We start from the raw sequence: 1,050,377 nt of genomic DNA, 5'->3' as shown, positions 1-1,050,377 counted from the left end.
TCAGTCAGTCTCCAGCTCCTGCTTCTCTGACTTGTCACCTAGGATGACATTTTCCCTTTCTCTCCCTTGAGAACAGACCCAGTGCCCAGGGTCAGATCAACTCTAATATCCAGGTACCATCAGGTGAGACCCAGCCGAGTAACAGGGCTTCCCCTGGTGGCTCAGTGGTAAAGAATCCCCTGCCAATGCAGGAGACGTGGGTTTGATCCCTGGGTGGGGAAGATCCCCTGGAGAAGGAAATGGCAACCCACTCTAGTATTCTTGCCTGGGAAATCACATAGACAGATTGGCTGGCTACAGTCCATGGGGTCACAAAAAAAGTTGGACGCGACTTAGCAACTAAACCACAACAAACCAGGTAACAGCCCCAGGAGGAGGGTCATGAGGAAAACTTCCATCCTGTTCAGTTCAGCAGGCACGCAGAGCCAAGAAGCACAGACAGGACTGTGGCAGCGCATTAGGTCCCATAAACCCAGACAGGTTCCTCCCCAGCTGGCCAGGGAAGGGGCATGGAGGGAACTGCCCCAGGGAGGTCTACTTGGAGGGCTGGGTCTCAGGACAACAGGAATTCGCCAAAGGAAAGACAAGGAGGGAGCAGTTAGAAGGAGAGTCCGAGGGCATGAAGCAGAATAACCTGGTTGAGCAGCACCAAGAGTGGTGAGTATTCACGTTGGCCTGGCTCCCCGGGGCTCTGGGCAGGGGTGTGGCGACAGAGTTGCTCACGGGGACAGACAGAGCACTGTGCGATCCCAAGGCCAACAGGCAGAGGCTTTTCTCTGCATCTCCATATTAAAAGGGAGACACAGAATGTACTTTAAAAAGGGGACAGATTCCCAGCCTTGATATCATAATTATTATTTTTTTAATGTTTATTTCTCCTAGCCTTTTCCAGGTACCAGCAGGCCTGTCCTCAACCCTGGGGCCATGTGAGAAACAGGGACAAAATCCCAGCTTCCAGTCACATGACAATTTCCCCTGGATGGCGGCAACCCACTCCAGTATTCTTGCCTGGGAAATTCTATTGGCAGAAGAGTCTGGTGGGTTACTGTCCAAGGGGTCCGAAAGAGTTGGGCATGACTGAGCACGGATGCAGGCAGGCAGATGCCCTACACAAAGAGGGCAGAGCACTTTTCTTAGCTTTTCCTTGTGCCTCATTTCCTAAAAAGCAGACTTCTATAATATCAGACAAGAGAGGCCCCTTTTAAAATAAGCCACATTTCTGGGTCCTATTTTAAATAAGCCACCCCCAAAATCCATATGTCAGAATTATGTTACCAGAGGAGGGATCTTTATAGTATTCAGATAAAACACATCCCTGAAATCTCGTTCTGCATATTATCTGGGAAAAGGAGACTAAAGAGATATAGGGATAAAGGGACACAGTGGAACTCAAAGGCATCTCAAGAATTGGTATTTATTCCTGAAGTGGCTGAATGCAAAGCTATGTTTTAGCTTAAATGAGCATAATTCACTCGTTGCTTAAGACCTCCGGGTACATTGACAACCATCTGAACACGTATTTAATCACTGCTGTGTTGTGGGAATGAAGAACTGCCACGGGTGAAATTTAAAAGTGGGTTATTAAGCAAGAAAAATGTTAGCAACATTAGTAATCGGTGCAATTACCAAGAACAAGACCTAAACACAGTAGCGTCTTCTCTCCCTAATGATCCCAGCAGTGACCGCTTTGCGGGCAGCAGTAAGACATCAGGGCGGAGTAAGAGACCAAGGGGTCTGTATCTCACTTCCGTGTGAAATGTACAAGAGTCTCCATTGCCCAGGATTTCAAGGAACATGCACTGGACTCGTAAATCCACACGTAACTGCATCTCATACTCCTCTTCCCTCATCTCACCATCTTCATTCAGTGAGCACCTGCTATGGACCAAACCCAGGGGCACTGGCCCTGGATGTGCAGAGATTAAAGGGCTGCCTCCCACTGGAAGAATTTTAGCTTCTTTTTGCCTCTTTCTATTTTCATCCACTGGTAACTCCCTATTCCCCAATTAATATTCCATACATTTGTGAGTAAAGAGCCTCGCTTCAAAACTTTTAAAATAAAATAGAGCAGGTCTTCCAAATTTATGTTTATGTGTTCATGAGGAACTGGAAAAAGATGTGCAGTAAAAGAATTCCATCAGCTAGGATGAGGGTTGTCCTTTCAATATCGACAACTGGGTTTTTTTGGTCTGCTTTTTTAACTCAGACACATTTCAAACACTTCAAACACTAAGAAATGTGGCAATCAGGGAAATACTTGAATCCAAAAAGCTAACAGAACCTTCTCAAATGACTGATTCCTATACAATCTTTCTTGGGAGGCTGGAGAGGGAAAATGGCATCGGAAAATGTTCTGGTACTTTCGGATGTGGATGGCCTTTAGTACCTTATATAAGAATTGCTATGCTCAGAGATGACTACTAAGTACGCATTCATTGCTTGTGTAAAAGCTTTGGATCTGCTCTTCATGACAAACAATAAGCCCTTTAGAGGTTTCTGGGAAATGAGTATAAATTACAAGAAATGCAGTGGCAATTATGAAAATTCAATATGCTAGCTGTACAGGAAATTTAAAGATCCAAGGAAAACAGAGAGAACTCTGAGGGAATGTGTAAATTACGCAGTCATCTGGGTGCAAGCAATACCTGGTGTGATTTGTGACCCACACTCACTTTTTATGACTTTTCTGCCCCACAAAAAATAAAACCCACAGAGTAATAACCAAAATTTGTATTTACAACCAAAGCTACCCTGAAACAATGAGCAGCAATGACAGCCTGGATTGTTTTTAAAGGCAACTCAGCTGACTTACTGACTTAGATGAGAGAGGGATCGCCAAGGAGGTCAAGGTGCAACCACCGCCCTCCCCCTCCCCCATCCCCACCTGTACCCTTTAGAGACTCTGAGAGACATTTATGTAAATCTACTTTTCACCATTTCTGTCCCCCACCCAAGAAATGATTGAATTTTAACTGAGTTTGAATTACCCATGCTTGCTAGAGGCAGGGTTTCAATACAGCAGTACAATGGACATTTTGGTAAGACAATTCTTTGTTGCAGGGAACTGTCTTACACACTGCAGAATATTTAGCAGTGTTACTGCTCTCTACTCACCAAACTCCAGTTGAATCACCCCTCCACCAGACAAAAATACCTACTGACATTGCCAAATGCCCCCTCAGGAGCAAAATCACAACCACTGTCTAAGGAAACTTATCACAAAAGAAGACGATTTCAATACCAACCTCACTGAAGCAACCTTTTCAGAAGCTTCAGCCAGTCCCTGTCAGTCCAAAAGACAAAAGAGTCACCCAAACTGAACACTGCTGTAGCTTTTCTATTGAATTACTTTTTATATAATTTATAAAAGTTTGAAAAGCATATATCTGTGCTTTATTTTAGTTTCATTTTGTTGGAATTACTCTGGGTACTTTTGCGATATAAGATTAGATTCCAAGGCAGAATGTAGAATTTATCAGATGGTGCTTACTGAAAATGAGAGTTTGACTTAAAAATGGTTCCATTTGTCATGGCTCTCCAGGAATCAATTAAGTTTCAAATCTAGGGTCACTGGGAAATTAGACCTTTGGCTCTATTGCTCCATCTGATGGACAATAATAAATGGTATCGATTGTCTAAGATCCCTAGATACTGCATGATTTCATATGTCCTGAAGGTTGCTTAAGAAAAGAGAAATCAAGGGAGAGTTGGGTAACAAAGACAGGAGCCAGAAAACTCTACTTAGGTCCAGGATTCTGATCCAATAAGCAAGGAGGACCAACATCAGTGCCTGTGTTCCCCAGGAGAATGTGTACATCCAAGTTACTTGCCTAAGAGGGTCCTCTGTGATGTTGGGGAAAGCAACAGGCTAACCAGACCCCCAACCAGGAAGAACTTTTTAATTGGGCCACAAAAATAGAAATGGAGCAAAACGGAAAAATAGATAGTTGTCCATGAAAGAAATCTACTGCAACATGTGACAGAGAAGCACACCTACCATTAAACCCCTTTCCCCAGCTCACCCTCCCAAACAAGCTCTTCCACAACAGGAAGGGGAATGCAGGGAGAGATGCCATTTTTCAGAGGAGTCACTAGGCTGATTTTTCTTTCCTAGTGTCCCAGCCATGCCTGTGGGGCCACTTGGCCTAGTTTTATGCTTAGAAAAAACTGTTACCATAGCAGATCATCTGTAAAGTCATGTTACCTGTAAAGGTCATTTGGGATCAGGAGAGGATCCACATGCCAGTGTGACTGACAGCTATCTTGGTCAGACAGGACAGTCTGGTTCAGTCTCTCAAAAACTTCTGGTGAGATCCCTTTCCTGTAGGGATGTTCACAGCCACAGAGCTCATAGCAAGGGAGGAGAATGTGGGATTCACAACTTGATGCCATGAGAGATGTGCTGCTCTCCATCACGGCCTTTTCCACCACAGAATTTTCTTCCAGATAAATAGCAGCAGACCCTCTCTGCTGGGGGTCTGGCTTTATCAGATTTCTAGACCATTTGTTTCTCTTCCAAAACCAAACCACTTGGAAGAGTCAGTCCTCTGGTTTGGTGGAGTAGAGAGCATATTGTCTTTCCAAAGGCTTGGAGAGGATTGGGAAAGTACCAGTGAGAAGAGTATTCCCCTCATCTCTGAGCTCCTTGGGGGATGAGCTGGGTTTTCCATTTCTATTCCTAAAATTCAACCCAGCCCTCTGTACGGACTCAATACAGAATTGATGTAAACTGAATCAAATTAATCCTATCTCACATCTACAAAAGAGATTCAGTGAACAACTTTGATTATGCTGAAGTTCAAATAGAGCTCTAAAATAGCACACTCTGAGACTTATTTGAGGAACAGAGGAAAGAATCCTGGATATTAGGTCAGAGGTATATGTGATGGAACCATTTCTACCACTTACTGGTAACACTTCCCAGGGTAAGTCCTTTTGCCTCTCTGAAGCTTAACGTCTTCATCTCTAAAATGGGAACAAGAATAGCCACACTTCTTACTTCACAGACTACCGTGAGAGGCAGACATTAAAATGCGCGGAAAATGCTTTTAAGTAAGTGTTCTCACTACTGGAAATGTGCTAACTTGCTGAAGGTATAAAAATGTTGAAAATCATGCTTAAACCACAACTACCTTCCCAGCAGTGTTATGAGCTAAAATTTCACCAACCTAGTTCCGTAAAGCAACTTATTGCCTTAAAAAATGCCCTGGGCAAAATAAGTGCCTCAGCTTGCTATCATGGGTCAGCCAATGGCTACCTGAGAACAGGAGGGGGCAAAAAGATGAGAAGCCAGAGAACAAGGAACAGAGGACACGAGAGCGGAACAAAGCAGGCGCAGCAGAGGTCTGCCCACCAGTGACTCTTTTGGTGGAGAGAGGTGAAGAGGAACAGGCTGTGTTGAAGACCAACCCAGTAAGGTCCAGAGCTACTGTCTAAGGACAGCCTGGTTCCAGCTCATCCCCCAACCAGACCCTTCCCTGGGACACTGAATCAGGACCAGAGAGACCCTAGCAGCCACCAGAGACTCTTAATAGCACTCTTTCAGATTCATGAGTGAGATCCTCCCTTAGATCTGTATTTATCAAAACTCCTCATAGGAGACCATACCTTTGTGGTTGAAGTCTGCTGGGCTCAGGCGTTAGGCCCCCAAAGGGCATGCTCACCAGCACAGATGACAACTTCTAGTGTGAGGGCTCCCATCTGGCTTCTGAGGAACTGTGGACTTCAGTTTTGTTAAGTGGGGCATCTGGGGCTACAGCCCAGAAGCTCAAGGGGCAGAAAGCCCAAATACTGCCATCAGCTCCCTTATATTCCCCCCGATTGGAGGCTCAGATCCTTACCCTCACTTCTACATGAATATGAAACACGTTTGAAGAATATTCATTTGAAAGGGCCATTGTTCCAGATGCCCATGTCTCAACCCAGGCTCGCCCTCCAACCTTGCCAAGCCCCACAGAAGAAAGAGTGTCTTTTTCTGCTCCTCACTGTGTATGTGCTCAGTCGCTCAGTTGTGTCTGACTCTGCGACTCCATGGATTGTAGCCCGCCAGGCTCCTTTGTCCATGGGATTCTCCAGGGAAGAATGCTGGAGTGGTTGCCATTCCCTTCCCCAGGGGACCTTCCCAACCCAGCAATGGAAGCTGCATCTCCTGCATTGGCAGGCAGATTCTTTACCACTGAGCCACCTGGGAAGCCCTTCTGCTCCTCAGAATGGACCCCAAACTTCCTACTGACAGAAGCTTAGTCCCTCAGAGAAGGTACTGTCCCCACTCCAGAGCTGAGCACTCATCTGTCCCCCTCCAGCTATGACATTAGTACCGTAGCTTGTCACAACACAGCTCTGATTCTGCCTGGTGCTACAGGGAGCAAAAGGCTCCTATCCACCTTCAGAGCCATTCATCTGTCCCACGTCCTGACCTAAGAAAAGAAGAGGAACAGAAATTACCACCTTCACATGAGTCCTCAGCTCCCACTTACACCCAGGGGCATAGACAAATTTGCGGTTCATCAAGCCAGTGTTTTCACTCTGGTGGTGTCACATGGACTGGACAGATGTGCTGGGCACTAGAGCCCCTCTGCTGCCGTTTCCCCCGTCAAGGTGTGGTGAAAGTCTGACATGAAAGTGTTAGTCATTCAGTCATGTCCAACTTTTTGCAACCACATGAACTGCAGCCTGCCAGGCTGTTCTGTCCATGGGATTCTCCAGGCAAGAATACCAGAGTGGGTTGCCTTTCCTTTCTCCAAGGGATCTTCCTGACCCAGGGATCAAACCCAGGTTTCCTACATTGCAGGCAGATTTTTCACCATCTAAGCCACCAGTGTCAGACTTTATTTTTTTGGGCTCCAAAATCACTACAGTTGGTGATTGCAGCCATGAAATTAAAAGACGCTTATTCCTTGGAAGGAAAGTTATGACAAACCTAGATAGCATATTAAAAAGCAGAGACATTACTTTGCCAACAAAGGTCTGTCTAGTCAAGGCTATGGTTTTTCCAGTGGTCATGTATGGATGTGAGAGTTGGACTGTGAAGAAAGCTGAGCACCGAAGAATTGATGCTTTTGAACTGTGGTGTTGGAGAAGCTCTTGAGAGTCCTTTGGACTGCAAGGAGAGCCAACCAGTCCATCCTAAAGGAGATCAGTCCTGGGTGTTCATTGGAAGGACTGATGCTGAAGCTAAAACTCCAATACTTTGGCCACCTCATGCAAAGAATTGACTCATTGGACAAGATCCTGATGCTGGGAGGGATTGGGGGCAGGAGGAGAGGGGGACGACAGAGGATGAGATGGCTGGATGGCATCACCGACTCAATGGACATGAGTTTGAGTAAACTCTGGGAGTTGGTGATGGACAGGGAGGCCTGGTGTGCTGTGATTCATGGGGTTGCAAAGAGCCAGACACGACTGAGCAACTGAACTGAACTGAACTGAACTGAGCCACCAGGGAAGCCTCATCAAGGCACAGTACTTCATACTGAAAGCAAGAACGTTTCTCCCCACACAGAGAGCCTGCTGCCAAAAAGGCCCCAACAGGGCAGAGAGGAAGACATGTCCTTCAATATAGCTTCTCATCTGAGCTCCCCAAGTATTCCTGACCTAGAGCATCCATTCACTTTCTTTCATTTGTTTGTACATTCATTCATTCACTCATTCAACAAAGAGTCACTGGACACCCACTTTCTGTCCTCATTGTGCAAAGAACTGATAGAAAGCTAGTGCCACTGGAGCGCAGATGGATGGTGAGTGGGTAATACAGAAGCAGCCGTGAAGGAGGGCAGGACCTCATCAGACAGGACCTTGCTAGACACACGTGAATTCTGATCCATTTTAAGAGTAGTGGGAAGCCACAAGATGAGTAAGCAGATTCTAAAAAGGAGAGAGATGATCATACATGCATTTAAAAGAGTTGACTCTGGCTCTCATACAAATGACTAAAGGATTCACAAGATGGGTGGGGGGCAAGTCAGGAGTGGTTCAGAAGAGAAATCAAGATAGCTTGGGCTCAAATGGCTTTAGCAGAGTTGGGGAGATAGGCATAGTCAAGAGATGTTTAGGGTGTAAATCGACAGAACTCGAACACGGAGATGAGCAACACTGAGGTCACAAGATGGCCTGTAAGATTCTCGGTGGCATGGCTGGATGGACAGTGGCCATGCAGGAAGTCGCAGGCACTAGGTAAGAACCAAAGGCAGGAAACTCCATTTCACATGTCAGATAGAGGCACTCTGAGATATCCAAGTAAGAGGGCATCTATGTGTACAGGTCTGAAGTTAAAGGAAGGGCATGAGTCAGAGACATCTGGGGATCACACACAGGGTGAGCTTCATGGACATGTGACCTACGCAGTCACATAAGGCCCCACACTTAGAAGAGCCCCACTCTTGGTCTAATGTTCTGTGGTCATCATCTTGAAATTCTGAACAAAGTGATCCACATTTTCATTTTTCAGAAAGTCCAGTAAATTGTAGAGCTGGTCCTGAACACATACCATGATATCAAGAAGGATACTGAGAATAACTGAAGCTGCAGACATGGATTCATTTTGCTCATTGAACAGATATATGGAGAACTCAGTGTGTTTCAGGCTTTGGTCTATGCACTGGGGATACAGCAGAGAACAACAAAGACAAAAATATCTGCCCTCATAGACTTTATATTATGGTGAAAATGAAAGTGTTAGTCATTCAGTTGTGTTCGACTCTTTGCGACCCCATGGACTGTAGCCTGCCAGGCTCTTCTATCTATTGGGATTCTCCAGGTAAGAATACTGGGGTGGGTTGCCATATCCTCCTCCAAGGGATCTTCCTGACCCAGGGATGGAACCCATGTCCCTTATGCCTCCTGCATTGGCAGACAGGTTCTTTACCACTAGCACCACCTGGGAAGCCCAGCCCTGGCCTCTACCCACTAGATACCAGCTGCACACACATGCACACACACCCGAGTTTTGACAAACAAAACTGTCCCCTGGGGGCAAAATCATGCCCTGCCCCTTGAAAACCACAGCTCTGAGGACAGGGCACAGTGGTTCAGGCCTAAGCCAAGCAGGAAAATCCTATCCCAGCCCACAGTTAGTGGTTCAAGGTGAACAAAGTCCCAAATTAGTTCCAGAAGATTGAGACAAATATTTTCTAGCAGGTTCCAGGAATAAAACTCCCAATGCCTCTGAATTTTGGGGTTTATGGATGAAACACTTAGAACCAGTGTATCCTTTTTCTTTCCATGAAAAAAGTCATGCTCAAAATGAACCTAACACCACATGAGGCTAAACAGAGATGCTGAAAGAAACTGGGTTCTGATTACACAGTTAAGCTTCAGAATCCAGTCTGACCTAGATTCACGAAAACATCCTCTTTTTTATTTCAGACAGTTTCAGTTGGGTTTTCTGTTACTTGATACTAAAAGATTCTTAACCTATAAAATACGGTAAGTAGGTTCACGATATGTAGGCCCCAGGAAATTTTTGACTCAGTCTAAATAATACCTACCAATAACTTCCAGTTTTGAAAAAAAAAATTAAGAGAAGTTGAAATTGCCTCTTTCCAATTTTGACCTCCACCACAACCATCCTCCAAGTCATGTTGGTTGCATACTTAAATGGATAATGTCAAAAGAGTTCCATCAGATAGCCCCCATCAAATTGTCCTTGATTCCTAGCTCATCCAGAACGGTCCCAAGACACTCTATATAGAAGAAAGGAAAAGTTAACCAGAAAATTAAATTCTAGATGTTTGTTGTTGTTCAGTAGCTCAGTCGTCTCCAACTAATCGCTACCCCATGGATTGAAGCATGCCAGGCTCCCCTATATCTTCTGGAGTTTGCTTAAACTCAAGTCCATTGAGTCCATGATTTCATCCAACCATCTCGTCTTCTGCCGCCCCTTTTCCTTTTGCCTTCAATCTTTCCCACAATCAGGGTTTTTTCCAATGAGTCGGTTCTTTGCATCAGGTTTTGGAGTACTGGAGCTTCAGCTTCAGCATCAGTCCTTCCAAAGAATATTCAGGGTTATTTCTTTTAGGATTGACTGGTTTAATCTCCTTGCTGTCCAAGGGGCCCTCAAGAGTCTTCTCCAGCACCACAGTTCATAAGCACTAATTCTTTGGCATTCAGTCTTCTCTATGGTCCAACTCTCACATCCACACACAACTACTAGAAAAACCATAGCTTTGACTATACAAACCTTCATAGGCAAAGTGATGCCTCAGCTTTTCAATACACTATTAGGTGTTTATATTATTACTTTGTGATGACAGTGGGAAATTAACCCAGCTAGCGCAGCTGTTGTCCATAACTGTAGTCCACAGGGTCCATTTTCAGGGGACCCTAAAAGTCCAAACTCCTTTACAAGAATAATAAGATAAAATTTACCTTTTTCATTACATTGACATTTGCATCAATCATGATAAAACCGCAGGCACCTCAGGACAAATCAAGGCAATGGCAACTAACCATACTCATAGCAGTATTTTTTACTAGCACTAAAAAAAAAAAAAGTCATTTTCCCTTAAGAATGTCCTTGGTGAAAAAAATAAAAATTATTAATTTTATTGCATCTTGATCCTCAGTGCATGTCTTTTTAATTCTGTGTGACTAAATGGGGAGAATTCTTAAAGCACTTTTGTGGCATACCCAAGTACAATAATTGTATCAAAGAAAAGAACTTATGCAATAGTTTGAGTCGCCAGATGAACTAGTTGGTTTTTTTATTTTCATGGAATGCCATTTTTACTTGAAAAAACAACTGACAGACCAACTACAGATTTTCAGACTTTGGCAGAACTTTTCTTAAAAATGAGCCAAGTGAGCCTGTCATTTTGAGGAAAACAATTGACAGTATTTGTAGCTAGTGATAAAAAAAATTGAGCTCTCAAGAGAAAAATTAGAATTTTGAAAAACTTGTATCCACCATGCTAAGCTTGACAGCTTCAAGATACTTAAGAAAATTGCTGATGAGATCAGTGGTGATGTTTAAAGATGTGATTGTTTGATTTTGTGTAATAAAATACATCAAATTTGAAATATCTACATAACTCATTGAATGGTTTTTCTATTATATTTATGTTTTCTACTATGTCATTTTGCTATTGATCTTAGAAGTTATTTTTATATATTCTAGATAGAAAGCATTTGCCAGTTATGTGTGTACTTCAAATTTTTTTTCACTCAATTCCTTGTTTTTCCATTCGTTTATGGTGTCTTTGATAAAGAGAGTTTCTGATTTCATTGTAATCGGGTTTATCAATCTTTCGCTTAATGGTCAGGGTTTGTTAGTCTTGTTTTTCGAGACATGAATATATTCTCTTGTGGTACTTATGGTTTTATCTTTTACATTTAGCCTTTTAACCTACCTAGAATTTTTTATTGGGTAGACTTATATGAAGTTGCCTTATTTGGCTGTTTTGGGCCTACAAGATAATAGTTTTCTATAGCTCAACACAATGTATGATGTGGGCAGGGATATATTTTCATTTTTTTCCATATGAATAAAAATCTTTTCAGTACTATGTATTTAAAAGTCTACCCTTGCCCACTGATCTGCAATGCCACCTTTCTTATTGACTATCCCAGACCCAATACCACATCATCTCAATTATTATGGCTTTAAAATAACTTGATATCTGTAGAGCAAGACCTCTTACCTTATTCCTTTTCTTCACTAGAGTTTGACTATTCTTCTCTTTTTGAACTTCCAAATAAATTTTAGAATCAGTTTGTTAATTTCCACCCAAAAAAACTTGGTATTTTTCTTGATATTATATTGATCCTACACATTAATTCAGAAAAATAGGCCTCTTCACAGGTTGAGTCACCTAGTCAGTGGACACAGAATATCTCTCAACTTACCATGTCTACTTTAATGTCTCTCGGTAAAGGATTATAATTTTCTTCTAAGAGGTCTTACATATCTGTCACTAGATTTCCTGCCAGCTACTTTTTGGCTCTGAGATTTGATTTCACTGTATTTACAAGCCAATGTTGGCCTATTATTGTTTCACGAATGCTGGCAGAAGACAGGAGACTCCTGCAAAAAAGAAAACTCTTATTACCCCCAATAAGAAGCATGTGCATTGGTTTTCCTTGATTCAAGCCCCACGAAGGAGCCCAGATGGAATCTGTCCATGTAGTGGGTTTGCTTTATGGTTAAGGATCACTGAGCATGAGAAACCCATTATTTTATTGCAAGCAATAAGCAAGCTTGCTCTTTGTCCCAGAGGAAGACATTATTTCATCCCTCAAAAACTCTCGATGCCAAAACAACCTACGATCAGAGTCATGCAAGAGTTGTCAAGACCATGAGTTCTTGACATATCCAACAAAACATGCAGGCATATGAAAGACTCCTGGAGGAGGATCTCCCAACAGTATTTCCCAGAACCTTGTAAAAATGTCAAGTTTTTTGTCTGTTGCTGATACAGAGAAATATCATTGAATTTTTCACATTAATTTACTATCTAATAATCTTGACAGGTTAGTCGTTAAGTCGTGTCCGACTCTTGCGCCCTCATGGACTATAGCCCACCAGACTCCTCTGTCCATGGGGTTCTCAGGCAAGAATACTGGAGTGGGTTGCCATTTCCTTCTCAAGAGGATGGAATCAAACCTGGATCTCCTGAATTGCAGGCAGATTCTTTACCAACTGAGCTACAAGGGAAGCCCTCTAATAATCTTACTAAATTCATTAATTCTAATAACTTCTCCTTAGATGTTATAGGATTTTTATAAACAAAATGATAGTTTTGAATAATGAAATGCTTCTTTTGATTCAAACTTTGTATCTTTTATTCTTTTTTTTTCCTGCTTTATTTCACTGGCCAAAATATTTCACTGGCTAAACTAGAGTAATGCTGAGGCAACTGATGACAGTACTCTTCTTCTTTAGCTCAAAGACAAAGTTTTTAATGTTTCACCACTACAAAAAACACTTTCTCTAGTCCTCTTCCCCTACTTCTGCCACAAGCCTTTATCAAATTAAATAATTTCTTTCTATTTCAAAGTTTCTGAGCAATTATAATAAATGGACATTTTTCTGCATCTATTAAAATCATTGCATGATTTCCCTCCATTCATCTAGTGTATTAAAACTTGAGATAAACTTGACTTTGTCATTTTTATACACTGTTAAATTTGATTAGCCTTTCTTTATGCTTATGTTGGCATTTGAAGTATGAACTCTCAAAGTACTGCATTAACTTCATCTCACACATTTTGATTGGCAGTACTTTTTATTATCATTCCGTTTAAAGTAATCTGTAATTTCTGTAAGCATTTCTTTTTTGAACTAATTATTTAGCAGTGTGCATTCCAATTCTAAACATACTTTTTAAATTACCATTTTATCATTGATTCCTTCCTAATTGGATTGAGCTGAGAATACCCAGTCTATGTTACTCAGCCTTTTAAAATTTGTTAGGTTTTGCTTTATGTCTCAGCATACAGACAAATTTTCGTAAATATTCTGTGCATTTTGGAAAAAAATGCACTTCCCAGTCAAGTCAATTATATGTATCCATTAAATCAAGTTTTTTTTCATCATGTTGTTCAAATATTCTATATTCCTACTGATGTTTTTTATCTACTTGTTCAATAATTACTGAGAAAAGAGTATTAAAATGACCCACTGTGATTGTAGATTTTCTTTTCTCCTTGTACTTATCATTACTTAGTTAGAGATTTAGAAGTTTTGTTATTAAGATACACGTGATTTTAAATTATATCTTTTTGGAGAATTAAACTTTTTAATGAAGTGGTCTTCCTTATCCCTAGAAAGAATTTGGCCTTAAAGTCCATATTTTCTGATCTTAAAATAATTGCACCCGGGGACTTCCCTGATGGTCCAGTGGTTAAGAACCCACCTTCCAATGCAGATGGTGAGGGTTTGATCCCTGGTCGGGGAACTAAGGTCCCACATGCCACAGAGCAACAAGTCTGCGTGCCCTAGAGCCAACACACGCACCATGATTGGAGAGCCTGCGTGCACACCGCAACTGCTGAGCCCACTCGCTCTAGAGCCTGTGCTCTGCAACTAGAGAAAGCCTATGCACCCCTCCGAAGACCGAGCACAGTTAGAAATAAATAAATTTGAGGAAAAAATAATTACACTAGCTTCCTTTTGGTTAGATTTTGTCTGATACATCCTCTTTCACTTTTTTTTTCTGTTCACTCTTTCTACATCTTTTTATATGTTTTTTTTATTAATAGCACATAGTTGATTTTGTATTTCACCAAATCAGATCATCTTTCTTTCTCTTAACTGTGGCATTTATTCCTTTTTGTTATTGATAGACTTTATTTTTAAGAACAGTTTTAGATTTATAGAAAAATTGAAAAGATTCTTCAGAGAGTTTTCATATTTCCCACATCCAGTTTCCCCTACTGTTAACATTTTTACATTCATATAGTATATTTGCTCTACTTGATGAACCAATATTGATACATCATTATTAACTGACATGCTTTGGAGAGGAATACCACAGAGGTAAAGTGCCATTTTCATCATGTCAGATCAAGTGTACATGCTATCAATGTGTATTATCACTGTTGATATTGACTTTGATCACTTGACTGAGATCATTTTTATCAGGTTTCTATATTATAAAGTTAGTCTCCCCCTGCCCCCAATACTGTAATCTTTGGAAGGAAGTCACCATGTGCCACCCATGCTTAAGGAGTAGAAACTCATGTGTCACCTCCTTGAGGGCAGACTATGTATGTAATATACTTGAAACGTTTCTGCATAGGAGGAATCTCTTTCTACTCCATTTATTTATTTATATCAATATAGACTCATGGATATTTGTTTCTAGTTTGGCTTATAAACCAATATTACTTTATTTCTTGCTCGAATTACTCCAGCTTTGGCCACTGGGGGCTCTTTGGGTTGACTCAGTGGCCCCTTTGATCTGCCTACATCAGTATGAGGTGTCTGTTTGAATGTCCATTTTTTTTTTTTTTTTTAGCATTTCCTTTCTTTATGGCACTGTAAGATGCTCATGGCTGACCTTGTATATCTCATGCCCCAGCCATTTCTCCAAGGGGTCTGGTTCCTTTTATCAGATTAACAGCATTACAAACCAAATCTGGGCAGTAGGTATGCTCACTACTACTGAGGTGTCATTTCTTTTAAGCCCTTTCAGCTGATAAAACAAAGAAATATACTATATATAGGTGTATATCAACCAGTATTAATGGTATGTCACCATTTGTTTTTATATTAGGTTAGAAATGAGTTCTTTTTCACGTCTCCAACTCATTACCAAGTGAATGATTCTAGCCTCCTCCCTAAGCTTACTGGTAAATTCCCATTCCAACAGTGAGAAACTAGGCTTCTACCATCTGCTGTCATTTACTTAATTCTTCAATTCCAGCATGCACATAGAGCAGTATCAGAATTTCTAACATGTATCTCCATGGGAAGCAGCTTTATCAACTAAAATACAATGCTTATGTTCAGTTGCTTTTGCCTTATAGATTCTGCTCACTTCCAAAATGACTTGGGTCAGCACATTTTCCACTCTCTTGTCTGTGTGTGCTAAGTTACTTAGTGAAGAAGGCTGAACGCCGAAGAATTGATGCTTTTGAACTGTGGTGTTGGAGAAGACTCTTGAGAGTCCCTTGGACTGCAAGGAGATCCAACAAGCCCATCCTAAAGGAGATCAGTCCTAGGTGTTCACTGGAAGGACTGATGCTGAAGCTGAAACTCCAATACTTTGGCCACCTCATGTGAAGAGTCGACTCAATGGAAAAGACCCCGATGCTGGAAGGGATTGAGGGCAGGAGGAGAAGGGGACAACAGAGGATGAGATGGCTGGATGGCATCACTGACTCGATGGACATGAGTTTGAGTAAACTCCGGGAGTTGGTGATGGACAGGGAGGCCTGACGTGCTGCGATTCATGGGGTCACAAAGAGTCGGACACGACTGAGTGACTGAACTGAACTGAACTGAAATGAACTGAAGTTACTTCCAACTCTTTGCAACCCCATTGACTGTAGCCTGCCAGTCTCCTCTGTCCTTGGGATTCTCCAGGCAAGAATACTGGAGCAGGTTGCCAGCTCCTCCTGCAAGGGATCTTCCCAACCCAGGAATTGATCCCAGATCTCCCACACTGTGGGCAGATTCTTTACCATCTGAGCCACCAGGGAAGCCCTCCATCCTGTTCAGTGAAATTGTTTTAAATACCCCTGTGATATAGATTCTATTGCCATAGTTTGAATTTTTTCCTGGGATCCCCCAGACTCCTAAATGATTTTTTTTTTAATTTGCATGCATTGAAGTTCAGTGCTTATCTTATAAAGTTTGATGGGTTTTGATAAATGCATAAGGTTATTTATCCACCGTTTCAGTGTCATATAGATAGTTTCACTTACCTAAAAAATTCCCTGGGCTTCACCTATCCCCTCATTCTCCTCCAAATTCCTTGGCAACCACTGATCTTTTTACTAGTTTCAAGAGTTCTACCTTTTTCAGAAGTCATATAGTTCAGTTCAGTCGCTCAGTCATGTCTGACTCTTTGCGACCCCATAGACTGCAGCACCCCAGGCCTCCATGTCCAACACCAACTCCTGGAGTCCACCCAAACTAATGTCCATTTTGTCAGTGATGCCATCCAACCATCTCATCCTCTGTCGTCCCCTTCTCCTCCTGCCCCCAATCCCTCCCAGCATCAGGGTCTTTTCCAATGAGTCAGCTCTTCGCATCAGGTGGCCAAAGCATTGGGGTTTCAGCTTCAACATCATTCCTTCCAGTGAACACCCAGGACTGATCTCCTTTAGGATGGACTGGTTGGATCTCCTCGCAGTCCAAGGGACTCTCAAGAGTCTTCTCCAACACCACAGTTCAAAAGCATCAATTCTTCGGTGCTCAGCTTTCTTTACAGTCCGACTCTCACATCCATACATGACCACTGGAAAAACCATAGCCTTGACTAGACAGACCTTTGTTGGCAAAGTAATGTCTCTGCTTTTTAATATGCTGTGTGGGTTGGTCATAACTTTCCTTCCAAGGAGCAAGCATCTTTTAATTTCATGGCTACAGTCACCATCTGCAGTGATTTTGGAGCCCCCCAAAATAAAGTTATGCACTGTTTCCCCATCTATTTCCCATGAAGTGATGGGACCAGATGCCATGATCTTAGTTTTCTGAATGTTAAGTTTTAAGCCAACTTTTTCACTCTCCTCTTTACTTTCATAAAGAGGCTCTTTAGCTCTTCTTCACTTTCTGCCGTAAGGGTGGTGTCATCTGCATACCTGAGGTTATTGATATTTCTCCCGGATATCTTGACTCCAGCTTGTGCTCATCTAGCCCAGCATTTCTCATGATGTACTCTGCATAGAAGTTAAATAAGCAGGGTGTCATATACTTAGAACCATACAGTATATAGCCTTTTAAGACTGAGTTCTTTTATGTAGCAATGTGCATTTAGAGTTTTCTATCTTTTGTGGCTTGATAGCTCATTTATTTTTATTACTAAATATTAATAATATTCTATTGCATGGACGTACCATAGGTACATGTTTATACATTCTTCTATTGAGGCACATTCCCGTTGCTTTCAGTGTTGGGTAATAGACAAAAGTTTTCAACTCAGTTGGTGAATACATAGGAATGTGATTGCTATAATATAGTAAATATTTAGCTTCTGTAGAAACTGCCCACTGTCTTCCAAATTGGCTGTATCATTTTCATTCCCAGCAATTAAGAAGAGCTCCTGTTCCTCTGCATCTTAGCTGTAGTATTTGATATTGTCAGTTTCTTTGGATTTTGGTCATTTTCATTGATATGTGGTTGTATCTCATTGTTGCTGTAATTTGAAATCCCCTAATGACGGCTTCAGCAATACGTGAACCATGAACTTCCAGATGTTCAAGCTGGTTTTAGAAAAGGCAGAGAAACCAGAGATCAAATTGCCAACATCTGCTGGATCATCAAAAAAGCAAGAGAGTTCCAGAAAAACATTTATTTCTGCTTTATTGACTATGCCAAAGCCTTTGACTGTGTGGATCACAATAAACTGTGGAAAATTCTGAAAGAGATGGGAATACAAGACTACCTGACCTGCCTCTTGAGAAACCTATATGCAGGTCAGGAAGCAACAGTTAGAACTGGACATGGAACAACAGACTGGTTCCAAATGGGAAAAGGAGTACGTCAAGGCTGTATATTGTCATCTTGCTTATTTAACTTATATGCAGAGTACATCATGAGAAATGCTGGGCTGGAAGAAGCACAAGCTGGAATCAACATTGCCTGGAGAAATATCAATAACCTCAGATATGCAGATGACACCACCCTTATGGCAGAAAGTGAAGAGGAACTAAAAAGCCTCTTGATGAAAATAAAGAGGAGAGTGAAAAAGTTGGCTTAAAACTCAACATTCAGAAAACTAAGATCATGGCATCTGGTCCCATCACTTCATGGGAAATAGATGGGGAAACAGTGGAAACAGTGTCAGACTTTATTTTGGGGGGCTCCAAAATCACTACAGTTGGTGATTGCAGCCATGAAACTAAAAGACGCTTACTCCTTGGAAGGAAAGTTATGACCAACCCACACAGCATATTAAAAAGCAGAGACATTACTTTGTCAACAAAGGTCCGTCTAGTCAAGGCTATGGTTTTTCCAGCGGTCATGTATGGATGTGAGAGTTGGACTGTAAAGAAAGCTGAGTGCCGAAAAATTGATGCTTTTGAACTGTGTTGTTGGAGAAGACTCTTGAGAGTCCCTTGGACTGCAAGGAGATCCAACAAGCCCATCCTAAAGGAGATCAGTCCTGGGTGTTCATTGGAAGGACTGATGCTGAAGCTGAAACTCCAATACTTTGGCCACCTCATGCGAAGAATTGACTCATTGGAAAAGACCCTGATGCTGGAAGGGATTGAGGGCAGGAGGAGAAGGGGACAACAGAGAATGAGATGGCTGGATGGCATCACTGACTCGATGGACATGAGTTTGAGTAAACTCCGGGAGTTGGTGATGGACAGGGAGGCCTGGCGTGCTGTGATTCATGGGGTCACAAAGAGTAGGACACGACTGAGGAACTGAACTGAACTGAATGACAAAATATTGAGGATCTTTTTCATACGCTTCTTTGCCATCTAAATTCATTGGTGAGGTATCCATTCAGATCTTTTGCCCACAAATTTTAATTGATCTGTTTTTCTTATCATCGAATTGTAAGCGTTCTTTGTATATTTTCACTTTTTCCTTTTACACTTAATGAGATTACTGATATGTTTCTGTATGCCATCCACTTTATTTTGTGCTTTCTACGTGTTGCATTATGTTTCTCCCCCAACCCTCATCAAAGTCTAAATTTAAACAATATCTTTACTCTTCATCTAGACAATACAAATATTTTATAACACCTTAATACCATTTATCATCCTCTAGACTTACCGTTTCAATTAAAGTAGTTTACTTCCATCATACTTAAAAAAGTAAAGCCCCACACAAGATGTTATTGGTATTGTTTATGAGGATTTAAATTTACCCATATATTTACCATCCTCTCACTCTTCATTTCTTCTTTGACTGTAAGCCTTCCATCTGGGATTGCTTTCCTTTTGTATGCGGTTCATCCTTTAGAATTTGCTTTTGAGAGGTTCCCCTGGCAGCAAGTTTTCTTGGTTTTGGGTTTTTGTTTTTTTTTAATTTTATTCTTACCCTTGAAATATATTTTCCTTGGGTACAGAATTCCAGGTTAGTATGTTGGATTTTTTTTCTCAGTACCCTGAAGATCTGATTCTGGGTTTCTATTATTTCTTTTGAAAAACTCAACTTTCTATTGTTCTTTAAAGGTAATACAGATTTACCTTCTGGTAAATGTGCCCTCTTCAGATTTCTCTTTGTTGTTCATGTCCTGAAGTTTCACTGTGATGTGCCCAGATGCACATTTATTTTTACTCTTTCTAGGATTTGTAAGAATTGTTGAATCTGTGTATTTTAGTCTTTAACAGTTATGAAAAATTCCCAGCTCCTCTCTCTCTGAACACTTTACCTGTCCCATTCTCACCACTCCTCTGACTGCCAGTTAGCATTTTGTTAGATCTTTACATTTTGTGTTCTAAGTCTCTGGAGATCTCTGGCATATTTTCCATCTTGTGTGTCTCTATGCCACATTCTAAATAACTTATCTGACCTATCTTCTAGTTCACCCATTCTCTCTTCACCTCCATCTAATTTTATGTTAAACTCATTCATTGGGTTTCAACTTGTATTATTATAATTTCCATTTCAATAAATCATATCTGGTTTTTCTTCAAATCTGCATTAAATTAATTACACAAGGACTTCATGACACTGAGGTGGCTCTAATGACATGGCAGCTTATGAAATCAAACCAAAATCTAACCCTGTAAAAAGCCTTAAGGCTCTGAAATCAAAACCCTAAGAACAACCCATCACAAACAGCCAGTTAGGCTTTAAGCTGTAGTCAATCAAATAATTTCCTTTCTTTTTCCCCACTTTCTCCATATACGTCTTTCTCCTGCTCCTCTTGGCAGAATGCTCCTAACCATTTCCAGTTTGGCACTGCCTGATTTGAGTAGATTTTTGCTCAAATAAACCACTTAAATTCATAATATGCCTCAATTTAGATTTTAACATCTGCTTAGACCCTCATTAGTTTTGTGTTTTCTACAGACATTTTAAACTTGTCTTTTAATTCTTTAAGTAAAATAATCATTTATTTTGGATCATGAGATTGATAATTGCAGTATCTGATGTCTAAGCAATCTCAAAAATGACAGAATGATCTCTGTTCATTTCTAAGGCAAACCATTCAATAGTACAGTAATCCCAGTCTAATGCCCCAACCAGTCATGCTGAAGAAGCTGAAGTTGAATGGTTCTATGAAGACCAACAAGACCTTATAGAACTAACACCCAAAAAATTGTCCTCTTCATTATAGGGGACTGGAATGCAAAAGTAGGAAGTCAAGAGCAACCTGGAGTAACAGGGAGATTTGGCCATGGAGTACAAAACGAAGCAGGTCAAAGGCGAACAGAGTTTTGCCAAGAGAACACACTGGTCATAGCAATCACCCTCTTCCAACAACACAAGAGAATATTCTACACATGGACATCACCAGATGGTCAACACTGATATCAGATTGATTATATTCTTTGCAGCCAAAGATGGAGAAGCTCTATACAGCCAGCAGAAACAAGACCGGGAGCTGACTGTGGCTCAGATCATGAACTCCTTATTGCCAAATTCAGACTTGACTTGAAGAAAGTGGGGAAAACCACTAGACCATTCAGGTATGACCTAAATCAAATCCCTTATGATTATACAGTGGAAGTGAGAAATAGATTCAAGGGATTAGATCTGATAGACAGAGTACCTGAAGAACTATGGATGGAGGTTCCTGACATTGTACAGGAAGTAGTGATCAAGACCATCCCCAAGAAAAAGAAATTTGTAAGGCCTCTGGTGAGGCTTTACAAATAGCTGTGAAAGAAGTGAAGCTAAAGGCAAAGGAGAAAAGAAAAGATATACCCATTTGAATGCAGAGTTCCAAAGAACAGCAAGGAGAGTTAAGAAAGCCTTCCTCAGTGATCAATGCAAAGAAATAAAGGAAAACAATAGAATGGGAAAGACTAGAGATCTCTTCAAGAAAATTAGAGATGCCAAGGGAACAGTTTATGCAAAGACGAGCACAATAAAGGATGGAAATGGCATGGGCCTAACAGAAGCAGAAGATATTAAGAAGAAGTGGCAAGAATACACAGAAAAACTATACAAAACAGATCTTTATGACCCAGATAACCACGATGATGTGATCACTCACCTAGAGCCAGACATCCTGGAATGTGAAGTCAAGTGGGCCTTAGGAAACATCACTAAGAACAAAGCTAGTGGAGGTGATGGAATTCCAGTTGAGCTATTTCATTCCTAAAAGATGATGCTGTGAAAGTGCTGCACTCAATATGCCAGCAAATCTGGAAAACTCAGCAGTGGTCACAGGACAGAAAAAGGTCAGTTTTAATTCAAATCCCAAAGAAAGGCAATGCCAAATAATGTTCAAATACTGCACACTTGCACTCATGTCACACACTAGCAAAGTAATGCTCAAAATTCTCCAAGCCAGGCTTCAACAGTATGTGAACTGTGAACTTCCAGGTGTTCAAGCTGGTTTTAAAAAGGCGGAGGAACCAGAGATTAAATTGCCAACATCTGCTGGATCATAGAAAAAGCAAGAGAGTCCCAGAAAAAACATCTACTTTTGCTTTATTGACTACATCAAAGCCTTTGACTGTGTGGATCACAACAAACTGTGGGAAATTCTTCAAGAGATAGGAATACCAGACCACCTGACCTGCCTCCTGAGAAATCTGTATATGTCAAGAAGCAACAGTTAGAACTGGACATGGTACAACAGACTGGTTCCAAATCAAGAAAGGAGTATGTCAAGTCTGTATATTGTCACCCTGCTTATTTAACTTATATGCAGAGTACATCATGCGAAATGCTGGGCTGGATGAAGCACAAGCTACAATTAAGATTGCCAGGAGAAATATCAGTAACCACAGATCTGCTGATAACTCCACCCTTATGGCAGAAAGTGAAGAAGAACTAAACAGCCTCTTGATGAAAGTGAAAGAGGAGAGTGAAAAGGTTGGCTTAAAGCTCAACATTCAGAAAACTAAGATCATGGCATATGGTCCCATCACTTCATGTTGAATAGATGGGGAAACAGTGGAAACAGTGACAGACTTTATTTTGGGGGGCTCCAAAATCACTGCAGATGGTGACTGCAGCCATGAAATTAAAAGACACTTGCTCCTTGGAAGAGAAGCTATGATCAACCTAGACAGTATATTCAAAAACAGAGACATTACTTTGCCAACAAAGGTCCGTCTAGTCAAAGCTATGGTTTTTCCAGTAGTCATGTATGGATGTGAGAGTTGGACTATAAAGAAAGCTGAGTTCCGAAGAACTGATGCTTTTGAACTGTGGTCTTGGAGAAGACTTTTGAGAGTCCCTGGGACTACAAGGAGATCCAACCAGTCCATCCTAAAGGAAATCAGTATTGAATATTCATTGGAAGGACCCATGTTGAAGCTGAAACTCCAATACTTTGGCCACCTGATGCAAAGAACTGACTCATTGGAAAAGACACTGATACTGGGAAAGATTGAAGGCGGGAGAAGGTGACGACAGCGAATGAGATGGTTGGATGGCATCATCAACTTGATGGACATGAGTTTGAGCAAGCTCCAGGAGTTGATGGTGGACAGGGAAGCCTGGCGTGCTGAAGTCTATGGTGTGGCTAAGGGTCAGACACGACTGAGTGACTGAACTGACTGACTAATGTCTATGCAGATCTATTTCTTCTGTTGACATATTTAGTAATTATTCATTGTTAGCTGCTCCTTTTCCTTTGTGGAGGGAGGAGAATTCTTGAGGCCTTGGATGGAAGTGGTTTCCCTCAGAGAGGCTTTGTGCTTATTTTTACCAGATGGTTGGGGCATTGCCATTCTGGAAATACCTTAAAATCTGACATGAAGTTTGTCTTACCACCTGGGTTACATGAATTTGATTTACATGTCCACACAAATGTCAGCTTAAATTTTTAATCATCAGGAAGAATTGTTTATTATTATTATTACTACTATGAGGGCTTCCTGGGTGGCTCAGTGGTAAGGAATCTGCTTGCAATGCAGGAGAGACAGTTTCAGTCCCTGGGTTGGGAAGCTCCCCTGGAGAAGGAAATGGCAACCTGCTCCAGTATTTTGCCTGAGAAACCCCACAGATAGAAAAGACTGGCAGACTACAGTCCATAGGCCATGGGGTTGCAAGAATCAGACATGACTTAAAAACTAAACCACCACTGTTCCACCACCATTACTACTATTACCTGCTTTGTCTGATGCTTAAGCATCTTGCCTTGAAATTTCCTGTGTGTGGAAGGGGCACAGCTGGGTTTCATTCTGGCTCACACTGTCACTTAGCATGTGACCCATTGGGGTTCCAGGATTGGGAACAGTCACTGGACTCTGCTTTCTCCCTGCTCCCTACCTACTCTCTCTCTCTTTCTCTCTTCTCTCTCTCTCTCTCTCTCTCTCTCTCTCTCTCTCTCACACACACACACACACACACACACACACATGCATACCAGGCACTTGTCCTAAAAACTTGAAAATTGATGCACAGGTTCATCAGGTTCAGCAACAGCCCTCAGGGTAAAAACTTTGCTTACTTCTCTAGCTTCCTGTCTTCCCTTAGATGTTGGATGGATAAATCCTCGCTGCTATATTTTACCAGTTCTTCAATGCTTTTGAGAAGATTTTAAAAATATACATTAACTAACATTTTTCATAGTTATTAGCAGGAAGATTGTTCCAGATACCTAGCCATTATATTACTAGAAGCAGAGCTATGTATTTTCTAAATGTGCAGATTTGTAGCAAGGAAATAATTCAGAGTGAATTCCTACTAAACAGGACAATGTGGAGATCAGTACCTTGACAATTTTTCAAAGGGAACTTAGAGAAATATGATGGTAATTGCCTTTTTTAATAATATATACCAAACTAGATGTTTCAGGCTAGTGGGGATTAGAGATTCAACTTCTGTCTGTGGATCCAGCAAAACTAGCTCTTCTATAAGGAGACAGATTCCATTAATTCTACAAATATTTATAGTGCAACTAATCTACATCCTGAGGATACAGAAGTGAAAAAACCAAGTCTCTATCCTCATTGAATATAAATTCAAATGGAGATTCATGCCTGTGCCTTTCTCAGCACCATGTTCTAACCAGCAGAGTTATGTAGCACGGTTGAGATAGAGCTATCAGTGAGTGTCATATTTCCTGGGGCCAACTCAGCAGGTGTAAAAAAATAATAAAGTGAAAAGAGTGTTTTTTTTTCCTTTTTTCTTAAACAGCCAGTGCTGCATGGATGAGCCATTATTTTTCTTTCCTCTGAGTTCAGTTTTCTTAAACCTCAGCCCTGTCCACTGTGAGCATAATTGGGAGCAACAGGGATACACTGACTCATTTGCATGACAAACCCTGCTGCAGTCAGTAGGTTGCACTTGGAGTTTCTTCCTTTGAGGAAAATCAGATTTTCTTTTGTCCTTTTTAGTCTATGTCAAGTCACTGCGCCAGGTCTCACCCTTAGTTCTGGGGAATGAATGGGAAGTTGGATATGCAGTTTAGTGATTTGGAAATGCCCAAATAAATCCAGTTTATTTCAGGATTAGAAGGTCTTGACCCTAATTTCAAGTGCTGACAACCTGATTCTACCAGAATACACATGAGCAGACACTAAGTCGCAAGATACGGTCTGCAAGCTAGAGGAGGTGGTTCTCACCTTTTCATCTGCTGCATGATCTCAGGTTCTAGAGACCCCAGAGACAAAAGGAGAGAAGCTTCTTCCATGCCCTCCATGCCCCTATGATACAATTTAGAAGAAAGCAGGGCACAAAATTGCCCTGTGACTACCACTGTGTGTATCACTAGCACGTGAGGAAAGAGCACAGGGCGGCATTTTGTAGCATGTATTCCTCAAGACCCTTGCAGTGTTACAGGGAGTGGGGAATATATTGTCTGTCTCTTTTTTGAATCATCTATAACTGTACTTACATATTTTGAGAAGTTACACATTGAAGTAACAAGAACTGATTATCCAAACATATTCCAAATTTCCAAAATCATTTTTTTCTGCCTATCTAGTGTTCCATGGAAACACTTCGGGAAAGTGTCTCAAGGAAAACTTAGGTATCATCATGGTTATGCTAAAGTGACAGGATTATGGGTGCCTTTTCTTCATCTTTTCAAATCTTTTGTCCTCTAAATTTTGTTTTGTTTTTAAAAAAGAGCCTCAAACTAAACAGTAAAAAATTTCTGATCAACTGTTCACTACAACTGAAACGTTACTTTGTCAAAATATTTACTCCTTTGTGTGACATGCTAGATTTCCATGGCATCACTGACACGATGGACATGAGTTTGAGTAGGCTCTGGGAGTTGGTGATGAACAAGGAAGCCTGGTGTGCTGCAGTCCATGGGGTCACAAAGAGTCAGACACGACTGAGTGACTGAACTGAACTGAGCTGATCATTTCTACTGCAAATATTACCTAACTTAACACAAACTATATCATAATCAACTATTTTTGCCTCAGAAAAGAAAAATTTTTTTGTTTGCTTGTTTGGGTGTCAAGGTTCATAGTTGCAAGCTGGATGATTGAGGCAGAAACGGAATAATGATACTGAAAAAATACTGAATTCACTTGAAACTATCATAGCATTGTTAATCAGCTATACCCAAATACAAAATAAAATGTTTAAAAACAAAAAAAGACATTGAGTTGCCCATGGAGGCTCCAGGAGGATCAGAATCAGACTTAAATGTTACCTATTCCAGAAAAGCATCCAAAACTCTCTTGTAGAACTGATCCTGTGAAGACTTAATTGTTGTTTCTCCTGGACACAGACAAATTGCTTCTTCCACTGACAGCCCTGATCCTGGACACTGGTGTCTGTGCTAAAACTGTTAACCACCACGGACTCTGGAAACTGGATCTAGGTTCCACTGGCACCATTAGCCTCACCAAGATGGTGTCTGCACATCCAAGCGTTTTTTGGATTCATAGCTTCCAAGTCAAAGTCCACCCTGGGTGAATCCGATTCATGAACTGTTAGTCATATGCCCATGGTCTAGCTGTAAGGAAAGCTGGAATGGTGAGTACCTGGCTTCTACAGAGTGGAAGACTTTGTGCTCTGCCCAGGTAGAGGATGTCTCAAAGCTAAAGTGGGGAGGGAGGGTAGGTAGGAAGCCAAAATTAATGACAAACTGCCTCTCCTCCCAAGTGGTTCCATCCCCTACACCTCTCTTGTTTCACATTCAATTATACTTTGTTCTCCCATCTTCTCACAATCTACACTTTCCATCCCCTCTACCTATTACAAATTTTACAGTAATATGAAGAGTATCAGAGCTTTATCCACAAACAGCTGAGACTGCAGCAAACTATAAGAGCTTGTTATTTAAAGAGCCAAATTCACTTATACCTATGGAGCTGCTGGCAATGACTTAGGTTTGAATGTTCCAACCAAAACCTCTCATGTATTTTTGCATGTCCACCCCATCACCCCATCTCAAAGTAGCCCTTCAACGCTTCTCTGTACAGTTTGTATTTTTAAAGAAAATTCTATTGGTTTCCACAGTACTGAAATGAAAATGTATCCCTTCTCCTACCCTTCCCCTAACTGGGAAATGCACACAGCTGGTAAGGTCAGTGTGGTGCAGTTAAGCTATGTCTTCCCTAAGAAGGTCTTGGGAGACCTGAGCATGTTTAAGGAACTTTTCAACTGCCAGAAAATATTCAATGACCCTAAAACAGCCACCCAAGAACAGCCCTGGTATTCTGGGAGTCCAACAGTAAAACAAAAGGAAAACGGAGGTTAGTGGTGGAATGAGCCTGGGATTTGGAAAAGCAAAAATTTCAGAGAAGTATGATATGAAACCTGACACCAGGCAGAAGCCAAACCCCTCCTAGATGACCTGTCCACTCAGGGAAAACATGGGCTGTAGGGGCAAAGAGAGACAATATCGCTGAGGATCAATAGCTCTGCTGTCCAAAACTCTTCTGAAAGAGCTGGTCAGAAAAGAAAGAGCTTTTCCTAACTGACCAGAGGGAGAAGAGTTCCAGAGGCCAATAGGCCATCTGGCTGTATACACAGCATCAAACCAGTCAGTTCTAAAGGAAATCGGTCCTTCATTGGAAGGACTGATGCTGAAGCTGAAACTCCAGTGCTTTGGCCACCTGATGCGAAGAACTGACTCGTTGGAAAAGACCCTAATGGCAGGACACGAAGGGGAAGACAGAGGATGAGATGATTGGATGGCATCACCAACTCAATGGACATGAGTTTGAGTAAGCTCCGGGAATTGGTGATGGACAGGGAAGCCTGGCATGCCACAGTCCATGGGGTCGCAAACAGTCAGACATGACTGAGCGACTGAACTGATCTTGTACTAGTGCTATTTGGGCACACAAATCATTCCTTTGCTGCTATTGTAATCTTCTTAAGAGCACAATCCATATCCACTCTCTGTTTTTAATCTCTATAACTCCAAAGATAATGGCAAATATTGGTAGGGAGGGAGAGAGGGAGAGAGGAAGGAGAGGGGAAGGGAGGGAGGGTGAGAGGGAGGAAAGGAAGAAAGGAGGAAGAAAGGAGGAAGTAAGGAAGGGAGAGAAGGAGGGAGGGAGGATATTTGGAGCAGAAATGCTATACCACCAGAGATTTCAGTGACACAGACAAACCCATTCATATTATAGGGAAACTTTTACTTTTCCAGTTGAAGAGTTCTTGGCTCATGCTGGGAAATTACTTGACGGACAAGGTAATTCAACACACTCTTCCCCTGGTCAGTTTCAGCACTTCATCCCATTTACAGTTTCACATTTTTAAAAACATAAAAATAACTAATCTAAAGAATTCAGTAATAGGATTGGCCAGGGCCCATGAATCCCTAGAAATATTCTCACAAAGTCAGTGTAGAAAGCCAATGCTGTGTGTCTAAGTGGTCTCCAGGGTGAAAACACAGCTCGCTCCTAGGGGATATGACTTGGAGCATGAATGGAGTTTTAGCTTGGGTTAGAGATGGGCATCAGTTTCCACTGACAGATTCCTAGGCTCCAACTAGACTGCAATCTGGCTTCTGAAAACCACCTACGCCGATAAAACTGCTCCAACTAAGGTCACTGACAACTTCCTTATGGGTAAAATCAACAGCCCCCTCATAACCCTTATTTTACTTAATCTTTTCCACAACTTTTATCACCTCCCATGTATCTGTTTCTTCAACTCTCTCTCTCTTTTTTTTTTTAGCTTCTGAGTTTCTTCTTATTTCCATTCTAGTTCCTCTTTCTTAGTCTCCTAGCAGCCATTTCTTGCCCTGTCCATCCCGAACCTGTTAATGTCCTCTAGTGGTGATCTTGGTCCTTTGTTAATTTAATCTACTCCTCTAGGAAGGACTCCAAACTCTCATTTCCCATCATACCACCCAGCCCTTCTCAGTTGACTTTTATAAGGGCATGAAGCTTTAGTGCATCCATTGTATATAATTAATTAACTTCTATGTATCTAGAATGGGACTAGGTATCAACCATCCTGGATGAGAACTGAGAAAACAGTTACTCAAATCATATCTTGTAAGGCTTAATTCTCTCCAAGAACCTTTACTGAAGCTGGATAGCATTGGACCCCTAGAGCCAGCTGCTTAGGAGACAGCTCCATTTGGCTGTTTCACAGATGACACATGTCAATAACAAATCTATTGCCTTCTCTCATAATTCCTCTTCTCCTCTGTTTCTTAGTTTGATGAAGATCATCATTATATTACTGCTTCCTGATTTTTCTATCTTTAGACATAATCCATTAATTACTATGGAAGACAAAGATGGGATGTTCTCTGTCACACACACTCCTGTTCCCAGCATACACTTTCCATCCATCTTACTTACAATTTAGAATTTTTGTATGATATTCTATTTATATTATTATAACTATGCAAACACATTTAATAACTGAGCCATATAATATACTCTAATGACCTTCCCTTTCCTGAACAACTTTCTGTTTTCCCTGGAAATAATTGTGGTCTTTTGTTTGTTTATTCACTTAGATTTCTGTAAACATAACCTTAATTTTTTTCATGTAATCATCACTAATTCAGCTCCAAACTCTTGTCCAATTATGTAAACATCCTTGGTATTTTAGGCCTCTTATCAATTTTACTTCCTTAAAGAATCTGCCTATAGATAAACTTCATTGTTGATATCTCACCAGGCTCCCTGCGGAAGCCCTTATGTCAGTATCTTTAGATCATTTTTCTTGGGTTGGTCATATTTCCAGAGAAGGCTCTTTTCACCTCTTTCTTGAAGGATAAAGATGCTGTTGTCAAAATTCTGAGATGTCTCAATCTCAGTATGTCAACTTTTACTAACTCACTGTATTTTCAATATGATATTCCCATACTTGACTCGATGTGGTGTCCATTTTATTCTCTAAAGAGAACAACTCTCTAGTCTTCTGTCAGAGTGGAAGTAGGAAGTCATTTTCTTATATCGACAGGGAGATGATTTGGGGGTGTCCAACTCTTTAAAATAAATTGAACCACTTCTCCTCATTTTATATCCTCCTTTACTTCTACTTCCAGAGTGTCTGTTACCTTTGATTCCTGAGACTTTGGGGGAAAATCTCTGGTTCAGATCGGCTTCCTATTTATTAATAGTCATCCCCACTGCTTACTTAACACTAGGGTTCCACTTTCTCCAGTGTGTTGATCAATCACCACTCTTCCATCTATTATCTAGCTTCTAAAGTTTTGTTACTCTTGTGTTTTCCCTGTTTGTTCTTATGGTTTATATATTTATAAAAATCCCATTGTCATCTTTTAAAACATCTTTTAATTTTGGCGGGGAGAAATATAATGTATCTCTTCAATTTACCTTCCTTAAATAAAAGCCCCTAGCCTTTTAATTATATCTGTTGCTACTCTTCCAAAGCCACTCTACTTGTAGTTCTTCAAATGAGCTTTTTCTCTCACACATACACACACACACATTTTCATGTTACTCTCCCTGCTAGATTAGCTTTCTTACTTCCTCTTCCCCCACCTCTGCCGAGGAACTCCTGTTCATCCTTCACCAGGAGCTCTTACCTCTACCAGGACACTTCCCAGACCCTTTCCTGTGACCCTATAGCTCCCTGGATACCTGCTCACCACAGCACTTATCTTCCTGGATAATATCTGCTTATTTACTTTTCTGTTCTTACCCACTGGTCTTTAAAGACATACTAATGGGTCTCTCACAAGGCCTTCTTCCTCCAGGGATACCTCTGGCAAAAGAACATTTCTTTTAACTAAGTGGGAAATGACAGACTATATGAGATGCTTCCCTAAGGCAGAGTTCCAGACCAGGAGTTTCAGTGCAAACCATGAAAAATATTATTATTATTATTATAAAAGTCTCTCTCCTAGATTAGTTCTCAAAGTTAGACAAGAAATTAACTGCCCTCAAAATTATGCATACTGCTTTTTAGTCAAAGCACTTTAGCATTCATCAATTAATTATAGTAATTTACTATCATTAGCTAGCTAATTAAATTTGAAACTGAACCTCCAGAGGAGAAAGACCAATTTGGAAATACCACTCCAGGCAGATGTCCATAGGCCTAACTCCTAATTTCTTGACCTTCCATGAAAAATAGTGGGTTCTGGGCTGGAACTGGGCCAAGCAACCATCCCATGGGTTACTCCTCTTCATTACAAGCATCCAAGCCTAGTTTCTCTCCCCTCCAGAGTTTCAATAGCAAACATTTCTGAAAATGTCCCCCCAGGTGACATACTCATCAGAATCACATTACTATTTTCAAACAGAAACAAAAGGTCATCTCCAACACAAATACACACAAAATGCAGAGCTTCTCTGGCCCTTACTCTTGCAAAAAAAAAAAAAGGAGAATAAAATGACTAGAGCTATAAACCAAGCCACTCTTTCAATGTTTGAGGGCTGCTTAAAAAGTGGTTTTGTTGGTATGCTGATAAAATGGACAACCTAGAAGAAATAGACAGATTCTGAGAAAGGTATAATCTCCCAAGCCTGAACTAGGAAGAAACAGAAAATATGAACAGAAAAATTACCAAAAGTGAAATTAAACCAGTAATTTTAAAACTCCCAACAAACAAAAGTCCAGGACCAGGTGGCTTCACAGGTGCTTCTACCGAACATTTAGAGAAGAGTTAATACTTCCTTCTGAAACTATTCAAAAAAATTGCAGAGGAAGGAAAACTTCCAAACTCATTCTACAAGGCCACCATGACTCTGATACCAAAACCAGACAAAGATATCACACAAAAAATAAAATTACAGACCAATATCACCAATGATATCAACAATATCACCAATGGGCTTCCTTGATGGCTCAATGGTAAAGAATCCGCCTGTCAACATTTGTCAATAACAAATGTCAATGAGGATGTGGAGAAAAAGGAATCCTAGTACACTGTTAGTGGGAATGTAAATTGGTACAGCTTCTGTTGAAAACAATATGAAAGTTTCTCAAAAAATTAAAAACAGAACTACCATATGACCCAGCAATTCCACTCCTGGGTATATATCTGAAGAAAACCAAAAACACTAATTCTAGAAGATACACATACCCCAGTGTTCATAGCAGCATTACTTACTATACATATATACACACACACACTCAATGGGATACTACTCAGCCATAAAAAGAACAAAATTTTGCCATTCATAGCAACATAGATGGACTTGGAGGACATTATGCTAAGTAAAATAAGTCATTCAGGGAAAGTCAAATACCATATGATATCACTTATATATGGAATCTAAAAACCACAACAAACTAGTAAGTACAATGTAAAAGACAAACCAGTGGTTAGCACTGGGGAGAGGGAAGAAAGGAGGGGCAAAAAAGGGGTAGAGGAGTAAGAGACACAAACCATAAGGTACAAAATAAACTACAAGGATATATTGTATAACACAGGGAATATAGCCAATGTTTTATAATAACTATGAATAAAGTATAACCTTACAAAATTGTGAATCACCATATTGTGAAACTTTTATAATATTGTACAGCAACTAATATTAAATTAAAATAAACATAGTAAATCACCAAAAAAGTTATTTTGTTGGGGCAGAGATTTGGGGGAGGATGGAAACAATGGAATGGAAGAAGGCAAACTTCTACTTGGGTAACTAGTATTTTCGTAATACAAAATAGACACCCAGATTTATTTCTCTCCCATACAAAAGAGACATGACCTTTCACTTGAAATTTGTGGAGCTTTTCACTTCTTAATGAAAAGGAAAGTGAAGAGAAAAATTACCTGGTGTGTGTTGTAGCCCCACATATGCACTGAAGTCACTGGAAACATGCCCATGGAGCATTAGTCCCAAAGCAGTCTAATAAACCTCCATTTGCTAACCCTGAGATGCAACCCTCCTAATCCATTAAGGCCCCTACCCCTAACAGAAACAGCCTTGCTTTTTCCTTCCTCCCTTAGGAGAAAAGGAAGAAAAAGGAAGTACAAATATCTCAGGATGCAGTGATTTTTCTAAAAAGAGCAAAACACTTCTATGCATTTTCATTGCAGATTGCTTATGATGAAGTCTAATTATGATGCTGTTATTATTTACATCACATAATATTAATAAAGATAAAAGTAATAATAACAGCAACAAGTTTCAGGTGCTTTCACAGTTTACATTACAGCTTGTGAAATACTTGAGAAATATTTTATTATCTCCATTTTTACATGGAATTAGGCTCTTGTAGAGAAAGTGATTGCCCATGGCCACAAAGCTAGTTGGTGACACAGCTGAAATTCCAACTCTGGTCATTTCAGTTCAGTTCAGTCACTCAGTCATGTCCAACTCTTTGTGACCCCATGGAATGCAGTACACCAGGCCTCCCTGTCCATCACCAATTCCCAGAGTTTACCCAAACTCATGCCCATTGAGTCAGTGATGCCATCCAATCATCTCATCCTCTGTCGTCCCCTTCTCCCACCTTCAATCTTTCCCAGCATCAGAGTCATTTCCAATGAGCCATTTCTTCACATCAGGTGGCCAAAGTATTGGCATTTCAGCTTAGTATCAGTCCTTCCAATGAATATTCAGGACTGATTTCCTTAGGATGAACTGGTTGGCTCTCCTTGCAGTCCAAGGGACTCAAGAGTGTCCTCCAACACAACAGTTCAAAAGCATCAATTCTTTAGTGCTTGGCTTTCCTTATAGTCCAACTCTCACATCCATACATGAACACTGGAAAAACCATAGCTTTGACTAGACAGAACTTTGTTGGCAAAGTAATGTCTCTGCTTTTGAATATGCTGTCTAGGTTGGTCATAGCTTTTCTTCCAAGGAGCAAGCATCTTTTAATTTCATGGCTGCAGTCATCATCTGCAGTGATTTTGGAGCCCCCAAAAATGAAGTCTGTCACTGTTTCCCCATCTGGTCATTTGATGACAATTGTTACAGAGTTACTCCATTCTCTCCACACGCATTAAAGTGCTTATAGCTGAAAATAAAAGAAATCTCAGCCAAAAATCCAAAGAAAGGGCAATTGATTCAGTGCTTCAGTGACATCAAGGACCCAGGTTTTTTCCGTTTTTCTTCTTTACTACCTCTATTAGGTCAAATGTCTTCCCCTCATGGTTTTAAAATGCTACCACAATCCTAGGCATCACCTGTTTAGACAAAGTCCAGACACAGAAAAATGACTATCTCTATAACATGTCCCTTTTTAAAAAGCAGAGGCAACTCCCCTTCACACTCTGTTGGTCACAATTTCATCATATGCCCTATCTCAACTTGCCTATCACTTACCAAGTGGCATCATCTTGATTGGCTTACCAGTCAAGATTCAATGCAGTGAGGCTAGGAAAAAAGCACCCAGTCTCTGCTGAACAAAATGGATTCTCAGAGAAAAGTAAATAAAATTTGTCAGCAGAGAAGAACAGAGGAATGCTCTGGGATTGGGACCAGGTGTCACTCTATCAATACGGCAGACCATTTTCTAAATCATCCTGCTATCAAATACTGAAACAAAACATCTGGTAATTTTCTAACTGTAATTGATATATAAGGCTACCAGAGTATGAGAGAAACGTCAAAGTCCAATATGATTAAATATGTGTAGTGCTAGATATACAACCCTATAGAGGGAACTTTACTACCTGGAGGTAAAGAGACCTGAGTTCTACAAACTAGTGGATGGGCGTAACCTTTCTAATCTTGAATTCTTTCTTTGTCACACTAGTTAACAATGCCTGCCTCTATTTACTTCTTGGAATTTTTCTTACTATAAATGGCTTAATAAATCATTATTGCCATTTAGCTGATGTCATTTTCCAATGAATAAATACAACAGGGAAGATTTCTGGTTTTGAAGGCATGTTGAGTGTTCCTCTTGCTGGGTCCTCCGCATGATTTCTTTCTCCTTCCCAGGTCTCAAACAAACCTGAAACGTGTTTTGTGAATCCTCCGCTCCTGGTGCCTGACCCTAAATGGCAGACCAGGATGTCTGTCAGTCAGTATCTGAGGGTATTTTTAGAATTCACTGTAATGTACACATTGAACCCACTGTCTGTCTTTTCATCTCAGTGAACCTATTTGATGAGGAAGTGGGTGTCAGGGATCACAGGGATCCCAGTGAAGCTGAGGAGACTCAGAGGGAACTAACAGTGATTTGACCACTTTTGTTTCTTTGCAAAATGAGAGATGTTTCATCAAGTACTTTTACCTCTCACAAGATTCTTGGTTTCCTTTCTCCATGGCTCTTTCTCTCTCTGGTCACATCTTTCGGACTGGGATTCATTCTCTGATTATAACTTGGCTGTGTCTCTCTTACTCACCGAGTCAAGCTTCACTGCTAGGTTCATCCTAATGGTATGCCCACATGACTCCATTTGTTCTCAATTTGTTCTTATTGACTCCATTGGTTCTGGTTTACCTTCACTCCTATAATTCAGAAAGCTTTTAGCTGATTGTCTGTGAGAGAGCATATCATAAAGCCATGTCCAACTGAACTGGAAGAGACATAGTGATTATCTTACTACTCAAAGTGTGGTCTGCAGATTAGCAACACTGGCTGCTAGAGGCTTGTTAGAAATGCAGTCTCTCAGGCCAGCCCTAGACCTATTGAACCAGAGTCCACATTAAACAAGATTCTCGGGTGATTCATATGCATATCAAAGTTTGAGAAGTGCTGATTTAAATCAACTACCTCATTTCACAATGAAGTTAAGTGGCTTCTCTAAGGTCTCATGGCAAATTAGTAACTGAATTGGATTGGATCTCCAGTCTTCTAATTACTAAAACTGTACCATACTACCCTTAAATACTACTGATTCATTTTCATACTTAGTTCACCCACCTTTAATTTTCATATAGGATGGTAGGCATAAAAATATATCAGTATTTGGGTTACAAATTCACTTCTGTTACCTACTACTATGTATTATTTTGACAACATAGCTTCATTGTATTCTGCAGCCTTCTTATCTTTCCTCCCTTGATGTAATTAATTCACCAGGACTTTCTCTGGTCCAAATAATGACATGAATAGAGCTTCTCTTTAGGATCTTTTACTCACCTCTTCCTTTCTCTCGCCCTTTTATGACTCCATCAGCTGAATTTGCAAACTAGTCTAACTAATAATATTTTATTTAAAATTCCTCTACCTATATTTATTTTTATTTTTTATTTTTATTTATTTTATTCCTGTACTTATATTTAATGTGCTTGACTCTTTGCAACCCCATGGACTGAAGCCTGCCAGGTTCCTCTGTCCATGGAATTCTCCAGGCAAGAATACTGAAGTGTGTTGCCATTTCCTTCTCTAGGAGATCTTAGCAACCCAGGGATTGAACCCAGGTCTCCTGCACTGCAGGCAGATTCTTTACCTTCTGAGCCACCAGGAAAGTCCAACATACCTATATTTATAAATAAAAATAATCTAAAGTTTTTATTTTAGTTTAGTTCTCGGTGAAGATCTGGAGATTAAAATTATGATTTCTTCATAAAATGAACTGGGAAGCTTGATCAGTTATTTTAAAATCTGTGGCTCTCCTAAATGAAGAATTTTGTGGGTCGTACTCTGTGGTTCCTCTATATTTTGAACACTTTTTACAAGATCATCCTATTTGAAGGATCATAGCTAATTAAAATCAAAAACAAAATAATTTTTTTAGATGAAATATACCTCTATGTTTGCATCTTTCTGGTATCTCTTGAGCAGACTGAGGGTAGGATAGAAGAACAGGGAAGGGGAAATACGCCCTCAGATTTCCCACTCCAACCCTCACTGTCTCCTACCCTGAAATATAATAGAAAATCTCATGTATCCACAATCCATGTTTATCTATCAATACCTTCATTCGTGAAACATCCATTAGCATCCTTCCAACTTCTTTTATTCTATATCAAGCAGCTAAAGAAATGCAGCCTAAGAGTCCTAGGTTCCATTGCAGTACATTCGTGGTGTCCGTTTTTCTTTTTTTTTTTTTTCCATTTCAGTGTCCTCAAAATAGAGAAGGAGCATTTGGACAGCTCACAGTCATACTCAGGCCTTCTGACGAGGCATATGTTAGCAGGAATGGGAGCATCTATGGGGCACTCTGAGGCCCTCCCTGATCTGGAAAGATGTGGTCATGATTCATGTTTCTACAGCAAATGACAAGAGGAAGAACAGAGCCTGCTACTTATTAGCAAGTGTCCCTGCTGTCCTTGTCCTCACACGCTGTATTTCTCAGTTTAGAATTGTCTCGTAACCTCAGGACCAGCCTGCATTTAGAATTTCCTGGGTACCAAAAAAGAAAACCTATAATTTTGTCACTACCGCACGTGCCCCTCAGTTCTCTTTGAGCAATCTTTGTGATTGGAAGAAGCTAAGGAATATACAGGAAATCTGAAGAATCTTAAAACTTAGTGCTCAAAGACAAATGTTTCCCTCTCTTGATTAACAGGTCAAGTAAGCAATTGCTTCTGTAATGTGGTCTGAAGACATTAATCAACAAAAGGTCTGCCTACCTCATACATTTCCCCCTCTCTGGCCTGAAATTCTGCTACTAATTTTGCTGATGGGAGAGAAATTAGTTTCCCTTTCTTGTCACAGGGATGGAAAGAATACAGACAGGGCATCCAAATTCGCATCTCCCTCAGTTTGCCCAGGACTAACTTTTCTCTAAAATTTTCACAAATATTCAGGTGCATAGAGGGGGGTCCCAGGTGGGTATCAGGGGCTGTAGGGAGGAGGATGGTTGTGGGAGAGAGACAAACATTTCTAAACTAGAAGATACTCCTCCTAACTCAATACTCTATAAAATCCAGGAAGAAGAAAGGTTTGCAGTGCCTCTCAGCCTCCTCCAGCTCCAAGAATTTCCTCTCTTGACAAGGAATTTCCTCTCTTCCCAAGGAATTTCCTCTCTTCCCACCCAGCAATTGAGTAGGAGAATAAGGAGATATAGGGGGGAAAAAAAGAAAGAAAGAAAATTAGCAAGCAATATTTTCTGAGGTAACCTGTACGTTGATTTATTTATTTCTGTGTTATTTAGGTATATGTTAATTGTAAGTTGTTTTTATTGTTCCCAGCATGTAGATCGGTGGAGAAACCCTCCTATTATTCAAACACAAAAGCAGCAACAAAACAACTTGAGAATTACAATCAGATGTAAAATACAGGAGCAGTGACAAGGTGGACCCAGAGGTATCTGCAGGCACAGTCGGCAGTTCACTCTTCATGATCTGAATTGAAGCTACAGAGAGGCCCAGGATCCACAAGACTCAACTCCTCAGAGAATATGTTTACTCATCCCTTCATTCATTCAACAAATACTAAGTAATCTGTAGTATAAGCTAGAAATACCTATTAGGGGCTGGTCATGGCCACCCAGGTATTAACACACTACTCTTGCCGGTCAAAAAACTGAAAATCACAATGTGATGTGGTGAGCTGTAGTGGTGGGCTTCCCAGTGGTTTCAGTGGTAAAGAATCCACCCACCAGCGCAGGAGACCTGGGTTCTTTGATCCCTTTATCAGGAAGATTTTCTGGAGGAGGAAATGGCAACCTGCTCCAGAAGGGGGCGACAGAGGATGAGATGGTTGGATAGCCTCCCGGACTAAATGGACATGAATTTGAGCAAATTCTGAGATAGTGAAGGACAGGGAAGCCTGGTGTGCTGCAGTCCATGGGGTCACAAAGAGTCAGACACGACTGAACAACTAAGCGTGCACACACACACACACACATACATGAACTGTTGTGGTAGAAATGGCAGAGTCTTCAGATAGAGTAAAGAAACGGCATTCACCTTAGAGAAAATGATGTGTGTTTGTGTGTGTGCACGCGTGTGTGTGTTGAGGAGTAACATGGCATGGATAGGGAACAAAATAACTTTATTGTGAGGAGGACACCAGCAAACAACCCTGGAGAAGCCAGCGGGGGTTGCTCATGAAGAACAGTGCATGCTATATTAAGGAATGTGCACTTCACCCTGTAAATAAAAACTGGGGAACCACGGACAAAATTCAATCAAGAGCATATTATAGTCAAACTTAATTATGAAGTCCAATCATCTGCCAGGTCTGGAAGATGAGTTGGAGGAGGTAAACAACGGCTGTAGGGAGAGCAGTTAGGAATCATTGCTGTGATTAGGAGAGAGGTGATAGGAGCCAAAAGTGGGGAAGTGGCTTGGGGATGGGACAGGAAGAGAACTCTATGGCAGGCAAAGCCAACCACATTTGGAGAGAGATGGAGTGAGAAGTGAACAAAGAAGATGTTCAGGATGACCCTAAAATGTCTTACTTAACTGATTATTATAATAAACGGTGGAGCCACCAATCTAGCTAAAGAACTTAGGAGTAAGTTTGGTAAGAAAGATGATGACTTCAGCACAGCCATGTTAAGTTTGATGGGCTTACCACCCGGGTGTAGGTTTCCAGCAAGTCAGTTCAAAAGAAGGATCTGAAAGTCAGGTAAGAAATCTGAGATTTAAAAATTAGCAGCAAGGTGATAGTGTAAACCATAAAAGTGGGTGCACTGACTCTGAGAACTATGTAAAATGAAAACGGAGCTGACCTAATGATGAAACCTTTAAGGAACATGGAAATATAAAAGGCAAGAAGAGAGAGAAGTGTCCATCAACAAGAGATCTAGAGGAAGCGTCATAAAGAAAAACCAGGAGAGTGAGACTACATGAAAGCCAAAAGAGGGAAGAAATTCAAAAGCCTACATCAAATGCAGTAGAAGTACAGCGAAACATAAGATCTTATATATCTCACTGGATATGGTAGTTAAGAGGCCACTGATCATTTTCAATTCAGTCGCTCAGTCGTGTCCACCTCTTTGTGACCCCATGGACACCAGGCTTCCCTGTCCTTCACCAACTCCCGGAGCTAACTCAAACTCATGTCCATTCAGTTGGTGATGCCATCCAACCATCTCATCCTCTGTCATCCCCTTCTCCTCCCGCCCTCAATCTTGCCCAGCATCAGGTGTCTTTTTCAATGAGTCAGTTCTTCGCATCAAGTGGCCAAAGTATTGGAGTTTCAGTTTAGGCATCAGTCCTTTCAATGAATATTCAGGACTGATCTCCTTTAGGATGGACTGGTTGGATCTCCTTACAGTCCAAAGGACTCTCAAGAGTCTTCTCCAAAACCACAGTTCAAAAGCAACAATTTTTCAACGCTCAGCTTTCTTTATAGTCCAACTCTCACATCCATACATGACTACTGGAAAAACCATAGCTTTGACTAGACAGACCTTTGTTGGCAAAGTAATCTCTCTGCTTGTTAATATGCTGTCTAGGTTGGTCTTAGGTTTTCTTCCAAGGATCAGATGTCTTTTAATTTCATGGCTGCAGTCATCATCTGCAGTGATTTTGGAGCCCCAAAAAATAAAGTCTGTCACTGTTTCCACTGTTTCCCCATCTATTTGCCATGAAGTGATGAGACCAGATGCCATGATCTTAGTTTTCTGAAAGTTGAGTTTTAAGTCAACCTTTTCACTCTCCTCTTTCACTTTCATCAAGAGGCTCTTTAGTTCTTCTTCACTTTCTGCTATAAGGGTGATCTTATCTGCATATCTGAGGTTATTGATATTTCTCCCGGCAATCTTGATTCCAGCTTGTACTTCATCCAGCCCAGCATTTCTCATGATGTACTCTGCATATAAGTTAAATAAGCAGGGTGACAATATAAGACTTGATGTACTCCTTTTCCTATTTGGAACCAGTCTGTTGTTCCACGTCCAGTTCTAACTGTTGCTTCTTGACATATACAGATTTCTCATGAGGCAGGTCAGGTGGTCTGGTATTCCCATCTCTTGAAGAATTTTCCACAGTTTGTTGTGATCCACACAGTCAAAGGCTTTGGCATAGTCAATAAAGCAGAAGCAGATGTTTTTCTGGAACTCTCTTGCTTTTTTGATGATCCAGGGGATGTTTGCAATTTGATCTCTGGTTCCTCTGCCTTTTCTAAATCCAGCTTGAACATCTGGAAGTTCACAGTTCACATACTGTTGAAACCTGGCTTGGAGAATTTTGAGCATTACTTTGCTAGTGTGTGACATGAGTGCAACTGTGCGGTAGTTTGAGCATTCTTTGGGATTGCCTTTCTTTGGGATTGGGATGAAAACTGACCTTTTCCAGTCCTGTGGCCACTGCTGCATTTTCCAAATTTGCTGGCATACTGAGTACAGCACTTTCACAGCATCATCTTTTAGGATTTGAAATAGTTCAATCATTTTAACTTGATCATATTAATGAAATGATGGACGTTGAGAGATGTTAAGGGGGGGGGAGGGGACATGAAGAAGTAGAGACAAAATCCAGCCTACCCTAAAGAGTCTGCACGAGTAAGGAAGAAAAGAGGTTGTTGAGAGCAAGAAGATGTGGATTCAAGGGAAGCTTTTGACATCAGAAGTAATTTGAGCAAGTTGATAGACGGAGAGAAGTAGAAGAGATAGGACGGAGGCAGATGAATGATGTGACGAAGTCCCAGAAAAGGCAGGAAGCAACAGGATCAAGAGCACAAGTGAAGGGATTAACCTTGAAATGTGAGGTGAGAGTCAGGAGAAGAGCAACTATTTTCCTGGGAGGTTGCAGCATGGGATATCAAAGGATGAGCAGCCTCTGTGAGTGGGGATTCCAGAGGAAGTTGAGACTTTGAGGAGATCCAGGTGTCAGTTAAGACAAGAAGGTTAAGGACTTTTCTGAAACCTCTTTAGGGATGTAGAAGAGTGTATGCTAACAGCGGGAAGGGAGTTAAACACACTCAGAGAATTCTCAGGTCCTTGGTAGGGGTAGGAAGTAGTCTGGCCTAAACTTAAGGGACGTGGCAATAAGTCTAAGAGTCCTCCATCTAATGAAGAAAGATTTCAATGTGACCATGACTTCTATTAACACATCCTATAAAACATTAACAGTATCATTACTAATGCAAGAAAACCTTCTCGTGCCAGAGTAAATAAAAAACAAAGGTGTGAGCTTAGATACGAGACAAGGTGGCTCTGAACAGGAATTTATGTTTCTGCTAAGCTGGTTTCTGCTCACTCACACTCTTTGTCTTTTTTCATTTACATTTCTGGGTTATTTTCCCATTATGGTCACTTATTTACTTGACAGATGATAGAAGGTCAGCTAAGGATGGAGTATGATTAGCATATAAACAAGATTTTAAAATAGCTGGAACAGAGAAGGACTTTAGAGCCTGCCAATCACTGGAGACTTGACCTCAAGTGAAAGTGTACTTGGGCAATCCTCAGCCAGCCCTAAGAATGCCCTGCCTTGCCTCTGGTGACCTAGAGTGAGTCACCATTCAACTTAGCTATAAGCTGCCACTGTGTCTTTAATTTAGCTCTAGGATTCGAAACAACAAAAAACTTAGTCACAAATATACAGTACTTGAAGGAAAGGTTGAATGGTGTAAAACTGAAGACCTTAGGCTCAGACCTGGGTATGAATGGCAGTTGTCAGGCCAAGCTTTATTTCCCTTAGCAAGTTCCTCGAATGCTGGGTAAGAGATGTCACCAATGAAGGGAAGTCATCTATGGGTTGAGTTCTTTGTGTACATTATCAGAATATCCCCAACTCTACGAGCTTCCTGGCTCAGCTTCCCCCAGTGTAACAGTCTGAGCTCGTACCTTACCATACTAAGTCAGAGAAATCTAGTTATCTTTTCCAGAATTTCCCAGGTGGAGGCAAATGTTCTTCACACTCCTGTCATCAGCTCATTTCTTAGCCTCTTTCACCATCCACCTCCTGAAATGCTGTTCTCTCTCCTTTTCCAGTGTTGAGTGGACATGGCCCCTTCTCCTTAGGCCTCCACACAGTACCGACAGAAAGCTTTTCCCAAAGGTTTGTGTTCATGGAGGCGGTCACCGATCAGAAAGCAGACTAAAGTGGAATATCACACATCAGGCCAGACAGCATCTCTTGCTAACCCTCCATGTACCTGGGATCTCAACCTCCCCTTGTGAGCCTTCCCTCATCTTCTCTTTCCTTTGCATTCCAGGGCCAGGAAACAGACATGTTCTCTTATGTTATTACTCAGGGTATTTCCAGGTCCCCTTGGTGCTCTGCCTCACTCCTCTGTACATTGCCTTCAACAATCACAGAGGGCTCTTTATGTGAGCTTCTATCCCGGGCTCTACTCCCAAACAACACAAAGAATCATCAGGGCTTTGAAATAGCAATTTTTCTTGCATGAGCACCAGATCACACATCTGGTCTAAGATCACTGTTCCATAAGTAGAAAGGAAAGGAACAGAAAAGCTATTTTCTCTCTGCCCTTGCAAATGCCTGGGTCCTAAAGTTCTGGGATTCTATTTTCCTGGGATACATGTGTCACTTTATATCCCCACAGCAATGTTCTAAGACATATATTATCATCGTCATTTCACAGAGGAGGAAGTTTAAGCTGAGAGAATTGAAATGATTTGCCCAGGGTTACAAAGCTAGTAAGTAACAGAGTCACAATTAGAATGCAGTGCTTGGACTGCTGCTCCCTCCAAATAGCTTGAGGCCACCATGCTGTGAGGAAGCCCAGGCAGCCACATGGAGAGAAGCATCAAGAAAGCAGGCATGTGAGTGAAGCCTTCGAAGTCTTTCCAGCCCATGTTAGATATCAGCTGACTACAGACAAGTGAATGACCCCAGCCAGTGTCACATTGGACAAAATTATCTGGCTAAAACCTATGCAAATTCTTACCAAGCCTGTTTTTAAATCCAAAAAGTTAGAGCCCTTCAGGAGGCTCCACTAAGCAAGGTAGGTCACCCAGAAACCAGCCTGGGGATGAATTGGGAGACTGGGATCGACATATATACACTCCTATGTGTAAAAGAGATGACTAATGAGAACTTGCTGAATAGCACAGGGAACTAACTCTGCTCAGTGCTCTGTAGTGATCCAAATGGGAAGGAGATCCAAAAAAACAAGGGATATATATACCCTCACGCTGGGAAAGATTGAGGGAAGGAGGAAAATGGGGTGACAAAGGATGAGCTGGTTGGATGGCACCATCGACTCAACAGACATGAGTTTGAGCACACTCTGGGAAACAGTGAAGGACAGGGAAGCCTGGCATGCTGCAGTCCATGGGGTCACAGAGTTGGACATGACTGAGCGACTGAACAAAATAACTATATATAGATACACACGCACACACACACACACATACACACACACACACGTATAGCTGATTCACTTTGCTACATAGCAGAAACTGACACAGCAGTGTAAAGCAACTCTATTCCAAAACAAAAATAAGAAAAGAAAGAAAGAAGACTTCTTCTCACAGACTAATTTCTCCTGGAGAGTCTGCCTGTGCAGTTGGCAAAGAATAACTTAGCCCTGTAGGACCAAAACACCCAAAGGTAGAGCAGATTCTGCTGAGCACTGACCCAAATCAGTTTTTAGTTTCAGGAAAGAAATCTAACTATATTTCTGACTACCGTCTCATTGCTGGTGTCTGTGTCTGTAAACGTGCATCCCTGGGCTTAGCGTCCTCCACGCAGACAAACCATTTCACTACTTATGTTCTATCTCCATATATCTCATCTTCCCACCCTAGAGCCATTCTGGTGCTTCGAGCCTCCCTGCACTCAAAGAACTAGTTTCTGGGCATTTGTAAAACACACGTCCAGGAAGCATCTCTTGTGTGCCAAGTGCTGTTCTAGGGCCAATGGATTCCATACAGAAAGGGCAGACATGGGGCTGCCTGCTCTGAAGGAGCTTTGGCCAGGAAACCAGGCAAGAAATAAGAAAACAAATCAGTAAGATATAAAAACGAGGGCTTCATAGTAAGAATTAGGAAGAAAAACCACATGAGATCCAGAGATGGAGCAGGATGAAGGGAGGTGAGGTGTGGTAGGGAGCAGTATCTACTTTTAAAGACCCCTCTGACAAAGTGACTTCTGAGCAGAGACTTGAATGAAGCAAGGGAGGGGACTGAATGGAGAAATGGAAGAAGAATGTTCCAGGAGGAACAGAAAGCACATGTAAAGGTCCTGAGGAAGAAAGAGCTTGGGGCTATTCACAGCAGAGCAAGGCGGCTTTGTGGCTGGAGAGGAGGGGGAGGGGAGGCTGGGCAGGAGCACTGGGGTCACGTGGTGGAGGCTTCACACCAAAGCAGAGAGAGTGGATGTTCTTCTAGCATGCTGTGGGAAGGTGCTGGGGAGCTTTGAGCAGCACGCTCTGGCCTGCTTGCTACGTGAGAAGCAGACTCTAGAGGGGACCACGTGGAAGCAGAGAGACCAGTTGAGAGATGACCACAACTGTCGAGAAGAGCAGTAATAATAGCTCAAACTTGAGTGGGAGGACATGGTAAGACATGGGATGTGATCTGAAGGTAGAGTATCTCAATTACACACACATAATTATTATTCAGATCCAGTTCCTCAGCTCTGAGATTTGGAAGCATTTTCATTTTTTAAACTGATGATTAAAAATGCTGAGCTGGGTACTCCATCAGTTCAGTTCAGTCACTCAGTCATGTCTGACTCTTTGTGAACCCACGGACTGCAGCACGCCAGGTCAGGCTTCCCTGTCCATCAACAGCTCCTGGAGTTTACTCAAACTCATGTTCATTGAGTTGGTGGTGCCATCCAACCATCTCATCCTCTGTCGTCCCCTTCTCTTCCTGCCTTCAATCTTTCCCAGCATCAGGGTTTTTTCCAAAGAGTCAGTTCTTCGAATCAGGTGGCCAAAGTATTGCAGTTTCAGCTTCAGCATCAGTCCTCCCAGAGAATATTAAGGACTGATTTCCTTTAGGATGGACTGGTTGGATCTCCTTGCAGTCCAAGGGACTCTCAAGAGTCTTCTCCAACACCACAGTTCAAATACATCAATTCTTCGGCACTCAGCTTTCTTTATAGTCCAATCATGCATGACTACTGGAAAAACCATAGCTTTGACTAGACGGACCTTTGTCAGCAAAGTAATGTCTCTGCTTTTTAATATGCTGTCTAGGTTGGTCATAGCTTTTCTTCCAAGGAGTAAGCATCTTTTAATTTCAAGGTCACCATCTACAGTGATTTTGGAGTCCAAAAACATAGTCTCTCACTGTTTCCACTGTTTTCCCATCTATTTGCCATGAAGTGATGAGACCAGATGCCATGATCTTAGTTTTCTGAATATTGAGTTTTAAGCCAGCTTTTTCACTCTCCTCTTTCACTTTCATCAAAAGGCTCTTTAGTTCTTCACTTTCTGCCATAGGGTGGTGTCCTCTGCATATCTGAGGTTATTGATATTTCTCCCGGCAATCTTGATTCCAGCTTGTGCTTCATTCAGCCAGCATTTTGCATGATGTATTCTGCATATAAGTTAAATAAGCAGGGTGACAATATACAACCTTGACATACTCCTTTCCTGATCTGGAACCAGTCTGTTGTTCCATGTCCAGTTCTAACTGTTGCTTCTTGACCTGCATACAGATTTCTCAGGAGGCAGGTCAGGTAGTCTGGTATTCCCATCTCTTTCAGAATTTTCCACAGTTCATTGTGATCCACACAGTCAAAGGCTTTAGTATAGTCAATAAAGCAGAAGTAGATGTTTTTCTGAAACTCTCTTGTTTTTTTGATGATCCAGGGGATGTTTGCAATTTGATCTCTGGTTCCTCTGCCTTTTCTAAATCCAGCTTGAACATCTGGAAGTTCACGGTTCACGTACTGTTGAAACCTGTCTTGGAGAATTTTGAGTATTACTTTGCTAACGTGTGAGATGAGTACAATTATGCAGTAGTTTGAACTCCATCAGGGTACTCCATCAGTGCCCCCTGATGTAGGAGTGTTGCCACAGCTATTGGACAGCTCTCAGGTGGGGAGATGAGTGGATTTAATAAAATTGGGTCCCAAAGGAAAGCTTCACATAACCATGTGCCAGGGTTGCCTGTTGGTTCTCTGTCTAGGCAGCCAGACCAAACAACAATCATACAAATATCCATTGAGTTTGTCATATTTGCCATCTTGAAGGAAATCTGAGTTTTGTGACATGTTCCTTGGAGAACAAAGTCATTGCATTTTTTGAAGCCTGATCAATATTCCTTGGTAGGTAGAACTAGTTTCTGATCAGAGAAGGATCAATTTGCATAAGGAACCCCAGGATCTTCTAAGAAGGAAGGAACCTGGACCCCTACATGTTTCCCTCAAGATTTAAAATTAGGAGGAATAATGGTAGCCCTTACTATGTTTCATTGGTAGGAAGGGATTCCAAAGGTCCCCAAAACAACAAAGGCAAAGATGCCATGCTGGGGTCCTGGCTCATCCCAGGAGCCTGAGGTTCATGGGGCTTGGCCAGTTCTGGGAGGACAGGGGCTGAGCACAAGTGAGTCCTCACACTGCAGTACTAGCGCCCATGGCTTAGAGAGCTGTGACTTCAGAGCCCAAGCATGGGGTGCCTCAGTGGAATGGTAGTGATAAGAGTCTACACCTGTGACGACATCACAGTACTGTAAATGGTTGTTAACAGTGGCGCCACACAGCAGCGAGAAAAACAAACAGCACAGGACCAATCAGACACCACCTCGTCATCTCCCGGGGTTTGAAGGGATCTCTGGATCCTTTTGGACTGAATGAGCCCCTGGTCCCCACGGACAGTGGGAGAGGGAGGGGCCTTAAGATGAGTTCCTGCACTTCCTGAATATAAGGACAGATGAGGACCCTAGTGATTAACTGAGGAAATCAAGAGAACCACATATTTGAGAATGGATACATACATGGTATAGTGCGTGGTACACCATATATGTGGTAAGATAACTCCATATAAAGAGAATAGACTGCCTTACATCATAAAACTGTGGCACCAGCTACCTTTACTGGTAAAGAAATGGGTCATTTTATTTATCGTTTTGTTTGTCTCTATATTTCCTACAATGAACATGCATCACTTTTTTTTCCAAAAAAGAATAAAAAGTAAATTAAAGAAGAATATTCACCTCCCTCACCAGATCCCTCACCCTGCCAGCAAGTGCCCCTGTGGGTGACCCCAGGAACCCACAACCACAGACCACTTCTGGTTGCTCTTGTGGCTCCTGTGATGGCCATAGGTGGTGATTCCTAGGCCGGTGAGTGGCCAGGGCCTGACGACCTCCCAGCGGGCATCCTGGCTGGCCTGACCTCTGAGTCGAAGTGTTTCCCCTGCCCAGGACAGGACAGTGGCGGGACCCGCCTCCACGTCCTGTTATTGATCAGGACTCCCTCAACTGTTCAGGGGGCCCCATGAGGTGACCACTCAGGGATGTCAGGCGGGGATTCCCACACAAGTTCCCTGGGGCCACACGTGTTCTTTAAAGAGAGAGTTTCACTTCAGATACCAGGCATCACACCCACAGAGCAACAAATAGAACCTCTCCTGTGAATTTGCATGCCACAGCCTATCCTCCTGGGGTCACTTCACTGCCACAGGCATTTATGTATTACCTCCATGTGGTCAGAGCTCTGAGCTGCAAGCTGAGGGGACAAAGATGAGAACCCTGACTCTGTGCTTCCAAAGAACCTCCAGCCCAGAGGGAGGCAGGAGTCACAGAAGGGCCTCTGACCCAGGAAGAGTGTCCTGTGAAAATAGAGACCCGCAGGTCAGCACGTGATTGACTTCCTCCCACAGCAGCCAAACCTATTTCTGGTATCAGGTCCTGCTTCAGCAGGTCTCAGACCCGTCCCCTCATACCCCCTGCCGTCACCTCTGTGATGGTTCTGCCCTCTACAGTTCTCACCAAGACTCGCACACCAGCCACAAACCATCTTTCAATCCAAATGCACTGCCAGGATTTTTCCAAAATCCTCTCTCTCCTTTAAAGTATTCAACAGCCTCCTATGACCTTCTGTATGAAGTCTTATCTCTTAAGCATTTGGTGCCCTTCCTAACAGAACCTATCTTTCCTATCCTTTTCTCCCTGCCCTCTAGCCCCTGACAACCCCCTACAGTCACCTCCCACCCTCTCCCCCACCCCAGCCCACACACACACATCCAGAACACTCCAACAAGACCAGACTTAGCAACATTCCTCAAATCCAACACAGCCTGGAAGATCCTTTGCCTTGATCTCTGCTTGTCAAAAGTCTGTTTATTCTTCAAGGTGCAATTTAAATGTCTCCTTTTCTGCAGAGTCTTCTTCAGACCTGAGTCAGAATTAATCCTACCTTGAACCATAATAGTAATTTGCTTATATCTTCTTAATTGCACACATCATATTATGCTTTGCCACTCTCCGCTTAACCTTGAGCTCCCTGAAAACAAACATTACAAGTCATTCCCTTTGTGCCCCCCACAATACATGACCTAGCAGACACAAGACACTTGTTTGCTACTTACTGAATCAAGATGAAAATCATTCTTATGCTTTTCAATACAAAAAAAAAAAAAAAAATTAAGAAGTGTCATGGTTCAGGCATTGGTTTCACAGATCCCAGATGGTTTTCTTTTTGTTTAGTCACAGAGTCATTTGGCTAAGTCTTTTGCAACCTCATGGACTGCAGCCTGCCAGGCTCCTCTGTCCATGGGATCTCCCAGGCAAGAATACTGGAGTGGGTTGGAATTTCCTTCTCCAGGGGATCTTCCCAACCCAGGGATCAAAACTGTGTCTTCTGCATTGCAGGAAGATTCTTTACCACTGAACCACCTGGGAAACCCATGTGTACACTAACACACACACTACTGATTTCAGAGTTTCCCTAGAGAATCTCAACTAATACAGCAATCAACTCTGGACAGGCTGGAAAACTAAGCAACTCTTGCGAGTACAGAAGGCCCGGCTCCAGTGGATATGGCATGTCGATTCAAGTATAATTATTCATACAGGAACACTTTTTTCCAAGCCCTAATATTTCTTCCACATGGAGGGACAGCCCATAGAGTGACAATCCTGACCCTCACTCCACCATGCCTCGCTCACCTGGTTGGTGAGTTAAATGGAAAAACCACCTTCTTCGTCTTCATCGCATTCCTCTCTGCCTTTTCATGCTCCAAGTCTTACCTGAAAAAATTTCCACCTGCGACTATGGCAGGGTAGCTAAGTCTGTCCAACTCTGCACTCAGTTAGCAGGGTCATTTGATTCTCATTATAAGCTGCATCTTCCAACTTAGCCTCTATCAGTAATAAAGAAAAAATTTTTTCTCCATTCTTACTGTTTTGTTTCCTGTTTAGAACCCTTAGCAGTGAAGAGGCCCCCAGGCAATACTCATATCTTGACTTAGCTTCTGAAGTGTCTACCCAAGGAACAGCCCACCCTGGGCCCTTGGATATCTCCTAAGGACCCTGGAGTGGCCTTGAGGTTGGGAGTCCAACCCCTCTTAGCACTTAAGAGGATTATTACACTTGCTTCTGCCTGTGGGAAACTGTGAGAAGCAAATCAGAACATGTATGTGAAACTTTCTGTGAAGTCTATCCCAGTACTTAAATGCAAGGTGGAATTATTTCTGTAGCTGTTGTCATTCTGTTGATGTAAAATCCCAGGGGCCCACCGTGCCAAGTTCCACTCACTGTTTGCTGGCACCCTGAGGGGCTGTCTTACACGTGTTCTACCAACATTTGGACCAGCTGCCATGGCTCTAGTGAAGTACTTCCCATAGCATCCTCCACGTCCCACCAGACATCAGTGCCCAATGGCAAGATACGGACGAGCACGTTTCCCCTCCCCCCACACGGGGTAACCAGTTTCTCAGACTCCTGAAGCAGGACGTGCCTGCCCAGGGTCTTGTGGCATTTATAAGAACTCTGCATGTCTTCCTGCAGCCAGTTCCCTCTCGCCTAGGGTAGCCCCGTCCTGGGGCTCAGACAGGTTTGCATGACAGATGCTGGGCTCACTTCATCACTTCACTCCTTAGAAACCCAGTACCCTGTTACCAGACCAAGATGGCGGTGCTTGGTCCCAGCTTCCACAGGACAAGGAACCTTCTGGAGGCTCCTGAGTCCCTCACTGGATCATTGGACCAATTTCCCAGAGATGCCCAGACATGTCTGAATTCCACGGGTGGATGCAGTACACCCTTTATGATAATTCGTGGCTGATAAGACCAGGCCTCGGGTCTCCCTATGGCAGTTATACAGGTGCCCTTGAGAGCACCCTCCTGATCTCATCCCTATTTCCTGGCCAACCCACTTTCAAACCCAGCCTCTGGGTTCCCCTCCACTCCTTGCTTCTCTCTCTCTCCCCAGCGCCCCTCCCTCTTTCTCTCTCCCCCTCCCTCCCTTCTTCTCTCAATCTCTCCTTCACTTGTCCAAGTAGAAGGGGTGAGATAAGAAGGGTGAGATGTGGTGAAGGCACAAACAAGAATCAGCCTGGGGATATTTTCCCTCCGCTGCTCAAGCAGATCATGTATTTTATATTTTGCCTGCCCTCAGAGAGAGAGAGAGTTGGGAGTTTTTACCCTGTGCTGTGTGCGCTCACCTCCCTTGGGAAGCAGGCAACATTCCAGCACAGGGCGATCCCACACCCACGGTAAGTTCTGCAGCCTTAACTCCCAGGCGGTCTGGGATTTCTGTGGACGGGGCCAGAAGGGTGGAGAGCATGTGACATGGATGGTGCACCTGGCCCCTTTAAACCTGGTCAGAGAGAAATGCTGCTTCCGAGAGGGTAACAGCAACACCATCTCGAGCTGAGCAGCTGGCTCCGCTTGGTGGAACATTCTTCCACACTAAGTCCCATCCTGTTTGCCAGCCCCGAGCCAGCTGGTTTCTTCCTCTGCAGGTCATTCTCTAGGGTGGGTTGAGGGGGCAGGGAGATTGGGCAGGAGAAGGGTGTTTAGAGCATGAAAAAGTTCAGGAAGGGTTTTGCTGTCTTCCAAAAAAGGACTGAGCCAGGAGAGCCGAGGGATTCCCCTTCGCAAGCCAGTGGTGTCAAGGACACAGGCAAGGGATACTATAAATTTAGCACTGATTGTCCCGCTTCTGGACCATAAGAGGTCTCTGATGCCTTAACCTCACCCCTGCTGCTGGAACACATGTGGCAAATGCTGCGATTGCAAACTCCTAGGGAACACAGTTGGGGAGCAACTCACTCTGTGTGGGGGTGCAGGGGCTGAAACCAAGACACATATCTGGGAGACGCTGTCAGAGTATGACAAGAAGGCACCCAAGAACATCCAAAGGGCCCCTAGGATGAGGGGCCTGAGCTGGTGTGAGGCTGGGAGTTACATTTTCCCCCTAAATCCTTCCCACCTGTCTTCCCCACTTTGGCAAAAACAAAATATTAAGGAATAGAGAGAAGTATTGGTCCACAAACATGATTGTACAAGAAATGTCATGTGGATTTATGCACTTTAAATTTGACTCAGAGTCCTTTACCCTCCAGTCTAGTGGGAAATTCAACCCAGTCATTCCTCATTCCCATATCTTAAGGCTATGCAAAGGACCCCAGGGATGTTTATGAGCTCAAAATATCGGTGAGGCGCCTCCAGAGCACACTGGTGACTGCACTGTACCTCCACGTGACCCCTTGAAATCTAACCTCCCTGTGACTTTCCTGCAGCTTTAGATGGGGACTGTAGGGGACTGCAAGCCCATTCCCCCCGGAGCCAGGGTCTTGCCCACCTAGGAGTACCATCCCCTTCAAAATCTTGCCAGCCTCCCATCAGGGAGAGAAGCAGGGGTTCTCCCTCTTTGAGAGGCTCTCTGACCCCCCATCCCTCCCTTAACAGAGAAAAGGAATCTCTCCCTCTCTCCTCTCTCACCTCTTTTCCCTTGAAGGTCCTAGTCTTCCCAGCTCCTCCCTCCAAGAAAATCTGGATAGAATCTGTGTGAGTTGAAGGCAGTCACCTCAAGCTGGTAGCTGGCAGGACAAATAATCCTGCAGATACAAGTTAAATGTTGGACAAGACAGTTGAGGATCCAGCTTCTGGGGAATCTGCATTCTATTTTATGTTGAAGACATAGAAACAGGCTTGAGGAGGGCACGTAACCATGTGCAGAGCAGGGGTAAAAAGGATCCTTGCAGGCAATGCCAGGGACCAGGAAGGAAATATACCAAGGGGGTAGGAGGAAGAGGAAGAGTACTCTGGAGACTGAGAGGTCAGGGAAGTTTCTCCATGAACACCTCCTGGGGGCTGAGGCCTGAAAGATAAAGAATGCAGCACATAGAGAGTGATGGAAGAGCCTGCCAGGTGGGAAAACACCAAACATAAAACCCCAAGCTGGGTACACGTTTGACTCTTAGGAATAACAAATCAAAAAGCCAGTGGGACAATTGAGCTGACTTCAGAGTTGGGGTTAGGGACTCAAATTCAGGGCATGAAGGACTGTCAAGAGGAGAAACTTTTGCAAAGGAGATAAGTGAGTCCTGGAACAATGTAGCAGGCTGGAGACTAAGGAGGGAGGCCTCCAAACATGATAAAGCATGACCATGGACTCTAGAAACACTGATGATTGACTTTGAGCATTAAACTTCCCTTTTCTGGGTTATAATTTTCTTGTGGCAGCCATCAGGTCCTTGGGAAAATTCTATCAAATAGCTATAGCTTTCAAGGAGCTGTTTTGGGGCAATCAAGTCCAGGCTGTGTTCTTGTTTTGGGGACTAGATCACAGGGAGCACTATAGATATGGTTACAGCAGGGCAAACTGAAGTCAGACAGAGCTGGGAGAAGCCTGGATGACTTAAAGGATGTGTGGGGAACTCCTTGATGATTTTCAGAAATACTAGGGGAAGGGACAGAATTACTGAGACGTGCAGGGTGGGGACTCAGACCATGACAGCTGATATTAACAGTGGTGATGGCTGATGGCCGGAAAATCTCTTAAAAGAGAAGTAGAACTGAATGGATGAATGAGATTTAGATCATACTTAGAAGAATTGCTTTGGATCTCCAACACAAAATACAAAGCCTTCTCTCAAGAACTTCCTTGGTTAAATTATCTCAAAGCTGTGACAATTAAGTTTCTGGAAGCACTGACCAGAACAGCAGTGTGTCTCCTCTTCCACTTGGCTATATTGCCCTTCCTTAGGCATCACCAGAAGGAGGAGTGTCACGTGGCCAAGCTTGCTTAGAGGACTTTGACAGATCTCCTGATACAATGCCAAGGGTGAGATGGGAGAGCTGGGTGGGAGAGCTCAGCTCACATAAAGGCCAGGAAAGGCCTGGCTTAGGTAGGGGGATGGGCAGGATGACTTTCCAATAAGCCTGCTGCTGCTGCTGCTGCTTAGTAACTCAATTGTGTCCAACTCTTTGTGACCCATTGGACTGTAGCCCACCAGGCTCCTCTGTTCATGGGGATTCTCCAGGCAATAATACTGGAGTGGGTAGCCATGCCCTCCTCCAGGGGATCTTTCCAACTCAGGGATCGAACCCAGGTCTCCCACATTGCAGGCAGATTCTTTACCATCTGAGCTACCAGAGAAGCCTTCCAATAAGCCTGTTGTAAATTGATTAATTCATTCAATAGAATTAGGAGGCATTGGTGATTTCTGTCCTCATGGGGCTTATACTCTAGTTAGTAAAAACATAACAAATAATAGAAGCATAATAAATACATCAGTCATGTGGTATGGTGGAGAGAGAGAAATGCTTTAGAAAGGAAATGTGGAAGAAGGGAAGGGAGATCGGGAGTACTGGGAAGAGGGCTTGTGGGCGCTTTTAATACTGTGGTCCAAATGCGGTGACATTAAGTGGAACATGAAAGACGTGAGGGAAGAGAAACTTTCAAGCAGAGGGAACAGCCAGTGCGAAGGACCTAACATGGGAGTGTGACTGATGCCTTGCAGGAACAGCCAAGAGGCCAGCCTGGCTGGGGCGCCGAGAGGGAACACAGCAAAGGGATGACCAGGGCCTGTCCCACCAGCTGCAGCAGAAACCGCGATAAGCTCCACGACAGCAGGGGCTGTGCCTTTTCATCCCTGCCTCCCCAACACCTGGCACATTACCTGCATCCAGCAAATACTCATTGAATGAATCACTGCCTGTAAAACGAGCCCTTTATGATGTCCCAGTGCATGGGCCAATGCTGAGTCATCAACACAGCCCCCGCTTCCTCTCTCCCACACCTTCTCGCCCCTCTTCAGGCCTGCAAGCACCCCTGATGCAATATCAAGCAGTATCACCACCGCCCAAAGGTGCGGCCTCATTCACCCTAAAAGAAGACACCCTGCATCTCCAGAGACCACATTATCTGAAATTCTTGGAGGAAAGGGCTGGGAATGTCAGTTGCTGTGAGCAAATGAAACAAATCAGCCCCTAGTCAGCCTTACCTCCAGGCCCTGCATCCCTGACTCTGCCTTTTATGGCATCCACGCAGCCTGCCCACCCCCTTTCCTGCCCCCTCTCCCCACCACCCCCAGAGTCCATTCACTGAGCAGGAAGATTTCCTCAGGAAGGAATTCCTGTGCACACTCAGTCAGAACGCAAGGCACAGTAATCAGCAAGGGAGGAGGGGGAACTCCTTTTCTTTTCTGAGACAACGGTACCAGTCCGCATATCAGATTTTTTCCCAGAGCCTGAAGTATCAGTCAACAATTAAACAAAAAAAGGGGTGATCACAGCCCCTTCCTAGCTCCTCCCCTACCGCACTACCCAAAACTCAGGGCCGCAAGGGCCTATGAGAGACCAGGGGACATCTCAGGCCAGCAGGCTCCTGTAGGAGCTCTCCTCCAGAAAAGAGGAGAGTGACACCCCTGGGCCCCTCACCCTGGGAACGAGATATGAGATATAACTGAGCTGGGAAGCTTGTCATGAAGCTCTGCAAACCCTTTGCAAACGACAAGGGCTCACCAGCACTGTCCTTTGACTCTCAGAGCTATGATAATCTCCCTCCCCAGATGAACTCAAAGCCCCCTCGCATTTTCCCTCAGTCCCTTCTTCCTTCTTAGGGACATGCCAGCCTTGGGAGACTAAGAAGGCCAGCACCTGCCAGCCCTGCAGGAAACCCCACCTCACCTGTGAACCCAGGATCCAGCGAACAGACAATGTGAATGAATCTACAGATGCTCTATTAACAGAAAGGTAACCTCTTCAGACAGATGTTACTAAGAGGTCAAGCGGGTTACTATGCTTCTGAAAATATAGATCTATTTGTTTCAAACCCCCATTTTATATCCTAGGGGGAAAAAAATCTGCTGCCTGCCTTGAGATTTCTGCAAATTGCAAGGGAACCTATATCCTTCTCTCACTCCTGGCTCCAATTTCCTGCCCTTACTGAATTCTCATTTTCTGTTCTCCATAATTCTGCACCTTTTCCTCCCAACCCTGTCCTCTCGCCCAAAAGCAATCATTTTTACAAGCATCAGACGTTAGCTGAATGTTTATTGATGGTTTGTAGGTCATGAGGAATGGGTTACATTTTCTCACCACACAGCAAACGACCTAACATCTGATACCAGCTGTCCCATTTCTTGAACATCCTCTAGGGATTTCTCACAGGCCATGCCTGAATGTGAATCGCCTTGGCTCCCTCTCTCCCTCGCTCCCCCAGGGATACCCCCACTCCCGGCTCAGAGCACTGGAGTTCCCTCCCCTGCTCCGCATCCAAAGCCAGTCTAGGTGTGCCATGGAAGCAAAACCACCGGACTCTTCTAGCAGGGCCAGCTTCAGAAGACACTTGCTTTAAATGGTGCTTTTGCTCTGTTTTGCCAATGAAATTATAATTCATTGTAATTCATAGGGAAGCAAAAGAATTTCTTCCATTTCATTCTGCAAGCTCACGCCATTATTTGTAGCATTTGCAGCATGCTATTTTTTAGGCTGAGAGCTTCCAGTTCCATTCATGGCTAAAGAAATAGACTTACTTACCTTGGATCATGCTCCCCTCCCCCTCCTTATTTCTACCCCTTCCCCACTCTAAACAGCATCAACACTCTGTAAATTGTGTAAATAATGTTTTGACTTTACCAGTTGTCTTTGCCACCAAGTGGTCTAAATCAAAAGGCTTAACCTGAGGTCTAGGAACCCCTTAGGAAGTTAGGCAGAAGTGCAGAACATTCATGAATCCCTAAAACTATATGCAACTCTGCCTTTTTCTGAAGAGAGGGTTTATAACTTTAATAAGATATTCCCCCCAAAGGTTTTAGCCATTTATCAGGTAGCTAGAGAGCAGAGCTCTGTAGCTACAATGCAGCCCCAGGTGCTAAGGTAGCCTTAAACCAGGTCACTATTTAATTGGCAGTTTGGGAAAGAGAATAAATCATTATTTTTTTTTAAAGTAACTTTTCCAAAATAGCTGCTATGAGAGTTGTAAAAAAAAATCAACAGGAGTAAGAGCAGGGAAAATGAAAATACAAATTCTTATTTTTTGCAGAGAATTTTTGTAAATGTGATTCAATAAGCTAGTGCCTAACAGCTAATGCCTTTTCAGAGACATAAATAAAGTGATTCTGAAATGCAGACACTTACTCCTGCATTTCACATTCTGAAGAGTCTGGTTTTATAATCTTAAAATATTAACCATAAAAACAAAAATGAATCAGATACATAGATTTATTGTATTCACTGGAGAACAACTTAGCGCAGATAAAACAACTGCAACAAATGAACCCAAAGTTAAGGATGGATGGAAGCCTAGAGCCAATTAAAGCAAAAAGAGATTTAAGTCTGAAAATTGAAGATAAGGGTTGGCAATTATCCTACCATCTAACCAAACATACAACTGCTACGGTTCTGGATGACTTGATGTATTTTTAATTATCATATCAAGTGTTTGACTCTAGTTAGAAAAAAATGAAATTGACCATAAAAAAAAAAAAAAAAAAAAACTTTCATCTCTTTCCCCCATAATTCAGAAAGAGAAACATCATGTCTGCCCACATAGTGTCTCTACATGTAGACAGAGCTGTGCAGTGCCATTAAAATTATATCATAAATTATAGAGAAAGGATGCTCACCATCTCCTGATCTGTGTTTACCTCATATTAATTCTCAGTTGAATGTGGAAATGTTTAGTTTTGCTTCATTTACATTGTTAATAGTCTTACACTAGATTACAAGGAAATAGATGAGAAAGAAGGTCTTCAGAATGTGGCAAATGGTTTAAAAGTCTTAGCTGAACTTGCCCTGTGGAAGACAATATTATACTTAAGCTCCAGGCAAGAGGGCCCCTGGCCTGGACTTAAGTGTTAGAAGGGCCCCCGTATCTCACAGTTCTTCCCAGGTAGCGCTAGTGATAAAGAACCTGCCTGCCAATGTGGGAGACATGAGAGACATGGGTTCCTGGGTCGGGAAGGTCCCCTTGAGGAGGGCACGACAACCCACTCCAGTACCCATGCCTGGAAAGTCCTATGGACGGAGAAGCCTGGTGGGCTATGGTCCACTGGGTCACCAAGAGTTGGACACCACTGAAATGACTTAGTATGCATGCACACATCTCACAGCAGACGTAAACACACACACACATGATCATGTGAACAGTTCTGGCATCTGGTGCTCAGAGATGGTGCAGAGAGGCCCACAGGCCCAAAGATCCACTCTTGCTTCCAGCGCCCTTCATGGCCCAAGAGAACACTTCTCATCTCTTGCCTATGTCCTCAAAACAGAAGGTGGCTGGGTCTGGATGCCACGAATGTTTGTGGGTTTTGTCCTGCAGATATTGAACCACAGGGAGGATTCAAGCAACAGAAGCACTGAAGTATAAGAGAATAGACAAATTAGCTTGTCAAACTCTTCCTCTTGGCATAAACACGACACTTCTTGCATACCAAATGATTGTTTCCTAGTAAGTGCCAGGTGTCTGTTTTCTTCTGTCTCTTTGTATTCTAATTTAAGGTTCCAGAAGTAATCACAAATGATCACAGTATTTGCAACAGATGCAGGTAGCAGCTGAGGAACATTATGCAATATTAAACAAACCATATCACCCTTAAATTTGTGTATATGGTTGAAGCATGGTATCAGCATTTTTACTGGTAACTAGAAGAATGCTGAATGCTGAACTGTAAATGGTTTTGTTTTGATACAAACAGTTTAAAATATTTAATTAGAGTTCAAGAAAAATCATATTACATTTCATGTTTATTTAAAATACAGTCAATACTTTTTCAAGGAAGATTGAGTAGATATATTTAGATATAGCTATTTCTTCCACTAAAAATCCTGGACATCATACATAAAAATAAAGATAAGAAGTCTCTGAAACAAAGAGAAGAAGGCAGACTGACAAGAGGCTTCAGAACCCAAGGAATGGCAGAGTGATGAGTTCCAGGGTTTTCTTTTTGCCTCATGCATCCCAGACTTAAAGCTGAACAACGCAGCAGCCCAGAAATACTGACAGACAGATAAAACAAGCCCCAACGAAAGCCTTCTCTCTCTAGCCAAAGAATAGGACAAGGGCAGCCTAGCAGACAGAAACAACTATAAACTATGCTTTTTAGAATATAACAACTCTACTCTACTCTAGCCAAACACCATAGGGAAGATCTGTGGCCCCATTCCCACCCATGCCAGCAAAGTTCAAGTGGGAGCCTAGACATCCCCACGTGTATAAGACTGTAATTAGGTGCTTCAGCACCCTCAGTGATATCAGGGAAGGTCATGTAGGGTGCCCAGACTTTCATCCTCACCACCAGTAACAAGCTCCACCCAGGCCATTGTTCAGTGGAGAAGACACTGACAGCTCAAACTTGCGCCCCATGAAGTGATAACGAAGAGCCCCTGTTCCTCACTCCCCTCTCTGGTTCTGTCAGAAGCGGCCTACTGGAGAGTCAGGACTTTCACCAATGGCCAGTTGACCTTGACCTTGCTAACCAATGACCAATGACCTTGGTAACAAGGTCACTCTAACTGCAGAGTCAGTGGAGACCACACGGAGAACTGGAACTCTTACCTCCACCCCGAGCAACTCCCTCGGGTTCAGCTGTCAAGAGAGAACAAGTGGAGAACTTGGATGTCCACTTCTATTTTGCAGTGATGGAGCAATGCCTCTGCTTCTCCTGACAGAGAGGTACAAAAAAATAAATGTGTGTGTGTGCTCAGTCACTCAGTTGTGTCCCACTCTTTGTGACCCCATCGACTGTAGCCCGCCAGTCTCCTCTGTCCACGGGATTGTCCAGGCAAGAATACTGGAGTGAGTTGCCATTTCTTCCTCCATGGGACCTTCCCAACTCAGGGACTGAACCCTCCTCTCCTGCATTGGCAGGTGGATTCTTTACCACTGTGTCACCTGGGAAATCCACAACAAAATAAATAAAAACAATTTCAATTAAAAATCACTTTTCATACCAACAACCAGAAAAATCTCAAACTGAATGGAAAAAGACAATGAATAGATGCCAACACTGAGATAAAAGAGATGTTAGAATAATCTGACAAAGATTTTAAAGCAGCCATGTTAAAAGTGCTTCAGTGAACAATTAAGAACATGCATGAAACAAAGAAAACCACATAGTCTCAGCAAAGAAGTAGAAAGTGTCAACAAAGAAATAAAAGATATAAAGGAGAACCAAATGGAAACTGTAGAACTAAAAAACAATAACCAGAAAAACACTCAGTGGATGGACTCAACAGTGAGCTGAAAGATAGAACAATAGGCATTGTTCAATCTGAACAACAGAGAAAATAGATTGGAAGAAGAAAATTAATGGTGGACTTCCCTTGGCAGAAGAATCCACCTGCCAATGCAGGGCACATGGGTTTGATCCCTGGTCTGGGAAGATTCCACATGCCTCAGAGCAACTAAGCCCATGCACCGCAATATAGAAGCCCTAGAGGATGAGAAGTCACAGCAGTGAAGCCTGTGCACCACAATGAAAAGTAGCCCCTGCTCACCACAGCTAGAGAAAGCTGGCAAGCAGCCACCAAAAGTAAAAAATAAAGTAAAAGTAAATTAATTTTAAAATTTTTAATTATAAAAATGTTAATTAAAAACTAATGGTGACTCAGAGACTTGTGGGACCATAACAAATGTTCTAATATTCACATCAAGGCAGTTGTAAAGGAGAGAGACGGTGGAGCTGAAGAAATACTCAAAAGAAATAATGGCTGAAAACCTCCCAAATTTGACAAGAGATATATACAGATTAAAGAAGCTTAGCAAACCCCAAACAGGTTATACACAAAGAAATCCATGCCCAGATGTATCATAATTAAAACTTCTGAAAATCAAGACAAAGAAAAAAAAACTTGAAAAAGTCAGAGAAAGACACCTTGCCTATAGGGGAAAAACAATTTGAATGACAGTGAATTTCTCATTAGAAACCAGAGAGGTCAGAAGAATTTTTTCCCAAGTAAAAATATTTTACAATATTTTTCAAGTGCTGAGAGAAAGAGTTGTAAACCCAGAATCCTACCTAGCAAGAATCTTATCTAGGAATAAAGAAGAAATCAAGATATTCTCAAATAAAGGAAAACTAAGATGATTTGTCACTAGAAAGCCTACCCTAAGAGAATAGCTAGAGGAAGTTTTCTAAACAGAAAAGGGAAAATAAAAAAGGAAAAAAATATGTAAGCAAAAATATAAGTACATACAATAGGCTTCCTCTTCTTGAATTTCTAAATTATTTTTGATGGTTGAAGCAAAAATGACAACACTGTCTGATATGATTCTAAGTATATATAGAGGGAAATTTAAGACAGTTATATAATAAATGGGGAAGTAATGGGATATAAGGAAGATAAAGCTTCTATTATTCCACTCAAGCTGGTAAATTCATAATACCAATAGACTGTGGTAAGATATATATATATATATGTAAATAAAACTTTTATTATATAATGTAATTCCCAGAACAACTATTTAAATAGCTATACAAAGAGATACACTCAAAAATACTATAAACAAAATGTAATTCTAAAGAATATTTCAGTAACCCACAGGAAGATAAGAAAAATAAAACAAAATGAAAAAAATGAGAAGAGTAAGGGAAAAAGGAAATGGCATATTTCAACCTCATCAATAAATACATTAAATGTGAAAGTAAAAGTCGCTCAGTTGTGTTTGACTCTGGACTATATTCCAGTTCATGGAATTCTCCAGGCCAGAATACTGGAGTGGGTAGCCCTTCCCTTCTCAAGGGGATGTTCCCAACCCAGGGATTGAACCCAGGTCTCCCACATTGCAGGCAGATTCTTTACTAGCTGAGTCACAAGGGAAGCCCATGTTAAATGTAAATGATCAAAATACATCAATTAAAAGACAGTACTGGGAGAGAGGATTAAAAAACATGACCCAACGATATACTGTCTATAAGAAATTCACTTTAAACATGACAGTATAAGCAGGATAAAAGGGTGGAAAGAGATATATAATGCAAACTTTAATAAAAGGAAAGCAAGAATGACTATATTAATATTAGATAAAGTAGATTTCAAAGCAAGAAAATTACCAGATCCAGAGGGAGATGTTATATAACAGGGAAAGGGTCAATCCACCAAGAAGACATAGCAATTCTAAATGTGTATGCACCAAACAATGGGGCTGCAAAATATGTGAAGACAAAACAGAATTGAAAGAAGAAATAGACAAATCTACAGTTATAGTTGGAGACTTCACACTGCCCTCAATGACTGTTAGAATAACCAGACGTAAAGTCATCAAAGAGACAGAGGAATCCATCATCAACCAACAGAAGTAATCAATATTTATAGGATATTCCACTTAACAACAGCAGAATACATGTTCTTTTCAATTACCCATAAAACATATACCAGAAAACACCATAGCCTGGGCCATAAAACATATCTCAACAAGTGTAAAATAATTTAAATTATGCAGTATATGCTTTGGGAACTCAAACTGAAAATCAATAACAGTATGATAACAGGAATATCTTCAAACTCTTGGACACTTAAACAACACACTTCTAAATAATCCATGGTTAAAGAAGTCTGAAGGAAATTTTTTTTAATATATCAGAATGGAAGAAGATAAAAATATAACATATCAAAATTTGTGAAACATGGGTAAAGCAGGATTGAGAGGTAAATTTATAACACTAAATGCATATGTTAGAAATGAGAAGTCTCAAATAAATAATCCAAGTTCCCAAATAATCAAGAACCTAGAAAATGAAAAGAAAACCCAAGGTAAAAAGAAAGAAAGAATAATGATACAAGCAGAAATCAATGAAACTGATAACATAGAAAAATCAATGAAATGAAAAATAGAATCTTTGAAAAGACAAAATTGGCAATACTCTTATCAAGACTGACAAAAAGGGGAAGAGAGAGAGAGGAAAGGACAGAGAAGATACGAATTACCAATATCAGGAATGAAACAGTGGGTATTGCTATAAACTGCAAATGTTACAGGGAATACAAGTGAATACTACAAACAACCCTACAGACCTACATTTGACAAATGGATAATGAAAAATAAAAACAAAAACTTGAAAAATTTTGAAGTTCTCTTTGAAAAATTTTGAAATTTCCCTTGCAAAATAAAAACTACCACAATTCACTCAATATTAAATAGATCATTTAAATAACCACATAACTGTTAAGAAAGTTGGATTTTTAACTTAAAAACTCCCAAAAGAGAAATCTCTAGGACCATATGATTTCACTGGGGAATTCTATCAAATATTTAATGAAGAATTAACACCATTTCTATATAATCTCTTCCAGAATATAGAAGCGGGAACTTTTACCCACTCATTTTATGCAACTAGCATTACTTGATACCAAGACCAGACAAAAACAGTACCTAAAAGGAAAGCTACAGACCAATATCCCTTGTGAATTTAGACACAAAAATACTTAAAAAAATATTAACAAATAGAATTCACCAATATGAAAAAATTATATACCATGACACAAGTGGAGTTTATTTCAGGGATGCAAAGCCGGTTCAATGCTTGAAAAGCAATTGTAATCCACTAGTCAACAAATCAAATAAAGAAAATCACATGGTTATATTAACTGATGCAGAAAAAAATTTTGACAAAATTCAGTATTCATTCATGAAACATGAAATGAAATGTTTCATGTTCATGAAATTCTCAGTAAAATAGGAATAGAAGGAACTACTCCAATGTGATAAAAAGAACCTATAAAAACCTACAGCTAACATTATACTTAGTGGTGAAACTCTAAATGATTTTCCCCTAAGATCTGAAACAAGGCAAGGATGTCTTCCCTCACCACTCTTACTCAATAGGGCCAAAAGTTTTAGTCAGTGCAATAATGCAAAGGAAATAAAAGGTATACAGATGAGAAAACATTAAAATATGAAGCAAAATTGTCCCTATTTCTAGATGACATGTATGTGAACCAAGAAATTCCAAATGTACAAGCTGGGTTTAGAAAAGACAAAGGAACCAAAGATCAAATTGCCAACATTTATAGGGTCATAGAGAAAGCAAGGGAATTCCAGAAAAAAAATCTACTTCTGCTTCATTGACTACACTAAAGTCTTTGACTGTGTGGATGACAATAAACTGGAAAATTCTTAAAGAGATGGGAATACCAGACCACCTTACCTGCCTCCTGTGAAACCTGTATGCTGGTCAAGAAGCAACAGCTAGAACTGGACATGGAATAACAGACTGGTTCCAAATTGGGAAAGCAGTATGTCAAGGCTATATATTGTCACCCTGCTTATTTAACTTATATGGAGAGAACGTCATGAGAAATGCCAGACTGGATGAATCACAAGCTGGAATCAAGACTGATGGGAGAAACATCAATAACCTCAGATATGTAGATGATATCACTCTTATGGCAGAAAGTAAAGAGGAACTAAAGAGCCTCTTGATGAAAGTGAAAGAGGAGAGTGAAAAAAACCGGCTTAAAACTCAGCATTCAAAAATCTAAGATCATGGCATCCTGTCCCATCACTTCATGACAAATAGAAGGGGAAACAATGGAAACAGTGATGGATTTTATTTTCTTGGGCTCCAAAATCACTGCAGATGGTGATTGCAGCCATGAAATTAAAAGACACTTGCTGCTTGGAAGGAAAGCTATGACAAACTTAAACAGTGTATTAAGAAGCAGACACATCACTTTGCTGACAAAAGTCCATATAGTCAAAACTCCTAGAACATATAAGTGAATTTAGAAAAGTTACATGATTTAAGATAAATATGCAAAAGCCCATTGTTTTTATATAGACTAGCACTAAATACATAGCCATCTTAATTAAAAATACAAAACTGTTTACAATCACACATAGAAAACAAATGGGTGCAAACCTAACAAAACATGTACAGGACTTGTATGCTGAAAACTACACAATGCTAATTAAGAAAATCAAAGAAGATCTAAATAAACAAATCATGTTTATGGATAAGAAGACTCAAACTAACAAAGATGTAAATTCTCCCCAAATTGTTACACAGGTTTAACACAATTCCTGTCAGTATATGGGAAAGACTTTTTGTAGATATGAAGATTCTTCTAAAATTTATTTAGAAAGGTAAAGGAACTTGATTAGCTAAAGACACTTTTGGGGAGGCATGGGGTGGTGTAGCACTGGGTCTTAGCTGTGACATGTGGGATCTAATTACCTAGCTAGGGCTTCCTGCATTGGGAGAATGGAGTCTTAACCACTGGACCACCAGGGAAGTCCCACTAAAACCATTTTGAAATAAAGGATTAAAGCAGAAGGAATCAATCTACTCTATTCCAAGACTTATGGTGTAGCTACATTTACTAAGACTGTGACACCGGTGGAGAGATAGACTCTCAGATTGATGGATAGGATAGAGAACCCAGATATAGGCCCACACAAATATGCCCAACTGATTTCTGACAAATATGCAAAATCAATTCAACAGAGGAATTTTTCAATAAATGATGCTGGAGTAATTGGTTTATTATTGCTGTTGTTCAGTCACTCAGTTGTATTCAACTCTTTGTGACCCCATGGACTGCAGCAAGCCAGACTTCCCTGTCCTTCACCATCTCATGCTCAAACTCATGTCCACTGAGTCAGTGATGTCATCCAACCATCTCCTCCTCTGTCATCCCTTCTTCTCCTGCCTTAACTTTCCCCAGCATTGGGGTCTTTTCTAATGAGTTGGCTCTTTGCATCAGGTGGCCAAAGTATTGGAGCTTCAGCCTCAGCATCAGTCCTTCCAATGAATATTCAAGACTGGTTTCCTTTAGGATTGACTGGTTTGATCTCCCCACAGTCCAAGAGACTCTCAAGAGTCTTCTCCAACACCACAGCTCAAAAGCATCAATTTTTCAGTGATCAGCCTTATTTATGGTCTCCACAGGCAAAACAAAAAAAGAACTTTGACATAAATTTTACACCTCAAATTTAACTCCAAATGGATCATAGACTTAAATGTAAAACACAAAACTATAAACTTTTAGAAAAATGGGAGAAAATCTTTAGAATCTAGCACTAGGCAAAGAATTCTTAGACTTGACACCAAAAGCACCACTCAAAAAACAAAAAAATGATAAATTTCCAGGGATTAAGAAGTGAACAGGAAAGAGAAGTATGTGGCTATAAAAGGGCAACATGAGGGATTCTTGTGGTGGTAGAAATGTTCTTTATCTTAACTATCAATTTCAATGCCCTGGTTGTGAAATTGTGCTCTAATTTTATAAGATAATATCATTGGGGAAAACTGGGTAAAGGATATGTGGGGTCTCTGTATTATTTCTTATAACTATATGTGAATCTATAATTATCTGAAAATAAAAAATTAATTTTAAAATTCTATTCATTTGCTATAATTTTTTTCATTTTACTGTATAATTATAAATGCTTTAGAACATCTTTAGTAATACACATGAAAAATAATGTCAAATTTTCACTTTCTAATATTTCAGTTCAGTCAATCAGTCGTGTCCAACTCTTTACGACCCCATGAACTACAGCACACCAGGCTTCCCTGTCCATCACCAACTCCTGGAGTTTACTCAAACTCATGTCCATCAAGTTGGTAATGCCGTCCAACCATCATCCTCTGTCATTGTCTTTCCCTCCTGTCTTCAATCTTTCCTAGCATCAGGGTCTTTTCAAATGAGTCAGGTCTTCGAATCAGGTGGCCAAAGTATTACAGTTTCAGCTTCAGCATCCGTCCTTCCAATGAATATTCAGGACTGATTTCCTTTAGGATGGACTGGTTGGATCTCCTTGCAGTCCAAGGGACTCTCAAGAGTCTTCTCCAACACCACAGTTCAAAAGCATCAATTCTTTGGCATTAAGCTTTCTTTATAGTTCAACTCTCACATCCATACAGGACTACTGGAAAAACCATAGCTTTGACTAGAGGACCTCTGTCAGCAAACTAATGTCTCTAACATTTACTTCCATTTATAACATTGATAAAAATATACTCAAATGCTGATGATCTGAGAGAACAGCATCGAAACATGTATATTATCTAGGGTGAAACAGATCACCACTCCAGGCTGGATGCATGAGACAAGTGCTCGGGCCTGGTGCACTGGGAAGACCCAGAGAAATCGGGTGGAGAGGGAGGTGGGAGGGGGGATCGAGATGGGGAATACTTGTAAATCCATGGCTGATTCATGTCAATGTATGACAAAAACCACTACAATAATGTAAAGTAATTAGCCTCCAACTAATAAAAATAAATGAAAAAAAAAAAGACAAAAAAAAGAAGAAATTAAAAAAAAATTTTTTTGAGGCATTTAGGAATAGTGGACAGCTTTTTGATCAATGAGAAGTAACTAACTCATTTACCCATTTTTTTCTGTAAACCATTGAAATTTACATCATTTGTCATTTTGAGCTTGGAATATCAAAACCATTGCAGGGCCTCTAAACTGAAAATGTTTCATATGAAAATTAAAAGTTAGCTTGTATACATTTCTAAAGTTTCCCTTGCGGGAACACTGGCAGTTTAAAAAAAAAAAAAAAAAGCTACCTATTCCCTGACTGGGAATCGAACCCAGGCCAGGGTGGTGAGAGCACCGAATCCTAGCCACTAGACCACCAGGGAAGGTGCTAAGAGAATGTCAAGAAAAACCTACGAGGCTAATGCTTTGTAGGTACGAAGTGGCACTGCAACAGGATCACTTTCGTTTTTACAAGGACCTCCTGTCCGCACCAACCAATAAAATATGGAAAAGAGGAAGATGTGGCAATGCCGAAGAAGAAGAAATCAGGGCATGTAGCTTCATAGAGTCTCTTTCCCTGCTCCAGACCTGTGGATTTACTCGGGAATAAATTAAAGATTTAGCTAAGTAATTACAGCAGTTCTTAAAAAAAAAAAAAATATATATATATATATATATACACACTCAAATGCCATTCTGATGATGTCATTCCCTTGTTTAAAAATCTTTCTATGGCTTTCCAAAGGCATATCATATAAAAACACTTTAGGTTGATAATTGAAAAAGACACATGCACCCCCATGTTCACTGCAGCACTAGTACAATAGCCAGGACATGGAAGCAATCTAAATGTCTGTCAATAAAACAAATATTGTTTATTAACGCATACATGTGGAATCTAGAAAAAATGGTACAGGTGAATCTATTTGCAGGGCAGGAATAGAGATGCAGATGTAGAGAATAGTTGAGCGGACGTGGTTGCGGGGAAAGGGGCTGGGATGAACTGGGAGATTAGGACTGACATATATACACTACCGTGTACCAGATAGATAGCTGGTGGGAACCAGCTGTGTCGCACAGGGAGGTCAGTTTGATACTCTGCGGTAACCTGGAGGGATGAGATGGGGGAGTCGTGGGAGGGGCTCAGAGAGAGGGGATATACATATGTAGATTGTACAGCAGAAATTAGCACAACATTGTAACGCCACTCTACCCCAATTAAAACCATGCTTGTGGGACAGCTGACTGTCCAGCTCACATGACTCCTGCTTTCTTGGGGCTTTTTGTCTTCCCTTTTTCTCATCCTTCCCCCCCCACCCCCAAATAATTCATTCCTTATTCTCCTAAAGTCCCTTAGACTTTTGTTCACAGGACAGTGTGCATGCTTCCCTGAGACTGCCTCAAGGTTGAGGATGGTACATTTTTCAGACATGCTTTAGACACATCAGAGTTCAATGCTGATTGATAAACAAGGTGTTCAACCTATGGACAGAACAAATGAATAAGTGACCTTGAAATACCTTGTAAATTATACAACATAGGTTACTTTTTAACTTCACTCCAGGACCTTTTACAAAGAGAGAGAGAGAAGAACAGAAAAATATACAAAACCCCATAACTCAGGAGGAAGAGCCCTGTGTAGCAGCAGCACACACAGGGAAGAACGAATAAGTGGTTGGAATCATGAACATCACTGTACAGCTTTTATTAATAAGTTTGGGGTCAGGTCCTTTGAATTGTTCTTTAGGACCGATGGGAGAAGGGAGGGTGAGAAATCATCGTGTCATTTCCAGCTGCTCAGAGAAGAATCCCAGTGTGAGTCCTATTTTTCATGAAGAGACACAAAGAGACATCAAATCATCAAACAGCACATTTCAGTTTTATGCACAGTCCCAGCCTTAAGGAATTTACAATCCACTTTCCATTGTAATCATTCCAATCACTTGCCTTTAAAGCAGTTTAATGCAGTAAGGAAATAATGCATGGGAAGGAGCAAGGGCTATTGCTTCAAACAGGCCTGAGTTCAAACCTGGCTTGACCCTTTGCTGGTTAGTTATAGAAGTCTATCACATAGACATTTTCCATGGCTGTAAAATGCAATATCAGACCACTTAGCCATGGAGCAGGTATGAGAATTAAATAAGATAATATACATAAATTGTGGATCACAATGCCTGGCACACAGTAGGCCAATAAATTATGACCATTTCTCTCCCCATGAAAGGTACCAATCTCTGGATTATGAATTTCAAAATATCTTCAGGTGAAATATTTTTTCTCATTTAAACTGTATTAGAAACTCAAGTTATAACACAAGAGAATACCCAAGAAAAGTATGATACGTGTAAAAAATGTTATGTTAGAAACCCTGCAGGGCTCTCAGTCAATACTTGTTGACTGGCAAATGCATTGTCAGATCATAAAAATCACAGAGATGGAAAGAGATAACAGCATAAAAAGGTAATTTGGAATCAGCACAGGATAATGACTATACCTCAATAAGTATTTTATTTTTATAAGCCACAGTAAAGGAAACTGGAAATGATTTAGGAAAAAAATCAGGTTTTCTTTTACAGCCACAAGTTTATATGAATACCAAGAGGCAGAGTACCTGAAATGCTGGCATCTCATTGGCAAAATTGCTAAACTGGAAGCAAAAATATTTCACATATTTGCGGGGGCAGGGTGGGGGGGTGTGTATTCACAACTGTGGCTACCTCCTTCTACATGACCCAGGGAGCAGGAGATCTAAACACCCTACACACCCATGACTGAAGCACCGATTCAAACAAACACTTCCTGGAACATCATCATCTCAAAGACATGGTTTATATAACAAATGTTTATTGAGCTTTACTATATTCCTGGTACCATGCTGGACTCAGGGACACTGAGTCCAGATGATGGATCTAGATTCCTGTCCTCAAAAGCAGAGGTAGGCACAGAGATAAATAATTATGAGTGGAGAGTGACTGGCTATACTCGGGGTATGTACAAGGACACACAGAGGCACAAAGAAAGCAGTGGTCCATATAACCTGCAGGATTAAGGAACTATTTCTCAGACAACTGAGCTAGACCTTAAAAGATAATATACTTTTCATGCCAACTGATGGTAAAGGCAAGCCAAGCAGGGAAACCCCTGGATGAAGGTCCAAAGACTAAAGATGCAAGTGAACTCAGGGAATTGCAATCAGTTCCCTGAGAACTGGGACATAAAAGTCATACATAATGTACATATACATACTATCTCACATGCATAGTATATATATATCTTCCTATCCTTGTGAAATTGGCAGCAAATAATTATTCCAATTTTGTTGATGCATGCACCATGAACTTACACTCCCTATGCCATGAATTCATCAGCCTGCCTAATATTTTTAAACTAAACACGTGGAGGTTGTTAAATGGCCCTCAGTCACCTATGCCTTACTTCTCATAGGTTGCTGAATTTATAAGACAGGCCACTCACAGTGATGAAGATCCTGGAGGGATGCAAAGGAAGAGAGACTGAAGGATTGAGGGACACAGCTTCCCAGTGTGAGCATCTCAATGGTCCAACAAAATAACCCAACATCCTGGAGAAATCAACATTCTCGAATTGTCAAAAATAAGCTAAAACTGTGAAAAGTACATGAATCAGTCCTGTACATTGTGAAAGCTAAGCCTTAGGTTATTTTGCAACATAAAAATAAAAAGTTTGCCATCAAGAAAAAAAAAAATTTAAGACAAGATATGCCAATTTGTGGAGAGACTCTCGGCACCCTAGGGTTTTGAGCCATTACAGATCATCTTATTTAGGCTACAGAAAGAACTGCTATGTCCACAGCAGGCATCACTAAGTGATCTCAGTATGTTTTCCTACTGAACCTGAGATAAGGGGAGGACAAAGCATCCCTTGTACTGTTAAAAATAGTGCTTTTAGGCACCATCAAAATAGCTCTATGCTTGCATTAAAATTGTCACTTCAAAATGTTATCAACCCAATTTTGTGTCCCAGGTCTGCTATAGAAGGGTTATGTCACATTTCCAAAGGTCACATAATTTCTTTAAGCTTCTAACCCCTCCCTTGCAAAATGAAGGTCTGGACCGAATAACCTCCAAAGTCCCATTCTGACAGTTCACAATTCTGACTTCTCTTTTTATTGCATCCAGTTATCCCAAGCCACTATCTATACTAATAACCATTTGCCTTGGACAGCAGAAGTCTAACCCCTAGTCCCAAAGGCACGCAGGTGAATCCTTGACCCAAACAGCACAGTTCATATGAAATGCCCCATGGGACCATCTGATCAGTGTTTTTGTCCCCCGTTTTGGGCAAATGTGCACTAGAAGTAAATCAGTAAGAAAATGATTGCTATCCCTAGAGCAGTGACTTGAAAATCAATATTTGCCTTGTCCTCTGTGGTTTCATTTCCTGCCCGGAAACAGAGCTGGGTGCTGCAGATGAGGCCTGAGAAGACAAACACTTCTGATATAGGTTCTGAGTTCAGCATGGCTTCCTTTGCTGAGATCTTGCTAAACACTAGAGAAACTTTTCTTTGGTGGGATCAGGCAGAAAGCACACTTTGGATGGACTTCACTCTGGATTTCCTACTTCTGGACAAAATTAAGTGGAGTGCCACCTTCCAAAGGGCTTTCCAGCCTCAAGGAACCCTCAAAGTAGGTAGAGAAAGAGGAGGCACCCAAGGGTGCCAGCAGCCAGTAGGCAACAGGTGTGAGAAATGCAGCTGCACTGGGCACCCTGCCAGGAGGACCACAGAGTTGCCCCAGGAAGAGCCTACCCCTCAGCTCAGCAATACTGGGTACGGCCTTCTACTAGGGCAGTGAGCTCTGTCTGCATATTTATAAGAGCACATAAGGCAGTGTTTCAAAGCCTGAATTATAAAGCCAGAGACCTGGGTTCAAGTTCCATCCCTGCCCTTTACCACTTCTCCAAGCCTCAGCTTCCTCATCCCTAAAATGATGCTAACAGCAGAATCTAATCATAAAGATCATGGTGAGCATTAAATAAGACAAGGAACAGAAAGCAATAAGTAGTCACTAGTTTACAGTGCTGTGTTGAGTTCTACTTCTGTGCTTAGTCACTCAGTCATGTCTGACTCTTTGGACGATAGCCCGCCAGGCTTTCTGTCCACAGGATTTTTCAGGAAAGAATATTGGAGTTGGTTGTCATTTCTTCTTCCAGGGCATCTTCCTGACTCAGGGATCAAACCCATGTCTCCTGTGTCTCCTGCATTGCCGGTGGATTCTTTACCCTCTGAGCCATCGGGGAAGCTCCAGCTGTACTTGAGCCTGAGGCAAAAGGAAAAATCAGCACTACCAAGCCTGTCTTTTTTAAAATCTTAATATTTTGTGTTGGGCATTAATTTCTCATATTTTTTATTTTTTAAAATATTGCATTAAATAACTATTTATCTTGACTACTGAGGGACTTTTAGGAGGTATACCTTAATTCTTGCACACTCACCTAAGAACTCAGTAAATGTGGGTTATCATTTAACCACCATCATATGATGACTGCACATCACTATTTAGCACTTAATTACCTAATTTCTTGTATTAGTCATTGCTCTAGGTACTCATGTCCTGTTTCCCAACTAATTTGTGCACTTATTAAGGGCACAAATTACGACCTATGTCTTTTATTCCTAAAACTGCTGAGTCATAGAGATTCAAGTAAGTGCATGTCCAGTGGATTACTTATAGCCCAAGGTAGACAATTTCCATCTCCACTGTCCTCTAATTGTTTCATGTTTTTAAAGGTTTCTGTCTCATGATCCTTGAGACCAGAGATGGCATCTGGCATTTATTCTATGTGTCATGTCTGGTGCAAATATGAGGGACAGAGAACTGGGAGAGACCTCTGAGTTCATTTGATCCCACCTGCTCACTTTACAAAGAAATTATTTGCTGCCCAAAGAAGTTTAACAGTGTAGCCAAGACATGCTCAGTGATAGTGCTGGGGTGAAAATTCAGGTCTTCTAGACTGTTCATACTCTAGTGCTCTGTTAATTTTCTTTCACCTCTCCATGCCCATTGTATCAAGCACAGAATTCTACAAGTAGGAAAAATTCAATAAGTGATGTAGATGATTGATTTCTGGAACTTGAATAATCTTCTTTGCTTAAACAGGGAGTAGGGAGGGAGTCACTGCCTGGAAAAGTGTCTGTGTATTTACCAGCTATCTACATCTCCTGGCCCAGTGTGGCAAGGTGGTTATGAGAACATTGGATTTGGAGTTAGACAGATCTGTGTCCTGGGTTCACTACTTCCTAGCCATGTGGCCTTGGATGAAATTAAGTTTCTGAACTGAATTTTCCTCATCCAAAATGTAAACTTAACAATGGTACTTTACACAGAGAATTGTGGGAAATTACACAAAACAGAAATATGCAATGAGTATGGCAGACTGCCTAACACATAGTAAATGCTCAACAAATATTAGCAATTATGACTATTCTCAAAGTAAAGCCCTAAGAGTTAGGTGGGCCATAAGGGGAAATGGACAGAGTCATATGTGCATTCATGCGTGCACACTCAGTCACTCAGTTGCATCCGACTCTTTGCAACCCCATGAACTGTAGACCACCAGGCTCCTCTGTCCTTGGAATTCTCCAGGCAAGACAACTGGAAAGTGAAAGTGAAAGTCGTTCAGTCATGTCTGACTCTTTGTGACCCTATGCACTGTATCCAGGCAGCCTCCTCTGTCCAGGGATTCTCCAGCCAAGAATACCAGAGTGGATTGCCATTCCCTTTTCCAGGGGATCTTCCCAACCCAGGGTCAAACCCGGGTCTCCCACATTGCAGGCAAATTCTTTACCTTCTGAGCCACTACAAGAATACTAGAGCGGGTTGCTATTTCCTTCTCCAGGGGATCATCCCCATGTAGGAGTCTAACCCATGTCTCCTGCAGCTCCTGCATTGGCAGTGGGATTCTTTACCACTGAGCCACCTGAGAAGCCCTAGAGCTATATGGATGGTAATATACCCACATCTTTATAAAATAATGGATAAAGACTGAGAATAGGGAGCTAAATGATCAATTAAGCACTTAGAATTATGCAAAAGACTAGAGATCTCTTCAAGAAGATTAGAGATACCAACGGAACATTTCATGCAAAGATGGGCACAATAAAGGACAAAACTGGTATGGACCTAATAGAAGCAGAAGATATTAAGAAGAGGTGGCAAGAAGACACAGAACTATACAAAAAAGATCTACTGTCCCAGATAACCACGATGGTGTGATCACTCACCTAGAGCCAGACATCCCAGAGTGTGAAGTCAAGTAGGCTTTAGGAAGCATCACTATGAAGAAAGCTAGTGGAGGTGATGGAATTCCAGCTGAGCTATTTCAAATCCTAAAAGATGATGCTGTGAAAGTATTGCACTCAATATACCAGCAAATATGGAAAACTCAGCAATGGCCATGGACCGGAAGAGGTCAGTTTTCATTCCAGTCCCAAAGAATGTTCAAACTACCGCACAGTTGTACTCATCTTACATGCTAGCAAAGTAATGCTCAAAATTCTCCAAGCCAGGCTTCAACAGTACATGAACCGAGAACTTCCTGATGTTCAAGCTGGTTTTAGAAAAGGCAGAGGAACCAGGATCAAATTACCAACATCCGTTGGATCATAGAAAAAGCAAGAGAGTTCCAGAAAACATTTACTTCTGCTTCATTGACTATGCTAAAGCCTTTGACTGTGCAGATCACAACAAATTGTGGAAAACTCTTCAAGAGATGGGAATACCAGACACCTCACCTGCCTCCTGCCAAACTTGTATGCAGGTCAAGAAGCAACAGTTAGAACCAGACATGGAACAACAGACTGGTTCCAAATTGGAAAAGGAGTATGTCAAGGCTGTATATTGTCACCCTGCTTATTTAACTTATACAGAGTACATCACATAAAATGCCAGGCTGGATGAAACACAAGATAGAAGCAACATTGCTGGGAGAAATATCAATAACCTCAGATATGCAGATGACACCACCCTTATGGCAGAAAGTGAAGAGGAACTAAAGAGCCTCTTGATGAAAGTGAAAAAGGAGAGTGAAAAAGCTGGCTTAAAAATCAACATTCAAAAAATGAAGATCTGTTTTGCATATAGGGTTGTCGTTACCATCTTTCTATATTCCATATATATGTGTTAGTATGCTGTAATGTTCTTTATCTTTCTGGCTTACTTCATTCTGTATAATGAACATTACAGCATACTAACACATATATATGGAATTTAGAAAGATGGTAACGACAACCCTATATGCAAAACAGAAAAAGAGACACAGAAGTACAGAACAGACTTTTGAACTCTGTGGGAGAAGGTGAGGGTGGGATGTTGCGAAAGAACAGCATGTATATTATCTATGGTGAAACAGGTCACCAGCCCAGGTGGGATGCATGAGACAAGTGCTCGAGCCTGGTGCACTGGGAAGACCCAGAGGAATCGGGTGGAGAGGGAGGGGGGAGGGGGGATCGGGATGGGGAATACGTGTAAATCTATTGCTGATTCATGTCAATGTATGACAAAACCCACTGAAAAAAATAAATTAATTAATTAAAAAAAAAAATGAAGATCATGGCATCTGGTCCCATCGCTTCATGGCAAATAAATGGGTAAACAATGGAAACAGTGATGGACTTTATTTTCATGGGCTCCAAAAATCACTGCAAATGGTGACTGTAGCCATGAAATTAAAAGATGCTTGCTTCTTGGAAGAAAAGCTATGACCAACCTAGACAGCATATTCAAAAGCAGAGACATTACTTTGCCAACAAAGGTCCGTCTGGTCAAAGCTATGGTTTTTCCAGTAGTCATGTATGGATGTGAGAGTTGGACCATAAAGGAGGCTGAGTGCTGAAGAACTGATGCTTTTGAACTATGGTGTTGGAGAAGACGCTTGAGAGTCCCTTGGACTGCAAAGAGATCAAACCAGTCAATCCTAACAGAAATCAATCCTGAATATTCATTAGAAGGACTGACGCTGAAACTGAAGCTCCAATACTTTGGCCACCTGATGTGAAGAACTGACTCACTGGAAAAGACTCTGATGCTGGGAAAGATTGAGGGCATGAGGAGAAAGGGATGACAGAGGACGAGATGGATGGATGGCATCACCAATTCAATGGACATGAATTTGAGCTAGCTCCAGGAGATTGTGATGGACAGGGAAGCCTGGTGCGCTGCAGTCCATGGGGTCTCAAAGAGTTGGACACAACTGAGCGACTGAATAACAACAACAATAATATACCCACATCTTTATATAACAGCGGATAAAGACTGGGAATAGGGAGCTAAATTATCCATTAAGCCTTTACGATTATACTATGTCTATCCCATGAAGCCTCATAAATAACTCTGATATCCAACATATTCTGTGAGATCTCAGTTCCACAAAACCGTGACAAGGAACCCACAAATACATACACACCCATTGCCTAGCTCCTGAAATCTCACAGATTTCCAAAAGCAATAAGAGACTGGACCAGCAGATTGCATCCTGTCATAGAGTCAAGAGTGCCTAACTATAATTCCACTTTTAGTTCCATTTCAGGAGAAAACAAACTATATTAGCAAGGATGCCCAATCGATAAGCTGAAGCCCAGACAAATATAATACTACACTCCATGACTTGGAATGTTGCCGGCATAAGCCTGACACTATGAACAATGGATGGAGTAACCCAGGGAAACCAACTGCATAATCGAGTTCACACAGTACCCTCATCTACTTTTGTTCTCTTTTGCCCTCCACACAAAGCAGGGCTCGGAAGCCCAATTCATATGACTCCACAGGAAGATGTGAGGTAGAGGTCTGTGTGAAAAGTTATCCTATTTTTTAGTACTTAGAACTTGGGGGAAAGAAACAGACTTAGATATCCCAAATTTCCAAAGACTCCAATATTTTGCATTTTTGGAGCATCTTTAAACCAAAATCCTGAAACCACTTCTGCTTGTCTGGTATTAACATCTCAGAGAAGCAGCCAAGAGTTTGTTGAAGCACTTTAAAGAGCACTTAATGTTCAAGGCCCTTTTGAATTTTGAAAAATGAGGGAAAATACAAATAAAACCATTTTTCACCCTATGTCAAACACTCTACTGGCAATCTGAAAGTTCTGTTAAAATTCAAGGTTTCCCAAAATCAATGTGGTATCCTAAATTGGATCCAAAAACAGAAAAAAATGGGGTGGCGGGGGGGGGGGGGACATTAGTGGATGTACTGGTGAAATTCAAAGAGTCTATAGTTCAATTATTAATACTGAGTTGCCAAAAAGTTTCTTTAAGTTTTTCCAAAAGCTGTTGCAAAAAAAACTTGAATGAACTTTTTGGCTAACCCAATACCATGCTAATGCTAATTTCTAAGTGTACCACAGTTACATTAGATTCCAGCACTAGGGAAAACTGAATGAAAGATATATAAGATCTCTCTATTTTTTTTTTGTAACTTGCCTACAAATCTAAAACTATTCCAGAATTCATTCAAAAAGTTATTTTTGAATTAGTAAAAATAGGAAGTCAAGATTTCTTTCCCAAAGAAACTTTGGTGACTGAGAGATACGGGTATTACTATTCCCTCTCCCCAGTGAAAAGCATATTAAAAGGACAAAAATCCCCAGTCTTTTACTAGAGATTAACCAAAAGATGGTGGCCAACTCTGTGTCTCCTCCAGGTAACATATTAGAAGGCAGGGGGAAATGGGAGCTCCAAATGTGGGCTCTCCAGTCTGTCAAATGGAGATCATGACCTCTCTTTCAAGCATCCCCATGGGGAATTCAGCACACAAAGGATGTAGAGCACTCTGCACATATCAGGAGCTGCGGGGAGTGGCATTTTCCTTTGCACCTTCTCAGGGCCTCCCCACTGGCAACTCCTGTCGGTCTCTAGGGGTGAAGGATGGCTCCTATATCTTGGTAGGAGGGCTCCCCGTGTTCTCGGGGAGCCTGCTGGATGGCTTGGCACCTGGACAGTGAGCTGAGGTCTCTCAGCCCCACCTCTACAAGCACTTGTACTCTGCTGGGCTCCTGTTAAAACTCTCTGGAGGCAGCTCTGTCCTTGCACTACTTTGTAAAGAACAGCCCACCCATCACTCCGGGGGGATACAGAGACAGAACAACCTACCACTTTCTTAACTAATTTACTTTTTCAGTAAGAGTGAGAAGGGAATAAATGAGTCATGAGCTAAGACTGGGGGGCTCAGCCTTGCCCCAAAGAGTGGCACCGTGCAGGCCACAAGGTGGGTCATTTCTAGAACAACCTTTGCTGCCCTTAGCTCGGCCCAACTTTTAATATGTCTGCACTGACTCAGTCTTTTGCTTCAAGGAAACTCAAATTAACTAGACTTTGTCATTGTGTGACAGTGTAGAGCCCATCTGTTCTTCCTGGTATTGTCTGGTCTTACAGATAGAGATTACGTGGTGAAAGTCCCAAGTTTTAACATCCTATGTCCATAGGTTGTGAATTTTCTTGAGTAATCTCTATTCCAAATATTCTGCCTTACTAATCCTAGAAAACATCCAAAAGTCCCAGAAACTGAAAATGTTTTAGGATGTCTTCTCTCCCCAGCAGCCTCATCTACCTAAAGGTAACCACATGTTCTGCCAGCCCATCAGCTTTCTTCAGCGGAGGTCAAGGGACTTTCCTGGTGGTCCAGTGATTAAGAATCTGCCTCCCAATGCAAGGATCATGGGTTTGAACCCTGGTTGGAGAACTAGGATCCCACATGTCATGGAGCAACTAAGCCCGTGTGGGGCAAGTACTGCGCCAGAACACTCTGGGACCCACAAACAGAGTCTGCACGCTGCAACAAAGATAACACATGATACATGAAGATCTCATGCACCACAACTAAGTCCCCTCTTTTCATGTCCAACTGTTTGCAACCCATGGATGGTAGCCCGCCAGGCTCCTCTGTCCATGGGATTTCCCAGGCAAAAATACTGGAGTGGGTAGCCTTTCCCTTCTCCAGGGGATCTTCCCAACCCAGGGATCAAACCCAGGTCTCCCACATGGCAGGCAGACTGTTTACCACTGAGCCACCAGGAAGCCCTCACAACTAAGGCTGGAGGCAGCCAAATAAACGAATAAATATTTTTTAAAAAGAAGTGGTCAAGGTACCCATCGGGTGTGTGGGTACCATCAAGGACAATTCTCATGCTTTTTGGCCACTCGGTATCTGAATCCCCTTCGTTGGGGGCGTCCCTCTCCCTGTGAGGCAGAACTCTTCTCCCCTCTATGGAGCAGGCAATGACAGTTTGCTGATTGGCCTCCTATGCAACAGAAGGGCTAGCCTTGAACAAGACTCTACCAAATGAACCCAGTCCAGACTTCAAATTGGAAACTAGTCATATGAGAGAGCAGGGATCACACAGAATCCATCTGGTGTGGGGACAGCTCATCCAGCTTACCAACGTAGCAGTGGCAGCGAACCCAGGACAGTTCCAGCACTCACTGTTGGTGTGGCAGGGGACAAGCGGCAGTATCTAGGCTGAGCAGAAGCCGCCATGGGTCTTCACCAGACCAGTTCTTCAACACAATTGGGCTGTTTCCCTGGCCAAGGAGCCCCAGGGTCTGGCCCTCTGAACTTTCTAGAAATTCTGTGAACCAGAGCCTACTTCACAGGTCAGCAACCTATAGTCACACAGGGCCCCAGGCTCAGCTTACTGACCCTGGGTTTAGTTAAATGGTCAGCTTCCCAACTTCTAATCCTTCAAATTTTTCACCAAGAGGACTCACATTTTCATTTTGCGCTGGATCCTACAAATTATGTAGCTGAGCCTGCCGTGAGCTGGCTAATAAGCTTAGGACTTCTGTGTGCCATGGAGCCCTTTGGATGTCTGATGAAGACTATGAGGTATATAAAGAATATTTTGAAATGTACACAATGGAATGCATGGGAAGCCAGCTTATATTAAAATATAGTTTAAATATTTTTTTGTAAAACAAATAAATGATAGCATAATAAGTGTGAATTTCATTAGTACATTAAATAAATCTAATGGTAAGTCTAATAACTGCTGTTGCCCAGAAGTAATATGAGCATAAACAGTATTCTGGAATGCCTGCAAAAACAGAAATGTGACTTGAATATACCTATGACTTCTAAGGGTGATAAACTCACAGATATCTGATTTGTTGTCTATAACTGAGGGAAATGCTAAGTTCAGTGAGAGATTTTTTTAAAGTGAGGGCTTCCTGGTGGCTCAGTGGTAAAGAGTTCCCCTGCAATGTGGGAGACCTGGGTTTGATCCCTGGGTCAGGAAGATCTCCTGGAGACGGGAATGGCAACCTACTCCAGTATTCTTGCCTGGGAAATCCCATGGACAGAGGGCCTGGGGGGCTACAGTCCATGGGGTCACAAAAAGTTGAACATGACTGAACAACTAACCCTTTGACCTTTGATATAAGTCGCAGACACCTTATTTTTTCATTAAAATTTAATTGTAAAGCTTAATTAATTAAAATTTAATATAAATAAATTCCTTTTCTGGTTCAGTCAGCCAAAGCTATTGCTTTGTTGCTTACAAAAAGAAGCCTGTAGGATACAGGGAACTGATGTGACCCAGGCCCCAGGGCGAGTGCTGAGCATGCCAGGCTTCTCCACAGAAAACAAGCAAACACAACAGTCAGAGTGGCCCCAAGGGAGGCAAAGGCTTATCCAACATAGCTCAGCCTCAAGTGTTAAGATCTGAGACGGGAAAGTGTCAATGATGACAGTCCAGGATGCTGGACTCTTACAAGCCCTGGGCATGTTACAAGCTGGACATGTTACAAATCCTACATGTGTGGTATGAACCAAGGTATCTAGAGGTCTGAGCACGTGGAGATCCCTTCCAGGTGGGAAGGTCAACTACTAATAACTAACAATAATTCTACCACCAGAGAAGGGAGATAAGATATATGACAGAATAAACACTGCCCCGAGGCCCACAGCAAGTTAACAGAACACTGAAGAATCCCCTCCCTCAATTTCCCAAACCCTAATTCAGAATCCTTTCTTCTAGTCAACTGTTGTTGTTGTTGTTTAGTCACTAAGTTGTGTCCGAACTTTTGCAACCCCATGGACTGTAGTCCACCAGTCTCCTCTGTCCGTGGGATGCTCCAGGCAAGATTACCGAAGTGCATTGCCATTTCCTTCTCCAGGGGATCTTCCTGACCCAGGGATCAAACCCAAGTCTTCTGCATTGGCAGCCAGATTCTTTACCACTGAGCCACCTGGAAAGTCCTCTAGTCAAATTACCTCTCAGATATTTCAACATGAGTTTGTTTTTTGCAGATCTCCTAGGAAATATGATCAAAATATAACTCCCCAGGTACTATTCTCTTGTCACCCTTCCACTCTTCCTTTTGGGGGGAGGGGACTCAAAAGTCCTTCAACACAAGGAATATCTATCCTTTCAGCACACTTGAAAAACCCCCATTTATTTAGAAAGTAAAAAACAATCCATTCTCAGATATCTTTACTTTTCCAAAGTTATTTTCTATCCATTGTTACACTTGATCTCTGGGCACATATCACTAACCCTGTTTTACAGATGAGGAAATCAAGGGTCAGTCACAGAGAAGCTGTGACTTGCTTAAGGTCACAGAGCAAGAAAGAACATTCAGGTTTCTTGCCTCTTAGCCCAGTGTCCTTTCCTCTGCCCATAACCCTCCTCTGAGCAGATCATAACAGAAAGGGAGGAGGTCTCTGAAAGGGAAGTACAATCATGCAGATCATCCAAAAAAAAAATTCAAGACACCCACACCCCAAATTCTGGACAGCAGGTGTCAGTTAGGAAAAGAGAGGCTTGAAAAAGAAAACAGATCACTTCATCCTCTGACCCCAGACAGGCTCTGAGCCACCAACATAGGACAGAATTCCCTTGGCCAGTGACCAGCACACAGAGGCCTTCCCATTCCTGCCTGGGATTTAGGCTCCGAACAACAGCAACAGCAGGAAAAGGGCTTCATGAACATGAAAATAAACAAACTTTCTATTTTTAGCTAGGCTGCAGCTGCGAGAACTTCATTATTTGCTTTTTAGCTGCAGCATTCTGAGGGAGGAGAGGCGAGGGGGTAGGGGTGGGGAATGAGGACAACTAGGGACAGTCATGCTGGGAGCCAAATTTTCCACTGCTGAACCTAATTACATACAGGCCGAAGAAACCCCCGTCCAGCCTGGAAGTCTGTGGAGCCCGCAGGTCTGGAAAAACTGGAGAGCAACAACCAGGAAGCCAGCCCCTGACTGGGCTCTCTCCGGGCCATATATAGAAATAAATGATCTTTTGCCTACATGGTTTTTAGAGCTACTAAAAACCATGTCACCGAGTGATCTCATCAAAGGAGTGGAAGATAAGCTAGCAAGATGAGACCTTTCTGGGTTTCCCAGGTGGCTCAGTGGTAAAGAATCTTCCTGCCAATGCAGGAGACGCGGGTTTGATTCCTGGGTCAGGAAGATCCCCTGGAGAAGGAAAGAGCAACCCATTCCCATATTCTTGCCTGAAAAATCCCACAGATAGAGGAGCCTGGCGGGCTGCAGTCCATGGGGACACAAAAGAGTCAGACACGACTTAGTGACTAAACAAGAGACCTTCCTCCCCTTCACTTAGACTCTAGTGGGAACCTGTGTGAATCTCACAGAAACTTGGATCCAGCATTGTCCAGGTTTAAACACGCTGGGGTCCAGAATTCCCAAGGAACATGCAGTGTTTTCTCCTGCTCAGCCCTCACTGACAGCAGCAATATCGGGAGCTTGAGAAAGAACAATGCTAATGTTAAAGGTGGGGAATAAAGGGAGCTGTGGGTCCCCTTCTCTGTATGCCTAGCACAGGATTGGGTGTTATGAGGAGGGAGTTCCAAGCCACCAGACAGGAGGGATCTTTCCGTATAAAAGTCACTGTGGCTTTAGGAAAAGCATGCACCTGTGACTTCAGAAGTACCTCTTTAGCCGTGCCACACCCTGAGCCCATGGCATCTTGAATTATGTTCTTTTCCCCTCTTGTCATAGCCCTTTTCTTTTTTTATATGTAACTTTATTTATTTCTTCTTGGCTGCACTGGGTCTTTGTGGTGGACTTTTCTTCAGTTGCAAAGAGCAGAGGCAACTCTGTCCTTGCAGCGTGTGGGCTTCTCATTGCAGTGGTTTCTCTTGTTGTGGAGCATGGGCTCCAGAGTGTGCAGGCTTCAGTAGCTGCGGTCCCCCGGCTCTAGAGCACAGGCTCAATAGTTGTGGCACATGGGCTTAGTTGCTCTGTGGCATGTAGGATCTCCCAGATTAGGGATCACACCTGCATTGGCAGGCGGACTCTCCACCGCTGAGCAACCAGGGAAGCCCTTGTGGCCCTTTGCCTGCACGGTCCCCACTATATGTACAATCTTTGCGAGGACACAGAATTGCAGACCCCAAAGCATACTGAGCAAGGGAAGAATACAATGCTTTGGGTACTTACAAGGAACACAGTAGGAACACAGAGGACTGGCTTTTACCTCATTCCTGGAGAGTTAAGATCTTTTCAGAGAAGATGGTAGCACCCAGACAACTAGAGATTAGGTAAATGGAAGAGTTTCTCCTCAAACACCCCCCATGAAAGTTGTTGTTTAGTCATTAAATTGTGTCCAGTTCTTTTGCAACCCCATGGACTGTAGCCCAACAGGTTCCTTTCTGTCCATGGGATTTCCCAGGCAAGAATACCAGAGTGGCAATAAAAGAGACACAGATGTAAATAACAGACTTTTAGACTATGTGGGAGAAGGCGAGGGTGGGATGATATGAGAGAATAGTATTGAAACATATATATTACCATATGTAAAATAGATGACCAGTGCAAATTCGATGCATGAAGCAGAGCACCCAAAGCTGGTGCTCTGGGACAACCCAGAGGAATGGGGTGGGGAGGGAGGTGGGTGGGGGGTTCATAATGGTGGGACACATGTATACCCATGGCTGATTCATGTCAATGTATGGCAAAGCCACCACAATATTGTAAAGTAATTAGCCTCCAATTAAATTAAATTGATTAAAAAAATAAAAGAATACCAGAGTGGGTTGCCATTTCCTTCTCCAGTGGATCTTCCCAACCCAGGGATTGAACCTGCATCTCCTGTGTTGGCAAGCGAGTTCTTCACCACTGAGCCACCAGGGAAGACCCCTCCCCTCCCATAAAAGCGTGGCTCTCAAATAATAAGATGGTAAGAGGACATAGCAGGACTAAAATATAAAAGAACTTAACCCCACCTTCTCAAAAATAGTCAGTTTCTACCTCCCAAGAAACATTTATCATTTTACCCAACTCAGGGATATTACATTACTGAGCAAACCAAATTACAAGAAAAAAAGACAGTGTCATAATCTATTTGACTGTGAATTTCAACAGCTAACAGTGTAAGTACTGGAATCTTGGGCTGGAAGAGATCATATGGGCTACTGAACCCTCGCACCAGCTATAACAATCCCTTCTACAGTATCCCTACCAGGTTGTCACCCAGCCTTTGCTCCAATTGCTCCAATAATGGAGAGGTTTCCAAGGATCAAGACAACCAGTTACTTCGTTTTAAAGGTAGGAGTTAGAGTGCATAGAGGCCTCCTACCAGGCTGAAGTTAAGGTTCCCAGCCTTTCCACACTAATAAATCACAAAAGGTCACCAGATTAACTTTGAGAGTGGTCAGTTCATAGCTCAAAATCTGCAGTGACTCCAACAACTGATATACATATTCTAATCTCTGTCTAAAAGACTGGGAGAGTCTATATCAAAATGTAATATTGGTTATATTTGGTCACCATGTTTATGGATGATACTTTGTTTTTCTCCTTCATACTTTTGAATCTTTCCCTAGTTTTCAGAGATAGAGAGAGAGAGAGATTAGGAAAGGATAATCAAATAAATAATGTTACTTACAAAAAAGCTCTACAATGTTTATTCCTTCATGTTGTACCCAATTCAGCTCCCTTTCACTCTTTCTCCATCTTTAAATTCTTATGCACTGCCTAGATTCTGGCCAACCCACCTCTATCATAAAGGTTTCCTTGATTGCTCCAGCCATTACTGCCTTTAAATCCAAATTATAAAATTGAGCACTTTATCATAAGCAGTTGTCTACTATCTGTTAATTATAGCATGGGTCAGTTCTACATTAGATGTAAATTCCTTAAGGACTGTATCATGGTGTCTACCTAGCACAATGCAGAGGTTACTGTAGATTCTCCATCAATATTTGCTAGTGGATGGATGGATGGATGAAATTCCATTGGGTGTATTTATTAGTGCAGTTGGTTAAAGCATAGTTTGAATAGTTAGAACATAGCCCTAATAAATAAGTTTTGAATGCCATCTGACCCTATGCTTTTCACACTAGGGTGCCCACAACCCTGGAGAAACATGGAAAAGTATGTCAAGTGTATAAGTCAAAAAATATTAAATAATGTCTTCCTGTTGTTGTGTCCAACTCTTTGCTGCTCCAAAGACGGCATCACTCCAGGCTTCTCTGTCCTTCACTATTTCCCAGAGTTCGCTCAAATCCACGTCCACAGAGTTGGTGATGCTATCCAACCATCTTATCGTCTGCTGCCCTCTTCTTTTGCCTTAATCTTTCCCAGCATTGGAGCCTCTTCCAATGAGTCAGCTCTTTGTATTAGGCAGCCAAAGTATTAGCACTTCAGCTTCAGCATCAGTCATGTCTTCCTAGAGCAAAAATATTTCCCCTTGGAGGAATACTCTGGTGGGAAAGTATGAGAAGCACTTTTGTAGCCCATGTTTTTTTAAGTGCGGGAATTCCCTCTAAGGCTGATATTCAGATACTGTTTGAGTTCATCCATTTAGGCTTTGCTTCTAGATACTTTTAGATACCTGTTTGTTTAAACCCCACCAAGAGATGTTCCTGAATGAAGGTATCATTCATCTTGCAGACAACAGGATAGAAACCACTGGTCTAGGAGCCAGAACACCTTGGTTCTGGCCCAGTTGTGTAGCCATTGTGGGCAACCAGCCTCTTGAAGCCCCAGACTCTCGTCTACTGTGCCCTCCTAGCAAACGCTGAGTTAAATTAAATAATACATTTGAAATGTCTTTGTAAACTGAAATTTATGTGCAAGCTTCAGGTATTATTGTTGTTGTCTTTATCATCCCAGAAGCAGTTAATTTGACTGTGTCCCAGGAGACAGGTTCTCTTCCCAAATCCGTCCAGTTGAACTAAGGAGGGTAGATGCAGAGCTCTGAATTGAGCAGTTTCTAGGTGGAAACATGACTCTAGTGGAAGCTCCACCAAACTAGACTCTCATTCATTTCTATATATCTCAGGTTTTGCACAGTATTGGGAGAGAATGAATGCTTAATGAATGCTGAATAAATGTGTTTCTATTATTTGGAATTTCTGCCTTCCATCATTTACCTGATCTCTGACAACATTAAAACTTTTCCAAACCTCAGCCTCCTTAACTATAGATAGGTAGAACAGTACCTCAGAGTACTGAAAATTTAAAAGCAATATACATCAGTTGCCTGGCTCATAGGGAGCAGTAAGTCAAAGGCAGTTAAAACAGAAGGAGAGGGTGAGTGTATTTCTGCAACTTAGCAGATGAAGGCTAAATTATTATTTTATGGTTTTTGTCAGCCCTTCCTTTTACCTGTTATAAGAGCCAGCCCAGGGAAAGGAAGTTTGTTTGCAGCAATGTTGTTCTGAGTCACTGAACGAGTTAAGGAAGCAAATTTCAAAGGCACAGTTACTTTGCAGGCCCTCGGGGCAAAAGGAATAAACAATTCTAGTCTTCAGAGAAACTTCTTCCAAAATGAATATGCTTGGGAACGGGGAGCTGGGGTTTCCTAGGCATCTCTCTGACAAAGTGACAAGAAATGCTTTACCTCGGCCATGGAAACGCTGCGTGAAACCCCCATGATGGACTCACTCAATAAATTGACCAGTAAAGGAGAGCAGGAGACACGGGGAGCCAGAGAGAGAGACAAAATGAGATCTCTGTGGGGCTCTCCTTCTACCCTAAGACGCTGCCAGACAAGTGGAATCCCAAGGCCCTTTGTGTATGTGAGCACTAGGCCAATGATGAATCCCGAGGAAGAACACTCCAGAGATGGCGCTGGGAAAACAGCATTCAAGACACCACCCGGGAGGCTGGGAGGCAGAAACTGAAAATAAAAACTGAGCCCCTGCATGCCCCAGAGGTATAAACAAATGGACTTCCACGCCAGCACCACCCGCTTGCCAGCCTCACTGCTGGAAGACAGGGGCTCTATCTCTAGAACTTACAGGAGAGCTCAAGAAAGCACAGGGCACATGGCGCAGACGGACACAGGTGTGAGGGGAGACATGGGGATTGTCAGAGGGGTCATTTAAGAGCTTCCTGAACTTCCCCCAATGCCAAAGTTTAGAGCTACAGTCAGAAAAGTAATATTTTTTTCCCCCTGGTATCCAAGTTACAGCATTGAAGACACTCTGGATGCTGTATGGAAAAGCGCTCCCCAGAAAAGTATATTGTCACTGCTCTTTTTAGAGGAGCTTTCATAATTAGAGTAATTTATGTCAGAATTAGACAGTTTAGGGAATGGAAATCTAATTGCAAGAGATAAATATAATAACCGATATGAAAACAGGCTCTCAAAATCTGCTTAGAAATCCAAAGCCAAAATGAAAAAGCAATGCATTTTAAAAAAGGCTACAAGGGGTGGGCTGGAGTGAGGGGTGGGTGGAGGCGGGGCGAGGAAATACTTTCTCAGAATGGTTATAATTTAGCTGGAAAACTCGCTGTTTTTAGGATAACCTGCTAAAACTGAACATGCATGAGACTAAAAATAAAAGACAGCATCTGCAGCACATACTTGGCTAAGGTAAAAAGAATAAGTTTTTGCTACCTTCATGAGGCAAAGGCCACGGAGACTGTAGAACTGAGCATGTCCATTGGCTCAAATCCAGGCCAGGGCTCCTGTCCACAAAGGCCCCATGTTCAGGGCCTGCTGGGCCACCCTGAATTCCTGACCACATGGAGTCAATATCGGCTTCCTCCAGCACTCCTCTAGGGCTCTGCCATTCACGGGTCTGTTCCAAACCCCTCTGGAATCCATTTATGTTGCCAGCCTGTACCACCTCTGGGAGATAATCCATCCCATACATTCATGACCTGCTGCATAGTGTAGTATTTCCACCGACTTGTCCTGAACTTGCCTCCCTCGTGGTTCCACAGTGCTGCTGAGTTTCAGGATCTGGTGAACAAGTCTATGTTCATCCAACACGCACCATTTGTAGGCTGACCATTTCCCCCAACAGCCTGCACCTTGTCAGTCACCCTTCTGACTTCCAGTGGGTGCCTCAGGGAATCCAGGTTTCTGATCCCGTACTTTCTGTAGCCCGGGTATGCTTTGAGATCCTTGCCCAAGAGTCGCAGGCACAAATATAGCCCAGGTTAAGGTGACAGTAAAATAATATCCTCAGTTTAATATTTTCCTTCCCTGAAAAATGGACTTCCCTTGTGGCTTAGTTGGTAAAGAATCTGCCTGCAGTGTGGGAGACCTGGGTTCGTATCCCTGGGTGGGGAAGATCCCCTGGAAAAGAGAAAGACTACCCACACCAGTATTCTGGCCTGAAGAAGTCCATGGATTGTAAAGTCCATGGTGTCGCAATTGGACATGACTACGCAACTTCACTTTCACTTTCTTTCACTTTTTCTGAAGGACAGGCCCATTTGGGGGCAGCACTATCCTGGGTGCAAACACAGTATATTTGACATGGCTTCTGGACTCATAGAGTTTGCAAACTGACAGGACAGTGTCTGCAGGCAGCACAACGTGGGTAGTTTCAGGCCAATAGTGCAAGTCAACCATCTGATCCAGGGCATCATCAAGAAAGAAAAGCAAGTGTGGCAGACTTGGCCTTCACAGAAGGCTATGGTTCTATGCTAAATACCACCCCCTTTCCCGCCCTCCCGCCTTGATTTTCACAACCCTCTGAGAGAGAGGCAACAACTTTTGTCCCCAACATACTGATGTGAAACCAGAGCTTAGCAGGTGCTAGAGTTAGCAGGGGGTAGTCACTCAAATCTCCAGTCTCAGTTCACAAATCAGCTTAGTTTGGCTTCTTTTTTTTTTTTTAATTAGATGTTAAGGCTCTGTTCCACTCCATTTAGAGTCCACTAACCTCTTGACCACTCTCAAATATCTTTACTAAAAACATGAAAAATGATGAGGATTAAGCAAAATGTAACAGCACCATGGTGGCTTGTGGCCATCCATGAGGTCATCAGACCTGGGATTTCACTGCCAAGAGAATAAAGGAGTAGGTGGTGCTCTAACCTGCTGTTTTGTAAGGACTGCGTCATCCTCCCAGAGTGAGAACATCCTGGTCAGTCACCCACTCCTTCACTTCTACCATAATTGCATCTTCCTCATAATGCCAGTCCCTCCACAGACTTGGAAGCCTTGCAAAATACAGTGAGCAAATCTGCTTTCTTGCCCACTGCTTTCTCTGCCACAGAAGAGATGGCAGAGAAAGCAGTCTCACTTACTGAGACATTACAGAGATACAACTTACAGATTCCTGTAAGTGGCTTCAGTCATGACCGACTCTACACGACCCTATGGGCCATAGCCCACCAGACTCCTCTGTCCATGGGATTCTCCAGGCAAGAACACTGGAGTGGGTTGCCATGCCCTCCTCCAAGGGATCTTCCCGACAGGAAAGTGTCTCCTGCACTGACAGGTAGGTTCTTTACCACTAGCGCCACCTAAGAAGCCCTCCTATGGATAGGGCCTGGGATTTTCTTTCCATCATTGATAGCCATGACCATAAAGCCCTAGGCTCAAGTCAATTGCCTCAGTTTCTCTTTAGTTGTTTTCTGTCCTCTCTTCTAAAAGCAACCCTAAAAATGGTCATGTAGGCCAGAACAAATGTGTAACATTGCTCCAACTTTCCAGGAATGCATCTTCTGAACTCCTTCCTCAATAGACTTCATTCCAGGCCTGAATGTGACCCTTGCTTACATGTGGGATTCCTTCACAGAAGGGGCTTTCCTCCTCTACTTGATGACATAGTAGTAAAAGGATGGCTGGAGGGACTGGAAACAGACTCAAATCTGGGTTCCACCACTTATGAGTTATCTGACTGTGTAGAAGTTACTGAGCTACTCGGAACCTCAGATTCTCATTTGTAAAATGAGGATGATACTACATCTCACAACTATGTTGTGAAAGGCTGAGCGATACGTTATGTGCCAAGCTCCTGGCACACTGCCATGTCCTCAGCATGAAAGGAAACCTCCATTCCTAAATCCTCAGGCCAGTACTCAAGACCTCACTCCACCCCTGCCCCAACCCCATTCCTTGCTCAGGGCCCTGTTAGACTCTGGCTTTCAGCTCAAGAGTGTCAGAGGAACCAGATCTATTAATACATAGGTAGACAGCTATAGGCTCAGTGAGGTTACAGAGTGAGTGTTTCCCACCTTGGTTAGCACGTCTGCTAAGAGAAGCTCCTCATCCTGACCCTTCTAAGCAATCTCTCCAGCCCAATCGTCCAATCTCTGCTGGCCCTACCTGACCACCTGTCAGCCCACCTGCTTCTGGAATCCACCTTCCCCCTCTTCTTGTTCAAATCCAGACTGAGTTTTCTCCACCTGTGTTTCTGGCAAGGAGGTCTTATCTAATTTCCTTCCACTGGAGGAAAACTTTTCTTTCTCTCTCTTTGCTTAATGATCCTTGGCATTTCTGATGGGAGCACTGGGTTTTCTCTTTGGTCTTCCAACTCAGATCCATTTGGTTTCTCCAGCGCTAACAGAAACAGATCTCTTATTCCTCCGTGGAAACAGCTGGCAGCACTAGTCATGTTTAACACCCACCCGCAGAGGACAAAGGACACCGGCACTCAAGCACAGGAGGTGGAGGGCAAGACACGGCTCAGCACCCGGCACTTGGGCACCTGGCAGAAAGAGTCAAGAGGGCAGCAGCTCAGGTCCATGACATGGAAGGACCCTTGGACACTCCAGGGCCAGGCTTCCCACACACACAGCACCTGGGAAACACTGAGCTCCCTGCCCTGAGTCATCAGAAACTTTGGGTCTGGAGTCCTTCCCACGCGGTGGGCAGCTCTTTCATTTTCTAGCTTCCCAGGTGCTGGACACCTGACCCACTAGATCCAAATAAAGAGTGGATGAGGGCAATACTGAGGAGAGGGGAAGCAACTCTGAAACCTCTGTGAAGGCATTTCCCCCTCCATCTCTGCTTCTGACAGCTCCTACAGGAGCACACACTGTTTCTCATCGCCTTCAGCGAACAGTGCAAAGCCTTCTCCATGGTGTTGCGTGCGCCCCACCAAACACACAGCCCTGATCAGGTGAGCCCTGCACTGCCCTCTGTCCAGTGAAGGCACGAGAACCATCACCCAGTCTGCCCCCATGGGCTCCCTCTCCAACACCTCCCGCCGCCTCTCCAAGAAGGCTGCTCCATTAGGAAGGGCTGGGCTGTTTTCACTTAAGCCCACTTTCCCTCCCGGAGAGGTCTCAGGTCTCTGGGAACTTTGTTGCGTCCCTGAAAGCACTGAGGGACTGGTTGGCTCCGCAGGCAGGCAGGGGAGCGGCTGTGTCCTGCAGGAGGCGTGTTCCGGGACAGCGGGGCACCGACACGACACGCAAGGGCGGGGCGGGGACGGGGTAGCCGGCGGGAAGCCCTGGCAGGAGGGTGCGTCCCGGCCCGTGTGCGCCCAAGGCCAAGGGCACCCCGTTCTCCGCGGGCCCGGGCCCGGGGTGGAGAGTGTGGGCCGAGCCCAAGACGCGCGAGGGGCAGCGAGTCTGATTCAGGAAGTCGAGCCTCTGACATCAGGGGCAGGACGACGAAGTGGAGTGAAACCTCAAAAATGCGAAGCCTGCGCCCGCGGGAGGGCAGGGGACATAGAGGGCGCCTTTCTCGCCACCGGCGGCAGGTACGCGCGGCGCAGGGCGGCCCCCGCTGACCCGCCCCTCCGGGCCAGGACCGCGCGGAACCGGCAGGGGCTTCCGAGGAGACACCCGGCACCTCGGCCGCCTTCGCTGGGGCGGCACCCGGCGGATCCCCGGGCGACCGCGCCTGCAGGAAGGCCTCCGGTGGGACTCAAAGGTGAGTCTCAAGAGTTTGTGTGGTTGTCTGTGTGCGTGTGTGTTTAAATACATTTTAAGGTGCCTTCCGTTGGTAAGGGGACTTCCCACTCCCTCTTGCCTCTAGAAGGATGAGTCCAACCCCAGAGATCAGTGAAATCTGAAGATCGTTTCCAAACAGCCTCTTGCCCCTCACTTCCAGCGTTCCCCCCGCTTTGCAAGGATTCTCAGCAGCCTTACATCTGCTTCTGGGCTAAGTCCACATGGGTTCCCAGCCGCGTCTGGGGTGGAGTTCTCAGACTCTAGTTGACAACAGCTGCCGGCAGGAGCGGCTTGAAAGGGACAGAGGGACATTCAATTTGCTGTAGGAACAAGTCAAGACCTGAGACCCTCCAAAAAGCATTCCAGGCTCCAAGGTTTCTAAATTGTTCTAGGCAAGCCGAATTTTCAAAAGGGGTCTAAGAAACTGGCCACAAGGAAAAAACGGCCTGGAGCCAGGGCTGGAATGGGAGCCTTTCTGCTATTTCCTGAGCCTCAGGGGATTTGCTGTGACCCAGACTTCTGCCTAACTTCTCTGCCTCTCTCAAGGGTCCCACTCCTACTTCCCTCCCCCCACGTGACGGTAGAATGGAGGACACAATGAGACCTGTTTCCCTAGTGTTTTGAATAACTTCACAGGAATACATTATGTAATAGAGTTAAATAAACTATAGACATTAGCTTGTGGGAGCACCAGTCTTGCCCAACCGAAAGGGAAACCGAAGCAGACAGGCACGGCTTTAATTTCTCAGAGAACACTGGCAGTCCACTTGCTGCAAGAATTCTGTTGAATGAGGAAGGGTGTTACCCTTGAGCGTCTGAGAAGCACTTTTCTCCCAAAGCTGTTGCATTTAATTCACTCAATTCAAGTGCATAAGAACCTGAAGGTAATCTGAAGGGACCCTCATTCTGAAGTCCCGCTGGGTAAGGGAAGAGCCTTGATTTATATGGAGCAGGACTTGAGGATGGCACTGATGCTAGGTTGTTCCTAACCTCGGTACAAATGGTTTCCAAGTTCCGCCTAGAGAATTCAGCAAGGATGTCACCGTCAACCTCCTGGCCTGATGTGTCTACCTGTTGCCCAGTGCCAGGCTGGGGAGGCAGATGTATTGAAAAATCTGATCAAGTCTTTCATTTTATCTGAGATTCTGGCTCCCCATCCCCAGTCCGGATATAATTTTAAGAAAAAAATGCATTGAAAGCCAAATGTTTCTCCAGCCTTCAAACTTTGTTAACATTTAACCCATGGAATGGGCTTCCCTGGTGGCTCATGCATGTGTGTATGTACATGCTAAGTTGCTTTGACTCTTTACAACCCCATGGACTGTAGCCCACCAGGCTCCTGGAGTGGGTTGCCATTTCCTACTGCAGGGGATCTTCCTAACCCAGAGATCGAACCTGCATCTCTCACGTCTCCTTGTTAGGTGGGTTCTTTACCGTTAGCGCCACCCGGGAAGCCCCTCCCTGGTAGCCCAGTGGTGAAGAATGCGCTTGCCAATGCGGGAGACAGGGGTTCACTCCCTGAGTCAGGAAGATCCCCTGGAGAAGGAAATGGCAACCCACCCCAGTATTCTCAACTGGGAAATCCCATGGACAGAGGAGCCTGGCAGGCTATAGTCCATGGGGTCGCAGAAGAGTTGGACATGACTTAGAGACTAAACAACAACAAACCTGTGGAATAGAGAAAGGATGTTTTCCACCCTGTCCCCTGAATACTAACTGGGGAACTGCAGGTAATGCAGATTATACTACTATGCAAGGAATGATGAGCTCTTTCCTGTGGCAGTGGGAATTCATTTTTTAAACAGGGAAAGAGTATGGTCAGATCTGTGTTTGGAGAGAGAACTAATGGCCAGATGGAAGCCGGGTTGGAGAGATAAGGAACAGAGATAAGGAGGACCTCAGCTAAGAGAACAGCAGAGGGAACTGAGAAAAGGGGTTTGGACTTTTGGTAATTTAGGAAGTAGAGTCAGAGGTACCTGGAGACCAAGTGAATGTGGCTTAGGAGGAATGAATGGAATGGAGGATTATAAGGTGTTGAGCTGGGGATGGGAAGATGCATTGTGATGCTTGTAATGAAAACCACATGAACTGGAGGAGGAGTGGACTTAGGAAGCAGAGTTTGGGAGAAAACGATGAACACTTCAGACACATTTAAGTTGGGTGTACTCAGGAGATGACTGGGTGGAGATATATGAGAGGTAGTGGGTACACAGGTCTGGAACCCAAGGAGACGTGGAGGTTGCTCCAATGCGACTATCTCAGATGCTGTGCAGAAAAGCAGTGTTGAAGGAAACTAAAGAGGACTGTATTACACTGTCAATGAGATCGCTTGACCCTGAAGGGTCTTGGATTGGTCAGTAATGGCCTACAGATCTTATTTTCATATCACATACTGACTTCCATATGACTCCCATGAGACGCCCATGGTTTCCCCCAGCTGTCTTGCAGGATGATACCTAAAATGTTGGTGAGAACCCTGGGTTAACGACACACAGGTGGTGAGGATGCATTTAACCAATAAGCAAATCCCCAGGAATTACTCCCCAACATGAGAAGTGAATACTTTAGTTGAATTGTAAGATCTGCAGATCTCCCCAGAACTCATACCCCAAGTCAAGGCATGGCATCTGTGTGGGAGAGTCCTACCTTCATTAAAACAAGAAGGACAACTTCCTCAGATGAATTCTAAACCTCTGTAGAGTGGTCCTTTAGGTCTGGCTGCCAATGCCCAGATCAGGATTTTATGTGACCTGGTAGGGAAGAAAAAATCACCTTGAACTTGGAACTAGACAGACATGGGTTCAATTCTTGCCTTGACCACTTATTAGCTGCCCTTGCACAAGTCTTTGAATCTCTCAGCTTCATTTCCTTTACATTTAAAATGGGGATAATTATGTCTCACCAGGGCAATGGTTAGAATCAGAATCAAATTGAAAAAGAAAGTACATTTAATGTGCTATATAAATTGTACAGTTCTATAAAAATGTAAGGGGGTTTTATTATTATTACTAATCTTTCCCCTTGAAGTCACCAAATCAGATGGGCTATGTAAGTGTAGGATTTGGGCAGCATCGTAGGTCCAGACGTGCAGCTTTTTAACTGCATATAATATTTGAAGGCTGTAATTATAGACGTCTCCTTCCGTCAGAGCAATGACGGGTATCTGCTTCGCTTTTTACTCCTTACTTAATGTGATCAAAGATCAAAGAAGTGAATGGTCTCCTAAAGCGAATGCAGATTGTATACTGACCAGGAGCTCCTGGGAGCTCACAGGGATAAAGCAGCCAGGATTCCACTTACTAAGCCACAGACCAACCCCATTTGCAGCTGAGGCCACCCAAAGGGGACACTTTTTTTTCTGTAATCCTCATCAGTGTGCTAGTTGAACCAGCAGTAGTCCTGAATCCGAGCATCTTTCAATGGCTTAGATGTCTCTGTGGTTTTCCTGTCTCCCAGCCAGAAAAGCCTAACATATTCCAACCTAGTGAAGCTCAAGTTTTAGGCCAACATTAGAACTTTCAAATAAACAGACTTCTGATAGGGGCTGGTTGTTGAATGAAGAAAAGGAAGTAACCACAGACTCAGAGACTTCAAATGGAAAAACACTTTAGAGATGAGCCAGCCCCTCCCCCTCACTTCACAGATGAGCAAACTAAGGCTCAGAGAGGGAAGTGTGTGCTGGGGTCAACAGCTGGTTAATGGGGGAACCAATATCCAAGTCCTCGAACAGCGAACACTCCCTGGGGTTTCTACCACCTGGACCTTCTGTGCCTCACACACGGGGGCACAGGCAGGCACTGAGAGGCTGGCAGAGGGGAGAAGTGGAAAGACTGTATTTAAAGGCTGCATCTTCCCCACAGTGGCCCCTGGGGGGTAACCCAGGGGGTAACCAGGAGCAGCCCCTCCTTTAAGGGACTTCTCAGGTGGTGCTAGTGGTAACAAACCCACCTGCCAATGCAGGTTAGACATAAGAGATGCGGGTTTAATCCCTGGGTCAGGAAGACCCCCTGGAGGAGAGCATGGCACCCCACTCCAGCATTCTTGCCTGGGTCTCACAGAGTTGGACATCTGAAGCGACCTAGCGCGCGTGCGCACACACACACACACACACACACACACACACACTCCTCTATGGCAGTCTCTCTGCCACACCCAAGCCTTCTGCTTCATCAGTGTCAAGCCTCAAACTGTTCTTAATTCCCAGAGAGTCCCTTGAGAAGGGATACAATACTAGCTGCCTTAATGAACTAAAATCTGGTTTTCTGGGGGTTTGTTTTGTTTTGTTTTCTTAACCTTTTTTTTAAATTAGAGGATAACTGCTTTGCAACGTTGTGTTGGGTTCTGCCATACGACAATGCAAATCAGCCCTAAGTGTATATCCCCTCCTTCTTGAGCCTCTGTCCCACCCACCCCACCCCATCCCTCACACAGGTCCCAGGTTGAGCTCCCTGTGTTACATAGCAGTTTCCTGGATCTGTTTTACACATGGTAGTGTATATATGTCAGTGTTACTCTCAATGCATCCCACCCTCTCCTTCCCCCACTGTGTCCACAAGTCTGTTCTCTACGTCTGTATCTCTATCCTTGCCCTGTAAATAGGCCCATCAGTACCATTTTTCTAGATTCCATATACATGCCTTAATAGACGATATTTGTTTTTTTCTTTCTGACTTACTTCACTCTGTATAACAGACTCTAAGTTCATCCACCTCAATTCAACTGACTCACATTCACTCCTTTTTATGTCTGAGTAATATTCCATTGTATATATGTACAACAGCTTCATTATCCCTTCCTCTGTTGATGAACATCTAGGTTCCTTCCATGTCCTGGCTATTATATATAGTGCTCCAATAAACATTGGGGTACATATGTCTTTTTGAATTACTAAAACCTATTTATTAGTGTTTCATGAAACTTGTCATGAAGACTATTTCCAGACAAGTGGGTCTGGAAATACACATGGGTATTTCATTTTTGGGTCATCATTACACGTCAAAATGATAGTCAACTCACTGTTCAGTGGAAAGGCTGTAAGTGAATCACAGGAACTCATGAGACTCATCACAGGCACAGAAGAGACACAACAGTGGCAGACAGACTTTCTCCCTCTCTAAGCACTGGGAGGAAAATCTGCAGCACAGTTTTGGATAGACAATGCCCAGGGCTACCGAGCAGCTCAGGTTTCTGACATGTCCCCCGCATCAGCCTGAGCCATCTGAACAGAGCACCACCTGGGGATGTGCGTGGGAGACCAGGCGAGCGTAGCTGAGCTCCCAAACAAACTCCACCCAAACACAGGATTCCTTTCTGAGGGTAACTCCCAAGGGACTGTGGCAGTTCCGACCCGAATCCTGGCCCTGGGAAGAGGCTTCCTCCCACGCTTGTAAGCAAACTGCTCCATGGAATTTGTTGCTAAGAAATGAAAGGAAACCTAATCACAGCCATGTTTCTTGATCAGACCTGAAGATTTGTAAGTCATTGCAGACTCTCAACCGTCTCTCTCTTTTTAACAAAGAGCAAGCCTTGCTCTCAACTGTCTGTAACTCGTTCCTCTTGGGATGTTTTTCAGCAGACTTTTATTCGTCTTAAATATGACCCTGATTTCAAGCTGGATAACCTTAAGGAAAGCCCATCCACAACTTCGTTTAGTTTTCCAGGCAAGGTAGAAAAGACAATTGGCAGGAGAGAGGGGGAAAATTTAATAGCAATAAGGATATAAAATCGCTCAGTCGTGTCCAATTCTTTGTGACCACGTGGACTATACAGTTCATGGAATTCTCCAGGCCAGAATACTGGAGTGGGGAGCCTTTCCCTTCTCCAGGGGATCTTCCCAACCCAGGGATTGAACTCAGGTTTCCCACATTGCACCAGCAGATTTTTCACCAGCTGAGTCACCAGGGAAGCCCTCAGCAACATGGATAGTTGTACATAATAATATTAATACTTTTAGTCTTCTATTGTCCTTTTCAGGACAAAAGTTGGGGGTACATAGGTTTAGAGATGGGTGTGGAGGCAAGGGTTTGGGGGCGGAGAAATAGGCAGGGGAAACTGGGACATTCAATTAGCTTTAGCGTCATGGGAGCAGAATGGCATGCAGTGCACATGCTGGGTCTTAACCTAAATGAGATGTGACTGTGGCCACCTTAAATAAGAAAAGAGGAAAGCTGCACATGAGCCTGGAGCCTCTGAGATCCTGAGGCTGCGTCTTTTCAAAATTTCTAATCCTAGGTCCCTCTGCAACTCCACCAAAGGGTCAAAGCACCAGCTTTCAAAAGCCCCTCTGCTGTAAAGACTCCACAGCAGCTCAGGGCCCCAGGAGCCTCTCAGGCACACTGGCCCAAAATCCCCCAGGAACTAACGCTGGGGTCACAGTGACTTAGGTCTGCAGTGTCCATGCTAGGCTCTCCATAGCTATTGGTTGAATCATGGTGCTAAGACTTTGAGGCACACAAAAGTGACAGCCGCTGCTCCCTCCCACCACCCCCACCAGGCTGCTCTACCAGCACATCCAGCATTTCATGGTTGTTTCTGTTCTGCTGGGGAGAAGCAGTGGGGCTGGAAGAGAACATGCCACTGTCAGGGCCAGCCCTGCAGACGCACCCCATCTGTCAGGCTCCTTTCTGATTCCTGACTGATGGCTCCCACCCTCCCCTCCCTCACTCCACCTTCCAGTCTGACCTGAAACATCTCCTGCCCAAGGCCCACAGTCTGCCCAGCGGCAGTTGCCAGCGCAGTGATGGCCATGGCCTAGATGAAAACCTCCAGACTCATTACGTGGGTGACCCACCCTATCCCATAATGAGGCCTCCCAGGGAGAGGGGAGCACACAGACGCAGCACACCACCCAGACATGACCTGCTTGCTCAGAGTGCTCCTGGTTTCCAGAAGAGAAACTCAGACCCTTCCCTGCAGGATGTTTGGCCCAACGCCTTCTCTGGCTCAAGAGAAAAGCAATGATGTACCGGGTGCCTTAGGACACTCACTGCTTTCCAACTACTGTGTTCGTGTAGTTTTGCATGGAGATATTATTGACCCCTCTAAAGAAAGAGCTGATTTTTACTGTGTTTTCAGTGGATAGATGGCACAGGTTTCCACAGCGAGGTGTGGAAAGAATATCTGAGATGTTCAGATAGAAATACTGCATTTCCCCCACCCTGTCTGGGACAAGAGGAAGGGACCCAGTCACAGGGCATGTGACACATGGGGAAGAAGGTCTGATGCTCCTGACTGACATTTTCCAGGAATAAGTCTTCAGATGTTTTAAAAATAAATATTATTCATTCAAGAAGGAATACTTCAACCACTGAGGTATGTGGTCATTCAGTATTTGGTACTGGAGGGAATGAATAAATACACACTAAAAAGATAATCAAATCAACAATGTTATACTTCTTAAAACTTAATAATGGAAACTGTACCATTGTTTTCCATTTATCATCTATCAGCTTTCAAGAAATTTTGTATTATCTCCTCCCATATTTTTTATGGAAGTGAAATTCACATTACAGAAAATTAATCATTTTAATGTGAACAATTCAGTGGCATTTAGTACATTCACAAAAGGGATTGATTGAAAGTTTTAGTTGCTCAGTCGTGTCTGACTCTTGTGATCCCATGGACTGTAGCCCAGCAGGCTCCACTGTCCATGGAATTTTCCTGGCAAGAATACTGGAGTAGGTTGCCATTTCCTTCTCCAGGGGATCTTCCTGACCCAGGGATTGAACCTGGGTCTCCTGCATTGCTGGAGGATTCTTTACCATCTGAGCCACAAGGGAAGCCCATAGTACATTCACAATGTTGTATAAATAGTATCACCACCTCTAGTTCTAAAATATTTTCATCATTGCAAAATAAACCCCCAGATCCATTAAGCAGTTACCCCTTATTGTTCCCTTTTCCCAGCTCCAGGCAATCTGCATTTATGGATTTATCTATTCTGATATTTCCTATAAATGTATGCCCTTTTGTATCTGGCTTCTTTCATTTAGCTTAATGCTTTCAAGGTTCATTCACGTTTTAGCCTTTACTGGTGTTTCGTGCTTTTTGTGGCTGAATAATTATTCATTCTGTGATTTACTATAATTTGTTTAACTGTTCATCTGTTGATAGATGCTTGGGTTGTTTCTACCTTTTGGCTATTGTGAACAGTGCTGTTATGAACATGTAAGTACAAGGATTTGTTTGAGTACCTATTTTCAATTGTTCTGGGTAGATACCTAGGAGTAGAATTTTTAGATCATAGGGTAACTCTATGTGTAACTTTTTGAGGAACCATCAAACTGTATTCTCCAACATTTTAATCAGCAGATGTAAGTTCACTTCCTTTCTTGAGGATAAGAGGCATATGAAGTGACATGCTTTCCCACGCCTGGTCCCTTATTTGTTGTCTTTGAGCTTATCCTTTAAGGAAAGATACTAAACTCTGCTTCTTGTTGTCCTAGAGATGTGGAGTTATTTGGATGCTTGAGATAGAAAATATTTGGGGGACTTCCCTGGTGGTGCAGTGAATAAGAATCCACCTGCCAATGCAAGAGACGTAGGTACGATTCCAAGTCCAGGAAGATCCCACATGCCGCAGAGCAGCTAAGCCTGTGCACCACAACTCCTGAGCCTGTGCTCTAGGGCCCACGCACTGCAACTGCTGAGCCCACACACACAACTGTAGCGGTCTGTACATTCTAGGGCCCATGAGCCACAGCTAATGAGCCGCTGTGCCACAAGTACTGAAGCCCATATGCCCAGAGCCTGTGCTCTGCAACAGGAGAAACTGCTGCAGTGAGAAGCCTGTGCACCACAGCTAGAGGGTAGCCCCCACTCTCTGCAACTAGAGAAAGCCCACACGCAGCAGTGAAAACCCAGCAGAGTCAAAAAATAAATAAATGATAAATAAAGAAAATATTTGGGTAAACTACAAATCCTTCTTGGTGCAGTTAAGTAGTAGGCAATAGGTAACACCAGCAGTATTTCTGGAGGACTGTTGATGTGCCACGCATTGCATTAAGAAAGTCATACCCTTGCTCTCATTTAACCCTCGTAGTTCAACTATGATACCTATCTGCCATAGGAGGAAAACTGAAGTCTCTACCAAGAGTTAAGTTCTCTTCCTCTGGCTCCAGAGTGTTATTGATAAGCCTCTCCTACAAAGAAACTGCAACTGCCACCAATGATGAATCAGAAGCTGTTCTGTTACGGTCCACTTTGGCAGATGGATAAAGACGCAGTTATAATAGTGTGACCAGTGCTTTTATAGGTGTGACAATAGTGAAGAAGTACACTTAGCCCAGCTCTTAGGTGACAGACTTACCAGAGGAGACAAAATCTAAGTTCCTGTTATTATTTCATTTATAAATAAATGAGCTTTTGTGCCACTTAGTGAGGCTGGACCCTCCCCCATCCTCCTTTGGCACCACCAGGTCATCATTCCTTGTGCCCAGTGTCTGGCATGCAGTAGCTGCTCATTAAACATACGTTAATAAACACATGTCTATCCTAAAGGAGATCAGTCCTGGGTGTTCATTGGACAAACTGATGCTGAAGCTGAAACTCCAATACTTTGGCCACCTCATACAAAGAGTTGACTCATTGGAAAAGACCCTGATGCTGGGAGGGCATGGGGGCAGGAGGAGAAGGGGACGACAGAGGATAAGATGGCTGGATGGCATCACTGACTCGATGGGCATGAGTCTGAGTAAACTCCAGGAGTTGGTGATGGACAGGGAGGCCTGGCGTGCTGCAACTCATGGGGTCGCAGAGTCGGACACGACTGAGCGACTGAACTGAACTGAACTGAATAAACACATGTGCTTCTGCAGATGGAACTTCCAGGCCCTGTCATACTGCTACAGGACTGCAATGCCTGAGACTCAACTCCTTTGCTTTCCTAAAACAGCTGGGGCGTCCCTGGTGGCTCAGTGGTAAAGAATCCACCTGCCCATGCAGAAGACACGGCTTCCATCCCCAGTATGGAAAGATGCCACATTCTGCAGGGCAACTAAGCCTGTGAACCACAACTACTTAGCCTGAGCTCTAGAGCCTGTGCTCCACGACATGAGAAGCCACCACAGTGAGAAGCCCACACACCGCCACCAGAGAGCGGTCCCCACTTGCCACAACTAGAGAACAGGCTGAGCAGCAACGAAGACCCAGCACAGCCAAAAATAAATAAGTAAATAAGCAGCTGTGGCCCAGGTATGAGGGAAAGGAAATGAGGAAAGGCCTAGAACAACTTTGTTCTCTCAGTCTGAAAACATGAGGAGACAAGAGAAGGCAGGGAGCGGGGTGGGGAGAGGGGTGAGGCTGTGAAGATACCTCCCCTTGCCCAGGTGAGGAGTCTGTAGAAGTGCCTGGGGTCCTGGAGCAGACACGGAATGAACTGCTAAACCACTTTTCCGAAACTCTAAGTTCTCCACTTCATCTCAGGGTTGAGTTGTTGCATCAAGACTTCCAAGCTCATGGCTATCCCATATCTGAGGCAGTTCACCTCGGCCTGCAGGGACAAGAAGCAGCAGCCTGGTGGAAAGATCTCGATTCTCCCCAGGGGATAATTCTCACTCCTCTTTCCCAGGGGTTTTCGGTGAGATTCGGCCATCACTTACCTTCCCTGGTTCACATTCAGCTCCTCTCTACAAAAAGAGAGCCCTGCTGGCCTTGCTTTAGAAGGCAGAAGCTGTCCCAGCCTGGCTCTGGCTGCACCTTACTTATGCTGGGTCGCGCTGGGTCTTCGTTGGTGTACGGGCTTTCTCTTGTGGTGGTGAGAAGAGGCTATTCTTCATTGCAGTGTGTGAACTTCTCATTGCTGTGGCTTCTTTTGCTGTGGAGCCTGGGCTCCAAGTGCACAGACTTCAGTAGTTGCAGCTCATAGGCTCTAGGGCATGGGCTCAGTAGTTGTGATGCATGGGCTTAGTTGCCCTGGACCAGATCTTCCCAGACTAGGGATCGATCCTGTGTCCCCTGCACTGGCAGGCAGATTTCTTAACCACTGGACCACCAGGAAGTCCCTCTGGCTTCATTTTTTTCTCATCACATTTCTTAAGTGTCTTTGTGTCTGCTGGACACTATCCTGGAGGCCGTGGGGGAATTTAAAAACCAAAACCAGGCACAGGTCCCACCTGCAGAGGCCTACTGCCTATTCCTAGGAAGCTGCCCAGCCCAGCCGCAGTCATGCCCCCTCATCTAGAGGTGGAAGAAACAGCCTTCCCCACCACCCCCGCCACCGGAATTAGAGCCTGTCCTGGGATCTCTGCTTGCAGGTGCCACCGTTTCTTTGCCCACCACCCAGGCTCTGGACTGTGCCACTCGTGGCATCCCCAACATCTGCTTCACCCTGCTTGGCTGGTTCTCCAGGCTCTGACCAACTTACCTAAGTCATAAGCTGCTACTCTGGGTACCTAACCCCAACTGTGAAAGCAAGGCCTTCTTGTTCTGCACAGGCCCCAGTCCTGGTCCCCTCCACTGCTGTAGCCCTACCCTGTTATAGCACCTGGGACCTGGCCATGCAGAGGCCACTGCAAAGCTTGTGGAGATATAAGGGCTCAGGTTCCCAGGGATGACTGTGGGCACCCTGACCTGGAGGAGGTAACACACAGCCCCTCACAGACACTCTCAACTCTCCCATCCCATAACCACTCAGTCGGTTCACTAACCAATGGACAAGCATTTATTAAGCATCTACTATTTGCCAACACTGAAGTAGGCATGGGGGGATTCCTAGAGGAGAAAGCTCTCAAATAGTCTACAATCAAGTGGAAAAGCAGATACGAACAGCATCTGTACCACAAGTATACAATAGGAAGACTACATAAGTATCCCACAGTATCTTACATGCATTGTCAGGGAGGTAGGTAGGAGAGATGGACAGAAACGTTCAATTGTGATGATCTCTTTGTAACCGTGATTCCAGAAAAAGTCCCCAGGTCACTAAATTATCCTTTCTCTTACCCTGTCTGCTGAGGGCTGTTCAGTACACATAGGTCAGAGTTTGCTCTAGTTTTATAGGCCAGAGCCTTCCTCGTGGGCTCTGCCTGGGACACCCAAAGGCATCTTGCCATACTACACATGGGAGTCATCAATCACTGTGGTCCCTACTGCATCCTTGAACTCCCCACTGCTGGATTACAGCAGGGGTCACAAGCTCAACACCCATGGGGCCTGACAGATAAAACTAACATGTATGGAATGTGGGCCAGGTGCTGCTTTAACCACATGACAAAGATGATTCAACTCATCTGATTTCCATAACAATTCAATGGCAGAGGGTCTATTCTGATTATTATTTTATAGCTGAGGGACAGAGGGGTAGAGAGACTATCCTAGGTTGGACAGCTAGTGAATGGAGGAGGGCAAGCAGCCTTTGACCCAAGCTAGTCCACCTGAGAGAGTAACACAGGTAGTGTGGGAATCCCTACAGGACTCGCTGGAAGCTGTGCCTCAACCAACCTCTTTTCACTGATCACATCTACCTTACAGGCTTCCAGCTTGCAGCCTGTGATTTCGAGTTGCCCTTCTTACACAAAAAACTCATTTGGTTTCCACCAACCTTGGGATAAATGTTAATAGTACTATTACATGGGTAGGCTAACTGAGTGTCTGTGTGTGTGTGTGTGTGTGTGTGTGTGAAAGAGTTGTTGTTGTTTAATTGCTCAGTCGTGTCCAACTCTTCGACCCCATGGACTGTAGCCCAACAGGCTCCATGGGATTTCCCAGCAAGAATAATGGAGTGGGTTGCCATTTGGAGCAATCTCTTTGATCTTGGGCCAGTTGGAACTGGCTTTGGTTACCCTCATGGCCCCAGATTGGAATTCGGGATTATCACACATTTAAGAATATACAAAGGAATAAAGCATGTTTGGAGTTGAGAGGGAAGGAGGCAGAAAACTGACTAGCCACTCAGATTTTCTCACGCAATAATCTGCTTTCACGGTTAAACATGAAAAACAACCCCTGGGTAGGTCCTTGGCCCAGGGCATCATCTTGTTACTCCTGCTCTGTCCTTGGACATTCAAGTCAGAATAAGGAAGGAGGTGAGGAGGGAGAGCAAGTCTCCCAGTAGCATCTCTTCTCAGGCCACAGCCTTTAGGAACCCTCACCTTGGGCCAAGCTGTTGCCTGGAATACCATGGATTAGAGCAGCTGGCTGGGAGAGTGAGCTGTTTGTTGCCATGGTAACAATGGCAGATTCAAACTCTCCAGATCTGGGCCCAGTGCCTGGGCCACCTTGATTGGCTTCTTTCTCTGAGCCAGCTGTGCTTTCTTGAACAGCCTGGAATCCCTTCATTCTCATCCTCACTGCATTTAATCATCCCATTCTCCCGGCAGGTGCCATTTCAAATCCCACCCTCCTCGAAGCCTTGCCTAGATTCCCTCATTGGAATGAACAGCTTCCTTCGTGCTGCTCCCATAACCATTTGCTTGCATTTCCCTTGGGACATGTAACTAGTCATGCTTCACTGTTCCCCTGTGCTCATCCATTTCCCAAGCGAAAAATAAATCCCTTGATTCACAGTCTGTGTCTTTAGTTTGGAATCCCTTACCCAGGTGGCTGGCAGCAAGTTTCACATCTTGTTAGGCAGCATTAGCTGGGAGAGCCTTACAGAAAAGAAGCTCCTTGTGCGCACAGTAGGTTCTCAACGGAAGTGCATTGTATTGAACTGTGTGTTGTAGAGAGGGGAAAGGGCAGTTCCTTGGCCTCCTTGGACTCAATTGTGTCAACAACCCAGGCTCAGGGAAGGAAGAAAAAAGCCAGCCAAAGGAGTTCCTCTTTCTGAGGAAAAAAAACAAGAACTTTTTGCAGTAATACCAGTGAGGTACCGAGACACTGAATGCAACACACACTCTCGCTACTCAATTGACTTGGCGTCTGAGAATTACCAAATGGAATGTTAGCAATTCATGACAGCAAAATGTGTCAGGAACACAGCCAACCAGGGCTTTCCAAAAGCATGGCAATAGCCTCACTCTCATGTGATATAATTATAATATTCAATATGGCACCCTGTGAGGCAAAGGCCCATATCCATTTGAGGCCAGCGATCTTTGGAAGGCAGGTCTCACTGCTGTCATTTCTGTTTCTTGGCACTGACAGCCTCACTGGAGATTCAAAAGTATCCAGTCACGGAAAGAGGCCTGCAGAGTGTGCCTGCAGTCTGGAATGCCCCCTGGCTATCTGGCATCTGAGCACATTCTGAGCCCAGGCTGAATGAATTCTCCAAACCCAGAATACTGAAATTCCAATTGGTAGATTTTTTTTTCTTTTCCTGAGTATCTTCTGTGTGGCCACAATGCTGGGTACGAACCCATAAACCAGTGTGGCATAGTGGAATGAGCCCTGGATATTTAGGGGCAGAAGAGCTGCCACATCTGCCATGATTGGCTGTGAGACCTTGGGCAACTCATTGCAGTGAACCTCAGTTTCCTCATCTATAAATATGGTCATTCACTAATTCAACAAGTATTTTCCAAGAACAAAACAGGTGCAAATATTTTCCAAGAACAAACATGTCCCATCAAATATTTTTCCAAGAACAGAACAGGTGGGAGTACATTCTGTCTAGAAAGGAAGCAAGATGATTAAATAAACAGTGACTCTAAAGTGGGTCATAGGCTGTGGTGACGGTATAGAGACAGTGTCGGGGTACAGGACAGAGGCTCTAATGAGGTCGTGGAAGGTTTCCCAAGGGGGTGCTATTTTAGCTGAGACTAAATGCATAGAGACCAGGAGATTGCAGAGTACTGGTTGAGGTGGGATTGGGGGAGAGTTGGGGGCATTTGAGATAAAGAAGCTCTCGAGGCCCCAAAGCAGGAAGGACCACATATCTCAGGGAGTCTGAGAAATGGAGGGTTTTATAAACTGGAAGACTGACTGGTTGCCATTGTTGGTTCCTCTCCTGTAGCTTTTTGGGAGTTAATACAATAAGGAGAGTATCACGCTGGGAAATGGAAAAACTAGAACCTGGTCTGCCCTTGGCCACTGACCAGCTTAGCAATTTTAAACAAATTTTGAACACCCATTTCTGTTCTTTAGTTTATTCATCTGTGAAATAGGGCAAGAAATCCCTTCCCTTCTCACATTACAGTGGATTTAATGAAGAAATGTTTGCAGAAGAGAAGCTGTTAAAAAATTAAAATGAGTTATAAGTGCAGGGTCGTTGCTAGTACTTTCCCCAGTCATAAATAAATTCAAACCCATTCAGGCATCAGTTTTAAGACTGGAGAAGTGATTGCACCATGGTTACCGCCTCCCTTCCCAAGGGATCAGGAAATAAATCACAGTTTTTTTCTGATTGGTTTGGTGATATTTCATTTCAGTTCATAATCGGATTTTGTCTAAGGGAGAAAGTACGCTATTAATAAAAGTGTTTTGTTTTTTTTTTTAATTGTAATATTTGTGATTACCAAGCCTGGCTGGTTAGGTCAGACTACCCATGAGCCCTGGAGAAGGCAATGGCATCCCACTCCAGTACTCTTGCCTGGAAAATTCCATGGACGGAGGAGCCTGGTAGACTGCAGTCCATGGGTCGCTAAGAGTCAGACACAACTGAGCAACTTCCCTTTCACTTTTCACTTTCATGCATTGGAGAAGGAAATGGCAACCCACTCCAGTGTTCTTGCCTGGAAAATCCCAGGGACGGCAGAGCCTGGTGGGCTGCCGTCTATGGGGTTACACAGAGTCGGACATAGTTGAAGCAACTTAGCAGCAGCAGCAGTCCATGAGCCCAGGGTGGCCCTTAATCCTGCTCTGGCCAAGGCATACTTTGAATTACCAGAGGGATCAGGTAAGAGAATGAAACATTGACACTGCTGCATCTCTCCTGCTCACCAACATTCAGGACTTTGTTGTTACACCAAACCTATGCTGAGCCTTCCAAGCCCCCTGAAATCTCACCCACCTTCCTCAGGAGGTTTCTTCACTGCCTTCCCAGTCCCAAACTCTGTACGTGCTGGCCTCTGGACCCCAGCTCTTGCTTTCCCATCTTATTCAGCTCAGCCTAGCTTCCCTTCTCTCACTTGAAGTCCAACCCTCGATGTGATCACGCCCAGTATAGGAGCCCCGCACAACCTCCATCTCCTCCAGGTTGCCTCTCCCTTAAAACCTAAGCCAACAGCCATCACTCTCCTTTCTAACTGTGCATGCATTTTGGCACTTCCTGATATTTATCTTAGCCTTTAATAGCTTGTATTATTTTTGAAAACTAAACTGTAAAGCACATTATCAGTTTATAAAGACTCTCATGCATATTTAACTTGACTTTCACAACAACACTGGATGGTGAGTGGAGTCAGTGGAGTTATTACCTTCCCATCTGAGAGATGGGGAACCTGAGGCTTGGGATTCAGGGACCTGCACTGTCGCCGGGCAGGACTTACTGTGTTCTAAGTCTCATGAAGAAACTCTTCTAACTCTGCTCATTGTTATGTGGCAGCCTGGATGGGAGGGGAGTTTGGGAGAGAATAGAGACATGTGTATGTATGTCTGAGTCGCTGTGCTATTCACCTGAAACGATCACAGCTGTTAATTGGCTATACCCCAATACAAAATAAAAAGGTTTTTTTTTAAAAAAAGAAATCCTAGGCTGGGAACCAGATCATACAGTTCTCTTTTCCCCCTCAGCACCATGTTGATCACACAGCAGATACTTAACTAACATTTCTTAGAATGAAATCCATATGCAACTACCAGAAAAATAATTGGAATGGCATATTTCATTGATGCAAATCATCACTATTAGTACTATTAGCCTCCTCATGGATCAACAACAGGATGCTTGAGAATTGTTTTTATTTTAGTGACCCAGTAAACAACTTCGGGGAGGCTCTCACATGTTCTATACAAACCTCCCTAACCCGCGCCCCCGCCACCGGCGGTCAGTCAGAGGGCAGCCACCCCTGCAGTTTCTGCTCCTTCTGCTCACACCAAGCAGCCTGGCCCCACCGCCTCTTGCTTCCTGCGAAGGATGGAATGTGCTTATCAGAACCTGCCTGGCAGGGTGGACATGCTTGACCAGCCCTTGGAAATCTGGGGTCATTTGGGCACACAGAGGATCCAGGCTGCCTAGCACCGTGGCACTGCGAGGGGAAAGAGGAGCCTCACTGGTTGGGGTAGGGGCTGGATGGGGTCCACCCATCCACCCATTCGGGGTTGGAGGCAGGAAGACCTCCCAGCATGGCAGCCAGTTTTCCAAGAACCTCAGGCCACTGTGATGACCTGGCAGAACTGAGGGATGATGGCTGCTGCCCTGTCCCTACATCGGCCCGGAGTAACGCCAGTCGTGACTCTTAAGAACTTGTGCAGTTCCTGACAGCCGAGGTGCACATTCACACGCCCTGCTGCTCTGACACAAGGACCAGGCAGGTGCCCACTTCCAGTTGGTGGTTGACTTTGGAAAGTGCCTGCGTACAGTCAGGCCTTCAGAACTGTATCAGTAGCCTGCCTCCCTCCCAGCCCCATGCCCGCTGCCCTTCTGCAGTGGTGAACCATGCTATCACTTTCTTGTGTCTCTTCCCAGATTTCCCCCATTTGGGAGATAAAGAAATTGAGGCCCCAAGTGACTGAATGAGCTTCCTGAGGACGCACGTTAAGTCACAGGTAAGAATTTGAACTGGCTTCTCATACCACCACGAACTTCCCCTATGTTCCCAAGCTATCTTTTAGCCAAGAATTCAGCTTGTATGAAAATCTTCAAGAGTATAAACAAATAAAACCACATATTATTCAAAGCCAGGCCTGGGGATCTGGAGCCTCATAGACTGTCTACTGAGGAGCAGAGCTGCCTACCCCTCTCAGGGCACTTACTTCCAGGCCCTTCTCTGGCTGCTCCAAGCCAACTCCCATCTCTGGGACCCTCTCCTGCCTTCCAGCTAGCAGGGGCAGGACTACACATCATGACCATTTTGCCCTATCAAAATGCTCTCACTCAATGTCCTATTTCTTCAAGATACTGATACTTTGAGGGTTGGTCTGATAAAATAAATATACATACATACATTGGGCTGATAAAATATACATACATACATACATACATACGTAGGGCTGCTAAGGAAAGATAAAGCTTAAGGCTGGTGTAGAGCCAGGTCAGAGTCAGAGTTCTCTGGCGTCTCCCACCATCTCCCCCACCTCCCATTGACCCCATATGCTTTCCAGAGTGTCTTCCATAATATTTTGAGGTCTCCAGGCAAGGATGGAGCAGAGGTGGTGGCTAGGGAGGACAGGATAGGGCTGAGGGAAGAGAGTGTGTGTGTGTGTGTGTGTGTGTGTGTGTGTGTGTGTGTGTGTGTGTGTGTGTGTGTGTGTGTGTGTGTGTGTGTGTGTGTGTGTGTGTGTGTGTGTGTGTGTGTGTGTGTGTGTGTGTGTGTGTGTGTGTGTGTGTGTGTGTGTGTGTGTGTGTGTGTGTGTGTGTGTGTGTGTGTACTCTTTAGTATCTATGAGGAACTCCCCTACCCCCACAATCCCCAGCTTAAGCAGTTTCTTCCATCCATACTCCCAAATCACTCATGGGCAATGCCTGCAGCCTCCTTTGGGAAGGTCATTTCAAGAGTGAAGAAGAAAAACATTGATATGGGGGGCAAAAGCAAGAGAACTGAGGCTATCAGGGATGAAGCAAAGTCAGTGGCAGTTCCAGAATTCCCCTAGAACAGGACTTAGGGGTAGCAATCTATATGCACAGAGGCACCTAAAACTGCATTTGATAAGACGGAGCAAACATCACCTATATCAAAGAAAGAGGGTACTGAGGCAAAAAGGGGGTGTTACTTGCCTGGGTGGGTGCTCCATCAATGTTTTAGCACATTCATATATGTCTTCTACGTTCACCAACAGTCACTTATCAAAACGGTAAAAATACATCTATATCCACACTCGATGTTGGGGGTACAGATGTAAATGCATACAGACAGGAAGTGAAGATTCATCCAGCAGTAACATCGACTCCTCCGCACTACATGCCCTCTGTGGCCCAAAGTCTGACGAACCCGAACTGTTTCCACACTGTGCATTCCACAGGGGTGAGTTAAGACTGGAAGGAGAATATTTCTGCTCACTCCCTCTATGACTTGGCCTTTACATTTTAAGCCTTAATATTACAGTAAGGTAGCTTTCAGCTTTTAATTGCCCTGAACTTTTGTTAACATTAAATGAAGGGAGGAAATGGAAAGGAAAATAAAATTGTATCTGTATTGCTTCTGAGTTGCATAATTGTATATTTTTGCCACCCCATTAGTTTTCAACTATTCCAGCCTCTAAACCTCTCCCCCGCCACCACTGAGGAAAATAAATAAGTCAGTCATTCAGCTATTGCTGCAAAGTTTGCCAGACTCTGAGTTCTCTAATATTAAAGAGAGTGATGCAACTTTAAATTCAGAGTCTATTTTTTAATTACCACCTGTGGGAGACCCTGAATCACACAAGTGCTTTGCTGTCTTCTTGCTTTTTCTAAAAACATACCTTTCCTCTAAGCAGATATGACGTTAAACATCAGTTATTGGAGTCAGCCACAGACTGTGTCCCCTTTATTTGGGGACCAGAGAAGGCACTGCCCCTCCCCAACCGCTTCTAACTCCAAGATGACCTCAGAGCCTCAGCTCACACTTTCCAAAAATAAAACTGTACCTCGGCACTTTACCACACCCAGCAAGATTGGCTCCAAAATTTTTTACCAAATAGTTTGGAAGAGTGAAAATAAGAGCAGTATAACCCAGGTATGTCACTGTAACCATGGCTACAGGTTTTATTAGCACTAATACGAGGATGTGGTCAGATTGGATATATACAGACGGCAAACACAAGCCTGAGTGGTGTCAGAGTGTGTGCCCATAAATTCTCCAAATTGGAAACGTGGCCCTTAATGACTATGATTCATAAAGGACCTGGGGCAGGCAGGGGTGAGGATGGAGGGAAGGTGAGGGCGTTGAGGGAGGAGAAGGTTTAGGTTGGAGGGCTGCATCAAGAAGGGAGTCAGTAACTAAAATTACTTCTAATTTTAGCTGTAATTCAACTTTTGAATACAATCCTCTAACATGCCCCTACCTTGCATTTAGACTATGTTCTTTGATGTACCTTGTCGTTAGTTCAAAAGTCTTGACAGATATCTGAGATGGCTAATAGCTGTAGTTCTCAGATGAAAAGGGGGCTCAGAAAGCTTAACTGATTTGCCCAAGGTCAGAAGCTTGGAGGACAAGTGAACCCAGAACTAGAACTGGTTCCTCTTAATATTCTTTCCACCGCACCCGTCTGCCAGCCTTTATATTCTGCTTGGGACATTTGGATATGTATTCATTCCTCTTGCAAACATCCCTCATCCTTATCATTTGTTTAATTAGCCAGAAACCAAGATCAATCCATCAAACTGGAGGTGACAGCTGGAAAGTAAGGCTTGCCTTTTGTCCTCATCTCTTTTTCAAGCCCCCTGCCTGGCTTCCAGCTATACAGATGACAGCACAAAGAATAGGCACTGTAGTCCCTATTCCAGAGGGAGTGTGTGGTATTGGGATTACAAAGTTTAATATGCCTCCAGGGACCAGGTAGGTGTCAGGACCGGGTGAAGCCAGCAGAGTGGGACTGGGGTACAGGTTAGGGGAACATCGGTCCTTCTAATGCTCCAGCAGATATGGGAGGTTAGTGTAGCCCAATTTTAGGACTCACTAAAGAATGAGAATTGTATATGAAATCAGAGGAGGAAAAAATAAAGTAAAGTAGAAGTGCCTAAGGATTGGATATAGCTCCTGGGCTGTCAGTGAGCACTCTAGGGAGTTTTATGAGTTTAGGTCCCCAGCATCAACGGTCATGTGTGACGTATTGCACTTCTCTTATATTTCTGGTCCTATTAAAATGTGAGCCCCTTAGGGTCACAGGAGGTGTCTTAGTTCATCAAGGGTGTGTCCACAGAGTGTGGCACACATGCCAGGCTTTCAAATACTTGACAAGTGAATGATTGGTGAATACCCCTTCATCCTAGAAGAGAGGGTCCAGAGACTGAAGTCCTCAGCATCTGGAGAATGGCAGTTCTAGAGCATAACATTTACAGCAGGGTCTTCTGCACTTTAGTAGCTCCTTTGTTGTTCAGTTGCTCGGTCATGTCCAGCTCTTTGTGACCCCATGAACTACAAGTTTTGTCTGTTCACAGGAAAAGTGATCAAACTGCACACCAGACTTCCCTGTCCTTCACCATCTCCTGGAGTTTGCTCAAACTCATGTCCATTGAGTCCGTGATGCCATCCAACCATCTCATCCTCTTTTGCCCCCTTTCCCTCTCACCCTCAGTTTTTCCCAGTATCAGGGTCTTTTCCAGTGAGTCAGCTCTTCCCATCAGGTGGCCAAAGTACTGGAACATCAGCTTCAGCATCAGTCCTTCCAATGAATATTCAGGGTTGATTACCTTTAGGGTTGACTGGTTTGATCTCCTTGAAGTCCAAGGGACTCTCAAGAGTCTACTCCAGCAACACAGTTCAAAAGCATCAGTTCTTCAGCGATCAGCCTTTTTATGGTCCAGCTCTCACATCCATACATAACTACATGTCGTCTGGCTAACACGAAGCGGTTGGAGGGCATGTCCCTGCTAGTCAGGGCCTGACAAAACGTGCTCCATTGGAGAAGGGTATGGCAAACCACTTCAGTATTATTGCCTCAAGAACCCCATGAACACAGTGAAAAGTAGCTCCATGGCCTTGGGCAAATTAGTCTCTGATAGCCTCGGTTTCCTTATCTGTATAATGGGGATTTAAAAGACTCACCTCCTGCATTCTTGAACGAGGTCATGTCTGTTGAGCCTTGATTACACACACAGAGTTGGACATTTAGTAAGAACACAACCAATGGTGGCTTTTGGATTCAACAGATCATTCTCTGTTCCTGTGAAAGGTGATAAGACATTATGCCAACCCTCTGTTTTTGAGGCTTTGGCCTCTGAGGTCTCTGTGTTAAAAGAGGATAGTCAAAGGAAAACAAGTGAGCATTCTAGCTGAAATGAAGAGGAGAAAGTTGATCGTGATGGACAAGACAAGGTAGCCCTAAGAAACTAGATCCTGGATGTCAGGAGGGCCGAGAGAGGGGTGGCAGCTGAGAATGAATGGAAATAAAATTAATGAGAGAGCAGGGGAAAGGCAAATGAGTCTGCCATGATTCCTAGGATCAGCTAACTCACTTCTTAAACCAGTTCACAGTAAAAGTGATCAAACCCTGCAAAAACTATGAATTCTGTAATGAATGGCTGCTTTTACCTTTCATGCAATGAGTAGTATAATAAATAGATGGCTATATGGCTTTCAAGGCAATTTTAAGGCACCCACTGTGTGAAGTGTACTTAGGCAACATGCTCTACACACATTATCTTTATACATATCATTCATTCACTCACTCATTCATTCATTCATCCATTCAACAAATACTGCCAGCCCACTTTCTGCTAGGCACTCTGTGGGGTATAAGGAGTAAAAAAATGTAGTACAGTGGAAAAACACCTCGCCTTCTGAGAAATGTGCTAATAGCTAATATCTGTGTTTACAGAAGAGAAAACCTAAACTCAAAGTGCTTAAGTGGATGTTGCCCAGACTCCAAGCCAGTGTTAGTGAGGAGAAGAAAACTCAAGTTTCCTTGATGATCTAGGGACATAAATATGAGGAAGTTTATAACTTGCTAACAAGCTGGGGATATTATACTCAATCATATTTAGTACTGTTGGAACTTTCAGAGTATCAGAGAGACACGATTTTTAGTGTTTATTCCTAAGAGTGACTGAAAATGACTAATTATTGTCAGAGTCTATGACATGCATCCTTGGGAGACAATGTAATTAAGGAAGGGAAGAGAGAAAGGAAAGGAAGAGAGAGGGAGAAAGAGTAAAGGAGAATAAGGTGGCTAGAGATTTTAGGCCATCCATAACAGAAAGTCAAAGAAAGCCCAGATGAAAACCCTTTTAAACTCTTTTCATTGTCCTTAAATTATTATCTGATTATTTTCCTTGCTTCATCTTTGAGCAGAGAGAAGGTGTCTTTTTCCTCTGCTCTATTTCCTAGCATAGCTTAATTAATACTTGATTGATTGAAAGATCGACTCATTTGAACCTGGAGTGAAATGGAGCTTTTTAATTTTCTTTTCTGCTGAACCTGAAATAGAGCATATAGTAATTAGGGAAGGATCCCTTGTTATCAGAAAGTCACAGCCACGATGAGCAATTTGTAACCGAGCAAAAGGAAGGTAGATGATTATTTGGGACCTGATAAAGCCTACTCCCCACTCCCTACTGCTTTCAGTGATATGGGAGTTTCTTGATCTTTATTTCCTCCTTGAAAGAGTTTCTTGGCTAGGGATCTGTCTGGACAGTGGGCTAAATGGTGGGTAATTGTCATCAGAGTCTGACCACAGATGTGACTGATGGCCTCTTTTCTATGCCTTTCATTACCCTGGCTCTCACCCCCCAAAACCTGGATTGACTAATTTACATTTTTTTAAAGATCTCTTGAGTTAATCAGCATTTCATTTATTCATTCATTCATTCAGGGACATGTTCAACTCTGGGCATCTAAACAGAATAAAACAGGCAAGGACCCAGTTCTCACTGAACTCGTTTAGCAGAGCAGGCAGACAGTCCATAAATGCATACGCCACAGTGACAAGAGCAATGCATGTGAATGAGAAATTTTAGAGTAGGAAGAACTACTAGGGCTGTAAGACAGGATGGTGTGGTAGAGATTCACCGGGGGCTTGGCTTCTCCGATGACTTGGTTAAGCAAGGCTTCCTGTTGAGCTAACATCTGAGGTTACAGTAAGTAGAAATGCCTTTGTGTGGAGCTTCTGCATGTTATGAAGTGGTCGATCACACTAAGATCTCAGAGAAGATGTACTGAAGGGATTAACAAGTTCCTGCAGGGTGGACAACTCTGAAGTAGGTGTGTCCAGGGCATGGTGAGTGAGGAGGTGGGTACAGGACAAGATTAGAGACGGAGGCAGGGCCAGCTGATGGAGGCATGTCTGGGGTACGGCAAGGAGTTTCGATTTGACTCCACAGGCATTGGGAAGCCATGGTGGGTGGGGGAAATGTGATCTGGCTCATGTGGGGAGAAGAGGCCATAAACAGGGAAGAGTAGAACCAGAGAGAATGGTTAGGAAGCTGAGCAGTAAGGGGTGATGGTGACCTAGCCATGACGTGGCGAGACGTGGACACATGTAGGATATATTTTAGAGAGAGAGGCCATGGGAGTGCTGAGGGGTGGGAGTGCTGTGCAGTCAGGGGGCGTACCTGAGTCTCCTGGGCCTACTGTGATGAAGCACCACAGGCTGGGCACTTTAAACAACCCAAGTGAGTTGCCTCACGGTTCTGGGGGCTAGAAATCTGAGATCAAGGTGTTGGGAGGGCTGGGTCCTTCTGAAAGCCATGAAGAGAGGATCTGTTCCAGGCCCCTCTCCTTGGCTTGTCAATGGCCAGCTTCTCTCAGTGCTCCTTCACGCTGTCTTCCCTCTATGCAAGTTGACCTCTGTGTCCAAATTTCCCCTTTTCATAAGGAAACCAGTCATATTGGATTATAGACCCAATTTATGCCAGTATGATTCATCTTAACTAATTTATTGATATATCTCCAAAAATGCTGTGTCCAGTTAAGGTCATATTTTGAAATAGTGGTTAGGTCTTCAACATAGACATATACTATATATGTGTGTGTGTATATAATTTTTTGTGCTGTTCTGTCTTTTAATTTTTCAAAGAAGACAAGTAATTACAATATAATCAGACAAGGGCTGTGATGGTAGGTCATTAGAGTAGTAGGTAGTGGAGTCTGGAAGGACAAGGAGTTCCCCTGTGAATGTACCGAGGGGAGAGGTGAGAAGCCACGCCAGGCAGGTGGATCAGAGCACATGGCAGCGCAAGACAGCAGGATGCTTGGGAGAACCTGAGGGAATGTGGCAATAGGGGTGGTGGGGGAGACGAGGCTGGGATGGGAGCAGGAACCACCAGCTCACAAGCGCTTTGTTCCCCTTGCTAAGGAGTCAGGATGATGGTACAAGTGACGAAGAGTCAAAGGCGGACTGAGCAGGGGGGCATGACCCCACTCTAATTTTAGGAGATGAGCTGAAGAAAGGAAAAACTAGAGACTGGTCTGAGGGCTCGGACAAATGCGATGACAAGGCAGGTGAAGAGGAGGGTGCCTCTGCTCCTCCAGATCCTTTCTCTGCTCCTCCACCCTCTGCCTTCTATGCTCATGCCACCAGAACTCCCTGGTCACCTTTGGTGCTCCCAGGCTCCAATTCCCTCCTAGACTGTGCAAAGCTCTTCCCCATGTCCAGGCCTTCACCCTGCTGTTCCCACCTGTACACAGGTAGACCCTTGTCATCCCTCAGACCTCAGCTCAAAGTCACCTCCTCAGAGGCCATGCTGACTGTGTCCTTTATAGCATCAATAGCATCTCTTGGTTTCCGTGTTTGTGTACCTGTTTACTGTCCACCTTCTCCCTGCAGAAAACAAGTCACTTTACCATATCTGCATCATTCCTGACTACATCGGCGTGCAGTGCCTAGGGCAGTGTTGACACATACTAGGAATGCAGAAGGAAGAAGGGGGGGCAACAGAAAGACAGTCTGGTTTGGGGGAAGGACAGAGGCTCATGTCACACTCTGCCCAGGGATATGAGGTCCCCAGAGATGGTATCCCCATCCTCATATTCTGTATTTTAATTCTGAATTGGTTGCTTTGAAAAAGAATGATGAATGGAATGGAGTTAAGAGCCCCCTTACTACAGGAAAACTAGAGGAAGGAGGAAAAAATGCCTTTTATTTTTTATTGTTTTTTAGGTTCTATTTTTTTTTTCTTTTTTTTCTTTTTTTTCTTTTTTTTTTTTTTAATTAGTTGGAGGCTAATTACTTCACAACATTTCAGTGGGTTTTGTCATACATTGACATGAATCAGCCATGGAGTTACATGTATTCCCCATCCCGAACCCCCCTCCCACCTCCCTCTCCACCTGATCCCTCTGGGTCTTCCCAGTGCACCAGGCCCGAGCACTTGTCTCATGCATCCCACCTGGGCTGGTGATCTGTTTCACCATAGATAATATACATGCTGTTTTTTTGAAACATCCCACCCTCACCTTCTCCCACAGAATTCAAAAGTCTGTTCTGTACTTCTGTGTCTCATTTTCTGTTTTGCATATAGGGTTATCATTACCATCTTTCTAAATTCCATATATATGTGTTAGTATGCTGTAATGTTCTTTATCTTTCTGGCTTACTTCACTCTGTATAATGGGCTCCAGTTTCAACCATCTCATTAGAACTGATTCAAATGAATTCTTTTTAACAGCTGGGTAATATTCCATGGTGTATATGTACCACAGCTTCCTTATCCATTCGTCTGCTGATGGGCATCTAGGTTGCTTCCATGTCCTGGCTATTATAAACGAAAAAATGCCTTTTAAAGGAGAGCTCAAGAAGGGTGGCACCCAGGCAAGTAGAGATTGGGTATGGGGCTCACACACTCCCCCATGAAAGGGTAGCTTTCAAATAATAACACAGTAAGAGGACATAATGGGACTTCCCTGGTGGTTTGGTGGTAAAGGATCTACCTGCCAATGCAGGAGATGTGGATTTCATCTCTGGGTCGGGAAGATCTCCTAGAGAAGGAAATGGCAACCCACTCCTGTATTCTTGCCTGGAGAATCCCAGGGACAGAGAAGCCTGGTGGGCTACAGTCACTATCGTCGCAAAGGAGTCAAACACAACTTAGTGACTAAACAACAACAATAGCAACAAAGAATCAAAGTCATGGCTCCAGAACCACTCCAAACTCTAAAAAGGTAAACAAAATGAGCATCAGCTGAGGAGTCAGGGGTGTTTCTTCCGCTGGTCTATTCATTTGGGGTCAGATAATAAGGGCACTCGTGTCTGTTGCCAGGCGTGGTACCAAGAGGTTTTACATTTACTGACTCACTTGTTTTCACAACAGCCTATTATTATCAGCTTCATTTTACTATGAAGAAAGTGAGCCCCAGAGAGAGAGGCTGAGTAACCTGCCCAATGGGATAGACAGTGAGTAGCAGTCAGGATTCCAACCGAGGCTACTTGGTCCCGTAACCTGCACTCTCGAGCACTTAGCTAAATCCCTCTTGGGTAGAAGCTGCACTACAAGAGAACTGTTAAATGGGTCACATATTTGTTATAATCATTACCAATGTTAGCTTTTTGTTACCTGTATGAGTCAGGATGGGTTAATTGCTATAGCAAATAATTCTTAAATCTCAGTGGCTTCTCCGCACAAAGGTTTCTTTCTCTTCCACTGTTCGCTGTAGTCAGCAAGGTGCTCTGCTAGCAGCCATTCAGGAACATCTCCCACCTCTTCTGTCCCAGGGGCCCTGGAGTCCTTCCCTGGGCCCTGTGCGCTGGCCAGCCAGTGAGCAAGCAGAGAGATACTGTGAAGGACCTCAAGAGAGACTTCAGGACCCAGGTCCACACTCTCTTGTCCAGAACTCAGTCACACATCCCCAGAGGTGTCAGGGGGCTGAGAGGCATAGGCTGTCCTGAGCCCAGGATGAGGACATGATGTCCGTCTTGTCAACTGCTGTCTCAGTCTTACCTGTAAGGACCTCTGTACGGGATACCTGACTGGGGTGGGGGGTCATGCTGGGAGTCAGAAGACATTGGTTCTGGTCCTGACCTTACCAATTGTCAACTGTCTGACCTCCAGCAAGACACAGCCTCTTCGAGCCCAGATTCCTCATCACTAAAGTGAAGGAACTCAACCACATGACCCATCTCTGGATTCTTCCGACTCAGGATGTCTGTCTGACAAAGCATCACTTCATTATTTTTAATAACCATAGTGCCTTAATCATTTCTGTATTGATGACCTATTTGTGCTTTTGTTCAAAATTGCAACCATAACATTGATTCTGAAGGAAAATACTATCAATTTTCCTCTAGTACTCAATATCCATTTCCACACCATATATGCATACTCTGCAGGGCGGAGGAAGAGGCTCCAACCTGGACTAGTTACTTAAAGCAATTAATTAAATTGGGGGAAATACAGATCTCTATTTCATCATGCCTTGAGCCAGGTTTAAGTCATAAATTCACATTCCACTAGCAGATTATTTTCTGGGATCTGACACTTTTTGTACAAAACAGTACTTACATCTATTAGAGGGCATCTGAGCATGCCAGGTTAGCAAGGTGAGAACCGTGAAGAAAATATATACCCAGAGCGGCAGAGCTAATAACTGCTGACTGAGATTCTAGCCGTGCCCTCACTACCAGAGAGCCTTGGTTTCTGAAGTGTGTGATGTTGTCATAACCAAAGGGATTCTACAAGGACTGCAGGGTGGATCTGAGAGCTGGGCAAGGTTTGGGCAGGCAGAGTGCAGAGCCCTGGGGCTGAATAAGATGCTTTACACCCCCAGGAGAGATGGTGAGAGTCTTAGAGCCTGTTGGATGGGATTCCTATTTTAGAAAAAAAAAAAAATATATATATATATATATAGCAGAGTTGGATACCAGAGAGGAGACTAGGGTTAGAAGACGAGGAGCAGAGCACAGCCCAGAGACAGTCCTCATGTTCCTCGGCCTGACAGTTCCACTACTGCATCGGCTGAAGAACGCCCAAGTCAGGCCACGTGTCCCACCCGCCATCACCACCCTCAGCCTCGTCCGGGTGTCATTTCCCCTGATCAGTTATAATCATCTCCTCCTGCTCCCATTCTCGACAATCTGTTCTCTCACCCCATTGACAGTGTTCTTTATAAAACACAGGTCTAGCCTATTCCCTCCTTGCTTGAAACTCCATGGCCCTTTCGCACACACCAGCCACCGACACGGCTTAGCCAGCCCAACGGGTGCAGGGCCACCTGGCTCAAGGGCTTCCCATCACCCCCCATCACCCTCCACACACACTGCTGCTACATCCAGCCACACTGTCCTTTCAAGTCCTTTTCAGGAAAAGCAACGGGTCCAACTGTTCATCTGCAAAACCAAAGCACAGTGAGTGAACACATTATTTCCTGTGTTTCCAGACTTTGGGGAGGGGGGACACTTTATCGAGTGTTAACAATTGAACTCGTTGCTTGAAATTTAGAGGCACTTCATCTGAAAAGGTATTGGAGAGTTGAAGATAAACACACCACACATATTACTTGACAGTGCTTTAGATAAGTTTAGTCTAAGTTTTGAGACTTCTCAGACACCTTGACCACATGATTGTTGTGGTTTTCTTGTCACTCAGACCTTAGCAAAGCCATCCTTGCTCAGCGCCTGCCCCAGCCTCCCTGATGGGCATCACTCATTTTCTCAGCATCCCAGACTTCTCCTTTGTAGCACTTTCTATGTTACACTTGCACACCAGTCTTCAGGCTTCTTTGCTTCCCGCATTGGACTTTGAGGGAAGTCCAATGAGAGGGACAAGGACTGATCCTGCCTATTTCCTGGATACCCAGGACTCAGCCCAGTTACTGGCATGTAGTAGGTGCTACCTAAGTAGTCACAGAAGGGAGGGGCAGATGCCATCCTGACTGTCATTTCCTTTGCATCTCTTTCCCTCAATCCCCTCCAGGCCAGCAGGCTTACTCCTTCCCCAGTGCTTCTCTCATGCCTTAACACAGAGCTTGACCACAGGACTCATCACGTTGTGCTTCTGCTATTTCTGTTTCTCCTCCTTACAAGACAGGAAGGAGGTCAGGGTCTGAGTGCACAGGGTCAGACACAGTGGGTGTTCCGTGAATGTCTATTACATTGAACTTTGACCTCTAAAATCACTAAGTACGGTGACTACAGCCAGGAAATAAAAGACATTTGCTCCTTGGAAGAAAAGCTATGACCAACCTAGACAGCATATTCAAAAGCAGACATCACTTTACCAACAAAGGTCCGTCTAGTCAAAGCTATGGTTTTTCCAGTGGTCATGTATGGATGTGAGAGTTGGACTATAAAGAAAACTGAGTGCTGAAGAATTGATATTTTTGAACTGTGGTGTTGAGGAAGACTCTTGAGAGTCCCTTGGACAGCAAGGAGATCCAACCAGTCCATCCTAAAGGATATCAACCCTGAATGTTCATTGGAAGGACTGATGCTGAAGCTGAAACTCCAATACTTTGGCCACCTGATGGGAAGAGCTGATTCACTGGAAAAGACCCTGATGCTGGGAAAGATTGAGGGCAAGAAGAGAAGGCAGCGACAGAGGATAAGATGGTTGGATGGCATCACTGACTCAATGGACATGAGCAAACTCAGGGAGAGAGTGAAGGACAGGGAAGCCTGGCTTGCTGCAGTCCATGGGGTTGCAAAGAGTCGGATGTGAGTTGGTGAATGAACAACAATGATGACCTCTAGGAAAGCAGCTCTGGCCCAGGTGCCCTGACTACACAAGAGCAAGAAGTGACACCCAAAGAGGTTGCCCATAGCAGGCCTCAGGTCTGCTGCATATGAAGATGAACCTCTTCCCCACCTCTCCTTGCCCACAATCCATCCATTCTCTCATTCAGCATATAGCTCCTGAGAGTATAGAAAAGGGTCATCAGCTCAGCCTGCTCATTCAGCAGTTTTTGAACCTGATAACTGTCCAGAAACACTTGGGTTGTTTGTTATAAACAAATTTCTGGGCATTTCTTAGACCTACTGAATCAGAGTCTCCAGGAGTGTAATTCGGGCACTTGCATCTTTAACCCCCTTGATGATTCTCAGCCAGCCATCGTGGCCAGAGTCAGAGACTGGAGAGGAGACTAGGGCTGCCCTCCTGAGATCCTGCTGTCACCTGAGATCCATGGGTGAGGACATAACGCAAACACAGTGATCACTGCAACACAAGGTATGGGCTCAATGAAACATGCGAGGAAAGGCCCAAGGCAAGGTCTCTGCCCCTTTGCCCCCAAGTTACAATGATGAGATGGCCCCCACACATACTCAGGAGTCTGCAGCTGCAGCAGGGGAATCTTTTAAGGTTCTGAGACAGACCTGACCCTCCTGCTTCACCCTACCTGTTATAAGACGGCCAATGGAAAGCACTCTGGAGAAGGTCTCAGGGATTTTAGTTGGATGCCATTATGATCCTTATCATTAACATTTCTAGAAAGCATTTGCTACTCAACAGACCCTATTCTCCAGCTTTACATGTATTATTTCACCTAATAGAAATAACAAGAGGCTGGTGCAAAGGAGAATGCCCTGCCCCTTTCTTGGGGAGTTCCAGAAGAAACAGAAGTCTGTGGGCCAGCCTTGGACATGACTCTGGAGCAGCTCTTGGATGGCAGGGATGGACCAGTCATCCCTGTGGCAGGAGCCATCCCTGTACATTTCCAGGGGTTCTGAAGTCTGAGGAGAGGCTGGGGCCTGCAGGGGACTAGGTGCTCTCCCCAGGCCTCATTTTATGAGCTCAACAGTCCTCCAGACACTACCAGATATTCCCCAATGACCAGTCTCCATTCCTGTTGCTGAAAGCCAGAGTCTAGAATTACAGCCACAGAACTGCTGACCAGCCCTAAGCAGGGAGGTCACTGTAACGCCCTTTTCATTTGAATGGAGTAGGGGTCCATGGTTCTTTGGCCATGAAGATTGGGCTAGAGGTGAGAGACGGGGAAGAAAAATCTCAGGGCTAGAATTAGTCCATTGTTATCTGGAGTTCACTCACTACTTTGTAGATTATGTTTCATAGTGTTGTACAGTTTACAAAATGCATTAAACACATTGAGCTCTTAATCTTCACAACCTCATTACAAGGGAAGCTTATTAACTGCATTTTGTAGCTAGTGTTTGGTAACTGGCCAAGGTCACAAGAGTTAACCCAGGACTCAAACCCCCAGGTCTTCTGGCTCCAGGATCTCTGTTCTCCATCAATACCTCACATGCAGGCAGACAGAAGCTTGTGGGAAGAATGAATGAATGACTCTCTCCCAGCTAAATACTAAGGAGGATATAGAGATGAATACTACTTGGTTTCAGGAAAACTGAAAGGAACTTCTCCCCTCTTCTCTCTCCTCACACCCACCCCCATAACCACAATCAAGTTTGGTTAGCACCTATTGTCGGTTTTACAAGAAGAGATGAATTATTTTTCAGTGTCAGCAACACTTGAGAGCTGACAAAAGGATGGGGTCCCCCAGAGGGCGTTTCTAGGCCTAAGTGTGGCTCCTTTTGCAAAAACATTCCACAGAAGCTCTGACTTTTTTAATTCATACCACCAAGGAGATATTTGATTGTTTCCTGGAAATGCTAATAATGCAAAGCTCATAAATACTAATGAAATGCTATAGATTAGCAGAGTTCAGCAAGTAACCTGAGGGGTGGGGGTTGCCTAGAAGAGAATTCTTAGGTTAAAAAATATAAAGAATACCTTTTAATCGAATGTTCCCCAGACAGGGTTCCCGAGTGTTAATGAATATTCTCTTTGGCCATATGGAGAGAAGACTCAAATAAGTACCTTTAGGAATCCAGGAGCTAATTATTGACTTCGCTTTTGCTTGAAAAGAAATCTGTTTATTCACATGGCTATTTTAGGTGCCATGGGATGGATGAGTTTGAGCCAAAGTTGGGAGGGGTGGGAGGACCTGGAATGTTGAAATAAAGACATAATTCAAAGGCATGCTCTTATTTCATCCAACTAAGCAACCTAAACTCGAATCTGCTGCTGCTTCTTGTCTATTGACATGATCCCTCGATTATAGTAAGTCCCGTGGAATGTATGAGGCTCCATGATATCAAAAACTAAATCTTTGTCATTCATTCCTGACCTCAATACCAAACAGTTTGTGGTACATATCAGGTGCTCAATAAATGTTTGCTAAATGGCTGAAGTGCTCTCTTAAAACATCTTCCAGAGCTTTCCAGACCCTCTTATCTTTCCCTGAAGGGCAGCTCTGATCACAACATCTTCCTATTATGTGCTCAGTCATGTCTGACTCTTTGTGACTGCAAGGGCCGTAGCCCACCAGGGCTGGGATTCTGGCTGAAGCCCGCCAGGGCTCTGACCATGGGATTCTCCAGGCAAGAGTACTGGAGTGGGTTGCCATTTCCTTCTCCAGGGGTTCTTCCCAACCCAGAGATCGAACTGGTATCTCTTGCATCTCCTAAAATTGGCAGGAGGATTCTTTACCACTGGCGTCACCCGGGAAGCCCGTTATGGAGCCCCTCCCCGCAAAGAAACACACCCTGTGAAGGTCCTCTCTAACCTGGCCACAGCCTACAGTCCTTCACTCTCCCACCCTGAGTTCCAAGCTCGTCAGAAGGTCCCCTAGTCTCCTACTGATGTTCTAGAAGTTTCTCTGCCTGGGATCTTTGACATCTTTTTCACACGTCTGTCAAGAGCCTACTTGTCTCTCAAGGGCAAGTGGCTCTACTTTCATGAATACTGTCCTACTGTTCTCCAGGAGCTCCACAACCTTCTCTCTCTGACCGAACCCAGAGTGCGCCCTGATTCACATAGGCTCCCCACAGAGACCAGCACATGAAAGCTTGTCAGTAAGTGTGGTCTGCTGCTGTCTAATTTGAATCACAGAATTGCAGTGCAAGGAGCCTTTGGTTCTCAAAACCGTATGTGCAGGAAGGATCAGCTTAGAGAAAGGCACCCAAAGTCTTCCTACGACAGAAGAGAAAAATCCCTCTGGGCCAAAAAAACAGGGCCATACAAGGCTGAGGTCAAAGCAAAGATTATGGCAAAAGGAGGAGAGTCCAGAGGAGAGTGAGGGGTGTGAGGAGGAATAGGTAGGGGGCTGGCCCCGCTGAGGGGTCTGGAGAGACCAAGCATGGTTTTCCTCTGTAAAGAACCTGGGCACTTGTTGGCGTGTGGGCAGATCCATGGCATGTGATGTTTCAGACGCTGGAGGGGCTCAGGCAAAGCCTCCAGCGAGGACACATAACTTCTCAGGGCGCTCGTCTTTGTTGCACGTTGAGTTTAAGTTCAGATGCCAGTATGCTTTCTATAAACCTCCCCTTGGGCAGGACTGGATTTTTATCATATGTATCTTCATGCATCTGTGAGGTATCTGACAATGGGAAATAAATCTCTTTGTAGTCTCTTTCTACAGCAGACCGGGATAAATGTTTCAGTCGATCTGGGGGATGGCAGAGGATTCTATAAACCCTGGGCTACTTGCCAAAAATGGGTTAATTCCACATGAAGAAATCGGAGGCCCAGAGCAACACTATGAATGGCTCAGCCCCTGGGGATCTGGAGCCAAGCTTCGCAGAATCCTCAGGGCCAGCTCTGCTACTCACACACTGTGTGACCTGTGCCTGCATCTCTTTAGCTGTAGGATGGGAAGAATAACTGTACCTACTGCATAAGCTTGTGATAAAGTCCAAATGAGTCAACAGGCGCAAGGTACTTAGAACAGTGCCCAGCATGTAATAAGTGCCATCTTTTAAAAAATAATTATTTAATATGTATATATTTACTCGGCTGTATCAGGTCTTATTGCACCATGTGGGATCTTTCGTTGTAGTGCGTGGACTCGAGAGTGTGTGGACTCCAGAGTGCATGGGTTTAGTTGCCCTGCAGCATATGGTATCTTAAGGTTCCCAGACCAGGGATTAAAGTCATGTCCCCTGCATTGCAAGATGGATTCTTAACCACTGGACCACCAGGGGAGTCCCAAGAGTGCCACCTTATAGCATGATGTCAGGCTCCTTGGGCCCAATGGCACAGAAGCAGGTGCCAATTTATATGACTACATAAACTGTATAATTGATGTTATGAAGGGGTGGGGCTACATGCCTGCAGACCAGGATGGAGATCCTGGGTGGGGCTTGAATGGACACGTGGGCACTGGGTACCTGGGACACCAAGAGTGCATGTTGTCCAAGGAATTAGACCTCCAAGCACAACTGCTGGGACAGCGTGTGTAACACACCACCCAGATGTGTAACACACGCACTTATGCTCCAGTGCAGGACAACCCAATGAAGCCTGAATTTCAGAATGACTCTGGACCTAGGTCCCCCCTAGTGCGTCCCTCCACTCACGATGCACCATCCCGTTCCTCACTTAAAAGATATAATTCACATGAAGGTGGCTTAGAAAAATATCGAGTAAAATATAAAGTAACGTTACTATCCTTAGTTCTTCTGCTTGCCCGGCAGCCTTGGGTGAGTGCTGGACCCATTGTTCAGACGTCTGGGTGTTCATCACAGCTTTGTGTGTGATGAGAAACACACATGTGCTTGTGTGTCACCTCACCGACAGGTCACCTCACCACTCTGGGCCTCAGATTCTGCATCTTTAAATGAGACAGCTGGTCAGGATGATTTCTAAGCTCTCCAGCCTGAAAATCAATGACTTTTCGATCTTCGGCTCCTGGACAATGTTTAATGCCAAGAGATCTCTTAAATTCCTTTGACTCATGCCTGTCCTCTGAGTCTTGTTTAGACCCAAGAAACTGTGGATTCCAGAACTAAAGGTGCCTCTAAGATCTTACACTTGGGAGCTGAGGCCTGAGATACATGTGGCGAGTTGGAGAAGGTACCATAGGAAGAGGGATCACTCTGGACAAGCAAGCAGAACTGCCCAGCTGCAAGCTTGGGCTCAGGATAGGAGGAGAGAGGCAGCCAGGGACCCCCTCCCAGTTTCCAGGCACCATCACCGATCAGCCTGCAAAACTCTTTTCACTGCAAAGAGAGGGAACAGGCCGGGGAGGAGACTTGGGAATACTTGGTTGGAGGACAGGGAGAAGAGACAAGGGTAATGAGAGAGAGAAAGGTAGAAACAGAAAGACCTGTTTTCCCAGCCACAGCACGATGAGTCCTTGCCAGGTCTGAAAGTGGAATGTAAGGAGGGAGGAGTCACGGGGCCAGGAAGAAAGCATGAAGGGACCCTGAGAAAAGCAGGAGTGAAACAGGATGGGGACTGATGACCTCTTAGCCTGGGGAGGTCCAGGGCCCCCATGACAGCCAGCAAGACTTGGACATTCCATCTTGTGCCTAAGCTTTCATTAGTGTTAAAAATGACAAGTTGTGTTCATGGAAGGTCAGATATGGAGCTGTCCTGTGGCGAGTGTGTGTTCATCATTTATCAGGTAGGCTGAAATGAAGAAAGGTGGAGAACTACTCCTGTAGAGGGTCCGGAGAGCCAACCCCCTAACCAGAACACTGTGGGATGCACACACTGATTTATCTAACCATCATGGAGGACTACCTACGTGCCAGGTCTGACATCTTATTAACTGTCATATCCTAAGCCCCATATAGTGTGTACATAGCGAGAATTAGTTAATACATAACTGACTAAATGCATGCATTTATCTTGTTTATTGAGTCTCAATACAATTTCAGTGAACTCTGGAATTCTTTGATTTCCTCCCATTTCCTGAGCCTAAAATCAATGATGTTATTAAAAATTATAGACCATCCCTTCCTCGTCTCTCTTAAATGATCTGCTGTTCTCTCTTTAGGTGCTATCTGTGATCTACCCAAACCCAGAGCTGGAAGAGGACTAAGTTCAAAGTGGACAAGCCTGCATCTTCTCACATCCTGCCCTTGTGGGTGAGCTAAGGGGCTCCTCTGGCCCAGTCTAGCCAGGCACCATGGAGAAAATCAGCATGTTCTTCAGTGCCATCTGGGACATCATCTCCACCAAACACCAGGAGGGCCTCTTCAACAGCATCTGCCTAGGCATCCTCCTGGGGCTGCCCCTCCTGGTGATCATCACCTTCCTCTTCATCTGCTGTCACTGCTGCTGGAACCGGCCAGCTGCACATGGCCGACAGCCAGAGCAAACCAAGGGGAAGAAGAAGAAGAAAAAGAAGGCGGCTGAAGAAGACCTCTGGATCTCTGCCCAGCCCAAGCTTCTCCAGATGGAAAAGAGGCCATCCCTGCCTGTTTAGCTAGGCAGAGGGCAGCGGTGTCCTGCCTTGGGAGCTCAGCTGCCTTCCAACCACACCCAACATGGGGAGCAGAAATCCCTGCAGTGATGCACTCATGTTCACAGAGGAACTACCCAACCAAGGAGCAACCCTCAGACTAAGTGTCCCCCGGGGCAGGCCTTCCCAGGGAGCACGTGGACAAGTCTTGGGCGCTTTCTCAGCATCTATGTGTCCAATAGCAATGCTCTTTACTGCAGACTCAGGCATGCCTTCCACCCATCTCTGGCACATTCCGTATGCAAAAGCACAAGGAACATTTATTCATACTTCTTGACATATCTCCCAAATGCACACATGCACAATACCACAGGTACCCAGGCAAGTATATTCTGTTCATCAACTGGTCACTGAATGTCTACTTTGCACAAGTCCCTAAAGGAGGCAGTTCATTGTCTGCTCTTGGAAAAACATCTCATAGGAAGGCCTGGCAGATCCAGGCCCACATGCACAATTATATAACAAGAGAGGCCTATGTGCTGTCAGTGCCATACACCACTCAGGTTAGAGACGAATGCTCTTATGTTCCTGTCCCTACATAACCTTTTACTGGAAATCTTCATATCTGGACACTCCAGCCATCTGGTATACCCCCATTGCCATATATTGATACAGACACACCAAGTTCCTGTGCTTCTGGCCTCTCACCTGGGAGGAAAAGTTGAAAAATCAAAAGCTATCATCTTACAACTCATCACCACTGATGGGTGTTTAATGGCATCCAAGACTTCTCTTTGAGATGCTACCCCCAGCAAGCCTTCCTTCTCCAAGCAAGAACAAATGGCTTCTGGCCATCTTCATGGCCAGGTTTATGCCGTCCACTTCAGTGGACTGCCATTGTGTACCTGTGCAATGTAAGTTTCACAGATGGAAATGGGATGCTACCCCTGAGCTAGGGCTCTCCTATGAACCCAGAGGTTTTCAGCAGGGAAGAAATTAAGACAATCACTGGTACAGTATCACAGAGGGCACACTGGAAACAATTACTTAAGCGTATCATAGAGGCATGGCATGTTGCAGATGGGGTGCAGAAGTTACAGAGTTTAAATGAAAGTAGGACAAAGCTATTTAGAGATTTATTAATATTTATCTTGAAGCTCAGGCTAGTGCTTTGCACACAGTTGGTACTCACAACTGTCTGTGGATGCTGTCAGATACGTGATGCTATTAAGGGTAAACTTGTAATACCTCACCAAGTCCCCAAGTGACCTTCTCTTCCAAGTGAGCCCATTAATTGCTGCAACAGGTGGAAGTTGGGTATTTAATTCTGAATAAGGAGGATGCATGCAGGGCCAAGGTTTGGGTTGACAAGTGTGCCCTGAGATCCATAAGGACATGTAAGCTGGATCCATGGTTAGCTGAGCAGAGCATCTCCCCATATTCTGGGCTGAGTCTGGGAGGCTGAATTAATCCACTCAGAGGGTGAACTGGGTGGTGTGTTGATTGTCTGTGACCATAGCACAAAGATGGATAATTCCCCACGTGGGAGCAGGTTGTGCTCTCAAAGTTCATTTGCACATCTGCAGGGTAGCTCTCTTGAAATATTTTCCGACGGAAGCTGTTCTAAATGATGGTGAAATTGCAATTTCATTAATAATATAGCTAAGCTATGATATTTATAGAAGCAAAAGCTAAATTCTCTAACATTGTTTCATGGAAAATATCCTCTGCTCACTTGGGGCAGCTGGTAGACACCCGCCTTTCAGGCAAAGTCCAGGTCTAGTCCTGTGGAGGTACGGTGCCTGCTGGCAACTGCTGCACCAAGATCTTCTAATGGAATACACCGTTAAACATATTGCAGGCCTGCTTTTATTTTAAAACCGGCCCTGTTCCCCCTTCTTGCCCTAAATGGGCCTAAATACCCCAGGGACTCAGGCCCCTCAGGCATCAACCTCTTTGACCAGAGAAAGAAACACCCTCTGATGCTCTGTCCCCTTGTCCTGGAACATCTGGCCATCCCCTTTACCTCCCAGAATGACTTCTCATCTCCCCACACCTCCCACTGCCCAGCAGGCTGAGTTGCTTATTCTGTCTCCAACTCTCAGCAACCCCTCAAATGGGGGACTTGGGGGAGATGTAGAGGCTGACGGCTGAAACTGGTGTCAGATACAATCTAGGAGAGCCGATCGCTGGGATCATGGAACCACACAAGTACCATAGTTGTCATGGCAACCAGCTGCTAGTCTGATTTAAGACAGCAGTCCATCGTCATCACCCACGACAAGGCCTCTATCTCCAGGTGCATTGCCCCACCATCTCCTATCTGAATGTATCTGCTCCACCTCCAGGTGTGAACACCCAGAAACACACTTCTCGGTTGCTTCCATAACCCAGGTTTGGAAAGCCAAATGCTTGAAAGAGGCATCTCTTCTTTCCCATCCAGCCTCCTCAACAACCTTCACTGGAGTACCCAGAACAGTGCCCAGTGAGTGAGAGGCCCTCAGACTTTGCTGAATAAGTGTGTGTGTCAAAGAAGCAAAAAGCAATTATTGGAGTCCACTGCCTTTCCTTCCCACTTCATTGTCATCCTCCTCTGTTTTCTTCTCCCATTCCCCTCTCTGTCTCGAGGCACCACCCTGGCTCCATCCCTCTCTATCTTCACTCCTCCTTCCCACCCTCTGTCCCAGAACCACCACTGGCAGCCAGGGGTCCCTTAGGACTGGAGCCACCTTGTGGGGGTGGGAATAGGCTAACAGAGGACAAAAGGGATGGCAAAGAAGAGGCCTCCTAAACCAGCCCAGGCCTGGAGGAGGAGCCCCCAGGCCCAGACTTCTGAACAATCAGAAGAGGTCTTTCTCCCAACTGTTCAATGGATTCGCTTTGGGTTTCTTGGGGGGCGGCGGGAGGAGGGGAAGATATAGAGAAAGGGCAGTCACTTTTTCAAGAAGAATATAAATGGTCCACGTTGTATAGCATTTGTCAGTGTCTTTTTTTTTCCTGGAAAATTTAAATGCACCAAGAGAAGATTTTATTTAAATAAAATACTTTGAAACTAAAAAGCCATGTGTAGCCTCCTTACTTATGGAAATCAGTTAGTTATTTTCTTGACATTAGAGACTACCCTCTCCCAGAGTTCAACCAGAATGATGGATGGGGTGACTCCTTCTGGGACGCCAAAGGCCCAGCCATCCCCGGGCACTATCTTCCCTCTACCAGCAGAGTCAGAGGTCCGAGGAAGAGGGGTGAACTCACACCCCACTGCCTGCAGAGCAGACACCTTGGAAACTAGGCACCCTCAGAGATGCCAGATGCAGAAAAACACACTCATGTTCCTTGGCAACACTTAGAGAACTTTCCCATCAATGAGGTCAATCAATGTCCTCTTAAAGGTAAAAGGGGAAAATAGCAAAAACTAAGTAAAAATAGACTCCTGAGTTAAATCTGGTGCTGGGAAGAGGAGAGATCAAAAGTTTCTACAGTAGCAGCAAGGGAGATAGATAGGTAGGTATCTATAGATAGGTAGATAAATAGATCATAGTAGGTAGACTTTATACATAAAGAGATAGACAGACATGTGTATGAATGAATAAATGTGTATCTTTTTTTCGAGTTGGCCATAGCCTTGCATTGGTTAAGAAATGCAATGAGGACTTCCCTGGTGGTACAGTGGATAAGAATCCACTTGCCAATGCAGGAGGCACAGGTTCGATCCCCGGTCCAGGAAGATTCCACATGCCAAGGAGCAACTAAGGCCATGCACCACAACTATTGAAGTCTGCGTGCCCCGACTACTGAGCCCATGTACTACAACTACTGAAGCTCACAGGCCTAGAGCCTGTGCTCCACAACAAGAGAAGCCACTGCAGTGAGAGGACTGTGCACCGCAACTAGAGAGTAGCCCTTGCTCTCCGTAACTAGAGAAAGCGGATGCGCAGCTACGAAGACCCAGTGCAACAAAAAATTAACACATAAGATGTGATTAACATTTTAAAAAATGTAATGAGTTAAATGTTCCTGATTCCTCCCTTGATGATGCTAAGCCATCATTAGTACAAAAACCATCTAGAGCAGCGCTATCCAACAGAACTAGGAATAATGGAAATGTCCACTCCCTGCCCAATATAGTACCATTAGCTATTTAAATTAATTAAAATTAAATAAAGCTAAAGGTCCAGTAGCTGACTTACATCAGCCACATTTCAGTTGCTCAACAGCTGCCCACAGCTGGTGGCCACCATCCTGGAGAACGTGGGCCTAAAAGCTTGTAGGGGGAGCAGTCAGACACACCAGCAAAACACCATGCTAACTGCACTTCAAGGGCCAGGGCAGGCCTGCATTCATCTTCCCCAAGGCAGGCTGATATCCCTATGAAAAGTGAATGTGTAAGTCACTCAGTCATATCCAACTCTCTGTGGCCCCATGGACTATAGCCTGCCAGGCTCCTCTGTCCATGGGACTTTGTTGTCATTCAGTCGCTCAGTTGTGTCCAACTCTTTGCGATTTTAAAATCGTGGGACTTTACAGGCAAGAATACTGCAGTGGGGAGCCATTCCCTTCTCCAGGGGAACTTCCCGACCCAGGGATCGAACCCAGGTCTCCCACATTGCAGGAATCAAAGTGCCTGAATCTCAGATGGCAGAATCTTTACCATCTGAGCCACCAGGGGAGATATTCCTCTAGTTGCAGTCTATTCCTGGGTTTCCTTCCCCATCACACATATTCTACGACCAACTGAGGACAGAGATTCTTCACTCACCTCTCTCTTCTTTCCTCCAGGATTTTGAAAACTTTCCACCATCATGGAGGGAATGTTGCCCAGACCGCATCTGGGGGAGCAGGGGGGGGGGGGGCGCTGCTGCACCCCTGGGTGGATGCCAGAGCTCAATACCATCAGCTCCACCTGTCCAGGCTCAGCCCTGATGTTTGGGATATGAATGGACATGTGCACAACGCTGTGAACATTCTCAACTCACCAGAACACTCTTCATTGGCCCCTTGCCCTCTGCCCTTAGTACAATTCCTAAATTCAAAAGTCACAGGATTACAAGACTGAAAAGAAGAATGCCTTTATCACCACTTGCAGTCTCTGCCAGAGGTTCAAAGGGATGTTTTGAAATACCTGTGACATTTCATTCAGGAATGGCCATGTATGCAGGTATCTATTAATAACTCCCTCTGGAGGCTATCTGTTCCATTTACATTTTTGACTCTAGGATGTGCCAAGCACAGCAGGTGGCCACAATATGAAGGCATTTGGAGGGGCTCACAGCCTGGCTGTGGGAACAGACAAGCAAAGAGACCATTCTGGTACAGTTGGTCACTGCTTTCAAAGAGGGAAGTTTCAAAGCTCATGTCAAGTCAGGTTTGGGGCAGGGGTCACCCAGAAGCTGTCACCCGGAAGAGAGCTAGCTGTAGAGGAGGAAACAGGAAAAAGAGGGCACTGTTTGTATCACCTAAAGCCTGAAGGTTTAGCCTGGTGAGGACCACCGTAAGTGTGGGAGGCAAGGACTGGGTTGTCCCGATTCCGAAGCTAACTCCAGCTCCCACAGTTGTGTAATATACATGCAAGACTTAATCTCTGAGTAGAATTAATGCCAGTCAGTATCTATATCAGAGGGATGAGAGGATTAAATGAGATAATGCATACAAACCGTTTAGCACGGAGCCTGGCTTATTGTAAGTGCTCAGTAAATGTTCTTATTATTAAGGACAGAAGAAAGATCATGAGAGACTTGTGTCCTAGAAGTCAAAGGAAAAGAGACATTCGAGAAGAAAGCCAGAGTCTGCGGAGTCAAATGGTGCAGACAGGTCAAAGGAGATAGGAATTGAAAATAATGGACATTTTCTGTTCCTGTTGGTGTAATAAGTCCCCTCATTTCACCACATACTGCACTGCTTACAGTATTATCAATACTCCTTGAATTAAGGGCTCCCAATTTATAGGATGTGACCGGTGAACTCCTTAAGGACCTATCCTTCCTGGCGTCAAGCCCCTCTGCCCACAACTAAGCCACCCTAGGGTGACAGCGCCCCTGGTGGCCAGATCAGGAGAGAGTTTGCGTCAACGTGTTTTTCACCTTACAACAGTGCTTCTTTTAGAACATCAATCCAGCTATGTTGCTGATCCTCAGATGAAGTGTGCTAAAGATTCACTGGGTTTCATGGGACAATCACAATGCCACACTCATTTTCTAGATAAGGGATTTTCACAATCTTAATTGCTGTTACAAACTTATTTCTGTGAAGTCTTCCAGACTTTACATCACTGCCTAAGAAAGCTCCCCTAACCACTTAAGTCTTCCCCATCACAAGATCAGACTACACTCTTCCTACCTCCCCAGTTCTCCATTCCATTCTCACCTATATTAGAGTTAGTCTTTATGAGGCCAGAATTGTAACTTATTCAACATGTATCTCCAATACCTAGAGTGGAGATACACTTAGTGCATACTAGATGCTTCATAAATGCACTGATTAAGGGAAAAAAGAAAAAGAATCACTTGGGTTTTTTTTTTTTTTTTACAAGTGCAGATCCCCACTTCCTCTTTGCCCTTCCGCTGGATTTATTATATCTTGGACCAGATTAGACAACCTGCTCTTCTAACAAGCACACTAGGTAGATGATAGTGGTCTCTGAACCATACCTTGAGAAATATTATCTAGATATTCAGAAACCAAAAGTATTTTATAGTCAAACAAGTTTTCAAAGTGCTACATACCATGTCTTTCCCACTCTTTCTTGGAATCTGCAAGTATCATATTAAAAGCTCTAATGGGTACTAGAATAAAGAAAGGGGTGTGACTCTGCTGAACTCAGAGTTTTCTCAAGCTTATTCGACCATGAAACCTCATCTTTTAGCACATCTGGAGGAGCAAGGGTTCCAAGGAACACCATTTGGGAAACGCTGCTCTGGGGCTGTGCATACCCCCATGCTTCATCTGCTGGTCTTCTACTGCTAACACCTCAATTCATATCATCCCCAAGGAAACCTTTTGTGAAATGTAGACAGATTCTCCTTTCCTTCTACTTAACCTTTCTTTCTCACTCTGCCCTTTCTCTTTCTTCCATCTGTGAGCAAGCCATAATAATCCTATTGGTGCCTATTCACAGCAAATATACCTTAGCGTTGGCTAGAGATACAACTTTATAAAAGAACCCGCCTGCCAATGCAGAAGACAAAAGAGATGCGAGTTCGATCCTGGGTCAGGAGGATCCTCTGGACGAGGAAATGGCAAACCACTCCAGCATCTTGCCTGGAGAATCCCATGAACAGAGGAGCCTGACACTATAGTTCATGGGGTTGCAGATAGTCGGACATGACTGAAGCAACTTGGCACACACCTTTATCAGGAAAAAAAAATCCCAAAACTTTGAGTGACATTATGGAGACGGAAGATGCAAGGCCTCTATCCTACCAGAGTGCTTTCTATCTCATAAAGGCACTTCCATTACCTCATCTGACTTTTGCAGCAACTGACGTTGTGAGGAAATCATCCCCATTTTATAAAAGATGAAAGTGAGAGGCAGAGAAAGTGAGCAACTTGCCCAAACCTGGACTGGAAACCAGAACCCTCAGACTCCTGTCCTAGGGCCCCTGGGGCACACAGGGCAATGCGGCCCAGTCCACTGATCCGGGCTCCTGAGACTGTTAACTAGCAACAGCACCCCCTAGAGGTCAAAAACTCCAATAACGACTCCAATAAAGGGCTCTGCCCACACGTCTTTAGACACTCTGTAGTATTCTTGCCTTGGAGAAGGAAATGGCAACCCACTCCAGTGTTCTTGCCTGGAGAATCCCAGGGACACAGGAGCCTGTTGGGCTGCTGTCTCTGGGGTCGCACAGAGTCGGACACGACTGAAGCGACTTAGCAGTAGCAGCAGCAGCAGCAGCATTCTTGGCTGAAGAACCCCACGGACAGAGGAGCCTGGTAGGCTACAGTCCATGGGGTTGCAAAGAGTCTCCTTCAGGTGGTCCACCGTGCAGTGTGAACCCTGAGAGTTCTGTATTTTTTTTTTTTTAATCCAAGTGCCTGACTTAACCTTGGATTGCAGAAGCACCCACTTCAAAGACCACTATGCGGGATAAACCCACTGCAAACACACACAACTAGATGAAGACCTCGGCCGCCTCCCCTCACCGTGGCACCTTTGTTTCAGAGATCCTGGGTGATTTCAGTAATCAACTACTTGGGCCACTTTTTTTTTTTTCTTTTCCTGCACTTTAAATTCACCAGGAAAGACTGATCCCTCAAAATCTTAGGCCCCCACCATGGACCCCAATAAAAGCAGAACCCTAAGCTCACTCTCTCTCTTGAGCTGTTTTCTCTCTCCCCCACAACCTCACTATGCAGCCCCAGGCATGAAGTGTAATTGCCAGGTCTTGTAAGAAATAAACCTTTATTTTTTCAAAGTTTCCTAATAGTTATTGCTGAAGGGTGTTTTAAGATAAGAATCACAAAAGCCAGTCCAACCAAAACATTGGTTATTGATAGGTTGAGACCAGCACAGAACACACAGCCAGCCTCACTGGCCTCCTTATCCTTCTCTCATCAAAACTAATTTTCTTCAGTTGCCAAAATAAGTAATTGTTTCATTCCATTTTTTTTTTCCTTTTTAAATTTAAATTGCAATACTACAATACCTTTGTTTTCTACTTCGGTCATTTAAAGTGCACTGCAATCTGTATTATAGAATGAACAGGCTTTTCTGGGCTAACCTGAGAACCTTTGTATACCATTGGAATCAGATCTCAACCCATTTCCCATTTCCCCCGTAGAAACGAACACAAGGCCTATTGGGAAGTGGATCAGCTGTGCTTTAGGAACAGCCTAAAACCCCTTCCGGGGCGCCCCCCATCCCCTTGCCGGACCACCAGCCCAGTAGACCAGGTTGGGGGAGACAGTCCCGAGCTCACCAGGCAATCTCTTCAAAAGGGCTCCAGGGGCTTCTAACATGCAACTGGGGCTGAGAACCGCGGCTAAGACGAAAAAGGGGGTGGCAGTGGATTACAGTTACTCAATTACCTGTTTTGTGCGGCAACACTGGCTGCGCAACCACCAAGCGATGGCTGGAAGGTGAGTCGTACCCCACAGGCTGACTCTCCAGATGAATTTACCCGGGAAGGAAGAAACGTGAGGACCCCCAGAACTTCCCTCGCTGTAGGAGAGGAAAGGCGCGTTGAGGCTAGAGGTTCCCGGTAGGACCACACTGCCATCTGCTGGCCTGGCCGGGAACAGCGAGCCCCTGAGCCGGGCCGCGGGCTCCAAACGTATTGATTGATCCGCACTCTTTATTGACAGAAACCTCCCGAACCTCTTCGCTGCCCGGGTGAAGGGCTTAAGAGTATGACCTGGAAATATTTTTAGCGGAAGACTTTCTCCTGTAAATGGCTAGCCGAGAGCATTTCATTATTTATACTTGCTTTTTCACTGCCATGCTGTACCCCCACCCGGGACACTCCACCTGTCCACAGCCTCCCTCTCTTCACACAACACACCTGGTCTTTTCCTTCAGGGCATCCCTTTGATCATAATACCTTGTCTTCTTTCTTTCTTTCTTTCTTTCTCCCTAGTTCCTTCAGCGTTTTCAGCTTTAATGATCCTTGAATCCCTGAGAATTCCAAGTTAAAAAGCAGATTTTTTTTTAAATTTTTGGTCACACAGCTTGTGGAATCAACCAAGGATTGAACCCAGGTCCTCAGCAATGAAGCACAGAGCCCTAAGCACTGGACTGCCAGGGAATTCCCCAAAACAGAACTCTGGCCTTCATGTGACAAACATAAACGTTGGGCCCCTCTTCCCAGAGGAAGCTACTGTCAAGAACAACCAGTTTTAAACTCTGCCATGAAAGGAGCCCTCTCCTCATTTACCACCCATCCCCCTCAGATCCTGTTAATCCTTCCTTCTATCAATATTACTGATCTGTGCTCTTCTGTTTCCCACCATTTCTGCCTCAAGCCAAGGAAGTCAGTGCCTGCACGCTTAGTCGCTTCAGTCATGTCCAACTCTTTGCTACTCCATGGACTATAACCCACCAGGCTCCTCTGTCCATGGGGATTCTCCAGGCAAGAATACTGGAGTGGGTTGCCATGCCCTTTTCCAGGGAATCTTCTCAACCCAGGGATTGAAACTGCATCTCTTATGTCTCCTGCATTGAAGGCAGATTCTTTACCACTGAGCCCTGTAGGAAGCCCATACCCATCGCCTATTGCAATAACCCTTCACTGTCTGTGACTCTCTACTTCCTTCCACGCCTCCTTCCATTCTCCAACTTCCCCAACGCCCCCAACTTCCTTCCACGCCTCCTTCCATTCTCTATGCTGTCACCAGACTGATGCTTCCAAAATACAAGTCTCACTACAAGTGTCCCTCCAAGGTTTAAACACCCTCAGTGTTCTCCACTGCCCCTCCCAAACTTTTTCATCTTAGCTGTGGTTCTCAGCCCCAGTTGCATGTTAGAAGCCTCTGAAGCTTTAGAAAGCACAGCTGCACAGGACTCAGCTGAGACCCATTGAAGCGGCATCTCTGGGGGTGAAGTAGGGCCTGGTTACGTGACAACTCCAGCTGATTCTGATGATCAGTGACAGCTGGGACCACGGTGCCAGCTGAGACCACCGTGCTCGCATGGCTGAGAGGAGTTCCTGCCCGTCCCTCCAGTATGGCTCCCCACCCCACCAAGAAACCATCTTCCTCCCTGAAACACACCACACTCCGTCCGATCTCATTTTTGCCATCAGGTAACCTCGTCCTGAGGTGCCCTGCCTGCCCCCAGCCTTTCACCTGTCCCTGGCGAAGCCAGATTTGTTCTTCCAGATGCGATGCTGACACCACACCCGCAACACTTTCTGGGGCACCCAGCTCTGCTCACAGCACTCTCTCCATCGCACTGCCCACTATGTGTCCCCACAGCTGTCCCCACCACCCTGCGGGCAGAGTCTGTGTTCTGCTGATCACTCAGGGCTTTGCTAGCATCTCCCATGGAACAGGAAACCGCTCAGAGACTTTATCAACTGTTTGTGATACTCCGTCCTCACTTTTACCCTGGTGCCTGGCTATGGCCCTGTCCCTTCTATGACAGCTTTTGTTTGTTGCTATTCTTCAGTTGCTCAGTCGTGTCCAAGTCTTTGCGACCCCGTGGATTGCAGCACGCCAGGCTCCCTGTCCTGCACTATCTCCCGGAGTTTGTTCAAACTCATGTCCGCTGAGTCGATGATGCCATCCAACCATCTCATCCTCTGTCACCCCTTTCTCCTGCTTTCCATCTTGCCCAGCATCAGGGTCTTTTCCAATGAGTCAGCTCTTCGCATCAAGTGGCCAAAGTATTACAGTTTCATCTTCAGCATCAGTCCTTCCAATGAATATTCAGGGTTGATTTTCTTTAGGATTATTTGATTTGTCCTAACCAGTAAGAATCGTCCCTGAAGCTTCAAAACGCTGATGGCTCATAATCTGACTCTAAGAAAAGTGTCTGACCCTCGAAAATGCAGGTCTACCCAGAAATCTATTCTGGGGCCTATCCTATATTCAGCTACCAGAGCAGGAGCTCCCAGAGTTGGTCACATTAAAATGAGGTTAGGCACAGAGGTTTAGGTCTGGAATGTTCTCCTCAGTCAGACAAACATCTTTGAAAATGAGCTCCCTGCCCCTACCCCCACCGACTTCCTTCCCTGCCCCAGGGGAATCCTTGAGGAGTCAACTGAGGTTTTCTCTGCCTTGTCCTTTCAGGGCAGCAAGAACCCTACAGGTGAAAGAATGCAAGAAACAGCACCAGTTTCCCACAAGTTCTCTGGCTACCATGTCAGATGCCTCCTGAGCAAATAGCCCAGCAGCGAGTGGCCCCCTTTGCCAGAGCTACAGTCATCCGTCCATCAGCAGCCCCAGCCCAGAGCTGCCGAGTCAGAGAGGCGGGGGCCCAGCAGTCCTCTTCCCCAGGAGCATCTGAGAAGCCTGATTCAATGTGGGAAGACCACCCACCAGGCACTCCACCCACACTGTGAATCATCCTGGGGTTTGATCCAATTTGCAGAGGTGGCTTTCCTTTTCCAAAAAGGCTGCACCCACTGGGGTGAGCACAGGGGTCCTGAGTCACCGAGGTGGAGACTCTACCTGCAAACAGGAGATGAGAGGCCTTGGAATTTACAGGCTGTGCAAAGGGACCTTTAAAACCGACAAGGAAATTAGCTCCTGCTCTGGCCCTAAGGTGTGGTGTTGGAGAAGACTCTTGAGAGTCCCTTGGACTGCAAGGAGATCCAACCAGTCCATCCTAAAGGAGATCAGTCCTGGGTGTTTATTGGAAGGACTGATTTTGAAGCTGAAACTCCACTACTTTGGCCACCTGATGCAAAGAGCTAACTCATTTGAAAAGACCCTGATGCTGGGAAAGATTGAGAGCCGGAGGAGAAGCAGATGACAGAGGATGAGATGGTTGGATGGCATCACTGACTCAAAGGACATGGGTTTGGGTGGACTCCAGGAGTTGGTGATGGACAGGGAGGCCTGGCGTGCTACAGTTCATGGGGTCGCAAAGAGTCAGACATGACTGAGCGACTGAACTGAACTGAACTGGCCCTAAGGAAGCTGGATCAAGGCTAAAGACATCTAGTCAGTTTCTACAAATATCTGCTCCTCACAGAGGCTTGTGGAGTCCCCCAGTATTGCCACCAATCTCCACCTCCATCTCTTGATCCTACCTTAATTTTCTTTCATGGCACTTATCACTTCTGGGAATTGTATGGATATCTGTTGTTTATTAATCATCAGCCTCAACCAACAGAATATCAGCACAAGGACAGGAATCTTGCATTTGGCTCACTTCTGGAGTAGCAGGACTTACAGTAGACCAGCATGTAGTAGGGCTTAATCAGTATTTGTTGAATGAATGAAGGAATGAATGCATGACAGCACACACACTCCAGCAGGGCAAGAACGGGCTCGCTCACCTCTGTGAGCTCACCTCACACTGCCTGGTAAGCAGGCAGAGCCTTGAAGTCTCCTTGAATCAATGAACAAGGTGCAAGCTTGTTTTTAAACCCTCAGCCCCAACACCTACACAGTACTTCATCCAGACTGCCCTTTATCAGACTGAGCAGTTACCAGGGCATTGCTCAGTGCATGTGTAAATGGAGCCAAGGGGATGCTGAAAATTTTAAACGTTGACAAACACTATTCCAAAAGGATGGCTTGGCGTTTGGCCAGAGGTTAAAACCTGGAGAACCCGAGGTAATAAAGGACTCCCAATCCTGAAGGAGGATTGCAGCTTGTAGGGCATTTGTCTTCCTCCTCACTCACTCACTTCTCCTGCTTCCAAATACCATTATTTACCATCACAACAGTAAGAGGTCACAGCCAACCAAATTCCATTATAACGCTCAAATTGTACCTTTGCTTGCACTTAGGTTAAATTTAGAATTCAAGTGCACTTACGTGGGGAAAATAACACACAGCAGATTTTTTTTAATCAGTGGTTTATTTTTTTTTTTTCTTGAATAGGAATTTGACTTTTTTCAATGGTTACTGACTTTGCTACAGAAAAACCTTCTAAAGTGATAGGAAAATAAGACAAAAGGATCTGACCTTGCCAAGTGTCCATTCAGACAATAAGCATCTGGTACTGAGCACTTTCAGAAAACCCAGGGGTCCAACAGAATAGGTGGTAGGGGAGAGGGGAGGAGGCTGAGGACTTGATGTTATGAAGGAGTGACAAAGAAGAGTCTTTGGGAGGACCCAATTACCAAGAGAGTCAAACTATTCAAGGTTGAAATAAGTGAGAATTTATTCACAACATATGCAGATCTACAAAAGTGATTATGCAGATGGCTGGTAGGGGGCACTTCAAAATAGCAGTAATATGGAAGCTGGAGTTTCCAGCATGCCAGATACCAGTCAGAACTTAGCAATATTCGACTCTCTCTTTGTCTCTTCTAGTTCCCTTGAATAACATCAACAATTTTTTAAAAAGGGGAAGATTTATGCCTTTTCCCACCAAAATCCAGTGGTAATGGAAGGTAAGTTTCAGGCTACTATCAGCCCCTTGTCATCAAAGAGAAACCCCTCTTTGGTACCTCTTTTTAGACAGAAGATTTGTATTAATAGAACTATGTGTGTATACATATATATATATATATACGTACACCAATTTTGAGATTTCCAATTAGTGAAGTACTAGATGATTCTTCACTTTTTTTTCCCCCAACCCCATATATTTGTTACTGAAGCTAGAACAGTAAACCTTGCAGCTTCAGTCCTGTCTCTCCCATACACACTGTGCAGCTACTTTTGTATGGATTTTCAGGCCCCGATATACGTGGGCAAAATGCAGGTGATAGGGAAGTAAGCTGCATGGCTGAGAGCTGGCTGACATGCTTTGTCCTGCAGGTTATCCAGCCATCTCAGAAGCCAGGGGCCATGAGCCTTCTTCAAACCTCCGTTAGTCAGTCATCACTACCCACCCCACCCCACGCTTACACAGATGGCCCCAACCCTGGGCTGGTCTCCTCTTGTGCCATATGTGCACAAATGGGCCGTTAGAACGTTCTTGAATTTTCTCCCAGCATTCGCTTCTTTCTGCCCAGAACATGCTCCCCGCTGTAGCCGTGAGGTCGGATCTTCAACTCCACAAAAGGAATGGAGAATTCATGTCCCTTCCATGGCTCCCAGTTCACCCCCTATGTTAAATAAAGAAATAAGCCAATGAACAAGCAAGCCAACATCAAGAAGAGGCACTCGGGAGAGCGGAATGGGTTACCTCACCACAGAGTGCTTCTCTACCAGAGAAACCACTCCCTCCCTACTTTGCGGTTGTTTAGTCGCTCAGTCGTGTCCAACTCTCTCACAACCCCATGGACTGCAGTCCACCAGGCTCCTCTCTCCACAGGGTTTCCCAGGCAAGGATACTGGAGTGGGTTGCCATCTCCATCTCCAGGGGATCTTCCCAACCCATGGATCGAACCCAAGCCTCCTGCATTGGCAGGTGGGTTCTTTACTGCTGTGCCACCTGTGAAGCCCACACCTCTCTGCACAAGGGACAGAAAAGGAGACTAGGGTACTTATAAAGGAAGCGAGAGAGGAATCTGGGAGTGTGTGCCCTCTGCTGGGCAGCTGAGGTTAAACAGGCTGAGGACTGGGAAGCCCCCTGGGGTTGGAGGATGGGGGTGTGAGCCCAGCAGGCGGGTGAAGCCAGAGCAGCTGCAAAGACAACACAGGGTCAACCTGGTCAGCAGTGATTAAATTCACAGTGATTTGCCTCACTCTTTTCCTTTACAAAAAATTAAAGACAAAAATAAACACATTAATTGGCCAATTGTGTAAAATCATTTTCAATTTACACTGTACAGATATTAGCTCTGGGGTAACGAATAGCCTGCTGAAAACTAAATTTCGCTTTATGACTTTTGACTGGTGAGCACAATAATATTTAATTCACTTAATAACCTTGCAACCTGGCCAATAAAGAGCCCAAGTGACCAATTTTATGTATTTTAATTTCTGAGGTAAATAATAAACAAGAAGCTAAATGCTGTGCAGACTGTGAAAAGCACATTAACCAGATGAATGTCTTTTATTAGCAAATATGGGGATGGTTTAGGGCACATTGGCTGCTTATTTCAAATATCTGATCTCTGATCACAGCTTCCCTGAGTCAGTCCACATGCAGCCTCCAGGATTCATGGGCCCACCCTCCTTGGCTCCCCTGAGTGCAAATTTCTTCTTCCCTTTGAAAAATAATGTAAGGATGGGGAGTCCCTACTGCCTGGTTAGGACCAACAGAATCAGAATATACCTGGACTTTAGATGTATTAATATTTACAGTCATTTTGCTATAAGGTGAGTTCTGGGGAGAGGTGGCTTCCTGAAGGCTAGGATCAAGACCCAGGGTAGGAAATTAGAAACCCAAGGAGGGGAAATTTCATAGAGTGGGATGAATTAATGATGAGTAGGAACAAAGATGCAATTTTCAAGAAGCTGTGAGGGAGCAAACAGGAGATGCCTAGTAGCTGGCGAGGAGTCAAGATGATGTTCTCGGGGCATGAGAGTTCGAGAAATCACTGGTATGAAAGTTTTAGAGCAAGGGAGGGGTGACGAGCCTGTGTTCACACTCCTGAAGTGGAGAAACTGGTTTAGCACAACGCTCTGAGCAGACTTTGGGTGGCTCTAGGATGAAGTGGATCCAAGGGTGTGTGTGTATGCTAAGTCAGTTCAGTCATTTTCGACTCTATGCGACCCTATGAGTCTTACCTAAAGCAGAAAACTGTGCCCCATGATCAAAGGACAGAGAAAAATAGCTCTGGTGTAACTGGAAGGACTTCCCCGGTGACTCAGATGGTAAAGAATCCACCTGCAATGCAGGAGATCCGGGTTCAACTCCTGGGTCGGGAAGATCCCCTGGGCGAAGGGAATGGCTACCCCCTCTAGTATTCTTGCACGGAGGATTCCATGGACAGAGGAGCCTGGGATCGTGAAGAGTCAGACACAACCGAGCGACTAACACTTAGAATTTTCACTTTTAACTGGAAGAACAACTGGATAGAATTCTGATGTGTCTGTTATGGATAAAATGTTTGTGCCCCTCCCAACACCCAAAAATGTATACATTGAAGCCCTAACCACCAATGTGATGGTATTCACAAGTGGAGGCTTCGGGAGGTAATTAGGGTTAGATGACATCACCCATGGTAGGATCAGTGCTCTTCCAAGAGAAGGACAGACCAGATCTTGCAAGGGAGCAGGCAAGCGGGCTCTGCCTCTGCTGAGTGAGGACATAGTGAAAAGGCGGCCATCCACAAGCCAGAAAGACCTCCCATCAGAAACTGAATCTGCTGGGAACCTGGACTTCCATCCCCCAGAACCATGAGAAATGAATGCCTGCTATTTAAGCCACCCTGTCTCTATTCTTCTCTTACAGCAGTTCAGGCTGATGAAGAGAGTGTCCACATGTGAATCTGTAAAGTAGGATGATGTGTGACGCATACCATCCCTGTTAAGCAGTGGGCGGCCTGAGTCCTCCCTACACTGAGGAAGGCCGCAGCACTGGTGAGAATGTAGAGAGGGGCAGGCTGCTGCAGATGGGCAGAGAGGACCCAGGCCACGGAGCCTGGAGAAGGAGCCCTACTGCCCTGACTGTTGGCCTCAGAAGGAGAGGGGCAGCCACACCAGCTGGAGGGTGTCACTCCGGGAACACAATATGGGTGGAGCTAGTGGTAAGGAACCTGCCTGCCAATGCAGGAGACGAAAGAGATGCGGGTTTGATCCCTGGGTTAGGAAGATCCCCTGGAGAAGGAAATAGCAACCCACTCCAGTGTTCTTACCTGGAGAATTTCATGGACAGAGGAGCCTGGTGGGCCCCCGGGGGTTGCAAAGAGTCAGACACGACTGAGCGACTAACACTTTCACTGGGACAAAAAAGATGTTCACCTGCCACCCACCTCACTATGCTTGGTCTCCCCGTATCTGCCATTGGGGTTGGCCAAGTGGCAGTTCTTGTACCACCAGCCGCCGTGATGCGTCAGGGCACAGTTGCTGAGGGCGATGTCGTTGTCTCGGTCAAAGGTTGTAAACTTCCATCCGTTGTGGTAACTGAGCGCGTCCCCTGCGGGCAGAGGTGACAGAAGTGGGTGGGATCCTCCTCTGGCCTGAGAGATTACTCGGGAGGAAAACCTCCGGGCACGAAAATGCCAGGGGTGCAGTTGGTTATGCCACAAAGAGTCACGCCTTTCTCAAAATCGCCAAGATGAGCACACGATACGAATGAACAGGTTCTCTTTCCTCGCTTGTCACCCAAACTTCAGGCCTGTTTTTCCAATAACTTGAATAGTATTCCACTTAGCGGCTTCACAGTAAAATATCCAAACATCTAAAACCGAACTCCTCGACATTCCTCATAGTACCAGACCAACCTCGCACAACTGACCCCCGTCCCACGCCACTGTCTCTGCTTCAGCATCCCCCCCATTGGTCCAGACTGGGCACTCCTGAGTCACCTTTGAAAATCCTGTTGCCCCCGCCCCCCACCATGATCCAGCCCTTCCTTCTGCAGATCACTCCAATATACCCCTGTCCCCCACGTCTGCCACCCTGGGCTCTTCTCACCTCTCCAGGCCTGTGTCAACACAACAGGCTTCCCAGTTCTTCCGAAGCTTAATAAGTATCCTTTTTCATCATTTCAGATCTACTTCCTCCCAAGTGGAGTGAATTACTCCTCCTGGCTTTGCAGGCTTGTATCTTGGCTGTATCTTCTGTACAACCTCATAGCCTGCTGTCTGTCCCCAAAGGCGCTGAATGTGTAGGGGGGACGAGTCCATCATCCATGCCTCTGCTTACCTGCTTCTCTCTACCCTTCATCAGTCCAAGTCCTCAGCACTCCTCGAAGGCCAGCTCAATCCCACTCCTGAGGAACAGTCTCCTTCTTAATCCTCCCATGCGCCCACTTAACACACACACACCTGAACTTCGAGAGCCCTTCTGGGCACACAGATACAATTAAGTGCTCATTACAAACTGTCTAGAAACCTGCCTTAATTACTTGACTTGTGTTCTACTATTTCCCCATCACATTTGTCATCCTTTTACAAGTTTACTTTTTAATTCAGCTCATAAACGGCAATAAGGGCTCATATAAATCCCAAGCTTAATCAAGTCTGTTCCTATGATAACAATACTTCCATGTAATCTGATCTCCGAGTTACGGATCACCTCCACATGTGCATTCTCATCTGATGCCCCTGACAAGCCTACAGGGTGGGTCAGGCAGCTCTTAGTCCCATGAGGAAGGAAACTCACAGAGTTTGTTCTAGGGACTTGCCACAGTCTCTCAGTCCACTGGCAGCAGAGCCAGGACTCAAAGTTCCAACCTCAGACCCCAAGCCCGGCGTTCTTTCTGAGCCACCAATTCACCTGCGGTTTGCTTGTTTCAATAGCAGGCTTTGATTATGCCAACAAGAATGAGCTATCTCTGACTATCTATAACAGTGGTTCTCAAAGTTCGGTCCCTGGGCCAGCAGCATCTGCATCACCTGGGAACTTGTTAGAAATGCACGTTCTCAGGCCCACCCCAGTCCTACAGAACCAGAAACTCCAGGGTGGTACCCTGCAGTCTGTGCTTTGACAAGCCCTTCAGATGCCAGCTGAAGCTTGAGAACTTTTGTCCTGCAGCCTCATTCATTCATTCATTCATTCAGGAAGCATCAGGTACACCTGCCACGGCCCAGGCTCTGGGAATGCAAGCAGTGGTCCTTGCCCTTAGTTGCGGGTAGCTGGGGATAGATACATAAAGAGTTGACAAAACATGGTGGAAAGGGAAGGTCTCAGTTTGTCTTTCTCATTTGGGAGCTCAGACGGTGGCCCTTTCATGTCCACCTTGTTGTTGTTGTTTAGTCGCTAAGTCGTGTCCAACTCTTTTGCAACCCCATGGACAATATGTAGCCGGCCAGGCTCCTCTGTCCATGGGATTCTCCAGGCAAGAGTATTGGAATGGGCTGCCATTTCCTTCCCCAGGGGATCCTCCCAACCCAGGGATCAAACCCATGTCTCTTGCTCTGGTAGGTGGATTCAGTGGGCCACCCGGGGAGCCCTCATGTCCACCTTTGTTGTTGTCCAGTCACTCAGTCGTGTCCATCACTTTGTGAGCACATGGACTGCAGCACATCAGGCTTCCCTGTCCTTCACCATCTCCCGGAGCTTGCTCAAACTCATGTCCATTGAGTTGGTGATGCCATCCAACCATCTCATCCTGTTGTCCCCTTCTCTTCCTCCCTTCAATCTTTCCCCTCATCACAGTCTTTTCTGAGACCCAGCAAAACCTCTTCCCCCATTAATTTTCTCCAGTGAAAGAAGAGCAAACTGTCACTTCATTCACAGACATTTCTTCATCTCCTTAGATTTTCTGCAGATAGTTCCCTACAGTTCAAAATACCACACAATGGCTCCCTTAGTAACAATTTTAATGAGCACAGTTTATCTAACTTGCAAGTAAGTTCAAAGAGCTGTTTTCTAAGCACCTGTGCAGAGGCTGTTTCTTAAAGATCTCCTTGTGGCTATCTAACCTTGGGCGCTGGGATAAAGAAAGGTGAAGCAGGTTGTGGTCTGAGTGTGAGACTTCCCCCCACCTCCAATCCATGATAGATTATCTACCTTCTGGCTTCAGAGACCAAAGGCACACTAATGCTCCAAGTGTAGATAGCGAGTACTCTCATAAATCAAAAACTAACTTTTCTTTGGTCATCAGGCCCTGGCCAAGACAGTGTTCTGATGTATTAAGCTTATCTCCTCAAGGAAAATAGAGCAGAAAAGTCAATGGTGGTTATACTCTCTCTCCCTCTCTGGAAGTTTTAGGAGAAAACATTGATGAGAGACAAATGCCCCACTTCTAGTGTAATGGCCTTGGGTGGGAGAGTCAGTGGCAAGCCCGTAAGAGGTCTGAACCCAAGCCCAGGTGGGGCTGCTGACTGGTCAGCACCCATCTCATCAAAATATCTCTTGAGGGGAGGGAAGGGGGTCCCTAGTGGGTCCAGTGGTTAAGAATCCACCTGCCATTGCAAGGGACACAGGTTTGATCCTTGGTCCGGAAAGCCCCCACATGCTGCAGGGCAACTAAGCCTGTGTGCCACAACTACTGAGCCCATGATCCAGAACCCATGCTCTGCAACTCCTGAAGCCCTAGAGCCCATGCTCCACAATGAGAGAAGCCACCGCAATGAGAAGCCTGTGTACCACAGCTAAAGAGTAGCCCCCAGGCGCCACAACTAGAGAAAGCCCATGCACAGCAATGAAGATCCAGTACAGCCAAAAATAAATAAAAATAAAATATTTAAAATATAAATATATACATATATAAATCACTCTGGGACCAACTCTTCTCTGCTCGTACCTCCTGAGATAGGAAAGATGAGCCAGGCAGCTAAGCCATGTCAGGCCAGAAGAAGCTGTTAACATCACATCCCCTGTGAATGACACACAGGCACAGGATCATGTGTCTGGACCTTGAACCTCTTCCACTCTGAGACCAAGAACAGGCCCATGAAAGTGTGATTTGTGTCACCTCCAGCTTTCCCTTTTGTTCATGTGTTCAACGATCCTTTCCTTCTTTAAGTGCCAGTACTTAAAAATTCACTTCAAAGCTAGGACGGCACTGGCCTTTGGGATGGAACAATTTTTCACTGTGGGTATTTGGCAACCCTGGCCCCAGCCGACTGAATGCTGGTTGAGTTCCTCGTCACATTTCTCAGTGTCCGTAGGGGGTGAACCATCCCTTCTTGAGCAGTTCTAAGTCTCTGAAATCAGCTGCAAGTGGCTAGTTAGCCCGCAGAAATCCTTCTGCACCACCCTGAATGTCTGCCTATTTATGTTTTCAATATAATCTCCAAATTAATGAACAGCAGCATCCTGAAGGTAGAGCTCACACAATGTCCTACCTGTCTCACTCCAAGAATCAGAAAGTCAATTGACCTGGCATTACCTTGCTGGAATTTCCCTTAAGGAGGAATAATGTGCTGGCTTTTTTACATTAATTTTTATTGGGGTATAGCTGCTTTACGATGTTGTTTTAGCTTCAACTGAGCAGCAAAGTGAATCAGCAACACATATGCTTCAGTCAAGTCAACTCTTTGAGACCCTGTGGGCTGTAGCCCGCCAGGCTCCTCCGTCCATGGGATTCTCCAGGCAAGAATACTGGAGTGGGCTGCCATTTCCTTCTCCAGGGCATCTTCCCAACCCAGGGATCGAACCCGTGTCTCTTCTGTCTCCTGCACTGGCAGGCAGGCTCTTTACCACTAGCGCCTCCTGGGAAGCCCGATTTAGCACAATGGCTGCTTTATAAGGTTGTTAGTTTCTCCTGTATAGCAAAGTGAATAGGCTCCACACACACATATATCTGAGTAGGGTTCCCTGAGCTCCACAGCAGGCTTTCCTTAGTTATCTATTTTATACATAGTATCAACAGTGTGAATATGTCGATTCCAATCTCCCAGTTCATCCCAGTCCAATCTCCCCCCCGCTTTGGTGTCCATATATCTGTTCTCTACATCTGTGTCTCTATCTCTATTTTGCAGCTTCTTGATTTGACTTCAGTAGAAGCAAAAGTTGAGGGCCCGCCTGGACAGTCTGAGTAGGAAAAGAATCTAAAACCTTCCTTATCCACCAGAGCTGTACATCTCTAGTTCCAAAAAGAGTGACAACAGGGTTAAAAGCTGCGGAGAGCAGGCCCATGCCTGGAGATATCAAAACGTTCGCTTTCTATCTGAATGCCATGTCCTCTAAACAGTACCTCATCATCTAGGACATAAGTAGCCAGAAGCTTGCTAAATTTCAAAATCCTCCTTGGGGACCAATCAGCACATATAAGGAAAGCTCAAACTCCACTAACCCCACCAGCATAATTCAGAATTTAAGAGTAAGAATGATAGTACACAGGGGAAGATTAGACCACTGCCTAAATGCTGCATGAATTCCAAGTCTCCCAAGGCTTCCTATTAAAAAATACATCCTCCACTGACCAGCACTTGTTGGCCTGCACAACCTTAGAATGGGAATTAGCCCCTAATCACAGTTAAAATGCAAATATAGTCCCCGGGAGGAGAATCACAGTAATTCACAAAGATGTTGACTCCTTTTCACTCATTTTCCCATTAGCATCAGGTCATTTACTGGATTAGGATAGACCTCAGAGAAGGGACATTTGAATACTAGAGGGAGGGGGACTAGGTAGCCTGGGAGGGTAGGCTTGAGTGAGGTCCCCAGCAGAAGGCCCATGAGGGCAGCGGGTTTCAGGGAGAGGTGTGGGCCCACGTGCCGGAGGGAACCAGCCCAATCCCGTATCTTACCTGTAGAAGGTGCCACGAGTGGAGTCTCTGAAGACTGGGCTTTTTCAGCCTGAGAAAGGAAGGCTGACTGATCACTGTGGTCAGGACTGAACAGGGTATTGGGAAGAAAAGGGATGGCCAGATATTTAACTATGTGGGCTGAGATAGAACAGGAGGAGGCCCGAGGGGTCTGATGAAATAAAGTTCATATTTTCTGGCAAGATACAGGGCCCATTTGCACCTTGTCCTTCTCCCTTAGTGTGTACCATGCATCTGTATTAACCAGACCTCTTTAGGAAATGATACTCCCTCTTAACATCCTCAAGGAGCCATCATGAATCATGACCTGTGATCCAATACCTTGTATGTGGTGTGGATCTGGACTGTGTAAACTGTCAACGATACATCATTTGACGGACTTATAACCCTCTATCTCAAACACTTATCTAACTGGGCTCTGACCTCTAACAGGAGAGACAGTCCTCTGAATTTTCTGAAAGACTGCCACCCGGGTTATAATCCTCAGGTTGGCTGGAATAAAACTTCCATGTCTTTCTTGTTTTTCACTGACAGGTCTAAGAGAGACTGCAGTGTGCACACCCTTTCCACCTCTGGCTGTAATGCAATCTGATCAGCTACAGTTGGTGAAAGAGGGTGGGAGCCAGTGCACTTACTCCTACGAAAGGGTGTCTTGAAATCCCTCTCATTCGATTAATATCCTTAGAAACCACTAAATGCCCATCTGTGTTTCCCAATTGTATTTTAACTGGCTTTTTTCTATGCCTGACTTCCATGTTTTTTATATCAACCCTGAATATTCACTGGAAGGACTCATGCTGAAGCCGAAGCTTTGGCCACTTGATGCGAAAAGCCGACTCATTGGAAAAGACCCTGATGCTGGGAAAGACTGAGGGCAGGAGGAGAAGGGGACAACAGAGGATGAGATGGTTGGATGGCATCATCAACTCAATAGACATGAGTTTGAGCAAACTCTGGGAGGTAGTAAAGGACAGGGAGCCTGGTGTGACGCAGTCACTGGGGTCCCAAAGAGTTGGAAACGACTGAGCGACTATCACACACACACACATTCCTACATAGCCCCAACAAAGTCAAAAACACACTAAGTCAAACACTAGACTTACTTGCTAGGGTTTAAAGATGATAAATACAGGTTTAAAGTATAATATTAAAACAAAAACCACGCCTTGCATCTTAAAGAAAATGTTCAGTGTCATAATTCCAGTATTTCATCAGCTGCTTAATTTTGTTCTTTTCCTTTCAAGACTTAACACACCACCAACTGGCTTAAATCCAGTGAGACGCTAATTGAGGCTACCGTTCCCCTCCTTTCAGCTGAACTATTAATTTCTGTGTTGCCATAGTTGTGTGGAGTTAATGAGACTGATTCTTCTTATTGTGTGAATCAGCACTTCCATTCTTCTGTCTTTATTTATGGCAAAGTACCACAATAAATTTAAATGACACACACACACACAGGCACTGCTGTGAAAGAGTGGCAGCCACACTACTGAAGCCGAATGAGAGGTGGGCAGACACCATGAAATCTCTCGGAATGTAGGTTCATCAGCTAATGTACAACAGCCTGATCTGGGGCAGTAGAAGAGGAAGGATTTTACTGGTGGAGGATCAGTGCGTAACATAGAGAAGTCCTGATTTTATGATGGTCAAAGATTGCTTTGACGATTCTGTTTTACCCCCTACAGGGAGCGGGGCCTCAACTGTTCACTGAGGACAATTCACCTTCGTGAAACAATATTCCATCCCCCAGGTCCACGGCAGGTGGCCGACCCATCCTCAAGATGCACCAGGCAGGAGACCCCAGCAGGAAAGACACATTTTGTCTTACCTGCTGTGCCTCTGTATTTCCCGACTGTGAGCCTGTACCGCTCCTTGCTGGAGGCCACCTGGAAGGAGTCGTACACGGCATAGGCAGATTCGTTGGCAGTCTGTAAGTCCACTCTCACCTCATAGCGGGTGGGCGTGCCCATGGTGAGATTGTGTAGCTTGTCAAGTCCTAAGAACAAGGAATGGAATTCTGGTAACCAATCACCCTGTGTGTGTGAGCACCCACTGTTTGCATCTGAGACTTTCAGTCCCCCAAATGTGTCTTGGCCTTTTCCTCCTGTGATAATGGGGTGGGGGTGCGGAGGTCTTCCCTATACCATCTCTTATGGCAGGCTTGTTTTCTCAACCCATTATGTCTTTGGCACAGTCATGCTTCTGAGCATGAAAACCATGCCCTCTGGGAGGGAGTGGGGGTGGGGGTGGGTAATCATGGGATGAATCTACCCCCACTGATTCCTTCTCTCTCAAGCAGGAGCAGTCCTACTTATCATCCACTTATCTCACCAAGTGGGAGAGGAGATCAACCACTGACTCCAAGGTCACTGATGGGATTTTTGAACCAAGCAAACCACAAAACTCATCTACTCTATCAGATACTGCATATCCACATGATGAGTTTAATTCTTCATTTCCCAACTGGTGCTTCTGGCTATTTCATTCTCCACAAACATCTGCTCCAGAAGAGAGCAGAAGGAAAAGGGAGAAAGCAATGCCACAATGACTGGCATTCCTCATAGAATTCCAGGGAAACTGTGTGACCACCCAACGAGAGCCCAGAATCCCAATCAATCAATAACTGTTCTCCCTCTGTGGCTTCGGAGAAGTTCATGCTGCAGGTGGATTGTGTGGAGCTCAGATGCAGCATAAAGACCACGTGTGACAGTCTCACCCTCCCACACACCCAGTGCACACCAGAACCTTCCCAGTGACCCAGCCCCACCAATACCCTGGTGGGCGGCTTCCTCAGTGCCCCCATCACCTGGAGCTCTTCCTGAATGCGAGGAGCTCCCTCAAGCTGCCTGATAAGCTTCTTAGGGAGAAATCTACCCCCCACACCCCAGCCTTCAGGGATGCTCAAAGATCATACCAAGCCAGAACTCCTTCATGGGGTCCCCAAAGCCTTCCACGTAGGTCCGCCAGCGCTTGAAGAAATCCAGTTGCCCAGTGTTCCGCCTCTGGAAGACCTGAAGAGGGAGACGGGCGTTTCTATCTGACACATGTGGACAGACATGGCTGATGAGAGAGAACAGCATGGCACGCTGAGGGCTGCCCTGAAGATGGACAGAAGCGGCCAGGAGGTGAAACTGACAGAGGTGGTGGTGGACTGAAGTGGAACTGGGAGAGAGGAGGACGTCAAGACTGTCTTTCGAGTTCTGGGCTCCCAGTGCTAATGGCAATTCACTCTGCCAATTGCTAAGAAAGGGGCTCTGAGAGAGGACAGTTTCCATGGGGGCAACATCGCTCATTTGGGGAGCTGGTGAGTGTGAGTGGCTTCTGAGGTATCCTGGTGAATGAAGGTGCCAAAGGAGCTGCTGAATGTCAGGGCCAGAGCTCTCAGGAGGGGGCCTGGCTGGACTTAGAAGGTGAGTTTGTGTCTGAGATAGTGCTGGTGCTCACCAAGTCCAATTTTGCTCTCCTCTTCTCCAGGACACAAAGAGACTTTTTGTTGTAGCCTTTCTTGCAGTTAAGTTGGAACCATGTGACTTGTTCCGGCTACAGGACTGAAAGCGGGAGCACAGGGTGTGGGGTGGGGGTCTCCCCACTCTCTCCCCCATTGCCCCGGGCCAAGGTGCCATGGTGAAGGCCACCTGTCAACAGGGCAGAACCATGAGCTGGAATCAGTCTGAATTCCTGAGTCACCACTTAGGAGTGACTTTGCACACGTGAGAGAAAAAAACCTTTTATGGGTTAAATCATTGGAATTAGGTACTAGTTTGCTACTACAGCTTAGCCCATTCCATCCTAACTAACATGGAAAGCCATCAGGACACAGAGAGGGAGATGAAGCCATTGGAAGGATGAGACCAAATCAGGAACTGAAAGGAGCAAGTGGCCTAGAATGAAGCCTTGTGGATCCCAAGATATAAGAGCCACACACCGCAAGATGAGTTCATGAAGGAGAAAGAGGAGCAGCTGGCGATGTGAAGGACAACTGGGAAAATGTGGAATCAGAAAGGCCACCAGAGAAAGGTGTGTCCGATGCTGTCAAGTGCTGGTGAGAAGTCAGGGAACGTGAGGCCCAAACCGCCCACAGACTCTGGTGACACGGAAGCCCCAGTGACTTGAGCGAAGGCTGTGCTAATGAGTGATGAGGGCAGAAAGCCAACTGGTTCCAGCTCCAGAGTGATTGAGAAGGGACAACATGGAGACACGGTTGGGGCTGTTTCATGAGAGTATGGGCTGCTTTCTTTTCAAAAATCCCTCCATCTGGGGAAGGGAGGCAGTTCTGGCCAGAATCAGTGGATTCTTTTCTATGCTGCTGCTGCTGCTAAGTCATGTCAGTTGTGTCCAACTCTGTGTGACCCCATAGACAGCAGCCCACCAGGCTCCCGTCCCTGGGATTCTCCAGGCAAGAATACTGGAGTGGGCTGCCATTTCCTTCTGCAGTGCATGAAAGGGAAAAGTGAAAGTGAAGTCGCTCAGTCGTGTCCAACTCTTCGCGACCCCATGGACCATAGCCTACCAGGCTCCTCCGTCCATGGGATTTTCCAGGCAAGAGTACTGGAGTGGGGTGCCATTGCCTTCTCCTCTTTGCTATGAAGTAAACCTAAAAAGCAGCTAAAGGCTAGACACACCTATGTATGCTTTTGCACTTCTAATTCCTCCTGGCCTTGGCAGCCATGCTAGACGCCATCCTAGCTAACCCCACACATGAGTCTGGAACTCCCTAAGAAGGGGGTGGCATCTTCCTCTCCACCTACTGTCCTTTGTGCTCCTTCAAAAGCAGAAGCCCCAACACAAAATCCAATCCCCCTCTTTTCCACCATGCTTCACACCACGTGCCTTGAGGTCAACCACTTCATCTGGAATTTGGTGAGGTAGACCTCCTAATATTTGAGCATTCTTGACACATTTTTCTCTGGGAAGAGACAGGGAGGGAGGAGAGAGTGGGTTGCCCACAATAGTGCCCAGAGCTCACCGCCAACTCCTGAAGCATCAGTCTCTCTGGCTGCTGGCCCGGGAGGCACTGAATAAAGGGTGGGGGTCCTGGCAGGGGTTGGTGACTCAGTCATTTCTGTTCCTGAGCATCAGTCGACTTGTTGTCCAACAGGGTTGGAAGCGGGAAGGAGGGGTCTACCCCAGAGGTACTAGGAGGACTCATGAGACAGGGTGTGTGAAAGGGTAGAGAGCTGTGAGCAGAACTTAGGGATGGTCACAGTGAACAACTGCACTAACACTCACTAAGACTGTTGTTCCCTTTCCCCTCTTCTTACGTGTCCATCTTGTAAAAACATCACCTTCCTTTCCTGGCTTCCTTGATTTCTTTATTCACTTACTGATCTATGTAACAAGTGCTCGTTGAGCACTTTTAAAGGCTGACCCCAGGGCAAGAATATACAATGCCATTTTACAGATGAGAAAGTGTAGAAAAACAAATAGAGTCATGCAGCCAACTATTCAGTGGCTGATGCAAAGATAAAACACTGCCTCATCTTTCCCTGAGGAAGCCTGAAAACATCAGTTGTGTGGAGTCTAGTGTTTAAAAAGCATGCCTTAAGATTCTGAGGCTGTTCATTTCCTATCACGGCACCTGGGACTCCTCCTGGGTCATGAGCAATGAAATCCTAGGACATCACCATTTGATTCCATACACACTGCATCAAATTCTATTCCCACTAATGTAGTTAGTTCCCGTGTAAGGTCAGGCTCAAATCTGATCCCACCCTCCTAGGACAGAGGCTTTACAAAGGCATTCGTTCTCTATCTCCAATCAATCAACATACTGCCAAAGCATTTTTTTGTTTGTTTCTTTGTTTATTTTACTAATGCTTCAGCGTGGCTAGGGAAATTGAAAAAAAAAAAAAAAACGTTCTGATGCTCTTTGCAACACTATTTAGACCCAGCTCTACACTTACTAGCTGTTTCCTTGGGCAAGTCAGTTAACCTAGACTAGCCTCGCTTCTCTAAACTATGAGATCAGGATGTTAATAGCCTATTTGTCATTCTCTTAAATCAAGGCTTCAGCATGGTCATGAATCATGATAAATCATAAAGGCCACAGTCCAGCTCATACAGATAAAATAAGTGATTATTATATCTCAGTAAATGTGTTAGCTTGCATTTTATAATGTCAGATTCCAAATGAACTGACCCACGGGGATCATTTGTACATCTTGATCAGGCAGCCTTAATTGACTCACTGAGAATCTAGTCCATTCCCTTCTAGGAGATGAAAATACCTTATATTGAACTATTTGGGATAACAGAAACCACTTGCCAAATAAATCTCATAGGAGAAAAAAATCTTTGTCTGATTCTAACAACAGAGCTTCATTGTACTCTAGAACTTTTGGTCCTAAATGACTAAATCAGGAGGAAAAAATTAAAATCTCACTTAAATGCCTGTGGAAAGAGCCTCTCATGTAGTTCTTAGGACTTACAAGATGGGAAACAGAAATGGAAATATTTGAGACACTTAAGTGTTCCTTAATAGTCTCCATTCCAGCTTCCCACCCGTAGCCTCAGTTACCTCAGGGCAGAGTTCTGGCTAACCCAAGTTAATCAAATTGTGTTCTTGCTGCCTGAGTGGAAAAGAATTTCCTTTAAAGGATTTGAGAAGCTCAGTTTATAAGGGTAATATACTATGATCATCTTTCAGTGACAGAAGACTTCTGAATCCCCCAAAACATGGAAATTACTAGTAAAAGATTTGGTGGAGAGGTTTGCAGGACTCCACATATTTTCTGGAGTGTAGTGACTTTGAGGAGAACACTACAGAGTCTCAGTTCATGTAGTATCTTCAGGAACCTGGGTGAGAAAACAAGATTTGGGAGGGGATGGGGCACTGGCATTGGTGGGAACCCAGAGTTATTTCTGGAACTGACCTCTGTGTTCTGGCAAAGGTCACTTGCATGGGCAAGATGTAAAAGGCAAGCTCCTTAAGGTCAGGGATTTTTGTCTATGTGGCCCACTGCTGGTTCATAAGTATACGAAACATTACCTGACACATAGTAGGTACTCAATAAATATTAATGAAAAAGAATCATGGATACTCCCAGGCAGACAGACCAGCAGCAGGTCTCTTGCAAAAAATTGCCCTAGACACATATCTCTTTGCCTGTGTGAGGCTGGCTTTCAAAAAGGCCACACCAACAGGGACTTCCTTGGAGGTCCATTGGTCAAGACACTGCACTTCCAAAGCAAGAAGCATGGGTTCCATCCCTTATTGGGGAACTAAGATCCCATATGGCATGCAGCATGCCACCATCCACCCCCGAAAACAAACTAACAAACAACAAAAAGAACCACACGGAACTGTACAGACATCCTGCCGATGGGCAACTACAGGGACAGAGGCAGGGAACTGGCTTCAAGCCTAAAGGGACAGAAGCACAGACGTACAATGGTGCTGACAAGAAGCCGCAGGTGCAGCCCAGAGTCTGGTCAGGTGATGGCCTCCCATGTGACACCCGGTTCCATTATTTTTACAAATCAATCAGGAATATCCCCCATCTGATCCATTTCTGCCTTTCAGCCATCAGATGCAGCTGTGTGGATAATAACTTTTCCTCTTTGCTGCTTATCAGATGGTATCATTTCATCTGTGGCTGCTCGAGTGTCTTTGGTTCCTCAGGCCCCTGAGCGAACGTGTAAATGAACACAGTCTGAGCTCTATGAGATCACGCTTTCTCCTTCCCACAGCAAGTGGTGGAAGCACAGCGGGTAAGGCTGCAGGCTGGTTTGGAGCAGTGAGAGCCTCTCGCTGTTCAGGTACAGGGAGAAGAGGGTAAGGAGAGGTGGGAAGATCAGATTGAAAGTCTCAAAAGCAGCTCATCATATAATTGGATCTGCAGATGCAATCAAAGAAGGTACCATGCGGTTTAATGGCCCACAGAGAATAAAACCTCCACACAGATGTGAGATGATCAGAACATTGCAAGTTTCCCTCTTTCAGGGTTTAGCCTTTCGTATCAAAGTTCCAAAAGCCCTGCTTCTGTACTGTGGAGCCAGGATGCAGAGCTTGGACAACAGGCTCAAAAATTCAGAGGACTGAGCCCCCAAAGAGGCCATGTGTTTCCATCTTGGATGACCTGAGATGACCCATTGGGAAAACCAATGACCCAGGAGGCTGCAGTCCAAGAATCTTGTCCCAACTTTGTTATTAACTAATGTGACCGACTCAGTAGACATGAGTTTGAGCAAACTCCAGAGGATGGTGAAGTACAGGGAAGCCTGGCATGCTGCAATCCACGGGGTCACAAAGAGTCGGACATGACTGATCAACTGAACAACATGTGACTTGGTCAGGGCACTTCTCCTTCTGGGCTTCAATCTACCCATTTATAAAGTATGAGCAATAATCTCTCTCATTCTATAGCTTATATGTGAAGGTCATGTTTATGAGTGTGCTTTGCAGAGAGTAAAAATGTAGGCAACTCATGTAAAGAGGCCATTAGCATTAATAGAAGGTGATAAACCCACAAGCCTTCCCAAACATCAACCTGAATTTAACCAAGCCTGCTCTATCCCAGGAATCAAGTACCTCGGGCCCTGTTCTTACAGTGGGGTGGGATCTCTCTGAAACAGCTGCAAGGCACCAAAGCATCTCTCTCCCATGGAGGAAGAAGAAACAGAGTTCTCTGGGCTGAGAAACAAGAACAGCCCAGGGCTCTGTGTGACTCACAATCCAGCCACCTCCGTCTGTGTCCATGTCACAGTACACCTGCAGGGGCCGGCTGGCATCCCCGTGCAGGTAGATGGTGTAGAGGCCACTGGCGACGTTACTGTTCTGCTGAACCTGACTGCAGTCCGAAGGGTGTGGAAAACGGGCACCAACTGGGAACCAAGCAGAAGGACAGCACTGTCAGGAGAAAGGCAAGGGAGGAGGGGAGTGGGGCTAGTCCCCTATTTTAAGATCAGCTTCCCTGGTGGCTCAGAGGTTAAAGCATCTGCCTGCGTCTGCCTGCAATGTGGGAGACCTGCATTAGATTCCTGGGTCGGGAAGATCCCCTGTAGAAGGAAATGGCAACTCACTCCAGTATTCTTGCCTGGAGAATCCCATGGACAGAGGAGCCTGGTGGGCTATAGTCCATGGGATGGCAAAGAATCAGACACAAGTGAGCGACTTCACTTTCACTTTGTTTAGAAATTATTTTGGAACCTCCTACTACTTTGCATCTTCCAACTCTTCACTTACATCTTACTTTTCTCACTCACCCTGCTTGCTCACATCAAACCCCCCCCAAATGTACTAGTGTGTGCTAAATTGCTTCAGTGTCCAACTCTGCGACCCTATGCTCCACAAGCCGCCAGGCTCCTCTGTCTGTGAGATTCCCCAGGCAAGAATACTGGAGTGGGTTGGCCATGCCCTCCTCCAGGAGATCTTTCCAACCCAGGGATTGAACCCACATCTCTTATGTCTCCTGCATCAGCATTTACCACAGGTGCCACCAAATAAGGTCAAGTTCACATCACTTCCTCCTCTGACCAAACCCCCCTCTTCCCCTCCACCAGACAATACTCCACTTCACTCCCTTCCTTCATCTCTTTACCATGGGATGGATTTCTTCTGAATTCATAACCCCATTTCCACTTCCCCTTGTCTAGAGAAATCCAGAGCCCTGTCGCCACTCGCTTTTCCTTGGACCCATTTTCTGCTTTCTCCCATGCTTGTCCTGCATTGCATTCTCGTTCAGAGTGCGTGAGCTCACATTACCTGTGGAAAGGTTGGTAGATACACTCCTGCTCCAGCGATCACCCTTAAAGGCAACTAAGGAGATAGGGAGGGTGACACCCTGCTCAAGGCCTTGCAACTCAAACCTCTGGTCCCCTCTTCCAAGCTGCACCTCCTACCAAACAAAGAAGACAGTAGACATTCACTTATCACCCACAGCACCCTCGGTGTCAACAGCACTCCCTGGTGCTAATGACAGAAGCTCCTTGGGAGGGTAGAGTTTTGTCTTTTTGAGGTCTCAGTAGTAACCCAGAATGCCAGTAGGTTCCATTTTCTCTTCAGGGCTGTGCCATGGAAATTCAGCACTTCCCAGCAATAGCCGGGAACCACCAGCACCTCAAACTGCCACTGGGGGAGCACCCTCAAGGGGAGCACACATGAGGTCTCCTGCCCTCCAGATACAAGCTGGGCAACCAACAACAGCCACTATTGGCAGCAACAGGCTAGCAACACCAAGCTGAGAAAGTAATGGGCAAAGTGTGCTGGCCACTGATATCTGAGGCAGGGAGATAGCTGGGTTTTCAATAACCTTTCTCCCTATGCTTATAATGGCAGCTTTACCACTGAGATAATGAATAAATCAAGGTGCCCTTCCTTTTTTCCTTCCTCCCTTTTTTTCTTCCTTTTCAAGGAAAGAGAATACCAACTTTCCACTGGGACAAGTCACAAAGATATGCTGGCTTTCTAATTCCAGGTAGGAGGTATAACTCTTGAAATAAGGTTAATCAAATTCATTAAATAAATATTTATCGAACACCAACCATGTGCTAAGTTCCAAGCACTTTAGACACAAGGCGAAGCAAAGCAGACAAAAATCCCCTGTCCTTGTGGAGCTGACATTTATTGGGGAAGTTACACGGGACAGATGTGTGGCCAGTGGATACGTGACAGGCAGCTAGGAAGGAGCAGGCATGAAAGTTAGTCCCATAAAATGAGACCACATGTACACTGTTCACAAATGACCAAGTTTAGCTTTCTCCCTTGCATACAGCAAGTGATCAGTAGGGATCAACACATTCATAAGCAGGTTGCCTTGGGACCAGCTATTGAGCTGGTTGGTCCCAGTGAGTTGCTGTACATGGAGGCTGGGGCAGAAGAGAAAAGACGAATGTCCAGTACCTTGACGGTGCCGTCTGGGAACTGGTAGGTCAGAATATAGCCATCGATGTTGGCAGAGGGGGGTGTCCAGGTCAATACCCCACCAGACTGGGTTACAGCAGAAGGACGAAGGTTTTGGGGAGGGTCAATGTCTGTATATAAAACATCAAGTAGTTATTATTACTGAGGTAATGAGAAGAGGTAATTTTTTAAATTTCCGCTTATATTCTCTCCCTACACATTCCCATTTTCTTCTTCCTATCAAGTAAGTAGCAGCCTCCATTCTTCCTTGCCATAAGGTCTTTAGGATCTGTTTTTCTCAAAGTATAAACCCATGGAGGACAAGAGGGTTAAGGGGTGAGTTTCAGAGGGAGTGAACCTGGGCTCCCACTTCCCCAGCAGATCTGCAGAGAGTGGTGGTGGTGGTTTAGTCACTCAGTCATGTCTGACTCTTGTGGCCCCATAAACTGTAGCCCGCCAGGCTGCTCTGTCCATGGGATGGGACTCTCCAGGCCAGAATACTGGAGTGGGTTGCCATTTCCTTCTCCAGGGGCTCTTCCTGACCCAGGGATCAAGCCCAGGTCTCCTGCGTTGCAGGCAGATTCTTTACTGACAGCCACCAGGGAAGCCACAGAGAGTGGTGTGTATGAGCAACCTCGATCAACAAAGTCCTGGAGATGGCAGGGCTCCCGAAGGGGCAAGGAAGGACTAAGACCCAATGCAGCATATATGTGTGTGTGTATATATATATATATATATGATGTGGTAAAAATGGCACTCTGAATTTGGGAGTAGCAGAGGCAAACAGATCTGAAAGGCCCCTGCATACAGAAACCAGGGACACTCAGTAAACACCTGCCCAGAAAGATGACCAAAATACAAGATGGGACCCCATGCCTGGCCTTGGAAAATCACCTGAGACTTCATACACAGCCCTGAGGAAGAAGCATGACTCTAAATTTCCTGAGATTTCCAACTAAGAAACAGAACGGGAACTTATAATAGAAATTAAGTTGGTACAGAAATATAAAGTTCTGTGTCTCAGGTAACTAAGTGTGCAGCTTTAGATGCATACCCTGTACAAAATGGGGAAGCAGGGGAGATGCTTGTACAAAAGAGGAGAGAAAGGGAGACAGGGTAATAGAGATGGAGGAAAAGCAGAGATGTCTTCTCATTCCCACGCACTTCTCCACTCAAACACCAGAGGGAAAGCGTGGGTGCATGTATGCACTGTAGACCAGGAAGACTACATCTCAGCAAAAATTCTAGTCAACACCACAGTAATTGGTCAGACAGCTCACTTTTTTTTTAAAGCAAACAAAATATGAATGGAAATTTCCATTTTGAAAAATCATCATAGAGGGTGACTTTAATTTAGAAGTTTCCAAAAAAGATGTCTCTAGGCTATTTTCTACCCAGTAGCATTTCAGCAGAAAACTGAAACGCAGTATTTTAATAGAAATCAGGCAGCTGTTGTTTCGAATTAGGATGTTTTGACAAATTTTGAGTTTCTGTAATATCAGCGTGGTGTGGCTTTCTAAAGCATAACATCTGGTCTGGATTTTATTCCACCCATCACGCAGAAAAACTGAATTTCCTAGTTTCAGAATCAAAGGAAAACCTTAACTATGTAAATATCTTGAGCTGGCTTCTGCCACCCCTTTGACTGCCCACCCATCCCCAGGTTATGAACCTGAGATGTCTGTCTTAGTTATTTCTACATTTCTACGAAGTAGAAAGATTAAATATTTTTGTCTTTAAAAATGGGGAGGGGGCTTCTCTGGTGATTCGGTGGTTAAGACTCTGAGCTTCCACTACAGGGGGTGCAGGTTTGATCCCTGGTCAGGGAACTAAGATCTCACACACTGCACAGCGCAGCCAAAAAAAAAAAATGTTTTTAATGGGGAAAGTGACACAAAGAGAAGATAAAGAAGAAAGAGAGAGAGAGAGGAATGGAGGAAAGAGGAAGAGGGAGGGAGACTGGGGGTGGGGGGGAGACGGGGGATGGAGGAAGGGAGGGAGGGGAAGAAGGAAGGAGGAAGATGCTGACTGCCCCAAGACAGAAGTCCTGGGTATCAGGGAGCCTTGGGTGTGGAAAAGAATTTTTCTTTCTACACACCTTTGTTTAGTTTGAAAATTTTCACTATAAGCGCGTATTACTTTTTTATTAAAAACGTCTGTTAACTGTAACTGATAAATATAATGAATACATTCAAGGCACCTCTCATTTCAGTGGCCACACATGGTAATACTGTGGCCACACGGGATGACCAGGCTCTGCCCAGACTGTCTAAAAAGACCCGAGGACATCAGGGTGGGCTGCGTGATCCTGTCAGGTCCCTGTGAGGCCTCATCTCCACAATGCTCAGTGAGACCAGGGGTCTCATCACGCACATAAAATACAGGCAGTCCAGGCCCCTTTACTGGCCAACTGGAGAGGGACAGTGGGAGAAGGAAGATGCTCCACCACTGCCCCCAATGTGGAGATGGAAGCAGAAAAGGCTCCTCGCCTCCCTCTTCCCCAAACTGGAGCTGAGGCCCAGCCAAGTTCTCAGGTCAGGACGGACAGCCTGGGAGCTGGGCTGGGTGAAGGGGGTGTGAGGGAGGCTCCCTTCCACACAGCCACCTGAAAGAGTCACACAGTCTTCCTTCACACCACTTCCTTCCTAAACTGTCTGTCAAGGTATTACTTCAGAAAGGTGAAAAGGGAAGCACTCTGAAGAATGCCCTCAGGGGCAACACTGTGTTCCCTGCCCCTCTCCTCAGACTAGATGTGGAGGAAGGCTATCTCCTGTTAGGTGTGAAGGGCTCCATGTCCCCCACCCCCCACAGTACCTGTCAGGGCCTTGGTGTCGGCCTTCCTGCTCTCCCGGTCCTCCTTCTGGGCCCACACGTGGACCGTGTACTCCACACCTGGCCTCAGACCCGTCAGGATGGTGCTGCTCTGCTCCTTCCCCACCGGAACCTCTCTGGTGTCTCCGTCAGCAGAGGTGTAGCGCACCAGGTACCTGTCGATGACGGCCTGCACCGGGTCCCAGGAGACGGTGGCCGTGTTCTCCGTCACCTGATCGTTCACCAGGTTTTTGGGGCTGTCAATTTCTTTTTAAAAAGGAAATGCTGAATTTTACGGCCTAAGGAACACATCACCATTCATGATACTTTTATTAACAATACAATTCCATTGAAAACATTCTTCCAGGGGAAACAAACCACTGGGAAAATGTTATATTAAAACTGAAAGGAATTTGATCTTCTCCAAGTGCATCGACATGGAAACTTTTTGTTCTTCTAGTTCCCATAAAAATAAAAATAAAAATCTCCTGTGCAACAAGACAAGCGACCCAAATGGCAGGTGAAGGGACCTCTTTTGCTATTTCCATGGTATATAGCTATTTCGTTTCACAGAATTTTAGAGCTGAGAAGTTACACCTTTCAAACTTCTTCCCTTTCATAAAAGGAGAGGAGAAGGGAGATCTAGAGAAATGAAAAGACTTGGCCAAGATCCTGCTGTTTTCTTGCATTAAAACTTGGACTCTGGGGACTCCCCTTGTGGTTGAGACTCTGTATTGCCAATTCAGGGGGCATGGGTTTGATCCCTGGTCGGAGAGCTGGGATCCCACATGCTGTGTGGCATGGCCTAAAGATAAACAAACAAAGAAACAAACAAACAAAAAACTAGACAAAAAACCTAGAGCCTCTTCCTCCTGAATTGTGAGCCCTTTCACCTTCTCAAGGACTTTGCTCCCTTTCATCTGCCCTTTCTCACCTGTACCTTCAGTCTCTCCCCGCCTCCCGTCATTCCCAGACAAACAAGCTCTAGGCTCTCCCATCCCTCTGCTCCCCTTAACTGACAGACTTCTCAGGAGAACCCGCCTGTATATCCCACCTCCTGTTCACTCCTCAGCTCAGTGAAGTTTCACATTTCTACAGCACATCACTATAACTGCTGGTCTAGGTCACCAACAACCTCATCTTGCCAAATTCAACGGACACCTGTCATCCTCACCTTGCTCGACCTTTGAGCGGCATTTGGTAGAGCTGAGCCACTGCCCCTGTCTCAAGACACTCTCAGCCCTTGGCTTTCATGACTATACACTCCACTGGGTTTCTCTTAAGTGCCTCCTCCTCTTTGATTTCCATCAGCAACCTGGAAACATAGGGGAACCTGAGGGGCCCTCTCTTCCTCTCTGCCTACAGATGATCTCAGCCATATCCGCAGCTTTATTAATATTCTAATCATTTACTTAGGGCTGTGTCAGGTCTTAGCCACAGTATGTGGGACCTTCGCTGAAGCAAGCAGGATCTTTTGTTGTGGCACGTGGGTCTTCTAGTTGAGGCACTCAGTAGCTGACCCCCAGCATGTGAAATCTCAATTCCCTGACTGGGGATCAAACCTGCATCCCCTGCATTGGAAGGTGGATTCTCAACCCTGGACCACCAGGGAAGTCCCTCCACAGCTTTAAACTCCAGCCAGATGCTCACAGATCCCCAGTGCCTATCAATCCTGAGTCCCTGACTTGTATCTACAAGAGCATATCCACCACAGCACCTAGCATGTATTAAACACTCAATAAATACTTGTGGAATCAATAAATAAGTCTCTTAGTTAAGCAAGAAATCCCATGAGTACCTCAAGCTTAAGCATTTAAAAGTCTTAATGTTCCTCCTCAGATCTGTTTATTGCTCAGAAGATGCCCCAAGTCAGAAACAGATGTCATACTTGGTTCCTCACTTTCTTCCTGCTCCACATCTCATCCATCAACAAAAACTGTCACTGATGCCTCCAAAATATGTGCCCTGATGTCCTCTTTTCTCATCCCTATTGCCATCATACTTGTCCATCTCTCCCTACCAACTTGACTAATCTTCCCCCTTCTACTCCTGTCATCTCTCCCATTTATTCTCCTCACTGTGGCCTGAATAACCTTTTAAAAATGAATATTGCCTCATGCCATTCTTCTCCTGATAGAATAGCATGCCCCCTCTTTGAGGTACTGTGTGGTCCTATATGACCTGACCTTTCCCCCTGCCCCCATCATCTCATGCCACTTTCTCTCCCCACCTCTATGCTCCAGCAAAAACAGCCTCCTTTCAAGTTCTTCAACCATCTCATGCTATTCCAAATCAGGGCCACACACTTGTTCTTCCCTCTGCCCAAGATGGCTAGTTTTCCCCAACCCCTCTTCTGCCCTTCCTCTACAAGCACGCTGCCCAAGAGATCTCTCTGCAATGATGGGAATAGTCTAGAATCTATACGTTAGTCACATGTGGCTACTGACCATTGGAAATGTGGCTAGTGCAACTGAGGAAATCATTTTTAAATTCAATTCAGTTCAGTTCAATTGTTCAGTCGTGTCCGACTCTTTGCGACCCCATGGACTGCAGCACACCAGGCTTCCCTGTCCATCACCAACTCCCGGAGCCTGCTCAAACTCATGTCCATTGAGTCAGTGAAACCATCCAACCATCTCATCCTCTGTCGTCCCCTTCTCCTGCCGCCTTCAATCTTTCCCAGCATCAGGGTCTTTTCCAACAAGTCAATTCTTCACATCAGGTGGCCAAAGTATTGAAGTTTCAGCTTCAACATCAGTCCTTCCAATGAATATTCAGGACTGACTTCCTTTAGGATTGATTGATCTCTTCGCAGTCCAAGGGACTCTCAAGAGTCTTCTCCAACGCCACAGTTCAAAAGCATCAATTCTTCAGCGCTCAGCTTTCTTTATGGTCCAACTCTCACATCCATACATGACTACTGGAAAAACCTTAGCTTTGACTAGATGGACCTTTGTCAGCGAAATAATGTCTCTGCTTTCCAATATGCTGTCTAGGTTGGTCACAGCTTTTCTTTCAAGGAGAAAGTAATTTTTAAATTACTGTTAATTAATTAAAATTTAAATAGCCACATGTTGCTAGTGGCCACTGTACTGGATGGCACAATATAACAGAACTGTAAGCTGGACACATGGCCACCAAGCTAAAGACTCCATTTCCCAGCTCTCCTTGTGGTGAGGGACACTGTATCTTGGGTCTAGCCGGGGAAATGTGAGGAGTGACATGTGCAGGGCAGGCATCTCTTCCCTTTCCCATGCCCCTTTCCACTGGCTGGAGTGAGGATGGGTAATGACCATGTATTGGATTGGCCAAGAAGTTCATTTGGGTTTTTCTGGGAAAACTCCCTGGGAATGGCTGAGCAACAATACGGAAGGAGCCTGGGTATCCTGAACCACGGAGCTATCATATCAGCCTTGGCACCTTACACTCTGACCATTCCACAAGAGAGAAGTAAGCTTCCTTCTTGTTTAAGTCACTGTTACTTGGTTGTTTCTGTCAATCTGCATCTTTTTTTAAATTTTTTAATTGGAGGATAATTGCTTCACAATGTTGCATTGGTTTCTGCAGGACATCAACATGAATCAGCCATAGGTATACATATGTTCCCTCCCTCTTGAACCTTCCTTCCTCTTCCCATCCCATCCCACCCCTCTAGGTTGCCACAGTGTACCAGGTTGAGCTTCCTGTGTTATCTACTACTCCCCCATTTCATCCCTGCCCTGTTATTCTCTACACCTATACCATGTTCATCCCCTTCATAAAACTTATAATTTATAGTTATAAATGCATTTGCTTGTTGACTATCTGTCTTTCCCACTGGACTTCAAGACAGTAGGAATCATATATATTTTGTTCACTGCTATATCCCAGGCCTGGCACTTAGAAAATGTTCATTAAAATTTAGCTGCATGTTGAAATGAACACTGAACTTCAACTGCCAAAAGTTCCTTTAATCTAAACACCACCTATTAAGTAAAAAATAAAATCAAATAGCTTGCTACAAAACAGTACTTTAATGCAGTGGTTTTAAGAATTTTATATTGGCTCTATCTTATTCCCTATAATTTCCTATAGCTGAGAAGCATCGTCATTAAAAACACAGGCTTTGAAAAACAGTTTAAGACATTCATGGGATTGCTCAGTACGGAGCCCATTATTATGCTTTGTTCTTTCTTTAGGTGAATGGAGTTTGTTGTTGTTGTTTTTTCTTTCTTTTTCTTTTTTTTTTTCTGTAAACTCCTAAAATAATCCACAGTCCCTGAGGACATGGGCCACAAAAGCAGCATTGCTCTAATTCAGCAGCAGTAGATCGGCCCACAGTGAAAAACCCTAGTTTGCTTTTCTTGTCCCTCCTGTTACCTGTAGCGGCCTTAGTGTCGGCCTTCCTGCTCTCCCGGTCCTCCTTCTGGGCCCACACATGGACTGTGTACTCCACGCCTGGCCTCAGACCCGTCAGGACGGTGCTGCTCTGCTCCTTCCCCACCGGAACCTCTCTGGTGTCTCCGTCAGCAGAGGTGTAGCGCACCAGGTACCTGTCGATGACGGCCTGCACCGGGTCCCAGGAGACGGTGGCCGTGTTCTCTGTCACCTGCTTGGTCACCAGGTTTTTGGGGCTGTCAATGTCTGAAAAGAAAATAACAATCAATATGCATAATTAATAGGCCACAGAGTGCAGAAAATCACAGCCACCTTGCTTGGGGTGACACCCTTTCATGTTTTGTGGGGTTTCCATCTTGCATGCTCTAACTGCATCATGGATATACGTCTTCTCTCCCCATAAAGACTTTGACTCCCCAAGGAGAAAGCACAGTAGACCGAAACCTGAGCGTCTATACTACTACCTCTACCAAGAGTTTAGCAAGACAAATTTCTTTATTTATTCAATAAGCATATGCCAAATGCCCACTATATACAAGGCTTGGGACTAGACAGTTTGCAGGGTTCAGTTGAAGAAGACATGGTCTCTGCTCACAAGCAGCTAAAAATTTTGTTTCTAGCATCATGTCAACAAAGACCTCTTAGTTCATATAAGATGATTCTACCAGCTCGATGCAAATATAAACCCCCAGAGGAAGCGAGCTATATTCTACTCCCATGGGGTTCCCACTGCCTAGAGGGAACAGGGCCCATGGAAAATGCTCAATATATGTTGTTAAATGAATCAGCAAAATTAAAATCCAGTTTTAATATGCTTTAGCACATCATAGATTCACTTGTAATGCTGATTTGCTGGCTAAATCACAGTACAGAAATATAATCATACATGTCTTTCGCAATAAGGTAAGAATACAACCTAGAAGTTATACCTGAAAATAACACAATATTGTAAATCAACTATAGAAAGTCCAGATATAAACCCACGCACATGTGTGCATGTGCTAAGTCACTTCAGCCATGTCTGACTCTGCGACCCCATGGACTGTAGCCCACGAGGCTCCTCTGTCCATGGGATCCTCCAGGCAAGAATACTGGAGTGGCTTGCCTTGCCATTCTACAGGGGGTCTTCCCTACCCAAGGGTCGAACCTGTGGCTCCTGCATTGCGGGTGGGTTCTTTACCACGGAGCCAACCGGGAAGCCAGAACATAACATAGAAATTACCCTTATCCTCAAATGACTCATTATAGTAAAGCAAACCACGTACAGCTACTCACTTTGGTAGATGTAAAGTCTACTTTTTGAAGTTGAGTTTTGAACACATAACAGTTAATATTCATGGCATTTGATTTTCATTTTCTGTTTCCAATCACAAACTCAACAGGAGAGCCTCAATACTGAACAGAAGACTCACACACTCAGAAGAAGCACTGGCAGGACCTGACCATCAGTCATGGCAGACTTGTAGCTTGGAGGCTGCCAAGTGGCCCTGACTTGTAAAGAAACCAGCTAAAGGGAAATGAGAGATGGAATATGCAGTACATTATGATGGAACACCATCCTGCTCTTCCATAAATCATCAGCTCTGCCAGTTTTCAGTTCAGGAAGCCAAAACTAGATGAGGCATAGCCTTAGCATGACAGGCCTTACATTCCCGAAGAACAGTGCGCTGTTACCTGTAGGGGCCTTGGTGTCGGCCTTCCTGCTCTCCCGGTCCCCCTTCTGGGCCCACACGTGGACCGTGTACTCCACGCCTGGCCTCAGGCCTGTCAGGATGGTGCTGCTCTGCTCCTTCCCCACCGGAATCTCCCTGGCGTCTCCGTCAGCAGAGGTGTAGCGCACCAGGTACCTGTCGATGACGGCCTGCACCGGGTCCCAGGAGACGGTGGCCGTGTTCTCCGTCACCTGCTCAGTCACCAGGTTTTGGGGGCTGTCAATGTCTGAAAGGTAAAGTACACTATTAGCAAGCACCAGAGAGTGAGACCATGTTCCTTGGGGTGAGGCAATCTCCATTGTTATGGTTTTCCTGTCTCCTATGTGGATTTTAAGTTGTTTCATGGACATAGGTCTTCTCACCACTCTTGGATCCTCAAGGAGGCGGCATAGGATAGCAGAATGGGCACTGGATCCAGAGTCAGGAGAGCTCCATTCCAATCCCAGCCAGAGAGGCAGAGCAGAGGACCATGAGGAGCGGCCATGGGCTGGAGCCAGCAGACCTGGGCTCTAGGTCCAGCTCAGTCATCAGCCAGCAGCGGCCCTGCACAACTCTGCCACCTCTGGCTGGGTCTCCATCCCTCATTTGTAAAATGTGGGCCTTGCCAAATAGATTTTAAGGTACCATAATATTCCATGAATATTCCATGAATCATCAGCTAACTTTGTGGCTTGTCAAAATCATTTATGTCTCTGTATTTGAGGTTTCTCAACTGTAAAATGGGGATATTGATTCCTGCTCTACCCATCTCAATGAATTCCTCTGAGTACCAATGAAATGAAGACTATAATTCTCATTCATTGCTGGTAGGAATGTAAAATAATGCCACTGCTCTGGAAACAATTTGGCAGCTCCTCAAACAGTTAAACATAGAGTTACCATATGACCCAGGAATTCCACTCCCAGGTATATAGCCAAATGAACTGACAACACATGCCCACACAAAAATTCATTCATAAATGCTCACAGCATCATTATTCACCATAGCCCCAAAGTGGAAACAACCCAAATGCTCATCAGCTGACAAATGGATAAACAAAATGAATTAGATCCATATAACGAAATATTATTTGGCAATAAAATGTATGAACACAAGCTATAACATGGATGAACCTTGAAAATATTATGCTTAGTGAATGAAGTCAGCCAGAAAAGGCCACATATTCTATGAATCTATTTATATGAAATGTACAGAATAAGGAAATCTCTACAGACAGAAAGTATGTAGTTTCCTAAGGGTGGAGGAAGCAGTGCTGGGGAATAACTGCTAATGTCTGGGGTTTGTTTTAGGAGTGATGAAAATTTTCTGAATTAGACAGTGGTGATGGCTGCACAATTCTGCATATACTAAAAACCACTGAATCACACACACTATAAAAAGGTGGATTTTATAGTATGTAAATTATAACTGAATAAGTCTGGACTTAAAAAATGAGAAACAGAGATGAGAAAGAGCTTTAAAAATTATGAACCATTACTGTTTAAAAGTGCAACCTTAGGATCCTCAGAATGGAGTACACAGCAATCAAAAGAGAATTGATCCACTAAGAAAGCAATAAGACTTCCTTGTCCTGAAGAGATTACAGCACAAGTCATTTTCCTAAAGTACATGTGAGCCTAACATGTGGCTTATTTCTTTCCTTTCAAGAAGGAATATTTAATGATTGATCACAAAGTAAATACACAGTTGGAAGGACAGTGGATGGATAAAACCAATCACCATTTATCTTTGCAAGATCAAAGTATGAGGCCAAATGTGAGCCCCTTATTTTGATGTAATGTGTAAAAAGGAAGTGAGGGATGGTGTGTGCCTTGGCAGAAGTCTACTCTCCTGCTCTTCCAGAAAACATCAATTCTGCCACTGTCAGTTTAGGAATACAAAACTTGACCAGCCATTGACTTTAGCATCTCAGGGCTTACATTTCTAAAGAGCAATGCTCCCTTACCTGTCGGGGCCTTGGTGTCAGCCTTCCTGCTCTCCTGGTCCCCCTTCTGGGCCCACACGTGGACCGTGTACTCCACGCCTGGCCTCAGGCCCGTCAGGACAGTGCTGCTCTGCTCCTTCCCCACCGGAACCTCTCTGGTGTCTCCATCAGCAGAGGTGTAGCGCACCAGGTACCTGTCGATGACGGCCTGCACCGGGTCCCAGGAGACGGTGGCCGTGTTCTCCGTCACCTGCTCAGTCACCAGGTTTTTGGGGCTGTCAATGTCTGAAAGGAAGATGCTAATCAATAAACACCATTCACAGAGTGAGATCTTGGGGCCATGTTGCTTGGGGTGGGATAGTTTCCCATTCTCATAATTTTCCTATCTCATAACAGTTTTCAGTTGTTTCACAGACATAGATCTCTTTATACATCCAGACTTGAGGATTTTCGAGGAGGAAGCACAGAACAGCAGAATGAGCAGTAGACCCAGTCAGGAGAGCTGTGACCCTGGACAACCTGGCTGTCTCTGGCTGGGCCTCAGTTTCGTGATCTGTAAATCTTGCCTTCAGGTTGGATGGACTCAGGTTCCTTTGAGCCCTACTGGTCCATGCATGCATCTAATCTCATAAATTATTAACTTGCTTTGTGACCCTTGGCAAGTCACTTCACTTCTCTGCATCTGTAACATGGGGGTGTTCAATAGTTATTGTACATCTCTCCAGGGTAGCTCTGAAAACCAAGACCAACAAATGTCATGTAGAAAGGGGCCTTGAATATATTATGGTTATCAGTGTTTACAGGAAAAAAAAGGCACAGGGAGATAACATGAGTACATATTCTGTAGAGCTGGGTATCATAGGACTTAATAACGTGCCCTTTATGACAGTTTCTGGCACAGAGTGCATGTCCAGTGACCACAAGCTATTTTAAATGATAGCAGTTTTTTGATATTTTATGAATGTACAAGATTATATTCCTCCATACTACACATAGATAATGTATTCAAAAATGTATTCACTAAGAGAACAACACCACTCCTCTGTTCCAAATACAGGCATACCTAGTTTTATTGTGCTTCTCTTTATTGTGCATCATAGATATTACACTTTTCACAAATTGAAAGTCTGTGGCAATCCTGCACACAGCAAGTTTATTGGCATCATTTTGCATTTGCCAACAGCATTTGCTGACTCTATGTCTCTGTGCCACATTTTAGTAATTCTCATAATATTTCAAACTTTTTCATTCTTATTATATTGGTTTTGGTGATCTGTGATGAGTGATCTTCAATGGCACTACAATTTGCTGAAGGCTCACATATGATGAGCATTTTTAGCAAAAAAGTATTTTTAATTAAAGTATATACATTTTTGAGGCACTATGCTATTGTACATTTCACAGACTACAGTGCAGTGTAAATGTAACTTTTATATGCACTGGGAAGCAAAAAATTCATGTGACTTTCTTTATTCTGATGTTCACTTTATTGCAGTAATGTGGAAACAAACACAATATTTTAGAGATATGCCTATAGTTGATTGCAAAAGCCATTACCCTAAGGTCTTATCATAGACTGACAATCATATGTTCAAGTGGGACCACTCTTATCTCGGCTTAGGCTTGACCCCAAGAAAATCAGTATCTACATTCCAACCTGAGGGCCCAAAGCCAAGGTGGGTGCAACAGTTTTGTGGCCTTTGATTGATCAGCCAACTACAGACTATGAATGAGGTTGGAGAGCACAAAGAGGTGGGACTTAGAGAGTGGATTTCTTCGAAAAGAGTTACACGGACAGTCCCACGGGTGAGGACCAAGCCTCAAGTAAGCAGTTGCAATAGGATCCCTTACTGACCTGCACAGGTATACTCTAGAGCAAAAGTTCTCAACCAGGGGTGATCAGCAATGTCTCGGTTCAGTGTGGGATAGGGAGGCTCCTGGCCCCAAATGGGTGGAGGTCAGCGATGTTGCTAAACATGCTACAGTGCACAAGACAGACCCCTGCAACCAAGAATTATCAATAGCGCCCAGGTTGAGAAAACATGACCAAAGCATGGGGAACATCATGGGCTGGTATCTGACCTGTGCATAGAATATTTGAGATGTGAAAAAATGGCTGGTTGCCTTGCTGCAAAGAAAGGAGACACTGCAGCATTGGGAAAACAACAACAACAACAACATATATCTGGTTGCGTGGGCAAAGGGTGCATGTGTGTTCCACATGGACCAGAAGTGGACCAAGGCAAGGATAGCCCACCCAGGGTTACTATAGAAGCTATCAAAGGGAATCACCCAGAGGCATGAAGAGACCCCACCAGAAGGGCAGTGGTGGGCACCCCCAGATGGATGAGCAGAGGAAGAAGAGTGGGAGACCAGTAAGAGAGGTACAGGTGTCCACAGATCACTCCAGGGAAAGAGCCGAGGGAAGAGGACAGACGAGCTGTCTCTGAAGAGCCCAAGGAAGTGTTCCATGAAGGAAAGGTTTTAATCCTTGTTGGGCACCATGGCAGACTCAAGCCAGCTGGGACTGTTACTGTCAAGTGAGATCTCTCATCTCTCCTCCTGCTGACCCCTTAACTCCCACACACTAAACATTAATGGGTCAGAAAGTCTAGCCAGCACTCTGGAAGAACAGTGCTTGAAGAACGGAGGAGAAATATAAGAGAAGCCAAGCACGCCCCTTTCTGTGACAGGCAGTCCGCCCATAAATGGCCCAAGCTGATGGAGAAGAGCAGGTTTAACTTTCAGTAAAGTATGTACAATTACTTGGATGCAGACATCTTAATTACTAAAATGAAACATATTGGGGGCTTAAAGTGATCTAGACATTTGCTTATTTTGAACTAATAAATACACCATCATTTCTGCCAAAAATGCTCATCCAAAGGGCAGAAACAAAAATAAGCACCATGGAAAGGCTTTAAACTGGTGAGGAAGGAAGAAATTTGGTTTTGGATGAACCCATCCCTCAGCATGATCATTATTTGTGCTTTCTTTATATTAATTCCTTATGAAGGGGAAGGCTTTGGGTTTGTTAACAACAAACCAATGTTAAGGCTTTGTTAACAACAAAGCAAGCTCACAGACAGAGAACAAAGGATCATGAGCAGGAATGTCAATGTTGAAAGCCTAAACTTTGGTCTTTAACCAAGCAGGACAAGCTACACATTCTAAGAGAAGCCACGCCATGGAAGAAAGAGGTACACAATTCTCTATGCGAGGATACCAGCCTACTCATCCTTAAGCCTCTCTTTCTGTTAAGGTGAGAGAAGAAAACCAACCTAGACAGACCATGAGCTTAGCGGAGACAGTGACGATACATGCTCCATTACCTGTAGGGGCCTTGGTGTCGGCCTTCCTGCTCTCCTGGTCCCCCTTCTGGGCCCACACGTGGACCGTGTACTCCACGCCTGGCCTCAGGCCCGTCAGGACAGTGCTGCTCTGCTCCTTCCCTACCGGAACCTCCCTGCTGTCTCCGTCAGCAGAGGTGTAGTGCACCAGGTACCTGTCGATGACGGCCTGCACCGGGTCCCAGGAGACGGTGGCCGTGTTCTCCGTCACCTGCTCGGTCACCAGGTTTTGGGGGCTGTCAATTTCTTTAAGAAAACATTTGGGAAAGACTAAGCCTTGAAGCAACATAAGAGATACTCATCACCCCATCACAGAGATTTTTTATCTCCTAGAGCCCTCTTAGCACAAGACAATGGCTTTCCCATCCCGGATTCCCTGGTGGGAGTCAAGGGAGAAAGTAGCCCTTAATTCTCCACATCAAAGGACTGCTCATTATAAAGCTAACATACTTCCTTAGCTTCCAACTCTCTAAAATGTGAGAGGAACAATGTCTTCTTAGCAACATTATGGCAAATCAAAACAATCCATTAAGTATCTGGCATGATTTCAGGGTATCTAATTTACCATTTTATCAGGGGCTACTTCCCAAGCAATCATTCTAGAAGTACTATCATAATCATTGCAATGACCAGATCCTATCAGTATCTTGACGGAGTCTGCTAAAAACACAGCCACTGCACAACTTTCCTTCTGTCTTCCAGTCGGTTGAGGGGCTCCATGAGTAGCTGTCACTGTCAGGAAGGGCAGCACGATGAGATCACCACTAGAACTCACTGTCTTCTTTGAGCCTTCAGTCTCTTCTTTGCAAAGTCTCTCAACTCAAGACACATCTTTGCCTACCATGCACACCCAAATCCACACCCTCAAACTTCAATCCGCATTGACCATCTTTCTCTTATTACCTGTTGGGGCCTTGGTGTCAGCCTTCCTGCTCTCCCGGTTCCCCTTCTCAGCCCACACGTGGACTGTGTACTCCACGCCTGGCCTCAGGCCCATCAGGACGGTGCTGGTCTGCTCCTTCCCCACCAGAACCTCCCTGCTGTCTCCATCAGCAGAGGTGTAGCGCACCAGGTACCTGTCGATGTCAGCCTGCACCGGGTCCCAGGAGACGGTGGCCGTGTTCTCCGTCACCTGATTAGTCACCAGGTTCTGGGGGCTGTCAATTTCTTTAAGAGATGAAAAAGTGTGCCATTTGCCAACTCGCTAATTTGTGAAAGGCCAGCATACAAACAACCAAAATGATGACCTCAACAAATTTCAGAGTGTGTTAAATGCCAATAGTTGGGATAACTTAAGGGTTTAATTAAGCAAGTGGTCTGAAATTTCCCAGAAAGAGCCATTTGCATTTAATGAAAAGTAAGGTTTACAGACAAAGCCTATATTGAGTCTCAACTCTATAAACTTTTCTCTACAAGTTGCCTTTGGAGAGAAAGAATTCGTCTTCATATACACATTTCTCCATTACCCTGGATTTATCTTTTAGTTCCTGACTCCTTATACTGGAAAGCAGTTATACTTCAATAAATCTTTGCATCAGATCTAATATTTTCTTTTGGAAGAAAAATATCTAATAAGTAGAAGCTGTCAGTTCTTTCCATATAAAACATTATGTCTGAGGCCAGAAAACTGGGAGACTTTTAAAGTGAATGTATTTGATGTCTAGGCGGATAAAAATAATCCTACTTGTCTGAGCTTCTATGCAGTTAAACTGAGTTGAAACCTGGGTTCCACTATTTCCTGGTTGCCAACTTAGAACAAACTGTACAACTTAAGTCTTGGTCTCCTTATCTCTACAAAGAAGGAAATATCAGTACCTACCTCTGTATTATGATGAATGGTAAATGAGATATTGCATAGTAAATCTTAAATATGAGCTCTTTGCTATTATGAATGTCACTTAAGGTACGAAATATCACTTTCTCCTCAAAACATAAACCCTTAAAAAGTCAAAAATCTATGGAATCGGGTGTAATGATTAGCATGCCTTTACTCTCCTGTTTCAAAGACCACCTCCTTGAAAGGCTGAGCTTTCTGTGACAACAGCTTTATTTCAGACCTGCACACCATGACGTGCCAGTGGGGCCAGGCCAGCTCGGTGGGATACGCAGACAAGGGGGAACATGCCAGAAGAAGCACAGGGGCTCGGAATGTACCAGCAGCTGACATGAAAGGACAGACAATTTATCCTGGGATTCTGAGCTGGCTTCTCTGTCCCAGCCTTATCTTTCCACACTCCACCCCTCTCACAGACCTACCCACCATAAACACCGCTAAAGATAACATTACCAAGATAAGCTGATGTTAAGACATGACAGAAACCCAGCCTTTAAGATATTCCCACACCTGTATTGTTCAGTCGCTCAGTCGTGTCTGGCTCTTGGCGACCCCATGGACTGCAGCACGCCAGGCTCCCGTCCTCCGCTGCATGTGCTGCTCCCACTGTGAACAGCCGCCCACCCTTCTAGACTCTTCAGGTGGCACCTCCTCCTGAGGGCTGCCATGACCCCTCCCACCCCTAACTTTTTTCAGATTCCCATAGTTTCAGGGTTAACACAACATAAGTCACTGCACTTTATCTTTTTCACTTCTCTTGTCTACCCAGAGGACTGTGAACAGCATATGAGCGCAAACCACGTCTTTTACCTTTGGACCCCCGGAGCCCGGCTCTGTGCCTGACACCCCCAGCAGTACCACACCAGTGGTGGCCTCTAATCTGTGGTACTTATTCACACCACCCTCACCTGTGAGCAGGGAAACCTCTTCTTTATTACAACCTTCACTGTCTTAAAAAAAGTTGACCTAGGGACTTCCCTGGTGGTCCAGTGGTTAAGAATCCACCTGCCAATGCAGGGGACATGGGTTCAATCCTTGCTCTGGGGAGATCCCACATGCTGCAGGGAAACGAAGCCTGTGCACCACAACTCCTTGAGCCCATGAGCCTAGAGCCTGAGCTCCTCAACCAGAGAGGTCACCTCAACGAGAAGCCCATGCACCACAACTAGAGTAGCCCCTCTGGCCCCACTCGCCACAACTAGAGAAAACCCATGCACAGCAAGGAAGATCCAGCACTGTCAAAAATAAATAATAAATAAATGTTTTCTTAAAAGGTTGACCCACACATTCTATTCACAACACCCAATACCCTGGTAAATGGAAGGCCAGGTGTAATATAACCCAGGATCTGGTAATCTACAGTTAGTCCAGCGGCCAAATCTGACCCACTGCCTAATTACATAAATCAAGTGTTATTAGAACACAGTCATGCCAGTTCATCTCCACACTGTCTATGGCTGTTTTCTCATTTCAGTGGCAGAGTTGAGTAGCTGCACCAGAGACTGTGTGGTCCCCAAAGCTGAAAATATTTACTATCTGGCCTTCTGCAGAAGGTTTTCTGACCCTGACTTTAAACAAATATAGATCTCACCACCCTTACTGCCAACTGCTTCTTCCCCAGGAGGAGACAAAAACCACATGGCCTCAGGAGGCTATGGACCATGAAATGCTTCCAGGTCAAATGCAGACTAACATTTCTGGGCACTGAATGTTTCTGTCTTCTCAAAATGTATATGTCGAAGATCTAACCCCTCATTTGATGGTATTTCGAGGAGGGACCCTTGGGAGGGAATGAGCTTTAGACAGAATCATAAGGATGGGGCACCCACGGTGGGATTAATGTCTTTCTGAGAAAAAGAGACCAGAATCTCTCCTCTCCAGCATGTAAAGAAGAAGGAAGCATCTGTAAGTCGAGAAGAGGGCCCTCACCAATAAATGAATCAACTGGCACCCAGATCATGGGAATTTCCAGGCTCCAGAACCAAAGGAAATAAGGTTCTGTTGTTTAAGCCAACCAGCCCATGGTGTTTTGCTATAGCAGCCTGAACAGACTAAGACACATTTCAAGAAAGAAGCACGACTATGATTTATGTAGCATTCTCTATGTCAGGTAGGGGCTTCCCTTGTAGCTCAATTGGTAAAGAATCTGCCTGCAATGCAGGAGACCTGGGTTCAATTTCTGGATCAGGAAGATCCCCTAGAGAAGGAAATGGCAACCCACTCCATTATTCTTGCCTGGAGAATCCCATGAACAGAGGAGCCTGGAGGGCTACAGTCCATGCAGTCCCAAAGAGTCGGACACAACTTAGCAACTAAACCACCACCACCTCTATGTCAGGTACTTACATGGATTAATTCATGCAATCCTCACATTAACCCAGTGATGTAGACAGTCACATGCCCCATTTAATAGAGAAGAATCTGAGGAACGGAAGTGAAATAACTTGCCCCAAATCACTCAGCTAATAAATGGTAGAGCTGAGATTAAAACTTGGAGAGTCAAGCTTCTGAAACCATATTCCTAACTGATTATCAGCTTCTCTAAGCATCTTGACACTAAGAGACTGTCCAAAACAGAAGTTTATCAATAGGTGAATACTTTTCTAGGATTCCTGTCACATGTGTGGGATGTCAGTGGACTCCAGGATTAGGCTTCTCTGAATTCAAAGTCGGAGCCAGAGGAGGGTTTAAGCAGAAGGAATGTCTGGGATATACATTCCTACGCAGCCTCGGGACACCTGCAGGCCCCAGCCAAGCAGAATGACGGGATGGAGTAAGGAAGCCCTTACAGTTTCTGAAAGCATAAAGCTAGAATTGGTACATTTGGTAAATGTTGACTCAGGAGGCAAACCGTTTTCATGGTCTGAAAGAGAGCTCCAGATTACATACACAGTGCCCGTGCAGTCACTGCAAGCTGAGATAAGCATTCAAATTCACTGTCAGCCAAATGTTTTGAGTTTTCACATCAAAAAAAAAAAAAAAAATGAAAATTAGAAAGTATTCCTCTGCTCTGAGGGAGTTGCACGTGGAATTTCAACCCATGTAAGTATGACCCTCTGATTCAAATTAAAAGGATGGTCTCTTTTGTTTGAGGTTAAAAGGGGGGGAAAAAATTCATAATTATGCAATTTAAAATTGCTTTGGCAACCCCCTGCCCCACACCTGCAAACAAAAGAGCTGGTGCTAGGTGGGATTCGGTCTCCTAATTCATGAATCAATCTTCTCCCTGCCATGAGGAAGTCTGTTTGTTTAGAGATGGGAGAGAATAAGAATGAGAGACGACTCCCCTTCTCCTGTTACCTGTGAGGGCCGTGGTGTCCGCCTTCTTGCTCTCCTGGCTTCCCCTCTCAGCCCACACGTAGACTTCATAGGCCTCCCCCGGCTTCAGACCTGTCAGGACAGTGCTGTTCTGCTCCCCGGGCACCGCGGTGTCCTTCGTCTCCCCGTCAGCGGAGATGTAGCGCACCATGTACTTATCAATGACCGCCCGGACTGGGTCCCAGGAGACCGCCACTGTGTCTTCTGTCACTCGGCCAGTGACCACGTTGGTTGGACTATCGATATCTTCAAAAACATAACACAAGAAAGAAAACTTAGAGGAGACCTCTAGCTAGTCAAGGTCACAAATGTTTCAAGATTGCATTCTTCTGGGTGCAAGACTCTCCATCATCTATGACAGGGGACAGCTGACCTCTGCTTGAACCCTAAGCTGAAAAAAGTCTTCCTGATGGACGTCCACTTTCAGACCACTGAACACATTAGAGAAAGTTCTTCCAAGTGTGGCCACCTGAAGTGGCTATTCCTTCAAGTATGTCTACCCTTGGTGGGCATGTAGAACACATCTAATTCCTCTTCCCAGAGACCATTCAGCAGACCCCATAGACTGCAGCCTGCCAGGCTCCTCTGTCCACGGGGATGCTGCAGGCAAGAATACTGGAGTGGCTTGCCATGCCCTCCTCCAGGGGATCTTCCCAACTCAGGGTCTCTAGCATTTCAGGTGGATTCTTTACCATTGAGTCACCAGGGAGGCCGGGTCTCTTTCTGCTGCTGCTGCTGCTGCTAAGTCACTTCAGTTGTGTCCGACTCTGTGCAACCCCACAGACGTCAGCCCACCAGGCTCCCCTGTCCCTGGGATTCTCCAGGCAAGAACACTGGAGTGGGTTGCCATTTCCTTCTCCAATGCAGGAAAGTGAAAAGTGAAAGTGAAGTCGCTCAGTCGTGTCTGACTTTTAGCGACCCCATGGACTAGCCTACCAGGCTCCTCCGTCCATGAGATTTTCCAGGCAAGAGTACTGGAGTGGGGTGCCATTGCCTTCTCCAGGTCTCTTCCTACTTCTCCCCTAATCGAAACAGTTTCACCTCTCTAAGTTATGCACTTGTAAATTAAAATCTATTATATCATATTATAAACTTATATTACCAACTTCCCACTTAGTTTTTAGACTTGGCATTTACATCTAGACGTGTTCTTGTCTTTCCCTTTTCATAGAAAAATTCCCAGAACTCAGTTCATTCATTCAACAATTCACTGAGCATCCATTCCATACCATGGAATGTAATGGCTCTCAGGAATCACCAATTAACAGGACAGTCAAAAATCCCTCTTCATGTAGACTTCATATTCTAGAAGGACTAACCCAGAAGGAAATGTCACAGACACTTTACCCTCAATAACAGCCTCAGCCCAGAGCCTCAGAAAATTCCTGTTTTTTTTCATACTTGTCCCAGTTACCCCAGGGGTTTTCAACCTTTGTCAACCAAGAACACCTACTAAGTACCACCACCAGAGGGTCTACTTCAGAAGGTCTGAGATACACCCTGACATCTCATTTAAAAAACAGATACGCAAAACTGCACAGGTGATTCTGATGTACATCAAAGGTTGAGGACCTCCACATTAAACCACATCTTCCCAATTTTTGCATATCATACATGTCCTGGACCCACCATTTATCCCCATTATATTTCATCTTACAGATTCCATTTATAATTAAGTCTTTCATCCAAGATGCCCACTTTCCTTTCGAGGTTTTTACCATTTGCAAACTTAATAAGTGATTCATCTGAGTGCACCCATCAAGGTCACTGATAAAGATGCTTGCCCCAAGACCCTGCCTTACATATAGATCGGTATCCTTCTGGGTGAAGACACACAGAAAGGATATCTAAGCACTTTTCTTCTTCCTCATCCTGCTCTAATTCTCTTGGCTAAGGATTTTCCAGCAGAGAAGTTACAACTTTACATAGCTCTGTTCTTTGACATCAGCTACAATGCACTTTTCTTGAGCACAGTGGCTGTGTTTTGTGTGCAAGGAAATGAAATACGTTCTATCACCAGAGACAATGCATATTTTATGTAATAAATCAACTGCCATTTATTGACCACATATTAAGTGCCAGGTGCTTTTAATTCATGACTTTATCAGACCTCATAGTAATAACATAAGGCATATACCAGGTTCTCCATGTACTAGTTTGCAAAATTAATAGCAGTTACCATTTTGAGATCAATAATTAAATGCAAGACTCAGAGAGATTAGATAAATTGCCCAAACTACACAGACAGTAAATGGTAGACCCTGACTCCTGTAAACAATCACTGAGTGTCTGCTTGGAGCCAGAGACTCAGCAGTGTTATGGGTTAAATTGTGTCACCTCATCAAAAAGATAAATCTAAGTACTAAACCCCAGCACCTCAAAATGTGACCTTATTTAGAGGGCTAGAGATATAGGGTTAAAATGAGGTCATTAGGGTAGTGGAACCAATCCTTATAAAAGGGGGAAATTTGGACACAGACACATACAAATAGAAGACAAGATGAAGACACTCAAGGAGGAGACAGGCATGTGAATGTGCACCCCAGTGTTCACCGCAGCACTGCTCACGACAGCCAAGACATGGAAGCAGCCTAAAGGCCCATCAACAGAGGAATGGGGAAAGAAGATATATATTACTATGTATCCACATACACACACACACAACGGAACACGACTCGGCCATTAAAAAGAATGAAATAATGCCAGTTGCAGCAACATGGATGAACCTAGAGAATGACTTCTCAGTAAGTCAGAGAAAGAGAAATAGCATATGATATCCCTTATATAATGGAATCTTTAAAAGTTGTGATACAGATGAACTTATTTACAAAACAAAAACAGATTCCCAGACTTAGAAAGCAAACTTACGGTTGCCAGAGGGGTGGTTGGGGGGAATGGATAGTTAGGGAGTTTGGGATGGACATGGACACAACTGCTATATTTAAAATGGATAACCAACAAGGACCTACTGTATAGTACAAGGAACTCTGCTCAATGTCATGTGGCAGCCTGAACGGGAAGAGAGTTTGGGGGAGAATGGATACATGTATGTGTACGGCTGAGTCCCTCTGCTGTCCCCCTGAAACTATCACAATATTGTTGATAGACTATACTCCAATACAAACAAAAAAGTTAAAAAAAAAAAAAAAAAACACAAAGGATTACCAACAAACCCCAGAGGCTGGAAGGGACAAGAAAGGATCCTCCCCTTGAGCTGTCAGAGAGAATGTGGCCCTGCTGACACCTTGATTTCAGACTTCCAGCCTCCACAACCTTGAGAGCCTCCACAGCCAACTTCCACACTCAATTTCTGCTTTAAGCCACCCAGTTTTTGATACTTGGTTATAGCATCCCTGGGAAACTAATATAAGCAATGAAGAGAATAAAGACCCCCTACTAGGAAGCTTACATTCTCTTGAAAGAGCCAGACAATAAACAAGTAGGGATAGTGTTAAGAAGCCCAACAGGGCAAGGTAAAGGAATTAGAAAGTGAGAGAAAAAAGATACTTGGGATTTTAGAAGGAAGGCCAGTGAGAAGGTAACATCTGAGCAAAGAGCAGAGTGAAATGAATTTGGCCATGGACAATCCAGGGGACCTCACTCCAGGCAAAGGTAGCAGCAAGTTCAAAGGCCCTGATCCATGTATTAGGGAAACAGCAGTAGGCCAGGGCATCAGTACAGAGTAGGTGAGGCGGTTGAGTGGCTGAAGGTGAGGCCAGTGAGGCAAGGAGGCAAGGGGATGCCTTTGAAAGTCATTGTAACAACTTGGCTTTTGCACAGAATAAGATGAGAAGCTTCTGGGGGTGGCAGAGAGGGGTGGTGGTTCACAGAATGGTATGCTCTGACATGTTATAAAAGGACCCCTCTGGCTGCTGGAGAGAGTACAGACTGTCGCAGGTCAAGAGCAGAAGGCCCCTAGGAGGCCGCTACAACAGTTTGTGTGTGAGATAACAGGAACATGGAAAACTGTGGCAGATGAAAGAGGGCTGGGAAGACTGCAAAGACAGTGTCCGCTCGGGAATTTGATGTGGACTATAATGACTTGTCGGTTTGGGTCTTGAGCAATTTGCAGAAAGTGGCGTCATTTACAGAGATGGGGAGATCTTTGGTACTGATACTACAACAAGTGCTAGAGGAACTTCTCTAGGCAGGAAACACAAGAGATGGGGAGATATGAGAGAAGGTAGAGTCTCCAGAAGAGGCCAGGGAGAGGAATGGGACCAAGGGTTTGCTTTTGGACTTATTAACTGGTAACTGGCAGAGTGAAGATTTGAACCCAATCCCATTTACCTAAGACTACAAATTTCCACCTTATATCACTACCATTGGCCTCTTCTTCTTCTTTTAGTATTTAGTTGTTTAGCTGCATCCAGCCTTAGTTGTAGCACACAGGGCCTTCGTGGTGTTATGCGGGATTTCAGGCAGACTCTCTAGTTGTGGCACAGGCTCAATAGTTGCACACACAGGCTTAGTTGCTCTGCAGCAAGTGAAGTCTTAGCTCCCCCACCAGGGATTGAACCCATGTCCGGCATTGCAAGACCAATTCTTAACTGCTGGACCACCAGATAAAGGCTCCCATCAGCTTCTTCTTATGGAACTATGACTACTACTAAGAATGCGAAAAAAGTGAAAGTGTTGGTCATTCAGTTGTATCCAACTCTTTACAACTCCAGGGACCATAGCCCACCAGGCTCCTCTCTCCATGGGATTCTCCAGGCAAGAATACTGGAGTTGCCATTCCCTTCTCCAGGAGATCTTTCCAACCGAGGAATTGAACCCGGGTCTCCCACACTGTAGGCAGATTCTTTACCATCTGAGCCACCAGGGAAGCCCACTACTAAAATGATAATAATCAGTTGCAAAGAAAATAAAGTATGATCTGAAAATTTCTTGCTACCTGAAATCCAGCAGCATTGGTGGACTGGAACTTGGAGGGGCAACTAGAAAGAGGACATGGTCCCAGACTGTCACCTCTGGGAGACAGGGGCTGGGTGTACCTCACACCCACTGGCAGAGTGGGCCTCTTAGGATGAAAGGGCAGTGCATTCAGGACTCAGACATCAGAAGGGCCTCATCCTGGGCCTCCAGAGCTTGAGCAGGCTCTACAAGGATGCTCAGGAGAAAGTGTGTACCCCGAGGGAGAGGGCTCCCTCCTCACCCCATTGCCCCTTTCTGCGCAAAGCACGATTCTGCACATGCCAGGGAGGGAATGAAGAGAGCCTCCAATGGTGATATGTCACTTTGGGGAAATCAGTGCTCAGCTGGGAGTGGGGACACATTGACTGGCAAAGTGAGGATGGGGAACGCCCAGAGACTCCTGCTTCTTGAAGTCCCTGGCCCCCGTCCTCTCCCACATCTGTGCAACCCCCAGGCCTCTCACCACCTCTCCCTGCCCTAGATCAGTGCTTGTCACTATGGCTACAGGACCCTCAGCCGAGGCCCATGGCTTTGTAGGGCGACGACTGCCTGCATATGCAGCCCTGTCAAGATCCATCATATCCGCAGGGCTGGATGGAGGAAGCCTTATGCTATTACAATCGGGTTTGATAGAGTAATGTATGAAAAGCACCTGGCATATAGTATGTGGGCAAGCAATGGCGCCTGGTTTTTTTCAATACATTATAGTTTTACAGGTTATTTGCAAAAAGTGAGCTTATGTAACACACCTCTTCTTAGAGAAAAAAAGCACATAAGGAATGACCATGAGACAAGGGGCTACCTCTGGGATTACACAACAATTTAGCTCTGTGGCAGCCACTACAGTACTCTAATATCTGGGAAGCAGAGATCAGAAAGATTAAGAGAATGACCCTTAAAGAAGAAACTGAATGTTTACATATATCCGATCATTTTTGGATTTCCTTCCTATCTAGATCACCACAGAGCATCAAGGAGGTTCTCACTAGTTTACTATTTTATACATAGTGGTGTACATTATATATGTCAATCCCAATCTCCCAATTCATCCCACCTCCTCTTTCCCCTCTTGGTGTCCATACACTTGTTCTCAACAATTGTGTCTCTATTTCTGCTTTGCAAATAGGTTCATCTGTACCATTTTGCGTATGTATAACTGATTCACTTTGTTATACAGCAGAAACTAATACAATATTGTAAAGCAACTATACTCTGATAAAATTTTTTTTAACATAAACAGTAATGAGGGCAGGCTTGCCTTTACATATAATAAAATTATGATAAGTCCAAAAAAAAAAGAAAGAAAGATGAAGGAAGTCTTCTTCTAAAAAAAGAAAGAAAAAGAAACTGAATATTGTCTTTCCATCACTGCCTGTGGACTAAGGACAGTTCTAAAGAGACGTGTTAGACTGCATCTGTCCCACTTGGGTGAACAGGGCTAAGCTACCACCAACGATTATGGGAATCGATCCAGGGAAGCACAGATTTCTGGCACAAGGCCTGATTTTGACACACAGCCCTGAGGCTCCTCATCCACTCCCAACAGTCCCAGAACCCCCAGGAACAGAGATGAACCACGAAAAAGCCATCTCGGTTATGAAGAGTGAGAGGGTAGGAGGCAAAATAGAATCATAGCATGTCAGGGTTACAGAGACCTCACTCAGAGAGGACATGTGACTTCTCCAAACTCATAAAGTCAGTGAGGGGCCGGGCCAGCCTGGAACTTGGGACTCCCCTCCCCCTTTCTCTCAACTCCCTAACAACAGCAACAACAACTTAAGTGTTTAAGGGGCTCCTTAAAGAGCTGCTCCTCTCCTTGATAAATTTCAGGATGGGAATCGGATGCCAAGATACAGATGTAGGAGGAAAGCCTCAGTGATAGGACCCCCCACAATGCATGACATCACTGGAGGGAGCCAGCTTAGCAGCACCAAGACCTCCCTCTCTGCCAAGAAGGAATATGGGGATCATAAACAGTCTTTTCCATGGAACAAAGCCTTTTAGTAGCCTGCTACAGCTGACCAAATCCGAGATGAGTCACAGCCCCGGCTCAACTGGGAGATGGGCCCTCCTGCCCTGGCCCCAGCTTCCTCCTCAGGTTGCAAACTCCCACCTGCTGGACACTAGCAGCCCTGGTTGGACCTTCCTCAGGGCCATGGGAGGTGAGGGACATCTAAGACAAGAGTCATGAGGCTTGATAGGAGAGATTCACTTTTGAGTGCATGTATTAGGTGGCGCCAATGGTAAAGAACCTGCCTGCCAGTGCAGGAAACATAAGGGATGCAGGTTTGATTCTTAGGTCGAGAAGATCCCCTGGAGGAGGGCATGGCAACCCATTCCAGTATTCTTGCCTGGAGAATCCCATGGACAGAGGAGCTTGGCAGGCTATGGCCCACAGGGTCACAAAGAGTCGGACACGACTGCAGCGACTTAGCACACACACACTCAAATAAAGGTGAGCCCCATTTCAGAGAGATCTACAAAACTGGGGATACAGAAAAGGCTGATAAGGAGTTCTAAGCACATGAGGACAGGTTACTCTGCTTTATTACAAGATTCCCCCACAGGGTTGGGTAGGGTTACAGCTCTCCTGGGTCTATGCTGACACGCTCAACAGCACAGGTCCACATTCCAACCCATGGCCCCGGGATTAGGGACAGCCTTCTCCATTCACAACAGCCACATATGAGTCACCTAGCTGGCATAGTGGAAAACGGCAGTCAGGGCCTAAAATCTATGGGGACATGGGCTTGAGGGCAGGGACGGGGGACAGGGCCTATACTACTGTTCTGAAGGTAAGTTCACTGAAGAGATCTGTATAGTACCTCTTCAGTATAGAACTATGGTAGCTATGTTTTCTTAGGTCTCCTCTACTGCTGTTCATTGTGGCAATAAAATTATTCAAAAGATATCATACGTAGAGAATGTGTTCACAGACATCGATCCATCTTCCTGCTCTCCTCCTCTAGCTTTGCCTCTGGAAAGCAACCCTAAACTCAAATGTCATTCACTAGTTTACTCTGAATCTCCTAAACTTTGTAGGCCTCAACATTCTCATCTGTAAAATGGGAATAACAATGCTTGCAATGTTAGTAGAAGGACCAAAGATAATGTTCATGAAGCTCCTCGGTACCTAGAACACAGTGGGGCCTCAAAGACTAGAGATTCTCATTATTTTTCAGCTACAGGGTGTAGGTGTGGGGTGGTTGTGAGAGACAGGAGTTCTGAATGATACAGGAGCTCATCTTGAAACAAAAAGGAGCTAGAGAAGGAAAGTTTTAGGGGCTGGGCCATTTCAAATGAAGCACTGTGTTTGGGAAGCAATAACAAGTGAAAAGGATAGTAAGAGTTGCCAAAACTTATTTCATAGCATAGTCTCAGGAGAAAAGTTCTGAGAAAATTGCTAACAAGTGAATATGCTACATCGTATGTTCTAATGTGCCTGGGAACACATGAGATTATGAAAAAGCAAGTGGTCCTTTGTTTCAGACTCACTATGGAAAGGCATGTATTACAGACGTTATTACACAATCATAAACATAAAAAAAGTAAGAGAAGGAATTTGAAACTCATGTAGTCCAACTTCCCATGTTACAGATGGAGCGTCACCTCCCAGTGAGGGGCCTGCCTCTCTGGTCATCTGAAGTGATGCAGCTGTGAGGGTCTGATGGGGGAGTTTGGGAACACTTCTCCCTGGAGACTCTGGCCTGACTGATGTGTGCTTCTCCAGAAGCTGACCCGGTCCTGAGGTTTTTAGAAGTGCTTTTCAGGGCACTTTGAGCATGTTAACAGGGTAAGATGTTCAGTCGACACTTTCTCTTCTGTGGTATGAGTTCCACTAAGTGATTTGTTAAATGGAAAACATCTAAACTGTGCCAGTTCCACCCTGCACATGCATATGCCGTTCTTATATTCCAGTGTGTTTTTCCATCTCATGGAATGCACAACATCCGGAGAAAAGAGATTCTTCCCCTCCCTCTTACATTAACTAACAGTCTAGCCAGGTGTGAGAGTGTTTCCGGACCTTAGAGATTATTGTGTCTTTTTTTGTCATGTTAATAAGGCACATAATACAAATGTATTTGCAATCCAATAAAATATCCCATCCTGCTTTTAGAATATAATAAGCAATAAAAATATCTCTTGAATGCTCATGTTCTAGCTAGGATAATACACTTGAAAGTTTAACTGGCAATTCAAGGCCATTTGTAATTAAATGCTCTAGAAATTCAGGGGCAAAGATGGTTGCCATTTAACATGGTCCTAGGCGGCCTCAGTGGAGCAGCCAGTGTAGGGGCTGACCCTGGAGGGATGTGTGATGTTACTGCTGTGAGCCCTTGAAAGGCAGGGACCAGGGCTCATCATCTATGTGTCTAAAGGAAACGTGTCTCTAGGACCCATGATACTTGGCAATTAATGCTTGTTGAGCTGACTTAATTGACAGCTAGAGGTAACAGTGGAGAATTTTCCAGGCAGGGGTAACAACATGAGCAAACCCACGAGGTATAGAGAAGCCTTCTGTGTTAGGGAACCCCAAGAAGAGTCCAGGTGCAGGAAGGCTTCCTGGTGGGAAATTCTGAGCATGACAATGGCCCAGGTTGGATGGGCCCACAGAAGCCAAGATAAAAGGACTCTATCTTACCCAAGACAATGAGAAGTCACAGAATTTTTTTAGTCAGGGAGTAGAGTATGAAAATTAACCAGAAATTCCCTGGTGGCTCTGATGGTAAAGAATCTGCCTGCAGTGCCAGAGACCCAGGTTTGATCTCTGGGTCGCGATTATCCCTTGGAGAAGGGAAAGACAACCCACTCCAGTATTCATATCTGGAGAATTCCATGGACAGAGGAGCCTGGTGGGCTAAAGTCCATGGGGTCACAAAAGACATGACTGAATGACAGAAACTTTCAATTTCACAATGACCAGAGAAATAAAAGTAGGTAGCCTTTTAGTTTTGCATCCACCAAAGCAGACATCCTGGGTTCCAGTCCCAGCCCTGTCACTTCCAAGCTGGGCAATCTTGAGCTTAATTTCTCTAAGCCTCAGCTGTCTCATATGTGACTTAGAAATAATAATAAGACCTACCACACAGAATTATGATCAGAGCTAAATGAGATAATTCACGAGCAGTGCAGTTAGTACAATGCCCGGGGCATGGTAAGCTCTCAATTAATTCACAGCTAAAGAAAATGCCTCTCAAAGCAAGCAAAGACCTGCCATTTTCCAACTCACTGACGGTGATTCACTAGTCCACCGTTCATGCAGGCTGCACAGTATATGCTGTATGGTTAAAACACTAATGTATATTTTATCCTTTATGATTGCCCAACTATATAATTCTTTCACATTCCAGCTATGCAATCTGTTAGGCAGCTGAAACAGTGAATTCAATTCTTGCACCATCTCACCCTTATTCTCACCACCCCAACCAGCTGCTGCCAGGACTGAATTGAAAAGAACTACAAAACTTTTCAAGAAAGTCTCCAAATTCAAATATCCCTTCTTTGCTGGCTCCAAGGATTAGCCTTTACCCAGGGGCATCAAGCTCACAGCCTCCCAACGTGACTTGGCAGGAGCACAGAGTGGCTCACAATTCACTACAGGCTCAAGCACTGTCTAAAAACTAAAAATTACATAGAACATCTTGCATATAAAACTACCATGATTTCAAATTCTTTTCTGATTAATAAATTACAAACTTACTGTCAAATATTACTGATTCATAACAACATTTGTCATATATTTTCTTAATCCACAGATGCTAAATCTAGTGCTACTCCCCTGCGAAAGTCTTTAATATCTCTTGACATTTTAAAGCAAACTCCCTGAGTGTGTTTGTCATGAAAAAACACCGAAATGACAAGAAAAAAGTTATAAATCACCTGTGTCTTGGGTACTGTGGAGCTGTGTGCCTAAGTCCAAGATAATAAATGCCTTGGAAAGAACCCAGTGATTGAAGTTATTAAAATAAGCAGAAAGGTGTTGGAAACAGCCTATCCCCTTGACTCCAAGATCCAGGTGGAGATTTTCAACAGCAAGAAAAATGTGAGATAGAAGAAGTTCGCTTCCTCTCTCCTGCCCCGCACCCCTCCCCCAGAGATGTCAGTATACAGAGAGACTGGCTGTCTCTATGCACGGCAGTACAGAGTTTTTATCCAAAGAGGAGTCAGCCAAGAATATAGCAGAATGCAAGCAAAGGATGCATTCACCGTGCCTCCACGTGGTTCTTACCTGTCCTGCCGTTCAGAAGAATCGGCTTGCCCTCGAGGTCTCCCCTCATAGGGATGACTGTGATCTTATATTCCGTCCCCGGCTGCAGACCTGGAAACAAGGAGTCAATGCTGGGTTGCATAGGGGCTCTGGACCCTGGAGCCCCTGCACTGCTCTTCTGGGGATTCGGAAGGGCAAGGGGTGGGGCTGTGGGTCTCCCCTCAAGACTACATTCTACCTAAGGCAGCTGAAGAGCTGCAGGACCAGTGGAACATGAGGCATCCCTGAGAAGCTTACGGGCCAGAATGGACGAGATGAATCTGATGAGGCTCTGGTTTCTTCCTTGGGCCATTAAGCACATATTTCCCAATTGTATTTATAGCCCCAATGTTTTTCTGCTCCCGACAATCATTTTCCCTCAAACGTTCCTTTCCTTCCCATTGTAATAATTCACTTAACTTGTTCCTCTTCATTTTCTTTTTCGCCTTCACTTTACTTGGCCTTTTCTGTTTCTTTTTTGTTCTTAACTTTTGTGGTTTCTCTGTAGCAGCCACCTGAATGCTTGTTCCTTATTGCACAAAATTTCAGACTTTGGTGACAAAATGCAGGCAAATGGTAGCATGTTTGAGGCACACCCCACAAAACATTGAGAACCCCAAGATGACCGCTCAAGACAGAAATCAGAGGGTGGAAGGCAGGACAAAGCCCCAGAGGAGGACGTACCAAGGAGCTGGTAAGCCTCAGGGCCCCTCACTTGCACCAGCCCCTTCCAAAGCCATGCGCTTGGGCATTGATGCTTATGTGTTACTTTTCTTAAAGAGGGTCCTGAAAACTGTGCAAGCATCAGGTGCCACAAAACATTACCCAGCCCTGCGTGGCCCCATTGTGTTTGCAGCCATCTGATTTCCAGTCTTCCAGTGTTTGCTCAGTGACCTGGGATGAGGAATGCCCCACTCCTGGCCACCTAGCTCAACTCCTTCCACATCCACATTATGGCGTTGAACAAACCAACCTCAACCAATTTCTCAATGTCTCTCTCTCTCCCATGCCACACACACACACACACATATACACACACACTCAGTTCTTCCAAAAAGAAAGCCTGTCTGCCATCAAATCCCCTCTGAGACGCAGAGGCTTCCAGAAGGTTAGCTGACTTGGAAGAACATTTCAGAGGTATAATCTGCTACCCAGGTGCTTCGAGATCCTGGAGTCAGCCCTGGGTTTCTGGAGCAGAATCAGGCCCCTCAGAGTGGGCTGACCTCTGTGAGCTTGGAGTCAGGGTTCAGGTGATTCTCAAGGCCTCAGAATCCTCTGCGCACAGCTGGGAGCTGTAGCTGCTGGTCCCCGCGGCTCACACAGCCCCCACCTCAGCCTCCACACCGAGCATCTCGCATCCCAGTGCTGGCTCTTACCTGTGATGTCGTATTGGCTCTTGGGGTCACCGCTCTTGGGCACGGTGACCTCGGCCACCTCGTGCCCTGTCAGCGGGCCATACTGCAACTTGTAATAGTCCACCTCGGTCGGGGGGTTCTCCCATTCCACGTCAAGGGAGTTCTCCGTCTCATCCGTCACCCAGGCAGTGCCAGGCACAGCAAGATCTAGTGCAGGGGTCAGGGAGGGCAAGGGAAAGCGGTGAAGACGAGGGCCCCCCCATCTGTAACAGGCTGCTGGCTACCAGGTCAGCTCCCATTCTTGACACTCTGAATGCAGGCTGCAGCCCCAGGATGTGTCCTTAAAATGTGTCCCAGAACTGCCAAAGCAGCATGTACCTGGTGGTTTTCACACTGTCCATGGAGGACACACTGTCTTCCAAGAAAACTTCTTCCCTATCCCAGCCCATCAGATGCCAAGCAACCCTCCCCGTCCATGTTGCCATGGCCAAGCTCTGAACCTCAACTCTTGAGGCCAACTGTCAACACACTCGGCTTTGGGGGCAAGTCACACTGCTCTGAACCGAACATTCACCCTTTAGCTCTTCAGAGACGCAGCCCCACGACAAGACTCTCAAGGCCCCTCCATGTAGAGTTTGGGAAATATATGTCAAATTTTCTGGAATGCAACACTGGTGATACAACCTGCTCCTTCCTCAGTCTCCCAAATTACAGTTGCTTCCCCTTCTCTCAAATTCTCTTGTAAGATTTACCCCAAAGCAAAAGTGTAAAGTAGCAGAATTTTAACTTGGTCCTTTGAAGGATTCTTCTTGCACCTTCTACCAAATTTTACCTGATACCTGATATCCTCAGATACCTGATACCTGATATCCTCAGCTGCTCTAACTATTGATCCTGTGAAGGAAGAAAGTTACTGTGCATACTTCTTCATGCTCTACTGGCTGAGTCGCTAAAGAATCCGCCTGCAATGCAGGAGTTCAGTCGTTAAGTTGTGTCCAACTCTTTGAAACCCCATGGACTGTAGCCCATCAGGCTCCTCTGTCCATGGGATTTTCCAGGCAAGAACACTGGAGTGGATGGCCATTTCCTTCTCCAGTGCAACGCAGGAGACTGGAGTTCAATCCCTGAGTCGGGAAGATCCCCTGGAGAAGGAAATGGACAGCCACTCCAGTATTCTTGCCTGGGAAATTCCATGGACAGAGGAGCTAAGCAAGTTACAGTCCATGGGGTTGCAAGAGTTGGACATGACTGAGCAACTAAACCATACCACTGCCACACGAAGTATTAATGGCTAAATGTTCACCCATCCACTCAGAAGAAAATGAAAATATGATGCCTGTTACCAAGGAATGGATTGCTGGTGTGGCTCTGTGGGAAGGACTTTTGGGCGCTGGTATTAGAGAGGGGTCTGGGGTCTCTGGGAGGGCTTGAATTCCGATGGCCGCCTCCCAGGCCAGTGTCGCCTAGCCTGAAGTTTGGAACAGGAAAGACAAGCCCCAGACTCTCAGCCTCGCCCCCTTCCTCACCTCCTGTGCCTTGGTTCTGAAGGTGTTCCCACCAGGCTGACTGACCCTTTGTCAAGGACACAGAACAGAGAATTTGTGCATCAGTCAAGGGGCGAACTCTCAAGGCCTGTGGCTCTGAATGTTTCTGAATCTCTCTGTTATGGATATAGAGTTTCACGGAGCCTTTTCCCTGAAGCACTCCCTCCCAAGCTCTGCCTTTCACCTGCGAGCCTCCAGGTTCTTCCCTCAAAGATGGCAGTTCCTTGAGGAAACAGGTCAAGAGGTGAATAATGAAAATGACTCGAGGGTTACAGAAGGGGCACGACATGGCTCACAAGTGAAAAAGCAGGAACTTCATGGAAAATGCACAAGGTGAGCACGGGGATAAGTGTCTCTCAGGCTGAGGTCCCCTGGAGGAACAAATCAGAAAGGGTTTCACTTGAATTGGATTAGACGACTTTGCAGTCTTTGCAGTCCTCTTTGCAGGATTTTACAAGTCCCCAGGGCAAGAAGCCAGGAGTGACTGCTAAGACTTTCAGAACAGATGTCTCTGCTCTTCATTGAGAGACTGTGGGCACTGTCCTGGCTGAAGACAGGGGCAGTCAGACAAAAACAAAAAGAGAAAAAGCAGCAGGGCTGGGGGGTGGGGGGGCGGGTGGCGGGCAGAGCCTGATTCTCACAGGAGAGAGATGTTCTCCCATTGAACATACACAATTTCACAGGGACTTCCCTGGTGGCTCAGTGGGTAAGACTCTGTGCTCCCAATGCAGGGGCCCAGGTTCCATCCCTTGTCAGGAAACTAGATCCCACATGCATGCCACAGTAAAGATCCTTACTGCCACAACCAAGACCGGGAGCGGCCTAAATAAATAAATACAATCTCACAGGACATCAGCAGCAGAAAAATCAAGATGAAACAAGACCATTCCAAGATCATGTCTGCACACAGGCAAAACATGAACCAAACATCATCCAAATCACAAAAATGACTAAACATCCTCCCTCCTGACTAATATGAGTGACTATTCCCCCTCCCTTTTTTAAACCAATGACAGCTTTAGCCTCCCTCTAGTCTGCCCTCTTTCTAGATAAGATTCACTAAGATAACAATCACAGGATTATCCCCAGTTCATGACAGTATGCAATAGAAAGTAAATCCCTGCTTCCCTAACCCTTCTCTCAGATCACCTAACATAAGTCCAAATCCTACACCAGACCCCTCAAACACTGTCTTCCTGAGACACCCATGGTCCCCCATTGTGTGAGCTCCCATGAGGCAACAATCAATAAACCCAACTTGTTCAACTACAGGGGTGTTTTGAGAGGTCTTTGGCTAGAGGGCATTGACAATAGCAGTCACAAACTGTTCTCCCAAAGAGGATAAGTCCTTCACATTCTTTCAAGCACTGAGCTACTCCTACCCTTTTCTATTCTTACTACTAAAATGAACAGGCAGCCAGATACTTCTGCAAAGACACTGCATTCCCAAGGCCCATCTTGGGGTCTCCCTGGCCTTTCCTTGAGAGTTTAGGAGAAAACGGAGGCAGCTCATTTTTATCACACCTAGAATAGTGACTTTTTGTTTTTTTAAAGTCACTCAGTCATGTCCGACTCTTTGCAACCCCATGGACTGTGGACTCTAGACTCCATGGACTTCTCCAGGCCAGAATACTGGAGTGGGTAGCCTTTCCCTTCTCCAGGGTATCTTCCCAACCCAGGGATCAAACCCAGGTCTCCCACATTGCAGGCAGATTCTTTACCAGTTGAGCCACAAGGGAATCCCAGAACAGTGCCTGGCAATGTTCAGATAAATGTTCAAGTAAATGTTCAATAAAGTATGTTGAGAAAAGGAATGAATTTGAATCACTTGAACAGCTAGGTTTCTCTGAACCCTTGAAGATCTAGACTGTCTCAGGTACTTTCATAGGAATGAATAATTTCTAAAGAATAAGCAGTGATGCTTGTCCTTCCAAACATCTTGGTAGCATTTAGTGGTGCCATAGAGACTCTGTCCTTCCAGATCCATCTGCCTTCCTGTTCTGTATCCCAGATTATGACCTCTGAAATGTGTTAGCTGGGTTCCCTGGCCCTCTGGTTTCTGGTCATGTGCAGCCAGTGAGACTAGAAGACCAGAGGGCAGGAGAGAGAGTTTGAGCAACTGTTCTCCTTCACTGCCTCCTGATGAGAACACAGTGACTGCCTGCATTCCTCTACCAAAGGCACTTCATCAGGCAGCCATCTCCCAAAGCTCTTTCCGGGTCCCAGTACCAACTTCCATCCCCTGCCCCTTCAGACTTGGGTAGATCCCCACTGACACTAGTCCTGAGTATTTCATCATCCAAACCCTATCTATACCTTTATAAATAACCTCTTCACTAAACTTTCTAAGCTGCCCCGTTTGTTCCCTTTCTTTCCTGCTGAGATGAATCTAACTGATACAGGTGGCTTCAGCAGACCCCCAATCATACCAACTTGACCTTGTTCAGAGGCTCAGTGAGGATGCAGGTGTCCTCTCCATGGCTGCTTGTACATGGGTGCCAGGGCAACCAGAAAAGACTCTTGAGAGTCCCTTGGACAGCAAGGAGATCAAGTCAGTCAGTCCTAAAGCAAATCAACCCTGAATATTTGTTGGAAGGGCTGAGGCTGAAGCTGAAGCTCCAATACTCTGATAGGAAAAGCCACCTGATAGGAAAAGCTGACTCACTGGAAAAGACCCTGACACTGGGAAAGATTGAGGGCAGGAAAAGAGGACAACAGAGGATGAGACGGTTGGATGGCATCATCGATGCAATGGACATGAATTTGAGCAAACTCTGGGAGATGGTGAAGGACAGCGAAGCCTGGTGTGCTGCAGTCCATGGGGCTACAAAGAGTCAGACTCAACTGAATGACTGATGAATAACAATCTCAGGAAATAGAGAAGACGCTGTAATTCCCAATCCAGCAGGCTCCATCACTGGCTTGGAGGACCCAATAATCAAGGAGCAGAGAGAGGGGAATAAGAATGGAGACTTTTCTTCAGAACCTAGGATTGCAGCAGCTGTGTTTTTCAAACCCCAAACCAGAGCAATGGCCTGAGTAGTAGAAGGGTACTTGTGGGGACAATGGAAGAAGATGTATAGAGCAGGACCTCTCTGGGGAAACCTGGCTCCTTTCTCACCTGTGGTGGCCAGTAGATGCTGTGGGCTACTGGAAATCTCTTTCTTCACATTGCGCAGGGTCACGATGTACTTGGTTCCAGGCAGCAAACCAAGGATCTCGTAGCTGTGCTGCTCCTTGGGCACTCTGACATGCTTCACGGAGAGCTCCTTCCCCAGTGGGTAGTAGCTGAGGAGGTAGTGGTCCACCTGGCTGGTGGGCTCCCAGCTGACCAGCAGGGAATCCTCTGTGCTCTTGAGCAGCTGCAGTCCCTGGGGGGCAACCACTGCACACAGAACAAGAACAGGGGTGGAGACAGTGAGGGAACAGGGCTGGGGATCCAGAGCCAAAATGTATTCCTTGAGCACCTACTTTATATTGGGTCGGCCAAATCATAGTGTATGGAAAACCCCGAGTGAACTTTTTGGCCAGTCCACTGCTTAACGCTATGATGGTGGGTGGGGAGGATACACAGCCTGTGTAAGGCACCACGGTGGATCCCCCCCCCCACAGAAGTTATTATCTGGTTAGGAGTTAATATTGACCCCCCCTATGTCTCCAGTGATGCTCCAAGTCTTAGTTCAAAACCGTCCAACCTATGCCTTTAATAGGAGTTAACATTAATCTTTACATGGTCCAGAGATGAGAAAGCAAGCTACAAAAAAAAAAAAAAGAGAGAGAGAACCAGCTGGGACCAAGATGGTGAATCTAACTTCCAACAGACCCTGAGTCTCACTCTACCCTGATTTTCTATAGTGGCATATTAAATGACATGCCTACCAGCAGCATTGACTGGGACATTAGGAGTCAAAAAAATGATGAAAAGAGAGTGGCACCCCACTCCTTTGAAAAAGCACTGCTCCTTCTCAGGTAGTCTAATGCACACACCTCCCCAGCATTAACCTTACTCCTCCTTCCTTTGTTTTTACTCTTTAAAATTAAATCTCTCTTGCTAGCTGGGCCAGTAGATCTGTGCACTTCTTCCACCACTGAATAAAGCTTGTGCTGTAGGGATCTCAGCTTAAGTTTTATTATTGGCAGCTAGAACTGCAACCCTTCCCCGGCCAGGCACAGAGCCTCAGCAGGGTCAGGGCCTGAGCTGGGTCTACAAGACTTCATTCAGTAGCACCTACACACACACACACACACACACACACACACACACTAGACCACCTAAGACTACTGGTCCTCAAACCAGTGGTATCAGCATCACCTTGGAACTTGTTAGAAATGCAAGTTCTTAGGGCCCTACCTCAGACCTGCTGAATCAGAACCTCTGAGAGGGACCCAGGAATCTGTATTTTCACATGCTTTCCAGGGGATTCTGGTGTAGGCTAATAAAGGTGGGGTGCCCTACTTAGGACAAAATGTACACTGACGGTTAAAGGGCGCCTGGACCATGGGGGCCGGGTCAGAAGAGAGGCGGGCCCAGGCGCATCTCCGCTCTCACCCCGGGCGCAGTCGAGGCCGGTGAAGCCCTCCTCGCAGTAACACTCGCCGGTGTCGCAGAAGCCGTGGCCGCTGCAGTCGCCGGGGCAGCGCCGCTCGCTGCAGTCCTCCGACGTGAAGTCCTCGTGGCACTGGCAGACGCCACGCACGCATGTGCCGTGCCCGCTGCAGTTCTCGGGGCAGGCGGGGTAGGCGCAGTCGGCGCCCACGTAGGGCGGCTCGCACACGCAGCTGCCGTTCACGCAGCGCCCGTGGCCGCTGCAGGCGCCGGGGCAGGCGAGCCGCTCGCAGTCGGCGCCCTCCCAGCCATGCTCGCAGTGGCAGCTGCACGTGTCCAGGGAGAAGGTCCCGTGGCCGCTGCAGTGGCGGCTCAGACCTGCCCGAGAGGGAGGGGAACAGTCAGCGGAGGCTGGAGGGCTTGTGAATGGGGACCCTCCATCCCTGAGGACCCTGAAAGCAGAGGATTTCAGGATTCTGCAAGACTCCTTCTGTAGAGGAGGGTAGGGTCTATAGGGAAGACTAGGAGCCTGCCCTTTCCACCGTGGGTCAGACTCGAACCTGCGAAATCTATACTTTATGCCTGATAAGTCACAGGGGCCACACTAACCTTTCCCTTTCCATCCCAAGCGCTCCTGTGACTTCACTTGGTTCCCCCACCACCTCCCGGTAAATGATGCTAATTATTTAGTACCTTTCTATGAAAGCGCCTTAAATGTTCCAACCTGGGTATCAGTGGGCCAGCTTATTCTAAGGGGCAGAGCTCCTGGGGTGGGAGGAGAGAGTTAGGCTGGGTGGGAGTTTGTCTTGATTGGAGGAGCTCAACCTAGCAAGTCTGAGTCCTTAGGAAATGAGCTGAAGTTGAAGCCTGAAAGGTGGACCTGCAGAAGCTATAAAACAGCCCGGTCTCATTATGGGGATAACAGATGGGAGAAGGGTTAACCAGGCTCCCTTCTCTAATCCCAGACAGCAAGAGGCAGTTGGAGGATGGGTCAGTCCTCTTGGTCTGCTCACCAGCCCCAGCTCCTGACTTCCAGAACACCCTCTTTCCTTCCTAAAAATGTTTGACCTTCAGGCTGCTCAGGGGCAGTTTCATGCTCTTTAATTGCCATTTTATTCCCGCGCAGCGTCCTCCGTGTCTAGTTCTGCGTCTGGCCTATATGAGGCGCTCTTAATGGTAGCAATTTCTTCTAGCATTAAAATGTATGCCGAAGTATCACCAGTTATTACTCTTTGGATAATAATATGGGCAGTTTATGTTGAAAAAAAAATGTGGTGATGGAGGTGCTCACTATTTGTAAAGTCAAATTGTAGTACTTTATTACTAACAAAAGAATTAACAGTCTGCTAAATAATGGGCCAAAAAATCTGTATATCATCTCTAGTTCTCAGAACTTAGACTAGCTGATAGAATTATTCTCAGCAGACAGTGAGGAAACTTAAGAAATTTGCCCAAAGTCACACACTAAAGAATGGCAGAACTGAGATTTGTACCCAATCCTGTCTAGCTCCAAGCCACCGACCTTTTTTCCTCTCCAACCTATCGCTTTCTCTTATAAAGCGAAGGAGAGATTGGATCCGCAGATAAAACTGCGCCCAGAAGCATTCTCTTCTGGAAGCACTGACCCAAGAGTCCAGGCTCACTTTAAGAGTTGCTGGTCCCTCCCTGCTCAGGCTTGAAGATAACCCCTAGAGCTAGTACCAGTGATGACATCCCCCTTAGAGAAAACCCAGAGTGAGAGGCAGGGTGCTCACGAGCCTGGTAGAACACCTGAAGGTGCTCATTCAGTGTTTGTTGAATGGTTACCAGGTAGTGTGCTCACCAGCTGCTCCCGGGCAGCAGCGCTGGGCGCTGCACCGCTCCTTCACCTCCGCCATCTCCTCCTCCAGCTTCTTCACCCGGGCCAGGAGGTCCCGCACGCTGCCTGCCAGCTCACAGTCCTGTGGCGTCTGCAGGCGGATGTTGTGCCTGAAGACGATATTCTGTTCCTCGATCTCCTCTGGGGCCAGGAGCGAGGTTCCATCACCACGAAGGGGCTGGGGGTCAGCCTCCACCTGGACCAAGGCGGACTTGGGCACGTCGATCTTGTAGGTGTGGCTGACAGTGACCTGCTGCTCCTTCTCGCTGCATCCAGAAGACTCGAGAGTGGCTGGGGCTGAGGCCACCAAGAGCACATAGCCCAGCAGGAGCCCCAGGGGGAAGCAGAACCTCCCCTGGAGACCCATCCTTGGGGAGACAGGGAACCGATGCTCCTGGAAGCCTGCATTCAGAAGAACATGCAAAAGAAAGCCAGGGATATCTGCTGATGGAAATTGGCCTTTTTAATGGTTTCTAAGGGACCACGGGATGCTGAGAAACCAGCAGAAAGATTTCATCCTCTATCTCCTGAGGGCTCGAATTAGATTATTTTTTTTGTTCCTTCTTCACACATTGCACATTCCTGCCTCCTGCTTTGCTGACACTGTTCCTACTCCCTGGGAGGCCTTCCTCTTCATTTCTAATTCTGTATTTCACCTGCACTTTAGTAATAACAAGAATGACTTCTTGTAGTCAGGGCATACTTTGTGCCAAGCTTTGCTCGCCCTAATCCATCCTGACAACACTAACAATTGTGGCTGTACGTGGAGCACAAGTTGTGTGCCAGGCACTGTTCTAAACATTCTACATTTATTATCATTCAATCGTCACAACAACTCTTCATGGAATATGTGGTTATCTCCATTTTAGAGATAGGGAAACTGAGGCATAGCTACCTCAAATGACTTGCCCACAGGCACACATGGCTGAGAGTGGCAGAATGTGAACCCAAGAAATCTGACACCAGAGTCTGTTCTGGTACCGCGTCATCATGCTGCCTCGTGAAGATGAGGAGGCAGAGGCTCATGGGATAGAGTGTGTTGACCTGGGTACCACGGCCAGAAAGGGCAGAACCTGTTCTCAGCCCCCCAGGCCAGTGTCCCACTCACCACCTCTGCCCACAAACGAGCAAGAGAGCAGAATTTCTAATCAAAAATAACCTCTCCACAAAGTCTTCTCTAACACCCCCTCCCTCACCTCAGCTGGAAATTAGCTCTCCTTCTGCTAAGCATTCAGAGCAGTGTATGGGTCCCTCTGAGCATCTCTTAGCAGTGGTTCTTGCCTTGTAATTACTCTTGGATGCAACTTGTGTCCACACAAGACCATAAGCCTTTTAAGGTCAGGACCCAAAGCCAAGTCCTCTTGGGGACCGCCCCCAAGACAGGAGCACAGAGCCCCGCATGCTGAGGGTTTCAGTCAGCCTCCAACTCCTCTGGTGCTCAGGTGGTTAGTAAGTCAGGCCACCTGGACCAGAGTTGGCTGTTATGTTCCACCACCTCTGCCGCCCACAGACGGTGCAGACCCCTGGCACCATCTGTGCTCAGGAGGACCCCATCTCTCCTGGGGCCCCTGGCCCCCATCTGGGATGGCACATTCTTGATCACTAACAAGCTGAGTCAGGGCAGATGCCAGGGACCTGGCTTGCACCTCATGTTGATTTGCAGGTACTGTCACCAACCAGTATGCCTGTCAGTCAAGCTGTCATCCAGAAACCAGTCTGCAGAGCTGCCTCCTGACAATGGACTCCTGTGACCAACTCCAGACTCACAAGCATTTGTACTAGAGACTGGAGAAATCAGGAAGCCTAGTCCTTTCCCTGGCTGTGTCCCAGGCAAGCTCAGGGTCTCCCTCTATGTGTGCGAGGCAGCTCCTATGTACTGAAAGGACAAATGGGGCAGGTCCTAGGTGTCTATCCCTGCGAGTTCAGTTCAGTTCAGTCGCTCGGTCACGTCTGACTCTTTGCGACCCTATGGACTGCAGCACTCCAGGCTTCCCTGTCCATCACCAACTGAGCTTTAGCCTCCTCAGTTGTCAAGTGGGAATAGCAGTGGCTGCTTGACTGCATTGTGTGTGGAAGGCACTCAGCACCATGCCAGGCACATGTGTGCATGCTCAGTCACGTCAGCTGTGTCTGACTCTTCGTGACCCTACTGAGAGAGCCAACTCCTAGGTAGGCTGATAAGAAGTCTGGGGGTCCCCAAGGAGGAGAAAGGGGTCTGGAGTTCTCAAGGAGGAGAAAAGGACAAACTGTTTTTCTTTAAGCGCAGAACTGATGATTGCACAACAAAACAACTCATCTTGCTCAAGGATATGTTTTGCCTTAAATTCTGTATATAACAATGTATCCTGCTTGAGGAAATGTGTCTCCTTCTTGAGAACCTTTTGGCAAATCCTGTCATCTTAAAATATATATTGTGGGAGTGGGTCTAGCAAGACCTTTACAACCTTGCGACATTCTTTTGATTTATTGTAATAACCAATTAAAAAGTACATCATCACTCACTTGCTAAGACTAGCAAGTGGGCACTCTCCGTCCCCCTTCTGAGGTCTATGTCAGAAGCTTTCTCTGCCCCTTTTTATACTTTAATAAAATTCTGCTACACAAAAGCTCTTGAGTGATCAAGCCTGGTCCTTGGTCCCGAAGCTAAATCTTCTTCAGAGATCATGAATCTGACATCATTCACCATAAGCTATCGCTATGGACTGTAGCCCACCAGGCTCCCCTGTCCATAGGGTTTCCCAGGCAAGAATACTGGAGTGTGTTGCCATTCCCTCCTCTAGGAAATCTTCCAGACTTAGAGATTGAACCCATGTCTCCTGGGTAGCAGGGGGATTCTTTACCCACTGAGCCACCTGAAAGCCCTGCCAAGCACATAGTAAGGCCTCAATAATTATTTTGAGGTTTTAATTTTAATCAGCTACTCAGTATGACTTCCTTTTTTCTCTTATCTCTTTTATTGGGAAGGGTGACATTGAAAAGAATATACAACATAAATTGAATAGTTCTAATGAACAATTATGGGCTTCCCAGTGGCTCAGTGGTAAAGAATCCACCTGCCAATGCAGGAGACACAGGAGACCCAGGTTTGATCCCTGGGTTGGGAAGATCTCCTGGAGGAGGAAACAGCAACCCACTCCAGTATTCTTCCCTGGAGAATACTATGGACAGAGGAGTCTGACAGGCTACAGTCCTTGTGGTTGCATAGAGTCAGACACGAGTTAGCGACTGAACACACACACACAATGAACTGTTTTAAAGGTAACAGTCATGGAACCACCATCCAAATTAAGAACTAGAATACTGTGGACCTGGAAGATATTATGCTTAGTGAAATGTCAAACAGGGAAAAATAAATACTCTACTTTTTCACTAATATGTGGAATCTTAAAAATAAATGAATAAATAAAAGAGAAACAGACACAGATAGAGAAAATTAGTGGTTATCAAAGAGGAATGAGGTGGGGGAGAGCAAATGAAGTTAAGTGGATTAAGAGGTACATACTACTAGGTATAAAATAAATGTTACAAGGATATAAGTACAGCAGAGCAAATATAGTCACTATTTTACAACTTATAATGTATGAGATGTAACCTGTGAAATATAAAATTACTACATTGTACACCTGAAACTAATGTAATGTTGTTGTCAATTAAAAATTTTTTAGAAGAACTAGAATACTGCTAGTGAAAGTGAAACTGTTAGTCACTCAGTCGTGTCCAACTCTTTGTGACCCCAGGGACTGTAGCCCGCCAGGCTCCTCTGTCCATGGGATTCTCCAGGCAACAATACTGGAGTGGCTTGCCATTTCCTTATCCAGGGGATCTTCCTGATCCAGGGATCGAGCCCAGGTCTCCCACATTGCAGGCAGATTCTTTACTGTCTGAGCCTCCAGGGAAGCCCTGAGCCACTAGGGAAGCTGCTAGAATCCTAGAAACCCCCATGTGTCCTATCTGATGCTGCCTCTCCTCCACATCAGTAGTTGAAATCAGCAGAACGCCATCAAAAGAATTGACCTGGGCAGACTATTTCTGGGCAGAAAAAAGGGAAACTCCCTAGTCATTAAGCCAAATTCTAGTACTGTGTAAAATCTTTAATTCTTAATAGTCACCATTTATTTCGTATCAGAAAGTGGAGGAAATAAAGGCTGAAGGACCCTGGCAGAACTGTTATTTAAAAAATAATAACATTACAACATTAAATGTTATTTGTCAAGTTGCTGCTACGTGCAAGGCATTGACCAGATGCATTAATCCTCATGTAAGATTGGTGTTGTTCTCCTTACCCTGGGTGAAGAACCAGGTGTTGAGAGTCAGCTCACTCACCAGGAGCTGCTCAACTAGTAGGCAACACAGACAGGATTCTCATTTCGGTGCATCTGATTGCAAGCCTGTGCTTGTTCTTCACTGATGTGACAAATAATGGGTGAGTTCAGTATACAACATTTCTATGCAATCCCCTCCTTTGGACAAATATCCTATATGTTGTACCCAAAGGTTGTACCACCATTGTGAACTAATCAGAACAGCCCCAAAAGAAAGCTCTTCTTCATGTTACCCCTTTGCTACACTCACTCCATCTTGGCTCTTTCTATTAATATTATCCAAAGCATGTATTATTAATAATAGTAATAGCATACCTCTTCTGAGCACTTACTACATTCCCGGAACTGGACCCAAAAGCTTGCAGAGGTAATGGACTGGTCAGTAAGATATTTCTTGTCATCAACTGATTTAGACAGTTGGTTAATAAGTCCCCACACATTTTAGAGAAAGCTGTTCTTCTGGAGGGTTTCTGGGGATGGGGAATTTGAGGTGAATAAGAGGTGAATACAGTGCCTGCCCCTTGCCTGGGGGAATTCAGAGATGGGAGTTTACCTGGAACAGGCTGCATAGCAGACACTGGAGGGAAGCCACAGTGGGAGGGCTTGCACCCAAGAGTTTGGGGAGACAAGGTATGTAAGTCCGTCCACAGGTGAAGTTCATGCCACAAAAAATGATGCAGCGGGGGCCAGAGTTGAGATGCACCCTGCCCCAGCTCACTCCAGGGGGCGAACTACCAGAGGAGGTGCTCAGAGGGTAGAATGGGGATGGTCTGAAGAAAAGAGGGGGCAGATGGAACCCACTCTGGGAGCAGCTGCCTTAACAAGGCATCCGATAACCAGAGGGAACTATAACAGCCCTTGCTTAATGAACTGCCTTTTCCCTTCTCTTCTGACCCCCTACCCTGCCTCAGTGAGCAATGTGCCAGCTGGAAAGGGGGAGAGGCAAGAAGGAAAGCAACTTACCAGGCCAACCGTGACCCCCCCGCCCCCACCCGCTCACTCATCTTTGGATTCCAACATCACCCTAAACTGAGTAAAGAGAAAAGATGCAGCCTGGGTGGGAGACCGAGACTCTGATATGGGAATGGACCTTTCACAAAAAGGGGTTCTCTTGCAACCCCCAAAATGACCAGCAGAGCCCTGGAATCTGCTGGAGAGCTTTGTCAGAAGATGGAGAAGGTGAGGAGCACCGGTAGAGTGACTTGGAAGGTAGGTGTAGGATAAAAATGATCGTATTTCATCGTTACTGTCTTCCAAAGTTCAGTTGCGTGATAAATCAGTCACACAGACATTCTCTGCTTACTTCCCTAGGATGAGGCTCACAGACAACAAGCAATGTGCCCCTGATTGTGCAAGGAGACTGCAAGATCATAGATTGGAACCCAGGTGCAGTGTCCACCAACTGAGCCACTAACTCCTGGGCACTCTGCCGTCACCAGTTACCACACAGATGGATCTGAAAAAGCACTTTCTAGGTACGGGCTGCACACAAGTTTCCACTGTCAAATCTCCGCTTCCCGGGCAACAACAGAGCTAAAAAGGCAGGCTTCAGACCTCTCTGCCCACTGCTGTTATCCAACGCCTCCCCCCAACCCCCAGCCCATGGCTTGCTATTCTCCAAAATATAAATGGAGTGCAGATGGTTTTCTGAAGTTCTGAACAAATGCAAAGCAATCCATGGACTCGTCATAAACCACAGCGGGACTGGGCATAGGCCAGTCTCACGGTGTTTGTCTTTGAAGCCTGGAGTAGGAGAAACCCCAGAAGCCCTTGTAGGAGTGTTCACTGTCACCCATCCCTCTGAGTTGTAGCAAGATGTCCTTGCTAATTACAGCCTCTTGGATGCCACACATTGAGGTCAGATTTTCCTAGCGGGGGTATTTCTCGAAACATGATGAGAATAGGGGAGTCCTCAACCTAGCTCTTCTGTCAAGGGTAATGGGTGGGAGGAGATGCCTTCTGGCTCTCTTTCCCACACGTGGCAGGAGGCTTAGGGAAAGAAAGGGATGACTTTACCCACTCTTTTATGAACGGTGACCACAGACAGAGCTCTGTGAGGATGGGGAGGAGACAGGGAGGGCAGTACACGTCACCCAGAAAAATGCAGGGCAAGTTTCTGAATGGGGATGATTATCCTGTTGAGGAACAGTTTTCCGTGGAGAGAAGAGTAACTGCCGTAGGAATATATTGGCAAAGGGTATAGGAGCGCCGGGAAAACGCGCACAGGAAACCAGGCATCCTGGAGAATCAGTTTCATTGATTGACGTGCGTGCAGCGCATGCTAAGTCGCTTCAGTCATGTCCAACTCTTTGCAAATCTATGGACTGTAGCCCGCCAGGCTCCTCTGTCCACAGGGATTCTCCAGGCAAGAATACTGGAGTGAGTAGCTCCAGGGGAAATGTTTCCCAACCCAAGGATCGAACCCAAGTCTCTTGCATCTCCTGCATTGGCAGGCAGGTTTGTTACCACTAGTGCCACCTGGGAAGCCCTTCATTGACTGAACCTTTACTCAATTCTGTCTTCAGGAGGGGCAGTGGGTGATGGGGAGAAATAGGAGCAGCGTGCATTAAAACTCAGGACAAATGCTGCCTCCTATTGCTGTTCTGAGAAAGGCTCTTTGAGGTGTATCCTGCTGACCCTGAACTGGATGGATGGTGCCCCTAGTTTGGCCCTGAAGCTGAGCTGATGTCACTGGGCTCTACGTTTATGCTTTATTTCATTCTCTTTTGGCAGGCACATCTACCCCCGTGGCTTTCATTTCCAACTAAACACTGAGAGCTCCCCAATCTGTATGTGAGTTCCTAGCCCAGACATCCCTGTAAGCTCAGGGATGACAGTGGCCCTGACTGTGTTAAACCTCCCCATACTCACAGCCTTACAGCACAGTCCTGGCCAAAGTAATATTTTGTGTAAATAAGAATAGCCACTGGGTTTTTGTTGGTGTGTTTTTGCTTGTGTTTTTATTAGATGATGGGTACTGTGCCACACGCTTAATAATGAGACAGCATTCTCATTTAATCCTCAAAATCTTGGTAGTCAATTGATGTCATTCTTTGTTACAGGTGCTCAGAGAGGTTAAGTAAGTTGCCTAAGGACACACAGCTAATAAGAAGCAAGTGTAATAGTTGCTCAGTCGTGTCTGACTCTAGCGACGCCATGGACTATAGCCCACCAGGCTCCTCTGTCCATGGGATTTCCCAGGCAAGAAGACTGAAGTGGGTTGCCATTTCCTTCTCCAGGGGATCTTCCCAACCCAGGAATTGAACCCAGGTCTTCTGCATTGTAGGTGGATTCTTTACCATCTGAGCTATGAAGTATATCCCAAGCTGGAATCAAGACCAGGTCTGTCACTCCCTATATCCGTGTTCTTCATTTCTCTGCTATAATTATTGCATCAAATGGGAAAAAATCCAATAAGATTACGACATGTGAAAAGAGACCAAATGTCCGCCTTCCTGAAATGTTTAAGAGAGGGATTCTCCAAAATAAAGGAAGCCCAAGGCATACTGAGTGCTCAGTTAAACACAAACTTTTTCTGAGCAGTACCAAGGATAAACCCCTATGTTTGTCCCATAAAGAGGTTAAATTCTGGTCAGTTATCTTGAGAGGCTAGAAAGCTCTCTTCCTAGGAAACACAGAGCAGACCAAGACATCTGTTGTAGGGGTAATTACCAACCAAGTCTTTGGCCAGAGGAGCAGGATGGACTCTGATCCCAGAGGGTCCTCTCCAGTCCTAGGGCTGGTGGTATTTATGTCACTTCATTTTCTCCAAAGAAGGGCAGGAATAAAATATACTACTTACATCAAAGAGAGTAACAGCCAATTTCTTAGCTACCATTACAGATCTATTTAAATTTAGGGCTTTCTCTGATTCCCTTATTACCTCATCTTGCCCTTACAGTTAACCACAGCAAATAAGAGCACTGCTTTGGGTTTTAGAAAAACTGTATTATCTTGGGTTTCAGGGTGGAATCACTTTAAAAGATATTCTGTCCCCAAATGAAAGGGTGAACATCACTGAGCTAGGAAGGAAAGTGAAGGAGGTGGGCAGCTAGGGATGTGGTGATGTCACAAATGTTCCCTGGAAAATTTACTCCTCCCCCAAACTCCCTCTGGCATATTCACCAGTGATCTACAGTCTGCACCCTGAGTGACTCCAGGGTCTTTTAACTCAAACACAGTCTAGGAGAGCAAGTTCTCATGCAACTGAGTACTTGCCATGGCTCAACTCACCCTGGCCTGGAAATCTTAAGTAAGGAGTTTCACCTCTGTATCTTTTTCTCCTGCAGGTTGCAAACACCAGTGATACACAAGGCCTTCCCTGGTGGCTCAATCATAAAGAATTCTCCTGCCAAAGCAGGAGATGTGGGTTCACTTCCTGGGTCAGGAAGATCCCCTAGAGAAGAAAATGACAAGACACTTCAGTATTCTTGCCTGGGAAATCCCATGGACAGAGGAGCCTGGTGGGCTGCGATCCATGGGGTTGCAAAAGAGTCGGACACAACTTAGTGACTAAACAACAACAACAAATGATGCACAAGGTCATACTGTTTCTGTCTGGGTCACTCTTTAGACAAACCAAGTATATATGGGCACTTTCATTTCCAGTCTTTGTGACGTTGGACTCTGCACAGGCATTCTCTATAGGACATGAGTCAGCAAGTTGTGAGTGAGGATAAAAAATTGATTTTATGTGATAAGGCTTAATATGGTCACATTTCAGACCTCAGTTCCCCCAATTCAACCACTCTGCTAGCTCAGTGGAATACACCTAGTGAGGGGCCAAGAAATCCTTGTGAAGACCTCACATTACCATGCAATACCCCTTCTCACAAAGAACTCTATCAAGTCTGCCCATGTGCCATAGGCTGGAAAAGATAAAGGATGGCATTCCTGACCCAGCCTCAGCACTCAATCACTTTTTCTTGGATTGCTCGTGTGATTGTTTTGTTCTATCAACTGAATCTCTCTTTAACATTTTTTTTTATTTGATTGCATCAGGTCTTAGGGCACTCAAGATATTCATGCATCATAAATCTTTCACTGTGGTGCATAGGCTCAGTAGTTGTGGCACACAGACTTAGTTGCCCCAAGGCATGTAGAATCTCAGTTCCCTGACCAGGGATTAAACCTATGTCCTGTGCATTACAAGGCATATTCTTAAACTCTGGACCACCAGGGAAGTCTCTATCAATTGAATCTTAATCCACCTTGCAAAGGCTCACATGGGTGATGAGAAAGTGGCTACCATTTTCTAAGCACTTATTATGTGCCAGCCTCTATACTAAGAATGTTTAGAAGCTCTAGCAAAGATATTTATTTATCCCCCAGGAAGGTCACCAAAAAAAAAAAGACCTTCATTTTGCTTTCAAGGGAATGCACAGGCTCATGCATGAGGAGAAGACAAAATGGGCACAAGGGCAAAAATTCAGAGACCTCGAACCACATCAACCCAAGCACCCAGGATCCAGAATGACTAAATATTACCTTATACAAAATTAACCTTATTCCCTGTGGTCCTGAGGGGTGTCTGATGAGAAACTATACTTGCAGCTGGATGACAATGAAAAGAGGCACATTATAAAAAAGTTGCAATTCCTTTCTTTAGTTTAGCATGTGGTTTTCCACATATTGAAATAACTTGAAAGCTCCAGCCATCTATCAAAGAGGAGAGGCTTTTCCTTGTTAATTTCCGAGGACTTGCACTGCTCCACCTACACTCACTGGATCTCTTTGAGACCAACAGCACATATTCAGATGGTGGCTGGTTGACATTAACAGTGAGTCTACTGTGCTGAAACCCAGCAAAGCCCCTGAGATCTCAGCTCTGAGATCTTAGCTTCATCAGCTCGCATTCTGGCCGCTCCAGATACTGCTACAGAACCTCAACCATGATCTCATGTCTGTATCCAGAGCTTATAGGAGCCAAGGCTCTGGAATGAGCACTGGGTGGACACGAGTTTCCACTGGGTCTGGGCACGATTTCCTCTGGCATCTTCTTGGGAACAGACCTCAGTCTACCCTTCATTTCAAACCACAGACGAGGACTGGGATGGAAACCAGAAGCCACAAGATGATTTCAAGTCATGCTGTCCTATTTTCTCTCTTCCAGGAGTCAACTGCAGCCCACAGACTTGGGGACATTGTAGGATTCAGAATTGCATAAAAGAATGTCAGGTGGTTTTTTCCCTCCTCCCTGGGAAAATAACACTGATACTAGTACTCTTTATTCCTTCCTAAGTTCCTTCTCCCAACACTCTCACCTTGATTCTGAGTCTCCAACAAATGCCCAAATGCCAAAAATCACTGATTTTTTTCCGTGTAGACTCTGTGCTCAGCCAGCCGCCAATCTATAGTCTTGGCTGAGCAGTGTCACCCGATACCTTAGTAATACTTCAGCTTCTCCAAGAACCAGTGGACTTTGGGCACTGTGGTTAACCTATGTCCAGATTTGGGCAGTTTCTCATTTTTATATTAGGACTTGTTCTTTTCTTAATGCTTATATAGGCAACTCAGTTTTGTGCTTTTAAGTGATTGTTCTCACTCATTCTTTCTCTCTCCTTCTCCTAGCTCTCTCCCAAACATAAAAATAGATAAATAGATACATAAATGAAAACATCTCCAAAAACTAACCCACCGTATTATTCCTTGAACGGTTTCAAAATGTTTCCTTTGTGGCATTATGAGGGTAATAGCATGAAGCTTTTGAGAAAAGACATTGTCCTCTTACAATAAGAATCAAAACAGATCAAATTAAATATTTGAATAAACTTCAAAGCTCTTCAAGTTTATTCACAAACATCATCTTTACTGGAATATACAAAATCCAGAAAAGAAAAAAGTTATAATAGTTTCCTGATCACAACTAAAATGAAAGCTCCATTTTAGAATTTTTAAAAGTGAGATATAGCAGATAAACAACAAAAACAGAGAAGTCTTTGCCATTGTAAAGCCAGCAAAAAAATAGAGATGAGAACATGCTAGACTTAAAAGAAACATTTAATATAAAATCTATTATTCCACGTGGAAATTTCCCTACAATACAGACTGCATCTGGCCAGGTAAGAAGATTGTGCTTAGCTCAGTTGGGGAATCAAGTATACTATTGGTTAGGGACATGTTACTCAGGTCCTGGGAAATATTATTAGGAAATAGTATTTCCTAATTGGAAATAATATCACTTCATGGAGTTAACAGGAGACTAATTACTCTGCCTGGATATTTAGGATCGGGAAGTGAAGCCTGTGAGTTTATTCGCACCTGGCCGCCATCCTCCCCCCACAGGTAGAATCTTCAGAGATTGGTGCTCTTACCTTGGAGGCTGTTGGGTACCACTTCCAATACTTCTGCTACCTGGAAGCCTGGCCTCTGGGGCTGCAGACCTTGGTGCTTGTCTATCCCTCGTTGTCTGATTCCCTCAGCTGTCCTCTCTGGGTTTAAATCCCATCCAGGCCAGGGGAGGAGCCAAGAGGGACTCTGGAGTGTTCCCCTCTCTTCCCAGCAAAAATTCAGTTAAGAGATAATGAACAACTCTTTCTTATTCTAAGTAGGAAAGGAAAAAATATATTCGAAATTTCCCCCCTTTGTTTTTACTTCAGTTACACAGCAGCTAAAAATACTGGAGGCTGTTTCCATTTAAGTAGGTCCAGAATAAGGTTATTAAAAGAGTTTGCATGTCTCCTGGCCAAGAGCGGGGTCTCAGGGTTTGAAAGTGTGTTCAGCAAGTCTCTCTTTTTTGGCTGTTTCAGGCACTCTGGGATTTATTGCCTACCATTTTTAAAATAGGAAAAGACCTCAAGCATAGAAAGAAGCAAGCGGAGACCTCAGGGACAGAGCCTCTGTGTCTCCCTCCCCCTCTCCCTCCATCAGCTCACAGCCGGGAGTGGTGGGCTTCTGAGGACACCTGAGAGCAATAGCAAACCCAGAGGGTCTATTTCACAGCCCGTTCTGACCCCCAGCCCTTCCCAGAGGCCTCCCACTTACCAGCACAGAAGACCCCTGTCACCAGGAAGGCACAGGGGTGCCCTTTCATCTACCCTTCCCCTTTTGCCATCGGATGGCCAGGCCTTTACCCTTTCTATGCACCAGCTGTTCCAATAGGTCACAGCCCTACCCTCCACCCCTCTCCTGCCCTGCTTGAGGTGGATTCTGGAGCACAGATCTACAACACAATGGAACAGCCCACAAGTTTTAGTTCAGCTCCGTAGTCATCAAATGTTGTTGGAGAGAGAGCAGGAGAAGGAAGAGGACAGAAGAGATGTGAGATCAAGGAGCTGCTCCCAGAAGTGTGAAGGTGCGTCCAGAGGCAGACTGAGTGTATCTGAAGCTTGTGTCTGCTACTGGCAGATGAACTTTGACTTAACCTCTTCCTGCCTCTGCTTATTTATCTCTAAAATATAATAATGTGATTATGGTGAAGATTAAATAAGTTGATACATGTAAAGAATTTTGACTAATCCCAGGGACACAATGATGGTTCAATAACTGTTAGCTTCAGGGGAGGGGGGGGAAGGGATAAATTAGGAATTTATGATTAACAGATACATGCAACTATTTACTAAATAGATAAACAACAAGGACCTACTACATAGCACAGGAACTGTATTCAAAATCTTATAATAACCTATGATGGAAAAGAACCTGAAAAACAATATGCGTGTGTGTGTGTGTGTGTGTGTGTATTTTTGACTAACCTGAAGAGGGAGGAAAAACAATCAAAGGAGAGGAGTCAGGTCCCACATGGGATCAACGCTGCACAAAGAGAAGGAAACTGTCATAAGATGTAAGACACAGAGCAATAGAGTTCAGAGGAAACAAGAATCCAGAACCAGGTCTAAGACCGTAACTATGAGCCAGAAGCACTTTCACCCTGTCCACGACAGGATGGACAGAATCAGTCATGAGAACAGGGGCGGGGTTTCCCACAGATTGTCAGATGGAGGTTGGAGCTGATTTTATTTAACTCTCTAAGAAAGGTGACTTCAGTTCGCACTCAAGTTATAGGATTTCTTCTCAGTAGCCCTCATTTCAAGATCCGTAGTGCTGGTTGATTTCTCTATGTGTTTATGTGGAGACTCCTTAATTTCAATACGAGCTCCTGGAGAATAAGGACTTAGTTTTCTTCTTTTCCCCTCACTACCTATGGTATTGCCAAGTATATAATGCATTACTTTAAATTTTCCAGCATGACAGATATATTCCTCAAGATGCCCAAGGACAAAGCAAATTCCCCAAACCTATTCAGGCCTAATGAATGGTGGAAGGCACTCTTTTGTCTGCCTCCCCAACAGCCTTGCCCTTCCTCTTGCCCATGAGAACCCCAATTTTACTTAAATAGCCACTTGCCTTCTCCTGATCTTGGGCTTCAGGGGTGTATAGGCCCATTCCATGCTGGTGGGTTCTGATTTATCTAAACTAACCAGGGTAATCCCACGGTCCTTACTACTGACTGATTCAGACAAGAACATGCAGTGCTTTAGGGATCAGTGAATTGTAAGGAGAGGCTACTGACGGGACTTCAAGGAAAGGTCCTAACTAAAAATAAATAAATAAATGACCCAGAGAGGAAACACACATTGTCACATCTTTATATAAAGCCTGAGACTGTGTCAGACACCTTGCAACCAAATGTAAGGAGTCTTAGCCAAAGACAAAAAAAATGTATCAGGGATGGCCAAACAGAAAGATGGCAGGAATCTGGGTTTTTTAATGACATTACTAAGCTGCTGAATTAATTGCCCCTCAAGTTTTTCTTTAGGCCTCCCAGGTGGTTCAGTGGGTAAAGAACCCACCTGCCAATGCAAGAGATGCAAGAGACACTGGCTCAGTCCCTGAATCTGGAAGATCCCCTGGAGAAGGAAATGGCAACCCACTCCAGTATTCTTGCCTGGAAAATCCCATGGGCAGAGAAGCCTGGGGGCTATCATCCGTGGGGTCGGAAAGAGCCAGATGCAACATAGCATGCAAGTTTTCTACTTCAGCACTTTCTTGAGTCAGGATTTTGCTTCTTAGAATTGAGAGCATTCCACAAGATTCTACATTGCTCTGTTAATTTCTTGATAGAAAAGTGATTTATTGACATCCCACTAAAAACATAAAAGAGAGAGATATAGAAAACCCTAGGAAGAAATCATCACAGCCAGGGACATGCCATAACTTAGAGACAGATAAGTCAGTTTCCAAAGCTTTCTGTTCCCTGAGCAGCACTGCATGGCCTTCAGATTGGGATTCCATTGCAGATTTTAAATTCTTTTTTTTTTTAATATTTTAAAATCTCTATTGGGACTTCCCTTGTTGTTCAGCTGGTAAAGAATCCGCCTACAATTTTCAATCACTGGGTTGGGAAGACCCCCTGGAGAAGGGAAAGGCTACCCACTCCTTGGCTTGGAGAATTCCATGGACTGTATAGACCATGGAGTCACAAAGAGTCAGATGTGACTGAGTGACTTTCACTTCACACCATATATTTAAATTTATAGACCACAGTCTTGTCTAACTCAATGAAATTATGAACCATGCCTTGTAGGGCCTCTCAAGACAGACAGGTCATGGTGGAGAGTTCTGACAAATTGTGGTCCACTGGAGAAGAGAATGGCAAATCATTTCAGTATTCTTGCCTTGAGAACCCCATGAACTGTATGAAATGACAAAAAGATGAACTCTGAAAGATGAACTCCCCAGGTCAGTAGGTACCCAGTATGCTACTGGAGATCAGTGAAGAACTAACTCCAGAAAGAATAGACAGACTCAAAGCAAAAACAACACCCAGTTGTGGATGTGATTGGTGATGGGAGAAAAGTCAGATGCTGTAAAGAACAATGTTGCATAGGAACCTGGAAGGTTAGGTCCATGAATCAAGGCAAACTGGAAGTGGTCAAATAGGAAATGGCAAGAGTGAACATCAGCATTTTAGGAATCAGTGAACCAAAATGGACTGGAATCGGTGAATTTAACTCAGATGACCATTATATTTACTACTGTGGGCAAGAATCCCTTAGAAGAAATGAAGTAACCATCATAGTCAACAAAAGAGTCCGATACGCATATTTGGATGCAATCTCAAAACATGACAGAATGATCTCTGTTCATTTTGAAGGCAAACCATTCAATATCACAGTAATCCAAGTTATGCCCTGACCAGTAATGCTGAAGAAGCTGACACTGAACGGCTCTACGAAGACCTACAAGACCTTCTAGAATGAACACCCAAAAACGATGTCCTTTTCATTATAAGGGACTAGAATGCAAATGTAGGAAGTCAAGAGACACCTGGAGTAACAGGCAAATTTGGCCTTGGAGTACAGAATGAGGCAGGGCAAAGGCTAATAGAGTTTTGCCAAGAGAACGCACTGGTCATAGCAAACACCCTCTTCTAACAACACAAGAGAAGACTCTATACATGGACATCACCAGATGGTCAATACCAAAATCAGATTGATTATAGTCTTTGCAGCCAAAGATGGAGAAGCTCTATACAGTCAGCAAATACAAAACCAGGAGTGGACTGTGGCTCAGATCATGAACTCCTTATTGCTAAATTCAGACTTAAATTGAAGAAAGTAGGGAAAACCACTAGACCATTCAGGTATGACCTAAATCAAATTCCTTATGATTATACGGAGGAAGTGACAAATAGATTCAGTGGAGTAGATCTGATAGACAGAGTGCCTGAAGAACTATGGACGGAGGCTCATGACATTGTACAGGAGGCAGTGATCAAGACCATCCACAAGAAAAAGAAATGCAAAAAGGCAAAATGGTTGTCTGAGGAGACCTTACAAATAGCTGACAAAAGAAGAGACGCTAAAGGCAAGGAGAAAAGGAAAGATATACCCATCTGAATGCAGAGTTCCAAAGAATAGCAAAGAGAGATAAGAAAGCCTTCCTCAGTGATCATTGCAAAGAAATAGAGGAATACAATAGAATGGGAAAGACTAGAGATCTCTCAAGAAAATTAGAGATACCAAGGAAACATTTCATGCAAAGATGGGCACAATAAAGAACAGAAATGGTATGGACCTAACAGAAGCAGAAGACATTAAGAAGAGTTGGCAAGAATTCACAGAAGAACTATACAAAAAATATCTTCATGACCCAATAGCCACGATGGTATGATCACTCACTTAGAGCCAGACATCCTGGAATGCAAAGTCAAGCAGGTCTTAGGAACCATCACTCTCAACAAAGCTAGTGGAGATGATAGAATTCCAGTTGAGTTTTTCAAATCGTAAGAGATGATGCTGTGAAAGCGCTGCACTCAATATGCCAGCAAATTTGGAAAACTCAGCAGTCACCACAGGACTGGAAAAGGTCAGTTTTCATTCCAATCCCAAAGAAGGGCAATGCCAAAGAATGTTCAAACTACCACACAAGTGCACTCATCTCACACACTAGCAAAGTAGTGCTAAAAAGTCTCCAAGCCAGGCTTCAACAGTACGTGAACCGTGAACTTCCAGATGTTCAAGCTGGATTTAGGAAAGGCAGAGGAACCATAGATCAAATTGCCAACATCTGCTGGATCATCATAAAAACACGAGTTCCAGAAAAACATCTATTTCTGCTTTATTGACTAGGCCAAAGCCTTTGACTCTGTGGATCACAACAAACTGTGGAAAATTCTTCAAGAGATGGGAATACCAGACCACCTGACCTGCTTCCTGAGAAATCTGTATGCAGGTCAAGAAGCAACAATTAGAACTGGACATGAAAAAAAATAAAATAAAATAAAATAAAAACTGAAGTAGAAAAAATGCTTATTTAAAAAAAAAAAAAAGAACTGGACATGGAACAATAGACTGGTTCCAAATCGGGAAAGGAGTATGTCAAGGTTATATATATTGTCACCCTGCTTATTTAACTTACATGCAGAGTACATCATGAGAAATGCTGGGCTGGATAAAGCACAAGCTGGAATCAAGATTGCCGGGAGAAATATCAATGACCTCAGATATGCAGATGACACCACCTTTGTGGCAGAAAGCAAAAAAGAGCTAAAGAGCCTCTTGATGAAAGTGAAAGAGGAGAGCGAAAAAGTTGACTTAAAGCTCCACATTCAGAAAACTAAGATCACGGCAACCAGTCCCATCACTTCATGGCAAATAGATGGGGAAATAATGGAGACAGTGAGAGACTTTACTTTTTTGGACTCCAAAATCACTGAAGATGGTGACTGCAGCCATGAAATTAAAAGGTGCTTGCTCCTTGGAAGAAAAGCTATGACCAATCTAGACAGCATATTAAAAAGCAGAGACATTACTTTGCCAACAAAAGTCTGTCCAGTCAAAGCTATAATTTTTCCAGTAGTCATGTACGGATGTGAGAGTTGGACTATAAAGCAAGTTGAGCGCCAAGGAATTGATGCTTTTGAACTGTGGTGTTGGAGAAGACTCTAGAGAGTCCCTCGGATTTCAAGGAGATCAAACCAATCAATCCTAAAGGAAATCAGTACTAAATATTCATTGGAAGGACTGATGTTGAAGCTGAAACTCCAATACTTTGGCCACCAGCTGTGAAGAACTGACTCATTGGAAAAGACCCTGATGCTGGGAAAGATTGAAGGCAGGAGGAGAAGGGGACGACAGAGGATGAGATGGTTGGATGGCATCCCTGGCTCAATGGACATGAGTTTGAGTAAGCTCTGGGAGTCGGTGATAGACTGGGAGGTCTGGCGTGTTGTAGTCCATGGGGTCGCAAAGAGTCGGCACACTCAGACACGACTGAGCGACTGAACTGAACTGAATATTTATTGACGTTGTTACAGTATTGCTTCCATTTTGTGTTTTGATTTTGGGGCACAACGCATATGGGATCTTAGCTCTCTCGCCAGGCATCGAACCCAAACTCCCTGCATTGAAAGGCAAAGTCTTAACCACTGGCCCACCAGGGAAGTCCCTACATGGCCATAGATTCTCTGCAGCTCCTCCCTGCACGGGACTGAATTGATGTCCCCACTACCCAAGCCTGGCTTACATTTGTGATTTCTTTGCCTGAAAGACTGAGGCTCAGTGTCACTATGAACCTGAGCTTGAGCCTCCAGTGGCCGTGAAGCTTCTACTCTCACCATCTTGGAAAACAAATGCCTTCTAATGATGAAGGAGCACAGGAAAAAGAGGCCTCTTCAGCCTCGCTGAAGCCGCAGACCTTTGAATGAGCCCAGCCAATACTACGTGAGCGATCCTGGCCCCAGTCTACTCCAAACTGAATTATCTCCCAGTCTACTCCAACCCACAGAATTATGAGCAAATAAGTCATTATTTTAAGTCACTGTATTTTGGAGAGGTTTGCTATGCAACAGTGGAAAAATCATATGGAGCCTACACCCAAACTAGGGGAATAGTTTAACTTGAAACTAATTTCAACCCATTATTCTGTCCAAATAAGTATAACCCATCCCAGAACAACCTGGAAAAAAAAAAAGTTGCTTGTTCAAATGGTGGTTCAACCAACATGTTATTATATCATCTTCTTTTATTTAAGAAAGATGTAGGAAAAAGCATTCCAACTGCAGTCATATCCAATTTTATTTGTCCTAAGAAATCACCCAAAACCCAGAACACCAATGTGCTGGCTCTGGCGGAACCCGAATCACTTGTGTCTAGCTTGGAGACCTGGAGCTGGTTTTAGCTGATCTGGGTCTGGTTTGAGCTGGTTGGAAGATATGTCTTGGTATCTTTAATTAAGATTCTGCTGAATCTAAAGGAACTAAAACACAAACTGAACAGACCTCCACTGTCAAGATCTTGTCTCAGCTCACTTGCTCACTGTGTCTCTGCTCTAAGTTTTTATCTATTCTATACCCACAGGGACCCATTCCCTTCGTGGTAGACTCTGATTTCAAATTCTAATAGTGTTTATGGGGATATGGCATCTTTGATTTTTAAATGCACATGTGCTTGCAAAATAAACAGAATCTGGCATTCAGCAAACAGGAGGGTTTATTACTCCCTTCAAGGCAATAGGAGACCTTGATTCTTCTTTCATCAATATTTTCTTCTTTGGGTCAATATTCTGTGATGTCTATCTCAGTAGAAGTCAATATCTTCTTATTAATTTCTTTTCACTATAACATTTGTAATGAGCCAATGACCTGAAATGTGTGGGGTCAGAAGGCTAGATTTGTAGCTGCTGCTGCTGCTGCTGAGTCGCTTCAGTCGTGTCTGACTCATAGCAAGGGACCTGGAACCTTGAAGGGGATGGCAGTTAGGTCTTTATGAGGCTCTTCATGCATCCCTTGCCCATAGATCACTGTTTTGTAGATATCATTACTATTTTCACTTTAAACATAACATAATTATAGACTAACTAGAACATGCATAAAAATGTAAAGAAGAAAATTAACTGTAATTTAATTACTGTAATTTTCACAACCAGAGATAACAACTGATTTTTTTTCTACTGCTACTGCTAAGTCACTTCAGATGTATACATATATGAAGAAATGTCTATATCTACACCCATGGATAAAAAAGATTAAACAATTAAGATTACATTATATACTTTTTTGCTCAAATTTATATATTAAATTTTTTCCCAATTTTTTAATGTACTTTCAAGGACCTGCTTTTTATGCTGCATAGTATTCTAATATATACATCTAATACATGGGGGAAAGGACTGATTACAAAGGGAAACAAAGACATGGGGGGCAGTAATGAAAATGTTCTATACTTTGGCTGGTGGTTGTCAAAGGACTATATAGATTTGTCAATATTCATTGAATCATATTCTTTAAAAGGATCAATTTTAATGTATATTAATTGTATCTCAATAAACCCAAGGGAGGGGAAAGAATTAGCTAAAGAACCACCTCAAAATATGAAGCAGCTCTGCCCAGATCTTTGTCTACTGTGTAAATTGTCTTGACAGCACATGGGAATAACCAGGGAGTTTTTAATAAAATAAAATGCCAGGGGTGTTGGGGAGGGAAACCAGAGACTCTGATTTAGTTGGCCATGGGTTGGGCCAATGAATTATATTTTCTGAAAGTTCCAGTGGTGACTCCAAAATATGCAGCCAAGGTTGAGAACCACTGGTCTACACAGGAACTCATTTAGACCAAAGAGGCAGAAGGAGATAAAATGGAATGTATATATTTCAGAATAATAAAAGAATTTTAGAAATTTTTCAAAATAAACATTTATTAGCCCACTGATGTTTTGGTCTGATTTCATGCCCCTCCCCCCAAGGCCTGAGGTAGTCCTATAAATATTCTTGTTGTAATGTAACTCAAATACTATAGAATTTGTTCTTTTAAAGTATACAATTCAGTGGTTCTTAACGTATTCATCAGACTGTGTAATCATTACCAGTATTTACTTTGAGAATATTTTCTTCAACCTAAAAACAAACCCCCAATAGTCACTTATTTCTCCTTCCCCAAGCCTGTGACAACCACTAGTCTACCTGCAGTCTCACTGATTTCGTCTGTTCTAGACATTTCAAATAAATGAAATCATACAATATATGAACTTTGTGACTCATTTCTTTCACTTACCATAGTGTTTTTAAAGTTCATCTATGATATAGCATGTATCAGTACTTCATTCCTTTTCCTGGCCAAATAATATTCCATCACATGGATATACCAAATTTGTTTATCCATTCATCCATTGATGGAAACTTGAGTCATGTCCACATTTTGCCTATAATGAATATTACTACTGTGAACATTTGCGCACCAGTTTTTATGAAGATATATGTTTTCATTTCTCTTGGTATTTACCTAGGTATGAAATTGATTTCTGGGCCATATGGTAACTTTATTATGTTAAACTTTTTGAGGAACTGTCAAATGATTTCCAAAGTGCCTATACCATTTTACTAGCTGTGTATGAGTTCCAGTTTCTCCGTGTCCTCTCCAACACTTGTTTGTTGTCTATCTTTCTTAATTATAGTCATCCTAGTGTGTGTGATGACTGGTGCATGAGTGGCTCAGTGGTAGAATTCTCACCTGCCACATGGGAGGCCCAGATTCAATTTCCAGTCCATGCAGCCACAGCATCCCCTTTGGGGCTTCCCTGATAGCTAAGCTGGTAAAGAATCCACCTGCAATGCAGGAGACCCTGGTACTATTCCTGGGTTGGGAAGATCCACTGGAGAAGGGATAGGCTACTCACTCCAGCATTCTTGGGCTTCCCTGGTAGCTCAGCTGATAAAGAATCTGCCTGCAATGTGGGAGACTGGGGTTTGATCCCTGGGCTGGGAAGATCACCTGGAGAATGGAATGGCCACCCACTCCAGTATTCTGGCCTGGAGAATTTAATGGACTGTATAATCAATGGGGTTGCAGAGTCAAACATGACTGAGCAACTTTCACTTTCAGTGTGTGTGAAGTAATATTTTGAGGTTTTGATTTGTATTTTATCAATAATTAATAATGTTGAGCATTTTTTTAATCTGCTTATTGGCCACTTGTATATCTTCTTTGGAGAAATGTCTATTCAAATCCTTCACCCATCTTTAAATTGAATTATTCATTTTTTATTGTTGCATTGGAAGGGTTCATTATATATTCTGGACATTAGACCCTCAATAAATATATTATTTGCAAATATTTTCTTCTATTCTTTGGATTGTCTTTTCACTTTCTTGATAGTGTACTTTGAAGCACAAAAATTTTTAATTTTGATGAAGTCAATTTATTGTTTTTTTCTTTCGTTGCTGATGCTTTAGGTATCATATATAAGAAACCATTGACTAATCTCAGATCATGAGATTTACAAGTTTTCATCTAAGTTTTTTATAGTTTAGGCTCTTATATCTAAGTCAATGATCCATTTTGAGTTAACTTCAGTATATGCTGGGAGGTAAGGGTCCAACTTTATTCTTTTGCATGTGGATATTTAGTTGTCTTAATACCATTTATTAGAAAGATGGTTTTCCCTGAATAAATTATCTTGGTACCCGTATTAAAAAATGATAGTCATGTATTTTTTGAGTTTTACCTCTGCTCACCTGGAAGAAATTTATATATTCTGTCAGTTCATCAGAAGCTCTTAGCCCAATTGTCCACATCCACACGTCACTGGGCCCAGTGCCCAATAGTTGTGACTTTCAAGTGCCAGTTCCCACTGGGTCCTTAACAAATACTTTTTTATAAACCTAAGGTTAATCAATTGCATAAACAGAGCATAATTTATTTCTGATCAAGTTGATTGGTCTGATTCAAATGGCTTTCTCCAATCAGCCAGAAGGACCAAACTAACCTGTAGAAGTCAACAGTCTTAGATTCGGAGCAGTGAAAGAATCTTTGGGATGACAGTTGCCTATTAAGTGGGACTATGATTTTGTCTGTTCCTCTCTCCTGTGTGACTCATGGTTAAATCCTGATTTATTCCAAGATAACCATAGTGATTTTCAGTCTCTATGGAATAGGTTGATTTAGGAAAAAATATTTGATCCACTTCTGTCAAATGGGGCTTCTGAAAAAATTTTCGCGTGTGAAGAGAATGGGTCCTTCTCCTTCCCGTGGCTGTGGCCCTGCTTGCCTGGAATGTGGCAGCCATCTTACAACTATGAGAGAGCTAAACGGGACAAAGTATGACAGAGCAGAACTGTGAGCGGAATCTGAGTCTTTAATGACATTTCTTGAACCCCTGAGCCCACCCGGGAGCTTTCCTACCCTGGGACTTCTCTTGATCCGAGACAATATATTTCTTCATTGTTTTAAGCAATGGGGTCAGGGTGCTTTGTTACTTGTATTCAGATCATTCTAACCAACACAGACCTCATGACTTTTTACAGAAAATGCCCTTAAACTGCAGAACTTTAAGGGAACTATAAAACTGAGCACAGTGACCCAGGGACTTGACATCCTCCAAGGGGAGTTCCCAAACTCAGCCTCATATGAGCTTCCTTGAGATCTACAAGGAGACCTACTCTCTAGGCTAACGATGATGGAAAAATTATGGTACAAAGGTTGAACTTCATCCCAGCACTGAGTCCCTGGCTTCCTCAGGGAGGGCAGCTCACCTCTACTGCTTTACTGAAAAAGGAATAGAATTTGGGTATTAATGTATTTAATATATCCTTAGCCTCTAAAACTGTTGGTTATAAAGGACGTGGGCTTCCCTGGTAGCTCTGTGGTAAAGAACCTGCCTGCCAATGCAGGAGACGTGTGTTCAATCCCTGGTTCGGGAAAATCCCATGGACAGAGGATGCTAACAGGCTATAGTTCATGGGGATGCAAAAGAGTCGGACATTAAGGAGAAGCTAAACAACAACAGAGGGAGTGCTTTTACATTCTAAGTGGAATAATGAAATCTCAACATCTTTGGATTGGGAAGGCGACAGGAGAAGCCATACATACGGAGACTCCTCCCTGACAGTAGTCCTCCTCCAGCCAGGGCTGCTTGCCACCCTAATAGGAAGGAAATTTCAGTTGTATATTGAAACCAGCACGTACAGGATTTGAGAGCTTCCTAACTCTTCCCAGGTCCACACTCAGGGACGTCACATTGGTAGCTTAAAAATCACTGAATATTTATAGCCTGGAAATCAGCAAGGACCTTTCTCTTTCTGGAAAATCAAGTGTTCAATGTTACCAGCACACCACTGGAAATTCCTCTCTTGGTCCTCCAGGGGCTTGGAGATTCCTTTATACAACCAAGGTATCGTAATATCTCCCAAACTTCATGACTATAAATCAAAGAAGAGAAAGACCCCACTGTCCCTCCCTGAAGATGACTAACTGCTGAAATATGATAGGAAAATTCAATCAGTTGCTCTACAAACTGAGTCATAGCCTCCTATCTCAAATTTTCCTTCTAAGGCCAGGCTGTTCAGACTTTCGTTTTATGGTTTTTGTTTTTATTTTTAACACAACTTTGATTCTCCTTAATAGTCTAATTGCCAGCATTTTCATTTATGTTTTTTTTTAAATTGCTGTTCTCTCAGAGTGTAGGTTTACAGTAAGGCTGCTGTGTGGTAGCTATTCCATTGCAAGCAAGGGCAAAGCCACAGCTAATGATAAGGTCTTACTGTGGAACTGCTGAGGTCACCCATTTGAGCCCATCTGTGGTCTCTGGGAGATGAGTCTATGCGTGGCTCCCTGGTGACTGAGGGTACCTCTGTAGACTTATCCCTCTGGCCACCTCTCCTCCCATCTCCTTCCATCTCTGTTATCCCATATCCATCCCCAGCCAGGCTCTATAAGGCTCTTCTTTCTCCCACTTTCTTTCCAATTACAGGTTTGGGAAAGTGGGCAAAATTCGTTGTCAACACAAGTCATCCCCACTGGAGCCTAAAGTTGAAGATAATTTGTTTTGAATTATGGGATATTTCAGATATACAGAAAGGTATAGAGTATTATGTATGTTAGTCACTCAGTAGTGTCTGACTCTTTGCAACCCCATGGACTGTATCCCGCTATGCTCCTCTGTCCATGGAATTCTCCAGGCAAGAATATTGGAGTGGGTTGCCATTCCTTTCTCCAGAAGAGTATTGTAAGCACTCTTAAACTTCTACCCAGCTTATGAAATAAAGCTATATAAACACTGTTAAAGTGTCTGCATGTGCCTCTCTGATCATATTGCCCTATCTCCAAGAAAGAAACACCTTCCTGAAATTGAGACAATTATTCCAGTGCCTGTCTTTATACTTTCACTATACATGTCTATATGTAAGCCTAAAAACAGTATACAAAATTGGTTTGTGTTCTTTTAAGCTTTATGCAAATGGTATCATATCTATTATATGTCTCTTTCTGAAACTTGCTTTATATCTATTATGATTTTATCCATGTTTGTATTAATTTTTTATTTTTCCTGTGCCACACATCTTGTAGGATCTCAGTTCCCCAACCAGGGATTGAACCTGGGCCATGGCAATGAAAGCACTGAATACTAACCACTAGACCATCAGGGAACTCTCTGTATTATTTTTCTATTGCTGTGTAACAAACTACCCCAAATGTAATAGCTTAAAACAGCACTCATTATCTCATAGTTTCTATGGACTCGGAGTCCAGACATAGCTTAACTGGGTCCTCTGCTCAGGGTTCCATGAGGCTGCAGTTAAGGTGTTGACTATGCTGCATTCTCATGTGAAGGCCTGACTGGGGAAGAATCTGCTTCTAAGCTCATTCTGTTTTTGGCATAATTCTTTTCCTTGAGTTCGTGTGGTTGAGAGCCCTGGATTTTTTAGAGGACATCCACTTCCCTGCCATGTGGCCCTCTCCCTGGCAGGTCACCTTACAGCAGCTGGCTTCTTTACAAGGTCAGCAAATCTCTCACTCTACTCTGCTAAAATGGAATCTTATAATGTGTAAGATTTCTCTTGTTGATTTTGCCATAGTGCATTGATTGGAATCAAGGTACAGGTTCTGCCTGCCTTCCAGGGGAGGGGGCTACACAAAGATGTGGACACCAGTACTTGGGGATTATTGGGACCTAGTCTGCCTAGGATCTATCTGCCACAATGTTGATACATGTTACTCTGGTCCACTTATTTCTGTTGTTGCCTGCATCATATGAATACACAATAAAAATCTACCCATTTTGCTGTTAATGATTAGATGATTAGGGGTAATTCCAATTACTTGCAGTTATAAATAATGCTATGCTTAATAATCCTTAAAGGTCTCTTCTGTACATGGGAAAAGGTTTTAGACCTGGAAGCACATGTCTTCAACTTTACTGAATATGGCTAAATTATTCTCTGGAATAGTTATACCTATTTCTATTCTACCCAGGAGTATATGACTCTCCTACTCTTGAAGTAGAATTGCTTTAATTTTTTACATTATGGGCAACCTGGCATGAGTGAAATAGTGTCTGCTGGATCTATTTATTATTTTCCTAATCAATACTAAGGTTGAGTAGTTTTTTCTGGTTTTTTTCTTTTTTTTTTTTTTTCCGGTTGTTGTTTGTTTCTGCTTCTGGGAACTGTCCTGGATTTTGTGTATTTTCTTATTGATTTGTAGACCTTTATGTATCCTAGATCTTAATTCTTGGCATTATTGCACTAATGCTATTTTCTTCTTATTTGTGCTTCTCTTTTAACTATTTTTCCTGGTATTTTTATGTGCAGAAGTTTTTCATTTTAATTTGTTCAAATTTATCAGCCTTTCCCTTTATGATTTGTTGTTTTAATGACTTATTTAAGAACTATTTCCCTATCTTGAGGTAAATAGATAGGCACCTATATTTTCCTATAAAGGTATCAAAGTTTTGCTTAACACATTTAGATTTATATCCGTAGTATACCCAGAATTTATTTTTTTCCCAGGGTAAAAGAAAAAATCCAATTTTATTTTCTTTTACTATGTAAATACCTAGTTGTTTTAACATCATTTATTTAATAGGCCACATTAGCCCTTCTAATATGCTATGTCAACTCTAATTTATCAAGGTCTCATGTGTGTCGGTTTGCTTCTCAGTTCTCTGTTCTGTTTCCTTGATTTATTTGTTTATTCCTATACCAATATTCTCTGCCTTAATTATTATAATTTTATGTTTTAATATCCAATCAGACATTCCCTACCATATCATTCTTCTCTTCAAAAAAAAAAATTTTTAGTCTATATAAGACCTTTGTTGTTTCATATAAACTTAGATTCAGAAGGTCAAGTTCCATGAAAAGGCTTGCTGGGATTTGATTGGGGTAGTCTTCAATTTGTAGATTGATTTAAAGAAAGTAATAAGCTGAAATTTTTCCTTTTAAATTTTATATGTTGAATTGTTTACACACAGTACCTCCAATGTGTATTTGGAGATAGATTCTTTAAAGAGGTAAAGTTAAATATAGGTAGGTCATAGGTAGACCCTAACCCAAAATGACTGGTATCCTTCTAAGAAGAGGAGATTATGACACAGACATCATGACCATATGAAGACACAGAGAAAAAATGACCATCTGCTAACCCAGGAGAGAGGTTTCAGAAGAAACCAGGCCTGTTGACAACTTGATCTGTTCTAGTCTCCAGAACTATAAAAAAAAAAAAAAATTCTGTTGTTTAAGCCACCCAGTCTATTCTATTGTTATAGTAACCTTAACAAACTAATACAGGGAATTTTGAAAGAATCACCACCCTGAGTTTTCCTGTCTACAGAGATAAGCCCTCTCACCATTTATCTGGATCTTCCTTAAGAAAGTTTTACAATTTTCTCCATAGTGATCTTATAGATCTTTTATTAGATTCACTCTAAGGTAGTTCATATTTTTTTTATTCTCTCTTAATTCCAGTAGTTTTTCCATAGATTTTTACAGGTTTATGTAAATATTCTTATCATGTATTAATAAATAATAACCATTTAACGTCCTTCTTTCCTGCCCTTATAATTTTTTATATCACTGAACAGAAGCACTGAAAGCTGGCATCCTTGTGTTGATTTTGATCTTCAAGGTGTTGCTTCTCCAATTGCAAGGATACACTGAACATTTTTATGCAGGAGTTTTGCTACCCGACATCCTGTAACAGAAGCTTGATAAATCCCTCTCCTGCCCCCTCTTTCTCTAGCCCCTTCTCACTCTTCTTCCTTCAGTACAACCTATCTGTTCTGAGCTTTGTGTCTTAAAAATAAAGTGAAGTGTGGAGATTCACACTGAGATGCTGACGGCTGATTATCCATCGGATGGCACATTCACATTTTAAGACAAAAGTCTAGGTCCAAGGAACAACTGTGACTGTTGGGGCCTGAGTGTTCATCTTCTCAGATCCTGACAGTCATGGCAAACACAGCCCCCTTTACAGCTTCCTTTTAAGAATACCACTTCTCAGACCTCCCTGGTGGTACAGTGGATAGGAACCCGCCTGCCAATGCAGAGGACACGGGTCTGATCCCTGATCCAGGAAGATTCCACAAGCCTCGGAGCAACTGAGCCTATTTGCCACAACTACTGAGGCCCACACCCTTGAGCCCATGCTCCCCAACAAGAGAAGCCACAGGAATGAGAAGCGTGTGCACCACGACCAAGAGTAGCCCCAGCTCGCCGCAACTAGAGAAAGCCGGTGAAGCAATGACGACCCAGTGCGACCCAAAATAAAATAAATAAGTAAGTAATTTTTAAAAATACCACTTCTCAAAAAAAAAAAATAAAAAAAATACAAAAAATAAAAATAAAAAAAAAATAAAAATAAAAATACCACTTCTCTCTGGGCATCCAGATTCATACTAACTCAGATGAAACCAGGAGAAATCCCAAAGGATGAGGACTTGCTGTGTCCCCTTATTTTAATCAAACTACCCAGGTTCACACTCCACTTGCTTAAATGGTCTTGGGCAAAGCACTTCCTCTCTCCTGCCCCAATTGTTTGACTTCTCAGATGGGAATCACAATAGCACTTCATCACACTTACCTAGTAAGTCGCTTCGGTGGTGTCCGACTCTGTGCAACCCCATGGACTGCAGCCCGCCAGGCTCCTCTGTTCATGGGATTCTCCAGGCAAGAATACTTGAGTGGGTTGTGGTGCCCTCCTCCAGGGGATCTTCCCAACCCAGGATCAAACCTGCATCTATTATGTCAAAACTGACAGGTGGGTTTTTTACCACTAGCACCACCTGAAAAATCCCTAGCACCTTCTCACAATGGGGGGGGGGGGGGCGGGGGTAAATGAATCATTGATGTAACTTATTGGGAATAGTGCCTAGCATATAGTAAACACTCAATAAACACTAGCTAAGCCAAGGGGACAGCCACCTTTGCACTGCCATTCAGTTGCTTAGTGGGTTTGTTTTTTTTTCTTTTTCCATAAAAATCTCAAAATATGGTGTTTAAGTGTTACCCTATCCCCTGTGTTCCACCCTGTGGCGTGGCACAGAACACAACTCTAGTTCACTTGTTAAAGTTTATCCAACCCTGCCTGGTAGCAACTACATTACTACTCTCCTTGCCTTTTCTTCTAGTATTTAGGGTTGAATGCCACTGGCTTTCAAGCTAGCTTTCCACAATGAATGAAATACTAAGCAAGAAGCAAGCAATCCCGGAAGGACCAAACCAAACTTGACCATAGAGATGCTGGCTCACTGGCAGAACTCTGGACAGAGCCGGTTTGCAGCCGCATCTCCAAGAAACTCAAGTGCTGTGCTGGGGGTTAGTAGGGCTGGTAAGCTTGATGACATTCATGCCAAGGTCACAGGGAGTGGGGGTGGGAATAGTGAGTGACAGGCCTCATTTCTTTTCAGTAATGCCCATTAATCAAAGAAAATGTCACATACCGAGATATAGGGAAGTCCTTCTGGCTTACACGTGAGTTAACTTGAAGTTTACACTAACTAAAACAGCCTGTTTGCGGCCTATGAAACATACATCTGCCTTAATTACTAAAGAAAAGGGCACATTCACCAGGAATAAAGAATGTCTGCTAAAAATCCAGATTAAATGCCCCTCTTCCTGATGCTGCTCCTCCTTCAATGATAAGACATCCCTCGCAGGCACCAAGGCCATACTGTACGTGCTGGCATGTTTTTCTGAAATCTGGAAGAAATGTGTCCCTGACTTTAATATTCTTAGCCCTGCCAAGACATAAAGCTGTGCTGAATGGGGAGGGAGGTGGGAGGGGGGTTCAGGATGGGGAACACATGTACACCCATGGCTGATCCATGTCAATGTATGGCAAAAACCACTACAATATTGTAAAGTAATCAGCCTCCAACTAAAATTAATTAATTAAAAAAAAAAAAGCTGTCCTGAAAACCCTGCTTCTGGTATTTGGGCTGGTCCTCAAATACCAAAAGTTTGGTTCAAATGAATTCTTTTTCTATTCTTACTACTGACTGCTTATTGATTATTTTTGTCGACACCATTAAGCAATCAGATTGCTAGACTGTAAGTTCAAGAAGGGCAAATAGCTGCTGCTCTAGTACCATGCCTGGTACATACAGGCACTTAAGAGATAGACACAAGCTTGTTTAAATTTTCCCCTGCATGTGCCCCACAGTTAGGCCTAATGCAGGCCCTAGACATGCAATAGATAGTTAATAAATATTGGTGGGTACTTCACGCAGTGGCAACGTGCTACAACGTGAGGTGTTAGCCTCAGGGAGCTGAGTCATCTGTCTTATAACACATTTTTGTTACATGTTTAACGTGTGCATGTGTTTAAGTGCAATGTGTGTTCATCAATCAGTCATGTCTGACTCTTTGTGACTCCAGGGACTGCAGCCCACCAGGCTCTTCTGTCCTTGGAATTTCCCAGGCAAGAGTACTGGAGTGGGTTGCCATTTCCTTCTCCAATGTTTAAGTGCACACACCCTCAATTAGTTGCTATAAAGGAGAAAGTTAAATCACTAAACAAATGCAACTGTGTCCACTAAATAAGATGTTTTGCATCCAATGATGAAGGATCGGGTGTTACGGTCATTCTCAGCGGTAGCCAGCATGTATTGAGGAACTAAGCCAGGTCCCACACTGAGCAGGTTAGGAGAATAAGAAGGGACACTGTACTGTGACTCACAGGGGAGTTCAGTGAGGCTTTGGTCAGAAAAACAGAAGCCCAAGCACAGAAGGTGAGGGGAAGGGGCAAAAGAGTAAAGGCCAGCTCTCACCTTTGCTTCCATCCTTTAGAAAATCAGGAGCTTACAGGACCTTGGGAAACCACCACTGATGATCCCAGCGGCCTCTAGTACCAAGGGAAAAAAATTTCAGGAAGGGTACTACTCAGCCACTGGGAAATTTTCAGGGGAAGCATCATTGCTTTCACATAGGAAGCGAAAAGGTGCTTCCACAGAGAAGCAATTAAAAACACATCTGCCTCTCTTTCTCATGCCAGATCTCAGAGGAATGCCTCTCATTGGTGAAATCCAATGGAAACAGAGGAAGTAAAGGACTCTGGGGAGTGTGGTTCTCAGGCTTCCAACCCCTAAGATAAGGGTGGAGTATAGAAGGGGTGGAATGATGCTGAGGTGTCAACAACTTTGCCATGAAAGGCTTCTAAGGTAAATCAAAGCAGTTAACCTGTGCTAAGGACCTAAGATACTCCAATACTTTGGCCACCTGATGCAAACAGCTGACTCATTGGAAAAGACCCTGATGCTGGGAAACATTGAAGGCAAAAGGAGAAGAGGGTGGCAGAGGATGAGATGGTTGGATAGCATCACTGACTCAATGGATGTGAACTTGGGCAAACTCTGAGAAACAGTGAGAGACAGGGAGGCCTGGTGTGTTTCTGTCCATGGGGTCACAAAGAGTCAGACACTGCTTAGCGACAACTGAACGACACAACAACAAGGACCTGAGAAGCAACACCATCTGTGCTTACAGGCAAGCTTTGTCATTAACAGGTACAAACTGCTATGTATGAAATAAATAAGCTACAAGGATTATTATACAATGCACAGAATATAGCCAATACTTTAGAAACTAATATAATATTCTAATATAATACAGAGGTAAATCAACGACAACTCAATAAAAATGATAAATTTTTGAAAAAAAGATAAGGATTAACCTTTGAAGAAGGCTTTGGATAGAGTCAAACCCCAAGACAAGACTTCATCAAACAGGTAATGAAAAAGAGGAAGAGAATGCGGACGTGAGTAGGCATATTTTTATTTACTCACTGACTCATGCATTTAGTCATCCACTCAGCAAATATTTATTATAAGCATTGGGCTAGGCCCTTGAGCTTCTAGACAGTGAGGAGCCACTGATTGTTCCTAAGACAGGAAATAATATGATGAAATTTTTAGTGTAAGATCATTCTGAAAATGCATATGTGCAAAAACACAGCTGAAAGGAAATGCACTGCAGTGTAATCACTGCTCATCTTTGGATGGTGAGATTGTGAATAAACATTATTTTCTTTTCTAAATCTTTCAGTATTTTCCAAATATCTCACAATCAATGTGTACAACTTTTTATCAGAAAAACATTTTGAGAAAGAAGAGATCAAGCTGGTAACAATGTGGAAGAAATTCATCACACGTTTGTCATCTGATGTTTTTCTCATGGATACACTTCCTTTGCTCTTGCTTTCTTCCTCTTCACCTGGTTGCTGCCTCATCACTCTTTAGTTTTCAGTTGAAACTGTTTTTCACTGAAAAGACTTGCCTGCCCCCTAAGGCTAGGTTAGGTGTGCATGTTTGACACTCTCAGCCCCTGGGAGTGTCTCCCACCACTTGATATACCTACACGTGTGGGCTTGATGTTCATCTTTCTCACCAGAATGTAAACCCCATAGGGCATGCATCATACTCACCTTGTCCACAGCTGCTTCCCAAGCACGTTGGTCACTCCGTAAATGTTGCTGGAATGATCAGCTCTATCTATAAAGGATGTAAGACTGGAGATAGGCAGATTAGTAAGGAGGTGATTGTGATAATTGACAAGGATAAACAGTGCCTAAACTAAAGAGAGGAGAGAGTGATGAAGAGGAAGAAGGGAAGAACTAGCCCATGATGCTGTTAAAGTGTCAAATCTGGAGAACCTAATGACTTCCTTTTGGATTCATTCAACAAGAAGCAATAGTTTGGGGACTATTTTGGAGGTAGGATTTATAAGGCTCACTGATAATTAAATGTGAGTATGATGGAAAGAGAACTACCAAGAAGGTCTCAAGAGTTCTGGTCTTGAGCAGTTGGATGTATGATGATACAGTTTCCTGAGATGGAAAAGGCATTTGATGGGGGAAGCATTAAAACTTCCAATTTTGGGTGAAAAGTAAGGATAGGGAAGATGGAGGGGGAATTGCTGATCTTAGCTAGGGAATTATTCTCTTAGGCAGGAGATACAGAAGGTGAATCAAGCTTGTGGAGAAATGCTAATTAGGTTTTGGATATGTTGAGTTTGGGGTGTTCATTGAGATAGCCAAGCTATCTAATGAGATTATGAAGAAGTGAAGTGAAGTGAAGTCGCTCAGTCATGTCCAACTCTTTGTGGCCCCATGGACTGTAGCCTACCAGGATCCTCAGTCCATGGGATTTTCCAGGCAAGAATACTGGAGTGGGTTGCCATTTCCTTCTCCAGGGGATCTTCCCGACCCAGGGATTGAACCCTGGTCTCCTGCATTGTAGGCAGACGGTTTACGTCTGAGCTACCTAGGAAGCCCTAATGAGATTATAGGGGTCTAGAATTTATGAAGGGCTTCCCTGGTGGCTCAGAGGGTAAAGCGTCAGCCTGCAATGTGGGAGACTCGAGTTCGATCCCTGGGTCAGGAAGATCCCCTGGAGAAGGAAATGGCAACCCACTACAGTACTCTTGCCTAGAAAACCCCATGGACAGAGAAGCCTGGTAGGCTACAGCCCATGGGGTCACAAAGAGTCAGACACGACTGACCGACTTCAATTCATGAGCAGATCCTGGACAAAGACAGACATGCAGACTTAGCGGTTATAGTTGAACCCATCAGGTAAATGAGAACATGCATACAGTGAGAAGGGCAGAAAAATACCAACATCAAAACCCTTGAGAAACTGATATTTATAGAGGAAGAAATGCCCTAAGAGGAGATTGAGAGGGATTCAGAGGAGTAAGAATATCAGATTACATGAAACAAGGAGTGCCATTTTGATCGAAGCAAGAGTTCAGACAAAGAAGTAGTACACTTGAGTGGTAAGTAGGGGCCAGATTTTGGAGGTCCCTGAATACAAGGCAAAGAAGTTGATTCTTCATCCAGAACCTTCGTGATCCATGGTGACGACAATGTATATGTTCTGGGTGTACTTGACTGAGCCTCCTAGCCCTGTAGGGAAATTGAGAAACACTGGTGGGTCAAGGGTCCAAAATCTTGATCCATACAGTCGACTTGGAGATAGAAAGTAGAGAGGGGTCCATTAACAATATATTTCTTATCAAACTCTATGTCATCTAACTCAAGTCACCACTGACTTGAATAAGCTGAAGAGTAAAACCCAGACTTCCAAAAACCATCATTATTTTTGCTTGGTTCTTATAGCAAGGCCCTCAGCAAAGATGAAGGACAAAAAATATCCCCCAGGAATTCTTCTGGTCTAGCCAACTCCAAAGCCAACCACAGCTCATCCAATAGCCTCTGTGATGAACCTCTTTGGCGCCACATGGGCCACGTGTTAGTTTATGTTCCAGAAAGAGGCATTAGACAAGTGCAGAAAAATGTGTGTCCTCATTTCCATTATAATGTCCAGAAGAAGAAGAAGATGGCCTGAGGCAAGGGGAAGACAAGCACCATGACTCTTCTAAACCCTGGCAGCTGTACCTTCTACCACACCACTGCAGCTTGGGGAGAGGGTGAAAGCTAAGCTTCAGAAACAATCACCAACTAAGGACCTGACTAAACACAACCAAAGAGGGAGAGGGAGGTGAGCTGGATCTTTGCAAAAGGCACTGGGGTGCATGGTGAGTCTGTGAACCTGAATGTTCAGGAAGGTTCCTGGGTGGATGCCTTGGTGGGCAGCATGTATTAGGGAGCATGCATGTCACAGGAGCATGCACCTCTCTGTGTGGATTGGAAAAATGAACAGCAATTCAGACAAAAGGAAAGAGTATCAATGATGGTAAGTAACTGGCAGTGTGTTTGTGAACGTCTGCAGGAGACTGAACTTGACATAAACACTTTGCAGACACACATTGTGCGGTTGCTTTCAGAAAGCCCCAAGGTTCCAGCCGCTGACAGAAGCCAGAGGCTGCAGAGACTTGACTGGAAGATGAGCTGGACAGGACGGATGCCCTTGGGGAAATGGGCTGGCCCTGAGAACTCTGTACTCCAGGGCCTGGTTGGGGAGAATAGGGAAAAGAGCAAAGCAAGCCCAGTTGAATGGGAGGTTCTTTGATCCAATCTTTTCATCAGCTCTCCCCCAGTCCCAGTTTCACGTCTAGGGGAAGAGGAGTGAAAAGGCAGAGAAATCTTTTAAGGGGAGAGGCCATCTCTGAAGGGTGCAAAAGCCAGAGTCTAAGTAGCTGATGTTCTGAAGCACAAGGAGCTTGTGGCTGATCCCTCTAAGATGCGCCCTGTGGAGGCAAAATAAATAAAGTACAAATAAGCAAATGGGACCCAATCCACCTTAGAAACTCTGCACAGGAAAGGAAACCATCAACAAAACAAAGGTGGGAGAAAATATTTTCAAACAACGCAACCAACAAGGGGTTAATATCCAAACATGCACACAGCTCATAAAACTCAATCGCAAAAGACAACCCAGTCAAAAAGTAGGCAGAAGACCTAAACAGACATTTCTCTAAGGAAGACGTGCAGATGGCCAAGAGGCACATGAAAAGATGTAAAAGATGTTCCACCATGCTATTAGAGAAATGAAAATCAAAACTGCAATGAGGTACCACCTCACACCAGTCAGAATGGCCATCAACAAAAAGTCTACAAACAATAAATGCTGGAGAGGGTGTGGAGAAAGGGGAACCCTCATGCACTGTTGGTGAGAATCTAAATTGGTGCAGCCACCATGGAGAACAGTATGGAGGTTCCCTAAAAAGCTAAAAAATAGAGCCACCTTATGATCCAGCAATCCCACTTCTGGATATATATCCCCCCAAAAATAAAATGAATTCAAAAAAATACATGCACCCCAAAGTTCATAGCAGTACTATTTATAACAGCCAAGACATGGAAACAACCCAAGCCCCATCAACAGAAGATTGACTTAAGAAGATGTGGTATATATATAGAATATTGTGAAACATAATAGTGGAATATTGCTCAGTCATAAAAAGAAAGAAACACTGCCATTTGCAGCAACATGGATGGACCTAGAGAATTTTATACTTAGGGAAGTAAGTCAGACAAAGACCAAATAGTATATGATATCACTTATATGTGGAATCTAAAAATAATATAACTGAAAACTACTATACACAAAATAGATAAGCAACAAGGATTTACTGTAGTGTAAGATATTGAACTATATTCAGTATCTTGCAATAACCTATAATGCAATATAATCTGAAAAAAAAGTCTGTAATTGAATCACTTTGTTGTATACCTGAAACTAACACAATATTGTAAATCAACCATACTTCAATTTTTAAAAAATTGAGAAGATGTGCCTTGTTGGAGAAGACAGACCCCTCCTTACTCTTGGTTTAGTAGACGCGAAAAAGTAAAAGTATTAGTCACTCAGTTGTGTCCGACTCTTTACAAGCCCATGGACCATAGCCTGCCAGACTCCTCGGTCCATGGAATTCTCCAGAGAAGAATGCTGGAGTGGGTAGCCATTTCCTTCTCCAGGGATCTCCCCAACCTGAGGACTGAACCCCAGTCTCCAGCACTGCAGGTATTCCTTACCATCTGAGCCACCAGGGAAGCTCTTGGCTCAGTGGTGAGGCCCAATGTGTCCAGTGAAATTGAGGAGGCAAAAAAGACGGAAAATCACAGATAAAGAGGAACCAAGAAGGGATCAAGAACAATAATTGGGCTTAAAAGTGAGGTCTAGGACTAAGGGTATGATGTCAAAGCTGGGGTAAAAGAGAAAGACATGCACCAAAGAGACAATCTCTGCTAGTTCCACCCAGTCCTGTGCCGTCCAGCAAACACACAGAGCACCATGCATCCTAAGGTTCTTGCACTCACGGAGCTCACAGTATTCCAGACAAACAGGCTCCTAAAGGTCTGCTAACACAGTGAATGCTATAGGTCCAGGGTGCTAGGAACCCACAGAGGAGCAGCCCTAATCCTGCCTGGGGTCCCCAGCAAAGCCTTCTGAAGAAGACAAGTATAGGCGCTTTGAACGCAGAAATAACATTGTGTGTACACATGCGTGTGTGTGTTCCCACATGTGCACACATGTACATGTGCATAATCTATATTCCCCAAGGTCCTGTAGAGCATTTGCATATGACTGATAATAAAAAAGGCTGTAACATGAACACAAGGATTAGTTACTTTTTATATTTGTACCTTTCTAACTATTCCTTTGCTTTCTTCTTTTTCTTTGCCTTTGCTGGCAATGCCCAGAGAGTTTCATTTTGAGGTAAGGTCCAATAAACTGGATGTCAATCAGATACAGAAATTGCCATCTTATGACATGAGGCAGTATTGGAGGGGAGGATGCTGTGGCCAACAGTAAGAAGGGAAATCATCGTTATCATAATCATCATAGAGCATTTACTGAACACAAAGATCCAGCTGCTATTGTAAGGGTTTTAAGTATGAAGTGTGCTAAATCGTCTCATCCTCAATAACCCAAAGAGGTGGGTATTGTTAGAAGTGAGGACTTCAGTCAACACACAGAGAGGTCACATACCCTGGGCAAGGTCCCAAAGAGAGTAGATGGTGGAGTCAATGCCATCTGGTTCCAAGCCTGCAGCTTCTACTGCATCCCACCCTCAGGACCAAAACCTAAAGGCAAAAGAATCTTGAGCTTGCCCCAGTGTACAGGGCTGAGTTGCCTAATTATTTACAAAAATTTTAAAGCTATCTGATATCCACCAGTTCATCCTCCCTACGTCCTTCTGTTTCCCTGTAGAAATTAGAAGGTCCTAAATTCAAGGAACTTTATAGATGATCACTTTTCTCTGAGCATTTATTCCAGTGGTAAAAATAAAATAAGCCATAGAAAACAAGATAATATTAGAATCACAAAGCACATCATTCTCTCAATCAGATAATAGTGATGAGCCAAGGGCCTACTGCTTTCTGGCAGTAGAGGCTCAGCAGGGCCTGGAGACCAGGATAAAGGACCACCAGGGTAGGACTGGCTTTCCTGCCCTCAGGTCAGTGTTCATGCTTTAGTTTCACCATCTGAAAAATGGAGCTGATGATCTCTGGGCCTCATTAGAGCACTGCAAGATGAAAAAAAATTCATGTCTGTATCTGAGAAGTCTGAATCTCTTCAGAGAAAACAATTATCACCAAGATTAATTAACCTAAATATGACAATGACTAGTTGGTGCTCATCCTCTTTAATTGTTCCTCCGTATTAAAAGGAACATTAAAACCCAACCTATTACAATTGAGGGGTGAAGGAAAACTAGACAAAACAAAAAGAAGAAGGAAAATCCTATAAAAAGCTTCTGTCACCACGGCTATACCACACAGACAACTGTATTCTACAGTGAGGTGGCCACGTGTGCAGGCCTGTTCTTCCATCGTCATTACATCAGCTTTTCCTACTGGGTTGTCACTCCCCTTCATGCTGCAAATGCCCCTCCTCTTCCAGAAGCAGACCCTGTGGTTACTGGAAGTATGAGGCTGAGGTTTTGTACTGAATCCCAGATCACATCAGAACAGGAGACACTCGGCCTGAATCAGACCTCAAAGACAGACTTCAAATATATGAGAGGACAAGTCTACTCTCTGCTGATTAACAAAGTCTGAAAGAATATACCGAATATAACCTGAACTCAATTCATTCAAATATTTATTGAATGCATACTATGTGCTAGGTATTGTTCTAGAAGGTGGGGATATAGAATTGAATGAAACAGACTCATCACCATCACTGGCCTCTGGAGTTTACATTTCTAGAGGGAAGGACAGACTAGCTCTCCCTGTAGTAGACAGGAATCAATATTAATAAAGTACAACCTTGTGGTTCTAGGAAAGAAGTAAATGAATGGATGGCAGTTTATGTTCTTCATATGGGCTTCCCTAGTAGTTCAGATGGTAAAGAGTCTGCCTACAAGGCAGGAGACCTGGGTTCAATCCCTGGGTCAGGAAGATTCCCTGGAGAAGGGAAAGGCAACCCACTCTAGTATTCTTGCCTGGAGAATCCCATGGACAGAGGCGCCTGGCAGGCTACAATCCATGGGGTCGCAAAGAGTCAGACACGACTGAACAAATAAGCACACACGTGTTCTTCATGTGTTTTTTAGGGAATATACACTACATTTCCCAAGTGGCTTGTAGCTTCCCTGGTTGCTCAGAGGTAAAGAATCTGCCTGCAATGCAGGAACTGCAGAGATGGAAATTCAATCCCTGGCTTGGGAAGAGTCCATGGAGGAGGAAATGACAACCCGCTCTAGTATTCTTGCCTGGAAGATCACAACGGACAGAGGAGCCTGATGGGCTACGGCCCACGGGGTCGCAAAGAGTGGAACACTACTGACGTGACTAGGCATGCACAGTACGTTTCTCAGTGCTGTGTAGGATACTACTGACCCCACAGCTTGAATCCAATGGACATGTGGTAATTTAGGTAATTACCATTGTACTTTTTTTCCTCTCTTCTTTTCCCTGAGCAGAGAAATCAAGGATGCTTCATCACCATGAATTATACCTAAGAAAGAAAAACAAAACCCTAAGTAAAACCCTGAAAGCAGATGTCCAGCAAGTCAAACTCAATCCAGTAAATTTTATATTTAGTAGAGGGCTTCCCTGGGAGCTCCCTTGTGACTTCCCTTGTGGTTCAGGGCTTCCCTTGTGGCTCAACTGGTAAAGAATCCACCTGCAATGGGGGAGACCTGGGTTCGATCCCTGGGTTGGGAAGATCCCCTGGAGAAGGGAAAGGCTACCCATTCCAGTATTCTGGCCTGGAGAATTCCATGGACTGTATAGGCCATGGGGTTGCAAAGAGTTGGGCACTACTGAGCGACTTTCACTCACTTCACTCACTTCCCTGGTAGCTCAGCTGGTAAAGAATCTGCCTGCAATACGTGAGGCCTGGGTTTGATCCCTGGGTTGGGAAGAGCCCTTGGAGGAGGGCATGACAACCCACTCCAGTATTCTTGCCTGGAGAATCCCCGTGGACAGAGGAGCCTGGCGGGCTACAGTCCATGGGGTCACACAGTCAGGCACGACTGAGCCACTAAGCCTAGGACAGCACATATGTTAGTCCCGATCTCCCAATTTATCCCTCCCCTCGCCCTTTCCCCCTGGTCATGGTCCTCTTGATCATCAAGCTGATTCTGTTGCTCACTCCTGCCTCTCCAGCGGTGGGGGTGCCTCCTTCTCCTCCTACCAGAGGGAAGTCTACACTTATACTATGAGGTTTTGGATCCAACTCAGGGACTTCCAAGATGCTATCCGTCCAGCGGCTTGTGGCCCCGGCTAAAGCAAAATGTTCCATGTGGTTTCAGGGAAAAGGTCACACCCGTTTTCGTTTGCAATGTTCTTTGTAGAGTTTGAGTTGGAGGAATAAACAGCTGATAGGAAAGCAGCTTCTTTTTTTCATATTGTTTCCTCTTTTTCTTTTTTCCCCCTTTCTTCTCTTCCTAGGTTTTCTAAATTTCAGATCCGGATGAAAAGGCTAAATACTAGCAATTTAGCTGAAATACATTGCTTTTATTAGCTATAGGGACAAAAATACCAAAGAATCAGAAGTTAATGAGCTTTCAAGGGTAGAAAACCTCTGCAAATCACAAGGAGAGTCCTGTTGATGCCAGCAACAAGGCAGAGGTCCCCTTTTTTGGAGAAGATGCATGGTACGACCCTGCAGACGGCCCAGCAGCCCCAGAGTGGAAGTGTGTATTATGTGCTCATGTCCCTGGTCTGTGCTGAGGCCTGTGAAGAAGCAAGAGGAGAGCACCATCACTTCATATCCCTGTAAAGTACACTTTACATGTCTGTCCAACAGCCCTCTCCATGGCTTTCTCCCAGAAACCCATAATCCTTAAGTTTTTCCCCACCCCCTACCTCCAGGCTAACATCGTTAGACTAAGAAAAATGTTCCTGGATATGCTTGTTTTCTGCTGAGTTTATTAGTTGTCAGGCAAACCGGGTGAATTTAAACTTTGTCTTGATTTATTTTAGAAACGGAAATTACAAAACAGAAACAGACTCACAGACATGGAAAACAAACTTATGGTTACCAAATGGGAAGGGGAGAGAGATAAATGAGAAGTTTGGGATTAACAGATATACACTACTATATGTAGAATAGGTTAAAAACAACAACAACAAGGTCCTACTATATAGCACAGGAAATTGTATTGAATATCTTGTAGTAACCTATAACGGAAAAGAATCTGAAAAGAATAATATAACTGGAATATATATGCATATATATATATATTCAGCCCATGGCTACAGTCCATGGGGCCACACAGAGTCGGACATGACTGAGTGACTTTCACGTTCACTTTCTTTCTTTCATGTGGGATCTAGAAAATAGTACTGATGAACCTATTTATAGGGAAGAAATGGAGATGCAGATGTAGAGAAAAGGCCTACGGACACAGTGGGGGATAGAGAGAGTAGGATGAATTGAGAAAGTAGCATCGACTTATACACCCATCATGTGTCAAATGGATAACTTGTGGGAAGCTGCTAACATGGAGCCCAGCCTTGTACTCTGGGATGACCTGGAAGGGAGGGATGGGAGTGGGAAGGGCGGCTCATGAGGGAGGGAATATAAGTAATTATGACTGATTTGTATTGTTGTACGGCAGAAACCAACACAAGTCTATAAAGCAATTATCTCCCAATTAAAAAAAAAAATGACATAGGAAATAGACTTATGGACCTTGATGGAGGGGAGGAAGAAGAGGGTGAGATGAAAAGAGACAGTAGCAAGGAAGCAGATACACTATTATATGTAAAATAGATAGCCAATGGAAATTTGTTGCCTAGACTTAGGGAACTCAAACCAGGGCTCTGTAACAACCTAGAGGGATGGGAAGGGATGGGGGCTGGAACGGAGGTTCAGGAGGGAAGGGATGTATATCTGTGGCTAATTCATGTTGATGTATGGCAGAAACCAAAGCAATATTGTAAAGCAATTATCCTTCAATTAAAAATAAATTTTTTTTAAAAAGTGATTTTTTAAAAGTCATGAAAAAAATTTAAAAGTAGAGGAAAATAATACAAATTAATAACTGTATTAATTATGTTAATAATATACATAGTATATTTATGTATTATAGATATTTATAGTATTTGTATTTTTCATATATATATATATTTTGACAGCTGGGGGAAATATGTCAACCAAGTACATTACTGGAAGAGCTGTATATGAGTATATCAGTCCCACCCTCCCTAACCTTGACTTTACCCCAAGAGGAATTCTAGTAAACATGTGTTTACTTTTGGATATCTCTTTAGAAATTCAGAATGGGTGAATATTGCGCGCACATATTATGAGTCGCTGGAGTCAGATAGGAAAAGAGGAACTTGGAAATGAGACTGGAAAGAGCATTAACAGCAGACCCGCTGCAATGGCATCTTGACAAAGTTGGTGTGTGTAGGGGGTTGAAATAGACTTATGGACCTGGATGGAGGGGAGGAAGAAGAGGGTGAGATGAATGGAGAGAGTAGCAAGGAAGCAGATACACTATTATATTAAAATAGATAGCCAATGGAAATTTTTTGCCTGACTTCGGGAACTCAACCCACCCACCCCGCCCCCAATATTCATGTGAATCCACAACCCCAGAATGTGACTATATTTGAAAATAGGGTCTCTGCAGATGTTATTAAGGTAAGACTGAGATGAGATCATCCAAATGGCACACATTCAAATGAAAATGTTCTTATAAGAGGCAGAAAAGAATGCAAAGACAGAGCGAGGAGGACCAGGGGGAGTCAGGAGCCCCTGGTTGGAATATCCCAGGAGTTGGAATAATGATGCCACAAGCCAAGGAAGGCCAGGAAATACCAGAAGCTGGAAGAGGAAGGAGCCTCCTCTAGGGTCTTTGGAGGGAGTGGGACCCCCTGACATTTGATTTTGGACTTCTGGCCTCCAGACCCTAGGAGAATAAGTTTCTATTGTTTCAAGTCATCCAGTCTGGGGCAATTTGTTCTGGCAGCCACAGGAAATGAATACAATGAGGAAAAGTAAACCACGTCCTTAGAATGGGGAGTTAGCTAGAGAGAAAAGAGGTGGGTAGCTAAAATAGAAAGAGGACTCGGCAGTAGTTTCCTCTGCACACAGATACTAAGGCCATGACTGGGATTATAAATCCTGGGAGCTGGATGGACGGATTGGCAGTGACCTGCTGAGCTGTGCCTCACTGGTTAAATGAGATTATCGGAAACCATTACTTTCTAAAGCACCAACTTACTTGACATCTCTGGATCATAGTAGAATTAAAGGAAAGCAGTACAGCTGCGGGCCAGGCAGCCAGGCTTGGCAAAACGAGGGGGCCGGAATCAGGTCATCGCCTCCTCAGGCAGTGCCAACTTGCACACCATACCTAGCCTGCCGGCAGAACAAGAGAGATGAAAAATCAGCATTTCCAAGTCCCCAGTATCAGGAAGATACTGAATATGTGGCTGGAAAATGAGACTCAGAAAAGAAAAACCTCTTTGAATGCATATTACCTGCAACAAGTCAATACAAATATGCAAGCATCTCCTTGGAACTGCTGGGAAGAGAATGGAACACGTTTTTGTGAGTTGGGGATGGTAAGTCGAAATTGAGGACCATATCCGCTGCTACCAATTTAAAATGTACAAGATATTAATCACATCACCTTCATTTAGAGACCAGTCTTTATGATTAATGTAAAAATAAAAAGAATACATTTACCCCCACTCAGAACCTGGTTGATACACAAGATCTCAAGTTCTACAAATGCACATTTTCCTATCTCCCTAGCAAAGTTCCAGCAGTGGTTTTGGCCTGGTGAAAAAGTATTTTCAGTCTCCTCCACTGGGGTGGCTTAGCCAAAAACCTTTTCGTGGGATTCTGTTGACACATAACAGATTCGATGCTAACCCCAGTAACTTGAAGCACCCACCCATCTTTTCACCTGCTCCTCACCTCCTTGGATGACAGAAACTATGGTGTATGTGGTGTTCAATTAAGCATTTGGTGAACTAAATTGAACTGGGTGGAAAGGCTGCCTGAAATAAAATCTTTTCGAGAAAGGGCCACCAAGGGGAACCTCGGAAAGGGGATTATCCATTGTGGTTAGAGGTGCCTGGTGGGGGAGGGGGGCGGTGGTGATGGAAAGGGCGCTGCAGAGGGCTGGACTTTATTTTGTAACAGAAGGCAAGCTACCAAAAGTGAGTTGTAATGTGTTAGAAAGTTTACTCTGGCAGCAGAAAAGCATGGAGGTTTGGGGGGGGGGTGGAATGTCGACTGAAAAATACAATCACGATCTGAAAGTAGAGAATTATATGCTAGGAATGTTTAGGGCTCCAAGGCCAGAAGACAGCATATCAGTAGCTCTGAGAAATCTGCTCCAAGGAGGTAGGAGGGGAAGTCAGGCTATATACCAGTTTGCAACACAGGCAACTGGCAATCTGAATATCAAAGATCAGATATCAAATTAAGGAATTCAGCATTCTGTGTATGGGAAGATCCAAGCCTCTGGGCTCCGTGAATTCATTCCTTTCATATGTATCTCAGCTATCTGGAGCCAATCCTGTTTCCTTGTTCACCTTAAGGAGTGGCCCAGGTGGCAGATGGCTGCTTCTTGCACTCCCCCAACTCCTCAGCAATCACCATGGGGTGTGGCAGCTCTGGCTGGATCTGTTTTGGGAGCCGTCATTCACTTTCGGAGGCCAGAAATTGCTGATGGCTGTGACATTTCTTGTTTATTGATATGGCAGGAGATATTTTCATTTTACCAGAAGGAAACAGGTTAAGTTTTTTAAAAAAAAAAAAAAAAAGGAAGCAAAAAGAGCAGTTATGAATCCAATTACCAGTTCAGGTGGAGATAAAGAGGATCTGACCAAGAGGAGCAGGAGTAGGAAAGGAGAAAATAAAAGAATGATTAGCAGAATTTCTGCCAGTAGTTTCCTGGCAGTCCAGTGGTTAAGACTCAGCACTTCCATTGCAAGGGGTGTGGGTTCAATCCCTAGTCGGGAGACTTAAGATCCCACATGCCACACAGTGAGGCAAAAACTAATAATAATAATAATAATTAGATAATAAATAAAAATGAAAAAGTAGAATCAACAAGATTTGAATGATCTGTTGGATGGGATATTTTTGTCTTAGCCTGAGTTCCCCCTACTCCCCCACCACCTGCAAAAGTAGGCTCTTCAATAGAGGTTTACATGCAAGTAGTTGATTTGGGTAGCAACCCTGGTGAGCAGGGATGAGGAATGAGGAGGGTGAACAAGAAAGAGGGAAAAGGCAGCACAAAGATGCATCACCACGTTACTGACAGGACTTTCCTATTGCTTATACCTTCCAGGAGTCACACGAAGCGTGTTCTTCAGTCTTCCGTCACCTGTTGGTTCCGGGAGTCCCACAAGCATCCACTGTCCTGCAGCTGGTGGCCGTGCTCGCTGAGAGCTGAGCTCTCCCCTGGCTCCTCCAGCGTCCGGGGTCAACCTCAGAGACGCTGAAGAAGGAATTCATAGGGCCTGGACTCCATCTCAGGCCTCTCCAATGGACTCTGAGCTCTGTGCTTAGCGCCTGTGGGAATGAAAATGGAAGGATAAGACCTCCTCTGGGCAGGGGAATCTTGAAGATCACATCCAGGTTAAGAGAAAACAGACACTAATCACCCCTGCCTCCGGACAGTATCTATCCGGATGTAACCACAGGCTTATCGGTTATTAACTGGTTGGAATATAACCGCGGGCTTATTGATTATTAACTGTTTGAACACATAACACGTGAATGATGGGGTTATTGTGATTGTATTTACCCTTCCTTTGTAAGCCTCAAGGGATTTGGGCTGGTGGGTTTGGACACGTACACATGGGGTATAAAAGATTTTCACAAATGCTGGTCGGGGTCCTTGGCTAAGAGGAGACTCTGCCTTGGGCCCGCCGGTGTAATAAACTGCACTCCACTATCTGCATTGTCCTTCTGAGTGAGTTTGTTTCCCGGAAAGCGTGGCTATAACAACGCCCCAGGCCAAGAGGTGAGAGGTGCCTGAGCCAAGCTGAGCCAGGTGCTGCCTGACCGCTCCTGAGCTCCACTTTACATCTCACTAAGTTTAACTGCAGCTCTTTCCTCCTTTACGAACAAGGGGCCGTACATTTTTATTTTTCACTGAGCCCTACAAATCATGTGGCCAGTCCAGCTGTTGAGCCCTACAGAAGAGGCAGGTGTTAGTCGCTCAGTCATGTCCGGCTCTTTGCGACTCCATGGACGGTAGCCCACCAGGCTCCTCTGTCCATGGAATTTTCCAGGCACGCATACTGGAATGGGTAGCCATTCCCTTCTCCAAGGGATCTTCCCAACCCTGGGATCAAACTCAAGAGGCAAACTCAATTGCAAACGATCTGATGATAGGCAACAGGTCCTCATTGTATTTGGAGAACAGTGGCGGGGGGGGTGTGTGTGTGTGTGTGTGTGTGTGTGTGTGTGTGTGTGTGTGTGTGTGTGTGTGTGTGTGTGTGTGTGTGTGTGTGTGTGTGTGTGTGTGTGTGTGTGTGTGTGTGTGTGTGTGTGTGTGTGTGTGTGTGTGTGTGTGTGTCCCATTTGCTGGCGGGCCTTGGCGCTCCAACGTGCCTTTACCGCCACCTTGTGTTCAATCCCGTGCATAGCATGCAGCTCCCGCAGGCAGAGCTGCAAGCAACTGAAGCGCTCGGGCCACTGCACTCCACAGCCAAGCTGGTGCACCAGTAGGACTACTGTTCAGCTGGTGGTGTCTAATAAAGCTAGACTATCCATACACACCATATCAGAGCCTGGGTTGAAAACGGTTGTGTGTGTCTGTGTGTCTGTGTGTGCCTTTCTCTCTTCAACCTCCAACCCTTTCTTTTTTTTCACCCCCCCTTTCTTCCTCTTTGTTGCTCCTCTTGCCCTTCCCTATACACGGACCACTGAAAGCCCAAGAAGCCTGATTCTTTTGAGTCAAACCGCATCCAGCTTCCCCATGGCGGAGGTCGGGCCCTGGAGGCCGCTCCAGGAGAGCATCGCGAATGGGAAGCACTGAAGGGTTCATGAAGCAGGAAGAGTGTTCAGCTCCTAGGAAGTTGCCGAGTCAGCCCGTGCCAGACAAGGTCCCGAGGCACAGGCAGACACCAAGGTCAATATTCTGACTCTGCAACTCCCAAGGCTACAGTCAAGTTAAGCCTGTTATTTACCAATTACAAAACAATAAAAAGGAATACTTGGGGCTTCCTTGGTGGCTCAGTGGTAAAGAATCCGCCTGCCAATGATCCCTGGGTTGGAAGACCCCCTGTGGAAGGAACTGGCAACCCACTCCAGTATTCTTGCCTGGGAAATCCCACTGGACAGAGGAGCCTGACAGGCTACAGTCCATGGGGCCACAAAGAGTCAGACATGACTTAGAAACTAAACAACAAAAAGAATAATTGAATAATCCTTGCCTCCCGCCAAAAAAAAAAAACCAAAAAACAGAAAGGCAAAGGAAATGATCAGTCCCATATTAGGTACAGACTAAATGCCAAAGGAACAACCTATGTGAGGGTCGACACTAAGGAGTCGGAGAAATGAAGGCCAAAGGCACAGTGAATGACTGAATGACTGGAACTAAATAGGAAAGAGTGGGGCATCCCTGGATTCTTACTCTGCCTGTCCCCAAGGGTTCGCACGGGCTATCCCCTAATTAAGACCAGATCATGGCCTTTCCCTCTGAGAAATACATTTTTCAAATATTTTGGGTGAAATAATAGAGGCATGAAAAACAAGGACAGGTTGATATTTTTAAATCAACTTCAACATTTCTGTGTATATCATAAGGAAATTGAAAAAACATTTCAAACATAAATATAACCAGTAATCTAGTCACTCACCTATTAGTGTTAGTATTCAAGTGTATTTCCTTCTTCACCTTTCTTTGATCTAGCTGTATATCTGTGTATCTAATCTATAAACATGCCTATATCTTTGAATATATATCTAAAATTTTGGAACCCATCAGATTTTTTAAAACTAGAATTATAACATGTTATTTCTTAGTTCATTTAACTCTCCCCCTACTGTTAGACTTTTAAGTTATTTATTTGTCCTTATTATAAATAACCCCAGGGTATGTGTCTTTGTATATAAATTTTAGAGTTACTCAGTATGTCTTTGGGACACATTCCTAAAAGTGGTACAACTGGGTCAATATAACAACTTTGAATAGGCTCTTGCTAAATTATTTTGTAGAGAAGTTAAACCAATTTATATTTCTACTACTAGGATATGAAATTCCCCTATACCCATAACAACACTGAACTTTTTTTTAACCTTTGTTAATTTGCGAGATTGAATTGTCATTGTTTTAATTTGCATTCTCTTGGAAACTAATGAGGATGGATACTTGTTATTAGACATTTGGAGAATTGTCTACTGAGATTTAAGTTCAAAAATATGTTCACCTGTCTTTTCTTCTATTTTAAGGCTTTGTTAGCATTTAACTCTTTATCTAAAATTTAATCTGATAAATGGTAAGTGGTAAAGATATAATTAAAAGTTTTTCCCAGGTGTTCTTTAACAGTTTTTCCATCATCACTTGTTCAGTGATTTTTATGTTTCCCTTAATATATAAAAAATTGTAATTATACTGGGGTTTCTTTCTGACCTATCTAAGCTAGTTTATTTACCTGTCTGTTGATTTTGGCATCAGTATCACACTAGTTCAATCACAATGGCTTTATAATACATGGCATTTTAATATCTGGTAGAGCAAGACTATTCATTATTTTCCCTCTTTGAAAATTTCATAGCTTTCTAACCTCCTTCCAACCCCACTTGGTCTTTTATATAAATTTTAGTATTAAGAAAATTTGCATTGAGGGCTTGGATTGAAATGCCACAAAATCTGTTCTTTAACCAACTGATAAGTTTATAAGTAAGGATCCCATGACAGTACTCCAGGCTTTGTCCCTGAACTGCTACTTCCCCATTGCTGAGTGAGGATTAAAGTCATCGACCGTGGCCTGGGACTAGCTCCATGAGCTCAGCAAGTCGTCTAAGCTCTCTGTGCCTCAATCTCATCATATATACAATGATTTTTGTCATTTTACAGAATCAAACATCAACTAGCACAGTCTCTCACAAACAAACCTCAAAACATTTAACAATTAAATGTTAATCTTTTTACTCCAAAAGTAATTTTTAAGTCTTCTCTAAAGGAAAGATTATATGGAAAAAAACAAAGGCAATAAAACTGGCAACAGTGGGTATCTTCAACTACATCTAAGTTTATCATGCTGAATTGCATCAGAAGGACAGGGATTTTTTTTCTGTCATCCTACCTCACACACATACACCATAGTACATGATAGACATTTAATACATGTTTGTTGAATGAACGCTGTGAAAAGAAGTGAAAGGCAAAGGAGAAAAGGAAAGATATACCCATGTGAATGCAGAGGTCCAAAGAATAGCAAGGAGAGATAAGAAAGCCTTCCTCAGCGATCAATGCAAAGAAATAGAGGAAAACAATAGAATGGGAGACTAGAGATCTCTTCAAGAAAATTAGTGATACCAAGGGAGCATTTCATTCAAACATAGGCACAATAAAGGACAGAAATGGTATGGACCTAACGGAAGCAGAAGATATTAAGAAGAGGTGGCAAGAATACACAGAAGAACTATACAAAAAAGACCTTCACGACCCAGATAATCATGATGGTATGATCACTCACCTAGAGCCAGACATCCTGGAATGGGAAGTCAAGTGGGCCTTAGGAAACATCACTATGAACAAAGCTAGTGGAGGTGATGGAATTCCAGTTGAGTTAATTCAAATCTTAAAAGATGATGCTGTGAAAGTGCTGCACTCAATATGCCAGCAACTTTGGAAAACTCAGCAGTGGCCACAGGACTGGAAAAGGTCAGTTTTCATTCCAATCCCAAAGAAAGGCAATGCCAAAGAATGCTCAAATTATCACACAATTGCATTCATCTCACACACTAGTTAAGTAATGCTCAAAATTCTCCAAGCCAGGCTTCAACAGTATGTGAACCGTGAACTTCCAGTTGTTCAGGCTGGATTTAGGAAAGGCAGAGGAACCAGAGATCAAATTGCCAACATCCACTGGATCATTGAAAAAGCACAAGAGTTTCAGAAAAACATCTATTTCTGCTTTATTGCCTATGCCAAAGCCTTTGACTGTGTGGATCACAACAAACTGGAAAATTCTTAAAGAGATGGGAATACCAGACCACCTGACCTGTCTCTTGAGAAATCTGTATGCAGATCAGGAAGCAACAGTTAGAACTGGACATGGAACAATAGACTGGTTTCAAATAGGGAAAAGAGTACATCAAGGCTGTATATTGTCATCCTGCTTTTTTAACTTATATGCAGAGTACATCATGAGAAATGCTGGGCTGGATGAAGCACAAACTGGATTCAAGATTTCCAGGAGAAATATCAATAACCTCAGATATGCAGATGACACCACCCTTCTGGCAGAAAGCAAAGAAGAACTAAAGAGCCTCTTGATGAAAGTGAAAGAGGGGAGTGAAAAAGTTGGCTTAAAACTCAACATTCAGAAAACTAAGATCATGCCATCTGGTCCCATCATTTCATGGCAAATAGATGGAGAAACAGTGGAAACAGTGACAGACTTTATTTTGGGGGGCTCCAAAATCACTGCAGATGGTGAATGCAGCCATGAAATTAAAAGACGCTTACTCCTTGAAGAAAAGCTATGACCAACCTAGACAGCACATTAAAAAGCAGACACATTACTTTGCCAACAAAGGCCCGTCTAGTCAAAGCTATGGTTTTTCCAGTGGTCATGTATGGATGTGAGAGCTGGACTATAAAGAAAGCTGAGTGCTGAAGAATTGATGCTTTTGAACTGTGGTGTTGGAGAAGACTCTTGAGTCCCTTGGACTGCAAGGGGATCCAACCAGTCCATCCTAAAGTGTTGGGAGCCACCGGGATGCACCCAGTCCGTGACAAGGTCATGGGACGAGAAAGGAACCTGCAAGGCAGCTCTTCCTCACATGGGGCTGCCCCGGGGACCCAATATGTCCCCTCCAGAGCCGCCGGGACAAGAAAGGAACCTGCAAGGCAGCTCTTCCCCTCGAGGTTGTCCCAGGGGCCCGGTATGTCCCTTTCTTCCTTCTGTCTTACTGTTGTTGGGCTTTCTATTAATTTTTGGAAATGATAATATATAGTAATAAGGCCTCGCTGGAGAAGTCCAAGCCTTTTTGGAAATGCTTAAGATTGCTCTGGCTCAGGACACGACCATAAACATCAAGTCATAAAAGAAAAGGCCACAGGTATAGTTTGGCTGCTTGTTTAAAAGAATATAATGTTCTAGAATAGAAAAGAGTAGAGGTATTTAGATTTAGAAATAGATATACTGCTTTAGTTTACTTTCTCCTTGGTTGAAAGGGTTTTCACTATTGCTATTTCCTTGCTGCTATTTGTTTATTGTTTCCCTTTCTTTAAACAACATGGGATATTATGGGTATTTTTGTAAAATTAGAAAATGGGGTATATAGGATTTTGATAGAAGATTTATATTAACCAGCTTTACTGCCATTATTTTACTATTAATAGAGGTGTTTTGCTATTTTAGAGGTGTTTTTGCTGTTTAATAGTTAATCGTTGTAAATTGAGATTTTGGAGTTTCAGGTAAAGAAAAATATCAGGTTTTTCTCATGGTACTATTTTCAGAAATGTCAAACATGTTACTGTAACCCTTCCCATGTATTGTTTTATTGTTCAAAGAATTTACACTATACCTGAGATTTGTGAAACATTGTTTTTGTTAGAGTAAGAATGTTAGGCCATTGAGGCAAGAAGATTATGTACGGGACATTTAAGTATAAACCCTGTAATCAGAAATGTTCTAGATGAATGCTTAGGGGAAAAACACGGGAAAAAAAAATATTGATGGAATCATAAACCAATATCTGATGTAATATGTGGTGACTTAAGGGGGAGGTAACATTCATTCTATAAAAACTGAGCTATCCTAAAAATAAAAAAAAAAGCTACCTCTTCTACGCAACGTCTGTGTGTGTGTCTGTCTGTCTTCTTCCTCGCCCATGCCACTCATCCCTTGGGTACTCCTGGTCCTGCCGCGGCTGGACTGTGGGACTAAAGGAAATCAGTCCTGAATATACATTGGATGGACTGACGCTGAAGCTGAAACTCCAATACTTTGACCACTTGATGCAAAGAACTGAGTCATTGGAAAAGACCTTGATGCTGAGAAAGAATGAGGGTGGGAGAAGGGGACGACAGAGGATGAGATGGTTGGATGGCATCACCGACTCAATGGACATGAGTTTGAGTAGGCTCTGGGAGTTGGTGATGGACAGGGAGGCCTGGCGTGCTGCAGTCCATGGAGTCACAAAGATCAGAGACAACTGAGCAACTGAACTGAAGGAATAAATGAATGAATGATGATGGTTCTCCTGATCTTAGAATTCCAGAACAGTAAGGTCAACAGCCATCCCCACTTTTGTCAAACAGCCAGGGAGAATCGCTTTAAACTCTTCTAAGGAAAAACAGGCTAATAACACACTAATACTCTTTAAGATATCATTCAGTTCAGTTCAGTTCAGTCGCTCACTCCTGTCTGACTCTCTGCCACCCCATGGACTGCTGCACGTCGGGCCTCCCTGTCCATCACCAACAGGGTGCAGGGGGAATGGGAAGTTACTGATTAATGGGTACAGAGTTTTGGTGGGGGAAGATAAAAATATTCTGGAGATCTTCGGTGATGAATGTTTGTACAATGACATGAATGTACTTGATGCCATTGAACTGTACATGTAAAAATAGTTAAGACGGTAAATTTTATGCTATGTATATTTTATCACAATTTTTTAAAAGTTACAAAGCTGTTTAAAGATGCTGTCCGAACTAATTTTACAGAAAGAAAGCAAAAGACTGCTGCATATAAAGTTGGCTCACCTATTTTGTTAGCCGATCGTGTTACTATTTCTGCAACATCACTGAGTCCAAGTTCATACTGCTAACCACACAACAGGCCAATAAATCAAGAGATAAGTTACTGGGACAAGGAACTGCGACCTTATTCAGAAAGTTGGCAGACAGAGAAGATGGAAACTAGTGTCCCAAAGAACTATCTTCCTGAAGTTACAATTTAGGCTTCTTTTATACTAAAACAGGAGGGAGTAGTCTTGGCTCTAGCCACTCCAGAGTGGCTGTGTTAATTTCTTCCTTCCTTCAGTCATTTACAGATAGGCCTGATCAGGATGTTTCCTGTGAACTAAATAAATTCTTTTAAACTTAATTCTCATTATCCAGAAGACAGGGTTCCCAGAAATATGCCTGTATGCTTAGTTATGCAGTCCTGGCCAACTCTGTGCAATCCCATGGACTGTAGCCCTCCAGGTTCCTCTGTCCATAGGATATTTCTTCCAGGCAAGAATACTGGAATGGGTTGTCATTTCCTCCTTTACGGGATCTTCCCAACCCAAGGATGGAACACAAGTCTCCTGCACTGGCAGGCAGGTTATTTACAGCTAAGCCATCAGGAAAGTTTCACAGAAACGTGCCATTATGTATAATTTAAGATTAACTTGTAATAGAATACAAAGGTTCTTCCATATTACAATTGCAGAAGATAACCCTCAGCTGTGGGGAGAGAAAAGAAAGGTTATCAAATGCGCTAGAGTTAGTACAAGATGCCTGCTTGACCCTGGTCCCCGAATTCTCTGATTCTACCCTAATAGGAGCTCATGCTGGTCTTCCCTGCCAGCTGGCCTCAGTCAATCCCTCCCCAGATCATAAGCCATGTTCCAAAAAACTTGAACCTCTAAAGAAAGGAGTCTGCACTCAACTTCCCTTTCCAGAAGACTCCTGTCCAATAATGTAGAGGTAAATGGCACACAGGGACATCGATTCATAAATCAACGCCATCTATTAACATACTAGCTTTGCCAAGCGAACACATACTTACTCCTTGATACTCGTCTAGGAGGACAGTAGGTGGCTGGTACTTGCCTCACTTGCTATACAAAGGAGCCCCACAAAAGGTTCATTCCAGACCCAAGGACTTTTGTTATAAACATACACTCAAAGTTCCTTGTACTACAGACTGAAAACAGCAGTTTTAACAAAATGGCAAAGCTCCGCGCTACCCACCCCCTGCTCCGGGAAAAAATTTTTAAAAATGATTTAAGCGTTTTTCACCTAAAGTTTTAATACACAATATACATATTTTAAAATATATATAAGTCCTAGACATATTCATGGAATTACAGCATTGCCATTAACAACATGATGATATGACCACTATAGCTGAGAGAAAAGAGGGATCTGCAAAATTTACACGAGGAAGGAAGAACCGGACAGAGGATGAACTGGCCGTAACTGTGGGCTTCTAGCAAGTAGCATCCTAAACTAATGGAGGATACAGGAGAAGCAGGTCGAGCGACAATTTAGAGAAAGAGACATCGGTGACAATGAACAGATAAGAAAGGGTGAAGAAAAGGAGGTGAATGAGGACAAAGGTTAAGAGGTTGCGTAAGCCGCTCAAGAAGGGAAGAACAGGTGAAGAGCGTCACAGTCCACTATCAGTATCACAACTCCGCTTCCAGATTGTTATTTTGCCCAAATTCCGTTGAATACCGCGAGAACGCTAATCTAATTAACTATCCCCGCCTTCCCGAACGCTAAAGACCCGCCCCCTGCGGCCCAGGTCCCGCCCCTCGTGTCCTCGCTGTTGGCGTCAGTGTTAATAAAGTTGCAGCGGTTTGACATTTGCGGTCGACAAGATGGCTGCCTCCATGCTCGGCTCTCTGCTGCGGATCGTCCGGCAGGTCTGGCTCGCGCCGTTATACCCTCCTTCCCTTCTCCTCTGAACTTCCAAACACACAGGTCCTCCCTCCACTGTTCTGTCACCAGGAGCGCCCAGTGCAGACCTGTTCCAGGGTTCTCTCTCTGTCCGCTTCCCTCCTCCGGCTTGATTCCGGCGAGGGCCGAGCTGCAAATGTAAATTTGTAAACTTAGAGCTTTTTTGGAAACATAGAGCTTAGGGTTATTTGTAAACTTAGAGCTGACTGGTGTTGAAAGCCTGCAGACTGCCTCCAATTTACTAGTGTAGGTGGAGACAGAAGGTGTCTGAAGAATGAGGTCCCCCAAACCTCCCAATGTTAAAAAAGAGAAGCCTAGCAAAAGAGACTTGAACAGAGCGAGGGAGGAGAGCGTGGTGGCCTGGAAGCACTTCAGGAGCAGCGAGTGGGGAACTCTGGTTAAAATCAATTAAAAGAAGGGCTGAGAATTGCCTGTTGGGTTTGCGTGCGTGCCTGCTCAGTAGCTTCCGATTCTTTGCGACCCCATAGACTGTAGCTCGCCGGACTCCTCTGTCCATGGTATTCTCCAGGCAAGAATACTGTAGTGGGTTGCCGCGCCCTCCTCCAGGAGATCTTCCTGACCCAGGGATCAAACTGGCGTCTCTTGGGACTCCTTCATTGGCAGGCGGATTCTTTACCACTGCGGCACCTGGTAGCCCCTCTGTTAGGGTTAGCAGCATGGAAATTGTTGGAACCTGCATCATAGCAGTTTCGATGGTGTGGTGGGGGTGAAAGTATTAGAGACAGAATAGGAGGAAAGAAATACATTGTATCTTTCCTACAAACTACAAACACAGACTACAAACGTAGACTAACCTTTGAAGACGTTTTGCTGCAAAAAGGAACAGAAAATTGGGTCAATAGCTGAAGAGGAGGTGGGTTAAGAGTGGGTGTTTTGTGGTGTTTTTTATTTTTAATGTGACAGAAGTCAGTGCGTGTTTCTGTGTCAAAGGGAAAGATTCTGTAGAGGGGGTAAAATAGATAATGTAGGAGAGGGAAGAATTGCTGAAGCTGTAACTTGTGCAGGCAAGAGGTGGTGAGTTTAGTGTTAGATTATTTGGTCTTCAGAACATGAACAGTTAATCTGTAATGGTGTTGTCCAATAGAAATAAAATACCAACCACATTTGTAACTTACAATTTTCGAGTAGCCAGATGAAATTAATTTTAATCAAATTAATTTTAAAGCAGATGAAATTAATTTTATTAAAATATTTTAAATACGTTTATAGAAAATATTGTATTTCAACATGTAATCTCTAAATATGATGTGTGAGATCTTACATTCTTTTTTTCATGCTAAATCTTCAAACTCAGGTTTATATTTTACACTTAGAGTACATCTTAGTTTGGATTCTAAACGTTCCACGATTAAGATGGAAAATGTAGTCCTATCAAAACTAAAATTTTTTAATGTTTGCCTTGCTTATGTTTAGATTTTTTTTAATTAAAATTAAATAAAATTTAGAATTACATTCCTCTAGTTACTTTTCAAGGGCTCACTAGTCATGTGTGGTTAGTGGCTACTGTATTGGACAGAGCAGATAGTTAATAGGAAGAGGGAATGTAGTGCATATGATTGCAGATGTTTTTTAAAAAATTTATTTTGTTGAAGTAGAGTTGATTTACAATGTTATGTTAATTTATGCTGTGCAGCAAAATGATTCAGTTGTACATATTTTTTCATATTATTTTCCATTATGGTTTATTACAGTATATTGAATTTAGTTCCCTATGCTATACAGTAGGACCTTGTTGTTTTTCCATTCTATATATAATAGTTTGCATCTGCTAATCCCAAAGGCCTTATCCAGCCCTTCCCCACGCCCCCTCCCCCTTGGCAACCACAAGCCTGTTCTATATATCTGATTATAGGTGCTTTTGATTTCATAATTGAAGAGAAAGTGAAGTCATCAGCTAAACATGGGGATGTGGGAGCAGGTGTCAGGGATTTAAAGAAAGAAGAGATGGTGTAAAATGGTCAAGAGTAGATCAGAAGAATAGTGGCAAGAATTAGAGCCAATAAGGTGAAGTGAAAGAGGGATCAGGGAGTTGAGGGTGTATGGAAGACAATATTGTGTTTATAGACCATGGAATTCAGGTGGCTCAGACTGTAAAGAATCCGTCTGCAATGTGGGAGACCTGGGTTTGATCCCTGGGTTGGGAAGATCCCCTGGAGGAGGGCATGGCAACCCATTCCAGTATTCTTGCCTGGAGAATCCCCATGGACAGAGGAGCCTGGCTGGCTACAGTCCATGGGGCAGCAAAGAGTCGGACACGACTGAACGACTAAGCACACAGGAGATAGGAAATCAAAAGCTGAGAGACAGGTGAAAAGCTGGTAGGAGCAACGGATTAAAAGTTCCAGAGGGGCTGTTATTAGGGCGTTAGAAGAAACATGCTAGAAAGAAGTGATAGAGTATGAGATACACACAATTGGATGATAGAAAACTTTCACCCACTGGGAATAAAAGACCTCCGGCATGGAAGTGAATAGGAAAAGAAGAGTGGAGGACAAAATGAATGGAGGAAAAGAGTTCGAGGAATGGAGAGATCAGGATATAATTTCACTTGTGTTGAGATCACCAGGAATTAAGACAGGAGGAGTGACAGCCAGGATTGACAGTGAAAAATGAAAGGGAGTGGTGGGGGCTGTGGTAGATGACTGCAGTGGTGGAAGAATAACCCAGCGGCACGTGAGTCACAGCTTCCTTTCAGGAAGGAGGGACAGTCTGGAAGCTGCAGTAAAGAGCAAGAAAGCTTCCTCCCAGTTGTGGGAGAAAAAGAGCTATAGGGAAAACTATTGAGCAAACATCTGGAGGAGTTGTTAAGAGCAGTTGAGGATTTAGAAGATATTGATGATGGTAGACCATGAGTTGAAGACAATCCAATGGAATAGTTTTAGGAGATGAAGAGGGGTGAGAGAGAGGGGTAGGTTAGGATGTGTACAGAACAGAATGGAAGCAATCTTAACATGTAAAGCACTGTTATAAACTGGTAAGAAAATACAATATAACAGAAATGTGGGCAGAGGAGATGTAAGAGACCAGTAAGTGTGTATTTTAAAAGTGTATTGCCTAAAGGCAATAATCAGAGAAAAAAGTTGCACAGAAAGAATAAAAAGTTCTTTGTTTTTTCTTAAATAAATAGAAACATGTTAGGAGACGGTAGAGAGAACATTATTTAGCGATAGTCTGGAAAAGAATTGAAGGCGAAAATATTTAATTTTGCTTTCTAATTCTCTCTTACTTTCAGTTTCATAGGTAACAGCAGACATTGCATTGCCCCTTCAGAATTGTTTCTTTCAGCCAGAATGACCTCCTTGGACCTTACCACTCGATCTTGTCCATTTCCTCATTTGGTTTGGAAAAACTTCACCTTCTCTCCCTTCCCCCGCTTCCTAACTGTATCAGAATTCTGTCAGGCCTTCAAAGCCTTGCCTAAGCCCTCTTTCCATGACGCGTATTTCCAGCCACTGTGACCATGGTACTCATTTGAGTCAGTCGTGAATGAAATTTCAATATCGATTTGATACATGCTGTCTTATTTCCAGGAGATGATTTTAGAGTTGTCGTATTTCCCCTTGAGACTTTGAAGCATTGAAGGCAGTTTATGTTTTGTTGATAGGTTGAAAAAAAAAATTATCTTTCTAGTCTAGTAGTCTCATTTTCAGCTTTATATTCTGTATCATGCTGTACATGTATTTCTAAAACGGCGGTTATAAGAGGCCATCATCATTCCCCATAGCTGTAATGTAATGAACATAATAAAGTATCTGCTCTGGTTTGGGAAAGACTTGAGTTTCTAATGGCCTATACTCTGCGTGTACCGTTAGAAGTGTTGGCTCTCACCATGTAAACATGTGACAATGAGGAACCCTCTGTCTTGTTACTGGACAACTCACGCTAAGAAATGAGTTCTGAGTGACAATTTCAAAGTACCCATTGACCCAGCAGTTCTGCTTCCAGGAATTTATCCTACTGATATATACAAATATATATGAAATGATTTACATAAGACATTATTCATTGCAGCATTGTTTATAATGATAACTGGTGAGGTATGGTCTAGTTATCCACCAGTAGGTCACAGGATAATAAATCATGATGCATCTGTGGGGAGGAAGAAAGTTCTCAGCTGGAGCCCTTGTGTCAATAGCAAGAGAAAAGCATACAAATTTGTAAGTTTTACCCAACACAGGAGTTTTCATAAGGAAAGCCGAACCAAAGGAGTTAAACCTAAGTGGGTTTTGTGCGAGGGTTAATGAAGCCTGGTAAGTCATGGGAAAATGTGGTAAGACTAAAGGCATGAGCTATGTGTAGAAAACTAGAGGAAAGTTAGCGTGGCCTGTTATTCAGATTCTTCTCAGTGTTCCTCAGGCTTCAGAGATAAGGATGCTTCTTTTATACCCTGGGTATACAGAGGAACCCTCTCGTGAGGGTCTTGTGACCTGTTTCAGGGGAAGGGTCAGAAAGTCCTTCATGCACCTGCTGTTTCTCAGATTCCTTTTGCTTGAAATAAACAGTATACCAAAGGAGCCCTATTTTGAGATAGTGTCTCCTGAACCTGGTCACTTCCATATAGTGGAATATTATGCAACCTAAAACAATATGGAAGCTTTTAAACATGGATATAGAAAGAGCTCTAAAATCTATTGTTAAATGGGGAAAAAAAATGGGTAGGGAAAGAAACATGGGAGAGGGAGTGTGTATGTGTATTTTATAGGCAAAAATCTCTGGAAGGCTACAGAAAAGAAATTAGTAACTGGTTACCTCTGGGATAGGGGTATGGTCACTGGGCAGGTAAGGGATGATGTGGGAGGATGAATCCACTTTGTGTCTTTTTTTTATTATTATTTTTTATTATTTTTTTTATTGAACTGTAGTTGATTTACAGTATTGCTTATATTTGGTGTTGTGTGTGTGTTCCTTTTCTTAATTCTTTTCCATTATAGGTTATTACAAGATACTGAATATAGTTGCCTGTGCTATACTCTAAATTCTTATTATTTTATACATGCTAATGTGTATCTGTTAATCCCACACTCCTAATTTATCTCTTCTTCCTCCCTTCCACTCTGATGATCATAAGTTTGTTTTCTGTATCTGTGAGTCCACTTCTATTTTGTAAATAAGTTCATTTGTATCATTTAAAAAAAAATTCCATATGTAAGTGATATCATGAGTCTTTGATTTTTTTCCTTAAAATGATGATCTCTAGATCCATCCATGTTGCTGCAAATGGCCTTATTTCATCTTTTATGGCTGAGTAATATCCCATTGTGTGTGTGTGTACACCCCACATCTTTATTATCCATCTGTGAGGGACACTCAGGCTGCTTCCATATCTTGGATATTGTAAATAGCGCTGCTGTAAACATTGTGGTGCATGTATCTTTTTGATTTAGAGCTTTTTCCGGATGCATGCCCAGGAGTGGAACTGCTGGATTATATGGTGACTCTTTCTAGTTTTAAGGAATGTTTTCCATAGTGGCTGTACCAATTTGCATTCCGACCAACAAAGGAGGAGAGTTCCCTTTCCTCCACACCCTCTCCAACAATTGTTATTTGTAGACTTTTTGATAGTGGCCATGTTGACCTGTATAAAGCGATACCTCACTGTCGTTTTGATTTTCATTTCTCTAAGAATTAGCGACATTGAATATCTTTACATGGACAGAGGAGCCTGGCTGGCCATGGTCCATGGCATCGCAGAGAGTCAGACATGACTGAAGTGACTCAGCACGCACGCACATGTACCTGTTAGCCATCTGTATGTCTTTGGAGAAATGTCTATTTAGGTTTTCTGCTCATTTTTTAATTAGATTAAAAATTTTTTTATTGGAGTGTAATTGATTGACAGTGTTGTGATAGTTTCTGCTGGACAGCAAAGTGAATCAGTTGTGCATATACATATGTCCAGTCTTTTTTAGGTTCTTTTCCCATATAGGTCCTTCCAGAGTATTGAGCAGAGTTCCCTGTGCTATGCAGTAGGTCTTTATTAATTATGTATTTTGTATATAGTTATGTATATGTGTCAGTTCCAGTCTTCCAATTTATCCCTTCCCTCCACCCCCCCAAACCGTAAGATTTCTTTCTACATGTGACTGTTGTATAAATAAGTTTATACGATATTTTTAGATTCCACATATAAGTGGTATCACAGGATGTTTGTCCTTCTCTGTCTAACTCACTTCACTGAGTATGACAGCCTCTGGGTCCATCCATGTCTCTGCAGTTGGCAGTATTTCATTCTTTTTTATGTAATATTACATCATACATACATACACATATATGTACCACAACGTCTTTATCCATTCCCTTGTTGATGGACATTTAGGTTGCTTCCATATCCTGGCTATTGTAAATAGTGCTGCAGTGAACATTGGAGTGCATGTATCTTTCTGAATTATGGTTTTCTTCAGGTATATGCCCTGGAGTGGAATTGCTGGATCGTATTGCTGGTAATTCTGTTTTTAGATTTTTAAGGAAACTGCATGCTGTTCTCCATAGTGGCTATACCAGTTTACATTCTGACCCAGCAGTATAGGAGGGTTCCCTTTTCTCCACATTCTCTCCAGCACTTACTATTTGTAGGCTTCTTGATGATGGCCATCCTGACTGGTATCAGGTGATAACTCATTGTAGTTTTGATTTGCCTTTCTCTGAGAATTAATCATGTTGAGCTTTTTGTGTGCTTTTTGGCCATCTGTATGTCTTCTCTGGAGAAATGTATATTTAAATCTTTTGCCCATTTTTTAATTGGGTTGTTAGTTTTTATGTTAGTGAGCTGTGTGTGCTGTTTGTATATTTTGGAAATCAAGCCCTTGTCAGTACCATCGCTTGTGAATGTTTTCTCCCCGCCCATGAGTTGTCTTTCTGTTTATAGGTTTCCTTTGTTGTGCAAAACTTTATAAGTTTGACTTGGTCCCAGTTGTTTAGTTTTGTTTTTATTTCCATTATTCTAGGAGATGGGCCCAAAAACATATTGCTGCAATTTATGTCAGAGACAATTTATGTCAAAGACTGTTCTGCCTATATCTTCCTCTAGGAAAATGTAGCAGTGCAGCTTTTCCTGGGACCATTTCCTGGAGAGATTGTCTTTTCTCCATTGTATATTCTTTGTTTGTCCTAGATGAATTCACCCTAGTGCAGGGGTTTATTGCTGGACTTACAGTCCTGTTCCATTAATCTGTTTTTGTGCCAGGACCATATTCTATTGATTACTGTAGCTTTGCAGTATTGTCAGCAGCCAGGGAGTCTGATTTCATCTATCTCCATTTTTCTTTGTCAAGATCACTTTGGCTATTCAGGGTCTTTTATAATTCCAAACAAATAAAAGATTTGTTTTAGTTTGTGAAAAATACCACTCATAATTTGATAGGGATTGCATTGAGTCTATAGATTGCCCTGGATAGTATTAGTAATTTTCACAATAAAATTGTTAATTTTCACAATATTGATTCTTCCAATCCAAGAACATGGTATATTTTTCCATGTGTTGTGCCATCTTCAGTTTCATCAAGGTCTTACAGTTTTTGAAGTACGGGTTTTTGCCTCTTTTGGTAGGTTTTATTCTTGTTTAGTTGTGTTTTTTTAGTTTATTTAGTTTATTCTTGCTAAGTTGTGTCCAACTCTTTTGAGACCCCATGGACTATAGCCCACCAGGCCCCTCTGTCCATGGGATTTCCCAGGCAAGAATACTGGAGTGGAAAAAAAAAAAAGAATACTGGAGTGGGATGCCGTTTCCTTCTCCAGAGGATCTTCCTGATGGTGGGATTGAACCCATGTCTCCTGCATTGGCAGGTAGGTTCTTTACCACTGAGCCACCAGGGAAGCCCTCAGCAGATTTGAAGTGAACTGAAAGGGGCTCAGTTGTGTCTGGCTCTTTGTGAACTATACAGTCCATGGACTTCTCCAGGCCAGAATACTGGGGTGGATAGCCTGTCCCTTCAGTGCATCTTCCCAACCCAGGGATCAAACCCAGGTCTCTCGCATTGCAGGCAGAGTCTTTACTATCTGAGCCACAAGGGTGGTATTTTATTCTTTTTGATGCAATGATAAATAGGGTTGTTTTCTTAATTCTCTTTCAGATTTTTTGTAGTTAGTGTAGAGAAATGCAACAGATTTCTGTGTATTAATTTTCTATCCTGCAACTTTATCAAGTTCATTGATGAGCCTCAGTAGCTTTCTAGTGGCATCTTTATGATTTTCTATGTGTAGTATCATGTCTTCTGTAAACAGTGGCAGTTTTACTTCTTCCTTTCTGATTTGGATTCCTTTTTTTCTTTTCTGATTTGGCTAGGACTTTAAAATTTTTATTGATTATTTCTGATCTTAGAGGAAATGTTTTCAGCTTTTCACCATTGAGTATGATGATGTTAGCTGTGGTTTTATTGCACTGAAATGTGTTTTCTCTGTGCTCACTTTCTGGAGAATTTTTATCATAAATGGATGTTGAATTTCTTTTTCTTATTTAAAAATTATTTGTTTTTAACTAGAGGGTAATACTTTACAGTGTTCTGTGGGTTTCTGCCATTCGTCAACATGAATCAGCTGTGGGTGCACATACGTCCCCTCCCTCTTGAACCTCCCTCCCACTCTAGGTTGTTTCCGTGCACAGGTTGAGCTCCCTGCATCATATAGCAAATTGCCCCTGGCTATCTGTTTTACATATGGCAATATATATGTTTCAGTCCTACAGTCTAAATTCGTCCCACCTTCTCCTTTCCATGCTGTGTCTGCAAGTCTGTTCTCTGTGTTGCTTCTCTATTGCTGCCTACAAACAGGGTCATCAGTACCATTTTTCTAGATTCCACATATATATGTGTTAATATACAGTATTAATATTCTGACTTACAGGCTCTAAGTTCATCCACCTCACTTGAACTGACTCAAATTCAATCCTTTTGTGGCTGAGTAATATTCTGTTGTATATATGAACCACAACTTCTTTATCCATTCATCTGTCAGTGGACATGTAGGTTGCTGCCGTGTTCTGGTTATTGAAAATAGTGCAGGAGTGAACATTGGGATACATGTGTCTTTTAGAATTGTGGTTTTCTCAGGGTATATGCCCAATAGTGGGATTGCTGAGTCATATGGTAGTTTAGTTTTTAAAGAAATCTCCATATTGTTCTCCACAGTGGCTATATTAATTTACATTCCGACCATCAGTGCAAGAGGGTTTCCTTTTCTCCACATCCTCTCTAGCATTTATTGTTCATAGATTTTTTGATGGTGGCCGTTCTGACTAGTGTGAGGTAGTACCTCATTGTAGTTTGATTTGCATTTCTCTAATAATAAGCAATGTTGAACATTTTTTTTTCATGTGTTTATTAGCTATCTGTATATCTTCTTTGAGAAATGTTTGTTTAGGTCTTCTGCCCATTTTTTGATTGGGTTCTTTGTTTTTCTGATATTGAGCTGCATGAGCTGCTTGTATATTTTGGAAATGAATCCTTTGTCAGTTGCTTCATTTGCAATTATTTTCTCCCATTCTAAGGGTTGTCTTTTCACCTTGTTTATGGTTTCCTTTGCTGTGCAAAAATTTTTAAGTTTAATTAGATCCTGTTTGTGTATTTTTGTTTTTATTTCCACTACTCTAGGAGGTGGGTCATAGAGAATCTTGTTGTGATTTATGTCAAAGAGTATTCTGCCTGTGTTTTCCTCTAGGAGGTTTGTAGTTTCTGGTCTTACATTTAGGTCTTTAATCCATTTTGAGTTTCTCTTTGTGTACAGTATTAAGAAGTGTTCTAATTTCATTCTTCTACATATAGCTGTCCAGTTTTCACAGCACCAGTTATTGAAGAGATTATCTTTTCTTCATTATATAGTTTTGCCTCCTTTGTCAAAAACAAGGTGCCCATAGGTACATGAGTTTATTTCTGGGCTTTTTATTTTGTTCAATTAGACTATATTTCTGTTTTTGTGCCAGTACCATACTATCTTGATGACTGTAGCTTTGTAGTATAATCTGAAGTCAGGAAAGTTAATTCCTCTAACTCCATTCTTCTTTCTTATGATTGCTTTGAGTATTTGGGGTCTTCTGTGTTTCCATATGAATTGTGAAGTTTTTTGCTCTAGTTCTGTGAAAAATGCCATTGGTAATTTGATAGGAATTGCATTGAATCTGTAGATTGTTTTGGGTAGTATAGTCATTTTCAGTGTTTATTCTTCTAATCTAGGAACATGGTATATCTCTCCATCTGTTTATGTCATCTTTGATTTCTTTCATCCATATCTGATAGTTCTCTGAGTACAGGTCTTTTGTCTCCTTAAATAGGTTTATTGCTAGGTATTTTATTTTCCTATTGCAATGGCGAATGGGATTAATTCCTTAATTTCTCTTTCTGATTATTCATTGCTAGTGTATAGTAATGCAAGGGATTTCTGTGTATTGATTTTGCAGCCTGCAACTTTGCTAAAATTACTGATTAGCTCTTGTAATTTTCTGATAATATCTTTAGAGTTTTCTATGTGTAGTATTGTGTTATCTGCGAACAGTGAAAGTTTTACTTATTTTCCAGTCTGGATTCTTTTTATTTTTCTTCTCTGATTGCCATGGCCAGCATTTCCAAAACTATGTTGAGTAATAGTGGCAAGAGTGGGCACACTTGTCTTATTACTTATCTTAGAGGAAATACTTTGTTTTTCACCATTGAGAATGTTTGCTGTGGGTTTATCATATATGGCCTTTATTATGTTGAGGTAGGTTCCTTCTGTGTCCATTTTCTGAAGAGTTTTTGTCATAAATTGGTGCTGAATTTTGTTAAAAGCTTTCTCTGTATCTATTGAGATTTTCATATGATTTTTATCTTTTAATAATGTGGTATATCATATTGATTGACTTGTGTATATTGAAGAATCCGTGCATCCTTGGATAAACCCAACTTGATCCTTAATGTGTTGTTGGCTTCTGTTTGCTAGAATTTTGTTGAGAATTTTTGCATCCATGTTCATCAGTGATACTGGCCTGTGATTTTCTTTTTTTGTGATGTCTTTATCTGGTTTTGGTATCAGGGTGATGGTGGCCTCATTGAATAAGTTCAGAAATGTTCTTTCCTCTGCAATTGTTTGGAATAGTTTCAGAAGGATTGGTGTTAACTCACCTCTGAATGTTTGGTAGAATTCTTCTGTGAAGCCATCAGTTCCTAGACTTTTCTTATTGGCAGTTTTTAAATAATTGGTTTTATTTCAGTATTAGTAATTTTCTGTTTCCTCCTGGTTCAGTCTTGCGAGATTATACCATTCAAAGAATTTGTCCATTTCAATTAGGTTACACATTTTATTGGGACATTGTTGCTCATACTAGTCTATTATGATCCTTTGTATTTCTGTGGTGTCGGTTGTAACTTTTCCTTTTTCATTTATGATTTTACTGATTTTGGCTCTCTCCCTTTTTTTCTTGATGAGTCTGAAGATTTGTAAATTTTGTTTATCTTAAAAAAAAAAACAAAACCTGCTTTTACTTTCATTGCTCTTTTTTATTGTTTAGTCTCTTAATTCGTTTGTGCCCTGACTTTTATGATTTCTTCTACTAAGTTTGATTTTTATTTCTTCTTCTTTCGCTGGTTGCTTTAGGTGTAATGTTAGGTTGTTTATTTAAGATTTTCTTGTTTCCTGGGATAAACTTGTATCACTATTAACTTCCCTCTTAGAAGTGCTTTTGCTATATCTCATTTTCATTTGTCTCCAGATATTTTCTGATTTCTTCTTTGACTTCTTCAGTGATTCTTTGATTGTCTAATAGCATATTGTTTTATCTCAGTGTGTGTGTGTGTGTGTGTTTTTCCATTTACTTGATTTCTAGCTTCATAGCCTCATGATAGAAGATGCTTGATATGATTTCAGTTTTCTCAAACTGACCACCATCTGCTCTGTGCCCCTGCATGGGATCTATCCAGGAGGATGTTCCAAGTGCACTTGTAAAGGATGTGTATTCTGTTTTGGGCTTGAATGCTCTATAAATATCAGGTCTGATGTGTCATTTAAGGCCTGTGTTTCGTTATTTATTTTCTGTCTGGATGGTCTATCCAGACAGATATTTGTGGGGTGTTATAAGTGGGGTGTTATACCCCATTGATATAAGTGGGGTGTTAGTGTCCCTCACTATTATTTTGTTACTGTCAATTTCTCCTTTTATGTTTTTTAACATTTGGCTTATCTATTGAGGTGCTTCTATGTTGGGTCAATATATATTTATAGTTGTTATATATTATTCTTGGATTGATCCCTTGATCATTATATAGTGTCCTTTGTCTCTTATAGCCATCTTTAAAAAGTATATTTTATCTGATGTGAGTATTGCTATTCCAGCTTTTATTTGATTTCCCCTTGCATGAAATGCATTTTTCCATCCTGTCTCTTTCATTCTGTATTTCTTGAGAAGTGGGTCTCTCATCAACAGCATATTTATGGATCTTCTTTTTATATTCATTCAACCAATCTATGTCTTTTGGTTGGAGTATTTAATCTGTTTACATTTATGGTAATTGTCGATATATATATTCTTACTGCCATTTTGTTTACTGTGTTGGATTTGTTTTTGTAGGTCTTTTTTCTCCCTTTACTCTTTTGTTCTCTTGTGATTTGATGACTGTCTTTAGTGTTATATTTGGATTCCATTTTCTTTTTTGTATGTATATTGTAGACTTCTGGTTTGCTGCAATTACCATGAGGTTTTATATTGGAATGTGTATTTATACGTACTTGTTGTAAGTTGACCTCTTATTTTCTAATGCATTTTAGGTACTCTGCATTTGTACTCTCTTCCCCTCATGATTACTATTCTTTATTTTATATTTTACATCTAGTTTTGTGTAACCCTTAACTGCTTGTTGTGGATACAAATGGTTTTACTACTTTTGTCTTTTAACCTCCCTACTAGCTTTATGCATGGATGATTTCCTACGTTTATTGTACGTTTACCTTTACCAGTGAGTGTTTCCATTTTGTCATTTTCTTGTTTCTAGTTGTGTCCTTTTCTTTTCTGCCTCTTGAAGTTTCTTTAGCAGTTGTTATAAAGCTGGTTTTGTGGTGCTGATTTTCTTAGCTCTTGCTTGTCTATAAAGCTTTTGATTTCTCCATCAAATCTGAATGAGACCCTTGCTGAGTACAGTATTCTTGGTTTTAGGTTTTTCTCTTTCATCACTTTAAGTACATCATGCACATTCTCCTGGCCTGCAGTTTGTGCTGAAAAATCAGTTGGTAGTTTAATGGGAATTCCCTTACAAGTCATTTGTTGCTTTTCCCTTTTAAGTCTGTCCTTACCTTTAATTTTTGTCATTTTGATTACAATGTGTTACGGTATATTTCCTTTGTGAATTAATCCTGTATGGGACTCTCTCTGCTTTTTGTACTTGGGTGTCTGTTTCCCTTCCCAAATCACAGATGTTTTCAGCTATTGTTTCTTCAAATATTTTCTCAGACCCTTTCTCACTGGGATCCCTATAATGTGAATGTTAGCATGCTTCCTGTTATCCCAGGGGTCCCTTAATCTGGCCTCATTTCTTTTCATTCTTTCTTCTGTTACATGGCAGTGATTTCCACTCCTGTGTCTTCCAGTTTACTGATCCATTCTTCTGAATCATTGAGTCCACTACTGATTCCTTCTATAGTGTCCTTCATTTCAGCTATTGCATTCTTTAATTCTGTTTCATTGTTCTTTGTATTTTCTAATTCTTTTTTGAAAGTTTATAATTTCTTGCTCTCTGCATCTGTGCTCCTGCCGAGTCCTTTGATTGTCTTTACTATCATTACTCTGAACTGTTTCTTGGGTAGATTGCCTACCTCCACGTCACTTAGTTGTTCTTATGAGGTTTTATCTTGTTCCTTCGTCTCAAATATATTCCTCTGTCACCTCATTTTATCTCAAGTGCTGTTTGTCTTTTATGTATGTGGTAGGTTGGTCACGTTTCTTGACTTTGGAGAAGTGTTCCTCTGTAAGACGTCTTTTGCATCCCAGCAGTGCTCACCCAACAATGGCCAGGGGCCAGGTAGTCCCAGGGTAGTGTCTGGCCTGAATTTGCAGATTATTCTGTGGGTTGCGGAACAGTAATTTTCTTTCTTTGAGGGGCTGGTGCTTGTCCCCTGGTGGGTGGAGTTGGGTTTTGATCCTCTGGCAGATCCTGGGTCTGACTCTCCTTCACTTATTCCTTTTCTCCTTTAGATGGTTCCTTCATCAGCTTCAGGCCAAGTTCGAAGTTACTATGTCAATTGGAGAATGTTGCGTGATGTAAAGAGAAGAAAAATGGCCTACGAGTATGCAGATGAGAGGCTACGGATCAATTCTCTCAGGAAGAATACTATTCTTCCAAAAAACCTTCAGGTTAGCTAATTAGGATGAGTATCTGCCAGAAAATCATTAACTCAAATCACTTCATACTGTTTGTTGTAACTTAGTATACTTTGTGAAGACTAGAATCTAGTTTTCCTGGTCAACATAAACACCATTGAAACTTTTGATTAGTTTCAAATGAAAAAATTATTCATTCTTAACTAGCCTTTCAGCCATTTCATTAGGTGATACTTAAAAGGTACTGAGGCATGGTGACCACACAGAAATTGGATAGTTATTTTGACCCATGGTGTCTCTCTAGTTCATCCCAGTCTTTCAGCGTGCCCAGCATATGACCTACACTATTCCTTATCGAAGGCCATCCCTAAGCCTGTTTCTGAATTCCTTTACCCATGAGGTGGCCTTCATATAGGTTTGACTTCTTGTCATACTGTTTAACTTGAAAAAGAGAATGTCAGCTCAGGCTTCCTGAAGCATAAGTCCTGTACCAAATTGTTAGCATAAAATACCTGCATTCAAGAGTCTTATCAGAGACTATAACTCATACTCAAGGCCATGAAACTTATCAAAAGCTCAGAGTAAAAATTATTTCATTCATTTAAATTTGAAGAATAATATACAGGCTCTTCATTATCATGGATTCTTTTTAAATCTTATCTAAATTCGGCCAGATAAGCAGAAAATGGAGTGCCTTGGACCACTGTGTTACAGCTTTTATTGTAATGGCATTAAGCTACTCGCCTATATTTAGGCAGTAATAAGTGGCTCCTGAGAAACAAAGCTTAAGATGTTAGGGAGGACAAATTTATGAAGACCTCCATGAAGAGTCTCCAGTTTGAGAACCATCAATAGATGTGCAGAGCCTCTGTGAATCCTGGGAACTTATATGGCTGTTTGTTGCCTGCCAACTGGCTTACAAGGTGAATTTCTGTCCCAGTGCTAATGAATTTACAGGCTCTCACAGAATGCTCTTTTGTTTCATTTTCCCTTTGCCTAGTTTCCTCGTTTGCTATACATATCGATTTTCTCAGTGAAGCTGGGACAGTCATTTGGGGAGACAACAGAAGTGCATGCATGTATTTTCCAAAAGAGAAATGAGAATGTTATCCTTGAGGTCAGGGACCGAAAGGAGGGAGAGGGAAGGCTTGGGTACTGATACTGTTTCTTAGGCTAGTTGCTGGTTACACAGCTGTTTTCTATTGCTGAAAACTTTTTGAGCTTTACACTTAGAGTTTGTGGATTCTTGATTTTGTTTGTTAGGTTTCAATTTAATTTTGAAAAATTACATTGCGAGTATGTCAAACAATTCTGTCATTTTTCTTTTTGGCCTGTTTCTACTCAGTAAAATTCATCATAGTATCCAGGGTTGTTTTGCCGAACTTGGTTGCATTGATGAATCTAGCCTTTTGTGTTCTCTTCCTCTGAGCATTGACTCATCATCTAGAATTAGTAAATGCATGTGATCTGTGTGAATAATGTTGTGACTTCCCTTAGGAGGTGGCTGATGAAGAAATCGCTGCCCTTCCCCGGGACAGCTGCCCCGTTAGAATCAGAAATCGATGTGTTATGACGTCCCGCCCACGGGGTGTAAAGCGGCGCTGGAGGCTCAGCCGTATCGTCTTCCGTCACTTAGCTGATCACGGGCAGCTGTCTGGGGTCCAGCGAGCAATGTGGTGATCATCTCCAGAAGCTACTGACCTTGCAGGAAAACCATTGAGGCAAGAAGAGACTTTTCTAATAGATAAAAACCTGGTTTTTATTTGAGTGTTCTGTCAGTGAATAATATTTTTCTAAATATATTGTTCCCAAGCATAGTGCAAAGAGTAATTAAAAAAAAGCTTGTGAAAATATGTTCTGTATGGTTGTCTTTTCCTTCAAGTTCAATCTTTTAGCAACATGTAAGTGTTCCTGTATTTTTTTAAAGAGTGTTACTTCATCCAGCAGTATTATCTTGCTTGTTGACATGTAGCTCATGTGTGGCAATTATTAATCCTGGGCTGGCTACCCAGATCTGCACAGCTCACTTTTAGTTGGTTGTGAAGACGGACAGTACATTGGAAGGTAAATGTGATGTTCTGGATTATCTAACTAATCTTTGTGTGATGGCTGAACCAATAGAGAATCACTACTTGTTTTCTTGCTCCATCTTCAAGGCCTGAAAACCTATCCCAGGAGGAAAAGTCCTGCTGGAATGGTATGTATTTGCTGTATTCATATTTATTTCATCTGTAACAGAAATGAATAAAGGGAGAAAAACTTGTCTTGTGCAGTAACTTGATGATGTCATCAGCCCAGTGATAAAATATCCACGGGGTAGTACGGAAGCACCTACCTAACATCCGTCTAGAAGATGTTCTTGGAACTGACACCTGAACTTAAATCAGGAGGCAAGGGATGAGATTGTCTGCAAAGACAACAGTGAAAGCAAAGGCATCAAACAATGAAACTGCGGTCACTTCAACGTATCAGAACTAAGAAGCACACAACAAAGGCTGTATCAAGGAAGACATGTGTGAAGGAGCTAAGACTTAAATACCAGCTGTCAGAGTTTTAAGCAAAGGAATGACATGATAGTTTGCCCTACATATAAATAACAGCTGTGTGGTGGATAGCCGTGAAAGGAAAAGACTACAAGCAAGATAAACAGCTAGGAGGATATCTTAATTGTTCAGGATGACAAGGGCCTGAACTAAGGTAGTGGTATTAGCAAAGTAGAAAAGGGGACGTTTTTTATTTGGCTGCACCCTCTTCCAAGAACACAAGAGAAGACTCTACACATGGACATCACCAGATGGTCGATAGCAAAATCAGACTGATTATGTTCTTTGCAGCCAAAGATGTAGAAGTTCTATACAGTTAACAAAAACAAGACCTGGAGCTGACTGTGGCTCAGATCATGAACTCCTTATTGCCAAATTCAGACTTAAATTGAAGAAAGTAGGGAAAACCACTAAACCATTCAGGTATGACCTAAATTAAATCCCTTACAATTATACAGTGGAAGTGATAAATAGATTCAAGGGATTAGATCCGACAGAGTGCCTGAAGAACCATGGATGGAGGTTTATGACATTATACAGGAGGCAGTGATCAAGACCATCCACAAGAAAAAGAAATGCAAAAAGGCAAAATGGTTGTCTGAGTAGGCCTTACAAATAGCTGAGAAAAGAAGAGAAGCGAAAGGCAAAGGAAAAAAGGAAAGATACACCTATTTGAATGCAGAGTTCCAAAGAATAGCAAGTAGAGACAAGAAAGCCTTCCTCAGTGATCAATACAAAGTAATAGAGGAAAACAATAGAATGGGAAAGACTAGAGATCTCTTCAAGAAAATTAGAGATACCAAGGGAACATCTTAGGCAAAGATGGGCTCAGTAAAGGACAGAAATGGTATGGACCTAACAGAAGCAGAAGATATTAAGAAGAGGTGGCAAGAATACAGAAGAACTATACAAAAAAGACCTTCACGACCCAGATAACAACGATGGTGTGATCACTCACCTAGAGCCACTCACCTAGATCCTGGAATGCTAAGTCAAGTGGACCTTAGGAACCATCACCATGAACAAAGCTAGTGGAGGTGATGGAATTCCAGTTGAACTATTTCAAATACTAAAAGATGATGCTGTGAAAGTGCTGCACTCAATATGCCAGCAAATTTGGAAAACTCAGCAGTGGCCACAGGACTGGAAAAGGTGAGTTTTCATTCCATTCCCAAAGAAGGGCAATGCCAAAGAATGTTCAAACTACCACGCAATTGAAATTGTCTCACACGCTAGCAAAGTAATGCTCAAAATTCTCCAAGCCAGGCTTCAGTAGTATGTGAACCGTGAACTTCCAGATGTTCAAGCTGGATTTAGGAAAGGCAAAGGAACCATAGATCAAATTGCCAGTGATCCACTGGATCATTGAAAAGGCAAGAGAATTTCAGAGAAACTTCTGCTTTATTGATTACACCAAAGTCTTTGACTGTAGATAACAACAAACTGGAAAATTCTTAAAGAGATGGGAATACTAGACCACCTTATCTGCCTCCTGAGAAATCTGTATGCAGATCAGGAAGCAACAGTTAGAACTGGACATGGAACAACAGACTGGTTCCAAATTGGGAAAGGAGTACGTCAAGGCTGTATTTTGTCACCCTGCTCATTTAACTTATATGCAGAATATATCGTGTGAAATGGCTGGGCTGGACAAAGCACAAGCTGGAATCAAGGTTTCCGGGAGAAATATCAATAACCTCAGATATGCAGATGACACCACCCTTATGGCAGAAAGTGAAGAAACTGAGGAGCTTCTTGATAAAAGTGAAAGAGGAGGGTGCAAAAGCTGGCTTAAAACTCAACATTAAAAACTATTATCGTAGCATCTGGTCCCATCACTTCATGGTAAATAGATGGGGAAACAATGGAAACAGTGACAGACTATTTGGGGGGGCTCCAAAATCACTGCAGATGGTGACTGTAGCCATGAAATTAAAATACGCTTGCTCCTTGGAAGAAAAGCTATGATCAACCTAGACAGCATATTCAAAAGCAGAGACATTACTTTGTCAACAAAGGTCCGTTAAGTCAAGGCTATGGTTTTTCCAGTAGTCATGTATTGATGTGGAAGTTGGACTATAAAGAAAGCTGAATGCCAAAGAATTGATGTATTTGAACTGTGATGTTGGAGAAGACTCTTGAGAGTCCCTTCGACTGCAAAAAGATCAAATCATCAATCCTAAAGGAAGTCAGTCTGAATGTTCATTGGAAGGACTGACAGTCGTTGAAGCTGAAACTGCAATACTTTGGTCACCTGATGCGAAGAACTGAGTCACTGGAAAAGACCCTGATGCTGGGAAGGACTGAAGGCAGGAGGAGAAGGGGATGACAGAGGATGAGATGGTTGGATGGCATCACCGACTTGATGGACATGGATTTGAGCAAGCTCCAGGAATTGATGCTGGTCGGGGAAGCCTGGAGTGCTGCAGTTCATGGGGTCGCAAAGAGTTGGACACGACTGAGTGACTTTACTGACTGATTACAGATCATAACTAGAACATTAAAGTTGCTGATTTCTGGAATATCATTGACAACCTACCTTTTCCTTTGAATCAGGGATCAAGTACTGTTCACATTTTTGGGGGTGGGGGGTGGGAAGCCATCTCCTACTCCTTTTTCTTCATGTAATTCATTTGTTGGAGGAGCCAGGTTATTGGTCCTGTAGAATGTCAACATTTGGCTGTTTGCCTCTTTATGTGTCCTTTAACTTGGTCCTCTATTCCTATAAAGTAGTATTTACATCCAGTGGCTTGACCAGATTCAGGTTTAATATTTTAGGAATGGATGCTGTGTATCCTGTTCCATTACATCAGAAGGCTCATATCTGGTTGTCTAGCTTTTGCTCTAGTCATTTGTCTGCAGAGCAAACTAGCATGCCATTCCTTTGCTTAAAACCGACAGCTGGTGTTTCAGTGTGAGCTCCTTCACACATGTGATGCCTTCCTTGATACGGCCTTTGCCGTGTGCTTCGTAGTTCTGATGCGTTGAAGTGACTTCAGTTTCACTGTTTGATGCCGTTGCTTCCACTGTTTTCTTTGCCAGCAGTCTCATCCCTTGTCTCCTGATTCAAGTTCAGTGGATTCAGGAGGGGTCAGCTTCACCCCTGCATTTGAAGTTCCCCATTTATTAGCCTGTCACCTAATGATTTTAGCATTTCACTGATGGTTGTTACCCTGACCTCTGTTTCAATGAATGGTGATTTTCTAAATTCCATGACTTTTTCTGCATTAGCTGGAATTTTTCTGTAAGGAACTTAATTTTATTTTCCTGAAATAAGACTCTTAAAGACTGGATATACATACATGATTTTCTATTAGTTTTTAGAGTAAGTTGGTGCTATAGCAACTTCCAAAGGTAACATGATTTTTCACTATCATTATGATAGTGACAGTTTTACACTTTCTGTGTATTTGTTTCAGTCCCCTCCATACATGATTTTGATGCTCAAAATAATCCTTTCACTCTTGGGTCCTGTAACCTGTTAATTTGGTACAGGGTATTTGATAGTTCCTTTGCTTTCTGGCATAAGATAACCCAGGCTTACCTTGTCTATTTCCTGCCTCATACTTTTTTTTAAGGGTCCATTTTTCAGTAGGAAATGTTGATAGAGACTATATGTGAGCCCTTAGGGTGCTGCTCATTGCTATTGAATTCTGAATTATCAGTGCTTTTAGGCCCTTTTGGTGGCAATTGCTAGGAGATGTGTACTTTTATACTGTTAAGTTTATACTGATTTTATACTGTAAAAAATCTTAAATTCCTAATGACATCTAATTAGTACTGTCATTACATAATACGTAAATATGGTTTCAATGTACTACTAATTTTACTACTAATAGTAATGATTGCATTATGACTTGTGTGGGGTTTTTTTGTCCCTAGAAAATGGACAAAACACTGTATTCTAAGGTCACTTGAAAGTAGTATAACACTACATATTTTGTTTGCAAACGTTAGGGTTTTTCTTTCTTTTTAAAAATATTGAAGTATAGTTGACTTACAGTGTTGTTAACTTCAGTGTACAGCAAAGTGATTCACATAAATACGTATTCCTTTCCAGATTTTTTTCCATTATAGGTTAATTGAGAGACACTGAATATTTTGTGTATGTGAGGAAGTGTTTCTAACTTCATGGATTTACATGCAACTGTTCAGCTTTCCCAACACCACTTGCAGAAGAGGCTTTTTCTCCATTATATAGTCTTGCCTCCTTTATTGAAGATAACTGACCACGGGTCTGTGGGTTTATTTTTGGCCTTTCCGTTCCCTTGAACTGATCCATGTCTGTTTTTGTGCCAACACCATACTATTTTGCCTAGTGTAGCTTTGTAGTATTGTCTGAAGTCTAGGAGGGTTATGCCTCCAGCTTTTTTTTTCCTCCCAAGGATTGCATTGATAGTTCTGGATCTTCTGTGGTTCTATGTAAGTTTTAGGATTACTTGTTCTAGTTCTGTGAAATATGTCACAGGTACATTGATTGCATTAAACCTGTAGATTGCTTTGGGTAGCATGGCCATTGTAACTAATTCTTCTAATCCAACAACGTGGCATTTCTGTTTCTTTGAATCACCTTCTATATCCTTTATCAGTTTATTATAGTTTTCAGTGTGTATTTCACTTTCTTGATTAGATTCATTCCTGAAGTGAAAATCGCTCAGTCCTGTCCAACTCTTTGCGACCCCATGGACCATACAGTCCGTGGAATTCTCCAAGCCAGAGTACTGCCTTCACCAGGCAATCTTTCCAACTGGAGATCAAACCAAGTCTCTTGCATTGCAGGCTCTTTACCAGCTGAGCCACCAAGTTCATTCCTAAGGTACTTTGTTTTGATCATGATTTTTTTTAATTGAAATGTAGTTGATTTATTCAATAATGTTTCACGTGTACCACAGTGATTCAGCTATACACACACACATATATATATCTATGTATTTTTTCAGATTCTTTTCTATGATAGGTTTTTGTAAACTACTGTACAATTCCCTTCACTTGGGCTAGGAAGTGCTGAGAGGTGGCATGACTCCGTGCTGATCTCTTTCTTCCCTGCCTGCCACAACCTGGGTGTTGCACCCTCCTTTGAGCCTCTTTCCCAGCTGACCTTTCAGCTGGTGAAGGATCCCAGGGTGAGCAAACTGGTCACAGCTCAGGGGCACAGTTCTCACCCAGATTCTTGTTTCATCCTACCCAGCTACGTGGTGATATTTCTTGCCACTTTGGTTCTATGAGATCTTTTGCCAGTGTTCAGCGGGCATTTGGTGAGAATTATTCTTTAGGTGGGTGTGTTTTTGCTGTATTTGTATGAGGTGAGTTCCACATACTTTTATTCTGCCATCTTGATCTGTCCCCAGGTTTTTAGGTTTTAAATTCTTAAATTTCAGGTGGTCAAAACAATGGAAAAAAGTACATTCACAGGATTGCTCCCATCCCATCTGTTTTCTTTCCCTATTGGTGGCCATTTTTATTAAAGTTTTTTCTTCCATTGTCTATTTACATGCAAATATATATATTATGTATTCACATTTCTCACCTTTGCTGACAGTAAGGTAGGTTTAACAGAAACAACATTCTGCACTTTGCTTTTCCACTTACTGTATCCTGGTTGATCACTGTATATCAGTATATAGAAACAATCTTCATTTTTTGGTGCCTATCAGTACTTTCTGTGTAGATGTTTCAAAGTACTAGTTTACTCATCCACTCCCCTATGCATTGACATTTGGGTATCTCTCTGATCTTGTGTATACCTCAGTATCACTCCAAATTTTTGCCAGGGTTATCTTTGGGAAAGGGCCTAGTAGAATTGAGAGGGATACATACATATATAATTCTGGTAAATACCACCAAGTATTCCTCTATACAAGTTTTAAGTTTCTCAACCTCTTTATTCCATTACCATGTATGTATTGCCCCATATTGTAACAGCATGTTTTAGACTGTTTTAAAATTATTCCTCTTCTGAACAAGGTATTTTTGTATGTTAAAGGTCACTTACATTCCTTTTTACAAGGAAATGTTAATAATTTTAGAATTCTTTCAATGTTTTTGGTTATTGTGGGGGTTCTGCATCTTGCTCTTGTCATTTTAGGAGGAATAATAACCTTTTAAATAAACAATACCCCTAAAAACCTGACATTTCTGACATACTCTTGGACAGAACAGCTTTACTAACTTTACTGAGCATAAAATACATGGATTTTCACATTTATTGTTGCTTTACGGTTACTGTTTTGATAAGACATCTATCTGATCCATAGCAAAACTTCCTTGTTAGTACCATACAAATGTGTTTGTCTATTATGTTTAGATTTAGTTCTAATTTATTCATAAATGTATTTAAGCCTAGAGAAAAATATTTGTGATTAGCTTATTAGGCCATGGTGATACATGCATTACTTAAGCTGTGGGAGGAAAGCGATCAACCTCTATAACCACCTTAAAACACAGGTACAAATTTGCATTTTATGTAAAAATTCAGGCTTTATTTCTACTTATTCTTACACTGGTGGGAGCTGATGTCAGGAACTGAAAGGCAAGCACGAACTTTGTTTTCTACCTCTTAGCTGAACAATAATACACACAATGTGGCATTTTCATTAGGCAAGACTTGCTTTTTTACATTTCACACCAGAATACATTACTCTTCTTGAATAAAATGACCTGGTTACTAAAGAAACCATCCGTGTAGGAAGTGTTTAATAAGCGAATTTTATTTAAATAAATCCCCCAGCAGGAAGTGGAGAATTCATTGCCTTTACTTAGGAGAAGGCTGTGTAAGTAGTAATATGTCAGATTTGTGCAGCTCAGCAACATTTCCTTATTGGAAACATCATTTTTCCACATCACAGTTCCCGAAAAGACTTTAAAGTCTCAGAAGTCTGTATCTCCTTTGGCTTGCTTTTCTCTTGATTCCACCCAGGCTTTATTAATGGTTCGCTTCATATCATCATCTCCATCTTCATAAATTTTCTTTAGAACATTCATTAATCCCTCACTAGGATCTGTTTCAGTGTCATAGGAGGGCTTTCTATTAAAAAAAAAAATACACTATGAAGAGTGGAGGAATATATATATAATTATGATATTTTATACCTTATGATTACTATGTACAGAAAGACCAATGAGGCTGTAGGAAGTACATGAGATAAGAGTCAGATAGAATCCTAAAAGAAAGAATCAAAACATGCACAAATGTATCTAAGACAATATACACCCATACTTAGCTCATCAAGAATGGTCATCAAAAATGGTTAAGGGGTTGTTATCTTGGGACCCTGGCATTTTAGGTGAGTTTGAGCAGGAAAGGTAAGTAAATAATCATTTACCTTTCTGAACTGTTTTAATGTTTTAACCATGTTTCCTCATGTAATTTGAAATTTTCATTGAGAGAAAAATAAACATACACTGTAACACATAAGACACATACTGAAGCACATATATATTTTAATTAGAAAAGCCTTCCTCTTAAGACTGAATTACAGGCGTCTTGAGCTTGGTGGTATAAAAGCACACTTCTAGTTCAATCAGTGTGCAACCTGGGCCCATTAACTTTTCCACTCACCTCATTAAATGCCAGATTCTTGGGATACAGTAAGACAGGTTCCTATATTCAGGTGATCCATTCTAGATTTAAAAGCAATTCCACGGATAATGCCTAACCTTAGCCAACCACAACTGAAATGCCCAGTGGCTATGGGAAGGGGGAGTGAGAGATGTGGATGGTTAATTGACTCAATGTAGTACATTACCCCTGCAGGAGAACAAGAGGAATGTTTGACCTAGAATGGAAGTAGCTCTGAATAAACATTTTTTTCAGAATAGCCATTACTAAGTAGGATAAAAATATTCTCTTTTTCACTCTATACCAGTGATGGTGGTGGTGGTTTAGTCACTAAGTCGTGTCTGATTCTTGCAACCCCATGGACTGTAGCCCACCAGGTTCCTCTGTTCATGGAATTTTCCAGGCAAGAATACTGGAGTGGATTGCCATTTCCTTCTCCAAGGGGATCTTCCCAACCCAGGAATCAAACCCAGGTCTCTTGCATTGCAGGCAGATTCTTTACCAACTGAACTACGAGGGATGCCCACCAGTGATAGTGAAATTCTAATTATATAGCAGAAACTTGTGGAACTCAAAAACTGTATATGGGTATCTGGGCTACTCTGTAACTACTGAAGTGCAATCTCCCAGAATGAGCAGAGTTATCTGTATAGAAGCACCACAGCCCAGGGGTAAGAGCTGGCACAAAACCACCAACCACAAGTACAAAGACCTCCTTCAGAAGCAACCTGCCAGACGCATGCCCTCTTCTGGTGCCCTCTGACAAGCTGAAGCAGACGTGAGATAACTGGGTTTGTTAGTCAGAGGACATTAGAAGGTAAGGGGTCAAATTATATAGACTATAATACAAATATAATATAAATTACAGACTATTATCAATGAAAATCTATAATCCTAGCAAAAAATACATTATAATTCTCAAAGAAATGAAAATAGACTCACTCTTTCTCTTTGCATTCTTTTTCAACCTGAGTCAGGTAGTCCCACCGTGTGTTTTCTGCTTTCTTTCTACATAAGATAAGAACTGTATCTGTCTTGACCTAGGAAAAAAGTAGAAAACAGGTACAACTTAGAACACATGGTGATAAGCATGAATATTTAGAATATAATTATTTACTCAATTACTTGAGTTACTGTTATGTACAGGACCTGTTTAGGTGTTAGTAATAGTTTTATAAATAGGCTGGAGTCTGAAGACTCATGGAGAAATGAAATAATACACAAGTAAAACTGGAATACCTTCAAATAGTAGGTGCTATCAAAATAAAGAGGGTATTAACGGGACTGGGGGAGATTAAAGAGGGTATTAGTGGGAACTAAGGAAGGAACTTTACTCAGAAAGCCTTTCAGAGGTGAAATGAGCTGTGGCCCAAGATCTAGCAAAAGAGGGCCTTCCAGGTAGTTGACACAGCAAGGAGAAAGGTTCCAAGAAGGGATGATGTTGGTCTATTTGAAAATGAGGAGGAATGCTGGACTTTGATGACTGAAGGACAGAATAATATGTAACGGCAGTCAGAGTCATGCAGAAAATCCTATCAGGCAGTACTGGTTAAGGAGCGTGGAAGGTGAGTATGCAAAAAGAGCAAGAATATACGACCCTTTCAACAAATAGTCATACGACTGTAGGAGTTCTCTGAGTACTACCTTCAACTATGCCATTAGTGGACAAAGAAAGGAGCAGTGAGTCATAAGCTAATCATTAAACTATATTCTAATATTACCTTTCAGCTGCTACATAACTATATAAACACAGCAGAATGGCACATCTATATACCAGAGGCATTAAACTTCGTTTATTTAAATTAGGTAGAGAAGAGAGATTATGTGAATCAGTGAAAAATATTTTCAAAGATACTTTATTTTAATTTTGTGAAACAAATTTTATTGCCACTGTACAAATGAGAAAACTGAGGTACAAAGTGATGAAGTGAGCTGCCAAAGGTCACAATAAGTGATAAACCTGGCATTAAAACCCAAGTCTCATTCTTAACTATTTTGTTTGTTCAATACTCTCCTGATTCTAATGCAGTATTCTTATAATCTACTTTTCTAGAGCAGGAGCTGGCAAACTTTTTCTGTGAGGAGCTACTAGATAAGTTTAACATTTAAGGCTTTGTGGGCCACATGGTGTGCTGTAGCTACTGAACCTTGCCATTGTAGTACAAAGGCAGCCACGGACAACACGTACACAGGTGAGCATGGGTACGGCCAAATAAAACTTTACTTAAAACACAAGCAGCAGGGTAAGTTAATTCCAGTTCGTCTTCATTTCATAAGATTTCACAATATTATGACCAAAAATGTAAACTTACCTTTTTTGAACTGCCTTCCACAGAGATGGGTTTCAAGAGATTGTTCACAATCATGGAGTAACTCTTTCCATTTAGGTTCTTTACCAAAAGATCAAATGACCTACAACACAATAGTGAGTACATTATCTTTCTGGTTCTATAAAAGGTGATAATCAGTTCCTGTGGGAAAAAAGCCACAGTTCTATTTCAGGATGTGCATTTGGCCATCTCAGAGCAGAAGACTCAACTTTTAAAGCAGATGTAAAGGATAATTAATACTCAAGCAGAACTTTAGAAACTGCAAAGGAAAGGACCCATTATAAAGCAATCTTCTCCACTGTTGAGAACTCACCTCTCTGTGAAATTCACCTGCACACTCTCAGCAGGCACTTGATGAACTCCAGGTAAGGTGATGTAGATTTTCACAAACTTATCTGACTGGTCCCATCCTGGTAACAATAACAACAGAAAACAAGAGGAGTAAAGCCTGATACTATCTCTGGAACAGCAAATGCATATAGCTCATAAAAAAAAATTCAGATAAAAATCTACTAATAGAAACATGAAATAAAAATTTAGAGATTTTTTTAGATGGAAAAATTGAGCTTCAAAGCAGCTAAGTAATCGACCCAAAGTTAGGCACCTAGCTAGTGATACATAACACGGACTCAAATCCAGATTTACTTGAACACAAAACCCGTGTTTTTTATTCCTTCGAATAAGGAATAGGATAGTTTAACTATCTAATTTATTTAACTTATTTAACTATCTAGTTCATTTAACTATCTAATAAAACATATTTACATTCCTAAAGAACAGCTCATTTCCCTGTTTTATGGAAATAATTTTGTTCTAAGTATTGATAATCTCCACTAAGCTAGATGGCTAAACATCAGTTTTGTCTAATCAGTATTATCTAATTCCATAATCATATCCACTTCTCTAAGCAGTTCAACAAATGCAATCCTAGCTTCCTCAATCCCTTTCCCTGATAATTTAGAGTCAAATTTAGAGTCAAATTCATCCAAATACACCAAATTTGACTAACCTAACATCTAAAATACGTTATTTCAGTATATATTATCAAACTATTTAGTCTCTAACCTAGATGAATTGTTTACAGAAAACACACAAATATCACATAAAAAGCATGTTACATAACAAAATGTATTTTAATGTATTTATTGTATACTATATATATGACATTTTCTTACCTGGTCCAGTAGAATAGAAATGCAGTGTTTTTAAAAAAAAAAAAAAATGTGCTAGAGGGTTCTGGAGAACTTCATTTAGTTTGTTCCCATCCATTCAACCCATCCTCCACACCGACAACAATTTCTCCCTAAACACAAACCTAGATTCCTAGTTAAGATGCCATAACCCTACCACCTTCAGGCCAGTTTTCTATAGTCAAAGAAGTACTTAGCATATTTCCAACAGTACTGCAGCACATCACTTAAACTGCTTTTTGCTATGACAATACTCAAAACACATGATGACCTTCATATCTCTTTATGTCCTTTGCTCATAGAATTCTCTTTTCTTCACAACTGCTGAACCCACCTTTTAAACTGAGATATTTCTTCTAATTCTCCCTGACTCTTACCTTCCAGCAGAGTTATTTTATCAGTTATAGTCTCATAATACTTTAAAGCTTTATTCGGTTAAGCAAGTATTTATTAAGTACTTACTATGTGCTAGGTATTGAGAGCACAAAGTAAAAAAGATTATCCCTGCCTTCGTGAGAGCTCATCTGTATTGCTTCCAAAATAAAGCCTACAGTCAACTGAGGAAAAATGGTATTATGATGTTGTTATGGTACCAGGTGTATGTCTATGTCCCAAACACACCATAAGCAGGGACTGGGTCTTGCTCACTGTTGTGTATTCACAAGTCCAAGTACAATACAAGGTATTAGATGCTCAGAAATGTTTTTTGAATTTAATTGGATTCCCTTCCACAGTTAATATGGGTGGTTGTTTGGCAAAGTGAAATAGGAAACAGGAAGACAAAAAGCTGTCCACATATATGAAACTAGTCTTCATCAAAAAATCTACAAACAACAAATGCTGGAGAAGGTAAGGAGAAAGGGGAACCCTCCTACACTGTTGGTGGGAATGTAGTTGGTGTAGTCGCAATGGAGAACAGTCTGGAGGTTCCTTAAAGTAAAAACAGAATTACCAAATGATCCAGCAATCTCACTTCTGGGCATACACCAGAAAACTGTAATTCAAAAGATACATGCATCCCAATGTTCACTGATGCACTGTTTATAACAGCCAGGACATGGAAGGAACCTAGATATCCATCTAGAGGAATGAATCAAGAAGAGTGGTACATATATACAGTGGAATATTACTCAGCATAAAAAGGAAAAAAATTGTGCCATTTGCAGAGATGTGAATGGACCAAGAGATTGCCTTAGAGTGAAGTGAGTCAGCAAGAGAAAAACGGTATAGGTGAACTTATCTGCAAAGTAAAAATAAGACACACAAATATAGAGAACAAACACGGATACCAGGGGTGAATGGGGGGGTGGTGGGATGGACTGGGATTTACATATATACACTGCTGTGTACAAAACAGATAAACTAATAAGAACTGACTGTATAGTACAGGGAACTCGACTCAGTGCTCTGTGGTGACCTAAATGGGAAGGAAATCCAAAAAGAGGAGACGTAAGTACACCCAGAGCCGATTCACGGTGCTGTACAACAGAAACTACCACAACACTGTAAGGCAGCGATACTCCAGTAAAAGATACACATGAAAACTCAGCAAATCTAAAGAGAAGTGTATACACACACACGGGAGTTTTTTAAATACATAGCAAGCTAACATATATCAATATATCACATTACTATTACCAATGAGTTGGAAATACTGAATGCTTACAATTTTATGGTAAAATAAACAAGTACTGAATAATGCTTACTTCAGTTTAAAACTGTACATGTGTTTTATTGGGACATGCAATATATCCCTTATAAAATATTGTATTCTAAACAGTATTATGGTTATTACTGGAGAATCTCTGGGTGGTAGAATTACTATTATTTTCTCCTTCATGTTTTTTTCTATTATCCAAATTTTCTTTGATGAATACATACAGACACAAAGCTGAGTCCATATACATTGAATATATCTCAGAATAGGTTCCTTTCTAATCTCTTAAAAACCATCTTATTAAATAAGAGCTGACGGGTCCTCTATTTCGAATCACCAAAAACACTCAAAACTTTTCAAAAATGATTTTGTTAGTCTCTACTGAAGAACAGGCCTCCTCAGAGGCAGAAAGAGCTGGATGTGATGTGAGGAACAAGCCATACCATAATTACTGATTTTCACTGTATATCCTGTTGTAATAGGAGCAACCACAGCAGCTGGCTTCTCATTTTCTGTAAGTTCTGCTTTCCTCTGTGATTTCTGCTGCATCTTATTCTTCATTTCTGTCTCAATCTTGGATTTTTCAGCTGTCAAGGCATCACGTACTCTTTTCCTAGTGGCTTTTTCCAGCAGCACCTTCACCTCTTCTAGATCTTTCTGAAGCTGTGTTAAAATAAAAGATAAATTAGATATGATAAACAAGATAATCTGATATTATGCATATTGATCACTTCAACTCACTGAACTATAAGAGCTAAGAATAAGACAGAGGGTCACTTAAATTTTCCAGGATTGGTAGCAACTAGGAGTCTTTCCTCCAGCCTACTGAATTATAAATAACTCAAGCTCCCTTTCTTTTAAAAAGGAAAACTTGGAATGAACAATAGGTAATCAAGCCAAATTTTTCCAGTTTGGTAGACTGTTTGCTATCTGCCTTTGTTTTAAAAAATTTTGTTCAGATACGTTTGTGATTTATAAATATTTTCTGATAAGATGAATAAATTCAATAAAAAGGGATTCATGGATTTCATTGTAACATGCCGTCCTGTCATCAGATATTAGGAATTTTTTAAATATTAAAATAAATGAGTACATGATAAGCATGGTGAAATGGTACAGCTACTTGACTGAGGTAATCCTCTACTTTCCAATAACGATTGGTCCTCAATGATCTTCCCACCCCAAATAGTATAAATAGAAAAGTTTACTATTTTAAGACCAAAGATAAAAAAAAGATATATTTCTTCTAATTAGTTGCCTGATTCTAAAGCTCCTGGTTAATTTTACCATCAGAAGTCTGGGACTTGGTTGCACAGTAGAGGGGAAAAACCTGGGCAAACAATCCAACACACTCCTGGATCACTGAAAATGCCACCTGTTTTTTCTTCTCACAGCAATACATGGCCTACCCAAGTCTATTTCTATTTCTTTCTAGAGAGAGACCAAGACACTGTTAAAAAATTAATGGGCTTAAAAACTTTTTCCCACTTATCCTTTGACCTACTGCAAATGCACAAGATCTTTATAAACAAGGGATTCATTTTTGTCAAAATGATTTTACATTCTCACTTGATACTAGCAATTTGACAGGAAGACTGACATTATAGCCAGGATCATGTAAGGTTCAATGTAAAAATATTTAAATGCTTGATAACTTGGTATAATATCCAAAGTACAGCTTGAAAGTGTTTCTTAGGAGTCTTAGAAAATGCAAAGACTTTTTGCATTTTTCTGTATGAATGCCTTTTACCTCAGGTCTTTTATCTCATTTAACTCAGATGCCCTTGTTTCACCTATCTGTAACTGCTAACTTGGTATAAAAAGTTCAACTGTGCCCAGTCTCCTGTCCAAATTCTATCCCTGCCTCCCAAAACTCATGTTACTAAGACAAAAATTGCAAACTCATCTTTTAAGCATAGTACCAAGTTCCTTTTAGTTCAAATCAATCTTTTCTGTTATCATGGTTTTAAAAATTCACATCATAATAGCAAGATGACAAAAAAATTAAAATGCACGATGAGTATATTCTGTTTTCAGAATAAGGACTTAACAAATGAAAATGTATAGTCTAAACAAAAGAGGTTTTACGTCTTGACTGAAATAAGAATCCTTCTTCCAGGAGAAAAAGAAACTGAGAATTATGCAAGAGATCCCTAAACCCTCTCTACAGCCAGTCTAACTCTATAGTACTACAAAAATACGATATGCACTCAAAGTCTGAAGCAACTTACAGCAGGTCTGTTGAAGGCAATTCCTCAGTTCTCTGTTATTTGCAGACATCTGACCAATAAAACTGATCCCTTGGGACTTTTCCTGTACACATACCTTAGGTACAGCATTTCTTACCTAATTTGTCTAAGTATTCATTTGTTTTCCTTACGCAAAACCACATCTCCCTTTTATCCCTCTTCATAAACGTAGTCTTTTATTTCCAGATTCTTCACCAGGAAGCGTTAAAACCAAAGTGCCTCAAAACAGGCAAAGGATTTGCGCAGACATTTCTTCAAAGATACACAAATGGCCACCAAGCGCAGAAAAGGATGCTTAACATCATTAAGCAAACATAGTAAATCCACTTCACATCCACTAGGATGACTAACAAACTCCAGCAAACAAGTGTTGTTGAGGATGTGCAGAAATTGAAACCTCCATACACTGTTTGTGGCAATGTAAAATGGTGCACTTTGGAAAGGAGTTCAGCAGTTTCTTAGTTACCACACGACCCTACAATTCCACTCCCAGATATATACCTAGAGATTTGAAAACCATATATCCACATAAAAAGCTGTACACAAGTATTCAGGGCAACAACGTTCTAGGGGCCCAGAGAGTGAAATCATCCAAGTGTCTATCAATTTATGAATAAAGAAAATGTGGTATATCCAAACAAAAGAATACTATTCAGCCATATAAAGAAATACATGCTTCACCAAGGAATGAACTTGAAAACAATATGCTAAGTAAAAGAAGCCAAAAAGCAAACGGTCATATATTGTAACATTCCACTTACATGAAATGCTTACAATAGGCAAATCCATAGACACAACCAGACTGCTGGGTGCTGGCGGGGAGTAATGGGAAGTGACGGCTTAATGGCTGCTTGATAGATTTCTCTGAGGGTTGAAAAATTATACAGTGTTGATGACTGCACAACACAGTGAACATACCAAAAAGCACTGCCCTGTACACTTGAAAATGGTTAAAACCTGTGAGTTTTATCTCAAACAAAACCAAAAATCCAAAGTGTCCCTAAATGTATACACTGCAATTAGAAAGCTCCCTACTTTGAAGATGACTAATACTGAACTATCCATATGTACGACTGTAAAGCCACTTCCTTATGGACCATAAAGAAGGCTGAGCACCGAAGCCTGTTGCGTTCCAAGGGTGGTGGTGGAGAAGAATGTTGAGTCCCTTGGACTGCAAGATCAAACCAGTCCATCCTAAAGAAAATCAATCCTGAATATTCATTGGAAGGACCGATGCTTAAGTTCCAATACTTTGGCTACCTGATGTGAAGAACTGACTCATTGGAAAAGACCCTGATGCTGGGAAAGATTGAGGGTAAGGAAAAGGGGACAACAGAAGACAAGACGGTTGGATGGCATCACCGACTCGATGGACATGAGTCTGAGCAAGCTCCAGCCAGGAGTTGGTGATGGACAGGGAAGCCTGGCATGCTGCAGTCCATGGGGTCCCAAAGAGTCGGACACGACTGAGCGACTGAACAACAAAAAAGCCACTTCAGATACACTTTCCTCCGGGCACATGGTACCATCAGGCCTATATTTAACACATAACAAACTTGTGGCAAGTTATCTAGAATAACACACACATGCGCGTTTTCTTCATTTAAAGCAAATTTTCAGAATCACTTAAGTCAAGTGTGAGATTTCCCAGTCTTGCTCATATTAATCAGAAGATTTACAAAGAACAAATCTAGTCAGTGGATACTCAATACTTTACCGTAAATAACAGTATTGACATCTTGAGTCAGTAAAAGAGCAATGCAAGTGTGATTCCCATTCTGTAACGGCGCAGTCACCAAAAAACCTGCCTCTGTTCAGTTTACACGGCTTAAAAGAGAAAAAGCTATTTACCACTACCAAGTTTCAACTAACTTTCCAGTTTATTTATTTTTTAAAACACCTATAGCAGATTGCTGTTTTGCCAAGCTATAAATGTTTTGAACATTTATAGCTCTTGGTCTTTACGACTCCATGAAATGGATACTACTGTGGCCCACAGAAGCACCATAACTTGTCCAAAGTGTGTGCAGAGAAAACATGACTAAGACATTTAAGTGCTAGGACCGAAATTTTCCCATTTCCAACCGCCCTCTACCATGGAACAACAGTTTTTGCAATCAGCCGTAATTTAACCAAGCTTCACGTCCTCAGGCTAGTGTAACGCGAGCGGAGGAGCCTGAGAATAACGTGAAGGTGACCAGCCCTCAGGCCCACCACCGCACATACCTGCCACCGGGAACCTCAACACATCTCCCGCTCACCCACACCGAGCCGGGGAGGCGTCGGAAGGCAACTTTCCGGGGGCAAGCGGAGGCCCCGAGGCCTGCAGCAGCCGGGTCGGCACCGAGGCCGCTTCGGTTGGGCGGGAACCCGAGGACGCAGGCGGGCGGCCCGACTGGCAGGTGCCGCCGGCGGCCGAAGGGCAGCTTGGCACGGGAAACGGGCGGGAGACGGAGCGGAAAGGAGCAGCAAGGCCGAGGGAGGAAAATGGGGCCGAACTCCTTACCTCCTCCAAAGCTGAAGACATGGTCGGGTTGCTTCAGGCAAGGCCCGGGCTGCAGCGGCGTAGGACGGAGAACGGGAAACGCCGCACCGAGCGCTCTCACCGCGAGCGCAGACAACACCGGCACGAGTAGCGGCGGACGCAGCTTGCGAGCACACCTGACCCTGCGCGAGATTTCGGCCCGCCTCCCGCACGCGGCGCCTCTGGAACCTTCGCGAGTCCTTCGCCACCGCCCAACCAGCCTCAAGCACCGCCTGCCGGGCTCGGCCCCGCCTCGCCTCTCCTGGCCCCGCCCCACCCATCTCGTCTCTTAGCAACACTCAATTCTCGCGATCAAACCGGCAGTTCGAGAAGAGTAATGCCTCCACCGGATCCAGCCCGGGAAACTCTACTGAGTATACTTTGACCCCGTTTGTCCCGCCCGCGCAGTCGCCGCTCCGAACTGCTGCCTTCCGTATGGTAATAACCATAACCCAACCCCGGAAATCTGCGGGGTCCAAACCGGAAATTGACAACAGAGTCGGTTGTTTCCGTGCGCTCTAGGACCCGGGGCCATCGAGGCGGCCATCTTGTGTAAGACTAATTTGTGAACTTGTACGAGGCCAAAAAAAAAGGGGAGGAAAGGAAACCTATTTATGTTAAAGTGAGAAGGAACAAGAACGTTAACTGCAGAGTCCTGAAGAGAATAGTTTAATTTTCACTAGGTTCTGGTGCTCTGGTGACTTCACGACTTAGCGTGTACAACGTGGTTACGTCATCACAGACCGCGAGAGGATGTGGAGTTGCATTGGCCACGTGACAGGACCCTTTAGCTCGTCGGGGCAAGTAATATAGCTGCACCTGGAGACGTCACGATTTAGCGTGTACGACGTGGTGACGTCACTACGGACCAGGGGAGGAGGAGGAGGAGGAGGGGTTGCACGTGACCCGGACCCGCGGTCGCGGCTCGGAGAGTAAGGGTAGTAATAAATGGGTGTCTCCGTGGGCCCCACGTTTGCGGTCTCGCAACCCACTCCAGTATTCTTCCCTGGAAAACCCCGTGCACAGAGGAGCTTGGCGGGCTATAATAGTTAATGGGGTTGCAAAGAGTCGGACGTGACTGAGCGACTCTCTTTTTTTACCCCTTCCCTCCGTACACCGTGGAAGCGCTTCCGTGGAGCCCTCACCGACCATTCTGCGAATCTCTAGTTGTCACCCAGGTTTGGAGTCGGTTTTAGTGAGCCTGTAGACCACAGATAGCGACTGAACAACATCGACTGTAGAAAATGTGAGCCAAGCTTTTCTGGGGATGCGTTCTGCTCTTGTTCTAGCTCCCGTTCTCTCTCTTCCTAAGACCCTTAACTCTTTTCAGATTATTTTAGCTTTTGGCAGCCCGTCGAAAGCATAAACAATAACCCCTGAGGAGTCAAATAGCCCGCATTCAGTTTTAAAGTCGTCCGAGGTAGAGCTTAGAAACAGCAAGTCAAAGGAGGAAAAAGGGAGTATAAACAGCAGGCGGACCATTATCATGGTCAAGAATGTGAAGGGCAGTACAAAAACAAACTACAGGTATGCACAACGTGCACGAATTTCAAACCTGGTTAAAGGTAAAGAAGCCAGGAGGAAGTCCTATCGTTTGGTTCCCTTTAAACGAAGTCTAAAACTGCGAGACATTAAAAATCCGGTTAGTCTTTCTTTAAGCGGGAGAGACAGTGACAGAAAGGAACCACAAGGGGGCTTTTGCGGTTTAAACAGTATTTTGTTTTCTTGCTGTGGATGCTGGTTACAGATGTGTTCACATTGTAGAAATTTCATTGAACTGTAATTTGCGTTTTCTTTTGTGTGTTCTAATGAGCTGTAGCCCGCAAGGCTCCCCTAACCGTGGAATTCTCCACGCGAGAATACTGGAATAGATTGCTATTCCCTTCTCCGGGGGATCTTCCCCAACCAGGGATGGAACCCCAGGGTCTGCTGCATTCCAGGCAGATTCTTTACTGTTTGATCCACTAGGAAAGCCATATAGTTAACTAAAAGCTATATTTAAGTAGGCCCAGGAGGGAATTTTCCCTGGATGATAGAAATGTTACACTGATACATGCCATTGTCAGAATTCATAGAACTAACTCCTAAGATCTGTGGGTTTGTTTGTTTGTTTTAGTTACATCTCAAGTTTAAAAAAAAAAAATGCGTCTAGGGAATTCCTAGTGCCCAATAGTTAGGACTTGTCTTTCACTGCTGAGACCTGGGTTCAGTCCCTGGTCAGGGAACTAAGATCCCACAAGCCCTGAAGCACAGCCAAAACAAAAAAGTCTAACTGGAAACTTGGAATTCTTTAGGTACTTAATTAAATAGGAATAAATATCCCATTTCACTGTGTGAGAAACTGACCTAACTCAATGATTTTTAAATTTGCTTGATTATACACTTGGGGCAAATTCTCCCACCAGATAGCCTAAGGTCACAGTTTTAAATACCACCAGTTACCAGTGACTCGAAAATCTCTGCTCAGTTGCACCACTCCTCTGAGCTCCAGGCTCTGCCTCTGCTTGGATGTCTGATGAGCACATCAAATTCAGCTTATCTGAAAAACCAACCAACCAGGAAAAGAAAAACACCTCCGGATTTCTCATCCTCACACCCCAGATCAGCTTTACCAGTTATTCTCCTCTCTGTGAAGGTCACCTCATTCTCTTTGTGGCTCAGACCAAGGAGTCATACTTGAGTCTTCAGTTTCAGTCCTACATCCCTTCCTCTGCCAAGTCCTGGTGGCTTTCAAAGTATGTTGAGAATAAAACCACTTCTCACAACCTCCACTGCTACCACCCAAGACCAAGGCATGAGTATTTTGTCTGGACTGTTAGCCTCTGAGCTGGCTTCTCTGCTTTCCCACTGGGCCTTTACAGTTGGTTTTCCAGAGTAGCCAAGGTAATCTTTTTCAAATGAATAGAATCCAAACTCCTTACACAACCTGGACTGTCCTACATGATCTTAAATTTCACCTTTGCGATCCCTTATCTGCCGGAACTCATCTCTCACCGGCCTCCCCTCTCCCTGACGACAACACTGGCAGTTTTGTCACTCCTTGAATCCACTGAGTTTGTTCTCACCTCCAGGTCTGTGCTCTGTGCTTTCTTTCAGTCTGGAATGGTTTTCCTCCAGATCATCACATAGCTTTTTCTGTCTTCCTTTTCTGCCAGCGCTTAAAAACACCTTAGAATTTCCCATTTTTAACAAATTCAATGCTGCTTCTCTTCAGTTGTATCCTATAATTGTCCTTCCATGTATGATGTAGAAGCAAACTGACTCCTTGCACTCCTTCCATCAGGAGTTACTGGGTACATCAGATTCCCAAATCAAGGGGAAAAAAGTGAAGAACGTTGTATCCTGAGATAAAAGCAGACCACCATCGACACACACATCAGGGTCACGGTATCTAGTTCTAGTCCTGCAAATAAACTCGAGAACCTGAGCCTTTCCTCTGAAATTAAGACTCCCTAAAATCAAACGCTTTGTCTCTGATTTTTGCAGTGCTGATGTCTAAAAATATGGATTGTAGTGTGAGAAGCATGAACAAACTAATTATAGACTCTATCCTTGGAAATTGTGTAGTTTCTTCCTATAAATTCTTGTAATTTCTATTTGGCAAGCTTGTTCTTCTAAAGCCTGAACTTCCTCACAAACTTATTTTGCAATTAAACTTTCAAAAGATTTTATTCTGGACTTCCCTAGTGGTACAGCAGTTAAGACTTTGCCTTCCAATGCAGTGGGTGCAGGTTCAGTCCCTGGTAGGGGGAACTAAGATCCCAGGCCTCACAGCTGAAAAACAAAACATAAAACAGAAGCAGTATTGTAACAGATTCAATAAAGACTTTAAAAATGGTCCACATCAAAAAAATCTTAAAAAGATTTTGCTCTGAGTGTCCCTTTGACAGTGCTCAAAAGTTTTGTTAAAAGCATAATTTCAAAAAAGGTGAAATTGATTCTCATGCAAATAAAAAATGAATATTAACAAATACTTTATACAACTCATTGCATAAACCAGTGAGGGAACCAGTACCTTGTTAAAACTGTCAAAAAGTGCATTTGCACAGCTAGGTATTTATAGACAATTTAGCAATGGAATATTAGTGTAAGGTGGTAAAGTTGGACACAAACTACTTACTGTCCTACAGAGTAGAACTATATCTAACTTGGAGTCATCTATTCCACTGGAAAGAAAATGGGATTTGCGTCCCTCCTGGACAAAAACCTACAGGGTAACAGGTAACTTCACAAAGCCTAGGACCTTTAATCAATAATGAACAGCGAGTTCCACTTACTTTTCATGACAGGACCATTCATGACCTTGTAACTGCCAAGCTCAGTAGATATTTTCAGGATAATTTGATGGTTTTACTTTTTATATAAAATTTCTCATTGTTTTAATTGCTACATGGGCCAAACAAAAGATGTCTGTAGTCAGGGTTTGGGGCACAAACTAATTTCACAATCTCTGATTAATATTTTTTAAATACATGAATTCTAAGAGGAGCTGACTAATCTGGCTTTAAGTCTCTCAGTCGTGTCCAACTCTTTGCAACCCCATGGACTGTAGCCTACCAGGCTCCTCCATCCATGGAATTTTCCATGCAAGAGTATTGGAGTGGGTTGCCATTTCCTTCTCCAGGGGATCTTCCCCACCCAGGGATCGAAACCTGGTCTCCCGCATTGCAGGCAGAGGCTTTACCATGAGCCACCAGTGAAGCCCCTCATTTGGCTCCAGGAACACCCAGAACAAAATGCAAATTAGAACCCAGTGCAAATCGCAATTTCTGTACCCTGCCTCCACTTCAGGAGAGCCTATGGAGTTTTCAGAGTTCTGCCTGAATTACATGATGTCATGCACTGGATTGTTCTCTGAAAGATGAGCAGCAGCCACCCAATCCAATATTAGCCAATCAGATTGTTGCAAGATTTTGAATTGGGACACTGAGATGCCAGTCCATCTCTGCTGGTCAGTTGAAGACGGCATATAAACCTGGAGGTTACACACTTTGAAGCAGAGGGGGCCTCTTTTCAGAGACAGCAGCAGCAGCAAAGCATCACCTGTCAAGACAAGCAGAAGAGTGATTATGAGAACAATTGTTCACATTCCAGCCCCTTGTCCCTGTGCCTCTTCAGGCCCAACAGTTTGGCCTTTGGTATGATGAGCTAAATAAACTTCTTCCCTTTTAATGAACTACCTTATTATTACTAGGTTAGCTTGAGAGAGTTTGTTCCTTGCAACCAAGGAATCCTTACAGAGAGGCACACAGGGCACTTGGCTGTGCCTCTGCACAGGGTGTCGTCTTGCAGGGAATCGCCCAGAGCAAACTCCTATTTATTTCTCCTTGCTACAAGGACTAGAATCTAGTACCAGATAAAAAGCTTTTCACCAACGCCAGGTTCAGATGATTCAGAATAAAGTCAGCTAGAAAAAAAATCAAAAAAGACATAGATGGATTTTAGAACAAATGTTTATTACTGCTTAATGGGGCCAAAGGGGCAACACAAAGCATTGAGAACATCACTGGCTCACAAAAACAGTCACCTTGCTACCTTCTCGGTTGCATTTGTTTATTTCACAAGGCTTCATTCACACATGAAAACAAGATATTAATCCAATTCAAGTTCATAACAATTATAAAAGTAAACATTTGTTGGGACAATGTACAATAAATTGCACTTTTCTTAACAAGCATTACATTTACATTTATAGAGTGTACTATACATAATACATGGAATAATGGAAACATCTAATTGGTCAGTTGATAGAGGAGAGAGGCTGCTCACTAATTTCTTTCGTAGTCAATTAGCACTGTTTGAGCTAATCAACTCCTTTATTCTGGAACCTGTTTTCATTGGAGAAGCCATGGGCAAAATCATAGAATTCGTAAAAACAGACGGCATAGAATTTCTACTACCTCCTCAGCAAGGGAAAGGTAGGAGTTGAAAGAAATGAAGTGAGGCTGACTGAGAAACTTTCTTTCTTATTTGAATTAAGGATCCATACATTATGCAGAATACCAAAAATAGAGAAACTGATGCAAAGGCTATTACGATCTTGGATTCTGGGACCAATTCCAGGCTTTATTCTTGTGCTTTCATGACACCAGAGTCTTGATGAATTTATGTCCTTGTCATTCAGTTTCCTATATTTTATTCCATATATAATATATAGTTATTAAAAGTTACATTTCAACAGAAAAGATTTTACATGTTAATTTATTGCCAATGAAAAAGGAAAGTAACTTAAAATATTCATTTTCTACTCAATGATTCTTTTTTTAAAAAGTTTCCAGAATACCACTAATGAAAAACCAGGGGTGGAGGCAGGGAGAGTGGGACACGTTGATGAAGATGTTTTTATAGCAGGGAGCAAACACACTTGTAGCTAAGCTTGACATGTAGTCTTTTAGATGGGAGCTAAGACAGGAATGTCTGACAGCTGACTAGTCACTAAGCTACTCATAAACATCCACTTTTCTCCTTACAACTCAAGATGATCATTTCCTATCGAGGTGCAGCCCACATGCAAGTTTTCATTTTGGTAGCTCTTGAAAGATAAGACAATCCCTAAGGGCTCTGCTGTGTTACATGGAAGCCACTATGAGACAGGAAGATGTTCTGGAGCAGTTCCAGTTCAATGTGACCATCAGCATGGCAACTAGAGGGCAAGAGTTTTTTATCTGGTAGTAGGAAACACAGGCCGCCGAGCTGGGTGTGGCCTTCTGTATCCGATCACCATGTGCATATTCAGTTGAATGGTACCAGGGTATACCAAAGAGGCAGGGATAAGCCGTATAAAATTATACCAATCACCAATCACACACACACAAATCTCACAGCATTCAAATCAAACAATAGTTTGTTCATGCTCTCGTTTACCTATACTTGAAGCAAGAGAAGAAGAATTTTTTTTTAAGAGTAAGTTATACAACAGAATTATCTTACTAAGTAAAAGTGTTCTGTGCCAGAGAGAGAAAATATTCACTTTTTAAAAGCTTCTTTTTCCCTAATACAATCATGAAATTGGACAACCACCTTACCAGAATAATTAGTAGACTGATCTCAACTAAAGTAAAAGAAAACTCAATCCCTTACATTAGTTACAAGTGTGATTCTTATCCTCAGAAATGAATCCATTCCTTTAAGGATCTCTCATCTCTTGTGCCTTAAATTGTGTATTTTCTTGTTTCTCTCACTTCAGCTAGGAAATGAAGCTACTAGTTATCAACTGCAAAGTATTTTAGGAAAATGGAGTAAGGGTTTGAGAAACATAAATGTTAATACATAGTATAAGAGGACGCAAGTTTCAAAAACAATGAAACCAGATAAATACTATTAAACATCCCAACATCAGTACAAAGATTGCATTTCTACTTTATTATGGAAATTTTAAGAAAGCCAATGAAGAACAAACCACCAACTAAATAGTTGGGAGAGGGATGGAGAATTATTGGTTGCATGGAAAGGTAGGCCATAGGCCTATGTGACATTCCTATTAGTGTTTCTGATAGGCACTCATATACAGAACATTAGGTAACTGAGAATTTCTTTGCATTAAATTATATGAAACTAAATATAACCAAATTGTGCCATGGCTCAGGATGTGGGAAGCTAGAAAACATATGCAGTGAAAAATTCAACTTCGTTTCTTTCAGCTCTAAGGAATGTGTTAAGATTCTCAAGATATAAAAGCTAATGACTGAATTATCAAATTGAACTTCATTCTCTTATATTGAAGAATTTAATGAAAGGAGAACTCTTCACTTTTCAGAATGCTGCAAGTGTTGGATTTTTGGAGGAATGTTATACAAGATGAAAAACATTCTGAAATATTTGAAATTTTCCTGGATATTTGAGCTGGTCAACCTCTTTCTAAAATCAAAAGAAGAGTATGAATTCTCAAATATACTTCAAGATAAAACTAGCAGATACTTAATGCTGGAATGCATGAAACAATATATGTTGAAAGGCATGTGGTCTGGGATAGTGCTATTGTAACATTGTATGAATAATATCATATACCAACTTTTGAATTTTCTTTCTTTCTGTATTTGCTATTGCTACTCACCCACAGGCATTGTAGTGAGGGACAGTTTAGACTATGATACTAATACACATATCCAAGTATGATGTGGAACTGGAGGAGGAAAAAAAAAAATCTATAGATGGCCATTATAATCTGTTAAAAGAGTTAAAATGCAACAGATTAAATGTTTACAATGTTTGTACCTGGTGATTTTGTTTAAAGAAGCAAATGTTAGGGGCTAAAAAACTGAGCCAGGTCTACAGGTAAGAACTGAACCTACAGCTAGTTCTCTCTCAACTACCCTTTTAAGGAAAAGTATGCAACTGAGGCATTCTGTGCAATGTAAAAAGAGCTCTGTACAGTAGAATTACGAGATTCACAAAACACAAAAGAACATCCTTAATTTAGCTAGCCATCTGATAAGGCAACTTGTACAAGGCTTCTTGGGATCAAAGCATAAAGTACCAGAAAAGCTAACAAATTTTACTAAATGATTTACAAAAACAAGTACCAAGATGCAATTTTCTAGCCATTATATTTTACAAAAAAAAAATATTAACTTTTCTAAACCACCACATAGGGAATGTTAAAGTCAACACATACTCAGAATGCTGAGTTATTTTCCTTTGGGGTGAAAGGAAATGAAAACTATGATGAAAGATGTCAGGACGGAAAAAAAAAAAAAAGGAATTCTGTAAGAAAAGTATTATTTGATGAGTGTAATGAAGGATAACAAACCACCACATCAATTTTATGGGCTATAGATGATACAAACACTTACCGATGAGGGGAACTTCACTTTTTAGAGTTTAATGATTATTTTAGAGGAGAGGATCCACCATGAGTAACTTGTAGTGCATGCTCCTGGACTTGAGATGGCTCTTAACATGATTTTTACTTCCAAGAGTGTGTTACTTTTAACTGCAACATATGGCACAGATGAGAGTCACTCTGCCACTACAGGGTTTAAGATCCTCTGCAAAGAATATGTTCAACAGTGAAGCCAAGGATGAGCATCAATAAATGTTACTGTACACAGACGACAGTAGTTTGGTTGACGTAAAAGGACCGAAGGCCTCCAAAACAGCTTAAAAAATGGGAAAATTTGTTTCTCCCTTACCAAAGGATTTCCTGCAAAGACTATTTATAAAGACATGTTAAATATAATTGAAAAAAATATTTCCATCAACTTTTACACAATAGCTTTGCCTTTCCATGAGATAAGTATATCTATAAAGGTTTTATATGCAATTGAAAATGTTACAAATGCATTTGCATCTCTTCATCTAGGGGTACCAAGGGCACATTCTTAGGAAGCTACAGAACTCAGAAAAAGGGGCCTAATATTAAATTAAGGTGATATGAAGCTGACCTCTATTTCCCATTTCATAACTTTAACAAAGTTAGAGTATATTAGTGTTTCCTTCACAAAGTATATGTCAACATTAAACAAATACTCTGTCCCTGGTTCTACATTCCATTCTAAGCACAGTAACTGTTCCTGGGCCTTTTCAGGCTTCTCTGGTAAAGGTCTCCTAAAGATGAAACTTGTAATATCCACTTCTGACTTCACATTTGCCAGAAGGCACAACTGTATTCTTACTTAGGAACTTGTGATTCTCCTGTGGAATTCTGAAAAGGACCTGTTAGGAGACCAGGACCAAAGTGATTTATTTTATCCTGCATTTATAAAAACCTCAGTTCTTTTTTATCTAGTGTGTGTTCTCAATAGCCTATCTTATTCCATGGTTCTTGGCACTTTATTTTTATTTTCTGTGGGGTACATCTGGAAATTAACTAATTCTCTTTGGGAACTGTCCGACCCCAGACCTGTTCTTTCCTTCGGATAGGTTTATCGCTGTCCAGGGAATCACTTTCAAGAGGAAACCTGACGGTCATGGCTGGCCCCACAGTGTGCTTTATCTGAATAAGTCCTGAAAAGTTACGAGGTTTTGGTTTCAATCTTTTTTTTTTTTGCTGTGACAAATATCTTCCTATCAATTCAACCTTGGAATAAAAGACATCTCCATTTTCATGTAAGATAAAAATAATTATGAATAATTAGTTCTAAATAAAAAGCATTTAGCTCTGAATTACTTATTTCCAACCAGACATCAGGCATATAAAATAATGTGTAATAATACTATGATGGATCGGAACATGGCCTTCCATGAAGCACAAACACAGGTATTCAACATAAATCAGGTTAATTTAAGTAACACCCCTTTGAAAAGTGTCATTCGAGAAAGATTGAGAGCTACTGAAAGATCCTGGCTTGCTTTCTGGCCTCCTTCCCTTCCTTTCAAAGGGACACCAGGACTCTTCCTGGGTTTCCGTCGCTTTGATCGTTGTGCTCCTGTGCTTGGGTGAGGCTGGAACTATGTGCTCTCCTTGGGGGGCTGGGTGGCCTGTGGCGGCTGCAGCGGCTGCGTGCCCGTGGCCGTTTTGATAGAGTTCAGGGTTTTGCTAAACCAAGAGTTTTTTGCAGCTTGGATTTCATTCATAAGGGCTCCTCTCTGATGTTCAAGTTCCTAATTAAAGAAAGAAAGTTATCTGAGTTATATAAATGTTTTCTCTCCACCAAAAATAAAATCAAGAGTGCAGCTTTTTGGAATCCACATAGCCGTAGTTTTCATCCTACACACCCAGGTGAGATTTAGTTGGCTTCTGAATGCAAGAAAAAAAAAAATGTAGAGCTAAAAGAGTTACCACTAAAACCCAGAATCTGTGCTTTCTCTGATCCGTGACAGGAAACCTCATTTTACCCTTTCCTCCCCCTTACAATTTAGGTCCAATTTAGGCTGCAACCTGAGAGAAGATGTTTAAAACCACAGGTAAACATAAGCATATGGATGGAAAGAAGTTTTACTGATAGTGTGAGCATGAATGAGTTCTGGGTCCCAACACACAGCCTTGGCCCTGAGAATGTACAAGGTCTGGTGCAGAAAGTTCAGGATCATTAGCGTGGTGCAGTGGAGGCCATGGCAGGACACAGTGAGGGTGAGGATCACTGGTAGAAGGAAATGGGAACAGTCCATCAGAAGCCAGGACTGTTTTCCTAATTCTGATATCCTCCAAAGTGGAACGAGATTATGGGGAAAGGGATTCGGCAAAATCAGGTAAAGATGAAAAGGGACTCCAAAGAAAAGAATGGCCGTCAGCCAACATTCAACTGTTAGGGCGAGGAGAGCAGGAGGGGTGTGGCTTTTCAACTCTAAGCATCAGCTAAGTGACCAAGTTCAATGCGAAAGGACCATGGCAAAAAAATTCTCAGGTTAAACTAAAAAGGCATATGCTTAAGTTCCCATGGGGGGGGGGGGGTGTGGGGGTGTGGGCGTGTGTGTGGTGTGGTGTGAAATTTAATTATTAAAAATTTATTTAAAACTGTGTTTATTTTTGGTGTGTGTGTGTGTGTGTGTGTGTGTATGTGTGGTGTGAAATTTAATTATTAAAAATTTATTTAAAACTATGTGTTTATTTTTGTTTCGTTGCTCAGTTGTGTCCGACTCTCTGCAGCCCCACAGACAGCTGCATGCCAAGCTTCCCTGTCCTTCACTATCTCCTAGAGTTTGCTCAAACTCATATCCATTGAGTTGGTGATGCCATCCAACCATCTCGTCCTCTGTCGTCCCCTTCTTCTCCTGCCCTCAATCTTTCCCAGCATCAGGGTATTTTCCAATGAGTTGGCTCTTTGCATCAGGTGGCCCAAGTATTAGAGCTTCAGTTTCAGCATCAGTCCTTCCAATGAATATTCAGGGTTGATTTCCTTTAGGATTGATTGGTTTATATCAGTGTTTAAAAGTGACGTAAAATACAACTCATTACTGGGCAGAAAATGTATTCATCATATACGGTATGAATTGTGAAACATTTCCATGATTCTAAGCTTGATGGGTATATTCTACAGTCCTAGAATATCCTGGGCCACTGACTTTAATTTTTCTTCTTATCAGTCTTTTATCAAATCACCAACCTGGATTTTACACTTGGCCTCCACCAGCTGCAGTTTGGTCTGTGCCAATTCCAGCTCCATCTCCCTCAGCTGCTTCTTAAGAGAGTCCTTCTCGTCATCCGATTCCATCCCCTGGTCCTCTCTGCTTATGGCCGCTACTTTCAAAGCACCCTCCTTGCTGAAAATGTCACTGCAGTGTTTACATGCCATCATTTTACCCTGAAATACCCAAAAGAGATAACCAGTATCAAACCATATTTCATAGCATATATCATGTCCTGAGACACTGTGATACGGTATTTCTTTAGACACTGCTTCTGGTCATCAAATGAAGGCCCATTTATGAAAGTATTTTTCTTGGGCTATGACCAAAATGGTTATAATCAGCACAAAACCCAACTGTCGAAGATAGGAGCTACTTTTTCTTCAAGTGTCTATAGAAAAAGTCTGGAGATAGGAAGTGTTATAGCATTTTCTTGAATGTGTTCTAGAAATTTTATTCTACCATTATCCTTACTGGATGCCAAGCCCATGGCATATACTCTACGTGCATTAATTACCTCATTTAACCCTAGAGCTACCATATGACTAGGTACTATTATCATCCCCATCTACAAATGAAGAAGCTTAAAGAGTACAAGTAAACTTGCCTGTGGTAGACAAGGAAGGTCATTATGAGTAACCTAAGTCTACCCTAGCAACAAACAAGTATTGGGTTGGCCAAAAAGTTCGTTTGGGTTATTCCATAAGATGGTATAGAAGTACCCGAATGAATTTTTTGGCCAACTCAAGATATGTCCTCTTGTTCAACTTTAAGGAAAGATGGTCATTATTGTTTAAGGGATAAAAGTCATCGGGTTACATGCCTGGATTGTCAATCAAGCAGAGAGCACTGAACACTAGCAACAACAGAACTGCTGTTTTCTTAAAATATCTTCAAAAAATTTAGAGATAAGGGATATTATAGAACATTTCTATTTTGATGCCCTACTGTTACAAGCTCAGCATGTCCCTTGCCATAACCATGCTCCTCTCTTCACACACACACAAAGTAACCATGCTCACACTTCTGTGTCACCGTGCATGACCCCACCATGTAGGCCTAAAGGCTTTGGTATCATCTTTTCATTAGCTGCTTCTTCATTCCACTGGTCTTTAAATTCTTTCTCTGGTATGTCCAAGCATGTCTCCCAGGCCCAAAGCCCCAAAAGTCACCTTCCCAGAGCAAGGTTCAGATTTTTCAGTTCTCATGTCTCAGATTTTCAGGCTATAACTTATAAAATATGTATTCTTTGAGCATTTATTGTGTGCCAAGTTCTAGACTAAGCACTTTATATACATCATCTTATTTAATCTTCAAAATGACCTTATGAGGTAGGTAATACCTCTAGTTTATGGAGCACAAAATAAAGCTGTTCTTAGCTGCTCAGTCGTAGCCGACTCTTTGCAACCACAAGGACTGTAGCCCACCAGGCTCCTCTGTCCATGGGGATTCTCCACGCAAGAGTGCTGGCGTGGGTTGCCATGCCCTCCTCCAGGGGATCTTCGTAACCAGGGATCAAACCCACATCTCCCGCGTTGTAGGTGGATTCTTTACTGTCTGAGTTGAGGTTAAAAAACTTGTCAAGCTGTTAAATGACATGCGAAAGTGCCTAGAATGCATTTGCTTACTAGTGCTGTATAAACCTGAATATATTCAAATTGAATTGCATCAGGTTTCTCTAACACTGTCCCAAGAGTGGGCTGTGCCAACGCTGCTGCTTAAAGAATACCAATCCACTTGGTTTATTCCCGGTTCTGTAGAATAAGCTATCGCTTTTTTCAAATAGAAAAGAAACACAAGTAGTTCTACCACGAGGGGGCAGCATATAAATAAGTGTGACTCTGTGACCCCATGGACTGTAGCCCACCAGGCTCCTCTGTCCATGGAATTCTCCAGGCAAGAGTCCTGGAGTGGGCTGCCATTCCCTTCCCCAAGGGAATCTTCCTGACCCAGGGATTAGAACTCGGGTCTCCTGCATTGCCGGCAGATTTTTCACTGTCTGAGCCACCAGGGAAGCCCTATAAATGTTTCAGGTTTTCCTTACATCTCTAAAGTACTGATGGAAGAATCCACCTCCGGCTGAGGTGTCTCCTGTTTAACAGAGTGATGGGATGGTCCTGCTGGGCCACACACTGAAGTCACATCAATCCAGGCACAGTTGGGATGCCGGCTTCAGAGGGCTCCCAGGTTGCCAACACGCAAGAGAGCTCAGGGGCCTCGTGTGCCAAGGCTGAAATCTAGCCTCTTTTCCTGTTACTGTCTCTGACAGCCCACAAGGATTATGGGCTTTCGGCTGGCCCACATCCCAGTCCAAAGGTGAATCCTATTCTCCATAATTCCTAAACCCTTTGTAACAAAGGTGGGGTGGGGACTGTATTTAGAGGCTGTCCTGCCTGTGGTGTGTCATCATATACTGGGATCAGGCGCTCACTTAAGATGACGTGAACTGGGAAGACACTGCATCACAGAACCGTCTCATTCTTCCTCACCTTTACCACTTCCAGCTCCTCCTTGCTGGCTGCTTGCTGTTTCTCCAGTCGGGTACTCAACTGGGAACAGATCTAAGAGAAAGAAAAGAGCTGCTTTATTAGAAGGTAGAACAACTCATGTAGCATGTGCACATAGCTATTTATTCACTCTAGCATCTCTGACACTAGAAGAAATTTTGCAAATTTGCCAGTCATTCCCACAATGAGCAGCAGAAAGCCTAAGCCTCTTCTGTGTGTAAAGCACATTTCTATCTCAGTCAGTAGAAAAAACACAGGGGATAAGTTTGATTTATGTCTGTCACTAGTTTTCATGACTGGTTCCAGAGAATTCCTGTCCTCACTTTGGAATCAATCTGTGGAATCTTGCTGACTGTCTACTTTGGGCAAGGTACTATCCTAGGAATCTGATGAAAAGAATTGTGAATCAAAGATGTCTCCTTTCTGCTGCAACACAAAGAGTTTCTGTTTTCAATCACAAAAGTTTCTTTAGGAAGTGGCAGAGTGAATTTTTTAAAAGTTAAAATGAACAGAAAGTAATAGAGATTTAAAACTTGAAACAAGAGGTTTGGCAACATAGCATAAAATGAAATGCCTGGAAGTCTAGCTCTATGACTTCCTAGCACGGTGTCCTTGGGTATATTCACTCATCTTTCTAAGCCTCAGTTTCTTCATGACTGAAAAGTACTGTGCTGTGATAATTACTGGGAAAGAAAATGTACATAAAGGGTTTAGTATAGGACCATTAAATAACATCTCGTTATTCTGATTCTGAAACAAGGTGCAAACAAGCACAGGGAACAGAGAGAAATAAGTGCTTTCAAAGTCCACCAAAATATAAATGTGTGTGTGTGCATGCATGTGTGCGTGTGTGTGTACATGTATATACACTGAGAGACTGGGCACAGAGATACATATATATATCATGTCTGACTCTTTGTGGCCCCATGGACTGTAGCCTGCCAGGCTCCTCTGTCCATGGAATTTTCCAGGCAAGAATACTGAAGTGGGTTCCTCCTCCAGGGGATCTGCCCGATCCAGGGATTGAACTTGTGTCTCTTGCATCTCCTGCATTGACAGGTGGATTCTTTATCACTGTGCCACCTAGAAAGCCCTATATATACTATATATATACATATAAAACTGGAAGGTCAAGTCTTACTAAGCCTGAGTGAAGTAAGAATCTTTTATTTTGGAAAAAAAAATGGAATAAAACATTTAGGGGATGTCAATTTTTCAAATGCAATCTGGACTAAACACATAAAAGGTCTACCTCTATTATCAAAACAGACACTTTAAAAAATCCCAGTCTATAGTTTCAGAGATCAGAACTTGTTGAGTTCAGTCTCTAGTTTCTCCAGATCCAGGCCTGGAAACAATACGTAGGACTGTGCTGGCTGACGTTAAAAGGAAGCAATCTCTCTGGCAATTCTGGAAAACCATAAACCATTTTAAATAAGCCCAAACCTTCTGAAATATAGCCAATAGTAGCCAATTCCAACTACAGAATGCATTTGGATTATATGTTTAATTATCTTCAAAGAGATGGGTCTGTTGCTTGAAGTGCTTGCCAGATAACATTCAAGAATCGTCCCAAGGACTGCTCTTTGAAAAGTGCTGCATATGGAGGCCACCTATGGCCTAATGTGATGGAAAAAATGCATCTGCAGTGATGACAAGCACGTGGTCTTTGATGATCCTCGTACTGCTTAATGTCTAACCAGTCCTTCTCCTAGTTATCCAAATTCAACATTTCCTTATTAACTCTCCTGTATTTCTTGTTTCTCCATTGTCACTACTATTTATTGTGGTTCAGGACCCTGTCTTGTCTCAGCTGGCCTCTTACTGCTCTGTGCCTTTCTTTGCCTGTACATCTCTCCACTTGTTTCCACATCTCTCCCTGTGACCGAGTAATACCAGTTCCATGTTCCCAGTCATGCCACTGTCCTGCTACAAACAGAATGAAATCCAAACTCCTCAGCCTGTCCCTGAAGACCTTTCTTGACCTTGGCTCCAACTCATCTTTGCTTTTCTTGCCTACTTGAAACTCTTGCTAAACAAAACTGTCACTAATCAACCTCCCATGCCTTTGCACATGCTTTTTCAACCTTTCCAACATTTCCAGCCTTTCCTTCTCTATCTCCAGATGCCTGAACCTCACCTTATCTTTGAAGCACAACTCAAATCACTCCCTTCTCCAGGAAGGGATTCCTCATCTCCCATACATAATTCCCTCTCCTCTTAATTATGGCCAAGTTTTACCTATTACAAGATTAGCTTCCAGAGGAGAAAAACTGGATCAATTTCTCTTTTATTCCTCTAAAGTATCAAACCTCACATGCAGCAGGCATTAAATAAACATATTTTGATTATATATATGTATAGATAAATAAGCATATAAACAGATTATAAAACAGAGTAAGATAGATTTGAAGCCTTAGTTCTAAGGAATCTTCCACGAAAGGGAAGAATCCTTGTGGAAAGATAGTCATAACAACAAATGAACTAGTTTTCCTCCAAAAGCATGAACAATGTGACTGACATTTTTATTTACGTATCAATAGCAACAAAGCATACTCAGTGTATTAAGTGATTCTTTCTAGTTGGAAAGATTAAGGAAGGTTTGTTTTCTTTGTGTTTTTCTGCACTTCCGCAAGGGACATACATTTTATTTACAAGCAAAAAACCACTTTTTAAAAAAGTAAGACTTAGACTTCCAACTCTTTTGTGAAACAGGAGACCCTAGGGAAATTTCTGGGTAAGTAGGTGGCATATGATGCCTTAATAATTTGAGAAAGCTGAACTTGAACAGTCTAGTCAGGGTCTTATGACAACAAGCGGATTCCTGGCTGTGCCCCAGCCTAACCAGCAGGGACCACTGGAGCCGGAATGGAGGCTTTCTGAGACCCTGTCTGGTGATGAGACCAGAAACATCCTCAAGGAGACCAGCCCCCCCGCAACCATTAAAACATCATTTTAAGGTTCACAAGAGGTTTCCTGCTAGGCACTAGCCTCTGTTGGGAAAGGCCACACAGGCATGTGCGGACAAGAGCTCTCGTGTTCTCTACTGTGACAGCAAAGGACGTGCAGATCTCCGAGCTGTACAAATGCTAAATTCTAGTGCTTGGCAAATGTGATCTATTGGAAATTAGCTTCTGAGTAAGGCAGAGACAGGATCCCAATGGCAATAAGATTTCTCATTCCTCTAAATCTATCAAACATTGAAAACAACCAACAGATTGTTTTGCTCAATTAAACTTCCCATGTTATCAGCAAGCATGTCTAACCACTGTCTGTTTCAGAGGAGAAAATGAGCCAACAAATATAATCCGTGCAGTGCAGCAACTATTCTGGAAACTCTAAAAACAAACAAACAAAATTTCCTCAAAGATAAGAGCGAAACAAATACTTCTACAGTGATGAAGCCCACGGGGGCACATTACCTGTTTATACTCGGCAATGATAGCTGTAGTCTTCTTGATTTCATATTCCGCCTTCTCTAGCTGTTTCCTGAAGACTTCTTTTAGCTATAAAGAGTAAGAATGAGAAACATCAAGACTCAGTCAAAATCTTTACACATTTCCACCAATGTCCATATTCAAGTCTGCCTGATTCCAAGTCAACAACGATGTAAACAACTGTTGAATAAGGGTCCATTCAGAAGCTATCTTTATTCTCATGAGTCTAAAACAAAAAGCATCAAGGCAAACACTGCATGTGCTCTCGATGCTCTAACACAGACTACTGAAAAAACACTTCAGGCCTTCTTTCTCATCTCATATCGACTCTGTTGTTACCTCTCTGGAGGAAGGAACAAGAGGCTTTTGGGACTGGAGTCAGAAATAGAGGTGCGGACTAAAGAAACACTGACTTTAGAAGTTAAAGTGACACATGATGCAGTACTTGTTACAGTCACAGAAATACTAAATTATGAATGCTGAACCTGAAACCACAGTTATTTCTGTAGCTTGGCAGCTCAAGAAGAAGGTTAGAGCAATGAAAAGGTTTAGATGTTACCAGATAAAAGGGAAAGAATTCAATTCTCCCAAGATGACCAAACGAAACCCAACCCTGGTTAATCTACAAGTACACAATCAGAAAACAATTGATGAATTTTGCTTTGCAGCATCCCAAAATATGAATGGAGGATACTTGGTACTTCCAAATTCACAAGTTATTGAAATTGATAGCTGCACTTCTCATTAGAAGATTTGGGAGTTTCTCCATATTTGCTACATTCTAAAATTTTAAGAGCATTTGTAGGTTATACCGATTCAAACTTATTTGTTTTTATTGGTCTCTGTTCTTTATCTTCCATAATTCAAGGACATCAACCATGCCCTTTGTCCCTTCTGCCATAAGGCTCCACTGACTCAGGGTCAACTTAGGTAGCTGAGAGGCTTTGAGTAAGTTCACTCAGTTTCTCTAAGTTGTAGTTAACTCATTTGACAAATGAGAATAATCTCTATCTCACAAGGGAACCATAATTAAAATAGGATACACACACACACACACAAAGGGAAAATCATGGATTAAATTCCTTTGTTAATAGCTTTATTCTTTCCCTAAAGTACTGAAGTGGGCCCTCAAAAAGCAGGAAATAAAAGAGTAAAACCCATCAAAATGCCAAGATCAAACCAGATAATCAGCCCCTGAATATTTTTGATTACATTAAAAAAAATTCCTGGTCCACTGTAATTGCCAAAACATTTCATTATTTAGGGAAGAAAAATGAAAATCATGGAATACTTTTTATAAATTCCAGAAGATGCTAAATAACACATCCTTTCATTAGTAACTTTACTGGAACTTTTGCTGGTTGCTTGGAAGGAGGTCTTTGAAATGCTTTGTGTTCTGTTTTATATTTAGTATTATTGATGTCTCCGAATGAGATTCATTAAAATAATTGAGCTAATCGTGCCTGGCTGGGACAGAGATGGAGACCACTGGTGAAGCAGCCTGCTCTTCCTTAGGGAAGCCGGAAGCTCTGACTCCAGCTGTCACGGTCACCTCTGGGGCTCCTTGGCAATGGCATGTCTTCCAGCTGATCACCCTCACCACTCACATGAAGACAGGAGGGAGCTAACTTCAAGGCTGGTTCCCAAAGGGTTTCTTTCTATTCCCTCAGAGAATACCATTTGAGAGTTCTGCCAGGAACAGAAATGTTGGTGCTCCTTCTTCAAAGCCATCAATCCAGAAAATGAAGCATGACTGATGGAGGCAAATCTCAGCAGAGATCTCTGTAGGCATCTGGCTTAACGATCCTCATAAATGACTTCAGAGAAGTCAGTCATCTTGGAGATGCGACACGAAATTTACAGATTTGTCACAGCTCTTGGGTCATAATTCCAAGTTCTTAAACTTCGAGAAGACTTTACGCTCTTGCTAGACATCTCAGTGAAGGCAAATTCCTGAAAGCTGTTCCAGGGTGGAAATGCTGCCACCTCTCCTAACACCCTTCAGGAGAAATGACTCAGTGCTACTCACATGTACCGCTTTAGCACCAGCCTTGATTTAGAACAAATTTAACTTTACTTCCTATTTAACTGATGCTGGGAAAGATTGAAGGCAGGAGGAGAAGGGGACGACAGAGGATGAGATGGTTGGATGGCATCACCGACTCAATGGACATGAGTTTGAGCAAGCTCTGAGAGATGGTGAAGGACAGGGAAGCCTGAAGTGCTGCAGTCCATGGGGTCACAAAGAGTTGGACACGACTGAGAGACTGAACAACAACAACAACTTTACTTCTTGTTTATAGTGTTAATCAAGCCCAGGAACCAATGCACCTGCATGAAGACCAGTTACCCATCCCCTGCATGCCTGTTACCTGAGCCGTCTCTTCCTCCTGCTTCCTCTTCTCTTCTTCGGTCTCCACCAGCCTCTGTTTGGTCAAGAGAAGCTCCTTATTCAGCACATCTGCCTTGTCTTCTGCCTGCAAATCAGAGCACATTAGTCATGAGGAAGGTGAAGAAATCATGTACATACTTTATGGGGCAACACCCCCGGAAGCCTTTCTTCCCCTCTGGCTCACCCAGGGGTGGGGGGTGGAGGTGGTTGCTTTCAATGAATGCCAACTAGCTACGGCATGCTCAGCACACGTTATCTCTAATCCTCAGAGCAAAAATTATTTTCCAGCTAATGATAGCAAGATTTGAAGAGATCAAATAACCGGACTGGGACACACATCTAAGATCAGAGTCACAGTCTGAATTCGGATGTGAATGGCATGGAAGGGCATGCTCCTTCTAAGTGTTTCTTCCACATTTTCAGCAGCCACAACAGCATAGACTCTGAGGCTATGGTAGGACGGGATGAAGGGCTGGAGCCTCCCTGGGAAGCTTCTACCCGGTGATGTGTGGGGCGGAGCCAGAGAGGAGGAGGAACAGACAGGCTGACCCGCAAACCACAGCTCGGTGAGCAAGTTTAAAGATCAGCTGAGGGAACCTGGCCCTTCAGGCTACTCACAACAGCAGGGAGTACAGTAAGGACAAATGAAGACCAAAAACCCGTAACAGGAACAGCCCAGAGGCAAACTGAAGTAAGGACCAGGAATCCAGGCACACAAGACCGTATTTCTAGAACAGCCAAGAAAACTCAGAGAGGGTGCTCTGCTCTTAATTTGGATACAGAGCCAAAATTCACCATGAAAGCAGTGTGTGTGTGTACATTTAACTTAGTTAACGTGTGTCTGCCTGCTTTACACATTAGGGCCCTTACCTCACCCTTTAGGTCTTGGCTTCAAGCTCACTTCCGCAGCACAGGGTGGCCTCAGCCCTGTCCCACTCAGCCCATCCGAATCGGTTCCCCACCCTCATCTAAACTTGTATTCCCCCTGGTAGCACTTGCCCCGATCTAGAGTGATAAACTGTGTGTGTGATGTATGTGTCTTGCCCACTTGGCTGCAAGCTCTAGGAGGCAGGAACCCTCTTTCCTGCGCTCATCACTACACCCCCAGCACCAAGCCCAGGACCGGAACAGAGCTCATGCTCTGTAAGTGATTACTGAGTGAATGGACGTGGTTCTCTGAGTTATCAGAGAAGCAGGCTTGGGGAAGGGGGCCACAGGATGAGTTCAGCAGAGAAAACGACAGACACTGAATACAGGCAGCTCTTTGAAGAAGCCATCCCTGGCTGACAGCAGCAAAACGCTGTCGAAGTCATTGTGAAAACTGGCCAGGTGGCCCTCTGTCTGTGTTTTGCGGCATCTCCCACATGTCCAGATGGCCGGGCCAGCACAGTCTGCTGGGTCCTGGCAGAGAAACTACCTTCCAGCTTCTCGGCTCTGTCTTCCAGTTCCTGATGTCCCCACAGCCGAGGGCTCAGAGCTGTTTTCAGATAACTTGGAACTGCCGGGTAGTTAAAGTGAAAAATTCCTTCTGAAGACTCTGATATTTGTTCTGATACATTAGATTTCAGGAAGAACATCTACACGGCAAAAAACACATCCTAAAAGGAGAGGTGGGCCTCAAAAAAAGCAACATATATACTACAAGTTAAGTTTTAATAAATGGTAAGATACTAGATGATTGATACTGACTATGGACACTCAAAATTGAGAATTCTAGAGCTGCAAACCTGATGACAAGTGACCCACAAAGTGGGAGATGCTCCCCAAAGTCTCTAATGAAGGGTCTCCCAGTGGCAAATCAAGAGCTTGCATTGGTGGATGTGCCTCTAATTCCCCGAGAGTTTGGTTCAACTATCCTTCAGTTGTTCCACTATGGCATTAGCCTTTGAAAATATTTTTACGTAAAAAAAATTCAATTTTCTAGTGAAAAAAAAAAGAGGTCCTGATGGCTTCAGTGTTTAAGTGAAAGTGTTAGTGGCTCAGTTGTGCCCAACTCTTTGCAACCCCATGAACTCCAGCCCACCAAGCTCCTCTGTCCATGGGAATTCTCCAGGCAAGGATACTGGAGTGGGTTGCTATTTCCTTCTTCAGGGGATCTCACTGACCCAGGGATCGAACCCAGGTCTCCCACACTGCAGGCAGGTTCTTTACCGTCTGAGCCACCCGGGAAGCAAAAATCTTATCAGATCTGTCTCCCTAGAATGGCTGCCCACTGGTTAAGGTTCTACGCCAGAATTTCTGAGTGACAGCCTTGCTAATAAAGACGACTGCACTTTAACCTCCTCTTACTGTACCCCCAGCAGGTTACATTTTGTAAAGAGAATGGTCCTTTTAATAGCACATATCATGACACTCTGAAACAAATGTTTTCTAAGCTTGGTTTCTCGAAGGAAGATTCACTCAAACTGTGAGCCTTCTGTAAACCTCTGAAGAGTCGATGCTATCCTAACATTTAGCACCAAGCTTCTGAAATTCCTCAGCATATCTAAATATTTACAATTTTGGAAAGTTGGTTCTATAAGAAAAGGGAAAAAAAATCCACTTCCTTGAGGAAATTTTTAATAAACACTTAGATACGTATGATGAGAAGGTCTATCATTTTTATGTACACATAAAATGTACACTGCTGCACGTTCTTCACGAGGCCAAGGTCAGGTGACCTCACTCTATTTCTGTTCTCAGATCTGACATCTGTAGGAGTTGCTCTGGGTCCCACATGGGAAAAGTCCCTGGAAGCTGCATCCAGAATTTCTCCTTCAAGCTTGACAGTGAAGTAGGGGTGATTCTGCTCATCAAAATACAACCAGATCTGAATTAACGTCCTCCTCCTTCTAAAAACAGTCTTCTGAGTCTCTGTACAGCCAACCTCTATACCCTGCTTAAGTAGAAACCATCTTTTAACTTTAAAGGCATCTCCAGGAACAGAATACTAAACAGACAGATATTCAAATTCTATCTTTGTGCCCGAATGATAAAACCTTCACCACAGTTTGATAAGACTGAGTGGACACTTGTCATTATCATCTTCTAATCACGGACCAACATCTCATAATGCCTTATTGATATGAAACCTTCTGAAAGTGTTAGTCTCTCGGTTGTGTCCAACTATTGGTGTCTCCATGAACTACAGCCTGCCACGCTCCTCTGTCCATGGGATTCTCCAGGCAGGAATACTGGAATGGGTTGCCATGCCCTCCTCCAGGGAATCTTTCCAGCCCAGGGACCAAACCCAGGTCTCCTGCATTGCAGGCAGATTATTTACCATGTAAGCCTTCTAATTGTTATCTAACTTCTATGATATATAATATGCAGGTCAGGAAGCAACAGTTAGAACTGGACATGAAACAGCAGGCTGGTTCCAAATCGGGAAAGCAGTACATCAAGGCTGTATATTGTCACTCTGCTTATTTAACTTATATGCAGAGTACATCATGAAAAATGCTGGGCTGGATGAAGCACAAGCTGGAGTCAAGGGTGCTGGAAGAAATATCAATAACCTCAGGTATGCAGATGACACCACCCTTACGGCAGAAAGTGAAGAAGAACCAAAGAGCCTCTTGATGAAAATGAAAGAGGAGAGCGAAGAAGTTGTCTTAAAACCCAACATTCAGAAAACTAAGATCATGGCATCCAGTCCCATCACTTCATGGCAAACAGACAGGGAAAGAATGGAAACAGCAACAGACTTTATTTTCTAGGGCTCCAAAATCACTGCAGATGGTGACTATAGCCATGAAATTAAAAGACACTTGCTCCTTGGAAGAAAAGTTATGACCAACCTAGACAGCATATTCAAAAGCAGAGACATTACTTTGTCAACAAAGGTCCATCTAGTCAAAGCTATAGTTTTTCCAGTAGTCATGTATGGATGTGAGAGTTGGACCATAAAGAAAGTTGAGCACTGAAGAATTGATGCTTTTGAACTATGGCATTAGAGAAGACTCTTTAGAGTCCCTTGGATTGCAAGGAGGTCAAACAAGTCAGTCCTAAAGGAAATCAGTCCTGAATATTCAATGGAGGGACTGATGCGGAAGCTGAAACTCCAATACATTGGTCACCTGATGCAAAGAACTGACTCATTTGAAAAGACCCTGATGCTGGGAAAGATTGAAGGCAGGAGGAGAAGGTGACGACAGAGGATGAGAGGGTTAGATGGCATCACCGACTCAATGCACATGAGTTTGAGTCAAGTCCGGGAGTTGGTGATGGACAGGGAGGCCTGTAGTTCACGGGGTTGCAGAATTGGACATGACCTGAGGGACTGATCTGAACTGAATTGATGACATATAAATGAGAGACACAGGCACTTGATCTGTGATTACAACATGAACCAACTTCTCAGAAGGCTCCGCTCTAACATTAGGGATGGGGCTCTTTCAAAAATGATTTCTCAAAGGACTAACCAAGGCAACTGTTTAGTTGAAAACAGAACAAAAGAATGTGTCACTTGTGACAGGCAGTGTCTGATTCAACACAAACTCCCTGTGGTCAGAAGGGACCTGGGCCCAGTCTGCACTGGGAAAGCACTGGTTGTGTCTCTTGTTTTTGTTCCTCTGGAACAGAAAGAACAGGAAGGGCCTGAGGGCAGGTAACCAAAACTGAACTGGAGATGCATCTTTTTTTCATTTCTGATCACTGAGAAGTCCTTACTGAAGTCCTTACCCCAGAGGGTCGGGGACAAGTTGTCAAAAGAGAAGGCTCTGTCAGAGAGAAACATGAAGAGCTGCTGGTGCCCAGGGAGCCTGAAGCCAGCTCTAAAATGACATGGGTAGGAAAGAATGTGTTTTTTTTTTGTACCTGATTACCTATTTAGTGTTTATTTGGTTTTCATATTGTCTCAAATACAATCTGCTTTCATGCTTGCTTAATGTTTGCCAATGTTCTGCTATTTGAATTAAGAGATTTGATTTTGATTAAGCTGGGAATGAAAAAGCACTGGGCAAACTGGGTAAAGGCAGGCAAAGCCTCAAGCTAATGCCCTTCCTCGAAGTCTGGAGGGGCCAGGTACCTAAACTGCAGGGACAGCTTTTCGATATAAACCCCACTCGGGCAGAAACTGCAAGATCAGATTTTAGGAGGAGATAGCAAGTTTTGAATTAGCAATTCAATGGCATAGCAATTTCATTCTTTCATCTAGATAATAAGCTTCAAAAGGCAGAGGGGCCAGGTCTTTACTGTTTTAAAAAGAGAATGACAGCCATGAGGGGGGGAAATAGAAGGAATAAATGAAGGAATCTTTTCTTTTGGGACTGATCTAGTAGCTCCATGAGATACCTAGGTACTCAATAATTATTTCAGGAGGACTCTAGCAACTTTTCCAGACTAATCTACAAAATAAATTTATTGGAGGTGGAGAAATAATTTTTAAAATAATACATTTTTCTGATCATAAATGTTATAAGGCATGTTATTACTTAACCAAGGGTAAAAATATTAGTCGTGCTCAACTCTTTGCAACCACATGGGCTGTAGCCTGACAATCTTCTTTGTCCATGGGATTGTCCAAACAAGAATATTGGAGTGGGTTGCCATTTCCTTCTCCAGGGGATCTTCCTGACCCAGGGATTGAACCCGGGTCTCCCACATTTCAGGCAGATTCTTTACTGTCTGAGCCACCAGGGAAGCCTCTAACCAAATGCACTTAAGTAATTTAAGGTCTTCTTAGAAAAGATAAATAATTGAAAAAAAGTATAAAGATGAAGATAAAAATTAGACTTACTCTTATCACCCAGAGATATCTAATAGGAACATTTTTTAGAGTTTTCAAAAATTAATTTGTTCTTTATTTTGATTTTTGGGTGCCTTGGGTCTTTATTGCTGCACTTAGGTGTGTTGCAATGAAAAGGGAAAAAAGAAGAATGAGTTTTACTTTCCTTTCCTGAGAACAAAGAAGATGGAGAGAACAGTGAGCAGGCCTAATCACTCCTAGTTTTTCTCTTAACAGGTCCTAATTTGTAGCTGTAACTAAGCTTGCTTTTCTGCCCGCTAGCTCTGCGTGAGCTGCCTCTGCACCTACTATCCTTTAACTCTATGCTAATTAATCCTGTATCTGGTGCTCACTTCACTTTACAGCACTCTCTTTACAGAGCACTCCATAGTTTTTTCTCTTTTTACATTATAGAAAGAAGGCCACAGTACAATACACAAAAGACAACAGGGTCAACTACTAGGCTATGGGACTGCCAGAACCAATTAACAGGCTGAGGGAGTCTGCAACTGTTTTTGAAACAATGCAAGAGGAAGAATACAGTATCTTTACACCTTTGTTCCTCATCACTAACCCCTGAGGGCAAGCCCTCATCTGTAGAATCCTCTGGATGCCTCATGGGCTTTCCTGGTAGCTCAGATGGTAAAGAATCCACCCCCAACGCGCAAGACCTGGGTTCGAATGACCTGGGTTCGACTGACCTGGGTTCCATCCCTGGGTTGGGAAGGTCCCCTGGAGGAGGGTATGGCAACCCACTCCAGTATTCTTGCCTGGAGAATCCCCAACAACAGAGGAGCCTGGCAGGCTAGTCCATGTGGTCGAGAAGAGTCGGACAAGACTGAGTGACTAGGCAGAGCACAGATTCCTCATGGAAGTGGGGCACAATTTTCGAGGCATGTGCTTGCTGTGCCCCTTCTGCCAGCTGAGGATTAAATTCACCTTTCTAGTTCCCCCAGACTCTTGTCTCTGTATTTTTTATTAGGCCTCGGTAGTTTGTGGTGGCATCAGGCTTTTCTCTAGCTGTGGTGAGCGGGGAGGCTCCTCTTCTTTGCAGTGCCTGGGCTTCTCATTGTGGTCGCTTCTCTTATTGCAGAGCACGGGCTCTAGATGTGAGGGCTTCAACAGTAGCAGCACACGGGCTCAGCAGCTGCGGCTCGCGGGCCCCTACGGCACGGGTTCCGTGGTTGTGACACACAGGCTTAGCTGTTCCTCGGCACGTGCAGTTTTCCCGGACCAGAGGTCAAATCTGTGTTCCCTGAATTGGCATGTGGATTCTCATCTACCGCGCCACCAGGTGAGTTCCTCCCGTAGCAACAGTTTGATGTATTTCTATTTTCTTGTCGGCCTTTCTCCTGTCACAAGGTAGATTCCAGCCTCCTTTCCTTTCCTCCAGGATGGCCCCGGGTGAGCATATATCCCTTGCAATTTAGATGTAAACATTATACACAGATAAATTTACTTTTTAAAAAATATTATTATATCATTATCTTCTCATTGTTTTTAAAAAATTATTCCAAAAAGATATTTTACAGATGTGCCTTCATCCTTTCTACTGGACATATACCTTATTTCATTTTTTTATTCTTGTAAGTAACACTGCAGTAAACAACTTTGCATGTATATTTTCATGCAAGTCTCTATTTTTTGGAAGGAAAGTTATGACCAACCTAGATAGCATATTAGAAAGCAGAGACATTACTTTGCCAACAAAGGTCCGTCTGTTCAAGGCTATGGTTTTTCCAGTGGTCATGTATGGATGTGAGAGTTGTCTGTGAAGAAAGCGGAGCGCCGAAAAATTGATGCTTTTGAACTGTGGTGTTGGAGAAGCCTCTTGAGAGTCCCTTGGACTGCAAGGAGATCCAACCAGTCCATCCTAAAGGAGATCAGTCCTGGGTGTCCATTGGAAGGACTGACGCTGAAGCTGAAACTCCAATACTTTGGCCACCTCATGCGAAGAGTTGACTCATTGGAAAAGATCCTGATGCTGGGAGGGATTGGGGGCAGGAGGAGAAGGGGATGACAGAGGATGAGATGGCTGGATGGTATCACCGACTAAATGGACATGAGTTTGAGTAAACTCCGGGAGTTGGTGATAGACAGGGAGGCCTGGCATGCTGCAATTCATGCGGTTGCAAAGAGTTGGACACGACTGAGCGACTGAACTGAACTATTTTTTAAAGGATAGCTTTTCAAGTAATGGTAGATATGCCAGTTGCCTCATTTATAAAATGGAAGATTAAAATACCTGCTTAATGGAGTCATTAGGAAAATTAAATGAGATGATGCTTATAAACTGCTAAATAAAGTGCTTGGTGAATAGTAGGAATTCAGTAAATATTTAATTTCACTATTGTTCTACCTTTTAAAGGCTAAACATATAACAAATACATTTCACACAAAACTTTCAATTTACAACTCTAACTCATTTCATTGCATCCCAATTAAGTCTAACTTCTTAAAACTTTTTTTCCTTTTAGATTTATTGAGATAGAGGTGACATATAGCACTGTGTAAGTTTAAGGTGTACAAAAAAATGACCGAATTACATACATTATGGAACAATTACCACAACAGATTTAGTGTAAAACTTTTTCACTCAGCTAGCCATCTTAAGAAAACTATTAATGGCTAAAATATTCAAAATGGCAGAATCAAGTGTCAGTCAAGGTCATCTGGAAAGTTAATATGGAGCAAAAAATTTCATTATAGTACTGAGTCACCACAATGGTCTTACTTCTGACAGAAGTAAAACAGTCAAGGTCATGCTGGGTCAATGGCCCTGTTGAATGGGACCCTTCTGCCTTCTTTGGTTCTGACTCTCTTAGTCACACATTTTTCATTTTGCCTCTAACAGCTTGCAAATGGGCTGGCTGATGCAATTTGTGATCAAAAGGGCAATTCCCACCCCCATAGGGCTGCTGCTTCCACCTTCTATTTCCTGTCCCAAGCAGCACAGTTTCTGTTTTATTTTGAAACTACAGTTAGCGTTGACTCCTTCAGCTTTCTCCTCTCCCCTTTCAGCACTTTTCTTAACAAACAGTGGTTTTTATCTCCCATCTTACTGTGGTCAATCCTAAAGGAAACAAACCCTGAATACTCATTGGCAGGACTGATGCTAAAGCTGAAGCTCCAATACTTTGGCCACCTGATTCAAAGAGCTGACTCAATGGAGAAGACTCTAAGGCTGGCAAAGATTGAAGGTAGGAAGAGAAGGGGGCAGCAGGGAATGCCATGGTTAGATAGCATTACTGACCCAGTGGACATGTGTTTGACCAAACTCCAGGAAACAGTGAAGGACAGGGAGGCCTGGTGTGCTACAGTCTATGGGGTCACAAAGAGTTGGACACAACTTTGCAACTGAACAATAGCAACAACACAAACAACAACTTACTGTGGTTAAAACTTCTGAGCTGCAAAATTAGCTGTTTATATGGGAAAAGGAGTTGTGGCAGGGACCGTTTTTAAACATTAAAAAAAAAAAAACCTTCCATTTTAAACATCCAATCATATTTATATTACCAATGGATCTGCATTTTAAATATTGCCAAGGCATACTTAGAGTACAGGTAAAGCCTTTTTTTTAAACAGATTCAGCCAGTCTAAGTTTCAACTTTTTTGACCCTGCGCCATTGGGAATACTCACATTTTAAAAGTTAGAAAATAGTATGATGATTTTAAAACTGTGCAAGATTCCTTCTATATTGCCAATTATTTCCAAAGACACTAGCAACGGAAAAACAGTAAGTCCTAAAGCTATGAGTACTGTTGGAAAGGACGAGGAAGTTAAAGAATTTAAGGGCTTCCTAGCAACAGCTAATGTTTATTGAACACATACTACTGTAGTGCTTTACTTCATTTAATTCTCACATCTTCCCTATGAGGGAAACACTGTTTGAAACCTACAGGCAAGTTAAGGATGGCCCTGGGTCATGTGTTTAGTAAGTGGTGATGCCAGGATTGACACCCAGGCAGTCCTGGCTCTCTGCCCCTAGGATGCCTGTCAGTCCACCAATACACATATCTCAATGTACAAGCTTCATATAAAATCCTCACATTTACTATAGATGAGAAATCTTGGAGCAAAATGTATAGTAACTATAAAATGTTAGAGTGGCATTAATATACTCCTGGTGACTGATATTTTCAGGTAATGATGCTGTAAGTCCTTGGTTTAGGAAAAGAGATTAAGAGGGCATCCCTGCTGGCTCGGTGGTGAAGAAGGCAAGAGACGTGGGTTCAATCCCTGGGTCAGGAAGATCCCCCAGAGAAGGAAATGGCAACCCACTCTAGTATTCTTACCTGGGAAATCCCATGGACCGAAGAGCCTGGCAGGCTACAGTCCATGGGGTTGTGAAAGAGTCGGACACCACTTAGTGACTAAAACAAGAGATTAAGAGGAGCGACACCAGAGAAGCTTAGAGCTTTTTTTTTTTTTTTTTAAGTATCTTACACACGCTGTTTGGAAATGACTGAAACCCCAAAGGCTTGTGTTTTTCACCATCTCCAAGGAGCACAACAGTCCCCTCCCACCTGCCACTCTCTTGCATGCCGCCCACCCATTCACCCGTCAAGCAGCTGACTCAGCAACAAGCAGAGAGCAAGCCCTGGTGGGACTGCTCTGAGAGCAACTTGGTCCTTGCCCTGGAGGACGTCACCACAGTCTTATTTCTACCTCATGAAACCAGGCTTACCTGATCCAAATCATTCCGCAGAGCAATCTTGCTGGTTACTAGTTCGTGAGCAAGGTCGTCATTCTCCTGTTCCAGCCTCATGCTGGCCTCCTGTAATCTCCGGTTCTCCCTCTGCAGAAAAAGAGCAATAGCCAGAGGTGGGCATTAGTGCCTGGACGTACTATCAGACACCGATGGAGCTGGTGAGGAAAGACAAGCGACAAAAACAGCAAAGTGAACTTTTGGAAGTGTCAGAAGGAGAAGGCGCGAGTGGCACAGGAAGGCAGGACTGCTGTCTGGGAAACAACGGTGGGTTAAGCGAGCGGTGCAGCTGCAGAACTCTACCCGGTGAAACTACAACCCCGTCAGCCCCCCAGACAGGGCTTCATCATAAAAACCATGCCACGGAAAGCAAACTTTCCAAAGCCACCCCCAATCCTGTGAGATTTTCATAGAGACCCAGAAGGCAGACACAGGCAAGTCTTTGCTGGAAACATGCACGATAATCCCACCCTGGACCACAAAGGAAACTGCACGACAGTAGGGATGAAATTGCGAAAACCGCTAGGCATTTCTCTGAAATGTTTTTCCCATTTCAGGGTTTAAATTAATTGAGTATATTTAAGATACACAGTTTGGTCTGTTTTGCTATCAACTGATATTTTCATTCTTTTTGGATATGAAGGCATTTACTTTTTTGAAGGCCAATTTCTTTGTTGGTATGAGCAACAGTCCTTATGATAACGTCTCAGAGTTTGTTATGCTTTTTAAAAAAAAAAAAAACACAAAACTTCAAATTAAAAGATTCTGGGTAAAATAAATGGCTGAGTTGGTTTTTTTTCCCCTTGAACTCCCAGAAAAAAATGTGAAACAGCTCTATGATGAAAGAAGCAAGTCACTCATTCTTATGAAGCATGGACTCCCCTTAACCAGTCATTATAAACTGTGTACATTCACTCTATTTTCCCAAGAGCAATTTAGTGTCCTCCATTTCAAAGTATCAAAAGTGCTGTCTTTGCTATTGTTAGCAGTTACAGATGATTCAAAAGAGAGCTGACAGGAAAGACATCAATGTGATGAGACCTTCCTGTTTTTCAGATTTACACTCCCAACAGCGTTTTCTGCAAGCGCGGCAAAAACTCAAGACAAAGCAGTGTTGCGCAACCAGAAGACGAATCTACGCCTTCTCTACGCCCTGGAAGGCAGTGTATCAGACTGGAGTGAGGGGCAGAGGGGTAGAGCAGAGGGAGGGGCAGGGAGTGAATTTTATCTTCTATAGAACAACCTGGACTTGAAAAGAGGAAAACCTAACTTCTTTTTGTCTTTTAGAAACGGGCTAAGAAACAGATGGTAAGGGCAAAGCCTGAGACTCTTTATGGAGGCAGAAGATCCAAAAACAGGGCCAGCAGAGAAGCCAAAGAACAAACTTGCACGTTGACTGCACTCAGGCAACAGGGCCCACTTCTATCTTTTCCTTTGGAAAACACAGACTGGGATAGTCGGGAACAGTCAAAACATTTTTGAAAAAGAGAGCTACTGAAAAAGAAAACAATCCCAATAGAGTGTTAACACATAAGTAAAAAATATCTAATGACAGGAGAAATCTGCATGCTATCTTTGTATGTATTAATGTGCTGTTTAGTCGCTAAGTGGTGTCTGGCTCTTTTGTGACCCCATGGACTGTAGCCCGCCAGGCTCCTCTGTCCATGGGATTTCCCAGGCAAGAATACTGGAGTAGGTTGCCATTTCCTTCTCCAGGGGATCCTCCCAACCCAGGGATCGAACCCGCTTCTCCTGCATTGGCAGGCGGACTCTTTACCACTGGCCCACTGGGGTAGCCTGTATGTTATCTTATGAGGAAAAAAATAGACAAGTAACTAGAAAATCCCATTTTTATAATAACACAAATAATATTAACTGTGGATAGTGGATTATTATTATTGTTGTCTTTTTTTTTAATGTTTCCAAGTTGTCTACAATAAATTTGTAATACATGTGTTTAAAAAGTTGTTAAAAAATAAAAAGTAATTCAGAATATCAATTTCATTGGAGAGGATAAAATGCCAGAACAAGAACTTTTTAAAAGTTTACTCCTAATAGAAGCTATGTGAAACTATAATGGGTGCACCTCTGTGACTAAGATACAATGGAATCCCTCAAAACTGCCACCTTTCCAGGAACCCTTCCCCAAGATATATTCCTGGAAAGATAGTGTACATATTTGTATGGGAAAATTATACCCTTCAAATACTGTTTGGGTCTACCCTTGAATCTTTTAGTCTGTGCTGAAGTCATCCAAATTCTAGCAGGGGATAGAGATTAGTCTCTCATTCTGATCTATCAAACTATGACCCCTTTTTGTGGGTACAACTTACATACTGGGTGGAAACTTAGATTAAAAAAATATCATTCAGAAACTTTTCCAATAAACTCCCTCCTTGTCAGAAAGCAGCAGCAATATCCAGCACAATTTCATCATAACATATTTCACAAGGCAGAATGCTTCAGGCCGGGAAGAGATTTTTCTCATTTCTTGATAAATCCCTTCAAAAGAGACCACGGTAGGATGACTTGAATACCTATTCCCAAGTGTCCTATTTCTCCTGAAGTTGCACTTGGAGGTCTCCAAGGCACAAAGAGCTCCCTCAACTATTTATTTACATTGCATTAATTTGGCACAAGTGGAAATGTTGCAGCTACCAGTTTTTCACGTTACAGTGTCAAAGGCTTAGAACCAAGTTAAAACAACCTCCAGGTAAGGGGCTTCCCTCATAGCTCAGTTGGTAAAGAATCCGCCTGCAATGCAGGAGACCCCGGTTTGATTCCTGGGGTGGGAAGATCTCCTGGAGCAAGGATAGGCTACCCATTCCAGTATTCTTGGGCTTCCCTTGTGGCTCAGCTGGTAAAGAATCCACCCGCAATGCAGGAGACCTGGGTTTGATTCCTGGATTGGGAAGATCCCTTGGAGAAGGAAAAGGCTATGGAGAATTCTATGGACTAGTCCATGGAGTCACAAAGAGTCGGACACGACTGAGCGACTTTCAGTTTCACTTCACATGAAAGGCATACAACACTAGTGGACACACACTTTGTTCAAAGAACTTAAAAAACACACCAGGTAGCTACTTCACTATTGATTAGAAATAAATGTCTGATGGGTTATGCTATATAAGAAAGAGGTATGAGCGCAGCTGAAACTTGACCGGCCATTTCCTATTACCATGATTGTCACCACTCGAACCTTTGACACAATGCCCAGGGAGTGGGATGGAAAGAGGAAGATCTGGGAGAAATTATGGGTGTCTGAGGGTCTGTTAGGCTTTCCAGGTGGCTCTGCGGTAAAGAATTTGCCTGCCAAAGTGGGAGATGTGTGTTCAATCCCTGGGTCAGAAAGATCCCCCAGAGGAGGAAATGGTAACCCTCTCCAGCAGTGTTGTCTGGATAATCCCACGGACAGAGAATGTGGTGGGCTACAGCTGGCTCCTGGGGTTGCAGAGTTGGACACGACTGAGCACACACACACACGGGGGTCCCTAAAAAGCAAAATAGCCTAGGGGGCAAGCCTACTGGCTTTTGCTCTAGCAAGAAGCTTCAGTTCAGTGTCTGCAAAGCAAGCAGCACGGTGGGGAGTGTGGACTCCTGTTCTGCACTCACAGACACGTGGGGAAGCAAGCTCTGGGGCCAAAAATGCAGTATCGTCCTCCAAAGTATGAACCTGGGGGTGGTCAGATGGAGACTTTCCGTGAAGAAGAACCTGCCCACACTTACCACGGGGTAAAGAGAGATGACATGACTTGGCTGTCTCTTCCAGCCTTTCTGAGGAGTCAAAACTGTTTTTAGAACTGACTGATTCAAGAAACAGTTTGCCTTTATACTAAAGAAGATAGGTTAGCTTTGGGAAAGGTAGTAATCTTGCCTGGTTCATTCTGAAATGTTGGCAAGGGTGTCCACCAGAGAAAGACTGAAGTGGCCCCCTAACCTCAGCCAGGGCAGAAATGCTCACACGCCACACGTCTGCCCGAGCAGATGTGCTGACCGCTCAGAGCCCATAGACAACACAGGCAAATTGCTTCCCTTGCCTTTCGGAAAAGACTACAGGAGACAAGGCTTACATAACCCTGCAAATTTACATCACACTCTTGGAAACCTCCTCCATGTCACACAGTTAACAACATGTGCACAAAAAGCAGAGAGCAACTTTTCTCCTTAGTTTCATCCCCCCTGCATAGGAGATGTGTAACCAGGAAAGTTGGATTAGTATCTTGGGGGAGGAGGATACTGCATTTTTCGGAGAGACAGACGCTGATGTTACAGACACACACAGACAAAAAAACTTACCTCCTCAAAAGTCACAGACCAACTATCGTTTTCAATCATAGGTACAAAGACAATTGAAAAAAAAAAAAAAGAATATCCAATGAAATTGCACACCTACTAATACAATTAGGAAATGGTGATAACAAAAAACAGACACTTGGTAATGCTATTTTGCTCTGTTGTTTTTCCTTAGAGTGTCATTTACTCTATGCTCTCTCCAGGACAGCTAACGTTTGATGGAAGAAATTATACTTGAGGCAGCCAATGGGAGCGAAGAGTGATACACTAAGCTCCTCCCTCTCCACACTGCTATTTGCAGTCCGCACGACTGATGCAAACGCTGTCTGTGGAACTATTTGCAACTAGGGTGTGAGTTGTTTACACTGTGTTGTTAAGAACTGGGCGGAAGGAACTTCCTTCAATGATAAAGCCAGAAAGCTTGCAAAATATTTCATCTTCAGGCATGACAAAGCCAGCAACCTTGCAAAATATTTCATCTTCAGGCAATGGAATTATATTGTTGGTCAGGGAAATGAGAAAGAAAAACGAAGGTCCCAGGTCTCCTTCGTGTCTGGGGATTGGAGTTTGGGTGAAGCAGTATAATGAATGGTGAAAGTGATTTTTTCCAAGATGAGAAACCAGAGAAATGTGAAGCTGGCAATCAGAAGAAAATAAACTCAGCCTTAAAGGAAAAAATGATGGAGAAGGAGGCGGCTTTATAAACTCTAGCTCAGTATTTTGGGTGTGCTTGCTGTCTGCTGCTATAATGAATTCTTGGCACATGCTTTTAAAGACATTCCAGGGTCCAGAGAAAATGTTTTCCTAAAAGACTCAGGGCAATTTTATTAGCAACAACACACTCAACTCTCACCTTTCTTCTTCTGGGTGCCTCTTTCAAAAGCCTTGATAGTCATCATATTCAAATTTCATCAGTTTTTTTGACATTTAAAGACAAATGCCTACAGACAAAAATGTTTAAATGTCTACATTGTAGATGAGATTTGAGAAAGCAAATCTGGATATCTGAAATCATTTCATCCTCTTCCTTCACCCAACACAGCCAGTTTTATCTTTCTGGTGGAAATTTAAACAATTTTAAATGTCAAACTAAAGAGAAAATCTTGTCAGTAGTAACTAACTGGCAGTTGGCAAACCAGACTGAATTTCTTTTAGCATTTAAGAACCATCTTAGATTATACTCTAGCACAGGGGTCAGCAAACTTTTAATGTAAACGCCCAGACAGTAAATATTTCAGGCTTTGTAGGCCATATGGTCTTTGTTGCAGCTACTCAACTCTGCCATTGTTGTGTAAAAACAGTGATAGATAATAAGCATGTGGCTGTGTTCCAATAAAACTTTATTTACAAAAACAGGCAGTGGGCCATATTTGGCCCACGGGCCATATGGTTTATAAATCTCTCTACTACTCTAGCGTATACATCAAATTTTTAAAAAGCAAATGGGTTACAGATGATGTAGAAACAGGAGTGTGATGTAATTTTCCAGTCATCCTCCTCTAACAGGAAACAAGACGTACTAAAAATTGAAGAAAAATTTTGGAGCATTAATTCTAAAGACCATTGATAAACATACTGAGAAATTCTTAATATGCATAACCTTTGTATCTCCCCTGAGTGTTAAGTATAACTCAATCAGCAGACAAGCATCATCAGAAACCACCTGCTCCTTCTTAGCTAAGTGGCTCCAGAAGCATCAAGAGAGCCTAGGTTTGCCTTCTCCACCATCCTACAGCAGTGAGTACATGAGTTAGCCAAGAGCAAAAAGAAAAAGAGCGGCAGCCATCTGAGGTTTATAGTTAAGTTGTCACAGATAGATAGAAACCATCCTCTTGATTATCACTATTCATTAAAAGCATGTGATTTCATAACAAATATTTCCAAAAGCCAGTAACATCTCTGTGATGTGAAAAATAATAAAATATGTTTATTTTCATTGGATGAAAAACATTTTTCAAAGACGGATTCACTTCTCTTAACTTCTATGAGTAAGGAAGGGTCCAATACGAAAACAAAACAAAACAAAATGGGGCAGGGGTGAGGATCATTTTTTTCCAGATATGATTAGTATAATTTAAACTTTAGCATAATTTAAAAACAAAATATGATCACTGTTGTAAATTATTTCCTTAGATATGTAAGGATAGCAAATAATACAAATACAAATTAAGCTTTATTTAGAAAACCTTGTTTGTACTATTTATAATTAAACAGCTTAATTTTAAATTACATGCAGGGACAACTGCTCTACAAAAATTAGTATGGGCAAGTAAAACCTTCTGTGAAATTACAGGAGTCATTTTCTTTCTGTTTGAATTACATTTTAGTTAAAAAAGAAAAAAAAAGTATTATGTCTAACCTCAAGAAAGAAGTTAAACATTCTAAATTTAATTATACTGAATATAGATAAGATCCTTCAATTAGAAACTATGTATTTATAATACTGTCTCCCAAAACCCAAGAGGGTTTTAAACATTCCTGATTCTTTCTAGGATTTGCCCAACCAGAATAGGTAATAATATAACCTTCATTACACTTTGGGAAATTCACTGAATTTAATTAATTAGCTGTGCTTTTTGAAGGCTTAACTCACATTTGTACAAGTAGTTCTTTCTTTAATTAAACAAGAAAAGCATATCATCTTCTAAAGACAGATGAAGGCTGTAGTTCTCTAAAATTGCCATTAATGATTACATCATTAGAAAACTAACTTCCCTCAAATGAAAACAGTTCATCATCTTAAAATAAAAAACAATATTTAAACTTCTGAACTTGATAACCACCTATTAGGTGCTTGGCTACTAATTTTTAAAATGACTAAAACAGCTGTACATATCCATGAATGTTTGTTTTCTGGGGATTGTATAAATCCCCAGATGAAAGTATACATGATGTATTTCTACAGACAACTCTTTACCTTGTATTTCGCTTAATCTGAAATTTATAAATATGCAAACCAAAACATCAGAGCAAATAAAAATCACTACACAAATCCGGCCAGGTCAAACTTAAGAAGGATAATAAAAGAGGCTTATAATAAATACTGTACATTCTTCTTCCAATAAAGTTTCCTTTCTGTATCTTGGAATCTAGTCATGAAGATAAAACAGAAAGAGTAACCAGAGGCTGTAAGCAGTCATTACAGAGCTCACTGAGTTTCAAATACAAACTTATTCCAAGACCAGGTAGCACAGGCACTGTGCATATGTATGCATTACCTATTTATAGGTTTTGTCTATGTGCATACATATATGTATATAAACATACACACATACACATAAGGATGAATTCATCACCCACTTTTGTTGGCTGGCCTTTCCCTTATAAATATGAGGACATACAGGATCTACAGTCATCGATTAACTCTGACAGGAGACCTCCCTCCTTTAAGCATGGTTCCTGCACAGGTACCTCTGGTATGACTGAGGTTTATGAAAAAAACATGGCAGGCAGATGTTAATTCTCTTGGGACATTTAGCTTGGCAGGTCTTTTTTGGCGGGGAGGACATAATTCACATTATCAAAAATTCATCTTTCTAAAATGTACAATTCAGTGGTTTTTCTACATTCTCAAAGTTGTACAACTGTCACCATTATCAAATTCCAGAACATTTGCATTATGCTTAGGGTTCCAAAATTTAAATTTATACCGATGCCATTTCATCAAGTGTTAGGTACAGGTGAGTATGCTGACATAACCTCAAGAGTAGACATTTTCATATGTCATAAAAATAGACACAAAACACATGTTTAGATAGACACAGCAAGAATGTGAGTGCTGCAAGTTATCTCTACTTTGTTGGAGCTTTAAATCCATGTCTGGTTTCCCTGAAACAGCCCTTTCAGTACCCCAGCATGCCCAAGAGAAACAGTATCAAGCTGAAAAAAAATCTCTTGGAATATCATAAGGTATGACATTTCTGGGTCTTTGTTTTTAATTGATACAACCTTCTTAATTCTCTTGAATTAAGCTAGGAGGCAAACTAGGGGGTAAACAAGGCATTTTAAACACTACAGATCCTAACTGTTGAGGAGGGATTGTTAGTGAACTGTGTAAGTTCTGACTCAATGCCTTCAAAGATCTTCCCCAAGTTATTCTTGAGAATTTTCATATCTAGGTTCCCAGTTCCTGGACATGAACAATGAATTGTAAAGTGCTTATGCCCAGGGCATAGATCTTACTCTTGACAGGATTAAATTTATAAGATGCTAAAATGTATTTTCTAAGATACTTTCCTAAGTTAATGAATAAAACTGTAATTAGTTTCTTAAACTAGATATTGACTATCTGAAAGAACAAATCTCCTGATGGGTGAACACCATGTGCTCCACTCTCACTTTGAAAATGTAATTATAACGTGAGGACCGTAACTTTACCAGGTTTATCTCCAGTACAAATTTTTAGACATTATTAAAAGGGTATAGGAATATTAGCTGAATGATGCATTAGCAAGCTATTATAATAACACAAAAAAACCTATAGAGGATATCTTATATACATAAATAGAGCATTTAAGCTGAAAAGTAGTACCTTTGTTCAAAACAAATGGCAAAAATAAGTTTAATTCTACTTTGACTTCTCAGTAAAAATTGTACACATCAATAGTATATGTGTGATAGTCACTTTTTAAGAAAATAATAATAATAGCATTGTACTATTCACTTATATGTGCCTGCTTTGACATAAAAAGGATATAAGAAACAATAACAAGTTCAGTTCCAGACTGAATTTGAATACACAATTTTAGTCTTTCATTTCCCTGTCTTCTATTTAAAGAACCCTTCCCAGACTTCACTCAGAATGATGGCAGCAATAAGAAAATCAGAATGATGCAAGCAGCAGGAGAGTTTCATTTTGGATTCTTAAAAATATTTTATAATTACTACTTCAAAGCTTTCTACAGCAGCATGCTACATAAGCTACATTAAAATTGGTTTTATTGAGCGGTGGAAATTAGCTTCCAACTATGAGTACTTTATATGGTAATAGTTATCTGCATAGCAGTATGTGGGAATTCTACTGTCAGCTAGTTTAATAAACAAAGGGAGAAACATACTTATGTTAGATTATTAGGTTAACAATACTTGGGAGAAATAGGAGAAAGAGAAGTGAGGGACTGGTGGGGCAGACACAAATTAAGGGGATATTATTCTAGTAATAATTGGGTAATTTGAGGCAGCAGGCCTAATAAGGCTAATAACAACCATTTACTGAACACCAACTATGTGCTGGGTACTTTGCATACAACGTACCTCATCTTCGCAACAATTCTTCAAGGAAACGTGTATGCTACTCATTTTACAGATGCAGAAGAGGTCCAATAATTAGTCTAAGATGCTGAACAGTGGCATAGAGGTTAAAACCCTCAACTTGGACTCCAAATCCTGTCTTCTTTTTCAGAAATTCACGTTTTGAACTCAGATCTGACTACAGAATCCATACTGCCTTCCACCACTCCTCTATGTCAATGTTCCATGCTATTCAATTCAGCAACAGAAACAAGACAGACTGCGTGGCTGCAGTGGCCGGTGGCCAGCTCTCTGACGACATAAAGGCCACTCCAGCTACAGAAGTGGAAGGCATCTCACAGTGAGTGGTTTAATTAACAATGTCATCACAGTACTTTTTTTGGCAAGTTGTTTCAGCATTGCTGGGACTCAGTGTATGAATACAGTATTCTCTTATCCTAATGTACTGGTGTGGAGAGGGAATCATTATACGTCTGTAGGAATCTGAAGAATTAAAACATGCTGAAGAGAGACACTAATATTTCAGTCAGAAAAAAGTAAGGTTGGGGTCAGTATTTCCCCAACACTGCTTTATGGAAACTGTTGCTAATTACCATTGAGGACATCACTATAACCAGCCCAACTTTTAAAAAATACTGCAACTAACTGGGATATTAAACTGAATCATTTTCATTTTGGAACTGAACTCTGTAATGAAATGTCACTGTTTTTTATAAATTTGTTCATGGAAATAAATGTTGCAACAAACACCATGACTGTGCTCAATATACCTTTTGTGGTTTTTATTTTTTACTTTTGAATGAGTTTGTATCTTTAACATTGGCTACAAACAGGGATAAGTCTGAAACATTCTTGTACCAGTCTTGGAACAGTTCGCCTTCTAAAAGTCTTTGTGGATGTGACCGTGCACAGCTAAAACCGTACTTTGCCATTTTTCTTTTTTTTTCCTCATTTTTGAAAGTAGTTGATAGCCACTTTCTCTCTTTTCTTTTTCCCTTTCTTTCAGCTTCTTATGAAGACTCCCAGTATAAATGCAACAGGTGAAGTTACCTACAAATATACAAACTGAAAGAAAAGAAATATTATGTTTGGCTACTCAGGAGTCTCCTGAGATGAAAACATACCTGGACATTGAGCAAAGTCAGAGTTAACATCAATCAAGAAGGAATAGGGGGAACGAATGTCTCCCAATTGCGGCTTTAGGGGAAAGAAGACATTGGCTCAGACAGGTGACACGTGTCTCCCATACCTTGTATCTATCCATCGGGTCTTCCTGCTGCAGCTGACTCTCTCGCATTGTCTGATATTCTTTCTCATATTTCTTTAGCTTCTTGGTTGGTACCTGCCGGGTTGAGAGGAAAACCAAGTTAGGAAAAAATCATTTACGAAACCATTTTCTGATGTGTTTCCCAACGAAGTCTCTGGCTTTCTAAAGGAGTACACCTGACTCAATGAAGGGGAGAAATCTAGACTCTCTGGTGGCTCAGATGTTAAAGAATCTGCCTGCAATGTGGGAGACCTGGGTTCCATCCCTGGGTTGGGAAGATCCCTTGGAGAAGGGAATGGCTACTCACTTCAGTGTTCCTGCCTGGAGGATTCAATGGACACAGGAGCCTGGCAGGCTACAGTCCAGAGTCGGACATGACTGAGAGATTAACACTTTCGCTTTTAAAGTTTTTCTGTAAAGGTCCCAATAGCATATATTTTAGGCTATGTGGGCCATACAGTCTAGGTTACAACTCCACTGTTGTTACTATACAAAAACTGCAGATAGGTGATATGCAAACAAATGAGTGTGGTCATGTTCCAACAAAACTTTATTTACCAAAGTGAGCTGTAGTTGGTCCATGTCTGTTCTACAGCATTGCTGGCAAAGCACCCCTTTTCCTTGTTAACGTATTTAACAGTGCTATTACTTCTGTTAGCTGCTTTTCTCAAAGTAAAATTCATTCTTCTGCCGTGTTAAAAATCATAGTTATTATTTTATAAAAAGGCTGAGCAACAAAGAAAAATTTTTAATGGAACCTATATACAGGAGAGAAAGCAGATTCTAGAACAGGTAGGCAAACGATTTCTATTTCATAATGGTTGTCAAGAGAATTAAATGACATAAAGTATCTAAAGCAACGTCTGGTTCATGGGATTTTAAAAACAGTGTTTCTAGAAAATATTATAAAAATTAATCCATTATAATCTGTCATATATTTTATATAACAGACTAAGTCTACTTTTAGGTTATTCTTGAACAATCCAAATTTACAGAATTCCTTTAAACATCAAAATCTCCCCTTAATGTTTAGGTCCTAACATGAAGCTAAAGTTTTAAAAAGAAAACAAGTGTGTTACTTGGCTAAATTCTTGGGGACTCAGTGAAGGCAAGGACCATGTGTTGATGCTCCTCAGCCTCCATCATGACAACCACCAAAGTAACTGGCCCCTAGGAGGCCCTCAACAGATTGCATTTTGTCAAGTTTAAATCCTGGCATTTAGAAAACGTGTGTGTGTGTGTGTGTGTGTGTGCGCGTGCGACAGAGAGGATGGAAAGCAGCAGAAGGAAAATAAAATAAACTTATGGTTTCCTGGGGTAAGGATTGTTTCAATTCTCTCGAATCTGGTCAGAGAATTTGTTCAATAAAAAGCAAAGACACTAGGTTATTCTAATTACTTTGTTCTTCCCATCCAAGCACACTGTGAGTACTGGAATTATTTGCTTTTTATCACAACTGGGAAGTTTCACACAGTCCAAGCCCATCAGGTAGTGTAAATCATTCAACAATCACACGACGACAATATTCATTTGGCTGACAGGGACTGCCTACCCAGGAAGACAAGATGAAAGGACACTTTCCAGCATGTTAACTGAATTGCAAAACCATTACTGAATACTGGCATAAGAAACTCTAATCTTTACTACCGTCTCCAGAGACCTTCAACACTACACTGTGGCCAACTTGAGCGCAAGGCAGAAAAATGCCACCTGCCAACTGTATGGCCTTAAGATCATTGATGAACAAGGAGGAAAATATAAATGATCACGTACTAACAAAACAGCAACGACATTATATTTCTTGACTTTGAGAAGGACAATTTTATCCAGTTTTCTTTTCTCTGTACTTATCATATACTCTGAAAACCAAAAACAGATTCTCAAGATGAAATGACAGATCACTGGAACTGCAGTCGCCTGAAGCTGGGGAGAAAAAGGAAGAAGTCCCAGCGTTTTAAGCCACGAGAGGGGTTTCCCCGGTGTCCCTAGGAGGAGGGGTCAAGGCGAGAAGTGAAAGGATTTGTGAGGAGGAGGGAGCCTACTCCAGCAGCCACTTACCCACAAGATGAGAAGGAAGTATTAGACAACATGTAAATATTTTTGTGTAGCTGAATACTGGCACCACTGGGTACCAGACTGAACATCAGTCTTACACGCACGCTAAGTCGCTTCAGTCATGTCTGACTTGTGACTCTATTGGACTGGAGCCCGCCAGGGCCCTCTGTTCATGGGGATTCTCCAGGCAAAAATACTGGAGTGGGTTGGTTGCCATGCCCCGCTCCAGGGGATCTTCCCAACCCAAGGACCCAACCCAAGTCTCTTTTGTCTTCTGCACTGGCCGGTAGGCTCTTTACCACTAGTGCCACCTCGGAAGCCCAGGAACATCAATCTTAGGAGGAAGCATTTTCTACATGGTTCTGAAATGGATTCATTCACCAGTAAGTCAATTACATATTATAAGCTTGTCTCTAGAGAATTTCTTCTAAAACTGTATTTTTTCAATTGAAACTATTTATGACTGAGGGGTTTTTGTTAACACGTAAAAGGGTGTCCTTTTAAAAGTCAACCTTGTTACTTATGTTAAGAGGTTCATTTCAAAGGGAAATATTTTAAAAATGCATTAAACACCCCTCAGTAAGCTAATCCTTTCCCATCTGGCTGAGATTCTAGGATGTTTGGCTTCATCTTGTTCAGGAAAATAGAGCAGGTTCCCAGAACAATATGTTGCTAGGAAACCTTCCAAGCTTATTTATCTTGTGCTGTGGGGTGATATTGAGCATCCACCTGTGATTGGCACAAAGTAAAAGGAAAAAAAGGTGGAGGAGGAAGGAGAGCTGATGTGAAACTCCTGTCGTTTATGAGATAATCAAAGAAAATAGACGGTTGTGGTTTTAAAAACTGTATTTCAGGACAAAATTGATTTTATTTTAGGGAATGTAATATTAAAAAACTTCTTCAGTAAGTAGTTTTAATTAAAAACACAGAAAGTCATTAAGAATTATTAAAATTAAACAACCTATGATCTCAAGAGTAGTATAGGTATATTTTCCCTTAAGTTACATAAATTTAATGTAATTGTGCACTTGAGCAATGAGATTTAAAGTATAGGAAAGCATGTGTGTAGGTTATATGCAAATACTACACGATTTTGTGTAAGGGACTTGAGTATTCATGGAGTTTGGTATCTATGGGGGGTCCTGGAACTAATTCTCTATGGATACTGAGGAATGACTATAATTACTAATTTGCCTTATTCTTTCTCAAGGTTAATCAAGCTGGCCTCAGTAGGAGATACAGAAAGCAAAGAATGAATAAGAATACAGTAGTTCCCTCTCATCCATATTGGTTGTCAGACTGCAAACAGGACCAAACTCTACGTACACTCTATTTTTTCCTATACATAGGAACAATAACAATAATAATTATAGAACAATCATTACATGCTGTAATAAAAGGGTTACTTGGACACAAGCACTGTGATATCAGACTGCTGATCTGATAACCAAGGCGGCTGTTAAGCGACTCCTGGTGGGAACACAGTGTGGATACGCTGGGCAAGGGGGTGATTCGAATCCTGGGAGGACTCAGCAGGATAGTGGACCCTAATCAGAACAGCTCAAAATTTAAAACTTATGGATTTTTCATTTGTTCATTTCTGGAATTTTCCATTTAGTATTTTAGGATTGCAGCTGATTAGAGTAACTGAAACCTTGGAAAGTGAAACTACAGATAAGGAGTGACTACTGTATGCTCAACATTCTCCATTTCCCATGTTCTCTCTCTCTCCTTTTCATTTAAAGCACTGATGTCCTGTTTTTATATGACTCCGAGAGAAAAAATATATATGTATATACAAGGTTTTGTTGTATATCAATTAATTTTAGGTGAATTTGTCTTAATAATCTTTACTTCAGTAATCATGCCCATCTAGGTTATCACCTCACTTCATATTTTTATTACATTATTTTGAATACCTCTGTCCATGGGATTTCCCAGGCAAGAATACTGGAATGGGTTGCCATTTTTTTCTCCAGGGGATCTTCCTGACCCAAGGACAGAACCTGCATCTCTTGCATTATAGACAGATTCTTTACCACTGAGCCACCTGGGAAGGCCTTTGATCAGTGGTAATTGGCATTAAGAAAACATGAAATGCCTTCACGCCAAAGAATTTCCTAATAGTTTTAGAGGTATAATTTAGAAAACTCTATATTAGAAAACTCTATATTTAAAGCCTCCAAACAATTAAGATAAATTTAAAAAATTTTATTTTACAAATAAAATCCAAGCAATACTTGGAGAGTGTTTGCCCAAGACAGGTAACTTGCCCAACATCATACAGCCAATAAATGGAGTCAGCAATGGGATCCTGGCAGTCTGCCTGCACAGTCCGTCTTCTTCGACCACTCGGATCTAGTGCCTGGGACCAGATGATTGAGGCAAAGCTTCTTGAGAAGTTGACGGTCTAGACATAGCGCTAATTATGTGTCTAATTACCATATAGTTTCATAAATCCAACAGCAGATGTTCATAAAGGGTACAAGCATGATTAAGAAGAAATTTGCTGGGGTGGGGGAGAGCACCTCAATAAGGAGGACTTTTCGTTATGACTGGTTTATGTAAACTTCCTTGCCCAATCAAACATTCCTATACTTCCCTTTGCTAATTTTTAACAAGGGGCCACTCACCTGTAAGAGGCATTTATTTCTGGCTTGATGAATCTTATTTCAAAAATAAATACAAAACTATTTACTGATCTATACAAATGCTGGCAAAGTAAATCACTATGTTTTAAAAAGACTGATAAGATCTAGTTAATACTTTCCTGACTGTCAGAGGTCTGAGTGCCTAAAAAATTAACAGGCCAAAGGTATTAACCATTATGTACTACTGCTCTTACTCATGTCAGATAATTTCTTAAACTAAACATCAATGATTCTAATTTAATATATTAATCACCGGGTAGAGAAAAAAATAAATAAGCAGTATAGCACCACATTTCTTGGTTATAGGGGGTGGGAGGTACTCAGACTGAGAATTTTTAATTGAGTCCCTCCCATCAAAATGTGAACAGAAAGTGGATTACTGGCAACCAAAATTCTAATAGTAAGCTTGCAAAAGCCTAAAGGACTTAGAATGAAATAACTGGGAAGACATCAAGAGGAGAAGACATCTAAGAAGAGGGAGCATGTCCTTTAGGCTTAACTTCACCCTCCTCATGGTGTTCAGCAAAAGAAGCTACCCTGACTCTTTTTGAGTTTTTAGTACTAGGAGGAGGGAAAGAGTTAATTTACACCCCCACCCCAGGGTACGTGGAGAAGATTCTTGAGTGTCCCTTGGACTTCAAGGAGATCCAACCAGCCAATCATAAAGGAAATCAGTCCTAAATATTCATTGGAAGCATGATGATGAAGCTGAAGCTCCAATACTTCAGTCACTAATGCAAAGAACTAACTCATCAGAAAAGACTCTGATGCTGGGAAAGACTGAAGGCAGAAGGGGATGACAGAGGATGAGATGGTTGGATGGCATCACCAACTCAAAGGATTTGAGTTTGAGCAAGCTCCGGGAGATGGTGAAGGACAGGGAAGCTTGGTGTGCTGCAGTCCATGAGGTCGCAAAGAGTCGGACACAACTGAGCGACTGTACAACAACTGGGGGAAACCTTCAGAGAACATAAGAGTCATTTTTATTGAGGAATAATTGACAAATGACATTTACTAGTTTCAAGATATATGATTTGATATGTGTACACATTGCAAAATGATCACCAAATTCAGTTTAGTTAACATCTGTCTCTACTGTTACTGCCTCACTTCATCTTGTGATGAGAACTTTTAAGATCTGTTCTCTCAGTAACTTTCAAATATGCAGTACAGTATTATTAACTATGGACACCATGCTGTACGCTACATCCCTGTGACTTACTTATTTACAACTGAAAGTCTGTACCTTTTGACCCCCTTTCACCCATTTCACCACCCCCCTCCACCCCCGCCAAGCCCCGAGTCTCTGGTAACATTAGCTGTATTCCAATACTTAAGGAATACAGTGGTTTAACGGGGTGAGGACAAGAAAAGTATTTATCTCTTGCTGTAATTCTAACGTAACTCCCGATGTTTACAGACATCAAATTACTCAACATACTTTCCCTGAATTCACACATTAGTCTACAATGCTGCACTTTCATTTTGTCAGGTGCGCTCAGTTTCCCCAATTACTCAGGCCTAATGGTGCACACTCCTGTGACAGGTTCCTGTTCTCATTCATGAATAATTGTATGATGTGAGTCACTTTCCGGCATTTGTGGCTTACTCCTGAATGCAGTGTGCTCATCAGAGTATCTATGAAAGCTTCTGAAATATTGATTTCTACTTTCTTTACCATGTTCTAATATAATCTGTCTGGCCCCAGTGCTGTAGCAACTCTAAGAGACACGGCATTTTATAGAAACTGCTTATCTGTTCATTTCTAATTTCTCATCTCCAGGCCTATAAATCTAATCTATTTATATGGAACTATTTATATGGAACTTCTTGGCACTGCGGCTCTAGAGTTTTCCTATCAATAAATAATACCTGGAGGTAATTTCTTTATTATTCATGTTTGACAACTTCCAAATTTATAGTGCCCAGCCCAAGACTTCTACTGAGCTCAATCTACTTAATTCACTGTGAATTTCATGTATATTGGATGTTTCATATTTGAGATGTTTTTAATCAGGAGACACAACCCACCCCCTACACCCCAACTTGCTCTTCCGTGGTTCACCCTCAAAGAGATGCACAGGCCAGAAACCCAGCAGTCACATTTGGGCTGGGTTTACTATGTCCATGCAGTAAGTTGAGCGTACTGAGAAAGACTAAGTGACACGCAGAGGAACCAAAGTAAGGACCAACCCCAAGGTGTGATGCCTTTCTGACACCAAAGGTAAAGCCTTCACTGCAGTATGTTACGTGCCTGTCATCCAGCCGGCACACAGGGCTCTCAAATCCAAGAGCCTTGCTAAGCTTCATCAGTCACCTGCTGCAACTAGCTGAGTGAAGCCACTGCAGGAGGATGGAGATGCTCTATTCTAACAGCTGACTGGGAGACAGTGAACCTAGGCTATGTGCCATCTTAACCAGCACAAAGCAGGAACTCAGAAAACTGCAAACACCTTCACCCTGAACTTTCTGGGCAAGCTAGGAAAAAAAGGGAAGGTCAAATAGACCCTGAGGTGATTGAGCCAGGAGTTTCACTCTGAGAGTAGCCTGCTTAAAATTCCATAAAGTCTCAAGAGGGGGCAGATTGAAATGATATATTTTCCTCCTCTCCCAGCCTTCTGAAAAAAGCACTGAGGCATAAACAACTCAGGAGATTTACAGCTTAAAGCAAATTACCTTAAGGTACTGGAATCAGTCAGAGCTTAGATGGAACATTTTTTGAGGCCTACAGCTTCATTGAGAATGCCCTTCTCTATGTATTGTTCTTATATTTGTTTCTTTCTGCCCCCCCTGCTTCATGTACAGATTTGTAAAAAAGAAAAAAGAAAGAAAAAATGACAGGTTCTTTTTTTCACCCACAAGCAACAGTTCCAACAGGGTTACAACCATTCCTATTAGTTTTTAAGTCTTTTTCTCAGATTTTTTTTTTTTTTGGTATCTGAAGGAGAAAAAAGACATTCAGCCTATCTCTCTTTAAAGCAATACAAATCCTTATCTCACTATATTGGTTAACTTCAATTTTAGACTGAATTATAGAAATTCTGCTTTCTCTTAGATTTTGGTGAGAAATGTATCACTGAAAATGTTTATTATAACATTTGAAAAACAACCGAACGCTACCCAGTGCTAAAAATTAAGACTGTAAGGTAGTATGTAATACACTAAATCTGGTCACATGTGGAATGGTATTGGTCTGATTCCAGGAAGCAGATTAACCAGCTGTAGTCCCCAAACTGGGCCACAGAAAGCTGATACAGCTATGCATTCAGAGTGAGCTAATTAAGCTTATTTAAAACTAGACAATGAGACAGGAGGGGAAGAATGATAGCAGAGCTATGTAGGACACTGTTCTTTATTACCATCAAACGCTACGTTCACTGGGATAGTGCTGGCCTTTGCACTGCAGATGCTGAGAAACCCGAAGCAGTATTTTTATGTCGTTGCCACTGGCAATTAGGTCAGAAGTAAACACAGATTCTTACTGAAAATATTCACTGTAGGCAGGAGGCCATAGATATTTATGCTACACAAAATTTAATTCAAGACTAATATGCTGGGACTTGCCTGTCAGTCCAGTAGTTAAGACCGCCTTCCAATGCAGGGGTATGGGTTCCTGATCCTATAGCTAAGATCCCACATGCCTCGGGGCCAAAAAAATCAAAACATAAAACTGAAGCAATATTGTAACAAATTCAACAAAAACTTTAAAAAATGGTCCACATTGAAAAAAAAAAAAAATATATATATATATATGCGCCAAACAGCAGTTGTATAAAAGTCTGAGTATGTCTGTCTTCAGATTCACCTTTACCATACCCTACTATCTGAAAAGCAAAGCAGTGGGAAAGAAAGAGAAATTGGGAACCTTTACTGTATTCACCTACTTTAAAGGCAGTCCCTGGAAGGAAGGAAGTCAAATTGGCCAGAAGTCATCAGCAGGAGTATTCAATGCATGATAATTGCACTGCCATTTTTTTTTCTTTTTGAATTTATTTTTTTATTGAAGGATAATTGCTTTACAGAATTTTGTTGTTTTCTGTCAAACCTCAACATTAATCAGCCATAGGTATACATATATCGCCTCCCTTTTGAACCTCCCTCTCATCTTCCACTGCCATTTTTATATACCAACTGTTTAACATGGGAAGAAAAACTCATCCCTCCTTTGCATTTTTAAAAACCTCCCATTTGCTCACTCCCTCCACAGATAGGTACTGATAACCTACAGTACTGCAGGCAAAGCCAGCCAAGAACAAACGCACAGTGCGGCCTCTCCAGGTGCTCAGGCTGGTGGGGAGAAAGTCTTCAAAGAAATGATCACACAGTTGAAATAAACAGTGCACTTACATAAGGTGAGCGCTTTAGGGAGACGTTAAGGTTGGGAGATAAAAGTGGACAGGATTCTAAACTTTGATTGCTTCTCTGAGGAATGACAACAAAGCTGAAGAGAAGTGAAGAGTTAAGTCAGGGACTTCCCTGGTGGTCCAGTGATTAATAATCTGCTTGCCAATGCAGGGAACACGGGTTCAAGCCCTGGTCCGGGATGCTCCCACATTCCCATGCCACAGAGCAACTAAGCCCATGTGCCCCAACTACTGAAGCCCTCTCGCCCTAGAGCCCCTGCTCACCAACAAGAAACCACCACAGTGAGAAGCCTGGGCACCACAACTAGAGAGTAGCCCCTGCTTGCAGCAACTAGAGAAATCCTGCATCCAGTGAAGCCATAAATAAATAAATAATACAATTAAAAAAAAAAAAAAGTAAGTCAGCCAGTGAAGAGTAGGAAGGGAGAGTGTTCCCAGCAGAGGGAATGATGGGCACAGGATGGCAAAGAGCATGCTCAGCTATAGAATTTGCCAGGACCAATACAAAATAAAAATCAAGGCCACCTGTTCAAAAAGTGAGAATTTCAAGATGAGAGTAGAGTGTTAAACCAAACGCAGTCGTGCAGGGCACGTGCCCATGCAGCCAGCTGGAGGACTGAAGGCCCGGTGGAGCACAGTGAGAGAAATGGCTAGCTGAGGCTGAAGAGGTATGAGAGGTACACGGGCACCAGCCCAAGGACCAGGGCCCCAGGGACCAACCTCACGGAGCAACCTCCTGTTGTTTCCTGCACAGTCCACAAAGAGTTACTGAAGAGCTGTTGTGAAAGTCAGACTATTATGTAAGCACTCTTCTGGGTGCTAAGAGGAAGACAAAGAAGACAGTCTTTGCTTCTAAGCAGCTTACAAATAATTGCATAATTTAGGGTAGAATGTGGTAAGTTCCACAAGAGACTGTAAGCACCAATTTGTGGGAGACTCAACGCATGAAGATCCCTCATTTGAGGTACAATGTGTAAACACAGACAGGACTTCAAGTGGACTGAAATTAGCATTCCTCTGCCTTTGGAGCAAAGATTGGGCTGGATCACTTCCTTATATGCCAGGCACTCTACATGTATTAATTTATTTTCGCCTCACATCTGTGAGGTAGGTGCTATTAATTTCCCTCACTTTACAGAGGAGGAAACAAAGAGTCAGGAAGGTTAAATAACTTGCCAGAGGTCACAGAGCTGGCCAGGTGGCTATTCATTCTAATCAGGGCAGTCTGGATCTGAAGTCCTGGCTTTGAACTAGTATATGATGTTATCATTTTACAAACATTTTATTTTGCTTTCCTATATCTATATGTTATTCTTATGCCTTTTTTATTTCTTTTCCCCGGTCTTCTGTTGTCGCTTTATTCTTTTTATGTACTTGATTAGCTATATACAACTGCCTCAAATTGGCTAAGAGATAAAAAACAAGAAAAAATAATTATTCTAAAGATTTTTTCAACTGTATCCTCTAGAGCCAGAGTTGGCAGAAACAGTAACAGGATGGGAACTTCCCTGCTGGTTTAGTGACTAGGACTCTGCACTCCCAATTCACAGTGCCTGGTTTGATCCCTGGTCAGGGAACTAGATTGCATATGCCACAACTAAGATCCAGCACAGCCAAATAAACGAAATAAATAACATTTAAAAAAAAAAAAAGAAAAGAAACATAAGATACATTTAGGTGTGGATTTCTGAAGATGATACAGACAATACTACCTTCCTCTGCTACTGATGACAGTTCCAATGTGTCTTTGTACTGATGGGACAACCAGAGCTGATACAGTTACAGACAAGGACAATTACTACTGACTCCTTGCGGACTCTAAATCTGAATTCGTGGAATTCTGGGAACTCACACATTGGCTCTCAGTGCCTCCATGACCCAAAGTTAGCTCTGTTCCTCAGAGAATTGGGAAGTGCGTGTATGTGCTCATTCATTCAACAAACATCTACTGTGTACAAGGCACTATGCCAGATGCTACATGGGATACAAAGATAGCTATGACATAATCCTTTCATCGAGAAACTTACAATAAAAAAAGAAACTCACAATAATCTACAGAATTTGATTAATGCCATAATTGAAATTTGAGACTCCTGCTGTTGCAGTTTAGAGGAGAATATTTTCACAAATCTACGAGGAAATTAGGACAGACTTTAAAATGGAGCTAGTATGTAAGCAGGCATTGTCCTCGGGGAGGTTTTGTTATTGACCACCTATAGGCATTGGTGGCTATAGGCTATAGGCTATAGGCTTCCCTGGTGGCTCAGATGGTAAAGAATCTGCCTATAAGGCAAGAGACCTGGGTTTGATCCCTGGGTCAGGAAGATCCCCTGGAGAAGGGAATGGCAACCCACTCTAGTATTCTTGCCTGGAGAATTCCATGGACAGAGGATCCTGGTGGGCTATAGTCCATGGCGTCACAAAAAAGCAAGATACAACTGAGCGACTAACACTTTCACTTTTCTTGGTCAGGATTTTTCGTCTTCATCAGCATTTTTCTTTTATGGTAGGTATCAATAGCCTCCAAGGACTGGAGATAATCACCGCCACAAGTCTTTTCCCTATTACCTTTCTACCAAGCAGGAAGCATCAGTTGTTAGGTGGTAGTCAACAAGCCCAGCATGTTCGGCTGTAGGTGCCATCCTGCAGGTGTTAGACTGCTAGCTTGCCAGAATCTTACATGCAATCCATACAAGGCCAGAGGGGCCTACATATAGTATTTCTAGCCAACCCAATGAAAAATTATTTGACATTCTTTATGCTAATTAGAAAACCCTCTAATGTAGATTTAAATATAAGTATGTTGAATTTATAGTAGTTTTCTCCTGATTGGGGTCTTTCTAATGCCAACCAACTACCATTCCCATATCAGGGTGCTTCAAATATTAATCAAGTCCAAGGTATAGACTAAAACTAACACATATCACACTGTGTAGGCTGTAGTATCTTCATTTAAATTGCAGAGTCTAACAGTAGGGTAGGACTGTAAGAGCTATAGAGAGGGGTAAGATTAAGGAGGAAACAGCTCACTATGGCTTATTTCTCTCCTCATTCCATAAAGGAAAAAGAAAGAAAGTGCTGTAAGCAAAAGGCATGGAGCTAAAAACACAGGCCTACTAACTGTGCCATGCAGTTATGTTTGTCTGGGTGAGGACCTAGGAGCCTGGTGTATGGTGCCTGCGGAGCAGGCTGGAAAGAATACCCCGGAGCCAGGTCATTAGTAGATCTAGGTCGTTGCCAAATTGATGAAAGTGTGAACTATTTTGGTAGTTGCTAGTTGTGTGACCATATTTTCTGAACTAAAAACTGGGCACGTGGGCTTAGCAGATGTTTGTATCCATTCTGAATATGAGAAGCAATCTGGAATACAAAAGAACATAGAATACTAAATTTAAATTGTTTTGGTAGCTTATAGGACTTAGAAGGTAGAGAAGGTAGAATATTCGATATCAGAACTACCTTTAAAAAAAAAAAAGTCCTATTCCAGAAATGGTAAGAAGTCAGTGAGGTTTTAAAACAGGGCAACAGAAAGATCATAACTGTGCTAGTAAGAAGGTTCATTGGAAATGGTGTCTATGCTAAACTAGAAAGGGGGATAAAGAAAAGGAGGAAGGTGACAACTGAAAAAATACAAAGTTATGAAAACAGTTCAGGAAAAGCTGTTTGTTAAGATGGTGGCAGTACAGGACTTGCCTGGCGGTCCAATGGTTAGGTCTTCACATTTCCACTGCAGAGGCACTGGGTTTGATCCCTGGTTGGGGAGCTAAGATCCTACAAGCTGCATGGTGCGTCCATAAAATTAATAAATAAAAAATACTAATTAAAAAAAAAAATAAAAGGAGACAGTAGAAATGCAAAGGAAAGACCATTAAAACCAATAATAGAGAGGACTTAAAAGCAAGTCTTCCTTGCTCATTTTGGTCAGGCCAAGAGAACCCGCCCCTCCTAAAACTTCTTTCAAACTAGTCTATACAACTTATTTAACAATCACATATGGCTATAATTAGTTTTTCCTGGGCATGAACTTTCTTAATCCAATTAGGATGCCTTATGGCAAAAAAAAAAAAACCCAAACAACTGCCTTATTTAAACTTGGTATCTCCCGCTTTAATTGAAACAAAAAGCTGAATACTCAGTAGATGCTTAACGCAGATTTGTTTGGTTAAGCAGATTCTTCATGTCTCAGGGTTCACAGGGACTGTGTTAAGTAGTAAAAATATTGGAATAAAAAAGAGATAAAGACTGTGCCCATATATTTTCCTTGAGTATGGGTATTATAGGAGACGTGATGACAGAGAGTTGATAAGTGGAAAGACACAGAAATTCACTTAACATAGGATATTTCTGTTACCTAAATGAGAAGACTGTGATAACCAATTAAAAATGGCAGCTTTCCTTGATATGTTTGACAGAGCCAATAATTAGCTCTGCTCTGTGGGGCAATTTCTAAAGTAGTGCATAAGAATGAGACTATTTGAGGAAACTTTTTATGCTATGCAATTGGATGCTGTTTCCTAAATTGAAATTCACTTCAGTAATCTTGGGGGGAAAGACATTAGTAAAACCATCATTCATACTAAATGCTTAATACAGGTAGGACAGGTATATATATATATATATCTCTGACAGTCAATAAGAGTATGTCTAAGACAATTCTCACTTTGAAAAAAGGTAATATCAAACTAGTTTTCTAAAAGTTAACTAAACGAAATCATTTTAAGCAAGAAAATGGATCAAATAAGAATATGTTTGCAAGTAGGCTTGGATGCACAAGTGGAAGAAAGGTTAAGATTAGTTTTGTATATGCCTTGTTAAAGGTCCGTCCACTGTTTACACATGAATGACTGTTCTCCAAAGCTTGGGGTGGAGTGGCACTTACGCTCTCATTTCCATGGAAATTGTGAGGAGGCAAGAAAAATAATGTATGGGGAAACGTGTAAGTCAGTCCTCACTTCCCTTCCACCCATCCAGCCCTCCTCATTTCCATGGGAACAGGAATTGAAAGACCTCCAGCAGCTGAAAGTGAAAGCTCACTCATAGATTGCAGCTGTTTGAATGTCAGCTGAGCACTGCAAATGACAGTTTATAGCAGCTGTTAAAATTTTTAAATGATGTTTTCCCTAATAAATTCCTCACTATAATAATTTACAAGGGGGAAACTGACTATATAACTAGCATGAGGAAGAACACTCAAAGGGATGTTTTGAGGCTTAGTCTGCTGCTGTCTTTCAAAATTCTAATATCATATATCATTTTAAAACAAATGACTGTAATAGGAAAGGCAGTGAAATGAAGAGTATGTTCATGAAGTCACTGGGATGTCACAAACTTCTTCCAAATGGTGGATGTGGAAAAGGGTAGAGCAACTAATTAAACTCAGGGAGGAGAGAGAAGAGGAGGAGGAGAGAAAAAAGGAGAAGGAGAGGAGGGATCTAATTCAGCTTTTAAAAATGATTATATTTTATTACACAAAATTATGTGAAGATTGTCAGCTATACCTAGAGATGGAACACGGAGTCCAATGATGTTAGTGAGAGATCTTGACTTAGGCATTTGTAAAGAATTCTATAAACAAATAGTACTGTATTCAAATCTCTTTGGTTGGAGTTCAAATGGAGAGGTATACCCATATATACATAGCTGTGTGTGTGGGGTGGGTGTGTGTGTGTGTGGGGGGGTGTGTGTGTAGAAATATATTTGCTACTGTGATTGGAAAGGACAAACGAGAACTCACTAAAGGTTGCCCATTTCCTCTCTACTTTCAAGGGCTTTAGCATACACATATAAAGTGACTTATAGATAAAAATCTGTGTTACAAGCTTTTAGCTCAAGGGGAAATAGTCTCTTCAATTCAGATTATTTCAGATTAATGAACACAATCCTTTTAAATATATGTGAAGGCTGACAAAGGAAAAAAAAGAATTTTTTGTTTTACATGTCAGTGACTCAATTTTATCTCTGAGGTACTTTTTCACTCTTTATGGAGAGGTTGTTGCTCCCAATTGTTCCCTACAACTTGGCTTCTACTCAGGCAAATACATGAGTAGTATTGTACATGTATTGGACATGCCTCAGGCAAATACAAAATCTGAACACTGCCTAATACAATTCAACAGATAGTATCACGAGCATTAGCCAGCAAGGTAAGTAAGTCGGAATATTATATCAGACCTTTGGGGCCTACACTGGGCTTCTTATTCTTACCACAATCTTCAAGGTGATAGTTCCAAAAACAGGATATAAGAATAAACTACAGCAGAGTTCCAAGTTAAGATAACCAACCAGTTTTCACTGCTGATTCACGTAGTCTAATTTCGTTTACATCAAGAAGTACATATTGAGAACCTACTTATCATCTAGCTCCAAGTGCTAGCAACACTAACAGTTATGAATGAGATTGAGTTTCTAACTGCCAAGTATCTATTTTTTAATGAGATATTACTATTTTAAAATGATTCTTATAAAAAAATACATGGCGTTCTCCTTCTCCAGCCCTCATTGCTATAGATCTTGATATTCATGAGGGTTCTCCTGAGACTTTGTGAATGTTACTTATAATGTAACAGATAACATACCCTATAAAATGCAGGTCAGTAGTTGAAAAAATGAAGGTGACCCAAGGTGAATCTATAAATATGGGCCCAAAGTTATTAATAAATTCTGGTACTTTCCAATTCTGCATAAATGCTTTTTCTTTCTCTTTTCATGAGCAAATTTCTACTGGTTAACATAATAGTTAGGATGGTTTTATAAAGCACTTTGATGCTTATATAAAGTATATGGTGATACAGGTTCATAGCATAGATACGACCTACTATTAAATTTGACAAGCTAAGTTAAAGCATGCTTTAACTTAATCCAAATGGCTCTTTTCTTGCTAAAAACCATAATTCCTTTGGCCTTTATGAGACATTAAGTTTCTCAAATTTCCTTTTTCAAAGCTAATGATTTCTTGTGATCCATTTTCAAAAGATTATTTATAAATTCAAATACGTAAGGACAAGCCAAAATTAAGCCAAAGTCCAAATTAAGTGATTTACTTCATCTCTTAGACTTTGTAAGCAGGAGTAGGTATGTATTTATGTATCTATTGTTTCTAGTGCAGAAAAAGTCAAAGGTATTACACCTAGATATTCTCAAAACTTATTCACAAACAGAGAACCCAAAAATATTTACAAAAATTTGTGAGAACAGTAGTAAAGGCCTTCCTTGAGAACAAAGAAAATTAAAAAATCAGAAATATCAATCACCTTTTAAGAAGGGAGTAAGTTTTAATTTAAGGGAACTTTTAATATGAACTGAAAAAAATTTTTACTTCAGGTACTTGTCATAATTATTCCTTTTTGCTGACAGAAAAGCTAAAGGATACAATATCTAGCTCAGGAATCTAAACAAAGAACAGATTCCCTGATAATCCCGTGAGGTGAAGGTCACAACACTGAATCAACCATGCTGTTTTCTAGTTATAAATATTTTTGGTCATTTAAGAAAAAAAAGAGATATTTTCATAGTGATTATACCAATTTAAATTTCCACCAACAGTGCACAAGGTTTGCATAGCATACTTTTGATGACTATAGAAAACATAGCTAGTATAGGAGAGAAACATTCATTAATTGTACTTTCTTATATGTGACATTATGTAACTCCATGGCTGATTCATGTCAATGTATGACAAAACCCACTGCAATGTTGTGAAGTAATTAGCCTCCAACTAATAAAAATAAAAAATAAATAAATAAAATAAAACAGAAACAAAACAAAACTGTACCAATTCCACTGCTTTGATCTAACTGTTACCATTGCTGATCCCTGCTTTAACTGTTTCTGTTAGGCTTTAACAGAAAAGGTTTCTAAGCCAAGAAGACAAAGAAAAGTTTAATTCTTCTACAACTTTATAATTTTCCCTAGGGGACAGGGCTTTCCACAGACTGTGAGTTGATATGGATAGATATTCCAGTCTGACCCTGATGCAAGACCAGGAGTGTTCAGATGGCTCTAAAACCCTAAAAAAGGTCCCCAGGCACACGTGACAACCAGGGAATCTTCATTATTCAAGAGGCAACCTCAATGAAGACTGGAATACCGAGTAGAAACATGTGTCTTCTCCAGGACAGTGGGACACAAGTATGCATCAGAGTCTCCTGGAGGGCATGTTAAAGCACACATTTCAGGGCCCTATTCCCAGAGCCTCTGATTCATCAAGTCGGAGGTAAGGCCTGAAATTGCGCATCCCTAACAAGTTGCCAGGTGATGCTGATGGACCTAGTCTAGAGAATACACTTGGAGAACCTCTGCTCTAGTTTCTGTTCATTAGGGTACATCCTTGAGTACTCATCAGTCACCCAATCTCCTTTTGTAGCCAACCCATGAAAACAGAGTACAGGATGGCCTTCTCCAGGGCCCAAAAAAGTGAGGAGGGTAACCATGCAAGGGGATGGCCTTGTGTGGGACATCAGAGCCCAAGAAGGGTAAGGAGGGCATTTACACAGAGAGGCAGCCTAGCTGCAACCCAAGTGGAAGACATCCATAAGAGAGGTACAACCCAACATGGGGAGTTAGAGCTCCAGCGGAATGAAGAAGGCAGCCACACAATGTGGGTTCAGCAGGGGCAGCAGAAATAACAGCCTTGTGCATACAAAGGGACTGATGGAACAAGTTAAGGATTCAGGTTGCTTGATGTCGAAGAAAGTCGTTATAACAATGGTAAGAACCCCTATGTTCTTAGCAGCCCTATCCACAATAGCCAAGACATGGAAACACCCTAAATGTCCATCAACAGGTGAATGGATAAAGCAGATCTGGTACATATATACAATGGAATATTACTCAACCATAAAGAGAATGAAATAATCTCATTTGCAGCAACATGGATGCAACTAGAGATTATCACACTAAGCGAAGTCAGTCACAAAGAGAAATATCATTCTGCTTATAAGTGGAATCTAAAATATGACACAAATGAACACTCACAGACATAGAGAACAGACTGGTGGTTGCCAAAGATGAGAGGGCTGAGTGAGGGATGGGGAAGGAGGCTGGAGTTAGCAGATGTAAGCTTCTATATATAGAATATACAGCAAGGTCCTACTGTATAGCACAGAGAATTAAATTCAATACACTGAGATAAACTATAATGGAAAATAACATACAAAAAGAATGTACATATATATATATGTATAACTGAATCACTTTTGCAATACAACAGAAATTAACATACTATAAATAAACTGTATTTCAATAAAAACATTTCACAAAAATATTAATGAAAAAAGAACTAGAATGAACCCTGTTCAGTTCAGTTAAGTCGCTCAGTCGTGTCCGACTCTTTGTGACCCCATGAACCGCATGAACCGCAGCATGCCAGGCCTCCCTGTCCACCACCAACTCCCGGAGTCCACCCAAACCCATTGGTTTCAAAGTGGAGGTAATGATGCAAAGTCAGAGTTTTCACGTGTGTGTGTGTGTGCATGTGTAGTGTGTATTCCCTAGCTCCATCTGCTCAGGGGGCCTAGAAGCAATGCCATCTCCCTGGTGGTGTACCTCTATTGCAGAGATCTTGGTTTCTAAATATCACTCTCTACTAAAGCGACCGAGGGCTTCTTAAATACCTGATTTCAAGGGCAGGGGCAGGAAAGCACAAATAGAGCCTGGAATATCTTGCTGTTCCAAAACCAAGTTTTCCTCAGAGAAAAATGGGAACATGTCACAGGACACAGACATCATCTTGGAGGAGCTCCTAATGGTCCCAAAAGGGATATTTGAGCATTAAAATGAATAGTTACAGGAACAAAATAACAGGAAATCACAAGTCTCTATAGATGTGAATTAAATTATTTAAATTATTTTGATTAGGAAAGGGCTATTTATATCATTTAAAAGCCTTCTCCACAAAAACCTTATTAGTTATGTAGGAGAACAGAACTTTACATGGAGAATCTGGTAGGAACCACCATTAGTCAAATGAGCAAAGTGAAAATCACCAGTAAATGGACAAATCAAAATCATGCTCCAGGGACTTCCTTGGTGGTCCAGTAGTTAAGAATCTGCCTTCCAATGCAGGGGATGCAGCTTCGATCCTGGTCAGGGAAAAACATCTCACATACCACTGGGCAACTAAGCCCATGTGCTGCAACTACTGAGCCCTCTGCCACAACCACAGAGAAGCCTGTGTGCTGCAATGAATGATTCCATGTACTAAAAATAAATGCATATTTTAAAAAATTATGCTCCATCTGATAGAACAGACACAATGAGGAAAAAAAAATATCATATCTAGGGTAGTCTGGTCAAAATGTACACCCTAAATCTAATCATGAGGCACCATCAGAACCATTAGACAAACTCAAGTTGAGAGACATTCTACTGAATAACTTAGCTTGTAATCTTCAAAAGTATCAAGGTTACAAATGTCAAAGAAAGACCGAACAGCTGACTGAAGGTGTCTAAAGACAGAAGCTGAACACAGTGCCTGGCTCAGAGTTTATCTTTTAAAAAAAATTTTTAATTAAGTGAATAATTTGAAATATTAAAGAAAAGGATGGACTTTCCAGACTTGTTCTGATGTAATCCTACTTGGAGAAAGGAGAAGTACCAGACGATTTCTCTGGGTCCTTTATAGTTTACCAGTTCTATCTGGTTTACTATCTTCCTGCTCATCTATCATTCAGAACACAGTGGATAGTAGAATTTGAGCATGGGTAGCTCAGAACTGCACTGGACAGGCAAATAACCACACACCAAAGGAACATGATCCGTCGTAAGGAAAGCTGAAGTGAAGTGAAGAAGTGAAAGTTGCTTGGTTGTGTCCAACTCTTTGCGACACCACGGACTATACAGTCCATGGAATTCTGCAGGCCAGAATACTGGAGTGGGTAGCCATTCCCTTCTTCAGGGGGTCTTCCCAACCCAGGGATTGAACCCAGGTCTCCAGCATTGCAGGCGGATTCTTTACTGTCTGAGCCACCATGGAGGCCAAGGAAAGCAGCTTTATTAAAAGCAGCAAGAAGCTTATATTAAAATCTTAATTTAACACTAAGTAGGCAAATCTCAAAAGCCTACATACACCCAGACACAAAATGGGAGGCAGACAGTGTCTTTAACAGAAGAGGCCATCACATGTAGCCTTTCACATGGTATTTCTGCCACTTGGTTGTATGCTCAACCAGAAAGTGATGAGAACCAATGTATTATCATAGGTTTTTTAAGTTAAATATCACCAAAACCTGTTATAAAACAGGAGTCATCTTTTGGCTTCTTACAGTGCCAGGGGACTGTTACGCAAGTAGTAAATGGGTGTCTAAAGTTACTACCCATTTATTTTACAACTTGAGATGGCTAGTTTACCAATTAATCAGAATCTTTAGCATATTGAGGCAAAGAGCAGTGCAGAGATACATATGTTATATGGATACGAAAATTCCCTGTCGTCCTCCTTCCCCCTTAAATACTCCAATTGGCTGAGATAACTAATTCTGGTTCAGCATAGCTGAGTAAAACACACGACAATAGCTGTCCTCCCTAATCTCTCTCTTTTTTTAAAAGATATGTCTTGCCAGGGCTGAAGCAAGCTTTGATTTGGCTCAAAGCACTGGCTTCTATTAGGCTTCAAAAGCCTCACAAAGAAAATCCCTGAAAGAGGATCAGTGAAAAAAGCATTAACTGTTTGAAGCCATAAGAAATGACTTCCCTTATTCAAAGCATTCGAAGCTAGGCTTAGAACTAGAGTATTAAAATATCAATCTTAACATTAGCACTGGGGCTTCTGCATTTTATTCTTTAAATATAATGCAAAAGACATCCCATCAGCTTTCTTCTTAAAAAGAAATGGGAAATGTTCATCGCATAAGAAAATACTGAGTTTCACTGGACACATATATTCATTCCCACTACCCAGAGTCTGACCTGGAGGAGGTACATGTATATTGTGAAGTACCCTGACAATAAATAAAATTAGGTATTAAGAGCATTCATATTGCTTATTTTATCTCTCTCCTTTAAGAGAGGGGATGATGAAGGTATGATTTTTCAAAATGTTTCCAGTGAAACTCAAACGGGAACAACAACAAAACCTCACTGAAATTGAGGGTCTACAGAAAGAAACTATTCCCCATTTGATAAACTGAAACGGATAAATTCCTTTACTTGAGACTTTGGTGGTTTCATATTCACCTGGACTTCAAAAACATATCATCAGATTACCGTTAAATTTAGCAGGAATGCTTATCAATATTTGGTTACAGTTTTAAAGCTCTTGTCTTTTAAGATGTATATTTAAATACTGATGAATGAAATAATATATCTGAAATTTTTAATACCCCAGCAAAACATGTTGAGGAGAAAAGAAATAAAGAAAAGTGGGAGACTGATGGTTACTGAAGCTGGGTGGTGATACATGAATATTAATGGTTCTCTTCTCTCCAGTTTTGTGTGTGTTTAATAATTTCCATAATACAAATTAATATATATGCAAAACAAGCAGACTCGGGCATAAAAAACAAACTCGTGCTTACCAGCGGGGAGAGGGGAAGAAGGAGGGACCAATTAGGGGTATGGGATTAAGAGACACAAACTATTAGGTATGAAATATGTTACTAACAAGGATATACTGTATAGCACAAGAAATTATAGCCATTATCTTGTAATAACTTTTAATGTCATATAATCTATGAAAATACTGAATCACTATGCTGTACACCTCAAACTAAAACTGTAAATCAACTATTCTTCAAAAAAAACTTGTGAACAACAACAAAAAGTTTCCATAATAAAAAGATATTTTAATGCATCCATTATTAAAGCTCTTGTGTATAATTATGGCAATGACACAATGAATTCTGATCTGGATTTAAGTCCTTTCCATTTAAAACACTGGTTCAGAAATCTGATTCTATCCTTGATGTTCTAATCACTTAAAGTTACAATGAGAGATTTAAAAAAAATTTTTTTAATACAAAAACACTTTGTATTGGGGTATAAGAAGTAAGAAGTGAAGTCATTCAGTCGTGTCTGACTCTTTGCGACCCCATGGACTATAGCTCACCTGCTGCTCTATCCATGGAATTCTCGAGGTAAGAATACTGAAGTGGGTTGCCATTCCCTTCTCTAGCGGATCTTCCCTCAGGGAAGACTCAGGGATTGAACCTGGGTCTCCTGTACTGCAGGCAGATTCTTTACTGTCCTAGCCACCAGGGAAGCCTTATTTAACAGCTGTAGGTAGCCCCAAATATAGCATAGCCCATTTTCCTCCACATTTAGATATACCATGGGGCACACGTTTAATAAAAGTTAGACAGAAAAGATTTATAAAGTAACTTTGTCCTATTTTCCAGAGCGCATGTTGTAAATGACACCATTATAAATGGATTCCATTCTATTTCAAATTCTGAATCATAGTTCTTTGAGACACATTTTTTCTTATCTCCATCTCAACATGGAAAATGAAGAAAATAAGTACCAAGTAAATCATCATTTGATGAGGACAAAATCAAGCTCATTGAACTTTTGCTTTATCATCAGTAGGAATTTACATTTCTAATTTCTAATCTGACCAAAGTACAAAAACTTAGTCATATTTTTCTTAACAAGTCTGAGGAACAGAATCTTTCTTCAATACTGACAGTAGGGAACAGGAAGAGCAGTAAGTAAAAGAGGAAAGTGGTTTCTCCGACTATTTCTTCCCAGCACTCCATCCTCAATCACTTCCATTTACGCTCTTGCTCGCCAAACACAACTGTTAAAAACCCACTGAGCAGCAAACTTCCTTACAAGGTAGGGGTCACAGTGGAAAAATGAGGAAAGTAGTAGGATAACTATGCAAAAGCACTGCTACATTTGTTTGTTTACAAGTTTGTATCCCCTACCAAACTTAGAAAAGGCAGAAGAACCACAGATCAAATTGCCAACATCCACTGAATCATCGAAAAAGCAAGCAAATTCCAGAAAGACATCTACTTCTGTTTTACTGACTACACCAAAGCCTTTGACTGTGTGGATCACAACAAATTGTGGAAAACTCTTAAAGGAATGGGGATACCAGAGCACCATACCTGCCTCCTGAGAAATCTGTATGCAGGTCAAGAAGCAACAGTTAGAACCTGACATGGAACAACAGACTGGTTCCAAATCTGGAAAGAAGTATGTCAAGGCTGTATACTGTCACCCTGCTTATTTAACTTATATTTCATGTAAAATGCCGGGGTGGATGAAGCACAAGCTGGAATCAAGAATTGCAGGGAGAAATATCAATAACCTCAGATACACAGATGATACCACCCTTATGGCAGAAAGTGAAGAAGAGCTAAAGAGCCTCTTGATGAAAGTGAAAGAGGGGAGTGAAAAAATTGGCCTAAAACTCAACATTCAGAAAACTAAGAACATGGCATCTGGTCCCATCACTTCATGGCAAATAGAAGGGGGAATAATGGAAACAGTGACAGACTTTATTTTGGGGGGCTCCAAAATCACTGCAGATGGTGACTGCAGCCATGAAATTAAAAGACACTTGCTGCTTGAAAGAAAAGCTATGACCAACCTAGACAGCATATTAAAAAGCAGAGACATTACTTTGCCAACAAAGGTCCATCTAGTCAAAGCTATGGTTTTTCCAGTAGTCATGAATGGATGTGAGAGTTAGACTAAAAGAAAGCTGAGCCCTGAAGAACTGATGCTTTTGAACTGTGGTGTTGGAAAAGACTCTTGAGAGTCCCTTGGTCTGCAAGGAGGTCCAACCAGTCAACCCTAAAGGAATCAGTCCTGAATATTCACTGGAAGGACTAATGTTGAAGCTGAAACTCCAATACTTTGGCCACCTGATGTGAAGAGGTGACTCATGTGAAAAGACCCTGATGCTGGGAAAGATTGAAGGTGGGAGGAAAAGCGGATGACAGAGGATGAGATGGTTGGATGGCATCACCGACTCAATGGACACGGGTTTGGGTAGACTCCAGGAGTTGGTGATGGACAGGGAGGCCTGGCATGCTGCAGTCCATGGGATCGCAAAGAGTCGGACACGACTGAGAGACTGAACTGAACTGAGTTTTGACAAGTTTGCTAAGGAAATGCAATAGTTTTTTCAACAAATGGTGCTGAGACAATGGATATCCCTATGTTGAAAAAAGAATGTATGTAAACTCTTATCTCACAACATACCTCCTTGCCCCCCCAAAACAAAAGAAAAATAGAACACAGACCTAAATATGAGAGCAAAAACTAAAATATTTCGAAGAAAACCTAGGAAAAAAATCTTCGTATTAGATTAGGCAAAGATTTTAAAGATATGATACCCAAAGCATAATCTATAAAACAAAATAATGGTAATATAAAAACTCTTGCTCTTCAAAAGACATCATTGAGAAAGCAAAAAGGAAAAGTCATAGATTGTGAGAATATATATATAAATCATATATCTGATAAAGCACATACCCAGAACATATAAAGAACTCTCACAACTCAACAAGACAAAAAAACCTAATTAATTAAAAAACGTGCAAAATTTTTTAAGTCACTTTATCAAAGAAGAAATACAAATGGCTAATAAGGACATGAAAAGATGCTCAACATAATTAGGAAAATGTAAACAAAAACTTCCAATGAACTACTATTACATACCCACTGGAATAGTCTATAATGAAAAAGACTAACAATATTAAATGCTATTGAAGAAATGGAGAAATTAGAATCCTCAGAAACTACTGGTGGGAATGTAAAATGTTAAGAGTCACTTTGGAAAATGGTTTGAAGAGAGACACAGAAATACAGAACAGACTTTTGAACTCTGTGGGAGAAGGTGAGGGTGGGATGTTTCAAAAGAACAGCATGTATACTATCTATGGTGAAACAGATCACCAGCCCAGGTGGGATGCATGAGACAAGTGCTCAGGCCTGGTGCACTGGGAAGACCCAGAGGAATCGGGTGGAGAGGGAGGTGGGAGGGGGGATCGGGATGGGGAATAAGTGTAAATCTATGGCTGATTCATATCAATGTATGACAAAACCCACTGAAATGTTGTGAAGTAATTAGCCTCCAACTAATAAAAAAATTAAAAAAAAAAAAAAAAATGAGACACAGGCTTACTATACAACTCAGCAACTGCTCCTAGGCACCCACAGAAGACAAATGAAAACCTATGTTCACACAAAAAGTTGTATACGGATGTTCATAGGAACGTTGCTCACAGTAGCTAAAAACTGAAGCCAGTAAAAAAAGCCAACCAACTAGTACACAACTAGTTTACCATCCAACTATGGGTAAAACAAAATATGGGATACACATACAATGGAATACTGTTATACAACAAAGGGAACAAATGACTGATGTATACAGTAGCAGAGATGAACTTCAAAATCATCAGGCTAAGTGAAAGACACAAGGTAAAAAGCTATCAATTGTTTAATTCCATTGATATAAAATTAACAGAATGTAAATCCATAAACATAGAAAGTAGATTCCAAATTACCATGTCTGGGGATGAGATAGGGATTGACTGCAAATAATGATGAAGGTAATTTCTGGGGTGACAAGAATATTCTAAAACTTGATGTGGTGACAGATGCACAAACCTATAAATAATTACCCTTCCTGAAATTCAACTGGGCTCCCATCTACAGATTATCTCTTTCAGATTCTTTTCCCATATAGACTATTACAGAATACTGAGTAGAATTCCCTGTGCTATACAGTAGGTCCTTGTTAATCATCTTTTCTATATATAAAAGAAAAGAAATATGCATATGCATAACTGAGTCACTTTGCTCTACACATGAAACTAACACAACATTGTAAATCAACTATACTCCAATATAAGATAAAAAAATTTTTCTAAGAGAGAGAGAGAGCCAAGAAAAAGAAAAAGATTATCTTTCCCAGCCTTTCCCAGCTTGAGAGGCCATATGACTAACTCTGGCTGTAAGCAAAGGTGATGCACGCCATTTTGTACTGATGCTCTTAAAAGGGAAGGGGCTTGTCCCCCACTTCCTTTCTCCTTTCTCCAGGAGATCTTCCCAACCCAGGTCTCAAACCCAGGTCTCCCACATTGCAGGTGGATTCTTTACTGTCTGAGCCACTAGAGAAGTCCACAAATACTGGAGTGGGTAGCCTATCCAGTCTCCAGGGCATCTTTCTGGATTGACCCAGGAATTGAACCAGGGTCTCCTGCGTTGCAGGTGGATTCTTTCCCAGCTGAGCTACCAGAGAAGCCCTGGCAGCTTTCCTTTCTCCTTTGGCCATGAGACGGCAATGACCCTAACAACTCCTTAGTTCCTACTTCCATCATGTAAGTAGCTTGTGAGGATGGCAGAGCTACCTATGTCCTTCTAGCCTTGGATCTCACCATCATGAACTGTATGTGAGAAAACCACTGGATTTTTAGGATACTACCATTACATTTTAGAAAATGAAGACTGGAATTCACCACTCAACATTTGTTAACTGTGAAGTATCTTAGGCAACAGCTATCTTTATGAACTGTTTGCATGTCAGCAGTAAGAACATTCTTATCTAATTACAGAAAAATGTATGCAACAAATTCTGTTTCCAACTGTAGATAAACATGGTGGGAAATCTATCCTGGACACTAGTATATATCTGAAGGATATGTGTTGAAAGAACATTCCAGAAAGTCATGAAAGCTTTGTAACTTGCTTCTGTCTTTTAGGTGTCAACATTTATTTTTTGAAACAAGGAATCACTAGTCTTTCACTTCATATAGTCACTGGCATTTAAATAGAACCAAAGAAAAATTTGTCTTTTTTCTTTTCCCTGTAGTTTTCCAATAAAACTTTAAGATAAATATTACAAAAAGAAACCTTTTGCAAACAGTTCATTTGCAGAAAGAGGCTAGGTATTTTCTTACCTGCCACCTGACTTAAAATGCTGATAGGTAATCAACTAGGAGAGAGCTGAAATTGAGAGGCAGTTATTAACCCTACAGAAGTTAATAAGCTTTGTAGAATTTTCACAAAGTGAGGGTTTGGTAAACATATTTACATTATCAGGAAGATTATAGCACAAAAATAGCTATGTTCTTCAGGCAAGACAGAAGCTGCCTGTTCTAACTGACATTCCACAGGGACAAACCTTTTATTTCTAGAAACACAATGTTTAGTGTTGCTATCTTACTCACATGGCAATGATGAGCATGTCAAAACCTGTGGGGAAACAATCAAAATCCTTATAGCTAAATGACTTCATCACATGGCTCTTATGAACAAGCATGCAGAGTGGACTATGAGTAGACACCTCTACTTAGAGCCAAGGTAGAATCTGTGCCATATATAACAGACACCTAAGAGTTCATAAATTAAACTTTCAATTATTGTGCTATTTACTGCGTATACCAGATAACAATGCAAATGACAGCAGTAAGGAGTTGCTGCCATTAGAAAGGCACATATTTATTTTCACTGTTTTCTAGGTTTAAAAACTTGAAAATATACAGGCTATGAACGTCTGAGATAAATTTGATTGTTAAAAGATTCCTTTCTTGAAAATCTAGAAGAGAATGAATTCACAGTTAATTTTAACTACCTGACATGACTTATCTTTTAGATTGATACACATTTCCATAATAAACTTATCTGACTAGACACAGCTGGCACTGTCAAAAACAGATTCAGTTTGTGTCCAACTCATCTTTACTTATCTATACTTTGCTTTTAAGACATTTCTAGATGTGGGTGTGTTCTTTTCTGAAGACACTGAAAATTCTTGAGATCAAAGACCACATATTTGGCTTTTAGGTATTTCCTGTAATAAGGCATGGTACACACCCTTGCCACTTACAAATGCACAGCTCCAGCTTGTATAAGGATAAAACAAGTATCCAGTCCTTTGGGCTACTATTCCAAGACAATGGATGTGCGCTAGTCTGTTCATATTCTCTTGCCTGGCCCACTGTTGTGAGATAAATTTGAGAGGCTACCGGCAGAGAAAAGTGCTCCCCTGGCAATTCAGTTGGTAAAAAATCTGCTCGCAGTGTAGGAGACCTGGGTTTGATCCCTGGGTCGGGAAGATCCCCTGGAGAAGGAAATGACAACTGACTCCAGTATTCTTGCCTGGAAAATCCAATGGACATAAGAGCCTAGCGGGCTACAGTCCATGGAGTCAGACGTGGCTGAGCACCTAAACCACCACCGGCAGAGGAAAGCAGTAAAACCTATAGAACAGAACACAAGCATCTGTCTCGTGTGGATGCGGAACACATGGCTTATATGTCATTAACACCTGCCAGCCATGGACAATGCCATCAATCGGTTTTTTATGTTTTTATTTTATCAAACAATGAGTCTGTGAAAACATAAATGCTTATTACCCAGCTCAATTTATACTTTAATTCAGAAGTAAAAATACTTTGTTCGGAAGTAAAAATCAAATCTTATCTTGTCACTCATTTGACTGCAAAACAAACTCAGGTCTGCCAAGGGTAGGAGCTACTGTGAATAACAATTCCAGAAACAGAGCAATAAAAGGAAATTCCCTAACTGACCAGGGCTTGTTGTATTACTCTGAGTCTAGTCAGTATTAATTAACACAGAAGCTCCAGGGAGAAAACTGGGATATCTGGAATAAAACCCATCCTAGTTCTGGAGGAGTTTAAAAATCACTATCTCCAGAGTCACTGCTATCTCCTTTCTACACCATCAAGGCAAGTAGAGTCTAATACCTGGGAGCAGTAAGGATCTTTCTGTTTAGTCATGTGTCTCTATATTCAGCAGTCGAAAAGAATCATAGCAGTAACAAGGGAGCTTTGATTTTTATAACAATAAGTAATCATTCAATCACATAATAGGAGTATTTGAATGAGCTATTTTCAACATCTTGAAATCTAATAAGACAGATGATGTCATTACTAAGCAGATAATATGCTCACAAAATTTACTGCTAGTCTTACAAGCACATTCCCAGATTCTGTAAGCATTAAGTTAAAAATCTCAAAACATCCTTCATAAGTAAATTGGAACCTTTTCACAGAAAGATAAAGCTTAGAGAAAGAAACAAAACAACTTATACAAATTTTCATTCAGTTTAGATACCATGTTATTCTACATGACTCAGTGGGTAAAGAATCTGCTTGCAAGGCAGGAAACACAGGAGATGCAAGTTCAATCTCTGGGTCAGGAAGATCCCTTGGAGTGGGAAATGGCAATCCACTCCAGTATTCTTGCCTGGAAAATTCCATGGAGAGAGGAGTCTGGTGGGCTACAGTCCATGGGGTCACAAAGAATTGGATATGACTGAGCAACAACTATGTATATCTATATATGCTATTCTGCACATATTCACATAAACAGTTTGCACTCTTATTAAATTACATAAAAGTTCACTCTCTTAAACAGATGTTTTTATGAATTTTATGATGTTTTATGTCAAGAAACTCAGCAGTGGCCACAGGACTGGAAAAGGTCAGTATTCATTCCAATCCCAAAGAAAGGCAATGCCAAAGAATGCTCAAACTACCGCACAACTGCACTCATCTCACATGCTAGAAAGTGATGCTCAAAATCCTCCAAGCCAGGCTTCAGCAATATGTGAACCGTGAACTTCCAGATGTTCAAGCAGGTTTTCAAAAAGGCAGAGGAACCAGAGATCAAATTGCCAACATCTGCTGGATCATTGAAAAAGCAAGAGAGTTCCAGAAAAACATCTATTTCTGCTTTATTGACTATGCCAAAGACTTTGTGTGGATCATAAAAAATTGTGAAAAATTCTGAAAGAGATGGGAATACCAGGCCACCTGACCTGCCTCTTGAGAAACCTGTATACAGGTCAGGAAGCAACAGTTAGAACTGGACATGGAACAATAGACTGGTTCCAAATAGGAAAAGGAGTACGTCAAGGCTGTATATTGTCACCCTGCTTATTTAACTTATATGCAGAGTACATCATGAGAAACGCTGGTCTGGAAGAAGCACAGGCTGGAATCAAAATTGCCTGGAGAAGTATCAATAAGCTCAGATATGCAGATGACACCACCCTTATGGCAGAAAGTGTAGAAGAACTAAAGAGCCTCCTGATGAAAGTGAAAGAGGAGAGTGAAAAAGTTGGCTTAAAGCTCAACATTCAGAAAACTAAGATCATGGCATCCAGTTTCATCACTTCATGGCAAATAGATGGGGAAACAGTGGAAACAGTGGCTGACTTTATTTTTCTGGGCTCCAAAATCACTGCGGATGGTGACTGCAGCCATGAAGTTAAAAGACACCTACTCCCTGGAAGGAAAATTATGACCAACCTAGACAGCATATTAAAAAACAAGGACGTTACTTTGCTAACAAACGTCCATCTAGTCAAGGCTATGGTTTTTCCAGTAGTTATGTATGGATGTGAGAGTTGGACTATAAAGAAAGCTGAGCGCAGAAGAATTGATGGTTTTGAACTGTGGTGTTGGAGAAGACTCTTGAGAGTCCCTTGGACTGCAAGGAGATCCAACCAGTCAACCCTAAAGGAGATCAGTCCTGGGTGTTCATTGGAAGGACTGATGCTGAAGCTGAAACTCAATATTTTGGCCACCTGATGCGGAGAGCTGACTCATGTGAAAAGACCCTGATGCTGGGAAAGATTGAGGGCAGGAGGAGAAGGGGATGACAGAGGATGAGATGGTTGGATGGCATCACCGACACAATGGACATGGGTTTGGGTGGACTCTGGGAGTTGGTGATGGACAGGGAGGCCTAGCGTGCTGCAGTTCATGGGGTCGCAAAGAGTTGTACATGACTGAGCGACTGAACTGAACTGAAAAATATCTTTGACACAAACCAACAAAAGTAAATTGGACTTCATCAACATTAAAAATTTTATGCAAAGAACATGAAGAAAGTCAAAAGACAATCTACAGAATGAGAAAAAATATTTTTGAATCATATATCTAATAAGAGTTTGATATCCTGTATATATAAAGAACTCTTACAATTCCACCAAACAATGCAGTTATTATTTTCTTGGGCTCCAAAATTACTGCAGATGGTGACTGTAGCCATGAAATTAAAAGACGCTTACTCCTTGGAAGGAAAGTGATGACCAAACTTGGACAGCATATTAAAAAGCAGAGACATTACTTTGTCAACAAAGGCTAGTCAAGTCAAGGCTATGGTTTTTCCAGTAGTCATGTATGGATGTGAGAGTTGAACTATAAAGAAAGCTGAGCACTGAAGAATTGATGCTTTTGAACTGTGGTGTTGGAGAAGACTCTTGAGAGTCCCTTGGACTGCAAGGAGATCCAACCAGTTCATCCTAAAGGAGATCAGTCCTGGGTGTTCATTGGAAGGACTGATGCTGAAGCTGAAACTCCAATACTTTGGCCACCTGATGCGAACAGCTGACTCATTTGAAAAGACCCTGATGCTGGGAGGGATTGGGGGCAGGAGGAGAAGGGGATGACAGGATGAGATGGTTGGATGGCATAACCAACTCAATGGACATGGGTTTGGGTAAACTCCAGGAGTTGGTGATTGATAGAGAGGTCTGGTGTGCTACAGTTCATGGGGTTACAAAGAGTCGGACATGACTGAGCAACTGAACTGAACTGATTCAGTTAAAAATGGGCAAAGGAGTTGAGTAGTCATTTCTCCAGAGACATTTCTCCAGATAAATAAATGGCTAATAAGCACGAATGAGAAATACTCAACATCATTAGTCATCAGAGAGAAATGCAAATTAGAACCACAACGAGATAACCAGTTCACATCCATGAGGATGGCTAGAATAAAAACAAAAACAAAAAGTCAGAAAAGTGTTAAGAATGTTACTGAGGCAGTAGAGAAATTAGAACTTTCCTAAGCTGCTGGTAGGAATGCAAAGTCGTTCAGCCCCCATGGAAAGCACCATGGTGGTTCCTCTGTAGGATAATTCTACATTTAACTTGAAAGTGAAAATAAAAGTCACTCAGTTGTGTCCAACTCTTTGCGAGTCCATGGAATTTTCCAGGCCAGAATACTAGAGTGGGTAGCCATTCCCTTCTCCAGAGGATTTTCCCAACCCAGGGATTGAACCCAGGTCTCCTGCATTGCAGGTGGATTCTTTACCAGCTGAGCCACAAGGGAAACCCAAGAATACTGGAGTGGGTAGCCTATCCCTTTTCCAACGAATCTTCTCAATCCAGGAATCGAACGGAGGTCTCCTGCATTGCAGGTGGATTCTTTACCAACTGAAGTAATTTCACTCCTAGGTATATACTGAAAAGAATAAAAAACAAGGACTCAAACAGACACTTGTACAGCCATGTTCACTGTAGCATTATTCACAACAGCCAAAATAAGGGAACAATCCACATGTCCACCAACAGATGAACAGAGAAACAAAATGTGCTCATACAGTATATACATACAACAGGATGTCTTCAGTTATAAAAAGGAATGAAGTTCTAATATCATACAGCATGGATGAACTGCAAAAACATTACAGTAAGTAAAATAAGCCAGATAGGAGGACAAATATTCTATGATTCCACTTGTATGAAATACCTAGAATAGGCATTTCACTGAGACACAAAGTAGATGAGAGGTGACGAGGGGTTAGGAGAAAGGAGGGCAATAGGGAAGAATGGCTTGATGAACAGATTTCTGTAATCAGGGGGGGAGGTGGGTGAAACTGCTTTAGAAATAAATAGTGGTGAATATAACCAATGCCACAACTGTACACCAAAAAATGACATACCTAAAAATTAGTTTAAAACTTCCAGCATTTCTTCAAAGTCGAGACACGTAGTAGCTTAAATTACTTTTCTTTCTTAGTCAAGTATTAAATTATTCAAGTCAGTTATGTGTTCCTCAAAATATGTAAAAAATTAAGATTCCAAAATAAAACCCTTGATTATGGAGTCAAAGTTCATATAATTTAACTTCCTAGCTGATGTTGGGATGTCCTCAGTATTATCCCTAAGTGACTATATACTGCTTAAACATATGTAGCACTTTACTGGAACACTTACAGGCATTCAGAAGAACTTACTAACCTTCCAGTGAAAGTTCTAATTGTTAGTTTTGTTTTTCCCACTTATGAGTTGAAATCTGTATCTCTAGCAGCCTATACTCATTAACCATGATTCTGCCTTTTATTCCAACTTCCACACAATAGTCCTTCAGAAATCTGAAGACTATTATTGGACCTCCAATGTTCTGCTATCCCAGCAGCGGAATTGCCCTTTTGATAAGATTTGAAACCAGCCTATCCAGGAGATGGTGAGGGACAGGGAGGCCTGGCATGCTGCAGTCCATGTGGTTGCAAGGAGTCAGACATGGCTGGACAACTGAACAACGACAACAATACCAGCCTGTACCTTTCATTCTAGCTATATTCCAAGTATTTTATTTTATTTTTTTTTATTCCAAGTATTTTAGAATCACTATATCCATCACTATTATTTCCTTCTCATTATTTTCCACATTTAAAATTTTTTCCATAATACATCTATATTACCTTTCTGATGACAAAATTCTACTTTAGGGGAAAAAAAACCCACCACATCAGAGGAATCATTAGAGTACTTTCTGTACTCTAAAATACTAAAATATGCTCCATAACAAAACTTATATTCCAAACTGAAAGGAAGAAAAATAGAATCAGAGCAGAACAGCTGAAAAATGCTGTGTTACTTCTTCCTAGACACTATACTTTCAGAAGATTTACATGCACATTAGAGATCTTTGATCTGAAATGGTTAACCCAAGACTCTCACTCTAAAGATGAGAAAATTCAGAAGCAGAAAGGTCAAATGCATTGCCATGTTTAAATCATTAGCTTAGTGTTTCTGACAGTGCCATAAAATTAAGATCTTCCCTGCTTAAAACCTTGAAACAGCATTACATCGCCCTGTGCATGAAGTCCAATTTCCTTAACACGGCTATTAAAGCCCACTCTCTTCTCTAGCCTAACTTCAAGCCATTCTTTGCTTCCCTTAGCCAACACTCTCTGCTCCATTTCTTTACATTTTCCTGCTCACTCATGAAACTTAGAATACACTTTCTGCTCTTATTAGAACACCCGACCCCTTCCCCTCATTCTCTTTGGTTAACTAAACCCTCCTTGTCCCTCAGGTCCCCTGACCCCTAACTTAGATCAGTTCGCCCTCTGTGTTCCCACAGAGCCTAATCCCTCTGATTTGGACTAGATCTCCCTAAAAATTCCCTTAGGACTCAGGTCTTCCTCTCTCTTCATAAAATTCATAATTTTTTTTGTGATTGTTTAACATCTATTTTGCCAATTAGACTGTAAATCCTGTGGAGGTAGGAACCCCACTTACCTTGCTCTCTTCTGTAAGCGTACAACTAACTCCACTAACATTACTGGGTGCAAAGTACATAGCTAATAAAAATTTAGTTTTATTAATACTAAGACTTAAGTTTACTTTTAATGGCTAAAAACATCTATAAAATGCTATTAATGCTATACTACACACAATTCTTCTGGATTTGAATCCCACATATTACTCTTTGCCCTACTAAGTTTCATGGACACACTGTTCCAGCTACTTTTCTGGGTCCTGAATCTGTCAGCCAAAATGCTAGCTATCCACGCTGGGCCCTCTATACATTTGATACACAAGCTACCAAAAAATAGATTGCCTTTCTATAATTAAGTACCCTTCATTTAAGATAAATGAAGCTGGTGGCTCAGACGGTAAAGCGTCTGCTTGCAATGTGGGAGACCCGGGTTCGATCCCTGGGTAGGGAAGATCCCCTGGAGAAGGAAATGGCAACCCACTCCAGTACTCTTGCCTGGAAAATTCCATGGATGGAGGAGCCTGGTGGGCTACAATCCATGGGGTCGCAAAGAGTCAGACACGACTGAGCAACTTCACTTCACTTAAGATAATTTTTAGTATAAGTCATTTTTGTACCTGTCCAATCTTCTTCTAAAGTGCCAGTTTCTGGACTATCAAAGTTTTTTTTTTCCATTACAACAGTAAGTTCACAGACATATTTGAATAAATAGACTGAAAAGTGAGATTCAAGTAAGACGGCAGCAGTTCCACATTCAAACAATAACTTTCTTGTTAGCATATGCCTTCTACACAATTAGGGAAATTCAAAACAGACAAAACTATTAACTGCTTTACTTATTCATTGTAAGCATGCCTGCTAACGGAAGAATCTTTTCATGTATAGAACTCCGAGTCAAACATGGAGCTTTTAGAATTTAGGTAAGCATGCTTTTGAACTGTGGTGCTGGAGAAGACTCTTGAGAGTCTCTTGGACTGCAAAGAGATCCAACCAGTCCATCCTAAAGGAGATCAGTCCTGGGTGTTCATTGGTAGGACTGATGTTGAAGCTGAAACTCCAATACTTTGGCCACCTGATGCAAAGAGCTGACTCATTGGAAAAGACTCTGATGCTGGGAAAGATTGAGGGCGGGAGGAGAAGAGGATGACAGAGGATGAGATGGTTGGATGGCATCACCGACACAGCAGACATGGGTTTGGGTGGACTCCAGGAGTTGGTGATGGACAGGGAGGCCTGGCGTGCTGCAGTTCATGAGGTCGCAAAGAGTCAGACACAACTGAACTGAACTGAAGCATGTTTACCTTAATATCCACGCACCCGAAAGACAGTAAATAACAGGGCCGATCACTGTTAGAGCAATCATTCACCTTCAAGAAATTAAACAAACTCTAATTATAGATTTAACGTCTAACTTACCATCTTCCTTAGAAACTGTTTAGGTGTAGAAAAGTTCAGGATTCTGATAATCAAAGGGATATATAATCTCAAGGTTATACAATAACTTATATAATAACTATAAGTATAGTATTATACTTATAGTATAATAACTAATGAGTGAGAACCAAGCATAATGCCATGTATTTTGTTTTGTTTTGAACACAAATAAAACATTTTATCTTTTTTTTTTAATGCCATGCATTTTGAATAATGATTAAGAACACTGTCCCGGAGCCAGGGAGCCTGCGTTCAAATTCTGACTTTGCTACTTTCTTGCAGTGTATCCTTGAGCTATCTTCTGAACCCCTGCTTCAGCCTGACCATCTGTAAAATAAGCCTAAAGTTTTGTTGTGAAGGTTAAATGACTTTAAAAAAAGAATAATGAGTTAATTGAATTAAATAAAGTTTAAAAATAATGTGATTCTTTTTATTGTATCATTTTATCACTATTAAGATGAAACCCAGGATATATGTATACCTATGCTGAAGCTGAAACTCCAATACTTTGGCCACCTGATGTGAAGAGTTGACTCACTGGAAAAGACCCTGATGCTGGGAGGGATTGAGGGCAGGAGAAGAAGGGGACGACAGAGGATGAGATGGCTGGATGGCATCACCGACTCAATGGACATTAGTTTGAGTAAACTCCAGGAGTTGGTGATGGATAGGGAGGCCTGGCGTGCTGCAATTCATGGGGACGCAAAGAGTCAGACATGAATGAGCGACTGAACTGAACTGATGGCTGACTCATGTTGAGGTTTGACAGAGAACAAAACTCTGTAAAGCAATTATCTGTCAATTAAAAATAAACAAATAATAAAAGAAGATGAAATATAATACCATGGAACTTGTTATAATACTATAGAACTTGTGGACCCCGAGCCTTACGTTCCTTATTATGTCAATCCCCTTTCATCTTAATTTGTGAGTCTACTAATTTTCTATTCTTACTCTAAGTCTCCTAACATGAAATCAGTGCATAGTCAATAAAGGAAATTAATTCTTTCCCTTTGTAAGGGTACCGAAGACAAGTACCTTACTGTCCTACAAAAAATTCTCTAAAGCTAGGGAAGACCGAGGATCTACACAAGCAGCTGGGCTCTAGAGGTGCTTAGAGAAAGGTGGACCAGTCCAACAGCAGCAGTGCTGTGGTCACCCAGTCCATGTCACACTCGTCCTGCACGGCTGGGCCCTGGCTCCTGCAGCCAGAAGCAAGCTGAAACCTATGGGTTTGGTCTAAATAGGTCACTGGTGAGTGAAATTTTTCAGTATGAATTCACAGTCATTTTATATCATGTTTAATATATTAAAAAAAAAAAACTTCTACATAGTTTGAAAGATTGAGTAGGCTGAATGCCTTCATTTCACTCCAGATGGAATTAGTACCTTTATTTTACATAGTTCTTATTTCTGTTTTTCCCTTGAAGATTGCTTAGGGGAGACGTGGTAATTTACTGTGGGATATCAATATCACTAGAAATTTGTATATCCTTTAAATATTTTCAGTATTCTTAATTCTGGAAAATTCACAGGACAGTTTCTCTTGTTTCTAATTAACAGAAATGAATAGTTTTCATTTAGTTATTCCAATTACTTATTTGCTCAATTTTGTAGAATATCTACCATGTTTTGACTTGGTAGGGTTTGAAAAAATGTCCTTGTGTCTTGGCAAGTGTCTGTTAACAAATGATCTCTTTTCTCCCCTGGGTCCAGTGTCAACCGCCTTGCATCAAATGCAGTGTGCTAAATTCCATTTCCATCAATGATTACAGAAGAGTACCCACTTCCTGAAGAAATAGGTAAAAGTCCTTTGTAGGAGAAAAAGGAACTTGTGAGTCCAGCCAACTCAGTCGTGGCCATCTTGGTTAGAGACAAAATATATTCTGGTGTACTGCAGTCTTCTCTCATATCCTCTCTGCACCCTTCCATCATTGGAAAGGCTGGTCCTTCAAAACATTTCATTCATGAGCAAGAGTCGTGGGTCCTAAGCTATCCCTTGTTTTTCATATCTTCTTCGAAGAGTTCAAGTCAATGACAAATTAGAGTACACATTTACAGATGACATTAATCCTTTAAATGGAAGATACATTTACTGTCTCTTTAATAAGAAGAAAGCTCAACAGCCTACACCCAAGAGAGAGAGCAATTTGCACCTTTTAGGCAAGAGCAATAAACATGATCATTTCACATGAAGGAGTCAAATTAATGTAAGTGTGACTGTTAGGTTAGAGAGCACTGCAGAGCTTTTGGGCTTCTAACCAAAAGTCACCTTTTGACAATTAAGAGATTTTGCTGATTGCAGCGTTTATCACATACTGTATGAGTTTTACCACTATCTTGGAATATATTGAATCCCAAAACACCAAAATTATTGTCACAATCTACCAGTTTGGAGTTCTCCAACAGATAGTTCAGTAAATGCACCTAGGACCTTCCTCCTCTTCCCCTCATAATTCTTAGGATCTAATCAAGGAGGGAAAAATTATTTGAAGCTATTTTAATGTACTTCTGAAGCATGCACTGGTAGGACACATGCATTTAAAGAGAACAATAGTGACTCGGAAATGATGTTCTCAAATCCTGTTTTCAAAGAACAGCCTGGAAAGGATCTGCCACAAACTGTTTCAGTGGACCCTACAAAAGGAAGACCTGGTTACTAAAACTACTAGGATTATTCCATAAGAGAACTCCTGAGTATGAACAGTGCACTCCAGCTTTCTGAAACTTAGCAGACATTTTGCATGGCTGATAATTGCTGAGATCCTAATTAGAGAAGTACCTGCCAATGAAATGTCATAAAGAGGAAAAACAATACATGTAATCAGGTTACATGTATACAAACTTACAGGTTTGTAGTAAGATGTTGGAGAAGACTCTTGAGAGTCCCTTGGACTGCAAGGAGATCCAACCAGTCAATCATAAAAGAAATCAGTCCTGAATATTCATTGGAAGGACTGATGCTGAAGCTCCAATACTTTGATCACCTGATGTGAAGAGCCAACTCACTAGAAAAGACCCTGATGCTGGGAAAGATTGAAGGTAGGAGGAAAAGGGGATGACAGAGGATGAGATGGTTGGATGGCATCACCTACTCAATGGATGTAAGTTTGAACAAGCTCTGGGAGAGTGAAGGACAGGGAAGCCTGGCATGCTGCAGTCCATGGGGTCACAAAGAGTCAGAAACAATTGAGTGACTGAAAAACAACAAAGGTCCTTAAAGAAAACAAAAATGGTTCTTTGTCTCTAATAGGCACCTATATGTTTAAGATAAGGCCTTCATTTTATATGCTTACATTAACAACTATGCTGTAAATTACCCCTTTTTCTCTTCTCCTTTCTGGGAGAAATAACAACTCTTAACAAGTGGTTGTCTTTGGAAATCACTGTCTTTTCTAACCTAATACATATATTGATTCTCCTTCATTGTTTTAAGGACCACAAGAGTTCTTTGGATAGAATTTCTGAGTGGTAAAATTATTAGTAATTTCTGCCTTTTATTATTTATTTATATTTTTTCCCAAATTTTATTGTATAATCAACATTATTTTACTCATTAACGATAAAAAACTAAGTTGCAAGATCTTTAGGGAGTAGAGCTATTTGGTATGCTTCCCTTTAAATAAATGATACAAACAGCTATTCTTTCTGTAATATGTATTAATCAACTTTAGTACATCATTTTCCTACTCAAAACCTTCATCTATAGAATGAAAATATCGCTCCCTTAGCATTACACACAAAATCCTCCATGACCAACACCTATTTTCTTACCACTTCCTGGCCTTCCTCTCATATTATAGCTAGATCAAACAGGATAAAATTCCCAGACATGCTGTTTCTCCTGTGTGCTTCTCAAAGTGCTCTTCTCTTCATCTGTAACATCTTTCTTCTCCATTTAACGACCTAAAAATTTTCCATTTTTTCTTTAGAATGTTAATCAAAAGTTTTCACCTTTAAAAGGGCACAGATATGCTCTGCTGGCGGGTGAAACGACACATCTTTGAAGGACAGCAATTCGGCTTATATATCAAAATTACAAAATGCACATACCCTTCAACCCAGTGATTCTACCCCCAGGAACTGGATATATGGATATTCTAACACTTTTGTGAAATGACACGCAAAAGGTTATTTACTGCACCAGTTTGTAGCAACAAAATACTGGGAACAACTCTAAATACACATACATTGGGAGCTGGTCAAACATATTACAAAATTTCATACAATGAAATACTATGCATCTATCAACTGCATAAGGAATCCTTGATGTACTGACATAGAAGAATTTCTAACATATATGGAAAAGCAAAGTACAGAACATGAATGGGATGCCAAAATTTCTGTAAAAAGAGAGGGGAGGAACACACACCAATTTGCTTGTATCTGCATAAAATATTTCTGAAAAAGAAGAGCACCACTGGGACAACAGGAACAATTTCACTGGACGCTATTTTATATGTATTGAAATTTTAAACCATGTGAATGTACTACTTATTCAAAAGGTAAAACTGTAAAAGTTTAAAAATCAAAGTGCTAAAAAATGTTCATTTCTTTTGATAGTATCTGTATTTCCCATACTGTCTTTTCCATCAACTCCTTTATTCATTCATGAGAACACCAGACTGCAGATATTCTGTGCCAAGTGAAGAGAAATAAAAACAACCTGCAAGGTACAGCTCAGGGGAGCAGAGAGAATATTCATTTCAGCGAGGCCCCGGGCACACACCCCATGTGACAGGCACACCAAGCAAAGGCTCTCTTCCAGATTAGACTGTTGTCTCTTTGAAGATAGCTTAAAGGTTAACACAGGGCATTGCCCGTAGGAAGTATGCACGTTCAATGAATCTCTGAATAAGCTAAAGAAATAAGCAATGCATTATTTTTTTAAACAGTTAAAAACTATTATTTAACTATTCAACTAGTGTGTGTGTGAAAGTCGCTCACTCGTGTCTGACTCGTTGCGACCCCATGGACTGTAGCCTGCCAGATTTCTCTGTCCATGGAATTCTCCAGGCAAGAATACTGGAGTGGGTCGCCTTCCCTTCTCCAGGGGATCTTCCCAACCCAGGGATCGAACCCAGGTCTCCTGCATTGCAGGCGGATTCTTTACCACCTGAGCCACCAGGGAAGCCCATTCAACTAGACTCTAAACTAATTAATTCTACAGTAAATTTTACAAGAATTTAGTATGAAGCTCTAAGGATAAAAATATTTTGAAATAACCTTTCCTATCTTATGAAGGTATCCAATCATTTTGAGAGTCCCTTGGACTGCAAGGAGATCAAACCAGTCGATCATAAAAGAAATCAGTCCTAAATATTCATTGGAAGGATTTACACTGAAGCTAAAGCTCCAATACTTTGGCCACCTGATGCAAAGAACTAATTCACTGGAAAAGACCCTGATACTGGGAAAGATTGAAGGCAGGAGGAGAAGGGGACGACAGAGGATCAGATGGTTGGATGGCACCACTGACGCAGTGGACATGAGTTTGAGCAAGCTCCAGGAATTGGTGATGGACAGGGAAGCCTGGCGTGTTGCCTGGCGTCCACAGGGTTACAAAGAGTTGGACATGACAGAGCGACTGAACTGAATCATTACAAACATTATCCACTGCAGACCATGATTACACATATGCTTCTTTTATACATATACACTTCTTCCCCCCCACCAATACTATCGATTAACTATGTACAGAGAGCATATAAAGCACCAGGCACAATGCTGGGCTAGCGATACAGTGGTATACAAAAACAGACACAGCCCTGTTCTCACGGAGGTTATGGGTTAGTGAGAGACGAGTCAAACAATCACACAAGTATTTTTAAGAGCAGGCTCATTGGAAAAGAGCCATAAGCTCGGAAAGATTGAGGGCAGGAGGAGAACCGGGGTGACAGAGGATGAGATGTTTGAATGGCATCATCGACTCAATGGACATGAATTTGAGCAAACTCTGGGAGATAATGAAGGACAGGGAAGCCTGGCGTGCTGCAGTCCACGGGGTCACAAAGAGCTGGACATGACTGAGCAACTGAACAACAAAGGAGGAGAAGAGAGAAACTGCCAGGCATAGTCAAATTTCTCCAAGGCAGTCATAAGGAAAGGAAAAGTTACCTAAAGCCTTTATGTCTCAGAAAATGTAAGTTAAATGTTATGTTAGGGGGGACTTCCATGGCAGTGCAGTGGTTAAGGTGCCGCATTTCCACTGCAGGGGACAGGGACTCAACCCCTTGTCAGGGAACTAAGATGGCACATGCAGTGCAGGGGGCCCTAAAAAAAGAATTTCTTTTTAAAATGTTATGTTAGGAAATTGTGGACAGAATACAATGTCCTTGACCTTAGATAGAAAAATATCTATATTTTCCTGAACCTCTGAAATCAAAATTATGAATATAGGTAATAATCTACTGTATTATTTGTGACTTTGTTAACATATCAAGCTCTGTACCACTTTGGGGCTTTCTCTCAGAGGTTTCCTCTGCCTGAGCCATTCTTTTTTCCCTTATTTTCCCTTGGATGGCATTCAGATCTCAAATGACACCAGTGAGGCACTCACTGATTACCCAGCATAAAGCCTCTAATTAAACAATTTAATTATACCATTCCATTTTAAGTCTCTGCATAATACTTATCACTGGCTGATAAGTGTTATCATTAGCTAATATTCATGTCTTACCTCTCCAAATAATATAAGATTTGCAATTGATACAGGTCTTTCTACCTCACACCTAGATTCCCAGGGCCAAGAATACAGTACAGCACACAGGAGTAGATCAATGAATATTTTTAATTAAATATTCAACTGAATGCAAATATGGGTGCTAAAAGAAATAAAAAACTAGAATAAGATTTTTCAGTCATTGTGGACAAGCTATGATTTTACAAAACAAAAACTAGGTATTATATATTTCATGTCAATTGCTCCTATAACAACTCCAAAAAGATATTTTGAATTAACTCACAAATCAACCCCACTCCCAGAATCAAGTATAGAAGATAACTTCTCAACATCTGAAACAGGATTTCTAACGACTGTCGTAGCAGCTGGTTCAATCATTTCATATTTAATAGCAAAACAACCTAAGTGAGCTTTAGAAAGTGAATTAATTAAGTCCTGCTAAATGTTAATCTCTTATTTCAAGACTGTGTAAAGGAAGAATCAGTTTGGAATTATATTAATCCATACACATATACCTCTTACTATGTGCTGGGTATTCTTAAATGCTTTAATGTATTAACTGATTTAAGCCTATAAGATACTTTTAACATGCTTCCAATTCACAGATGAGAGAAAGGAAACTCAGAGAGGTCAAGTAACCTGCCCCAAGTAAATGAGCTAATTGGTGGTGAAGTGGGATTTGACCCAGACACTTTGGCTTTTGGGCTCATCTCTAGGCTATGTTACCTTCCCCATCACTCAGATTCTCCCTGAAGAATCTAGAGGTGTGATTAATGGGTAACAACTTAACTCTGCAAATGACAGAACTATAAATTTGAATGCTGTATGGCAGCTACATTCTGCAATGGGAATGAAAAAGCAAAGAACTTGGGGAAAGAGATAAAATAGATGCAAAGAGACAAGCTAATTAGATGGCAAGAGATAATGGAAAATGTTTGCCACTACTAGCTATGCTGAACTCCTGCTCTTGTGTTTAAAGGAACATCCCCTAGTGCCCACATGATAAATTCTGCTTCTTGTTTAAGACAGCTCAAGATTTTACTACCTGCAACTGTAAGAATCTTAACTTATATCAAAACTGATAAACCAAATGAGGGAGGATATGGCTTCCTGTGCTAAACTGAAGATGATGAAATACTACCAAAATATGTTCACTGAAATAACAATCAGAATGTAAAATATTCAGATAATAACATTAAAAAATATGGATGAGTCAATAGCTTTATTCTAATCAATATTTTTGTATACAGAATGAGGATTGAGAAACAACTACTGATTTCATTCTTTTCTCCATCTCTGGTACAAGGAATTGCTCTAAATTTTTTTTCTTTTTAATTTGTCATGTGAGATGAAATTTATGTGCCAACCTGATAAGGAGGAAGTCATTTCAGAAAGCTCACCTCATCTCCCAGTTATACAACAGAAACTGTAGCTCCCTGAAGACCTCCCTTCTTTCCCTGGTGCAGAGCTGCTAAGCTGGTATCTGTCTGCTAAGAACATTATATCCAGTGCTAATCAAGTATAAACATGTGCTAGTCTGGGTAAAAAGCTTTTGTTAATGGACAAACCACTGAACAACCAAGTCTCTTACAGTGATGCTGTGATCTAGAATTTTTAGATGTGGAACACAATAAAGCCAAAATGGGCCATCTTTTCTCCATTACATGTCTTAATATCCAACTTTCCTATTCAAGCTGACAATAGTAACAATCTTTCCAATTTTAATTTTATAAGGTGGAAAGTTTACATGACAGTAATTTACAATTTATCTCAATCATTTACTCTTCATGTATAGATCAGCTGCTGCTGCTTCCTAAGTAATTCTACTGTACCTATCCACTACAAGAACTGAGCATTGTGCCTGGGCGAATTTCTTTCTTTACACTTTTGCTGCTGAAGTGTCAAGAACTCCAAACTCTTGTCAATTCTTTTTACCTGCTGTAATGACCTTTAAAATTTTTCTCCATGGGCAATGTGGCGCCTGTCAATCCGTTACTGCCCATTCCTGCAATAATTGATATATCTACTCAGCAGATGGTCTCACCCATATAAATCCCTACAATTAATGCCACATTGCCTTCTCACCATCCTGAGGTTCAAATCTAAGCTCTTCTACAGCAGGGGTCCCCAGCCTCTGGGATCTAAAGCTTGATGATCTGAGGCGGAGCTGATGTAATAATAACAGAAATGAAGTACACAATAAATCTAATGTACTTGAACTACCCCCAGACCATCCCCTACACTCTGTCTGATAAAACAGGTCCCTGGTGTCAAAAAGGTTGGGGACCACTGTTCTATACCATCTTCATGGCAACAGACTTCAAGTTTTCTACAAGACTGATATCCTAATAGTGACCCCCTACCAAACAAAGCAATTCACTAGGGCAACCCAACTAGTACATTTGTCCACCCCTTGCCTTCTTCCATGGGCTTCCCTGGTGGCTCAGTGGTAAAGAACTGCCTGCCAATGCAGGAGATGTGGGTTTGATCCCTGGGTCAGGAAGATCCCCTGGAGAAGGAAGTGGCAACCCACTCCAATATCCTTGCCTGGGAAAACTCATGGACAGAGGAGCCTGGCAGGCTACAGTCCATGGGGTCGCAAAGAGTCGGACACAGCTTATCAACTAAACAACAACGCCTTCTTCCACATCCCTATGATGCCTTATCTACTCACCATACTCATCCTTTAGGCTCTCTTCAGGCAGTTACAAGGGGAGACAATTAGAGCTTTCACTCCTAAATGCTTTTAATCCTTGAAATAACCAAGTAATGTAATGCTACTATATCCCTCATTCAGATGCTTAGAGAAACTAAGTAATTTTTCAGTAAGCAGCAGATGTAAAACTTGAACTGGGAACCTTATAACCTTAAAGCCTCTGAAATAGTTAATCCCTCAGCCTTTGCACAAGCTGTTTTCACCCGGCTCAGAAAGGCCCTACTACTTTCCACTCGCTGGCAAACACCTGCTCAGCCTTCAAAGCTTCAATTAATTGCTTCCATCCCCTTTGGAATTCTGCCTCCACACTGAGTAACTATTCTCTACTTCATTCTACCCAATAACAGTAAATATCACCCCCATAAATATTGATTTTGCTTGTCTCTTTTATTTTAATATGAGATCTTTGGGTAAAGGATATTCTATTCATACCCAGCATATTGCAGTAATCCCAAAATGTTTATAACATTACATACTGGATAAAACAACGTTCCCTTCATTATAGATTAAAAAGTTGAAATAATTCAGCAGAACTTAAGTTAACATTTAACCTGAAATACACAAGCTTGACAGACTATGCATTGGTTATTAGGTTTATTCATTTTTAAACATTAAATCATACATTCTGAATTTAAATACATATTCAAAGCTTCCTTCTGGAATGCATAACAAATGTAACAGGTGTGATCTTTTCCCTTTATTTACACTAGTCAAGTATAAAAATAATTAGAAACGGTGGACATGGTAGAGAAGAACACTGGTGGTTCCACTAGGAGACAGAAGGCCCTGACTGAGGAAAACTTAAGAGTCTCCCTCCTTCGGTTGTTATTATTGGTTGTTATCATTCTTGTGTGAGCACCTTGCAATAAGCGGAGGAAGAGGAAACGGGTACAATTTTTTCTCAAAATGAAAGAGTTAATTTCAGCCAATGAACAACAAAAGGAAAACCAAGCTGTTGGATTTAAGGAAAGGCAAGAATACTGTGTCCAATGAGGTAGTTTTCTCAATGCTTCTGAGTCATTTTGATTAGACTGGATTTTCACCTTACATACCAACTTATTTACACTGTAATTTACAAGTTCCTAAGTTCTAATACCACCCTTATGGCAGAAAGTGAAGAGGAACTAAAAAGCCTCTTGATGAAAGTGAAAGAGGAGAGTGAAAAAGTTGGCTTAAAGCCCAACATTCAGAAAACTAAGATCATGGCATCTGGTCCCATCACTTCATGGCAAATAGACGGGGTAACAGTGGAAGCAGTGTCAGACTTTATTTTTTTTGGCTCCAAAATCACTGCAGATGGTGACTGCAGCCATGAAATTAAAAGACACTTACTCCTTGGAAGGAAAGCTATGACCAACCTAGACACCATATTAAAAAGCAGAGACATTACTTTGCCAACAAAGGTCCATCTAGTAAAGGCTATGGTTTTTCCAGTGGTCATGTATGGATGTGAGAGTTGGACTGTGAAGAAAGCTGAGTGCTGAAAAATTGATGCTTTCGAACTGTGGTGTTGGAGAAAACTCTTGAAAGTCCCTTGGACTGCAAGGAGATCCAACCAGTCCATCCTAAAGGAGATCAGTCCTGGGTGTTCATTGGAAGGACTGATGCTGAAGCTGAAACTCCAATACTTTGGCCACCTCATGTGAAGAGATGACTCACTGGAAAAGACCCTGATGCTGGGAGGGATTGGGGGCAGGAGGAGAAGGGGACGACAGAGGATGAGATGGCTGGATGGCATCACCGACTCGATGGGCATGCGTTTGAGTAAACTCCAGGAGTTGGTGATGGACAGGGAGGCCTGGCGTGCTGCGATTCATGGGGTTGCAAAGAGTCGGACACAACTGAGCGACTGAACTGAACTGAACTGAAGTTCTAATAATCGTGACTCTAGGCTTTTGTTTAGCTTATCTTAGCAACTACAGCATTGATGTGTATAACCTTATGTTGTGTGTGTGTATGAATAATCTGGATGATAAAAGAGAGATTATACCTGACTTCCTTATCCTTTTTTCTTATCTGTTTTATCAAAAGGGCCTATATAAAGGGATCTGTGATTTTCTTCATTATCATTCATTTTTAAAGGATCAACAGGATACAGCCATATTTGCAAAGTGTGAATCAAGACATTTCTGAAATCAATGGTTGTGCATAACTATCTTTAAAACAAATATAACAGAGCAGGAAAAAAAAAACTGAACATCACATGTAGTAATAGTAAGTATGGTTTAGTCAAATTTTCTTTCAGTCTTGTGTGTACAATGTCGGGAGATCTATTTTTCACCGTGTCTCCATCAAAGATGTCAGAAAGCCACAGAGTTACTTATGAACAAGAAAAGATTCAGTGTCCACACCAAAACCACTGTACTTAATGGCATTACTACCATTTAAGGAATCAAGATAACTCTCATTATGAAACAAAGTCCAATTACAGAAAGATATTAATTAATCCTATACTAGGAAAGTTTCTAAATACCCTTATAAAAGTCAACCTAAACCCAGGGGATTTTATATGTTAGTAAGAATGTAATTTGCTTTACAGTGCAGTAATAAATCACATTGAGAAGCAATTTACTTTATACTGCGGAAAATCTGAGTATTTATCCCTTTTATGCGATTTTTTAAAGGATTCATCTCGGACAAAGCAGAAAACTCAATATGGAATCAAAAGCAAATAATAAATATTTTATCTTACCACAATTTTAGTATAACTTTCCCAGACAAACTAAAACCAAACTATCACTTCCAAAAGATGATACCAGTAAATAAACTCTTTCAAATTTCAAACCGAATAAAAAGAACTAAGAATCTCCAGCATGTTCTGTAATCAATTTAACATCCTAACATTTATACTATTTAAAAAAGTTCGGTGTATAGAGCTATATTTTGTGTCTTTATCATGCCTCTGAGATTTTCCATGCTAGTGACCAAATTTCATGTCAAATAAGCTCCTGGGCTAAATCCCCTTAGGGGGAGCTGGAATTGCATCAAGGCATAATATATGTCAATATGCAGAATATGGAAGAGTGTTTCCTGGTAAGCACATCAATAGTCATTCATTCATTCATTTTCTCTCTTCCTGTCTCTCTGTACGTGTATAAGCACACATCCCAAGTGTCTTGTATTTATTGAGTATATGAGGCTCCCCATGACCTGGTCACTGCCTACCTCTTCCACATCTTCTGTCCTCTACATTGGGTTACTTTACATCTCTGTTTTTGTTCTTCTCCCCTTTGACCTGTAAAATTCCTACACATTTTTGAAGACTCAGGTCAGATCCCTTAAAAGGACCTTGAAAGGACCATTAGAAAACAGTGAAACTGAATTTTGAATTTTCTGGATAAGTGTTCATGATGGAATATTATAAAATTAATGGCTAAAATGAAGCTTAAAGATTACTCACAACTGTGAACTAACCTATCCTGACTTGGTATATATACATATTTATGGTTAACTAAGGATTGACAATAATCTCCATATAATACATATAATTATAAAAATAGAAATTATGTATATTAAACAGGAAAAGAATGCAATAGGCTGGATATTTTTGTACAAATGAACACTTAGAAAAGTATATTATGGTTTTGTTTTTGCTTTGCTTTTTTGATCTAGCTCATTCTTTTAAACTGTAGCTATAAAACATTTACAAAAGGAGAAAGTATAATGAATTCCTATGTACTCCTCTTCTGTTTCAAAAATTATCAACACCTATTCATTTAGTTTTACCCACATCACCAACCTCTTTACTGGACCATTTTGAATCTTTGCAGACATTAACTATCCTTACCTATCTTGTTTACAATCATTAATTATATCCATACATCTCTCTAAATCATCATTTTAAACACAATCAAAATATTACTGCACACACACAAACTGAGTACTTCTCAGTATTACTAAATATCTAATTAGTGGTCAAATTTTCCCTGACTACCTTATAGATTTTTTTTATGGTGTCATCAGTACACCGAAACAAGGTCAGTATACTGCATCAAGCTAATATTACCCTTAAGCCTTTGAAAATTAACCTATGAGTTACCTCTCCACCTTTTTTTTTAATTACAATATATTGTTTGAAGAAATTGCCACATTGTGTTAAGGTTCCTATGTCTTAGAATAGAGAATTATGGTTTCATACTAGTAAGATGGTGGCTCAATGGTAAAAGAATTCACCTGCAAATCAGGAGACACAGGAGACACGGATTTGATCCCTGGGTCGGGAGACCCCCTGGAGGAGGAAATGGCAACCCACTCCAGTATTCTTGCCGGGGAAATCCTATGGACAGAGGAGCCTGGCGGGCTATAGTCCATGGGGTCACAAGATTCAGACACAACTTAGTGACTAAACAAAAACAACTAGTAAGATAATCGTTATTATTGCTCATTCTGTTGCTTATGATGAGTACTATTGAATAGAAGAGGTCACTATGACAACAGTCAGGAAAGTATGTTTAAAAGATATGGATCAATGACCGATATAAGGATGACATTTACACAGAAGAAACAAACATTTGCAAGGACTTTGTTTTTCTATTATGCCAGGACATGCAAACTAAGACTCTTGGAGAATGGTTAAAAAAAAAAGGTTACAAATTTAAATCCCAACTAAAATTATATTTATAATAGTTCCTAGTAATAATGTAAAGACTGAAAGTTATCTGATTTTTAGATAGCTCAATTCTTAATGTCTCTGTTATGGCCCACTGGTAAAAATGCTCCACTTCAGAAATACTGAATTATATATGTGTAAATGTATAGGTAGCCCTCACCTAATAACCATATATGTACATACAAGGCAAACACATGGGAAAATATTATGTTTGGCATTATAAAACTTCTTTCAACCTCACTACATAAAAAAGCATTAACCTAGGTTTTACTTCTGGGACACCTTAAATGTACTACTAAGGTATAATAGTGTTTACTTATACAAATAAAACCATGAAAACCTGTAGACCTTGTTGCAGCTGTAACAATGTCAACAGCAATAGTTCTATTTTAATTCCTAGGAAGTTATGCCTCAACTGCTACACGAGTACAACTATCATATTAGAAAAGAAATAACAGCCCGAGAAGAATGTGCAAGGCCCCACCTACCATAGACCTGGGCTTGCTGATGGCCACCAGACTAGTGAGGAAGTCTTCGTCGTGCAGCTGGCTGAAAACATGGGCGTCATAGGCTACCATAATGGAGATTTCTTCCATCATCTTGCCAGCTGGTCTTTCCACAGCAGCAGCTGCTGTCCCAGCTCCAGATCAGACTACCCAGGGGAAAATCCTATTGCAGCTTGGTGCCAATGCACACACCCACCTGAGTCTGAGGGGGTGGAGTGTCAAAAATCCAGAAAAGGGGAAAAAAAAGCAGCTGCTATCATAGGCTTGTCTAGAAATTCACCCCCAGTAGAAAACTGAGCGAGGTCTCTTTATCTACGGAGGAAGTATATACTATAAACACCTTCTGCATTCTTAACAGAGCAGCTGGAAAATTTAGTTTTTGGAAATCTTCTTTAAACTTCAAAAAAGTCTCCTAACTGGAAATATCCTAGAGCAAAAATGGGGGAAAAAAAAAAAGGAAACCAAAAACCACAAAAATTGATGTTATGTTCTCGAGAATTTTTTTAAGTTTATCTTCTTACTTCAGTATTACTTATATCAAGATTTGTCTTCTTGGAGAAGATGCAGATTTTCTTACTGCTTATTGGTTTCACGTTCACAGCAAACAAATAGATGGTAACATTTAATTTTTCAGAATTTATAGAATTCTTGGTGTAATTAAAAATTATCTCAAGAAGCGTGAAAAAAAAAAAAGGTTCCTTTTCCCCTCTGAGTATTTCTGTTAAAAACAAAAAGTACCAAAATATAAAAATGAAACAGACTGCAATTATCAGTTAATAACCATTTCCTCTTCTCCCATTAAAAAAACAACAAATATGTTAAACAGAATTCTTGATTTTTCAGAGAATTTAGTTTTCCGCTGTTATTCTGAAAACAACACAAGGTTGTCATTTCTAAACTGATTATTATTCTCCCATGATACAAGTTCTCTTTGTCTATTTTTAAGCTTAGAGATTTCTTTTAATTACCCAAATCAGCAGATAGTAATGAACTACTACTGGTGCCTTAGCTATGAGAAGCGTCTTTTTAAGTACAGCTGAAGACAGTAAATGAACCTCAATGTGCCCTGATGAGAAATGTGAAAACTGACCATATTATCATTACAAGGTTGCCTAAATCACCAGGAAATATAATGGAGGCTAATTCCATGGGGAAAGTATTAAGCAAATAAAAAGGGAGGAGGGCAGATAAAGCTCCTCCCGAAGTTGTTTTGCCAGTATTTCTAATTAAGCTATTATCTTCTCTGCTTTTTCCAGAGTATGACAGTGCAATACTATGAGAAATATTTGTTAGAATTAGAAATAAACTGGGAATGTTTATCTTTAATCAAATGTTTAGTCCTAATTACCCATAGTTGTATTATGTTTTTTAGTTTGCTTGTTTTTCAGAAAACAAGACTTGGAATGAAATTTCTAGTGCCTATTTTTCCTTGTCTTTCCAAAGTATTTCCACCTAGATGAACATGATTACTTAAATAGTACCCTGTTCTATTTAAATGTGATTAGAAGAGTTTTGCAACTACCAGAGCATTCTGGATTACAAACACATGCACACAACACACACACACACACACACACAGAAGTGGGGAAACACCTTACTGCCAGGAAACAGAAGCAAGACTAATAGGCTTATTTTAAACCGAAAATGCAATACTTTAAATAAATCCTCAAGATTAAAACAGCTTCAAACTGTGTTTGACCCACGCTGGAGCTGGTAAAGCATTTTCACTTCATTTTTTTTCCCCCTACAAGGCACTTGTGCATTTTAAGCATTATTTTTCTTAAAAATTCTTCCCGCACTCAACACTGACTAACCCGGTAAAGATTAAATGGTCATCAGGAGATGAGGTATTCTAAAGCGTCAGGCAGTTCATACCTTTTTAATTCCTTTTTATCTTTTCAGAAGTACTTGAAAAGATACTGGGACTCCTCTCGTGCATTCACTAGCACCAGAAGGCTTCCGATTTATCTCGCAGGACCACTTTCTAGCTGTGAAAGCAATTCCTCTGGCTTTCATATTTTCCTTGGCTTCAGTGACTCAGTGCTTCCACACTGATATCTGAATCAGGTGCGCTGACAAAGACACCTGTTGTGGAAGGTAAAGAAACCACTTCCCATAATGCCTTATTCCCTGCTGGCAACCGCCCAGGGGCAAACAAGAATTATGACCGCATTTGAGCAGTTGCCTGTGCAGCCTGGGAGAACACATTCAGTTTAACAATAGGTAATCTTCTTGGTTAAGAACACTCATAACCAAGAAAAAAAAAAAAAAAGAAAGAAAGAACCAGGGAAAACGTATTAAATAGTTTTAGGTGCTGTGTTACAAAGTCATAAAACTTTTAAGGCAGTAGGGCTATAGGAGTGCAAAACACTTTTAGAAACATAATCAAAGGCTGTAAAGACGGTTTTAAAATGACAAAAAAGCTAACCACTTCAAATAATTAAGTCCTTTTAGAGCTCCACGTGGGTTGTTAGTTAAACAATTAGGTATTTTTACAAAGCTCCTGATTTATTATCTTCAAAAGACTGTTCCAATTAGCCAGAGTGCCTTAGAATTATCCGTAACAGTTTCTGTCTCAATCCAAGAAGTCTTCTCTAGTAGCCACACTGCATACGCTTCCTAGAACAAGGGCTCCGTAAATTTTGTATGTATCCTTCATTTTTCTGTCACCCTTAAATATTCCTCCAGATTTTACAGTCTGGGAAACAAAAATTTTAATGTCCCTTTTTCATACAGTTAAATGTATATCTGTGGTCCCCCCAAAAAAGCATACTTCTATGGCTGATTCATGTTGATGTTTGCCAGAAAACAAAATTCTGTAAAGCAATTATCCCTCAATTAAAAAAAAATTTTTTTAGCAAACCAATGATCTATTCTTTAAAAAACTGTCTTTATACTACCTATTTCTCTTTTCCTAAAGATTCTTTTCTCCAGTCTCAGAAATAAACAGCTATTACCCCCCTTCCAGACTTCAGGAGTCATTGTACACAGTCATGTTTACATGCAGTACTTCACTGCCTTGTAAGACATCTTTCTGACTCGTTTGCCTTTTCCCCAGGGAACTGGACCCACGGGTCTCCCCGGATGGTTCCCACCTGAGCTTCTGCAGTCACTGACTTCACACCATTCAGAGCCACTGAAAGAAAGGTATGGGGGGGGGGGGGCGGGGAATTACCTGCAATCAAGGCGTGTACTGCCGACAGCACGAGTTGCTGCTAAAATTCACCAGGAGAGGATTGTGTATTAAATGGGCAGCAGAAAATAAAGCATTTGTGGTAACCAATAGAGGGGCTCCAGTTCCAGCAGGAACAAGCTAGCTGTCTGTCCCAGAGCAAGTCACTTAACCTCCCAAGGTTTCAATTTCCTCGTGGTCATGTAAATTGAGAGGGACGGAATAGATGAGAGGTTTTCCTGTGTGCTCAGAAAGAGTCAAAAGCAGTGTGTCCTTTTCCGCTCCACTAAATAGGCTTATTGGAGGATTTGAAGGTGAGAATACCTTTTTAATCTCTATCAGGATGAATCACAAAGGGTAACATTAATCCCAGATGTTAGGAAAGTACCCCCCACGGTTGCTATAATGTGTCCCAACAAATGCTGTCTACTTTGTACCCTAAATTGGATTTTCTAACATCAACTCTTTTGCTTTTAAAAGATTTGGTGACAGTTGTTGCACTTTTTATTAGTTACTCTTTACAGTCTTTCTATTCAGAAGCCAAACTGGCTACAAAATAATTTTCAAAAGGCTTCTAGATCTCAATAAGATAAAAAAAATTAACAAATATTAATAAATATCTCTAATGATTTTTGAATGCTGTTTTTAAAATTTTTTTACACAGATTTTACTCTATTAGCTGATTGTGTTCCAAAGGCTATTCTTCTGGGATTATTCCTATTTAACACAAATATACCTGGGTCATACTAAATGAGCGTGAGTCTAATAAACCATTCCTGGCCTTCAGAGAACATCTATTCTCAAGAGTTAAATTTAGTAAAAGCCAAAATAAAAATCAAGAGAAGCCTGAATAAGATGTGAACATTTTCTATTTCTGTGTTCTCCCCAAATGCAGCAAAGTAAAGTAGTTTAATCATGGGAGCAGTATTTTGTCATCCACGATCAAAGCAGCAAATACATTTAAAAAATGAACACACATCATTAAAAAATTATCTCACCTCACAAGAGTGGCTTTAGAGACCCTTTTTCCCATGCCTCAGGTTCTACCTGTAGAACATTCTCATCACAACAGCCATAAAATCAGGATAAGACAGAAGACAAAACCACCATGACAGAAATATGGCCTAGAGGACAGAAAGGTCTCCTGTGCCCCCACCACATACTGACAAAGCCTGGTAGAGACCATTTTTTTCTTCCCCAGGGGTTCGTCTAATCATTCAGTAACATCTTTATAGATTCAATTAATAATATAATAGATTCAATTCAATATAAATATTCATGAAAATATATAAATATTCATAGAGTATACACAGCTCAGTTTTAACGGACTGTCGCAAAACGTTCATGGTATTGACATAGAGATAAAGAACTCTAAGAAAGACAAAATTCTACTCTTTCTTAATCACAGAAAAGCAATATTCCAAGGAGGTTTCTCTTTACATGTAGGTGTGCACATTACTAAAACCCAAGTGCTCTCAGTGGAGGAACAAGAGATAAAATGAGAGAGAAACCATAGAAATATCAATAGAAGAAAACTTCTCAGAAGATTTTGGATTTCAGAATAGTCCAGTAACATACTGAGTTTTACAAAGGGAAAAAAAAGAAGTAGAAGATAAATTAAAGAAATCTTGGTTCTTTTCAAAATCATGCGAATGTAAATAAAGAAAACCATTATTCTTGTGTCAAATTCCAACCGTTTAGCTCATTATCTTTCTTATCTTTGCCAGTAATTGCTAGGCAAATTCAAAACCTCAGAAAACACAGATTATTTAAAAAAAAAAAAAAATCCCTAGAGTTAAACTAAGAAAACAAAAACCAGGGGGACACAAATACTTGCTTAACAGTTATACTGGGTATCTTACTCCTTTCATTTGCATCTCACTGCAAAGAATGAAGGGGAGGTACATTCCAGACTATGAAAGAGTAGCTGCAAGCTCTAACAAGTCAGCTTTCTACCACATTTGTAACTCTAAAACCCACAGCTAACTATCAAAAACAAGACAACAGGTCCAACATGGAGTTCCTTATGCGAAAGCCCCATGTCACCAAAGACTGCTACAGTTTCTCCTCTTCCAGAAATGAAATCTTAAACCAGGAATCACCTGACCAGCACTAGTTAGGTAATCTGCCTGATACAGCAGGTGAATTTCCCCTAAGGGAAAGTGATCTCCCCATAACCACTCCACTTTTTTGTCCAGTTTAACTTTCTTGGTTCTGCTCCGTTCTGCCTATAAAAGTACAACTCCTCAGAGTGCCATTCTATCTGCTAGACTGGCTGCTTCCAATGCATGAATTGTTGAATAAAGCCAGTGAGATCTTTAAAATTTACTCACTTGAATTTTCTTTCTTAACACAACATATTCACTTAAATTTTACCTAACCAAAATAAATATTTCAAGTGCTCCTAAGCATTCACTGTTGAAGCCTGGCTTAGAGATTTTGAGCATTACTTTGCTAGCGTTTGACATGAGAGCAACTGTGTGGTAATTGTAGCAAAGTAGCACACTAGCAAAGTAATGCTCAAAATTCTCCAAGCCAGGCTTCAGCAGTATGTGAACCATAAACTTGCAGATGTTCAAGCTGGATAGAGAAAAGGCAGAGGAACCAGAGATCAAATTGCCAACATCCGCTGGATCATCGAAAAAGCAAAAGAGTTCCAAAAAACATCTACTTCTGCTTTATTAACTATGCCAAAGCCTTTGACTGGTGTGTGGATCACACCAAACTATGGAAAATTCTTAAAGAGATAAGAATACCAGACCACCTGACCTGCCTCCTGAGAAATCTGTAGGCAGGTCAAGAAGCAACAGTTAGAAGTAGACATGGAACAACAGACTGGTTCCAAATTTGGAAAGAAGTATGTCAAGGCTGTATATTGTCACTCTGCTTATTTAACTTATATGTAGAGTTCATCATGAGAAATGCTGGGCTGGAATCAAGATTGCCAGGAGAAATATCAATAACCTCAGGTATGCAGGTGACACCACACTTATGGCAGAAAGCGAAGAAGAACCAAAGAGCCTCTTGATGAAAGAGGAGAGTGAAAAAAATTGGCCTAAAACTCAACACTTAGAAAACTAAGATCATGGCATCCAGTCCCATCACTTCATGGCAAATAGATGAGGAAACAGCAGAAACAGTGGCAGAATTTTATTCTTTAGGGCTCCAAAATCACTGCAGATGGTGACTGCAGCCATGAAATTAAAAGACACTTGCTCCTTGGAAGAAAAGCTATGAACAACTTAGACAGCATATTAAAATGCAGAGACATTTCTTTGCCAATAAAGGTCCATCTAGTCAAAGCTATGGTTTTTCCAGTAGTCATGTATGGATGTGAGAGTTGGACTACAAAGAAAGTTGAGTGCTAAAGAACTGATGCTTTTGAACTGTGATGTTGGAGAAGACTCTTGAGAGTCCCTTGGTCTGCAAGGAGATCAAACCAATCAATCCTAAAGGAAATCAGTCCTGAATGTTCATTGGAAGGACTGATTCTAAAGCTGAAACTCCAATACTTTGGCCACCTGATGCAAAGAACTGACTCACTGGAAGAGACCCTGATGCTGGGAAAGATTGAAGGCAGGGGGAGAAGGGGACGACAGAGGATGAGATGGTTGGATGGCATCACTGACTCGATGGACATGAGTCTGAGTAAGTTCTGGGAGTTGGTGATGGGACAGGGAAGTGTGCTGCAGTCCATGGGGTTGCAAAGAGTCGGGCACAACTAAACAACTGAACTGAACTGAACACATTCACTGCTATTTGCTATTAATATCACCCTGAGTGAGAATGGTTTCAAACACAATCCAGGAATACGAGTAATGCTGCATCTTGTCTCATTTTGAGCAGAATATACAACTGAATTGTAATTACAAATACTTTCACCTTAATTTCTAAAGCATTTGAGTAACTTTTTAAAAGTTTTACGGACCACTAAATCAAACCATTCCACATGGAGTATGTTTCAGATTCCTTTTTTTCACAAGGTCAGAAGGTAGGTTTAGGGAACAATGAACTGTAAGCTCCTTTTCATTCAAGTGTTCATTTGTCTCAAGTTCTTCCTGTAGGGTTGCTGACCCAACCTGGATAACTCCCTTCCAATGAGCCCTCAGGTCCCTGTAGTCGGTAATACACTGAAGCGTGAAGCCGTGGACTTGGCTAAAATTCTGCAGTTAAAACTGGAAGAATTTCATGGTACGTGAATTATATCAATAAAAATAAAAACAGCATTTACAGAATGCCTACAACGTGCATGAGATGGGCTTATAGATTTGTAATATAGTAAAATATAACTAGTTATAATAATGACTGGAGGAGAAGGGGACGACAGAGGACGAGATGATTGGATGGCATCGCTGAACCAACGCGCCTGAGTTTGAGCAAGCTGTGGGAGATGGTGAAGGACGGGGAAGCCCGGTGTGCTGCCGTCCACGGGGTTGCCAAGAGTCAGACACGACTGAGCGACTGAAGAACAACAGCTTACACTAAAATTCTTCTGTAACAGCTAGTGTTTAATAAGTACTCACTCTGCCCTAGACACAGACTCTCATTTAATCTTCACATAAGTCAGTGAGCTAGGCACTACAAATATCCTTGCTTTATAGACGAAGCAACTAAAGTGTGGACAAGTTTAGGGATTTGACTCCGTTCTCAACAGTCAGAAATGGAATCGACGGGATTCCAAAACCAGTCTGTCTGGCTGCAAAGTGAGTGCCCTTCATGACTAAAGTACGACAGGGGAAGTAAGCAAACATGCAGAGAGAATCAGCCTTGAGCCAGACACCATTGCTCCTCCCACGCCGGGATCTCCTTCACACTCACACACTTCAGGTTACACAAGACAATGCACTGTATTTGTCAAGTCATATTAGGATTGTAATAGAATTAAGTCCTTCTGCAGACAGGAAAGTCTTCATGGGAAAAAAGAATGGATTAGTTTTCATAAGTGAAGTAATTTTTTTAAGAGAAAAAATAAAATTAGCCTGGTCAGAGTGGTGAACTGATACTTAGATACAGTAGGAGAGAAGGTTTCAAAGGCAGTTTTGAATCAGCCTGTGGTAGGTTTCTAACCTCAGCTCAACAAATTTGGAATAGAAGGTATGCAGGCCAAGGGCAGACTGTGTAGACTACAGGGTTTTTGTCTTTCTAGCCTCCACTTTTTTTGGTCACATACTAGCTTTTTGACCATGAGCAAGTTCCACAGGCTGTCTCACTACTGGTCTTCTCATCCACAAAATGAGAAAATGATAATAGTACCGATGTTATGAGGACTAAGACAATGCATATAAAAGTCCTTACTAAGCTGCCAGGCTCCATAAAGTATCTGATTAGTGATAGTTGCTATTATTATCAACATTAGTAAAAATGATGGGGAGTTCCCTGGTGGTCTAGTGGTTAGGATTCAGCACTTTCTCTTGTATGGCCTGGGTTTAATCTCTAGTCAGGGAATTGAAATTCTGCAAATCATACCACGTGGCCAAAAAAAAAAAAAGAGAGAGAGAGAGAGAAAAGCTTGGAGGGGTAAGATCATCTGTCAAAAATGGAGAAGAAGATGGAATATAACCTTTAGAAATGAGGTGGGGGCTGTTCTCAGTGTATGAGGGCAGTCAGTACCTCTATTTCTGTTTTTTTGGTCCAATTAATAAAAAATTCAGGAGGGAGAAATAAAAAGTGTCACACAACTCCAATCCTGTACCTGTTTTCCCAACGCAATTAATCTTTCTAGATGTTGCTTTGTTTGGGAGTGATTTGGTAATTTACACAAATCCTTCTGTCAGAAATAATTGAAGCAGTTTAGTGGAGGTAAAAGATTGATAATGGGGTGGCAGGGGATCTCTCACAGTTAGCTTCCCTCTCCAGTTTCCTGACTACAGTGCAAACAGAGCCTAATCAATTACCTTTTATTAAATTGAGCAATTGTGACAAGAACAGGGAACAAAGAGAGCATTTGTTGTATAACGATATCCATCTGTTAAAACCTGATCAAGAAAACAGTTACAATGGGCTATCATGTGCAAATACATAATCCTTCTTCATAATTGTATTATAATAAGATTTTCCAGCATTCATTTGTATCTTAGAGTCAAAAGAAATATCCTATGCAATAGTTTAGAGTAACAGCTTATCCAGAAGCTTAGAACTGACCAATAAACCTGTAATCTACTTCCGTTCAAAGATATCAACTGAATTTGATTAGGGGTGAAGGTGGGAAGGAGAGGAAAAATAACACATATTTAACAGTTGCTGTGCCGGCAGCGGGGTGGGGGACGTGGGGGGCGGGGGAGCTTTAACTATTTTGTATTTCTTTCAGTTTTAACAGCAATACTATTCAACTGGTTTTGTTATCCCCAATTTACAGAAGAGGAAACCACTGCCTTAAGAGTTTATTTGAGGTCTTACCAGTAATAAATCAGAACCATGATTAAAACTGATATACATGATTACAAAGGCTCTGGATGTTGTTTTTTTTTTTCCCTGTTTTTTGTTTTTTTCTCCACGCTACAACAAGTTCTTCATAACATGAATTTAACTGAGAAGAAAAATGGTTCAACTTGGAGATCCTGAAATAGAAACTTTAAAATTTCTAAAGCGAGATTCTGTATTTCTCTTCTCTTCTGTTTTAAATATTATATTAAATGTTTTAAATATTTTGTTTTTAATATTAAATCACTGTATATTGAAAAGATGAACTAAAAACTCATTGCATCTAATAATATTACTTACTAGGCATTTGCAAATTAAAGAAAAAGAAAAGACTGGAGGCAAACTACTGACAACGGCCATGCGCACACTAAGAATCTGCTGCAACAGAAAACACCATGTGAATGGAGACAGCATTCTTTGAACTGTCAATGGTGGCTTTTATGACATTAAAAATTAGCTTTTCCTTTGTGTTGAGAGCAACAGTGAATTGCTTAATTGGCTGACAGTAAAATAATAAAAAGGTATTGATAATTTTTTAACAGTAGTCGTTAAGTAGCAGCAGTGGCAATGCCCAAAGCATTCTAATTTTATTCATTTTGATAAGAATTTACTTTTTATATTCCATCTAAAATTTTTTTCCCAAAAAGTGATCATTTCAGGCTTAAAAAGTGTTAGCAAGTGTCATCATAGAGACTCTCTCTCTAAAATCATAAAGATCATAAAAATAGCTAAAATCCTTATGCTTTAATTCCTCTTCAAACTAAGCAGAAAGTTAAGAGGGAATATTAGGACCTGCATAGCTGACTTAAAGGTTTTATTTTCAGTCACTGATTCTAATATGATAACCATCTTCAGGCCTAAGGATATACATATTCTGCAAAACATCTTCCTTATTTTAAGTGCTTACTGAGATCTAAGTAAAGCTTCATATATCTAGGTGAGGAAGGCCTAGTTTAACTAGGTTAAGTAGTTTACTAGTTAACTTGATACATAAAGAAACAGAGGCAAAATAAGCAGCCATTAATTTCTAGAATTTCTGGCTTATGCATTCCTTATCGCATGCATGCTCAGTTGCTCAGTTGTGTCCGACTCTCTGTGACCCCATGGACTTCTTCTCTGTCCAGGCTTCTCTGTCCATGGAATTTTCCAGGCAAGAATACTGGAGTGGGTTGCCATTTCCTACTCCAGGGGATCTTTCTGACCCAGGGGTCAAGTTCGCCTCTCCTGAGTCTCCTGCGTTGGCCATTGTGCCTTCTGGGAAGCCCACATTCCTTATTATGTTGTCCTTATTATCCTGTATTAAAATCCTCAGTGTGTTCTTAAATACAAATTTTAAATATTCAAAACTGCTATGGAATTGTTGTTTTATATTAAACTTAGCATACATTTAGGGAGAATTTTAATTGTGCAATATGAGATTATGACATATATTTAGACCAACGTTTAACTAAAATTGAGATAATGGTGAAACAAAAAATTAACTAGCTGAAATTATGTTTCTATACAAGCAAATCTGAATAAATGGTCAGATTGTAAAACTGGATACAAATATTTTTTAGTGGCTCGTGAACAACTTTAACTTATGTATATAATGTCTTTTGCTTCTTCTAATGGCCAACTAGTTGTTATTTCACTACTTCTATTTCTCTTTCAAGGAGTGCAAAAACAGGGAAAGAGGGAAAAACTCTAATTAGTGACTTTAACTGGTGGGTGTTATTTTTTATCATCTATATCAAAATAACTAGGCTATGGGAATAAGTTAAAATTAAGAGTTAAAATAAATACAAGTTTCATTTTATATAAATTTCAGTTATAAAATGTCTATCCAATTTTCAGTTTTCTATTCCCACATATAAAGGAGAGCTGCCTAAAATAGAGTTTACAAGAAAACTGGTTCATAAAGCAGGCTAAATAAACTTCATGTTAAGCAAAGAGTTCTGGCATTAAACTTTATAAAGGATAAAAGAAATTGCCCATTATCTGTGCTTGGAAAAACAGAACTGAAACATTAATAAGTGTCTACTTTTATTAACTATTTTAGTCACTATTAGTGATCTTGTAAATTTTTTTTCTTTTCCTCTGGAAAAACTGAATAGTAACCTGGTCTTAAAACTAACATGTTAAGGTTCAAAGAGTTTTTAAACTTCAACCATAACATTTTCTTATTCTCCTCACCACTCTTCTCAACATTATCTATCTTCATTTTTCTCTTTGTCTCTCTCTCTCTCAAACATAGCTAAGTCGCTGTAGTCGTGTCTAACTCTTTGTGACCCTATGGACTGTAGCCTGTCGGGCTCCTCTGTCCCTGGGATTCTCCAGGTAAGAATACTGGAGTGAGGTGCCACTTCCTTCTCCAGGGCATCTTCCCGACACAGGGAGCAAAGCTGCAGCTCTTACGTCTCCTGCACTGGCAGGAGGCTTCTTTACCACTGTCGCCACCTGGAAGTCACTCTCTCACACGTACCTCTCTTAAAAGATCATTTTGTCCTAAACTATTTGACTCTGGCACATACGCATTTTATTTGATATGTATTTATATCATTGTGACCCCTCAAGAGACTGAGCCATATCTGTGAGTGTCTGAGGGCCTTCTGAGGAAGTGTGAGTCAGCAGTGGCCTGCTGAGGGGACACGGGCACTGGCAGCAGCAGTCCTGGGAAGCACAGGTTGGCACAAGTCTTCCTGGAGGTTGCCTTTAGCCCTATCCAAAAGCCTGCAGACACCATGAAAGGGCCTTCATAGGCCAAACAACTAACAGGGAGGGACCACAGCCCTACCCAGCAGCTGAAAACCGGATTAAATATTTACTGAGCATGGCCCTGCCCACCAAAGCAAGCCCCAGTTTTCCCCACAGCTAGTCCCTTGCATCAGAAAGCTTGCATAAGCCTATTATTCTCATCCATTAGAGGACAGACAGAAGAAACAAGAACTACAATCCCACAGCCTCCAGAACGAAAACCACAATCACAGAAAGCTAACCAAAATCATCACATGGATCATAGCCTTGTGTAACTTAATGAAATAATGAGCCATGCTCTGAAGGGCCACCCAAAACAGACAGGTCATGGTGGATAATTCTGACAAAATATGGTCCACTCGAGAAGGGAACAGCAAACCACTTGAGTATTCTTGCCTCGAAAACCCATAAACAGTATAGAAAGGAAAAAAGATATGGCACCAGAAGATAACTCCCCCAAGTCAGAAAGTGTCCAATATGCTACCAGAGAAGAGCAGAGAAATAGCTCCAGAAAGAATGAAGAGGCTGGGCCAAAGCAGAAACCATGCTCACTTGTGGATGTATCTGATGGTGAATTGGTGGTGAAAGTAAAGTCTGATGTAGTAATGAATAATATTGCCTAGGAACCTAAAATATTAGGTCCATGAATCAAGGTAAACTGAGTGAACATTGATATTTTAGGAATCAGTGAACCAAAATGGCAGGATGCTTTCTAACTGTGGTGCAGGAGAAGGCTCCTGAGAGTCCCTTGGACTGCAAGAAGATCAAACCAGTCAATCCTAAAAGAAATCAACCCTGAATATTCACTGGCAGGACTGATGCTGAGGCTGAAGCTCCAACACTTTGGCCACCTGATGCCAAGAGCCAACTCATTGGAAAAGACCCTCATGCTGGCAAAGACTGAAGACAAAAGGAGAAGGAGGTGGCAAAGGATGAGATGGTAGGATAGCATCACTGATTCAATGGACATGACTTGAGCAAACTCCAGGAGACAGTAGAGGACTGGTGTGCTACAGCCTATGAGGTCTCACAGAATCAGACACAACTTGGCAACTGAATAACAATGGCAAAGCTCTGTATGCCATAGTGGGAAGAATTAAACCTCTGACAAGTGAACATGCCAAGGCTAAGTGACGAGTTTGACAGGAGACTGAATATGGCAGCACCACCTCCCACTCTAAGCCCTTAGCTCAGATGACTCTTCTGGGGTACTTCTGGGTCAAATAGCCAAAAATAAAATCACTATATGTAATATCAACACTTCAACTGAATCTTTAAGCACTTCCCTCTCTTAAAACCTTAATGTACTTAATATATTAGCTTCTTAGCATTAAAAACCAATATTGTAGAATTCTATATCCAATGAATTAGAAAACATTTCTTTAGTCAGCAGAATCACTGATAGGCCATCCTATCAGGAAAGAATAACTAAAGCAAATGATAAACACAGGGCAATGTTAAGAGGTTGATGGGAGAAAAGAGACATTCATGTTAAATATACCATATGTTTTGTTTTTGTTACAAAACATGCAACATCTATAAATTAACCAATAAAAGCAGAAGTTGGAAGAAATTCAAAGTGAAACAAACCTCCTCTTGATTTTAATGATCAATAAGGTGTGAGTCACTCAGTTGTGTCAGGCTCTTTGCAGCCCCATGGACTGTAGCCCACCAGGTTTCTCTGTCCATGGAATGTCCCAGGCAGGAATACTGGAGCAGGTTGCCAGGGGATCTTCCTGACCCAGGGATCGAACTCGGGTGTCCCACATTGCGGACATATTCTTTACCATCTAAGCCACCCCAATAAAGAAATACATAAATTTAAGACAAATAAGTCTTTCAAGGCTTTACAAGATATAGGCTTATTAGTTATTTTGGTGGTTGCTAAGCAACATTCTCTTCTGTAGGGCTAAAGCACATGAAATTAGCATGTTTTCAGGATAAAAAAACTTGAACAAAAAATTAGAAAACAGCATTTGAAAAGTGTAAAGGAAAACACATTAACCAGCTAATCAGGCAGTAACAGAGGTTTAGTGCTTACTGCAATAATGGTTAAACACTTTGTTTTCCACTGGTACCACATGAGATGCTACTTCAGCACATTAATATTTTAATTTTATTGAAACAGTGATGATTATACTGACCTCTACACTCAACAGCCTAATTATTTTGAAAATCTCAAATTAGATCAGGATATGCTCTAATTACTACCACTAATGGTGATCTCTATAGATCTCTTTGTCCAACAATATTTCTTCAAATCCCCAGTTTCAAGATATGTCACATACCTGGTTTATACTTTAAAAAAAAATGTATCTGGTTGTGACATGGCATTTTAGTAAAGCTACCACTTCATGATGCTACTTAAATTGTTAAGATCCCTGAAAATTCTGTTCTTTAACGTCACCATTTTGGAAAAACCTTTTTTAATTAAAAAAAAAAAAAAAAAACAGATCTTGGCTTCCCTGGTGGTTCAGTTGGTAAAGAACCTGCCTGCCATGCGGGAGACCCAGGTTCAATCCCTGGGTGGGGAAGATCCCCGGGAGAAGGGCATGGCAACCCACTCCAGTATTCTGGCCTAGAGAATTCCATGGACAGCAGAGCCTGGAGGGGTACAGTCCATGGTTTCACAAACAGTTGGACACGACTGAGTGACTATCACTTTCTCCTTTTCACTATAGCAACTGGATGAGTAAAGATGAATGCTATTGAATCTGTTAGGTATAATAATGGAAACTTTTTTTAAAAAGGAAAGAAACAAATAACTGAAGGGAAAATGACTGTAGAAACCCAACTATTGTTGGGAAAGAGAGGATAGTAAGCAGAATTCCAGTTCTATCATTTTGAGGATTCAAGGGAAAATCCCTACCCCACCATTGTCACTTCTCCCCTTCCCCATTTTTAATATTGTGCTGCAATAGTGTAAATGCTGTAGGGTTGCAATTGCCAATTCCCTTATTCACAAAATCAGTTCCTCACTGAGTTTTCTTCAAGTCCACAATGAATAAACCTTGATGAGAGGCTAGTGAGGGTCAACTTAAATGAGCCAATGAAAAGAACCTGCAAATGTGATGACTATCTTCATGGAGGAGAAGGAAGTGCCTTGTGTCTCGATTGTAATCATGACTTGTTTTGGCTCTGCAACCCAAACACTGTATGAGCTTAGATACGCAGCTTCTTTTATTTTATTTTAAAGCAACAGCATTGGACTAAATGATTGGTCGAGTCCACTTTAGCTTAACAGTCCATGACTCCACTTTGAGGATACAAGACTTATCTATGTAAGAATAATTACTCAGTCTTTAAATCTTCTCAGAAGGGACACATAGTACCAGTTAGTAGGATCTTTCAAATGCTTTCTCTTTTTGTTTTACCATAGTAATAATATTGCCTCAGACCAAATTCAAGAATCCACTGTAAAAGATCTAATCTCATACAGCCTCTTTCCTTTCTTTTTTTTTTAAATAAATTATTCTATTTATTTATATTTTTTTGGCCTTGCACCCTGTGGGATCTTAGATCCTTGACCAGGGATCAAATTCATGTCCCCTGCAGTGGAAGCAGAGTGTCTTAACCACTGGACCATGAGGGAAGCACCTGAGATGTGACATTTTTAATGACCATTATTTTATCTTCAAGATCTACTAGAATGAAACATGAATAGACACATCAAATTGCAGAACTCACCCTGAGTCACAACCTTGGTATAATGGATGATTTTTTGCTGCATGGAGTTGTCCTGTTCATTTTAAGATATTTTGTACATTACTGGTCTCTACACACTAGAAACCAGTAGCACCCCTCCCTTAAGGCTGTGACAAAATTTTCCAAACATTGCCAAATGTCCCCCGGAGGTGAAAACTGACCTGAGTTGGGAACCCTGGATACATAGAAAATTAAGAGAAGGATTATTTTTCATCCCAAATTTACTTCTAACCATCAAACTTTCAAAAATAATTTCCATAGTTTCAACTCAAATGATGTTGCCTCATAATTATCGCAAAAAATAAGCCACTGATTCATAGCTGTGATAAATTTTCTTTCACTTTGACAAAGTCTTTGCCTCTGAGATGACAACCAGAACATTAAAATATTCTTTTTGTTTTTCAGCCTTGGTAGTGGTTTAGTCGCCAAGTCGTGTTCAACTCTTGCGACACCATGCCAGGCTCCTCTGTCCATGGGATTCTCGAGGCAAAAATACTGGAGTAGGTTGCCATTTCCTGCTCCAGGGGATCTCCCCAACTGACGAATCAAACCCAGGTCTCCTGTATTGCAGGCAGATTCTTTACCAACTGAGCTACGAGGGAAGCCCGTTTTTCAGCCTTCAGTTCAGTTCAGTTCAGTTCAGTCGCTCAGTCGTGTCTGACTCTTTGCAACCCCATGAATCGCAGCACGCCAGGCCTCCCTGTCCATCACCAACTCCCGGAGTTTACTCAAACTCATGTCCATCGAGTCGGTGATGCCATCTAGCCATCTCATCCTCTGTCGTCCCCTTCTCCTCCTGCCCCCAATCCCTCCCAGCATCAGGGTCTTTTCCAATGAGTCAACTCTTCGCATGAGGTGGCCAAAGTATTGGAGTTTCAGCTTCAGCATCAGTCCTTCCAATGAACACCCAGGACTGATCTCCTTTAGGATGGACTGGTTGTATTTCAGCTTTACTGAGGTATAATTGACAAAAACATATTTAATATATACAACTTGATATTTTGATACTAAATATTCTTAAAATTGGGAAATCAAAAATCACCTATAAGTACCTCATTGTTATAGGTACTGTTTATATATCAGTATTAATTAGTTACAGGTTGAAATATGTACTATTCAATGTCATCAATCAGTTTTATAAAGTTGCAAAAGGGAACAGAATATTCACCCTAAAAATGCCTCTTTGGCATAATGATTATTTTAGAGTTATTAATTTTAAGAAAATAGACAGAGGAAAAGATCTGAAAACCAAGTAAAAGTTACCCTTTTGTAAAGAGAAGGGTGATTCTAAATTTCTAGAAACTCTTATCACTGGAGAAGGTAAGCACTTAGACTGCTTAATAACCTTGTCCCTGTTTACTGTGCTTTTCCTCCCATAAATGACTGTCCCCCTAAACATTTTTTGTCTTTAGCTGGAAAAGCTATCAAAGATGGTTTCTTAAGCAATGTCGGGAAGTTGCTCTGTTTTCCTGGGTATCTCCCATGTATATGGGAGGTATGCATGTTATCAAACTTCTATTTGTTTTTATCCCATGAATCTGTGAATTTTATTATAGGAGGTGTCTCAGCCAAGAACCTCAAAGGATAGAGGGACAATTATTGATTCCTTCCCTATAGTAGAACTAATGAATTTCAGAGACACAAGGTTCTGAATGGTTTTCAGATTCTTATGTTTTTGAAGATGATCAGAATACACCACCCCAAATATGCTGATGTGATTTCAGGATTATTTAGAGCTGAAGGCAACTGAGAAACAGCAGACATAGGAGGAGCTCATGTCCTCCCCCATCTGCCCAAAAGAAGGGCATGTGCCTGCAAGCTCAGCTGTGTTCGACTCTTTGTGACCCCATGGACTGTAGCCCACCAGACTTCTCTGTCACAGGATTTTCCTGGTAATAATGCTGGAGTGGGTTGTCATTTCCTCATCCAGGAGATCTTCAAGGATTCAACCCACACCTCCTGCATTGGCAGGCAACGTTTTTCCACTGTGCCACCTGGGAAGCTCAAAGGCAGGACATACATTTCCCTTTTGCAAAGGAAATTTCCTTTAGTAAAGGTGTCTCCTCTACAACCCTTATCTACCATGCTTTCCTCACACATTTTCTAGTCATCTTCCCACAATTCACTTTCCTAGAAGCCCCAGTCCCTTTTTCCTGTCTTGTCACAATTTATTGTGCTGCGGGTATACATGCTCAATTGCTCAGTCGTGTCCAACTCTCTGTGATCACATGGATTGTAGCCTACCAGGCTCCTCTGCTCACGAAATTATCCTGGCAAGAATACTGGAGTGGGAAAAAAAAAAATACTGGAGTGGGTTGCCATTTCCAACTCCAGGGATCTTCCCGACTAAGGGTTGAACCCTCATCTCTTGTGTCTCCTGCATTCTCAAGAGGATTCTTTACCACAGTGCCATGGGAAGTCAAGTGGTCCCCAGGTCCAAATGCTTCTTTGGTTTTTCACTTCTTTTCTGTGAAGTTTCCAAATCACGTAAAAATATTAACATCAATGAAGAAATATATGACTTTTGTCAGTTTAATTCACAGTTTTCAAGAAACCAAACGTGAGAGGGTAGAAGAAAGGTTTTCTCCCCACCCTCATTTGAAAAGACCCTGATGCTGGGCAAGATTGAGAGCGGGAGGAGAAGGGGACGACAGAGGATGAGATGGTTGGATGGCATCACCAACTCAATGGACATGGGTTTAGGTGGACTCCAGGAGTTGGTGATGGACAGGGAGGCCTGGCATGCTGCGGTTCATGGGGTCACAAAGAGTCGGACACAACTGAGCAACTGAACTGAACTGAATTTGTTGATATATTTATCATCAAATGGTGACAATTTTGTTTATTCATAAGTATATACCACTATGAATTCATAGAGTATTGGCACTGACGATAACTCTAGTTCCTGATTTATACATTGTTAGGGAACCCACTGACTGAAACCACCAGCCCTGGCCAGGCATGAGAGTAACCACTTGTAAGAGTTATCTTACAGCAGGAGGTCCTGGTAAGGAACACAGAAATAACAAAATGCCGACAACTGGAATAATTCAGGAAAGGCCAGGGGGAGAGAGGAGACGCCAGCCCATAAGTCCCACCAACCTCCCTGCATCCTCGCTGGAGCCCATCTTGGCTGGGTGACACATGCACCACCAGGAAGAACCTGAGCCACAGTGACTGATCAGAGACAACCTGGACACTAACCCCATCACCGTAATACCCGAGACGGCGAGCCATGTGGCAGAGCAGTTCTCCTGGCTTCCCTCACCCTGCTGCTCTTGGCCCGGGCAGTCCTTCCCAGTGAAGTCTCTTGCTTTGTCAGTACATGTGTCTCCTCAGATAATTCATTACTTAGGGTTAGATAAGAGCCCATTTCAGGTCCCGGAAGGAGTCCCCCTTCCTGCAACAAGATGAGGAAACCAAAGCCTAGGACTTAGGCAACTAAAAAGGTAAGAATAAATTACATCTTAAAAATGAGAGGAAGATGAAACTGAGAAAGTGGCATAAGAAGGAGGAAGAAACAATGCCAAGTGGGAAAAAAGTAATGTCTTTAGTGGAGTGTGGGAGGGTATAGCAAACTAAGTCTGACTAACTGTAGACCTCAGCCTCTGGGATCTGTACAGAACAAGAGCTAGAGAGATGATGGATGTAGTTATAGAGCTTTGATAAGATCAGTGCTTCCTACTGAAACCTAGCAGGAGCCTGTGGGGCCCCTCGAGGTACAAACCCTTTCTGTGTTCACTACTTCTTGTGTGTAGGAAAAAGGTTTCAGCCTCCTAGACCTTCTCTCATTTCCAAAGGGCAGATTCAAACAGTTACTAATTAAAAGTGAAGTTGCTCAGTCATGTACGAACGACTCTTTGCAACTCCATGGACACATGGCTCCTCCATCCATGGGATTTTCCAGGCAAGAATACTGGAGTGGTTTGCCATTTCCTTCTCCAGTGGATCTTCCCAACCCAGGTATCAAACCCAAGTCTCCTGCATTGCAGCCAGACTCTTTACTGTATGAGCCAGCAAGAGGAAATGCACAAAGGAGGAGCAGTCAAGAAATAAGAGCGCACTGATAAAGAAGGGTTCTGTTCCTCATCAAGGACTGTTGCTGTGGTTCAGTCACTCAGTCGTGTCTCTTTGCAACCCCATGAACTGCAGCACGCCCGGCTTTTCTGTCCGTCACTGTCTCCAGCAGTTTGCTCAAACTGAAGTCCATGGAGTCACTGATGCCATCCAACCATCTCATCCTCTGTCACCCCCTTCTCCTCCTGCCCTTAATCTTTCCCAGTGTCAGGGTCTTCAAGGGATATATCTATAACAATACCTTTGCATTCTTCTGCTGGAACTAAGGCCCCCACTCAGGTGAAGGATGGTAACTTCAGGATGAGTACAAGATTCCTGCAACACCATCCTGTTACCTGATCACCAACAGATCAGAAGAAGGTCACACACCTGCAGCCCTCACCCCAAATTTTTCCTACAAAAACTTTTCCCTGAAAACCATCAGAGTGTTCAGGTTTTTTTGAGCAAGAGCACTCGTTCTCTTCACTTGGCCCTGTAATAAACCTTTTGGGCTCCAAACTTCGACATTTTGGTTTGTCTGGTCTCACTGTGTGTTGGGTATAAGAACTTTTGACTGACAATACCATAAAGGGGAAACTGCTGCTGGTGGAGATCTGTAAAATCAGGTGATGGGGTGGATACTACTTGATTAACTTGATTTGCTGCTATTAGGTGGGGTGCAGGGTTGGAGGAATAGTGTGGTGTTCTAAACTTAAATTTGGAAAGGTTTTTTCATATGTTTTTCCTGGGGCTTTTTAATCTAAAGGTACTTAACTTAAAAATATAAGAAATAAAATAGAAAAATAAAAGCAAATCCTGTAAAATGTAGTGGTGAACCTTTGCTGCCTCTGTATGAGTTTTAAGTTGCATTTTATTTCATTTCTTTCTCCTAGGCTGCACGTACCATGTAGCCTGTGGGGTCCCATTCCCGACCAGGGATGGAACCTATGCCCTCGGCAGTGAAAGCATGGAGTCCCAACCACTGGACTCAAGGAATTCCCTTAAGTTGTACATTAAATTGGTCCAGGTATTCCAATATGTAATTGGTCAGTCTAATCTGAGAGCATATGGATGAGAATAGGGTTATATAATATTTTAAAATTAAGAGGGATGCTGAAAACTTGGCCTCTGTGCACCGGTGCCAAATCGAATCTTGGAGACAGTGTTTTGGGTGAAGTAGAAAAGAACAGATTTACTGCTTGGCCAGGAAAAGGGGGACACAGCAGGCTCATGCCTCTAAAACTGCGTGTCCCAAAGGGGAGGTTTTCCTGAGGAGTTTTATAGTAATGATTGACGGGCAGAGTTGCTAATAAGTATCAGGGTATGTGCGGGGCCTGCACTCCTTTAATCTGACCTCTCCTGATGAGCTTCTCTGGCTTCTTTGATCTGGCCTCAGGTGGTCACCTCCTTTGTGTCTTCATTCCCTCCCTTCTCTGATTAGCAACTGTTTGAATCTTCCCTTTGGGACTCAGGGAAGGTCATGGAAGCTGGAGTCTATACCTTACAAAGAAGAAACAAGGGACAGAGAAAGGCATCTGTGGCCAGGAGCCCCACAGTCTCCTGCTCAATTTCAATAACACGAATTAACTTTTCACTTGAACTGTCCATTTAATGAAAGCTATGCTCTTGTTAGTACAAACAAATAAAAATGGTTCACTGCATAAGCATCAATCAATCATGAAAAACTGACTTAAAATTATGCAAATACTAAAAGGCAGTTTACACTTTACTTTATTAAGTTGTACTTTACCGAAATTCAAGAGAACACATAGTTATTGTTTTTCCTACATATAGAAGACAGTGTTAAACATCTGGGGTACCGGAAAGAAAAACTCAAGGAACTCAGGCTATTAAAATACTGTAGAAAGACAATGAAAGAAACTTCTATACACAATGAAAATCCATGGATTAATCCCTCATTTCCCATAAAAAATAAACAAATACCTTTCAACCTCATTTTGTTTAAAATGTCTTTGATTTGAGCCTTTCTTTTCACTCAATCTCAAGGGCCTGTGTCTTTCTTTACCAGGTGCAGGAAACAATGCCTATTGAAGGGGAATAGAATGCTTACTTCAAGATTCTATGAAATCACAGGTGGAACTTAGATTCGTACGGTGTAAGAGCTGTACTGGGCCTCTGGGGTCCTCTAACTCAACTGCTTATGTCAAAGGCCCCCAGTAAAGCTATGCAGTGGTGAAGTTAAGGTGGGAATCAGCCCTCCTGACTGTTAAGCAAGGGCCCTGAAAAGTGAAAGTGAAAGTGAAGTCGCTCAGTCGTGTCCAACTCTTCGCGACCCCATGGACTGTAGCCTACTAGGCTCCTCCGTCCATGGGATTTCCCAGGCAAGAGTACTGGAGTGTGTTGCCATTTCCTTCTCCAGGGGGTCTTCTGGACCCAGGGACCGAACCCAGATCTCCCACATTACAGACAGACGCTTTTACTGCCTGAGCCCTAATGGAAGCCAAAGCCTGTCTTGCCTTTGTTCTATGTTCAGGATACATTCACTCCCAGTCTTTCACAGAGCACAGCTAAACTCTAAGGGCTAAATAAGGCGAAGATAAGCTTCCTCCAGTGCCTTTAGGACTGGAGAAGCTCTAGGCCTGAATAGGGCCATCAGAATGGCCCATGGTGGCTGCCCCGTCAGACTGCTACAGATTTACAACACTAGACCAGAAATAAATTAGTTTCTACTACTAAAACACAGGATCTAGGCTCAGCGGGAATTGACTCCCAGCACTTAATATAAGCTCAGGCTTTTCTCAAAATATGATTTTAGGTAACTTCTCTTTACTGAGAATATGAGACTTTTAAAAGGGTTGGGATAAAAGATAATAAGAAAAGGAGTACTCCAAGGCTGTATATTGTCACCCTGCTTGTTTAACTTATATGCAGAGTGCATCATGAGAAATGCTGGGCTGGAGGAAGCATAAGCTGGAATCAAGATTGCCAGGAGAAATATCAATAACCTCAGATATGCAGATGATACCACCCTTATGGCAGAAAGTGAAGAACTAAATTAAAGAGCCTCTTGAAAGTGAAAGAGGAGACTGAAAAAGTTGGCTTAAAGCTCAACATTCAGAAAACTAAGATCATGGCAACCAGTTCCATCACTTAATGGCAAATAGATGGGGAAACAGTGGAAACAGTGACAGACTTTATTTTTTGGGGCTCCAAATCACTGCAGATAGTGATTGCAGCCATGAAATTAAAAGACGTTTACGCCTTGGAAGGAAAGTTATGACCAAGCTAGACAGCATATTAAAAAGCAGAGACATTACTTTGTCAACAAAGGCTAGTCAAGTCAAGGCTATGGTTTTTCCAGTAGTCATGTATGGATGTGAGGGTTGGACTATAAAGAAAGCTGAGCACCAAAGAATTGATGCTTTTGAACTGTGGTGTTGGAGAAGACTCTTGAGAGTCCCTTGGACTGCAAGGAGATCCAACCAGTTCATCCTAAAGGAGATCAGTCCTGGGTGTTCATTGGAAGGACTGATGTTGAAGCTGAAACTCCAATACTTTGGCCACCTGATGTGGAGAGCTGACTCATGTGAAAAGACCCTGATGCTGGGAAAGGTTGAGGGCAGGAGGAGAAGGGGATGACAGAGGATGAGATGGTTGGATGGCATCACTGACTCAATGGACATGGGTTTGGGTCGACTCCGGCAGTTGGTGATGGACAGGGAGGCCTGGCATGCTGCGGTTCATGGGATCACAAAGAGTCGGACACAACTGAGCGACTGAACTGAACTGAAGAGAGAATACTTTAAAAAGCATTAAAAATTTTTACATTGAGTATTGCAATCAGAAGGTTTAATATACAAGTTTTATTTCAAATTCACTCGTGAAATCCATAAATTATTGTGCATTTCCTGGTTGCTCAGGCCATTAAGGGTCTAATCTATTTCCTGAGCTGAAACTAGCTAATGGAAAAATATTTAGAATAGTAATCATCCAGTGAAATGGGCATCTGGCATCTATTTAACCAAAACATATTCTTGATCATATTTCCCCTTCAGTAATTTATATGGTTTCTAAAGGGATAATCTCACTTTTTACAATGAGAGGTCTTTGCTATTAAAACATGGAAAGGCTCCACCCTCTCTACCCCTAATGTTTTATGAACAAGGGCACTCCTCTGTACAATACTCTTTGGCCTCAATATATACATAATATCAGGTTGGAAAGTGTATTACTTGATTTCCTACCAAGCAATTCATTCCTGAAACCATTGAACAAAAAATAAAAACAAAAATGTAAGGTCAATATTATCATCATAACAAAATTGAGATTTTTATATTTACTTGATGGAACTCTGTTAAATAAGCTTATCATATACCACTTATATGCAATATTGCCCCAAAGCTGAGGAGGTCCAAATTACTGAAGGCAAACTATGATGTGCGGATGCTGGATTTACCATGTGCAGCTTACAATACTTCTCAAAGCCTCATTCCCACACGTTTCTTTCTCTTTGGGGGCTAGCAAATTCATCACCTATCAGCATGCCTCTGACACATATTATTAGGTGGAGGGTTCAGATGGCAAACTAATTTTTTATATTTAGCCTAGTAGAAGCATTATTTGGAAAGTAAAATGCCAGAGGAAAACCCCGACCTCAGGAGCGAGTCAACCAGGATTTTAGGGGTGATCTGTACCATTCCTAAATGAACATTTAGCAGAGATCATCAAGAGTCTTTGAAAACAGTCTACCAGAGCCAGGCTTGGGCTTTGGAGCAAAGCTAGCCTTTGAGTTGAGACCTGGGAGTGTGGATCCCCTAAATTATGCACAATGCTGAAATCAGATTTTCCACTAGAGGGAATTTCTTTTAAATCAGTAACTGTAAAGTATGGTTTATAAAGAAGATAAAGTAGTTTGATTAGATAAAAAGATTACTGGACTTGAAGAAAAGCACTCTGCTTTCTTTCAAATTGGAGAAGGAAATGGCAACCCACTCCGGTACTCTTGCCTGGAAAATCCCATGGACAGAGGAGCCTGCTGTTCTTCTATTATGCAAGTTTTTACCTTTTCATAATTCAGACACCCATCAGTGAGGGTTATTTTATATGTTTTGGCACTGAGCACTAATATAATTAGTGCAGCTGCTCTGAAAGCTTCCATCTACTACAGAATTAACAATAATACAGTTCTCTTCCTTTTAGAAACATCTCATGAGAAAACAAAAATATTTAACTTCATTCCCTTATGAAAAACAACACATTTCTGCTAAAAATGACAAATACCTTCTTTAAAGAAATTTCATTATTAAAGCAAAATAGAAACTGTTTGTTCTGTCTGCTAGGCACACCCTGTACAGTCATTAAAGTCAGTTGTTTAAATTTTTCCTCCTGGGTTTCACATTTATTATAGATAAATCTTTTTATAACACATTGCCCAGAGATGTTATATTCGAGGCAGAAGCATTTTCTGACCTCAGCACACTATTGACAAGCCCCTGAAATGGGCCGGGAAAGAAAAATTGAACAACGTAACTGACCAAAAAGAAATTACATCAAGACTCAGAATTAGACATTCTATGTGTTTTTGAATCTGTTGATCATGCTGGGCTCTTGACACTGACTTGCTTGTGACTGTATTTTCTACTCAGAATCTGAAGTGATGGAAACCACAAAAGCAATCTAGAATCTTCCTAAGCTCTTTGGAGACCTGAACAGATATTCTTCTCTTCTGTGGTTCTCAGAGTTGACATTTCAAGGCAAAAGTTTATGAAAGTCCAATAAATTAAATAAAAATAAGATATCTGATTCCCACACCACTAAACTCAAATAATTAAATGAAAGATAACTTCTAGTGTCTGGCAATTTAAAAGGTAAACAATTTTTATTCAGTCTCAGGTAAAATTGCCATTAGAACAAAACTGGGTGGCGCAGCAGTGAAGAATCTGCCTGCAAAGCAGGAGACACAGGCTTGATCCATGAGTTGGGAAGACTTCCTGGAGAAGGAAACGGCAACCCACTCCAGTATTCTTGCCTGGAAAGTCCCATGGACAGAGGAGCCTCGTTGGCTACAGTCCATGGGGTCACAAAGAGTCGGACATGACTTAGTGACGGCGCACAGCACGCATGGAGCAACTCAAGTAAGTAAGACTCTAGAAAAACTGGTCAAAAAAGCATTACAGTGTCATTGGACTGCACATTCATGATTAGAAGTTGCTCTAGTGACAAATTTAAAACCCAGGCCACATAAACAAAGAGTTTCTAGAAAGGTAGGAGTTAATTTCCTAAAGTATCCAAAGAAAAAAATTCCAATTTCTTCACTGAAAACAGAAAAGACTATTTAAAATGGAAACGCCCCCCAAATTGCTTTCAAGACTATAATCCGGATGGGGGGAGAGAGGAACAAGACAGCTATAAAAATTTTATTCTCTTCATTAAGATAATAAAATTATCATCCTATACACTGAGTGCCTGATTAAAAAGAATAATAAGAAAATTGGACTTCAACACAGTTAGAGAAAATAATGAAAATACAGCAGAGTATGTTTTACTTATGGCACCTCACAGGAGTCAAGCAGCCCGACTCTACATGTGGTCTCTGTGCTGGGGGCTCTGAGGCTGATCTGCATGATCCCGCCACATCCAGACAGGAGGAAAGATGCTCCCACCTCTAAGTTCTCATAAAGCCCCACAGGTACGGAGGCTGTAGTTTTAATTTTTTTTTATTAGAGTACAATTGCTTTACAATGTTGTGTTGGTTCCGGCTGTACAACAACACGAATCAGCTATATGTATACATACATCCCCTCCCTCTTGAACCTCCGTCCCACTCCCCTATCCCACCCTGCTAGGTCATCACAGAGCACAGAGCCGAGCTGTGTTCCCTCCAGGAGCTTCCCACTATGCATTTTACACCTAGGAGTGTGTCCATGTCATTGCCACTCTCTCAACTCGTCCCACCCTCTCCTGCTCCCCGCCCCCGTGTCTCCATGTCTGTTCTCTACGTCTGTGTCTCTGTTCCTGCCCTGCAAACAGGCTCATCTGTACCATCTTTGCAGATTCCTGTATGGACGTTTTAAAATGCAATTTTACTCTACTTGTTTTCTATTACTGTATAACAAATTACCACAAACTTAGCCCCTGAAAGCAGCTTCCATCTATTGTCTCACAGCTCTGAAGGTCAGGAGTTTGGGTGGGTTCTGCTGGGCTTTGCCTGGGGTCTCTCATAAGGCTGAAATCAAGATTCCTACTGGGCTGGCCTCTCATCTGGGAGCTCTGGGGAAGAATCCGCCTCCAAGCTCTTGCAGGTTGTTGACAGAACACAGTTCCTTGTGGAACTATGGACGAGGCTGTATGGATGAGGTCCTATTTCCTTGCCAGCCGTCAGTTGGAGGGCTGCCCTCAGCTCTTCAAAACTGCCTGCCTCCCTTCTCCCATGGTCCTCTCCATCTTCAAAGCAGCAGTTGTATATGGAGTCCATCTCATACTTCCTCCCTCCCTGACTTCCCTTCTGCCATCAGCCAAAGAAAGTTCTCTGCATCTGAGGCTCTTATGATGAGCAGGCCCACTCAAATAATTCAGGAAAATATCCCTATTTTCCGGTCAACTATGACATATAACATAATCTTATCAGAGAAACCAAATCTCATCACAACCTCAGATTCCAGGAATTTGGCTGGGACATCTTTGAAGAGCATTTAAGAAATTCTGTCTAGGACTTCTCTGGTAGTCCAGTGACTAAAACTCTGGGGTCCCAATGCAGGGGGCCCAGGTCCGATCCCTGGTCAGGGAACTAGATCCCACGTACCTCAACCAAGACCCAGCACAACCAAATAAATAAATAAATATTAAAAAAAAAAAGAAAGAAATTCTGTCTAGCAAAAAAATTAAGGCAAATAAAAAAACAAAAGCCAAAGGGTGTTGTGAACTTGTCCAAATGTGAAACAAAGGTATTCTAAATTCCTCACACTTGAGTAAGAAACATTTGCAAATGGTATAAAATAATAAAAGTACACAAGAAGCAAGACATCCTTCTCATACTGTCCCTTAGGCCCAGTTCTGATCCCCAAGAACCACAACTTTTTACTAGTTTCCCAGGTCTCCTGTGAGAAATCTCCATGTTTGCTAAAGCACGTATCTGGGAACTCTGGTCTGATGTGGTCCTGAAAAGTTATTAGCAGTCCCCTGCTACATCACCTGGGCCTCACTCAAGCTCTTCCTGACAGAGTTGGGGGCGGGGCCGGGGCGGGGGGGCAGTTATTCTGTGATAGTCAGTTTAGGTTTCCTGATGATTAATGATCTGACTAATGATCTGAGATTAGTATTGATTATTTCTGTTTTACTAGAAAAGCATTCATGCCTTCCAGGTTCTCAAGTTAATTTGTGCAGGACTGAGCAAAATATTTTCTTATAATTCTCTTATTCTTTTCTTATAATTCTCTTATTCTTTCTAGTTTCTATCCTTTCCCCATTATTATTTCTCATTCTATGTTCTCTTCCCCACCCACATTTCAATTTTATTAGGTTAGATAAAGATTTATCTATTTAATTTTTTAAAAAAGAACCAGCTCTTTTATTAGTCTAATTAATTTTCTTCTTCTAATTCATTAACGTCTATCATTATTCTGACTTTCTGCTTTTTAGTGTTTGTTTTATTGATTATTTCTCAAACTTCTTGAGTTAGAGATTTAATTCAGCTATTTTCTTTCTTCATTAAGATAGGTGCTTCTGAATTCTACTTTTAGTTGTTCTATAAGTCCTGACATATAGTGCTTTTCCTTCTAGATTTTCTATAATCTGTTTGATTTCCTCTATGATCCAAGAGTTGTTTAAATGAAAAATTTTAACTATTTCTAATTATGTTAATTTCTAGTTTTATTACAGTGTGATGAGAATGCTATATGTATTCATTTTACCTTTTGGAACTCATTGATATTTTCTTTACAGTGTATTTTGTTTTTATTCAGCAGTATAAAAGGTCTGTTCTTAGCTTTTAGGACACAAAGTGACAAATATTAATAACAGAGTTAGATCATTTATTATCTTTATTTGGGTTTTCGTTTTCTTGTTTTTTTGGCCACCTGGCCTCACTAACCAAGAGGAGTGAATTAAAGTCTCCTACCACATCACGTATTTCTCTTCGTATTTCCCACTTCCTGTTTCTGTTTCATGGATGACTGTAGTATACTGCTGTCATGAGTCACCCTCTTTGCCTCATTTAAAGCTCTCTCCCCTAAATCTCACACGCCTTACATTGAAGATGTGATCCTACTTTTTTGTTCGTGTTTTCCCAGGAAGCTTTTGTTTCTCTCATCAGCCTTGCCTGGGCGCTTCTTCACTGAGGCCATTACCCAGCTCCTTCTTCATGCCCAGCCAGGGCCAAGGACGCTCCTGCTGCCATCCACACATCCCGTCCCCTTAGTCTAAACTGGGCATTTCTGGGTTTGTCCCTCAGAGAGTTCTTTCAGTTTCTTCTGAGATTGGCAGCTGCAGGTATCTTTCTTCAACTGTGTGTATTTGTTCTTTATCCCATATTGTGGTTTGGGGTTGCGTATACCTCCTCCTTTCCTGGAAGATGAGGTTCATGTTTCTTCTTTTTGTCCTCCTAGTGCACTGACGCCCTGATATTCTGTCATTGAAAACCTAGAATCTAGAATTTGTTTTTGCCAGTTCTCCTCCGCGATCCGTGCTCTACATCACGTTCTCTGGTGAAACGCTTTGCTGTCCTGTGTCCTCCAGGTGTTCCTGCCAACAGTATGTTCCACTCCTTAGCCTTGTGAGTGGGAAAGGTAGCTTCTTATCCAGCTCTTTGAAATTCCCCCCAAGGTTTCTAGGCTATTCTACACTATCTCTACCTCTCCCAGAAGCTGCTGGAAATTCTACTCTCACTTCTAACTTACATTTCTGTCTTCAGCTTAGTTTAGTCTGCCTGAAAGTATATATTTTTTTACCAGTCAATTCAAAGCAGATACTAAATTTTAAGACAAATCAATAGCTGGGCCATTATGTGCTCAATTTAGTATCTCACCTACTACGTGCAAGGCCCTCTTCTAGGCATTAGAGAGGCACACTGCCATGAATGCTTCAGAAACTCATACTTTAGTAGAGAGAAAAGAAGAAATAATATTCTTACACTTTTTTGCTAATGTACACTTCCACACAGTCACCTCTAAAGCCATGTTTCAAGTCATTAACGTTACCTACCTTTCTCTGGTCCCTCCCTGTATCACATCTGGGTTGCCTTTTCCTGTTCAAAGTCTGTTGCCCTCTTCAGGTGGGCATAAAACTGCTATTGTTCTTCAGTCCTTGCCTTGGCTGCGGAGCCAAGGTAATAAAAGCTGAGCCTGTAGAGCAGGTGTGTCATTTAGAATCCTTTGGCTACAAGGAACAGAGACTCAATCAGTTATCCCAAGTGACTGTGTGTGGCTGTATATAGTGTGTGTGTGTGTATATATATATATTTATATATGTGTGTGTAAGAAAGGAGTATGAGCGGGAATACTACTGTAACGTTGCGTGGGAAAATATGGAATAAAAGCATGTCACATGGCTAGGCTCTTAGTAAGTCATGGAAAGCTGCTTAAGCAGGCCTCATGAGAAGTACAGGAACACAGATTTCAAGTTGCCCAGGCTTAGGCAAACGTGTAAGCATTTGGTTAGTTCCTTGTGTCTTCGGCAACAATAACCTACTGATCATGCTCTTTGCCTACAGATGTTAAGTAAAATCTCTGTATCTCCCCCACATACAATTAAAAAAAAAAAGTTTCATGACAGCTTTCACTTATTCATCACTCCTGCTTCCTCATGGCTTCTTACTGACTCATATCATCTCTGTCTACCTTTGTTCTAGTTAAGCATTTGACTTCTGTTCCTATCAAATAAATCTCTCTACCTCAAATATACACTTTTCTGGGAGAGGATTTGACCAGCCTACTAGGTCACCATCATCAGTAAGGTAAAGCACTGGTGCTAGGTCTTCTAATCGATCAGCCTCCACACGGCCTGTTTTAGTATTTATTTTTTCTGATTGCTTTACGTCAAATGTAGGTGGTAAGGTCTAGCAATACAGAGCATGGCCACCTATATGCAATGCCTAGAGCTGACATCTTCAGGAAGAGGCTACAGGTAGGAGTCCTTAGACAAGGACTGTGGGTATACAGATACTCTTAGCTTTGGCCTGCCTATTGCAGTAAGCTTTCCTCAGTTCTGATAACCAAAATGCTTCCTGGAAGTCATAAAGAAATGATTATTTTATAGAATTTGAGATTTTCTTTTATACTTAACTGTAATCACTACCAAGATAAGAGTCCATATACTGTAACATCAAAGGCATGAGAATTTAGTCTAGCCAGCTAGAAATTCCTGGGAAAGGGTTATATCAAATAGTTCCTACTCCTAGTAGTCAAGGAACCAAGGTGATCAACGTCCTGACTTCTGTAAAGGAACCACTATAGCTCAGTGCCAGTGTGCCTAAAAGAAACCAGGGCTTACTTATAATCACATTTCTGTCATCTAATACCACATAAATGAAAGCTTTTCATTTCACTTATGACAATTCAGGACTGAATTTCACTTTGCTTACAATCCCTACAAGAACAGGTTTTATCATCAGCTCATAGACTGGGAAAGAAAATGATTCCAGAAGTCAACAATGCCATGTTCTAGATGAGAGGTACAACAGACTCAGAGAATAAACTAATAAGGCTTTAGAATTTCAAGCAGGGCACAGCTGTAAACTTCAGCCTGGCTTAACACCTAAGCTGACACAGTAAGTGCCTGATTGGGTACAAACATCTGTTTGCCCAAGCCTAGCCATATGCCACTAGAACTGAAGAGGAGGCAATTACCAACAGAGCCATAATGTATTCCTTAAAGCTCCTGTAGGGGCATGTGCCCAATCTGTCCCTATATGTGCAATTTGCTTGATTCTTGCAAAACTATAAAATCTGTCAATCATATATAATCTGACATTTTTTTTTACAAATTGAAGATATATTCATAAACAAAGAGAATATAAATTTTGATAAATTCCTTATACAAAAAAACATTATCATGTTTTTCATAAAAATACCTTCTATGGCCAGATAGTGACCTGTATCTTAAAGGTACATTACTGATGTGGTTAAAAGGAAATTCTCTACAGTGAATAATCCATATAATGCACACCACTAGGAACACTTTTTCTATCAGCCAGATACAAACCATTCATTAGGTGTTTTTTTATTATTATGGACATGAATTATGTTGTGTAGATATTCTACAATTTTTTTCTATACTCATCAGTTGATGGACATTTGCTTCTTTCTACTTCCAGATTTTTATAAATAATGCACATATTGGGGGGGGGGTGCAAAACATACATCCAATAAAGAAATTGTGTCCAAAATATAGACAGAACTGTTAAAAATGCAACATTTGGTTTTTGTTTTTTAACTTTTTTCTTTCTTTTTTTTAAATTATTTTTTACTGGAGTACAGTTGATTTACAATGTTTGCTAACTAGCAAAGTTTCATTTGGTTTTTAACCAAGGAGTTACTAAGCACTTACACTACACCAGGGTATTATGCTGGGTGATCAGAATATGGAACTGGATTTACCTCCTACCTTCCCTGGGTGGGTGGTGGGGGCGCTTCCCTCGGGGCTCAGATGGTAAAGAATCCATCTGCAATGCAGGAGACCTGGGTTCGATCCTTGGGTTGGGAAGATTCCCCTGGGAAAGGGAAAGGCTACCCACTCTAGTATTCTGGCCTGGAGAATTCCATGGGCTGTATAGTCCATGGGGTCACAAAGAGTGGGACACGACTGAGTGATTTTTACTTCCCTAGAGGGAAGGAGTCACGAAGGTCCAGACAGGCTAATAGACTGATAGATAAACTATGAGAAAATGATATAAGAGAACATCTATCCGGCTAATCAAACAGCCAAAGATTCAGAGAGGTGTATTCTGATTTCAGCGTGTCCTATGAGACATGTACACACATTCTGATACATTTTGCATCTCTCCCTGAAGTGTTTACCATGAGAGATCCTGTGGCATCTATTATCAGAGGTATAAAGGAAGAAAAGATGTTTCTCATTTTTAATTTATGACTTTCTTGCATCCAAGTGTGTGAATCTGATTCTGTGAATATCAAATGAGGTAAAGCAGAGGTGATCATGGTCTTTATCAACTGTTTTGCCAAGAGGGTGCTATCAGTGGGTGGGACAAAGTGGCTACAGGAGCATAAACCTTTGAAATGAATTATTTGGCTGGACAGAGGAGGAGTGATAATTATCTTATATGGAGAACAGGAGGCATTTATAACCTTCAACTCCTCTCTCACACCTCAAGCTTCTCAAATTCCCTCACTTCCTATATAAACCTTCTAACATCCTAACCTTCAAACTGCCTGGTTACATATGATATCAAATATACACAGAAGAAAAACGAGAGGAAAAAAAAAAAAGAATCGGCAACAAATTAGGTCCTCGATGCCACCTTGAAAGAAAATCAGTACCTTTTAACATGATGCTGTGCTTGGTTGCTCAGTCGTGTCCAACTCTTGCGACCCCATGGACTGCAGCCCGCCAGGCTCTGCTGTCCATGAAATTCTCCAGGCAAGAATACTGGAGTGGGTTGCCATGCCCTCCTCCAGGGGAGCTTCGCAAACCAGGGATCTAACCCAGGTCTCTTGCACTGCAGGTGGATTCTTCACCGTCGGGGCCACCAGGGAATCTAGTGGCTGAATTAGTTAAATTACAGGATCTTGGTAATTTAAAATAAAAGCAGTGTATTTTTTGTTCATGTAGAGTTCAGTAAGCAGGAAAGTATGATCAGGGGTTTTCTGAACTTTGTCATCATTTAGGAAGAGATTCTATCATCTTCAATACGTGGTTCCCAAAGGCACTTGAGTATGTCAGTTGGCAAAAGTGCAGACAGCACAGAAGCTATATGGGAGGTTTTTTGTTTTTTTTTTTTTCAAACAGCCAGAAAGAAACATAAAAATGTACATCACTTGTACTCTCTTTCCTCTGCCCAGACCCATTCAGATGACTACATGCAATTGCACAGGAGGTTGGGAAATGCAGTTCAAGCTGTATCAGCAGGAAGAAAAGAGAACAGGTTTGGCGAACAATCAGTCAATTTCTGACAGTGTCTTTCCCAGAATATTATACTTCATATGCAAATATATTCAGTTCTTGCATTCCAGGGATGGCTTATTCGAATATGAGTTCAACTATATAAACATATTTTAAGTACCTTGGAGAACAGGGCGGTAGAGGATGAGATGGTTAGATAGCATCACCGACTCAATGACATGAGTTTGAGCAAACTCGGGGAGATAATAGAGGGCAGAGGAGCCTGGTGTGCTACAGTCCATAGGGTTGCAAAGAGTTGAACACGACTTAGCAAACACGTTATAACGAAGTTTTAGTATATCGAATAGTGGTACTGTCTCCACTTGCATTTACTTGTCAAACTTAGCATTCCTAAAACTCAACATTTCTAAAGCCAAACTTATGATCTTCCCTCTTCCTATCTCCTTCTGACTTAATCAACTCAAAAAAAGACCTCTGGACAACCAGTTATTCAAGACAGATGCTTGGGGATAGCCTTTCATATTCTACTCACTCTCAAATCACCATCCAATTCATCAGCAGGTTTACTTTCAAAATAGAGCCTGAACCCATCAGTGTCTTCCAATTGTCCCTAATCCAAGTCAAATCCACTTCTCACCTCTATTATTACTGTGGTTTTTCTCTGTTTTTGCCTTTAGAAGAGTTCTTTATTTTTATATTTTCTCCAATCTATTCTTTCTTACATAAATCAGATAATCTCTTGAAAACGCTCCAAAAGATTTGCATTATACTTAGGATAAAATCCAAAATCCGAGCCAAAGCCTTTGAGGACAACGAGGATCTGGTATCTGGTTTCATTAACAACCTCATTTGTCAGCACTTATTTTGCTCAGTCTACACCAGCTTTTTAGTTCCCTGAAAAGGTCAAGTGCCTTTTTCCATAAGGGCCTTCCCATACAGCCTTTCCTCTGCCCAGAAAATGGTTATTGGTTTTTTTTGGTTTGCTTGTTTTTTAAGAATGAAATTCATTTTCCTTTTACCATGAAATATCTTTTCACACAGAAGAATGTGATTGATGTGTGTGACTTTCACTCGCTCAAGTACCAAGGCCAAGATGGGTGATTCTCCCAACCATCTCCCTCTGAAGAAGAGGTGTTAAGGGGATGGGCTTTTCCCTCTGACTCAATCATGACTCAGAAGTCTTGGTTTGACTTTGTCTTCTGCACAAAGTCTGCTAAAGTCTAAATGTAGGCCACCAAGGATCAACAAAGGCCCAAAGAACAAAATATAGGTTTAGAATTTACTTGTATCTCAGAATTCAAAATTCTGGCTCCCAAAATTCTTCCTTATTTTCCCACTCAGCCACACATTAAAAAATATACTTCAACTATTTTATCCAGAAGTTTTAGATGTTCTGTATCATAAGAGTTTATACTGAGATCTAGCCCACTCTTTGGCCAGAAACAAAAGACCTTCTATAGCATACTTTACTACTCCTCTACAGCTGGTTAGCGCTGTTAATCTTTTACAGCTTCAGCTGAAAATGTCACAAGTTTTCCTTGATCTGCATTCCTCAGTCTAAACTATCTTCTTACTATTTTCTCTCTTGTAACAAACTTCTCTTTCCTTTTGAAACCTTTATTACAGCACTTGACTATACTTTATTTTTGGGTTATTCCACCCCTTCCATTATCCTGTGAGCTTCAGGACAGAAGTCTTGTCTGTTGTAATTATTACTGAATAGAAAGACTAATGCAAGATTGGGACACAGAAGGTGCACAAGAAATTTAAAAATAGGTATTAAGCAAAAGAATGAATAGATGCAATTGAATGCAATCATAGTGAATCAGAAGAGTCTTACATCCTGTAGGTGACCAATAAATACTGGAAACAGTAAGCAACTTCTAAAATGACCGCCTTCAAAAATTATGTAGTATAAGATTAATATAAAACATAGTATACGAGAGAGTCAAGCACAGACTGTGGAACCAGACTGCCTGGAGTCAAATTTCTGATCTGTCACTTACTGACCAAGTGGCCTTTGTCAGAGGCCAGTTTTCTGCACCTGTTTTCTGATCTGTACAGTCAGATCAGTAAGAGCACTTCATGATGTTAAGGTGATGATTAAATGATAAACATGCCAGGCATCCAAGGAAGGAAGGTATCATTGTTATGGCTTCTCTCATTTCAAAGTTAATGCTAATCAATGGTTCCTTCAAAGGAAAAAAGGAAGTTACACAGAATGAGAGGGGGAAATAAGTAGCAGCAGCAAGCATTTGAAAGGGACTTGGGCTACTGATGTTCCAGCAAGACGCAGGAACACACAGGGACAGCCACGAAGGAGGCAGGGAGGAGCGGGCTGCGTGGGTGCTCAGTGCCAGCACTCGGGTATTATCAACTCAGTGGTAGGGACAGCCTGAGACAGGCCTGCCATCTCCTCGAGCCACAAGCCCATAGCACTTAGTTCACACCATCCATCCACCTACTCTCTGGGGAGGATGTCTTTGGATCTGATTTTGGGCTCAGTTAATAGAAAACAGTAGGGAACATAAGCCAATAGGCAAGATTAAGTTGTGCACTTCTTCACAGCAGCAAGTACCTCTGGGCAGTAAAGGCAAGATCTGTCTTCTGCAGCAGTTTTCCTGATAAATGCTGTCCTCTGGCTTCCAATCTTTTGGTCCCCAGGGACAGGTTTCGTGGAAGACAATTTTTCCACAGACCGGTAGGGTGGGGCAGAGGAGGGAGCTGGTTTCGGGATGATTCCAGTGCATTACATTTACTGTGCACTTTACTTCTACTATTATTCCATCAGCTCCATCTCAGACCATCAGGCATCAGATCCCTGGAGGTTGGGGACACCTTCTGTACTCTACTAGGGGATCTAATTTTTCAAAAGAGAAAGTACTAGATCTTTCCCCCACTTTCTTTTGTCTTCCTTTGTTTTTCAATGGCATTTCCCTCCCAATACTGGGAATATATTACACAGTTTCTTCTCTGGTGTCCATTCCCTACTCCCTAGATCCTGGATCCATCAAAAACAAAGTCATTAGAGTTTGGATCTTGTTATGTTACACTCACTTTCATGCTCTCTAGATAGGAAACTAGCTCTTTTTTAGTTACTCCTGGAGACAATCTATGCATGGCCCACCATGAAAAACTTACATTAAGATGAGTTTAACTACATCATCCATGTTAGAAGTCTAAAGTTACATCTGTTGAGATCAGATGACCACAGCCAAACCCTGAGCTGAATTAAAACAAATATGTAAGATCCAAAGAAAGAGTCCGCCATGGCAAAGCATGGAATAGCTAGGCTGGTGTCTTGTGGCAAACTTTCATTTGGTTCTACCATATTTTCATTGCTCTGTGTCAGAGAAAGTATCAGATTGTCCTTTCTTTAAAATAGTGTGAACTAATCTTACCCTCGGAAAAAATAATCTGAGACGTTTACCTTGAAAAACCAATTTCAATAGTAAACCTTAACTTTCTCATCAGAGTATGTGAATTTAAGGGCAAGCTGCTGCTCTACTTTGGCCAAAAAAGTAGGTATTTAGGAGATTCAGATTTGTCTCTAAATCTTTGATTGCAATACACCTATGTACTATCGTCTTAAGAAGCTGTTCACATTCATTTTGGCAAATGCATTCCTCTCCTCCCAGTGACTTATGTCATCTAAACCATTCTTTTTGGTCAACATGTTGGATAGATAACACATAGTACAACTGAAATAAAACTAAAATATCCTGAAAATAAAACAGAACATTTATTTCAAATCCCCTATAAATTATTGGTAGCTATGTCACAGTACCTGAAAAATTTTGTTTCCTGTGAACCTTTCTCATAATAAAATTAATATCACAGACTGAATTTTCTTTGTAATCAGAGTATCTCTACTCAAGTTTTGTTAACAATTTATAAGCAACTATTACTTCTGCCATCAGGGAACCCAAACTGATAATGGTTTATGAGAAAAGTTTTTTTTTTTTTTTCAATTGAAGAAGCAATATCAGCCTATGGTAAAAGAAACTGCACAAAAGGATATAGATATAATTAAATAAAAAGTATTAATAAATGAAAGTAAATACATTAAATGGAAAGGAAGTCTCCTCTCCACATCAAACTCAGTCCTCTCATCAGAAACTAGTTAATGTGGGGGTTGGTTGGCTTGTTTTTATGTACTAAAACACAAATTTGTCCCGAGTGTATGTAGTAGATCGTTACAAGACAGGCTCCCAATCAATTACGTCTTCTGGCATCATCTTCCCTGTGAAGTCCTCTCCATGTGCTTTGCTTTGGTCAATGTGATGCCGACAAATGTAACACAAACAGAAGCTTGAAAGGTGCTTATGCACTGGGTCTTGCCTTCCTGGAAATCTGAGACCACAAAGCTGAGCAGCAGCCCAGGATGAAAAACCATGTGGGAAAGGGAGATCCTACTCCGAGCTATCCCACAAGCTGAATGCTACCACAAGAATGAATCCAGAGATAACAGCAGCAGAACCAGCCAGTCAACTCACAGAATTGTGGAAAATTTTGTTGTTGTAAGCCAGTAAGTTTGGGGATGACTTGTTATTCAGCAATAGATAACTGATCTATGTGAAGCATAAATATGCAGCTATATTGCTGATATTCCCTGACTTCAATTCATGAAGAATAAAATATAATTACTAATTATGAAATATGTAAAGAGAATTTCATAAAAAATACCAAACATGACTACAACTTCTCATATAAAGAAGGAACAGACTAGTCTGTCATTTAGGATCTGTATTAGCAGTCTTTTGATTATAAACTCTATTAAATTTGACTGTCTACCCGATTTAATTTTTTTTTTTTTGCCACAGAGCATGTGGGATCTTAGTTCCCCAACAAGGGATCAAACCTGCACCTACCCCTTGCAGTGGAAGCTCAGTGTCTTAACCAATGAACCACCAGGGAAGTCCCATGTCTACCTTATTTCAAAAGGTTGTGGTATATACACCTTGGCTTCAGTTCTTTCAACAGTTGTTTTGACCACAGACAACTAAGAGGTTTATGCAAATAAGACTTGAAAAAACTTCTAGAATTCTAAAATCATTGACTAATAATCTGAAAACTTGCATAGTTAAAGATAAGGAAGAGCATTTGGTAACCTAAGCATCAGGGAAGAAAGCTGACCTTCTATGTAGTCTATCTAAGTCTTAAAGGTATTGAAAGGTGGAAAATTCACAAATTTTTACTACATGATCCCTGTGATCTATACAATATGATGGAAATCCTTCTTAAGGCTGCATTCAAACCAAGAAATTTAGATACTCCACTTTTCTATAGGAAGAAACCTGGAGTATTATTCAGTGGGACACATGAGGGTTTTTCTATTTTCCAAGTATTTTCAGAGAGGATTTAAAGCCCAATATTCCTCATCTTGAATGAATAGGCTATGTTAACTGAATAAATATTTAATGAGTGACTTCTTTGATCCAGCTTTTATGCTAGGCATTGAACCAGCCCAAAGCATCTAGAGAGGAGCAAGGTAGAGAAAAACCCTTGAGGAACTCACAACGGGAGAAACGGATGCAAATCGATTACAGTAATAATGATGAACATTTTTTGTATACTAGTGATGCACAGTATTTGCTAAGTTTCTTACATATATTATCCCACTTCATCCTCACAGTAATCCTATTATATAGACAATATAATCCTCATTTTACTGAAGAGATAACTGAGGTACAGGTAATGTCAGATATCACACTAGTAATAAAACAGAGAAGCCAAAGTTTAACTGTAACCACACGGCTGTGGTGCTCTAGTGGAGGAACTGCCAGAATTAGAGTAAACAGCAGCCTGGGCTCCCAGAAGGGGTGGTGTCAGTTCTGGTTATGAAAGGATGACTGGGGTTTGCTTGACCTCATAACTGCAAAAGGATTGGATAAATAATTTAGCCAGTGCTTCATAGATATGTTTAGCTTTATTAATTCTTCATTTTTGTTTAGTAGGTATTAGCTTTATCTCATAATGAGAAAACTCATACTCAAGGAAATCGAGTAACTTTCTCAGGACAGTCATTACAAGTTCCAGGTAGAAGGGACAAGATGTGACGAGGTCAGGAAAACACATGGCATACTGATGTGAAACCTGGGGATGAGTGCCAAGCTGAGAGCCAGCAGTGCTCTCTGAAGTGAGGAGCGGTAAGATGAGGTTGGTTTTCCAGGCAGAAAACTTTGGTGGTAGTGAGTAAAAGAAACTCCAGAAGATATAAACTACACAGAAACTTACACTACCATACGTAAAATAGGCAGCCAATGGGAATCTGCTGAATGACTCAGGAACTCAAACAAGGGCTCTGTAACACTCTGGGGGGTGGGATGGGGAGGGAGATGAGAGGGAGGTTCAAGACGGAGGGGACATATGTATACCTGTGGCTGACTTATGTTGATGTTTGGCAGAAACCAACAAAATTCTTTAAAGTTATTATCTTTCAATTAAAAAATAAAATGTGGAAGCCAGAGAGGCCAGTTAGTTAGTCTGAGGCAGCTACAATAGCCCAGACAAGCAATGTCAGGGGCCTATAACTACAAATTCTGAAGGTTCTAAGATCCTACCATGTCAAAAACAAAATATCCCCCCAAAATTTTCCCTTACAAGTGTAATGTCTACAACCCTGCATGTTAGTCGCTCAGTCATGTCTGATTCTGTGATCCTTTGGACTGTAACCCACCAGGCTCCTCAGTCCATGGAATTCTCCAGGCAAAAATACTGGAAAAGGTTGCCATGCCTTCCTCCAGGGGATCTTCCCAATCTAGGGATTGAACCCACATCTCCTGTGTCTCCTGCACTGCAGGTGAATTCTTTACCACTAGAGACACTTGGGAAGCCATCCTAAAATTTCATGAAATATTTTTGAATAAGGGCTTCCCTGGTGGATCAAATGGTAAAGAATCTGCATGCAATGCAGGAGACCCATTGGTTCGATCCCGGGGTCAAGAAGATCTCTTGGAGGAGGGAATGGCAACCCACTCAAGAATTCTTGCCTGGAGAATCCCTAGGACAGAGGAGCCTGGCAGGCTATAGTCCATGGGGTTGCAAAGAGCTGGACACTACTGACAGACTACTTTCACTTTACATTCATTTTTGAATAAAAGGTTGTATATAAATGATTTTAGAAAATAAACTAAATCCTTTGGTCTTAAACAGTATCCAAATCATGGTGTTGCTTAAAATACTCATTCTATTACAACAGAATATAGATTTTCTTCTATCACTGGACATTCTGCTAAGATGTAACTTATTTACTTGTACAACTCACAGCCTATCTTTTAGGATATGAGGGGAATTGGGGGAGCTTATGGTTTGTATAAGATATGATCCTATATAGAGACAGGACTGAGCTTCCCTGGAGGCTCAGACAGTAGAGTACCCACCTGCAATGCGGGAGACCTGGGTTTGATCCCTGGGTTGGGAAGATCCCCTGGAGGAGGGCATGGCAACCCACTCCAGTATTCTTGCCTGGAGAATCCCCACAGACAGATGGTGGCCTCAGAGTCGGATACAACTGAGCAACCAAGCAGAGCACACAGCACAGACAGGAGTATATGAAGTTCATGCATGCAGACCACATCAGAACAGGGTATACAAGATAAATTAAGCTAACATGCATGCCAGAGGAAATTCCTTGCCAGCCAAGTGGGCTGATGAAAGTGGAGAAAAATAGGATATCTTAGAAAATCTGAGAATTTAGGAGAAAATGGGAGAACTTGGGTACACTGACCAACACAGGAAACTGTCAAGTGTCACCAGATGCTGGAAATACAGTTCAAGTTAAGAAGGGAACATCTTCAGAAAAATTAGCATTCTGCTGACTATGAGAAAGACACTGCTAGGAGTTGAACTGTATGTTCTTAAAATTCACGTGTTGAAGCCCTGATTCCCAGAACTGGTATCCTTGCAGCAGCGTAGCAGTAGTGTTAGTTGCTGAGTCATGTCCAACTCTTTGCAACTCCATGGACTGTAGCTCACCAGATTCTTCTGTCCAGGGAATTTTCCAGGCAAGACCACTGGAGTCAGTTGCCATTCCCTTCTCCAGGGATTGAAACCAGGTATACCCACATTGCAGGCAGATTCTTTAGCATCTGAGCCACTAGGGAAGGTATCCTTGTAAGAAGAGGAGATAAGGACATGGGCAACACAGGCAGCAGAATGACCATGTGAGGACACAGAGAGAAGAAAGCCATCTCCAAGGTGAGGAGAGAGGCCTCAGAAGAAACCAAACTGCCAACAACTTGATCTTGAACTTCTAGCTTCCAGAACTGTGAGAAAATAAATTTCTGCTATTTAAGCCACATAGTCTGTGGTATTTTATTATAGCAGCTCTACCAAACTACCACAGGCATGAAATTGGGGGACAGACATGAGACCCAGAAAAAACAGTACTGTTGGTTAGGAAACAACTCAGTGAACAACTTCAAGAGGTAGTAAGAGCTAGTAAAAAGTACAGTGACCCTAAGGACAGGGGATAATAGAGGATAATGTAGTGCCTGGCAAGGAGAACGAAACACTGCCAAGAACACAGTGCTGAAGGCACTGAGCCTGTGCCAAACTGAGTGACTGAAGCGTCCCCTAACCTGCACAACGAGACAGAACACTCTGTCTCGCTTAGTCATGACAAGTGTCAAGTCGTGGTAAGTTTTACCACCTCTTCAGGTGGTTTGTATGCCAAGATTTCCTCATATAATAATGATGATAACAGTGATGAATCGTTTGAATCACATATTACAGAAATTTAGGTAGAAAGTGGTACAGGCACAGAAAAGGAAGAGGCTAAACATTCCAGATGAAAGAAACGGCTTCCACAGGTGGCAACAATAAAATGTCTCCAGACTAGAGGAACTGACTATGAGAAAGGAGCACCCCATTTAATCCCAACTAGCAACTACAGCGGGCTTCCCTGGTGGCTCAGAAGGTAAAGAATCTGCTTAGGTTCAATCCCTGGGTTGGGCAGATCCCCTGGAGGAGGGCATGGCAACCCGCTCTAGTATTCTTGCCTGGAGAATCCCCACGGACAGAGAAGCCTGGCGGGCTACGGTCCCTAGGGTCACAAAGAGTCGGACACAACTGAGCGACTATGCACAGCACAGCACAACAACTATATCAAGGTATATACCTTTCCCCTTAGCAGTTTGTCTGCCTTTAAGTGGAGCTTCAGAAAGCCTGACAAACAGTTGGAGATATGTGAAAAGCACTTAAAAAAATCTCCATTATCTTTTTTGGGTTGCTATTCTCATTGATATGTTTCATTTAAAAAGAAAAGAATTTTTCATGGTTGAGCAGGGAGAGGGAGAAAAAGGTATAAGAGTAAAATAAGTAAGCTCTCCAGAGTATTATTAAATAATTAGATTTGGTCATTTCCCAGTTAAATGCTAAATGGATCCATGAGTTCATGAAATAAGAATATGAATAACTAAGTAAATATAATTATACTTAATACGCCCCAGAGTAGAGGCACTGGCGTCTGACACATCTTTAGCTGAAGTGTTTGAAACACCCCCAAGTTCCAATGGCTCAGCCTTCCTAACCTAACCTATTTTAAACACCTAAGACATTTATAATTTATTTTTATTGTTACCTAAAAAAAAACCTTAAATTATTATCAATAAGCAGCAACAGGGGCACAGAGAAGTACATTTATTTTCTTATCTAATTCAGATCCCCAAACACAAACTATGAAGCACACTTTAAATATAATCTCAATATGAATTCAAGTAGTTAAAAAAAAATCAAAGAGGGGGACTTCCCTGGCAGTCCAGTGGTTGAGATTTCACTTTACAATGGTGAGGGGAGGGGGGTATGTGTTCCATCCCTGTATGGGGACCTAGGATCCCACATGCCTCATGGTCAGGAAACCAAAGCACAGAACAGAAGCAATATTGCAACAAATTCAACAAAGGAAAACAAAGAGATGTGCCGCTCATTGTAAATAGCTACAGGAAAGTTATTTATTACCACTCCTTCCAGAGAAGGAAGAGGTGTTCTAACTTCATTCTCCTACACAGATAAACATAAATCATAACAACTGGATAAGAGGTAATTGGCGAAGCACTGCAGAAAGTTATATGAAATATGAAAACTCTCACTTAAGAGCATAACCATTTGTCTCACTAAGTCTTTAGAAGACTGCTGAGAGTGAATTAGCTGCAGGGAAAAAGAATACTTAAAAGTTTGAGAGGAGGGAAACTTCTAGTTGAAAGAGTAGTTCTGAAGTGTCCTTTTTTGTTGTTAATTGTATGTGGAGAGCTCTAGGGACACTGTACCAAGTTTGAGATGCAAGTATTCTTATGATTTCTTAGTATTCTGTTTAATTTCTAAGTATTCTAATTCTTAGTATTTCTGTTTCTGAAAAAAGAGATGCCCACATAAAAATCAATTTTTATATCCATTTATCTTACTTTTCTTTGGAATAGGACAATGGAATGATTTTTATAGATCAGTTCATCATACAACATCCAGGTTCACCCATCAAGTTAATTTAAAAGTGTTTACATGCTTTCTCCTTAATAAACTGAAAGAGAATGAATGGAGAAGCAGATATGATGGTAGAATAAAACAGCGGAAGCAACGAAGGATACAAATGTATTCCAGCTGATTAGAAACGGCCAGAAGAGCAGAGTTTTCTAAAGAGGAAGGGTGGCTGAGGCTTGGGCACCTGGAGCTCTGGCCTGTTTTCTCTACCTGTTATGAACTGTTTCAGAGCATGGCCAACATTAACACGTGTTCTGCTCGTTCCTACAATGTTTGCTTTGTGAGAGGCAGGATCAAATTGTATTAATCCCTGTTTGGAGGAAAACAAAACAATGCCCCAAATCTCAAGGCACGCTAAGGGTTATCAATGTTAATAGAAGCTTCAAAGGAAATGTGAGAGAAATGTTTTGATATCAAAACTCCTTCACTATCTATTTGTTAATGACCACATCACTGTAGCCTATAACAAAATTAACGGTAACCTGGCAGAACACTATGACAGTTGAAACCGAAGAGTCCAAACTGTGGCTGTGAGTGGTCTCTACAGGAAAGGAACACGAGATATGGTTCCATTAAACATGAGCCCTTTCCACAATGCACATACCGGTGTGTATTTTAGATTCATGGAGTCAACAAAAGCCTCTGTGTGGCCTCATTGCTAATTCAGAAAAAGCCTCTATTTGGGAGATTACATTCTTGCTTATACACAGCAACAATCGCCAGAAAGAAATAGCAAACGGCATGAAGAAATTAGAGGTAAATTGCTTTTAATACAAATGTTCTTTATAGTTTTGCTCTAGTGAGAAAGTTATTTTCAAACAGTTAAGTTCAAATCCACGGTTACAGATATGGAGTTCTTAGAGGGAAAAATATTAAATCTCCAGATAAATGAATTTACCTCTAGTCCATGAAAAGCATGATTTGTGAGAGGCAAGATCAAATTGTATTAACCCACTTTGGGAGAATGGATAATGGTCCATCACAGTATAATATATGGGTAACTGAGAGCTTCGAGTTTTCGGAGGCAGGTAGTTACCATGGTAACATATGGTCAGTGGTGGCCCCCTCTCTAGCAGGGTTAGGAAGATGATTTTGGTGTGAAAGAGTAAGATGCTAGGGTAGGACTTTGTTTTTAGCCACTAGAGCCCTCCTCTTACTCTTATTTCCCTTACTCTTACAGTCTCTGCCCTTTTTGTTTATTCCTCCTACAATGCATTTCAAATCTCTACGATTAGAGTAAAATGGTAGTGATGGTGATAATTTCATTAAGACAGAGAGAAGCAAACTGTGTGAACTAGCCATGGATGGCAAAATATTTAGCAACTTGTATGATTTTGTTGCTACTAAGAAAGCTGAGCTTTTGTTGTTGTTCAGTTGCTCAGTTGTGTCCAACTCTTAGAGACCCCATGGACTGCAGCATGCCTGACTTCCCGGTCCTTCACCATCTCCCGGAGCTTGCTAAAACTCATATCCGTTGAGTCGGTGATGCCATCCAACCATCTTGTCGTCTGTCGTCCCCTTTTCCTGCCCTCAATCTTTCCCAGCATCAGGGTCTTTTCCAATGAGTTGGCTCTTCCCATCAGGTGGCCAAAGTATTGGAGCTTTACCTTCAGCATCAGTCTTTCCAATGAATATTCAGGATTGATTTCCTTTAGGATGGACTGGTTGGATCTCCTTGCAGTCCAAGGGATTCTCAAGAGTCTTCTCCAGCACCACAGTTCAAAAGCATCAATTCTTCGGCGCTCGGCCTTCTTTATGGGTCCAACTCTCATATTCGTACATTACTACTGGAAAAATCATAGCCTGAGCTACCAACTGAAAATTCTGAGCACAGGTAAGTATTATCTTCTAATGTCACTAAACTGTCCTTAAAATAAAAGTGTTTTTGGAGAAAAGATGCCTTTCTCTTGGGTAATCACCAATAAGACTTTTAATGTCCTCAGCCACCACTCTCTGCATTCTTAGAGTTCAGTTCTTTGTCCCTCGCCCTCACTCCCTGTCCTACAGTCTCTCAATCCCTATCTGTCCTCACTCTCTCTTTCACTGGTTCTATTCCATTATCTATCATGTTAACCACTCTCCTGCTATGAGCCTCATCTCCCTGACCCCGTGGTGAGGTAGGGTTAGAAGCTACCAGTCCAACAGAAATGACTATTAACAGTCAGAAATGCTGTGCCAGTTGTTAAGTCACTGGTACCCTGAAAGTGGCCATGGTGGAAGTATTCTACCTGGAAACTGGCAAAAGCTACAAATCAGAGACTCTCCCTTTACTCCTCCCTCTCATGCCCCCAAAGGTCTGACTTATTAGTGCACCACTGCCCAGGTTGCACTGCCCTCCTTTTGTCTAATGGTGGGAAACCTCAGTGATAGGTGAAACTAACTGCTTTCTTCAGGTATATATTTGGATTGGTGGGTGTTTCTAGAGAAACTCCCAAAAAAGTTGCAGATTTTTGCCATTATGAATTCATGATCTCCAACAGTTCAGCCCAAGAATTCTTTTGTGTTTTCTCAGTTAGTTCTTCCATTCTCTACAATACCTAAAAGTCTGTCTGTATTCTTTAGATCTCCAGCTCTACTACATTCTTAACAGAAATAAGAGAAATCTTTAAACGGAATATAAGAATTCAATTTCCTTCAACCTTCCCTTCTCTTACCTAACCTACACATTTGTCTTTATTCCCCATCTACTCAGTCCCTCCTGCTGTAATGGAAAAAAAAGTACATTCTTTGATCTGAGGTCTGTCTCTGTTGATATATGTTGAATCTTTAGCTTTTTCTCTTGTGGACCTTTCCTTCTTATTTGAAAATGAATGGTCTGGCCCCTGGATACCAGCCGTCATCATTCCTTGAGCCATCTTCCATTTCTTAAATATACCACACTCCCTCCCACCCCACAGCATCCACGCATTTCCTTCAGTCTGAAGGGCTTTATCATCTCAGTGCAAGAAAGCTTTACCTAATCCCCTGGGTCAGGTTCCTTTGCTCTCTGCTCTTCATATATCTTTATTATATCCTTTCTGAGCATTTGTCTCACTTTTGCAATTGTACATCTATTAAGACAATTATATAATTAATATCTTCTGCACAATATAAACTCCATGAGTTCTGGGAGTTTTTCTGCTTTTGCTCAACTTTGCATTCCCTGGGCCTAGCACAGTGCCTGGCATGTAGTAGATACTATATGAAGACACTGATTCATTGAGGGAGTTTTAAGCATTTAAAGCCATCTTCCCCATCCTCCAAAAATTCATCTCAACCTCACATCTCTTGTACTTATGCTCTGGCTTGCTGGCCGTCATCCTCTGTTATCTCCCTATGCTAACCTCCTTAGAAGAAGTTGTCTCATCTTCCCTTTTCCATTGACTCACCTCCCATTTATTCCTTGAATCTTTGGCCATTATACATCATCACCCCACTGAAAATGCTGTCACTAAAGCACCTATTTATCACTAACTGTTGCATGACATCCACTTCCACTCTCAGTACCTTACGTGACCTCTAAGCATCCTGGTTAGTTGAACTAACCAGGAAGAAGTTCAACTTCTTCCTTCTTGAAAATATACCTTTTCACACTTCACACTATTCTGGGTGTTGCCTTTCCAGTCTCACTAGCTTCTATGCCTCAGAGCATCTCTTATATGTTAATGAATCTATGCTCAACCCTTCTCTCTGCTCCTCTGAAAATTCACCCACTCCCATAGTTCAAATACTGATGACATCCAAATGCCTACTTTCAGCTCAGATCTGACTTCCATTCCATACCTACTGCCTATTGGATAGTTTTATGTACTTGAATTTGAGATTGTAGATATACACCATGAGACTAACATGTCCCACACTTAACTCATTATCCTTGTAGTCTGTCCTTTGCTTGCCTTCATAAAGTGATTGCTACCAAGCTGCCTAAGTAAAAATCCCGAGAGTCATTACTGACTCTCCTTCTCTGCCCTAAGCTCTCATTTAATCACTAGAATCTGCTGATTCTATCTCATGAATATTTCTGGAATCTGTCCACATCTCTTTAATACTAGTCTGGTCACTTATTAACTGGATTAATGCAACCACTCTTGAATTGGTCTGTTACCAATATCTAATCTTATCCATTTTAATCCGTTTTCCACACACCAGCCAGAAAAGCCTTTCTAAAACGTAAATCTGATCATTTATGTCTCCTATTCAAAACCCTTCAATCCATTCCCCTTCCCCCAGGATAAAATCCAAGTTGCTGACCACTGGATTACAGGGTTACATGGCTCTGTACCAGCTGTCTGGCCCCTGCATATCTCTCTAGTCTTCCATCTATTCCCCTCATTCCATCCCTCCTCAAACCCTATTTTCCAATGAGGAACTGCATTTAGGTTTTGGACAACTCCATATATTCTCATTACCTCTGAGCCTCTGCATATTCTCTGCATGGAACTCCCCTCCCCCTGCCTCCACGTACTCCTTGTTGTGCTGTGCTGTGCTGAGTCACTGGTCATGTCCAGCTCTTTGCGACCCCACGGACGGTAGCTCGCCGGGCTTCTCTGTCGATGGAATTCTCCAGGCAGGAATACTGGAGTGGGTTGCCATGCCCTCCCCCAGGGGATCTTCCCAACTCAAGGATCAAACAGAGGTCTCCTGCATTGCAGGTGGATTCTTTACCATCTAAGCCACCAGGGAAGCTACAGATGTACTCCTTAATTCCTGCTAATCCTTAGGTCTCATCTTAACTGTTAATTCCTCTGAAAAGTCTTCTTACATAGCTCCTGGCACATAGTAGTTACTCAGTAAATGACCTTTTCCCTCTAATCTCCTTCTTTTAGTTTAATGTCAGACCACAGTTTTAATATTGTTCAAGTTATTTTACTAATAAAATACAAGTAATATAGGCTATTTTACTTTTTAAACATTTTATTATGAAGATCTACTAAAAGAATATTTTGAATGATATGATGAACTTTACTGCTAATGGGGTTCATCATAACAGTGGCACTTATAACACTGTTTCAAACAAAAGCTAACTGGAGAAAAAAAGACATGCTCCCCAGCTTTTGGAGAATAATCCTCAGGAAAGGTTTTCACAGCCATAAAACTAACCTATTATAGTACTCTGACTTCTGTTATATTTTCTTCTAATTCATCTTTTTTTTTCCATCTTTTTGTTTCTATCAAAGCAATGACCACTAAATGAATGCCTCAATGTTTAAAAAAGCCAAAGTTTTAATATGTCATCATCTATATAAACAGTCTATTTGAAACATAAGGAGGCATGAAATATTGAATTAAGTCATATACAATGTCGAATAACTGGCAGTTTTTGACCAGTGGTGCCAGTGGTAAAGAAGCCGCCTGCCAGTGCAGGAGATATAAGAGACATCAGGTTCGAACCTAGGTTGATGATCCCCTGAAGAAGGAAATGGCAACCCATTCCATTATTCTTGCCTAGAGAATCCCACGGAGAGAAGATCTTGGCAGGCTACAGTCCAGAGGGCCACAGAGAGTCAGACACAACTGAAACAACTTAGCATGCATTTAACCAATGAGACTGGTCATTTAATCAATTTAACCTAATACAATATGTGACTAATGTTATGAAAGTATGCGAAAAAAAAAATAACAAGAACAATTATAAAGATTATATGTATATTTGGACTGCAAGGAGATCAAACCAGTCAATCCTAAAGGAAATCAGTCCTGAATATACACTGGAAAGACTGATGCTGAAGCGGAAGATCAATGCTTTGGCCACCTGATGTGAAGAACTGACTCACTGGAAAAAGACCCTGATGCTGGGAAAGATTGAAGGCAGGAGGAGAGGGGATGGCAGAGGATGAGACGGTTGGATGGCATCATCGACTCAATGGACATGAGTTTGAGCAAGCTTTGGGAGCTGGTGATGAACAGGGAAGTCTGTGGCACAGTCCATGGGGTTGCAAAGAGTCGGACACAATTGAGGGACTGAACTGATATATATATACTTGAACATGTATAGGTACATTTATAAATTCTTATGCTCTAAAGAAATATCTATTTTCTTAATATGTTTAAGATGATCCCACAACACAAAAGTTAACTTCTTTGAGCCACTGAGTTGCCTTTAAGAATCCAATAAATGTTATATATTGTTTCACTAGGAAACATAGGATGCTTAGAAGGTTATATAAAGAAATTCAAATTTCTAGTGACTCAGAGTCCATGAAGCCAAGATCCAAGTTTAAGAAGCTCTCCAATAGCAAAATTTTAAACTATATGCTAACAACTGAATAATGATATTCAACAAAATTTGCCTTCTTGTGAAAGTGCAAGATATTCATATATTAGTAACCAAATGATTTTTCAAAGTAAAGTCTAATGGGTAAACATATTTTCTCATTTTAGCCTGGTTGGATCATAGGAACAGAAGGAAAATCAGAATGATTTAAAGTCATGTTAGTAAATTTTAAAAAAAACACCAAAAATATTCCTGATATTTAGTATCACACAGGTCTCAGATGAATAAAGCTATTTATCAAATCCAATGTGCTTTATCAATAAATCCTGTTATCAACACACAGAGCTTCGAAGTTATTTTTTACCTCTAACTGTTGCATTTATTTTAAAACCAGTCAGTTGACTGAAATTACTGGTTACCCAGTTCCTTTGAATTAGAGGACTGATTCATTTTGAAGGGTAATTAAATGAGAACATGTCCAAAGACTATATGATCATATACAAATACTATAAAAGTAATTAAAATTTTAAAAAATGGATTACTTTCAACAGAAGTTCTTTTCTTAAACAGGTTGTGGATAAGCAATCATGAGTTCAACTTTTTTGCCTATTCCATACTGTAGCTGCCTTTCTCTTTAAATGTTCCCTCTAATATGGAGCTTCGGTCTGTAAGTCCATCATTCCCTAACGTTTCCAGCTGCCGGCATAGGCTGCTATAAAGATGGCAGGATGACTCACATCCTTACCAGACTCCCACTCCCATTCTTCAGTGTAACACCTCACCCTCCACAACCTCTTACAGTTGCAGTCTATCAGAATGGGGAAAGAGGAGGAGGGGCCAGTAGTGGAACAGCCTGAGTTCTTTTTCAAAACTGTAAGCTGCTGTGAAAGCCACTTAGTGGGTTGTGACTAGCTTTCTGGTTTGGGGATTTGGAAGGGGAAGGAGAGAAGTTTAAAATGAAATAGAATATAATACAGTAGAAGAAAAAGCATCAGAGTGCTTCATACATTATAACCGTAAGTGTCACTTCAGGTATATATGTGTGAGTATGTATGAATGTTTAAGGTCTTGACATAAAGGCTATTTCAAAATGCAGGTGTTGGATGTCAATGTATGGCAAAAACCTCTACAATACTGTAAAGTAATCAGCCTCCAACTAATAAAAATAAATGGGAAAAAAAATGCAGGTGTTGGTTAACAATCTTAAATTTTTATGTTGGAGATCTACCTTCTAGTCCCAGCATAAACCCTGAATACTGTACTATTTATGCCTTCCTTCTTTCAACTAAACCTCACACCCACCTCACAATCATGTTACAAATTAAAATGGTGTTCCTGTGGGTGGGCTTCCCTGGTGGCTCAATGGTAAGAATCTGCCTGCCCAGGCAGGAGCTATGGGTTTGATCCCTAATCTGGGAAGAGCCAGTGGAGAAGGAAATGGCTACTCACTCCAATATTCTTGCCTGGAAAACCCCATGGACAGAGGGGCCTGGTGGGCTACAGTCCATGGGGTTGGAAAGAGTCACATACAACAGTGACTGACCAACCAACAACCAAACAACCCTGTGGGTACTGGTTTATGTATCTAAGAAAAAGGTACTCTCCTTAGAAAACACAAAAAACTAACAAAATACACAAAACAAAATAACAACCCTATTATTATTTTTTAAAGAATTCTTATCTATCTGTTCATGTGCAAATAAATCACTGTGGCTGCACACAGCACTTTCATCCCAGGAACAATCCATTTAGATCATATTTTGAACTTGTTTTCTTTTTTTGAACTTGTTTTCTGACATTTATGTTTCAGTGTCTCTCAGATCTCATGTTTCTGGCTTGACAACTGTTAGTTACCTCCATCCTCTGAGGAGCTTCATAAATTATACTGGGCAAAAGTCTTTCCCTGTTACATTTCATATTTTAAAATCACTTTCCTGGGTTTTTTGTTTTCAGTGATTTCCCCATCATTCTAGATTTCCCTTGAAAACATTTACCTATACCTCTTAACTCTCTACTCTCTTTTTCTTAGAAATGAATGTTTTATTTTAATAGGTCCCTACAGCATTGCCCCAGGTTATAGTACTTCCTTCTGACAGCTCAGGAACAATAGACTGGATGAAGCCTATCTTTCAAACCTTCCACCCACAAAATTCAGTCACCATGACCATTGGAATGTATTTTCAACATTTACAGACAAACGTGGCTTCTGCTTAGTCATCTGATCTTAATCAAATAAAACAGTCAAAAAGGGTTTAAAAGTTTGCATTTCAGGATGAAGACTTTAGAGGTCTATCTTTCTTAATACCTTTGGAAAATGATCTCTTTGAATACAGAGTTCATTTGGAAGACAATGTAATCTTTTTCTCCAGAGTTACTTACATTCAACACTGAGTTACATTTTTGAACATTTAGAATTTAGTTTAAAATAACTTAAAATTCAAACACAAGTCTAAGGACACCAGAAAAAAGAAAGTGTTACAGCGGGCATTGTGCTAAAGGGAAGTCTGTGTCAAAGCACATTTTCAGTCATGAGCTTAATAAGCCAATGGCTATTCTCTCTTATAACGGCTTCATCCCCAATCTGTGGAATCATTTTGGCTCCTTTTTCCCTCTCACACCCATGTTTAATACATCATGAAGTCCTGTCGGTTCTCTTTCAGAATATGTCCAGGTTCCAAGCACTTCCATTCTGTGTCTCTCCCCATTATGATCACCCTGGTCATCTGTCATCGTTTCTCAAGAGGATTACTGCAAACCCACATCTGATCTCCTTACTTCTACTCGTACCTTCCTCTTGTCTGTTTTCAACACAGTAGGCACTGTGATCCTCCAAAACCTCAGACAGATCTTCTTACTCTTTCACTCAAAATCCTGCAAGGGCTCCTCCATACAAAGCAAAGCCTACGCCCCTACAGTGGCCTTGTGAGCTAACTTCCTCTCCTATTGCCCTTGTTTTCATTCACTTCATTCCAGCTCTACACCGGTCTTCTTACCCGGCATGAGCCAGCCTTGGGGACTCTGAATCAGCTATTGCCTCTGCTGCAGTGCTCCTCCCCCAGACATCTCCATGACTAACTCATCTCTACCTTCAATGAGATCTACTCTATCTAACTGTAATGCTTCTTCTCCCCATCACCCCAATCTTGCTTATTTTGCCCTACTTTTCCTCTTTTGATAGCTATTTATCACCTTCTGACATATTAAGTATATTCTTTATTATGTTCATTGGTTACTGCTGTCTGTTTCCTTCTGCAAGAATGTAAAGTCTGCAAGGCCTGGGATCTATGTTCAGAAAACAAATTTGTATTTTTGTCATGGTTAGGTTAAGATTTCCTAGAATATTCCAAAGGTACAAGAACTTACATCAGTAAATTGGTTCCAAATTTTTTTTTGAATGTACTATCTTGGTACTACCCCAGTGGTTAAGAATCTTTCTTCCAGTGCAGGGGATGTGGGTTCAATCCCTGGTCAGGGAACTATGACCCCACAGGCTTCAAGGCAACTAAGCCCAAGCACTGCAGCTAGAGAGCCTGCACCACAACAGAGACCCAGCCCAGCCCAAAAAAACAAATATAGATTAAAAAAAACTTAAAAAGCGCTATCTCGCCTTAACACCACAATTCTCTAAATAGAGATTTCTATTTCAAGTTATTTATAAAATTTGTTTAGTTTTGTAAGACATGTGATAAGGAGCAATATATCACATATATCTGTCAGGTGTGGGATGGAAATGGGCAGATCAAGACAGAGCTTTCCAAGTCCCTTAGAGAAAGGAAAGCACGGCCTAAGCAGGGTGCTTTTCTTTTCTTTAACTCATAATCAAATTTATTTAGCTTAGTTTTGTTAAACTCACAATCAAGCTTATTTAACTTAGTTCTGTAAAGGAACAGAAACAAATTGGCACTATGATGGATGCTGGTGAATTACTGGATTAATTATAAAAGAAGCCCCAAATTAATTAAAATTATTATAAAACTTGATTGTATAATTTTTCTGTATCAGGAAATTATCAACTTTCTGACTATGATCATCAACAAACACCTCTAAAACTTATTTGATTCTTTCACCTAGTTTTTTTAAGTTCTATTTTTGCCCCCACATCAAAAAATAACAACTGGATTAAAGAATTCATATTGAACAACAAAACAGAACAAAAACCGGAGAGAAATTACGTAGCAAACCAGAAACCCATGGACAACATCTACTATCAAAGATGGCCACTAAGCATATCCATAAATTTCAAAATCTAAGTAGGTAGGAACAAACACCACCACCATAAGTCCTGTATACTGTACATTCATTATCTGTGCAGCAGCAGGAAGCAGAAGAAAGCAATGGGACATCTAACAGGAAACTCCTCCACAGACACAGGTATTCACTGGAAAGCATTACACAGCAAATCAAGAACAGCCACTGAAAATGAGAATGACTTTACCCAACTTAAAATCCAGTGAGAATTAAGCACAAAAAGCCCACAGATAGACCTGATGGAGTTGGAGCCACGTGACCCCTTTGGACTCCAGAAACTAATTCACCTAGAAATCCTCCTCTGACAGATCCCCAAGCCAACGGGAAATTGGTGGGAAGGGTGCGTTTCTTGCTTGGCCCTAAAGAATCTTAAAATAGATGGCAAAATCTAAATACTAAGTCTGCTGCCGTGGAAACCACTAACAGAGCAGGCTACTCTAGAGGCCCACTTGTAAGATCAATGTTTGTCTTCCTCTTGTTACGATCTGAACCAGTCAAGGTTTACTCTAAGTCCTACTAGAAGATACAGCCACTATAGATACAGACCACCTTGACAAAAAAGTCTGAGAGAGACTAGGTCAGATACCACATCACCTTCAACACAGTCAAAATCCAGCAACAAACAGAGGGTTTTACATAATTTGCCATGTTACTCTGCTTCAGGCTCCACCTTTATTACCTATAAATTCATATATCATACCTTAATGTTGCAAGCCTGCTCCATTAACCTTCGTGCATTTTCCTCTGCCCTGTACCTCTTTGGAAGCTGGACTCTGAAGAACTTTAAGGCGCCTTCAAAATCAGCCTGCAGAAGATCTTCCTTTGAGGTCTACAAAACAATCACCAAGAATCGTCCATTACATTTTAACCTACATTCATAATAAACACATTGCAAAAGGAATTTCTATTTTCCTGAATTTAACTTTTATTGGCCAAGATCTAGGTGAGGTCCAAAAATTTTTAGGAAGAGATTTCTAACTGCTTTAGTATAAGCTGAATAAGTCACCGTAAATCCTAGAAGTGACAAAGGAATTAATTAACAGGTTAACATATTTAATTTATATAACCTCTAGATTAGAATGATGGATCCTGGCAAAGCTAACCACACTATGGCTCTGGGAAAAGAAAAATGCCAGAAAAAGGAAAAAATTTGAACTCTGGGACACATCTGTGATTTTAACTTGGTGGGCATTTTAAGGATTTTTTAAACAAAGCTGGCTGAAGACACAGACAGTACAATTAAAGCACAGAAGAGTTACATAACAAACACCTAATGAGAGGATGACTTTTCAATTAATGACAACAGCAGCTCAAATGAAGAAAATAAGAAATTATTTAATATCTTAAAGACTTAAAAAAAAGTAAATGAAGCAAACCACTTACCTACTGAATTTCTTATGAAAGCTACTTTTGCAAAATTTACTTAAGAAATAACAACTACTTATAAATATATGCACGCACAGAAAAAAGACTGAAAGGAAATAAAAGAAAATGTTTCTCTGAAGAGTGAGGTTAGTTTTTTTTTTCTTCTTCTTTATATTTTGCTGAATTTCCTGTGGGAAAGATCTTATAATAAGAAAGCAATAAATGTTTTAATAAACAACTACACATAATCACTGGCAAATATTGAGACACAAATTATGAGACTGAGGCATACTGGGTACACTGAAATAGGCCAAATCAAAAAAAAAAAAAAAAAAATTAGGTGTTAAGAGTCAGCACTTAATTTTCAAAAAAGGCAGAAAGAAAATGATTAAAACAAACCAAAAAAAAGTAGCTAGAAATCACAGAACTACATGAAAGTTCAAATTTTACTTTATTTAAATTCAAATGTAAAACTGATTAACAACTACACTGAAAGACTAAAAGGAAGTCAGAGGATTTCTGCTCATAACAAGTTGTCATCATCACCACCCTGGTCTAAGTCATTGTTTCTCAGCTGAGTCATTCAGTAATTTCCCAGCTGGTGTCCCTCTTTCTCCCTCTCCTTACCGCAGCTAAATACTTTTTCAAATCACGCTGCTCTTCTGTGTAAAGCCCTCCAATGGTCCCTACTGTGCTCAGAATAAAATCCAAAATCATTACCATTACGTGCAAGACCCTTTATGATCTGGGGCCCTGCCTTCCCCTTCAAGATGATGTTGAATTGCATCTCTTTTCTTGGTCTCAAGTTCCAAGAACACTAGCCTTCTTACTGATTTGTTTGGGTTTTTTTTTTTTTTTGGTACACACTGAGTTCATTCCTAACTGAAGGCTATTGCCTATTATCTCTGGAATATTCTTCTCCCACATCTTCACTATGATAATAACTTTTTGTGATTTATATTTTAGCACAAATATAAGATTTGAGTTAGACCTTTTCTGAGCACTTAAATTCTTCCTCCTAGCCTATCAAGTCATTCTTCATCCAGTCGTTTTCTAGTTTTTTGTTTATTTTCATCCTAAAGAAAGGGGACTTATCTGTCTTGTTCTTTACTGTATCCACAGTGATAAGACTAATGCCTAGATTATAGGAGGTACTCAACTAAAATTTACTGAATAACTGAGTGAATCCTCCTTTCGTCTCTTTCACTCTACATATATAATTTTTTCTCCCCTTCGCTTCTCTTTTAAATAGAAACATGTAAAATAAAATATTAATTCACACAGCAGGCATTTTCACAGGGGAGTAGGTTGGCCCAGGTTTAGATTCGTAAACTAGTAATCAGAAAATAGAGCCAGGCTAACAGTGCCAAGGGAAAAAAACCAAGCTTCAGTAAACCTGACTTATTTCCTCCCTCATAGATACTGAAAGATGGTGGCAATAAGTAGTGGAGAGAATATTTAGCAGGATAAAGTGCTATCAACTCACCTTAACTGGGAAAGGCAGTTACTGGAAACAAATTCAGCCCAAAAGTGGGTCTCTTCAACTGAAATATCAACTGCCGAATTGTTGAGAAAGCATCCACCTACCAGTTATACCAGACATACCACATCCTATTTCACCTGTAACACTTGTTCTGATGATTATCTCTGGTAATTGTTGGGGAAAATTCAAGACAGGCTGCTTATAGAGTTTGTAGTGAAACAGGACTGGTAGCTTTCTTCATCATTCAAAACCTCTAAGCACACCTTTTCTATTGTCAGTGCAACTAACCTCTAGTTACCTACAAACAGATGATCCAAAATGGTGTGGAACAGTCTATCACCTGCAGGCAGCAAAGTTACCTAATTTTCTAATACTGCCCAAGGCCTAGTTTCAAGTCCAGCTTCTGAGATCATACAAAAGAAGAAAGATACAGCCCAACTCAGATGACATTTCTGGAAACCAGAATTCAGAGTACTCTGTGACTGGCCTTTTCAAAACACTGCTGGTGTTAATGAAGCTCCAGATTGCCTGCAAGTGTGAGTTGCTCATTTGTGTCCGACTCTTTGTAACCTGGTGGACTGTAGTTTGCCAGGCTACTCTGTCCATGGGATTCTCCAGGCATGATACTGGAGAAGATACTGGTAGCCATTCCCTTCTCCAGGGGATTTTCCTGACGCAGGGATTAAACCCATGTCTCCTGCATCGTAGGTAGATTCTTTATCGTCTGAGCCACCAGGGAAGCTTACTTCAAGCATACCCACTATTAAAAAGTCAAAAAATTATCAGATGCAAATTAGAAAGGAGATGTAGCACTTATTTGAGAGACAAATTGATTTTTATATTTGGGGGGTATCAGAAGTATACATGGGCTTCAGCCCACGGGGTCACAAAGAGTTGGACACTACCGAGTGAACTAAAAAAAAATCTTTATTTATTTATTTGGCTGCACCGGGTCTTAGCAGTGGCATGCACCCTCATGCCACATTGAAGATGGCGTGCATCTTCAATCTTCATTGTGGCATGTGGTATCTTTAGCTGTGGCATGGGAGATCTAGTTACCTGACCACCCGGGTCCCCTGCATTGGGATCGTGGAGTCTGAGCCACTGGACCCCCAGCGAAGTCCCAACATGGCAACTTTCATACTTGGGTCTTTAACTTCTTTAAAGAGTTACTGAGTTGGCCAAAAGGATTGTTCGGGTTTATGGAAAAACCTGAACGAACCTTTTGACCAATCCAATACAGTCTGTCTTCAATGAGTAATCAATCCTTGCAGCAGTCAACAACAGAGGTAAAAATGGGAGAAAAACTTTCTCATCTGCTTTTTCATTCTCTCCTTAAAAGTAATGTTTTAAGGAAATTTACAAATTAAAAAAAACAAACTAGGATACAGTTTGACAGCATAAGAAATCTGATCAAAATTAAACCTTAGATGGCTGCTAGAGGGACAGTGGGAGCATTTGGCTATAGGTGTATGTTATGTTCGGCTTGAGAGCCCTCCAGTTTCACCATGCACAGGGCCCAGAGTACCAGTACTGAGACTAGAGCCAACACTGACATGTCATACAATGATCTGATAATAATTTCCCATGTCATATAAAAGAAGAAAGAAAAAATCTAGGAGGACAGGAAGATTTTGAACATGAGTAAAAGCTTCTCCTCTTTCTCCAAATTTCACACACTTACAGAGGAGTATGAACTCTGGCTGTATGCCACTGTTAATACCATTTTGGGAGTGTTTTTCCCACTGAAAAATTCAGTGCAAGAGTATCACATTTTCAAGTGATTAAAAAAATAAGAGAGAGAGAGAGAGAAGAAGGCAGGGTGGGTGGTAATGAACAGTTCTAACATTTGAGTGTTAGCTCCAGATGCTTCTATTCCAAACCTCTCACTGTTCTCCAAAGACAAATCTTTCTTTAAAGGCCTCTGATAAGCAGCAAAATCTAGATTTGATTATTTTAGAGGATTATTTGGGGGGAAAAAAATCTAGGCACAGTTCTCTTTCTCATCTTCACTATATTCACCACAAATGGCTTTTTCTTCCTTTAGGCATAGAGTCTAACAGGATTTCCATTCCATTGAGCAAAGTTTCTGGAGGTCTGAGAATCATTTGGAAGTGTGGGCTTTAGAAGAGGACATTACTTAGCTGGTATCTGGGATACCTGTATCCCTTGCTTTGGTATTTTAATTTCACCAAAGAAACGTATGCTTGGTGGGTCTGCACACAGAATTTATGCCTTGTGGTAATATCTAAAGTGGAACACTGGTACTTTATTTATTAAAGGGAAATTATTCTTTACTAAGTGTACCTTTGAAGGACCATAGGCAAAAATTCCAAATGTGCTTGTGTTCCTGTAGGTTGATGGTACCTCTGTGCCTCAGGGAACAAAGTATAAGGCTCAGAGTTCAAATCCACAACACTGTCTTGGTAAATCTTCATTTAATTTGATCTGTTTCATTAAGAAAAGTAACTGGCCTCATATGAAAAAAATACTACTGGGATCTTAAATGCAAAACAGGGATTTGTATGTGGTTAGGCCCTACATAGTCATATTGAAAACATGACTAAAAACCTAAACTTCAGTTCCTTCCCTCCTGACTGGTAATGGAAAGATTACAACATTGCATGTGGCAGGATTCCTCTTAGGACCACCCTGGGCAGATTAACCATCGATCCCCTATCATTAGGCAGTCCAATAACACATGGCTGAACAATTGGACATCCCCCTGGTATACACTAAACTGTGAGCAATAACTCATTGGATAGCTGATCCCAATTCATAGCCATATTGCTAATTAAAGGGCATGTGATGTGATTTCTCAGAATGCACAGTACCCTAATTTTATCAACAGTCTTTTAAGCCGTGTAGCAAAGTCAGAGATTTCCAAATGGCCCTGCAGATAACTCAGCATACACTTTTCACATAGACTGCAAGTGGCTCTATGACCTGTAATGTTCAAGCCCAGAACAACGTGAGGGCTGTACCTACTTGGGTACCTAATTTGGCAACCGAGCCAAGTTTGTACAGTTGCAACATATAGATGTCTATGAGCCCCCCCACAGATCTGAACCTTGTGAAGATTATAGCTTTTACTGTTGACAATCATTCTACACTACAGGCAGTTTAAAGTCATCCCTGATGCAGATGTAGGTATGAGAGACATTTCTTGTTATTGATTTTATGTTTCCCTTCAAAATGCTAAAAATGTAAATACCAAAGAAAGGCAGTACCAGTCATTGTAAAGTTATCAGTGGAAGCCTGTCAGAGACAAAGTTAAGTAGTCTGTAAGGATATAGAAATGCGTTAGATAAAAAACTGACTCCTTAAAGAGAAGCAGATAATTTGTTGAAATATATTTTAGCACTTCTCAATGTCAAAGCTCCTAAAATGCTTTTTATTTCACTGTTAAAAAAAACCCCTCCTTTTTAACAGAATCATGATTCTTCGGTTTTCTCCTTTAATAAGAAAAAAAAAAAAAGTGACTCAGGGAAACAAAATTCAAGTGAGCACTGATGACCTCACCTGGGCACTGAAACATATATTTTGAGCTCTTCCTTCTTAAATTACAAACGAACTGTATTTCTCAAAAAATATCACCCCCTTCCCTATAACTGTATGCTGGTCACTGCATTCAACTTCACCTTGCAGTGATAAATAGACTCTCTTCAGGGTGAGAAACCCCTTATGTGCACAGCTACCTAACATGTCTGTTATGATGATATAGGAGAGATCCTATTTATTTGTAAATAGATACATTAAGACTAAGTTAATACTTGTAAAGATAGTATAAACAAAGATGAACTATACTAGAGGGAGATACGTGAGAGAGAGAGAGTTAAATTCAGTCAAGTCAATCTTGTACTTCTGGAAAGACTCAAATATGAGAGAACCAAATGAAGGAACAGTCTAGAATGGTATTAAACTCCATTGTATAAAATAGACAAAGCGAAATTATTCTTGCCCAATTACCAAATAATGGTATAGGACTACTGTAGGCCAATTATATTATAGAACAGTTGCTAGGTATAGTTCTCAAACCGCTAAAAAGAAACCCTGCACCAGTGATTGTGGGTATTTAATTTTAACCCTTGATGGGAAGTGAAGAAGAGTGAATTTTTTCTCTTCTTCAGGAAATTAAATTTTAAAAAAAAAGCAAATCGGACTTCCCAGACTCAGCACAGACCCAACAGCCCTAAGCTGTTTCCAGATAAACAGTTCAAACATTCCAGGAGAGAAATCTGTAATTTCCTAATCAATGATTTTTAGGGAATAAAATTCCCTACTAAAACAATCAAACTGGATATCAATTAGAGAGGTTAGAAAGCAAACCACACATAGTCTAGATAAGTCACAATAATGTCTGTTGTAAAATTTAACCCTTTGGAGACATAAATAACAGAATGCCTCCAACCAAGCATTTGGGTATCCTGGTTTACTGCTAAGCCTGGACAGCCATAAGACCTTTTTCTTTTTTGCTGCCAGAGAGATAACACCACTGATGTGGGCTCAGAGAGGAGAGCCATATCTCCTCCAGTCAATTAAAGAGTGGCGTGGACCAGGCTCGGACAGAGCCCCAGGGCAGTGGCCACTCAGCACTTCCTTCCCGGTAGACTGGGGAAGGAAATAGGAGACCACAAGCCTCTTCCGGGGATACAAGGAATTCTCACAGAGGGTGGCAGATTCTCTACAAATGAAGTTCAATGAAAAACAGTCTCACCGCCAGAAGCCGAGGCACAAACAGACGATGCCCCATCCCCAGAAGTTCCAGCACTCGACACGCATACTCATTCACCAGCTTGCTCCTCTCGTCGTGCATGTCCTGGGACTTTTTGACGGGAGCTGTGAGCTTAGCAGCTGGGGCTGGGCAGGGCACCCCTTCTTCCATGAGCAGTAAGTAGGTATCCAGAATGAGAAAGCGGGATCTCTTATCCACAATTTTGAGAACTGCGGTGGGAGGGGAGCCAGGCTTCGGTCTCCCCGGGAGCACGCACAAGCCAGTCTGTGGTGGAAATTGCCAGCTAACGTCTCCACGAGAAAAACATTTTGGCTAAATTATCCACTGTGAGAGAGCCCCAGAGTAGACTGGAAATGAAATCAAATGCTGATCTAAATTAAAAACAACAACAACAACAAAAAACAAAAAACGGCGAAAGCAATCGAACACAAGAAAATGGCCAAGAGTGATGCAGGAGAGTTCACATACATGTGTAAAAATGGACAAGATGCTTAGAAGGGTCTAGCATGAGAGTGTGTGAGTGTGTGTGTGTGTGTGTGTGTGTGTGTGTGTGTGTGTGTGTGTGCTGTGCATATGTGTGTGTGAGACGGTGTGTGTGTGTGTGAGTGTGTGTGAGAGAGAGAAGCGACAGCAGCAGCGGTAGCCAGGAAGCCAGGGCAGTTGTGAAGCTGCAAGGAGAAAAGGATGAGCTCATTGCAATCCTTGGTTCCTGACAAGCAGCGCTGCTGCTGCTGCTGCTGCCTCTCGCTGTGAATCAGTAATGAAGGGGTAGGGAAGGAGGGGAGGGAAGAGAAGGAGGTAGGTGAATGAGCATGCAGACTGTGTCTCGGGGGAGAATGCTGTAATAGGAAGCCAATGGCGAGCCGCTGGGCAGATGCACTTCCCCTCCCAGTCCACCGTCAATCAGTGTTAGGCTGACAGCTTATGCTGTTGAATCCTAAACCCACAGACAGATGAACTAGCTTCTCCCAACGTGTGATGCTCACAGGAAAATCAGACAGTCTGCCGGCTAAAAGACTGACCTTTACTCACTCCTGCTTTCTAATAACGATGGATACCAGTCTGATTTTATACCACATATTAAAAGTGGAAGGCTCCAATTCTCGTTAGATCACTGAAATTTCTAACAGAAGAGGGGCTTAGGGGAAGATGACAAAGTATGGACAGAAGAGCAAGGACCGAGCAGCCAAGAAACGACACACCCTCAAGTTGAAGTGTTTATGCAGTAATGACTTTTTGTAGTGCTAGGATATGCAAAAGTAACTCAGCATTCTGGGGAGGCTGGCTGCAACTAAAAGGAAGATTTTTTAAAATTTATTTTTATTTTTTATTGAGGTATGGTTGATGTAAAATATTATGTAAGTTTCAGGTGCACAACACAGTGAAAATGAAGATTTTTATAAATACACAATATGATAAAGCATAAAAACCTACATTATAATAAAAGTATACCTTTAAGGAACTATTAAAGTTGAGATTCTCAAAGCAGAAATAACTTTCCTAACCTAAAGACTTTGATAAACACTCAGTCAATAGTTCTACACATCGTTTTTATATTTTCTGGTCTAGTCCTGCCTTGTATAAGACAACTGAGACTTATCCATAGTTTAAAATTTTACAATCTTAGTATTGCAGTTTTACATTAATTTCCTTGGTGTGAACGATCAGCTGTCACAAAATCAAGGCAAAAGGACAAGATCCCCACTTAGTGTAGTTTCTTAACTTTATCCTAACAATTAACTAACACATATCCAGAATCTTGGTGCTAAATCTCTAGAGTTGGTCATGAATACCAGACCAGCTTCTCCATACAAAACTGTAGCATGGTACAGAGAAATGGGGCTAGGAGAGCCAGAGCAAGTTCCCTCTCAGTCTTAGTTTCTTAACCTGACAAATAAGAGTTATTGATCTCATTTATTGGCATAAATCACGATCATCTCTCTGATAGTGATTACCAAAATACATTAATTACAGAACTGAAGACTAAGGGAAACGTTGCCTTCTTTAACAGAATATGGTTTGGTTTCTTTTTCCAAAGCTTCAGGAGAACATTATTTTGGTTAAACATTTAAAGTATTGATTAACAAAATATCTTAAATAAGATATACATATATTGCTGTCAAGCCCTCTATTTCTTCCAAAAATTATTTCTTAAAAAATATAAAGATTATAATGTAAAATTATCAAAGCCACTAGAAAAAATATATATATATATATTTCAGATCACTAAGGATTTGGAGAAAATGTCTGATAGGTTACCCAGGATGGCAGTTGGTTCAGCCAGAAGGGGAAAGAAGGAAGAGGTTCTGGGCCTCTCATATCCCTAACTACCCCTCACCAAAACAAACACACCCCCATCCCCACACATAAGAAACAGCTCCATTTTTATCTTCTTTACATAGTAGAGTTCTACATGAGCTTTTGTTTGAAAAGATTGTGTTATTGTGTGAAGAGCACTGCCTTAGTAGCTTCACATTTAAGAGCAAGGGGATATTTTGACTTGAACAAGAAGGAAGAATTCAGTGACTCCTTAGCTTAAAGGATTTTTTTTTAATCGACTTTTTTTTTTAAAGGATAGAGGAGTTGCTCCCATGTATGTGACTTGGTCTCAAAGAACACTAGTAGAAGCATTATTTTAAATTTATGTAAACCAGAAACAAAAAATTTATTATCCAAAAGAACTCTGGTAAAAAGAAGTAAAAAAGTAATCAAAAGACTTCGGAACTCTAGGGTTTGGCTCTGATGCACACAAAAGAAGTTAAAAATATATGTACTAAACATTAAGTGTAATAATTAAAATGATATTTTAATGAGCAAACCAGGTCACACTTCAAACATTTAGGTACATTTAACAAGATGCTGTGTAAAAGGCACTACAAACAGGTGGTAATACGTTTCAGTTTTCCCAATCTCTCCATCACCCTTCCCCTAATGTATGTATTATTCTTGAAGAGGGAAAAGGCGCAGTCAGCTGGGGCTCTGGGTGACTCCTGCTGGGATGGCAGAAGTATTTATAGCGGGACGTGTCATGGGTCCAGGGCACACCCCCTCCAATCAGGCTAAGGAACTGGGGTCACACTGGGGCCCTACTGAAGGCACAGGGGATTAGAGGAAGGGGCAGGAGGACATGGGGGCAGGTCTAGGTGACCACTCCTACCAGCCCCTGAAGCAAGATCCTGAACCAGAAGGCACAGAACTGGCAACAGTGGTGGGTGGAGAAGGTGGAGCTGCTGACATCCTGGTCAGAACTAGGTCCTAGGGCTTCATTCCCCGGACAGGCCAGTAGAGAGTGAAAATGAAGATGAGGAGGGAGCTACAGCACTGAGTGACCACAACACTGCCATGGACCAAGAACATGGCAAAGTTGGTGGAAAGGACAAAGGTGGCGACATCAAATGCCCGGTGGGAAGACGTGGTACAGAAGACCCACCAAGCCTGGCAGGTGTCCACTGTCTGCCAATGACCTCACTGGTCCTGTTTTCAAGTTGGTTGCCCCTTAAGAATAGGCTGTTGATCAGTATCAAGGAAAGTAATTATTCTACATTGTCACTTGGTAAAAAGAAAGAATGTAACTAGTGATTTCTGAAGCCCTAGAAGAGTGAGTAATCTCAATGAGCATCTCCCCTTATGCCTCCCCAACTCCCCAAGTAAATTATTTATCGCTCATCAGATTCAGCAATAAATACAGTAAACTTTTGAAAGACAAACGTTTGAGTTGTATAGTAGGCCAAAACTGAAACTAATGATAGTAAAGAAACTCTTCTGCATTAACCAGTTAATAATACATGATTTCTCATATTTCCTTACATTAGGAGATTTTTTAGAAAATTCTGTAAAGTAAGTTCAACAGCAAACTGAAGATAATATGGGAAATGTGGACGAGCCATCCTATGAGGCAGAGTGAGAGAGAGGTAAAGAGGGCCAGGCAGTGGTCCCAAAGCCATCGTCTAAAGAACAGCAGCCTCATGCTGGAGCGCTGGAAGCAGGTGCACGGTGGTGCCGTCCTAATTAGAGTTCTGGGCTTGAGTGCGCTTCCTGGGCCACTCCACTGACTGTGGCCATGTGCAGAACATAAACAGATTTCCATTGTAAAATGAAAAGCGTACTTGACTTAATTTATGGAACTGTAATTAAGAATGCTGAGTGCATAGTTACTTCAGGGGTTACAAAGGTGAAAAAAGGAAAACACTTTCCAATCTGCAGGAGCTTCAAATCAGGGAGGCATTCAAACACAAAGGTAAAGCAGGATGTGGACTCTGTAAGAGGAGGAGGAACACACTGTGTCTTATGACCTAGTCATGTCTCCATTGTCTGCAACAGATGCAGACAGAAGTGGGTTTAGACTAGTGGGATTGGCCTGGATCCAATTATAAGAGTAATAAGAATTAAACAGATCTCTGAGAGCAAAGCAGGGCATTGCTTATGAATATCATCCTTTAGTCACATTTACTAACTGAATGTCACACGTGAGGTACTTACTACTCTGGGGCCTCTGTGAAAAGGTAGTATCACCTACCTAGTCAAGTCACTCTGAAATTTAATAAGTTGATGTATAGAAAGGAATTATCTCCTAGTGCCTAACACAAGGTGGGTACCAGATAACCCTAGAATGTTTTTCATTCTTTCTAGAAAGTCAAGAAAAGAGGAGAGCAAGTGTAAAATGCATCGTCTTCACCTGGGGTTAGAGTCTAGAAAGACAAAAGGCTCTGGATGTTTTAACAGAGAGTTACCCAAATACCGATAAAAGATGCTCCTGTAAGACCAACTGCCTCTTTAGTTGAGATTTAGATGGTGAATAATAAGTAGCGAAAGGATCCATGCTCTTCTCAACTAGGACAGGTAAAACTTCAAAAACTCAATTCTCTATTTCTTTTTTGTCTTCTAGACTACTTTTAAAAAGCTGAGGCCTCAACAGTTTGGCAAATTCCTGAGAGCCAACAAGAATGGATACTACCCACTCCAGTATTCCTGCCTGGAGAATTCCATGAACAGAGGAGCTTGGCGGTCTAAAGTCCTCGGGGTTGGGAAGAGTCGGACACGACTGACTGACTAACACTTTAATGTTTTTGTTTTTTTTAAAGATCCAACAAAAATAAATAAATAATATCGAGTAGTATGATATCTTGGAACTGTAAAGACCCTACAACTCACCCTGCCATTCAAGTCTTGGTTCTGCTTAGCACTGTTCCTCGGGCTTCTGGAGATAGAAAGAAACATCAGAGGCTGCTTCTGTCTTTATGGATTATTCAAGCTACTTGAAGAAAAGGCTAAAATGAAATGTAATGAGACTAAGTATACAACTTGGATCACAGGGAAATGAGTCTCTTTATCTTGTAGTTGGGACTCACACTGAGGAATTAGAGTTCAAAATAAGAAAATACATAATTAACTAATATCATGGCTGGTATGGCTTACAAGATTATTGGAACTCGAAGAAAAAATGTCCTTGTAAAATATTACAGACTTACCTAGTTTTCTAGAAAAGTTTTGACTTCTTGTGACACTTTAAGCATAGCTATCTTAAAGGAGTTCTTTGTTTTACTTTTTTAGTAGAAGAGACAACTTTTCCCCACCAAAAGCAATTCAATAACATTCTGAATAGTCATGGCAGTATCACTATTACCTTGTTACTTACTCTTGTGATCAGATTTAAGAGTAATCATAATTTATTAATGCAAGAACTTCTACAGTCTCTTTGGGAGTTGGTCATTTTGCTCTGTTTCCTTATCTTTGTTGGCAGTTAGCTCAAAAGACTGACTATTTGTATTACTGGACCTTTATATTTATTTAAAAAGGACTACTTATGGTAAGTGAGAAACCTGAGATTTCCGGGCACTCAGTTTGATCATGTATTTTATAATAATACAGGATACAGGATTTTTTTCCATGTGATGTTGGTGAAAATATCTGAACACAGTCAGTTTCCTTTTCTTCAAGCTAATTATCCTTGTTGATAACTGGGTCTCCTGTGAGCTGGTTTCTGGACCATTCTAGACTGTTCACAGTCCTACCTCCTGCTCCAAGGAGATGATTTTGTTAGACAGTGTATCTCAATAAAGTTATTACCCACACTAATATACTTGATAACTCTACAATCATGAAATAATGATTTTATGATTAACAGAATCATAAAATAATGCAATGTTTTTAGACCCTAGAAACATCAAAGTCTAACACACACATTCGTCCTATTGATGAAAAGACTGAGGTGGCAGATAAGTGACTTGTTCACAATCATAAAATATGCCTGAAGGAGAGCCAGGAAGCCAGAGCCCCACTACACTGCAGAGAACCTAGCACTTCCTGCTCTGTACCTTGCTCTCTTTCAGTAATGGAGCCCATTAAAACAAACAAACAACTCTCATAAGGAAGACTGTGCTCCACCATTTTAATGGAACTGGTCTGAAGCCTGTGCCTGCCATCTGATATGAATGAACCTAAGAGACTTAAATCTGAGTTGAGAGGAGGCTTCCAAAAGTCCACCTTGATAATAGACCCTTCTAAACACACACACACTTGTGATAACAAAGCACATTTGCCTTCTAGTTTTGAACTGAGAAGCACTCTCTTCTTCAATCATACAGAGAAGCTACACCCTTGGCCACTCGGCCTCAGTGTCTACATAAAAGCAGCTTTCTTGAAGCCATGTTAGTGATGCGGGCTTGAAAATGGAAGCTAACTTGGTTCATTAATCCCTCCTCTGGACAGTTTGTGTGAGACTCATCTTTATTTTCAAGTTGAAGCAGAAGGCGTAAATGGTAGCAGAGGTCTGTTTTTTTAAATTAATTATTTAATTAATTAATAGGTTGGTACAAATGTAATTGTGGTTTTGGACCATGAATTTTAAGTCATTATAATAAACAGGCTCAAACACATCTTTATTAATCAAAATAGGTACCACAATCAACACATTTTTGTCAACAAGAAATAAGTTTGTTTATTCTTGTAGTGTAAAAATGCATCCTTCGGGATTCCGTAAACTCTTGGAAAGCATTTTCTGCCTCCTGCTGGTTGTGGAAGGCTTTTTCCTGCAAAGTTGTCAAGATGCTTGAGTCAGCAAGAGGTCAGGTGAATATGGTGGATGAGGCAAAACTTCCTAGCTCAATTCATTTATCTTTTGATAAACCAACCTCGTGTTGGTTGTGTGATGTGCACTCAGGCGTTGTCATGGAGAAGAACTGGGCTCTTTCTGTTGACCAATGCCGGTTGCAGACCTTGTAGTGTTCAGTGCATCTCATTGATTTGCTGTGCATACTTCTCAGATGTAATGGTTTCGCCAGGATTCAGGAAGCTGAAGTGGATCAGATGGGCAGCAGACCACCAAACAGTGACCATGACCATTTTTTGGTACAAGTTTGGCTTTAGGAAGTGCTTTGGAGCTTCTTCTTGGTTCCACCACTGAGTTGGTCATCACTGGTTGTGGTATACAATCCACTTTTTGTCACACCTCTCAGTCTCATTGAGAAATGGTTCACTGTTGTTGTGTAAATTAAGAGAAGACAACAAAAACTATGATTGTTTTGATTTGTGGTCAGTTCATAAGGCACCCACTTATCAAGCTTTATCACCTTTTTAATTTGCTTCAAATGCTAATGACAGCAGAATGGTTGATACTGAGTTCTTTGGCAACTTCCTGTGTATTAATAGTTGTAAGAGGATTAGCTTCGATGATTGCTCTCAATTAGTCACTGTCAACTTCTGATGGCCCGCTACTACTACGCTCCTCATCTTCAAGGCTCTTGTCTCCTTTGCAAAACTTCTTAAAGCACCACTGCACTATACGTTCGTTAGCAGTTTCTGGGCCAAATATATTGTTGATATTGCGAGTTGTCTCTGCTGCTTTATGACCCATTTTGAACTCAAATAGAAAATCACTCAAATTTGCTTTTTGTCTAACATCATTTCCATAATCTAAAATAAATATAAAATACACAGCAAGTAATGTCATTAGCAAAAAAACATAAAGCAACAAATGCACATTAAAATGATGTATAACACAACCACATTTAGTTAAGAATGTACTTCAATATCAAATGGCAAATTTCAACAATATAAAAACCGTGATTACTTTTGCACCAACCTAATGATTTATTTCTGGCTGTACTGAGTCTTCGTTTCTGGCGCAGGTTTTCTCTAGTTGTGGTGAGTGGCGGCAACTCTCTAGTTGCAGTGCATGGGTTTCTCATTGCAGTGGCTTCTCTTGTTGCAGAGCACAGACTCTATGCATTCGGGCCTCTGTAGTTGCCTCCTGTGGGCTCAGTAGTTGTGGCTCACGGACTTAGTTTCTCACGGTATGTGGGATCTTCCCAGACCAGGGATGCAATACATGTCCCCTGCATTGGCAGGCAAGTTCTTAACCACTGGATCACCAGGGAAACCCCAAAGGTCTGTTTTTTAATTTCAAATAGAGATTAAAACGATGACATATTGAATCTACACTGTTCCTTGATGATCTCAAGCTAGACTGGCATTTTACTTTTTCTCTGTGTTTTGTCATTGTTGTTGAAAATAATGAGGTGCTATATTCATCTTGTAAGTTGTGAACTGCCTCTTCCTCCTTCTCACGGTCCATCTCCAGTTTCTATTAAATTTGCTATCTCCAGAATCTTTGTGTTACATAGAATGCTAGGTGTAGTTTAACAGCTGTCACTGTGAAAAATAATATTTTCAGTGGAGGAGTTATATGGGTCAGCTCATGTATTAGCAAGTGAATTTGTTTCCACAAAATGAATATGTCAAGACGAGGACATTCAATTTTTTTTTCTGAACAGCTAAGTCCACGTTCTGAAATCAAGATGCTAACAGACTATGCTAGTTCCCTCTTTCCTACTTCCCACTCATGGCTTAGAATGGATTCAGTAGAATTTCAGAAGTAGGAGGCTGGTGAGAGTGGAGGGGATTTTCTCCCTTACTTTTACTGAAGGTGACTGGCTTTCTCTCCACCTCCCTTGCACATTCAGCCCTGTACACTGAGCACTGCCACAAGCTGTCTTGCAGGATGACTGGAACAAGTGAACAAGTGTGTGAGGGTCTTTCCCGCTCGGTAGGCTCCTCCCCCTACCTCACACATATATTTGTTTAAAGCAGAGTCTAACAAAACAACTTACACATCACAAATTCTTGATAAATATTTAAGTGACTGAAAGTATAAATAATAATAGTTATCATTTATTTGGAGCCTATAACAGCCATGAATTGGGCTTCACAGGTGGTGCTAGTGGTAGAGAACTTGCCTGTCAATACAGGAGACATAAGAGATGCAGGTTCCATCCTTGGGTTGGGAAGATCCCCTGAGGAGGGCATGGCAACCCACTCCAGTATTCTTGCTTGCAGAATCCCACGGACTGGCAGGCTACAGTCCATAGGGTTGCACAGAGTTGGACACGACTAAAGTGACTTAGCACACACGCAACAGCCGTGAATTATACCAAGGCCTATTACTGCAATTAATCTTAACAACCAAGTACACTCATTTTGGGCTTCCCTGCTGGCTCTGAAGGTAAAGAATCCACCTGCAATGTGGGAGACCTGGGTTTGATGCCTGAGTTGGGAAGATCCCCTGGAGGAGAGCATAGCAACCCTCCCCAGTATGCTTGCCTGGAGAATCCCCATGGACAGAGGAGCCTGGAGGACTATAGTCCATGGGGTCACAAAGAGTCGGACACAACTGAGTGACTAAGCACACACACACCCATTTTACAAAGGAGGCATCTGAGCTTAAAAAAGAAGTAAAGTGACTTGTAGCTACAAGACCATGTAGCTACTAAATGGCACCTGCAACTATAATTTACACATCTGATATATAAGTATTTTAAGTCTAGTTTGAGTTATTTGAAACAAAGAAGGAGGTGGAGGCTAGATCCTAGAGTCTAGTCAAGTTAGTCCAGTGGAAACTACAGGATTTTCATAGTCATATAGAGTGACCAATGTGTCATTTTAAATTTTTTATTTATTTTAAATAAATAAATTTATTTATTAATTACTGACTAACATGTCTTGGTTCTAAAAGAAATGACAAAAACAACTTATGTACCCATACCTTTTTTTTTTTTTTTGACTACTGGACAACCCAATCCTGAGATCAGCCCTCTCTCCAGAGCTCCCAGTCTATGTATCTCTTCTTCCTGGACAAATGCAGCCTCACATGCAAATTCATCCTGGCATGTCCAAGGTCACCATTTCTTTCCCAATGCAGGCCCTCCTCTTATATTTCCCATCCTAGTGAACAGTATCCTCATCTACCCAATCACCCTAGCAGACACCTGGGGGTCATCCTAGAGTCTTCGTTTTGCCTCCACTTCTCCCACTCAACCCATCATTCAAGAGTGATTGATTTAATCTCCTCATCATCTCTCAAAACTATCCTCTCTTCTTCATTCCCAATGCTTCTGATTTGAGTTCAGCCTTAGTATGACATGCTGGGACTTCTATAATCTGTGATACTCAAGTTACTTGAAGTTCCCCTCCCCCTACAATCAGGTAACTACATACCTTAATATCTTTGTTCTTGCTCTCTCCTTTTGTTAAGTTGTGCTTCCCCTCTAGTTTCACTTACCTTTTCCTAATTTGTTAAAACTCAGCTCTTGTATTACCTCCGGCAGGAACCCTCCCTCAATCCCAGGGTTGGGGGCATGGCCTTTCTGCTTGGTCTCTTTCCTCCTTTGCTCTCTTTCTCATAACACTCGTAGTCTTATACTTTAATAAGCTGCTACCTTAAGTATCAAAATCAACACTTAGGGTCCTTCTCCCCTACTGAGACACTTAGAGATAGGTATCGTGTATTAGCCTTCTTTTTGTCCTAAAAACTTAATAGAGGCAATTACTTGAGACACAGTGGCTATTCTATAAATATTTGTTGAAATGGTTCAGCATTTGAAATGGATAAAATAATATTATTCATGGGAGGGATAGATAAACATTTCTCTGGATAGAGATATTGATGCTTTAATATTTCTGAGCCTTTTAATTTCTTTTGGTTGTACCACATAGCATGTGGGTCTTAGTTCCTTGACCAAGGACTGAATCTACGCCCACTGCATCTGAAAAGCAGAGTCTTAACCACTGGACCATGAGGAAGTCCATCTGAGCTTTATAAAGGGTTATTTCCTCTTTCTAGAATGATTTCCTCCATTATTTTTTCTTTAAAAATTATAACAATCCTGAAAACTGTTGTCACAGAGAAAACAAAAGCTGAGATATTAGAGAGACCTGGCTTTAAAACCACAATTTCAAGTCCAATTAGTTGCATGACTTTAGGAAAGTTAACCTCTTTGAGTCCCACTTTAAATAGTAATACTGTGAAGTTGCTAAAGTTTATTTCTAGCTTGGTAAACTGGGATGCTGGTAAAAGCATTAATCGATAGGGAGACTGCTGGGGACAAAGTATGGAGGATGAAATTGGTTAGTGAGGAATATGCGGCAATTCGTTGGAGATGTTCTATAGGCTATGGGAAATAGAATATGGAGCCAACGGATGGGTTTAGGAATCACTGGTAGTCATATGCAAGATGAAACAAGGGAATAAATGAAGTAAATTAGGGAACTATGGAAGTTATGAAGAGAATCTGCCTGCAATGCAGGAGACCCAGGTTCAATCCCTAGGTTGGGAAGATCCCCTGGAGAAGGGAATGGCTACCCACTCCAGTATTCTGGCCTGGAGAATCCCATAGACAGAGGAGCCTAGTAGGCTACAGACCACAGAGTTGCAAAGAGGTGGACATGACTGAGCAACTAACACACATGGAAATTATGAAGAACTGTTCTCACAGTTTACTTGGATAGTCTTCTTAATCATCCCAGATGTAATTTAATGACTAATTGTATAATTATACTGTTAGGGAAATGATCAACCCAACAGACAGAAAAGTTCTATCACTGCATTAGTTTCACTCACCAGTATGTTCCAGCACTCAGTACAGTAACTGCCTATAGAAGGAGCTCAGGGGACACTTACCGAGTTGATGAATGATTGAATCTCACATCATACTCACCAATGGATATTCTAATCATATGCTTTTGAAATCTGGTGACCAAAATAAATAGTAATGTGAGACTATAAGCTCCTAATAAAAACGTCCTGAGGTGAGGGTAAAAACAAAAACCTTGTAAGTTTCTACTGTGGGCCAGACCTGTATCATCTGCTTCCACACATGACCTCACTTCATTCCCATAATATGTTGTGGTAACATCACTGCTAAAACAAAGGATTTGCTCATGGTTTGAAAAATCAGTTTGCCCCATCTCTGCAACATCCTTGATTTCTCACTTCCCTTCTGCCTTCTAAACCCAATTTATCTGTAAGTCCTGTCAGCCCTATCCACAAAACTATCTGAAATCTGTCCTCTTTTTCCATCTTAATTGTCATTACCTTGATCTAAGGCACCATCATCTCCTCACTGGGCTTGAAATAACATCTTAATTAGTCTGTTCGTTTCTGTTCTTGCCTCTTTTCAACCTACATTCCACACGCTAGAATTCCTCATTCAAAACGATGTCTTAAAACCATAAATCACATCAAATTTCTTCCTGATTAAAACTTACACTGGCTTCCCATGTTACTCAAATGCCAATGTATTTCTGTTCATTACAGGTCTCTACTGATTCAGCCCCTGCCTAAATCTCTGACCACAAGTCCATCCTCTTTACATCTTGCTCACTCACTCACTAGGCTCCAGTCACACTAGCCTCCTTTCTGTTTTGAACATATAAAGCTTTTCCTGCCTCAGGGCCTTTGCACTTCCTGTTGCCTCCAATTTACATATGGTTGGTTCCACGGCAACATATGACTCAAACGTTATTTTGCTCCTGGAGGACTTTTCTTACCAGATTATCTAGTGGCAGGTAGTAGTAACACTTAGATTCCTCTGTATTATTTCTTTCATGACATTTATTACTATTTGAAATTGTTTATTCCTTTCTTATGTATTATCTTCCTCTGCAACTAGAAAGCACCATGGCAAAGCTTACAGGGGAGAAGAGAGAGAGCTTGTAAATTATCTTGATTGACAAGCTATTAGAAAAATATAGCCATAAAATAAGGTTCTTGTCTTAGCTTCTTTCATTCACTCACTCATTTTTACTTTAGAAGATTATTATTTTACAGGGCCTTTTGAATCTCTCTTTTCTTTAGCAACCAATAGTCAATGAAAGTGACTCTTTGACATTTATAGATTTAATATTTATTGCTTCAGCTCTCTGAGAGACCCCATGAGGCCACAACATAGCACCTTATGAGTTTGCTAAGGAATGAATTTAGTTACTCCCATATAGCAGATGGTGAGTAACCTTAGCTTACAGTCTCATTCTTCTCAGTTATTATATGTTCTCATTGCAAGACAGTTACTTTATCTCAATTTTATTAATAAACTCAATAAAAAAACAGAGGTATTAAAAAATTAGGAAATTTAAGAATATCTTTAATGTATCCTTTATGAATGTCAAGTTGTTTTTTTTCCCCAAACCTATGTCTATACACATTAAAGAAAGAGATGATACTCCAACTAAATTGATCTACCTGGTTAACTACAGCAATACCATGATTAATAACAAATGTTATACCTCCAAAAAGCCTACTATTAATCTATAACCATCATAAAGACTGGCCACAGAAAAATACAGAAACCATTTTAGACATGCAAGTAGCTGAGTCACTGTGGTTTTTGGTAAAGGAGAGATTTCTATATTTAAAAACAAAGATATCATAATGGTTTTTAAAGTGTCCTGCAAGCTGTGGATAATATATGCTATATTACTGTTGACAACTTTAGGAAAGAAAAGGAAGTTGAACACAAAACAATCAGAAGTAGCCCTTAAGCCCAGTGGGGATAGAAAGGAATAAATGAACCCAAGGGCAAGGAATGAAAGAGGAAATATTCCATTCTCTGTGTGTATACCATGGTCTCAGAGTTGTGCTAGGTATTAGACAGATGGGAAAACTAGCACACAATGTGTTCTCTACCCTCAATGGCATCATAGACTTTATGGCAGAGATCTTACCTCATGAGTGGGACAATTAGGATGTCCACATGACAGTGTGTGGTAACACGCCCAGTGGGTACAGTTGAGGCAGTAGGTACATCTGAGGCTAGATTATGATGAAAATGAAATGCTAGAGAATGTGCTTATAGTGGACAACAGATAGGTGAAGATACAGTGAAGATAATTTTTAGAACAACTAATCTGGTAACTGAGGGCAAGGGAGTTTAAGAGAGGAAGACATCAAAGGCAGACAAGTTATAAAGCTCTTGCAGAATGCCAAATGTGAGAAAATGAGAGCCTGGACCGGTGTGGTTGTCATGGAAACAGAGCCATGCTTGAATCTGAGAAACATCATGAAGAAAAAACAGCTCTTCGTTATCTTTGTGTAACTTTCCAAATACATGTAGCTTATTATGTCCTCCTTTATATAACTTGCTGATACAAAACTGTCAGAGAAAATATTCTTTACTAAGTCAGGGGAAAAGGCACACTACAGAGAAAACACCCATGATATATGAACACTGTGTCTCTCTTAAAAGTTGCTGACTTTGAGGTACAAAGTTGGTTAAAAGATCAATTGGTTTGGTCACTTTCTCTGAAAGTCTAATTATTAATGGAGTTCAAACCACAATATATTAAGCTGAACTAAGCAGAAGCTGATCCAGTAGCACTATTCAATTGTCTAGGGACACCCTGGTTATCACTAAATGAGCAGTAAGTGAGAATGTAAGGTCTAGTAAGTAAGCTGCCTTCTCTACAAAAACAAAGAACACTTCATATGCAGCTCCTTTCCTTCACATTGAAGAAGGAACATGACAGGGAAGTTTCTGAAGGAATGATAGAGAGAGAAAAAGTAGAGACTAGCACGGTCTTAGCATCTTGTCTAGTCTCCCTGAGGGCATCTGGAAAACGCGGCTCAGTTTGCTACTCCCTTCCCATCTCCATCGTTCCAGCCTTGGTTAAAAAAGCCTTCATTATTTCTCCCCTTAACTGTGTTCTAATTAGTCTCCATATTTATTACCAATCTCTTCACATTTCAGTCTCTCTCACTGTCTCCAAAATTATCTTCCAAAATGTCCTATCCAACTTTATACCTGGATAAGGGTACTGTCTGGCCCACAGGTTCTAACGTTAGTACACAACCCTAACCATAAGACATCTTTCAGACAATCTAGACCTATTCTACCATTCCAGTAACATCTGTCACCTTAATACCTCATGTTCAACATTCTCATGAATGTTCTTCTGAAATATATTATACATCATGATGTTTCTATTCCTTACATATGCAGTTCTCTTTATCTAAAATATCACTCCTTGTCTTCTCTTGCTAATCTCTCCAAACTCGAATGTCACTTTCCCTTTCAAGTTATCTTTGTCATTACCTCCCTCCTCCACCTTTGTATCCTGTCGTATTTGTTCAGGACCATATTTGTACACTTGTCTGTTTCCTCTGCTTCCTTTGGAGACTGACTACAACATATTCAGCGTTGCTGTCTTCACTACCCAACAACTCCTAGTCACTGGTCACAGATCATTTAAGTAAATGTTGAGGAAATGAATGAATGACTGAATCTCAAATGAAGAAGTGAGCTATGAATATGTTAAAATATGAGCTTAATTTTTACAGACATGTCTTAAACTAGAGGATGGTAAGTATGTATCTTTTACTGAACCTCTGTATCTGTAAGACATTGCCGCACACTAAGATGCTTCAGCTGTCTCCAGCTCTGCGACCCCATGGACTGCAGCCCTCTAGGCTCCTCTGTCCATGGGCTTCTCCAGGCAAGAGTACTCCAGTGGGTTGCCATTTCCTTCTCCATTGTAAGACATTAAAATTTGTCAAAATGATTAAAAGAAGAGAGGAAAATACGTGATAAAACAGTGTAAATACCATAAGAAAATAAATAAAACTCAGTATTATTTAGCACTATGCCCATGCTTACTTGGGTAGTTTCTTCAGAAACAAGTTTAACTGGGGGAGGGTAGGGGCTCAGTCATCAGACTGACTAGTTCCCTGGAGGTACATCAATGGACAAATCTACATACTTTGCAGGATGGACACAAATGGAAGTCCAGAAGTTATGTTTTTGTTTGAATTTTAATATGCAAAATATATTGGGAAAGGGCAAGTTAAATAAAACAATTGAAATAAATTGACTGGTAGCTTCTTTCAAGGCTCATCCTTTAAAATGGAGTTGGTTCACCCAGCCAAATGTTTGGAGATGATGTAGAAGCCTAGTAGGAGATCAACACCCACTCTGCTCCCTACTCCTTCATCCTCTCCTCCCACCTCTCCTCCATCTCTGGGCTGTCCTCCTTCACACGTATTTTGATTGGCATCCTAGCAGGTCTATTTTTGGCTTTGTACCCAGGTTCCTAAAACTTACTTTAGGCCAGCCTTACCTGATGGCCAAGCTTGTTTCAGGTACTTCCTTCAGTTCATCTGCTCAACCCTCTACCTTTCTAGTATAATAATACCATCTCTGGGTAGATGACACCCCCTCTACCAATCCCACACCTGCTGGGGTCAGCCTCTCCCACTTCCTACCACAACTTACCACAAGAGGAGAAATCTCAAATTGGTGATGTCAAAGAAAGAAAAGAGACCTGAGATAAGGTAAATACAATAAATGGACCAAGAGCACTCAAGTGAAAGAAGAACAGAATAAAAATAGTCAAAATCTATAGTTGCTCAAAAAAAAGAGAGAAAAATACCAAAGATGCAAAGATATGCACTCTCCTCTCAATTATCAACAGAGAATGATGGCACTAATATCAAACTGAGGATTAACATATATTTGAATGTGAATTGTAATTCTACTTGAATAGCTCACTTATTATGAAAAACCTTAGTTTAGTGATTGAAGTCATTTAGTCAAGAGCTAACTCAAAAAGCACTAGGAAAGCATTTAGATTCTTATGAGATATTCCCAAACATCCCACTCCCATCTAGAATACCCACAAAAAATGTAATCCTGCCCATGATGCAAAGTGCCACCTACACAGAGATGCAGAGCTCACCCAGCATACAGTAACAAATGAACAAGCTTATTTCAAAGAGCTCCCCTCAAGTTCTTTGAAAGGCAGTTAAGTGAAGCAGGTATTTAAAAGTACCTACTTTAGCATATGCCAACTAAAAATTGTTGCTTGCCATCTGGTTCTATAAGAATGAAGTCACTAGCCACTGCAGTCACTGACCTTCAACACACCCTGAAAGGAGTTCAGGGTGGAGATGGGGAATGCAGCACTTTGCTCTGGGGAAACTGATAGAACAGGGCTTCAGATGGTTAGATTATTTTCAGAAGATTTTATGAGACCAATTTCTCATAAAATATCCTCTCGTATCTAGAAAAGCACTAAAATCATTAGCAGACACATCAGTTCCTCGTGACTAGCAATAACCTTCCTGTGACTAGCAGTAAATTTCTGCCAAAACTGTACTTGACTTCATGTACCCCCCTCTTCACCAGAATCACATATGTACTGACCTCTTCCCTCAGCTCCTTGGAGCAGTTTCTCAGAGCTATCTGAGAGACTGTATCCCAGGCTACAGTTCTCATTTTGCCAGTATTTCTTGAGTTATCTCTATTTAGGATTGTAATGTAAACATGGAAGAAGGTAAATGATAACAGAGGTCAGATGTGAGCCTGACCTGCAAAACATGTAGATTTACAAAGACTAAAAGCCTATGCTCAGACAGAAAGCAGACAAGTCCAAAGTGCATGAGGCTAATCTGATTCTACTTTGGTTTAGCCAGAGTAGAGACAGGTGATGAGAACCACCCATGTGAAGAGTGTAAAAGGTTTTTAGGAATAGTCTAAGGTATCTGAACTCCATTTTCAATCTTTAGGAGTCAGTGAAGTCCTATTAAATATAGGAAAAAAGGATGTAAACAGTGTCTGAGCCCTGTACTTGACACTAGTAAAGTTAATTGAGGGAAATTTTAATCGGTGTATAATTATTTAAATTAAAAATACTTAATTTGGGAAACATGAGACTTTTCTATTCTAAAAAAGGAGTTTTCAGCATATATAGTCTATGTGAAAAGATATGCATTTACTGGATAAACAATCAACGAATATTAAACAAAAGAAGCAAGAGTTAGTGTGGTTTCCTTCTCTTCAATGTGACACTTGAAAACAAAGCATAGATCTTTAGGGGAAAAACAAAACTACTTCAGATATTGCTTTCGATGAGGTGCAATCTACTTAAATACAACAACTGCAAAAAGATGAGGTAAATCCTGTGGCCCTTTGCTACTCTGTGCATCAGTCCTGGAATGAGGATGCTTACCGAACACGCAGAAACTCAGGTGCCACTCTGGGGGAGGAAAAGTAAGCTTCAGACTATCTCTAAGAAATAAACAGTCTAACTAGAGAATGCAGAACAACTACATATGAAATAGCTAAATAAAACAAAAGAGTGAATGATGCATTTTATAATTGCAGTAGATGCTCATTTCAGGCAGAAAGAGTCAGGAACCATTCTTTAAAGGGGGTAGGACTTAAGCTAAAACACAGGGGCTAGGAAGGCTCTGTATAAACAGAGCAAAAGGGACATGATATGTGAAATAAAGATGGTTTCAGGCTAGAGTTTAGCTCAAAGACTTTCAATGAAAGAATGAAAAGATGAATACAGCATAACAATCAGGGACATGATGACAGATGTGCAGGTCATTATCTATGTAAATGGCGCCCCCTGAAGTTGTGTGTATACAGTTGCCTTACCCACACATGAATAATGATCAAGATAGGGGTCAGATGGGGTGGGAGGGAGGTTTAGGAGAGAAGGGACATATGTATACCTATGAATGACTCATGTTGATGTATGGCAGAAACCAACACAATATTGTAAAGCAATTATCCTCCAATCAAAAATAAACTTTAAACAATAATGATAAAGGTAATAATGAAAAAGAAATGTCAAGGGACTCTGAAAACATTATACAAGGTGGCTAAAGATATAAAACTGGAACTTGAGCAAGGACAAAATTTAGGAATTATCTTCTTTGGAAATCAAATTTATGCAATTCAAAAATTAAGAAGGCCCAAAGACAAATCTATTGCTAAAAGCTGAGGAAAAAGAGGAACCCACCAAAGGAGTGAGCAGAGAAGTAAGGGTCCTGAAGAGTAGAAAACTGGGGAAGAATCAATGGTACCATCTCTGCAGAATGCCTTTTTTCTCCCAGTCTAACTAGAGAGTTATGACTAAGTAGGAAGTAAACAATGAAATCTTCTGATCATATATTCAACCAGCTGCTTTTCTGAGCAGCTTCTCTGTCTTAAGACACAAGATTGCATGCATGTGTGCTCAGTTGTGTCTGACTCTTTGCAACCCCATGGACTATAGCCTGCCAGGCTCCTCTGTCCATGGAATCTTCCAGGTAAGAGAACCTGAGTGGGTTGGCATTCCCTCCCCAGGGGATCTTACTCATCCAGGGACCGAACTTGCGGCGCCTGTGTTTCCTGCACTGGCAGGCAGTTTCTTTACCACTAAGTCACCAGGGAAGCCTATGTTGGAATCTAGTACCCATGTGTACATGCTTCAATTTCTACAGTTATTAAAAATTTCAAGTTTCAAAATTAAACGTATTATGTAAAGAGTACTCCTTAATAGATATAGGGCTATTCAGGTGATCGCTTTCTTCTTCAATGAGCTTTTGCAGTTTGTATTTTTTGAGGAATTTGTCCATTTCATCAAGCTGTCAAATTTACTGTCATAAAGTTGTTCATAATCTTTTACTATCCTTTTCAATGTTTGTAAAATCTGCAGTGACATCATCTTTCTCGTTTCTCTTCTTGGTAATTTTGTCTTCTCCAGTTTTTTCCCCTGGTCAGTCTGCTGAGAAGTCTCTATTAGGTGCATAAACGTTTATCATCTTGACATGTGTTCTCTGTTTGTTTGATCTACTCTTTTCCCCTTTTCTTTTCCTGCGTTTTTATTTATTTTGTCTGCACTGGGTCTTCGTTGCAGCATGTGGACTATAGAGTGCAAGGGCTCAGTAGTTGTGGTGTCCAGACTTGGTTGCCTCAGAGCACATGGGATCTTAGTTCCCAGACCAGGGATCGAACCTGCGTCCCTTGCACTGGACGGCAGATTCTAACCACTGGACCACCAGGGAAGTCCTTCCTGCTTCTTTTAGATTAAATTTTTTTGGTTCTATTTTATTTCTTTGTTGGCTTACTAGTTGTAATTCTTTGTTTTGTTATGTTCGTAGGATCTCCCTTGTGGCTCAGCTGGTAGAGCATCTGCCTGCAATGTGGGAGACATGGGTTTGATCCCTGGGTTGGGAAGATCATCTAGAGAAGGGAACGGTTACCCACTCCAGTGGGTAATTCTGGCCTAGAGAATTCCATGGACTATCCAATGGGGTCACAAAGCATCGGACACGATTGACCAACTTTCACCTTACTTCACTTAGGGTTCCTTTAACTTATGATATTATACACTTCACATACAGTATACATGTTGTACAATCGTCATACTACCATTGCTTCCCTCCTGGTTTTTATTCTATTCCAGGTATCCCATGCTTTCTGAAAGTTCACTTATAGCACTTCACTTTTATGAAAGACTTACATTAGAATCTGTTTTCACTAACTAAAGAAATCCAAAGAAGACTTTCATTTTTACAAAAAAAAAAGACAAAAAGCAAAACCAACATTAAGCATCTGTTTTGCAGCAAGCTGAGCAGTTATGGAGGCAACACACACCCCAAGGAGGGAAAGTGGCTCCTTATCTGGGAACTGAACTCAGCATCAAGTCACCATAGCTTTGAACTGTGTCTGTGAGCATCTGCTTCATCTCAATTACCCAACAACACAGAGTTATTCCTTTTGTTTAAACAGTGAATTGTATTTTAAAGATAATTAATCAGGAAAAGGTTTTATGTATTCACTCCTCAGCCAAAGGACTTCCTTTGACATTTTCAGCAATTTGTATTTGCTAGTGATGAATTCATTCAGGTTCTGTGTATCTGTAAAAGTATTTTGCCTCAGTTTTTTAAAAATAAGTTTCCCTTTCTTGTTTATACTTTAAAGATGTTGTTCCACTGTCTTCTTGCTAGCATTGTTTCTAAAAAGAAAGCTGCTAAATATTGATCTTTGTTCTTTTGTAGATAATATGTCTTTTTTCTTTGGCAATTTAAAGATTTTATCAATGGTTTTGAGCAATTTGAATATGACATGTCTTGGTGTATTTTTCTTCATGTTCCTTTTGCTTGGAATTTAACTCAACTTGAATCCGTGGATTTTATAGCTTCCATCAAATTTGGGAAAACATCAGGCATCATTTTTTCAAATGTTTTTCTGCCCCTTCTCCCCTGTTTCTTCTTCAGGGACCCCAATTACACACCCAGGAGGCTTTTGTAGTGTCTAACAATTCATTATTCCTTTCTTTTCAAAAATCCCATCTTCACTTTAAATTTTGCATAGTTTCAACTGCTATGTCTTTAAGTTCATTAATCTTTTCTTCTATAATATCACATCTACCATTAACCTCATTTAATATTTCTTAGTTCTATTAAACATAGTAATTTTTATCTCTTAAAATTCAATTTGGGTCTATTTTTTAATATCTTCGATTTCTTTGCTTAACTTTTTGAACATATGAAATAAAGTCATAATTACCATGTTAATGTCACTGCTAATTATAACACCTGGGCACATTTTGATCAGTTGGTTTTTCTTTTCACTATGGATCAAATTCTGCTTTGGCCATATACATAAAGGTTATTCTAAGAGGTAATAAAGCAACATTTCACAACCATGGGTGATTTTGCTCCCCAGCGGACACTTGGTACTGTCTGGAGACATTTTGTCTTCACTGGTGAAGTGCCACCTGTCACTCTAGAGAAAGTGGATGCAAAGTGGTCTATACACTGAACTGACCAAGTACAGTGATCTGACGCCTCAGAGTTGGAAACTCTAGCCTGTCCCCCCAGTAGGAGGATACACAGGGTCTATATTTTCCCATAAGTCTTTTCTCATTAAGACTTCTCAGCCAAAATATGGAGACAGTCAAGAGGCAAAGATCAAATTAAGGATGTTACCTTCCCACTCAAACTTGTGGTTTTAGAGCTGGCCTCCCTGAAACCATTAATAAAATGGGAGAAGATGAGGATGGACCACTAAAAACAAACAAATACTACAAGAAGACTTAAGAATTATGTTTAAAAGAAAGATTTGGGTTTTTATGAGTTTATTCATAATGAACTGACTGGAAGCAAAAACCCCAAAGCCTACAAAAATACTGAGGAGATTAATTTTCAAAAGGCTGGCCTAAATAAAACCAGCTTATTTATTTGATCACTAAAACAACTCTTAGGCTTCCAAATCTCCACAAGGAGGAGGTCACCTCTGAAAACTGTACAATCCCCAAGGAGGGTGTACTCTTGAACACTAACTTAGATGTCGCCACAGAGGACAGTGAAAAACGGCATGGTTGTTGGAGATGAGAACAAGCAGGCAGCCAGATGGGCTAACCAGGAAGGCTTCTCTAACTGCCAGAGGAGGGAACCTTGGCTGTTTCTGTGGACCACTGACTACAGTGTGTTTCCCATTCCTCCCTTTTCAAAATGAGAGTTTTTATTGCACTTAGACTTTTCCCTATCACGTCTGCACACTGGATGTGAGATGAAAAGATACCTTGTCACTGGACTGTGAGGAACCATCCTAGACCTGACAGACAGGACTGTGCATCACCCAGGGACCCTTGACTCTGAGCAGATAAAGTAACTGAATGGGGGCCTTTGAATGTCTCGCTTGGGAGGGAGGGAGTGGTCTTCGTGTGGGAATAAAGGTGATCACAGGTGGGAGGGGGGATCGGGATGGGGAACACATGTAAATCCATGGCTGATTCATGTCAATGTATGACAAAAACCACTACAATATTGTAAAGTAATTAGCCTCCAACTAATAAAAATAAATGAAAAAAAAAAAGTGATCACAGACATTGAATGGCCAATGGGTAGGCAAACTATGATTAACTTTGTTAACTGTTCTCTAGAACATTTCCCCTTCTTCCACAGACATAATTGCTTTAACAGGACACGTGGCTGCCGCGGTAGACTGTATTTCTTTGTTCTCTTGCAGCTCGGTGTGGCGTGGATAAACATTTTGTCGTTGGAACATGAGCAAAAGTAATATATTCAAATTACTATTTCCTTAAAATAAAAATTCTTGTTCTTCATTTGCTTAAAATTTCCCCCTCTCTCTGAATTGGAACTTGGATATGGCATTGATCTAGTTTTAACCATGTACATGAGGACAACATCCTAGGAGACAGTAGAGCTATAACATTATCTAAGTCATCTATAGAGCTGGGTTGCCTGCCTTTCTGGGCCAGTCTTTCTCTTTCTGGACTGGCACGTATGTGTGAGAGAAATAAACTATCTTATTTAAACCACCATATTTTTCATAGTTTCTCTTTCATGTGCTCTTCTGCTTTCTAAATAGCAGCTTAGCCTACACCCTAATTAATCAAAGTTACTCAGGTCACAAGTAAAAGACTTTGTTATAAATTCATTTGGCTATGCCAAACCCAGATTTCCTTAGTCAAAGGAAAACAACAAAGGAGAAAAAAGACCAAGACTATGAATTTTTTGGTGATTTTATTTCCAATAAAAAGAGTATATTTTAACGTTTTCTCAACCTGCATAAACCAAGTATCAAGTTTTTATATGCTTCAGTTGAATCTCCTCTGACTGATTATCCTATTGTGATAATATCTATCGATTTCCACAGTGAGTCATCAACCCTGTCAGCACTTTAATGAACAAAATTAGTCTATTTCATGCTGAAAAGCAATGCCAGCAACTCTCGCAGATAAAAAGGGTCATAAAAACTTATTGGGCAGTGACATCCTCTCACAAAATCTCTTGATAGTATCTCCCTATGACCAGCCCACACACAATGATTGGTCAGAGTGAAACGGAATTTGAGTAGGGCATTAAACAGCATTCAGGGATGACTTTATACATCTTAATGGCCATGAAAAAGAAATGGATAGGCTGAGTTTAGGAATCAAATATTATTCTAGCCAGTCAACAGCAGAGAATATTTTAATTTCATGACCATTCTTCCTCTTTTTTAAAAAATATTATTTATTTATATGGCTGTGCTGGGTCTTTGTTGTGTCATGCAGGCTCTCTAGTTGCAGCTAGCAGGCTTAGCTGCAGCATGTGGGACCTCAGTCCCCCTGACCAGGAATCAAACCCACATCCCTTGCTTTGGAAGGTGGATTCTTAACCACTCAACCACCAAGGAAGCCCTCATGATCATTCTTGATAGCTAGCTGGTTTTCATTAGCCTAAATTCAATTATTTGTTGACATAACAATTGCTCCTAGTTTCCCTGACTCTGTTTCTGTCCTATTCAACCAGTGACGCTTCAAAATTGGGATGACTATCTTTAAACATGCAGTTGAAGGAGTTCTAAACACACTACCCCAAAATATAGCATCTTGGAATGCTGAATACTTTAAGCTGAAGGAGTCTGAGAAAGTGGCCTTTTCCCACCTTCCCCCATCCTTCTCCTCTGAAGCAAATCATAACACCCTCATGTGAGAGGTACCCTTCTACACCTGGAAGGAAAAACATCCTTATCTCCCAGAGAGAAAGATGCTGCAAAGAATTCAAATAAACAGGTCTTACAAAATTTTTCCCAGTTAATCATACTTCTTTATGACTGTTCACTCTTCATGAAACCTAGCATGAAAACACTCAAGTTTAACTGATTCTTCAGGTCTTCACTTTCTTTTGAAGGCTCCTATGTCACGTAAAACATATTAAATAAATTTGTAAGCTTTATTCTGGTAATCTGCCTTTGTCAAATTAGTATTCAGATTCAGGCATGGATTCTATGAGGGTTGAGGAAAACTCTTCCACCCCTACTTAGTCTTCAAACAATATGGATAGAAAACTTTTTCATTCATAGTACAATGTCAACATGGATTTGAGAAATGGAAGTTGATTTCACTATAATATAAGAATCTCCTGCTATGAAATGTGAAAAAGCATGGAATTTGGGGTGGGAGCTCTGGGACTGAGCATCAAATGGGAATGATGATCTCTTCTTCACAGGGTAACTGTAAAGTGTAAAATATCTACACATCTACAGTCTAATGGTTAAGAACATTAATTCAATAGTTCAAGGCAGGCCCAGTTCTGAGGCTGGTGTGTCATTCAACTAAACAAATGACTTTAGCCAAGTTATTCAACTTCTCAAAGCCTTTGTTTCTTCATCTGTAAATGAGGATGAAGATATTCATCTGTAAATGAGGATATTGACTCATAACAATCTTTCTAATTGTTATGAGTATCATAATGTATGATACATTATGATAAGTGAAATAAGCCAGTTACCAGAGGACATATACTGTATAATTCTACTTATATGGGATACCTAAAGTAGCCACATTCGTTGAGACACAGTAGAATGGTGGTTGCTAGCTGATGGGGACAGGGAGAAATAGGGAGTAGTTACTTAATGGGCTCAGAGTTACAACTTGGGGAGGTGAGAAAGCTCTGGAAGAAAGCTCAGTACAAGCGACCAACTTTATGTTATGTATATTTTACTACAATTTTTTAAAAAAGAAAAGAAACAAAATAAAAAGAAAAGAAAAGAAACTGGGCTTCCCTGATAGCTCATTGGTAAAGAATCTGCCTGCCAATGCAGGAGACATGGGTTCGATCCCTGGTATGGAAAGATCCCACATGTTGCAGAGCAGCTAAGCCTGTGCCCCACAACTACTGAACCTGTGCTCTAGAGCCTGGGCCCACGTGCCACAGCCACTGAAGGCCGCATGCCCTAGAGCCTGTGCTCTGCAACAAGTGAGGCCGCTGCCATGAGGAGCCCACGTGCTGCAAGCAGAGTAGCTCCCACTCGCCACAACTAGAGAAAAGCCTGTGCAGCAGCAAAGACCCAGCACAGCCAAAAATAAATCAATTATTTAAAAAAAAGAAAAAAAAATTAAAGGTCATGAAAATTAGTTTAAAAGTACAGCATCAGGTATATTTTAAATGCTTTATAAATGATGAGTGTGTAACAATTAATTTTATTATTTAGTTTTAAAGTGCATTAAGAGTTCATCATAAATGATAAATGTACAATTAGAGAATTTTTGATGACAGTCATGAGATTTGTTAAAATATGGATCCAACAAATTACTTGGGCGTCTGGAAACACCTGCTAAGAATAATGGAAATACAGAGGTGTACGTACTAAACACACACCCTCACATTTACACATGCATACAATGACATTTCACTGGCTTAGAACAAATGAATTGTTCATATTCAAGGATGCTGCTGAAAGGGACTTTTAAGTAAGATTATAAACAAATTTGTTGGTATTCATTCTTAATTATAATAGATTGATTATTCTTTTGCATCTAACTTTATTATATTGCTCTCAGAACTCTTTTTTTGTAAGAGAGACGAACATAAACTTCGGCCAAGGAGTTAAATAACAAATGTGGCAATAATTCCTATCTATTCACTAAAGAACTGAGATGATTGTGTATAGCATATATAGTGTGTGTATACGTATATACATAGATATGGGTACAGACACATTCACTTATACACACACACACATATACATGCATATAGTAAAGATTAGCAGTCATTAAGACAGAGATTTAGAGCCTTAGAAACAATATTTTCTTATCCCCTTACCTGTAAGTAAGGAAATTAAGTGTTAGATGATTTGATTAAGACCCACATTAAATGGATGGCAGAAATATAACCAAAGCCCTTCAGAACCTCATCCCATGCCTCACCCTCAAATGCACCAGAGCAAAGAACCTGCCTCAGCCCTTCCTCCTCATGCCTCTTTTAATGCTGTTCATGCTGCCTAAAATGCTCTCCTCACAATTTAGTCATCTTTGGAAAATCTTTCCTGGAAAATCTCTCCAGAGCGAACATGGAGCCCCGCCCTTAGCCTCCTGAAGCTCCCCTTTAAAACCCCAGGGCAATCATCCTGATAACAGTCTACTCATCTGCCATCTTCATTAGACTTAGGACAACCTGAGGACACACACTGTCATCTCTGGATGCTCCCACACCTGACCCTGGACCTGTCAACAGCAGGCACTCACTGAATGTCCGTTGGATAGGTGACCTAACCCAGCACCACAGCTTCTCTAAAAGGAGACAGGAAAGCTAGCATCAAGACTGCAAGTGGCAAGCTAGCTTTGGAATGAAGGCAGAGCACACCTTCATTAAATACAGAAGCACAGCAGAGGATGAAGGCGGAGAGGGATTCTTTTTTTAAGTAAAAGAAAAGAAGGCTTGAGTGTGCTAAATGTATTCATAGAAGGACACTGAATTTTATTATTCTTAGTTCTGTCAAGTGACCCCATATTTCCCAGGATACAACAAGATCATATTAATTACTGACAACTTGGAACAGAGCATGTTTAATCAACTATCCTCCCTTACTGGCATCTTGGACTGTCTCATGAAAAATAATGAGAAATCACCTCGAGAAATTTGCTGTGCTACACAATATATACACAGTACTATGATGATATATTTTTTTCTGATATAAATCCCTCACCCATTAAATGTACTATTTATAAAACTCTAAAACTTTAAAATTCCTTGAGTATCTTGCACTAGTTAGAAGCCCAAATTTGTGTTTGTTAGCAGTTTTAGCATTCACTGGATAGCATGCTAAACCAATCTATCTGCAAAATGAAATATAATACAGAAAAAATTAAAAACAAACTAAACAGTCACACAACCAATTATGTTGGAAGGGGAAACCAATACAAAGGAATAGCAGTATCACCAAATTGCAAGTGCAGGACTAGTATTGTTTCTATTTCGAAAGGAGTAGTGTTTTGCTGCCACCTACAGGGCAACAGGCATTCCTTCATGCAAGTTACAAAACTAAAGGTGTAAAAACCATTGCAAATCCAAAAGAATGTTATGGGTTACTTCATATTTTCAGGTTTTTATCTTCTAATTTTGTAACCTGAATAGCCGCTGCAGAAACTACAGCCTTAATTTCAGTCCTACATTAGATCACCAACTTCAAGTTCAGAAACTTTTTTTTTTTAACCCAAGTTGGTAAACCAAAGACTAGAGAGAACTAAAATCCATTTTCTATTTTCAAGCTGTTTTGCTCTTCACTTCATGCTTTCTAACCCTGTGTGGTATTTAAATATGGTCCCACAAGGAGAGAGCCTCTGGAATATGAATTGATCCTTCTTTCTGGTGTCAACAAAAAGGAAAAGGGGAATTGCATTTTGAAAGGTCAAAGGAATCCTTAACCAGCCAGCATAGTGTTGAATAAAAACTGATTTTTTTACTTTCAAATAAACAAGGCCCTATTTTATTTTACTTTATTTTATTTATGGGTTACATCAGAGATGTACTCCCTACTTTAAAAAAATATTTATTGGTAATTTGTGCTTCTATTTTGTAAATTTTTATTAAAATATAGTTGACTTACAATGTTGTGTTAGTTTTCATGTATACAGCAAGATGATTCAGTTAAGCATATATATATATGTGTATGCATTCTTTTTTAACATTCTCTTCCATTATATATTATTACAAGATTTTGAGTATAGTTCCCTATACTCTACAGTAGGTCCCTGTTGTTTATTTTATATATAGTAGTGTGCATATTTTAATCCCAAACTCCTAATTTATCTCTGCATCTCCCCCATTACCCCTTTGGTAACCATAAGTTTATTTTCTACATCTGTGAGTCTATTTTTATTTGGTCTTCTTTTTTTAAATTTCACATGTAAATTCAGTTCAGTTCAGTTGCTCAGTCGTGTCTGACTCTTTGTGACCCCACAGACTGCAGCACGCCAGGCTCCCCTGACCAGCGCCAACTCCCGAAGCTTGCTCAAACTCATGTCCATCAAGTCGGTGATGCCATTCAACCATCTTATCCTCTGTCATCCCCTTCTCCTCCTGCCCTCAATCTTTCAGAGCATCAGGGTCTTTTCCAACGAGTCAGTTCTTCGCATCAGGTGGCCAAAGTATTGGAGTTTCAGCTTCAACATCAGTCCTTCCAATGAATATTCAGGACTGATTTTCTTTAGGATGGACTGGTTGGATCTCCTTGCAGTCCAAGGGACTCTTCAAGAGTCTTCTCCAACACCACAGTTCAAAAGCATCAATTCTTCGGTGCTCAGGTTTCTTTATAGTCCAACTCTCACATCCATACATGACTACTGGAAAAACATAGCTGTGACTAGACGGGCCTTTGTTGGCAAAGTAATGTCTCTGCTTTTTAATATGCTGTCTAGGTTGGTCATAGCTTTTCTTCCAAGGAGTAAGCGTCTTTTAATTTCATGGCTGCATTCACCATCTGCAGTGATTTTGGAGCCCAAGAAAACAAAGTCTGTCACTGTTTCCGCTGTTTCCCCATCTATTTGCCATGAAGTGATGGGACCAGATTCCATCTTAGTTTTCTGAATATTGAGCTTTCACTCTCCCCTTTCACTTTCATCAAGAGGCTCTTTTTCTCTGTCTTACTTCACTTAGTATGATATCTCTAGGTCCATCCATACTGCTACAAGTGGTATTATTTCTTTCTTTTTATGGCTGAGCAATATTCCATTATGTGTATATATATATATATATACACACACACATATATACACACACATACATATATTCTAGAATATATGTAGAATGTAGAATAATTCTAGAATCTACATTTTCTTTATCCATTCATCTGTCAATGAACACTTAGGTTGCTTCCATGCTTGATTATTGTATATCTGTATAATATATTTGGCTATTTGTATAATAAATAGTGCTGCAATGAACATTGGGGTGCATGTATTTTTTTTTTCAAATTATGGTTTTCTCCAGATACATGAACAAGGCCAAATTTTAGACTTTTGGGATTCTCTACTAAGACTCTTTTCTTGATTTGAAGATACTAACAGTAGATGAGCTTTGCTTTATAAATTAGGTTTTATGGTTCAAGCAACAACCTTGATGATCCAACATGAATTAGCTGAAGCACAATTCACACCTCAACCCGGGTACTTCTTTGGTCTCCCTTTTAAAGGAACTCCTATAATATACTCCTCAGGAAACTACCAGTAATTCTCACGGCCCCACTGAGCAGATGCTACAATTCTCAGATGGGCATTGCAATGGTGGAGCATGGAGACAAAACAGACACATTAGCAACTGCTAACAATGAAAATAAGGACCTTCCATTTTCTAAGTATGTCTGTGAATGCTTCCTCTAATTGCACATGTGTTTTCTTTCCCTCTTGTTCCCTCACTATCACTTTTAGATAATTTAATTTTGAATGTTTGATCACAGTGTAGTAGATGCTTAGCAGCACACTGGGGTCACCTGGGGAGTTTTTAAAAATACTGATGCTTGGAATCCCTTGATGTTCAAATGAAACTGTTGTGTACAACTCAGAATCAGAAAATGTTTAAAGCAGACTCTAGTTACAGGAGATTCTGATGTAGAGTTAAGATGAGGATCTTTGCCGTGTACATTAATAACTCAATGCCTGGCAGGCCATGGTCCATGGGGTTGCAGATGGTCGGACACAGCTGAAGCGACTAAGCACGCATGCACTTTTTACCCTCCTGGTTCTGGAACTGCCTGCATCATATTAGAGGGTAGGGGGATGGCTAAGAGCAAGAATTTGGAAATGTTCAATTTAAACAAATTACTTGGGATCTAGGTGGTTCCAAAGTACACTGATGATTAATAATCACCCTGAGTTCCATTGCTGTCGTTGCTGTTCAGTCGCCAAGTCGCGTCTGACTCTGCAGCTCCACGGCCTACAGCACGCCAGGCCCCCTTGTCCCTCGCCATCTCCAGAAGTTCACCCACATTCATGGCCACTGAATCAGTGATCTACTGCTGAAGGGACTCAGTACTGTGATATGACTAGAATAAACTGGAATAGTCTCTTGTTGAAAATTGGTGGGAAGATTTTTTTTTCCTTTGAAGGAGGAGAAGGAAAAGCAAGGAAAAGAGATTTGCTTCCATACATTAAGAGGACTGTCAGACACTACTTCAAACAACTTAAGGAAAGGCACTGTGTGTCCACTGTTGTATCCATATCATTAAGCACAGTGTCTGGCTCACAACAGGTGTTCAAAAGTCATTTGCTGAATGAACACATAAATGAACGAATGTTATTAGTATACAATGTGTTTTACTGGGTCCATTCCCAGTAGGGAATGCTAGATGAGTTGGCACATAACAAGTGTAAGATTACAAAATGACAGGTTATTACAGGTGAGAAAACAAGGACGTCCTAAAATGGTATAGGAAGAGGTTATTTTGGCTGTAGAAGGGGCACTGGATAAGGAAGCAGGTTGCGACACACAGGGCGTGGCTTATTAGAGAGCTCCCAGCCTGCTGACAGCACGGTAACCTGGAAGGTTTAGAAGGAGGCCAAAATACGAAATACAAAAGATTATTTCTCCTATGAAATACCAGACAAGTTTCTGGAAAGATGATTCCATGATACAAAAATCAGGCTTACTGCAGCAGGCTACTGACATGAGAGAAGTTTGGTTAAAGAAAGAGATGTTTCAGTTCAGCATGTAGATTCTGTTTGATATCCAAATCAGAATCACATAGCTAAATTGAAAAAAAAAGAAGTATTGTAACACAAATATATTTTCTATTTCTCATGTAATGTGAAATATTTCTTTCTAAAAGCTGAACAATGATATAAACAGAGTAAGCAGGGACAAATGAATAATCTCTGAGAGAAAAAAATTTCAATTAAGCAAGTAGATTACATATACCCAGAGACATACACAAAGATACCTTTTAAAAAAAAAATAGTAAAATCTGCCCTCAAAGTCAATTATATTTCAAAATAGCTGGAAAAAAAGGTGCTAGGGTTTCCTATAAATCTAGTCTTGAATCAGTGATGACAAATACAAACCTCACATGTATGAGTAAAATGAAGGTTTTCACAGAATAAGGGGAAGAGTTTTACTATTCCTTATGCATAGTGATTCTGAATGGAAGAACATAGAATTCAACAAAGAAATAGAATATCTAAGAAAGACTCAAACAGAAATTACACTCAACTGAAAAACACACTAAAAGGGTTCAACAGCAGAACAGATGAAATAAACATAAGCACAAATCACTGAGCTGAGACAGCAATGGAAAACACCCCACAGAGTAGCAAAACAAAAAGGAATTAAAACAGGTGAGGAAATGTTAGGGGCCTCTGGTACAAGATCAAATGGAATAACATTCACGTGAGAAGAAAGAAGAAGCCAGAAGGACTATTTGACGAATAATGGCTGAAAACTTCTCTAATCTGGGGAAGGAAACAGTCATCCAGATCCAGGAAGCCCTGAGAGTTCTAAACAGGACGAATCCAAAGACAAACACACTGAGACACATTATGGTTAAAATGCTAAGAGTTAAGGATAAACAGAGACTCTTAAAATCAGCACGAGAAAAGCAATTAATTAATTACTTAAGGAAAATCTCATAAGGCCATCAGAAGACTTTTTTCATCAGAAACTTAACATGCCGTAAAGGAGTGGCATAACATATTAAAAATGCTGAAAAGAAAAAAAAAACAAAAAACACACAAACAACCTGCCAACCAAGAATTCTCTACTGGCAAAGTTACCATTCAGAATAAAGGAGATATTACGAGTTTTCCAGATAAGCAAAAGCTAAAGGAATTCATCACCACTAAATTGGCCTTATTAGAGATGTTAAAGGGATCTCTCTAAACTTAAAAAGTGCTAATTAATGAGAACATATAAAATTAAAAATCAATATAAAGGCAAATAAATACTAAAGGTAGTGGATCAATCACTTACATAGCATATATGAAGCTGAGACAAAATTATTAAATAAAATTAAAGTACAATAATTAAGATACACATAGTAAACTAAAAAGGTATAAAATGTGTCATTAAAAATATAAGACGTATGGAGAGTATACATATACAGGATGTTGTATGTAAACACCATAGTAACCACAAAGAAAACACTTATTAATAAATACACACAAGAAAATGAGAAAGAAATCTAATACTAAAGAAAATCATGAAAAAATCACGGTAAAAGAAAAAGAGAAGAAAAGAACAGAGAGGAGCTACAAAAATGACCTGAAAAATTAACAAAATGACAGTAAATCAATTGTTTAGTCACTCAGTCATGGCCAACTTTTTTGCAGCCCCATGGACTGCAGCCTGCCAGGCTACTCTGTCCATGGAATTTTCCAGGCAAGTTTACTGGACTGGGTAGCCATTTTCTCTGTCAGGGGATCTTCCCAACCCAGGGCTAGAACCCACGTCTCCATGTCTCCTGCACTGCAGGTGGATTCTTTACCAAGGGGTAGGGAGAGGAGAATTTCTATATGTAATAATAGCATATAGATGTACTATAGTACTTACTAAGTTATAGGCACCAATCATATATAAACTCATTAAACTCTAATAATAATCCTGTGTGATGAATGTTACTAATATCCCCATTTTAAAGAAAGGGAAAATGTAAGTTACCTAAAATGTTACTATTAGTCACTCAGTCATGTCTGACTCTTCACGACTCCATGGACTGTATAGCCTGTCAGGCTCCACTGTCCATGGAATTCTCCAGGCAACAATACTGGAGTGGGTTGTCATTTCCTTCTCCAGGGGAATCTTCCCAACCCAGGGATTGAACCTGGGTCTCCTGCATTGCACGCGGATTCTTTGCCATCTGAGCCACCAGGGAAGCCAGTAAGTTACCTAAGATCGCTAGATAAACTGTTGAAGATGGAATCTGTTCTCAGGAGGCAGAAGAAAGGTAGGAAGAAAAGCAAGTACTATGCTAATGCCATTTTGATAACTACTGAGAGATCAAGTTAGATAAAAAATAGAGAAGATGTCAACTAGATTTCATTAATGACTTGGTCAAAAAAGCTACAATAGCATGGTATGGAAACATACCATAGTAGAGATCACTGAACCAATAATATAAAAGATATACTTAATAACATTTATATAACATACGCATCCCCTCCAAGATAAGGCTCATTCTTCTAAAATTTAACCAGAAATCAACTGACTTCCCTAAAAACATCCCAGATATTTCCAAACAAAAGTACATAACATTGGAGTCTTCAAAACTGAGGCATTTCATTTGTTTACAACAACAATTATTATAATAATTACTTTTTAAGTTGCTTTGTTTTTCCTTCAGGATCTATAAAGGTATGCTATGTAGAAATTCTGATTTTTCAAGAGTATGGTTGTTAACTGAGAGCAGTTTTGCAATATGGATCAAAAATTAAAATGTGATTACAGTTTGACCAACAATTACATTCTTAGGAATTTATCCTAAAGATACCATAAGTATATGCAAAGATGGAATTTAAGGATGTTTGTTATAGTTCTGTTTAACAGGGAAGTCTAAAAACAATTTTAATGTCCATAAAAGTTAAAAATATAAAATTGGTTAAAAAATAAAAAAATAAAATTGGTTAAATAAATTATGATACATACAATAGAAAAATAAGCAGTCATTTAAAAGGCTAAGGAAGTTCTATGTGTAATAATAGCTCCTGGGTGCTGTAGTGCTTACTAAGTTACAGGCACCAATCATATATTAACTCATTAAACCTTAACAACAATCCTATGGAATAGGTATTACTAATATTACCCATTTTAAAGAAGAGGAAACTGTAATTTGCCTAAGATCACTGGACAAATTGTGTAAGATGGGATTTAAACTCAACCAGTCTGACCCTGTGCTTTTAACCACTATATGTATATTATAACACAGAAGGATATTTATAATATATTATTATATTAAAAAGTCTTGTTCAACAGCATTTTTAAAAGAAAATAAATATATATTCATCCTTTTACATTGTTCTTTTAGATTTACTTACTACCTCCCCATCGTCTCATCTGTAACCCTCAAACCCATATTAAAACATATTTATTTATATACACATATATGTGTATAAGTATATGTAGGTAGGTAATACATCCTTATATATTCAATAGACTAAAGCATGGGAGAAAGATTTTACACCCAATTTTTATTATGGTTTCCTCTGAGGTAGGATTATAAGTGGGCTTTAATTCTGTAATGTTTATATGCTTGTGGTCAGGGTGGAGGGAAACGTTCTGTCATTTACTTTTTAATCCTTGTCAGAAAGCAAAGAATCTATTCTGATTAGAAATTTTCTCTGCCAACATGAAGTCACTCAGATTAATTCTCACTGATCATCTCCCATCTATTATAATGTACTATGCTATGACTACTGAATGCATCATATAATCACTAAATTAGATTTTTAGGAATATACCTATCCTACCTAATGGATTCTGCCAACAGCCTAAATAATTTAATGATGATACTATAAGGAATCATTCTTTTAGCTGAGTAGCTTTCTAGCCACCTGGTAGACTGTTTCTAACCCAAAAGTAAATAACTCCCATTCAGAAAACAGATGTTATAAACCATACTGAGCAATAGAGACACTCACCTATGTTTATGTTGTTTAAAAACGTTATTAATTCAGCTTTACCTTTGTTAAGTCAAAAGATTTCAAACAATCTGGGGCCTTGGTTCTATCAATTATCAGCTGGGGGAGAGAATTATTATATGGTTTTCTCTGATACAGTTTATGGTTCTCCTACAAATAACATCTGGATATTTAATATATGCTAATAAGATGATCTAAGCTAACACTCAATGTTCAAGTGTTAGCACTGAGTGCTCAAGTAATGTTAAGTAATTGCTCAAGTAATGTTACTTACCTTTCTGATTCCCCTCATCACAAGAAGTAGAGAGAAATCCCTCTGCAGCTATACTGAATATTGGTTAGGCTAGGTTCATAAGCACTTTCAGCTATCCCTAAGTTTATTATTTTTATATAAACAAGTTTACATTCTTTTATCTGACAGATTAGAAGCTAAAAATTAATCACTGTCAAATGCATTTTGGGGTATTCTTTTTCTAGGTGGGAACAGTCAGATCAGTTAAGTACACTTAGGTACAGCCTATGTGTACTGATTCTATGTGGGGTCAGCTCCAAAATTCAAACAAGAGCTCCTAAAGTAACTTTGTCAAGTGAATTGTTCATATCTAAACTCAAAATGAAAAATATGAAGTACACTGTACGTACATTTTAACAGAATAAGAGAGAAGGAGCAGTAGCCCATGTTTTGAGTTATATAAGGCCCATGTAATGTGATGCCTTTGCTTTGGATAAAAGTATTTAATGGTTAAGCAGGAAAGCTCTCCTAAAATATCAAGAGGTTCTCTGAAGCTTCAAGTTACGATCTTTGGGGAAAGGTGGAAGACTTATAGGGAACCTAGTAATAAATTCAGAGTAACTTCATGAATATAACAGTAATCACAATAATGACAGCTACCATTTATTAGGCAATACAACTTTCCATTATGTTAAGGGGTTTTATGGATCCTATTATTTAGCAATCCTATGAATTAGTTTTCATTACTATCTCAAAACTCAGGGTCTGAGCACTATGAGTAATTTGCCCAAGGTCATACATTAGAGCTGAAATTAGAACCAAATCTATCTGAGTCTGGTGTCTGCAATTTTAACAACTACATTTTACTAGGAAAAGGGTGAGCCTGAATCTTTTTATAAACAAGGCAATTTTCACCTTCAATAATAGAACTTCATTTTTAACCAAAGGACAAAAACCAATCAGGTTATTTTCATCAACTCTGCAGCAAATGTCTTGCTGTTACTACAATTTTAAAGTTGCATTGATATGTTGATATAAAATCCAACGAGGTAATTATAATTGAATTCTGACATGTCATATAAATTTCTAGCTATCAGAGAAAGAACTGCAAATTGCAAGTAGCAGTTTCTTTTTTAGTCAGCATATTATGGAAGCTTTCTAATAATTCAATTATATGTTTAGCTACCTTTAGAGATGTTATTATGGTAAGAAGCATTTTAAGGAAAAAGCTGGCATCATTTTGACAGAGAACAGGTTTTAACTTTTTCTCATATCATCCAACTCGAATGAATGGAAATATTTTTATATGCTACTGGAAAGAGTGTTATGATAGCAAGATTAAATGGATTATAAGAAAATCAAACTTGAAATACACAACAACAACAACAAAAGATGGGAGAAGGAGAGAAGAGCAGAGTTCCTCAGACAAGTCGTTTTTTGTGTTCAAGAATCTAGAATGAGTCAAAGGTTGTAAACTGAATGATGCTCAGTTCCAAGGGCAGAGAGATAAGACAGTTTGGTTAAACATAAAAACGGACTTACTTTTAGGAGAGCCAAGGCTACGTGAAAGATTATGTTCAAACCCTGAAACAGAAAAAGAGAGTCAAAATCAATAATCACATCGATCACTATTTTATTAAGTATTTTCCCAAGACCTCCACATATCATTAATAAAATCTGATTGTTTTCATTTCCACATGCAATAATAATTAAACGATGAGATTTTTCAAAGGTATTTTTCTTCTCTGAGAGGCTTATTATAAATTTTAGGTCCTATTTAATTGATGCTCACATAAAATTATTGTTTTTACAGTAAATTACTTTTCTTCAGTCTATTTCTGGTTCAAGGCCTGCAAAAGTCAAGTTCCTTGATCAAAATGGCAGTGACACTGAAGTCTAAAATTATTAAGTGAAATTTCTCAGTCCTATCTGTGTCATATGGTTACACTGCCCGTGGAAAACAAAACAGAGAACAAAAGGTGCTCCTGGTAACTGAGGCAGATTATATGAGGGAAACTGTAAGCATCACACTGGATTTCCACTACCTACCATTCTAATTGTTTTGTTGTTTTAGTGTTTGTTTTCAAGGAGTATTTGTACAACTAGAGGTTGTAATTAGGGGCTATCTGCTAGACTTCTTGTCTTTTTCTTCCTGAAAACCAGAGCAACAGTTCTTCAGGAATAAAAAAGATTAAATAGCTTGCTAAGAAGCCATACTGGAGCTGAATTTTGACTCTGAGTGAGATGTTGAAATATAAAAGTCAAGAGAAAGGAATCTTAAATGCTCAAGATGACAGAGGCAGAAACAAAACTGCCACAGAATACGCTGTTTCTTTGCCATGCAAGTCATCATTCATGAGAAAAAAGACCTTTCAAATTTGAGCTGATATCTCCCATAAGTTCGTATCTTCCCATAACTATGTGGTATGCCCTCTTCAGCTTGGTCACAAGTATAATCTAAACTACCTTTTGGACATGGAATTGTACTAGATGTGCTATGCAAAGAACTCCTAATGAACCATCCTTTTACTATCTCCAAAATCAGAAGCAAGGATTAGGACTAGATAATTAGAGTATATTCCTGTTATAATATAAGAATCTCTCACATTCAACTACCGAACATATGATGTAATGGCAGAAGAGATGAATGATAAACACAAAATAATTGGTTGAAAGTTTTGAGTGTACTGAGTAATTCGTTAAGAAACCAAAGCAGTAAAAATCATAATCAGGCCAGGAGACAAAATCAAATTGACAAAGAGTTCATTACCACAGCAAGCAATGATTCTAGACTAGTTTTGGTCACTATTAGAAAAAAGAGAGAGATACTACTATAATAATAACAATAATAATAATTTTAAAACAACTTGGGTTACAATTAAGCGGAATCTGCTTTCCTAATCTAAATTTGGATCCCTGCCCTCTAGCTGTAGGCCCTGCTCCACATTCCCTCCATCCCCCACACCACAACCACTAGGCATAGTCCAACCTCACGACCTGAATGCTGTGCTGATCAACCTGCCGTGAAGACCAAATCCACAGGATCTCTGATTCTCAGTTGTTTTTTATTCAGTCACTGTCACTATGTAAGCACCTCTTGTCTATAGTTCTCTAATCCCCATAAAGCTCTGGCCTTCCTCCTAAGCCCGTCTCCCACCCTTCCATCTCCTTTCCAGACTCCTTCAGAGTTCATGTTCATGTTCAGCCCCATTCCATGTTCAGCCAACTTTGCTATGCTCTTGACCTCCCCGCCAAACATTTCCCCCACCTCCATGCTTTCACAGAAAGAGGGAAATCTAGGGATCCATATAGCAACCTGTATTATGGTTCTCATTTTTCAGAGCATGAACTTGATTACCTAAGTTATATATGCATTTAGCAGTTGCAGGCTAGGATCACTCTCCAAAGCCTCCCAAATGAGTAGTCTAATGGCATTTTCACCTCACAGTGTTGATGTAATATGTATAATAAGTGCTTATTTGATAACCAAATGATTATACTAGGTATCTCCAAGTTTTCTGGGATTTATTCTTTTCCATATGGACCCAACTAGACCAATTTGTAGAGTCACCATCAAATAACAGTAAGAAACATTTTCTTCAATGATCTCAAATTATTGGACAATTGAGCTATGGAACACACAAAGAAGAATTTAGGGGAAAAAAAGAATCTGTAAATAACCAAAACAGCTCTTGCTAATAGCCAAGAAAAAACTTATTCAAATTTTAATTTCACTTACACTTAGAATTAGCAAAGAATCTGCCTGCAATGGAGGAGATCTGGGTTTGATTCCTGGGTCAGCAAGAGCCTCTGAAGAAGGAAATGGCAACCCACCCCAGTATTCTTGCCAAAGAATCCCATGGACAGAGGAGCCTGGCGGGCTACAGTCCATGGGGTCCCAAAGAGTTGGTATGACTGAAGCAACTAACATGATTTTATTGTTCACAGATATCAGAAGTAGCGAGCTAAAAGACAAAGTGTGTGCTAGATGGGATTAGGGACATAGCCTATAGAGACAGTTATCAGAATCAAAATATTATACTTGATAGAAGGTAAACTTTTAAAAAAATGTATAGCTATCTGGGCTCATCTAATGACGTCAAAAGACCTTCAATAGCTAACATTACTGTGGTAACCCCAGAAATATTAATGAATGCTTACATTATATTTGAAACACTGTGCTTAAGAAGAAAGCACTGTCTGCGTTTTAAGTAAAAAGTAGCTTTTTAAGCTTGGGCAGCTAAAGAGGTAACTTTCATTTATTAGAAGATTTTATACAAATAAATTCTTTAAATAAGTTCATAATGTACATGTTTATGTGAAACCCTAGAAGTTATCATAAAAAATGAAGAAAAGTAAAGACTTCATAAGCTTTAAACTGAAGTAGAATAGTGTGGCCAGACCATACAAACAAAGGCACAATATTTTCAGACCTCTAGATTGCTGGAAATTAGAAAAAACATGCTATTCTGCCAAGTTCTTTATTTCATTACAAATGTATCCTGATTTCCTAATAGAATAAAAAAGGCAACTTATTCAGACATTTTAAATTATCTATTTTTCTCTTTTAGATAAAACTTATTCCCATTTAGGAATATAATTAGAGGTATTATTAAATTATAGTAACCTCCATAGGCCAGCATTCAGGCAGCACAAGTAGGTTTCTTTTAAGATAACAATGTCAGTACAAGCTTCGGTCCTCAACCTGCTAGCCACCAATGAAATACATTGTAAGCAAACAACCCTTCACTTTTCCAAGGCACCAAATGAACTAAATGCCCCATCATTTTATTGTCCGCTTACTCTTACATGGTCCAACATTTGTCTAATTAAGCTGAAATATATTAAAAAAATTTTTTAAAGAAAAGATGTCATACACTTTCAAAATGCCTCCCTATTCAGAAATATGTAATCTATAACAATTTGTTTTTCACTGAGGGGTAAATAAGTGTTCCTAATGGGATTGAAAGGGTTAAGGTACTTAAAGAATTATTAAGAGTGAAATAACAGGTAAATACACTGTCATGGCTACTTACCATTTATATGCAAAGTCTAACTCCAAGGGCAAGATAATAAATGAGTCAATATCCATTGATTATTTCCTACATGTCAAGATCTAAATTAATTACACTATAAACATGTCCTTACTTAGTCCCACAACAACCTGAAATTCCATTTTACCCACAAAAAAATTAGATTTAGAGAAGTCAAATTATATTTCCTAAGGTCATAGAGCTCTTAAATGGATTTTAACCTATACAGTATAACTCTAGAAGTCATACTCATAACCACTGTTAAGAGAAGATGGCTGAAGGAATGAATGAAAGAATACCTTAGCTGAGTATTATTTAATGTGGCCTCTAATTCTCAAAGGATTAAAGTGATTCTTCCCATTTAAAGGCAAGTATATTTTGAGAGCAAGGAGGAGAAAGATTAATAATAGGTGACCTCTATCAAAACCAAATTTTATTATTTGTCTCCATATTAAAAACACTCACAAAAATCATCTGACTGCTTGTAGGACATGAAGCAATAGAAACTCAGCTTGCTGTGAAAATAAAGGGTCACCACCTTTATCCAGTGACAACAGACTGAGTGACAACCTTCTGGGTATGAAGTGGTTCCTTAACAGCCTGGGAAGCTGCTGTATCAAAATTCAGTCATAGCCTGGAAAAATCTTCACTTTAAAGAACACCTACAAGTAATTGCCTCAAATTAAATAATTGCTCCAAAGTGCAGATCATCGTGTTCCTGGGTAGGCCGACAACGGAGCACCCACCAGCCTGTGTGACGGCAGGCTGACAGAGCGCTCGCTGAGACAAAGACACGAGTGTCTTGGCTCTGACAGCAGGCAATCGTGGGCTCAGAGGGGGCTGACAGACTGTGTGAGAAGCTGTCAAGAACTGCACTGACAGCGCTGAGAACAAACGCCGGGAAGGTCGTGTCAAAAAAGTGCCAAACGTGCATCCGCACTGGGGTCCTCAGGGACCAACGTAAATGGGAAATAAACAGTATGTGGAAATGGAGATCCAAGCAACAAGCAGCGAAAAATGATCAGACAGGTAAGTGGAGGACAAAGACAGCTGAAGCTGGAGGAAATGGGCGCTGCTCTTTTGGCCATCCAGTGTGGGACACGTCACTCCAGAAAGGGGCAACGACTCACTGAGACAGCGTTTAGAAAGCATACTGAATGAACTGAGCACTTGCTCAGTATTCAATAAACGCTAGCAATTATTATTAGGTTTGCATATTTATTGCCTGCCATATCTTACATTTTATATACTGTTTTCACTAGTTCTCTCAATACTCTAGGGCATTTATGTTACCGCCACAATTTTAGAGATAAGAAAACTGAGGATCATAGACATCACACTGTTAGTAAATGGTAATGCCAGGGTTAGAATTTATGTATGTTGGACAAAAAAATGTCCATGCTTTTTTTCACCAATTCCATCTCTACTGCAAAGCCAATGAGATTTTGGTGAAATATCTGTTATGAATTAAAGGTGGTCATAATTCTCAGACACTTTTCCCATTGACAGGCAGAGTCTCTTGGTCCTTTCCTCTTGAATCTGGTAAGACTATATTACTGCTTTGACCAAGAGAATATGATAGATGTGAAGCTATACCAATATTCTGGGCTCAGGTTTCATAAGTCATTGATTGATGGCTTCCATATCCTATTTCTTGGAGTGCCCTCTTGGAAACCAGTCACCAAGTAAGACGTGCAATTACACTTAGACTCCCATGCTCCAAGAGGCTGAACACAGAGGAAAGAGCGTGCAGGACACACGCCATGCACAGAAAGAGGCCAAGAAACACCCTGGTGCCAGGTATGTTAATGAAGATGTCATCCTGAAAGTGAATCCTCCAGCCTCAGGTGCCCCAGCTGATGCCATGTGGATCAGAGATGAAGCACACAGATAAAGTCTTCCCAAATTTCCAAATTATGAAATTGTCAATAAAATAACCAGAAGTTCTCAACTTTTTAAAAAACTTTTACTTTGAAATAATTTCAAACTTGGAAAAAATTTGCAAAAATAGTGTCAAGAGTTTCTGCTCACCCTTCACCCAGCTATGAAGCTGGGTTAACATTTTACATCACCACACGACAACCACCAAAATCAAGAGAGTTGTATTCAAATTCCCACTAATGATTTTTTCCTGGTCCAGGATCTAATCCTGGATCATAAATTGAATTTACTTGTCATGTCTCTTCAGTTTCTCTTCTGGGACAGTTTTCGGTCTTTATCTTTCATGAACTTGACTCTTGTCAAGAGTAAAGGCCAGTTACTTTGTAGAATGCCCCTAAATTTGGTCTGTCTGATGTTTCTTTATGATTAAACTTAGATTATGTATTCTTAGCACCCAGAATCAATGCTGGGTCAGCCCATTTGATCAGGAAGCTAGATTAATATCAACAACATCTTGCTCCAAAATCACTGTTTTAAAGTCACTCGGGGGACTTCCCTGCTGGCCCAGTGGTTAAGACTCTGAGCTCCCAATGCAGGGGGCCCAGGTTTGATCCCTGGTCAGGGAACTAGATCCAACATGCTGCAACTAAGACCTGGTGCAGCCAAATAAATGAATAAATTAAAAAATTAAAATAAAAAAAATAAAGTCACTCGGATTTGGCATAGTTTGTAACATCAGGTAACCAGAAAGAATCCCTTTGGCTTCTCTTTGATAAATTTCTTACTTCTGTGATCTGCACTGAATTCTTTTTTCCCCCACAGAAAAGAGAAAGTGACAGATAATTACCATGCAAATATAAAGAAGTAAATACTGGCTGCTCTTTAAATATAGGTCCTATAGCAAGAATACTGTAAATTTCAGCCAAAAAAAGTATTTTACTTTATTCTGTGCTTCTTGTATTATAAGTACTTTACAAGTCCAATTTTTTAGAATGACTAAATAATGGACTTTGATGGAGTAGTAAGTAAAATGATGCAATATTCTGGCTTTTGGTTTGTTTCTGGATGCCCGCTAGAGGGCAGGATTGTAGCACTGAAAACCAAGAAGCAGTTTTACCAAAAAAAAAAAAATTCTGAGACTTTCATAGAAGCTTTGCATACAAATTCATTTAAGTCCTAATGTGTTAAAACCCTCATGGCTAAGTCCTCCCTTATGTCTACAACTAATTCACTAATATAAAATATGAAAAAACTTGGAGGATTGTCACCCTTCCTTCCCCCAGTTTTATTAAATATTCTCCATTTTTGTTATAGAATTGTGAATTTTTTCCTAAGTAGAGTGGTGAAGAAGAGTTCGAGAAGGGGGACGGATGAGAAGTAAATGTAACATGAATGTCAGTTTAGGCACAGGTAATTATCTTTGCTTGACTTAGACCTGTTTGTTTTTAATATTCTATTTATTTACTTTAGTTCTGGCTGCCTCAGGTCTTAGTTGCAGCGTACAGGATCTTTCCTCGTGGTACATGGGCTTCTCTCTACTTGTGGCCTGCAAGCTCAGCTGCCCTGCCACACATACGATCCTAGTTTCCAGACCAGGGATCAAACCCACGTCCCCTCCATTAGAAGACAGAATCCAGAGGATTCTCAACCACTGGACCACCAGGGAAGTCCCTAGGATTCGTTTTTTCAGCAAACTCAACATTCAAAAAACTAAGATCATGGCATCTGGTTCCATCACTTCATGGTAAATAGAGGGGGAAACAATGGAAACAGTGGCAGACTATTTTCCTGGGCTCCAAAATCAGCGTGGATGTTGACTGCAGCCATGAAACTAAAAGACACTTGCTTCTTCGAGGAAAAGCTATGAATAACCTAGACAGCGTACTGAAAAGCAGAGATATCACTTTGCCAACAAGATCTGTATGGTCAAATCTAGAGTTTTTTCAGCAGTCATGTATGGATGTTAAGAGTTGGACCATAAATAAGGCTGAATGCCAAAGAATTGACGCTTTCAAACTGTGATGCTGGAGAAGTCCCGTGGACAACAAGGAGATCAAACCAGTCAATCCTAAAGGAAATCAACCATGAATATTCATTGGAAGGACTGATGCTGAAGGTGAAGCTCCAATACTTTGGCCTCCTGATGGGAAGAGCCGACTCACTGGAAAAGACCCTGATGCTGGGAAAGATGGAGGGCAGGAGGAGTAGGGGATAAGAGGATGAGATGGTTGGATAGCATCATGGATTCAATGGACACGAATTTAAGCAAACTCAGGGAGATAGTGAAGGACCAGGAAGCCTGGTGTGCTGCAGTCCATGGGGTCACAAAGAGTCAGACATGCCTGAGCAACTGAAAAACAACGGCTGAAAAGTGGTATATCTACAAAGTCTGAGTCCTTAATTACATGTGACTCTGGGAAGAACTTTTAGTAGTCACATCTGAAATAAAGAAACCTTTCAAAAACAAAGCATGTGAAATAAGAGAAATAAATCACAGTTTTTTGACAAATATTCATCAAATCTGTGTGCCAGGCACTCTGAGAACTGCTTAGTATATACTAGCATTTTTAAGTTTACATGGATGGATAAGTTATCCTCTTCCAAGGATAGGAAAAGAATATGAGATAAAAATGTGAACAGACAACATTGTCCCTGGGCAAAAAAAAAAAAAAAAAAAAAGGAGAGAAAAAACATGTTGTAGTTTCTATAAAGATTCCCTATCGGCAATGAACTCTGGCAATCACCCTTTGTTCTCCTCAAATCCCCTTAAGTCATGATGAGCCTTGGATTATGTTGTCTTCTAGCTACAGTTATCTGTCAACCATCCCATGCTGCAGGGGTGTTACTGATGCCCTTCATAAGGACAAAGTAGCCTCACCAATTCCTAACTACCAGCTGATCTTGATTCTTTCCTTCCTCCCATCTCCTGCTAATTTCCATTGGCCCAACTCACCTAGAAGCCAGAAAGTATATGAATTCTATCAGAATTCTTGTACCTACACCCTCACCTTTCTTTTAAACTAAAAAAGATAAAGAGATGAGAGGGATACAGATGTATAAGTGATATAGAAATTGAAACACACTGCTGAAGGTTCATTAATTCACTCTAAATCACACATAAATCATTGAAGCTAGAATTCAAAACAGGTAGTCTGTCTGCAGAGACAGTGTTTGAAAGGACCATGGTATACTATACATTTTCCTCAAATCTGAAGCTATTAAGTGAGAAGATATTTTAAAAGTTAGCTGAATTAACAATGGAGATTTTTTTTTTTCATTTTTTTCCCATTTATTTTTATTAGTTGGAGGCTAATTACTTTACAATATTGTAGTGGTTTTTGTCATACATTGACATGAACCAGCCATGGATTTACACGTATTCCCCATCCCGATCCACCCCCCACCTCCCTCTCTACCCGATTCCTCTGGGTCTTCGAAGTGTACCAGGCCCGAGCACTTGTCTCATGCATCCAGCCTGGGCTGGTGATCTGTTTCACCCTTGATAATATGCATGTTTTGATGCTGTTCTCGCAGAACATCCCACCCTCGCCTTCTCCCACAGAGTCTAAAATTCTGTTCTGTACATCTGTGTCTCTTTTTCTGTTTTGCATATAGGGTTATCGTTACCATCTTTCTAAATCTCATATATATGCGTTAGTATACTGTATTGGTGTTTATCTTTCTGGCTTACTTCACTCTGTATAATGGGCTCCAGTTTCATCCATCTCATTAGGACTGGTTCAAATGAATTCTTTTTAATGGCTGAGTAATATTCCATGGTGTATATGTACCACAGCTTCCTTATCCATTCATTTGCTGATGGGCATCTAGGTTGCTTCCATGTCCTGGCTATTATAAACAGTGCTGCGATGAACACTGGGGTGCACGTGTCTCTTTCAGATCTGGTTTCCTCAGTGTGTATGCCCAGAAGTGGGATTGCTGGGTCATATGGCAGTTCTAATTCCAGTTTTTTAAGAAATCTCCACACTGTTCTCCATAGCGGCTGTACTAGTTTGCATTCCCACCAACAGTGTAAGAGGGTTCCCTTTTCTCCACACCCTCTTCAGCATTTATTGCTTGTAGACTTTTGGATAGCAGCCATCCTGACTGGCGTGTAATGGTACCTCATTGTGGTTTTGATTTGCATTTCTCTGATAATGAATGATGTTGAGCATCTTTTCATGTGTTTGTTAGCTATCTGTATGTCTTCTTTGGAGAAATGTCTGTTTAGTTCTTTAGCCCATTTTTTGATTGGGTCATTTATCTTTCTGGAATTGAGCTGCAGGAGCTGCTTGTATATTTTTGAGATTAATCCTTTGTTGCTTCGCTTGCTATTATTTCCTCCCAATCTGAGGGCTGTCTTTTCACCTTGCTTAAAGTTACAATGGAGATATTTTAATACTGCATCTTCAGACTAAACATGGTTCCAGAAGACCAGTAGCTAAGAGATATGTGAGAGTGTATCAGTTTATTACTAAAGGTACATATTAATATACCAACTTGAGTGGCATTAAATATATACTTCTGAGACAATGGAAAATACATATTGGCCTCTGGCACAGAGCTCCAGAAACCCTTGTAATTTCCAAACTGATAAGAAGACTGGGAGCATCTCTGTTCTACTACCTGATCTTTGAGCCCAGTTCCTGACACAGGGCTCTTGAAACCTCTGTAATATCCTGAGTGATACAAGTGTCTTTTGTTCCAGTGAAGTAACTGTGGGTGGGTTCCTGGATGGCTCTTGAATGAGGGCTGGTCACTGAAAGACCAAGCCAAGATTGGAGCTTGGAATTTCCCGGTCTATTTCACACCCTCCTGAGTAAGGAGAAGGGTTGAAAATAAAGTTAATGATCAATTAAGCCTGTGTTATGAAGCCTCCATAAAAATCCCAGTAGTACGGGATTTGGAAAGCTCCTAGGTTGACGAACACATCCGCTCTAGGAGAGTAATGCACCCCAACTCCAGGGGGACACTGGGCTCAGGACCCCCTCAGGCCTTGTCTTATGCATCTCTTCAACTGGCTGTCATTTGTATCCGTTATCATACTCTTCAATAAACCAGGAAAGGTAAGTCAATGTTGCCCTGAGTTCTGTGAGCCCCTCTAGCAAATTAATTGAACTTGAGAAGGGGGTCAAGGGAGCCTCTGATGTCTAGCCAAAATGGACAGAACTGTGTGTGACCTGGGGGAGCTACTACTTGCACCTGGAATCTGAGGTAGGGTGGGAGCACAGTGTTGGGGGAGCAAGACTTTAACCTGTGGGATCTGACACTATATCCACGTAGATGATGTTGGAATTGAGGTAAACTATGGGACACCCAAGTGGTGTTGCAGGGAAGTGCTTGGTGTGGGAAAAAACAGCCACACATTGGGAGACTAAAAGTGTCAGAAGTGAGTGTGTTAGAAGCATGCGAGCAAAGGAAACACACAGAGAAGAAACATAGGAGGTACACTTAACTGAGATTTTCCCCCTATAACAGAAGGGAAAAACAGGTGTTTCCCTTTACTGTGCTAATCTAAGTAATCCCAATAAGAAGATTTAGGCCTGCTGGTAGACTGTAAGGTCCTCTTTGATAAGGCTCTCACGGGCTGCTATCACATCACCTACCATGTCAGGTAGGTGAGTGCCACTCTGCCCCCTGCTGCTTGTTAGGGGTTTCACTGGTGGTACCCAACTCCCCCTATATCCCACCCTCCTTAGTGATCTAACAGCTGTGGGGAGATGAAAAATAGGTTTTTAAGATATTCCCTCATATTAGACCATGCCCTGAACCTCTGGACTTTATGGTGTTTTTCTCTACCTGGAACATTCTTCCATCTTCTCTTAATTACTGTTCTCCTTGTTTGGGTCTGGGATTAGATGCTAATTCCTCTAGGAGGCTTTTTGGCTTTCCATTGCTGGGTTAGACACCCCTCAATATTGAGTTCTTTCAAAATACCCATGATCTCCACATCACAGCATTCAGTTTACTGATGGGTAACTATTCATTCACCAGTCTCTATTTCCCTGTAAGTTACACGAGGGTAGAAACCTGCCTTTCTTTACTGGTATATTTCCATCATTTAGGACCCTACCTGGAACAGAGCAGGTACTCAGAATTAGTTCAAGAAATGGATGACATAAATAGGGTTGTCAGGATCAAGGAGAAAATCTTTGATGAGAGTTAAAATTCATGAAATGTTCTTCAAACTAATTTCTTCCTACAATTTCTTGATATTAACTACATACTTTTTTTTTTTTGGTTGATGAGTCTCCTTTTCAGGTTATTTGAAGAGATAAACATGTTACACTCAGTTCCTTCTTAAATATTAAAAAAGTAAGCTCTTGGATAGTAACACTAAATTATAGAATGTTACTGTTCATCTTTTTCTGCCCCAGAAGGTTCACCACCTCTTTACAAATCTGAAAACTACAGTATAGTGCACCAGGAAAACAAAACCAATCACACAGTAATCACCGTCTTCAGAGGTAAGCAGAATCATGTCAAAAAATGAAACAAAATAAGAATTTTCAGTCAGATATACAGGGGAGAGGATTTAAAAGCCTCAAGAAATTGTATGTAATTTTGCTTGATTGATGAATCCAGTGCTAACCTGCATCTAGACTAACACACCAGGGAATGCCCTGCATAGGTGACTCTCACCCCTCCAGAGCTGAAGTCCTGAGGCTTGTGTCATGGTGGGAAACCACTAATGAGTGTATTCATCTTTAGAGACCCTTTCTCTTTCTTCTGTCCTCACTCAGTATATGGGTAAATGTTGGTGATGCTTAAACACTAAGGACAGTAGAGGTGAAAGAGATACAGGAGGAAAGTACTGAAAATGAGTATGAAAAGTTAAATCAGGTAAACAACTCCACTGTTGCCCACCACGTCTCTGTGGAGGTATAAGAAGAATGTTGCTAATTATAGGAATTCACAAATGTTTTCAAATCTCTAGATGGGGCAGCTCCATTTTCCCCTCCACTGCTGGTCCCCTACCACCTTGAGCCCCTAGCAGCCTGGTCTGAATAAAAAGTGTAGGCAAACTTTAAAAACCAGGGTAATATACCCTGGAGATAGCCAAGAAGCCCAAATTTCTTTCTGCCTCAGAGATACATGTAGCTTCTTTCTGCCAAAAACCACACAGGACTTAGAAATAAACTACATGCACCACTTTACAGAAGCCACTACATGGTAAGCTCTCATTGCTACCATCTCATAGAGGCTTTATCACAAAGAACTTCTGAGTACACTGTTCCATTCAACTGGAACAATATCTGGTGTTATATAAGCTAAGGGTAATACCTCAATTTTACAAAGGAACCTCAAATACATTAGGTGATTTATCTTAATTCACAAAAATAGAACTGGAATGGTTAAGTTTCCTTCTGATGCAGTTCTTTTGTCATTAGATAAGTGGTTCTCAATCCAGGATTTTCATTGGAATCACCTGTGCTGCTTTTATGACACACAGATGCAGGAGTCCCACCTCAGATAACAATTTCTCCAGGTTAGAGCCTGGCCACTTGTATTTTTAAGAACTTGCCAGGAGTCTCTAATATGAATTCAGAGGGAGAACAGAGCATTATCTAAAGTTAGCAAGCTCATTAGAATCACCTGGGGAGCTTTCCTAACACTCCCAGGTCTAATTTTATTGGTCTGGGTGGGGGTCAGGTGATTATAATATGTAGCCAAGTGTGGGAATCATAGCACAATGCCTCTAACAAGCACATCTAAAGATGCCTTAGAGTCTGCTTATAGCTATTTCATATCATTTAAAATGTTTCTAAAGGTCACATGTGGAAAGCTCTCAGTCAAACACTGATATTAAATGTCACTGAAAATACTGTGTGCTGCACTGTAGCATATTTAATTAAGAGATATGGAATCTAGCTGAAGATGATGGTAGAAACAGAAGCAACTAATATATCTTTAAAAAAATAACACTGATATGGAGCTCAGTATAGCTTTTTAGAACCTGTGGTCAAATAAATGAAGAAGTTAAATAATCTCTCTGGAATCCATTAATACCAATCATGTGTTATCAAAAACTGGAACATATTCAATTCTCTAATGAATGGTCCTTTCAAGTACATTAATGTAGGTAATAACCCACTAAGAATAGAAGGTCGATGCTTCTACAATGAGTAAATCAATACACCACATTTTACTTGAACTATGCAAAAAAACTCATGCTTAAAATATCAAGATAAATTAAGTTTTATGTATTTAAAAATAAATATATGACAAATTCTAAAAAGCATACTACATTCTTTATAATATATAAACATAATTCTATATAACATAAATTAAAACTAAAACATAATGTATAGAAAACAATGCATTGAAAACTCAGTCTTTTTTGCATGGGTGAATTTTATAATGGAAAATATCTGACCTTTTATTTCAATGAATGCAGAAATAAAGGAGAGATCTGATGCATATCTGATAAAATGATTAATAAAAACATAAACCTTAGGATCCATTGCAGGCTAATCTATACGCCCCATCTTTTGTCAGTAGAAAAAAATATAAAGTGGCCACTTTGAAAACTGTTGAAAATAGGTTACTTATCCAATTTCACAAATGTCTTCAGTGATTTATGTCCATGTATATATGTGTACATATTTATATACAGGTGGTATTATTCTATTTTATAGGAAACTATATACAACTGTCTATTTTTTAATCTACAGGAAACACAATAAACTCAGTTCAGCACAATAAAAATGCCAACAGCAAAAATTTAAAGTAATAAAATTTGGCAGATTAATGGTGAAAAAAGAACAGCACATAATGAAAAACTAAGCAACAAAATTTCAATTTAGCAAGTTAATTTTGTGGAACTAGTAATTGAAAAGATTTCAGAGAAAACAAGCTATTAATATTATTTCCTTTAAAAATTCCAATGAAAGTCAACATTTGCTCATCAACTACAAATGTGCCCCAAATTTTAACATAAATACATATTATCCGTTTGACCAGAAATCAGATTCCTTACTAGAAGAGAGAATACACATGATTTTGAAAATAGCAGTAATTTTTTTACTGCAATATGAAAACTTAATCTTGAAACTAAAAATGTTTACAAAACAAAACAGAAATGACAGATTCTTAGATATAACAAAATATTCTGATGAGCATTGATTTTCCTTGAATACTAAACAGTTAGAAGTTGGCAAAGGTCCTATTTTCTATAGCTTTACGATGTTTCTTGTCAAGCATTTTTTGGACAGCATCCTTAATAATTTAAGGTACAATTTTCCCTTTCCTACTTATCCATTCATACATCAGGGATATGTAAAATCTACAACCTCTGACCCATGAGCCATAATAATTATCCACTTTTTTAGAAAGCAAAAAGTAAATGAGCTTCCAGTATAATTTCAATTAAGCACCATGATTTATGTAGCAAATCATTTTTTGTTAGAAATTAGCGACCATGGAACAAAATACTGAGGACTTCAGGTACCATGAAGAATAGTCATTTGATTGCTCTAGGATATAATTCAGGTTATTCACAATTACTCTAAGCTATAAAATGGATGGGGAGCTTTTTCCTTTATTAAGAGCTGACCAAAAGAAAGGTATTTATCTAAAGGAGGTAGACAGCTGGTCTCACATCAAGGAATTATACAAGAAATCACAGATGAACCTGCCATAGTGAAGAGGTGTCTCCATTTAGGAAAAAATAGTAGAATTAGTTCAGTTAGTTTGGTCTGAAGATCTACTGAATGACAAAAAACAACAAAAAAGCAAGTTAAAAGTAAGAGCTATAATAAAACAAAAGGACCCAATTAACAAAGGACACTGCCGCAACAGGAATACAGTGAGTGTGTCAGTCGCTCAAGCGTGTCTAACTCTTTGCAACCCCATGGACTATAGCCCACCAGGCTCCTCTGTCCATGGGGTTTTCTAGGTAAGAATATGAAGTGGCGAAGTGGCTTGCCATTTTCCTCCTCTAGGAGATCTTCCTGATTCAGGGATTGAACCCATCTCTGCTGCATCTCCTGCTTTGCAGGTGGATTTTTTACCTGCTGAGGCATCAGGGAAGCACAAGAATACAGGAGTTGTTGCAAAAGTTCTATAATTATAGGGAGAAATTCCAGAAATTAATTCTGTGAAATTCATTCCCATTTAAACACAGTAAATTACTCCTATTAAACAATCTGGAAATTCACTGTAGAATTCATTAATGCTGTAAACCCAAAGTTTCAGAACTTAGGCAAGTGTCTCAACCTCTCTGTAAGTAAGATTCTTAAATAACAGACTGGGGAACACAGGTTAAAAATAACAAAGTGGGGGAGTTGATAAGTTTACTTCCTGAGTTCCACCCTGGAAGACTGATTCTTAGTGTACTGATTCTTACTGATTTTAGTGCAAGGTCTCAGTCACACAGAAAGGTAAGCACTTCTACAATCCAGTATTCCATAGGTTGAGCATGAACATAGCTTTGACCCTAGCTCATCCCGTGTCTCATTTATAATAGACGTCCTTTGACTTTCTCTTAAGACCAAGGTTTTTTTTTAATTAATTAATTTATTTTAATTGGAGGCTAATTACTTTACAATATTGTAGTGGTTTTTGCCATACATTGACATGAATCAGCCATGGGTGTACATGTGTTCCCCATACTGAACCCCCCCTCCCACCTCCCTCCCCATCCCATCCCTCAGGGTCATCCCAGTGCACCAGCCCTGAGCACCCTGTCTCATGTATCAAACCTGGACTGGCGGTCTGTTTCACATATGATAATATACATGTTTCAATGCTATTCTCTCAAATCATCCCACCCTCACCTTCTTGCACAGAGTCCAAAAGACTGTTGTTTACATCTGTGTCTCTTTTGCTGTCTTGCATATAGGGTCATTGTTACCATCTTTCTAAATCTCATATATATGTCTTAGTATACTTTATTGGTGTTTTTCTTTCTGACACTCTGTATAATAGGCTCCAGTTTCAACCACCTCATAAGAACTGATTCAAATGCATTCTTTTTAATGGCTGAGTAATATTCCATTGTGTATATGTACCACAGCTTTCTTATCCATTCGTCTGCCGATGGACATCTAGGTTGCTTCCATGTCCTGGCTATTATAAACAGTGCTGCGATGAACACTGGGGTACACGTGTCTCTTTCAATTTTGGTTTCATTGGTGTGTATGCCCAGGAGTGGGATTGCTGGGTCATATGGCAGTTCTAATTCTAGTTTTTTAAGGAATCTCCACACTGTTCTCCCTAGTGGCTGTACTAGTTTGCATTCCCACCAACAGTGTAAGAGGGTTCCCTTTTCTCCACACCCTCTCCAGCATTTATTGTTTGTAGACTTTTGGATAGCAGTCATTCTGACTGGTGTGAGATGGTACCTCATTGTAGTTTTGATTTGCATTTCTCTGATAATGAATGATGTTGAGCATCTTTTCATGTGTTTGTTAGCTATCTGTATGTCTTCTTTGGAGAAATGTCTGTTTAGTTCTTTGGCCCACTTTTTGATTGGGTCATTTATCTTTCTGGAATTGAGCTGCAGGAGCTGCTTGTATATTTTTGAGATTAATTCTTTGTCAGTTGCTTCATTTGCTATTATTTTCTCCCAATCTGAAGACTGTCTTTTCACCTTGCTTATAGTTTCCTTCATTGTGCAAAAGCTTGTAAGTTTAATTAGGTCCCATTTGTTTATTTTTACTTTTATTTCCATTACTCTGGAAGGTGAAGACCAAGTTTTTATCTCCTACTGAGTTCTGGTTCTGACTTTTTACCTTTGTCTATTTTACCTTTATTCTGAATTTTTACCTTTGTCTATTTGTCTATTTTACCTCTGGTTCTATAATTTTTACCTGCGAACTGATTCAATTCTCTGGGCTTTTTTAGGGCAGGGACCTTATTGTTGCTAGTCCCCTCTTTGGAAATGAGGTCCTGCTTCCAAATCCTACCCATTTGGGCGGGGCTTAGAAAGCCTTACTGGACCTGCTTTCCATTCTGAATCCTACCCTCTCCTGAGATCGCACGGCAACCCACTCCAGTATTCTTGCCTGGAGAATCCCATGGACAGAGGAGCCTGATGGGCTACAGTCCATAGAATCACAAAGAACTGGACAGGACTGAAGCAACTGAGCATGCTCCAGAGATCTCTGTAGTCACACTTTGTGTTCCTACTAAGAGCTAATCCTACCTTCAATATACTAACACTTACCAACAACTATATTAGGAACTATAAGGAAATAAACTACAGCTCTGCCCTTGAACACTGCAGGCTCTAAGAAAGGCATGAAAAGATCCCCTACCAAGCTGACCACTACAGTCTCCTTTGCAGGATTCTTCATACTTTCTTGTCAAATCCGGGGTGCCACAGCTTCAGTATTTGATCCTCCTTTATTGACACTCCCGAGGTGACGCCATCAAACCCTGTTTAAATACATACTATGTACTGATGACTCCAAAAACCAGCATCTTTAGTCTCACTTTCTCCTTTACACTCGACTCATTTATCCAGCTACCTCAAGATCTCTATTTGCATGTCCATCTGGGAATCTCTGTCATGTCTGAATCTGAACTCTTTATTTTTCCCCACAAACCTGTTTTCCCTCCAATATTTGCCACCCCAGTTGTCATTCAACTGCATTCTTCTAGTTGTTCAGACAAAAAACTTGAGAATTATCTTCTATTTCTTTCACGACCCCCAATCAATCCATCAGCAAATCTCATAGAATCTACATTCAATATATATCCATAATTCAACTATTTCTTACTATCTCTACTGCTCCCACTCTATGCCTAGCTACCATCCCCTCTTGATGTGGATTAATGCTATAGCCTTCTGGTCTCCCTATTTCTACCCATTGGTCCTCCAGTCTATTGTCAAACCAGCAGCCACTCTGTTGAAAGTGACCCTTTGAAAAGAGACATTAGATCAAATGACTGCTCAAAACCCTACTTTTTTTCCCTTAACTTTGATAGCTTCATTAATTCAGAAGTTTGGACTGACTGATTTTTCCATTTAGAACAGTACTTGGCACAGAGTAGTGCTCAATAAATAGTTGTCAGAGGAATGAAGAGAACTACAGCGAGAGAGGTATGTACATGACAACACAGGGGGAGTCCAAAGGCAGAAACATGAGTTCCAGGTGCGTAAACTGGGAATAGCTTCACAAAGCAGTGGATGCTTGAACAGATTTCGAGGAATAAACTCACACTGGTCAGGAGTTCTGAGAGGAAGACACTGAAAGCCAACAGCATGGCCCCTGTAAGGGCTGAGAGAAACAGAGGCATAGTGCACTCTGGAACTGCCTGGGATTCCAGAGGGTGGAGAGGGCAAGTGTGAGTGAGCAAAGACTGAGCTGGCGGGGGTCCGGGTGGGGCCAGGTGCTCCACTCTTGCTGGCCCTCCCTGACTCCTGCAACTGTCCAGAACTTGGTCTTCCTTACTATCAGTTCAAGAGATCCTTGGGCTCCATGAAAGACAGAAAAGGCAGTAGGGTGTCGGGGGTTATGAGATGGACTCTGGAGTTAGCCTTCCCAAGTCTGAATCAACCCTTCAGTTCCTCCTAACTGGATGGCTCAGAGAAATGACTTACAAACTGTCTCTGCCTCAGTTTCCTCATAAACAGTGACCTACCTCAGAGGGCTATTATGAGAATTAAATGTGAAGCACTTAGAACACACAATTCAGCACTGCTTATCTGAACACCATATTATGGTAGTCTACAAAACTGGACTTCCCAGAATTTGTATATGGAATTTCATTTATTCAAGATCTTAAGGAATTTGCTCCATATTTTGATAAAAGCTGACCTATACATTTCTTGTATAACTTTTCGAAAAAATTTTTTCTTTCTCCCAATCAATTTGATCATATCAAAGACTTAGTCTTAACAGGAAAAGCTTAGATCACTAGGAAATAAAAATAGCTAGTACTTCAGGAGAAAGAGATCAAAGGATTAATACACTTGAAAAATGAATAGAAAAGAGAGATGTTTATAGCTTTTGCTTCTTAGAAAATAATGAAGCTGACTAATTTAGTTTCTGAGTATTTATTCCTTAATGGCTAGTTGCAGTTTTTAAAAGCCATATTGATAAAAGAGCTTGGTTGCACTGATAATGTAGGGAGTTTCCCGTGATTAGGCTGCTACCTTGCCTATAATAGTCACTATTAGATAGTGCAAGGTCACTGGGCTGAGGCAGAACTCTGGACATGCCTGCGCTCAAGCCTTGAGATGTCAGATTTCAACCACAGGAAACAGATACTGATAATAACCAGAGAATTTGAGGAAGACAACCAGGAAGCTGAACATCCCTTCTATTGCAGTGTTTACTGGCTTCCTTCTGTGGATCTGCTTCACGTCTAACTGCTGTTCCTTTTACTATAGTATAAATTTACTTCCTTTTGTTCTGTCTGCAAAGGAAATGGAAAACACCTGGTTGCAATTTTCCATGTCACTGAGATACTTCTGAAGGCACCCTTTTCAAGTTTAAATATTCTTAATTCCTTCAATCTGTCTTCATATGTACTATTGTAAATTGTTTCACTGTTTAGCTATGAACTCTCTTCAAGGCTTTTATAACATTTCCTACTAAAAACAAAACAAAACAAAACAAAATTAGGTAGTATACTGTAGCACTGGTCCAAAGAGTACAGACAGCTTTTGAAGAATTACCTAGTATACTCAAAGCATTCAACTTAATTCCTAACCAAACTGCTTCTCCTGCTTTGAATTTGAGGATCAGCCATGGATCTTACAGCTTGTCCTGTCATACTTACACGAGTCCCCTTCTTTTTAAATAAGGGCTCTTGACTTGAACTACCCACGGAGTATTTTCCAAGGTGAACATCCATGATTCTTTAAAATTTATATACAATAGGAACACCTGATTTTCCAATTTCAAATAAAGAATAGACTGATTTATAGAGACATGGCTGTCTTTTAAGCTCTCAGTCACTAGAATATGTAACAAAAAGGCACCAATATTACCAATGCCAAAGTCTGAGAAGCAAGCCTCATTTACAGAATATGCCTGTAGAATCTAGCCTTTCTGAGACTGGAGGAGTTACCAGGCATCTTACAAATGTAAATGGCGGGTGAGTTCATGAATAAAAGTAAAGCAAGACAGTCAGGACAGCATGAAAAAGAAAAGTTTTAGGTTGCAGGTCTAGTGTATAAAGGTTTCGGTTTTGCTTTGTTTTGTTTCCTGGATTAGTCAATGGAAAAATAATATCTATCAAAATAGTATTGTAATCTATTTTTCACAAATGCTGAGAAAAGAAAGAAAACTAAAAAACCTGAAGAAATTACCAAAGTATAAAGTTCCTTTTTGAGACTAAACAATAGGACTGACTAAACCCTAAACAGAAGGACCAACTCTTTGCGACCCCTTGGACAGTGGCCCACCGGAGTCCTCTGTCCGTGGGATTCTCCAGGCAAGAATACTGGAGTGGGTTTCCATGCCCTCCTCCAGGGAATCTTCCTGACCCAGGAATCAAACCCCCATCTCTTATGTCTCCTGCACTGGAAGGCGGGTTCTTTACCACTAGTGCCACCTGGGAAGCCCAAACAATAGGATGAGCACTCATTTCAGAGGGAATATCTACATGTGTGCAAACAGAATGACAATGAAAACTGTCTATACAATTCCTAGCGGCCCTCATGACCTTCTAGTTGTTTCTGAGGGCAGTGAACTGCACTAGGTAAAAGTAGAATGTCCTCAAAACAGAAAGAGGTTGTTGTTAGAGGCACCCTCAAGGGAGGAAGGCAAAAAAGACAATGCTGTTTTGCACTTCAGAATTAACTTGGAAAAAAAATCACTCTGCCCATTAAATTATTCTCTAGGCAATGATTTTTACATTTTAAACCAAATTGATATGTTCCAAAGCTGAAATTATTTTATGCCGCTTTCATTTCCTTTAGGACGCTGAAACTGTGTGACTGGGCTGGATGACCACACAGGTGTGAACAGCTCTAAGCCTGGGTACAAGTAAAGCCCTTCCTGCTCAGAGACTATGTGGACAGACACTATGTCCCAGTGAACACACATGGTGCACTGAGGACTCAGGTTGAAATACAATAACTATAATTAATTAAAAAATAAATAAATACAATAACTAGCGTGAGGCAAAGTTCAAACATCCAGAGAGAAGCACTGTGTATTCAATGCATCCCCCCCAAAAGTCTTATTTCAGTCAAGTAATTGTTATAGAATTTATATTCTGAGTTTTTGTAACTAATCTGCTTAGCTTTTCATTATTTCATGCTATAAAATTTTAAAGACAATCTAAACGAGTAACAAGTTACAAACAAATAAAACTTGTCCTTGCATTTTGAATTAGTTCCAACTAAGTATCTGGAGGTTAGAGTGCTTAGGCATTAAATGGCTAGGTCTTGCATGTCATTCTCTAAACAGTGTTACTTCTGAGAGTGAAGAGTTAAGACATTAGTCTGCAATGTCTTCTGGAGAGAGAGACTGGATTCCTTTCCTTCCCTACAAAAAAATGCACTTCTGATGGTTGGTACAGGAGATTAACTGTGTAAAAGAAAACATGAGAACTTTGCCAAGGGTTTCATTTGTTTGTTGCTCTCTAAAGCCTTGCTGAAGCTGAAATTCCAATACTTTGGCCACCTCATGTGAAAAGTTGACTCACTGGAAAAGACCCTGATGCTGGGAGGGATTGGGGGCAAGAGGAGAAGGGGACGACAGAGGATGAGATGGCTGGATGACATCACCGACTCGATGGTCATGAGTTTGAGTAAACTCCAGGAGTTTGTGATGGACAGGGAGGCCTGGCATGCTGCGATTCAGGGGGTCGCAAAGAGTCGGACACAACTGAGCGACTGAATTGAACTGAAAGCCTTGCTATACAACATGTGCTTGGTGGGGGCAGTAACAGCATCAGCTAAGAGTGAGCTGGATGTGCAGACTCTCAGGTTCTATATCCCACAACCGCCAACTGGAATTTGAATTAGCAGTTAAATAGGATCACCAGGTGATTCAAATGCATAATAAAATTTGAGACTCAACTGCTAAAGTTCCTTCCAGTTGGAGGAGCTTATGATCTTATAATAACAAAATCTGACTCTTGACAAAGGTGTCTTTAAAATAAGGTAAAAAGGAAACTCACTGAATTTCAACATAATAACATTTTAATGAAAAGAAAGGATTGTGCCAGGCATGCAAGAAATACTGCCTCATTTAATCCTCACCAAAACCCCTAAAAGATGAATAGTATTATCTTCTTTTTACAGAGAAGGAAACAGTTGCTGAGAAATGAAAAGCTTTGTCTGAGGCTGCAGAGCCTGGGAGCAGCAGTGTATGTCTGGGGAACTAGGTCTTTCTCCCTCCAAGTCCTACACTGCTTCTACACCAATGGCCAGGAGAAGAATCTAGGAAAAGGTGCCAAGGGTAGTCACAAAAAAACAAACCAAGTGAAACTCAGTCAACCAACAAACAAAATTTACCGATTACGTACTCTGGACCAAGAAATGTTCGACTCTTAAAGGAAACCTAAGATGTGAGCAACAAAACAAAATTAAGACAATATAATGAGTATAAAATCTGTGATTCAAGTAATTATTAGAGATAACTAGACTTTAAAAGTGATTTTAAAATGTTAATAATAGTTATCTCATGGTTAGTAGAATTGCTGCTTTAAACTTTCTTATCTGAATTAATCAAATTCTCAAAAGGAGACACTGTTTTTAAATGAAGCTATGCTTCTACCAGTTTAATATGATATTTTAATGAAGAAATAATAAAATAGATTAAAAATGATTTTACATAAAAATAAGCCGATAAATCACAGGCTTCAAAGTTTCACAGGTCACGCTCTTGGACTTTTCCATTTAGTTTTACATTTTTCTTTTAGACATTATATACTTATTCTGCCTTGTGATTCAAAATATAATGTACTTCCCACAAACAGCAGATGGCACCATGCATCAGTGAAAAAAATGACAAAAAAAAAGTCATAAAGGTCAAGCTGTCAAAACTGATATATTTTTAAAATAACTCAAATTTTCTAATTAGCTTTATAATAGTGACAGATAATTTAAGACTTCATTTTGAAGATCCACTTTAGATGAGGAAGTTACTTTTGATCCAATTTTGCTGAAGAAAACTTGTGTGAGGATACAAAAGAGGAAAGAGGTATCCTACATTGTAAAAAGTCTACTGCAAATTAACTTAAAAATAGAGCTCTTAACATAAAAACTCCCAACTCAAGAGAGGTTTCTAGGAGAATAAAAATTCAAAGGGAAATTTCAAACTGCTAAATTATTAAAAGAACAAATCTAATATACAATTTAAGGATCATAAAATCATTACTGTATCTTCGAAACTGATTTTAATCAATAATCTGTGGTACTGTCAACCACACATCACAAAGAACTACATTTTTTGCCACCAAATCACATCATAATTCTTTTCTTTGACTCCAAATGATCCCAAGTATTGTCCAAAAACACAATAAGAACCTGGGAGGTATGCTAAAAGCCAAACACAGAGTGCAAGTGAGTCCTTTCCTTCTTTGACCAGCAACTCAGCAAGCAAATAGACATTACTTCAGATACTGTTTCATTCCTGGATTCATCAAGCACACTGATTATATTTTTACAAAGACAGAAAACAGATTCTATAGGCACAATTTCTGTAACAGTATAGAATGAAAATGAAAGGTTAAAAGGCAAAAAATAAAAGTGATATAGGAGGTTATATATTATTGATCCTTCCAATTTGTAAGACTAAATTCCACTAAATCTCTTTTTCCAAACCAAAAACTTGCAGGGGTTGGTCAAAACAGGAGGTCATGTTTTCAGAAGTTAAAAAAATAATACCCAAGAACTCATCAGAAATTTTCCTGCAATATTTTCCTTTCTCAATCTTTAAACTGTGTATGTAATGCTTTGGGAAGAGGGTGATGTTTTTCATCGTCTCGGATAGGTATTTTTCCTGAGTGAAACACAGCAATAATACTTCTCAAGGGTTTACCTTATAAATAGTTTTGCCCTCCAATCATAAAAGTTCATTTTGGGTCCAAACAATAAATTTTAAAAAATGAAAATCCACTTAAAACCATGCTCTTGGCTCTAGGTAGTCATTCGTTTCTGATTCAATTCAACCCTATTCTACCCTATCTATGCTTTCTCATTGAGTGGTCAGAATTCATCAAGTCCTGCAATCCTTAACCGTGCCCATAACAACAACCATGCCCTCTTTTCTGAAATACGAATTCACCCACTGCCCTTCATCTCCTCTGCTGCCGCTTTCAACTAACTACCAGCTTTTATGGGCACCGGTCCCTAACCGGTCTCCTTGGTCTTCTCATTCCCCTTCAATGCATTCACAGCAGCCACTATTGTGGTTGAGTTGGTAAGTCACAGCCATCAGTTCAGTTCAATTCAGTTCAGTCGCTCAGTCATGTCCGACTCTTTGCGACCTCATGAATCGCAGCACGCCAGGCCTCCCTGTCCATCACAAACTCCCGGAGTTTACTCAAACACATGTCCATCGAGTCGGTGACGCCATCCAGCCATCTCATCCTCTGTCGTCCCTTTCTCCTCCTGCCCCCGATCCCTCCCAGCATCAGGGTCTTTTCCAATGAGTCAACTCTTCGCCATCAGGTGGCAAAGTACTAGAGTTTCAGCTTCAGCATCAGTCCTTCCAATGGACACCCAGGACTGATCTCCTTTAGGATGGACTGGTTGAATCTCCTTGCAGTCCAAGGGACTCTCAAGAGTCTTCTCCAACACCACAGTTCAAAAGCATCAATTCTTCGGTGCTCAGCTTTCTTCACAGTCCAACTCTCACATCCATACATGACCACTGGAAAAACCATAGCCTTGACTAGACAGACCTTTGTTGGCAAAGTAATGTCTCTGCATTTTATATGCTATCTAGGTTGGTCATAACTTTCCTTCCAAGGAGTTAAGCATCTTTTAATTTCATGGCTACAGTCACCATCTGCGGTGATTTTGAAGCCCCAGAAAATAAAGTCTGACATTGTTTCCACTGTTACCCCATCTATTTGCCATGAAGTGATGGGACCAGATGCCATGATCTTAGTTTTCTGAATGTTGAGCTTTAAGCCAATTTTTTCACTCTCCTCTTTCACTTTCATCAAGAGGCTTTTTAGTTCCTCTTCATTTTCTGCCATAAGGGTGATGTCATCTGCATATCTGAGATTATTGATATTTCTCCTGGCAATCTTGATTCCAGCTTGTGCTTCATCTAGCCCGCGTTTCTTATGATGTACTCCATATAAGTTAAATAAGCAGCATAAGTGACAATATACAGCCTTGATGTACTCCTTTTGCTATTTGGAACCAGTCTGTTGTTCCATGTCCAGTTCTAACTGTTGCTTCGTGACCTGCATACAGGTTTCTCAAGAGGCAGGTCAGGTGGTCTGGTATGCCCATCTCCTTCAGAATTTTCCACAGTTTTCCATACGGATCTCTAAAACAATTAAATCAGACCACACAATTCCATCTTATAGATCTTCACTGGCTCCTCCCTGCACTTGGGATGAAATCCCAGGTCCTCCTTGACATGGCTGCCAAGCTCTGTTATCACTTGGGTCCACCCACCTCTTGGCCAGCTGCTGTCTGTGATCTACTAGTTCTGCCTTTCTTCAATTTTCTCCCACTCAAAAGCCTCCCACATGGACCTTCCCCACCCATCGCTGAGAATTCGCATACTGATCTCTCAGATCTCAGCTCTAAATGTCACCTACTCAGAGAGGCCACTCTTGAGACCCTAATCTAAAATAGGTTTACTTATTACAAAAATCTTGAGGCAGCTTGTACTTTCCCTTTATAGCATTAAGCAAAATGTATAACCACATATGTTTTGTATTAATTTAGTATTTGTCTGCTCGATAGCCTGTTAGCTCCATGGATAGAAAAATAAATCTGTTCTATCAACCATGATATCTGCTAGGTCTAACCCAGTGTCAGAATATACTAGGAATTCAATATTTTTAAATAAATGAATGACTGGATGAATGAATACAACATTTCCCTTTAGTGAGTATCTCCGGTCCCCTAAATGTTGAATTTACTGGTTATTGCTTTTCTAGAGACAAAAGACAAACCTTCACTTGAAAACAACTTGGAAGCATATGCTTCCCCTGTTTTTGCTTTCCTGGCATCCTCCTAACTGTTCTAAGTACCAGTCTGTCTCACATTCATGTTTGGGATGAGAGTTGCCTAGTTTTCACTCTTTTTCAATGCCTTTGAAAGCCAAATAACTCATGAATCCATTTAGACTCTCTTATAAACCTTTAATAACCCAACCTTAAAAACATCTAGTTACCCTGCTGAAATGATGCAACACACCAATGTATTCTATGAACTCCTGTCCCCCCAAATATAAGAAAATATATCAAAAAAGGCTATACAAATCTAATTAAATTTTTTGCATACATCATATAATGTGTTCCCTCCCCTGTAAGTCCACAACAATGTAGCACCATTAGACAATTTGGCATTACACCACATACTCATAAATGTAGGTTTACTGCAAAAGATAAAAGGTATAGAGGATAAATCTGTAAAAGCCATAATCTTCAACAGTAGCATTCACTCTTAATGCTGAATTCTCAATGAATATGTGTCAGCTGACACCACACAACTATTCTGACTCTCCTAGGATTACCTTTTGAAAACATCTATTTCATCATGCCATTACCCTGATTTAAAAGTTTCAGTGGCTTCCCATTTATATAACTGTGTTTCCCAAACTGCAGACGCCAAATCCGAGGTAACAGTGAGTTATGTGTGAGGGAAAGAAAAGCCAAAGCAAATATGCTACATCTCTTTGGACAAACAGTTTTTACTTAAACATTTTTAGGAAAAAACATTTACATTAAAACAACTCTGGCTCTACTGTGGAGCAAAATGCAAAATTTAAAACTGAATTTTAAATATATGATATACAACTATACAGAAGCTTTGAGTTTGAGAAACTGTCAGACACACGATAAACAGTAAATATGTTAAAGAGACATCACAGAGGACTTCATTCACTATATAAATAGTGACAATTATGGCCCAGCAATACTGGGCTTGAGCAGTGGACCTCCCTCCAGTTTGGATCAGGTGTTCCTTTTCTTATGAGCTCAACCCTAATATATCACTAGTGTCAATATAATATTAGGTTGAACCACAGGAAACTGTCAATATTCAATGACTTTTGATTTACAAAAATGACATACCCGTATGGTTCAACACAATAGAAGAGTCTTTCTGTCTAATTTGTACGTGAGCACCTCAACCTGCCTCCTTTCAAAAATATCTGTTTGTTGTTCTTCTCCATCATCAATTACTGTTACTGGCCTAAACCAGACTTCAGTAAAGGTTGGCTTAGGATTCAATCTGAATCAATTGATACACAAGTATAAGCAAGTACTCGATGCTCTATATTTTGAGGAAAAAACATTCCCTCTCCTTCAGTTATGGCATAAACAACTCCTGTTTGCCATTTAATAGTACTGAAGGAACATGAGCTAAAAAGAAATGGGAAAGTCACTTACAGTCATGCTCCCACAACCTAACTGATCAGAGCATTTATCTCAGTATGCTACTGGGTTAACATATAACAAAACCATTCTAATAAGCCACTTATATAAGTGTAGAATCTTTTAAGCTTGATCAACTATTTCTACTGTTAAACAAAGAAATAGGCTTCGTCAGAGTAAGAGTGCCTGATATCAACCACAAAGCACTGAATATCAAGTCACAATTTTCTTTGTAAAAAAGAAAAAGTTATTTGTGATTCTGACTTTTAAAAAGCTTTGAAATTTTTTAAGAAGGAAAAATTTTAGATTTTCAAAGAGATTTTTAAGTTTAGTATACATAAACGTGTTATTAATGATCATAGGTCCGTTTGGTCAAGGCTATGGTTTTTCCAGTGGTCATGTATGGATGTGAGAGTTGGCCTGTGAAGAAAGCTGAGTGCTGAGAAATCGATGCTTTTGAACTGTGGTGTTGGAGAAGACTCTTGAGAGTCCCTTGGACTGCAAGGAGATCCAACCAGTCCATCCTAAAGGAGATCAGTCCTGGGTGTTCATTGGAAGGACTGATGCTGAAGCTGAAACTCCAATACTTTGGCCACCTGATGCGAAGAGCTGACTCACTGGAAAAGACCCTGATGCTGGGAGGGATCGGGGGCAGGAGGAGAAAGGGACGACAGAGGATGAGATGGCTGGATGGCATCACCGACTCGATGGGCATGGGTTTGGGTAGACTCCGGGAGTTTGTGATGGACAGGGAGGCCTGGTGTGCTGTGATTCATGGGGTTGCAAACTGAAGCGACTGAACTGACTGACTGACTGATATCATTTTCTGAGTTTGTGAAAGTGAAAGTCTGAAAAAGCCTCACAAATCATCCACATTGAAAACAAAATGCAGACATATTTCATTCCCTATTTGCCAACTGCTAACTTTAAAAGGTTCCATCTTACTCTTCAGCTAAACCTTTATGAAATAAAATACCTGACTATTTTTAATCATAATTTGCTGCAGCACTGTCATGAAACAAGACTGATCCAGATCCCAGTTCTGAGGAAGTTTAGCTGTTAAAATACACATCTGTTTTCTGTCAACTTGGCTTTGTTGATAGGTCCATAGTAACAGATGACCAAAATAGCCTTGAAAAGAATCAACAGAACGAGGTTCTTACCCCTAGAATCAATCTGAACATACAGCAACCACATAAACATTGCTGGATATTTCCCTGAAGATTTGTGTTTCTCCGAATTCATTACCTTGGACTATTATTTTACTTCCTAGAATTTGCCAAGTAATGAATTCTAAGAAATGAAAAAGTGCACTACTCTCATGCCTCTCCATCTCACTCTTCTCAACCTCCATAAAAAGAACTGTGCCTAAACCATTCAATAGCTCCCATATGGGACAGAAGGCAGCTCCCCCATAACTCTCCACTATTGTTGCTACTGATGATTAAAATGATCAAAAAGTATATAACCTTTAGCCCAAACACATTTCAATATATAAGCACATGAAAGTATTAAGTGAGCATTCCTTAAACTTCAGAGAATTTTAAAATCTAGAAACATTTGTTAAATATGTAAATTTCTGGGGTCATATTTTTCAAGAATCTTGAGTCTCCTATGGGGCTACAGAATTTGTGTGATTAACAAGCTCTCCCCACCCCTCTTCCAAGTTATTTCTTTTGGATATAATTCAATTACCATAACATTCAGCCTTTAAAGGTGTTCAAATCAGTAGTTTTGAGTATATTCACATGATTGTACAACTATCTCAATTATCTAATTTCAGAACATTTCATCACCCTAAAAAGAAGCCTTTTATACCCAATCTCTCTTCCCCCAGCTCCTGGCAACTACTAATTTCCATTTTGTCTCCATGGATTTGCATATAAATGAAATCATACAATATGTGCTCTGTCTGGATCCTTTAACTTAGTACCATATTTTCAAGATTTATCGAGGATGTATCAGCACATCATGCCTTCTATGGCCGAATATATGGGTATACCATGTTTCGTTTCTTCATTCATCAGGGGTTGGACGTTGTGCTGTTTCCACTTTTTAGTTATTATGAATAATGCTGACATGACCATTAGTACACAAGGTTTTCTTGTGGGGGTATTCTTTTGGTAAATTTATGTTTTTAGTTCTTTTGGGTGCATATACAGAAGTTGAATTGCTGGGTAGTATGGTAACTCTATTTTTAACTTTCTGAGTAATTTCCAAACTGCTTTTCAAAGTAACTATAATACTTTACATTCTCATCAGCAATTTATGAGGGTTCCAGTGTCTCCACATCCTCACTAATGCTGGTTTTTGTCCACCTTTTTTATTATAGGTATTCTAGAGAGCGTGAAGTGTGTGCTTTTAGTTTGCTTTTTCATCTTGACTCATGATGTCAAAGATCTCTTAATGTGCTTATCAACCATCTGCATATCTTCTTTGGGGAAATGTCTACCCAGATTCTTTCAGTTTAGTCACTCAGTCGAGTCTGGCTCTTTGCGACCCCATGGACTGCAGCACACCAGGCCTCCCTGTCCAACGCCCACTCCCATAGTTTACCCAAATTCATGTCCATTGAGTTGGTGATGCCATCCAACCATCTTATCCTCGGTCATACCCTTTTCCTCCCGCCTTCAATCTTTCCCAGTGTCAGGGTCTTTTCCAATGAGTCAACTCTTCGCATGAGGTGGCCAAAGTATTGGAGTTTCAGCTTCAACATCAGTCCTTCCAATGAACACTCAGGACTGATCTCCTTTAGGATGGATTGGTTGGATCTTCTTGCAGTCCAAAGGACTCGCAAAAAGTCTTCTCCAACACCACAATTCAAAAGCATCAATTCTGCAGCACTCAGCTTTCGTCATAGTCCACCTTTCATATCCATACATGACTACTGTCCACTTTTAAAGTGGCTATCGCTCTTTTACTATACTTGATCTTAGAAAAATGGATGAGATGCTTGGATGGTATTACCAGCTCGATGGACATGAATTTGAACAACCTCTGGGAGTTGGTGATGGACAGAGAAGCCTGGTTGGTGTGCTGCAGTCCATCGGGTTGCAAAGAGTCAGACACGACTGAACGACTGAACTGAACTGAACCCCTTTATTCATTAAGTTGCAAGAGTTCCTTATGTATTCTAGATACAAAGCCCTTATCAGACATGGGATACAAATATTCCCTCCCATTCTCTGGGGTTTTTTTTTCTTTTTCCACTTTCTTGATAGTTTCCTTTGAAACACAAAATTTTAAAATTCTGATGAAATCTCTTGTCTTTATTCTTTTGTTGCTTGTGCTTTCAACATCATATGTAAGAAACCATTGCCTAATCCAAGGTCATGAAGATTTACAGTTAGATTTTCTTCTAAGAGTTTCATAGTTTTAACTCTTACATTCAGGCCTTTGATGGATTTTTTTAGTTAATTCTTACAGATGTATGGGGCAGGGGATACAACTTCTTTTTTTTTATATCAATATCCATTCATTCCAGCAACTTTGTTGGAAAGACATTATTTCCTTATTGAATTGTCCTGGCACCCTCGTCAAAATCAACTACCCAAAAATGTATATTTGTGAACTTTCAATTATAATCCATTAATCTATACATCTATACTATAACTAATCGGCTAACAGTGAGACTTTCAGTATTGCACTATCATGCTCTTCTGATATTAAAAAAAAATTCCCACAGAACAAGGAATATTTATAAAATTTCCAGGCGATACACTACTGGACATAAACAAAAATCAAAGGTGACCTGTTTTTCAGAAGCCTGATGATTTTGTGTATTTCAGGACAGACTCACTGTATCTGAATGTGTTCAGCACTATTTGCTTCAGCCCAGTCACTTATTTTTAAGCTGTTTATATTTCAAGATAAAAGTTTATTATTAGACAATTAGACAATAATGTGCTTTCCTCTGCTGAACAGAAAAAAGAACACTTAGAGATTTTATCAGGACTACTGGATATCTATCATTCATGCTTTTACAAAGAGTCATATAATAATAATAAATATTCCTTTCAATCGACTTACAGGAAAACAGATTCTGAATACTGAGAATGCACTAACTTTTCTCTGTATTAAAGATTCTTATGGACAAAATGGACTCTTGCCTATCTGTCAATTAGTATAAACAAGAGGACTAGTCAGAAGTACTATGCACCTACTTCACTGGTAAGAGGAGAACAACTAGACCATGACCACTAAGTGCTGTAAGAAAGAAACAACTACCAGATAATGACACAGCCCAAGCTGCAACTCAGTAGGTCAATGAGTCAGTGGAACATGCAGGAAACTGTTCTATTCAATTGAGGAAATTTTTCTGGCAGTATTTCTCACAAAGAAGGGCAAAATGGGCTATATTACCAGGACATGGATAAGAAGCAAAATGTCAAGGGGACTTCTAAAAAAATTAAGAGCTTCTGAAAACCCTGATGAGACAACCTAAAAAGCAAGAGACCAGAATGTTTTGTTTTTTTTTTTTACATTTAATTTTATTAGTTGGAGGCTAATTACTTTACAATATTGTAGTGGTTTTTGTCATACATTGACATGAATCAGCCATGGATTTACATGTATTCCCCATCCCGATCCCCCCTCCCACCTCCCTCTCTACCTGATTCCTCTGGGTCTTCCCAGTGCACCAGGCCCGAGCACTTGTCTCATGCATCCAGCCTGGGCTGGTGATCTGTTTCACCCTAGATAATGTTCTTTTATGCTTCTTTTATAACCAATGCAATCAGCTATTACAGTAGTGGTAGCTGATTACTGTATGTCTAGATATAATTGCTCTGGGTAAATAATGTAAAAGTCGAATCATTATTTGGTTAAAAATGCCAAATAATGGATGCTGATGCTAAAGTACCTAAAAAGGGAAGACAGAGAAGAATACCAGGAGTATCAGAAGAAGCCATTTCATAATGAAATCCTGCTAGACCATAGAAGGAGCAACTGAGATACAAGATCAACAAATTCTTGGACTGAGAGACCTCAACTGATGTTGAGAAATGACAGAACTCAGTCTTTAAATGAAAGTAGATAATGTGGATTTCTTTAGAGAGACAAAGATCATGGTTTATTTGGACAATAATAATCAGCCTACCATAAAAACTGTTTCTAAGTTGGCCAGTCATATGATGAAGATGAAGGGCAGCAGTCTGTTTGGAGAAGGTAAGAATCAGTAGGACCAGGGATATAAAACTTTAAGCAATGTGTGGCCCAGAATCACTCCCCAGAAAAGTCTGCCAGTATGCCATCCCCAAACCTTTTGAGACTTAAAAAGGAAAGCTTAAAGTTTATCAGTAAAAACTGAGTATGAATATAACTGAATGATAAAGACAAGGAACCACTCTCCAAAAGAAGGTCTCATTTCCTATCTACTGCTAGTTGACACTATACGACAGAGTTTCCTCTCTAATGTACAATCTAAATAATTTATAAATCAGACTGTTATGAATAATAACAATGGAGGTCTTTAAATCTGTATTAGTTAGAAGACGCTTTCACAATCTAATTTTCAGACAACGGGAAGCATTCAAATATTTCATATTGCTTTGCACATAATTATGAAAATAATTTACACAGACTGACATTACATGCTGCCTTTACTCAACCCCTGTTTGAAAAACTAAACCACGAAAATGATTTGGAATACTGCTACCACTACAACTCTGAGGACCATAATTTTTAAGATTAAACTCTATATTAAAACTGTGCTACTCCTCATTCTAATTAAATAAATATCTATGGCTGGATAATACATTTTTGAGATATTATTTTGAGATTGATAATATAGTTTTGAGAGTAAATATTTATTTAATAAATATCAAATGCCAAATTTTAAAGCAGTTTAACACTAAATAATTTCAGTCCGTGAAGTACATACACTCAGAAATATTTTGATTTTCCAGATCCACCAATGACCCTTATCAGAAAATCTGATTCCATGCAGGGTACCTGTTGAGTGCGCTATAGGTCATGTGACTTCCCCCAGTGGCTGCCCCTTATCACAGAACACTGCACAAGAGATGGACACCTAGCCTACAGGGACACATGTATCTGACTCATTAATATGCAGGCTTATCTAAAACATGAGCAGGACCAATTACGTTATCCCTGAAGAGTGTTATCTTAAAAATATAAAGATAGTGCCAAGAGCTTAATCTTAGAGCTGAAGGGTGATGGAAGAATTTTCTGAGATATTTTAGTCCCTGTACAAGCAAAGATACAAATATATAGGTCAGGAAAAAAGGGAGAACATGTAATTCATAAAGAGCAAGAGATCAATACAGATGAGGGGCTGGAGTCTGTGTGTCACCTGTCCTTCCTGAGGTCCACTTGCTCATATTGCTCTGGGTCCCCTCTATATTTATAATAATTCCCGGATGGCACAGTGGTAAAGCTAATGCAGGAGATGTGTTTTCGATCCTGAGGTCAGGAAGATCCCCTGGAGAAGGAAATGGCAACCCACTCCAGTGCTCTTGCCTGGAAAATCCCATGGACAGAGGATCCTGGTGGGCTATAGTACATGGGGTCACAAAAGAGTCAGACTCAACTGAGTGACTAAATAACAACATTCCACTGTGTTTAAGCTACTATGTCTAAGTTTCTGTTTCTTAAAATCTCTTAACTAAAAGAGAAGGGATTCCTAAATATATTAACTTATTTTTTTCTCTTAAAGACTCAAAAGAAGTCTTATATTTCAGCCCATAGGATTTCATAAAAATATCTACATGAAGACACTAAAAATAATTTTCCCCATTAATTCTTTATTCCTACTCTTTTTCAACAGATATTTCACGTGTGTCTACAAGCTGACTAGGTATACAGTAAAACAGGAGAGAGACATGGCTCCTCTTTCCAGAAATGTGTAATCCAGTGAGAGAAATAGGTATTAGAAAAGTAATACACAATAAATAAATAAACAACCACCAACTTACAGGGTGCTACCAGAGAAGGTAAAAGGATGCATTACTTAAGAATGAGTGATCACAGAAAGCTTCTTAGAGGAAGAAACATTTAAACTTAGATCTGAAGGAGTGAGCACATAGAATGAAGAATACATTCTAGGCAGAAGGTAAAGACTACAGGAATGTTTTCAACCTGAAAAGATCGTAAGTGTTTCAGAAACTATAAGGTGGCCAGTGTTGAAGTATAGTGAATAAGGGCAAGACTGACCCAGGGATGCCACTGGGGAGAAAGGAAGGGAAGATTTCAGACCAAGTGAAAGAATGTAAATTTTATTTAGTGGGAAATCACTGAAGGATTTTCCTTCAGTGGCATGACCTGATACTGGTTTTATGAAAATTTCTCGATGCTGTGGAGAATCACAGGATAAAAGAAAGTCAAGTGGTAAGATGAATTAGAAGGTTCCTGAATAGGATATGAAACTGAGTAAAAGTCAAGAAGCAACAGTTAGAACCGGACATGGAACAATGGACTGGTTCCAAATTGGGAAAGGAGTAGGTCAAGGTTGTATATTGTCACTCTGCTTTTTTAACTTATATGCAGAATACATCATGTGAAATGCCGGGCTGGATGAAGAACAAGCCAGAATCAAGATTGCTGGGAGAAACATCAGTAACCTCAAATATGCAGATAACACCACCTTTATGGCAGAAAGCGAAGAGGAACTAAACAGCCTCTCGATGAAGACGAGAGAGGAGAGTGAAAAAGCTGACTTAAAATCGAACATTCAAAAAATGAAGATCACGCTATCTGGTCCCATCATTTCATGGCAAATAGATAGGGAAACAATGGAAACAGTGAGAGATTTTATTTTCTTGGGCTCCAAAATCATTGCAGATGGTGACTGCAGCCATGAAATTAAAAGATGTTTGCTCCTTCGAAGAAAAGTTATGACCAATCTAGACAGCATATTCAAAACCAGAGGCATTACTTTGCCAACAAAGGTCCATATAGTCAAAGCTGTGGTTTTTCCAGTAGTCATTACGGATGTGAGAGATGGACCATAAAGAAGGCTGAGCGTTGAAGAAATGTGGTGTTGGAGAAGATTCTTGAGAGTCCCGTGGACTGCAAGGAGAACAAACCAGTCAATCCTAAAGGAAATCAGTCCTGAATATTCACTGGAAGGACTGATGCTGAAACTCCAATACTCTGGTCACCTGATGGAAAGAACCATTATTAGAAAAGACTCTGATGCTGGAAAGATTGAAGGCGGAATGAGAAGAGGACGACAGAGAATGAGATGGTTGGATGGCATCACCAACTCAATGGACATGAGTTTGAGCAAGCTCTGGGAGTTGGTGCTGGACAGGGAAGCCTGGTTTGCTGCAGTTCATGGGATCCCAAGAGTTGGACACGATTAAGCGACTGAACAACAACTGAGTAGAAAGACACATTTTCCTTTGAGAACATATTTTGAAAATGGACTTGAGAAACCAGTGAGTACAATGTTTTCCAAATAATTGTAAACTTCTCAGATATATATATACATATATATATACACACACATACACACACAGAGCATACATAAAGACATACATGAAAATGATAAACACTGAATGGTTCCTCTGAAATAGGGAAAAGGGAGTGTGTGTGATCAGGAAGTGGTAATAATATACAAAGCTAATATTGTTGGTATTGTTTTATTTCTTAACCAGAGAGGTAGATACAGAGGAGTTCACTGTATGTCTTAATGATTTTTGATAAGTTTTATTAGTACTTTTTAATATTTTTTTTGTTTATTTGGCTGTGCTGGGACTGAGTTGCAGCACTCAGGATCTTTAGTTATGACATGTGGGATCTTTGGTTGTAGCATGTGGGATCTAGTTCCCTGACCAAGCATTGAACCCAGACCCCGTGCATTGGCAGCATGGAGTCTTAGCCTCTGGACTACCAGGAAGACCCTATTATTTTTTTTTAATTTTTATTTTATACTGGAATATAGCTGATTTACAATGTTGTATTCATTTTAGGTGCACAGCAAAGTGATTCAGTTACACATGAACCTATTTATTCTTTTTCAGATTCTTTTCCCATATACGTTAATATAGAAAAGTGAGTAGACTTCCCTGTGCTATAATGTAGGTCCTGGTTGATGACCTATTTTATACATAGTAGTGGGTACATGTTAATCCCAAAGTCCTAATTTATCCCTCTCCCAACCACCTTTCCCCTTTGGTAACCATAAGTTCGTTTTTTATGTCTGTAAGTATGTTTTGAATGGACTTCCCTGGTGGCTCTGACAGTAAAGCGTCTGCCTACAACGTGGGATACCCGGGTTCAATCCCTGGGTTGGGAAGATCTCCTGGAGAAGGAAATAGCAACCCACTCCAGTATTCTTGCCTGGAAAATCCCATGGATGGAGGAGCCTATTAGGCTATAGTCCATGGGGTTGCAAAGAGTCAGACACGACTGAGCGACTTTAGTTTCACTTTCACTGTTTTGAATATTTAATCATAAAAATAATAGACTATGTTTATTTTATTCAATCAATCCATGTATGTACATTTAACTTCTACAAGTGTTTCTGCAACCAAAACTAGTATAAAGTAACTTTAGTTATCCTGATTCATGATGAACTGAAAGATTTTTATTGGAAAAAAAATGTCACCCTACAACGTAAAGTCAGTGATCTTGGTTCTGATTATGAGAACTAACCACGCAAATAAACCCTGTGAGTTACTGCACAGGTTCAAAATGTGCAAAGTCTTTGTGAGTCTGATTTCACTGAAGCAAAATACCACTTCTGTTTTTAGGAGTAAATATGTTCTTGTATTTTAAAGTACTAGGTTTAGCATATTTATTCCCCCATTGATCATCTTTCATAATTATCCCACCCTCTGTAGTTCTTATTTAAAGGTTGACCTTACATATGTTTCCAGAGGCACAAAAACCTGCTTCTAGAACAAACACTGCAGAGGAACTGTAATCCAAGCACTTCAAGAACAAAGCACGTGACAGTAACTTTCCCTTTCACTCCACAGCATCATCTGTCTCCAAGATGCTCCCTGGAGCATAGAGACTGCACAATCAGCCATCCTTTTCCTCTCCCCACTACACTAAATGAAAACATGTAATCAATAAACGTACCCCAGATGCTCCATCAGCATATCCTGTTTTTTCTACTTTTGAAATCTGTCCAGAATTCAACCACTTTTAACCACCCTCACTGCCGCTGGGCCAAACAACCGAGACTACCACAGTTGCCTCCAACTGGTCTTCCACTCCCCTCTTTGAACTCTCCCCACATCTTTTTTCAACAGTGCAACTGATGATCAGGATAAAACATAACCTCTCCAGTGGTTTCTCCTCTCGGTCCAATAAAACCTAAATTCTCTACAAGAGTCTAAGACCCTGTTTAACGTCTGCCACAATTCTCTTCCTTCTCTCTCCATAGCATTTAACACCTCTCATATACTATAATTCCACTTAATCATCTCTTTATTGCTTCCCTCTTCCACAAAGATAACAAAATTAATAAGGGCAAGAGTTTTATCTGTTTTTTATTTACTGTTGTATCCCTGAACTTGAATGATGCCAAGTATTGAGTAGGTGTTGAAAAAATGTTTGCTAAATGAATGAATGAATATTCCCCTCAAAGTCACAGGAAGTAGAGGTAGTTGTTCTGTCATTTTTTAACTGGAGGTTTCTGCCTCTTTCTGTAATGTCACAATTAACAAAAACACAAGAAAAAGCTATACGACAACTGATGTGAGAACCATAAAGACCCTAGAAAGTGGGAAAGATATTAGCACCCAGAAACAAGATATTAAAGAGAGTTCTTTTTCTAGTCCTGAGATTTTCTATTGATAAGTAAAACATTAAAGTAGCATATAGAGTATTTATTGGTTAGTCAAAGTATTTGTTTCCTTCCTTTCATGAATAATTACTACTAAAATTTTCAGAAAATTTTATGTTTTTGTTCTTAATTTTCCTATATCAGCTCTTTCTAATGTGCTTTAAATTCAACATATTACTTGTTGAAGATATTAGTGCTTCCATAGTAATCATATAGCACAATAATAAATGTATCAAACTAACATGTTGTGATACATAGCGATACAAGCTTCAATTCAGTTCAATTCAGTCGCTCAGTCATGTCAAACTCTTTGCGAGCCCATGGACTGCAGCATGCCAGGCTTCCCTGTCCATCACCAACTCCCGGAGCTTACTCAAACTCATGTCCATCGCATCAATGATGCCATCCAACCATCTCATCCTCAGTTGTCCCCTTCTCCTCCCGCCTTCAATCTTTCCCAGCATCAGGGGTCTTTTCAATGAGTCAGCTCTTTGAATCAGGTGGCCAAAGTATTGGAGTTTCAGCTTCAGCATCAGTCCTTCCAATGAATATTTAAGACTGATTTCCTTGATGGACTGGTTTGACTTCCTTGCAGTCCAAGGGACCCTCAAGAGTCTTCTCGAACACCATAGTTCAAAAGCATCAATTCTTCAGTGCTCAGCTTTCATATGGTCCAACTCTCACATCCATACATGACCACTGGAAAAACCATAGCTTTGACTATAGGGACCTTTGTTAGTAAAGTAACGTCTCTGCTTTTGAATATGCTGTCTAGGTTGGTCATAACTTTCCTTCCAAGGAGCAAGCATCTTTTAATTTCATGGCTGCAGTCACCATTTGGAGTGATTTGGGAACCCCCAAAAATAAAGTCTCTCACTGTTTCCATTGTTTCCCCATCTATTTGCCATGAAGTGATGGGACCAGATGCCATGATCTTAGTTTTCTGAATGTTGAGTTTTAAACCAACTGTTTCACTCTCCTCTTTCACTTTCATCAAGAGGCTCTTTAGTTCTTCTTCACTTTCTGCCATAAAGGTGGTATCATCTGCATATCTGAGGTTATTGATATTTCTCCCGGCAATCTTGATTCCAGCTTGCGCTTCATCCAGCCTGGCATTTCACATGATGTACTCTGCATATAATTAAATAAGCAGGGTGACAATATACAGCCTTGATGTACTCCTTTTGCTATTTGGAACCAGTCTGTTTTTCCGTGTCCAGTTCTAACTGTTGCTTATTGACCTGCATACAGATTTCTCAGGAGGCAGGTCAGGTGGTCTGATATTCCCATCTCTTGAAGACTTTTCCACAGTTTATTGTGATCCACACTGTCAAAGCCTTTGTTGTAATCAATAAAGCAGAAGTAGATGTTTTTCTGGAACTCTCTTTTTTAATGATCAAGCAGATGTTGGCAATTTGATCTCTGGTTCCTCTGCCTTTTCTAAATCCAGCTTGAACATCTGGAAGTTTACGCTTCATGTACTGCTGAAGCCTGGCTTGAGGAATTTTGAGCATTACTTTACTAGTGTGTGAGATGAGTGCACTTATGTGGTAGTTTGAACATTCTTTGGCATTACCTTTCTTGGGTACTGGAATGAAAACTCACCTTTTCCAGTCCTGTGGCCACTGCTGAGTTTTCCAGATTTGCTGGCATATTCAGTGAAGCACTTTCACAGCATCATCTTTTAGGATTTGAAATAGCTCAACTGGAATTCCATCACCTCCACTAGCTTTGTTTGTAGTGATGCTTCCTAAGGCCCATTTGACTTGGCATTCCAGGATGTCCGGCTCTAGATGAGTGATCACACCATCGTGGTTATTTGAGTTATGAAGATCTTTTTTTGTATAGTTCTTCTATGTATTGTTGCCACCTCTTCTTAATATCTTCTGCTTCTGTTAGGTCCATACCATTTCTGTCCTTTACTGTGCTCATCTTTGCATGAAATGTTCCCTTGGTATCTCTAATTTTCTTGACGAGATCTCTGGTCTTTCCCATTCCATTGTTTTCCTCTATTTCTTTGCATTGATCACTGAGGAAGGCTTTCTTATCTCTCCCTGCTATTCTTTGGAACTCTGCATTCAAATGGAGAATATATTTTTCCTTTTCTCCCTTGCCTTTAGCTTCTCTTCTTTTCTCAGCTATTTGTAAGGCCTCATCAGACAGCCGTTTTGCCTTTTTGCATTTCTTTTTCTTGGGGATGGTCTTGATCACTGCCTCCTGTACAATGTCACAAACCTCTGTTCATAGTTCTTCAGGCACTTTGTCTATCAGATCTAATCCCTTGAATCTATTTGTCACTTCCACTGTATAACTGTAAGGGATCTGATTTAGGTCAAGCTTACATGATGTTTTTTATATATATATATATATATATACACACACTATATATATGTATCAATTAAAAATTCAGTGTATCACTATTTCAGGAAGGAAAGTAGGGGCAAAGAGTAAGGATATATAATGAATCTATTCTTCAGATAACAGCATTAGAAAAGTGCTTTGAAAAGGGGATTACACTTCGTGGTATTTAATCATATATCCCATAGTGTCGTTTTTCTTCTCCTCATCACCCTAAGAAGAAAGGAGGCAGGAGAAATATTCCAATTTGAAGGGTCAATGATTTCCTTAAATTTCGTGAAATATCAAGTTACTATATAAGTCTGAATATATTTGATACTCTAAAAACTGAACTATCTGGGAAGAGTCAACTTCAAACACCAGCTGTCAGTTAACTTGTCAAGACTAAAAGAAACACTGTTTTCCTTATGTCTTTTGAAAGACCACGGAAGAAAAAACACTTTTGGAAGACTAACTGAATCACCATAGCAAAAAAGAAACAGAATAAACCTTCTATTAGGGACAATGGCTAAAATTTTTGGTTTTAGCAAAGAAGCGCCTCCACTGAGGGGAAAACAAAGATGTTTAGAAAGATAAGAAAGAAACAACACCTAGTTAAGGCCCTCTTAAGAATCCCTGAAGTCAGCTAGTTATAGAATAAACGGAAAAGCAACTAAAAGGATTATACAGGTCGATGGAGCAGAATGGAGGGCAATATTACTAAGTGAATATTTACTACATAGCAGACAGAGTACCAGGCACTTCATATTCATAATTGCCTTTAATCCTTAAAATAAACCCAGGAGCTAGATATTGTTAGCTTCATTTCACAGATAAAGAAACTAATACATATATTGGTAAAGTGATATAGGACGGATTAACTTAAAAACCAACTATCTCAACTCCAATGTTAAGATGTCTCTCTGGTTGCTTCTTCTGTAATTGAATACATTGCTGAATTTTCCCCACCAGGGTAACTTCCCTCATATAAGCACAAAAGTGATTCAGGTCTTAGACACAGCTCTTAGTTTTCATTTGCATGCAGCTTTAGAGATTAAGTGAATGATTTCAACCATCAAATGAGTTTTATTTCGATTCATGTTCAGGAACACTAATCTGATCCAGGACCTGCCCACGAAAATAAAAAAAAAAAAAAAAAAGAAAACAAAAATCTGCCCCTGTTCACAAGGAAGATTTTTGCTGAATAAAAACAACTCAAAAAGTGATACTTAAGATACTCTGAAAACCTCTTTGGTACCATCTACAAAAACCCTAACTTACATATGTCTTGACCCAGAAATTTCACTCCTAGCTGTGTACCCACTAAAGTGTATACACATGTTTACCAAAAGACAAGTTCAAGAATGTTCACAGCAACACTACTCATAATATCCCTAATCTGGAAATGATCCAAGTGCCCATCAACAATAGAATGGAACAATAAATAAACTGTAGTATAGGCACACAATGGAACAAATAAACCATGCCTAGGAGCACTATATAGATGAATCTCACAAACAATATGATGAATGAAAAAGCGAGATGAAAAAGAGTTCATATTGTATGAGTCCATTTAAACAAAGTTCAAACAATTAAAACTAATCTATGGTGTTGAAAGTCAAGACCACATTACTTGTCAGAGGAGCAATGACTGAGTGGAGGGAAGGAGGGCTATGAAATACAGTGTTCTCCTTTAATCTGGGATGTGTTACACTAGTATGTTTGCTTTGTTAAAATCACACCCTGTTTTAGTCTTGGTGGGTTAACAGAACAGTATTTACACTATAATTAATACTTTTATCCTTCTTCTTATCCCTCCATATAAACAGAGGTATATAATAAACACAGAAGATTTTAATTTTTTTTTTCATTTCAACTATTGGCTAAATGTCAATCTACAGAGTTCTTCCATTTATCTCAATATAAGAAAATGTATTTTCAGCTCCAGTTTCAAATCGTGTAGCCATCCATCTTCAACAAAAAAAGAAATTGACCCAATTTACCACATATTCAGCTTTAAGTAAATATTTTAAATAAAACCATCATTAAGTTTTTCCTAATTCCAGATGCATTGACAAAGTCCACTAAAATTCTTCCCTTTTCTGCCACTTAACTTCATGTTCTTAACCTTAAGACGAACGAAGACATCTTTAAAAGCATTTAACTTAGGAAAACATGAAATGACAATATGCTTTCTAAGGGTAAAATTTTAAGCTCAATGTCTTTCTCATTTCACAATAGGATCTTTGAGCAAAATACTCTGCAGAGCTGTACATCTTTTTAGTCAGAATAAAGAACTCCAAAAGCTTTTCCATCTGAGAATCTCCAAGCCTTCCACTTGTAACTCAATATTAATTTATAACCATCAATATTTAAATTTTTTTTAAAGAGAGAATATGACAGAAATACCTATGGATGTTTCTAATTAAGACTATGTTGCTGTTTCTTCTTTTAGAATATTTGATCCCATATGAAAGAATGGCTTTGCTATAAATATTTTAACCACAAGAAGGAAAGGGGCAAGGAGAAAACACAGACAAGCAGGAAATAAAAGTTTATCTAAAAAATTTCCTTTGTAAATTAATCCTCTGACAAAGATGAGTTAGTGGAAAGAACAAATGTCCTGAAGCATACTACAATATCGTTCCCAATAAACTCTATTTGGAAAGGCTATTTTACTGTGTTAAGGGATGTTATCATTTATTCCCCTGGTTTCCACAATGCTGTGTTTACAAGCAGTTCCGTGTTTTAGAAAGCTGGGCAACCTCCTTGGACAGCTGCAGAGTGCACATTTAAGGGAAGAGAAAGTAACGCCTCTGATGCTCTTATTCATTTTAATGAGCATCAAGGTTAATTAATCATCAACGCTGTGATTATGATCCTGAATCACAGTGGACAACTGATGAGCAGGCTTATAAATTTTCTTTTCTTTTCCCCACCATAAATGTTGCTAATTTTCTTAGTAACTGATATTAGAAACTCAAGTCTCTTCAAGATGACACTTCCTGAGGAATTATGTAATCTGGGTTCCAGAAGTCCTATGGACAAAGCTCCAATGTTAGGAATCACACCATTCGGGAAGAAACAATTTCACAAAGTCACTATTCCAGTGTTACTACTCTACCAAAAGTGACTCAAGAAATCCAATTTAACTGATATGATTAAGCATATTAATTTCATTCTTTTTTCTATAATGAACACCTTCAAACCAATCTGCTATATATTTAGACAGTATCAGCAACAAAAATGAAGCAATGATAGTATTTGCAAGCTCTTACTATATATATAAAGATAAAACTGTTAAAATGTCATATCTCCACTTTTCCATTTTTATACATACCATGAAATACTAAACTCAGCTCAGTGTGCAATGAGTAAGATACAGGCATATTTACTTAACAAAATTAACTTTTAGTATCAATCTGCTTTAAGATTAAAGAACTCAATGAATTTGCTTTTACTTTCAAAGAGCATTAAACTCAATTAAAAGAGCCAGAATTGTTTATTTACCACACCAATTTGGACAATCAAGCAAAGCAGAATTTTTGGTACAAATGTTCAATTTGTTTTGTGTATATTGTTATCACACCATTTTGACTCTGAATAAGGTTTTAACTCCTAATTTTGCATTCTTCCTTTAGGCTTAATTTAAATAGGCATTTTAGAAACTAATTTGTAAGTAAAATAAACAGGAGAATTAAATGTTTTATCAACCAGGTTCTTTGGCTGTTATAACATTCTGAATTTGAGAATTTATTCTGTGACTCTTATTGAGTCACTCAACTCTTCTATATCAAATATATTACAAATGTTTTAAAATCTTATGTGTTTATAAAATGCTCTGCAACCTTTATATATTGTGCAACTGCCACCTAGAACCTTTGAAGAGCAAAACCCATGTTTGCATATAACATGGTTACTGCTATAGTAGGTTTGAAAATGACAATTATGCTTTATATAGATTATATGTTTTATCTTTTTAATCTTATTTTTATAATTAAATTTCTAGTTTCTGTAGTGATTAAAATGGTTAGAATTTTTTTAAGGAAGTTATAAAACTTTATCTAAAAAAATGTAATACTGTAATACAAAACTGTCTAGATTATATTAGGCATAAGCTTTTGATTACTCCAGCTTTTTACATTAAGACAGTTATATTTTTAAATATATTTATACTCTCAATAAAAAAGTTCTTATCCAGCAATTTTTCATCACTGCAAAGACTATTAAACATTTTGATGGGCAGTACATGATACATGTGTGTGTAAAGTAAAGAGTAAAGTAAATAAATACAGCCACCTATGAAACTAAAAACAAACAAAAAAAGAAAAAATGTAGATACCTAAGGAATTCTGCAAACAAATTTCTGAAATATTCTGTCTAAAAACTATGATATAGAAGCTTTAGTTTATCACTTCTCAATTAGCTGGCAAGAGCCTCAAATAACATACAGGAAGAGATACCTTATGACTTGAGAATTTAATTACCATAAAATTTTCATTTATATTCACTCTTGGAGTATAATTACATTACCATTAAAAATACTCGATCCTGATTTCATTTATTTAACTTAAAAGATCCTTTATATTAGTAATGCATAATTACACAGATACAGGCTTATTGTGAATGTAATGATACAAATTTAATTACCTTATTTTACTTTATAGAAATTATATATGCCTGATATTTTCATTTCTCACAAATAATAAAGTAGTCTTGACTGAGAATTCAAATAGAACCTTTTGTTCAGCATTTCTGGCTTAATATTCTTTTTTAAGGAAAAAAGGAAATGAAGAAAACTGTAACCATTTTAAGTAGAGACTATTTTCTATTTTGGCTAAAATATGAAGGACGGGATTCACTCTACCTCACAAAGCAGTAAGTCAATGATGTGGAAGACCATGCAGAGTGGGAACTTGGCAGTAAAAAGAGTGAGAAACCACTGGGATGCGTACATATGAGCTTCCAGGTTCAGATCAGAAAAGTGGTTGTGCAGGTCCGGTAACTGCTCCTGAAAGTCAAAGCGGAAAACTGAGGGCGAGGCGCACTTGAGGATGCTCTGTTTTCTGCTACAGCTGCAATCTGTGACGAGCTGGCTATGATGACTCTCAATTCACTACAGTATTCATTGAATTCTATGTAACTACAAAGAAGTGATGACAGGAGATGAGAACTGGGGATGTGACAAAGGACAAGACAGACTTGTTGGACAAATAACAAAGATAAGCTCTTGCTCACTTGACTCCTCCTGTTTCTTGGGAAACACCTGCAATGAGAGAACACCTGCAGTCTAGTGACTACTGTGACTCCACGGTCAAGTCACAGCATTCCCATTCAGGGTTCACACCTAAATAGCCAGGAAAACAATGTACGTTTTCTTTGAAGACCATTTAATATCAATGTCATTTAGGTTGTATGGTATTACTTCAGTACATTGTGGTACTGAAGCGCAAAAGATAATCCTACTTTTAACAATCTAGCTTCAACATACTAAGAGTGATTTAGTATAGAAAATGTACAAGTACATCCTGTATGAAATAGATAACCAGATTCTTCCACACAGTCTTTTTCCCCCCTCAGTGCCCATTTGTCATTGGTGCTTACAGTTCTTTTTGACATCCACCTCCCCCTTTATTTCTTCTTCACAGTTAAGGTCTTATACCTTTCTGCATTCCCTTCTCTCAATAAAGCTGTCCTTAACCTCAGCGCAAACTCTCTGCCTTCTACCCCCCTGTTCAGTCTGACATTGGCTACTCTTCCCCTTTAGACAACTATGGATCTGACAGCTCATGTCCATTAACTCCTACCAGTAGCCTCTACCGCCACATCCCAACAACCTTCCTCCCCAGACACTTGACTTCCCACCACTATGGAATCAATTCATTTATGTATTTTCTTCACATTTCTCTTGGGTTCCCAATACTTCATACAGAGAAAGCCATATAAACATGCTTCACAGAGCCACTACAAACTTAAGATTTATTATACAACCTCAGCTTCCCTGGTGGCTCAGACGGTAAAGCATCTGCCTACAATACAGGAGACCCAGGTTCGATCCCTGGGTCAGGAAGATCCCCAGGAAAAGGAAATGGCAATCCACTTCAGTACTCTGGCCTTGAAAATCCCATGGATGGAGGAGTCTGGTAAGCTACAGTCCATAGAGTCGCAAAGAGTCAGACACAACTGAGCGACTTCTCTTTCTTTTCATACAACCTCAGGTAAAATTGAAAGCTACTCAGTAATTCCTTTAACAGCACCAAACAACAATTTTGCTCTTGCTCACAATCTATTTTATTATATATTATATTTATATATATATTATATATATATAAAAGAATACCTATTTCTCATACATATAAACATATAAATTATGAAATAGTAACAACATTGTTTAAGATCTGGAAATTACAGAGGAAAACATTTCAAATATGTGCTTATATTACAATATTTTATGTGGTTTTTAATTTCATCAATATCTGTCTCTTTAAAGTGTTCCTTACTTGTGAACCTAAATATAGTACTGGTGCCAGGTAACACTGAGAAAAATATTAAGTATTTCAGTTTTTATTATGAAAATATAACTTCTTTACAAATAATACTGGGAACCCTCTTCATTAACTTAACTCACCATATTCATGCTTAGACGTTTCTTAATGTTGAATATTTAAATGGAAGACTATTTTTATAAACCATCAAATAGTTATATATTTTATGATATTAAGATACTGTAGACATTGGTAAAAATCAAATCTATTTACATTTCCTGTAACTTTCCACTAGATTTTCATAAACCATTATTGTTTAATTTTAGAATTTTTCTGTAACTTAACAAATTCCTTAGTGATAAAAGTTCCTAGTATTTATTTACCTGCATGAGTCTCTCCAACTGATAGAATTTGCAGTGAAGATCTTCAAAGTTGTTTTTGTAGAGGTCTCGTAAACCATAGTCATACATGATTTTCACCAAAACACAGAATGCTTGTTCTTCTGGCATCTACAGGAAAACATGCACATATAGAACATGACTGAATGGCATGTGACCAGAATGTCAGAAACATCCCTGCATGTTATTAAGCTACTGGATCAGTGGTTTAAGGTCACTTGGGAATGAAATTCTTCAGAGCCAGCTTTCTGCAGAGACATAGGTAAAATATATGCTCCAAGTTTTGAGCTTCCTCACTTGAGATGAATTTCCCTCTTTTGTTAATTTTAATCATCCTTTCATTTATTCATTAAACCATCTTAAAAACAGGTAATACAGTCAGATGATGCCCAAAAAATCAAAACAGTGTAAAAGTATATGAAGGTTAAAAAAAGTCCCACTCCTCTCTATCCTTATAAACACTAACCCCTGTATCTGCCCCCCACCTCTTTTGCATAATCCCAAAATTACTCTTAATAATTTTGTGTGTGTCCCGTCAGTTTCTTTATGCAAATAAAAGAATTATACTTATTTTCCCTTTCCTACATGAAAGACAGCATTCTAAAAACATTGCTGTATATATTTGCTTTCCGCTCTCAATAATGTTCCCAAAAGAGGGAATGCTGGGCCAAAGGATAGAATGTGTTTTTAATTTTGATAGACAGTATGATATTGTCCTCCCAGAATTTTCTTCATGCTGCTTATTTTTCTCTCTATAAAAAACATTTTTCAGCTGTTTCAGAAGCTTATGAGCTTCTTTCATTAAGATTTAAATGACAAAATTTGATATACCTTTCCAGAGATATTTTTATCTTAACAGAGAATAAAGTCCAAAATCAGAAGAAGAGATCTCTAAATTATAGTATAAAGCTGAAAGAATTTAGAGAGGGACATATTCAATATTCTAGAATCTGTACCAAGCAAACAGAAAAAGTTGTCCTTACTCAAGGTCCTAGGATGTACCTATTATGTAAACATTTAGTTTAAATGTCATTTCTTTCAAAGTCTGACCTTGGCTGTTTATGGTATCTGACACATCTGTTAGACTAACTTCCTGCCTGTATAACTGAATCAAGTAGGGTTCTATTCACCCACTTAGAAATGAAACTGTTTATCTGAGTTTCTACACAAATTGGCCACTTCTGTTTTCTACTATAAACCATGAAATATGTGAGTTAGTTAAAATCTCCTGAAGTTAAATAATGACAGTTAGCTCTTGTCATTTTGCTTCTCTAAATATTTGCTTATTTCTTTTTTTATCTATGAGTTGGGGGGGTTGGCTTTGACCCCAGCTGTTCAAATCAGCAGACATCTTTCAGTTTATTTGCAGTTATCTGGAAGGCAAGCACACTATATTTTCTACCCCTTTACCAATTCTGTCACTGAAGCTTCAGTTGAGACTAATATGCACATATACAGTCCACGGTACTTCCCTTATATTACCACATTTTAAATCTCTTCATCTTCTCTCAGATCTCTGCTAACATGGCTATATTTTTAAAGCTGCAAGTAAGATAATTGTAACCAGCCCTAGAGAAATTAATTCACTTAATCTCTCCCTCGTTCTCAGTGATGGTTAGTTGAATATTTTACCACCTGCTATCTCATCTTATTTCCTGGAATGTGGTAAAACCACTAAAGCAAATGTTTAAACACCCTTCAGCATTCATATATGCAATCTCTGAACATTTGAAATCACGCACTGTTCTAGGCCCTGGATACAGAGGCGAAAGTAGAGTGTTGTCCCAAAGGATAAGGAAATAGGCAAGTCAACTTGAGTTTGATACAAACACATTAAGTTCTGGAGTAGGGGAGGCTGGATGTGTGGGAGAGGAGTTAGATGCCACTACAGTTACAGTGCAAACAGAGGGATGGCTGAGTATGAGCTAGATCAGAATAAACTATTCACAAAAATGACATGAGACGTAAACTTCTACTGTGCTTTTAGGTATGAAGCTTAAGGTCATTCATATTCATTCATTCCATACTCATTCTCTCTCCCTCTATCCCCGAAGCATCACTGTCTTTTATCTCTTGGCCCCCTTTCCCCTCTCTCTCCTCCACCTTCCCCATGTAACTGTCCCTCTCACATATACATACTAACAACATATTGAATAAATGTTCTTTAGTTTGAACTTGATCCCTAAAAAGAAATCCCTAATAACCTTTATTTAAAAACAAAATACATCTGTATTTGTTGGCAGATGGGTAGCCTTGGAGTTAGTATCCTTCAGGTCTAGCTTCAGCAATACAGTCAAGCTTTTGATTTTCAGGTAGTTCATGGGTCACATGAAAGTCATAGACTAAACCTATAAAATACCAGTCCAGCTGGGGTAGAATCAATACTGACTATCTGTGAAGACTAAGGTCAGATATAATAAGCTCTTATGGGATCTCAGATAGTGCTTATCAAGAAACTGACCAAAAATGAATCCCTGTGAAAACAGAAAAGGCTCACTAACAAAACGAGTAAGAAAGTAATGGGAAAAAAAGAGAAAAAAAGTAATGGGAAATATGTATAATCCTTTGGAAAGTGGAAATTCAACCTTCTCTTCATAGTTTAAAGATGAAATGGGATCTGTTTAGCATGTTCAATTAAAGCTTCCCTTGGTGTTTCTCTCTCTTCAATTAATGTACTCATTATTAAAACAGAAAGCAGGGTAAGCACTCAAAATTTAGTAAAAATCTCAGAGATGTAAAATATGAGAATAACTAAAATATTTTATATTTTATAAAATATAACTAAACAACAAATACTCATGGACATTTACACCACAGAGAAAAAAGGAAGTTCACACATAGATTTATAATGGTATTTTGCTTTTGAAGGATTAGACAATGCATGTTTATGAAATATATGTCAGTAAAATGTCAACAACAGGGAGTGAAGGCTGAGTCTAGATTTGATGATATTGTAGAACATTAAGATACATGATAAAAATATATTTTGGAAATAATAAACAATAATCACTTGTGGCCACTAGTGGCTTCATGATGGCAGGAAAAACAACAATAACAGACAAACAGACTCGAGTCAAAGTACTAGTAGAATATGGCAAAATAATTATTAATTTTCACTATTTACAACTTTTCTGTTGTAATGTTATTTAATGTAAGTTTATATCATTTAATTTTTCCCAGTTTTATTGAGATGTAATTGATGTACAAGAGTGTGTAAGTTTAAGATGCACAAAATATGTTTTTTCTGATTTATATATTTCTACATACATATAAATGTATGTATAATTATATCCATATCACCTCACATAGATATTATTTTTGTTTTTTATTGTGAGAATTTTTGAGTTCTTTTGTGGTGAGCAACTTTCAAATATATAATATTGTTAACTATATTTACAATGCTGTATGTTACATCCCGTGAACTTATTAATCTAGTAACTGGAAGTTTATACCCTTTCACCATATTCACCCATTTCTTCCATCCCCCACACCTGTCAACTACCTACCTACTCTATTTTTGTAACTTCTCTTTTTGAAAAAAAAGTTTCTGCATGTAAGTGACATCAAGACTTATTTTACTTAGCATAAAGCCCTCAAGATTCATTCATATTGTCACAACAAAAGGATTTCCTTTTTTATGGCTGAATAATATTCCAATCTATGTGTATACCATATTCTCTCTTATCTATCCATCACTCAGTGGACACTTAGGTAGTTTCTATGTCTTCATTATTGTAACTAATGCTGCAATGAATGTGGAGTGAAGGTATCTTTATGAGTTTGTTTCTTTGTTTCCTTTGGATAAATACTCAGAAGTATAATCACTGGATCACGTTAGTTCTATTTTTTTACTTTGTGAGGAACCTCCCTTCTGTTTTCCACAGGGCCTGAACCAGTTCCCTTTCTCACCCATAGGGCACAAGGGAAACCTTTTCTACATGTTCTCAACAACAATTCTTGTGTTTCTGATGATAGCTATGCTAATAGATGTGAGGTGATATTTCACTGTGGTTTGATTTGCACTTCATTAAAGATTAACGTAGAGTCCGCCTGCAATGCGGGAGACCTGGGTTTGATCCCTGGGTTGGGAAGATCCCCTGGAGAAGGAAATGGCAACCCATTCTAGCATTCTTGCCTGGAAAATCCCATGGACAGAGGAGCCTGGTAGGTTACAGTCCATGGGGTTGCAAAGAGTCTGACAAAACTTAGCAATTTTCACATACACATACATAATGATTAATGATGTTGAGCACCTTTTCATGTACAGGATGGCCATCTGTATGTCCAGAGGAAAAGTTTTCAACCTACCACCAATGAGTATGATGTCAGCTGTTGGCTTATCATATATACCCTTTATTATGTTTAGGTACATGTCTTCTATATCCATTATGTTTAAAGATCTTCTCATGAATGGATGCTGAATTCTGTCAAATGCTTTTCTGCACCTATTGAAATAATCATATGATTTTTATCTTTCACTCTACTAATGTGACACATAACTTTTATGATTTCCATTTGTTGACCCATCCTTGCATCAGTTCAGTTCAATTCAGTCACTCAGTTGTGTCCGACTCTTTGCAACCCCATGGAGTGCAGCACACCAGGCCTCCCTGTCCATCAACAACTCCCAGAGTTTACTCAAACTCATGTCCATTCAGTTGGTGATGCCATCCAACCATCTCATCCTCTGCCGTCCCCTTCTCCTCCGGCCTTCAATCTTTCCCAGCATCAGGGTCTTTTCAAATGAGTCAGTTCTTCACATCAGGTGGTCAAAGTATTGGAGTTCCAGCTTCAGCATCAGTCCTTCCAACGAATATTCAGGACTGATTTCCTTTAGGATGGACTGGTTGGATTTTCTTGCAGTCGAAGGGACCCTCAAAAGAGTCTTCTCCAACACCACAGTTCAAAAGCATCAATTCTTCAGCACTCATCTTTCTTTATAGTCCCAACTCTCACATCCATACATGACTACTGGAAAAACCAAGGCTTTCACTAGATGGACCTCTGCTGGCAAAGTACTGTCTCTGCTTTTTAATATTCTGTCTAGGATGGTCACAGCTTTTCTTTCAAGGAGTAAGCATCTTTTAATTTCATGGCTGCAATCACCATCTGCAGTGATTCTGGAGCTCAAAAAAATAAAGTCTGTCACTGTTTCCATTGTTTCCCCATCGATTTGCCATGAAGTGATAGGACCAGATTCCATGATTTTAGTTTCCTGAATGTTGAGTTTTAATCCAACTGTTTTACTCATTTTAAGCCAACTTTTTCACTCTCCTCTTTCACTTTCATCAAGAGGCTCTTTAGTTGTTCTTCACTTTCTGCCATAAGGGTGGCGTCACCTGCATATCTGAGGTTATTGATATTTCTCCCAGCAAACTTGATTCCAGCTTGTGCTTCATCCAGCCCAGCGTTTCTCATGATGTACTCTGCATATAAGTTAAATAAACAGGGTGACAATATACAGCCTTGACATACTCCTTTCCCTATTTGGAACCAGCGTGTTGGTCCATGTCCAGTTCTAACTGTTGCTTCCTGACCTGCATATAGATTTCTCAAGACACAGGTCAGGTGGTCTGGTATTTCCATCTCTTTAAGAATTTTCCAGAGTTTGTTGTGATCCACATAGTTTAAGGCTTTGGCATGGTCAATAAAGCAGAAGTAGATGTTTTTCTGGAACCCTCTTGCTTTTTCGATGATCCCCATTTAAACATGGTATATGATCCTTTTAATGTTTTGTTCAATTCAGTTTGCTGGTATGTTGTTGAGAACTTTTGAACTATATTTATTAGGGATATTGGCTTATAGTTTCCTTGTAGTAACCTTCTCTGGTTTTGATATTAAAGTAAAGCTTGCCTTCTAAAATGAATTTGAGAGTTTTTTCTCCTCTCCAATTTTTTGGGAAGAGTTTGAGAAGGATTCTTACTAATTCTTTAAATGTTTGGTTTTAATGTTTGGTAGTATGCAGTAAAATCATCTGGTCCTGGGCTTTTCTTTGTTGAGGAAGTTTTGATTCCTGATTCAGTCTCCTTACTTGCTGCTGATCTATTCAGACTTTCTATTTCTTGAGTCTTGTGTATTTCTAGAAATTTATTCATTTTTTTTCTAGGCTATCCAATTTGTTGGTGTATTGCTTTTCAAAGTAGTCTCTTGTTATCCTTTATATTTCTGTAGTATCAATTGTAATGTCCCCTTTTCTGATAACCTCATTTATCTGTGTTCTCTTTGATTAATTTAGCTAAAGCTATGTAATTTTGTTCATCTTTATCTCTTTTGAACATTTTTAGCTTAAAGTCTATTTTGTGTGATATAAACGTAGCTACCTCTACTTTCTTTTGGTTACCATTTGTTTAAAATACTTTAATTCTATCCCTTCATTCTCAGTCTGTGTGTATCCTTAAGGCTAAAGTGAGTCTCTCTGGGCAGCATGTTATTGGATCCTGCCTTTTTTTTTTTCCTTTTTCCAATCAGCCACTCTATCTCTCTTGGGATAATTTATTCATTTTCATTTAAAGTAATACTGGTAGATAAGGACTCATTATTAACATTTTGTTAATTGTGTTTCTCTTTGTGAATTCTTTGACCCTTGCTTCTGCTCTTGCAGTCTTTCTTTGTGATTTGCTGACTCTTTGTAATGGCATGCTTTGATTCTCTTTTGTGAATCTACTGTTGGTTTTGCTTTACAGTTAACATGAGCCTTATATAAAATATCTTATAACATCCTATTTTAAGTTGACAACAACTTAACTTTGATAGTGTATAGAAACTTCATACTTGATGTTTCTTCCCACTTCACACTTTAGTTATTGATGTCACAATCTACATCCTTTTTTAAAAATATTGTGATAAAAATTACTATAGTTATGGTATTTGTTTTATACTTTTTATTTTTTAATTTTTTTTGTTTACCTTTCAGTTTATTTTTTTATTTTTATTTTTTATTATTAGTTGGAGGCTAATTACTTCACAACATTTCAGTGGGTTTTGTCATACATTGATATGAATCAGCCACAGAGTTACACGTATTCCCCATCCCGATCCCCCCCTCCCATCTGCCTCTCTACCCAATTCCTCTGGGTCTTCCCAGTGCACCAGGCCCGAGCACTTTGGATGAAACTGGAGCCCATTATACAGAGTGAAGTAAGCCAGAAAGATAAAGAACATTACAGCATACTAACACATATATATGGAATTTAGAAAGATGGTAATGATAACCCTATATGCAAAACAGAAAAAGAGACACAGAAGTACAGAACAGACTTTTGAACTCTGTGGGAGAAGGTGAGGGTGGGATGTTTCGAAAGAACAGCATGTATATTATCTATGGTGAAACAGATCACCAGCCCAGGTTGGATGCATTTTTTATACTTTTTAAAAAGAGCTGTAAGTGAATTATGTTCTACCAGTATACATTAGAGAATGTGACTCTGACTATGTATTCATCATTGTTGTTGCTCAGTCCCTAAGTTATGTCAGACTCTCTGCGACCCCACAGACTGCAGCACGCCATACTTCCCTGTCCTCCGCTATCTCCCGGAGTTTGCTCAAATTCATGTCCACTGAGTCAGTGATGCTATCTAACCATCTCATTCTCTGCCACCCTCTCCTCCTTTTGCCTTCAATCTTTCCCAAAATCAGGGTCTTTTCCAATGAGTCGGCTCTTTGCATCAGGTGGCCAAAGTATTGGAGCTTCAGCATCAGTCTTTTCAATGGATATTTCGGGTATTTATCATTACAAGTGAATTTTACAATTCATGTTTTTATGATGTTAAATCAGCATCCTTTTATTTCAGCTTGCTGATGCCCTTTAATTTTCCCTGAAAGGCAGGACTAGTGATGCTGAACTCCCTCCGCTTTTGTTTGCTGGGGAACACATTTATCTCTATTTTATTTACAAAGTTCAGCTTTGCCAAGCCTGGTATTCTTGGTTGATATTTTTTTCTTTCACTATGTTGAATATATCATCTCACAATTTCTTAGCCTCCAGTGTTTCTGCTGAGAGACTAAATAGACTTATAATAAGTCTGGATAAACATCTTCTTTGGGTGGGGCTGCTGGCTGTGCACCATGGTCAGAATGGCCACTAGCTGAGCTTCGTGATCACCTCTGGATGGGCAAGGTCACAGACTATGTTCCCTGGCAGGGTGGCACCAGTGGTTAGACTGGCTGGGCTCCATAGCTTGATGGTACTATACGCTGGGCTTTGAGGCTGCCCAGAGTGACCCTTCAGGCTACTTGGTTATGCAGAGGGACAGACTGTGCCCAACAGTTGGGCAAGGTTGCTGACTTGGCTCTCTGTCTGAGCAGGGCTGTAAGATGCAATTGGCAGCTTGCTCTGTTTCTCTGGCCAAACTTCCTAGAAGATCAGGACTGGAGCCTAAACCAGAAATTGTATGGGGCCTGTGAATTTGCTTCCCTGCCTGGCCAGAGCAGTAGAACAAGCTCTATGACCACTATAGCTCACTGACTGATGATCTACATCAAACAAACTGCCAACCAGTATCTTTGACCAGATGAGGTCACTAGCTTGGCTCTACACATGGACAGAGCTATGGGCTGGGAAATCTCGTTGAATACCACTGAAAGCAGTAATGTGGTCTGCAAAGATCCTCCTCTCTGTCACTATCTGATTTCTTGCGGTCAAGCCCTGCAGATTACCCTAGTGATCTTTATTAGGTAGAGCAAAGTAGGCCTCCTAGAAAACATCTTGCAACACTGGGGGAGCTGCATGTCCACCTTGGTTTCTCACGTTGGGATGCTGTAAGGATAAAGCTAGGGTAAAGAACCTGCCTGCCAATTCAGGAGATACAAGAAACACAGGTTTGATCCCTGGGTGTGCCCCTGGAGGAGGGTATGGCAACCCACTCCAGGATTCTTGCATGGAGAATCTCATGGACAGAGGAGCCTAGCAGACTACGGTCCATAAGATCGCATAGAGTCAGACACGACTGAAGTGACTTAGCATGCATGCAAGGATAGGCGAGACTTACGCGAGGGACAACACAGGTGTGTGGCAGGTGACCAAGGGGGGTCGTTCCCTTCTTGAACACGGAAACTATGTCTTACATCAACAACTGTCATAGTGCTTTTACAAGTAGGCACTCAAAAGAATTGAAATGGGTAAAACTTTTTATCCAGGTAAAATTACAAAAGTAAATTTCTTTACTTTTTTTTTTAATATGTATAATCTCATTTAACTCACTCATCAGCCTTACTATGCAGGAGATATTTACTACTCCCATTGTAGAGGTAATGTATAAAGGTATATGAAGCTAAGAGATTAAATTGATAGAAAGGAAATTACTACAAAAGTACTTTCTGCTATTAAAATGGTTTCCAGAAATATATGCTCTCACAAAGGAAGTAGCAGAAATGTGTTTCTTTTCATACAAATGAGAGCACTTCTTATGTATCACTGGGAAGAATGATCCATGAGAAGAATGCCCCCTTTCTGTTCCTCACCATTTTTATTACCGAAATAGTGACAGCCTACAGTGTCCAGGCTCCTCTTGGAAATAAGGCACAGAAGCTCAGGGTGAATGGCTGGGTTGGGGTTTATTATATAGTACAGCTGTGTCTTTGAAATTTTACTTTCTTTTAAGGCTGATCATATATGGCACTTGGAACATAAAGTCTCTGTTATTCACTTTAGCTGATGAGATCATTTATAGCTTCATCTTAATCCCAAAGCTCTTTGCGGCATGTAGTAATTTCTATGCCCCTACTAACTGCTGGACTCAGATAACCTAGATTCACATACCAGTCCTAGCTGTGACCTTGGGCATGCTACAGTACCTCCCCAGGTGTCAGATTCCTCTTCTGTAAAGCAGGGATCATGACAATCTACTTCCTTCTGAGGACTGAATGAGATAGATGTAAAGCTCTCAGACCTTACCATATATATAAGTGACACATGAAAACTAACAACTATTATTGTACACTCAGGCCCGTGCAAATGTAAAAACCTGCACGTACCTTCAGGTATGCATATTTATATCCCACAATGAGCAAGAGGGCTCCCCTCGTGGGCTCAGCTGGTAAAGAAACCACCCGCAATTCGGGAGACCTGGACTCCATCCCTGGGTTGGGGAGATCCCCTGGAGAAGGAAACGGCTACCCACTCCAGTATTCGGCCTGGAGAATTCCATGGACTGTATAGTCCATGGGGTCGCAAACAGTCGGACACGACTGAGTGACTTTCACTTTCACTCACTAACTGCTGGGCACTGCTGTAACTTTGTATCCCCCAAAGCCCTTAGCACAGAGAGCTACATAAATAGCAAGTATTGATATTTATTTAAGATAATTTTAATAAAACTCTGAATAAATCTGCCTTTATCAATAAAGGCATGTCACTCACACAGGGCAATCAGTTGGCAACTGTGAAGATAAAAGCCAAGAAAAATGTAGAAGAAAAGGATGAGTGTCAAAGTTGAAGCAAGGGGCAGCCAAATGTAACTATATTTGTACTGGATTTCTTTTAATATTATAGTAAATGATAAATGTTATTATAGTAAATGTTATATATACAGTATATATAATATATATTATATTATATATAATTATATGTATTTATATTTTATATTTATATATAATATATATAATAATATTATATATTATAGTATATATAAATGATATGATAGTAAATGATAAATAAAAGAAATTCTTGTATTATCTGTATTTTAAGAAATTCTTATATTATCTGTATTTTGTATTGGCTATTTATCTTATATCTCAATTCATTTAAAAAATCAGTCAAGATCTGAAAATCAATCTGGAGCTGCACTAGCAAACTTCATTTTATTGTGCTAGTGGGTTCCCCACTAAGTAGCACTGGGGCATCCATCTATTTTAAAAAGCATTAAAATGACTTTAATTTGCTGTTGTTGTCGCTTAGCTGCTAAGTTGTATCCGACTCTTTTGCGACCCCATGGAATGTAGCCTGCGAAGCTCCTCTGTCCATAGGATTTTCCAGGCAAGAATACTGGAGTGGGTTGCCATTTCCTTCTCCAGGGACTCTTCCTGAACCAGGGATCGAACCTGCATCTCCTGCTTTGCATGTGGATCCTTTACCGCTAAGCCACCAGTGAAGCATTTAACTTATTACAATGATTTCATTGAACTTGACAATCTAATTTATCATTGATATGCAATTGATTTGTCTAACTTACAATAAAAATAAATCACTGGACAATATATTTTAAATCGGCTATTAGAAGTTGGACCACAGTGTGTCTCTAGTAGTGAATATCCATCTTTGCTGTGTACAGGAGCTTTGTCATGGAAACACTATTGCTTTACTGAGGAAATGATGAGATAAATATTAAAAGCTTATAATTTAAGATGTCAAAACGTCATCCATGGCTCTATGAAATACAAAACTAAATACCTGCCTCACATGCACAATCTGAGAATCAAGCATGATGTAATCACTGTTTATTAACAAATGCTGATAATGATCTGCCATCTGTACTAACAGAGGTTATCACTGAACGGAGCCAGTCTTTAAGCTTCACTGCTTCGTTCTGTGTGCTCAGTCATATCCGACTCTCTGTGACCCCATCGACTGTATAGTCCACCAGGCTCCTCTGTCCGTGGAATTCTCCAGACAAGAATACTGGAGTGGGTTGCCATTTCCTACTCAGAGGACCTTCCCAACCCAGAGGTCGAACCCATGTCACTTGTGTCCCCTGCATTTGCAGGCGGATTCTTTACCACTGTGCCCCCTAGGAACCCCTGCTTCTCTCTGCAATCAACCACAAAACAAAGCACCCTAAGTACTGCAAAAGTCTTTAAGACTCACCTGAAGTAGTTACATCAAGATTTTTGTGAAGTAAAATTATATGTTGAAAATCTTAAATAACTGTTTAGGATAAAACTAAGTTTTTATTTCACATCATGGGGTCGCCAAGAGTCGGACATGACTGAGCGACTGAACTGAACTGAACTGATGTGTTTTCACATCTTTTGGTAGTCAATCTACCTTTTTTCCATGAAGTTAATGAATACTCCACTGATTTTTTTGTTTTCTTCAACAAAGGTCAATGTTAGAGACCATTCTGACAATCATAAATTAATGAGTCTTCATTTTATGTTTACAAGTTGAAAAGCAAATAGATGAAAACTTATGAGTGTTTATTTTCCTTTTAAATCAAATACGTGCTAAATACATGGTAAAATACATTTAAATTTAATGGCTATCTGTAAGTCTTAAAACATGCTGTACCCCCTATTACTTTGCTTTGCGAGCTCGATATAAGGTAGGGCCCAAAAGAAAATTGGCTGGGTAAATAATTATTAGTTTTAGAAAGAACAGCATTGTTACAGACATTCATTCATGACCCCATTAATCCTCACCAAAGTAGGAATAAGTTCCACATTTTAAATATTAGACTAGTGACGTTCAAGGAAGTTAAGTGATTTACCAATAACTATATATCTATTATGTAAAGTCTGGACTTAATCCCATGGTTATACTCTTTTTGCGCCAGATACAAAATATAACTACACTTATAATGCACGGTATTCAACATTCATAGAAACCCAAGGAGGATGATAATATTATTTTCACTTTATATTATAAATGAAGAAACTGATTCTTCAATCTCAGGGAACTTTCCCAAGGTCATGTAACTTGAAAGGTATTAACCCACAATTTAAATTCACAGCTGTGCTTTTTATAATCCTTTGAAGGAATTCGGCTTTGAAAGGACAAAGATGTCTGAGAGAGCTAAATGGGAGGATCAAAAGAGGATTTTTTTCTTAAGGCAAAATGCCTTGATTGTATTTACAGGACACAGGGAGAAAATGCTGAGGAATGACTCTGAAGCACTGATGCAAAAATTAACAGAGAACAGGAAAAATCTCTTGAGTTTATAAGGAAGAAGTGATTTGGAAGTAAAGAAGGGCTTATTAAAAATAAACTCAAACTCTTATAGCAAAGAATCACTACAAGATAATGGGATGTATCTGTCTAGCATTCTACCTTCCTATCATCTTATGTCAAGATCTCCTTTCTTATAGGAACACCATTTCATTTTTCAGGAAGAGTTGACCCAGATCATTACCAGTACAGAGGTGAACTTAAGACCTGGGCCAGGCCCATCAGAACACTGGAACTTCCTGACCTCAGTAACCAACTCAAGAATGGCAGACCCCCAAGGGCAGGATCCTCCAGGGTTTTTGCTTGCTTGTTTTGTTTAAGTGCAGAAGCTATAGCAAAAGATAAACATGATGCCTTTTGAATGAAGCTGTAAAACTGAAAAGATACTAAGACAGGCCAAGTTGCAGACAAACTGCCAGCTTTGTGCCCTGCCTTTATAAGTTAAAGCAAGAAACTCTAAGCACAACAGAGATAAAGAGATGCAGATTTCCGATGACAAAATATGAACTCTGGAATATCAAGCATATCAAAATCATCTCTGCTCTGGACTTCCCAGTTATGTGGGCCAATATATTTCCTTTTAAATTTAAACTACTTTGAGTTCATGTTATGTCACATGTAGCAGAAAGATTCCTAAATAATATCATGGCGCAAATATTTTTACTTAAGCATATAAAGACACTAGGAAGCCTCTGTTTTGTTACCTCGGACTTTGTAGAATCTTTATGTTCAGGAAAACTAAGAAGTAGCTCTACTTCTCATTTCTTAAGTTCATTGGTTAAATCTTACCCGAAGCTCGTTTTTCTTTGGGGGGGGGGGAGACATTACAAAGATTTGTAATTTTTAAATCTTATATTATTTTTAAATGTAGCACACAGAAAAAGACATAAAAGTTAAGATTTTACTTCATAGAATAAATGATTAAGAAGTATAAACAGGCTGGGAGCTAGAATACTGTTTATTCCTGAAGATCCCTACGTGTCCCTTCCCAGTCATGACTCCCAGTTTCTCCAGGAAGGTCAAGATCCTGACTTTAACTGTATTGACTTCATTGGTATTATCTGTATTTTCCATCTACATAGCATCCTAAAAAAAACAGAGTTTACTTTGGTCGTTACTGAATTATACTAAATGGAATCATACCAAATGATACCAATAATTTGCTTCCTTACTAAACTTTATGCTTGTATGATTCATTCACAATAGCCCATGTAGTATATAGGAACTTCCCAGGTGGTGCTAATGGTAAAGAATCTGTCTGCCAGTGCAGGAGATGTAAGAGATGCGGGTTTGATCCCTGGGTCAGAAGATCTCCTGGAGGAGGGCACAGCAACCCACTCCCGTATTCTTGCCTGGAGAGTCCCACGGGAAGAGAAGCCTGGTGGGCTACGGTCCACGGGGTCACAAAGAGTAAGTCGTGACTGAAGTAACTAAGCATGCATGCAAGCATGTAGTGCAAAACATTTCTTTCATTGCTGTATAGTGTCCCATAATATGAATATGCCACAATTTATCCATTTTGATGTCTAATTACAAATGTAAAATGTAAAATGCCCATTATAATAATGGGCATTTGAGTTGTGTGATCATTATAAACACTGATCCTATAGTATAAACTGTAATTATGATCCTATTTTAATGCATGATTCTAGTGTAAAAGTAGTGAAAGTGTTAATTACTCAGTCGTGTTCTATTCTTTGCAACCTCATGGAGTGTGGCCCGCCAGGCTCCTCTGTCCATGGAATTCTCCAGGCAAGAATACTTGAGTGGGTAGCCATTTTCTTCTCCAGGGGACCTACCCGACCCAGGGATCAAACCCAGGTCTCCCACAATGCAGGCAGATTCTTTACCATCTGAGTCACCAGTATATAGGTTCTTAAATTTGACTAAAGTATATACTGAGAGTGGAATTAACTGGTATGCATATCTTTATCAGATAAAGCAAAACTGGTTTCCAAAGGAGTTGTGCCTAGTTACAGTTTTTGAAAAAATGCAATACTTTTAAACATTCTGGCTTATCCAAAAATAATCGTTTTTGCAGCTGGAAAGCTTCCATACATGCTGATATTAGTGTGTGTGTGTATATATACACACACACAGTGATTTAACCTTAAAAAGGAGCATAATCTTCTGAAAGTCTAAAAAAGTATATGTTTGATTAAAAAAAACTTTAAAGCTGCTTGACAATAAATATGTGAGAGAAATATACTGGGGTTAAAAATTATCCAAAATACTTTACATAGTATTTAGAATAAATGAATGTTCAAAAGATATTATTTATTATACTAATAATATAATGATATTAGTGATAATTATTGCATATTTGACTTTAAAGGCAAACACTATAATGATTACAAGCAATCTGTGGTGTAACAGCTTTTTTGAGCTATAAATGATAAATTTATTATAATTCCATCAATGGATATAACAGCATCTATGTGATAAACATTTAATTCTTCCAGTGCTTTACTGCAAGTTACAAAGAACATTATCAAAGCATCTGAAAATTTCCAAGCACCAGGAAAAGATATTTATTTCTTAAAACTATTCAGACATGGAAAAACTTTAAAATTCTAAATTTTGGTTCTTAAACCTACTTTCATTTTTGGTCTTTCTTTCCTCTTAGGCAGTGAACGTGAAATATAAATGACCATGGGTGAGGAAGACAGCCTCCCAGAAAGAAGCTGCTTCTGACAATGATTAATGTGGAGCTGCCAAAGGATATGTGGCAGCAAAAAGAAGCCATTGCTTATGTAACTGATAAAAAATTAGTCAGTAAGGCCCTAATAACGTATCTCCCTGGAATCCAAGATAGTGTATTTGATGAATTGTTTAAGCTAGACTTTATTCTTTTACCTATTTAAACCATGGGGGCAACAGGAAATACAGAAAAGAAAAAATTATAGTTAGCTTCTCTTATTCAAATTGGTTAATGGATATATTGGTCTTTCAATGAAATATGCTGATTAATAGAATTATCACATGTATTTTCAATAAAATTACAATCTAATCTAATTTGTTTTTCACTAACATTGATTATCAGTTTATCTTTCCTCCAGGATTCTGAAGGCATTTCTATACATCCAGTTATTTTTATAAGCCATGACAACAACTGCATAGTTATATTAATGTAGAAAGTGTAGATACTAGACTACATTTCTATTCATCTTGTGACACACTTTGGAAGCAATTTTGTTGAGTATGTTTACAATAGCTGACTTTCCACGACCCTTATAATAGAAGACTAGATAATGTAAAAAAAAATCTGGGTTATTTGAGTTTCTTAGCTATTTGAATCACTCTCTTTTTTTCAGGGAGAAAATGTGTCCAACTAAACATGAACTTACAGTTAACTAAACTTCTGTTAAGTTTCAGAACAGATTTCCTAAAGTGATATTCTTCTCATTGAGGTTTAATAGATATGTGTTTCACAGGTCTAATAGATATGTGTTTCACAGGCCTAAAATGCTAAACTGTGACATATTCAAAGATTACTTTGTAGAAAACAAAGCTTCACTATCTGTGGCCTGAACATCAGCTTTTCATCAGAGCGACCATGAAGCTCCTTCTAGAAAAATGATGGTTTTGAACCTTGGTGAAAACACCCATCACTGCTTCCAGCCTCCAGCCCCTTGTGTAGGGACATGACTATTCCAGATCTACTAGGAGGCGTTAGTAATAGAACTAAGGGCCTAAGAATTTATGACTATAAAGTACTTGATTATCACAGGAAATCTCAAGAAGGTGGTCTGTGGAGATGACAAAAAAAAGACAGTAAGAGAACATCAAAACACCATAAATAGATGATAATACCACAGAGAAAGAAATTGAAATCAAAGCTAGAGTGAATAATCACAATAGAACAACGGTATATTATTTTTTTTCATTAAAGTCAAATGATCAGAATTAGGACCATGAATCTACTATAACTGTTCTTCATTTTCAGAATGCAAATCGTAAAAAAAAAAGCTTCTGTTTTAAACTTGGTCCTCTTTGCTGCATCTGACATTATACAATGCTGCTTCTCTGTTGAAAATCAAGAAACTCTTCAGAGATCCCTCTTCCTCATTAGCTCTTTAAATAATTGGCATTCCTGGGTTCTATTCTGTTTTTCTTCTACTTATTTTTCTGAAATGATCTGATCCACTCTCATCATTTCAGCTTTGATTTCTCCCCAGAGTCAGTCTCCAGTATACAGCTGGCTGCTGGACAGCTACTCAGATGGCCCCCAAATACCCTCCCTTTCCAAAATTTTAAAACTAAATTCATCATCAACTCTAACCTTTTTGCTTCCATTCAATCTCAATGGACCTGTTTTCTACCTCAGTTCAATATACCGAAATTTACCCGGTCGGTCGCTTAAGCAACGAAACAAGACAGGCTACCTTTGACCCTTCCTCTGTCATTCCATCCATGAAACCTACCAATTTTGCCTCCAGAAAAATGATTCTTTCTTTTTCTCTAAGTCTCAACAGTGCTCATTTAGATTGCTATTTCCTAACTGGTATCTCTGCTATTGCATGCTTCTTTTCAGTTCCATCCTCTACGTGGATATAAGAATTTATCTGAAATGAAAATCTGATTGTCATTCCCTTGCTTCAAACTGATTGTGGCTCCTCATTAGGTACAGAATAAAGCCTCTATAGAATAAAGCCTACATTTCTTGATATTAAGTCTTTATAATTTTTCCCTGCCCATGTGTCCATTTTTATCTCACATATCTTTCTCTGCATACACTTTCTATGGCAATGATATAGAAACTGTCATTTCACTGTTCCCTTTATATATTGTGCCCTTTGTTTTGCCATACATCTGCTCACGAAGCAATCTCTACTCCTCTTATCCATCTTGTCTTCCCCAACCTCATTTATGTCTTGGCAAGGCTACCACCTCTTCTAGAAAGTCTTTTCTGAAAGTTCTCCTCTCTTCTCTTATTCTGTGCATCGCTTTCACTTAGCACACCATAAGTCCTCTATAGTGATCATCACAAAAACAATGGAGATACATAAAAAGAATTAAAATAATAGGTATGTGCCTACATTACCTGTGCCCCATTCCAGCCCTAAGGCCTTTGAAAACACAAACAATAAATTATTCATATTTGTAATCCTACATCTTAGCCCAGTACTGACAACTGATCCTCAATAAATGTTCTGTCAAATGACTAAGAAGAAAGAGAATGTACAAAAATAAATCACAGAAGAGGTAAAAGACTTCCTTGTCACATTCCTTCATGATGCTCCTGGTCCTGCTCACATTTAGGCAGATACATTGACTTCCTCAATCCTAGTGGGTTCTAGTTAAAAATAACTCCAAATAAGCAATTTATTCCCTACCATCCCACAAAATTAATTCTATTGAGAAACTAACTGTCATGTTCTTGACATCAGATCTCTTATTTTCTCACCAAAAGTACAGGTTTAAAAAGAAATGCCATGTGTAATCTCCATCAGGTAAATGGAGAATAAGAAGGGAGGAAAAAAAAAAAAAGAGCAGAAAATACAATGAATATGGCAGCACCATGCCATTTATTACATGGAAAATTACTTACATGCAGCAGCAATACAGCAGCAAGAAAAGACTGTCCTTGACAGTACCCAATGTCTTCGTCATAGACAGAGTAGGCCTAGAAAAAAGATGAAAGGAAAGAAATATTATAAACATTCACAGATTTTAACCTAAGTGCTAGTTCACATCAAGCTGCTACTTGTTCTTATCCCTGGCCTGTCCAGCACAATTTCACTGATCCCTCATCTTGAATGTTCAAGCCATTAGCACAGTGGAATCCTTCAAAGAGGCTGCACATTTCCTAAAGCAATTCTAGATGGCCCATTATCCCCAGGTTCATCTTTAGCATCTGGAATAAAAAGAGGCTCAGAGCACCTAAATTAATTTTTAAAGATCCATTATGGTTTGTGGTCAGGCACACAAGACTATGGGAGGCAGGAGCAAACGGTGGAGGAGGGCAGAAGGTTCTCCAGCTGATGTGGAAATTCTAATGCACCATATGGGGGAACACTGTAGTACAGATACCATAACCCAACAGACTCCCCCTCAAGTCACCCTCTCTAGCCTCTACATGTTCTCAGACTTTGAGGGACACTTACATATCTGTTGTATACTGTTTTTCTTTTCTTATATAACCCTTTATAATATAAAAACCATTTATGGCTCCAGGGTAGTATAAAGGTAGACAATGTGGGCTATAGCTATAGTTTACTGACCCCTGGTTTAAAACAACAACAAAAAATAATTCAGGTGCTCTCCCATTTATTTTTAAAATACAAACAACCCCAATTGTGCTGTTTAAATCCTGGACATGTACCCCATTCCATGCTTCATTTTAGTGAAGACATCTCCATTTAAAGTACTTAATATAATACAATGCACTGTGATTTTTTAAGTATAAAAATTCTCTCTGTCCAGGGCAATGGTTATCAAAGATAACGAGGAACAGTTATCATATCTTCCATAAGCCAAGGTAGTCAGGGTATAAGGACTAGAATTCTTTTTTTAATTAAAAAATCTTTATGGAAATATAGCTTCTATTCAATGAAATGCATACCTTTTAATTTCACAGTTCCTTAAGTTGAGTCATTCATGTAACTCTGACATTATAGAATATTTATATAATTTCAGAACGTCCTTCATGACTCTCTGAAGTCAAACCACCTCCACCCAGGCTACCAGTAACCTGATTTTTTTCGCAATTATTAGCTTTGCATTTTTAGAAGAATTTCATAAAAATGGATTAATATATACTCTTTTGTGTCTGACTTCCGTCACTCAGCATAATGTTTCTGATTTTCTTCAATATTGTTGAATGCATCAGTAAATCATCCACTTTTACTACTGAGGAGTATTCCACTGTATAAGTATACCACAATTGGTCTATCCACTCCCCCACTGGTGAACATATGGGTTTTTCCCCCCAGATGGGGGCTGGTACAAATAAAGCTGGTTTGTATACACAAGGCTGCTTCTTGTGTACATAGATTTTCATTCAGTTCAGTTCAGTTCAGTCACTCAGTCACGTCCGACTCTTTGCGACCCCATGAACCACAGCACGCCAGGCATCCCTGTCCATCACCAACTCCCGGAGTACACCCAAGCCAATGTCCATTGAGTCAGTGATGCCATCCAACCATCTCATCCTCTGTCACCCCCTTTTCCTCCTGCCCTCAATCTTTCCCAGCATCAGGGTCTTTTCAAATGAGTCAGCCGTTCGCATCAGGTGGCCAAAGTACTGGAGTTTCAGCTTCAACATCAGTCCTTCCAATGAACACCCAGGACTGATCTCCTTTAGAATGGACTGGTTGGATCTCCTTGCAGTCCAAGGGACTCTCAAGAGTCCTCTCCAACACCACAGTTCAAAAGCATCAATTCTTCTGCGCTCAGCTTTCTTTATAGTCCAACTCTCACATCCATACATGACCACTGGAAAAACCATAGCCTTGACGAGACGGACTTTTGTTGACAAAGTAATGTCTGCTTTTGAATATTCTGTCTAGATTGGTCATAACTTTCCTTCCAAGGAATAAGCGTCTTTTAATTTCATGGCTGGAATCACCATCTGCAGTGATTTTGGAGCCCCCAAAAATAAAGTCAGCCACTATTTCCACTGTTTCCCCATCTATTTGCCATAAAGTGATGGGACCAGATGCCATGATCTTAGTTTTCTGAATGTTAAGCTTTAAGCCAACTTTTTCACTCTCCTTTTTCACTTTCATCAAGAGTCCCTTTATTTCCTCTTCACTTTCTGCCATAAGGGTAGTGTCATCTGCATATCTGAGGTTATTGATATTTCTCCTGGCAATCCTGATTCCAGGTTATGCTTCTTCCAGCCCAGTGTTTCTCATGATGTACTCTGCATATAAGTTAAATAAGCAGGGTGACAACATACAGCCATGACGTACTCCTTTTCCTATTTGGAACCAGTCTGTTGTTCCATGTCCCTTGGGTAAATACCTAGGAGTGGAAGTTCAAGGTTCAAATGCTAAGTGTATGTTTAACTTTTTAAGATATTACCAGATTATTCTGCAAAGTGATTGTTCAGTTATTGCCTCCAAATCAGCAAAATATGAGTACTCATTGCTCACATTCTTGTCAATACTTGATATTGCCAGTCTTTTTCCTTTTATTAATTCCTGTGCTTTTGACTTAAATTTCTCTGATGGCTAATGACATAGAATGTCTTATACTGTGTTTTTAGGCAACTGATATAACTTCTTTTGAGGTTATCTTCGAGTTTTGTTCATTTGTTTAATTCAGTTGCTCATCTTATCACTGTCAATTCATGAAATTCTGTTGACAGAATCATTATCTGACATATGTATTACCGATATTTTCTCCCAGTGCCTTTTGAAGAACTATTATCTTTTAACCTTCTGCCAATGATGACATTATCACACCCTCATTTAATGAGAGAAAAATTAGATCACGGAATTATTTCCTAATGAATTTATGGAAGCTTTTCTTCATTATAACCAGTTTCCCAAGATCAGCCTAATTATAAAAACTGAAAGATGGACTACCATCCTTTCATTTATTTAATTTTTTTTATTTATATAGTTTTATTTATGAGTGCTTATTTGTACTTTTATCCAGAGATCATGGATTGGGGTAGGTTGGGTGTGTGTGTGTGTGTGTGTGTGTGTGTGTGTGTGTGTGTATGTGTGTGTGTGTGTGTGTATGTGTGTGTGTGTGTGTGTGTGTGTGTACAAGGATTATAGGGAGAAAAGGAAAGGAACAATTAGCAAAGAAAGAGGGGAGAGGTTCTAATACTATCCTTATTTAGTGCATCCCTGATGGTTCTCCATTACTTCTTTTTCCACGAACAAGGAACTCTGAGATTTCTTGATAAGACATCATGTCACATATTATCATCAAGGCTTCCCTTTCTCATAAAAGATAGTCTAAACTGAGGATTCCTCAAAACTGGGGATCTCTAAAGGCAATCATGCTTCATCAGTCCTGACATAATTTTGACAAATGTTTGATCCATCTTTATATATTTAATAGTTACTGAGAAGTGTGCTATGTACATGTGCAATTTGCTATGTACATGCACATTTGTGTTACAAGAGAAGTCTAACATAAAATAAAGGTCCACAGTCCACCAGAGGAGTCCACCAGAATTCAGTGACCCCACAAACTATTCTCTAACTGGAGAGCTGAGGATAAAAGTACATATCAGCAGTGTATCGATCTTACTTTCTAATTATGTTATGGCTTTGGATTAGGTTAGCAACAAAAACGACTTTTCAGAGGGCACCTAATAAATCAATTTTATGATTCACAGTTTGAAAAACACAATGTTCTAGTACGTTCTTTCCCTTGGAGTTCTTCCAAGCATTCTTTGGGTTTAGTCTAAGCCTCCTCTAACTGAACTGAACCAAACCCTTTCCCTCCATTTGAAACTTGCCTCTCTTTTGCACCATACATTCTTGTCCCACTCCTCACTGTAACTGCTTCCCTGGCCAGATGCCTGCTCAAACTGACTTTCAGAAACCAACTGAATAGCACTACTATAACGGAGGAGGAATTGGACCAACCTTCCCTCTGGTAATAAATTTAATCTATATACAGACAAAATATATAAACAACTATCTGAAAGCACTGAGCAAAAAGCAGGAGGAAGAAACTGTAGGGGAGAATAAACTTGTAAGACAGTAATGACACTGCATAAAATTCTCATTTTTTATGGCTTTTTCTGGAGGCCATGTGACAATGGTGCCACAATGGAAGGATAAAACTTGGATATTAAACTATAGACTTACTGGCTTGAAGAATCAGAGAACAGACTGGGATGACTGTAACAGCTAGAAAGCAAGAGTAGAAATGCTAGGGGAAAAGTAACAGAAGAGGAGCCTTTACTACACCTAGTGTAAAAGTACAATATCCAAGACAATGTAAAACTGATACAAGTATAGACAAATAAATAAAACAGAATAAGAAGTCTAGAAGTAGAGACACCCTCATATAGTCATTTAATTGCAACAAGGTTATCAAGATAACAGTGAGGGAAGGAGAAATTTTTACAAATGTAAAAATGTAAATCTATAGAAATTGTTTCAACAAATATGCTCAAACAATTGGAATCCATATGGGGGAAATTAATGAACCTTTATCCCTGATTTTATTTCATATGAAAAAATTAATTCTAGATATACCATACTCCTAAATATAAAAGTAAAATTATAAAGCTACTCAGGGAAAAGACAGAACATCATTGTAACTTGGTAAAGGCAAAGGTTTCTTAGCCAGGGCACAGAAGTATTAACTATTAAAAAAATAAATGAATACAATAGACATTAGCAAAATTTAGAAACTGAAAAGCAGAGACATGAGTCTGCTGACAAAGGTCCGTACAGTCAAGGTTATGGTCTTCCCAGTGGTCACATATGGTTGTGACAGCTGGACCAAAAAGAAGCAGAATGCTAAAGAATTGATGACTTTGAACTGTGGTGCTAGAGAAAACTCCTGAAAATCTCTTGGACAGCAAGGAGATCAAACCAGTCAATCTTAAGGGAGATCAACTGGATGGACTGAAGCTAAAGTTCCAGTATTTTGGTCGTCTGATGAGAACAGCTGACTCACTGGAAAAGTCCCTGATGCTGGGAAAGATGAAAGACAGAAGGAGAAAAGGGTGCCAGAGGATAAGATGGATGGATGGCATCACCGATGCAATCAACATGAACTTGGGCAAACTTCAGGAGATGGTGAGGGGCAGAGAGGCCTGATGTGCTGCAGTCCACAGGGTCGCAAAGAGTTGGACATGACTGGGCGACTGAACAACAACAACACTGATAAAAAGATACCATTAAGAAAACAGTTAAACTAAGGACTGGGAAAATATTTGCAAATGTATCTAAACAAAGCTTGAACAGAATATATAAAGAATTCCTCCAACTTGATATCAAAAAACCCAATTTAAAAATGGTCTGAAAAGATACATCACAGAGAAATATCTATGAATGGTCATTGGGAACATGCCCAAGTAAAGAGAAGATGAAAATGGAGGATTCTCACCTCCCCCAGTAACATATCAAAAAATACACCTATATGTGGAACAGTTCTCACTGAAAACTAACTGGAGATTGGTAGAAAGACTACTGTACAACTAAGACTGTAAGAAAGATCCACACAGAATCAAGTAGAAAGGGAAGAGAAGTGATCAGACCTGTGCCCCTGGGAGAAGACTCAGAGGAAAATAGAAATTATACAGGAAAGAGATCCTCCCAGGGAGTGAATAGTTTGAGCCACATACTGGTGCCCCGACCTTGGGGACCAACACAGGGAAGATAAGCCCAGCGGCTGGTTGGAGGGACAACGGGACTAACAGGAGGGCTGTGTGAAGACTGGACTCAACTTGTGAGAAGCATGCACGCATTTGCTTGCTCCTGAAGCAGGACACAGAGTGTGGTGTGTAAACTGCATGAGAGGCTGGCCAGCTTCCTGAAGACCACTCCAGTGCTTCAGAAGCCTTCTGGGTCTCAGACCACAACCAGACTGCCACAGCCCAAGGCCTGACCTACCCCAAATGTCTGAACCAGTAACTTTAATACTCCAAGATACTTTAAAGTATTAAGATGGATTAATTAATTGAATGCAAGAGTAAGATGGATAGAGACATCTGATAAAAGAGGTAACAAAATATTAATTATAGAATCTAGGTGATAGATTTATGTACACTGTACAATTCTTTGAGCTTTTCTGTGTATTTGAAAATACTTTGTAACTTTCAGGGGGGGAATGTTGTTCCTATACTCTCTTCACTCTGTTCTGGACTACAGACTATGCTTCTGGCTGGGGTCCCAAGGGAATTTTTTATATTCAGTCAGCAAGTCACTGCTTACTGAGTATCTATTATATAATCAAACATTGTGCTGAGGTACACACAAGGATGAAAATATATGGTCTATGTTCCTCAGTTCAGAATCTTATAGAAGAACTCAGCACGTACAGTGAGAAAGTACACAGTGAGATGAGTTCCAACCAGAGGGAAAGGGTGCGTAACCAAGCCATAGTGCAAGGAATGTAGATAAAGGCAAGGGAAGCATCTCAGACAAGGTGCTACTGTCTTAGTCTCAAAGAAGAGGATGTGACCAGAATTGCTGCAAGCTTGGCCTCACGTTCTTGAAGGAAGAATACTGAGATTCTTCAGGCATGCTGCATGGTCAAAGGCAGACGATGTCAGACACTGTGCTAAATGCTTCCCCACATTCTCAATCAATCCTCACAAAGCCTGTGAGATGACAAAAGTGATATTGAGAGAGGGTAATTAACCTGGGCAAGGTCAAACAGCTAAAGCCAGGATCTGAACTCAAATCTTCTCAAATACAGAGCCTATTACATTATATCACTGCTAGAGACTGTGTTCTCTCAGAATTCATATGTTGAATCTCCAAAGTAATGGTTATTTCGATGTGGGGCCATTTAGAGTTGTTTAGGTCCTGAGGTAGAGCTCTCATGAATGGTATTAACTGTTCTTATGAAGAAGATTCAAGAGCACTCCCTCACCTCTTCTGCTACTTGTGGACACAGTGAGGAGATGGCCATCTGTGAACCAGGAAGTGAGTCCTCACCAGACACTGAAAACTGCCAGCACTGTGACCAAGGCTTCCCAGCCTCAAGGACTCTGAGTAGTAAATGTTTGTCGTTTAAGCCCCCCAGTGAGTGGTGTTCCTGTAATAGTAACAGGCTAAGACATTCACTTAGACTGTGTGCAGAATTATTCATCTTAGACATTTAGGTGTTTGGATCCACGTAAGATAAGAAAGTCCATCTTCTGATTTGCCTTGGGGTTCAATAAACATGGACAATCAGACTGCATACTCTCAAGAAAAAAGAAAAAAGACAGTCTGATCAAGGACAGCTTAATATTTTTCAGTCCATAACTTCTGGGTTTAGGGAAGCAGAAGTTTTAATTTCTTTATGTAATATGCATGTTTATTAACATACAGACTACAAGCTAAAACTTAGACATGAGAAAACATAGGTAGTTGTTAAAGCTTAATCGTGTTGGTGCTACCACGTACATATAATTTAGGTTCCCCTTACTAAAGTCAGTACGGTGGGTGAAGGAGAGGTTGGGAAAAATTGAGAACAGCACTGGAATATATGTACGACCGCGTGTGAAACAGCTCACTAGTGGGAGGTTGCTGTGTAACACAAGGAGTTCAGCCTGACACTCGGTGATGACCCAGAGGAACGGGATGGGGGACTGGAGTGGGAGAGAGGCTCAGGAGGAAGGAGATGTATAAATACTTATGGCTGTTTCACGCTACGGTATGGCAGGCACCAACATAACATTGTAAAGTTAATTATTCTCCAAGTAAAAATAAATTCTTAAAAATTAATGGAAAAAAATTAATATGGAAAACACTTGATTTTTTTTTGCCTTGTGAGTAACTCTTATGCATTGATAGAGATGCTAACTTTGAAAATAATTTTCCACAGGGTAGTGAGACTTTCTTTGCCAATCCAAAATACGCAATAACCACTACTGCTCTTGAATTATTTTAAAATCCCTAAGGAAAGTTTTTACTCTTAAAGCTAGATTGTCTAAAGCCTTATCGACAACCTGTTTCTCCCCAAACACTCTTATTCACATGTCTTAATCAGACTGATACAGAAAATATAGAATGGTGCTTCTCTTTTGTCTCAGAAATGTGCAACATACTGCACTATTTTATCAAACAATCACACTTACAAATAAAGATGAAGGAAGTTCAGACTCACAGGAAGAACAAAATCAGAAGATGCTCTTTAACAAGACAGAAAGGCTGCTATGTGGGCATGCAAGAAGGAATTAAACTTCTAAAACAGAGTCCCATTCAGCCTCTTGATACTACTAAAGTACTGATGCAGCTGCTGACTTAATGGCTATCAATAGACAGTAGTTAAGTTTATTAGTTTTAACCATGACATGTTAAGTGTTTCTCTAAACTCTAACCTAAATATTGAATTCTCTCACAATTTAATAGAGCTCTGAGAACAGGAAATACTAACTCAGATTTCCCCACTTTAATAGGAGCTTGACATTTATGTAAAGCAATTTTTCATTTTTTAATATTAGATAAACTGTTAAATCTATCACTACAATGAACTTCTGCCAACATGAAACCAAAACAAACAGATAAACAAATCAGCCTTTGAATTATTGCTCAGTAGCCCTTAAATGAGTATGCTAGGGAGAAAAACCCAAATATAAAATATGTAGAATAAATTCACTTACAAACTAAAAAGAGATCTGATCTCACACAATCTGAGAGACAAAAAAAGAGATACCGAAGAAATACTATTTTAAGTAATGCTACAATAAGCTAAATGAAAAGAGGTCACAAAGTGACAAGAATCATTAAAACACATGGTTGTTTAAAAGTAGAATAACATTTTAAAAAAAGATTACTTAATATAGCACAAGAATATAAGTGGCTTTTCAAATAATTCTTCAGCATTAATTTTTCTAACAAATAACAAGTAACATTTATTAATAACTGCTATTTTCCCAGATATTTGTGTTGTGGTGCTTAGATGCTCAGCCGTATCCAACTCTGCAACCCCATGGATTGCAGCCTGCCAGGCTCCTCTGTCCATGAGGATTCTCCAAGCAAGAATACTGGAGTGGGTTGCCATGCCCTCCTCCAGGGGGTCTTCCCAACCCAGGGATTGAACCCAGGTCTCCCACATTGCAGGCAGATTCTTTACCATCTGAGCTACCAAGGAAGCCCAAGAACACGGGAGTGGGTAGCCTATCTCTTCTCCAGGGGATCTTCCCGACTCAGGAATCAAACTGGGGTCCCCTGAATTGCAAGAGGATTCTTTACCAGCTAAGCTACTTGGGATATGTAAGTAATTTATTTAACCCTTACAACAACCCTCTGAGTTAAGCACTCTTAATATCCCCATTTTATAGAAGAAAAAACTGAGGGAAAATAAAAGTAAACAGCTTGTGCAGGTCACCCAGTTAGTAAGCAGTAGGCCAGAATTCAAACTCAGGCAGCTCCAGTCTTCAAACTAAGACCTAGCTTCAGAGCCCAAGGCCTTAGCTACTGTCAGTATACAGTCTCTAGATCTCAATGATTGTTGACATATGTGGTACAGTTTACGTGAGCAAAAGAAAGACCTAATGATAAAACATAAATTTTTCTTTTTGCTATGTAATCAATGAATGTTCAGAAACAAATCGCACAGAGAGCTTTAGTTAAAGAAGAGGAATGCTAACACAAAGTTTAGGACAGTGGTTGACTTTGGTGAGGGAACATTGAATCTGAGATGAGCACCTGGGAATATTCAAAGATACTGATAATGATTTATTTCCTAAATTGTATGTACAGGGATGTTGCTTCTATTATTGATTTTTCAAAATCATAAATACAAATTATGTTTACTCATTTGAATGTATGATACGTTGCATTATTTTAAAGATTTGAATATATTTTAAAATATTTCATAATTTTAAAAATTTGATGAATTTAAAAATATGACATGTTTCATAATTTTAAAAATTTAATTAAAGTTTTAAAGAATGACTTATTACTAACATTCCATTTCACTGAATGGAACACAGCACTGGTTTATGTTAAGATTTCAACTTGGGTGACATCTCTAGAATATAAATGTATAAGACACACACTGAGCTGGAGTTTATTTAATGTAATGATTCAAATAGCAAAACAGACAACTAATGAAAACTACTTTCTTGGAAAAAACTTTACATGTATGGCTGATTCTCATTACTTACTCTAGTTATGCTCCATGAAGTTTCTTCAAACACTGAATCGAGCAGATATTCAATTCCTATCCCTAGGGGATACAGTGTCTGAGGCTTCTGCAAGCCTCTGGTCACAACACTTTCAGCAACTGATCAATATACAACCTTCTGTTACACGTGTTTCTACTTAAATACACCTTTTAAAATATTTATTGTTGATTCATTAATGCTGAAATCACAGCCAATAGTGTTTCGCTCACGCCTGAATGAAGTTGATCTAACACATGTATTTCCTCCACAAGACACATCACAGCCTTCTGGTGCTTAGCAAAACAGGCAGCACTTCAGCACGACACGTGGGGAACACTTTAAACAGCAAAATCACCAAAAGCAAAAAAACAAGGTACTAACTACACCGCAAAAAAGACACTGGTGTGTAGTATGCAAGCTGAAACAAGAAGGCAGAGCATTACCTAGTTGCATGTGAACTTGGCAGATACTCACTCATCATGCGACTCAGACACTGTGCACAGGCACATCAGTGAATGACTACAAAAGCACCAAAAGCATCAATTTTGAGGTTACACACAAATCGTAGCAAGTAGGTGAATTTGAAAATATGGAATCTATGAATAAAGAGGATCGACTCTGTGCATGTGAGTATTGATAACTATATTTATCCATGTCTACATATCTTCTTGAATTTACATATCTTTTTGGACACACACACATATAAACACACAGGCATATCCAAAATTAAGTTGAATTTGTTTATTTCTGAAAAAATCTACAAAAAGTTCATCAATACAAAGTATTTTTAATTAATAAAACCAATATTTTTATTTATTGGAATAATAAATTATTAGTTTTATGAAGGACCACAAACATTAGAACAATCAAGTAAATTAAAACTTAATATGAGTGTAGCCCCACATACAATTTGAAGTTTTAAAATTTGATTATAAATCATTATTTTATTAAAAATTTTCAGTACTCAATTTCCTGATCATATTCCTTTTCATGCAAACCTTTAGAATATTATCACTGACGTGTTTTATTTATTTCTTTACTATTTATACCAGTAGTCCACAGTAATGAACCATTCATTAACCACTATTTTCTGTGAAACTCAGCATATGTTTCACCATGAACACAATACAGTTATTAGGTTATCAGATTAGCTGGAATCATAAAATTAGTCCCTAACTACAGTGACCAGGACAATAACTCTAAAATCATTGATTGCTGGGTTAGAAAAAGCTTAATCAAAGGTTTTCTACTAGTGGATCTGAATGCCAAATACTTCAAATTTCAGCTCTGCCATTTACCAGAATTATTTTACCAGAATGCCCTAAGTTTCAATTCTTTCGAGGCAACAAATATTTATTGAGTGTCTACTATGTGAAAGGGTGATCTAAGCAGTGAACAAAAAGGCCAAAAATCTTTGCTCTCATAAAATAAGCCTTCTTAGTGGAAAAATATAACAGCCTAAACAAATAAATACCAACATAGGTACAAGGATACATACACATATGTTTGAAATTATTAAGTGCAGTGGGAAAAAGTAGAGCAGGGAAAAGGGCTAGAAGTGCTGGGTTAAGAGGACATTGCAATTTTAAGCCAGGTGGTTAGGGCAGGCCATACTGAGAAAGTAACACTTGATCAAGAAGTCAAGAGAGGTGAAACAGCAAGCCACAAAGATTTCTGGGAGATGATTGTTCCAAGCAGAGGGGATAACCAATGCAAGAACTCCAGTGTGTGAGCAAAGCTGGCATGTATGACTGGGGCAAAATACATGATGGAAAGAATACTAATACATGAAATTCACAGCCCTGTAAATCACTATAAAGACTTTGGTTTTTATAATGAATAGTATAGAAAGCCACTGGAAGCAGAAAGATCAGGTAGATAATTATAGCTTAGACCAGGGTAGCTGCAGTGGAGATAGTGATTAAACAGTCAGGTCCTGCATATATTCTGAAAACAGCCAAAAAGGCTTTCTAAGGGACAGGTGTGTGGTACTGGGAAAGAAGTCATGCACGGCCTGTCGACCTTTGCATGGCTGTAAAAGCACCATAGGCCTGGAACGTTTCCACACGTGGAAATAAGGAGCCCTCACAGCTTGTGCTGAGCTTACTGTCTTGTTCGGGGGGTATCTTTTCCTTTTCTAGCTTGATGTGTACTTCATTGGTCTGCTGAAGTGTGTTTGTCATATGCACCTGGCCAACCCTACCATTATTATCCACTGTCTCAGTGAGGATGGAACGTGGCCCATCCCTGAAACACAGACCGTCTCCCTGAAACAGTACAGATGGGACTCGCTCACCACAGGGGGCTGACACTGCTGAAGCTCACTTGGCTCTCTCTTTTCTGTGAGAGTAATGCATTGCTCCTTTCAGTGCCTGTGTGAGTCGTATCTTTCTTAGTAACCCCAACATCTGCAAACCACACAGTGGGTTGACATCCTGGGGCCGCTGCCCATAATGGGTAGGGAATGGTTGCTATTATTTTAACAAGTAGTGTAAGAGAAAGAAAGGAGAGTCAAGGATGATTCAAGGTTTCTAGCTGAGTACCTGGAGTTACTATTAACTGAGACAGAAAAGACTATGATGCTTCTTTCTGATTTGTAATACATTTGTTTTCTGACCAGACCATTTTCAGAGCAGTGACACAGGTGAAATCCTGACTGATACAAGTTTACGACAGAGATGGAGAGGAAGAATTGGTTACAGCAAGTATAGACAAATCTTCTGAGGACTTTTGTGATAAAGTGGAACAGATGCTTTAATCTGTAACACAAATGTAAAAATAGAAACCATATAAGTTTATTTGAGAATTAAACAGAGTGCCCAGGACACAGTCAGTTCAGTCGCTTAGTCGTGTCTGACTCTTTGCAACCCCATGAACCACAGCACGCCAGGCCTCCCTGTCCATCACCAACTCCCGAAGTCCACCCAAATCCATGTCCATCAAGTCGATGATGCTATCCAACCATCTCATCTTCTGTCGTCCCCTTCTCTCCCTACCCTCATTCTTTCCCAGCATCAGGGTCTTTTCCAATGAGTCAACTCTTTGCATCAGGTGACCAAAGTACTGGAGTTTCAGCTTCAACATCAGTCCTTCCAATGAACACCCAGGACTGATCTTTAGGATGGACTGACTGAATTTCCTTGCTGTCCAAGAGACTCTCAGGAGTCCTCTCCAACACCACAGTTCAAAATCATCAATTCTTCAGCGCTCAGCTTTCTTTATAGTCCAATTCTCACATCCATACATGACCACTGGAAAACTCATGGCCTTGACTAGATGAGCCTTTGTTGGCAAAGCAATGTCTCTGCTTTTTAATCTGCTGTCTAGGTTGGTCATAACTTTCCTTCCAAGGAGTAAGCGTCTTTTAATTTCATGGCTGCAATCAACATCTGCAGGGATTTTGGAGCCCAGAAAAATGAAGCAAGCCACAGTTTCCCCATCTATTTGCCATGAAGTGATGGGACCGGATGCCATGATCTTAGTTTTCTGAATGCTGAGCTTTAAGCCAACTTTTTCACTCTCCTCTTTCACCTTCAGTTCTTCAGTTCTTCTTCTCTTTCGGCCATAAGGGTGGTGTCATCTGCATATCTGAGGTTATTGATATTTCTCCCGGCAATCTTGATTCCAGCTTGTGCTTCCTCCAGCCCAGCGTTTCTCATGATGTACTCTGAATGTGAGTTAAATAAGCAGGGCGACAGTATACAGCCTTGACGGACTCCTTTTCCTATTAGGAACCAGTCTGCTGTTCCATGTCCAGTTCTAACTGTTGCTTCCTTACCTGCATACAGGTTTCTCAAGAGGCAGGTCAGGTGGTCTGGTATGCCCATCTCCTTCAGAATTTTCCAGTTGATTGTTTCCACACAGTCAACGGCTTTGGCATAGTCAATAAACAGTGAAGTGCTGAATAAATGGCAGTAATGACAAGCTGACATCAAGAAAGATTACTATGCCCTTTTCCCAAATACCTCATTTGAGCCATCTTCAGAATGAATGTGAAGCTATCTGAAAGGGGTCTTACTCACTATTAAAATTTTTATGGATTCTTAGGTTCACCGACTTCTTAATAAGTAAAACTCAGGAAAGACAGAAAGAATAATAAAATTCATCTGTAAAACATCATTATTCTACCTATTTCCTTCCTGATGCCATTAGGGAGAGAAAGACACAGAGAAGGGTAAGCTGACATGGAAAATCAGACCCTAACCAGGATGACAAGACCATCCATGTGGGGAAGTGGTGGCTGACAAGGTGAGTCCATGCAGGGTGTGACATTCTGGCACAGGCGTTAGAGCCTGACCATGGTAAAGAGGCTCTCTGTGCAAGAGAGAAGAGACTGCAGCAAGGGGAGACTGGTCACACATAGGAATGTTGATCTAACGGATTAATATTTTAAGGATAATGGGAGCTGGGTTTCTCATTGTCAGAGAAGGGAATTACAAATGCAGGACACTAGAATTAATCCTCTGGTGTTGGACTGAAGTTGGAAGTATTTCTATGAATCCATGGTTTTCAACACATATAAACCAATACAAAAACAAATGTGGTCAGTATATGTCAGCAAAAAAAAAGAAAGAAAGAAAAGGCAAAGTAAGGATCTCCAAAAATGCGCTTCTCCTTAACAACAAGAAAAATGGCAAAAACTGTTATAATCAACTTTTTCAGAGCTCTGGATATTGAACAAAGGTTTGCAGCAGCCTGAGGGACATTTATTCTGGAAATACAACTGAATTTTGGTAAGAGCGAGGAACTCGGTGACATTTTTAACTTGCCACAGTTCCAGCCTCTGCTCTGTAGATGATGACCTGGAAAACTAACTGCTTGCATTCTGCAGTGAAAACAAGCAGGCTGGCAGCCACCAGAGGGAGCAAAATGAGACTAGAGCTTCCTATAAAGATCCACTTCCAGAAAATTATCATTTGACCTGTCTATTGATTCCCTAAAGAGTCTACCTGCAAGGTTCACTCAGGATGAAAGCTTTTTCCCCAGGGGCATTTGTCAAAAACAATTACAGACACGTTAAACATGGCGACTGCCTAAGGTGATAGATGAAAGTTGGAGCAGACAAGAGACTAATCAAAAGGCTTAATGTCCATAAGGGCTATGAAAGACTCAGATATATTTCTGAGAATTTATAGGACCACACCTATGCATAAGGTTTTAGAGATGCCCAAAGCTTTGTGTATGCTTTAGGAAAGGCCTGAAATGGTTTTAAAATCTTGCCTCTGGCTATCTGTGAGATTCTGCACAAGTAGAAAGTCAACTGACTGCTTGATTGAATACTGAAGACATACCTAAATACACACACACAGCCCCATGGCAAAGACTGAGAAACTTATGGTTGCAGGCATTTAAGGAAATCTCTGTCTAAACACTAGCTAATCACCAAGTGGAGACTTCAGTGGCCACAAATGACAAAAAATATAGACTTCCCAGAATTAATGCAAAAAAGTTACCAACCAAACTATGTTAACAAACAACAATAAAAGTTGGCAAACCCATAGAGACAGAAAGGTCAATGACTGTCAAGGGCTGAGAGCAGAGATGATGAGGAGAGACTTGTAATGGACACAGGATGTTGGGGGGAGTGATGGAAACGTTCTAGAATCAAATAGTGGTGATGTTTTCATAACCTCTTAAATATACTAAAAACCACTAACTTTCACTTATTCAAAGGGGTGAATTTTATGGGATGTGAATTATATCTCAAGAAAAATGTATGTTTGTGTGCATACACATGCTTATGTATGTCTGTATGTATATTCCCCAGCCATGTTCACTGTGGTGACTTGTGAGAAATGACACCCCAAAGCAATGAATACACCTAGCAGATTTTGGTTTCTTACCATTTTTGACTAAAGAAAACAGGGCTCCTTGGAGAAATGGCTAATTGTAGAACTAGGGCAGAGAAAAAAATCTTGGGACATATCTTTTTGAGGCAGAAAGAAAGGCAATGCTCTAAGAATGACAGAGTACATCTATCACTTGAAGGTCTTAAAGGTCCCCTGTCTAACTGGGGACAACCTGAGCACCAAAACAAATAATGCTAGTGAGAGAATATAATCCCCTGAATAAAATGAAGATTCACGAGTCCAAGTGACTACAGTAAGTAATAAACAGATGGAAAGTCTGATAAGGAATGAGATATTTACATAGCTACAAATTGTGTCACACAAAATAGTTATCAATTACAAAGGCAAAAAGAGTAACTTCATATCAGAGAAGCCTAGTAAACAGTATCTTATTTATACAATCAGGTAAAAATGGGGAAGCAGCTACACCTGTGTGCTACCTGGGAGAAAGAAGTAAGAGCAGAGAATTCCTTCTGTGTTATTTCTGCCAAAAATGTATAACCTAAATCTAACCATGAGGAAAAAAACAGGCAAAGGAAATTGAGGGACATTCTAAAAAATGACTGGTCTGTAATCTTCAGGTCAATAAAGTGAAGGAAAGAGTGAGAAATTGTTCTAGACAGAAAGAAATCAAGAAGACAAGATAATCAAAGGAAATACGTGATTGTAAACTAGATTCCTTCTCTATACAGGATAATATTTAAATAATTAGTGAAACCTTAATAAAGACTAAAGGCTTAAGTGGTAGCAATATAGCAGTGTTTGCTCTTCTGATTTGGACGCTGTATTCAAGTCATGTGGGAGAATATTCTTGCTTGTTAGAAAACATCCTAACATATTTGGGAGTGATGTCGCATCATGTTGGAGAATCACTCTCAAATAGCACAGGAAAATAAAATTCTGTACCTGCAACTTTCTTCTAAGTTTGAGATTGTTTAAAAAATATAGAGAAATATGGAAATATATATACATATATATAAATAAATTTGACAGGATCATTTTTGCCTAGATTCTAATAATAAAAACTTGGAGTTTAAAAAAATTATTAAGTTTTTCCTATATGCTGATAAAAAGGGAATATCAACATAAGCTCTAAAAATAGATTCAGTGATATGAAATCATCTAAACACTGGTGACGATAAATGTAGAAGGCTAGATGTCTCACAAATATTCACTCACAAAGCAATTTTCTTATCTAACATAGCTGGCAAGATTCCTAGATTTAAGTTTCCTTTTATATAACACTTTAAAAAAAGCCCCTGGCAACAACTTAAAAGTGAACTGATATACCCTTTTGTTTTTAAGGAAATTTAATGTAACTGCCATATCCTTAAAAAAAATTTTATGTCCTTCTTATAAGAAATTACTGTGTGATTATGGTAAATTACTCGGAGGGTTTATACTCTTGATTTTTTAAAAATGGTACATAAAGGACATCAAAAGTAGGATGGAACTCTACAAAACAAAGAAAAGCAGCAGCCATGTTCTGAAGAAGTTTAACAAAACTGCAGAAGGAAATGGTAGAAATAGAGAGCTTTTTCAGAGTTTATGTACATTAAATTTTCATCTGAAATAACAGTGCAGTGACCATGAAAATGCACCTCTCAGATCTCCAACATCAGGGAACATATTGACCAAGGGTCCCAGGCGGTTGCACCAAGATCACACTTGCCATGGGCTGCTCCCAATTAATGACTGAGCACAGCACGAACCCAAAGGCAAGCCAGCTTCTGGGAAAGGGTGTGCTCAGGCCAGCCCAGTGGCTTTGCCAAACTTTCCTTAAAAGTGCGCTACATCCAAGACACTTCCATGTGACCCTCTTCCCTTCCTCTCTTCTTTCAGGGTCAGACCAGCATGGCACACCCAGCCTCCTTCCCATTTTCTCTTACAGGCACTTCCCCTAATACATTTTTTACACATTTAATCCTGTCTGGATGATAGGCTTCCTACAGGACATGGAATAACACAGTCAGTTGCATCAAGTCAAGACTGCTGAGTCAACTATATTAACACTAAATAGCCAGTACTGACTGTACTCAGCAAGCAGGGACAAAGAAAAAGAAAATGTCAGAGACAGCCTCCTCCCTCCAAGACTGAACACACTGCAGAAAAGACGTAAATGGAACTAATCAGATAATGTTCAAAATATAATCCATAATAACCTAAATTGTGCAAGAGTATTTTTAATCTCTAAATCTCTGTGGGTAGAAGTGGGTAGGATAAGCTTCACAAGGGAAGTGGGCAACTAAGAATTGGACAGATGGGAAGGAGGAGGAGAGCAATTCAGATTCACACCCTTCCAAGGTCTTTAATACATGTGAGAAGAGGTCTGGTTAAGGAGGAGGCTTCAGTTATAAAGACACTGCCAACTGCATAACGATTAGTAAACAGGAAGGAAGCGCCCATAATTCTAGAGCTAACTAACTCAGAAATAACTGAAGAGTTTATTGCTTAGGCTATTTAAGGCATTTGCATCTGGTATAGAAACACACCTCTATTGTGAGAAAAATCATAAATTCAGGAGGTACCACAATTAGCATTTTACTTGAAGGTTCTTTGTGTATGTCTTTGCAGGCTAGTTTTGTTTTTTCCTTTTCTATTTTAAAAAGTAACCTTACTTTTCTCCTTATCCTCAAAGAGTAATGTTTTCTTAAAAGAGTGACTATAATCAAACCCTTAGGATATACTCTAATCCCTGTATTCTAATTTTATACATTTTTATTATCCTCATAATCCCACCATTTCTCTTCTTTATTCTAATAATGGTGTGACGGCTTCAATTAGCCTTTCAGTTGAAAGACTACAGGCTCCACAGAAACTACAAAGCTATTTCAAGAAAAGCTCTTATGTGCTTATGCACATAAAGAAATTTTAAAAACCTCTTCAGACACTCTCAAGAGCATTACAAATCTCTTCTTCTCTTTCCAGGACCCCAGCTTCACAAACCTGACCTTTTCATTGTTACAGTTTCAGAAGAAAACTCCATATTTAAAATAACAGTATGTCTTCCCAGTTGAGCTCTGAGTCATAGAAAGTCTATCCTATTAATATGTGTATAAAAGAGAAAAAAACCCCAAACATCCTTAATGTATGAGTTTAATGATACTAACAAATATAAAAAATATTTTTAAAATATTTACTCAAAAGCTAAGCATGAAGTTAACCCCCAACCACACACACATACACACAAGTGAAGCTTTTCAACTTCAGGTTGCAAAGATTTCTTTTTATGTGTATGTATATGTGTAAGCATGCGCCTGATGTTCTGAATAGCTACAAATATAATTGTCCTTCCATGAAAGCAGCAGAAATAGCCAATTCTTCTAAATTTGAAATGACTGATTTAAAGGAGGGGGGGGAATTAAACAAGCACTTACTCTGAGAGATTAAGTCTTAGCAATATGATAATCTACTATCCTCCTGTAAACAAGATCATCAGTGAGCTTCCCCATCCTCCAGAAACTCTGAAACTAATAACTAACAATATGTCTACTGAAAAGTTTGAGGAATACATTATAAAGGTTTGATCCCTCACATTTCCTCACAGGAGCTATGTGTAACACCTTATAGAAGGGGAAATCTGTGGGAAAGTGCCTATAAATACTAAGAATAGCTCAGCAGAGATTTTCAGTGGTTGACCTGTCAGGTACACGAAAATTAAAGGTAGGGCCGATCAAAGAGAAAGGTCTCCAGGAAATATCTCAGACTTTTAGTTGAGATCCTGGAAGATCCTAACCCTCCAAGCAAAAAAATAAAGTCAAAGCTGGCTCAAAGGGATATGGCATACTCCATCTTCTTACCAGAGGAATACTGAATCTGCTCTGGAATAAAATAACATCATCCAAAGCCTTTATAATTTTTCATACACAAGACCCAGAATTCTATTAAATATGATTGAGAAGGCAGAAAACATAAGCGAATAAATAAAAATCAAGAGAAAATAGGAATACATTCATGTAAAGTAAAAGTGAAAGTCGCTCAGTTGTGTCCCACTCTTAGTGACCCTATGAACTATACAGTCCATGGAATTCTCCAGGCCAGAATACTGGAGTGGGTTGCCTTTCCCTTCTCCAGGGCATCTTTTCAAACCCGGGATTGAACCCAGACCTCCCACACTGCAGGCCAATTCTTTACCAGCTGAGCTACAATACATTCATAGGTGATCAGATACTAGATTTTATCAGACTTGCACTTTAAAATAACTGTGATTAATCTGTTCAAGAAAATGAAAGGAAAAAAAAGTAATTTCACCAAGGAACTAGAATCTACTTTTTAAAAAATCAAATGGAAATTCTAGAACTGAAAAATAAAACAACATTAATCACGAATTTAATAGATTGGAGGAAGGATGATAGCAGGCTATAATGTGTTCAGAAAATGTCATTCAAACTAGGGATCATTCAGGAACCCCAAGGAAGAGAGATGCATTACAAGTAGTCAAATAGGTACAAAACTGTATTGAAAGTACTATCAATTCTGTAACAACTCATCCCTACAGTCACAGTTCAGTTCAGTTTAGTGCTCAGTCGTATCTGAGTCTTTGCAACCCCGTGAACTGCAGCACGCCAGGCCTCCCTGTCCATCACCAACTCCCGGAGTCCACGCAAACCCATGTCCATCAAGTCGGTGTTGCCATCCAACCATCTCATCCTCTGTCGTCCCCTTCTCTTGCCCTAAATCTTCAATCAACCCCCCATAAATCAAGAAAACAATATAAATAATATACAACTGTATCTACTTTCACAAGAGTCAATGATCATTTGCGTTCTGTAAAAATCATGTATCGGACCACTCATCATTTTGGTATGAAAATAACTCCTGAAACGTATCAGTTCTTATATTAAATCCAACCTCATTTTTGAGAAAAATATGTGCTGCAACAGGGGTTATATTTATTTTTGTCCTTCTACAAACCATTATACTAGCAAATTATTAACCCAGATGAACAGAGGTGTGATTTCTCTGTAATATGCTCAATCCCTTCCTTTAATTCACAGCAGTAGCCTCTTTTATATAAATCAGTTTGCTGGAATCAGAAAATTTGAAAAAAAGCAACATGCCTCAAATTAAACTGCACAAGAGTCACTTAAGTCTAATCTGTTGTGAACAATGTTTTAGCTAATTACTATGACTGACTTGTCTTAGGTCTTATAAAGAGATGTATATCTAGAAGTAAATCACTAAATGCACTACATTTCATGCGTGCATGAAACACACTCCCAAACACAGTAACAGAAAGCAAGGCTAAGATTTCAAAGTAAAATCACACCCATTTATAGTCCTGATATGGACAAACAGAGCTGGGACCTAATACAGGAATTATTAGTAACTGTCCGAGTCCTCATTCAATACGTCATATTTCAGAAAAAACAATTTCAAGCAAACTGTAAGAAGAATCATCTTACCACACCCCACGCTCTTAACTGAGGAAATTTAAGAAGTGATTTTCCCAAAGTCTTAAATCTGCCTACAGGAGGAATAAGACCAGAATCAGATCTCTTAATGCTTAGTCCTTTAAACTATGCCAAACTATCTCTCAACTAAAACCAGATTTCACATCATATGTAAATTAGAAAAGTGCTAAAGATACTTGGGGAGACCATATCTTCTTCCTCCTTTAAAGGACACTATTTTAAAATATGTTATTGACATAATTAATAGGAAAGAAAGGAGGGAGAGAAGGGAGAAAAAAGTGAGGGAGAGGAGAAAGGAGGGGAAGGGTGCTAAAACCTTCCTGCTTCTAGAATCTTGTGAATCCTATTATACTTTCAGTTCTACTTCCACACATAAATTTATGACAACAAGAGAATCTTTGAACCTTTTCGATTTCCTCCTACTCTGAAAAAGATATTAAGAGTCAAAAACTAAAATTGACAGGGCCATTAAAACATGACAGTGAGTTTTTAACAGCATTCCCTCTAATCTGACAGTTCAAATCATTCCTCATTTCATCAGAGTCACTGACAACTTTTTAACTACAAAGTCAGACTGTATCCTTGAAACTAGAGTTGATTTCTACACTTATTCTAACTTAAGTTCTCTTAATAATTTCTCTCAATTTCAGAGCACAGCATATTATGTATGTAGAACAGATTTAATTGATGAGGAGCTGTCAGAAATAAATGAGGTGATATATGTGAAAGTACCCGGTAAATTTGAATTTATTATGACACCTGGAAGGTATTGTGTGAAAAAAAAGTCTATAAATGTGTTGCTTATGTGAATACCACCATTCTTAGCGGTAAATCATTAAATGCATTTCCTTTACAATCAAGAGTGAGACAAGGATGTCTACTATCATTACTTCATTTTAACACTATAATAGAGGTTTGGGTCAGTGCAATAAGACAAAACTTACTAAGAGGAAAAAAAGAATAAGAATGGCTTAAGAAGAAGCAAAACTGTCCTAATTTACAAATTGTATAACTAAATAGCTGATTTACTGCCAAGGTTTTATTAATGCTTATTCAGTTTTGTGCAAAGTATCCAGAATGGAAACTCAGTTTTATTGCTAAGACTGTGAGATATGATGTTAGATACTATTCTAGAAATAAAAATGATAGAATAGGGACATCATACTCAGTGACCTTAAAAGTCATACATGGCAGGATGAAGCTCATATGGCTCAAATTGAATACAAAAAGCAAAGGAAAGTGGATGAACAAACTTGAGAAGAATATTTAATCTAAACTATTTGTGATTATCACCACCATCACAGGTTTTCCTGCAAGAAGACTGGACTATTAAACAACAGCCGCTCAAGAGGAAAAGGAATTGTGTCAGTTACAAACCAAGTGGTCCACAAGGCAGGACCCCAACAAATTTTGGTTTCTCCAACATTTTCTCATATATTCATCTCTCCTCTCCTCCACTATCAAAGACAGTTGAAAAGTTATGTTTGGGTGATATATATTTGAGTACAATACTAAAAGCCTTAGGGACTTTTATTTACTATCTTGAATTCTGAGATGCTTTTAATATGAAGTTTTTTGGGGGGTTTCCACACTTTCATGAAATTCAGTGCAATTTAAGCTACTCAGCAATTATAATGTATCTTAGAGCTACGTTTTCATAACATTTTTTACTCAGAAAGAGTTTAAAACTGTGTAATCATATTACAAAACACACACTGATAATCTAAAATGGCTACACAAGCTGTGGGAATGCATAACATACTTTCTAGTGAATTCAAGGCTGGATTATTATCCGTAATACAAAAGCAAGGGGTATCAACTACTTAAATGTACCAACTATTTAACTTTTATCTTTGCATTTAGTAGTGTTTTGGATGCTTCCTCTCTAAATCTTACATAAGGAGGCAAATACTGGTTTACTACAATGGAGCAAAACTGTGAGGTACAGGCTGCAAGCACATTGAGCCATCTGTTTCAGATATGTGAAAAAAGTATCTAAATTCAATCAGAGACAAATTGCAAGAAAAGTTACTGAATGGCTGAAAATATACTAAACTCTAGGAGAAAAACGCTGCTCCATAAACCATAAGCCAGACTTTCTAAATAACTTAAGAGACTATATAAATTTTGACATCTTCCTGATACAAGCCAGACACTAGCTTGTAAAATTTCAAAACTGGCAGAAAAAAATTTTAATAATTACATTTCCTTTTTACAAGCATATAATGAATATAAGATACATTTTTTGTGGTGTTTGATGGTTTTGGGCATTTTAAAGAATAGATGACATATCACCTTCCAGAAATCAGTACACTGTCAGATTTTAAGTTAGTAATACATTTCTAGCTCTTAGTGATATATTCATATAAAAATAGACTTCTGATCAGTGTGTACATTTATAATCCTCCAATATGGCTACATCAAAAGAAAAGAAATGGGAAAAAAGAAAAGACAAGACAAGATAGGAGTAGGCAGAAGGCTAAAACACAAACATGCAAGAATTTTAATCAAAGTATAACATTTGCAGAACACCAACCTACTTGGTAAGCACGTGTAAGCACTGCTTTTACCAGTGCCATTTTTTTAAAAAGTAAATATAAAATGATATTGATATGTGAGTATATTTCTGACTATCTACTGACTAATCTTTGCTACTTAATACTTAACTAAAGGCTAAATTTGATAATTCAGAAACATGTAATCTGGCTTAAAAATCAGCCATGGTGTTTGTTGTTTTTCCATATTATTACAAGATTTTTGTGTAGATCACTATTCATTAACAATCTTTACTGGAATGGCAGCTAAGGACAAATACTGAATATACCCACCACACTTTGTAGGACATTTTAACTTGGAGGATAAAGGGCAAAACTTTTTTTAATGGAAATTTTGCAATTTTGAGTCTCTGGCCTCAATTAGCATGGACAATACAAGTTAATGATATATAATAATTTGAAAAGTTATTCTGCATTTCTAACAGAACTTTCAGAAATTAATAATCTGATAACTATTCTCCACTAATAAACAAAGTCTTTTTTTTTTTAAATTTAAGCAAGGCCTATTTACTGAAAATCAGGAAACAGTTTTCTTCCAGGTCTACTAATAATGAGGGAGAAGAAAGATTTCAAAATGGGATGTTAAAAACTGCACAAAATTGTGATATAACTCAGAGGATATCAACAATGTCAGAGAACCTGCCAGTATTCCAAAACAGGTGCCACACTGTTTACTACTTTTGCCTACTGTCAAAAATTGCAACAACTGCCATATTGTCTTGTCAGATAGACAGAGTCATCGAGAATCCTCTGAGCCTTCACTGCAGTAGTCTAAGAGGACCTTTCAGTTCCTTTCCTGTTAGCATCAGAGTCAAACTGAAGTCAGACTATGCCCCCTCCCTCACAAGAAGGTACAGAGCACGCAGCCCAAAAGTCACCTTCAGGACTCAGTATGGAGGATCTGGTGGTGTTAGCGTAAAGGACAAACAATGGCACAGGGCAAATAAGAAATGCAGACAGAACGAAAATCTGAAAAAATTTAAGATGCATTCCTAGAATGCAGCCCTGAAAAGGAAGTTAGAAAAAAATAAGCAGAGGGCCCTACCTTGCAGATCTTGTAGAGAGATTCCTGGCCGTCTCCTCCAGTATCTTTGAAGTAATCATGTGCAGGAAATGTACGATGAATATCTCGAGTAATAACACTCTCCTGGGCTGAGTCCTAAAAAAAAAAAGTAGAGTTGGTCATTAATTTAAATTTTCTTAATTATGAAAAATAATACGTACATGTTAAAACATTTCAAACAGCATAAAAAATATTTGCTGCTTCCTCCATTAAAAAAAAAAAAACAAAAAAAACCTGTCTTCCCAGATGCCTAGTCCCATGCACCAAAGATATTATAAATACTACCAATAGTTTCTTTTGTGTCTTTCCACCCATTTATCCCTAGATATGTGAATCCATGTTTATGTGAGGGGGAGAGGAGAGAGGGAAGTTGCACACACCCATCTCTATCCTTTGCTTTTTGAAGCACAAATAGGCATAAGCTCTCTGCTTTTTTCACTTAACAGGATAACTGATAGAATAGTCTTTATTGGTACATGTAAATGTATTTAATTCTCTTTAAGAGCAACTATTAAAAAGAATGAGGTACATCTGGATATAGACATACCATAATTTACATTTTCTTATCACTGATGTTTTGTTATTTTTTCTATTTATATCACAAATACTACCACTAGGAATATTTCCATACATACATATTCAAGACAGATTCCTAGAGGTGGAATTGCTAGGATACTGGATATATGCGTTTCCATTTAAGGTACTTTCCCTTCAGAGTTGTTGTACCACACATAATCAAAACAATGATAGTGTCTGTGTTTCTCCACACCTGTCCCAAACCAAATCTGACTTTCTGAGAATCTGATATGAGAAAACTCAGACCACAGTCATTTAAAAAGTACAAAATATTATCAATCTTTCCTGCCAATAGGTAAATTACCCAACTCATTTGCTTCAGAAAATAAAAAGCCCCCAAACTAGCATACTAAGATGACATACACTTTAAATATAAATCTAGAGGCTTTTCTTTTCCAGACAGATTTAGGATCTAAAAGTTCAAAACTGAGTAAGTTCTAAGCTTTATACAAAATAATCATTCACTTGATTTTATTCTTCTCAATGTTTATCTGTTTAAATGTCAAGAAAATAGAACAAGACTACTTCTAGCAACCCCAATAATGAAAATATCCTGCACAATTAAAGAAGAATCAATGATTACTAATGCAAATTAAAAGTGTTTTTTAATGTCTTGTTTCCATATTTGAACAAATCCCCTCTTTCAGATAAAATTAAGAAAAAAATGCTTAATATATGAGTTACTTTAATAAATGCTATTTGTTTCTTTTTCTAGCTGAAAAGTATATAAGGAGGAGTAGTTGATGAGCTCTAAAGTTAAGCCAGTGCCTTCTCTTGCTGCCTTTTTCATTTCAGCTGCTATATCATGCTGGGTGGTAATTAGATCTTATATCATGTGGAGAAACAACTAAAACTGAAACATTCCAAATCTGCCAGCAAACACCAAACATATTACAAATCAGTCCAGAGGAAATTCTGATGGCTTTATAGGAATGGAATGCTGAAGACAAATAAAAATGAAACTTTCAAAAATTTTCCATACCTTAAATAAAAGGAGACATAGAAAGTTTACGTTTATCATGGCCAATGTAGTTTCTAATGGTACAGACTATTGGGGTAGGATGGGGATATAGAACAAGGTAAATATAAAGGCAACGTATATGGAAATATATTATAAAATGCATGATTTATCTGGTATGATATTGAGTCTAAGCAGGGGAATCTGGTAACGGGCAGATGAGTTTTCACTGTCCAGATTTCCTCCATCAGTGGGTTTCTTTTCAGTAAGTCTCCACCGACAAACTCTTTGAAAAAAATAGCCAATGAAAATGTTACTCCTCCCAAGTTGAACTATTTTAGGGGCAAACATGTGCTGACTGCTTCACAGGATAACTCATTTTTCACTTTCTGAGATGCTGAGAGAAAGAAATCATTGGACTATATTCCCTAGAAACTGCCTACTCTGTTGCTATCATGCTGTGTTTAAATGGTGCCAAGAGTCTGATTCAGAGAAAGAGAAATTGATCAAAAATATCTAGGATATAACTCTGCATAATATTGATCAATTTTTTATATGAATAGTTAAATCTTCCTTGTTTGTTTTAAAAAGTAAAGAAGCAAAATCAAATGAATAGTGAGTTGGGCAGAAAGATTGAGTGCAGTTTTCCATAAGATGTTATGGATAACCCATTAAAAATCATAGACTTTTCTGCACTTAATAAACTTTACCTTGCTATGATTACTTTTAAATGCTTTCTGCATATGTGTTTCTAGAGTTTTCTTTCTATATATTGCTCTCAGTTGGTTAAGAGGACAATTTCTGGAACTTCACTTTATAAACTAAATAAGCTATTTTGCTACATTATTCACTGATGCCTTTCATTTAAGTGAAGGTTAAGAAGTACACTGAAGTGAAGTGAGAGTCACTCAGTCATGTCCAACTCTTTGCAACCCCACGGACTATAGAGCCCATGGAATTCTCAAGGCCAGAATGCTGGAGTGGGTAGCCTTTCCCTTCTTCAGGGGATCTTCCCAACCCAGGTCTCCCGGATTGCAGGCAGATTCTTTACCAGCTGAGCCACAGGGGAAGCCCAAGAACACTGGAGTGGGTAGCCTATCCCTTCTCGAGAGAATCTTCCCAACCCAGGAATCAACTGGGATCTCCTGCATTGCAGACGGATTCTTTACCAACTGCACTATCAGGGAAGCCGTAAGAAGTACACTAGACTCTTACAAACAGACTATTATGAATGAAATTGCTAGAGAAAATAATAGTGTTTTCAAAGCAAAAGCTGAAGTTAACCATCTCCCAATTACCCATACTGTTAAAAATAGGAATGGTATATATTCAGGAACCCACATCTAATCCCCTGAATTTATCCACTCAATTATTAAAGTATTTGAGTCAGGGAATCACTAAACCTAACACTGCAAAAGGAAGACAAAATGATTTCTCTCTTCAATATTCATCCCTTTTTTAGACTTATTCCAATTATAAAAAATAAACAAAATGAACAGAAGACAAAAAAGAAGCCAAGTAACTGACCATCCAAATATCTAGAGTTAAAAAGTTTCATGTGAAAACCTCTCTTAAAATACGGCCAAAAACATTTTATAAGCACAACCAAAATTGACATGAGGTCATTTTCTTGGAAGGCCCCCATAAACAGAGTTTCCTTAAGTCCTTACAACTATTCTTAGAATGAGAAGATGGAAGAATTCACTTCCTGACAGGTGGTGAATTCACCAGGATCTAGAGACTCACAACTTTACCCCCACAATTTCCTTTCCAGTGGATGTATGTCCCATTCCGATCTTCAGTCCAATATGGTGGCTTAGTGGCTCTGGCTGCAGTCAAACTCATTGGTTCTATTTCTGGCTACTTCAAGTAACAACTATAGAAGCTCAGACAAGTTATTTAATCTCACTAAACTCAGTTTCCTCATCTTTAAAACGGGATGGTAATACCAAATTCATGTTGTTTAGAATAATATACTGTGTGTAAAGTGCTTAGCACACTGTCTATTATCAAGTGAACACTTATTAATCTGTGTAGTTGTTAAGCTGTGTCTGACTCTTTGTGACCCCATGGACTATAGCCCGCCAGGCTCCCCAGTTCATGGGATTCTCCAGGCAAGAATACTGGAGTGGGTTGCCATTTCCTCCTCCAAGGGATCATCCTGACCCAGGGATCAAACCCACCATCTCCTACATTGGCAGGCAAATTTTTTATCAGTAAGCTACCAGTGAAGTCCCTAAATCTGAGAAAACTCATTAAAGCAATAAATAAAAATAATAATCATTATTCCTCCTTCTCATTAAGGACCATGTTCAGTTGTTTAAAAATTTGGTGAATTTAGTTTTAGACATCCTTCTGTATATGTACACTTTAAATAATGAAATAAGCCACTGTTTCTCTTCGGATCATAAACATTGTGATTATGAAAGCAATTCCCTTTGAGCTTTCAGTGTGATGATGCACTAATGCATATGCACCCTCTTCTGAATTTTCTATCAGGCATCTTACGTATATTAGTTTCTATTAGTCCATGATGAAAAGCAAAAGTGAACAATTATTTAGATAAAGTGATGTTTAACCCAATATGCAATGCTGGGGCCACTAACACCAGTGTGAACACTCTGGCTCCAACTTTGCATATATTCATGCAAGAAAAAAATATGTACACAAATATACCCTGAAAGAAGACTGGCAAGCACAGAGTACAGCAGAAGCTAAATTTGCCAGAACAGTTACCGTTTTCATTCTTTACTTCAGAATTCAAAATCTGAGGATCAGTGAGGGGTTGAAGTCACGGTTAGGGAGAGAACAAATGCCACTATCACTATTACAAGTCTCCCTTCTGGATCATCACCATCAAGAAAATCACTGGCAGGCAAAGTCCTTGAGATCATCTTCTATCCTGCCTAAGGAGGCATCAGCTTGGGCCACACACACAAACTGACTCAGAGCAGAAACAGGCAGTAGTAGTGAGAAGTTTGGAAGAATTCTTTTCTTTCTTCCTCGGACCACACTCCTCTGATACTACCACCACACAGAAACAAAATTTCTAAGGATTTTCTTTTTTTTACTTTACAATATTGTATTGGTTTTGCCATACATTGACATGAATCCGCCATGGGTGTACATGTGTTCCCCATCCTGAACCCCCCTCCCACGTCCCTCCCCATCCCATCCCTCTCGGTCATCCCAGTGCACCAGCCCCGAGAACCCTGCATCACGCATTGAACTGGCAATTCGTTTCACATATGATAATATACATGTTTCAATGCTGTTCTCCCAAATCATCCCACCCTCGCCCTCTCCCACAGAGTCCAAAAGACTATTCTATACATGTGTATAGAAAGAAAGGATTTTCTTTCATTTCCAAACTGCTAAGTCATAAAACAAAACTTATCTTCAAAAATACATCAATCTCTAGTGTAATAAAATCCATGGCCTGACAAAGGATATATAATTCAGCTTGCTGAAGATCAGTTTAAAACCATTGCTAAGAGGTATGATAAGTATCTCGATTAACTCTTGATCATTTTAAGTGGAGACAACATACAGCCTGTTATCAAGAGGATTACATAAGTTTTCTTCCAGTATATTGTATATATTCTGACATCCTTCTAATCCTCTTAATGCTCTTTGAAGACAATCATCACTTACATGCTTGTTGTGAGAAAGAAACGAATATAGCATTGAAGTGTCAACAAGTATCAGGAAGACAGGTTTGGATGACCATACCTTATTTTTTATTTTTTTTTTTTAAGATACAAATGCTGTATGTTGAAAATTAACATTTTTTTCTTAGATAAATTTAAAAAATTTTAGTCTCTCTTTTAAATTAAATTTGTCACTTGGTTAATTTTTATTTGACCATTAAAAATATGGAGTGTGAAAGAGTAAAATCATTTCTGAGATAAGTGTGTTATTATTTTTTATGGAACAATTTCTAGGCTGTCAACAACCAGAAAGGTATTCTAGTGAGGATGAGTGTTGTCACATGTGACTTTAGCACCAGATGAGGTGAAAAAGTAATGTCCTGATAAACAAACACCTTTGGCTGTGGTCTGATTTGCAACATTTTTACAACTTTCGCTGCACCTTTTCTTATGAATTTCTATCGTCAAATCCAAACTAGAAGTACATTTTCACTTTTCATCTATTACAAAATCATTTCAGCTTTTAAGTACCATGTCAACTTGTATCATTAGAAATGCCAATGTAGACCATGCGTAGCCACAAGCAGTCAGCAGATAAATGATTCAGAGCCTAAGAAAAAAAAAATGACCTTAAAATGTGCCTTCTATTCTTACTCCACAGGGATCCTCCTCTAGTTCTATGCTGGAGCTAGATCTGTGGAGAAACATCACAAACTAGTCAGCTTACATGTCCCTGAAAGCAGATGGGTTTGCAGTGGTGGCTCTGATTTATTTGCCTTGATGTTTGCCAAAATTCCAAAGAGGCAGAGATGAAAGGAGAAAACATAAGAAGCTCATTCTAGTTTCAAACATGCTACTAAAATCATGAGCTAGAAACAGTAACATAAAAAGGCTGGATCACTGTCAGCCTTCATTTCTTGAATATGGACGGGGGGAGTCTCAGCATTAGCAGGGTAATAGGGAAGCAAAGAAATAAACAACAACTAAGCCATATTGTTAGCAAGCTGCTTCCTGGGCACCGCACACACATGCTGCCAGATGTCTCAGAATCAAAGCCTGACACAAAGGTCAAAAATATAAGCCATATTCTGGCTTCAACTAGAAGGAGATCTCTTAGGGGCAGTAGCAATGGTAAGAACAAAGAGCAGGGGAAAGTGAGGGGAGAGGAAGTACTGTCATCATAAGACCAGTCAATATCCATAACGAATACCTTAATCTTGAAGGGACTGAGGGGAGTGCAGCAGGAATTATGTGATTAGAATAAAGCATTTCTTTGGGACTAGAAGACTCAGAAGCACTGCAGCCTATGAGAACAGCCTGGATTTCCCTGAGATCCTAGAGAATCCAGGTCAGGTACCTCTCCATGATGAATATCTGGGGTTACTTTTAGACTCCAAATGCATCTATGGCCATATTTGGATATGCCCTCATTCCCAGGAATGCAGACCACTCACCGTCTCAAAATAAAGGTTCAACTGGTGTATTTGACAGTCTTGGAAACTCGTATCAATGGGCAATGATAAATTCTGCAACTCTTGTTAGAATGAAGTACAATAACTGAACTCTGTTAGTTCAGTTTGGAAAATATGCTAATATTTTCCAAAGTTAGATAGTATTTCTAACTTTGCATTATTTTTTAAATCATTAATTATAAAATTTATCAGAACAGTCCTTTATAGTCTTTTAAGATAAAAATTTAAAGGGCTACATATTTACTAACCATTGTGTAAGAATAACTTTCATTTTTCTATAAAACTTTAAAGAATGCCTCCGATAATCAGCATTTGATAAATTTGACTATTTTCATCTAATCATTACATTTTATCATTGTATTTACTTTGACCTCATACATACTAGTTACTGTTTTTATAGGCTGAATATTTTAATAATTTATAAAACATTCTATCATTCCTTCAATCATGTTAGATGCTTCTCTTTGAGCTCAATTAACTGTCTTGAATTGATGACATAAAAATTGAATGTACATAAAAAATTAAGCTTTTTATTTGCTGCATAGTTCAAATCTGTTTATGTATTCAACATCTACTTTTCTGAGTACCTACTAAGAATCAGACACTACTTTAGGAGCAGAGGATATAACTGTTAGCAGGTGAATGTCCCTCCCCTATGGAGTTTGTATTCTAGCAATAGAGGAGAAAGACATAAAAAACAAGTATATAATATTGTTTAGTGAAAAGTACTATAAAAAATAAAACAAGATATAGTGAGGAATGGGATGGTATTTCAAGTAGAGTGGTTTTGCTTCTCTGAGTGAGAATTCAAATATTTAAAGAAAAAGTTTTGTAGGAAAGGAAAGAGGATATGCAAGAGCCCTGAGGTGGAACAGGATGCCAATACTTTTCTGAACATCCTCCAGCATTTTGCTGACTTTATGTTTGCAGATGTCTTCAACGAATTCTTAAACATAACTCTGATACTCTCCTGCATTAACCTGGCTACCTCAGAAATTTGTTAAGATGAATGAGATTATGTTACAAGATGTTTCAGTTCATATATTTGAATAATGTGATGTGTTTATATGAAAGCTTACCATTCAAATATTTATTTAACATCATGGGTGAGACACTGTATGAGGATCTACAGGATCAAAAAGGTATAAGACATAGTCCATAATGTTCCTAAATTGCTAGAGCTTAAGATTTACTTGTAAAGACAAAATGGAAGGAAACACACTAACAGCCAGGTAAGTGATATAAGTAATGTGGGCTACAGGAATTCAGTAAAGAAAATGATTATAGAAGGGATCAAATGGTGAAAAGTCGCTTTGCACAGGAGATGGAGACTGGGCTGAGCATTGTAAACAAGACAGTCTCAACAAAGCTGAAAGATCTCAAGAGAACGCACTGACAAGTGTGGTGTGAGCAGAGGCTGCAAAGCAGCAAAGCACCTGGCAGGCCCAGGAAATATGATTCTAACTGACCAGAGAGGGAAACTTATAAAGGGTCAAGGTGAGTGGGATCTAAACTATGGAAAGTTAATCTTGAATGAAGATGTTTTAACTTAACCCTGCAAACAACAAGGAGTTTTTTCATCTGCCATGGTCTCTGTAGTCACAGTTTTGTGAACTCTTGTTTCAGCTGAGCCTCATCTGCAGAACTGCTGTGTAGTGAAGATTAACCTTACCCAAAAAAAGGACTGGCCTTTGCCCTTGGCCTCTAGGAGGTGATCTCTAGGCCCCTGTGATATCAAGTCTAATAGGAAGTCTTTGTTTGCATGTGGGCATGACCACCCAATAGCCTAGCAATGTGACTCATCATGGGGTTTTTGAAGCACAGAGTATTAGTTCCATCTACGGAGAGGATGGGGGCTAAAGGCCAGTCATATAAACAGCACATGAACAAGCCCCTATAAAAACTCTGGACAACAAGATTCAAGTGAGCTTTACTAACTGGCAATACTCCAAGCACATGTTCACACAGTGATGTCAGGAAACTACATGGTCCGTGACTCCATGGTGAAAGGACAAAGAAAGCACCATGGTTGGTACTTCTCGTGGAGTCTGCCCAACATCCTTCTCCCCTCGGCAAGCTTTAATCTGTATCCTGTAGTGGTAATACGATGTCACTGCAGAGGAGCCGGGCAGGCTGCAGTCCATGGGGTTGCAAGGATTCAGACACGACTGCGAGACTAAGGGCACACACATACATGAGTATTACAGCTTTCACGGAGTTCTGCGACTATTCCTAGCGAATTACTGAACCTGAGGGTGATTTTGGATAACACCTTCACACAACTAGTGTTAGAAGCAAGGGCAGTCTTGTGTGGACTATGCTCCCTCTCTTAACTTTGAAACTGGTTAAATTCTGACAAGTAGGCCATCAACAAATAAAAAGTTCTCACTGTCATATTCTCACCAGTAAATTTTCTCTATTCAAAGATATGTATCATTGCCTTTCTTTTAGTCTTTGACAAAATATTACTCACAATAAAAGTCTTCCAATACCATGTCAATTCAGATGACTTTTTAAAAAATCACCTTTAATATAGAACCTCAAATGTTAAAAATGTTGGTCTACTGTTGACCATTTGGCCATCTGTTCATTGAGTTTCTCAAAAACCTCTATGTAACCAGTAAAGCCCATTAAATTAAAAATAGGTCACACAACTACAGATATGATTTATAACTTGCATAAAGGATCACCTGGAACTTCACAGGAGAGTGAGTGTAAGTAAACAGTAACTACATGCTAAGCCTCTTCAGTCATGTCTGATTCTTTGCAACCGCATGGACTGTAGCCTGACAGGCTCCTTTGTCCATGGGATTCTCCAGGCAAGAATAATGGAGTGAGTAGCTATTTCCTTCACCAGGGGATATTTCCAACCCAGGGATCAAACCTGAGTTTTTTATGTTTCCTGCATTGGAAGGTAGGTTCTTTACCACTAGCACTACCTGGTAAGCCCAAACTATAACAACCACCCTAAGTAAATGTCAATAATATGTATATTTTTGAAATCCTTTAGGATCAATAAAGTTACTCTATACTGGAGTGTTGGTTTTGAAAAAGTAAATTTTTGTATCAAGCCAGGTTATATAATTGCCATTTTATTCTTTTTGTAACAGTACATGTTTCCATTAACATAAGATTTTACTCAAGTAGGACTAGAAGATGCACTGATCACAGCAATAACAAAATAGGAAGGGCCAAGAACAGAAAAATTTTTTCCTGAGAGACTATAAAACTTCTAGTTCTTGATAACAATAATTTCAATAATGTCACTTCAATAATTAAATACTCTAATTCAATCTGGAAAGTGTACAATAAGGTATTTTTTTTGTTTGTTTTACATATTCTGGTTAATATATCAACTTTCTTTTTTGATACTCTACTCATAATTCTCTATTCAAGAGGGTCAATTTTTGTTTCTCCAACAGATTTCTCTGGAAGTAGTACAATCCTTTCTGCAATATGGCACATTTGAAATCTGATTAATCCTTTGTGGAATAATGCCAAATAATGAGTAGAAACTAAAGATTTTTATTCTGCACTGCTTTTCTCTATATGGACTCACAGATGAGCATTACTATTCTAAGACTTGGAAGGTCTAGGTAAATATATTCCAGCTCCTTGACACAGTATATTCCTTTTTTAGCTTCTTTGCTGATTCCTCCTCTGCCTACTCCTTATCTGATGGTGTTACATCCTTAGCATTGTTCTGTGCTCACTTTCCGGGCTCTCCTTGGGAAATCACATCCATCTCTGTAACTAACTACCATCTGTCTTCTCTCTCCTGGATCTTTACTAAAGTAGAGGCCAAATCTTACTGGTTATCAGAATCATCTGATAGTTTACTTCTGAAGCTAAATCCCCAGATTTCACCTAGATATAATCTACCAATATCTCTAAGCACTTCCAGGCAATCTGTATTTTTAACAAAGATCTATCTGTCCTTGAGCTAAAGTCCACTAATTGTTATTTGGAAACTACTGGTCTAACAGACTTACTAATCCACATCTAAAACAAGCTCAAAATTCAATTTAGAATTTCCTATATTCTGATTCTCAGTGGAGTGAATTTCCATGCCTCCGCTGACATGGAAAGAGTTATTCTAGAAGTCTTCTCTCTTTTTCTCCCTAAATCAGTCTGTCCTCTGGTCTTCCACTCTGCTTTTCTAATTAATTGGTACCCATGTCTGAATATCCCCACTGGAGTGCCACCTCCAGACAGACAATCAGTTCTTACTTGTCTTTGTTTCCCCGGTGGAATTAGACTTTAGGAGGTCCTTCATAAACAGGTGCTGAATGAATCAGAATAAGGGAAGCAGGCATGGGAAGCATATATATATATATATGATGATATATATATATCTATGATGAAGAGACTCAAGTTTTATAATTTTAATTCTGAGTTTTCAATTCTCTTCTAACCTCATTTAGTCAAGAGCAGTGAACAAAAGGAAAAAATTTGCACCAAAACCAAAGATAAGGAGTGACAGACTTCCAAACCAAAATTTCACAGCAAAATGCATACCAAAATTGTTCTTGCTCCTACTATCAAAGGAGATACATGAAAATAATTACAGGTATTATATAAACTACAAAAAATCAAAATCAATCTATCTTAAAATATAAGTTAGAAATTCTATCACTATTGCAATTGCCAAAAATCATCATTATGAAAAGCTATCTGGAGTTTTCTCACTGAGTTTTACCTCATTTTATATGAAAATTCATAAAAGATTAAAGACACATTCAAGTGCTGCATTTTTTAAAAAATTAGTCTTTTTACTTTAAAAATGAGAGGAAATGAATTACATAATTAATGTGTTCAAAACTCTGTTAGAAGCAAATTACATTAAATATGATGTTTTAGAAATCTGAAGTATCCTTTACAGTTTACATGTTAACTTTTTTTCAATAAAATAGCTTGAAGTATTAGACTGAGATCAATATTAGACAACAATCAGGAAATTGTTTTCTATTCATTGTAACTCTGGATTATAGTATTTAATAGAGTCAGTTTCTTTATTAGTCTTAATTCAATCAAAGGAAGACACAGATCCTCTCTTCTTCGATTTTAGGATCCTTTAGAAAGACTAACACCTTCTATTTTATCTCATAAGAATATGATACTCACAAAATGAGAATTTTTTTTATCATTTGAGTTGCTAGTTTATTTAAGTTCTATAACACTATCATGAAAAAGTAGAGAGAGAAACAGTGCATTGGTTGTCATTTTCATTGGTTGTCATCTTCTGAAACACCACCATCTCCTCTGCTTTCATCAACATATGTTTGTTTCTGATTTAAATGCTATACTGCCCACATATTTTTATGTAATTTGTTCCTAATAGATCCAAGTTGCTAAGAGAGGATTTTTAAAGTCTGAATTTCTGAGAAAGATAAATATCGTATACCAATGCATATATACGGAAACTACAAAAATAGTACTGAGGAAATTTTCTGCAGGGCAGCAATGGAGACACATATACAGAGAACAGACTTATGGACTCAGGGGGTGGGGGAGGAAGAGAGGGTGAGATGGATGGAGAGAGTAACATGGAAACTTACATTACCATATGTAAAATAGACAGTCAATGTGAATTTGCTGCATAACTCACGGAAGTCAAGGTAGGGCTCTGTGATAATCTAGAGGGCTAATGGGAAGGGAGATGGGAGGTACATTTAAGAGGGAGGGGACATACATATACATATGGCTGATTCATGTTGCTGTTTGGCAGAAACCAATAACATTCTGTAAAGCGATTATCCTTCAACTGAAAAATAAATGAAAAAAATAAAGCCTGAATGTCTAATGAAGGGAAATAAAGTGCAACTTCTATAAACATTAAGAAATTGTAAAAGTAACTCCATTTATTTCTCATTTATTAAACTGACGTTGTGGAACTTACTTCGACTTGACTCAGTGCTGTGGGAGTCGAAAGGTTTCTTCCCAGGTGTCTACCCAGCGCTGCTTTTTTATTTAGGCTTAGTTCTGGCTCAGTGGGAAACAATCTGCCTGTCAATGCAGGAGACTCAGAGACTCAGGTTTGATCCCTGGGTCCAGAAAATCCCCTGGAGGAAGAAATAGCAACTCACTCCAGTATTCTTGCCTGGAAAATCCCTTGGACAGAGGAGCCTGGTGGGCTACAGTCCATGGGGTTGCAAACAGTCGGACATGACTGAGCGACTGAGCAGAACAACAAAACTACAAATAAAAGATCTTTCATTTTCCAGAGCTTTAAGTGATTGGTAAGTTATACACACAGAATGGTTCCTATCTTGCAGGGTACTTAGGTACAATTTGTAAGTAGTTCACAATATGAAAATAATATTATTCCTCAGAGAAACTAAGCATCATTTAGGTCAGGCAGAACATATTTTTTTCTGGCACCATCACCATAATTCAGGATATTATCGCTTTAAGCTCAGGCTCTTTCCATGGCCTCTGAATCACCCACAGATTTGCTCTCTTCCCATCAGACTGTGCAATACTTAGGTTAAGTTGCCTAAAGCACTGCTTTGTTGTTTTGTTGTCATTGTTTTTCCACAGTATCACAAGTGTTTTACTATTTATTTTTTGGTAATACATAGCTTTTTTTTTAAATTGAAGTATAGTTGATTTGCAATGTTGTATTAGTTTCAGACATATAATAAAATGATTCATATTGGATGTAGTTCCCAGTGCTATATAGTAGGTCTTTATTGCTTATCCATTTTATATACTATAGTGATAAAGCACTGTTTTGCTCCTGGGTAGCATTCAAACTACAGTCCATGGGGTCACGAAGAGTCGGACATGACTGAGCAACTTCACTTTCACTTTTCACTTTCATGCACTGGAGAAGGAAATGGCAGCCCACTCCAGTGTTCTTGCCTGGAGAATCCCAGGGACGGGAGCCTGGTGAGCTGCCGTCTACGGGGTCACACAGAGTTGGACACGACTGACGTGACTTAGCAGCAGCAGCATTCAAACACATCTACAGTAATGGTCCCACCTGCTATCCTCTAATAGAAACAAATTCTTATTCCATTCCATCTGAATCACATCTCATGCCCCAAAGTTTCACTGTTCTTTCAAGTTTTAATGCTTTTGTGCACTTTCCTCTCTCTTGGATGACACGACTTCCCACATTTTCCCCTTCTGAAATCCTGTCCATTTATAAAGGTTCATATCAGACTTCTTCCATGGTACGTTTCTGATGATCCAAAATTAAAATAATACCTTCTTCCTTTATGCTCTTATAATACAAACTTCTATAGACTTAACTAAAACTTCCATATATTGCCTTGGGGTAAGACATATTTTACCTCCACTAAGCTCCTGGCCACGAAAGATGGTGCCTCACAGTAACCCATACAGTACCCTATGCGGTAAGGGCCAAACAAAAATACTCATGTAATAAATGATTCTATAAAACAAGAAAACGGTCAACCAAAGCAGAAGGGCAGAGAATAAAGAGCAAGCTTGTATTTCTACTTAAGTAAAGGGTGGGTCATGTCCCACCCTGAGCCACAAATGAAAACTAGGTTGGGGTAAATTTTCCGTGCTTGGTCACTCACATCTGCCCTGTGAAATGCTTTGAGCTCCTTGGGGACAAGAATGATAAAAAAAACCATCATAAGGCAGGATGTTATCTACCATCACCAAATCCACGGTTAACATTTTTACAAACAAGAAATAGACAGTCTCGTTCAAAACACTGCTTTGTCAGGGGCTACTCGGAGGTAGCTCTCGAATAAGTCATCACATTTTAGTTCATAATGCTAACTTCCTGATATACAGAGGAGAATCAAAGAAGTCTGAACACAGATTTATCATGATCATCAGAAAGCACACATTTTACTTAAATCTATCTTCAACCTAGCAGAGGCTGAAATGCTTTACGAAGATGGTGTTTGCTGCAATTGCCTAAGGAGCTGCTGAAAGCAACAGTCTTCTAAGCCAGCATTTCATGCTATGGCTGTGACAACGTGTTCAAAATCACAATGGTAAATAACACAGCCTTGAAACATGATGGGGATAGTAGGACCAAGACACTGTCACAAACGTAGAAAATCCAAAAGCCACAGAGAGGAGAAAAGATTTTGATTCTTTAAACAACAAAGATACAGCACTCTGACCCCAGATATCAGTCAAGAGGACACCTCTGCTTTTGGCACTGAATGCAAGGAAAGAGATGGAGATGGGATGAGGTAAATAAGGCAAAAAAAAAAAAAAAAAGTGGTCTGCCTTTAACCTTGAAAGCAGATATCACAATACCACTATGCGATTACCCCCAGAGAGATCAAGGCCTTGTGAGCAAAGGGGAGGAGCAGCAGAGAATGACACTGAAGGGGAGGAAAGCTCAATAATACTTCATGAGCAGAACTCTTGACTTCTGAGCTTTTTTACTGTATTTTACTGAATGATTAAGTAGGTCGACTAGTACAAAAATCAGTGTCATATTAAAGAAAATGTATTTAATCCAATGTGCTCAACTATAAAGTGAGCTTTAGTCATTTTAAAATTTCATAATTCCTCTGCGTCTCTTTTTCTGTCCTGCATATGAGGTTGGAGGGGGGATCAGAATGGGGAACACATGTAAATCCATGGCTGATTCATGTCAATGTATGGCAAAAACTACTACAATATTGTAAAGTAATTAGCCTCCAACTAATAAAAAGAAATTAAATAAATAAATAAATAAAATTTTATAATTTCACAAGGGTTAGAAACTACTGTGTTCTGCCCCAGCTTTAGGGTTCCCACATAAAATACAGGATGCCCAGTTCAACTGCTTGTGATTTCATATTGCAAAGGACTTACTTACTTGTTACTTGAAAACATTATTTTTATATCTGAAATTAAAATTTTAGTGGGCATCCTATATTTATATCTTTGCTAAATCTGGCAGTCTTATCCAGATTACTATTATCACGGTATGGGGAACATCAATTTCTGAGTACTGCTCACATATTACTCTGTTCAAGTTGCTTTTAAATACTTGGTCGAGTGAAAGTGAAAGTTGCTCAGTCATGTCCAACTCTTTGTGACCCCAAGGACTGTAGTCCATGAATTCTCCAGGAAGAATACTGGAGTGGGTAGCCTTTCCCTTCTCCAGGGGATCTTCCCAACCCAGATCTCCAGCATTACAGGCAGATTCTTCACCAGCTGAGCCACAAGGGAAACCCAAGAATACTGGAGTGGGTAGCCTATCCCTTCTCCAATGGATCTTCCCGACCCAGGAAGGTACCATATTTGATAGAAACTAGTCACATTTGACTTCTCAAAAAAGCTGTATTAAATTTACTTAAAAATTGAGAAAATATTAGTTAAAAGCCACAGATACTGCTATGAATAGAATCAGAAAGATCTGTTCAAATCTATAAAAGACTGAGAGGAAAATGAGGACATCTAGGTAACAATGGACAGACACCATTATTAGTGAGAATACCAAGCCTGTGAGGCACAGAAAAACTGAATTGATGAACTGGAAAATAAGATCAAATTAAGATATAGCAGACTGATTTGAGGTCCCTGCAGACATGAAGGCAGGGAACAGATAAAGATTCTTCCCAGTAAACAGAAGACAAAGATGCTCAGAATGTTTACTTAGTCAACATTGTCTCTCCTCTGTTTAAACGCCAAATAAAATTCAATCAATTAACATCTGAGAAACTTTTCTGGTCTAAGAAGAAAATGGCTTCAAAATTAGCAGAATGACACAAGCCTGCACCTGAGTTTTTAGTACTCTACTTTGCCTTATCAAAGGATAATGTACTGTCCTGATATTTACATAGCAAATTATCAGGAAAACTTGAAAGGCTTGGTGGGTATGGTGGCCTGGGGACAAGCAACCTTTACATAGAACTCCAATTCAGGAAAAACGAAAATTCATGGGTTGCATATTCTAAATGATCTTTTAATTAAAAATTGTAAGTAAATAAATGTTAGTATCCATTTCTTAAATATTCTTTTTTCAGATAAGATAGACTTAATTTTTTAAAATTTTATTTAATTGGTACAAAATTACTTTACAGTTTTGTGTTGCTTCTGCCATATAACAATGTGAATCAATCATAATTTTATCTGCCATCCCTCCCTCCCCTCCCCATATTTCACCCCTCAAGATCATCACAGAGCACCAGGCTGGGATCCCTGTGTTATTCAACAACTTCCCACTACTTGAGTATATATATATATATATGTCAGACAATGCTACTTTCTCAATTTGTTCTATCTTCACCTTCTGCTTCTGTGTCCACAAGTCTCTTTTCTACTAGTCTCTTCAATACCATCTTTCTAGATTCCATACATATGTGTTAAAACATGATACTGGTTTTTCTCTTTCTGACTTACTTCATTCTGTATAAGAGGCTCCGGGTTCATTCACTTCACTACAATGCACCTATGGGCACCTTATCTTTGACAAAGGAGGCAAGAATGGAGAAAACATAGCTTCTTCAATAAATGATGCTGGAAAAACTGGATGCTTACATGTAAAAGACTGAAATTAGAACACTTCCTAACACCATACACAAAGAAACTCAAAAGGATTAAGGACTCTAACATCAGAAACTATAAAGCTCTTAAAGGAAAACATAAGCAATACACTCTTTGACATAATTCACAGCAAGATTCTCTGACCTACCTCCCAGAGTAACGGAAATAAAAAAAAAAATAAATGTGGCCCAATACAACTTAAAAGTTTTTGCACAGCAAAGGAAACTATAAACAAGATGAAAACACAACCCATCAAAATGGGTGAAAATAACTGCAAACCAAGTAACTGCCCAAGAGTTAATTTCCAAAATATATAAGCAGCTCATATAGCTCAGTATCAGAAAAACAGATGATCCAATCAAAAAAACAGGCAGAAGACTGAAACAGACATTTCTCCAAAGATGACACACAGATAGTCAATAAACACATGACAAGATGCTCAATAATGCTCATTATTAGAGAAATATAAATCAAAACTATAAAGAAGTATCACCCCACTCCAGTCAGCATGGCCATCATAAAAAAAAAAAAAATCTATGAACAATAAATGCTGGAGAGGATGTAGAGAAAAAGGAACTCACCTGCAATGTTGGTGGGAATGTAAACTGATACAGCAACTGTGGAGAAGAGTATGGAGATTCCTTTAAAAACTAGGAATAAATCGACCATGTTAGTCGCTCAGTTGTGTCTGACTCTGTGACCCATGAACTATAGCCTGCCAAGCTCCTCTGTCCATAGAATTCTCCAGGCAGGAATACTGGAGTAGGTTGCCATTCCCTTCTCCAGGGAATCTTCTCAACCCAGGGATCAAACCTAGGTTTCCAGGATTGCATTCAGATTCCTTATCATATGACCCAGCAATCCCATTACTGAGCACATACCCTGAGAAAAACCACAACTCTAAAAGACACATGTACCTCAAATTGCAGCACTATTTACAACAGTCAGAACATAGAAGCAATCTAGATGTCCACTGACAGATGAATGGATAAAGAAGTTGTGGAACTTCTTCATACAATGGAACATTACTAAGCCACAAAAAGACACAAATTTGAGTCAGAGGTGGATGAACCTAGAGCCTGTAATACATAGTGAAGTAAGTCAGAAAGAGAAAAATAAGTATAATATATATGGAATATATATGAGAACAGACTTGTGGACACAGCAGGGGAAGCTATTGTTCAGCTGCTAAGTCATATCCAACTCTTTGTGACCCCACAGACTGAAGCACGCCAGGCTTCCCTGTCCTTCACTATCTCCCCGAGTTTGCTCAAACTCATTACATTGTGTCAATGATGCCATACAATCATCCCATCCTGTCAGTCCCTTCTCTTCCTATGTTTAAACTTTCCCAGCATCAGAGTCTTTCCCAATGAGTCAGCTCTTTGCATGAGATGGCCAAAGTATTGGAGCTTTAGCATCAGCCTTCTAACCGGAAGGTGAGAGTAGGACAAACTGAGAAAGTAGCACTGACTTAAACACACTATTATGTGTAAAATAGTTATTAGGAATTTGCTAAGTAACACAGGGAGCCCAGTCTGGCCCTCTGTGATGACCTCAAGAGGTGGGATGTAGGGAGCGGAGTGAGACTCAGGAGGGAAGGGATACATATTAATAAAATTATGACTGATTCATACTGTACAACAGAAACCAACACAAAACTGAAAGCAATTTTCCACCAATTAAAAAATAAATAAGTTTTTTAAAATTTAGGTTTTAAAGCCAACTGAAAAGTATATAATCTTGGACCAGTTACTTAATGTCTCTAACCTTTGTTTTCTTCATCCTTACTACTTCTCCAACAAAACAATTATGCTAATTCTAAATTTCAGAATTTAAGATTAGATATTACGCATGTCAATCATAGTACTTGGCACATAACAGGCATTCAACTCATGGTGGATATCATTAAGTCTGAAATTCTTTTGCTTTTTTCCTATAGCATGAGGGCAGTAATTTTAGTACCTGGAAGCTGGGTAAATGCTGAAGCCTTCGGATGCTACCAGGCAACCAGATCATACGCAAAACTTCTAAGATAGAGTCATGGTGAAAAGACTGGAAGTTAGTGAAAATATGGCAATTCTTGGCATTTCTCTGTAAGCCATGGGAACTTCACATCTCCATTTCTGAATCATGATAATGTTTTATTGTTCAGTGTGGAGGAGCGTGCGTGCTCACTCATGTACGATTCTTTGGGACCCCAGGGACTGTACCTCACCAGGCTCCTCTGTTCATGGCATTTTCCAGGCAAGAATACTGGAAAGGGTTGCCATTTCCTACTCCAGGGAATCTTCCCTATGCAGGGATTGAACCCACCTCTCTTGTGTCTCCTGCACGGACAGGCAGATTCTTTACCACTGCTCTTCCTGTTCTGAAAACTTTTCCTTCTGACAGACAAACATAGATGTATATATGGGGATGGTCAAAAATGTTTGACTACCACTGCCTTAGAACACACTAGGATTTCAAGGAGCCCTGATACTGTTTAAAATTTATGAGACACAAATAAGCAGGAAAGAAGAGAGCATTTAACTTCTTTGAAAAGGAATTTTTAGGGCAATCATGAGACAGAGTTGCCAAATATGGGCTCTAAAACATGGATACTGGGATAAAGATATAAAAATCCTAGCTTCAATCCATATGGCTGTATTAAGTCAACTACCTTCAAACGACTACAGAACAAAACACAGCTGGTAAGCTAGATGATATACATTCTTCACCGAGCAAGACAAGTTCATTTTTTCTTTAAAAAAAAGAAAAAAACTTGTGTGTTTTCTTTTTATTTTCTTACCACACTGAACAGCACATGGGTTTCCCTGACTAGGGACAGAACCTGTGCCCCCTGCAGGAGAAGGGCAGAGTCTTAACCACTGGACTGTCACGGAAGTCCCCTCATTTTTTCTTAATGGCTATTTCCTTTTAAAAGCATTTGGGAACCTACATGTGAGACAGCAGAAGAGACACAGATGTAAAGAACAGTCTTTTGGACTCTGTGGGAGAAGGCGAGGGTGGGATGATTTGAGAGAATAGCACTGAAACATGTATATTATCATATGTGAAACAGATCACCAGCCCAGGTGGGATGCATGAGACAAGTGCTCGGGCCTGGTGCACTGGGAAGACCCAGAGGAGTCGGGTGAAGAGGGAGGTGGGAGGGGGGATCGGGATGGGGAATAAGTGTAAATCTATGGCTGATTCATATCAATGTATGACAAAACCCACTGAAATGTTGTGAAGTAATTAGCCTCCAACTAATAAAAAAATTAAAAAAAATAAAAAAAAAAATAAAAATAAAAAAAAAATAAAGTTTAAAAAATTAGTGACAAAATTAAAAAAAAAAAAAAAAAGAAAAAAACTTGTGTGTTTTCTTTTTATTTTCTTACCACACTGAACAGCACATGGGTTTCCCTGACTAGGGACAGAACCTGTGCCCCCTGCAGGAGAAGGGCAGAGTCTTAACCACTGGACTGTCACGGAAGTCCCCTCATTTTTTCTTAATGGCTATTTCCTTTTAAAAGCATTTGGGAACCTACATGTGAGACAGCAGAAGAGACACAGATGTAAAGAACAGTCTTTTGGACTCTGTGGGAGAAGGCGAGGGTGGGATGATTTGAGAGAATAGCACTGAAACATGTATATTATCATATGTGAAACAGATCACCAGTCCAGGTTCAGTGCGAGAGACAGGATGCTCAGGGCTGGAGCACTGGGATGACCCTGAGGGATGGGATGGGGAGGAGGTTGGGAGGGGGGTTCAGGATGGGGGACACATGTACACCCATGGCTGATTCATGTCAATGTATGGCAAAAACCACTACAATATTGTAAAGTAATTAGCCTCTAATTAAATAAATTAATTTTTTTTTTTGTATACAGCCATGGAAATTTTATTTATTATAACTGTCATAATAAATTAATTTTTAAAAAATAAAAGCATTTGGGAAATATATAACTTAATGCACTACGGAAAGGACTTTATAAATAGAATCTGGTATAAATCCTTTTTGTGTAAGGAATTAGAGATTTACATAATCGGAGACGTCAAAATATCAGCTTCCCTGAGAGCTCAGTTGGTAAAGAATCTACCTCCAATGCAGGAGATTCCGGTTTGATTCCTGGGGCGGGAAGATCTGCTGGAGAAGGGATAGGCTACCCACTCCAGTATTCTTGGGTTTTCCTTGTGGCTCAGCTGGTTAAGAATCTGCCTGCAATGCAGGAGACCTGGGGTGGGAAGATCCCAGGAGAAGGGAAAGGCTACCCACTCCAGTATCCTGGCCTGGAGAATTTCATGGACATAGTCCATGGGGTCGCAAAGAGTTGGACACAACTGATCTGCCTTCATTTTCTTCACTTTCAACGTGTATAATACAGATGCTGTAGTTTGCATGAAAGAAAAGACCAACAATGGATTAAAAAGGCTCATGTGATTTTTAAAAAATGAAGCACCATGGGTTGGAAATGCTTAAAGGAAAAAGTTCTAGCATTAAGACAGGAAAGACAAGGAAAGTAAGTCTGTCTGTTATAAACTGAACTCTATCTTATCTTCAAAGACATGTTCCTTCAAACACCTTATGGATTCTGCCCTCAACACTCCACTGAAACTGCTTAGGGGTTGCGATTACCTCTAAATTGTCAAGCACAAAGGCTATTTTTCAGTGTTCCCACTGTTTGAAGTAGACAGCATTTGAGAAAGCTAAATGTTCCTTCCTTTTGTGTGTGTATGATGAAAACCATTAAGATCTGCTCTCTTAGTGATCCTTAAATGTACAATTTACTATTATTAACTATAGTCACCATGCTGTATGTTACATCTCCAGGACTTATTTTATAATCCATTTCTTTTTTCTTGAACCTCCTCCCCGACAGGCTCCTGAATACCACTTATCTGATAGTCCTCTCATCTCTACAGTTTCTCAGCCTCCTTTGCCAGCAACTCTTGTATAAACTTCATATTTTCAGCCTTTTACCCTTTTTAACAAACACTATCCTTATGATTTTGTATTTACATACAAGTCCTCACCTTTAAGCCGTTCATGAATGATTCCTAAATTATGTCTCCAGGCTTCAGCCTACATTTTAAACTGCCTACTGAGCATCTCCACCTGGCTGCCCTGCAGGTACCTCAAACCCAGGGTGTGAAAAAACAGAGTCAGCACCGTTTCCCGAAAGTATCTCAGTATCTTTGCTGTGGTTGTTCAGTTGCTCAGCAGTGTCCGACTCTCTGTGACCTAATGGACTGCAGCACACCAGGCTTCCCTGTCCATCAGCAACTCACGGAGCTTGCTCAAACTCATGTCCACTGAGTCGGTGATGCCATTCAACCATCTCATCCTCTGTCATCCCCTTCTCTTCCTGCCTTCAATCTTTCCCAACATCAGGGTCTTTTTCTAATGAGTTGGCTCTTCACATCAGGTGACCAAAGTATTGAAGCTTCAGCTTCAGCATCAGTCCTTCCAATGAATAATCAGGACTGATTTTCTTTAGAATTGACTGGTTTGATCTCTTTGCTGTCCAAGGAACTCTCAAGAGTCTTCTCCAATGCCACATTTCAAAACCATCAATTTTTCGATGCTCAGCCTTCTTTATGGTCCAACTCTCAAACATGACTACTGGAATAACCATAGCTTTGACTAGTTGGATCTTTGTTGGCAAAGTAATGTCTCTGCTTTTTAATATGCTATTGAGGTTGGTCATAGCTTTTCTTCCAAGGAGCAAGTGTCTTTTAATTTCATGGCTTCAGTCACCATCTGCAGTGATTTTGGAGCCCAACAAAGTGAAGTCTGTCACTGTTTCCATTGTTTCCCCATCTATTTGCCATGAAGTGATGGGACCATTACTCAGCATCTTTGCCTCTCTCATATTCCCTCTCCCATGTGGTGAATGGTACTGCTCTCTATTTAGTGTCGCAAAGTAAAAATCTAGGAGTCCTCACAGATGTGTTCTCCCATATGACTTTCTGTCAAAACCAATCACAAAGCCCTATCTGTTCTTTCTCATAACTGACCCTCAAATCCATCATCATCATGTATTTCATTACACTATTGCTCCTTATTTCAGTATCTTTCAGTATTACTTCAGTAACTGAGCTTTCTCTTTCTAGGATATTATAATCTTCTTTCCCCTTGAAAATAGATTTTTTTGAACAGAATTGACTTAACAACAAAAAAAATCACCATTTAAAACATACAATTCAATGGTGTTTAGTATATGCACAGAATTGTGTGATCACCACAGTCTAAGTTGAGAACATCTTCATATGCTCTAAATAAACCTCATGCCATTTAGTAATCACATTGTATTAGCCTCATCCCTCTTAACACAAGGCAACCTCTGCTCTACGTTTCTATATATCTGCCTGTTCTGAACATTTCATATTAACAGAATAATACAATATGTGGTCTTTTTGCGACTGGTTTCTTTCACTTAGCATAGTATCTTCAAAGATCAACCCTGAACCATGTACCAATACTTCATTCATTTTTATTCCTGAATAATATTCTACTGTATGGATATACTACATTTTATTCATCCACCCCTTACTTTATAGACATGTGGGATGTTTCTACTTTTTGGCTATCACAAGTAAAACTGCTATGAACATTTGAGTACAAGTTTTCACGTGAACATATTCTCAGTTCTCTTGAATATATACCTAGAAGTGAAATTGCTAGGTCATATGGCAATTCTCTACCTAACCTTTTGAGAATTGCCAGTCAGTTCCACAAAGCAGCTGCACCATTTTAAAATTCCCACCAAAAAATAAATAAATAAATAAAATGAAATTCCCACCAGCAGTGTATGAAGGCTTCAATTTTTCCAAACTTAACTTTTGATTATAGCCATCCTAATGGGTATGAAGCGGTATCTCACTGTGTCTTTGACTTGCATTTCTCTCATAGTAAATGATCTGGGGTCTCTTCACATGCTAGTTGGCCATTTGTGTATCTTCTTTGGAGAAATAACTGATTCAAATCTTTTACCCATTTCTCACTTGGGATGTCATTTTATGATTGAGTTGAAAGTGTTCTTTATAGATTCTGGATACTAGGTCCTTACCAGATATATGATTTGCAAATGTTTTCCTCCATTATGGGTTGCCTTTTCACTTTCTTGATAATGTCCTTTGATATATAAATGTCCTGGGTGTGGTGGTTTTTTTTTTTTTTTTGGATAGGTCAGTCAGTTCAGTCGCTCAGTCATGTCCGACTCTTTGTGACCCCACGAACCACAGCATGCCAAGCCTCCCTGTCCATCACCAACTCTTGGAGTCTACCCAAACCCATGTCCATCGAGTCATTTGGTAGGTAAGGAGTAGATTTACTTAGAGAGAAACACACTCCACAGACAGAATGTGGACCATCTCAGAAGGAGAGAACATCATCGAAATATGGTGTGGTTAGTTTTTATGGGCTGGGTAATTTCATAGGCTAGTGAATGGGAGTATTATTTCAAGTATTTCCAGGGAAGGGGTGAGGATTCCAGGGACTGGGTTGCCACCCACTTTCTGATCTTTGATTGTCATGGTTGGAGCTATCATGGTGCTGGTGGGTATGTCATAAAAGTTATAAAATTTGATAAAGTCAAATGTATAATTTTTTCTTCTGTTGCTTGTGCTTTTAGCTTTGTATCTAAAAAGCCCTTGTCAAATCAAATGTCATGAAGACCTATCCCTGTGTTTTCTCCTAAGTGTTTTATACTTTTAGCTTTTACTTTAAGATGTTTCATCTATTTTGAGGCAATTTTTAAATATGATGTGACGTAGGGTTTTATTGTGATCTTTTAACCTCTCTACCAAACTTTGGTCTTGTTGCCCAAATGATTTTTCTTAAAAGAAGACAAACAATTTTTCCTGTTGGCATCAATGTATAATTAAAATTTCTACATGGCCTTTTCATATTTTTGCAGTGATATTTAACTTTGTCAGAATAGAGTAACTGATTATAACTATCCCAGGATATGTGCATGTGTACACTAAAACATAAACACACACACACACACACACGCACTCTTGTGGGTAATTTCAGAGTATTAGCAAAAACTAAAATCTATCAAAGACCGCTGGCCCAAAGAATAAAGCCTAAACCCCTTTGCACTTCTTTGGCACTCCATGCCCCATCATCTATCCTGACCTACCATTCTAGCCTCCTTGTCTTCCAGTCTGCAAACTAGCTCTCACAGGTTAGCATTAAAAGTTCTCTGAGTCAATCCAATATGTCATACTACATTATAATCACATTTCTTTGCACATGCATGGTATTCTTTCCACCCAAGATGTATTTCTCATCTCACAATACTGTTTTAAACATTAAGTATGATAACTATGCAAATGTACTGCAAGTTAGAAGGCATAATGTTTGCTACATTTGACAACAAAAGACTTAGCATGTTGGGAAATGACTCCATATTTTATTTCCAGAAATCTGAGTGACTTAAACAAGGGTGTTATATCTGTATTTCTTCTTTCAATAGTTAACACTGGAAATCCAAATATGTATATGTATGGAAATCATATAGAACTAGACAATTTCCAGGTAACAATAATAAGTCTAAGGGATGGTAAACTGATCACAAAACCAACTCATTGTATAAGTTGCTCTTATAAATTTTTAAGGAAGATTATACTGGTTGATGTATTCATGTGAAAAAAGTTGCAGCATAACACAGAACAGCGAATGTCAGAAAATATGATGTTCTGTCTCTGGAAAAAGAAATTCAGTTAAAAGGCTACTAAATTTTCACCTACATATGTTTACTTCACTATCAGTGATGCTTTCCAGACATCACTTTAAAATGCATCAACTTACTTAAATTTTGTTAAAATTAAAGTTGCTACTTCTGTGTACATATCTGAGGGAAACAAAGTCATTATCTTGAAGAGATACTTGCAACCCCATGTTTACTGCAGCATGATTTACAATAGCCAAGACATGGAAAAAACTAAGTGGTCATCACTGAATGAACAGATAAAGAAAATGTGACACGTGTGTGTGTGTCTATACATACAATGGTTTTTCTGCCATTTGCAAAAAAAACCATAGATGGACCTTTAAAGTATCATGCTAAGTGAAATAAGTCAGATAAAGACAAACATTGTATGATTTCACATATATGTAGAAACTTAAAAATAAAACCCTCATAGAAACAGATAATACATCATCCATGGTTCCTAAAGTTGATGGGATGGGTAAAGGTGAGGAAAAGTACATAGTTCCAATATGAAGATTAAGTTCTGGGAATGTAATACACTACATGATTGCCATGGTCAAAAATATTGTACAGTGTACCTGAAAGCTGGTAAGAGAATACATAACTCTTGAAAACTTATCATAAGAAAAAGAATTATAATTACATGAGGTAATGGATGTTAACTTATGGCAATCATTTCACAATATACGCACACTTCAAATCATTATGCTGTCCACCTTAAGTGAATGTTATACACCAACTGCAGTTCAATAAAGCTGGAGTGGGAGAACCGATCACCAAAGGAAAGCTATATCTTGGCAGGGAAGAAGTGTTATGTCAGCTGAGAATCAACCCTTAAGAATCAGGACAATAGGACAACTAGTTCTAAAAGCTGAACATCTTTGAGAGGAAAACTTCAGGAAGACAGATGTAAAATAATTAAAGAGTAACAGGGAGAATTCAAGGAGAAATGGTTATCAAAGTAAAGTATGCAAGTAGTGCCATTATCATGAGGAAATAGCACATGAAATCTGTGGAACTAAAACTAAGGGAAGGCGTAAGGATAAAGAAATAACTGTAGGGAGCTGAGGAGGGCTTTTCTTAAAATGTATAAAGTGAAAGTGTTAGTTGTTCGGTAGTGTCCATCCCTTTGTGACCCCATGGACTACAGCCCACCAGACTCCTCTGTCATGGAATTCTCCATGCAAGAATGCTAGAATGAGTAGCCATTCCCTTCTCCGAGGGATCTTCTTGACACAGGGATCAAATCTGGGTCTATTAGCACTGCAGGCAGATTCTTTACCGTCTGAGGCACCAGAGAAGCCCCTAAAATTTGTAAATTTCTATATTTATAGTCTTTAGGTTTACTAAAATCTCTAATGAAAAATGTTATAAAACACTTGTGTTAACATTTTTAACTCTTTCTAAACAAATCTAACAAATAAATGAATAGATTGTGATGTTACATTTCACTGAGTTTACTATTTTGGGGCTTCCCGGGTAGCTCAGCTGGTCAAGAATCCACCTGCAATGCAGGAGGCCCCAGTTTGATTCTTGGAGTCAAGGAATCTGGATGTATTATGTATTAATATGTATGTAATATGTATTAATCAAGCAGAAGGACAGAAAAAAATAAAATGTTGGTAATTACACATTAGGGCATAACTAAAGTCCAACTCTTCATCAAGGTTCCAGCAAAATCACAAATAAAGAGACTTTGCTAAATAAAATGCAAACTCTATTTCATAAACTTCTTATTATTAAAGCACTCTTTTTTGGAAATGACAAGTACAGTAAACTCATTGATTATTCATTACAAAAAAATTAACTTTCCTTACACAAATTGCCTCAATTTGTGACCTTCTGTGTGGAAGAAAATGATATGGTACTTCAAAAGTCGTATGGTAAGTAACTATTATTATTATAAAGACTAAATAGTTTATGTTTTTTATATTTATTTCTGACATTTTAAAAGAAGTTTCCTAATATTACAGTTCAATTTTTAGATGAAGTGGACAAAAAAAAACATCCAAAAGGCATATACGAGCCATGTTTTTATTTCTTCCATTTTTCTTTTTATGATTATATATATTTCAACATACAAAAGAATGGTGTTCCCATTATTTAAGCTGTTTCCCACCAGATAATGTTTTCTTCAGCATTTAACCAAATGTTTGAAACTGAAAACAGAGAAGCTCAATATGATTGGTTAATTAAGATTTCAAAGAACCTGCTGCTCCCTAGAGGGGAGGCTAATTTCTCATTTATAAAGCCCATTTATAACTCTAGCTCTGAGAAATGGTCCTAATAAAACTCACAGTTAAGTAGGCCTTCAAATGCATACCAGCCATTAACATTTGGGCTGCCTGCTGCTAGCAAAATATTAATATTTGATGCTACAGCATTTTCATTTTATAAGACTACTTAGCATAAATCTGTTTCAGGGTCTTATGAAACAGCTTTATTTATGTGTTAAACAGATTAAATTTTGTAATAGTTGGTTTTTAAATGACTTGAAAATAGTTTATAGCCACAAAGAATCTATATATTTTCTGATTAGATTAACAGATGTATTTTCTCCAATAAACACACTACTTTTAGGGAAAAAACAACTTACTGTAGGGTCCTTTGAAAAAAAAAAGAGAGCCAGGAAGATAGTAAGGGAGAAAGCCAACTTGAAGGAGATAAAACCACTTTACTTTATTATAATGTTTGTAATTTACTAAGAATTTCTTATACATTCCTACTTATTTAATGTGCATAGCAGTCTGGTGAGAAGCATAGATAATTACTATTAATACATTAAAAGATGAGAAAACAAAATCTCCAGAAAGGTTAAATCAGAGCTCAGTTACATGGCTAGAAAGTGGCAGGGCAAGATTAGAATTTAGACTTTCTGTTAAAAAGAATTTGTGCATGTAATTGTCTAATATTTGAGCTGTGTCTTAAAGATTCAAAACCAGTGGAGCATATGGGTGTGAGTGTGAGTGTCTGTCTAAACGAGGGTGGGGAGAACAGGGAGGGGATGAGAGGAGAGGGGAAGGAAGCGGGGGAGAGCGGGAAAATCTCAGGTTAGGACTCTATGCAGGTTAGGACCATGTGCATGGAACTGCTCACTGACCCATTTCCTTCTTTAGACTGTAACCTCTTTGAGGGCAGGGAATGTGTCTTTGTTCGCCACTGAAATCTCAAGACCTACCAGAGAGCACATAAACACTGACTGCACAAATAACAGAAACTAGAAGAGAATAGTGGTAAGGACATAAAAGGAGAAAGTTTCAAAAAAGAATACTTAATGTCAACTGCCACAAATCTGTCTAAGTAAGAACTAATATATCTCCCTTGGATAAAACAAGGAAATTGAGGCTGACTCTAAAGAATATGGGTGAAGGACAGTAGTTCCCAGTGGCATGATGGAGGAAATACAGTCAAGTGTTCCGCAATTTAAATCTTTTATTTCTTCACTTGTGTGTTATTAAGAGTGTTAACATGGTCTTTTAACTATGTTTCTGGGCATAACAGACATCAAGGTGATATTCCATCAAGGTTCAGAGAAGGGAGGTAGGGAACAAGCCACGTACCAAATATTTTCTCAAGGTAAAACATTATCATATCAGTAAAAACTCTAAAGAGAGGTAGAAACGAGCTAGGAGAATTCATTCCACCCTTCCTTTCACCTAATGAAAAAAGTTTGACTGCTTTCTTAGATACGAATAATGAAGTATAACCCTTAGGCTATTTTCACTTGTTTGTGCTATTTAAATATTATGGGAAAAAAAATGACCACACATTAAACAGTACCATAGCCAATCAGCTATTTAGAAGATTCCAACACTTATGTGGCACTTATGCCACATAAATACCTGTAATAACAACAGTAACAACAACAACAACAACAAAATGTCTTTTTCTAAGTAATAAAATTACCATACTATTTCAATATGTGGTATGTTGTACATGTGGGAAAGCAAAACTGACACAATTTAAATATCAGCTATATTCTCTGAAAAATGAAACTGATGATACTTCCTTTCTGTTTAAGGCTTCAATCTTCACATCAATAGGAGAAAGAATTTCTTTATTCTTTGCTCCATCAAAGAATGAAAAGCTAAGTCCTGAGATCTAAGAAGGCCGTTATTTTCATTAAGTTAAGAACAAGATCAGTAAGAACCCTACCACATGAATCAATTAAAAAATGTAAAAGAGATTTTAAACTTTCTCATCAAAACAGTACTGTGGAAAACTAGAAAGGATGATGAGTTCCAACAAGCACCATCTTGCTTTATCAAACATTAGTATCTGTTTTGTACTACGTATCAGGACATTTATGGTTATTTGCTTAAAGTCAGTTAATGAGGGTAATATCATGAGGAAAAGATTTAAATTTGTACAATTCTTAATTACAGAATAATTACAGAGAAGGCAAATTTATTACTTTCAAATTCCACTCAGTAACAGCAAGGTCCTAGGGGACCTGCTGTAATGACCAGATAAGGCTGGCTGTAATTAGCATGCCTCTTCTCTGTGTTAATCAGGATGCCCTACTACTGATGGTGGCTCAGAAACACTCTGTTCTTTTAACCATTTAAAACATTCCCTTTTTAATCTGGCTCACATTATTAGTCATAGGCAATGAAGAAAGAATTCTGGAAGCAAAAGCAAATTTCTTTCAGGAGCTGTTTCACAATCCTTACGAGTTTAAATTAATGAGGTCTTACTAAGTTTGGTTTCATCGTTTGCTAAACTTTTCTCTGTTGAGCACTTATTACCCTCATATGTTTTCTTGTTGTCGTTTGTTTGTTTGCATTCAATAGTTTATTATGGTAAAAGAAGCAGAACAAGTCTGAGACCAATAGTGGCCACTTATCATTTCTACCTACATTTCAAGAAGGAAGAAAAAAAATCATCATGAGACAAAAGTCTACCGTATCACAGGGAGATGACATATCAACTCCCTTAAGAATAAGTTTTTTAAAAGAATAGATGCCAGTACTTAGCATAAAAATTGGTATTCAGTAATTATACTTTTAATCCTAAGAGCAAGGATCTGTTCTTACATAACCACATTATATGATCAAAACCAGAAAACTATCAGCTACTTTGAATGGTAATATCTTCTGAATTTGAATTTCAAATGGTCCTTGACACTAGAAAATGATCTTAAAAGTTTTGTGTATACTAGGACTTTCTTGGTGATCCAGTAGTTAAGACTCCACATTTCCATTGCAGACCAAGCGGATTCGATCCCTCGTTGGGGAACTAAAATCCCGCATGTCATGGAGTGTGGCCAAAAAAAAAAAAAAGAAGAAGTTTTGGGTATACTAAATCAATGATTTTTGAAATAATGGCAAAGTGAAATGGACAGTGGCTTGGGATTCAAGAGTTTCTTCCTTTTCTGACATTGCTAGTTATATGGCTTTTAAAAAAATCAGTTTATCTCAGGATCTCAGTTCACTTAGCCACAAAATGAAGGAACTGGCCAAAATAATTACCAATATTCCTCCCAGTTCCAACTTGCTCCCATTCTGTACAATGATTACTAAAAGCAGAAAACTACCATTTGTTTTACAGCTCAACAGTGTGAGATCCTCAACTGACTGTTCTGCCTTAAACTTTGCTACCCAATCAGTACCACAAGTTTCAACCAAGTCTAGCCATTCTGAGTCTTGTTTCCCTGGTGGCTCAGATGGTAAAGAATCTGCCTGTGATGCTGAAGACCAGGTTCAATCCCTGCATGGGGAAGATCCCCTGGAGAAGGAAATGGCTACCCACGCCAATATTCTTGCCTGGAGAATCCCATGGACAGAGATAGCCTGGTGGGCTACAGTCCATGGGGTTGCAAAGAGAAGGTATGATTTAGCGATTAAACCACCACATAAGGCCTTCAAAAACTGTGTGTTCTGATTTTAGTATATTTAAAACACAATGGTTAGAGGCTTTATAGAAAATTTTAAGATGCTACATAAATACAGGCTAGGTTTAACAACATCTAACGTTAAGGTTTAAAAGGAAATTTCACATGTTATCTCATTCAGTCTTTTCTACATGTTGGAGAGCTATTGTGTTATCCATTGTGCAAAGGACAAGCTCTAAGATGGCATGAGGATTGGGAGAGTTCATAGTCCATGCTCTATCCAGTACACCATATTACCTCAAATGCACATATAAACCTCCTAGATAGACCTCACTTTGATTTAGCAGGGAATGTGTTTTAAAATGCTTAACTGTAAACTGTCATAGTCCCAAAAGAGCAAAATCTTATCCAAAATACAACATCAAAATTTCTTCATTTTTTATTTGCAAGCTGCTCCTCAAGAACAATTTAGGATAACTCAAAAATTAAGTAACTGAGACTAATCTTAGATATAAAAACAAGTATTTCTGTTAGGAAATAAATTTGGGATATTTCAAAACTGTAATGTCCTTTTGAGACTCTACAGAACTCAAATTTAGACTATATAAGAAGCTCTTATCCAAAGAGCTCTCATATATATATGACTTAGAAAGACTATAAGATCTTGAGATCCTCAAAGAAAGCATTTTATTGCCACTGATTATTAAATACAATTCTTATCCAGTGGTCACTGAGATACAAAGCTCTGTGTTCATTCAATCTGTTCAGAGTGAAAATAAAACTCAGTTTATCCAAAAAACAGCCCAAACCTATCTGACCACTGTAATACTTCTATAAGCAATGATGAAAACTGAATTATTTGCTTTAGAAAGTATTTCAAGTTGAGAATTTCTATGAACATGTAACATGGGTAACCTTTCATTAGTTCTAGTTTATACTTCAGGATTACCTATTAGCAAATGATCAACTGATATAATTCCAACATCATTTAGTTATCATTCAAAATAAGAATCATAAAATAATAATTCTGTAGCACCTAAAAGCACATTCACTTTCCAGCAATGATTTTATAGAATTTATTTATTTTTTCACAATAACAACTACAATTGATTCTTAGCTCAAAGATAGGTGTCAGTTTTCCAAAAAGCTTTTACAAATTTTTGCTCTTGATAATTAAACAAAATACACTTCAACTTCTTTCCTTTTGTGGGAGGGTGACTTTCTCCAGATTACACACATTAATGCAAAGGAAAGAGAAATGTAAGAAATCTTATCTATGAAGAGGTAGAAGTAGCAAAGCTTTTACGTTTCTCTAGTTGGCTGAGAAAATATTGCTAGATTCCTAAATCCATTTTTGGACAAATGCCTAAAGTGGATAAAATTGGCTTTCTGCTCTGCAACAGCAGTTAGTTTTTTAACAATTCCTTACAAAAACCAGCAGACATTTGGGGGTTGCCAAGGTAAAGAATACAATGAGGCAGTGTACAGAGTGGTTACAACAGGCTCCCAAGTCAGTGGTCAGGTCCAGCTCCTAGCTCTTTCCTCACGATCTTTGTTAGTGAGAATTCTGTCAGCTGAAAAAAATAATAGGAAACCCTTGACAAAGTTTATTTGTCTCTTTTGTGTAAATGCTCAAAGACTGGCCGTTCAGGGCTGATGCAGAGGTTCTGCTTCCCAAAGCCCACAGGGTCCCAGTTCCTTCCAGCTTTCTGCTTTATCCTTCTAAGGCGCAGCCCTAGCTGGTTTAGACTTGCATCAACTGTCACATGCTTACGACAAAAGAAAGGAGGAGTAGGGAAGGGAAGGAAAAGGTGTAGATGATGCAAGCCAACTCTCTCTTAAGAAAGTTCATCAAAATTACCCACAACAATTTTTTCTTTTGCCACAATGGTAAACAGATGCGGAAAAATGGAAACAGTGGCAGATTTTATTTTCTTGGGCTCCAAAATCACTCTGGACGGTGACTGCAGCCATGAAATTTAAAGATACTTGCTGTCTGGAAGAAAAGCTATGACAAACCTCTGTGTGTGTGTGTGTGTGTGTGTGTGTGTGTGTGTGTGTGTGTGTGACTCAGTCGTGTGTGTGTGTGTGACTCAGTCGTGTGTGTGTGTGTGTGTGTGTGTGTGAGAGTCACTCAGTCGTGTGTGTGTGTGTGTGTGTGTGTGTGTGTGTGTGTGTGTGTGTGTGTGTGTGTGTGAGAGAGTCGCTCAGTCGTGTCGAACTCTGCAATCCCATGGGGTGTAGACTGCCAGGCTCCTCAGTCCATGAGATTTTCTAGGTAAGAATATTGGAGTGGGTTGCCATTTCCTTCTCCAGGGGATCTTCCTGACCCAGGGATCAAACCAGGTCATATGCATTGCAGGAAGGCTCTTTACCATCTGAGCCACCAGGGAAACCCATGACAATCCTAGACAGTGCATTAAAAAGCAAAGACATCACTTCACTGACAAAGGTCCATATAATCAAAGCTATGGTTTTTCCAGTAGTCATGTACAGAAGTGAGAGTTGGACCATAAAGAAGGCTGAGTGCTGAAGAATTGATGCTTTCAAACTGTGGTGCTGGAGAAGGCTCTTGAGAGACCCTTGGGCAGCAAGGAGATCCAACCAGTCCATCCTAAAGGATATCAACACTGAACATTCATTGGAAGGACTGATACTGAAGCTGAAGCTCCAATACTGTGGCCACCTGATGTGAAGAGCAACTCATCGGAAAGCACTGATGCTGGGAAAGATTGAGGGAAGGAGGAGAAGGGAGCAACAGAGGATGAGATGGTTGGATGGCATCGCTGACTCAACGGACATGAGTTTGAGCAAACTCCGGGAGATGGCGAAGGACAGGGAAGCCTGGCATGCTACAGTCCATGGGGTTGCCAAGAGTTGGACATGACTTACTGACTGAACAAGTCACACTTAACTGCAAGGGAGGTTAGGAAATGTAGGCCCCATGACTTGCTGGAGCTGTTATTACTGTGAGTAGGCGAAAATAGATATTGGGGTACTTAGCTGTCTCTATCACACCATCTTGTTGATCTTAAATGCTTTATGCCACTGATGTCTCATCTTTAAAATGAAAAAGATAATAGAACCTCCCATCATAAAGTTACTGTGAATGTGAAATAGTAATAATCAACATAGAAGGGTTAGCATACTGTCTGGCACATAATACTCAAGAAAGTAAATAATTATTTTTCTTCAGATATTTTCTTTCGCTTACTGATTTCCCTTCAATTGCTAAAAATTTTATAAACTGTTTTGTTCCCTTTAGTTTACTGATTTTTCCCGAACCACATTTTATCAACATAGAGTAAACAGACTGATCCTCTCAAGTCACTGCTTTCAGCAAGGCCCCTCCTCTTTCTAAAGTTCCTAACACAAACACACAACCACACACACACACACACACACACACAGATATTCTCTCTTTTTCAAAGAAAACTTTACTGCATGTTACTCTCTAAATTCATGTGCAAAAAAACTCCTAAATCTATGCAATAACCTCTAAAAATCCTCTTTCCTTACCTCTTCAACACTTTTCAACAATATCCCCACTATGATCCAATGCAGACAATACCAATGATAACAACTACAAACCTGATAATAATAAAAAGTACTAAATTAATAGAGGCTATCACTTTTTGAGTTTTTGTCATTGCCAGATAATGTGCTATGGTTTCTCATGAACTCTCTCCTATTTTAAAAATATAGTTGATTTACAATGTTATGTTAATTTCTACCATACAGCAAAGTAATCCAGTTACACACACACACACACACACACACACACTCTTTTTTAATATTCTTTTCCATTATGGTCTATCACAGAATACTGAATATAGATTCCTATACTGAATAGGGTTCCCAGTAGGACCTTCCTCTTTATCCATCTTATATATAATAATTTGCACCTGCTAACCTCAACTTCCCACTTCATCCTTTCCAAAACTCTCTTCCCCTTGGCAAACGTAAGTCTATTCTCTATGCCTGTGCTAACTCTCTCTTTTAACCCTCATAATAATCCTGTGAGGTTATCAGCATTATTATCCCCACATTATAAATTACAACTAAAGCTTAGAAAGTTTATACCCAAAGTCACACAGTAAGTATATGGCAGGGCTGTGATGTGAACAGAATTCTTGTTGGACTTCAGAGATGTTCATTTAACCACTGTGTGACAGGTGTCTTGCACAAACCTACCAACTTCATTCTCTGTACACACCTGAGTCATCTAAAATTCTTCTTCTAATCACATCCTGCAGAGTGTCATTAAGGAAGGTCTAGCTCATTTCTGATCTCTTCCATGACCCCTTATCAGGTGTAATGTAAGAATAATCACAGTAATTATAATAATAAAGATAATAAACAGCAAAATCACACTTATATATGACAGCATGCAATTCTCGGCATCATATACTAACTCATTTAACCCTCACAACAACACTGTGAGTCAGACGGTAACAGTCCCCATTTTATAAGGAGAAAATGAGACTGAGACAGGCTAGACAACTTGCCCAAGTTCTCACAGCCAGGAGATGTCAAAGCCAGGATTCCAACTCAGGGTCCCTGGATGCAATCTTGTGCATTTCACCACTAAACCATACTGCCACTCATTTATCTTCTGTACTTTATCTCTTCCCTGACAAAATATATTCTTCCCATAACCCTTTCTTGGGCTTCCCTGGTGGATCAGATAGTAAAGAATCTGCCTGCAATATGGGAGACCTGGGTTCAATCCCTGGATTGGAAGATCCCCTGGAGAAGGAAATGGCAAGCAACTCTAATATTCTTGCCTAGAGAATTCCACGGACAGAGGAGCCTGGTGGGCTACAGTCCATGGGGTTACAAAGAATAGGACATGACTAAGCAACTGACGCTTTCAATTTCACAACCCTTTCTTAGATACTTAATCATATAGAGCATTATACTATAAAACAATATAACCATTTAACATATTAAAATATCACACACAAGATATATGAGTAAACTAAATGTGGCATACTTTCATAGTGGAATATTATTCAGCCATAAAAAGGAATGGATTTTGATACATGCTACAACATGGACAGACACTGAAAACATTATGCTTTGTGAAATAAGTTAGACACAGAAGGACAAATATTTTAAGATTCCTTTACATGAGGTACTCAGAATAGGCAAACACAGAAGGACAAATATTTTAAGATTCCTTTACATGAGGTACTCAGAATAGGCAAATTCACAGAGACAAGAAGTACAAGAGAGGCTACCAAGGGATGGGGGCAGGGGAAAAGGAGACCTACTATTTCAAAAGCATGGAGTTTTTGTTGGGAATGATGAAAAGGTTCTGAGTATAGATATTGGTAAACTTCATACAACACTGTGAATGGATTTAAGTAAGAGAATTGTCTACTTCTGAAGGGTTAAAATGATATTATATTTTACCACAATAAAAAATATCATGCACATTATTTGACAGTCACACTTCACAGACTCTTGAAGGCTGATGAAAACCTTCTAGGACCAGGAGACAGTAGGATATTTTTACATGGTTGGTTCATAGTTCTTTAAAATTTGTGGCAGACAGAAAATGAAAATGTCCACTTCTATGAAACACCTAAACAGTAAATCCAAAACCAAGTCTTGCTTTCCCAATGTGATCAACAGTATTTGTAGGAAAATTTTTGTACACACACACACAAACACACATACAAACAAGGTGCTCAATAAAATTTTGCTTAATTAAATAGAATATTCAAAGCCTCTCAAAGACACAAAACACAAGTAACCTTTGCAATTATTTCACCAGGATTCAAGGGAAATTCTACAATCTTCATTTTACAAATGGGAAATATATGGCATGACGAAGAGAAGCGATACTATTTCAATAACTGGATATCTGACACTGAGAGCTGCCTCACATTTGTAAGTTACTGAATCACACAACCTTGAAAAATGCCTCAAAACATCACCCATGATACTACATTCATCCAAGAGAGTAAATCATGGGTCCCCAGGAGTCTGAGACTGGCCGCTGCGCTGAGATCAGGCCTGAGCTCCTGAGGCAGGAGCGCGGACTCTGAACTGCTAGAGCGACAGAGAACCTCAGGGCCCAAGGAGTAAGTAAATCAGAGCAGGGTGAACACTGATTGTCACCCGCAGCCTTCCTCGTCTAGCTTTCCCCCCACATGATTCAAAACACCCTCCAAATTAAAAGGGGAGTATTTGAAGACCATAACTCAGGTGAGATAACTGATTATTACCCACCCAGCAATGACCATGATGGGAAAACAAACAAAGCTAGCATCTGTCCTTTAAGAAAGTGACCTGAACCCCTTCTAAAGAAGCTCCAAAACCCTGTCTCAAGTGAGACTACTGGCTCTCTAGCCAAACGCTCCCCCACCTCTCATCACTCAGCCTCATCCCCTTTACTGACAAGGGCAGAAACATGGAATTTCTATTCTTGCTCTTTGTTTGGTTTCTATTGGAGGTACAAGTGATTAACAACCATGGAAATACTAAAAGCTTCATACCAGAGGAAAAAGGATGCAATAAAGGCTAAAGTATACATCAACTGGACATTTAATAACTGGAAATATCACTGAGATATCTTTGTATTTCTTGGAATAAATTCTAAAAGGAGTTAAGAATCCTAATTAGAAATGAAGAATTGTTAATATAATGGTATACTATAAGATTATTCATACTTACATATCTGAAGAACAATTTAGGATTCTTTTAAATTTATGAAACAATCAAAAGGTTACATCTTATATATACAGGAAAAGAATACCACTGAAAATCATCCAAATCTTCACTGAAGTTTTCAAGAAATGAATGGATCTATCAGCTTCCTGAAGCAGCTCATCCTTACCCCCCCTCAACCCCCGCCACAATAGCACATTCTGTTACTAACAACCATTGACCAAAAGAAGTGAACGTCACTCAATCGTGTCCAACTCCTTGAAACCCCATGGGCTATACAGTCCATGGAATTCTCCAGGCCAGAACACTGGAGTGGGTTGCCATTCCCTTCTGCAGGGGATGTTCCCAACCCAGGGATCAAACCCAGGACTCCCACATTGCAGGCAGATTCTTTAGCAGCTGAGACATAAGGGAAGCCCAAGAATACTGGAGCAGGTAGCCTATCCCTTCTCCAGCAGATCTTCCCGACCCATGCACGAATCTCAAAACAAAGCAACTGGGACATGCGGAACTTAGGGAAACAAAGCTTAGGTAGAATTTATTTTGAGTTGCAGCTGATGCTTAAGTTATAATGTAGCCCAGCTTTGCCTGATATTAGAGATTTATCTTTAGAAGTTATACACAGAAACATTCCAAACTGTGTCAAATCCAGACAATGAATCTTTTACAGATATTATGACAATCAACTGAATATTAACATACCCAAAGGAATTCAAGGGGGAACAGAAGGAAAGTGGAAGCCAAGAGATATTAGACAGGTCATAAGAGGAAAGTAATCAGTCAAAAAAACAAATAAAGGCAATTAGCTAGATGCCAAGTAGTGAGAGAATCCTAACAGTGAGCTTGGTGATCATTAAAATTTAAGGAAGCAAAACTCCTCCATTGGGAGGAGTAATGTAGTGTGTCCACAACATAGCTGGACACGTTCATTAAACAGAGTGGAAGCAGGGAGATAATAGAGAAAGACCATGTTTCATGACATGTGTCTCAAGAGTGGAAGATATGTGCTAGGTTAGAAAATAACTGATTCTAGCTCTTTTATGATCCTGTTGCCTGAGTTTACCTCAGACACCTCATATACCCACCAAACCCATTCCTTCTAATATCTTCCCACTAACCTATTAAATCACGAATACCCCTTCACTTCATGACATACTGCCTACATACCCTACGACACATGCTTCTTGTCATTTCAAATACAATCATTCAACTGAAGTTATGGCAAATATCTGACACTCTGTGGGGAAGAGACTAAAGGGCTCAAAAGGATGAACATGATCTCAGAAATAACTTTTGGCAGGGCGGGGGAGTGGGGGTTGGTTAGAAACTTGTATGGTTTTCTGGGAAGTGGAAGACAGTTAATCCCTGCAGGAGTTCAAGGTGGCTCTACCTTTTAACCCAATCTACCACTTTTAAAACAATTTTAGCTCCCAGAAGATCTAGAGAGTTCTAAATACATTAAATAAGAGATTCCTCAATAATTTCATATGTATTTAACTTCTTGGAAATTGATACTTCTAACCCAACAAAAAGTTCCAAGACATTTCAGGTGCCTGAAATCCAACCAGAGTCTTTGGCAGATGGGACTTCCTGGGAAGAAGAGAAGCCCAGAAGCATAACCACAGGAAAACTGGACCGTGGAAAGAAAGAGCGTGAGGAAGAGATAGGGGAAGGACTTCCGGACCAGCATTTGTAAACAGCTTTCAGAACCTTTCCCACCAGAGAAAGGATTCAAAGAGACTATGGTGAGCTCTTGAATTGTCTACCCTACTCCACAGTGGATGAATCCCAGAAAAGTAGTCTTATAGTTAATAATACCTAAAGGATTCCAGGAACAGAGACCAGTATTGTGACCACCGAAAATTTATCATTATTCTAAAGTTCTTCCTCAGGATTGAAAATAGGAGTCATTCTTTCAGAAGTCTTTCCCACAGCAGAGTGCCACAGAGTCTCCTGCAAAATTCACTTATCCTTCATTCAGGTACCATCTCTTCCAGGAAGCGTTCCTCAACGCCCTAAGATGGGAATCATAACTTCCACTGTATTCTCATAACATCCTCTGTAAAGTTCCAGCTAAGCATTTAATACACGAAAAAGTCAACAATACTTTATCTACCTCCCTAGACAGACTGTGAATGCCTCAAGGAAGAGATTTCTGATGCATGTAATCAGTAAGTACTCAAAAAAATATTTTTTTGATTCAATGAAAGATCATCTTTCCTCTCTGAAGATACTTTGAATTACATATGTCTCTATTGCCCAAGGGATCTGAGACATTTCAACTAAGCTGGATGGAAGAGAGTAAAACACGGCAGAAGAGGAGAGTGTCAGCCTCTAAGAGAGTTGAGTTTAATGCCTACATGCTACTTTGCCAAATATGTGACTCTGAGCAGGTTACTTACCTATGCTTCACTATCCTTACCTGCAAAATGATGGGAATAATGGTAGTCATCTCACAGGCTGTTGTGAGGGTTAAACAATGAGACATGTGCAAAGTACCTGGCAGAGTGGCCAACGCACCCTAATGATCAATAAATCTTAACTGTTATTGCCAAGCAGAAAGAGGGCAGACATGCACTTAGGAGACTTGGATGCTACATCTCCTAGGATTCATTTGCTGGCCATGTCACCTGGAGTTAATAAAGCACAATCTCTGGGAGCCTCAGTTTCCACATCTGAAAAATAAAGTTGAGGAAAACAACCTGCTTAACCTTGCCAGCTGTGTGAATCAAATAAAGTCAGATATGTGAAGCCACTATAAAAATACTACAAATAGGTAAAGTTTACATAACATGGAGCTCTGAAGTTTTTGTTCTGTATAATATATGTCTGTCTAATGAGAAGCAAGCAGTTCTCATCTCTGCTTTCTTCACTGAGGTGATGATTAATACATATGTGCACATTATTTTAAAAATGAAAATCTCTTTCCAAAGAAGCAAAACATTTGATAAATGCTCTACATGGCAAGTTATTTAGGTAGAAGAGAAAAAGGATTATATTAAAATATACGTAAAAAGAAAACATGGATTCCCAAGCATTCCCTCTACCCTTTATATTTTCACAATCTTTATTAAAGCATTTACTATACTCCTGCCTACAGTTAAAAAAAAAAAAAAAAAAAAAACTCTCATCAAATTATAATGCCCAGAGGAAAAACACTATCTTGTTTATGCCCCCAATTTGTAGTACAGTGCCTCATACTTAGAAGGCCATGTTTGTGGAATTCAGGACAAATACACTATCATCATTTACAAACAGCCTCTTCTCTGAATGTAAAATACTCATTGTCTCTACAGCTCACTTGACAATTACTATGAAAAAATCATGTGGCATTTCTTGGAATACTTTTAGAATACTGTGCAGATTCGTTGCTATTAAAACAACTATAGATGTACTATAGTCTTTTCATATGCAGTAAACCCCTTGAAAGCAAGATCCAGGCCTTATATTTTCTTTCAAATTTTGTATTATTTAGCATAACGTCTCACATACAGAGGAGTTCAATAAAGAGTTGCTAGCTGGTCAGTCATAGTATATATGGCAACTTGACATAATCATTATGTTCAAGGGGGAAAAAATGGGAAAAAAATTTTCTTCTTGGTATTATTGACCTTCTGCTTAGTTTTCTATCTAGAAAACAAGGAAAACTATAACTGTTAAACATTTTGCAAGAGGACTAATAAGATCACCTGTAATCACTGTTGTGCTTCAGGGCAAAATGATACTCCATAAATAGAAAATTGTATTAAAATATGCATTTCTAGAAAGCCAGGGATGCTTGTGCCTGGGGTTCCTAAACTCTGACCAAGACAAGGCAGAGCTTTATATGAGCTGGAATAAGCATCCCAGGGAGGGCACTGAAAGTGATAAACATTTGGAAAAAACCATTGTGGTGTTTAGACTTAATTCATTTTCTACCAGTGGCAAGACCTGGGGTGACAACATTTGTGTGGGTTTGTCTTAAAACAATTCTCTGGCTGGAATTAAACAAGTAGCCTGGCTAGATGCCAATTCAACAACTTTCCCCTATTCATCCATTTCTGTAAATTGAGCAGACCAGACCATGTACATTCTGTGTCACTGAGGATGCTGGTATTAGGAAGAAGAAATAAATTAAGTACAATTATTTGCCCTTATTTTTAAAACAACTAGTACTACACATGCATATCTTTAAACCACAATGCAAGGTAAAGAATCTCAGAGGCTAAATATAAACTGAGTTGATTTTTGGAGCCCTTTGTTATCACAGTAACAAGTATTGTGCTTATTAGAGGCCAAACAGTGTTCTGCATGCTTTGCATATGTTAATTTACTTATTCCTCATAATATTTTCATTTCATGGATGAGAAACTAAGGCACAGAGAGGTTGAGTCACTTGTTCTAAATCCCACAGAAGAGCAGAGCCAGGATTTGAGCCAAAAGAGCCTAGCTCTAAAGTTTTTGCTCTCTGAATATGCTGTATCATATGTCCATATAGCAGCCAGCACAGATATATGCAATAACTGTTTGTTAAATTTAATTTTATACCTAATTTACATGCTTGAACAAATTGAAAAATATTTTTTCACCAAAACCTTTACATAAACCAAACAATTTTAAGTCTTAGACTTCATGGTTCAGTGCAGGGAAAAAAGCATTCTGTTAAAATACTCTAAAACACTGTGAAATAAGGGGCGTACAAACTTTTTTTCGGTAAAAGTCCAGAGAGAAAACATTTTAGGCTTCTGGCTTAAACATCTCTGTAAGAACTACTCATCTCTTCTCTGTGGCACAAAAGCAGCCACAGATATTATGTAAATAATAAATTTCAAAGTTTACTGCAAAACGAGTAGAAGGCCAGATTCTGCTTAAGGGTCTTAGTTTGCTCACTCCTACTCTAAATGAAAACAATATATACATAAACAAAGCTCTACTATGGCAAAATTAGAACAACTGACGTACCAGAAGCACACTGCTTAAAATAATTTCTCTGGTTCAGACAGTGATTCTCAGCAAGGGGTGATTTTTCCCCAAAAGCAACATCTAGAGACAATTGGGGTTGTCACAAGTAGGGGATTGTTATTCGTCATCTAATAGGTAGAGGTCAGGGATGCTGCTAAATATCCTATATTACACAGTACAGTCCCTAAAACAAAGAATTATCCCATCCAAAATGCTAATAGTGCTGGGGTTGAAGAACTTTGATTTCAAGAACAATGATTTATATAAATAATCTTTTCTGTCTATTTGCCTTAAAACAGCTTTTCTATTTGGTCCTGAAATAACCCCATAAAGAAGATAAAGTAGGCACATTTATCTGATTTTCTACAGAAGAAAACATTCAGAGAAGCTAAATGATACAAATCAGTTCACAAAGCCAATTATGTATCAAAGCAAAAACTCACAGTCACATCCTAAAACCTGGGTTCATCCCCCCTTACTTTATAGGATTTTAAGACATGCTTATAACAGATAAACTTGAAAAAATGCTTTTATAATTGTATTGTCAAAATATAAGGCTATTAATAAAAACACTGAATTCCATATTTTAGGTCTTGTTGAACTGGCTGCCCTCAAAACGTCTACAAACATAAATGCTGCAGAGGGTGTGGAGAAAAGGGAGCCCTCTTACACTGTTGGTGGGAATGCAAACTAGTGCAGCCACTAGGGAGAACAGTGTGGAGATTTCTTAGAAAACTGGAAATAGAACTGCCATGTGACCCAGCAATCCCACTGCTGGGCATATACACCGAAGAAACCAGAACTCAAAGAGACATGTGTACCCCAGTGTTCACTGCAGCACTGTTTACAATAACTAGGACATGGAAGCAACCTAGATGCCCATCAGCAGATGAATGGATAAGAAAGCTGTGGTACATACACACAATGGAATATTACCCAGCCATTAAAAAGAATGCCGAGTCAGTTCTAATAAGGTGGACGAAACTGGAGCCTATTATACAGAGTGAAGGAAGTCAGAAAGAAAAACACTAATAAAGTATATTAACGCATATATATGGAATTTAGAATGATGGTAACAATGACCCTATATGTGAGACAGCAAAAGAGACACAGATGGAAAGAACAGACTTTTGGACTCTCAGGAGACATTGAGGGTGGGATGATTTTACAGAACAGCATTGAAACATGCATATTATCATATGTGAAACAGATGACCAGTCCAAGTTTGATGCATTAAACAGGGCACTCAAAGTCAGTGCACTGGGACAACCCAGAGGGATGGGATAGGGAGGGAGGTGCAAGGGGGGGTTCGGAACAGGGTAACACATTTACACCTGTGGCTGATTCATGTCAATGTACGGCAAAAAAGATGACAATACTGTAAAGTAATTAGCCTCCAATTAAAATAAATTAATTTTTTAAATACCTCAGGAAATTAAAAATAAGATTCAATTCTGGGAGGTACAGTACAAAGGAAATTTAGAAATGTTAAATCAATTTTCAAAAATATCCTAGGAGAGAATCATCACAATTAACACATAACTCAGCAGATTCTCCCCTCCTATTCTCTGCTGACTCATTTAGAGAGTCGCCTATCAGTCCCAATATTCCTTTCAAAGCACAGTTCTTAAATTTCTTTCTTAGAACTGAATACATAGAACTACTATGAATACTATACTGAGGCACATTTTTGATGGAAACGGAAATGTACTTTAGTTTCAGTCTGCAGAATCAGGGAATATGGAAGAAAGAAAGTCCAGAGTATTCCCTCCACTGAAACTTACATGGGACAACAACTGTCCTAAAATATAGCTTCCATCAAAGGGAATCGTTTTGAACACGTATGACAACTCCATTCTCACAGTACCAGAGCCGCTGGTGTTTGTGGACTTTGGCAGAATTAAGCAGCCATGGGAGCTCCCAGGTCGTACTTCTGGCTCTATCAGCTCTAGCTCTCCTCAAAATGATTTCACCAGAACCAGAAGCAGAAAAACTGACCAGTTTAGAAAGACATGAAATACTGCTAGATTTCAAATGAAATTATTCTTTCCATACAATTCTCTCTTTTACCTTCAGTCCCACTCAATAGTACAAGAAAATGGACTCCTACCTCTTTAAACTAGAGACTTATCAACTACAAAACAGTATTTCAATTCAGAGCCTGCTTTAAGTATATTCTTGATGTGTTATATCAGGCCAGGACAGTTTGGTCTCCAGCAGAGAGGAAGACAATCTATCCTGAATTATCAAAGATGTGGAAAAGTCCCATGACAATACAATTATATCAGGTCTAGGTCTCTTGCACTCAGTATTAAATAATTTTAATTTGCATTTTCTGGCAATTTTTTTTTAACAAAGTAAAAGTTTCATGTGTGTGTGTTTGTTTGTTTATGCCAGTATTTGATTTTCTAAGCTCTTTTTGTTGAGACATACTGAACTTGAAATTTTTATACCAATACTTTGCCATATATAGATAAAAGCTCTAAGACTTCTGTGTTAATACTGAACAAGAGAAAATATAGTACTTCCTTCAAAAATATATTAGAACAATTTGAGAATAAATTAAAATTTTAAAATAATAATAAATTATAAAATGAAACTTTTGGAGTATAAAACAAATGATGAAACATATGATTTTTAAAATTTTAGTAAATACTTTTTTTTTCAGTGAATTCTTAATTAGGTAACAAAAGCATAGTTTGAAAAAGATAACTAAGTGACACATTTCTGAATGGGTTAGTCTTTCTTTCACCGTCAACAGAGAGCTAGGCTGCCATCTTCAGATTCCTTCCCTCATACTCTCTGAGGGAAAAACACCTTCATTTGTTGAGAATTCGAGACTCACAATGACTGAGAAAACCAAAAGAAAACACCTGCCTAGGTTATAAGTTCATAGATTCGCTTTCCCTTTATTCTGCTTTCTCACCCAACTTCATTATTGCCTCAAACAATACACCAAAAGGGAACAAACGATTCCCTTTGATGGATGGTGGTGGTTGTTTATAGTCGCTAAGTCGTGTCTGAACTGTGCAACCCCATGAACTGTAGACCACCAGACTTCTCTGTCCATGGGATTTCCCAGACTAGCACAGTGGGTTGCCATTTCCTTCTCCAGGAGTTTATTTCCCAGCACCATGGTACCAGTAATGTTCTGCTATCAGGGATGATAAATATTAGGAAATTATGGATAAGCAGCAGCACAGTGGTTTAAGAGGCACATTATGGTTTAAAACAAAATTTAAGAATAACATCTCTAAATATAACCTGAGAATTTATTTGGAATAGAGTCTAGCTACTTCTACCAACAATTGTTTCTCCTTTGTTCAGAAAGATCAGCCTAATCAACTATGGAGGTCAACAGAATGATAGATGTCACAGACAGAATCTGTCTCTCTCTAGGGGAACTTTTAGCAAACCTTGAAAGTGAGACAAGGTTATATGAGGTAAAGAAGCAAACTGATTAAGCTATATATAGACTTGATTCGATGGAAATTTTAAATTCATCTGGCAGTAAAACTATAGAACAGCATAAGGAGTTCCCTTAGGCTGAGGCAAAACATCACAGCCTTTACAGAAAGCACCAGGGTGGCCGGCTTGCAGCTCTAGGGTGGACCTTTGGTGTGAAAAAGGAGGTCACAATGCAACTGAACAGTAGGAAGATTAACATAGGTTTTTTAGACATTATCACAGCCTCAAAGAGTGGCAGGAGTAAACTGTCCTTGCCTGTCTTTACATGACTTAAATTTTCCTCTGTTCAATTTTCTGGAGAAAACTCTAAGGAGAGAGGAGAATGTTATCCTTATATCTTTCTCTTTAGGTGGAAGTGGTCGCAAAAGGTTGCAGTGTAACTCTTTGAACTGGGAACAGTAAAACTGCAGGAATTAAGCTAGACTGCTCTTTCTTCTGAGGAAGCCAGCTGAGGTTCATTGCACTGGGTCTGTTCCCTGACCCCAAACTGCTGTGGTCTATTTGCTTCCCAGGGGCCCATGATCTTTCTCAGTCAGAAAGTAGCCAGCCCTCCTGGAAGACCAATCCTCTTTTTCCAATGTGTATATCCTGAAGCAAAGGAGAGTGAGTGAGTGAGTGAAGTCGCTCAGTTGTGTCTGACTTTTTTCGACCGCGTGGACTGTAGCCCACCAGGCTCCTCCATCCATGGAATTTTCTAGGCAAGAGTACTGGAATGGGTTGCCATTTCCTTCTCCAGGGGATCTTCCCGACCCAGGGATCGAACCCAGGTCTCCCGCATTGCGGGCAGACACTTTACTGTCTGAGCCACCAGGGAACAGGATAACCTAGCTCTTAAAACTTGCACCATACTTCTAGAGGGAGAAGCTTAGAATTCTGAGGCAACATCCCCAGTTCATCTGAGCTTGGCATAAAGAAAAAGGAACCATGGGGATCCTAGCTTGGGTCGTATATGACAGAGAGAGCAGTAAGATGATGTAATTCGAGTACAGCCTCTGACCTAATCTAGACAGGAACTGTTTAGCAAGACACAAGCACCTGGTTTTACACCAAGGCCATGATGGAGGCACAGGTCCCCAAAGTGGTAGACTGGAATGAAGGGGTTGGGAATAAGGTCACAGAAGTGAAGAGAAGAATTCCTGGAGGACAGTCTGCTGGTATACAGTGTATCACTGGTTCAGGCAAGAACTGGCATCTAAGCAAGAGATACACATGTCTATCAAATAAACGAAAGTGATAGTTGGATCCAGCATATGAATACCATGTCACGAGGCTTCAATCAAGGCATTTACAATAATTTCAGCAATTTCCAAACTGTTGGCAATTTCCAAACTAAAGATACTAGTCTGCCCATGGCCCTGAAAAGTTCAGTAGAGAACCCCGAGCTTCAGCCTGGGCTAACTTTTCATCAAGTACTTAGGGAAATCATGGGCAACCCAGCATCATTTTCTATGGGCAACTGCAAAGGGTCCTGCACAAGTCATTCACGTTGACCTTTCTAGATACAATGTGGATGTAATTTTGTCCCTGTGCAGTAGTTACGTACTTGCAAAATAATTCATGTCATTTAAGAGAATATATACATGAGATATGATCCTGCCTTTACGATCCTATAGCTGACTTTCAGTGATAAAGATTCCTTGATTTGCTCAATCTTTGAATGGCTGAAGAATTCAGAGACACAAAACTCCCTTTACAAAAATGCCCCTAACTCATTAGTACAAACCTCCAGACTCCTCTTTCATACCAGAAGCAATGCTACTTGTAGGTTTATAAAAATACAACTGCTGACTAGCAGAAAAGTGCTCTCAAATCTGACCTTACTTCATCCATCTACAAATAATTCCAAATTTCTCGAATGCTCAGCAAAGAGCTTCCTCAGGACCCAACAAAGAAACTTAATGTGCACTGTTTCCTTTTATTTCAAACTTTTAAACCTAGTACCAAAGTTCTATTCAGATTGCATTCTTATCAGGCTCTGATTCATATTTCAAGCTTTTGCCACTAAATAGCCAGTTGAAGGGTATACTAAAAAGAAGGGTATACAGTGAGGAGTGAAAGAAAGAGCACCATGGGAATAGTATCCTTGGTCTCCTGTCTTCAGTCATTACTGCCCTTATTTCACCCATCCTGGATATCACCAAATTAGTATTTCTACAAACCTCCATTTCATGTTTTTATTTTCTACTTTTTGCTATCACTATAATTCTATGTATGTGTGTGCATGCTCAGTTGGGTCCAACTCTTTGTGACCCCATAGACTATAGCCCGCCAGGCTCCTCTGTCCATGGGATTCTCCAGGCAAGAATACTGGAGTGGATTGTCCTGACCTTCTCCAGGGGATAGTCCCAACCCAGGGATTGAACTCACATCTCTTGTGTCTCATGTACTGGCAGGCAGAGTCTTTACCCAACGGCATCACCTGGGAAGCCCCTTCTAGTTCTTCTGCAATGGACACATATAATGACTTTATTTTTTTTTTTTTCAGTCAAAAGAAAACTCTGCTTTCAGTATTTCATTCTCAGAGTAGAGTCTAAATGCACAGCCCTCCACCATCCAGGCCCCCATGCCGCCCCACTCTGGCAATTCATTTGACCTTCTACAGTGACTCCTACACTCTTATTGATTGATCTACATTTCTTGAGTACAAGTCTTTGTCTCACCATTCCTGCAATTTGTTCTTGCTTCTCTACCACAATGCATTCCCTAGCCCTTCCCTTATCAAAATCATCTTCACCTTCACAGATTACATCACCTTTGATGTTACTTACATCTACTATAGACCAAAAGTGAAATTTTCCTCTTCCTTAAAATGTCTCTGCAAACTGAGAGCCAACTGATAATTTACTGGCATAGATTATGAGTTGTTTTCCTATGTAAATACTACTTATACCTTCACTAATCTCATTAAACATTAAAGAAAAGGAACACAACTTGCATTTTTCTTCTTGGCACATAATAGATGGTCAATGAATGTTTGTTGCATGAATCTCTAAACATACTTAAAAACTTTAACATATAATTAAACCAGGTACTTGATAAACATTCAGTATTTACATGATTCTGGAGTACAAGGGCTTTTGCCATAAAGCTATTGAAGGGTATCCTACCTACATTACTAACATATTATGGAGCATTTTAAAGCTTGAAGAATGTAGATATTACTCACTGGTGAGTTAAGCAGCGATGGAAAATAGTTACAATTGAATATGAAAGATAATTTGTACCTTGGCATAATTATAACCTTTTGAAAAAGGATCTAAACATATACTCCATTGATTTAATGTTCATATTATTACTTCCCAATGCTTAACTCTAAACAAAGAGTTCTCATATATAGAGAAAGAAAAGGTATAAAGTAAAAGAATGCTTGCTGTTTTCTCTTTTGTCTTTAACTATAGCCAAGGGAAGCCTAACAGGACACACTGCAATGCCATAAGCCAGGCACCCTCTTGCTTCTTCTAACTGCTGGAAACCTAATTAAGGAGCAATAAACAACTTCCTACACGCTGGCCTTGGAAACTACAAGTGTAAGCAAAATACAACACTGTGAAAAGGGTTATGCAACTATTACTGTTTATTATGACCTCAAGAGCTATTAAGCAGTAAAACGCAAAAAGAGTCATGTCACCAAATAAACTTAGACTTATTTTCTTCCTTTTAAAACAGATAATATCCATGGTAAGATATATGACACCCCGACCCCCTTAAAACACTTTATTTTCAGAGAATCATCACTTCAGAGGGAAAAAGTTAAATTTCTAGGAATGTACTATGCTCAAAACTGAAAAAATTATTTTCAAAGTACAAGGTGTCTTTTTAAAGAAAGGAATTATCGCTTCTCGGCCTTTTGGCTAAGATCAAGTGTAGTATCTGTTCTTATCAGTTTAATATCTGATACGTCCTCTATCCGAGGACAATATATTAAATGGATTTTTGGAGCTGGGAGTTGGAATAGAAGCTTGCTCCGTCCACTCCACGCATCGACCTGGTATTGCAGTACTTCCAGGAACGGTGCACCAAAAAAAAAAAAAAAAAGAAAAAAAAAAAAAATAAAGAAAGGAATTACAGTGTATAAATCAAATTAAACATTTTCTCCTATGGTACATGCCATTCCATATTTGACTGCCAAGTAAATGTACTGCTTTTTGAAAACCTACCATCAGAAAATGTCAAGGAGTTCATGTGCAAATGTCATGGGAATTTAGTACATTGGTGGTGGTGGTTCAGTTGCTAAGTTGTGTCCGACTCTTTGCGACCCCATGGACTGTAGCCCCCTAGCCTCCTCTGTCCATGGGATTTCCCAGGCAAGAAAAATGGAGTCGGTTGCCATTTCTTTCTCCAGAGGATCTTCTCAACCTAGGGGCCGAACCCAGATCTCCACCTTGGCAGGTGGATTATTTACTGCTGAACCACCCAGGGATGCCATTTAATAAATTACTATAACTCAAATTGATTTCAGTTTTACCAGGTCAAAAAGAGGAAGGTTTAACCTAATCATGAACACTTTCCAACATTTTAGATACCTTCTTTAAAAAAGGAGGAGAACTTCAGATGAAGCAGACTAAGTACTATAAAAAATATAGAAAAATAAAGGTGCAAAACTACTTCAGAAAAGACGAAGGAGAGCCTCAATTTATGAAAAAGAGGATTTGGTTCAATTTGTAAAAGCAATTATACTTGAAAACATTAGGGATATAAATGAAGAGAACAAAATGAAACAATAAAAACCTGTTGAATTTGATTATAAATCAACTGAATTTTGAGGCTATTGTTAAAGGAGCACTGAATTAATATTTTCACTTAAGTGACGAATTCTGTTACCTTCTATAAGGAGGGACACTAGTTGTAATTACCTGTGATTCTATGATTCCTGTTGAGGATTTTTGCATCTAAGCAAGTGAGAAATAATGGTCTATGCTTTTTTTTCCCTATACTGCCTTGTCTATTTTCAATATCAAAGTAGTATGAGCTTCAAACATGACTCAGGAGGGGTTCCCTCCACTTTCATAGAAGAAACTGTGTAAAATTGGCATTAATTCTTCAAATGTTTGGTAGAATTCTCCAGTGAAACATCCAGAACTAGAGATTTCCTTTTCAGAATCTTTTAAACTACAAGTCTAATTTCTTTAATGGATAAAGAGATATTCAGATTATTCCACCTTGGCTGAGTTCTGGTGGTGTGTGGTTTTCAAGGGATTGAGTTTTTTCTTCTAAATTATCCATTTATGGGGATAAAGTTGTTTAAAGCATTCTCTTGCTGTGTTTTTAATGTGTGCAGGATCTGTGCTGATATTTATTTTTCACTCCTGATACAGGCAATTTGTGTTTTATCTTTTTAAATTTGTCTTTCCAGTCTTGCCAGAGATTTACCAATAATGATCCTTTCAAGAAATCAGTTTTTTGTTTCATTAATTTTCTTTCCTTTTTTTTTTTTACTGTTTATTTGATAAATAAGGTTTGTATATATGTAAGGTGTACAACTTGATGATTTAATGTGCATATACAATTCCCTGTATGCTGGCCTTGGAAACTACCATTGTTACATAATCACCAAGTTCAAGAAAATTAACATATTCATCTTTTCAATAGTTAGCACAATTTTCTTTTTCTATGGTTAGAACACTTTAAGAGCCACCCTCTTAGCAATTTTCAATTATGTAATAAAGTATTGTTAACTATAGTCACATTGCACTACATTAGCTCCAGAACTTACTCATCTCGTATAACTGAAACTTTATAACTGTTAACTAACATTATCAAATTTCCCACTTTTCCCGGGCCCTGGTAACCACCATTCTACTCTCTGCTTCTATGACTCTGACTACTTTAGATTTTAATTGAAATGAGATCATGCCATGTTTGTGTTTTTGCATCTGGCTTATTTCAATTATCATAACATCCTTCAGGTTCATCTATGATATGACAAATGATAGGAATTTCTTCATATATATATAGAGTGATGTATGTATTTTAAAACTGTCTTCACTCATCTGATGTTGAAGGTTTAGGTTGTTTCTATATCTTGGCTATTATGAATAATAGAAATGACCTTGGGAGTACAGCTCTCTCTCCAGTTTATGACTTGATTTCCTCTGGGTATATACTTAAAAGAAAGATTTCTGATCATATGGTAGTTATATTTTTACTGAGGAATCTCTGTACTTTTTCTCTAACAGGTGTACCAATTTACATTGGTAATTTACATTACAGCAAACAGTGAACAGGGTTTCTTTTTTCCCACATCTTCCTCATCACTTGTTTTCTCTTTCTGATAATAGCCATTCTAATGGAGTGAGAAGATACCTCACTGGGGCTTTGATTTGCATTTTGTGAAGCTGGGCATCTTTTCATGTACCTGCTAGTCATTTGTTAAGTCTTTGAGAAAAATATCTACTGAAATCCTTTGCTCATTTCTAAACAGATTATTTGGGGTTTTTTATGCTGTTGAGCTTTGTAAGTTCCTTATATATTTTGGACATTAGCCCCTTACATGGATTGCAAATATTTTCTCCAATTCCACAGGTTGCCTTTTCATTTTGTCAACTGCTTCCTTCGCTGTGTAGAAGTTTTACACTTTGATGCAATCTAATTTGGCTACTTTGCTTCTGTTGCCTGTGCTTTTGGTGTCATATCCAAAAAATCACTGCCCAGACCAATTTCAAGGTGCTCACCACCCCACCAAGCTTTCCCCTAGGAGTTTTAACCAATTGTAAGCTGATTTTTATATATAGTGTGACATAAGAAGTCTGTCTGCCAATGCAGGAGACACTGGTTTGATCCCTGGGTCAGGAAGATCCCCTGGAGAAGGAAATGGCAACCCACTCCAGTACTCTTGCCTGGGAAATCCATGGACACAGGATGCTGGCAAACTACAGTTCATGGGGTCTCAAGAGTCAGACACAACTGAGTGTCTAACACTTTCACATACAAGAATCCAACTCCAATTTTCTGCATGTGTATATCCATTTTTCAACACCATTTATTGATGAGATGATCCTTTTCCAATTCTGTGTCGGCACCACTGTCAAAGGCTGGTTGACAAAAGAGGTAAGTTTTTATCTTGACTCTCCATTCTGTTCCACTGGCCTATCTACCTTTTCCTGTGCCAGTAGGATACAGTCTTGATTAAGGTAGATTTGCAATATTTGAAATAAAGAAATGTGATCCTCCGGCTTTGTTATTATTTCTTAAGACTGCTTTTGGCTATTCAGGGTAAGAGCTGTTGGATCCTTCTGACGTCCTCTTATTCATTTTCTTCCCATACGGGGGAAGTATTGGCCAAAGCAATCTTTCTTGGCACTGAGTGTGGCACGTAGGCCTCTTTATTTCATCAGTAGGATCTGGGGCACTTGTGCCAGTAACGGCATACATGATGGGGCATGGAAGGCACAGGGAGCATCCAGGAGCTCAGATCCTGCAGGACAACTATAGCTCCTGAGATTGAAGACACAGGCACACTCACTGCTAGCGGCATCAGTGTCCAAGGTGTGGGCACGTACGGAGTTGAAGTCCAGGGCTTGAGGGCACAGAATGACCAGTGCCTGGGACTGGGGAACAGAAACGCCTGCTGCAGTGGTGGTGCTGGTGTCAAAGGTGTGGGCACTTGCTGAGCGACTGTGGAGTCGGGGTCTGGTGGGGCTAACTGGTCCTCCTCCTGGGAGAGGGCGGAGACAGCAATGGCTCATTTGTTTGTGTGGCAGGGGAGCACAGCAACATGGGACTCTGGAAGCTCTGGGAACTGAGTTCAGGGTTAATGAAGACTGCATAGGTCCTCCATGCTGAGAGCCACCATTGTCAACAGGCGTGATAAGGATCGCTAGGGCCCTCCTGTTCCTTTCCTTGTGGGAGAAGGTCACATCAAGGGGTTGAGGTGACACAGTCAAAATGCTGTCTATGCAGGATTCTCAGTTTCTGCTTTCTGCAGCTCCCCTGCTGTAAGCCATCATATTTTCATCAATATGCAGTTGCTTATGCACTGTTTTTGATGTTTCTGTGGAGGGGCTGAGCATTAGAACCTCCCAGTCTGCCATTTACTGATGTCACTCTACTGTTTTCTTATTTTGAATTTCCTGGTTTCTGTTTTTATATTTATTATTGCTTTGGGCTTATTTTCTCTATTTTTTTTGTAATTTCTTGTATTAGGGATTTTGATTATTGATTTGAAAACTTTCCTCATTTCTAATGTAACCATTTAGGGCTACAGATTTCCCTGTCAGAACTGGTTTAGCTACCTTTGACATATTTTGATGTGTTTTATTTTCACTCATACTCAATTTGAAGTATTTTTAAAAATTTCCTTTGAGACTTCCACTGTGATCTATAAATAACTTTTCTTCCTATAATATTTGTTATGGATTTCCACGTTCAATCTATTTTCAGAGACCATACTCTCTATGTGGAGAAGGAAATGGCAACCCACTCCAGTATTCTCGCCTAGAGAATCCCCATGGACAGAGGAGCCTGGGGGGCTACAGTCCACAGGGTTGCACAGAGTTGGACACGACTGAAGAACTTAGCACACACTGTCCATGACTTCAATTGTTTTAAATTTACTGAGGTTCGTCTTACGGCCAAGAAAATAGTCTAACTTGGCTAATGTTCCATTTGTATTCTGCTGTTGTTGGGAAGCATGTTCTATGTGTGCCAGATAGATTCTACTGGTTGACAGTATCGTTCAGATCTTTAAATACCTGTTGATTTTCTGGATACTAGTTCTATCTATTGCTGAGAAGGGAGGCCTGGGTCCATTTACATTTTAATATAATTTTTAGAGCAGCCACATTCAGCATACTTTGATGTTTTGTACATTGAATATTTATTAATAAATTTTGAACAGGTATACTGAACTTTTCAGTAGCAGTCACTGATTGGCTGACTTTCAGAAGCCGGGGGTGATGACTGATTTGTTACCTTTCAGATGTGAAGGTATTGGACTGAGGCTGTTATTGACTGGCTGATTTGCAGAGGCATGGCCACTGGAGTGAGGCTGTCATTGATTGGCTGATTTTCACAGCATGTGCACTGATCCAGAGTTATTTCTAATTAATGATGGTTACTTATTCATGACTTGGGACTTCAGGCAAAGAACAGTCTATTCATTTATTGAACATAAAAACTAAACACTTTTAATTCTCAGTTCCCTTCAGAATAACCTACAGGAGAGACCATAAAAAAAGTACACAGATTTATACTTCTGCAGTATGATTTTCAGCTAGTGCTGCCATATAAACAATTTAAATGTCAGTTACTGTGTTGGATAAATAAAGACGCTTTAACTGCTGAATTTTGATATTATATTAGAAATGTTAAATACATGATATTTAGTGCATCCTAAAAAAGTCAATATATGACACAAGACAGAATCATTAAATATGGGATGCATGGCTATACTAATTGTGAGAGACTGTGTGTTTCCTGATAGAGACTTTGGATTTCAGGCAGTAAGTACCATGGACATTTTTGAAACAGGACAAAAGACATGACTAGATTAATGTGAAGACAGGTCAGGAGGGAAGAGAGTGTGGTCTGGAAAGTAATGACTACAGGAGGGCGATTAGTTTAAATACAACAGATCCAGGAGAAATATTAAAAATGAGATCCCTCAATTATTATGAGTACCTCTTAAAACAAAGGTCAAGGGAGGATAGAGAAAGGGATTGTAAAGTAAAACAGAGCTTAGTCTCTGGCTAGTTTTGGTCTCAAGTGTTTCAGACTGGTATAGTACTCAATTCCTACTTAATGGCAAGGCTAATTCCTCGATACTATTTATAGGAGAAAACCTAAGCTTCTGGAATTATTCTTAGTTTTAGGGACTCAGGAACAAGGTGGCTTGGCTTTTCAATAGTTTTGCTTCTGCAGGTTTTTCCATTTCTTGAGATCTCAAGAGCTATTACCAAAACATCGAAAGCTTTCACTTCATCTCTGCATAATTCTAACCTTTAGCTGAGAATGGTGACCAAGTATGTACAAACTTGCTTTTCTCTTCACAAGAATTCAAGGTTTGAATACCTACAGAGGACTGCATCACAATATTTAATTCCATTCTCCCCTTTGAAAGCATTCTTGCTCTACAAAGTATCTCTAGCAACCACGCCAACAACTTCCAAACACCAAGAAAACATACAGCTTTACTTCCTATAATTATCATTATGAAGAAAACAGAGCCAAAACAATGCACCATCCTACGGAAATAAGGCTGCCTCTTCTATCTGCTTTTGAGAACTACTTGGGCTGCTGCTGATGCTGAAGTTCCAATACTTTGGCCACCTGATGCAAAGAGCTGACTCACTGGAAAAGACCCTGATGCTGGGAAAGATTGAGGGCAGGAGGAGAAGGGGATGACAGAGGATGAGATGGTGGATTGCATCATCAACTCGATGGACATGGGTTTGGGTAGATTCCGGGAGTCGGTGATAGACAGGGCGGCCTGGCATGCTGCGGTTCATGGGGTTGCAAAGAGTCGGACACGACTGAGTGAACTGAACTGAACTGAACTGAATTGAATGTATCTGGCTGGAGGACAGTTTCTCCTTCTTGAAAACCTTCTGACTAATCCTGATATCTTAGAATGTATATTATGGGAGTGGGTCTGGAGGATCTTTCTATTGTTAAATTCTAATCTCGTTATACTAAAATGTAAATTGTGTGAGTATGTCTGGTAAAATTTTCATAAACTTGAGACATTCTTTTGATACACTGTAATAACTAATTAAAAGGTATATAACTCCATTGCTAACACTATCAAGGGGGTACTCTCTCTGCCCCCTTCTGATGTCTATGTCAGAAGCTTTCTCTGTCTCTTTCATACTTTAAAAAAAACTTTATCACACAAAAGCTCTGAGTGATCAAGCCTCGTCTCTGGCCCCAGATTGAATTCTTCTCTTCCAGAGGCCAAGAATCCTGTCATCTTTTCGTGGTTCAGTAACAACCTTTCAGGAGTACATCAAGGCTGTATATTGTCACCCTACTTATTTAACTTATATGCAGGATTACGTCATGCTAAATGCTGGGCTGGATGAAGCACAAGCTGGAATCAAGATTGCCGGGAGAAATATCAGTAACCTTAGATATGCAGACGACATCACCCTTATGGCAGAAAGTGAAGAACCAAACAGCCTCTTGATGAAAGTGAAAGAGGAAAGGAAAAGTTGGCTTAAAGCTTAACATTCAGAAAATTAAGATCAAGGTAACCAGCCCCATCATTCCATGGCAAACAGACAGGGAAACAATGGAAACAGTGACAGACTTTCTTTTCTTGGGCTCCAAAATCACTGCAGATGGTGATGGCAGCCGTGAAATTAAAAGACACTTACTCCTTCAAAGAAAAGCTATGACAAACCTAGACAGTGTATTAAAAAGCATAGATATTACTTTGCCAACAAAGGTCTGTCTAGTCAAAACTATGGTTTTTCCAGTAGTCATGTATGGATGTGAGAGTTGGACTATAAAGAAAACTGAGCATCAAAGAATTGATGCTTTTGAACTGTGGTGCTGGAGAAGACTTTTGAGAGTCCCTTGAACTGCAAGGAGATCAAACCAATCAATTCTGAAGGAAATCAATCCTGAATATTCATTGGAAGGACTGATGCTGAAGCTGAAACTCCAATACTTTGGTCACCTGATGTGAAGAACTGACTCCCTAGAAAAGACCCTGATGCTGGGAAAGATTGAAGGCAGGAGGAGAAGGGGATGACAGAAGATGAGATGCTTGGATGGCATCACCGACTTCAGGGACATGAGTGTGAGCAAGCTTCAAGGGTTGGTAATGGACAGGGAAGCCTAGCGTGCTGCAGTCCACAGGGTCACAAAGAGTCAGACAGAACAGAGTGACTTGAACTGAACTGAAATACATTTTTATAGTTGTATGGTTCTCTTTTTTTAATCTAGGTCAGAGTTGCCAGTTTAAATTATTTTTTAAACCTTTTGGACACTTTCTAACTAAACTTGTAAAATATCAACCTGGAGACTCAGGTATTCTTTTAGTGTTATTTAAACATATGCAGCAAAAATAACAGCAAGTAGTTAGTGAATGTTAAACTTAAAAATGAGAAAGGTGATAAGAAGGCATAACATGAAGTTGTAGTAGTAACTGAGTTTTCCAACCAAGATAAATTAGTAAAGCAAAATGAGGGAACTCCAGCCATGGCCTGAAATATTGGAAGATGAGTCGCATACCAATACTCCTGCAAATCTATTTGGAAGTGATGAAAGTGTATCTCAGAAACAGATGAAGAGTAGAGGTTTTACTCTTCTGAAAAACTTAAGAGAATAGCTTAATTTGTAAAAGAGAATGAGAAAATCAAGTTATTCCTATAATTATCTCTAATACTAAGCATATAACATGATACATTTATAAATAAACAAGCTCGGAGTTTCTTCAATATTTCTACTCATAGTCCTAAGAATACTGGTGAACATAACTTTTAAACTAAGCAGTATGAAGTACTTGAACAACAGAAACTGTAATTTTACAAACAAGTACATTAGAAGGTAAACAATTTAATTAACGTTATATGGCAAAATTTTTAAATTCTAGGTTGTTTTGCTTGATTCTATAGATAATGCTTTCCATGAATTACCTTCACTCTGAAAGATTAGTCATACAGGTTCTAAAGTGAACATTAGTGACATCAACCAGGGAAATGATCCATAAAGTTACTTCTAAACTCTAAGCTCCCTCAGAAAGAGAGCAGCACTCATGTCAAGCTGTCAAGAAGGGCTGATGAATTGATGAATAGGCATCAAGTCTCCTAAGAATTTTGTGTCTCAGGACATATTTGTACAATTAAGGTTCACGGAAAGAGCTGGAACAAAAAAATGTGAGATGTTAGAACATCTCATCTAATGTTAAACGATAATTGGTGACAATGTCACAGAGACCTTCACAGAACCTAACCAAGACTGTAAGATCATCTTTGATTAGGTAAATTGTTTTTCCCAACGTGAAAGTAAATTTAATCTTGCTGAAAGACAACATAAATATGATCCTTTTCAAATGTAATATAGTATTAGACTTCCCTGGTGGTCCAGTGGTTCAGAATCCGTCTGCCAATGCAGGGGACACGAGTTTGGTCCCTGCTGCAGAAGATCCCACATGCCGCAGGGGCAACTAAGGCTGCGTACCACAAATATTGAGCCTGTGCTCTAGACTCTGGTAGCTGCAACTAGTGAGCCCACATGCTAAAACTACTGAAACCCATGCATCCTAGAGCCTGTGATGTACGACAAGTGAAGCCACTACAACGAGAAGTCTGAGCACTGCAACTAGAGAGTAGCCCCTGCTTCCTGCAACTAGTGAAAGCCTACGTGCAGTGATGAACTGCCAACATAGCCAAAAATAAACAAAAATATCCATGACTTTCATTATCCCCTACATATAACCTCTTTAATAAAAAGAAACAAATACAGCATACAATAAATTGATGGATCCAAGGTCAGCTTAAATACTATGACCGCATATCTAAACTTTGCAGAGAAATTCTCTGCCTCTAAAACTGCTTAGTTAACCTGAAATTTTTGTTCTTTTAAAGCTAATCAAGCTCTACAGTATAACAAATCCTTACTTCACACACACACACACACACACACACACACACACACAATGGAATATTACTAAGTCATAAAAACAAATGAAATAATCCCATTTGCAGCAACATGGATGAACCTAGTGATTATCATATTAAGTAACTCAGAGCAGACAGAGAAAGGCAAACATCATATGATATGACTTACATGTGGAATCTCAAAAAATTATATAAATGAACTTATTAACAAAACAGAAGATGACACACAAACATATAAAACAAACTTATGGTTATGAAAGGGGTTTGCAGGAGTTGGAGGGAGAGAAAAACTAGGAGTTTGGAATTAATATAAAAACATGACTATATATAAGATAGGCAAACAACAGGGACCCAATGTATAGCACAGGAAACTATACTCAATACCTTGTAATGACTTATAATGGGAAAGAATCTAAAAAAGAATATATATATATATATATGTGTGTGTGTGTATATATATGTATAACTGACTCACTTTGTTGTACTATTGAAACTTACACAACATTATAAATAACTATAAGTCAAAATAAATAAATAAATCGGAAGGGTGAAGAAAAAGAAACGCTTACTTTTTTCACCAGCTCTACCACCAGAACAATAATGAATACTGCCATTTCCTGAGGGCTTGCTTGCTACGCGGCAGACACTGCATGGACTTACTATCAATCTAGAAGGAAGCTGCTAATTTTACTCTTACCTTTTCCCACAAAGAAGCACCAATGCTAGCACAATCGAGAGCAAGGATTTGAATCTAAGTCTGTTTAACTTTAAATCACAATGTTAAAACTCAATTTTCAAAAGTGAGTTTAATGAACACCTACTGGCTTTCTCACTTAACTGCTTTATCTTAACTCAATAGACGCAATTTAAGAAAAAAACAATCAGACAAATCAGCTCAATGGTCCTTTTCCTCAATATCTGTGAAACAATTCTAGTAACTCTAAATACGCCACCTTACCGTTACCAAAAGAGGCATCTTTAAAAGAATCAACTATAGAAAAGGACTCAGAGCAAAGTTCTTATTCCCTGTATTATGGATGGCACATTAGAGGAAATGAGAAATCTGATGAATTCAGATAACTGAGTAACATCCAAATTATACCACCAGCAAATATCTAAATTTTTATACTAGAACTCCTACTTTATTTAGCGAGTCTTGAGAGCTTAGTGTAGAGAGTGTGTGTGTGTGTGCGTGTTTGTGAGTGGGTGCATGAACATCTGAGCCCCACCTTAATATATTTATAGTTAGTACATTTGCTATATGCATTACTGTCAACCTATATAGTAAATATTCTTAGATAAAACAAGTGTAAATAGATTGTCTTACATGTTCCCCCTACCCACTGGGTTAAACAGTACACTTCTTCCTCATTTTGGACATCATGGAATGAAAGGAGCAGAATTTTTTCTGGCTTCTTATTTCACTAGAATTGACACCAGATCCAACCTTAGAGCAGTTCAAGGGCTTTTTCCCTAACACTCAGGAGGGTCAGTGGAAGAACCAATCTCATAGTAAACAAATACGTGTTCAGGATAGGTCTAGAAAAGCCTTGTTTTCTTTGTATGTTCACTTAGATCTACTCTTTTTTAACTTTAAGTTTTTTTATTTTTACAACACCAACTCTTTTCTACTTAGAAGTTTTGTTTTTTTTTAAGCTAACATAAATACTGCACAGAATGAAGCAGCCTGTGTGATCGAGACAAAGACAGAACATCTTGTTGTTTAGTCATTCATTCATGTCCGATTCTTTGCGACCCCATGGACGGTAGTCCACTAGGCTCCTCTGTCCATAGCATTTCCTAGGCAAGAATACTGGAGTGGGTTGCCATTTCCTTCTCCAAGGGATCTTCCTGACCCAGGGATTGAACATAAAACCAATTGACAATGTTTGTTAAAAACTGCTATGCACCAAGCAATATGTGAAACATTTTACAGGTATTATTTCACACAATTCTCAAAAAATCTATTGGAAAAAAATAGGTAACTTCCACAAAATTATACATGAAGCACAAGAAGAACAAGAATTAAAACCCAGGCTTATCTAATGCTGAGCTCTTAATCCCTCAGCCTGACTGCCAACTAAGCCACACTACGTTTGATTTTTCCATGAAAAGATCATAATAATAATAACTAACATGTACTTATTATGTGTCAGCATTAACTTTTTCTTGAAAATGATACTGTAACTAGAAGCAGTTATTAATCTGATTTATAAATGAGGAAACCATAGGATAGAAAGTCATATAACTTACCCAAGGTCACAGAAGGCTAAAAATTGATTTAAACCAAGGCTTTCTACTGTCAGAGCCCAGACTCTCAACCACCACACTAAAGCAATATGTTTTTCTGTGGCAATTTCACCCTGCTAAAAATTTAGCAGACAAATTTACTTTGGTCTGTTATTGGTATCACATTTTAAATGAGCTTATAACATGTGCAAATGTGTACGCATACATACACATACAATATTAATGACCCTGTATTTCTAGATTATTTGATATTTCAAAAAATTACCTGCAAATTGTGTGCAAAATTTTCATATTTCAAAGGCAAAAGCCTCTTACTATTTTTCTGTAAATCTGACCATTTTCCTCCCAGGGAGTTCAAAGAAGTTCTTTGATAAATAACATAATTTTATAACGCAGAGTGAAATATCATTACACCCACTTTGTGGGTTAAAAAAAACTAAGTCACACAAAAAATTAAATGTCAGGCTGCAATTCAAAGAGTAAACGGCAGCACTGGGGATAGAATACAAAAGTCCTAGATTAGTGGTATGTCTATAAGGTTATACTTCAATAAATAATTTTATAATGCACTGTGAAATATCATTACACCCACTTTGTGGGTAAAAAATAACTAACTCATAGAAAATTCAGTGATGAGTCTGTGAGGTCATCCTTCAGTAGACATTTGTGGGTCATATACTATAGAGGATACATGGCAAACAACATAAGGTTTGGGAAAATATAAGAAAAATCATTCTTAGCTAATAATCTTACAGAAAAAGACAGATATATGAAGAGTCATAAGGGAAGAATAAGGCAAGTACTAGGAAAAAAAAAACAAAAAAACACTTATGATATGCACAAAGAAACCAAAACCGGAAAAATCACTCTCAGGTTGAAAGACGGAAAGTGAGTTAGCATTTGAACTGAACTTTAAGAACGGTTAAAATATTCACACACAAAGGTAGAGAAATGTGCATTCCAGACAGAAGTATTATGTCATCATAAACAAAGAAACAATTTCCCAAAGAACAGGTCAGAGGAAGCTGCACCATGGGACCCACAGAGAAGAAAACAGTAAGATCTGAGAGAGGGAAAGAAAGCTTGATGCAGATTCTGCTGTTGTTTGGTCACTAAGTCCTGACGGACTTGTGACCCCTATGGACTGTAGCCCATGAGGCTCCTTTGTTGATGGGATTTCCCAGACAAGAATACTGGAGTGGGTTGCCGTTTCCTTCTCCAGGGGATCTTCCTGACCCAGGGATCAAACCTTTGCTTCCTGCATTGGCAGGTGTATTCTTTATCACTGAGCCACCAGGAAGGCCCTAATGCAGACTAGAGAGGGCATTTTCAAGCAGGCTAAGGAATTGAGCTTTCTTCTAAACTAAGAAGAACAAGGAAATGACAAAACAGATTCCAAGCTTCAAGGAGACTGCTCTGGCAAAAGTTTTAGAAGATTAACTAGGGAAGAGAAAAACTAACTGGCTGCATACTTGTTGAATGATATTATACCTGGGGTATGTGAAGCCACTGGATATTCACTGAAGGTATTTCTTAAAATGTAATTTTATTGGAAGATCTGGAGTGGTGGAAACAAGAACAACTTTTTGTGCCCCTTAAAAGCTCTTTATACATGCATTAGAATCATATTTTGCACAGTGATCATAAATATTGTAGAAAAACATGTAAAACTCACATGGTGGCAGATCATTAGGGTTGTGCTCTAAGGCAGCACCACCCTCCTCCTCTCTACTCAAGAACTAGGCTCCCTTCTCCTTCACTGACTGTTCAAAGTTCTAAGTCACAAATATTTGGCAAACACTGTACAAAGTTTTAATAATTTAAGTAGGAAGGTCTGAAATATGGCAGTTATGGACAAAACTGCAAGGAGGAAATGGGTGGGGTAGTTATTAGGGGTAAGGTAATGGCTGTCATCCATTCTTTATCCTTCTGCCCAGATTTGGTTTAGCTGTCCATCCTACAAACTTCCACAGAACACTGCACACTGTTGGCTCAGCACTTATTACACCAAATTGACAGTTTTCCTGTCTGTGTATCCCCCACCTCAATTCATGCCAAATCAGGGACTGCCCTGGGGTACAGTTGTATTCATAACACTTTGTACAACTTCTGGCATCTAGTAAGTATTCAGTAAATGTCTGTTGACTAAACAATTATAGAAGCAACAGATGAAATCACATCGTAATTATTCATATATTCCTTTCACAGAGAAAAGGAACTCGCATATCCATTGAGATACCCTGTCCCTTCACAAAGATTTAACCACGCCAGAAATGAGAATGTATCCTTAGCCGAGGTAAGGTGTGCTGTGGTAATCTGGGAGACACCTTCGACTACCCTTCCTACTCTTTCAAAACAAATGTGAAGAGTGCTTGGCAGTAACCACTTGACTCTCCTTCTGATGTTGCTAACCACCTCCCTAACCACTGCTTAGTTAGGGCAGCCACATGCACTGATGTTGTGTACAGAGTAGGAGCTGGTTCAAGGAGGTTGGGAGAGTCATCCTGTGCATGTAATGTAGGGACAGCCAAGACAACTGCTGCTATATTATAGGGCTTGCTCTGGACTTAGAGAACCACGGAGCTTTATTGAAAGTGAATATAAATTCTACATTTACGTACTTTTAAGATATTAGTCTAGAGGTACTCATTTTAAAGTAACATTTCTTAATGGAGTAATGGTACACCACCTGTAAATCTATTAATATCTGTATCTCCAAATAATAATATTCAAAATCTAAGGGTCACAACAGTTTTATTTTCAATAGAATCTTTCAATAAAAATATTTTAAAAACTACTTCAGAAAAATGACTCAACAATTAGGGTCATAAATACTTAAAACATAGGAATGCTTTAATGAGCTTGAATTTATAAATGAGATCTGGGGAAAATGTTTCTCTTCAAGTTAAATTTTATTATCACAGGCTTTGAGATTGAGAAGACTGCAAGAAATAACCCTCCTTTCATTTCTTCCTTCCCCACTTATTTCCCTTCCTGAATCATCAGGAAAAGAAAAAAAAAAAAAAAACTTGCTGCCAATGAAGCATAGAAGAGAGGCAAGACAACTTTCATAGAGCTCAGAGTATGGAAAAAGGGAGGAAGCAAAGACAGAAACCTGCCCTAGTGATGTGAGCAATGCTGGTGGTAGAACAAATAGGCAAAGTTGCAAGCAACCTTCTACAAATAAATAAAAACTAAGTGTGAGTGTCCCATTCAGTCCTTCTAGCCTTGCCAAGAAAGCTGCCTAAGAAAGCTGTCAAGAAGAGAACTTTACTAACTGGACTACTCAATGTGGACTTCTGAAACTACTTTTTCTTCTACATCAGGTATTTAAATTGAGGGGAAAACAGAAATATTTTCTTTGCGTGTCATTGTACAAAGCCACCATATAGTACTTTAAAAAGTAAAAGAGGATTCTTTGTACGTCATGGCATAATATTAAAATTCTATAAGAAATACTCAGTGATGTTGTTGTTCAGTCCCTCAGTCATGTCTGACTCTTTGCGACCCCGTGGACAGCAGCACACCAGGCTTTCCTGTCCTTCACCATCTCTGGGAGCTTGCTTAAACTCATGTCTAATGAGTTGGTGATGCCATCCAACCATCTCATCCTCTGTCATCCCCTTCTCCTCCTGCCATCAGTCTTGCCCACCATTAGGGTCTTTTTTGAGTGAGCTCTTCACATCAAGCAGTCAAAGTACTGGAGCTTCAGCTTCACTATCTGTCCTTCCAATGAATATTCAGGATTGATTTCCTTTAGGATGGACTGGTTTGATCTTGAAGTCAAAGGGGATCTCAAGAGTTTTTCTCCAATATCACAGTTCAAAACCATCAATTCTTTGGCGCTCAGCCTTCTTTACGGTCCAACTCTAACATCTATACATGACCACTGGAAAAACCATAGCCTTGATTACACAAACTTTGTTGCCAAAGTAATATCTCTGCTTTTTAATATGCTGTCTAGGTTGGTCATAGCTTTTCTTTGAAGGAGCAAGCATCTTTTAACTTCACAGTGGCAGTCACCACCTGCAGTAATTTTGGAGCCCAAAAAAATTACGTCTGTCACTGTTTCCATTGTTTTCCCAACTATTTGCCATGAAGTGATGGGACTGGATGCCATGATCTTCATTTTTTAATTCTGAGTTTTAAGCCAACTGTTTCACTCTCCTCTTTCACCTTCATCAACAGGCTCTGTAGTTCCTCTTCACTTCCTGCCATAAGAGTGGCATCATCTGCATATTTGAGGTTATTGATATTTCTCTGGGCAATCTTGATTCCAGCTTGTGCTTCATCCAGCTTGGCATTTCACATGATGTACTCTGCATACAAGTTAAATAAGCAGGGTGACAATATACAGCCTTGACACACTCCTTTCCCTATTTGGAACCAGCCTGTTGTTCCATGTCCAGTTCTAACTGTTGCTTCTTGACCTGCATACAGGCATCTCAGGAGGCAGGTAAGGTGGTCTGACATTCAAATCTCTTTAAGAATTTTCCACAGTTTGTTGTTACCCACAGAGTCAAAGGCTTTAGCGTAATGAGCAGATGTTTTTCTCAAACTCTCTCGCTTTTTCTATGGTACATCGAATCTTGGCAATTTGATCTCTGGTTCCTCTGCCTTTTCTAAATCCAGCTTAAACATTTTGGAGTTCTTGGTTCACATACTTTTTGAACCTGGCTTGGAGGATTTTGAGCATTACTTTGCTAGTGTGTGAGATGAGTGCAATTGTGTGGTAGTTTGAACATTCTCTGGTATTGCTCTTATTTAGGACTGGAATGAAAACTAAACTTTTCCAGTGCTGTGGCCACTGCTGAGCTTTCCAAATTGCTGGCATGTTGACTGCGGCACTCTAACAGCATCATCTTTTAGGATTTTAAATAGCTCAGCTGGAATTCCATAACCTAGACCAGCTTTGTTCATAGTGATGCTTCCTAAGGCCCACTTGACTTCACACTCCAGGATGTCTGGCTCTAGGTGAGTGATCACACCATTGTGGTTATCTGAGTAGTGGTTATCTGGATCACACCATGATGATGTGATCAGTCAACAATAGGAAAAGTTTCATACAATAAAAGCCTTACCAAAAAATATTATGTAAACTCCTTAAACATTATATTCTGTAAAATATTTAATGTTTAATGGCATGGAGAAAATATATATAATGATTTATTAAGTGAAATTAAAAGAGCAGATTATAAGCAGAGCAGAGCATACACAAAACATACATGATTAGTTAGAATGGTAGCTCTACTTCCCCTATGAAGAATTTAGCTTTTTCCTGAAATTTAGGAAAATTAAAGAGATTTCCTATTTCTTGTGTGAAACCCGTGGCTCTCCATCTCTAGTTTTGACTGTTTTTGCTCTGAACAACCAACACTTTATCAGCAGGAGAATGAAATCTTTCCATTTCATCTACCCACATCTCTGTCTAAAAATGTGGACATAAATGTGATACATATATGCTTTTTGATAGCTGAATTTTCATTATCCAATGAATTTCATTAGCCATCTCCTCATAGAAATACAGCTGCCAACTTTTTTCTCTTTTCTTTTCCTCATTTATAATTGCCAGTGTTTCTGTAAATGAAAATCTTTTATTAAAACAGAGGCCAGTTAAATACTGTTTGCTTTCCTGCCCAATATCTAAGCTTAATGTCCAATGGCACATTAATAATGAAATATTAAAATTTCTTTGTAGGCACACAGACATACTTTGCAATACTCCAAAAATCTACTGATAAATAAATAGTGTATAAAATAGCAGAATCTGGCTTAGAAAATTCCATAAAGAAAGGAAAAGTCTAAATATCTTTGATTTAGAATCAGGAAGTTCAAGAGTTGCTAATGCTATGTAACACTTACTAAGCACCTCTGCTAAGGAATGGGGAGACAGCCATATAAAAATGACTGGTTCCCCAAAATCTTTTACACATAATCTCAAATGGGAAAGAGTGGTGTTCCTTAGGAAGATAGGTTCTTAGAAGCAGTATGTTCAGGGCTACAGGCTCCACTGACTCCCTAATTAGCCTTTTGTCCTCTGAGAGGAAGACATATGCCTTTACACCCACCCCAGGTTAAAGAAGGGTGATTGTTAGTACTGATATAGCTCCATGTTTCTCAAATCTTATTAAGCTACTTTGCACTTGGTTCAACCTCATAATATGAACTGTCATAGCAACTCATTCAACTGCTTCCCACATAGAAGTTTATAGTCTATTTTTAATTGAAACTTCATCTAAGTCACAGAAGAACTGACAAAATACAAAAGCTCAGCTGGAAACGCATTTCTGAAATTATCTTTATGGTTTGTTGAGGGAGAGAGGAAAGGCAACTCTGTTTCAAAGAAATTAATAAATGAGATTTTTTACCTTTTAGGTTAAAAAATCAACTTCAGAAGCAGAAAGATAATATCTCAATATCTATTTATGTTCTACAATTTAAAAATCTCCCTGCCTTTATATCTATTCCTTCTTATATCAAGAAAATTATTTTAAAGTGGAAAATAAACATGTAACATCTAAGCCTTTTTTCCCTATTAAGAGAAAAATATGAATTATTTAAAAGATCTTAGTGTGCAACCATACCAGGTAATAATTCAGATACTCTACCTTCTGCTCAAAACAAATAACATTCTTTGCTAAATGTTAGCAAATTTCCTTAACATGACTATAAAATATTTCTAACATAATACACACCTTTTCCCAAAAGATATTTATAGTTTTCCCCTCTTCTAGTCATTGACTTACTCTATTATCTAAAAGCAATTATCAGTATGATCTAAAAGTTACCATTTGTTAACCTTATGAATGCTTGTTTTGATGAAAACTATTCTTTTAAAAAAAGTAAAAAGGTTTAATTATTCCCATACTCAACCTATCATTGTCAGTCATCCTAGAGATATATCACAATTTCATAGAAGTCACATGTAAATTCTTCCTGTCTCTGTATCCCCACACCCTTTCCTCTTCTCTCCCTCTTTCTCAACCTTTGTATACATATACACAAACACACACACACACACTCCCATAGAGTTGCAGAAAGTTAAGATTATTTTTGCTTTGGAACTTTTCATTCTCAAACTGCACCTTTAAAGAAAGTGATACAAACACTGAGAAAAGGCCATACATTAAATTTCCAGGCCATATATTAAATTTGCTCTGACACTGAAATTATCCATGTGAATAAATTCTCCAAGTAAAGACCTCATCAATAATTAAAATACTGATGAAAGGATATTAGCCAAGAAGAAAAAAATGTCATGATAAAAACCTGAGGTGAAATAAGGACAAGATTTTCTACAGAAAACACACATGCACATTATTTCAGCCTTTATAAATTCCATTAATATGAGGCTATCATGTTCATTTAACAATATTCACTAACTGACTACCACACACAGACACTACAACAAATGAAGTATAAAAAGATGAATTTTTCAAGAATCTTCTTGATGCTTAGAAAATTATACACATCCAATTTAATTTTAAAATATTCTCAATTTTCCTACCAAGTCCATGGCAAAGTTGAAATATTTTAATTCAATGAAAACCAGAGAAGCAATTCTGAAAAACAAAAGCCTGTTGTCAGAGCACTATTCATAATCACAATGAATATTTTTTCCTCTGGAATTAATCCTTAATCATTTCGGAAATGCATGTTTCTTAAAACTAAGTAGATCCCCATAACTAGGAAAACACAGCTTTCAAGAAAGACAAAAGTTGAAGAAATTGGGAAATGGAGGGCTACAAAATTGTAACTAAGAACACGTAAGATGTTCCCACTGAACTAAACACCTCTGTTCTTCCAAAAGGATTCTGAACAACTAACAGGCACCAAGTACATCTTCTACAGTCCTTTCATAATAGTCATTACTCAGACTAAAGACAAATTTTCTTTGGCAAATCATTCATTAACTGCCATGTTAGTCACTCAGTCGTGTCCAACTCTTGGCGTCCCTATGGACTGGAGCCCCCCAGGCTCCTCTGTCCGTGGGCATCTCCAGGTAAGAGCATCAGAGTGAGGAGCCATTTTCCTCTCCAGGAGATCTTCCCGACCCAGGGATCGAACCTGGGTCTACCTGCACTGCAGGCAGATTCTGAGCCACCAGGGAAGCCTAAGCCTATAATGCACAGAGCAACTAGTTCTCTCAGATCCTAACAGTCTGGACTTGCAAAGTTCTGGGCCTCATGGACCATTCCAAAATCCTAAGACATGTAGAGGAGATGTTCTTTAAAAAAATGACTGGGTACAATCCTGAAAAACCTAGGAATCTGTATATAAATGGGGCTCTCATAGAAATTTTGCTTCATTTTGTTTAGTTTTGACATATGTGCAACAGAGGAAAGATAATGGTAAACATCACATCCTATGCAGATGAAACATAAATATTAATTTAGAAAATTCACTTTCTAAATAATTTAGAAAATTAAAGGTAAACTAGAATAGTGCTAACTACAACAGTAGTGGTCTTTAGAGTGAATATCATTCATTCATGTCAGGAAAGTGGCATTTTAAAGTTCTAAAGTCCCAAAGGTGAGAAAGCAAAATTTAAGCATAATTTCGTATAATAACCATGAAAGCTTAAAGTCCAAGGATTATGACCCCATTTTTACACAAACACTAGATCTATTGGAATACACAAAGTTAATGATCTACTAAAAGCAAGGGACATAAATAAGACATCTTAAAATCTTTGAAAGATATACACATGGACACACTTATCCAAAGAGACTAACAAAACTGAATAATTAAATTATAAGGGAGAATGAATAAGCATTTTTTTGTGTGTATTTATGCCTACTTCTTTTTAACTTCTGAAGAATAATAAATTTTTAAAAGTAAATTTAGTAAAATTTATTAAACTTAGTAAAATCTGATTCTGGATCCAGAATCAAGCAATGTTTAAATCCAAGTGAAAATAAAAACTCTTAATGGGGAATGAGGATGGAACAACAGTTTACAAAAGTATATGCTTATAATAAATATGAAGCCAGAAAAAGAAGTATAATTTAGGGAACTTAGCTTACAAAAAAGCAAAAATTAGAGTCCCCAGTTTTTTATTCACATATATATAAGCATTTATATATTAATTATAAAGAACAATTATATATACATAAATATAAAGAATCTGAGCTTATAAATGGGCTTCCTAGATGGTGCAGAGGTAAAGGATCCGCCTGCCAATGCAGGACAAGTAGGAGATGCAGGTTCAATCCCTGGGTTGGGAAGACTCCCTGGAAAAGGAAATGGCAATCCACTCCAGTATTCCTGCCTAGGAAATCCCACGGACAGACAGTCTGGTGGGCCCCAGTCCATGTCGTCACAAACGAGCTGGACACGACTGAGCATGCAGCTAGCAAATAGGAGAGAGGGAAAAACTGTACCATGGACGAAAAAAAGGCAGGCAGGGCCATATTGCACAATGCTCAAGGAATAACAGTACTCTATGACAGTGAACAGCCCCCACAGAACTTTCCCAAAGATTCTTTAGTCCACCTTTATGAGCAGAGTTGGCATTTTTACCAAATTAAAAGATACCCAATTAAAGCTGAATTTCAAATAAATGGTAAACAATTTTTTCGCATATTTTTGCAATGCAATATTGGGGACATACACATGCTAAAAAATTATGAGTTGTTATTTGAAATTCAATTTTAACCAAAAATTCTCTACTTTATCTAGAGATTCTAGTTTGGATGCTTAGTATTTGCCATTTACTGAATCTAGTTCCTTCTGAACAAATGAAAACAGTATCAAAACTTGAAAATCCAGGATCCTAACTCCAAAGAGACTAGTAGAGGATTACAGTTTAAAGACCACAGAAGCCAAATATCTTGTTTCCTGTTTGCTAGTATAAAGAATGGAGACCTGTCACACCACCTCTGTGACCTTGGGCAAATCACTTAATTTCTCTCCACAGCTAGTTTCGTATAGTACTTCAGTTCAGTTAGGTCACTCAGTCATGTCCGGCTCTTTGTGACCCCATGAACTGCAGCATGCCAGGCCTCCCTGTCCATCACCAGCTCCCGGAGTCCACCCAAACCCATGTCCATTGTGCCAGTGAGGCCATCCAATGATCTCATCTTCTGTCGTCCCCTTCTCCTCCTGCCCTCAATCTTTCCCAGCATCAGGATCCTTTCAAATAAGTCAGCTCTTCACATCAGGTGGCCAAAGTATTGGAGTTTCAGCTTCAACATCAGTCCTTCCAATGAACACCCAGGTCTGATCTCCTTTAGGATGGACTGGTTGGATCTCCCTGCAGTCCAAGGGACTCTCAAGAGTCTTCTTCAACACCACAGTTCAAAAGTATCAATTCTTCTGCGCTCAGCTTTCTTTATAGTCCAACTCTCACATCCATACATGACCACTGGAAAAATCATAGCCTTGACTAAATGGACCTTTGTTGACTAAGTAATGTCTCTGCTTTTGAATATGCTATCTAGGTTGGTCATAACTTTCCCTCCAAGGAGTAAGCATCTTTTAATTTCATGGCTGCAATCAACATCTACAGTGATTTTCGAGCCCAAAAAAATAAAGTCAGCTACTGTTTCCCCATCTATCTGCCATGAAGTGATGGGACCGGATGCCATGATCTTAGTTTTCTGAATGCTGAGCTTTAAGCCAACTTTTTCACTCTCCTCTTTCACTTTCATCAAGAGGCTTTTTACTTCCTCTTCACTTTCTGCCATAAGGGTGGTGTCATCTGCATATCTGAGGTTATTGATATTTCTCCCGGCAATCTTGATTCCAGCTTGTGCTTCTTCCAGCCCAGCGTTTCTCATGATGTACTCTGCATAGAAGTTAAATAAGCAGGGTGACAGTATACAGCCTTGACGGACTCCTTTTCCTATTTGGAACCAGTGTGTTGTTTCATGTCCAGTTCTAACTGTTGCTTCCTGACCTGAATACAGGTTTCTGAAGAGGCAGGTCAGGTAAACTGGCATGCCCATCTCTTAAAGAATTTTCCACAGTTTATTATGATCTACACAGTCAAAGGCTTTGGCATAGTCAATAAAGCAGAAATAGATGTTTTTCTGGAACTCCCTTGCTTTTTCGGTGATCCAGCGGATGTTGGCAATTTGATCTCTGGTTCCTCTGCCTTTTCTAAAACCAGCTTGAACATCTGGAAGTTCTTGGTTCACATATGCTGAAGCCTGGCTTGGAGAATTTTGAGCATTACTTTACTAGCGTGTGAGATGAGTGCAATTGTGCGGTAATTTGAGCATTCTTTGGCATTGCCCTTCTTTGGGATTGGAATGAAAACTGACCTTTTCCAGTCCTGTGGCCATTGCTGAGTTTTCCAAATTTGCTGACATGTTGAATGCAGCACTTTCACAGCATTATCTTTTAGGCTTTGAAATAGCTCAACTGGAATTCCATCACCTCCAATATCTTTGTTCCTAGTGACGCTTTCTAAGGCCCACCTGACTTCACATTCCAGGATGTCCGGCGCTAGGTGAGTGTGAGTGATCACACCTTCATGATTACCTGGGTCGTGAAGATCTTTATTGTACAGTTCTTCTGTGTATTCTTGCCACTTTTTCTTAATATCTTCTGCTTCTGTTAGGTCCATACCATTTCTGTCCTTTATTGAGCCCATCTTTGCATGAAATGTTCCCTTGGTATCTCTAATTTTCTTGAAGAGATCTCTAATCTGTCCCATTTTATTGTTTTCCTTTATTTCTTTGCATTGATTGCTGAGGAAGGTTTTCTTATCTATCCTTGCTATTCTTTGGAATATATTACTTAAAGGTTAAAAAAAAAACTGGATGAAAAACTGAAAACAATATATGTGAAGCATCTTATGACCATAAATACTGATGTTATCTGAATACATTCTTGCAGCTTTACAGCAAACATTCACGTAATATTGTCATGTGAAATTTGTTTGCCTTACAGGCTTCCACTAATCTCCTGAGATCTTTTATATATATAAAAGCTTCCCTGGTAGCTCAGATGGTAAAGAATCTGCCTGCAGTGCAGGAGACCCAGATTTGATCTCTGAGCCAATGAGATCCCCTGGAGAAGGGAATGGCTACCCACTCTAATATTCTTGCTGGGAAAATTCCATGGACAAATGAGCCTGGTGGGCTACAGTCCATGGGGTCACAAACAGTTGGACATGACTGAGCAACTAACATGTTCATATATTTATACACACATTGATACATATACACGCATATATATATAATAACAAAGGCATTCATAAAAATGCTTTTATGAATTAATTTCATATTCATAAAATATGATTAAATTACCATGACATTGATTAAATTACCATGACTACAAATTTAGGATCATACTAAAGGTAATAACTAAAATCATCCTCTTCTGCCAAGCAAAATTTCCTTTGGCTTACTGATTTAATAATTCCATTCCTAAAAATTAATTCTCTTTCCCTCTATAAATCAAAGCTTAAGTATTATAATTATTGCACTAAGACCTGTACCTAATTTTTTTGCACGCTATCAATTTAATTGAAATGTGCTGATGTGTTTATTAAAACAATCTACTACAACGATTCCAAATAGGTAAGGCAAATGTTGCTTTCAAGAAGACTACACTCAAGGCACTATGTAAGTACTCTGTAGACAAGTCAGTTCCTCAACTAGTGGTTGTAACAAAGCATAATTAATCCTCTCACAATCCTCTCCATTGCACTTACTTAAAAATCTGTTTAACAACCAAAATCTACTTTGCTGTCAGATCTGCTCTGTGTAATAATTTAAATCAGAAACACTCTGCTTAACTTGTTGCATTAGTCTAAAAGCAGCAAGGAGCTCTCTTTTCTCAGAGAGAAAAAGAAAGTTGCAGGAAAAAGGTAAGGTTAAAAACTGAAAATTGGATAGTTCTGTTTTTTGGGAAATAAGTTTTCTACAAAAAAAAAAGAAGATTCATACTGATAAATTACAGAGCCAAAAATACAGTATTTATGAGGCATTTATGGCAAGATCAGCTAATAAATTAATAACATTCTAGCCAGATTTTAAAAAGAAGTTGTTAGTCATTCCCTAACTTCAGACTATACTACAAAGCTATGTCAAAACAGTATGGTACTGACACAAAAACAGACACATAGATCAACAGAACAAGGTAGAGAGCCCAGAAACAAATCCAAATGCCATGGTCAATTAATCTATGACAAAGGGGGCAAGGATATAAAATGGAGAAAAGACAGTCTCTTTAGTAAGCAGTGCTGGGAAAACTGGACAGTTACAAGTAAATTAAAGAAATTAGAACATTCTCTAAGACCATATACAAAAATAAATTCAAAATGAATTAAAGATCTAATAAGATCTTTATTATTTGATGAGATGAGATATTAGATGTAAGATGAAATGGTGTAACACTCGTAGAAGACAACATAGGCAGAACACTCTTTGACATAAATTGCAGCCAGTATTTGTTTAGATCTGGCTACTAATGCAAACAAAAGCAACAATAAACAAATGGAACCTAATTAAACTTAAGAGCTTTTGCACAGCAAAGGAAACCATTGACAAAATGAAAAGACAACCTCCTGAATGGGAAAAGATATTTGCAAATTGTATGACCAATAAGAGACTAATATCCAACATATATAAACAGCTCATATAACTTAACCTCAAAAAACAAACACCCTGATTAAAAAATGGGCAGAAGAGCTGAATAGACATTTTTCCAAGAGGACGTGCAGATAGTTAACAGTCTCATGAAGAGATCTCAACATCACTAATTATCAGAGAAATGTAAATCAAAACCACAATGAACTAGCACCTATCATCTGTCAGAGTGGCTATGGTATGATCAAAAAGAACACAAATTACAAATGCTGGCAAGGATGTGGAGAAAAAGAACCCTGGTACACTATTGGTGGGGATGTAAACTGGCACAGCCACTCTGGAAAACAGTATGGAGCTTTCTTGAAAAGCTAAAAATAGAACTAACATATGACCTAGCAATTCCACTCCTGGATAAATATTCAAGAAAAGAAAAAACTACTAACTCAAAATGATGCATGCACCCCAATGTTCATAATATCATTATTTACAATTTCCAAGGTATAGAAACAAACTGTCATCAACAGATGAATAGATAAAGAAGATGTGGTATATAGAGACAATAAAATATTATAAGCCATTAAAAAAACATGAAATAAGTCAGACAGAGAAAGATATTGATATCACCTATATATGGACTAAAAACTACAACAACCTAGTGAATAAAGCAAACAAACAAAAAAAAGCAGCAGACTCAGCAGCTCTATTTACAATAGGCAGGGCATAGAAGCAACCTAAATGTCTATCAACAGAGAACTAGATAAAGAAAATATGGTACATAAATATATATAATAGAATATTACACAGCCATAAAAAGAAATGAAATTGCATCACTTGTAGAGATGTGAATGAACCTAGAAAGGGTCATACAGAGTGAAGTCAGTCAGAAAGAGAAAAACAAGTAGTGCATTAACTCATATATATGGAATCTAGAGAAATGGTATAGATGACCTTGTTTGCAAAGGAGAAACAGAGACACAAACATTGAGAACAAAGGTATGGATACCAAGGGGGAAAAGCATGAGGTAGGAGGAATTGGGAGATTGGGGTTGATACAGATATGCTATTAATACTATGTATAAAGTAGACAACTGTTGGGAACATACTGTGTAGCACAGGGAACTCTATTTGATGTACTGTGATGTCCCAAGTGGGAGAGAAATTCAAAAAGAAGGGGATAAATGTATATGTATGGCTGATTCATTCTGCTAGGCAGCAGAAGTTAACACAACATTGTAAAGCAACTATACTGCAATAAAAATTAATAAAAAGAAGCAGACTCACAGATACAAAGGACAAACTAGCAGTTACAAGTGGGCAGAGGAAGAAGGGAAGGGCAAAATGGTGTAAGGGGAAAAGAGGGTTATTATGGAATTAGGAGAAATCATGTGTGTGAAACTTCTAAAAAATTGTAAAGCACTTAAGAATTTAAAGAATCTTTCATCCAATTAGAAAAGTGAAAAAATTCAAAGGAATGGATTAAGAACTATTTTTAAAGATTTTAGCAAATGACAGTCTAATAATCAAGATATATTTTATTACATCACTTGTTAAAAACATTTAAGTGCCTATTCAGTTTCATAAGACCAAGGAAAATACTCTTAAAGATCCTAGGAAACGACCTGAAAAAAAGCAACTGAAAACTGTTAGCTCTGTTACCCACCTCTCCTCTAACCCTATTCATGTATTATGAGCAACTCAAATGTGAATATTATATAGGTTCATAAACAGTGGAGAGCTGAATATTGAAATTTCAATATTGAATATTGAAAATATTCAAAGAAAACTACAAACCAAGTTCTGTCGGATTCAAAAGGTGGAGGAAATTATATTCATGTGGAGGTAAGGCATCTGAACTAGGTCTTAAAACACAGCTAGTATTTTAACAGATGGAAATAGTCAAGAGAACTTCAAAACAGACAGAGGCTTAAGTAAGAGCATGAATACAAGAAAACATGGGATATTTGGAAGTGGAAAGAATGGAGGTTGGTACGAACAGGAATCTGCCAAGCCTTTCTGAAATGGACCAGGTAATAAATACTTTAATCTTTGTGGGCCATACTGTGTCTGTTACAACCACTTATTCTGCCCTTCTGGTACAAAAGCATCCTTAACAATAGTCAATGAATGAGTGTGGCTGTACTCCATTAAAATTTTATTTACAGACATTGAAATTTGAATTTCATGAAACTTCTCATGTCATTAAGATATTCTTCTTTTGACTTTTTCTCACCATTAAAGCATAAAAAACCATTAGCCTTCAGGCCACATAGAAGCAGGCAGTGAACTAGACTTGGATGGCAGGTTGTAAATTGTCAACTCCCATTTGAAATTCCCAATAAATTGGTACCCGATGACAAAGTTTCAATTTTCTAAAAATTTAACTATATCTAAATACTTTCAAAGTTTATTACCTTTTTTTTTTTTTTACTTACAACTGATTTTATTTTAAGGAACAGCAGGTCAGAAAAAGAACTTCAAGACTTCATTTTTTTTAAACCATCCTTAATCTTATTTATATATGTCAATAGGCCTATGTTCTCTTGATGTTTAATTGCACTCAATGTTTAGGCATTAAATTGCTTTTCTTAATTTTCTACTAAGTCTCCTTAAGTGTTTTATTGCCCTTCCTGCTTCTCTTTGTATAGTTTAACTAATTATCAGTCAGTCAGTCAGTTCAGTCGCTCAGTCATGTCTGACTCTTTGTGACCCCATGAACTGCAGCACACCAGGCCTCCCTGTCCGTCACCAACTCCCAGAGTCCACCCAAACCCATGTCCATCGAATTGGTGATGCCATTCAACCATCTCATCCTCTGTCGTCCCCTTCTCCTCCTGCCCTCAATCTTTCCCAGCATCAGGGTCTTTTCAAATGAGTCAACTTTTCACATCAGGTGGCCCAAGTACTTCAGCTTCAGCTTCAACATCAGTCCTTCCAATGAACACCCAGGACTGGTCTCCTTTAGGATGGACGGGTTAGATCTCCTTGCAGTCTAAGGGACTCTGAAGAGTCTTCTCCAACACCACACTTCAAAAGCATCAATTCTTCAGCACTCAGCTTTCTTTATCGTCCAACTCTCACACCCATACATGACTACTGGAAAAACCATAGCCTTGACTAGATGGACCTTTGCGGACAAAGTAATGTCTCTGCTTTTGAATATGCTGTCTAGGTTGGTCATAACTTTCCTTCCAAGGAGTAAGCGCCTTTTAATTTCATGGCTGCAGTCACCATCTGCAGTGATTTTGGAGCCCCCCTCCCAAATTAAGTTAGCCACTGTTTCCAGTGTTTCCCCATCTATTTGCCATGAAGTGATGGGACTGGATCCCACGATCTTAGTTTTCTGAATGTTGAGCTTTAAGCCAACTTTTTCACTCTCCTCTTTCACTTTATCATTATTTAGTTTTTGTTTTCTACACAGACTTTATCTTGAAGTCTCTTGGAGTTTTTAAACAACAATAATTGCAGTCCATTTCATTGTATTTTTTATTTTAAGATACTCTAGTCATTGCCTCCACCTTTTGAATCTGAATACTTTAGAATTTTACCAAGAATCCTGAAAGTTTTATTACTGAAACAAAAACATCTTTACCCCAAATTCATCTATTTTCATCTCCTGGAATTATTACGATCTTTGGCCACGGTAGAAAAGTTTCATCCATATGGATCCCATAACATCAAATCCAAAAAATTTTCCATATTCAAAAAAATACAGTACAGTTAACTTGGGCAAGGGCAGCAAACCCCAAAACTTCAGCAAGTAAATTAATCAAATATAATCATATGTTTATTAGAAATAAAAAGGGACACAAATCCTTCACATATGTGCCTTATAATGCAATATACCAAAATTAGAAGAAAATCATTTTGAAATCATTTCAAAAATTACTTTGTCCAAGTGGATTAAGAGAATAAAAGATACAATATGGCAGACACACCTGGAAACAAACTGCAATAAAAATCACCATTCACTTTCAAATCTAATACTTAGATTTTATTCTTTACCTTGTAATTAAAGATCTGATTTTGTTTCCTGCAATAGGACACAACACTGCAAAAGGCTAAATATTATCCACAGTTCACCAAAGTACAGCTAGTAGCTGTTAGAAAAAAAAAGCAAGGAGGTACCTATTTATGACAAATGATTCATTTTTTACGAAACAAAATACTCAATGTGACACAAAAGTCCTCTCAGAGGGAAAGAGATTGATGCTGAGAGCAATTTTAATAACGGCTGTTAATGTCAATTATGTGTTTACCAGGAACCAGGCGCTGTTATTTGTACTTTACATGTCGTAACTCTCACAACAACCCTATGAGGTAGGTGCTATTATTATTCCCATTTTATAGATCTGAAACTCAGTGACAGCGAATAACCTGTCCAAACTAGAAAGATGCAAAGCTGCAAGAAACTCAGGCAATCTGGCTTCAGACCCTGAACTCTTAAGCACTACACTGTTACAGTGTAAAACAAAACAAAACTGTATTTGAGACAAAGGACTATGGCTTTACAAATTGGGATTCAAAACACTTTAATTTTCAACTGTGGGAGGTTACATATAATTTCAAGCACAGTAAGGTTTAGTGTTTAATCATATTACAAACATTTCACATTATTACTTAGTAACAAGGCTAATATTTACTAGTCAACAAATGGTTGAAAGCTGTCTTAAAATGATGCATGAGTATTACTTTGAAAATGTGACAATTCAACATGATGAATATATTAAGTAGGCATGAACTGATGAGTGGCAGACGAAAAGAGCACTGCTATACTTTACAATTTAGATCATTAGTTCTCCAAGTGTGGCTTCCAAGTCAACAACATCAGGACTGAAGAATCCAACTCCTGGTGAAAAATCCATGTATGCTTTGTGATTGCCTGTGGGCAGATCTAGAAAATGCTTTACCAGGAAAAATGAAGAAAGTCACATTCTCAACACCAGATTTGATGCACAGCCAATGCATTGCAATGAGTAAATGGAGTTGCACTCAAGGACTCAGGCCCCCTGGCCAATCATACTGTTTCCCTGGCTTGACTCTTTCATTTTGGCTAGTTGCTTTAATTGCTACTCCAACACTTGGCAGCTCAGGGCACTCTCTTACCAGCTCAGTTAAGCAGCTGAGAAGCATCACCTGGGAACTTAATAAAAAAATAAATAAATAAATAAAGCAAAACCTTGGGCCCTATTCCAATTCAAAAAGAAATTCTGGGGGTGCAGCCCAGCATTTTGAGCTTTCATAACTCATCAAGCTTTGAGAATACTCTTTCAGGGAGACACCCTCCTTCCTTCCAGATACATAAATGATTCCTAGTTATTTCTTGGGGCATTTCCTAAGAGCACTTACAAGAGGAATGATCAAATTCATGGGTCACAAATTTCTGAAAAAATAATCTAAGGTTTATCTCGTCTCCCTTGCCCCATCATCTTTCCAAAAGTTTTGTGTTAGCCTTTAAGATCCTTATTTGTATTCCTTTTATGGAATAAGACAAATTCTTTTTTTAAACTTACAGTAAACTGCAGAAGAAAACATATAGTATACCAGCATTCACACAAAGTTTAAAAGCATTCAAATTGCTAAATACTATTCAAGGACAGATATAAAGACACATAGGAATGACAGATGTAAACTTTTTCTAAACAGTGATTACCTTTAGGCAAAAAGGAGGAAAGATGACACCAGAGAGGAGTACACAGGGGGCTTCCATTACATTTGTAATACTTAACTTCTTAAGCTCAGTTGTAGATATACAGATGTTTACATTATTCTCTATAGATTTCTATGAGGTTTTAGAAACAACTCATAACATACCAACACTTGATATAAATGGTACCAAGTGGCCTGTATTCCTAAATTTACTTTTCTCATGCCATGCTATGCTTTTGGTGTCCGTGTTGAGGAGGAGTTTGTCTTTCACTACTTTTTGATGCTTCACAGTGTACCATCTACATGAGACATTTCTATTATTAGTTATGTACTTACATACTCTATTCATAGCTGAATCATACAATAAACTATCACTTTTCTATTTCCGTTTCCATATTGTTTCTCCCAGCCCCTGAGTTCATAGTTGTCCTGTTTCTTTACTTAGTTTTCTACATACCCAAAACTCTTCCCTAATTTTATAAATCTCTTCTCAGTAGATACCAATACTCTCAATATTTTATCAACTTGAAAAAAAATATCTCCCCAGATCCTTCTGAATTCTGATTTGAATTGGCTGCTCAACAGACCTCCCATTCAGCTATCAGGTTAAAATTTTCCTTTTCCTCAACCGGAGGGTTCTCTGTACCTCTCTTTCATGGTAGGTCTTCTCTCTGCAGTATCTTATGTCTTTCTCTTTGGTTTTGCATACTTTCATGGTGAACATTTCACAGTAGCTTGAGAAAGGATGAATGGAGACCTAGCACATCTTAAAATGTTATTAATCTGTGTTCATATTTGTTAATTTTTACTGGGTATAGAATTCTAGGTTGGAATTATCCCTCACATATTTGAAAGTGTTGTTCCATTGTCTTCTTCCACCTTTTTATCCAATATGTTGGACATCTGGTGTTTTCTATCATTCTGGGAACTCATGAACATGTTTGTGAATTCTTTATTTCCTATTCTCTATTTTTATCTTCTAAAACTCTTTCAAAAAGTAAGATTGATCGATTGATTGGTTGATTTTTGTTTTGGCCATGCCCCACATCATGGCATGTGGGATCTTAGTTCCCTGACCAGAGACTGAACCTGTACTCCTTACAGTGGAAGCTTGAAGTCTTTACCACTGGACTGCCAGGAAAGTCATTCTCCTAGACCACTTACTATTCAAGTATTGGACCTTTTAGACTATCTAATATTTTTCCTCTATTGTTTACAGAATTAACTTATACAAAGTACAGAAAAGCATGCAGGTCAAAAGATTTTTACATTTACATTCAAGGTATAAAACCTAGGAAGCCACATTCATATTAATACACCATCCTATACTATATCCACCTCTGACTGCTAGCCACTATTCTACCCAAGACCATAGTTTTGATTATTCTTGAAATTCATATAAATAGACACATGCATTTTATAGTTGTGACTTATTTCTTTCACTCAATAATTGCACTTTCAGATTCACTCATGTTATTGTGTATGGCAAGTTTGTTATTCTTAATGCTATGACCTAATTCTATTAAATTATCTACTCTATTTTCTACCTCTTTGTATTTATGAATACTTGCTGGGGGACTTCCTCAACTTCATTTTATAACTCTTTATACAATAATTTTTTAATTTTGCTTTTTTAAAAAAGTCTCTTTGCTCATTTTAATTCCCTGAATGTTCCTACTTACAGGAACATATATGTGTGTGTATAAGTATACTATTTTGTCTATCTCATATCTCAAGATGTTAATTTTAGTTTATTCTATTTTCATGTTTGCTCTTTTCTCTGCACATGATCCATGTTCTCCAAGTGGTTTTTTATCTGATTGGTTTGGCCTTATTTTTTTTAAGTTAAATGTTTCCTTCTAATACCTAATGATATTTAATAGTAGGGTACTTCCCCAGCTCTGCAGAACAGTGCCAAAAGACTCACTTCTTTCTTGCCTCATCCACAAGATCCATGGGAGGTACTGCATGACGGGGAGTGGTAAACAGCTGGCAGAAGAGCAGCTGAGGCTCTCAGAGGGCATTAATGGGATGTAAATCCTACAAATGCACCACAGATTCTATTAGGAAGGTGGTCCACGAACTGCTGTGGATGCCTCAGTGGAGGATCCCATCAATTGTTCCCCAGCTGACAACCCCAATTTTCTCTGCACCTCAACCACACACACTCCCACCTGGTCTCCAGCCCCATGTGAACAACCCCAATGCTCTAACAGGCTGCTAGCGCACATGTGAAGAGAACTGGCCCACCTCTACAGGACTGGGAAAAACCACACAGACCCACATGGTCAGCACTGCTCTAGGGAAAGTAAGCAAACAAGAGACTGTAAGCATCCAGTACAACTTTGTAGGGTCAAGAGAAGTCACACAAGTGTAAGAATTCTACCAGAAGAGGGAACAAGAAGTGTTAAATAGGCATATCCATAGAAAAGGTCTGAGAAATATACACAAATATATATACATAAATAAATGAATGTAATACAAAATGAATGTGATACGCCATGTTAAAAGAATAAAATTTAAAAACTGCATGATGTCTTAACAGGTGCAGAGAAAGCACTCGAGAATTTAAACATCTTTTCACAATAAGGATGAATTTGTCATGATGAAGTTTGTTTACTTCCTCTCAACAAACTGTATACATAACTCAACATATATAGAGGCCATATGTGACAAGTCCATAGCTAAAATCATATGAGTAGTAAAAAGTTCAAATCTTTTCCTTTAAGATCAGGAACAAGACAAAGATATCCAACCTCGACATTCCTAATTCAACACAGTGCTGCTGCTGCTGCTAAGTCGCTTCAGTCGTGTCCAACTCTGTGCGACCCCATAGACGGCAGCCCCCCAGGCTCCCCCGTCCCTGGGATTCTCCAGGCAAGAACACTGGAGTGGGTTGCCATTACCTTCTCCAATGCATGAAAGTGAAAAGTGAAAGTGAAGTCGCTCAGTTGTGTCCGACTCTCAGCGACCCCATGGGCTGCAGCCTACCAGGCTCCTCTGTCCATGGGATTTTCCAGGCAAGAGTACTGGAGTGGGTTGCCATTGCCTTCAAATTCAACATAGTACTGAAGTCCTAATGGACCAATTCAGCAAGAAAAAAAATTCAAATCAGAAAGAAGTGTCTCCGTTTGTAGGTGACATGATCCTACATATAGAAAATCATGAAGAATTCACACAAAAAATAGAATTATTAAACAAACTCAGTAAAGTTTCAGGATATAAAATTGCTACATAAAAATCAGTTGAACATATGCCAACAATGAACTATCTGAAAAAAAAATTTTAAAGCAATCCCATTTGTCATTTCAAACCTATAAGATAGGAGGTGAAAGATCTGTACACTGAAAACTATAAAATATTGATGAAAGAAACTGAAAAAGACATATAACTGAAAAAATATGCTATGTCCATGGATCAAAAAAATTAATATTGTTGTTAAAATGTCCATACTACTCAAAGTCATCTATAGATTCATTGCAGGTGGATATAGATTCTTTACCAGCTGAGTCACAGGGGAAGCCCCACAGATTCATTGCAATCCCTATCAAATTCCAAAACATTTTTCATAAAAATAGAAAAAAAATCCAAAATTTATATTCAACCACAGAAGACTTCAAATAGATAAATCAATCATAACAGCAAAAAAAAAAAAAAAAAAAAAGGAGGCATCACACTTCCTAATTTCAAACTATATTATGAAGCTACAGTAATTAAAACAGTGGTACTGGCATAAAAATAGACACCCATACCAATGGAACAGAATTCAGGGCCAGAAATAAACCCATGAATATACAGCCAACTAGTATTTCATAAAAGACCCAAGAATACCCAACGGGGAAAAGACAGTCCCTTCAATAAATAACACTAGCAAAAGTGCATGCCCACACACACACAGATGAAATTGGACCCATATCGTACACCACTCACAAAAGCTAAGTCAAAATGGACTAAAGACTTAAATGTAAGACCTGAAGTCACAAAAACCCTAGAAGAAAACAGTGGCAAAAAGTCCATTGACATTGGTGTTGCCAATTTCTTTTGAATATAATACCAAAAACACAAGTAACAAATGAAAAAATATAGAAGCAGGATTACATCAAACTGAAGATTTTGTACAGCCAAAAAAAAGAAAAAATCAACAACATGAAAAGGCAACCTGTAGAATGGGAGAAAAATATTTGCAAAATACATATCTGATAAGGGGTTAACATCCAAAATAAGGAGCTTATAAAACTCAACATCAGAGAAACAACCAACCAGGGAACGGGAACTTAATAGACATTTTCCAAAGAAGACATAAGATGGCTTAAAAAAAAAAAAAAAAGATCCATTTAAAAAATGGGCAGAAGGCTTGAGTAGACATTTTTCCAAAGAAGATATAAAAATGGCTAATAGGAATATGAAATAGTGCCCAATAACATTAATCCTCAGGGAAATGCAAATCAAAACCACCATCAAAATTTTAAAATGAGATATCACTTATTAGCATGGTTATTATCAAAAAGAAAAGAGATAAGTGTTGGCAAGAATATGGAGAAAACAGAACCATTGTATACTGTTGGTGGGATTGTAAATTGGTACAGCTACTATGGAAAACAGTATGGAGGTTCCTAAAAAAAAAAAAAAAAAAACAGAGACAGAACTACCAGAAGAGCCAGCAAGTCCACTTCTATATATGCCTGAAGAAAATGAAATTGTTACCCTGAAGAGGTATCTGTACTCCTGTGTTTACTGCAGTGTTACTGAAGCAATACTCACAATAACCAAGTGATGGAATCAACCTAAGTGTCCGCTGATGGATGAATGGATAAAGAAAGTTGATACAGACACAATCCACAATGGATTACTATAGCAATTCTGTCATTTGAGACAACACAAATGGATCTTGCCATTATGCTAAGTAAAATATGCCAGAACAAGAAAGACAAATACTGTATGACTTCACTTATATGTGGAAACTAAGGAAGTCAAACTCATAAAAGCAGAGTGGAATGGTGTTTGCCAGAGGCTGGGAAATGGGGAAAATGGAGGAGATGTTGGTCAAAAGGTATAAATTTCCATTTATTATAGAAAATAGATAAGTTATAGAGAATTAATGTACAGCATGGTGACTATAGTTACCAGTTTTCTATCATATACTCGAAACTTGCTAAGAGAGAAATCTTAAATTCTTCACCATTAAAAAAAAGTTAATAGTGTGATGTAGTGGAAGTGGTAACTAACCTTACTGTGATAATCATATCACTATATATATATATATATGTCCATCAAATCATCACACTTTACACCTTAAACTTACATAATGCCAGAGGTCAACTACAGCTCAACAAAGCTTGGGGGTGGGGAAGAGTAGGGCACTAAAGAACTGAGTGAAAGGTCAATAGGATGGATGGGGCTTGCTGAACAGTGGTGCTCACTGAAGAATGACCTGACTAAGCTGTGTCTTGGGGAACCCCCAAAGAATCTATCTGTAAGTCTTTCCTTCTTGGACTTCTTATATTCACTAGAAAAAATTCTTTCCATCTCTTGCTCTGACAATATACGTCTGATTACCTACATCCTGTGGGCTGACAGAGAAGATTGGAAGTCTCAATATTCAAAATGTAAAAGTTTCATTTATTATCCCTGATTTCAACAGAGTACCCACCTGTCTTCTGCCCTTTACTATTCTGTGGTGTTCGGGCCTGGTGCCTTTATTTTACACTTTACAGAAAATCTGCCTTTAGACTGCTGCCATGTAAGACAGGCACTATAACCCAGCTATATGGTGAGAAGGACAGGCTCTTGGAAACCAACTGCTTAAACACATTTTTAAATCAGTTCTCTTGTTTTTAACCCCATTTTAACTCCCATTTCCAGAGGTACTGAGTGTTTCCAACTCTGAGTAGTATGAATTCCTGGTATATAAATCAGTTTTCTCAGTTTTCCCCTCTGCCAACTTATAATTGCATTTTCTCAGGTCTGCTAAGTTAGTTTGCACTCATGCATCTGCTTTTCATCTTTCAAATTTTGTAACTTATCTCCCATTTTCTTTGTCTTTTTGAGTTTATTTTTTTAAGCCCTTTAGTTTCCTTTTAGAGGGGCTTTGGGAAGGACATGAGCTGTCAGTGTATGTTTAATCTGTCAGGTCTAACCAGAAGTCCTTTCTATTTTTTTTATACTACATTTCAATAATGAATAGAAAATTCACAAAGCAAGAAATTAAATTTAGACTGCAGCTATCTCTTTCAAAATCTAGCTTTCTATAAGCTCCTTCTTTCTGAGTATGACCATTGCTTATTTTATTTTAATAAAACCAATGAACTCATGTGACAAATATTTTACCATGATTTAAAATGGATAGATGTTCTAGCATAAGTTTTGAATGTGACTAAATAATCTGCTAAATTATAATACATCCAGCTAAAATATAGTTTTATGATTGAATCAAATGAATTTTTTCAGCCTATAATAAAGGCTCTTTATTTTCTGTGGAATATAGATTTTATCTGCCACTGCTTATATTTCAGATTATCTAGGACACCTAAATTTAAATTCATTAATAGGTTTTTCTAGTTATAAACACATTATGTTCTTGATTAACAAAACACTTTAAATCAGATGCCTACATAAGAAAACCTAGATAATTCACATATGATTTTAATTCGGAATATAAAATTTTTCTCAATTATCAGTTATTACTAACTGATAATGTATTTACCAGTGTCTTAAGTAATCAATCTTTAAAAAAATATATAGAATAAAATGCAAAGCAGTTGTTTTGTCTTTTTTCCTATGGTAGTCAAGAAATAATGACTAAGAAAATATGACAGTCATAGTTCAAATAGTATATTTGATGGCATTAAATAGTTATTATAAACCTATTTTATGCTTAGTAATTAAAATTCACTCTACATCAAGTTGCTATGGCAACACAACTTCACTGAAAAATAAATTCTTCAAGTTCTGCCATGAAGCATACAGCCGACCTGAAGTCTTTATTTTGATTATAGGGAGAAAACTATATAATTTTCCAGTTCATAAATGTCTAATCAATATTTAGAATTGCTTTCCAATCTATAGCAAGAGTTCTGCTCTCAGAGTCCTGAGGACTAAGTCTTTTATTTGGCTTTCATTTCCTTATCCCCTTAATACATGAAAACATTCTTGATAAGAACCATTTCAGCAGGGCTCACCTCAGGCACATTGGCTGCAACTATAAATAGTAAAATCTGCCATCTGCCTTTCTATTCTTGTGCTGAATGCAGTGCTGGCATTGTGTTCACACTTCACTGGAGCCAGGCCTGATGCTGTATCGCCAGCAGCAACAGAAAATAATAGTGCAAGACAGAGATAATGAAGTGAAGAACAGAAATGGTACTACTATAATTAACTGCTATTTTGATATTCACCACAATAAAGCATACACAATGGTGTGGAGACAGCCTAAAGCCACATTTCGCCTCAGCCTTGTAAATGGGTTTGAAACCAAACTATTGTTGCAGCCCCCTGATTTTACATCACTGAAGACTAATTAAGATGTAAAGAACCTAAGTACAGTTAGCAATATTTGTTTGTCAAGTTAGAAAGAGGCTCCACAGTTGACCCATGTAGTTTTTAGACTAATGATATTTAATGAAGCATTTCTTTCTGCAATCATGGCTAGCTTCCTGTTCTGTTTTAAAGAGATAAGCTCTTTAATGATGAAAAAGCCCTTTTGCTGTGCCTGATCCTTCCTTACTCTCAGTTCTGAGTGAGTGAGTCAGTTGTGTCTGACTCTTTGCAATACTTGCAACCCCAGGGACTGTAGCCCACCAGGCTCCTCTCTGTGTGATTCTCACTCAGGTTTCTCTCTATGTGAGCCTCACCCAGGTCAGAATACTGGAGTGGATAATTGTTCCTATCTCCAGGGGATCTTCCCAATCCAGGGATCGAACCCAGGTTTCCCACGCGGCAGGCGGATTCTTTACCGTCTGAGCCACCAGGCTGAAACGCTATGAAAATTTTCATTTCAACACAGTTCCCCATATTTCTCTTGGGATACTTTGAATCCTTAGCTACTCTAAGATATAGACCTTTCCTCAACCTCGCCATTACATACATTTGACCTATTTTAAAATAGAGAATGATTGTCAAAGAAGTCATTTGGATATTGTAGAGGAATGTATACAGGGCAACAGTCATATTGTATATTCCTATATTAGGAACCCTGATATTCCTGAATCATTAATTACTGAAGCCACTAGCTTACTTACGTCATCAACAGCCAACTCCAAGAAGCACAGAACACAGTATGAACAGTGTCCCTAGAGCTGTGCAACATGACAGAACCAAATGTGTATTTAATGCCAAAGATGAGATGAGAACAGAAGAGACTGCTTTGGTTTTGTTTTGGTATGTTTTATTTATTTGTTTTTAACTCCCCACGTGGATTTAATATACAATGAGGACTATCACTGGCCTAATAATATTAAAATCTGTACCAAAGTTTTTCAAGATAAAATGATTTCACCCTCTAAAAATTTTTACCTACAATCACTTCCTAGCTTTCACATTCAAAACATCACTAATATTCTTAACTGATTGATGCTAGCAAATATCAAATATAAAGCGTTATGTCGATGCAAAAATAATGTCACTTTTGTAAAGATAAAAAAAAAAAAGGCAATTAGAGAGTTACAACGTAATTCATGTAAGACCGTGAAATATTCTTTACGGGTGGAAAACTTTGCTTCATGAGAAATAAATTTATTGAGATGACTGAAGTCCCACCTGGAAGTCTACTATAATCACACAGCATTTATAGTGTCTTAGCTGAATTTTTTTACTTCCTAATAAGCTAAGGAGAAGTTTAACAAATACAGCCCTGACTGACTGTTACCATGTATTTCTACAGTATGTATTTCTATGGATTAAGACTCTAAAAAAAACTTGCCTTCCTAAAACTTGTATCAGTAGTTCCCTAGAACCGGAGGGGTATTACTTGTTCACTATAGATCGGTAATGTTTTATAGTCACTTGCCAGAAGAGAATTTATGGCTCTCTTAGAAATAAAAATGGAAGCTCTTACAGGTATTTTCAAAGACGTTAAAAGATTGCAAGGAAGACATCAGTATTTCTTTCAAAGTACTTTTAATGGGTCCTATTCAGCCAAGTCCTGCTTCTACATCTCCCCCTATAAAACATATTTGAAATGAAGTAAATATTTCCCATGCTTAATCCAACATAAGAAAACCTATTTTAATATCATGTTAAATTTAGGTTGCATTCTTATAATATAGAACTAATGATAATAATGTTATATACTTCACTGAAATATTCAAATGTGCATCTGAAATCTTCGTCTTGGTGAAATTGCCAGGGTCTTCCAATAGGTCTCCTCTTAAAATAATTCATTAGTTCCACATTTTAAAGGAATTATGAGCTAACACTTGAATAAAGAACTATATTAATAATCATGTTACAGCATCTATTTTTTTTAAAATTTACTGTTCAAATACTGGGTTCAAATCTCAGCTCTGTCCCTTACTAGGGCTATTTATTTAGACTTATTAAGCCTCAGTTTCATCTATGAGGGTAATTATAACACTTAATTCATACAGTTGTTCTGAGGATTAAAGAAGGCATAAAGCATTTCACACACACACTCTGTCTCACACACACACACTTTTCAAAGCTAGAATAACTCAAGTATCTTCTAACTGATTTCAAGATTTTATCTTATTAAAGGAGCAGATAATTTTACTTTGCAAAAGTAGTGGGTATTTCAGATGAATCTGACTTGGTATTTGTCCATTCTTTCAGATTATCTGTAATTACTGGAACTACTTCATAGGATTATTTTGAGATAAAAATGAAAAAATCTTTATTGGGTTTAGCACAACACCCAACATTTAACCACGTGCTCATTGCTGGTTAGTGATTCTTTTTCTCATTATTATTCAGTAAATATAGTTTTTATGGAATGACTGATCATGGTCCTGTTAGTCCATCAAGCACCCTTGTACACATTAGGAAAAAGTACCCCTGCCCTTGGACTGGTGGGTGGCACAAGGCCAAGTCAAGGTGCACACCTGAGAAAGTTGAGTAGCAACCTGCCTCCTAGCCAGGCTCCGTGTGCTGGTTATCAATCTTGATTAAAGTACCTAGAGATGGGGAGGCAGAAAACACTTCCTGAACAAAATGAGTTTTAGAGCAGACAGTGAAATAAGGGAAGAAGCATTAGAAAACATATAGAAATATTAGGAAATAAAGAAATTTATTCAAAGAGATAGTATGCATGAATGTTAAAGGAAAATTTACTTCATAAGCAACACTCTTTATTAGAGTAAGTGAGAACTCAGACGTAAACAGAAAAAGCAGTCAGTCATCTTGATCGGGAAAAGAGGGTTAATGGGTAAAATCTTCAAGGAATATGGTGTACCTATAGTCATATAGATATAGGTGTAATGAGAAATTCAGATACTATGGGTAGAGGATGAATTGGTGTGAAGAGATGAATCAGATTCGGCTACTGGTTTTAAGTCTGCATACAACTAGTCCTTTCAAGTAATACTACAAAATTTAATATATACTGGTGAGCTGATTTTCAGAAAAGGAATATCTATAAACTGGTTCACTGGAGTACTACATCTGCTAATTTATAACTTAGCCCCCTCTATCTCACGGTCTTTAACTCCCTTGAGATCAGGCTTCTGGAAGGAGCGAGCTATGGCTGCTACTCTTCTTCCTTTCCATTTCACATTTTCTTACAGTCTGGCTTCTACCCCAGCTTTAAATCCTTAGATTTGAAAGGTGGCAAATGAACTCCACCAACAAAAAAGAGACTCTCCCCTGTTTCAGCTTAAAATGTAGCACCAATTTCATGATTTAAAAGTCAAGTAGCACAAAACAGCCTATGTTTCCTCTTTTCATAAGATTCCTCTTCTGAGAATCAACTGTTTTTCCTTTAGTAATAATTAGCACTGTACTTAAATATTCATAAGCTTATATAGCTATTTCTTGATTCATTTATTTCAGAATTTACCTACAGTTTCCTGCACAGGTAGCTGAGACTTCATCTTTAAATGGATATAAGCATTCACTGTTATCACTTTAAGAGTCTCTCTTCTTTTGATTTTCATCACACTATGCATCATCCCAAAAAACAAATATACAAATTCATAAAAATGTGTTAGTTTAGTTTTACGATTTTTCATATGAAGAGTGCTTAAAATATAGACTATTACATACTTGAGTTATTTGTCCTCAATACTCATTATAGATAATTTTAAGTAACTAAAATCAATAATTTTAGATAACTCCAGTATACTATTAGGAGAAATCCCCTATCAAAACAGACAAGCTATTGAAAAATTTAAATTTTTTTACACTAGTTAAAAACATGAATCCAGTAATACATCTTAGCCTATATCACAGGCTTTCCTAGAAGAGTGGCAACTGACAATAGCTACTAGGTTCAATGCTTATTTTTTAGTTAGTAAATGATCTACTGAATGTTGAATATATTCTAAACTGGATAAAAGGAAATAATACTTAAAATATATTGAGAAATATTACTGAGGGATCGATCATGTAGAATCACTGCTTTTTAAGTACTTAATGAATGCTAACTATCTGGGCCTTATATGAATTATTAAAACGGAAATGAAAGGATGGTTTGATTATAATATTAACATCTGTCATGAAGCCTTCCTTTAAGGTATTTGCATGGCTCTCTAGCAGTGCTATGACAGAACTCATTCTCAAGGAGGACTGTGACTATCAGGGTCTTAATTCCACTGCCTTAATGTCCCTATACTTCCCCTCTGGCTTAGCAGTAAAGAATCTGCCTGCAGTGCAGGAGAAGTGGGTTCGATCCCTGGGTCGGGAAGATCCCCTGGAGAGGGAAATGGTGACTCATTCCAGTATTCTTGCCTGGGAAATTAGGTGGGCCGCAGTCCATGCGGTTCCAAAAGAGTCGGCATGATTGAGCAATTCAACAACAAAGTTGCTTATAGGTGCAGAATGTTAGCAGGATCAAGAAAACTAGTATTACATACATCTCTGACTTAAAACATAACCATCCTGAATAATGTATTTTATACACGTACATGTTTAAATATTCACTATTCTCTGAGCAGCACCATCTAGCCTAAAGCAATGTCTTCAGCAATGTGGGCTCCAGAAAAGATTACATTAGCGCCACTATCACAGAGGCCTCTCCAATTCACCAGGGGAGTCATACAAAGATTCTAATTTACCTGGCTACCTCATTTTGAATCCCTGATCTGCTACAACAGGTAATTTGAGAAAGGGTTAGAGAAAAACTGGAGGCTTACAGTGTGCTCATTATGCTCTGAAAATGTGATTTTTATACATGGTGTGTGTCAGTAGCTCAGTTGTGTCTGACTCGTTGTGACCCCATGAACTATAGCCCAACGGGCTCCCCTGTCCATGGAATTCTCCAGGCAAGAATATTGGAGTGGGTAGCCTTTCCCTTCTTCAGGGGATTTTTCTGACCCAGGTATCAAACCCAGGTCTACCACACTGCAGGCAGAAGCTTTTTACCATCTAAGACACCAGGAAAGCCCTTGTATATATATGATAATAAGTTTCAGTTGTCCCTTGTGCTTCCATGTAGCAAATGTTTTAGAGTATAACATGTAAATTCTAGTACAATCTTAAGCATGGACTTCTATATCTCTATTCTCTATCTTCCACATTACAGTAAAATCGGCTAAAATATGTACTACCATACATTTCAAAAGTTACATGCAGTGGTAGTTAGAAAATACACAACAGGTTTGCTAGAAATCAGTAACTAGAATGGAAGGAGTGAAAGTGACAATACTACCATTACTGCTCTCTCCAAGAATAATGCCAGCTATTAGCTATTACCACGACCAAAGTACTAGGCAAGAAATATTTGTCCCAAATGGTTAAGGCTCATCTTCTCAAGAGCATACTTGTGCTATGAATAAACACACTGAGAAATCCTTTGTTTTTATTAATTAAAATTAAGATTGGTTTTACTGTTCATTAAAAAAAACACTGTAAAATACTTCACAACATGATTAGTTGTGTAAATAAGCCACATGCTATTGAAAAGTCCAGCAAGAGATAAATTAACCAGGGAACTTGATAGAGAGTCAGAAAATATAACCAAATGGAAGGACAAACGCTCAGTATATCTAAAATTACTCCAGGAACCATGAGGGGGAAAAAAAAAGGCATGAAATTCTAATTTTTCTTAGGTGGAAATTATGGCTTAATTTATTTTAGTTCCAGTGTTCTAAATCTGTACTTTGAAGAGCAGGCTTACTTCAATTGTAAACATGTAGCATTACATGTGAGCCTCCTGGTTTCTTTTATGACTAAGGAAAATTAGTCATAAGCTATTTTCACTGAAAACATGCACCGCTGCCACAGTGTTTTGCTGGTAAAGAAACAGGTTTCCTTCTCCTTTACTCTGTAGCTTTCTTCACATTACAGATCTGTTGACTTTGTGCTTGAAGTCTGTGTGGTCCCTTTTCCCTCCTATCCCTGCATACAACCAAAACTACGTGGTTGACTTTCGAGTGCTGTGTGCCTTTAAGTGATGCTCTAAGTTTTTATCCAAATAAGAAATTCTACAACAGGTTAGGAATGTGGAGTCCCTGAAGTCATGTTCATGAGTTAAAACGTCAAAGCTTTGACAGAACATTTTCATTAAGATCCTGCTCCTCCTCCTGCCTGCAGTTCTGGTCAGTAAATAAGAAAGAAAATCTGTGGATACGGATACATGGGATTGTTTCTCTTGCACTTTGCAAATCAACTAATTAATGTCCTGAATTAGCATCCTAACAGAACTGTCTGTTGAGCTATGGTTAGCTTTATAATAAATACATGACAAGTTTCTTTGTTCTCATGTAAACAAAATACGGCATATAGAGTCATGGGGAAACCCTGCATCCATTCAATGAGTAGTTTCATTGAAATGCAAATGTTTCTCTTTTAACACAAACTTGGATTGTGGGATACCTGACCTTGGGGGTAACATTTTGTCTGTTTATACTTCGTGAAGGCAAAGGTGAGAAGAGCCATAGGAGTTCCGAGGTCTCCAAACCAGGTTCCTTTATCCAAATTCTGAAATAGTGTTTCCTAACTTTATTATGCTGTCTTCATCAAGGATCATTTGATTAGAAGGAACAGGATCCCCTTAAGTTAGCATAGGCAAAGGGAATTCACTGAAATGATATAGGACTCTTACTCAGAATCTTTGCAAATTCAGAAAAGAATAGCTAAATCCCATGAAAGGTATCTTCCAATTCCTCCTTTCATTCACTTGCCTATTCATTTAATCAATATTTACTGAGTACCTCCTATGTGCCAGGCATTGTCTTAGAAGCTGAGGACAGAACTGTGAATAAAAACAGATGAAAAGAAAATCACTGCACTCGTGAAGCATATGTAATGATATGAAAAGACACAGGAGCGGAAAACAATCTAAAATATTTGAGGGAAAAACCTCACTGCGTTTGACCTAAGTATGGCACATGTGGAAAAAGAGGTTAAAAAACTAGATTGAGATAGGTTTTGCAACTGAGGTTGAAAATTATCATCTTAGGTTATATTTAAGATGCAGTAAAAACCCAGTGGAAATTTTTAAACAGGGTAATGGCATCATCAAGCAAGAGCTTAAGGAAGACCAGAGCTATGAATGGTGGATAGAATGGACTCAAGGTGGGGTTGGGGGAGGAGGAAAGGATGGGAAGACCAAGAGCAACAATTGCTACTTTCCCGAAAAGAAGATGTGTGGACCTTAACCTCAGCAATGAGTAGAAAAAATAGAATGGAGGAAATAAATTAGGTGATGGTAGTTACATAAGTAGAATGGACATGCCTCTCACTGAATACAAAAAACGTTAAAAGCTGTCAAGCGTGACTGACCATGCCATGAAGTGAGACAATGAATACTGTGTGTAGCAGAGGGCAGAGGGTTAGAGAGAATAGAGAATGACTCTTGACTTTTAAGACATTTAGTTTGAGATGTCACTATGCTTCGAGTATAGGTATTCTGGCAATGTAGCTTCTGGAGTCCTGGAGACTTGAGGACCAGAAATATATATATGGGAGTCATTGCAATGGGTTTAGAAGTAGAAATATAAAGTACTTCAAAGGAATGGATTGCAGGGGCAGGGGGTAGTGGAAGGATTGACCGAAGGATCCCTGTGTTTAAGGTTTGAGAAAAAGGAGTAATAAATTCTTAGTCAGAGAGTTAAGAGCATTAAAAAATTAATGCATTCTTGTACATTACCTGAGGAAAAAGGATGAAGCAGGAGGAAGTAGGGGTTAGGGGATTATATATACAAACATATACAGAGTTGAAATATGACAAAAGAGGGACAAGATGAATGTTTTTAATTTATATAAGCTATTAACGTTACTAAGCCACATGCATTTCCCTCCTTCAGCAGGGATAGGATAAAAGGTATTATAACATATCTTACTCTGTCGTACCCACTGGGCCAGTTTTGACTACATAGAGATTTCTAGGTAGGGTTCACCATTTTGAATGCAAGGTGTTAAACCTAAAATAAAGAGAGTATCTGAGCAAAAGGTTTTCATCATTATTCTTCAAGCTTTAATTATCTTTTTTCAACACTATCTGAGACTAGCTATTTTTACTCAGATATTTTCTAGCCAAAGATGCTCTAATTACCTTGCCCTGAATAGACTCTACTCACCCTTATTTCTATAGTGCTTTGAACACTTAAAATTTGCCAGTAGTTCTTAAAAGATGGTATAATACTATAGCACTCCGATTTAATTAAACACAAATGTGCTCTTTTTTCATTCCTAACAAAATGAACACAACTAAACAGGGCTTGCATGTTATATAGAAGTAATAAAACAGACACTGTGTGTATCAGTCACAGTTCTTTAGACTCATATAATGTGCTTAATAACATTATTTCTAGGGTGAGAAGAAAGTATATCTTCCAATAAAAATATGTGACATTTGTTCAGAAAGGACAATCATTTCCTTGAGAAATCCTCAGACTAGATTTTTCTCACAGACACATTCCTATGAATAACTTTCCTGAGGAATGAAGCTGTTAACAATTTCTCTAGCCCTCCCAGGAGAGAACATCTCCCTCAAATAGAGAGTTGGGTCAAATACACAATTGCAAATGACATGCCAATTCATCATATGTCATCAGATCTTAACCACTTTTTCTCTGGTTATGGTACCATTTAGCTAAAAAGCAATCAAGATTCTTCCGAGAACACTGCAGAAAAGATGAAAAACTATATTAAGAAGAAAATAACCTTGAGATTGAATAGCAAAGGGCATAATTGTATTGATTCAGAGAAAAAGCAAAGGACTGTGAAACAAAAGTACATAAAAGATTTACTAAATATATAGATGGGGAAACAGTGGAAACAGTGACAGACTTTATTTTTAGGGACTTCAAAATCACTGCAGATGGTGACTGCAGCCGTGAAATTAAAAGATGCTTGCTCCTTGGAAGGAAAGTTATGACCAACCTAGACAGCATATTCAAAAGCAGAGACATTACTTTGTCAACAAAGGTCCATCTAGTCAAGGCTATGCTTTTTCCAGTAGTCACATGTGGATGTGAGAGTTAGACTATAAAGAAAGCGGAGTGCTGAAGAATTGATCCTTTTGAACTGTGGAGTTGGAGAAGACTCTTGAGAGTCCCTTGGACTGCAAGGAGATCCAACCAGTCCATCCTAAAGGAAATCAACACTGAATATTCATAGGAAGGACTGATGCTGAAGCTGAAACTCCCATACTTTGGCGACCTGATGCGAAGAACTGACTCATTGAAAAAGACCCTGATGCTGGAAAAGATTGAAGGCCAGAGGAGAAGGGGATGACAGAGATGGTTGGATGGCATCAATGACTCAACAAACATGAATCTGAGTAAATTCCGGGAGTTGGTGATGGACAGGGAGGCCTGGTGTGCTGCAGTCCATGGGGTCGCAAAGAGTCAGACACGACTGAACAACTGAACTGAAATATATTTCAAGGCACATGGAAAGTCCTGCAGAAAACTGTAAAAACCCACATTAAAAATAGTTTCTGCCAGGGTGGTGAAATTTAGGGGAAAAATAGTAGATAGTGGATCCTGGGCCTTATTTTACAGGAACATATTGTTGGTATGGTGTGGGGAAGATACGGGCTCCTCTTCCAGCAGAGTGGAAAATGGCAGAGTCCTTACTGTCACTAACACAAATGTATATAAGAAATCAGGAAAAAGAAATGTTACTTGTTCAAGATGTCATAATATTTATAAAATTTTTAATGTACTAACAACTTTAAAATTCTTTTGAAATGCAGATACAACATACTATTTCATAAGCAGTGAAAATTCATTCAAGATAGAGCATGGCTTTATTGGCATCACTATGTTGTAAAGAATACAGATACTGAATCAAGTGTGGTTTCTGCCTTCAAAGAATGTCTAACTACATGAGCAATGGCTCTATTTGGTGAATACAAAATATGGTATATTAAAGATACTTAATAGTAAAACAAAATTCAGAGACATCTTATTATCTACCATTAGGTTACAGTGTTTACTCATCTGATCCACTTTGAACCAATTCACCAGACAATGGCTCATCAAGGCCACTGCAACTCTCACATATTTTTTCCCCATGTGCTTTTTTGTTTGTTTTGTCTTGTTTTTACTATCACCACCCCCACAAGAATGTGCTATGAGGGTAAATCGATTTTGGTTTGGTTCTTGGTTTTCTTTTCTTCTTTGTTTCAGCTTCTTGATTCTAGCTATAGTAAAAAGAAGTTGCTGCATGGAAGCTTTGAAACTACAGATAACATTAAAGAAAGAGATGAAAATAACTCATCTGTATCAATTACCTACTACAGTTGACCCCTAAAAACAGATAATAAAAATTGGTAGAAAAGAATGCTAGAACGTACTCATAACTTTTGTGTTTATAGATTAATATTTCCCATGGTATGCCCTTTGTTTGGGACTTCCCTGGTGGCTCAGTAATAAAGAATCTGCATGCCAATGCAGGAGACGAGAGTCTGATCCCTCAGTCAGGAAGATGCCCTGGAGAAGGAAATGGCTACCCACGCCAGTATTCTTGCCTGGGAAAGAGGAGCCTGGCAAGCTATAGTTCATAGGGTCACAAAAGTCAGACATGACTTAGCAAGTAAACGACAATGCCTTTTGCTTAAGTATGTGAATTCAGCATATCTTTAGTAATACAATGGAAGCGCCACTATAACATGGCAACACCACTATCAACAAACATAATTCTGATCACTATATTTTTTAACTTTTTATCAAAGCAATGAATGTACATGATTTTAAAATAGTACCCTTAGGATAAAGTGAAAATCTGCAGTGTTTTGTCCCATGTTATTCTCCTGAGGAAATTATTTTCAATTCTTTGAGCTAGTTCTTCCTATATTTACATACATATATCTAAATAACATGTACACCCCTCAACAAACCCCACGGCATATAACAGGTGCTAGTGAGCTATGCAATATTCACACGGTACTGAGATGGACCAGGTAGCTGGTCAGTTCTTTAGGAGACTTTTCATTGGAAAGGTCAGTTTCCTCAGAGATGAATCTTTCAATTTCCTCACTGTGTTAAGTCTACTTGCTAATATTCTATCTGGCATTTTAGCTGCTTAAATTAATTACATGAACTTTTCTATGTACTCATTTATAAAAAGTTCATTGTATGAGGAAATTTATTTGAAATTACATTTCAATAATTATGAAGAGTAGCAAGTTTTGAGGAACATTTTTACCAACATAATTTTCTACTTATAATTTTCAGCTTCTGTACATGACACACACCTTTATATCAATTAACAGTATTCAAAGGTAATCAGTGTTCCAGTGAAACAGCAGAATTTTAGATTAAGAAAAACTTAGAATATTTTCTAAACTGCTCCATTATTGCTCAAAATTAAGAAAAAATTAATAGATATTCTAAGAATTCCAAATGGTGTGCTCCTCAAAAAGGGGGCATATATAATAAATATTTTCTAAATCGATGTGTTTTTTTTTGCTGCTGAAAATCCTCTTGGAAATCAGAGCAACCGTGTGTTTTAGAAACACCTACAAAAAAGAAATTATTATGTAATAGAAATATTTTGAGGAAGAATCCTAACTGTTAGTACACAGTTGCTCTCCCCAAAGTTTTTATTTTAAATAATCAACAATAATGACTACTTACAGTCATCACTGAATAACTAAATCTTCTCATAGTGCCTTATGTACTCATCCAAAAAGCAACTAAAAAGATTTTAATGGAGGCATAGGGAAAAGAATAAACAAGTAATAAAATGAAAAGACCAAGCAGTTTAGAAAATGAAGAATCTCAAAAGGACATAGAAGCGTCTGTGTCTTTCCCAAGCTTTGGCCTCTACCACGGATTCTGACTCAGGAAACATTAAGAAAAATAAGAGAAGAACGTTCACAATAGGAAATGCTTGTTCCTCATTTTAGATCACTGAAGTTGCTCTTTTAAGAAGTCAGGCATGTCTTCCATTCAATTATGGCAACGGGCTTATAGAAAACAAATAAGGAAAAAGCAAATTGGTATTTAATTTTACCTGCAAATAAAAAATGTGACATCACAAAGATTCATCACTCCCATTTAACCACACCACCATACTGAGCAAATCTTTATAGAAGTCCCAAGTCTTGATTAACACTGAGTTTTTTCACTGGGATTCAGAGCTATTGTACCTCCTAGCTCCTTCTCAATCAGAGACTGTTCTTTGCCAAGAAACAAAACTATGGGTAGTGATACCTGTATCAGAAGCTTATGGTGATCATTAAGTAACAATGCAGATGACAATGCATGTGAGCTACCTGTCCCATAGGCAGTTAATGCACCTTAGTTTCTCTCCTTCCTTTTTAAGAGGACTTACCGCACCTCACTTTCATAATACTTACCACACTGTCCTGATTGTCCATCGGTTCCTTTCTCTATGAATGCTTGCACATTAGGAACTCTATATTCCTCATCTTTGATCTGGGCATTTAGTATAGTATACAGTACACAGTAAGGGCTCAAATGAGTCAGCCATAGCCTTACAAATAGCTGTGAAAAGAAGAGAAGCAAAAGGCAAAGGAGAAAAGGAAAGATATTCCCAATAGAATGCAGAGTTCCAAAGAATAGCAAGGAGAGATAAGAAAGCCTTCCTCAGTGATCAATGCAAAGAAATAGAGGAAAACAACAGAATGGGAAAGACTAGAGATCTCTTCAAGAAAATCAGAGATATCAAGGGAACATTTCATGCAAAGATGGGCTCAATAAAGGACAGAAATGGTATGGACCTAACAGAAGCAGAAGATATTAAGAAGAGGTGACAAGCATACACAGAAGAAGTGTACAAAAAAAGATCTTCATGACCCAGATAACCACGATGGTGTGATCACTCACCTAGAGCCAGACATCCTGGAATGTGAAGTCAGGTGGGCCTTAGAAAGCATCACTATGAACAAAGCTAGTGGAGATGATGGAATTCCAGTTGAGCTATTTCAAATCCTGAAAGATGATGCTGTCAAAGTGCTGCACTCAATATGCCAGCAAATTTGGAAAACTCAGCAGTGGCCACAGGACCGGAAAAGGTCAGTTTTCATACCAATCCCAAAGAATGTTCAAACTACCACACAATTGCATTCATCTCACACACTAGTAAAGTAATGCTCAAAATTCTCCAAGCCAGGCTTCAGCAATACATGAATCATGAACTTCCAGATGTTCAAGCTGGTTTTAGAAAAGGCAGAGGAACCAGAGATCAAATTGCCAACATCCGCTGGATCATCAATAAAGCAAGAAAGTTCCAGAAAAAACATCTATTTCTGCTTTATTGACTATGCCAAAGCCTTTGACTGTGTAGATCATAATAAACTGTGGAAAATTCTTAAAGAGATGGGAATACCAGACCACCTGACCTGCCTCTTGAGAAATCTGTATGCAGGTCAGGAAGCAACAGTTAGAACTGAACATGGACCAACACGCTGGTTCCAAATAGGGAAAGGAGTATGTCAAGGCTGTATATTGTCACTCTGCTTATTTAACTTCTATGCAGAGTACATCATGAGAAACGCTGGGCTGGAAGAAGCACAACCTGGAATCAAGATTGCCTGGAGAAATATCAATAACCTCAGATACACAGTTGACACCACCCTTATGGCAGAAAGTGAAGAGGAACTAAAAAGCCTCTTGATGAAAGTGAAAGAGGAGAGTGAAAAAGTTGGCTTAAAGCTCAACATTCAGAAAACTAAGATCATGGTATCTGGTCCCATCACTTCATGGCAAACAGATGGGGAAACAGTGGAAACAGCGGCTGACTTTATTTTTGGGGGCTCCAAAATCACTGCAGATGGTGACTGCAGCCATGAAATTAAAAGACACTTACTCCTTGGAAGGAAAGTTATGACCAACCTAGATAGCATATTCAAAAGCAGAGACATTACTTTGTCCACAAAAGTCTGTCCAGTCAAGGCTATGGTTTTTCCAGTGGTCATGTATGGATGTGAGAGTTGGACTGTGAAGAAAGCTGAGTGCCGAAGAATTGATGCGTTTGAACTGTGGTGTTGGAGAAGACTCGTGAGAGTCCCTTGGACTGCAAGGAGATCCAATCAGTCCATCCTAAAGGAGACCAGTCCTGGGTGTTCACTGGAAGGACTGATGCTGAAGCTGAAATTCCAATACTTTGGCCACCTCATGCGAAGAGTTGGCTCACTGGAAAAGACCCTGATGCTGTGAGGGATAGGGGGCAGGAGGAGAAGGGGACGACAGAGGATGAGATGGCTGGATGGCATCACCGACTCAATGGATATGAGTTTGAGTAAACTCCTGGAGTTGGTGATGGACAGGGAGGCCTGGCGTGCTGAGATTCATGGGGTCGCAAAGAGTCGGACACGACTGAGTGACTGAACTGAATTGATAGTAACAGAATCCACTAACACCTGAACTGAATGGTACATAAGCATCAGGAAGTCATAGTAAAATGAACACTGTTCCGCTTATAAGGAAACTTACCACAAGCTATTTACACTGGGTAAATCACTTAACCTCTCTGGACATCATTTTCTCACTTGTAAAATAAGAGGTTTGGACTAAAAGATCCCAAAACTTCCTTCTAACTACAAAATTTTGTAATTTTATGACTGTAACTCTAAACAGTATAGAAGTTATAAGGGTCTAAAATTTTGTATTAAAATATAAACTATAAAAAAGTTCTAAGAATAGAGATTTAAAAGACAGAGAAAGCCAAGAAACTGATATGTAATACATGTTTCAGGTTTTACTTTCTTATACTAAACAAAACTGTCACTGCTGCCCCTACTGCTAGGAGCAGCTACCGTTTACTGAGTCTCAATATGTGCCAGGCACTGTGTTAAACTCTTCATGTAAATTTTATCATTTCATCTTCACGGGAATTAGATGAAGTAATTACTGCCGTTAGAGCCGAGGACACTAAGACTCAGAGTGGTAGCCCAAAGTCACATTGATTGGAGCTGGAACTCTCAAGCCAAAGTATGTTTGATGCCAAAACCCACTACCAAGAATACATGTATCTCGGTACCTATAAGCTTTATAACTCTATGTAAGAGAAAATAATCTCACCACTTATAATTATGTAAGTACTGACCATAAGGAAGGCTGAGCACCAAACAATCGATGTTTTCAAACATGGTGTTGGAGAAGACTCTTGAAAGTCCCTTGGACAGCAAGGAAATCAAACCAGTCAATTCTAAAGGAAATCAACCCTGAATATTCACTGGAAGATCTGATGCTGAAGCTGAAGCTCCAATACTTTGGCCACCTGATGTGAAGAGCCGACTCACTGCAAAAGGCCCTGATGATGGGAAAGACTGAGGGCAAGAGGAGAAGGGGGTGCGTGGCATCACTGACTCAATCGACATGAGTTTGAGCAAACTCCAGGAGATAGTTATGGACAAGGAAGCCTGGCATGCTACAGTTCATGGGGTTGCAAAGAGTTGGACCTGACTTTAGCGACTGAACAACAACTGACCTCAAACAAATACTAACAAAGCAATCACTCACATGGCACTCTTTCTTATACTAATGTGTACCTCCAGCAGCCCTGAGTGCTCTACGTCATACCAACTGTGTGCACTAATTTTAAAACCTTTGATGAATATAATTATTATACTATGCTATTCCTTTTTAATATTGATTCCCATAAAAATATAATCAGGTGTTTTAAACTTTAGTTTCTATGTGCTGTAAGATTTCATCAAGAACATGTGAACTACATTCTAATCTAAGCCATTTCCTGGATCATAATGTAGTATAAGTGATAACTGATCTTGCCTAAAGGAACTCATTTTTAATTTTTTCCCAGTTCTACTGTGCATGTTGTATTGTGATATTTTGGCCTTTCATAAGACTGAAAGAAAAACAACTCTGAGTGAATAATTACAGCTTATTAATATGTAGAAAGCACATTCCATATGAATTCCTAATATCGCCCAAAAGGAATTCAGAGTATAAAGAAACACTCTTGTTGCAATAAACATCTATAGCACATGATCAACTCATAACTGACTTAGAGATTGTTCCTCTGGAAAGAGAGACTTCTTGAAGAGATAAAATATATTGAATCATATATATCAATTAAAAACATTATATCAAATGTTTTTATCAATTAAAAACATTATATCAGATATATTTCCTGGTCTGGGATTAGATAATAGAGATCAAAGAGCCAATTCCTAGCCTCTATGAAGAGAAAGCAATGCTAAATAGTCACAGTTATAATTTTGTTTCCGTTAAAATGCTTATTCCTCATATTCATAGGATTCAATTAATCTTGACCTACTGATCAGATTTACTAGAGTCTATACCATGATATGAGGAAATTATTAAAAGATTATAAAATATATTTGATTTAAATAAGCTCTCTTTATAAACAAATATACGCAAGTAACATCATGTGAATACTACATGTGAAGTTAAAATCACTCAGTTGTGTCTGACTCTTTGTGGCCCCATAGAGTGTAGTCTACCAGGCTCTTCTGTCCATGGAATAATCCAGGCAAGAATACTGGAGTGGGTTGCCATTCCCTTCTCCAGGGGATCTTCCCAACCTAGCAATCAAACCCAGGTCTCCTAAACTGCAAGCAGATTCTTTACCATCTGAGCTACCAGGTAAAGCCCTCAAAGTACACATATTCCTATAAATAGGTTTCTATGTAAATTCATATATAACCTCACTTTTTCTTAGCTGAATCGTTATACTCTCACTTGTTCAATTACCATATTTCAATACAAAACAAAGAATACAAATTAATGAGTTCAAAGCTAAATAAACAAAATGGGCTAAATTATGCCATCTTTTCTAAGCATGGTTTAGAACTTTAAAGGTAAGGAATAAAAATATAGAACTAGCTTTCCAAATGTGATGAGTAACTTATCCATGAAACTTACAGGCTCTTGAAATAAATCAAGCCTGTAAGGTAAGGTGCTTTCAGGGATTTTATTTTCCCTTCTGGGAGATACTGCAATGACCACTGTGTAGTTACAGCCTCTGAGACAGAAATCAGAAATGAAATTAATGTATAGGCCAGAGCTACAAATAATGTAATGTGCAACTCTCTGACATTAATAGAGATACTCAACCAGAGATGAAGTGGCTAATCAGTTTTTTCAGTCAAGTAAATCAATAGCCAACCTACAGAGGGTTCTTGGAATCTTTTGTTCAAATGACAAGGCTGCTGATCTTTATAAGCAGTCTTTGTTGGACTGAAAGAGAGAGAAAAAAAGAGCAAGGGAATCTGCAAGAAGCTGCCAATGACAAAAGGGCAAGAGGGGGAGGGTGCATAAAAAACAGGCTCAGAGAACCAGAAAGCAGTGCACCAGTAAGACTCCAGGTTATAAAAGGAGGGAAAGAGAATTCATACAACACAGAGAACCCAGAAAACCAATGGATCAAAGGGGTAGGAGGAAGGGAGCACAGGAAGACAAACAATTTACACAATGCACAGTGGTGTTGGGAAGGAAGGGCTGAAGACAAAAATGCAAGGCAGTGACCCAATGCAACTTCCTGGGTTGAGGGTGAAATCTAACTTCAAATTCCACTCAGACGTTCCTTAACTTTCTTATGTCATTCAATTACAAGTTCAACCTCTTTAAGGAATTTCCCCAACCCTCTTTTCTTTCTTGGGATGGCAGCTAGTTAAAAGGAGGAGACTGAGTTGTCCTATAGTATGCTAATTCACATGCTGTATGTAGCTCAGGCAACTGACTGGCTTCCCCTTAGACACCTGCCATTCTATCTAATCACTGAGTGTCCTATGCTTGTGTCTAGTGAGATCTGGCTGATTTTTTGGCTTACACCCTTGAATACTACTATAGCCTATGGGCTTGAGACCCTCTGGTTTTGAGGTCCAGATACTCTGCAGTATCCAGGCTTTCTGTTTAAAGGCTTTGGCAGCTGACAGCACTCTGAGAATTTCTCTATCACTAGAGAGTCAGTTTTTTCAGGCAATCTTGCTGTTCTTAGATTCTCTCCTGAAGACAACAGATTATTCTTATTATCATCATCATCATCATATCTCCCTATCTTCTACTGTGACTTTCAGCCTCTGAAAAGGTAGGTAGGGGAATGAATACACTATGGCTCTTCTCAGCCCTGGAAAAGATTTCTTCTGGTCTGGCAGAAATTGCCTATTTGGTTGTTTAATCACTCAGTCGTGTCCAACTCTCTGGCGACCCCATGGACCCCAGCAGGCTCCTCTGCCCATGGGATTCTTCAGGTAAGAATACTGGAGTGGGATGCCATTTCCTTCTACAAATACATCATCCTAAGTCTTTTATATACCATATTATATGTGTATACTTATATGCTTATAGTGAAATTATGTATAAATTTTCAAATTTTACTCTTTATACACTAGAATTTCTAGAATTTAAAACTTGGTATAGATTAAAAAATTAATTTAAAACTCAAAACATTGGACTTTGATCCAGTAATTATCCTCCTAAGAATTTATCATACTGATAAACTGATAGGTATGTAAAATTATGTATGGTCAGAATTATTCACTGTAGCATTATTTGTAAAAGCATAAGATTAATAATTGACCTGTCTACCAACTGGATATGGCTACTATAGCTGGTAAGAATGAAGTAGTTTCATACATACTGATATGGAACTGCAGCAAGAGATATTATGTGAAAAAACCTAGGTGTACAAGAGTGTAAACTATGTATCTTTTGTGTACACAAAACTGAATGGGAGAGAAAGGGTGGAGGCCAGTTGGGGAGAAAGTAGAGGAAAGAGATTTATATAAACTTGTATCCTTTTGTACCTTTTGAATTTTGTTATTATACATGTATTTCACATTAAGAAAATAATTTATTGAAAATAAAACTTAGAGCTGAGCAAATGATTCCTTTATTTGAGGCTGCATCTACCCTCATCCTGAAATAAACAATGCGTGTAAATGGTTCCATGGACTGATGGGGGAAGGCCTGGAAGGACAGGAACAAGGGAATACTTGGAACAAAGATATTCCTTTAATAGCCCCAAAAGATTCTTCACATCGCCCTGGGAACTAGGCCAACTTTCACATTTCCTTCCCATGAGTTTGCGACACTGGAAGAAGGTAAACTGGAATGGTGACATTTCACGGCATACATTTCAGAGGGAAACCAGTTTCCACCAAACACTCACAGGGTGGAAAGAGTGAGTTTCAAAGACTCGGGCAAACACTCACCACAACCTTACAACTCATGCTGGAGAGTCCCATGGGCTTCGGAGAAGTGAGCAGCTTCCTCGGGCAACGCATATCTTCTAACAGTAATTTAAAATGGCATCATAAAAGACCAAAGATTCTGGCTGCTAGGAATTCTTTCTAATGGCCAACTTAAAATTTCACAGTAACAATGAAAACAGAGGGAAAAATTAGCTTTATTAACTTTAATCATCTAAACTGGAATTGAAACAATTGAGAGGTTAAGATTCTAAAACCTTATACAAACAAGCCCAAACCTCTAAAGAATCATTTCATATCACACAGAAAAACCATACAATCTCTTGTAAATTATAACTACTTGCTAGAAATTATCTCAGAGGTACTTTTTCCTCCAGGAAAACAACAACAATAATACTTCAACAGAAGATTAAATGAACTGTGTCACAGTCTACCAGCCAGTTCCACAGTGCTTTAAATAGGCACAACACAGAGCGAATTTCCTTTCCTATCACATTCCTATCTTATACGAAACAGCATCCACTGGCCCAAGGGAAAAACAGTACATCAACACAAAAACAACCCAGCTGAAGGTGGCTGTGGCTTTATCTGCAGGACAGCATCAGCAGACATAAGCCCACTTAATTTGACCTAAACCCTTCCAAGCCTCCAACAGAGTATTACTTTCAAAAGGCAAGAAACAGATCAATGCCATTTTTTCTCTAAAAATTATTACACACAAGCAATATTCTAAACTATGCTCTTAAAAATGCTAGACTCCAGCGAAAAAAAGTCAACAGAAAAATAAAATTATTTCTTAAAAAATAATGACTAAGTGCAAAATGGTAACTTCCAAGAAATACTTAAATTCAAATATAAAGATGAAATAGATCAGACTTTGAGATTAAATGTTAAGTATGAAGTCTGAATAGATTTCAATGTCATATTTAAAAATAAAAGTAGATTTCATTGCTATAGACTGCATTCTGCCTATAAAATTATTATTAAGTTTAATGTTCAGTGTGTTATGAACTTCAACAGATAAGTAAATAAACTTGAAAATGATACTTTATACACTTATTTAATCATGTGTGCTATTTTGGGAACATTTGAAATTGTTACTATATTTCACGAATGTCATTCAAAAAATATTTCTCAAATACACATTATGCCAGACTCTGGGAATTCAACAGTGAGCAAAAAGAAAAAAAAGAAACAAAGACAGTCCCTGACAATGACAATGAGAAAGAATTAAATGGGTAATAATATTGCAATGAAATAAGGCTAAGTTGGAAGTACAGGATGCAGTGAGGCCACAGAGCAGGTTCATCTGCCCAACATCTGACCAGTATGGAAAAGCAGGAGGGGCAAAAAGTGGTGAAGGAATTTAGGACCCTTCCTAAAAAGTGTTCACATGTAAACTAGGACTTTAAGGGTCACTAGGACTTATTCAAAAGGAAAGGGGAAGAGGCTCCAATAAAAGAAGAATTACCTGTATAAGAGTGGAGAGGCACAGGGTAGGGTAGGGAGGTAGAAGGCAGGGCATCTGAGAAACTGAAAGTTCTTAATTCATTTCTCAGGTAAATGAATGGAAACATTCTCCCTTCACTCCTCAATTCTACTTAGTCATCCATTCAATTAAAATTTACTGAGCTCTGATAAAGTTAATGCATATATCAGGACCCTCAAAATGGAGGCCACCCCATTGGCCCAGCCCTCATCACATATCTAAACCCAAGTCAGCCTGCACTTACAGGAAACACCTCATTGTCAAGGAAATCTAACATATACTAATTGCAATCCGCCAGCTCGGCTTTAGCTAACTTACCTTACCCTAGAAACTAGGACCTGCTTGCCTAATAAGGAAGTCCCTGACCTCTTGGTCAATCATGCCCTACTTCTGACTTGCCTCTTCTAATGCTCTATAAACTTGCTTTTGCCCCAAATCTTTCCAGAACAAAGCTCTACTGTTTGTAAGACATTGTACTCCCTGAATGCATGGATCGTTTTCCCTTCAAGAAAGGACATCAAATTTATTACTAAGTTGTTTTAGTTTTGTCATTTTACAGCTTCTATTATCAGCTGCCCCATTCAAAGGGCAAGGTTCCATTATCTTTTTCAAATTATAAAGCCCAAATAAAAGAAAATCAACACTCCATATAAGGGCTCTTTATCTTAGGATGACCTTACACACAATTCCTTTGAAAAACAACCAAAAAAGTAATTATTGTCAAATTGATAAACTCTCTGAGAAGGAATTAAGTCTTCAAATAACTGTTTTACTTATTTTCCCATTTTTCTTATCCCACTGCCTCTGAATTTTCATAATATGTACATCTTACAGTTCAGTAGGTCAGAAATCTGACACAGGTCTCACTGGGATGAAATCAAGGGCTGGCAGGACTGAATTCCTGCTGGACTCTCCAAGAGGAGAAATCTGTTTTCCTGATTTTTTAAGGGCCATTCACATCCCTTGCTTTTGGCTCTCTTCCTCCATCTTTAAATTAAGGGTTAATCAAGTCTGCATCACTCTAAATCTCTTTTCTGCCTCCCTTTTTGCATTTTCAAGGACTCTTATGATTATATTGAGCCCACTAGTATAATCCAGCATAATCTCTCTGTATTTTAAAGTTAACTGATTACAACTTTAATTTCATCTGTTACCTTAATTCCCCTTTGCCATGTAACCCAACATATTCAGAGGTTCTGGGAATTCTGAATGACTGGGGAGTCATTACTCTGTCTACCACAGCACACTCAATGAATATTTAACACAACATTGAGGAAGTTGCAGCGGTGGCCTTTATACTTCTGTGATTTTTATCTGCTAGGGTAGGTTTTAAAATGTGTACAATATCACACTGTCAAGGGGAAAAAATGCATCCTAAGGGTACTCTAAGTAATAACTAGGTGACTACAGAAATGAGAAAGAACATTTTTAAAAGCTTAGGGGAGAAAATATAAAGTTGGTCTTAAAGCACAGGTAAGATCCACGTAACAGGTAGAAATGAGAATGGGGGATATTTCAGGTGGTGGCTTTGGGTGACTAAATAGAAGGAAGATTTAGAAAAAAGAAAAAGGAAGACATATGTAACAAGTCCCAATAAGATGGAGTGAAGAACACTCAATGGGATGCAATGGGAACTGAAAATTCCAGGGAGAGAATGGTCAAAAATTATTAAAATGTTGCAGAGATAAAGGAATGCAAAGACAGAGAAGTCACTGGAGTTTTAATTAGCAGATAACTGGTGACCTTCAAATGAGCACTCAGCCAAGTGCTGGTGGCAGGAGCCAGGCTGCAGCTCTTACAGAAGCTGGCTGGTGCAAGTGCAAATGATTCTTTTGATAAACCGAGTTTCAAACAGCAAAATCTTTTTAAAAAGGTTGAGATGACAAGGTAAAAGGTTCAGTAGTACACAGTATGGCAAGAGGAAGAAATCAATGAAACTGGACATAAACCAAGCCATATTCTGTGCAGTGCTTAGTCACTCAGTCGAGTCCGACTCTGCGACCCCATGGACTGTAGCCTGCCAGGCCCCTCTGTCCATGGGGATTCTCCAAGAAAGAATACTGGAGTGGGTTGCCATGCCCTCCTCCGGCAGATCTTCCCAAACCAGTGACTAAAACCAGGTCTCCTGTATTGCAGGCATATTTTCTACCATCTGAGCCACCAGGGAACCCATTTTTACCGTATAAGTCATAGCTATTTTATGTCTATCTCCTTCTGATAACGTAGTCCTTTAATGTCTCTATTTAAAAAGAACAAAAACAAAAAAAACCCCATAAGAATACAATTAAATATTCAATTGTGTAGCACTAAGGAACTACATTTGACTTAAAACACAAGGGCTACAGCATGTTCTGAGACCACTCTGTTCTGTTTTCTACATCCCCCACGAGACATGGAACAACACTAGCCCTGAAGGAATGATAAGAACAGTGATGATCAAGATCTGTCATGCAAGAACCAGTGATCAAAAAGCAGAACGGTAGTTGAATGTACCCTCCTCACTTATGATATTTTCTCATACTCTTTTCTAAATTTACTGATGCTGCAAATAGACATTTAAAAAGTGAATTACTGAAAGCACCAGTAATAGTGAAACAAAGAAAAATTAAGAAAAACTTGATTCCAACGGAACAAAATACATAAAGAAAAACAATAAATATTGAAAATATTACTGGTAAATTTTCATTTTTCAGTGAAATCAACTGTATATTATACTACCTATTAACAAACACAGACAAAATCTTAGAAAATATTAAATTATAAAATGAAGAATATTCTTCTTCTGAAAATGATCATCTCTGACTAATTAATTTGCTCATTTCAATAACCTCAAAAAAGTTTAATTTGGACAGTTCTGGTTATATATCTGAGCAAAATCTCACACAACTGAAGCCTTAACTCAATAATAATATTTCACAGATAATCTGATAAACTATTACTTTATAAAAAAAGCTCAGTATTGAACTCCAGGAACATAAAAAATGGGCATAATATGGATTATTTAATTAAATTTATGATGTCTGAATGATCTCTCTGCCTCTGTTAAATGAAGTAATATTATTTGCTTCTTATTGCCCTGCTAGGTTTTAGAAGACACTACAAATGAGTTTTATTCCTAGAAAAATTATTCATTTAAATTAATTTCTAAATATTAAACCTAATTTGTCATTGGTTCTTCTGAGGAACTTGACAACAGCAAGTCCTCTCAAAGAAACACATAGCTGCCCAGCTAAAAGACAAATTCCCATCCTCTCTTGGCTTCCCAGGTGGCTCAGTGGTAAAGAATCTACCTGCCAATGCAGGAGACGTGAATTTGATCCGTGGGTCAGGAAGACTCCCTGGAGAAGACAATGGCAACTCAATCTAGTATTCTTGCCCACGAAATCCCAGGGACAGAGGAGCCTAGTGGGCTACAGACCACAGGGGTCCCCAAACAGTCAGACACGACTTAATGACTAAACGACAAAAGTAAAACTAATCCTAACTGATACAATGGGCATATCCTAACAATTCCACACTTAGCATATACTCAAAAGTGTAGACCAATGCTATCTAAGAGAGTGACAGAAATGTTCTGTATCTTTGCTGTTCAATCAAGTAGTTGCTAGCCATGTGTGATTACTGAGCAACTGAAATGTTTTTCAACGTTTAAAACTGAATTTTACATTTTACTTAATTTCAATTAATTTAAATTTAAATAGCCACATGTGGCTAATGGCTATAGTATTGGACAGCACAGCTCTAGGTATTAAAAAAACATCAAAACAGTAACTGAGTTAATTTTAAATGATATAAAACTTCTCCCTAATTTATTTTTTTCTCCCTAATTTATATATAACAATATAGTAAAACTGCAAACATCATTTTAATAAGAAACATGTCTATAACTATACTTCGCTAGAATAATGTATATTGTCACTCTGCTTATTTAACTTATATGCAGTGTACATCATGCAAAATGCCAGGCTGGACGAGTCACAAGCGGGAATCAAGATTGCCAGGAGAAATATCAATAACCTCAGATATGCAGATGATACCATCCTAACAGCAGAAAGTGAAGAAGAACTTTTGATGAGGGTGAAAGAGGAGAGTGAAAAAGCTGGCTTAAAACTCAACATTAGAAAACCAAGATCATGGCATCTGGTTCCATCACACAATGGAAACAGTGACAGACTTAATTTTCTTGGGCTCCAAAATCACTGCGGATGGTGACTGCAGCCCTGAAATTATAAGACACTTGTTTCTTGGAAGGAAAGCTATGACAAACCTAGACAGGGTATTAAAAAGCAAAGACATCATTTTGCCAACAAGGATCCATATAGTTACGGTTTTTACAGTGATCATATATGGATGTGAGAGTTGGACCATCAAGAAGGCTGAGCACCAAAGAACTGATGCTTTTGAACTTTGGTGCTAGAGAAGACCCTTTAGAGTCCTGTGGACAGCAAGGAGATCAAACCAGTCAATCCTAAAGGAGATCAGTCCTGGATGTTCATTGGAAGGAATGATGCTAAAGCTGAAGCTCCAGTACTTTGGTCAACTGATGCGAAGAGCCAACTCACTGGAAAAGACCCTGATCCTGAGAAAGATTGAGGGCAAAAAGAGAAGAGGGTGGTAGAGGATAATATAGCATCACCGACTCAAGGGACATGAGTTTGAGCAAACTCCAGGAGTTAGTGAAGGACAGGGAAGACTGGCATGTTGTAGTCCATGAGGTCACAGAGAGTTGGACACGACTTAACAACTAAACAACAACAGAGAAATGTTATTATGATTAACTTGAGCTACGCCTATAGAAACTTGGAATATGTTAGTTGTGAGGATGAAGACAATTTGACAATGGGTCTAAAACATACACCTTCTACTTTCGTACAAAAAAATACCCTGAATTTCATCTTAATTTGAAACCAACTACTCTTAAAAATGTGATAGGATTTAAATAGTTTTCAAACTTCTCCATTCATATGCCTCTTAACTCAGAGCGGCTGGAATATACAAAGGACTATCTAGAAAAGTATAATGCCTTTCTATGCATTAACAACTGACCTAATATTATGTTGGAGAATATTAAAGCAAAATTTGTACTTAAATTTCAATAAAATTACTTCTTAGCATGCAATTAAATTTTTTTTGCTCTGCTTTAATAACCAGTAGATATTTTTCCTCCCCAATTTTAACGACCTTCGTGTCAAGAGGTACGAATATTATGGATAGTAAAGCACAGTTCTTAGGTTATTAATAAACCAGAAAATTAACAACAGAAAGGTATCTCAGAAAGGTCATGCAGTTTATATGCTCACATTTGTCTACCTTCTTCTCTCCTTTCCCTTCAGGCAGAATTAATCTCTGTGATCATAAAGTACTCTGTGTGACAGATCTCCTCACACAGCACTTACTGTACTAGGTCAGGATGGTTTTCAAAACTGCCTCTGCTCTACACCTTGAAATTCTCAAGGGCAGAAGAGACCTCGGAGGGGACTGTGGCAGTGGAACAAAACCATCCAGAAGTGGCACAAAGGAGTTTACTCTCTAGGGCAGAGGAGCAGAAGAGGAGAAACGTAATCATGGCTCACTTATCCCACGTTTCTGCCCAGGGCTTGTCTTGGTTACAATCTGCTTTATTTCAGTTCATCCTGTAGTTCATTGTTGGGTACACCTCTGTTTGCTTAAGATTTCTGAATTGCAAAATCACATGCAAATTAAGGAATAAATGAGTTAACAAATTTAACCATATAATGGATTAATCCTAAATAAGCCTTCTAAGTCACTTTGGTTAACATTACACAGTTTGCTGATCAGAGTATTCTAAATGGCACTCACTGTTTCTGCAACCTCTGTGTAACTCCCTTTTGTTTTAAATAATCTATATAGAATCAATTAAGTATTATATAAATACCACCCACTTCCTTAAAACAGAGACATGAGCAGATGAAGAACTGATTTTAAAGTTATGAAACGATGTCATTTTTAAAAATTCACTTTGAGTGACATACTTTTAAATTTTAACTGCTGCCTTAAACTAAAATTACAAATAACTCGTTAGTTATCTGAATTCCTATTTTTTAACATGAAAACTATATTTTATATACAGAACTGGCTAGACTTGTGACACTAGGTATATATGATAGCAGTATTAGAGATATAAATGTACTCCAGAGAAAGTAAATATCCTGGTCAGAATATCCAGGAGCAGAACCAATACTGGCAACCATTCACCATTATTTAATATATGTACCCACCTATTACCTCTAACCAGCTACCCAATTTAAGACCCCTTCAGGGCTAAGTAGGGAGTAAAGAAAGCTACGGTCTTCACCACTGATGTGCTATAATAAATTAAGAACCTTCTGCCTGAGGTAATCAGCTAGACAGAGAAACATACAAAAGTATACCACTGCTTCTTCATTAACCAAATTCTACATTGGCATTTTAAGCCCATCTTTCAGGTGGGCTTTTCATTCCATCTCTGTCTTTAAAAGCTGTCATTCTGGAAAGGTTTGAGAATTTCCATAGCAACTTCAAATTTTAAAGTACTACTTCTCAAAGTGTAGTCTTAAACCACCTGCACAAAAATCTGAGAAGATTTGAAAACTGCAGATTTCTGGGCTCCAAAGCCCCACCAAAATGAACTCAGAGAAGCAGAGCCCAACTTTTCACAAACATCCTCCCACAAGATTCTGGTGCATGCTCAAGTTTGAGAACCTCTGCCTAAGAACAATCTATTCCTGGGACACTTCGTACATGCATTAAGAAGCACTGGACATACAGATATAACCTACACTTTCAAGGTGTGATCTGTAGATCAGGAGTAGCAACACTAGGGAACTTGCTAGAAATGCAGGACCTCAGCCCTGTTCCAGCCCTGCTGAATCAAAATTTGCTCCAGGTGAGCTCCCCAGGTGATTCATATTTACATCAAAGCCCAAAGTGCACTTTAATAATAGACAGTACAGCTGTCTAGAGCAGTATTATTCTTGAAGGTAGGTGTCCTGGGGCACTTTCCATCAGTAAACGGCAAAGTATATTAGGGATACTATGGTAAACACCCAAAATACACTTTATAGTGAAAAAGGCAATCAAAGCCAAGGCCTTGCTGAAACCACTGAGGGATGATTCTGAGTATCTTTCATTGAATTTTTAAACGTTTGTGATAATATCCTCTCCATTCCTTTCTACGAAGCATTTTATTAATCATGGAAGACGGAAGTCATTCAAAATACAACTGAGAACAGACAAAAGCTGGAAGAGAGAGAGTGCATAAGCAGCAACGGTTTGTGGGTTTGTGAGTTGTCCTGGTCCCCAACTTCAGACCCATGTAACATATAAAGAATAAGCAAGACCTTATTCATTTAATTCAGCACATTCTAAAAGTTGTTTTCCCATGTATGGATGCATTTCTGGTTGGGGTATAGTTTCTTACTGAATCAAAAGATTTGATGAAAAGAATCAAAAACAAAATGTTAAGAGACAGCTCTCTTAGAACCTTTTTTAAAACATGGTAGGGCACAAATTAGAGAGAGGACTAAAGTCCAGAAAGATACACATGAAAACTAGATAGGAAAAATAAGAACTAATGTGCATATTCCAGATATATTTTGTGCTACTTGACAAAATATCATGCTTCCATAACACTACACAGAAATGACAACTTACTTTCTTAATCAGAGAAGCATATTAAGTTAGTTATAAAATTTATTGCTAGGTAAGGACAATATTACCACTCAACTACGGTAATACTATCTACATATTCAGCTTATTATAAAATGTACTATGCATGTTTGATATAAATACTTGAAAAAATATCTTTGGAGAAATGATCTCCAAGCACTCATTTAAGTACTAAATAATGGCAAAATTATATTTATTATAATTTGACATTTACTTTGTACTTGACTCTACATAAAACTTACTCTTTAAAGAAAAATTATTTATTTATTTGGCTGGTCAGGGTCTTAGTTGTAGCATGCAGGCTCTTTGCGGCAGCATGTGGAATCTAGTTCCCTGGCCAGGGACTGAACATGGGCCCCCCGTGTTGAGAACAAGGTGTCTTAGCCACTGGACCACCAGGGAAGTCTCCAAACTTATTCTTACTGTGCTTAATCACTAAATGATTTCATAGCACTTGCTAAAAATCTTAGTAATGTGGGGACAATAAGAGTTAAGTTTTACGTACAGTCAAGTACAAAGTAAATGTCAAATGATAATAAAACATAATTTTGCTGTTTTCATGCATTAAGTCAGGGTCCCTATTGCATGTTGTTGCTGTCTTATCGCTAAGTCTTATCTAACTCTCTTGCAACCCCAGGGACTATAGCCCAGAGGCTCCTTCTGCCCATGGGATTTCTCAGGCAACAATACCGGAGTGGGTTGCCATTTCCTTCTCCAAGGGATCTTCCTGACCCAGAGATTGAACCCACAGACCTGCATCTCCTGCATTACAGGCAGATTCTTTTACCACTGAGCCATCAGGGAAGCCTTAGAGAAAGAAATGTATCCAAATGTCTAGTACCTTTGCTCCATCTTTAATAACTTAGAACTGAAATTGAAAACAATGTTACATGTTACAGGAAGCAAATACCAGAAAATCAAGTAAAACTGCTGTCACATATTGGTTGATCCAGAATCAACACTAAATTCCAAAGTCACATTACACCCTTCTCTACTTGCTATACTAACAATGCTTAGTTCATTGCTCACAAGTCCTAAATGTTAAACAATGATAATTACTGTATGTAAACAGCACAGCAATGCCTACAGCCAATGAAATCACTCCACAAGATGCTTAGTAGCTCAGTGGAGGTTATTTGTTTATGAACAGCATAATTTTAGCTTGTGATGCTATTTGTTCATATATTTCAAAAGTCTGGCTGCCATTCATACATACAGATTAGCTGCAAAGATTTGTGAAAGAAGCCTACCTAGCAATAACTTCTGCATTTGATATTTAATAATAATACCTTAATTACAATAATCTAGCAGAGACCACATGCACAGCTTTGATATCTCAGCACACCCAGTTCTGCTCCTACATCTCTGGTACTCAAACAGTACCGCCTTCAGGTCCAGGAAAGAGACACTACCACAGACCCTGTGTTGCAGAGGATCCTAGTATCGCCAACAGCCCAAACCAAATCTACTGCCGAACACTGGGATGCCTTCTGCCCCTAGGATCTGGGGCTCACAGCTGACACAGTGCAACCCTGACCCTGAACATCTACTCTCAGAAGTAACACTCCTTAAGCCCCAAAGAAACGCATCTCTCCATCTCTTATCCTTCCTCCTCAAAATAAAAGGAGACAATGTCAGAACGCCCTGAAGGTGTGCGAGCTATTCTGCTGCCAAAGACAGAGACAGATTTTGCTCTGGAGCTCTGGGAAGATTTGAGCGATGAAAGCACTTAGGTAAGAGAAAAGACAAATTAATTAACTTGTCAAACCCTTCCCCTCAGACATCATGAATGCAATAAATCCCTGCTTAACCACGTATCATTTCCCAAGAGTGCCAAGGGCCATTTTCTTGCTTCATGTTTTAATTTATGGTTCTGGAGGTACTTGCAAATGAACATGGTGTTTGCAAAAGTTGCACACAGAAGCTGAAGAGTATTTTACAATATTAAGAAATTCATAAATCTCTTGTGTTTGCCTTTTACATCCATAGAAGAAAAATAACCTGAAAATAGTTTTTAAACTGTTTATATTTCCTTTAGTTTATATTTTTATTAACATGTATTCAAATTTTGGTGAAATAGCTGAAATATTCAGTCAGTAAATTGCTCCAAATTTTAATTTTATTAATAAAATGAATATAACTAAAATAAAAATAGTATAGGCATTATTACTAATCTTTAGAATACTCAACAGTTTTAAATTTAAATTCAGAATACTGAAGATTAGAAAATTGTTTTAAGTGAGATCTTTTCTTACACAGAAGACTGAGAGCTCTGTTGAAAAGTTTTCTTATCAAGGATGCATAAAAAATTAGAATTAATTCTGACCTTTCCAAGGTTCTTCTTTGTTGGACCCCAAGCCAGAATTCTTATCTCCTGACATGGTGCCAGTGGTAAAGAACCTGCCTAACAATGCAAGACACATAAGGGACCTGGGTTTCATCCCTAAGTCGGGAAGAGCCCCTGAAGGAGGGCATGACAACCCACTCCAGTATTCTTGCCTGGAGAATCCCACGGACAGAGGGGCCTGGTGGTTACGGTCCATAGGGTTGCAAAGAGTCTAAAACAACTGAGGGGACTTAGCACGCATGCACGACTCCCAACCTAGTGCTCTTTCAGTTTCAATTTAGGAAGATTTATAAAGTTCATCTTACATGGGATATTTAGGTTTACACTTGTAATTTCTTGACCTGAAAGTAATACATTTAGAGCAAGAGACTACATCTGCCTTAATGTGCTAGAAGTCCTTGATTAATATCCTTTCAAATTTAAAATCTCCAAAAATAGACAGGATCATCATGTTTACCTTAATTGTCTGCCCTTAACTTTTTGATACTCAGCACTGCAAACTTTGCTTTTATTTCCATTATTCTAGAAGATAGGTCAAAGAGGACCTTGCTGTGATTTATGTCAAAGAATGTACTGCCTGTTTTCCTCTAAAAGCTTTATAGTTTCTGGGCATTTAAGTCTTAAATCCATTTTGAGTTTATTCTTTACATGGTGTTAGGAAATTTTCTAGCTTCCTTCTTTCACAAGTAGCTGTCCAGTTTTCCCAGCACCATTTATTGAGGAATCTGTCTTTTCTCCATTGCATTTTTTTGTCATACTGAATGAAGTCAGACAAAGAAGAAGAAATAGCATATGGCATCCCTAATAGGCTAAATCTAAAAAGAAATGATACAAACCAACTTATTTACGTAACAGAAACAGACTTAGAGCATGAACTTATGATTAAAGGGGGAAAGCATGGACGGAAAGAATAGTTAGGGAGTCTGGGATGGACAGGTACACACTGCTGTATTTTAAATGGATAACCCACAAGGACCTACTGCATAGCACAAGGAACTCTTCTCAATGTTATGTGGCAGCCTGAATGTAAGGGGAGTTTGGGGGAGAATAGATACATGTATATATATGTCTGAGTACCTTTGCTGTCCATCTGAAACTAACTATCACAACATTGCTAATTGGCTATACTTCAATACAAAGTTGAAAAAAATTGAACAAAAAATACAGTAACAATGTCCAACAAGACACACAATGACTGAAAAAGATAATCCAACCAACCATTCAACATATATAAATAGAAAAAAATGCACAATGGGAATGTCAAATAATCTAGCCCATTGCTATTTCAAGTGTGGTCTCCATATCAGAGCACCAGCATTACCTAAGAGTTTATCAGAAATGAAGATCTCAGGTACCACCTCAGACTTGTTAATATGAACCTGCAATTTTACAAGATCCCCAGGTGATTTGTACCCACATTAAAGTTTGAACACTACTGAACTAGTAGGTTCATTGTACCTGCTTGAATATGACAACAGCTATCATTTAAATATTCATTAACTATGGCAAACATGGTACTCCTGGACACTTCATGTGTTACTTCATTTACTATTAGAATATGACAGATATTATTTTCCCTGTTTTATAGACGACAGAATTAGGGGTCACAGAGGTTAAGTAACACGTGCTCATTGCTTCAGTCATGTCCAACTCTGTGTGACCCCATGGACTGTAGCCTGTCAGGCTCCGTTGTCTGTGGGATTCTCCAGGCAAGGATGCTGAAGTGGACCGCCATGCCCTCCTCCAGCAGACCTTCCTGACCCAGGAGTGGAACCCATCCTCTGTCTACCTGCATTGGTAGGTTCTTTACCACTAGCGCCACCTGATGGCCATGGTCAAAAGTGAATGGTGCTAGACCTCGGATAGCATCCAGGCCACTGCAGTGATACACTGCCTCTCTAACCACTGGCCTCATGAAAGAAGAATCACTCCTAACTGTTACTTGTCAACATCTGAAATATTTTAAGAGGAACTAAGAAGGGAAAGGGATTCCCAGGGTGGCTCAAGGGTAAGGCACCCCCCATGGATACAGGAGACGCAGGTTCCATCCCCGGGCTGGGAAGATCCCCTGGAGAAGGGAATGGGAACCCAATCCAGTATTCCTGCCACGGACAGAGAGGTATGGTGGGCTACCGTCCACGGGGTCACAGAAGAGCTACAAACAACTGAACAATAAGCAACTAAAGTAAACAATAAGAACAACTAGACAATAAGAACATGGGAATACAGCAAAGTACTGTGACATTGACATCTTTTTATCAGAGTCTCCTGGGTTTATCAAAACGCTTCTCTTTTACTGTGTTATGGTGAGGGGTCAGGTTTGAAAAGAGTGATAATCCAGTTGAAGAATAGGGGTAGCTCACATAAACTAACAGAACACCCATAAGAAATTAAAATATCAACACATGCAAAATGACACTTTACAAACTGAGTACATAATTTCCAATAAAGTACTGAATAAATTTATTCATTTTAATGTAACATTTATTAATTACTTAATATATGACAGGATTACATTAGGATGTAATGAGGATCTAAAATTAATTTAAAAAAAATAGATTCTCTGAGCTTAGGGACTGCGAGGCTGACAGTATGAACATTTAAGTATAAAAGAAAAAATGACAACCATTACAAGATACATGTATACAAAATGCCAGAGGAACAGCTAATTCCACTCCACCATGCCTTACAAACAGGAAAATGGGGTTAGTCAAAGACTGTCTAAGGAAAGTTTGGTAAGGCCCTAAAAGAACTGATTGATATGGATTAGTTTCACGTGCATTCATTTTCTTGTCTGTAAAACAAGGGAGTCAGAGATGAGAAATCCCCAAGAACCTGCAACATTCTATGCAGGAGCCTCAGGGGAATGGCTGACGGTAGGCCTCCTCAACCTGCTTCACTTAGAGCAGCTCAGCCATCATAAGTTCTGTATACGCATCTAAAGGAGGTTTTACTGGCTTTAAAGAAAGTGTTGTTTTGTTTTTTTTAATTTTCATTGGAGTATAGTTGCTCTACAACATTGTGTTAGTTTCAGGTGTACGGCAAAGTGAATCAGTTGTAAATACACCCACTCGGGTTTTTTTAGATTATTTTCCCATATAGGCCATTAGAGCGTACTGAGCAGAATTCCCTGTGCTATACAGCAGGTTCTTATTAGTTATCTATTTTATATATAGTAGTGTGTATCTGTCAGTCCCAATCTCCCAACTCATCCCTCCCCTACCTTATTCCCTGACAACCTTTAGTCTGAATTCTACATCCAGTCTCCTGGCAGACTAGATATGCTTTGAGGTAAGCATAATATGGCATATATAATTCTACAATGCCAAGAGAAAGTTTAAAAATTTAAAACACTTTAGCACTGTGGAATTATATATGCCAAATTATGCTTACCTGAAAGCAAGTCTAGTCTGCCAGGAGACTATCTCAATTACTTGCTAAGGAGCCAAAGTAAGATATCAACCTAAGGGGAAAAAAGGGGCACAGGTACTGTAAGAAGGGAATACATCATCAGGGCGTGGAGACTCTTGAGCCTGTGCGAAGTTCACCTCCGAGTTCTAACTGGGATTTTGTCCCCCAGTTCCAGATGGCAGATGCCATACCAAGAAAAAGAAAACAAGATATTGCTCAAAATGTATGTTCGAGACAATGAGAGTACAAGGTGGGAAGGCTTTGGTGGTGAGGGCGGGGCAGCGGGGAGAGAGCTGGCTTTACGAAAGTAACAGAGAACGCAGCCTGCTTCTGCAGAACCCCAGAGAAAGCAACACCACTTAGCATATGAGGAATCCTGCACACCAGTATGCTTCACAGAGGTCCTATGTTGTCAAGGGACAGAACTCACAGCACAAACAGCAAACAGCGGTGGCCTACCAGAGGCAGAAGTGGACACCATCAAATAAGGCGGCTAGTACCAACTGGGCTCTGGAATACACAAGCAATGGGAAGAACGCTGATACGGTACAATCAGAAAAACCATGCGAATATGCCTATACCATAGTTTTGCCCCTGTTATGGTTAGGAAACAAGTTTATGACTGGAAGGTTATAGATGAAATAGCATGCTGAAGAAAACAACAAGAAAGAGACATGACTGACCAACTTTGTTTACCGTACTGATTTTTTGGAGGGAGTAAATTAGTTTGTCATTGCTTTTGCAGAGATTTCAGTTCTTTGACTTAATAATATTCTGGCAGGGGTGGGGAGAGAAGGTAACATACTATATATGAACGTGGGTTAGTATTCCTACCTCATAAGGAATTCTTCTGCCAACTGATAATGAAGAAAACACTCTAACAGAAATGTAGATAAAGAACACAGACATTTAATTTATTATAAAGTGGCCATACCTCTTTGTACCTGTCTAGGTATTTATTACTAAAGGTACTGTAAAGATACTCTTACTATATAAGCAGATACAACCTAAAATATTGCTCCATGCTTTGACTTTAAATGTATGGCAGTATTTCACTGTATTCAAAATTGTTTTTTCCTCCTAATACTTTTCAAAAGTATCTTTATAATAGACCAACTGAGGACAATGATGGGTTAAAATCGGTTCCTATTATGTACAAACTTTGTTAATGAAAACAGAATGACATAAATGCAATTTTTTTCTGGTTCCTATTATGTATGAACTTTGTTAATGAAAACAGAAAGACATAAATGTAATTTTCTCTTTCTAGTTTAAAATATTACAGTACAAAAATCAGTTAACACAGCAAACCTGAGACTGCTGTCCTTAGAAGGGCCAGCTTGCAAGGCTGGCCATTTGCTGGCATCTGGGAACTTGAATAGGGGGAGGGGTCCCACCACTCTCTAACTGATAAGTATACCTAAACTATTTCTACAGAGACACATTTTATACTGAACATCTACCTTCCTTCTAGGAGTGTGGAATTTCTACACACCAGATAAAGTGTGTCTATGTGACTCGATAAAAAACCCTGAACTTCTAGGCTCAGTTGAGCCTGTCTTGGAGAACTCAACTGAGAGGACTCTTGGAAGCTTGTGCCTGGCTTCCTTCAGACTTTGTGCCTTTTCCTCTTGCTAATATGCTTGTATCCCTTTTACTGTAATAAATCATAGCCATGAATGTGACTATATGCAGAATCCTGTGACTCCTTATAGCAAATCTTCAGACTGGCAGTGGTCTTAGGAACTCTCACCATGATAACACTTCTGCCCACTGTAGGAAAAGTGGACAAATGATCCATTTCAAGACTCATCAGCAATCTCTAACCTAATCCTTTGTCCCTTGTATGTGGTCAGCCACCAGGTCCTGCAGACTCTCTTTTTTTATAATATTACTTTCTTTCCATTTCCACCAGACCAATATCCTTGATTTCTTTCCAGTTACCACTCTCCTGATCACCTCAAGCTCTGATTATGACAATAGTCTCTCTCATTCTGCTCTGACTGCCCAACAAAATACTACAGATGAAGCGGCTGAAACAACAGAAATTTATTTCTCTCAGTTCTGGAGGCCAGGAAGTTCAAGATCAAGGTGCTGACCAGTTCATTTCCCGATGAGAGCGCTCTTCCTGGCCTGCAGACAGTTACCTTCTTGGAGGGCCCTCACACAGCAGACAGGAGAGCACTCTGTGATCTCTTCCTCTTCTTACAAGAGGACCAGCTGTATCATATTAGGGTCCCACCCTTATACCCTCACTTAACCTTTACCACTGTCTCACAGGCTTATTTCTAAATACAGTCACACTAGGTGTTAACAGTTTCAACACATGGATTTGGGGTGTGTGTGTGTTAAACTTTTAGAACTTAACAGTCTCCTATTTGGTCTCTCTGACTTCTGTAATAAATTCTGCATTCTGCAGCCAGACTAAGCTTCCTAGGAGGACTGTAGTCACCAAGGAGGGATCTCCAACACCTCTAGTATACAAAACAAGTACTTTAACCTGGTGACCACAGAGTCAGCATCTGACATCTGAATGGGATTTACTTTGGAAGTTAATAAATTAGAGTGGTTTGAAAGAGTATTTAGTTCTGACTTGGATATGTTCAAGCTCTTTTAAAAATATTAATTGCCTAGTGTTAAATTCTAGTAAGTATCTACTTTTCTAAGGTATTGTCCAAAATTGCAAAATTTCTAATATATGAAGAAATTATCATCTTCATAAACAAATTACTCCCTAATAAGTATACTTGAGTGTTTGAAAGCAAGCTGAATATTTTACTTTCCTTCCCCATTAAAGTAGGTAAACATCGTCTTAATATCAATTTTATATCTCCAAGTCATTCAATTTTGTATCTTCACACTGTTGTCTTACTATTAACTTTTTAAACTGAACTGGAAAGGAATGCTAATTCTTCAAAATAACTACTATACCATCAGTGCAATAATCACATTCAATCAGAAAGGAGCTTCAGCAGAAAAACAGCTAAGTGCTAAGTATAACTGAATTTAAAGACAAAAAACTACATAAAAAAGGGATAAGTTTTTAAAATTCTAGTGAATCCTTCTCAAAGAAATTCATGCAAAGTGGCTAAAATGTGCTTCTATTGAAACAATCAGTATCAATACATCAAGATTTTTTTCTAAATTTCTGCTATGCATAAACCACCATGCTAATCAGTTACTTCAGTGGAATTATAAAAGCTTGAAACATAGTGTCAGCCCTCTTAATTCCTGACTAGGAATATAAAATAAAAAGGCAAAACCCAACTTTAAGTTAACCTGGCTAGCACACAATGTCAATGAAGTCATTGGTTTAATCTATGACAACTGCTATGCTTTGTTCCCTAAACACTACATTCTAGAATTCCCTTAAACGCAAGGAGGGTCAGGCATTATAACATGGACATAAAACTAAAAATCTGTCATTATTTCTGGAAAATTAATCAACATCTTTGCATAGAAAAGGTAGTAGCATTACCATTTACTTTCGTGATATAGCTAAGTTTACACAGACTGTGCATAGGTCAATTTACACTTTTTAACTGAGTCTTGAGGGGATTAAAAAAAAAAAAAGAGTACCAAACTTAATCTGTGAAATTCAGAATCAATTCCTAGTTGATGACAGAGAGGTGAAAAAAAGGTATATCACTCTACTCTGTGAGAGAGGGTAATGCAGAGCCAGGACATTTCAGTAGGTACCTCCAAATGCAGTAGTCATTTTGTGCAACCAGTAAGAGCATGAAGGTGGGCCATGGCTATAGAGAGACCTTGATCATGTAACTATAGTCAAGAAATGATCAAAGATACAAGGCATGTTTGGGCAAAAGTTCTCAATACCACTAAGAACTCTGCTCTTGTAGCTGTGAAATAACCAGAGCTTGTTTTTTCTTCTCAAGGCAGCTTAGTTCTATAGTACCTGGCGCTCCTGGGCTTCAGGAGGGTAAGTAAGGTCTGTTTGGCAGTGACAATCCCCAGTGAAGACAGCTGAGCCACTTCCCAGAATGCTGTCAGAAATTGGAACTGAGTGAAATTTTGTTTCCTTTCAGTATTGGTCTAGTGAACAATTTTAATGTACCTGTTCTGTTCCAGTCCAAAGGGTTTAGAAAACAGTGTATGTTTGGATCCAACTCACACTGAAATAATCACTGTCTTAAAACTGATTAGTTTGGGACTTCACTGGGACAGAGCACTTACGACGAGGAGTTCTTTCTGCAGGGCCTCTAAGATCTAGCCTCTCCCCAGGGCAGACAATTTAAGCAAAATTTAATACAGTGACTCTCAATCTTTTGCATGCAGAGAGAAATACTTAGTTAAAAATTCAGGTTCCAAAACAGCACATGAAAAGATGCTCAACATTGTTATTTATTACAGAAATGCAAATCAAAACGACAATGAGGTTATCAGCTCACGGAAATCATCATCAAATATAAACAATGCTAGAGAGGTGCAGAGAAAAGGGAACCTTTCTACACCTATGGTGGGAAGGTAAACTGGCACAATCACTATGGAGAATACTATGGAGGTTCCTTAAAAAACAAAAAATAGAGCTACTGTATGATCCAGGAATCCTACTCCTGGGTGTATACTAGAAATATATATATATACGATGGAATGTTACACAGCCATAAGAAAGAATGAAATATTGCCATCTGCAACAACATAAATGAACCTAGAGATTATCACATTAAGTGAAGTGAGTCAGGCAGATAAAGATAAATATCTTAAAAAACTAAAAAGAGAGCTACCATATGACCTAGCAATTGTACTCCTGGGCATATACTGAAGAAAACCAAATTTGAAAAGATACACTCACCCCAACATTCACTGCAGCACTATTTACAATAGCTAAGACATGGAAGCAACCTAAATGTCCATTAACAAAGGAATGGATGAGGACAACACGGTAGTTACACACAATGGAATATTACTCAGACATAAAAAGAATGAAATACTGCCACTGCAGCAGTATGAGTGGACCTGGAGATTGTCATACTGCATGAAGTCAGACAGAGAAAGGCAAATATCATACGATACTGCCTATACATGGAATCTAAAACAAATGGCACAAATGAACTTATTTACAAAACAGAAATAGAGTCACACACACACATACACATATATACAGAAAACAAACATGGTTACCAGGAGTGAGGGGTTGGGGGAGGAGGAAGGAAGGGTAAACTGGGAGAACAGGATTGACAGACACACACTGCTATATGAAAAACAGATTAAAAGGATCTACTGTACAGCACAAGGAACTCTACTCAATATTCTCTAATAACCTATATAGGAAAAGAATCTGAAAAAGAAGGAATATATGTCTATGTATAAATGAATCACTATGCTGTACACCTCAAACTAACACAACATTTTAAATCAACTAAATTCAATAAAAAAAAATCCGATTCCAGAGACCCACATACCAAATATTCTGATGTAGTGGATCTAAGGTGGTTTCAGGTTATGCTCAGTTCTAGTAAGCACTATCAGAAAATCTGATGGAAACTGTTTACAGCCTACACTTCTAAGACATGCTAGATTAGTGATTAATTCACATCAGAAGAGACCTTATTCATTAGAAAGTAGCAAAGGCATCTTTGCTAGAAAGATGTAGGCAACACAACTTTCTGATATGTGGCAACCAAAGTAATACCCCTTATCACCAATGTATTCATGTAAAATTATATACACACACACATATTGAGCCTACTATAGAGGACAATAAATCAAAGCAGCACTTATCTGACAATCAGCAATTTATGAAAGGCCCTTACACAGTTACAACTGTCATTTTCTAATATCAGTTAAAAAGACATGAGTGAAAACACACACAAGCATGTGTTTGGTACAGTTACCTAAAATATCTATGCTCTGTTCTTAGCTTTTGTATAAAGCACTTTGCTAGTAGCATCTAGAAATTCTGGGGAAACAATCATACATTCTTAGAAATGTTCAAGCAAAGCTCCAAAATAATTATCAGTATAATCTACTCAAAAGCAAAAATACTCTCATTTCTGTATAGTGCTCACCTAAAATCCAAGACAGATTGCCTAAAAATACTTGTTGAACACCTATCACATGTAGGGTGCTACTTTGGGTGACAGGAATATAGTGATGAATGTGGCAAAGTCCCTGTCCCCCTGGGATGGAAGGTTCTACAAAGAGGAAACTGTAATGATTTTATACATATGTCAATGTCAAATCCTTCTCCTCTGGGTTTTTAAATTTTTTTTTAGATGCTTTAATATCCAATGTCCAATGCTAGCCTAAAAAACTAACCACTATTTGAAATTCACTGTGCAATATTTATACCAAATACATGTCAATTCCATCATATGGATCCTGTTTAATTTTACCTCATCAATAATACCTGTTTAAACTCAAATTAGTTAGTAAATATATACTCTGCTATAACACTAGAAGATTATAAAACCAATGTAGAATGTGAATCCATCACTGAAGAACAATCAGGATGAATTCTCATAAAAAACTAAAGCACATTTTAAATGTATACTATTTTGTCAATTATATCTCAATAAAATTATGTATCAATAAAACTGGAGGTAACAGGCAAATGATTGTTAAGGGGGACAGCACAACTTGTTCTAACTCTGTGTTATTGCAAATATAATTTTTTGTGCATTGAATTGGCTTTTTACAAAAGCTAGAGGTGAAAAGAAAGTAAAATTGGGATATCAGAGCATAAGGATAATGACTACTTGCATTTTAATATTTTAAAGTAATTTTTTATTTTTAATTAAAATCAAATTACAAATTTGATTTTTTAATTAAAAAATTACAAAAATGTAATTTTTATAAATTTGGCTGACAGATGAAATAAACTACTACTAAAAACTACTACTAAAAGCTCTGATGTACCACACACACACACACAAAAAGCAGAATTATTTAATATAAAATCAGGCTACTTTTTTTTGGTGTATAAACTCTCTTACAGAATGTCATCGTTAAGTCATTAGATAAGCTGGAATACCATGGTTTCTCTCACACATAAAATAAGAATATTAAAATTTCTATTCATTTATCCTTATTCATATGTATCTTTATATAACCTTTAAATTTAGAAACACAGAGTGAGTGAGTGAAAGTGAAAAGTCGCTCCATCGTGCCCAACCCTTTGAGACCCCTGGACTATACAGTCCATGGAATTCTCCAGGCCAAAATACTCGAGTGGGTAGCTGTTCCCTTCTCCAGGGGATATTCCCAACCTAGGGATCGAAACCGGGTCTCCCACAATGTGGGCAGATTCTTTACCAGCTGAGACACCAGGAAAGCCCAGAAACACAGAAGAAACTTTTAAAATACATGCATTGTAGAAAAATATCAGGAAGGAAGACAAAAATTGACCTTAAATGACAATCAAAACATTTCAGACACAAAAACACTAAAATAACCTCTTAATAATATATATATCCCACATTTATAACTGTGAAATGGCCAGAAAACAAAACACATGACTAAAAAAGTCTCTTCTAACTCTTAAGATTCCACGATTTTACAGCATATATAAAATGCTAAACATTATCTTATTGAGGAAAATTTGCCAACTTTAGTCATGATTCTCCTCAATTCTCTGACTGAAAATCTTCTCTACAGCAACCCTCTATTAGTTTCCCAAGGAGAGATGACAAACAAAAGGAAAGAATAGCAGCTTCAGGTTAACTGCTAAGTAAAGGGGGAAACAGAGAGACAGCCATCTATTGGAGTTGAAAGGAAACGGTTTTGGAGTCAGACAAAACTGGATTCAAATTCTGTAGATTCTGCTACTTAGTAGAAATGAGACGATGTAGGCATTTAAATTTCAAGGTTTGATATACCTGCCTGTGAAACAGACTTAGTAAATAGTTGAATAAAATAATATATATGAAGACTTTTTCATAATGCTTGTTACAGAGTAGCTGTGTTATTCTCATCCTCAGTATTTTTTTTATTGAAGTGTTGATTTACAATGTTATTGTCCCTGCTATAATTTTACTTTCTGTGTTTAAAAAGATAAGAACCATGGCTAAGTGAACTATCCAAGCAACTTGCAATTTTAGTTTCAGCATCCCATGCCCATGTCTCACTTTCAACTAGGCTTGAACAAAAATAAGGTAGCTATTAAAAGATCAGATTAATCTTTGAGAAATCGTGGACCAGCAGAAAGATGATGACTAGAAAAAGACAAAGTTAAAGCTGTCAATACAAAAATACAGATTTCAGATATACTAAGTTCTATGCTTTATCTAGTAAAATTCTAGACAAATGGCTTATAAAATTTAAGAGACAAAGATGTTTCACTGTGTTCACTCCTGGAAAAAAAAATAGCAACAATTTAACTGTGTTTATCTTTCTGTACATGCACGTGCCTTTAACCGGTTTCTATTAGGAAAATCTTGAGACAGAACATATTTAATTTCTGTAGGGCTGACAACAATGACGACAGCTGCTGTTGCTAACAGTTACTGGACTCTTTCATATGCCAGGCATTATAGCAGGTGATTTATATTCATTATTGCATGTACTCCCATGAAGCAGGTACTAATCAAGGTTCAGAGAAGTTAGGTAACATGTCCAGTACTACAGATAACAAGACAAAATGAAAAACTAAAACCCAGATTGGTTTGACTCTGGAATGACTGAATGACTATGCTTCGCTCTCATCAGCAAACATCTCATGAAATAATTGACAATAAGAAGGAAAAAATGTGAATTATATCTTAACACTAGATAAAATGGGAACTAGATATTAGGCAGAGTTAAGAGACAGATATACATCTATGCTCAGAAAGTGCTAATTGAATAAAGCATAATTCATTTAGAAGGAACCTTTATAGTTAAGTTCTGTTCTAGGTATTCTGTTTATATCATGACTGCTGACTTGAAGGACAACAGAAAGCGTAAGATTTTCAATGTATAACAAGATTCAAAAATATCACATAAAACTATAAGGAAAAACTAGTAACATTAAATTTTACAGGGATGACTTTAAAGCCCTGCAATCAGGCTCAATAAATTAACTTTCCAAGTTCCGAATATGAAAATTCTGGTTGAAGAATAGTTTAAAATGACAGACCTTAAAAAGTTCACTATAAACTTAGGATGACTCTGTTGTTGAAACAGCTAAGTATATCTGGGATATATCTGATACATATATATATATATTGTAAACTGGAATTACCAATTCATTTGAAACTATAGTTGGTGAAACAAGGCATTACTGCTACAAATAAACCAATCCCTGTGCTATACTGTGCTTAGTTGCTCAGTCATGTCTGATTCTTTGCGACCCTGCCAATGTAGCCCGCCAGGCTCCTCTGTCCATGGGGATTCTCCAGACAAGTATGCTGGAGTGGGTAGCCATTCCCTTCTCCAGGATCTTCCCAACCCAGGGATCAAACCCAGGTCTCCTGCATTGCAGGCAGATTCTTTACCATCTGAGCCACCAGGGAAGCCCAAAAATACTGCTGTGGGTAGCCTATCCCTTCTCCACGGGAACTTTTCAACCCAGGATCAAACTGGGGTCTCCTGCATTGCTGGTGGATTCTTTACCAACAGAGCTACCTTGTTTTATTTTCTTCATGACATTTATTATAATCCAAAATTAGCTTATGTTTTATTTATCAAAGTCTTAACTTGGAATACTTTTGTTTAACCTCTATTTGCACAGAAGCCCTATGAGAGAAGAGAGTTAGTCACTCTTAATTACCACCATATTCTAAGTATTTCAAACCGACTTGCACCTAAGAGGTACTCAACAAATATCTATCAAATGAACAAATGAGCAAAGTGCAGGGAAATAAAGACATTTAATTTGGGAAGCAGAGGAAGATATAAGGCAGTTTTCACATATCAAAAGACCTATATCAAAAAAGGAGAAGACCTATTTCTGTTTTCCGCAGAAAGATGGCATAGAATCAAATGATAGACATTTCAAGAAAAAAAGATTGGGCTCATAATTAAGAAACGTCTTCTAAGTCATACAGCTGCCTAAAAATGGAAAGGGCAGTCTTACTAGTCACAAAACGATTCCTAGGGGTAGGGGGTTGTGTCCATAAGTTATCAGTTAACCTAAATCTATGATTTAGAGTACATTAAGAATATAAGATGATACATGAAGACTGAAAGAAAGTGATCTAAGTGATTACTCAGAGATGGTATCTTGAAAGACAGTAAAGAAAAAAATCAGTACAAATTGGATTTTGAATGAAATGGTGAAGGAGAAGAAAAAGTTCTGACAGACTTTTGTCCAATGAGCATTTACTAAATACAGAGTTGTAAGCTGGAGGTCTAGGAAGACAACAGGAAGGTACCAATGAAATTAATAAGAAAACAAAACACAACAAAAGGAGATGGTCAGTATAAGGAATCAGCTGGAAATAATGAATTCCTTTTGCAATTGTTTGCATTTAAATTTTTATGAGAAATCCAGAATAAAAAGGCAAAACATGTGTAACAAGATAAAGTTATAAGGCCATATTTGGAGAGCATCATTTGAAAATATTTGCCAAAGAATTGTACTTCAAGCCCTGAGAATGGATGAGCTTTCTGTAGAAATATTCAAAGGGAGCAATAAATTAAAGAAACGGAGAACATCAAAATTATAGCTCTGGAAGGACCATTTTTAAAGGCCAACTAATCATTTATTTGTCCTTGGGTAGAAGTTCACTTAAAAATCCCAAAGGTCATTCCATCTTCATAAAAACCTGCACCAAAAGGCATTCTTAAAAACCCCCCTGCAAAATATATTCCAAACAGTAAAGATATTTGTATTAAAATCTTTCTACATTTTAAATGTAGTTATGGAATACAAATGGTAAATTTTCTTTTAGCAAATGCTATCAAATAATTACATATTAAATTATACTTTGATTTGCTAAACAGATAAGCAGGACTTAAACACTTTTTTCCTGAATTTGTAATTCAACACATAAGTTTAGAAAATAACATATTATCTTCTGACAAGTCCAAAATATCTATCTGTATTGTATCAAATTAAGTACTTCTCAAATGATGAGAAAAGGTTTCTGCATTTCCATACATGCCCCAATGTTCTAAAATAAAATAAACAGTATCTTTCTGCATCAAATTGAGACATTATAATTAATGAAATTTAATTATAAAGATCTAGTTGTTTTTTTCCAAACTGTGATTTTTGTTGTTGTTGTTAATGTTAATTCTTTTCTCAATCTTACTTAATCATAAACAAGGTTAATATAATGATAAAAATTACAGGAAAACTAAGTTTTAAAAACTGTAGAGCATCTTTGTAATTCAGCCCCAATTGGAAGACTGGAAACTACAAAATTAGTAAGTATATTGCAACTGGTAATCAGGAAGAGAAAGGAGAGGCAAATTCTTATCAAAATACTATATCACTAAAACTGTTGTTTAAAAGAAATGAATATAAGTAGTAAGGAAAGGTGTATTTCAAATAAAAGGTCTACTGCTGTAAACAATAAAAGGTCTAATCTAATTGAAGAGGCCTATATTCAGTTATTTCTATGAGCATAAGAAGAACTGAATGCCTCCCTTGGTGTATACTGTAGGAAACTATACTCTATCAATATCCTAAAACATTTATACTATATATATATACACATATATATGTATGTGTATGACATTTATATAAGTAAATATCAACATAACATAATGTATTAAAAAAGTTAATTTAGCAAGCCTAAGACTACTTACCCTTTGAACAGCCTCCTTGTAAGGTTGGCCTTTGGCTAGCTTCTGGGAACATGGCTGATATACAGTTCCCTACAATCATATAAAACTTCCCCTAAATGATAAGGAACTCATTATGCCTGGACTGTGTGTGCAAACAATATGGTTAAGTTAAATATGTTTTCCTCTGGGAATCTGGGACTTTGGCAGGTGCAAGGAGAGAATGCCTACATGACCAGCCCTGGGTAAAACCCCTGAGAGTTGAGTCTTTAATTAGTTTCACTAATAGACAACATTTTGCACATGTTGTCACAACTCACTGGAGGAATTAAGTGCATACTATGTGACTCCACTGGGAGAGGACTCTTACAACCTTCTGTCTGATTTCCTTTATATCCTTTTGCTGTAATAAACCTTAACCATGAGTACAATTTACTAAATCTTATGAGTTCTTCCAACAGAACACCAAGCCTGAGGATGATCTCAGGGATTAATGATAAAGATAGTTTGAGACTCTTTGATTACTAAACACTGATTTACACATTAAAGGTGCTTATCATATATGCAGATGGCAAAAGCTTAATGAATATATTGGAAGATACAGTGAAGTATCCAAAAAGGCTTGAACAACTGAGCCGATTCTAACAAAATGAAATTAAGTGAGATAAAGACAGCCTCTGATCATGTTTTTAAAAAACAATACAAAATTTGTATACCTATGGCTAATTCATATTCATGTTTGGCAGAAACCAACAAAATTCTGTAAAGCAATTGTGTGTGTGTTACTTGCTCAGTTGTGTCCAACTCTTTGCAACCCCATGGTTGGGATGTAGTCCACCAGGCTACTCTGTCCATGAGATACCTTCAACTAAAAAATAAATAAAATTTTTAAAAAAGAGGGAGGGGAAAAAAATAAGCTACTATACAAGCTACTATACATGTAGGAAGAACAAACTTGTAATTAAGTAAGTATGAAAAAGACTTCAGGGTTTATTGAAAATAAACCCATATATTAAAGTAATATATAATTAAATTATATAATTAATATAAACCCATATATTAAATGGTAAGATATAACTATCAAAGATTCCTAATGTACTTCCGTGCTAAATAAAACGCATACTATATTCAAACCAAGAGTAAATAATAGCCCAATTCTCCTCTGTTACTGGTCATATCACATATAGAAAATTATATTTATCCATTTAAAGAAGGATATATTACAGCACATTCATGGCAAAGCTTGTGATGAGCTCCAAAACCATATTTTATAAGGAACAGCTCAAGACGAAAAGAAGACTGGAGATAGGCACAATGGTTCTACTAACATATATAGCAAGTTCTTGGGTAAAATAGAAATTTTAATTTTTTCCATATAATCATAAGGAAAAGAAATCAGGAAGACATTCATTCAAGTTGTGTATAAATTTAAAAATTATCTAAAATTCAAAGCTACCCCAAAGATCATTCACCCTCCTTTAAAACACATATTTGAAGCCTAAATGTCCACTTAATGTGGGTTTGGAAGGAAGAACTCAATTAGGTACATAGCTATATTAAATAAAACTTAAATAATCTTTCATTTCTTCTAAATACTCTTTTCCATAGCTCCTTCATGTATACTCTACTAGAAAGGCAGGGGGGAAAGAATTTTGAAGTAATCTTCAGTCCAACTGCACCCTTAACTGAGTTGGGGAGAAAAGGGATAAGACCTCAAAATACAGTTAAGCCAAATTATTCAATTTAAATCAACTCAACAAATAAATGACATACTATAATAGAGAGCCCTTTACATTCAGCTCAACAAAGAACTGAGTAGCCCCCATGTACAAAGCACTCTGAGGGACCAGGGTAATGCAAAAGAACGGGGAGAAAAGCTGGGCTTACAAGCATCCCCTGGCTCCTCAGACATTGATACCAGGTGTCACAGCTCCAGAGTGGCAAAGCCTCTCACTGGCTTACCACAGCTCTAGTCACCATGGTGGGAACGATGGTTCTGAAGGTTAGAAAAAGCCCAAGTATCAAAACCAGGCCTGGGGTTCTCAACCATTAACAGCTTATGTCTTAAGGTCCAGGCCCAAAGACACAGGCCTCTGAAGTGTCTGCTTGAGAAAAGATCCTCCCCCACAGCTATAACAGAGGCATAAGAAGACAAGAGGGAAAATGTTCTAAGTCTTTCTCAAACTCTATTAATAGAGGTGGCTGTATGACACACACAACATGCTTCCCACCAAAAATAAAAATTAAAAAATAAAGGAAGAATTTGAGTACCATGGTTTAAATGAGGCTCAGCAGACCCATCCCAGTTTTAAGAGTTTTAGTGGTTTTTTTTCGGTGCATGGAAGATAGACACCACAAAAAACACACTAAACAAAGCAATCTCTTTCAGGGGCTCAGAGGAGATAAAGTGAAAGTCAATTCTCTTAATTTACTTGTTAATGTACAATTGCTGCTGGAAGGTTTGTGGTGAAGGAGGTAAATTCGTTACTATTTGAACTACCAGGGAAGCCCTAAAGGTAGGCTGATAGTTGTTAGTGTGAAATAAACTGGCTCACTTCTTTTAAAAAATTTGGCACCATGTATAAATAATCATTTTAATAATATTCAGTATTTCTCTTTCTTAAAAATTGGAACAAAATAATACTAAATACTAAAGCTTATTTATAAAATGTTCATAAAGAGTATGCAATAACACAGAAAAATGCTAAAGATATAAATAACTACATTAAAAACCCTTTACATAGAAAAAATCCTGGTCAATGGTAGAAAATGATAGGGGGGAAGAAACAAATGAGTTTTTATATCTATGTGTTAATATTATATAGAATTATGGGTGATTCACTCTCTTTTTTATCCTTTTAAATACTCCTTATATTTCCTGCTGGCTCAGACAGTAGAGTTTGCTTGCAATGCAGGAGACCCGGGTTCGATCCCTGGTAAGGAAGATCCCCTGGAGAAAGAAATGGCAACCCATTCCAGTATTCTTGCCTGGGAAATCCCATGAACAGAAGGAAGAGCTTTCTGGGGTCGCAAAGAGTCGGACACAACTGAGAAACTAACACACACATATTTCCTTAAGGAATAATACTTGTTTAAAGATTAAAAATAAACACTAAAATGAATTCTGACTGAGGATGAAAAAGGGGCAATTAGTTATGTGGAAGCAATGACAATCAGAAGAGGCAGACTATTATTCAACATAGTTTTGGAAGTCCCAGCAGGGAAATCAGAGAAGAAAAAGAAATCCAGATTTGAAAAGAAGAAATAAAACACTGTTTGCAGACAACATGATACTATACATAAGTAAGTAAGTAAAGTCGCTCAGTTGTGTCCGACTCTTTGCAACCCCATGGACTGTAGCCTACCAGGCTCCTCTGTCCATGGGATTCTCCAGGCAAGAGTACTGGAGTGGGTTGCCATTTCCTTCTCCAGGGGATCTTCCCGACCCAGGGATCGAACCTGGGTCTCCAGCATTGGAGACAGATGCTTTACCGTCTGAGCCACCAGGGAAGCCCACAGAAAACCCTAAAGATACCACCAGAAAACCAGCAGAGTTAATCAATGAAATCTGTAAAGTGGCAGGATATGAAATTAATATACAGAAATCCCTTGTATTCCTATACACTAGCAATGAAAAATCAGAAAGAAAAATTAAGGAAACAATCCAATTCACCACTGCAACAAAAAGAGTAAACTACCTAGGAATAAACTTATCTTAGGAGACAAAAGATCTGTATGTAGAAAACTATAAGACACTGATGAAAGAAATCAATTATGACACAAACAGATGGATACATATATTATGTTCTTGGATTTGAAGAATCAATATTGTGAAAATGACTATACTCCTCAAAGCAATCTACAGAGTCAATGTAATTCCTATCAAATTACCAATGGCATTTTTCACAGAACTAGAAGAAAAGTTTTACAATTTTTATGGAAACACAGAACACCCCAAATAGCCAAAGCAATCTTGAGAAATAAAAACAGAGCTGGAGGAATCAGACTCCCCAACTTCAGATTGTACTACAAAGCTACAATCATGAAAACAGTATGATACTGGCAGAAAAACAGAAATATAGATCAATGGAACAGGATAGAAAATCTAGAAATAAACCCAGGTACCTATGGTCAATTAATCCATGACAAATGCTGGAAAGACAGCCTCTTCAACAAATGGTGATGGCAAAACTGGATAGCTACATGTAAATAAGTGAAATTAGATCATTCTTTAACACCTGACACAAAAATAAGCTCAAAATGGATTAAAGACCTAAATGTGAGACTGGACACTAAAAACCTTTTAGAGGAAAACATAGGCAGAACACTCTCTGACATAAATCGCAGCAAGATACTATTCAATTTGTCTTCCAGAATAATGGAAATAAAAACAAAAATAAACAAATGGGACCTAATTAAACACAACACTTTTGTACTTTGTTGAACACTGAACATTTCCTTCCCTTTCACTTTAATAACTTCAAATATCCCAAGGTATCCTCTGAGACTAAAGTATCCAAGTGAGTGACTGAGTGAGTGAAGTTGCTGAGTCATGTCCGACTCTCTGCGACCCTGTGGACTGTAGCCTGCCAGGCTCGTCCGTCCATGGGATTCTCCAGGCAAGAATACTGGAGTGGATTGCCATTTCCTTCTCCAGGAGATCTTCCACATAGCTAAATATTTAGGTCAATTCATCTTTAAAACTGGCAACCCACTCTAGTATCCTTGCCCGGGGAATTCAACGGACTGACAGCCTGGCGGGCTACAGTTTATGGGGTTTCAAGAGTTGGACATAACTTAGCAACTAAACTGCCATCTTTAAAATGCATCAAGTTCTCTAATTCTTCAATCTATTGCATTGCTCCTAAAATTGTTTTGCAATCTCTCCCTCAAATTCTAGAAATTAGATAGTCTGTCCCTTAGCTTGCATCCCACAATTCAATAAATTACTCTCTGGACTTAAAAAGCATCCAGGAGTATCTGCAGAACCACAATTTATGTCACATAAAACATAAACAAATATTTATTGTCCTACTTTACTGATACAAAATGCAAACATATCTGGCTAATTCAGATTTCAATAATTTGAATTTTGCAATGACTCATCTTACAAATCTTTTTAATGGGTACCATAAGTTAAAAGATCAAAATTCTCACAAAAACCTTAAATGTTTAAAACAACAAACTTTTTCAAACAATTCAGTAAAATTCAGTTATATTCAGTTGATGCATACACTAGAAACTAAGGAAACAGTTCATCTAAGGACACTTACAAGGCAATCCTGTGTTAGCCTAATTAGAGTTCCTTTAATTTTTCTATAACCATATTATTTCACTCAAAGAAAACTGAATTATACATTAACAGGATTTTATGTAAAAATATCACTAATTCAGACTGCTCTCTCTGATTCCCTGAGTACAATTTTTTAGACTATACACAACATAGCACTTCATAAAGCACAGTAGCCAGAAATGTCAAGACCTTTTCTATCACTAGGTTTAGAAAAAACCATCCTATTATGACTTCAACAACACTGCAAATCCATTATAAAGAATATTCAGAACATAAAGTGCACAGCTATAACATGTTTACTTTTCAAAAGCATGTATGTGTGTGTGTGTGTGTACTAGTGTTTTTTTTGACAATTCTTCATCATTAAGGGGAAGGGGCAACAGAGGACAAGATGGATGGATGGCATGACCAACTCAATGGACATGAGTTTGAAGAAACTCCAGGAGATACTGAAGTACAGGAAGTCTGACGTACTGCAGTCCATGGAGTCAAAAAGTTGGACATGATTTAGTGACTTAACAACATCATCATCCTTAAGGTTATAGTTTTTAAATACATAACTAACACTGCTCAATTCAGTCTATATATCTCTCAATAAATTCACCAGATGTTTTTAAACTGTTGTGTTTTTTAAAAGATAGGTAAATTTTATAACCCTCTATGGATAAGAAATTTCTTTAAGAAATTAGCACTGCTGAGAATACATCTCATTAAAATTTTCCATGACCTCAAAATCCCACCTTCAATATACAATTAAAACTTCATATGGAATTTTTCCTGTATTAACTAAGTCACTCCTCATTTTCTACTCAATGAAAAAGGGTCAGATCCCTCAACCACCAGCCATACATAAATATATTATTCAAGAACTTTATCACAGGCAAAGTCACTGCTGCACAAGATATATGGTCAGTAGTATCTTTGTTTGGTTATGTGATCTTGTGAGGAGGGTCACTTAAAAATCTTATCTCAGATTTCTACATGTAAAATGAGATAGGGTTTGCTCACAGAAGCTTTTAGAATACATTTAATTCATAATGCCAAGGGCATTATACATATTCAAAAGCATTTTAAGCTTTTTCAAAACTTAATGTGCAGTATTTTATAATAATTTCTTAACACATATAACAGAGAGGCAAGACTTGTCTCCAATCTCCTCAATGCACACACAATCATTTGAATATATCCCATATTAACATTCCCAAACTAAGACATCACTGGTAATCTCAACAAAGAATGTTACTTCAAATCCTAAGTTTTCTATTAAAAAACATGTGCACCTTTAACTATAGCAAAAGTAAACACTCTAAAATGACGGCAAAATGAAAACACAGGGATTTTTTTCTCAGTCTGTAAGAGGTGCTTCCCTGGTGGCTCAGTGGTAAAGAATCTGCCTGCCAATGTAGGAGACATGGGTTTTGATCCCTGGGTCAGGAAGATCCCCTGGAGAAGGTAATGGTAACCCACTCCAGTATTCTCACCTGGGATTCCCATGGACAGAAGAGTCTGGCAGGCTACAGTCCATAGGGTTGCAAAAGAGTCGAAGGTGATTTTTAAGCAGTATAACAAATACATATATAGCCACATGCACACACCTTTTTATCTTGTCCCATAAATAAATGCTACTGCAAGATATTCTAGACTTCAAAATCTATAAAAGTATATCAAGGTATAGCCCTCTAATAAATTTAAATTTTTTGTTCAATTTTAAGTATTAAATCACATATAGAAACTGAGAAAGTAGGGCTGAAAAATGATGCTGATGACTGAAATAACAGAAGCCATTACAAGACCCACTTAATAATAATACATTCTAAATATAAATCTTCAAAATGTACTTTTCCAGGGTTATCTCCAAGTAAATATACCTAAAAATCCAGTAATCTTTTGAGATCTTGGAGAGCAAGAAGTTAAATGCGTATTTATTTGTAATTTTTCTTAAATTTTAAAATCTAATTTATGGCAAGAACATTTCACAAAAACCTAGATATACATTATACAGAAGTTGTTTTCTTACAAATAAGAAATTGTAATTTGCAATTGGCAAGGAATTCTAAAAACAGAATTTTGAAACTTTTCCTTGCCAAAATAATCACAAGAAAAATCCTAATACAGTTTAACTTGTTAAAAAATTAAAACAAGGACTTTAGAATTTTTTTAACCTATTGCTCACAAATTATCTTTTAATCTTGGCAAAATCTAGCATTTATAGTATCAATTTTACAAATATCATTTTTAATTACAAAACCTGTGGAGGAGTAAATGAAATAATTGTTATGAGGCTATTTATTATATAAAATGTATACTCTAAAAATACCTACTTTAAACTTCAGACTTTATTAGGAATATAAGTAAATGTTTTAAAATTGTATGTTACACAGAGTATATACATGAACACTTGCTTGTGTCAGGCATAACCTCAGACAAATGCACAGGTCTGCACTGCATTCAAAGATACATGTTGAATTTTAAAGAACAGACCATATAATACTTTGTACTTGATTTTTTTAATGCGTGGGACTTCCACTGAAAATAATGTCATCACTTTGAATTCATAGAGTATATTTGAGTAGTTTTAACCAGCATCAACATCATTTCCACTTACTTAAGCAGAAAACATAAAATAAAATTGGAGTCAGATTTCTAAACTCAAAAGAGAAACATGATTTATTTTGTATAAAGGAGCATTTGGGGAAATTTTAGAATTTAAGGAAATAATTCCATTCAATAAATTCTATCACTATGCACTGTTTCTTCCTGATACTTATCACTTGTATATTTTGAAATTTTACAACCTCCAAAATTAATCTGATCCCATTTATGATAGTGAAAATATTGATATCACATATGCCTTTCATGTTAAACACTCATCAGACATAACAATCTCCAGCTGAATTTATTACTATGATTTTCTTCACCTTAATAGCAAATCATACGTGAGAATAAAATAAAAGTTATCACTAAAAAGTTACAGATATGACTTTTGGGGGTGGGGACGCTAAAAACAGAATCTTGCCTATCTGTGAAATAGGCAGCTAACACATAAGCTGGACTCTACTTCCCTAATGCAAGGTCATCCTTCTGTTATTTAAAGATGTGAAAAATACATTTTAAAATGCATTAGTGGTACATTTTTAAAATATAATGCATTTAAAAAAACATGGTAGATAACAGAGATCCATTTTAGATTCAGCAAATAACACTTAAAAATGATTGTGCTGAAGCAAAATTATATCAAGAACATCTAATATCACAAACAGAAAGGCATCAAATGTCTCTGAAAATTTTACATGTACTAACAAATATTACACATGTCAGAAACTACATAAACTGTCTTTAAAAGAAAATTGTATTGAGACAAAATTAGCTAATGTTACTTGTAAAAATCAACAAAACTGTGAAACATCAAAATAGTTTTTAAACAGCACACTTAACAAGACTATTTTCCAATTATAAAAGAAGTAAAGGTTCACTATAAAAATTTTTAAACAGGATATTAATAAAGAAGGAAAACCTAATCACATCACTTTTAATATTTTAAAAGAATTATTTACACTATTAAACAAAGTTAAAATATTTTAAATTATAGAGCAAAACTAGCACTGGATAAAACTTACATTTATAAGAAACACTGAAAGAAGGATTACTTTTTCTCTTCAAATCATTTTTCCTCAATGTCCACATATTTGGTTGTTGATTATACAACTTTCTACACATCCTTCCTAATCTTAAAGTTTTACTCAGGGAAAGGAGCAACTATTGGACCCTATACATCAGAACAAAGCATCAACTCAGTAACAAAGGCTCCTGTGCACTGTGATGGTCCTTCCTGGACAGAAAGGATGCTATGCTCAGCACATTATACAAGCAAATTCCCCACATCTTAATTTCCTCTGTTTATCACACATTTATATCTTTTTCATATCTAATGATTACCTTCCAGGGTATGGAGAGACAGAGGAAAGTCATTTAAGGCAACGACTTCATTTCTAATTTTATATAATGAATGATATAAAGAGAGCAAATCTACTTATAATCTTTGTTTCTTCCAGGTAACATGTTTATGACAAAATACCTTAAATTCCATGTTAGTGTACGAGGAAAACTAAAATGCAAAGACAAATGGCAAGGTACTCGTCAACAATGCTTTCCTACTATTGCCAACCTGATGAAAGAAAAATGTTTAACTATGTTGTATTAAATATATAACTAATACAATTTTTGTATTTACTATGTTAAATAAAGTGCTAGTTGCTTAGTCGTGTCCAACTCTTCGCGACCCTATGGACTGTATCCCGCCAGGCTCCCTGTCAACAGAATTCTCCAGGCAACAATACTGCAGCAGGTTGCCATTTCCTTCTCCAGGAGATCTTCCAACCCAGGGATCAAACCCAGATCTCCCACATTGTAGGCAGATTCTTTACCAACTGAGCCACCAGGGATGGAGGTTAATCTCAGAGTCATCCTGTCTCATCCCATCGTCTGCTTGCTGGATATCTTTCATCTCCAATGGTGTCTTCATGAACAACTATTCCTGGGAAAAGAGCTTTCAGAAATTATGGAAGCTTTCTACATTTAAAAAAATCTGGTGGTTTAGTCGCTAAGTCATGTCCAACTCTTGCAACCCCAAAGACTGCAGCCTGCCAGGTTCCTCTGTCCATGGGATTCTCCAGGCAAAAAAACTGGAGTGGGTTGCCATTTCCTTCTCCAGGGGATCTTCCTGACCCAGGAATCGAACCTGGGTCTCCTGCACTGCAGGCAGATTCTTTACCACCTGAGCTATGAGGGAAGCCTGGGTTTAGGCCAAATCCAAGTTTAACAGATTTGGTAAAAAAAAAAAAAAAAAAATGCCATCTTATATAACTCTAAATGGTTATAAAACTTCCTTATCAGAATCAGTAATCTTTAACTTGTGATAGCAATAAATATGGCAGCTACAAAGACAATAAAACAGCAGCTACCACAATTTGAACGATTTGTATGTGTCAGGAGCCATGCTGAATACAGAGACCGCTTTATCTCATTTAATCTTTAAATCCAGCCTACTAGGAAGGTACAAGTCTCTGGATCTTTCTGATCCAGATGAGAAAACTGAAAACTTGGAACATTTAGTATCTTACCTAGGGCTAAACAGCTTATGAGGGCCAGAGTTTCAGTCCAGACTTCACAAACTCATAGGTGACAAAGCCTTACGACACTATATAACTTTAGAAACAACTCCACAGATAATAGAACCTTTAGAAATAGACTACAGTATTATTGTTTGGCTGTGATCTATAACCAAATTGGATAATTACCACTGAATACAGTATAGTGGTAAGAATGATGGTTATGCTTTCTATTCTTAAAACATATTCATATTAAAAAGGCAGAATAGTTTCAAAATAAATGTTTTCTTATTACAAAACACATATTAAAAGGAAGTTAAGTGGCTTATCCTGACATTGCCCACAAAACATTAGAATAAGTGAAGAATCTAAACCAAGGACTTGCCTTCTAGAGGCTTTCCTTTCAGCCTATAACAAAGTTTTCCTTCTCTACCCTTTGTCTTAAAAAAAATCATTAAGAAATTTATAGAGACTTGGAAAAGGTATGCAATGAAAACTTAACAGAAAAAAAAAAAAAAGAAAACTTAACAGAAATGAACAAAAGGACTGTCAAGGGGGTGTCGTGCCCCAGGGTTTCAGTTAGATTAAAGACTAAACTGGTAAGTGTGGCCTTATCAGATTGCTACTTTAATAAAAGAGAGTTTTAAGATCAAGGAAAAAGATATCACAAGGAAAGAACTGAAGCAAAAATTTAGGTGAGGAAAAAAAAAAAACCTCAAACAAGCTTTGCAGGGAAAAGGTAAAGACAGAGGTACAAGGTTTGAAGGCCTTATGGGGGAAAGGCAGGGTAGCAAAATGGTTACGTGAGTGTGGATGAACCTCTACCACTGACCGAGAGGCCGACCTTGGATAAATCACTTTTCTTTGGCTTCCCCATCTTTAGGATGGGAATAAAAACAGTACCTATCTCCAAGGGTTGCAGTGAGAATTCAAAGTTATCACATATGTAAAACTTCACAGTGCCTGGCATATAATTATTAACTAGCATGAGGAAAAGCAAAAAAAGAAAAAATGCCATAAACACAGCCTCAGGTATTTTGTACAGAGGATGTATGAAGTCTTTTCTAACTATACTTACATACCAAACTAAAGGAATCAACATCTGATTCCCAAATAACACACACAATGTTGAAGGTTCTATTTATATCAGTCAACTTGAAAGTTAGTATTACGTTTCCTCAAGCTTTATTTTCCTTAAACTGGTCTGAACTCAAAAGGCACATTTCAACTTATCCAAGATGTCACTGGCAAATGGAATGAGAATCAATGTAAACAACCCAAACCACAAAAATGTGAATAAATTTTTGATTTCCCAACAGTAACCTTATATTCTAAATGTTTTATTAAACTGAAGCAACTGAAGCAAAGTCTGATTTTGAATATGTAGAATACTGTTTTATTCTTTATTTTAAACCTTTCTTACATGTTTAAAAATATACATGGGTTCAGAACAACCTCAATAAAACAATGACATTTCTTTTACTAAAGGACCTCTTAAGTCAAACCACCAATGTGCAAACATGGTTGGCTTCTAATTTGAAGAGTCATAGGCACATTTCACTATATGCATTTCATAAAATAATCAAAAATGCTGAGAATACTCAGTAGTTTGATATAAATTTTAAAATGTCTGTCTGGCAGGAAACTTATGGTAAAAAAAAAAAAAAAAAAAAAAAAGGTAAGATTTAGATGTTTTAGCACTTACACCTGCTTCACCATTAATTTCCCAAATGCCATTTTGCTACATCTAAACCCCTGACAATGTATTACACAACTCCATATAGCACACAAAAAAATAAGTTAATTTAATCTCTGAATGGGAAAACAGATCATTACAAAAGAAAATATTGACAGTTCTTACCTGTATTTGATAATTAAGTATACTTTATTCTCATCATCACTAGGAATGCAGCTTGGTCTAATAGAAATATCTAATTAACAACTAACAAAAGTATTTTTCTCTTAAAAGAAGTTTTTATATATTTTTGTCCAATGTTGACGATTTAAGCAACACTGATCTATATAGTGTGCTAAGAAGACATTAGGCACAGATCACATAATGTAATTTACATGTTCTTTGTTGTAAAAAATATAGTATGTGCAAATGCATTATCATACAAATAATTAGTGGATCACAACAGTAAGCTCTGCAGACTTAACATAAAAAGGTTAATACTTTACTCTTTAAAAAAAAAAAGGTGGAACACACCAAGTAGCTTTAAGAGCAGTACCCCACTTCTGAGTGAGTCCTCTGCATTTGCATTGTGAATTATCTTAAAGAAAAACAAAGCTTAACTATAGGCCCCCCCAAAAAGGACACCACTTTGGGCACATGTATTATTTCAAAAGAAACCAAATAAAAATGTTTCCCAAAGCCATTAAAAAATACTTAACACAATATTTTAAACAATATATAGAATACTTTTTTAGAAGGAATAAGCCATTCAACATTATGACTTTTATATAATAGATTCTTTCATTAGCTAAGACACTTCTGGCTTAAGGTACCAAAGGATGCAGATAAAGAAAAATGGAAGAAAAATAATAGCAGGCTGTTAGAAAGGAGGAGGGAGCATACATTTACCCAGAAGAAACAAACAAAAAAAAACTGTTTCTTTTTCTTCACTGCAGAAATTTGTGCTACAGGTATAAAAACACAAGCAAAAGGGTTGTGTGGCAGGTAATAAAATACAATGCTTGCTATGTATCCTCCATGGAGGGACCTTTTAGGGATTGCAGATTAGTGAGTTTAGAAGTACACTTTGATGCAAAAGGTTATACTTTACCACATATATAATATGTAGCATTTTTCTATAAAGGGCAATTTATATAAGTAATTTCCAAAGACACAGGAGAGAGTGAGAGAGACAGAGAGAGAGAGAGAATGAGAGGCAGAGACAGAGGAGAGAGCCCAGTCAGAAAGACAGACAAGATGCCAGGGGCTTCGCTCATGCCCTGTGGAAGATCTGAGGTACTTTTCCATCCTCAGAGCTTCACTTTTCCTAGTACTGCATATTTATACTCACACACTACAATTATCTCATGAGATTACCCTCTATATATCTTTAGGTGTTTTTTTTTTTTTTTTTCACATGAAAAAGAAAAAAAAAAAAAAAGAAACTTTTAGTCCTTCCTCTCATAGTCAACTATTCAAGTAAATATTTCTCTAGTGGCAAATTTCCAGATGAAGCAAGAATACAATCCAAAACTACTGTCAGATTACATGTGATTTACTGTGGCGTTTTCTTCAGATGGAGCAGGAGTTAGCCCGTTTCCTAGGTTTGGGGTCTCGTGCTTCCTGATCCTTGACACACATACAAGACATACACATTGTCTCAGACAGTCTTCGGAGGCCTAGCCGGAAAACACTGTTGGAGAGGCTGTATATAACACAGTTACAAAAACTATTACTTATAGCCAGCCAGGTGGTTAGGAAGGACAGTGTTGGATTGTCCAAGACCCGGGAGCTTTCTAGAAGAAAGTAGATGATGTAAGGGAGCCACAGCATGTAAAACACACTGGTTATCCGAAACAAAACCATGGCGTAGCGACGATCAGGGCTATGCCCGGCCTCTCCGGAGGCAGCCGCCTCATGGCTCGGGAATCGGGCTCTCCGGTCATTTATCTCTTTGGTGTGCTGCCGGCAAATTTTGAAAATGTGGAAGTAAGTGAAGCAGACAACCAAGGCAGCAGGGGCATAAAGTAAACAAACAATAAAGCCGGTAAAATAGGCACTGGTGAGCCAAGAGGTGGCACACCATTCAAAAATGTCACCGTGGTAACCAGGTTTCCCCCAGCCAAAAAAGGAAGGCAAGAAAATTAGGCAAGAGTAGATCCAGATCAAAATGATGCAAATTCTCAGGCGACATGGGGTGACCAGTTGATTGTAGGACAGAGGCTTGGTGATGGCAAGATAGCGATCCACACTGATGCAGGCAAGACATGCCATAGAAACACTTTTCAGGACTGAGATGATATATCCAAAAACCTGGCAAGTCAGTGACTCGTGGATACCTGTGGAGTAGTGGAGAAGTGAGAGAGTAGGAACCAAGCAGCTAACTCCAACAAAAAGATCAGCATATGCCATTGTTTGAATGAAATAGCTGGTCGTATAGTGGTGTAACAGTGGAGCACAGTGAAAAACAAAGATGACCGTTAAATTCCCAGCAATGATGAGAAATGTCAGCAAGACAATGACAACTGTCTCGAAGATGCATACGTCCACCGCACTGTAGTGGCCAAATCCAAGTGGGCAGGAGTGACGTTCAGACACATTCAAAATGCCACTGCTCATGTTCAGGATCCTCCATTCAGTCCACCTGGAATCATTCATGGCTTGGAATTAAAAGGACCTGCAGCCCTAGCTACAGCGAGCAGGTGCCCTGCCTAGCATCTGCTAAACTCTGCCCATGAGTGTCTCAGCATCAGCTTCGGCAGACAGTGGCAGTGCTTCTGTCACAGCTGAGCATCCCGGGGAGTTGTACTCAAGTCTCTTCATCAGCCTCGGTGCAGCAGTAACACACCTCAGCTTTGGGGGGGAAGGAAGAGGAATAAGCTAGAAAGGAGGTGAAAAACAGGTCACCAATTAGCTTCCTCCGGTGCTTTCAAATAACTTTTTGCAGACACAAGGCACTTCTAGAGAAAATGGACTTCTTAATAATACCTTGCACTATGAAAAATTAAATCTGTAAAAGGAAAAAAGCAATTGCCAAGGAAAGAAAAGCTCTTGTGGGCCATTAGTTCTCTTCAGAAAGGTAGTTTCTTAGGGATCAACTAGGAAGAACGAGGAGGGAAAAAAAAAGTCTTAAATAGTCTAAGGATTCCTGTTTCATCTGTCAGGAGAAATGGATTCAAATTTTAGAACTTAAATAATTAAAATCACAAATTTGGTTGGAAAGCTAAGAAAAAGTTCATTGGGCTAAATTGTGTCTTTGGGCTCAGTTCAGGGTTTGATGCTGGTGGGTCAACTTTATGATCCATTTCTCTTTCTTTTATCTCAAAAGCTAAGAATCCCCTTCTCCAACAAGATTAATTCTAAAAGATTCATCTCTATTGGGGCACAAAGGAGCAGAAGAGAGGTAACAGACTCCAGACTGCCCTATAACTCTCATGAGAGGAAAAAAAAAGCATATTTCCGATAAGGAAGATAATACACAATGGGTCAACACTGACAAAATAGAAAAACAAACTTCTAAAGTTTTAATTCTGCATGCATTTTTTAAGCATTCAGATGAAAACAGTTTTACTCCATTACAGTTAATGATGCTACCATCAGCACTGTAATTTACATCTTTTCCTTTTCAAAAGGAAAACAAAATCATTTTTGCTATTAAGTTCAGCATCAATAACTGAAAATAACCTTCATTATCTGATACGCCACCTTCTCTTATAATGGACGATCATAAAATATACAGCTCAAAGTTATTTATCACCTTTGCAACCACACCTATCTCTCACAAATATATATAAATATATATAAAATCTAGACAATAGAAACTTTCCTATATGCTCTGAACTTCTGACTAGAAATGCTGTCATTATTTAAGTATTTCTAGTAGGCTTTATAGTCTATACTGCTGCATCTTTTCTGTTTTCATTAAATGATTAATACATTTAATCATTACTTCGACTAAATCTTTTCAAAGTAAAATATTACCTTGTCTGTTATATTTGCAGTTCTATAGCAGCCATATGTTAAGAAAATGTCTCTTCTATTTCTGTACTCTATTTTGAGCAAGTGCTCAATTAGTACAGGGGCCATTAGGTAGGTTATAAGATGTTCTTGTTTTAAAATACTTCTAAAGCATCGAGATGAGTTTAAATCCTAGAGTTTGAAATACTGAAAGAGTGGCAGGATAGAATCCATCCAAAAGGCTTCCAAGGTCATTCTGATATCAGGTTAGCATTTGTCAAAAGTCTTTTTTAAAGTACAGGCATTTCAGAGAGTCTCCTGTCAGTCTTTGTTATCATACCTTTTGAAGAAATAACATGCATTAGAAATAAAAACATTTCCTTCAGGAACAATGCAGGAGCTTAATAGAAAGCATTCTTCTCAAAGTTATTTTCTTGTGCACCACCAGGTCATTCAGGGAAGTCTTTCTTCTTTCATAATAATATCCACAGGATATTCCTCCTTGTACACTCCTAGTCTCACTTAGCAGAAAATAGTTCTCTTGTTACAGGAATAAAACAATGCTTCTCACCTACATTCACTCTTATCAGCTGCTTGGCTGGGCTGCTTGATTCAGAAGTCCAATTTACTGTGATGCAGTTACCGAGATGCTGTCAGTATATTCTTCACAATCTCTCAGTATCACTTCCTGCACCTGAGCCGAAGCCCTGCTCCTCCTCCTCCTCACCCTGAGCTGATGCAGAAGAACTCACCATCAGAAAGGTGACTCGGTCCTCCTGCCCCAATCAACAGCACAGCCAATGGCCACTGCAGCTGAAACTGTCACTAGGTAACAGTTGCCAGGCACATGCAGGCTTATAGACTTAAACTCGGCAAGCTCCGATCAAGATTGACAAAAGAAGACAATGGAACTGACCGATCCTTATAACATATTAATGACATGTATGAATTTCTAGAGGTATTGTCCTTATAGCATGTGTAAAGATCGTTTTCTATGAGCAGGACAGGAAAAAGACCCCAGGATGCACCTTTAAACCCTGTAGAGAAACTACCACAAGGTACTATGACACTAAAAAGTCAGCAGTAATCTAATGCTCATTGGCAGAAAAAACTTATTAATTATTAAAAATCATCTAAGTCTTCATGAACTCAAGTGACAGAGCAACTATTTTTACTCTCTAAAATATATTATATTTTGATTAATAGAAGTTACTTTATAATCTCCCCAACCTCTGCCACACCCACACTAAACTGCTGAATCCGATGTATTTAACTGTACAAAGCACTGGAACTAATACCTCTATACTAAAATCTACTTGCTGGACTATTTAAGGTCAAATATGACCTCAGAAGAGTGGACATTAGAAATAAACAGAATGACTGCTTAGTTCACTTTTTATCCTAATAGAAAAAAGAATTAAAGAGTCAAAGAACTTATTCACATATTTCTTGAGCTATTCATACCCAAGTCAGAGAAAAGCTAATTTATAAGCTCATTTATATAATGGATGTTTAAAACCATTTCCACTTATTTTGACTTACTATAGACAAACATTCCCAATTTTAAAAATATTTCTTACAGGGTCAGCAACTTTCTTAAAAGTGATTTAGAATTAATTTATACATTATTTCAGAATTCAATCAGGAAATTTAAGATGAAAACAGATAACCAACATTTAGAGCATATTCTATGTGCCAAACATTATGCTATATGCTTTACATTTTTTCTCAGTAAAAATACTAAACCCATATGAAGTAGATACCCATCATTATCATCTTCCAAAGGAAGAGAGTGGGTACCTAGAGAAGGTAAGTATAATTTGCTTACTAACAGTCATGAAACTAGGAAGGAAACAGGTCAAAACTGTCATTCTTAAAACCATTTTGATGAACCCCTCCCTCATTCCCTCTGTTTTCCACTTAGAGCAGCTATTAAGAAAATGTCTAAGAACAATTATTTTCGGATTTCAAAAAATGATTTCTAAACCACAGGACCCTATTTTTTCCTTCATTTTTAACTATCAGGAAGACCATATCATTGCTAAAATCTTCATGAAGTTAGGTGAAATTAAGAAACCACATTTCTCATTATCAGAAAAATTTATAAGTTAGAATAACAATCTTAGAATGAGTACCATACTGATGTTTGAAAGTAAAATTTGCATATATTTTTAAATTATGAAAGTATGATGACACATTTACCAGAAACTTAGAAAAGACAGAAAAAAGTCACATACAGTTCTACTCTATATTACAACTAATTTTTAAGTAAATTAATTTTTAATTGGCATTTCAATATCAAACTATCAAAAAGTAACAGAAAAAATTAAAAAGCAGAAGTATATAGTAGATCTGAAAAGCAGTATGAACCTATTCAACATAATTAAGATATATACAATTTTCACACAATAGCAAGGTAAAAAAGTTCCCATAGACTATAAACCAGAAGACACTGAAACATACGTAGGGACATAAAACAAGGTGCAAAAATTTCATGGTCTAAAGGTACTGCAATTATACAAAGTCTGTTCTCTTATCACTGTGGAATTATGTTAGAAACCAATATCAAAAGCTATTTGAAAATAACCCACATACTTTCAAGTACAATGTGACATTTACCAAGAGAGATCGTTGACCTAGTCACTGAAAGCTTAAAGAAGGTTAAAAGACTGACAAAACACAGAGGGTGATTGCAGAGAAGGCATTTAAATGAGAAATTAATACAAAAGGCTAGAAAAGTTCTATTTTACAGGGAAGCATTTTGACTTTTAGGGACACATAAAAACATGAAAACAAACAAGATTCGACTTAACTAAAACTTTCTTTCACAATAATAATAAATATTCAAACTAAAAATTATAGATGATAAATATTAATGACTGTAGACAGGTCCTACATTCCACATAAAGAGTTAAATATGAAGGTTTCTGAAGAAAACACTAAGAATAAAATGCAACTAATTATTAAAGTGGCCTCATCTAAAAAAAATCTTTATACAATATTGTAATTAGCCTCCAATTAAAATAAATAAATTAAAAAAAAAAGAAATTAAAAAAATAAATAAAACAAAGATTAGTTGCAAAAAATTCTCCCAAAGATTACCACAGATACTATTGATTTTATTGCTTTGTAATTTTCAAACTACTTACATTAACCTCATGCAATTTTATAGCAGGCAGGATTATAGGATTGTTTTTTCTCACTTTGTAGATGAGAAAACAGAAGGGAAGAAGATATGTGACTTACTTAAGCTTAAGCAACCTGTATGTGACAAATAAAGTCATGAAAATAGAAAAAAAATCTTTAAAATAATCATTTCAAAAGTATACATTATACATTATTTTTCAAGTTTTGAATCATAATATTTTTAAAAAATCAGAGAAACAACCAAAATGTCACTTACAGATATTCAAACACTAGATCACTTTGACCCATTTATTTCCAACAAATAATCACTGGTAGAGACTTAAGTCTAAGAAAAATATAAATAGTTCCTAGTTGTATATGCTGTCAAAGGTATATGATAATATGGGAGGGAGAGTTCAAGGAGCAATAGCTTTGACCCACCAAGCTTCCTTCTTTTCTTCTACCAACTTAAAAAAACAGCTTCAGGAGTTCTGACAAGGTAATTTTCTTCTTTCCTGAGACTGACGCTTACTACTAGTCCCTCACTTTCCTTTCCTTCTATTCTTTTTTTGTGAACTGATTATAAGAGAAACTAATTTATAAAGTGAAGCTCTAATAATAACAGCACTAATAGCATATATTTACACAGCTCATTGCATAAAGCACTCTGTTTTTATATTATGCATAATTCTCTTCATTTTAAGGGTCATTAGATGTTTTATTACTGCCATTCTTATTAGTCATTATCAACCACCCCCCTCTCCTTTCAACTTATGAACACTGGCTGGGAAATATCTAAGAGGAATCATCATTTGGGATTACTTCAGAATTACTTCTAACAGCTAAAAGTTAGAACTTCTTGAGATGATACATCACAGATGTTTAATTTTTCATTCATACCTTATATATGTTTTATATGTTCAACCTTTGCACATATAAAATTCAAATATGAATCAATATTTCATTAGACATCTAAGCAACTCAAGCAACTACTCAATAGGGGTTAAACAGCAAAAGAAGAGAGAACCATTAGCCACTGGTGGTAAACAGCATAAACAGTAGGCAATGATTATCAGGGAGAAATGCAAAACCAATACTGTGGGGGGTGGGGAACAGAAGATAATATAAAAAGTTTTTTAAGCTTATTTTTAAAAGATACAAAAAGGTGTATGGACTCAGAATTTACTCATTTCTTCAACTATTCCTCCCCACCTATTAACTTTTCTCCACCTCCACTGGCACTACCCTAAGCCAGCTAGCCATCATCGTGTGTGTAGACTACTACAGAGGCTTTCAATCTGGTCTTCCCATGTGGTCTGTGGCCTCTTTTCAAACCACTATGGGCAAAACAGACAGAATACTCTTTTCAAAATGCAAACTAGATGGTATCATGCTCAGTCATTTCATACTGCCCTTAGTATACAATTCTAACAGGTCCTACAAAATCTGATCTCTGTGTATCTATTCAATCTAACTTCTCTTTTCTATTATTTAGGATTAGCTAATTAGGCTCCTAGAGAAGGAAATGGCACCCACTCCAGTATTCTTCCCTGGAAAATCCTATAGACAGAGGAGCCTGGAGAGCCTCAGCCCACGGGGTCGCAAGAGTCAGACTCGACTTACTGATTAAACCACCACCACCACCACCAAACTGGCTCTACCTGCTCCCACTCCACCCTTTCCTCATCCCACACATATTTGCTATATTCCCTACTTGCCACAGGATATTTATACCTGCTGCTGATTATAACATTATTTTAGTTAATTCAGATATATATATATATAATCCATCCCTCCTAATATATTCAAATTAAGGGCAGTATTATTCATTTATTTATTTATTAAAGTTGTTTAATCGAGTCCAACTCTTTGCAACCCCATGGACTATAGGGGCCTCTTTTCAAATCACTACAGTTTGAAAGCAACCATATACAGTCCATGGAATTCTCCAGGCCAGAATACTGGACGGGGTAGCCTATCCCTTCTCCAGCGGATCTTCCTGACCCAGGAATCAAACCAGGATCTCCTGCATTGCAGACTGATTCTTTACCAACTGAGCTACCAGGGAAGCCCATTATTCATCTATACCTCTACCTAAATCCAATTCAATATGCATACTTGACTGCCACTTTGAAAAATCCTATCTAAAAAAAAAAAAAAAAGAAAAAGAAAAATCCTATCTAACAAGAGATAATGATTATTATCATTTTAAGAATAAAAAAATGCTGCAAAATATAGTATAAATGTATTTTAAATGTACTATCAAATGTAGTATCAAAGCAACTTGGTCTAAGCACCAATAGAAAAAAAAAAAAGAATATAAAGTGGGACATCTTAGAATCCACTGATTTTGTGACCCTTCAAGAGCAGAAAACAAGCTTATAAATTAACTTCATTTTATTATGAGGCAAGTTATTAGCTATTAAAAATATTAACAAATGTTAGTGGTACTACAGAAAAAAATTTCCTCAAACTGACAAAGATACTGTATGGGAAAGACCACGGCTAACATAATGCTTAATAGTGAGAGAGTAAATGCTTTCCTTTTAAAACTGGAAACAAGGCAAAGATGTCTGCTCTCACCACGTCCATGCACAATATTCTGGAAGTCTCGGCCAGTACAACAGGCATGACAGATAGTTTAGTGATAAAGGAAAAGAAAGACATGACTCCTCCAACTAATAAAAAAATTAAAAAAAAAAAAAAAAAAAAAGAAAGACATGACTGTACATGTAAGAAAGACCCCCAAAGATCCACCCCCAAAAGCCCATCAGAACTAATGAGTAAATTTTTTCAGAAACAATGTTAATATACAAAAATCACTGCATTTCTATACACTTGAAACAATAAATGAAATTTTAAAACAATAAGCTATTTACAACAGCATCAAAACACTGAAAATATGAATAAACTTAACAAAAGACATGTGTGTCCTCTACCCTAAAAAATACGAAATGTCACTGAAAAAAATTAAAAGGTCCTAAGTAAATGGAGAGATATATAATCTTTACAAATTAGAAGACTCAATATTGTTACAAATATTAATTTTTCTCAAACTGATCTACAGATGTATTGCTATTCCAATTCAAATCCAAGGAGGTTTTTGACAAACTAAGAAGTTGATTCTAAAATTTATATATAAACACAAAGGACCTAGGACAGCAAAAACAATCTAAGGGAAGGATTAGAAAAAATTTGGAAGACTGGCACAACCTGATTTCAAAACTTATTATAAAGCCACAATAATTAAGATTGGCATAAGGATAAGCAAACAGATGACTTAAAAGAACAGAGCCCAAAACTGCCCATACAATGAAGTTCTGCAACAGGAAAAACTTTGATGAAAGAAATCAGAACACGGCTGCTGAGGGGGGTGTATGTGTGCGTGTTTACTGTGTATGTAAGTTATAGCTGAAGAGAATGATAAGATGATTACACTTGCTTTTTTTCAAGTGCTCCCATTTTGGTGCAAAGCCATCAAATTAGAGACCTAAATTACTTGAGTGCATTTTAAGGCATTGCCAGGAAATTGTATACATTGATGTTGAAAAAGAAAAACACCAGAATTCTCCAAAGCCATGTCCCATTAAGAATAAATAGGCTACTGAAATGTCTGAAAGAACAGAAACTGCTGGACAGAATAAGTACATTTAGCCCGTGTCTACCTTCACACTCTCTCAATCATTATACCTGACTCATTGCTCACTGTTTGTACTCACAGACACAACAGTCCAGATGCAAGTGAGACACTGAGTGACAAAAGGCTTCTCATTAAATGCCAGTTATACGACACTCTGAGACTGCTCTAGCTAGCTAGCATCTCAGACAGCTGGCTGAGAAAGCAAAACCTTTGAGACAATCCATTATTTGTATCAGTCACAAAGGAAAATGGACAAAAATGGACATGTTTAACTCAGTGGGGGAAACACTCAAATATATAATTAAAATCAAATTAATTGGTCAAAAGCAGTATGCAAGCAATAAAATAAAACCATGTACAGTATGATCTTCCCTCCCATTTCTCCAAGTTATGTTATTATTTTTAATAAACATCTATTTAGTTTGAAGACTGTGAGTTAGTGAAGAAAATATAGGCTTTAGAATGAGACAGAAGGGTTGGCACTGGCTACAGCACTTAATAACCATAAGGCCTTAGCTATGTCCTTTTCTTCATGTATCTCAGTTTCCATATGTAAAACTGAGATAATATTTAAATTTTTTAAAGTTGGTTATGAAAATTAGGAATTAAAAGTAAACCTGAAAAAGCACATAAGGGTAGTTCACTCCATTCTCACTGATGATGAAGTTAAACATATTCTTCACTATCAACAGGCTTTTTGTTTAGTCATTTTTCCCTAAGAAACCATGCCCACAGTAACCTGTTGAGATTACAGAATTAAAAACAATACTCACTTTTCTCTTGAGTTGCCATCTCTCTCACAGTCCTTTTAAAAAATATATTCTTAAAATATACATTAAATATACATTAAAATATAATATACATTAAAAATATATTCTTAATTATCCATTATCTGAACCTGACCACACATCTTAGAAAATTCATGTGATTAGCAACACGGTAATATAAAAATTACCAAACCCTGGTCCATAAAAATCTCAGTTACAAGGATCCTGCAATTCCCAGATAAATATATTTTTTTTAATTTTTAAAATTTTGTTTTACTTTATCCAATTTTACACTTAAATCTTTATAAGATGGATCACCCACTTCTCTGCCTTCTTACTAATAAATTGAGAATTCTGAACATAATTTAATGTTTGCCTAGTAGGCTGGGATCATCACTGTTAATGTCAATTAGAATACTATCTCATAACACAAATCAAAATTTGGATTCAATATACATGTATACTGAATCAAGAGAAACTTGTTTAATTTTTACAAGCAATTAGGTACCTATAAGAGAATACATAAATTGTATATATGCATCCTTATATCTTCTGATTCTATTTGCACAGAAAAGAATATATAGTTTCCTATATTTTTATATATAAATACAGCAGTATTCTTCCTCCTTCTTTTAACTTGCTATCTTCAATTTTCTAGAGGATTAAATATCAGAAACTAAACTTATAAGAATTTTTTCCTCCAACAATAAACAGAAGTACTGCTCTATGAATAAAGTGTCATAGCTCAGGTCTGCACTGTCAGTTATTTCCAGGTAAGTGAAGTGGTACCTATTTTAGTATGGCAATAGACATAATAAATACACTGAAACAACACAGGGAAAAAGGAAATTTCCAAGCTTTCTTACAACTTTCACATAAGAGCTATCAATCATTCATGTTCTTTTCTTACTTTATATAACAACAGATCTGGAAATTTAATTTTTATATCAATGAAATGCCATTAAGTATTAATATTATCTCTCAGAATGGGCTCAATACAGTCACTTCCCTTTAATTTTTGTACAATAAAGACACAGAAGGAAAAGTTAAACCTTAAAACATTTCCGGGGAAAGTCTGTTAAAATTATATGAAAATAGAACAGCACAATATCATTTTAAATTATGGGTTCACATTATAGGAAAAAATGTTGATTCTAATTCATTTTTAATTGAAAGAGATTTCTCCCTTATAAAAGAAAATTGCTATTTTTTAAGATATCTTATTGTTATGGCAACTGAAGTGCTAAAAATAATAAAGAAATATCAAAGTTGTTATAGCAACTGGAATTTTAAAAAGCCATGAAGTATAAAATAATCAAACCTTTACTTGGCTTGAAATGCAACATCTATGACTCAGTCTTCAAAAGAAAATTTGAAGTACTCATGGTCTTGTCTTTACAAGTTATCTCTGGAGTCCAAATTAAACACACAACACACACAAACTCGCATAATAGTTGAAGTATTTCCTATATTCCTTACATTTCTCTCATTATTCTATACATATTAAACAATGTGGCTTTACTAACCATACAAGTTACCAAACTTCATGAACAGCAGAAAATGACTACTCAATAAATGTGTGTTGAATTGAATTCAACTATACAAGAGTTGGCACAAAACCTGGAGTTTCTGATTTTCTAACTCGTTTCTAACCTCAGGGCTTCACTGTTCTGTTCTAGAAAACACTAAAGGTGCAGGAAATTTCTACCCATTGCCAAAGTGCTTTGCCTAGATTCATCTAATTAGTTCAATTAATTTAAAAATTTATTGAAGTCCTATTGCATATTTGGTATTATGAAAAGTTCTAGGACTTTCTTTCATAGAGTTCACTGTATAGTACAGAAGAACTAAAACAGGTTGCCACCATTGAAATGTAAAGTGCAATGAAGGAACATAATGAAATTATCAAGAGAAAATTCATAAAGGTCCTCTAATCAGTGGTAAGATCCTCAAAGAATTTAAACCACGAGGTAACATAAATTTCTTGTTTGTTCTCAGCGAAGCTCAGATTAAGAAATTAAAACTATAGATTTATATGCTTAAATAAAGACACATCTTTACTTTCATAGCTTTGTATGTTCCTTTCTGATAACTAATGACCAAGATACAGGTAACAAATATAGTAACATTTGGTGCTAACACAGAACATCTCTCCAGCATTTATGGATGGAAGAGAACTGGCTGGGAACACACTTCTTGATTCCCGTGTTTTATTTGTATCCATCTGCATTTTAGTATTTTCACCTTAAAACCATCAGCTTATTTTTAAACAAGCAGTGATTTATCTTGTGAGCTACTGATAAAGATTTGAGAAGTTCAGACTTGGTTCAGTGGGAGATAGGAATATCTTAGACCTAGAAAGGGATTGTTGGTGTGACTGCTGATTAGCAAAGCCTCCTGTTACATATAATACACACACACACACACACACACACAAACATACATACACAAACATTTCCTTATCTACCTTACCCAGTAAAGAGAATAACTAGTGATGACTGGTACTATTTTGATCCTGAGGCCAATACAATTCTATTGCTTTCTATTAAAAATAAATGATATGATCCTTTATATGAATGATTTGTAATAACTTGCTTTATTCTGAATCCATGTTTATTAGTATCATCCAACAAAATCTTATTTTTATAATTTTTATGAAAAAAACACAAACAAAAACACCAGGAAAAAAACCTAAAGTCACAGAGTTGTATTAAGTGCTTAGATTGTATGTACAAAATAAATTATTCAACAGTTAATTTGATTTAAAAATGTAGTAATTTATATCCACGCAGTGCCTGTATCATGACTTGTATAACAGCTGTTTAGACTTCTATTCATTTATGCCAAATATATAGTGTCTATGTGTATGTATACATTATACATTTTATAAAATTTCTCAAACTGGAGTCTAATGAATCTTTGAGAGTTATCTTTTGGGTCCCATGAGTATTCAATAATATCTTTTAATTTTCAGTTTTTACTTCCACAACAATCTTAAAGGCTTTACTAGAAGTAGATTCTGATAATCTGATGACTATCTCATAATGAAGTATTGTTATACAATACTGGTGCCAACAACTGTCAAAGTGTTTACCACTGTTTTGGAGCCCAGTAGTTCTTAATTTGTGCAGGCTAAGAAATCAGAACATAAAGAGGTTTAATATGTAAATGATATACCAAATAAAGGTTACATTGACCTAACACCACACTGTACAAGGAAGTTTTCCAGTGGGTCAGAAACGTGTGTTGGGAAAACTGAGTCATCTGAGGGCACATGGCCCCATAAGCATGCCAAACTCAAAGAAAATCTGTACTGTAACTGTCAAGATCACATGCACACTGTGACCAGCAGTTTAGTTTCAGGAAAATAACCTCATCTGTAACATTAAATTAATATTGTAAGTTTGCATTTTTATTGATTTTACAGATTGTTTCTGTTAGACTTATTATGGTCACCAGAAATAAAAGTATAAAGAGTTTAATTTTATATCACATATGATTCATACTGAGGTAATAATGAAATGATATTTATAGTCAACACTGGTAGAAGGGGACTGTTGAGGACTTCTCTACCCATGAAATGGAATGGCGTAGTCTTCAAAATGAATATGCTGGAAATACAATGTTATATATTCCCATCCCATACACTGTAGTGTCAGCTCCTAGACCTACACTATCATCTCATTTTTCTTTAAGCCTGGCACACAGTGCCTCAATCATATATACTCAGAACAAATTTGTTGAAAGGATAATATTTCTGTTGATCCAGAACTCCCCACCCCCAAAGATTTCAAAATGCTTTATCAACAGACATCACTGCTGACTTTATAAATATATTTTATGGCTTACTCAAGATCACATTAAAAATATGATGAAAGAGAAAAAATTCACAGATAGGAGTGAAACGAAAACCCTCAGACCAGGGATGTATTAAGGTCATTAAGATTCTGTTGTAGGAACAAAAAATTATTTACGTGTCAATTTAATTCACCAACCAAAAAATAACCATCTTCTTCACTAGGTTATAAGCTCCTCTGAAAATATCTTTCACCACTGTTACTCTGAGCGGCAAGCACAGTGCCTGGCATATTACAGAAAGTGTTAATGGCTCAGTCGTGTCCGACTCTGCGACCCCATGGTCTGTACCCTGCCAGGCTCCTCTGTCCATGGGATTTCCCAGGCAGGAATATTCGAGTGGGTTGCCTTTTCCTTAGGTAATAGTATGTTCTAAATAAATCAAATTAAGTGATTTGCATTCCCCTCTTGCTAAATATCAACATAAAAATTATTTATAAGTGTGGATTCTAATCTAGCAGGTTGCAAAGAGTCCATGGAGTTGCAAAGAGCCGGACACAACTGAGCAACTAATTTTAATCTAGAACAAACAGCAGAATTCTCTTAAAATATCATAAATTATGGTAGCTTAAACTCATCCATATAAAGCTTTTCAAAAGAAAGCTAAAAACATTATACTGTCTCATCATCCTTGGGTCATGTTATGGGGGAACAAGCAAAACGAGAAATCAAACGAACTGACCTACATTTTCCAGCACAACTTTATTTTTCACCAGGCAGTTTCAAAGCTAAGTGGCTAAAGTGATTAGGTAGCATAGAGAACATCTCAGAATATTGAACCTCTGACAGAAATCACTTTTAAGAGACAAAAACTGAGAAAGGGAAGAATAAACCTATTACGCTGTTTTCAAGAAATGACTAAAAGATGAATAAATGTTGCTAAACTGGCAGAAGCTTATAAGAAAATGTCTCTATTGAGAAGGATTTGAGATCAAAGAAGAAAATGTGATTAAAAACTGAATTAGAAGATTGAAATAGGGATCAGCAGGGTGGTTGGATAATTTGGGGCCCCCTAAGCAGCGACAAGCAACAATGTTTACAAACTCCTGTGTTGAGGGATAAGACTTTAAGTAAAATGAACGTCTATGTATTTATAGACATTCATTATACACACACACACCCACACACATATGCATGTATGTACTTATTTATATATTTTGTTGTTTGTTACTCACAGAGTCGTGTATTTTGTTGCTTTTTAGTCACAAAGTCGTGTCCAACTCTTTGAGACCTCATTTACTATAGCCTGCCAGGCTCTTCTGTTCATGAGATTTCTCAGACAAGAATACTAGAGTGGGTTGCCATCTCCTTCTTTAGGGGATCTCACCGACCTGGGGATCAAACCTGCATCTCCTGCATTGGCAGGCAGATTCTTTACCACTGAGCACACACATACACAGAGAGACAGAGAGAGAAAGAGAGAGAGAGAGAGAGTGTGTGTGTGTGTATGTGATTAAATGTCCTATTAATCTAACACTGACACCTTCACAAAGCCAGCTTCAACTCAGTAGTGCTTTGGATGTTTACAGTGACAAGTGTAACAAGGTTAACCTTGAGAAGTGTAGCTGTACAACATGAACTCATGTTACAAATGTTACAACCCTCTGGTTTTCCCATTCACTGTCTCTTAACTATCCTTACCTTCAGGTGCTAAAATAGCCTGATACACAAGCAGTATAAAATATAAAGATGATTTATAGAAATACAGTTATTTAAAAGTTACAGATTTTTTTTAAAAAGTGTAGTTTTGCTTAAAGAAAACTATGCTTTGGATTAAAAGTAGATTCTCATAAGATTTAAATGTGTCAGTAGGGTAGAATTAACTGGGTATTTAGAAGTCAGAACACTAATCCTAAGTAATTAATAGTGAACATTTACACTAGAAAAAAAAGTGTTTACAGAATTTTATTCAATACCCAATATTCTGAAGTTGCTTATAACAATGAGATAAATCAACCTGATTCTTTTTTCTTTTCTCATATACATTTTGACCATATATATTTTTTTCTTTTATCAATATACTTCCTGGGCTTATGCTATTTGAATAATATCAAAACCTTGGAGTCTTAATACTCCAGTCTTTCAGCGATTGTGACAGGGAGAAAACATGATTAAGATGTATTTGTGATAGAAAAGTTTTAGAAAATCTTAGGAAACTATTTACCCAACATCACTTGTATATCTTTAAATTTGTAAACTTAATAATCCTGTTTAAATGCTTACATATGCAAATCTTACCAAATTTTTGTACCAAAAGATGGCTGCAAAAGTATGAAGGATTCTAGTTATAGTAATGGGTTAGAATGACATTTTCCTTAATAACTCCTTTTATAAATGTACCGCCCAAGCTGAATGTCATTATGAGACTATTTATAATTTAGAACTTTCTGTCAAGATGATTTTATGCCCTGACATGACACTGAGTAGGCTGGAAACAGCTGTATGCCCCAAAGGAAAATGAAATTATTGGTGTTATTCAAGAGCAAAGGTATTAAATGCAAAGTATTTTTTATAGAACTTCATGAGAATGATGGTGGATAATTGATTACAATGTACAGTAAAATTAAACCTTTCAAGCAAAAACAATTACAATCATAAATGCTATTCTACCAATAAAGTTTCCTCCCTCTAAGGAGATGAAAGTTAACTATAAATATAATTCTAACCCTTTGAGTTTCCTAACAAACTAGATGTATGGAATGGTACTACTACAATTAAGGTTTTTGTTGCACACAAAGTGGGTATTAGAAAAGTTTTGGAAAAGACAAACAATTTACCCAATATTTATGGAATGTCTTTACATTTATCAATTTCAACTGCGCATAAAATGAGTTTAACTAACATGAGCAGTATCAAGAGGAAAATGTCAATTACTAGTGAACATGAGGGTTAACTATATTTACGGAAAACATTGGTCTACACCCCACCATTAACATAAAACTGTGAAAAGGACAATCAGACTAAGGTGCTTGCTTCTATTGTGCTTTATTTACTTTTTTAATCTATTAAAAATAAAAAATATTAGGTTATGTCTAATTTACTCCTTATATTTGGGGGGCTTTTCACAAGAATTCAACTTTGTGGAGAATTCTGAACACAGAATGCTTTTCACGTCTTAGTCAAACGCTACTGGAAATGAGAGAAGAAAGCTTTAGTTCACTTATACACTGCATAACATAAAGGAAACCCCTTGACTTCTCCCAGTCCCAAATGCCTAACAAATCTCATTTATAAAGTGAGATACTTAACATGTGAAGCATGCACTAAATACACTAGATCCTTTTTTAGAGTTCTTGAGAGCCTTGAAATTTTTACATCCAAACACTGCCTATTAAAAATGTAATAAGCATGGGCTGGAACACAAAGACTGTAGACATGAAAGCCAAAGAAAACTACTAACAAGAAATAACATACTACAGTATAGCTTGATTATATAGGTCAAATCCTATTTACAGCAAATGCCATAACAAATTCAAACGAAAAACCTCAGCATGACAAAAAGATTCCCAATGCTGTGGCTGATAACCTAAACATCTCAAATAATACTCAGTATGTAACAATGCCCCTTATCAACTGAAACAGAAAAAAAGAAAAAGGGGGGAAAAGGTAGAAATTCCCCTATTATTTGCTTATACTGACTGACAAGGATGATTTAATCATTCTGTTCTAAATGGTAAATCATAATCCTATTGTTGGCTTATTTTAATTCCAAAAAACCTTGCAATCCCTTGTATACCACAATTTTATAACAATAATAATGCCAATAAAGCACTAATCATGGGCACAAATAGAACATAAAAGTGTGCCACAAATGATAATATATATGCCAATGAAATGCAATAAAGTCTGGAATTTATTCCTGTTTTTATTTCAGAGTTACAGTAAAACACTTCAGAAAGAGTGTGAGTTCAAGGAGATTTTGTGTTGGTTGCTCAGTCGTGTCCGACTCTTTGCAACCACATGGACTGCAGCTTTCCAGGCTCCTCTGTCCATGGAATTTTCTAGGCAAGAATACTGGAGTGGGTTGCCATTCCCTTCTACAAGATTAGTGTCTTGAATATGGTTTACATTAGTCAGCACCTTTTTCCAGAAATTTTGGTTTAAAATAGTTATTGTTTATTTAAAATATGGTTAAGTACACTTGACTGAGATGACTTACATTAAAGTCTGAAAAGTATATGATAAAACATTTCAGTAAAATGTATATTTTACCACTATCAAAAAGAGTTTAATAACGAAAGAAACACAGAAATGACATGGACTTGAGGAAATAAATGAAGGTTAAATCTGCAGTTTATTAGTTGGAGAAATCATCCTGAATATTCACTGGAAGGACTGATGATGAAGTTGAAGCTCCAATACTTTGGCCACCTATTATGAAAACTGACTCATTGGAAAAGACCTCGATGCTGGAAAAGATTGAAGGTCAGAGGAGAAGGGGATGACAGAGGATGAGATGGTTGGATGGCTTCACCGACTTGATGGACATGAGTCCAAGTAAGCTACATGAGTTGGTGATGGACAGGGAAGCCTGGCGCATTGCAGTCCATGGGGTCACAAAGAGTAAGACACAACTGAGTGACTGAATTGAACAGGTTGAGAATGCAAAAGCAGCAAAAGTTAAACTATGAGCCAGTATCTCTACTTGCATGAAGTCTGAGAGGAAGACACACAGAGGTTATTACTTTCACACCATAAGCACATCCTGCTCTAGGCCAATACTACAGAACACAGAAATCTTAACAATCTCTCTTTGGCAGTGGGTCAGAAAGAAAAAGATAAATCCTATATTCTAGGAAGGCCACAAAAATGTAGACACACATTTTTATTCATTCATCATACTTCTTGAAAGCCTACTATACCAATGCTTTCTGTTTGAAATCCTCTGGTTTTGGTCAAATGCATCTTTTCTTATACTGAAGTGACTTTTCCTTTAGGAATAAGGATGCTTATTTCTCAGATTTGCCTTTGGCCTACATATCCCAAAATAATTTTTTTTCTGTTTCTGAAAAGAGAGAAAGTTTAGTTCTAAACAGATGTCATATATAAATCAAAAGTAAAATGAACACTTAGTCTGCCTTCTGTACTTAAATTACCTACAGAAGTTGTTTCAAAATTAGACATGAGGGCTTGGCAGAAGATAGAATATAGCTTTTACAGAATAATAGTCTATCCTAGGAAGGAAAGAGGGAGGAAAGAAAGGAAAGAGGGAGAGGAGGAAAGAAAGGAGCAAAGAAAGAAAGGTATGTTCAAGACTTCCAAAAAAGGAACTTAAGAAAAATGTTTATATATAAATATTTAGTATGCATTTAATCCCAAAGCATATTACTTAGCATTTAAATAGCCCCTTTGGCCCAGAAGTCTTTAAAAGTTTTTTTACTAGTTGACTCAAAATTCAAAGTACAGGTATGTAGCATTTTGGAAATACCATGCAGCTCATTCTGAGATTTTTTTAAATGCAATTTTATTCATAGTAACTTTTCCAGAAGAGAATAAAGAAAAGTCCAAAAGACAGGAGGAGATAATGCCAAAATATTTGTTTTCATTACTGTCAATTTAATAAAGTGTAAAGTGCTTCCCACAATGTCAGATGCAGTCTAAAACTACTATGGAGAAACGTTGGTGAGATAAGTATATATTCTATAGGGGCACAGTCACCTGTAAGCAAAAGACGACAGTGTGGTACAGAAGGATGGACCCCAAACTTAGTGTAAGAGATCTAGGCTACAGCTTCAGATCTTATAATTATCACTATGTACTGCATATCCCTACAAATAAGTTCCTGTTCCTTTGATTTCTCATTTGAAAATAGAATAATACACCAATTGTTTTGCTTATCCCAGATGGTCAGCTGAAATATTGAGAAAATATTCATAAAACATTCTGAGAAAACAATTCTAAAGTATGTTAAAATATCATTATTTTTCACTGATAATACTTAAAAGAAAATATATTAAAGAAGATTTTACTCAGAAGAATGGATACCTGACCAACTACTTCATATAACTTCCATTCGGCCTCTATTTCCACATCCATAAAGTGGAGAGAATCATTACTGGCCTAACTTAGTATTATATGAGGCTTTCATAAGGATAAAATTAAAAGCTATATTTAAAAAAAATCTTATAAACTATGAAAGACCTATTTCAATGAACTTATTGTTGATGTCACAAATACCTTGAAACTTGAATTTTGAAATATTAGGAAATAGGCACTTTGGGAAGTGATTATAAATGAAGTCCAAGAAAGCTTGCCCCTTCCACCATGTGTGCAAGAAGGTACCATCTATGAAAGCTCCCCCAGGAAGTGGGCCTTCATCAGACACTGAACCTGCCGATGCCATGATTTTGGAATTCCCAGCCTCCAAAACCACGAGAAAAAATTTCTGTTGTGTATACGTACCCTACAGTATATATTTTGTTATAATAGCCCAAATGGACTAAGATAGCTATGAAATAAACACAAATGATTATTCCTATTATTATGAATTTAAGTTTCTATTCTTAAAACTTTTTTTGGAAGTTGCTCAAATGTTAAGAAAAATTGACTTAAATCTCAAGGCTCCTTATTAACCGGGCACAGGAAGCCTAGTTACAAGGCAGTGCTCACCCAATAGGCACAGAAAAGACTCGAGTTTGTTACACCTAGAAGTCTCCAAACTCAAAGAAATCACACAAAGCCTTTTTTTCTAAAATATGTGCTCTTAAACCAGACAGCTCTACTGTCTGGTTTGCTATGACTAGTTTGGACAAAATTTTTATAAAATATAAAATCTTTATGCTTCAGTGGCAGCAACGTAAGGTAAGATTAAATGAGTTAAAAGATTAAATTATGCTCAAAATTATTAATTATAACTATTAACATATTATTTTTATATTTAAATATAATTTAATATTATAATTATAAAAATTATAAAATTTCTACCTAACAAACCTCAGAAGAATCACTCGTGCTTCCCTTCAAAAGTACTAAAGTTTGATACACACAGGAGCAGTACTTCTTGTATGATGGGGTGGGCCTTAACAGACCAAGCATAAGTTCTAGACTAAACACACCCAAAAAATAACTCACTGAGCACTGAAGAGAGAGAGCGAGTGCAGGCATACTTTGAAGAGGTAGTCAAAATCTGGAGAAAGGGAGTAACAGGTAAGTTCACATTTTTGCACCTTTGGCATGAGGGCAGGCCACATTCACAGCGTGATGTTGGGTGGCTGAAGTTCTAAAAGAAAGCCCACCACTTTATCTTTTCTGACTGAGGAGCCAGGGACAGTACCCAGCGTAATTACAACCGCGACAGAGTGAGGAGGGAAATAATAGGGAAAAAGAGTTAGAAAATGAGAACCCTAAATTCTGTGCATAAAATCTGCCCAAGTCTCTGGGTAACCCCCAAATCAAATACACACACGACAGATAGACTGCAACTTGGTAGGTTCAAGATAAACGGACTAAACTGAGAAATGGGCTGCTGACCACCACAGGCAAGACAGAGTTTACAGTTAAAAGTTAAACACGTGAAAAAAAAAAAATTCCTCTCCTAACATTCACTCTTTCCAGAGGACAACTCCAAAATTATCTGACAAACAAATACCAGGAAACCGTGACCCACATTCAAAGGAAAACGCAATTAAAAGAAGAAAATTTTAAGATGATCCAAATGTTGAAATTATCAGACAAGGACTTTTCAGAGGCTGTTATATATGAATAAAAATGTAAAATTCCTCACTCCCTAAATGTTTCTATGCACAGAAACTGTTGTCTATATGAAATAGTTATTTTGTTTATATCACAAGGTGACACTGAGGCTCATTCCTGCATGAAATTTTGTGAATAAATTCTCTTATTAAAAAATTAACATTTTTAAAATGTGTTCCATGAATAAGCCCAGTCTGGACATGGAGCTATCAGCAAAGGAGCCCCAGCATTAGCTAAAAAAATCCTCAGAAAATTAAATTATTTTTTAAAAGTCAAACACATTTCTATATAACAATCATACCCTGATTATATATGTTATTCTGCTTTTTTCTCTTCACTCCAGAGTCATCATCACCTCATTTTTAGTCTGTTTTATTAACATATCTTTGAAAGGGGAAAAAAGGCTATTATAACTATGCTCAGTGATAGAAAGAAAATTATACTTGTAATGAATAGAAAGAGAAGAAATTTCAATACAGAAACTGAAATATTAAAAAAGATCCAAATGAAAATTCTAGAATATAAACACTGCAATAAAAATAGCAATAAAATAAAATATATAATAGCATATATATATGCTATTATATATATAAATATATAATATAAAATATAAAATAGCAATAAAAATTCACTGGATGGACTAAGAAGTGAGATAAAAAATAAAAGATAAGTAAACTTTAAGAAAAGTCAACAAAAATTATCCTATCTGAAGAAGAAAGAAAAACAACTGCAAAAAAAGAAGTACAAGAACGTGGGGGCATGATACCAATATTTAGAGTACCAGTAGTAGAGGAAAGAATTGGGAAACACGAGATATTTTAAAAATAATGTTCCCAATTTCTCCAAATCTGATGAAAGACATAAATTTATGGATTTATGATCCTATGCAGGATTAACATTAAGAAAACCATGCCTATTATAGTCAAATTGTTGAAAACTAAAGTTAAAGAGAATTATCTTGAAAGCAGCCAAAGAAAGACAATGTATTACACACTGGGGATATTAATGATGATTATATGAATGATGCGGGACCAGCTATATAATTTGTGGGCGTCAGTGTAAAATGAATATTCAAGGCTCATTGTTCCAAACTATTAAGGATTTCAAGGCAGCAATAGCAGAAAACGTAACCAATCACAGATCCTTTCTAAATATGGGAGGGAGGTGGGACGGGGGTTTGGGATGGGGAACACATGTAAATCCATGGCTGATTCATGCCAATGTATGGCAAAAACCACTACAATACTGTAAAGTAATTAGCCTCCAACTAATAAAAATAAATGGAAAAAATAAATAAATAAATAAATATGGGGCCCTCTGCAGCTGCACAGGTCACATGCCCATGAAATTGACTCTGAAATGATCATTTACTTTCATCAGGAATTATGGATGCCAAAGATGGTAAACAACATTCCTCGAATGCTGAAAGAAAAAACCGTCAACCCAACAGTCTGTGGTTGTTGCTGCTTAGTCGCTAAGTCATATCTGATTCTTTTACAACCCTATGGACTGCAGCCCACCAGGCTACTCTGTCCATATCCAGAGACACAGTCCTTCAAGAAGAAAGCCAAAATAAAGGTACTTTCAGACAGTGGAAAACTATGCTGTTACCAGCAGATATATGCCATAACAAATACTAAAGAAATTATTTCAGGTTCAAGGGAAATGAGAGCTGAGAGAAAACATGAATCTTCAAGGATGAATGAAGAAGACTGAAAACAGTAATAAATATCTGGATTTTGTTCTTTATCCTAAATGCATCAATGAAAGTTTTTAAAAAGCCTTTTCTGGCCATAATATGGAAAATAAGCTGTAGTTAAATGGGTGGGGTATGAAAAAATGGAAGTGGGAAGACCACCAAGAAAGTTATTGCTGTCATCTTGGAAAACGATGTACCTAGGACTCTAGCAATAACAAAGATGGAGAAAGCCCATGTTTGAATCCTAAGTAGGCTCTTCCCAACTACACTGGACTACACTTCAACAGGAAAAAAGTACAAAGTATTTTCTCAGCTGGAGATACTGGCAGAAGATAAAGCTTAGCTTAAGCTTCATTCTGTTCTGGAAGGGCCCCAGAAATATGTTCACATCATTATAAGCTTTGGTAAAATTTGCAAAAAAAGACTATTTTCCTTAAAAAGCTTCCGCTCCCCCCTCCAAAAAAAAATCATATATGCTTTAGGCCCAAATTCTGAATCCACATTAGATACTCAGACAAAGCTAAGTAGCATACAAGGGAGAGATGAAAGGTATATTAGAAATGAAAATCAAAAGCTATTTTTAAAATCTTCTTGGGTATTTAGCTAAAAAGTCTTGAATGATGAGAGTCAGTTAAAAAGCACTCCCACAAATTAAATTAGTAACATTCAACCTAACGGTCTCTAAATCAATAATGTAGTATGTTCAAGATTCATATAATTATACCTGTCAGTAATCAAGATTTTCTTCCGAGGAGTGATTTCTGAAGGTAATACAAATAAAGAGGCTTTGAGGGCTAATGCATTTAATATGCATCACTTCACTTTCACAGCAAAGGCACTGGCCAGGTTTTCCCAGAGGACTGTTTTGTCACAGTATCTCTCTGGCTACATATTCACCCAATTTCAAAAAGGAGAAAAAAAAAAGCCATCCAATAACTTTAAATCTGTGTTAAGCTACTATCTCTATAATAGAATATTTCAAATTAATGTGGTTGGCTCTTGCACTAAAGGACTCTTCTCTGACATAAACCGACAGAAGGAATGGGAAATAGGACTTATCTTCCCGGGAAGTAAAATGTACTATGGTTTTAAATGTGATGGGTTGAGTAGCACAGAATGAAGATTAATGGAAGTAAAATTTAATTCTTGTTCAATAGGCTCAAGTGGAAAACCTAAAAGGCTCCACACAATTTGAGCATTAAAGACGAAGCCTGAATAAAAAATCAAAGTGGACAGCCAAAATCCAGGAGAGAAAAACCATTCAAAAGAATCATCTTCTACTTCTCTGATTCTCTGAATTTCCTTTCTTCTTTCCCATCAAGTAAAAGCCAAGGATCACATGGCTTGTTTGTTACATAAAGCATAAATTAAGGAAAAAATGTAAACCTTATAAGGCAACTATGTTTAACCCATTTTATGTTTATTTACATAGTATTCTTTTGATAAGGAACTACTGTATAACTATTTTACTTTTTAAATTATACTGACTCATAGGTCCATCTGTAAACTCTTTATTAATGAGGGCTATCTATGATTATAAAAAAATAACTATTTTATAGTAAACAGTAAACTACATTGTGACCTTTTAATATATTTATCTTTCTTAACTACAATAAGCCAGGAATAATTACACCCATTCACTGAGCCAATAATCATTTTAAAAATACTTCAGAAACATTTTAGTGTTTAAGGTCTAGGACCCAGATCTTTGCTACTCAAACTGTGGTTCATGGACTAGTAGTGGTGTTGGCATCATCTGATGGGTCGTTTAGAAATGATAACCGCAATCCCCACCCCAGACCTACTGAATCAGAATCTGTGTTTTAACAAGAGTGACAGGTGTTCTGAATGCCCATTAAATATAGACTTCTGTCCCAGGTAATGTTTCTGACAAAAGAAAAAAAAAGCCGATGGTTGAAGTTAAAACTGAAAGCAATCAAACCAAAAACAGATTTTCAAGGTCTGACTCAGTGTTTAATGATTAAATCAAAACTTGCAGAGGGATATGGAATTGGCATCTTAGATTATATACAAAGTTTATACTCTACATAGGATCTAAGTGACATAATGCTGGCAATTAGTTTCACTGACATATTTTCATGGGACTAAACACTCTTAGCTCAGAAGGTAAAGAATCTGCCTGCAATGAGGGAGACCAGGGTGCAATTCCTGGGTCAGGAAGCTCCTCTAGAGAAGGGAATGGCAATCCACTCCAGTATTCTTGCCGGGAAAATCCCATGGACAGAGGAGCCTGGCAGGCTATATAGTTCATGGGGTCACAAAGAGTTGGACATGACTGAGCAACTAACACTAAACACTCTTTAAAGACTCTCTGCAGTGCCCCTGGAGCACCATATGATTCTTAACCTTTAAAATTAGCAAGATAAGAAACAGGCTTCTGGCTTCACTGCTGCAGGCATTGTTAAAGAACATCTCTATCTCCAGAATAAAAAGACATAATCATGATTTAATTGTAACTATTCTCTCAAAGCATTAATATGCAACCAGAGGACCCTATATTTAAGAATTGTCAGTGACTTAACACACCAACAAATTTGGTACAAACTGGATAGAATTTAACACCAAGAGAATTTCTCTTTAAATGATAATAAAATCATTCTCAGGAGAGATCCACAAACAATACAAGTGGAAATAATACCTACTACCTTGCTAAATCTAAATATGACCTTTTACCTAAGAACAGTAAGTGACTTGAGTGCCTAATCTGGAACAGAATCATTTTGGAGTGAGGCACAGTTTTCATCCACTGCCATGTGTACACCTAGAAGGATAGGTAGCAATACTGGTGAGCAACCCAGATAACAAACAAAATGAGTTCCACATAAGTGCTGTCATGCCTCAGCACTCAAAACCTCAACTCTGGAAAGCCAGCAAGTTGCCTCTTAGCATTTAGTCTCAGGAAGCATTTATCTATTGATGAGAACTTTGATAGGCTTATAGTTTTATCACCATATAAAGAAGAAATATTCTCTGTGTTTATATGCTCCAAGCAATGTTCAATGTATAACATTAAGAAGAGAGTTAGAAATCACAGATAAATTAAGGTAAGTCCAGTTTTTATTTCCAATTTGGACACGCCTTTGACTTTGGGCTGAATATTTAAACATTTAGACTTCTGTATTAAGTTGTAATACTATTACTTGAAATCAATCTATTTCATAGATAAGGCACACAGATAAATTAATAAATGTTTCTAAATCAATTTAATTAATGTATTAAACACATGAGACTACTTCAAATAATGTGAACATTTGAGTAAATGAGTTATTCAAATTAACACAAATCCATCTACCTAAAGTTCAAAGAAAAGCCAAAACAAAAATAAGGCCAGATATGAATAAAGCTATGGCTTCTGACTTTAATACTGTTCTTGCTCAAGACATTGACTTGCTCCCATCAGACACAACACATACAATATAGGTGAGTGACATTCTGAAGTTAATAACTTTTCTCTTTGTTTAAACAAACTATAGGTCTAAAAGAAATGCATCTACCTTTAAAAAACAATTATGCCTTCATTCTTAAGACTATGTTTGCCCTGGTTAAGCATGCCATGAAGTTTGTATATATTAGACTGTGTCGTATCAACAAACATTTGTATAAGATTTACCATCTTGAACTACAACTGATTTGAAATAATTGCACAGAATTCATTGCCATAAGGCTGCAATTCAAATAAATATTACAAAAGTATGCTCTGACTCTACCATGTGCCAATGGGTGGGAATGGGAGGCTGGTAAGGATACAAGGAAGAGTAAGTTACAATTCTAGCTCCCACTAAGGGTAGCTTTCCTGCGCTTATCTTCCTAATTTCTTCCAAATATCCACCAATTTTAGAAACTAATAAACCTCTATGTGTGTATTAGGACAAAAATCAAAAGCCAGGGAGTAAAATTAACAAAAGCAACATCAGGAAAAATGATAAAGTTCTCATTAGTAGTCCATAATCAATTATGATTTGGTAAATTAAGAAATAATTGATTAGCTGGATATAATAATCATCACAAACATAAAAAGGCCTGGGAAATAAGACATACAGCAATATATAAAACACATACCCTTGTTAAGTACTTTCTTGTAAACCGTAATTCTCCAAGATGATTTCAGGTAAGACAGACTAAGTAACAGAAAATCCAGTATGATTTAAATAAATAAATTCACTATTGTTGTTAGATATTTATGTTTATTTTGATCTTGTACATTTTATATATGTGTCTGTGTGTGTGTGTGTATAGTTGCTTACATGTATCTATATACAAACACGGGGCTTCCCATACGGTTCAGTGGTAAAAGAATCTGCCTGAGAAGGCAGGACTTACAGGAGACCCGGGTTCCATCCTTGGGTACGGAAGAACCCCCGGAGAAGGAAATGACAACCCACTCCAAGTATCCTTGCCTGGAGAACCCCAGGGACAGAGGAGCCTTGCAGGCTACAATCCATAGGGTCGCAAAGTGTCAGACAAGACTGAGCACGTATGCATATACAAACCCAAAAGTTATCTACTATGATACTTTCTATATAGCATGGTTTATTTCAGGATTTAGAAAACATGGTAAGATGACAAGATTATAAGTTAGAAAGCCTTGCAGGTCAGCCAAAATATTCTAACTCCAGAATTATTGCTATTATATAAACTTATATCTGAAAACAAGTCCATCAAAGTTTATTACCACAAAACAATCTGCTAGAAATCCTTAAATTACCCCTTTCCCATGGGAGACATAAGCAGTTAAAGAATGTTGCTAGAACCCGGAGAGCAAGTAGCTAAGTCTACAGTTTCTTTCTATAAAAAGGCTGAGCAGGCAGCTGATGAGCAGTTTCCCTTTTAATTAGAGTAGTTTCCTGATTAATTAGTCCCAGAACACTTAATATAAGACTACACTGTGCCACTGGGATGAACAATTCTCCTCATGGTACTAAGTATCATCTTTTTTCTAGGATCAAGCTCAACCTGTTTTCTGATCAAACGGGAAAGGATCTTCTCTCACAAAAAGTGAGTTGGAAAAAACTATAGCTACATGGAGAGGTATATCATCAGACCCAAAAGGAAAAAAAAAAAAAAATGTAGATTATCTAGGGGAATTCCTTCACTTCCTTAATTGAAGGTTCTCAAATAACTTCATTTACTTAGAAAATCTTGATCTTCAGTAGTATGTAATAAAGATCAGTTTCCATTTTGACTGCATGATCAACTCTATAGTTGATCTGAATGAGACAGAAATTTTGTAAACATATCCAAATCATCTTTGCACATACTTGAGCTTTGAAACCCATCAAAGCAGATCGTGGGGTTCTCCAGGCAAGCATACTTAAGTGGTTTGCCAACCCCATTTTCAGTGACAGTTTGTCAGAACTCTCCACCATGACCCATCCATCGTGGGGGGCCCTGAGCAGCATGGCTCACAGCTTCCTTGAGTTGCATGAGGTTGTGATCCATGCAATCAGTATGGTTAGCTTTCTGTGACTGTGGTTTTCATTCTGGAGGCTGTGGGATTATAGTTCTACCTTCCTGATGGGAGGGACACACTGGGGAAAACTGGGTCTTGCTCTGGGGGACAGAACTATGCTCAGTAAATCTTTAATCCAACTGTCTGCTGATGGGTGGGGCCATGCTCCCTCCCTGTTAGTTGTGTGGCCTGTTAGTTGCTTAGTCCTGGAGTCTGCAGGCTCAATTATAGGGCTACTGGCAACCTCCAAAAATAACTTACGCCAACATCCACCTCACAGGACTGCTGCTGCCACTGCCCATGTCCCTTCAGCAGGCCACGGCTGACCCAGACCTCCGCAGGAGATCCTCAAACACTCACAGGCAGGTCTGGCTCAATCTCTTGTGGGGTCACTGCTCCTTTCCTCTGGTCCTGGTATGCACAAAATTTTATTTGTGCCCTCTAAGAATCTGTTTCCCTCAGTCCTGTGGAAGTTCTTTAATCAAATCCCGCTGTCCTTCAAAGTTAGATTCCCTGGGTATTCCCTCCCAGTTGCTCTGTCAGACCTCCAGGTTGGGAAGTCTGATGTGGGGCCTAGAATGAGATGGAAATACCAGACCACCTTAATTGTCTCCTAAGAAACCTGTAGGCAACACAAGCAGCAACAGTTAGAACTGGACATAGAACAACCGACTTGTTCAACCTTGCGAAAGGTGTACATCAAGGTGGTATACTGTCACCCTGCTTATTTAATTTATATGGAGAGTACATCATGCAAAATGCTGCGCTGGATGGTTCACAATCTACAATCAAGATTGCTGGGATATGCAGATGATACTTTAATGGCAGAAAGCTAAGAGGAACTGAAGAGCCTCTTGATGAATGTGAAAGAGGACAGTGAGACAGCTATTCTTAACACTCAAAAAATGAAAATCAAGGCATCTGTCTCATCACTTCAAGAGAAATAGATGGGGAAAAAGTGGAAATAGTGATAGATTTCATTTCTTTGGGCTCCAAAATCACTGTGGACAGTGACTGCAGCCACAAAATTAAAAATCGCTTGCTCCTTGGAAGAAAAGCTATGACAAACTTAGACAGTGTATTAAAAAACAGAGACATCACTTTGTCAACAAAGGTCCTTCTAGTCGAAGTTGTGGTTTTTCCAGTAGTCGTGTATGGATGTGAGAGTTGGACCAAAAAGAAAGCTGAGTGCTGAAGAATTGATGCTTTTGCTGTGGGTTTCGAGAAGACTCTTGAGAGTCCCTTGGACTGCAAGGAGATCCAACCAGTCCATCCTAAAGGAAATCAGTCCTGAATATTCACTGGAAGGACTGATGCTAAAGTAGAAACTCTAATACTTTGGCCACCTGATGCAAAGAACCGATTCACTGGAAAAGATCCTGAGGCTGGGAAATATTGAGGGCAAAAGGAGAAGGGGGCAACAGAGGATGGGATGGTTGGATAGCATCACTGATTCAAAGGATGAGTTTGAGCAGACTCCAGGAGATAGTGAAGGACCAGGAAGCCTGGTGTCCTGCAGTCCATGGGGTCGCAATTTCTTAGCAATTGAACAACAAAAGTAAAAATTTGAGGTCCCTAGAAAGTAAAGTAAGAGAGCCTCAGAGACTTTAATTAAATAATCTGTATGAAGAGACAGAATCTTACTTAGTGTACTTAAGTACCAACTAGAAAGATGGGTAGAAAAATTAACATAAGCATTCAATTAAAAATTACCAATTTTACTTTTTCAAACACGAACTGAAGGTTCAAGAGTTCAATGGAATTGCTCTTTTTCACATCATTTTTACAGGTATCAAAGTAAAAGCTTCATGACACTGTCTTCAAAAAATTAGTCATCTATTAAAAGATTAAATAGCTTTTTTAAACATGTCAGAGATCATCCTCTTAAAGGGTAAAAGTGATTGAATTATTCTGACAGTAGTAACAAGTAAAGCTCTCTCTTGTAGAAGAAAATGTGCATACCTATAATATTCCAATCCAAAAATTTTAAAGTTCTGAGCAACTTTTACCTAGATCCCCTGGAGAAGGGAAAGGCTACCTACTCCAGTATAGTACATGGGGTGGCAAAGAGTAGACACAACTGAGCAAATTTAACTTTCACTTTTCAGTTTTCTTCATCATTCATAGGGATAAAAAAGTTTGTATGTAAAAAATTCAAGTCTTTTGTGTGCTTAATAGAGGTATAATTGAGAAAATTGTGATACGAGAAAAAGTAAAGATTTAATATACAGAAAAAAGGAAACAAATGAGAATCATATTAAATTGTTATGGTATAACTCTTCTTTCAAAATTGCAACATATTGAATTAATTACAATACTTAGTTTGAAACACTCTATGGAATGAATATATTAAGACAAAAGCCAGCTTGTACATTAAAGCTTTAAATCTGAAAAATATTAGTGCTTTCCTCTTATCTGTAATTCTATAGCTATAAATATAGTTTTTATGCCACCGGATCCATGCTCAGCAACAGCCCAAAAGTCTTCTCTCAAAACAGCATACTCCTACTCTAATTCATTAGAAAATCATCTTTTCCTTTAATTTACCTCAAAACTATTTACTATGTTTAAAGAATAACAAAAACAATACTTAGTACTAGAACTAGAACATTATCACTTAAGTACATGGAAACAATTAAGAATATATTTTTAACTTTTCATAGAAACATATCGATCGATGCTGGGGGGGAAATTCTGAAGTCTCAGATTCACACATATCATCATAGTTTTTATACATGTGGTTGTCCATATTGATATGAAAGAAAATGAAAGATTTCAGGTAATGAGAACAAAGAAAATTTAATAAAATTTATCCTGTGAATAACAAGCAAAGGTATAATTATGTATTAAGAAACCATCGCCCTTATTGTGCAAGAGAAAATAAAAGGTACATTTTCTTAAAGAATCTCAATTCTTAAGTTTCCTTTAATACAGGCCTTCTAGCATGTACATGTTCAAGTCATTTCATTACAACACAGTGGATATTCCTAGTGTCCTTGCTCCCCTTATTTTTTTGGCTAATAAATTTTAAAGAATTATAAATTTTCTGGAGAAGTTTATATAAATTTTATGGCAATATCAGTAATATACCCATACAAGAGTCTGTGACTTTTATAATACCAATGGTAGAGACTCAGCAGGAGTAACCCTATTTGATCAAAAAGCTCATTTCCTACAAATAGACAAGGTGATGACAGAGAACAGAGCAGCTATGTAATTAAGCAATGCCCTGCCTCTCAATGAAACTAGTGTTGAATGTTATCTAACATACAGCATTGAATTTTTAAAAAATAAGCCATGTAAAGAAAAAGCAAATATCTACCTGGCTAAATGACATACAAAGTTTACTTTAGTTGTGGAAACTTAAAAGAAAATGTGACTGATTCCGTAATTTCACTTTTCAAATATTCACTAAATTTCATTCAATCATAAAAAAAAACACCAATTTAAACATTTCCTCTTGAGACTGTCCAGTAATTATAATTACAGTACATTCCACTAAAATAGGGTAAAATTTTTTCTTTAGCTACATGTTTTATTAAAAGCCATCTGCTACAATAATACACTGGAGAACAGAGAGAAGACAGGCTTTACTCCGAGCAGTACCAATAACCTGACAAGAATAAACACAGTGAAGCTTTATCTGTCCATACAATGCTCAAGAAAGCAGAGAACTTGCAGAATCTTAAAACAGGCCACTCTTACTGTTGTTTTTTATTTATATTCCAAAAAAAGATTTTTTGGCAGCAACTACCAAAGTAATACTTGCAACTTTGCCCTTTTTACTCTCTGATAGAGGTTTAAGCATATGCTCTCTGAACTATATCAAATTAGACTTCCTCTTTGCAAGTTTATACTGTTTTGTACTTAGTCAGTAGATGGTATTTTTCAGTTCACTGATTTTAAAAATGAAAATGCATTACCATCCTAGCACAGTACCTGACACACAATAAGTACGCAAACATTTACCAAATAGATACTGTAAAATTACTTTTTCAAATTCTATTACTTCAACTTTAGGTACATCAACCAATTATGATGATTACATCAACTCTAGGTACAGCAATTAAATATAAATATCCATTTTGATATGACATATTTTCTGAGGTTTTTCACTTCACATATCTATTCTAAGAAGAATAAACTTGTATTACATTCTTTTCATTTTACCAGGGGACAAACACTGACCCATAAGTAGTGGATATAGTTCTCCAACTGGTGGAAGTGAGGGAAGGAAGGAGCGCACTGACTGCACTTCTAAGGCTTCCAGGATAATCTAAGCTAAGTCACCAAAGGGCACCTGAATCATTATGTAAGCTACTCCTACACTCTATTCCCTCCCCTATCCCACTCAGACATACTTAATTCCCATCTCAGGCATCAACTTCCCCATGAAGTCTTCCCTGACTCACCCAAGCAGAGCTGCCACTACCTCTTTCATATTCCACACACTTGATTAAAATACCTGTTATAACCTGAATCATCATATATTTGATTTATCTGCATATAGGTCTGGCTTTCCCTAGGCCATGCTCCTCAAAGCTGTGAGCCCCTTTTGTCTACACAGGCTTAGAAACCACACAGGGCCTGGCCCATAAAAGATGCTCAATAATAAGTTACTGAATGAATTAATTAATAAGTGAATGACACTGGTATCTCCCTTGCAGTCTTGATTATATCATATAGTCATTAGGAGTGATTTTTAGAGAATATCATTTAACTTTATGATATATTTGAAACTGCATAATGACTAAATAATAATTCATATAATCATTATAAAGCCAAGTTTCAGGATTCAGACATTCCATGATATTCACTAGCCAGAAGGAAAAAAAAAAGACAAATCTGATTTTTCATACTTCTAAAAAGAATAATGTTTAATTCTATCAGCTATTATTCACATCAGATGCTCTCATGAAAACTATGTGACTGGAAGTTGACCAACACTAAAGTAGCAGTATACACTGATACAAATATCCATTATTACTAATATCATATATTCATACCTTAAATACACACTATGTACCAAGCACTTTATCATTTTACTTAATTCCCACAACAATTCTAGTAGGTACTACTATTATCTGTGCTTTACAAACGATGAAGCTGAGGCTTAGAAAGTTGAGATAACTTCTCAAGATCACCAGTTAATACATGGCAGGGGTGAGACTCAAATTCAGGTCAATCTAGCACTAGAATTTAAATCCTTTAAAAAGAAATTGTGTGTGCACATATATACAAACACTTCTTAAAGAAAAGATTCACTTGGAAAAAAGCAAATTTAAGTGAGAGAAGGAATTGGCTTATGATACCATTACTTCTGAAAGCTTATCAATTAAAAGCTTATTTTGATTTTAGCAAAATATAAAGTAGGAATGTTATCGATTAGATCACTTCTACAAAAAAGGAGAGAATTATAGTCTAATAATTGCTATGTTATATAAGCTGTAATCAGCAGACTTGATAAACTATACCACACATGCCACATAATTACAAAAATTATACATACATTTCTGTAAAGCTACATAAAATGCAGATTGCCCTAAAACACACACAATCTTCCCTACGTCAAATGGCTCATAAAGTGTGAAAATGTTGTCATTACTCAGTGGCTCCTAAAGCCAGCAATTAAGATTTAATTCTGGACTTCCCTGGTGGTACAATGGACAAGAATCTGCCTGTCAATTCAGGGGACACAGGTTCAATCCCTGGTCCAGGAAGATTCCACGTTGTGCAGCAACTAAGCCCATGCACCACAACTCCTGAACCTGTGAGCTGCAAGCACTGAAGCCTACACGCCTAGAGCCTGAGCTCCGCAACAAGAGAAGCCACCAGAGAGAAGCCCGTGCACCACAGTGAGGAGCAGCCCCAGCTCACCACAACTAGTGAGGAGCAGCCCCAGCTCACCACAACTAGTGAGGAGCAGCCCCAGCTCACCACAACTAGTGCGGAGCAGCCCCAGCTCACCACAACTAGTGAGGAGCAGCCCCAGCTCACCACAACTAGTGAGGAGCAGCCCCAGCTCACCACAACTAGTGAGGAGCAGCCCCAGCTCACCACAACTAGTGAGGAGCAGCCCCAGCTCACCACAACTAGTGAGGAGCAGCCCCAGCTCACCACAACTAGTGAGGAGCAGCCCCAGCTCACCACAACTAGTGAGGAGCAGCCCCAGCTCACCACAACTAGTGAGGAGCAGCCCCAGCTCACCACAACTAGTGCGGAGTAGCCCCAGCTCACCATAACTAGTGAGGAGCAGCCCCAGCTCACCACAACTAGAGAAAGCTGCATGCAGCACCAAAGATCCACCGTAACCAAAATTAAATATTCTTTTTAAAAAGATTTAATCCTAATCTTTGAAGCTCTAAATTCTGTTTGTTTCTATAAGGAGCAGCAAGGTTACAATCCTTCCATTGTCCTTTCAGATCACCTCAGTATTATGAAGAATGCTAATTTAATAGAAATAATAAGAAATCTCAATGATAAGCAATAAAGAACTTATACTTTCAGAAGTATGTGGTACAAGCCTGCCACTGATCCATCAACAGTGTCGGTGTCCTCAGCCTCTGGCAGATATCACGTAGCAGCAGACACGGTTGAAGCCTCAAGTCAACTTTAAGAAAGATGGGTGATCGGGTGGAGAGGGAGATGGGAGGGGGGATCGGGATGGGGAATAAGTGTAAATCTATGGCTGATTCATATCAATGTATGACAAAACCCACTGAAATGTTGTGAAGTAATTAGCCTCCAACTAATAAAAAAATTAAAAAAAAAAAAAAAGAAAGATGTGTGAACACCCACTTGAAAAGGGACAGCTGATTTCAGCTTTTCTATTACTGATTCTATAAAGTACTGTTAGAAATTTTCTATCATTTGGAAAGTTTAGACATGTTTTTTTCTATAAACAGAATTCCTCAAGTAAACAAAAATTTCATTTCCATACAATGATCAGCATAGAGAAAAGGAGATAATACTGTTTTTATTTCTTTAACCATTTATTACCCTTAATGATTAATGATGGGGAAAATACAGAGAAAGAGTTTTCCCTTCTAAAGGATCTTTAAAAGACAAAACATTAGAATGCCCTATCCCTTTCACGTCTATTTTAGAGTTTTCTACTTTATGGATTCACATACTAACTCTGCTATTTAGTAACTATGGGTCTCTCAAACTCTCTGAACCTCCCATCTCATCGATGGTAAAAATGGGAGTTCCATCACTGAAGATGTCAGGTGTACCTGGAAATGGCATATGAAAGCACTAGACATAATACCCATCACACTTTCCACTGGTTCTCTCAGCAAGTATGTTTTAGCATTACCATGAAATTAAAAGATGCTTACTCCTTGTTAGGAAACTTATGACCAACCTAAACAGCATATTAAAAAGCAGAGACATTAATTTGCCAACAAAGGTCCATCTAGTCAAGGCTATGGTTTTTCCAGTAGTCATGTATGGATGTGAGAGTTGGACTGTGAAGAAGGCTGAGCACTGAAGAATTGATGCTTTTGAACTGTGGTGTTGGAGAAGACTCTTGAGAGTCCCTTGGACTGCAAGGAGATCCAATCAGTCCATCCTAAAGGAGATCAGTCCTGAGTGTTCATTGGAAGGACTGATGCTGAAGCTGAAACTCCAATACTTTGTCTACCTTATGCGAAGAGTTGACTCATTGGAAAAGACCCTGATGCTGGGAGGGGTTGGGGGCAGGAGGAGAAGGGGACAACAGAGGATGAGATGGCTGGATGGCATCACCAACTCCATGGACATGAGTTTGAGTAAACTCTGGGAGTTGGTGATGGACAGGGAGGCCCGGCGTGCTGCAATTCATGGGGTCGCAAAGAGTTGGACATGACTGAGCAACTGAATTGACTGACTGACTGACTGAGAGGGCAGTCCTAGTGTTGAATATTAAGATTACAGCAGTGAGCAAATCTATATGCAGTCCTTGTTGACCTAAAGTTGATGGTGAAGAGTGCCCTGTGGCTCATACTGAATTTCCTACAGCCTCTGACCATGGCGGAACTTTTCACAACTCTGTGTCTTTGGGTGTGGCATTGCCTCAGCCTAAACACACCCTCCAGCTCTTTGCTCCTGGGCAGAAGGGTTGGGTGCTCCAGTGTCTGTGCTCCCCTATCACCTCGCTCATATCTCTGTCACAGCACTTAACCATGTCATCACCATTCCTCTGCCTTCCAGACTGACTCCCCCACTGGACCGTGCATTTCCATTAGATAAGATACCAGTGTTACTCTTCACACAGAAAACACCTGCATGTTTAATAAATTAAAGGATGAATCAGTGGCACAAGTCCATAAAAGTGTTACACATATTTCATTTTCCTTCTTTCTCTTTATTTCTCAAGAGGATGTCCTTAATCTGCACAGATATCACAAACCCATAGTAATCTCCACATTTCCTTCTTTTGCACGCTACTCATTTAACATTGAAACATACACTGCTTTATAATTTTTCTCATCCCCTATCACTAGTGAGTGCTTACCATGTATTAGGCATGCTGAGTCCTTTACGTAAACTACCTTACAATCTTATTCAATCCTCCCAAATCTATACAATATGTATCATTAAGACCACTTTATAAATGAGATGAAGGATAATTAAGGAATTTGCCCAAGGTCACAAGCTAGTAACCAAGGTCACGAGCTAGAGCTTGAAATCTGAACCCATGGTCTCCCTCCAGTTGCTGTTCAGTCGCTCAGTCATGTCTGACTCTTTGCGACCCCATGGACTATAGCACACCAGGCTTCCCTTCCTACACTATCTCCCGGAGTGAGCTCAAACTATGTCCACTGAGTTGGTGATGTCATCCAACCATCGCATCCTCCCTCCAGAGTGCGCACCATTTCCTCCCAAAGTGGAGTTATAGCTTTCACCGAGGCAGGCTGTGCCTAAAAGTTCCCTGATCCTGGCACTGGAGTTAGCATAATTTCTCCGTGATGTAAACGGCTCAGCTCACCTGGCTTGTTCTGTTTGGTCCTCAGCTCCAGATTAAGGTTAGCAGTTAGTCTGCAGCTCCTGTCCTGGCTCATCTTAAATCTGTCTAGACTTTTTCATCCTTTTTAAAAACTTTGGTCCCTAAAGTCTTTTTCCTTATCAGTGACAGCTCCCTCCCCTGAGGCAAAGGTTGATATGCTAATATGATGGAGTCACAGAATCAAGCATATTTCAGGGCCCGGTCAGGTGTTACAATGTGTGAAGAAAAGAGAGTAACTATTTCTATTCTGTTCCATTGATCTATATTTCTGTCTTTGTGCCAGTACCATACTGTCTTGATGACTGTGGCTTTGTAGTAGAGTCTGAAGTCAGGCAGGTTGATTCCTCCAGTTCCATTCTTCTTTTTCAAGATTATTTTGGCTATTCGAGGTTTTTTGTATTTCCATACAAATTGTGAAATTCTTTGGTCTAGTTCTGTGAAAAATACCGTTGGTAGCTTGATAGGGATTGCATTGAATCTATAGACTGCTTTGGGTAGAATAGCCATTTTGACAATATTGATTCTTCCAATCCAGGAACACGGTATGTTTCTCCATCTGTTTGTGTCCTCTTTGATTTCTTTCATCAGTGTTTTATAGTTTTCTATGTATAGGTCCTTTGTTTCTTTAGGTAGATATACTCCTAAGTATTTTATTCTTTTTGTTGCAATGGTGAATGGTATTGTTTCCTTAATTTCTCTTTCTGTTTTTTCATTGTTAGTATATAGGAATGCAAGGGATTTCTGTGTGTTAATTTTATATCCTGCAACTTTACTATATTCATTGATTAGCTCTAGTAATTTTCTGGTAGAGTCTTTAGGGTCTTCTATATAGAGGATCATGTCATCTGCAAACAGTGAGAGTTTTACTTCTTCTTTTCCTATCTGGATTCCTTTTACTTCTTTGTCTGCTCTGATTGCTGTGGCCAGAACTTCCAACACTATGCAAATCAAAACCACAATGAGGTACCATTACACGCCAGTCAGGATGGCTGCTATCCAAAAGTCTACAAGCAATAAATGCTGGAGAGGGTGTGGAGAAAAGGGAACCCTCTTACACTGTTGGTGGGAATGCAAACTAGTACAGCCGATATGGAAAACAGTGTGGAGATTCCTTAAAAAAACTGGAAATAGAACTGCCATATGACCCAGCAATCCCACTTCTGCGCATACACACTGAGGAAACCAGATCTGAAAGAGACACGTGCACCCCAATGTTCATAGCAGCACTGTTTATAATAGCCAGGACATGGAAGCAACCTAGATGCCCATCAGCAGACGAATGGATAAGGAAGCTGTGGTACATATACACCATGGAATATTACTCAGCCATTAAAAAGAATTCATTTGAACCAGTCCTAATGAGATGGATGAAGCTGGAGCCCATTATACAGAGTGAAGTAAGCCAGAAAGATAAAGAACATTACAGCATACTAACACATATATATGGAATTTAGAAAGGTGATAACGATAACCCTATATGCAAAACAGAAAAAGAGACACAGAAATACAGAACAGACTTTTGAACTTTGTGGGAGAATGTGAGGGTGGGATATTTCAAAAGAACAGCATGTATACTATCTATGGTGAAACAGATCACCAGCCCAGGTGGGATGCATGAGACAAGTGCTCCGGCCTGGTGCACTGGGAAGACCCAGAGGAATCGGGTGGAGAGGGAGGTGGGAGGGGGGATCGGGATTGGGAATACATGTAAATCCATGGCTGATTCATATAAAAAAAAAAAAGAAAAAAAAAAAAAGAGAGTAAGTAATAAAGAGCAGGAATAGTATGTCTATGAAATAGGAAGTACAAGCTTGAGCGAGCAATGGATACTATTCTTTAATGTATTGTACTGATGATTACACAAAGCAGATGATAGGCTGGATCCAGTCTTCTGGCTATATGCTATCTCACCTGAAAAGAATGCTTCAGAATGTGATTTGTTTTTTCAAAGAGTGAACTAGCACACTACTACTAAAGGATGAAATGATTAACAGACTAGTTTTTCTCCTAAGAGCCCAATCACCTTTTCCTTCTTCCCTATATTATCTGATATATTTGGGAGGGATTTTAGCAAGTTTATTTGTTCAAGCTGAACCAGTTCATTAACTGACCTTGAAATCTTGCCATTCCCTTAATAAGAGAGGAGAGATTAATGAGACCAAAAGAAAATACTACCAGCTTTGGACTAAACATGCAGGCACTTCTTACTGAAAATCCTCTAGGTATTCATATTCTTTCTCCTGAGCATCTCCTAAGCTCATGTGCATTCACCACCAAAGTGCGTTCTTAATGTTCTTGGCTACAAGCACTTGCTGTCTGATTTCTACCCAAAAGCATAGAGAAAGAACAAAATTATTTTTTCAATACTGTCATTATTCATCTTATTTTTATTATGCTTGGCTATCAAGCAAGGAAGACAATGAAATTAAATATACCACTGTACTTCCTCTCACAGAAATGTTATGACTTGAGAGCCTGAGTAAAGGCACATGATCAGAGCCACACATTTCTACATTGTTTATATGAAAATGCTTTTGATAAATGGCACTGTTAATGATAGAAATATTAATAACATTAAAAATTTTATGTGGTCATTGATTTATAAACCAAAGGTGAAAATATTTACTATACTATCTTTAAATTATACATTATTAGTCAATCTCAAATGGCGATTAGTAAACATTTGCTGTCCTAAAATAAGCTACTAGGTTTAGATGCTTTTTATAATAAATTATTCCACAACAAAAAGCTCAATCACTGTCACTATCAATAGGCAGGTGTTGCAGAGAAAGGCAGGTGTCTACCTAGTATTAAGTGTCTGTTTCTTATTAATAAACTCGTATTTCAGTGCATGAAGAGGAACTGCAACATACCATTTAAAAAAAATATTTCGTGCTCGCTTCGGCAGCACATATACTAAAATTGGAACGATACAGAGAAGATTAGCATGGCCCCTGCGCAAGGATGACACGCAAATTCGTGAAGCGTTCCATATTTTTTCAAAAAAAAAAATAAAAAAAAATAAAAAAAATATTTCCCAGAATTCCATGGAGATAGTCATATAACAGAATCCTGGTCAAGGAAATTAAGTGGAAGTTGTTGTTGTGGGGTTTAAGGAAAAGCTCTTTATAAGGGTGACACACCTGGTCCAGATCTGCCAAAGAGTTCTAGATTCAAGGAAAGTTCAGGCTCATGGAACGTAACCTTTAAATACTTGGAATTTCCCAAATGACAGAGGCATCTTTGTCATTCATGGTGGGACCCACCAATCACCTCTTACAATTTATGCTTACATTTTGGGTGACTCATGGAAGGACCACAGACAGTTTATTCTAAGAAGAGGACTAAGCATGGGAGCTGGCCAAGCCAGAAAGACCAACCATGAAATTAGAGGATAGGGGTGTTGAGCCAGGTGATTTCAATCCAATCTCAGTGGAGAGAAGAAGACTAAAGACTTAGTTCAACCAAGTGGCTGGCAATGATTCAATCAATCACCCATATATGATTAGATTAACTCTATATATAAAGAAACCCCAGTAAAAATTCTGGACTCCAAAGCTTGCTGAAATGCCTGGGTTGGTGATACATACTACTACAGATTGATGCTGGGAAGGTAAGGTGTCCCTGAGGACAATGTAAGCTTCCTTGGAACCCTCGCAGTTCCAGATTCTGCCCAATGTATCTCTTCCTTTGGCTGACTCTAATGTATATCTGATGTATATCTTTTTGCTATTTAAAAAACCCTGGTAATCATAACACTTTGCTACATGCCTGGGTGAGTCTATGGGGACCCCCAAATTTGTAGCCAACTAGTATGAAGTGAGAATGGCAGTGGGGATCCCCAACCTTGTAGTTGATTTCAGAAATCTTGGGCAGAACTTAGCAGTCTGGAGGACTATTCCTTTAACCTCAAGTTTGGATGCTTCTGTCTTTCCTTTCCTCTTTACTGGACACAACACGATGTAGAGAAGTCATTTGAGACAACAAGGTGACAAGCACAGACCAAATATATCAGACAGAGTTCAGCCAGGGACACAGAACCTGTTCTAAACATTTCAAAATCAATTAATGTGAGGACTTAGGTTCTTAAACACTGGAAGACCAAAAGACTGGAAACATCACTGCGAGCTTTTAGGTCTGCCACAACTATAGTCCAAAGAATCAGGAGGTTGGTTGGCACTGCTAATCAAGATAGGAAACTGCAGGAAAAAGGAACACAGAATGAAGGCGGGAGATTCATAAGGGAATGTCCAGAGCAGATGAAAAACTCACAAATGGCAAAGGCCAGGCATCTGCCTACTACTGCCAAATAAAAACAATATGGCTTTTTCCTCCCTCCAGTCTTCACAGGCAGAAAGTAAACCACTGTCAGAATTCAGAGTGAAAGGAGTCTGGGAATATTTTATTCAATGAAAACATTTATGTCATTCTGTCTCTTGGCTCTTTCTCCTGAAAATTGTATATTCAAAACCACCATGTTGCTTAGTATATAAGTATATGCTTAGTAAAACTTTTATCACATATATAGTGATATATAGTGATATAGTATATGGTCAGGAGTTTATAAACAATATTGTGGCAGACTAATTTCATTTTTCTCCCAAACTTTGAAATCTTAAACAGTATGAATTAACAAAGCCTCTTAGCGGAGAAAAGAATATGACAGTAGCTGCTACCCCATAAACAATCATTGAAAGTATACAATTACTTACTCATAGGAAAAAGTGATTTGATGCCAAGAATTATGGTCTCTGGACATTTTTGCTCAGATGGGTATCATTAATAAAAATGTCTGAGCATAAACTTCCAATATATGTATATTTATTATTTATGTTTATTATTCACAAGTGCTACTGTACTAATAAAAATACTATAAAGCATAGAAACAGACTATAAAAAAGATTTTTTAAAATGAAAAATGTTTGCTTAACAAAAATACTACAAAAATGCTATTCAATATAAAATATGGGTCATTTAATTTTTTATTTTCTATAATTTTTCTGTGAAGATAAACTTTATATGACATAATAGTCACCAAAGTGTACAATTCACTGGTTTTTAGTATATTCACAATGTTGAGAAACCGTCACCTCTAATGCCAGAATATTTCCATCACGCCAAAACGCAACCCCAAACCTGTTAGCAGTCACTCCCAATTCCTCCCTCCTCCATCCCCTGACAAACAGTAGTCTATTTTCTGTCTCTATAGACATATCTATTCTGAACATTTCATATGGACAGAATCATACACTACGACTCCTTATCTTTTAATATGTTTGTCAAGCAATTTATGAAATGACAGTTTGAAAACCTTCACAAATCAGTTTTCTGATTCATGGTTTAATCGTGATCATATCTGGAGAACACTAACAGAGAGCAGAGGCACCTCGCTGGTTTCAGTCCCACCACCAACCATTTTGTTGAAATAAAGCTAGGGGATTACTCATTTTCTCAAAGTATTCTTAATAAATCAGAAGGCAGTGAATTTTTATATTTCTAACAATCAGTCTCAAATTTCCTGCAACTACTTGCACAAGATTTAAATGTTCCTGAAATTTATGATTCCAGATTTAAAAGAAAGAAAATGGTAAGAGTTTTTAAATAACACAGACATGCAGTTTTCAATCACAAAAATCACAGTGATGTTCAAATTGCCAAATGTTTCAAACATCCTTTCCTATAACATGAATTTATTTCCCAATGTAGTTGCTTTGTCATCCATTATCATAATATTAGTTTTTGACTGAAGGAAAAGAGTAGTGTGCTTCTCTTTTTTAATACCTTGATATGTAGCATCCTGTGACATAAATCTTTGTAAACCATTCATCTATGCTACGAAGATTAGAACTAGCCTGTAAATCCAAGTAACCTAACGCATGCAAACTGCAAGAAAACTGAATATTCTAAAAGTGAATACATGAGTGTGAGCACCACTGTTATTTCATTCCAAAGTATGCAAGTCCCTTCTCCCCCCACCTCACTCCTGAACCACAAGGGATCAGTGGCCATTAGCCCCAAGAACTTAGTAAGGTACAACAGCATAGCCAATGTGAGTATAGCTTAACATCATTTTGTATTTGCAATTTAAAATTGCAAATGGAACTTTAGATATCTGCCCCCAACATCAATCGATTATCCTACACATCCCACTACAGAAAATACTAATTAGAAATGGTATAAACGGGTGTTTAATATATGAATTGAGCAGTGACTGGCTATACTAGGAACTCAGAAAACATCTGTGGAATGATTGGAGGTAAAGAGGTAAGTGAGGGGAGAAGGAATTAGAGGGGCTAAAGAATTTTAAAAGCTTATGTAGCCTGAGGAGTAAAGTCTTACTGAACAAAAAAATTCCTTTATGAATAGATATTTTCTTTAAAAAAAAGTTATCATTATTTTAAAACCCATGATTTACAGTAGATTAAGAAATTGGGAGGTAAGACCTAAGAAGAAAGCCTAGGAGCCAGGATTACCCATGTTCTAAAATCAGTTTTTTGGACATAACAGAGGAATTTACATTGGAACCAGAGGCTCCTGACAGGATAAGGATCTGGGCAACTATCCACATCATCTATGTGTAAGGTTACATAAGCATAGACAGTCATAATTTCAAGTTAATTTGACTTTAAAATTATACTAGAGTACAATTATACTGTGTACAACTGTATATAAATCTCACACAATAAGAAAGGTTAATTGAAAGTACATGAAATATAAGTATATTCCAACTTAGTAAACAGTTATAACAATCACTGAAATGAAAAAAGTGAAAGCCAAGACTTAAGTGTTCATAGATGACTACAGTCCACTGTTTATCACTATTCAACAAGTGTTCAGAACAAAAGGCAGACATATTCACCAAATGATGCAGTACAGCTTTTCAAAAAGTTCAAAGCATTTATGACTTATTGGAGCTATGAAAACAGGATTTACTTAATATATTGTCACATGAGAGTAACATGAAAAGAGCTCCTACCTTTGTGATAAGAAGTCGGTACCTATCCAGCATCGCCTGGTTGTCATGGCAGCCTGCTAATAATTGCCATACCTCTGCCCTCAATGCTTCAGGAACACCACTCTTCACCAGAGTGGATAATCCCTTTGGTCGTACACCAAGGTTATTGTGCCTGAGAAAACAAGAAGATAAATCATTCATATTCCCTTCACCACTACTGACCTGGTGCTGTTATGGAAAATATATTAATGAGTTTATAGTAAAAAAAAAAAAAAAAAGTGTAAGACTGAATCAGGAGGAAAATGGCAGGAAGTGGCATGAAATAATAATAGTAGTGTTTAAGTTTAGTAACATCTTCAACTTTTTTTTTTTTATTGCATCTTCCTTATTAGTGAACCACGTTATCCCACCCAAAACCAAAATTTTTCCTTCCTCTCATTTATTTTTTAACCATTCTATGAACTTATAATAATGAATGTGTTAACTGTATATTCCCAGGAAGCATTTCAAGGCATAAAAAGAGCCATTTGAATTCCCTGACATGAATGTATGATGTGTACAGCAAGGGCTGGGGGCTAGGGATGCTGAGAGTGAATCAGAAAAGAGGCCTATTATACCTTGACTATACCTCTAAATCCTGATCCAAAGTACCCCTGAAAGGAAGAACCTAGCCCTTTCCTACAAACCTCATATAACCTATCCAACTCCCCAGACACATACACTTAGCAGCTTTACCCATTTCCAAGGGTGCTTAGAACCTGAACAAAGACAAATAACACTGTCATGAAGCCAGTGATCACAAAGCAGGTATGCAACTCTGATAATCTGCCCAACTGAACTGAAACTGAACTGCAGTTCCCAGCCTATGCCTAGCTTGAACCTGGAGGTATGTTCCACAACTTTTTGTTCAGACTTTACCTCTACTTTTATTTGCTGCTCACCTTTAATCTCTTAAGAGTTGATCCTAACATAACCATCCAAACTTTAAAGATGTACTGTGGTTTGGTCTAACATCCCAGGTTTTGGCTTCAGGTTTTGAACCTGTAAGTCATAGAAACCATACGTCTATTTTCTAAAATTGGCCTCCTGCCTACTTTACCTACCAAATGCAACCCAGACCTCAGTTTTGGCATATCCTTCATTTGAAAATATGTTCCAAGCTTTACCCGTACTCTCATAATCCAACTATCTCGGAAAAATTTTAACAACTTCTGAAACTCGAAAGTTCAAGTAAACTCATCCCATTAATATCTTTAATAAACCATTAAATTTATGACCATTCTGCTTTATTTCAGCCTCTTAAGGGAAAACTTTTATACTGTTGAGTTAGAGAACCTAAGCTGACGATACTGACAGGCTTGAAGCAAAACAGAGTAAAGAGAGGTAGAGCGTACACGATTTAACATGCCATGGCACCATTAAAGAACCTAATTATGCTGCTAAGTGAAAAAAGCAGGTTTCAAAATAGCACATATATGGTATTATTTTAACTACACATTCTCTCTCTCACACTCTCTCCTTAACACATACTATTTTGAAACCTGCTTTTGACATGCATAGGGAAAGAATATGGAAGAATGAACACCAAAATATCTATGTAATGGAATTAAGAGAAAGTATTCCTTTTATTTTTCTATACTGTTTGAAATATTTACAATGATCTTGAATCCTTTTATAATCATACATTAAAAAAAATTCATTTCAAGTCTTTAAATTTCTCCAGTGGACTTCAATTAAAAAATAAATTAATTTGGAAAAACACCATAGCCAAATATGCTCCATAAAATACGTCAAGTAGAGGCTTCCATGGGGACGCAGTGGTAAAAAATCTGCCTATCAATGCAGGATACACGGGTTAGATCCATGGTCTGGGAACATCTCACAAGCCACTGAGCAGCTAAGCCCACGTGCCACAATTATTGAGCCTGTGCTCTAGAGACCGTGCTCCATAACAAAAGAGGCTACCAAAGAGAAGCCTGCACACCCTCACTAGAGAGCAGCTCCCGCTTCACTGCAACTAGAGAAGAGCCCTTGCAGCAACGAACCTAGCACAGCCCCCACACACAAAAAAGAATTAAAACAAAAAAGTTGATTTTAAAAAATATGTCAAGTAGAAAGATTATTAACTATTCCTGAGGAGACTTACATTTGAGTAAACTATATGACACATGGGTTTCCTTCCAGCTGCCTAGTCTTCACTCTCCAACTGCCTTTAAAATTAGCAAAGGAATGCTGCGCCAAAGAAAGCCAGGAGCAGCTTCATAAAAGGATCTTTTCTGTAATTTTATTATTTGATTCTGATCACTGATGCAATGGACATGAACTTGGGCAAACTTCGGGAGATGCAGAGGGACAGGAAGGCCTGGCATGCTGCAGTCCATAGGGTTGCAAAGAGTTGGACATGAGTGGGCGACTGAACAACAGCAACAACATACTTTTGAACAGGAAAAACATACAGGCTTTGAGGGCTAGCTGAGTTTCTGAGCTCTTAGTATAAAATAAAAATAACTAAAAACAACAGTGTGCCAAGGGCTAAGCGCATTTCTCATGAAATTAAATGCAAAGTATTCTGAATTATGAGTCCCATAATGAATAATATAAGAGTAATTCAAAGTAATTAAATATACTACATGTTAAATATATTACATGTACTACATGGTTATACGTGAACTGTGAACTTCCAGATGTTCAAGCTGGTTTTAGAAAAGGCAGAGAAACCAGAGATCAAATTGCCAACATTCGCTGGATCACCAAAAAAGCAAAGGAGTTCCAGAAAAACATCTATATCTGCTTTATTGACTACGCCAAAGCCTTTGACTGTGTGGATCACAATAAACTGTGGAAAACTCTTCAAGAGATGGGACTAACAGACCACCTGACCTGCCTCCTGAGAAACCTGTATGCAGGTCAGCAAGCAACAGTTAGAACTGAACATGGACCAACACGCTGGTTCCAAATAGGGAAAGGAGTACGTCAAGGCTGTATATTGTCACCCTGCTTATTTAACTTACATGCAGAGTACATCATGAGAAACGCTGGGCTGGATGAAGCACAAGCTGGAATTGAGATTGCCGGGAGAAATATCAATAAGCTCAGATATGCAGATGACACCACCCTTATAGCAGAAAGTGAAGAAGAACTAAAGAGCCTCTTGATGAAAGTGAAAGAGGAGAGTGAAAAAGTTGGCTTAAAGCTCAACATTGAGAAAATTAAGATCATGGCATCCGGTCCCATCACTTCATGGCAAATAGATGGGGAAACAGTGGAAATAGTGGCTGACTTTATTTTTGGGGGCTCCAAAATCACTGCAGATGGTGACTGCAGCCATGAAATTAAAAGGCGCTTACTCCTTGGAAGGAAAGTTATGACCAACCTAGACAGCATATTCAAAGGCAGAGACATTACTTTGTCAACAAAGGTCTGTCTAGTCAAGGCTATGGTTTTTCCAGTAGTCAGGTATCGATGTGAGAGTTGGGACTATAAAAAAAGCTGAGCGCCGAAGAATTGATTTTTTTGAACTGTGGTGTTGGAGAAGACTCTTGAGAGTCCCTTGGACTGCAAGGAGATCCAAACAGTCCATCCTAAAGGAGATCAGTCCTGAGTGTTCACTGGAAGGACTGATGTTGAAGCTGAAACTCCAATCCTTTGGCTACCTGATGCGAAGAGCTGATTCATTTGAAAAGACCCTGATGTTAGGAAAGATTGAGGGCAGGAGGAGAAGGGGACGACACAGGATGAGGTGGTTGGATGGCATCACCGACTCAATGGACATGAGTTTGAGTAAACTACAGGAGTTGGTGATAGACAGGGAGGCCTGGCGTGCTGCAGTCCATGGCGTTGCAAAGAGTCAGACAGGACTGAGCAACTGAACTGAACTGAACATGTTATACTGAGCTCAATTTCAGCACTGTGTATCTACAGCTATGAAAACTCCAATAAATATCTCCCATATAAAAGAAACCTTTATTCAACCCCACATAATACTCCAGATGTCATACTGTCTTCCCCCTTTGCACATCACATCTCCCTAAAGGATGACTGCACATCATATCTATCTTCCCTCACACTCATTCCTCAGCTCAGGTCAGCACGGCTTCTCTCTTTATATAAGTGATACATGACCTCTCTCCAGGCCACTAAATTCCAGAGACATTTTTCTTTTTTTTCCTTCCCATTTTTTTTTTAAATTAGTTGGAGGCTAATTACTTTACAATATTGTAATGGTTTTTGCCATACATTGACATGAATCAGCCATGGGTTTACATGTGTTCCCCTTCCCGATCTCCCCTCCCGCCTCCCTCCCCATCCCATCCCTCTGGGTCTTCCCAGTGCACCAGCCCTGAGCACTTGTCTCATGCATCCAACCTGGGCTGGTGATCTGTTTCACCCTTGATAGTATACTTGTTCCAATGCTATTCTCTCAGAACATCCCACCCTCGCCTTCTCCCACAGAGTCTAAAAGTCTGTTCTGTACATCTGTGTCTCTTTTTCTGTTTTGCATATAGGGTTATCGTTACCATCTTTCTAAATTCCATATATATGCATTAGTATACTGTATTGGTGATTATCTTTCTGGCTTACTTCACTCTGTATAATGGGCTCCAGTTTCATCCATCTCATTAGAACTGATTCAAATGAATTCTTTTTAATGGCTGAGTAATATTCCATGGTGTATATGTACCACAGCTTCCTTATCCATTCGTCTGCTGATGGGCATCTAGGTTGCTTCCATGTCCTGGCTATTATAAACACTGCTGCGATGAACATTGGGGTACATGTGTCCCAGAGACATTTTTCAGTCCTTCCACTATGGACCATTTTGCTTCCTTGGCATCAGTGACAAAGCACTCTCTTTTCCCTCTTCACAAACCCCACTGATGATTGCTTCTTAAAGTGTTTCAAACTGTAAATCTCTCCACTCTCCCTCAATGATCTAATTCTCTCCACTCTCTGATCTCTGGGCATTACTACCCATCTCCACAAATTCTGAGCTCCAGAAATCAACGTACTCAAATTCAAACTCATATTCTTTCTCCCTAAACCTGATCGTTTTCCACGGTGTCCTACCTCAGTGATTGTCACCACAATTCAACCAAATTAGAAACCTAGATGTTACTGTTCACATTATTCTCTATCCCATAATTTATTACTAATCTATCAAGAAATCTAATGCATTTTATTTTCCCAACCGCTCCAAAATCCTTGCACTCCTACCTATCTCCACTGCTACCAATTCTACTCATTGTGCCACCTAACAGCCACTCATCCTATTACCATGTATTTCCAATACGGTAGGCAAAATGAAGAGGAAAATATCTTGATTATATATCATATTGGCTCAAATTACTTTGCATAATCAACTATATAAGATTCTGAATCTGAACTATCTCTTCTTACACAGGCATACACACACACATACACATGCAAACACATACCTTAATGTTAACAGTCAATAGTCCGTAATACAGCTTTTACTGTAATATGATTAAACTCAACCAATATTCTGCTTCTAGCGGGCCCTTGTCTATTTGGCCAGGCATAATAGAAAACCTTTTTCTCCTCTCTTAAAAATCCAGGCACTATTTATCTTCATAGTGAAGTGAAAGTGGCTCACTTGTGTCCAACTCTTTGCAACCCCATGGACTGTAGCCTTCCAGGCTCCTCTGTCCATGGAATTCTCCAGGCAAGAATACTGGAGTGGATAGCCATTCCTTTCTCCAGGGGATCTTCCTAACCCGTGGATCAAATCCAGGTCTCCCACATTGCATGCAGATTCTTTACCATCTCAGCCAACAGGGAAGCCCTAGAACACTGGAGTGGGTAGACTATCCCTTCTCCAGGGAATCGTCACCACCCAGGAATTGAACCAGGGTATCCTGCATTGCAGGTTGGTTCTTAACCTGTTGAGCTAACTTATAGACTGACATTTAAAAAGAACTGGGTAGTTCATAATACAACATGATTAACAGCTTTAAATTACCGGTTATTCTGGTAATGATACAGTAATTAATTATATTGTATACAACACCCTGTACTTAAGAGATACTGGTATCAATGGCTACCAAGCCAAAAGCTATAGTATGCATCTATGACCAGAGAGGATCCAAACCAAACGACAATTTATAAAAATAGTCATTGTTTCAGTATTTCTAATAAAAATATAATTATTGATTTAATACATTAACTACAGCTATCAGGAGACTTACAAGCAGGCATCTAGTTAGGACAAGTGTTGAACTCTGCACTAGAAGCAATATAGGTATCAAATGATTCAAAAAGTCACACATAAACCAGATGTGCTAAACAGTAATAATTGGGAAGTTTGTAATGCATGAATGTAAGTTCCACAAGGGAAGGAATCTCTGTCTTCTTTACTTATATATCCGAAGCACCTAGAGCAGTACCTGTTATATACAAGGTATTCAATAATTTTAGATAAAAGAATAGATTTATGAGACTAAATTAACATGAACAACTAATACAGCTAAGCTAAAGAGTGCTTTATTTATTTATTTATTTATTTATTTTAAGAGTGCTTTTTTTAAAGGCAAACAGTCTCACTGATTTAACAGCATCATAAAGCAGTTGTATATTCATCTAGTTACCTTCAAAGATGCAACTTTTGTTGAAACTGTTTGGGCATATAAGAACTTTCTCTATTTTTAAGGCTGTCTGGGAAACAATTTCAAAGAGGAGCTATAATTTCTAACAAAAACAGCAGAGAAATCAAGAAGTGAGAAGAAAAGCCATTGAATGATACTCAGTGGTCACTTATAGAATTGGGGCAATTTTGATAGAGAAGTGGAAGTAGGTGGCTAGAAGATATGAGAATGTGAGGGCAGCAGCTTGACCCACTTTAAAAGGTCTTCTCAGAAAAAGGAATAGTTAGAACTGAAACTAAAAGATGGGGAACATCAAGTAAAGTTGGGGATTTGTCCGTCCCTCATTAATGGTAAGACCTATATATGTCAACCGAGGTCTCACTTTAAGTCAATCAAGATACATGAAGAAGTTTCAAAAGAGATAGATTAAAGATCACTAGGAAAAGCAAGAGCACATACTTTGTTCTGATATGTATATGCTTTCACGGGGTTTTTTCATTAGTGGAAAAAGTTGAACATTATATTGATGTGAAAAGGAAGGAAGCTATTTATGTTCATGCTTAGTGATTTGAATTCATGTTTTCCGAATTTAGATATTTGGGGGCATCATTTTGCTGATGTTCAGCTAGGTTGAGAGATCATGGATTAAGAACATATTTTCCCACTTTGATAATAAGGATAGTCATGAAGAATACAATCAAAGTGCCTATTAAATCTGTATCAATTTTCTGAAAGTCTAACAAAGGTAAATGAATAGTCTGAAGGTAGTTTTATTTATATATAGTAAACCAATACTCAAATTTTATCTCAAAGTTCCCTTAGTGTTTTGGTTAGAAAATCTTCCTGCCACAAAAGTTGACTTACATCTAAGTGTTCAGGGTCAGCACAGTGTTCTCCAAGTCTTTAAGAATCTCAACAGCTTTGATACAATTCAAAACCAGAAACAGTTTTCCAGAAATAATTCTGCCCCAATTCCTTAAATAATTATTTAATATGCAAGACATCAGCATTACCATTCTGAATATATTCAACACATAAAAAAAAATCTTGCTACCACTTTCAGTTTGGTGTTTTCAAGTCCTTCTATCACAAGTGTGTTAGTTGCCCAGTCATGTCCGACTCTGTGACCCCATGGACTGTAACCTGTCGGGCTCCTCTGTCCATGGAATACTCCAAGAAAGAATACTGGAATGGGTAGCCATTCCCTTCTCCAGGGGATCTTCCCAAATTTCTATCACAAACATTTCCTCAATTCCTCTCTCCCTGACCTTCTTCCTCTCCTTTTCTCTAAATCTTTGTTTGCTCACTTTTTTATGTAGTATTTCAAAACACTTTAACTCCAATTTCATATGAAGACCTCCATCACTGAATTTTTACTGTGTTTTCCATTTTCTTTCCCATAGTATCTTTATTTTTTTCTGATAACTTAAAATTAGTATTAGTCTTCTTTTGCTACTACTGCTGCTAAATCACTTCAGTCGTGTCCAACTCTATGCGACCCCATAGACAGCAGCCCACCAGGCTCCCCCGTCCCTGGGATTCTCTAGGCAAGAACACTGGAGTGGGCTGCCATTTCCTTCTCCAATGCATGAAAGTGAAAAGTGAAAGTGAAGTTGCTCAGTCGTGTCCAACTCTTAGCGACCCCATGGACTGTAGCCCACCAGGCTCCTCCATCCATGGGATTTTCCAGGCAAGAGTACTGGAGTGGGGTGCCATTGCCTTCTCCGAGTCTTCCTTTATATATTTCTAATAGTATATTTCATTATCTGAGTTCTGATTTTATCCATAAAAGTTTCACTTTATTTTGATATAATGATCTCATTGTTTCACAGTAAGTTCAAAATACTTTCAACTACGTTTTATTTAAAAACCCCTTGATAACACAGGCTGTCTCCTCATAAACAAAATTTTCCCCCAAAGCACAAAATGAAGCACAATAGGTGCCCTACCTAACTGAATCACAAAAATATCTTCTTGTAAGTCCCTAGCTAATATTCCTAAGACTCATTGAAATGCTCTAAACCCACATAAACATTAATGTTAAAAAAGATACGCCAAGAGCAATCTTAAAACTTTGTCAATTCTTGTGTAATAGAAATAAACTTCTCTCAATTAGTCAAATCTCATCATTTTCACATAAACTGTCATGACACAACTACAATGAGACAAGTAAACATAAAAATACTTCAACTGTAAAAGATTCAGAAAGTTTTCTACAGGTCTAAAAACCAGTTATCTGAGTTCTTTAAAACAGTTCCCTAAGATTCTATAAATGAGTTAGCTAAAGTCCACTACAAAAAATATAATGTAGAAAGATTATATTTCTGAAAAAATGTACACTGAATGGTAGCTGAGGAATCCCATCAACTCTACTTTAGAATTCTTTCTCCATTTGGAACTACAGTTTATACAGAAGGCCCATGAGTTTGGTACTGACCTCATCAACCCATTCAGTTATGTCCTAACTAGCTACTCTATTAACAATTTCTTCTGACTCCAAAATTACCTTCTAAATAATAAAAAGCATAATAAAAGAAATTTTTAAAGGTTATTTTCCAAGATCTTTTTTATTAGTATTTACTTTTATTTATTTGTTTAGCTGTGCCTGGTCTTTGTTGTGATACCGAGAATCTCTGGTTGAGGCATGCAAAGTCTTAGTTGCAGCATGCGGGATGTAGTTCCCTTACCAGGGATTGAATCTGAGTCCCCGGATTACCAACTGGACCACCAGGGAAGTCCCCATAATAGCAACTTCACCTTTAAAATATTTGTTGGGAACTGTCTTTATCGTGTTTATTGTATCTTTTTTTCCTACTTCTGTGTTCATTCCAAAATTTTCACTGGGTGCTAACAGAAACATTTATCCATTATGTCACAATTCTCTGTTTTAACGTCTATATGCCTCTAGCGGCTTCCCTGGTGGCTTGGACAGTAAATCTACCTGCAATGCGGGAGACCCAGATTCAACCGCTGGGTCAGGAAGATCCCCTGAAGAAGGAAATTACAACCGCTCCAGTATTCCTGCCTGGAGAATTCCATGACAGAGGGGCCTGGTGGGCTACAGTTCACGGGGTCATAAAGAGTCAGACACGACTGAATGACCAACACTTTCACTGTCTCTGTAAGATGGTAAACTCCTTGGGGGTAGGGATTTTCTACTATTCATCTTTAACTCAGCAGTGTCTAGTACAGTTCCTTAGAGAAAGTAGATGATATTTTTAAGTTGGCTCAAAAATCAAATGATTGTCATTTCACAGAAAAGAAATATAAAAAAATGGTTAAGAAATTTGAAATAGGGAGGGCTTCGCGTCTGGGGAAAAGCTGGTGGCAGCTGGTGGCAGCGAGGGTACCGGTGACCATGAGATCTCTGCGACTACTCAGAATTCCCTTCCTGTGTGGTCTGCTCTGGGCCTTTGGTGTCCCAGGTGCCAGGGCCGAGGAGCCTGGGGCCAGCTCCTCCCATCACGGCAGCATGGGCCTGGATAAGAACACAGTGCATGACCAAGAGCATATCATGGAGCATCTCGAAGGTGTCATCAACAAACCAGAGGCCGAGATGTCCCCACAAGAGCTGCAACTCCATTATTTCAAAATGCATGATTATGATGGCAATAATCTGCTTGATGGCCTAGAACTCTCCACGGCCATCACTCATGTCCATAAGGAGGAGGGAAATGAGCAGACACCAATGAACGAAGATGAGTTGATCAACTTAATAGATGGTGTTCTGAGAGACGATGACAAGAACAATGATGGATACATCGACTATGCCGAATTTGCAAAATCCCTGCAGTAGACCCGATGTGGCCATCTCCCAGTTAAATGCAAATCTGACCCATTATAATGTGATCGGACACTTTCCATAATGCAAAATAACTCATTTCCAAAATACTGCTTTGGTATTTTGGTAAAAACCTGTAGCAACTTGTTACACTGGGGTGAGAAAGAGAAATCAAGAGAAATAAAAAAGCAGAGGAATGGGACCTACTGTAGTCCCCAAGTACTGTTAAATATCTTATTGGACAAGGGCTTGATAAAAAAATTGGATGATTGGAGCTGAGCACTCAGGAACTTGGACGGAGAATGCTGCCAGGCTCTTGGTTTTAATTCATGCTACCTGAAAAGTAAGACAAGCTTTTGCTAACTGGACACACTTTTCCGTAACTGAAGGAATGGAATGAATGCCAAATGTTTCCCCTGGGGGTATCCTGTCTCTTCAGAGGAACCTGGTCAGTATTCTGTAAAGTTCCCCTGGCCTAAATGATTACTTGTTCTGGTCAAGGGAGTATTTATTAGGCTATTCAAAGCCACAGATCAGAAGAATGTCAAATAGTTGAGCTAGCTAGAGTCTAAGATTCTGTATCTCCTGCCACTTTAGGAACAACACACCACTGACCTAAGTGATTCACCTTTTTCAGTTTTTCAATATTTTATAATACTACTGCCACATCCTTACACTATCTTTTATGTCTTTTACAACCAAGGAGAGACCTCAATTCTAAAAGTGTTCCCTACTTCTCATCATTAGCAAACATTTTAGCTTTCTAGGTATTTGTATTTAACTCTTGTTTCTAGGGTTTTGTTCTTGCAGTTTAGAAACTCTTAAGAATGTAAGGACTTTATCCCTTCTGCTTGATACAGCAGAGGTGAACGACCAGCCAGTCTAGCCTAAGTGAAAAGTGAAAAGATTCTTCACCAAGCACAGTGATTAACCCAACACACATGAGATCTAGAAGGAATATTGTTTTAAATTACCTCTTCTGCCTGAGTACACGAATTCTTTCAGATCAGTAGAAAAAGAAGCCTAAAAACTCTTAACAGTGTGAATCTCAATTGTAATTCAAAATCAGAAGTGGCTGCAGATTATAAGTTGGTTTATGGAATGTGATGGATATGCTGTGATAGGAAACCTGAAATGATGGTTGAATGGGTTAAAAAAAAAATGCATAAAATTTTCTGTAAGATACATAGACTTATTTTCTGTACCAAAGTATTCTTATAAGAAAAATAAATATTTGTAAAAATGGTTTCCTGTGTCAGGTATTTGTGCAATCAGAGCTGAATTGTAAACTATTCTTGTAATAACTGGTTATTTTGAAAGATTTATGTAATGAATTCTGGATATATGACCAATAAAACTGATGAAATGAAGAAAAAAAAAAGACATTTGAAATAACCTCAGGTTTTCAGTTATTTTGTTAAAATGGCCTGTTTTCTATTCCCACCCTTCTTGCTTGTGAATCTTAAAGGTAGGAGCTATGTGTTTACCTGTGTATTTCCTAGAGCCTACAAGGATGCTTCATATTGAAACAAGTTATAAATCTTGTGGACAAATCAATTTTAAAGAGTGAAGATCTCAACTGGCTGTCTAATTAGTCATAAACGTATTTTACTGTGTTGTCCATCATACTGTCATTCTCATTATTTCTTTTTAAACTCATACTAGAAGATTGGAAAGAGTATCAATTTTCTGAGTCTGTTCTCTCGCTTACTAAACCTTCTACATGCACCCATAATAACGAATCCAGAAATCTATGTACATTATAGAAATGGCAGCCTGTCCAACTGGTTAAAAAGTCCTGCCTTTGGAGCCAGACTGCCTAGATTCAAACCCTGGCTCTGTCATTGACTTGCAGCATGATCATGCTCCTAACTGTAACTCCATCACTCAACAAGTCCCATCTCTTCCTGCCTATTCATCAGCTTCCCTTGCAATTGTGTCCTCTTCTGGAATCATCACATTTTCTCTCCCTGCAAGTCACGTACAGCAGCACACAATGTACATGCTCAAATTATCTCTCAACCCACATTCACTTACTAATGTGTCCTTATTTCTTATCACCCCTTTATAGCAAAACTTCTCTCGAGAGTTATCTATCTATACCTGATGATTACCTTTCCTCCTAGATATAGTCCAACCAGGCTTTCATTCCTCCCTCTCTATGGAGAGTTTCTTGTGTGAGTCACCAGTGACATTCAAACTGCTGGACTCAATGAAATTCTCAGGCTTCCTCCAACGTGACCTTTCAGCAGCTGAGCACTTCGTTCTTGACAGACTTATTCACTTGTGTTTACCTTGACTCTCCTCCTACACTATTGGTTGTGCTTTCTGGGACTCCTTTGCACAATATTTCCTACTCATCTTTCCAACTGCCAAACTCAACTGCTGGTTGAGGGCTCGGCACCTAGATGACTATCTATATTTACTCCCTAAGTTATCTCAATATAAAGATACATAAACACACAGTTTTTTAATTAATACAACAGATGAACAATCATGTAAATATAAAATTTTCAATAAGAAAAATAAATTTTTACCATCTTCCTAGCAATTCTCCCCAAGAATATAGGATCTTCTCAGGACAATCCTTAGACACATCACCTGTTCCACTTGAGAGTTCATTATCACTCTCTGCAGAAGAAACACAAAAATAACAAACATTATATAGTACATTGTATATTTATGTGTTATAAAACAAGAAGCATGACTGTTTCTAATAAAACAAATACTTCTGCTTATATTACACCACTGCAAAAATAACAGTATAAACTTCAATAATATATTTTATTTCAGTGCCAAAATAAATATTTTCAAAGCACAAAGCTTTTATTAAAATTCTTGTCCACAGTTTACATGGTATGAAACTGAAAATACCTATAAATAAATATCTTTACCCAACGGAAGTAAAATTTAAAAGCTAATGGTAACATGGTTAGAAATTCCTATTTAGTATTTTATTCATCAGTTTAGTATTCTCAAATATTGTGTGTGTGTATTCAGTCGCTCAGTCATGTCCTACTCCTTGAGACCCTATGGACAGAGGGCCACCAGGCTCCACTGTCCGTGGGATTCTACAGACAAGCATACTAGAGTGGGTTGCCATTTCCTGCTCCAGGGGATCTTTCTCAACCCAGGGATCAAATCCATGTCCCAGTGTCTCCCAGAGATGAAACTTTCATCTTTCAAAATGACAACTTCATAAAACATTGCAAAATATAAAGTAATAGTTTTAGAAAGAATAAGACAACTTGAGTTGTAGTTTACAATCAGTAGTGAAAATAAGTTAATTCTAAATTCTATAAATCTTCTGAATGGTAACAGACTTGGTAAAGAAAGGAAATGTAATGGACACAATTCATCTACACTCTAACAAAGCTTTTGACACAGTGCTACCTAAGAAAAGGCTGGAGAAGTACTGATTGAATGATAAAATAAGCTAGATAAAAATCTGTCTGGCTGATAGCACATACCAAGGTTTCACCAATGCTCTTATAGTATAATAAGGATTGGCATTAAGTGAATCTCACAGGGATCTGTGTTAAAAACCATATTGCTTAGCATGTGACAAATCCAATGATCCAAGCAGAGACTCATTCATACCAGTGGATATATTCAACACCAAAAATTAATGTGATAAATAAAGATTTATTTGGTGATGTTTAAAAGATGTGCTTATATCCACCTGAAAAGATTTTATCACATATTTAGCAAAATAAAACCAAGCTATACACACACACACAAACAAATGCTTCATCATCTTTAGGACAACATCAGATAAACAAGAATGATGATGGACATTTTATTCTAAAAGCAAGTATTATTCTGGATATTGGGAATGAAGGTTAAGAGGCTATATGCTAACATCACTGCTCTAGAAATACCTCACATAGAACTGAGAGGTTTTGTTTTTTTAAAAGCTAAAGCAAATGAAGTATTACTAAGTATTGGAGGAATAAAGTAAACAGAAACAACTGAAGTCTTAATATTAAAATATGGCTTATAATCCTTATAATTTTTAACTAAAATGAGGCACTTCTGTGAGTAATATGAAAATGAATAAAGGAAATCTCATTTAAAATGAAGTCAGGAAACCCTGAAGGGGCAATTCTCACACATGTATCATTCGTGGCAGCTTACAGGCACTAACAGGAAGGAAGATTTCCTCCCGATCCAGCAAGGACAAGCTGCTAGCCACCTGCAGTCAGTGAAAAACCCCTGCAGCCCTCCCCAATTTCCTCCTTTTCTCTATAAAAGCAAGCCCCTCTCCTCCATTCTCCAGATATGCCTATCGTTTCCTGTTGTTTGCTTGTCCCAAATTGCAATTCTCTCCTATTACAAAATAAACTTATTCTGCTGGTAAAATAACTGGCTGGTTTTATTTGTTTAACATCAGCAGTGAAAAGGGACACTATTAAAAATTACACTAGAAAACAGGTTAAACTTACACTATCTCAGGCAAACAGACTTCTGGTCACCCTTCTTATTAATTAGTACCAAACATAAGTGTTTATAAGTTGATATTCCATTAAGCAGACTCCAAGATGATCCCACATTATATTCTAATTTGCCACACAGTAAATAATAACACACCAAAGTGCCAAATTGTACACGCTAAGTTGGGAGATCAAAATCTAAGAACACAATAACAGAAACAAGGAAACGAACACCGATGGACATCACTAATCTTGAATATGAAAAAACTCAAAAGGTACTATTGATATTGAGACTCTTTTGGACTCATTGTTCTTGCTGGGAAAGGAATCCCTAAGCATGAAACAAAATGAAGATGCTTTAAGAAAGAATAAGAAATATGACTACCTATAAAATTAAAACTTCTATGATGTAAGGTACAGAATATATTTTTAAAAACTATATTTACAGTATATATTTAGAAAAAAATTCTAACATATGACAGGACTATTTTGTGTAACATATCAAAATAAAGAGCAGTCCAACAGAAAACTGGGCCAAGGACATGAACATAGTACAGGGCAAAATACATAAAATACAACTAGCTAAAAAAGAAAGCCCTATCTCATTAATAATTTTTCAATGCAAATTAAAACAATGAAACATATTCATCAATTAGACTGGCAGACAGTATAAAGAATAATAATATCTGGTGTTGATAAAACAGGAAACAAGAAGGTTGATACTTAAACAAGCAATCTTTATTAAGATTCTAAGATGAATATACCATTTGGTCCAGTAACTTCACTTCTAGAAGTTTATGATCCAGAAACAGATATGCCAAAAAAATATGTAAAAGGATTTTCACTGTATCGTTGTTTGTGAAAAAAGAAACTGAAAACTATTAGGAATCTATCAATAGGACTTTTATTAACTAAATTTTGGTCTATCCAGTCAAAAGAATACTATCTAGCAGTTTAAATGAATCGGTGAATCTTTATATGCTAAATGAAAATCATCCAAAATATATTGTGATGAAAAGAAATAAAAGAGCAATTTTAAGTATGATTTTATTTTAGTAAATATTATTCCTTATATGCTTACAAAGATCTTTAAAAATAGCTGTAAGAATATACACCAAACTATTAACAGCAATTACGTTTCAATAACTAACAGTATCTTATCACATAGTAGGCACTCAATAAATATTTAGGGAATGCATCTTTCAGTTCTAAGTTTTATATTTCTGTAATACTTTTATCTTTTTTTTTTTTCCAGTGGGTTTTGTCATACATTGATATACTTTTATCTTTTAACATAAGTTATGTGTAACTATAAAAAGCACAGGGAAAGGATTTTAATCTTTTAAATGACCCCTGTGCTATATGAAACAAAAACCTATTTTATTTAACCCCTACTGCTATGTCATAAAAACATGAATGATAACAACAATGTCTTGTCTTCTTGACACTCTCCCAAGTTACTGTCCATCAAAAAAGGAAATCAGAACTGTAAGCAACTAGATTAGCAATGGAGAAGTCCAAGGAGAAAAAAAGAAAACGGGCACACTGAGGTAAAACCAGATCCCTGATGAACAATTAAGGCAGAACAACAGAAGGTCTGGAGCCAAATATTTGGATGAAAAGTAGGATTTAGCCAAGTAAGTTAGGGGGCTTCTTCAATGACTCAGTGGGTAAAGAATCCACGTGCAATGCAAGAGACCCAGGAGACGGGGGTTTGATCTCTGCGTTGGGAAGATCCCCTGGAGAAGGAAATGACAATCCGCTCCAGTATTCTTGTCCAGGCAATCCCATGGACACAGGAACCTGGTTGGCTATCGTCCAAAGGGTCACAGAGAGTCAGACATGACTGAGTGACTGAATAAACAAACAAACAAAATAGACTCCTTCAATAATGTCTTTAAGACTTCCGTGAAAACATGACTTTTGGACTCCCTGGTTGTGCAGTGGTTTAGGAATTTGCCTGCCAATGCAAGGAACATGGGTTCAATCCCTGCTCAAGATTCCACATGCGGTGGGACAGTTAAGCCCACGCACCACCAACTACTGAACCTTGCCTGCCCTGGAACCCAACAAGAGAAGCCACCACAATGGAGCCTGTGCACTGCAACTAGAAAGTAGCCCTCACTCACTGCGATTAGTGACAGCCTATGTGCAGCAATGAAAACCCAGTGCAGTCAAAAATAATAAATTTTTTACTTTCAAGCTTGAATTCATTTTTAATTTTAATTTTATTTTATACAATGTGTAGACAGTTCCCTGTTCTCTGCATTTAGAAGTATAAACAATATAAAGCTGTTAATTCTGTAAGTAATTTTTATAATTATGATGTAACTCTATCCTATCCTTAAAACATTTAAAATAAACCCTTTATGTGCAAAAAAAAAATAATAATAATAAATTTTTTAAAACCATGCCTGTTTACATTATTTAGTCATATATTTAATATCTGTAACATTCATGTCCTTCTCTTGAAGTCCAAGCTCTTAGAGGGCTGGGATTGTATCTTATTTGCCTTTATAAGTAAACTTCAGCACATAACACTGGACTGTGGAATGAAAACAAGGATTACTTTGCTGCTGCTTTGAGAATATGTTCATACATATAAGGCAATTGGGAAGGAAAACCCTGGAGCAAGAAAGATGAGAAATCAGGCAAATTTTCTGTAAAGACATGAAATTGCCCAGGTTTCGGAGTACTGATTGAAGAGAAGGACAATTCCTATTTTGACTGCATGAGAGGTTTTGGAGAAATATGACAATGTTAAGAGAGTTAGTTGAGGGAATTTGTAGGTAATAGTTTCATCTTCCTCTATAAAGCTTAACTTTAGGAGAGGTCTCTGGCAGACTCTGCTTAACGTACATAGCAGGATTTGGTAGAGACTCTTCTTAATATGCCTAATTTCACTTCCTTATCGTGAACATTTTCCTCATCAATTTCAATTTCCCTGCAGTTACTGCTGTCCTTTAGGAAGCAGGACCATGAAGAGCATTTCAGATGTCACTGGATTCACACTGTAGGACTACCGCTTTCTTTAATCTAAACATCAGTGAAATGGAAATAATATCAATCAGGTAGCATTGTAAAAATTAAATGAAAATGTATTTGAGGTACTACACAGGGTGCCTGGCACACAGTAGCACTCAAGTGTTAGCTATCATTTTTATTCTTATTGTTATTGAGCCCTTAGTTGCCTACCTTCAAAGCACTTAAAAGTAACTTAAAAAGGATTCCAGGTTTGTTCTGTCTTATCCACTGATTTCTAGTATGCAGAGAGCAGAAACCAATTGTACAATGCCAAAAGAAGTTATAATAGATGTAAATTTTTAGATCAAACAAAATAAGTATGTATGATGCTGCAATCAAAATAATTTAGTTTCTTAACTTTGTCACCACTCCCTGCTTTGAAAAAGAATTGTGTTTCTATTAGTGATGTTTTTCATCCTAATCATAAAAGGAAATTTTCAGAACTAGTATCAACAAACATCATAAAAGGAAAAAAAGTACAGACACCGATATACAAAATACTTTTTTTCAAATAAAGTTAAAAATAAATAACAAAATTAGGGACAAATAAGCACAAAAATCTCATTTTCTTTTCTTTTCTACTAAAGAATTACTCATAAAATAAAAAGCTGAAAAGTAAGCACAGATAATATGTGACTACTGAGGGTTTTCAGATATTTCTCCCGTTAGTTTTAGTCTTTCTTAATAAGTAATAAATATTTGTTGAAAGAAATACAGGCAATCACAGGTTGCTAAAACCTTTCACCTAAACACACTCAGGAGAAAAAAACCGAAAATTTTACTAACTGTGCAAAATGTGTAGAAACAGGTCTGTAAAATGACATCTTCCAACCTGGAGTAGTAAAAAAAGTGATTCATTTTGATTGCCTGCTGCCTGCTAAGTCACCTAAGTCACGTCCGACTCTGTGAGACCCTATGGACTGTAGTCTGCCAGGCTCATCTGTCCATGGAATTCTCCAGGCAAGAATACTGGAGTGGGTCGCCATTTCCTACTCCAAGGGATATTCCCAACCCAGGGATCAAATCCACGTCTCTTTTGTCTTCTGCACTGGCATGTGGATTTTTTACCACTAGTGCCACCTTGATTAATTAGTTGTAAAGAATATCATTTTGAAGGCCAAACCCTATAGCCACATCTTAATGACTTTGAATATAATATAATCTCTCAATTTTCACATCACAGAATATACTTGTTTTACATAGAAACTTATACACAAATGTAAATCATTAATGTAAAACAAAATATATTCCTTAGTCTCTAAAATGTTCTAACATTTCCCACTGTCCAAAGCAAGTTGATTTACGATAGAGAAAAGATTCAAGGTAGAGACCACAAATTGCTTGCTTCTTTCCAACTAAATTATCATCACTGTCATTCTGAATCTAATTACAAGTTTAAAATTAATAATCCCTGTAGTTCCTAAGCATAAGTGATTAATAAAAATGTATCATTAATTGCTGAAACCTGTCAACCACACTCAAGAGAACTAGGGCAACCAACACACCTGACATTAAGGACAATTAACAATATTAAGCAAACTGTTACATTTTTCATTTTTCTGGGATAGTAATGGCTTCAAATTTATTTAGTTATGAATTTACACTTCAAATTTCAGTTCTTTGGAAATGCATTTTAATTTTATTCCATTTTCCTATTTTTAAAACTGTATGTATGTACAAGTGACATACAAAAAACTGTAGATATTTAGTGTATAAAGCTTGATGTATTTGTAGAGGTTAGCATAGTCCTAGAATAAGAAATTTGAGTAATGTCTATCTGAATGTGTTATCTATGACCCTTTGCAAAATAAACTGAGGTGGTAAAAGAGGAAAATAACATCTGGCAGATTTTTTTAAAAAGAACATATGATTTAATAAAAAATTGTTTTAAAACACATTCAAAGAATTATTTTTTTAAGGCAGCTATTCAATTAGAGGGAAAAACTGAGCAAGAGTTGGAGATAATTAGAAACAAAGAGTAGCAAGACAAGAAAGAATTCATCAGGCTAGGTCAAATCTAACTTAAGGTAGAAAAGGGAACTCACTGACATCTACCATGTGGTATGCAACATACTCAAGAGTCCTCTGAGCAGACGACCCTCTTCAACCAAGAGTGTAACTGAAAGGGAAAATACTCACAAATAAATAAGAAAGGAAGGGGAAATGCTCACATAACTAGCCAAAGAAGCCACATGAAATCAGGCAGTCAAAGAAGTGACAGTGAAATCAGGTTCACGTCTGCAGTTGGGTTTATATATTCCACTGAGAGACTATACTTCAGAATATAAATTCAGTTGAGTTACTGAGAAAATCAGATAACTAGACATGATGAAGACTGAATAATGATCCATCTACCTATCTATATATATGCATATATATATATATTAACATGTATATGTGAACCCATATGTACACACATGTGTCTCTCTGTGTGTATGTATGAGGAGAGGAAGAGGAAGGAGGGAGAAAGAGAGATGGATAAGTAACCAAAATACGGAGGGGTGACAAAATCTGGAGGAAATGGTTCTCTTTAAGAGAAAGCATATTAAGTACATGAAGAGATTGCCAAGTAAAGAACACAATAGAGGGGAAAGCAAAAATTGACAAAATAGACTTAGGTTAACTTTTAATATGGGCATCCCTGGTGGCTCAGATGGTAAAGAATCTGCTGGCAATGCTGGAGACCTGGGTTCGATCCCTGGGTTGGGAAGATCCTCTGGAGGAGGGCACGGCAACCCATTCCAGAACAGATGATCTCATACACACAAGGATTTTAAAATTCAAAAGTGAAAAAAAAAATTGTGAAAGCAATAGAAAATAACAGATTTTTGAGAAAAACTCCAGTTTTTGGAATTTAAGTTCCATCTGTTGGGCCTGCTAACATTCTCTATGTGGCCCATGATCACACATCTTCCTGTGATGTCCTGAATACTTGTCTGCCTTCCTTTCTAGACTAACTTACTCACTTTTGTTAGAAACTGTGTTCTAGTCATCAATGTATTCCTCCCTATCAAAGTACTGGGCGATTTGGCTGGCAACATCTGTATAGAGACACGAAAGACCACAAACAATCAAAGCAATCTTCAGGAAGAAAATCAGAGCTAGAAGAACCAGGCTCTTTGACTTTAGACTATACTACCAACCTACAGTCATCAAAACATTATGGTGCTTGCACAGAAACAGAAATACAAATCAATGGGATACAATATAAAGCCCAGAAATAAACCTACACACCCACGTTCAATTAATCCATGACAAAGGAGACAAAGATTATACAATGGAGGAAAGAAAACATCTTCAATAAATAGTGCTGGGATAACTGGACAGCTATATATTTAAAAAATGAAATTAGAACATTCTTTAACACTATACACAAAAATAAACTCAAAATGGATATGAAACATAAACATAAGACCAGATACTATAAAACTCTTAGAGGAAAACACAGGCAGAACACTCTTTCACATCATAAATTGCAGCAATATCTTCTCTGAGCCATCTCCTAGAGTAGTGGAAATAAAAACAAAAATAAACAAATACGAACTAGTTAAACTCAAGAGTTTGCACAGCAAAGGAAAGCACAGACAGAAAGAAAAGACAACTGACAGAATGGGAGAAAATATTTGCAAATGATGCAACAAACAAGAGACTAGTCTCCAGAATTTACAAACAGCTCATGCTGCTCAACAGCAAAAAAACAAACAACCTAATCAAAAAATGGACAGAAGACCTAAGTATACATTTCTCCAAAGACAACAAATACTTGTATTTGCCTGATTTCCTATCCCTCTTTAGCTCAGTTCAGTTCAGTCCAGTCGCTCAGTCGTGTCCGACTCTTTGTGACCTCATGGACTGCAGCATGCCAGGCCTCCCTGTACATCGCCAACTCCCAGAGTTTACTCAGACTCATGTCCATTGAGTCAGTGATGCCATCCAATCATTTCATCCTCTGTCATCCCCTTCTCCTCCTGCTTTCAATCTTTCCCAGCATCAGGGTCTTTTCAAATGAGTCAGCTCTTTGCATCAGGTGGCCAAAGGACTGGACTTTCAGCTTCAACATCAGACCTTCCAATGAACACCCAGGACTGATCTCCTTTAGGATGGGCTGGTTGGATATCCTCTTCAGTGTTTTCATAAATGATATCACTATCTATCCAGTTGCTCAAACTGCAAACCTACAAGTTGTTCTTGAAACCTTTTACCCTCATCACCTACCTTTAATTACCCAACCCTGTGCATACTACCTCCAAAATGTTATCTCAAATCTATCTACTTTTCTCCCTTTCCAAATACAACTCTAACTCTAACCTCTAACATTTTGACAGATCTTACCTATGAGGGTCTCCCAAAGGATCTTCCTGAACTCATGCTCTGAACTTCATGCTCTACTGAACTCCATTCTACATGTATCCAGCGGCTGTGGCATTTTGAAATCATGAACCAAATCTTTGTCTCTCCAGCTTAGAACCCTTCAAAGTCTTCAAAAAAGAGAAAGCCCTCACTGTGGCTTACAGAAAGTAACATGATGTCCCCCTGGCTACCTGTCTACATCTGTTGTACTACCAAGTTGCCTGTCCCCTGCCGTTTGGTCATCTGTCCTCCCTTTCACTTCTTCAAAAATCATCAGGCATACTTTCACATCTGCGACTCCGTACCACCTGGCCTCCCTCCTGAAATGCCCTTTCCCCATCTTCCAACAGCTGACTCTCTCTTGTCATTCGGATCTCAATTTAAATGTCACCTACTCAGAGAAATTTTTCCTGACCACCTAATCTAAAGCAGCGACCCAAACCAACAAGTATCATTAGTTCTTCACATTTTTCTTATTTATTTATCATTTACTATCTTCTTCCCAATTAGAAGTAGAAAAAATTTATCTATCCTGTTATATCAGAGGTGTTCAAGATCAACTCCAGGTTCAATGATTCCCTAGGAGGACTCAGAGAAATCAGCAGATAGTTACTTAATACATGATTTACTAGTGACTGTGAAAGGATACAAAGAAAAATCAGCAAAGGAAAAAGGCACACTGGGTGAAGGCTAGCAGAAAGAAAGCAGAAACTTCCAAGAATCCTCTCCCAGGGGAATCCTCTCCAGGTGCTCAGTGCTTAGTCATTCAGCCGTGTCCAACTCTTTTTGACCCCATAAACTGTAGCCTGCCAAGCTCCTTTGTCCATGGGGATTCTCCAGGCAGGAATACTGGAGTGGGTTGCCATGCCCTCTTCCAGGGAATCTTCCGAACCCAGGGCCTGAACCCATGTCTCCCGCATCTCAGGAGGATTCCTTACCATCTGAGCCACCAGGGAAGCGCACTCAATTCCTCCAGTGATGAGCTGTGACACTACGTGTGAAACACCATCTACCAGGAAAGCTCATCAGAGACTCTGCGCCAGGAGTTTTTCCTGAGGCTGGTCATAAGTACTCTATGCTGAGCATGTACCAAAATTTCAGAAGCCAGGAGAAAAGCAGGTGTTCAGGATAAACCATACTGTAGTACAAACAATTCAGGCACAGTCAGTCACTCTTCTCAGTTAGGGAATGTGGCAACCCTCCTAAACTCTAAGTTTACCAATACCAGCCAGAGGCCAACCTTGCAAACAGGCTCTTCTAAGGACGGAAGTCTGAAGTTTGTTATGTTAACTCTTTCCTGCACATTTACCCACCCCTATATCACCAATTATAACTTTCATTAACAGATTTTAAAAACAAGAATACGTTTTTTGTCTCTGAATCAAATATTTCTAAGAAATTCCCACTCATTAAACAAATATTTACCTAACACTTGCTACATGGTAGGCATTGGGAACTAAAAATATAATAAAACACCATCTGCCCCTTAGGAACTCAAACTCTAGAAGGTGACAGAAATTAATTTAAAAGACCATATTTATAAGAAAGCATTTTAAAAATTACTAATAGTGGTGTGTACGAAGTGCCATTAGAGCATGATGATGGAAAGACTAACACTACCTCAATATATAAGAAAATCACTTCCAGGAAAAATTGAGAAAGAGAGGAAAAAGCCTACTTCAGCTATAAGATTATCTGAAGGAGTAATATTTGAGCCTGAACTGAGATCTAAATGATAAAGGAAATGCAGCCAGCACAAGTTTTGATCAAAGTACCCTTCAAACAAAGAATAACATACACAACAATAGGAAAGGTCAATTAGAGGGAAAGCTTTAAATACTTAGAATACTGTAAACATTCAATAAATGGTAGCTATTAGTATAATACCATGTTCTCTTCATACATTAAGAAATGGATGATTTTAGAGATTAGATACATGAAGCCCATACCTCTAGTACATTTGTATACCATTTATATCTACTCATCTACCAAAAAAATTAACTGTAGACAGAAGTTAAAAATAGTGCAAGTAAAATGAAAAATTGATTAGCTATTCATTCATTCAAATATTTACTAAGTACTCACTACATGACCAAACTTAAGAAGGTGAAACAGACATGCCTCCTAACTTTGAGGAATTTATGTTCTAGGAGAAAGTAAGTGCTTGGACACAGACACATGAGAGGAAAGCAGAATATGGGCTATAACAGAAACAGGAACAGAAAAGTCAATGGTTGGAGTAGGTTAGTAAACATGCCTTAGATCAGAAGACTTAAGCTAGAGCAATAGGTAAATGAAAAACTAAGCCTTACCCTGCTCAAAATAAATGGCAAGTTAGGGGGCAGCACAAATATGGAAAAAAAATTAAGGGTTACATCATTAACAGACATATATTTTCCTAAGCTGTGTAAGCAATTTATTTCCTAAATTTTTATATAAAAAATAGCCTGAATAAAATAAATCATTTCCAAGAAGACACTTTTAACACAACTGTAAAATATCTCTTACACCAACCTTTGATTAAATCAGAAAATACAAAATCGGCATGATGTAAAAGGCCCTCCATTATTCAACCTCTATAGTCCCTCTACTCTCATTTGCCACCTTACAGATGAACAATGTATATTTTATTGCACACATAATGTGGTTTCCCATCACCTGAAGCTTTCCTCTGCCTGGAAGGGCTCCCGTATGGTAGTGTCCAAACATTTCCAGCTAAATAATAGCATTAATCAAGACTGAACTCAGAGGCATAATTTTCAAAATGTCTTCCCAGAATTTTAAGGCCAAACCAAGTTCCTTTTAGTCAGCTCACATCATGCCCTGTTCTCATCTTACTAAAGTTGGCCCACCTGATCCATAGGGTCTGCACTCATAGACTCAAAACAATCACGGAGCATCTCTAAGGGTACCTGGGCACCTAAGGATTTGGGTATCAACAGCGAGTCCTCTAACCAATGCCCCCAGACACCCAGGGATGACTGTACTGCATCTACTGTATTTTACTACAATTATCTATTTATGGGTCTTGTTCTTCAACCAGACTATAAGCTCCCCAATGGTAATAGTCACATCTTATGTTTGTGTCCACAGCAATGAGCAGAGCAGTGGGTGCCCACTAAAAGTTTACTAAACTTTAAAAACTTTGATAAAAATTACCAATAACAAATCTGAGTTATAGATGGCTTTCTAACCATTGCAAATGATCCAGAAATCACACTTGAAAAACCTAAAAAAAAAAAAATCATTAGTTTTCTTTAGAGGGAACATCCTGAATATCAATTATCTACATTTTTCAGTCTATAGTACAGACTCCTCAAAACAGAGATCATCAGCAAGTGCCAAAAGCATCTGTGGTTTGCACTGTGAATGAGAGAAGACCCAGCTGCTCTGTACACTTCTTAGGTGAACGAGCAGTAAAATCAAAATGCACTGCAGAAGTCAGAGAGTCTTCTGTGCATTGCCACTTGGATTGAGGGCCACTGAATCTCAGAACAGGTGGTTTTCCATGATCAATGGTTCTCAATTCTTTCTACCTCTGTATCATTCACATATGTAGCTCATTCTCATGAATTCTTTTTTTCAACACAGTGAATTCTCAACTTAGGACATACACTTCTAAAGTAACAAGACACTTCCATATATTGAGAATTACTGATCTACATATGTTAATTGAATTTGAAAGCATCACATAGGAACTGCCAAGTTAATTCTTTTATAAGTATATTTATGAGTATATTTATATTTCTTTTTCTAAAAAAAAAATGTGATAAAGGTCAACATACAAAATGTGACTCACATGAAGGTCAGTCACTTCATTAAAGTCAAACTACAAAGTCTCTGCATCTCTTCCCTTAAAATCCAGTTGATAGTCATACTGAAAGAAATGGAAATTTGTTGCATCATTCTATGATTAAGGCATATTATTCTTCTTATGCAAAACAGCATACTATTTTCAAAAAAAGTACTATGAATGAAGCTCATGGTGTCTTAAATTATGAAGTTTTAACCATAATATGATATAAATAGTCAACAGAAATCTTACTTTGGAAATGATCATAGGTACAAAGACTTCAAGAAGTATCCAAATTCTCTTAGAATTCAACTAACTAGTCTTTATCTGAGTGCCTGTACCTTTAATATCTTGCATTTATTTTACACATCTCTTTCCATCTCTAGACTGTAAGCACCAAGAAGACAGGAACAGATCTTAAGCATTTGATACAGCACTTAATATATGCCTAGAATATAGCAGGCTCTAAATATAACTGAATATGAGAAGGATGAATAGGGCATTGGGAGTTGAGAGACTCAGATCTCTTATAATGACTGGAGGGAAGCTGAACTTTCTGAAAAAGTGAAAGTGAAAGTCACTCACCCATGTCCGACTCTTTGTGACCCCATGGATGCTACAGTCCATGGAATTCTCCAGGCCAGAATACTGGAGTGGGTAGCGTTTCCCTTCTCCAGAAGATCTTCCCAACCTAGGGATCGAACCCAGGTCTACTGCATTGCAGGCAAATGTTTCACCAGCTGGAGCTTACTGAAAACTTACTGCTAAAAATATCACACTGGGCTTCCCAGGTGGAACTAATGGTCAAGAATTCACCTGCCAGTGCAGAAGACATAAGAGACATGTGTTCAATCCCTGAGTTGGGAACATTCCCTGGAGAAGGAAATGGCAACCCACTCTAGTATTCCTACCTGGAGAATCCATAGACAGAGAAGTCTGGTCCATAGGGTCGCAAAGAGTCGGATACAACTGGAGCAACTTAGCATGCAAGAAGGATGAAAGAATAGAAACTGAAAAGGAAAGATAAGTAGGACAGAGCAAAGATTGGGAATGATAGAAGCAAGGAAGGGTAAACTAATACTAGAGAGTCATAAAGGTACGAGAAGAGAGATGATTAGGAAGACTATTAAGCAGGTTATAGCTGGGCAATTCTGAAGAGACATAAAAAATCGAATACCCTTATTTCTCTGATGTACAATTTGTTTGTGGTTTTTGTACAAAGAGAAAGGACAAATTAAAGCTCTAATTATCTAAAGTCAAACTTGTTTTATTATTTAAATATCACTCAAAAAATTTTAATGTGCTCAAATGGGTATCACTTAGAATTTTTATTGAATAATTTGCCTATCTCTATTTACAGTGTAATGAAAACACTAATACTACTGTATTATGTAGACCTTCTGCTGACATACACTTTCCAAATATTGTACTCGAGTCCAAATATTAAAGCAAGGGTAAAATTTTTAGCATTAAGTTTTCAGAAAGCTCAGCTTTCGTCCTGTCATTATAAGAGATCTGAGTCACTCAACTCCCAATGCCATATTCAAACCATTAGAACACCACACCCCATGGTGTAACAAAAACCATAATTTCTCCAATTGAAAAATTAAGTCCTTTCTTTTCAGATACTAACTGCTGCTAAAGAGAATGGCATTTGAATTAGTTCCATAAACATTCTGCAAATAGTTAATAAACTCTCAGTCTTGTTTCAGTTAAAGGAGTTAACTGTTTACAAATGCAATTATAAAGTAATCAGGAGAATACATTCTGGTCTGGCCACTGTCACTTAACCTCAGGGTCTCAGTTTCCAGAACCATAAATGAGATGGTTCAGTATAATTAAATTCAAATAACATTTATTGAGTACATTCTGTGTACAAATATACAATGCCTAAACTGTTGCAAGGTTCCAACACTGAAATCTGTTAATGATTTGATGTTATCAAAATTGTTCTGATTGAAACAGACTGTATAAGTAGAATCCAAAAACTAGCAGCCTCCTCCTTGGACCTTTTCCTGACACCTACTTTCCCAATCCCTGCCCTTGGGAGCCACAGATGCTTATAGTAATTTCTGGCTTCAACCCAAAGCCCAGCATGAGGCTGATAAAGAATGGCAGTCTGCCATATTCAGCTCCCACCTAAAAAGAAGGTAATGCCTGAGGAGGAAAAGGGAGATTCAAGCAAGGTGTTAGCCTAAAAAACAAATGAAAGGTTTTAGCATGGAAACTACTCTGAGCAAGCTGCTTAATCTCACTACACTTCAATCTTTTTATACTTAAAGAAAAAAAAAAAGATGATAAAATACCACCTAATAGGACTGGTGTGAGAATTAAACAGATTAATTCATTTACTTTCCATATATATGCTTCACTATTATTCAGTTCAGTTCAGTTCATTCACTCAGTCGTGTCTGACTCTTTGAGACCCATGAACCGCAACATGCTAGGCCTCCCTGTCCATCACCAACTCCCGGAGTTTACCCAAACTCATGTTCATTGAGTTGGTGATGCCATCCAACCATCTCATCCTCTGTCATCCCCTTCTCCTCCTGCCTTCAATCTTTCCTAGCATCAGGGTCTTTTCAAATGAGTCAGCTCTTTGCATCAGGTGGCCAAAGGATTGGACTTTCAGCTTCAGCATCAGACCTTCCAATGAACACCCAGGACTGATCTCCTTTAAGATGGACTGGTTGGATCTCCTTGCAGTCCAAGGGACTCTCAAGAGTCTTCTCCAACACCACAGTTCAAAAGCATCAATTCTTCGGCGCTCAGCTTTCTTTATAGTCCAACTCTCACATCCATACATGACTACTGGAAAAACGACAGCCTTGACTAGACGGACCCTTGTGGACAAAGTAATGTCTCTGCTTTTTAATATGCTGTCTAGGTTGGTCATAGATTTTCTTCCAAGGAGCAAGCGTCTTCTAATTTCATGGCTGCAGTCACCATCTGCAGTGATTTTGGAGCCCCCAAAAATAAAGTCAGCCACTGTTTCCACTGTTTCCCCACCTATTTCCCATGAAGTGATGGGACTGGATGCCATGATCTTAGTTTTCTGAATGTTGAGCTTTAAGCCAACTTTTTCTCTCTCCTCTTTCACTTTCATCAAGAGGCTCTTTAGTTCTTCTTCACTTTCTGCCATAAGGGTGGTGTCATGTGCATATCTGAGCTTATTGATACTTCTCCAGGCAATTTTGATTCCAGCCTGTGCTTCTTTCAGCCCAGCAATTCTCATGATGTACTCTACATATAAGTTAAATAAGCAGGGTGACAATATACAGCCTTGACGGACTCCTTTTCCTATTTGGAACCAGTCTGTTGTTCTATGTCCAGTTCCAACTGTTGCTTCCTGACCTGCATATAGGTTTCTCAAGAGGCAGGTCAGCTGGTCTAGTATTCCCATCTCTTTCAGAATTTTCCACAGTTTATTGGGATCCACACAGTTGAAGGCTTTGGCATAGTCAATAAAGCAGAAATAGATGTTTTTCTAAAACTCTTGCTTTTTCGATGATCCAGCAGATGTTGGCAATTTGATCTCTGGTTCATCTGCCTTTTCTAAAGTCAGCTTGAACATCTGGAAGTTCACGGTTCACTTATTGCTAAAGCCTGTGTTGGAGAATTTTGAGCATTACTTTACCAGCGTGTGAGATGAGTGCAACTGTGTGGTAGTTTGAACATTCTTTGGCATTGCCTTTCTTTGGGATTGGAATGAAAACTGACCTTTTCCAGTCTTATGGCCACTGCTGAGTTTTCCAAATTTGAGTGCATAACATATTGAATGCAGCACTTTCAAACCATCATCTTTTAGGATTTTAAATATCTCAGCTAGAATTCCATCACCTCCACTAGCTTTGTTCATAGTGATGCTTCCTAAGGTCCACTTGACTTCCCATTCCAGGATGTCTGGCTCTGGGTGAGTGATCACACCATCGTGATTACCTGGGTTGTGAAGATCTTTTTTGTACAGTTCTTCTGTATATTTTTACCACCTATTTTTAATGTCTTCTGCTTCTGTTAGGTCCATACCATTCCTGTCCTTTACTGAGCCCATCTTTGCATGAAGTGTTCCCTTGGTATCTCTAATTTTCTTGAAGAGATCTCTAGTTTTTCCCATTCTATTGTTTTCCTCTATTTCTTTGCACTGATCGCTCATTATTATTACTAACTAGAAAATAGAATTAACTGCCTTGTGAATTGGTTACTCAACCTGTTTCCAGAGACCAGTCTACCTACCAAGTGTTAAGGGCACTCTACTCTGCCAACAAAGGTCTGTATAGTCAAAGTTATGGTTTTTCCAGCAGTTGTGTATGGATATGAGAGTTGGATCACAAAGAAGGCTGAGCACGAAATAATTGATGCTTTCAAACTGTGGTGCTGGAGAAGACCCTTGAGAGTCCCCTGGACTGCAAGGAGATCAAACCAGTCAATCCTAAAGGAAATCAACCCTGCATATTCACTATAGGATTGATGCTGAAGCTGAAGCTTCAATACTTTGTTCACCTGATGAGAAGGGACAACTCATTGGAAAAGACCCTGATGCTGGAGAAAAATATTGAGGGCAGGAGGAGAAGGGGGTGACAGCACTTGCTTTACCTGGTGTGGTGGTAACAGAACATCTCAAAATGCATTTGTGTTAGATGAAGACATCTTCATTGTGCTTCAACTGACTGAAGAAATTTAAACGTTCTGGAGAATGATGTCTACTGTAATCGGGAGACCCTTCAGTTTGTCAAAAGTATTAAGATATAAAGATGATGTAAGCTTAAGTGACGACAGTCCTGACAGAGTACTGACACTCAATAAACATCTGGGAGGGAGAGAATCCAAAGGGAAAGCAAAAATTCTTTCCCTTCAAATAGAATGGATTATTGTTTCTGGGTTCCTAGTGGTTTTGATCTGTATATCCATAGTTTGATGGGATTCCAAAACAATATACACCTCTTAACAGATAAAAATGCAAAAGGAGTGGGTGTGAGAGAAGCAATAGTTTTCCATGACTCTCCCCTGACACTAGCACAATAATAATGCTTACTTTCTTTCCCATCTCCCTTTAGACAAATATGCAGGCACATAAACCAAACAAGATTTTTAGAATTTGACTATAGGTATCATGAAATACTAAATCTCTGACAGGAAAAGCAGTTTATATTAGATTTAACAATCAAATTCAAATCTATTAGCAGAATAAGCATATAAGACATGCTCAACTTCTTTTATAATCATGGAAATGTAAACAAAATGAGATGTCAGTAAGAATGGTAAATATTTTAAAACTGATTAATATCTCCCGTTGGTGAAGGGAATCGGTGACGGGTGCTCAGATACACTATTGGAAGGAGAAAACATTTGCAGTCTTTCTAGAAAACAATTTAGCATTACCTATCAAAAACCAGATTGTACCTCAGAGTATATATACAAAGAAGACTATTCTTTATAACAGCTGTAATAGCAAAAAATAAAAATGCTAATTGCTTTCAAAACCTTCAAAAGAGAAATGGAAAAGTAAGTTATGCTATACCCATGCCACAAAATACTATGCAATTTTATATAGTGAAAAACTGTTTAATGAAGTGTTCATAAGGGATTGTTTCATGAGAAAATCGAGTTGCCAAACATGATATACACAATGTTCCTTTTGGAAATGAATACATAAGCTTCTTAAATGATTTCTCTTGAGAATTACTATTGGTGGGTAATAGGAGTCCATTTTACATTTATTTAAAATTTTTAAATATGAAAAAGAGAGAAAATTTCGTGTATTTTTGTATTTGTTTTTTAAGAAATAAAAAGATGATTCTCTTCCCCAATCATAAATCAATGACTAGCTTTACACAGAAAATTTTTCAGTCACACTGTTAATTTATTTAAATGTCTTAAAGATTTGATTAAGTAAATGATTATCTCAGTCAAAATCCATTTTAGTTGATTCATGTGCTTGGTTAAATTGAAATGACAAACATATCAATAATATTTGCAAGGGAAAACAGAACATGCTATTATAAGTTTATCTCAAATTCACTTGGGGGTTTTTCTATTACATTTGATTTATCATTTGTCAACAAAAGTAATTATTTTAAGAATTCTAGCCTGTTTCTAACCAATCTCCTCTATTTATCACACTACCATTTAAAATGTTATTGGTATCATATTAAGCTGAAGCCACCAGGAATAAATACTGGTATGCTGGATCAAAACAACTTTTTCAAACACATGCTTGACTGAACCACTTTGGAAAATATAAATACACTAAAAATGTTATTAGAAAGATAAATAAAGTCAGATTTCTACAAAAACTGCGCTGAATTTAGCCAGTTGTACTGACCCTTCAAGTATAAAGTTCATTTATCCACTCTATAAAGGTCAGCCCTATTATCAACAATGACATTTCTAGGATTAAATTAGGGCTTCCAATTTTTTTAAAAGTACCAGTATAAACTCTATTTAGTATATGATTGCTGTGTAAATATGTGAGATTTATTTCATTAAAACAAAAAATCCTCAGGTCATGAGATAATTACATACCCTGAAAAAGAAACAAGAAAGGAATTCTGTATTAATTTAAAATTTTAGATATCAAAGATTTTCCCTCAGTTCTCAATTATTCTATGAATTAAATTAAGTATGAAAAGGAAGTCTTAATGAAGGGGGGGGGAATCCTATTTCAGTTAAACTTCTGCAATTTCAAAGAAAAACATCTTTCTATGTAACGTTAAAAACATCTATGTAACGTGACCTCTGAATAATATGATAAGAAACATGAGTAAGTGCTCAAATTTTCATCCAAACATGATGCAGCACTAGCCTTGTGCTATATCAAGCAATTTGCATAATCAGATTTTATAGAACTCAATCTCCCTCTTATTTTCTAATACTTTTTCTTCTCCATTCTCATCCTATTCTATAATATTTATAGAAATTGTTGATAGGGAATTTGCAAAAGTAGCATTGGGACAATCTCTCTAAGCATTCTAAATTAATTTTAACATTCACCTTTCAAGAAGTTTGAGACATGAAAGCAGGCAATGAAGTAACACATTAGTTGGCATTCAGGAGAATTTACAGGGGATTGGGAAAAATGAATTTATCACACTGAAGTTAGAAAATGATTAAGGACAGTTGTATGTACATCAGACTGACACAAAAATAGCACTAATTAAGGAAGAACTAAGGATAAGTTTCTATGGGAATACTGGCTAATTCAAAATTAATTTTCTAACTTGTGAAATAAACATTTTAAATAAGTTAGAGGCTTCTCTGGTAGCTCAGATGGTAAAGAATCTGCCTGCAATGCAGGACACCCAGGCTCGATGCCTGGATTAGGAAGATCCCCTGGAAAAGGATATGGCTACCCACTTCAGTATTCTTCCCTGGAGAATTCCACGAACGGAGAAGCCTGGCAGACTACAGTCCAAATAAGTTAGAAAGAAAAGTGACCATGATCACTTAATGCTTGACTGCATATTTTTACATTAAAAATGTTTCAGATAATACAAACAGTGTATCTACAAAGTACTAAATGAACCAAATTTGACACCAGCATGAAAACAGAACACCAAAAGAATAAAAAAGGGACACCAAGAAAAACCAAACTTATAGAAGTTTAATAACCAAATCAGAGTATTTTAAAATAAAATATTTATCTAACTAACCCTTTTCTAAAAGCACACAACACAAAAAGAAAAAAATTAACAAAAACATACCATATAAAAATCCACAATTCATATTTACTATATTCACAATCTTATACCTCCTATAAGGTTAAAACTTAAAAGTTTCATGAAATAGATTTATATACTTTTGAAAAAAAGGTCTAAGAGTGTGATTTTCTTATCAGAGATTCTGCACTGTATTAACCTTGAAGAGCAATCCACCCTGATCAATATAAAAAGATATTTTTATGATCTTAAGATGTATTTTTTCTACTAGATTATTCATTTATAACAGTTTGAATTAAATATACATTTCAGACATGCCAAAACAACCACAAGCATAACTGTACCTTGAATATAAACAAACTGTGTAGGCACAGGTACAACTGTACCTTGCATATTAACAAACTGTGAAGCCACACTTAAGTTACTAAATGAGAAGGATGGGTGCTTGCCATCACACTTATATGATGAAAACACTAACTCTAGCAGTACTGCTTTTCCTTTTTTTCTTGCTATTTACATTTCCTTTCAAATATATTTTCTATTAAGAACGAAGTTAAATCATGAAATTTGTTTTGCTCTCCTTAAAGTCATTTCAAAATGCAAAAGAAAAAAATAATTTATTTTTTAGATATATTTCCACTAGAAATACACTAAAACTTTACTATAATATGCTATACATAGCAAAAGTCCTATAACAACAGCTTATTTTGGAACACTAATAAAAAGGGCATTTATTATGTAATAAAATGTAACTAACAAAAAGTAACATCAGCTATATGGTGGCCCCATTTTTGTACACAAAAGACATTACAGTAATACCAAAACATTCCACAGAGTTTCAAAATTACATTAAGTATACTTAAAACTGTTCACAAATATGCTTTAACTGTTCGGGTTGGCCAATTTTTCTATAAAGGGCCAAAGAGTATTTTTAACTCTCACATGTTGTTGTTTCTTTTTACTTTTTTGGTGCGGGGAGGGAGGGGGGACTGGGGGAAGTTGTTATTACAATCCTTTAAAAATATAAGAGCTAGTCTTTGCCCAGAAGCCATATAAGAAAAAATAAGTTGTGGGGCAGATTTGCCAGTAGGCTACAGTTCACCCTTTCAGAATAAGTATTCATTCTTATTTGCTTCAAAATATTAAAGATGAAAGAATCTTTTAAATGCCCAGTAATACATATTCCAAAGTAATTAATTTCATTAAAAAGTAGGGGTATACTTACAGTAATATAAAAGACTAGACTATATATTTTATAATTTAAATGTAATAGAAATCATTCCCATACCCATTGAACATGTTAGAATCAGATTTTGATCTGCCAGTTCCAAGAATCTTATCACTTAAAACAAATTGAAACACTAGATTCCAGTGAAACTCCACAAGTTAAAGACAGAATAATAAACTTTCCAGGCACAATAACATTGCAGGAAGTGAATTAAGACATATTCTTTGTTAACTGAAAGGTCAATTACTGTTTAAAGCTGCATAAAACCTTTTTTTGTGAGGAGGGAGTAAAAAGACTCGCAGCTTAGACACATGACAATACAGTTTACTTATACTGAGTGGTACAGATTTTCACTCTTTGGAGGTATTTTAAAATATAAAGATTACTGTATGATTGAGGGGAAACAAAACTAGATCTTGACAGATCTTATTCATGAATCAAACACTGTGAAGTTTGTACTTTAGATTTCTAAATGAAATACAAATCACAGGGGAGGAAATTAAATGCTTGAGTTCAGTTGATATGGAACCCAATCACACTCAGTCATCCCATGGTTAGATCGCAGTGTTCTCTGAAACACCACCAGTTATTTGTAAAGGAAAAGGTCAGAAACCCAAACAACACTACTAATCTTAAATGAATATCGTAATCTTGATTATATTCAGGTAACTGCAATACACACTATGATGTGTCGCAGTACTACTTAATTGCTGCAATGATTCAGAATGTTTATTCCCACCTAAAAGATAAGTAACCATAAAGGAATTTTTCACCCTCAGAACCAAGCTTATTGCTAAAATATCTAGGTACACACACACACAAACTCATACTAAGGACGTGTTTTTCATCATAAGGGAATAGAATGCAAAAGCAGGAAGTCCAAGAGACACCTAGACTACCAAGTAAGTTTGACCTGAGAGTACAAAGTGAAGCAGGGAAAAGGCTAACAGAGTTTTGCCAAGAGAATGCACTGGTCATAGCAAACACCCTCTTCCAACAACACAAGAGAAGACTCTACACACGGACATTACCAGATGGTCATTACAGAAATCAGCTTGATTATATTCTTTGCAGCCAAACATGGAGAAGCACTATACAGTCAGGAAAAACATGACTAGGGGCTGACTGTGGCTTAGATCAACTCCTTATGGCCAAATTCCAACTTAAATTGAAGAAAGTAGGAAAAATCACTAGACCATTCAGGTACGACCTAAATCAAATCCCTTACAATTATACAGTGGAAGTGACAAATAAATTCAAGCAATTAGATATGATAGACAAGGTGACTAAGAACTATGGGCAGAGGTTCGTGATCAAGACCATCCCCAAGAAAAAGAAATGGCCTGAGGAGGCCTTACAAACAGCTAAGAGAAGAAGAGGAGCAAAAGGTAAGGGAGAAAAGGAAAGACATAAGCATCTGAATTCAGCGTTCCAAAGAACAGCAAGGAGAGATAAGAAAGCCTTCCTCAGTGATCAATGCAAAGAAACAGAGAAAAACAATAGAATGGGAAAGACTAGAGATCTCTTCAAAAAAATTAGTGAAACCAAGGCAACACTTCATGCAAAGATGGGCTCAATAATGGACAGAAATGATATGGACCTAACAGAAGCAAAAGACATTAAGAAGAGGTGGCCAGAATAAACAGAAGAACTACACAAAAAAGATCTTCATGATAACCACGATGGTGTGATCACTCACCTAGAGGCAGACATCCCAGAATGTGAAGTCAAGCGCGCCTTAGAAAGCATCACTAAAAACAGCTAGTGGAGGTGATGGAATTCAAGCTGAGTTATTTCAAAACTTAAAAGATGATGCTATAAAAGTGCTGCACTCAATAGGCCAGCAAATTTAGAAAACTCAGAAGTGGCCACAGAATTGGAAAAGGTCAGTTTTCATTCCAATCCCAAAGAAGGGCAATGCTAAAGAATGTTCAAACTACCATACAATTGCACTCATCTCACATGCTAGCAAAGTAATGCTCAAAATTCTCCAAGCCAGGCTTCAACAATACGTGAACCATGAACTTTAAGTTTCAAGCTGGATTTAGAAAAGGCAGACGAACCAAAGATCAAATTGCCAACATCTGCTGGATCATTGAAAAATCAAGAGAGTTCCAGAAAAACATCTATTTCTGATTTATTGATTACGCCAAAGCCTTTGACTGTGTGGATCACAACGAACTGTGGAAAATTCTGAAAGAGATAGGAATACCAGGCCACCTGACCTGCCTCCTGAGAAATCTGTATGCAGGTCAAGAAGCAACACTTAGAACTGAACATGGAACAACAGACTGGTTCCAAACTGGGAAAGGAGTACATCAAGGCTGTATATTATCACTCTGCTTATCTAACATATGCAGAATACATCATGCTAAATGCTGGGCTGGATGAAGCACAAGCTGGAATCAAGATTGCTGGGAGAAATATCAATAACCTCAGATAGGCAGATGACACCACCCTTATGTCATAAAGTGAAGAGGAACTAAGGAGCCTCTTGATGAAAGTGAAAGAGGACAGTGAAAAAGCTGGCTTAAAACTCAACATTCAAAAACTAAGATCATGGCATCTGGTCCCATCACTTCATGGCAAATCGATGGGGAAACAATGGAAACAGTGACTTTAATTTCTTGGTCTTCAAAATCACTGCAGATGGTGACTACAGCCATGAAATTAAAAGATGCTTGCTCCTTGGAAAAAAGCTATGACCAACCTAGACAGTATATTCAAAAGCAGAGACATCACTTTGTCAACAAAAGTCCATCTAATCAAAGCTATGGTTTTTTCCAGTAGTCATCTATGGATGTGAGAGTTGGACTATAAAGAACACTGAGCACTGAAGAATTGATCCTTCTGAACTGTGGTGTTGGAGAAGACTCTTAAGAGTCCCTTGGACTGCAAGGAGATCAAACCAGTCAATCCTCAAGGAAATAAGTCCTGATTATTCATTGCAAGGACTGATGCTGAAGTTGAAACTCCAATACTTTGGCCACCTGATGCAAAGAATGGACTCATTGGAAAAGACCCTGATGCTGGGAAAGATTGAAGGCAGGAGAAGAAGGGGATGACAGAGGGTGAGATGGTTGGACGGCATCACCAACTCAATGGATATGAGTTTGAGCAAGCTCCAGGAGTTGGTGATGGACAGGGAAGCATGGTGTGCTGCAGTGTATGCAGTCACAGAGTTGGACATGACTGAGTGACAGAACTGAACAAAATGTCAGACCACCATACTTGTCTCCTGAAAAACCCGAATGCAGGTCAAAAGGCAACAGCTAGAACCAGACATGGAACAGTGGACTAGTTCCACATTGGAAAAGGAGTATGTCAAGGCTGAATATTGTCACCCTGTGTATTTAACATATACTCAGAGTGCATCATTCAAAATGCCAGGCTGGTTGACTCACAAGTTGGAATCAAGATTGCTGGGAGAAATATCAACAACCTCAGATATGCAGATGATACTTACGCATATTTAATATTTAATGATACCACTCTATGACAGAAAGCAAAGAGAAACTAAGGAGCCTCTTGATGAGAGTGAAAAAGCTGGCTTAAAATGCAACACTCAAAAAACGAAGATCATGGCATCCAGTTCCATCACTTCATGGCAAATAGATGGGGACAGAGTGGAAACAGTGACAGATTTTATTTTCTTGGGCTCCAAACTCAGCAAATGGTGACTGCAGCTGTGAAATTAAAAGATGCTTGCTCCTTGGAAGAAAACCCATGACAAACTAGACAGAGTATTAAAAAGCAGAGACATCACTTTGCTACCAAACATCAGTATAGTCAAAGCTATGGTTTTTTCAGTGGTCATGTAAGGATGTGAGAGTTGGACCATAAATAAGTCTGAGTGCCAAAGAATTAATGCTTTCAAACTGTGGTGCTGGAGAAGACTCTTGAGAGTCCCTCGGACTGCAAGGAGATCAAACCAGTCAATTCTAAATCAATCCTGAACATTCTCTGAAAGGGCTGATGCTGAAGCTGAAGCTCTAATACTTCAGCTACCTGATACAAAGAGCTGATTCACTGGAAAAGACCCTGATGTTGGGAAAGACTGAAGGCAGGAGGAGAAGTAGGCAACAGAGGATCAGAAGGTTGGATGGCATCACTGACTCAATGGACATAAGTCTGAGCATCCTCCAGGAGATAGTAAAGCACAGAGAAGCCTAGCATGCTGCAGTCCATGGTGTTGTAGAGTTGGACACAACTTGGCAACTGAACAACACAAATATTTCTTAAATTAATTAATGGGTGAAATTAATTAATATAAAAATATACCCTCTTCCAGGGTGAACTAACCTAGCACTGAGCCTTTGAATATGGCAATTAAAGACAGGTATGATGCAGTCACATTTCCCTGCCAATTATTTCTCTAAAATTGGTCATTTTCTATGTACAAGACCAGCATCCTAGTTCAGGCTTTATGTCCTCGACTTAGACATATATATCAAAGATTCTTTGCTATTCTTAACTGCATTTTACATAACATACTGCCAGCTTAATCTACCTAACTCACACCTAACTCAAACCTTCACTCACACCATGACCAAGCTCAAAATCCTTTTGAGACTGTCCACTGCTTTACACACAGTCTATGCTGCTCAATGTTTCTAGTCACTTTCTCCAAGGAAGGCCTGCTCTCAATCCCTCTCTGACCTCACACTCGCTGTCTTCCGGGCATACTGAAGATTCTGCTCATGTCTTTACTTTCCGCTTTCACATATGTCAGAATGCTATGCTTCTTCCTTTCTACTCTTCCAAATACCATTAACTCTTTCAGACTTTCCCAGGTGTGGTCATTTGAAAGCGAATTAAAACTAGTGTTTACTGGAGACCCACTGTGTAGAACTGACTGACAAACCCACTAAGACGAATAAGAATCTGAGCTTCTCACTGGAATTTACAGTCACAAGGGGGAGAGAAGACACATGGAACTATAATTTAATATGGAGTACCATAAATGACACTAAAGATGTGTAAATATAGTGGAATTCTGCAGTGAACAGGAGATCACTTCTGACTGGGGACAAATAGAGCAATCATGAGAAAAACATTTAAGTTGATCGCTGAACCCTGGTTTCAAAAGGCAGAGATGGTGAGGATGCCACATGTAATGGAAATTGCTCAATAAAAGACACTAGAGACCTACAGCAATCAATACTCTTGTAATTCATTTGGAAATTCATCACGTACTGTTTTCAAGTTGTCTGGATCATTTTTTGTTTACCTAGTACTGCATATATGTATACCCTTAACAGGACCTCGTCTAACAGGAGAAATAAGATACAAACTTGTAAAATAAAGAGGAGTAACAGTAATTATCTTGCATGGTTATGGTAATAAGTGAGGTAATGTGTATGCAAAAGTGGTTGTTATCAACATATAACAGATGCTTGAAAAAGGATTGTTTCCTTCATTTCTGGTACATAACCCTTCGTTACAGGCAGTTCTAAAATGACCACGAAGATTCCTGCCTCCTGGTATAAACACCCTATATAATCCCTACCCTTGGGTGTGAGTGGGACATGTGAATAAGACAGATGTCACGACTGTGACAACGTTGTGTTACATGGCAAAGCTGAAGGGATTGTGCAGATATGAAGTCCCTAACCACTTTGGCTTTAAGTTAGTCAAAGGGAGGCTATCCTAGAGGAGCCTAACCAAATCAGGTAAACTCTTACTCCCTGCCAGTCCAGTGGTTTTTCACTGCTGAGGACGTGGGTTCAATCCCTGGTCAGAGAAGTAAGATCCTACAAGCTGTACCATGTGGCCAAAACAAATTAAAACAAAACCAAGAACTATCATTAAAAAAAAAAATAGGGGGCCTGGGCCTTCTCCTGCTGGCCTTAAACCAAGCCCCTCTGAGTACTATAACAATGAAATGAATTCTGTGAGCTCTGAAGAGAATTCCAAATTTCAGATGAGACCGAAGCCCCAGCCAAAACTCTGACTGCAGCCTCAGGAGACCATGAACAGAGGACCCAGCTGATCCAGAGCCACACTCATGATCCATGTGAGATGATAAAAGGGTGTTAAGATACCACATTTTTGAAATAACTTACTATAGAGCAATATAAAACTAACTAATACACTCTACTTTCTCTCAAATACCTACCCTTATCAAATGCATTTTTTGCTAACTTTCATTTGTTTAAACAGATTCAAGAATCAGTCAACAACATGATGAAGCCCTTTCTTCCCTCTTTCACATATACACAGCAGTGCACACACACATCAATTTTATAAATATAAAAAGTACCTGAGTGGAAAATAAATAGTATCTAGCATGCCAGTGTTATTTTGTTGAAACATATTTTCTCATCTGTAAAACGAATATAATAATAGTATTGACCTTATGGGGTTGATATGAGGAATAAACAAATTAATGTGTGTAGGCAATTTAAATTCTTGCTAATCAGAGTGTAGTATGACCAGGAGCAATGGCATCTGACAGATTTTTTTTTTTAAGTAAGACTTCATTTGAACAAGATCTCCAAGTAATACACACACACACTTAAAACCTGGGAAGCACTTCTTTAATCAGCACCTACCACAAATAAGTGCACTATGATCATCGAAAGTTTAAGTCACTCAGTCATGTCTGACTCTCTGTGACACCAGTCCACGGAATTCTCCAGTACAGTCCAGAACTATACAGTCCATGGAATTCTCCAGGCCAGAATACTGGAATGGGTAGCCTCTCCCTTCTCCAGGTGATCTTCCCAACCCAGGGATCAAACACAGGTCTCCCACAATGCGGGCGGATTCTTTACCAGCTGAGTCACAAGGGAAGACCAAGAATACTGGAAGGGGTAGCCTATCCCTTCTCCAGCAGATCTTCCTGATCCAGGAATTGAACCGGGGTCCTGCACTGCAAGTGGATTCTTTTTTCCCCCTCTTTTTTTTTTTTTCATTTATTTTTATTAGTTGGAGGCTAATTACTTTACAATATTGTAGTGGGTTTTGCCATACATTGACATGAATCAGCCATGGATTTACATGTGTTCCCCATCCCGATACCCCCTCCCACCTCCCTCTCCATCCCATCCCTCTGGGTCTTCCCAGTGCACCAGGCCTGAGCACTTGTCTCATGCATCCAACCTGGGCTGGTGATCTGTTTCACCCTTGATAGTATACTTGTTTCAATGCTGTTCTCGCAGAACATCCCACCCTCACCTTCTCCCACAGAGCCTAAAAGTCTGTTCTGTACATCCGTGTCTCTTTTTCTGTTTTGCATATAGGGTTATCGTTACCATCTTTCTAAATTCCATATATATGCGTTAGTATACAGTATTGGTGATTATCTTTCTGGCTTACTTCACTCTGTATAATGGGCTCCAGTTTCATCCATCTCATTAGAACTGATTCAAATGAATTCTTTTTAACGGCTGAGTAATATTCCGTGGTGTGTATGTACCACAGCTTCCTTATCCATTCGTCTGCTGATGGGCATCTAGGTTGCTTCCATGTCCTGGCTATTATAAACAGTGCTGCGATGAACATTGGGATGCATGTGTCTCTTTCAGATCTGGTTTCCTCGGTGTGTATGCCCAGGAGTGGGATTGCTGGGTCATATGGCAGTTCTATTTCCAGTTTTTTAAGAAATCTACACACTGTTCTCCATAGTGGCTGTACTAGTTTCCATTCCCACCAACAGTGTAAGAGGGTTCCCTTTTCTCCACACCCTCTCCAGCATTTATTGCTTGTAGACTTTTGGATAGCAGCCATCCTGACTGGCGTGTAATGGTACCTCACTGTGGTTTTGATTTGCATTTCTCTGATAATGAGTGATGTTGAGCATCTTTTCATGTGTTTATTAGCCATCTGTATGTCTTCTTTGGAGAAATGTCTGTTTAGTTCTTTGGCCCATTTTTTTGATCGGGTCATTTATTTTTCTGGAATTGAGCTGCAGGAGTTGCTTGACCTATACATAGAAGACTATAAAACACTGATGAAAGAAATCAGAGAGGACACAAACAGATGGAGAAACATACCGTGTTCAGGGATTGGAAGAATCAATATTGTCAAAATGGCTATTCTATCCAAAGCAATCTATAGATTCAATGCAATCCCTATCAAGCTACCAACGGTATTTTTCACAGAACTAGACCAAAGAATTTCACAATTTGTATGGAAATACAAAAAACCTCGAATAGCCAAAGTAATCTTGAGAAAGAAGAATGGAACTGGAGGAATCAACCTGCCTGACTTCAGACTCTACTACAAAGCCACAGTCATCAAGACAGTATGGTACTGGCACAAAGACAGAAATATAGATCAATGGAACAGAATAGAAAGCCCAGAGATAAATCCACGAACCTATGGACACCTTATCTTCAACAAAGGAGGCAAGGATATACAATGGAAAAAAGACAACCTCTTTAACAAGTGGTGCTGGGAAAACTGGTCAACCACTTGTAAAAGAATGAAACTAGAACACTTTCTAACACCATACACAAAAATAAACTCAAAATGGATTAAAGATCTAAATGTAAGACCAGAAACTATAAAACTCCTAGAGGAGAACATAGGCAAAACACTCTCCGACATGAATCACAGCAGGATCCTCTATGACCCACCTCCCAGAATATTGGAAATAAAAGCAAAAATAAACAAATGGGACCTAATGAAACTTAAAAGCTTTTGCACAACAAAGGAAACTATAAGCAAGGTGAAAAGACAGCCCTCAGATTGGGAGAAAATAATAGCAAACGAGGCAACAGACAAAGGATTAATCTCAAAAATATACATGCAAGTGGATTCTTTACCAACTGAGCCATCAGGGAAGCCCTAGTATGATCACTGTATTTCTTAAAATGAAACTCATTTCTTTTCTATATTCTCCATTGTATTTTCATTCAAATACAAAGAAATCTCATTTGCAAACTGATTTCTACAGTAAGAGCTTTAATCAGACTATGAATTAACAAATTAAAGGAAAATAAACCTCTAGTTGAGTTTGAGACTGTTTTACTCTGCAACCAAAATGAATTAGAAGTGGTATTAGTCGAGAGTACCAGTCACTGAGATCAAAGGGAATATTTTCAGTCTAGATAGCATTTAACCAATCTAAATACAAAAACAAAAAATGCAGATTACAGTAAAGTTTAGTTTACAAGCAAGTGTGAAGCTTGCCTCATATTATTGTGAATCTGGTCTTTTACAATTACTTGGGCATGTGTCTTAAAGGAAATCACCCTGTATTTGCCAAGTATTATCTTCTTATAATTTACCATCCATGTTATAAGTAACTAAATACAAGTCTGAGGTCAACAAACAGAAAGTCAGCTTGAAAACCAAATGAAGCAGTATCAAGTGTACCTCAAGTTTCAAAAGCAGGAGCAATTCAGAACATGAAGGAGTATACAAAGGTGGCAAGGTAGTTTAAAATAATCCCTAAGGCAGTTGTACTGATGGACCTAACTTTCTGCAAAGATTCCTTGCATTCAAATTAATTCCCTTTAACACACTTCATTTTTTCAACAGCACTTGAAAAATATGCAAAGATACTTTAATTCATTTTACTTTAGATCTTCCTCAGGAAATTAAGAGCAATTTTAGTCCTTTAAAGTCTGCATCCCTTTTTAGTTAAATTACAGGCTAAGGTAAGACAATTTAGTGACTTGAACTTCCACTTTTGCTTTGACAGGCAAATTGCTGAAAATAATTAAATAAAAGAATACTCCAAATCCCCCCAGCAGGAAAACATTTCTATGCCACCTCCAGCTCTAACTTTTGATATCTGCGTTGACAGAAATGTCAATTATAGAACTAATAATAAAGTGTATTGAAAATGTATGAAATGTCTCATCTATAAAAGAAACTATTACTTCCTACTCTGTGATTTCTGTAGCTTTTTAAATATGGGTGATGGCTAATAGATTTTCAAAAGACAAACTGACATCTCAAATAGTGAAAACTTGTTAAGAACAGAAGTAAAAATTTTGAGGGAAAAATAGAAATCTGATGACTTGTTCTTATTCAAACCATATATAAGAATGAGAAATTGAAAACTTTATTTATGTTTTCATATTTTCAAGTGCAATTTCAGAAATGTTACTACTGCCTTTCTAGTCTTTCTCAGTATGAAATCATCTTGAAGCAATGTAAAAGAAAACATATTCATTTATTCTATAATTTTTGTGTTAAAATATTTCTATTTATTCCTTCACTTATTATTATTCATGCTATTTACTCAGAAGGCAAAAATCTCACTGAGAAGGTGGTACTTATTAAAGAGGAAGGAGAGACCCATTTGGCAATCCAGGAAACAAGGTGTCCTTCCAGGGGAACAGCAAGTGCGACAGCCCAGTGGCAGATTATAGCAGTGTCTGTGAAGGACACAAAAAGTGAAGAAGAACTAAACAGCCTATGATGAAAGTGAAAGAGGAGAGAGAAAAAGTTGGCTTAAAGCTCAACATTCAGAAAACTAAGATCATGGCATCCAGTCCCATCACTTCATGGCAAATAGATGGGGAAACAGTGCAAACAGTGGCTGACTTTATTTTTCTGGGCTCCAAAATCACTGCAGATGGTGACTGCAGCCTTGAAATTAAAAGATGCTTACTCCTTGGAAGGAAAGTTATGACCAACCTAGACAGCATATTAAAAAGCAGAGACATTACTTTGCCAACAAAGGTCCATCTAGTCAAGGCTATGGTTTTTCCAGTAATCATGTATGTATGTAAGAGTTGGACTATAAAAAAAGCTGAGCACCAAAGAATTGATGCTTTTGAACTGTGGTGGTGGAGAAGACTCTTTAGAGTCCCTTGGACTGCAAGGAAATTCAACCAGTCCATCCTAAAGGAGATCAGCTCTGGGTGTTCATTGGAAGGACTGATGCTGAAGCTGAAAGTCCAATCCTTTGGCCACCTGATGCGAAGAGCTGACTCATTTGAAAAGACCCTGATGCTGGGAAAGATTGAGGGCAGGAGGAGAAGGATGACAGAGAATGAGATACTTGGGTGGCAGTACCGACTCAATGGACATGAGTTTGGGATAGGCTCCGGGAGTTGGTGATGGACAGGGAGGCCTGGCAAGTTGCAGTCTACTGGGTCGCAAGAGTCAGACATGACTGAGCAACTGAACTGAACTGAACTGTGAAGGAGAGCAAAGGACAAGGGTGGAATTTGTGGGGCAGAGAGTAACAGCGAATGAGGTCAGAAAGGTTACAATCAGAAAGCAAAATCACATACAGCCTTATAAACCATGGTAAAGAACTTTGGCAAACAAAATGAAAAGCCAATGGAGAATTTTCAGAAGAGAAGAAATGTAATCTGACAAATTTCAAAAGGGTGACTGTGGCTAGTGCAGAACCACAGACTAAGGGGGAGTGAACAAGGGTGGAATGCAGGAGACCCGTTAGGAGGTATTGCAACAATCCAGTCCAAGAAATGACAGCAGCAGAGAGAGGGTGGATTCTGGATCCTGAGATCCAGCGCCTAGGAGCTGCCACTTGCTCACAGCGGAAGCCTACAGGGAAGATGAGCCTTCGGCCATTTACTCCACCTGGAACGTGTTCTCTTTGTAGAACAGAAAAGAAGCAAAACCACTGCACCCGTGCAAGGCCTCAGGTCCAGCATATATCTGTGAATAGCTAGGACCCTCTCTAATCTGCCTGAGTGTGTGTGCAGCCCTGCATGTATACACAGCCTCCCAGACCACCAGTGATATGCAGAACTAATGAGGCCCAGTCATTCCTTAAATCTCCTTTTGGAAGGAGTTTTTTTCCTTCCCAACCAAAATTACATCATTCTACATAAAACACTGGTCTTCCCATTCTTTCGCCATTTAAAAAAAAAAAAAATCGCTATTGTTTCCAATAACGTTCCAAATCAAGTAAGTCCCTTCCAGGGGTGAAAGCAAAGCTACCAGTTTTCATAGCTCACCCCATCCTAGCAAAACCACCATGATAATAAGCCAGTGGTGGGAATCAGCAGAACAGGAGATGCCTCAAGTACTAAAACACCATTCGCAGTTCTCACTCAAGGCTCAGTAGTTTTTCTTGAATAAATGCTTTCTCCATATGTTTATATAATTTGATCACCTTCTCAAGTCCTTCACTGCCTGTTTTTTTGACGATTTTGTTGACATTTATGATTGCTTTTTCATAAGCAGATTTGCCAAGCTTCTTACTCAAGCCATTCCTGCATTGAATACATTTTAAACGCAATTTGCCTGAGCAACCTACTAAAAAATATCATAAGTGTAAATCTATGGCTGATTCATATCAATGTATGACAAAACCCACTGAAATGTTGTGAAGTAATTAGCCTCCAACTAATAAAAAAATTTAAAAAAAAAAAATCATAGAAAATATTTTTAAACATTGCTAAGTATGGAAACTGCCTGTATGCTAAAATCACTATTTTCCTTTGACTGTTAACATGGCTTTGTTGAAGAGCTTACTCAGGGGGCCTTAAGTAGAAAAAGTCTCTAAGCAGAGTAAATAGCATTTGTAAAGACACAGGAAGCCTGCTAGGAAACTGCACCCTTAAGTGTTGGGTGGGTAACTATTTTTAGCTCTCCTTTCCCTATTACAGATGAGCTCAAATCTCTTACACCCTAAAAATGCCCTTTTGTGGCCACATGCAACGCAATGTTTTAAAGTCCAGTCTCTCTCCTCTTCTTCTCCATTGACTTTCTTGAAAAAAATAGTCTGAAAAGTATTTAAAACATCCCTTTCTCACCTCTAGTCATTCCTCAGTCCAGTATAAGAAGGCTTCTTTTCCAACTTTATTAAAATGACCCGCAGAGGTACCCAGTAGCCTCTCAGATTTACCAATGAACAATGGTAAATGAATCCAACAAACAATCTTTGGTCCTTATCATACTAAATCTCCTTGTTCCATTTGTCAATACTGCAACATCATTTTCTCCTTTTGAATCTCCACTCCTTGGTCCATTACTACCTTGTCTTAGTTCTCATACTGTTCTGACCATTTCTTCTGCAGATCTTTTAGCTGGACTTTCTCTTCCTGCATCTACCCGTAAATGTTAGTAACCTCTCAAAACCCTACTGTTAACCCCCACCTCCCACATTTTCTCTCAAAGAAATTTCAGCCAATTATCATTGCTTCACACTGATGACCCTCAAACCTTTATCTCCAGTTGTTAAAACTTCTCTCACAATATAAGACCATTTCTAATCACTGAAAAATAGCTGTACTTCAATGTTCCCCAGTGAGTTCAAATCCATCACTACCTGAAACTGAATGTATCATACCCCACCTCAGACCCACTCTTCCCAGGTATTCCTATCTCGTTTGCTGGCATTAACATCATCCAGTCACCTAACCTAGAAACCTAGATTTAATCTATGATTATTTCTCTTCCCTTCTCTTCTTTCTGCTGCCCATGACATCCAATTCAGCTAAAAGCCTTGTTGCTTTTACCACAGGCATATTCTCATATGTCTTCTGCCCTTCCTTCCTTACATGCTAAGGCAGCCACTTTGACAGACCTGTACCAAACGAACTTTGTCAAAAGAGCAGCATCAAAAATGAAGTTGGAGCCCACGTCAGCTCTCTTGCTAAGACTAGAAAATGATGGCCTTCCAATACTTCGTACAGGACTTTCAGATCCTAGCAGTGAATGTCTCCAAACATTTTGCTGATTAATAACAAGCCAAAATTGGGATCATTTAGTTTGCCATTTACTTCTAAATGTATCAGTTTTCTAATTATGTTATTTTCCATAAGTAAATGGTTCTTCCCTTATACTGCACATCTACACAACTTTCAAACCTCATGGGCCCTAAATTTTCACTGGATCAAAAAATACCTGTCCAAGACTTGGATGGCATGGAGTAATGTCAGACAAAATGCATGGTAAGTCTATGAAATAGCAACTACATTGTATACCACAAAGCAGATGAATACCATGGAAGTGATATTCTGTGACTCCAAGGCTAAGATATAATAGGCATTGCAACTTCCACCTTAGTTCCCTGGACTGCTGTCTGGGGAGAGCTCACCATTGTACCACATGGACACCCAAGCAGCACGAGCGGGAAGCCTTTGTGGAGAGAAACTGAAGTATCGCGGCCAATGGCCAGCATCATTTTGACAACGATTATGAATCAGCCCCCTTGGAAGCTTCTCCAAGCTTTCAGCCCCATCAATGTCATCTTCAAATAACTAAATCCCCCAGATGATATCTGACTCTCCATAACAAACACGAAGCCACAACTGACCAGACAAGCCTAATTCATGACCCACAGAAACCATGAGATAATAAATGTTTTCTGAGTGGGGTGGGAGGGTAAGAACTCTACTTCCAACTACACGTAAAAATTTAAATCATTCACAGACACATCATTAATGAAAAAAAAAACCTGACAGGGAATTCCCTGACAGGGAATTCAGTGGTTAGGACTCTGCACTTTCACTGCCTGCAGTCCAGGTTCAATCCTCAGTCAGAGAACTAAGATCCCACAAGACACAGCAAAAAAAAGAAGAAGAAAGAAATTGACAAATCAGACTTCACAAAAATTAATCTTTCGTTTCTCAAAAGACATTGTTCAGAAAATGAAAAGGCAAACTGCAGAGTGGGAGAAAACATCTGTAAAACACATCCAATAAAGGACCTTTGTGTGTGTTAAGTCGCTTCAGTCAAGTCCAACTCTTGGCAACCCTGGACTATACAGCCTGCCAGGCTCTTCTGTCCACAGGGATTTTCCAATAAGAATACTGGAGTAGGTTTCCATTTCCAGGTAAAGGACCTTTACCAGTGTATTTAAAGAAATCTTAAAAATCAACAGTGTATTTAAAGAAATCTTAAAAATCAACAAGAAGACAAATAACCCAATGTTAGAAAGGGCAAGAGATTTGAAGTCTTGACAAGAAGGATAAAACAGATGGCAAAGATGATATAAAGAAACTTTCTTTTAATAAACCCTATCCTATAAGCAGGTAATATAAAGGTTAAAAGTAAAGATCCATCATTTAACTCTAGTTTCTATAAAAAGTACTGAGCACAAAGCCAAATGACGTGTGACTCTCATGAGGTTGGCTGGCAACTCTCAGCAGCATTCATGTAGTAAACAAAGCAGATAATCGCTAGTGTTTCAAAAAAGTGAATGGTAAGTGATAAGGCAACAACAATAAACAAATCAAAACTGAATCATGTCAAATGAGGAGTAGGACATAACATTAACCACTGAAATTCTAAAAATGCTTAGAATTTGAAACTTCTCATTAAACACTTCAAACGTGCAAGACAGCAAAGTTAAGCTGTCAAATTTAAATAATTGTGTAAGTTGCACTTAGGAGTACGCAACCAAGGAACCAAATGGACCAAATTCTCCTCTGCATCTAGTAGAATCTAGTCTAAAAGTAGCAGAGACTACAAAGAAACACCACTCCTCCCCCTACTGCTTAGAGAGGCACGCATGCACACATGCACACACGTGTGCGCACACACACACACATCTGTAAGGATACAAGTAAAGCAGCTATGTAAAGACAAGAAACTGAGTAAGTTTCATTTCTTACCCTCTTCTGCTTCATCCTCCTGGGGTGACAACGGGCCGCCTCCACTAGTAGGAGTGACTGGTTCCTCCTTCTCAGACTCTCGCTGTAGACTCACCACCTCATATATTGCATCCCCAGCATTGGTATGGCCTTTTCCCTCAGACTGAGAAAGATATAAAAATGTGCTTAAACATTAGAAATTTGAAGTAAACACTGAAAGATGGTGTATTTCAAGGGTCATTAAAAAGAACTAAAATGAAGAAGAGCAGCAGGTCATGCTTGATCTACAGCACGTCTGAAGTTGAGAAAAATCTTTCAAGTGCAATGCTCACATAACATCCTAAATGTATGGTTCTTTTAGTATTATTTTAACCAAAACAATAAAACATATTAACCATCTGAAAAATCTCAAATTTCTTTTATCAGAAAAACCTAAGAAGCCACAGATTCCAGGGTAGAAAGATAAGCAAGTGATGCTGGATTCTTAGGACTGACTACCTTGCTCTGAGATAAAGAGAAACCAGCTATATCCATCAACTAATTCATGGAAGTAGGTAGTTTTCACCTTACAAATGGCTTACATTCTAAATGGTCTTTTTTTAAGGAGTAAAATTTCCAAGGCAATCATTAATTAACCAACTTAGCATGGCCTACAAAGTCTTAGATTAGTTGAACCCTGCCTCTCTTGTGAGCCTCATCTCATATTCAAACACTGTTACAATACTATACTTCGACCACTCTGGCCTTGTTTCAGTTCTGAGAACTTTTTCTTTTTTTCCCTGCCCAAGGCCTTGGGATATCTTTTTCTCTCTGACAAACAGCTTTTCCTCCTACTCTTTGCTAACTACCATCAATATTGGATCCTTATTTCTTAATGTTACTTCTGTTGATGTTGTTCACTTGCTTTGTCGTATCCAACTATTTGTGACCCCATGCACTGCTGCATGCCAGGCTTCCCTGTCCTTCACTATCTCCCAAAGTTTGCTCAAATTCATGTCCACTGAGTTAGTGATGCCATCCAACCATCTCATCCTCTGTCACCCCCTTCTCCTCCTGCCCTCAATGTTACTTCTACAAAGAATCTAAACTAAATTCCCAAGTTTTCAGTTCTTATCATAACAACAGAGGGAGTATCATATGGGCAGAGATCATGTTGACTTTCAATCAGAAACAATATGGTACCTGACACATAGTAAGTATTCAACAAATATCTGTAGAATCAATGATTAGACTAATGGTAAAACATGAATTTTAAAGCCAAACAGACCTGAGTCTGAATTCAAATTTCACTACAAGTAAGAGTGCGGTCTTGGACAAAATACTGTGCTGAGGCACAGCACCTCTATCAATAAAACTGAAATAAACCATCTCAATTATTAAGGAGATTAAATATAATAATACTTAGAACATAAAATTAGAGTGACTGAAACAAATTTTTATTACTATTATTATCTCAGTCTTTACACCATTTTACCACACTCTAAAGAACACAAAATAACAATAGTATAGGCATATATAGAGGTATAATTATCTCAAATATCTACCTTTACTTTAATTAATTTAAATTACAAAAACATAACTAATTATTCATTCTTTTCAAGAATTTCTTCTGAACAATAAATCAAATTTCAGGCACATTTTCAAGCCATTTAGCAAATAATAAAAGGTAAAATTGTCCACTGCATTAAACATAGAGGGGGGAAGAAAAGAAGACAGCCATGAAAAATTATGTGGTTAGGTTTAAACCAAACATTTTTTTTTTTATAGTTCTACTATATTCAGGAAACAAAGATCTCAATCCCTAAAGCAACAACTAAAGTAATTGTATAAAGAAATACAATAAAAATGAAATACTAGAAAACAAGCTGGCAGAGGAGTAGGTGGACATGGAGTATATCTCTCTCCATGGATACATCAGGAATACACCTTCAGACACAGAAGTCCATGCAGAACACCAGCTGAGCGAGGACGGGAGTAGCTGAGCAGCAGAAAAGAATATACAGAATCACGCAAAACTCGGTAGGCTGGAGGAACTAGGGGGAAAAAACAGGAGTACTACAAGGACTGGACCTGCCCTTGGTGGGTGTAAGAAGCGAAGCAGGGGTCTGATTCCCACATCAGGGCAATTGTCTGAGTCAGAGGAGAAACATTTAAGGCTGAGAATGAAACATCTGATCTGTGGCAGCCTAAATAGAATGAGAATCAGACAGTCCTTGCTGCAGCCATACGTACCCTGGAAAGGGATGCAGGTCCCCTAAAAGGGGCGGCAGCAGCTGGGAGCTGGAGCTTAGGGATTGTGGAGCAATCCCAGGGCGAGGGCTACTCTTGACTGTGGAGAAATCACTAGGTATAAAGGACACTACACTATGTTAAAAAGATCTAGTCACCAAGAATATATAAGAATCTTATAAACATATGTAGCTAACAACAGGCTCTCAAATAAATGAAGCAAAAAATTCACAGAAATAAAAGGAGATGGACAAATCCACATTTACAATTGGAGACATCAACACTCCTCTCACAGAAATGAAAAGAAGTATACGAAAATTTACAATGTTATAGAAGAACTGTACATCATCAACAATCATATCTGATATTATATATCACTCCATTCAATAACAGAAGAATACACATTCTTTTCAAATGCACATGGAACATTCACCAAAACAGACCATGTCCTGGGTTATAAAACACACTTGAAGAAATTTTTTTAGACTTAACTAAATTATGTTTAGTGACCATAATATAATTAAACTGAAAATCAACAACAGAAATGTGTCTGAAAAATCCCCAATACTTGGAAATAAAATAACACACTTCTAAACACTCCATGGATCAAAGAGGAAAACTCAAAGTAGAAAATATTTTTAACTGAACAAAAATGAAAATACACCAAGTGAAAATTAGTGGGATACATCTAGGATTTAGAAATATAAATATATGTATTTCAGATGAGCCATTCAAAAATCAATAATCTAAACATGCACCTTAAGAAATGAGGAAAAGAAGTACAAAATAAAGCAAACAGAAGTAAAATAATAATAAAAAAGAAAACAGTACAAATCAATAAAACTGGGGACACAAAAAGTTTAAAATCAATGAAACCAAAAGGTAGTTTCTTTACAAAGATCAATAAATTGATAAACCTCTAGCTAAATTCACAAAACAAAAAAGAAGATACAAATTATCAATACCAGGAACAAAAGCATGGGTATCACTATATACTCTATGAAATCAAATGGATAATAAATAAATACTGCAAACCGTCCTATGCATATTAACTGTACAACTTAGAAAAATGCACCAAATTTAAGCTGTACACTACAATAATTTGATACACTGTATATACTGCAAAATAGCTACCACAATAACATCCTTCACATGACATAGTCTTAGTAATTTACTAACAGATTGTATTCTTTCAGTAGAAGTATAGTTGATTTATATGTTTCACATATACAGCAAAGTGATTCAGTTTTATGCATATATACGTGTATATATATATATATATATATATATATATATATATATATATATATATATATATATTCTTTGTCAGATTCTTTTCCATTATAGGCTATTACAAAATATCGAATATAGTTCCCCATGCTATACAGTGAACTGAAGTGAAAGTCACTCAGTTGTGTCCGACTCTTTGTGACCTCATGGACTATACAGTCCATGGAATTCTCCAGGCCAGAATACTGGAGTGGGTAGCCTTTCCCTTCTCCATGGGATCTTCCCAACCCAGGGATCAAAGCCAGGTCTCTTGCATTGTAGGTGGATTCTTTACCAGCTGAGCCACAAGGGAAGCCTGTGCTATACAGTAGTTCTTTGCTTTTTATCTAATATATATGTAGTAGCATCAGCTAATCACAAATTCCCAACTGATCTCTCCCCTAATTGATCATACTTTAATTTAAATAGGTTTAAATCAACATGCATCCTCAAAAGGGAAACTTCCTCTTATGCCTTTTAGATCTAATAACTGATAAAAGGCTTTGCCTCCACGTGAAAAGAATGTTAAGGCACCTGAAAGCAAAGAAGAGATTTGGGAGGAGGGCAAAAAATAGTTATTTTAACATTAAACCTGTATTTAGCCCAGAACCCATAACAAGCCTAAAGGAGGCCTGAGCTAGGAAAAGATTTAAGAAAGGGCAGCTACTTCCACCTCCAGTCTGGATCATGCTCTCTTAGAGAATAAAGAAGAAATGGCTCCCTTCCTTCTAGTAAGGGTCAAGCCACAGGAGCTTCTGAGAGCAGGTAAGACTATGATGAACTCTTGTCACGCCCTAAATCTACCCTTTTTTTCAGGCAAACCTCCTCCCTCTAAATGATGTCAACTAAAAACACAACAGGATAGTAGCCTCTGGAGAACAGCTTATCAAGAGAGAAGCTTTTCCGCTCTCCTTAACAGTGATCTCCAGTCTTACCTCTTGGACATTATGACTCTGTTTCTCATTTCTCTATAACTTCCCCCTGTAGGCCAGCAAGATTTACCACCCCAAAATGTCTCTTTGGCATTTAGACTATTTAGAGTTGGAACCAATCAAGGCCCAAAAGACTGAAGAAGAAGCTTTGACCTTCCTCCTCACTGCCTAAATTTAGATAGCAGGCCTGTTCCTGGAACAGAGTTACAACAACCTGCAAAGGATATGGGCTAGGTGTGATGGGGAGACTCAGTGGGGCCTAGAGATCAGAGTTCCCTCTGTCCGACTGTCACTGTGTAGCCCATCAAACATCTGTTTACCAAACATTTGCTTTCCCAGCTCCATATGAACTACCATTTTCCCCTAGAAACATTCCCCCCAACATACTCTTTTATCTTCAACTGAAGATGGTATTCAAGGTGAGGGATTCGGCCATCTTGGTGATTTACTCAGTTTTCCTGGGACTCTCCAACGTGTGTGCCGTGCTAAGTTGCTTAGTCATGTCCGACTCTCTGTAACCCTATAGACGGTGGCCCACCAGGCTCCTCTGTCCATGGGATTCTCCAAGCGAGAATACTGAGGTAGGCTGCAATGCCCTCCTCCAAAGGATCTTTACAGTGCAGGGATCGAACCCACATCTTTTATGTCTCCTGCATTGGAAGCCAAGTTCTTTACCACTAATACCACCTGGGAAGCCCTGATGTACACATGCTATTAAACTTTTTATTTTCTTCCTTTAATCTATCTCACATCACTTTAATTCTTATTAAGAATTACCATCTAGTCAAAAATATGTTTTTTCCAGTAGTCAATTATGGATGTGAGAGTTGGACTATAAAGAAAGCTGAGCACCAAAGAATTGGTGCTTTTGAACTGTGGTGTTGGAGAAGACTCTTGAGAGTCCCTGAGACTGCAAGGAGATCAAACCAGTCAATCCTAAAGGAAATCAGACCAGAATATTCATTGAAAAGATGGATGTTAAAAAAAAAAGAAAAAAGAAAAGACGGATGTTGAAGCTGAAGCTCCAATACTTTGGCCATCTGATTCAAAGAGCTGACTCATTGGAAAAGACCCTGATGCTGGGAAAGACTGAAGGCAGGAGGAGAAGGGGGCAACAGAGTATAAGATGGCTGGATGGCATCACTGACTCAATGGACATGAGTTTGAGCAGGCTCCAGGAGATGGCAAAGGACAGGGAAGCCTGGAGTACTTCAGTCCATGGGGTCTCAGAGAGTCAGACATGACTGAGGGACTGAACAACAACAAAGCAGAATCATAGGAGATGCTTCTTGGATATGAGTCCGTCTTCTCCGCAGGTGCCAGTCTCCTTATTAAAGCAATCTTTCATTTCCCAACAATGAATACTAAGCATAAGGATTACTATTTTGAGCTAAACACAATCAAAACTCAGCAGATTCTTGAAAGCTCTTCTACCTCTCCCTCAATTGCCTAAATTTACTTAAGAAAGGGAGAGAGAGGGACTTCCCTGCTGGCCCAGTGGTTAAGACTCTGAGCTCCCAATGCAGGGGGCCCAGGTTCGATCCCTGGTCAGGGAACTAGATCCCACATGCTGCAACTAAGACCTGGTGCAGCCAAGTAAATGAATAAATATTAAAAAAAAAAAAATTATTAAAAAAAAAAAAAAAAGAAAGGGAGAGAGCTATTAAGAGAGATATCCTTTTACCTAAGAAATGTATCTGCATAACAGGACTACCTCCTTTTTTTAATTCCCCAAATATCTCCTCCCACTTCCTATGAATGACCTTCCTCCTCTTTGCATCCCCAGATCCCTCCCCTTTCCCTGGCTCAGGATGGAATATAAGCTTCAATTACCAGCTGCCTTTTGAGTCTTCATATCTTTCTGGGGCTCCCACAGGCACATAATTAAATTTTCCTCCTATTAATCTGTCTTGTATTTATTTATGTATTAGGCCAGCCAAAGAATGTAAAAGGGAAGAAGAGAAATTTTTGTCCACCCTTACGATATTACTTCTCTGCTGTGATCACAGAACGTGACTCACACAGCTCCTCCAAGGGGCTTCTTTTAACCACCACTTTCTTTCTTTCTACTGCTATGGCCCCTCCCTTTTCTAAACCCCACAGAATTCTGTACAATATTTTTATCTAGTATTAATCACAACCCTCCAAGTAAAATGGCAATTTTTATACATTTCCTTATTAATAGGAGGTGACACAAAGTTCCTTTGGGGATAAGGTTGTTATTTGAAATATCTTATTCTCACTGTGCCACCAGAATAGATATTATAAATTAACTTTGAATTAACTTGACTACAACAGTCATGGAATTATTTGTACTAAAAATCATTTATATTCACTAATCCAAATGTCACAGAATTTTAGAAAAAAATTCAGTAATACTAGTAACCCACATTATTATTTTATAATAAGAAAACCAAGGCTGCCAGACATAAAAGGACTCCCAATAGGTTTATTTTTTTTTAACTATTTACTGAGAAAAAGCTTCATCTGTCACACTTATTTCATATAAAAATACAAAACATTTATTTCATGTACTAAATCCAAAATATATGATATATACTACATCTCTATACCAGGATTAAGTGACCCCTTCTCAACCAAATGTAAATTTCACTATGTCATTTAAGGCCAGATGCTCCAAAAACTAAACAAAACTTAATTTGTTATTATTACAAGAGTTTAAAAATCTCCATACTAATCAGCAATCCTTTTTTTCCAGAAAATTTGTTCATCATAATAATCAGATGTACTTACAGAAATCTCAATTTAAATTATTTAAACCTTATTAATTCTACAACATATGTTTTGTATTTCAAGAAAGGTCAAGCTACATTAAAATATGTTGTACTGGCCTCAAAATGTTCTGCATCTCCTGAATCAACCTAATGTAAATAACATTTCTTAAGATTACCTTTAAAATGAACATAAGTATTTCTTTCTTCATAACACTATTTTTCCTCCATAATTGCCTCTGATTGCTCTTTATAGTTTATCATAAATCTACAAATGAAGCAAGGATTTTAAGAACCACCCCCTACATGTTTTCAGTGCTGCTGACTCAGCTGACCCCTTGAGAACTGAACTCTATTTTACAACAACTTCACCTAATCAGCAATTTTTCTTGAAACTATCTTATTTATAAATATGCCTAACTTATGAAATAAAAGATTACTGAATTCACTGAAGTGCTGCTTTTTCCAAGCCTCTACACTTTTATGCCTTATATAACTTTACTCATCAATTTTTACTAAATTTTGACACCAGCGCAGACTAGAAAATATTTTTATGAAGGACAACACTGCTAAGAATGTTGCACACCATTATTGGCAACAAAATCAATTATCTCAGTCCATAGAAAATAATTTCATTCCAACATTTCAAACAAGTAGTATTTTAAGAGTAATACCATAGTCTTAAGTGCAAGAATATTATCTATACCTTAAGAAAGTATATTTGACTATGAAATAAGCAAAATTTCCTTATTTAAATACCTTATCACATTATTCTCCAAGTGAGAAGCCTTTTGTTTTTATTTATTAAATTTTCAACACACTAAAAGAATATAAATCTTTAGATAACAGGGTCATTTATTCCTCACTAATAGGCCACTTGATAACATGGCCTTGGTAATGTGTGATTTCTTAAACTCCACACAAATGACAGACAAGGGAGAGGTGCTAGTACTTAATGAAAAGAACCCAAGTCACGGTGCTTACCATCTTGCTTTGCTTCACAACTGGCTTTTTACTTTTTAAATGCATTGCAAAAGAGTATATGTATATTTAAGGAGTCTCTCCTCTCTGGCTTACAATTTCAAAACTTAAAATACTAAGTTTTCATACCTGAAGATACTAATTTTTCAGATCTTAAAAACACTAATTTTTAATACCTTGATAATGGGAAAGATTGAAGGCAGGAGGAGAAGGAGACAAGAGGATGAGATGGTTGGATGGCATCACCGAATGAATGGACAGGAGTTTGAGCAAGCTCCAGGAAATAGTGAAGGACAGGGAAGTCTGCGACATGGGGTCACAAAGAGTCAGACACGACTTAGTGACTGAACAACAACAACAACAAATTTTCAGAATAAATCCTTTTAACTCAACTAATAATTCAAGTTTTCGATGAAGGCCTATAATAAACAATCTATTCTCATTTCAGTACCCAGAATGAAAACCTGCTTTATTCAATTTTATTTCCTTTGATGTAGTCTCATAGTAAGATACACTCTATAGCACAATACAAACCAAACCTGAAAGTAAATGGTAACAGCTGAATGTCTTATAGTTCTTTACGCAAAATAGGACCAGTAAAATATAAAATTATTCAATGATTTTAGCAAGCATAAAACTAAACAAAAACAGTACTACAAAGGTTATATTCTGATACCTTCCTATCAAAGAATCCTGCCAATAAACACCTACGGATGAGGGAATGCACAGCATTTATTTTTAGTAATAAGAAAAAAAAAGAAATAATATTCATCAAATTACTTCTTAAACAATTTATTAATGTAGCAGTAGGTGATGTCACCATAGTTTAAAAACATGAGTATCTTCAATTCATTATGAATTCTATTTTCGGGTATTTTAAAACTGTCATTTAAGGGAATTCCCTGGCGGTCCAGTGGGGAACTAAATTCCCACAAGCTGCATGGTGTGGCTGAAAAAACACGAAAACAAAAGCAAACAAACAAAAAAAAAAAACTGTCATTAAAAAATCACTCTGAAATAATACAGTAATAAGCAGATAATACTTTAAGCATTAGAACCTTCCAAAATTCTCATTTTGCTTCCAGCTGTTTTGGAAGTCCTCCCATAAATTAATAATTAAAAAAAAAAAAGAAAATACCAAGTGATGCATAATTTCTATTTTAATGAGATATAATTGACATATAACATTGTGTAATGTATTGACTTGATACATTTATATACCGCAATACGATTACCACTGTAGCATTAGCCAACAGCACACATCATCATCATTTCTTTCCTGCGGTGAGAATAATTATGATCTAATCCCTTAACAACTTTTAAAATATATAGTACAGTACAGTCAACCCTTAGTACCTATGGAAAGACTAGATTCAGGACCTCACTGTGGACACTGAAATCTACAGATGCTCACGTACCTCATATAAAATGGTATAGTGCAGTTGTACCTGCGTATCTGCAAGTTCTGCATCCACAGATTCAACCAACCAGGAACTGAACCATGGACTAATCCAAAGACCAACTAAACACTGGTTGAATCCACCCTTGAGGAACCCATGGAAAAAGGGCCCACTAGATTGTTGACTACAATCACTAAGTTTTGTACTAGACCTCCAGAATGTTTTTTTATCTACTAACTTGCAGTTTCTACATAGTTTCTTAACTACAGCATTTCAGCAGAAAGAAATCAGTTCACTTTTACAGTATCTGCTATGTCATTCCTCTAAACGTTGGCAACAAAAGGTTTTAGGCACTTGCATCCATATTTTGATGAGGTATTCACTCAGCAAAATCACTAGCAGAGGGATAGACGTCCAAATACAGAAAAAAAAAACAGAAAAAAAGACTGAATTTTCTAAAAATTTTAACTTTGTATTTAAAGTAAAGTAAAATGTATCATAATACTTCGAACTGTACCCAGCCTCTCTCTGTCCCCAGTTATGGGGGTGAATTATCTTGTCTCCCATTCAATCCTCAATTAACTGCAGTCTGACTTCTTCCCCAATACTCCTCTCAAGTTGTTCAGGTTTTACAGTCTAAGATTTTTATCTCTTATCTACCAATCATATCCCAAGCTAACCTCCCTGCAGTACCTAATGCTGCAGGCCTTCTCTCCTGCTGGAAACAATCTTCCCCCCTGCTTTTCTGGCCTCACACTCTTGTGATTTTATCCCAAGATCTGTGCTTATCCTTCTACATCCACTTCACTCAATCCTCTTCCTGTACCAATCTTTGAAATGTCTCCTCTTTCAACACTTGGTCTCAGGGTAATTTCACCTGCTCCTATTCACAATTCTCAAGCAATAACCACTTTTAAAATCTTTATTTCCCAAGCGTAGGATACAAATATCTGACTGCCTACTAAACATAAACGTCCCTTTGAAATGTGAAATTCAGCATGTCTAAACCTCCGCTAGCTTGCCTCATGAGCCTGGAAACACTTCTCCTTGAGAGTCTGTTTCAATCAAAACGATCAACAACCACCCAGTCACGTAGAAGTAATCCTAGGTTTTGCTTTCCCTCAACCTCGCATCAAATCAAACACCAGATTTTGATTCTTACTTCCCTAAAGTCTCTCAAATTCATCTTTTCTACTACCCCATTGCAAAATACCAGGCCAGATGAATCACAAGCTGGAATCAAGATTGACAGAAGAAATATCAATACCTCGGGTGGTGTGCAGATGATACCACCTGAATGGCAGAAAGCAAAATAGAACTAAAGAGCCTCTTGATGAAGGTGAAAGACAAAAGTTAAAAAGCTGGCTTAAACTCAGAATTCAAAAAACTAAGATGATGGTATCCAGTCCCATCATTTCATGGCAAAGAGATGGGGGAAAAATGGAAACAGCAGCAGATTTTATTTTCCTAGGCTCCAAAATCACTGTGGACAGTGACTGTAGCCATGAAAAAGATGCTTGCTCCTTGGAAGAAAAGTGACAACAAACCTAGACAGAGTATTAAAAAACAGAGACATCACTTTGCTGACAAAGGTCTGTATAGTCAAAGCTATGGTTTTTCCAGTAGTCATGTATGGATGTGAGAGACAGACCATAAAGAAGGTTGAGCACTGAAGAACTAATGCTTTTGAACTGTGGTGCTGGAGAAGACTCTTAAAGAGTTCCTTGGACAACAAGAAGCTCAAACTATTCAATCCTAGAGGAAATCAACCCTGAATATTCACTGGAAGGACTGACGCTAAAGCTGAAGCTCCAGTACTTTAGTCTCCAGACGCAAAGAGCCAACTTATTGGAAAAGACCCTGATGCTGGGAAAGACTGGGGGCAGGAGGAGGAGGCAACAGAGGATAGGTTGAATGGCATCACTGACTCAATGGACATGAATCGGGGCAAGCTCCAGGAGATAGGGCGGGACAGGGAGGCCTGGCATGCTGCAGTCCATGGGGTCGCAAAAAGGCAGACATGACTTAGTGACTGAACAATTATCCCCACTGCCATCGCCTTGCTTCAGGCATTCATCATTTCTCATCTTGGCCACAACAGCCTTCCAACTTCATATTCACTGCCTCCAGTGTCAATATCCTTTACACCACTGTCAGACTGAACTTTCCCAATTAAAAACATATTGTCATTCACAGCTTAAAATTCTCCCAACCTGAGGACAAAGTACTAAGCATGACAATGACCTACCTATGCAGAATAATTACCCACCATGCCCACTGATACTTCAGCAATACAGCAGTATCTAATCTCCTGAAGATCTTCAACATATCATGTTGCATCAGAGCTGTATGAACTGACTCAACTATTGTCTCTAAAATGCCCTTCTCTGTCTTATCACAATTCAAAATCCTGACCCTTCTACAAGAGTTAGTTATTCACTTATTGGTTAATTTATTCATTCATTTATTTTAGGCTTAAGATACAAAAGACTCTGTCCAAAAAGAATACAGACTAGATAGAAGACAAGTATTAATTAATATTAATAACAATAATAGCTAACACTTATTGAGCACATACCAGGTGATAAGCACTGTCCTAATGGGCCTGACATGAATTCATATTTAATCATCATGAGAGCCATGATATTGTATATAATAAGAAATACATTGGTCTTCATCCTGGCTCCACAGCAATAAAGGTGAAAGAAACATCTTTTGTTATAATATTTGGTTTTTATCCATTTTCTGAAATAGTTCCAGGGAATCCCCTGATGGTCCAGTGGTTAAGACCCCACGCTTCCACTGCAGGGGGCATGGGCTTGATCCCTGGTCAGGAAACTAAGATCCCACATGCTGCAAGGTGCCACCAAAAGAAAAAATATATATATCTTGAACCATGAAATAGTTCCAGAGCAATAAAGGTAAAATGAGCATTTTTTTTGTTATTTCTAATGAGCTTCTTTCAACTACAGCTGAATTGATATTCATGAGGTGACTTTTAGAAAGCCCCTAAGCTGAGAACGGGGCAGGTGGATGCCAGGAGAATCTATCACATTGATTTGAGGGCTAGAACTTACAGCCCCACTCCACCAGCCTGCAGGGAGGGGAAACGGACTGGTGCTTGAGTTAATCGTTAACAGTCAATGATTTTCTCAATTATGCCTACAGAATGAAGCATCCAAAAAACCCCTAACTTAGCTGTTCAGAGAACTTCTGGGCTGGTAAACACGTGGAGGTACTGAGAGGGTGGCAAGACTGTTTATCCCCAATACCTTGCACTATGCATCTCTACTAGCTGACTGTTCCAGAGTTGTATCCTTTTCTAATACACTGGTAACCTATTAAGCAAACTGTTTTCCTGAGTTCTGTGAGTTTTAGCAAATCACCAAACCTGAAGAGGGGGCTGTGGGAACCTCCATATTACAGCTGGTTGGTCAGAAACACAGGTGACAACCTGAACCTGCAGTTGGTACCTGAAGTAAGGAGGAGGGGGAGAGTCCTGTGGGACTGAGCCCTTAAACTGTGAGGTCCACGCTAACTCCAGGTAGTGTTATCACTGAACTGAAGGGTCAGTTGGAGAATTAATTGGTATAGCAAAAACACCCACCTGTCTAGAGTCAGAAATGAAGTGGTGGGAACAGTAGTAAAGGAAACAGAGTTTTTAAACAAATCTGAGGTGGTATAATAAAAATCCCCACTTCGGAGATGAGGAGTATCTTGCCTAAGGCTAAATATCTAGGACATGGGGGGAAGCTGGGTTTCAATCCTAGGAACCTGACTCCAATCCAAGGTGACAAGTATGATTAGTGAGTGTCACTTCTGCACTCTGCATACACTTCTACTGTTGCATGAATCACCAGTAGGATAATCTTTTTACCATTATATTCTTCACTCTTTAAAGACAAGATAACATATATTATTCATTCACATATCCCCAACACTATCACGCTACAGGTACTCAATAAATATTTAATAAACAAAGCACTGAAAATCATTTCTAAAATGAATAGTGGTATCTCAGCAAACTAATTTTACTTATTATGATACAGGCCTTTGACTCTCTCAGTTTAGTAACACTTCATATCAAGCATGAATGCCCTCATGGTTTCTGGATCTTGACCCCTACTAAAACCTAGCTGAAGGAGAGCATCTTCTTAAACTCATTAACAATGAGGTCAATAAGACTGGTAAAAGTTATTAAGGTCTATTTCCTGGTAATATGCAGCAAAGCTTTAAGACAGTGGAATAAGATTCCAATAGTAAAATATGGGATGTTCATTAACAATAAAAAGGCTTTTAGAGCAAGGGATCTTTTTGGCAGGCCATTTTCAAGTGACTCCATGTAAGCAGAGTGCTCTTCTCAGATCAGCATCATACAAAACGAAGTTTCAGCAGCGAACAGCCCGTTTTCTTAGAAAAGGAATCAGTCGCTGCACTTCCAAGGTTTCCAATGTTACAAATCCTTACATTTTCTCATAAAGTCTTCATATACTATATACCTAATGTAATCAGTGATGTCAACAAAGATGATACAAAGAAAGACAAGTTAAGTGAAATACAACAAAAATGATCAGTGCTCATATGGAAAATTTTTCAGGAAAAAAATACTAGTTTTAGTGTTACAGCTAGCATATTTTCCATTTCTCATAAACATTTCACAAGGACAAGTTTTAGGGCAAACTGCTTAGGCTTAATTCCTGATCTATCACCTAATAACAACCCTCCTGTGCCTAAGAGTTTATCTAAAAAATGGGGTTAATAAAGCTACTTACACCTCAAAGGTGGCGGGCTACAGTCCATGGGGTCACAAAGAGTTGGACACAACTGAGCGACTAACACTAAACTACACCTCAACAGAGTTGTACTGAGGAGGTGCACCATGTAGGACTCTCTTTAAATGATGGTTGTTATCATTACTATTGCTCATAGTAATAGTCAGAAAAGTTGCTATTGTTCTTTCCAACAAGAACGGAGAGATCTCCTTGAATATACAGAATACTGAGTAGAAAACACAGAAAAATCTCATCATAGAACTTAACACAGTTGACATTTATAGAATATTCCACCCAACAAATGCAGAATATATATTCCTTACAAGTACTCTTGGAACATTCATCAAAATAGGCCATGTCTTGGGTAAGTAACTCTCAACAACTTAAAAAGATTCAAATTTCAGAGTATGTTCTCTGTTCAAAATGAAATTAAAAATCAGATTAAGAAAGTTATCTAAAAATTTTGTATATATCTGGAAATTAAACAACATATTTCTGAAGAACTCACATGTCACAAAAGAAATAACATGGGAAATCAGAATATACATTTCAAATTTATGAGCACACAAAAGATCAAGTTTTTATGGGTACAGCTAAAGCAGAAGTTAGAGGGAAATTATAATCTTAAAAATTAAAAGATTCTAGGGAAAAAAGATATTAGTAAAAAAATGTTTTTAAAAATCTTCACATGTAGTAACTAGACAAACAAGTTAAATCCAAAGAACAAAAAAAGGAAATAAAAAAGAAAACAAAAGGAACCAACAGAAGATAAAACAAAAAAAAACAATAGAGAAATGAATGTGCTCCAAACTTGGTTCTATGGGAAAGAATGAAAATCAATAAAACCAATATACTTCAAGCTAGGCTGATTAAAAAAACACAAGGGAGAATATATAAATTACCAGTATCAGAAGTAAAAGCAGATCATAGAGATTCTAAAAACATTAAAAATAAAAAGGGGCTATTTTAAGCAATAAATTAAATATCCTTGATTAAACTGAAGATTCCTTGAAAGAAGAGGATCACCAAAAAATGACTCAAGAGGAAATAAAAATAATAATAAACAAAGTAACATATCATCTACTAAAGAAATTAAATTATACCACTAAAGTCAGAATCTGCCTGCAACTCAGGAGACCTGGGTTTGATCCCTGGGTCAGGAAGATCCCCTGGAGAAGGGCATGGCAACCCACTCCAGTATTCTTTCCTGGAGAATTCCATGGACAGAGAAGCCTGGGGGTCTACACTCCATGGAGTCGCAAAGAGACAACGGCTGAGCAACTAACGCTTTCACTTTCTTTCACTTTTCAAAGTTAGAAGGGCTTCCCAAGTAGTGCAGTGGTAGAGAATCTGCCTCCCAATGTAACAGACATGGATTCGATCCCTGGGTTGGGAAGATCCCCTGGAGTAGGAAATGGCAACCCATTCCAGTATTCTTGTCTGGGAAATGCCACAGACAGAGAAGCCTGGCAGGTTACAGTCCATGTGGTCGCAAAAAATAAGACACAACTGAGCGACTGAGTACACAGTTAGAAACCATCTTCTTATTTTACATTAATTTAAATCAGTTTCACATTTAATGGAGCTGAGTACTACTCAGCTACTAGTGAGTAGTAGACTACTCACTAGACTAGTGAGTCTAATTTAATCTTTTTAATTCACATGAAATGATGTCAAATAGTTTTCTTTTTCCTCAAATAGTATTTTTCTTATTACTAAGAAATCTTATGGTACTTACCACTCAGTAACTCAATATCAGCAATTTTAAAAAATATAAAAATAACAATCATAAAATCCACTCATATATTCTTTACATTTATGTAAATATAAATTCCAGTAGTCTTGCTAGATAAACAAGAGTACTGGAATTTATATATTTACATAATTAGATGTATATGTATAGCATATGAAGCCAAACTGAGCAATGATAAGTTTTTGTAATATGAAAATGGTTAAGTGGTTTCTGTATTTGTTCACTGCACTGATGCTCGCTTTTACATTACTTTTTACATATTACAGTATATGAAGCAACAAGCATTTTTAAATTTGGGAGAGAGGGAGCACTAAACAGGATATGAGGAATTCTTATCACTCAAACAGAATATTTCATTATGATTTCATACAATGGGTACTGTTAGAATTCAAATTATTTTCCACAGTAACCTTCTTCCTTCATTTACGAAAAGGGTGTTTTACATACTAACACTGTTAAGAACTTAAGAATTTCAGAGAAAGCCTAATTTTGTTCATCTAATATTAAAATAATGGTATAACCTTACTGATAAGTCAAACAACACATTCGTATAATATTATATAGGTAAAAAGAACTATAACAATCAGTTATTACTTAGAAACTTTTTCACTATTACTTTCTAAAGATATATTTCTATGCTCTTTCTTTTTGCTTTCATATAATCATACATAACAGAAAAGTTTTTGATGCAGATTTACTATTTCTATTAAGTATGTTGATACTTTACAGGTACCATTACAGGTTTCTAAAACAAATTTCTATTTAATTTTACTAGCTGTTTTTTTCAACTGACACTAATCTTACATATTCACTGGAAGGACTGAAGCTGAAGCTGAAGCTCCAATACTTTGGCCATCTGATGCAAAGAACTGACTCACTGGAAAAGACCCTGATGCTGGGAAAGATTGAAGGCAGCAGGAGGAGGGGACAGCAGAGGATGAGGTGGTTGGATGGCAGCACCGACTGGATGGACATGAATCTGAAAAAGCTCTGGGAGTTGGTGGTGGACAGGAAGGCCTGGCGTACTGCAGTCCACGGGGTCACAAAGAGTTGCACATGACAGAGCGACTGAACTGAATCTTACATATGCATTTTACAAATACTCCATTGTTAACTCTAAATATCATTTGATTATCTGAAGAATTTTATTGCTTTTTATTGCTATTTAAGGAATTACACTGGCATTAAAGAAAAAAATAGTGGGAAACAATATATGAAAAGAACAAAAAGATCCTACCTGTTTCAACCTCATGAAGAAAGTCTCCGTGAAAGTTTTTCTGCTGAAATACCAAAATCGCTCATTTGCAGGGTACACACGTACTACTGTCTCCAGGAGAAAGCGGACTGGCTCCACCACTTCTGTGACTACCATATCCACTGCCACGGTCATGTATACTCGTTTATCTGCAGTAGAAATGTTCTGTGTTTTATGCTAACTTTATTACTACTTGGTTGAGAAAACAAAGTTAAAGAACTTAGGTTCTTTATACTCATGTTACCCTCTATGTTTAACTGTTTTACTGACACAGAGGTTGACAAAGTAATCAAGTTTCCCAGGTACATTTCTCAATTCTCCTAGTCTCATCTTATGAAAAGACTAAATCTCTTCTGACAATTTTAATTCTTCCTTCCCAAAATCAGGCCCTCAATAAAAAAATTAAAATTTCAAATGTCTTTTACACTAAAACTATCTTTCAGGTTGCCCCCCACAAAACAAACAAACAAACAAAAAACCACTAGAAATAGAAAATCACAAAAACTTGTCCTTTCATTCTATAAAAAAAAGATACTAGAAATTATTAGGTTTGTTTGATGAGTTGCATGGGAAGGAATGTCAAATCAGAAGAGACACTCAACCTTCACTTTGTTCAATTTGCTTGGAAAATTTTTATTAAAATGATTCTCTCAATGTTGTATGCTTTAAGGGAAGTCTCTGGGGATTTCTTAGTACCCACAATTTCCATAATAAATATTAATCCTCAGGAAAATCACTGACCAAAGCTCTAATGAAATAGCTCTGTGTAATTTTCATACTCTTGGCATATATAATGTATAAAATATTCTCTCTGTATATACTCCATGTATACACACAGTATATTTATACATACTATAAATATAAATATATTACAAATATACATATACTATTTATAGTACATATACACTACAAATATATGTAATTTTCAAATATATACTCTATATATGGTGAAAGTCTCTCAGTCGTGTCCAACTCTTGGCGAAACCATGGACTATACGGTCCATGGAATTCCCCAGGCCAGAATACTGGAGTGGGTAGCCTTCCACTTCTCCAGGGGATCTTCCCAACCCAGGGATCGAACTCAGGTGTCTGGCATTGCAGGCAGATGGACAGAGGAGCCTGGCAGGCTACAGTTCACAGGGTCGCAAACAGTTGGACACAACTTTGTGCCTGAGCACATACTATAAATATATACATAATATATATCAGAGCCCTGGCAAGTGCTTTTTTTTTCAGACAGCAACAGTATACTGTTAGAAGTGAGCATTTCAGCTACCACTTAAAATGATTACTTGCTACAGCCTCCTTTAAATTTTAATCTAGAATCTTCTAGGCCAGTGTCTATTGGTTATCTTTAGTTTCACTATGATAGGTTGATGGGCAACTGGGAGTTGGTGATGGACAGGGAAGCCTGACATGCTGCAGTCCATGGGGTCGCAAAGAGTCGGATACAACTGAGCCACTGAACTGAACTGATGATAGGTTGATATGGACTTGATTTACCCTTTTGAAATTCATTGGGCTTTTTGAATCTGTGGTTTCATTATTCCATATAACTGTATTATTTTTAAATTACTTTTAAAATTTAAAAATTTATTTTGTCTGCAATTTTCAGTTCTCAGTTAAAAGGAAAGTTCATATAACCAAGCTTACCATTAGAAGAAACCTTCAATAGTTTCTTTTTAACCATTATACAACATTTAAAATCATCAACTATACTTCTATTAATATAATTAAACTCAATAAAAGATGTATTACATTTGTACTAAACGCAAGCATTCAATCTGCCAAGTCAAGAAAAACTGGGATTCTCTCAACATTGTATCAGGATATCATTTTGATATACAATTATATAGTTTAACTGAACAAATAAATTTTTAAATATATTATTTTTAATTGACAACCAAATAGGTGTTAAACTACAAAATGAAACTGAACTATGTGTTACATTAAAAACAGATAAAAACTGCTTTTATAAGTTATTGTTTGAAATGTCTGTATTTTATTCTTCAAAATTATCAGCTGACTTATTTTTTTTCATTTTCATGTTGATTTTCTGAATGATTAAAAGGAAGATGTTTATAGACTGGTATTGACAAGTCTGTATCCAGAAATAACAAACTGTGGGTGTAAAGATTATTTATTCCTATATATGAAAACCTAAATTTTATATAATCATCATTATCTTTCTCTTTTTAGCCCTCATTTTGAAACAGCTTGATGTGTGATCAAATGCATGCAATTTATGGAAGTGGTAAATACTCCTGAGAATAATTATCATTTACTGTTCTTCATTAATATCTTTCCATATCCATATTCACTAATGCTCCTGTCTTTAACCAAAAGTCTATTGTGGATATAAAGTAAATAATATAAAACTAAGAATCAAGCAAACTGATCCATATTTTCTCAAGATAAATTATTGTGTTGAATCACAGTAAAGCATTTAGTAGAAGATTATAACTCATGAGGGGCTTCCCTGGTAGCTCAGTTGGTAAAGAATCCACCTGCAATGCAGGAGACCCTGGTTCGACTCCTGGGTCAGGAAGATCCTCTGGAGAAGGTTAAGCTACCCACTCCAGTATTCTTGGGCTTCTCTGCTGGCTCAGCTGGTAAAGAATCTTCCTGCAATGCAGGAGACCTAGGTTCAATCCCTGGGTTGGGAAGATCCCCTGGAGAAAGGAATGGCTACCCACTCCAGTATTCTGGCCTGGAGAATTCCATGGACAGTGTAGTTCATGGGGTCTCAAAGAGTCCGACACAACTGAACAATTTTCACTATAACTCCATGAGGTGAAACTAAATTTTAGTTTAAAGGCAGACAGTAGACAAGAAAACAACAAAAAGTCACATGGGCAATGAACAGATATCTAGATAAAGTAGGAGTAAAAACAATGGGAAAAATGAAAAATGAGCCTATTTATCATCTATAAATTCTGTTCAACACTAGACATAGTAAACAAAATGAAAAAATTAAAAACTTAAAAAAAATACTTGCCACAAATGAAATCTTAAATATACATTACTAAATTCCCAAAGGTCAAAAGGCTGGAATAAACAATTAGTAAATAAAAATATATATATATATAAGTAATCTGTAATATAAACAAAAAAAGTTAAAATAGATATCAAATATAAGCAAAAATTCCAGAATTTTCTTTCATTTCTTTCATATTCTGTCTTTTCCCCTACAAATAAAACAACCCTATTATGACACATGAAACAGTAAGCCCAAATACTTTCCTGAAGAATGTAATAAAATTAATCCACATATTCTTGGAGGTCTTTATTCTGAATAGTTATAGGAGGTTATCCCCATTGACACATAAAGTATGAAAAGAAGAATAACTCCATTTAAAATAAGTACCAGAATATTTTTTAAACATGGCAAAACAATATTGTCTACAATGCAAATTTTATAATAAATATTGAATAATCTTTTAGGAAAAGTCACCTTTTGGGGTTTCTTCATTAAGTGCCAGAAATATTGGTGCATTGGGGTTCCATATGCCAGTGATAACATAAGCTCTTCCATCACAGCTCTTTCCCATGGATTCCTATGACATTTCAAACAGAAATCACTGAGAATATTTACACCCCAAAAATCATCATTTTAACTTATATCTTACTTTAAGCAATCCAATTAATTAAATTTGAATTTACACTCAGGGCATTTATTTTCTTGGTAAATTTTTTTCACTCTACAGAAGCATTTCTTTAAATATTAAATTCTCCTGCAGCTTTCTCCAGCATTGCTATTTAGAGACACAAACTCTAGGATAAAAGGTATGCCCTTTGATGCTGACTCACAAAAACAGTATTGGTATGAAGTTATATTTAACTTTATCTTAGGCTGGTTGTCAAAATCTCACATACCCAGACACACAAGGATATATGAAGTGAGAATTAAGCTAATCACAGGAAAACATTAAAATTTTTCTTCTAATGTTCTAATTTTTAATATATTCTTAAAATAACTAATTTCCTTTGTCACAATTAACACCTTTAAAGTTAATACTTTCTTATTGTCTATATGCCAGATATACGGACACTTTCTTACAATCATAAATCAATATTAGGAGACTAAGCCTGGTTTGTAATCTATACCCAAGGTTGTTAACTATCTTCCTCTACCCTTATATTTATTCTCCTTCTTCCATTCTCTCCTTTTCTTCTCTTCTTGCTCTTCACTTCCTCCACTCCTTAAGACTTTTACCAAGCCAGCTCTTGACTCTCATTAAAGCAGAAACTTCTATAGTTAAAGCAAGGCCACATTCAGTTATGTATATGTATGTGTGTATGTGGTGTGGGGGAGCTTAGAGGTTGTCCCATGGGAGAAAAGCACACAGTATACAAATATAAGCATTTGCAAAAGAGTATTATTATCTACAATATTTTCAATTTTCTATACCAATTTCCTCATATTATGAATGGAGAGTGCTAAAAATGTCAGGCTAAAAGACAAAAAACTTTTTTTTTCCAGTATTTCCCACACACAGATGCTTCTCTGAATCCTTATGAAACTATTTCAGTCATTTGGTAATTACTATGTACATTTTTCTACTGTACTGGCGATAGTTCACTGACCAGACTGTAAAGCAGAGTGGAAAAACACTCAAGACCATGTAAAGGAAATCCACTCAGTACCTCCAACACACTTATATATTCATATTCATTCTCTTTCCCTGTGTCCCTCCCTCCCTTCCATGTGCCTATCTTCTCTCTCTACTCTCTAATTAGACCCCCCATTCAGAGCAAGAATGAGCACCTGACCCCAAAATATCTAGTTTATTTCTGGACAAAAGCGTATGCTATGCTTAAGTTCAAAAAATGAGCTAGACCAATCAAATTCTCTCTTTCAATTAACAAATACCCAGGAAAGTGGGCAGTCAGCAGTGGAGCTGAAAGGTTTTGATATGAAAATAACAGACCACAGGCAAATGAAGTAATAACTGAATTTAAGGTAGGGGAAAATATATAAGGAACAGCAGAGTATTAGGAAACTGCTAAGTGTTAAGCAAGAAATGGGGAAAACAAACACACAAAAAAATCCTTAAAAATAATGAACCACGTAGTCAAAAAACAAAGGCACATACAAAGGAGGTGAACTGAAGGGGCAGAGAGTGGGGAACCTAGAGAGAAGGGCAGAGAAGAGACAGGGAGGGAGAGGAAGGGCAAGGAGGGAAAAGGGCAGGAGAGGGAAAAAAGGAAAGAGGCGGGCAATGAAGGGAGCAAAGGAGGGAGAGAGAGAAGAAGGTGCAGAAAGAGAAAAGGGAGCAGAGCACCAGAGCTGTGATAACGGGGGGCAGCTCCTAGGAAAGAGGCTCACTGAAAGAGCAAGCCCATGTGGAGAGGGGAGGCAGACAGGAAGAGATCAGACAGAGACCACTCTTCAGGTTCAGGTACAATTTCATCAAGGTCAATAACCTCTTTTGTTCTTCAGCTGCTCTAAGTGAACCTTTGTTCCCTGTAAGCAAAACAGCCTAACCAAATCAAACATATTTTTATTTCTTTTTAGTCTTCACAACCACAAAAATACTGTCTCATACATTAAAAGCCTTCAATAAAAGTTTCTCCTCGAGTCATTTCTGTTATTGTACTAGGTATTTCTATTACATAGCCTGGCTTGCTCCCATCCCCTTATGAAGAGACTTTCACAATCTTTGCTCTAGAGTTCTTTCCCAGCTCCTCTGCAGACCTTCCCTCCCCCAAGAGGGCTGACAAGATCAGGGACATCAGGGAAAGGACATCTGGACAACAAACACCTCTGCCCCAAAGAGGCCAGGCTGGAACCACCAGATGCCCTCCTCTTAAGAAAATAAACCAGGAAATAGAAACAGAATATGGCACTTTGCAATGGAACATAAGCTGAAGAATCACATACAAAGCCATGAATGAACTACTGTCAAGTTATGAGGTACCTGAAGCTGTGAGGTCAAGTAGGGACAGCAGGGTAAAGCACACAGATGTTATCAGGAGGAGGAGATAACACACAAAGAAGAAAGAAACATAAGTTCTCGCTAATCCATTCATTCCTTAAGCAAATATGAGACTACTATGCGTCACACTCTATGCCTGTGAGTGTCCAGCAAAGAAAACGAGAATGGTCCTGACTTAACGGAGTTAACAGGCTAATGATTTCCAAACAGCAGTTTGTGACCCATCTGTGGATCATAAAATCAATTTAGTGGATTATGATCAGACTTTTTAATCAAGTAGAAGAAAAAAAATAACAGATTTCATCAAACATGAATTATTTCATAAATTTCACTATTTCTTAAATTTCATAATTTAAGAATTATTTCATAAAAATTTTACTTCAGCTTTTTTTTTTTTTACCATTTTTAAGTGTATTAGATTACAATGTAAATTTTATTTCTGTGAGTCCAACTACTGGCCTAGTGTCTCAATAAATAGTTAATTATGAAGATCCACAAACTTTCTGGACTTCCCTGGTGGCTCAGAGGGTAAAAGCATCTGCCTACAATGCAGGAGAACAGGGTTCAATCCCTGGGTCAGGACGATGCCCTAGAGAAGGAAATGGCAACCCACTCCAGTACTCTTGCCTGGAAAAATCCCATGGACGGAGGAGCGTGGTAGGCTACAGTCCATGGGGTCACAAAGAGTCAGACTCGACTGAGCGACTTCACTTTCTTTCACTTTCTTTCACAAACTTTCTGAGGCACCTCTAGGATTCTAAGTTGTGTTCCAGTTCCACGAAATCTGACTCTACTGAGTTTTCACCTCTTTTTGGTACTTTCCTGTTCAGCATTTCCTAGGTATCAATGGTTGTAAATCAAAAATTCTCATTTCCTTATTCCTACACTACAAGTATCTTCAAAACTTTTCTCACTACTGGGAAAAAATTCAGAGTCCATTATCTGCACCCTCCCCCCCCCCGCCAAAAGAGCTTAATTAATTTTATTTATATGTGGTTTTATCTACTATGTATAATATATATAAGTAATTCAGCTGACTAAAACTATATTTTGTTTATAAATAGAGCTTTCTTTTTCATGTATATTTTATATTAAACAAAATTTATAAATGTATAGAGAAGTCTCAGCTAATCCTGCTCATTTAGCATTCAGGGAACAAAGTAGGCACTGCTCAAAAATGATTCAACTCAAATAGAAAAGCCTCATAAATTCTGACGCTCCAAAAAAAAAAAATTCTGACGTTCAGTTGTACCCTTTTTCAAAGTTTGTCAGAATAAAGTGCAAGGGGAAATCTGTTTTCAAAGAGTTCACATATTTGGATATGTCATAGAAGTATTAATATCTTGCTCTAAAGGGCAGAACTAAGACACATTAGGCAAAGTTACAAGGAATATGATTTCAGGTGATTACAAAGGTATAACCTGTAATAACCACAACTGTCCCATAGTCTTCATTATAAGGTAATGAGTTCCTTTTTATTAGATGTAGTCTGGTTAAAGCTCAATAACTGTGTATTAAGATACCATGAAGATTAATAGCATTGGGTGACAACAAATCACAACTGCTGATAATTGTACATACAAGCTCTCCAACTTGATCAACTATTTGTTGCACTGGTAAGCCCACTGCTCCCTACAGGAGCTTCAGTGCTGACAAGCCTTTGATTTCAGTATGGATTCTTCAAGGTGGAGGGATGCACTACAAGTGAAGGGGGATCAGAAGCTCACACCAGGTCTCTAAGTCTCTGCCAGTGATTCATCTTAATCTTTTAAACTCTGCAAGATCATTACCAATTAGGATCTAGGAGCTGATAAGTATTTAATGTCCTTGAAACTCCCTCCTCACAGAATTTTCAGGGCTCCAAAATGCTATCTCTTGCCTTAAGCAAAACCACCTGCATTACTGATATGCTGTAAAAATGGATGGAAGAGAGATGAACCAATAGCTAATTTGTTTTCACATTTAATGTAACTGGTTGTCCTTACCTTACCTACCCAAGCAATGCTTCCTCGCTATTTCTGTGGCTCACTGTACTGACTCTATGAGAGCATTTAACCCAATGATATCATTACAGATTTAAAGATCTGTTTCCATCACAAGATTATGAACCCAAAGATGTTGGAACTTTATTACCATATCTATAATGCCAGCACTTCACACAATACTTGGCATACAATTTGGTGCTCAAAAATGCTGAATAAACCATCCTACTAATACTAAAAAATCACTGTGGTATTATCCTGAAATAAAGAAAAAGATGATATAATTTGTGATATTTAAATGACATTTGCAAAATACAGCTGAAAGGAGAACATGTAGTGCTACCTAAAAGAAAAATCTCATTTAAGAACTTTATATTTATACTAAAATAACTATTTCTTACAACATTTCTAAACCATAAACTGGATGTTTTCATTAACTGCACTATTAACAGGTATTTCTGTTTAAAAGTTAAGATGGCTTGCCATTTTTACATCAAATACCAACTCTTAAATATATATTTACCTTCAAGGGCATTCCTTAAATGAATACCACTCCCACAGTAAATATACTTTGCTAATGAAAGGTAATCAAGAAGGAACAACTCAGAAAGGGAAATGCTTTAAAGAAAACAAACGCATCCATCACAGTACTCAAATTAACATCAATACCACTGCATTAAAATAAATGAAAGGAACCATATCCACTCTGGATATGCCTGTTATAATCATGTACTTGTTATGTTTGGCTCAAAGAAAGGATATTTTCCTAAGAAGTCAAACAGATGAGTAGATGAACTTTTTCATAACACTATCCTTTTATCTGCTTTCAACGTGCATATGATTCTTTCTACAAAAGTTTTTTAACTCCTAAGTTTCTCGCTCATTAGAAATTTTAAGTATGGGGTTCCAAATTAAATGACTACTATCACACAGCTGAAAGTTAGAAGTAATTTTGACAAAATGACGATTTCAAAATAGAAAATACTTTAAAAACATAAAATAACTATCAACTATACTTGGTTAAGGTGCTAAAGATTTTCATTACCATATCCAGTAAATGCATGTCACTGTTCTTCACGTTTCGACCTGGGCTTAATAACATTCCAAAACATCTGAAAATATTGGGGGGAAAAAAAGAAGAAATGAGGTATCAAGAATATATAGAAGCCCAGTGAGCAAAAGCCTTTTAATAGTAACTATACAATCTGTCTAGCTCTATACTTACAAATAACTTTTTTTAGAGAAACATCACAAATAAGAATCCATCAAGATACATAATAAAATCACAAAGAAATAAATTATTTAAATTCCCAGATCTCTATTTCTGCTTCTGAAAGATTACCAATGAACAGAAACTGTGATAAAAATAGCCACAAATTGTTAACTGAAACAAAATACAGTACTGAGACATGAACTAATTTCTAGGTAAAAATTAGAGATTGTTTGCCTTAGAGTTATTCCAAACATATTGATCAACTAATATAATTAAATTAAAAGTAAGAAAACTTAAAAAATAATTAGAATAAAACACTGTACTCTCTCTTTGCATCAAGCCAGATTAATACAATCAATCAACTGGCCCTCAACAGTCATGTTCACTGAGTACACTATCAATACTGTATCTTCAGTTTGAAAAAAAAAAAAAAGTCATATGAAACTCATTACTAAAAAATGTTATTATACTAGTGAAGATACTATCCAGCATATATTATTAACTACTTATTCTGTGCCTCCTGATGCTAAGGAAGTTTTAGGAATCCAATTAACACTATCACTTTATTTGTAAAGGGTTTTCATCAACTATAAAATTCAGTTAAACCTAACATTTCTTTATATTTGTTATGATATCATTATTTTTTCTTTATTGTTAGGAAATGTAAACTCCAGAAAAGTTAATTTACTTAAACTCATATGGCTATTACATACTTCTTGTACTCAAGAGGCAACGTGATCTATCTACAGTACACCTCTCTGCCAACAATGTATACCCACACTTACTAGAATAGAGTAGTTTTTATTACAGTTCTCCAAACATTAAAAATATGCTATGGAGCATTTTATAAAAGGAGTAAAGAATATAAACAAACTAAATATAAGATTTTTTAAATTTCAAAGTAATGGCAGCTGAGCAGTCAATACTAAACCTGATCCTTGTTTTCCAAAGGTTTACTTTTCCAATAGCAGGGTTTGTCCTTCCATAAACAAGACAAGAGAGTGGTCGGGATGGGGAATATATGTAAATCTATGGCTGATTCATGTCAATGTATGACAAAAACCACTACAATATTGTAAAGTAATTAGCCTCCAACTAATAAAAATAAATGAAAAAAAAAGAGTGGTCCTATGCAAATATGAGCTTAGTAAGTGGTAAAACAAAAAAAATTTTACTTCCTGTAAATATTTGAGGATACTTTCCAGAAGTCATGTAAAAATGATCAAATATATAATAAAGATACAACAAAGTCAGTGGGCTTTGAGGAAAACCTTCCAAACACACTATTGTAGCAGTGAGCAAAATATAATCAATGAAAATAGAGATAATTATAACCTAATACTCATAATTTTAATATGATTCCTATAAATTGCTATGAACTGTCTTTGAACTCACATAACAAACACTGTCTATACAAATTAAATATTAATCAGCCACTTCATTGTATTATTTCTAATTGTGCCTTAAATTCTTTATAACTACAGAAAACAGTGTGGAGATTCCTTAAAAAACTAAGAATAGAACTGCCACACAACCCAGCAATCCCACTGCTGGGCATACGCCCTGGGGAAACCAGAATTGAAGGAGACAAATGTACCCCAATGTTCACTGCAGCACTATTCACAATAGCTAGGACATGGAAGTAACACAGAAGTCCATCAGCAGACCAGTGGATAAAGAAGTTGTGGTACAAATGCACAATGGAATATTCCTCAGCTGTAAAAAGGAATGCATTTGAGTCAGCTCTAATGAGGTGGATGAAATTGGTGCCTATTATACAGATTGAAGTGAGTCAGAAAGAGAAAAACAAATACTGTATATTAATGCATGTATATGGAATGGTTTTTTCCAGTAACCATGTGTGAATGTAAGAGTTGGACTATAAAGAAACCTTAGCGTCAAAGAATTGATGCTTTTGAACTGTGGTGTTGGAGAAGACTCTTGAGAGTCCCTTGGACTGCAAGGAGATCCAACTAATCCATCCTAAAGGAAATCAGTCCTGAGTATTCATTGAACGGACTGATGCGGAAGCTGAAGCTCCAATACTTTGGTCACCTGATGCGAAGAACTGAGTCACTGGAAAAGACCCCGATGCTGGGAAAGATTGAAGGCAGGAGAAGAAAGGAAAAACAGAGGATGAGACGGTTGGATGGCATCACTGACTCGATGGACATGAAGTGTGAGCAAGCTCTGGGAGTTGGTGATACACAGAGAAGCCTGGCGTGCTGCAGTCCATGGGGTCACAAAGAGTCAGACACAACTGAGCGACTGAACTGAACTGAACTGATGGAATTCAGATGATCCTACAGGCAGGGCAGCAAAGGAGACACAGATGTAAAGAACAGACTTTTACACTCAGTGGGAGAAGGCAAGGGTGGGATGATTTGAGAGAATAACATTGAAACATGTACATTATAGCACAAGTATGATGTATGAAGCACGGCACCCAAAGCTGGTGCTCTGGGACAACCCAGAGGGATGGAGTGGGGAGGGAGGAGGACGGGGAGTTCAGGACTGGGGGACACATGTATCCCAACATCAATTCATGTTGATGTATGGCAAAAACTATCACAATATTGAAAAAGCAATTATCCTCCAATTAAAATAAATTCATTATTTATACATATATTTTTTTATTAGTTGGAGGCTAACTACTTCACAACATTTCAGTGGGTTTTGTCACACACTGATATGAATCAGCCATAGATTTACACGTATTCCCCATCCCGATCCCCCCTCCCACCTCCCTCTCCACCCGATTCCTCTGGGTCTTCCCAGTGCACCAGGCCCGAGCACTTGTCTCATGCATCCCACCTGGGCTGGTGATCTGTTTCACCATAGATAGTATACATGCTGTTTTTTCGAAACATCCCACCCTCGCCTTCTCCCACAGAGTTCAAAAGTCTGTTCTGTATTTCTGTGTCTCTTTTTCTGTTTTGCATATAGGGTTATCGTTACCATCTTTCTAAATTCCATATATATGTGTTAGTATGCTGTAATGTTCTTTATCTTTCTGGCTTACTTCACTCTGTATAATGGGCTCCAGTTTCATCCATCTCATTAGGACTGATTCAAATGAATTCTTTTTAATGGCTGAGTAATATTCCATGGTGTGTATGTACCACAGCTTCCTTATCCATTCGTCTGCTGATGGGCATCTAGGTTGCTTCCATGTCCTGGCTATTATAAACAGTGCTGCGATGAACATTGGGGTGCACGTGTCTCTTTCAGATCTGGTTTCCTCAGTGTGTATGCCCAGAAGTGGGATTGCTGGGTCATTTGGCAGTTCTATTTCCAGTTTTTTAAGAAATCTCCACACTGTTTTCCATAGTGGCTGTACTAGTTTGCATTCCCACCAACAGTGTAAGAGGGTTCCCTTTTCTCCACACCCTCTTCAGCATTTATTGCTTGTAGACTTTTGGATAGCAGCCATCCTGACTGGCGTGTAATGGTACCTCATTGTGGTTTTGATTTGCATTTCTCTAATAATGAGTGATGTTGAGCATCTTTTCATGTGTTTGTTAGCCATCTGTATGTCTTCTTTGGAGAAATGTCTGTTTAGTTCTTTGGCCCATTTTTTGATTGGGTCATTTATTTTTCTGGAATTGAGCTGCAGGAGTTGCTTGTATATAAAATAAATTCATTAATTTAAAACAACTTAGTTTCTCCAACTAAAAAGTCAGGTCAATGAGGACAGAGACATGTCTCACATTCTCTACATATTTTGTTTCAGCCTGCATCTCTCATGGGTGTTTTACATATGATTTTTCCTATTATAGGATTTGGGGTTGGTTTATTTATTTACTTATTTATTTTTTTATTTGGTTGTGATGGATCTTATTTGTGGCATGTGGGATCTAGTTCCCTGATGAGGGATCGAATCCGGGCCCCCTGAATTGGAAGCACAGAGTCTTACTCACCGGACCAGCAAGGAAGTCCCAATTATGGGTTTTTAACTTACAAAGGGCCTTCCTTGTAGCTCAGCTGGTAAAGAATCTTCCTCCAATGCAGAAGAACTGGGTTCGATCCCTGGGTTTGGAAGATCCCCTGGAGAGGGGAAAGGCTACCTACTCCAGTATTCTGGCCTGGAGAATTCCATGGACTATATAGTCCATGGGGTCGCAAAGAGTTAGACACGAATGAGCGACCTTCACTTTCATTTAAGTTACAAAACTATCATATAGTCACTGTAAAAAGCTAAAGAATACCAAAGTATGTAGGGAATTTCTCCTTCTCTCTAATCTCAGCCCCCTCAGGAACCAATACTAAGAGTTTAGCAAGTATCATCCCTACTTTTCTTTTGCTTGTTTTAAAAATTAAAGTTCTATATGGTGTTTGTCAGGTTTTCCTGATAGCTCAGTTGGTAAAGAATCCTCCTGCAATGCAGGAGACCCCAGTTTGATTCCTGGGTAGGGAAGAGCCCCTGGAGAAGGGATAGGATACCCACTCCAGTATCCTTGGGCTTCCCTTGTGGCTCAGCTGGTAAAGAATCCACCTGCAATGTGGGAGACCTGAGTTCTATCCCTGGGTTGGGAAGATCCCCTGGAGAAAGGAAAGATACTCACTCCAGTATTCTGTCCTAAATATTTCCATAGACTGTATAGTCCATGGGGTTGCAAAGAGTCAGACACAGCTGAGCAACTTTCACTTCACTGTCAACACGAAGTGACAATAGTGTAACCTTAGTGAAAGCACCTATCCCCTTGGGGCTCTGCTTCCTCTTCTACAAAATAGAAGACGTACAACACATGAACTCTAAGGATTCTTCCAGCATTAAAACTGTATAATTGTTTTCTATCAAGCTATAACAGCCATTTCCAAAATTATATTTCATTAAAGCACAACAGGTTTCCTATGGAGACAAGCTGGGTCTATTAGGAATAACATCTCAGTAATTAGATATTATTAGTACCACAAACACCTAATGTGAATATTAAGTGCTTCACTAGGGAATTCAAAGCATTCAACCTTCTCTTATTAACTCTATAAATAATGTTTTCAGCAAACTGCTATTACACCTATTTTTTTCAAGGAGTTCACAATCTAGTATAGGAGGAAAATAATAGACAATTAGGAGGGGGGATCGGGATTGGGAATACATGTAAATCCATGGCTGATTCATATCAATGTATGACAAAACCCACTGGAAAAAAAAATTATAAAAAAAAAATAATAATAGACAATTACAACCTGTATGGTAAGTTCTATGATAACTGTTAGTATAGAAGGTTAACAAAGCACAGAGAAAACACATCTAACATTATTTATTGACCCAAAATTTGAAATCAAACCTCCTAAGAATAAGATTATGGTGTTATCATATTAATAATTACCATATTATAGCAGCTGTTTATTGAATGTTTTCAGACATTTACTATATTGTTGCATTCACATTTTAAAACAACCTCCATACAACAAATGATAAAATTTGTTTCCAGAAAGTAGAAGTGATTTGCTCAAACCACATAACTATTGGGCCATGACTCTGACTCCAAAACTGCATAGTCACTTAACGTTATAATTTGTCACTTTCTGGCCTATCAGTCAATGTTGTTCAACTGCTAAGTCATGACCAATTCTTTGCAATCCCATGGACTTCAGCATGCCAGGCTCTTCTGTCCTTCACAATCTCCTGGAGTTTGCTCAAATAAATATCCATTGAGTAGGGGATGCTATCTAACTATTTCATCCTCTGCTGCTGCTGCTGCTGCCCCCTCTAATTTTGCCTATCAGAAAAAAATTATGAATTCCTAGAGTGATCCTTGGCAAGTCACACACTTCAAAGCCTCACTTTCCACATTTTTGAAACAAAAATATACCTGCTTCTAGTTTCACTATGTTAATATACAGTTGAAATGAAAAAATCTCACAGGGAAAGGACACTGCAAACTCTAGAGAAGTTGCCAATTACACATTATATGGAACAATGGATTGGTTCAAAAATGGGAAAGGGGTATGTCAAGGCTGTATATGGTCACCCTCATATGCATATTACAACATGCAAATACCAGGCTCAATGAATCACAAGCTGGAATCAAGATTGCCAGGTTCAGTTCAGTTCAGTTCAGTTGCTCAGCTGTGTTCGACTCTTTGCGACCCCATGGACTGCAGTACACCAAGCTTCCCCGACCATCACCAATTCCAGGAGCTTGTTCAAATTCATGTCCATTGAGTCGGTGATGCCATCCAACCACCTCATCCTCTGTCAACCCCTTCTCCTCCCACCATCAATCTTTCCCAGCATCATAGTCTTTTCCAGTGACTCCGTTCTTCACATCAGGTGGCCAAAGTATTGACATTTCAGCTTCAGCATCAGTCCTTGCAATTGGTATTCATGACTAATTTCCTTTAGGATTGACTGATTGGATCTCCTTGCAGTCCAAGGGACTCTCAAGAGTCTTCTCCAACACCACAGTTCAAAAGCATAAATTTTTCAGCGCTCAGCTTTCTTTATAGTCCAACTCTCACACCCATACATGACTACTGGAAAAACCATAGCATTGACTAGATGGACCTTTGTTGGCAAAGCAATGTCTCTGCTTTTTAATATGCTGTCTAGGTTGGTCATAGCTTTTTTCCAAGGAGTAAGCGTCTTTTAATTTCATGGCTGCAGTGACCATTTGCAGTGACTCTGGAGCCCAAAAAATAAACTCTGTCCCTGTTTCCCCATTGATTTGTCATGAAGTGATGGGACCGGATGTCATGATCATAGTTTTCTGAATGTTGAGCTTTAAGCCAACTTTTTCACTCTCCTCTTTCACTTTTCATCAAGAGGCTCATTAATTCCTCTTCACTTTATACCAAAACAGTGTTATCATCTGCGTATCTAAGGTTATTAATATTTCTCCTGGCAATCTTGATTCCAGCTTGTGCTTCATCCAGCCCAGCATTTCTCTTGATGTACCCTGCAATAAGTTAGATAAGCAGGGTGACAAAATACAGCCCTGACATACTCCTTTCCCAGTTTGGAACCAGTCTGTTTTTCCATGTCCAGTTCTAACTGTTGCTTCCTGACCTGCATACACATTTCTCAGGAGGCAGGTCAGGTGGTCTGGTAATCCCATCTCTTTCAGAATTTTCCACAGTTTGTTGTGATCCACACAAAGGCTTTGATGTAGTCAATAAAGCAGAAGCAGATGTTTTTCTGGAACTCTTGCTTTTTCAATGACCTAGTGGATGTTGGCAATTTGATCTCTGGTTCCTCTGTCTTTTCTAAATCCAGCTTGAACATCTGGAGTTTCATGGTTCACATACTGTTGAAGCCTGGCTTGGAGAATTTTGAGCATTACTTTACTAGCGTGTGAGATTAGTGCAATTGTGTGGTAGTCTGAGCATTCTTTGGCATTACCTTTCTTTGGGATTGGAATGAAAACTGACTTTTTCCATTCCTGTGGCCACTGTTGAGTTTTCCAAATTTACGGGCATGTGGAGTGCAGCATTTTCAAAGCATCATCTTTTAAGATTTGAAATAGCTCAACTGGAATTCCATCACCTCCACTAGCTTTGTTCATAGTGAACCTTCTTAAGGCCCACTGGACTTCACATTCCAAGATGTCTGGCTCTAGGTGAGTGATCACACCATCATGATTATCTGGGTCGTGAAGGCCTTTTTTGTATAGTTCTTCTGTGTATTCTTGCCACTTTTTCTTAATATCTTCTGCTTCTGTTAGCTCCATACCATTTCTGTAGATTTCCAGGAGAAATATCAATAATCTCTGATATGCAGATGACACCACCATTATGGCAGGAAGGAGGAATTAAACAGCCTCTTGATGAAGGTGAAAGAGGAGAATGAAAAACCTGGCTTGAAAATCAACATTCAAAAAACAAAGATCATAGCATCCAGTTCCATCTCTTCACAGCAAATAGATGGGAAAACAGCTGAAACAGTGACAGACTTTATTTTCTTGGGCTCCAAAATCACTGTGGAAGGTGACTGCAGCCATGAAATTAAAAGACACTTGTTCCTTGGAAGAAAAGCAATGACAAACCTAGACAGTGTATTAAAAAGCAGTGACACCACTTTGCCTACAAAGGTCATTATAGTCAAAGCTATTGTTTTTCCATGTATGGATGTGAGAGCTGGACAATATTAAAGGCTAAGCATCAAAGAATTGATGCCTTCAAACTTTGGTGTTGGAGAAGACTCTTGAGAGTCTGTTGGACAGCAAAGAGATCAAACCAGTCAGTCCTAAAGGAAATCAACCCTGAATATTCATTGGAAGTGCTGAAGCTGAAGATCCAATACTTTGGCCACCTGATGCAAAGAGCTGACTCATTGGAAAAGATCCTGATTCTGGGAAAGATTGAAGGCAGGAGAAGGGGACGACAGAGGGTGAGATGGTTGAATGGCATCACCAACTCAATGGACATGAGTTTGAGCAAGCTCCAGGAGATGGTGAAGGACAGGAAAGCCTTGCATGCTGCAGTCCATGGTGTCCCAGAGTCAGCCACGACTGAGTGACTGAACAATAACTGCCAATATTATTAAGTGAAGTTTGACCTTCTACACTGCCCAGCGAGTCTTTTCCTGAAAATAGAGCTTGAAACAGCTTTGAATACCAAGTTAGCTTCTATATGGGCTTCCTGGGTGGGTCAGTGGTAAAGAATCTGCCTGTCAGTGCAGGAGACCTGGGTTCAATCCCTGGGTTGGGAAGATCCCCTGGAGAATGAAATGGCAACTCACACCAGTATTTTCGCCTGGGAAATCCCATGGACAGAAGGAGCCTGGTAAACTACAGTCCATGGGGTCACAAACCAATAAATGACTAAACCAACCAACCAAGGCATCCATACAAACAACAAAAACTCTGCATATCTTGTATGGCTTTAGGCTTAATTGATGGAGAAAAGGAGGGGGGAAAAAGGATTATATGTTAATGTCCTGCAATAGAAAACTATTTTTTTTACTTTTTTAGTCCATAAAAATCATAATTATACATATCTCCATGAAGACCATGGATAAAAAGGAGGAAAAGAAAAGGAAAAGAGGAAGGGAACTGACCAGTATCAGTTAAAGAACACTGTCTCTTACTAAACTAAACCTGTGCTATTAAAAATGAGAAAGTGACAGTATGACAGAATAAACAGAACTACAACAAAGAAGAAAGGCTGTAATTCTATCATAACTTTAGAATACACAAAAACCCTAAAGAACTAAATAATTTCATAAAATTGGAATCCTAGCCATCTTATAGAAGTTAAAGCAAAAAAGACAGTTGGAAAAGTCTTCTATATAATAACTGTTGAAATTATTTTTTCCCTATTAAAGTTACCAGGTAGAGAAAGATATACAGGCATTCCTCACTATACACAGCAGTGTGGAAACATAAAAATAACCATACAAGCTGAAACTGCATTGTGATCTTATAAACAGTGGGAAATATTATGATTGTCCTGTGACCTGTAAATATTTTGTCAAAACTTTAAAAACTCTCGTCAGTTACAAATACATAGGGAAATTTTTTAAAAAGTAAAACTATTATTTAGTATTTCATATTTTAAAGTACTTAGAAATATTGAAAACTGAAATGTTTTCTTTTGAAAAGTTATTAAGAATAGTTTAAACAGTGTTTACATGGAAAAGACCCTGATGCTGGGAAAAACAGAAGGCAAAAGGAGAAGGTGGCAATGGATGAGATGGTTGGATAGCATCACTGACTCAAAGGACATGAACGTGGGCAAACTCCGAAGATGGTGAGGGACAGGGAGGCCTGGCATGCTGCAGTCCATGGGGTCACAAAGAGTCAGACACAACTTAAGTGAGTGAACAACAACAAAACAGTGTTTTGCTTTCTTCTCATGTGATAAATAATACAAAATAAGCATTTTTTTCCTATGCCTTGGCAAACTGTCATACTCCTTTCTAACTCTGAATGAGCTTCCAGTATCTTATCCTTTGCACTTTTACATCTCTAAGAGATCCTTTAACATGAAGTTTTTGCTGGTTTGACTTCCCAAGACATTCATCCTTTTCATCAAACCACTTGCCTTATTTATGCTGATAAGTTCACCTTCACTAAGGTCTTCTGGCTGTATACCTAGTGTAAACCTACTGTCAACATTCCCACGGTCAGCTATTCTTCTATAACTCCACTTATGCACTATTCAAATCCTGCACTATTCAAATTTGTACGGTGCAGTCAATGTTTTGCCACACTACACAAATACAACTCACTGTTACTTCCTGTTAGGATGTGTGAATGTTTTCAATTGTATGCCTTCATGTCATATCTCTTCCAAAACTCAGCTAAAGAAATTGTATGATCTCCAGTTTCTTATAATTAACATATATTTCAGTGTTGCAACTAACTGCAAAACTGTGGCATGAAGACTAGCAAAACCTGGATTTTATTTTTTACCGTGGTCTTCAATCCAGCATAAAAATAAACACTCCATTTCAATCATAAGAAGCTTTCTATTCCTAGTGAAATTTTAACTAAAAAATGTTGAAATGCCTTTATCATGTCTATCATGCCTTTATCATGTATATCAGACTTTTTCAATATGCTTCATATTGTAACTTCATGCAGAGCTAGGTCTCATCCAATCTTCATTTTGCTGTCATCATTTTCTTTTTTTTAAATTTTTTGTTGAAGTATAGTTGATTTACTGCAGTCCCCATTTTCAAATCTTCTAAGATAACATGCAATTTCATTTTTAATATTATCACTTTGCATTTATTTGTTGCATTCATCTTTGTTGGCTACCTCTTTCAATTATTCATTATTGTAAAATGTTACATGGGTTTATCATTGAGAGACCAAGCAGGCAAAACAACACACTTGGCTGTCTGTGATTGAACTAAATAAAAGATACACCATAACCTACTTTATACTTTGAAATAAGTGATGTTAACAGTCACTGGATAAGCATTTATGTAGTGACTGTGAACTGAAGAGCTAACAGCAAAGTCTACATTTTATGCAATTACTCACAATTAATATACCATGGTTAACAAAAATTTGAACCATGTGTCTGGGGGACTGGTATTCTTTAACTAAACCATGGTAACATAAATCCATGCATATCATATCTGCAGAACAAAGACTGCATGCATATACATGTAGGTTCCAAATAAATATAGCCAACGTTTTGCCTTCTCAGAGGGGTATTTTACTCTAATTCTGCAGGCTATTCTGATTTCCGGTTATCACTCACAAAGCACCAGCAGTCTCAGAAAAAAGCATGACTGTGGTAGTACTATTAGTACCACCAATACTAATAGAACTGGTATAAGCAGTATAGCAAGCATTCATTTGTTTCAGGGACTATTTCGAATACTTAGCAAGTATCACCTAATTTTATCCTTCCAACATTCTTAACAGGTATCATTCACAATTTACAAACTAGAAACTGAAGCACAGAGAAGTTAAATAATTTGACCAAGTCACTGTAGAGCAGGGTTTCAAACCCAGATAAGGGGCTTCCATAGATGTGAACCTTAAAAATCTTGCTTGCTTCAGTGCCTTCAATAATAGAAAGAATAAGTTTCATCATTAGGAATTATACTCATCAGCAAGATTTAAAAGTTGGTTATTTTTTCTTTTCATTCATCAGGTAGGAAATTTTATTTGTTCCCCAAAGATTTTTAGAACACGAAGACTAATTACTGTGAAAAAAAAAATGTTAATAGATGCTTAGGATTGTCTTAAATCTGCTACCAGTGTAGAGAATTTAACCTATACGAAAGTTATGAAAGAACAGATGGTATCTTTAGGTCCATTACTGAAAAAAGTATCTGTCAATAAGCTTTAAGAAAATACAACAACCTCCACACCATCCTTGGACAATAATGTCCCATTAACTCTCACACTCGTAATGGATAAAAATTTGAAATGCAGAACCATGATTCAAATATGAATACTTTTTACTAACTCTCTTCAAATTAAAAAAATGAGAAATTAGCTATAGTTAAAAATATATATTAAAATGATTACAACAATCAAAATCTAAAACTTGGCTTAATCACCACTAAAAACATTTAGTAAATCAATTATTTTGCTTTATTATTCAATGGTAGTAATACAGGAAATTTGGGTAGTGATACATTTGGGCTTTTGCAAGTATCAGGCTTATACATCAAAATAATCAAAAGCCAAACTACAAATATTTTTATAATTGAGTATAACTATAATTTCGAAACATCAAAAACAAAGAAAAATAACATTTTCTCCCTATACTGCTGGTTAACATGTGCCCATTTTCTCTTTCATAAACATAAGCTGGAGTTGAGCCAAACAACAGCAAAAAAATTACAAACTCAATTTGATGAGGGAGTTTAAGGCATGAGCAAGTTAGCACGCATGCTTAGTCATGTCCAACTCTTTGCAACCCCATGGACTGTAGCCCACCAGGCTGCTCTGACCATTGAATTTTCCAGGCAATAATACTAGAGTGGGTGGTCATATCCTTCTCCAGGGAATCTTTCTGACCCAGGGATCAAATCTGTGTCTCTTCTGTCTTCTGCATTGGCAGGTGGATTCTTTTCCACTGTGCCACCTGGGAAGCCCTATAAGCAAGTTACTTTTTAACAAAATAAAATACTAGTGATTCCACCTGGAGTTCCTGCTCCTTTTTCTTTTTCTTCTAATTATTTTTATTTTACCAACATTTTCACCTATGTCTATTCATGTATTTTTCTTTATCCCTTTCCTCGAGAGTTTTATCTTTCCTTATATAGTTGGAAGTAGAGCAGATATGATTTACTGATGAATTAGATGTGCAGTGAAAGAAAAAGAAGTCAAGGATGACTCTAAGTTCTCAACCTGAGTAACTGAAAAGATCAGACTATAAATCATAATGCTGGGGGAGACTACAGGAGGGACAGGTGTGTGACAGGGTCGGGGGTCTAGACTTTCAGGATAGTGATTTTGAGACACCAAAGAAGTAGAGCTGCAGGATACATGAATGAGGAACATAGAGGTCTGAGACCTCAGGTGAAAGATGAAAAGTTGGAAGTTACCTATTTTACAGATATATTTAAAGGAATTAGACTGGATGAGTTAACCTCAGGAGTGAGTGTGGTAGCAGAAAGAATAGAATCACATCAAAGAAGGCAAAATGGATTAAAACAGCAAAGGATTATTTCAGCAATGCTGAAGGCTGAGTGTAGGAAAAAGGCTCCTGGAAAGAGAACGCAGAACTCAGGAGTACCCCGCTTTACTCCTTCTGGTACACAAGACAAGCAAGGGGCAGTATTACTAGAGTAACGAGGAGTTCTGAGTATCCTCTTACTATTTCTGATAGGGAGATGGAAGGGGAACAGAACATGAGTGTGGAGGAGGATCTACTTGAAGTGCATCAAGAAAAACTTATTCTAGGTGTCTGAAGACATTTTCAGGTGGTAAGTTTCCAAAACTATAAACCCATGTATATTTACTATATATTATCATCAACTCATTACTCATTGCTCCTCTGAAGACAAGGTGCAGAAAAGCTATTTTGTATCCTCATAAAGAGACCTTCAATTAGGCAAATACTCATTTTCTGTAATCAATAAAAGCCACACACACACACACACACACGGAAATAGTTATCTTAAATGTGATTTCTGGATGATAAACTAGTCACAACAAAATGCTCTTCAAGACCACTCAAGGATCGATGACTTGCTACGAGGACTCACAGGACTCAGCATACAGCTGTACTTAGGCTCAGGACATAGTAGAGTGAACAAATACAAAGCAAAATTGGCAAAGGGAAAAGGCACACAGGGTGAAGTTCAGAGGAAACTAGGCACAGACTCCAAGACTACTCTTCCTGGAGAGTCTCACAGAGGACACACTTTCCCAGCAATGAGTTGTGGCATGTGAGAAATGACACATAACATACGTGACACGCTCACAGACAAGAGTCTGTTTTTCTCAAGACTAATCACATAGGCATCCTCTGCCTAGCATATACCAAAATCCCAGATTCCATAAGGAAGGCAGGAGCCCAGGACAAACCACATTATTTGTACTAAGTGGCATAATAAGTCACTAGTCTCAGTTCTAAGAATGGTGGAAACCACCCCCAAAGCTTTAAAATTGGCTTTAAAATTGCCAGACAAGAACCAACCTTACGAGCACAACTTTCAGGAACAGTAGTTTCAGTCCTCCTTTGTTAACTCTTTTCTACACAGTCCTATTTTGGTGTTTATATTTTAAGCAAAAAAAAATTAATACTAAACAACATGATCTGCATGTAAAATAATTTGGATTCCTCAGAAGCTCAATTCCACTTAAAACAGCTGAATCAAGTTATATGAAGCTCTGACTAGTTATCAAAAGGATAAGAATTTTCTATGTACAGTGGAAAAATAGAATAATTTACCTGAACATATGGACCTTAAAGAAAACAGGTAAAGAACAATTTAGAAAATAACAGGAAAAGCCAGGCTTCAACAATATGTGAAGCGTGAACTTTCAAATGTTCAAGCTGGTTTTAGAAAAGGCAGAGGAACCAGAGATCAAATTGCCAACATCTGATGGTGGATCATCAAAAAAGAGAGTTCCAGAAAAACATCTATTTCTGCTTTATTGACTATGCCAAAGCCTTTGACTGTGTGAATCACAATAAACTGTGGAAAATTCTTCAAGAGATGGGAACACCAGATCACCTGACCTGCCTCTTGAGAAACCTGTATGCAGGTCAGGAAACAACAGTTACAACTGGACATGGAACAACAGGCTGGTTCCAAATAGGAAAAGGAGTCCGTCAAGGCTGTATATTGTCACCGTGCTTATTTAACTTCTATGCAGAGTACATCATGAGAAACGCTGGGCTGGAAGAAGCACAAGCTGGAATTAAGACTGCAGGGAGAAATATCAATAACCTCAGATATGCAGATGACACCACCCTTATGGCAGAAAGTGAAGAAGAACTAAAGAGCCTCTTGATGAAAGTGAAAGAGGAGAGTGAAAAAGTTCGCTTAAAGCTCAACATTCAGAAAACAGATTATGGCATCCGGTCCTATCACTTCATGGCATATAGATGGGGAAACAGTGGAAACTGGCTAACTTTATTTTTCTAATTCCAAAATCACTGCAGATGGTGATTGCAGCCATGAAATTAAGACACTTATTCCTTGGAAGGAAAGTTATGACCAACCTAGACAGCATATTCAAAAGCAGAGACATTACTTAGCCAACAAAGGTCCGTCTAGTTAAAGCTATGGTTTTTACAGTAGTCATGTATGGATGTGAGAGTTGGGCTATAAAGAAAGCTGAGTGTTGAAGAATTGATGCTTTTCAACTGTGGTGTTGGAGAAGACTCTTGAGAATCCCTTGGACTGCAAGAAGATCCAACCAGTCCATCCTAAAGGAAATCAGTTCTGAGTGTTCATTGGAAGGACTGATGCTGAAGCTCAAACTCCAATACTTTGGCCACCTGATATGAAAAGCTGATTCATTTGAAAAGACCCTGATGCTGGGAAAGATTGAAGGCAGGAGGAGAAGGGGTCAGCAGAGGATGAGATGGTTGGATGGCATCACCGACTCGATGGACATGAGTTTGGGTAGACTCCGGGAGTTGGTGATGGACAGGGAAGCCTGGCATGCTGCAGTTCATGGGGTCGCAAAGAGTCGGACACGACTGAGCAACTGAACTGAACTGAAAAAGGATGACTAAGTAAAATGTATTAAAAATAGATAAAATCAAGTTAATAAATAGAGCACAAATACAGTATTCCACACAGAAGACTTCTTTCACGTTTGTTAATTATTGCCTAAACTCCTACTAAGTAGAAAGAACATTTTATGTAGTTCTTCCCCCTACTTCCTTTCAAATAAAATCTTTCAAAAAAAGGAAAACTGTGTTGCCATTACAAATAAGAACAAAGTATTAGTAATTAAACAATGTTTACTAAGTCATATAAGATAATTTTACCTGTAAGTACAATAGCTCTCTTGGCTCTTCTCCCCAATAAAGTCATACAAAAGGGTCATATAGAAAAGCTTTAGGAAGACTAGCAAGAAGCCCTGCTGCCTCTTATTAGCTGTTTCTTACAGGCAAAATAACATGCTTTAGTTCCTTCCTTTGCCAAAAAAGAGTAAATAAAAAGATAATTTTTTTGTCTTCCCTGCTGGCTCAGTGGTAAAGAATCTGCCTACCAATGTAGGAGACATGGGTCTGATCCCTCATCCAGGAAGATCCCACAGTTAGAAAACAAACTTATGGTTGTTGGGAGAAGGATGGGGAGAAGGGATAGTTAGGGAATTGGGGATGGACATGTACACACTTCTATATTTAAAATGGATAACCTAATGTATAGTACAGGGAACTCCGCTCGGTGTTATGTGGCAGCCTGGATGGGAGGCAAGTTTGGGGGAGAATGGATACATGTATATGTATGGCTGACTCCCTTTGCTATTCACCTAAAACTATCACAACATTGTTAATCCAGCTATAACCCATTAAAAAATAAAAAGTTTTTTTTAATCACAATTTGAGATAAGAAATGATTCCATTTAACTTTCACTTGAATGAACTCTGATCTGTTTGTACTGTATTTTCTAAAAGTCTGGGGTTAAATTACACGTTTTTATTTGAACAGCAAAAAAAGACTATCAGCTAAAAAGACTATGTATGGCAACTCACTCCAGTATTCGTGCCTGGGAAATCCCATGGACAGAGAAGCCTGGCAGGCTACAGTCCATGGGGTCGCAAAAGAATTGGACACAACTGATCGACTAAACAACATGGCATCTATTTCCTAGGTAAACCATATAGTATACTATTATTACTTTGTCTTTTCCAGTGCATTTCGTTTCCCCTGGAGCGAAATGATTTTCCAGTATTTTTATATTGGCTTAATTTTTCTATGTACTTAACAGTAATTCAAATTCAAACACTTCCTTAATTATGTAAATCTCTTTTACAAATCTTCTGGTACTGTGGGTGTTGCGTTAAATTTGTCTTCTTGAGGAAATCACTCCTGAAGACTGCTCTAATAATGTGGGTTCACTGTTCTCTTGGCCTGGCTCCCCATTACTGTCACCCTCAGGACTCCTGATTCTGTCTTGTGTTGGATATTCCAAATCCTGGACCCCATGTATGTATTTATTTAATTCAAAACCTCATTTTTTTTTTTAAACCTCATTTTTTGGTAGAAGACATTCTTCAGTAGTTTTCCAATAAAAGGAGTTTGGGAGATTAAAAAAAAAAAAAGAGTATCTAAAATAAACATTTTCCCCCCAGAAATGTATCAGGAACTTTATCTACCAGACTGGCTAATTTCATTAGATACTAGTTAAATTAGTTACTGTCAGTATAAGTCCAAATACAGGAGAGAGCACAAAAATAATTTGAACAGGGAAATCTTATTAATAAAAAAAATAATTGTCTATAACAAGAGAGTGACTACAAAGAGAATTTTTAAAACTATTCTAAGGCTGAGGAAGAGAAACCCAAAGAAGAGCAAACCAATAAAGAAGGTCCTCTCCCTAAAGCTGGTAGTCTGATCTCACTGTAGAAGGCGTGACTGTAGACCAGTGGATGACGAAGCTTTCTGGACTGCCCCGGCAAAGCGGGACCACAAGAAAACAGGAAACATCCTCTAGGGTGCAGGTAGCCAATGTCAGCAGGCAGGTGAACAAAGAAACTCAGGACTCCTGGAGGCAGCTCCGAGGCAGAGCCTGTGTCTTTCTCTGGAAGGCCACAGGAAGCCCTCACCGAGCCAGCACCTGGGCCACGAGTTTACAGAGGGAATGCTCGGACTGTGTGCAGAGCGGGAGTGCACCACCACTGGAGGTACCAGAACCTTGTAAAGAGCAGGGAGCAATCACAACACACCAGAACCAAGAACACAAGTCCCTTCCTCAGGGTATCTCTGCAGCACCCTCTACCGGCACAATTTAATATTGTGTGTGTTCAGTGGCTCAGTCATGTCCAACTATTTACGACCCCATGGACTGTAGACCACCAGGCATCTCTGTCCATGGGATTTTCCCTGCCAGGATACTTCAGTGAACTGCCATTTCCTCCTGCAGGAATTTAATACTGTGCTTGCTGCAAAGAATAAATGCATAAAATTGGACTAATGAAGATCAAGTGAAGAAGCAACACTTGCTCAGTTGTGGCCAACTCTTTGCGAGTCCATGGACTGTAGCTTACCAGGCTCCTCTGTCCGTGGAATTCTCTAGGCCAGAATACTGGCGTGGGTAGCTGTTCCCTTCCAGATCAAGTATGAGGGTAGAACTGGGACGTGAATTGAGAACTTTCAGATGTACAAGCTGGACTTAAAAAAGGCAGAGGAACCAGAGATCAAATTGCCAACACATGCTAGATTACAGAAAAAGCGAGGGAATTAAAACAAAAAAAATCTACTTCTGCTTCACTGACTATGCTAAAACCTTTGCCTGTGTGGATCACAACAAACTGGAAAATTCTTAAAGAGATGGGAATACCAGACCACCTTACCTGCCTCCTGAGAAACCTATATGCAGTTCAAGAAGCAACAGTTAGAATTGGACAGGGAACAACAGACTAGTTCAAAATGGGAAAGGAGTATGCCAAGGTTGTATATTGTCACCCTGCTTATTTAACTGATCTGCAGAGTACATCATACAAAATGCTGGGCCGGATGACTCACAAGCTGGAAACAAGCTGGAATCAAGACTGTCGGGGAAAACATCAACAACCTCAGATATGCAGATGATACCACTTCAATAGCAGAAAGTGAAGAGGAACTAAAGAGACTCTTGACGAAGGTGAAGGAATGAAGCTAAAAGAAGAGCATGAAAAAGCTGGCTTGAAACTCAATATTCAAAAAATGAAGATCATGACATCCAGTTCTATCACTTCATGGCAAGTGGAAATTGTCAGATTTCATTTTCTTGGGCTCCAAAATCAATGTGGACAGTGACTGTAGCCACAAAATTAAAAGACGCTTGCTTCTTGGAAGAATAACTATGACAAACCTAGACAGTGTATTAAAAACTAGAGACATCACTTTGTCAAGAAAGGTCGGTATAGTCAGAGCTATGGTTTTTCCAGTAGTCATGTATGAACATGAGAGTTGAACCATAAAGGCGGCTGAGGGCCAAAGAATTGATGCTATCGAACTGTGGTGTTTGAGAAGACTCTTGACAGTCCCTTAGACAGCAAGGAGATTAAACCAGTCAACCCTAAAGGAAATCAATCCTGAATATTCATTGGAAAGACAGATACTAAGGCTGAAACTCCAATACTTTGGCCACCTGATGTGAACAGCAGACTCACTAGGAAAGACCCTGATGCTGGGAAGGATTGAGGGCCAGAGGAGAAGGGGGTGACAGGGGATGAGATGGTCAGATGGCATCATTGACTCAATGGACATGAGTTTGAGCAAACTCCAGGAGACAGTGAAGGACAGGGAAGGCTGGTGTGCAGTTCATGGGGTGCAAAGAGTCAGACATGACTTAGGGAGGGTACAGTTAAAATACATCATCGCTTTAAATTACTTAATAGCCAGATTATAAGTCAAAATTTCTTTTCCTAATGTAAATCAAGAATGTAAATTGGTACAGATCCACTCAAGATAAATCTTGGTACAGATAAACTCAACAATAAGAGTGGATCCTGGTACAGACAATATGGAAAACAAAATGAAGGTGGCTCAAAAAGTTAAAACTGGATCTCCTATATGATTCAGCAATTCCACTTCTGGGTACATACCCAAAGGAGATGAAAACAGGATATCAAAGAGATAAATGCACTCTCGTGTTTACTGCAGCATTATTCACAACAGCCATGATATGGAGACAACCTAAGTGCCCAGCCACAGATAAACACATAAAGAGGATGTGGCATTTGGGCTTCCCTGATGGCTCACGGATAAAGGGTCCACCTGCCAATGCAGGAGACTCAGGTTCGATCCCTGGTCTGGGAAGATCCCACATGACATGGAGCAACTAAACCCAAGCACAACTATTGACCCTGTGCTCTAGAGCCCAGAAGTTGCAGCTACTGAGCCCATGACCACAACTACGCAAGTCCACGCGACCTAGAGCCCACATTCCTCAATGAGAAGCCACTGAAATGAATAGCCTGTGCACCACAACTACAGAGTAGCCCCCGCTTGCTGCAACTACAGAAAAGCCTGCACAGCAACGAAGATCCAGCACAGCCAAAAATAAATCAATAAATAAAATTATTTTTTTTAAAGAAAGGGTGTACAATGGAATATTATTCAACTATAAAAAAGAAGGATATCTCACCATTTGCAACAATGAAAGTGGATCTTGAGGGCATTATGCTAGTGAGATAAGCCAGACAGAGACAGATAAAACAGCATATCACTTATATGAAGAATCTAAAAAAGTCAAACTCATAAAAACAGAGAGTAAACTGGTGGTTACTGGGGAGTGCGGGAATAGGAGAGATGTTGTTTCAGAGTACAAACTCTAACCAGAGGTAAATAAGCCTTGAAGATCTAACACACAGTATAGTTAATATAGACAACACTGCATTAAAGTCAAACTTGTTAAGAGACCAGATCTTAATCATTCCGATCACAAAGAAATAACTGATAATCATGTAATGTGACAGAGGAAATAATGCTACAGCGGCAATCATATTACAATATATAAACATGAAATCAACATGTTATACACCTTAAGTTTACACAATGTTATATGTCAAATATATTTCAATTTTCAAAAAAATTACTGCATTTGAACAATCTAGAACTCTTCTCTGCTAGGACCTGGTAGCCTCTTTGTCCACAACTATCTTGATCAGCCACCTTAAGTTAAATAAAGCTAGTAAAGGTCTTCTGCCACTGGGAAAACAAGAAATTATTATTCTATTATATAAGTATACTATGATTTACAAAAGTATTCAAAAAGAGCTCCAACAGAAATCTATAGACTGTACCAATGTCAATTTTCTAGTTTGTGTATTGTACTATAGTTACATCAACTTCTCACTATATAGTTTTTGCTTTAAGCCAGCAAGCACAAATTAAAAACTGAAACAATTTATCATCAAAACAGGCACATCTCTGAATCACTCTACAAATGATCAAATGGCTGTCTAGTAGTGATGTGTTTTATATTATATATATATACACATATATATACATATATATATATGTATATGTAACGATTTTACTCTCCCAAATTAGGATCAGACACGAGTAGTAACCCATGGAAATTTTTTCTTCCTAGCAGTAACGGCCTATGTTACTCAGTACAAACGAAGCTGAATACTTACAACAAATCTAGTAATTACACTTTGCTTGCTATATCAATACTTCATTCTGATTCACACATCAAGCATCAGGGCAGATCCCTGGGAACAAAGTGATCTGACAGACATAAAACCATGAAGCCAAAATCTCTCCCCAACTAACCTTCCACAAAGTCTGAAATTACCATCATTACAACTCCACTTCATGTTAGGGAACTGTGAAGAGGTCAGTTTTCCAAACATGTATGGTATTACTTTCCCTGAATCATTTTATTACAAATTAAAAAGTAATACTTAGCAAAAATCAACTAGTCAGAAAACAAATACAACAAAAACAAATTTTTCCTACTCACTTTTTGGTTAGCTGGCATAACCAACAGAGAAGGAAATGAAAACCCACTCAAGTATTCTTGCCTAGAGAATCCCATGGACAGAGGAGCCTGGTGGGCTGCTGTCCATGGGGTCGCACAGAGTTGGACACGACTGAAGCGACTTAGCATCAGTAGCAGCATAACCAACAATCATCAAAGCATCGAAGTGGTTACTATACAATAATGCTACTTATCATCTATATAGTGTATTTCAAATACTAGACAAAGCTTTAAAAAAATCCATATCAATTCCAGGGTATATAAGAAAATCTCTGCAGTATTTCTACACATGGTGAGACCGAAATTCATGAAAGTATCAGCTGGCGAAGGACAGAAGATTGCCACCTCCACTTTGGAAACACCAGAAGAGCCTGACCTGATTGGATTTGCTCTGACATTTTAACTGGAACCTCTCAATAATTAGGCTTAGGCTGCTCAACTCACACATTTCAGATTACAATCATCTTGCCTTCACCCCACAGCTGTTATTGTTGGTCTTCTCCTGAACAAATCAATCAGCTTTTCTCCCAGGGCAAGGTGTCCCTGGGTTTGAAATCACTGAGCAATCACTTGAATGCCCCAGGTACACTCTCCCTTTCAAATTCCACTGGAAATACACCAAAGAATACCAATCCATTTATATTCTAACTGGTTTAATTTTAAATTTAGCATATAAACAAAATTTAATTGGGTACAGTCTTTAAAAGTATATACTCAGAAGTTAAATGGCTTGGCTTAAACCCTAGCTCTATTAGTTTCTGGCCAACTGACTGAGTTACTTAATCTCATTAAGCTTCTGTTTCATCTTCTGAAAAAGAAATAGGGTAATAATTACAATATCTTTCTCACATGTTGTTATGACAATTAAATTTTACAATGGCCATTACAGTAAGTCCTCAATAAATGTTGCCTGTTAATATTTTTTTTCTTATGTTCAGCTCCTAAATAAAGCTTAATATGTAAAATCTAACAGGAGTGTTTGATAAAAGCAAAAGAACATGAACATAACAAATCTTCAAAACATGAGAACAGTTTTCACATATCCTCTAAACAACTTAGGAGTCTATCAGGTACAATGTTCTATTACTCTCCACAAATTACAATGAATTTAGGCAATGCTCTAACTTTATAAAATCTTTACATACTTTTTATTCACTTACTCTACAATTTTTTCTCACTTACTCAACAAATGTTTAAAAAGACCAGAGTAAGAATATTTATGTGGCAGTTGGTATTTGATTGTATGACCTTGAGAAAGCTATTTAACCTCTCTAGCCTCAGTTTCCCTAACTGTATAATGAAGACAATAGCATCTACACCTCATAGGAAGCATCTAGAACAGTGCTCAGCACAGAGAAAGTTCTAAGGAAGGACTAAGTAACTACACAGAACTGGTTCCTAGCACGGTGCTAGATATTGGAGATTCTGGGATAAATGACACAGTACTTGCCTACAAGTACTTGCTTTTGAACTGTGGTGTTGGAGAAGACTCTTGAGAGTCCCTTGGACTGCAAGGAGATCCAACCATTCCATCCTAAGGGAGATCAGTCCTGGGTGTTCATTGAAAGGACTAATGCTGAAGCTGAAACTCCAATACTTTGGCCACCTGATGCAAAGAGCTGACTCACTGGAAAAGACCCTGATGCTGGGAAAGATTGAGGGCAGGAGGAGAAGGGGACGATAGAGGATGAGATAGTTGGATGGCATCACCGACTCAATGGACATGGGTGTGGGTAGACTCTGGCAGTTGGTGATGGACAGGGAGGCCTGGCATGCTGCGGTTCATGGGGTTGCAAAGAGTCAGACACGACTGAAAGACTGAACTGAACTGAACTTGCCTACAAAGCAGTCAAGACCAAATGGTATATACAATTATCTACACATAAGGAATCCTTGTATGTCAAGGCTGTATATTGTCACCCTGCTTATTTAACTTCTATGCAGAGTACATCATGAGAAACGCGGGCTAGATGAAGCACAAGCTGGAATCAAGATTTCCGGGAGAAATATCAATAACCTCAAATATGCAGATGACACCACCCTTATGGCAGAAAGTGAAGAACTAAAGAGCCTCTTGATGAAAGTGAAAGAGGAGAGTGAAAAAGTTGGCTTAAAGTTCAACATTCAGAAAACTAAGATCATGGCATCGAGTCCCATCACTTCATGGCAAATAGATGGGGAAACAGTGGCTTACTTCATTTTTCTGGGCTCCAAAATCACTGCAGCTGGCAATTGCAGCCATGAAATTAAAAGACGCTTACTCCTTGGAAAGAAAGTTATGACCAACCTAGATAGCATATTCAAAAGCAGAGACATTACTTTGCCAACAAAGGTCCGTCTAGTCAAGGCTATGGTTTTTCCAGTAGTCATGTATGGATGTGAGAGTTGGACTATAAAGAAAGCTGAGCACCAAAGAATTGATGCTTTTGAACTGAAATGTAGGAGAAGACTCTTGAGAGTCCCTTGGATTGCAAGGAGATCCAACCAGTCCATCTTAAAGGAGATCAGTTCATTGGAAGGACTGATGTTGAAGTTGAAACTCCAACACTTTGGCCACCTGATGCAAAGGGCTGACTCATTTGAAAAGATGCTGACAATAGCATCTACACCTCATAGGAAGCATCTAGAACAGTGCTCAGCACAGAGAAAGTTCTAAGGAAGAACTAAGTAACTACACAGAACTGGTTTTCCTGATGCTCAGAAAGATTGAGGGCAGGAAGAGAAGGAACGAGAGGATGAGATGGTTGGATGGCATCACCAATGGACATGAGTTTGGGTAGACTCTGGGAGTTGGTGATGGACAGGGAGACCTGGCATGCTGCGGTTCATGGGGTCGCAAAGAGTCGGACACGACTGAGCGACTGAACTGAACTGAAGGAATCCTTGAACTTGAATTCACAGATAAATAAATTTTTCATAATAAAAATTAACATTTTAAAAAACCAAAATATTGCAAATTAGCATCCAGAATGGGTGATGGGTGCATTGGGGTTCAATGTATTATTCTTTTACTTTTGTGTATGTTGTAAATTTCACATAATGAGAAGTTGTTTTTAAAAATGATAAATCACTTTCCATCTCAGAAGGTAAGCCAAAATTATGTGACTTGAAGTATTTACTTTAACACAGATGTCTTTATACTACAAATGAACTCTGTCGACAACAGTGCTTAAAATTGAGGTTAAGAATTCCCTTGACAAGACTGCCACCTACTGGATCACCTTGAATTCCACTATTCACATTTTGTGATTTAAACACAAATATAATCCAATAAAAAGCAAGGGTTTCTTTTAAAAAAAAGGGGGGGGGGGATTCAAGTATTTAAAAAACACTCCACGTCACAGGAAATTCTGTCTGCTGTGTTGAACAAAGTATTGTTTGGGCAAGTCCCATTAGCCAGAAGCAATCTCAGTCAAGTTTAGTTTGGATGTTTAGAGGTCATCTGACAGAATGTGTGAAAAAAGAAGCAAAAAAACCAACAAATTTGGTAATTATTGCTGAGTGTATGAACACATGGTTGTTAGATATTATCATTTACATTAATTATGTTAAAATAAAAGCAATATATTAAGTAGTTATACATGGAATGAATTTTTTTAACTATTCTACTGTTATACAATGGGTACATCTGGTTTAGATAAAATTTCTAATGAGAGCAATATATATGATTCAAAAAGTGCTTCATCTCAAACAACTTAGGCAGAAGTTGAGATACTATGCTCTGGAAAAATGCCTTAAAGTTACTCAAAAAGTAGCTAAGTAATGATGAAGGCATTAATGTCAAAGATTATTGAGGAGAGCCTGAATTAAGCTGTCTTATGAATATGAGAATATGGGCAAAGGCAACATTTCTAAGTAATTATTATATACAATATATTTTAAATGTATGTATAAATGTTTAAGTTAACAATGAAAACAGAAATAGGCATTCAACTATTTTACCTATATTCAAGATTTCTGTATTCAAGTTAATCCATCTTGGAGCTTCTCATTTGTAAAAGGAAGGACTGCTATATATACAAGCATAGTACAGGCCTCTACAGTACAGGCATAACATATTTAATCATAAAACCTCAATATCTGTAACTACTATTTGTTTAAAGTCATATTATTCAACACCTAACACTTCTTTGCCTGTGTTATTCATATACTACAAACTGGTTAATGCCCTTTGTTATACCAAAGAGAAATGCCTTTTATTACACCAGAAGGGAAGTGCTCAGGGCATTTTTCAAGGACAAAGGGTTTGACTTGGCTCCTGGCAAATTCTGGGACAAGTTGAGCACCTAGATAATTAAACACTACAGTGAATCATGAACTATTTCAGGGGAGAGGGAATTCAAGAGTCAATATCAAAAACAAACAGTAATAAATGGAAAAAACGGGAGAGGTCTGGCTTACAGGAGAAATGTCAAGGGCTGCCTAGAGAAAATGCAGAAGATGGAAAATTACCACTTTACATTCATCATGATAAAGATTGGATCAGACAAGAATTATGAATGAAAGGTAAACCAAAGAGAAAATTTTGATTTGATGAGAAGCAAAACCAAAGAGGAAATTTTGATGAGAAGCAAGATATTCTCCTGGGTCTCCCAACAAACTGCTTACTAGATACAAAGGAGGGGGGGGGGGAATAGAAAAAAGGAATTACAGTGAAGAAATCAGACATCTTGGCTGGAAATCAAAAATTAACATCACCAGAAAGGGACAGATGCTTGTCAAGAGCCTCCAAATGTGATACACTGTGAAGGAGAGAAATCATCTATGCAGCAATAAATTATCTGCATCTAATCATGAGGAAATATTAGATAAGTCCAAATTGAGCAAAGTCATATTAAAAAGAGGGAAAAGAGACGTATTCTTCAATAATGTCCACGTTTTAAGACAAAGACTCTGGAAACCTTTCAAAATTAAAGAAACCTAAAGACGTATGGCAGCTAAACGCAGTATCTGACCCTAATGTGAATCCCAAACTGGATGGGGGGAAAGGACATTATTGGGTTCACTGGCAAAATTAGAGACAAATAGTAGATTAGATAAAAAGTATTCTATGGAAAATAAGTTTACTAAAGATGATACGTGTGTGTGTGTGTGTGTCTAGGGAAGGAAAGATTGAGACATAGACTGAGAAAATGTTTGGAAAGCAAATGGGATAAAATATTATTAGTAGGTGATTCTGAATATACATGTATTCTCTGTACTAGTTTTATTATTTTAACTCTTCTGTATGTTTGAAGTTTCTTCCAAATAAAAAGTTTAAAACATTGCTAATATCTACTAACAAAAATTAAACATAGAAATAAAAGTATAAATGCATGCACACCCATGTGTATGTATGTATGCGTGTGTTTATATATTTAAAAGACAAATCTCTTAAAGATTCTAAAATCTCAGTAAATAAATGGACTTTTTAATAAACAAAAATGATTGAGAAGGGAAGGTGTCTGTCCCATACGTAAATAAGGAAGAGCAAGAAAAAGCCCAATTGGATTGAAACAGTTACTACTGAAAAAATAAAGCCATTTCATGTTTATTTACCCCCATCAATTGAGACTTTCAATGAACCAGTTACATCTAACTTATTTAAGTGGGGAAAACATTATTATTCTCATTCTCATTCTCATTTTTAAATGGAGAAACTGAAACATGGTGAAAAGCCACAGTAAGTAATGCGGCAGAGATTCAATAGTATGTCTCTTGAGACAGCAAGGATGTCAATACAAGTTTTTGACAGTATGCAGGAGCAAGCTGCTTACCTTTCAATAGCTAATTCTTTGTTAGAAAGTTGCTGCACTGTAATCACAACCTTCTTCTCTATTCCTTGTTTTAATTTGAAATAAAATTTATCTCGATCCTTAGGCACAGGACTGAAAAATGCAAAAAAGAACAGAAATGGTCAATAATTAAAAACAATAAAAAGGTCATCTGTTTCAAGGTTAGAATGAAACAAGAGTATTTAACAACCTTATTAAGATATATCAAACTTTCACCTTGACACAAAGTAAATCCAAACTTCGGCTGTATCAGTTTCGGGTGTTCAGCAAGTGAATCAGTCATACATATACATATACCCACTCTTCTTTGGATTCTTTTCCCATATAGGTAGGTCATTACAGAGTACTGAGTAGAGTGCCCTGTGCTTGCTATAGAGTAGGGTCTAATTGGTTGTCTTTTTAACATACAGCAGTGTGCATATGCCAACACCAATTCTCCCAACTGATTTATCTCCCCCCACTTTCCCCCTTGTAATCGTAAGTTTGTTTTAAATCAAAACTTTTTAAATTACATCATTTCAAATTTTAGTTTTTAAATTTTAACAAATTTGGAAACGTGGTTTATTTAAGACTGTTATATTTCTGGTTTAGCTGGTTATATGATTATGAATGCTTTTAACACAGTTAAACCCAAGGCAAAACAAGTGAGGAAAAAAAGCTTACTTTTAAACATCCAGAATTAGAGATGACTTTGACAAATCCAAGAAAATACAAATAAAAGGTGAACAGAGAGGAATAGATCAGGGTAAGTTAAATTCTAGCCTAGGGCAGACTGACAATTCTTAAGAATTAGTCTATTAAAACAGTAAGTGTTTAAAATATAAGCTGTCTTACCTGAAAAGGAAAAATACTTTCAGTAACTTATCTGACCTAAGTCTCAGTTTCTATAACTTAAAAAAAGTGATAAAATACCTACCTAATAATTATTGTCAGAAACAAAGGCAAAGTAAAGGCACATAGGTAAGCAATAAGAGTGTAACTGTTTATTATTTATCTGCCTATTTTTGAACTAAAGAACAACTTTCCAAATATACAACAGAAGGAAATAGCTAATTAAATGATGGTCAAATCATACAAAATACTACTGACAACTATTAAAAACAATTCTAATTAAAAATATTTTAGGGACTTCCCCGGTGGTTCAGTGGTTAAAAACCCACCTTGCAATACAGGGAACACGAGTTTGATCCCTAGTCTGGGAATTAGGACCCCGCATGCCATGGAGCAATTAAAGCTGCATGCCACAACTAGAGAGCAGACATCCAGCAACTACTGAGCCCAGAACACAAGATCCCACATGATGCAACCAAATATGGGAAAATTCTTACATCATGAAGTTAAAAGGAAAAAACTACATATATATACGTATATATAACTGTATAAAATACACTCTGGAGATGGAGGGGGAGGGATAGTAGGGATTGACATGTACATACTGCTATGTTTAAAATAACCAACAAGGACCTACTGTATAGCACAAGGAACACTGCTCATTATTCTGCAAAAATCTAAATGGAAAAAGAATTTGAAAAAGAATAGAAACTTGCATACAGGTAACTGAATCACTGAGCTATACACCTGAAACTTTTACAGCATTGTTAATCAACTGTACTCCAATATAAAATAAGAAGTTTAAAAAATACACCCTAGTATCAAATATTTTTGATAAAATAATTTTAAAATTTTGATAATACTAAAAATTATTTTTAATAATTAAAAAGTGATATGGCTGACAAGACCATAAAAATTTATTCTAATTTTACTTTTACTAATTTTTCTATAGTAAGTATATCAGTATTTTAAAATATCAAGGAAATAATTTACATAAACTATCTGAAAAGCCTGACAAACGTGAACCATGCATCCACCAATGAAGTTTTTCTGTATCATCCTAAAGCTTTATAACAACAGTGTACAGTTTCTGCAACCTATATATTAGTCAATGTTATATTTCAGACACAATACTAATTTTTATTTTTTCCAAATAATCTCACCTAAAGTTTCCTTTTCCATCATCTTCTTTTACCTCCAAGGAGACGCTGAAGGTAAACACATCACTGTCGGGGGTAGGAATAACTGAGTCTTTAACATCAGATACTTGTCTAGAAGAACGTTTGAAAGCTGTACAGAAACTATATAAAATTCTGCTTACCTAAAAGAATAAAAGTGGAAATAATATTAGACAAAGATTTTAACTGCATTTTGATCACCTCTAATTCTTGAATCTGTAATTTCCCAAGGTCACAATGTTCTTAATAGACAAAGTAGATACAGGGTAAGCATATATATATATATATAGAGAGAGAGAGAGAGTTTGTAACATATAGTGTATACACACACACAGTTGACCCTTGAACCACAAGGGTTTAAAGTGCCTAGGTCTACTTAAAATACTCAGTACAGTACTACTAAATACTACAGTACTACATGACCCACAGCTGGTTGCATCAGCAGATGTGGAACAGTGGATAAGGAGGAACCACTAAAATGGAGGGCCAACTATAAACTACACATGAACTTGTGACTGGGCAGAAGGTCAGTGCCCCTAACACACTCCACCTCCCCAGCACACTGTTCAAGGGTCAACTGCAGTTTGTTTCTTTTAATCTGGCATTTAATAAACAGCATAATAAAGATGTTTAAAGTCACAAAAGAAGTTGCTTGTACTTATAGATGTTTCTAGGACTCATAAGATACTATATTGCAAAGAATGAATCCAAAGACAATTACTAGAACGATGCTGGCATCTAAATCTTCCCAGCGAACACACACAAATGAGGTTTTAGCCCAAGTTGTCAAATTTCTCTTTTCACTTCCCTCAGCTTCAGAGGGCTAGATCCTGAGCCATACAATAAACTCTGTTCTTTGCAAAATGAAACAAAACATGGCAACATGATTTAAAGAGCTTCCAGTGTTGATCCCCAATGCTGTTGCTATATAAATGTGTAGCAGAATGAATGAATCTGAAACGTTTTTATTTATTAGTATTAGGCCACCCTGGTGATTACCTGATATATACATATGCATATATATATTATAAATGACCTACTCTCCTCCCCTAATATGGAGGAGCACTCTAAATCTAACAATCTTCCAGAGGCTATTATCTTCCTTGGTTCCAAAAGAAGTACCATATCATCTCAAATTTGCATTCTTGAAGCACAAAAGACCTTTCACATCTCTCAGGTCACCCAAGCATTGAACAAATAAAAACAAGATGAAATAGGAATGATTTAAACAAAAGTCATATTTTCAAAATCTCACACTGGAAGGTACTACTAGTAAACAGACTTCTCTGAATATTAACAAATCCTTCACTTTAGATAAAGTGTATTCAAATTATTCTTGGTATTAGTCTAAGATTATAATATTTTATAATTCACTCAAAGTAAGAGCACTCCCATTAACAGAACTTCTTAAAATATGGAGGTCTTTCCTCAATTTTCTATTTTTGCTACATTCACATATCCTACCTTTTGTCATACACACACTCCATCACAAACTTCAAAAACTTCCAGTAGCCAAACTTACACCTAAGTACTGAATTTGGCCTTTCCAGGGCCAAATCAATAGTTATCTAAATTAACTGACTTATACATTTTAACTGTATAACAATGCTGCCTGTCATCCCAAAGTTCAGCTTCAGCAACAGCATCATATTTGTATCACACTGCTTGTAAAATGTTAATGCTATTATAATTTGATATACAAAGTAAAAATAAATCAACAAAGGATTGATATTAATAAAAATTTTATACTTCAAATCTTATACAATTAAGCCAATGATAAATCCACTCATTCATGCAACAAATATTCTTTTAGTTCTTCTGTGTATTAAGTATTTGTTTTAGGGGCAAGGGATAGAACAATGAACATGGAGTTTAAGTTTCAGCACGAGTTAAGTTGAATGTGCTTGGGGTGAGTAGCAAGGAATCACTAGGTAACACCAAAGCAGATATGTTCAGTCTCAACTGGATCCTTAATTCACTTAGCACAATAATTTAAGTGCTAAGGACAACAGAATCAAAGAACATGCTGGAAATAGTCACTGAAGAGTATGCCTACAAGGTAAAGTGTAAAAAGGGACTTAAAACTTTTTGAGTTGAGTACTCCCCACTTCCTAACTTCAAATACAATGTGAAGTCTATTATTTACTTTATATATTTTTAAGAAAACAAAGAAAATTTTAAGCATATTTTTAAGAAAACATTATATGTGAAAACAGAATACCTATAATTTATGATGCATTAGTAGAGTTAAACCCTAACCCTATTTATTATTCTCTCCTATAGTCATTTCATTTTCTTTGTATCAGAGCTATCAGCAAGCCTGCCATTTGAGTCCACGCCAAAAATAAGTCAAAGAACTTGGCAAATTCTAAAGCATGGGCAAGGGTCAGGAATTTCTTTTTCAAAAAGCTAAGTATATGGGGATGAGCCAGAGTAGCAGAGAATGATGGGAGTAGAGGGAGTGGAATAAGACTACAACTTCCTGTTTTTGGAGGAAAGACTGAACAGTACATTAACAACAATTTAATCCACTCCTGCATTTAATCCTGACTATGTCTTAGAAGTTGCTATTCCCAACAAGGTTAAAATCATTTGTGACTTCTAGAGTCTGTGAATAAGCTGGAATGATGATCCAAGAATGGGTAAGGCAGAGTGGCTTAAAAGACAATGATTATCAGTAATAGTTTTGGAACAAATTGGGTAACTGATTTCATCATGAAAAGAAAATTTAAGACATAATACCATGGAAAATATTCTATACACATCACACCATTAAATACACACACACACACACAAAATCTAGAACCAGCATTTTCTTTGCAGATGTCAAAAGGTTTATTAACAAATAATACAGTACAATTTTTCCCCAGGAGGCAGTACCTGTAGAAAGCACTAGTTAAACACAAAACTATCTCTTGGGGTGGTGGCTGTTGTTTTTGAAGAGTTGGGGAAAAGGGCACAGGTAGAGGCGTGGAAAGGAGATACACCAAAATCTTAATTCTGGTGGAATGCTGAGTAACCTTTCTTTGGTATTTCAGTAGCTTCCAAATTTTCAAATATGTAGAACATGTTAACAGTCCAAGAAATACTATTAAACAAAATATTTACTTAAATAACATAGCTAATTCTTCTAAAATAAAGCCTTTTCACTAATAATGGTGAAAGAGAATCACCTCTTTTAAAAACAAGTATCAAGAAAATGTTCACCCAAAAAATAAATGTAGAAAAGTCATCCCATAAAAGAATACCCAGAAAGGTATGTGTTAAAATTTTTAAAAACTTGCTCAAATATACTACTGAAAGGAACAACAAAAAAAAAAGGCATTATCAAACAAGAAGTTTTTTAATAATAAAAATCAACTTACTTGAGAAAACCACTAACAATATAACTTGCCAACTAATTTCCAAAATAAGGCATTTTGCTAAAATACCATCTCAATAAATATATGTTTAGAAACAGCATTTTCCCAAAGAATTATGTCTTCTTTTATGTAGTGGTGTATCAGCAATCCCAAGAAAAACCAGAGCATTAAGAATAAAGATCATCTTAATGAAATTCTTGGTATTTATCATAAAATACAGCCGAATGCCTTTAACAGATGATAACAACCTGCTTCTAAAAAACAACACTAAGAACTGCTAGTAATAGTAAGTATAACATACAAACAGAAAAATCTGTTTTGAAGGAAACAGTTATACTGACTAATAGAAATACATTCTTAAAAGAGTCAACTAAGACTTTTAAATGTATCTTTAAACAGCTTTGTATAATATACCCACAAAGATTCAACAAGAATAAGTGCCTCTATGGCTCTTTTCACTATGCTTTCTGATACTATGCTTTGTTTGCAATTCCTCACCAGAATGTTCCCTGTACAAACATCATCAGCATTAAGATACTTCTGGCTGGATTCCCCAACTCTTTTGCCATAGACAATTAACATCTACTCCAGCAGAGTACCTCAGAAGAATATCCAGGGTAACAGATCAAATATGTCCTAACCCTTCTGTGGGAACCCCTAATCCTCACGTCACAGGTCCAACAAAGCCATCACCCACACTGAGCCTCCCCTCTACCACGGCTGGTATTTGCTGCTTGTGGAATTTTATGGTGAAATAAGAGCATATCACAGTGACAAATGGTAGTGGCAGCCATGCTGCAACTTTCTGTTTAGAAGTTGTCTTCTTGCTTTTAACTGACAAACTTCTTCAAATCTCATCCAGGGACTCTGCAAACAATGGAAAACAAATTAGCGACATTGTGCACCGTACATATTTAAGCAGTAAGAACATCTGTCGTCTGTTCCAGAGCTATCTTTGCCAAATGTCTGTGCCCATTAAGAGGGGCCCATATACTAAGAACTAATGTTGTCCCTTCACCATAGAACAAGAAACTTCTGGGAACCAGATAACCAGACAACCAGTAAATGCAACAAAAGGCAAGTCATTATTTTTTGAGAGGAGAGAGGAAGATATCAGACACCTTCTATAAAAGGCATGAGTAAAACCTAAAGGTTGCTGGAATGACCAAGATATCCATTTATAAAGCATAACTAAAAGGTAAAAATCTACATTTACTTTTTATAATAAAGTAACAGGAAATTTGTTACTGAAAAATACATGGGTCTTCAGAATCATATACTTCCTCTGAAAACCAGCTTTATTATCTATTCTCTTGGACCTGGGATACGGAAATGGTAACCAATTTATCACCCAAACCAGAACACTTTTGAGAATAAAATGGAGGCTTTAATAATACACTTAGACAACAGGCATAATCTATGACTGCTCCAGGCAAAAGAGAAGCATAAGATCGCTAGCCTAAACAAATACTATCTCTGTTATGGAGATGTTATGAGTATCAAGTAAGTATTTAACACAGTGCCTGGCATAAGCCCTATGTCTATACTGGGTTATTTGTATTTAGAAATGACTGCTTATAATAAAGTGGAATGACAACTGTCAAGTATTTTTCCTCCAAACAATTTTACCACCAATGTCCCAGAATGTAACTCTTTGAAAAATTTACTCAAAAAAAACTAAATACATGAACATCACTTTCTCACAACCTACATGTACCAAATACCCTCTCTAGAAATATACTATTTAATACTATACCCAAAATAGGCCAAGAAAACCCCCCCCTCATTTTATCCACTGCTTACCCACTGTTAAAGCTCTCAAAATGACAAATACCCCCCCTCATAAACAAGTGGATGCTATAATCCAAAAAGAGAGTTTCATACCATCAGTTATGAAAAATGCTTGCAACCAGGTGCCTTTCAATTTCCTTCCATAGCAGTGTTTCTGCCTCTCCAAGAAGCAGGCTCTCCAGTTCTTCAAAGTTCATTTTTTTACTGTTGAGTGCCAATTATCCAGAATCCACACAGGCATGTTAAATGATGGCTGCCAACATGAAATGCCAGGATTCTACCATCTGCTTCCCCACCTCTGTAGTGGAGTTGTAAGGATCAGAAACAGACCCCCTAATTCACAAACACACACACATTCTTTCAACATAGTTATATTCACTGTCTCCTATGTACCAGACACACTTGTACTCATTCACTCTATCTATCACACACTTGGTCAAGCAGTCAGTACACACATATATGTATACATACTGGGATATGTATTGATATATGTATGTGTATATATCTATATATATGCATATATATAGATATATACACACATGCAACATACACATATGGATAAAACAGAACTATTTTAGATAGATTCAGAACTACCTAAAACAAACAAACAAACAAAACAAATTTGAACTCCTTACATGGGCACAGTTCTGACAGAGAACTTCTATGTCTGTACATGTTTGTTTTAATGTAAATAAAATCGATCACCTGCGCATAACAACTGACATACTGCTCATGCTTAGTATCAGACACACAGAAATATACATTTCTATGAATTCCCATGTTGTGGCCAGAAACAAACTCTCAGAACTCCTGTCAATACAACGGTTTATTTATGTTTCACAGTAAAGAGAAAACAGAGTAACTGCTGCTTTTAGCATTTTCTGCTGACAATTTATATTTCCAAAAGCAAACACACCTGAGATTTGCCCACCCAAACCCACTTATTAATGCCTCTGAAGTGGCTGTATAATTACCAAAGTTCTAAAAGTGCAACTTATTTTTAATTTGAGAAGAATTCAATGGATACCAAAAAGAAAGCAATTTCCCCAACAGCCATTTGACTCTGAGTCTAAAAATAAACATTTAATCATTAGTGTGAGGAACTCACTGGCATCTTCAAAGTACTATAAGTGGACAATTCTGCTGAATTGGAGCATTTGCATTTACAATTAAAACCAGTTTTATAGAACAAAAGCCAGCCTCTGAACAAATGCACATAATAAATGATCACAAGTGACAACCGCAGAGATCTATAACACAATCTCAGTGCAATCTCTAAGTGGAAGGCTCAGTAGAGAAACAGGTATTATTATAGACATTTTTTAAAGTCACAGAGAACAACCAGCTTGGGCGAAACAATAAAAGAGGGGCAAAAATACTCTTCATTTCTAAGCGTGAGCAATCATCACCATGGTGGGACGGGAGGACAGCTCATCAAGTGGGATTTTTCTCTTACACATGTTAAACTGAGAGCACCACTTCAGAGTACAGAGTAACCAGATTTAAATTTCCATATTTCATTCTATGCCATCACAAATATTAACTTTCTATTTAGAAAGATACTCCAAACTTATTATGTAATATGGTATATGGTCATACATACTGAATTATTTGACAGTGAAATCAAATAGTTGATTTGATTTCAACTATAGTTGAAATATTGAGTCATCTCAATAGCAAATTGCTACAAAATATTATACTTACTGCTTCTTTAATTTCACAGGAGAAGACATGTATCTGGAATTCTTCGGAACCATGGGAACTCTCTGTAAATGCAAAGCAATTGCTCTCTGCTGTCCCATCATGGCCACGTGCACAGAACAATACCTTATAAATTGGAAAAGATGCTATCTCCATATTGTTGGATTGGTCTATGATTCTGCAAAACAGTTATGAGAAATGAGATTAAATATTAACTATCAAAGAACAAAGGCAGTTTTACTAGGCCAGTAACATACATTTTCTTAAAATCACAAAACTAAACTGGTACCAATAATCATCCAAGAAAACAAATTATCTTCATATTTTTATTATACACACACACACAAATTCTTTACTTTCTTTTCACAATTACTTCACTTTTGTGTCCTATGATCCAATTCACTTCATCTCAAAGCCAAGGATACACTGCCTGGTAAAATCAACGTCGCCCATCCCTAAATACTAGACTTGTTCTGTTATGGTAAAAGAAACACCCAGAAAAAACAGAACAAACCATCCCTGGAGAGCTCATTTCTATTTAAAGCAACACCTGTAAGTTTATCTAAGTCCCAGGTCATTCACTGTTCAACAAAGACCTCTCTTACCATAAAAAAGGTCAGAGCGGTTCCAAAGATGAACTTAATGAAATGTAAGAAGTAAAAGGAGTTTGTGGAATTTTTCAAATATTTCTCTGACTTTCCCTGTATAAATCCTAAGATTATGGATTGATCCAAAACCTCAAGACTACTTGAGGATATCAAGTGGTGAAACTAAGGGGTACCCATTAGGAATAGAGAGGCAAATCAAAACACTAAGTCTTTGTTAAGGCATGTTTGGCACTGTGATATTTAACAGATAACAGTGAAAGGTATTTTGACACTTATAAACGATACTGTACAAACAGTCCATCTACAAAACCCTTTCCTGAAAAATCAAAGCATTTTTACCAAAATCTTGTAAATTTGTATTGCTACTATTTTGGTACTTAGTGCTTTTCCCACATTTTAAACGTCAGAGAATGAGGCAAATCAGAAAGATTTTGAAAAAGATTTATATCAGCCTTCAGAGAATAGTACAGGCCAACACTTTGGCCACCTGATGCAAAGAACTGACTCATCTGAAGAGACCCTGATGCCGGGAATGACTGAAGGCGGGAGGAGAAGGGGACGACCGAGGATGAGACGGTTGGATGGCATCACTGACGCAATGGACAGGAGTCTGAGTAACCTCCAGGAGTTCGTGATGGACAGGGAAGCCTGGCATACTGCAGTCCATGGGGTCACAAAGAGTCAGACACAACTGAGTGACTGAACTGAACTGAAGACACATTTGACCTAATCTCCTAGACTTGGTTCACTTATGGGTTCATTCAGCAAATATTTACTAAAAACCTGCTATGGACCAAAACTGCTCCAGACAATGAAGCTGCAGCAGGAAGAAATACCAATAACCTGCTTCCACAGAACTTACATTCTAGCGAGGAAGAGAAACAATAAACAAACAAACAAAGATGTAATATCAAGGCAAAGAAAGGTTCTTTGAAGGAAAAAAGGCCCAGTGAAAGCAAAGAAGGATGGTTAAGATATGATCAAAGGAGGCTTATTTTGATAGTTTGACAGTTTCTTACAAAACTAAGCATACTGTATGATCTATCAATTACATTCCTTGGTATTATTCAAATGAGTTAAAACCCTGCACAAAGATGTTTACAGAAGTTTTATCCATAATCACCAAAACTTGGATGCCATCGCAACGTCCTTCCATAGGCCAGTGGATAAATAAATTGTGGTACACCCAGATGATAGCACATTATTCAGCACTAAAAAGAAATGAGCTACCAAGCCACAAAAATTCATGTAAGAAAGTTAAATGTCTACTATTAAGTAAAAGAGGCCAACCTGAAAAGGCTATTTATTACATGATTTCAACTATATAATTTACTGGAAAATGCAAAAGCTATGGTGACAGTAAAAAGATTAGCAGTTGCCAGGGGCTGCAGGAAGGGACAGATGAACTGGCAGAAGGCAGGATTTTCAGGACAGTGAAAGTACTCTACATGACACTCTAACGCTGGATACATATCATTATTTATTTGTCCAAACTCACAGCATGTACACCACCAACAGGGAACCCTAATGTAAACTATGGACTTTCTAAAATATGTCGGTGTAGTTTCATCAGCTGTAACAGATGTACCACATGGAAGATGGTGAGGGAAGTGTGTGTTTGGGAAAGGTGGGGGTGCCTATCCGGGATATGGGCAATCTCTGTACCTTCTGCTCAATTTTGCTGTGAACCTAAAATCACTCTCAAAAGTAAACCCTATTAAGAAAAACAGGGAGAAAAAAAAAAGACTTCTTTCAATAAAAGGTTTCTTGAGGTGAAACTGGAGAGAAGCGAAAGAGTCACTGGAAAACCAAGGAAAGCCTGTTTGGGCAAAGTAGAGACCACACAAAAGCCCCACGGGAGGACTCCTGACTGATAGGTCCTGAGGCAGGATTCATGATTACCTGTGAGAAAGGACAAAGAGGCTACTGTGAGAGGAACAGAGCGAATGAATGAAGCACATGTCGTGAGAGACGTGAGAGAACAGAGAGGGCGGGGGAGATGATCGGGCCAAAGCAGATCACGAGGGCCAGACATGGTAAGAAAGAACTTCAAAAATAATCACAAGTGTGACTGGAGGCCACTGACAGGCTGAATGTAGGAAAGTAACAGTATCTGATTTACATTTAAAGAAATCCAAGGTTCAACATATAGCTGATTCACTTCGCTGTTCAGCAGAAAACAAACACAACACTGCAAAGCAATTATACTCCAGTAAAAATAATAAATAAAGTGTTAGTTGTTGAGTCGTGTCCACGTCTTCTGCAAGCCCAAGGACTGGAGCCTGTCAGGCTCCTCTGTCCGTGGAACTCTCTAGGCAGTAATACTGGAGTGGGCAGCCATTCCTTTCTCCAGGGGATATCTTTCCAACCCAGTGATCAAACGTGGGTCTCCTGCATTGCAGGCAGATTCTTTACTGTCTGAGCCACCAGGGAAACCCAAATAAAATAAATGGGTTGTATTTACATATCCACAGAGCACAACACACCACATATGGTGGCCGTAATTCTCTCCAACTAATAATGTGATGAATTCATTCCAGATACTATGCAAAACAAATAAATACAGCCAGGCCAAAAAAAGAAATTCAAGATTCAGATGACATTACAAATTACTCCCAGCAAAGCATATGAGAAAAAGCTATTTTGCTTCTTTCCAGTCTGATGTGAAGAGCTTAAAATCTAGGGAACAATCATTTTCTGAATCACTGTTAAATGACAAAGGTGAAACACAAATCATAGGTATTTTTAGTTATAGGATATAATTATATAGTTACATAGTTATGTATAGGAATACTATACATTTATAGTATTCCAAGCAAATTTTACAAATGCCCCAAGCAAATAAGGAATACAGTCTAAACCGAAACATGTTCGCCTTGCACAGCTACAGAGTAAAAGTGAATCCAAAGTCAGTCCAAGGTCTCATTCATGATAAAATATTATCACCACTATCCAAAAATAACTTCATACACGTCTAAGGACGGTAAAAAAAGATTAGAGCTTACCTCACAGAACCTTCTGGAACATTTGGCACATACAGAGTAACAGGAAAGGGGTGCTGACTGGAAGATTTCATAGTTGCCATTGCCCGTAAAGCTTCCACTTCATTACGTGGGGAAGAAACCTTCATATATCCTAAATAGGTCAGTTTGTTAAATAAAACACTATCCTCTTCAGGTATTTCACTTGGAGAAGATGGTCTGGGTGTAGAAATTTCTGAGGAAAGAAGAAAAAAGAAACACTCAAAAGTTAACGTAAAATTTCCCAGTATAATTTCATCTATTGCCCAAAAACGAATGAAAACATTGCAAATAAAATTAATCTCCAAAATTTACAAGCAGTTCGTGTAGCTCAATACAAGAAAAACAACCAACCCAATCAAAAAGTGGGCAAAAGACCTAAACAGACATTTCTCCAAAGACGACATACAGATGGCTAATAAACACATGAAAAGATGCTCGACAGAACTCATTATTAGAGAAATGCAAATCAAAACCACAATGAGGTACCATCTCATGCCAGTCAGAATGGCCACCATCAAAAAGTCTGCAAACAATAAATGCTGGAGAGAGTGTGGAGAAAAGGGTGGGAATGGTACAGCCACTATGGAGAACAATGTAGAGATTCCTTAAAGGAAAAAAAACTGGGAATAGAACTGCTATATGACCCAGCAATCCCACTGCTGGGCATACACAGCAAGGAAACCAGAATTGAAAGAGACAGATGTACCCCAATGTTCACTGCAGCACTGTTTACAATAGCTAGGACAAGGAAGTAACACAGATGTCCATCAGCAGACAAATGGATAAGGAAGTTGTGGTACATATACACAATGGGGTATTACTCTGCTATAAAAAAAGAACACATTTGAGCCAGTTCTAATGAGGTGGATGAAACTGGAGCCTATTATACAGAGTGAAATAAGTCAGAAAGAGAAACACAAACACTGTATATTAACACAGATAAATGGAATTTAGAAAGACAGTAATGACCCTACACGCAAGGCAGCAAAAGAGACACAGATGTAAAGAACAGACTTTTGGATTCTGTGGGAGAAGGAGAGGGTGGGATGATTTCAGAGAATAGCATTGAAACATGTACATTACCATACATAAAACAGATGACCAGTGCAAGTTCGATGCATGAAGCAGGGCACTCAAAGCCAGTGCTCTGGGACAACCCCGAGGGATGAGTCGGGAGGGAGACGGAAGGGGTGTTCAGGATGGGGGACACTTGTGCACCAGTGGCTGATTAATGTCAATGTATGGCAAAAAACCATCACAAAATTGTAAAGTAACTGTCCTCCAATTAAAATACACTAACTCAGTTCACTTCAGTTCAGTCACTCAGTCGTGTCCGACTCTTTGTGAACCCGTGAACCGCAGCACGCCAGGCCTCCCTGTCCATCACCAACTCCCGGAGTTTACCCAAACTCATGTTCATTGAGTTGGTGATGCCATTCAATCATCTCGTCCTCTGTTGTCCCCTTCTCCTCCTGCCCTCAATCCTTCCCAGCATCAGGGTCTTTTCCAATGAGTCAGCTCTTCGCATCAGGTGGCCAAAGTACTGGAGTTTCAGCTTCAACATCAGTCCTTCCAATGAACACTCAGGACTGATCTCCATTAGGATGGACACCACAGTTCAAAAGCATCAATTCTTCAGCACTCAGCTTTCTTTATAGTCCAACTCTCACATCCATACATGACTACTGGAAAAACCATAGTCTTGACTAGACGGACCTCTGTTGACAAAGTAATGTCTCTGCTTTTGAATATGCTGTCTAGGTTGGTCATAACTTTCCTTCCAAGGAGTAAGCGCCTTTTAATTTCATGGCTGCAATCACCATCTGCAGTGATTTTGGAGCCCAGAAAAATAAAGTCAGCCACTGTTTCCACTGTTTCCCCATCTATTTCCCATGAAGTGATGGGACCGGATGCCATGATCTTAGTTTTCTGAATGTTGAGCTTTAAGCGAACTTTTTCACTCTCCTCTTTCACTTTCATCAAGAGGCTCTTTAGTTCTTCTTCACTTTCTGCCATAATGGTGGTGTCATCTGCATACCTGAGATTACTGATACTTCTCCTGGCAATCTAGATTCCAGCCTGTGCTTGTTCCAGCCCAGCGTTTCTCATGATGTACTCTGCATAGAAGTTAAATAAGCAGGATGACAATATACAGCCTTGACAGACTCCTTTTCCTATTTGGAACCAGTCTGTTGTTCCATGTCCAGTTGTAACTGTTGCTTCCTGACCTGCATACAGGTTTCTCAAGAGGCAGGTCAGGTGGTCTGGTATTCCCATCTCTTGAAGAATTTTCCACAGTTTAGTGATCCACACAGTCAAAGGCTTTGGCATAGTCAATAAAGCAGAAGTAGATGTTTTTCTGGAACTCTCTTGCTTTTTCAATGATCCAGTGAATGTTTTCAAATTTTAAAAAATTTAGGTCTCTCTGTGTTTTCATTTATTTTAATGTTTATCCTATATCTTATGAGTTCTGGAACTGGCCATTTTGTACTTCAAATGTACAGATCTCTCAAAGTATTATCTTACTTATCCATAACTTCTTTAAAGGAAAAGAAAAAAAGTCCAAACTTTGTATTTTAAAAAGTCAAAAATACAGAGTTCAAATGATATAAAACATTGAGGAGAAAAAGCTATACTAAAAACAGTGTAAACGTGCCAAAAAATAATGAAAATAACATTAAATTTATTAAGCAGCCTAATTTCCTAAGCAAAAGTCAACCATGTTAAGATATTCCATCTCACATTAGTACCAACAAAAGTCAAACTCCTTATTTTGTTCCATCCTGGCTTGCTGGCTTCTACAAACTATGTAAGTATCCCAATGAAAATTTTTTTCCTCAAAGTAATTATTTTGATGATTTATCCTATGAATGCTCCCCCAATTCTTTTTCTAAAAAATCACTTTAATTCTAGCAAAGCATGCACGTAGCAAAGTCCCAACTGCATATATCAGGTAGTATAAAGCTTCCCCTCCACACTATCCCCATCCACACCTAAAATTCCCATTCAGCTAGTCTCCAACTCTTCCTGTTACCCATATCCATGCTGTACAAAATTAAGCATGCCTGTCTCACCCAAACTAGATCCTTGTGGCACGCTCTAACTCTCATTAGCAGGATTATACTTACAGGATATTAATATATAATTCACAAAAGCCATTCTCAACCTCCCCACCCCAGTTTTCAAATATTAGACTAAATCATGCACCCGTCACCACTTTTTTTTCTATTGAAAAACTAAAGTCATTCAAAATGAAGTATTTCATCTACCATGTTCTTCAATCACTGAAGCATGTTTCTCCCTACTTTGAATCCGTTCAGAGTACTGCATTTCAAAAGAGACAAAAAACTACAAATACAATATAAAAAGAAAGAAAGAAAGAACTACAAATACACTTTAAGGCTGAATGTTAATGTTATGTGTGTGTGTGTGCAGAATGAATTTTGTTAACTGAGCAAGTACTTATGCAAAAACAATTACGTGCAAGAGCCACTGGTAAAACTATGCTTCAGTGACTGATGAACATGGTAGATCAAGTAGTTCAAATGGTCTACCTTATGTGTAACTGGAGTCCTACAAAAGAGCGAAGGTGCAGGAAAAGCTTTCTAAAGAAATAAATATTTTATAAAATCTGTGTAATGCACACATTCATGAAACTCTGTAGACTCCAAATACAAAAGCAATACACAAATCGATCCAAAAACGACAGATGGCAAAATTAGTAGACAAGACCTTTTAAAATAACTATTATAAATATGGTAGAGGAATTAAAGAAAAACACCTAAAAAAGAAGGAGAAAAACAGAAGACAGAAAAAAAGCACCGAAAGAAATTCTAGAGCCAAAAAATGCAAGAGCTGAAATGAAGTATTCTCTTGGTGAATATAACAACTAATTCTAATTTGCATAAGAAAATAAGAATGTTAAAGAAGTTCCTTATATTATAAAGAACATAATAAGAATGTTAAAGAAAAACGAAACTAGAGGGAAACTGAAGAGCACCAAAAGTCATAAATATGACTTTTTCCTTACTGTTTAACTTCTTTAAAATACAACAGACTGCTGGTTATATCCATTTGGAAATCTTATAAGTTAGTATGTCTAAAATTGAGTTCATTAGACATCTATTCAACTATTCGTATCTTGAATAACTCTTGAATCCATCCTACTTTTCTTTGGCTCCATACTCATTCCCCAAATTACTACAGCAATAACTTTCAGTTCTTCTTCCCTCCAATTCATTACCTACACTGCAGCCACCAAGATTTCCATAAAGATGAAAGAAAGAGAGAGGAAGGAAGGAAAGGAGGGAGAGGGGAAATAAATTAGATATACCGTGCAAACAGATACACCACATAAACACTAATTCTAAGAAAACCAGAATGGGTATATCAGTACCAGAAAAATCAGACTTCAAAACAATGAACAGTAACAGGAGAAAAACAGACATTTCACAATAACAAAAGGGTCAATTTATAAGAAAAATGTAATTTAAAAAGTGGCTATGACACTCATACCAGAGCTTCAAAACACCTGAAGCAAAAACCAGCAGAACTGAAGACCCTCAAATTGAGCCAGTCAAGCCAAAGTAACAAGTCTATTACAGCTTCTATCTATTAACTAAAAACACTGGGCAGAATATAAAAAGTAACTACCTTAGGACTGTTTTTGTTTTGTTTTGTTTTAAAAGCAAATAACAGTAGACAAATTGGATAGAGAAGTCAAAACCTGAAGGATTACCAGTATAGTACTGAATTTCCTTTTATATTTTTTCATCCTTTATATCTCATATTTGATTTAAGGGCAGCCCAAGTTGCAGAACTGTGCAGTGAGCAAGAAAACTACGAGAGAAATCCAATCTGTCTGGCTAAAAAACAGAAAAAGGAGTTCTTGTAAACCGCAGAGTGTTTGGGGAGTTAAAACATTTCTCTCTCTCTCTCGTCTCTCCCAGTTCCACCACAAGGCCAGCCCCAATGACACAGCTACAGCAGAGTGTGTGTGTGTGTGTGTGTGTGTGTGTGTGTGTGTTGGGGGAAGAGGGGGCACTTGTGGGGGACTGGAGGAGAAAATGGAGCATCTAGAACTCCAGGGAGAAGAAAAGAAACTACTTTTCAGTAGTTAAAACACCCTTAAAACACCCAAGAAAGGGGCAAGACTCTTGTGGTTCAAAAAGAAAAAGAAGGCCTCTGCTATTTTTTTCTTTCTTTTCTCTCACCACTCTATCCTAAAGTTGACTCTCGTCATACAAGACCACATAACAGCACAAAGTAACAAAAACTCTAAGTAAGAAATCCATCTTTCTACTTAGGGGAAGAAGGAAAATGGGCCCCAAGAAGCCAAAGAGTATGGGGGAAACGGTGAGTTGGTTCTGTGTATGAACTAACATAAGTATTGGGGTTAACCACCATGCTATACCTGTGTGGAACAGACCAAAGAAGCATAGCAAAGGTTTTAGAATTGACTGACTTTGGAACCAGAAAGCAAGGCAGAACTTGCAGTCTGGATGCAACCAACCGAACTGCCTGCTAAAATAAAATCAACATTCTTCAGAGGATTTTACCTGGAAATACAATCTCAAATGTAAGAATCAGAAAGTCTGAAAAAAATAAAAAGAAAGTCTGAAAAAAAATTCAATTCCTTAACAGCAACAACGATAACAAAAATCAAACAAAGGTGACCAACTGTCAAGGGAAAAAAGCCATCAAAAGATACCAATCCCCAAAAGATGCAGTTGCTGTAAGCATCAGAAAAAGACTTTAAAACTGGTATTACAACCATGCTCTGTGGCATAAAGGTGAAAGAATTCAGAATGAATAAAAATATTAAAATCTGCAGCTGAGGAACAGAAAATGTAAAAAGGAACAAGGTAAATTTAAAACCAGAAAGACAGAATACCTAAAATTAAAAATTCACTGGATGGGCTCAAAAGAAAGGAGGTAACTGGACTAACAGTCAGTAAACTGGAGCACAGATCAACAGATCTAAACTAAAGAAAGAAAAAAGATTGGGAAACAATGAAGAGTCTTAGGAATTGTAGGAAAATGTAACAGTTTTGTTGTCTTAGAGGAAAAGACTATGCACAAAAGAAACTTCCAAATTTCATAAAAGATGTAAATTTACAGAATCAAAAATCTCAATAAACATCAATAAAGATAAATTCGAAGAAAATCATACCCATATAATCAAACTGCTGGAAAATGAAAATATTAAAAGTAGACAGAGAAAAACAGCATGTTACAAATAAGGGAACAACAAATGATTCAAATGACTGCAGATTTCTCATCAGAAACTATGAAGAGAAGTCAGCAGAACATCTTTACAGTACTCAAAGAAAACAACTATTCAAACAACACTGACTGCTCCACAGAATTCCAGGGGTTAGGTACGTCAATGGAGATAAAGGCCTTACACCCTGCCCAGGGCCCATTTTAAGCAGATGTGTTATAACTATCGGGCTCAGACTTAAAATTGTGTGTAATTTTATTTTGAGGTTCAAGATTTCCAGAACTATTGATGATGACAAACATTTTGTTTGGTATTCACTTTGTGCCACACATTAATACAAAATATTTTCTATGGATGATATGGATGGTATCATTTAAGTTTCTAAATCCGTATGAAATGGTTTCTATTTTATCTCTATTTTACAGATGAGATAACTTACTGTTAGAGAAGTTGAATAACTTGCCCAAGCCACAGACAGAGCCTGGATTCAAACCCAGGTCTGAGCTCCAAATAATGTCTTAAACTCTAAGTGAAATGAAGTTGCTCTGTCGCATCCGACTCTTTGCGACCCCATGGACTGTAGCCTACCAGGCTCCTCCGTCCATGGGATTTTCCAGGCAAGAGTACTGGAGTGGGTTGCCATTTCCTTCTCCAGAGGAATCTCTAAAAAAGGTCTAAAATAGAACAAATTAAAAGCAAAATGAAGTAAATTCTGCTCTTAATTATAGAGAGTATCAGCTCTTCAAGGGAAAGAATTGTTCTCTCCTCTTTCTATCCCCAGCACTTGTAACAGTCTCTAAAAGTCTAAACACTCAATAATACACCAAACAAATCAATCAGTAAATAAGTGAAATTTTTTAGAGTTAGTGATCCTTTCAGCAACCAAGTAATGGCAAACACACATCTCTGGACATTATTGGATCCTATTCTATCCACAACTAAATGTATCATAACTGCAGCCTCCACATAGACAAAACTCATGACAAGTCGAAATCCTGGATTAAGGAGACAAAAGATAAAATATTTTTTAGCAAGCCAATACTTTTAGATCTAGTAAAATCACACACCACTGCAGTAAGTTCATATCCCTGTAAATTTAAATTCAGTTCTATACAAGTCATTCTTCTTCAATTCTATTATCCCTTCCTCAGCAGAAAGATGCAAAGAGTAACAAAGAGCATGAAAGAGAAGACTCATTATGTAACTAAACAGTATTTTAGTACATTGCCATAAATTAGCAAAACTTCCCTGTACAACTGAGTCCAAGTAGCCAGGATATATGATCATCAAATGACAAAAACCAAAAAGTTAACCAGTGAGTTAAACCAACGATGTTTAAACAAAAGCATTTATCTATTCAATTTCATCACTGGCAAACTACATATCTTTAATATTGACTTCAGCCCATTTTAATATAGATACTTTCCAGGTAGTTCCTTACCATTGAAGTTAGGGGTTATTTTAAATTGACCACAAGAATTCTCTTAACAAAAACTGCAACTATGAAGAGGCAGCTGAAAAGTCTTGTCTTAGTTCTTTCAGGCTACTGTATAACAGAATACCACATGGGTGGCTTACAAACAACAGACATTTCTTTCTCACAGCTCTGCATGCTGGGAAGTCCATGACTGAGGCTCTGGCAGATGGCTGTCTCGTGAGAGCTCACTTTCTAGACAGCATCTCTTCGCTGTGTCCTCACACTGCAGGAGGCACAGCTAGCTTGTAGCACTTTGGCCTACATCGACACTGAGCCTACATAAACATTCAAAAATGGATCATGCGGCCTTAAATCAACTAGGATGCTATCTCTTCTGCAGAGTAACTTAGTAAGGAATCTGAATATAACCAAGACCAGCATGTATCGATTCATCATTCCCTTGACCACAACAAAATGGTTCAGTTGGTCCAATCAGAGCGATAGTCACAACTTTTTGTTCCATGGTTAAAACACCAGAGCCTTTCTCTCAACCACCAGGTATAAACAAATCATTTAGCCTTACTTATCAATTTCTGCTGCTAATTTCTGTCTCCATGACATGGAGAAGATCAAAGCTGAGTAGTTTACAAAGAAATATTACCAGAGCCTAGATCAAACCACACCTCCAGTGTTTAAACCAGTAGGGGTTGGGTTGGGGTGGATCTGCCTTTTCCTGATGTAAAATCATTTTCACTTATAAGGCTGGTATTCCTACTATAAATCCTACTTATTCATGCATTTATCATTTATTATACTGTAATAAACACTTTTACAGTACTATTACACTGATGGAGTTGATATGCTATTTTACTTAGAATTTTCACAAATTATAATTTAAAATAACTGTATTTAAACTGAGTAAGAAGGCATATCATATGAAAGAATGTGTATATTAATTATTCTTTGATACCCAATAATTTATTCATTTGTTAAGCATTTTTTTTTTTTTTTTTCCCCAGTGGGTTTTGTCATACATTGATATGAATCAGCCATGGATTTACATGTATTCCCAATCCCGATCCCCCCTCCCACCTCCCTCTCCACCCGATTCCTCTGGGTCTTCCCAGTGCACCAGGCCCGAGCACTTGTCTCATGCATCCCACCTGGGCTGGTGATCTGTTTCACCATAGATAGTATACATGCTGTTCTTTTGAAATATCCCACCCTCACATTCTCCCACAGAGTTCAAAAGTCTGTTCTGTATTTCTGTGTCTCTTTTTCTGTTTTGCATATAGGGTTATCGTTATCACCTTTCTAAATTCCATATATATGTGTTAGTATGCTGTAATGTTCTTTATCTTTCTGGCTTACTTCACTCTGTATAATGGGCTCCAGCTTCATCCATCTCATTAGGACTGGTTCAAATGAATTCTTTTTAATGGCTGAGTAATATTCCATGGTGTATATGTACCACAGCTTCCTTATCCATTCATCTGCTGATGGGCATCTAGGTTGCTTCCATGTCCTGGCTATTATAAACAGTGCTGCTATGAACATTGGGGTGCACGTGTCTCTTTCAGATCTGGTTTCCTCAGTGTGTATGCCCAGAAGTGGGATTGCTGGGTTTTATTGAAGATCTACTACACACCAAGTCATTGTTCAGTTGCTAAGCCATGTCCAACTCTGTGACCCCATGGACTGCAGGACACCAGGCTCCCCTGTCCATCACCAACTCCCAGAGTTTACTCAAACTCATGTCCATTGAGTCAGTGATGTCATCCAACCATCTCATCCTCTGCCACCCACTTCTCCTTCTGCCTTCAATCTTTCCCAGCATCAGGGTCTTTTCCAACGACTTGGCTCTTCACATCAGGTGGCCAAAGTATTGGAGCTTCAATTTCAGCATCAGTCTTTACAATGAATGCTCAGGGTTAATGTCCTTTCGGATTGACTGGTTTGATCTCTGCATTCCAAGGGACTCTCAAGAGTCTTCTGCAGCACCCCAATTTGAAGCATCAGTTCTTCAGAGCTCAAACTTCTATACAGTCCAACTCTCACATTCCTACATGACTACTAGAAAAACCATAGTTTTGACTATACAGATCTTTGTTGTTAAAGTGACGTCTCTACTTTTTAATATGCTGTCTAGTTTTGTCACAGTTTCCTTCCAAGGAGCAAGTGTCTTTTAATTTCATGGTTGAAATTAATGGGTAAACTGAGTACCATAGGTAAAGTGAGTGCCCAGACATAGTACCAGTCCTCAAACAACACAGAGACTGATTTTACATGTAGAGATACAAACAGAAGCTTAAGAACCAAAGTGGGAACTCTCGACCAGAACTGTAAAGCTGGTGGCCTTGATCTTAGAAAATTAAGCTAATAAAATTTTCTAATTTTCATCATCACTTTTTCTCTTACAGTTTCTAAGAGTTCAATACAGTACCTGTATTTGATGGATCCAAAATTAACTGAAGAGATGGCTTATTTCTTTGTCTGGCTGAAATATTTCCAAATGAATGGTCTGAAATCTCACTGGAACTTGGACAATCAACAGCAAGGCTGCTTTGCCCCTTCTCCGAATCTCTCAAAATCTCTTCCATGGCTTTTTCCAGTTGTTCATTACCATTAGAAACTATCTACAGACAAAGGAAAACAATTCCTTAAAATCATAATATGGTCCTAGAGCTTAATAAAAATACTGCATTTTTAGAACATATTTAAATTTAAAAATAGTTACTGAATACCAAGAATTAGTTGTACCTAATTTCATGAGATATGACAGAAAATCCTGAGTTTAAAAAAACAAAAAACAATAGAGGACTATTAGTTTTAGAAAAGGATTCCCCAGAAACACCCAAGTAAGTTTCCAACTATATTTGGTCTAAGATCTTACTTACAGAGATTTTTGGGTTTGTTTTTTTTTTTTTACCTTTCAGTAACACATTCTAAAAATCAAGTAATCCTAAATTTATGTGTTTTAAAGAGAAAAATGGATAAGTTTAAATAGACAACATATACTGTTAATATCATTTAAAAGGTCATATTTTATGTTATTGTAACATAAATATGTTTCTGATTTCTTTAAAAATTTTGCTAGAGCGGCCAAGAAGTATCAGTAATTTCCTTATATTTGAGTTGGCTGACCTTTTTCTTAAAAGCAAAGTGAGACACACCAAGCATAAGTAAATAAATGCCTTAAGCACATTTATGTCAAAACAGAGTTAAATGAATTTAAATAGCTATTTAAATATAGATATTTCAATAAATTTAAAGGAATTTATTATTTTAATGAAATTATAAAACTATATATCCTCAACATAATGTAAAATGAGTACTTAATCATCTAATTTTTACAAAATTAGATGTAAAATTTTTTATTAGATTGATATTTTATTAGATGAACATACTAACATACCTTTGTATCATAATTAATACTAAATACAAGTCATAAATAATATACAGCATTTGGGGCTAATTTCTCTCTCCCTATATCTAGAAGGTGGTTATGCAATTCCCATAGATGTATACCTGGGTTTATTTGGTTTTGTTGGTCATTTATAAATAAGAAAACAGTTTTCATTTGGTCAAAGACCATACATATGTCTGTTTGCAAGAATAAAATATATATATCAAATACATACTTGAATTGGTACACAGCTTCAAAGAAAGACTTTTTTGATAACTCAAACGTTAAGCTGCCTAATAAAAACGGAACATAAAAGTGAAAAATAAAAAGGACCACATCTAAATAAAAACTCAATGACTAAAATTACAAAACATATACTTAAAAAATATTCAGACAAGTGTTAATCACACAGATAAATGCTACAAGCTGACTTAAAGCATAAAAATCATAAAGCAAAGTCTCTCAAGTGAAAGGAATACATGACTACATATTTAAATAAGTAATTTTTAAAACCCAGCAGCAAAAAAAAAACAAAAAAACCCAGCATCAGTAAGAGAGACAAAAGTATCCAGATAAATTAAACTGATGTAAGATTTAACCATTAAGTCTAACTTGCCAATTATCCTTTCTCTTCTTTTCTCCCTCCTATTTCTTCTTTCTGAATTCTAAAAGATAAACAACCAAAAATAAAAAACTTTAAAAATAACAAACCTAACAATCAGGTCTCTGGATAAATCAAACATTGATTCTATTCTCAAAGTGAGTACTTGAGAAAAAACTTTGGATTGTATACACTTCCTAAAATAAGTTGCACCTAGTTAAAAAGAATAATTTAAAATAATATCATTTGTAGAAAAGGAAAAAATACCTTCAGTTCTGGTTTTTCATCATCTTTTGTAGAAGTATCACCTCCATGCTGAGGAACCAAAACAAATTCTTCACTGTTGAGTGTAGTCACAGAATCCGATGACCCACTAACCTTCTGTAATGAAGCTCTGACCTCCATTTCAGTTCTGCAAGCTTCTCTGTCCACATCCACCTGGTCAAAACCACTAAGATTAAGGAAAAAAAAAAAAAAACTAGTAAACAAAAACATGAACTACTGAGTACCTGGATCAATATTTTTGGGGCCTTTAAACATGGTTCAGGCAAAGAATTCTGCTGGCTAGATAATCATCTCAAAACTAGGGAGTCTACCTTCTTGGACTGGGCCACATAAGAGAGATGTACCCTGAGTTTCCAGACTAAAAGAACCATATTGTTCCCTGAAAAACAACACAAACCTGCCCATATCTCAACTAAAAGGATTTACTACTATTAGGCGCACTCTATACTTCTCTGAGAAATACTTTTTGTTCTTTTTAATAAGTATGAAAAAAAAAAAGAAAAACAAGTAAGAAATAAACGAGAAGTATGTACAAATTAACACACAAACAAAAATACATTCACTGCTGACTTTATAACCAAATCTAAATGTCTGCATAACTTATCTCCTCACACTAATAAGTATTGTACCTTAAAATATTTTTTCTGTGTCACTGAAGTTGACTGATTAATACAGAATTCAACATTCTAAGCCATGTATCTTTTCCTTTCCAGACACAAAACCACTTATCTATAGGAAGCAGAAAGTGGGGAGTGGGAGGGGAGTGGCAAGGGGAGCAAAGCTTTCACATTGCACTCATGCAGCAGTATTCAAATACCGTGTTCTATATTGATCTCAATACTGTTTTCTATATAGATCTCTAGTAGCTCAGCTGGTAAAGAAACCACCTACAGTATAGGAGACCCCGGTTTGATTCCTGAGTCAGGAAGATCCGCTGGAGAAGGGATAGGCTACCCACTCCAGTATTCTTGGGTTTCCCTGGTGGCTCAGCTGGTAAAGAATCCGCCTGCAATGTGGGAGACCTTGGTTTTATCCCTGGGTTGAGAAGATCCCCTGGAGAAGGGAAAGGCTACCCACTCCAACATTCTGGCCTAGAAAAATCTATGGACTGTAAAGTCCATGGAGTCGCAAAGAGTCGGACACAACTGAGCAACTCACTTTCACTTCACACCACAGAAACTCAACATTCTCTGTCACTTCCAGAAATCCAAATATTCACACAACTAAATTTAACTGAATATGTACACTATGTAAGAGTCACTATACTCCGCATTTCGGGTTACATGAATGAATAAGGCAAACAAGATGCCTCCTCTCTCCTGGAGCTTACAGCTAGTGAGGAAACAAGCAGGCAAGTAAGGAAGGAAATCCCAAATCATTCAACAGGCTATGAAGAAAACACAACAGCCTAATATAACAAAGAGGAGCTGTAAGGAGTATACAGACGACTTTAAGGAAGGTAGTATTTGAACTGAAACCAGGAAGATTAAAAAAAAAAAAAGAACCATATGTTAAACAATCTGCTCAGTGACAAAGGTACAGAGAGGTAGGACAAGTTCAGTTCAGTATAGTTGCTCAGTCGTACCCAACTCTTTCCAACCCCATGGACTGCAGCACGCCAGGCTTCCCCGACCATCACAAACTCCCGGAGTTTACTCAAACTCATGTCCATCAAATCGGTGATGCCTTCACTCTTTCCCAGCATCAGGGTCTTTCCCAATGAGTCAGCTCTTCACATCAGATGGCCAAAGTATTGGAATTTCAGCTTCAACATCAGTCCTTCCAATGAATATTCAGGACTGATTTCCTTGAGGATTGACTGGTATGATCTCCTTGCAGCCCAAAAACTCTCAAGAGTCTTCACACCACAGTTCAAAAGCATCAATTCTTCAGTGCTCGGCTTTCTTCATAGTCCAACTCTCACATCCATACATGACTACTGGAAAAACCATACCCTTGACTAGATGGACCTCTGTGGACAAAGTAATGTCTCTGCTTTTGAATATGCTGTCTAGGTTGGTCATAACTTTCCTTTCAAAAAGTAAGTGTCTTTTAATTTCAGGTTTCAATCACCATCTGCAGTGATTTTGGAGCCCAGAAAATAAAGTCAGCCACTGTTTCCCCATCTATTTGCCAGGAAGAGATGGGACCGGATGCCATGATCTTAGTTTTCTGAATGTTGAGCTTTAAGCCAACTTTTTCACTCTCCTCTTCACTTTCATCAGGAGGCTCTTTAGTTCTTATTCACTTTCTGCTATAAGGGTGGTATCATCTGCATATCTGAGGTTATTGATATTTCTCCCAGCAATCTTGATTCCAGCTTGTGCTTCTTCCAGCCCAGTGTTTCTCATGATGTACTCTGCATAGAAGTTAAATAAGCACAGTGACAATACACAGCTTTCACGGACTCCTTTTCCTATTTGGAACCAGTCTTTTGTTCCATGTCCAGTTCTAACTGTTCCTTCCTGACCTGCACACAGGCTTCTCAAGAGGCAGGTCAGGTGGTCTGGTATTCCCATTTCTTGAAGAATTTTCCACAGTTTATTGTGATCCACACAGTCAAATGCTGTGGTGTAGTCAATATAGCAGATGTTTTTTCTGGAACTCTCTTGCTTTTTCGATGATCCAGCGGATGTTGGCAATTTGATCTCTGGTCCCTCTGCCTTATCTAAAACCAGCTTGAACATCTGGAAGTTCACAGTCATGTACTGTCGAAGCCTAGCTTGGAGAATTTTGAGTATTACTTTCCTAGCATGTGAGATGAGTGTAACTGTGTGATAGTTTGAACATTCTTTGGGATTGCCTTTCTTTGGGATTGGGATGAAAACTGACCTTTTCCAGTCCTGTGGCCACTGCTGAATTTTCCAAATTTGCTGGCATACTGAGTGAAGCGCTTTCACAGTATCATCTCTTAGGATTTGAAACAGCTCAACTGGAATTCCATCACCTTCACTAGCTTTGTTCGCAAAGATGCTTCTTAAGGTCCACTGGACTTCGCATTCCAAGATGTCTGGCTCTAGGTGAGTGATGACATCATCATGTTTATCTGGGTCATTAAGATCTTTTTTTGTATAGTTCTTTTGTGTATTCTTGCCACATCTTCTTAATATCGTCTGCTTCTGTTAGATCCATACTAGTTCTGTCCTTTATTGTGCCTATCTTTGCATGAAACATTCCCTTGGCACCTCTAATTTTCTTGAAGAGATCTCTAGTCTTTCCCATTCTATTGTTTTCCTCTATTTATTTGCATTGATTGCTGAGGAAGGCTTTCTTATCTCTCCTTGCTATTCTTTGGAATGCTGCATTCAAATGGGTATATCTTTCCTTTTCTCCTCTGCCTTTCACTTCTCTTCTATTCACAGCTATTTGTAAGGCCTCCTCAGACAACCATTTTGCCTTTTTGCATTTCTTTTTCTTGGGGATGGTCTTGATCCCTGCCTCCTGTACAATGACGCGGACCTCTGTCTGTAGTTCTTCAGGCACTCTGTCTATCACATCTAATCCTTTGAATCTATTTCTCACTTCCACTGTATAATCATAAGGGATTTGATTTAGGTCATACCTGAATGGTCTAGTGGTTTTCCCTAATTTCTTCAATTTAAGTCTGAATTTGGCAACGAGTTCATGATCTGAGCCACAGTGTGCTCCCGGTCTTGCTTTTGCTCACCGTATAGAGCTTCTCCATCTATGGCTGCAAAGAATAAAATCATTCTGATTTTGGTATTGACCTTCAGGTGATGTCCATGTGTAGAGTCTTCTCTTGTGTTGTTGGAAGAGGGTGTTTGCTATGACTAGTGCATTCTCTTGGCATAACTCTATTAGCCTTTGACATGCTTCATTTTGTACTCCAAAGCCAAATTTGCCTGTTAATCCAGGTATCTCTTGACTTCATAATTTGCATTCAAGTCCCCTATAATAAAAAGAACATCTTTGGGGGGGTTAGTTCTAGAAGGTCTTGTAGGTCTTCATAGAACCATTCAACTTCAGCTTCTTCAACATTACTGGTCAGGGCATAGACTTGGATTACCATGATATTGAACGGTTTTTGCCTTAGAAACGAACAGAGATCATTCTGTTGCTTTTGAGACTGCATTCAAGTACTGCATTTCGGACTCTTTTGTTGACTATGATGGCTACTCCATTTCTTCTAAGAGATTCTTGCCCACAGTAGTAGATAAAATGTTCATCTGAGTTAAATTCACCCATTCCAGTCCATTTTAGTTCACTGATTCCTAAAATGTCGATGTTCATTCTTGCCATCTCCTGTTTGACCACTTCCAATTTGCCTTGATTCATGGACCTAACACTCCAAGTTCCTATGCAATACTGCTCTTTATAGCGTCGGACTTTACTTCCATTACCCGTCACATCACAACTGGGTGTTGTTTTTGCTTTGGCTCCGTCTCTTCATTCTTTCTGGAGTTATTTCTCCACTTTTCTCCAGCAGCATATTGGACACTACCGACCTGAGATGTTCATCTTTCAATGTCCTGTCTTCTTGCCTTTTCATACTGTTCACGGGGTTCTCAAGGCAAGAATATTGAAGTGGTTTGCCGTTCCCTTCTCCAGTGGACCACGTTTTGTTTTGTTTTGTTTTTTCCATTTATTTTTATTAGTTGGAAGCTAATTACTTGACAATATTGTAGTGGTTTTTGCCATACATTGACATGAATCAGCCATGGATTTACTGGACCATGTTTTGTGAGAACCCTCCAAGATAACCCGTCCATCTTGGGTGGCCCTACATGGCATGGCTCATAGTTTCACTGAGCTATTCAAGGCTGTGGTCCCTGTGATTAGTTTGGTTAGTTTTCTGTGACTGTGGTTTCTATTCTGTCTGCCTTCTGATGGATAAGGATAAGAGGCTTATGGAAGCTTCCTGATGGGAGAGACAGATTGAGGGGGAAACTGGGTCCTGTTCTGATGGGCCATGCTCAGTAAATCTTTAATCAAATTCTGCTGACGGGCAGTGCTGTGTTCCCTCCCCGTCGTTTGACCTGAGGCCGAACGACGGTGGAGGTAGTGAAGGTAACGGCGGCCTCCTCTGAAAGGTCCCACACAGGCCCTGCCGCATTCAGTGCCTCCGACCCTGCAGCAGGCCACCGGCGACCCGCGCCTCTGCTGGAGACTCCTGGACACTCACAGGCGAGTCTAGCTCAGTCTCTGTGGGGTCACTGCTCCTCTCTCCTGGGTCCTGGTGCACACAAGGTTTGTTTGAGCCCTCTCAGCAGACAAGTAGACCAGTGCTGAAGAATGTAGGACCTTGTAACCATGGTAAGTCTGACCCATGCCAAAAATTCCCCCAGAAAAGTTCTTTTTCTCTTTCCAATTAGGTTATTTTGTTCACTTCCTCATAAAAAAAAAAAGGTTGCAGTATCTCATTTTGCCATTAGGTGACACTAACACCATTACTCTCAGCAAAAAAGGAGAAAAAAAAAATTACTTTCCGCTTCAAGTCACAATTGAAAGAATTACTTCCTAACATTACTGAAAAATCAAAGTTTCCAATAATATCAAAACAAAGAATAATTACTGCCATCTCCAAGGCCTAGCTCTCATCTATTTCTGCTAGGCATGTAAACATACTTCTTTTTTAAAAACCTTCAAGCACATTCATCTGTCCTCTAAAGGCATATTATGTGTGTGTGCTAAGTCGCTTTAGTTGTGTCCAACTCTTTGCAACCCTATAGACTGTAACCCACTAGGTTCCCTCTGTCCATGGGATTCTCCAGACAAGAACACTTAAGTAGGCTGCCATTTCCAGGTTATCTTCCTGACCCAGGGATCGAACCCATGTCTCTTATGTTTCCTGCATTGGCAGGCAGGGACTTTAACACTAGCACCACCTGGGAAGCCCTTGCATATTATATGTTTCTGAAAATGCAGTATGTACTAGCAGCCAAGTTTTTAACCTTCCGGCTGCCCCATGAAAGCTTTATTGTCAAGACATTACACACTTCAGGTGTTCTTTCTATGGCCAATCCTTCTCCAAAACCTTTTCAGTTGCTACTCTTCTACTTGACATTTAAATGTTGGAAATTCCCCCAATTCTGAGCTTTTTTCTCTGATTCTTTGCCACTCACTCTTATTGCCAAAGATTTAAATAGCATCTATATATTTTGAAAGTCTCCCAAATTTCTATCCCAACCCAAATGTCTCCTCTAAATTCCTGATTTTGAATCCGACTCTTTGATATTTTCATGTGGAATTCTATCAGTATCTTAAAGTGTGACCCAAGTGGAATTCCTAATGTCTCCTCCAAAATTGTTTCTTATTCAGATTTCCCATTTCTGAAGAACACCACCTTCTACTAAGTTGCACAAACAAAACATCTGGTTATGATCCTTGATTCATCTCTGCTTCTTTTTTTTTTTTTTTCCATCTCTGCTTCTTTATTCCTCTCATTACCAAGTCATGTCAATCTCACTTTCAAAATAAACCCCACATCTATTTCTCCACATCAGTTTTACAAACCTAATCCAAGCCATGATCTCACCTATTATAACAGTCTCCTAACCCATCTCCTCCTTCCAGTCTTCTCCTCCCTAATCTACTAACTGAGCAGCCAAAGAAATCTTTTGGAAAGCTAAGTTGGATTACATTAAAGCTCCAGACTAAAATCTTTTCACTAAAATTCAAATAAAATCCAAACTCCCGGCCATGACTTAAACACCTGACACACCCTTGCATCTGTCACTATTTCATTACAGCTCTTTAGTCATATAAAGTTCTTTTCCACTTTAGGTCTTAGCACTTATCACCTGCCTTCATATGGCTAACTCCTACAGGGACACCTGCCATTCATAGACTCAACAAATATTTAATGAGTCCCTACTACATGACAGAAATTGTAATGGGAACTAGAGACTAAATAGATAGTGAGATGAATGTAGGGCCAATTTTCTTAGACCTAACATTCTTACTGATGTGTTAAATAATACAGAAGAAAGTAAATTAGGATCATATATTGGAATAAGCACTGGAAAAGATGCTGAGAAGGTAGGAGGCAATATGGATCCAATCGACATTTGGATTTAATAATGATGAGCAAATCACGGAAGGAACTAGAGAGAAAGAACTTCATGTAGAAGAAACAGCAAATACTGGGTTGGACAAGAAGTTTGTTCGGATTTTTCCACATGATATTTCGAACAATCTTCTTGGCCAATCCAATCAAAAACCAAGATGTAAGAGAAGGCTGGTTCAGTTTCCAGTGGGGTCACTGCTCCTTTCTCCTGGGTCCTGGTGAGCACAAGGTTTTGTCTGTGCCCTCTGGGAGTCTGTGTCCCCCAGACTCAACTGGACTCATCTCACAGGAGTAGTAGCAAAGTAATGCCGCAAATTCTCCAAGCTAGGCTTCAACAGTACATGGACCAAGAACTTCCAGATGTTCAAACTGGATTTAGAAAAGGCATAGGAACCAGAGATCAAATTGCCAACATCTGTTAGATCATAGAAAAAGCAAGAAAGTTCCAGAAAAACATCTACTTCTGCTTTACTGACTACACCAAAGTGTAGTGGATTGTAGTGTGTGGATTACAACAAACTGTGGGAAATTCTTCAAGAGATGGGAATATCAGATCACCTGACCTGACTCTTGAGAAATCTGTATGCAGGTCAAAAAGCAACAGTTAGAATTGGACATGGAACAATAGACTGGTTCCAAACTGCGAAAGGAGTACGTCAAGGCTGTATATTGTCAACCTGCTTATTTAACTTATATGCAGAGTACATCATGAGAAACGCTGGGCTGGATGAAACACAAGCTGGAATCAAGACTGCAGGGAGAAATATCAATAACCTCAGATATGCAGATGACACCACCCTTATGGAAAAAGCAAAGAGGAAGTAAAGAGCCTCTTGATTAAGGTGAAAGAGGACAGTGAAAAAGCTGGCTTAAAACTCAACATTCAGAAAACTAAGATCATGGCATCTGGTCCCATCACTTCATGGCAAATAGATGGGGAAACAATGGAAAGAGTGAGAGACTTGATTTTCTTGGGCTCGAAAATCACTGCAGATGGTGACTGTAGCCATGAAATGTTTATAAAAGACACTTGCTCCTTGGGAGAAAAGCTATGACAAACCTAGACAGCATATTAAAAAGCAGAGGCATTACTTTGCCAACAAAGGTCCATCTAGTCAAAGCTATGGTTTTTCTAGTAGTCACGTATGATGTAAGAGTTGGACCATAAAGAAGGCTGATCAGTGAAAAATTGATGCCTTTGAACTGTGGTGCTGGAGAAGACTTTTGAGAGTCCTTGGACTTCAAGGAGATCAAACTGGACAATCCTAAAGGAAATCAACCCTGAATATTCATTGGAAGGAATGATGCTAAAGCTGAAGCTCCACTACTTTGGCCACCTGATGTGAAGAACAGACTCACTGGGAAAGACCCTGATGCTGGGAAAGATTGAAAGCAGGAGGAGAAGGGGATGACATAGGATGGGATGGCTGGATGGCATCACGGACTCAACGGACATGAGTTTGAGCAAGCTCTGGGAGTTGGTGATGGACAGGGAAGCCTGGGCATGCTGCAGTGTATGGGGTCACAAAGAGTCAGAGACAACTAAACGACTGAACTGAACTGAGAGAGAGAGAAGTTGCTCACTCATATCTGATCCCATGGACTATAGCCTACCAGGCTCCTCCATCCATGGGATTTTTCAGTACTGGAGTGGGTTGTCACTTAAGAGAAGGCTTACTGAAAAACAGAAAGGAGGCCATGATAGCTTCAAAATAATGAGTACAGGTAAGAAGACATTTGTCCCTCGGTATCCATGGAGAATTGATTCTTGGACCCACCACAGACACCAGAATCCACAGATGCTCAAGTATCATAATTGACATTACATATCCTCGATTTGTCATCTGCTTCAACCAATCAGATTGTGTAGTATTGTAGTATTTATTGAAAAAAATCTATGTATGTGCAGACTCAGACAGTTCAAACCCATGTTGTTCAAAGGTCAACTATATTTCATATGAAATGAAATATAGATAGAAAGGCAGAGAGCCTGAGGTCACCCCTGACACTCAATTCAGTTCAGTTCAGTCGCTCAGTCGTGTCCAACTCTTTGCAACCCCATGAACCACAGCACGCCAGGCCTCCTGTCTATCACCAACTCCCGGAGTCCACCCAAACTCATGTCCATTGAGTTGGTGGTGCCATCCATCCACCTCATCCTCTGTCATCCACTTCTCCTCCCACCCTCAATCTTTCCCAGCATCAGGGTCTTTTCAAATGAGTCAGCTCTTTGCATCAGGTGGCCAAAGTACTGGAGTTTCAGCTTCAACATCAGTCCTTCCAATGAACACCCAGGACTGATCTCCTTTAAGATGGACTGGTTGGATCTCCTTGCAGTCCAAGGGACTCTCAGGAGTCTTCTCCAACACCACAGTTCAAAAGCATCAATCTTCTGCACTCAGCTTTCTTTATATGCCAACTCTCACATCCATACATGACTACTGGAAAAACCATAGCCTTGACAGACGGACCTTGGTGGACAAAGTAATGTCCCTGCTTTTGAATATGCTGTCTAGGTTGGTCATAACTTTCCTTCCAAGGAGTAAGCATCTTTTAATTTCACAGCTGCAATCATCATCTGCAGTGATTTTGGACCCCAGAAAAATAAAATCAGCCACTGTTTCCACTATTTGCCCACCTATTTGCCATGAAGTGATGGGACCGGATGCCATGATCTTAGTTTTCTGAATGTTGAGCTTTAAGCCAACTTTTTCACTCTCCTCTTTCACTTTCATCAAGAGGCTCTTTAGTTCCTCTTTGCTTTTTCCATAAGGGTGGTGTCATCTGCATATATGAGGTTATTGATATTTCTCCCTGCAGTCTTGATTCCAGTTTGTGCTTCCTCCAGCCCAGCGTTTCTCATGATGTACTCTACATAGAAGTTAAATAAGCAGGGTAACAATATACAGCCTTGATGTACTCCTTTTCCTATTTGGAACCAGTCTGTTGTTCCATGTCCAGTTCTAACTGTTGTTTCCTGACCTCCATACAGGTTTATCAAGAGGCAGGTCAGGTGGTCTGGTATTCCCATCTCTTTAATAATTTTCCACAGTTTATTGTGATCCACAAAGTCAAAGGCTTTGGCATAATCAATAAAGCAGAAATAGATGTTTTTCTGGAACTCTTGCTTTTTTGATGATCCAGCAGATGTTGGCAATTTGATCTCTGGTTCCTCTGCCTTATCTAAAACCAGCTTGAACATCTGGAAGTTCTTGGTTCACGTATTGCTGCAGCCTCACTTGGAGAATTTTGAGCATTACTTTGCTAGCGTGTGAGATGAATGCAATTGTGTGGCAGTTTGAGCATTCTTTGGCATTGCCTTTCTTTGGGATCGGAATGAAAACTGACCTTTTCCAGTCCTGTGGCCACTGTTGAGTTTTCCAAATTTGCTGGCATATTGAGTGCAGCACTTTCACAGCATCATCTTTCAGGATTTGAAATAGCTCAACTGGAATTCCATCACCTCCACTAGCTTTGTTCATAGTGATGCTTCCTAAGGCCCACCTGACTTCCCATTCCAGGATGTCTGGCTCTAGGTGAGTGATCACACCATCGTGATTATCTGGGTCGTGAAGATCTTTTTTGCACAGTTCTTCTGTGTATTCGTACCACCTCTTCCTAATATCTTCTGCTTCTGTTAGGTCCATACCAATTCTGTTCTTTATTGTGCCCATCTTTGCATGAAATATTCCCTTGCTATATCTAATTTTCTTGACAAGATCTCTAGTCTTTCCCATTCTTTTGTTTTCCTCTATTTCTTTGCATTGATCACTGAGAAATGCTCCATTTATATCTCCTTGCTATTCTTTGGAACTCTGCATTCAAATGGGTATTACCTTTCCTTTTCTCCTTTGCTTTTCGCTTCTCTTCTTTTCACAGATACTTGTAAGGCCTCCTCAGACAACCATTTTGCCTTTTTGCATTTCTTTTTCTTGGGGATGGTCTTGATCCCTGTATCCTGTACAATGTCAGGAACCTCCGTCCATAGTTCATCAGGCACTCTATCAGATCTAGTCCCTTAAATCTATTTCTCACTTCCACTGTACAACCATAAGGGATTTGATTTAGGTCATACCTGAATGGTCTAGTGGTTGACAGTTAAACTAACAGTTAATTCTGAATTAGCATGTAACTCAATACTAATGTGCATTGTGGTAGCTTATTCAAATGAGATGTCCATTTTTAATAGAGGTTTTCTTTATCCCAAGAGAATGTCAGATATTCTGCCATGCTAACAAGGAAACTAATAGTTTACCATATGTAATTTTGTGACCTCTTCCAAAGACACCCTGCACCTCTCATTCTACTCAAAATTAAGACAGCTTTTAATACAATCATAACAACCCTGCCTTGAAGAGCCTTAAAGATACTCTTAGAAGTTTGCTGAGTACTACTACTATCTTAATAGTGAAGGTATTACTAGTACCTTCACTACTAAAGCAGGGTGAAGGAGGAAAATTAAAAAATGGCTTAAAGCTCATTATTAAAACAACTAAGATCATGGCATCCAGTCCCATCACTTCATGGCAAACAGAAAGGGAAAAAGTGGAAGCAGTGACAGATTTCCTCTTCTGAAGACTCTAAAATGGCAGATGGCGACTGCAGGCATGAAATTAGAAGATGACTGCTTCATGGCAGGAAAGCTATGACAAACCTAGACAGGGTGTTAAAAGACATCACTTTGCCGAAAAAGGCCTGTAGAGTCAAGGCTATGGTCTTTCCAGTAGTCATGTACATATGTGAGAGCTGGACCATAAAGAAGGCAGAATGCCAAAGAACTGATACTTTCAAACTGTGGTGACTCTTGAGAGTCCCTTGGAGTGCAAGGAGATCAAACCAGTCAATCTTAAGGGAACTCAATGCTGAAGATACACTGGAAGGACTGATGCTGAAGCTGAAGCTCCAATACTTTGGCCACCTGATGCAAACAGCCAATTTATTGGAAAAGACCCTGATTCTGGAAAAGACTGAAGGCAGAAGAAGAGGATGACAGAGGATGAGATGGTTGGATGGCGTCACTGGTTCAATGGACATGAACTTGGGCAAACTCCAAGAGAGGGTGCAGGACAGGGAAGCCTGGCATGCTACAGTCCACAAGGTTGCAAAGAGTCAGACACAACTTGGTGACTGAACAACAACTAATACCTTACAGGACTGAAGACGGCTTTGAACCTCAATATAGAGACAACATGCTTATCAAATTTACACACAAACACAATGAAAGTCAATATTTTAAAGTGCAAAGAATGAAAAGTCAATAGTTAAAATATTTCCACCAGCAAGCAATAAGATTTAAAGAGGGAAAGTATAGTCTTTTCAATAAAAAGTGTTGGGAAAATTAGATATCAACATGCAAAAGAATGATGTGGACGCCAACCTCATACCATACACAAAACTCAATTCAAAATGGATTATAGACCTAAATATAAGAACTAAAACTATAAAACTCTTAGCATAAAACAAAGGAGTAAATCGTCATGTCCTTGGATTAAAGATGGTTTCTGATACGACAGTAAAAGCACAAGTGGCTAAAGCAAAAAGAGTTCAACAGTTAAAAGAAAAACAGTTAGATACATTGAAATTTAAAATGCACTGAAAATAACACCATGAAAAAGTAAAATCCACAGGATGAGAATATATTTACAATAGTTGATTATCCAGATTAAATGAGGAACTCTTACAAGTTAATAATAAAAAGACAAATAATTAAACTTCTGTTACCAGCTAAAGAGCGTGAACATTATCACTTTCTTCCCTATAAGAAGAAAAGGTTGGACAAACCGAAAAGCAATAGTTTTCTTGGATCCATCAGAGAACTGAGGTCACAGGACAAACTGCCATTTCAAATCTGGGGCAAGAGAAAGACAGCAACTAAGAGCTGCTGGGGCCATAAACTGGGAGGAACACTTAAATGTTAATTGTGACAAGCTTCCGGAAGCTAAGTATGGGATTTGAGTGTGGGAGCGGACAGTGGGTTGCGAAAGGGTGGCTTCAAGTTTTTTCATATTTAGTTGGTACTTAATAATAAGTAATAATAAAGAAATTTCTAATGTTCAAAAAAGAAGAAAATGCTGAAATAACTACATTGATTTTAGACAAAGCCGACTTCAGAACTAGGATTATCAGAAATAACGAGGGGTGTTATAAAATAATAAGAGGGTCAATTCTCTGAGAAAATATAACAATCTGAATTGAGTATGCATCAACTTGAGGTAAAAACTGGCAGAACTTGAAAGGAGAAACAGAAAAATCCACTATTATAGTTGGAAATTTCAACACCTCTATCTGAAACTGACAGATCAAGCAGACAGAAAATTAATCAAGACATACACGACCTAAATAGCACTATTAGTCAGCCTGATCCAATTGATGTTTATAAAATACTAATCTAACAAGAGAAGAATGTACATTTCTTACATTACAGAGAACATTCACCAAGGGAGACCATATTCTGGACCATAAAACACTCCTTGGTAAATTTTTAAAAATTAAAACTATACAAATATTATCAAACTCATAATAGAATTAAACTAGAAATCAAGAACAGATAGCCCGGAAATTCCCAAATATTTGGAAATTAAATAACATACGCCTAAGTAACCATGAGTCAAAGACGAAACAAGGAAAGATTTTAAATACTTTTAATTAAAGAAAAACGAAAATATAACACATTAAAAGTTGTGGGATATAGTGAAAGCAGTACTTAGAAATTTGTTGCACTGAATGCATACATCTATGAAAGACAGAACATCTAAAATCTAAAAAAACATCTAAAAACTTACACTTCCTTAGAAACCTTAGTAAACTAAAAAAAAAAAAAAAGAGGGAGAGCATATAAAAAATAATAAACAGAAATCAATGAAATTGAAATAGAAAAGCAATACAGAAACATTTAAAAATAAAAAAATGGTTCTTTAAAAAGATAAATAATATAGATAAAATTGATAAAAGGTCTAGCCAGGCTAAACAAGAAAAAGAGAATACACAAACTAGCAATATCAAAAATGAAAGAAGGTCATCACTACCAATCCCCTGGATATCAACAGGATAATAAACAAATATTACAAACAATTCTATGCCCACAAATTTGGTAACTTAGATGAAATGGACCAGTTCCTTGAAAGATATAAAAGTACCAAACTTCACACCAGGAAAAATAGAAAACCTGAACAGCTCTATATCTTTAAATAAATTTAACCAAAAATAATTAATAAGCTTCCAAAAGAGAAAGCACTGGACATAGATGGCTTCACTGGCAATTCCAAAGATTTAAGGAAGAAACAATATCAATTCTCCATAATCTCTTACAGAAAATAGGAGAGGAAATACCTTCTTACTTATTCTGTGAGGCCAGAATTGACCTAATATTAAAAACTAACACCAGAGTACAAGACAAGAAAACTATAGGTAAAATATTATAAAATCATACTCAACAATGTTTAAAAAGAATTATACCTTAGGTATGCAAGACTGGCTCAAAAATTATCAATGTATTCAAACATCAATAAGCAAAAGTAAAATCACTATCATGTCAATTGATGCAACATCCATTCATTATAAAAACTCTCAGTGAACCTGCGATTGATGGAACTGCCTCAACTTGATAAAGAGTATCTGCAAAAAAAAAAGAAAACACCACCCCTACAGCTAACACCATACTTAACTGTGAGAGACAGAAGAGACTGGACACTTTCCTTTAAGACTGGGAACCATGTAATGATATCCCCTCTCTCTCACCTCTGATTAACATTAAGAAATAAAACTGTCTTTATTCACAAATTACATAACATCATAAGAAATAAAAGCTATGAAGATTAAAAAGGAAGAAATAAAACTGTCTTTATTCACAGATTACAGAATTATCTATGCAGAAAATCCCAAAAATCTATCCAAATTGAATGAGTACAGAAAAGTCACAGGATACAAGAGCAATATACAAAAGTCAATCTCTTCCCTACATACAAACAATAAAGAATTTGAATTTTTCATTTTTTAAAAAGCAATACCATTTACAGTAACACCAAACAAATGAAATAATTATGTAAAAAACCTATAAAAATACCTGTAGGATCTGTTCATAAGTAGAAACCTACAAAACACTAATGAAAGAAATTAAGGACAATCTAAAAGATGAAAAGATACTCAATGTTCATAGATCAGAAAACTCAGTATTGCTAAGATGTTGATTCTTTCCTATTTAAATACTTAGATTCAAAAAATAACTTGTTAACACTGAATAAACATATTTAGCACTCACCTGTCGACACAAGGACAGGGGACCAGGACAGGGGACCGTATCTATTTTTATTTTATTCACCAACACATCCCCAGCACAGTACCTATACATACTATGGACTCAAAATATCTGTTTAACAAACAAGTCAATTATTTTGGATATAGCAGGCTGGACTCATGCATCAGATAGGAAGTTGTAATGAATGGATTCTAACGTCACTTTAAATCTTAAGATTCTCATTCTACATAAAGTGCAGAATTCCATTTCAACAAGTCAATTCAAAATATAACCTACTAAGTCTACTATTATGCAGCAGAATAAACACGAAGCAAAATGTTACTTTTTCTTTATATATGGTTATTTGCTATCACATCAAATCAAAAGAAATAGCAGCTGGAAATTTTTCAGTCTTTTAAATAACATGGACCTTCACTGTTCTATGAACTCAAGACTAATACATCCATTTCAACTCAGCATGTAAAACAGAGCAATGCACAAAAGCAAAGCTGCCTTTAAAATGTATTTTGTTGAAAGTCTGGCCTATTATAACCCCAAAATTATAATGCAAAACCTGACAAAGGATTTCTATATCTCTTCAGGCACAGAAGAAGAAAAAAAAAAAAAAAAAACACCAACACTGGAACTATAGTCTAGGCATAAACATTTTTATTTTCATTTTTAGGGCATTTTAATGGTATATGAGAACAAGAAAACCAAGCAGTGCTACAGAAAGTTTAATGTTTCTTCTATCCATCTTCTTTTCCTCTGCTCTAAGCCCAAATATGTTCTATAAACTGACTGACTTAAACCACTTAAACACGCATTTCCCCCAAACCTATGGTAATTCTGAGCTTCCCAGGTGGCACTAGTGGTAAAGAATCTGCCTGCCAATGTGGGAGATAGAAGAGACACAAGTTCGATCCCTGGGCTGGGAAGATCCCCTGGAAGAGGAACCCATGCCAGTCTTCTTGCCTGGAGAGTCCCACGGACGGAGGACTCTGGTGGGCTCCAGTCAACGTGGTCACAAAGACTTGGACACAACTGAGCATCAGAGCACAGAGTAATTCCAGAAATTCTATCAAGTGAAATAGCTTTTCTTACTTTAATACCATATGCTGCTGCTGCTGCTGCTAAGTCACATCAGTTGTGTCCAACTCTGTGTGACCCCACAGACCATATAATTTTGTCAAATGAGCAATATATCTATATTAACACCTCACTTGGAGACCTAAAACTACAATTTTCACATGTACAAGAAACAGTACATCATTCAGCAAAGCCTAACTGGAAGCTATCTTCTTCCCAAAATAACCAAACACATTCAGAACTACAAAATCGTGGTGTGGTACACATGGCCCAATTTCTTTCTGTGCCAAATGTGGTTGTTAGCCTACTTCTTCTTGCTTTAAGATTGAGGGCTTGTACCTATTCATTTTCAAGTGATGCTTGAACTAAAATAGGAAACTGAAAATATGAGTGTGAGTCAAAACTGGTAAGCTGGGAGATAACCAGACATGAAAATCAGAATGACTATAGTAGATCCATTATAACAGTGGAAACAGGAAATATTCTTAACTTACAGAAAGAAAACAGACATGAATAATTTAAAACATCATTTACCAACCATAATTCCTCTGTGCTTTGAAGAATTAAGTTAGTCCTAGAAAAAACCACCATGACCTCTGTTTACTAACCAGTCCATCTGCTATTCTAGTTATCCAGGCAAGGGCCACACCAATAGTGTATGTATGTGTGTCCCTGCCTCTGATTCAAGGACAGAAGGACCTTATTAATTCACATTACTGTAGAGGATACCTATTTCTATTTGTCCAGCAATACTCTCCAAATCTTTTTTTCTGAAAACAAGCTTTCCCTCTACTCAAATCACATGGATTTTATAGAAACCTCAACCCTGTGGCCAAACAGATATAAAGGTGAACACTGAATCCAAACTAGACCAGTTAACCCATATCCCTTCCTATAAATGGAGAAGGAAATGGCACCCACTCCAGTAATCTTGCCTGGAAAATCCCATGGACAGAGGAACCTAGTGGGCTACAGTGCATGAGGTCGCAGAGAATCAGACACAACTGAGAGACTTAACACTTCGTATAAATTCTTTTTGAATAAGCATGCTTAAATTGTGATTCTGTCACATGGTGTCTAATAAAGTACTAACATAATTATATGCTAGCAATAAGATGTACAAGATATATTTTAATAGGCTGAAGATGGCCATATGGTTTCATATAGTAATATTTGTGGGAAAAGAAATATAGGTGAAGAAGAGAATCTGAAAAGCTGACAATAATTCCCAGATAAATGGTACAGTGAGAGAAATGAAAGAAAGGAAAAAAGTAGATAAAACACCTATTTGAAATAATTGCAGGAAAGAAAGATAATACAAGTACTTATAGTCAAAGCATGATTTAAAAGGCAATAGAAGAATGTTCTGTAACCAAAATAGGAAGCCATCAAAATAGGACAAAGAGGAATTTTAAATGGTTGGCACATTACGATTACTGCTATATATTTAATATTCCTATGTCATAAAAACAGACTGCAATAGAGGAAAAAAATTTTAACCTAAGAATTTATATTAGGGAGGTGAGATGTGTGGAGTGATTGAAGTAGATCAGATTACTGTTACCAACTTTTTACTTCCTCCCTATTACAGAATTGTGCATTTATGCCCCTTGCCGTGTTGATTTTTCAACATCCTCAATTGGAGTAAGTGAAGGAAAATACTTCCCTGCCCAAGTAAGTTTGGGCTTAGCCATGTAATTTGCTTTGGTCAATGAATATCAATAAACAAAACCTGAACAGAGACTTTCAGGTACTTGAGTTTTTTGACTTGGTTTCCTGAATTTCTGTCATTTATCATAAGGAGAATATGTACCAGGAAACTAGTGAACCCAAAACGCAACGTGAAAAGACCTGAATCCAATCTACAGCCTGAAGAGTCTCCCTCACAGACTTACAGAACATGCATTAAAAGCTAAATGTCATAAGCCAAACACTCCAGCATTGTTACACAGCATTACCAGAGTAATAGCTAATTCATAAACTTACTATATTTAAATTCCTTCAGCATTATACTATCTTCAAATAAAAATCAGCTAAAGCTATCATTTGCAACTAATAAGTTAATTTCCAAGATGAGATTGGTATACTTCTTAAACTATTGCCTAAAAAAATCTAGTGGTCTCTATAATTTTCATTTATATTCCACTGAATTAAAATGCACATCAATAATCTATCCTTCTAATACTAACATTCAATCTTAAGTATACTCAGCTGCATAAAGCTTTGACCCATGCATTATACTGCAGTTTAGAAAAGCCTACTCAGCAATATCTCCTAGGCAATAATACAAATGAAAAATATCCTGAAAACAAATACAATAAAAAATTCTAATGAAGACTGACTTTAACTCTAGATTTTCCTCTTGGTTTTTCCACCACAACTATATATGCAATCTATTCAAGAATAAAGTTGATGAAGTTATATGCACTATACAGTCACTTTTTGCCTGGAAAAACAAGGACTGTCAGCTAAGCAATTCGGTCAGTATTCCAGAAACTTGGCTTAAGACCAATAGCCAGCTTTATGCCCAGAAGGTACAGGCATATGGTCAAGAGGAAAAAATTCATCACATGACAGACTACACTAGGGAGTCCACCTAACTATAGTCCTCTTCCTCCGCTGGTCTAATAAAACCATCTAATACTTCGTATGTTCTATGCTGCTGCACAAAAGTACAAAACAGTCAACAACCTTGAGTTCCTTCTGGCCCACTGTGTTCATGGGAAAGGCATCTATCTCATTTCTGTGAACATGATGGTTTATCTGAAAAATAAGAGGTTTGACTAACTGACCTCGCTCTAAAAAATGTACACATCATTTATTTTCCAAATATATCTGTAGATGAAGAAGAAACAGAATACAGATGAAAAGGTTGAGGCACAGAGAAATTAAGTAACTTCTCTAAAAAGTTACAGAGTCAGAAGTAGAATTTAGAAATCCTCTGTTAAGAAATCTATTTACTAGCAAACTATCTTTCCAAGAGTTGGAAACTATTTCACTACTGTAACCCAAAGTTGGGTCCAGCTGTTCGTCACACAAAAGTCAATGAAGAGGTGAGGCTGGAGGAAAGAAAAGTCTGCTTTATCTTGGATGGCAGCAAATGAGAAGGGGGCGGGGGACTCTGTCCAAAGACTGACTCCCCCCTTCACTGACAATCAGTAGGTTAGAGCTTTTATAGGCTGAGGGAGGGGGCTACATCCAGAAACAGCACAGTCAGTTCTGACACGCGTCTTGAAATTGGTCTTCAGTGGACTGACCAGCATCATCTTGATTGTTTTAAGTACGGATAATCTTCAGTTCCAGTGTTGGTTTGTTTCCATTTCTTGAAGCCAGTTCTCGAAATTGCGACAGTTTATGTCATGGCTGCAGTCTGGTCATCACGTAGTTAACTTCTTCCACCTGGTGGGGGTTTCAGTATCTACAAGACAGCTCCTAGGATATGGCTCAGGCTATTATCTATAGCCCTAAGGAGACTAAAGAGAAGAGAACTAAAGGAACTAGAGAAGAAACTAAAGGTCCTTAACTATGCTTAGTGATTATTATTATTTGGTCTCCTTTGTTTGCTTTCCTTTGTTTCTGCATGTTCTCACTTCTTTGCTTAAACTTACTCTTTGGCTAAACTCATTCTCTGGCTAAGGACAAAAGGCAAGCAGAGAACATGGGGGGACAAGGCACATAGGGCCCTGCTCTGTTTGACTATTGCAAACATTTTCATCTAATTATCTCTTCTGCCTTCACATAATATACCCTAGAAAGTATGCCAAATCCCCCAGTTTGGCATAACTAAGCAGAATTTGGTAACAATAAGCAGAATTGAGAGAGGAAAGTAGTGAACTAAAATTTACTGTGTATTTCCTATATAACTGGCACTAAGTTAACACAAGATGTGGTCATTACCAATTTATTACTTCTAGCATGGAGAGATTCAAAGCAGCAACCAAAGCTTCATGAACTGGACAACCAGACATGGTTTCTGAAGCTAAGAAGAATAAGGGTTTCCCTGTTGCTCTCTTCAACTATTTGATCCGTACAAGCTCAGCAGTCAGGGAAGACTCAGTAATTGTCCAAGAAGACATTGCCCAAGCATCAACACAAATCAGGAAATTAAGTCAAAAGATTTTTTTTTGTCCCTATTAGAGCCTATAAGCAAAGACCTGACTTCTGTCTGGGAAGCACAGGTCCTCCGGGGTATACTAGAACGTTAGTATTTCTAAGATGACTGACTTAACACCTTCCTGCTCATGAGAAGAAATTTAAATATACAGTGCACAAAAGCTTCTTGGCATATAGTGTGAATGTATGTTTGTATGTGTGTATGTATTTGTGCCTGCCTAGTTCTACAGAATTACTGATCCACATAAAAGAGCTAAAATTCATGAAAATCCCTCAGATTAACTAGGTTTCAAGAAAAGCCATTTTTCCTTGATTTTAGACTTTCTAACAAAGGAATAATATATAATACTACTTCCTAATTTTTTCAGTAAAATGACTCAGCAGGATGCTTATGGGGAAAGTTAAGAAATGTGAAAAAAAAGTTTTGAAATACTAAAAAAAGGACATCCAAATTCTATTGCACAAAAACAAAAAACCAAGAATAATCTGAAGAAGTTAATATTTTCTAAATATTAAATTTCATAAGAAAACAGTTTCTATGAAATTATATAATGTCATGTATCTACAAAAGCAAAGGGGAAGAGGGTCTTACTGAGTTGAAACTATTAACTAAAAACAGTTTTCACTGTTCAATGGAAAAAGAAGTCAAAATAAAAATTGTTCTAGTACTAGTTTCTACTTTACAAGTTTTCACTCTCACAAGGCAAACAAAACCCAATGATACTTTATATCATTAGAAGAGTAAATTATTCAATGGCTTCATAACCATTTCTACTGAATATCCTACATGAAGGATATTTTTCAAATGTTTTCTGATATTTTAAACAGGAAAAATGCGACAAAATACAAACCACCAGAAACCCAATATTTGATGGCTTCTCACCGCCCTAAACCCACATGTCCATCTTGGTATTTGTCATGCCTTTGAATCCTGGGTTACAAGCCACAACAGACTTGCTGCCATACTGTGGGTAAAGAATGGAGTGTTACAGCCTCATGGTCTTCAATGCCATTCACACAGAATCCAGTTAATTTTTTAAGAACTTTTTGCTGTTGTTGCTAATGCTGAACATGTATTTTGACAGGCATACCAAATATCTAAGAGACATTCCAAACTCAACACATTCAAAAATCATACTTCCGAACTTTCCCCCACCAACCTTACCAAGTCATCCCACACTACTCTCCTATAGACTTTCTCATCTTGACTGATGGCAACTCCATCCTTCTAGTTACTCCAGCCAATATTAGAGTCATGTTACTCCTTTCTTTTTCTCTCCTTGACCAATCAACCTCTTTCTCCCTCACTCCCTCCCTCTGACTTTACAGCTATACTGTCAGCAAATTCCCTTGGTTCTCCCTTTAAATCACATCCAGAAATCATCCATTTCTCATTACTTCCCCTGCCACTATCCAGTTGTACCATCATCTATTACCTAGATTATTCTAAAAGCCTCCTAACTAATTTCCCTGTTTCTTTACTTGCTCCTCTATGGTCTATTTTCAAAAGCAACCAGAATGATACCTTTAATGTAGTTTTTACCTGTCCTCTGAACCCTCCAATCACTCCTCCATTTCACTCATATACAAGCCAAATAAGTTTCAATGCCATTACATGCCTGTATACAAACTTACGCCTCCTCATTACTTTCCTCACCTCATCTTACTTTACCTTTGTGACTTACTCCCTACAATTCTCTGCCTGGTTGCCTCAACTCCACCTAAATGAGCTGCTTACTTTCTCCTGACTGAGCGACTGAGCTGACTTTCTCTCAAACTCCTGACACACATACTCTGATTGTTTCAAAACAGAACACTCTTCCCCCAGATGTCTGCCTGACTAACACTTTTAGTCCCCTGTTCACGTGCTGCGCTGTGCTTTGTCGCTCAGTCCTGTCTGACTCTGTGACCCCACGGACTGCAGCCCATCAGGCTCCTTTGTCCATGGGGATTCTCCAGGCAAGAAGACTGGAGTGGGTTGCCATGCCCTCCTCCAGGGGATCTTACCAACCCAGGAGTTGAACCGGGGTCTCCTGCATTGCAGGTGGATTCTTTTTTTTTTTTTTCATAGAAACTCCCTTTAGTAAATGTCTGGTGGTTTGTACCATCCAGAAAATACAATCTTAACAATTCTCTGTGGAAAATTCACCTGTTTATTTTTTTACTTTTTGATTTTTAAATTTTTTTATTTTTAATTGCAGTAGATTTACAATATTACACTAGTTTCAGGTGTAGAGCACAGTGATTCAGTATTTTACAGATTATACTCCACCAAATGTTATTATACAATAATGGCTATAATTCTTTATCTGATACAATATAAACTTGTTGCTGTTTTATAAATAAGTTTTTAATCTCTAAAAATATGGAATGCTTCACAAATTTGCGTGAGGCCATGCTAATGGCCTTTCTAATGGACCCTTGCGCAGGGGCCATGCTAATCTTCTATGTATCGTTCCAATTTTAGTATATGTGCTGCCGAAGCAAGCACTGCAGGTGGATTCTTTACCAGCTGAGCTACCACGGAAGCCCTATTCATAACTTTAATAACAGTCCTCCACCTATTTCCCCATCACTAACTTCCAATACCCCTTTATCCTACTCTACTTACTCTTTTCCCAGAATACTTATTTTCTTACATACAATCAATTTCACTTTAGTATTATATTTACTGCTACACTAGAATGTATTTATAGCATCTTCAAAGGTAAGGATCTTTCTTTTATTCACTGATGTAACCCAAGCACCTAGAAGAATGTCTGGCTTGTAGCAGACAGCTAAATATTTGCTGAATAAATGAATGTCCAAGATGAATAAACACAAAGTTCCTAAAACCCAGAGAGCCCTGTAATGCCTTCCAGCCTGATCAGGACTTCATCTCTAAAGGGACATTTTAAGAGCACTGCTGATCTCTTTCATTGGGTAACTAACCAGCACACATTCTTGACATTATATAGTACTTCCAAGGGTTCAGGATTTAATGAAATAACCAGAAGACAGAGTAAATTAAAATGTTAGAGACCTCCTCACTGAATTTCCCATTTATGCAACAAAAATGACAACACTTACTAGAGAGTCAGTCATATTAAAAAGCTACTGTTGATATTTTTGAGAGTGTGAATATGGTGGAATCATCCTGAGGGAGTCTTTAGCAATGCATAGAGAAATATTTACTAATTAAATGATATGATAACTGAGATTTATTTCATATAATCTGGGGTAAGCACAGAGGAAACTAGAGTGTGATCATTTTAACATCGCTAAATTGGTAAAAGGTCATAGGAACACTTACATCATTTGCCCTAATTTTGCGTATGTTTGGAAATTGTCAGAAAAAAGGCAAAGTAAGAATAACATGGAAAGTACGTTTTAAAAAAACAAAACCACAAAAACAACAGCCTATATCTCCTTTTGCATCTAACACATTAGTGGCACCAAAATAATAAATAAAATAAATAATGAAAGACTAAAGTATATGTCAAAACTAAACAATAGTTTCTATAAACTACCATAATGACAAGCAGACTAAAACAAAAATTAATGGCTAAAGTTAGGCCCGCCTTCAAAAGAAAAATGAGATTCAAAGTGATGGTCACAGTGACTTCGGATGTGTATGGATGATTTGGACAGAATAGGAACACAATGAAAAGTCTTCATATTTTTCCAAGATAAAAGGCAGTGCATTATATTCCAAAAAGGTCATTTATATAAATGCAAGCTATAATTATCAAGGACAAGAGAACATGGTTGAAATTTTATGTACCAAATAACACTGCAGCATAATTACTAGAATACAAGTAGCGGTTCAGTGATTCAGACTCCACAATCCCACTGCACTAAGCGCAGATTCAATCCCTGGTCAGGGAACTAAGATTCTGCATTCTGCAAGGCATGGTCAAAAAAAAAAGAAAAAGACATATAAGGACCAACTTGACTAGAAAACAAATATAGCAGGAAACAAAAATACTATCTCAATCCCAGAAAGAGCAAGTAAACAAAAAAATTTTAATCTTAGAACTATTAACATAATATAAACTAGATATAATAAAATTTGCATTCTTCAAAACCTACCTTATAACACTGGCAGCAGTTTCAACAATCTCCTCAGCTGATTAAATCTACTCTAGTAAAATATTTGCCTAATATCAAGATGAGAGCTACCCATCGTGCTCATGTACAGATAAATGTTTATCAGCTTTTAATTCACATTCAAGTAACTGGAAATAAAGATCTAATGGATTAAGTACAAAAAGGTAAAAAATTTTCCCATCAGGAATAGAAATAGTTATTCATGACAGCTTACTCTGCTAATTTTCCAAAGAGTAAGATGTGCTATATGTGTTTCACATTCTAGGAATACCAGACTGCTAGCTACCACCTACATAAGAACACATATAAAAACATCAAGTACCTAAGACTGTCTAACACATGGTAAACACCAAACATGTACTAAATTAACAAAATTAAAAATCACTAAGCACTTGGACCAACAAACACATCAGAGCTACCATCACAGATTGTTTAAAATGTAAAAATGAGAATACTACTATCAAAATCTTGCTGGTTTTGTTCCACAACACCTTTACAGTAATATTGCATAAACGGCCACAATCTACAAGTGTCAACTGAAAAACTATTAAAACTAGTAAAAGATTTCCAAAAAAATAACAGCTCTTAGGACACTAAGTATACAAAACAGTGCTCGCTGTTGTTATTTTGATATTTCTCTATTTTCACACATTTCACAATTTTGACACTATTAGCCTACCTTTCTTATGCTAAATGCAGTAATATATATCCACAAGGCAAAGATTATTTCCGTTCTCTGGTGACAAGATCTGCCCCAGAGGAAGAAGGTCGGATCCCCTCTGCAGCAGTGCTCATCGAGTACACCACCCCCAACACACACCACTACGGACAGGTGTGTGGTCCCCTCCAAAGACCCCCTGGCCAGTCAGGTGTTAAGAAAGTGAGTGGGCCTCCATCCCAACCCAGGGACCCTGAGTCTCTGGAAAGAATTCCAACTAGCAACAGGATTTTCCTAAGCCTGTTATCTAGGTATTTCACACTTTCTTAGCTAAGTATAAATAGAATATATTCACCACCAACCCCCCCACACACACACATAAATCAATCATGCTCCTATTAGACATTTAATTTTTAAATATTTTCGGACATATATTCTCTGTGAAGATACCAGATAATCAGTATTGCTTGCATTATTAAGCAAGACTGTTAGGCATAAAAAATATTAATTCAATAGCTTTCTTATAGGCCAGCTGTATCTCATTTGTTGTTCAGTCGCTCAGTTGTGTCGGACTCTTTGTGACCCCATGCACTGCAGCACACCAGGCTTCCCTGTCTTTCACCATCTGCTGGAGTTTGCTAAAACTCATGTCCATTGAACCGGTGATGCCATCCAACCATCTCATCTGTCGTCCCCTTCTCTTCCTGCCTTCAATCACTCTATGCCAAAAAGGAGGTGGGGAGGAACCCATTCATAAGCGTCAATAAAATAAATGCCCAAGATAAACTTCTTACATATACAGGCCTACAATAAATACTAGTAAACTCTACTGAACACTCAAAAAAAAAAGCCAACAAATAGAAACAATGTTCCAGGAGAGTAGAATTCAGAAAATAGACCATTAGGTAACTAACGACAGAGTGTAAAGACGCCAATTCTCTCCAAGTTGATTTACCAGTTCGATCAAATTACATCAAAATTTTAAGAAGAAGTTCTTATGAAACTTAACAAAATAAGCTACATCAAAATTTTAGAAAGAAGCTCTTGTGAAACTTAACAAAATAAGCTTTGGGATGGTGGGTAAGTGCCTGTGCTCTAAAGCCAGAGACTGCCTGGGTTTGAATTCTGGTTCCTCAGCTTAATGTGATCTCAAACAAAGTACTAAACCTTTCTGCATCTCAGTTTTTGTATCTCTCAAGTCATGATGTAACACCAGCATCACTGGGTTGTTATGAGTACTGAACGTGCCAATCAGCTCAGTTCAGTTGCTCAGTCGTGTCCGACTCTTTGCGAGCTCATGGACTGCTGCACGAGAGGCTTCCCTGTCCATCACCAGCTCCCGGAGCGTGCTCTAACTCATGTCCATTGAGTCAGTGATACCATCCAACCATCTCATCCTCTGTCGTCCCCTTCTCCTCCTGCCTTCAATCTTTCCCAGCATCAGGGTCATGTGACATTAAAAATTGGATTAAAGATTTACCGAGCATGGCCCCAATCAGAACAAGACCCAGTTTCCCCCACAGTCAGTCTCTCCCACCAGGAAGCTTCCATAAGCCTCTTATTCTTATTCATCAGAGGGCAGACCAAATGAAAACCACAATCACAGAAAACTAATCAAACTGATCACATGGACCACAGCCTTGTGAACTCAATAAAACTATGAGCCAAGCCATGTAGGACCACCCAAGACAGACGGGTCATGGTGGAGGGTTCTGACAAAATGTGGTCCACTGGAGAAGGGAATGGCAAACCACTTCAGTGTTTTTGCCTTGAGAACCCCATGAACAGCATGAAAAGGCAAAAAGACATATAATAGGCTAGACAAATAAAGTAGATAAAGCTAAATTCTATACCTATTGATCTCTTTCTATTTGTATGAAAAGTTTAAATGCATATGTTCATTGTCTAGGGAAAGTAAATGTGCTAGAAAATTATAAAGCCCTGTACAAATCTTACTGAAATTGTTCAGATGGAAAGAGAGGTATAGCTTCTCTAGGAAGAAAACTGATCATCTCTAGCTGGTCTATGAAAACTAATGCTTTTATTAAAACTTAACTACTCAGGCAGGAGGAAGCAGTGAATAATTAAGTAATGAAACAAATGTTCCATGGTCAAAAAAAAAAAAAATCATTCAGCCTTGTGGCAAAGTCATCAAAATGACATTGTTTTCATCTTCTCTGAAATAGAATAAAAATGAAAGTAATACAGAAAGAAATATTTGAGGACTTCTTGAAACAGGTAAAAAATTTCCCTCAAGAAGATTCAGCTGTTAGAATATAATGATGTACAAGCTGGGTCTCAAAGAGGCAGAGGAACCAGAGATCAAACTGCCAACATTCACTGGATCACAGAGAAGACAAAGGAGTTTCGGAAAAACATTTACTTCTGCTTCACTGACTACGCTAAAATCTTTGACTGTGTGCATCACAACAAACTGTGGAAAATTCTTAAAAAAATGGGAATACCAGACCAATTTACCTGTCTCCTGAGAAATCTGTATGCAGGTCAAGAAGTAACAGAACCAGACATGGAACAAGTAACTGTTTCAAAATTGTAAAAGGAGTATGACAAGGCTATATATTGTCAATCTGCTTATTTAATTTATATGTAGAGTACATCATGTAAAATGCCAGGCTGGATGAATCACAGGCTGGATTCAAGACTGCCAGGAAAAATATCAACAACTTCAGACATGCAGATGATACCACTCTAACAGCAGAAACTGAAAAGGAATTAAAGAACCTCTCAATGAGGGTGAAAAAGCAAAGTGAAAAAGCTGGCTTAAAACTCAACATCTAAAAAAAAAAAGATCATGGCATCCAGTCCCATCACTTCATGGCAAATAGAAGAGAGAAAAGTGGAAGCAGGGACAGATTTTCTTTTCTTCAAAATCACTGCAGACAGTGACTGCAGCCATGAAATTAAAAGACACTTGCTCCCTGGATAGAAATTATGACAAACCTAGACAGCATATTAAAAACCAAAGACACCACTTTACTGACAAAGGTCCATCTAGTCAAAGCTACGGTTTTTCCAGTAGTCATGCATGGATGTGAGAGTTGGAACAAAAAGAAGACCGAGCACTGAAGAATTGATGCTTTTGAATTTCTGGTGCTGGAGAAGACTTGAGAGTCTCCTGGACAGCAAGGAGATCAAACCAGTCAATTCTAAAGGAAATCAACCCTGAATATTCATTGGAAGGATTGTTGCTGAAGCTGAAGCTCCAATATTAGGCCATCTGATGCAAAGAGCCAACTCATTAGAAAAGACTCTGATGCGGGGAAAGACTGAAGGCAATAAGAGAAGGAGACAGCAGAGGGTGAAATGGTTAAATAGCATCATCGCCTCAATGGACATGAATTTGAGCAAGCTGTGGGAGATAATGGAGGACAGGAGAGCTTGGCGTACTACACTCCACGGGGCCTCAAGGGGTCGGACATGACTTAGCAACTGAACAACAACAGTAACTCATGTGAAAGAACCAGATGATCAACCACTCTGAACTGAAACAAAACACAAAGAACTTAACAGAGATAAACTGAAAGACAAAACAAGTTTTTCTTAAGGTGGAAAAGAAAATCGTAAGTAAATTCATCAAACTATGGGAAAAGATGTCTTTCTTTAAAATGTTTACTCTACACGGAAACAGATAATGGTGCACAATCTTGTGAATATACTAAAAACCACCTAACTGTACACTTTAAAATGGTAAATTACATCTCAAAAACAAAAATTTAGTGTCAAATTGACATTTATATGCAAAACCTCCCAAAATAAGGAAAACATACATAGATGACTGTTATTCATCAGAAATTTTGTGTTTTGCAAGAATCTACTATTAAGCCGTAGATTTCTATATGCTCCAAGATTTATCTTCTCAAAAATGGGGGGAAAGGGCATAAGTATATATTTAGTCTCCCTAAGAAGCCACAAGATTTGAATATCTGAACGGACATGTAAAATCCTTTGTTAATATTCTCCATAAACAGTCTCAATGCGTGAGAACCTTGTGAGAGTCTGCTACAGTTTCAGTTTAGAGTAGTTGATCACTGTTTGTTTGTTTTTTCCACATTAGTCACTGACTTTCAGTAAATTAATAGCTGGATCCTCTCTTGTGGGAAAAATGTTCATACCTTTGCAGACCTAAGCTGGGAGCTGGGCTGCCTGATCCCACTGACAGCTACAGTTCTGTTCATACAACAAAAAATGTGACAATAAAGAAAAGATACCTGCCACTTCTGATTAGGAATTCTGTGTTCTGAGCAAGACAAGTTCTAGGTTGTCCACTCCAAACAGGTAACTGTCACTTCTCTAAAGCCTCCAAAGCCCAGAAACAACCCCACATAAGCAGGATTTCTCTCTTGCAGGACACACAGGGCAAAAGGCGTCTAGGGGAAGTCAGAATAGCATTTCTTTATCCTGAGCCCAAAGTGGTGTTGCTTTTACCTCTGTTCTACAAAAACAAGTAACAGAAATTCCCACAAGTAAAATCTAATATACACAATTTGTATTTCATTCCAAAATATTATAAATAAATAAATACTAAACTGTTAATATAAAATTGTATTGTTATAGAAAAGGCGTAATTGACTTCATTATAGACTAAGTACTCAACTCAGAAAGCCATCAGTATCAGGGAAAAATCTATCCAGCTGGCTCACATTGCCAACCCAAGAAAATACTACTGACCTGAATTATAGGCATCATGCCTATGATAATTACCATTCACTGAGTATCTGTGTATTTATAATACTTCCAAAAACTCTACAAGGTACCTATTAGTCTCGCTTTATAGATATGAAAACAGGAAAAGAATAGTTATTAAGTAATTTGCCCAAGGACACAGAGTTAGTATACAGTTGAGGCAAAACTCAAAACCAACTTAACCAGACCCCAAAGATTCTTTTTCCACGATGAAATGAGGCCTCTCAAAAAATATATATACAGTAATAACATCTAACATTTACTGAGTGCTTATTTTGTCCTATGCACTTTACACTCCATTTCATGCAACCCCAAAAACATGAGACAGAACTAACATTAATCTATTTTTATAAATGAAGAAACAACAGGATGCTAAATGACACTCTAGGTCACAAAACTAGTACGACAGTTCGAACAGAGAGACCACATCCTTAACCACTACACACACACACACACATTTGCTGCCAATCATTAAGCTCATTACTTAGGAGGCACTGTATTACATACTTTTCTTTTTCCTTTCTCACAAGAACCTCCAAGAACAACTAAACAAACTCTAGATTTCTAAAAGTTCAGCAACTATTATTCCTCAACTAAAACAGTCTTTTACTTCACCATTTCAATGAATTTTAAGATGGCATGTTTAACGGAAAAAGTAACTTAAATCTAGAAGACAAATTTAGAAAGTCTTCAATACATTAATGATATCTTTACTATGTTGCCACAATTTTATCAATTGTGCAATCTCCCCTCATCCTCAACTATGAACACATTCTAAACCTTCATGATTAACTCTACTTTTCCTTTAATTAACATAATAGTTAGAAACAGATAGTTATTTGTAGCATTTTTGTCATTCTGTCGCTTGGTTCTGTCCAACTCTTTGTGACCCCATGAACTACAGCACGCTAGGCTTCCCTGTCCTTCACTATCTCCCAGAGTTTGCTCAAACTCATGTTTATTGAGTCGGTGACGCCATCCACCATCTCATCCTCTGCCGTCCCTTTCTCCTCCTTCCTTCAATCTTTCCCAGCATCAGGGTTTTTTCCAATGAGTATTTGTTCACATCAGATCGCCAAAGTACTGGAGTTTCAGCATCAGTCCTTCCAACAAATACTCAGGACTGATTTCCTTTAGGATTGACTGCTTTGATCTCCTTGCAGTCCAAGGATTCTCAAGAGTCTTCTCCAACACCTCAGTTCAAAAGCATCAATTCTTCGGCACTCAGCTCTCTTTATGGTCCAACTCTCACATTGTACATGACTACTGGAAAAACCATAGCTTTGATTATACGGACCTTTCTTGGCAAAGTGATATCTCAGCTTTTTAAAAAATGGCTAGGTTTGTCATAGCTCTTCTTCCAAAGAGCAAGCATCTTTTAATTTCATGGCTGCAGTCACCATCCACAGTGATTTTGGAGCCCAAAAAAACAAAGTCTGTCACTGTTTCCACATCTATTTGCCATGAAGTGATGGGATCGGATGCCACGATCTTGGTTTTTTTAATGCCGAGTTTTAAACCAGCTTTTTCACCCTCCTCTTTCACTTTCATCAAGAGGCTCTTTAGTTCTTCTTCGCTTTCTGCTTTAAGAATGGTGTCATCTGCACATCTGAGGTTATTGATATTTCTCCCAGTAATCTTGATTCCAGTTTGTGCTTCATTCAGCCTGGCATTTTGCATGCTGTACTTTGCATATAAGCTAAATAACAGGGTGACAATCTACAGCCTTGACATACTCCTTTCCCAATTTGGAACCAGTCCGTTGTTTCATGTCCAGTTCTAACTGTTGCCTCTTGGCCTGCATACAGGTTCCTCAGGAGACAGGTAAGGGGTCTGATATTCCCATCTTTTCAAAAATTTTCCATAGTTTGTTGTGATCCACCCAGTCAAAGGCTTCAGCATAGTCAATGAAGCAGAAGTAGATATTTTTCTGGAATTTTCTTGCTTTTTCTATGATCCAAGAGATGTTGGCAACTGGATCTCTGGTTCCCCTGCCTTTTCTAAATCCAGCTTGAACATCTGGAAGTTCTCAGTTCACGTACTGTTGAAGCCTAGCTTAAAGGATTTTGAGTATGACCTTGCTAGCACATGAAATGAGTACAATTGTGTGGTAGTCTGAACATTCTTTTGCACTACCCTTCTTTGGAATTGGAATGAAAACTGACATTTTCCTGTTCTGCGGTCACTGCTGGGTTTTCCAAATTTGCTGGCATACTGAGTGCAGAATTGTAACAACATCATCTTTTAGTATTTTAAAATAGTTCAGCTGGATTGATTATTAGCACTTACTACTTGAGTATTTTTCAGTTGCTTTGCCAGGAGTTAATTAATTAGTTAACTGGGATTAAAAAGGAATTAAGTAACTCATCCAGGAACAACACAACCAGTAAGCAATGAAAATGAGATGGAAACTCAATTCTCCTCCAAAGTACCACTCTCAAATTATTTCATGCCTTAAAATCTAGGGAATTTATTACCAGAGATGTATCTAGATGAAGAAAGAGGGGGAAGGGCAGAGCAATCTTATATTCGGGAGTAGGAAAAATCTTGGAAATAAGAAACTAGTCATTCCACATCTGAATGATTTAAGAAACACTTAAATGTTAGAGAAAGAAATGGCAACCCACTCCAGTACTCTTGCTTGTAAAAGTCCATGGACAGAGGAGCCTGGCGGGCTGCAGTCCATGGGGTTACATGACTGAGCCTGTGTGCATGAGGGTGGAGGGAGATGGGTTGGTAGCAATAAAGTGGTAGAACTAAAAAAAAAAAAAAAAGAAGAAACACTTAAATGATTAATTGGTTAACAACAAAAAAAGTACAAGAACATGGAAACCAGATAAAAATTTAAAATTTCTGAAAATGGTCATGTCTTTCCAAATTTGAAAAAAAATGGAACAAACACAATATGTCACAATTTCTGAAAACGATCCCCCCCCCAAAGTGGAAGAAAAATCATTAAATACTTGCCTAAAGGTAACAAAGAATTATTTTTAATGTGCATGACATAGATTCACTAATTCAAGCATTTATTGGAAGTCCACTATATACTTGGCACTCTAAGCTGGAGGATGAATCAAACCTGTGGGCTCTATTAGGCCCTGATACCTGCAACAACACAGAAGATCCTTGCAGCTTCTCCACCGCCACATATGCTTTGGGGATTATTTGAGCTCTTTAAAATTAAAAAAAAAAAAAAACTCAGCACTTCCAAATAATTCTCCCTACTCTCCAAAAATACTATTTAGACTCTTGGAGCAAACCATTTATCCAACCCACGTATTGAACTTGACACAAAATCAAAATGAGACTATTTTGAAACATAAGAATTAGATGGATAGCACTAAGCTCCGTGTAACAGGTTCACAAGTGGAAGCATTCATCTACAGCAGGGGTCCCCAAACTCTGGGTTCTAATGCCTGATGATCTGAGGTGGAGGTAATAATAACAGAAATAAAGTGCACAATAAATGTAATGCACTCATATCATCCTGAAACGATCCCGCACACACCCAATCCTTGGAAAAATTAACTTCCACAAAACCGGACCCTGGTGCCCAAAAGGTTGAGGACTGCTGAGAGAGAAATTTAAACAGCTCCACTTAATACTGGCTCTTTCAGCTGCAAGTCACAAAGCATGCAGCTTCTCTGTAAACTTAAACAAAACAAAAATCAGTCTTACCTGAATTCAAATAAGGCTTTCACAACTTCAATCATTAGGATAACAATTTTCAACTCTATATAATTTTTACAAACATAAGATGAAACCAAAGATATAAAAGAAAGTTCCAGTTAGTTATACTGAGCTAAATTTCAATACCAAAACCAATTCCACCAGGAAGTTATAAAACACTTTAAAGAAGTGAGTATAGTGATCTAATTGGTTCCCAAAGTCTGACTACTGTTACATTTTAAATCACCATCAACACTCCATATATAAAAAAACACTCCATCTAAAAGCATGGAGCAAGTACAAATAAACACAGTGTTCACCCTAATTCTATCAATTAATAAGTTAGAAGTGGGCACAGATCCTCCAACATGACAGTCTCACTTACTTATTAGTTAAGTTGGGAAGATAAACTCTGCTTGCCCCACAGCATTTTTATTTTACTACATTGTTAGGAGATTTGAGTTCAGTTTAACCAAAGGTGTTTTCTTTTCATCTACTTAATTCAGTCACAGATGAGATAATAGAGAAATGAACAAGTATTTCTACCATAAAAAAATATATCATAGGTTATAAACACAAAATAAAAATTGACTATTCCTACAAGGGTATGAATAGGCCCAGACAGTGAATACATAGTCATAAACACAGTAATGCTACTTTATTCAGGCAATCCCCTCTTGATTCCCAAAGTTTACATTTGGGAATCTAATAATTGCAAGCCAATACTCAAAGTGAGAAGTCAAAGGTTCCCCCTCCTCTTAAATTCTCCAGCTTATCTTTTTAACACACAGCTAAACATTATTTGTTAATACTTTTTCCCTAAAGGTAAAAAAACGAGGCAGGGATTCTCTCCTGCTTCTGAACAAAGGAATTCAGATAAAAACTCATATATCTGATATCAAAATTACCACCTCTAAACCAATTTCTACAAATGGGAAGCTGTTTCCAAGAAAAATCAACAAAGAAACCAGAGTAGTTAACTTGACATCTGAACTTCACTTCCTTTTTTTCCCCCAAATAACAGCGAATAACTTTCCTCCCACTAGTCAAAGCCCATCTCAGGACCCCTCAGGGCCTGTCCCTGACTTTATTTTTTATTTATATGTGTTGTTTAAGTAACTTGTACCTGATATGCTAAATATCACCAGCTTTTTTATAAGAGTACTAAGCATACAAATTCAGTAACACCTGATATGACAAACCAGAAGATGAAAGCTTAAAAAATGGAAGGATAGGGTCTTTTACAACTTGTCATAGTCTTGTCAAAATACATCAAAATACATTAAACTTCTGTAAGCGAAGAACATATTTCAGTGTGTTCTTTCAAGAGAATGAGGAAAATAAACAGCTGGAGAAACACAGAAATAAAACTCACATTTGACATATCCAGAAATTAAACTCAAAACACTACATCTGAAGTAAATCCTAATCTATTATGTTTTAGATATAGCTACCTAGTAATCACATATTGCACTTTGGGAGAAAAAAATTCTCAGGCTCCTCCTTGCTTCACAAAAGTACAACAGTATTCCAAACTCCATGTCACACAGAGACGAACTCACACACGTACAAAGTTCATGCATGCCCTAACAGTAAGGAGTGGGCAGGGAGCAAGGCTGCCTCGGCAGAGAGGACATCCAAGAGCATCGCAGGAGACCAAGGTGGCTTCTATGAACATTACACCCTCATCGGACTGCAGTTAAAGGCATTTTCCCACAGACTAAATACTAACTTCTGGTGCCTATCTAGTCACTTTCTGGTTTCTAATCAGTAACAATTAAAAATCCCCTGGTGGAACAGCTGTCCTTCCAATTCAAATCCAATATAAAGTAGTTTCTACCTTTCAAATAAGAAAAATTTAAGATTAGCATACTTCCAATGCAGAGTAACCACTGGGGGGAGGGGGGCGGGGAAGGTAGGGAGGAGGATGGGAGGGAAGCAGGGAAAAGTTTAATAAAGGCAATTAGGAAAACTCAGGAAAGTCCATGTCTTAAACGGTTTTCTTCATATATATTTTTAAAACCAAACCAGTAAACAGTAATTAGTCTGAGAAAAGCTTCTGACTTATTTAGCCAAAGAAAACATAATTTAGTACCAGGAATCCCAGCCCTTGTTACAATTTCTAACATCATACAGACTGTATACAACTATGTTTTAATCTTATCTCATTCCATAGATACAGGGACTCTTTAACCTGTTGCTTGCTTGTATGAGTGCTCAGTCATGTCTGACTCTTTGCGACCCCATGGACTGTAGGCCACAGGCCTCCTGTGTCCATAGGACTATCCCGTCAGAGTGAGTTGCCATTTCCACTTCCAGGAGATCTTCCCGACCTAGGGATCAAATGCCCTATCTCCTGACTGGTAGGCAGATTCTGTACCACTGAGCCACCTGGGAAGCCCATTTACCCTGTTATACATACCCTGGAATCAAGATTAACGGGAGAAATATCAATAACCTCAGATATGCAGATGACACCACCCTTATGGCAGAAAGTGAAGAGGAACTAAAAAGCCTCTTGATGAAAGTGAAGTGAAAAAGTTGGCTCAAAGCTCAACATTCAGAAAACTAAGATCACTAAGATCACGGCATCAGCACAAAAATAACTGTAACCTTTGCTTTGATGAAATGAGTAAGCCAAAGAAGCAATATTAATTTGAAGGCATGCATGTCTATTAACAGCACAATTTAGAATGTAACAAGTATCACATACTGTGTGTTTAAGGTGGTAGTTGTAATTTTTAAAGATTTAAACATTCAGGGTCTAATCTGTTGAAAATAAATAACAGTTACCATATTATTACTATTATTTACTAAATGCTTACTATGAACCAAACAGTATTGGGCATTTTAGTTATCTTTTTGTTGTTTATGTTCACAACAGTCACTGAACTAACTGCATTCCCACCTTATAAATGAAGAAATACATTCAAATGATTAAGCAATTTGTTCTAGTTAATACAGCTAATTAAACACAGAGACCAGATTCAGAGCAACCAAATCAATCTCACTTTATAGCAGTCTGTCTCCTGCAAGGATGGCCCATAGGTTGGGTGCCTGGTGTTGGTCTGGGAAGTGACCAAATTAAAAAAACGCCTGCCTAGTTCCCTGACCAAACTTTCCATCTGAATGAACAGTGGCTGTGGCAGGTGTCATGATTCACTGCACTGGGGAGCAGGGGAACTATTCTTCTGTTCTCTTACTTCTGTGTGAGGGCTTTCACTTCTTGCAATGAAGAATGCAATACTAGAATCCTTACTACATTTCACAATTCATCTTTACTAGTACTAAAGCTCAACAATTTCTCCCCACATTTGGGATTCCCTGATGGTTCAGATGGTAAAGAGTCCATCTGCAACACAGGAGATGCAGGTTCGATCCTGGGTTGGGAAGAACCCCTGGAGAAGGAAATGGCAACCCACTCCAGTATCCTGGGAAACCCCATGGACAGAGGAACCTGGCAGGCTACAGTCCATGAGGTCGCACAGAATCGGACACAACTGAGCAACTAACCCTTTCACTTCATTTGGCTCCTCGTTTCTGTTCTCAATGAATTAAGAGCCTAGGAATGTGGAGAAGTTACTTCAACAGACCTTCCTGAAACTCCAACTGACATGTGCAGCATAGTAAGAAATACAGGAGGTTAGAAATCAAGCAGCTGTCATTAATGAAACACACTAACATCAAGAGAACCATAGGGAGGGATATTATCATCAACAAAATAAACCAGTAACATAATTCCTTTTGATATTGAATGACAAAGTTTCATAGATAATCTATTTTTGAATATGTACTTAATTTATGAAACCTTTAGACCATTTGATCTAATACCCTGACCACTCTGGGAAAAAACAGTCACCACCACCCGCTTTGCTGTTGCTATGAAACTGAACTTCTATCTTCTAATCCCAAACTTTATAGTCTGGCCCATCTTTCCCTTATTAATAAACTTGCCTTCCTAGACTTTTGCTAACTCTCATGAGCCAAATCTGACCCTTTCCTTGTGTACAATGAATGCTCTTGACTCAGCTTTTCTCTGTTATTCTAGGAACACCCTTGGTTATACCCCCAAACATCTTGTAGCAATGTTCTCTATTCACTGGCTGATAAAGACCTGCAGGACAGTAAGTAAAATGATCATGGCATACCAAGCAATTCTAAAAAGAAAGGAGAAAGAAAGCAACAGGAATGTGGGAGGGAAACGAGGAAGAAGAATGCAATGTTCCATGATCTGACTGACAATCTGTTTTTCTCAGTCAGCATACATATACCCTCAGGCACAAACTGAGGCGTGCTGGGGATATACTAAGACAATGAAGGTGTCTCACACATGGTATTAGTCCTATTCATTCACCCCAGTCTTCCAAAATTAATAGACCCACAGGATTTTTTTTTCTCTTCTGAGAGTGAAATATTACTACATTTATATAATCAGTATGCAATAGAAGGCAACAGTCACATGACTTAATATAAAATAGAGAATTTAAGAAACTTCCAAGTTGCTCTGAGGTATATTCAAAGGGCAGTCTTACTCTCCTCTGTCGGTGAGGTTCTTTTCAAGTAGTTTAAGGAGCCCTATTTTATACAAATTTGAGAGGGTAAAATCCCAACAGTTTGAACTTCCTGACTAACAATCTTTCCAGAAAGAGTAGATCACTCCCTCTACAGTGTTTATACAACATTTTACATTACTTTATATTCTTACTTAAGCATTTATCAATCACATAATAACTTATGTGTCTACCTCATCAATTACAACTAACTCCTCCTGGACCGCAACCATATGTCTATTCATCTTTTATTTAGAGCTCCTAGGAAAATGTCAAGAGCATAGCACACCACCTGACAATATCACATTTGTTGGGGTAAACTTACATATTTCAAAGACCAAATGATTTCTCTCTAGCAAGATCATGTCAACACAGAATCTTTTAATGTGTTAATCACATTAGACGACCCATACAAATACCTAACCCAAATCTACTTTACCACTATAATGGGATTTGAAATATTAATCCACTTACCCATAGTCAAGAAACTACATTCCATAGACTTAATAGAAAAACAAAAGCTGAACACTTACTGCACACAGTTCTCTTATATAAAGTATACCCTTTCAAATCAGAAAATTTCTGGTCCTGCAAAAACAAAAAAACTATGATTAAAAACCTTTATAAATGATGACTGGCATTCTGTTCATCCCAGCACACCCTATAAAGGACAAAAGATCTTAAGATACAACAAATCAGAATTGCAGTGTGTTTGTTTAGCTTTAATTGCCCATGCTCTACTTACTTCTAGTGCTATCCTTTAAACCTATTTGGTTCTCCAGAGGGCAAGTATAACTACATTATGTAGAGTTTCAAAGAAAACTTTAATTACTTCAGTGGGAAAAAAGGCTACAATGCCTATGATCTCCCTAGGTTTTCAAAGATGATCAGAATTCTCAAGACAGTGTCAATGAAAAATGAATGAATAACTAATTTCAAAAGGATAAGCAACATTTTCTCCCATGTTTTAAAAAGGGTTCTATTTAATTTAGTAGAAAATTTGCATATTCTAATATTATCATCTGAAAATTTTAATGTCATACCTTTTATTAAACATGATGCATACCTGAATGTACACATTTCCATTTAAAAATATACTACAGGCTACCAATATGGTAACTAAGTAGCATTTTATTAATGCCCCTACAGTACTGACAAAAACACAATTAATAAATATTTGATTAATTAAGTCAACAAATATTTAAGCTTCTTCTTATATCTATACACTGTTCTAAGCACAGGCTTTGACAAGTCTAACACATAAAACCCTTGCCTTTATGTAGCCTTTAGTTTTGTGAAAAGGCAGAAATTCAACAAATAAACCCACAGATCTATACTCATCAAATGCTGCAAGTAGAATGAAGGAAAATAATCAGGTGATATTAGTGGTGGTGGGGGTTGGGGGGTAATCCCGCTTTAGACTGGAACACTAAGGACTAAGGATGCCTCTCTAAAAACAGGACACTTGAGATTAAGATTCCACATTCAAAGATTTGAGGAAAAGATCATTTCAGGTTATGGGAACAGCATGTGGGAAAGTTCTAAGGCAAGTTTCAGAAACTGAAGAGTCAGCAAAACTTGATCACAGAAAACCAGAGGAAGAGTAGATTTCTTAAATCTGGTAAGGGACAAGATTGCATACAGCTCTGTACCACATTTAAGGATTTAAGGTTTTACTCTAGGCGCACTAAAAAAATCTAAAATGAAGCATTATAGGTGAGGTGTACGCAAGAAAGACCAATATACAGAATGCCAGAAGGCCCTGGCCCTACATCAAAAGCTTGGTAAATAAAGGTACACAAAGATTTCAACTTAACATGTTAAAAGGTGTATTTGTGTTATGTTCGCATGATTCCCTATTTTGAACAACTTTTTCAAATAATCCATCATCTACCAGACATGATCACACTCCTCCCTTTCCCTTTACACATTCACATTAGCAAAGATACAGCTGAGCAACAAAGTGGTCAACTACAAAGGAAAACAGAAGTACATGGATATGCAAAAAGATCACAAATAACAAATGTTGGTGAGGATGTGGAGAAAAGAGAACCCTTCTACACTGTTGGTGGGAAAGTAAATTGGTACAGCCACTGTGGAAAAGAATATAGAGGTTCCTCAAAAAAACTAAAAATAGAACTACCATATGACCCAGAAATTCCACTCCTGGGTATGGATCCGGAAAAAAGCAAACCACTAATCAGAAAATGTTATAGAAGGGTTTCTATAACATTTCTCCAATGTTCATAGAAGCATTATTTACAATTGCCAAGATACAGAAACAATCTAAGTGTCCAGCAATAGATGAATGGATAAAGGAGAGGTGGTATACACAATGGAGTAATAGCCACAAAGAGAACGAAATGCTGCCATTTGCAGCAACATGGATGGACTTGGGGAGCATTATGCTAAGTGAAATAAGTCAGAGAAAGACAAACACTGTATGGTATCACAAGTGGAATCCAAAGAATAAAACAAACTAGTGAATAAACAACAACAACAAAAAAAAACACCACCCAGACACATAGATATAGAGAACAAACTAATGGTTACCAATAGTGGAAGGGAAGAAGGGAAAGGCAAGAAAAGTGTAGTCGATTAAGAAGTATAAACTATAATACTATGTATAAAATAAATAAGGTCATGGATATATTGCACAGCATGGGGAATATAGCCGTCATTTTATAGTAATTATAAATGGAGTAGAACCTTTGAAAATAGTGAAACTATACCATACACCTGAAACATATAATTTACCTAATACTGTATATCAACTGTACCTCAAGGGAAAAAAAGCACATGGAAATGTAATGACAAACTGGGAAACCAGCCCCTGCATAACTAAACTCAGGAGTTCTTCTGAAGTGAGGGTGGAACAGAAGCAGAAGATACAGACATTCTGAAACTGCTTAAATTCTAACCATATGAATCCATCACTTTTATATCAAAACATCAACTATCGTCATTACACCTCTCACTAGGAAGCAGCTTAAACTGATGTAACGTCTTGCCAAAACATCACCAAGTCTTTCAGAAATTTTTTCCTCTTAATTTTAATGACAATGAAAAAGTATTAGCCATTATTTTGAGAGATTATCCTCACATCTTCATCTATCTGAAACTCAACTATGTAGAAATTTCCTTGAGAGTCTCTACCTGCAATAGTCATTATATGATAAACAGTTTTCATTATTAAATGAAACATTTTTCATCTCTACCAAAACAAGTTTGAGCTTTATTGCCCCCTTAAACATCCAGAGTCAGCATTTAATTCTACTGAATTTTTTTTTAATTTTAAAGTAAAGGTACACTGTTTTCCACCTGCAAAAATCTGTCCTAGATAAATATCCATTAATACAAGAAAATACAATGGCAAGAACACTAGATTTGCTTTCAGTGAAGGTGGTGGTGTAGTCTCTAAGTCGTGTCCGACTCTTGTGACCCCATGGACTGTAGCCCACCAAGCTCCTCTGTCCATGGGGATTCTCGAGGAAAGAATACTGGAGTGGGTTGCCATTTCCTTCTCCCGGGAATCTTTCCGACCCAGGGACCAAAACTCATCTCCTATACTGCAGGCGGACTCTTTATCACTGAGCCACCAGGGAAGCAAGGGAGACCCAGATTGTACCCAACAGTAAGGAAACAGTTCCATAAGTATCATGCTGCCAAATAAGTGTCACAGAAAGATATCCAAAATACACTCTCTATTGCAAGCTCATTTCTTTTATTTTTAAATGTGTGTATTTAGTAAACAATGAATGAGGAGATTTCACTTTTTACTTGTACTCTTAAATATGTTACATGATTACATACTACCCAGGATTTAGGAGAGTGAAAAAGTTGGCTTAAAGCTCAACATTCAGAAAACTAAGATCATGGCATCTGGTCCCATCACTTCATGGGAAATAGATGGGGAAACAGTGGAAACAGAGTCAGACTTTATTTTGGGGGGCTCCAAAATCACTGCAGATGGTGATTGCAGCCATGAAATTAATTAAAAGACACTTATTCCTTGGAAGGAAGGTTATGACCAACCTAGATAGCATATTAAAAAGCAGAGACGTTACTTTGCCAACAAAGGTCCATGTAGTCAAGGCTATGGTTTTTCCAGTGGTCACATATGGATGTGAGAGTTGGACTGTGAAGAAAGCTGAGCGCCGAAGATTTGATGCTTTTGAACTGTGGTGTTGGAGAAGACTCTTGAGAGTCCCTTGGACTGCAATGAGATCCAACCAGTCCATCCTAAAGGAGATCAGTCCTGGGTGTTCATTGGAAGGACTGATGCTGAAGCTGAAACTCCAATACTTTGGCCACCTCATGCGAAGAGCTGACCCATTGGAAAAGACCCTGATGCTGGGAGGGATTGGGGGCAAGAGGAGAAGGGGACGACAGAGGATGAGATGGCTGGATGGCATCACCGACTCGATGGGCATGAGTTTGGGTAAACTCCGGGAGTTGGTGATGGACAGGGAGGCCTTGCATGCTGCGATTCATGAGGTCGCAAAGAGTCGGACACGATTGAGCAAGTGAACTGAACCCAGGATTTTAAAATAAAGGTGGAAATTTTCAGGAAATAATTATTTGAATGTACAATTTTACATCTTTTAAAAATCATTTCAATAAGTAAAACCTAAAACAAATAAAATTCTAATTACCCTTCAAGTACTTTAAGTGCTATAGTTCTCAAAGCAAGCTGCGTACAATTTTCTGCCTCTCAGCTGGGTATTTTCTTAATGAACAGTGGCTAGCCAGTAGGCTCTGCACTTAAAGCTAAAAGACTGTAAGGCAACTCCAGGTCTCCTTACAAGTCCCAGATCAGTAACAGGCGGATGGCCCAGAGCACTGACACATCCCTCCTGATGCCTCCTATTTCTACAATCACGTTTCAGTGGAGCCCATCATGAATCCTAAGCAGTCAAGAATCACTGCCTCACACAGAAAATGTCAACATGAGCAGGCTATGGTTGCCACCATAACTCCACCCCAACCTTGAGTGACCTGTGGGATCAACTTCCACACCACTAAGGCTAAGCATCTTCTTAAATAAGCTGGGAATTCTTAGCATACAACTGCCAAGATGAAAAACAAAATACCCTGACTACCACAAACTGAAGAAGTAAACAAAGAGCAGTAGATCTTACTCAGGGTATTGGATCTACAAATAAATCCTGAGGAGGGTACAAGAGATTAACACTGCAGGGCTTCATAAAACTACCCTACTACAAGAGACTCTAGATCAGAACAGCTGCCAGGAAACTTCAGATTTTAAAATATTTTTAAGATGGAACACCACCTGAGGCCTATCTGCTCAGCCTCAATCTACTATTAACTGTGAACAGTACTTAGCATCTGGAAAGACGAGAGGAAGTTAAGGGGAAGAGGTGTTACATGCAGGGGAACTTTATTTTTAACTAGATATACTTGTGTATTTATTATACACTTTACCAAGAGAATATGCTCATATGGTAGCAACGTGATTTTTAAAATTCAATTAAGACTGAAAATATAAATATTCCTAAAAATCATACACAAGTTAGTTAAATAAGTTGAACAGAAGTTTTCTAGAGGGAATGTGGTAAAGAGCAATGACTGATAACAATTATATGAAATGATGGGATAATAAATACTATGTATTAACATAGGTCAAGCCTTACTCCAAGCCCTTTTTATATTATATATATCAATTTATTTAACCATCACACATTATAACCTTTCTTATACCAAAAAGGAACCTGAGGCACAAGAGCTTATTTTAACTTTCACAAAAACACAGTGATTAAATGATGGAAACAGGATTTTAACAGTCTGATTCTAAGGGATTTCACTAAGACACAATGTCTCTTACATTAACTGTAAGAGGAAGACAAGAAAAAAGAAAGGCGTGAAAATAATAGCATAATAGGAAAATGAACAACTTGATTTTAAAAATGGGGTAAAATAGATTATCTCAAAGAACATAACAGATAGCAAATAAATATATAAAAAGATGCTCCATATCTAAGTCATCAGGGAAATGCAAACTGAAACAATAAGATATCACCATACACCTATTAGAAGGACTGAAATCCAGAATACTGACAACACCAACTGCCGACAAGAACATGGTAACAGAAATTCAGTCCTTTCTGGCAGGAATGTGAAATGATATGGTCATTCCAGAAGACAATTTGGTGGTTTCTCACAAAACTAGCCATATGATCCAGTGATCACACTCCTTGTTATTTACTCAAAGGAGCCAAAAAGTTGTGTCCACACAAAACCTGCACATGTATATTTGCAATAGCTTTATTTATATTTACAGAAATGCAGAAATAACCAAGATTCCTACAGTAGGTGAATTCATAAATAAATAATCCAAACAATGGACTATTAGTAAGTGCTAAAAAGAGACAGCATATTGAATACCAGAGACATCACGCTTTCGACAAAGGTCCATCTAGTCAAAGCTATGATTTTTCTTTTTTTTTTTTTAAAGCTATGATTTTTCCAGCAGACATATACGGATATGAGAGTTGGACCATAAAGAAGGTTGAGTGCCAAAGAATTGATGCTTTCGAACTGTGGTGTTGGAGAAGACTCTTGAGAGTCCCTTGGACTGCATGGAGATCCAACAAGTCCATCCTAAAGGTAATTAGTTCTGAATCACTCATTGGAAGGACTGCTGCTAAAGCTGAAACTCACCTGATGTGATGAATGGACTCACTGGAAAAAACCCTGATGCTGAGAAAGACTGAGGCAGGAGGAGGAGGAGGAGAAGGAGACGACAGAGGATGAGATGGCTGGATGACATCACCGACTCAATGGACATGAGTTTGAGTAAACTCTGGGAGTTGGCGATGTACAGGGAGGCCTGGCGTGCTGCAGTCCATGGGGTCACAAAGAGTTGGACACGACTGAGTGACTGAACTGAACTGACTGATATACTGGAAGGACTGATGTTGAAGCTAAAGCTCTAATACTTTGGCCTGATGCTAAGACTTGACTCATTGGAAAAGACCTCGATGCTGGGAAAGACTGAGGGCAGGAGGAGAAGGGGTCAACAGAGGATGAGATGGTTGGATGGCATCATCGACTCAACAGACCTAAGTTTGAGCAAACTCTGGGAGACGGTGAAGGTCAGGGAAACCTGGTATGCTGCAGTCCATTCAGACATGATTGAGTAACTGAACAACAACAATCAAGACATGAAAACACATGGAAGTACTTCAAATTCATAATACTAAGTGAAAGAAGCCAATGTGAAAAGAATACTTACTATAAGATTCCAACTATGCAACGTTCTAGAAAATACAAAATTACTGGTGGCAGAAGAAAAATGAGTGGTGGTCAGGTGGGATGGAAGGATGAAAAAGCAGAACATGGAGGATTTTTAGGGCAGTAAAACTATTCTGTATGATACTATAGTGGGGGATACATGTTGTTATACATCCACACTCATAAATTGTACAAAACTAAAAGTGGATTCCAATGTACACTACAGACTTTGGGAATGATTACATATCAACGTAAGTTCATCAATGGTAACAAATGTACCACTTTGATGTCTGATGCTGACAGTGAAGTAGGCTCTGCATGGAGGGTAGGGCAGGAGGGGTCTATGGAAACTGTACTTTCTGCTCAAATTTGCTATGAACCTAAAACTTCTCTGAAAAATCATCTATTCAAATATTTTAAAGAAAGAGAAATAATAGTATCATGAGGTTAAAAGAAAAATAAAACAGCAGGCTGCCTGTGTAACTTGAGTCATGCTGTCATTTTTTTCCCAAGCTTTACTTACATTTCAGATGAATAGATAATCATGGCCCTTTCTGGCCAAGCATCTTTAGGAGTTTGAAATTTCTGAGAATGCCAGGTTGTGAGTAAGGATGTTAGCTGCTCCAGGATCAGCATGTTCAAACTCACCAACTGAGTATTTCTAATAAAGTTTTCCACACATCTGTGGTATTCTTACTGTCCTACCAAATTTTAATTCCTATGACATAGTTTTCTCCCTCACTTGACATTGTGGACAGCTCCTATGCAATCCTTTATAAGAATTTCCATTCAAAGAGATTCTATTCTTTTTTAACACCTTTCCCTTTGGCATTTTACAGGCTGTAAGACTGAGGAAAGGCCCAAATCAAAAGAAAAAAAGAGAGAGAGAGAACAAAGGATATATACCATCTTTATATTAAGCCAAGTTCCAACAGTACCTCTACTTACATTCCAAGGGCCTGAACTTAGTTATATGACCATGCCAGCTTTCAAAAAGGGCTGGGAGATGTAGTCGTTATTATCAACGAACATGAGCCCAGCTTAAGAAGATATTACTTCTGAAGAGTGCTCGCTCCGGCAGCACATATACTAAAATTGGAAAGATACAGAGAAGATTGGACTCTATGGGGGAAGGCGAAGGTGGGATGATCTGAGAGAATAGCATGTATATTATCAAGTGTGAAACAGATCGCCAGTCCAGGTTGGATGCATGAGACAAGTGCTCAGGGCTGGTGCACTGGGATGACCCAGAGGGATGGGATGGGGAGGGACGTGGGAGGGGGGTTCAGGATGGGGAACACATGTAAATCCATGGCTGATTCATGTCAATGTATGGCAAAAAGCACTACAATATTGTAAAGTAATTAGCCTCCAACTAATAAAAATAAATGGAAAAAAAAAAAGAAGATATTACTTCAGAAGAAAGGACAGAGAGCTGTTGAGGAAAAATTAGCAGGCTCTGCCATACTCATCCTTACACCCTCACCACAATGGCTGACATATTCAATAAATATTTTGAAATTAAAATTTCTAATAAGTTAAACTGAAAAAAAATCAAATATTTACAGATTCTCCTGTACAAGTTTAAATTCCTCAGTTTCAATATTCCTTCAGAAGCTAGTACCATCCTCATTATATAAACTTATTTTTTAATATTTAAGAGGCAATTTAGTGTGCTCCATAAAAAAATAGGCCTTGGAATCCAGTTTGTCTGAGTTTAAATCCCAGTTCTGCAATTTACTGATGCTATGACCTCAGGTGAGTAGCATAATTTCTCTGTGCCTCAGGTTTCTCATATGGAAAATGATAATAATAATACCAACTTTCTCAGGCTATTTGCATGTATGAATACACATATTAAACTTAGATCAGTAATTGACACATAGAAAGCACCCAATAAACGGCAAGCCACTGTTACTCCCCAGCATTACGAGCCAACTAATTGTACCACGGTCTTTCATTATCTGCCAGAGTTTATCAGATCCCGGTACATGAAGATCATTTTTTTTTTTAATAAAAAATTTTATTGGAGAAAAATAGAACCACCACGTACACAGGGAAAAGAGCACAAAAATTCAACTGATACAGAACTGAAAGTCACAACTACCCAATGTTGTTTGCAATTACTTTTCAATTTCTTAAATGGCTTCCCTCAGTTTTTTAAATAGCCTTGCCAATTTTCAGCTGAAATAGAATCAAGTTTTCAAAAAATTAAGAGCCTCAGCGAAGGGACCAGCTTTTAAGATAACAAAGGTGACACCAAGAGTCTCCTAATAGGACCAATTCTACCGAAAAATTCCTGAAGCACATAACTACTGAGTCTGGTAGAACAGTAGCTCAGAGACCATCAGGAATTAGTTAGAACACTGACTCAGACGGTCCAGTATGCAGAGAGGGCAAGCAAAAAAGCTGCATTTCCCTGTCAGATGAGTTCACGTAAGAAAACCAAGGAGGTGCTAAGAAAATACAGGCAATGGCTGCCCAAAATAATTAAGAAGGCATTCTAAATACCACATATTATTAGACAACAGTGTGTAAAGTGATGCAATTAGAAAACAGGCAACTTAAAAAAAATATGGTCACAGGTCTTTGAGAACTCAAGAAAACAATCAGTAGCAAACACAAGAGCTAAAAGTCTTCTCAGCTGAGGGGTGAAAGTGAAAGTGAAAGTGAAGTCGCTCAGTCGTACTGGACTCTTTGCAACCCCCTGGACTGTAGCCCACCAGGCTCCTCCGTCCACGGGATTCTCCAGGCAAGAATACTGGAGTGGGTTGCCATTTCCTTCTCCGAAGATCATTTTTATTTTTGTTCTACCTTTTGAAATCAAGGCAACTGTTTTAATCTTTTGTTCCTGACACATTTAATTTTCCATAACTTTGTTTATATTATTTGGCCCCAACAATAATGCCTTTCTCTTTCCTCCTGTTTATCTAATGCCTACAAGCCTCATCTCAAATCTCACCTCCTCCACAAAATCTTCACTGTTTATCTCATTCTGGTTAAATGGTATGCAGAAGAGACCTTCAAACACCTGCACTCTCAGCTCCTCACTCTTTGCCCCAAGACGAGTGGTGGTTAAAAGTAAAGGAAAATGGCCAGACTCTCTTCAAATATTTCAACCCAAACAACATACCACCGTGGAGTGAATGTAGTAGCAGATATGAAAATCTGTCATCTACTAAGGCAGACATTAAAGGAATTTGCAAAATGTAAAAACCATGCTTTCTCACTAAACTGTTTTTAGAAATAGTTACTTTCCAATAAAATGTATGTCATTTATGTCAACATGCAATGCATTTCTTACCATCACTGTTAATGAACAAAAAAGCATTCTAAATTATCAGCTTTGCTTCCTAACAGAATAAACACCCCCGTATACACAGTCAACATCTTACGTCTGGTCATGCTATCCCCTTTACCCAAATCCCCCTTCTGTCTCATCTGGCCATGCCTAGACACCTCCGTGCCTTCAAAACTCAGCTCAAACAGGACCCTTTCATCATCTCCTACCCCTCCTACAGCAAACACTTTCTTGCTACTTGAACTGCCAATGCACTTTATCTGAACCCCTCTCAAGATTAACATCTCTATGTGATTTATCTTCCTCGAGGGCAGATTACTATTCATCTTGTTTCTCCAGCTCAGGCTCACAGTGGGCATAAAACGAATGCTTTTGCAATGAATACTTCTAAAACTTAACAACCGGTGACAAACTATATTTCAAAGAACAAGAAACAAGGAAATAAAGACAAATATAAAATCACTTTTACAAACCAAGAATGGATAGGCAAACATAACTACAGATTTTTTTTTTTAATAACTACAGATTTAAAGAGGATCTAAGATGACACTGGGTCCAACTTCTGACCTAAATTATCCCCTCAAAGTGTTTCTCCCAGTAAGATTTCTTAGTTACTAAGGAGAAAAAGAAATTATAGCTACCTGAGCAGAAATGGAATTTATTAAAATATATCTTCAGAAAAGCAAGGAACTGGACTTGTAAAAGGCCACACAGCCGAGGCTATGCCTGAAAGCAAGCCTCAGCCTTTCCAGTGACGACACCGCTGCCGCTGGCACAGATGTGAGAGCTCTGTGATGTGAGCACCGCCCACATTACCGACAGTCTAGACACTGGGTGGATGCCACACTTGGCATCAGTGCCCCTGCTGCTTCTTAAACTAAACAAGATAGTGGCTACTGCTACCAACCCTCACTGGAATGCATTTTTTCCCAGGGTCATCTTTATATTACAAGCTTCTAGTCCAAAACTGGACATAGGTATTTGACTGACAGAACCCAGGTAGGTATCCATGACCTAGACAAGAAGGTGACTGGGAGTAAAGCACCTAACATTTTCAGCTTCTCTAGTAAAAAGACGCTCTGCCTCATAAATTGGGGAAATTTGCCAAATACAGGCAAGGGGTTCAAATGCTGGAGAGCGAAAAATGAGAAATATTCACTATCCGTAACTAAACCCTTAATGATGGCATTCAAGCAACCACACTACCCTAAATTGCAACGATCAAAACCATATGATACTTACAGTGCTGAACCACAGATAACTTCTTAGTGATAAGGGAAAAAATAAGCTTTATAACAGAACAATTCGATTCTGTTACCACTTTACCCAGTGATCAATCTCAGCATCACCAAGAGCAGGACAATGAGACATGTGCCTCCAGACACAACCATTATGACCCCCACAGCACAAACTATAAATACCGGTGCCCAAAATGTTTTAGTTTACATAAACCTTCTTCAGATCTAGCTTTCAGCTTATAGGAAACAGGAAACAATGAAATATGTCAGACAAATTCAAAACATGGAATATCTTACAGGACAGTTGGCTAGATGTCTGTATTGTCAAGAGAAGAAAAGGGGTAAAGTGGGGAGATGTATGTAGGTTAAAGTGTACGTAAGAAATTTACAACTAAATGCAATTGCATAGTCCTTGATTAAATCCTGCTTTGAACAAGCCAGCAGTATAAAAGACATTGTTTAGGACTGAATTGTGCCCCGGACTCCCACCACAAAAAAATAATACATATCTTGAAGTTCTAACCCCCAGTACCTCAGAATGTGACTATATTTGGAGTTAGGGCCTTTAAAAAGCTAAGGTAAAAGGAGGCCATTAGGGTGGGTCCTAATCTGATCTGACTGGTGCCCTTATAAGAAGGAAATTCAGACATACAGAAACACCAAGGATGCACTCAGAGAGGAAAGACCACGTGAGGACACACAGAGAAGGCAGCCACCTGCAAGCCAAGGAGAGATCCTCAGAAGAAATACACTGATTTTGGATTTATAATCTCCAAACTGTCAGAAAATAAATTATGTCGTTTAAGCACCTGGTACGTGGTATTTGGTTATGGCAGCTCTAGCAAACTAACACAAACATTTTGGGTATAACTGGCAAAATTTTAATTCAGGCTGGGTTTCTGATGATATTAAGAAATTGCTAATTTAGTTAGGTGTGATAATGTGATTATAGTTATATGAGAAAATGTTCTTACTTTTGAGAGATACATTTAAGTAATTAGGGATAAAAATAAACCAATTTCTGTAATTTGCAGTACTACACCCAAAAGAGATTAAGCAAAAATGAGAAACATAAGAATTGTTCAATTTAGATTTCTATGTGGATTTTAAGTAAACTGTTTTCTTTCTTATAAATTTCAAATTTTCCATAATGAAAAGTTAAAAGAAAACATACCTATATGATACTGATTGTGAAAGCTAGACTGTAAAGAAGGCAGAATGCCAAAGAATTGATGCCTTCAAACTGTGGTGCTGGAGAAGACTCCTAAAAGTCCCTTGAACAGCAAGGAAATCAAACCAGTCAATCTTAAAGGAGATCAACCCCAAATACTCACTGGAAGGACTGATGCTGAAGTGCTAGTATTTTGGTCATCTGATGCGAACAGACGACTCATTGGAAAAATCCCTGATGCTGGGAAAGATCGCGGGCAGAAGGAGAAGAAGATGTCAGAGGATGGGATGGCTGGATACATCAACAATGCAATGAACATGAGCTTGGGCAAACTCCGGGAGATGGTAAGGGACAGGGAGGCCTGGAGAGCTGCAATCCATGGGGTCACAAAGAGTCGGACACGACTGGGTGACTGAACAACAACATGATACTGACTGGAAGAGGACAAACTGTTCAAACAATAGAAGAGAAATCCCAGAAATAAATGCCCACAACTAAAGACTCAAACGAGGAACAAAAGCAATAGGAAAACTGTATTCATCTCACAAATACTTATCAAGTGTATACTATATGCCAAGTACTGTGCACACAGAGGTGAACAAAAGAGACACGGTCCTACCCTTAAGGGGCTTATAATCTAACAGAGGAAAGTGAATACAGTAAGCACAGACGGAAGAAAAACTAATAAAAATGTAAGATTTTCGAAACAATCACTTTTTTTTTAAAGGGAGCTCCTCAGGGTTCTATTCCAGGTCTCTTCAACTCTACCTACTTAATCTCAATTAGTACATTTCAAACCCAGACATCTTTCTCACATTTTATACCATTTGTCAAGCTGCCTACAGACATCTACAATGTCAAACCTTGAACTCATATTTTTTTCCCCCAAAACACTGCTCCTCCTTTAATCCCTCTTGGTAAACCTGCCCAAGAATTATGACTCCTTCTCTTGCACTCCTAAATCAAACATACCACAAAGTCCCAATGATTTTGTCTCATAAAAACTTCTTAAACCTGTTCACTCCTTTCAAGCTTCACTACTCCCATCCTAGTTCAGCTACCTGGATTACTGTAACAATTTTCTAAATTGTCTTCCATACTCTAGCCTACTTCTCTCCAAATCAACTCTACACACCCAGTCCAAAATAATCTCTCTAGAACAAAATCTAATGTGTGTCTCAGATGGCAAAGAATCCACCCACAATGCAGGAGTCCTGGGTTCAATCCCTCGGTTGGGAAAATCCCCTGGGGAGAGCACGGCAACCCACTTCAGTATTCTGGCCTGGAGAATCCCCATGGGCATGGTGGGCTACATTCCACGGGGTCACAAAGAGTCGGACATGACTGAGCAACTAAGCACAGCGCAGCATTCTTAGAATAAAGCCCACATCTTAAATGATCCGTAAGAGCCACCATCACCTGGCCCCTGCCTACCCTTACAGCCTCACGTGTCACCATGTGCTCTCCCGGTTCCTTCAAATACACTGCTGTCCACTTCCTTTTTTCACTCTTCAGATTTGCTATGTTCTTCCCTGCTTCTGGACCTTCATATCTGCTCTCAATCTCCAGGACTCCCACATCATCTTCCCTGGTTAACTCCTACTCCTTCTGATGGTAGAATCTCTCCTCTGGCTAAGGTGCCCCTTCTCTGAGCTACCCCTGCAGCTCAAATGGCCTATCACGGTACTTATCACAGAGCACAGTAATTGCCTAACTCCTCCCTAAACTATAAATTCTATGATGGCAGGGTATCTGTTATTAGTACCTAGTATATCAAAGCCCTTGATTGGATACATTAACTGTATCAACAATAATTACTAAATTGATTTTCATTTTCATGATTTATCTTCAGTTGGACCCCAAAATTGCATCTTTTTCAATCCAAAAAGTCCTGACATGTTATTCTGTGGAGGATTACTTAAGATTTAGAAAACTGTCAGAACTTCTTACAAGTGCATTTTATTTTCACTTCAAATATGAAACTTAAAAAAAGTTCCAGTTTTCAAAGCAGAGTAGTTACAATCCTATTTCAACTTCCCTCCTATTCTCATTTCCTTGACCTCTCAAATATTATATCAATAAGTCTCCTATCTTCCCAGATATATGGGAAGCACCTTCCCAGATATACGTAGAAAGAGGTTTCACTGCAGAAATGCCTCTTTTTTTTTTCTTCACCACAGCTACTGGCTTGCAGAACCTCAGTTCCTCAACCAGGGATCAAACCCAGGCCGCTGGCAGTGAAAATATGGAGTCCTAACCACTGGATCATCAGTGGAATCCAGAAATGCTGTTATTTCTAAAACTAAAAAAATGTTAACTCAACAAATCACCCTTCTGCGTGTGTGTGTGTTAGTTGCTTAGTTATGTCCGACTCTTTGCAACCCCATAGACCGCAGCCCACCAGGCCCCTCCGTCCATGGGATTCTCTAGGCAAGAACACTGGAGTGGGTTACCATTTCCTCCTCCAAAAGAAACTATAGAAAGAAAGACAGTGAAGTCGCTCAGTCATGTCTGACTCTTTGGGACCCCATGGACTGTAGCCTACCAGGCTCCTCCATCCATGGAATTTTCCAGGCAAGAGTACTGGAGTGGGTTGCCATTTCCTTCTCCAATCACCCTTCTATCTAAGGTAAAAAAGCAGTATCCAGTATCATGTTTTTGTTAAGTAACATGAGTTTTTAATTACTCTTGCCAAACACTGAAGCATATTTCCTCCAAGCATCACTCAAAAAAGTTCTGAAAAAAAAATTAGACCATAAAAGTAATTTTCCTAGCTAAATAATTCTAGTTTTTAACTAAATTAAAAACAATTGTTGGAATTATTTAGGAGGCAGAGTGTCCCAACATTTCTCAACAACGGTCAACTATAACCAAAATGTGTTACACTTAGGGTTGTCAGATAAAACATAAGGCATTCAGTTTAATGTTGAATCTCAGAAAAATAATTTTATTGTATTTGGAATGTACATCCCAAATAGTGTATGTGTTTTTATTTGTTAAATCTGGCAACCCTAATTATACTAACAAAATTATCATTGCTAGCAAAATCTGATTTTACTTATGCTTTTTTCATTATAAAAGTTACACAAATTTAGGGGGAAAAAAAAAGATCCATAATACTATTGAGCTAATATAGTTGGCATTTTAGTGCATTCCTGATATTTTTCTTATAATTTTAAATGGTTACATTCACTCTTCCTTAAAATGAGTCTAATTATTTTTATGCTACCCAATGGTTCTTGCAATAAGTGTACCATAAAGTCTCCTATTGTTGAAAATTTAAGTTGCTTCCAATAAGCCACTACTAAAATGTTGCTCTGAACAGTCTCCTGCAAACACCTGTTTCTTATCTTTTCCTTTTTTCTTCTGCAGTTATTTCTTCAGGATATTCTCAGAAGGAAAGCCACTGATCAGATTTATAAAACAATTATGAACAGTCTAAAAATTCTAGATACATCCTGCCAAACTGCGATCCAGTAGCACTATCTGAATACGCCTGCTTTACCAATATCTAACCAGCATTACATACAACTGTTTTTGAAAAAATCTGAAATAAGTATAAAGTAGTATTCCATTTTGTTTTAGTCAGCATTTCTTGGATTAATGAGAAGATCACACATTCTTCCAACAGCTGCTTACAGGTTGCATATCCTCTAATATCAACTGTCTGTTCATTTCCTTTACCCATTTCAAAAATGTTTTTGTTCAATATAATAAAATATTCCCAAATGAAGACTAAAATAGCCCACTGTCTAAAATTCTAGTCACGTGCACCAAACGAAACACTAGTGTACATCTACAATTCCAACTGCCTTCCAGAAATTACTACAAAAGTTACTTTTATGTAAACTTTCATTTATACGTATATTATCTCAAAGTTCATTTCATAGAAATCATAACTCTCATAATCAAAATTAACTAAAAAGAGATGACTAAACTTCCCTGATATTTAGAGTAAATAACCAGAAAGATCAGTTCAACTTAATACTTGGATATGCCACAGAACCTAATTTGATCATCAAAACAGAAATCATGTTGCAGATTTAATCTCTTTAATAATCTAGATACACCAAAAAACTGAGTCTGCAGTCAGAGTTAACTCTCCAATGCTGTCAGTAATCTTACAAATATAAATATGCATTACTGGTTTCAAGAGAAGAGTAAGAAAATAATTAAGTAGCTAAGCCCAACTTCATCAACACCATTATTGCAGGACTCAAAGCTCACAACAAGCTAACAGCACAGAGTTTAGAAATAAATCTAATTCAATCTTTTTCCTCTCCCATCCCCCACCCATTTTGCAACAAAAGAAAACAAGGTATAATGAAGTAAAATGAACTTTCAAGACAGTCATAAAGCTACTTAGGGGAAAGAATGTCTGCTTTATTCTACAGTAACAAAACTTTATTGAGTGAATTATTTGAAGCTCTAGAGATAACAGAAGTGATAAAAACCAGTTAAGTTCTTGCACTCAAAGCTTGCATACAAGCTACTGGAGAATGGAAGAAAGGAAGGAGGGAGTGAAGAAAGGGAGGCAGGGGTAGAAAGGAAGGAAGGAAGTTTCTATGACAGGGATAAGTATTCTGCATGAAAATACAGAGGGCAACGTGGCAGAGCAAGCCAAGAGCATCAGGAACCACTTCAGATTAGGTGGTTTGGGAAAGACTCAGAAATAAATTTTTTTAAGCAGAGATCTGAATGACAGGAAGTCAACAACAGGAAAATCAAAGGAGAGAGCAATCTGATTAGATTCTTTTATATCCAAATGTTAGTCAAGGTACAGCAGGAGGTAACAGGGAGGGTGGCACTGCTTCTTTTGATCAAAATGTGCACCATTTTGCAGTAAAGATACTACATTTATACTAGATTTAATAATAAATACAGCACTAACTTGATGATCTGTTGCAAATGATGCACAAACTAAGATAAAATACTGCCATAGGAAAATATCTAAATGATGATGATTTAACTTAATCTGCTTTGAAAGACAGAGAATAATTAATCAACTCTTCAATGATCACATTTGAAGGTGACAAATAATTTTTTAAATTCTTAGAAGATATTAGTGAAGGAATCAGTACAAGATAATGTTAATATAGATTCACAAATAAGATGGAAAAATTAACATTAGTCAGAAACTTCAGTTTCCAACTTTTCTAATCCATGGTTTGACACTTGCATAACAACAGCCTATGACTTTTTTTTCCAGCAAAACTATCTTAAATGACCCTAGGGATATTGGGCTCAGAAAATAAGATGTTTTAGTTAATAATTCTGCTTTTTTAAAAGTTAGTTTTTTTTTAAAAAAAATTAGTTATTTTTAATACATGTATGTATCACTTTCCCAACTGCAATCAATTTCCTGAAATACATGGTTTTACTTCTTTACATGCCTCCACAACACTTAACATGACGCCTTGCAAACAACAGAGATGTAATGAGATAACAGATCCCAACAGGAGTACCGGTCATATGTATCTCAACAACTTGTGGCACTAAGGGGGTAAAGGATACGTGGGGGGAGGTGGGGACACTTCATTTCTAGAAATGTCTTAACACACTATCACAGAGGAACAACTCTACAGTCCATAAGCCTTGAATAAGTTGTGCTCAGCTCACTGAAAAGTCATTCTGTAATCAAGTAAGTAGTTTAGTATTGTAAGCATTTTAATAACTAAAAAATAAACAAAACTTTTAAATTTTAAGTAAATTAAAAACCACCCAACCAGTTGATGAGGATTTAAGCCAGACTACAGATGCTATGTTACATCCAATCCAATCAGGTTTCACCCATCCTCCTTCACATAAAGCTACAGGCCCTTCCCATCCATCTCCCATCTGAGGTCAAGGGTGCTGGTGCAAAATCTCTGCTATCATTCCCCCAGTGATCCAGTTCTCCTTCACCCTATTTCTTGGTTTGCTGCTGTCAAACAAAGTTACTAATAAAGAAGGAATACTGAGGATTCTGGCTTGAAAAGAGAGCTAAGAATACCTACAATCTACAGAGCACCTTCTATACACCAGGCACCTATTTCTAAAATTTCAGAGTCATGAGGTATTATTACTACTTCATTATACAGATATATAAACCCAGAAGTAAGGTTACTTACCCAGGGTCACACAGCTAGTAAGTTTGTCAGACACAGGGTTCTTTCCTTCCAAGAAAGAGATCAATAACAAAGCCAAGATGATGGCAGTAAGAGGCATAGCTACCAAGACAAGTGAACAAGGTCAGAAAGCAGCAAATTCAGAAAAAGGAACTCTACAATCTTTTCCACTTATTTTATTTTTTTAAATTCAGAAGCATCTTTTTTATTTATTTTAAATTGGAAGAAAACTGTTTTACAATGTTGTGTTGGTTTCTGCCATACAACAATACAAATGAGCCATAATTATATACATATATATCACCTCCCTCCTGAGCTTCCTCCTCTTCCCCTACCCCCATCCTCCAGGTCACCACAGACAGAACACCAGGCCCACCTACTTTAAACCCATTGCCATCACAACAATTACATGCTTGACAAGGCCTGGAGAAAGTTTTTCAGGCTGATAATGAAATTTGGAGACTACATGATTTCCTGATATCTAGCTCAAAGACTGTATTTTTATATACTAGTTATTATTCATTTTAAGAAATTTTCATTTAATAATATTAATGATAGATCCAAATGAGCTCTAACACAGTGTACAAAACTACTTTAAAAGTACTAATGTAGTAACACCTTTAAACGCATTTAAAAGTAAATGCCAGACACAATAAGAAAAAAAAGGAGGAAGAAACATTTATGAGAACTAAACAATGTGCCAGAAACTGTGCTATTTCTCCTCTACATTCATTAACATATTCAAGATAAATAACTCTATGGAGTACGATTATCCTCACTTTACAGATAATTTCCCCAATGCCACACACAGCCAAGATCCAGAGCCCTAAACCAAATAGCTTTTGTTCTCAAAAAGCCTATACTGTAGTCTAAAGTAGAAACAGACAAGCTACAATGCAATGCTATTAGTGTCACAACAGGGAGGAAATAAGATGCTCCAAAAACACAGATAAGAGATATCTAACAGATTTCTAACAGTCTACAATCTCAGTGAAGGCTTTCAAGATGATAGCATCTAGGCTGAGAGAGACAACTATAAATCATCTAGAACAGAAAGACAACCTGGTCCATACTCTCAAAAGGACTTGATATCCAAATGGTCAAGAATCCTAACTTTGATACTTTATATAAGCAAATACCTGGAGAAGGAAATGGCAACCTACTCCAGTACTGTTGCCTGGAGAATCCCTTGGAAGAGGAGACTGGTGGACTGGTGGACTCCTTGGAAGAGGAGTCCATGGGGTCACAGGAGAGTCAGACAGGACTTAGCAACTGAACAATATAAGCAAGTAGTTTCTAGCCAATGTTACATAGCAAAGACTGTGCTGAACTATGTCTGAAAGTGAAAGAAAGAGAAGTCTCTCAGTCGTGTCCAATCCTTTGTGACCCTGTGGACTATAGCCCGGCAGGCTCCTCCATCCATGGAATTTTCCAGGCAAGAATACTGGAGTGAGTTGCCATGCCCTCCTGCAGGGGATGTACCCAACCCAGGGATCAAACTTGGGTCTCCTGCATTGAAGGCAGACTCTTTACTGACTGAACTATGTCTAATATTCCATAAAATATGCAGTCTACGTGTCATATGGGCTTCCCCGGTGGCTCAGTAGTAAAGAATCCACCTGCAATTCAGGAGTGAAAGTGAAAGTCGCTCAGTCATGTCCGACTCTTTGCAACCCCATGGACTATACAGTCCATGAAATTCTCTAGGCCAGAATACTGGAGTGGGTAGCCTTTCCCTTCTGCAGGGGATCTTCCCAACCCAGGAATAGAACCGGGGTCTCCTGCATTGCAGGCGGATTCTTTACTAACTGAGCTACGTGGGTTCAATGTGTGGGCTGGGAAGATCCCCTGGAGAAGGGAATGGCAATCTACTCTTGCCTGGTCTAGAATCCCATGCACAGAGGAGCCGGGACAGAAGGGTTGCAAAAAGGGTCAGACATGACTGAGCAACTAGACAACAGATGTGTCATATATAAGAAAACTAAATCTAAGGTTATTCAAAGCCCTTTGGAAATCAATCACTCAAGATAAACAATTTGATAACTGACATAAGAGTTTACCCTCTGGTTTTCACTCTATTTCATATTTTAAAATCTTTCTAAGATAAAACTTTAATGCCTTCATAAACGCAGACCATATATTTAACCTTTTCTTATAAGGGAGAACATGACAAACTTTTATTATTATTCTATATATACTACTAGAAATACAACAGATACCCAAAGCTAAATACGTGTGCAAGGCTGTTTTCCTTTACTATCTATGGTTTTTAGAGTTGGGTTGTGTGTGTGTATAGTTTTTCCTATTTCTTCCTTGCTATCAATGTCAACAATCTCACTGTTATTATCAGTATGTATATTTATGACACCATTTCAATTCTATATTATTCTTTTTAATCTGCTACTTTAGAAACCACAGCATCATATATAAAATAAAAGTAAGTTCTCAGTGAGAGCTTTATTTTTAAGTAATTACTTATAAAAAATTACATCCATTTGGGGGTTTCTACATGTTTCAGGAAGATGAGGAGCTACTGGGTCTACCCAAGTAAAGAGTTACAACTTCAAATTTTCATACCTCTAAGATGCCTCTCTCACCTTCTTTAAACTCAACTCAGACCAGGTTACAGAAGCTTTCTTGTAAGACACATCCTACACTGCCCCCATCCTGGCTACACTCCACTGTACTTGTATGTTTCTCCAATATGACTGTCATTTCCTTAACCATCTCTTATCTGTTCCTCAAGCACTGAATCCATTCCTTGCCTTACAAACGCCTGCTGAATAAAACAGTGTCAGAGAATGAAACCAATTGTATAAAGAGCCATAAAACTGTAACACCCCATACAATAAAAACGACCTTTCATACTCATAATGTTAACTTTCGCGTGGAAATACACACTTATGAAATCTAAATTTGAGGGAAAATCACAAGAAAAGTATTAAGTGCAAGCAAGCAACAATATACTATTAAGCTGTTTTATCCACTGCACCCTCAAAAAAATCTGTTTATCTTGTGGGGAAGAAAGCAAAATGCATAAATGTATTCTCCCCAGGCAACCATAATACATTTTTCCACCCTCAGTGCAAAAAAAATAAAATAAAATAAACTGGCATTTAAAGAAGAGTGACTGTTAATTATCCAAGCTAAAATAAAAACATTTGGGGGGTATATCTAGCTATTTTGAGGTACAAGAATAAAATAAAAGTCACCCATTACCAACACTCATAGATCTTGCTGTTGGAAGCATCTCTGAGGTCACCTAATGTTTTTTAATATTCCTCCTCATTCAGAAAGAATTCAGGTTGCTAGAAATGATCCAATCCACCTTCTACTCAATACATCCCTATATTTCTGGCTCCACTTGCCTTTCACTCACTGATCCTCTGGACCCACACAAAACATGTCTTCTGCTGTTCAGATAGCAGCCTATCAAAATCTGTTTACTCGATTTATTTTATGGTTCGACTTATTTTAGTGATTAAAAGTAATATATGTGCTTTTCTATTTCAAAGATTTCTTTGGCTTCTCAAAAAAATTCCCAGTAAAATTAAAACACCAGGCACGTTGATAGGTTTCCTGTTGTAAATCTTACCTTTTTAGGTTCTCATAATTACCCTATGAAACACGAAAGGCAAGTATCATCAACCCCATTTAAAGAAATCATCAATAGAGAGTAGCAGTTGAGAGTTGCTATGAGGTAATTTAGGAGCGAAAGAGACTTGCCTCTCATGAGCTGTGTAATCATAAGTTACGACCTTCTCTGTTTCTTCATCTGCAAACTGGACACTGTAATAGTTCCTACCTCAGGTAGTTATTGTGAAGATTAACTAGATAATGCACATAATCTTATGGAATAACTAACCCATTCAACACTTAATAATGTTAGTTTTTGTTATTATTATTACACAAAGAGGAAAAACTGTGGCAAATCACTTATGCTCTCAGAATTTCATTGCAGCACTATATCAAGAATAGAGCTCTTAGGCTCTACCTACCTTCTCAACCACAAAACCAAAAAATATTTTCAGTAATTTGTGGCTTAAAGCTGATGCTTCTTTTCATTCACTTTGACCAACCATAATTTATAAAATCTACTACCATGCTCTCTTCCAAATGAAATTTTCACAAGTATAAAAATTACTAAAGTTCTCTATCTAGAAAAATAAATTCTCAATGGCACATAATAATAAAGTTCCGCCATGACTAGCATGTAAACATAATGAAACTTAAAAGCAAAATGAGAAGCATCACATTAACTGCTAAATGAACTAGTTTCTATGAACTACTATTATTGGATTATCCTTGAAAACTTTTATCTGTTATCTTCAAATGGTAGAGACTGCTATTTTATTGTTTGTGAAATCAAGTGCAACAGGAGAAACCTGTTTCACCTATCGAAACTACTGACAGTGCCAACAAGAAATATAAAATGCATGTCAGAATTTTAAAAAAATTAAAACACCCCACTGTTCATAGCAGCACTATTTACAAAAGCCAAGTCATGGAAGCAACCTAAGTACCCACAGTCAGAGGAATGGATAAAGAAGATGTGGTGTATATATATACAATGGACTATTACTCAGCCATAAAAAAGAATGAAATAATGCCATTTGCAGCAACATGGATGGACCTAGAGATTATTGTACTAAGTGAAATATTCCAGAGAAAGACAAATATCATATGGTATCAAACATTCTATGTGGAATCTAAAAAGTGATACAAATGAACTTACTTACAGAACAGAAACAGACTCACAGGCACAGAAAACTTATGGTTACCAAGGGGGAAAAAGATGGTGGGAGGAATAAATTGAGTGTTTGGTATTAACATATACACACTACTATACATAAAATAAACAACTAGAACTTAGCATATAGTAGAGGGAATTATAGTCAATATCTCATAATAACCTATAATTGAAAATAATCAAAAATTATATATATATTTATATGTGTCTATTCAGTTCAGTTGCTCAGTCATGTCCAACTCTTTGCGACCCCATGAACCGCAGCATGCCAGGCCTCCCTGTCCATCACCAACTCCCGGAGTTTCCCAAACCCATGTCCATTGAGTCGGTAATGCCATCCAACCATCTCATCCTGTCGTCCCCTTCTCCTTCTGCCCCCAATCTTTCCCAGCATCAGGGTCTTTTCAAATGAGGTGGTATTTTCACATCAGGTGGCCAAAGTATTGGAGTTTCAGCTTCAGCATCATTCCTTCCAATGAACACCCAGGACTGATCTCCTTTAGGATGGACTGGTTTGATCTCCTTGCAGTTCAAGGGACCCTCAGAAGTCTTCTCCAACACCACAGTTCAAAAGCATCAATTCTTCGGTGCTAGCTTTCTTTGTAGTCCAACTCTCACATCCACACATGACTACCAGAAAAACCATACCCTCGACTAGACAGACCTTTGTGGACAAAGTAATGTCTCTGCTTTTGAATATGCTGTCTAGGTTGGTCATAACTTTCCTTCCAAGGAGTAAGTGTCTTTTAATTTCACAGCTGCAATCACCATCTGCAGTGATTTTGGAGCCCAGAAAAATAAAATCAGCCACTGTTTCCATGTTTCCCCATCTATTTGCCATGAAGTGATGGGACCGGATGCCATGATCCTAGTTTTCTGAATGTTGAGCTTTAAGCCAACTTTTTCACTCTCCTCTTCACTTTCATCAAGAGGCTCTTTAGTTCTTCTTCACTTTCTGCCATAAGGGTGGTGTCATCTGCATATCTGAGGTTATTGATATTTCTCCCGGCAATCTTGATTCCAGCTTGTGCTTCCTCCAGCCCAGCGTTTCTCATGATGTACTCTGCATAGAAGTTAAATAAGCAGGGTAACAACATATAGCCTTGATGTACTCCTTTTCCTATTTGGAACCAGTCTGTTGTTCCATGTCCAGTTCTAACTGTTGTTTCCTGACCTGCATACAGGTTTCTCAAGGGGCAGGTCAGGTGGTCTGGTATGCCCATCTCTTGAAGAGTTTTCCACAGTTTATTGTGATCCACACAGTCACCGGCTTTGGCATAGTCAACAAAGCAGAAATAGATGTTCTTCTGAAACTCTCTTGCTTTTTCGATGATCCAGCAGATGTTGGCAATTTGATCTCTGGTTCCTCTGCCTTTTCTAAAACCAGCTTGAACATCTAGAAGTTCACAGTTCACGTATTGCTGAAGCCTGCTGTGGAGAATTTTAAGCATCACTTTACTAGCGTGTGAGATGAGTGCAATTGTGCGGTAGTTTGAGCATTCTTTGGCATTACCTTTCTCTGGGATTGGAATGAAAACTGACCTTTTCCAGTCCTGTGGCCACTGCTGGGTTTTCCAAATTTGCTGACGTATTGAGTGCAGCACTTTCACAGCATCATCTTTTAGGATTTGAAATAGCTCAACTGGAATTTCATCACCTCCACTAGTTTTGTTCATAGTGATGCTTCCTAAGGCCCACTTGACTTCCCATTCCAGGATGTCTGGCTCTAGGTGAGATCATCTGGGTCATGAAGATCTCTTTTGTGTGTGTGTGTGTGTGTGTATATATATATATTTATATATAATTTAATCACTTTGCTGTACACCTGAAACCAGCACTTTTTAAATCAACTATTCTTCAATTTAAAAATTAAATAAAACAAATACGTAATTAGAGGCCTAGACTCATTACTGAAAGATTAAGCTGCGTAACTCATGCAGAGGAGGAGATGGTTAGATAGCATCACCAATTCAAAGGACATGAATCTGGGCAAACTGTGAGAGATAGTGAAGGACATGGGAGCCTGGCATGCTGTAGTCATGGGGTCACGAAGAGTTGGATATGACTTAGCAACTGAACAACAATCAATCTTATACACAAAAATTTTTATAGGTTCACTAGTACTAGCAAACAGGTGGTCCAAAGACTTGAATAATAACATCTAACTTCATTTTTCCCATTAACTTTACCAAGAAGCTTGGGTTAGTGTTAAAAGTAGATTCTAGAATATTGAGAGAAAAAAATATATGCAGGAAAGAGGACATTAACTAAATTACAATTTAGTACCAACTTGATAAGCAACATCTTTGCATAGAAAGACTAGGACAAAGTCTTTAACATTAGTCCAAACCTGACCACTAACAGTAGGGCAAAATATGAGACTGAGATTTTAAATGAAAGAATACAGCCCAGGAGAGAAGATCTCTGTGGAAATAAAATAATAAATGATTAAGGTCTGATGGCTATTAGCTGCTGAGACAAAAAAATTACTATAAAACAACCTAAGAAACCATATCATCTGCCGGTATATGTATAGTCTCCCTTCAGAGGCTAACTTCTCACTAAACAAAGATATAATTTATCCCAAGTGTCTTATCAAGATAAATTTACTAAAGAGAAACTATTGAAGGAAATACCTAATAACCACTCTAACAAACATTTGCACTTATACAATGCTCTTAGAAATGGGGCTCAAAAATGACAAAGTACATCTTGAAGCACAGAATAAACACTCAACATTGTTTATCAAAAACTAGCATTACATTTCTCTTAAACCTTCAAAACTGAAAAACCACAAGTTTGTATTTTCTCTAAAAATAGTGCTTGTTATTTGCATCCCCTCTGGTGGAAGTTTGATTTTTAAGGTCCTGTAATTTTGCCTGGCTTCTCTGGTGGCTCAATGGTAAAGAATCTGCCTGCCAATGCAGGAAACATGGGTTCGATCCCTGGGTCAGGAAGATTCCCCTAGAGGAGGAAATGGCAACCCACTCAAGTATTCTTGCCTGGGAAAGCCCATGGACAGAAAAGCCTAGTAAGGTATACAGTCCACGGGGTCACAAACTGAGTGTCTGCGCGTGCACACATACCAGTTTTCCTACTGCTGATGATGAGGGCAGAATACAGGTGCACAGCAAACACAGGGGAAGGGTGAAATTCAGAACTCCTTCACTGGCACGTGAATGAGTTCTATGCCGGACTTTTAAAATGTGTTACTTTCCTGGAAATGTGGCATACAAAGGAAAAAAAAGAAAACCCACTGGGTGTGCATGGCTCTTATATTTGTGACTTAAGAGACAGTCTTCAAAGAGCCAAATCACTTACTTTCAGTCATTTACCAGGTAGACTGTATTCTCACCAAAAATTCCAACAATTGGTGGGTAGCATGTGTGTTATACATACACATCCATGTGTATGTGTTTAGGAAAATGTTTGCACAGTTTAAATTAAGGACACCGTGTACCACATACACACAAAAAAACTGATGGTAGAAAATTTTAATAAACTCAATTTGTAAAACTTAACATCTAAAAAAAAAAAACCTACCTCTGTGCTGACATGATTAGCTGCACCATTCAAGTGGTGTGAGGTATCTGAAGCATGCCGCCTCTAAACTCTTATCATGCTATTTGGGATGTGCTATCTTGTGAAACAGTTCATGTGAAACTGCTAAAACCTACAGTAACAGGACAATATACATATCAGAACTTTAAATGAGGAAAACAGTATGGCAAAGACATTCATTCATATTTATTTTGGAGCCAAATCTCAACCCCAAAATTCCTTGTCAATCATCCAGAAGTAGCCCAACTTTTTACCAAGTTTTGTGTTTTTTTTTTTTACTATAGCAACTTCATTACCAAGATTACCAAAATTTTCCACACACTTCCAGCAGTCTGTATGTGTTACCTGGGCAACATTCTAAAAGGGCTTTTACTTTATAGAATTGGTAGGTCAAAGAGAAGTAAAGCTTCTTCAAATTGACTGTGCATCATTTTAATTAGAAGCAGTGAGTATGAAATCTTCAACAGACAGAAAATCTTGAGAATCAGTTTCATTAACAGATACACATGCTGTCATTTGTCTTCATTTCCAGCCATCTAAAGCCCCTATGGAACAAAGCAAGCTCCATCCAGGACTTCAAAACATCTCCAGTCATACAGGTTGTCAAAGACATAAATGCTGAAATCAAAGGAACTACTTGAGTAAAGATCTAGCAAGCCTTCACAACTGGCTGTGGTATGAATACCCTGCTTTGCTGTCCTAAATCCTGAAAACTAGTCAGCTCAGCTGTGGATCTGTATCAGCTGCCTTTCTGCCTAAGCCAAACCTGCCTCCAAATTAAGACCTAGTCATTTAGAAAGCACATTTTAGGAGGTGCTTTAAAAAGACTTTCAAAACTGCTTCCTGTTATGCTACAGCCAATCTGATGCTGTCTATTTGGCAAAACAAAAAAATAACGCTACCTCCTTACAAAGAAAATGTTTTCCCTTTCTTTCCAACAGTTTTAGGATTGGTTTACTCAACTTTGCTTCTCTTACACTAATAACTTTTCCCTCAGCTTTTACTCTAAGGATACTTAAGTGCTCTCTGGGTCATAGTCAAGTCGGGAGCAAAGCATACAGAGCTTACTGAACGTTAAGAAGCAAGTACCAAATGACTGCAGAGACAAAAGTGAAAGACAAGCTGGAAAACAGAAAGGAAAACTGGCATTCAAGGCTCTTCACCATTTGGTACTGACTCTTTCTTGCCTAGCTCTTTCCCTCTATACCTTTGATCACCCTGGCCCAGAAAGACCTTTCTCTATTTACTATGTATCCTATTTCCACATGTCCAAATCCTACCCATTCTTCAAAGCATGGTTTAAATGTCACCTCCTCTCATATCCTTACAACTAAAGGTAGTCTCTCCCTCCTCTCTCTAACTTATACCTCCTTATCTTTATCTCTTTACTACATATTACTTTCTGCTTTACATTATCTTCATTTCCATATTTAATCTCCCACACAAGCATAAAGCCTCAGGGTCAAGGTTCATGCCTTATTCATCTCTGTTCAAACTGCTTAACACGTCTTACACATATTAAGCTCTCTGAGTTCCAGGGGTTAGAAAGAGAGAGAAATCCACTACATATAACTCCAGACTAGGAGTCCACAGACCCCACTTTGTAATGACTAGCTATATGACCTTGAACTTCAATTTTTTAGTGTATTCATCCACAAAGTCAAGAAGGTCAACTAAGCCAGTTTTTAACCATAGACAGTTATCCATTATCAGGCTGTAAAATCAATTTTGCCATCAAAACCCAGCATTATCTTTTTAATAAAATGAAATAAAATAGAGAATATCAAAGTATGTTGTAGGCAGTGAAGTGGTACACTATGAATGTTTAACTGGCTATCCAAAGGAGAGAGAAAAGCTCTGAACTGTAACATCTGTTGATGTCCCTGGTGTAAATACTCCCACCAAAGCCAATTTCAAGCTACACATGCACCTGGGTGGAAAGAGAGGCATAACTACTCTTACAAGTCAACTGATAAGCCAGCTCCAGCAAAGGCCTGAAACGACAAGTATTATTTCACCAAAATTTTCTTTCAACTTTGTGTGTGTGTGTGTGTGTGTGTGTGCATGTTGAATCGGTATAAAATATATTTCTTACTGTGAGTCACAGTCAAAACCGTTCATAAATGTTCAGCTAAACAATCTCCTAGTCCTCTTCCATAAGTACTACATAATGCAATAAACTGCACTCTGAGTTACACATGTAATCTCCTCAACACCAAAATTTATATGTCTCTTCAAAAATGAGTAAGAAAGATGCCTACTGGTATCACCAGAAGGCAAATTACAGGAAGTGAAAATTTGGCTTAGGAAGTATTAGCAAAAGACCAAGGTTCTCAGCCTTTGTTCAGTTACAACCTAGAGCTACAACATCCTCCTACTAGTTGCAACGGCTCATTTAGCAAAGGGTTAGGGGAGACAGGAGGAAAGGAAAAGGACATCTATATGAAAAAAGGTATGAAAAAAGGTCCATGTAATTGTGAATATGTGCCCTTCACCCACCCAACTAAGAACCTTGTTGTTTTTGTTCAGTCGCTCGGCCCTGTCCAACTCTGCAACCCATGGACTGTAGCCTGCCAGGCCCCTCAGTCCATGGGGTTTCCCAGGCAAAAATATTGGAATGGGTAGCCATTTCCTTCTCCAGGGGATCTTCTCGACCCAGGGATTTAACCCGCATTTCCTGCATTGCAGGCAGATTCTTTACTACTGAGCCACCAGGGAAGCCCTTGCTTAGAACCTGGGTACAAAGAAAACCAGAGCTATAAAAAGGGGAATTTCCATCCCTGATGTTTCCCTGTCAAATTTTCCAGCACAAATCTGGATCCCTCAATAGACTTCCATTACTGAGAATCCCCTACTACTAAAATTAAGGTTTTGCCACGGACTAGAGACATGTAGTACTTGTTGAATTTAGAATAGGCAAGGGGAAAAATAGCACAGCAAACAGTTGTTAGACTTGATATTCTGGGAAAATCAGGCTTTTATTGAAAAACATACTTTCTTATTTTCTTCTTACTTAAGCTTACTAAACTGGGTGAGAAAGCAAGTTTATTGAATATATTTTTGGCTGTACTATGTCTATCACAACAACACAGTCTGTAACCAGATTTTTCCTGAGTGTTTATAAAGAATTGTGTTTCCTATTTTTAAGGTTATTTAGAAAACTAGGAGGCTCAGAATTTCAAGTAGGCTAATAATGGTAGCTCAAATCTAACTCCAAATCAACTGAATATATGCACAGAAGTTTCCCAGGAAAATCCCAAAAATTACACCAAAAAATACAAAAGATGAAAAAAAGAAGTCAGCATGAACACAAACCAGCAATACTCAATTGTAGTATCCTATCTGTTGCATGAGTACAATATGGAAAGTAAGTGAAGTATGAAAAAGAGAACGTTGAGATACAAGTTCTGCTTAATTCCATTAACTATTCCTTAATAGGGTCTGCTGGTAGGTACTTCTACCCAATTTCAAATATTGACCATCAAGTGAAAATTATTCAGTTCAGTTCAGTCGCTCAGTCATGTCCGATTCTTTGAAAAGCCAAGAGTCAAGTCAAGCAATGTCTTTCTTCATGGTCACAATATTAAACCTTGCCTTAAAAACTGAGTGTTTTACCATACTCAGGCTCTAGTCAGTATTTTCTTTGCCTCCGCTATCTGTGCTGTCAAATGCTCATAAGACCATCTCTATAGGTGGCTGTACCAGAGGCTGGAATAGCCTGGGGCTGCTGGTCATGCTCAGATCCACTGGCTGACCTATGTATAGAAAGTAAGCGCTATACCTGGGCTTAGGCTCAGCAGTGAAGATCCACCTGCAATGCAGGAAACATGGGTTCGATCCCTGGGTCAGGGAGATTCCCTAAAGGAGGAAATGGCAACCCACTCCAGTATTCTTGCCTGGGAAATCCCATGGACAGAGGAGTCTGGAGGGCTATAGTCCATAGGATGGCAAAGAGCAGGACACAACTGAGCAACTGAAAATACACAAACACACATACAAGAGCTATACACATGTAACAACTCATTAAAACTTGTGAGACATAGCAAAAAGAAAACTCTGTGCCTGGCAATCCCACAGCCTACAGTATCTCCATCCTCCAAACATCCTCTATTCAGCCACTAAGACCCCACACCACTTCAAGACAACAGCAGGCTAGAATTCAGAACAATTTCTACACCCTCAAAACAAGAAAGTTTTGCTACTTAGCTACTACTCTCTTCAAAGCTAATCTCTCAAAGCCTTGTTAGCTCCCACTCATAGTATTTTAACTTGGCACAAGAGAATTCCTTCTTTTGATTACTCCAAAAGAATGAATAAAAGGACTTTGAGCTTCCATGCTGTACCATCCAAGTTCAAATAAATATACACTAACTGAATGTGCTCAACTTTGGGTTAAGGCAGAGAAAATTTTAAGTTTTTAGAAATCACAAATTTAGAACTGGTGAGCTGATAAAACATAAAAACTGTTTCACATACCCAATAAAATTCTGTTACTCAAGTTTTATAACACCATAATAACCACTAAGGTGAAAAGAAAATTATCTGAATTATGAAACAATTAGCAAGGGCACAAAAATTCACAGAACACTGCAACTATAATATTTAAAAATTACCATCAAATAACTCAGGCCAAAAAAAAATGTCACACATTTACACCTTTTATGCCTGTTGGTATATTCACTATATCCCAGTAGTTTGTTTTCAGCTTCCTACTTTGTTTCCAGCTTCCTAGAATATAATGTAGGCTATGTAATACATTCACATATAAAGACTGCCCAGATACATCACTTCTCCCCAGATGACCTGTCAATACAAATTATCAGGGCACATTTTGACCTCATTTAAGACTCCAGTCTCAGTCTCAACTAACTCCCCAGCCAAACAAGCATTTAATACAATTTGAAGATAATGTATATCTTAAATTCACCTGGTCTTTCTCCTTTGTAGTTTCATTGTCAGTTTCACATGGGACTCTGTTGAGATAATGAATCACAGGCCAGTTTTCCAATACTGGCAACTTGTGGACCAGTATTTTCCATGGGCAAAAACCCACTCCCAATTTTACCACAAGCAAACTTCATGTTAGTATCTTCTGCCATCATTCTACAAATGAGCAGATATTCTACAGAAGTACAGCAGAAGCCACACATAAACACTATTACAAGAAAAGTCAGGTTTTCGTGATACCATGTTTTCAGAATTATAAAAAGCAACTACCTATCTCCCCAGTACATGCAAGAAAATTTAAGTGTATTTTTAAAAATCCCTAAACCTTCCAGCACCAGAACTGCAGACCTTGAAATCAAATTCCCAGTCAGCGTTGAAATCTATCAGGCAAGTGAAAGCTGTCCTTACCATCAGCAAAGTGAAGTTGGCATTTCCCATCACTTACATGAAACTCTCAATTCTACAAGTGACCACGTAAATTTCGGTACGTTTTCTAAACTGATCCTATCTAAGAAGTACAGGGAGAATACACAAGCACCTGGACACACTGCCCTGGGATCAGAAACAACCCTATCGGTCCAGTTCCCTAGAACCCGAACACCTCCCCGCTGGCCAGTGGCCCCTTTCCACATGCTGACGCACTGCCCAGCCCTGCACCGCTGGCGACCAGTGCAAAGTACTAGTCCAGTCTCAGAAACTTTGACTCAGTTATCAGGACACTGAGCACCCACGACCTAGACGGGGGATGTTTGGCATGGCCAAGGCGGTCAACTTTGAAGCGGGGCATTCTTTGCAGGTAGAGATCTGCCCAGCACGCAGCCCATCCCAGCCAGCAAAACCACAAGCATCAACAGCAGGAGCGGAGCAAAGTGCCTGGCGGAGACAGGGGGAGCGCGAGGGCGAGACGCGGTCACGAACAGATGCCTGAACGTGGGTAAGAAAATACCCTCACCACACGCCCACCCCCCACCCCCACCCCCACCCCCGGACGTGGGGCTGCTGGGACGGCGACCCCGGCAGCAGCCGGCGGCAGTGTCAGGAGGGCACATCTGGAGGCGAGCGCCCAAGTCACCACCCCGCCCCCAGGTGAGGGGCGCCGCCGGCCCCGAGGAGCGGCCGCCAGGGAGAACCACCGATGTCCGCGGAGCTACCGACAGTCCCGAGCCTTCCTCCCGCGGTCCTCTAGCATCCCGTCCCGTCCCGGCCCCCACAGCTACGCTCCCCCGGCGCAGCCCCGGCGCCAACATCCCCAGCCCAGCCCGCGGCTCCGGGCCGCTGGTGCGCCCGCCGGCCCCTAGCAGGCCGCCCTCGCCTCACCTCCTCTCGTCTTCGCGGGAAGGGCCGGAACAAGTCTGCCAGGCGCCCGCGTCGCACCCGCCGCCCAGCGTTCTGCGGCCCGGCCCGTCCCGTTCACTCTGCCGCCGCCGAAGCCCTGGGAGGGCGGAGGGAACAGGGCGGAGGGAGCGGAGAGAGGAGGGGAGGAGGGCCGCCCCGCAGGAAGAGGCTAGGGAGGGGGCGGGCCGAGGAGGAGGAGGTGGTGGCGGGTCGGGAGCGCGCACGTCCGGGCCCCTCGGCGCGGCGTGCGCGCCCCTGAGGGCGGAGGCGCCTTCTCTGCCCTGGGCGGCGGGCGCGCACGCGCGTACACGTCCCCGCCTGGCTGTGTTTGGGTTAGCGTCTGAGTGAAGACCTGGCCCACCTAGACTGTGAAGAGTAGGGACCCGGGAAGGGGCTAGAGACGCTCGCGGTGCTTCAGAACTTCCCAAAGCTTAACCATGCCGGGAGCCCCGCCGCGCGGGTTCGCTAGGGCGTCCCCGATCTCCGAGCGAGTTGGCTGAAGCCTTGCCCAGCGATTACTGATCTCTTAGACAATTCTTACTTTGGGGCGATTGTGTTCTTACTCATAAACCTGGTTTACGTATATTGTCATTCTTAATGCCCAGTACTCCTCAGGGAAGTCACCTTAAAGAATTCTAACTTCTCTCGTCAGTTACTCTTTTCTGTGCCTCTTTCAAGGTGTCTTGTGGGCTTTGTAAAGGTTCCTTCTGTGGGACTCAGGAGAGATTGAAGAGGAAAATAACCAGTGGGGATTAAACAGGAAGCACTATTATGTATTTATGAAGAAAACTTACCGTCATTTGCACCTTTTTATCCTGTTGGGTAATAAATTTGGGGGTACAAACTAGCAGAGATAAAAATAAGCCAACTCTTTCATTGACTAATACTGTACTGATCCTTAAACTGTGGATATCCTTCATCCTAGATCTTGCAGGCAAAACAAACAAACAAAAAAAAAATGACCAGGAATTTTTCTGAATTTCCTTAGCACTTTGTTTCTAAAGGTTTGTGGCACCGAATATATTCAACCTTATCTGGGTAAATTTGTGCGATACTTTAGCCCACTAAAGAATCTTTTGAGGCTCTGCTTCATTTTTATCTTCCACCATGCCTAGCATAGCGTCTGACTTAAGAGAAAGTACTCCATAAATGTTATTGTGTAAATAAGTGAAGACATTGCAGGAGGAGTTAGATGTGTCCAGTGATTTCCACTCTAAAATGACTTCTTTAGTTTAAAATTCTCTCTCCTACTTAAATTCTTCTGCACTCATTTCCCCACCTGGATCCAAAAACTACGCTGAGAAATCCCTAATTTAAATGTCTATAGATGCTAGGGAGCTTCCCTGATAGCTCGGTAAAGAATCCACCTGCAATGCAGGAGACCCCGGTTCCATTCCTGGGTCAGGAAGATCCCTTGGAGAAGGGAAAGGCTACCCACTCCGGTATTCTGGCCTGGAGAATTCCATATATGGTATAGTGGACTATACACTGTATAGTCCATGGGGTCGCAAAGAGTCAAACAGGACTGAGGGACAGGACTAGGGACTTTCACTTTCATAGATACTGGGACAGACCAATAGTATTACAATTGTTTAATATTTCCCCTAGGTGCTGGGCTTCTTCCTAGGAAATCCTTTAACCTCTGTATCCCAAGAGTCTACCTAACTCTGAGCCTGACCCAGTAAATGCTGAACTTTTGGTATTTAATAAGGTTAAGGTCAGAATAACTCAGATCATCTGTATCTATTAATAAAGAAGCCAACAAGTATGTACTGAGCCTCTACTAAATAAAATACTAGTAAAGTTACACTGGGCACAAGGATGTCAACAGATGAAAATGACATGATTTCTGCTTTCTGAAATCTACTAACTGAAAAAAAAAGTTTTCTGACAAAAGGGGAAACACCGTGACAATTATCTGCACTCACTAAGAAAGAGACCCCCAAAAAAAGGAACTAAAAGTTTTAAATCATAAGTTCAAAATAAGTTTAGTGTTCCCATATTCAGTACCACAAGCCTTTGGCAGCTTAAGAATGTCTACTATTGGCTGTTGCTAGTTAATTGTCTTATTAAACTGGAGCATAACAGCTAAGTCACTATTATAGGATCATTGATGTGTCAGCTTGCTACAAGGAAAAGTACTCTGTCCCATAGCCACATGTTACACCTCTTAATCACAAGGGGTCATTCTGTAAAACTGAGCTGTTCCTCACAATAGAACTTGGATAAGAGATATCACAAGAGAACCTAGATAAGAGGCGAGTCACAAGAGAACACAGATAAGAGACAGTGAAGGTGATTTGATACAAACGCATCCTCACTACCAGGAAAACAGTTCTAAGTATATGCCAGAGAACTAGTAACAAAGCGTTCGCAAAATGAGTACTGCTCACTTCTCTCACTACTATGGCTTCCTTAGCATTAAACATACACCAGCAGCCCTGGTTCATAAGAGGACTGAGGCTCTCACTTTGAGGGAAGGTGTTATAAAATGTTCTAACATGATTCATAACATGAAAACAGTGGCCTAGATCCAGATCTAACCTGCAAATGCATTTTGTTTAGCCTGCATGGTGCTTAAAATGTTAGCCAAAGTTCAAAGCCAGAAGATTCCACATTCTTTTCAGCCTTCTTTTTAAAAAGTGGAAAATTTGGAAACAGTGGGATTATAGTTTCACAGGGTGACAGAAAGCTACAGGACATGCATTGTCTCTTTTGCAAAGTCTCTGCATTCCTTATTGTACCTCACATTGCCCTGTTTCTTTCATGTGGGTCTGCAGTTCCCAATTTTAAATATCAGAATATCAAAAACTGGAAAGAAGTTCAATGTTGAACAAAAATGGAAGAGTTTATAGTATTTAAGCAGGTGGAATTTTTTTTAAATAAACTCTTATAATCTTTTTATAGCTTTATTTATTTATTCATTATCTTTTGGTTGCACTGGGTCTTCATTGCTGTACCCAGTCTTTCTCAAGTTGCAGTGAGCGAGAGCTACTCTTCATTTCGGTGAATGGGCTTCTCATTGCAGTGTCTTCTCTTGTTATGTAGCACAGGCTCTAGGAATATGGGCTTCAGTACTTGCAGCACACAGGCTTTAGTTGCCCCAAAGCATGTGGGGTATTTCCAAACCAGAAATCAAACCCACGTCCCCTGCATCAGCAGGCAGATTCTTATCCACTGTACCACCAGGGAAGTCTGGAGGTGGAATGTTATCTTGTTTTTATGATGAGTATTACTGGTTGATTCCCACCCACGTGTGCATTTCCAGCCCTCTGCAATTAGAAGGCAGCTAATGATTTGAATGGGAATAGGCCGCCCAGCTCCAAGTGTAGACCCTGACTGAGGTACACAATCAGTCTAATCAGGTCTTCACCTGATTCTGTCAGTGATTGATGCTAACACAGATCTAAATTGGCCCAGTATAAGGAAGGCCTGAGCTTGTGTTGGGAGAAGAAAAGTGCCCTCCCACCTTTCTCTCTGTCTGTCTCTTTGCTGAGTGTGATAGATGAATGTTAATCCCATAGTTACTGTAGCCAGTTTGCTGCCCTAAGTGAAGCCAGCCTGAAGCTGACACATGACACACAAGCTCGAACCCAGAATGAAACCGACAACCTTCCTCTGCATTTAGCAACGTCCCTAAGCCAATCAATTTCCTTATCTATTTAAGAAAGTTTGAATTTGGCTTTTTGTTACTTGCAGCCAAAGCTAAATTTTCCATGCATGTTACAGAAGAAAAAGCTGTAGTTGCATTATTTGACACTTCTAAGAATACCCTTCCAATGGGATGAATAGGTAACAACCTACTTGGTAAAATTCAACAAGGTCTTGAAAGGAACTTCACCACCACCATCCCCCAAATCCTTCCCTGACTAGGTAACCTTATCTCTTAGAATCATCACTACATTAAAAAACAAAAAACCGTGACTTCAATCCTCTGCCCTGTTTAAATCAGCTTTCGCTGAGAACAGCATCAGTAATCTTGTGTAAATGAGTTTATCATATGGGTTTGGAGCAGTTTTTTACTATTGGAAAAAGAAAAAGAGACAATGGGAACCTGAGGAAGGAAAGAATCAACAGAGAAAGATGTAATAGAAGAGACTATATATTGCTGGGACTTCCCTGGTGACCCAGTGGTGACCCTGGTGACTCTGCACTGCCAATGCAGAGGGCCCGGATTCAATTCCTGGTCAAGGAACTAGATCCTACATCTTGCTGCGACTAAAAGATTCTGCAAGCCACAAGAAAAGCTTGCACATGCCACAACTAAGAAAGAAGATCCCACATGCCGCAACTAAGACCTGATGCAGCCAAATGAAAAAAAAATTTTTTTTTATAAAAAGAGACCATAGACATATTGTAGAAGACAATTTTTTATATTTCACAGTTCTATGTATGGCTGAAATTCAGATTGCATGTGCATGTGTGCTAAGCAGCTTCAGTAGTGTCCAATTTTGTGTTACCCTATGGACAGTAGCCCACCAGTCCTCTCTGTCCGTGGGATTTTCCAGGCAAGAATACTGGTGTGGGTTGCCATGCCTTCCTCCAGGGTATCTTCCTGATCCAGGGATCGAACTCACATCTCTTACATCTCCTGCATCGGCAGGTGGGTTCTTTATCACTAGCACCACCTGGGAAGCCCAAAATTCAGAATAATTCATGAGCACTATCATGTAGGCTTCACCAGACTAATTCACGCAAGTCATAGTAAGCCTACATGATGGTGCTCATGTAAGCCTCACAATTTTGCCAATCTGAACTAAGTTGCTTCAATCATGTCCAACTCTGGAAGACCGTACGGCCCATAAACTGCAAGACTCCTCTGTCCATGGGTTTCTACAGGCAAGAATACTGGAGTGGGTTGCCATACCCTCTCTCCAGGGGATCTTCCTGACTCAAGGATGAAACCAGTGTCTCTTGCGTCTCCTGCATTGGCAGGCGGGTTCTTTACCATTAGTGCCATGTGGGAAGCCCAAGGCTGCATGATAAACCAAACCTATTAAATCACCCTTTTAAGATTAAATAAGTGCAAAATCAAACAATATGTATATAAGAATCAGAAAATTTCCTCAGCAGTAGAAAAAGCAAGCAGAATCATAGATATTTCTCTGAAGAATAATGCTGATATACTACTTTTGTGATTCAGTAAGAAATAAAAGGACACTTACCAAAACTTTTCCCATACCTTGTGGCAGGTGTCTGAAATTCATCTTCCCCTCAGAGTCCTTTTCTTTGGTCTGGGGCAGGCTTCCTCTTTCATGTATAACAAAATCACCTTGGGAGTTTATTTTTAAAATGCAGACTTCTAGCTCGGGCCTGGTGCACTGGGAAGACCCAGAGGAATCGGGTGGAGAGGGAGGTGGGAGGGGGGATCGGGATGGGGAATACGTGTAAATCTATGGCTGATTCATATCAATGTATGACAAAAAAATAAAAATTAAAAAAAAAAACTGAATAAGTCAAAGGAATTCAGCCAAAAAAAAAAAAAAATGCAGACTTCTATACTCAGCCCCAAAGAGATTCAGTAACTCTGGGACAAACCTCGGAATTTGTTTTATTTTGACATTTTATTACAAAAATGTTTAAACACATAAAAAGTAGACAGAATAGTATTATGTCATCATGTCCAAGCATTCAGCTTGAACAATTATCACCAAATGGCCAATCTTCTCTTCTCTATCCCTCACATGGATTTTACCTATTAAAAAATACAATAAATATATGTATATCCTTCATTATACAGTTCTAAAAGGTAAGGAATTTTTTTTTCTTTTTGCAATCAATAAAATCCAGAATGTGGGAGAATTTACGGGACAAGCCACCAAATTCCTTAACAAATGTATTGCTTAAATAAAATTAGGAAGGAGAATATGTTTAAATTGCTTGAATCTTGATTTTCTTTGCTTGTTTTTAAAAGCTTCATGCATGCATGCTAAGTCACTTCAGTCATGTCTGACCCTGCGATGCTATGGACTGTAGCCCACCAGGTTCCTCTGTCCATGGGATTCTCCATGCAAAAATACTGGACTGGGTTGCTAAGCCCTCCTCCAGGGGATCTTCCTGACCCAGGGATTGAACTCATGACTCATATGTCTCCTCCAATGGCAGGTGGGTTCTTTACCACTAGCACCACCTGGGAAGCTGCTTTAAGAGCTTCATGTGGTATAACTGCCATACAAGGAACTCTACGTATGTACAATGCACAATTTGACAAGTTCTGACATATGTATACACCTTGAAACCATCACAGCAGTAAAGATAGCAAATATATTTATCGCCCAAAAAGGTTTCCTTGTGCCTTTTTGTAAGTTCTCTCTCCTACTCCCCGGTCCTCAGGCATTGCTGTCATTCTAGACTAGTCTGCATTTTCTAGAGTTTTCTATAAATAGGAACCACACAATATGTATTCTACTTGATGTTGCTTCTTTCTCTCAACAGAATTGTTTGAGATTCATCCTCCCTATCCACATGTAAGTTCAGTCACTCAGTCGTGTAGATATCAGTAGCTGCTTTTTAGCCTTCCAGTCTCATGGTATGCTTCCAGCTCCAGTACCCATGTGAGCCTGTGGCTTCAGCTCACTCTGATACTTCGTTGTTTTTTTTTTTTAATACTTCATTTTTCTTTTCTCTTTTTAAAAAAATTTTTATTGTAGCTGATTTACAATATCTTGTTCGTTTCAGGCGTACAGCAAAGTGAATCTGTTACACATAGACATATATCCACTCTTTTTTAGATTCTTTTCTCATACACACCATCACAGAGCATTGAGTAGAGTTTAATAATCCATTTTTCTGTTTCCCTTTTTCTAGAATCTGACAATTTCCCCTTTCTTGCTTTCAAAACATACTGAAATTGGCAACATTTTTTTTTCAATTTTTTACATTATTATCTAGCATTTTCATATTTTTGGAAAGCTGCATGTGTGTTAAGTCACTTCAGCTGTGTCTGACTCTGTGCAACCCTATGAACTGTAGCCTGCCAGCCTCCTTTGTTCATGGGATTCTCCATGCAAGAGTAATGGAGTGGGTTGCCATGCCCTCCTCCAGGGAATCTTCCCCACCCAGGGATCAAATCCTCATCTCTTATGTCTCCTGCATTGGCAGGCGTGTTCTTTACCACTAGTACCACCTGAGAAGCCCTTTTGGAAAGGTAAGGAGTCGGAAAAGAGTCAAGATGGGACTTAGTGACTAAAACAACAAAACAGAGTGTCTTCCTTTATCAGTTGACTTTTGATCTCACCATTTTAATATGAATTTGATTAATTTTTTAACAAAGTTTTTGAAAACTGTTGAAAAAAACTCCCTTTTAGCTTCCCAGGTGGTGCTAGTGGTAAAGAACCTGCGTGCCAACGCAGGAGACCAAAGAGGCGTGGGTTCGATCCCCAGGTTGGGAAGATCCCCAAGAGGAGGACATGGCAACCCACTCCAGTATTCTTGCCTAGAGAATCCCATGGACAGAGGAGCCTGGTGGGTTACAGTCCCTAGGGTTGCAAAGAGTTCGACACGACTGAAGCAACATAACGCATGTTGGAAAGGAACTCTTATTTTTTAACAATGTAAAGAAACTATACAGAGCCTCCCTGGTGGTCTAGTGGTTAGGAATCCATCTTGCAATGCAGGGGACACAGGTTTGATCCCTGGTCTGGGAAGATCGCACGTGCTACCGAGCAACTAAGGCTGAGCGCCACAACTACTGAAGCTGGCACACCTAGAGCCCAGGCTCCGCAGCAAGAGAAGCCCCGCTGGCTGCAACTAGAGAAAGCCCGCACGCAACAACGAAGATCCAGCACAGCCTAAATAAATACATCTTTTTTTTTAAAAAAAAAAAAAAAGAAGCTATACAAAGAGGGATGTGTTGATGTGGTGTCAGCCATTTTAGCAGAGTTCTTGCTCCTCAATGAATTCCCAGCACCAGGCAGTCAAACAACTTTGGCAGTGACCCCATGTTCCTTTGAAGTACTTGCCACAGGCCTAGAATTTACATTTTGAACATATAAGATATATTCCTTAAATACATATGTTTTACAGGAAAGCAACTTCAAAAATTACAAATACTTTCATGGTAAAGGGAGGAAAATTACCACTTTCCTCTTCTGGTCGAGAGAAATCCGCCCTCTCCACGGCCTCCCAACCCTCCCCCAAGACATTCACTTACTCCCTTTTCCCTCTGCCCCATTAAAAATAAGCTGCAAATTTGAAGCAAAAAAGATTTATGTCAAACTTCTATAAGAATCTATCTAACATTAAAGTAATTGAGAATTATCAAATGACACTTTTGCTTTAGAATATACTAAAAGATTCCTAACAGTTTCTCTGAAATTTCCCCAATTTCAGGAAGATTCTCACTTCCCTTTAACTCTCTGATTTGATGACAATAAGAACTTCTTGTGGAAGATCATTTGTCTATGATATTTATACCTGTATATATTATTACTGATAATTTTAAATTTCATACCAAAATCCAGGTTTGAGGATTATTTTTCTTAAAAAGTATATCCTGTGATCATATTCACAATATCTTATAAGATAACTGGTGATGACTGGATGTTCATTATGTCATTTTCTATGTCTTTCAGTATACTTAAAATTGCATAATAATTTTTAATTTAATTCCACTGTCACTTTGTGCCTTATTTTGGATACATACCTTTCAAGCTCTTTTATAGAATTAATATCTCTCTTCTGTACTCCAACAACGCCTGGCACACACTTCCTTACAGCAGCTATAACACTTTCTTACCTTTGAATTTTTTCACGACTATTTATCTCCGCTAGATTCTAGTCATGTATGGATGTGACAGTTGGACTATAAAGAAAGTTGAGCACCAAAGAATTTATGCTTTTGAACTGTGGTGTTGGAAAAGACTCTTGAGAGTCCTTTGGACAGCAAGGAGATCCAACCAGTCAACCCTAAAGGAAATCAGTCCTTAATATTCATTGGAAGGACGGATGATGAAGCTGCAAGTCCAATACTTTGGCCACCTGATTCGAAGAGCTGACTCATTAGAAAAGACCCTGATGTTGGGAAAGATTGAGGGCAGGAGAAGAAGGGGATGACAGAGGATGAGTTGGTTAGATGGCATCACAGACTCAATGGACATTAGTTTGAGTAAACTCCGGCAGTTGGTGGCCTGGCATGCTGCAGTCCATGGGGTCGCAGAGAGTCGGACACGACTGAGCGACTGAACTGACTGAACTGAGATTCTATCTCTTGGAAGACAAAAATCATGTCTTTTTTCACCTAGTAACTAAACATTTAGTAAGCATTTATTCTATGAATAATTAAATAACACATTCACACATTTGTCTTAGAAATGCTTTTCTTCAGTTCGTTTATACAGAATAAAACATTGTATATTTAATCCATTATTATTTTTTCAACTTTGGCTTTACTCACTGCAGCTGAGTAAATATAAATATAAACATTGCTATAATGCTTAAGTCATTTTCAGGTAATCCTCCTTCATTGATTCACATGATTTTTTTTTATTCACATGATTTTAGAATAGAGTTAAAATAGTTTCATAATACTCTAATTCCTTTAAAATGGGAATTCTTTATTTAAATGCATCATACTTATGATAGCTGATGCAGGAAGGCTAGATAAAAATTTCAGTAATTATTTTATCTCAATAACCATAGCTATGATTTAAGTACATGTGGGTTTGATATTCTTTTTACTGAAAGGACACTGATTCTCCCTGTCTTAGGAAGGTTGAATTTTTTCATTCAAATTTTACATTTATTTCTTCTGTAAGGTTTGAGTATTCTGTACTCATTTATCTCAGGATTCTGCTGCAGTGACTGGTGAATAAAACTAACACAGGAATTGTACATTTTTTAATTTTATGAATCTGGATTTGCAATGCTTATTTCCTTCTAAGACCTGAACTTGCAAGTTCTGAAAGGTTTCCACTAACTGTACGTGGAAAATCTGTGTACTCGTTACCCTGAGCTAGTATGACTTGTGAAATATAGTCAAAACATAACTATTCTCTTTGATTTTTACCCTCTGCCACTAAGAAGAAAATTCCAGCATGTCTCATGACCTTTCTGGTCACTTATCTCATGATCACTTTAAAATCACAAAAGTCAGCCTCAATTTGACATTTAGAAGGGAAAGCCTTAGAGAAAAGAAATGTGGTCAGCTGCTTCATCTTTCCTGCTTACCTTCTCCCTATTAAGTAGTTGCTGTTCTTGACTCTCTGGGTTGGAGTACAAGGAGCAAATAGGAAACGGGGAACAGAAAGGTCTTACTGTAGCGAGATGATTTTGTATTCTGTAGGACTAGCAGCTGTTTAAAACTGATCCTCTGTCTTCAGGGATTTGCATGCTTGGTCAAACAAGCTACAACTCTTTCAGCAACTCCTGCTACTGGGTATATACTCTATTCTTGCTGCCACTTATCCCTCATCCTCAGATTTCTTGGTCATCTACGTCATTTGGTTCTTTCTGTTAGAGCCCAATTGACATTTTAGTCAGCTTTCTTGAATAGGGAGTCAAAAAGATCTCTGGACTGATTCTTTCTCCCCCGTGTAGCCCACATCTGCTCTGTAGAAAGCTTTCTGCATCCTTCATCCTTCAAACTCTGAGAGAGTTTACTGATCCCACTGTGTTTGAAGCGTGTTAGTCATTCAGTTGTGTCCGAGTCTTTGTGACCTCATGGACTGTAACCAGCCAGGCTCCTCTATTCATGGGATTTCCCAGGCAAGAATACTGGAGTGGGTTGCCATTTCCTTCTCCAGGGGATCTTCCTGACCCAGGGATCTAACCTGGGTGTCCAGCATAGCAGGCAGATTCTTTACTGCCAGAGCTACCAGAGAAGCCAGATCCCAGTACTATTGGGTATATCCTCTCCAATGACAAAGAGCCTGCCAGGCCATCTCTTTCTGGCCATCTAGATTTTCTGAGGGGGGAGTCAGACCTAAGTCCTTTATACTCCATCCTTCCCACCACTGTTCTCTGAATAATCCTGTAGAGTCCACACTCACTAGGCTGAAGGTGAAAGGGCAAGCATCCTTTCCTCCTTCACTTTTGTGAGAGAGCCTAGGGTATACAGCATGGCTTTTTCTAAAGAAGGCCTCTTAACAAATTCAGTCTTACTATCCATCTGTTTGACCCTGTGGTTTTTAAGAACTGTCTAATCAGTGGAAATTTGTTTGAAATTTCTGCTTGGTGGTCTGGTACTTCACCCTGAAGAATCACACCTGCTGCACTGGAGTGCTTCACTCACAATTTCCTATTTAACTTCCTGTTACATTTGTTATAGCTTCAGGATTCAAATAGCCAGGTTTTTCACAGAATTATTTAACCAAGAGAAAACTAGCATATTTTCCAAATAATTATGCTTTAAAAAAATTAAAATCCTTTATTAGAACAACAGGAATACCAGTTGACAATAATCACACAGTAGTCACTCAGTTCAGAGTAAATTTTGGTATTTTTCTGATCAGTAACTTTTATCAATAGTTTCTTTGAATTACTACATCCTCTTCCCTACTCCACCATGAATACTTTCAGAACTAAGAAACCTTCCTCTAACAAACCCTGCATTCTTCATCTCTGAGTAAAAAAAAATCTTTCAGAATACACATTTGGCTGTCCTCTTTAAAATCAAACACCTCTTTAAGAATCAAAATTCCTTTTAGATATATGTGTTGCTATTTCTACATATTTCAACTTTCTCTTATCCAAAGAGTTTCCTTTTCTTCTAAACGGGTAAACAGAAAGAAGAAAACATGTAGGCATGTGATAGACTTGTATTCTCTGGCATGATTCCTTTATTACTTTTTTCTCTAACCAGAATAAAATATAACAACTTTTACTTATCCCTGAAACTCTGCCTTTTGAGGATAAAAAATTACTTCAAATTCCTCCCCTTCTTTCTTAGTCAAAGTTTTCCATATATTGACTCATGGTTTCTTATAATATTTAATGGGTTATAGTCTATTTCCATCAATATTTAATTTAATGCTCAAAATGTGCCAGGTTTGCCCATGGAGACCCTTCAGGCTTCTGCAACATACCCCCTCATTCCTGGAACACTTTGCTTTCTGGCTCACCTGGATGTTCTAAGCTTGTCTTGTATTGTTGCTGCCCCAGGACTGGAACCAGCTACTTCTCCAAGAATCCTGGTTACTTTTGTGGGAAATGGTATTTAGAAGCCAAAATCTGGAAAATAGATATGCTCAATTGTGTTGAAATGTTTTTTCTCCCGGGCCCTTTCAGTGGACAGAGCTAGGGAAAATAGATATAGAGATACAAAAACACACCTTTAGTTCTATATTTATTTTATATCTCTTTATATCTATCCATCTATTTATCTATAATAAATATCATCTATCTGGATATAACCACAAATTCACACAAATACCTCCAACAATAATCTGACACCACAATATTGAGGTTTTCTTTTTTTTCCATCTGATAGTGGGAAACCTGGTCCCAACTTTTTAATATATTTACTTATGTAATCAACTCCCCTATAAGTAACAGATCTTCCAGGGTCACCCCACTCCCTTTTCTGCATAGATTTCCTCCTCACCCATTGAGGTTCTGACACTCATACCTGTCTGCTCCTACAATATAAAGCTTTTCCTCATACTACTGAGGCTTTGCCTCCTCATGCATGGCCAGTCTTCCTCACTTGGATCAGGCTAGGACTATCCATTCTAGGCAGTCCTCTTATACAGGCACTCTTCTTTCCCAGATGGTCCTGAAACCCTTCTCTGAGCTTTTGTGATTCTTCTCATCTCATACTTAATGCCAGCCTCACTCCGCCTTACCTAATGGCTTTGGGTAGGAAGAGGAAGTAAAAGAAAGAGGCTAAGTCATATATAGAGTTTGCAAAGCCACAAAATTAGTGAGATCTCTTAGAGAATGAGGATAGAGGAGAAATAAGCCTTGGGGGAACTCCAACTTTGACATTTATTGTCAAAATAATGAGGAGGAACAAATAAAGTAGACTGCAAAGAAGGAGTCAGAGATGGGGGGAAACCAGGAGAGAGAAATTTCTTGGAAGCCAATGTAGAATGGGTTCCAAAATCCAAAAAGATATATTCCATGCAGTTCAGTTCAGGCACTCAGTCATGTCCAACTCTTTGCGACCCCATGGACTGCAGCACTCCAGGATTCCCTGTCCATCACCAACTCCCGAGCTTGCTCAAACTCATGTCCTTTGAGTCGGTGGTGCCATCCAACAATCTCATCCTCTGTCGTCCTCTTCTCCTGCCTTCAATCTTTCCCAGAATCAGGGTTTTTTCCAATGAGTCAGTTCTTTGCATCAGATGACCAAAGTATTGGAGTTTCAGCTTCAGTATCAGTCCTTCCAATGAATATTCAGGACTGATTTCCATTATGATTTCCTTTATTCAATGTACTCCATTGAATACTACTAAAAGGTGAAGCACAATGAAGAATTTATCATTCTGTTTAGTGATATGGAGAGCAAAGGTATATTGGATGAGAGTATCACCAGTGAAATGGTGAGGGAAAAAATGTAATTGGAGTAAATTCAAGATAGAATGAGAGTTAATGATATGAGAGAGCACATATAAAAAATTCCTTTGAGTTTTTCTGTAAAGAGAAGTAGAGAAATGGGGCAGTGGCTAAAGAAGATTGTGAGATTCAGAGGGCTTCTTTTATTAACTGAGATATTAAATATATTTGTATGTTGTTTGTCATGGTCTGGGTGTGAATTGGAAAAGAATTTCCAGAAATGAGACAAATGATAGGGAAATAAAGTTTATTAGAGTGGGAGATGCTGTTAGAACAACGGGTCAACTCAAGGGAGAACCAATGTTGAACAGGTGTCCTTAGTCCACTTTTATACCTGGGGTACAAGGAGTGGGATAGGGGGTCTTGCGGGTCATTTGCTAATTGGATGAGGCATGTATACTGGGTAGGGGAAGAGTAGGGCAAATACCTTCTCCCTATGGGGTAGGAGGAGAGACAAGTTATACTGTTCCATTAATAGTTACAACATGGGGGAGGGAAGGACAATAAAGGTCTGGCTTTTCCGTTCCTGCATTCCAAGACCCTCCTTGGTTTTATCTGCTCTTTCATCCTTGGGTCACCCCATTAGTGTTAATAATCCCACGAAGTGGTGAAGGGAGCGTGATACAGGAAACAGATGGGATCATTTTAAGAGCAAAATTTTTGAATGAGCAAAAGGAGCTAGGACCCAAAGCACAGGAGGAAAGTTTGGATTCAGACAGAAACAAGAATAGCTCAGCCTTCATAACAGGAGGGAAGGTGAAATGCAAGTAGGTGGGTGGAATTAATGGTGAGAGACTGTAAAAATTCTCTTCTGACTGATGGTTTTTACTCAGAAATAAAAAGCAAGGTCATCTGCTGAGAGAGAGAAAGGAGGAAGATGCTTGAGGGGAATGGCATCATCTGGAAGAGTGGGAGAGACAAATGACTAGAGAAATGTAAAGAATGGCTGGATAATGCTCAGACCCACTTGAAACGAGGCCATAATTATAAAGTGAGTCCAGTCAGCATGATGATTTCTTTTTTCTCTAACTGATTAGTGCAGGCACTGAGTAGGTAGGGAGTTGTATTACAGCAGGCTTGGAGCTCTGCAAGCAAATACCGAAGGAGAGAAAAGAGTGTTGAGGGTGTGACTCTCAGAGTATAAACCATCTCATGAAAGAGTTTAAACAATATTAGCTATATAATGTTTAAAAAAGCATTTTACTAAAAATTTAGATCTTTATAAAATAGTTTTCCAAATGTATATATGTCATGATAGATAAAAATATTGTCTTCTTAACTATAATTGACAGCCACTTTTGGAGATAATATTATTTGTGTGTGCAGAAGAAACAAATACTAAATAAATTCAGAAGTCAATATTACTGTAATCATCAATATTTTCACTATACAACCATGAGTTCTGTAATAAATAGCTATTGTTTCTTACTTCAGAACTGAATGCAGTTTAGGAAATTCTGGGCTAAAACTTTTCTCTTTGCATCTAGGAAGCTATTAACGGTTTTGACTCATCTCACCTCTGTTCTGTCCTTGAGGCACCAACAGTTTAAATAGCTATTACTTCAGTAATTTTATTATCTCACTCCAAACAATATAAGCCAATAAGAAAATCCATTAGTATTGACTTTGTAAGAATAGTTACGTGTGTATTACAGATGGCTCCACTTTTGACATGCAGATGTGCCTTAAGGCCTCAGTCCCTTTTAGAACTGGGTGGGTCAAGGTCTTTGCATAGTCATCCATTGTATATTCTCTTACAACTACAAGAACAACTGCCTTGTGTTGGCTCAGTGGGGGGGACACAGAAATTGACATACTATGCTTTCTGCCCTCAAGAGGTTTCCTCAACAGTAGCCCAGATGAGACATACACACATGTAATTCTATAAAGCAGTCTGTGATGAGTGTTATATTGTTGATATAAACTGCATCTATAGTTATACGGAGTGATTGTTCATTCCAGGAATGAACAAAGAAGTTATTAAGGAAGATGTGGAGATGTGGTATTTTGAACTTGAAGATGGCAGAATTTTGAAAGACAGAGACTAGAATAAGAAAGTTTTCCCTGCAGAAAGCATGGGTGAGCAAAGACATGGAGATAAAGAGGGGGGAAATGAGTGGAAAGAAGAACATTATTTTATTTTCTTTTTTAAGATTTAGGTTGTTTCTTTTAGTTTTTGTCTTTGGGGGTGTTTTGGCCACACCACATGGCTTACAGGATCTCAATTCCCTGACAAGGGATTGAACCCAGGCCTCAGCTGTGAAAGTGCCAAATCCTAACCACTAGACCACTAGGGAACTCCCAAGAATAACATGTTTTAGATATCATTTGGTAGCAAGAGCAAAAATCCACTGATAAAGTTTAAAGTAGAATTTGTTTAAGAAGAATTTTTCACAGATTCAAGAATGGGTACAAAGTGGATCTGTGCCAGACAAGTATGTGGAACCAGGAAGAAGAAAGTTAAGAACCAAGATTAATTTTTCCTTCATTACTAGTTTTCACTGTCTATTTCTTTTCTCTTTCTCTCCACCCTGGTGAGTCAGTCTGAAGCCTCCAAGAGGTAAACATCAGAGTATGAACATAGGATCGGCTATACCGCAATACAAAAAGTTTTAAAAAAATAAAAAAGATGCACAGAGGGAAGAAAACCACCCTAGATCAAAGCACTAGTCCCCAGTAACTTATCAGAGTCTCTGTGATCCATTCCCAATTTCCCAGAAGGGAAAATTTGAATGACTCAGTTTGGGCCAAATAAAAGAGCATCTCTATTTTTTTAAATGCGCAAGTTGGAATAAGATCTGGGTGTATAATATACAATGCAGAGAATATAGCCAATATTTTATAATAAGTATGAACAGAGGAAAACCTTTAGAAATTATAAATCACTATATTTTACACCTATAACTTTGGAGAAGGGAATAGCAACCCACTCCAATATTCTTGCCTGGAGAATCCCAAGGACAGAGGGGCCTGGTGGGCTACAGTCCTTAAGCTTACAAAGAGTTGGACATGACTGAAGCAACCGAGAATGCACGCATGCACACCTATAACTTATATGATATTGTACATCAACTATAATTTAAAAAAAGAAAGATCTGGACTTGAATCGCAGATTTGATATACAATTCCTATGTGATTTTCTTAAGGAATAGTTTCTCTATGAGTTGCTGCCTTGTCTGTTAAAGGAAGGTTAATAATACTTTACAGGGTTATTATAAGAATTAAGCAATATAATAAACATGAAAACTCCTTGAAAATTTTAAAGTTTTATACAAAACAAAGGTGAAAGAATTAAAAGAAGAAAAAATAGTCCAGATTCTATAAATCAAGGTTTTTTTAAAATAGAGGAATGCATAGATAAGAATAGTATTAGAATTAGCATAGGAATGGAATTAGATACGAAATTATCTAATTATCTAATTATAAATCGATTAGATAAGAAATCTAATGGATGGAAAATAACCTTTAAACTTTACACAATGTGAGCCAATCCATGCAGATAAACTCCTATTTTGAGTGATCTTCCAGACCGTAGATAAATCTACAAAAAAGGGAAGAGACTATGTTTCATTCAGGAATACTCTTCTGGAAAAAGAATTAGGCTCCTTGCATATAAGACTCTTAAGAAGAAGATAGAAAAATGTTAAAATGATACTTTTGAGTCAGACTTACCTCCTATGGAGAGGGAGAATTCATCTATGAGAAATGTAAGTAGATGGCCAAGTACAATTTTCTTGACTGATACCGAAAGACTATCTTGCCTAATAATATATTCTCCACTGGTCATGTTACAGTGGCTAACATTATTGCTTTGAATTTAAGACACTGAAGGTTTCTGTTGATATGTACATATTATCCTGAAATAATTCAGCAAGGAAAAGTGGTTCCTTATAAGATACCTGAATACTCATTGGAAGGACTGATGCTGAAACTGAAGCTCTAATACTTTGATCACTTAATGCAAACAGCCAACTCATTCGAAAAGAGCCTGACACTGGGAAAGATTGAAGACAGAAGATGGTGACAGAGGATGAGATGGTTGGATGTCACCACCAATTTAATGGACATGAACTTGTGCAAAATCCGGGAGATGGTGAGGGACAGGGAAGCCTGATGTGCTGCAGTCCATAGGGTCAGAAAGAGCTGGACATGATTTGGTGACTGAACTACAACATAAGATGCCAGCAGGGAAACCCACTCATAAAGGGAAGATTTTTAAGGACAGAAACTTTGTTGACAAATAGCACCTTAAGGCTAATCAGTTTATCATAGTATTTGTCCTATCACCTAGAATGACCAGAAAGAAAAGCAAATTAGACTGGAGAATTTTGCTGCAGAGGCAGGGGATCATGAATGGGCTCAAGCTGTTGATTGGCAACTTCTGAGAACTGTTGTACTGTCACAACTCATCTCTTCGTCTTTACCCCTGGCCGCTATGAGTAATATGAAGCAGAGCATTGGAAAAATACACCAGGAGAACTGCATTTTAGGTTCTTCTAACAGAAAAGGGGACTAGAAAGATGGAGTCATTATATTCTGAGACAGGGGAAAATTTAGGAGTACATAGGACTGGACAGAATCAGGACTTAAATTTTGGATGCATTAAGTTCCAGGTGCCTGTTAAATAACCAAATACAGATGCCAAAGAGGCGCTTAGACATACAAAGTTGGATTTATGAGACTGGAGTTCAGGAGAGAAGCAGAGATATAAATTTGGGATTGCCAGTATATAGGGACAATATTTAAAGCCATAGACTTAATTAGATCACCAAGAGAGGGAATAGAAATAGAGAAGAGAAAAGAACCAAGGACTGATCCCTAGAGCAGTTCAATATTTAAAGGCTGAAAAGATAAGGATGAACTCTCAAAAGAAAACTGCAGATGGCTAGAGAAGTAGAAGAGAAATCAGATTAAGTGTGGTGTTCAGTTCAGTTCAGTTGCTCAGTCGTGTCCAACTCTTTGTGACCCCTTGAACTGCAGCATGCCAGACTTCCCTGTCCATCACCAAGTGTGGTGTATATAGAGCCAAATGAAGATAATGTTTCAAGGTGAAAGGAATGATCAGCTGGTATTGAATGCCACTGATAGGTCAAGAAGATAAGAAGTGAGCAATTCAGTATCAGTCCTGCGTTTCAATGAAATGAAGATTAAAAAGTGGTTTGTTTTTTTTTTTTGTCTGCATTTATTTATTTATTTTGTTTGGCTGTATCAGCTCTTAGTTGCAGAGACAGCCTTGGTAGCCCCACAGCATGTGGGATCTTAGACCAGAGATCTAAGGATTCCAGACCAGAGATCTGGGAACCTACATCCCCTGCATTGCAGGAAAGATTCTTAACCACCGGTAATTTAGTTGCTAAGTCCAACTCTTGCTGTTGTAACCATGTGTTCTGGGAAACAAACTCCCTCAGGAGGACAATGCAGATAGTGGAGTGCAGTTTATTACACCAGCGCGCCCAAGGTAGTGTCTCCTCTTAGCCAAGGTCCCCGACCAGTTTTTGTGAAAACCTTATATACCCTAAGCTTACATGCCTAAACCCACCTCCCCAAATTCCCTGAAACTAGTCTGAACAAAGGAAAAAGAAAAATACAATCAAAGCTAACCCGTGATTCATATGCCTTAAGCCCAGGTAGTCAGCAGTGGACAATTATTAATAGGCCTGTGGTCATACCCCAATAAGCATAATAGAATGTATGATTCTATTCGGTTACACAGATAATTAGGGTATTCTTTTAGGTGATGGAGAGCCCTGGGGCTCTTTCTTCTGGGGGCCTGGTTTTCCAGATGGTATGTCATATTGGGCATATAGCTCAAAGTCCACAGTCTGGCCCAAGATGGAGTCCTGCTTTCAAGATAGAGCCTGTTCTGTTTCCTCCTTCATTGCAAACCCATGGACTGTAGCCTTCCAGGCTCCTCTGTTCATGGGATTCTCCAGGCAAGAATACTAGAGTGGGTTACCATTTCCTTCTCCCGGGGATCTTCCTGACCCAGGAATCAAACTGGGGTCTCCTGCATTGTAGGTGGATTCTTTACCAACTGAGCTACAGGGAAGCCCTAGGTAACTATAGTGAAGTGAAGTGAAGTCAAAGTCACTCAGTCGTGTCCAACTCTTTGCAACCCCATGGACTGTACAGTCCATGGAATTCTCCAGGTCAGAATACTGGAGCAGGTAGCCTTTCCCTTCTCCAGGGGATCTTCCCAACCCAGGGATCGAACCCAGGTCTCCCCCATTACAGGTGGATTCTTTACCAGCTGAACCACAAGGGAAGCCCCAAGTAACTATAGGGTACTATCTTTTTTTTTTTTTAGGGTACTATCTTAATGGGTTTCCCAGGTGGCAAAGAGCCTGCCTGACAATGCAAGAGGTGCAGAAGGCACAGGTTCAATCCCTGGGGAGCCTGGTGGGCTCATATGGAGTCGCAAAGAGTCGGACACAACAGAAGCGACTTAGCACCTTCAGAATGTTCACTGAACTTACTACAGTTCCCCAAATAGTCACAATTTTAACTGAATTCCTCTTATGAAGAAAAGCCTGTGCCAGGTGTTGGAGAAACAGAGATGAGTAAGATACGGGTCCTGACTTGAAAAATCATCCCCCCCCCCAAAAAAAAAAACACTGCCACCAAATTCTGAATACATACTATGTGCCCAGCACTGTCTAAGGCACTTTACAAGTACCATCTCATTTAATTATAACCATAATCCTATGTGGCAGGTATGTTTTACAATCATTCTTAAAATCAGGAAATGGAGGCACAGTCAGGTTAAATAACTTGACTAAGTCACTCAGGCACTAGTAATCAGAATAGGAAGTGTGTGTGTGTGTGTGTATGCGTGTGTGTGTGAGAGACTTAAAACAATTCTTGAACTCATGGTTTTATGGGTCAGAAGTCTGGGCTGGGTTTACATGTTTAACTCTTCTGGTTCAGTTTGACTCATACATGTGTCTGATGTCAAGAGCCCAGCAGCTCAGAGGTCCTACTTCAGGCACTTAAAAAAGCTGTCAGTTTAGGGAATGGGGGCAGTTGCGCCCGCATCCTCTAGCAGACTAGACTAGACTAGTCTCTCATCCTCTCACAGACTAGCCTGGGCTTAGCCCGTGGACTATGAAGGTTACGTAAGACTGAAAGTAGAGGCAAGCAACGTCCTTTAAGGTGAAGGCTACAAACTGGCACTCAATATTACTTCTACCGCATTGTACTGTTCACAGAAAATCATGAGGCCCACATTCAAGATGTGAGGAACTTACTCAGTAAATATGTCCACAACATCTTGCATTTAGTAGGTGCTCACTAAATGCTTATTAAACAAATAAAAATAAAAGACTCTGCATTTCCAATGCAAGGGGTGCAGATTCAATCCTTGGTAGGGCAACTAAAATCCTACGTGACAGGCAGTGTGGCCAAAATATTAAAATAGATTTGGGTCTTTAAATAAAATGTTTTTAAAATAAAATAAAAAATTCAATCTTATGCTCAGCATTGCTCATTATTAGAGAAACACAAATTAAAACTACAATGAGACATCACCTCACAGCAGTCAGAATGGCCATCAAGAAAAAATCTACAAATAACAGCTGGAGAGACTGTGGAGAAAAGGGAACCCTCTTGCACTGTTGGTGGGAATGTAAACTGATATAGCCACTATGGACAACAGTATGGAGATTTAAAAACTAGGAATAAAACTACCATATGATCCAACGATCCCACTACTGGGCATATACCCTGAGAAAACCATAATCCCAAAAGACACATTTACCCCAATGTTCACTGAAGCACTATTTACAATAGCTAGAATATGAAAGCAACCTAGATGTCCATCAACAGATGAATGAATAAAGAAGTTGTGGTACATATATACAATAGAATGTTACTCAGTCATAAAAAGGAATGGATTTGAGTCAGTTTTAATGAGGTAGATGAAACTAGAGCCTGTTGTACAGAGTGAAGTAACTTAGAAAGGGAAAAACAAATACTGTGTATTAACACATATATATAGAATCTAGAAAAATGGTACTAATGAACCTATTTGCAGGGCAGGAATAGAGATGTAGACTTAAAGAACAGACTTGTGAATACAGAGGGGTAAGAAGAGGGTGGGACGAATTGAGAGAGTAGCATTGAAATGTACATTACCACATATAAAATAGATAACTGATGGGAAGTTGTTGGATAACACAGGTAGCTCAACCTGGTGATCTCTGACAACCTAGAGGGGTAGGATGGGGTAGGGGGTGGGAAGGAGGTTCAAGAGAGAGGGGACATATTTATACTTACGGCCGACTCATGTTGTAGTATGGCAGAAACCAACACAAAGAAATTATCCTCCAACTAAAAATAAATATTAATAAAAAGCAAAAAAATTTTCATTCTTAAAGAACACAGACTCTATTCAGTGTAATCAATTAATCATCTTTTTCTCATTTGCAGAGAACCAGAAGTCTCAACCCATCCATTCTTATCTTTGCTTTAAAGTAGCAAATGAGAGGTTAGTAAGGAGGAGTAAGAGCCAGCACCACTTAAAGTCACAGTGAAGAATCTCAGCTGGCCCCCAAAAAACAGTTCCTCTAAAGAGATCCAGGGCATCATCAGAAGCCTTGACCAGGTACCTGGTCCAAGCCTGGCCACTTGAATTGAAAGCCCCATGCCTTGCTCTTCAATTACGGGGTAAGAAAGATGTTTAGGCCATTGTTAGGGCATGGAGACAGCCTCCTTTCACTCTTTTTCCTCCAAAATTTAATAGCTTTTTTGAGATCGAAATGACAGAGAATGAATTGTACATATTTAAATGTACAATTTGATACCTCTTGACATATGTATTTATGAAATTATCTGTGAAAATATTACCATGATCAAAATAATGAACATCCATCACCCCAAGTTTTCTCATGTCTCTTTTTAATCCTTCCCTCTTATCTCTGTCTGCTTCTGTCCTAGGCAACCTCTAATTTACTTTCTGACTCAATATGTCAGTAAATTTGGAAAACTCAGCAGTGGCCACACGACTGTTAAAGGTCAGTTTTCATTCCAATCCCAAGAAGGGCAGTGCCAAATAGTGTTCAAACTATCAGGCAATTGAGCTTATTTCACATGCTAGTAAAAGTTATGCTCAAAATCCGTCAAGTTAGGCTTCAGCAGTACGTGAACCAATAACTTCCAGATGAACAAGCTGGGTTTAGAAAAGGCAGAGGAACCAGAAATCAGATTGCCAACATTTGTTGGATCATAGAGAAAGCAAGGGAATTCCAGAAAAATATCTACTATTGCTTTATTCACTACGCTGCTAAAGCCTTTCATTGTGTGGATCACAGTGAAATAGATTCTTAAAAAGATGTTAATAACAGCCCATCTTCCCTGTCTCCTGAGAAATTTGTATGCAGAAAAAGAAGCAACACTAAAACAACTGACTGGTTCAAAATTGGGAAAGGAGTACATCAAGGCTGTATATTGTCACCCTGTTTATGTAACTTATATGCGGAGGACATCATGCAAAATGCCAGGCTGGATAAATCACAAGCTGGAATCAATATTGCCAGGAGAAATATTAACAGCCTCAGATATGCAAAGGATACCATTCCAGAGGCAGAAATTGAAGAGGAACTAAAGAACCTCTTGAGGGGTAAAAGAGGAGAGTGAAAAGACTGGCTTGAAACTCAACATTCAAAAACTAAGATCATGGCATCCAGTCCCATCACTTCATGGCAAATAGATGGGTAAAAGTAGAAGCAGTGACAGATTTTATTTTGTTGGGCTCCAAAATCACTGTGGCTGGTGACGGCAGCCATGAAATTAAAAGATGCTTGCTCCTTGGAAGGAAAGCTATGACAAACCTAGATGGTACATTAAAAAGCAGAGACATCACTTTGCTGACAAAGGTCTGTATAGTCAAAGCTATGGTTTTTCCAGTAGTCACATACAGATGTGAGAGTTGGACCCTAAAGAAGGTTGGGTTCCGAAGAACTGATGCTTTTGAACAGTGGTGTTGAAAAAGATTCTCGAGAGTCAATTGGACAGAAAGGAGATCAAACCAGTCAATCCTAAAGGAAATCCACCCTGAATATTCATTGGAAGGAAGGATGCTGGAGCTGAAACTCCAATATTATGGCCACCTGATGTGAAGAGCTGACTTTTCGGGGGAAAAAACCTGATAACTGGGAACGATCAAAGATAAAAGGAGAAGGGCGGGCAGAGGATGAGATGGTTGAATAGCATTACCGACTCAATGGACATGAATCTGAGCAAACTCCAGGAGATAGTGAAGGACAAGGGAGCCTGGCATGCTGCAGTCCATGGTGTCCCAAAGAGTTGGACATGACTTAGCAACTGAACAACAACAACATACAAGATTATGTTTGTAATTCACAAATTATGTTTGTAAAATACAAATATAGCTTGTATTTTCTAGAATTTTTTTTTAAATAAAATCATACACTCTTTTTTTGTCTGGCTTCTTGCTTTCAGCATAATTATTTTGAAATTTATGTACATTGTTGTGTGCTTCCCAGGTGGCACTGGTGCTAAAGAGCCTGCCTGCCAATGCAGGAGACAAAAGAGGTGTGGGTTCTATCCTTGGTTCTGGAAGATCCCCTGGAGGAGAGTATGGCAGCCCATTCCAGTATTCTTGCCTGGAGAATCCCCATGGACTGAGGAGCCTGGAGGGCTACAGTCCATAGGGTCGCACAGAATCGGACATGACTAAAGCAACTAAGCACTCACACATGCATATGAATACTATTCAGCCATAAAAACGATGAAATACTGCCATTTGCAGCAACATAGATGGACCTAGAAATTAGCATATTAAATGAAATAAGAAGTCAGACAATGAAAAACAAATATATTACATATATGTGGAATCTAAAAAGTAATACAAATGAACTTATTTGCAAAACAGAGACAGATTTACAGACATAGAAAACAAACTTATGGTCACCAAAAGGAAATGGATGGAGAGATAAATTAGGAGTATGAGATTAACACATAGACAGTACTATATATACAATAGACAAATAAGAATATACTGTATAGCACTGGGAACTATATTCAAATCTTGTAATAGCCTATAATGGAAAAGAATATTAAAAAGTATATATATACACACATACATATATATAAAAGATTTTGTTGTACACCTGAAACTAACACAACATTGTAAATCAACTGTAGTTCAATTTTTTAAAAAAGCAGGAGAGGGAAAGAGATGAATAAAAGAGTTAAGACTGTTCTGCATTATAATGTAAATTCTAAGTTCATTGTGTGTGAGAGTCGTGTTATGTAGGAAAATTAAGAAAATGTTTCTTTTCCTTCTTGTTGGTACCACTCTGGAAACTGACATTTGTCCTTGGCAGATCAATGTGTGTTTTTGTGCCTGATTTGATGATTGTCTACCAAATCCTTAGAATTCCAAAGCTCTTTCTAGATACCACACTATGCAGCCGGACTTAGAATAGAAAGTACACCTGGAACCCCCATGCCTTTTCCATGGTATTATTCTAGACTGGTCCCATCATGGCATCTGGTCCCATCACTTCATGGCAAATAGATGGGGAGACAATGGAAATAGTGACAGACTTTATTTTCGGGGGCTCCAAAATCACTGCAGATGGTGACTGCAGCCATGAAATTAAAAGACGCTTGCTCCTTGGGAGAAAAGCTATGACCAACCTAGACAGTATATTAAAAAGCAGAAACATTACTTTGCCGACACAGGTCTGTCTAGTCGAAGCTATGGTTTTTCCAGTAGTCATGTATGGATGTGAAAGTTGGACTATAAAGAAAACTGAGTGTCAAAGAATTGATGGTTTTGAATTGTGGTGTTGGAAAAGACTCTCGAGAGTCCCTTGAACTGCAAGGAGATCCAACCAGTCAACCCTAAAGGAAATCAGTCCTGAATATTCATTGGAAGGACTGATGCTGAAGCTGAAACTCTAATACTTTATGCAAAGAATACTTGATGCAAAGAACTGACTCAGTGGAAAAGACCCTGATGCTGGGAAAGATTGAAGGTAGGAGGAGAAGGGGACAACAGAGTTTAAGATGGTTGGATGGCACCACCGACTTGATGGACATGAGTTTGAGCAAGCTCTGGGAGTTGGTGATGGACAGGGAAGCCAGGTGTGCTGCAGTCCATGGGGTCGCAAAGGGTCGAACACGACTGAGCGACTAAACTGATTCTAGGCTGAAATATGCAAGGTGGGGAAACGTGTTGCTGGGAGATACTCAGATTCATAGGCTATCAGGAGAGGAAAGGAGGTTGTGAACTATAATCTACAATTCAAACAAACCATTAGCAGCAGAAAAATGAAGAGTGTTTTCTGACTGGACAGAGAATGCCTTTCTGAGCAACAGAGTGCAGATGGGTGAATCCATAATGGATGTGGCGCAATTTCTCTTACCCTTCCTTTTCCTAAGTATACTAAGGAAGGTGATTCCAGTGAGTGGGCAAGGGAAATCTGAGGTTTGGGAGGATGAATAGAGAGCTCTGAGAGCACATATGAGTGATATTTAAGGAAGGAGGGCTCTGAAGGAATGCTTCCTATAGGAGAAGACATCTGAGCAGCATTTTGGATTATTAACATTTTCCATAAACTGTCTAGCAAAACCAAGTATATGTAACTTTGTTCTGTATTTTCCTAGTCTTCTGTAAATGTGTTATCATACTTTCATAACTTAAAAAATAAATAGGAAAGAGAAAAAAAAGAAATCTTGATGAGCAGAGTTTTTAGGAAACTGATGCATAGATAGGTGAATATATTTCCCCAGAGAAAATGAAGCATATGGTCGGACATCTGATTTGGCAATATGACAGAATTTTTGAAATTGGGACTCTTCAGTAAAAGACAGCATATGGTCACTGTAAGCACAGGGTGTAGTTTGGGAGAAGGCACTAAGGTGTGAGAGGACTAAGCCAAAGAAATGGTGAGTGACTGCACTGGGATGAAGCAAATGTCTAAAGCCACCAGCATTGACTGCAGAGAGTTAAAAATAGCACTAAAATATAGAAGCCAACCAAGATCCCCTGCAGAGTTTCTCGCCCACTCTCCTCTCTCTGATGTGACAGATAACAACAGCCTCCAGCAATGCCCACCAGGTAGGCTTTAGAAGTGGGTGATGATAAGATTTTGAGGCAACAGTGGACATGAGGGTCAGCAAAAAAAAAACAGTGAAGTAATTGGGAAACAGCAAATTCTGCTGCAAAGATACTGATTACATCTCTCTTAACTCCCACCTTGTGACAAAGGCCAGCATTGTAAATATTTTACTTAGTAGTTTGTATGTCCCTCAGAAGACAGGATACAAGTTCTTTCTTTTTGAAAGGGAAACAATATTTTTAACCTAAAGAGAAAATGGAGGGATGGGTGGGAGGGAGGCTTGATGGAGGGGATATATGTATACTTAAAGCTGATTCACATTGCTGTGCAGCAGACGCTAACACAACATCGTAAAGCAATTATCTTCCAATTTAAAAATATATCCTTTGATAAAACATAATGGAAAAGGATATTTTAAAAAGAATGTATATATATATATATGTACATCTAAATCACTTTGTTGTATAACAGGAATTAATGACAATGTAAATCAACAATACTTCAATAAAAATAAACAGAGAAAATGGATTAGATTAATTACATTTTGGTACTACCTACTTGATTTCTTCCTCTGCAAGGCATAAACTCCTAAACACCTATATTTAAAATAGTGTAATATTATTATGGTACTTCATGGGATAAGAGAAAATAAATTTTAAAAATCTAAGGATTTCTTGAGATGGGAATAAAAGGGTGAAAATCAAATAGAAATCTAATTCAGGGAGGAAATAATTTGTGAAAATCAAACAGGTAGATGATGGTGACAAAGCAAATCATGACATTTCTTGGAGGGGGTGATAAATTTTCAGAATCTGAGTTTACTTCTTTGCATTTCATGACATAATGAAGTGGTTAATCTCATACATTCATGTTGAAGAAAACAGGTACCTTGACAGGAGCAAACATTTTTTTTAAGTTTTTATTTTTTATTGGAGTATAACCGATTAGCAATGTTGTGATAGTTTCAGGAGGACAGCAAAGGGCCTCAATCATACATTTATATGTATCTATTCCAGTAAATCATGAGAAACGCTGGGCTGGAAGAAGCACAAGCTGGAATCAAGATTGCCGGGGGAAATATTAATAACCTCAGATATGCAGATGACACCACCCTTATGGCAGAAAGTGAAGAGGAACTAAAAACCCTCTTGATGAAAGTGAAAGAGGAGAGTGAAAAAGTTAGCTTAAAGCTCAACATTCAGAAAACTAAGATCATGGCATCTGGTCCTATCACTTCATGGGAAATAGATGGGGAAACAGTGTCAGACTTTATTTTTTTGGGCTTCAAGATCACTAGAGATGGTGATTGCAGCCATGAAATTAAAAGACACTATGGCAAAAACCACTACAATGTTGTAAAGTAATTAGCCTCCAACTAATAAAAATAAATGGGAAAAATTTAAAAAAAAAAAGAAATTAAAAGACGCTTACTCCTTGGAAGGAAAGTTATGACCAAACTAGACAGCATATTAAAAAGCAGAGACATTATGTTGCCAACAAAGGTCCGTCTAGTCAAGGCTATGGTTTTTCCAGTGGTCATGTATGGATGTGAGAGTTGGACTGTGAAGAAAGCTGAGCACCGAAAAATTGATGCTTTTGAACTGTGGTGTTGGAGAAGACTCTTGAGGGTCCCTTGGACTGCAAGGAGATCCAACCAGTCCATCCTAAAGGAGATCAGTCCTGGGTGTTCATTGGAAGGACTGAGGCTGAAGCTGAAACTCCAATACTTCGACCACCTCATGCGAAGAGTTAACTCATTGGAAAAGACCCTGATGCTGGGAGGGATGGCGGCAGGAGGAGAAGGGGACGACAGACGATGAGATGGCTGGATGGCATCACCGACTCAATGGACATGAGTTTGAGTAAACTCCAGGAGTTGGTGATGGACACAGAGGCCTGGCGTGCTGCGATTCATGGGGTTGCAAAGAGTCAGACACAACTGAGCGACTGAACTGAACTGATTCTCCCCCAAACCCCCCTCCCATCCAGGCTGTCACATAATATTGAGTAGAGTTCCCTGTGCTATACAGTAGGTTCTTCCTGGTTACCCATTTTAAATATAGCAGTGTGTACAAGTCCATACCAAACTCCTTAACCATCCTTCCCAACAACCTTCCCCCCGGCAATCTTAAGTCTGTTCTCTAAGTCTGTGAGTCTGTGTAAGTTTATTTGTATAATTTCTTTTTAGGTTCCACAGGTAGGTGATGTCATACAATATTTCTCCTTCTCTGGCTGACTTACTTCACTCAGCATGACAAACTGTAGGTCCATCCATGTTTCTGCAAATGGCATTATTTCATTCTTTTTAATGACTGAGCAATATTCCATTATATATATGTACCACATTTTCTTTATTCATTCCTCTGTTGATGAACATTTAGGTTGCTTCCATGTCTTGACTATTGTAAACAGTGCCACAGTGAACATTGGGGTGCATGTATCCTTTCAGATCATGTTTTTAGGAGCAGATAATTTTAAAAGGAAGGACAATAAGACCAAAAAAATACATTAAAATATTTAGCCTCACTAGTAACCAATAACAGTGAGATAATGTCTTCATAAAATTAATAAAAATTTAAAAAAACGATAATTCTTAGGGTTGTTGAGGGTAGAACTGTATAATCTCACAGGTGGCTAGTGGGAGCATAAAAGGTATGACTTTTCTGGGAAGCAAAACATAAGAAAAATCTCAAAAATGAGCCAAGCATCTGATGTAGAATTCTACTTCTAATATTTATTTTGGGGAAATAAACAGAAGGGATACAGTCCATAGGGTTGCAGAGTAAGACACAACTGAAGCAACTTAGCATGAATGTTTAAGGCTAGATATAAAATTTTAATAGTATTATTTACAAAACTGAAAATGTCCAAGAGTTAATTAATGAATGTGATGATATTTCTATCCATTAAGTGTGCAGTCATTTAAAATTATACCTATATGCATATACCTGGGAAGAAATTCATAATACTATTAATAAAGCAGGTTCTGAAATAGTATGTAGAGTTTGACCTCAAATTTTTTAAAATTTATAACTATAGACATGAATGCTTACCCCCCAAAAAGTCTAAAATGTTAGCAGTGACAGAATTATGGATACCTATTCTGTCTTCTGATATTTTCTATTTTTCTTTAATAAAGATGTACTATTTATGTAACAATATTTTAATAATTGAAGCATAATTGATATACAATATATTTGTTTTAGGTGTATATCATAGTAATTATGATCATTGAAAGGGTCACTGTGATAAGTCTAAAAATGTGGAATGCTTCACAAATTTGCTTCCTCACACAGGGGCCATTCTAATTTTCTCTGTATCATTCCAATTTTAGTGTAAATGCTGCCAAAGTAAGCACTGTAATAACATTTTAATGACTACCTTATGAACAGGAGTATTTTCACTCAATGTTTTCTCTCCAAAGGATGAAAAAATCAGAATGCAGAATTATGAGGATATCCAGAAGATGAAGCTGAATGAGAACTGCATCTTTTCAAGAGTCTAACTTTCAGGAGGAAAGTCTAACTATCAGGAAAAACCATGAAGAACTTTTATACATGCTCCAGAAATGATTAATTCAGCAAAGATTTTTTTTAGGTCATCATTTTATTCTATTTTTCAGGCTTAAAAAAAGTCTTCATCTGAAGAACTACACTTTCATAAATTTGGGGATATAGGATGAGATGGAGTGAGGAAATTCAAATATTTTATGTCAGCAACTTTACTTCTGTCAGTGTTTATCTCATCACCAAGGAAAAATGATTCACAATAGTCTTCAATCATCAGAAATATCTCAAGATTTCAAAAATACAGTAAGAACCATCATGTCCAACTCTTTGTGACCCTGTGGACTGTAGCCTACCAGGCTCCTCGGTCCATGGGATTCTTTAGGCAAGAATACTGGAATGGGTTGCCATTTCCTTCTCCAGGGGATCTTCCCCACCCAGGGATCGAACCCAGGTCTCCCGCATTGCAGGCAGACACTTTAACCTCTGAGCCACCAGGGAAGTCCATAAGAACCATCATACAGATGCTTTTATAGCACCTTTCAAAATGTTAACATCAAACAGCATCTGTAATAACCCTATGTTGTTGTGTTGTTAGTCGCTCAGTCGTGCCGGACTCTTTGTGACCCCATGGACTGTAGCCCACCAGGCTCCTCTGTCCATAGGACTTTCCAGCCAAGAATACTGGAGGGTGTTGCCATTTCCTTCTCCAGGGGATCTTCCTGACCCAGGGATCAGGCCCGGGTATCCTGTATCACAGGCAGATTCTTTACCACCTGAGCCACCCAGGGAAGCCCATATAAGCTATATCAAAGCAATGTGATTCATAGGTCATCATGAAATGCAGCTTTCCAAACTACACACAAAAGTGTCTGTTTTAGCCAAGGTTCTCAGTAGCAGTAGTTAGAAACCAATTCTCACTGATTTAAGCAGATCAATAGTGGATTAAAAGGATATTGGGTTATACTTCCATAATTTTTAAAAATTATATTGAGTGCCTCACAGAATTGCTAGGAAGGCTTGAAAAACTAAGCTTGAAGTCAAGCAGTAGGGATAAACCACCCACAGAACTGATTTGATGAACGAGTCGGCTAGAATAACCAACCATCCTTGTTTTCCTGGGGTTGGATGATTTCCAGAAATTCAGAGCTTTCCATGCTAAGACTGGGTAAGAGCTATGCAAGCTGTGAGAAGAGGGTCCTCCCCGCATCCTCTGACCCTAGCCAGTGCCAAGGACATCAGGCTAGACCACACAGTCTGCCTTTTGGCTACCTCTACACTGGAAATGGTAGATTGCAGTAATCTTTCCTGCCAGTAGATTAAGAGAGAGAGACTATTGCTTGTATCCTCAGGTTTGAGTTAAAAGTCCAGCAGAGATATCTGATTGAAAAGCCTGGGTCATAGGTCATATGCCTTTACCCTAGCTGCAAGGAAGGCAGAGAAAGATTATCTGACATCCTCCACTTCCACTATGGGAGACATCTTTGCTTACCACCAAGGTTTACACAGTGAGGAATTCTCTAAATACAGGAAAGCAGTGCAGGTGGCCCAAATAATGACCAATTCCCCTACAGAATCCAAATTATTAACATTTTTAGCTCTCCAACATTATTTGAGGACACTAAGGCAATCATTTGTCTTTTTTTTTTTTTTGTCTATCAATCGGCTGACTATATTGACAGGATTCTGATTGGTTACATGTTAAAGAAAACATACAATATAAAATACAGAAAAAGTTCATTCCATCCCTTCCCACTAACCCCCCCCTCCCCCCGTACGCACCCACCCTAAACACTCGTCATTGTGCTTTGGCCAGAACATGACTCAGAACCAAAGGTCAGGGGACCAAGGACGAGGCAGAAGGGGGCTGTGAGCAGTGGGCTGATGGCTGTGACAATAATGCGGTGATAATGCTGTGAGTCTCCCAGCTGTGAGTCAGTGGGTGAGAGAGGCCCTGCAGCCTGATGAGCAGCATTTGAGGGAAGAGCTGACCCTCCCTTCCCTGGCCCCTCCGGCCTTCCCTTCCACTCAGAACCAAGAACACTCCAAACACAGTAAGGATATGGATGCTCCTGCTGACATTGTAGTTTCTTTGATTTAAGCTAAGTTTTAAAAGTCAGACTAACAACATGTCACTGTAATACATCTTAATTACCTGATCACACAATAGTTTATGTCTGTTAAAAATTTTACAACTATATGACAAACATAATCCTATATTTAAGTTGTAAAAAGTTTAATTCTCTGATTTTTATCCACCACAATGGATTGTTTCCTTTTCATTATTGACTCAGGAGAAATCTTTTCTCTCTTTTGTTTTTAATATTTCTAGAGAAGACAAATATTTGCCAAGGAGAAATGGATTTGAATGGAAAACTTTTATCGAGGACAAATGTTAAGAACAGTAATGGACAATGTGTTCTGCATAACTCTTTGGCCTTCACTCTTACATTTGTTGTGGTCAAGTGACTTGAGCAAAGGATTTCAAGTCAGCGCTTGTGTATTTTTCGTAGCTGTTCATTTCTCTTGCAGAATGACCTGGAACAAACCCATTAAATGTTTTTGTCTTATCTTCATATACTGAACTATAAAAGTGAGAATGCCCATAATAAATCAAGGATACAGTTTTTACTGATCATAAACAACAAAACAACAGACTCAGAGCCTGGTCCTGCCTTTCATGGTGTAATTGTGCATTCTTGAGAGTATCACTTAAATTCTCACATGTCAATTTCTTTGATCTATAAATGATAATAATATCTACACTATTTCAATATATATATGAGAAAAAGATTTTTAAAAGTACAGAACAATAAGTGCAAAGTGTTATTATTGAATGACTCTTCCAGGATTTAGTCCTAAAAATGCAGAGTGCTTCCTTTGATTTTATCTGGAAAATATGTCTCTGAAAATCAATTTAAAATTACAGAAGCTAATAGATAAATCCTTTCACATTTATGGTTATCTTCTGCATGGTAGATTTTTAAGTGGTAATTATTAATTCTGTTTTCTTACACTTACTGTTTCCTAAACTCCATTTTTTCAAAAGCTTTCTGAATTATATTTACAGTCTCTGAAGTCCTGGGGATGCTCTTCTATGTTTTGTTTTCTTTTAACCTAAGATGTCCAAGATAAGATTGCATACAGGAGACAACCATTAATACAGGAAATAGTACCAGAATGATTCTACTTAAAATAATTGCCCCCTAATGGAAGTACAGACTGTAAACTCCATTTATACTGAGAAGAACAAATGGGGAGGAGGAGAATCTGTTGAAAGAGATTTGTTTGAAAAATATACCATATCTACTTTGTGAAATTACCAAGTGCCTAAGGACTAGAAAAGTACTCACATGCCCCCAATGAAGAGGCTCCTTTGTTTCCTTGATAGCTGGCCCTTTAAATAGTGTCTGGATAATCTCACATTGACTTTCTGGAGCTGTTGAATTTATAGATTAAAAATTGCTGATATAGGACAGCCATGTGATTAATCAAGATACCAGAAGTACAAGCAAGCAGGCAGGCAAGAGGCTTATTCTGGCAGCTTCATAACTGGGGCTCTTGGGTACGGAAAAAACATCTCAATCCCACTCCTTTACAGAAGTCCTTTCTATATCTCAGCCTTCGCTGTCTAAACCTAAATAGAATTCCTTTCTATTTTTAATCCCCTTTCAACATAGTGAAAGCAGAATTTACACACCAGATTTTGTCTTTTATCCATCAACACTTTAGTTGGAGACAAACTACACTGCCTGTTAATCTCAAGTGGGATAAACCCTTCTGACTTTTTTCTCACACCTACTTTAAGTGTGTTCATCACAAAAGTTTGGCTTAGGCAATTGGTTTGATTTGCAGAGATGGTACTGCCTATTTCTCTGGGTGACCTTGGGCGAGCTCTCAGATTATTTTCCTAGAGAATGTGATATAGTTAATAAAAAACTATAATATAATAAAGAACATGATCTGTCTTGCTGATGATAAAAATTTTTTGTTGGTTGATTTTTTTGATTGTGAGGCAGAGCCTAGATTTGCAGTGCTGAAGAGAGTAGATCCTATTTGTAGAGTTAAATATTCAACTCAGGATTGTTTATACCTAAGAGTATGAAGGAATTTGATTTACTTCTTCACGAGGCTAAAACATGCAAAACCCTACACATTAATACAAGTAGAATGCAGATGATGCCACACTATGTCCTGAAAGAACTATAAAGATGTATAAGAAATAATTCCTGATTACAAGGATATCACGGCCTAGTAATGACTTGCTACAATAACTTCTGACATATTTTAAAAGATTCAGTTCAGGGTCTTCCCCGGTGATCCAGTCACTAAGATTCCATCCGCCTACTGCAGGGAGCCCAGGTTCAATCCCTGGTCAGGGAACTAGATCCCACATGCTACAACTAAGAGTTCCCATGCCACAGCTAAAGATCCTGCATACTGCAATGAAGACCCAGCACAACCAAATAAATAAATAAAAGACTCAATTTAAAATACAATTGAGACTATTAACCATGTTCAAGGCATGGTAAAAAAATAATAATAATTAAAAAAATAATAATAATAATTACTACTGGAGTGTTCTAAATAATTTTTATGAAATGTGATTATCAATTAAATTTTTGTCTTTCTTTTATAAAAGTCAGTAAGTTTTACAGGGTATTTAAAACAGTAGAAGAGTCCTAAGTTCTTCCAACTATCATTCCCCTGTTTCCAAAGACAGTGACTTTCAACTCTAGGTAATTTTCTTCATATGAACTTCCATACTGCAAATAACATGCTTGTATTGCTGGTAGCTCAGACAGTGAATAATCCACCTGCAGTGCAAGAGACCTGGGTTTGATCCCTGGGTTGGGAATATCGCCTGGAGAAGGGAAAGGCTACCACTCCAATTTTCTTGCTGAGATCAGAGGAGCCTGGTGGGCTACAGCCCATGGAGTCTCAAAGAGTCAAATATGACTGAGTGACTTTCACTTTCACTATTGCTATACCATGTTCTTTCTGTTGTAGGAATTCTCTGTTGTCTTCATTCAGTTCACTTCAGTCATTCAGTCGTGTCTGACTCTGTGAGATCCCATGGACTGCAGTATACCAGGCTTCCCTGTCCATCACCAACTTCTGGAGCTTGCTCAAACTCAAGTCCATCGAGTCTGTGAGGCCATCCAACTGTCTCATCCTCTGTCGTCCCCTTATCCTCCTGCCTTCAATCTTTCCCAGCATCAGGGTCTTTTCCAGTGAGTCAGTTCTTCTCATCAGGTGGCTAAAGTATTGGAGTTTCAGCTTCAGCATTAGTCCTTCCAATAAATATTCAGACTGATTTCCTTTAGGATTGACTGATTTGATCTCCTTGTAGTCCAAGGGACTCTCAAGAGTCTTCTCTAACACCATAGGTCAAAAGCATCAATTCTTCAGCACTCAGCTTTCTATAAGGTCCAAATCTCACATCCATACATTACTACTGGAAAAACCATAGTTTTTTTTTTTTTAAACCATAGTTTTGACTATGTGGACTTTTGTTGATAAAGTAATGTCTCTGCTTTTTAATATGCTGTCTAGGTTGGTCACAGCTTTTCTTCCAATGAGCAAGCGATCTTTGAATTTCATGGCTGCAGACACCATCTGCAGTGATTTTTGGAGCCCCAAAACATAAAGTCTGTCATTGTTTCCATTGTTTCCACATCTATTTGCCATTAAGTGACAGGACCTGATGCTATGATCTTAGGTTTTTGAACGTTGAGTTTTAAGCCAGCTTTTTCATTCTCCTCTTTCACTTTCATCAAGTCTTCCCTCACTCTATCACAATTAAACAGATACACACACAATCAGTTCCCATTCCTCATCATCCCAATATAGTGATTAGATAAATGTATACTGTTTCTATTATGATTATATATGCTTTCAGAACAGTAGTCATTAGTGCCATTTTTGCAAAACGTTTTGCTTTCTCAAGAGTTGATAACTTCTATGTAAGTTTAGTTAATATTCTAATCCCTAATTCAATTAAACTATCAGTCAGGTACTTAAATTAATTAATGTATACCATCTCTTTCATCTTCCTAAATATTTCTATCCCCAGCCTCTGACCTACTCCAGCTAGGACTTGTTGCATAGCTAAGGTCCTAGGATCTCTCTTGGCAAACCTTGGAGACTTCTTCACTCCTCTTCTATGAAGATATCCTGATTGGAACACAACCTTCATTAAGTTTATGAGAAAGTATATATACATGGAAAATAAGGTTTTTGAGACCTTGCATGTTTGAAAATGCCTTTTCCCCCTTCTACTTGCATACTGAGTATAGAATTCTAGGTCGGAAATAATTTTCCTTCATGATTGTGAGGCCATTTCACTGATGCTTTCTGCTTCTAATATTGCTTCTGAAAAAGCAAAAGACATTCTGATTCTTGATTGTTTGTATGAAACCTCTCTCTCTCTTTTTTTGGAAGTTTATAAGATCCTCTCTTTTTCTCCAATGTAAACCCATGGTCATGTGTCTGGGTGGGGGTCTTTTTTTTCCATCCCTGATCATATATACCCTAGTGAGATTCTCCCATCTGAAAACTCATGGCTTTCAGTTCTAGGAAGTTTTTGTAAATTATCTTGTTAATGCCTTTCCAGTTGTTTTCTTATTTCTTTCTGTCAGGAACTCCTATTATTCAGTTGTAAGACCTCTTGGATTTGTTCTCTGGATTTTTTCCCCCTCTCTCTTATTTTCTAGCTCTTGCTCTTTTTTCTCTACTTTCTGAAAGATTTCCTTAATTGGATCTTCTAAGCTTTCTGTTGAGTTTTTCATGCTACCATGATTTTCATTTCAAAGAATAATTTTTGCTGTCTGAATATTGTTTTTATGTAGCATCTTGTTTCAGGAATGTAACATCTCTTTTATTTAAATTTTTTCTCCTTGCCTAGTTGCCATCTTCTCAAACTTTTTTTTTCTTTTCTTTTTTAAATATTCATTTTGGTTTTTATCTGTTTTATGATTTCTTCAACTTTATGGTATTAAATTGATTGTTTGCTCATGTAGGACACTAAAAGCTGATTGAAAGCTTTGAGCATATGTCAATTTCAAGTTTTAGTGTGAAATGATATGGCTGAATTGTTTGTTGTTTATTGAGGAATCCCTGAAGTATTATCTTTAGCTTTATTTATGGACTGTGATCCTCAGAGAAGGATCTTCCAACATCTTGCCTAGAAGGTCTAGGCCTGATTGCTGGTATTTTGGAGTCAACTGTGGTAACAGTACTTGCTCAGACACTCAGTCATGCCTGATTCTTTGCGACCTTATGGACTGTAGCCCACCAGGCTCCTCTGACCATGGGATTCTCCTGGCAAGAATACTGGAGTGGGTTGCCATTTCCTCCTCTAAGGGATCTTCCCAATCCAGGGATCAAACCTGTGTCTCTTATGTCTCCTGTATTGGCAGGCAGGTTCTTTACCATTGAGCCACCTGAGAAGCCAGTAAGAGGACTTACGATTCAGCATTCAGCATGCACTCACATTCTCCCATGTTCGGTACAGTACTCAACATTCAACTGTGACCGATGACCCTCAGACCGGAGACCTCACTGTTTTACCCTCTCCAAAGAAAAAGTCTATAGTCTTTTGTAGGGGGCAAGGAGTAGATAATCAATCGGCAGTGTGAACTGAGAAATAAAATCTAGTTGTGTATTTTATTGTCTTTCAACTAACATTCCTTTTAAAAAATTCCCCCTACTTTTATTTCCATTTAAAGAGATACCTAGCCTTGCTAATTCCTGGCATTTTAAGCATTTCTGCAGCACAAGTCAGTTTAGTTCTTGGCTTTCCTCCTGCTAGTTTAGTAAGCTACTTTCAATGGACTCCTCTCAGTAACCACCAATCTATATCTATCTGCTTCATAGCAGACAAAATGTCATTAATTTTGTTTACTCTCCTGTTTTCTAGATTGTTGGTTTATGGCCTTATATTTTTTTAAAAGCTAGTTTTACTGAAGTTTCAGGAGGGAGCAAAATTAGGTGTATGTGCTCCCTTTTACTGAGAAACCCCCATTTATTTTTTTTACTGGGAGACTAGTGAATCAAAGGAACTTAATCCAAACCAGAATCATCAGAGAGGCACCATCAAAAGCTAACATAGCTCTCCTCTTGTTCCAGTAGGAGCTTATGAAGAGAAGAAAATGGCATGTTGCTCCACACAAAAAATAAAGACCCATTAAAATATGGGTAGGGTGAAGCATAACTAATCAATGACGTATTTCCTTCTACAATATTGATTTAGGCTGTACCATTGGTTAAAAATTAATACCTGGTTTTTATTAATAAACTTCATTTTTAGAGCAGTTATAAGCTTACAGAAAAATTACACAGAAAGGACAGAGTTCCCAAATACCCTTCTCTACGCCCACAGCTTCTCTGCTATTAATGTCTTGCATTAGTGGACAACATTGTTACAATTGATGAACCAATATCAATGTGCTATTAAAGTCCATGGTTTCCTCTAGGGTTCATTCTTTGTGGGTTTTTTTGTTTGTTTTGAAAAGTGCAGCATCATGTATCCAGCACTATAGTGTCATACAAAACAGTTTTGGCGCCATAAAACACCCTTGCATCACCTATTCAATCCTTCTTTTTTTCCTCTCTTCAAATCACTCACAACCACTGATCATTTTACTGTCTCCACAGTTTAGCCTTTTCAAGAATGTCATATTGTTGATAGTATACAGTATGCAGCCTTTTTATACAGACTTCTTTCACTTAACAATGTGAAACAACATTTAAGGTTTTTCATATCTTTTTGTGACTTGATAGCTTATGTCTTTTTATCACTGCAAAGTAATCCACTGTATGGATGTACTACAGTTTGTTTATCCACTCACCTAGCAAAGAACATCTTGGTTGCTTCCAAGTAGTAGGAATTATGAATAAAGCTGCTATAAACATTTATGTATGTGTTCTTTTGTGGACATGAATTTTCAACTTATCTGGGTAAATACCTAGGGCAACATTTCTGAATTAGATGGTAACATTTTGTTGTAGACTGTCTTCCAAAGGGGTTGTGCTAGTTTGTATTCCCATCAGAAATAAATGAGGGTTCCTATTGTTCCTCATCCTCGTCAGCATTTGGTGTTGACAGTATTTGGAATTTTACCCACTCCAATGGATATGTAGTAGGAAATCACTTTTGTTTTAATTTGCAGTGCCCTAGTGACATATAATGTTGAGCATCTCTTCACACATGGTTATTATATGTATATCTTCTTTGGTGAGATGTCTGGTCAGATCTTTTGCCCATTTTTAAATTGGGTTGTGGGACTTCCCTAGCAGTCTAGTGGTTAGGACCGCACACTTCTACTGCAGGGGTTATGGGTTTGAGCCCTGGTTAGGGAACTAAGATCCCACATGCCACAGGGCAACTAAGCAAGGCAATGAAGATTCTGTGTTATGCAACTAAGACCCGATGCAACCAAATATATTAATTAATTTTAAAAAAAAGAAGAAGAAGAATGGGGAGAGGTTCCATGAGTAATTTAACCAGTCCCTGAACTAATAAAATCAGCATGCCTACAATCATACTGTGGAAATATAAAAAAGGTCATCTGAACAGTAGACTCCATATGCTCCATTGACATGAAAACAAAAGACTCTCATTCCTTTTTACCACCACTCCCAAATTTCCCAGCATGACTTCTGTGGCATCAAGCAACATTTAATATCGAGGTGAGGCTTCAAGTATACTACTTCAAAATAAATGGCTCAAGCTTGGGGCATTTTATCAAATGGAGAGGTTATGGAAGATTTATCCAGTAAATTAAATCTCTGTGAGTATGAGGTTTTTCCAAGTAGAGACATTACTAAAGAAAACAACATCCAGACTTCCCTGGTGGTCAGTGGATAAGCCTCCACCTGCCAATGTAGGTTCCAACCCTGGTCCGGAAAGAACCCACATACTGTGGAGAAAGCCTGTGTGTGCCACAACTGCTGAAGCCTGAATGCCCTAAGCCTGTGCTCCACCACAAGAGAAGCCACTGCAACGAGAATCCTGCCCAACACAACTAGAGAGTAGCCCCCACTTGCTGCAACTAGAGAAAGCCCATGTGCAGTAATGAAGATCCAATACAACTAAAAATAATAAATTAATTAAATTAATTTTTAAAAATCTCATCTCAAATTGGGAGATAAATTGCATGATCATTCTACTTACAAGGGAAGTGAAAACAGTGCTCAAGAGTTCTCCAGAAAACCCTATTCTTACTCATGTAGGCTACAAGAGTCCCCATCCTTAAAAAGGAAAGAAGAGAGAGGTCATACAATTCGGTTAAACATTTATACATGCATTAATAACAGAACTTCCTGAAATCGGAGAGGCTAGAGCCATTGTTGCTCCAATAGCCATCAGAGGCATTTTAAGCTATCAAATGGCTTTTAAACTAGATTATCTCATATCTCCCTGCTCACTTTCACACTGCCTGGAAAGTCCCTCTGAATATAGAAGTTTTTCTCTGGTCTTTGAGAAAATTTCCATGCTCCAAAGAGCCAAATAACCTGCTACAGGAAGATCCCTAGATATTTAGATGATCTAATAGTTTATGTTTAGAACTAGGTCACAACATTCTTTTTTTCCCATTCAGTTCCTCCTTCCTGTTACTATTTTGAATATTAAATAGAGTCCTCACTGAGAGGAACTGCCTAGTTTTAAGGCAGAAAAAGTCAATCAACAATTTCTGAGCAACCTCTATGTAGGTCCTTAGGTATGTTGTCTTTGGGTACAAAAGCTCACAATATAGTCAAACAATAGATACATTAAATAATTGCTTTAAAATGCCATATTACACAAATAGTATTGTGGAAGTACAAAATAACCCAATGATTTATGCAGTTTAGAAATTAAGCACAAAAAGAATTAAAGAAAAGGGAGCTGAATGTCTTAATAAGTATTGGAAGAGCTTTGGTTAAAAGGACAGATTCTCTATGTGTGTATGTGTGTGTGTCTTTGTGTGTGTGTGTGTGTTGGTAGTAAAGTAATGAGAATATCTTTGAAGTACTCAGATTAAAATAGTACCTCTCAAGTTAAATTGTAGTTATCATGTTGACATTTTGGAAAAAAAAAAAGGAATGATGAGAAGCAGAGTTGTACTATTCATAAACTCTAGCTATCATAAATCTAGCACTATTTAAAAAAATACAGGAAGGAAAAAAAATACAGGAAGGAACCATGGTAGGAAAGAGACATAAGATATTATTTTTTTAAGATATTATTTTTTAAGGCAGATTAAGAAAACCAACTAGATCTTTTTTTTTTAAACTAGATCTTTTATAAACTAAAAAATACCATAATTGACATAAAAAACCCAAGGGAAAATTACTTAAGCTAGCTGATGATCATTTATAAAAAGAGCTTCATGACTGTGTCAAAGGATTGTTTGATAAATGTAAAAGAAATGTAAATCTGAATTATTGGTTCTAGACAATAGAAATCAACTCTGGCTGATTCAAATAGAAAAAGAATTTATGGATATTGGATAACTTATAGAATCTACCGGAGAACCAGACCCTTAGGCTACCTAACCTTAAATGATGTTCATAATAACATTTCAGGACTGACACAGGAAGGGCACCATTCCTCCTAACAGAAAGCAGCGTCTGCAACAACCCGCACCACCCAATACCACAAATATAAGACACTGTATCACCAAAAGACATGCTTCCACTCTGCTCCAGGGAGTGGATCTTTCAGCAACTTCCTCTGAGTTCCTCATAGTCTCAGCTACCACTACCACCTGCTAAATGTTTCAGGAGAGTGGCTCTGACTGGTGCTGGAAGAGCAGGCATCTGGAATAGTCAGCTTCTCTAACATAAGGCAGAAACCCTATATATTACAAGCATTAGTCGTTCAGTCATGTTCTACTCTCTGCGACCCCATGGACTGTAGCCCATCAGGCTCCTCTGTCCATAGGATTCTTCAGGCAAGAATACTGGAGTAGGTTGCCATTTCCTTCTCCAGGGAATCTTCCTGACCCAGAGATCCATTGCAGGCAGATTCTTTACCATCTGAGCCACCAGGCAAGCCCATCCATATTACAAAAGAGCTTCAAATACTAGGCAGTCAAAAGGAAAAAAGCCAGTGTCACTGTAATTTACTCTGTAACTGCCCAATAGAAGCAAACACACTTCTTCCTATTGTTATACAACTAATTACTTCTGCTCAATAATACTGTAACATATCCTTCAACAAATGGAAACCTGTTCTCTATCACCCCCAAATGGGGACATCATCAGTTGGTTCAGGGGATGGTTAACTATTATCATAAGCTCTTCTTGTTAGTAAAGTTGTATTGGAACACAGTCATTCCCACTTGTTACATATCATCTATGGCTGCTTTTGTTCTATATTGTCAAAGTTGAACAGTGGTAAGAGACTGTATGTCTCACAAAGTCTAAAATATTTCCTATCAGACCATTTACAGAAACAGTTTACCAACCATTGAATTAGTTCATTCAGCTCCAAGTCCACAGTTTCTGAGTAATATCTATTATTCCTTTAATCATATCATTATCCCACCACAATATTCTAACCTCCAGACTAAATTATAACAACAAATACCAACTACAAATCCAGTATAAAATGGTGGGGAAAATAGAAAACATTTTTTAAAATCTTCAAAGATAAATTTATACTTTATTACTTAATTCAACAGTTGTTTATTGAATACTTACCATGTGTACTCTTCCATATACTGGAGTTACAGTTGTGAATAAACATTATTAGGAGTGACAAGCAATAAATATCATTTAGATAGTGATGAGAAGAAAAATAAAATGGTGGAGGGAGGAAATATATGGAAGAGGAATAGAGCTGCAATTTTAGGCAGGGTAACCAAAGACAGCCTTTTTGAGAAGCTGACTTTGAATAAAGACCTAAAAGAGATGATGAGATGAGATATGAGATATGCAGGTATATGGGGAAGATCAACTGAGATAAGGGGAACAAAATGCATTGAAGTTCTAAGGAAAAAAACCAGTGATGGAGAGAGTAGTAGAATATGAGATCAAAAGAGGGCAGACTGCAATGTTCAATGTTCACTGCAATACTATTTACAATAGCCAGGACATGGAAGCAACCTAGATGTCCATCGACAGATGAATGAATAAAGAAGTTGTCATATGTTTATACAAAGGACTATCACTCAGCCATAAAAAGGAATGTGTTTGAGAGTTCTAGTGAGGTGGATGAAACTAGAGCCTGTTATATAGAGTGAAGTAAGCCAGAAAGAGAAAAACAAATACTGCATATGAACACATATATATGGAATTTAGCAAGGAGATCAAACCAGTCAATCCTAAAGGAAATCAATCCTGAATTTCACTGGAATGACTGATACTGAAGCTGAAGCTCCAATAGTTTGGCCACCTGATGAAAAGAGCCAACTCATTAGAAAAGACTCTGATGCTGGGAAAGATTGAAGGTAGGAGGAGAAGGGGAGAACAGAGGATAAGATGGTTGGATGGCATCACTGACTCAATGGACATGAGTTGGAGCACGCTCCAGAAGATGCTTGAGATCTCTCAAGGACAGGGAAGCCTGTCATGCCAGTCCATGAGGTTGCAGAGTTGGACATGACCTGAGCAACTGAACAGCAACAATAGAATCTAGAAAAATGGTACTGATGAACCTATTTGCAGGGCAGGAATAAAGATGCAGAAATAGAGAACAAACTTGTGGATACAGTAGGGGGAGGAGAGGGTGGGACAAATTGAGAGAGTAGCACTGAAACATATACACTACCATATGTAAAATAGATGGCCAGTAGGAATTTGCTGGATAAGAGAGAGCTCAACCTGGTGCTCTGTCACAGCCTAGAGGGGTGGGATGGGGTATGGGGGTGAGAGAAAGGTTTAAGAGAGAGGGGATGTGTGTATACTTATGACTGATTCATGTTGTTGTATAACAGAAGCCAATAGAACATCATAAAACAATTATCCTCCAATTAAAAAGTAATACAAATTTTGAAAAAAAAATTAAAAAGGAGACAGATGATGTAGAGTCAAAAAGTTATTATAAAAATTTTAACTTTCTCTGATGTGACACAGCAGAGGAGAAAATACAGATCTATGCTGCAGTCTTTTCCCTGAAAATGGTTATAAGAGCATACGAGATATCTATGAACTTAATTCTCAGAGAAAGACGGCACATTCCCTTTGCCTTTAGCAAGATAGTCACCAAATAGTCATCCTTCATTCCTGAAAGATATGAATCTTTGGTGGTCCTGCCTGCATAATCTCCTACAGTCTTCCATCACCTTATACCTCTGAATATGTCAATAACAGAAGCCCCAATAGATGGTCTCCATCTATAACATTCCTGCCCCCTTTTTTGGAGCAGCAACCCTATTTTCCCGATATCCAAAATCAGTTACCTCAATAAATCATAATATCCCCCTTTTTTTGGTCAACTGGACCAATTGATCAGATAAAATGATCAGATAAAATTATTAAATTGCTCTTGTATTCCCTGTAGAAGCATTCTTCTCTTGCTTTCTTAGATTAACAAATAATCAACGCTCAGAGCTGCAGGTCCAGGAAACGAAAACATTTGAGGAGACTATTATGCATTCATTTAGAAGACATTTATCAAAACTGGCATGGACTCTTTAAAACTATCAATGTTATAAAGTAAAAACAAAGTAGCTGGGGAACCATTCTAGACTTCAAAATGTTGAGACATGACTACTAAGTGCAATGCATGATCCTTGATTGGCTGTTGTGTCAAACTTTTTTAAAAAGCTATAAAAATATTACTGAGACAGTCATGTCAGACTCTTTGTGACCCCATGGAACTCTCCAGGCCAGAATACTGGAGTGAGGAGCCTTTTCCTTCCCCAGGGGATCTTCCCAACCCAGGGACTGAACCCAGGTCTCCCACATTGCAGGCAGATTCTTTACCAGCTGAGCCAGAAGGGAAGCCCATTCCAAATGTTGAGACATGACTACTAAGTGCGATGCATAACCCTTGACTGGCTGTTGTGTCAAACTTTCTTAAAAAGCTATAAAAATATTATTGGAACATTTGAGAAAATTAAAAAATAGACTGGATATATACACAAATGTGAATTATCCTGAGTGTGATATGGTTATGTACTATATATATCATAACTGATGAATGTTGAATTATTTAGGAATGGAGTATAATGATGCCTGCAACTTACTCTCAAAGGAACAGCAACAACAACAAAAATGTATGTGTGTGTACATTCACAGTGCAACTGAAAGAGAAATAAAGCAAATGTAGCAAAATGTTAACAGTTAGTGAATCTAGGTATTCATGAGATCACTCAACAAACACTTGGGTGGATGGGAAAAGAGTATCAGACATTTTGTCTACCTGATTATTGAGATCTTCCTCTGAAATGGGCATTTTTTTAGTGAGCATTCTCATGGGACATAAATATTCTAATACCCTGGGCCCACACTAAGAAATGTGCCCTCATACTGTTTTTCTAAAACTTCTTGTAGGCCACTCTTCAATTATTTTACTTCCAAGTCTCTGCCCATACATCAAAACGATGAGTTATTGCCCATGAATCAGTGGACAGATTTACCTTATGACATCTTCTTTTCTAGCTGAAGTGAACAATGCAATTTCCTGCTTAAAATTTAATTGATGAGGGGTAGGAGGGGCTGTCTCTTCCATGGCCCTTCACAATCACCTCTCCATGGAGCTATAGTCTGATCCTCCTCCCTAAAATCCAGGCTCATATATTCATGGCATGTGGAATCTTCCTGCACCAGGGATCGAACCACATCCCCTGCATTGTCAGTTGGATTCTTACTCACTATACCACGAGGGAAGTCCTACATGTTGTTTGTAAAGAAACCGCCTGTGGCTTGCTATATTGATCCTGAGTACATATTGATCCCTGGTGGATACTGAGTGCATGATCATGAGATACCTGTATCCATCAAAAACTTAATATTATCTAACTACACACAAAGTAAAGCATCAAAACATCATAATCAAGTGGAAGAAACAGAAACAGTGGAAGAAACAGGACTACAGCCAAGCAGATCTAAAAGTCACAAGGAAGTTACACATGTAGTTTTGTCACACCTCCAGCATGGTTTTTTCTGACTTCACTGCCATGCCTCCCACATCCCACTCCTGTGGCTTCCCACTTCTATTTGCTTCTGATCACTTGCTTGAAAAAAGGGGGCGGGAATCTAACAAGTTCATAGAAAGTGCTGTACAATATAGTAGCTCTTAAAAAAAAAAAAAAAATAGTAGCTCTTGCCCTAAAAGGACTTCTGTGTGTGCAATATAGTAGCTCTGGCCCTAAAAGGACTTCTGTGATATTTGGCTTCATTTAGGTGAACCCTGAAGGACAGTGGGAAAGAAATATCCCCCTGTGGCAAAAAACTTAAGAACGATAACTTAGAGGATATTCTGCTCCATGCAACTGAAAACATTTTATATGATATGAATTTTCCATATAGCATTGCTGCAGACAAAAGAGCTCTGTGAGTCCATAGTATGACATCCATCGGATTTATAAATCTTATCTGGCATCTCATCACCCAGAAGCAGTTGGTACTGATCTTATAAAACAGTGACATGGCTATTAAAAACACAGTTACTGAGTTTGCCAACTGGGGAATGATGCTATATCGAGGTGTGAAGTTGGCATGGTCCTACACAATGTGATAAATGCTCTAAACCTCTGATTAGTATACGATGCCCTAGGAATTCCCTGCAGGTCCAGTGGTTAGAACTCTGTGTTTTCACTGCCAAGGGTTCCAGTTCAATCCCTGGTTGCAAACTAAGATCCTACAAGCTGTGCAGTGTGGCCTACATATGTGTGTGTGTGTGTGCTTAGTCGCTCAGTCATGTCTGACTCTTTGCAACCCCATGGACTGTAGCCCACCAGGCTCCTCTGTCCATGGGGAGTGTCCAGGCAAGAATACTGGACTGGGTTGCCATGCCCTCCTCCAGGGGATCCTCCCAGCCCAAGGACTGAACCCAGGTCTCCCGCATTGCAGGTAGATTCTTCACCCTCTGAGCCCCCAGGGATGCCCACATATGTTTATTTTTTCTGTCTCCAGTCTCCAGGACTGGAGACAGCAGTTCGACAGTCAGCAGGTATCAAATGTAAAGGTGTACGAGAGGATTAATCCTCTGAAGGAGAGTGCAGACTAAACAACCAGCCAAAGACCATGCCATGGGAAATCCCACAATCAGAGGCTTGATGGGATGAGAACAGACAGATGTGCAACTGTAATAAAAATCAATGAGGCATTTCTAGTTTTAAGTGGTATTTGGCAGCTCCTGACTCAGTCTCTCCCAAATGCTGCCTAAAACACAAAAAAAGACAAAGAAAAATGATAAAATTTACACTAACGCAGAGCATGAAGACGGACAGGCAGCTTATTACCAAGAGGAATTACCCGAATTTATGAGGTCAGTGGAGTTGAATTCAGAAAAAGAGTTGGTGGCATGCCCACATTCTGCTTCATGCTTCAGAGCAGATCCAACCATGTAGAAAAAGGTAGGATGTCTGAGCATCCCTCTCCCATTGTCGGCTTGCTGACCCAGAAAGCCAGGATCCATACAGAGCTGCAAACTGAGCCATCAACCTTCTTTTGCCTCCAAAATCCCAAATCATGCTTTCTGGTTATAATACTATTAGAGGCTAGCATCTTTCTCTGTATGTCTGAAGACAGCAACTTCCAAAGTTCATTGGGGAAGGATAGGGTAGGAATGGAGAAGCAGGTAGTGGTCCACTGTGCCCTGGCAGATTTGTCTGTATGAACAAAGTCTATAGACAGAGTTCTGGTCGTAACGTTTTCTGAGCTGATAGCAGATCATGAATTCCACTGGTTTGTTTTGTCAAAGAGTCAGTTAGTTCCTATCGCTCAGGCAGTACATAAATAACATTAGGCTCACAGTGTTCCATCACTATAAAGCAGAGCCAGGTAAGAAGAAGCACTGGGAATGGCCCTGGCCATGGGCATACCAATCTGGGCTCTAGCTAAAGATCTAAGTCAAAGTGTCTTAGTCACTCAGTCACATCTGACTCTCTGCAACTCCATGGACTGTATCCTGCCAGACTACTCTGTACATGGAATTCTCCAGGCAAGAATACTGGAGAGGGTGGCCATTCCCTTCTCCAGGAGATCTTCCCAACCTAGGGATAGAACCTGGGTTTCCTGCATTGCAAGTGGATTCTTTACCATGTGAGACACCAGGGAAGCCCCAAAGATCTAAGAGTAGAGCCAAAGGAAATCCATACTTCCTCCTATATGAATGGTATATGGTTGAGGATGAGAAAATAAAGAGTGGGAAAAACTTTCCAAATAGACTTAAGGTCTTCATAATTCCCACCAAATCTAGCACTATGAAAAGCTATCACATGCTCATGTGTTTTATTTCCTCAGGTTAGCATTCCTGGCTTTGTCTTCAGAACCTACTAGTTAGGTCAATATTTTTTTTTTCAATCATTATTTATTTATTTATTTTATTTTTGGCTGTGCTGGGTCTTGGTGTCTGCCTGCAGGCTTTCTTTAGTTGCAGTGAGCAGGGGCTACTTTTTGTCATGGTGCCTGGGCTTCTCTTGTGGTGGCTTCTCTTGTTGTGAAGCACAGACTCTAGGGGTGTGGGCTTTAGTAATTGCAGTTCACAGGCTTAGTTACTCCATGGCATGTGGAATCCTCCTGGACCAGGGATCGAACACATGTCCCCAACACTGGCAGGCAAATTCTTATCTACTGTACTACCAGGGAAGTCCACTAAGGTCAATCTTCTCTGATAATCTTTGAAGAAGAACCAGTTCTTGGTTTACCTTCCCTTACAGATTTCACATTTCAGATTACTGTCTACTTTTCAAGATTGCCAGGGATTGACCTGGGTCTCCTGCATTACAAGTGGATTTTTTACCTCTGAGCCACCAGGGAAGCCCAAGCATTGAGTAGACTAAAACAGATTACTTCAAAGTGACCAAAATCAGGTAGTCTTCATTCAGAGTTTCCACTGTAACAGAGTTTGGAATAAATCTGCAGTGATTCCCTCATAGCTGTCGGTAAAGAATCTGCCTGCAATGCAGGAGATCTGGGTTTGATTCCTGGGTCGGAAAGATCCCCTGGAGAAGGAAATGGCAACCCACTCCAGTATTCTTGCCTGGAGAATCCCATGTACAGAGGAACCTGGTGGGCTACAGTCCATGAGGTCTCAAGAGTCAGACACAATTTAGGGACTAAACCAACACCACCACCATCACTGTAACAGAGTTGGTAACAAATTTGCAGGGATAAAATTTGAAATCCAAGCTATGGTTTAAGTATGAACCAAGCATGAACCACTGTGTTTATGTGTGATGTTAAGAGAAAAATGACAGGCTTCGGAATACCATTCATGTTCATTTCTTTAAAGAAATTTTAAGTATATATTCAACTAAGTAAGAAAGAAATAAAAATAGGAATTCCAAATGAGGAAGCTGTGCTGTAAAATATGGGCAGTGGACATTAAAGCCCATTAAACATTATTCATTCATTTAATTAATAAGTATTTATTGAGCTGTTACTATGTAATAAGCATTGGAAATGCAACAGTGAGCAGGACTTGTCCAGGAACTTGTAGGAAATAGAAAAAGAAAATTCAACAAGTAACCACAATCATGTGTGGCAATGAAGCATATGGTAGAGGGGGCTAGCCTATTTTAGGGGTCAAAGAGGACAAACCAGAGGTGAAAATTTTTTTTTTAATTAATTAATTTATTTATTTTTTCAGTGGGTTTTGTCATACATTGACATGAATCAGCAATAGATTTACACGTATTCCCCATCCCGATCCCCCCTCCCACCTCCCTCTCCACCCGATTCCTCTGGGTCTTCCCAGTGCACCAGGCTCGAGCACTTGTCTCATGCATCCCACCTGGGCTGGTGACCTGTTTCACCATAGATAATATACATGCTGTTCTTTCTCAACATCCCACCCTCACCTTCTCCCACAGAGTTCAAAAGTCTGTTCTGTACTTCTGTGTCTCTTTTTCTGTTTTGCATATAGGGTTGTCATTACCATCTTTCTAAATTCCATATATATGTGTTAGTATTTTAATCAAGACCTAAAAGATTGCTAAGAATTAACCAGGCAAACAAGAAGAGGGGACAGTGTTCTAGAAAAAATAAAGAGCTCTTATTAGCCTCAGAAGCAATAGAGGACACTTGAAGAACAGAAACATGTTCACTTGAGAACTCTTTGGCAGTCCAGTGGTTAGGACTCTGCACTTTACAGCCAAGGGTGCAGGTTCAATCCCTGGTCAGGGAACTAAGACCCCACAAGCTGCCCCATACAGTCAAAAAATAAAACAAAACATGTTCACTGTAGCTGGAACTTGGACACCAGGCTAGACAAATAGTCTGTGCCTGGATAATGACTCAGTTCAGTTCAGTCGCTCAGTCATGTCCGACTCTTTGCAACCCCATGGACTGCAGTATGCCAGGCCTCCCTGTCCATCACCAACTGCTGGAGTTTACTCAAACTCATGTCCATCAAGTTGGTAATGCCATCCAACCATCTCATCCTCTGTTGTCCCCTTCTCCTCCCACCTTCAATCTTTCCCAGCACCAGGGTCTTTTCCAATGAGTCCATTCTTCACAGCAGGTGGCCAAAGGATTGGAGTTTCAGCTTCAGCATCAGTCCTTCCAGTGAACACCCAGGACTGATCTCCTTTAGGATAGACTGGTTGGATCTCCTTGCAGTCCAAGGGACTCTCAAGAGTCTTCTCCAACACCACAGTTCAAAAGCATCAATTCTTCAGTGTTCAGTTTTCTTTATAGTCCAACTGTCACATCCATACATGACTACTGGAAAAACCATAGCTTTGACTAGACAGACCTTTGTTGGCAAAGTAATGTCTCTGCTTTTGAATATGCTGTCTAGGTTGGTCATAGCTTTCCTTCCAAGGAGTGTCTTTTAATTTCATGTCTGCAATCACCATCTGCAGTGATTTTGGAGCCCCCAAAAATAAAGTCAGTCACTGTTTCCACTGTTTCCCCATCTATTTGCCGTGAAGTGATGGGACCAGATGCCATGATCTTAGCTTTCTGAATGTTGAGTTTTAAGCCAACTTTTTCACTCTCCTGTTTCCTTTTCAAGAGACTCTTTTGTTCTTCTTCACTTTCTGCCATAAAGGTGGTGTCATTTGCATATCTGGGGTTACTGATATTTCTCCTGGCAATCTTGATTCCAGCTTGTGCTTCATCCAGCCCAGGGCTTCTTATGATGTACTCTGCATATAAGTTAAATAAGCAGGATGACAATATACAGCCTTGACATACTCCTTTCCCTATTTGGAACTAGTCTGCTGTTCCATGTCCAGTTCTAACCGTTGCTTCCTGACCTGCATATAGATTTCTCAGGAGGTAGGTAACGTGGTCTGGTATTCCCATCTTTTGAAGAATTTTCCAATTTGTTGTGATTCACACAGTCAAAGGCTTTGGTGTAGTCAATAAAGCAGATGTTTTTCTGGAACATCTTTTGTTCCAGATAGATTTTGGTTAATTGATCTCTGGTTCCTCTGCCCTTTATAAATCCAGCTTGAACATCTGGAAGCTCACGGTTCATGTATTGCTGAAGCCTGGTATGGAGAATTTTGAGCATTACTTTGCTGGCGTGTGAGATGAGTGCAGTTGTGTGGTAGTTTGAGCATTCTTTGGCATTGCCTTTCTTTGGGATTGGAATGAAAACTGACCTCTTTTCCAGTCCTGTGGCCACTGATGAGTTTTCCAAATTTGCTGGTATATTGAATGCAGCACTTTCACAGCATCATCTTTTAGTATTTTAAATAGCTCAACTGGAATTCCATCGCTTCCACTAGCTTTGTTTGTAGTGATGATTCTTAAGGTCCACTTGAGTTCACATTCCAAAATGTCTGGCTCTAGGTGAGTAATCACACCATCGTCATGAAGATCTTTTTTGTACAGTTCTTCTGTGTATTCTTGCCACCTCTTCTTAATATTTTCTGCTTCTGTTAGGTCCATACCAGTTCTGTCCTTTATTGTGCCCATCTTTGCATGAAATGTTCCCTTGATATCTCTAATTTTCTTGAAGAGACCTCTAGTCTTTCCCATTCTATTGTTTTCCTCTATTTCTTTGCATTGATCACTGAGGAAGGCTTTCTTATCTCTCCTTGCTATTCTTTGGAACTCTGCATTCAAATGGGTATATCTTTCCTTTTCCCCTTGCCTTTCACTTCTCTTCTTTCACAGCTATTTGTAAGGCTTCCTCAGACAACCATTTTGCCTTTTTGCATTTCTTTTTCTTGGGGATGGTCTTGATCCCTGCCTCCTGTACAATGTCAGGAACCTCCGTCCATAGTTCTTCAGGCACTCTATCAGATCTAATCCCTTGAATCTATTTGTCACTTCTACTGTATAATCGTAAGGTATTTGATTTAGGTCATACCTGAATTGTCTAGTGGGTTTCCCTACTTTCTTCAGCTTAAGTCTGAATTTGGCAATATAGAGTTCATGATCTGAGCCACAGTCAGCTCCCGGTCTTGTTTTTGCTGACTGTATAGTGCTTCTCCATCTTTGGATAAACCATACCAAGAGGTTTGGCTTTTATCCCAAAGGTAGATTGAAAGATTATGTAAAAGTTTAACAGGAAAGAGATAATTAGACTTGAGAAAATCTGATTTGAGAAAATTCAGGAAAAAAAAGTTATCTAATGGATTGAACTTAATGCCGGTAAAGTGGGTAGATTCAAAAGATACTGACCAAGAAAAGACATTTAAGAGACAGAACCAGCAGGATGTTGTGAATGATTAGATACTGCAGAAAAGGGAGAGGAGGAATTAAAACTACTAGTTTCTAGCAAGGGCTACAAGGAACCCACATATCATGGTGAAGACCCTATATGCCACAACTAAGACCTCACACAGCCAAATAAATAATTTTTTAAAATTTTATTAATTAATTAATTTTTTTTGGCTGTGCTGGGTCTTTCTTACTGCACGTGGGCTTTCTCTAGTTGGGACGAGCAGGGGCTACTCTCCAGTTGTGGTATGTAGGCTTCTCATTGTGGTGGCTTCCATGCTCAGCAGTCATGGTACACGGGCTTAGTTGACCCCATGGCATGTGGAATCTTCCCAGACCACAGGTCGAATCCATTTCCCCTGCATTGGTAGGTAGATTCTCAATCACTGGACCACCAGGGAATCCAATAAATATTTTTTTTTTAATAAGTAGAAAAAAATGAATAGAAACATGCTGACAAATGAGACAGATGATGTAACTACTAGACAAGAATATAAAAAGTTATTATAACTATATTCCATGTGCTCTACAGGATAGAGGAAATATTGAATAATAAATACAAACACAGAAAATAATAAAAAGATATAAATTGAACTACAGAAGATGGAAACAGCAGTAGTTTAGATGCTGCAGATAAAGATTTTTGTGAACTTGTAGGGATAGTGATAAAAATTATCCAATATGGTTTATCTATGTATATGTCCAGATTAAAAAAAAAAAGACTGAAAAATGAACACAGAATCAGCTGTGAGATAATTTTAAGCAGCCTAAGATAAATGTAATTGGAATCCCTGAAGGAGATTTAACTTTAAATGTGAATAAACATTAAGAATCATCAGACATTTCAGGATAGTCTCTAACATGGAAGAGACCAATAGAAATACTACAAAAGGAACTTGGAGAAAAATAGGTAATGGGGAGGAAAAAAATTCCTATTTTTAAAAAAAGTAGCTTATTCTTAGAGAGATAAAAGAGATAGCATCCATGAAATGAGATGACAAATCTATTTTTAAAAAGGATGATACTTAGAGAGCAACAAAATATTTTAGGAAATAGATAATATAAAAATAATTTAAAATACACAGAAGAACTGAAGATAAAATTGAGGAAATCTCCCTGAAAATAAGACAAAAACATAAAACTGAAGGAAAATGAGAGATTTAAAAAGTAATAAAATTTAAGGGTCAGTTGAGCTCTAATACCCAAATTTGGAAAGAAATGAAAAAGAATGAAGCATGTAGGAAATTATTGAAGAAATAATACAAGAACATTTCCTATAGCTGAAGGACAAATTTTAGGACTGAATGAAACTCATCGAGTACCCAGCACAATAAGTGAAAAAGACCCACATTAAGGCAAATCTGGGATTAGGAAAAGATTATAAGAGCTCTTAGAAGGAAAACAAAGTCACATGCAAAGAGTTGAGAACCAGAATATCTTCAGACTTTTCAGTAGCAACAGGTGAAGGTAGAAAACAATGAAGCAAGAACAGTATGAGGGAATATTATTTCTAGATATTCACCTAGATATCCATCCCTGTGAAGCTAGTGGTCATGTGTATGGAAAGAATTAAGGCATTTGTGGACAAACAAGATTTTTTTTAAGAAATTACTTCTTAAAAAAAAAATACTTCTCATATACCCTTTCTCAGGAAGCTGCTGAAGAATGTATCACCAAAAAGAAGGAATGAACCAGATGGTACATCAAACTGAGTAACTGAAGACAGGTTAATAAAGGGACTGTTTAGAAGGGTATGGACAGGGTTTAGGGAAAGTAATAAGGTGTAGAGTAGCACTCTGGGCATAGTAACGCCCCTAGGCCTGAAGGGGCAAGGGGCAGGAGTGGTTAGTGAAACCAGAGACAAGAGACAGCGCTATCTGATGGAGACTACCAGACAGGAGCCGTGACTTTAGACAGAGGGACGGAGTCAGGAGAATAAATACCCCACCTCCACTTCCCTCCCTCATAACAAATGCTGAGCCTCCAATTAGCCAAACCCTATCAAAAACCAAAGAGAATGGCTTATCTCAGAGTTATTGCAGATTTGGCTCCAGACCACTATAATAAAGCAAGTATCACAGCAAGTCACACATACTTTTTGGTTTCCCAGGGCATATAAAAGTTATGTTTACAAAAAAAAAAAAAAAAAGTTATGTTTACACTATACTGTAGTCTATTAAGTGAGCAATAGTGCTGTGTCTTAAAAATAAAAAAAGTATGTATCTTAATTTAAAAATGCTAACCATCATCCAAGCCTTCAGTGAGCAAAATAATTTATTTTGCTAATGAAGGGTTTGAAATAGTCTAAAAACTACGAAAATGTGATATCGAGACAGAGTGAGTAAATGCTGTTGGAAAAATGGTGCTGATAGACTTGCTCAGTGCAGGGCCGCTGTTAAACTTTAATTTGTAGAAAATGTGTTACCTGCAATGTGAAATAAAGCAAGCCACGCCTGTATGTAGCAGAGTGGCAAACGGAGGAGAGGAGTTGAGCGGCAGAATCTGGAATCCTGGATATCTAGTACAGAGGGCGATACAGGACCCAGGAAATGGATCCAACACAGCAGCAAGGCTTCCTGGGTGGTGCAGTGGTAAAGAATCTGCCTGCCAGGGCAGGAGACTCAAGAGATGTAGGTTTGATCCTTGGGGCAGGAAGATCCCCTGGAGGAGGAAATGGAAATCCATTCCAATATTACTCAGTCATAGAAAGGAATGAAATTGGGTCATTTGCAGAGATGTGGATGGACCTAACGACCATCATACAGAGTGAAATGAGAAAGATAAAAACATTGTACATTAATGCATATTTGTGGAATCTAGAAAAACACTACAGATAAACCTATTTGCAGGGCAGGAATAGAGACACAGATGTAGAGAATGGACTTGTGGACAAGGTGGGGAGGAAGGAGTGGGTGGGATAAACTGGGAGATTGGGATTGACGCGTATGTGTGTAGAATGGATAGCTAGTGGGAAGCTTCTGTATAGCACAGGGAGTTCAGCTTGTTGGTCTGGGCTAACCTGGATGGGTGGAATGGGGAGTGGAATGGGAAGGAAGTCCAAGAGGGACAGGACATATGTGTTCATAAGCTGATTCACTTTGTTGTAGAGCAGAAACTAACACAACATCGTAGAGCAACTATACAACAATTTAAAAAAAAGAAATAGCAGTATAGGCATGTTATTTAGACATTTGAGTGTAAATACCAGAACAGCCAGCTCAAAGATTTGAAAGCAGTGACTCACGGAAATGGAGGAAGGCGGGTAGTCTTGGAGAAAAGACAGGTCCAGAGATCGCATTTTTCATTAAAAGTCTTATAATATAATTCGACTTTTTAAACTATGTACATCCTATAATGTGACAAAAAGTTTAGATTAAATAAAAACCCTGAAAACTGAAGATTTTTCTTTTACTAAAACAAAATTAAAATGTAGCCAACTCCTTCATATAAGTATAGCAAAATACACAAAATCTTGTTTGTCTGATCTTCTCCCGCTTCCATGGTTTCCAAATTTCCTCTTCCGGTACTCTAGTCCCTCAGATTTTATTTAATGAAGATTATTTGCCACCTTCACAAAGAATGAAGAAAAACGAAAAATGGCAAGTATAAAGAGGCTCGAAAGAATATGAGTCTTGGGCAAGTCTTTTTGGCTAAAAATTGTTAGAACATGAGATATGAAAAAGAATTCTAGAATGTGGGGATCTTCTTCAGAAATTTCCTTCCTTGAAAGAAAACATTTTTATTAAATAAATACATTCTGGAGATGCTGTTAAGTATAGCAACAACCAGTCCTTTGGTGCAGTCACTAAGCCAGTGAATTCAATATTCAAGACAAACCTAATGCTTAAGCTAAACTATAATTTTAAAAAATTGAATAATAGTAAAAACTAACAGCAACTTAGCAGTTGCTAAGTGATAAGCATTGTGCTGAGCCCTTTATTTGCATTACATCATTTCTATCCTCACAGGCATCCTAGGAGTTAGATTTGACTATTTCTCCATTCTGCATATGGGAAAACCTTTTAAAGGGTGAGTAACTAACTTGTTCAAGGAAGTGGCAGTCTGGATTTAAACTCAGATCTGTCTCACTCAAAAGCCCAAGCTCTTATAAGCTTCCAGTGTACTTCGAACAAAACCAAAACTGACAACTGGGGGGAAGGGGGAATGGGGAAAGATTAGAAATCACTCTGGCTGTCAAGTCTCAAGGTAAGGCTCTAGGAGTGGAAGAGGAAGTTACTGAGGACCAATTAAAACTGCAAAAGAATGATATTACTTTATAAAAGAATGCCACTGTAGACTGTCACATGAGCACTGTTAGAATAAACCAAAATACAGGTAAATTAATTCACCAAACATTTATTGAGTGGCCGCTGAATTGGTTACTGAGCTAAGTATTGGCAATATAATTTCTTCATATATAATATAATATATTTAGAAACAAAGATTTGTTGAAGAGCCAGTACAAAATTGAAAGTCCTTTGTGATCCTGAGAACAATAAATTATCAGTTTCTTAGAAGAAATTAATTGTTATACTATGGCTGTTTCAGTAGAGGGCACTAGGCGATCAAGATGGTTTTGAACTTCAGGTGGCAAAACAGTTAATAGATGCGTATTTTTAGAACTGCGTAGTCATTATGGTAAGTCCCCTACATAGGAACCTTCAAGTTGCAAACTTTCAAAGATGTAAACATGTGTGCCAGCCCCTATATGCCAGTTGTTGTACTGTACTACTGTACTTTTCAAGGTACTGGACTGTAAGATTTAAAATGTTCTACTTTTATGTTTATTTTTTATGTATGTATTATTTTTGCAAAAAGTGTTATAAACCTATTACAGCCCAGTACTATACAGCTTATCATATTAGCTGGGTACCTAGGCTAACTTTGTTGGATTTAGGAACAAATAGGACTTACGAATGTACTCTCAGAATGGAATTTGTTCATATGTGAGGACTTACTATATTTTAAAAAGCATATCAAGTCGTGAACCAAAGAAAAGAGGTTTTATAAAAGAACATTGGTGAGATCACTAAGGTTAATATTCTAGATGCTTGCATAGTTTCAAATTTCTGTAATTGAGTGATTCTGTTTACAAAATGGTTTTCACTACTTATTTGCAAGTGTCAGGACCACTAGGAAATGTCAGTTTAGCACCTAATGCTTATGAGAGAGATAACTTAGGGCAGTGGAATAAACTATGGACCAGAAATCAAAAGGCTAGGGTTTAAGAACACTTACCTACCTCCGTCTCTCACCTGCCCTCACCCCATTAGTTCTTACAAATTATATAACCTGAGGGCAAACTGTGTAATTTCAGGTTCCTTACCTCTAAAATATTGATATTTTTGCTCCTGTTTAGGAATGCAAAAGTGTGTTGCAAAGTGCTGTAAATATGTAAGGTAGGTATTACAAAGCATAAAAAGTCAAGCTGTTAGAAAAAAATTCCAGAAACTAAATGCAATATACCCTTTTGATTCCAGGCCTACAGAGATTGGCTTTAGAACCTTCTGACAATAGTGTTCATCTTGCTAGTGTAGACAAAGATAAAAGGCAGAAATCTACTATCACAATTTCAGGATACTTTTTCCCTCTTAAGATTCTGCAAGTCTCTTTTTATTTCCCCTCAATCTTGAAGAAGTACAAATTAATTAATGAAGATTTGATAAGAGATTTTTTATCATGTAATCATCTCTATCAACAGAAAAACTTCCATTAATTTGCACAGATAGATTTCCCAGTTTTGGGGGAGAAAACACATCCATCTGTACACTTTGCACTAAACATACACATGCATACACATACCGCATTTGCATGCCTAATTAGCAGTATGGTCACTCAGCATCACTTCCAAATGCCTTGATGAGTAATGTTTCCATTAACAAATTCATAGGACATGATTATGTTCTACTTATGTATGGGAAAACTGAGGAACAGAAAGATCAAATTAATTACTTAAAATGACATAGTGTCTATCATGGACATTAGCCTTCTAATCATCCTGGAACCCCTTACTATCTTGAAAGTCCCTTGGACAGCAAGGAGATCAACCCAGTCAATCCAAAAGGAAATCAACCTTGAATATTCACTAGAAGGACTGAAGCTGAGGCTCCAATACATTGGCCACCTGATGTTTAGAGCTGACTCACTGGAAAAGACCCTGATGCTGGGAAAGATTGAAGGCAGGAGGAGAATGGGACAATAGAAGACAAGAAGGTTGGATGGTATCACCAACTCAATGGACATGAGTTTGTGCAAATTCCAGGAGATGGTGAAGGACAGGGAAGCCTTGAGTGCTGTAGTCCATGAGGTCGAAAAGAGTCAGACATGATTTAGCAACAGAACAACCACCACTGGAATCACATGGGACTATTGAAAAATTAGCATTCTAAGTTCCATTCTGTTTATCTTATTATTCATTTAGTTATGAAATTAGCAAATATATTCCGAATAGCTACTATATGCCAGGCCCTGCAGAAGGCGTCAGAGCTACAATAAGGAGGGGAAAAGAACCCAGCACAGTCCCTGCACAGAAAGTTTATCATCTGATGGAGGAAACAGAGCCCCCCAAAAAAAATGTGAGGAGAAAAGTTAAATATCTGTGAGTTGTGAACATTCCATGAAGAAAGGAAATAAACATGAATTCATTACATTAAAATAGAAACAAACAGAGGAAAATGATCTTAGAGAGAATTCAGGAAAAGTCAAGTCAGTAAAAGATGATGACATTTAAGCTGAGTCCTAAATTTCCCAGTGGCTCAGCAGTACATAATCTGCCTGCAAGGACGCCGGTTTGATCTCTAGGTCAGGAAGATCCCCTGGAGAAGGAAATAGCCACCCACTCCAGTATTCTTGGCTGGAAAACCTCATGGACAGAAGAATCTGGTGGGCTACAGGGGTTGCAAGAGTCAGACAGGACTCAGTGACTAAACCACCACCATCACCACCTGAAAGAACAGCAGTATTGTGAAGGCTGCAGCTCTCTTGACAGAGGCGATAAATAGCACATGCAAAGACCCTGAGGAAAGATCTTGATGTGCTCCAGGAGCTGAAAGAAGACTGGATAGTCAGAACAGATGAGCAAGAGGAGAGTGACTTGAAAAACGAGTTTTAAGACATATGATGGGGTCAGATCACAATGAGTTTTACTGGCTATGGAAAAGTTTGAATGTTTTCCTGAATACAATGTACAGTCACTAGAAAGATTTTAAAGAGAGGGATGACATCACTGGATTTGTATTTCAGGAAGATCTTTTTGCTACTGTGAGAAGAATGAGCTGGAAAGGAGCAAGAGAAGCAACAGGGAGCCAAAATGAGAGTGTAATCAAATTATTATTTCATTTTATAATTATTATTTCATATTATTTCTCTCAGATAGATGACAAGAATTCAACAAAGATGGTGATGGATATGAAAAATTGTTCACAAAGTGGAGTTGTATCAAATATACCTATTGTTCTACTGGTTATCAGTAAAGTGTTTCTATGCGTAATACACAAGATAGAATCTTTTCTCTTGACCCGGATGAGTTCTCTTTCAATGAAATCAAAGTTGTTATCAAGGAAAGCAATCAATTTACCATATATTAATTGAACACCTTCTAAGTGTATAGAAATGAAATTTGAGAGATTTTGCTCCTCCTCACAATATGTACCAGCTTGGAAATCAAAAGCTCTCTGAATTAAACAATTAGAAAGTAACATATTGCTTAATATAACACTAAATACTAAGGGCAGAAAGTAAGTTCTCCAGAAGAACAGGGTTTTAAAAAAATTTTTTTTGGACTATCCAGGTATGTTTATGGTTCTAAAAAGGGAGATTCTTTGGGGGATTTTAAGGATATATAAAGTTTAGGTGAACCAACAAATTCAGGCAAGGAAAGGATTTGCATAAGATTATTATGGGAAATATTTTGGGAATTTCTGCTCAGCTCAAAATACTGGGTTGACCAAAAAGTGCGTTCATTTTTTTCTGTAAGACATTACAGAAAAATTCGAACTTCTTGGCCAACTGACCCTCCCTTCATAGAATGAGAACCTGATAACCAAGTTCTACTGTATGATTCCTACTCGATGGCAAGACTGACTATACTTCCCTGGATGCTTGACCCAAACCAAGTCAGGCCAGTCAAATTCTCTATCTCAGAAATTATGAATTGGAACTCAAAACAGGTAGGTTAGTCTTTAAGCAAGGCGGAATTATAACATGTAACATCAGGAGCCATAAATAGGCAGAGAAGTGCGGAAAGTTGTTCTGCAGTAGGAAGGAGCAAGAGAAAAGTCCTGATTTGTTTGGTTCAAGAGTCTCTACACCCTCCAGAGTCTCTCATTGCATTATCCTTGAATTCTGTAAGAAAACTCCTTGTAGTTAAGATAATTACCCTGTTTGCTTAAGTTGCCTCATGTTAGTTGCGTAGAAGGAATTTACCTTATCTGAGCCCTGTACAGTCATGAAAATGGAAATGATCATGGACAGGACTGACTAAAGCAGATCAATCTATACACAGAACACTGAGTAGCAATAAAAAAGGATAAGGCTAGTCACCGTCTTTATTTATTTATTTATTTATTTTTTAGTCACCGTCTTTAATAAGCATCAAGCTAGTGAAGTATGACAAACAGCATACCAGAAGAGCAACAGTCTCTCATGGATGCTATCAAAGATGCTTCACACAAAAAATGTAAACTACATTGTCAGACGAGAAAGGGAGGCATGAGCTAGGCACTCACAGACTCAGGGTAAAGTGTTAATTTATGAAGATTAATTTGTTAAAATTCTTTAACCGGACATACTCTTATCAACAAACAGAATTTACTGAGTCCTTACTATGTTTCAAGGAATTGTCTAGATTCTAGAAATTAAGTACTAAATAAGAAAGACAGATTTTCTGCCTTCCTGAAACTATTCTTTTTTTTTTTTTTTTTTTTGCCTTCCTGAAACTATTCTTACAGGGGCAGGGAGTCAAGGAAGAAATAATGAATAATAAATTAATTAATGTGGCTCATAATTTCTAAGTACTCAAAGTAAATAATTAGATAAATATACAACTAAAGAGCCTCTTGATCAAAGTGAAGAGGAGAGTGAAAAAGTTGGCTTAAAGCTCAACATTCAGAAAACTAAGATCATGGCATCCAGTCCCATCACTTCATGGCAAATAGATGGGGAAACAGTGGAAACAGTGGCAGACTATTTTTTTGGGCTCCAAAATCACGGCAGATGGTGATTGCAGACATGAAATTAAGAGACGCTTACTCCTTGGAAGGAAAGTTATGACCAACCTAGACAGCATATTAAAAAGCAGAGACATTACTTTGTCAAAAAGGTCCATCTAGTCAAGGCTATGGTTTTTCCAGTAGTCATGTATGGATATGAGAGTTGGACTATAAAAAAAGCTGAGCACCAAAGAATTGATGCTTTTGAACTGTGGTGTTGGAGAAGACTCTTGAGAGCCCCTTGGACTGCAAGGAGATTCAACCAGTCCATCCTAAGGGAGTTCAGTCCTCAGTGTTCATCGGAAGGACTGATGTTGAAGCTGAAACTCCAATACTTTGGCCACCTGATGCAAAGAGCTGACTCATTGGAAAAGACCCTGGTGCCGGGAAAGATTGAAGGCGGGAGGAGAAGGGGATGACAGAGGATGAGATGGTTGGATGGCATCACCAACTCAATGGACATGAGTTTGGGTAAACTCCGGGAGTTGGTGATGGACAGGGAGGCTGGGCGTGCTGCAGTTCATCAGGTCGCAAAGAGTCGGACACGACTGAGTGACTGAACTGAACTGAATTGAACATAGATGTGAGCACAAAGATACTGACATATTACAATGCTTATTTACAATATTAAAAAATTGAAAACCACATAAATGTCCAATAATAAGGGATTAATTGCATAAATTACAGAATATCTAAGTAATAGGGAATTATGTTTCAATTCAAAAATATTTTAAAATAATAGTAACTAATGTTCACTTAGTGCTTACTATGTGCCAGGTATTCTTCTAGTGTTTGTGTATATATAGTAGTTTACTTAATAAACACAGAAATCCTGAAGTATTTTATTACTTCATTTTATAGGATATGAAAACTGGCACAGAGAGGCTAAGTAATATACCCAAAGTCATATAGTGAGTAAGTGGGAGAGGAAAGATTTGAACCCAGAGATGAATTTGACTGTAGAGCCTGTGCTCTTAACTACAACATCTCCTGAAAATCATTCCAGTATGGGAAAATATCCACACTATAATTTTTAGGTTAAAAAGTGCAAGATATTGATATAACTTTATATATAATTTTAATCAAATTATGTACATAGTATATTTGTGCTCTAAAAAAGCATTAGAAGATATTCCAAAATATTAATAAACTATTTCATCTTAATGGTAGGCTTACACATTTTATTTTCCTCTCTGTTTTATATTTCCAAAACTGTTTTTCAAGTAAGGGAGATTAGTTATTAAAGGGGGTAAAAATTGTGCTGAGTCTTGACAAATGAAGAGAAATTAAGTAAAAATTTGCAGAAAAGTAAGTGGGAGGAAGTTTAAGGTTTGCTCTCAAAATCCCTATAGTGAATCAGAAAGCAAGGGAATCACTTACATGTTGAATCTAAAATATGACACAAATTAACTTATCCATGAAAGAGACTCACAGACAAAGAACAGACTTGTGGTTGCAAAGGTGTGGGGGGCAGGGGGTTAGGGAGGAATGGGTTGGGAGTCTGGTGTTAGCAGAAGCAAACTATTATATAAAGAACAGATACACAACCAAGTCCTACTGTGTAGCACAGGATATATTCAGTATCCTGTAATAAATCATAATGGAAAAAATATGAAAAAGAATATATATATATATGTATAGCTAAATCACTTTGCTGTACAGCAGAAATTAATACAACATTGTAAATCAATATATGTCAATAGAATACCTTTTCTAAAAAAAAGAAAAAGCAGGCAAAAATCGAGTTTCTATAAGTTGCTTCTTCCAAGATGTTTTTCAAAAAGAGATTTGACATTTAGGGCACTTTATTTGTCATTTTTACAAAATGAAGCTGAGACCAAGATAAGAAAGGTTACATGTCCACAAAAATTAATAATGAAGCTAGAAAAAGAAAAGCCCTTCTGATACTCCAGGCTACATTGCTAATAGTACTGGAGAAAAGGCCTTTTCTAGGATTAAAATGAGTTTTTTTGAATATCTCTGTTGGAGAATAGCACTAATATAATCAGACTGACTGTATTTAAACAGAGCCTTATAAATGTAGAATGAATGAGAATGATGAGACATCTTATCATAAGCATTGTCAACCATTCATAAACTAGATAATGCTAGTAGTTAGTTTCATATTATTTAAGAATTGGTAGTACCTGCTGCCATGCAAGTTTCTGACAATAATTTGGCAGCAGAAAATGGAGATAGTTTTATCCTAATATCTATATATTTGACCCTTACTGTTCCACATGGAAATTAGCTGATACAGGAAGACGGTAGGCCATTTCATGTCTATTCCTGTTATGTTTCCAACCACACAATGTGCTTTTCTGAATGATATCTCTAAAACCAAATGAATAAGATAAGAAAAAATCTCTCTCCAGGAAAATCAAAAGTAAAGAATTAGTAGAGATACATCTTGGAGAATATCAACATAATTTTGTGATCACTGGTCACTCAACAGGTATTTGTTAGAAGCCTATAAAGGGCAAAATAACTATGATATGAACCTCCATTGTATAGGCACAGCCACTGCCCTCAAAGAGCTTGTCTCTAGTAAAGAGATAAGTAAACAAGTATTATATGATTCAAGGTAAGCATATTTAATGTGCGCTGAGTGGTATGAACCATGTTTTAAATCATCACAAAAGAGGTAAGGGTTACATCTAGGCAGGTCACCTGAACTGAGTTCTGAAGAATGGTGGAAATTCAACAAAGATGAGGGGTAAAGAAGCCATCCTAAGCACTCTACCAGGTGTGAATATAGAAAACCAGGGCATATATTAATATTGATACCACAACATAGAGAATTCTGAATTCCAGATATATTACCAGGAATATACACCTTCAGTTCTTCCCCCTATTCAGCTCCAAGATGCTGAAAACCAGGCCAAAAATCTCCAATAAAAGGCTTTGCAATATATTTCCAGGACTATCTGAGTCATCCAAGAGGAAAGACGGAAAGATACCAGCATTGTGGTTTCCTTAACCTAGTGGCCAATGCAGCACTCTCTTCAGTAAACTTCACAATACACACTCTTTCCTCGTTGGCTCAGGCTTACAACTGGCTCTTCAGCAGTTTCAAACAGATAAGTAAAGTTCACAGTTATCTCAGAAAAGCCTCTAACAAAAATGCTAAAGTAACCAGAGGGAAAAAAGACCACGTGGAGAAAAGAATACTCTTAAAAAAATCCTCATTAGACTCAGAGAAATAATAGACAGCACTGCATCAATGAAACAATAACATGACACCAAATAAAAAGAACATTGATAATAATAATACAAACAAAACAAAAACCAAAATCAGCCCTTGTAAATTAAGACTTAAACAACCCAGATAAAAATTCAATATCAGGAAGATGATGTTGTAGATAAACAAGTATAGCAAAGAGTGAAAAACAGAGATTAAAAAATGGGAAAGGGAGTGGGAAAAAGAATAAGAATACTCATCCAGATGGACCAACATCCAAATAATTCAGGTCCCAGAAAACAAGAACAGAGAAAATGAAGGGGAGGAAATAATCAATAAACATAGTCAAACTGGACTGAAAGATGTGTGTTTCCTGACTGAGAAACACAACGCATCTACTGTGCAACACAATAGATAAAAATAAACCCATATGAAGGTACATCATGAAATTTCAGAAACCTGAAGACAATGAAAAATTCTACAAGCTTCCAAAGGTAAAAATAGGACATATAATATGAATTCAAATAATTCTGAACTTCTGTGGTGGGCAGAATTCTAACCTCAAGATTCCCCATCACTTGTGTACATGTGTACTATGAAAATGTTTTACTATAAATACAGTGGGTATCACTCTTATAATTAGGTTGTGTTATATGGCCCAGCTGACTTTAAGAAAAGCTTGACCTAATCAGAATGAAAAGGACACTTAAAAGTGATGGTGCTCTTCCTGAGAAAGGAGATTGTACATAGGTGACTTTGAAGACAAGGAGGTCAAACAGCAAGAAATGCCTTGGACTTACCTGGTGGCTCAGATGGTAAAGAATCTGACTACAATGCAGGAGACTTGGGTTTGATCCTTGGGTTGGGAAGATCCCCTGGAGGAGGACATGGCAACCCACTCCAGTATTCGGGTCTGGAGAATCCGTGGTTGGAGGAGCCTGGTGGGCTACAGTCCATGGGGTTGCAAAGAGTTGGACGTGACTGAGTGACTAAGCGCAGCACAGCTGAGAGGGGCCCCTGGCCGCTAGTCAACAAAGAAATGTGTCTAAGTCTTATAACCACAAGGAGCTGGATTCTGCCAATCTCCTGAATGAGCCTGGAGGTGATTTCAGCCTTGTGATATCCTAAGCAGAGAATTTGGTCATGCTGTGCTCAGATTTCTGATCTATAGAATTGTGAGCTAATAAATAGGTATTGCTTAAACTGCTAGATTTGTGGTCACTTGTTAACAGCAAGAGAAAATGAACACAGCTTCTCGGCAACAACGGAATCTAGACAACAATGGAGACACACTCAGTATTCTGAAGAAAAGCTATTTCTAACCTAGAATAACATACCTCACCAAACTGCCAGTTAGCTGTTAGAGTGAACTATGGATATGTTCAGACATACAAGGTCTCAAAAATTTAGCTCCTGTGTATTCTTTTAGCATGCTACTGGTACGTGTTTCATCAAAATTTGGAGGGGGGGGAGTGGATAAATCAAGAAAGAAGAATATGTGGTATACAGGAAGAGGTGTGAAAATTCCCAGGATATTGGTGAGGGGAGATCCTAAAATGACATGCACCAGACAGCTAGTCCACACTGGAGCAGTTCAGAATACTTGGAGACATTTTGCCATGAAGATTAAATCAAAAGAATGACTAATATAGCTGAAGGAACAGAGAGGAGATTTAGATATGTGGCAGAGAGCTGGGGCTGAATTATTGATAAGTATATAGAAAACTAACTATATAACAACAGCTTCAAAAAAAGTTAATTCTAGGGGAAACAAAAAGTTGTACAAGAATAGTTGTCATAGTTTATTACTTGGTTTAACTGTTAACGGTTTTTACATGGTCACTATAGAACATTTTACCACAGCAAAATTATAGTAAGACCTAAAGTTCAAAATTAAGAAGTATTAATAGTTGTAGAATCTAACAAGTAAACCAAACCAGTGAATGTAACAAAACAGAAACAGACTCAATAGACATAGAGAACAAATCAGTGGTTACTAGCAAGGAGAGTGGAGGGGAACAATAGGGAGAGGGGATTAAGAGGTACAAACCACTATGCATAAAATAAATAAGCTACAAGGACATACTGTATAACATAGGGAATATCATCAATATCTTATAATAACTTTAAATGGAGTATAATCTAGAAGAAATTTGAATCACAATATTATACTCCTGAAACTAATATTGTAAACCAACTACACCTCAATTAGAAAAAGAAAAAAGGGACTTCCCTTGTGGTCCAGTGGTCAAGAATTGGCCTGCCAATGCAGGGGACATGGGTTCGATCCCTGCTCTGGGAAGATTCCACATGCTGCAGAGCAACTAAGTTCATGCACCACAACTCCTGAAGCCTGCACCCCTAGAGCCTGTGCTCTGCAACAAGAGAAGCCACAGCAGTGAGAAGCCCATGGGCTGCAAGGAAGAGTAGGCCCCACTCGCTGCAACTAGAGAAAGCCCCTGTGCAGCAGTAAAGACCCAGCACAGCCAAAAATATATAGAAATTAAATTTTTTTAAAAAGAAAAAAAATAAGAAGTAGAAAAATAGTATGCTTACAGATCTGGAATACCAAACAAATTAAAGAGTTGAAAACTGCTGCCTCTACAGATGCTCATTACAGATGCAAGATGCTCATTTTAGTTTCAAATCTTACAAAATTATTTTTATCTTTAGAGACATGTATATCTTTAATGAAGATAAACACTAAAAAAGAAGGTAGTGAAAGGGATCTTTACAAATTAATCAGACGTAAACGGCTTTCTTGAAAGGGAAACTGATAATCTTCTGATCATAATAAAACGTTTCCATGTTAGTATTCATTTTAAAAGGCAAAGAAGTTTTTATTTGCCAAACAACAGAGCATTGTACATTTTTGAGCAAAAGAAACCCATTCATTATGACAAGTGGGGATGGAAAGAAGTAGGTTTTAAAAATCTTAGGAAATAGACTCAACAGAACCTGGTAATTGATTGCTAAACTGATGGGAGCAATGATAACACAGAAGGTATGAGAAAAGAGGAAGAGTCAAGAATGTTCTCAGGTTTCTGACTTGGAGTACCTGAGTAGATGGTGGTACCGTTTTCTGAGACAGAAAACTCAGAAGAGAAACAGAATTGGAAAGACAGGAAAGAACATAAGCTTGATTTAACACATGATCAAATAAAGTACCTACAAGACACCTAGGCAGAGAAGGCAGGTGGCAACTAGATATAGAAAACAAGAGTTCAGGCATAGGAAAAAAAAAAGAGAACAAGAGTTCATACGAAAGATTTGGTCTGGAAAAAGAGAATTGGAAATGTAACAAGATAAATAAGAAGACTGTGGGGAAGGGAGCAGATGAATCCTTCCCCAGGGGCAGACCTACTTTGCTAGACCAATTTAGAAAAGGCTAGGCTTCAAAAGTCTATGGGAAGATTGAATGACATCACTTTTTGTGGACTCTAAAAAAAAAATGACACAAATAAACTTCCTAACAAAACAAAGAGACTCACAGTCATAGAGAACATATTTATGGTTACCAAAAGGGGAAGGTGGAGAGAGGGATAAACTAGGAGTTTGGGATTAACATATATGTGCAACAATATATAAAATAAAAAACAAGGTCCTGCTGCATAGCACAGAGAACTGTATTCCATATATTGTAATAACCTAATGGAAAAGAATCTGAAAAAGAATATACTATACACACACACACACACACACACACATATATACATATTACTGAATCACTTTGTTATGCAGCAGAAACAAACATAACACTATAAATCAACTACAATTCATAAAACCATTAAAAAATAAAAGTCTATGGGAAGGTTGAAAATTGTAACTGGGAGAAGTTGAAAAGTCCTAAATTACTCTATGGGGAGAGTATATAAAGGGTTAGAAGACAGTGAGACACTCTGTGGCTGGCAGTATTTTGGGAAGGGGATAGAAAAGTCCAACTGGGAATTGAAAGTTATTTGTTGTGTGATATGCCTTGTAACTCTACACTTTTTTCTTCCTATGAAATCAGTAGTAAAAACTGACTATCCTTCTCAGTATTTTGTGGAGCAGATTTGTTTTAGAGGGAATGTGGCAAAAAATGGAATCATGTCTCAAGGGTTGTACAAGGAGAAGCCAGACATGGTCTATGGAAGGATGGCTACATGACTATAGTTACCAACAGCAGAGTGCTAGGGGAAGCATTTGCAAACATCTCTGGTAAGACTAAAACCAAGAGGGAGTCAGGGAAGTAACTGTGGTTACACAGGAAGGTCTCTGATAATCTCAGTTCTTTCTTTTTAATATTTATTTATTTGGTGGTGCTGGGTCTGAGTTGGGGCATGCAGGATCTTTAATTGCAGCATGCAGGATCTTTATTTGTGGCACACAAACTCTTAGTTGCAGCATGTGGGCTTTAACACAGGGATCAAACCCAAGACCCCTGCATTGGAAGTGTGGAGTCTTAGCCATTGAAGCACCAGGTAAGTCCCTTGATTCTTCTTTTTTTAAATAGCTTATTGTTGTTGTTCCTCCAATACTGCCTTTTTGTATTTTTTTAAGCTGAGATATAATTGACAAATAACACCATACTAGTTTCAAGTGTGCAACATATCGTAAACTCAATTCTTAACAACAACACCAAAACCCAGAAGACAGAAAGTAAGGTCCATAGCCAAAAGCAAATATAAGAGATTGGCTCTAACATAAAGTATCAGCAAGGCTGAAACCAAATGAACTAACAAGGCTTGTGAATAAATGCTAAGGAGGATGTGAAGAAAAATGCAATGGCAATGTTAATTCATTAGTTCCTACTTTTGTGTCAACAAGGCACCCATTAATTATGATTTATCAATATTCTACTCCATTGTGCCTCCACTACCTTCACACCCAAGGTTCTTAACTCTGCTTTACTCTATATCATCTGTGTGTGCTAAGTTGCTTTAGTCGAATCCAACTTCTTGAAACCCTATGGACCACAGCCCGCCAGGTTCCTCTGTCCATGGGATTCTCCAGGCAAAAATACATAGCGGGTTGCCATGACCTCCTCCAAGGGATCTTCCCAACTTAGGGATCAAATCTGAGTCTCTTACATCTCCTGCATAGGCAGGCAGATTCTTTACCACTAGCACCACCTGGGAAGTCTACTTAAATCCTAGCACCTATCAATACCTGAAATTGTATTATACATTGTTAATTTGTTAGTTGTCTGTCTCCCTCACTCTAAAGTAAGTTCCATGAGCAGCGGAACTTTGTCGTCAATTCTCTGTCTGCAAAAAGTGTACCTGTCATAAAAGATATTCAATAAGTATTTATTATTGGCTGAATCCAATAATTCAGCCAATAAACAAAACAAACCTGTCTTGTTTCTATCTTTTGTCAAAAATGACCTTTGGATTAAAGCAAGGAAGAAAAAGGGACTTCTCTGGCAGTCCAGTGGTTAAGGCTTCATGCTTCCAATACAGAGTTCAATTCCTGGTTGGGTAAGGTTGACCTTACCTGGTTGGTAAGGTCTCATGTGGCATGGCAAAAGAAAAAAAAAAAAAGTAGGAAAAAACTGGTTAAGAAGAAACAAAGTATTGAAAATTGAGATAACGTATTAAGCACCAAGTAGGTGTCAAGCACTTAACCTATATTATCTAATATAATCCTCAAAGCAAAGGGATTGTTATCCCCTTTGGTAAAGGGGATGAGTAGGGTAAGGGGATAAGATAAAGAAGGTAAGTAGGCCAAAGGCTTAAGGAATTTGCCCAATCTGGCCAATGTCCAAGCCAAAGTTCAAACTCAGGTCTCTCTAACTTCAGAGCTTATGTCCTTAAACATGCTGTGATTCTGCCCAATGAATGCAAAACATTCTCATACTATATTTAAATCCCTTGTTGTTATTCAGTCACTAAGTTGTGTCCAACTCTTTTCGACCCCATGGACTGCAGCACCCCAGGCTTCCCTGTCCTTATCTATCTCCTGGAGTTTGCTCCAACTCATGTCCATTGAGTCAGGGATGCCATCCAACCATCCCATCCTCTGTTGCCCCCTTTTCCACCCGCCCTCAATCTTTCCCAGCATCAGGGTCTTTTCCAATGAGTCGGCTCTTTGCACCAGGTGGCCAGAGTATTGGAGCTTCAGTTTCAACATCAGTCCTTCCAGTAAATATTCAGGGTTGAATTTCTTGCTGTCAAAAAGGCTCTCAAGAGTCTTTCCAGCACCACAGTTTGAAAACATCAATTCTTGGCTCTTGGCCTTCTTTATGGTCCAACTCTTATATCCATACATGACTATTAGAAAAACCATGTGAGTGAAGTTGCTCAGTCGTGTCCGACTCTTTGCAACCCCATGGAATGTAGACTACCAGGCTCCTCCATCCATGGGATTTTCCAGGCAAGAGTACTGGAGTGGCTTGCCATTTCCTTCTCCATAGCTTTGACTATATGGACCTTTGTCCGCAAAGTGATGTCTCTGCTTTTTAATATGCTGTCTAGGTTTGTCATGACTTTCCTTCTAAGGAAAGTGTCTTACTTTCATGGCTGCAGTCACTGTCTGAGGTGATGCAGTGATTTTGGAGCCCAAGAAAAGAAAATCTGACACCATTTCCACTTTTTTCCCTATCTATTTGCCAGGAAGTGATGGGACAAGATGCCACAATCTAAGTTTTTTGAATGTTGAGTTTGAAGCCAGCCTTTTCACTCTCCTCTTTCACCCTCATCAAGAGGCTCTTTAGTTCCTCTTGGGACCCAACCACATTATCTATCAGGATCCTAAAAGTTTTAAAGTGCTTTTTATAATTATGAAGAAATTAGGAAAAACAGACTAAGTGTTAGAAGACTTAGTCTTACCAATACTACGTGGTGGGTAAATATGTTTATGATTTTAAGAAGAGCAAATTATACAATAAGGGACCACAAAAGTAGATAATTTAGTTGAACTACATATATAACAGTCTTGGTATTTGAAATACCTTCAGACTAGGCACTTCAGTTTGTACCCTGCCCTCCACTTCCTGCTGTCTTCTCCCAGCCATCTTATATATTTTGATTTCCTGTCTGGCCCTCAGAGAAATTTCAATATATAACCCCAGAAACCATAGAAATCTGTCACAGGAGAAATTCAAGGACACACACACATTGTACTGGATCACTTTTAGAAAAAGTAGCAATTGATCATTAAGAGCCAAGAGAGGTTTTCTATAAACTCCTAAGATAAAATTCTTTTTCAAAGTTATTATATTGATTCTAAATGACAAGGAGGTAATGGCAGCAAAAGTAGAAAGTAGTAGTAAAAGTAAAAGTAGTAAAAAAGTAGTAAAAAAAAAGTAAAAAAAGTAAAAAAAAAGTTAAAAAAAAGTAAAAAAAAAGTAAAAGTAAAAAAAAAAAGTAGTAAAAAAGTAGTAAAAGTAGAAAGTAGTAGTAAAGTAGATTTTTAAAACCTACATTTTAGAATATCTTAGGGGCAAATACACAATGGAATGGAATGGAAACAATGTTTGCCTCTGGCAAGGGAATGAAAAGTCTGGAGAACAGAAGGAGGAAGTATTTTACTGTCTATGTAAAGTATCTTTTGAATTGTATGGCTCTAACTTGGTGATGGACAGGGAGGCCTGGTGTGCTGCGATTCATGGGGCCGCAAAGAGTCGGACACGACTGAGTGACTGAACTGAACTGAACACTTTGGTAACCCACTCCAGTATTCTTGCCTGGAGAATCCCATGGTCGGAGGAGCCTGGTGGGCCACAGTCCATGGGGTAGCAAAGTGTCAGACACAACTGAGCGACTTAACATTTCAAGGGTGATGAAGCTCTTGTTGACACAAAGGCTGGAATCATTGCATACATGGAACAAAATTCAACCTAATAAGCCTAACCTCCAGAGTTTTCTGATGATTCTCTGAGATGATGCTGACACCATCTTCCCAGCCTTTATTGCAACACAGACTAACCAACTTACTTTGTTCTCAATTACCACAGGATGCTAAATTCAGATGTCTGTTGAAGCTTAGTTGTTCCCTACACATGACTCAGCTACCACTTGTCTTCACAGTGCATCTTGTCATGCTGAACCCATTAAGTCACCGCCTAACAAAAATGTGCTCCCTCCCGCTTTTACAGTTTTGGGTTAGTTGATTAATGTTCTTCAGTTTCCCAGCAACGAGAAATAGACTTGTAGGCTGTGAAGTTCTGCTTTCTTTCTTGATCTTTGGTTTCCCACAGACTTTAAGTTTGAAGGAAAATAAGTAAAGTTTCAAGCCATTGTTTTATTTAGCTATGTTTTGAATGATTTTGATATACGTTGGCCTAGAAAATACTGAATTTCTGGTTTTTTAAAAACGACAAAATGAAAAAAAAACACACACACAAAAAAACGACAAAATGCATCAAAATCAAAATCTAAGGAAATGGAAACCTTAGTAAGGAAAACCTTAGTTAAGGAAATAGAAATGGGAGTACTCTAACTGATACCCTGTTATCCTCAATCATTTTTTCTAAAGCATTAAAAATATTTTTACTGACAACAACAAAATACAATTTTAGAGCATGCAGTAGAGGCAATATTATATATCACTGCTATAAATATTCAAATAATGTACTAATAAAATATATATATGCTCAAAGACATCTATTTCAGTAATGAGTCACTAGTTTAGTCTTTCTCCATAAATAAAGAGTGAAAAATTAGTGAGAATTTTTGATCATTACTTTTCTGTGCTCTGTTAACCAAAGTTGAAATACAGTCTGAGTGTTTTCTTCCTCCTGGAGGTATTATCTTTGACCTTACCCCAAATTTAACATCATGAACCTAAAAATAACAACTTTGGCTTCATTTTTAAAACCTAAGAACAATTGCTAACCAAAGCAAATATACTCAAAATGCACAAGTGCAAACAATAATACGGAATAAAAATACTCAAACCCTTGGAGAGTTTACTCCATTCATTCCATTTCTTGGAGGATAATTGTCTGGTTTATGGACTGAACAGATCTTTTGTTCCTTTTCACTCCAAATATAGTTGTACTTCTGCCATTTAACCACTCATTTTCTTCTCCCCATAAGAATCTAGAAGAAATAAAAAGAAGAACCAACATCTCAGCTCTTGGACTTTCAAAAGGACAGTACTCTATAAAGCATAGTCAGTATTATGGTCTGCTACTCCAACTCACTGGTGGCCCAAATTTTTTCAAAACACTCTGGAAATTGCCATCAGCTCATGAGAGCCACTCTTTCAAAAGTTTATGCTTCTTTACCAAAGGTAGTTCTCATCTGATAACTGATCAATGTGAGGTTATAAATGACTGGCCTCTTGTCTCAAGGTGGAACATGTGTGAAGGGACTCCCAGCTCCAAAACTTCTTGTGGGATCAGTGGAGGCCTCTCTTGTGACTGGATCAAAGATCAGCTTTTCCCATTGCTTTCATTCCTTAAAGGTGCTGTCCCTGAAAGTACTTCTCAATAAACCTTTCTCCATCAATCACTAAGTAAGAGTCTGCTTCTGGGAGACAATCTAAGGCATATTTGATTTTCTTCCAGCAAAATTGCTTTGTGGTAATGACAGGGACAGAGGAAAGAGACAAAGTCGGTGATTAAATAGTTAATCCCAGTAGGGGATTGTAAGTAGAAAAATATGGGAGACCCCTGTAAGTTAATGATTACTCAAGAGAGCAAGTTTACTTAACCACAAAACCAAGCAGGCTAGCTTACAATAAAACCCATGCGGCAGAAGCATGAGACATGCCCCCAAACAATAAAACAATGATGGCATGAGACCTACATCTTGCCCAGTGAGCTCAGTAAGTTAATGATCCCTAGGATATGCTTTCTGCACACACCAAAAACAATAATTTGCAGACCTAGCTTGACCAAGTAGGGACAAGAAAACTCACCTGTCAACCTGGTGGAGGAACTGATGATGAAAGCATGCACTCTACTCAAGAAATACAAAGAAGTTATTTTCCCCCTTCCCCCTTTTCTGGTGATTATAAAACTATAGCCAAGTAAGTTCTCAGGGTGTGGCACCCCCTTGCCTGCCTGCTTGTAATTCTCACAAGCATCCTATTCTAATAAATCACTTCCTATCTATCACACTGCCTCTCACTGAATTATTTTCTGCACTGAGACATAAAGGACTGTGGTACCAGAGCCCTACAAAGCCCCTGAAATGACACCAAATGGTTTCAACAATACCCCTGTACTCTTTTTCTTAACATTTCCCTTCAATTTGCCAGTGGTTTTTGTTCTTTTTAAGTTCCTGCAGCTGCATAGGACACAGAATAGTAATAACAGCAGTAAAATGAAAGCTGTGTTATTCCCTGCCTATTTTATAGCTACCCAAAACAATATCCTTAATTTCCTCTGAGATGAGGGAGAAGATGGAGCCCGTGAAATTAAGTAAGTTTAATTGATCTTCATGGAAATCAAACTCATGACCTTGGCATTATTTTACCATGCTCTGCCCAGCCGAGCTAATGGGTTCACAGAGAAAGCTTAAAAATGAGATTTTCTATAAATCTTGCTGCCTCCATTAACAACCACCACCAAGAGTAATCCAAAAATTGTATTTTTGAGGGCTTTTACGTTTCTCCAATATTCTAGCTGAAAGTGACAGGCTGATCATATAAATTCTTCTCCTTGCCTGCCTAAGAACCTCTTTAAAATTAAGAGAATTGGAGAAGAAACAACAGCAGATTAAAAATGTCAACAGTTTTTTAAAACCGAGATCAGATGAAGTAGCAGTTACTGATTGTGCGAGCAGAAACTGAATAGCTCCAGAAAAAAATACATTTTGTTACCCTCCAGTGAAACAGCTGGCTTCCACCTAATCACCCTAAGTAAACAGAAAAAAGGGGCCCAGAGAAGATAGAGACAATGTAAGAAGTAGAAAATTCTTTTTAGAACTCTAAAACTTTTAAGGAAGTAAGAGATTATATGATAATCAATTTAAAAAAAAAAGACTTCTGTAAAAAAAATTAAACAGAAAATGTAAAAGCTATCTAGAAATTAAAAATGTAATAGCCAAAATAACAATGTGATTTGAAGTGTTGAAAGAGGTTAATGAATCTCCCGAAAAACAGAGAAAGAAAATAAAAGCGATATAGATGATCAATCCAGCAAGGCTGAAAACCAAGTTGTAGAATTTCTGCAAAAAGAGAAAATACAGATGAGCAAATTATCAATGAAATAATACTAGAAAATTCTACAGACCCAAATGACAGGAGTCTGCAAATTGAAAAAGCCCAGATACCTTAAGCAGTGGCTAAAGAAACACTCACACACAAGTTTGTCATTGTGAAATTTTATAACACCGGAGATGAAGACTCTGAAATCTTCCAGAAAGGAAAAACAGATAGTATGCATAGGAGCAAGAGAGAATGGCTTCAGAATTCTGTCATCAGTAAGAACGCTAGAGGATAATGAAACAATGCTTTCAGAATTGTGAGGAAAAAGTACCATTCAAGGCCATAACATAGACTAAGGATATTTTCATTGATTCAAGGACCCAGATATGTTATTTTCTGCCCATCCTTCTCTGGATTTTACTAAAGATGTACTACAACAAAAGAGAGATATAAAGACATGCAATCTGGGAAACACTACAGTTCAACATATAAGAAGCAGGCCCAGAGAATAATCAATACAGATTGAAAAAAGACAGAGGTATCTAGGAATATGGAGATATGTTTATACACAAAGAAACAGTTAATATGGATTTTTTTTAAAAAAGTAATTGTTTCGGAGGCAGTCATTGAGAGGTAATTTGAAGGAGCGGGGCAAGAAACTCCTGTTTGTTTTTATAACTTATTTGGTGCTATTTGATTTTTTTAAAAAAATATGTGCATGTAGCAAATACTTTGATTAAAATGTTAATGAAGTAAAATTGATAAAAGGTTAAATAAAACAATTTTGTCTTATAAAATATCTTTTTAAAGGAAAGTACTATAAACAGAAGCTGAACACAAAAGGATCACTGGTCCTAAATAAAAATATGCCAAACAAACTTCCACTTGCTCTTTTGGCACCTTGACAATCAATTTGCTATAGAATGTAAGGATGACTGAGCCAATGAAATTCAAGTTAATGCACTGTGCTTGAATGACATGAGCTTATAATGGACTTAGAGAATGTACTAATGGTGATTTTGCACGGCTTCTGATTTAACCTAGCATTATATCCATAGGAAGTTTAAAATATTCTTTATTATACAATTACGGCTATTGTAAATGATTGTATTGCTGGGCAAATGACATATTTATTCATTTTGTCATGTTAAGGTATCTAGGGTTCTTTTCAAATTTTAAATTTATTTTTGGCTGTGCTGGGTCTTCAATGCCGGGCACAGGCTTTCTCTGATTGCAGGGATCCGGGTCTACTCTTGTTACGGTGCACAGGTATCTCGTTGCAGTGGCTTCTCTTGTTGCAGAGCTCCAGCTTTAGGCACTTGGGCTTCAGTAGTTGTGGTGTACGGGCTTAGTTGCCCCATGGCATGTGGAATCTTCCCGGACCAAGGACTGAACCCACGTCCCCTGCATTGGAGGGTGGATTCCCAACCAATGGACCACCAGGGAAGTCCTAGGATTCTTCTAAATGGAGCAAATGCAAAGTGGACTTGACTAACTCCCTTGCCTTAGCTCTGGTGTTAAACTTCAACAACTCTTAAGGGTTCCTTTTCACACCCTCCTCCCAAATTAGAACTACCATTTTCTTTCTCCCTCTAATGTTAGTGACATATGTCTTTTGAATTGAGCTTTAGTAGATCCTTTGACTACAGTTTGTAAAACAAAGCACATGATACTTGCTAGTTAAGTGATGGGTATTTAGGGTCTTGATTATAGTGTTCAATCTACCTCTGTTTGTACAGGACTTTTCTTTACTGAAACAGCTAGCATAAAGGTGGGTTTCCAATAAAGGAAGGCTTCCAATAAAGGGTTTCCCTGGTGACTCAGCCAATAAAGAATCTGCCTGCAGTGTGAAAGACCTGGGTTTGATCCCTGGGGAAGATTCCCTGGAGAAGGAAAAAGCAACCCAATCCAGTGTTCTTGCCTGAAAAATTCCATGATGAGAGGAGCCTGGCAGGCTACATTGCAAGAGATTGCAAAGAGTCAGACACCACTGAGTGACTAACACTTCTCAGTTTCCAATAAAGGAAAGCGTTTGTTAATATCTATCTTTGATTGTTTGGTGAGTCAACTTAGGAAGGCAAGAGTCCATTTTCTTTTCAAGCTTTTCCATTATAAATTCTATTTTTGTTTTTAATATAAAGAGCAGCCTACTGTGAAGTAATTAGCCTCCAACTAATAAAAAAAAGAAAAAAAATTAAAAAAAAAAAAGCAGCCTACATAACAATAATAAAGATTTCATCCTCATCAGCAAAACAGGCCTTGGCCTGCTAAAAACCTGAAGGAGAGACCCTCCAGGGAAACCTCAGTAGGAGGCAAAGTGTTGATGAGTCAGCTGGTGGCACACTTTCTCTGCCTTGATACTAAATCAGAGCTTCAGTTAACGAGTAGGATTGCTTTGTTGCTGAAGCACTTGTTTTGAGAGTGACCATAGGTCTGAGGGTGTAGATATTAATAGACTCTAAGTAAAAAAAAAAATAACTCCTTTTTTTTTTTTGGCACTGTTTGTTTCAAAATGTGAAGTGCTACTTATGGAAAGCTAGACAAGTTGTTATTTGGATAATTATTCTCTCACTGAAACTCCACTGGTGGTTATAGCTAAATTAAAAAATGATACTGCCTTTCTTGCTCTAAACTGTTTGACTGGGCTGTTTACATATTAAGCTGTGCCAAGCCTAATCTTCCTCTCAAAGCCTGTGTTTTGCTGATCCTTCAGGTGATTCATCTACTATATACACATGAAAGTTATAGTTCACAAGGTTGTTGTTAAAATTAATTAATGTTTGCTGTGTACTTTATGATCCTTAGATGAAAGGCATTAAGGAAATGCAGTGTGTCTACATAAAACAATAATATCAGTACACATTGTAAAGAATGTTGGGATCTTTCTGAATGAAAGGTGAAGTATTAACTTCAGGTTATTTTTTATTAGTGTTTGTAGAAAAATCAAACAGCATTTGGCGGAATATAATGAAACTTAGTCAACAAAGGTCCATCTAGTCAAGGCTATGGTTTTTTCAGTAATCATGTATGGATGTGAGAGTTGGACCATAAAGAAAGCTGAGCGCTGAAGAATTGATGCTTTTGAACTGTGGTGTTGGAGAAGACTCTTGAGAGTCCCTTGGACTGCAAGGAGATCCGACCAGTCCATCCTAAAGGAAATCATTCCTGAATATTCATTGGAAGGACTGATGTTGAAGCTGAAACTCCAATATTTTGGCCACCTGATGCGAAGAGCTGACTCATTTGAAAAGACCCTGATGTTGGGAAAGATTGAGGGCAGGAGAAGGGGACAACAGAGGATGAGATGGTTGGATGGCATCACTGACTCGATGGACATGGGTTTGGGTAGACTCTGGCAGTTGGTGATAGGGAGGCCTGGCGTGCTGCAGTCCATGGGGTTGCAAAGAGTCGGACACGACTGAGTGACTGAACTGAACTGAACTGAATGAAATTTCAGAAGTTTTCAGGTAAACATGTAACTGATAAAAGCAGATATAATTCTGTTGTAGACTAAGGAAATACAGACTAATGATACCTAAATATCAAAAAGAATGAAAGAAACAAAGAGGAAAAGGTGGGGGGGGGGGACACATACTCAATGTTCAAAGAAGTCAGACTGAAAATAAGAACGATTCTTGGTTCTCAAGATTCTTTTCCCATTGAGACAAACAACTCTAAACTGGCCCCGAAAGAGTATATCAGAAATGTTTGATCTTATTTTACTCTGCATAGTTTTACATGTCGTTGACGGAAGGCTGTTCAAAGAAAGAGAGGAGGGTGGAAACACTGGGTAAGCATAAACATCAGTGAACAGAGGAGACCCCCCGAGAGTTATTTTTGAAGCCATCCTTTATTTCCCTCCTCTTGATAATGAAGGCCTAATAATATTTCCTCTCAAATATCACTTCCTCCTGCCATTCACACCTGCCTCACCCCAGCTGAATCCCTCAGCATCTCAGAGCTGGATTGCCACAGTAGTCACCTGGCTGGTATCCCTGAACACTCTCACTCTGTATACCAAATTTATCCTGTTTAAACCCCCTTCCTGCCTTTGAAGGTCTATTATCATCAGGCCCCCTCTTCTTACCCTGTGTAACTCTCTATTCAGCTGCATTGTTCTCCTTGGAGGTTATTCCCTCCTTCAAAATCTTTAAACCACTGAGAAGTACTATCCTTCCCCTACACCAATCTAAATTAAAACCATTCTCAAGGTTTCTGGTCAGTTTTAAAGCCTTCTCTAACTATACCAACTCTCAACAATACTTTCTCTTTTCTGATATTTTTGACACCTAGGCACCTAGAGTTTGTGCCACAGTCTTTTTTTAAATGCAGTTTTATTTATTTTTGGTTGTGCAGGGTCTTCCTTGCTGCTTGGGCTTTTCTCTAGTTGAGGCGATCAGGTGCTACTCTCTAGTTGTGATGTGCAGGCTTCTCATTGCAGTGGCTTCTCTTGTTGCAAAGCATGGGCTTCGTTGCAGAGCCCATGGGCTCTAGGGTGCGGGGGCTTCAGTAGTTTCGAACATGCAGGCTCTAGAGTGCAGGCTCAATAGTTGTGACCAACGGGTTTAGCCGTGCCAGAGCACGTGGGATCTTCCTGGAACAGGGATCAAACCTGTTGCTCTTATGTACACAACGAGACTGTCATCTTGAGGACAAAGACTGGGGTTTTTTAAATAAAATTTTAAATTAATAAACTAATTGATTGATTTTTGGCTGCGCTGGGTCTTGGTAGCTGCACATGGGCTTTTTCTAGTTGCAGTGTGCTCGCTTCTCATAGAGGTAGCTTCTCTTGTTGTGAAGCATGGGCTCTAGTTGCCCACGGTCATCTGGAATCTTCCTGGACCAGGGATCAAACCCATGTCCCCTGCATTGGTAGGCAGATTCATAGCCACTGGACCACCAGGCAAGTCTGAAAAATACTGTTCTTGATATACATTTGGCGTGTCACAGAGTGAAACACTTAACAAGGAACAAAGTAAACATTTGTCTGATTGGCTGATCCTAACTCTGGTCTACTGTTGTCTCTCTTTGAAAATAGGATTGTGGGGTGGGGGCAGGTTCATAGTATATTTCATCCTAATATTGGGGGTAGAGCCCTCTGGGTCCTGGCTTTAGGAGGGAAAACTCTCATTTTAGAGTTTACATCTTGAATCTTCCTTTGTTTTTTGTGCCCCTACTCCTTCTCGGTCACGAAAACTGAATTTACCAAGAGAGGCAACTTTAGCAAATGTTCTCAAGGAGAAAACTCACAGCTCCTTGTAAAACTGAGAGCTCTTGACTTTATTCAGAACTTGGTCTGAATATTCCTAACTTTCTTGCCAGCTTCTATATATATATATATATATATATATATTTAAGATCTTTTAAAAAATTATTTATTTTTGGTTATGCTGGGTCTTCATTGCTACCTGTGGGCTTTCTTTACTTGTGAAGAGTGGAGGCTACTCTTCATTACAAAGCACAGGCTTCTCATGGTGACTTCTCTTGTTAGGTGGTTGCAACACTCAGGCTTAGTAGTTGCGGCTCACTGGCTCTAGGGTAGTTGCAGGCTTTAGTTGCCCACAGCACATGGAGTCTTCTGTATTGAACCCATGTCCCCTGCACTGGCAGGAAAATTCTTATCCACTATACCACC

General features: G+C 39.4%; 8 protein-coding genes, 2 long non-coding RNA genes, 3 other non-coding genes and 1 pseudogene across 30 annotated transcripts; 7 read left to right on the top strand and 7 right to left on the bottom strand.

Moving 5' to 3' along the window:
• Positions 1-92,048: 92,048 nt before the first annotated feature.
• KIAA0040 (KIAA0040 ortholog) lies at positions 92,049-132,337 on the top strand. Of its 5 annotated transcripts, XM_043923390.1 has the most exons (5): positions 92,049-92,506; positions 100,639-100,692; positions 110,030-110,109; positions 128,496-128,625; positions 128,871-132,337. In XM_043923390.1, exon 5 carries the CDS (start codon positions 129,003-129,005, stop codon positions 129,300-129,302), a length of 300 nt encoding a protein of 99 aa, XP_043779325.1. In that variant the 5' UTR covers positions 92,049-92,506; positions 100,639-100,692; positions 110,030-110,109; positions 128,496-128,625; positions 128,871-129,002; the 3' UTR covers positions 129,303-132,337. The 5 variants fall into 5 exon arrangements, with proteins under 5 accessions (XP_043779325.1, XP_043779324.1, XP_043779323.1 ...); XM_043923389.1 differs by lacking the exon at positions 100,639-100,692; XM_043923388.1 differs by lacking the exon at positions 128,496-128,625.
• Positions 132,338-143,024: 10,687 nt separating this feature from the next.
• TNN (tenascin N) lies at positions 143,025-214,532 on the bottom strand. Of its 6 annotated transcripts, XM_043924613.1 has the most exons (20): positions 214,377-214,532; positions 202,706-203,143; positions 200,887-201,261; positions 199,459-199,722; positions 194,815-195,000; positions 193,421-193,510; positions 182,257-182,520; positions 178,026-178,289; positions 177,105-177,368; positions 173,794-174,057; positions 171,810-172,073; positions 170,118-170,381; positions 165,762-166,025; positions 162,948-163,078; positions 161,811-161,943; positions 160,779-160,930; positions 155,022-155,118; positions 153,936-154,103; positions 146,699-146,862; positions 143,025-143,941 (listed from the first exon to the last, which is right to left on the bottom strand). In XM_043924613.1, exons 2-20 carry the CDS (start codon positions 203,106-203,108, stop codon positions 143,801-143,803), a joined length of 4,152 nt encoding a protein of 1,383 aa, XP_043780548.1. In that variant the 5' UTR covers positions 203,109-203,143; positions 214,377-214,532; the 3' UTR covers positions 143,025-143,800. The 6 variants fall into 6 exon arrangements, with proteins under 6 accessions (XP_043780548.1, XP_043780549.1, XP_043780550.1 ...); XM_043924614.1 differs by lacking the exon at positions 170,118-170,381; XM_043924615.1 differs by lacking the exon at positions 171,810-172,073.
• A 42,755-nt stretch (positions 214,533-257,287) lies between these two features.
• Positions 257,288-273,609, top strand: MRPS14 (mitochondrial ribosomal protein S14). The gene is made up of 3 exons (XM_043924174.1): positions 257,288-257,429; positions 271,631-271,789; positions 273,254-273,609. The coding sequence occupies exons 1-3, from the start codon at positions 257,385-257,387 to the stop codon at positions 273,434-273,436; spliced, it is 387 nt and encodes a 128-aa protein (XP_043780109.1). The 5' UTR covers positions 257,288-257,384; the 3' UTR covers positions 273,437-273,609.
• Positions 273,610-280,756: 7,147 nt separating this feature from the next.
• On the bottom strand, positions 280,757-291,928 carry LOC122707368 (calcyclin binding protein). The gene is made up of 6 exons (XM_043922787.1): positions 291,790-291,928; positions 287,478-287,697; positions 284,501-284,597; positions 284,170-284,269; positions 282,800-282,897; positions 280,757-281,323 (listed from the first exon to the last, which is right to left on the bottom strand). The coding sequence occupies exons 1-6, from the start codon at positions 291,808-291,810 to the stop codon at positions 281,167-281,169; spliced, it is 693 nt and encodes a 230-aa protein (XP_043778722.1). The 5' UTR covers positions 291,811-291,928; the 3' UTR covers positions 280,757-281,166.
• Positions 291,747-298,444, top strand: LOC122707370. The gene is made up of 2 exons (XM_043922789.1): positions 291,747-292,739; positions 296,599-298,444. The coding sequence occupies exon 1, from the start codon at positions 291,771-291,773 to the stop codon at positions 292,098-292,100; it is 330 nt and encodes a 109-aa protein (XP_043778724.1). The 5' UTR covers positions 291,747-291,770; the 3' UTR covers positions 292,101-292,739; positions 296,599-298,444.
• Positions 297,243-968,569, bottom strand: RABGAP1L (RAB GTPase activating protein 1 like). Of its 9 annotated transcripts, XM_043922777.1 has the most exons (27): positions 968,386-968,569; positions 935,273-935,327; positions 896,590-896,773; positions 894,759-894,951; positions 884,658-884,868; positions 881,048-881,222; positions 874,176-874,333; positions 872,164-872,274; positions 844,716-844,782; positions 839,204-839,306; positions 835,732-835,898; positions 818,448-818,589; positions 781,005-781,098; positions 768,106-768,256; positions 574,780-574,893; positions 549,720-549,794; positions 531,274-531,399; positions 529,273-529,416; positions 483,462-483,503; positions 439,351-439,479; positions 333,361-333,453; positions 322,548-322,658; positions 312,130-312,234; positions 309,743-309,826; positions 306,303-306,374; positions 303,792-303,989; positions 297,243-302,349 (listed from the first exon to the last, which is right to left on the bottom strand). In XM_043922777.1, exons 3-27 carry the CDS (start codon positions 896,725-896,727, stop codon positions 302,197-302,199), a joined length of 3,156 nt encoding a protein of 1,051 aa, XP_043778712.1. In that variant the 5' UTR covers positions 896,728-896,773; positions 935,273-935,327; positions 968,386-968,569; the 3' UTR covers positions 297,243-302,196. The 9 variants fall into 9 exon arrangements, with proteins under 9 accessions (XP_043778712.1, XP_043778711.1, XP_043778716.1 ...); XM_043922776.1 differs by lacking the exon at positions 935,273-935,327 and having other exon boundaries at positions 968,386-968,568; XM_043922778.1 differs by lacking the exons at positions 297,243-302,349; positions 303,792-303,989; positions 306,303-306,374; ... (2 more) ...; positions 322,548-322,658; positions 935,273-935,327 and adding an exon at positions 332,868-333,176 and having other exon boundaries at positions 968,386-968,567.
• Positions 452,558-474,323, bottom strand: LOC122707372. Its single transcript, XR_006344819.1, has 3 exons — positions 474,311-474,323; positions 468,053-468,060; positions 452,558-453,646 (listed from the first exon to the last, which is right to left on the bottom strand). It is a non-coding gene; the product is annotated as an uncharacterized LOC122707372 (long non-coding RNA).
• LOC122708414 lies at positions 625,384-625,574 on the top strand. The gene has a single exon (XR_006345192.1). It is a non-coding gene; the product is annotated as a U2 spliceosomal RNA (small nuclear RNA).
• LOC122707371 lies at positions 625,396-636,298 on the top strand. The gene is made up of 3 exons (XR_006344818.1): positions 625,396-625,540; positions 633,917-633,922; positions 636,288-636,298. It is a non-coding gene; the product is annotated as an uncharacterized LOC122707371 (long non-coding RNA).
• GPR52 (G protein-coupled receptor 52) lies at positions 721,638-728,116 on the bottom strand. The gene is made up of 2 exons (XM_043922785.1): positions 725,916-728,116; positions 721,638-724,814 (listed from the first exon to the last, which is right to left on the bottom strand). Exon 2 carries the CDS (start codon positions 724,590-724,592, stop codon positions 723,507-723,509), a length of 1,086 nt encoding a protein of 361 aa, XP_043778720.1. The 5' UTR covers positions 724,593-724,814; positions 725,916-728,116; the 3' UTR covers positions 721,638-723,506.
• On the top strand, positions 764,022-764,128 carry LOC122708430. Its single transcript, XR_006345202.1, has one exon. It is a non-coding gene; the product is annotated as a U6 spliceosomal RNA (small nuclear RNA).
• Positions 777,989-779,835, top strand: LOC122707369 (multiple coagulation factor deficiency protein 2 homolog). The gene has a single exon (XM_043922788.1). It carries the CDS (start codon positions 778,045-778,047, stop codon positions 778,480-778,482), a length of 438 nt encoding a protein of 145 aa, XP_043778723.1. The 5' UTR covers positions 777,989-778,044; the 3' UTR covers positions 778,483-779,835.
• Positions 919,489-919,560, bottom strand: LOC122708368 (annotated as a pseudogene).
• A 29,672-nt stretch (positions 968,570-998,241) lies between the features above and the next one.
• LOC122708363 lies at positions 998,242-998,343 on the bottom strand. Its single transcript, XR_006345148.1, has one exon. It is a non-coding gene; the product is annotated as a U6 spliceosomal RNA (small nuclear RNA).
• Between the last annotated feature and the right edge of the window lie 52,034 nt (positions 998,344-1,050,377).

Source organism: Cervus elaphus, chromosome 14, assembly GCF_910594005.1.
Source record: "Cervus elaphus chromosome 14, mCerEla1.1, whole genome shotgun sequence".
In the NCBI taxonomy this organism is placed as follows: Eukaryota; Metazoa; Chordata; class Mammalia; order Artiodactyla; family Cervidae; genus Cervus; species Cervus elaphus.
This window is presented reverse-complemented; position numbering and strand designations above follow the sequence as displayed.

Bases quoted from the DNA above. Each gene is read 5' to 3' on its own strand.
- KIAA0040 (XM_043923392.1), top strand. From the start codon at position 129,003: ATGGAGAAAATCAGCATGTTCTTCAGTGCCATCTGGGACATCATCTCC.
- TNN (XM_043924613.1), bottom strand. From the start codon at position 203,108: ATGGGTCTCCAGGGGAGGTTCTGCTTCCCCCTGGGGCTCCTGCTGGGC. The intron at 195,001-199,458 runs GTGAGAAAGGAG...CCCCTGCACTAG, and splicing joins GCATCTACTGGCCACCACAG to ATCTTGCTGTGCCTGGCACT. The intron at 161,944-162,947 runs GTACTGGACATT...TTTGTTTGGTAG, and splicing joins TCCCAGACGGCACCGTCAAG to GAGGTGCAGCTTGGAAGAGG.
- MRPS14 (XM_043924174.1), top strand. From the start codon at position 257,385: ATGGCTGCCTCCATGCTCGGCTCTCTGCTGCGGATCGTCCGGCAG. The intron at 257,430-271,630 runs GTCTGGCTCGCG...TTTCTCCTTTAG, and splicing joins TGCTGCGGATCGTCCGGCAG to ATGGTTCCTTCATCAGCTTC. The intron at 271,790-273,253 runs GTTAGCTAATTA...GACTTCCCTTAG, and splicing joins TTCTTCCAAAAAACCTTCAG to GAGGTGGCTGATGAAGAAAT.
- LOC122707370 (XM_043922789.1), top strand. From the start codon at position 291,771: ATGGGGCCGAACTCCTTACCTCCTCCAAAGCTGAAGACATGGTCGGGT.
- LOC122707368 (XM_043922787.1), bottom strand. From the start codon at position 291,810: ATGTCTTCAGCTTTGGAGGAG. The intron at 282,898-284,169 runs GTAAGTTTACAT...CTTTTTTCCTAG, and splicing joins TGGAAGGCAGTTCAAAAAAG to GTCAAGACAGATACAGTTCT. The intron at 281,324-282,799 runs GTGAGTCTATTT...TTTTTTTAATAG, and splicing joins AAAGAATGCAAAGAGAAAGA to AAAGCCCTCCTATGACACTG.
- GPR52 (XM_043922785.1), bottom strand. From the start codon at position 724,592: ATGAATGATTCCAGGTGGACTGAATGGAGGATCCTGAACATGAGCAGT.
- LOC122707369 (XM_043922788.1), top strand. From the start codon at position 778,045: ATGAGATCTCTGCGACTACTCAGAATTCCCTTCCTGTGTGGTCTGCTC.
- RABGAP1L (XM_043922777.1), bottom strand. From the start codon at position 896,727: ATGGAGGTCAGAGCTTCATTACAGAAGGTTAGTGGGTCATCGGATTCT. The intron at 818,590-835,731 runs GTAGGATCTTTT...TATCTTTCTCAG, and splicing joins TCTTCATGAGGTTGAAACAG to TCTGAGGGAAAAGGCCATAC. The intron at 531,400-549,719 runs GTAAGTAATTTT...GTTTTCCTGTAG, and splicing joins CTGCTGTATTGCTGCTGCAT to ATGCCAGAAGAACAAGCATT.